Here is a 1031513-nt window from a genome sequence, read left to right as displayed (position 1 = left end):
CATTTTATTACAATGCACAGAAAGGCACAGTGCGTCACCACACAGCACTGCAATGTTTTTTGTGCTCTTCAAATAAAGTTTCCACAAAAAAAGGGAACTGTGTAATGCACTGTGTAAAGGCTGAAGGTTTTTCATGGTATGGAAAAGGGGGGGGACCCCACGCCATTTTTTAGATTGCCAATGTTCTATCGAATAGTGCCCTCTGTCGAAAAATGCCCGCTCTGGCATGCGCATGATTTCCCGATCAGCTGTCTTGATGGCGTGAAGACGCATGCGCAGATCGTAGGAGGCACTATCTGACACTCTGATGAGCAGCGAGGGAGAAATGATCTGCAAAGCACCAAGGGACAATGCTATTCTCCAATTCTAACTTGTGCTTTCGGGAAAGGTTCAGTGTATTGAAGGGTGGTTTTTTTAGTGTTGTTGGATGTGTTTAGTGTTTTGTAGGGTGTATTTAGCTAGCAGAATCGAAGAATAGCATTGTCCCTTGGCGCTTTGCAGATCAAATCTCCCTTGCCACTCATCAGAGTGTCGAATAGTCACAACAGCTGATCGGGAATTCAGCTGTTGTGCTGTTCCGATAGAACACTGTCATTCTTTTTTTTACATTCAACTGTCAGTGAGGCACCTGCCAACAGCTTACGAGTCATCGGTTTTTAAGGACGCGGCGGCCGGCTCCCTGACCCGCTCCTTAATGACAATTTATTCTTCATACAGAATTGAAATCAGTCGATCAATTCTGGACCGATTCTAATTCGAATGGTTCTGAAAATTTGGGATTCGTTAGTAAAAAAACGAGACAAAAAAAAAATTCTGTTCTGCACATGTCCAGAGACTTTGTGGGGCACAGACAAAACAATCACACTAGTCAAAGTCATAAAAAAGTTACCCTTATCCAAAGTCCCATCAAAATCGCATCAAAGTCCCATCAAGTTGCACGGGAAAGTCGCAATGGAAATCGCACAATTTTGAAGTCGCACAAGTGTAAATGGACTCTTGATCTTTAGTTAGACCTCATATAGAATACTGTGTCCAGTTCTGGAGACCTCACATACAAAAAGATATTGATAAAATAGACCACTCAGTCTTTTTTCTGCCGTCACTTTTCTATGTTTCTAACAAACTTTATTGAAATGTCACACAATGATATTGTTCTTTCAGCCACCGTGCTGGAAAAAAATACTATTTGCTATACTTATTTTCAGCGCACACATTGTAACATGGTGGTGTGAACTGGCCATGTAGGAGACCAGGCTTTGTGCCTTTTCTTGCGGTGGGACTTCGCTGGAATGGCCACCCAACCCAATCCTAGATGTGAATCTACCCTTAGTAAATCAAATCCAATGAGTCACAAGCAATCCGTTAATCTACTGTGTTTCCCCGAAAATAAGCCCGGGTCTTATATTAATTTTGGCAACCTAAAACACACTAGGGCTTATTTTTGGGGGATGTCTTATTTAATTATGGTATGTACAATGATCTTAAAGTGGTTGTTACCCTAAAGAAAAAAAAGAAAAAATCCTTTTCCTTTAAAGCATGATAGTGCTTCTGCTGTGTCATTTATCCATCTCCTGTGTCCCATGTCTTCTCCCCCTCCCTGTCAGGTCAGGAGTCAGTATTTTGATGTAAAAAGCATCTTAAAATCCATCCTTATAGAATTATCCAATTCAATTTGTAGGAATTGTGCCGGCGTGGGGTGCAGCATGTGATTGTGATTTTTTTGTGGGCAATACCTTTCTTGCAGCTTCCCTGGCTGTCGCATTGGTCTGCCTGGGCTCTTCTCTGCTCCGGGATCCCCACTGGTGTCGCCTGCTCCATGCACTGGGGAGGGGGGCCACGGGCGTAGGGTGGGAAGAGAGCAGAGGAGGGGGGAGCCGGTGTCCCGCTGGTGTCTGCCCGCTCTGTGCGCTGAGGAGGGAGAGGTTGCGGGCATCGGGCGGGAGGAGAGCGGAGAGGGAGAGCCGCTGTCCCGCTGGCGTCAGCCCGTGTCTTGCGCTGGGGAGGGGGGGCGCAGGCGTCAGCCAGGAGGAGAGGAGAAGACCTCCGGCAAGTCTGCAAATAGGGTGTAATCATTCTGCAAGGTGGATAAAAAAAAATGTTAAACTAAATTTACTAGGGCTTATTTTCGGGGTAGGCCTTATATTGCAGCCCTCCCCAAGAATCATGCTAGGTCTTATTATCGGAGAAACGTGGTAAAAGTGATAGTAAGATTTGCCATGTACGTCATCCAGGATTTTGCAATATGTTATGACTGAACCACTGCAGGAGTAATTTTAAAGGCTTTTGCTAGGGGAGCCCTTTTCTTAAAGCGGAGGTTCACCCCAAAACACAACTATGTACCATTCAAACGAGCATACTAGCGTCAGCTACAGTATGCCTTTTTTTTTTTTGCGCTGTACTTACGGTTTAATCCGTAACTTTCGTTTCAGACTCCCGCGGGGAGTAAGCGTTCCTATGAAGAGGGGAACATGATTGACGGCCGGCTATGGCGCGTCACACGTTCCAAAAATAGCCGGAGTAGGACTTGGCTCTTCACGGCGCTATACGGCGCCTGCGCACAGACTAGGAGCTGACTGCGCAGGCGCCGTATATGTCCCTGTCCTATTTTGGCTTTTTTCGGAACGTGTGACGCGCCATAGCCGGCCATCAATCATGTTACCCTCTTCATAGGAACGCCCATTTCCCCGCCGGAGTCTGAAACGAAAGTTACGGATTAAACCGTAAGTACAGCGCAAAAAAAAAAAAAAAGGCATACTGTAGCTGACGCTAGTATGCTCGTTTGGATGGTAGATAAAGAAAAAATTATTTTTAGGGTGAACCCCAGCTTTAATACACTAGAGTAGATTACAACCACTGACAGACTTTATTTTTTTATTATTATTATTATTATTATTACTGTCAGTGTTATTGAGAGTCTTCCTATCCTACCCAGTAGGGACAAGGGCAGCAATAAAAACCAGACAGAGACACTAACTCTTTTACACTCTATCCAAAATTAACAAAAATGGCCAAAATGAATACAAATCTTTTTTTATGGGTAAACACATACAGTACTCATATGAAAGAGCAGGAGATATAAGTACCGATGTCTCTTGTTGGCAGGGAGAATTTTCTACTGCAGATTAGAAAATAAAAGCAAGTGTTTAAATTGGCTACCACTGTTTACTTATTAGCGTTCATAAACTATCCAAATGTCTTAGGTTGAACATAAATATAAGGTAATTATGATATATTCTGAGGGTTTTAGGGCGTTAGGTTGTTATTGTGATCTATTAAAACTATATTCATTCCTGATACAGAAAACTGGCGGATCTCCTTTTGTTTACAGTAAATGTGGCTGACACAGAAGGTCAGCATGACAAATGTTGACAGTGCAAACATGTATGTGCTGATTTCATTTTGACCTAATGAACTAAGCACGAGTAAACAAAAACAATGATATCATCCATCTAGCCACTATAGAACAACAGTTGTCTCCAAACTGCCGCCCTTTGTTTGCTTTTATCCAGCCCCTGGGGTGATATTTTATTCACCAATGAAGGCCACAATTCCTTCCAATTGCACTAACGATGGGGCACAATCCTTACCAATGACATCAGCAATGGGGCATAGTTCCTCAAAATGACACCAACAATGGGTCCCAATGACCTCAACAATAGGGCACAATTCCTCTCAATGACACCAACAATGAGGAACAATTTCTCCCACCCACACCAATGATGGGGGATTGTTTACTCCCACTGATGCCGGGACATTTTGTACTCTTGAAGGACACAGTTCAGGCCCTCAAAATCTGAAGGACAGTAAACTTGCCCTTTGTTTAGAAAGTTTGGAGACCCCTGCTATTGAAGTATGAGTGACAGAGAAGTACAGAGTGTATGACAGTGGGCACTACATGTAGGAGCGAAATACAGAGGATATAAGGGTGGACGGTAAATATGTAGGAGAGGAGAGCAGAGGGTATGACAAAGGGGAAATATATGCAAAAGAGGATTGCAAAAGGTATGGCAGCAGGCAATATGGGCAGGAGATGCAGGAAAGAAGTGTGGAGGATATGACAGGTAGCAGGTGCAGGAGAGGAGTACAGAGGGCATTATGCCAGTCATACATAGCTTAAGGTTTAGCAGGGACCAGCCAAATTTTGATCGATGTATGAGCAGGCTGGTTGTACACAAGTGATCTTGAAACAGTAAGAGATAAAACGAATAAAACTTATAAAAAGTCCCAAAAGTTCTATATAAAACTGTAGCAGCGCTACTTTTAAACCAGCGTTTAAAATTCTTCTATGGGTGAAATAAACTCATAGGTATATGATGATGGTGCAGATGGATCACACACAAACTGGTCCTTAAATAAGTGCTCCTTTCACCAAGGGGGTGTTCACCACGTGGGGGGATGTTTTAGTCCCCTATTGGGGATGCACTCACCACAAGATTGAATAAAAAGTGCCTGGATTATATGTCTGTGTATGTCTCCCGAGAGATGCACTTCTCCGCCAGCAGGAATGTGAAAGTTCAACCGCATACATATAATGGAAAAAACACTCATATAGTGTAATACAGTTTAAAATCATTTATTGTGCCCAAAATAACATTCCCTTTGATTATTGTGCGTACCACAAATAAACAGTAATCAAGCAAAAACGAAATCAGTACTGTGCCTGTCAGCTTCTCCCTGTGAGCCTGTGAAGATGCAGATGTCTGCCAAAATCTCCTGTTCCTGCTCCTGCACAGCGTCTCTGGTCATGGAATAAGCTTCACGCCTTGACGCGTTTCGTCATTGGTTTAGACTTCAACAGAGGACACCCTTTTTTAAGCAGCTGCTGCAATTTGCACATATTTATTATTCAGTTACCGATCTCTTTGAACTCACGTATCTAAGCGCTGGGTAGTGCTATATTATAGGAAGGGCGCCATTAGCACTAATTTTGAACTGGTTGTACACAAGCCAATCTATTGATTGACGTTTGTTCAACCGGCCTGTTGGGTTTTTTCCCGAACAATCGGTGCCACCAGCTACAACAGGTGCCGCCAGCTGAAAACACTGATCGTTGTATTCTGATGAGGGGGAAGTCTCCCCACTGTCAGAATACAATACCACAGCAGAAGGAATTCCCCCTTCCACACTGAATGTGAGAATGGGAGAATCAAGGCATTTTCATTCATTCTACCCCCAGGTTGAACAAAAAAAACATAATATATGGGATACCTTACAGTGGGCAGTAGGTGCAGGAGCAATGAATGTGAAGGAGAAAAGTGTGGGGGGTACAACAGTGGGAAGTATGTCCGGCAGACAATTGTGGAAGGTATGGCAGAGGGAAATATGCGCAAAAGAGGACTGCAAAGGGTATGACAGCAGGCAGTATGGGCAGGCGAGGAGTGTGGAGGATATGACAGCAGGTAGTATGTGCAGGAGAGGAATGCAGAGGGTGTGAGAGCGAGCAATATGTGCAGGGAAGAAGTGCGGGGGGTATGACAGCAGACAGTATATTCAAGAGGGAAGTGTGGAAGGGATGGCAGGCAGTAAGTGCATGAAAGGAATACAGGGGGTATGACAAAAAGGCATTATGTGCAGGAGTGTTGAAGGTATGACAGCGGGTAGTATGTGCAGGTGTGGAGTGTGAAAGGTATGACAGGGGGCAGCATGTGCTGGAAATGCAGAAAGTATGACAGTGGACAATATGTGCATTTGAGGAGTGTGGAAGGTATGGCAACAGACAGTGGGCTAGATTCAGGTAGCAATTACGCCTGCGTATCCATAGATACGCAGCGTAATTGCTAAGTAGCGCCTGCGTATCGACTTTCTGTATTCAGAAAGCTTGATACGCCGACTGCAGCCTAAGATATGACTGGCATAAGGCTCTTATGCCGTCGTATCGTAGGCTGCATTCTTACGATGGCCGCTAGGTGGCGTTCCCGTAGTGGTCAGCGTAGAGTATGCAAATTGCATACTCACGCGATTCACAACCGTACGCGCGCCCGGCGTTCGCATTTTACGTTGTTTGCGTTCGTCGGTTTCTGCGTAAGGCTGTTCCTGCTATTAGCAGGAGCAGCCAATGCTAAGTATACCCGTCGTTGCCGCGTCACGATTTTTGAAAATTACGTTGTTTGCGTAAGTGAATCGTGATTGGCACTGGACGCCATTTACGTTCACGTTGAAGCAAATGACGTCTTTGCGACGTCATTTACCGCAATGCACGTTGGGAAAGTTTCCAGACTGAGCATGCGCACTACGTTCGGCGCGGGAACGCGTCTAATTTAAATGATCCACGCCCCCTACGGGATCATTTAAATTACGCGCGCTTACGCCGGCCAGTTTTACGGAGCACCCACGCAAATTACGGAGATACTGCTTCGTGAATGAAGCGTAGCGCAAGTAATTTACGGAGGCGTAGCGTTAAAACGGTACGCTGCGCCTCCGTAAGAGTGTGCAGCCCTACCTGAATCTACCCCAGTAAGTGCAGGAGAGGGGTGCAGTGAGCATGACCATGTGCAGCATGTGCAAGAAAGGAGTACAGAGGGTATGATGGGGGCAATATGTGTATGAGAGGAGTGGAATAATATGACAAGAAGCAGAATACTAGACCTTTTGACTCACAAATAGTGGCTACTGATACATACTCTGCAAAAAAAATAACTAAAAACTATGGTCATGCTGGCCCCGGTCCACCCTAACAGTCTCCTGTGGAGCGCAAACACGGAGGTAGACCCTGACCGTATGCTTGGTCCAATGTCGGTTCCCCCGACGGGTATGGTGTAAGCTACCCCACCATAAGCTGACCTCTGATAGTTCGCTCCTGACCTCTTTTGCCTGTAACCCCAAGGTGCCAGACAGCCTCACGCACCGCATGTCATTCCCGTGGACCTCTAGGAACCTCTTCCACTTTGGCAATTTGGTGGACCCTCTGACCCGTAAATTACGCTCTTTTGCTGAAATACAGACCCAACATGATCTCCCAGGCCGGGAATTTTACGGGTATCTCCAAATACACCACTATGCCTTATCGATAGCTCCAAAATTGCAGTTTCCCCCCCCCCCGACCCAGTTTGATTCTGGCGGGGTCGACGCAGAGGGGATTGATCTCAGGAATATACTCTATACTGAACGCCTGGCCCGTGGAGGCGAAAGGCAAGCATGCATATATGACTGAATGGGAAAAGGCTCTTGGTGAGGAGATCCCCGTGGAACAATGGCATGAGATCTGGGTGCAGGCAGCAAAGAGCTCGATTTGCACGCTATATAAAGAAAACATCTATAAAATTCTATGTTTCTGGTACATGACCCCGGACGTCCTCCACGCCATCTACCCCACTAGCTCGGACCGCTGTTGGCGATGTCTGGGGGCGAGGGGCAACCTCCTTCATGTCTACTGGGGCTGCCCACTGATCGCACCTTTCTGGGACTCGGTCCGGCAGTTGCTGGAGCGACTCCTAGAGAGGCAGATCCCTCCCTCCCCAAAATATTTCATCCTAGGTCTCTCCGCGATAAGACTCCCGTCCCCATATAAGAAACTGGCCCGACACATTCTCACGGCAGCGCGCTGCCTGGTTGCTTTACATTGGAAACGCCGATCCCCCTCTCCCCCTGAGGCCCTGTACGCCAGGATCAAAGACGTGGAGATCATGGAAAAGATGACCGCCAGAGTGCGGGATCGGCAGGAGGCTCACGACGAGGTCTGGGAGCTGTGGCACCGTCGGGAGGACACTCCCTCTTCCCCTTAGGCCCTGTACACACGGTCGGACAAAACCGATGAGAATGGTCCGACGGACCGTTTTCATGGGTTCAGCGCTGAAGTGGCCTGATGGTCTGATGTGTGTACACACCATCAGTTCAAAATCCGATCGGGTCAGAACGCGGTGACGTAAAACACACGACGTGCTGAAAAAAATGAAGTTCAATGCTTCCAAGCATGCGTCGACTTGATTCTGAGCATGCACGGGTTTTGAACCAATGCTTTTCTGTACTAACCATCGGTTTGGTCCGATGGGGCAGCGGTCCATCGGTTCGGTTTTGAAGCATGTTTTAAAATTTTGGACCGAAGGAAAACAGACCGATAGCCTATACACATGGTCAGTTTGGTCCGATGAAAATGAACTTCGGTTCATTCTCATCGGACCAAACCGACCGTGTGTACGGGGCCTTACTCTCTCTTTTCCCCTCTTTTCCTTCCTCTTTATCTTTGGTGACCCCTAGTGTCTCCGGCTGTTATGATACTTGGAAGTTAAGTTCACTACTCAGTTTAGCCATAACATGCAGATAGTCCGTAAGGACGATTGCCAGCTTGCACTCCGCCACGTTGGCGTCACGGGTTTTGATAGGCAAGCTGGAATAGTGGCAAACACCAGACAGAGATAATGTATACTCCCAGTGCCACTGTTAATGTGTTTTCTCTTTATTTTGTCCCTGCGTGCCTAAGGCACTGAATGACTATGTTATTCTTGAACCTTTGACCAATAAAATTGTTATTGATAAAAAAATAAAAAAAAACTATGGTCATAGAACACTTTAATCATATTATATCACTCGTGTTACTTTTTGTATTGACAGATCTACGAGACTGTTAATACCTTTTGCATCCAGACAAATGTTAGTATTTCTAGTTAAAACATAATAAGAAGCAATCGCATTTAAAACATATTTTTATAGCCATACAGGTGAATGAAAGGGAAAGGCAAGTTTGCCCCACAACCCCTCTTGCTCCACAGTGGGTCCATGAGTAGACTTTGCTGATAAAGACTCATTTACATTTTACTGTAAGTGCAGTCTAAGGTGACTGTCACGAATGGCTGTTAACTCCTCCTGCATTGTAGTGGGTTTGTTTATAACCTGCTTAGTTGTCTCATATGTGTTTGTACAGTGACCTATGATGACCTGTCACAGGTAGCCATGGATACCTCCCGCTCTGCAGAGTATTCCTGAGTACAATTTGTTAGCTTGATCTCACTCAGATACTTTACACAGCATCCTTTAGAGATCTTGGCATGGATGACCTAGTCATCTTCTGCCCTCTGGTGGATCGACAAGTAGATCCTTGTTGGTAGTATCCTGCTATATGCCATTAATTGGGGCCTATGGTGTCTTAGTCGCAGTGTTATGCTCCTTATTTTCAGTACTCTTTTGCATCTGTAAAACTAGATGCACAGGATTTTGTGGTTTGAGTATGTGTGGTCTGTGGAGCCAGCACAAGAGCAGCATCTGGAACAGACTTTTGCAGGGGGCTCTCCTGAGAACACTTGGACTCTGTTTTGAAGGAGGCCAGAGATGGTGGGAATTCACTTTGCCTGGCACACTAGTCTTTAACATTTGAGTCTCGGGAAGAGGTCCCTTTGTCCCTCCTGGGTCTTTGTCTCTAAGTCCAAGCCCAGTGCTCAGTTCAATAAAAAATAGGAGTCCCAAGGTGGCTAAGTCAGACTCCAGCTCCCCCCGCAGTGACGAGCACCCCGCTTCTGCGGTGGGGGGGGGGGGGCGTCTGTCAGCTTTCACAAAGATATCCTTTGGATTCAGAATGGAGGTTTGTTCTCCTCCACCCCACTTTCTGCCTTCCAGTCTATCCTTTTCCCCAGAAGGACAGGGATAATCTGCACTGGTTGGTGAGTTGAGCTGGGAATTTTCCCTGGTTTTGTCTTGCATGCATTTCTATTCCATGTGCTCTTTGCTGTGAAGGCCAGTTATAGATGGGAGCAGGGGCCATTTGTTTGTTACTGATGTAAATACTGGTGAAGGGACAAACTGGACACCTTTGCTGCCATTGTGCTGGGTGTCCAATGTGCCCTGTGCCTTTAACCACTTGTCCACTGGGCCTATTCTGGCACTTCTCTCCTTCATGTAAAAATCAGAATTTTTAGCAGACACCCTAGGAAATAAAATGGCAGTCATTGCAACTTTTTTTCTCGCACGGTATTTGCGCAATCATTTTTCAACCGCCCTTTTCGGGGGGAAAAAAAACGGTTTCATGAATTAAAAGATAACAAAACAATAAAGTTAGCCCAATTTTTTTTTATAATGTGAAATATGGTGTTACGCAGAGTAAATAGATACCTAACATGACACGCTTTAAAATTGCACACACTCATGGAATGGCACCAAACTTCGGTACCTAAAAATCTCCATAGGCGACGCTTTAAATTTGTTTACAGGTTACTATTTATTTATTTTTACAAAGAAGTTCTAGTGCTAGAATTGCTGCACATGCTCTAACGCACACGGCGATACTTCACATGTGGGGTTTAAATGGTGTTTACATATGTGGGCGGGACTTAAATGCGTGTTCGCTTCTGAGCGCAAGCTACCGGGGACAGGGGAGTTTTTAAACAAAATGTTAATTTTATTTTACTTAATTTATTTTATTTTTACATTCTTTTTTTCATCACTTTTATTCCTATTACAAGGAATGTAAACATACCTTGTAATAGGAATCACTGTGAGAGGTCCTCTTTATGGAGAGATGTGGGGTCAATAAGACCCCACATCTCTCCTCAAGGCTTGAAAGCATGAGATCGTGAAAAAAATTCACCAATCTCATACCGACAGCCGCGATTGCGGCTTTGTTTACTTCCGGGTCCGGCTTCTGACAGTCATAGAGATGACTGGTGACCATCTGGTCACCAGTCATCTCTATCATCGTGAGCCGGCACCAGCTGATTCGTTCTCCCGATGGCACAGGAGAGCCCGGAGAAGCAATGGATGGCGGTGGGAGGGGGGACGTCCCCCGCTGCCTATAAGAACGATCAAGCTGTGGAACTGCCGCTATGATTGTTCTTATCGTGCACAGAATCGCCGGCAGAAGACAGTGATATCTGAATGATGCCTGTAGCTGAAGGTATCATTCAGATATCACCACACAAATTTGAAGACGTCATATGACGTCCTTGGGGGACAAGTGATTAAGGAGGACTAGACTATCTCCAGGCCCACCTGCCCTCTATCTATCCATTATAATGCATGTGCTCCCACTGTTGGGAGACTCTCACAAATTTACATGGGTTAGGATTGCAGGTAATACAGGCAGGGCCAGATTAAGAACATCATGGGCCTGGTGCTGAGGATTTTGGTGGGGCCTTTTAGGCTGCATTCACACCTCCGCGACAAGTAACGCCGCATACGCGGCGTATTTTGCCGCGAATAGTGTAACTTTTTTTTTACAAATCCTTCCTATTGCTTTGTATGGCCGAACGCCAATGCCGCCTGAAAAAAAGGGTCCGGGACTTTTCTTCATGCCGCAGGTGTACGGCGTCTATGAGATGTGAACCATCTCATAGACAGCAATGGGAATTCTCCCCTCCAGCGGCACGAGCGGCCGGCGTCGGGCGTTTTGTCGCGGAGGTGTGAATGGGGTGTAATAAATAAATGCGTGGGAATGACATGAACGCAGCCCAGCCAAGGCAAGTGACCAAAGGCACAGAACCCAGAAGGAAGACCGGGTGAAGATGGAAGTGTCCAGGCCCCGCCTGATTCATCGCAGCACTGGAGGGCTCAGTCTGAAAATTGAAGTGTACACTAATGTGCTAATATGCTGTGCATACTTGTACATTGTGGCATAACCTACCCCAGGGCCTCTAAAAAGTAGTAATGTCAGGAAAGTTTACTACCGCTTTATTATCACAGGATCCCAGGAGCCTCTCATGGGGCCCCCTACTGACCCGGTGGACGGTGGCCCTTGGGCAGTGCCTAAGTGCACAGTTGCCAACATTTAAAAAATATTTTCAGGGCCACTTTTTTATATAAGTGCTATATTTAGAGTAGCTGAGATCCCCGATGTTCCTCTATACATCATAGTAGTAATCACAAAATTAAATGAGTACTAATAATGGGGCAGAACAAATATGAGAACTGATATTTCCTTTAGTTGAACTAACAAAAGTGTGTCCATTCTAGAGCTGGTAACATTGAGGATATTCAGTATAATTTTAAAGAACTGTTTTTGTGGGTAAGCGACATAGGGGAGGAGTATGGACGGTATATAAGTGGGAAGTATGTGCAGGTGAGGGAGAGGAATGTGGAGGGTCTAACAGTGGGCACTATGTACAGGAGAGGAGTACAAAGGGTACGGAAAAAAGCACTATGTACAGGAGAGGAGTGTGAAGGGTATGACAATGGGCAGTATGTACAGGAAGAGTGAGGGGGTATGACAGAGGGTAGTACGTACCAGAGAGAAGTGTGGAGGGTATGATGGGGCAGTATGTACAGGAGATGAGTGTGGAGGGTATGACAGTGGGCAGTATGTACAGGAGAGGAATGTAGACGGTATGATAGTGGGCTCTATGTATAGGAGAGGAGTGTGGAGGGTATGACAGTGAACACTATGTATAGGAGAGGAGTGTGGAGGGTATCACAGTGGGCAGTATGTACAGGAGAGGAGTGTGGAGGGTGTGACGGTGGGCACTAAGTACAGGAGAGAAGTGTATGACAGCAGGCACTATGTACAGGAGAGGAGTGTGAAGGGTATGACTGTGGGCGCTATGTATAGGAGAGGAGTGTGGAGGGTATGACAGTGGGCACTATGTACAGGAGAGGAGTGTGTAGGGTATGACAGTGGGTACTATGTATAGGAGAGAAGTGTGGAGAGTATGACAGTGGGCACTATGTACAGGAGAGGAGTATGGAGAGTATGACAGTGAGCACTATGTACAGGAGTGGAAGGATATTTAGGGACTGAGTAGTGGTTAAGCGGGTCATACATGGATTGAAATTACGCCAATTATGCAGAGACCAGCCATAGTCAATCTATGTATGGGCTAGCTGGTTTTACACAAGTCAATCTATTAATCAACTTGAGTACAACCAGCCTGTTTTTTTTTTCTTAAAACAATCAGTGCTGCCAGCTAAAGTTAGCAACACTGATCATAGTACGCACTGGCAGAACACAATAACACTGCAGGAGTGATTCCCCCATCCACAGGTCAGCAGGTGAGAGGGTGTGTGGGGACAGGCTGGTGAGATACTAGTCAGTGGCTGGGTAGGCACTGGTAGTATCAGAGCCAGATACACACAGGTTACATACGCCACGATCGTTAGAGCGAGAACAATAATTCTAGTACTAGACCTCCTCTGTAACTCTAAACATGTAACCTAAAAAAATGTAAAGCATCGCTTAGGATACCAAAAAAAATTGTGCTAAATTAACTAACTGTTTTTTTAATGAATGAAAATGTTTTTTCCAAAAAAACATGTTTGAAAAATTGCTGCGCAAATACCGTGCTAGAGCTGCACAATTAATCGTTAAAAAAATCGTGATCTCGATTCAACCCCCCTGACGATCTTCAATGCAGAGTTTGCTGATTCTTTCATATAACAAGTGGAGAGACTTTCAGCTGTCAAAAGAAAATATCTGGGCAGTCTGCCAAGTTTTTAACAGGAAACATTGTAACTAACGCTTCCTTTTTAGATCAAATGGATACACTTCTGTGTGTAAAGAACAAATCTGGGCAGTCTGCAAAGTTTGTAAACAAAATGAAACATTGTAACTAACATTGTAACTAAATGTAACCACTTAAAGCCCAACACTTGTTTCTTAAGTTAGAAAGCAATATTATTTGCTAGAAAATTACTTGGAACTGCCAAACATTATATATATTTTAGCAGAGACTCTAGGGAATACAATGGCTATTGTTGCAATATTTTATGTCACACTGCATTTTCCCACTTCAATGAATAATAAAAACCATAAAAACAAAACAGTGAAGTTAGCCCATTTTTTTTTTTTTTAATGTGAAAGATGATGTTACGCCGCAACAATCGTGAGAGAATCGTGATCTATCTTCTAAGCAAAAAAATTGCAATTCTCATTTTAGCCAGAATCGTGCAGCTCTGTACCCTGCAACATAAAAAGTGCAAAGACCACCATAGAGTAATTTTCTAGCAAAAAACAAATGATGATTTTTACATGTAGTAGAGAAGTGTCAGAATTGGCCTGGGTGGCAAGGGGTTAATTACCATGAATAATATACAAATAATTATTATAAGCCCTGTGATCCTATCAGTCTGCTGTAGTGTGTCAGCTTGTATTTATATTGGCCGCTCTGAATGTAGCTTCTGACAGGCTGTGCAAGCAGGCCCGTATCTCCGGAACCATAAATGATAGCTGTCCCATATTTTAACCAGTTGTGGGGTAGCTCTTCCCATGCCTACCCCCAAATGTGGGGTTTCTGTGACCTCTGGTCATCGAGCTACAACCCCCCAAATTCGATCTTAAAAAAAAACAGGGTGCCGTAAGGGGTCCTGTAGCTTACGCATGCGTTTGCAAATGTGTGCTATTAAACCCGTTTTTAACACATACTGTTAGACAGGTTAATTCAGTTGGTAAGCAGACTGGTTGGTGAGTTGAGCTGGGAATTTTCTCTGGCTTTGTCTTCCATGGGATCTTAACCTGGATTTTATCAGCCGTTTGGGGGCTGCCTTGTAAGTATATCAGGTACATTGCCTTGGCTGACCTTATGCACAAGATTGTTTTCCTTTTCACACTTAACTCTGCTAGGAGAATATCAGAGCTAGCAGCCTTTTAATGTATAGTACCATTCTTGACGTAGTTTAGAGAGAAGGTTATTTTGAGGTCTCTTCTTTTCACCTAACCCAGGACACTGTCCTTCCTTTTTTCTGTCCTGCTCTGAAAATGTCCCAAAAAGTTGTATCTCCATTGTTTGGATGTGGTTCGTGCTGTGAAAGTTTACCTCTTGGCTATGGCTTCCTTTAGGCAATTGGATTGCCTCTAGTTTTTATGAGGGTTTTCTGCTTCCCATTCCACCAGTGTCAAGTGAATTTGGCAAGTACACAGAGAAATAGGGTTCCTCTCCTTCCTGTTAAGGCACTCTCTGCAAGCTCCATGGGTGCCCTTTTAGCACCAGGCATCTATTTCACAAAACTGTTAGGTTGCCACTAGGTCCCCTGCTCACATATTTGCAAGCTTACATGGATTATGTTCAGGCCTAGGATGATGCCAGCTTCAATCGCAAGGTGCTACCGACTGTCATTTGTGTTAGGGTCCTTGAACTTTTGGTTGTGTTGGCTTGTTTTTTCTTGTGCTGCCCACACCTTCGATTTGTTTTGCTTTTGGACATCCTAGTTGTCTATGACCATGCCTGTGTCCTTTACTGTGCGAGAAAAAAAAAAGTGTTTTCTTGGGGTACAGTACAGGATGCAGGACTAATTCCTTTGGTTCTGGATCCACTTATTGCTTGCTAAAAAAAATCTGAGGGTTGCTGGAAGTGCAAGTGGTTATATGGGGGGTCCTTACAGCTCTGATTTGCTAATGTCCAATTATCTGAATATAACCCAATCTATGACTATAACGGGTATGTGTAATTCCGCGCTACAATATATAGCCCCTTTCCAATATATATATAATATTAATTTTTATACTAATCACTTAAATACAAAACACACCAAATCAGTCTTCAAATGTCCTTATTCCATACAATCAGTGATATAGTTCATAAATTGGTGTGATCCACAATTTGTGCCAGTCCTTAAAGGATATCAGTGACTCCCACCACCGTTCAAAGTTGTGCTCACCTCCATGTTTGACCTGTCAGTCCTAGGTCAAATCACACTTTCCCCACCCTGGGGTACAAAAAACAGACACCTCTGCACTCCTTTTCCTATTCCATTATGATTCTAGATGTCACAGGCTACTCCACGAGTTAAGGTGTATGGCCCTTTAAATCCACAGTCCCAACACTGCGGTTAAACTCATAAACTCATGCAACACAGGGTATCCTCATAGTGTAGCAAGTTAAAAACAGCAGAAGTTTATTAAAACCACTGTACTTACATCAAAGTGAAAAACAAACAGCTTTTAATGATCACAGCAGCACTGCATCACTTCTAGTTTTGGCAACACCATTGTGCCCTGCCCAAGGGACCCCTTGAGGGACACTGCGACCCCCATGTTTCACTGTAAGCACCATGCATTTTTCTTTGCACTCCTTACCTTTGCAACCTCATACAGTTTTGAAGCTATCAGTTACAAAAACATTTATCTTGGTCTCATCGCTCCAGAATTGTAATGACACTGCCTATGTGAAGTAATTAGAACTGTTGGATCTCAGCTGCAGAGGCTTCTCAGGTCTAACCACCAAATCACTCTCTTATTTAGTCAGAAAGTTTGGGGTTAATTCATCACAACCTCAATCCGTACCAACATAAGGAAGCTTATTATTTCATAATCTATATATCATAAATGTCAATAGTAATAGAGTCTCTTTGAATGAAAAGGAATCCTACTGTATAGTAATATGTCACACTAGAATCTATGGCAGAGTACTAATCTCTGATAATATATTGTTAGTTCACAATATATGCTTAGTACTATAGTAAGCATAGTCCATCAAAGTAATAAATGGGAATATCAACAGAAATACAGGTTCATAGCAGTCCCTTTGTGTTGCAAGCAAATGTGTGTGACAGTTCAACAGGTATGAATATGAACAGGATACTTGCGGTTCTGCTGGGTCTTGTGGTACACTGCTGCAGGATGTAAATAGGAGAAAGCCAGGGGACTTGTTGTGGAGGTGTCCTTGAAGGTCTAGTGTGAAGTGCTGGAGGCTGGTGGTTCACAGCCTGCTGGTGCAGAGGAACAGTGATCGCTCACCAGAGGTGCTGGAACGGGGAACGGTCCTCAGGGGCTCAGTGGTGTGATCCGCTCTTCCACAGGTGACGGCAGGCATCCGACAGAATAACCGAACACCCTGCCGTCATCTGTGGGAAGTTTAAATAGCCGCGATTTTGCGGGGAAAACGGGAAGGGTGCAGAGACGCACTTCCGCGTTCCAGCTTGGAACGCAGACGTCCGCGCACCGGAAGTGACGCGGACGTCTTGCAGAACGGAGCGCAGCTGCTAGGACAAGGCACAGCTGCGCTCGTTCTGCGAGAAGAAACATCAAAGATGTTACAAGAATACAGAGTCCCAGTAGTCGTCTTCCTTTTCAGCGTGGGCCCTGGCAACTCTCAGGCAGGCCTTTTTGTGCATGGGCTTTAGGAGAGGCTTTCTTCGTTGATGACACCCATGTAATGCCATTCCTCTGCAGTATTGAGTCACGGGAAACAATCACCCCAGTTGGGCTTTCTACTTCTTTAGCTAACTGCAGTGAGCTTACATGGTAATTTCTTTTTCAACCCTTCTCATCAGAAGATGCTCCTGTCGAGGTGTTACCTTCTGTGGATGGCCTGGACGTCTCTATGAGATGGGTGCAGTTTCATCTTTGATACATTTTTGTATCACTTTTGCTACAGTATTCTGACTGATAAGTAAGGCTCCTTTCATGCGATCGGCCTGATCGGATCCGCCTGTCCGTTTTTTAGGCGGATCCGAATGGCCACCTATTGACTTCTATTGGCAGACGGATGTCAGCAGAGATGTGTCAGCTGACACACGTCTGCCATCCAATCCGACAAGATCTGCTCAAAACAGACAGATGGCAATACGTTTGCCATCCGTCCAGTGGATCGAGTGAAAACGGACATAGACAACTGTGGGGCTCTGACAGGTCCATACCTGCACAGTAAGCAGAGACGGACCTGTCATCTGTCTGCTCAGTGGGGATCAATGGAGTAATCCCCCGCTGAGCTAGCAGAGTCTGTAGCGGAGCCGCTCATGTGAACCCACCCTTATACTTTGCTGAGCTTCTTGTAGCCTTCACCTTTGTGTAAAGAATGTATTTTCTTCCATGTGGTGTCATTGCTGACAGCATGAAATGGCAAGGGTTTTTTTTTAAGTAACGCCCTTTTATAATCAGCTGTCAGCTGGACACCTGTTTAGTAATTAGACTCACTTGTAGCTGAATTCTTGTGAATTAGGATTTTGTTGTGAAAAATTTAGCTTTGCTCCTAAAACTTTCATTGGGGTGTATTCATGTTTGCAACATGGTCTTGAATGAATTTAAGAAAAATACTTTGTGTGCAAATTAAGGAAAGAAAATATTTTTGGACAAATCTGTTGGGGTGTATTTATTTATGCTGAGCACTGCATGTAAACTGGCCTACCTGTAAAAAGATTTTAATTTAGTTTAGGTGAGGTGAATTACAAATCTGGGTTAATAATCCAGACATTCCTATAAATAGCACAAAGGTAGTAGGACTCATGACTGCTCCCCATCCAACACTTCCAAAAACTCCAGGCATCCATTTTCCTACCAAAACAAATGATCTGGGAACACCACCACAATTGGCATACAGAACAGTAGAATAAATTAGTACCTCATCCACTGCTTCCAGAATCTCTCCGGAAGCCATATTTTGAACCAAACCCATACTTTGAGGATGGAAACATGGGTTGTGCTGGGACCTTTCAATAATGCTTTGGGCCTGTGAACTCAGGCACTGCACTTCAATGCTTTGGGGGAGGGGGCAAGCGGCATTGTGCATGATGGGATGGCTCAGAAAACTTTGCGCCACTCAACACGTTAGACATCATACTGCAAGGTAAATGTATTTATTGTGCCATTGGTATTGTATTGTAATACAGTATAGTGTATTCATGCACTGCGTCACAGTACAGGGTGGAATGTACCCAGATTAAGTATTTTGTTATTTATATAAAAGTATATTTTTCAGCCAAAAAGATAAATAAGTGAATCCTCTTATTTAAAAAAAAAAAAAAAAAAAAAAAAAAAAAAATAGGCCAGGTGGAACAAATATTCTCCAGGTACATCAGTAGAGCACATGTACATCTCAAAAAATATCATCAAAAAGTTAATTCATTTCAGTAATTCAATTCAAAAGTAAAATCTATTTAAAACTCATATTATATAGATTCATTCATTAAACATTTCAAGTATTTCTTTCTTTGGCGATTATGGCTTACAGCTAATGAAAACCCAACATTCAGTATCTCAGAAAATTAGAATATTGTGAAAAAGTTCAATATTGTAGACTCACGGGGGGGTTATTTACAAAAACTGGAGAATGCAAAATCTGCTGCATCTTTACAGAAACCAATCAGCTTCCAGGTTTTATTGTCAAAACTTTTTTAAACAAGCTGAAGTTAGAAGCTGATTGGCTACCATGCACAGCTTTACTAGATTCTGAGTGCTCCAGTTTTAGTAAATCTCCCCCCAGAGTGTCATACTCTAACTAATTTACTCAACACACCTGTAAAAGTTTTGTAAGCATTTTAATGGCCTCTCAGTCTCGTTCAGTAGGTTACACGATCATGGGGAAGACTGCAGATTTGACAGTTGTCCAGAAGACAGTCATGGACTCCCTCCACAAGAAAGGCAAGTAACAAAATGTTATTGCTAAAGAAGCTGGCTGTATCCAAGCATATAAATGGAAAGTTATGTTGAAGGAAAAAGTGGTAGAAAAAAGGTGCACAAGCAACAGGGATAACCACAGCTTTGAGAGGATTGTGAAGCAAAGGCCATTGAAAGATTTTGGGGGAGATTCACAAGGAGTGGACTACGGCTGGTATCAGCACTTTAAGAGCAACCGCATACTTATCCAGGACATGGGCTACAACTGTCACATTACTTGTGTCAAGCCACTCCTGAACCAGAGACGTCAGAAGCATCGTACCTGGGCTAGGGAGAAAAAAAAAAAAAAAGGCTGGACTGTTGCTCAGTGGTCGAAAGTCCTCTTTTCAGATGAAAGTACATTTTCCATTTCATTTGGAATTCAAGGTCTCTGAGTCTGGAGAGGCACCCAATTCAAGTTGCATGAGGTCCAATACAAATTTTCTACAGTCAGTGATGATTTAGGGAACCATGACATCTGCTGGTGTTGATCCCCTGTGTTTTATCAAGTCTAAAGTCAGCACAGCCCTCTACCAGGAAATTCTAAAGCACTTCATGATCCCCTCTGCTGACCAGCTTGATGTAGATGCCAATTTCATTTTCTAGCAGGACTTGGTACCTGCCCACACTGCCAAAAGTACCAATACTTGGTTTAATGATCATGGTGTCACTGTGATTGATTGGCCAGCCAACTAGCCTGACCTAAACCCCATAGAGAGGCGGAAAATGAGAGACACCAGACTCAACATTGCAGACGAGCTAAAAGCCGCCAAAGGAAACCTGGGCTTCCATAACACCTCAGCATTGCCACAGGCTGATCGCTTCCATGCCACGCCTCATTGATGCAGTTATTCATGCAAAAGGAGCACAAACCAAGGATGGAGTGTATACTATACAGCACATGGACATACTTTTCAGTAAGCCAACATTTCTGTATTAAAAACATTTTTTGTCTTATGTAATATTCAAATTTTCTGAGATACTGAATTTTGGGTTTGCACTAGCTTTAAGCCATTATAATCAAAAGAAAGAAAAGCTTAAAATATTTCACGCTGTATGTAATAAATCTATATCATACGAGTTTCACTTTTTGAATTTAATTATTGAAAGAAATTAACTTTTAGATGATATTCAAATTTTTTGAGATGCACCTATAGAGATCCTACTTCAGATTAGCCACACGGTGGATTTTCCATTAGCAGCTCATTTTGATACAGTTGTACCTTGGATTATGAGCATAATTTTTTTCCAGAACAAAGCTTGTAATCCAAAGCACTCATATCAAAGCGAGTTTCCCCATAGAAGTCAATGGAAACTCAGAATTCCACAGTGACTTTTATTGTATGCAGTACCACAGTTGGGGGGGTGGGCGGCGACAGAAACCAATCGGAAACACTCAGGAATGGAGTGTTTCTGAGCAGCTCCGAGTGTCACCGGCCCACCCGCACCTCTGGTCAAATGCGATAATCCTCTGCAGTAAGTCCTGCTCGTTTTGCAAGACAACGCTTACAAACAGAGTCAGGATTTAAAAAATAAACAATAGCTTGTATTGTGAAACACTCGTTAACCGCAATCCAAGATATTATACAGAATGCCAGTTCAATTCACCAAGCTACAATTCATGTGTTATTTCCCCAAATATTGTTTGTGTAGCCATGCTCTGTGATTGGAGGGCAGAAAAAGCCCTAGTGCCAATTGTTAGAAGAATGCCATGTATCAACAGCAAAAAGCCCCAACAATTGGTGGTCAGTGAGAGTCATTACAAGTAAAATATGATTCAATGGTTACTGAAGTCATTCGATTCCCAACATTGATGCTCAGTGGGAGAAAAAAAAAAAAGTGAACAAGCTTAGATTGCTAGTGGGAAGAAGAATGCTCCAGTGTCAGTGAAAAGGGGAATGAATGTCTCATCTTTAACGTTGGTGGCGTTCAGTAGTAACTTATTGTGTACATTTCCATGTCCCATGCTGCTCTCTTAGATGTCACTACTGTCAGGACACTGCCGATATCACATTATCTGCACAGAATCAGTGTCTATGCTGGAATCTGCTGGAATACTATGCATTCCACTGCTCAACCCAGAATAAAAATTAGAAAAGCCCAGCTGCAAGACCTTCTCATTGAGAAGATTGTTCTATGAAACCATGGCTGTTAGAAATAGCCTGCTTAAAGTAGAAATTATATATAAAGAACCAACTTATTGGGACACAGATCTAGCAATAGCAAATGCTAAAGCAAACCTGTAAAAGAAAAGGCTGTCATTGGTGATCTACTGAAAACCCAAGTTCCTGTGATTTTTCTAGCCTTGGTACTGAGGCACTGACCCAGAGAAATGATGCAGCTAGTAGGGATCCTGATCTGAATGTATGTTCTGTATCAGGGAAAGCCATGCAGTCTTTGGATTAAAAACCAAAACGCAACTATCATTTTCAAAAAAGGAGATTGCAGTGAAGCAGTCTAACAATCTTTAAAAGTTTCCTTTAAGAGATTAAATTTTTCTTTCAACTCAACAAAACAAACTCACCACATGCTTTTAACATTTTATTTACACCGTTAGACTAGCTGAGACCTCAGATTCACATTATCTATATCCTCTTCATATACGTCTGCGGTACTATAACTTGAATGCAGTTAATTGAAACAAAGGCTGTAAACAAATTTTTCTGTTTGTTACATGGAAGTAAGCCTGTCACAAGCCATTTTATATATTTTAAACCTCTATTTACGGAGGACTTGAACATTATTTCAGTCAGTCAGACACAAAGTGCCTTATGCAAAAACAATGCTACGTTTCCAGGAAATAGACAGGCTACATTTTCTGGAACACTGGTCCGAACCACAAAACTCTACTGTTGTGACAGGTACAAACTAACAAACAAGAGCTGCTTTACATAACCACCTCTCTGCAACTTCAGAATCACATTATCTATATCCTATTCATATGTCTGCAGCACTAGAACTTTAATGCAGTTGATTGGAACAAAGGTTGTAAACAACATTTTCTGTACGTTACATGAAGTAAACCTGTCAAATGTAATTTTGTATGTAATTTTACCCTTCAGTTCACTAAGGGCCTGAACATTTTACATTATTGCAGTGAGACACAAAGTGCCTCTTGCCAAAAGAATGCTAGTGGCTCCTAGGAAACTGATAGGTTGCATTCTCGGAAACTCTGAACAAAACAACTCTACTGTTGTGACAGGTACACATTAATAAACAGGAGCTGCTTTACAAAACCACCCTCTGCCCTTTGTCAAAAATACTGTGAGCAAGACCAAACCTGGACACAACTAGGTCTTCTAACCTGCTTCTATGACACTTAAACAAATAAAACACTTCTGGATTCAAAGTATCATCTACGTCAGTGATGTGATTTCCTTGTCCAAGCAGGGTGAATATACATCATTTGGACTTCAAATCTTTAAAGGATGATTTACTAAAACTGGAGATTGCAAAATCTGGTGCAGCTCTGCATAGAAACCAATCAGCTTCCAGGTTTTATGGTCAAAGCTTAAATTGATTAAGCTGAAGTTAGAAGCCGATTGGCTACCATGCACAGCTGCACCAGATTTTGCACTCTCCAGTTTTAGTAAATCAGCCCCATTGCCCTCAGGCAAACAGAGCTTAACCTCATGCTGTTCATTGAATAGATCTTGGCACAGTTTGAGGCAAATCGGGTTTTTGCCAATGCCTTAGAAACAGAGATACCAGTAGTTCCCATTGATAAATTCTGATGTTTGTGTTTCTCTATAAAAAATATGACTTCAGGTGAAATGGCTGAAAAGCAGTTTGGAACGATTACTTTGATTGACAAAAACCCTTAAGGCCGCTTCCACAGTAGGGCTGGCGGGTTCGTTAGCGGTAAGCACCACTAGTTTTAGTGGCCCTTTACCGTTGTTAAAGCCATGCTTTTCGGCGGCTAGCAGGGCACTTTTAACCAAGAAACGCTTCAGAAGCGGAATTCGTTCCAATGGGTAGGGGTGGCATAGGAGCACTGTATACCGCCCCATAGATGCTGCTTGCAGGACTTTTTTTCCCCGTCCCGCAAGCGCACTGTCCCAGTATGAAAGCACCTCAGGCTTTCACACTCAGGAGGCACGAGAGGCAGTTTTCAGGCACTTTACAGCTGCTATTTTTAGTGCTAAAACACTTGAAAACTGCCTTGGTGTGAAAGGGGTCTAACAACCAATCAGCATGCCGGTGTGCAAGCCAAGTGGTCTACATGTAACAGATCATCAAAGGATCCATTTGATTTTTGGCTGTATTTGGAATCATCACATCAGTTGCACCTTACAAACCATGTAAACACCCAGTAGCCAACTGGACTTCGTGAAAAAAAATGGAGCGGTTAGAATATTTCCAGCCAACAAGGTTTTGTTTGTACTAGGAGTATGTGCCCAAAGCATGCACGTCCAATTCAGGAATGCTTGTTCAGGCACTGAAGGTTCTTGCAAATTATAGTTTGGAAGTTAGCTATACTGAGCACAATATAATATCTACAGGTACTTGCAAGCCTTAAATCCATTACACCAATTAGCCATTATGGGTTATTACATGTTAATAGCTTGTGACATTTAGGTAAAATTATAGCAGCCTGTGCTGTGAGAGTAAAGGCTTGGCCACATACAAAAAAATGTGAATCGAAAATGTTAAAAATGATAAACATTTCCATGAATTTCTACAATATTTACTTAAAGTAAATAGTACCACTTTAGCCTTCATGTGTTTGCTTAAGAGGACATGCAGGCCAGGTTGTAAAATATAGTTAAAGCCGTTTTATAGTTGACAAAGTCACTTTGCTATATGAGGGGAAGATCAGCTGTCTAAGATGCACACTGGTGTGTGGTTAGAACATGGTGCAAAGAGCAAAGCTGCGAATTATTCCATGGCAACAAAATCAAATGAATGTTAATAGTTTAGGTGCACTAGATGTACACATACTGTACATGGCCAATCTTTGTCACGTAATTTTTAGACACCGATTTATTAAAACTGGTGAGTGCAAAATCAGATGAAGCTTCTAACTTCAGCTTGTTCAATTAAGCTTTGACAAAAAAAAAAAACTGGAAGCCGATTGGTTTCTATGCAGAGCTTCACCAAAATTTGCACTCTGCAGTTTTAGTAAATCAACCCCGCTATGCCAATAATAGTGCCCTTTAGGGAATGTCCTTATTCATGGAAAGAATAGATATCTGCCCAGATTTTGGCTAATGCATTGTAAAAGGGACTCATCAACATAAGGTTCACATATGACATATATCCCTTATAAAACATATTTCTAGGTGTAAAAACTGTACTAGCTAGATATTACTATCACCGTGGTTTGCCAAAATGAATGCTATATAGGGCAACCACTGCAATGAAAGAAAAAAGATGGTAGGCAGCATGCCGTGTATGGTCAGCTCTAAAGGAGAACATGGACACTAAATGGGAGGCCATCGCTCTGAAGAATTATTCATTAGGTCCAATGGAGGAAAGCCAAAATGTGAGCAAGATAACATCTCAATGTGTAGGACAGCAAAATTACTGGAGGCAGCATAGGCCAAGGCCAGTGAAGGAGGTCACCAGCTGAAAGGTCACAAATGTAAGATATATATGGGATGGGGAAGGAAAAGGAGGGGGCAGTTACCACCAACCTGATTAAAAGTTGTTATCCTTTCTTTCTACAAGTGATATGATAGGATGTTACAGTTTACAGCATATGATTACACTCTGTACTCAGGTTGTTCACCCCCGCTCTGTAACTTGGAACACATCTCTCTGAATGATACCTTTCTGAAACACCAGGACTTTAAGTACTGGAAGCCATTTTTTCTAAAGTACATTCAAATATCATTTAGGAGTCAATTGCTATAGGCCTAGATTTATTTATGACAATGTAACACACGTAAAAACAAAAAGAGAATAAATTTGAAAACATGAACTGCTACTTTTTAAGAAAATAAAATGCCCAGAAGGTGTGAATCCCAACAATCAAGCAAGATTACAACAAGAAAAGCAAAATCACTTCATTGCAACCTCTATACTCCTATGTGTTCCTGTGCAGGTGTATGGAGGTTGGACTGCAACAGATCTGTTGCATAATATGTCCATGACCAATGGGAGTCAAAAACTGGGAGTCCAAGCCAACAATGAGAATTCATGTGCAAATTGTGCCCAGTTTAGGTTTGTCGGGGCTGAAAGGGGTTCCCCTCTCAGAGCTGGAGAGGCAGAGGCATGCAATATAAGACATTGCAGGCCTTCTAAAATTCATGGAGGGGGATGGGGGGGGGGCTAGGAAGAAGTATTGAAACATTCCCAGATCAATTAATTGTTGTAAGTTTGTCCTTCCGGAGGCTGCGGAAGCTTCATATTTTCTTTGGACATCATCATGCGTCTAAGTTCTTGGAGAACAATTTTAATGCTATATGTACGTTGCCACTTGGCTAAAACAGGTATGCATCGTGTATCCACCTGAAAAAAAAGAATATATATATATGGTTATTTCATCAGACAGCAAGCGTTATAAGAGTAGGACAATGTTCAGAATTAAAACTAGAGATTGTCTTAAAATAACTACACCTTTGAAGTTGGTTTCAAACAGAAGCTGCCAGAGTGGTAAAGCGTTAAGACAGGTGACTGTTCCCGACTACAGTAGGGGCCAATGTAATGCACAAGTCACATCACATGGCTTTTTTTTTTTTTTTACAAACAGTACACTTTATTCATGGTGCTGTATAGTGCTATGAAATGCTATACAGTGTGCTGCAATAAAATGCAGCATGTCCATGTTTAATATGTTAAAACCTAGATCTAAGGGCCAGTTCACATCAGAACACAGTCCAGGAAAAAAGCCTTCAGTGTGTGTTACCCAAGCAAGCAGTGTTCAAAACACTATCTTTGTGGTCTACTACAGGGGCCAATAGATTAATGGCACCCCAAATGCAGATTGCAAACGCAGGGTGTTTGCGGGCACCAGATTGCTGGGTATCACATGGTGAATTTGTACCTGGAATTCATCTTTAAAATAAAAGAACCTTATAATCCATACTGGCATCGGCTCACTACTTGGTAAAACGTAAACATGTGAACAGAAGACCACATGGCAGCCTTACAAATCTGAAAAACAGATGCTGAAAAACCCAAAAAGCACCAACTGATCTGGAGATGTGTTTTTGAACAGGAAACCGTAAAAATGTGTCCCTTATTCTATAGGCTTAGATGGAGTTGTCCAATCCACCCGGCGACAGTGGAATGAGAACCAGGCTGTCCGCTAAGGGAACCCTTAAAAAAAAAAAAAAAAACACTTTCAGACTAAGGGGAGCTGTGGCTGAGAAATGGATGAACAGTCCATGCCACATCCAAACAATTGAGGGAATCATGCAGCACAACAAAGGGGAGAACAAGGTCCTGCTTATGGTGAAAAGAAACCAAGCCTTGGGCTACGAGAAAACCTCTGTGTAGGACAAGAAAGGATTTTTACTTGGAAACATACTTTACAGAGGTCATAGTAATGAAGAAGACAGCCTTGTGAGTAAAAAAGTAGACAGGAGGTTCAAAGAGAACCAACAGAACCAGGTTGAGATCCTATGGCATGGGGGGCATACAGGGCGATTAATGTTAAGGACATCTGTAGGAAAGCCTTTACTAGGGCTGAGATTTGATGGTTACTTAAGGCTAAATATTGATTGATACCAGACTGGAGAAAAGACAGGATTCGTCCGACAGAGTATTTTCTAGGATTACATTTTTCTGCCATGCACAATGAGAAATATACTATACAGGTGCAGCAGTAGACTTTATTAAGTACATTTTCAAGCCTTTACAATTATAGGGATAACGGACCCTGAAAAGTCCCTATCCTTGATGACCTCGGCTTCAACAGTCAGGCAATCAGCAAATCGAGAACTAGGATGGGTAAACTGGTCCCTGGGATAGAAGATCTTGGAGGGCCCATGGAGAGCCTGCCAGGAGTCTGGTGCAATGGGAATAACTGTTCTGCCCTTCATCTCGATCTTGTAGAAAGGGGTTTCGGGGCGGCATAGATCAGGTTGCACTGATCCCACGAGTCAACAGGGAGCCCACTGTAAAGGCTAAAAGGACCCTCATGCCAAAATGCAAGGTTGGTTGGCTTGCAGACTACAGCGTTTGAGCATGAAGTGGAGAGCCTGGAGTATTAGAAATCCCCTGAACTTTTGTAGGGTCTGCACAGTGCAAGATATGTACACTGACAGAGTCTGCCTGTCTCAGAAGACGGTTGTGCAGCAGAAAACCCAAAGAAAATGAAACAAACTGTAAATGCTGTGTGCACCCTGCAGAATGCACATAGATTTTAGTTGATAAGCCTGAGCAGTGGCTGCAGGTAACATGAGGTATATAGGGAAAACACCGCAGTGAATCAATAAAACTTCACAGGTATGTGAAAAGCTCACCACCGAGTATAGAGGCCGCTTACCAGAGGGTAAGCCCGAATCAACATTCGGCTGTAACCCAGCCACAGCCTTTGATCTCCAGAGGAACAGGGACACTGACGTGGACTCACACAGGGTTGAAGTTCCAGGTGCTAGGCTCCTTCCGTGCTCATACGTTCCATAAATCAAATATAGGTAGAGAGAAGAAGCACCATAGAGTACTCCGTAAACACTACATATTTTTTTATACTACAACAGTACACGTAAAATCTTGTATAGAAAAATATGCCGGCCGGCAAAAAAGAGCCCTCCCTCCTCAGATCAGCGTGGTGACATCACAAGATTTTACGTGTACTGTTGGGAGTATAACTTACTTTTTAATAAATGTAATAAATTACGGAGTTGCACTATGGTCCTCCTCCTCTCTACCTATATTTGATTTATGAAACGTATAAGCACGGAAGGAGCCTAGTACCTGGAACTTCAACCCTGTGTGAGTCCACGTCAGTGTCCCTGTTCCCCCAGAGAAGGTGTCTTACCCAAAGTGTCAATTATCCGGAGTACTACTATTACAGCTTAAGCCTCCTGTCAGTGGAGGGCCTTTGTGGACTTTGTTTGGCGCAGCTTTATTTTTTCCCTATATGCCATTTGTGTTTATCTCACTTAAAGCGGTAGTTCACCCCCCCCCCCCCCCCGACACATTTTACCATCGAGACAGGCATTGTAGCGCGAGCTACAGTATGCCTGTCCCGATTTTTTTAACCCCGTACTCACCTTGTAGTCCTCCATCGTAGATTCCGGCTCCCGCGGGGAATGGGCTTGCCTATGGAGAGGGAGGATGATTGACGGCCGGCCCTGGCACGTCACTCTCCCCGAAGACAGCCGGAGTAGGTCTCGGCTCTTCACGGCGCCTGCGCACAGGCTATGCGCACGCGTCGTGAAGACCAAGCCTATTTCGGCTATTTCCGGAGAAGCGTGACGCGCCAGAGCCGGCCGTCAATCATCCTCCATCTCCATAGGCACGCCCATTCCCCGGAATCTTCGATGGACGACTACAAGGTGAGTACGGCGGTAAAAAATTCGGGACAGGCATACTGTAGCTCGCGCTACAATGCCTGATTTTAAGGTAAAATAAAAAAAAGAATTTTTTTTCCCGTCGATAGGGTGAACCCCCGCTTTAAGCTGCTGCCTTTTCAGTTAGTAATTTAACACAGCGCGGTCTTTTTTCCCCCCATTTATAGGTAACATGGGGTGATTATAGAATGAAGAAATGTGTTTCTTGGGATCCTGACCCATGACAACCTCCACCAGGTATAACGATTCAAGGCTGGGGATGGAATCGTGGAATTGAAACTTTAAGGCTTGGCAGAGTTGGAGGTAATGGAAGATGTTGTGATTAGGCACACCAAAAACATCTTTCAGAGCTTGAAACGTTTGGCTATGACCTGTGAGTAATATAACCCCCATCTGGGGACAGTCAACAACTCAGGCAGCTGCGGGTTGTTCCAAAACAGAGTGTGGGTATGGAATATGGGGGCCTTGGAGATGGACATAGCCAGCTGCCAAATTTTACAATGCTGGAATATCATATATGACTCCTGTTGCCCACGTGAGGCAACTCATCGGTACCACATAGTAAAAGTCGAAAGAGGTGGACTACCAGGCTAGAGACAGAGGAGCATACAAGGTTAGAATACCTGTCTCCGTCTTCCTGATTGTAATAGAAAAAAATAAGAAAGCTGTCCATGGATTTGAAGATATGTGTAAGGATTCATAGAGGGCATGCCAAAAAAGGTAAAGAAATTACCAAATTAATATATCCCCCCCAATTCCAATGGGAATTCAGGACCTGGTCTGGCTTTTAGTTTTTAGGTCGTATAGGGGTTCTAGATTAAGGCCTATATAATCCATGAGAGATCGTGAAATTTGTACGCCAGGGTATCTAATCCTGCTGGCTGACCAGGGGGAGTGCTGCTTGGTCTGCAAGTCCAGTGAAAGGATTTGGGACTTGGACCAATTATTCTACAATCCGGAAAAATGCCCCAAATTGTTTAATAAACTGCAGAGCTGCCTGGAGCGAAGGGCCATCGTCCCCCAAGTACACAAGCATATCATCCACATACAGAGTGAGGTCGTCGGTCACCCGTCCCATGCGGAGACCTTTAATGTCCGGATGTGCCCTAATGGCAAGGGGCTTTTCCTGAGTCTGCAGATGTGGATTAATCCTGGATGCCTTGATATCTTTACCACCATTGGAGGATTGCTAGCCCTCATCCCAATGTTTAAAAGGGATATGCATGCAAGACCTTGTTGATTAGTTGGCCATTCTCTCATTTGAAAAAAAATCATTTACGAGAGGTGGTGGTACTCACTGGAACACAAAATACTTGTGGAAAACACTAAAGGAATGAGATTGCGGTTATTTTTTGGGGGATTTATGGACATAAGTGTATTGAAAAGATAAGATATTTGGTCACATACACGTCTTAACACATGATATTTTCACACACTGGTGGATAATGTTTATCATTACTGCTTTGAATGCTTATTTTTTTTATGAATAATATTTGTATATGTTTTTACACCATGTTTGTATTATCATTCAAGGAATGCCTTGAATTTATTTTGGGAAGTGTTAAATTGGTGGGTTAAGGTCAGCTTACATCACACAGTAGTGGCTGGCAGATGGAAACACAGGGTCATGTTTATTTGTATCTTTATAAAGATGACAGTCTTAAAGGGAACAAGGAAACAGAATATCTTAATATGCTTTACTTACCACGCCATTGGAATTATTTATTCCATTCATGTTTATTTTTGTTACAAATCTAACTGTAGGAGAGGCTTCTGGGTATTTAGGTCCACATTCTATTCTCAAACTGTATATTCTATTTTCATAATTTGTCTGTAAAGAAAAAAAAAATCCTCCAATTAAAATTAACATTCATTTTAACCAAGTTCAGAAATAGTCAAAATAAAAAGTTGCTAATGTAGCATTAAACCCATTTAACCTCTTGACCACTGGGCACTTAAACCCCCTTCCTAACCAGACCAATTTTCAGCTTTCGGTGGTCTCACAATTTGAATGACAATAACTCAACAACATTGTGCCCATCTGAAATTTTTGTCTTTTTTTCCCCACAAATAGAGCTTTCTTTTGGTCGTATTTGATCGCCTCTGGGTTTTTTATTTTTTGCGCTAAAAAAGAAAAAAAACTGACAATTCTGTAAAAAAAAAAAATCTTGTTTGTCATATTAGCGGGTATTGCAGAGTATGGGGGGGCTATTGCAGAGTATGGGGGGGGGGGCTATTGCAGAGTATGGGGGGGGGGGCTATTGCAGAGTATGGGGGGGGGGCTATTGCAGAGTATGGGGGGGGCTATTGCAGAGTATTGATTTTATTGCAGAGTATTGCGCAGGGAAGGATGGCTGGATCTGTGACAAATGCAGTCACAGATCCAGCCACAGCAGCTGCTGCTGCTTCCGTTCTCCCCCCCTCTCCTCTCACACTGTACCGATCGGTACAGAGAGGAGAGGGAGGAACCGGCGTCATTACATGACGCCGGTTTGTTTACAAGTGATCGCTCGGTCATTTGACGGAGCGATCACGTGGTAAACCGCCGCTATCAGCGGCGATTTACCGCGATCTGTGATGTGCCGGGTCTTCTAGACCCGGCGCTCACAGATGATTCCGGGAGCGCGCCCCAGGGGGCGCGCGAGTGAAGGATTCTGGGAGGACGTCCCAGGGACGTCCTCCCAGAATAACTCCACCGCGCTGTAGACGTCTTTTGTCTATGGCGCGGTGGGGAAGAGGTTAAAGTAAATTCCTGTTTTATTTTTTATTTTTTTTAAAGGGTGGCAATGGTCAGGTTTACATCCCTTCTTGGAAGATTTAATTTCCATTTTCTACCCAGGGATAAACTCATCAGGAGAAGTAGCGAGTGGGCACAACAGCAATTAAAATAAATAAAAAGGAATTCAGACATCCATGAAAATGACATATCTTAGAATACAATACAGGACACAAGCTGGCTATTCATAGACCCTGGGTTATAGGCTGCTACCATCAGGTAATTGGACACTGGAAAAACTTCTGGACATACGTATCCCTTAGATCAGTGGTCATCAACCCTGTCCTCAGGGCCCACTAACAGGCCAGGTTTTATGTATTACCTTGGGGAGATACAGACTAGAATACTGCAATCACTGAGCAGCAAATGATATCACCTGTGATGTATTTCAGTTATCCTGCAAACCTGGCCTGTTAGTGAGCCCTGAGGACAGGGTTGATGACCACTGCCTTAGAGTACTTTCATACTGGGGCTGGGGTCCGTTAGCAGTACCATTGTTTTAGCGGCGCTTTTCTGCAACTAGCTGGGCGCTTTTAACCCCTGCTAGCGGCTGAAGGGTTAAATGCGCCCATGTTGCAGGCGATTCAGCAGGCGCTTCCAAAACCGCCCCAAAGCTGCTGCTTGCAGGACTTTCTCCCCGTCCCGCTTTCACACTGGGGAGGCATGAGAGGCACTGTACAGGTGCCATTTTTAGCGCTAAAATGCCTAAAAAGCGCATCAGTGTGCAAGGGGTCTTATCATACCCCTATAACCCTACCCCACTCGGAGACCTCTATTTTTTAATCACGCAAACAGAGAAAAAGGTGTCCTGTACTTCAAGAATTTATAAGCAAGTCAAAATTCCTTCCATCTTAATTGTACAGTACAGAATCCAGCCAACATAACATACAAAAGGTCAAAAACCCAACTCAGAGTGCCTCTGAAAAACCTTGTAGCCGAAAGCTGCATCCATTAATGCCTGGACATCCACCTGGTATACTTTGAGAGAAAGTGCAAACTGAAGACTAGGTGGCAGCCTTACAAAACTGTACAACAGTTACTTGATGTTGGAATCCCCAGGAAGCCTCTACGATCTCATGTAGTGAACCCCTGTGGGTTTGGAAGCAGGGTGTCTTTCGAGACCCTGTTGGCAAGACAAAAGGAGAATCTGTTTTTTCAGATAGAGGCCATGGCTACTGAAACCCTTGGCAGTGCCCAGACATACAATGGAGATAATCTTCTCTTTCGAAATACTTAAGAGCAGAGCTGGGCCTGCCAGAGTAAGAGCCCTTAAAAACTTTTTACCAGAAAAAACTTTAAAAGAAAAACTTTCAATTAGTAAAGTGAGATATCTTAAGTGGTTGTAAAGGCTCAAGGTTTTTTACCCGCATTCATTCTATGCATGATTTTCTTTTTTGGGGACACACACACACACTCTTCCCCATACATTGGCTCCCACTACTGTCAATCACAGCCAGTAAGCCAATGAAGAGAAAGTGGGGGGCCCCAAAAAAGCTGCTTGCTATGGGGGGCACTTGGCAAGAGGGAGGGGGGGGGGGGGCAGGCGTGCCGACGGGGGACACGAGAAGAGGCGGATTGGGGCTGCTTTGCGCGAAACCACTGCACAGAGCAGGTAAAAGTATAACATGCATGTTATTTGTCCTCAAAAGCTTTGCCAGTGTACAATAACCTGAAGGCACCAACCTATAACCCAGGGTCTAGGAATATTCAGCCTGTGTCCCGTATTCTACAATTAAGATATTCAATTTAAATGGTACAGATTACTCCCCTAAAACGTTGCCATACTTTGATATGTATAAACTTTTTTTTTTTTTTTAACACTACTGTGGGATATAGAAGGGCTCTACTTGATTTGCTGCAACTTGCAATAACAAACAGAAACTCAGTGTGCAGTTAGAGAAAGCAATTTCAGTACAGGAGAGAAGCCTGTACAACTGTGCAAGACTGAAGACAAGGCTGGAGTTCAGTTTTAAACGCAAACTTCTCCACAAAACATGCTCTTCGGTCTATATCCGATTTAGGGGCTCACTTCTTACAAAAAAGCATATTTATCAACTCCTTATTATGCTTTGCTACACATATCGTGTCACACTCCGTTCAGAAAAATTGGGTAACAGTGTAGTGCTGGCTTAGTCCCGTGGAGTTCTAACTGCTTAACAAAGCAGAAGGAGATCTGTGATTAGGAGTCATAGTGCGACTTTTTACAGGTGAAATTACCTGGTCCTGCACCTTGTGTTTTTTCTTCTCCAAAAAGAACAGACTTTTTTTTTATATATTTTCAGTCTCCAGCTGCTTTTTAAATAAGCCCTTCAAAACACACAGGATAGCAAGAAAGGGAAAGGGATAGCAAGAAAGGGAAAGGGATGCCCCCCCTAAAAGTAATCCTAACTAACTGGGAGAGATGTTCAGTAGATATCTATGCGATTTTCCCAATGTCCCTTGTCGTGTGCTGGAAGTGACAATAAAAAAAAAAAAAAAAAAAAAGAGAGAATAATGCCATCTAGTGGGCTATCCCAGGGATCTCACTCTTTGGGAACCAAACTCTCAATTTAATACAAAGTGACTCGCTGCCTCATCATAACCATACCCTTGGGATTACCAAGTGTCTCTAACTTCACTTCTATATCAATTCAATTACAGCAAGTGTTTTTTCTCCCCAATAAAACTATCATGACACTATACTATCCCCATTTTATGTCAATATGTGTTTACAACAAGGGTAGACAAAGCCCAGCCCACCAGCTATTATAAAACTACAAGTTCCATGAGGCATCACAAGACCCTGAAACCACAAGCCTGACTCCCAGAGGCATGATGGGACCTGTAAAAGAAAAGATGCGACCCAACACCAGAGTGACACACCCTCCATCCCTAATATACATAACACACAGATGGAGAGTAATGGGACGTCACCATGACAGATACTGCAAAACATATATGCATATAAAGATATGTTTTATTAATCAAATGCAAATACAATAGTAAAACAATACATATTCTGGTCATAACATTTAATATATCGTATGCAACATAGCTGCTATATGAACAAAAGAAGATACACATATAAATATGTTTAAACTCTATATAGCTGGGTAGGTAAAAAGTATGCAAGGGCCAAAGTATTATGCATTATATAGTGAGCCAAACTTGAACAAGCACTCTCAAGAATCTCTACGCGTTTCATGGCTTGTGCCATGCCTCAACTCCGTGGATATACATTCAGTCTTGGGCTCCATCCATTTCGACACTAGTCAAGCAGTTTCTAGCCGATTTGTAAGTATAGATTCCACACAATTTTTTTTTCTCCCCCCTTTAGGAGTTGAATATATTAAAAATTTCTGTTTCTTGTTTGTTCCTACAGTTTATCTCTGTCCCTAACTCCTGATGAATGGTACAAGCCCTGAAACACATTCAGTTTGAGGGTGCTCGGTCAAGTTTGGCTCACTATTTATAGACTATATTATATTTTGGTTGTGCATATTTTTTGTTATACCTACCCAGCTATAATCAAGTTTAAACATATCTATACGTGTATGTTCTTTTGTTCATATAGCTGCTATGTGACCACAATATGTATTGTTTTACCATTGTATTTTTCAATGCATTTGATTAATAAAACATTTATAGACATATGTTTTGTGCATATCGGTCACGGTGACACCATTCACTCAAAGTGCCACTACTCTCCTTCTCGGTTCTTATGATGGGACCTGTAGACCACAACAGCTGTTGAGCTGAAGTTTGCTCACCCCTGGTTTAAACATTATTAAAGACAGACTGAAACCCGACAATGAATCTATCCTTTCGCCAATTTTTTTTTACTTAAATGTACTTGCAATTTAGTTTTAAATAAATTTAATTTTGCGCACCATCATGTAATACTATTCCACTTTGCCTTTTAAATAATATTTTTTTACTTTTTCAGGAGTTATTTTACTTGTTTAACAACAATTTTTTTTTTATCTGTGAGCAACCAAACACTGCTCACTTGATGTCTGTGTGTCAATTCAGCCACATCAGGATGGGTTACCAGGCACTGTCGCTTTATAGGGCACTTACAGGTCTCTTGCACACGGGTCTACTGTGCACAGGACAAACAGTTTTGCATAATTGCCAATGTATAATTCCTAGGCCCAGGGACAGCGTACAGCTTGTCAATGACAAGAATGTGTGCTGCTGTGCTCATGAATACAACAGTGCTTTTAAAAGTGAATACAGCATATATATGCAAAAAAAAAAATTATAATGCTCTTGCATTTGTCAATATGCTGTACTCCTGTTTATGATGGCACCGCCATATGCACAAGTACAGGAGTGCACAGCCATTTATGTCAATGGCAGGCTGTATGCTGCACCTGGGCTGGGAAAATACACTGGCTGTCTGGCTGAACCTGGCTTGTGTGCAAGAGCTCGAAGGGTCACATATCTGCGATCTCAGACTTTGCATGCGATTGGCACCGGCGGTGCCAATCACATGCAATGTCTGTGCAGTGCAAGTTCAGCCATACAGTATGGCTGAACTCGCCTTGGAGTCATAGGAAAATAATGCAGGGACTTTTTTTCCCCGCACTAGAATCGAATCAGATCACATGGGTGTTCTCATCTGTTATTGGGGGGGTCTGATGGAGAGGAGTTTGTGACCTGTGATGAGGATTTTTTTTGTTGGGGGGGGGGGGGGGGATTCCGATGGGGAGTCTGTGAAATACTAATACGTTTATGTTGATTAAAATTGTTATTTTAAGTATTGTTTTTTCCTGTTTTTTGCACTACAATCAAGATGTGTGCATAGGAATTTTTTCATTTTTTTTTTTTTTAATAGTCCAGCACCACAAAAGGCGGAGGGACCATGAACTGGCCCCCCCTGTTTAAAAAGTTTGAGGGCTCCTGCTTTAGAGTGAACGTTTAGAGCCTATGCACACCAATGCATTGTGTTAAAATGATAAGAAGCCCTGCAGCACAACACACAGTGGGGTGCCATTAAGAATGAATAGCACCACACTAGAGCTGCACGATTCTGTTCAAAATGAGAATCACGATTCTTTTGCTTAGACTAAAGATCACGATTCTCAAAAACTGAATGCCAGAAACCCCCCCCCAAATAAATAAATCTGATTTATCTGAAAATATGAATATGAATATAAAAAACAGACCAGTGATATGTCTATAATGTTAAAGACCATATAACTCCTATGAAAAAAGCAGAATCAAAGTTTGATTCTGCTTTTTTTCATAGGAGTTATATGGTCTTTAACCACCAAACCCCCGGACCATATTGCTGGTCAAAGACCAGAGCACTTTTTGCGATTCGACACTGCATCGCTTCAACTGATAATTGCGCGGTCGTGCGACGTGGCTCCCAAACAAAATTGGCGTTCTTTTTTCCCCCACAAATAGAGCTTTCTTTTGGTGGTATTTGATCACCTCTGCGGTTTTTAGTTTTTGCGCTATAAACAAAAATAGAGTGGCAATTTTGAAAAAAAAATGAATATTTTTCACTTTTTGCCATAATAAATAGCCCCCAAAAATTTATAAAAAAAAACGATTTTTTTTCCTCAGTTTAGGCCGATATGTTTTCTTCTACATATTTTTCGTCAAAAAAAAAAAAAAATCACAATAAGCGTTTATTGATTGGTTTGCGCAAAAGTTATAGCGTTTACAAAATAGGGGGTAGTTATGTCATTTTTAGTAATATTTTTTTTTACTAGTAATGGTGGCGATCAGCAATTTTTTTTCGGTACTGCGACATTATGGCGGACACTTTTGACACATTTTTGGGACCATTGGCATTTTTATAGCGATCGGTGCTATAAAAATGCATTGGATTACTATAAAAATGCCACTGGCAGTGAAGGGGTTAACACTAGAGGGCGGGGAAGGGGTTAAGTATGTTCTAACTGTAGGAGGTGGACTCACTAGGGAAAATGACTGATCGCTGTTCATACATTGTATGAACAGACGGTCAGGCATTTCTCTCCCTCACAGGACCGGGAGATGTGTGTTTACACACACAGCTCCCGGTCCTCACTCTAACGAGCGATCGCGTGTGCCCGGCAAAGATAGCGCCCACCGGGCATACGCACGGGAGTCGTGGGCGAACGGGGGGCTGCTGGGCGAGGCAATGTATAGCTACGTGCTCTCGCCCAGCAGAGCCGGCCTGCCGCCGTATAACTGCGGCGGCTGGTCGGCAAGCAATTAACATTATAGACATATCACTGGTCTCTTTTTTATACATCAGAAGCAGTACCGCCAGCAACCATTGGGTGGCACATGGATACACACAGTTGTACAGAACTGTGAGAAAGATTAATAGATCAGAAGCAGTACCGCCGGCAACCACTGGGTGGCGCATGGATACACACTACAGCTGTACAGATCTGCAAGAGAAGCCCAGGCATCCATCCAGCGGTGCAGGCTGCTGACGTCGGTTCCGATATCGGCGCCATTTGCGTTCCACGCTGGTTACGTGGAACTGGCCGTGAAACAGAAGAATCGCGGGTCATCCCGCGGAGAGATCGTGGGCGGGGAGAATTGAGATCGCGATTCTCTCCGCGATTAATCGTGCAGCACTAGAATGGGACCACAGGCATTCCAATATGCATTTATAGGTTTATTGTTGTTAGCCTTTTTACTCCCATAATAGTCATACATCTACTCCAGCGCTGTGGCTGCAGAGATTCAACTTTTCAATCCTGGGCTTCATAGTAGGCTGACCCTCCCACTCAGCAGTCAGTTTGAGGAAATTAAGGCTTTAGTCTAGTTCATCATTATCAGAAGAGAAACAAAAAGAAGATACAGTGAGGTTTGCCAAACTATTTAATTGTATGAGGGACTTTTCTTTTTAAAAAAGTTGTCAAGTCACTTTATATGCTGGCTGTCCAGTGCCCTTTGAGAGTGGGCTCCAACCAGGCTCACCTGCCCTCTGCCTACCAATCATAAATGGATGGGCTTCTACTATGGAGGCCCTCAAAATTTTGAGTTAGAACTTCAGATAATACTGGGGTGCCGTGAAGTGGCTCTGCAGCTTACGCATGTATTTACAAATGTGTGCAAACTATACCCCCGTTTTTAAGGCTTAAATGGGTTGTAAAGGTTAAAAAAAAAAAAAATCCCTAAATAGCTTCCTTTACCTTAGTGCAGTCCTCCTTCACTTACCTCATCCTTCTATTTTGCTTTTAAATGTCCTTATTTCTTCTGAGAAATGCTCACTTCCTGTTCTTCTGTCCAACTCCACACAGTATTGCGAGGCTCTTTCCCTGGTGTGGAGAAAGCCTCCTGAGGGGGCGAGCAGGAGTGTCAGGACGCTCTCTACTTTGCAGATAGAAAAAGGAGCTGTGTGTTAGTGGGCGTCTTGACACTCCGGCTCGCCCCCTCCACCCTCAAGAGGCTTTCTTCACACCAGGGAGAAAGCCTTGCATTACTGTGTGGAGTTACAGACAGAAGAACAGGAAGTGAGGATTTCTCAGAAGAAATAAGGACATTTAAAAAGCAAAATCAAAGGATGAGGACTGCACTAAGGTAAAGGAGGCTATTTTTCCCTAAAACATTTTTTTACCTTTACAACCCCTTAAATACTGTTAGACAAGATAATTTGGTTGGTTGCAGGCTGGTGGGAAAGTTGAGCTGAGAATTCTCTTTGGTTTCGTTTGGCATGCATCGCCCTTCCATGTGCTCCTTGCTGCAAAGGCCTATTATAGGCGGGGGCCGTGGTCATTTGTTTGGACTTTTTGCAAGAGTCACTTTAAAGCCCATCTTTCTAAAAATCAAAAACATAAAAATCAGCACTTACAGTTCGTATGATCTGCCCCTTGTACCAATTCTTTCAGGAGAAATATTCTTCTGTCATAACACCCTCCTTCCCCCCCGCCGCTGTCATCTTCTGGTGCAGTGAGGGTTAATAGAACTAAAGGGCTATCAAGAGCTGAACAATGTCTGCATTTCCTGCCATACTACAGTTTCTATGAATGACACAGGATCTCTGAATGGAGGAGGCAGAGCTTTCAAAAATCTGCCCACCCCATTCATAGATCCTGCGTCATCCATAAAAGCTTTAGTATGGCTTCTATAAATGGCAGATCTGGCAAGAAAAGACAGGCATAGTCAGACTCTTAATGAGCGCATTTGAGCGTTATTAGTTGTATTAACCCCTGCTGAACTGAAACATTACAGCAAAGCAGGGGGGGGGGGGGGGGGGAGAATAGGACGAAAGATTTTATCTAGAAGAAAAATCAGCATAAGAGAGACATCATACAAAGTTATGTACTGTAATAATAGGCACACACTAAATGACACAAAAACATACCGCAAAGACTGTAGCATTACTTTGATATAGATGTAATTCGGCTTATCTTTTGTTAAGTTTGGGATTGCGTGGAAAAATGTGGGAACGGTCAGGTTTTTTTTTGCCATTTATGTTGCACAAATATGTAGAACTTTCCATCACCACACCTTTGCTGCAGGAACAAAAAAATAATCATCTTTTTCAAAAGATATCCTGCTCCCTGATGTAAAAAAAAAAAAAAAAATATCTGCAAGAAATGTATGCTGTGGAAGTTTCTACAAGTCTATATATACACGGCACCATCCATCCAGTACACTTTAGCGCCCAGGAGCTATTGGGCATTTATTTGTATGGGATTGGACTACCACCACTTGCAGTGTTATGAAGATTTCCCTCGATTTCCTGTCCTGGTGACAACAGGAAACAAGGATGTCTCCTTATTAGGAACATAATAACAGAAACCTGACCAATTCTTTTCCACACTATCCAAAACTTCACCCGAAAAACTATTTTTAACATTAGATTGAGGCTCATTTTCTCTAGGGGAATCGAGTGTTTTTTTTAAATCGAAGCAGTACTTACCGTTTTGGAGATACATCTTCTCCGCCGCTTCTGGGTATGGGCTGCGGGACTGGGCATTCCTATTTGATTGACAGGCTTCCGACGGTCGCATACATTGCGTCACGAGTAGCCGAAAGAAGCCGAACGTCGGCGCGGCTCTATACAGCGCCTGCGCACCGACGTTCGGCTACTTTCGGAAAATCGTGACGCGATGTATGCGACCGTCGGAAGCCTGTCAATCAAATAGAAACGCCCAGTCCCGAAGACCATACCCGGAAGCTGCGGAGAACATCGCTCTAAAACGCTAAGTACTGCTTCGATTTAAAAAAAAAACACCCGATTCCCCTAGAGAAAATGAGCCTCAATCTAATGTTAAATTTTTTTTGGGTGAACCTCCACTTTAAGAATGTTTTGTCTGGAGTTTTAAGGCAATAAAGACTTGTATCAGAGGAAAATGAAAAAAGGACCGCTATGGAAAGCAGTTGGTGGCTCACTCTTGGGGGTCCAATGATCATTCCTGTCCATCTAGCAAGAGTCATATCTTCATCGTTTTCAAGGCCCCAGCTGACTGTACCATCGCCAACACCTTTCTGTCCATCTTCAAGCTCATCCAGTAATTGGAAATTGCGAGGAACTGTGACTGGAAGCAAAAAAAGAATATTAGTAGCCTCTGATAAAGAAACAATGGTTTAACTAGCTTTACAAAACACATTTTGAAATGTCTAACCACTGCAATCTGAGCACCTTTGTTAATCTGCACCACAGAAGTTAAAGAATATGTTACCCCAACATTTCATATTCCTGATATGTGCCTGCTGTACCATGTAATTGTATGAGAAGGTTATCCTGTTCTCTTTGTATTGCTCCCTTTGTGTGAAATCCCTGGTGTTCCTGCAAGTCCCTCTGCTTTCCTGACCACACTAGGTATGGGAGTACAGTGTGGTCAGTTTTCTGGCTGTGCTGGGAACTCAGCCTGCTCTCTGCCAATTACAAGACATGGGCTGAAATGCTCCTCCCCTGCACAACCACTCACTGGGAAGACAAATCTTTTTTTCCTCCCCCTAGCTCTCTGAGCTCCTATTGCAGATGAGCAACGAGGGTATGTGAAATAGAATATATATATATATATATTTTTTATGTATGTCGACCAATATTTTTCAGGGCCAATGACAATTTTTTAGCTGCCTTTCAGACAGATATCAGGTGCCAATGGTAACAGAATGACCCATGACACCCAGAGACTTTTGAAGGGTGAGGGGTACTCCTGTGCCAGCGTCACTAATAACTCTTGGGTGTAGGGTCATCCTGTGCCCCTTTTGGGCATAGGGTGACTGAGAAATATTAATTATAAATTACATGAGAAGGGACATATGTTGGATTGTTTTAGCATGGACAGTAATTCACAATATATTCTTTAATGTCTGCAAAGAACTAATTACAAGTTGTTGGCTTATTCTGACCCTACCGGTCAATAGTGACTCATTCCTCTGTGTAACATAGGCTGTTGATATGCTAATTGAGTCTGTACTGGGGTAAGGTGGATTTGAGCTTGGTAGACAGGCAGCCTGGCTCCTGGATCTCTCATTATGTATGCCAATACTGTTTTATGTGTGGAATGTACTTGTCAACTGTAGTAATTATGTCAGATCGGTGCCAAAACGTCTGACATAGAAATGTGTATTATACAGGTGAATCACTTATTGTCGGAGACGTAACGTCTGGGGGATAATTAACTCCTCCATGTAATTATCTAAAAGAATGTGATTGAAGCATTGAGTGATGTTGGGGGTGGAGAGTTTGATTGTTCCTGTGCTTACTGAAACATGCCTTGTAACTGTATATAAACCTGAGAGCTAACCATTAAAGATTCGTTCATACATTTTGACTCGGAGAACAGAGCTTGTCTCGTTATTCTGGGAAATGAAATGGATCGTGTCTGCTAGATTGTGGAGTGTCCGATAAGCTGTCGTGGTTGACGGAATGGGAATATCGTAAACGGTGGTGACCGTTACACCAATATTCTGTAGATTGAACATTTTTACAGTTTTTTTTATCACTTTATCATGTATACATCCAGGGCTGTGGAGTCGGTAGATAAATGTTCCGACTCAGACTCCTCAGTTTTATGTACTTCCGACTCCGACTCCTCTGTATTAATATGCGAATGTATTTTATACATTCCTTGAGGGAAAGAAACACAACCTACCACAGGACTACTGGCTGGGAAGCCAACAGTCTACTGCAGGGGTCTCAAACTCAAATTACCTGAGGGCCACAAGACAAGTTTCCATATCCCATGGGGGGCCGCATTGTTTGCCGACTCCGACTCCAGGTACCCAAAATTTCCCCCGACTCCGACTCCTCGACTCCGACTCCACAGCCCTGTATACATCCCTTGTGACAGTAATAGGCAGTGACAGGTACTCTTTATGGAGGGATCTGGGGTCTACCTCCAAACCCCTCCTCTGCACTTGAAAGTATTTAAAATGTCTAGATCTGCGTTTTTGAAAACTTGATTTTTTTTTTTTTTAAACTGGCGCCTTTAGGATGTTAGTAAACAAAGTGATGTTATGACATTGCTTCCGGGTTACTAGATCCAAGATCCAAACAAAGCCAATCTGGCTTTGTTTAGATCTTCGGCCAGCCAGCGGTAGGATGGGAGACCCGGGCGAAGTGGCTGGAGAGGACGGGCAGGGGACGACGTGCCCCTACATCAATGTTTTCTAGGATGTTGTCAGCTATGTAGCCACCAATGAAAGAACCCCCTCATTGTCCAGGAATGTCCACTGCCATATTTGGGTAATGGCATCAGCCAGCATTCCTGCCCCTTTCCCCACACATTCAGCTGTGGCACTGCATTACGAGTATTGGCACATTATTCTTAGTGCCTGGCAGGCACATGTGAGTGTAATATTCTCTATGCTTTTAATGAGTTTTAATAAAATGTTAGTGTTATGCCATGATCTTTCCTATGGTTTCCCCCCCCCCACCCTAACTACATGGGTGAGTGGACCCAGGATGCATAAATAGCGGTATACTGTATGGGAGATACCCTCTGAAAAAGCTTGTGTGACCCACCTCAGTGTAAGTTGGGGGGCACTGAAGGTGAAATGTGTGGTATATATCTGAATACATTAGGCACTTTTTCTGGAAATTTAAAAAAAGGGACCGTCACTAGTTTACATTCATGCACAGAAGCACTTTGAAGGTTTGGATGGACTTTTGTATATGCACTTTATGATAGTACATTTATATGATCGAGTGGTTTCCGATTATACACTTTAAAGGGGTTATAAAGGTACAATTTTTTTTTCCTAAATAGCTTCGTTTACCTTAGTGCAGTCCTCCTTCACTTACCTCATCCTTCCATTTTGCTTTTAAATGTCCTTATTTCTTCTGAGAAATCCTCACTTCCTGTTATTCTGTCTGTAACTACACACAGTAATGCAAGGCTTTCTCCCTGGTGTGTAGTGTCGTGCTCGCCCCCTCCCTTGGACTACAGGAGAGTCAGGACGCTCTACGTTGCAGATAGAGAAAGGAGCTGTGTGTTAGTGGGCGTCCTGACTCTCCTGTAGTCCAAGGGAGGGGGCGAGCACGACACTCCACACCAGGGAGAAAGCCTTGCATTACTGTGTGGAGTTACAGACAGAAGAACAGGAAGTGAGGATTTCTCAGAAGAAATAAGGACATTTAAAGCAAAATCGAAGGATGAGGTAAGTGAAGGAGGACTGCACTAAGGTAAAAAAATAAATTGTACTTTTACAACCCCTTTAATGATTTTAGATTTACATTTATTTGATTGGTATATGAGGTAAGCACAACCTTTTGTTATTGGTTTACGAATTGGTAAAAATGGGGCACCAATAGGGAGAAAATGTTTCACATGTATCTTACGGAACACGTCAATCCCTTTACATGCCGTATAAATGTATTATTCACATGAAAGATCATAAATGATGCAATTTATCTCGCCACAACCCTATCTTTCTTGGTTATTTGTTAGAATGTTAGAAAAAAAAAAATGACTTTAGTCAGCCCCTTACTAAACTGTGTACACTGTGGCCACTAAATAGACGTTGGGTTTTGTGGTGAATAGAATCTTTTCATAATTGAAGACTTAATGGCTATCGTCATTTCCAATTGTACACTAGAGCTCGCTCTACCAAGTCTTTATACTGAAAATATAAGCCGAGAGAAAGAAGCTCACGGGAAAGGGCACAAAGTACAGCAGATATTATACCCATAGAGCAGGAAATGGAGACGTGTATGAAGACAGCTATAGGATGTAGAAACTGCACAAGTTTAGGTTCTTTGTACACCTGCACATTCTGGTACAGACAAATGTAAAACCATACAGAGATATGTCTGCCATTATAGCACTGGAGCCGGATGAAGAAACCACAATATTTGTGAGCAATGCCATCAAATTTGAAAAGGTACTAAACCCCAAAACAAATGGAATATATTTCAGCTTACCAATTCTTAAAAGTGGAACTTTAGTCAGAAAATTAAGTCCTACTAGAAAATTTCATGCAGGTATAGCCATGTAAAAAAAAAAAAAAAAAAAAAAACCTCACCCCCTGCTCTGCACATGCTCAGTTGCTCTGTATTTTTAGGCACTGCTGCCTTTGTAGAGGCCAATCTGCTGACAGCCTTAAGGCTGCATTCACACCTGAGCGTAGGTCGTTCGGTCGTTTTTTCGCGCGTATTCATGCTTATTTGCGCGTTTGCATACAGCGGCGTCCGACGTTTTTGTACTTCGATGTTTTTTATTTTAGCCAATAGGAAAAATGATCATCTTTTCATCACTTGTTGCTATGTTGGTAGATTTTTTTTATCTTCTGCCTGGGTGAAATGTTCCATTGATTAAAGCGACAAAACGCCCGTAGCAAACGCTTGTTGTCACGCTGGTCGCTTGAATCGAGCGTTTCCATTACTTTCTATGGGAAATAGAAGCTCAAAAACGCCCAAACCGCCCGATTCGCGCGACAAAGAAGGGGTCCGGAACTTGTTTGAGCTTCAGGCGTCAGGCGTTTTGGAGTGGAGATGTGAACCATCTCCATAGGGAATAATGTATTTTTCCCCTCTAACGTTTTTGAGCGTCGCGCTTCAGGCGATAAAACGCTCAGGTGTGAATGCAGCCTAAAAGTGGTTGTAAACCTCAGTCATGAAATCTGAACAAAGCACAAAAGTATTGAGACGCCTGCCTTTACACACACATGACCTTCAGTAGCATCCCATGATGCCAGTCTTAGTCCATGGGTTTCAATATTGAGTTGGCCCACCCTTTGCAGCTATAACAACTCTTCTGGGAAGGATGTCCACAAAGAGTGTGCCTATGGGAACATTTGACCGTTCTTCCAAAAGCGCATTTGTGAGGTCAGGCACTGATGTGGATAAGAAGGCCTGGCTTGCAGTCTCTGCTCCAATTCATCCCAAAGGTGTTCTATCGGGTTGAAGTCAGGACATGTTCTTACACCCCAAACCTGCTCATCCCTGTCTTTATGGACCTTGTTTTGTGCAGTCATGAGGAAACAGCAAGAGGCATCTCCAAGCTGTTCCCACAAAGTCGGGAGCATGAAATCGTCCACAATGTCTTGGTATGCTGATGCCTTAACCACTTTACAACCGCTGGACAAAATACGTCCTCAACATTCAGGCATCATTCAGATATCACCGCCTTCAGCCGGCGATTCTGTGCACAATAAGAACGATCAAAGCGACAGTTCTGCCGCTTGATCGTTCTTATAAGCAGCGGGAGGGGACGTCCCCCCTCCATCCGGTGCTTCTCTGGCTCTCCCGTGTCATCGGGGGCCCAGAGAGCAAATCGGCCGGCGCTGGCTGGGGAAGCATAGAGATGACTGGTGACCAGATGGTCACCAGTCATCTCTACGACCGTCGGAGGCCCGGGCACGACGTTATGATGTCACGCCCGGTACCCGGAAGTAAACAAGGCCGCAATTGCGGCTGTCGGTGTGAGATCGGTGAATGTTTTTTCACCGATTTCATGCTTGTAAGCCTGGAGGAGAGATGTGGGGTCTTATTGTAGTCCAAGGGAAGGGTCAAGCACGACACTCCACACCAGGAAGAAAGCCTTGCATTACTGTGTGGAGTTTCAGACAGAAGAACAGGAAGTGAGGATTTCTCAGAAGAAATAAAGACATTTAAAAGCAAAATCGAAGGACGAGGTAAGTGATGGAGGACTGCACGAAGGTAAAAGGAAAAAAACAAAAGAAAAAAACAAAACAAAAAAGAGGGAGGGCGCACCGACCTAGTGCATTTATCATAAGAGATTTTTATTTTAATAAAAACAAGTAATTTATACTCACAAACGAGAGTTAGGATACAGCTTAATCAATTGGTCAGCTGTATCTTAACTCTCGTTTGTGAGTATAAATTACTTGTTTTTATTAAAATAAAAATCTCTTATGATAAATGAACTAGGTCGGTGCGCCCTCCCTCTCGTTTTTTTTCTCTTAGTCTATGCACACCCATGGTTCAGAGGAGGGCAGCAAGACCTGCGATCCTATCTCACGATTGGACTGCATTACCTCATAACAAAAACACCAGAGCGCAGGAGAATTTTTTGTATTGTTCCCACGGTAAAGGAAGCCATTTAGGAAAAAAAAAAAGAAAAAAAATTACCTTTACAACCCCTTTAATCGCTTCCCGTCCGGTCAATAGACAATTGACGTCCAGGAAGTGGTTGTGAAATCCTGACTGGACGTCCAGCAGGATAACATGCCGGCGCGCGGCGATTCTGGGCGGAGGCTCTTTACCACGTGATCAGCCATGTCCAATCACGGCTGATCACGATGTAAACAGGAAGAGCCGTTGATTGCTCTTCCTCATTCGCGTCTGATAGACGCGAGTAGAGGAGAGCCAATCGGCAGCTCTCCTGACAGGTGGGGTTCGCGCTGATTGTTTATCAGCGCAGCCGCCCCTCGGATGCCCACACTAAACCACAGGGAAGCCGCCAGGACCACCAGGGAAGGGGGGCAACATGTGGATGGCCAGGTACATCCCCCATGGCCATCCACATGTAAAAAAATAGGCACAATAGATGCCAATCAGTGCCCACAAATGGGCACTGACTGGCAACGGGCACTGATTGGCAAAATAGTAAACAAACAAGTGCCACCCCTTAGTGTCCATCAGTGCCACCCCTTAGTGTCTATACGTGCCACCCATATGTACCCAGTGCCACCCATAAGTGCACAGTGTCCAACAGTGCCACCTCATCGGTGCCCGTAATTGAAAAAGAAAACGTACTTATTTACAAAAAAAAATTCAGAAAAAAATTAAACGTTTTTCTTTTCTAAATTTTCGGTCTTTTTTTAGTTGTGCAAAAAATTAAAATCGCAGAGGTGATCAAATACCACCAAATGAAAGCTCTATTTGTGGGAACAATATGATAAAAAAAAATGTTTGGGTACAGTGTAGCATGACCGCGCAATTGTCAAAGTGCGACAGCGCTGAAAGCTGAAAATTGGCTTGGGCAGGAAGGTGCGCAAGTGCCTGGTATGGACGTGGTTAAGGGTTCCCTTCACTGGAACTAAGGGGCCAAGCCCAACTCCTGAAAAACAACCCCACACCATAACCCCCTCTCCACTAATTGATTTGGACCAGTGCACAAAGAAAGGACCATAAAGGAATGGATCAACGAGTTTGGGGTGGTGTCTATGGGAATGGTCAAACATTCCCATAGACACACTCCTAAACCTTGTGGACAGCCTTCCCAGAAGAGTTATAGCTGCAAAGGGTGGGCCAGCTCAATATTGAACCCTACGGACTAAGACCAGAATGCAATTAAATTTCATGTGCGTGTGTAAAGGCAGGCGTCCCAATATACTTTTAACAACATAGTGTTTATCTGTAGTGTTTACTAGTCTCTCTTCGAAGCTCTAAGAGTAATTTCTCTCTGGTGCTTAGTTCCCCTTAGCAGGAGTCACATCTGACAAGTTTTCCTGACACACAAGATACATTTGTGACTGGGAGAGAGCTCAGAACACAGCTCTGTAATTGTTCCTTCACTCCTGTTGGCTGTGTGGAAAGGGGGTGTATGCATTTCCTCCAATCAACTCTCACACACTGTAACTGCAGCCCTCAGCCCCCTCCTCTGTCTTATTGACAGATAGAGAAGGATTTTTAAAACAATTCTGCCCTTTTGAAGGGGTGTAGGGAAGATGAGACTGCAGCTAAACAATGAAAGAAAGAAAGTTACCACTCCAGGTGGATTGTGTTAGGATGATCAGTATGGTCTCAGGAGATCAAGGGTGCTGGCAATGCAGTTGTAGTTAGGAATTCAGATCTGGCAACCCCATTGGTTAATTAGTTTTGTCCTATCAGGGGTTAGCATTGATCACATGTCTTTGAAAGTTTGCTATATATTAGATGTAATGTTTTATAATTGTCAGCTATGATTAAGCACTAATTTATAGTGCGAAACGCGTCAGGGTTTTACTCCCATGTAGTGTGCTGTGACTTGTAGTGCATTTTTCCTTTTTTAAATAAAAAAAAAAGACAACCATCAAGGTTTTTTGGAGTGCGGCTATTTTCTTTTTCCATTTACTGCAGCTAAACAAGTAAAACTTATGTAGGAGGATTTGTTTCATCTCTGTGCATCACCTGAGGTCAGTCGCTTCACTGGGTATATGAGCAGGTTTACAACCACTTTGAGCCTGGGCTCACACTAGCGATGCAGGAACCAGTGCGACTCCATCGCCGGTTCCCACGTTACAGCGCTCCCGCAGGCACCTCACATTGCCTTCTGTGAACTGCTGCGGGTGTCAATACAATGTTAATGTACAGCACAATCATTTTGATAGCGTTATTATTAATGTAGATGCTACAGAACGTTTTTTTTTTTTTTTATCAAGTTGTTATTGGGTAAAGTTACAGTTAAATTTAGTGGCTGCATTTGTTTACTTTCCTCCCCCCTCTCTGTATTTTCACCTGGTGAAGCAGACAGTAAAGTCCTTCCTGTCTAAGGATATCTCCTGCCCAAACGAAGGAGAAAAGGAGACACCTTTGGACAGCAGCACTGTCAATATGTGGAGAGGCTAGTTTTATATGCGCTAGCAGATTTAGATGGACTTTACAGGCAAACTGAATCCAAATGCCAGTTAACACTTTATAAGCAGTTACAGCAACCGTTGTGTTCCATTTGAGATAAAGGTTTTACATAAATATATCAAAGCTGGCCCTTGTAAGTACTCCTGTCAGTTGTAAATGATTTGTGTCAACACTGACACTTTTGCTGAACAGCTTAGTCTGGTAACAGAAGCTGAAAAATAACAGACTAATTATGGGCCTACTGGGCATACATGCTTCCATTTGTTATTGGATTGGTGTGCGATTCGATTTGGCAAACAATCAAAAAGCAATAACTTCTCTTCCAATCGATTTAGACGCAATTTTCAATCTGATTTGATCAGAGTTGATTGCTGTACTAACTCCCCTTTTCTTACTCAAGCCCGATCCAGGGATGTGCACAGCGGCTCCAGCCGCTGTCTCTTCTCATTGGACTGACTGATAACAGCAGGATCCATTGGTTGCAGCTATCAATCAAACCCAGTGACAAGGGAGCAGGGAGCGAGATCAAGTCCAGCTGTCTCTGTCAATGGATACAGCAGTGGGACTCAGGAGTGAGCCTGCACGGGTGCCCTTAGGGAAAACGGCTTCAGGTGGGGGCAGCCGATAAAGAGAAGGAGCCTGGGAGTGCCAGCGGTGGACCCCAGAAGAGGAGGATCGGGGCTGCTCTGTACAAAACGATTGCACATAGCAGTCAAGTATAACATGTTGATTTTATTTTCATAAAGAGGGTTTACAACCACTTTCACACTATGAACAGCATGTGTATCGCACATTCCTGTTCAAATCACATCATTTTGAATGGGTTCAAAGCACACTGCATTGCACCAAATTTTGCATGCAGCAAATTTGGGACCACACTGCAACCGCATTCCCGTTCAAATCACATGCGATTCAGTGTGTTGTGATTTGAGCCCATTTATTTTAAATGGGTTCTAAACGCACCGTACCAAAGTTGTGCATGCAGCAATTTTGGAATTGCACTGCAACAGGATCGCATTGTACTTCGGTACCATGTGATCCGGTGCAACCTGTGTTTGGGGCGTGGTAAAGATCGCAGTTGAATGCTGTGTGGGAAACGTGCACGGATTTCCCGCAAAACATTAGTGTGAACCTACATGCGCAGCGATGTCATAGGCTAAGGCCAAATCGCATACCTTCTAAAAGGCGCAAATTTAGGCACTATACCTACAAGACTTATTATAAGCTTACCTGTGGGTTCAAATTCTAAATCTGAGTCTAGTATCACTTTAAGATCAGTAGTGCTTAGTCCTAAAGCAAGCCAGGCAATGCCAGTTATGGGTTATTATTTATTGGATATGGCAGCACAAGGCAGAAGCATTGCTGCAGAGGGGTAGGCAATGGTCATATGTGGAATACAAGAGGAAGGGTCTGCATACAGTAAACATATAAGAGGTGAATCAGCATCCAATGTCACCCAGATCACTGCTCTCATCTGTAGTAGGGTCACCTATACATGTGCCTGGCCTGTCAGGAGCCAATCACACGGCAGCTCTCTGCCCCCCGGGGCTGCCACTCACCGGACGCGATAGGCTGCGGTTCACCTGTATAGGCCAATGTGTGATTGTAGTGTGCCATGGCCAGAGAGGAGGAGGGGAGCCATAAGGGTCTATCAGAGGATGGATATAGATGGACGGATAGCGCTCATGACGTGATACCAAGCCTGTGTCTGCAGCATTCCCCCTGCCCGCCCCTCACCAACCTGTGTTCACCGCCATCTTCTCCGCCGCCCAGGACCGGAGGAGCCCACGCACTCCTGATGTCAGCACGTTCAACTCCCCCAGCCGGGTCGCGTCACTTCCGTCCCCACAAGATGGTCAGCCCCCTCCGCCGCCCAGTGTTCAGGGAAGGGGAATTGGCGGCGTGCATATGAATAGAAGGAGGGATGGATGACTCTCCATTCAGCTCGGCGCCCAGTCACCCTCCATAACACTGTGTGACTGTGCCAGTCCATGATGTGCCCTCCCTTTACAGTGCCACTTCTGTGCTCGGAATACACTTGTACACATATGCGGTGTCCCCTGAAACAGTTATCGCACCGAGGGCCGCCAGTGTTAAAAGCAGTCATGTAGATATATTGGCAAGCTACACATATAATACCCTCTATCAGGAAAGAAATGGCAAACCATGTCTGCGTTGGGGAATTAGTTTAGATGGTATAGCGCTCGCTTAAAATGCGAGAGGTATTCTCCCAATTGTTTTCATTAAATGTGCTGGGGGAGATTAGAGCAGATTTTAATTACCAAAACATCTGTAAATATTCGTATTTTGCAAATAATATATATTATATTTTTTATATGTAAAGAAAGTATGGTAGTGGGCAGTATTTCTAGGACAGAAGCCTGGGGGTATGGCAGGAGGCAGAGAGGCGTGTGGAGGGTATGGCAGTGGGTAGAGAGGGGTGCAAAGGGTATGACTGTGGGTAGTATCTGTAGGAGAGGAATGCAGTATTGACAGGAGTGTGGAGGGTCTGACAGCAGGCAAGAGAGAAGTGTGGAGGGTATGACAGTGGGCAATATTTGAAGGGGAGGAGCACAGAGGGTCTGACAGTCGGCAGTATGTGCAGAAGAGGAGTCTGGAGGGTATAATAGTGGACAGTATTTGTAGAAAAAGAGGCATAGTGGGTACGACAGTGGGCTGCATGTACATCATGGGAGTTCAGAGCTGATGACAGTACGTAGCATGTGCAGGAGAGGAGTGTGGAGGGTATGGCAGTGGGCAGTATTTGTAGGGGAGGAGCATGGAGGGTATGACAGTGGGCAGCATGTACAGGACAGGAGGGCAGAGGTTATAACAGTGGGTAGTATGTGCAGGAGAGGAGCGCAAAGCTGATGACAGCTGGCAGTGCGTGCAGGGGAGGAGTCCAGATGGTATTACAGTGGGCAGTATTTGTAGTAGAGGTACGCGGAGGGTATTTTAGTGGGCAGTAGGCACAGGAGAGGAGTGTGAAGGTTATAACGGCAGTATATGCAGGAGAGTGTGTGGAGGGTATGACAATGGGAAGTATGTATCGTAGAGGAGTCCAGGGGTATGTAGTAGGGAAATATGTGCAATAAAGAAATGTGAAAATTATGACAGCAGGCATAATGTGTAGAAGACTGTGGAGGGTATGACAGCAGGAAAGCTAAAGCAGAACTCCAGTTCAGCATATATTCTTGACAGACCTTGATGCCAAGTTAAGTAAACTCCTGTGCACAACTGCAGAAGTTACTACATCAATCAAGATGGCCAAAGACCACATACCTAGAAGAAGCTGGGCACAATCACCCCCCTGACCAGCAGATCCTGAACACCCCCAAACAGGGCCTCCCGATGTTCCGGAGGAAGCTGGAGGTTGGAAGGAAAAAATCTGTTTGGCGGACAAGAGGAAACCCCGAGGAAACTACTTCGCAAACCCACCGGTCGGAAAGAAAAGACCTCCACCGAGCCGCGAAGTCGGCCCCCCACTCGAGAGAGGGGCAGACCTTCATGCGGAAGCAGGCTTTTCCGCAGGCTTGTTGGGCTTGCGGAACCAGGGGCGCCTTAGTGCCCTGTGAACGTTTATCTGCCACACCGGGCGGACGAAAAAAACGCTTGGGGGCGGTAAAGGAGGGCCCTTGCCTACGGCGAGGCTCCTTACCAGATTGTGGGAACAAAGTGCTCTTACCTCCCGTGGCATCTTTTATGATGTCATCCAGAGACGCCCCAAAAAGCCATTCACCCTTGAAGGTTAAGTCCACCAAGGCCTTTTTAGAAGACTGGTCCGCAGACCAACACTTCAGCCAGACAAGGCGGTGCAATACTACCGCATAGGCCGAACCCCTGGAGAGCAAGGGAAGCGTATCCAGGGCCGACTCACAGACAAACATTAGGCCCTGCACCAACTGGTCGGCCAGCGCCACACATTCCGCGGGGGCATCATGCTCCTCCAACTCCTTAAGCAACAACTTTGCCCATTTGTTAAGTGTCTGTGACACTAGAGCCCCGGCCAAGACCGGTCTCACCGCCCACCCCACCACTGTGAACATGGAGCGGGCCACAGCCTCAGATCTCCTATCTGCGGGGTCCTTAAAAGCGGGAGCCCCTTCCACAGGCAAAGTGGTCGCCTTGTTCAGCCAGGACACAGGGGGGTCCACTTTTTTAGGAAGTCCTCCTCAAAAGGGTAACGGACCGCAAAGCATTTCAGAACAGAAAACCTTCTGCGGCCGATCCCATTCCTTGTACAACATTTTTTCCACATTAGGAACACAAGGAAACACTTTTGCGGTGCGGGCTGGCGGAACCCAAAAGGGACCGACATCTGCCGAATCCTCAATTTTCTGAGTATCCCGCACCGCAGTGATAAGAGCTCCAACAAGGGCCCTATCATGTGCTGACCCTGATGCAGAGTCATCCTCACTGTCCGTGTGGACTAGGCCTGCATCCTCTGACACCGCGGAAGCAGTAGCAGGGCCCGATTCCGTGTCAGAGACATCCCCAGAAGAAGGCGGGGGGAGGGGGCGCTTTTTACCCCCCCCCCCCCCTCTGGCCACGCGCCACTTCAATCCTGGCAACAAACGCCTCAAGGACTGCCGTCATAGCATCCACAGAGGCACTATGTATCTAACTGTCAATCAATAGGCATTGTGTATATTATGACATGCACGTGTAATGCCTTTTACATAGGCAAAACTAAAAGACCATTTTTCCATCGTATTCGGGACCATGTAATCCTTATTGAAAAGAAAAAAATGGAGACTCCAATCAGTCGGCATATGGGCCTATTTTACCACTTCGACAGTTCTGAAATGCGCTTTTTTGCTTTGGAACATATCCCTCCAGGAGACCGTGGGGGGGATTATGATAAACAGCTCCTGCAGAAGGAAGCTAAATGGATTCACCATTTATCAGCCCTAAAAACGCCAGGTTTGAACGAGGGGTTCAGCTTCAAACCGTTTCTTTAATATTCTTGCTTATTTCCTTTTCTCTGTTTTATTTCTTTTCATATTAGGTTTGTCTTCTCACTTGTGCGGATTTTTGCATATATGTAATGTTTGTCTATAATATGTACTAGGGTTGTCCCGATACCACTTTTTTAGGACCGAGTACAAGTACCGATACTTTTATTCAAGTACTCGCCGATACCGAATACCGATACTTTTTTTAAAATGTGTCCCCAAATGCAGCCATGTCCCCCCACAGATGCAGCCATGTCCCCCCACAGATGCAGCCATGTCCCCCCACAGATGCAGCCATGTCCCCCCACAGATGCAGCCATGTCCCCACACATATGCAGCCATGTCCCCACACATATGCAGCCATGTCCCCCCACATATGCAGCCATGTCCCCACACATATGCAGCCATGTCCCCACACATATGCAGCCATGTCCCCACACATGCAGCCATGTCCCCCCACAGATGCCGCCATGTCCCCACACATGCAGCCATGTCCCCCCCATATGCAGCCATGTCCCCCCATATGCAGCCATGTCCCCCTTATAAGCAGCCATGTCCCCCATATGCAGCCATGTCCCCCTTATAAGCAGCCATGTCCCCCTTATAAGCAGCCATGTCCCCCTTATAAGCAGCCATGTCCCCCCTTATAAGCAGTCATGTCCCCCCTTATAAGCAGTCATGTCCCCCCTTATAAGCAGCCATGTCCCCCCTTATAAGCAGCCATGTCCCCCCATATGCAGCCATGTCCCCCTTAGAAGCAGCCATGTCCCCCTTAGAAGCTGCCATGTCCCCCCTTATAAAGCAGCCATGTCCCCCTTATATGCAGCCATGTGCCCCTTAGAAGCAGCCATCTCTCCCCCCCCCCCCTTACCTGCATGCTGCCGCGCCGCATGGTTAAACAGGGTGCGGGGAACATCACAGCTTTCATTTGAGTATTCTATTTAGGCATCGGCGGTATTTGCGGGAGTACAAGTACTCCCGCAAATACTCGGTATCGGTATCGGGACAACCCTAATGTGTACCTATGTAACCAGTCAGTTGCTCTGTCTCAACATAGATTGTCTATTGGGCATCCCGACTAAACCTGTGGACACCCAATCCAAATGCTTGCAGCAGCCACCAATTTAATTGTAATATAATAATTTTTTATTTTTTTTTATTTTTTGGGACACCAAATCTATTTATTTGTTTATAATTCTTACAATAGATTTCTGACCTCTCTTATTATGTGAATCTGTGCTGCCTCTTGTTTAAAAGTTTGCCTCCTCGATCCTTCCCACTGTGCGATAGGCTATATGGGCACTAGGGGCGCACTTGGTATTAGGAATCATTGGTCATAATTTTCCTCCTGAGTGATCCCTCTCAGCTTCTTTCACTGCCATCACTGCTTCCCCTCTTGCCTGTCTTTCTTCCTACCATCCAGAAAGTGGTTAAGCGTGCAGCTGAGGACGCTAGCCTTTTGTGCTGGCAATCCTTCCAGCTTCCAAGATGGCGCCACCTCCCACGCCATAGGTGTGCTGACGCACGCGCTATGACGCCGAGCACGCCCCTAGGGGCGGGCGGCGTCCGTTTGTGTGCATCTGCACGTCTTGTCTTTCTCGTGACATCTGTGATTAGCCAGCCCCCGGCGGCGACGTCAGACGCCGTTTTCTTCTGGGGGGTATTTAAAGCTCAGCCATCGCTGCTAATACTGACAGGGCTGTTTGGCCCCAGACACTATTTACTGCTGTCGTTTCAGCGTCTGTTACTGTCTTCAATATACAGGTATGTGAGCATCCCTTCTGCCTTTTTTCATTTCCCCTTCTAGGCTCTGCTTAGAGTATGGGGCTATTTTAACTTTGCTGGCTTTAAGTCTTTGATATTCATTACACAAATGATTCCTGTTCTCAGCTTCTGATTTTTACTGTTTGTTTAAACAGTTATCCAGGCTGGGCGATTCTGGCTGTTATATCTGCCCGGGTAGGTGAAGGAGATTGTAAAGTCTTGAAGTTCTCTTGTTCATCACAGCCAGACTCTCATTTGTATGACCCTACACCTCAAGCTGTAGATCTCCAGGTATTTAGCTCATTAGTGAAAAGCTTTCCCAGGCACTGAGATCTTCCATCTCTCTGCCTTTTTGATTGCCTTTGTGATATGCTTTTGTGCAACCAACTATATACTTATAGGTAGATTCAGAAAGAGTTAGGCCGGCTTATCAGTAGATAAGCCGACCTAACTCAGAATCTACGCCGACTTATGTTTAAGCGTATGCTCAAACAGAAATACGCTTAAACATATCTAAGATAGGACGGCTTGCGCCGTCCTATCTTAGATTGCAATATTTCGGATGGCCGCTAGGTGGCGCTTCCATTGCAGTCGGCGTAGATTATGCAAATTAGTAGATACGCCGATTCACGAACGTACGCCCGGCCGACGCAGTACTTTTACGCCATTTACGTAAGAGATAGGCCCCGTAAAGTTAGAGCTAGGCCCTATTGGAATAGTAATGTCAAGTATGGCCGCCGTTCCCGAGTCGAAATTCAAATTTTTTACGTCGTTTGCGTAAGTCGTCCGTGAATCGGGATTTACGTTGTTTACGTCCACGTCAAAATCAATAGGCTCGTGCGGCATACTTAGCCGCAATGCACACTGGGAAATGTAGGCGCCGGCGCATGCGCAGTAAAAAAAAATGTGAGGTCAAGCCTCATTAACATAAAACACGCCCCCTCAAAGACATTTGAATTAGGCGCCCTTACGCCCGCCGCATTTACGCTACGCCGCCCTAAGTAAGGAGGCAAGTACTTTGAGAATACAGTACTTGCCTCTCTTACTTAAGGCGGCGTAGTGTAAACACGCTAGGCTAGGCCGCCTTATAGTTGCGTGCCCCTACCTGAATCTACCTATTAGTATTCATATTTTTTGCTTTCATTTACTTTTCATTTATAGCCTCTCCTCTCACTGTGGGATTGATTGATTTTTTGGGGGCACTCCTCTGAGGCGATTGCTTGGGAATTTATGTTCTTCATATTCCCCTCATCAACTTCTATTGTATTTCAAATATCACCTTTACTGCGCTTTTGGATTGAAGTTTGTTGCTCCATGGGTAAGTGGTTTGCCCAATAATGAATCATACAATGTATTTCCATGTATTCATGTATATGCATTTTATACTGTTGTGACTAATAACTTTTCCTTTCTTTTTATCGTTTTTATGTAAAAACGTTTATTTATATATACTATACTTGTTTTGAGTATGTGGACTGTATATTGAGCATGTTAAATGTTTACTGCTTCAATGTCTGATTGATTTGTTCATACATAATTATTTTCTTTTGTTATAGTATGCCTTGTACAAGCTCCTGATGAAGCCCTGCTCAGGGCGAAACATGTTGGGCACCCCATGTACAGGTTATGAGTGTGGCTCTCTCTGAAGCCACGCATATCCATCCAGGATCATATTGTGGTTGTTTTTACTTCCATTTTTAATTTTGTATGTCTAAATCAAATACATTTTGTATTTTTCGACTTATTATATATTTTTTCCTTTATTGACACCGTTTAAAGTCCCGGGGTTTGTTACCCTTCCCTTCTCTAATATTTTTCTGCCAATATATGGGATGTGGTGTCTCGATTTTGATCTCCTATGCCTCACGTATGCCTTTCACAGAGGCACTAAGGGTTAACTCCAGCATGTCTTGGAGAGAAGCATCCAGTTCGGACGCCATGCTGACCCACCCAATAGCCGCCCTTGGACTGCAAGGCAAGATCCACAGGCCACCCTCCAGGCCGCAGCAGAGAACAGGGGACCCCCCAGAGGACTCACCACCCAACCAGGCTGTACTGCTGCTGACTGCCCCAGAGCGCTTTTTTCTAGGCACTGGAGGCAAAAACCCCATCCAAAATGGCCGCCGACATGCAAAAACTGCAAGGGGCTACAAGAAAATGGCTGCCGATCGTTAATAAAGGCGCCGGCAAAATGGCGGCCGCGAAAGTGCAGGAAAAACACAGTTAAACACACAGTTAACACCCGGGACCCCCGGGCAGGCCCCCCGCACACATGGCAGCAATAAAATCAACACAGCACCCTCAATAGCAGCCACAGCCACCAGGCGGCCCCCCACCTCACGGCCGACCACCCAGAATGCAGGGAAGGAGGGAGAGGAAAGCAGGGCGGACCCCCGATCGACCTCCCCAGGAATGCACCAGCCGCACCACCATGCCAAAGCAAGGGGACTGCTACTTACCCGTCCTGTGACCATCGGCTGGAGGCATCCAGGACAGAACCAACGTCCGCGCAGTTACGGCATGGCTGTCGGCCTGGCACACTGTGGATCCGCCCCCTGGGAGGTACTGTACTGTGTGGAGTGTTTTAACACTTAACATGCTGTTTTTCTGCCTAGTCAATCTCCTAAAAGGGAGGATAATACCCTAAGGTCAATTGCTGCTGTGTCTGTCCATGAACGGAAGAGAAAAAATAGGATTTTTTGTACTCCGCCTCAGTTCGTAACAAGCAGTATAAACCTAAAAAGGAGGGGTGGGTGCTGTGTCAGTCCATGGACTCAGGATTTTTTGTACTCACCATAAAATCCTTTTCTCTGAGTCCATGGACTGACACAGCACCCACCCCTCCTTTTTAGGTTTGTACTGCTTGTTACGAACTGAGGCTGCAGTGAGGAGGGTTATGTCTGGCGGGGCTGTTCAACTCTGTTAATGCAACATGTATTTAATTATCTAACATGTTTCTGCCTAGTCCTCTCCTCTAAACACGGAACATAAACCACTTGTCAAGATTTAACGAGCTGTGTCCGTCCATGGACTCAGAGAAAAGGATTTTACGGTGAGTACAAAAAATCCTATTTTCTCTTATCGTCCATGGACAAGTGGGACGTCCCCAAGCAGTGTCAAAAACGAGGGGTGGGAAATATATCAGTAAAACCAATTTTAACTTCACCCCAAAACAAGCAGAGCTCCTCAACGGAGGAGGTGCAACTTTAAACAGCCGCCGGCAAAAACTAGCGGCCGAAAAAAGCATCATAAGATGCACTCACAGCAACCATGTAAATTCTGGAAAAAGCGTGAACGGACGAGCAAGTCGCCGCCTCGCACACCTGTGAGACCGACGCATGATGTCGGAAAAAAAACCCAGGAAGCACCAATTGCCCGGGTCGAAAGTGCCGTGACCGGAAAGGGGGGCCCGCCCCTTAAGAGCATAGGCCTGTATGACGGCCTGCCTGATCCACCGAGAAATGGTGGTCGACGAGACTGCCAGGCCCTTTTGTGGACCAGACACCGACACAAAAGAGAGTCAGAACGGAGCCGTAGTAGGCTGGTACAGCCGCAAAGCGCGTATCATGCCTAAAGTATGAAAGGCCAACTCAGAAACCCCTCTAACAGAGGTAAAGGCCACTAAAGGGGCCACCTTCTGAGATAGTGTCAAGAGAAAATCTCTCTGATGTTTCCAAAAGGAAAGTTCCTGAAGAACAGAGAGCATCAGAGTCAAAACTCATGGGGGGAAGAGATGGGCCAAGAGGGAAAAGTATATGACAAACCCCCTGCACACAAAAAAGGGGCCCACCAGGGAACGGGCCGCAAAAAGGCCACTGAAAGAACACAGCCAAGGCTGAAATCTGCCCCCAAACGGTGCTTTAAGCAATTTTTAGATCCACTCCAAGCTTTAAAAACAGCAGGACCCTGGACACCGAGTGCGTCCGTGGACGTCACTCCATCCCTTCGCACCAAGAGATGAAGGCCTGCCAGGTGCAACGGTAGATCCTCGGGAAGAAGACTACGGTGCCCTCAGCATTGTTGAGATGACCGAGTCAGACAGACCCCGGTCACCTAAAGTCTGGCTTCCAATAACCATGTTGAGCAAGTCAGTGACTGTACAACAGGAGGAAGTATGGGACCTCGAGACAGAGGGACCTCCTGCCCTGGCAAACGCCAGGGTACCTCCGCTACCAGGTGCCCGATATCGGCATACCAAAGTCAATCTGGAGCGATTAGAATCATCAGGATCTCCTCAGCCTCCACTCTGTGGAGCAGCCGAGGAAGCAACTACCATGGAGGAACGGCAAAAAGTCACCGATACAGACCCCAGAGGGCCACCAGCGCGACTGATGCGTCTGTACCAGATCACTAGACTTGGCCACTAACTTCGACACCCTTGCGGCGGAGACGCGTCTGTACCAGATCACTAGACTTGGCCACTAACTTCGACACCCTTGCGGCGGAGACGAGCGGCCAGGAGATCAATGCCCTGTGAGGCTCACCTCCTGCAAGGGAGCCGAAACACCCCAAGCACAAAGACCAGTCGCCCTGGTCCTGCATCTGGCGACTCCAGTAGTCCGCCTGCCGGTATACCTGATGGTAGACCGAAGCCACGGCTGTGGCATTGTCCGGCTGAAACCAGATCGGTCGACCACGAGGAGAAGCATAGCCTGATTGCCTAAAATATGAACAGTAGACAGGCACTAGCCATGCCCGACCCTGGGTTGCTACCGAGACCAGACACATTCAGGAAGGTGTGGCCGTAGGTCCACGCAAGTCCATCGACTCAGGGCCGATTGGACCCCCCCCCGGTTTGTGAACCCCCCAGGTTCACAACCCGTGAGCTGGCATCTGTCGTAAACACCGACCACTGGAAGGAAGAAACAACTTCCCGGACCGAAGAGTCGGGGATCTCTGTCACCAACTCAGACTCTGACTAGGTGGCGCACCGGAATCTGACGATTTCAGAGACAAGAGATTTTTACCACCTGGACAGTATTTCCCTTGGAAAACCAAAGTGTGGAACTGGGCATACAGTACCGCCTTGAAGGAGGCTACCCACAGGCCCCGAACCAGCAGGCGCCCGGAGAGAAGACCGATTGAGTGATGCCAATACCTTCACCGCAGACTGAAGAGTCTGCAATTTCTCCAGGGGAAGAAGTACCTTCGCCACTGAGGAGTCTGGATCAACACTAGATACTCCAACACTGAGTCGGAACCTAGCATGCCCAGGATTTGAACCCTGGGTCGCACACATGGAGGGTAGGCTTGCTGCCACTGAGCTACACCTTCTGGCCTAAACAAATCTTCGGAGGGTCTGAATGGAAAAAACACATCCACTAGGTCGGAGACAGAAGCTGCTCTCAGAAGAAAGTCGTCCAAGTAGCCAATGAGGCAAAGCCTCGCTGTCACAGCAAAGATAGGATAAGTGCGAGCTCCTAGCTAAAAACCCATGGTGCTGACGCCAGATCAAAAGGGAGGGCCACAGGCTGACAGAGACCCTCTCTCATCACGAAGCACAGAAAAAAACACTGTGACATGCGCAAAACGGGACATGTCCGAGGACGCCAGGACGTCCCCCGGATGGAGGCAGGCCGACGGGCAGGGAGAGGAAGACACGAGGAAAGAACTTTGTTCTGTGGATAGGAGGAAACCATATCTAGTACTCCGAAGAGACCACCTCGCAGACCCACTGGTCGGAGAGCAGGGAGGTTTCACCGAATTGTGAATCTGCAAGCCGCCCCTCCCACCTAGAGACAGGGAGGGAAGGCTACATACATTGGCAGGATTTGGGTGCCGGCTTGATCGGCTTACGCACCCAGGGACGGATTAGTCCCCCAGCTGGGCCTTTGACGGCCTGGGAGGGTTGCCCCTAAATAATACACACACATAGTGTGTATGTATATTATGTAGGTGTATGCACACATGCCTTTGAAGGAACCCGGAGGAAACCCACGCAGACACAGGGAGCGACAATGCAAGCTCCAGGCAGATTGGCGTCAGTGTCCGGATTCGAACCAATGACTCTCTTGCTGCCAAGTAATGGAGTTAACCACTACAACACCGTGTGCATAAAACCATTCTGAAACAAAAGCCCTGGATAACAAGGGTGCAGGATTCAATGAAGCATCATAGACCTATATGAGGTCCTGGACCAGCTGGTCTGCTAGCCTAATAACTTCGGGAGAATGTCGGTGCTCCTCCACTGTCTGGTGCAAAATGCTCACTCCGTGAGTTGTATACAGCACTAGGGGTCATGACTACTCCAAGATGGCCGCCGAGCGTACAGAACGCGGCCACAGGAAAATGGCTGACTGCAATGCAAGCGCAGCTACGACAAAATGGCCACCAATGGGAGTTTTCAATTTAATTGAAAAACCTCCCAAAAAATAGCGCTAGCGCCGACTGAGACCCCAGACTAGTGGCCACAATAGGCCGCAAGTCAGACCCCAGCATGGAAAATCTGGAAGGGGTCAGTACTTTGGATCTTCTATCAGTCAGATCCATACAAGCGGGGGTTCCCGCCCGGCGGTGAGGGACTACAAAAGCCCTCAGTGGCTTTTCTCATTCCTTATCTCAGAAATTATCAAAGGGCACAGAAGAAAAAAAAACCTACACAGAGCGGTCTGATTTGTGTGATCCAAAAAAGACCGAGCCCTCGGCGGAAACCCAGCTGCACTATCCAGCTTAAGAGAGTCCCTTGCAGCAGTAAAAAGCGCACCCATAAATGACTTTGCCTGCTTTTTTTTTTACTACCCAGGTACCTGGTCCATGGCTCCATAACAGAGCATCCCCCAGGGGATAACGGGGGAAGGGGGCACTCTTACGGCCCGTCCACAATCTACCCCCACCCTGGCACAAACGTGTCCAGGACTAACAATAAAACCTCTGTGGGAATCACAGGTGCTAACACCTGCTGCCACCACCAGCATGTGGGGAAGGACCCAGATACTGACTCCAGATATTAATAATATTTACATACTGTGTATTATAATATGCACACCTGTCCTTACAAATAAACAAAAGCTCCTAGAGCCCTATCCAGGGCCTCTCACCCACTTGCTGCGCTGACCAGGGGTAACCAGGGGACTCACCTCAGGAGGAGACTGCCCAGTGCTGCCGTCCGCTCTCAGCACACAGCAAGTGAGGAAAAGAACCGTGAGGTAACTGTGCGGCATCTGCAGGGACCTGTGTGCCAAATGGCGGCAAAATGGCGCGTTTAAACAGTAAAAGCCTCCTAGGGCTTTTTTTTTTTTAAGGATAAGACACAGAGACATTGCAAAACCGTTACAGGTGGGTAAGGATCACCAATCAGTCAGCGTCTAACTACTCGCTGAAGTATAATACAGGGTGATCAAACATCTGTGCTCATCACAGGGCTTAACAGTGAAAAAACACAGGGCAGATAATAGTCCCCTCAGGAAGGCCCCTTCCCCCCTGACAGCGGCAATGTTAGCAATGCAGCAAGGGAAAAGTAGCAGGGAAGGGAGGAGAAGAGGACCTCCGAACCCCAGGAATGCCCAGCCGTACCAACCCACCGAAGCAGGGGGGACTGTACTTACCCGTCCGAGCGAGGACTCGCTGACGCATTCCTGACAGAACTACAACCGCAATGGAGGTAGCTGTCGGCCCGGTCCACTGTGAGTGAGACAACACCACAGCCCAGTCATATGTGGACCTCGGAGCAAAGCTCACCGGCCACCCCTTTGCAAAGGTGTGCCCACGCTTGCTGGTCGGACTGAGTAGACTACAAGGATCTATATTATCCAGCCTGTCTCTCAGCCGACAGTTGAAAGAAGATTCTTCAAGAAAAAGTAAAATAAAATAAAATTTCTCCTCAGGGCGCTGGGCCCAAAGGGAGCCATACGTCCTTCTCCTTGCTAGGCAGAACGAAACTGAGGCTGCAGGCTGCAGTGAGGAGGGTTATGTCTGGAGGGACCGCCCCCTGGGCGGGGCTGTTCAACTCTGTTAATGTAACATGTATTTAATTATCTAACATGTTAGATAAAATCCCTTTCTCTGAGTTTATGGACAGACACAGCCTTAATCTTGACAAAAGTGGGTATTAGCCTTCATTCAGGAGTGACTAGGCAGAAACTTGTAGAAAGTGTTAAACACATCACACCTAATACAGTACCGCTGGGTATAACCCCTCTCTCTGCATCTCGCAGATCAGTTCGTCAAAAAAGCAGTACAAACATAAGAGGGGTGGGTGTTGTGTCCGTCCATGAACTCAGAGAAAAGGATTTTACGGCGAGTACAAAAATCCTATTTTCTCTTTCGTTCATGGGACAGACACAGCCTTAATCTAGACAAAGTGGGACGTCCCAAAGCAGTGTCAAAAAAACGAGGGGTGGGAACTGCATACAAATAAACTTCACAACAAAACAGAGCTCATCAACTGAGTTGCAACTTTAAACAGCCGCCTGAAAAACTTTGCGGCCGAAAGAAGCATCCGAAGATGCACCCACATCAACCTTGTAAAGTTGAGTGAAAGTGTGAACAGCCGACCAAGTCTCCGCCCTACACACCTGGGAAACAGACGCTTGATGTCGGAGCCCAAGCAAGCCCAAGAGGCACCCATTGCCCTGGTCGAATGCACCGTGACAGGAAAGGGGGGCGCCCGACCCTTTATGGCATAAGCATGAATCACGATCTGTTGGATCCACCTCGAGATGGTGGCCAACGAGACCGCTAGGCCCTTCTTGGGACCAGCCACCGATACAAACAGTGAGTCTGACCTCCGGAACGGAGCAGTAGTAGATAAGTATACTCTCAGAGCTTGGACAACGTCCAAGGAATGCAACGCCGCCTCCTTAGGATGAAACGGTGTTACGACCCTGATTCTGAGAACACTCTGTCTCAAGTTTAGACTCCAGCTGTAGAGGCCTATCAGAATTAACCACCAGCTCACTCTCACTGAACTATAAGAGTATGGGGTCTATATCATCATATCCTCTGATTGGAGCAAAACATGTAGTAATAGTTTAATACTTGTTAAACTATGTTGTATCTTTTATCTAGAAAATAACAAGGATAAGTCTTTAGTAGGTGCTTTCTGCATATATAGGTAGTGAACTTGAGTCATGTAGAAAATTAGCACTCATGATATAACACATAGAAAGAACCCCAATATAATTAGAGCAAGTATCTCAATAGTTAATATGCATTCTGAGAGAGAGAAAAGGAGACAGTCCTGAGTATGGATAGCAACACTATCTATGTGGCAAAATAGTCTATATACACATGCAGTTTAAGGGGTAGTGTGGACCAGGTCTCTTTGCACAGGAGTAGATGGTATTTCCAAATATGCAGTAATATGGTCTATATACTCATGCAGTTTAAGAGGTAGTGTGGACCAGGTCTGTTTGCACAGGAGCAGATGGTATTTCCAAATATGCAGTAATATGATCAGAATATACTTGCGGTTAGGAGGTAGTCCAGACTGGGAAAGTTAACACAGGTGCTGATGGTATCTCCTTAGCAGTATGCAGCGGTGGTGGTCCTTCTATCCAGTATAGCAATGAGATTTGGATCCAAGTGTCCCACAAAGGGGAACTTCAAGGTTGCTGTGGGTTGGTGGAGGGTCTCCAGGTGGCGGCAGGGTCCAACAGGAATATTCCAACAACCTGCCGCCAGTGCTGGAGGTTTAAATAGCCCGGTCTCCCATCCACGCCGAGAGCCACACACTGGAACGCACTTCCGCGTTCCAGCGTGGAGCGCAGACGTCCGCGTACCGGAAGTGACGCGGATGTCTTCTTGAATGGAGCACAGCTGTCATTGCAGGTAAAGCTGCGCTCCTTGTACACAAATTAACGCTAATAGCGTTACAAACGGACGAGGACACAAGGATGGAAGTACAATATCCTCATTGAGATGAAAAGCCGAAACGACCTTAGGCAGAAAAGAAGGCTGCGGACGCAGCACCACCTTATTCTTGTGGAAGATCAGATAAGGAGCCTTGCATGGCAAGGCTGCCAGCTCAGGGGGGCGTGTCCAAGATGGCGACTGGAGTGGCAGCACATTAGGGGAGCTCCGACCTAATAGAGCAAATTTCACCCGTTTATCCCTGCTATAACGGTCCTACCTTGCACCGGAGGTGTTGCTCTGCGTGACCCGGCTTGTAATGCGCAAGGGGAAGAATTGCTCGAACTCCCGCAGCACTGCTACACGCCCTAAGATCTCCGGCGGAGTCCCGGCCTCGCCTGCTCCCGCTCAGACCTCCAGCATGGCGTCCCAGACGGAACCCGCCCTGCTGGAGCAGAGTAACTTTGCTGCCCTAATGAGTGCTATCACGGACTGCAAATCCACACTGACAGGCAAGATAGACTCAGTACAGCTGGAACTGGGCCTGATCCGCAAGGACGTGGACGCGATTGGCTCCAGAGTCTCTACGGTGGAGTACAGGGTGAGTGACGCGGAAGATGTGCTGTGGGACCATGCGGCCTCGCTACACACCCTGAAAGTGCGGGTTAAAAGTCTAGAATCTCACGCTGAAGATGCAGAGAACAGAAACCGGAGGAACAATCTTCGTATAGTGGGGCGAGCGGAGCGACAACCTTCACGGAGCGGCTGCTCCGCTCACTTTTGCCCCAGGCCGCATTCTCAGCACACTTTGTAGTGGAACGCGCGCATAGGATGCCAGCTACTAGACCACCTCCTGGCAGCCCACCACGCACGTTCATCCTGGAGTTGCTCAACTTTAGGGACAGAGACATGGTGCTTAGGGAAGCCAGGAAGATGGATGCCCTGCGCTTTGAAGCTACTAAACTGATGATCTTTCCTGACTATTCTATCGACACCCAGCGACAGAGGCGGTCGTTCGACCATGTCAAGCTCAACCTCCGCAATAGGAAAATCAAGTACAGCATGCTTTTCCCAGCGAGGCTACGCGTGCAAGATGGCGAATTGGTGAGATTCTTCACGTCCCCGGAGGACGCCTCCAACTGGCTGGAGGGCCTTCCCAGAGCCTGATGCTCCTCTTTCCACAACTCCTTTGAGTGTTTTTTGGCCTTCCAACTGCTGAGCCTTACAATCCTGAGCCGTTTCCTTCAATTGTCTCCATCCTGCCGACGGGTGAAGGTACGCTGTGTGTGTTGCTTTTTTGGGGGGGGGGGGGACTGGCGGCCAGGCGGATCCGCCACTTAAGTGAAGCACCGCTGTTGATTGACTGCTGAATGTTTCCTTCTATGCTAACCCTGGTGGTGCTGGGTGCGGCGGGGACCGGGTGTGTGGGGGGTCTTGCCTGTGGCTGGTCCCCCTTGTCAGATCCCCTGGGGCGTGTGACTACTCCTGGGGTCTGTGGCCCATTGGGGGGGACGGGGTTGCCCCGCTGGGACTGGCCGTGACTTCTCCCGTCCTGGATGGACCTGTATGTTTTTTATTTTATTTTCCTATTTTCTATTTTCCATCTACCTTTTTTTATTGCCAAGGCTCGTGGAGAGAATGTCGCTCTGAAATGCAATACGGTCCACCAAGTTTGTGCCCCCAGGAACACTGGGAGAAGTTCTATCTGCAGGGATACTTTATCCTCTATTGACCCATTTTTGATTTAGATTTGCTCTGGTTGCGGGTTCGGAGGTCTCTCCTCAGGATGGACTAGGGCGGCGCCTGTTTGCTGTCTGCTCTGGTTCTCCACGGAGCGGGACCCCTACTGGCAGTAGCCATGTTTGTTCTTGGGATGGAGGCGCACCCGGGTTCGAGGGGTGGGGAGGCTGTTTGGGTTTTATGTTATGGTTGGGTGGTTTTTATCTCAATCATGTTTGTTAACTCTGCCTTTGGTACATGCTCTTGCTATACTTTCACAGGTACTATGTTTTTGCTGTCTCTTGGGAGCTCTGCCTCCCAAACTGACTGTACCCTTGCTCCCTACTGGAGCACCGGTGCCTGATGCGATACAGGTGGAGATTGGGCGTACATCACAGGTTCCAACTCTTTTCCAATGGCCCCTATAACGGTTATTTCCTGGAACATCCGGGGTTTAAACTCTAAAATTAAGTGCACTCTAGTGTTTAACTTCCTTAAACAGCACCGTCCACATATTTGTATACTCCAGGAAACCCACCTAATGGGTAGTAGGGTTTTATCCCTCAAGAAACCCTGGATAGGACTATCCTATCACTCAGTATACTCCTCATACGCCAGAGGGGTTAGTGTCCTTATTCAGAAGTCCCTACAGTTTGAACTGCTGGATCTCCACCTGGACGCTTAGGGGCGGTATGTTGTGATTCATGCTATGTGTGTTAGATGTGAACTGGTAATTGTAGGAATTTATATGCCACCCCCAGCTTCTATGTCGTTGCTGTCCAAGCTAGCTCCCATAGTGGCGCAGTATCCATCCGCACAGGTCCTCCTGGCTGGGGATTTTGACATGCCCTCTGTACCTAGCCTAGACAAGTTCTCTCCCGACCCGGCAGTGGATTCTCCCCTATCTAGAGGGGCTGACACATACGGGCTACACGACGCGTGGAGGTGGAAGCATCCGCGGGAAAGACAATTCACATGCCACTCGGCTTCTTACGCTACATTCTCCCGTATTGACCTAATATATCTTAGCGATCGCCTGCTGCCCCGCATGCTGGCGGTTTCCATCCTCCCGAGGTGGATTTCTGACCATGCTCCAGTATGCTTGCAGCTGGATATTGGTCTGGATACCGGTCCCCCCCTATGGAGACGGTCCGGCTTCTGGGTCTCTGATGAGCGAGTCTCTCCGGTAGTGGCCTCAGAGCTGGTTGATTTTTGGCCACGGAACGAGGGTACGGCTGCACCTGCAGTCATGTGGGATGCTTTTAAAGCCCACATCCGTGGTCAGTATCAGCTGCTCATTGCTAAAGTGCGCAAGGAATCTTCCCTGTCTATTAAGGAAGCGGAGGACAGTGCGCAGGGCTTAGAGACGCAATATGTTAGTACGGGGGATGGGGAGGTCTATGGTCGCCTGCAGGTCCTTCACAAAGAGATAGCTGTCCTCCGTGCCACATCCTCTCGGAAAATCCTGCTGTCCCAGTCCCAGAGAATTTTCGAAGAGGGGGAGCGCGCGGGTAGATTGTTGGCCTGGCTTGCGAGGGAGCGCGCCTCGATGACTCACATTGCTCGTATTAGACACATAGATGATGGCTCCCTGGTTTTAGACCCAGTGAACATTAATGACCAGTTTCGCACCTTCTACGCTAGACTATACTCTTCCCGGGTGACGTATACTACAGATGACTTGCTCACTTTTCTAGAGACGGTTGACCTTCCGGAGCTCACCCCTGACGCTCGTACTAGACTGGACGCTCCTTTTACTCTGAAAAAAGTGCAAACTGCGGTTGCTTCTCTCCAGACGTCAAAGACGCCGGGTCCGGATGGACTCCCGGCGGAGTTCTACAAGGAACATGGGGAAGTACTGGCGTCCCGGCTACACTCCCTGTTCCTGACCGTGTTGGAGGCTGATCAAATTCCCCATTCTATGTCAGAAGCAATTATTGTTGTCGTGCCCAAACTGGGTAAGGATCCGGAGCTCTGTGGGTCTTACCGCCCTATCTCCCTCCTCAATGTAGACGCGAAGATTTTCACGAAGGTTCTTGCTAATCATTTAAACTCAGTGATTTTGTCCCTGGTTCATGAAGACCAAATCGGGCTTTATGCCTGGGAAGGGCACGGATATCAATGTCCAGCACCTCTATACCAATATTGAGAGGTCGAGGGACGTCGCCCCCTCTGGGGTGGTGGCGTCCCTCGATGTGGAAAAGGCCTTCGACTCAGTCGAGTGGCCTTTCCTGTGGCATGTTCTGACCAAATTTGGATTTGGCCCGAATTTTGTCTCCTGGATACAGCTACTGTATAGATCTCCGGTGGCCAGGATCCGTACCAACGGGGTCCTCTCCTCATCCTTTCCCCTCGGCCGGGGTACTAGACAGGGTTGCCCGCTGTCCCCGGCCCTTTTTGCATTGGCCATGGAACCTCTGGCTCTCCAGATTAGGGCGTCCCCTTTGATACCGGGCATTCGAGTAGGACCTGTTTGTGAAAAGGTTTCTCTGTATGCGGATGACGCCCTGTTGTACCTACCTGATGCCCTGGAGTCCCTTGACGCGGCTCTGCACCTGGTAGACCGCTTTGGGGTGTTCTCGGGCATTAAGGTCAACTGGTCAAAATCCCTTCTCTTCTCTCTGTCCCCTTCTGCCCAGCCTCCCACCCGTGCTGGCTCCCAGCTGTCGTGGGTTCCTAGATTTAGATACCTAGGTATTGAAGTTCAGGCCGACCCCTCCTCTTATCTGGTAGACAACGTTTACCCAATCTTACAACAGCTGACACTCAAGTGTCAACATTGGAAGATGCTGCCCCTTTCCCTAGTAGGAAGAGTCAATCTTATTAAAATGACCTTTCTCCCTAAATTTCTCTATGTTTTTCGAAACACACCGGTTCCTATCCCTAATGCGTTTTTTGTTAAAATAGATCGAGTGATAAGCACTTTCATATGGGTGGGTGGCTCCCCTAGAATAGCCAAATCTAAGCTTCAGATGCCGGTGATGAGGGGGGGACTCTACTTACCCTGTTTTCGTCAGTATTACTGGGCGGCGGTCCTAGTGACCGTACGATGGTGGTTTGCACAGACCAAATCAAACCCTGCGGTCAACCTCGAGGCGGCTATTTTAGGTTCCTATACTACACTGAGTAACCTTGTCTACAGAGGGCTGAAGGCCCATGCGGAAATGACCACGTCCATGAAAACCACGGTCAGGGTCTGGGATCAGATGTCTAGGGCTGTGTGTCCCGCTCAGGTGGTTTCCCCTCACGCTCCACTATGGGGAAACCCGCGGTTTCCACACCTGCAGGGGATCCCTGACCCTGGCGTGTGGGCCAGATTTGGAATAACTAAGATTCAGCATGTGATGCCGGCTGGTACCCTTCTACACTATGACACCCTCAAAACCAAATTTCAGTTGCCCTCCTGGATGTTTTTCAGGTTTCTACAGCTGCGCCATGCTCCCGCATGGCGCAGTTCCCCCGGCCCCCCCGACGGTCGTGACCCACAGTATTGAGTCATTTTTGTCTCTCCAACACGCGGATCGAATTCTCTCATCTTTGTATCTTAGAATATCCTCCTCTGACCAGACGTCCCAACTTTTCTACAGTTGGCAGAGTGACATCCCGAGCCTAGACTGGGATGAGGGGGTCCAACGGTACATCTCGCTGATGATTTCTGCTAGAGACAGGTATATACAACTTAAGTTTCTACACAAGGCTTACTATACCCCCCAGAGACTGGCTAGGATCTACCCGTCATGCTCGGGTCAATGTCCCAAGTGCCTGGTAGAGGTGGGAACCTTTATGCACGTGGTTTGGACCTGCCCCATAATACAAGATTTTTGGAGAGGTGTGGTAGCCGAGATTAATGATGTTAGTGGGCTGCGGGTGGCCATTGATCCTAGAGTCCTATTGCTGGGAGTCTGACACAGTAACGCCCAATAGGCACCGACAGCTGTTTGTGTTCTATTCGGCCTTCTATGCCAGGAAGACTATCTTGTGTAAATGGAAGTTACCCGATCCCCCCACCGTCTCACAGTGGAGGCTAATGGTTGATCGGGTGCTCCCCCTCTATAAATTAACCTATATGAGCCGTAAGTGTCCCAAGAAATTAGATAAAATCCGGGGGAAGTGTCCAATTACTGATTAGATGTTCTACCGATGGGGCTACTGAATCTAATGTTGTGAACTAGGGTTGTCCCGATACCACTTTTTTAGGACCGAGTACAAGTACCGATACTTTTTTTAATGTACTCGCCGATACCGATACTTTTTTTTAAATGCAGCCTTGTGTCCCCAAATGCAGCCTTGTCCCTAATTCAGCCATGTCCCCTAATGCAGCCATGTCCCCTAATGCAGCCTTGTGTCCCTAATGCAGCCTTGTGTCCCTAAATTCAGCCATGTCCCTAAAGCAGCCTTGTGTGAATGAATGACTTGTATAGCGCTGCACATGCGAACTGAATCGCCTCTGGGCGCTTTGTCCAGCCAGAGTCTGCTTGGCTGGTGCAGTCATTTTACCCCGTAGGATCTCGACACGCTTCGGACACACAGTCATACACACAGATATACATATATATACTGGGCCAATTTTTTGGACAGGATCCAATTTACCTACCAGCATGTCTTTGGAGTGTGGGAGGAAACCGGAGTACCCGGAGGAAACCCACGCAGGCACAGGGAGAACATGCAAACTCCAAGCAGATGGTGTCGTGGTCGGGATTCGAACCAGCGACCCTTTTGCTGCTAGGCGAAAGTGCTACTCACTGCACCACTGTGCTGTCCCAAAATTCAGCCATGTCCCTAATGCAGCCTTGTGTCCCTAAATGCAGCCTTGTGTCCCTAAATGCAGCCTTGTGTCCCTAATGCAGCCGTGTGTCCCTAGATTCAGCCATGTCCCTAATGCAGCCGTGTGTCCCTAGATTCAGCCATGTCCCTAATGCAGCCTTGTGTCCCTAGATTGAGCCATGTCCCAAATGCAGCCTTGTGTCCCTAGATTCAGCCATGTCCCAAATGCAGCCTTGTGTCCCCTAAGACAAAGCCAAGTCAATCCCCGCTGCTGCCGACATCTAGTTACTATGCGCTGGGGTTACACAACAGCTGTCATTTGCATTTGAATAGCTGTGTGTTTCCCCGCCGCGCCGTCATGTATAGCCCCTCCCCCTTGCCCAAAAACTTTGATAGACAGGTCACCCGTCGTATCAAAGTGCCCGGGCAAGTGGGAGGGGCTATACATGACGGCGCGGCGGGGAAACACACAGCTATTCAAATGCAAATGACAGCTGTTGTGTAACCCCAGCGCATAGTAACTAGATGTCGGCAGCGGCGGGGGGAGGGATTGACTTTGCTTTGTCTAAGGCGGCAGCAGCTCTCCTCTCCCCCATACGAGGACTGCTCTGCTCCCTCTCCACCCCCTCTCCACCCGCACTCGGGAAAAAAAAAAAAAAAGTATTCTATCAGGCATCGGGAGTATTTGCGCGAGTACAAGTACTAGCGCAAATACTCGGTATCGGGACAACCCTATTGTGAACTGCTCCGTTTGTAGGGTAAAATGTTTTCTTGAGTTCTGACCCTACAGTTTCTGTCCCTTGGGGTGTCTATGCCTCTCTTCCCCGGGGCCCTCCCCGTGCCTCTTACCCTGTGGTTTCCCTTCTCCATCTGGAGGACCCCCCCCCCCCTGCTGATTACCTGATCTTGATGTGCTTGAGTACTCGTACTGTAATTACCTGGAGTGATGTTCCCTGGACTAGCAACCTCAACGCTTTCTTATGAATGAATCAATTGCCTGTTTGTATGACTACACCTGTGTGTCCTGAGTTATGTACCATGGTATAATGTACTGTGTTCTTATTGTTGTGCATTTTGATAAATAAAAACGTACCTGTTAAAAATAAAAAGGCTGCCAGCTCAGAAACCCGTCTGACGCAACAGTCACCAAAAAGACCACTTTCTGAGAAAGTGTCAACAAGGGAATTTCCCCAATGTTTTCAAATGGTGGTTTCTGAAGCACCGAGAGGACCAGATTCAAGTCCCATGGAGGTAGTAAAGGATGGACCGGAGGGGCCACATGCTGAGCCACCTGTACAAACGTACTCATGGACGACCCAGCGCATAGCTATGGTCGGCACATGCTCGATGGCCAAAACTGGGGGGACAACAAGGATCCTGCCTGTCACCCAGTCGGCAGTTGATCGTAGATCACAGGAACAATAAAAAAAAAAAAAATAATAATAATTTGGAATAAATCTCCAGGCCTATGGGCCCATAGGGAGCCATGTCTTCTCCTTTGCTAAGCAGAACAAAAAAAACTGATTTGTGAGACGCAGAGAGAGGGGTTATACCCACCCAGAGGGACCGCACACTTTGGTAAGATTAAGGCTGTGTCCGTCCATGAACGAAAGAGAAAATTCAAGTTAGGCTTACCGGTAACTTGTTTTCCAGAAGTCTTTCAGGACAGCACCTTGAGATATCATGATTCCTCCCACTCCAACAGGAAACACCTTCTTTCAACCTTTTAAAAGGAGGCTCCTCCTTGCACTCGTCAGTTGTTATAGAGAAACCTCCGGCCCCGGCTGGAACACACAAACATATATGTTAGTCACAGCATATTACATCACAAACCAATAGGGCGGGTCGTTGCTGTCCTGAAAGACTTCTGGAAAACAAGTTACCGGTAAGCCTAACTTGAATTTTCCCGAGGCGTCTTTCAGGACAGCACCTTGAGAGGACAACAGAGACTTACTACCTTAGGGCGGGACGACAGCTTGTAGGACCTTTCTGCCAAAAGCCTGATCACTGGCCGAGGCGAGGTCCAACCTATAGTGTCGCATGAACGTGTGAAAACTTGACCACGTCGCTGCCCTGCAGATTTGCTCCGGCGTGGCACCAGCTCTTTCTGCCCAGGAAGTTGCGAGAGCTCTGGTCGAATGGCGGAATCAGGCTGCCTGCAGATAAGCCTCCCTGATAGCCAGCTCCAACCACCTAGCTAGTGTTCCCCTAGATGCCTGCTGACCCTTTTTGTTACCCCCAAAAAGGACAAACAAAGAATCCGAATGCCTAAACAGGCTTGTTATTTCTAAATAACATAACAAGACCCGTCTGACATCTAACATATGAAAAAATAATTCCTTTTCCCCCGAAGGGTTAGAACAAAAAGTGGGAAGTACAATGTCCTGCACACGATTAGTGTTAGAAGCCGCCTTGGGCAGAAACTTTGGGTCAGTTTTAAGCACTACCCTATCTGAAAATAAACGTAAATAAGGCTCCTTCACTGAGAGGGCCTGCAACTCGCTGATCCTACATGCTGAGGTTATAGCGATTAAAAATAAAGTTTTGAAGGTAAGGTTCCTAATTGAAGCTTCCCCTAAGGGTTCAAAATGTTTGTTTGCCAAAGATCTCAGAACCACTGAGAGCTCCTACTTTGGGAAACACTTTAACCTTGGTGGTCTAGATCTCAAGAGAGATCCAAAAAATCTCACCACCAATGGTTCTGTGGCTATAGATCTTTCCAAAAAAACTAAGTGCGGATACCTGAAACTTAAGGGTGCTGGCAGCTAAACCCTTATCTGCCCCTTCCTGTAATAATTCCAGGATAGACTTCAATTCCCTAGGATCCTGACCAGAAGAACTACACCAAGAGGAAAAAACCTTCCAAACCTTGGTGTAAATGGCTCGGGTCACTTTCTTCCTGCTATTGAGCAAGGTGGAAAGCAAGCGGTCGGAAAACCCCTTTTCTTTCAGGATTTCCCTTTCAGAAGCCACGCAGACAAAGAAAGCCGGGCCACGTCTGGATGAAAAATCGGACCCTGAAGCAGAAGATCCTGCCTGAGGGGCAAGTGCCAACAGGGCTCGGTTGACAAGGCTAGGAGCGTTGCGAACCATGCTCTCCTGGGCCAAAACGGGGCGATGAGAATGACCGGAACTTTTTCTCTCTGAACCTTCCTCAGAACTAGGGGAATTAACTGAAACGGGGGGAAGGCAAAGCAGAGGCAAAAATCCCAGGGATGCGACAGAGCGTCCACCCCTAGGGACCCATCCCCCCGGCTCAGAGAAAAGTATCTTCCTACCTGGGAGTTCTCCCTCGAGGCAAACAAGTCCACCTCTGGGCGACCCCACCTGCTGGAGATTTCTGAAAAGATCTCCGCATTCAGGGACTACTCTGACTCCCGAATCTGGTGTGCGCTTAAAAAGTCCGCCACCGTATTCAGGGACCCCTTTAGGTGTAGAGCCGTCAAGGAGAGCAAATTGCTCTCTACCCAAGAGAGAATCTCTGTGGCAAGGGACAGGAGTTAACTGCTTCTTGTACCCCCCTGCCTGTTTAAGTATGCTACCGTTGTAGCATTGTCCGTCAGGACTTGAACATGGTGGCCCTGGAGAAATGGAGCAAACTCCACCAGTGCCAGGGCCACCGTCCTCAACTCCCTCCAATTTGAGGAACGCAGGGCCTCCTCCTTTGACCACCTTCCCTGAGAAAACTTCTCCTCTAGGTGGGCTCCCTACTCCCAGGCGCTGGCATCCGTGGTGAGCCTCAGCCCTACTGGGAAGGACCATTCCAGGCCTTCTGCAAGCACTCACTGGTTTTTCCACCAGTAAAAGGGATCTTACTACCCGGGCTGGAATTTTTACATGGGCGTCCAGTGAACTGGTTCTCAAAAGAAAAGCCTGCAGGGGCCTGAAATGCAACCTCGCCCATTGGACCGCCGGCATGGTGGAGGTCAAAACTCCTAGGGCTGCCATTACCTGTCTGACTGTCAAAGACTGATGGGACTGTAGCAACCGAACAGTGTCCAAGACCTTGGATGCTTTTTATGGGGGGAGAAAAATTCTCTGGCTCCGCGAATCCACCTGGTATCCCAGAAAATGAATTTTCTGAGAAGGAACTAGGGCGGATTTCTGAAGGTTTAAAATCCATCCTAGGGATTCCAAGTGGGTTCGTGCCTGAGAAAGATCCTCCAACAACTTCTCCTCTGAGGGAGCAAAGAAGAGGAGGTCGTCCAGGTAAGGGATGACTGCTATTCCCTGTAGACGCAACGGGGCTAAGGCCTCGGCCAGCATCTTCGTAAAAATCTGAGGTGATGACAGCCCGAACGGGAGGGCCCTGTACTGGAAATGCTGAACCAAACCCCCTATCTCTACCGCTAGTCTGAGAAACGTCTGGGACTGAGGGGAGATAGGTATGTGTAGGTACGCATCTCTCAGATCTATCGACGCCATAAAGCAATCTGGCGTCAGAAGATTCCTGATTGAGAAAATGTAATCCATTTTGAATTTCCTGTACCTGACACACTTGTTTAAAGGTTTTAAGTTCAAGATCAGCCTGAACTTCCCCGTGGGCTTCCTTACTAGGAAGAGACGGGAATAGAACCCTCTGCCCTGCTAGGGGAACCCGGACCAACACTCCCTGCTGTTGAAGTTCCAACAAAGAGGATTTTAACGCTACGGACTTCACTGGATCCCTTGGGGCCCGAGTGACCAGAAATCTCCTTGTCAGGGCTTCTGAGAATTCTATAGCGTACCCCTGAGCTAGAGTGGTCAGTATGTACTGGTTGTTTGATACCACTGCGGAAGGAAATTTTACAACCTCCCGCCTACCCTCTGGGGCGAGTCATTGCGGCTTACTGGCCGGCGCAGGAGGATGGAAAAGGACTCCTTTTCCTTTACCCTTCTGTGCCGCCCAATTTTTCTTTCCCTGCGGTCTTTTCCCCTTGTCCTGCTGCTTATAGGCCCGAAAAAATCGTTTGGGAGGGGGGTTCTTAGTTTTGACCGGGAAGGCCTTCTTCTTGTCTGCCGTCCTGTCCAGGATGCTATCCAGTTCAGGACCGAAGAGAAGATCACCCGAAAACGGGATTCCACACAGCTTGTGTTTAGAAGCCGTGTCGCCAGGCCAGGTTTTGAGCCATAAAGCCCTTCTGGCGGACATTTTGATCGCCTCGGCCGAGGCATCTGACATATAGGCTACGGCTGCAGCAATGGTAGAGAAAGAACCCAAAATGTCCTGTTTTGGGGAGTCTGCCTCAATATGAGCTTTAAGTTTATCTATCCAGAACTCTAAGTTGCGCGCCACGCAAATGGTAGCCATGGCGGGCTTAAGGTTAACCATAATTGACTGCCAGGCTTTCTTAAGGAGAAGGTCCATGCGCTTATCCATAGGATCCCTCAGGATACCCATATCCTCAAAAGGATAAATCTGTGGATCTTGACACCTGGGAAAAAGCTGCGTCGAGTTTAGGAACCTTGTTCCACACGACAGATGGATCTTCTCCGAAGGGAAACCGCCTTTTGTGGGATTTTGAAAAAAAGGGTTTCTTCTCTGGATTCTGCCATTCCCGCAAAATTGCTTCGGAAATAACCGAATGAACTGGGAATGTACGCCCCTTGGGCTCACAGAGACCGGCGTACATCCGGTCGTGCAAACTTAGGTCTTTCGTTTCTTCACCGAGACCTAAAGTGGCATAAATGGCCCTGAGGAGGCCATCCACCTCTTCCAGGGATAATTAAAATTTTGAGGAAGGCTCCATCTCCTCCCCATTTTCTGAGTCCTCACTAGAGAGGGCCTGAGGCTGGCTATCCCTAAACCCCTCGTTGTCCGAGGGCCTAGGAGCCCACCCCGTCTCCTGGGAAGACTGCGAGGTGGAGGGTTGAGAAATGGTGACAGGAGCTAGCGAGTCTTTCACAGACTGAAAAGTGGCCAAAAGCTCGCTTTTAACAGAAGCGATCAATTCCTCTCTGACTGAGGCTGACTCCTTCTGTACTAAGGCCACAATACACACCTTACACCATGGTTTCTTCCAGCTTTCCCCCATTTTTTCCCTACAAGAGAGGTATTTTTTTTTCCTCAGGTTTGACCTAAAGAAGAAAACAGGGAGAGAAGAAACAAAACAGGGAATCCAGAATGAGACCCGGTCTCAAACAAACAGGACCCCCCTCACCTAGGTGCACCAGGAAGGAAAAGTGACAACCCGTGCCCTGATAGGCCCCCATGCCACTGGGGGGAAAAAAAATAAAGAGACCGAGAGAGAACCCACAGAAAGAGAACCCTCACCCCTAGGGAAAAAAGCAGACACACTACTGCTTCCCGCCGAGGTCCTGCTGGTGCCGGTGCCTGTGGCCACCGCTGATGCCTCTGCAGTCTCCATCGCAGAATGTCAGCGAACTCTGTGGCATCCACGGCGCTTCCCGGACTCCCATAGTGCCGCTGCACCGGACCAGGAAGCGGAAGTAGGCCCAGCGTCCGCCCTACCCCTCCTGGCGCACCGAAAATGGCACGGCGACCAGGCTACGCCAAGATGGCGGCGCCCCGCTTTACACGAGGCACCTCTCGGTCGCCGAAGGCTGGCTCCACTGAGCACCAGGAGAGAGGGGAGCGCGACTGCCATCACCGCTGCGCGGGTGGTACGGGAGAGCGGACAGTCTAAGGCAAACGCCAAAAAAAGGTAGGAGAAAGAGTTCGTCTTTCAGGAAGCTCCTGAGGTATCAGACCCTTCCCAAGAAGATGTTCCCTCCGGAGGAGGAAACACAAAAACTGACGAGTGCAAGGAGGAGCCTTCTTTTAAAAGAAGATGTTTCCTGTTGGGAGTGGGAGGAATCATGATATCTCAAGGTGCTGTCCTGAAAGACGCCTCAGGAAAACCGGAGTTAGGCTTACCGGTAACTCTCTTTCCAGGAGTCTTCCAGGACAGCCCTGGGATATAGCTCCTCCCTCCGGGACAGGAAACACATTCACCCCCAATTAGAAAAGGTGGTCCTCCAGGCCTCCTCCTCAGTTCATCCAAGAATTCCTGAAGGCTCTGAAAGACATAATCTACTAACAAACCGTCAGTACATACATCCACTTCCAGTTAATATAAAACACTGGGTGGGAAGCCAGGCTGTCCTGGAAGACTCCTGGAAAGAGAGTTACCGGTAAGCCTAACTCTGGTTTTACCCTTTCATCTTCCAGGTCAGCCCTGAGATGATTGACAAGAAACTTATCAGGGTGGGGTTACTGCTTGGAGGACCCTTCTACCAAATGCCTGATCCTTCTCAGACATCAAATCCAGGCGATAGTGTTTGGCGAAAGTAGTATAACTTGACCACGTTGCGGCCTTACAAATCTCTTCTGGTGATGCACTGGCCCTCTCAGCCCAAGAACTCGAAACCACTCTAGTCGAGTGTGCTTTAACAAACGGGACTTGTATGCCCTCTAACTCAAGCCTTTCCAATTGCCATCCTGATCCATCTGGCAATGGAAGATTTAGATGCTTTCTGCCCCTTCTTACTTCTCTAAAAATTTACAAAAAGGGAATTAGACTTCCTAAATTCCTTGGAAGCTTCTAAGTAAAATTAAAAGGCATCTCCTAACATCCAACAAGTTTTGTGATGCTACCTCTGAGCTAGAGGCGGAACAAAAAGAAGGTAGGACAATGTCCTGAGTCCTGTGAAATTTGGATACAACTTTTGGGAGAAAACTGGGATCTGTTTTCAAAACAATTCTATCCTCAAAAATCAACAAAAAAGGCTCTTTAATGAAAAGAGCCTGTAGCTCACTCACCCGTCTGGCTGAAGTGACTGCCACCACAAGCACTTTCTTAAGTGTAACCCATTTCAAGATGGATTCCTCCAGAGGTTCAAAAGGTCTGCCTGAAAGTGCCCTGAGCACCAAAGAAAGATCCCAAGAGGGACAGGTCGCCACCCTCACTGGCCTAGATCTTGACAAGGCCTTGAAAAAACTTTTAACAAATGGATTCTGCTGTAGGGAACACTGCAAGAAGACACTAAGAGCTGCAACCTGCACTTTTAAAGTACTTGGGGAGAGACCCAGATCTACCCCAGCCTGTAAGAAATCCAAGATAGCTGGAATCCCTGGTTGATCTAATCCTTGTTCTCTCAACCATGAACAAAATTTCTTCCAGAATTTTGCATAGATTGCTCTCGTAACTGGCTTCCTGCATTGTAACAAGGTCTTTATTACCCTACCTGAGAAACCCTGTGCCCTCAACAACTGTTCCTCAGATACCACGCAGTTAGGTTTAGTCTGTCTACCTGCGGGTGCAGAATTGGACCCTGTGAAATCAGATCCTTCCGGCTTGGAAGAGGAAATGGAGGGAGAACGCTCAGTTTCTTCAAAATTGCGAACCAGGGTCTCTTTGGCCAAAAGGGTGTGATCAAAATTAAGTCTGTCTCTTCCGACCAAAACTTTTGGAGTACTGCTGCAATCATCCTCACTGGAGGGAAGGCGTAGCAGATGTTGAAATTCCAAGGACCGGAAAAGGCATCTATATTCGAGGCCTGGTCTCTTGGATGTATTGAAAAGAATTGGGTTACTTTCCTGTTCTTTTCGGAGGCAAAAAGATCTACTTCCGGAAGACCCCATTTCTGTGCCATCTGAGAGAATACCTCCTCGTTTAGGGACCACTCGTCCTGTCTCACTGGCTGGCGACTTAGGTAATCTGCCAGAGAATTTTGAGTGCCCTTTAGGTGGACCGCTGTTAGTGAAGATAGGTTGTTCTCCGCCCAGGAGAGAATCTTGATGGATATCTCCTGAAGAGCAGGGCTTCTTGTCCCTCCCTGCTTGTTCAAGTACGCGACAGCAGCTGCGTTGTCTGTGCGAACTTGCAGGTGCCGTCCTGCTAACCTTCCCTGAAACGACTCGATCGTTCTTAGAAATCGCCAAAAGCTCTCTTTGGTTGGAGGAGCGACTTGCCTCCACTGGAGACCATGCTCCCTGGGCCACTGCCTCCTCTAGGTGGGCTCCCCACTCCCAGGCACTGGCGTCTGTGGTCACTACTGCTTCCACAGGGAAGGTCCAGTCTAGACCTTTGTCCAGATTGTGATGAACTCGCCACCACCACAATGTCCTTTTTACTCTGGCTGAGATTGGGATCTGAGATTCTAAATCCTGACTCTGGCCACTCCAGAGGCGAAGCATAAGTTCCTGTAATGGACGTTGATGATATCTTGCCCAAGGAACTGCTGGGAAACAAGATGTCATGAACCCCAGCACCCTCATCACTTCTCTGACCGAAGTCACCAGATTGGACTGTAACTGGGCTACAGCCTGATCCACCCTGACAATCTTCTCTTCGGGGAGATACATTTTTCTCTCTACCGAAGAGATTCTGTGCCCTAGGTACATGACCTCCTGGGATGGAACCAACTGTGACTTGTCCCGTATGATGATCCATCCGAGTGAGAGAAAATCCTGTGCTATCTGTAAATCCCTTTCTAGCTGAAGAGCCGATCCTGCTACAAAAAGGAGATCATCCAGATAAGGGATTACTGTGATCGCTTTGTCTCTCAGTGGGGCAAGAGCCTCTGCCAGAACCTTCGTAAAGATTCTCGGAGACGAGGATAGCCCAAAGGGAAGGGCTCAGAATTGAAAGTGTTGAATCCTTGAATTCACCCTTACTGCCACTGAGGAATTTTTTGAATTCTAGATGTATAAGAATGTGCAGATCAGCATCCCTCAGATCCAGGGTCGCCATGTAACACCCTGGGAACAGACATCTTGTTACCGTAAAAAGCGACTCCATCATGAACCTTTTGTATTTTACAAATTTGTTCAGGGGCCGGAGATTCATGATCATCCTGAACTTCCCTGATGGTTTTCTGACGATAAAGACATGGGAATAAACTCCCTGTCCCTGCTCCTCCTGGGGTACCTGAATTAGGACTCTTTGATCCACCAACTCTCCCAGAGACAGCAACAGAGCCTCTGCTTTCGCTTTGTCTCTGGGTGGCTGAGTAACCATAAAGTTCAAGTGAGGCGGTGACGTCAACTCCAGCTTGTATCCGTTTATAACATCTAATATGAACGGGCTTGACGTTGCCTTGGTCCATTGTGGGAGGAACTGCCCCAACCTTCCTCCCACTGGGACACCAGAGTCACTGCGGCTTTGGGGTGGATTGAGGAGGATTGAATAGGATTCCTCCTCTACCACGACCCTTGTGACCTGCCCAGTGCTTCTTGGGTTGGCCCTCTTTCTTTTGGTTCTGATGCCAACCTCCCTTGAAGCCACGAAAAAAAACCTTTCCTTCTGTCTTTTTCTTAGGAAAAGCCTTTTTCTTGTCTAGAGTTCGCTCCAACGCCTCCTGGAGGCCGGATCCGAACAGGTGGTCTCCTGAAAACGGCAACCCACACAACTTCAATTTTGAGGCGGCATCACCAGTCCAAGTCTTAAGCCATACAGATCTTCTGGCTGCATTAACAAGAGCTGCTGACCTGGCAGCCAACTTTACCGACTCCTCTGAGGCGTCCGCAAGGAATCCTACTGCTTTGAATAAAAGTGGAAAGGATTTCAGAAGCTCCTGTCTGAACACTCCAAGTTTTTAGCTACACAAGTAGCTGCGAGAGCTGGCTTTAAACCTATAGAAGAGGCGTCCCAAGCTCGTTTTAACAGCAGGTCCCCCCTCTTGTCCATTGGATCCCTAAGGGAACCCAGATCGTCAAAGGCCAGATCGGTCTTTCTGGATACCTTGTCTAAAGGGGCATCCACAGGTTTCCGTTTCCGGGGGGAGTGGTTTAGGCATGGAGGAGTGAGGAGCCCTTAGCGAGAGCACCGTATGCACCCGACAGCTGACCGGACAAAGCGGATCAAGACACCCCAGCAAGAGCGGCGTATGTCGCGCCGTGGAAGAAGACCAGGAAGGAGTTCCAGTGTACCAAGTACATTAACCCACTCTTACATCACCCGCTACCTCAGGGCAAAGACGGACGCTGTACTGCAGACTGAAGCAGACGCTGGGGTCAACGCCAGCGTGAGAGACGGCCCGGAGACAGCAGCTGCTGTGCACGCTATGGCTGGGAGGAGGGATTCGCTACCAGAGGTATCATCTATAGCAGCAGCAGTGACTCCTACACAGCTCGGAGGTATGTCAAGGGGGAGAGATTCAGGATTGCTGGATCTCCCCACTGAAGCGGCTGCTAATAAGGAGGGGGAGAAAAAGGTATGCCTGGTTAATAATAACAAGGTCACACAGACCCAGGTGATACAGGGTCAAGAGACCATACCTGATATGAAGCAGCTTAGTGCACTTATACAGGCGCTCCCCACAAAGGAGGACATACAGACATTGGCTAAGAGCATTATGGGAGCACTAAGAGAGGAAATAGAAGAAGTGCGTGCGGGGGTAGCGAAGGGTGAATGTAAAATTAATAATTTAGAAGAACAAAATAGCAGATTAGAACACAGAGTGGTGTATATGGAGGAAGAGCTCAAGAGACAGCGTCAACAGATGGCTATGATACAACCACACACTGAGGAAGCGGAGGACAGAAGTAGGAGGAACAATATCCGAATAAAGGGGGTACCAGAAAATTTGGAAGGACCCGCTCTGAGTGAGGCAGTTATGACCATACTTAATCAAATTCTGAATAATCCCGCTGATACATCAATTGAATTGGACCGGGTCCACAAAGTCCCTACCTTCCGTCACCCGGCCCAATTGGGCCCCAGGGATGTTGTTTGCAGAGTTCACTTCTACAGGATCAAGGAAGATATAATGCGAGCGGCCTGGAAAGTAGGAGTAATAAAATGGGAGGGGGTAGACATACAGATTTACCCAGATCTTTTTAGACTCACAAAATGGAGACAACCGTTGCTAAAACCCCTTCTGGAGTACGTACGTTGTAAAGAGGCTACATATCGGTGGGGCTATCCTCTGGCATCGATTGTAAAAAGAAGGGCAGAACTTTAATTTAACGTCTCCCGCACAACTAACGGAACTTTTTCAGTTTCTGGGAGCAGACCCTATTGAAGTCCCAAACTGGTTAGAATCGCCCGTACAAATAGATAGATATTAGCTATAAGGAGATAAAGGGAAGTATGGACTGACAGTGGATCCAGAGGAAGACAGGAGGAGAATTTGTATGGAAAAGAAGAGAAGTAGTACAGAAGGACAGTATATGGAGACTTTATTTATTTAATTTTTTTTTTGGCCTCTGCTGCTGCCTGGGACTGAACCAGAATTTTTTTTTTTTTTGAGAGGGGGGGGGGATGGGTGGAGATAAGGAGGAGGGCAGAGGGAGTTTCAGAATCTGCTGGCTTACCTGTGAGGGTATTTGAAGAGGTAGTTGGAAACATAATGGGAAGGGGATGATAAAGGCACGGAAAGAACACAATGATTAAGTGGTAAAGAGGTAGGGAAAAAAATAGGAATAACCAATAAGTAATACATGGAGGTACCACATACTAAACACATACATATGCAAAAGACATGGATTATGGTGTAAAACAAGTAGGGTAGGAGAGATAGGGCTGCCCATCTCCTCCCTTCGACCACCCTCCCCCCCTGCTCTTTTTTTTTTTTTGCAGTGGGGGGAATTTTTTTTTTTTAGGGGAGCCAAAATCTATATGCTAGAAGCTGGATTTGTGAGAATTGGGCGCATTGGCGCCAAAATGATTATGTAGAGGACACTATGAATAGGCAGAGGATAAATGTCATATCCGAGGCCCAATAATTGGGAGGGGGAGGGGACAATGTGGTGTTTTTTTTTTATTTTTAGGGGGGTTGCTGCTGTGTTTTTTTTTTGTAGGCTGGGGGAAGGGTGTTACCCTTCTTTCCCGTCCTTTTTTTTTTTTTCTTTCATGGGGTGGAAGGGTAAGGGTCAGGGAGGGGAGGGGGGGAAGGGGGTGGGGGGTATTAAAGGGCCATAAACAAATGGCGTACACAGATAAGGCACAAAAAAAATATATATATATATATAACACGAACACCATGATATGGGGCATTTGCCCCTCCTTTATTTTTATTTTCACTATAGAATTGCTGAGTGAGTAGAAAAAGCATAAATATAGATTGTACACAACACTATCACTAATATACGATTGTAATTGAGGGATCACGGAGGAAGAAAGAGTATAGAAGGGTGAGTCAGGGTATAGGGGTAAAGGGTTAAAGGGGCCTTGGATAGGGGAAGGAACAAAGGCATAAGTGTTAGGTTCTCAGATTATAGCTAATATTTTTATATATATATATATATATATATATTTATTTATTTATTTTTTCTCTTGCTGTGGCCGGGTTGGCATGTTTTCTTTATGTATTGCATACTTCGAGTTTCCGAATTTACACCTCTTAACAAGGTTAAAGATATAAATATGAATTAGAATTTTGAGTTGTAATAGAGGTTGATATTAGAAAGCTTATTGTTGTTTGTCTGTATAAGACTTAGGAAGTAACATGTCAACAAGATGAGTCGTAAAAGCTACGATGCTTTCAATATATAGATTTTATTTCCCTCTGCAGATACAGAGGAGGAGATGAGTTAAGATATAGACTTCGAGAGGCGGAAGAAAATATATATTTTTTTTTTCTCCTCCTTTTCTTTGGGCTCGGGGTGTCTCCTTATGGAGGCTATGTTTGAAGGCCTCCATAGGGGGTCTTCTGAATACGGGGAGGTCTCTAAATATGAAAGCCCACACCGCCCCGATAGTGAAAGGGTAAAAGAGTAAAAGAGTGTAAAAAAAGGAAGGGAAAAAAGCAGAAGGGGACGGATGTGTGAGAGGGGCCAATGGTTATAGGATTAATATAAAAGTTAATGTGAAATGATGAAGGGGTGCATGCGGGCAAACGCAGGGGTGCTCCCGATACGCCCCCCTCGCTCTATTCTGCACATACACTCTCCCCACCTAAACGCCTCTCCTGCAGGTGGAGGTAAACCGGAGGCGTTTTTTTTTTTTTTTTTTCTCTCTTTCCTTCCCGCCCTCCCATTTCCGACAGTGGTCTGCCTCCAGAGTGCAGGGAGCTCACTGGATGGGGCTGTGAGGGAGAGGAAAGGAAAGGGAATTACTCGGGTACTCGGACGAGTGACCAGTTCCCGAGGAACGGGGGGAATTTTTTTTTTCTTCCAGATTTGGGCTATTAACTCTCTCTCTCTCCCTCATCCCCCTATATGGCCACCCCTCCGTGACGTTACTGAAACTCCTTGTAAGGACAAGGGGAACTCTCCACATTAGATTTGAAAGGAGATAAAATGGACATAATTAATTTTACATCATATAATGTGAAGGGCTTAAATAGTCCAGAAAAACGTACTAAACTAATGGCAGAACTTGGCAGAATTAAAGCTCAGGTAATTTTTCTGCAAGAGACGCATTTTAGAAGAGATAAGATTCCAAGACTGGGCAATCAAAGATTTCCGATTGTGTACCATGGTGCCTCACAAACATCTAAGGCGAATGGGGTGGCAATTATGTTCTCAAAACAAATGTTATGGAAAGAATCTAATGTAATTACGGACGATGCAGGACGGTTGCTAATAGTAAAAGGGGAGCTAGGGGACCAAAAGATCACCCTGGTGAACCTCTATTTACCCAATGATGACCCCACAGCTGCATTGGAAAGATACCTAGAAGTGGTGCAACAAAATAAAGAGGGGATATTAATCATGGGGGGAGATTTGAATATAGCACTAGAGCCATTATTAGACGTGTCAAAGGAAGCATCTCACATTTCTAATACAAAGTTACGTAAAGCAAGGTGCCTATTGCAAGAAACACAGTTAATAGACAGCTGGAGGATGATGCATGTACATGAAAAGGATTATAGTTTTTTTTCTGCGAAACATAAGACATACACAAGAATAGACTACGTCTTCTTAGATCAAAGCATTCTTTCACGACTCCGAGATGCAGTAATAGGATCGTTTACAATATCCGATCATGCACCTACGAATTGTAGTATAGAATGGGGGGAGAGGGGGCCACGAGAATGGAATTGGAGAATAAACGAGACGCTTTTAAAAGACCCGGATTATGAGAAGCAGATAGCCCAGGACCTAGATATCTTTTTTTCCATTAACGACACGGACGAAACGTTGCCAATGAACATCTGGGAGGCACACAAATGTTATCTGAGAGGGGTGCTTATATCACTGGGAGCACATAGAAAACGTACTCTGAGTGCTAAACTCGACAATCTGTTGGGAGAAATTCAATTGCTGGAAACAGCGCATAAGAAATCGCAGACGCGCCAGACTGAGGAGAAGTTGGCGGGTCTGCGGGAAAAATTGAATCTTATGCTAACGGAGCAAGCAAAAGCCAAACTGAGCCGGTGTAAAAGAACCTACTATGAGTTTGGGAATAAACCCAGCAGATTGTTGGCGAATGCACTCAGAGAGACGAGAGCCCGGAATCAGATCGAAAAAATTAAAAACGCAGGGAGATGTGGTGGTTAGATCCACGCAAAAAATAGCAGAAGCATTTAGAGACTACTATTCAAATTTATATAATTTGGATAAGCAGCAAGCAAGAGCAAGTACCTCAGAAAGAGAAGAAAGGATTAAGGAATATCTAGTGTCCTCAGAAATGCCAAAGATATCCATAGAAAACGCAGAGAAGATAGATGGCCCGATCACTGTAGAAGAATTTCTGGGAGCATTAAAATCGGGAAAGGCGCCGGGTCCCGATGGATACACATTGCGTTACTATAAAATTTTTGCGGAAAAACTGGCGCCTAGGTTCGTCGCGGCCTTCAATTCGATCCGCGACGGACACGGGATGCCGGCAGAAACCTTAATGGCCGAGATAGTAGTGATCCCTAAGGAAGGGAAGGACCCTGCCCAGTGTTCAAGCTATCGGCCGATATCTTTGCTAGATGTAGACCTAAAGATTTTGGCGAAGATACTGGCCGATAGACTGTTGACGTGCATCCCGGCACTGATACACCCAGACCAGGTGGGATTTACCCCAGGTAGAGAAGGCAGAGAGAATACTCAAAGGATAATAAGTACAATACACCTAGCCCAACAACGTCACCAACCAGTAGTCCTGATTTCCGCTGATGCGGAAAAAGCATTCGATAGGGTAGAATGGGGGGTACCTAAAAGCTATTTTACAACATATTGGCTTGGGGAAGGGCCTACAGAACTGGATTACAAGCTTATACTCCTGCCCATCGGCAAGAGTGAAGATAAATGAGAAAAAATCAGACCCTTTCCCTATCCATAATGGAACTCGGCAGGGATGCCCTTTATCCCCAATCATATTTATCCTCACTTTGGAACCTTTTCTAAGAACTATAAGAGCAAACAGCGACAGACGGGGTATCCGGGTGAGGGAAGATGATTATAAGGTGGCAGCCTATGCTGATGACCTACTGTTTACGTTAACGTCCCCAGTAACATAGCTTCCATGTTTATTAGCAGAAATAAAAAGATATGGAAAAATCTCTAATTTTAAAGTAAACTACAACAAATCGGAGGCAATGGGAGTTGAGGTGGACAGTGGGCTGCAGCAGCAATTAGCCGGCAACTTTTCTTTTAGATGGACAGATTCCCATGTAGGATACTTAGGGACTAAGATACCAAAGAAACTGGGCAGGATCTTTGAATTAAACTTCTTAACCCTGACAAAACAAATAAAATTAGACTTACAAAAATGGGATAAAGAAATATTTTCATGGTTTGGCCGAATCAACATAGTAAAAATGAATGTGATACCAAGATTATTATACCGATTTCAGACTCTTCCCATAACACTATCGATGGCATTTCTGAGAGATCTGAGATCTAGGCTTATGAAGTTCATATGGGCTGGTAAATCGGCCAGAGTCCGGAGAAATATATTGACTCTACCGAAAGAAAAAGGAGGAGTCGGACTCCTATGGGGTACTATGAGGCCTCCCATTTAGCACGGGTAGTGGACTGGTGCACACATCAGGCAGATAAACCATGGGTCAACTTGGAACGAGAAGTAAGCAATATCCCCATAGAAGGGTTGGCGTGGTTAGGGGAGAAGAAGATATCTCAGAGTATAAAGAAACACCCAATGATAAAGGCCACACTTAAAGTAATTAGAAGGGTTTGTAAGAAAACGAAGCTGGTGAAGCGTATCGGCCCTATGACACCTATTTTGGGAAATCCGAGCTTTGAGCCAGGTCTAACAGACCGACGTTTTAGCAGATTAAGACGGAGAGGAGTCAGTAGGCTGATACACTTCATGAGAGAAAATCATGTGATGCAGAACGAGGAATTAGAACAGGCATATGGAGAAGATATAGATATATGGAGAAGAAACCAGTTGAGAACATTTCTAGGCTCCCTGAAAATCTAGGAGGTAGACATAGGGATCCCGTCCAAATTTGAAGAAATTTGCTTAAAAAAAGAACCACTGAGACACACGTTATCATATATGTATAATCTATTGATCGAATCAAATGCGCCACAAGAGCTTGTTTTTATACAGGCGTGGGAAAGGGAGCTGGGAATTAAGTTCTCAGAGACACAGAAAGATAAGATCTTCTCATTCACTCACAAAGCCTCAATCGCATCCAGGTATCAGGAGGGGGGATATAAAGTACTGACAAGATGGTATAGGACACCAACAATACTGAACCGGTTTTTCCCTAATACGTCTAAAGTTTGCTGGAGATGTCAGAAAGAAGAGGGCACCATGTTACATATTTTCTGGGAATGTCAGGTGATAAGAGAATTCTGGAAGATGGTCTCGGAGACAACCCAGGAAATTACCGGGGTGAATCTCGGAAACAGACCAGCGGCTTTCTTGTTATTTGACATTCCCATATCACTGGAAAACTACAAGCAATCCCTACTACGTCATTTGATAACAGCTGCAAAGGCGTGCATTCCAATCTTATGGAAGAATACTGCCCCCCCAACAAAATTACAATGGCTTAGCAGAATAAACGAGATACAGATGATGGAAAACCTTACAATGGGAATGCAGGAACGAGAGGAGAATTATTGGAGGACCTGGACTCCATATATAGAATATAGGGAACGTAACCCTTAGGGGGGGTGAGGGGGAGAGACAAGGGATGACGCGGTGTGGATTTTTTTTTTTTCTCTTTTTTTTTTTTTGGGGGTAGGGAGGGGGGATGTAGGATGAGTGACCAACACTCCCTAGAGACCAAGGTGCTGCTCCGAAGGGGGTAGATGAAGGCCTCGGGGCCGTGAAGGAGATAGCACCTTGGCCAGTATAGGGGAGATCAGAAATGGAACAGGAGGTAGTAACAGAGATTGTGAGATGTTTAGGTGATGATATAAACGAAGGTTACAATACTGAAGATATTGAAAGAGCTGTACATGTTATTTTTCTTGTATGTGAAGAGAGAAAAGACATAAAAATAAAGAATTATAAAAAAAAAATAAAGGGGCATCCAACTTAGGAACCTTGTTCCAGGGATGAGACACATCCGCTTCAAACGGGAACCTTCGTTTTAGGCTTCCTGAAAAGAAAGGTCTTCTCTCAGGTTGTTCCCATTCACGCAGAATCGTATCAATTAAAGACTTATGAACCGGAAAAACTCTGGTTCTGTTTGCATTCCCTTGATACATAAAGGTCATACTTTGAGAGCTGAACCTGTTCTTCTTGGATCTCTAAAGTATCATAAATAGCATTTAGCAGATCCGCAACATCGTCTAACGATAATTTGTATCTGGACGCCCTGGAGGAATCCTCTTCTCCCTCTGATTCAGATGCTGAACCTGCCTTAGAGGAAGCAACTGACCTGGGAGTCCTCTCCCTACAATCTTCCTCCTCCTGAACTTGAGGTAAGGAAGGAACACTAGCGGCCCTAGGTAGGGACAGGGCCGGACCCTGTATCCTATCCATCAGTCCTTTGAATGAGTGAAACGTGGATGCAATCTCATCCTTTACAGATGACAAAATTTGGTGACAAGTGGTTACTGAATTATCTTTAACCAAGCTGTTGACACAATCAGGACATAAAGGCTTATCCCAGTTAGAACTTAGCTTTGTCCCACACACTGCACATTTCTTTCTAGGAGGCTGATTGTGAGTTTTATCATGGGCCTTAACCTGTTGAAAAAACAGAATAGCCTCATTACTACCAGCCAAACCGCTATTCACCCCTGTGAACGGTTCCTAAAAAAGTGCCTAAACCCACCACCAAACAGGCTCACCACCTAGGGGGGTATTTGGGGCTAACAAGACCCCCGCCCAACAGAGTAAGCCATGTGCTGTCACCAGGCCTTACCTGAGAGGCACCGGTGCCTGTAGAACCTGGATCTGGAAGATCCACTGCTATTTCCATGGTTCCTGGTGTTTTCTGTTCAGCACTCTGAACATACACTTGGCGCCGGGTTCCTTCAAGCCGCCTCCGCGCCCTTTTTGAAAACAGGAACGATGTTTCCGGGCGCCCCCTGATGACGCGCTTCGGCCGGGGAATCTCGTCACTTCCCCTCTTTGGAACGCAAGGTCTCCGCCCCCTCCAGCGCAGATCCCAGAAGCGTTCGCACGCGGATTTGATGGAGTCTCTCGCCCCCTTTCCACGGCCATCCAGAATCTGCAGCCCAGAGGACGGAATCCCGCCGTCAACGGGGTCCGACTCTCGCCGAGCTCTCGGCGGAGGTGACTTCAGCCACGCTCTCTACCCCTAGGGCCAGAGGAGTGCTGAAGGAGAAAAAGCAAAGGTAGGTTCACTCTGGGAAAAAAAATTACACACGTTCCCAATGTGCTCCTTCCCATCCGGCAGGAAACACAAAAAAATGAGGCCTGGAGGACCGCCTTTTCTAATTGGGGGTGAATGTGTTTCCTGTCCCGGAGGGAGGAGCTATATCTCAGGGCTGTCCTGGAAGACGAAAGGGTAAATATGGGTTTGAGATCTGCAAATCATTGCATTCTGTTTATATGAAGACTTTACACAGCACCCCAACTGTTTTAGAATTGTGGCTGTATATCTAAACAAGACATAAGCCTACCTATCCCTTTTACCAGCAAGTCTTGGCAAGCGCTTGGGGCCGGAGATGAGCCCTGGTCATCAAGAAGCTAGGCTTACTAGCGTGGGACACAAGGGAGAGAGGGGAACCCCCCCCCCCCATTTCAAACAAAACAAAATCATCACAATGGCACATTTATTTTTATTATTAATAATGTAACAGGTAAAGAAAAGGCATTACAAAATTTCTGAAAACAATCTACAAAAATGTAGCACTTTACATTACCTCTAAAGCAAAAATCTTTACACAAACCAGCGCTTTGCCTGCAAGTCTAAATGTGGTTGCATAAAAACAAATTATGGCAAAGCATACATGGTTTTATTCTATGAATTAGTAAATTCATAAAAGCATATGGAGGAGCTATACATCATTTGAAACAATATCCATAATTACAAGAATTACTCCTGGGAGCTTCCACTATGCATGGATTCTCAGACCACACACGCGTAGCAGTAAACATTACTGCTAAAAATAAAAGCATGTTTTACAACAAACGGACAGTCTTCCCAGTCACAGTCAGGTAATCCTCATCTGCCAATGCATGCAGAGCTTCTTCAAACATGTCTTTTGTAATTGCCTGTAATGACAAACACAGGTTTAGTTATTAAGCTTTATGAGAACTTGCACAGTATACACGTGCTGAGGAAAATATTTGCTGCTCCACATTGGTAATTGTACACACATTTTACTTTTCGGTTTTCGGTGTACACTTTTCGGTTTTAAACTCCAAGTGCTGTACTAACCTCTCCCTAATCCTCAACAGCCAAGATCTTAAAGTGGTTCTAAAGGCAAAACTTACCTTAATGCTCTCCTCTTAGCCCCCATTCACACCTAGGTGTTTTGTCGCCTGTAGTGTGACGCCGCAGCAGCCCCGAGACGCTGGAGGGATGAAAACACATTGCCCTCTATGGAGATGGTTCACATCTCCACGCCGTACGCCTGAAAAAAAAAGTCCCGGACCTTTTTTTCAGGTGGCTTTCGGCATAGGAGATGTGAACCATCTCCATAGAGGGGGTGAGGCTGCATTCACAATCGCAGCGTTTTGTCGCCGCAAATCGCGGTACAAAACGCCGCAATCTGTCGCCGCAATTCGCGGGACAAAACGCCGCGATTTTGTACACCCAAGTGTGAATGCAGCCTTACTCTTCACACAGGAACTCGGGCTGTCAAATGCTGTGAAGAGGAATCGGGGCGGGGCCAAGCCACAGTGGGTTTCTATGGAGCCTGACTCCATGCAAACAGCTCGGGAGCTTGCATGCTCATGTCCCCACAGCAAACAGCTTGCTATGGGGGCACATGGAAAAGGAGGTGGTTTGGGGCTGCTCTGCAATACCATTGCACAGAGCAGGTGAGTAGAACATGTTTATTTGTATTACAAAAGGCATTTTTGTGTGTGGCCAATACAATAACTGCACTAAAACTGCATTTACTTTATGCCCTATTTCCAATGTTCATATGGTTAACTTAACGCAAGGAATGCATTGAGGAAGTAAAACCCAATGGGTTTTACTTCCTCTATCTTCCTGCAAAGTAAAAGCATAATGGGCTAGTATGCATCACATACTAGCCCATTATGTGCCACTTGCCTGCAAACGAAGCCTGCGATGTCCCCGCTGGTGGAAGCAGCCATCTTCACCCCCCTTCACTCCGTGACGGCGGATTCCAGCTCTGACTGATCATGTCACTCCCAGGCATGCACAGGAGCCAACAGTCACGGCACAGGCCCTATAGAAACTGTGCTATCATGCCCTTTATAAAGTGCGCATGCACCGATGACATAGGCGCAAGCATACATAGCAAATATGCAAGTTTGGGAGATATTTCCAGTATCTACAGGCAAGCCTCATTTCCTGTAGGGAAAAAGTGGTCTGTAAAAGGTTTACAACCACTTAAAAAATGAAACCTATACAACTACTTTAGGAATGTTGCATTTACAGTACATGCTTTAATGCATGAAGGTATACAACATACATCCTAGGAAAAAAAAATATATATATATATATTATATATATATGCTGGGCATAGGTTGTATACTTGTTGCCCTCTTCCCCCTCCCCTCCGACAGCTCTTATTGGCAGATTCCCAGGGTCATCCTGAATTGCTTTCTAACTCTACAGTGAAAAATATATTTTCTAAGCAGTGCTTGAACCACCGTTTTAATGCTAAATTCAGAAATACAATGCAACGGTACATTGTACTTATTCTGTTCCATTTATTTGAAGAAAAGAGGGACCCAAGATTTGCAGATGGCATCTGGTAAAACAACCCTACCAATTACTTGATTGTAATTAAAGTTCTTCTTATTTAACCTATTACCTCAAAGTTAAACATTTTCCTGCTGATTTTTTAATTTATATTCAAAAGCATATTTATAAAGCTGTGAATGACATTCACTGCAGGTGAATCAATCACAAATATAAAAAAATATGTACAGGAAGATACACTCGAAGGGCAGGTGTAGAGTTCACTGCTTTATAAATATAACCCTAAAAGGCTATTTTTACCACATGCCCAACAACTCACCTGAACAAATAGCCACTTACAGCAGTACATATGGTAAATGAAACCCCATTGCACATGCAGAGGGCAGTAACACTGCAGATAACTTTACTGAGGGGATGAAAAGTCTAGGACTGGGTGACTTTTGCACCTCATAACCAATATTATCATTTAAAAATGTATCAGTATTTTGGTCCGGGGGAGGGGGTTGATTTCCCCCCCCCCTTTTGTGTGATCATTGAAACACATTTGGTAAGAAGTCTTATTTTGCTTTCCACTAGGACAGAAAGAACTGAGAGTAACTAAAGCAGATAGACATCTGTTTAACTTGCAAAAGAGAAAAAAAAAAAAAAAAAAAGGACCGGGAGGAACTGTCTGTACTTTGGAGAACCTACAGAAATAGGATTGGAGGTTTTTATATGGTGAGAGACTCCCTTTGAAAGCTGTTTGATGTTCTAAGTGCAGCTAGAGACCAATGGGAGCCTGCTCTCCGAGTCAGAGGCTGTAGAAGAGTGGCGCATGTAGCAGGAGATTGAATACTAATCAGTTTTTCAACCTTGATAACTAGGGTTGTCCCGATACCACTTTTTTAGGACCGAGTACAAGTACCGATAATTTTTTTCAAGTAGTCGCCGATACCGAATACCGATACTTTTTTTTAATGTGTCCCCAAATGCAGCCATGTCCCCCCACAAATGCAGCCATGTCCCCCCCCATATCCAGCCATGTCCCCCCCCCCATTATCCAGCCATGTCTCCCCCCATTATCCAGCCATGTCTCCCCCAATCCAGCCGTCTCCCCCCCCCCATCCAGCCATGTGTCTCCCCCCCCCCATCCAGCCATGTGTCTCCCCCCCCATCCAGGTGTCTCCCCCCCCCCCCCATCCAGCCATGTGTCTCCCCCCCCCCCATCCAGCCATGTGTCTCCCCCCCCCCCATCCAGCCATGTGTCTCCCCCCCCCATCCAGCCATGTGTCTCCCCCCCCCCATCCAGCCATGTGTCTCCCCCCCCCCCATCCAGCCATGTGTCTCCCCCCCCCCATCCAGCCATGTGTCTCCCCCCCCCCATCCAGCCATGTGTCTCCCCCCCCCATCCAGCCATGTGTCTCCCCCCCCCCCCATCCAGCCATGTGTCCCCCCCCCCCCATCCAGCCATGTGTCTCCCCCCCCCCATCCAGCCATGTGTCTCCCCCCCCCCATCCAGCCATGTGTCTCCCCCCCCCCCCACCCATGTGTCTCCCCCCCCCCATCCAGCCATGTGTCTCCCCCCCCATCCAGCCATGTGTCTCCCCCCCATCCAGCCATGTGTCTCCCCCCCATCCAGCCATGTGTCTCCCCCCCATCCAGCCATGTGTCTCCCCCCCCATCCAGCCATGTGTCTCCCCCCCCATCCAGCCATGTGTCTCCCCCACATCCAGCCATGTGTCTCCCCCACATCCAGCCATGTGTCTCCCCCCACATCCAGCCATGTGTCTCCCCCATATGCAGCCATGGCCCGCTTACCTGCTACCGCCGACTGTGTACAGTACTACGGCCGGTCTGACCCCCCCCCCCCATGACATACAGACTGACCCCCCCCGACTGACCCCCGTGACATATAGACTGAAACCCCCCCCCCCCCCCCGTAGGTAGCCTATACAAGCCTGTGTCCCCCGCGGTTCATCCTGATGCAGTGTTCCTCGGCAGTATCTCTCTCCAGATGCAGTGTTCTTCGGCAGTAGCTCTCGGCGCGAGCAGAGTTAATCTGACTCAGCTGTGTTATCGTGCAGCAGCTCTGCGCTCGATTTCAATGGACTGAAATCGGCACATGCTCAGTTGCTACAAGGGATGCCAATTTTCATGGGATGCCGATTCTACTGCTACACCGGCCAGGAACATTACAGCTTTGAATAGCTTTGTAATGATTGGCGCCGCGCTGCGTGTATAGACACTCCCCCTCGCTCGGGATTGGACAGTTCACCTGAGCAAGGGGGAGTGTCTATGCGTGGCGCAAATCATTACAGCTATTCAAAGCTGTAATGTTCCCGCCCGTATTACACAGTCGGCGGTAGCGGGGATGCGGCGGATCGCGGCTCCGGCGGGGTTAAGTATTCTATTTGTGTATCGGGGCATCGGCGTCTGAGTACCGCCGAAAAAACTCGGAATCGGTCCCGATACCGATACTAGTATCGGGACAACCCTATTGATAACTATACAACACAGGTGATTTAAAATAAAAATAATCTGCAAGATTGCAACAGATCATGCAATATGTATTGTTAATATATGTATGGAAAACTACATACAGAATCAGATTGTGCCCGGAGATCCTCAAACAGCAGTTGATATTTCAAAGCTGGCGTTTTGCCCTTCGATTGGATAAGTTTTTTCAAAGCCTGGGCCAATTCCTCTTTACGCTTACGGGCTGTGGCACTCATTCCTTGAAAGAAAAAAAGGATTGACAGTTAAAAACGATATAGAACAGAACACACGGGCATAATCTCTGCTCACCTCTATTAGAACAATTCTATGCTCCCCATCGTTCATACTAGCTTTAGGTTAGGGCTAGATGAGTAATGGTCAAATTCAGATACTTACTGTATATCTCACTGGCTGGCCAGGTGTAAGACGATTATTCACATAGGACATACTTAATAATGGGAAAAAAGAGCAGAGAAATCCCTAAGTTTTCTGTTACACAGCTAAATTTCAGCAGTGTGATCATGGGAGATGGATTGCATAACATTATGCTACTGAAAACCCTTTGTGAAGCATATCACATTACCAACAATGTGATACAGAGATCAAACTCATGAGCCCTTTACTAGAAATTGTGTAGCCCCAGGCTTTACCGTATTGATTTTATGGAACTGTATAAACAACTAATAACAAAAATCATTCCTAATGGACTATGCTTCAAAAAGTACCCTTTAGTCCTACAGGGAATGTTTTGGTAGAGGGCTTCTGCTTAGTGTATGAAAAATGTGTTACTCTGTGCTAGTGTAGAAATTGTCCATTTACCCACTGGGAAGATTGACACCCTCTGTCTGTACTAGTGACTGATGTATCAAGGACAAAAAGTGACTGGAAATTTAAAAAAATGTTTGGTGTCACAAAAAAAAAACAGGACTAGGAGTGAAAATATTCGAATGGAGACACCTGAGTCCAGTGACAATGTACAAAATGTTTTTGCTTTAACAGGAAGTCAGGAATTCTGGAAAAATCTACATCTTGTCAAGAATTCCTCCCGGTATGTATTGCGAGTGTCAGCTGTAACTCAGATTTGAAGGATTGATGTCACCACTGTGCTGCTCACTGTTCTACTTGCTGGAGGCTCTGTCAAAAGAGCAAAACCCTGCCTCTACCAGGATGATTGCCACCACAAAGACACAGGGCAAAACAAGACATGGGAAAACGGCAATACAAGAAAGACCAGCTGCATGGAAAAAATGCTAGTCCTCTGCCAGACTTTTGTAGTTTCCAGAGGTAAAGGGAAAAAATAAAAATAAACACCCCCACATAGGAAACCCCAGTTACCTGTGGTAAGAATAGAAATATCTACGATGCCAGTCCTAGGATCTGTGGCAGACTGCTTTAATGCCTCGCGATGAAGACGTTTGGCTTCTTCTACATCAATGGTCTCAACTTTACTAGAAAATCGCACTTTAGCATGAGCTTCAGAAAGACGGATTAAGGACTCCAATTGCCTGGGATAAGCCGAAACCATGCCACGGCCACTGCCAATTTTCCTCATGTCTACATAGGCCTGAAATATAACAATATATGCTAGTAAAAAGCTCCAAAACTATTCCAAAGTGGCTGCCTATATCACATGTCCCAACCTCCCAATTTAACACCAATCTTCTTTTCCTCCCATATTCATAGACTGTTAAGAGTGGCAAGAAACAATTTTACCAAGAGTGCACCCAATACTTTAAAATAACAAATTTTAGATCTATACAATTCCAAATAAATGGGTTTTGGTTTTAGGGCTCATGCACACCGCAGCTCAAAAAAGCTGCTTTTACAGGCATTTGAGGGGTTCTCTTTTAAAGTGGTTGTAAACTCAGTGTAAACCCCCCCCCCCCACCACCACAACCTGCAAGACAAAGGCATAATGAGCCAATATTCATTGCCTACTAGCACATTATGAAATACTTTCCTTAGATCGAAGCTGTTGCATTGGTCCCCACACACTGCTGTGACCGTCGACATATCTTGCCAGAGTTATTTCTGGGTCTGCGGGCACCGGCGCAGTGATTGGCTGGAACTGCAATAACGTCACTGGTCATGGCTGATGGCATGAGCGTGCCGTTTCTTCAGTGTGCATGTGCTGTCGGCAGATACAGTGTGTGATACATTTGCCTATATGTCTCAGTTTACTGCTCCCTGCTTGCCCTGTGTGTTAGAGGTAGAAAGGAATTTCATGTGCGATTCATTCCTCTGACCGGTAATTGACGTGCTAATGTCCTCTCACTATTCTAAAGGTTAATTGATCTATTGTGTGAGGAAGATCTGTGTTTGCCCTTAAAAGATGAGTATTGTATCATCAGGCTAAATGATTAGAGAAGTAGTATGTTAATTATTCTGATTGCTTCAGTGTATTAATTAACTCCCCTGATGTCTTTATCTAAAGAAACGTGTCTGCATGGTCGGCTCCGACTTGTCTCCTATAATCTGTATGGGAAACCCCACTGTGTGAGGGGGGCGTTCCTAACAGGCTGTAACCACATATAAGCTGAGTTTTTGTGTCAATAAACAGTCTTGGTTCCAGCATCCAGTCTTGACTCATGTGTGGGGAATCCTGTGATGTTCTTGTATGGAGAGGAGGGAATGCTTGACGGGGATATCATACCGATACCGTCACACAGTGAATATCTCCTAAACTGCAAGCTTAGGAGATATTCACGGTACACAGGTAAAGCCTCATTATAGGCTTACCTGTAGGTAAATAGTGGTGCAACAGGGTTTAAAACCACTTTAACTCCCCTCTACGTTAGTCTTTGCACACTTACAGGGGTTTTCAGGAGTTTAGTGGCAGTGGAGTTGAGGCAGAAAAACACTTTAGGGGCATTCAGCGTTTAAGTGTACATTGAGTATAGTAAAAAATGAGCAGAGGAGAATGTTTTGGATAAAACATGCTTATAAAAGCAAATGCCCATAAATGATTAAAGTCTAGTGCAATATGAGCATTAATATGCTTTTTCTACCAGGATGTTCTGTCATTTTCATTTAGCCACCTAGTGTGCATGGACCCCTTGCTGCCAACAATTTGTCAACACCCTGGTCCGATTTACATTAATATTTCTAATTTATCTACAACATGCAATTTGTGAAATATACCTCAATAAGAGCTTGGCTTGCTTCCTCACTAAGCCGGGGATGCACATAGGTCCGGGCATATGCAATATAGTCCTTTAACACTGCCATGTCCAATTGCTCTTCATTTAACTGCTCTTCACTCTGATAGTATAAGGCAACAAGATGGTGAGCCAGGCGTCTGTCATATGTCTCATCTTGAGGGTCCAACATCAAAAATATCAGGTCAAATCTTAAAAATGAAAGGGTGTAAAAAGATTAATAGTATTTTAAAACTCTTGCAGACCGAAAACATAGCAATATTCTTCAGCATAGTGCCTAGGTTCTATTTTGGAACTAGGAGACTGCAGCATTGGGGGCTCTTAGTTCAAAGACCATTCTGTCACCAATAACAATGGTCTCTCACGAAAGGATCAGAGACCACTCCTCCGATAGGTCCTCAATTTTGATCATGGCGGCCATTCTCGACTTATTTTTTTTTCTTAAACTATGGCCGAGGGCCTTTGCTTGCTCTACCATCTGCTCTAAAATGCAAAAAAAGATGGTGCAGAGTGCCCAAGACACTAGCTTTAGTATGCTCCCCAGTCTCAAATAGGTGCTGGAGAGGATGGCCACAACACTGGACCACGTAAGTGTCTGTTTATTAAAAGTCAGCAGCTACAAAAAAAATAATATTATATATATATATATATATACTTGTAATAATAAAAAAAAAAAATGTAAATTCCATTTTTTAACATCGTTGTTGATTTACAGGCCATAGGCTCAAAGACCGAATTGTCAGAGCACCGTTTTTTTTTTTGAGAGGTTGTTCAAGACAATTTATCCCGCTCTGCTAAAAAGCAGCGATGCTGCAAAACCTAATCAGAGCCAAATCATTACATGGCTTGGAGCAGGGGGGCAAGGCACTAACCTGGGATCTGTGTTGGTGTACTGTGTACTGGTGGGGCTTGTTCATTGTACTGAAATACTGTCATTCATCCTCTATATTTGAGTAGCATACCTGGATAACAATGTGTGAGGAAGCTGAATGTTCTCAATGGTTGTTTTCTTTGGATTCCACTGAGATTCTACAGGATTTGCAGCAGCTAGGACAGATGTGCGTGCATTCAGCTGACAGATAATTCCAGCCTTAAAAAAAAAAAAAAAAAATGAAAAGGAGAATGAAAATCTGACCTAAAACACTTGCTGATGGGATCATATATAAAGTGCGCACATTGCTGGTGTGTGTTGAAGTAAACCATGCATACCAGTGTTAACGTTTTTTCCCCTTTTTGTTAGAATTATACACTGCAATGCATACAGTAATTTTTTCAGGGCACACCACTGCAATGTAGCGGTGTAAACATTCTTGACAGGGAAAGAGCTCCCATGCAGCTGATATAGCAAGCCTTTTACCGCTGAAAAGCACTAGCATTGCTAGGAGTTGGCTGTAGGCCACAGGTAAAACATTCTCTGAATATCTATGCATTATCTTGCATGCAAATTTAAAGTATATTTATAAAAAATATATATTTACAGCCCAGTTGAAGTAAAATTTGAAAAAAAAAAAAAATTGGCATGTGCATTCACCCCCATTGTTCTGAAGCCCATAAAAAGCTCTGGGGCAACCAATTACCTCCAGAAGTCACATAATTCGTGAAATGGTGTCCACCTGTGTGCAATCTAAGTGTCACCTGATGTGTCATTACATATAAAACACCTTTTTGAAAGGCCCCAGAGGCTGCAACACCTAAGCAAGCGGCACCACTAACCAAACACTGCCATGAAGACCAAGAAAACTCTCCAAACAAGGGACAATGTTGTTAAGAAGTACAAGTCAGGGTTAGGTTATAAAAATAAAATAAAAATCCAAATCTTCGAGGATCCCTAGGAGCACCATCAAATCTATCATAACCAAATGTAAAGAACATGGCACAACAGCAAACACCAAATCTCACAGAGCGGGCAAGGGCATCAGAGAGGCAGCACAGAGACCTAAAGTAACCCTGGAGGAGCTGCAAAGTTCCACAGCAGAGACTGAAGTACCTGTACAAAGGACAATAAGCCGCACTTGTCTATAGAGTTGACCAGAAGAAAGCCATTACTTTCAGCAAACAAAATGGCATGTTTTGAGTTTGCGAAAAGGCATGTGGGAGACTAACAAAATGTATGGAGGAAGGTGCTCTGGTCCGAGGAGACTAAAATGTAACTTTTTGGCCAACAAAGAAAACGCTATGTCTGGTGCAAACCTACCACCACCCAAAGATCACCATCCCCACATTGAAACATGGTGGTGGCAGCATCATGCTGTGAGGATGTTTTTCAGCAGTCGGGACTGGGAAACTGGTCAGAGTTGAGGGAAAGATGGATGGTGCTAAATACAGGGATATGCTTAAGCAAAACCTGTACCACTCTGTGTGTGATTTGAGGCTAGGACAGAGGTTCACCTTCCAGCAGGACAATGACCCCAAACACACGGCTAAAGAAACACTTGAGCGGTTTAAGGTGAAACATGTAAATGTGTTGGAATGGCCTAGTCAAAGCCCAATTCCAATAGAAAATCTGTGGTCAGACTTAAAGATTGCTGTTCACAAGCACAAACCATGCAACTTGAAGGAGCTGGAGCAGTTTTGCAAGGAGCAATGGGCAAAAATCCCAGTGGCAAGATGTATTAAGCTCATAGAGACTTATGCAAAGCGACTTGGAGCTGTGATAGCCACAAAAAGTGTTTCTACAAAAGTATTGACTTTAAGGGGGTGAATAATTATGCACATTGACTTTCATTTATTTTTTCATATTTGTTGTTAAATACACAATAAAAAACAAAAACCCATCTTCAAAGTTGTGGGCATGTTCTGTAAATTAAATGATGCAAATCCTCAAACAATCCATGTTAATTCCAGGTTGAGGCAACAAAACAAAAAATGCCAAGGTGGTTGAATACTTTTGCAAGGCACTATACATCAAGTCCTATACTAGCATATAAAATGTACCTAGAAAAGATCATGGACGTGTACTTACTTTTGCTATGGAAAGGGTCTGCTGTTCCATGACTTCATGCAACACAGATCTTGTGCTCTCATTCATCTTGTCAAATTCATCAATACAGCAGATACCGTTGTCACTTAACACAAGAGCTCCTGTTTGAAGAACCAGTTGTCGAGTTTCTGGGTCCTTTGTCACATAAGCTGTTAAACCAACAGCGCTGGATCCCTTTCCAGAAGTGTACTGGCCTCTAGGGACAAGGTTGTAGACATACTGCAGAAGTTGAGATTTACTTGTACCAGGATCACCACATAAAAGGATATTAACTTCTGCTCTAAAGTTGCCTCTTCCAGTATGACTGAAGTCCTTGCGTGTACCACCAAACAGCTGCAGAAGAATACCCTGGAAAAGACACCAACACTTTTACAGAACTGTTCCTGCCTTTAAAGGATATCCAAACAATGCTCTGTTTTGCAAATGTATTAAAAACTTTTTGAAAAATCTTAGAGAATTTTATCAAAACACAGAATTCCAGCCATGTTATTCAAACACATCCAAAACAAAAACAAATAAAAAATTGCAGCCAAGCAGGCCCTAAATGTTGTGGGTACATTAGTTTCTTCTCCAACTCCTTATTGTCACCTGTCAACCATGCCAGCAATACTTCATGTCTTAAAAGCACAGTGCATAATATATGCAACCCCGTAAGCTGCTTACCTCACTGGACCACAACCACCTCTAACAATTTATGGGGGTGGGGCATTGCATCACACACAGTTACAATGAAAAGCAAGCAACGACACAAGTAGTGCTATCTGTATGGAACCACAATGGCGAAACAGGTAGCAAACATACCTTCTTAATGTCTTCGTGTTCATAAATACTTGGTGCTAAAGCCGAGGAAAGTCTGTCATAAATGTCTGGCTTAGAGGCAAGTCCCTTTAACATCTCAATACGCTCATCTGTGAACATTTTGTGTTCTGTGTCCTCATCAATACCATGCAAGCGCTTGGAGTCAGTCTTTCGGTAATGGATGACATCAATGTGAGTCTTGTAAACTGATTTAACATTTCTGACTCTGGGATTTACTCTAATAGGAACTGCTCTGTAAATACCTACAATGGAAAAAAAAAAAAAAATGTTGGTTACAAATGCAAAATAAATAAATAATAAAAGCACATCATATTTGCTTTTAGGTAATGTATGGTGATGCGGCTCCTTCATGGCATATAAAGTGTGCGTGTGTGTGTATATCACATCATTTTCTTTCTCAGAATTGTAGGGATTATATTTTAGGGGTTATGCATTGATGTTCATTTGATTGTTTAGGGGTGTATTATTCCAACTGTATTTTAAGGAATTCAAATATATCTCTATAAGTTTAAATTATGTGATCCCAGGGTTAAGGATTTCAAATATATCTCTAAGTTTAAATTCTGTGATCCCAGGGGGAGTTCCATAGCTCCATAAAATCTTGGTACTCTGTTGGTTGAATTATCAAAATTTAGCAATATTATTCTGTTGACTTGGTGAGACACATTTTGGATTTCTTTCCGGCCGAAAGAAACGCGAAGGAAGGTTTCCCTGAAGCGACAAGGAATATTGTGTGTTGATTTTAAAGCGTAAATTACTGTACCTATTTTTCCAACAGACCAATATGGGCCCCTCTGAATTATATTAATTATCGTTTGACCACAAGTTTTTTTTATAGTGTATGCGCAAAGTGTCAATCACCAGTAAATCTTGTTCTGTATGAAATTGTATGAATATACTCAATTAATAAAGTCAAATTATTTACTTGTTAATTTGGTGGGAGATATTTTGTACTTTGGCAAAAAAAAAAACATAGAATTAATGAACTCAGGAAAAGATTATGGTATGCATTAAAAAGTCTGAACTAAGTTCATCAAATTACCGTAAGGTTGGAGGCACTAATTACAAGAGATATAGCATTAAGATCTAAATAGAGATCTCATACCATACTCACAACAAACTTCAAATCATTATCTAGAAGAAAATTAGAATTAGTTTGTTAGAAAATTAAAGTATACCTGTCACATTCACCCTGTCTCCAGGTTGCACCTTGTCTACCAAGTCATTGTGAGCATACAAAATAATTGTATGAGGGGTCTGCCCAGCTGGCATATCTTCAGGAGACTCTTGTAGCTTGATCTAAAATACACAAAAACAGACGCTTGAAAGTAGAATCAAAACCCTAACTGTAATCCAAAACCATGATGATCTAATGAATACAACTTTGCGCCAATACAGAATATTTATCAGGTCATAACTGGAGTCGGCTATAATGTACCTAAAGAAGGCAAAACCCACAAAGCAAGGCAAAAGCATCATTCACAAGAAAACTATCATTTTCAGTATGAAGGACAGCAATAAAAACATTAAACATAGTACAAGTTTCTTCCCTGCTTCATCGTATAAGGACAATAGCACAAATGTCAAGTGTGAATCTAGATATGCTGCAGCTGGATGGGGCTGAATGCTGTACTGAGTAGTGCTTGCACATTTAGAGATCTATTACGTTTAGTTATGAATGCCCAGAAGTCCGTTCTGATTGCATAGGGAGCTAATGGTAGTTCTAAAATGGGAGCCTGCACATAGAGACCCCAGAGGAACTCCATAGGTTCCAGCAGCCACATGCCTGGGCAGTTGGGCAAAGTGTTGAAGATGGGAGGAAGGGGTTTTGGCCACCAGCAGGGTGTATTTTTGATTTTGTAAGCACTTAGCATCCCTGCAGGTGGCGATCCATCCAATACTCTGTTCTTTAACCACTTAACGCCCGCCGCATGTATATGTACGTCCACAGAATGGCACGTACAGGCATTTGGGCGTACATGTACGTCCCTGCCTTCTTGCCGGTCAGGGGTCCGATCGGGACCCCCCCCGGTACATGCGGCGGGCGTCTTACCTTCAGGAGCGATCAGTGATGAGGGGGCGGCTGTTCGTTTTTGTCGGCCCCCTCGTGATCGCTCCCAGCCAATCCGGCCGCCGTGTGACTTCATCTGCCTGTGTAATGTAAACACTGGCAGAGGAAGTGATGTCAGCTCTCCTCTCGGCGGTATTTTCAATCCGACGAGAGGAGAGAAGACATCACAGTAAGTGGCAACAACACTACACTGACACCACACACATAGGCACACTTAACCCCTTACGATCACCCCCCCAGCCCCCTGTCACAGTGTCACCGATTGCAGTGATCATATATTTACTGATCACTGCATTTAGTGTCAGTGCGACAGTTAGTGTGACAGGCAGTTAGTGTTAGGTCCAGGGTAGCCCCGTACCCCCCCCCCCCAATAAAGGTTTAACCCCTTGATCACCGCCCTAGTTAACCCTGTCACCCCCTATTGCCAGTGTCACTAAGCGATCGGTTTTCTGATCGCTGTATTAGTGTCACTGTTGCCGCTAGGTAGCTAATTTTTTTTTTTTATATTTTTTTTTACTAAAGACATGTGGCTGAATACATTTTGGCCTAAATATTTGACTAAAATTTAGTTTATTAGATTTTTCTTATAAACAAAAAGAAAAAAAATGTTTTTTCAAAAATGTCTCTCTATTTGTTTATAGCGCAAAAAATAAAAATCACAGAGGCAATCAAATACCATCAAAAGAAAGCTCTATTTGTGGGAAGAAAAGGACGCGCAATTGTCTGTTAATGCGACGCAGTGCCGAATCGCAAAAACGCCTTTGGGCATTTAGTAGCATATTGGTCCGGGGCTTAAGTGGTTAATAAACAGAAGAGAGAGAGAGAGAGAAGAAGAAGAAAAAAAATAAAAAAAGACTCTTCCTGTGGCAAATCAGCCCTATTTTATCACTGCTGACTGTTAGCTGAGGCTTTCAGGTAGATACTGTACATATACAAGCATTTAACATTGCCTTATGTTTGTGCTACTAAAAACGCAATTTACCAGACTGATGGGAAAACTTACCATTTGTTTGTCTGAAAACATAGAACGATTATGTATCAGAGCCATGCTGTGTGTAGTGTTGCAGTGCTTGCACACGGATGGTTCTGAAATACGGCCACGATCTACTTCCACTCTGGTGGTAAAAGAGCAGACCTGACATTTAAAGAAAGCTTCTTGCATCTCTGGGATAATCTGAGAAGTTCTGATGACCATTCCTCCAATTGTAATGAGCTGATCTATATCTAAAAAGGACAGATCATAGTGCAGTCAATTAAACCATTTATGGGAGGTCCAATTACACAGTATAAATGCTTGACAAGGTTTGAAACAAGTACATTCCCAGCCCTTTGATGGATTTCTAGGCTCCTCAAACACAAATCCATGTTTGGCAGCAGAGAGGAGGCCAACTGATTCTCTGCCTCCTACAGATCTAGCCGCAGCACCCCCTGGTCTCGCCTTTCAGCTGGCTCCAACCCTCATTTGGTCCTCCTCCAAACCCTGCACTTTTTGCTTTCCAGCTGCACACCCAGCTTCTTCCCGATAGCAGCACAAGGTAAGGGGCTTGAACAGTGATGCAAGAGAGGGTGGGGGACTCTTGACGGTGGGGAGGCTCTTAACATCTGGTGTAAGGGGGTGTGTGGTGCTCTGGACATCCAGTCATACAGATACAACTGGCCCTTTGAGGACAAACATAATGCAGATGCGGCACACAATGAAATAAGAGTTTGACGCCCCCTAGTCAAAGGTGATCATATCATCAGCCCACATCTCTACTTTAACCAGAGGAAACCTCATATTCATTCAGAAAAGTACAAGATTTCCTCTGAATAGCTTTGCCCAATTCAATTTCATTCCAGCAGACAGGTAGTCTCCCAAGATGCTGCCAGAACACAGCATTACAATAATGTATGCTGCCAATACTACACATATGATACAGTACTCACAGGAGCTGTATTACTTCGTAAAATATTTCATTTTGGCCAGCTTGCCACAAAAAGATTCAAGTGAAAGAAAACATTGACTTGGGCTTCAACTGCTCTGTTGAAAGCCTGTTTAGCTGCGAGTGCTTATTTGACCTTAATCAGTGGACGGAGATATTCCCCCTAACAGTTCAGACAAGGCAAAATAGAGAAACACTTCTGTTTTCTATGTAGCAAGTCCACAATGCTCCCTGAACTCATCAAAAGCTTACATGTAAAATAAAGAACACAATTTAGTAAATATTCGAAATTTAAAAACATGTTTTACAGTAATTTCCTTTTAAGATTAAAGCCTTCTTACCTTCTGGGTTAAGACTTCTCATGTTCCTGGTTTTAAGAGCATTATAAGGCCTAACTTGAATCTGATGCTCCAAGATAGAATCGGGATAGCGCTCAAAAAAAAGCTGATTGACTGCCATGTCAAAAGTTGGAATAACTTCCTGTGGAGGGGGAGAAAACTTGTTAGATTCCTCTTTTGAAAAACCTAGACTACAATACAGTAGCAGTCTGGCATGAAAAGCAAGTTTAATTCCATGAGAAAAAAGGCATTATTACCTGTGGATAGCAGACCAGCTGCCTGTACAGATCTTGGTCAAATGTCCGAAGATGGTCACAGTCGACATTCAAAAATGGCTCACCAACCACATTGATCTAAGTATAAAAATATATCAAAAAGTATTCAGCCAAGAAACTGATAACTCCTAGATGAACAGCCTGCTTAAAATGATAAAAGCATAATAGTGTCTGCTAGCAACAGCAATATTCTCTTTAATAAGCTGAAAGTTACATGGATCTATGTAGTTTTCCCATGTCCATGATTAAACATTCAATATAAATCATACCTCTTCCAATCGCTGCATGTAAATCGGTTCATTCAAATCCAAACCAACATTGTCCTCCTCTTTGGCCGAGGGATCAATAAAACGATGTATGAACCGCTAAAAGATTACAGATATAACAAATCAGGATTCTACACTTTAGAAAATGCTGTGTACTTACAAATAAAAATGAATTCACTCCATGACACTTTAGCCAAAAGCAAAGTTAACCCACGGTTTTCATGCAGTTAGCGGCACTTCCCTTAGACTTCAATTATGTGCCATGGTTTTGGTGTGCTTACAAAATGTGCACCAAACCATGGGACATAACAAAGGGGTTGTAAAGGTAAATGTTTTTCACCTTTATGCATTAAGGTGGAAAAACATCCGACAGCACCGCCCCCCAACAACTTTAGTGTTCTTTGAAGTCTATAGGAAAGCACCGCTAACGCATACGAAAACTGCAGGTTATATGAGCTCTACCCAAAGTGCAGCGAGGCAGGGTGAAGCAATCATCCTTAAGGTCTGACAGACAATATATTGTTTCCTATAGAACTTCCACTTTACAAATGGATCAACAAAATGCTTACCTGAAATTTCTCTCTGCAGGTGATAACATTGACATCTGTACCCCAAATGACCAACTTCTGCTCCATGGATTGCTCACTTGTAATCAGTTCTTCAGCAGCAGGCTGCAGGAACAACATATTAAATGAATGCAACTACAGAAATAATCACTGAAATATAGTCAAGACAGCAGCCAAAGTCAACCCCGCTCACCTGGTCAGAATGTAAATCCACTTGCTTAAGTTTTCTAGCCGACCCCAAATCAGGCCTTTGTCTGGCAGGAGTACCTCGGATGCCACTCCTTGGTGTACCTTCCACTCTAGAACTTGGGGTTCCATATGTTAGGGGAGAGCTCAAGTCAAGTTCACTTTGTAAAGCTGCAAAAAAAAAAAAAAAAAAACATTTCATGTTAACCAATAGACAATGCACAGCACGCCATTTGCCCTCTTCTGAAATATAAGGGAGCTGTCTATAGAGGCAGCTTTTTTAACCTCTTGCAGCCGTCATAATGCGGCATGTTGGCACGGCTGCTTTAAGAGCTATTGGGGGGGGGGCCGCCGGCGACGCACGATTGCTCCTCAAAGCCAGAATTGGGATCTGTCAATGTAAACAGAAAGTTTACATTGAAAAGTGTAAAATCAGGTTCACTTCTGCATAGAAACCAATGAGCTTCCAGGTTTTATTACCAAAGCTTAATTGAACAAGCTGGGGTTAGAAGCTCATTGGTTTCTATGCAGAGGTGTGCATGATTTTGCACTCTCCAGCTTTAGTAAATAAACCCTGTTGTGTACTTAAAAGTGGGGTATACCTGTACATATTGGCCTAAACTGAAATTTGTTTATTTTTTGGGGGGATATTATAGCAAAAAATAATTTGTTTTTTCCCCAATTGCCACTCTTTAGTTTAGAGTGCAAAAAAATAAAAACCGTAGAGGTGATCAAATACCACCAAAAGAAAGCTCTATTTGTGGAAACAAGAAAAAAAAGGGGGACATCAATTTTGTCTGTGTACAATGTTGCATGACCGCACAATTAGTTAAACCGAAGCAGTGCCGTATCAGGAAGTGGGTAAATCCTTCTGGAGCTGAAGAAGTGGTTCAATAGCGAATTTGACATTTAAAAACATATGCACAAAGAAAATCTACCTGTACTGAATGTTTGATTAAAGTCAGATCCACTGCTTTATACATAGACATGCCAAGTATTAGGCTAAATTTGCACAGGCAACTAGTGCTGGTGTGAATGACAGCAGCAGGAATCTGCCAATTCCTGCCACCTGTGATCGCCTAGCTACCTGTGGCTGTCAAACAGCGATCACCGCAGGTAATCTCTGGCTGGGTGCATTTGCTGTGCGAATGCAGCCTTACTTACAGCTTTCGACACATATGCACTACAAGATTGGTACAGTTTTTCCAACAGTCCAATCTTTGGACGAAGACAAGATCACCTTTGCAAATAAATTATAATAAATGCACTTTTATTTGTAGGAGAGAAAAAAAAAAGTGCATCAACAGATCGTGGGAGCAATGCCAGGCTGCTGCAGACCGTCTGTATATGGCTGCCCGTACCCGATATGGGCAGGCAGTTACTGATTGTCAGAAAGCTCAATGAACTACATAGAGCGCTCATCAGCACCCTGATAGTTCATTAAGAACTACAAGCCAACAGCCGCAAAGGGTGATGGTAGTTGTAGTTCGATTCAGGGGGGATCTTTTTGACAGTGGGTGCGGAGAGAAGATCTCCAGCTTGCTGTCACGAGGAGGATGGGGAGGTGGAGGGATCCGGGGGCAGATGCTGAACATGTTACACCGTAAATATGGGTGTAACATGTTGATAAAAAGGTGAACTTACCCTTTAACAAAGTGACCCAAAAAATAACAAAATTAAGATGATTATTTTTTTTTCACACCTGAATGCCGAGAGGGTGCAGGGCTGGAGAATAGAAGCTCTTGTCCACTGGGGCTCTGTAGATCACCGGGTGATGTTGGCATAGGTAGCAGCTCACCAATTGAGGTAGAATCCTCTGTCCTACGTCTTTGAGATGGTGGAGAGTTGATCTCCTCACTCCGGGCTGGTACGGGAAATAAAAAAAAAAGTTAGCAACGTTTAAAAGGGTATCTCATCTAAACAAGCATTTTATTTAGGCAAGAATTTAATGGACTACAGACTTTGCTCTGCTTGCTCTTCCTGCAAGCAAGTTTAACAATAAAAATAAAGCACTGCTGTAGTCACAACTAGCTTCAAAGTGAAACTCCTTACTCCCCAACACTGAGCTCTGTCATACAGGAGATTACAAGAAGCCATTTAAAAAAAAAAACTGACAATGTTTTAACAAACGAAAATTCATGTACTGGCAACAATCTATAAAATGTATTGTTCCCTCGGTCAGCTTTTTGCAAGCTACAGGCCTAACAGAGTACATTAATTGGACCAACAGTTGCCATCAGACTCATGGTAACCTTGAAAAACAACTTGTTTACACCAGCATGCATGCTTCAAAACAAGACGTTTTAGTGCATGGGTTGGTGTCTTGTGTACAGGCGGCGCCTTGCATGGTTACAAAAATGTAATTTACTTTTTTTTTAAAACTTAATTGAAATGTTACAAATTACATTTTATTCACTGCAATGCACTGGCACAAAGTGGGTCCAGTTTATTGTGTAAAAATGTAAACATACTGCATTTTTATAAAACATACTGCAAGCAACCTCAGCGCAGCACATAGAAAATCTTTCCTATGCAACCTAGCTGTAAGCCTACATTGATCTGTGCCAATTAACATAGGTTACTGAACATGGCATGAATGAGCCCTAAAGAAGAATTCAAGTTAGACTTATCAGTAACTTGTTTTCCAATAGTCTTTCAGGAGAACACGCGAGAGATCAGGGCACAACAGGAGACACCTCATCATTCAAAGCTTTAATAGGAGGCCTCCACCCAGCTTCCTTCAGTTTGTAGAGAACCTGCACCCCCTGCTGAAACTTAAGCAACAGCTAGGTCAGTGTACAGCAAAACAAAGGGTGGGTTATTGCTGTCCTGAAAGACTATTGGAAAACAAGTTACCGGTAAGTCCAACTTGAATTTTCCCAAAACGTCTTTCACGACAGCACCTGAGGATAAATCGAAACTTAAAGGGTCACTAAAAGGAAAACATTTTTTTTGCTGAAATGACTGTTTACAGGGTATAGAGACATAAAAGTTAACCGATTCCTTTTAAAAATGATTAAAATTTTAATTTAATCTATCATATAATGTGCCTCTAGTTTCATGTTCGGTTTTAAAGGTACATACATGAATTTCCGGGTGAGAGGCGAGTCGGGAAGACTCACAGAAAAAAAAAAAAAAAACCCAGGGCAGTGTTTTGTTTTTAAAATGAATCGAATTGGTTCTGAGGAGTTTTAGACACACAGTAATGACAGCTTAGACCACCGTGAAAATCTCCCAGTACCATGGTTATAAGGAAACAGGCAACCAGGAAGTGTGGAGATTAGAGCAGAATTACAGCTACTTCAAAGCAAAAACGAACAATGAGGACACGAAACCAGTACTGCAGTAAGGTAAAGGAAGCTATTTAGCTAAAAAAAAAAAATCCTTTAGTGACCCTTTAACCTATAATGAAGAGCAAAGGTCGAACTTGTTCATGTAGCTGCTTTACAGCTTTCTCTGCCCAACTCACTGCCAAAGCTCTTGAAGAATGAACCAGAATACTAATTTGACTCTCTTGACCCGAAAAGGATTAGGGCCCTTTCACATGGGGCAGATCAGTAATGATCCGCCTCCGTGTGTCCGTCAGCTCAGCGGGGATCCTCCGTAAAATCCTTGCTGAGCCGTCGGCTGACAGCGCGGTCCCCGCACACTGTGCAGGGACCGCCCTGTCTTTTCTCCGCTCTCCCCTATAGGGGGATCGAATGAACACGGACCGTGTGCCCGTGTTCATCCGATGACGGAAGAAAAAAAAAAAATAGGATTTTGTTCCGTCCGCAGGCTTGTTGGGTTTGCGGTACCAGGGGCGCCCTTGCCCTTCAGCGGACGCCTTAGCCCCCTGAAAACCCTTCCCTGCCGCACTTGGCAGGCGAAAACAAAACCTGCTAGGGGCTAGTAAAGGAGGGCCCTTGCCTACAGCGAGGCTCCTTACCCTGTCCAGATTGCGGGAGCAGAGTGCTCTTGCCACCCGCGGCATCTTTCATGATGTCATCCAGGAACACCCCAAAAAGCCATTCACCCTCACAGGGCAAGCCCACCAGGGACTTCCAAGAGGACAGGTCCGCAGACCAACCTTTTGCCATACAAAGCGGGGCAGAACCACCGCGTAGGCCCTGGAAACCAAGGGGAGCATATCCAGGGCCGACACAGACAAATCTTTAGACCTCGCACCAACTGGTCAGTCAGGTCCACGCGGGTCTCAGAAGCCTCCTGTGCCTCTAGCTCCCGCACCAAGGACTTAGCCGGTTCAGTAAGTGTCCGTGACACCTGAGACCCGCCAAGACCGGTCTCACCACCGGCCCCACCACTGTGAACATGGAGCGGGCCACAGCCCCCCTATCCGCAGGGTCCTCAAAAGCAGGAGCCCCTACCACAGGCAACATGGCAGCCTTGTTCCAAAACAAGCCACCCAGGTCCGAACACAGGGGGTCCACTGACAGAGGAGATCCATTGGCATAGGAAATCCTCCTTAAAAGGGTAACAGACTGCAAAGTAATCTCCTGCGATCGATCCCAGTCCTTGCATAACAGACACAAGGAAAAACACCTATTCTGCGGTGTGGGGCGGCTTGCTGAACCCAAAAGGGACTGACACCTCAGATGTCTCCGCCGAATCCTCAAGAGCTTGGGTAACCGGCACCGCAGCGTCAAGAGCCCCAACCAAAGCACAATCATGCGCTGACCCTAAAACAGGGTCATCCTCACTGTCCGCATGGGCTTCTGCAGCATCTGACAAAAAAAAAAACGGAACCAGAGCCGGACGCCTCAGCGAGGCCCAATTCCTTGTCAGTAAAAAAAAAACACCCAGAAGAAGGCAGAGGGGGGGGGGAATTGCAACCCCCCTTATTCCCACTTCCATCCTGATCACAAACGCCTCAGGGACTGCCAACACAGCATCCCTGGAGACCACAGGGACACAAAGCGTTAACTAGCAGCTGCCACCCACAGGACACCCCCTCCCAGCCGTCTACAGAGCGCAGGGAAAACCACCCCCCCCCCCCCGGAGGACTCACCGCCCCGACCAGGCCGCTGACGTTGAGATGCAAAAACGATGCCTGTACCGCGCCATCCCTCAGAAAAATAAGCGTAGGCTGTCAGCGCCGTTATTGAAGTCATTAGAGGCCAAGAGCTGTACCAAGATGGCCGCCGGCATGCAAAAAAAAAACAGCCAGCGGGCTACGAGAAAATGGCCGCCGCTATTGCAACTGCCCAATATAACACAGCCGTGCACTGGCAAAATGGCGCCCAAAAACGGTGTTTTTATTTTAAATGAATACAGTGAAGACCCAGTGACACACGACCACCACACGGGCCCACAGGACCCGCCCCCCCCCCGCACATATGGCAGTACAAAAGCATAAAAAAACAGCACCCACAGCAGACGCAGCCCCCAGGTCAGACTGAGCCCCCCAAGCGGGCCCCCCACCTCACGGCTGCCACCCAGAATGGGGAAGGAGGGAGAGGAAATAAGGGAGAGAGGAAAGCAGGGCAAGCCCTCAGTCGACCTCCCAGGGGAAAATTCCAGCCATACCACCTTACCTGAGCAAGGGGCCACTACTTACCCGTCCTGCGACCACCAGCTGGAGGTATCCCAGACAGATCCAATGTCCGCTAAACGGCATGGCTGTCGGCCAGACACACTGTGATAAAGCCATAAAAGACCGGTCATATATGTGTGCCCTAGAACAAGAATGTCGTGGACGTCCCAAAGCTGAGGGCCGGCACACGCTCGATGGCCGAACATGGGGGGACTACAAGAGTCAAGACCCAGCCTGTCACCCAGTTGGCTGTTGATAGAAGAATCACAGGATTCAAAAATGCAGGAACAAAATAATAAAAAGCGAGAAAAATCTCAAGAAAAAAATCTCCAGAGTACAGGACTCCAGAGTGCCTGACCTCTCCTGTCGTTAGGCAGAAAAAACAGGCTGCTAGAGCAAAGTGGGGGTTATGCCCGGGGAGCCACGCCCCCTTGGAGGAGCTGCACTAAGGATAGGTTGTTAACGCTTTAAGTGCTGTAAATTCTGCCTAAACTCTCCTGGAAGGAAGGTGCATAACCCTACTGTCAAAGGATGCTGTGTCCGTTCATGAGCGGAAGAGAAAAATGGTCGCCAGACACACAGCAGCAGAATCTCTTATGCAGCTCTCTACATTGAAAGAGGGAAGCAGCAGCTGACAACACTGACACAAGTAAGCAATATCTATGCACTTATACTTTATTTGGTTCTCAGGTGGAGCTCCCCAGGGCAGGTGGTGGGTGAGCGGTACCGGCCACCCGTAGAGCGAAGGGGGAATGTCGTGGACGACCCAGCGCGCAGCTACGATCAGCACACGCTCGAGGGCCGAAACTGGGAAGAATACAAGGATCTAGGATCCAGCCAGTCGGCAGTTGATCGAACATCGCAGGAAAGAAATAAAAATCCAGAATCTTAAACTAACAGCCTTCAAGCCATGGGCCTGAAGGGAGCCATGTCTTCTCCTGAAACTAGGCAGAAAAAACCTGACCTGCAATATGCAGAGAGAGGGGTTATACCCGGAAGGCCCGCCCCCTGGACGGGGCTATAGGGTGTGTATGATAAGTTAACCTTTTATATACAAGTTTCTGCATAGTGACTCCTAAAGGAAGGCTAATACCCACCAAGTCAAGATTAAGGCTGTGTCCGTCCATGAACAAAAGAAATAGACATCCTTTCCATGGGAATACAGAGCAAAGACAGGAGACATTCAACAAAGAGGCTAAGCATATGCTCGATATCCAGTAGTTTTAGTAATAAAGCAATGATGAACAAAAATCGTAGATTACTTACGAGTTGGAGGATTGCTGCCACGGCCCCGTTTGTTCCTTCTGCGGCTTGGTGTAGATGTTGGAGAAGACATGATGCTGTAAAAAAAAAAAATGCAAGATATTAGGCACTTAAGACCTAATTCCAGTATGCAATTCAACTATTAAAAGCACATCCACTGCCTTTCTCCTTCTAAACTTTGCATAGGTCACATACAGACAAAAAATAAAATAACAGGTTTCCTGTCAAATAACACTGTGCCATGTAAAGGAGCTTAGTAAATCTCAGGACTGGGTGAACAGAAATGCAAATTCTTTGGCAAGTCCAATGCATGTACTTCAGCTGTGCACTTAGCTGTTTGCCTGGAGTTTAGTTTAAAACTTTACAAAAAAAAAAATGTAAAAGGGATAAATTTGTCTACACGTCTTTGTTTGCTGTATCCTGGGCGGTATAGGAGACCTTTAGGCCCCTTCCCCACGATAGGCGGATCCGAGCAGGCCAGTTATTCACACATCAGATGAAAATGGACAGGATGCCCGTTTTCATCCGATCTCCCCATAGAGAACAGCGGGGCTCTGACAGGTCCGTCCCTGCACAGTAAGCAGAGATGGACCTGTCATCTGCCTGGCCACCAGATCGATCCCCTGCTGAGCTAGCAGAGTCCATACAACGGATCTGATTTGTGTGAACTCAGCCTAGCAAAGGGCACAGAAAGCTACTTTTTTTTTTTTTAGGGTGAAATGGGATCCGGGTGACACCTGACAATCTCCTATTGGTACATGCAGTAAAGGCTGGTTCACACAGGAATGCGGGCGTTTCCATGTGGACTAGTTTGGCAAAACACAATGAACAGCGAAGCAAGGAGTGCTTAACCACACAACACCCGGCCTATAGCAAAATTACGGCCAGGCGGTGGTTGCGTTATCCTGACTGGACGTCATATGACGTCCAGCAGGATAACAGCCCCCGCGGGGCGTGCATCGCAGCGATCGGTGGTGCGGTGTGTGTCAGTAGTATTTATTTGTGGGAACAAAAATTATAAAAAAAAATTTGGGTACAACAAAGCATGACCACGCAATTGTCATTTAAATTGCGACAGTGCTGAAAGCTGAAAATTGGCTTGGGCAGAAAGGTGTATAAGTGTCTGGTATTGAAGTAGAACTCTGCTTTAATCATTGCTTAGTTGCTTTTCAACCTAACCAAATGCACATGCAGAATTGTTATAGTGTATATACAACAGCCTCAATATCAGCTATTCCAAACTGCATACAGTTGTTTCAGGTGTTCTGTGCCTTGTATGGGAACCATGACTTCTATACAGTAGGACCTGGGACTAGGCAAAGCTGTATAAACCACAAGTTATGATGAGGAAGGGCTTAAAGCAATTTAGCATGAGTGGCAGTTGGTCCCCATTTTTAACACCCAAATAAATCCAAACACTGCATAACACATGCTGCAGCAAATGTAACTATACTTGCAGTTTGACAGGTGTGTCAATCTCCTCTACATTGATGTCAATGGGACTGTACTGCAATCAGGAGCTTCTCATTTGCAGCATGGCATTTCAATACATGCTCTCCCTTGGCACAAAAAAAGAAAGCACAGGCATTCGGAAGGTGCAGCAGTTTTGCATCCCGAATGCCTCACCACTGCTAGTCTCCCTGAAAAGCAGTCCACCGCAAGTAACTTCAGAGGGCAGTAGAGCAGGGGGTGCCCAACCTTTTGAAGAGCGAGGGCCACTTAAGTGACTTGGTAACCGGTCATGGGCCACAATGAGCGGAGCAGACGAATGGCATGTCCGCGTCTGTTCTGTATATGCAGAGTGAACACGGAAAAGGACCACTACACTCTTATTTTTAGCGGATTGGATTGGAGGTAGGACACAAAGCGGTTTACATCTGTCACTCCTTAAAGGTGAATGGAGGGATAAATTGGGCCAAACCGACTGTGTGAAAGGGGCACAAGGCTTCTTTCACACTGATGCACTGTGGTTTACCAGCACCGCTGGTGCAACGCAGTGTTACCTTTGGCTTTCCTGCTCTTTGTAATAGACTTCTATTATATTCTGCAGGTTTGGTGCACTTTCAGAAAGCTCACCAAACTCGCAGGTAATAACAGAAGTCTATGGCTCAGTGCAGGTAACCCGCAGGTGCACTGCTCTGCATCTACGGATCAGTTTGAAATCAGTCCAGTAACCACTGCAGAACAGATATGCCCATCTGTGATTTTAGTAATAAAACTGACCTTTTAATAACAGTATTCTATTCCATCCCAGAGCAGGAGGTCGCGGGCCACATCAGAGGGATCCCTGGGCCACTGGTTGGGCACCTCTGCAGTAGAGGCTGCTGTTCCTCATGTGAAAGAGCCCATATCTGACCCAGTGGGTAGCACCAGTACAGCCTTTTAATCTCATAACACCCCCCCCCCCCTATATATTAAACAAAAAAAAAAAGGGGGGGGTGATTCCACGTTGTTGGGAGGATGGAATGAGACACATGAATAACCTTTTTAACAGAAGGGGAGAAAACAATCACAGTGCGGTGATCCGATTAACCACACAGGATGGACGCAGGTCACTGCTAGGACACACAGAAAGTTGGTTTCCATGTTCCCTGTTATCTGTGTGCCACTCCAACACAGCCTGGTAGCTGATATGCTCTTTTATTGCAGGGTACAGGAGGGGAATCACACTTCTGTGCAGTGACCTGAATCAGTATCACATTGTGCACTTCAAAATAAAGCTGATACAAAAAAAAAATGTATGATGCACTGAAACAAGCATTACATTGGCCCATACCACTAACTCAACTGCTGCAGTTTAGTATGTGGGCAGCACATCAGCCTGCTTGCTGAACACATGCATATATGCGCTATACAAGTACCTGAAATAAATAAAATGTATATAGGTCATTTAGGAGCAGCAAAATGCATGGTTACAAAACGATGTTTTTTTTTTTTTTAACTTTATTGAAGCTTCATAACATGACATCCCATACAAGTCTGGGCACTGTGACATGCAACAGCACGGACGGAGTGAGGAATGGCTGGTACATGATGGTGCTTTGCATAGGTACATTAGGCTGACAATGACCTGGGGAATGATGAAGTAAAATAAATGAACCGCCATTGCGCTGCACACACATGGGGAATACCCATAGAAGGCCATGCTTAGTAAGTGCACTGTCTGCAGATGTGACGGAGCACACACGGATCCGCTGTGTAATTCTGCACTACAACAGCTGGAGAGACACAAGAGCTCCCACACAGCGAGGGGAGAGCACAACCACCCTACTAGAAGCGATCGGAAGACACTGACCTGATATGCGGCTGTTATACTTCCAGCAGCGGTAGTCACAAAGCCCGATCACCCAACTCCTGCCTCTTCTCCCGCCAAGAGAATTCGCGCCACTCGGAACATCACGTGACCAGTTTCGCGGGTTTTTGGTGTACATTCCGCTAGAATAAGGGATGATCCAACCGCATTAAGGGGAGGAGTAAGTTGTCAAAAATAGGTAATTGTAATAAAGTAGCTCTGTAGAAATTAGTGATACATGTGAGCTGTAGTATTGACTATAGTAAATTAGATTTGGTCTTCGGCTTTCTTTTTTTGCGATGTCATTTCTTACATATGGCATTTCCTGGACGTCTGATACACCCCTTTCCCGCGTGTGGTATAGTCCTCTCTTCACTCTTTCCGGAAATTGGAGAAGAGTGAATTGTGGGCGTGTTCTGTCTGGCTGTGTGTCCTACATACACAGGGAACTGATCAGACATGACGCAGGCGACGTACTGTACACCCAGCCACAGAAATATAGTGCTTTTATAAATACATTAATATATGTTATTATGACTTTTATTAAAGTGGACGTATGCTAAAAATGTACATTTTATGCATCATTCATTCACATTTTTTATTGTAAAAAATAAATAAAAAAAGTTTAAAGTTACAATGTAACGAAAAGACAGACAACAAATGGTAACACAAATCACAGTCAACATACAGAGGATAGTATATAAAGCAGTTCAATATCTGTATAGACTTTAGGGGTGCGCATGTTCACTGGTCTGACAATACGATTATTCTGTCTTTCGATTCGATTCCGCAATGTATCATTACTGCGCAAGTTCGCATGGTTAAAAACTCAGAGTCAGAAAAACTCAGTTTTTCTTCAGTGGCAGAGGGGTGGATTAGATCAGTGGCAGAAGGGTGGATTAGATCAGTGGCAGAGGGATGGATGGGATCAGGCAGAGGGGTGATGGTAGTGGAGGGATGTAATCAGTGACACTGGCACTCACCAGTTCTCCCTGTCAGTCGATTCCCCCTCCTCCATGCTGCTCAGTGTGTTTTCTCCTTCCGGTGCCTCCAGTGAAGCCTCTCCTGATGTCGGGTCTCCTCGAGCTCCTCCCCCTGCACTGTACTGGTTGTCATCTCATCAGCTGACTTTCTGCTTCCCTGAAGGGGCAATTTAAATTTAATTACATTAAACATGACATTAAAGGTAGTGATAGATTGCCAATCGATCATTTGAAGCCCAGTACATGTTTTGTTCTTGTTTTCGTGGAGAGGTGCATGCTGGGTAACCAGCATGCACCTCTCAATCTCGCGCGTGCGCAGTAGAGTGACGCTTGTGCGACGTTTGTGCCGTTGTCATGACAACGGGCGGGCGCGGAGAAATTCTGCAATTTTCGGCACAGAAGAGAGCACAGTCTCCTGGGAAATTATGACACTCCTTTCCCAGGAGTCTGTGCGGCTTAGGTCGGACAGGAGAAACACTGCGGTCCAGGAAGAAGGCAGATTAGGAATTCTGCCTAGCAACAGGGATTTCCAGGCATGTTAATAAAACAAATTCACAGAACTTTGTTAATCATGTTTAAAGGAAGCTAGTGCAGTACAGTATTATTTTAGGGTGGAGCTCCGCTTTAATGCTGATTTTTCTATGACCTACTTTTGTGCTGTAGGATCTCTTTACTTTTTTTCCCCCTAAAATGCTAGAATACACAATTAGGCTTTTTGCATACAGGTGTCAAAATACGTGCGCCCAAATGTTTTTTTATGGTAACCACCCTAAATGAGGTGTAAAGGTTTGTTTTTTATTTTCTAAATAGGTTCCTTTAACCCCCCTGGCGGTATTCCCGAGTCTCACTCGGGGTTACATTTTTGTGCTGCGATCGGTAACCCCGAGTCAGACTCGGGCTCGCCTCGCTGAATCCACAGGCATTGTTTACTTACCTTGTCCCTGGATCCAGTGATGCCACCGCGCTGTGTGAGCGAGCGGGACCTCGCTCGATTCACAAAGTGCCTCTGTGTGCCGCCGATCTCTGTTCCCTGCGACGTTACGACGCACAAGGGCGGAGAACGGCGCCAAATTAAAAAACGTTAACAAACACATTACATACAGTATACTGTAATCTTATAGATTACAGTACTGTATGTAAAAAATACACACCCCCCTTGTCCCTAGTGGTCTGCCCAGTGCCCTACATGTTCTTTTATATAATAAAAACGGTTCTTTCTGCCTGCAAACTGTAGATTGTTGTCATGGTCTTACCTCTCTCCTGTCTCCTTCGTTTGACATGTGCTGGCGGCCATCTTGGTTTCCAGGTCTCTTGTAGCCTCCCACCCTGCGGCTCCTCCTTCCCACTGGGAGGAGCTGGATGCCTGGCTCATATATATAGGAGTTCTGTGGCTTCAGTTCCTTGCTTGGTCCTCCTGTGTACACATGCTTCTAAGACTGCTGCTGCTTCTGGTTCCGATCCTGGCTTCGTCTGACTTCCCTGCTGGTTCCTGATCCTGGCTTCGTCTGACATCCCTGCTGGTTCCTGATCCTGGCTTCGTCTGACTACCCTTCTGGTTCCTGACCTCTGGCTTCGCAAGACTCTGATTCGGGTTCACCATCTGTTTTGGACTTTTGCTTTAATGCTTGATATTCAATAAAGCCTTCTTATTTTTCACTTATCTCTTGTTGTACGTCTGGTTCATGGTTCCGTAACATTAGGACCAAGCCATGAATTTTGACGGTACAGAGCCATCCTTGCTACCCACGCTGGTTGCCAGACTTGATCAGCTGGAGTCCCTGTTGGGTCAGTTCGCCGTGGCGTTGCAAACCCTGCTTGAACGCACGGCTCATTTCGCTCCCGTTGCCGATGGGTCGGTCGTCGCTCCTGGGCCCGCTCCTACGGCCGATCCGACTGTTGCGCCAGAGTCTACCTCGACACCTGTTGTTGCGCCTGCGGTGTTTCGGGGTATGTCCGGTTCTGCCCCCCTTCCACAGCGATTTGGGGGAGAGCCAACTCAGTGCCGAGGTTTCCTTAACCAAGTGGGCATTTATTTCGAGTTGCTGCCACATGCCTTTCCCACTGAGAGATCAAAGGTGGGGTTCTTGATCTCGCTGCTCTCGGACAAGGCCTTGGCCTGGGCCAGTCCTTTATGGGAGAACAACAATCCGGTGGTTGCCGAGTTTTCCGGTTTAGTTGCTTCTCTTCGGAAGGTATTCGATGTGCCGGCTAGCGCCGCCTCTGCTGCGAAGCTCCTTATGTCCGTCAGACAGGGTTCACGATCCGTAGCCGAATACGCCATTGAGTTTCGTACCCTGGCAGCAGAGGTAGGTTGGAATAATGAGGCCCTGGTCGCTGCTTTCTCTCATGGTCTCTCGGATGCCTTGAAGGATGAGGTTGCAGCTAAGGACCTACCAGTGGAGCTCGAGGCTCTTATTTCTTTCCTGATTTTGATTGACACCAGACTCAGGGAGAGACCTTCCTTTAAGGTGAGCCTGCGGAGGCCTCCTAACAGTTTGGCGCCTACGTTTGCTGTCCCACCCGTGCCTCCCTCTCCTCCCACGCCTCCTGGTGTTGACTTGTCTGGGGGTGAACCCTCGCAGCTGGGGTTTGCTCGCTTGTCCGAGGGGGAGAGGGTACTCCGGAGACGCGAGGGCCGATGCATGTACTGTGGTCTCGATGGGCATTTTCGGTTGGCATGTCCGAACCGTCCGGGAAACGCTCGCACCTGAGATCCTGTCGGGGGCAGATCTTGGGTGGAGTCTCCTCGTCCCCGGTTTCCCGTGTTGATAAACCACTGATCACTGTTGTCCTCTCCTGGGTCGGGGGCTCGGTGACGACCCAGGCGTTGGTGGACTCTGGTGCTGGTGGTTTTTTCATTGATAGTGAGTTCGCTGCCGCCAATTCCATTCCTCTACAGGCTCGAGGTTCCCCGCTGGCTCTAGAGGCGATAGACGGCAGACCCCTCCAACCGTCACACGTGACTCATGAGACCCTTCCAGTGGGGGTAGCCATTGGTGCCGCTCACAGAGAGTCGGTCTGCTTCCAAGTTATTTCGTCTCCACACTACTCGGTGGTCTTGGGGTACCCCTGGCTCCAGAAGCATAATCCGACTTTTGACTGGAGATCGGCCGAGATCCTCTCATGGTCACCACAGTGTGGGGCTAAGTGCATCCATGGGCCTGTCAAGTTGCTGTGTACTTCCTCGGACTCTCTGTTGCCTCCTGAATACGAGGAGTACCGGGATGTATTCGATAAGGTACGCGCAGTTGCCCTACCTCCGCACCGCCCATATGATTGTGCCATTGAGTTACAACCTGGTGCCGTTCCTCCTCGCGGCAAGGTCTATCCACTGTCGGTTGCGGAGAATGAGGCCAAGGAGGAGTACGTGATGGAGGCGCTGTCCCGTGGTCACATTCGCAAATCCTTGTCCCCGGCAGGGGCTGGATTTTTCTTTGTGAAAAAGAAGGGCGGTGAGTTGAGGCCTTGCATCGATTACAGGGGTCTCAATCGCATCACGATCAAGAACGCTTACCCGATACCCTTGATTTCCGAGCTGTTCGATCGCCTTAAAGGGGCCACGGTCTTTACCAAACTCGACCTGAGGGCGGCATATAACCTGGTAAGGATCAAGGCGGGCGATGAGTGGAAGACCGCCTTTAACACCAGGACCGGTCATTATGAATCCTTGGTTATGCCCTTTGGGTTGTGCAATGCGCCCGCAGTCTTTCAGGAATTCATCAACAATGTTTTCCGTGACCTGTTGCAGCAGTGTGTGGTGGTCTATTTGGATGACATCTTGGTATATTCTGAATCCAGGGAGGCCCACATTCTGGATGTCAAACGAGTGTTGCAACGGTTACGAGAGAACAAGCTGTTCGGTAAGCTTGAGAAATGCGAATTTCACCGATCCCAGGTAACCTTCCTAGGTTACATCATTTCCGCTGAGGGGTTCTCCATGGATCCTGAGAAGGTTTCGGCTGTCTTACAGTGGCCTCAGCCCAGTGGTCTTCGTTCCTTGCAGCGTTTTTTGGGCTTCGCCAATTATTATCGGAAGTTCATCAGGGACTTCTCCATGCTGGCCAAGCCTCTCACGGATCTGACCAGGAAGGGCAGTAATTCCCAGGTCTGGCCGCTCGAGGCCATCCGGGCTTTTGAGGCCCTAAAATCCGCCTTTGTGTCAGCTCCGATTCTGTCTCATCCCAACCCTGGGTTGCCCTTTGTCCTCGAGGTGGACGCGTCCGAGACGGGAGTAGGCGCCCTTCTGTCTCAGCGTAGGACACCAGAGGGTCCGCTGCTTCCTTGTGGGTTTTACTCCCGGAAACTGTCACCCGCGGAGTGCAACTATCAGATTGGTGACAGGGAGTTATTGGCCATAGTGCAGGCTCTCAAAGAGTGGAGGCACTTGCTCGAGGGCTCGATAGTTCCGGTTCTCATCCTGACGGACCACAAGAATCTGACCTACCTTTCTGAGGCCAAGAGATTGACACCACGTCAGGCCAGATGGGCTCTGTTCTTGTCACGTTTTAATTACGTGGTCTCCTACCTACCTGGTTCCAAGAACATCAGGGCGGATGCCTTATCACGGCAGTACTCCGAGCTGTCCAGGGAGGAATCTATACCGACTTCGGTCATACCTCCGAATCAGATCCTGGCCGCCATTCGCACCAGCCTGACCTCTCCCCTTGGTGAGCAGATTTTGGCGGCTCAGTCTGGTGCTCCCTCTGGGACACCCAACGGCAGATGTTTTGTGCCTGAGGAGTTGCGCACTCGGTTGTTGCGAACCTACCATAACTCCAAGACCGCGGGGCATCCTGGTAAGAATCAGCTGTCCTGGGCTGTTTCACGTCTGTTCTGGTGGCCTTCCCTACGTTCCGACATCGCCGCATATGTAGCGGCATGCTCCGTTTGTGCCCAAAGTAAGTCCCCTCGGCACCTTCCGTTGGGCCTGCTGCAACCCATAGCCACCGGGGAGCGCCCATGGTCACACCTGGGGATGGATTTCATTGTGGACCTCCCTGCATCCCGAGGCCATACGGTCATTCTCATGATTGTGGATCGGTTTTCCAAAATGTGCCACTGTGTTCCTCTCAAGAAGTTACCCTCTGCACAAGAGTTGGCCACGATTTTTGCCCAGGAGGTCTTCCGGTTGCACGGTTTGCCCAAGGAGATAGTGTCGGATCGGGGGAGTCAGTTTGTGTCCAGGTTCTGGCGCGCCTTTTGCTCCCAGTTGGGGATTCATCTCTCCTTCTCCTCGGCCTACCACCCTCAGTCCAATGGGGCCGCAGAACGATCCAATCAGGCCTTGGAGCAATTCCTTCGTTGCTATGTCTCCGATCACCAGGACAATTGGGTTGACCTCCTGCCTTGGGCTGAGTTTGCCAGGAACACGGCTGTGAACTCTTCCTCTGGGACGTCTCCCTTCATGGCCAATTATGGGTTCCAACCTGCCGTGTTACCGGAGGCATTCTCTCCCCTGGATATTCCGGCTGTGGAGGATCACCTTTCTGCTCTACGTGCTTCTTGGGTACAGATCCAGAGGTCCCTTGAGGTCTCTGCGCAGCGCCAGAGACTCCAGGCTGATCGCAGACGAGCGCCTGCTCCTTCCTACCAGGTCGGAGACCGTGTATGGTTGTCCACTCGCAACCTCAACCTTCGAGTGCCCACTCCCAAGCTGGCTCCTCGCTTTGTTGGTCCCTTCCGAGTGCTTCGCAGGGTAAACCCGGTAGCCTATGCCCTTGCGCTTCCTCCTGGCATGCGGATCTCCAACCTATTTCATGTCTCCCTGTTGAAGCCACTGGTGTGCAATCGCTTCACTTCCTTGGTTCCTCGGCCTCGTCCGGTCCAAGTGGGCAATCATGAGGAGTATGAAGTGAGCAATATCCTGGACTCACGCCTGGTCCGCGGTCGGGTGCAGTTTTTGGTCCACTGGCGTGGTTATGGTCCAGAGGAGCGTTCCTGGGTTCCCTCCGCAGATGTCCATGCTCCTGCCTTGCTCCGAGCCTTCCACGCACGCTTCCCTCAGAAACCGTTTTTTGCACCGCGGAGGAGGGGCCCTTGAGGGGGAGGTACTGTCATGGTCTTACCTCTCTCCTGTCTCCTTCGTTTGACATGTGCTGGCGGCCATCTTGGTTTCCAGGTCTCTTGTAGCCTCCCACCCTGCGGCTCCTCCTTCCCACTGGGAGGAGCTGGATGCCTGGCTCATATATATAGGAGTTCTGTGGCTTCAGTTCCTTGCTTGGTCCTCCTGTGTACACATGCTTCTAAGACTGCTGCTGCTTCTGGTTCCGATCCTGGCTTCGTCTGACTTCCCTGCTGGTTCCTGATCCTGGCTTCGTCTGACATCCCTGCTGGTTCCTGATCCTGGCTTCGTCTGACTACCCTTCTGGTTCCTGACCTCTGGCTTCGCAAGACTCTGATTCGGGTTCACCATCTGTTTTGGACTTTTGCTTTAATGCTTGATATTCAATAAAGCCTTCTTATTTTTCACTTATCTCTTGTTGTACGTCTGGTTCATGGTTCCGTAACAATTGTCCATAGCAACCAAAAGTGTCCCTTTATGTCAAAAATGGTTTTAGAGCAGCTAGAAAACAACAATAATAAATTATAATCACTTGCAGAATTGTGCGATAGCGATTTGTGGGGAAATTCGTCATAAAAAAATAAAAGTAATGACAGCAACAATTCTGCAACTGAGCACATTTTTGTGATTTGGAGTTGATTACATTATTGAATAATTTTTATTATAATTATATTATTATTTGTTATAATTATTTATAATTATTTATTATATTATAATTTATAATTTTGTTTTTAAAAAAAATTCATACCCGGGATGCCTACTAGACTCTTGTTTGGTCAGATTTAAGTGAGTTATTCCTAAAAATTACAGGCCTACAGTATAAAACGCTAAATTTCCTTGCAAATAATGGTACCGCTTTCAGCACCTAAAATCTGAAATAATCATACCGCTAGGGAGCTAGTGCATTGTTGGTTCACTTACCTTTTCCTTCAATTTCCCTTCTAAATGTTTTTTTTCTTTATTTTCTTTGTCTGAATTTCTCACTTCCTGTTCCTCCTTAGTAAGCTGTTCTGGCTGACTATCCACCACTCGGATGATGGTGGAAAGCTTACTGAGGAGAAACAGGAAGTGAGAAATTCAGACAAAGAAAACAAATATTTAGAAGGGAAATTGAATGAAAAGGTAAGTGAACCAACAATGCACTACTAGCTTAAAGTGGAGTTCCACCCATAAATATAACCTTACATCAGTAGTTTTAAAAAAATGTCATTAGTCCTTTAAGAAAAAAATATTTTTTTTTAGATGCCTTCAAAGTGTTGTTGCTAAGCAGAATAGTTAATCTTCCCTCTTCCTGCACCTAGGTGCTTAAACTTCCTAACCTACACCGCACAGACTCCTGGGAATGTAGTGGGTGTAACTTTCCAGGAGTCTGTGCACTCCCCAGTCTTGAAGAATCATGTGACTTGGACAGTACAGGTGCTGAAACCTGATCTGAAACCTATTACACTGCTTGTGCAGCACTGAGCATGTGCGAGATCTGCAAGGCTGAAATCGAGGAAGTCATACAGTCTGGCTTCATGATGCCCACACTTAAGATGGCCCCAGTCAATTTCTATTTTATAAAGTGTCTAAATGCTGTAACAACCTAACAAAACTGACCTTAGTTTACAGACTAACTTTACTAGAATACATTAGGCTTGTGTATTACAGGGGTATTTATATTTAAAAAGTGAAATTGTGGCCGGAACTCCGCTTTAAAGGAACCTATTTAGAAAATAAAAAACAAACCTTTACAACCCCCCGGCTGCCTACACAATCGTTCGATTTTCTGTTTGTTAATACACAGCCTTCAAGAGCCAATATGGACTATTCAGCCAAAAAGTTCTGAAGGGACATGTTGGAAAATATTTTTTGTTAGTTATCATAATGTCTGTTTTTCCTTTAATTACCGTGTTTCCCCGAAAATAAGACCTACCCCGAAAATAAGCCCTACTGTCATTTTCGGGGAGGGCTGCAGTATAAGCCCTACCCCGAAAATAAGACCTAGTGTGGTATGTGATGTGGGCTGTGTGTGCTGGATGCATTCGGTATAGCGCCGCTCTGCGCTCAGCTGGCCTCCCGCTGCTCTTCCCCTCTTCAGCCAGCTGTCAGCGGGGGGGATTTTGACCCCCCTCAGTGCTCGAAGCCGGAACAAGAGCTCCGGCAGGCCATGGAAGCGCATAGCGGCACTCAGCTGATGTCCCGCTGGCTCTTCTTCTCTCTTCAGCCAGCTGTCAGTGGGGGGATTTTGCCCCCCCCCCCCCAGTGCTCGGAGTGGGAACAAGAGCTTTGGTGAGCCATGGAAGAGCATAGCGGCGCTCAGCTGATGTCCCGCTGCTCTTCTCCTCTCTTCTGCCAGCTCTCTTCTACAGGGGATATCGGACCCCTCTCCATTTGCAGTGCCCCGGCGGGACATGGGTGCGGTGCTATGTGAAGGTGTTTGTCACACATGGATTGCAGAAAGGTACAGTTTTCATTATCTGATACTGTAATCCAGAGCATTCTTTAGTTTTGCAGGCACTTTTACTCGGTTCCACTGGCCACTGGAGATTCCTGACAGGCATGGAGGGAGATTGGGGGAGAAATCAGCACATGACAAGCCCTACCCCAAAAATAAGCCCTACTGGGTCTTTTGTTGCCAAAATTAATATAAGACCCAGGCTTATTTTCGGGGAAACACGGTAGTACAGTATATGACCTATAAAAATCAAATGATTAGACATAGACCACAGCTACATACGTAGGAAGTTGTTCTCTGTTGTTTGAGAATTTTCAGACCATTTTAGGCATTCTCGTTTTCAACATGGAATGAGGACACAGAAAAATGCAAATGATCGTTTGTTTGATTTTCAAATAATATGTGCTAGGCTTAATTTGTGATGTGTGCGGAAGTGGGAGAGCGTATCCTAAAAAAAAATGCTGTCGGTGTTCAGGGGGCCCTTACTCACATCCATGTCAAATTAGGAGGAGCACCTATGTGCTGCCACTGTGTCCCCATAGATTTGAATGGGCTGCTTGCACATGGCACCAGGCAGCTCAAGCTGCATAAACAAATGGTCTGTTCGCAGTGCCTCAGTTCCTGTGTGATTGAGGCCTTATAGAGGATTTTGATGGCAGTATCAGTGCATGATTCAGAAAGTGGACATGACGTTTCCTACCAACGCATGTCACACTACACACATGATAACCTGTGTACATGATTAAGGCTCAGTTCACACTAGCGCGGTGTGGGAACCAGCACAATTCCAGTGCCGGTTCCCGCATAGAACTCGCAGACGTTTCACACTGCCCTATTCGAACCACTGAGGGTGTCAATGTAAAGTTTTTTTTTTTTTTTTTTTTTTTTTTAAAGTGTATTTTGTGCGTGTACTCGAGAGAGGAGCCGGACTGCAGGAGTTGGGAGTAGGCAGGCCTCCCCCAGAGGCAATCTGCCACCTTTCTCCATGCCCCGGGTGGCAATGGCGGGTGTGAGGGGGTCCTCCCACACAGCCCGCCCTACCTGCTCCGCTTTGAAGCCCAACGGGGCAGAGGGACTCCCTATAAGGGAGTGAGAGGATTAGCCCGCTCAACCAGCCCCATTAGTCCTTCGCCTCTCTTTAGAGACCGCGTGGTCAATGTGCGTGTGTTAACCCAATTTAGAGTGCGTGTGTAGGTGTGGTGGTTTTTGTGGGAGGGGGGGGTGGGCGTACTAAGCACAGGCTTACCTTGCATAGCACACCCACCGGGAGCCGGGCTGAGACCACCAAACTCAATTCACATGAAGCCGAGACCGGGATCCGAACCTCTAGCTGCAGAGGTGAGTGTCAATGTAAAGTTAATGACACCCCCAGATCAGTTCGACCCTGGGTTTCTTACCCCCCCTCCCATTTCCTTTTTTGACCAATATTTGGGATGTGGTGTCTTGATTTGACCTCCTATGCTTCACATTTGTTGTTTTGTCAAATAGTGCAGGAAACACCCATGCAATCCGATTCCAGTGCGGACAAAATTAAAGGGTCCTGCACCACTTTGGTGCGAATGGGCACAGGCTCTCAGTGGATAGTTGAGAGGCTGAGCCAGGTGCAGCACCAGGCTTCTGGGTGCCTACCAACCATATGGTATGGTCAGGATCTTTTCAGAGCCTCAACCAGCTCTGTGATGTCAGCCAACAGTGGGCTTCAGCCCGCTGTCAGCTGAAAACGGGTCACAGGAGTGTGCGGAACAAACTGCACTCCTGTGATCCATTGGAGAAGTATGGCCAAAAAAACAACATAAACATGTTTACAAGTCAGGTGTTTTTTTCTGCCAAACACTGCTGCCATGAGGGAGGTGTGTAGGAGATATGGGAAGATGCCCCGTGTGCATGAAGACTAAAACTACGCTTTTTTTCTTTTTAATAAAACTTTATTTATTCAGTAAAAAATATACACAAAATAACACAATCCTTTCATTCCTCACATCAGGTAGCGGTGTTTCGTCGCATATGGCGACCCATCACATTTGTCTACCCGCTGGAGTGCGCATGCGTGATGCCGCCATATGCGTTCCAACACTTTTACAAATGCTAAATTGTCATCGAAAAAGCATTTACTAAAACGTTCACAAATTCCTTTCAGCTAAATTCTCTAGCTATATTCTTTGTCACATTCGGCTACCCATCACATTTGTAAAAGTGTTAGAACGCATATGGCGGAGTCGCGCATGCGCACTAGGGTTGCCACCTTTTCTTCAAGTCAAACCCGAACAGCAATTTTTTTATTTATAGTATAAACAATACATATATTTTGCTATTAACATTTCTGATCGTATGAAGTTAACAACTAGAGTTCCCCCTTTACATCAGAGTCCACAGAGTTCCCCCACACTTTAAGGGGGCACTCTGCAGACTCTGATGTAAGGGAAAACTCTGGGGACTCTAACATACAGGAAGCTCTTGGAACCCTGATTTAAAGGGCTCCCTGAGTGTGTGTGGGGTCATTTTTAGGTTAGTGCTAACTTTAGGCAGTGTAAAAGAGAGTGGGACAACAGACACACTCTGCTTAGACAACTGCAGCCAGCAACCCCGCAAGTCATAGTCCGGTCTGAATAGTGTGTCCGGGTTTCAGGGAGTCTGAAACCCGGATGCATGATTCCAAATACAGGTGGCAACCCTAATGCGCACTCCAGCGGGTAGCCAAATGTGATGGGTCGCCATATGTGACGAAACACTGCTACCTGCTGTGAGGAATAAAAGGATTGTGTTATTTTGTGTATATTTTTTACTGAATAAATAAAGTTTTTTTTTAAAAAGAAAAAATCAGATTTTCTCCCAGCGCACCTCCAGCGCCCAATAGGGGCCTTTTAAAAGGAGTTCTCTCCGCTCACAGGTCCGCCCCTTCATGAATTAGCCGGTCATGTGACGCCGGCACAGTCCCGGGAAGTCAGTATAGTGCTCTCCCGCCTCTCCTGTCAGTGTGGAGATCCTCGCTGGTGTCATGTCGGAAAGCAGCGCCAGCGGTTCCCGCTCTGAGGGAGGAGAAGGCAGCGAGGCGCTCCGGAATGAATCGTCTGGCGGTATTCTGGGCTGTCTGGACCAGCTGCACCGCCTGGTGTGCTCCGGGGAGCCCGGGCTGCAGCGTGAGGCGGCTCTGGGCCTCCTGCGCAGCCTGGGAGAGGAGTGTGTGGTGACAGCGCAGGGGAGCAGAGTGCTGGGTGTGTGTACTCTTCATATTGGGGGCGACTCCTCCATAGACTATTGTTAAACGTTTGTAAGCGTTTTCACAGAAATGGGTTCCCTGTGTGTCCTGCAGCCCTGTCTGTGTCACATTGTCCCGGCGCTGTGTGAGGTGTGTGCTGGGGGATGTGATACAGGTGGGTGGGTGGATGAAGTAAGTGTGCAGGTGAAGCCTGCCATGTTCTGTCAGCCATTATTACACCGTTTACAAGGGGGCTTACTTCTGAGATGATTAACTACTTTAGGACTTGGAGGGATTTGCCCCTTAATGACAAGGCTGTTTCTTGCCATACAGCACTTTGCCGCTTTAACTGACAATTGCGCAGTCGTGCCACGCTCTACCCAAACAAAATAACGTCTTCCACCCCCCCCCCCACAGAGAGAGCTTTCTTTTGGTGGTATTTGATCACCTCTGCTGTGTTTTTTTTTTTTGTGTGTGCTATAAACAGTGTGACAATTTAGAAACCACAAAAACAATTTTTTTACTTATTGCCATTCTACATGTCCAAAAGAAAAAAAATATATAAAAAAACTTTTATTCATCAGTTTAGGCCGATATGTATTCTACATATTTTCAATAAAAAAAAAAAAATCACAATAGCTGTTTATGCAAAAAGCAATTTAACCACTTAAGGACCGGACCAATATGCTGCTAAATGACCCAAGGGGTTTTTACAATTTGGCACGGCGTCGCTTTAACAGACAATTGCGCGGTCGTGCGACGTGGCTCCCAAACAAAATTGGCGTCCTTTTTTCCCCACACATAGAGCTTTCTTTTGGTGGTATTTGATCACCTCTGCGGTTTTTATTTTTTGCGCTATAAACAAAAATAGAGCGACAATTTTGAAAAAAATTCAATATTTTTTACTTTTTGCTATAATAAATATCCCCCAAAAACATATATAAACATTTTTTTTCCCTCAGTTTAGGCTGATACGTATTCTACCTATTTTTGGTAAAAAAAATCGCAATAAGCGTTTATCGATTGGTTTGCGCAAAATTTATAAAATAGGGGATAGTTTTATTATTCTTTTTTTTACTACTAATGGCGGCGATCAGCAATTTTTTTTTCGTGACTGCGACATTATGGCGGACACTTCGGACAATTTTGACACATTTTTGGGACCATTGTCATTTTCACAGCAAAAAATGCATTTAAATTGCATTGTTTATTGTGAAAATGACAGTTGCAGTTTGGGAGTTAAACACAGGGGGCGCTGTAGGAGTTAGGGTTCACCTAGTGTGTGTTTACAACTGTAGGGGGGTGTGGCTGTAGGACTGATGTCATAGATCGAGTCTCCTTATATAAGGGATCACACGATCGTTGCAACCGCCACAGTGAAGCCGTGTTTACATACGGCTCTCCCCGTTCTTCAGCTCCAGGGAGCGATCGCGACGGGGCGGCTATAAACGAATAGCCGCGCTGTCGTCCCGGATCCGACTGCCGCATGTAGCGGGGGGGGGGGGTCCCGATCGGACCCCCGACCCACGTCTAGGCAGGGACGTACAGGTACGCCAATGTGCCTGTACGTGCCATTCTGCCGACGTATATCTGCAAGAGGCGGTCCTTAAGTGGTTAAACCATACGTGAGGTTTTGCTGCGGTCGATGGAGCGAGAGCAATAATTCTAGCGCTAGACCTCGGTAACTCAAAACTGTTAAAATGTAGACATTTGTAAACGTCGCCAATAGAGATTTTAAAGTGCCAAAGTTTGTCACTATTCCACGGGCGGGTGCAATTTTGAAGCGTGACATGTTAGGGATACATGTTCGGTATCAATTTACTTGGCGTAACATTATCTTTCACAATATATATAAAAAAAAAAAATGGGCTAAATTTACTGTTTTATTATGTAATTAAAGTGTATTTTTTCTTTCAAAAAAAAAAATGTGCTTGTAAGACCTCCACAGTGACACATAAAGTTTTGCAATGACCGCCATTTTCTTCTCTAGGGCAGTGACAGCAAACCTTGGCACCCCTGATCTTTTGGAACTACCATTTACCATGATTCTCATGCAGTCTGCAGTGTAGTTGAGCATCATGGGAAATGTAGTTCCAAAACATCTGGGCTGCCAAGGTTCGCCACCGCTGCTCTAGGGTGTCTGGGGGGGGGAAAATAAATCTTTGGGGTTCTAAATTTTCTAGCAAAAAAAAAACAAAACAAAACTGATTTTTAACTTGTAAACCCCAAGTGTGAAATATAGGCCTGGCCCTTAAGTGGTTAATCAACCAGAACCTTTGTAATTAACCTCTTCACGGCTTTGTAATGTGAATATGCGGCCTTTGGCTTCAAGAGGTTGTACCGGGGTGATGCGTGCGGCTGCACAGATCACCCCGGTACAGTGTTTTTTTATTTATTTTTTTAGAGTGGACAGTCTGCTTTCTTGTAATAACTGATGCGGCTAAGCAACCGCTCGCCTGTTGTTACAAGCTGTGGGGGATTCCACCCATCACACCGGCTTCCGCGGCTCGCCCGGGCTGTCCTGTCCCACAGGGAGGCCCGAGCAACCAGCAGGAAAGCTCATTGGCTGGCCGGAGACCCGAACAATGCTGGAATCTGCTTGGATCTAGTAACCCGGTGGCGATGTCATGACATCACTTCTGGTTTACTGGAGACTAAAAAGTGCCAGATTAAAAAAAAAAAAAGATTATAGCATTCAAAACAGCCAAACTTGGCATTTTGAATGCTTTTAAGTGCAAACAGGCGCACCCCAAAGCTCAAACGTGTGTGTGTGTGTGTGTGTGTATGTATATATATATATATATATATATATATATATATATATATATATATATATATATATATATATAATGTGTGTGTGTATGTGTGTATATGTGTGTGTGTGTGTGTGTATATATATATATATAATATATATATATATATATATATATATACACATACATACTCCTTACATTTAAAAATGTTTTTTACATTTATTTATATTAAAACATGGACGTGTTAGTAGGACAGTGTACAAGTCAATGGGGCAGAGGTTGGTGTCGGTAGTTTTTTTTTTTTTTTCTTAGTTATTTTCTTGCTTTTTTACATTTTTTTTTTTTTTTTTTTATGAGCCCCATTTGGGGGCATGGGGGAACCTGAACTGCACAGGGGGATTAGGGTCTGCCCAGGTACACCCCCTGCCCACACCTATGAGTGCAAAGAAGGGATTTGGGGTTTTATAAACCCTAGATCTCTCCATAAAGAGTACCTGTCACTGCCTATTACTGTCACAGAGGATGTTTACATTCCTTGTGACCGCAATAAGTGATTGAAAAATGTAAAGGGACAGTGTAAAAAAAGAAGAGAAATACATACGTAAATACATACGTAAGTTGCGCCCACTTATTTTTTCTGAAGGAGCCTGGAGTGCCAGTGGTGGAAGCATCCATCTTAGACCAACTACCTTTCAGGGCTGTGGACTCCGGCTCTGTGACTGGCCCGCGTCACGGCACATGCTGGGGAAGAAACGTCACGGAGGGCTGCGGGAGTGTGCCTGCATGTTTGGCGGACTCGCGATCACTTGGTACAAAGGCATAACGGTGATCTGTCTTTGTAAACAAGGTGGATCCCCATTCTGACAATAGACATGATAGAGCTGTACTGTTCCCAGTGATCTCTGTCATTTCCCAGGCAGTCCACCCCCCCCCTTACAGTTAGAACACACTCAGGGAACACAATTAACACCTTGATTGGCACCTAGTGTTAACTGCTTCTCTGACAGTATAATTTTTTCATTGATCACTGTTATAACGTCACTCGTCCCCAAAAAGTGTCATCTGGGGTCAGATTTGTCTGCTCAAATGTAGTTTAACTAAAAACTGCAGATCGCCGCCATAACCAGTAGAAACAATAATAAAAATCCCTAAATCTATTCCGTAGTTTGTGGATGCGATAACTTTTGCGAAACCAATATTCGACCGCGCAGTTGTCAGTTAAAGCGACGCAGTCCCCTATTGCAAAAAATGGGTTGGTCATTAAGGGGGAAAATTCTTCCGGTCCTTAAGTGGTTAAAGAATATTATTTAATTTCTGTTTAATCAACTCTCCGACCAGTGGTGGATGGTGGTATATTTATCTTTTGAGGTGGCCGGCAATTCATCCACCGCCACCCCCCCTTCGGTCAGTCGGTCCCCATTTAGGTCGCAAGCTTTCTTCCGGGCGACGGGCCTCTGCGTCTCCTCCATCCTCGGCTTCATGGCGGCGCGGCTCCCCCTGTGTCTTTCCTTCTCTTCGGCAGACAATAGGATTGCTTCTCCTCTCGACCAATCGGATCTCAGGGCCCAGTTCACGAACCCGGGATTGGCCGGGAGGAGAATCGGGAAGACAATAGGAAATATTAATTTGCTTTTGTCACACAACTGAGTGGGCTCTAATCACATGTTTCTAAAAAAAGCAAACAAAATAAACCCCCGTACAGGGGACGCAATTGTGACCCGGTCCTATGCTATGTACACCTGGATAGGAAGGGGGGTGGTGGCATGTAGTAATACCGATCCCTCCATGCAACAGCTGAATACTTCTCCTCTCTCTCTCTACACTGCAGACATTCAGCGGCTTAACATGACGCCCTCACCGCTATCCTTGTCCTGCTGCCCTGGGCCCCTGTGTGCTCTCCTGGATCCCAATACCCTCCCCCCCCCCCGCTGCTTCATTTCATCCTCCCGCTGCCTGCCGCAGGGGGTACTGTCAAGACGGAGAGTGGGGAAGGAGCTGTTAAATGTGCCATGTGTACCGATCCCTTACTTGTCTTAATGAATATCGTTAGCGATCACTCCCTTTTTTTTTTTTTTTCCATCTATTACTGTTCATTCATTCTGTGTTGCTGAGGCTGCAGAGTTGGAGATTGAAGGCTGTGTCCTTAATCTTTCTCTGTCTCAAAGGTGAAACATCAAAGGTCTGTTTTATATCCCTGATATTTCACCAACGCCTCACAACTTGGGGGCCTAAATAAATAAATAATAATAAAAAAAAATCTTATTGTAAGATGGATATATACAATGGTAAAAAAAAATAATAGAAAACTACTTACACCAGTGGCGGAACTACCCGGGTTGCAAAGGTCACATTTACGTGTTCCACCACCGTGGGGAGACCCAAAGACAGCAGGAAGGGTGGCCCGCTGCAAGACCGTAATAAAGGGTCCCACAATTGAAGTAAGGTGCCCTGGCTGGGGGACACTTCATTGTTTCTTGCACCGGGTTCCTTAAGGTTCTAGTTACGCTTCTGCCATAGACCATATACAATCTGGGCAAAGTCTGTTAGGTCAGGTGACCATCCACACATCTATTGGCATCAGCAATCTTGGATGACATATTTGAAAAGAAAATGCAGTTGACCATGCTGGATGTTTTTTTGCTCTTCTCTAATTGAGATACACCAGCACTGGAGTTGTTGCCCTCCTCCATACCCATGAGTGTGTAATGTCTAGTGATCCGGGTATGCATATCTATGGAAATATCTTTCATAAAAAACATTTTTTGGTTTTCTGATTGCAACTGCATGTTTGTAAACTTTTTGATATCTATTTAGTTACAAAGTGATGCTTAAAGGGGTTGTAAAGGTAACAAAAATGTTTTCCCTAAATAGCTTCCTTTACCTTTGCAGTCCTCCTTCACTTACCTCATCCTTCGATTTAGCTTTTAAATGTCCTTAGTTCTTCTGAGAAATCCTCACTTCCTGTTCTTCTGTCTGTAACTCAGTAATGCAAGGCTTTCTCCCTGGTGTGAAGAAAGCCTCTTGAAGGTTCGAGCAGGCAAGTCAAGACACTCTCTACTTTGCAGATAGAGAAAGGAGCTGTGTGTTAGTGTGCGTCCTGACACTCCTGCTTGCCCCCTCTCCCCTCAAGAGGATTTCTCCACAGCAGGGAGAAAGCCTTGCATTACGGTGTGGAGTTACAGACAGAAGAGCAGGAAGTGAGGATTTCTCAGAAGAAATAAGGACATTTAAAAGCAAAATCGAAGGATGAGGTAAGTGAAGGAGTACTGCACTAAGGTAAAGGAAGCTATTTAGTAAAAAGAAAATTACCTTTACAACCCCTTTAAGAAGTCTTTAGAACGATTTAGACTTTTTTATACAATAATTACATTTTGGCATATATCCTTTTTTTTTCTCTCTAGATCTCAATACTTCATTGATCTTCTCTAAAGAGTTTGGCTTGATTTTGTTTGTACGCAAATCCCTCAATGTTGAAGAGGTAAGTTAGTTACACACATACAAGTGCATATTATAAAATTAGAATATCATCAAAAAGTAAATTTATTTTGGTAATTCAATTCAAAAAGTGAAACTCATATATTTTATATAGATGTGTTATACACAGAGTGATATATTTCAAGTATTTTTCTCCAGTTATCTTCCAGGACGGCACACCTGAGATGACGGGTCCCACCTGACAGGAAACACAATCAACAACAGAGTTTAAAAGGCCCCACCCTTCCCTCTGTCCCTCAGTTATTATTTGCGTTTCCCTGGGACGGAGACGTTACTTTTAAGTCACGTCTCTGTGGTATACCCTTCGAGGGCTTGCTTCTCTAAGGGTCGGTTCTTGAGCAGGTCCTATCCCGTTTTACAGATAAAGGCCCCACCCTTCCCTCTGTCCCTCAGTTATTGATTGTGTTTCCCACAGGATGGCAGAAAAAATGTTTCTTTTTTTCTAAATCTTATATCAAGGTCTGGGACTAGGGTTGCCACCTCATCCCTTTAAAACAGAACACATATGAATTACACAGGTTCTGTGGCTAATTAAGGTGGTAATTAGACTCATTTGGTGCCTTACCTGCATTAAATCAGCCACAGAACCTGTGTAATTCATATGTGTTCTGTTTTAAAGGGATGAGGTGGCAACCCTATCTGGGACTAAGGACTCCCTTCTGGAATGACATACCTAGGGCAGCCAGTGGAGGCTGCGAGGTCTGTCAGAGCCTGGCTCTTTTCTCTTTACCCTCTCAGGGGGATACAAGACGTCGACAAACCCCAGGGAGCCTACATCCCACTCTCTCCTCATACCCATGGCCGGCCTTTGCGGTGTGCGGGTTGTGCGACGGCACAGAGCGCTATGACAACAGGGGCGCCGTGCGGCCGTCACAATTCGCAGTTAGGTTACCGTAAATAATGTGTGCGGGGAGGCCGCCGTCTGGGTCACTGCTCAGCAGGCAGCCAGCACGGCACCCCGGCTCTGCAGAGGGGGGGGGAGGCTCCGACGCGCCTGAAGTGTCTGACAAGACACACACACTGGTCCCCTTGGCTGGCACGCCCTCCCTTCCTCCTCCTCTCCTCTGCGTCTTGTCTCAGGTCAGGTGGTACTGTCCTGGGTAGCGTGGCGCCGTTTCGTGCATGCAGTTCAAATTCTAACGGCGGGACCAGAACAGGACGGGACTGACAGAATGCCGCCGTACACAGTGCGCTGAAGAAAAGTAACGGTAAGGCCGCCCGTCCCCTCCACCTTAAATAGTAGGCTGGCAGGTGTCATCCCTCCTCCCACCTCACCTGTACTCCAATGAGGAGGGCGGGCACCAGATGTGAGCCAGTTTATAAAAAAAACTTAAAAAAAAAAAAAAACGGATGTTATATAGCAAAACATAAAATTATAATTTTTTTGTCAAAATTGGTCTTTTGTTTGAAAAAAAAAAGGAAAAAAATAAAACACAGAGGTGATCAAAAACCAACCCGCAGTTGTCAGCTTAAAGTGGAGGTTCACCCAAAAAATTAATTTTTAACATTACATTCAGCCGAGTTGTCCTAATGACAATCGACTGTTTTTTAAAAAAATTTCCCGTACATACCGTATTTTCACCGCCGCTTCCGGGTATGTCTTCTGCGGGACTGGGCGTTCCTATCTGAATGACAGGCTTCCGACCGTCGCATACTACGCGTCACGAGTTGCCGAAAGAAGCAATGGAGGAGATCAGTGACATATTGCGACTGACAATCTGACACTTTGTGGGAACCAGTGACGCATTAAACAATGCCACATTTTTTGGTGTCAGTGAGAGGAGTAATAACCCATCATTGGTGTAATTGGGAGGAACTGTGCCCCTTTGTTGGTGTTATTAGAAGGAAATTGTTCCTCATTGTTGGTGTCATTAGGAGGAATTGTGCCTCTTTGTTGGTGTCATTAGGAGGAATTGTGCCCCATTGTTGGTGTCATTAGGAGGAATTGTGCCCCATTTTTTATGTCAGAAGATGAAATATTGCCCCAAGGGCCAGATAAAAGCAAGTAAAGGGCCACATCTGACCCCCGGGCCACAGTTTGGAGACCCCTGATCTAGGGCAATTAAAGGCTTAACTGTGTTGCCTAACAAGTGCTTTATGTGTACTGTATGTGCTGCTTTTATTAGGGGAAGAGATGGAACACAGAATCCATTACTACCCCCCCCCCCCCCCCCCCCTCGGCGAAAGAGAGATCTACCTCATTTACATAGACAGAGCTCCATTCTGAGTCTCTGCCCGATGATCAGAGGGTGCCAGTGGACATCAAATGCCCACCACCCACAGATTGGTTTCTGCTGTGAAGAATCTCAGCAGAAGTGGAACGCGCCCCCTGCAGGCCAGAAGTGCAGATCACGTGTATAAATATGGCAGTAAAACAGCTGTAGAGCGTTCAGCGAGTGGTTTAATAGCAGCCTGCTTTAAACCTTGGTTCACGGTAGTGCTGCCGCAACATGATGTGTTTAGTAGTGCGTTTTTTGTAGTGCGACTGTGTATTTTTCAAGAGCCTGTATCTCTCCGTTGTACCTCCTGGGCCGGCTGGCAAGTTGCAGCATCTCTTACTATAGGGGGGGGGGGGGGGCAAGGGGAGTACAGTGGGGAGCGCCAAAATACACCTTTGCCTGTGCAGACAAAAATTCTTGCACCAGCCCTGGTCACACATACCGCACTGAGCTTTCCGAAATGCCCGCCGGCGCTGTAACAAAGTCCCGCCTCCTAGACCGGGCTCCTGTAATATACGGCACACTGATCCAATGCCCGTAAATTTGAATCAGTGTGACATGTATCATAGGAGCCTGCAATTTTGAATCCAAGCTCCGTGACAGCAGGAGATCGCTGCTCTGTGTGATCCATAAGTACACTGATAAGGCTGCAATTGGTGGGCACTGATAAGGCTGCAATTGGTGGGCACTAGTAGGCTGCATTCTATGGGCACTGATAATTACCATTACCAATGCAATTATGTAATAAGCATATTATTTTTATTTATTATTTTATTGCATTTTGCTCCTTTATTTGTCTTATGTTAAAGGAGTTCTCCAAGCTAAAACTTTTAACCCCCGCTGTGCCCGGGCTGTAAAACTATACAAAATAAACTTTCACTTACCTGCCTACGATCCCCCGTTGTTCCGATATCGCCGTCCTGTTCTCCGGTCCCGGTCTCTTCCACTTCCTGCGGGTCGGTGACTCACAGTGCGCTCAGCCTATCAGCGGCCGCGGCGGGACATTGCTGCGGCCGCTGATAGGCTGAGCGCACTGTGAGTCACCGACCCGCAGGAAGTGGAAGAGACCGGGACCGGAGAACGGGACGGCGATATCGGAACAACGGGGGATCGTAGGCAGGTAAGTGAAAGTTTATTTTGTATAGTTTTACAGCCCGGGCACAGCGGGGGTTAAAAGTTTTAGCTTGGAGAACTCCTTTAACCACTTTTGGACCAGAAGATTTTGCTACTTAATGACAGGCCCTATTTTGCGATTCGGCACTGCGTTAATTTAATGGACAATTGCGCGGTCGTGCGACGCTGTACCCAAACGAAATTGACGTCCTTTTTTCCCACAAATAGAGCTTTCTTTTGGTGGTATTTCATCACCTCTGCGATTTTTATTTGTTGTGCTATCAACAAAAATAGAGCGACAATTTTGAAAAAAAAACAAACAATATTTCTCTTTCGTTCATAGACGGACACAGCCTTCATTGACCTTAGGGTTATGCTTCTTCCTACCAGGAGATTTAGGCAGAATTCTACAGCACTTAAGGTGTTAAAAACTTTCCTTCATGCCGCTCCTCCCAGGGGGCGTGGCTCCCCCAGGCATAACCCACACCCTGCTCCAGCAGCTTCAGTTTGTTTCTGCCTAACCGTCAGGAGAGTCAGGCTCTCTCTGGAGTCCTGGACTCTGGAGTTTTTTTCTTGCAAATTTTTTTTTCTTGCATCTTGCGAGTTTTTTCCTCGCTTTTTTATTTCTTTATTTTTTTGAATCCTGCGATTCTTCTATCAACAGCCAACTGGGTGACAGGCTGGGTCCTCGACCCTTGTAGTCCCCCCAGGTTCGGCCTTCGAGCCTGTGCCGGCCCTCAGCTCCGCTTTGGGACGTCCACGACAGGCCCCGTTGCTCCAGGGGCGGCCAGGGAACTTCGGTTCTAGGGCACACATATGACCGGTCTCTATGGCCTTGTCACAGTGTGTCTGGCTGACAACCATGCCGTTCGCGGACGTTGGTTCTGTCTGGGATACCTCCAGCCGGGTAGTCGCAGGACAGGTAAGTAGTGGCCCCTTACTCAGGTAAGTGGTCTGGCTGGAATGTTTTCCCTTGGGAGGTCGACTGAGGGTTTTTCCCTGCTTTCCTCTCTCCCTTATTCCTCTCCCTCCTTCCCCCTTTGATACCCGTTACCCCCTGGAGGAGGACTTTTTAAAAAAGTGGGTCACTCCTCCGTCGGTGGACCCTCCTGTGTCCAGACTGAGTAAGGCTACTACGTTGCCTGTGGAGGGGGCTCCTGCTTACAAGGACCCCGCTGATAGGAGAGTGGAGGCCGTGGCCCGCTCCCTGTTCTCGGTGGTGGGTTCAGCGGTAAGGCCGGCTCTGGCCGGAGCCCTGGTAGCTCAGACGCTGACTGAAAGGGCGAAGCTCCTGCTGCAGGAGCTGGAGGTCCAGGGGGCTTCCGAGTCCTCTAGGGACCTGGCTGAACAGTTGGTTCAGGGTCAGAAGTTTCTCTGCGAGGCGGCTATGGATTCGATTCCTTTGCTTTCCAGGGCTTCTGTCTACGCAGTGGTTCTGCGCCGCCTTATATGGCTGAAGTGCTGGTCGGCTGACCAGTCCTCAAAAAAGGGCTTGGTAGATTTGCCCTTTTAAGGGCGGACGGCTTTGGGGGCGTGTCCGGATGTGAGCAAGGGAAGACGTGTGCTGTGAGAGCTCCACAGTGATCCGCTCTAACCATCCGTTTATTGGAGCTTTGCTGCCCGATTTTTCAGCACAGCTGCCCGGATACTGGTGGGGGAACCTCCGGACATGCGAAGGGGGGCGGCGAAATCCGGAATCCAGACCCCAAAGTGCCAGCGCCAGACCCGCTCTGCACGAGGCTCAGACGCGGGCCTGCACGCCGCCGCCATCTTACCTAATCCTCCCTCCTCGAGGAGTGCACGGAGGCTAGCTAAGGAGATGGCACACGTTGAGGGGAACGCACAGGACATCCGTGCAGGTGAAACACAGCCTGTCCCTCCGGCTCAGGATGCAGCCCAAGAGGCAATCACACGCCCGATCCTGGAGGCCATAACTGCCAGCAAGGCCGCGGTCATGGTAAGCATAGACCACCTCACTACAGAAATTACCCTGATAAGGCATGATCTGGACAAGATTAGGGGGAGGATGACTGAGGCAGAGGAGAGGATCTCCAGTGTGGAGGATGAGACTCATATACAGGGCAATCAATTGTCTGAATTGCAAGAGGTGGTGAGACTGTTACAGGACCGTGCTAATGATGCTGAAGACAGACAAAGGAGGAATAATGTCCGCGTGGTGGGGCTACCGGAGGGGGCAGAGGGCCCACAGGCCACCACCTTTGCTGAGGAATTCTTTATTAAGCTGCTTGCTTTGGGGGAGAGACCCCCGACATATGTGGTGGAACGGGCCCACAGAGTACCCATGGGCAGGAGGCCTCCAGGTGAATATCCTCGTCCCTTCCTAGTAAAATTCCTGAACTACAGGGACAGGGACATGATATTGTCAGCATCCAGGAGGGCCCAAGAGCTGAAGTATGAGAATGCCAAAATAATGCTTTTTCCAGACTTCTCGGCGGAAACACAGAGAAGAAGAAGATCTTTCAATGATGTCAAGAGGAGGCTGCGTGAGAAGAATGTACAGTACAGCATGCTTTACCCCAGCAAACTGCGAGTTCAACATCAAGGCAATGTAAAAAATTTTGACAACCCAAGAGATGCCTGCGACTGGTTGGATAGGAACCCCTGAATTGCTTTCACTGCAAGCTGAGTATTGAGTTTTGATGTCCTGTATTTTTTTTTCTTTCTTCTCCTTTGTTTTATTATTATTGAGTGGAACTCCGCTTTTTGCCATTTTATTTGATTTTCAATTTACTGACGTTGTAGGCAACGGCGCTTTTAGGAAGCACCTTGACTAATGAGGTGAAGGCAATAGATCTGTGTATTTTGCCTTCCTTTAAAAGCATCTTACATGAGGTTTTTGTTCCTTTTTTTTTTTTCCTGTTGCCTGACAATATGGGCCCCATGTTCATATCTTTTATATTTTGAATTTTGCGCTGTACTTTATCTACTGCCCCAGCTTAGGGCTTCTCACCATTTTGTTTTACTAAGCCGAGAGAAGGATTACTGTGCTCTCTCATACATTATTCAAAGCTGCATATCATTCTTGTCATACTGGCTATGAAACCACTAGATGGCGGTGGTGGGCTGTCCTTCTTATATTTTTCTTCAGGCCATCTCTGTATAGCTCCAAGTTGAAACCTGTTGACGTGGAGCTCTCTGGAACTCAGGAAGACTTTTAGTACACGGTTGGACAGGAGATCTTTCGGAGCAACTTCCAGTATCATCTAATTTTTGGGTGTTAAAAGGTTTTTGGGTTTTGAAGCCGCATACCAGACAATGGGTGTTTTTGAAGCCTTTTTGCTTCAAGGTTCTAATTTTTTTTTTTCTCTCTTTTTTATTTTTTTGTTTCTGGTATAATGGCAGGGGGGGTGGGTTGTTGGGGGGAAAGGGAGGGGGGATGGGTTTCTTTGTACATACCTACTACTCAGTTCCCGGTCCTCGGCTAGCGTGGGCTTCATGTCAGGTATTATTGCTGTGTCCTGATTTAGACTTTCGGGTCTGTATGAGATGCACCTGGGAGATATTTTGTGCTGGGGAATATGGCTAATGCGATTAAGTTTGTGTCTTGGAATGTTCGGGGCCTGAATAGCAAATTTAAAAGGGCCTCAATGTTCCAATACTTAAAAGTAGTTCGCCCGCATGTGGTCCTCTTGCAGGAGACTCACCTGGATGGAAATAGAATTTTGGCCCTACGAAAGCACTGGATTCAAAAGGCTTTCCACGCCACCTATTCCACATTTGCACGGGGCGTGTCTATACTTGTAAGCAAGGCACTCCCTTGTAAGATCCACCAGGTGATAACTGATCCGGGGGGGCGATATGCGGCAGTAGTGATGGATATAGCCAATCGAAAAATCTTATTGGTAAATGTATATGTGCCACCTCCGTTTAATGTACAAATGTTATATGATTTATATGTGAAACTGACCCCGCATGCTCATTTACCGCTTCTATTGATGGGGGATTTTAATGCTACACTTAGCGATCTGGACTCGTCTAACCCAGGGAGGGGAGGTTCGCAAGACTTGTTGTCATGGGTTTCTATGGCTGGTTTATCTGAAATATGGAGAGCTAAGCATCCCACCACCACGTGCTATTCCCATCTTTCACAGACACATCGCTCATCGGCTAGAATAGACCTAGCATTTGCGAACCAGGCTATGTTACCTTATGTAGGGGGAGCGGACTACTTGGCAGGGGGGCTCTCAGATCATAACCCACTCTCTATCTCGTTGCTCTTCCCGGCGGGTGGGGGGGGCAGGAGTTGGAGACTGTCACCGGGATGGTTACAAGAAGAGCAGGTTTCCAATCACCTACTTGAAGCAGTTGACAACTACTGGACGCAGAACGTGGACTCGGCTAATCCACTAGTAGTATGGGATGCGTTTAAGGCTGTGATACGGGGGGAATCTATAACTGCCATCAAGAGGGTCAAGGTAGATCAAAATGCGACCATTCAAGAACTTCAAGACAGGGAGAGGGAATGCGCGTCTGCACACGCTGCGGACCGGACGGATGTCTCTTACTCTGACCTGTTGGAGGCGAGACGTAGACTTTCAATGCACTGTAATGATCTTGCACATACGGAGGCTACACACAGAGCTAATTCACTGTTTTCTGAGGGGGACAAGAATGGGAAACTTTTGGCTAGGTTGGTGGCGGAGCAAAATCACATAGAACACATATCGGTAGTGAGGGGGCGTGATGGAGAACTGGTCGGGGACCCGACGGAAGTTTTAGCGGAGTTCCAGTCATTCTTTTCAACCCTGTATGCCCCGATACCACCGTATGACAAAGAGGCTCTGAATAATTTGCTAGGGGGCCTTTCCCTTCCCAAGTTGTCGGAGGACGATAGTATGGCATTAGATGCTAAAATTACGAATAAAGAAGTAGTGTCGGCGATATTTGCATTCCCACCTAATAAAGCGCCGGGTCCGGATGGCTTCCCGGCCGACTTTTACAAGGCGTATGTTGACCAATTGGCCCCTAGGCTATCGACGTTATTTGAATGCTGCTTGAAAGACAAAGTGCTCCCAGCCTCCATGCTTGATGCATACATTATCCTTTTACTTAAACCAGGTAAAGATTCCCTAGACTGCTCATCATATAGGCCCATAGCGCTGCTTAACATGGACCTTAAGATTCTGACGAAAGTCTTAGCAAAGAGGCTGGCGTTGGTCATTTCATCCCTGGTGGATGTAGACCAGACAGGTTTTATGCCGGGAAAGTCCACTGATACTAACTTGAGAAGACTTTTTACACATTTACAGCTCCCTAATGTAGATTCGGCAGACAGGGTAATAGTCTCTATTGATATAGAGAAGGCCTTTGACTCGGTGGACTGGAACTTTATGCATACAGTTCTCGAGTACATGGGGTTTGTTCAATCTTTCAGACAGTGGATTACACTTTTGTATAGTACGCCTAGGACGGCCATTCGCATGGGGGGGAACTACTTCTGAGTATTTTTCGATTGGGAGAGGTACTAGGCAGGGGTGCCCCTTGTCACCATTTTTATTTGCCCTTATGATGGAACCCCTTGCAGTGGCGCTGAGGGCGTCGGAGGGAGTAAAAGCAATTCGGGTGGGTAGTATAAATGAAGGGCTGGCGTTGTACGCAGACGACCTTCTGTTGTTTCTCAGAGATCCGGGGGAGTCGTTGGTCACTGCTCTGGGTATCATGAACACCTTTACTACATACTCAGGGTTGAAAGTGAATTGGGGCAAATCGTCCATTTTACCCTTAGATAAGGGGCTAGTGAAAAAGCGGATCCCAACTTACCACTAAAGTGGGTTACACAGATAACTTACCTGGGTGTGAAGGTAACAGCGAATGCGTTAGATTACATGTCTCTTAACTTGCTCCCCCTTTTGACATTCTTTAAGCAGAAAGCACTGACTTGGCAGAAACTCCCTCTATCTCTGATTGGCAGGGTTAATCTTCTAAAGATGAAGATTCTCCCAGTCATTCTATATTTTCTGAGGAATGCTCCGGTATGGATACCGAAGTCCTTCTTCAAGAAGTTGGACAGCATCACAACCACATTTCTCTGGGCACCAAAATCACCTAGGCTGGGTTTGAAGGTTCTACAGGAACCATGGGGACAGGGAGGGTTGGCAGTGCCTGATTGGCGCAAATACTACTTGGCGGGGCAACTAGTTTTTATACATAGATGGTTGAGTTCAGATGCGGGAGATTCAGCTACCATACTGGAGGCAGCCCATTTAGGCTCTTACGAGACCCTTCGGTTAGCGATACATCGAGGTACAGGAAAGGACCTCCCACTGACAGACTCTATGAAGGCCACAGTCAGGGCATGGGTGGAGGTGGAAAAATTGGCCTGTCCCAGCTACACAGGGGTCTCCCCTTCGACTCCCCTGTGGATGAACCCGAAGCTCCAACAATTCTATAAATTTGACGATGCTGCAGGTTGGGCGGGCAAGGGGATCAAATTACTTAAAGACATTACACGCGATGGGGTACTTTTAACGTTTGACCAGTTGAAGGTCAAACATGACCTTCCCAACACACAATTCTTCCGGTATTTGAGACTGAGACACGCATTCCAGACACAGTTTGAAGCACAGACGGTTGCATCCTTTCCTTCAAGATTAGAAGACCTAATGACAGAAGATTTGCCCAAAACTCTATCAGTGACATACAAAGAATTGTTTAAAATTAGTCCCAAGGCCTTGGTAAAATGCAGAGAGCGGTGGGCGACTGAGGTCCCTGGTATACAAGGGGAGGAGTGGGATGACATGTGGGATCGTCCGTTTAAATATCTGGTGGCGGCTCGAGACAGACTCATTCAGTTTAAATTTCTGCATAGAAGCTACTACACCCCAGCCAGGCTGGCAGTGATTTATCCGTCGGTGCCGCCTGAATGTTGGAGGTGCACTTTTTCGCCAGCAGACGCACACCACGTGTTTTGGGATTGCCCACAGATTCAGCAGTTCTGTACAGGGGTCACGTCCTGCATAGAGGGAGTGCTGGGGATACCCATACCTAGAGAAATCAGTGTTTGTCTGTTGGGCTTAGTGGAGGAGGTGGTCCCATCCAGGGCGCATAGAACATTACTTAGCATACTCCTATTTTATGGGAAAAAAGCTATTTTGCTCAAATGGAAGAGTCCGGGGGCACCAGAGATAGCATTTTGGAAAGGGCTGGTGAATGCTATGCTCCCATATTACAAGGCAACATACCTGTCTCGGGGCTGTGTGGGTAAATTTGAAAAGGTATGGAGGGCCTGGTACGAATCTGATCAGACGGTTGGATAGTGTGCATAGGTAAATAAAGTCTGAATTCTGCATACATTTCTATACCTGCAATTGACTGACTTCCGGTGCATCGGGAATATGAAAAGTGATGAACTCTCAGCAAGGTGTAAATCTTTTTTTCTTGCAGAGGAGCCCTGCGCTGATGTTTCGCAGGGGGAGGGAACTGAGTAGTAGGGGGGAGGGAGGGAGGGAGTTCAATTGGTTTTTGCCATCTGTGATGGCTCTGTTGTATACACATGGTCATGTTGACCAACGGTTTACTTGGTGTTGTACCAATAAATGTATGTTTTGTTATGTCAACAAAAACTTTCAATAAAAAGAAATTTTCAAAAAAAAAAAAAAGGGCGGACGGCTTTTTGGGGCATCCCTGGATGACATCATTAAGGATGCCACTGGAGGTAAGAGCACCTTGCTCCCTCAGTCGGGGAAGGCTAAGGAACCTCGCCGCAAGCAAGGTTCTACTTTTACTACCCCTAAGCGGTTTTTTCGTGCGCCCAGCGCGGCTGGAAAAGGTCCGCAAGGTGCAAAAGCCCCTGCTGCCGGGCGTAAGCGCCCCTGGTTCAACAAACCAAACAAGCCTGCGGACAAGCCTGCTTCCGCATGAAGGTCTGCCCCCGCCCGGGTCTCGGGTGGGGGGACGGCTTCACGACTTCGCGGATCGGTGGAATTCTCTTCTGTCCGACCGTTGGGTTTGCGAGGTGGTCGCCTCGGGGTACAAGATAGAGTTCCTTTCTTGTCCCCAAACAGATTTTTTCCATCCAACCTCCAGCTTCCTCCGGATCGTCGGCTAGCCCTGTCCGGGGCTGTCCAGGATCTTCTGGACAGGGGGGTGGTTGTGCCGGTCCCCTCGCTGGAACGGTTTCGGGGGTTCTACTCCAATCTGTTCGTGGTCCCCAAGAAGGGAGGGGTTCGCCCTGTCCTGGACCTAAAGGCCCTTAACTCCTTTGTCAAGGTGCAGCGATTCAGGATGGAGTCGGTCCGTTCTATCATAGCGGCCCTCCACCAGGGGGACTTCATGGCGTCCTTGGACATCATGGACGCATACCTGCATGTTCCCGTTTGCACAAGCCACCAAAGGTATCTGCGCTTTGCGATCGGGGAGGACCACTATCAATTCGTGGCCCTCCCGTTCGGGCTGGCGTCGGCACCACGGGTGTTCACCAAGGTGCTCGCCCCGATCCTGGCCTTGCTAAGGTAGCGAGGGATCGCTATCGTGGGATACCTGGACGACCTTCTCCTGAGAGCTTCTTCAGGCTCAGAGTTAGAGGACGTGTCCATCACGTGTCGGACTCTACAGGAGTTCGGCTGGCTTCTGAATCTCAAAAAATCAGTGTTGGTTCCGTCCCAGAGGCTGGAACACCTGGGGCTGGTTTTGGATTCGGGGGAGGCAAAAGTGTTCCTCCCATCGGAAAAACTGCGGACCCTGCAATCTGCAGTGAGACAGTTGTCGACCCAGAAGTGGTCATCTCTTCGCTTCTGCATGCGGGTTCTGGGTCTGATGGTGGCCTCCTTCGAGGCGGTTCCGTATGCCCAATTCCACACCAGGGTACTACAGAAGGAGATTCTGTCTCGATGGGACAGGGTCCCATCTTCTCTGGATCGCCAGATTCGGTTGAGCCATCTGGCCAAGTCTTCCCTGGCATGGTGGCTGACGTCTCCGGTGCTTCGGTCCGGGAAGTCTTTTCTTCCGTGCCGCTGGACAGTGGTCACGACGGACGCCAGCCTCTTCGGCTGGGGGGGCATCTGGGGCACCCAGTCAGCCCAGGGGCGCTGGACTCGGGAGGAGTCCCGCCTGCCGATCAATATCCTGGAGCTCCGAGCAATCGAGCTGTGCCTTGTCAGGGTGGTCCCTGGAGCTGCAGGGCCGTCCTGTCAGGATCCAGTCCGACAACGCCACGGCCGTGGCGTACGTCAATCATCAGGGCGGCACAAGGAGCTCGGCCGCGGCGACGGAGGTCGCTCACATACTTCGGTGGGCCAAAAGGTCCGGAACGGCCCTGTCGGCTGTATACATTCCGGGAGTTCTGAATTGGCAAGCCGACTTCCTAAGTCGCACGACTCTGGATCAAGGGGAGTGGTCTCTCCACCCGGAGGTGTTTCAGATCCTGTGCCAAAAATGGGGCACTCCAGACGTGGACCTTCTGGCGTCCCGTCTCAATCGGAAGGTACCACGGTTTGTGGCCAGGTCAAGGGACCCGTGGGCAGACGCGTTGGTGGCTCCCTGGGGTCAATATCACCTGATTTACGCCTTCCCTCCGCTAAGGCTCCTACCCCGCCTGCTGCGCAGGGTGGAAGCCGAAGGGATTCCAACGATCCTGATCGCCCCAGATTGGCCGCGTCGCTCTTGGTACGCGGACCTGGTACGTCTGGTGGCAGACGCCCCCTGGCGTCTGCCTCTGAGGGAAGATCTCCTGTCTCAGGGCCCGATCTTCCATCCTGCTTTACGGTCACTGGCTTTAACGGCGTGGCTGTTGAGAACCAGGTACTGAAGGACCGGGGCCTGTCGGGCCCGGTAATCTCTACCATGCTGCGTGCACAGAAGTCCACTTCTCGAAAAATTTACCATCGTACATGGAAAGCATACATCTCTATGTGTGAGGAGATGAAGTGGCACCCCCGTACTTACGTGGTGTCCCGGATCCTGCTGTTCCTACAGCGGAGAGTGGACCAGGCTCTTGCCTTGAGCACGATCAAGAGTCAGATTTCTGCTCTGGCTGTTTATTTTCAGCGTCCCCTGGCAGCGCACTCTTTGGTTCGCACGTTTGTGCAGGGGGTCCGGCATGTGGCCCCCCCGGTGCGCCCTCCGCTGCCTTCTTGGGACTTGAATTTGGTCCTCTCGGCGCTTCAGCGTGCCCCCTTTGAGGACATTCGGGAGATCCCTTTGCTGACTTTGTCGCAGAAGGTGGTTTTTCTGGTAGCTATTACCTCTATCAGACGAGTGTCTGAACTGGCGGCCCTGTCTTGCAAGGCCCCCTACTTGGTCATCCATCAGGATAAGGCGGTGCTGCGCCCGCGACCTTCTTTTCTTCCGAAGGTCGTTTCGGCCTTTCACATTAACGAGGACATTGTTGTTCCATCATTATGTCCTCAGCCGAAGAACCCGAAGGAAGCCATTTTACATTCTCTGGATGTGGTTCGGGCCCTTCGAGTTTACTTGTCGGCGACAGCTCCGTTCCGGAAGTCGGACTCGCTGTTCGTGTCTGTGTCCGGTCCCAGTAAGGGCCTGGCAGTCTCGTCGGCCACCATTTCCAGGTGGATCCGACAGGTTGTGCTTCAGGCCTACGCCCTGAAGGGGCGGGCGCCTCCCTTTCGGGTCACGGCGCATTCGACCAGGGCGATCGGAGCCTCCTGGGCTTTCCGACACCAAGCCTCTGTGTTACAGGTGTGTAAGGCTGCGACCTGGTCGTCGGTCCACACTTTTTCAAAGTTTTATAAGGTGGATGTGAGTGCATCTTCTGATGCCTCCTTTGGCCACAGGGTGTTACAGACGGCGGTTTAAGGTTGGAGTTCCTCCGTTGAGTAACTCTGGTTTTGTTTGGGGTGTAACCTGTTGTTTGCTGTGTGGTTTTTTCCCACCCCTCGTTTTTTTGACACTGCTTGGGGACGTCCCTAAGGTCAATGAAGGCTGTGTCCGTCTATGAACGAAAGAGAAAAAAGGATTTTTGTACTCGCCGTAAAATCCATTTCTCTGAGTTCATAGACGGACACAGCACCCACCCCTCCTTGGTTTGTACTGCTTGTTACGAACTGAAGCTGCTGGAGCAGGGTGTGGGTTATGCCTGGGGGAGCCACGCCCCCTGGGAGGAGCGGCATGAAGGAAAGTTTTTAACACCTTAAGTGCTGTAGAATTCCGCCTAAATCTCCTGGTAGGAAGAAGCATAACCCTAAGGTCAATGAAGGCTGTGTCCGTCTATGAACTCAGAGAAATTGATTTTACGGTGAGTACAAAAATCCTTTTTTTTCACTTTCTGAAACAGATAATTTGTTTGTATCCATACTTAAATGGCCTATCTTTTAGATGCATATGTATTTTTTATTGTGTTGCAGCATTATGGGTCCTAAAAAATTGTCAGGTGCTCAGAATAGAAAACGGAGGGCCCTTATGGATTTGGAGGACCAGAAGAGTGCTGGAGCAATAAAAAAATATTTTGGAACACCAGCAGCTAGTTGTTTACAAACCACTCAAGAAAAAGGTGAAGAAAGCTGCAGTGGCCAAAGTGATGATTATGTGCATGTTCAGCTCAGTGAGCCTTCACCATCAAAAACATCTTTGGAAGATGAGGATGCTAATACATCTTCTAGCCCTGTGGTTTTTGATGAAATCACTGAAAAAAGAAAAGATCGGGAAAGCTGCAGTAGCCAAAGTGATGTACATCTTCAGCTCAGTGAGCCTTCAACATCAAGGACATCTTTGGAAGAAGAGGATGCTAATACACCTTCTGGCCAAGTGTCTTCTGATGAAACAATAAGCACATGTGAAAAATCAAGCTTCACAGATCCTGCTTTGTGGCCAAAATTGATTTCTAAGAATATTGATAGCATTTTAGAGGTTGGTCCTGTACAGGTGCAAGATGTTAATTTAAAAAAAGATGCCTATAATAGGCATTTTTCTTCAGCATTCTACAAAAGGAAATTAGACAGTGGTGAAGAGCAAAAACGACGATGGTTGGTATACTCCTCATCTGCCAACAAACTAGGGGTGCAACGGATCAAAAAACTCACGGATCGGATCGATCCTCGGATCAGCAGTCACGGATCGGATCATTTTCGGATCAGCAAAAAAAAAAAAAAAGTGTGTGTGTGTATATATATATATATATATATATAACACATATTATAGTCATTGTCAGAACTGGGGGAAAATAACATGCAGTAGTAAATAATCTTGTTAAACGTACAATCTTGATGTTTTTACAGCAAGTCCTGTCCAAACAGCCTCACTTGCTTCCTCTTTAATCCACCTCTGTTAATTGCTACTGTGCTCTCCCCCCTCCCCTCCCCTCCCACCAGTGCTTCACTGACATTCCCTCTCCAAGTCTGCTTGTCAGAGCCCAGTGCACAGCGTGACACGCCGAGGCGGGGAGGCGTGTCACGCTGGGCTCTGGCAAGCAGACTGGGTGGAGCAAGATGGCCGCCACTCCGGAGCTAGGCCGAAGGCGGGGACTTTCCTAGGCTCCAGAGCGCTCCGCGGATCGCGGGGTGTGCCGATCCGAACGGGGTGACCCGTTCGGATCACGGATCGGTGACGATCCGTTGCACCCCTACAACAAACTATTCTGTTTCTCTTGTAAATTATTCAATAAGAATCCTAAAACATTGCTTGCCCTTGGAAGATCGGATAACTGGGCACATATGTCAAGTATGTTGAAATCGCATGAAACCTCCAGTGGTCATTTTACAGCCCAGCAGATGTGGCATGAAACACAACTGAGACTGAAATCAAAACAAGCGATTGATCTCATGAGCCGTGAAAGGCAACACTGGAGATCTCTGATGGAGAGCGTAATCTGGCCTTCAGAGGATCTTCAGATCGACTTCCTCGATTTCCTCCTTGGATTTATTTCAGGAAAAAATTTGGATATTGATAATTGTCGTGGACAAGGTTATGACAATGGAGCCAATATGGCAGGAAAAAACAACGGAGTTCAATCCAAAATTCTAAACATAAACCCAAGCGCAGTATTTGTACCATGTGGCTGTCATTGTCTTAATCTTGTAATTGGAGATGCAGTACGCTCATGCAAGGAATCAATGCAACTATTTGGTATCATTCAGCGCCTTTATGTTCTATTCTCAGGATCAGTAAAGAGATGGAAAATTTTGTCTGACCATGTTTCAGGCCTCACTTTAAAACCTTTGTGCACCACACGGTGGGAATGCCGTATAAATTGTCTTAAACCACTAAGACATAATCTAGGCGAAATACAAGAAGCATTGATTGGTTTGTCTGAGGAAACACACACTGAACCGAACATTTGTCATGAGGCTAACACACTAGCTCAGCAGATTGTGGAGTTCAAATTAATTATGTCATTGTGTTTTTGGTATGAGATATTGTACCAAGTTAATATTGTGAGCAAAGCTATGCAGAATGAGGCTGCTGATATAATTTTAGTCTCAAACCCAATCCAGAAATGTCACAATTTTTTAATACATTTCAGAGAGTCTGGATTTGAAAGGTCCTTTTAAATTGCAAAGGAACTAGCAGAAAAAGTGAATGTTGAGCCTGTTTTTGAAAAGCCTTCTCGTATTCGCAGAAAAAAAGCCTTGTTTGAATATGAAAGCCAAGATGAACCTTTAACAGATCCCACGGAAAAATTTAAGATTGATTTTTTTTTTTTTATGTTTTGGTTGATACTGCTACTAAATCTTTGGAGGAGCGTTTTACTCAGATGGAACGACACAACAAAGTATGGAGATTTCTATACAACATGAGACAACTTCCAGCAAGAGAAAACTTAAGGGACTGTTGCCTGCAGTTACAGAAGGCATCAGAGAAGAGCAGCCAATCGGACATTAATGGTCTAGATCTTTCAGAAGAGCTTTGGCATATTCAAAGTCTACTACCTCAAGATGTCACAGCACCTCGCCATACACTCAATTTCATAGTGAGAAATGGCCTGACTGACACATTTCCAAACATGTGGATAGCATTTTGGATTCTATTAGCAATTCCGGTTTCTGTGGCATCAGGAGAACGCAGCTTTTCCAAGTTAAAACTCATTAAAACTTATCTGAGATCATCAATGACTGATGACAGACTAATCTCTATCAATCTTATCAATTGAAAGTGATGTATTGAAGACATTGGACATGAACAACGTGATGAGTTTGCAAAGGCAAAAGCACGTAAAGTTGTATTTTGAGCTTCACATTTACCCCCCTTTACACTGGGGCTTTTTCGAGCGTTCTTGAGGCGTTATTCGAGCGTTCTTGAGGCGTTATTCGAGCGTTCTTGAGGCGTTATTCGAGCGTTATTTGAGTGAAGCCTCATTTGCAATCCCAATGTGTTTGTAAAGCACCGCTAAGACCCTAACGTTTTAGGGCGTTTTTGCAGTGCCTCAGTGTGAAAGGGTAAGGTGTTTGCACATGCACTTAAATTGTCTGTTTATTAAAACAAATTATTTGTTACAAATATTTTTGTCCTTTGTGTATGTTTAGGTAACGAGGGGGTGAAGATGGGGGGGGGGGGCGCCACAGGATTAGCTCGCACAGGGCGCCTGAACATCTAAGGCCGTCCCTGCTCATACCTGACGGTGGATGGTAGTGAGGTGCCACTAGCGTATCCCTCTGCTGAAGGGAAAGGAGTCCCTCTTACTGGCAGTGTTTGGCTGGCAGGCTCAAACAGGCTCAAAACAGGCTCAAACAGGCTGTGCTATCCGGGTCAGGATGGCCGGCGGAGCTGAGGGATCTCCTGCTTTTCGCCGCCTTGCTGGTCCGTGGCGTTTGGGCAGCTAGTGCGCATGTCCGGATGCTGTCGGTGTGCCTTAATGAGGTCATTTCCGGCGCGCCGGGCTATGGCAAAATGGCGGCGACCGGCGCGAATATTCAAAACAGAAGCGGTAACAGAGCGAGGGTCCGCGGTCCAGTTGTTGCCTCAAGCCTACCCTAAGCGATCCTACCTGGTCGGGTGGGACTGCCTAAACAGGATGGAGAAGGACGACGGACCGATACCTCAGCATCAGGTCACCACAGGGGGTGAGGTATCTGGCTGGGGTGGGGTGGTCGATTTAGGGTGACCTATTTCCCTCTCCCCTACAAGATACCCTATGGGTAAAGTGGCTTATGCAGGGTTCTTTGTTTTTTCTTTTACAGACACTGAAGGCCCTGCCCAGGGGACAGCCAGTAGGTCTAGGTCCAAAGCCACTAACCAGTCCTAAGCGCTGTTCGATTTGCAATGAGAAACTCCCGCAAGACCATGCTAAACCCATTTGCTTTAAATGCATTTATAGGTAAGTAAGTAAAGAGACAGCGCAGGCTATGAAGGAGTGCCGGGCATTGCAGTCTGAGATGCTTGCGACCCTTCAATCCTTCAGGGCTGCAGTTGAGAAGTGGGAGGAAGCCCTGTCAGGCAGGGAGAGCTCCCCCTCTCAAGAAGGTACCCCAGCAAGTGTTACTGGGGGATCCCAGGGACCGCCCCCCTGCTATTCTGATGAGGAAGAGGCAGAATCCTCAGACCAGAGCTCGCGAGAGGAAGGAGAGGGTTCAAACCAGGATAGCCAGTTTGAAGCTAGGCCGGGGGGACATCTCCTCTTAGCTGAAGACGTGGAGGGTCTCCTTAAGGCAATCTATGCGTCAGAGGACATTCAGATGCCGGCCACTCAGGTCTCAGCACAAGATAGTGTACAGGGGACTCGGCAAGCCTCAGGTCAAGTCGTTTCCAGTACACCAGTCTCTTAAAGATATAATTTTAAGAGAGTGGAAAGGTCCAAACGTTCGGATTCGTCCTTTGAAGATTCCGGAAGCATCCGGGATCAGATGGTCAAAAAGTCCGAAACTTTACTACGCAGAGCCTGGGACGCCAACGCTGCAGCCATGGGGCCAGCCTTGGCCTCCGCTTGTGTCGCCAGAAATGTGGACGCATGGGTCAGCAGGTTGTTGGACCATGTGCCACACTAGAGCAAGTCTAAACCAGTATTAGAATCTCTGGAAGTTATTGGTAAGGCGGTAGCCTATCTAGCTGACGCCGCGGTGGAAATGGTTAGAACTACTGCCAAGTCGGAAGCACTTCGCTAAACTCCGCTAGAAGAGCCCTTTGGGTAAAAACCTGGGACGGAGACGTTACTTCTAAGTCACGTCTCTGTGGTATACCCTTCGAGGGCTTGCTTTTTTTTGGGTCATGTCTAGAGCAGGTCCTGTCCCGTTCTACAGATAAAGGCAAAAAATTCCCAACAAAACACGAGGGATCCACTGTGCTCAATCTAGAGAAGGTTCTCTACAAACGATCCTGATGGTCCTAGATTTCCTCTAGGAGGGGGTTGACCAGGGACTAGTAGTCAGCACCTGGATCCGGGTCAGCACGTGAAAAGGCTCTGGTCGGTGATCTTATCACCACAGTGCAAGATACTCGAGATAATAAAAAATAGAAGAGTCTGCGGAAGCAACTTAGGCTTCGATCCCTTTTGGGTTCTGTAAGCCAACCCGGACTGCTAAGGTGTTTCCTTGTGTGCCTTATCTAGGCAAAATTTTATACAAGGAATGGGACAAACCACAGAAGTTTTTTTTTTTTCTGTCCCTAAAAATGGCGGTGCGTTACCCTCCTGAGGATAGTTTCCTGAAAAAATGGAACTCTCCTCTGATAGTGGACCCTCCTATGTCCAGACTAAACCAGGTAACCACAATTCCAGTGGAAGGGGCTTCTGCTTTCAAGGACCCTGCGGACAAGAAGGATGAGGCGGTCTCCTGCAACCTATACACGGTGGTGGGCTTGGCTGTGCGCCCAACGATAGTTGGGGCCCTGGTGTCTCAGACACTCACTGATTGGGCAAAGATGCTGCACAATGGGTTAAAGCCACGTCGGGCTCCCTTGACGAGGTAGCGCTAGCCGAACAGTTGGTACATGGCCTAAAATTTGTCTGGACACTATTCCTCTGATGGCCAGAGCCTCAAGCTATGCTGTGGTGTTACGCCGTCTGCTCTGGCTAAAGTGTTGGTCTGCGGACCAATCTTCCAAGAAGGCCCTGATGGATTTGCCCTTTAAGGGCGACAGACTTTTTGGAGCATCCCTGGATGACATTATTAAATATGCCACAGGGGGTAAAAGTACACTGCTCCCACAATCCAAAAAGGGTAAGGAGCCACGCTGTAGGCCCAGCGCGGCCAGTAAACGATCCCAGGCCAATAAAGCGCCTGCTGAGGGACAGAAGCGTCCCTGGTTTCGCAAGTTTGCGAACAAATCTACGTCCGCTTGAAGGTTTGCCCCCACCCATCTCGCGACCCGGTGGACTTTGCAGATCTCCGGTTTGCAAAGTAGTTTCCTCAGGGTACAAGATAGAGTTTCTCTTTCCCACCAAACAGATTTTTTCTCTCCAGCTTCAGCCGAAGCTGGTACGCGGGGTAATCTTTCCTGTCCCTGTCTGATGTTCATTATCTCAGAAAATTTGAATATTACATAAGACCAATACAATTTTGTGAGTGCATACTATACTGTACATGGACATACTTTTCAGTAAGCCAATATTTCTAAATTTTAATTTAGAAATATTGGCTTACTGAAAAGTATGTCCATGTACAGTATAGTATGCACTCAATACTTGGTCGGGGCTCCTTTTTGCATGAATTCCTGCTTCAATGCGGCGTGGCATGGAGGTGATCAGCCTGTGCCACTGCTGAGTTGTTATGGAAGCCCAGGTTGCTTTGATAGTGGCTTTCAGCTCATCTGCATTGTTGGGTATGGTGTCTCTCATCTGCCTGTTGACAATACCCCACAGATTCTCTATAGGATTTAGGCCATGTGAGTTTGCTGACCAATCAAGCACAGTGATACCATGATCATTAAACCAGGTATTGGTACCCGCCCACACTGACAAAAGTACCAAGTTGTGCTGAAAAATTTAATTGGCATTTCAATAAAGCTGGTCAGCAAAGGAAAGCATGAAGTTCTCTAGAATTTCCTGGCAGAGGGCTGTGCTGACTTTGGATAAAACACAGTGGACCAACACCAGCAGATGACACGACTCCCCAAATCGTCACTGACTGTGAAAACGTCACACTGGACCTCATGCAACTTTGATTCTGTGCCTCTCCACTCTTCTTTTCAGACTCTGGGACCTTGATTTCCAAATGAAATGCAACTTTTTTCAGTCTGTGATGATTTGGGGAGCCATGTCATCTGCTGGTGTTGGTCCACTGTGTTTTATCAAGTCCAAAATCTAAATTAAAAGAGAGAAATGCTTGAAATATATCACTCTGTGTGTAACACCTCTATATAAAATGAGTTAAACTTATTGAATTGCTAAAATAAATGAACTTTGTGATGCTATACTAATTTTATGAGATACACCTGTATAATGTTTTTTTTTTTTTTTTTTTTCCTGAAACATAGTTTGCTTGTGTGCCATAGTTTTCAATCTTTTATGTATTTTGGTTTCAGTTTAGAGATTGTCGGGAAGAAGCACTGAAGTTCCTGTGTGCGTTTTTGGAGAAAATCGGTCTGAATGTCCAGCCTTATGCTGTGGACATCAAGGTAAGAAGTAAAAAAAAATAATCCAAATTGTTAAAGTAAATTAGCAAACGAGTTGCGCTATCATATATGTGATAAGATGCCTTCTCAAAGTAGGCAAAAAAATCCACCAAAAATAAATATAATAAATGTAATAAAGTGAAATGTCCAGAAAGCCCGGGAAAAGGCCTTGAAGGTGAAAAAAAAGAAATGGCCATCAAATTTTCAACAGGTGCAACACCCAGTTCTCCCCAAAGGATAGACAGGGCAAATATATCCGCATCAGTGAGTAATCACCCCTCGCTTTACATAATAAGCCGCCTTTGCTGTTTAGCCTGTGTAATGGATGCCAATGATGCAAATCACCACACATAAAGTTCTTCAGTGAATTTCAAACCCGGTCTTGTGTGTAAATAGGAACATGTGATGCTTGCTGATGGCAGCCTGGAAGTGTGCTGACAATGACAGGGGGACAATGTGCTTCAGCTCTGCCACACATAACAGGGCAAGGACTGGAGGAGAGAGCTGCCAAGGAGCCAGACAGGAGCTTCTGTATCTCAGCCACTTGGATATGCTACCATTCTTCAACATCTACACACAAAAGACCGGGTTTGAGGTTCGCTAAAGAACTTTATATGTGTGGTGATTTGCAACTGTTGAAAATTTGAAGGACACTTCTTTTCTTCACCTAAGGACTTTTGTCGGCTTTCTGGACATTTCACTTCATTATATTTATTTTATATTTTCATTTTGGTGGACTTTTGTTGCTTACATTGAGAAGGCATCTTATCCCATATGTGACTGTGCAACATGTTTGCTTATTTAATTTGTTTAACCACTTGCTTACTGGGCACTTAAACCCCACTCCTGCCCAGACCAATTTTCAGCTTTTAGCGCTGTCGCACTTTGAATGACAATTGTGCGGTCATACAACACTGTACCCAAATGATTTTTATATTTTTTTTCCCCACAAATAGAGCTTTCTTTTGGTGGTATTTGATCACCTCTGCGGTTTTTATTTTTTGGTAAAAAGAAATGTAAAAGACAGATTTAAAAAAAAAAATGATATATTTTTTATATTTTGTTATAACATTTTACAAACAGGTAATTTTTCTCCTTCATTGATGTATGCTGATGTAGCTCCACTGTTGGGCTGCATTGTTGGGCACTGAGAGGTGGCACTGGTGGGCACTAAGAGGTGGCAGTGATGGGCACTGATTGGCACTGGTAGGTTACACTGATAGGAAGCATTACTAGGTGGCACTGATTGGCACCACTGGTGGGCATTGATAGGTCGCACTTGTGGGCATTGATAGGTGGCACTGTGGGCACTGGCAGGTGGTAATGGCAGGTGGGCACAGATCAGGCAGAATTGCCTCTTCCTCTTCAGGACCAATGTCTCTCGTACACAAGCTGGCTGACAGCGTGAGGAGAAAAAAAGATTACGATCCTTTGTTTACATCATGTGATCAGCTGTCATTGGCTGACAGCTGATCACATTGTAAGGGGCCGGCACCGGCCCCTTACACGGATCTGTGATCACCCGAGTCTCAGGATAGTCTGAGCATATGGTAACCTGGTGAAGTTTGAGATGCAATCTTTAGATAAAGATAACATATTTTAATATCAGAAGATGTTCATACAGATAAAACTTGCTGAAAGTTCTATGGGCACTTTTTGATTGGTTGTGCTACAGTATGTATAGGGTAATGTACCCCATAGTATATTAATATTAGTCATCTGCTGAGACATTTTCTGCAGGTTAGAGGACGCTGGGTTCACTTCTATCTTTCTAAGCGAGGGTGTGATTCATAAAACGTGATTATTACATCACATGTGCCACCCCACTTATATCAGTTTATAATATTCTCAGTCATACTGCAGTGCATCCCCCCACTGTGCTCTATGGTTCCATACAACAACTGCTACATCACTAGCTTTTCTATCGCTAATGGGGACACAGACTATAATAAATCAAGTTTTCTAATAGCGTGGAAAATGGTTGGGAACGTTTGTCAGATTTTTCTTCTCTTTTGGGGAAATTTCCTCATTCGGACACAGGCGGTATTTAACCACTTAAGGACCGCCACGCGACGATATATGTCGACAAAATGGCACGACTGGGCACAAGGGCGTACATGTATGTCCCCTTTAAAACCCAGCCGTGGGTCACGAGTTCGACCAGGTCCGACGCTCCGTGACCACGCCCGCTGGACCCGACCGCCGCTGGTGTCCCGCGATCGGGTCACAGGAGCTGAAGAACGGGGAGAGGTGAGTGTAAACAAACCTTCCCCGTTCTTCTCTGTGGCTTGTCACTGATCATCTGTTCCCTGTCATATGGAACGACGATCAGTGACATCACACGTCCAGCCACGCCCCCCTACAGTAAGAATCACTCCCTTAGGGCACACTTGGCCCCATAGCGCCCCCTAGTGGTTAACCCCTTCACTGCCATTTTCATTTTCACAGTAATTGGTGCATTTTTTATAGCACTTTTCGCTGTGAAAATGACAATGGTCCCAAAAATGTAAAATCAAATATATCTCGTTTACCAATGATGTCTCATTAGAAAAAATGAAATATAAACCGCGCTAAAATTGAGCACTTAATACTCCCAAAAAAATAATATGTTACCATATTCTGCTGAATGAAACCTCTATTATTACTATAAAAGCAACTATAGACGTGGAGAAAAAGCATAATAGAATGGAGAAAAACACACAATTCTAATAAGTCCTCAATGCAGTATCTGGAAAGTTCTATCGATGGACAGGGATGCACAATCCAGCATACTCTTTACAGAATACTGAAGTCCATATAACAATCCCAATAGAGAAAAAGAGATGTTGATCCTCAGCAGCTGCAGTATTACACTTTGTCCACTTGCTGATAATCCCATAAGAAACTCACTCACCAGATTGAGGACATCAGAAAACCTGTACTCTGTGATCCAGGGTGTTGATCAAGAGATACCTCTCAGGAATGTACTGGGGTCTGGTCAGATCTCTCGACCGTCATTCAGCTGTTCCAGGTATACAATGATGGCTCTCATGGGAAACGTGCATGCAGCAGTGCGGTCATAAAAGCGTAGAAAGGGGAAAACTCCATATAGTGTAAATCAATTTTATTAAATAAGAAAGCACTCTTAAATAAATATGCCTACAGGAATTAAAAATACCGTATTTATCGGCGTATACCGTGCACTTTTTTGCCCTGAAATTCAGTGCAAAATCGTGGGTGCGCGATTTACGCCGATACCCGCATCCCGCGCCGTATTTAAATGTCTGCGCCGACATATACCGAGCGCAGTACACTTGGGTACATTCGGCCAGGCTCGGCTTCGCTTGTAGTCACGTTCTGTGACGTTTATGCCTGAGAAGCCGAGCGTGGCCGAATATACCCGCTCGGTATATGTACTGCGCTCGTTATATGTCGGCGCGGGGATTCGACATGAAGACAGCACGGGAGAAGCCGGGAGGACACCACCGAGGCCGCAGACGGACGCCGGACTGGACGAGGCCGCCGGGCAAGACACAAAAACTGTAAGTAGTAAAATGTAATAAGTTTTTTTTTTACAGGATTTTAGGGTCAACATTAGGGGTGCGCGCAATACCCCGATAAATACGGTAAGTGGCACTTGTCACAATTTAAGATGAACGGCTCTCACTGTTTGTACGGTAGGAAGGATATCTCTCTTACTACCGCCGTGAGTCCCGGGAACCCGTTCGTCTAATTGGACAGTTGAATCACGTGGCCACGCCTCTGACGCGTTTCGTGATTGGTTACACATTTTCAAAAATGTGTCAAAAGTGTCCGATGTGTCCGCCATAATGTTGCAGTCACGAAAATAAATTGCTGATGCCCGCCATTAGTAGTAAAAAATAAATTATTAATAAAAATGCCATAAAACCAACCCCTATTTTGTAAACGCTATATATTTTGCGCAAACCAATCGTTAAACGATTTATTGCGTTTTTTTTTTTTTTTTTTACCAAAAATATGTAGAAGAATATGTATCGGCTTAAACTGAGGAAAAAAAATGTTTTTTTTATATCTTTTTTGGAATAAAAAAAGTGTATTTTTGTTTATAGCGCAAAAAATAAAAACTGCAGAGGTGATCAAATACCACCAAAAGAAAGCTCTATTTGTGGGAAAACAAAGGACGCCAATTTTGTTTGGGAGCTACGTCGCACGACCGCGCAATTGTCAGTTAAAGTGACGCAGTGCCGAATCGCAAAAAGGGGCCAGGTCCTTTACCTGCATAATGGTCCGGGTCTTAAGCGGTTAAAACTGGATAGATATTCTAAACCTTTCACACTTAACAAATCTTAAAAAAAAATTATATTGGCTAGAGTTCGGCTTTTAATATTTTTATCTGGCAGAGGTGCTTGCTCCACTTCTTCTATCATCCGAGTCTGATGTTCTGCTGACTAGGCACTCTCCAGTTAGAAGATGGGAGCATTGTATTTCCAATCATGGGTGCTATAGATTAACTAGCACTTAAATTGGAAGGCAAATCAAACCCTAACTAAGTTTTTAATTTACTTCCACTACCATTCCAAGCCTATTCTTCATATCCTGTAAAAGGAAAGATGTGCATAATTACCTATTCTGAAGTCGCTCCTGTCTGGTCCTTTCACTGGCTTCCAGCACCGGCGTCAGTGTAGAGGAAATCCAACTGATGATGGATGCCCCATAGTAAGTCTATGGGTGACGATGGACTGCGTGCTGATTACTTCCCTCGTAGTACCTCTGTAGTCCTGTGGTTACAGAGGTACGAGCAGAAAGCTGTAGGTCTTGTCTGTAAGAGCCTGACGTCGCACCCATGATCCACTGATTGTGGGTGCAATGCTCTTCAGTCTCTTAGGGGAAAAAGTAATAAATGCACATTTTCTTTGTGTAAAAATATTTTCATTTATTATTTTTCTCTTTCGTTCATAGACGGACACAGCATCCTTTGACCTTAGGGTTATGCTTCTTCCTACCAGGAGATTTAGGCAGAATTCTACAGCACTTAAGGTGTTAAAAACTTTCCTTCATGCCGCTCCTCCCAGGGGGCGTGGCTCCCCCAGGCATAACCCCCACTCTGCTTTAGCAGCCTCAGTTTGTTTCTGCCTAACCGTCAGGAGAGTCAGGCTCTCTCTGGAGTCCTGGACTCTGGAGTTTTTTCTTGCAAATTTTTTTGCATTTTGCGAGTTTTTTCCTCGCTTTTTTATTTTATTTTTATTTTTGAATCCTGCGATTCTTCTATCAACAGCCGACTGTGTGACAGGCTGGGTCCTCGACCCTTGTAGTCCCCCCAGGTTCGGCCTTCGAGCGTGTGCCGGCCCTCAGCTCCGCTTTGGGACGTCCACGACAGGCCCCATTGCTCCAGGGGCGGCCGGGGAACTTCGGTTCTAGGGCACACATATGACCGGTCTCTATGGCCTTGTCACAGTGTGTCTGGCTGACAGCCATGCCGTTCGCGGACGTTGGTTCTGTCTGGGATACCTCCAGCCAGGTAGTCGCAGGACAGGTAAGTAGTGGCCCCTTACTCAGGTAAGTGGTCTGGCTGGAATGTTTTCCCTTGGGAGGTCGACTGAGGGTTTTCCCCTGCTTTCCTCTCTCCCTTATTCCTCTCCCTCCTTTCCCCTTTGGGTGACGGCTGTGCAGGGGGTTTTTTCCCTGGGGCTCATATTTTTTTTTTTTTTTTTTTTTTTTTTCACTCGGGTATGGCTGGGGCTGTTCTGTGTCACTGCAGGGGACTGTGGTGGACATTCTGGGCATTTTTGTGTGTGCTGTGTGCTGTTTTGGTGTACTGTCATTTTTGGGTACACTGTCTTTTTAAAACTGCGCAACGGCGGCCATTTTGCCGGAGCCGCGCTTGTATTATTCGGCGGCCATTTTCTTGTGGCCGGCGCCATTTTCAGCACTAGTTCGGCCTCTAGTGGCCGTTTCGGCGGGGAAAAAAGACCGCGAATCATCTGAGGGGACAGACGCAGCGCTGCAGCTTCTCCTCAGCACACACTTGCCTTCACAGACCGCGCTGTACCAGGGGGTGGTGAGTCTCAGGGGGCCCCATACTGTGCTCTAGCGGCCGGGAGGTGACCTGTGGGGGACTTTTTTCCTGCCCTTGGCAGTAGGGGTGAAATGGCAACAGCAATATGGAGCCTGTATCAGGCCCCTCATTTCTTACAATGCCGGAATTAACCCTTAAGCGCCCCTCCCCCTGCCACATCTGTTGAATCGGTGTCGGCTGTCCTGGAGTCTTTTCTCACCAGGTTTGAAGCAGCCAGTGCTCGGTTGGGGGGTAAAAAAGCGCCCCCCCCCGGAGGCTGTTTCTGGGGATATCTCTGACGCAGAATCTGATGCTTCTGGTTCTGTCATGTCAGAGGATGCGGGCTTAACCCACATGGACAGCGAGGATGACTCTGCTGCGGAGTCTGCTGATAAGGAATTTGTTGGAGCTCTTATTACTGCGGTGCGTGAGGCTCTTCATTTAGAGGATTTGGCGGAGACACCAGCGGTGTCAGTCCTTTTGGATTCCGCAAACCACCGCGTACCGCTAAGGTATTCCCCTGTGTTCCTTATTTAGACAATATGTTGTATAAGGAATGGGATACACCGCAAAAGGCTTTTACGGTTCCTAAAAGCTTTGCTACCGTTACCCCCTGGAGGAGGACTTTTTTAAAAAAGTGGGTCACTCCTCCGTCGGTGGACCCTCCTGTGTCCAGACTGAGTAAGGCTACTACGTTGCCTGTGGAGGGGGCTCCTGCTTTCAAGGACCCCGCTAATAGGAGAGTGGAGGCCGTGGCCCGCTCCCTGTTCTCGGTGGTGGGTTCGGTGGTAAGGCCGGCTCTGGCCGGAGCCCTGGTAGCTCAGACGCTGACTGAAAGGGCGAAGCTCCTGCTGCAGGACCTGGAGGTCCAGGGGGCTTCCGAGTCCTCTAGGGACCTGGCTGAACAGTTGATTCAGGGTCAGAAGTTTCTCTGCGAGGCGGATATGGATTAGATTCCTTTGCTTTCCAGGGCTTCTGTCTACGCAGTGGTTCTGCGCCGCCTTATATGGCTGAAGTGCTGGTCGGCTGACCAGTACTCAAAAAAGGCCTTGGTAGATTTGCCCTTTAAGGGCGGACGGCTTTTGGGGGCATCCCTGGATGACATCATTAAGGATGCCACTGGAGGTAAGAGCACCTTGCTCCCTCAGTCGGGGAAGGGTAGGGAACCTCGCCGCAAGCAAGGTCCTACTTTTACTACCCCCTAAACGGTTTTTTTCGTGCGCCAGCGCGGCTGGAAAAGGTCCGCAAGGTGCAAAAGCCCTTGCTGCCGGGCGTAAGCGCCCCTGGTTCAAAAAACCGAACAAGCCTGCGGACAAGCCTGCTTCCGCATGAAGGTCTGCCCCCGCCCGGGTCTCGGGTGGGGGGACGGCTTCACGACTTCGTGGATCGGTGGAATTCTCTTCTATCCGACCGTTGGGTTTGCGAGGTGGTCGCCTCGGGGTACAAGATAGAGTTCCTTTCTTGTCCCCCAAACAGATTTTTTTTTCCATCCAACCTCCAGCTTCCTCCGGATCGTCGGCTAGCCCTGTCCGGGGCTGTCCAGGATCTTCTGGACAGGGGGGTGGTTGTGCCGGTCCCCTCGCTGGAACGGTTTCGGGGGTTCTACTCCAATCTGTTCGTGGTCCCCAAGAAGGGAGGGGTTCGCCCTATCCTGGACCTAAAGGCCCTCAACTCCTTTGTCAAGGTGCAGCGATTCAGGATGGAGTCGGTCCGTTCTATCATGGCGTCCCTCCACCAGGGGGACTTCATGGCGTCCTTAGACATCATGGACGCATACCTGCATGTTCCCGTTTGCACAAGCCACCAAAGGTATCTGCGCTTTGCGATCGGGGAGGACCACTATCAATTCGTGGCCCTCCCGTTCGGGCTGGCGTCGGCACCACGGGTGTTCACCAAGGTGCTCGCCCCGATCCTGGCCTTGCTACGGCAGCGAGGGATCGCTATCGTGGGATACCTGGACGACCTTCTCCTGAGAGCTTCTTCAGGCTCAGAGTTAGAGGAGGACGTGTCCATCACGTGTCGGACTCTGCAGGAGTTCGGCTGGTTTCTGAATCTCAGAAAATCAGTGTTGGTTCCGTCCCAGAGGCTGGAACCCCTGGGGCTGGTTTTGGATTCGGGGGAGACAAAAGTGTTCCTCCCATCGCAAAACCTGCTGACCCTGCAATCTGCAGTGAGACAGTTGTTGACCCAGAAGTGGTCATCTCTTCGCTTCTGCATGCGGGTTCTGGGTCTGATGGTGGCCTCCTTCGAGGCAGTTCTGTATGCCCAATCCACACCAGGGTACTACAGAAGGAGATTCTGTCACGATGGGACAGGGTCCCATCTTCTCTGGATCACCAGATTCGGTTGAGCCATCTGGCCAAGTCTTCCCTGGCATGGTGGCTGACGTCTCTGGTGCTTCGGTCCGGGAAGTCTTTTCTTCCGTGCCGCTGGACAGTGGTCACGACGGATGCCAGCCTCTTCGGCTGGGGGGGCGTCTGGGGCACCCAGTCAGCCCAGGGGCGCTGGACTCGGGAGGAGTCCCGCCTGCCGATCAAGCTGTGCCTTGTCAGGTGGTCGCTGGAGCTACAGGGCCGTCCTGTCAGGATCCAGTCCGACAACGCCACGGCCGTGGCGTACATCAATCATCAGGGCGGCACAAGGAGCTCGGCCGCGGCGACGGAGGTCGCTCACATACTTCGGTGGGCCGAAAGGTCCGTTCCGGCCCTGTCGGCGGTATACATTCCGGGAGTTCTGAATTGGCAAGCCGACTTCCTAAGTCGCATGACTCTGGATCAAGGGGAGTGGTCTCTCCACCCGGAGGTGTTTCAGATCCTGTGCCAAAAATGGGGCACTCCAGACGTGGACCTTCTGGCGTCCCGTCTCAATCGGAAGGTACCACGGTTTGTGGCTAGGTCAAGGGACCCGTGGGCAGACGCGTCAGTGGCTCCCTGGGTCAATATCACCTGATTTACGCCTTCCCTCCTCTAAGGCTCCTACCCCGCCTGCTGCGCAGGGTGGAAGCCGAAGGTATTCCAACGATCCTGATCGCCCCGGATTGGCCGCGTCGCTCTTGGTACGCGGACCTGGTACGTCTGGTGACAGACGCCCCCTGGCGTCTGCCTCTGAGGGAAGATCTCCTGTCTCAGGGCCCGATCTTCCATCCTGCTTTACGGTCACTGGCTTTAACGGCGTGGCTGTTGAAAACCAGGTACTGAAGGACCGGGGCCTGTCGGGCCCGGTAATCTCTACCATGCTGCGTGCACGGAAGTCCACTTCTCGAAAAATTTACCATCGTACATGGAAAGCATACATCTCTATGTGTGAGGAGATGAAGTGGCACCCCCGTACTTACGTGGTGTCCCGGATCCTGCTGTTCCTACAGCGGGGAGTGGACCAGGCTCTTGCCTTGAGCACGATCAAGAGTCAGATTTCTGCTCAGGCTGTTTATTTTCAGCGTCCCTTGGCAGCGAATTCTTTGGTTCGCACGTTTGTGCAGGGGGTCCGGCATGTGGCCCCCCCGGTGCGCCCTCCGCTACCTTCTTGGGACTTGAACTTGGTCCTCTCGGCGCTTCAGCGTGCCCCCTTTGAGGACATTCGGGAGATCCCCTTGCTGACTTTGTCGCAGAAGGTGGTCTTTCTGGTAGCTATTACCTCTATCAGACGAGTGTCTGAACTGGCGGCCTTGTATTGCAAGGCCCCCTACTTGGTCATCCATCAGGATAAGGCGGTGCTGCGCCCGCAGCCCTCTTTTCTTCCGAAGGTCGTTTCGGCCTTTCACATTAACGAGGACATTGTTGTTCCATCATTATGTCCTCAGCCGAAGAACCCGAAGGAGGCCTCTTTACATTCTCTGGATGTGGTTCGGGCCCTTCGAGTTTACTTGTCGGCGACAGCTCCGTTCCGGAAGTCGGACTCGCTGTTCGTGTCTGTGTCCGGTCCCAGTAAGGGCCTGGCAGTCTCGTCGGCCACCATTTCCAGGTGGATCCGACAGGTTGTGCTTCAGGCCTACGCCCTGAAGGGGCGGGCGCCTCCCTTTCGGGTCATGGCGCATTCGACCAGGGCGATCGGGGCCTCCTGGGCTTCCGACACCAAGCCTCTGTGTTACAGGTGTGTAAGGCAGCGACCTGGTCGTCGTTCCACACTTTTTCAAAGTTTTATAAGGTGGATGTGAGTGCATCTTCTGATGCCTCCTTCGGCCGCAGGGTGTTACAGGCGGCAGTTTAAGGTTGGAGTTCCTCCGTTGAGTAACTCCGGTTTTGTTTGGGGTGTAACCTGTTTTTGCTGTGTTATTTTCCCACCCCTCGAATTTTTTTGACACTGCTTGGGGACGTCCCTAAGGTCAAAGGATGCTGTGTCCGTCTATGAACGAAAGAGAAAAAAGGATTTTTGTACTCACCGTAAAATCCATTTCTCTGAGTTCATAGACGGACACAGCACCCACCCCTCCTTTGTTTGTACTGCTTGTTACGAACTGAGGCTGCTAAAGCAGAGTGGGGGTTATGCCTGGGGGAGCCACGCCCCCTGGGAGGAGCGGCATGAAGGAAAGTTTTTAACACCTTAAGTGCTGTAGAATTCTGCCTAAATCTCCTGGTAGGAAGAAGCATAACCCTAAGGTCAAAGGATGCTGTGTCCGTCTATGAACTCAGAGAAATGGATTTTACGGTGAGTACAAAAATCCTTTTTTTTCCCCCAAAGGTGAACTTGGCCTTTAAGCTGGCAATATGTTGGTAGATTTTCAATCGAACATTGATGCAAATATTCTCATCAGTACATTCGATGACGAATGTTGTTCAAAAATACTTCAAAATGATGTTTGCTTTTAACGTTTGTTTTTGGAGTAAATGAACCTTCCTGAATGAAAATAGCATTCACTCTTAGGAATTTGGTTATTTGAGAGAAATGTTCCACCCTGATCTTTCAAATTTTCATGTCACTGCGGCCGAAAATGTACATCGAATTGCCCCCAATAACCATCTAAAAATTGAACAAGCATTCTTAAAACCAGCATGTTCCAACATTAGGAAGGTCACTGACAGAGACTGCTGTACAGCCAAACGATCCATCTTTCTTTCGTGGCTGGTGAAAACCAGTAGGCAGATTCTAATATATGTAGAAATGTGACATTTATAATGTTGTTCGCTTTTCTGTTTTTTTTTTTTTTTTTTATTGTACTATAGATGTTCACATGTTTTCTTTTAGAACCTGATCATCTATATGAGGGTAGTCAGAAATGTACATATTGTGTAATGTGAGCGTCACCGGCGCAAAAGAGGATTTAATATAAATGATCTGCTGCAGTACCGTATGTGCCTCCAAAAGGAGGTAAAGAAAACATGTATCAAAGTGTTACTGTGCCAATCCAATCAAATTAGATTCAATATTAGAACCTATAAAAAGTATATATGTGCAAAAATATGCAAATAAATAGATCCCTAGTAAATACTAGTTTATGTGCAAAAATTTAAAGTGAACATGCTATGTGGGTAAACTTGTGCAAACAAATATTCGTAATAAAAATGTGAAAAAAACAAAAGTATCCTTTCAATATTATATCAACATTGTATATGATTATTTACATGCGATGTGAAAAAAATCCCTAAAAATTTCAATATGAAACGGCAAAAAAATGTTCAATATGAAACCGCAAAGCAAAGTCCAATTCACTCTGCGTCCCAGTACGTAAAATCCACTGCTTATGGTGCTCCTTATGAATATATTTTAAAGGTGCAACTTTATTTTCCACCCGATGAACACGTGCCACCATAAACAACGGCAAACCCTGCAGCCTACTCTCCTGTGCATCCTTCTAAAACGCACAGATCAAAGGCTTTTTCTCAGCTCTAGCAGGCAGGGGGCAGCCATCTGTCTCACACTGTTGTACAGCATAAAGCCCAGAAGAAGTTTAATCTGAAACCTGAGTGGAGGGAATGGACACACCCCCTCTACACACTGTCCTAGTAAAACATTGATGGCGAAGGCTGTTATGTCATCCGCTGTCTCCCTCAGGGGGTGGTGGGCCATCATCACCCAAGTTTGTCTGGTGTCCAATCATGCAGATAGCAGATGAAGGAGATCGCAGAGAGGTCCTTTCTGGGTGCTTTGGATTGAGACAGATATACACTATAGAATGATATGCATTGTTTATTTGTCATGTCTAAGGTTTACAACCACTTTAATCTGTCATTGTTTTACTCATATCTTCTTTTCTAGAATGTGTGTGTTGTTGTTTACACAAAGGAAAAATATGCAAAATGTAAAGTAGCTGCTTTAGATCTCCTTATAAAGGTAAGAGATATGTCTTGTACGTTTTTATGTGAGCTTAAAGGGGTTGTAAAGGATTTTTTTCCCCCCTAAATGGCTTCCTTTACCTTAGTGCAGACCTCCACTTACCTCATCCTTCCATTTTTATTTGAAATGTCCTTATTTCTTCTGAGAAATCCTCATTTCTTGTTCTTCTGTCTGTAACTCACCAGTGTAATGCAAGGCTTTCTTCCTGGTGTGGAGAAAGCCTCTTGAGGGGGAGGGGGCAAGCAGGCAAGTCAGGACACTCTACTTTGCAGATAGAGAAAGGAGCTTTGTGTTAGTGGGCGTCCTGACACTCCTGCTCGCGCCCTCCCCCCCTCAAGAGGCTTTCTCCACACCAGGAAGAAAGCCTCGCATTACGGTGGCGAGGTACAGACAGAAGAACAGGAAGTGAGCATTTCTCAGAAGAAATAAGGACATTTAAAAGCAAAACTGAAGGATGAGGTAAGTGAAGGAGGACTGCACTAAGGTAAAGGAAGCTGTTTAGGGAAAAAAATTTTTTCCTTTACCAACCCTTTAATAATATCGTTTTATGTTTGAGTATTCATTTTTTTTGTACAGATAAACACATGTACTATTAGAGATTAAGGCTGGGTTCAGACTGGTGCTATCAGACATTGCCTGTTATTTGCACTGCATTGCTGTACACATCACATGCAATGTCTGTGCGATGTGGATTCAGCCATATAAACTGTATGGCTGAAATTGCAGCACATACGCACAAAAAATGGTTCAGGACCCTTTTTAGGTCCAAACTGGCATTGGATCTGATTTCTGTACTATTTGACAGTTCGCACTGCGATCTGCGAACCTATCTGGGGGTGTCATTAACTTTACATTAAATAAAGAGAATATTCCCACGCTACCTGGATAATAATAAAAAATGGAACACTAGTTGCAGCAGACACCGGATTGGTCAATCCGTGCCAACAATAATATATATATATATATATAATAAAAATTGGTGTTGCTCTCTAGTGAATGATGGCTCACTACCATAAATAAAGTTTACATCTCATGTGCAAAATTTCTTAAATTGCATACTAAACGCTACATAATCGCATAGAATTCAACTAGCACAGAAAAAAAAAATGGCATAAAAAATAATAAGATCAAAGTGCTCATGCTGACACAGTATAGAAATAGATTCCAACAGTGCACATAGGTATCCAGAAAAACTTGATAGATAAAGTGCAATAAATAAAGTGCTGTGCTCAAAGTGACAATCTGTGCAGATACAGTTTTTCAGTGAATAAGTGATGTGAATCCTCTTCAGTGTACAAACACCTTAATGTGCAATGGCTCCTTACCTTACCGCTGTAAGGTAACGGCGTGATGTAAATAGTGATGATGAATGAATCCGGGATCTTGCAGCGGCTATCGCCTAGTATTCTTCATGTACAATGGTGTCCAGGGAAACATCGATGGGGTTGGTGTCCTAATGTGCCTTGGTAACCTGATATACGATCCTCATATACAGTGCTATATTGCCTCTGCTGCCAAGGTACACAGTGGACAGCCTCCCAAATCCATGAGCATGAAGTAAAAAAAAAAAGGGGGGACCCAAATAGTGATGTATGTAAACACTGGGTATTTTATTAACTTTTCATTGACACCCGCAGCGATTCCCAGAGGGCAGTGTGAACTGCCTGCGAGTGAGATGCGATGCTGGTTTCCACATCGCACAAGTGTGAACCCAGAGTGCTAATTTTATATGTGTTGGCATTTTGGGATTGTAATGGTGCGTTTACAGTATATTGATAAAGAAAACATCTCTGATGTTTTTGACAACACAGAGCCCCACTCTTTTTTTCTGTGCTTGGCAGTCTGGAAAGGATTCTCAAGGTGTTATCTTGCCAAAAGATTGCCCATGAAAACAATCATTCAGATAACAAGAGATTTGAATGGAAGACTTATTTAAATAGCAATAACCCTTCCATTTCCATTTTACTGAGCTTAGATGTATTTTTTTTTCTGTATAGTTTGGTGCTGGAAATGCTGTCTGTAATTATTTGATGGTGGAAACACAATAAGGGCCCGTGTCAACAGGCTTTGGACTTGTGTTGATGGCATCAGTTTGAAACATTTCAGAATTCATTGACAGGTGGATTTGACCTGGTTCAAGCAAGTTTTACATTATCGTAGGCTTGTTTGGGAATTCAAAACCCATTTGAAGCAAACAAAAGCTCATCCACACAGACCCTAGAGCTAATTGTGGAACATTTGAAACTTGTATTTGGAATTGCTTTTAAACAGCAATAAAATTGAATCGAATACATTAGTGTGAATTACTAAAATAGAGATAAAGGCAAAACTTTTCTATTTTTTTTTTTTTTTTTTTTTTTGTACATTGTGGGACACAGAGCATCCTTATAGTCATTGTGATAGGGTTTTGCTGTCACCTCCCAAGAAGTCCTCTCCCTGGCATAACCCCCTCCCTCCCTGTTAGGCAAGGCTTCAGTTTTTAGCTAATGTCTGAAGGTGATGGTCCCATCTGTGCAGCGCTCTGCATTAAAATAGCTAGCTTCTCAATAGTTTCATCTGGGATTGAGAGGCTAGCTCTTTCAGGATCCATATCCTACGGCTTGTCAGTGGTCAGATAAATGGTACCCAGACCCCGTTTCGGATGACACCGTGGTGGCCTGTAACATTACTAGTCGACACTGGACCCTGTGGAATGGGACCCTGCACAATGATATACTGCCTTGTGGGGTAGTCCAGGGCAGGGACTACCCCAGGGCACTCACCAGTCCAGCCACAAAATCCCCTAGAGGGTCAAATCTTCACCCATTATGATGGGCTTTGCCACAAGTGCCCTCAGAAACGAAACTCCCCAGCCAGAGATCACTGCCCTGGCTGTCTAGTGGCAGAAATCTAGTATTGCAGGGGAAAACTTGAGGAATGTAGTTTAATATTGCAGCAAAGGCTAATTATGTTTGTTTTCTCTTTTAATGGGCTATTTGTTTTTATTCTGATAATTAAGGCTGGAGTTCTACTTTTCACTTTCAATATTTTTCTTATTAAAGGATTTCAAAGAACACTAACTGTTGTAAAAGATTATCTGATCACATGAATAACAATCGGATAACAGGATGATAATTATAAATAATACAGGGCCACGTCCATGTATATGGAAGTAATAAGCAAGACATAAAATAATGTACCCAGGATGCATTATTTTGATGTGCTATGGATCTGGGTTGAGGGGAATAACACAGGTTGTCTCATTTAGGTTAGGGACAAGAGGTTATTTGTGCTCTAATTATCAAGGGTTGGTTATTTTTGCATCTTGGGAGATCTTTAGCTTCTGGCTCAATGACAGTAACAACCTGAATTTAGGTTAAAAAAGTAGTGGGGGCATGGGATGAACGCGTCCATCTAAAAAAATCCTATGCAACAAAGAGAGAGGATAGAATGGCGTAAAGGTATAACAAAGGGATAGAGAGCAAAGTAGGGAAGGTGTGGGAAAAGGATAGGGGGGAGGAATTAAGAGACATGGAATGGTAGAGCACATTGGGGCTTTCCGCATGTACTCCTCCAATGTGCGCCACATTGAGGGAGGCATAGCTTGCCACTGGTAATAAAGGGTCAGCATAATGTATCCATGGGGTCCATACTGCAAGAATTTTTTATGTGTGTTGCAGAGAATGTTTGTTAGTTTGCTTGAGTTCTGCTTTAAGCCTTTGATCAGTAGTTTACTTGATCCAAGTGTTTGAAACATGAAATTACTTGTCTTATTAATGTTTTTTTATTTTCTTATGATGTTTTTGTCATTTCAGCTACTCCAACTTCTAAAGAAGTCCTATGTTATTGAAGAATTTAAAATTTGTGACATTTTCAATAAATTTTATGGAGAACTTGCTACTAAAACCAAATTGTCAGACACAGGTGAAATATATCTTAACTGATAATGAAAGAACATTGCATGTAAAGTAGAACTATAGGCAGAACTTTTTTCATTTTGGATAGAGTAAAAAAGAGTTAATTTTTTTTTTTTTTTTGCATTCAGTGTCCCATTGCAGAGATTTCACTTCCTGTCTTGTAGCCAAACAGGAAGTGAGATGAAATTCCCCTCTATTACTTTTTTGGGGACAACCCAAATTTTAGGATTTTCTTTTACTTTCAATGATAATGGTAAACAAGACAAACAAACAGGGAAACAGTACAGCAATAAAAACTGACAGGTATTATAATTCCCCCCCCCCTCTATCCAAAGCTAAAAAAAACTTTTGCCTTTAGTTATACTTTAAGTAAAAAACAAATATACATTTCTTTCTCGTACATCACGGGACACAGAGCGGCATATTTATTACTATGTGGGTTATATGGAGTACCTTCAGGTGATGGACACTGGCAATCTCAAACAGGAAGTCCCCCTCCCTATATAACCCCCTCCCATAGAGGGAGTACCTCAGTTTTTTTCACCAGTGTCTTAGGTGTTGGTCACGAATTAGCTTTGCTCCACGTCCTTGGGACCAGGGCAGGCTAAACGGATCTGTCCAAAGGGCCTCAGAGCTAAAGTGGACAGTACCTGGGCCCCAAGTCGTGGGGTGTTGCCTATAATGCTCTCCTTGGAGGGCTGGACCCTGGGCCCAGGGCTTTGGTTTTGTTAAAAATCAAAAGTTTTCCTGTTGCCAGGGTGCTGTATAGGTCCAGGGCAGTAGGTGTTCCTTGGGACCCCAGTACCTGAAGGTCTAGTACGCTACCCATGGAGAAGGGAGAAGATTGGACCACTTGCTATGCAAACTGTCCTGCAGCTTGTGCGCGGTGGGGGGAGGCAGTCAATCACGTCAGGAGGAAGGGGGCGTCCCCTCCTCACTGTTATCTTCGGCTCAGTTCGTAAGCTGAAGGGCTGAAGGAAGGACACAGCGGTGGTGCTCCTAGGGTGTAGGCTGACACCCAGTGGCGTAAGAAGGGTATTGCGGGTCCGGAGCTTGATCCCCAAGGACTGTTAATTTTCTTTAAGCCTAGACCATTGCAGCAGCTGGCAAGCAGCACAATATTGGGAACAGTTTAAAAAAAAGAGAAAAAAAAAACTTTTTTCCCAGTAGCTCAGGGACATTAGGAAAGACCTATTTACCCTAGCTATATATTATTTGTTTACTCCTTGCCAAAATGCTATAAAACCAAAGGGTTCCCCCTCTGGTTCTGAGGATCTCAGTCAGGCTATGCCAGACCTATCCTTGTCTAATAGTCCAGAGGAGGTTGCCTCGGATGAGCCATCGGGTGCGTCTGGTGCTTCGGCTGGCCCTAACCCACCCAACCCTGTGTTTGTCACAGAGGAGATGCTAGCTACCTCTCTGGGAGGGGGGGCTAGAACAAAGATTGACAGCTATGTTTACAGGCTCTTTTCCAGGCAAGAAACGGGCTAGATCCCCATCGCCTAAACTCGCATCCTCAGATGCTGAGGTTCTTTCTCCTGAGGAATATGAATCTCAGGAGGATCAAGGAGAGCAGAACCTGGAGGGTTCAGATATTAGAGTCCACCATAGAGGAACCATTTTCAGCCTCCCAAGCGGAGAGTCTGTGGATCCAGTCTTTGACAGACATGGTCCGTTCGGCATTTAGATTGCCTCTAATAGGGCCTCAAGTCCCTATGGTATCTTCTTTGGGCTCCTTGAAAGCGCCACTAAGTAATGCTCTGTTTCCAGTCCATCCTCTCTTGGAGGATCTGATATTTAAGGATTGGGTACGACCGGACAGAATATTCGTACCTCCTAAAAGGTTTGCTGTCCTCTACCCTATGGAAGAGAAATTTTCCAAGAGATGGGCGCTCCCAGCGGTGGATGCAGCCATTTCCTGCGTAAATAAATCCTTGACAGTGGAGAACATACAGATGTTCAAAGACCCGGTCGATAAACGACTACAAACTCTCTCGAAGGATTCCTTTGCTACGGCAGGAGCAGTGGTGCAGCCGGCTGTGGCTGCTATTGGTATTTGTCAAGCATTAAAGGACCAGACAAAACAGATGTTAAGGGATATTCCGACCGAGCAGGCACGAGAATTAACCGACCTCCCCAGAGCCCTGTGTTTTGCGGTGGATGCTATTAAAGACTCCATCCAGCAGGCTTCCCGCTTGTCACTATTCTTGGTACACATGCGAAGGCTCTTGTGGCTAAAGAACTGGTCGGCCGAGACTCCATGTAAAAAACTCTTAGCGGGCTTTCCCTTTCACGGAGGAAGACTTTTTGGAGAAGATCTGGATAAATACATTCAGACAATATCTAGTGGCAAAAGCACTCTTTTTCCAGTCAAGAAGAGACCTCGAGGCCCCACGTTTAAGCGGCAGTTGTCGCCAACTCCGGGGCCTTCGAACTCCAGGCAGTATCGACGGCCTCCTGCACGATCAAACTTTGGTAATAAGGCGCAGGGACAGGCCTCAGGTGGCAAGAGACCATGGTCTCGTAAGCCAGCAAAACCGGCCCCCAAAGCAGCTTTATGAAGGGGCGCCCCCGCTCAATCGGGTGGGGGGAAGACTTTGGTTCTTTGCAGAAGTTTGGGAAGCCAATATCCCCGACAAGTGGGTTCTTTCCTTGCTCGCCACAGGCTACAAGATAGAGTTTCTGGAGTTTCCTCCTTTTCATTTTCAGGAATCAAGAGTTCCAAAAGATCCAGTAAAGAAAGCATGTCTGCTGGCAGCTTTGGATCATCTTCTATTCCAGGGGGTAATCATAGAGGTGCCAGCCCAGGAGCGTAGGCTAGGCTTTTACTCCAACCTGTTTGGTACAATAAAGCCCAACGGCGACGTCGGACCAATCCTGGATCTAAAGGGTCTGAACTCTTACCTAAGGGTTCGCTCCTTTCGGATGGAATCCGTACGGTCGGCGGCAGCTGCCTTGCAGCAAGACGATTATCTAGCCTCAATAGACATAAAGGATGCATACCTACATGTACCAATCTTTCAGGGGCATCAAAGGTTCCTGCGCTTTGCAGTCGCAGGACGCCACTTCCAATTTGTGGCTCTCCCCTTTGGGCTAGCAACGGCCCCCCGGGTGTTTACGAAGGTCCTGGCTCCCATCTTAGCCAATCTAAGGACCCAGGGAGTTTCGATCCTAGCTTACCTGGACGACCTCCTTATCATAGACCACTCTGCTTCCAGCCTAAATCGAGCAGTAGCCCTTACGGTTCAGTCTCTCGAGGTATTCGGCTGGGTTCTAAACCGAGAGAAATCGGCCTTGCAACCCACAAAACGGTTGGAATACCTCGGCATGCGGCTAGACACGGAACAGCAGAGAGTGTTCCTACCTTTAGCAAAAGCCAAAGGTATCAGAGAGTTAATCCGGTTGGTTCAGAGCAAAAAAAGACCAACCATTCGCTTATGTATGCGATTGCTGGACAAACTAGTGGCCACCTTCGAGGCGGTACCTTATGTTCAGGTTCACACTCGAGTCCTACAGGCGGCCATTCTGTCAGCTTGGAACAATGATCCAACAGCCCTGGATCTTCCCTTGGCCCTCTCGTCAAAGGTCCGTCAAAGTCTCTGCTGGTGGCTAAACCCTCAGAATCTAATGAAGGGAAAATCTTTCAGTCCCATCATCTGGAAGATAGTGACCACAGATGCCAGCCTAAAGGGCTGGGGAGTAGTCTTGGACGGACAGACTCAGCAGGGGACGTGGGCAGGGTCCGAGAGACTTCTGCCCATCAACGTTCTAGAGATCAGAGCTACACGGTTAGCCTTAAAGGCATGGACACCCAAGCTACAAGGGTCTCCAGTGAGAGTGCAGTCCGACAATGCCACGGCTGTGGCATATATAAACCACCAGGGGGGCACGAGGAGTCGAGCCGCCCAGAAGGAGGTGAATTAAATTTTTCTATGGGCAGAGGCACATGTGCCATGCATCTCGGCAATTTTTATTCCCGGAGTGGACAACTTACAGGCGGACTTCTTAAGTCGCCAACAGCTGGTTCCAGGGGAATGGTCGCTCCATCCCCAGGTCTTTCAGGAGATCTGCCAGAAATGGGGATTTCCGGATGTAGACATCATGGAATCGAGGTTCAACAAAAAACTGAACAAGTTCATGTCCCGGACAAGGGATCCTCTGGCCTGTGGAACCGATGCGTTGGTTTGCCCTTGGCATCAATTCAATTTACTATATGCCTTTCCTCCGTTGCAGATGCTGCCCCGCCTGCTGCGCAGGATCAGGGGAGAAAACAAACCAGTCATTCTGGTTGCCCCAGCATGGCCCCGGAGGTCATGGTACTCACTAATCGTGAGAATGTCAGTAGGGGAGCCCTGGACCCTTCCTCTTTGTCCAGACCTACTCTCGCGAGGCCCAAACCTCCACCCTGCCTTACGGCATCTAAATTTGACGGCTTGGCGGCTGAATCCCTGATTCTCAGGGGTAGAGGTCTATCCAGCCAGGTGATTTCTACTCTGATTAAGGCTAGAAAACCAGTCTCCAGAGTAATTTATTACAGAGTTTGGAGGGCCTACGTAGTCTGGTGTGGGTCCCAAAGATGGCTCCCTCGCAAGTACATCATTGACAGAGTGTTACGTTTTCTCCAGCTAGGAGTGGACAAAAAATTGGCCTTAAGCACTATCAAGGGACAAGTTTCAGCCTTGTCAGTGTGGTTTCAGAGACCTTTGGCCACTCACTCTCTAGTTAAGACTTTTTTGCAGGGGGTCTTACGCATTAAGCCTCCTATCAAATCTCCGCTTTGTCCGTGGGATTTGAATCTGGTTTTATAGGCTCTACAAAAGCAGCCCTTTGAACCTCTGGCGGAGGTTCCGTTGGTGTTACTGACTAGAAAGTTAGTATTTTTGGTTGCTATGGCCTCTGCTAAAAGAGTATCAGAGCTGGCAGCCTTGTCTTGTAGAGAACCATATCTCATTCTGCATAAGGACAGGGTGGTTCTCTGTCCGCATCCGTCTTTTCTGCCAAAGGTTGTGTCCAATTTTCACTTAAACCAGGATTTGATCCTACCATCCTTTTTTCCAAAGCCCACTTTGAGAAAGGAAGGCTTGCTGCACACCTTGGATATTGTCAGGGCCATGAAGGCCTACCTCAAGGCTACAGAAAAGATTCGAAAGACGGATACGTTGTTCATCCTGCCGGAAGGACCCAAGATGGGTCAGGCGGCAGCTAAAGCTACCATCGCTAGATGGATTAAGCAGTTAATCTGTCAGTCCTACGGCTTGAAGGGGTTGCCCCCTCCTTTATCAGTTAAGGCCCATTCTACTAGGGCCATGAGCGCCTCCTGGGCAGAACACCACCAGATCTCTATGGCTCAGGTTTGCAAGGCGGCAACCTGGTCATCGGTCCACACGTTCACAACATTTTACCAATTGGACGTTAGAAGAGGGGCCGATGCAGCCTTTGGACAGGCAGTGCTGCAGGCTGTGATTTGAGATCCTTGAGATCCGGGGCACCCTTGGTTAATTAATGAATTAATTAAATTAATCAGATTAATTATTTTGTTGGATTTAATTTGGATTTATTATGATTTAAAGGATACTTTCTGAATTAAATCTTCTGGTTGAGATGTCTCCCTCCCCTCATTGGAAGCATTGCTTTGGGACATCCCACATAGTAATGAATATGCCACTCTGTGTCCCGTGATGTACGAGAAAGGAAAAAGGGATTTTTAATACAGGTTACTTGTAAAATCCTTTTCTTGGAGTACATCACGGGACACAGAGCTCCCACCCCTCTTATGAGGAACATTTTGGGAGGCATACTGCTTGCTACAAAACTGAGGGGGTTATATAGGGAGGGGACTTCCTGTTTGAGATTGCCAGTGTCCATCACCTGAAGGTACTCCATATAACCCACATAGTAATGAATATGCCGCTCTGTGTCCCGTGATGTACTCCAAGAAAAGGATTTTACAGGTAAGCTGTATTAAAAATCCCTTTTTTTTCAGTTTGACCAGTAAACTATAGGTATAAATCGCTAATTTTATGTAGCGCCTGTGTACTTTCGTAAGGTGCTATGCTTAAATTTAGTGGGAGAATGAGAGCATTATGTTGCTCTCATTCTTTGGTTGGTTAAATTTAGCTGTTGCCAAATCTGGATTGTCCTGTGGGTCAGTCTGTGCCCCAGAGATGCAGTATCATCTCTGGGCGGCAGGTGGCGCCAGCGGGGTCCAGGCCGAGCCGCTTCTTCCCAGCAGCCAATTGGAGGAGTTGTCCCTCACGGGGCATGCTGTGCTGGGGAGGGGTATTTCTGTGGCGGAGGCCGTTGTTCGGGGTTCTTCGCGGGTTCCTGGTTCGGCACCCACCTTTAGGGTGTGCGCACATCACGGGCCCCACCACTATGGCCTACCTGGCCGGGGTCGCGTGCTACGCAGAGTTCCTGACTCTGGGCTCTCATAGCCCAGAGCAACCGATACTACAGCGGGCCCCCAGTGACCTACTGGGTCCCCATTTCTATTGAGAAGATCCCAAGCTGGGTGCTGTTAAGTGGGAGATCGGTCTGAGGAGAACCCGGAGGCAGGTGATCCAACAGGGCTTGAATGAACCATCGGGGATCTGGGTGACCGGACACTGACAGGTCACATTCAACCTGTCAGTCGGTGACCCCAAAAGACATACTGGGAGGATTCGCTCTATCGTTCACAACTTCAGCAGTAGGCCTGTGGCAGAGGCCTCATCTAACATCTCAATTTAATTAGAGCCAAGTCGGTGGCAGACACTTGTTCCTCCCAGAAACTCTAAGTGGCGCTCTGGCTGGAGTGGCGACGCATATAGATACCATTGCTAAAGGGCAGGAATGCCTTTACTATACATAGCCTGATACTGTGAAGTTGCTCTTCCTTCACCAACCTATCCTGTCTACCTCAAGTTACAAGTTGGTCGTGTTTGACCGGGAAAATAAAGCATTTGAAAATGTCAACCAACGGTCCTGGACATTCTGTTTTCTCTTCCGTTCATGGACGGACGCAGCAGCCTTTGACCTTAGGGTTATATCCGCTTCCTTCCAGGAGAGTTAGGCAGAAAAAAAGCACTTCAAGTGTTAACAACACTTTCCTCAGTGCAGCTCCTCCCAAGGGGCGTGGCCCCCCTGGTATAACCCACACCCTGCTCTAGCAGCCTCAGTTTTTCTCTGCCTAACGTCAGGAGAGGATAGGCACTCTGGAGTCCTGTACTCTGGAGATTTTTTTCTTGCAATTTTTTCGCTTTTTATTTTTTTGTTCCTGCATTTTTGAATCCTGTGATTCTTCTATCAACAGCCGACTGGGTGACAGGCTGGGTCTTGGCACTTGTAGTCTTCCCATGTTCGGCCATCGACCGTGTGCCGGCCCTCAGCTCAGCTCTGGGTCATCTACGACAGGCCCCATTGCCCCAGGGGCGGCCGGGGAACGTCATATTCTAGGGCACACATATGACCGGTCTCTATGGCTTTGTCACAGTGTGTCTGGCCGACAGCCATGCCGTTAGTGGACGTTGGTTCTGTCTTGGATACCTCCATCCGGTGGTCGCAGGACGGGTAAGTAGTGGCCCCTTGCTCAGATAAGGTGGTATGGCTGGAATTTTCCCCTGGGAGGTCGACTGAGGGTTTACCCTGCTTTCCTCTCCCTCCTTCCCCATTTCTGGGTGACGGTCGTGAGGTGGGGGGCCCGCTTGGGGGGCTCGGTCTGTCCTGGGGGCTGCAGCTGCTGTGGGTACTGTTTTTTTTTTTTTTTTATGCCATGTGTGCGGGGGGGGGGTGTCCCGCGGGCCGTGTCCCGTGGGCCGTGGGCCGTGTCCCGTGGGCCTATGTTTTGCCATGTGTCACTGGGGTTCACTGTACTTGTTTAAAAAAAAAACGCTGTTTTTTGGCGCCATTTTGCCGCTGACCGGCTGTGTTATATGGCACAGTAGTAATTACGGCGGCCATTTTCTCAGAGCCCGCAGGCTGTTTTTTTGCCGGCGGCCATCTTGGTACAGCTCTTGGCCTCTTGTGCCTGGGATGACGGCGCTGACGGCTCCTGCACTCTTTCCTATGGATGGCGCAGCACAGGCAGCGTTTTTGGCTCTCAGCAGCGGCGGTCTGGTCGGACGGTGAGTCCTCGGGGGGGGGGGCCGTTTCCCTGCTCTCTGTAGCGGCTGGGGGGATGTCCTGTGGAGCCTGGCAGTACTAGGGTGGCTGTTGCAGTGTCTCTCACTGCCATGCTGGTGTTAACCCTTAGTGTCCCTGTTCCTGTGGCCTCTATGGATGCTGGGATGGCAGTCCCTGAGGCGTTTGGGTCAGGATGGAAGTGGTGGGGAAATATGGGGGGTTACAAAGCGCCCCCCCCTCTGCCTCCTTCTGGGATGTTTTTTCTGACAGGGAATCAGGCCTCGCGTAGGCGTCCGGCTCTGGTTCAGTTTTTTGTCAGTTGCTGCAGGCAAAAGCCCACACGGACTGTGAGGATGACCCTGTTTTGGGGTCAGCACATGATTGTGCTTTTGTTGGTGCTTTTGTTGGGGCTCTTGACTCTGCGGGTTACTCAAGCACTTGAGGATTCGGCGGAGGCATCGGAGGTGTCAGTCCCTTTTGGGTTCAGTAAGCCTCCCCGCACCGCAATAAGTGTCTTCCTTGTGTTCCATGTCTGGAAATGTTATGCAGGGAATGGGATCGGTCGCAGGAAGTTTTTGCAGTACAAGATACTTTGCAGGCCATTCCCCTTTTTGAGGAGGATTTCCTATAACAGTGGTGTCTCCTCCGTCAGTGGGACTCCCTGTGTCCAGGCTGGGAAGCTTGTTTTGGAACAAGGCTGCCACATTACCTGTAGGAGAGCTGTGGCTGTGGCCCGCTCCATATTCACAGCGGGGGGGGGCGGTGGTGAGACCGGGTTTGACCGGGTCTCTGGTGTCGCAGACATTTACCGGAAAGGGCTAAGTCCCTGGTGCGGGAGCTAGAGGCACAGAATGCTTCTGAGACCTGAGTGGACCTGACTGACCAGTTGGTACTAGGTCTACAATTTGTCTGTGTGTTGGCCCTGGATATGCTCTCCAGGGCCTATGCCTGCGCGGTGATACTGCCCCGCCTTGTATGGCTAAAGGTTGGTCTGCGGACCAGTCCTCTAAGTAGTCCTTGGTGGAATTACCCTGTGAGGGTGAACGGCTTTTTGGGGTGTCCCTGAATGACATCATAAAGGATGCCACGGGCGGTGTGAGCACTCTGCTCCCGCAATCTGGGAAGGGTAAGGTGCCTCGCCGTAGGCAAGGGCCCTCATTTTCTATCCCCAAGGGGTTTTGTTTTCGCCCGCCAAGTGCGGCAGGAAAACATTTTCAGGGGGCTAAGACGTCCACTGGAGGACTAAGGCGCCCCTGGTACCGCAAGCCCAACGAGCCTGCGGACAAGCCTGCTTCTGCATGAAGGTTTGCCCCCGCTCACATCTCGGGTGGGGGGCCGGCTCCGCTGCTCGGTGGAGGTCTCTTCTTTCCGACCATTGGGTCTGTGAAGTAGTTTCCTCGGGGTACAAGATTGAGTTTCTCTCTTGTCCACCAGACTGATTTTTTCCTCCAACCTCCGGTTTCTTCCGGATCGCCTGATGGATCTGTCAGGGGCTGTCCAGGATCTTCTGGTCAGGGGAGTGATTATGCCGGTTCCTTCACCCGAACGGTTTCAGGGGTTTTTACTCCAATCTTTTTCTAGTTCCCTAGAAGGACGGGGTCCGTCCGGTCCTGGACCTCGAAGCCCTCAATTGCTTTGTCAAAGCGCAATAATTCAATGGAGTCGATACGCTCAGTATTGGCAGCGCTCGATTGGGGGGATTTCCTGGCGTCCCTGGATATCATGGACGCGTACCTGCATTTCCTCTTTTGCGCAAAACACCAGAGTTTTCTGCGCTTTGTGGTCGGGGAGGACCACTTTCAATTTGTGGCACTCCCGTTCAGCCTGGGCTCGGCACCACGGGTTTTCACCAAGGTGCTCGCCCCGATTCTGGCCCTGCTGCGGCAGCGAGGGATCGCCATCGTGGGATGCCTGGACGACCTTGTCCTGAGAGCTTCCTCGGGCTCAGAATTAGAAGAGGACGTGTCTATCACGTGTCAGACTCTCCAAAAGTTCGGCTGGCTTCTGAATATCCGTAAGTCAGTGTTGGTTCCGTCTCTGCGTCTGGAATACCTGGGACTAGTCCTGGATTCCGCGGAGGCGAGCGTTTTTCTCCCAACGCAAAAAACTCCAGACCCTGCATTCTGCGGTGCAGTAGTTGTTGACCCAGAAGTGGTCGTCTTTTCGATTCTGCATGAGGGTTCTGGGTCTGATGGTGGCCTCTTTCGAGGCAGTTCCCTATGTCCAATTCCTCACCAGGGAACTACAGAAGGAGATTCTGTCACGTTGGGACAAGCTCCCGTCTTCTCTGGATTACCAGTTTAAGTTGAGTCAACTGGTCAAGTCTTCCCTGGTGTGGTGGCTGACGTCTCCGGTGCTTCGGACCGGGAAGTCATTTCTGCCATGCCAATGGACAGTGGTCTCGACGGATGCCAGCCTCTCCGGCTGGGGGGGCGTTTGGGGCACCCAGTCAGCCCAGTGGCGCTGGACTGAGGAGGAGTCCTGCCTGCCAATCAATGTTCTGGAGCTCCGAGCGATCAAGCTGTGCCTTGCCGGGTAGCCCCTGGATCTGCAGGGCCGACCGGTCAGGATCCAGTCCGACAACGCCACGGCCGTGGCGTTCGTCAATCATCAGGGAGGCACACGAAGCTCGACTGCAGCGTGGAAGTAGCGCACATTCTCCGGTGGGCCGAAGGTCCGGTCCCTTCCGGCTCTATCGGCCGTGTACATTCCGGGTGTTCAGAATTGGCAAGCCGACTACCTGAGTCGTTAAGCACTGGACCCAGGAGAATGGTCACTTCACCCGGATGTGTTTCGGAGTCTGTGCCTAAAGTGGGGCTCTCAAGACGTGGACCTTCTAGCGTCCCGTCTCAATCGGAAGGTGCAACGGTTCACTATCGCCTAATTTACGCCTTCCCTCCTCTGAAGCTTCTTCCTCGTCTGCTGCGCAGAGTGGAAGCCGAAGGGATTCCAACAATCCTGTCCGCCCCAGACTGGCCGCACCGCTCCTGGTACACGGACCTGGTGCGTCTGGTGGCAGACGCCCCCTGGCGTCTACCCCTGAGAGAAGATCTTCTGTCGCAGGGTTCGATCTTCCACCCTGTTTTTACAGTCGTTGGTTTTAACGACGTGGCTGTTGTGAGCCAGGTATTGAGGGACCGGGCCTGTCAGGCTCGGTGGTTTCTACCATGCTGCGTGCACGGCAGTCTACTTCACTGAGGATTTACCATCGTAAGTGGAAGGCCTGCATCTCTCTGTGTGAGGAGATGAAGTGGCACCCCGTACGTACGGGGTGTCCCGGATTCTGATGTTTTTACAGCGGGGAGTGGATCAGGCTCTCGCCTTGAGTGCGGTTATGAGTCAGATTTCAGCTCTGGCTGTTTACTTTCAGCGACCATTGCCAGCGCACCCCTTGGTGCGCTCGTTTGTGCAGGGGGTCCGACATGTGCGCCCTCCACTGCTCCCATGGGACTTTGATTTGGTCCTCTCGGTGCTTCAAGGTGCTCCCTTTGAGGACATACGGAAGACCCCTTTGTCACAAAAGGTGTTTTTTTCTGGTTGCTATTACATAGATCAGATGGGTGTCTGAACTGGCGGCCTTGTCCTGCAAGGCTCCCTACTTGGTCATCCATGAGGATGAGGTGGTGCTGCGACCGCCGTCTTCTTTTCTCCCAAAGGTCGTTTCGGCCTTTCACATTAATGGGGACATTGTTCTTCCATCCTTATGTCCTCGGCCGAAGAACCCGAAGGAGACCACTTTACATTTCCTGGATGTGGTTCGGGCTCTTCGTGTGTATTTATCTGCTACGGCTCCGTTCCGGAAGTCGGACTCACTGTTTGTGTCAGTGTCTGGTCCTGAAAAGGGTCTGGCGGTCTCGTCGGCCACCATTTCTAGGTGGATCCGTCGGGTTGTGCTTCAGGCCTGTGCCCTGAAGGGGCAGGCGCCTTCCTTTCAGGTTACGGCGCATTCGACCAGGGCGATCGGTGCCTCTTGGGCTTTCCGACATCAAGCCTCTGTGTTACAGGTGTGTAGGTCGGCGACCTGGCCGTCGGTCCACGCTTTTCAAAGTTTTACAAGGTGGACGTGAGTGCATCTTCTGATGCCTCCTTCGGCCGCAAAGTGTTACAGGCGGCAGTTTAAGGTTGGAGTTCCTCCGTTGAGTAACTCCGGTTTTGTTTGGGGTGTAAGCTTGGTTGCTGTGTTGTTTTTCCCACCCCTCAAATTTTTGTCACTGCTTGGGGACGTCCCTAAGGTCAAAGGCTGCTGTGTCCGTCCATGAACAGAAGAGAAAATAGGATTTTTGTACTCACCGTAAAATCCATTTCTCTGAGTTCATGGACGGACACAGCACCCGCCCCTCCTTTGTTTGTACTGCTTGTTACGAACTGAGGCTGCTAGAGCAGGGTGTGGGTTATACCCTTGGGAGGAGCTGCACTGAGGAAAGTGTTGTTAACACTTAAAGTGCTTTTTTTCTGCCTAACTCTTCTGGAAGAAAGCGGATATAACCCTAAGGTCAAAGGCTGCTGTGTCCGTCCATGAACTCAGAGAAATGGATTTTACGGTGAGTACAAAAATCCTATTATTGCTCTCGGCACTACCATCACCCCTAGACACAGTATAGAGGTAACTTAAACACGCCGATCCCAAATATAATCAGTGGCTCCTCCGGGGGTAGCGCTACATTTATTTTGCTGTGTCCTTTTTATTTTCATATCAAAATAATGTTTTTAGTAGAAACCACATCAAAGTTCCTACTAAACAAAATTAAACCATGTTTTTAATTTGCTTACTGTGTGCTTTTATTTAAAACATACGGTAAGTTTAATATGAACAAAAATTGCACAAGGGACATTACTTGATGATCAGTGACATTTGTCCCCTGTGCAGCTGCCTGTTCCTTTAGTAAAAATGCTCCCTCTCTATCCTCCCCTTCACTCCTGCATTCATTATCTTCCGTTGCTGTGGGGCTTAAGGACGCTGACAGAGCTGTGACAAGCACTGAAAAAGAGTGCCCGACTATGCCCAGCTCCTCTATTCATACACGTTGTATCACTGCTTCTATGAGTGTAGGACAGATGATGATTGAAAGTTTCACCCCTTTTATTCATAGATCTTGTTTCATTCATAGAAGCTGTAGTACAGCTTCTATGAATGGAGGAGCTGGGCGGGAATAGTTGGGTACTCCTGTTGAGTACCTGTCATGGCTCATTGAGTTGTATTAACTTCCGTTGCACCAGAACGGCATGGGTGGTGGTAGGGGTATCTGAGGGGGATGATTTATTTATTATTACTTTTTTTTTTTGTTTCATTGTTTGAATTGAGGCTCCCACAGTAACTTTTACACAAATATAGAGCAGGATTGGACTGTCCTTGGAATCCTGCAGTGTACACAAATGCCTGCGTTAACACCCTCTGTGTAGTCAAAGGAGCGGTCACTTTGACAGCTGTTTTCTGTGCTATGTTTGTCTGGAGCGCACAGAGCGCCTGATACAGAGCAAAGCTGCTGTCACACTGCAGCTTTGGGTGCTCCACTATTGACACAGGGAATGCTGTTCTCCCTATGGTAACCTGCATTACTGGGCTGTCAGTTTGTATGATGCTGAAGACGGCTTAACAGTGGGGATGCAAGAGAGGCACAGTGCACCCAAACCCTCTTCTGTCTTTACCTTCTCCCTGTTCTGTTTTGCTGCCCCTGTGTGTACCTTAGCGTAGAACTTTACCTGCTGAATTTCAACTGGTTAGACAATGAACACAGTTTCTGAATCCCACTGTCTAGATACAAAATTAAAATGTATTACTGTTTTTTGCTTTTTAAAGTTCTAGAGAAAGTCTATGAGATTCTAGGAGTATTGGGAGAAGTGCAGCCTAGTGAAATGGTGGACAATTCTGAGAAACTGTTCAGAGCTTATTTGGGAGAATTAAAAACTCAGGTATTATCCTCTTATTACCATATTTTTAAAAATGTTATGGATCAATTTACTGTTTCTTGAACACTGTCATCAAGATGATATTGCAAATTAAATCAGTTTGGAGAGGTTTCCTTTTTGTATATAATATCAATGGTCATGTACGAAAGCTAGCTCTGTTTTGTATTTTTTTTTTGGTGATCTTTTAAATTGGTTTACAGCACAATTTGGTGCAATAAAAATAATTTCACATATATCATATTTATTCATGTCCCTTAGCCTACCTGTTCATTATTTTAGGTTTTCAACCAAGTATTGCTGTAGTTCGGGGGTCAGCAACCTGTAAATCGCGATCTACCAGTAGATCTCAGACAGGTGACTGGTAGATTTTGGTCTTGGCTTGCTGACCCGCCATTTCAGAGCATCAAACAGTACAATGCAGAGGCACTACTTGTAAAGTTGAAGCTGTAGTAGGGAGCAAGAACCGCATAAGCCAATGCCTCCTCTGTAGTCCTGGCTCCTGTCTCATGCGAAGTGATACTAACTGCACTCCACCTCTTATCCCAGCTAGTGGTCTCCAAAGTGGTGCCAGCAGCAGTAAAGAAGAGATCTCTAGGTCAGTGTGAAGCAATACACCGGGCATAATAATACAGTAAAACCTTGGTTTGAGAGCGTTTTGCAAGACAAGCAAAATGTTTTTATACATTTTGCCTTGATATACAAGCGATGTCTTGATATAAGAGTAGCATCATATCACAACTGAGTATAAAAAAGGAGAGGGGCCTCTAAGTGTAGCAATATGGTTACATTTAATGAATGTACAACATTTAGCAACTTATTGCTACCCTAAGAGGTGCCTCTCTTCTCTTTTATACCCTGTAAAAAAATGCTTTGATATACAAGTGCTTTGGATTACAAGCATGTTTCTGGAACGAATTATGCTTGCAAACCAAGGTTTTAGCGTATAGGACTGCTTTCACACTGATGTACTGTGGTTTACCCACACCATGGGTGCAGCACACTGTACCTTTCTACCCTTGGCCTTATACTTCTATTATAATCTGCGGGTTTGGTGCACTTTCTCAATGCAGGCGTTTTGGTGCGCTTTCAGAAAGTGCACCACACCCACAGGATATAATAGAAATCTATGGCAAAGTGCAACTAACCCAGTAAAATTGCAGCACATCAGTGTGAAAGCCTTATAGGGGGCTCATTTACATATGCAGTTTGGCGGGAGGTAAAACCCCATAATTAAGATTTTTTTATTTATCACCCCTGCCCCAACCGCACCCCCTTTAGCTGCAGTGGCAAGGGGTGTACACGTGCAACAGCAGAAGTTATATGCCCTGTCATGGTTGGTGGGTGTAGCACTTACCAAGCATGACCCTTTCAAGTGAATGAGGCCATGCTATAAGTGCCCTGCAATCTTATGCAATACAGCAAACAAGGGGTTAAAGCAGGCAGCTTTCTCACCACCTGCTTTTAAATCCTTAGACCCCGCAGAAGCATGCAGTTGCGGGACACTTGAACAGTGGCCCCATTTACTTGAATAGGGCGCGATTGGCAGGCAGTAGCACCCATTAAAAGCGAAATTTCAAAAATGTGTGAACAAAATGAAAAGATGAATACCAAAAAAATGAATATTCAATATAATGAAGTGATAAAAATGAAAGTGATAATAAAAATATATATAACAGTCCATAAAGTGTCCAATAGTGAAAAAACGAAGTTGATAATCTTCCACCAAAAGAAAACACCAGTGTGGTAAAAATCCAATCTGCTTACCAGATCCACTGACCGTTTGTTACAGCGGTCAGTTGAGCCCAGAGAAATTTATAGTCCTCTCAAGCAGACTAATATCCAGCAGGTGAAAAGGAGGGGAGAATCAAATCGGCAGCTTCAAACTCCAATGAATGAGAAATGAACGCTCATATGATTAGGGAAAAAAAAAGGGAAGAACAAAGATGCTCCATGGTGAAGTACTGCGAGTAAAAGGTCTTTAATGTAAAGTATTGCACTTACAATTCAGTAGAATAAACACAGCGTGTGCGGTCAATCGAATCCTAACAGCTGTTCTCCGTGTGTGTGGCTCTCTTCCGTACAGGCGATGACGAGCTGCGCATTGGTCACTCCTACGTCCGTTTCGTCGTAAGACGTCGTCGGGGATGGACCAGATGACGCGCACGTCATCGCAAAGGCTTTAAATAGTGTCAAATCGCCATCTTAACTATGGGAAAACACTAAGGGCAAACGGAATAACTTAGTACACACTGGAGAATGCTCATGTAAACACATGAGACTGATGGAAAACAAAATGCGAGTGACTGCCATCTTGTGGAGAAATAGGAGAAGAGTCTTATATCACACGGAGATACAGCAAATAGGAAACGATATATTATACAGATCATATAAATAAATGAATAAATATATAATTACATGAATAAATAAATATATGCATGTGCAGTCTATACAAGTTATGACAATATACAACCTTTATGATAATATAAAACCAAAATAAAATTTATTATTAAAAAATATGTTTTAAAATGTTATTAGGAAAATATTATTTAAAAAAATATCACTCAATATTTTTAAAAACCTCTAGTTGTCACCACACCGTCGCATTTACGTGACACAACACAAGTGATTAACCTACTTAATGACTGTGGTTGGAGGGACGGTTTTATTCTTGCAACTGCGGACGTAAATTCCCTCTACACGATCATTTCACATGATCATGGATTAGAGGCTGTTCGTTTTTATATTCAACAGGATCCTACTCTCTCGATTATCCAAAGAGATTTTATTATTAATTTATTAATTTTTGCAACCACTCATAATTATTTTTGGTTTGGAAAGAATTTTTATTTACAAACAAGGGGCGTGGCAATGGGGGCTAAATTTGCCCCGAGCCTCGCCAATCTTTTCATGGCTTTCTGGGAAAGGGACATAATAGATACAAATCCCCCGAGTGAATTGAGGCTGTGGAAACGATATATCGATGATGTCCTGATAATTTGGGAGGGCGATCTCCCTTCTTTAGAAAATTTCTTTGTTAGGTTGAACACGAATGATAGAGGCATCATTTTAACTTATGAGGCCAGCGATTCCGAGATTCATTTTTTAGATCTGAATATTTTAGTCCAAGATGGTGTGGTTAAAACCACCACCCACTTCAAAACAACGGATCGCAACGCCTATATTCCTCTAAATAGTTGCCATCACCCCCAATGGCTTAAAGCCATTCCCAAGGGTCAACTCCAGAGGATCAGGCGAAACTGTACCTCAACAGACGATTATTTCCAACAGGCCCGTATTCTGAAAATTAAATTTTTGGAAAAAGGTTATGATCAGGGCACCATTGATGAGATCATCCAACAAGTGGGTGCACTTGACAGAAATCAGTTACTTGTTGCCAATAGAGTTCCGAAAACCAGTATGGATCCTAAATTTAATTTTGCCATGATCACTGGGTACTCAAATCAGCATTTTTCTGTTAAAAAAATCCTAAAAAAACATTGGAACGTTTTGAAAAATGACCGTGTTTTGGGCTCATTAATCCCGGATCAACCAGTTGTTATTTTTAGAGGAGCACCGCCGTTACGTTTGAGGGTTGCCCCGAATGTAATTGATCCACCCAACACAATACAGTTTTTTCAAGACATGAAGGGTTTTTATCCTTGTAGAAAGTGCAATATTTGTAAAATCAATTCTTTCCGTGGACGTAAACTTTTATCATTTCAGTCCACCCAGACAAATAGGACATATAACATAGACTCATTCATCACATGTACCAGCGACCATGTAGTCTATCTTATACAGTGTCCCTGTTCTAAACAATATATAGGACGTACAAAACGAGCGTTACATGTTAGATTAGAAGAACATGTTGGTAATGTAGGTCGTGGCTTTCCTAAGCACAACCTGTCAAAGCATTATGCTAAATACCACAAAAAACAGATTGATGGAACTTTATTCCTCCCTATCGAAAAACTCAATGCTCCCTGGAGAGGTACAAATAAAGTACGCTCTATATCTAAATCTGAAACCCAGTGGATCTTTAATATGAAAAGTTTTGTCCCTTTTGGGTTAAATGTGGAGTGGGACATCAATTGTTTTCTCAGTAACGCATAGTTTCTCTCCATTTTTTAAAAATATTGAGTGATATTTTTTTAAATAATATTTTCCTAATAACATTTTAAAACATATTTTTTAATAATTTTTATTTTGGTTTTATATTATCATAAAGGTTGTATATTGTCATAACTTGTATAGTTTGCACATGCATATATTTATTTATTCATGTAATTATATATTTATTCATTTATTTATATGGTCTGTATAATATATCGTTTCCTATTTGCTGTATCTCCGTGTGATATAAGACTCTTCTCCTATTTCTCCACAAGATGGCAGTCACTCGCATTTTGTTTTCCATCAGTCTCATGTGTTTACATGAGCATTCTCCAGTGTGTACTAAGTTGATCCGTTTGCCCTTAGTGTTTTCCCATAGTTAAGATGGCGATTTGACACTATTTAAAGCCTTTGCGATGACGTGCGCGTCATCTGGTCCATCCCCGACGACGTCTTACGACGAAACGGACGTAGGAGTGACCAATGCGCAGCTCATCATCGCCTGTACGGAAGAGAGCCACACACACGGAGAACAGCTGTTAGGATTCGATTGACCGCACACGCTGTGTTTATTCTACTGAATTGTAAGTGCAATACTTTACATTAAAGACCTTTTACTCGCAGTACTTCACCATGGAGCATCTTTGTTCTTCCCTTTTTTTCCCCTAATCATATGAGCATTCATTTCTCATTCATTGGAGTTTGAAGCTGCCGATTTGATTCTCCCCTCCTTTTCACCTGCTGGATATTAGTCTGCTTGAGAGGACTATAAATTTCTCTGGGCTCAACTGACCGCTGTAACAAACGGTCAGTGGATCTGGTAAGCAGATTGGATTTTTACCACACTGGTGTTTTCTTTTGGTGGAAGATTATCAACTTCGTTTTTTCACTATTGGACACTTTATGGACTGTTATATATATTTTTATTATCACTTTCATTTTTATCACTTCATTATATTGAATATTCATTTTTTTGGTATTCATCTTTTCATTTTGTTCACACATTTTTGAAATTTCGCTTATTAATTAGCGCTGTACCTTCTTTTTGTATGTATATTTTTTTGCTTTAGGTATTTTGAGCAATAGGTACTAGCTGCTTTTGTCACCTCATCATATTTCAATATATGCTCTTCACTAGATAGCGCAGTGTTTTCCTAGGGTTTTTCCCACCCATTAAAAGCAACAGGGGTTTTAATTACTGCTTTGGCATGTGTATACCTTTGGCTGCTGCCTCAGCAGCTAATGGGGGTAAAGATTGGGGGGCAGTAAAACCGTGACTCAACCGCAGGGTTTTACCACCCCACAACTTTACATGTGAATAAGCAGTAAGGGTGTGGCTGGCGAATGCAACTAAGAGCCCAGTCACAAGCACAGCAGGCACTGCTGCTCCCCTGGAAAGCGATTCAAGTGTGTTTGACAGGCCGCTATATGTTGCCTCCTCACCATCTGATTTAAACCCATGATTGCCGTGCAATGCAAGTGATTGTGACACAATAGTACAGCAATTAGAGGTTTAAATCAGTTGTGAAGAGGCGCATTGTGCCCATTGATGTTTGACTTCTCCTATTTTGTTCAGGTAGATCTCCATCTCCTTTAAGGTTGCCTACCCCTGCTGTAGTGCACGTCTACCACAACCCTCTTTGCTAATATTTTGAAGATGTGCTTTATTTATGCCGGAAAGAGATTCTTAACCTCTTGACCACTGGGCACTTAAACCCTAACCAGATACATTTTCAGCTTTTGGTGCTCTTACATTTTGAGTGACAATTACTCAGTCATACAACATTGTACCTATATGAAATTTTTGTCTTTTTTTTCACACAAATAGAGCTTTCTTTCGGTGGTATTTAATCACGTTGTGTTTTTTATTTTTTGCGCTATAAAAGAAAAAAGACTGATAATTCTGTAAAAAAAAAAAAAGTTTTTTCTCTCGTTTCTGTTATAAAATTTGTAATATTTCTTCATAAATTTTGCCCAAAAATTATACTGCTACATATCTTTGGTAAAAATAAGTACACATTGGTGCATATTATTTGGTCTTTGTGAAAGTTATTGAGTCCACAAGCTATGGTGCCAATATCTGAAAATTGATCACACCTAAAGTACTGACATCTCATTTCTTGAGACCCTAACATGCAAGAAAAGTACAAATACCCCCCAAATGACCCCTTTTTGGAAAGAAGACATTCCAAGGTATTTAGAAAAGGCATGGTGAGTTTTTTGAAGTTGTAATTTTTTTCCCACAATTCTTAGAAAAAAAAATCTTGATTTTTGCATTTTTTTTTTTTTCCACAAAATGTTCATATTGGCAGGTTATTTCTCACACAGCATATGCATACCACAAATTACACCACACAACACATTCTGCTATTCCCCCCGAGTATGGCGATACCACATGTGTGAGACTTTTACACAGCGTGGCCACATACAGAGGCACAACATGCAGGGAGCACCATCAGATGTTCTGGAGCTCCCAGGCCAATTCTGACATTTCTCTCCTACATGTAAAAGTCATCATTTATTTGCTAGAAAATTACATAGAAACCCAAAACATTATATATGCTTTCTTGGCAAAGACCCTGGAGAATACAATGGCGGTCATAACAACTTTTTATCTCGCACAGTATTTGCGCAGCAATTTTTCGAACACGTTTTTTTTTTTTTTAACTGTTTTGTGCTTAAAAAAAAACCAGTAAAGTTAGTCCAATGTTTTTGCATAATGTGAAAGATGAAGTTACGCCGAGTAAATAGATGCCTAACATGTCGCCCTTCAAAATTGCACACGTTCGTGGAATGGCGCCAAACTTCGCTACTTAAAAATCCCCATAGGCGAAACGCTTTAATTTTTTTTTATTGGTTACATGTTTTTAGTTAGTGGAGGTCTAGGGCCAATATTATTGCTCTCGCTCTAACGTTCGCAGCGATACCTCACGTGTAGCTTGAACACTGTTTTCATATGTTGGCGGGAATTACGAATGCGTTCCCTTCTGCATGCGAGCACACGGGACAGGGGCACTTTAAAAATATATATATATTTGCAGAGTATTGGGCAGGGTATTTGCAGAGTATTGGGCAGGGTATTTACAGAGTATTGGGCAGGGTATTTGCAGAGTATTGGGCAGGGTATTGCACAGGGATGGATGGCTGGATCTGTGACTGCAATTGTCACAGATCCAGCCCACAGCACTGCTGCTGACATCCGATCCCTCTTCCTCTCCTCTCACACTGTACCGATCGGTACAGAGAGGGGAGGGACGAACCGGCGTCATCACATGACGCGGGTTTGTTTACAAGTGACGGAGCGATCACGTGGTAAACGGCCGCTATCGGTGGCAATTTACCGTGATCCGTGATGCGCCGGGTCTTCTAGCCGGGTCACGGGGCGCGCGGGAGCAGGATTATGGAAATAACTCGACCGCGCTGTAGACGTCTTTTGTCTAAAGCACGGTCGGCAAGTGGTTAAACAAGCTAGTAGCAGGATTCTAAGTACTATGCAGTTTCTTACAGTCATCAGATTTAAACTTACCTTGGGTGTTTGAGTGTAATTGATGATCTAAGACATAGAGAGACTAATTTAGTACACAGCACAGGCATTAGATATAATGCTCCAAGTGATCATTTAAGCATTTCTGTGTTATTTTGGCTTCAGTATATTACAGATTACTCAAAAGAATGTGGAACTTTAGTCAGAAAATTATAGTTTCTTTATCGTACACCACAGGAGGATGTGCTAAGGAAAGCTCTGCAAAGAAAGGAGCTATGCTTTTGGATCCATCCAAGACGCCAAATAATTATGCTGAAACTGGATGGGATCCAGGCCTCATGCAAGAGGCGTCGCCTGTAATGTCTCTCTTAGGAGGACTGGGCTCTAGGGTCCAGCACTTTCGCTACATAACGCTAAAAGTCCTGGTAAAAGTCTTTTACAATGCCCAGGGGAGAGGTCTCCTTTAAATAGGAACCCATATCTCTGAAGGTTGGCACACAAAGCCCGCCGAGATGGGTGAAGATTGGTGCTGACTGAATTTTTTTCAGCAGAAAAACCTGCGGCGGGGATAAAGGTAAGAGAAAGAGGATCTTAAGATTAATCTTAAGGACCTTTTTAAATCTTGAGTAGGGTGTCTTCTCATTTTTGGCCACTAGAGGGAGTAAAGAGCGGAGTTTGTACTCGCCACAATCTGTACAGTGTCAGATCCGCAGGACAAGCACACTTCCTCCACTGCAGAGCTCTGCTTAAAGACGACCACCGCTTCTCTCCTCCAAAACGCTGGGTAAGGACCCAGCACAGTTCGTATAAGCAGGGGGAGGCTTCCCCTTGTCCCAGGACAGCCTCCATTATTACCCTAGGTTGGGGGCGAGCTTTATTGGCGGTGGGGGTGGAGGAGGCCGGCAGCTCTTCCTTTGGGACACAGCAGTATTCAGGGGGCACATAAGCTCGTAATGTGGTTGGTGGGGCACTACCAAAGAGAGACACCTACTTCTATGGAATGAAACTGTGTGTTTTAAGTTGCATACTTGGGGGCAGATCCACAAAGCACTTACGCCGGCGTATCTCGAGATGCGCGGCGTATCTATGCGCCGTATCACTAAAACGAGATACGCCTGAAAACTAGGTTTTTCCGACCGGCGTAATTTTGCTACACCGGCGCATCGTGGGCGCAAAAATACGCTGGACGCACCATTGTTTTTCTATGCAAAAGAGGGAGATACGGCGATCCACGAAAGTACGTTTGACCGGCGCAGGCTACGCGCTGTGCGCGTAAGCTGTATGTCCGGTCTAAAGTTACCCCTCATAAAAGCAGCTTTAACTTTGCACCAGAAGTGTGCAGGTCAGCTAAAGCAACACCGTTAGGGACGAGCTGAGCAGCCACACTTGCAGGACAACAATCTGTATGCCAACATGCCAGGGGCATCCATGGTCATAGCTAGACTACTGGCTTTAGATGCGCGTAGAAGGAGGAGGGAACGGAGGAGGAGGGCACGGGAGAGGATATACCGACCGTGCATAAACGTCTTTGGCATGGCTGATTCGGAGGTGTATCGCATCTTCAGATTCACCCCTACTGCCATCCTGGAATTAACCACAACCCTGAAAGATGACATCACCAGCCAGACACACCGCTCACATGCAGTGGAGCCACTGGTCAAGGTACTGGCAACACTCCATTTCCTTGCCAGTGGCTCTTTTCAGCGTACAAGTGGAGTGGTGGCTGGGATGGCACTATCCTCCATTAGCAGATGTGTGCACCAGGTTGTCCCCGCAATCCTCAGATGCCTGGCCAACCAAAGATGCCTGGCCAACCAAATCATCAGACCCACCCAGGAGGACCTGCGGCTGAAGGCAATGGCAGATTTCTACAGAATTGCCAGATTCCCACGCACCGTGGGGGCCATTGATTGCACACATGTGGCACTACGGCCCCCCTGTGACACAGAGCACATATATACCGCAATCGGAAGCACTGGCATTCCATCAACGTACAGGTGATAGTCGATGCCCAATGCCTCATATGGTACGTCCGTGCCAAACACCCAGGGTCCAGCCATTACAGCTACATATACCGTCAGAGCCCCATCCCAATGGAATTTGAACAGAACATGTATGGGGACAGCTGGCTGGTTGGTGAGTGACATGGGTGTCAGGCATGACTGTCCGCCCCCATGATGCAGACATCACGAGGGGCACATGCATGACTAACATCACACATACGTACCCGTGAAGTGGTTGAACTAACCTTTGGCCTCCCGAAGTCCCTTTTCCAATGCCTGGATAAGTCTGGGGGTACCCTGTTGTATTCCCCAAACTTTGTGTGCCAGATCATCGGTGCATGTTGCATGCTGCACAACTTCGCCATGAGAAAGGGCCTGGAGATTGACATACGTGATGACCTGACCCACCAACCAGACAACCCCCCCCCCCCATAACCGAGGATACCCTCAGGAGATGCCTCGTGGAACGCATCTTTGCACGTTAAACACACACATTAATCATGGCACAAGCACAATGCACGCATGCACACCACTGTGGTCCCTAGCACACACACCCCACATCCTCATCAAATTGGATTAGCACAAGTCCACCATGCAGGACTTGGGAGCAGCAACGCCACGCCAAGGCTCCAATTATGTCACTGTACATTCATACACCATTCACACGGACCTGGGGATCACTTCTCCCTGGTCCTGGGGATCCCTTCTCCACCACAACCGAGGGTGACACCCCTTTTCCAGCAGGAATGTCACCCCCACAATCATACATCATTCACACTGTAGCCTGCCTGGGCTACAAAAAAAAAACACAGTAAAATAACAAAGAAACAGAAAACACTCATCACCTGAGTAAAACAAAAAAAAAACTAACGGCACTGACGTGCCCCACGCCTGGGGCGGCCACAGCCCTGGCTCCTCAGGGGAGACTCATGGGGGGGAATCAGGGGAAGGAGGAGCATCCCCTGGTCTCTGCCCACCTGGCGGCCTGCCCTCCAACTCCAGGGCGATGCGGGTGAGGCCCACATTGAGGGTTGCCGTGTTGGCCTGGACAGCCTCGGTCAGGGCGCGCACCTCCTGACCCACGCCTGCTGTGGTGGTTTGCAGGTCGTTTAGGCATGTGATGACAGCCAGGGAGTTGCAACCCATGTCCTGCACAGACTCCATGCTGTCCTCCATGCCGACCAAAGTCTGGGTAACCTCACCCAGATGGCGGGTCTGACCGGCCTGGTCCCTCCTGAGATTTTCGGGCAGAACCTCTGCCACCCCCTTGTCTTCCGGGTCGCCTTCCTGGCTCCTGATGAGGCTTGGGGCCTAGACGAAGGGGAGACCCTTGGGGGGGGGAAGCCCTGTTGGCGGAGGAGTGGGGGGGGCTAGCCCTGATGGAGGCCTGACTGGTGCCAGCACCAGGGCTAGACTCCTCCAAATGGAGCCTGACCTCATTCCCAGACATCACCTCCTCCTCCTCAACCTCCTCCTGAGGAGAGCTGTGGCCACTCCCCTCCTCAGAGGACTCCTGGCTTGCCTGGGGGTCTGCCTCAGACTGGGAGGTGGCGGTTGCGAGGGCTGGCCTCTAGGGTTAGAGTCCTGGCCTGGAAGAAAAAACGGCACAGGGAAGGTGGTCAAGCTCCAAGTGAGCCTTATCCGTCAGCTTTCTAGTGCTACAGATGGAACATCTGGCTTAAAGCGGAGGTTCACCGGTAAAATCCTGTTTTTACCCTTAGATGGATGCTCATTTAGTCTAGGGGAATCGGCTAGTTGTTTTAAAATCCGAGCATTACTTACCGTTATAGAGGGCGATCTTCTCCGCCACTTCCGGGTATGGGTCTTCGGGACTGGGCGTTCCTTCTTGATTGACAGGCTTCCGTAAGGCTTCCGACGGTCGCATCCATCGCGTCACGATTTTCCGAAAGTAGCCGAACGTCGGTGCGCTGGCGCAGTATAGAGCCGCACCGAAGTTCGGCTTCTTTCGGCTACTCGTGACGCGATGGATGCGACCGTCGGAAGCCTGTCGGAAGACTGTCAATCAAGAAGGAACGCCCAGTCCCGAAGACCCATACCCGGAAGTGTCGGAGAAGATCGCCCTCTACAACGGTAAGTAATGCTCGGATTTTAAAACTAGCCGATTCCCCTAGACTAAATGAGCATCCATCTAAGGTTAAAAGAGCAAAAAACATCATTTATCGGTGAACTCCCGCTTTAAGGGCCTGAACGTTTAGGTTACAGGGTGTTCCGTCAGAATACAATCTGACAATGCCCCTCTAGTGGTTTACTTTGTTTACCAGGAAGAAGCTTGTGCCTTGCCTATTGACAATCGTCATATCATGGAATGCAAGATTGGCAGGCGATTCGCTGGAGCGGTCTACAAGTGTGTCCTGGAGGTTGACATCTACACCCCGACTTTTTTCTGACCAAATGTCACAGCAACGGTACCCTGTACATAAAGGGTGTTGACGTCCAGGTTCAACAAGATATTGAACATCTTTGTGTCAAGGACAAAGGATCCACCCGCATGCGGGACCGATGTGTTAGTGATCCTGGGGGACCAGTTGTCGCTGGTTTATGTGTTCTCTCCCCCCAGGGCCGCGACTTTCATGGCTCCCATGCAACATCAGAAGAGAACGGAAGCTGGCCTAATTGCTCCAGCATAGCCCATATGACCTGACTGTGCAGGGACAGCAGAGGTGATAGTAGAGGACCCAGGGCCCCTCACAGCTTGTCCAGGCCTGCTTCGCAGGGTTACATCCTGTTTTGCATACATGGGTATTAATGGTCTGGCTGTTATAGCCCGCATCCGTGAGGATCGGGGCTTTCAGAATCAGCGGCAATTACCTTGATTCATACAGGAGAGCTGGCCTCCAGGACCAGATTTCCTAGGATCTGGAAGGCCCATATTCCTGGTGTGAAACCAAGGGGTGGCAGTATCTTGGTAGTATGTCATAGGTAAAATTCTTGCCTACCTACATTGGAAAGGAGATGGAGCTAGCCTTACAGAGTCAGCACCTTGGGCTGATGCACCATAATTCCCTTCATCCTTCTAAAGAGGAAATTGGTGTTCTTGGTCGCGGTTGCCTCTGCAAGAGAGTATTGGCAACTTTCTTTGTATAGAGCCATACTTCATTAAGTTTACAAGAAGGGTGACTGTAAATCCTCACCCAACCTTATTTACTAGAAGGGTCTAGTGTTCATTTTTTTTTCAAAACCTTGCTCTGCGGAAGGAGAGATTATTGCTTTTCTCTCAATAGAGATGAGAGCAGTTAAAGATCTATCTGAAGCCTTCAGATATAGAAACCTCAGATATAGAAACCTAACATTTTGTTTTGCTGCCAGAAGACCCTAGATGTGGGCAGGCAGTGTTCGGATCAGCTATTAAAATGGCTACACGCTCTCTCGTTAGGTCTTGACCTCTCTTACTCTATCTGAAGCGGCTGCTCGGATACGGAAAACTGATGTTGTTGCGCTACCAGGAGGCCCCAGGAAAGGGCAGGCAGCGTCTAAATCAATTGTTGATTCATCAGGTTATTATTCAGGCTTGTGGTTTAAGGAGAGGGCTTCCCCCTGTTTCTTTTGGGGTGCACCCTACCAGGATAGTAAGCACTTCATGCATGGTGCATTACCAAGCCGCAACTTGGTCGTTAGGGATTAGTGAACGTAAGCACAATCAGGTGAACATAAGACGGCAGGAGGATGCAGCCTTTGGCGCAGTATGCTGCAGGAAGCATTATAGGTCCTCATGTCTGATGGCGGTCTGCGTTGTTGGTGTCTCCCTCCCCTCAGCAAGCATTGCTTTGGGACATCCCACTTAGTAAGTACTAGACTCTGTGTCCCGTGATGTACGATAAAGAAAATAGGATTTTTTATAACAGCTTACCTGTAAAATCCTTTTCTTGGAGTACATCAAGGGACACAGAGTTCCCACCCCTCTTGTTTGGGGATATTGGGACACTTATTGCTTTGCAACAAAAACCTGAGGTGCTCCCAGTATGGGAGGGGTTATATAGGGAGGGAACTTCCTGTTCTAATTGATTGATTGATTACACCAGTGTCCAGCACCTGAAGGTGGAACATATAACCACTTACTTAGTAAGTACTAGACTCTGTGTCCCGTGATGTACTCCAAGAAAATAATTTTACAGGTAAGCTGTTATAAAAATCCTATTTTTAAAGAACTGTTTTTATGGGTAAGAGGCAAAGGGGAGGAGTATAGATGGTAAAAAAAATGGGAAGTATGTGCAGGTGAGGGTTAGGATGAAGGAAAAAAGCTGGGACAGCCGCACTCCAAAAAAACTCCTCCTTTAATTAAAAATCACAAAATACATGCCACAGCAAAAAACAGCACAACAAAAGAAAAGCTGACGTTTCGCACTATGCCTTAGTGCTTCTTCATAGCTATGAATGTTGTGCTGTTTTTTGCTGTGGCATGTATTTTGTGATTTTTAATTAAAGGAGGAGTTTTTTTGGAGTGCGGCTGTCCCAGCTTTTTTTCTTCATCCTAACCTGCATTTTGATTGCACTGCCTGCACCCTTGGCTCGGACCACAGGAATCAGATTACCTGGTTCTCTTTGAGCGGTTACCCACTCTCTCATTTCATTTCGGACTATGTGCAGGTGAGGGAGAGGAATGTGGAGGGTCTAACAGTGAGCACTATGTACAGGAGAAGAGTGTGGAGGGTATGGCAGAAGGCACTATGTACATGAGAAACGTTTTGAAGGGTATGACAGTGGGCAGTATGCACAGCAGAGGAGTATGGAGGGTATGACAGAGAGTGGTATGTACCGGAGAGGAGTGTGGAGGGTATGAAAGTGGGCAGTGTGTACAGGAGAGTATAGAAAAAGGTGGCTCATGTATAGTGGCATGTGGTTGATGGGATTTTTAAGGCAACAAAATATATGTGACAACTAAAGTCCTAAAAAGTTTATATTTATTACAATACATCATTATATCAAAAATATCAGACGTGAATAAAAAACTTTTCAAGAGAATACAGTAAGTCACAGCATGCCCAAGGACTAGGCTATGAGCGTGCAGGACAATTATCAACGCGTTTCAAATGATATACATCCTCCTTCAGGGAAAAGTTTGTACAGTATCAATTTCTATAAAGAATAAAAAGAGGAGAGTATGACAGTGGGCAGTGAGGAGAGGAGTGTGGAGGGTATGATGGGGCGGTATGTACAGGAGAGGAATGTTGAGAGAAAGATAGTTGGTAGTATGTACAGGAGAGGAGTGTGAAGGGTAAGGTTGGGTTACAGTATTTACAGAGGAGTGTGGAGGGTATGACAGTGAGCAGTATGTACAGGAGAGGGGTGTGGAGTGTATCACAATGGGCGGTATGGTGTGGATGGTATGATAGTGGGCAGTAAGTACAGGAGAGGAGTGTGGAGGGTATGATGGGGGCAGTATGTACAGGAGAGGAGTGTGGAGGGTATGATAGTGGGCAGTATGCACAGGAGTGGACTGTGTAGGGTAAGACAGCCGGCACTATGTACAATAGAGGAGTTTATGAATGTGGGCAGTATGTACAGGAGAGGAGTGTGGAGGGTATGACAGTGAGCAGTATGTACAGGAGAGGAGTGTAGATGGTATGATACTGGGCAGTATGTACATTAAATGAGTGTGGAGGGTAAGACAGTGAGCAGTATGTACAGGAGAAGAGTGTGGAGGGTATGACAGTGAGCAGTATGTACAGGAGAGGAGTGTGGAGGGTATGACAATAGTCAGTATGTACAGGAGAGGAATGTGGAGGGTATGAGAGTGAGCAGTATGTACAGGATAGGAGTGTGGAGGGTATGATAATAAGCAGTATGTACATGACATGAGTGTGGAGGGTAAGATAGTTAAGACAGTGAGCCGTATGTACAGAAGAAGAGTGGGGAGGATATGGCAATGGGCAATATGTACAGGAGAGACGTGTGGAGGGTATGACAGTGGGCACTATGTATAGAAGAGAAGTGTAGAGGGTATGACAGTGGGCACTATGTATAAGAGAGAAGTGTGGATGGTATGGCAGTGAGCAATATGTTCAGGAGAGGAGTGTGGAGGGTATGATGGTGGGCACTATCTATAGGAGAGGAGTGTGGAGGGTATGACAGTGAGCAGTATGTACAGGAGAGCAGTGTGGAGGGTATGACAGTGAGCAGTATGTACAGGAGAGAAGTGTGGAGAGTATGTACAGGTGAGGAGGATGAAAGAATCTGGGAAGGAAAATGTAAAGGTTTGTGGAAGGATGTTTAGGGACTGCGTAGTGGTTAAGCAGGCCATACATGGATTGAAATTACGGCAAATAAGCAGAGACCAGCCATAGTCGATCTATGTATGGGCTAGCTGGTTTTACACTAGTCAATCTATTATCTGACTTGAGTACAACCAGCATGTCAGGTTTTTCCCAAAACAATCAGTGCTGCCAGCTATAGTTGGCAACACTAATCGTATTCACTGGCAGAACACAATAACACTGCAAGAGTGATTCCCCCATCCACAGTTAGCAGGTGAGAGGGTGTGTGGGGACAGGCTGGGGAGAGATACTTGTCAGTCCCTGGGAAGGCACTGTAGAGAAAATGGTATATGGCACACGATCCAATAAAGCATACAACAAGAAGGTGGTGTATAAAGTTATTATCAAATAAAGTCCATCTAGAAAAAGATGAGGGCTAGTGTCCAAAAGGAGTCCTGATTGAAGTATATAATGGTGGCTATAGGAAACACTTGGCGGCAGCACCTGAAGCAGAAGCAGACTTCTGAAGGAATCAAAAGAAAAAGACAAGATGCGCCATTCTAAGTGCAGTGAGCCGTAATTTAATAATTAAATAAATAAAAACCAGTAAAATGACTACTCACAAAAGGAGAATTAATACAGGCAATAAATGAGGTGCAAGCCTGGAGTCACTATGGGGTCGTCATCTATGGGGATCCATGTCCAGGGCAGCTGCATGCTGAGAATATTACACACACAGGGATCAGTAAGCCAGTAGAGACGATAGGATGCGGCGTGCGTACCACTGTGGGGCGCAGCTTGCCTTTGTCGCACCGGAAGTGACGTGGAAGTCCAGGCCAGCCAATCGGATCATGGATCTGATGAAACAGCTGACACTGTGAAACGCGTTATCCGATTGGCTGGCCTGGACTTCCACGTCACTTCCGGTGCGACGACGGCACGCTGCGCCCCACAGTGGTACGCACGCCGCATCCCATCATCTCTACTGGCTTCCTGATCCCTGTGTGTGTAATAATCTCAGCGTGCAGCTGCCCTGGACATGGATCCCCATAGATGACGACCCCATAGTGACTCCAGGCTTGCACCTCATTCATTGCCTGTATTAATTCTCCTTTTGTGAGTAGCCATTTTACTGTTCTTTATTTATTTAATTATTAAATTACGGCTCACTGCACTTAGATTGGCGCATCTTGTCTTTTCCTGGGAAGGCACTGGCTAGTATCAGAGCCAGATACACACAGGTTACATATGCCACGATCGTTGGAGCAAGAGCAATAATTCTAGCACTAGACCTCCTCTGTAACTCTAAACATTTAACCTGTAAAAAAATGTAAAGCATCACTTAGTATACAAAAAAAAAATCGTGCTAGCTTTGGTGTTTTTTTTTTTTTTTTTTTTTAAGAATGCTCAAATACCGTGTAACATAAAAAGTTGCAAAGACCACCATTTTATTCCATAGGGTGTCTGCTAAAACAATATATATAATGTTTGAGGGTTCTGAGTAATTTTCTAGCAAAAAACAAATGATGATTTTTACGTGTAGGAGAGAAGTGTCAGAATTAGACTGGGTGACAAGGGGTTAATTACCATAAGTAATATGCAAATAATTATTATTGGTCCTGTGATCTCATCCTCTCAGTCTGCTGCAGTGTGTCAGCTTATATTTAAACTGGCTGCTCTGTGTGTGGCTTCTGACAGGCTGTGCAAGCAGTCCCGTATCTCCGGAACCATAAATAATAGCAGCCCCATTTTTTGACCAGTGGTGGGGTGGGTCATTGGCTACATACCCCCCATGTGGGGTCTCTGTGACCCCTGGTCGCCGAGCTACAATCCTCAAAGTAGATTTTTTTTTTTTGGGGCAAATGGGCCTATCTTGAGGAAGGGGCCTGGAGCTTCAGCTCCAATAGCCCCTATGTTAATCCGGCCCTGACATTGTTCTGCCTTCATTTTTTTCCGGATCCGCAGACAGCGGAAGAAAGATTATTGCACTTTCTAGATCTAGTGAGAGCAGTAAAGGTGTATCTGCAGGCAACCGCTCAGATACGCAAAACAGATGTTTTGTTTATTTTGCCAGCTGGTCCCAAGAAGGGACAAGCGGCATCAAAATCCACTATCTCCAGGTGGATTCGACCAAACAATTATTCAAGCCTTTGGTTTAAAGAACCTAACTCCTCCTTTTTCTGTTAGGGCGCACTCTACCAGGGCGATAAGTGCTTCATGGGCAGTGCACCACCAGGCTTCGTTGGCTCAGATCTGTAAAGCTGCAACTTGGTCTTCAGTCCACACATTTTCCAAATGTTATCAGATAGATGTGAAAGGACATGAGGATGCCGCCTTCGGGGGAAGTGTGCTACAGGCAGCAGTATAGGGCCCGCCGTCAAAGTGCCCGCACATCCACAGAATGGAATGGCACTCCAGCTGAGTTGCTGATCAGCTGGAGTGATGTCCCATAGCGCATGTGCACATCGTAGGATGTTCAGCTGGAGCGCTCTTCCGTTCTGCGCATGGGCGGTCACTTTTCGACAGAGGGCACAAATCGATAGAACACTGGTCCATGCATCTGGGTAGATCCGATTGTATGGTCGCAATCTTTCTCCACCTCTGTGACGGAAGGGGGTCACAGGAGTGCAGAACTAACTGCACTCCTTTTGATCCACAGAAGTACAGCCAAATAAGCATTGGCTGTACTTGACCTTTTTAAGTCTGCTCTGTGCAAAATCATTGCACAGAGCAGGTACCATGTTGCAAAATACCATGTTTTGTTACTTTAGAAAAGACCATTCCGATCACTTGTCACTAGGTCTAAAGATAACATGTTCCCTGATTTTCTGTCTTTTTCATAGATGACTTCATCTACTAGAGAGCCAAAGCTATCAGTGGTAGCTGGATGTCTGAGGGGACTGTGTGCACTTTTGATTAACTTTACGAAATCCATTGATGAAGGTAACACTGATAGTGGCTTCTTCTTCTTCCTCTTCCTTTTTTTTTTTTTTAGCAACTCATGGATAGGGCAAAGAGCAAGGGACAAGAGGAACAGTTGCTATTCTCATAAATATACCACCATACTTGACAACTCTTACCCCCTGACACAGGAAACCCAAGCTCCTGACATGTTAAATTAGAAATCTGTTGTGCAGCAGATTACAGGCTAGTATATAGATTAGTGCAAAGACCATAATGTTTTCTCTAGCAGTGAAAAGGTTAACTATGCCCAACACTTAAAACAATAGGGTTGGTGTAGAAGCATATACCAGGCTCGCACCTCGCTTCAAATTGTTGTGCTTTTTAAGGACAGTTTTCCCGCACAGTATTCTTTATTAAGTCATTTTTAATGAGGATATTTTTAAGATACACAATCAATGAATATGACCATAGTCTATACATATGAATTTTATTCACGGAGACGTGTAATCATACAGACAAATGTTTACATGTAATTAAAATACTGATTTACGTTACATGAACATCTTGAAAATCAATAGAAACACCCACCAAATGGGCGTGTTGTACCTTTTGATGTAATATCACCTTGATAAACTTCTCGGTAGAATCAATAACCTTGTGCAATAACAATTAAACAGAACATCTGTATTTCACACGTCCAACTGTTACTATGCTGCAGGTAAGTAAGTGGTTAACAATGTGAAATAAATTAGATGTTTGTTTTGCCACTAAGGATGGAAATGCTGCAAAATGAAAAATTGAATCTTTGGAGAAAAATCTACAAGGCGGTTATTGATTCGGGAGAATAATTATCAATTGTAGAATATTCAATACATCAATATTTTAGAGAACACAAATGAATACAAGATAAAATCAACATGACATAATTACCCAATCCAAAAATGGCTACTGGTCTGAATTGCTAGTTACCAGAATTTTTAAGATGACTGCTGTGGCTTTCAAGATGTATACTTTTAAAGAGGAATTACTTCTTGCGACCTCCAAGTTCCAAGTGTCAGGTGTTCAGGAATCTTCATGAATGTAAAGATATGTATTGATGAATGTTGCATGTGTCTGCCATCTTGAGTGTGTGGAAGTGTGTGTGACTGCATCTCCCCCTCCCAGTCCTGGGATTGTGTCTTCTATTGTGTGTGTCCAACCGCCCCCCACCCCTCCTTTTCATCACATTTTTCATGTCCTAAATACTATCTCAGACAATGAGATCATAAAAATTATAATAAGCTCTGTCCAAAAGGTATGGCTTCTTTTTCATTGGTAAGAAAAACCTAATCATTTACTCACCAGGGAGCTCAGTGAGTTTGAGGTAATATCACCTTCAACCACTAGGTATCTTACATGTGTTTTGAGCTTATGTATTTAATTAATATATTCTATTTTTCATACTGTGAATACGTTTTTGTTATATTTGTTCTTAGGAATATATATATATATATATATATATATATATATATATATATATATATATATATATATATATATATATATATATATATATATATAGTGTGTGTGTGTGTAAGATTTGTGTATGCTAGTAACCGGCATCAAATAAAATATGCTTTGTATCATTTTGATTCATTGACATCACATAAGATGGTTCTATATTTATATATAAGTGTATATCTTTTAAAACCGGTTTGTCTAGGAATGACACAGGTTTTATTTATTTATATATATATATATATATATATATCGGCGTATACCGCACACTTTTTTGCCCTGAAAATCAGGGCAAAATCGTGGGTGCGCGATATACGCCAATACCCGCTTTCCTGCGCCGAGTTTGAATACTGCGCCGGCATATACCGACCGCAGTACACTCGTGTATAGTCGGGCAGTCTCGGCTCCTCTCGCGCTGACGTCCTGGACGTACAGGACGTGAGCGCGAGTGTAGCCGAGACTGCCCGACTATACACGAGTGTACTGCGCTCGGTATATGCCGGCGCAGTATTCAAACTCGGCGTGGGAAACGAGCGGGGAGGACGCCGCAGAAGGACGTCGGACCCGACTGAGAGGACACCCGAAGACGGACGCCAGACCCGACGAGGCCGCCGATGGACGCCGTGCAAGACACCAAACTGTAAGTACAAAAATCTTTTTTTCACAGGAATTTCGGGGCAACTTTAGGGGTGCGCGCTATACGCAGGAGCGCGCTATACCCCAATAAATACGGTATATATATCTCTCTCTCTATCGCACACAGTGATTATCTATATGGATAAATAAATAATTCTGATTTAACTTATGTTTAGATTAACACATTCTTATCCGATGCGTTAATCTAAACCAGTGTTTCTCAATTCCAGTCCTCAGGCCCCCCCAACAGGTCAGGTTTTCAGGATTTCCCTCAGATGAAAAGGCTGTGGTGATTACTAAGGCAGTGAAACTGATCAAATCACCTGTGCAAAATAATGGAAATCCTGAAAACCTGCCCTGTTGGGGGGGCCTGAGGACTGGAATTGAGAAACACTGATCTAAACATAGGTTAAATTCTTATATGGTTATAATCACGATTGGGTGTCTTTCATAATGCTAATTAGCTTTTCAAAACATTTCTACTTATCACTATTTTTATATTTCACCTAGTATCAAAGTCCAAAAATACTAAAATGATAATCATCTCTGTGATCTACAATATCATAGATAATTTGAATGATTTATCAAGGATATGGATGATGGTACACATTGATTCTTACAACATGCATTGTAACATAACATATTGCCGTATATACTCGAGTATAAGCCGAGTTTTTCAGCACATTTTTTTGCACTGAAAATGCCCCCCTCGGCTTATACTCGAGTCACGTTTTTGCGCCTGATCTCCCGGACTTTGAGGACCCGGTATCGGCCGACCGTAGGTCCCCTGGACCCCATGTAGCCCACTCTTCCTCTACAAGTGTGCAAAGTTTTTTGTCCCGAGGACCTACGACCCCTTCCATAGACTTCCATGTTAAACGGTAATTTGTCCCGTGAATTTGAGGACCCGGTACCTGGCACACATGCAGCCCCATTTCTCCTCTACAAGTATGCAATGTTTTTTGTCTGGAAGACTTACAGCTGGGAGCACCGATTTTTCAAAACTGGGCACCCCTTCCATAAACTCCCATGTTAAACGTCAGTCTAGTCATGGGCACAGTAAGGCATGGGCACAGTGAGGCATGGACATAGTAAGGCAAAGTGAGGCATGCAGATGGACACCCTAGGCTTATACTCGAGTCAATACGTTTTCCCATTTTTTTGTTGTAAAATTAGGTACCTCGGGTTATACTCAAGTATATACGGTATATGTCCATATCTGTATAGATACATGTATTTGTCATTTTACTCTGGTTTCTGTGACTGGTGTCCTTTGGTTGTAGAATTAACCAGGCGTTAATGATGCCATTGTTTGAGGAAAAGCTGTACAACCAAATTCTCCTCATCGACACTCCTTGGTCAATATCATCATGGTCTGTTCATACATTTTGGGATTATTGAGTTTTTTGGGTGTCATATACACCTTACAGCTCATCCATAGTATTTAAGACAGCTTGAATCAACATTGGTGTTGACTAAAAATCTAATTCACAATGGATTTATTTATCCACTTTTCTTCTTTAATTGAAAGCTTTGTAACTTGGTTTTGGACGCACAAATTTCTATCCTTGTCAGCTGGTTTTGTGTGAGGTGGGACCATTGTTTTCGAAGTCTCTGTTCCAACACAGGCTTGTTAAAGTTGTTCTCGAAAGAGAATATTTCACCTGAAAAACCAGAATTAATACCTCCCGATGACCAACATGCACTTGATATGCTAAACTCATTACTAGATGAGAACCAGTCATCAGATGATGAACCATCCCAATTGATTAGACGGCCTAACTTGACGATTCGATCCCTACGAATGCCAACATTATCAAAAAACCGATGGCTCCAGATGTTCCTGGACATGGTACAGAGCGACCTGGTGAAAATAGACTGGAGCAAAAAATCTAGTGATAACCTTACCGCCAATGAAAGACGGGCTCTACACGAATTAGAGTCCAATAAAAATATAGTCATAAAAAATAGTGACAAAGGCGGCAACGTGGTAATTCTAACCCAAAAACAATACGAACGCGAGGCAAAACGACTATTGAGCGACACTTCAACTTACAAAAAACTGGACAGTAATCCACTGCCTCTAGTCGTCTCCAATTTAAACTATAAATTGTTACTAGCTAGAAACGAAGGTCTGCTCACTAATAAGGAATACAACTATCTATGTGTACTAAATTATAATATACCAACATTTTATATTATACCAAAGATCCACAAGGATCTTAAAGAACCACCAGGTAGACCTATCGTCTCCGCCTGTCAGGGACCCCTGGAGTGCACAGGCAAATACCTAGATGGACTTCTCAAAGAGATGGTCAATAAGTTACCATCATTCGTCCAAGATACACAGCATGTACTAGCAAAGCTCCAGGATCTCAGTGCTGAACTAATACCACCAAACACTCTCCTTGTCAGTATCGATGTGGAATCACTATATACATCGATACCGCACGAAGTAGGAACCATGGCGGTACAGACCTTCCTGGACGATAACTTCCCAATGGCAGGCCCTCAAAATGAGTTCATCATTGAGATGCTGGAATTCGCTCTGAATAATAACAACTTTCAATTCATGAACACATACTACTGCCAAATAAGAGGTACATCCATGGGCGCAGCGTGGGCACCTGCCTACGCCTGCTTGCACTTGGGACTCTGGGAGGCGGAGGACGTTTATACGTCGCTGATGTACCGCCGCCATGTACTTACATGGTGGCGGTACATCGACGACGTACTCATGCTATGGCAGGGTAACACTGAGCAGCTTCAGCAGTTCATGTGCGAACTGAACGACAATCAACGTAATATACGTTTGACTTACACTTCGCACACACATGAATTGTCATTCCTCGACTTGAAAATCAGATTGGAGGAAGGACAAATTAACACCAGCACCTACCGCAAGGACACTGCGGCGAACACGCTGCTCCACGCCACAAGCCACCACCCTGCGTCGCTTAAAAACGGCATCCCAATAGGGCAATTTTTGCGCATTAAGCGCAATTGCTCTAAATTAAGCGACTATCGTCGCGAAAGCCAGGATCTCTACAATCGCTTTAGAGAACGTGGATATTCACACAGACAAATAAAAAATGCCCGTAAAAAAGCAGCAAAAAGGGAACGTAAAGAATTACTTATAACTAAGAGTGAAACATCTGATAAAATATCCCAAAACTTTACAGAACCCCTACGAATTATTACTCCCTTTGGAACACAGTGGGAGGAAGTCAAAACAGTACTTGAAAAACATTGGGGCATACTAACCAATGCCCCACCACTAGCACAAATAGTGACTGACAAACCAAAACTAGTGGCACGTAGAGCACCAAACATCGGTGACAGACTGATTAGATCAGAATATATACGGGCGCCTGATCCCACATGGCTTACCAACTATCCCCGCTCCCACGGCATGTTTCCCTGCACCAAGTGCCACATCTGCCCATACGTCGACCGCACGTCCAGATTCACGGACTCTACGGGACGGAAATCCTTTGAGATCCAGGATCTAATCAATTGCCTTACGGAACGTGTGATCTACATGATCACATGCCCGTGTAAAAAAATCTACATCGGGAAAACGAAACGCCCCCTAAAGGTACGAATCGGCGAGCACTTGAGGGAGATAAACGAGAAAGTAAAAACCCCAGAAAAGCCCCTAGCAAAACACTTTGCTCAATTCCACAACCGAGACTCGCGTGGACTAACAGTAAAAGGAATTTATCATCTAAAACTGTCGAGTCGACGTGGCGACTTTGACAAAATATTGTTACAAAAAGAAAAACTCTGGATTTATCGCTTACAATCGCTCACGCCGGCCGGCTTAAATACAGAGCTAAATTTACAGATTTTCTTGAATCCTTAGCTCATCTACTATATGACATCCTAATACTTAAAATTAAAATTATATGACTAAATCAATACAAGCGAATAAACTAATTGGTCATCTATTAATTCAGCTGATATACTAATTTCTCTTCCTCCACAAACAACATAATAATAGTTCTTTCACTCCTTACCTCCTTCTAAAATAATGTCTATACAAATGCACCACCTTTGTCTATGTTGACTGTCCTTTATGTAAATCCCCTACTGTATTCCTTGATATTAATACATACTCATACGAAAATTACCTTTGATAACATAGAGACACCTATTTAAGTCTCACAACAAACAATGTTATTATCCATTCTTTACTTCTATTTTTTACCTCTAATTTTTGTTTTGTTCTCGTTTTTCTGCTACATTACAAATTTTCCAACATATAAAATATATTTTTAAAGTTTTGTCTTGCTGCTTTAACCAAGGCGTAAACTTTCACGGTAGTACAAAATCAAATCAGGGCTTACTTCATTTAAATTACAAGTTCCTCTACACTGGTGTATTACATTGAGTTAATTTCTGACAGAACTCCTAGAACGATCGTTATTTTCGATTGACACCAATCAAGACAACAATATATAACACCCACCGACTATCTGTGCAGTACGTCCAGGAAGAAGCTACGCCACTAAGCACGGCGAAACGCGTCGACGTCACAACCCGACGCCCGCTACGTCTACACCGGCGCTCAGCTGACCGAAGGGAGATCGGAGGGACTGCTCCATCGAAATACAACCTACGGGTTGTCGAGCAGACGAGGCGCCTAGTGCCAATATGACTGCTTGAAAGTCAGCACCAAGACTTACACGCTACCCAGCGCTCCTCGAGCAGTCTCCCTCGACCAAAGGGAGGGGACCGCGGAAGAAGGGAGGAAAAAACAGCTGTGCGAATCACGGCAACCAGCCCATCAAGGTCCTTAGTGATTACACGGACCAACTGAACACAGCTGATAAACTTGCTACTACACAGTCATAGACGCCGTTACCAATAAGACGAACACACAACAAATACAGGTCGGTAATTTTACCTATATTCGATCGGATGATCAAAGATGCAACTGTATTTAAGTCAAGGTAACAAATGAAAGAATGCATAGCAAGCAATACTACCATACTGTAATCCTAATACAGTCTATGGTCAGCAGTCCCTCATGGTGCCGAGAGCATGATCCATTGTTGTCATAAAATTATACTATAAACATTATAGAATTACCTGAAATTCATTTTCAAATTGATTCCAACGATAACTTCTAGCAACATCTATGGAAATTCCTTGATTGATTAATCAATATTGATGCTATTCGAATTAACTATACCAACAAAGTATCGCTATTCTAGCATGGTACTAATACAGTCAGAATTTCTAATAACTACCTAGTATCAAACCTACTAAATTTCGGATCCACATTATCTATGGACTTCCACCGAATTTGTATATACATTTAATGCACATACATACTTCCTTTTTGGAACAAAACGTACAAAAATTATTCAGAGCACTGACAACATACAACATACTCCACACTCCCCACCTCCCCCCATCCCCCTAGTCACAGGTTCACCCATCAGGTAAAGCATCAATTAGATACTTTAGTATTATACATGTGGTGAGATCTAACGTTCCCCACATATAACCATCCCGGTTATAGTCCCGACGATTCATGATCGGGGCATCCAAAAATTGCAACTAACTTATGATGCATGTCACTGATGTGTGAACCTTCAGCGCGCGTAGACGGGCGCCGTTATTTGTAGTCCAGTGAGTCTTGTAAGTCTTGTTTTATGTGTACAGGAACTCTCAAATACTAATTAGATTTTTTATCTGATTATTTGTCAAATTGCACCAATCTGTGCTAAATAAATTTCATTTTGATACATTTCTAAATCAAGTTCTTTGGTCAATTTCTGCTACTAAAAGTAACCCTCTTATCTAGATACTGCAGTCTTCACTTAGACTATCCCCCACCCCCCCACTTCTCTATTTCTTTAATTTATTTATATGCTCAATACGGTTACAGTACCAGCACCGCCCATTTGACGGATGACCCCCTATAGGTGTACTCAATTAATGACACCTACCCAATAAGTGACACAACTTGCATTTTCCCTTTACCCTTTTCCCCTAAAATAATATTTTGTTAAAGTTAAAGATGGCTAATCCACTGAACATTTGGAAAACATGTGAAATCACATAGACCTTTAGTCCACCACTCTTGCTTTAACTGGTTCCAAGAGAATTATTGCAAAATCATAGTTCATCTGTTTTGAGGCCTACTAGAATTTTAACATCTCTGTCAATAATATAAAATGTATTATTTCTTCACAACATATTACTTGTGTACAAGAAAAACAAATGTAATTTATTTTGTGCTGTACTTCAAAGCAGAAAGCTTTTGTGTAAAATTCACATGTAGGGTATTTAAGTACAGGCATTTCCCACTTTTAGTAATTGAAAACTATACAACAACTTAATGTGTATGCCCAGTTTTATTGGACTTTCAAAATCTGAATATTGCACAGACTTATGACATCTTACTGGGGTTAACCACAATGGTACTACCACAGCTCACCAGTTGAATGGAGCACGAGGGATATGACTCCTGATTGGCCAGATAACCTCAGATTCCTACATCTAAAATCGTAGGGGCTCCAACAACTCGCACAGGAAGATGATGACATTGCGTCAGCCAGAATGTGAGAACACCGTTGTATATTAGGTTTAAATTATAAACATAGTGGGTTTTTTTTGTTTTTTTTTATACAGATGCCAAAGTCTCAAAAGAAATTTTTGAATACACTGTGAAGGCAATAAGTCCACAGGTAAATATATAATATTGTTTGTGTTTATTTTTTTTAATTATTTTTACTTTTCTATAATTTTTATTTTATGTCCGTCTTTCTCACAGGTAGATTTGAAGCGATATGCAGTTCCTGCAGGTGAGTTGGTTACTGTAGCCTTAATAGAAAGATCAACTCAGATTTTTTTTTTTTTCAAATCTTTTATTTAAACTGAAACAAAGGACAGGATCCATAGCAACAAAAACAGCCTGAGAATGAACATGTATAATACAGTACAGATTACAAACATAATAGTAATAGCAATACTACAGAGTCCCCATATGCCAAAGGTAATTTCAAATGAGTTGGAAAAAACATTATATACTGTTAAAGACTGGACTATACTGTATGTTAACTATCTGCATGTTAGCTGAATAAACGTTATGCGTGTGCTGAAGTAAAAAGGAGGTCAATTTGCAAAAGCATAAGTAAGCAGAAGACTTAACAGAACCTGCCTCATCCAGTTTACTTTTCCCATAAATTGGAGAGTAACAAGGAGGAAAAGAGGAAATGCAGAGGAAGGGAAGAGAGAAGATCAGCTCAGATTTAAAGAGATTTATTTTTAAATAACAAACATGTTATACTTACCTGCTCTATGCAATGGTTTTGCACATGGCAGCCCCGATCTTCCTCTTCTCAGGTGCTTGCTCTGGGGACACTCATGCATACTCGCTCTCGAGCCAGCTGTGTTTGTCCATTGACACACATAACATGGCTCCACCCCGCTCTCTGCTATGCACACTGGCTGTAATTGACAGCAGTAGGAGCCAATAGCTTCCGCTGCTGCCTCTGTCCAATGAGGAGAGAAAGAGCCACTGCTCTCACGCACATCACTGGAATCACTGGAGGTGGGGGAGCTGTATGCATAGAATGCATTAAGGTAACAAAAAATTCTGCCTTTAGAACCACTTTACATGAAAGGCAAAAATCCTCATATTTCATCTTGTGCCATTACAATGAAAATGCTATGAATGTCGGTTTAGTTACCCATTAAAACTCCCATGGTTGAAATTTACCTATTGGTAAGCCTATATTAAGGCTTCCCTATAAGTACAGTAAATATCTCCTAAATGTGCACTATTTAGGAGATATTTACTTGTGAATGGGCCGGTGATGTCACTGGCACCTTCGCTCTAAAGGAACGGCATGCAGAAATTAAAGCGGACCTTCAGTAATTTTTTTTCAACTTTCCATCTATTAAATCTTCTGCCCTTGTTGTTTTAACTTTGGTTAGTAAACATATTTTTTTTCTGCCAGTAAATATCTCATACAGTCCACTTCCTCTTTCTTGTCTGGTAAAAAGCCTAGGCTTATGACATCATGCACTTTCAAACTCTCGAGAGAGTCTCCTGTATAATCTGTATTTGATAGAAAGTGATACTAAGGATAGTGATCCTTCACCCTCGGGTTTGATCTGTGTGTGAACCTTCGGCTAGCCGGACAATCAATAATGACCAATACACGGTGATGGGTTAATATGATTGTGTATTCAAATCAGACATCGTTAACAATTTATAACTTTTTTTTAAAATCAAAACTACTTTTATTGAGCATAGAGAATAAATGAACAGATGGGTAATAAGTGCAACATGCACTACAAGTACAAATAAATCCATTTGACACACATAAGGACATGTAAAAAAGAGTTGTTGGGGAAGGGCGGGGGAAACAGACTATCAGGAATCAAGTACTTACCGAGACCGATATGCAGAGGGTGGCTCACCTTTACGACCAAGTGCGCCTGTCCCCTGAGGTTGAGACAGGAGGCAGAAGCACAAGGCGGTACCGGTGCCAGCGAAGAAGCGGTGCTTGCAGGTAGTAGCAGCAGATGTAGTAGCTTCAGCGGGACTGCAGCCAGAGACAGGAGATAACCGAAGATACGTCAGGGATGCAGGTACGGATCAGGTCCAGATGAAGACTAAGGACTTTCCAAAACACAAGCCGAGGTTCAGGGGGCAGAGAAGGTAGCAGGTCCAAGTCACAAGCCAAAGTCCAAGGGCAGGAGAAAGTACAAGTCCGGGTCACAAGCCAATAGGTCAGGTCAGGAGAGTTCAAGCAAAGTAGGTGAGACAAGCCAAGTTCAAAAGTTCCAGGAGAGAGCTGAGTCGGGAAGCAATCCACAAGGTAAGGTTTCCAGGAAACAGGATACGGGTCAGAAGCTGATGACGAACCAGCAATTAGCAGAGGGGAAGGGGCTGGCTTAAATAGGCCGCACTGGCCACTGATTGGTCCACAGAAAGTACAGGTTCAGCACCAGGCTCAAATGGATAGCACACAGGATAGCACTGAGCAGTGGCTCAAAGACAAAGAGCTGGACCTGAAACGGCGAGATCCCAGGTTCAACTCCATCCAGAACCAACTGGGGAAAGTGACCGCAAAAGGTCTGTGCCCTGACACAGGGTTTTGCGTATCTGTGAAGGCACTCCCACAAGTAGCGCTCCATTCGACGGAGTCGAACGCTTTGGCGGCGTCTAAGCTGACTACCACCCTGGAGTCGACGTCCGTATGCTGTGCCTGGAGGTTCATGTGCAACCGTCTAAGGTTAAAGGCTGTATTTTTGCCTGGCATAAACCCGGACTGGTCAGGGTGTATGAGGTTGAGGATAACCTTGTTGAGGCGTAGGGCTAGGATTTTGGCAAGGATTTTGACGTCGAGCTGGAGGAGGGAGATGGGCCTATATGAATCAGGGAGCAGGGGGTCCTTACCTGACTTGAGGATGAGTACAATTAGGGCTTCGCCCATGGACGCTGGGAGGGAGCTAGTGTCAAATATGTGCTGGTACAGTTGGCAGAGCCGTGGGACAAGGGTTTCGCCGAAGTGTTTGTAGAACTCGAGGGGGAGTCCGTCGGAACCGGGCGTTTTAGACGTGGGGTGCAATGCTAGGGCCTCAGCGACGCATTCCTCAGTAATGGGCAACTCCAAAGGGCCACCTGGGGGGGGCGTATGCGTAGGGAAGTCAATGTCACGCAAAAAGGCAGATAACTCGTCCTGGGTGTGCCGGGCGGTGGAGGAGTACAGTTCGGAGTAAAAGGACCTAAACTCCATGGCCAACTGGTCAGGATCTGTCACCCTGACTCCGGAGGCCAACAGGAGAGAGACCACCACCGGGGGTTTGTAATCCAGTTGGGCCAAGTAGGCAAGGAGTTTGCCTGCACGTTCGCCAAACTCAAAGATGCGCTGCTTGCTAAAGAAGATGCCTTGTTTAGCTTTTTCAAAGTGTAGCTGATCCGTGAGTCTGGTCTGCACACGAACGCGGAGCGGCATTGGCTGCTGAGGGGTCCCTCTGAAAGTCCTGTTCAAGGGCGTCAAGGCTCTCCTCTGCCTGGCGGAGCAGTGCCTTGGAGGTAGCCTTGTGTCTGTTAATCTGTGTGGACAATATCAGGCGGGCGTGTGATTTAAAGGTGTCCCAAACAGAACCGAACGAAGCGGAGCCGACGTTTGTACAGAAAAAATTATCCCACTCGAGCCGGACCAAGTCCAAATCGGGTAGGATGGTAAGCCAAAACGGGTTCAGCTTCCAGATCCAGGCAGCGGAGGGGGTCGGTAGCCGCAGCCTGATCCAGTACGGGGAGTGGTCGGAGAGCACCCTAGTCCCAAACCCTGTGACGGTATTGGTATGATATCCCCGTCAAACAGTCCCTTCTTCCCATAACAGAACATCACAGAATCATCCACACATGAGCCAAGGCTGAATGCTGGAACCAGACAGACTTTAATAGTATAACACACAGCTTATATGTAATTTCCAAAACTGTTACAATGACAAATCTCTGCCCCCTCACACTGGGGCTTCCATACAGATCATGGGCAGACATTTCGGAGCCGATTCTGAAAACACATTTTCTTTAGATAATGACATCAGTGGAGTTAATTACTAGGTGTAACAGAATACATTATCTAGACAGCCTGACCACAATGAAGCAATCAGAATAATTAACCTGAGCCCCTTCTAATCACAGTAAACAGTAACCACAGGGCTTCTTCACACAACACACTAGATCAATTAACATTTCAACAGCCTGTTAGTAGAGTGAGTCACACCTGAAATCACCTTCTAACACAGCATTAACCAAGCAGGGAGAATTTAAACTGAAGCATCCTTCACAATGGCCCCCCTTTTTCTCCCTGCTCCGGCAACCCGGTTGGACCTTCCCTGGTCCAGTAGGGTTGACGGGTTCAGAGCTTTTAGTCCGAGGTTAACTCCGTTTGGCGTGACTGACCTCCCGTGGCAACTGCTTCAGACTCAGGTATGCCACCGGGTCGTCAGATCACACGCCGGTCAGTCCCCAAGTCTTTGTGCGATCTGCAGAGTCACCAGAAGTCAGTGTGAAGACAGCGAATGGGTCTGTGCGCCGCCGTCTAGGTGTCCCGCTATGGGAGGGGCAGGTTATGGCTCTGAAGTGACAATCACAGGAGATTCATAAAAAAGAAAAAGTTATATTTGTTGAAATGCTGTAGCACTGGTGCTCAGAGTTCGGGGGGGGGGGGAATCAGTGCCCCATAGGGTCAGCCACCCTCTGCTCCCTCCGCAGCCGCCGGTTCTCCTCTTTGAGCTTCTCCAGCTCCATCTCCAGTTCATGGAGCCTGGGGGGGTCAGCCTGCTGTGACCTCAGGTGGTTGTTCTCCTCCTCCATGCGGCTTATGCACTCCTCCAGCTCCATGTACTCACGGATCAGCTCCTGCTTGCTCATGTCCTGCAGGCTCTCCACGTGGTCCTTCATCATCAGGAACTGGGTGGTGGTGTAAGCGGCCACCGGTGGGCCCTTGGCGAACATCTCGGCCCGCATCTGGGACGCCTGCTGCGACTCCCTCTCCTCCAGTCGCTTCTTCTCCTCCCAGGTCAGCTTGTTATACGGCTTCCAGGACCTCTTCTTCTTGGAGGGTGGCCGGCGGTGCCTCTTTCTGCCCAGCTCCCTCCAGGGCCCCTCCGGCTCATGGCTGTCGCCCATGACCAGCTGACAATGGTGTTCCCTGTTGTCCGTAATAACAGATTGTACCATGAGGGCTTCGTAAGGGGTGCCCAATGGTTCTTCCGGACCCAGCTCCTGGGGATCCCAAGCCGAGTCTACACAATGGGCTGCTGCTGGTGGGCGGTACCCAGGTTGAGACCAATTTGACCTGGTGTTGTCATTCAGGGGGCAATTCTGCTTGAAGTGACCCAGCTGTTTGCACCGGAAGCAGCGTTGTTCGTTGTCCTCCTGGCGTGGATAGCGAGGGCTAGAAGTCATCGGTCTGTTAGGAGGTTGGTATCTAGCGGCTGGTGGGTGTGAGGGCGTCGTTGGTCGTGGAGGTTGTACCCGTGGTGTGACCTGGTTTGTCTTGCGAGTATCCGCATATTTATCCGCCAATTTCGCGGCCTCTGGTAGAGTCATGGGCCTGCGATCTCTCACCCAGTCTTTGACGTCCGTCTGGATGTGATTGTAAAATTGCTCCAGGAGCATTAGTTGTAAAATGTCCTCTGCGGTGGTGGCCTGGCTGCTGTTAACCCAGTTAGAGGCCGACAGGGATAACTGGCATGCCCATTCCGCGTAAGAGTCTTCCGTGGTTTTGCGTGAGTCCCTGAACTTCTGTCGGTGGGACTCTGGGGTTACTGCATAACGAGCCAGGAGCACTTCTTTAACCCGGGCGTAGCTATGGATATCCTGATCTGGCACGGTCCGGAAAGCATCAGAAGCTTTGCCTGACAGTTTGCCTGACAATATTGCAACCCACTCTCCTCTAGCTATTCGGTGCAGGTTACATTGTCTCTCAAAATCTGCCAGGTAGTTATCAATTTCACAGTCCTTTTCATCAAAAGCTTTAAAAACGCTAAACGGAATCTTCCTTGCGTCTGCTGTGCTGTACTCACTGTTTGGAGAATGTGCGGCTGCTTGTTGGACTGCTGCCAGTTTTAACTGTAGCTCTGCGTTTACTAACAGGTCCATCACTTTCAGCACCACATCCGCCGTTGGGTTCGGACCGAACCATGCTAGCTTCTCTCTCATTAGCTTGTTGGCTGGTGATTCCTCTTCCTGAATCACTGGTGTCTCTATCTCTTGTACTGCTGGCGTTGCTGCAATCCCGTCCTCCTGATCTAGCTCCATTAATTCTGCTATGATGACCCGCTTGGTTTTGTTGCTAGCGATCCTTCCACGAACTTCCAGTAGTTCTTCCAGTGTCTGCTTGGAATCCGGGTGTAAAGGGGTATTGGTATGATATCCCCGTCAAACAGTCCCTTCTTCCCATAACAGAACATCACAGAATCATCCACACATGAGCCAAGGCTGAATGCTGGAACCAGACAGACTTTAATAGTATAACACACAGCTTATATGTAATTTCCAAAACTGTTACAATGACAAATCTCCGCCCCCCTCACACTGGGGCTTCCATACAGATCATGGGCAGACATTTCGGAGCCGATTCTGAAAACACATTTTCTTTAGATAATGACATCAGTGGAGTTAATTACTAGGTGTAACAGAATACATTATTTAGACAGCCTGACCACAATGAAGCAATCAGAATAATTAACCTGAGCCCCTTCTAATCACAGTAAACAGTAACCACAGGGCTTCTTCACACAACACACTAGATCAATTAACATTTCACCAGCCTGTTAGTAGAGTGAGTCACACCTGAAATCAGCTTCTAACACAGCATTAACCAAGCAGGGAGAATTTAAACTGAAGCATCCTTCACACCCCCACCTCAAGGAGGTGGGGAAGGAGAGGGGGGGTAAGGAGGATAAGGTCAATGCGGGACATTGCTGAGCGTGAGGGGGTGAAACATGAGAAGCACTACTGTGTCGGATGCACGTGGCGCCATGTGTCTGTGAGGGTAAATTCTGCGAGGAACCTGGGGGCAGTAGGGCTCAGTCTGTTAGGCGTAATCCCCATGTTAAAGTCTCCCGCCCAGGTGGCCGGCACCGCAAAATATCAAACTGGGAGGGATATAGTAGGCGAGGAGGAGAACCTCAAGGCCCCCCACAGTTGCATGTATAAACAGTGATCTGCCCTGGGGGTCCGACTGCAGGGAGTGTAGGCAGAACTGCACCGTCTTGGCCACAAGAACCGCGACTCCGCGGGAGTTAGAGGTGTGCAGGGCCTGGTATAGCCAGCCCTCCCAGGGCTTCTTAAGGCACATTTGTTTTTGGCCTGTGAGATGAGTCGCAACCAGGATGGAAATGTCGGCTCGGAGGGATTTGAGATGCGAAAGGATAGCTGTTCGTTTCGCTCTCTCCCCGAGGCCCCGAACGTTCCATGTTAAGATCTTAAGGGAGGCCATGACGGGCGGGTGGGGGGACAAGATGTGCAGTCGGACACCCAGGAAGCGGCATAGAATAAGAACACAATGGAAACAACAAGCCACACAATATAGTAAAACATGTAAGAACGGGGCCGATCCCATCAGCAGGAGCACACGAGGGATGCACCGGCGCGGACAGTATGTCAAAATGGAGTCACATGGAGAAAAAAAAAACAATAAAACATATTAAAATAAAAACCAAAACTGAACAGTCTGCGTAGACACTGGACCAGCAATGCAGGTTCAACACACTGCCGTTCACCAAACACGGGTGGGCAGAGGCTGGCCAGGAAAACATAGGTTGAGTGTTCTTGGATGGCGCAGGTGCCATGTTACCAGTGGGGTCGGGCGACCTAACTGAAAAGCGCACAACTGTGCAGGGGGGGGGGGGTTATATAGTCACTGTGGATGTGGGCGCAGGTGAGCCGCCCGAGACTCAAAAAAGGGGTGTAAAAAATAGGGGGAATAACCACGGGGACGGGGGGGACAAACAGCGCCACACATCCCAGTCCAGGGGTGTTGAAGGGCACCTTCCAGGGGCACAGCAGGGGGAAGAAAAAAAAAGGTGCATGAAGGAGAGAGGCGCCACAAACCAACTCACGGTTCTGTAGAAGGGCACAGGTATGCAGGATGTCCGTGAAGCGAAGGTCCACGATAGCGACGAGTCGATGGAGGCGGCAGGCAGGGTGATGAGGATCTAAGCCGGGGCCACGTCAGCCGCAGCGCGATGTTCCAGCCAAGAAAGGACGGCCTGCGGGTCTTCAAAGAACTGTGCCTTTCCCTCGCACACCACACAAAGCCGTGCCGGGAAGAGCATTGCATACGGGAGATGGCGGGCGCAGAGCTGCCTCTTGGCCTCAGTGAAGTGCGCCCTTTTCTTCTGGACCTTGGCCGAGAAGTCCGGGAACACCGCCACATGTACGTTGCCGAATGGGGATGTTACCTCTCTCCCGGGTAAGCCTGAGGATTGCATTGCGGTCCCGGTAATTGAGGAATTTGGCAATGAAGGTTCGGCGGGGCTCCAGCCGGAGGGGGTTTTGCAGCAAGGCGGTGTGCGCGCTCCACCACGAACGCCGAGGAGAAGGCCTCTCTTTTCCGAACGACTTGATCAGCAGGTTCTCGAGGTATGTAGGGGGGTCAGTGCCCTCCGCTCTCTCGGGTATGCCCAAGAAGCGCAGGTTACATCTTTTTACACGGTTCTCCATGTCGTCCTGCTTGGACAGGACCGCGTTTAGCTGGTATTGAAGCTGTTCAGTAGTAACCTGGAGGGGGTGCAGGCCTTCCTCCACGTGGCCGACCCGGCGCTCGGTTTCGGTCACCCGGTCACGGAGTTTCTGGACATCTTGGCGGATCAGGGAGATGTCGATTTTCACCTCCTTGATTCTGGACGTGAGGGTGGATTGGCAGAGAGCGATCGCCTCCAGTACTCTGACTGTGTCCTCTGAGGCCTGGGCCCCTTCCGCACGAGGCTGGTCGGCGCCATCTTCCTCCTCTGTATCATGCCCATCGTGGCGAAATTTAGCCAAAGCCCCGGACCTCTTAGGTGGAGATATGGTAGTCTGCAGGTCAGTGAGGTGTCCGGAGCCTTCAGGTGGTCTTTGGTTCGGAAAATATACCCCAGGATCAGGTTAAAAGGATATGTCTCGAGCGGTGCTCTCACTCTGCACGTCCTGCTACATGCAGCTCCAGACCACGCCCCCAACAATTTATAACCTTAAACCACAAAATCTTCCTATACCTCCCAAAACCACCCCTTAGCCTAACACCCTACTATCCAATCAAATGTCAAGTTTATAAAAACTCCCAGTTACCCAGAGGTTATACGAAGTACAAGATACAGAAAAAACATGGTACATTTGTGACGCAAACAATAGCTCCTTAACATGACCACATCTACCACAGTTCTTGTTACTGCAAATGTCACCCCTTTTATCCCAGGATATGTGGCCTAAACCTGGCAGGTGTTTGTACAATGTACAGACTAGTTCTGCAATTCAGCTGTATGCATCTCCAGACATTGCTATCTTGATATGAACTTGTCACATAACATCTGCAAACATCGGCAAAAACATCTCTCTTTGTAAGATACTTTTAAAAGACAGTAATTTTCCCTACATATAGAAGAACCCTAACTAATGTTATATAAAAGATAGGCTATATATGTATGTAGCTTGTATGCTGTATCAATGTATATCAATGTATATATTGCAGCTGATATATTAGACTATATATATATAGGCAAATTCCTCTCAGTAATAATATACAAGGTTTCAGGGTGTGGCTGGAAAGAGGCATAGGATACCTATCCCAATTGTATGAGGGTCACACCTAAAATTGAGACACGCCTTAGCAACTCAAGCCCATACATATAAATTAAAAGGACACTATTTTTTACATAAAAAAATTATTGAAATACAATACAGAAACAAACAGTGGGTCTTGAACAACATCACAACAAATGAGGAAAATAGGAAAGGAATGTACGTTTTCCCAAAAATTCGATAGAGCGGCATATCAGTAAAATAAGCAAAACATACAGGGACTCTCCATTATGATTGGCTCCCGCTGCTGTTAATCCATGTCAGTGAGCCAAGAGGAGAGAGAGGGGGTGGGGACGAGGTGCAGTTCTGTGTCTCAATGGACTCACAGAGCAGCGACTCAGCTCGGGTGCCCCCATAGCAAGCTGCTTGCTTTGGGGACACTCGACTGAAGGGAGGTGCCAGGGAGAGACCCGAGAAGAGGAGGATCTGGGCTGCTATGTGCAAAACCACTGCACAGAGCAGGTCTTCTTTTTTTTTTTTTTTAAACAAAGGTTTATTGAGTTTTATGCCAAGGGTTTATATAGGACAACTGTACAATTCAATGTATATAATACAAAAATACAACCCAATAAACAAACGCAAGGGGGAAAATAAAAAAACTGGTGTCAATTATTTCCATTTTCAGTGATAACCATATGTTGCATATAAAGACAGAGCAGATAAGTTAGACATGTTTGTTATCTTTAACCAAAAAAAAAAAAAAAAAAAAGACTTTAACCATATGCAATGCTAGGGATTTGAAAAAACACTTTCCGTGGGAGGGATGTATGGTAGAAATGGGGGCTGGAGTGTAGTCCAATGCAAGAGTAGTGATGGAGGAGATCATGCGGTGAACCTCGGACCATTACGTCTGGAGTAGCACGCAAGCCCACCAGATATACAATAATGTGCCCAGGTCCGAGCTGCATCTCCAGCAAATGTTGGAAGCTGAAGGTAATAACTTGTGAAGCCGTATCAGTGTACCATCGCGTTTTAACCTTATAGGCATTCTCCTGGACCGTAACATTTACAGAGCCCTTGTGAATGTGGTTTATAGATGTGTTCCCAAGCTTCCTTAGACTTGTCCAAGGGCAAGTTTTTTTCTCAAGGGAGACAGGTCTTGTGTGCCTTCGGTGAGTGTGAGCTAAACAGAAGTAAGTAGGTAGTCAAAAACCTGATTTTATGAGTACATGCACAAACTGATTTAAAAAACTCACTAATTTTCTAATTATATGGAACTTTGATAGCTGAGTTACATGCGCACACACTCATATTTCAGCTAGGGTGGAAGGGGGACTTGGTTCATTATTGGAGAAACACCTGAGACCAAGTTCTAACACTCGCTCTGGCGTCCCTATCGCCAATGTAAATATTCACCCAAGTTTTTATCCCAAATAGAGTTTATCACACCTGTTCCAAAAAGAACTTTAGAGACATGGCTCTGTGTCCCAAGAGTGATTGTGGTCCATCAGACTTTATCCATATGATATAAAGATGCCCAAAATTCCAAAGATAGTGCCAAGACATTGTATCTCTTAAATCCTTGTTTGTTAGGTCACTTGCCACTAGAGCCCAAAATATGACTACTTAACATGTTTGAAAATGCTACTGTGCCTGCTGAGACGATGGCCCCTATTGTTATTTTGCTTTATATAGCACGGAAATTAATTGCACAAAAATGAATGTCCCCTAGCTCCCCCACGGTTACGGAGTGGAAAAATCAGGTCAACATCCTAATTTCCTGACGAAACGAATATATCAGCATAGAAAGTTTGAAAACCCATGTAATCCCTGGCTTAGCTTCTTTCTATCTGACTGTACACAAGTTGCTCTCTTTATGATTGAATGGTATGTACCCTACAATTACTGTATTAATATGAACACATTGCAGCAGGCATACTGTGCTCCATATTATTTAGAGAAGAAACATACTTGGGTCAACTTGTGCAGGTTTGGTTTCCTTTCTATTTGTGTGTGTGTGTGTGTGTGTATATGTGTATGTGTGTATATGTGTATATGTGTGTATATATATATATATATATATATATATATATCTGTTCTTACAGTGTATTTGAAACAACTCTGAACCTTTGTTTACAATGCAAGCTAAAATAGTGGCAGCACGAAAAATTCTGTATAATTTAAGTTGAGGTAATCTTTTGGTACCCATATGCTTACAAGATGTAGCTAGTGTTATACTCGTTGATTACATTGACGTCACTGTATAACCATTAACTTTGGTTTTGTATGTTGTTTGTTAAACGTTTGCGTTTGTATGTATGGTAAAAATCTGATTAAAAAACATAGTAAAACTGAAGCAATGACATTTTTTTTTTATTTGTAATTAATGTTATGTCTGTTTTTATTTTTAGCTGGGTTAAATATTATGGCCTTACACGCTTCCCAGTTCAGTAACTACCTCATAGAAAACTATCTCTCCCTCTTCGAAGTAATGTCCAAGTGGTGCGGCCACTCCAATCATGAAATGAAAAGACTTGCACTTATAGCTTTGGAGTCCTTTTTAAAACAAGTAAGGTTTTCAGCTTATTGACACAATGTTATTCATATTTGAAGCAAATAAATAAGAAGGCCTTTAGTCTTTCAGCTAATGCTAATAAAGAGGAACAGCTTTACAGTAAAACCTTGGTTTGAGATCGTTTTTGCAAGACAAGCAAAATGTTTTAATACATTTTGCCTTGATATACAAGCGATGTCTTGATATAAGAGTAGCGTCATGTCACAACTGAGTAAAAAAAAGAAGAAGAGAGGAGCCTCTAAGTGTAGCAATATGGTTACATTTAATGAAGGTACATTTAGAAACGTATTGCTACACTTAGAGGTGCCTCTCTTCTCTTTTATACCCTGTAAAAAATGCTTTGATATACAAGTGCTTTGGATTACAAGCATGTTTCTGGAACTAATTGTGCTCGCAAACCAAGGTTTTACTGTATTCCTGATATAGCACTTCTTTTGCAATTCCTGTGTACTCATTTCTGTGCTATCCATTTTTCTTGTCTAAAATCTTATGTGAACCACAAAATACATATATGAAACCCCTGTGTGTGTGTATATGTATACATTGCTGGTTGCAAAAAAAACAAAAAACTAAGATATTTGTGTTGATAAAATAGAGAAATTGTCTACAGGTCTGCAAATCCTTATACATTTTTGATATTTACCCTTCAAATTCCATCTTATTTTTTATTACTATCTAAAAAAAAAACACAGGCAATATGAAACTAAAACATTTAAAACGATTTAAGAGCAATCCACGTTAATCGCATGGCTTTGTGAATAGTGGGTTCAGTCCACTAAACCCAATTCACTAATACCCAGTTATCGCATGCAATACAGAAAATTTAATTTCACCTTCCCTTTTGCGGTATTCACCTCAAGAAGCAAAAACCGAAATGCATAAAATCATGGTAGTCAACGTGAGTCTAGTATGGCTTTTGAGGGGGACCCACTAAAATCCATACTATTCTCTTATCTGAGCATGCACTCCGGTAGGCCAGGAAGTGGGGGGGTGGGGTGGTGTCAAGCGCCTCCTACCCCCCTTCCCCAAACCATACAAGGGCACATGCCCTCAACATGGGAGGGGATTACCTGCTAGAAATCATTTTGTCTCAATGTTTTGTCCCCAACACAGGCCTGTTGGTTGTGAGGGCATGGGGTTGATCAGAATCTGTAAGCCCCTGTATCCTGCCCTCCCCCCCCAGGGTGAATGAGTATAGTACTACTACTCATTCACCAAAAATAAATACATGGGCGAAGTAAAAAAAAATAAAAGCAGAGGCAGTTTTTGACAAGCCCTTTATTAAAACCCCTCCTCCTAAAAAAAAAAAAAAAAAGTAAATCCACTGTCAATCACAATAAACGCTAGCCTCTGACCCGCAAAAAAAAGCTCTATCAGCACCTGACACTTGGCTTCTGCCGACTGACCACTTCATTGCCCACCTGCCGCTAAATAAACCAAGAGGTGGGGTCACATGGAGACATCTATGGGTGACCCTACCCCCATCGACTAGGGCATGCTGGGCCAGTTACCTCACAAGTCACCCCTGGTATGTTTCAGGAGGGGGGGCACCTGCTTGACCCTTCCCAGACCCCCACCCCCCTTTCCTGACATGGTTGCATGCTCGAATAAGGGTCTGATATTAATTTTTGTGTGGGATCCCCCTCAAAAGCCATACCAGACCCAAAGGGCCTGGTATAGATTGGGGAAGGACCCCCATGCTGTGTTTGTTTGTTTTTTTCTTTTGTTTTTTTGCTGGCTTTTCTTTTGTTTACATTTTGCTGTCAGCGGGAAATCCCGTTGATTCGCAGAAAAGTAATTTTTGTTAGGGATGCAGCAGGTGTTGGCTCCTTAACAACTAGCTATTCACTGGTTGTTATGGATGCTAGTTTTAAAATACAATACGTTTTCACTACTAAAATATAGCATCACTTCAAGAAATGCTGGACAGATCATATGTATCCCACCATGACTTGTTCTTTTGACACCTGTATTCAAACCTGTCGGCTCTGATGATTCTTTATAAACCCTAGTAATAGTACATTCTTTAGTTAATGTTGTCCTACATGCTCACACTATGCTGATCTTACTTTTTTTCTTATTTTCTAATTGCTTTTCTTGACAAAATATTTATTTATTTTACTTATGAAAAATATGCGAAAATAAATCTGACTTAAAAAAAGCATATGAAATGGTAGGGCACTTTACGTTATTTGTTGTTAAAATCTAAGCAATGGGATAGTATTCTAACTGGAATCCTAATGTTAGGTGGTGTTCTGGGATACCTGTGAGGTTGACTAATACGAACGAGCAAAGAATGCAGGCACTGCATGTTCAATAATGGTACACAATATTTTACTGTGCACGTGTCTCCATTGTTTGTATACTTCATACTGGAGAGCCGGTGGTGGTTAAGAATGTGTTTCAGGTTTCACTTTTGGCATTTGATGCATAAAGTGCCTGTTCTTTAAACCATATTTCTTTATCGTACATCACGGGACACAGAGCAGCATAGTAATTATTATGTGGGTTATAGAGTCTACCTTCAGATGATGGACACTGGCACTCTCAGACAGGAAGTTCCCTCCCTTTATAACCCCCTCCCATATCGGGAGTACCTCAGTTTTTTCGCCAGTGTCTTAGGTGTTGGTCACGTTTGAAGAAGCTATGCTCTGGGTCCTTTGTGGCTTGGGCAAAGCTATGTAACCAGATCCGTCCAAGGTGCTTCATAGCCAAAGTGGAGGTTACCCGGCCTCGGTATGAAGAACGAGGTTCTGCCTATAATGCTTCTCTCTGAGGGCTGGACCCTGGGTTCCAGTACATTGGTCAATACCAAAGACCAATTTTTTTTCTGTCGCCAGGGTTCTATATAGGTCCAGGGGAGAGGTGTTCCTGCCATGGTCCCTGTAGGTCTGAGACAAAGCCCACGGTGAAGGGTGAAGGCTGGACCTCTTGCTTGGCAATACCCTGCGGCGTGGAAAGGTAAGCAGAGGTACCTACGGGACTTGGTCTGACAGTAGGTCTCCTGTTAGGGGACTATGGGTCTAGCCTGTATTATGCTTCTATGCATTGGCAACCTCACCACTATTTTTGTTGAGACAGGATGGTTTTGTCACCCATACATCTCCCCTGGCTGGTTCCTGTCATCTGCTAAAGGGTTTTGGTGTACATCATGTAAAGAGATAGAGGAGACATTACCATTCTGATGGCTCACTCCTGGTTTCAGCCTGAGTGCATTTTGGGTCCCCCCTTCAGCGCTCTGTCCCCCTCTTTCCTGCATGCGGTTTTCCCCTCTGTTGTTCCCGCCATCGGCCGCGGCGTGTAAGCGCGCGCCCGTGATCCAGGAAGTAGCCGTCAGTGGCGCTGCGGCGGGGGGTGGCGATGCAGCGTGCCAGCGCTCTCCACTGCGTCCGTGACGAGTGGGATGGCGGTATAAGGGCCGGTTAGTACAGGCAGTGGGGGGGGGGGGGTGACACAGAGCGCTGTGCAGTGTAAGACTGCTTCCCTGGTCGGTCTGGAATCCGCATGGGTGACCGGTTTGGTGGACATTCAAGCACTACAGGCATACACCTGTTCAGGAGCTCTCGGCTCAAGTCTGAACACGCTGCTCAGAAGCAAGTACCTTACAGCCTTTCCTAGCAGAATTAACACTTGAGCCAGGGTCGCTGCAGCAAATCAGCCTTAAAAGTTCAGCTCTTGCTTAGCGACGGCCCTAGCAGCTTTAGTTTTTTGCCTAGATTGACCCGGTATTTGCCCCAGATCCTAGCTTGATTCCTGGCCAGCTGTGACAGTCAGTTGTCTCCACAGCGGAGTACCTCGGAGTTGTATAATGGCTCCCAAGGGGACAGGCACTGCCAAAAATGCTAATAATACAAACAAGCAAAAGGGTTCCCCATCAGGCTCTGAGGATCTGGGCCAGGCTTCAGCGGCGCCATCCTCCCCTGAAAGACCAGAGTTTGGTGCCCAGGGCTAGCCATTGCAGTCACTGGGTGCTGCTGCTGGCCCTAGTCAACCAGCTCCTGTCTTTGTAACAGAGAAAGTGTTGGCTTCCACCCTAGGGGGGTTGGAACAGAGATTAGCAGCATTAATTGCCGCTTCTTTACCTGAGAGGAAGCGGACTAGGTCCCCCTCTCCTAGGTTGCAGTCCCCGATTATGGAACATTTCTCTCCAGAGGAGATAGAATTTTCAGGGGATCAAGCAGGCGAGGACTTGGAAGGGTCAGATTCTGAGGATCAACCATAGAGGAACCCTTCTCAGCATCCCAAGCCGAGAAGCTTTGGATTCAGTCCCTAGCAGACATGGTACACTCAGCTTTTAAGTTGCCTCTGCCAGAACCGCCGGTTAGCGCGGTATCCTCTTTGGGTTCCTTGAAAGCCCCACAGACTAACTCTTTCTTCCCTGTCCATCCTCTGTTAGAGGACCTGATTTATTAGGATTGGTCGCGTCCAGATAGAATCTTTATTCCCCCTAAAAGGTTCTCAGTTCTGTACCCGATGGAAGAAAAATTCTCTAAGAAATGGTCTGTCCCGGCAGTGGATGCGCGGCTATCTCATGCGTTAACAAGACCTTGACTTGCCCTGTTGACAATGTCCAAATGTTCAAAGACCCTGTCGACAAATGGTTGGAGACCTTATTGAAGTCTTTCTTTGCCACAGCAGGGGCGGTGGTACAGACAGCTATAGCAGCCATAGGCATTTGCCAGGCTTTAAAGGACCAAACTAAGCAGGTCCTAAAGGATATGCCAGCTCAGCAGCCTCGGGAGTTGGCTGACCTACCTAGAGCCCTGTGCTTTGCGGTGGATGCAATCAAAGACTCTATCCAGCAAGCATCTCGTCTTTCGCTATTTCTAGTTCATATGCGGAGACTCTTGTGGCTAAAAAACTGGTCGGCCGAAACCCCTTGCAAAAGGCTCCTGACAGGTTTTCCCTTTCATGGCGAAAGGTTGTTCGGAGATGATCTAGATAAATATATACAAAAGATCTCAAGTGGGAAGAGTACTCTTTTGCCTGTTTAAAAAGAAGTTCAGAGGCCCCACGTTTAAACGTCCAGCCTCTCCGGCGCTGGGGCCCTCAACCCCCAGGCAGTATCGACAGCCGCCAGGTCGACCAGGCAATGGTAATAAGTCACAAGGACAGGTTCCAAATAACAAAAGACCCTGGATTCGTAAGCCGGGCAAACCCACCCCAAAGTCGGCCTTGTGAAGGGGCGCCCCCACCCTCTTGGGTGGGGGGGAGGCTCCAGTTTTTCTCAGAAATCTGTGAGGAGAGGGTCTCCGACAAGTGGGTCCTCTCCACGGTCACTCTAGGTTACCGGCTGGAGTTTCGGGATTTTCCCCCTCCTTGTTTCCTTGTGTCAAATGTGCCAAGCGACCCGGAAAAGAGGGCATCTCTCCTGACATCCCTAGATCGCCTCTTATCTCAGGGGGTAATTGTGGAGGTACCGGTTCTAGAACAGGGCCTAGGATTCTATTAAAATCTTTTCATAATCCCGAAGCCAAACGGCGACATCAGGCCAATATTGGATCTAAAGGCCCTAAATAAGTATCTGAACATTCGGTCCTTTCGGATGGAGTCCATTCGTTCAGTAGCCGCCACTTTGCATGGCAAGGATTTCCTAGCATCAATAGATATAAAAGACGCGTATCTTCACGTCCCAATTTTTCCAGGTCATCACAAATTCCTACGGTTTGCAGTAGGCCAGCGCCATTTTCAGTTCGTGGCCCTTCCCTTCGGATTGGCCACGGCCACCCGGGTTTTTACAAAGGTCTTAGCGCCCCTACTAGCCAATTTAAGAACCCAGGGAATCTGTCATGGCATATTTGGACGATCTTTTGTTAATACAGTAGATCACTCAGCCCTCAACCTGAATCGAGCAGTTCTTATCACCGTTCGGTATCTCGAGTCGCTAGGTTGGATCATAAACAAGGACAAATCAGCCTTGCAACCAACAAGAAGGCTGGAATACCTCGGTATGCACCTCGATACAGACCACTAGAGGATCTTTTTGCAGCAAGCAAAAATCGACTCCATAAGAGAAGTTATTCAGTCAGTTCTGGGCAGAGAAAGACCAACCATTCACCTCTGCATGCGATTATTGGGAAAGCTGGTGGCAGCATTCGAGGCAGTGCCTTATGCCCAGTTCCACTCAAGGAAGTTGCAAAGTGCCATCCTGTCTGCCTTGAACAAGAAGATTCAGGCATTAGACTTCCCCATGATTCTGTCTCCGTCAGTCCGGAGGAGTCTTTGTTGGTGATTGACACCCCGAAATCTGCGGAATGGAAGATCCATCAGTCCAGTGTCTTGGAGGATAGTAACTACGGATGCCAGCCTAATGGGTTGGGTGCAGTCCTAGGGGAGTTGTCCCAGCAGGGAAGATGGTCGATTTCAGAAAGATTCCTACCCATCAATCTGCTGGAGATCCGGGCAGTTCGGTTTGCCCTAAAAGCTTGGATGGCCGAGTTGCGAGGAACTCCAGTCAGAATACAGTCTGACAATGCCATGGCTGTGGCATATATAAACCACAAGGGGGCACCAGAAGTCGAACAGCCCAGAAGGAGGTGGATCAGATATTCACCTGGGCAGAAGCCCATGTCCCATGCATATCGGTAGTATTTATTCCCGGGATAGAAAATTGGCAGGCAGACTATCTCAGCCGCCAGCAGTTGTCTCCAGGGGAGTGGTCTCTCCATCCCGAGGTCTTCCAGGACATCTGCCGGCGATGGGGGACGACAGATGTGGACCTTATGGCATCAAGGTTGAACACAAGGCTGCCCAGGTTTGTGTCCCGGACAAGGAACTTGTGGGCTTGCGGAACGAACGCTCTGGTGTGCTCACGGCATCAGTTTTCTCTGATATACGCCTTTCCTCCTTTGCAGCTGTTGCCCCGGCTCCTTCGCAGGATCAGGGTGGAGGGCAAGCCGGTAATTCTGGTGGCTCCAGCTTGGCCCCGGAGATCGTGGTACACGCCAATTGTCAGGATATCGGTAGGAGATCCCTGGGCCCTCCCGCTCTGTCCAGACCTGCTCTCCCAGGGCCCGATATTCCATCCTTTCTCACCGTCGCTAAATTTGACGGCCTGGCGACTGAATCCTATATCTTAAGGAAGAGAGGGCTCTCGAACCCTGTGGTCTCCACTCTAATGCCAGAAAGCCAGTTTCTAGACTAATCTATTACAGAGTATGGAAGGCATATGTCGCCTGGTGTGAGGCCAAGGGGTGGCACCCCCGTAAATATGTCATTGGTAGAATTCTGGAATTTCTACAGCAGGGTGTAGACATGAAACTAGCTGTCAGCACCATCAAAGGCCAGGTCTCGGCTTTATCCATTCTATTTCAGAGACCGTTAGCCACCCACTCTCTGGTCAAATCTTTTTTTCAGGGAGTCTTACGGATTAACCCTCCGGTCAGGCTCCCATCGTGTGGGGACCTGAAATTGGTCCTATCTGCTCTACAGAAACAGCCCTTTGAACCCTTGGATCAGATTCCTTTAGTTTTTCTATCTAGGAAGTGGTGTTTTTGGTTGCTATGTCTTCCGCCAGAAGGGTTTCAGAGTTGGCAGCCATTTCTTGTAAGGAGCCATACTTGATCATTCATAAAGATAGGGTCGTTTTACGGCCTCATCCAACTTTTCTGCCTAAGGTGGTCTTGAGCTTTCACTTGAACCAGGATCTGGTTCTTCCGTCTTTTTTCCTAAATCCGAGTTCTGGGAAAGAGAAGTTGCTACATTCTTGGATGTAGGAAGGGCGATTAAGGTCTATCTTACGGCTACTGCCCAGATTAGGAAGACTGATACATTGTTCATTCTGCCAGACGGGCCCAAGAAGGGTCAGGCTGCGTCAAAATCCACTATTGCTAGGTGGATTCGGCAGGTAATCTCTCAAGCTTATGGCCTGAAGGGGAAGGACTCTCTGGCTTCGGTTAAGGCTCATTCCACTAAAGCCATGGGTGCTTCTTGGGCGGCACAGCATCGGGTCTCCATGGCCCAAGTCTGTAGGGCAGCGACTTGGTCGTCAGTCCACACGTTTACAAAATGTTACCAGTTGGATGTTAGGAGGCGCGCAGACATGGCCTTTGGGCATGCAGTTCTGCAGGCTGCCATATAGATCCTCGCGTCTGGTGGCACCTATTTGTCCTTTTTTTGATTGAATGTCTCCCTCCCCGCATTGCTTTAGGACATCCCACATAGTAATTACTATGCTGCTCTGTGTCCCGTGATGTACGATAAAGAAAAGGGAATTTTTTATAAACAGCTTGCATGTAAAATCCTTTTCTTTGAGTACATCACAGGACACAGAGCTCCTGCCCCTCTTATGGGGAATATTGGTATTTGTATTGCTTGCTACAAAACAGAGGTACTCCCGGTATGGGAGGGGGTTATATAGGGATGGATCTTCCTGTCTGAGAGTGCCAGTGTCCATCTCCTGAAGGTAGACTCTATAACCCACATAGTAATCACTATGCTGCTCTGTGTCCCGTGATGTACTCCAAGAAAAGGATTTTACAGGTAAGCTGTTTATAAAAATCACCTTTTAGGAATGGCATCATTCTTGTCATCTCAGGCTGCTGACCTCAGATCAAAATGTAACCATCTCTTTGACTCACCATTTTACATATTTGTTAATAGGCATTATTGGCAGTGAGGCTTATGTGTACTGTTCCTATCTCCTTTTACTAGCAATACCAATGCAAGCACCTTCTTATCTATATATCACATTGAGACAAAGGCAAAAAATGTTGCAGCCTGTCATAGGAGAGCATGCAGACCTTTTCACACAAATAAATTGTCTCGTGACATTCTTTTCCAATAAAACCCACGTCTATATTCAGTGTGTTGCCAATATAATGTTATTTTGTATCCATATGTCATAAAGTATATTGTCTATTCTTGTTTCTGGGATAGTGTTGCTTACTTGCCTTGTCTTTCTTTTCTTGTATTTAGTCTGTATCTGTGTGATTCCTGACCACATTCAAGCTTTGACTGTTCTCTTTTAGGTAGCACTTGTGGTTACAAATGATGCTGAAGCTCACAAGAGCAAGCTGCAGTTCTTTATGGAGCAGTTTTATAAGATCATTAGAAAAATGGAGTCTTCCAACAAGGAACTTTCCATTGCCATTCGGGGCTATGGTCTATTTGCAGCGGTATGATTTCTGTTTTCATTTTAATCAACAGCTATTTTACTAGAATATAAATCTGTCTGCATGTTTATAATGTGACCTAGGATGTGATTTTTGTGTTACAAATCCAGATCGTAAGAGACGGTTCACACAGGGGCGACCTGGGATCCGACTTGAAGTTGCCCCAAGTCGTGTGGTTGAGAAAATGAATGGAAGTAAATGGAGCCGTCATAATGTACACTACTGAAGTCGCTCTGACTTCAGAAAAGGTTCCTGTGCTACTTCAATCCGACTTCTAGGCAACTTGTACCCATTGATTTCAATGGAAGTTGCCTCAGAAGTCTGATCACTGTCTTAACTGAAGCAACAATACAGGAAGATAACAACATGCATTTCTCAGGCAAACCCCTCCATCCCCCTCCCTCCCACAGAGCGGATTGTTGTTTGATTGGCCACTGGAAAGCCTCCTGTCCTGGAGGCGACTTGAAGTTGCCTTGTACTGTCCTGGAGGCAATTTGAAGTTGCCTTGTAAGTTGCCTGATGATTCATACTCAAGTCGTGTCCAAGTTGCCTCCCAAAGTCGTGCTGGTAGTCATGTTGCCCCTGTGTGAACCGGTGATCTGACGTGCTGGTTCCATGTATCATGGAAGTTCCAGCGCATGCGCGAACTGATGCGCTGAGATGGTTCCAGCCATCGGGAAAGTTCCTTCAAGCACTGCGCAGGTGCAAACTTGCTGACGGAAATCCCCGAACGGCGGCCGGCATCCAGGGCGACGTGGATTTTGAGGTAAGTGGCCAGTCGGCCTCACGTCCTCGCTGCGCTCGGACGGCTCGCTGCGCTCGGACGGCTCGCTTCGCTCGCTCGGCCTCCTGGCTCTTTTTTTAACATCCTCCAATACACGGGGATGTTAAAGAATGAGCCTGGATGCCGGGCGAGGTTCGGGGATTTCCGTCGGGAAGTTTGCGCCTGCGCAGTCAGTGGAGGAACTTCCCCCATAGGGGAACATTGAGGACAAGTCACCGGCTCTTATTGGAGATTATTACTTGTGGATGGTTTGTTATATATTTTTTTTTTATTGAATTTAAAAGATGCAGTTATACAAAACAAAGCCTATTGGGCATACCCAGGCTTAGAGAGAGAAAAAAAAATACAATATAGCACCTAACACAAAACACAATTGGTAACCAGTGCCGAGGGCAAACAACTGTATTTCACTGAAGGTACAGACCGGTAATATTTTTAAATTCAATACTTTTTTTTATTGTTTCCATAGACATACAAAACAGAAAATATAAATCCATATTTTACACTCTTTAATAACAAAAGCTAAAAATATCCATCAATCCCATCCCACCCCTCCCTCCCCCCTCCCAGCTTACTTTTAAAGTGCATACACGTTTCTCTCTTCTTTTTTAATCCTGTACTTTTCCTTAAATTAAATTGTGCTTTACCAGTCTTTCCTTTAATTAAAGTGAGCCGCCTACTTTACATAACCAGTGCTCCCATATTGCATTAAATTTTTTAAGGTTTCCACGTCTAATCCATGTTCCCCTCTCCTTCCCTATTGTGCTGTTCATTACATTAAGCCATTCCGCTACTGTGGGTGGATTTTGTGCTTGCCATTTTAGTGCTATCAATTTTCTCGCCTGGAACAGACATCTTATAGCTGCTTCTAATATATCCCTCTGCCCCATTCTCTCCTCAATGCATCCTAATAGGCAAACCCTGGCTTCAAGTTCCAGAGTGATTCCAAAGGTTGCATTTATAATATCCAGAATCTTAACCCAGTATCTATGCAATTTTGGGCATTTCCACATCATATGGATGAGGTCCCCTGTATTTTGACATCTGGGACATTTATCATCTGACTTCCATCCAAATCCATGTAATTTCTTGGGAGTATAATACACCTTGTGGAGGAGGAATAAATGGGAGACCCGTTGTGACGGGGCCAGTGAAACTACTGTCCCCAGTTCCAGTATTCTGTCCCATTGGTCGTGCGTTATGAGGCCAATAACCTCCTCCCACCTCTGTTTGTTCCTGCTCAACTTCTCTTTTCCTATTAACTGATCACTGATCCGTTCATACAACTCTGAAATAAGACCTTTCAAGACCCCCGTCTTGATTAGTCTTTGGAAGTGCGTAAGCTTTTGCCATCTTACCGGCTGTAGCTTAAATTGGGCTTGTAGTGCGTGTCTGACCTGCAGATAGGTAAAAAACATGGAATTTGGAATGCTATATTCACTACTTGGCTCTGAGAAAAGTTTTAATGTGCAACCTGTATACAATTGTGCCACTCTGATTATCCCCCGTTTCTCCCATTCTTTTAGTTTCCCCATGGCCAAAATTTCTTTTAAGTTATTGTTTTCCCATAGTGGAGAATATTCTGTTAGTCCTTTATAGCCCAGAGCTAATTTTCCTGCTTGCCAAATTCTTGCCATCATTTTTACTGTTGGACTTTTTACCAAGAAAGAGTTGGCCTCTAAGGTCTCTATTACAGATCTATGTGGGGACCCTCTTAACATAATTTTCCCACTTGCATTTCCTCCCCCCTCTATGCTACACCCCCCCAAATGCTGCAACTGTGCCACCAAAAAGTAACTATAGGGGTGTGGGACCGCTAGCCCTCCTCTATTTGTTGGTAATTGCAATGTTCGGAGACTAATCCTTGCTTTTCCCTTTTTCCAAATTAGGGTCCTAAAGAGGGTCTCTATCTTTTTAAACCATCGGTTATCAATCCATACTGGGGAGTTGTGAAGTATATAAAGCAATTGTGGCATCCAGATCATTTTGATAAGATTGCTGCGGCCGGCTACCGACAGTGGCAAATGTCCCCATATATCCGCTTTGCGTTTAAATTTACCCAAAAGTGGCACTAGATTAGTATTTATAAATTGTTCTGTGTTACCACGATTCCCAGATAATCCATCTTCTCCCCAATTTTTAATTGAGGGATTCCTATCCCGTCCATATTACTTACTGGGTCCACTTGTAAGAGTGTTGATTTTTCCCAGTTTATTACCAGGCCCGAGAATCGTCCGAATGCTTCTACTGTCTGAACTGCAGTTTTGAGGGAGGTTGTAGAATTGCCCAAGAAAAGGAGGATATCGTCTGCATAAAGCACAACGTTTTCCTCCTCTGCTCCTCTCTGGAACCCCTGTATTTCCTGTTTACCACTGATTGCAGTCGCCAAGGGCTCAATTGCCAGGGCGAAAAGGAGAGGGGACAGTGGGCACCCCTGTCTCGTTCCCCTTTCCAATTCAAACGACTGTGAAACTTCATTATTTATTTTTATTTTGGCCCTTGGGGAATTGTACAATAGCTTTATCCATTTAATAAAAGATGGACCAAACCCAAACTTCTCCAAAGCATACCAGAGATAGTCCCACTCCAGACTATCAAAGGCCTTGGTGGCATCCAATGATAGGATAGATCTATCGCCTGCACTCTCCGTTGGAGTCTGTAAGTTTAAGTACAGCCTACTTATATTTATACTCGTGGACCGATTCGGAATAAATCCAAATTGATCTGGGTGTATTAATTTCTGAATATATTTATTTATTCTCGTTGCCAGTACCTTGGCCAAGATTTTTACATCAGAGCAGAGCAGAGATATCGGTCTATAAGATGATGTATCTAGTTGATCTTTCCCTTCCTTCTGGAGCACTATAATGATTGCCTCTAATATTGAGGGGGGTAACCTTCCTCCTTCTATTGCCCAGTTCAGCGTTTTTAGTAATTCCGGGAGCAGTACCTCACTGTATTGTTTGTAAATCTCCGCTGGTAGGCCATCTGGCCCTGGGGACTTTTGATTGGAAAGTCCTTTGACTGCCTGTTGTAGTTCCTATAGTGTAATTGGGGATTCCAAAGCATTTCTGTCCTCCTCCGATAGTACTGGGATTCCTATTTCTCTAAAGAATTCTTCCATTTGCACTTTAGCTACCCCCTTTCTTGATCTATATAGGTCTTTATAATATACTGCAAACGTGTCCACTATTGCAGATGTTTCAGATGATATCCCACCTCCTACCATCCTAACTGCGGGAACATTAGAGGGCGCCATTTTAGTTTTCGCTAGGAGGGCCAAAGTATGGCCCACACTTTCCCCCTCCGAAAAAGCGCTCTGCTCCTGAAATAGGTGCTTATTTTCAACTTTTTTGTTTACCACCAGCTTATATTCCTGTTGCTTCTCCAACCATAGCCTTTGTTCAGTCAATGTTGGATTTTCCACATATTGTTTTTCAGCATCAAGAACCTCTTCCCTGATTTTCTCCTCCCATTCCCTAGAGTTCTTCTTGATCTTAGCTACCTTCTGGATCAATATACCCCTGAGGAACGCCTTCAGGGCGTCCCACACCACTCCCACTGATGCTGTCCCTATGTTGAAGTCCAGGAATTCCCTTAATTTAATGCCGATTTCTTCTGGTTTCCCCATCACCTCTAGCCAGAAGGGACTTATTTTCCAATTGCTTGGAGGACATTTTTTCCCTGTGCTCAGTGATAGCACCAGAGGGGAGTGATCAGAAACCCCTCTTGGATAATAGGATATTTTACTGACTGCTTGTAAACTTGCACAGTTTCCCAGGGCCATGTCTATTCTTGATAGTGTGGAATATGTACTTGAAAAACAGGAGTACTGCCGCACATCTGTGTATTTCGCCCTCCAAATGTCCCACCACCCAACCTCTTCCAAAAATTGACTTAGCTGCCCTTCTCCTTCCCCTGAGCTCCGTGTCCCCGGTGGAAATCTATCCATCGTTCTGTTTAGCACGTTATTTAAATCTCCAACCACTAATACCGGGATATTTACCACAAATTCCGTCAATTTATACAAAACCTCCATCTTGAAGGGAGGAGGTATATAAATATTGGCCAATACATATGGTACATTTTCTATCAAACAGTGCAAAAAAATATAGCGACCAAGTTCATCTATTCTTGACTCTATACATGTAAATGATACGCCTGTTTTTACCATTATGCTCACTCTAGAATAAGAAGAGTGAACCGAATGGTACTGGCTTTGATATTTTTTTTTGTTGACCAATTTTAGCTTTGTTTCATTAGTCAAATGGGTCTCTTGAATACATATCACCTCCACCCCATAACACTCCAGGGTAGTAAAAATTGCAGCTTTTTTCACTGGGTCCCCCATCCCCCGAACATTCCAGGAGCCTATATTTATCGTTTTAAGTCTCATACCCGGCCTCATAGACATGATTTACAAAAATGGAAAGCTTCCCAATGGGATCAATTACATTCCCAACTCTTGTACTTAGTAGGTGATACGTAATGCTCGTGAATTTGTGAAACTTTACCCCCCACCAACCCTCCACCCCCCTCCCACCTCTCCCCCTCTGCCTATCTAGGCCTACCCTTAGGGCCATACATGTGACCTCTCCCTTCCATCCTTCCCTTACATTCCCCTTACCATCCATATCTATCGTGATCCCGCGTGGTCTCCTCCCCACCACTCCCCCCACACAACCAAAGGAGGAGAGAGGAGAAGGAAAAGGGGGGAGGCGGTGGGACCTCTGTTCAGTGCACATTCATCTTAATATATTTATATAAATATGTATTCCTTTTCTTTTCTCCTTTTGCTTTTTCCCCCTTCCCCCCCCTCCCCCCCATCCTCCCCCATTCCCCCTTTTATATCTATCCATGTCCCAATTTATACCTTTAGTGCTGTGTTTTGGTGTATTTTAATGTGTTTATTTTTCTATTCCTTTCTTCCTTAGTGCTTCAAACAAAATACCTCCCAATTACTCCCAACCAAAAACAAAAAAAACCCACCCCCTCCCCCCCTCGATGCCTTCCCGACACATAACCCTTGTTCGCTCTTTTCCATTTTATCCAAACAATCAAATCATAGTCTACGCTTGTGCTTTATTCTCTTCCAGCCACTGTGCTGCTTTTCCTGGTGAATCAAAAAATTGGGGGCCTTCTGCCGTCATTATTCTTAGACATGCTGGATACAATAGTGCATATTTAATTTTATGGTTTAAAAGATTACGTTTGATAGGTGTAAACTCCGACCTACGTTTACTAAGTTCTGGGGAGAAATCTGGGAATAATGAGATTCTTGAACCATTGTAAAAAATGTCCCCCTTCTCTCTTGCACTTTGCAATACTGTTGCCTTATCAGTGAAATTAAGAAACTTCAGGAGTATGGGCCGAGGGTGACCGTCCTTAAGATGTGCTCTAAACGGGACTCTATGGGCCCTTTCTATTGCGAATAGCGATGAGAAGGCATTTTCCCCAAAAATGTCTCCAAACCATTTCTCAAATGTTATGGGGTCGGTACCCTCACTGCGTTCCGGAAGACCCACCACCCGAATATTATTTCTGCGTAGCCTGTTTTTCAAGTTTAGATGCCTGCCATCCATTTTGTTCCTTTAATACTTGCATCTGTTTTAGCGAGAACACCTCATCCTCTACTTGGCTCACTCTTTCTTCTACTGAGGTTACCCTTTGCACAGTCTTTTGCAGTTCCCGGCCCATTGTCACTAGTTCTTCCTTAATTTCTTTTATCTGGTCAGGTAAATTGTTCAGGGAACCACTGCATGCATTTATAGCATTTAATATCTCTTTCAATGTTGGCTCTTCCTCCCGCCTGGGGTCGACTGCTATACCTGCCGAGAGAACTTCTTCTATAGGAGTTTTTGCTGATGCCATTGCACCCCCCACCCCCCTTGGGGCTCTACCGCAGGGTTTTTTTTTGTTTTGGGAGCTGATGGACCTTGTCCACAGTTTTTCCTGTCCGTTACTGTCCCTATTTTACCCTGAGGTTGTGAAAGCTGAACTCCTTTTCCAGGCGACTTTGCTAGGGTATGTGAAGACTGTTCCAGTTTAGCTGCGGCCACTGCTGCAGCCTGTGCTGCCTTCTCTTTATCTTTCGCTGTTTGCGTTCTTTGAGGGCCCCCACTCTCCTGGTTAGGCTGCCCCTTTTTTACAACTGCTGCCATCCCAAAAAAAAAAAAAAGAAAGAGGTGCAACTAAAATGGGCACTTTAGCAGGGTATTTAATTTACCAAACTGCTCAGAGATCATTTCCAACAATCACTGTTTCAGCCAATTTTCAATATTAATCCCAGCGGAGCATATTAGTCGCTCTTATTTTAGGCAATTTCTGTGACAATTCTTACGGCAGTTCTTAAGCGTCACCTCCAGAACCAAGCACAGGCATAAATCAAAGGGCTAAAAAAAATGCAGGAAATTTTCCTCTGACTGCACTCCGAGAACCCCAGGAACCACAATAAGTGTAGAAGTTTTTCAAACTACACCTATCAAGGAGGGATCTTCAGTTACTAGACCCAAAGTCCCACCGAGCCGCAACAATACATCATTATGATCAAATAATAATTATGATGAGATATTACTGTCTAGATCTCCTCCTTGTGCAAAATAAGAAACTACAGGGCTCATCACTCCAAATGTCATTCTTATGGCGTTTCAAACAACAGTCTGTGACAGACCATTACTCACGTGTCCATGTCCCATCTAGGGAGGGGAGCACGGGGATACACTTAACTGCTCCGGGTCACTGCATGCGCTTTTTCAGCATTCCAGTGTCCTCCACCTTCCTGTAGCTCTGCGCTCAGCACACAGAGCAAAACATAGCTGCTTGCCGACGAACCTAGTCCTTAGTTTGTCATGCAGTCCTCCATGAGCAGGTGCGGGGAACAGAGAGGAGCGGAGCAGAGCGGGGATCAGGGTTCAAAGCGCCCACACCACACACAGCATCAGCCCAGTACAGGTGGGCGGTCGTCAGCCGCGAGGAGGATCGGGAGTAGCGCCTGAAGCCACTGCGGGGACAGGCGAATGTTTCTGGCGTCCGTCTGGGAGTTACAAACGCCCGATCGGCGTTCCGATAGCCAGCATGGTACGTAGTGCGGAGAGGAGACACACAGCCGCCCGCTCACTCACTCCATCCGGTCACGCCCCCCACAGACCGGTAATATAATGGAAGGATTATTCCCACAACACTCTGTAAAAGGTCCACATGCTATATGTAAAAGGTCCACATGCTATACCAGAAAGTAATACAAAGATATTTCAGGGGGGTGTGGTGACAGAAGCTACTGTCTCCGTAGATTCGGTCCAAATGTCCCAGACCTTGGAGAATTTATTGGGGCATTTTCTAGACTCAGTATATTTATAGAATGGCACCATCTTATTAACTATGGACTTTGTGAAATTAACTGTAGGGGCCTGAGGGGATTTCCAATTGAGTAATATAGAATAGTAAGTAGCATGCCCAGCAAAGTTTTTTTTCCATGGCCCTGGACTTTGTCAGCAGATGAACAAGACCAAGTATACAGGCATTGATAGATAATGGCATCAAAACCGCCGTTACTAAAGGAATACACTTGGATATATCCGTCCCAAAAGGGCAGAGTGACTGGACATTCCCAAAATGCATGTACAGTTGTATTCAAAATTATTCAACCCCCACTGAATTTTTTTTTTTTTGGCCAGTTTGACATTGATTTTGATCATTCAGTCATCATGCTTACAATTAAATCAAAGAGGCACGTGTAGGTCAGACAAATATAACATAACATTTATAATGAAATAACCACAAATGTATTTTCTGTGCTCACATCATTATCAGTTTTATTCAACCCCCAAGTGACATTCAATCTTAGTACAACATCCTTTTACAGTTATAACAGCTTTTAAACGTGAAGCATAGCTTGACACAAGTGTCTTGCAGCGATCTACGGGTATCTTCGCCCATTCGTCATGGGCAAAAGCCTCCAGTTCAGTCACATTCTTAGGATTGCGCACTGCAACTGCTTTCTTTAAGTCCCACCAGAGGTTCTCAATCGGATTTAAGTCTGGTGACTGCGATGGTCACTCCAAAATGTTCCAGCCTTTAATCTGCAACCATGCTCTAGTGGACTTGGAGATATGCTTGGGATCATTGACCTGTTGAAAGGTCCAACGTCTCCCAAGCCTCAGGTTTGTGACGGACTGCATCACATTGTCATCAAATATCTCCTGGTACTGAAGAGAATTCATGGTACCTTGCACACGCTGAAGCTTCCCTGTACCTGCAGAAGCAAAACAGCCCCAAAGCATGATTGACCCCCCGCCATGCTTCACAGTAGGCAAGGTGTTCTTTTCATCATAGGCCTTGTTCTTCCTCCTCCAAACATAGCGTTGATCCATGGGCCCAAACACTTCTAATTTTGTTTAATCAGTCCACAGAACACAATCCCAAAACTTCTGTGGTTTGTCCACATGAATTTTGGCATACTGCAGTCGACTCTTCTTATTCTTTGGAGACAGCAAGGGGGTGCGCCTGGGAGTTCTGGCATGGAGGCCTTCATTACGCAGTGTGCGCTGTATTGTCTGAGCAGAAACTTCAGTACCCACATCTGACAAATCTTTTCTCAGTTCCTCAGCAGTCACACGGGGACTTTTCTCCACTCTACGCTTCAGGTAGCGCACAGCAGTCAGTCAGCATCTTCTTTCTGCCACGACCAGGTAGCGTTTCAACAGTGCCTTTGCCTTGAATTTGCGAATGATGCTTCCTATGGTGTCTCTTGGTATGTTTAACATCTTTGCAATCTTCTTATAGCCATTGCCCTTCCTGTGAAGAGTAATCACCTCTTCTCTTGTCTTCCTGGACCATTCTCTTGACTTCACCATGTTTGTAAACACACCAGTAAATGTCTAGAAGGAGCTGGGTATCAGTCATTTTAAAGCTGCCTAATTGGTGCTTATTAGGCTTTATTGCTGCTCCCTGACATCCACAGGTGTTTTCAATACCTGATTGAAAACACTTCAATGAACCTCTGTTCTTCAGAGTGGTAGTCTTTAAGGGGTTGAATAATTGTGTAAATGAAAAATTCACAAAAGAAACATTTACTACTGTATTACAAAAGCAATTGATGTCATTTTAGTTGCATATGGTTCTTTAAGAAGTCCTTGTAGGATTTCATTCTGAATACAATTACAAATGTACACTAAATTCCCTAAAACCCTTTACAGCATTGGGGGTTGAATAATTTTGAATACAACTGTATAAATGTATATGGGTCTTCCCTACATCGCTAACATTTAGATGGATGTGAGGGGAAAATCCTGTGCTGTTTTTGAGGGGTAAAATGCATTCAATGGAGAATTAAAAATTGAGTCCGTTGATCCAGAGAGAGACTGGTTGCCTCGCTGGAATCCTGGGTGTAGGCCCTAGAGTGAGCGTGCGACTCTTACACTATGGAGGCCCAGGAGATGCAGCTGCACCTGGAGGAAATGGAGGACCGCAGCCTCCGCAATAACCTGCGGCTGCAGGGAATACCTAAACCCAGAGGCCCTGAAGACCTGGCGGAGACGGCCACAGCCGTCTTTTACAGACTCATGGAGTCTCCACCGCCTACTCTGGAGATGCCGGGTCCATCGTACCCTAGGCCTCAAATCTGCAGACCCCTCCAGGCCCCATGTCGTATTATGTCACCTGCACCGCTACGCACAGAATGAGATAATCCTGCGCAAGGCCTGGGAGCTGGGGGACATCGATTTTGACAGGGCAAGTATCCAGATCCTCCCGGACCTCTCTAGGGCTACGCTGCAACGCCGGGCGATGCTGAAGCCAGCCCTGGAAACCGCAAGGAGACACGGCTGTACCTACCACTGGGGTTACCCCTTAGCGGTCATCTTCCGCACAGCGCAAACCACTTTCAATCTGCGAATCTACTGGAGTTCTTTGCCTTCCTGAGTGCAGAACCAGTCCAAGTACCTAACTGGTTGCTGAGGATTCTGAAACCGACAGGCTGCTCGGGCCCTACTGCCGGCAGGTTCAGCCAGCCTGCCCGCTCTCAGAGGTCCCAGGGTCGCCCACACGCTTCATCCACCACCGGGTCACGTGGGTCCTAACTGTTTTTTGCTGACTTTCCCCTCGGTTGCACATAGGCTGACGGTGTATCCCCACTGTTGTTGTGGTCCCTGCGCTGGGCTTCCCCCTGCCTTCCCCACATGGGCATTGAACTGTACCTGATGTTCCCCCTTCCTGTGATTCAGCCGGGTGGTGGGGGAGAAACTGTAGCACCTCACTGGCCTGCCTGGCCCATCCACCTACCCCACTTATGCCCCTGCATCGTGAGACTTCCGTCCTGCCTCCCCCCTGGTCTGGAACGCTGTCACGTCGCGGAATTGTCTGGGCCCCACGGAGTCAGTTTTGGCCTTGTTGTTTTTTTGGTTGTTTTTTACTTCTTTTTTGGTTGCCCTGAACTGTGCCTAAGTGAACTGCCCAGAGAGGCGACTTGCCGGAGACCATCCCCTCCCCACTCACCCACTGACATAAGCCTATACTGCTGAACAATGGGGGCCCCTCACCCCTTTCATGTTGCTGTGACTTTTTTTTACTAGATTGGAGCAATGCCCTGTTGATCCTTGCGAGCTACACAGCAGCCAAGCTAGGACACTGTTAATGCACGGTTTATGTTACTCCCCCCACCAACTGCAGCCCAGAATGTTTGGAACCACCTATATTGCTACTCTGCAGTCCTTTTGCCTCTACAGATACTTCAAGTGCCTAACCCCGACGGACTCGCCGGACTCGCTGGACAAGATGCCTCCCAGCTGCCCCGGGGCAACAAAGGACACACAACTGTATCTATACGGGCCATGTGAGTTGCAATGATGGGGGAAGCCTGCTCCCCACATTTGGGGGAGGGGGGACATTTGGGACCTTACATGTCTATAGTCGGCCGCAGGGCTTGCAGTGTCTCGGGGGCTGTCGCTCCGAATCTACATCACTGCAGTCATGAGATCAACATTACCCTGGGGTCATACGGATGGGGAACCTGTGGGATAACGGGCATTATTCTTACGATTGGGGTGAAGGCGGCGTGATTTGGGGACACTCGGTGGGCTTCCCGGGGACACCCCCTCTCTCGGCTGGTCAATCGGGTTGCCCGGTTGGCGCCGGAAGGGGGGAGACCCAGGAGGGACATTAGTTGGGGCTTCCTGAAGGGGTCCAGGGGGTGGCGGCCCAAGGGGAGCAATACCTTTTTTGATTGTCGGCCTAAGCACTTAGTTTACTTGACCTGTTGATTCTGTTTGTAAATGTTAACTGTGACCTGTATAACTGTCCTTTAATTTTCACACACTTCTTTGCCATATTCCACTAACCATTCATCTATGGCCCACATCCACACACTCGTGAAAAGGCCGGTGTAGTTGGGAAGGGACTGGGAGCCTCCCATGAGCCCTTGCTGAACACTACCACATAGGACGACACTCATTACCCAAGTGGCAATGGGGAGCGTAGTAGAATTAATTTTGCAGATACTTTAGTTACCCAGCTAAGCTGGTTAGCGTCCGCTGCTGGCTTACCCCCTTCAGCGGACATGTCCTACACTCCTGCAGGACTGGTCAGCTGCAGAGACTACTTTCCTCTTTGCTCTTCTTTCTCAATATCCCCCTGCTCTCTGCTCCCTGCTGAGGACACCTCTACGGGACACACTTCCACCACTCGGGGCATATGTAAGGCCATTCATTTGGGTCTACATGCATCACAGCTAATTGACGCCTGGCGCCTCTTTCACCCCGGCAAGCGAGACTACACTTTCTGTTCTCTCTCCCACAACACGTACTCGCGTATCTCATTGGGGTCCATCACTTGGTCGGACCATGCTTTGGTCACACTGAGATATGCCCTGACCGACTTTCATAGAGGTCAGAGGAAGCCGTGGAGGCTCAATCAGAGCCTTCTACAGAACCCAGAGGTACTGGCTGACGTGACAAAAGAAATATCCAACTATTTTCAAACTAATATTGACATTGACAGTGACATAGGACTAGTATGGAAAGCACACAAGGCGGTCATACGGTGGTACATTCGTAAAACACGGTGAGGGACTCAAAAAAACAAATGACAGCCAAATTGACCTTCTTGACAAACTTCAGGGTCTGGAAGCTAGACACAAACAATCCCCGACTGGCCCACTAATAACTGAGCTGGACACGCTACACACGCAGGTCACTGACCTACTCACTTTTAAAGCTAAGTCGGCACTCCAAATCGCTCACAAAAAGGTATATGAATTGGGAAATAAATGCGTTAGATTACTGGCACGATCCTCGCGCTCCCAGAAACTGGCATCCTACATACCATCTGTACAGTCTCCAACGGGTCAGAGAGTAAATTTGCCCCAGCAAATAACACAGGAATTCAAATACTTCTATCAGTCACTCTACAACTTGTCCACGATGCCCCCACCCCTAGACCATATGACAGACTACATAACTTCCTCCTGAATGCCCACTCTACCTACTGAGACACAAGACGTGCTAGAAGGCCACATCACGCTACCCGAGATACAGCTTGCAATAGGGAATACCAAACTAGGAAAGCCCCCGGACAGCCTCACGTGCCAATACTACAAGACACTGCTTCCATCACTGGGCGGTCACCTAGTTAACCTGCTTAACGGCCTCACCAAGGGAGAAACACTACATGCCACCACAATGTAAGCCCAGATATCTGTCATCCCTAAAGACGGTAAAGACCCGACGTACTGTGGGAGCTATCGACCTATATCCCTGCTTAATACGGACCTTAAATTATTCACCAAAATTATAGCCACCAGACTACAATCTCACCTACCCCACCTAATACATTCCGCATTGTCCTGTTGAAAAATAAGTGATGGTCCAACTAAACGCAAACCGGAGGGAATAGCATGCCGCTGCAAGATGCTGTGGTAGCCATGCTGGTTCAGTATGCTTTCAATTTTGAATAAATCCCCAACAGTGTCACCAGCAAAGAACCCCAACCCCATCACACCTCCTCCTCCATGCTTCACGGTGGGAACCAGGCATGTAGAGTCCATCCGTTCACCTTTTCTGCGTCGCACAAAGACACGGGGGTTGGAACCAAAGATCTCAAGTTTGGACTCATCAGACCAAAGCACAGATTTCCACTGGTCTAATGTCCATTCCTTGTGTTCTTTAGCCCAAAACAAGTCTCTTCTGCTTGTTGCCTTTCTTTAGCAGTGGTTTCCTAGCAGGTATTCTACCATGAAGGCCTGATTCACACAGTCTCTTTAACAGTTCTAGAGATGTGTCTGCTGCAAAAGGTGGCTACTTTGAAGAACCTAGAATATGAAATATATTTTCAGTTGTTTCACACTTTTTTGTTATGTATAATTCCACATGTGTTAATTCATAGTTTTGATGCCTTCAGTGTGAATCTACAATTTTCATAGTCATGAAAATAAAGAAAACTCTTTGGCCCCGTACACACGAGGAGACATGTCCGATGAAAACGGTCCGCGGACCGTTTTCATCGGACATGTCTCCCCTGGGAGCTTTTGGTCTGATGTGTGTGTGTGTGTGTGTGTGTGTGTGTGTGTGTGTGTGTGTGTGTGTGTGTGTACACACCGCCAGACCAAAATCCCTGCGGACAGAGAACGCGTTGACGTAGAAGACACCGACGTTCTCAAACACGGAAGTGCAATGCTTCCACGCATGCGTGGGATTTCGGGACGCTGGTTACACGTCATAACCAGCGGACATATCCGATTAGGTCAGGGGTTGACAAATTTGCTTGGAATCTAGGAGCCAGCTAAAAAAGTTAGGAGCCAGAAAACGCGCCCCGTCGCGACGAGCTTGCGCGCAGAAGCGAACACATACGTGAGCAGCGACCGCACATGTAAACGGTGTTCAAACCACACATGTAAGGTATTGCCGCGATTGGTAGAGCGAGAGCAATAATTCTAGCCCTAGACCTCCTCTGTAACTCAAAACATGCAACCTGTAGAGTTTTTTTAAACGTCGCCTATGGAGATTTTAAAGGGTAAAAGTTTGACGCCATTCCACGAGCGGACGTAATTTTGAAGCGCGACATGTTGGGTATCAATTTACTCGGCGTAACATTATCTTTCATAATATTAAAAAAAATGGGGATAATTTTACTGTTGTCTTATTTTTTTAATTAAACAAAGTGTAATTTTTTCCCCAAAAAAGTGCGCTTGCAAGACCGCTGCGCAAATACGGCATGACAAAGTATTGCAACGATCGCCATTTTATTCTCTAGGGTGTTAGGATAAAAAATATATATAATGTTTGGGGGTTCTAATTAGAGGGAAGAAGATGGCAGTGAAAATAGTGAAAAATTACATTAGAATTGCTGTTTAACTTGTAATGCTTAACTTGTAATACCAACGGCCACCACCAGATGGCGCCAGCTTACACATCTGGTGGTAATAACTTGTAATACCAACGGCTCACCACCAGATGGTGCCAGCTCACAAAAAAAAAAACATTTTTTTTTGCCCCCCCTTCCAAGCCAAGTCGCCAGGACCCTATTTCTAGTCGCCATGGCGACCTGGCGCCCGGGATTTGTCGACCCCTGGATTAGGTGTACTAACCATCGGACATGTCCGCTAGGCCGGAAACCTGTCCGCTAGGCCGTACACACGGTCGGACATGTCCGCGGACATGTTCGGTCGTGTGTACAAGGCCTTTGAATGAGAAGGTCCAAACTTTTGGTCTGTACTGTAAGTGGGAGAGACTTCAGTTAGACCTTAAAAAACTCTTCAAATTCTGCTTGGCGATCGCTATCCCCCCTTCAGGGAGATCTAGGACCCAGGTATTATTACACATTAGCCTGTTCACAGCATCATCCGACTTGGCAATGAGGTCCTGCCCTGTGCGTTATAAATCGGCTATGGTGGTGGTGCCAGTAGCGGTAAGATCTTCCGTGGCCATTATTCTTGATTCGGTTTCGGTCAGCCTCCCTCTTACTGTGTCAAGATATTTTTTTTTTTTTTATAAGGTTCAATTTTTTTAGTGAGGCAAACTATTCTCACAAGCAAGGAGGTTTTACTTTGCTCAATTGCTGCTAAGGTTGTGGCAGTTCTATCGTGATGGTGATGAGACCGTCACTGCCTGGGCCTCCCTGGGTTCCATTTCCAGCTTAGCCAGCAATGCCTACCAAAGATGTGCCAGGCCGCATGGACGGGGTTGGCTGCAGCCAGATTAGTGTGGCTGATTTGTTGGATCTGCTCTTTGAGGGCATCTGCAATAGGACTAGAAATAAATGGAGACCTCTATGAGAGAGCAGCTGCAGGTAGATGGATGGTGTGCAGAGGGTTTAGAATGCAGCCAAGATGGCGGCAGGACGCGAGGACCTGGCTAAGAGCGGCCAGATGTGCTGGATCGGGTTCCAGATGGCCTCTGTGTCAGAGCTCGGGAGTAAAAGAGACTGCCATGCCGGCGGACCAGAACCCTGGAGCAAATCTAATTCCACCACATCCGGTACTTGTAAATAATGAAGCCAGGGCTTCCATATGTTGTCAAAAAGTGTTTGTCCCTTTTTAAAACGCTCACCATCTTCTCATTAAGCATGATCCAGGTCAATTTGCGTTTCAGCAAGGTTAAGTCAACAACAGGGCTTTTCTAAGCCATTGCAGCTAAAAACATATAATAAACAACGGTCTGTGTATGTCTTGGGATGTCATCTACTGGCATGTTCAACAGCGCATTTAAAGCATCCCTAATAATTTTAACCTGCATAAATGAATATATCAAAGAGTGAACACATCCCCAGAAATGTCTAACCTTATTGCACATTCACCATATATGATGGGGCATTTTAACGACGCAATTCTTTCCATCCAAGAAATAGCCGCATCGGTTCATGTCTGTACATCCACAAGCGGTTGATTAAAAGGGGCTGGGTAATTTGTCTTATAGAGCATCGATATCCGAGAAGTTAGCTTAATACCCAAATAAAATAATGCTCCCTGTTGCCAGGCAAACACAAAAAGCTACCGCTGGCTTTGCACTACAGAATTTGTTAGGTTAAGGTTCATGGCCTCTGATTTTTCCCAATTGACCAAGAACCCTGAGATCTTCCCGAACGCTGTAATAATTTAAATAAGTTTGGTAAAGTCGTGTGTGGGGAAATAACGAAAAGCAATAAGTCATCCGCAAATAGTGCATGCTTGTGGTGGAGAACTCCACTCAGCACACCCAAGATATTGGAATCGTTGCGTATTGCTATAGCCAGTGTCTCAATAGTTATTACAATCGAGGGGCAAAAGTGGGCAGCTCTGTCTGGTACCTGACGCACGCAATTATAAATGGTTTCGATTCATGGCCTCTCAACACAATCTGAGCAGAATATGTGTTATACAGAGAATGAATAGAAGCCGTATATTTTGACCCAAAATTCCATTTAGCTAAAATGCATTAAAGGTAAATCTGGGTCGAATGCCTTTCGTATATATCTAATGAACGCAACATCCCCCTTCCTGCCCCAAGTGGAATAAAGAGTGATCAAATCAATGGCCCAACGCACCTGATCAGCCACCTGTTTGTGCAATAAAAAACCAACCTGATTGAAATGAGTGTAGAGGTTCAAGAAGGAAAGAAAATAAATAATTATTTTTGTAAACAACTTTAAATCATTAAGGAGTGAAATAGGTCTGTAATTGGCTATGTAGCTAGGATCCTTATGCGGTTTTGAGAGTAGAATAATATAAGCTCTAGAAGAGTCAGAGTCTATGGGTCCCCCACGATGGATCGCATTAAAGTACAATGTAAAAAAGGGGGCTAGAAGATTGGAGAATTTCTTGTAATAGAGGGCCGTAAGTCCATCTTGACCTGGAACCTTGCCCATTGGGGCTTGCAGTACTTCTTGGACCATGACACATATTTTTTCCATCAGATATCTATGTGCCGACGCGAGAGTAGGTATAGGGAGGGTAGCAGTAAATTGATCAAAGTACTTTTTGATCCACATCTAACGTTAATATAAGCATGAAGAAATTGCGGATTTTGCGTAAAGGAATCATCAGGCCTCCTGATTTTATGTATATGAGGAGCCAGGCGCCTGGGAACTAATTTGGTGGCCAATGATTTGCCAGGTTCATCCACTTGGGAATAACATTTAGCCGCAAATGTTTCTCAGCCTTGGTCGTAATTCCAACCTTGTGGCCTCAGTCCATACTCTCAAATACAACTAATGTGTAAATGTTATGTTCTTTAACTACATGCCAGCCAACCAACCGCCGCAGTTCTACGGCCGCAGCTCGGCTCCCCTGCGCGAGAGCACGTAGTATAGCGTCACCTCGCAAAGGGGCCACTAGGGGCGCATGCCTCCCGCTCGCTCCTGACTCTCGCGCGCGTGCCCGGCGAACGTGATCACCGTCGGCCACCCGCGATCGCTCGTTAGAGCAGGGACCGGGAGCTGTGTGTGTAAACACACAGCTCCCGGTCCTGTTAGGGGAGAAATGCCTGACCGTCTGTTCGTACAATGTATGAACAGCGATCGGTCATTTCCCCTAGTGAGTCCACCCCCCCTACAGTTAGAACACACTCAGGGAACATACTTAACCCCTTCCGCGCCCCCTAGTGTTAACCCCTTCCCTGCCAGTGGCATTTTTATAGTAATCAATGCATTTCTTTATCGTACATCACGGCACACAGAGCCGCATAGCCATTACATGTGGGTTATAGAGTCTACCTTCAGGTGATGGACACTGGTGTAATCAATTAAAAAGGAAGTTCCCTCCCTATATAACCCCTCCCCTACTGGGAGTACCTTAGTTTTTTCATCAGTGTCTAAGGTGTTGGTCACGAGTTAACATGTGCTCTTAGGAGCTCCACTGGAGGGATCCATGCTGGATGTAAAAAGCCTCCATAAAATCCGGATCCGTCCAAGGTGCTTCATAGCCAAAGTGGACGGTACCCGGGCCTCGGTACGAAGAACGAGGTTTAGCCTATAATGCCTCTCTGCTGAGGGCTTGATCCTGGGTTCCAGAACTTTGTGCCTTCTAAAGACCAAATGTTTTTTCTGCTGCCAGGGTGCTATATAGGTCCAGGGGTGTGGTGTTCCTGCCATGGACCCCGGTCCCTGAAGGTCTAGGACTATACCCACGGTGAAGGGGGAAGATTGGGCCTCTTGCTTGGCAATACCCTGCAGCGTGGAAAGGTAAGAGAGGGACCTACAGGACTTGGTTCGACAGTAGGTCTTCTGTAGTGGACTATGGGTCTCGCCTATATTATGTTTCTATGCATGGGCAATGTAAACCACGATGTCTTCTGAGACGGGATGGCTCAGGGCACCCATATACCTCCCCTAGCTGGCATGTAGCCTGGGCCACTATGTCTGTTCAGACAGGATGGCTGTAGTACCCATATATCTCCCCTTGAAGGGGCTGGTACATTAAAAAAAAAAATGCCCTTCTATGCAAAGGATTGTCTTCCATGAGTAGCTACAAGTCTTATCTGTTTTTCCACTACTATGGGCAGTAAAAGACATGCCTGATGTTTTTGCTTACCATGCTTTCCAAAGACGGAAGCTTAAGTGTTAGCTGGTCTATTGTGTGTCCCACTTCCTCAGCTTCAGGCTCTACCATGTCGCACGTGCTCACCGGCTCAGTGCAGTCGCAGAGAGGGCTCTTAAAAAAGGCCCAGACGTCAGAGCTCTGTAAAGCTAGGGGGACACAAACGTAAGCACCTTGTGTGAGTTGGATACAGATTCATCTAAGACGCCTACTCCGCATCTAGCTGTGCAGATTAGCAGGCATTGTTGCTGCCAGACTAAGTTCAGCTGTTGATGCACCTGGGTTAAGTTCCTCTGCTTTTAGCTTAGGACTTTTGTCTCCCCATTGAATAAGGTCAGGGGTAGGAATATAAAAAGGAATCGCCAGCTGAACCTGGTGGCCCCTTATTCTCCCCTGTAGAGACTTAAACAGCTCACAGATTGAGCCATCAGACCTGTCAGGCATTGCAGCCACTCTGCATGTGTTTTGTTTTTTGCATCGCATTTGTTGTTCTACAAGAGGTTAACTGCTATGTTCGCAGCATCCTCACAAGAAGCAAAAAAAAAAAAAAAAAAAGCAGGGTGTGTCCCTTTTCCTGCTTTAATCCTTAAACAAAGGGATTAGAAGAGCTGGGGATGAAGGTTCACTGTCAGAGGACAGGAGACAGGAGCTGCAGCCTAACGAGGAGAAGCTATCAAAAGCCCTACAGGTTCTGATTGCACCTGCAGTTTGTATGCATAAAAATGCTGGATCACACATGGTTACCTGATCACCCAAATCCTTGATTACCCAAGGATGTTTGGTCACACAGAAGAGGTTTGTTTACACAGAAATGCCTAAAATCGCATAAAGTTGCTTGGATGCAAAAACGTTGCTGGATCACACATGGTTACCTGATCATCCGCATCCTGGATTACCCAAGGATATTTGGTCACACAGAGAGGCTTGTTTCCACAGAAGTGCCTAAGTTTGCATAAAGATGCTTGTATGCATAAAAATGCTGGAATCACACATGATTACCTGATCACCCAAGTCCTTGATTCCCCAAGGATATTTGGTCACACAAAGAGGCTTGTTTCCACAGAAATGCCTAGAATCGCATAAAGATGCTTGAGTGCATAAGGATGCTGGATCGCACAGGGGTGCTTGGTCACAAGAGTCCTTGGTCACACAAGGGTTCTTGTCCGCACAGTAGTTCTTAAAATGCATAAGATGTTGATCGCATGGAAGATGCTGAATGGCATAAGGATGCATGATTACTTTAAAGTTGCACATGGCGGCTTAATTAAGCAATACAGGATTCCTTGTGTTTGCATAGAAATACGTGTCTGCATGGGTTCATGTTGCACATTGTTGCATAACACGTTTATAAAGCGCATGCTTGCTTGCAAGATGCTTGTTCCAGAGCACACATGCTATATGCATGTTTTGCTTAAAAACATATTTATATGAATTCATGCTTCCAGGAACACACGCTGCCATGTACACACACTTCCATTGAGGCATATGGCTTTAACACTTGCCACATACACATATGGGGAGCCAGTTGCATATGTGTTTATTTACTTGGGTCTGCAGAAGTTGTCTGCGTTTCGCAGGGGAACAGCACTATCTCCAGTTGGTGGTCTTACCCTTTTGGGTTAGCCTCCGTGCCTGGGTTGTCAGTGTGCTAGGGCCCGCCTCCAGCAGGTCTGTAGACCCAGGGTATAGTAGTAATGGCATACCGAAGCAAACTCCTGCTGATGGGTCAGTCAGTAGCATGGCTGGACCTAAGGGTGTCCAGCATGGTCAAGTATCTGGAACTCCTGGGTTGGGATTCCAGGCTAAAGATACATTCTTTCATTTGACAAGAAGCTGGGTATGTTTGGCACAGTCCAAAAAGGAGAGTTTTTTGGCCTCAGACAAGACCATCGCTATGAGAAAACTGGTCTATGTGGTCACGGCAAGGAACAGTTCCTTACTTTTGGCCTTTTGCTTAAGGCACTAGGGAAGATGCTGGCTTCATTCAAGACAGTTCCCTATACTAACTTTTATTCAGGGCTGTTATAAACAGTATTTTGTCGGCCTAGAAAGTGTGGATCTTGACCTAGCATCATCCAAAGAACCCGGTCCCAGAGCTATGCTGGAATTCCTCTTGGTGATTCTTAACTAAAAGGGTTTGCCAGGTCAGGAAGAGACCATGGCCCAGGGGAAGTAGTCAAGCTCCAAGGGAGCCTTATCTGTCAGCTAGAGCTACCGATGGAGCATCTGGCTTAGGGGCCTGAACGTTCAGGTGGCAGGTTGGTTCTGTCAGAGTACAATCAGACTATGCCATACTAGTGATTTACTTAATTTACCAAGGAGGAGCTTGTGCCTTGCCTATTGACATACCTCATTTCATGAAATGAAGAATTGGCAGGCGATTCGCTGGAGCCGTCAAGTGTCTCTGGGAGAATGACCTCTACACCCCGACTGTTTTCCTGACCAAATGCCACAGAAATAGTACCCTGTACATAGGATGAATTGGCGTCCAGGCTCAACAAGAAATTGAACAGCTTGGGGTCAAGGACAAAGGATCCACCCGCATGCGGGGCAGATGTGTTAGTAATCCGCGGGGACCAGTTGTCACTGGTTGTGTGTCTCCCCCCCAGTGCCGCGACTTTTGTGGCTTCTATGCAACATTAGAGGAGAACGGAAGCTGGCCTGATTACTCCGGCATAACCCTGACGACCTCTTGGTGCAGGAACAGTAAGGGTGGTAGTAGAGGACCCACGGTCCCTTACATCTTGTCCAGGCCTACTTTGCAGGGGGTATTACATCCTGCCTTGCAACAGGTGAATTAATGGTCTGGCTATTATAGCCCACATTCTCAAGGATCGGGGCTTTCGGAATCGGCGGCAATTCCCTTGATTCATACAAGAGAGCTGGCCTCCAGGACCAGATATCCTACGGTCTGGAAGGCCCATGTTCCTGGTGTGAAACCAGTGGTGGCATCCGTGGAAGTTTGTCAAAGGTAAAATTCCTGCCTTCCTACATTTGGAAAGGAGACGGAGCTAGCCTTAAGTTATATCAAGGATCCGATCTCGGCCTTGCTTCCAAAGGTCGCTTGCTTCACACTCTTTGGTCCGGGCTGTTATACAAGGGGTGACGTACATAAGTCCACCAGTTGGGTCGCCCTTGTGCTCGGAGGATTGGCTCTAGTTTTGTCGGCTTACAGGGTCAGCTCCTTGGGCCGATGCACCATATTTCCCTTCATCCTTTAACAAGGGAATTGGTGTTCTTGGTTGTGGTAGCCTCCAAGAGAGTTTCAGTATTGGCAACTTTCTTGGTATAGAGCCATACTCAATTATTCTTACAAGTAGAGTGATATTCATACTCACCCAACCTTATTTACTAGAAGGATCTAGTATTCATTTGAATCTAGATATTCTTACCTTCCCTTTTTTCAAAACCTTGTTTCGTGGAAGGAAAAGTTATTGCTTTTTTCTCAATTGAGATAAGAGCAGTTAAATACCTATCTGAAGGTTTCAGATATAGAGAGCTGACATTTTTTATTGGGCTGCCAGAAGACCCTAGATGGGTCTCTCTCTCGTTGGAGTAAGAAGGGTCTAGGCCTATCTGAAGCGGCTGCTCGGATACGGAAAACTGATGTGGCGCTACCAGGAGGCCCCAGGAAAGGGCAGGCAGCGTCTAAAATCAACTGTTTTTAAGGTTGATTCATCAGGTTATTATTCAGGCTTGTGGTTTAGAGTAGGATTCCCCCTGTTTTTTTGTGGGGGTGCTCCCTACCAGGATGGTAAGCGCTTTATGCGCAATGCATTTCCAAGCCTTTATGACGCAGATTTTCAAGGCCGCAACTTGGTCATCTGTGCTTGCGTTCACTAATTCCTATCAGGTGAACATAAGACGGCAAGAGGATGCAGCTTTTTGGCGCAGTATGCTGCAGGCAGCATTATAGGTCCTCACGTCTGATGGCGGTCTGCGTTGTTGGTGTTTCCATCCCCTCACTAAGCATTGCTTTGGGACATCCCACATGTAATGGCTATGCGGCTCTGTGTCCCGTGATGTACGATAAAGAAAATATGATTTTTTATAACAGCTTACCTGTAAAATCCTTTTCTTGGAGTACATCACGGGACACAGAGCTCCCGCCCCTCTTGTTTGGGGATATTGGGACACTTATTGCTTTGCTACAAAAACTGAGGTACTCCCAGTAGGGGAGGGGTTATATAGGGAGGGAACTTCCTGTTTAATTGATTACACCAGTGTCCATCACCTGAAGGTAGACTCTATAACCCACATGTAATGGCTATGCGGCTCTGTGTCCCGTGATGTACTCCAAGAAAAGGATTTTTACAGGTAAGCTGTTTTATAAAAAATCCTATTTTTTTTTATAGCACTGATCGCTATAAAAATGCCAATGGTCCCAAAAATGTGTCAAAAGTGTCCGCCATAATGTCGCAGTACCAAAAAAAAACGCTGATCGCCGCCATTACTAGTAAAAAAAAACGTACTAGTAAAACAAAACGTACTAACTTTTGCGCAAACCAATCAATAAACGCTTATTGCGATTTATTTTTTACGAAAAATATGTAGAAGAATACGCATCGGCCTAAACTGAGGAAAAAAATCGTTTTTTATATATTTTTGGGGTATATTTATTATGGTAAAAAATATTCATTTTTTTTCAAAATTGTCGCTCTATTTTTGTTTATAGCGCAAAAACTAAAAACCGCAGAGGTGATCAAATACCACCAAAAGAAAGCTCTATTTGTGGGAAAAAAAGGACGTCAATTTTGTTTGGAAGTCACGTCGCACGACCGCGCAATTGTCAGTTAAATCGACACAGTGCCGAATTGCAAAAAGTGCTATGGTCTTTGACCAGCAATATGGTCCGGGGCTTAAGTGGTTGACTAAATGATAGAAGTTTTAGCAAGGAAAGGGTATTGGAACCCATGGATAAAGAATGCTGCACACCCCTGATATGTCTTGAGAAAAGAGAAAATTACCCCTAGGGGCTTTGTGCTGCAGCAAGGAATAGAAATGTACCAAAAAATGTATAAAAGTATAAATTTATTTAAATATGTTGTACGGAAAAAGCCCCAAACAGTAGGGACTCAAGATATGAACTTGGTAAAAAACATAAGTCATACATGGCAAATAAAAACACAAGGTAGAACAAGTACAGACATAGCATAACAGTGCTGTAAGTATGCAAATACTATGGGCGAAAAACACCCCTACGCGTTTCGACCTTTTATAAGTAGCGGTCTTCTTCAGGGAGTATTAGTTAGACGCTGCCATAGGTTCTGTAAGATAGAAAATACATACAAAGAGATACATATAGATAAGTGGGACATAATAACAGAAATTATTAACTGTTAATTAATTAATTAATTAATTATTAACTTAAATTATAACTGTTATTATGTCCCACTTATCTATATGTATCTCTTTGTATGTATTTTCTATCTTACAGAACCTATGGCAGCGTCTAACTAATACTCCCTGAAGAAGACCGCTACTTATAAAAGGTCGAAACGCGTAGGGGTGTTTTTCGCCCATAGTATTTGCATACTTACAGCACTGTTATGCTATGTCTGTACTTGTTCTACCTTGTGTTTTTATTTGCCATGTATGACTTATGTTTTTTACCAAGTTCATATCTTGAGTCCCTACTGTTTGGGGCTTTTTCCGTACAACATATTTAAATAAATTTATACTTTTATACATTTTTTGGTACATTTCTATTCCTTGCTGCAGCACAAAGCCCCTAGGGGTAATTTTCTCTTTTCTTCTGACTAAATGATAGAAATCCAACTTTTTCTGTTTAATTACCGTTGCATAGTGCTTCTTATATCTGGACTTCATCTGAATCAATTTACTATGCACCGTGGCTTTATGAGCCACCCATCTACACATTGGAGATGTCTGAGTTGGATAGTTTATCTCAAAGTATACTTTAAGAAGAATCTCTCTATATCAAAGCAAATTGCTGGGTTACTAAGATGAGATTCATTGAGATGACAAGTATAAGAAACAGAAGGACTTTGGTAGGAGGAAATGCTCACTAAGATTGGGGAGTGATCAGACTAGGTGTTTCCAAAATCTTAGCGCCTGTACATAAAGGGAATCGTTGCAGAGGATGCAAAGACATAGTCAACATGGGAGTATGTGGAATGTACATTAGAATAGAAAGTAAAATCGTATTAGTCGTGTTGAATTTCCTCTGAAAATGCACAAAAAGAACAAGTAATTTGTTTAAATAGAGGATAGTTGCAATCATTTTAATATTCGGGGCTAGAGATTTGTTTTTATTAACCAAGAGGCCTGATATAGTCACAGATGATCTAATGACAATAGATTTAAGTAAGCTGAGTATAGTTGTAAGTGAGGATATGTGGATGAGGGCTGTATTCTCAAAGAGTGCACATTTGTGTTTCCATTGACCACAAGGGGCCAATTTAACATCTGAGTTAGACCTTATTGCAATAGGGGTTCCATCACCAGCACAAAAGTAGCAGTAATAGCCTGTGCCAGATGCCTCTCTGGATAGTTGTTAATGAGACTTAAAGTAGAACTGTAGGCAAAACTTTTTATTTTGGACAGAGCAAGGAAGGGTAGTAACCCCTATCAGATCTTCTTTTTTTTTTCCTGCCATCTGCATCCCACTTTGAAGATTTCCCTTCACTTCCTGTCCCATAACCAAACAGGAAGTAAGAGAAAATCCCTACAAATTAAGGGAGTTCTTTGGGGACCCCCAGGTTAGCAGAACTAGTATCCCCATTGGAAAATTTCCCCTCTATTACTTTTCTGGGGACAACCCAAAACTTGAGATTTTCTTTTACTTTCACTTTTAATAATGACGGGTATTCTAATCCCTCTCCACTCAACCCAACACAAAAAATAAAAAAAGTTTTGCCTTTTTTGTTATACTTTAAAATCCCTTTTATCAACCTTTTTGCTGTCTAATGGAGGGTTTGTATAATTTTAATAAAATAGGGACCAAACCTTAAAGTCTCCAGAATGTATAATAATAGATAATCCCACAACAGGCTATCATAGGCTTTATGTAAGTCCAACGATGGGAATGTCGGGCTAGATTCACGTAGCTGCGCCCCTTCTTACGGCGGCGCAGCGTATCGTATTTACGATGCGCCGCCGTAAGTTTGAGAGGCAAGTGCTCTATTCACAAAGCACTTGCCTCGTAACTTACGGCGGCGTAGCGTAAATGGGGCTGGCGTAAGCGTGCGTAATTCAAAAGATGAGGGGGCGTGTTTTATTAAAATTATGGTGACCCTGCGTTTTTTTTTACGAATGCTGCATGCGCCGTTCGTGAAAGAATTCCAGTGCGCATGCTCGAAAATTTCGTCGCAAATCGTCATTGCTTTAGACGTGAACGTAAATTACGTCCAGCCCTATTCGCGAACGACTTACGCAAACAACGTAAAAAATTCAAATTTCGAAGCGGGAACAACGTCCATACTTAACATTGTCTGCGCCATCTAATAGCAGCAACGTTACACTGAAAAAGCCTTACGCAAACAACATAAAAAACTACCGTCGGGCGCACTTACGTTTGTGAATCGGCGTAACTAGGTAATTTGCATACTCTACGGCGAAAACGCCACCTAGCGGCCAGCGTGAGAATGCACCCTAAGATACGACGGCGTAATAGAATTACGCCGGTCGGATCTTAGGCTAATGTCGGCGTATCTAGCTTTCTGAATACAGAAAGTAGATACGCCGGCGCAGCTTTGAATTTACGCAGCGTATCTATGGATACGCCGGCGTAATTCTTTGCTGAATCTAGCCCATAGTCTCTTTAATGGGTTGGGGAATCCCAGCTGGAATTAACTGCTTTTACTAGAGTCTGTATTGTCTGAATTTGGTTTAGTGGGCTTGGCAGTATCAAATAAAGCTTGTTTGACCTGTCTGGATGTAGTTTTCTATGATTGAACTTGGCAGTAAATCAAGAGTTTCATGATATGCTTTAGATTGCAATTGATTAGGCATTTTTTGCAATTGATTTTAATTGATTAGGCTTTTTGTTTGAGATGGTTGCTATCTAAATGATTAAATAAAGAGAATAAATGAGGAGCCAATAGGTCTGAAAATGTCTTATTATATTCAAGAACCCATCCAGGCCAGGAGATTTATTTCGTTTGAGTCCTAATTATCCTTTGTATTTCATCTCATGTAAATAAATGCTTTTTCCATATAGTCTTTTTGTGTTGTCATTTTTGAGTCGGAAGGTTAAGATTCCAAATAAACTTGTCTATATATTACTGTATATTAGCAAATCATTTCTGATATATATTCGTATAGTAATGGTGGTGTCATCCCTAAGTTTAAGTCTAGATATAGCTTGAAATTGGGTCTTGGGGTTAAGTTTGTTATCCAAAAATGACCCTAGATCGTCTCCTCAATTAAATTATCATTTTTTTTTTTGCCTTTTTAAAGCCATGTAAAGCAGTGAATGCGAAGGATGTGGATTTTATGTACATTGAACTTATTCAACGTTGCAAGCAAATGTATCTCACAGAGGCCGACACAGAAGAGGACAATGTATATCAATTGCCAAATTTTCTTCAGTCAATTGCAAGTGTCTTACTTCACATGGATGCTGTAAGTAACAGCAACCTAATCTGTTTTTATCATATTCACTAATGCTAGAACACACATTCTGATCACCTGTCCTGCTCTTCATGTAAACCTTTCACCACAGTGACCATTATTTAGATAAGTGTATCTTTAAGACAATGACTTGGAACAGTCTTTTTCAACCAGAGTGCCTTGAGGTTTCTGCAGGAGTGCCTTGGCAAATTGCTTAAAAATCCAGTGGGGATCTTTGCACACTCAGAGCATTGGCTGTGACCTGGGCCTAAAAAGCTGCTGCCAGTCCAGGACAAATTTTTTAGTGCAGCAACTTGGTTAAGTTTCTCTACATCTGTCAAACATTATAGGCTGGACATGATGTTGGACAAGATCGAGGATTTGGTCGAAAGGTCCTGCAGGCCGTTTTCCCACCCTCGTTAGTAAGTACCTTCAAGTTGCTTTTCTGAAAGACGCTTTTAGGAAGATCCAAGTTACGCTTACCGGTAACGTCTTTTCCAGGAGTCCAAGGACAGCAGTGGCTGCCCACCTTATTTTGTAATTGGGTTATTATGTTTGTGGATATGTTTTTCCTTGTTATTTTTTTGTTTCTTTCTAGCATGCCAAAGGTACTCCTAGACCATTTTTTGCCAATCAGGGTGCTTTGGCAAAATACCAAAAAATTTACCAGAAATTGTATACATGGTTGAATGAATGAATGAATGAATGAATGAATGAAAAAATTTATATAGCGCGGCACATGCGAACTGAATCGCCTCTGGGCGCTTGTTGTTTGTGTCTCATGCCTATCAGAAAAGCAGGGTTTTGATCTGCCTTCTGAAGGACAGGTGGTTTTGCTCCAACCGAATGCTGGTTGGTAAAGCATTCCAAAGCCTGGGGCCCTGGAAAGCAAACCTTCTTTCTCCTTTGGACTTGTATTTGGTTTTAGGAACCTTGACCAGATTTTGGTCGGTGGATCGCAGAATGCGGTTGCAATTGTGCGGTTTGATCTTGTCGCATAGATATCTAGGAGCCTTCCCATGGATGCACTTATGTGTCAGGCAGAGTGCTTTAAATGCAATTCTGTCTTTCACTGGCAACCAGTGAAGGGATCTCAATGAAGGTGAGATTGATTCCCAAGATTTTTTCCCAGTCACCAGTCTGGCGGCCGTATTCTGTACGACTTGAAGACGAGCGATTTGGTACTTGGGGAGCCCGAGGTAAAGGGCATTTGCATAGTCCAGTCTGGAATTCACGATTGTTCCCACCACGACTGCTACGTCTTCTTTGGGGATAAATGGAATCAGTCTGCGTAGTAGGCGCATCAAATGGTGCGCCCCGCTGACTACTGACCCTATTTGTGCGTCCATTGTCATGAAGGTGTCAAACGTGACTCCCAGACTTTTGACTTTGGAGCTAGGGGAGATGATTTGTCCCAGGATGGGAGATGGTGTCCAGTTTGTTGTCGGTTGTTTCTTCCAACTGGCATCGAAGATAAAGAGTTCAGTTTTAGCGCTATTGAGTTTGAGATAACTCTTAGTCATCCAGTTTTCTATTGAAGAGAGACATTTCTCTAATCTGAGATGATGATCCTTTTTATGGCAGATGCGAAAATACAACTGCGTGTCGTCTGCATAAGAGTGATAGAGTAGTTCTTGGCTACCGATAATATCAAAGAGAGGACGAAGATAGATATTAAACAGCACCGGTGATAGGGGGGATCCTTGGGGGACCCCACATGGCACCGTGCGTTTTTCTGAGGTGAAGGATCCCAGTTTCACTGTTTGTGATCGGTTTCCGAGAAAAGAGGAGAACCATGGTAAGGCATCTTCTGAGACTCCGGCGACTTCTGTTAGTCGTCTCAGTAGCAATTTATGGTCTACTGTGTCAAAAGCTGCGCTTAGGTCCAGCAGAACCAGGAGACACGATTCTCCTTCGTCTGCGGCCTCGAGCGCATCGTCCCATATTTTCAGTAAGGCCGTTTCTGTACCGTGTCCGGGACGGAACCCGGATTGAAATGGATCGAGTAGGTTGTGGGTGTCCAGATGCTGTTGCAGCTGATTTACCACCACTTTCTCCATTATCTTGGACAGAGCATTTAGACCTGTTATGGGACGGCGGTGAGTTGGGTCCATAGGATCCAAATTAGGTTTTTTCAAGATCGGCAGGATTGTGCCCTCTTTCAGCAGGGAAGGCACTATGCCTTCCTTAAATGACTGATTTATAAGCTGCGTGATCGGAGGCGCCAGGATGTCGGCACATTCCTTCAGTAGCTTGGTGGGAATGATGTCATTGGGTGCTGTGCTGTTGCGCAGTGCACCAATGAATTTTTTTGTGGTATCGATGGAGATGGGTTCCAAAGTGAACTTAGTTGATTGTAGAGGCGTTCCGTCGGTGTATTGATTGAAGAGGGGGCTGAGTGGAGTATTGTTTTGCCGAATACTTACCCGAATTTTTTCAATTTTGTTGATGAAGAAATCCGATAGTTCATTGCAGAACTCTTGGGTGTCTGAAGTGGGAACTTCAAGACATCCCGGATTCATGGTCTGGGTGACCATCCTGAAGAGTTCGCGTGGGCGATTCCTTGCGCTGTTAATTACCATAGAAAAGTGCAGTTTTTTGGCTTTGAAAATTTCCTTGTGATATCGTGTTGTTACTGCTTTGTAGAAGTTGAGGCGGTCTTCTGAAGGACTTCTTTTCCAGGCGGCTTCCGCCCTTCTGCGCTCTTGCTTCAATAGCGACAGCTGGTTATTGAACCAGCTGGACTTTTTTGCCCGGCTGCGGAGTTTGCGCTTTGGTGCTGCTAAGTCGGCTGACTGTAGCAGAGCTGCATTTATGGCATCCAAAGTATCTGAGGCTGCTAGCTGAGGAGGAATAGCCCCAATTCGGTTTCCCAGGGTAGATCTGAAGAGTTCCGAGTGGAGCTTCTTCTGAGATCTAGCCCAGTGTGTTGTCACCGGCTTGGGTACTTTCATGACTAGTGAAGTTCTGGGAATTATGAAGCTAATTGCATGGTGGTCTGTCCATGGCAAAGGTTCATTTCCCAAAATGTTTATTTTCAGATTTTGTCTGAAAATTAGGTCGAGTGTGTGACCTGAGGCATGCGTGGGACCGCATACAAGTTGCTGAAGTCCTAATCCTTCCAGGTGGTCGATGCAGGCCTCCGCGATGGGATCCTGTGAGGAGTTGGCCCACAAATTGAAATCCCCGAGCAGCAAAAGATGATTGCTGTTAAGGGAGTAAGTGGAAATGAACTCCGTTAATGCTGGAATTAACTGCGATTTGGGCCCAGGGGGCCTGTAGCAGAGGAGAATGTGAACGGTCTCCTGAGAGTGAGCTTGAAGTTGAAGCGTAAGGGTTTCCATAAAAGGTAGAGGATTTTGAAGGACCGGTTTAGTGATTGCAATATGCGACTTATGAATCACCGCCAGGCCTCCTCCTCTTTGCCCTATTCTATTTTCCGTTAGGATGCGATAATTTTCTGGCACCAATTCTCCGAGAATGGTGTTGCAGTCGTCTGACAGCCAACTTTCTGTAATAAAGAGGCAGTCTAGATCGTTTTGTAGTAAGAAATCATGGATTTCTGAGCGGTGTTTAACTGCCGATCTAGTGTTAAGCAACGCACATGATATGTGCTTGAGCTGTGTTGAATGGTTGAAATTTTTGATGATCGATCGTCGATCGATTCTCAAAAGTTGATCCGATTTTAAGGCTTTTGTGGTGACGGCAGGTAATATTGTTGCGAATTGTCTCAGACCCCAAATGGTTTCCGCAGAGTATCTCAATTTAACCATTGTTGCCAGTCACCGTGAGGGGGGGTGCGGGTGTTTGGTGAGAGAGGATTCAGGGAATCCTCGCTCTCAGCAATCCTTGGTCCAGAGGAAGGCAAAAAAACCCTGGGCAAGCTGGCCAATGTGCTGCGGCAGGGAAAAAAATTCCTTCCTGATCCCTAAAGGCGATCGGCTCAAGCCCTGGATCAAAGATTGATGACTTAATGAGGGGAAAAGGGGGGGGGGGGATGCTGGGTGTCACTGTTGCTGGGGTGCACCAAGATGGCCGCCAGGCAAAGACACAGGACCCAGGCTGGGGGAGCAATCAGGTAGGTAAGAAAATGATTCCACCGATCTGGTTGCTAATAGGGGGGGTGGAGGGGACCTCTAGGGGTGCAGGGGCGATAAACAACGAAAACTGCACTGTTGGTGGTAGGTGCAGGGAGAAACGGTCGGAGCGCCGGTAGGCCGCGGCTGAAGCCGCGGACTTTCCTGAGGCGCGGCGGCCGCGAAAAGTAGCAGGCTGGCGCGGGCGTGTAAAAACGCCAAAAAGCGCCGAAAATACACCCAGGGGGGGTGTCTGGGGGCAACCACAATCGTGGGTGGCCGTGCGAGAGAGGATGCCGAGAAAAATAGAGAGCCGCAGTGTGGGGTCTGTGTGACGGCTGCCCTGAAAAGGACGGCCGTCAGTGGTTCCCCAAGATGGTAGGCCCTGAGAGAACAGGGTCTTACCTGCGGAGCAGGAAGGAGTCCACGAGGAGAGGAGAGAGCTGGATTCCTGGTTCCTAGGTTCCTGGTTCCTAGGAGCTGTTTCTTGTTGATCAGTCCTGCCTTTTAGTTACACAAAGCCACAGGTTTTCATTGTGCACCATTACAATCTTTTTGCTGCTGGCGTCCTAACACCCAATGATGTAATCAGTTGTTATGGAGGACATTTGGATGCCTTCACAGCATCCTTGATTGCCCATCTCCATCTGAGATAAGGGAGAGAAACTGAGGGAGAAACATTGGCATACTAGTCGTGCCATGTTGCAAAGGTATTTGCTTTGGAAGAATAAATAAACTCTAATGTTGGGTGTCTTATGTGTGTAAATGTTTCTGCATTATGTAAAACTATTAGTTTGAGTTTTTTTGATTTTAGAATGTGGTGTCTCAAAATAGCTCATTATTTTAAAGGGTGCCTTGAATAAAAAAGTTGAGAAACACTGCTCTTCACAACGGCAGGGTCTGGCAGGAAGCAGCTTTTTTAAAGACCATACAATGCAGTGTTTAATGCAAAAAGAGAAGCGTTTCTCAAGATGCTGTCCTGAAAGACTCCTGGGAAGTTGGTGTAACTTGGATTTTTATAGCAGCATTTAGTGTACTTATAGCTGGCCCCAAAAGTGTTCATCAAGGTATTGACTCTGGGTTTGTTAGAATCTAGGTTATCCCCATTGTGCGGGTACCTAGGTGACCATCTTCTAAGGGAGCAATCCGCTCAGCAACTGACATCAAGCCGTTAATTCACCAAACTGGTGGAGTTTTGCATAGAAACCAATCAACTTCCTTTTTTTTTTCTTATTTCGTTAAAGCTTAATTAAACAAGCTGAAGTTAGAAGCCGATTGGCTACCATGTACAACTGCACCAGATTTTGCATTATGCACCAGTTTTAGTAAATCAACCCCCAAATGTCCAACAGACGGTAAATGTTTTGGAGAGGTTCTTAAACCTTCTAAAGCTAGTCTTGATTCCAACACACTATCTGGAGTACTTAGACTTGGTAATAAACACAGCAAAAGGAAGGTACTGCTTCCACAGGAGACATTTTTATTGTATGTGTATGTATATATGTTTATGTATATACAGTATCTCACAAAAAGGCGTACACCCCCTCACATTTTTGTAAATATTTTATTATATCTTTTCATGTGACAACACTGACTAGTTACACTTTGGTACAATGTAAAGTAGTGATTGTATAGCTTGTATAACAGTGTAAATTTGCTGTCCCCTCAAAATAATTTAACACACAGCCATTAATGTCTTAAACTGCTGGCAACAAAAGTGAGTACACCACTAAGTGAAAATGTCCAATTTGGGCCCAATTAGCTATTTTTTCTCCCTGGTGTCATGTAACTTGTTAGTGTTAGACGGGAGCAGGTATGTTAAATTTGGTGTTATCGCTCTCTCTCTTACTGGTCACTGAAAGTTCAACATTGCCACCCATGGCAAAGAACTCTCTGAGAATCTGAAAAAAAATATTATTTGCTCTACATAAATATGGCCTAGGCACCCCAGATGTTTTGGAACTACATTTCCCATGATGCACAACTACACTGCAGAGTGCATGAGTATCATGGGAAATGTAATTCCAATACATCTGGGGTGCCAAGATTTGCCATCACTGGCCTAGGATGTAAGAAAATTGCCAAGATCATGAAACTGAGCTGCAGCACAGTGGCCAAGACCATAGAGCGATTTAATTGGAACAGGTTCCACTCAGACCAGGCCTTGCCATTGTCGACCAAAGAAGTTGAGTGCAGGTGCTCAGCGTCATATCCAGAGATTGTCTTTGGGAAATGGATGTATAAGTGCTGCCAGCATTGCTGCAGAGGTTGAAGGGGGGGGGGGGGGGAGGGGTTAACCTGTCAGTTCTCAGACCATACGCCGCACACTGCATCAAATAGGTCTGCATGGCTGTCGTCCCAGAAGAAAACCTCTTCCAAAGATGATGCACAAGAATGCCCGCAAACAATTTGCTGAAGATAAGCTGACTAAGGACATAGATTACTGTAACCATGTCCTGTGGTCTGATGAGACCAAGATAAACTTATTTGGTTAAGATGGTGTCAAGCGTGTTTGGCGGCCACCAGGGGACGAGTACAAAGACAAGTGTGTCTTGCCTACAGTCAAGCATTGTGGTGGGAGTGTCATGGTCTGGGGCTGCATGTGTGCTGCTGGCACTGGGAAGCTACAGTTCAGTGAGGGAGCCATGAATGCCAACATGTACTGTGACATAATGAACGCCGAGCATGGTCCCCCTCCCATCGGAGACTGTTTACAGGGCAGTATTCCAACATAACGACCCCAAGCATATCTGCAAGACGACCACTGCCTTGCTAAAGAAGCTGAGGGTAAAGGTAATGGACTGGCCAAGCATGTCTCCAGACCTAAACCCTATTGAGCATTTGTGGGGCATCCTCAAACAGAAGGTGGAGGGGCGCAAGGTCTCTAACATCCACCAGCTCCATGATGTCATCATGAAGGAGTGGAAGAGGACTCCAACAGCAACCTGTGAAGCTCTGGTGAACTCCATGCCAAAGAGGGATAAGGCAGTGCTGGAAAAAAAATGGTGGCCACTCAAAATATTGACAATTTGGACATTTTCACTTAGGGTTGCACTGTCTCCGTGAACCCCAGGTTCATTTCCTGAGGGTATTTGGTAAATTCCTTGATTCAAGCATGCACAAAGGCACTAGGGATGATGGCAGCCAGTTGGCATATTTTTATTACAGCGCTTTTCAGGTCAATATCCTGATGCTATGGGACAGATGTCAGGAATCCTTGTATCTGCCAATGCATCCGACTCTCAAGATGAGATGGGCTTTGGAAAGGTGTTTATCTACACATATGCTGGATACTGGGAAATACTTATTTCTCTTTCGTTCATGGACAGACACAGCCTTAATCTTGACAAAGTGGGTATTCTCCTTCATTCAGGAGTGACTAGGCAGAATGTGTTAACCCCCATCCAGGGGGCGGTCCTACTGGCTATATGCCCTTAGCCTGCACTCAGCAGCTCAGTTTTTTTTTTTGCCTAGCATAGGAGAAGACATGGCTCCCTTCGGGCCCATATGCCTGGAGGTTTATTTCTAAATTGAATTCAATTTTTTTTGTTTGTTCCTGTGATCTGCGATTAGCGGCCGACTGGGTGACAGGCTGTATCCCAGATCCTTGTAGTCCCCCCCCCTGTTTTGGTCATCGAGCATGTGCCAACCGTTTACGACATGCCCATCGCTCTACGGGTGGCCAGTGAGCTACTCTCTCCAAGGCACGCATATGAGACTGGTCTATAGGGTCGAGTCGCAGCGGCCAGGCCGACAGTCCCCTCCGTAACCATGCTGAAGATGGCCTGTCTGGGATGCTTCCAGCATAATCCACGTAGGAAGGGTAAGTAGTAATCCCCTGCTTTGGCAGGAGGACATAGCTGGACATTGCCGGGGAGGTCGAGTAGGGGGTAACCGAACAAACTGCCTCCTAGGAATGTTGCATAGCCACATCCTGTGGTGGCAACTATCAAGGGGAATATAAGCATTGCGATCGGTAGTTTTAAAATGGTTTCTGGTGCAAAAAAACATTATCCTTTTTAAAAATCTCTAAATCCAAAAAAAGTGATCTGTTGCTTATCCACACACCAAATCAATTTAATGTTTTTGGTGTTACCATTCAATTTGTTCATAAAGGACTGAAGGCTGGATATGTCACCTTCCCACACCATCACCAGATCATCAATATATCTCCTATAACAAGACAACTGGGGTGAGCGATTGTGAAAAACTACCTCTGCCTCTCAGTGGGTCATTAAAGTCCCCGCCCATAGGACGTAACGCGTACGGGGGACGGAGGCTACGTCTGACTTCATCCGCGACCATCTTTCTGGTTGGAAACCACCCCCTTTGTTTGCTTACCTGCACTCGGTTTGTGAGTGCTTCATTTGTGAGTATTTTAATTATTTTTATGGCTCAATAAAAGCTTGATTTCTTCAGAGAGCACTAGATCGCTTCTGTTTTATGTTTTTGACATATGCTGTGGAGTTACGATTGCTGACTGTGATATCATCAACCCAGAAGTGGTTCTTATTGGTTTTATGACCTGCTGCAGGTCGATGTAAGGAGGTGAGAGGCTGTAATATCTGTGGTGGGGGAAGTCTGTTCACTGTTTTCATGTCTGCTTGCCGTGTCACCTGAGGTTTCAAGTTGTGATTTTCTCCTCAACATTTGATGCATGAAGCGATATCCTTGGATGTGTTGGGTCAATTTACCATTTTTAGTGGCATTCCTATACATAATCTACATGGACTTTTTGTTATTAGTATTTTATTAATTTATGCGCTGCTCTATTTCTGATATTTTTTAACTGCAAAGGTTTGTTTTTGAATTGGCTTAGTGCTAGCTTGCAACTATTGTTAGGGGTGTGTTATATATGTTTTCTGCGCTGAATACTTTTTTCCAATTTAGGTGCGTGGGTCAAAATGGCATCAGAAGCAGACGCTTCTCCTCCTGATAGACCTTAATTGGCATCTGTGTCAGACGCTATGCCCGCATCCTGGTTTGTTGCCAAGGTGGAAGCCGTGCTTGGGAACACGGGGGTAAAAGGTGCCCCCTCCCCCCGCCATCTTCTGGGGACAACTCTGATGCGGAGCCGGGCCCAGCTACAGCTCATGGCCCTGGTCCTGACATGTCAGAGGATGCGGACCGTGGCCGGTCGGACAGTGAGGATGACTCCGGGTCCAGGTCAGCACGCAAAAAGGCTCTGATAGGTGACCTTATCACCGCAGTGCGGGATACTCTAAAGATAGAGGAGCTGGCAGAAACGGCAGAGGCGTCGGTCCCTTTCAGGTTCCGTAAGCCGACACGCACTGCTAAGGTGTTTTCTTGTACGACGTCTTATCTAGACAAGCTTTTTACAAGGAGTGGGACAAACCATAGAAGGTTTTTACGGTCCCTAAAAGTATGGCGGTGTGTTACCCTTTTGAGGAGAGTTTCCTGAAAAAATGGACCTTTCCACCGATAGTGGACCCTCCTGTGTCCAGATTAAACAAGGTAACCACAATTCAGATGGAAGGGGCTACTGATTTCAAGGACCCTGTGGAAAGGAAGGATGAAGCGGTCACCCACTACCTATACATGGTGGTGGGCTCGGCTGTGCGTCCAATAGGGGTTGGGGCCCTTGTGTCTGACACTCACTGAATGGGCAAGAATGCTGCACCATGGGTTAAAACCACGTGAGGCTCCCTTGGACGAGGTGGCTATGGCCGACCAGTTGGTACAGGTCCTTAAATTTGTCTATAAATCAGCCTTGGACACTATTCCTTTGCTGTCCAGAGCCTTAAGCAATGCAGTGGTGTTACGCCGTCTGCTCTGGCTAAAGTGTTTGTCTGCGGACCAATCTTCCAAGAAGGCCCGGGTGGATTTGCCCTTTTAAGGGCGACCGACTTTTTGGAGCATCCCTGGATGACATTATTAAAGATGCCACAGGAGGTAAGAGCATGCTGCTCCCACAATCCAAAAAGGGTAAGGAGCCACGCTGTAGGCAAGGGCCCTCCTTCACCGCGCACAAGTGTGCTTGTTTTTTTTATCCGCCCAGCGCGGCAAGTAAACGTCCAACAAGCTTGCGAACAAATCTAGATCCGCATGAAGGTCTGTCCCCACCCATCTCTCGGGTGGGGGGACGTCTTCGCGAATTCGCGACCCGGTGGACATCTCAGATCTCCGACCGGTGGGTTTGCGAAATAGTTTCCTCAGGGTACAAGATATAGTTTCTCTCTTGCTCACCGAACAGATTTTTTTCCCTCCAACCTCCAGCTTCAGCCAACTCGTCGGGAAGCCCTATATGGGGCCCTTCAAGACCTGCTGATATGCAGGGTGATCATTCCTGTACCAGTACAGGAACGGTTTCAGGGGTTTTACTCAAATCTGTTCGTAGTACCAAAGAAGGAGGTGGTTTGTCCAATCCTGGATCTCAGGGCCCTCAATTGCTTTGTGAATGTACAAAGATTCCAGATGGAGTCGGTTTGCTCTGTTGTCGCTGCCCTCCATCCAAGGGATTTTCTGGCATCCTTGGACATCAAGGACGAATTTCTTTATCGTACATCACGGGACACAGAGAAGCATAGTAATTACTATCTGGGTTATAGAGAGTACCTTCCGGTGTGGACACTGGCACGCCCTTAAGGCAAGAAGTTCCCTCCCCTATATAACCCCTCCCATACCGGGAGTACCTCTGTTTTTTCGCCAGTGTCTTAGGTGTTGGTCACGAGTGAACATGTGCTCCAAGGAGCTCCACTGGAGGGATCCATACTGGATGTAAAAAGCCTCCATAAAATCCGGATCCGTCCAAAGTGCTTCTGAGCCAAAGTGGACGGTACCCGGGCCCCGGTTAAGAAGAACGGGGTTTGGCCTGTAATGCTTCTCTTTTGAGAGCTGGATCCTGGTTATTCAGTACTTTGGTCAATTTCCTAATACCAAAAGTTTACTGACAGGGTGCGATATGGGTCCAGGGGTGTGGTGTGCCTGTCCATGGACCCCGGTCCCTGAAGGTCTACAGACGCTGCTCTCCGTGATGGGCGAAGATTGGACTGTCTGTTTATGCAGAGTCCTGCAGCGTTGGATCAGGTAAGTGAAGGTGCTTCAGGACTTGGTCCTAGGAGTAACCTTCCTTTATTTGAGCCATTATGGTTGCCTAAGCTATCTGTCTGTGCTATCTCCTATATGGTCCTGTGTGTTGTGGGGAGGAGGGGTATTTCTAGTCAGGTAGTTGGCCCCTCCTGTGCAGGTTAAAAGCAGAAAGAAAGAAAGTTGTCCAAAATGTTTGGCTTCAGTTGGCTTACCTGGTCCTCACATGGAGCTGCGGTGTTCCATCCTCATGCATGAGCGCATAGCGTCATGCGCGCGCGACATTGATTGTGTCTTAGGCGCGCGCGCGAATAAAACAGTTTTTGCACGCTGCTTCGGTGCGCACGACTGTGCGCGGCGTGATCCGTGAGATGCATGTGGCGACGTGCGCGCGTGCGGCTACGTGTGCGCACGTAGCCTCGTGGTGCACGCCCAGCAGCGTCTATCTCAGCTGTTCTCAATGAGACTCGAGATTACAGGACAGAGCAGGTCAGGTGATTTGCACCTAGTCCTTATATGCGCCAGTCCACCTAACTGGTTCTGGCTGACGGTGGACACAGAGATCTTGTGCACATACTTTCAGTATTTTGTACTGGTGGTGGACAGTGACATCTGCTTAAGCCGCATAGTGGGCTCTGCACCTTGCCAACCATCAAATAGCAGCGTCAGTGCTGGTCTATAGGTTCGCAAGTAGTTGCAACGATTGTGAGTACCTCAGCTTTATCATGGCTAAAGGCTCAGGGACTAGAAGAAAAAAAGCAAAGGGATCGCCATCTGGCTCAGAGGATCTCGGGTATGCTCCTGCGGCTGCTTCCTCTCCTGATAAATTGGAATAGGCCCAGGGTGAACCATCAGGGCTGTCAGGTGCCTGTTCTGCCCTTGTCCTGCCTGCTCCAGTCTTTGTGACACAGGTGGCTCTGGCCTCAGCTATGGGGGGTCTGGAGCAGAGATTAGCGACCTTGATTGCATCCTCTCTCTCAAGGGAAAAACGCACAAGGTCCCCCTCTCCCTCTGAGGAGTCCCTCGATTTGGAGCATGTATCCTCAGAAGAGGTTGATTTACCCTCTGGAGATCTGGCAGAAAGTCAGTTGGAAGTAGTGGATTCTGAGGATTCCACTTTGGGAGAACCTTTTTCGGCATCACAATCCGAAAAGTTGTTGGTCCAGTCCCTCACTGAGATGGTCCGTTCGGCCTTCAAGTTGCCACTTTCAGAGCCAGCTTCGAGTGCAGTCTCATCTTTGGGCTCCTTAAAAGCTCCTCAAGCTAACTATTCCTTCACGCTTCACCCCCTACTGGAAGGACTTATCTAAAAGGATTGGAAACATCCAGATATTTTCTTCCTCCTAAGAAATTTTCGGTTTTATACCCCATGGACGAACAGTTCACAAAAAAATGGGGTATCCCCAAAGTGGACGCAGCTGTGTCCTGCGTAAACAAATCTTTGACCTGTCCAGTGGACAACGTTCTGGTATTCAAAGATCCGACAGACGAGATTAGAGACGTTATTAAAGACCTCTTTTGCTTCAGCTAGAGGGATAACCCAGCCTGCAGTTGCAGCTATTGGGATTTGCCAAGCCTTGAAAGACCAGTTTAAGGGGGTCTTAAAGGAGTTGCCGGCTCAACAGGCCCAGAATTTGGCTGAATTTCCCAGAGCATTATGCTTTGCCATAGATGCTATCAAGGACTCCATTCAGCAGTCCTCACGTCTCACTCTTTCGTTAGTTCATATGCGCAGATTACTCTGGCTAAAGAACTGGTCTGCTGAAGCCCCGTGTAAAAAGTTACTAGCAGGGTTTCCCTTTCATGGAGAGCGTTTGTTTGGGGAAGATCTGGATTCATATATTCAGAAAATTTCCAGTGGTAAAAGTACTTTGTTACTAGTAAAGAAAAGGTTTAGGGGTTCTCCCTCCTTTAAAAGATCCTCCTCAAGGGGAGCTGCGGTGGCTCAACGCGATTGGCACTGCGCTGACAAGCCATTCACCTCTGCAGCTAGAGGTTCGGATCCCGGTCTCGGCTTCATGTGAATTGAGTTTGGTGGTCTCAGCCCGGCTCCCGGTGGGTGTGCTATGCAAGGTAAGCCTGCGCTTAGTACGCCCACCCCCTCCCACAAAAACCACCACACCTACACACGCACTCTAAATTGGGTTAACACACGCACTTTGACCACGCGGTCTCTAAAAGAGAGGCGAAGGACTAATGGGGCTGGTTGAGCGGGCTAATCCTCTCACTTCCTTATAGGGAGTCCCTCTGCCCCGTTGGGCTTCAAAGCGGAGCAGGTAGGGCGGGCTGTGTGGGAGGACCCCCTCACACACCCGCCATTGCCACCCGGGGCATGGAGAAAGGTGGCAGATTGCCTCTGGGGGAGGCCTGCCTACTCCCAACTCCTGCAATCCGGCTCCTCTCGAGTACACGCACAAAATACACTTTAAAAAAAAAAAAAGAAAAAAAAAAAAAAAAAAAAAGATCCTCCTCTCCTGTCCCTGGTACTTCCACTACCAGGCAGTTCCGACGGCCTCCCGGACGATTTAATGCGGGTGGGAAGCCGCAAGGCCAGCCTCAGGCTTCCAAAAAACCTTGGAACCGTAAGCCACAGGCCAAGCCAGCAGCTAAATCAGCACTATGAAGGTTCACCCCCACTCAGCCGGGTGGGGGGAAGACTTCAGCTGTTTGCGGAGGCTTGGCTAGGGAGGATCCAAGACAAGTGGGTCCTCTCTCCGGGGGCTACAAGCTGGAGTTGATCAAATTTCCTCCACCTCGCTTCTTAGCCTCAAACGTCCCGAAGGACCCCGGCAAAGGAAGGTCCCTAGCATTGGCCTTAGATCATCTATTATCCCAAGGGGTAATCGGAGAACTGCCAGTGGAAGAACAAGGTTTGGGGTTTTATTCCAATCTCTTCACCGTTCCCAAACCAAACGGGGATGTAAGACCCATTCTGGACCTCAAGGCTTTAAACAAGTTCCTAAAGGTCCAATCGTTCCGGATGGAATCGATCCGGTCGGTGGTTGCCTCCCTACAACGAGGCAACCACCAACGATATAAAGGACGCATACTTGAACGTTCCTATCTTCCTCGACCATCAGAAGCTGCTTCGCTTCGCGCTAAATCAGCGCCACTTTCAATTCGTGGCCTTACCCTTTGGTCTGGCCACCGCACCTCGTGTTTTCACAAAGGTATTGGCTCCACTGTTGGCCTATCTAAGGTCTCAAGGCATATCCATAGTAGCCTATCTAGACGACTTATTGTTGGTTGACCGGTCAGTGGCCGATCTAAACTCAGTGGTACACAGAACCGTAAAATTTCTGGAGTCCATGGGTCGGGTCCTCAACCTGGACAAGTCAGCCTTAATGCCTGTGCAAAGGCTCAAATATTTGGGTCTACTCATAGACGCAAAGCAAAAAAGGGTCTTCTTGCCCCAAAGGAAGTTCGAGGCTTTAAGAGAACTAGTTCAACTAGTCAAAACAAGGCGTCAGCCTCCCATTCGCCTCTGTATGAGGTTACTGGGGAAAATGGTAGCCTCATTCGAGGCCGTTCCATTCGCGCAGTTCCACTCAAGGGAACTTCAACACGCCATTCTGTCCGCATGGAACAAAAAAGTTCAAGCCTTGGACCTGCCTATGTCCCTCTCCCGGTCAGTCCGGCAGAGCCTTTGTTGGTGGCTGGTTCCCCGGAACCTGCTAAAGGGGAAGTCCTTTGTTCCCATGACATGGCAGGTTGTGACCACGGACGCCAGTCTCCTAGGCTGGGGTGCAGTCCTGGGAGGTTTGTCTCTCCAGGGGAAATGGTCAACCTCCGAGAGGTCTTTACCCATAAAACTGCTAGAAATTCGAGCAGTTCATTTAGCCCTGTCAGCCTGGTCAGACAGGTTGAAGGGTCTTCCGGTCAGGGTTCAATCGGACAATGTCACAGCTGTGGCATACATAAATCACCAGGGGGGCACAAGAAGTCGTGCAGCCCAAAGAGAGGTGAATCGAATCCTGACCTGGGCAGAAAGATATGTCCCATGCATATCTGCAGTGTTCGTTCCGGGAATAGACAATTGGCGAGCAGACTACCTAAGCCGCCAACAGGTACTTCCAGGGGAATGGACTCTTCACCCCGACATCTTCCAGAGCATTTGTCAGAGGTGGGGAACACCAGATGTCGATCTCTTTGCATCGAGGTTCAATGCAAGGGTGGGCAACTTTCTGTCCCGGACAAGGGATCCACTTGCTTACGGCACGGATGCACTGGTGTTCCCATGGGACCAGTTCTCCCTAATGTATGTGTTTCCTCCGCTGCAATTATTACCCCATCTCCTTCGCAGGGTAAAGTCGGAAGGAAGACAAGTGATTCTGGTGGCTCCAACGTGGCCCAGAAGGGCCTGGTTCGCGGACATTGCAAGGATGTCCGTGGGGCAACCGTGGTCCCTTCCGCTTCGGCCGGACCTATTGTCCCAGGGGCCAATATTCCATCCTTCCTTACCGTCTCTGAATTTAACGGTTTGGCTATTGAGTCCCATATCTTAAAGATAAGGGGTCTCTCTAATTCGGTAGCTTCTACCTTGATTAATGCCAGAAAACCGGCATCCAGACTTATCTATTACAGAGTTTGGAAATCTTATGTGGCCTGGTGCGAGACCAGGGGTTGGCATCCCTGGAGATATCTCATTGGCAGAATTCTGGAGTTTCTGCAGTTAGGGGCAGACATGAAGTTGGCCCTAAGCACCATTAAGGGCCAGATCTCGGCCTTATCGATTTTTTTCCAAAGGCCACTAGCTATACATTCCCTGATCAAAACCTTTTTGCAAGGTATGATCCGGCTCAATCCACCAGTCAAGATTCCCTTGTGTCCGTGGGATTTGAATCTGGTCCTTTCCGTCTTGCAGAAACAACCATTTGAGCCCTTGGCTCATATTCCTTTGGTCCTTCTGACCAGGAAGGTAATTTTTTTGATAGCCATAACCTCCGCTAGGAGGGTTTCGGAGTTGGCGGCCTTATCTTGTAAGGAACCGTACCTTATATTCCATAAGGATAGAGTGGTCCTACGGCCTCACCCGGCTTTCCTGCCTAAAGTTGTTTCAAATTTTCATTTGAATCAGGATCTTGTTCTCAGAACCTAGTTCTGCAAGGGAGAAGTCTTTGCATACGCTAGACGTATTAAGATCGATTAAGATCTATCTTAAAGCTACTGCTCAGGTCCGGAAGACTGATACATTGTTTATCCTGCCAGAAGGTCCCAGATGTGGGCAGGCAGCATCAAAGTCCACTCTCTCCAAATGGATTCGGCAGGTCATTACTCAAGCCTATGGCTTGAGGGGAAAGGTTCCCCCGTTTATGGTTAAAGCACATTCCACTAGAGCGGTGGGTACTTCCTGGGCAGTGCATCATCAAGCCTCCATGGCTCAAGTCTGCAAGGCCGCAACATGGTCATCTGTCCATACTTTCACTAAATTTTATCAATTGGACATAAGAAAAAATGAGGAGAGCGCCTTTGGGCGCAGTGTGCTGCAGGCTGCAGTTTGATTCCTCATGTCTGATGGCGCCCGGCTTATTTTTGGGGTCTCCCTCCACTCATAGCATTGCTTTAGGACGTCCCACATAGTAATTACTATGCTTCTCTGTGTCCCGTGATGTACGATAAAGAAAATAGGATTTTTATAACAGTTTACCTGTAAAATCCTTTTCTTGGAGTACATCACAGGACACAGAGCTCCCGCCCCTCTTTTGGGGTATTTGGGACACTTATTGCTTGCTACAAAACTGAGGTACTCCTGGTATGGGAGGGGTTATATAGGGGAGGGAACTTCTTGCCTTAAGGGCGTGCCAGTGTCCACACCTGAAGGTACTCTCTATTCTATGTAATGGAAATACTACGCGCCAAAAATGTTAAACTATAAGTGAGCTGCTACCCAAAATAATCAAAGATTATGAAGTTATGTGTAAAAATAGGGTGCGCTGAATATATATAATAATAGTATTAAACAATATTTAAAACTAAATATGAATACTAGACATCAAAGAAGAAACAAAGTATTATGGTGAATCAATATATCCAGTCCCTGGATATTATTGATATTATAGTGATAATCAAAAAAGGTGATAAACAAATATGGGTCCACAATCAAAAATAAGAAAAAGTAAAAAAGTCCAGTGGCGACGTTTTTAAAGCTGGAAAAATGAATTCCCATAAGTGATTTCTTAATTGAAAGAGGTGTCGTGTTTTCAATCAATATGATCCACCTTCACCGTGATTTGGTCAAAACACCCAATGTGAGTAAATAGGCAGGCTCCTTACCAGATGGAATTGCCCCCAATTTTGATATCAAAAAGGGAGGACAATTAAGGCTTTGACAGGATCACCTGCATATGAATGGGATACGTCCTGACAGCAGTGTTGGAAACAATCATCGATTCTCGGATTTGTGCATGGAAAATAAATGGTGGCAAAACATAGCGTAATTCGTTTTAATAGGATAAAAACATATATTTTAGGGAGCCAAGTGGCCGCTTACTTTGTGAGTGCCTTGGACCCGGCACTGAGGCTGTAGTGATTTAAAATCAGCTAGAGTAGGTCCTGGGTGCTGTGGGCTGCGAGATGTCCGGATCCCCGGAGCGTGCGTTCCACGGCCGCAGCAGTGTTGAGCCAGCAATGCAGGAAGTGACAAGGTACTGGAGCGTACAATTGCGTGGTTGGGTGCCGCCCCGACGTACGTTTCGGAAAGATCGTCTTCAGGAGGCGTGCCCAACCACGCTAGTGATGTGAATTTATATGTCCGTCAATGATGTAAGGGGAGGGAGTGGGCGTGTAATAGCCTCAGTAGCGGATTCAATGCCATCTTGTGCTGTGTGGCGGTAATGCAATACACCCCCAGCATTCAATGAGATAAATCTCTCTCAGTACAAATTACAGGTATAAGAGCTGAGAATACACTATAGCACGGCCAAAAGTGTTCACAAGTTACAATAATTTAAAATGACTATGAATGACACTTTACATATGTTAAAATTACATTAAAAATGATTAATAATATAGAGATAGAACAATTGATTCTGAAACCTGAAACTGTCTATTCTCCATATAGGCGGACATATATTTAATCCCAAAACTGTATATCCCCTGTTGAATATGGGGTAATTAATAAATGCCATCTCTTCTTAGTATCCCTATATCAAAACAACTTGCTAGGTTGAAAATATAGAAAAGAGATAAAAATAAAATTTAAAATTAAATGAGTTTAATCATGGTTACTGTATAAAATAGAGGAGACTCAGTTTTAATATTAATAATTCGTTAAAAAGCAGTTCAGGTCCAATTCGATGTTGAGGCCTTGCGGGTGCATCGTTCGCAAACGGTGGATCCACATAGTCTCATTCTGTGAAACTGCCTGAGTCATGTTGGTTCCTCTCCAATTACTTGTTATTTTATCTATACCAATAAATATTAATTTGCTGGGGTCCTTATTATGGAACTGTAAAAAATGCCTAGACACACTGTGATTAGGGAACCCATTTTTAATGTTTGCCACGTGTTCATTAACCCTTACTCGTAGTTTTCTAGTGGTACGGCCCACGTATTGTAAAGAACATGGGCATTCGAGTAGGTAGGTGACATGATGTGAGTCACATGTTATAAGGGGTTTCACCTTGTATTCTTTCTGTGTGACGTTAGATTTGAATTGAGTTACTTTTCTGCTTATTCGGCTAGTGCTCTTACATGATTTGCACCTAGTGCAGTGATGAAAGCCAGACCCATCGAGGAAAGTTAGAGGTCGTGGTGGGGGGTCAGGTACATTTGGAGCAATGATGTTCCGTAACCCTGGTGCTCTTCTATACACAAATTTTGGTTTAGGGGGTAGGATAGCAGCCAAATCATTGTCTTTTAGCAGTATTGGCCAATGTTTTTTAAAGATTTTTTCAATACTTAGGTATTGCCTATGGAAACCTGAAAAGAAGGCCATTTCTGATGAGAACGGTTTCTTCTTTTTGGTGGTCAGAAGTTCTTCTCGGTCCATGTTCAATACTTCTAGAGTAGTTTTTTCTAGTGTTTGTAAAGAATAACCTTTTTCCTTAAACTTTTCTGTCAGAATTTCAGATTGTGATTGAAAATCTGTGGCCATATCGCAGTTTCGGCGGATCCTCATATATTGTCCTTTGGGGATAGTGCTCAACCATTTTGGGTGGTGGCAACTGTTGGTAGGTACATATGCGTTCCTATCCGTGCTCTTAAAATATGTGCGAGTACTGATTTTATCCCTATTTTTGGTAAGAATTAAATCCAGGTAGTTGATTGATGCTAGGCTTGACGTAGCAGTGAATCGAAGTCCATATTGGACTATCCTATTAAAACGAATTACGCTATGTTTTGCCACCATTTATTTTCCATGCACAAATCCGAGAATCGATGATTGTTTCCAACACTGCTGTCAGGACGTATCCCATTCATATGCAGGTGATCCTGTCAAAGCCTTAATTGTCCTCCCTTTTTGATATCAAAATTGGGGGCAATTCCATCTGGTAAGGAGCCTGCCTATTTACTCACATTGGGTGTTTTGACCAAATCACGGTGAAGGTGGATCATATTGATTGAAAACACGACACCTCTTTCAATTAAGAAATCACTTATGGGAATTCATTTTTCCAGCTTTAAAAACGTCGCCACTGGACTTTTTTACTTTTTCTTATTTTTGATTGTGGACCCATATTTGTTTATCACCTTTTTTGATTATCACTATAATATCAATAATATCCAGGGACTGGATATATTGATTCACCATAATACTTTGTTTCTTCTTTGATGTCTAGTATTCATATTTAGTTTTAAATATTGTTTAATACTATTATTATATATATTCAGCGCACACTCTCTATTCTATAACCCACATAGTAATTACTATGCTTCTCTGTGTCCCGTGATGTACTCCAAGAAAAGGATTTTACAGGTAAACTGTTATAAAAATCCTATTATTTGCATGTCCCAATATGCACCAGGCATCGGAGATGTCTGCACTTTGCGGTTGGGGAAGACCACTACCAATTTGTGGCTCTCCCCTTTGGCCTGATATCGGCAACGAGGGTGTCCACCAAGGTGCTCGCCCCGATTCTGGCCCTACTAAGACAGCGTGGCATCGCTATCGTGGGCTACTTGGACGATCTTCTTCTGAGGGCCACTTTAAGCTCAGAATTAGAGGTGAGCGTGTCCTATAACCTGTCAGAACCTCTGAGACTTTGGTTGGGTGCTGAATACTCAGAAGTCAGTATTGGATCTGGGGTTGATTCTGGACTCCTCAGAGGTGAAAGTTTTTCTCCCTGTGGGAAAGTTGCAGACCCTTCGGGCTGCAGTGCGGCAGTTGACATCCCAAAGATGGTTGTCACTACGCTTTGCATGCGAGCCTTGGCCCTCATGGTAGCCTCCTTCAAGGCGGTACCGTATGCTCAATTTCACTGTGCCTCTCCACATGGTCTCAAAGGCTACAGGGGCGTATGTCAACCATCAAGGTTGGAACAAGAAGCTCGGCTGCCGCATCGGAGGTCACTCACATTCTAAGGTGGGCAGAAAGGAGCGTACTGGCTCTGTCAGCCGTATACATTTAGAGCGCGGAAACCTGGCAGGCAGACTTCCTGAGTCGCCAGATGCTGGACCAAGGAGAATGGTCTCTGCACCCGGATGTGTTTCAGCTCCTTTAACAAAGTTGGGGCACGCCAGACGTAGATCTCCTGACGTCTCAACTCAATCAGAAGGTATTGAGGTTTGTGGCCTGTTCAAGAGACCCAGGGGAAGACGCGACAGATGCGTTGGTGGCACCGTGGAGTCGGTACCGGTTAATCTATACCTTCCCTCCTCTGAAGCTCCTTCCTCATCTGCTTTGCAGAGTGGAGGCAGGGAGGATTCCAATGATCCTAATTGCTCCGGGTTGGCCTTGGCGTCCTTGGTACGCCGATCTAGTGCGTCTCGTAGCAGACGCCCCTTGGCGTCTACCGCTACGAAAGGGCCTGCTGTCGCAAGGTCCCATACGCTGTCCTGTTTTAAAGTCACTGGCTTTAACTGCATGGCTATTGAGTGCCAGGTGCTAAGAGAACGGGGCCTGTCAGACTCCGTGATCTCTACCAGGAGGAGTGCTCGGAAGTCGTCCTCTAGGAAGATTTACCATCGCACTTGGAAGGCCTACATATCCATTTGTGAGGAAATGAGGTGGCATCCGCGTGCTTATTTGGTTTCCGGAGTCCTGCTGTTCTTACAGCGTGGGGCGGACAAAAAGTTAGCTTGAAGTACGATTATGGGGCAGTTTTTTTTTTCAATGACCCCTGGCGGCTCACTCTCTAGTGAGAACGTTTGTACAGGGAGCTCGGCATGTGGCCCCTCCTGTCCGCCCTCCACTACCTCCGTGGGGCTTGAATAGCAGACGTCCCTTGGCGTCTACCGCTATGAGAGGACCTGCTGTCGCAAGGTCCCATACACCATCCTGCTTACAGTTACTGGCATTAATGGCATAGCCTCTCGGTGCTTCAGAAACCGCTGTTTGAGAACATTGGTGAAATTCCCTTGTTGACACTTTCTCAGAATTTTCTTTTTTTGGTGGCCGTTACATCAGACAGACAGGTTTCTGAGCTGGCAGCCTTGTCATGCAAGGCTCCCTATCTGATCTTCCACAAGGATAAGGTGGTGCTGCGTCCGCAGCCTTCTTTTCTGCTTAAGGTCGTTTTGGCCTTCCATCTCAATGAAGACATTGTACTTCCATCCTTGTGTCCTCATCCATCGAATCCTAAGGAGACGATGTTGTATTCCTTGAACATTGTCCGAGCTCTGAGAGTATACTTATTTATTACGGCTCCATTCCGGAGGTCAGACTCACTGTTTGTTTCGGTGGCTGGTCCCAAGATGGGACTAGCGGTCTTGTCTGCCACAATCTCGAGGTGGATCCGACACATCGTGATTCAGGCTTACGCCATAAAGGGTCGGGCGCCCCCCTTTCCTGTCACGGCACATTTAACCAGGGCAATGGGTGCCTCTGGGGCTTTCCGACAGCAAACGTCGGTTTCCCAGTTGTGTAAGGCGGCGACCTGGTCGTCCGCTCACACTTTCACTAAACTTTACAAAGTTGATGTGAGTGCATCTTTGGATGCTACTTTTGGCTGCAACGTTTTGCAGACGGCTGTTTAGAGTTGCAACTCAGTTGATGAGCTCGGTTTTGTTTTTGGGTGAAGTTTAATTTTATGCTGATCCCACCCCTCGTTTTTTGACACTGCTTTGGGACGTCCCACTTTGTCAAGATTAAGGCTGTGTCCGTCCATGAACGAAAGAGAAAATAGGATTTTTTTACTCACCGTGAAATCCTTTTCTCAGAGTTCATGGCTGTTCAGCTTTGATGTTAACACATTCTGCCTAGTCACTCCTGAATGAAGGCTAATACCCACTTTGTCAAGATTAAGGCTGTGTCCATCCATGAACTCCGAGAAGAGGATTTTACGGTGAGTACAAAAATCCTATTTTCTGATTAATTGGAATGTCATGATTATGGATGCCTTGCTGGGAAAGTGTTTTGGAGAGCCTCTTGATTAAGGGAAAATGGTTGTAAGAGGAGAAGTTGCCTATGGCAGCACTGCAGCACTCTATGATCCATTGACTGGACTGTGTATGTATACAAGAAGCCCTGATGGACACACAGGGAGCCGCAGTGCTGCTTGCTCATTCATAATGTTAAAACATCATTCAAAGGTGTGGCTCTGTGTAATGTAACTGCAGATATTTGTACACATGCATATACTTTATACTTTTTCTATTATGAGTAAACAAGCATCATTGATTGTTCATGATGGTGACAGATCACTCAGATTTGAGGGGGCAAGTCTGTGTGCTAGGCAGCACCTCCCTCTCAGGAACTCCCATAATATGGATTTCAAAAGGGGCTGGATCTATGGAGGTGTGTTTAGGGGACAACGTAGCCATCGATGAGAACAGGACCTATATGCACTTTATCCACTGGGGAGTTATATAATTAAAAACATTGAGGCAGAAAGGGGACACTTGTTCCAATGACATCTGTCTAAGAAAGAATTTCTCTCAAATTGGAGGACATCCTCTCCCTTCCTGTTGCGTCTACAGGACAAGAAATAAAGGCAGTTCTGCTCAATGAGACACAGATGGCAAAAAAACCACGCTGGCAGCTGTTTTAACCCATCAATAGGGGGAAGAGGATTTAATACTTGGTACAAAAATAACTTTTGTATGGCAGAACGTGCATGAAAATGCAGTACATTCCCTGTAGAAGGGTCAGGGGAAAAATTCCGTACAGGTTCCTTTTATGAATGTCTTATGAACTGGAGGAATGTGAAGATAAAGGAAGGGGAAGCCAGTTTCAAGGCCCCCCTTTCCTCATGGGATTGAGGCAGGGGAGGTTTCGAAGTCCCGTAGGATATTAGTTAATAGGGTTTTTTTTTTTCATTGGCCAAGCAAAGTTAGCTGTTTAGGAACAGTCTAGATTTTTGGGGGGCTGTTAGTGGATTGGTCAGTTTAGTCACATTAAGGAAGGTATCAGAAATCTTGGGGACCCCTATAACAAGGGGCTCCGGATAAAGGTTTTTGCCAATCACCACCATCAGGACAGCCCCCTGTCCCTTGTCGAGTTTTTATGAGGCGGATTTTATTCTGTTGACACTAAAGTTTGATCTGGCCCGAGTGATGGGCTGGGCTGTGTGCTTAACCACTTCCCGACCACCATCAAATGATGGGGGAGCAGTGCAGCTCTCGTTCTGTGACGTCACCTTGTTTATCCGTGGTTGCGTGCACGCCATGTTCCAATCATAGCCCATTACATGTAAACAAGGAAGTGTTGTTTATGGGCTTTTCCTTTCTGATACTGACAGAGTGTGAGATGAGAGCTGATAAGCGGCATCTCCTCACAGGAAAATCTTGTAAAGGTAATCAGGGCACCGAGCATCGTGCCCTGATTACAGGGCAGCCCAAACAGTGCCCACCAGTGAGGTCAATCTGTGCCCATCAGTTATATGCCAATCAGCGCTACCTTTCAGTGCCTATCAGTGTAGGAGAAAAATTACTTTATTTTAAAATAAATTGGTCCTTTTTAATTTTAATTTTTTTGCAAAAATGAAAAAACCCTAGCAGTTTAAATGCACCAAAAGAAAGCTCTATTTGTGTGAAGAAAATGATAAAAATATTCATTTGGGTACAGTGTTGCATGACCGCACAATTGTCATTCAAAGTGCGAAAGCACTGAAAGCTGAAAATTGGCCTGGGCAAAAATACTGGGTGAAAGTGCCCAGTAGTTAAGTTACATTTATTAAATTTAATATTGCATTTTTAAGTGTTTACTGACATCGATGTTGTTAAACCAATAATAAAGCTTTGGCCATAATTTATCAAAAGAATTGGTGTTGGTGTATTTATTTAATTTTGCTTGTCTGGAGTTCCTGCCTTCAATCCCATTAAAGCATCTGATTAAAATCAAACATTTAAAATGTATTTTCAGGTTAAACATTTAGAAGAAACCAATGCTGATTCAAAATACAGTAGGTGTTTGTGATATTGTGCTTTTAGCACGACAGCGTCGCGCTGATACTCGGCGACATGGTGCCGAGATCTCGCCGACACCTCGCACTCACTGGAATAGTGACAGCACATCCCAGCAAGCGCGTCATAGAAGCGACGGGAGATCCGACTTGGATTCCCGCCAATTCTACACGTGTGCGGCGTCAGTTATGAATCCTGAGGGGGAAGTTCCCGCCGGATTTTAAATAAAAATCCGGCATGGGTCCCCCCTCAGGAGCATACCGGGCCCTTAGGTCTGTTATGGGTTGTAAGGAGAGCCCCCCCTACGCCGAAAAAAACGGCGTAGGGGGTCCCCCTACAATCCATACCAGACCCGTATCCAAAGCACGCTACCCGGCCAGCCAGGAAGGGAGTGGGGACGAGCGAGCGCCCCCCCCCCTCCTGAGCCGTACCAGGCTGCATGCCCTCAACATGGGGGGGTTGGGTGCTCTGGGGCAGGGGGGCGCACTGCGGCCCCCCCACCTCAGAGCACCCTGTCCCCATGTTGATGAGGACAGGGCCCCTTCCCGACAACCCTGGCCGTTGGTTGTCGGGGTATGCGGGCGGGAGGCTTATCGGAATCTGGGAGCCCCCTTTAATAAGGGGGCCCCCAGATACCGGCCCCCCACCCTAAGTGAATGAGTATGGGGTACATCGTACCCCTACCCATTCACCTGCAAGAAAAGTGGTAAAAACACAAATAAACCACACAGTGTATTAAAATATTTTATTTTTCTGCTCCGGAGGCCTCCCCTGTCTTCTTTATTAGCTCTTTTACCAGGGGGGGCTTCTTCTTTGACGTCTTCGGGTGGGTGGGGGCCGCCGTCTGGTTCTCTTCCACCGCCGGGGGGGGGGGTGGCTTTTAAAAAAGCCCCCACCCCCCCGGCGGGTTTCCTCCGGCGTCTTCGGCGGGGCTCTTCTTCCGCTATCCCGACGGGTCTTCTCAACTCTCCGGGGTTCTCCTTCTGTCTTCGCCGCTCTCCGTTGTTGACTCGTCGCACCCCGGTTCTTCGTCTCGCTGTCCGGTGTCTTCTTCCGTGCTGTACGTCTTCTTCTCCTTCCGTGCTGTGATGAGTTCTTCTTCCGCGCTGTGACGTCATGTTCTTCACTTCTCTACTTCTCCCGATGTTGACACGCCGCTCCTTCTCGCTGAAATGACGGATGCGCGTCTTGCATCGGACCTATATAGGCCTCACAGTCCCATCATGCTCTGTACCTACCCATGTGATACCTACCCACGTGGGTAGGTATCACATGGGTAGGTACAGAGCATGATGGGATTGTGAGGCCTATATAGGTCCGATGCACCCGCGCACCCGTCATTGCAGAGAGGAAAGGCGACGTGTCAACATCGGGAGAAGGAGAGACGTGAAGAACATGACGTCACAGCGCGGAAGAAGAACTCATCACAGCACGGAAGGAGAAGAAGACGTACAGCACGGAAGAAGACACCGGACAGCGAGACGAAGAACCGGGGTGCGACGAGTCAACAACGGAGAGCGGCGAAGACAGAAGGAGAACCCCGGAGAGTTGAGAAGATCCGTCGGGATAGCGGAAGAAGAAGAGCCCCGCCGAAGACGCCGGAGGAAACCCGCCGGGGGGGTGGGGGCTTTTTTAAAAGCCACCCCCCCCCCGGCGGTGGAAGAGAACCAGACGGCGGCCCCCACCCACCCGAAGACGTCAAAGAAGAAGCCCCCCCTGGTAAAAGAGCTAATAAAGAAGACAGGGGAGGCCTCCGGAGCAGAAAAATAAAATATTTTAATACACTGTGTGGTTTATTTGTGTTTTTACCACTTTTCTTGCAGGTGAGTGGGTAGGGGTACGATGTACCCCATACTAATTCACTTAGGGTGGGGGGCCGGTATCTGGGGGCCCCCTTATTAAAGGGGGCTCCCAGATTCCGATAAGCCTCCCGCCCGCATACCCCGACAACCAACGGCCAGGGTTGTCGGGAAGGGGCCCTGTCCTCATCAACATGGGGACAGGGTGCTCTGAGGTGGGGGGGCCGCAGTGCGCCCCCCTGCCCCAGAGCACCCAACCCCCCCATGTTGAGGGCATGCAGCCTGGTACGGCTCAGGAGGGGGGGGGCGCTCGCTCGTCCCCACTCCCTTCCTGGCTGGCCGGGTAGCGTGCTTTGGATACGGGTCTGGTATGGATTGTAGGGGGACCCCCTACGCCGTTTTTTTCGGCGTAGGGGGGGGCTCTCCTTACAACCCATAACAGACCTAAGGGCCCGGTATGCTCCTGAGGGGGGACCCATGCCGGATTTTTATTTAAAATCCGGCGGGGACTTCCCCCTCAGGATTCATAACAGACGCCGCACACGTGTAGAATTGGCGGGAATCCAAGTCGGATCTCCCGTCGCTTCTATGACGGCTCTGTCTCCATCGCGGCAAGCCAGCTCGGCGCTGGCTCCCGCGATGGGGCTCGTAGGTGCTCAATCTCGCCGAGAAAGAGAGCGAGATTGACACAAAATCGGGTTCACCTACTGTACATGTTTTGTGGATTCCAGCTGCATTTGCTTTTTTAATGTGTATTTTCCTGCAGTGAATATGTATGATTGCTAATATAGTCGTTTTTCTTCTTCAGATACCTGAAGTATACACACCAGTTCTTGAGCGTCTCCTGGTTGTCCAGATTGACACATTTCCGCAATATAGCCCAAAAATGCAGTTCTCTTGCTGGAAGGCAATCATTAAGGTGTTCTTGTCTCTGGCAGGGAAGGGACCAGTGCTCTGGAGCCTGATCAGTACCGTGGGTGAGTTTTTGTTTATTGCTGTTAAAAAAAGTAAATTGGAACTGCCTAAAGCTGTGTTATACCAGTCCACTGCCGTTTCAGCATTTGACAATATGAGGGTGGAGGATAGCACTAAAAGGTGCATGAGGCTTAGTCTCAACCTGAGCAGAGTGTACAGCCCAGGCCTAGGATTCATGGGACTCCACTGGGACACGGGTTAATTTGACGATCAACACAGGTGTTTACAGGGAAAAAAGTTCCTGCTCTTCATCGCCGTTACTTTATGAACTTGACATGACCTAAAATGTTTCTAAAGTGGGCCTCTACTCTGCTTTAACCTTGTTGCTGTCACCAACATAGGGCACCCAGTGGCACAGACCTGTTTCTGGCTGGCGTGATCATTATGCCTTATGTTTGCTGAATCCTATATTTTATAGGCTCATAGTTTCTTTAGTGACCATGAACCTAATGTGCAACTGTCCCCCCAAATGCTGCTGATTAAAAAAAATGGCTCTGATCAGAGGCAGACAGGTGCTGATCAAAGCTCTTCATTGGAAATGTAAACCCCCTCTCTCATCCAGCCACTACTGCTGTTTGCCACTACAGTGGGCGCACAAATCCAGTTTCAGGATCGAGAGCAGGGTCGGTAAATATGTCTCCAAAACTTGACGACCCTTTACTTTACTTTTCTGTATGAAAACCATTTGTAATGGAAACTGATAACTCGTGTGTTCTTTCATACTTGAAGCATAGTTATTATTAGAGGTCGACTGATATATCGGCCGGCCTATATATCGGCCGGCCTATATATCGGCGGCCTATATATCGGCCGGCCTATATATCGGCCGATATTTGGCAGTTTTTAAGAAATCGGCATCGGCCGATTATTGTGACAATTAGGCCGATTTTCGTCTGCCACACTTAACCCTGCTGACCAGTGCCCCGCTCCACCTACAGCAGCACGTGGAAAAAAATCCTTCACCCGCACCGCGGCCAGCACTACCTCCTCTTCCTTCCCTGTATGGATGGAGGGCAAGTCAAAAATGTAATGTGTCCTGCTGTGCCCCCTGCAGACTTTAATCTCCTATGATGGTACACCTGACTGAGACTAACAAGCTGGCATTAAGTTGCATTGTGAAAATGAATGAGTATGACTCTGGGTGTATATGAGCCTCTTCACAATGTAACTCATCCATTTTCACAATGCAACTTAATCATCTTCATCCCCCTCCACAATGCATCCCCCACCCAGCACCATCCATCCCCCTCCACAACGCATCCCCCACCTACGGCCAGGACCATCCATCCCCCTCCACAACGCATTCCCCACCCACCGCCAGCACCATCCATCTATCCCCCTCCACAACACACCCCCACCCACCGCCAGCACCATCCATCTATCCCCCTCCACAACGCACCCACCGCCAGCACTATCAATCTATCCCCCTCCACAACGCATCCTCCACCCACGGCCAGCACCATCCATCCATCCCCCTCCACAATGCACCCACCACCAGCACCATCCATCTATCCCCCTCCACAACACACCCCCACCCACCGCCAGCACTATGCATCTATCCCCCTCCACAACGCATCCCCCTCCACAATGCATCCCCCACCCAGGGCCAGCACCATTCATCCATCCCTCTTCACAACGCATCCCCCACCCACGGCCAGCATCATCCATCCATCCCCCTCCACAACGCACCCCCCACCCACGGCCAGCACCATCCATCTATCCCCCTCCACAACGCATCTCCCAACCACTGCCAGGACCATCCATCCCCCTCCACAATGCATTCCAATCCAAAAATCGGCTGCAAAAATCGGCATCATATATCGGCCATCGGCCGCCCCGATTTCTAAATATCAGCATCGGCCAGAGAAAAACCCATATCGGTCGACCTCTAGTTATTACATTTTCAGTTTGTGAATAAACAGGAAACGGAGAATTTCTATTCTTTTTTTGTATATTTACATAATCTATTTTCCTCCCTTTTTAAATGCTGCTTTGGAAGGGTGTAATGGCACTTTCCCGAATAAAATAAAATCTAGCCCATCTCTTTTAATGCCATGTATCAGAAACTTAATTAAATAACATCCTAGGGGGTCCTTTTGAGAGGTGGATATCTACCTGAGCAACATGGTAGAGATTCAAGATCGCTGTATGCAGTACTTCTCTTTTTTTTATTTTTTTATACGAAAATTAACTAGCAAGGCCCCAATTAAAAGGATAGCATGAAGAAAACTTATAAAAATAAGATGAAAAAAGCCCATCATTGTAAAAACACAAACTTGGCCTACCTTAAGGGCCCATTCACACTAGGAACTGCATGTAAAGTGCACAGATCCTAATTCCTGTTCACTTCTGTACATTTTGAAAGGAATTCAATTGCATGGCACCAAAAGTAGTGCATGCACTACTTTTGGAGATGCATTGCAACTCGATCATATAGTACTTTTGTAACATGCTATCCGATGCGGTCAAACGCAGTGCATTTGTGACCTGTGTTTGGGATGTCGTTAACTTTGCACTCACTGACACCCGCTGCAGATCGCTAGGGCAGTGCGATTGGAATGCGGCTTGGTGAAACCGCCACAGAAAACACAGCGTTCTAGTTTGAACAGGCCCCACACGTTTTAAGCAGGAGTATGTAGAGCAGTGTACAGAAGTCAGTAGTAGGTAGGACAGTGTACAGAGGTCAGTGAGTTTGTAAGGCAGAGTACAGGGGTCAGCAGGGCAGAAAATAAGGTCATTAGGGCAGGGGACAGGGGTCATAATTCAGACATAAGTAGTCACACAGAGCCCAGGATCAGTGGAATGTAAGCAGAGGTAAGCAGAGGTCATATGTACATAAGGCACAGTGTAGCAGAGGTGTTTAACCACTTAAGCTCCAGGCTATCAGCGGTGCGGGTGAAGGATTTTTTTCCACGTGCTGCTGTAGGTGGAGCGGGGCACTGGTCAGCAAGGTTTAGTGTAGCAGACGAAAATCGGCCTAATTGTCACAATAATCGGCCGATGCCGATTTCTTAAAAACTGCCAAATATCGGCTGATATATCAGTCGACCTCTAATAAAAACTATGCTTCAAGTATGAAAGAACACAAGAGTTATCAGTTTCCATTACAAATGGTTTTCATACAGAAAAGGAAAGTAAAGGGTCGTCAAGTATTGGAGACATATTTACCGACCCTGCTCTTGATCCTGAAACTGGATCTGTGCGCCCACTGTAGTGGCAAACGGCAGTAGTGGCTGGATGAGAGAGGACCAATCGGGGACTATTCTTATTACAAGGGATGTTTACATTCCTTGTAATAGGAATAAAAGTGATCAAATTTTGATTTTTTTTATGGCAAAGTGTAAAAATTAAAAAAATTTAAATAAAATAAAACATGAAGCGCCCCCCGCAAACTCGCACGCATAAGAAAACGCATATGTAAGTCGTGCCTGCATATGTAAATGCAGATGTAGATCTCTGAATGATCCAATGTTGATCTAAATGACTAATGATGATAAATCGAATCCACCTGTGTGTAATCAAGTCTCCGTATAAATGCACCTGCACTGTGATAGTCTCAGAGGTCCGTTTAAAGCGCAGAGAGCATCACAAAGAACAAGGAACACACCAGGCAGGTCCGAGATACTGTTGTGGAGAAGTTTAAAGCCGGATTTGGATACAAAAAGATTTCCCAAGCTTTAAACATCCCAAGGAGCACTGTGCAAGCGATAATATTGAAATGGAAGGAGTATCAGACCACTGCAAATTTATGAACACCTGGCCGTCCCTCTAAACTTTCAGCTCATACAAGGAGAAGACTGATCAGAGATGCAGCCAAGAGGCCCATGATCACTCTGGATGAACTGCAGAGATCTACAGCTGAGGTGGGAGACTCTGTCCATAGGACAACAATCAGTCCTATACTGCACAAATCTGGCCTTTATGGAAGAGTGGCAAGAAGAAAGCCATTTCTTAGATATATCCATAACAAGTGTCGTTTAAAGTTTGCCACAAGCCACCTGGGAGACACACCAAACATGTGGAAAAAGGTGCTCTGGTCAGATGAAACCAAAATCGAACTTTTTGGCAACAATGCAAAACGTTGTGTTCTGCATAAAAGCAACACAGCTCATCACCCTGAACACACCATCCCCACTGTCAAACATGGTGGTGGCAGCATCATGGTTTGGGCCTGCTTTTCTTCAGCAGGGACAGGGAAGATGGTTAAAATTGATGGGAAGATGGATGGAGCCAAATACAGGACCATTCTGGAAGAAAACCTGATGGAGTCTGCATAAGACCTGAGACTGGGACGGAGATTTGTCTTCGAACAAGACAATGATCCAAAACATAAAGCAAAATCAATGGAATGGTTCACAAATAAACATATCCAGGTGTTAGAATGGCCAAGTCAAAGTCCAGACCTGAATCCAATCGAGAATCTGTGGAAAGAACTGAAAACTGCTGTTCACAAACGCTCTCCATCCAACCTCACTGAGCTCGAGCTGTTTTGCAAGGAGGAATGGGCAAAAATGTCAGTCTCTCGATGTGCAAAACTGATAGAAACATACCCCAAGCGGCTTACAGCTGTAATCGCAGCAAAAGGTGGCGCTACAAAGTATTAACTTAAGGGGGCTGAATAATTTTGCATGCCCAATTTTTCAGTTTTTTATTTGTTAAAGTTTGAAATATCCAATACATTTCGTTCTACTTCATGATTGTGTCCCACTTGTTGATTCTTCAAAAAAAATTGTTTTATATCTTTGTTTGAAGCCTGAAATGTGGCAAAAGGTCACAAAGTTCAAGGGGGCCGAATACTTTCGCAAGGCACTGTGTGTGTGTATATGTATGTATGTATGTGTGTGTGTGTGTGTGTGTGTGTGTGTGTGTGTGTGTGTGTATATATATATATATATATATATATATATATATATATATATATATATATATATATATAAAAAATGTTTGGGGGTTCTGAGTAATGTTCTAGCAAAAAAATAGATTTCTACATGTAGGAGAGGAGTGCTGAAATCTGCACGGTATGAAAGTCGTTAAAAAAATAACTCGGAGCAAATGCACAAAAATCTTCTTTATAATGCTTCTGTGAAAAAGACACCAGAGTGCTTTCCTCACACCCACAATCGCCAGAGCTTTTAGTGTTCAAAAGCTAAAACACACACAGGGTGTGCTGCACATAACTGATGGCTCACAATGATCAACCAGTGCAATACAAATCACAAAAAGTGGTAGATCAATCGGGTCCGCCTGCCCATTCTTTTGGGCGGACGCGATCGTACCATCGATTGCCCTCCTATGGAGCTGCAGATGTAAACGGACGTATCCGTTTACACCCGCCGACATCCGATCCTATCTACCAGAAACGGACAGAAGGGGGATCCGTTCAGATTAGAACAGTGTTTTTCAACTCCAGTCCTCAAGGCACACCAACAGGTCATGTTTTCAGGCTTTCCATTATTTTGCACAGGTTATTTGATCAGTTTCTCTGCCTTGGTAATCACCACAGCCGTTTCATCTAAAGGAAATCCTGAAAACATGACCTGTTGGTGTGCCTTGATGACTGGAGTTGAAAAACACTGGATTAGAAGACAGGTGGATGTAAACGGACAGGCGGTCTATTTCCATCTGACCGCCCATAGAGGAAAGCGGGTTGTGTCTGTGTCTGCTCTGCATAAGTGAACACAGGCCTGTCATTCGCCTGTTCAGTGGGGATTAGCAAGCAAATCCCCCGCTGAGCAGGCGGATCCACTGGCAGAGTCCGCCCATCTGAAGGAGCCCTTAATGCACAAAATGATATTGAGGTGTTTACAGTTTTGTTTAAAATATTGCTTTTGGTGGTGTGATGGAAAGTTTTTTTCACATGAAAAGGCAGGAGCTATGGAAGTGAAATTTAAGTCTAGCCAACTTATTTATGGACAGATGGGAGAGAGTTTATTTATACTAATAGATGACCCAAACATAAAATAAAATAAATAAAAATAAAATGTACAAACATTTTATTGATACCTTCAGAAATTGGAAGGGAGACGGGGACTAATTTGTTTTTTTTTCCTCCAGGAAGCCAATGATAATAGATTTGGTATTAAAGTGGTTGTAAAGGCAGAATGTTTTTTATCTTAATGCATTCTAGCAGACCCCCTCATCACCCCTAATACCTGAGGACCCTCTCTGTCCAGGAGTGTCTCGCCCATCTGAGATTCTCCTTCCTGATCGGCTCAAACACAGCAGCAGCGGCGGCATTGGCTGCCGCTGCTGTCAATCAGTCAGCTGGCCAATAAGGGGAGAGGAAGCGGGCCATGTCGGGGCTCCATATCTGTATGGACACAGGGAGCTGTGACTCATGTCAGGTGCCCCATAGCAAGCTGCTTTCTGTGGGGTCACTGAACAGGAGGGAGGTGTCAGGATCACAGAAGAGGGACCGGAGAAGAGGAGGATCCGAGCTGCTCTATCAAAATTCACTGCAACAGAGCAGGTTAGTATAACATGATTTTTTTTTTTTTTTTAATTTATGATGTAATTGAACATAAAGTATATTTCTCTTATCGTCCATGGACGGACACAGCTCCTTAAATCTTGACAAGTGGGTTATGTTCCCTGTTAGCAGGAGAGGACTAGGCAGAAACATGTTAGATAATTAAATACATGTTACTTTTTGAACAGCCCCACCTAGGGGGCGGTCCCTCCCAGACATTACCCTCCTCCCTGCAGTATGCAGCCTCAGTTTCATTCTGCCTGGGCAAAAGAAGGATGTATGGCTCCCTTTTGGGCCCAGCGCTTTGAGGAAATTTTTTATTTTATTAAATTTTTTCTTGAAAGAATCTTCTATCATCTGTCGGCTGAGAGACAGGCTGGATATATAGTTTCTTGTAGTCTACTCAGTCCGGCAAGCGAGCATGAGCACACCTTTAAAAGAGGCTGGGTCTGCCACGACATACCCAATGACTCCTGGGGTGGCCGGTGAGCTTTGCTCCGAGGTCCACACATGACTGGGCTGTTGTGTTGTCTCACTCACAGTGGACCGGGCCGACGGCTACCTCCATTGCGGTTGTAGGCCTGTCAGGAATGCTCAGTGAGTCCTCGCTTGGACGAGTAAGTACAGTCCTTCCCGCTTCGGTGGGTTGGTACGGCTGGGCATTCCTGGGGTTCGGGGGTCCTCTTCTCCTCCCTTCCCTGCTCCTTTTTCCTCTGCTGCAATACTTTACTGAGGGGGGGCACCTTACTGAGGGGACTGCGGTGTGTTTCTTTTTGCTGCTGGGGTCTTTTTAAAAGAGGCGTTTGGACACTGTTTAGCCTTTTTGGGCTTTCATTGTTTAAAATGCTGCGTTTTGCTGCCATTTCTTTTCCGTTCATGGACGGACACAGCAGCATTGACCTTAGGGTTATATATCCTTCCTTTCAGGAGAGACTAGGCAGAAAAAAAACAGCACTTCAAGTGTTAAAACACTTCTCTCAGTACAGCACCTCCCAGGGGGCGGGTCCCCCGGGTACATCCCACTCGCTTGCATTATGCAGCCTCAGTTTTTTTCTGCCTAGCGTTAGGAGAAGACATGGCCCTTCTGGAGCCCATGTGCGCTGGAGATTTTTTGCGATATTTTCACTTTTATTTGAATTTTTCCTGCAATTTTGGATCCTGGGATCTACAATCAACTGCCGACTGGGTGACAGGCTGGATCTTGATCCTTGTATTCCCCCCCCATGTTTGGCCATCGAGCGTGTGCTGGCCTTTAGCTACGCACTGGGCCGTCCACGACATGACTCGTTGCTCCAGGGGTGGCCTGTGAGCTATATGCTACAGGGCACACATGTGACCGGTCTCTATGGCTGAGTCACAGTGTGCCGGGCCGACAGCCATGCCGTATCTGCTGCGGACGTTGGGTCTGTCTGGAATGCCTCCAGCCGGTGGTCGCAGGATGTGTAAGTAGTATCCCCTTGCCTTGGCAGGGTGGTTCGGCTGGTGAATTACTGGGGAGGTCGACTGAGGTTTCGCCCTGCTTTCCCCTCTCCCTTCCTCTCCCTCTTTCCCTATTCTGGGTGGCGGCTGTGAGGTGGGGGGTCCGCCTAGGGGGGCTCCATTACCACCGGGGTGCTGTCCTGCTGTAAGGAGCTATTTTTTATTGCATTTATGGTGCTGTGTGTGCTGGACTGTCTTCTACTGTGTTGTTACTGGGTTTTTAAACACGTGTATGGCCGCCATTTTGCCGGTGACGCGGTTCTATGTATCGTGGCCATTTTCTTGTAGCCCACATGCTGTTTTTCTGCATGTCGGCAGCCATCTTGGAATTTTTTTTGCCTCTAGTGCCTGAAATAACGGCGCCTAAGGCCGCAGAATACTTCCTGAGGGACGGCACAGCACGGACAGCGCTGTCAGCTCTTCAGCAGCACTACAGTCTGGTTGGGGTGGTGAGTCTCCTGGGGGATCCCCTGCTCTCTGTTGCGGCTGGGAGGGTGACCTGTGGGTCCTGCCTTGCAGTACTAGGGCGGCATATACGGTGGGTCAGCATTGAGTCTGAACCGGAGGCTTCTACCCCAACCATGCCAGAGTTAACCCTTAGTGCCCCTGCGACCTCGGTGGATGCTATGGCGGCAGTCCTGGAGGCGTTTGTTGCCAGGATTGAAGCGGCAAGTGGCCAGAAGGGAGGTAAAAAGCGCCCCCTCCCTGCGCCTGCTTCTGGGGATGTCTCTGACACGGAATCAGGCCCTGCTATTGCATCTGGCTCTGGTTTCCGTTATGTCAGATGATGCAGGCTTGGCCCACACGGACAGTGAGGATGACTCTGCTTCAGGGTCAGCGCATGATAAGGATTTTGTTGGAGCTCTTATTACTGCGGTGCAGGATACTCAGAAACCTGAGGATTTGGCGGAGGCATCAGACATGCTGGTCCCTTTTGGGTTCCGCAAGCCACCCCGCACCGCAAAAGTGTTTCCTTGTGATCCATATTTGGACAAATTGTTGTACAAGGAATGGGATCGGCCCCAGAAAGTTTTTGCTGTGCCAAAATACTTTGCGGTCCGTCCTTTTTGAAAAAGTGGGTCTCTCCTCCGTCAGTGGACCCCCCTGTGTCCAGGCTGAACAAGGCTACCACGTTACCTGTGGAACGGGCTCCCGCTTTTAAGTATCCCGCAGATAGGAGAACTGAGGCTGTGGTCCGCTCCATGTTCACAGTGGTGGGGTCGGCGGTGAGACCGGTTTTGGCCGGGGCTCTTGTGTCACAGACACTTACCGAACGGGCAAAGTCCTTGCTGCAGGAACTGGAGCGCAGAATGCTTCTGAGCTCTGTGTGGACCTGGCCGAACAGTTAATACAGGAATTAAAGTTTTGTCTGTGAGGCGGCCCTGGATACGCTCCCCTTGCTCTCCAGGGCCTCCGCCTACGCGGTGGTACTACGCTGCCTCGTGTGGCTGAAGTGTTGGTCTGCGGACCAGTCTTCTAAAAAGGCTTTGGTGGACTTAACATTTAAGGGTGAATGGCTTTTTGGGGCGTCCCTGGATGACATCATAAAGGATGCCACAGGCGGTAAGAGCAGGGAAGGGAAGGGAAAGGAGCCTGGCCGTGAGCAAGGGCCCTCCTTTACTGCCCCCAAGTGTTTTTTTCACCCGCCAAGTGCGGCAGGAAAACGTTTTCAGGGAGCTGAAGCGCCCGCTGAAAAGCAAAAACGCCCCTGGTACCGCAAGCCCAACAAGCCTGCGGACAAACCTGCTTCTACATGAAGGTCTGCCCCTGCCCGCATCTCGAGTGGGGGGCCGGCTTCGCGATTTCGTGGCTCGGTGGAGGTCTCTTCTTTCCGACCATTGGGTTTGCAAAGTAGTTTCCTCGGGGTACAAGATAGTTTCTCTCTTGCCCACCAAACAGATTTTTTCCCACCAACCTCCGGCTTCCTCCGGGTCGCCGGAAGGATCTGTCAGGAGCTGTCCAGGATCTGCTGGTCAGGGGGGTGGTTGTGCCGGTTCCCTCAACGGAACGGTTTCAGGGGTTTTACTCCAATCTGTTTGTACTTCCCAAGAAGGAAGGGGTCCGCCCAATACTGGACCTCAAGGCCCTCAATTGTTTTGTCAAAGTGCAAAAATTCAGGATGGAGTCGATTCGCTCAGTTGTAGCAGCGCTCCATCAGGGGGATTTCCTAGCATCCTTGGATATCAAGGACGCGTACCTGCATATCCCCATATGCACAAAAAAAACAAGAGATTTCTGCGTTTTGTGATCGGACAGGACCACTTTAAATTTGTGGCCCTCCCGTTCAGCCTGGCCTCGGCACCACAGGTTTTCACCAAGGTGCTCGCTCCGATTCTGGCCCTACTGAGGCAGCGCGGGATCGCCATCGTAGGATACCTGGACGACCTTCTGAGAGCTTCTTCAAGCTCAGAATTAGAAGAGGACGTGTCTATCACCTGTCAAACCCTACGAGAATTCGGTTGGCTATTGAATACCCAGAAATCGGTACTGGTACCGTCTCAGCGGCTGGAATACCTGGGGTTAGTCCTGGATTCCTCAGAGGTGAGAGTTTTCCTCCCAACGTAAAAACTACAGACACTGCAGTCTGCGGTGCAGCGGTTGACGACCCATGCTTTTGCATGAGAGTGCAGGGTCTGATGGTGGCCTCCTTCGAGGCAGTGCCGTATGCCCTATTTCACACTCGAGTATTGCAAAAAGAGATTCTGTCACGTTGGGACAAGCTCCCTTCGTCTCTGGATTACCAGATTCAGGTGAGTCGCCTGGTCAGGTCCTCCCTAGTGTGGTGGCTGACATCTCCGGCACTTCGGGCCGGAAAATCATTTCTGCCGTGCCATTGGACAGTGATCACGACGGATGCCAGCCTCTCCGGCTGGGGGGATGTCTGGGGTGTCCAGTCAGCCCAGGGCCGCTGGACTCAGGAGTCTCGCCTACCTACCAATCAATGTACTGTGCAGAGTGGAAGCCGAGGGGATACCAACAATCCTGATCGATCCCAATTGGCCGCGCCGTCCCTGGTACGCGGACCTGGTGCATCTGGTGGCAGACGTCCCCTGGCGTCTACCCCAGAGAGAAGATCTTCTGTCGCAGGGTCCGATCTTTCACCCTGCTTTACAGTCGATGGCTTTAACGGTGTGGCTGTTTGAGAGCCAGGTGCTGAAGGATCGAGGCCTGTCGGGCTCGGTGGTCTCTACCATGTTACGAGCCTGCCTCTGAGAGAGGATCTTCTGTCGCAGGGTCCTATCTTTCATCCTGCTTTACAGTCGTTGGCTTTAACGGTGTGGCTATAGAAAGCCAGGGGCTGAAGGATCGAGGCCTTTTGGGCTCAGTGATCTCTACCATGCTGCAGGCACGGAAGTCTACTTCACGAAAGATTTACCATCGTACGCGGAAGGCCTACATCGCCATGTGTGAAGAGATGAATTGGCACCCCCGTACATACGTGATGTCCCGGATTTTGCTGTTCTTACAGCATGGAGTGCATCAGGGCCTCGCCTTAAGTACGGTTAAGAGTCAGATTTCGGCTCTAGCTGTCTACTTTCAGCAACCCTTGGCGGCGCACTCCCTGGTGCGTACATTTATGCAGGGGGTTCGGCATGTAGCCCCTCCTGTGCGCCCTCCACTGCCTCCATGGGACTTGAATTTAGTCCGTTCTAAGCTTCAAGAAGCTCCGTTTGAGGACATTCTGAAGATTCCTTTGTTGACTCTGTCCCAGAAGGTGGTTTTTCTGGTGGCAATTACCTCGGTCAGATGAGTATCTGAACTGGCGACCCTGTCCTGCAAGGCTTGGTCATCCATGAGGATAAGGTGGTGCTGCGGCCGCAGCCGTCATTCCTTCCAAAGGTTGTTTCGGCTTTCCACATTAATGAGGACATTGTTTTGCCATCCTTATGTCCTCGGCCAAAAAACCTGAAGGAGGCCACTTTACATTCCTTGGACGTGGTTCGGGCCCTACGGGTGTACTTGTCTGCTTCGGCTCCATTTCGGAGGTCGGACTCACTGTTCGTGTCGGTGACTGGTCCTAAGAAGGGTCTGGCGGTCTTGTCGGCCACCATTTCTAGGTGGATCAGACAGGTCGTGCTCCAGGCCTATGCCCTAAAGCAGACCTGGGCAAACTACGGCCCGCGGGCCGTATACGGCCCGACGGACCTTTTAATCCGGCCCACCCCCGCCGCCGCTGCCACGTTAATCACCGCGGCAAGGAACATAACAGACAGCGTTCGTTTGAACAGCTGTTTTCCCCGCCGCGCATAGACACTCCCCCTTGGACGGATCTGTCCAATCGCGAGCAAGGGGGAGTCACATAGACACTCCCCCTTGCTCGCGATTGGACAGATCCGTCCAAGGGGGAGTGTCTATGGCATAGACACTTCCCCTTGGACGAATCTGTCCAATCGCGAGCAAGGGGGAGTCACATAGACACTCCCCCTTGCTCGCGATTGGACAGATCCGTCCAAGGGGGAGTGTCTATGCACAGCGGGGAAAACAGCTGTTCAAACGAACGCTGTCTGTAATGTTCCCCGCTGCGGTGATAACTGTAGGCAGGGCCGGGAGGGGTCACTGTGCCCATCAGACACAGCCACTTGTGCCAACACATGCAGCCACTTGTGCCAACACATGCAGCCACTTGTGCCAACACATGCAGCCACTTGTGCCAACACACGCAGCCACTTCGCCACCATAAATTGTCGCCACTGTGCCAATCACACGCAGCCACTGTGCCAATCACACGCAGCCACTGTGCCAATCACACGCAGCCACTGTGCCAATCACACGCAGCCACTGTGCAAATCAAACGCAGCCACTGTGCCAATCACACGCAGCCACTGTGCCAATCACACGCAGCCACTGTGCCAATCACACGCAGCCACTGTGCCAATAACACGCAGCCACTGTGCCCATCACACGCAGCCACTGTGCCAATCACACGCAGCCACTGTGCCCATCACACGCAGCCACTGTGCCCATCACACGCAGCCACTGTGCCCATCGCACGCAGCCACTGTGCCAATCACACGCAGCCACTGTGCAATCAATTGTTGCCACTGTTCCCAAACGCAGCCACTGTGCCAATCACACGCAGCCACTGTGCCAATCACACGCAGCCACTGTGCCAATCACACGCAGCCACTGTTCCCATCACACGCAGCCACTGTGCCCATCACACGCAGCCACTGTGCCCATCACACGCAGCCACTGTGCCCATCGCACGCAGCCACTGTGCCAATCACACGCAGCCACTGTGCAATCAATTGTTGCCACTGTTCCCAAACACAGCCACTGTGCCAATCACATGCAGCCACTGTGCCAATCACACGCAGCCACTGTGCCAATCACATGCAGCCACTGTGCCAATCACACGCAGCCACTGTGCCAATCACACGCAGCCACTGTGCCAATCACACGCAGCCACTGTTCCCATCACACGCAGCCACTGTTCCCATCACACGCAGCCACTGTGCCAATCACACGCAGCCACTGTGCCAATCGCACGCAGCCACTGTGCCAATCACACGCAGCCACTGTGCCAATCACATGCAGCCACTGTGCCCATCAAACGCAGCCACTGTGCAATCAATTGTTGCCACTGTTCCCAAACACAGCCACTGTGCCAATCACATGCAGCCACTGTGCCAATCACATGCAGCCACTGTGCCCATCACACGCAGCCACTGTGCCCATCAAACGCAGCCACTGTGCCAATCACACGCAGCCACTGTGCCAATAACACGCAGCCACTCTGCCCATCAAACGCAGCCACTCTGCCCATCAAACGCAGCCACTGTGCCAATCACACGCAGCCACTGTGCCAATCACACGCAGCCACTGTGCCCATCAAACGCAGCCACTGTGCAATCAATTGTTGCCACTGTTCCCAAACACAGCCACTGTGCCAATCACATGCAGCCACTGTGCCAATCACACGCAGCCACTGTGCCAATCACACGCAGCCACTGTGCCAATCACACGCAGCCACTGTGCCCATCAAACGCAGCCACTGTGCCAATCACACGCAGCCACTGTGCCAATAACACACAGCCACTCTGCCCATCAAACGCAGCCACTGTGCCCATCAAACGCAGCCACTGTGCCATCACATGCAGCCACTGTGCCAACACACGCAGTCACTGTGCCATCAATTGTTGCCACTGTGCCCATCACACGCAGCCACTGTGCCATCAATTGTCGCCACTGTGCCCATCACACGCAGCCACTGTTCCCATCAAACGCAGCCACTGTGCCAATCACACGCAGCCACTGTGCCAATCGCACGCAGCCACTGTGCCAATCACACGCAGCCACTGTGCCCATTACACGCAGCCACTGTGCCAATCACACGCAGCCACTGTGCCAATCACACGCAGCCACTGTTCCCATCACACGCAGCCACTGTGCCAATCACACGCAGCCACTGTGCCAATCGCACGCAGCCACTGTGCCAATCACACGCAGCCACTGTGCCAATCACATGCAGCCACTGTGCCCATCAAACGCAGCCACTGTGCAATCAATTGTTGCCACTGTTCCCAAACACAGCCACTGTGCCAATCACATGCAGCCACTGTGCCAATCACATGCAGCCACTGTGCCCATCACACGCAGCCACTGTGCCAATCACATGCAGCCACTGTGCCCATCAAACGCAGCCACTGTGCAATCAATTGTTGCCACTGTTCCCAAACACAGCCACTGTGCCAATCACATGCAGCCACTGTGCCAATCACATGCAGCCACTGTGCCAATCACACGCAGCCACTGTGCCAATCACACACAGCCACTGTGCCAATCACACGCAGCCACTGTGCCCATCACACGCAGCCACTGTGCCAATCACACGCAGCCACTGTGCCAATAACACGCAGCCACTCTGCCCATCAAACGCAGCCACTCTGCCCATCAAACGCAGCCACTGTGCCAATCACACGCAGCCACTGTGCCAATCACACGCAGCCACTGTGCCCATCAAACGCAGCCACTGTGCAATCAATTGTTGCCACTGTTCCCAAACACAGCCACGCGAATTTGTCTGCCTAGTTGTGAATGGAGCCTAAGACCTTTGTACAGGGGGTTTCTTGTTTAGTTCCTCCCATCAGTTCCCCTGTGACTCCATGGGATGTAAATCTGGTTCTCTCTGCACTTCAGGAAACCACAACTTAAACCCTTTAGATATACTATAATTCTCTCTCTACTCTTACCCACCAGGTGATTTTCCTTGCAGCCATCACCTCTGCAAGATTCTTTCTTTCCTAAGGTAGCTTCTGCCTTTTACCTCAACCAGGATATTGTTTTTCCGTTCCTCTGTCTGGATCCAGTTAACCAAAACAAAATTTCCTCTATTGGTTAAATGTGGTTCAGGCTGTGAGGGTCCATCCCAACGCTGTATCCTGGCCTAGGCCAACAAGGCCTAGGCCTAGGGCAGCACTTTGCAGGGGGGCAGCATGGAAAGAGTCCCCGCCGTCTTGCGCTACACTGTTAGTGTAATACAAGCTGCTTCTAATTTTGACTGTCCTATCATCTTGGACCACAAACCTTCCTCGCTGTACTATGTTTTCTGCTGCACTATTGGCATGGTTATATCTTCTTAGAAATTCTTAGAAATTTGTGCTTAAAGTAGAACTATAGGCAACACTTTGTTTTTAAATGTCAGAAGGGAAACAGTGGCATCCTTGCAGGAAGGTGCATGGACCACAGATATTAGTATTATAGGGAGGGTTATAGTCCCTGTCAGTTTATTTTTACCCAACCCTGTCCCATTGCAGATATTTCCCTTCACTTCCTGCCCCATAGCCAAACAGGAAGTGAGAGGAAATATTTGCAAATTAAGGGAATACTTTGCCCGCCCTTCCCGAGGCGCCGAGAACTAGTGTCTACACTCAAAAATTTCAGGGTGGGTCTTAAACAAAAAAATGGATGTGGCCTTGACAGGAAGGGGTGGGTCTTATTTAAATTAGGGGGTGCACGAGTTTAGTCCGGCCTAGGGCAGCACCTAAACCTAAATACACTACTGGTCAATCCCTCAACCACTGCTTCTTTCCGAAAGACTGAACCCCTTTTGTCATCTCGAAGTAACAATGCAGAGAGGGCAGATTACAGTATCTATTCTCTTTTTTTTATAAATTGTCCCTTTAGTTCTCTATAGATCAGACCTGGGCAAACTACGGCCCGCGGGCCGTATACGGCCCGACGGACCTTTTAATCCGGCCCACCCCCGCCGCCGCTGCCACGTTAATCACCGCGGCAGGGAACATAACAGACAGCGTTCGTTTGAACAGCTGTTTTCCCCGCCGCGCATAGACACTCCCCCTTGGACGGATCTGTCCAATCGCGAGCAAGGGGGAGTCACACAGACACTCCCCCTTGCTCGCGATTGGACAGATCCGTCCAAGGGGGAGTGTCTATGGCATAGACACTTCCCCTTGGACGAATCTGTCCAATCGCGAGCAAGGGGGAGTCACATAGACACTCCCCCTTGCTCGCGATTGGACAGATCCGTCCAAGGGGGAGTGTCTATGCACAGCGGGGAAAACAGCTGTTCAAACGAACGCTGTCTGTAATGTTCCCCGCTGCGGTGATAACGGTAGGCAGGGCCGGGAGGGGTCACTGTGCCCATCAGACACAGCCACTTGTGCCAACACATGCAGCCACTTGTGCCAACACATGCAGCCACTTGTGCCAACACACGCAGCCACTTGTGCCAACACACGCAGCCACTTCGCCACCATAAATTGTCGCCACTGTGCCAATCACACGCAGCCACTGTGCCAATCACACGCAGCCACTGTGCCAATAACACGCAGCCACTCTGCCCATCAAACGCAGGCACTGTGCCAATCACACGCAGCCACTGTGCCCATCAAACGCAGCCACTGTGCCCATCACACACAGCCACTGTGCCCATCACACGCAGCCACTGTGCCCATCGCACGCAGCCACTGTGCCAATCACACGCAGCCACTGTGCAATCAATTGTTGCCACTGTTCCCAAACACAGCCACTGTGCCAATCACATGCAGCCACTGTGCCAATCACACGCAGCCACTGTGCCATCAATTGTCGCCACTGTGCCCATCACACGCAACCACTGTGCCATCACAGGCAGCCACTGTGCCATCACATGCAGCCACTGTTTAATCAATTGTTATTGATTAAACAGTGGCTGCCTGTCCCCAGCGTCTGTCCCCCTCCTGTGTCATGTCCCCAGCGTCTGTCCCCCTCCTGTGTCATGTCCCCAGCGTCTGTCCCCCTCCTGTGTCATGTCCCCAGCCTCTGTCCCCCTCCTGTGTCATGTCCCCAGCCTCTGTCCCCCTCCTGTGTCATGTCCCCAGCGTCTGTCCCCCTCCTGTGTCATGTCCCCAGCGTCTGTCCCCCTCCTGTGTCATGTCCCCAGCGTCTGTCCCCCTCCTGTGTCATGTCCCCAGCGTCTGTCTCCCTCCTGTGTCATGTCCCCAGCGTCTGTCCCCCTCCTGTGTCATGTCCCCAGCGTCTGTCCCCCTCCTGTGTCATGTCCCCAGCCTCTGTCCCCCTCCTGTGTCATGTCCCCTGCCTCTGTCCCCCTCCTGTGCCATGTCCCCAGCGTCTGTCCCCCTCCTGTGCCATGTCCCCAGCGTCTGTCCCCCTCCTGTGCCATGTCCCCAGCCTCTGTCCCCCTCCTGTGCCATGTCCCCAGCCTCTGTCCCCCTCCTGTGCCATGTCCCCAGCCTCTGTCCCCCTCCTGTGCCATGTCCCCAGCCTCTGTCCCCCTCCTGTGCCATGTCCCCAGCCTCTGTCCCCCTCCTGTGCCATGTTCCCAGCCTCTGTCCCCCTCCTGTGCCATGTCCCCAGCCTCTGTCCCCCAGTTTTCCAACAATATTTACTGCTTTTTATAAAGAAATACAATTGATTTTATGCAGTATTGAGTTTAGCCTTTTGGCCCGGCCCTCCAAAATTTTTTTCGTTTCTCATGTGGCCCTATCGAAAAAATAATTGCCCACCCCTGCCCTAAAGGAACGGGCGCCTCCCTTTCAGGTTACGGCGCATTCGACCAGGGCGATTGGTGCCTCTTGGGCTTTCCGCCATCAAGCGTCTGTTTTATAGGTGTGTAAAGAAGCGACCTGGTCGTCAATCCACACCTTCTCAAAGTTTTACAAGGTGGATGTGAGTGTATCTTCGGATGCCTCTTTTGGCCGCAAGGTTTTACAGGCGGCAGTTTAAGGTTGAAGTTCCTCCGTTGAGGAACTCTGGTTTGTTTGGGGTGAAGTTTGGTTTGCTGTGTTTTTTCCCACCCCTCTAATTTTTTTTGACACTGCTTGGGGACGTCCCTAAGGTCATTGCTGCTGTGTCTGTCCATGAACGGAAGAGAAAATAGGATTTTTGTGCTTACCGTAAAATCCATTTCTCTGAGTTCATGAACAGACACAGCACCCACCCCTCCTTTGTTTGTACTGCTTGTTTACGAACTGAGGCTGCATGATGCACGAGAGTGGAATGTACCCGGGGGACCCGCCTCCTGGGAGGTGCTGTACTGAGAGAAGTATTTTAACACTTGAAGTGCTGTTTTTTCTGCCTAGTCTCTCCTGAAAGGAAGGATGTATAACCCTAAGGTCAATGCTGCTGTGTCTGTCCATGAACTCAGAGAAATGGATTTTACGGTGAGTACAAAAATCCTATTTTTTGCTGTCATTTTTTGTGTGATTTTCAGTTACTATTGAAAATCCCATTGGCAGCCATTTTGTTGTAGCTGCGCTATGGCACAGTTTACTATTGCGGTCGGCCATCTTGTGCTGGTCCCTATGGCGCGCAGCACAGGTCTCCTCACGGTTTACCTCAGTTTTTCCTCCTCTCACACACGCTGTGTACTGAGGGCTGGCAGCGGTGCCGTGCAGTCTTTTCCTGTGATGGTGAGTCCCCTGGGCCCCCTCGTTCAGCGCAGCAAGAGGGTGGATTTTCAGTCTTGCCTGAATAGGGCCCTGGGAGTTTTTGAAATGGAGTCAGTCTCTTCCCCAATCATGCCTGAAGTAGCAGCTGGTGCTCCTGCACCTGGGATTCCCACAGACATTTTGTCAGTAGTCCTGGAATCCTTTATTGCCAGAGTGAGAGCGGAGTGCGGATGTGAGGGCCAAGGCGCCCCCTCCCCCCGCTTTCCCCTGGGGAATGATCTATATCAGACCAGGACCTGGCTGCGGCTCAGGTCCCCCGGTTTTGTTTTATATGGAGACGTGGACGGTGGTGTGGTGGTTCACTCCCTCACCTGGCAGCAAGAGAATCACGGGTTTAAATCTGGACTCCAACACAAACTGCCTGGAGATTGCATGCTCTCTCCTTATGTCTGTGTGGGTTTTCTCTGGTTAATCCGATTTCCTCCCACACTCCTATAACGTGTGTAGAGCACTTGTCAGTGCGCTGTTTGGAACTCCCTTATGCTGTCTGTGCAGCGGAGGTTTCGTCTGAGGGCTCAGTCTTTTTTGTGCAAATCAGACCGCTCTGTGAAAGCTTTTCCTTATTTTTTCTTTGACTAGTTCATTTATAAGGAATGGTAAATGCAGCAGAAGTCTTTTTTTAGTTCCTCAGCTCCTGGGGTTTTCCCCCTTTTTGAGGAGAGTTGTAAAAAAAAAAATTCTCCTCAGGTTTTTGCCCTCCCAATGGAAGGGACCCCTGCCTTCAGGGACCTTATTGATAGGAGGTCTGAGGCGCTGACCCGCTCCATGTTTACTAAGCTGGGGTATGCATTGTGACCTGTTGTGGCCACAACCTTGGTGTCTCTGACACTCTCTGAATGGGCAAGGTTTTGCACAGACTGTGGAGGAGCACCAGCTCCCTCCCTAAAACTGGCCGAGCAGTTGGTCCAGGGCCTTCTATATGTCTGTGATGCCACACGGGGCATCCTTGATGTCCAGAGCCTCTGTTTCGGCTATGGTTTTGCGCCTCCTGATTTGTCTGAATTGCTGGTCTGCTGACTTAGCATCTTAAAATGCCCTGGCTGATTTACCCTTTAGGGGTGCAAGTTTTTTTGGTACCTCGTTTGGATGACATCAAGAATGTCACTGGGGGTGAGAGCACTCTCCTCCCTCAGTCCACCAGGGGAAAGAAGCCGTGCCATGGGCCGGGTTCTTCATTCCCCACTCAGAAGCGGTATTTTTGCGTCAGTCAGAGCCCGTGGGTTGACCCTCCCGGGCAGACTAAAGGCTCAACTGGGGGACTGAAATGTCCCTGGGTGCAAAAGCCGAACACGCCGGCACCCTATCCCACCAATGTATGTAGCCTCCCCCTGCCCGTATCTTGGGTGGGGGCACAGCTTTGCAGGTTCACAGCTCGGTGAACCTCCCTGCTCGCTGACCAGTGGGTCTGCAGGGTGGTCTCTTCGGAGTATTAGATAGGGTTCCTTCCTATCCACCGAACAGATTTTTTTCCCTCGAGTCTTGCGGCTCTTCGGTTTGCCCTGAGGCAGTGTGGCACTTGCTAAGCTGCGGGGTAATTTTTACCTGTCCTGCAGGACTAGCGGTTTGAGAGATTCTATCTGAATCTGTTCTCGGTCCCAAAGATGGACGGGGTCCGTCCGATTTTGGGCTTCAAGGGTCTAAAATGCCTTTGTGAACGATGAGTAGTTCCGCACGGAATCCATTCGTTTGGTAGCTGCGCTCCATCCGGGGGACTTTCTGGCGTCCTTGGACATAAAGGACGCACACATGCATGTCCCATTTTGTGCAAGTCAGAGATTCTGTGCTTCACGATTGAGGAGGTCCACTGTCAGTTTGTGGCCCTTCCTTTTGATCTAGCGTCAGCACCAAGAGTTTTCACCAGGGTGCTCCCACTTAACCTAGCTTTGCTGGGACAGCGAGGCTTTGCCATCATGGGCTGCTTAGACGCCCTTTTTCTGAGAGCAGCTTCTGGCTCAGAATTAGTGGAGGATGTGTCTATAGCCATTGTGGACCCTCCGAAAATTCGGGTGGGTGTTAAACATTTGAAGTTCGTCCTGGTTCCGACTCAGCGCTTGGAGTACCTAGGGTTGATCCGGACTCCTCCTGACAAAGGTTTTTCTTCCCCTGGAGAAATTGCAGACACTTCAGTTTGCAGTGAGGGTGTTGGCTTCATGCAATCGGTCATTTCTCTGTTTTGAATGCCAGTCCTGGGCCTGTTGGAAGCCTCCTTCGAGGCGGTACCGTATGTCCAGTTCCACACTCGTGTTTTCTAGTGGGAGATACTGTCCAAGTGGTACAAATCTCTTTTGTCTCTGGATCATCAGATCTGGTGAGCCACCTACTCAGTCTCTCTGAATTGGTGGCTGGGATCCCCGACTCTTCGGTCCAGGAAGTCGTTTCTTCCTGTTCAGTGGACGATGATTACGACCGTCGCCAGCCTCACGGGTTGAGGGGGGCGCCTGGCGGGTCCAGTCGGCCCAGGGTCACTGGACTCTAGTGGACTCCTGTCTACCGATCAATGTCCTAGTACTTTGACCGATCAGACTATGCCTCTCCTCGTGGTCAAGGTGGTTGAAGGGTCGCCCGATCTGGATTCAGCCGGACAACGCCACGGCCGTGGCTTCGGTCTACCATCAGGTATACTGCCAGGCGGACTACCGGAGTTGCCAGATGCTGGACCAGGGTGACTGGTCTCTGTACTTGGAGGTGTTTCAGCTCCCTTGCAGGAGGTGAGACTCGCAGGGCATTATCTCCTGGCCGCTCGTCTCGATCACAAGGTGTCAGAGTTCGTGGTCAGGTCTATTGATCCATGTACGGACGCGTCGGACGTGTTGGTGGCCCTGTGGGGTCTGTATCGGCTACTTTATGTCTGTCTTCCATTGTAGTTGCTTCCTTCGGATCCCGATGATTCTAATCGCTCCAGATTGGCCTCGGCGTCCTTGGTACACCGATCTTGGGCACCTGGTGGCGGATGTACCGTGTTGGTTGCCAGGGCGGGAGGACCTTCTGTCTCAAGGTCCCCTACTTCCTCCTGTGGTACAGTCGCTGGCTTGCACGACATGGCTGTTGGAAGCCAGACTTTAAGAGACCGGGGTCTGTTCGTCTCGGTCATCTCACCCATGCTGAAAGCAAGGTTGTCTCCTTCCAGGAGGATTTACCATCGCACCTAGAAGGCCTACGTCTCTTTGTGCGAAGAGATGGGGTGACGTCCACGGACGTACTCTGTGTCCAGGGTCCTGCTGTTTTTACAGCTTGGAATGGATCTAAAAAGCACCATTTGGGGTGCAGATTTCAGCCTTGGCTGTGTTTTTTGTCAGTGGCCTTTTGCGGCCCATTCCCTGGTGGGTACCTTTTTGTGCTAGGGGTTCACCATTTAATTCCCCCTCTTGGTTCACCTCTTCCCCCATGAGTTTGGGCTCTGGTGCTCTCGGTTCTTCAGGAACCTCCTTTTTGGAAACATCAGAGAGATTCTTCTCTTGACACTATCTCGGAAGGTGGCATTTTTAGTGGCCATTACTCCTGTCAGAAGGGTTTCTGAGTTGGGGGTCTTGCCTTGCAAGTCGCCATGCTTGATCCTCCATTAGGATTACGTGGTGGTGCTTCCGAAGGTGGTTTCGGCCTTTCGCCTGAATGAGGACTTTGTTCATCCATCCATTTGTCCTCGGCCGGCGCATCCTAAGGAGGTTGCGTTTCCTACTTTCGAGGTGGTGCGCGCTTTGCGGGTGTATCTGCCTGCTACGGCTCTTTCGGAGATCTGACGCTCCTTTTGTGTCTGTGTCTGGACCACCATTTCTCTGTTAATCTGGCAGGCTGTCATACAGACCTATGCTCTTAGAGGACAGACGCCCCTTTTCCGGTCACGGCACTTTCGACCAGGGAAATTGGTGCTTCCTGGGTTTTCCGACATTATGCGTCTGTCTCACAGGTGTGCGGGGCGGCGACTTGGTCGTGCGTTTACACATTTCTTCCAGATTTTACATGGTTGCTGTGAGTGCATCTTCTGATGCTTCTTTCGCCCGCTAGGTTTTGCAGACGGCTGTTTGCTGTTGCAGCTCCTCTGTTTAGGACCTCTGCTTGTTTTGGGGTGAAGTTAAAATTGGTTTTACTGATACTGTTTCCACCCCTCGTTTTTGACACTGCTTGGGGACGTCCCACTTGTATAGATTTAAAGGGGTTGTAAAGGTTTGTCTTTAATTTTCTAAATTGGTTCCTTTATGCTAGTGCATTGTTGGTCCACTTACCTTTTCCTTCTATTTCCCTTCTAAATGTTTTTTTTCTTTGTTTGAATTTCTCACTTCCTGTTTCTCCTCCGTAAGCTTTCCACCATCATCCGAGCGGTGAAAGTAATTTAGAACGGCTTACTGAACAGCTTATTGAGAAGGAACAGGAAGTGAGAAATTCAGACAAAGAAAACAAAGATGAAAAAAAAAAACATTTAGAAGGGAAATGGAAGGAAAACCAACAATGCACTAGCTTAACCACTTAACCCCCGGACCATATTGCTGGTCAAAGACCAGAGCACTTTTTGCGATTCGGCACTGCATCGCTTTAACTGACAATTGCACAGTCATGCGACGTGGCTCCCAAACAAAATTGGTGTCCTTTCCCCCCCCACAAATAGAGCTTTCTTTTGGTGGTATTTGATCACCTCTGCGGTTTTTAGTTTTTGTGCTATAAACAAAAATAGAGCGACAATTTTGAAAAATAATATTTTTTACTTTTTGCTATAATAAATATCCCCCAAAAATATACAAAATTTTTTTTTTTTTCCTCAGTTTAGGCCGATATGTATTTTTCTACATATTTTTCGTAAAAAAATATTGCAATAAGCGTTTATTGGTTGGTTTGCCCAAAAGTTATAGCGTTTGCAAAATAGGGGGTATTTTTATGTCATTTTTATCTATTTTTTTTTTTACTAGTAATGGCGGCGATCAGTGATTTTTTTTCGGTACTGCGACATTATGGCGGCCACTTCGGACACATTTTTGAACCATTGGCATTTTTATAGCGATCAGTGCTATAAAAATGCATTGGATTACTATAAAAATGCCACTGGCAGTGAAGGGGTTAACACTAGGGGGCGGGGAAGGGGTTAAGTATGTTTCCTGGGTGTGTTCTAACTGTAGGGGGGGTGGACTGACATGGGGAAATGACTGATCTTCTGTTCATACATTGTATGAACAGAAGATCAGCATTTCTCTCCCTGACAGGACCAGGAGCTGTGTGTTTACACACACACACAGCTCCCGGTCCTCGCTCTGTAACGAGCGATCACGTGTGCCCGGCGGCGATCGCGCCCGCCGGGCACGTGCACGGAAGTCGGGGGATAGCGCGGCGGCACGCACGCACCCCTAGTGGCCTGCGTGAGAGTCAACGTATAGCTACGGGCTCTCGCGCAGGGGAGCCGACCTGCCGCCGTAAAACGACGGCGGCTGGTCGGCAACCAGTTAAAGGAACCTATTTAGAAAATAAAAAACGAACCTTTACAACCCCTTTAAGGAACTGTGTCCGTCCATGTACGATAAGAGAAAATAGGATTTTTTGTACTCACCGTAAAAAACCTTTTCTCTGACGTCCATGGACGGACACAGCACTCACCCCTCCTTTTTAGGTTTGTACTGCTTGTTACGAAATGAGGCTGCATACTGCAGGGAGGAGGGTTATGTCTGGAGGGACCGCCTGGGCGGGGCTCTTCAACTCTGTTAATGTAACATGCATTTAATTATCTAACATGTTTCTGCCTAGTCCTCTCCTGTAAACAGGGAACATAACCCACTTGTCAAGATTTAAGGAGCTGTGTCCCTTCCATGGACGTCAGAGAAAAGGATTTTACGGTCAGTACAAAAAATCCTATTTTTTGTTTAAACATAGAAATGGAGAACAGGACCATCCACACTGCATCTAATTCACACCCACTGATGGCAATGCATGCATTCTGTTCAAGAATTGGCATCAATCAAAATGGGTATCAAATATTCCAAAAGGTCAGTTTACCCACATAAAAAGGAATAGTACAAAAGAAGAGATGTTTTCAGAACAAATGGATTCATTAGGGATTTAAGCAGAAAGGGATACGATAAGATACTTCATATGATGAGGTGAAAGACATAAAATCCCAGAGAAATATAAATTGGTGACATACAAAAATACAGAGAGGAGAGTGGAAGATTTGGGATTTATTACAGAATTAAATGCCCCGTATAAACAAATAGAAACTTTTTTTTTTTTAAAACACTGGGCGTTTTTATTGGAGGAAAAGGTATTTGGATCAAAACAGTAAAAAAATTAAAAAAATTCTGTTGTTTACAGCAGGAGATCTCTGACGTTGAAGAATAAACGTGCTCATAATGTCAAAGAACCCCTGCTAAAGATCCCTCCTGAATTTTTCTTTTTAAGATGGGATCGTTTTTTTTGTTTTTTTTTGGTGTGTGAGATGTGTTGGTTGTAAAAAATAAGGCAAGTACAGTTGTGCTCATAAGTTTACATACCCTGGCAGAATTTATGATTTCTTGGCCATTTTTCAGAGAATATGAATGATAACACAAAAACATTTTTCTCTCTCATGGTTAGTGTTTGGCTGAAGCCATTTATTATCAATCAACTGTGTTTTACTTTTTAACCAAAACTAGCCAAATGAACCCTGCTCAAAAGTTTACATATCCTGGTGATTCTGGCCTGATAACATGCACACAAGTTGATACATAGGGGTTTGAATGGCTATTAAAAGTTAACCATCCTCACCTGTGATCTGTTTGCTTGTCATTAGTGTGTGTGTGTGTGTGTGTGTGTGTGTGTATATAAAATGTCAATGCGTTTCTGGACCCCTGACAGACCCTTGCATCTTTCAGCCAGTGATGCACTGACATTTTTTATTTCTGAGTCACGGGGAAAGCAAAAAAATTGTCAAGAAATCTGCGGGAAAATTTTGTTGAACTGTATAAAACAGGAAAGGGATATACAGTGGGGATCGAAAGTTTGGGCACCCCAGGTCTTTTCATGGGTATAATGGGCCCGCCTACCATGGCTGGAGATAACCCACAGCTGGGTTCGCCAAAACCCAAAGAATGAAGTCTAAAAAATGGGCAGTCTGCTGAGCTCTTGATTGTGGAGATGGGTTGGCTGCTTCCTACACCCAGTTTACTACCTCAGTTACTGCCAAGACAAGGTGAGTGAGAGGCTGGGTGCCAGTAAGTGGAATGACGGGCAGTGGGTCAGTACTGCACACAGGTACGTTTGGAGAAGAAAGGGCACAGAATTTAATAAAAAGAACCCCAGTCCAACTGTTAAGCATGGGGGTGGATCAATCATGCATTGGGGTTGTATTGCAGCCAGTGGCACAGGGAACATTTCACGAGTAGAAGGAAAAATGGATTCAATAAAATTTCAGCAAATTTGATGCCATCTATGAAAAAGCTGAAGTTGGGGCGTGGCTTGCGCGCGCACGAGTATGGACGCCTGAGCTGTGAGCTCCGCAGACCGGACCGGACAAAGCTACTACCGGGTGACATCGCCGCTGCAAACAGCACCACGGAACCAAATCCGTCTCCCCCGAGCCCCGCAGCCACAATGACCCGCAAACGGTCACAAGATCGCGGCCCTAGGAAGCTGGATACATTCTCCTTCCAGCCCCGCCGTAAAATCCAAGATGGCGCCGCCGGAGGATCAGCGAGGCAGCTGCTGGATTTCACAGGCCTCCCTGGCACCCATCCACAGGAATCACGGGCCGCATTGCAGCACTCCCCTCCGCCTGATTCCTCTCCTGCAACCCCGGGAACGCAGAGTCCAGCAAAATCCAAGATGAGGATGGATCTCCCTGACCGGGCCCCGGTCACAGTAAGTACAGGCCTGCATAACGATTTTGCTATATCCTCTCTGCAGTCATCCATAGCACAGGGCAACCGGTGCTGGACACCACTATGAAGGACATGCTAGTGACATTGCAGTCTTCCCTCATGTCTAACTTGTCATCACTGATCAATAGGTTTTCACTAGAAATGAAACGTATGGATAATAGGATGCAATTTATGGAAAACAAAATGGAGGAATGTACTGAGACAGTTAATGATTTGGTAGATGCTTATACTGAACAGAAAGATGACACTCTATGGATCAAAGCGAAGCTCGCGGACCGCTCCAGACGCAATAACCTTAAAATCCGCGGGATCCCTGAGTCCGTCCAACCAAAAGAGCTGCTCAATTTTGACAGCACAATGTTTTTCAGCATGCTCCCTGAGCTTTCCCCAATTGAACTCACTGTTGACCGCTTCCATAGACTTCCTAAACCCCACCATTTTGATGCAGATATACCCCGAGATGTTCTCCTGAGAGTTTACTTTTTCCAGGCTAAAGAGCAGATCCTTATGAAGGCAAGGGAACTCTCTCCACTTCCAGCGCCATACTCAGATATTCAGCTCTATGCAGACCTGTCCCGATATACACTTAAATTGAGGAGGCAGCTGAAGTCCATCACAAAAGCTCTAAACAATCACAAAATCACATACAAGTGGCGCCATCCAGCGACCATCTTGGTCACTTACAATGGCATACCTCACACCGTCTCCACCCTTGAAGGGGGCATGAAGCTTCTGCAGATGGGAGTGAGGTAGTAGGTATTGGCGTCTCTTAATTTGTGTAAAAACCAAAAAATAATAAATGAAAATAAAACTTAAGATGAGGAATAAATCAGTAACCTCCTATGAATCCTTGCCTATATAGTTATTTGTGGTGTGTGGGTATATATGGATATATATCAAACCCTTTCTAGATCATAAACAAAGACTATAATGCTAAAAATCAACAACTAAACATTTGAAAAACATTTGAAAAAAAGTCCATACAGTTATAAAAAAAAATTAAAAATATATAAAAAAAAAATATATATATATATTATTAGTAGATGAATTAAATTAAAGTGCTCTGTGCTGTGAATATCCACTGATATTAAATAAAACAGTCCATGCAGAAAAAGTGCTTCGTGCTTCATATAATATGCAGATGACAGTGTGCTCAGTGCTCCCTCTTCACATGCTCTGGTGGGTCCCTCACTCACCAGATCCAGGCACCCACAAGGGGTAAGACGCCTTCACAGAATTAGCCCTGTGTCGCTCTCTGGCAAGTATTCACTTGTTTGGGCCCCTTCACTTAGATGTATATCTCAGAGGAGAGAGAGTACTCACATAGTACAGTATCGTTTTGATAAAAAAAAATATTTTATATAAAAGTCAGGTACTCACAATTGGCAAGAAGTAATCAAGCATCTGTGTCAGATATCCTTGGAGTGTTTGCGAATGGGTGCTCGACCGGTTTCGTCTAGTGACATCATCTGGAGCTTCTGCACTCCTGGGGAATTCTCCCAGAACCCTCCCGCAACCAACCAGACCCTGCTGGAGTCCCTAATTCGTTCACTTTTGGTCTCGGCAGGGAAAAATACAAAAAGCAGAACCCGACACCACGTCACTGAGCGACTACCTGTCCGGTCTGGTCATGCGCTCTGTCATCTGCTTGCTGAACTTTCCCCCACTCCTGGTCAGCTGCTCAATTGAGCCATCTGTTGTTGGCGCACCTGTTTGTACCCCCTGCTGTTTTTTTTTGTTTGTTCCGTACTTGTTTTATTTTTGCATTTTTTCTTTTGTTTTCCCTTTTTGGTTTTCACCACCAGTTTATTTACCACTATCACCTACGTGACATCCAACTGTCCTGGGCACACACAGACTGTTTGTATTACACCTAGTGGGTCATCATCTTGTTTTGTTTTGTACCTTTCTAGTAGCCTGGAATCCATCCTCGCGCAAACAAGGGAATGGTTTCTACCCTCCCCTCTTCCTACATTATGGAGAAAAATAGAAGAATCCTTAGTTCCACGCAATAACCTTTCTTCCTGGCTACTCGCTACCAACCTAGGGGCAAAACTACCCACCCCGCTTGTCTCCGACTATACTAGCGATCATTCGAGTTTGGGCCAGTTTCCATCAGTTGTCCGCAACTCACCCCATACAATCATTAGTTCCCATTCCTATAGAAGCCCTACAACATTTGATGGCCTCATCATCCCACTCCTCTTGGAAGGACAAAGGCATAACCCACTTATCTAATTTGATTACTACTGACCGACTCAAAACATTCTCTGAACTTCAAGACGAATTTCGAATCCCAAACTCTGACTCATTCCTCTATCTACGCACCAAACATTGCCTTGCTTCTCTGGCACCTTGGACTTATACAATCCCTCAACAAGCCTGGATCTACTTTAGATCCCCTATGGTCCATCAAAAGCGTATATATATATTTTATATAATTTACTGCGCTCTAAAACTACATTCACTAGCTCTATTGCGCTGACCAGGTGGGAAAAAGATCTGGGACAAAACTTCACACTAGATCAATGGGAAAAGGCCTGCCACTCCACTTATAAGGCCACGTGCTTCTCCACTCTTTGGGAGCTTGCATTTAAGTTAACCTATCGTTGGTATCTGACTCCTGACAAGCTGTCCAAATTTGACTCTTCGCTTGAGAATACATGCTGGAGGAAGTGTGGGAAAAAGGGTGATTTACTACATATTCTATGGGATTGCCCCAAACTTGCCTCCTTTTGGCAATTGGTGTTTCAACTGATCTCTGACGTTACAAAACTAAAAATGGACAAGCAACCGTCCCTGGCATTGCTGTCTTTGACTATAGAACGATTCCCCAATCCAACGAGGAATATCATACTACATATACTCTTAGCCGCACGCCTCAGTATTACTAGATAATGGAAAGACCCAGACCCCCCCACTCTTCAAGACGTGATCCATACTATCCATACGCATTTTACATATGAAATCATCAGTAACCAGAAGTTACTTTACCACTCTTATTCAGATGACACACAACTGTATTTTCGCATCTGCAACAATAAGGAGCATTATCTCGGACTAGAGAAATGCCTTACTTTGATAGAAAACTGGATGACAAAGAGTTATCTCAAACTCAACGGCTCAAAAACAGAACTTCTCCTGTTTCACAATGAAAAATCATCCAGGAACAACATGGACACCCCCGCCCATTCTGGGTAAAACTATCACCCCTAGCACCAAAGTCAAAAGTCTCGGAGTCATCTTCGACACCAACATGACAATGGATGCACAAATAGGGTCAGTGGTCAGTGGTTCGTACCATCTGCTGTGCCTACTACGCAGACTCACCCCCTTTATCCCAAAAGAAGACATAGCAGTCGTGGTGGGTACAATTATCAACTCCAGACTGGACTATGCAAATGCCCTCTGTCTCGGACTCCACAAATACCAAATCACTCGTCTGCAAGTCGTTCAAAATACGACCGCTCGACTAGTGACTGGGAAAAAAACATGGGAATCAATCTCACCTTCTCTGAGATCCCTTCATTGGCTCCCAGTAAAAGACAGAATCACTTTCAAAGCACTCTGCTTAATGCATAAGTGTATCCAAGGAATCGCCCCCCAATATCTATGCGAAAAAATAAAAGCTCACAAACCCAATCGCGTTCTGCGATTCACCAACCAAAATCTACTCCAGATACCCAAAGCCAGATACAAGTCCAAAGGAGAACGTAGATTCGCAGTCCAAGGACCGAGACTGTGGAAAGCTCTGCCAACCACCATCCGATTGGAGGTGAACCACTTGGCCTTCAGAAGAAAGATCAAAACCCATCTCTTCTAAGATCAAAAAGTTCACTCGGGGAATACATATGAAGCGCCCAGAGGCGATTCAGTTTGCATGTGTTGCGCTATATAAGTCTCTCTCACTCACTCTAACGACACTTGCATTACGTCACCGTGACAAGACACATAACCTCCGAAACTGGCAACAGTGGACTGACTGGACTGACTCCCCTGGTCTTGCCAATTCGTTCGACTCTCATCTTTGAATGACGCCTTTTTGTAGAGGTTACAGTGTTATACTGTTAACTACCCACCACCCTACCTTTGTTTTCTTTACTTTCACTGATTATTCACAATCCTTCTGCTGATGATTTGGCTTATGAGGCCTTCATGGGCATTCAGGGTCTGACCTACGTGGGGGGGGGGGAGGGATGCCTTCACACGGGCACAGTTTAGCACCCTGTAGGGGTGTTCGGGGGGAGGCGCCCTCCTCTCTTCTCCTATAATGGGCTTATGTTTCTCTGATCACCTTGGAATACTACGCTATGCTATGTTCTATATTTGGTATCCCAAATTGTTTGTTACATTACCTGTTACATTACCTGCTCAGTTGTGTGTGCCGTACTCCGCCTCCGCCATCAATTGACGGATTGTTGTACCATCCTGTTTTACTGTTTCATTTGTTGTCTCATACATGAATATGTACCTTGTAAATCCTTCAATAAAAATGTATTGAGTAAAAAAAAAAAAAAACTGAAGTTAAAGAGAGGATAGCTTCTACAAATGGATAATGATCCTAAACACACCTCAAAATCCACTGGGGATTACATCAAGAAGCGTAAACTGAAGGTTTTTCCATGGCCTTCACAATCTCCTGACCTCAACATAATTGAAAATCTATGGATAGACCTTAAAAGAGCAGTGCGTGACAGACAGCCCAGAAATCTCAAAGAACTGGAAGACTTTTGTAAGGAAGAATGGGCAAAGATACCTCAAACAAGAATTGAAAGACTCTTGGCTGGCTACAAAAAGTGTTTACAAGCTGTGATACTTGCCAAAGGGGGCAGTGCAAGATATTAACTCTGCAGGGTGCCCAAACTTTTGAAGACGCCATTTTTTTGTTTTCTGTAATTTTGAAAGTGTAAATGAAGAAAATAAAATCTAACTTTTTTTTACATATTATAAGAATGTCTCCTCTGTAATTTGATGCCTTTTGGAGATTTTTCCATCTTTCCTTGGCTTTGTTATGCACATTAATACAAATTTTAACCTGGGGTGCCCAAACTTTCGATTCCCACTGTAAAAAGATATCCAAGGAATTCAAAATTCCTATCAGCAGTGTTAAAACTCTAATCAAGAAGTGGAAAATGAGGGGTTCTGTTGAAACCAAACCACGTTTAGATAGACCAACTAGAGATTCACCAACTGCCAGGAAAGTTGTTAGGGATGCAGAGAAAAACCCACAAATGAACTTCAGGTGAAATACAGGACTCTCTGAAAACATGTGGTGTGGCTGATTCAAGATGCACAATAAGGAGGCACTTAAAGAAAGATGGGCTGCATGGTTGAGTCGCCAGAAGAAAGCCATTACTATGCAAATGCCACAAAGTATCTTGCTTACAATATGCCAAACAGCACAGAGACAAGCCTCAAACCACCTGACACACAATCATTTGGAGTGATGAGACCAAAATTTAGCTTTTTGGCCACAACCATAAACGCTACATTTGGAGAGGAGGAGTCAGTCAACAAGGCCTATGAAAAGGTACAGAGGTGGATCGCTGATGTTTTGGGGATGTTTTGGGGATGTGTGAGCTACAAAGGCGCAGGAAATGTGGTCAAAATTGTTGGAATGATGAATACAAGTATGTTATCAAAAAATACTGGAGGAATATTTGCATTCATCAGCCAGGAGGAAGCACTCAAGCAGAGTGCGACAGGGATCCGATACATGGAGGTACCTGGATATGCAAAGGTTGGAGGAAACACCCAAAACTCTCAGGTGGACTGCAACAGAGCAAGGATGTGAGGGAGTTTTCCGATTTGGCAGAGTATCAGAAACCTATAAGAAGTCAGGGTCTGACTCGAAACCTACCTTTCATTTGAAAGTTAATTTAATGGTTGACATTTAAAAAAAAAAAAAAAAAAAAAAAAAAAAGTTATACTTGCCTGCTCCGTACAATGTTTTTGCACAGGGCAGCCTCGATCCTCTTCTTCTGGGGTCCCTGTCTGCACCTTTGGCTCCTCCCCCGCACAAATTAATGCATTAAAGGTAAAAACTTCTGTCTTTTAGAACCACTTTAAAAGTCAATTTTGGGCAGTCTGACCCCGGAATTTTTTTCCACTAGGTTTAGCTCATTAAACTTCAGTTCAGTTGCTTAATGCAAAAAAAAACAAAAAAACAACACTTGAAGTTTGATTACTGTAATTTTGTTTTTAAAAATATAACATGCATGCAGATCAGAATTCTCCTTCCCAGAAGTGCCTCCCATCCCTCCAGTATACAGGCTGTACAGAAAAGTGAAGTTCACCTTTTCTTCACAATTGCCTGCCCGTGATAAGTTACTGATATGATTTTTTAATTACATTTTTTTTCAGTGCATCAAGGATTAATTCGGGTCTGTTCCAAACCAGTCATATTTGAAAAGGTAATACTTATAAACCATGCTCTTCTCAAACTTAGTAATGCAGTTACATAATGTGTAAAATGTAGAAATAGCATTAGGCCTCATGCAAACAGGCTTATGAAATAAGCAGTATATATGCACATATGGTGTTTGAACATAAATGCATTCTGTCTCAATCGTTTTAGTTTTACAAAATAAAGTAACAATTTAGTAAACGTTTTTTTGCATTGTTAAGGCGATCAAGAACGGTAAAGGCATACAGTAGTATCAAAATTGAGGAATATCCGTATAGTCCCGTATCTTAATCGGGTGGTACTCGCAACCACTGAGCTATCCAGAAACAGTCCATAGTTTCAATAACCACCAGTTTTGACTCAAAAGAAAGAAGAAAAAAAACATGCATTTAAGAAACAAAAGGGGTGGTGGATAAATAAACGCTTGAACTACAATGAAGACCTTTTAAAGCTCAGCTCTATGCAGAGGAGGAAGGCCGGCTTGCACTTGTCCCTCCACCGCACAGTCCAGCTAGTATAACCCTCTTCCAGGAGTTGACCAGTAGCTAGGGACTAAACCAGGGGTAATAAACCCAGAGTGATCCCATCAAAAATATTAACGATGTAAGTTGGAAGATATAACAGGTTTATACTGTGATAAACATCCAATAGGACGTAAATGCATTCTACTGGCCAGAATATTAATTCTGGTTATTGGAATACATTTACACGCATACTCCAAGTTTTTTCTGCTTAAAAGCTCTTTTCAGAACATGCCTTTTTGGTGCTTTTTTTTTTTTTTTTGCTGCCTGTAAAATCTCCTCTTCAAATACACCTTTGTAAATGCCTATATGTGCCTGATCAGATAGACTAACACAGAGGTGCCAAACACCTGTATAAATGACATTTTATAAACTTTAGACTTATTTTTCATATTTATTATGTTATTGGGTTTATGACAACTGTCCACACATATGGAGGGATTTCAGCCTTGGTTTATGTGGCTATTCTTCCTTCAGTTTTAGCAGAATTGCTTTTATCCTTCAGTACCTACATATAGATCTTATTGTCATTGAACTTAGCTGTCATGCTGATCACCTAGAATATTTTGTAACTACGGTTTATGGGAAAACTGACTTCTAGTAATTGGAGAGCATAATCAATTTGGTGGTGACCTGTCTGATAACATAATCTCCCTCCCCACTATGAAAATACTGTCAATGGATGGGTTTAAACAACGTAAGTGCATGAAGGATAATAGCACAATTCCTTCACTATCTAATAGTTATATATTAGATGACATACGGTCCTCTGCTACTCCCATTAAGGGATAATACCATAGCCAAAATAACTGCATATAACATGAATTTTCCCTGTTGGGAACCAAGACAGCGGTTCCCCCAGGAGAAATAAAAGCGGCTACTATCGGTAAAGTTTGGCAATAATGGATCAAGGTAATAAAATTTACAGTTGTTTATTAAAGTATCAAAAAGATGTCATATACAAAATAATATAAAAATTATTGCTCTATATATGAGCTATTAATGACCAGTGTGACGGAGTAACAATCAACATCGCACCATGTATGCTGGTTACAATTGGTGCAAAAAACAGTAGAACATGAGGACAAATACAAACATTAAACAGACATAAAAACAACTAAGGTCCGGATGCCTACTAAGCCACATATGTTAAAGAGTCCAGCGGTAATGTCCCGCTATATTAAACAACGTAAGACTTGAACAGGCAATGGGGATCCATCCACTCACTGCCCAGGAGAGATGGACATCTGCTTATGAAAACAAAAATGATATGTTGGGCTGAGGAGCATGTTGTCTACCATCCGGCCTCCGTTCATTAAACAAATCTCAATGAGGCAAGCATTCTAACAGGGAAACACTGTACTTTCAAAACCTGGGGCACCACTAGTAAAATGGTTTTGCCAAGCTGTGGTCCGTAGATGGGCTCCCAAACCCCCTGGGGTAACATTAACTTAGAGGGACTGCCACCATCCAGGGGGCTCAGGGGTGACCCCCACCTGAGACCCGAGGCTCCTAACCAGCACCCCTGCAGGATGGGCTGAAAGATATTTGTTGGTACTCCCTAGAGACCATGCTTTATCAAAATGCATTGCTATAGTATAGTAAAAAGGTGAGCTCCATTATTAAACAAGATAGGGAGAGCGACAGTCAGTCATTCGGCAGAGACAATCCCTGCACGTTTAGGTACGAGCTATGATTTATGTAGCATCGGATGCTCCACTGAAGCGCCCCTCGACATTGCACGAGGCCTGAATCTGCTGGATTGTTGCGGTTCTGGGAGGCAGGGGATGTAGGCTGTCAGTGCTCTCCAATAGGTCACCCAGTCAGGAATTGGAACCTCTTGTGTTTCCAGAAAGGTAAAAAGGTCTGGGAGCTGCGCATGAGTATGGAGTGCAAGGAAGTTGGGAGGGATGGCCCCAGTTGTATGCGGCTCCCCAGTTCCTTATGATTTCCAGGAGTGGGCAGAGTGTACCCCACATACCGAGAGCGAGTCTGAATGGGTCCGTGAGCATACGGAACGTGGCTCCATTGAAGTCCACTGGGCCCCTGGACCATTCCTTTTTTTATAGTGTAAAAATGTACTCTGGCGAGAACATTTCTCGGGTGCTTGGGGACCCACACGAGAGCCCTGTACTCTATGTACCCGGTCCAGCGTCACTGGCTTGTCTGGTAGTTGGGTCATGGAATTAATAACGTTGGTTCAAAGATCTCCCGTGGTAGCCTCAGGGATACTCTTTAACCAAATATTATTTTGACTGTTACTGTTCTCTCCATCATCAGTCGACAAGTGCATCATAGTAATGCCGCAGTGAGTGTTCACTTGAGCTTGTTCTAATGCAGCCACATCCTGATTGTGAAATATTTCACAGCCCTATTTCGAGTATATACAGAGTCTGTTTCAAGTCTTGTATTTCTTTAGAGAGAGTACTCAAAATTGAGGCCACAATTTCTGTGATGTCTTGCTTGGTAGGGAGAAAGGAAAGCAGGTCTTGTAAGTCCCTTTCCGAGGGCTGATCCTGGGTGGTTGATACAGAAGATCCAGTGGGGGGAGTCTGCCCTAGGTATAACCGCCGACTGTATAGGTGAATCATAAAGAGAATACCCTCCAATGGGATGGGGCATATCAGACAAAGAACTCAACAAAACTTATGTAATAATATTTGAATTTATTTATATATTTATCAGTTTAAAATAATATTGGGGAGTAAAAGATATGGCTTGTAGACATTTATACAGTAACAATACAGCAGTATGGTTACCAAAACCTCAACCAGGCATAACCAATGGGTGCAGTGCTGGATAAAGAGTATATAGCCATCTGAGTTGAACTCTCAGGCTCACAGACTGAAGCACGTTATGTTGATGCAGCTGAGCTGCCAAGGATGGCGCTGTATAGGTGAATCTGAGCGACTTTGAGGCTGGGAGGGAGCTGTTGGACATGCTGGCTGAGCCTTCCCCAACCTTTTTCAGTGTGGTTGATTGCACTGTAGCTGGGCGTGACAGGTCCGTATTGAACTCAGGGTGGGAGCATGGGGTTGCTGAGTTTCTGAGGAAATATCTTGTCCCCAATGACCTTGCTTTGTCCCTGGGGGTTTACTTGCGGAAGGCATAATATTGTGCTGTGGTATGTGTGCTGCGAAAGTCTGTCTGCCCATGTTGCAGGGAGCTGGAAAATGCAGCCGCACAGTGCCATGGCCAAGCCATGCCCCCAGCACACCTGAAATTCATCCTTTTAACTTCCTGCGTACTGAATATAAATATTACAAATTATTGTCAGCCTACATATTTTTTACTTTACACAGGACATTACCCCCACCATGTAATGGAGAGGAGTACGGTATTTTAGTCCAAATTAGGCGACCTCACTGCTTGCCATTGATAAAGTGCAGAAGGGGGACTATAGTCACCCTAGGTGTGTTACTAACGGGATCACATGATAATATAAGGAAGAAAAAACTGAAACGGGAACCACAGCTTCTAGGCTTGGTAAACAGATATCCCTGGTTTAACTGCTTTTGGGATGAAAAATGGTTTTCCTACTAAACACTTTTAGTCGTAACTGTTTAGGTAGCTTTTTTTCCCCTCCCATTAATATGTAACTGCATGCACTAATTACTATTCTTGAATACTATACAGCAAAGTAAATATTTGTGTGTTTTGAAGTTTGGAATAGGGACTGTGATTCTTTTGCATCTCCATGCAAAATGTTCCGTAAAAGAAAGAAAAAGCCAGAGGGAAAAAAATACCCAGTTATTTGTAGTTGATGCAATATGATAATGCTTAGTTTCCATATAAAGGGTTTCTGACAACATTGAATAGGATGATGTAATATCTTTCTCTTACTGTATTTCTCTTCCGTTCATGGACGGACACAGCAGCAATTGACCTTAGGGTATTATCCTCCCTTTTAGGAGATTGACTAGGCAGAAAAACAGCATGTTAAGTGTTAAACACTCCACACAGCACAGTACCTCCCAGGGGGCGGTTCCCCCGTGTACAGCCCCCATTCTCTATTCTGCAGCCTCAGTTTTTTTCTGCCTAACAGGAGATGACATGACTCCTCTGGGCCCATGTGCTCTGAGGATTTTTCTTTTGCAATTTTCTTGCTTTTTCTTTTTTTTTGCTTTTCCTGCATTTTTGGATCCTGAGATCTACAATCAACTGCCGACTGGGTGACAGGCTGGATTTTCGATCCTTGTAGTCCCCCCAAGTTCGGCCATCGAGCGTGTGCCGGCATTTAGCTATGGCTGACAGCCATGCCGTAACTGTGCGGACGTTGGTTCTGTCCGGCATGCCTCCAGCCGGGGGGTCGCAGGACGGGTAAGTAGCTGCCCCCTTGCTTTGGCGGGGTGGTGCGGCTGGTGCATTCCTGGGGAGGTCGATCGGGGGTCCGCCCTGCTTTCCTCTCTCCCTCCTTCCCCGCGCTCTGGGTGGTCAGCCGTGAGGTGGGGGGTCCGCCTGGGGGGCTCCATCCTGTGGCTGTGGGCTGTGTCTGCTATCAGGGGTGTTGTTTTTATTGCCATGTGTGCAGGGGGGGCCTGTTGTGTGTTTTTCACTGTGTAACTGTGTGATGTGTTTTACTGTGCATCGCAGCTGCCATTTTGGTGGCGCCAGGGGGGCCTTTATTAGAGTTTGGCGGACATTTTCTTGTATCCCACATGCTCTTTTTGAAATTCTGTCACGTTGGGACAAGCTCCCTTCGTCTCTGGATTACCAAGTCCGGGTCAGGTCCTCCCTAGTGTGGTGGCTGACATATCTGGTACTTCGGGCCAGGAAGTCGTTCCTGCCGGGCCACTGGACGGTAGTCACGACGGATGCCAGTCTCTCCAGCTGGGGGTAGTCTGGGGTGTTCAGTCAGCCCAGGGGCGCTGGACTCGGGAGGAGTCCTGCCTGCCAATCAATGTCCTGGAACTCCGGGCGATCAGGCTGTCCCTCTTCAAGTGGTCTCTGAGACTGCAGGGTCGCCCGATCAGGATTCAGTCGGACAACGCCACGGCTGTGGTGTATGTCAATCATCAAGGGGGCACACGGAGCTCGGCTGCAGCGGCGGACGTCGCTCACATCCTCCGGTGGGCCGAAAAGAACGTTCCGGCTTTTTCGGATGTGTACATTCCGTGGGTACAGAACTGGCAGGCCGACTACCTAAGTCGCCAAATGCTAGACCAAGGAGAATGGTCGCTACACCTGGATGTGTTTCAGAGTCTGTGTCTGTAATGGGGCACTCCAGACGTGGATCTTCTGGCGTCCTGTCTCAACCGGAAGGTGTCACGGTTCGTGGCCAGGTCAAGAGACCCGTGGGCGGACGCGTCAGACACGTTGGTGGCTCTGTGGGTTCAATATCGCCTAATCTACGCCTTGCCGCCTCTGAAGCTTCTTCCTCGTCTGCTGCGCAGAGTGAGAGCCGAGGGGATACCAACAATCCTAATCGCTCCGGATTGGCCTCGCCGCCCCTGGTACGTGGATCTGGTGCGTCTGGTGGCAGACGTTCCTTGGCGCCTGCCTCTGAGAGAGGATCTTCTGTCGCAGGGTCCTATCTTTCATCCTGCTTTACAGTCGTTGGCTTTAACGGTGTGGCTATAGAAAGCCAGGGGCTGAAGGATCGAGGCCTGTCGGGCTCAGTGATCTCTACCATGCTGCAGGCACGGAAGTCTACTTCACGGAAAATTTACCATCGTACCTGGAAGGCTTACATCTCTATGTGTGAGGGGATGAATTGGCACCCCTGTACATACGTGATGTCCCGGATTCTGCTGTTCTTACAGCGTGGAGTGGATCAGGCTCTCGCCTTAAGTACGATTAAGGGTCAGATTTCGGCCTTGGCTGTTTTCTTTCAGCGACCCTTGGCGGCGCACTCTCTGGTGCGTATGTTTGTACAGGGGGTTTGACATGTGGCCCCTCCTGTGCGTCCTCCACTGCCTCCATGGGACTTGAATTTAGTCCTCTCGGTGCTTCAACAGTCTCCGTTTGAGGACATTAGGGAAATCCCTTTATTGACTCTTTCCCAGAAGGTGTTTTTTCTGGTGGCAATTACATCGGTCAGATGGGTTTCTGAATTAGCGGCCTTGTCTTGCAAGGCCCCTTACTTGATCATCCACAGGAATAATGGGGTTCTGCGGCCGCAGCCATCATTCCTTCCTAAGGTTGTTTCGGCCTTTCACATTAATGAGGATATTGTTCTATCCTTGTGTTCTCGGCCGGCGAACCAAAAGGAGGCTGCGTTGCATTCCTTGGACATGGTTTGAGCCCTACGGGTGTACCTATCTGCTACGGCTCCGTTTCGGAGGTTGGATTCACTGTTCATGTCGGTGACTGGTCCTAAGAAGGGACTGGCGGTCTCGTCGGCCAGCATTTCTAGGTGGATCAGGCAGGTCGTGCTTCAGGCCTATGCCCTAAAGGGGCGGGTGCCCCCCTTGCCGGTTACGGCGCCTTCGACCAGGGCGATTGGTGCCTCTTGGGCTTTCCGCCATCAAGCGTCAGTAAGGCAGCGACTTGGTCGTCAGTCCACACCTTCTCAAAGTTTTACAAGGTGGATGCGAGTGCATCTTCGGATGCCTCCTTCGGCCGTAAGGTTTTGCAGGCGGCTGTTTAAGGTTGAAGTTCTTCCATTGAGGAGCTCTGGTTTGTTTGGGGTGAAGTTGGTTTGCTGTGTTTTCCCACCCCTCGATTTTTTGACACTGCTTGGGGACGTCCCTAAGGTCAAGATGCTGATGTGTCCATCCATGAACGGAAGAGAAAACAGGATTTTTGTACTCACCGTAAAATCCATTTCTCTGAGTTCAAGGACGGACACAGCACCCACCCCTCCTTTGTACTGCTTGTTTACGAACTGAGGCTGCAGGACAGAGAATGGGGGATGTACCCGGGGGAACTGCCCCCTGGGAGGTACTGTGCTGTTTGGAGTGTTTAACACTTAACAACATGCTGTTTTTCTGCCTAGTCAATCTCCTAAAAGGGAGGATACTACCCTAAGGTCAATTGCTGCTGTGTCCGTCCATGAACTCAGAGAAATTGATTTTACGGTGAGTACAAAAATCCTATTTTTCTCTTCAAATGTTGATACTATGTGTTCCGTAGGATGAATATGGTAAAGAAGGCTCAGATGGAAGGGAAGCTTCCACTGAAGTTCGGACAGGAAAGTGGAAAATTCCTACCTACAAAGATTATTTGGATTTATTTAGAAGTTTACTTAACTGTGATTCAATAAAGGTATGTGTTCCTGTTTTCCTTCTGCCATATTTATTTTTAAATTAAAGAATGTTATTGCCTTAATGCTGGGACTTCTGTTTACATTTGAGATTATAGGGTTGATTTACAAAAGGCAAATGGTCTGTTCACTTTTCGCAAATGGAATTTTCCCATAGCTTAATAAATGTGAAAACTTACTTTGCAAATAATATAAAAATAGAAATCATTCTGCACTGGGTTAAACAAAGTACAAAGCAGCCTATACCAAAATCTGTGATACCAAATGTAATAAAAAAAAAAAAATACAATAATGTCGTGCTAAATCAATAAATAATAATAAATCCACAATCTTAATGTTTATAAGTATTACGTTTAACCACTTAATGACCGGGCCTATTTTCAGACAGTTTACACAAGTTAAAATCGTTATTTTTTGCTAGAAAATTACTTAGAACCCCCAAACATTATATATATATTTTCTAACACCCTAGAGAATAAAAAGGCAGTTGTTGCAATACTTTATCACACCGTATTTGCGCAGCGGTCTTACAAGCGCACTTTTTTTTTTTTTAAATGCACTTTTTTTTTTTTTTTTTTAAATACACTTTTTTTACCAAAAAAAAAAAGACAACAGTCAAGTTTTATATTGTGAAAGATAATGTTATGCCAATTAAATTGATACCCAACTTGTCACGCTTCAAAATTGCATGCACTCGTGGAATGGCGACAAACTTTTACCCTTTAAATATCTCAGTTTAAAAATGTCTACATGTTTAGAGTTGGAGGAGGTCTAGTGCTAGAATTATTGCTCTCGCTCTAACAATCGCGGTGATGCCTCACGTGTGGTTTGAACACTGTTTTCATATGCGGGCACGACTTATGCATTTGTTTCTGTGCGCGAGCTCGGAAAGACGGGGCGCTTTTAAGAAAAAAATAATTCTTATTTATTTTACTTTTTATTTTTACACTGTCCTTTAAAAAAAAAATAAAAAATAAAAATAAAAAGGTTTGCGTCACTTTTATTCCTATTGCAAGGAATGTAAACATCCCTTGTAATAGAAAAAAGCATGACAGGGCCTCTTTTACAAATGATTGGATGGTGTAAGTCAGCAAAGCTTCACCTCATTCACTAAGCAAAATGAACAGCTTATTTGTTTTTTAGTAAATCCGTAAAATACTAGTTCATATATTCATACAAATACAAACATTTTAAAACGTTTATCTGTAATATTAGAATTTGTTTTGTTAGAGCCACAAAGTGTAAAAAACATTAAAAAAATTATTTATTTAAACATGAGTACTCAAATATCAAAAAATATTATTATATAAAACATAGATGCTTCATAACGAACCTTCCTCACCATAACCATATTATAATTAAAACAGACAACTGTCCAAAAAATCTACCATGAGACTAATCATTTAGTAAAACCATGGAGCACGTATCCAGGAGGATTCGTTTTAAGCCTCCATCCCCTGGATTTATGCTAAACTGCACACCCATATTGTACAGAACAAATTGGCAGATATGTGGACTAATCTGTAGACCAAGGTAATTTAACATTCCCTTGCTATTTAAAGCTCACTAAATGCATGGATGCATGCGGTAAAAAGTCCAGCAAACTTTCCTTTTTGTTATTGCAAATTTTAGCTAGATGCATTTTGTATGTTATCTTCTGGACTTGCATTAATTGCAACATTGTATTTACGAGGAAAACATTTAATTTCAGTATGCAGTTGCGCTTGTACAACAGTCATTCACTAGTCGTTGAGGAGAACACGCACCTGTTCCAAATCCAAGGGCCAGTTTACACCAGAATCACACAGGAACAGATTGCATTTTTATTGGAGTGCAGGAAACGTGCATAGAACACGCATTTTTCTGTGCCGCATTCTGTTTTGAACTGCCCCTTAATGATTATTTAGCAGGCAGCAACATACCATCCAGAAGACTGGGATTATACAATCAATCTTTCTTCATAGAATTTCTAGTAGATGCTCACCAGTTCGTATAAACATAGGTGCAAGTTACAGTGAAGCATAGGGTTAATTCCATCCTGTCTTTTTGTCCTAGGATACCATATTCTCGGATGAAGTAGTTCAAACTGTAAATTCGCCTCTGCAATCTCTGAATAGACTGTTGTATGATGAACTTATAAAATCTGTTCTAAAAATTATAGAGAAATTGGACCTTACACTCGAAAAGCATGGTTCTGGGGTGAGTAATTATTTAGGTAATTCTCTTGTGGCGTTTCCCCAAAACTTTATTTGATTGTGTCATGTTTGATAGGTAATATATTAGTATATCTAAATTGGAATTAGGAAAATGCAGTTTTGATGTAATTTGAGTTTTAACAGGTGTTATCAGTAACAAAATATGTGTTCCTTGTCTTTCATCTGCATGTGTTCAGGATGATGAAGTTGAAAGCAGTTCTTTGGTTATTGCTACCTCTGACCCAGCAGCCAACCTGTATCCTACCAAACCAAAAGATTTTACTGCCTTTGTCAATCTGGTTGAATTTTGCAGGTATGCTCCTTGCTTCCTTCCTCTCCTCATTCCTTTCTCTCTTGACAACACTACCTCTGTTGTAGTGAAATCCCAAGCAGTGTTGTCAGCCCTGTCTGAGTTATCCCCTACTACTTACTACAGAACACTCCCCCTTAGTTATGAAGATAATGAGGGGTTGTTCTAGTCCAGCATAAGAAAACAGTATAGCAGAGACTCTTCTCAAACTTGAAGTTAGGAGCACACTGAATATTTGGCAGATCAATGTGCATTTTCTGTTGTTCATTGATGGACATAGTACTTTATAATTTTGACTGCAGGTTAAAGCGCAGGAGTAGGACACTAGGCAGAAAAAAATAACAAGCACAAAACCACCTATGATCAGTTCTAGTTGTTAGTAAACCCCCTCCTCTTCTTTATGTTTTAAAAAAAAACACCCTCTTCTATAATATAGCCTAGTGTCATAAGTGGGACCTGCAATTCTGTAGCCTCTTTTTTTTCATTTTTTTTTGCTGGGATTTGTTTTTGCAGAGATCTTTAATCAACAGCAGGACTGGATGCCAGGCTAATTTATCTAGATCTAGTATTCACCCAAGCCTGGCTGGAGAGCGCATGCAGACCTTTAGCTTTTCAGCTGTGACACCCTTTTTCTGGCCCAGGACGGCTGTTGAGTTAAACATCTTATGGAGATAAATATGACCGGGCACCTGAAGTCCATGTTACTCTGGCTGACGGCTCCCCCACCTTGGTGGGAGGTGGATCTGTGCCGGTAGTGTTAGCTTCACTGGGCTGGTAAGTAGATCTCCCCCTTACCCCTTCCTCAGGTACAGTGGCAGACTGTGGGTACTCCATGGGGTGGTCGTCTCTGCGTGGTCTCCTCCCCTCCTGGCCTGGGTGTCTTGTGTCCAGTTCCCCCCTCCTCCACCTCGCTTTCTCTCCCCCTTAATTTGAAGGTACCCCAGGCTCGGTAAGCAGGGTTTTTCCTTTTGTCCATCCCCTGTTGCATGGCTGCTTGGGGAGGCTCTGAGGCTGCTCTCCCGTTTTGTGAGTTTAGTGGGTGAATGATAGATCCCTCTGTTTCCCAGCGACGTTCGCTATTTGCTGGACGGGTGAACAAAAGCCATTTTGGTGTAGCAATGGCAGCCATTTTCTTGGGGCCTGCTGGTGTATGCGTGGCCATTTCCTCTGAGTTTGTTTGGCAGCCATTTTGTTGAGGACTGACCATTTTTGGTGGGACCAGTTTCGCTGTCGTATCTCCATATGGCAGGTGGCCATTTTGGCGTGGATTCTGCCAGTAGCCATTGTGGTGGGGACCAAGCGACAACCATTTTAGTGTGGTTGCCAGGCGGCGACCATCTTTCGGCCCTCTAAAGCTAGTTCCGGGCTGGCGAGGCGGTCTTTCCCTGTGACTCTGACCTGTTTGGCACTCCTCCACATGGGTTACCAAACTGTGGTGGGGACACTACACACAGCATAGGTGGACTTGGTCCAGGCGGTGGTGAGTCCTACTGAGATTACCCTATCACTGCTGCAGCCTGCTAGGGGTGTTTTTTTTGGCTTCCTTTCTGTGGACGTGGTCCTTGATGTGCCTGGTCTGGGGTGGTGCGCCACATATGGAGTATCAGTAGCAACATCTCTTCCTGACCATGGAGGTGTCAGAGTCTTCAGAGTCCTCTATTCCATTGGAGGCATTGTTAACCACTTGAGGACCCCTTCACGCCGATATACGTCGGCAGAATGGCACGGCTGGGCACATCCACGTACCTGTACGTGGCCCTTTAAGCCCAGCTGTGGGGTCGCGCACGCACGCGACCCGGTCCAAAGCTCCGTGACCACGCCCGCAGACCCGATCGCCGCCAGTGTCCCGCAATCGGTCCTCCGGAGCTTAAGAACGGGGAGAGGTGTGTGTAAACACACCTTCCCTGTTCTTCGTTGTGGCAGTGTCATTGATCGTGTGTTCCCTGATATAGGGAAACACGATCAATGACGTCACACGTCCAGCCCCGCCCCCCCCTACAGTTAGAAACATATATGAGGTCACACTTAACCCCTTCAGCGCCCCCTAGTGGTTAACTCCCAAACTACAATTGTCATTTTCACAGTAAACAATGCATTTCTCTTTCGTTCATAGACGGACACAGCATCCTTTGACCTTAGGGTTATGCTTCTTCCTACCAGGAGATTTAGGCAGAATTCTACAGCACTTAAGGTGTTAAAAACTTTCCTTCATGCCGCTCCTCCCAGGGGGCGTGGCTCCCCCAGGCATAACCCCCACTCTGCTTTAGCAGCCTCAGTTTGTTTCTGCCTAACCGTCAGGAGAGTCAGGCTCTCTCTGGAGTCCTGGACTCTGGAGTTTTTTCTTGCAAATTTTTTTGCATTTTGCGAGTTTTTTCCTCGCTTTTTTATTTTATTTTTATTTTTGAATCCTGCGATTCTTCTATCAACAGCCGACTGGGTGACAGGCTGGGTCCTCGACCCTTGTAGTCCCCCCAGGTTCGGCCTTCGAGCGTGTGCCGGCCCTCAGCTCCGCTTTGGGACGTCCACGACAGGCCCCATTGCTCCAGGGGCGGCCGGGGAACTTCGGTTCTAGGGCACACATATGACCGGTCTCTATGGCCTTGTCACAGTGTGTCTGGCTGACAGCCATGCCGTTCGCGGACGTTGGTTCTGTCTGGGATACCTCCAGCCAGGTAGTCGCAGGACAGGTAAGTAGTGGCCCCTTACTCAGGTAAGTGGTCTGGCTGGAATGTTTTCCCTTGGGAGGTCGACTGAGGGTTTTCCCCTGCTTTCCTCTCTCCCTTATTCCTCTCCCTCCTTTCCCCTTTGGGTGACGGCTGTGCAGGGGGTTTTTTCCCTGGGGCTCATATTTTTTTTTTTTTTTTCACTCGGGTATGGCTGGGGCTGTTCTGTGTCACTGCAGGGGACTGTGGTGGACATTCTGGGCATTTTTGTGTGTGCTGTGTGCTGTTTTGGTGTACTGTCATTTTTGGGTACACTGTCTTTTTAAAACTGCGCAACGGCGGCCATTTTGCCGGAGCCGCGCTTGTATTATTCGGCGGCCATTTTCTTGTGGCCGGCGCCATTTTCAGCACTAGTTCGGCCTCTAGTGGCCGTTTCGGCGGGGAAAAAAGACCGCGAATCATCTGAGGGGACAGACGCAGCGCTGCAGCTTCTCCTCAGCACACACTTGCCTTCACAGACCGCGCTGTACCAGGGGGTGGTGAGTCTCAGGGGGCCCCATGCTGTGCTCTAGCGGCCGGGAGGTGACCTGTGGGGGACTTTTTTCCTGCCCTTGGCAGTAGGGGTGAAATGGCAACAGCAATATGGAGCCTGAATCAGGCCCCTCATTTCTTACAATGCCGGAATTAACCCTTAAGCGCCCCTCCCCCTGCCACATCTGTTGAATCGGTGTCGGCTGTCCTGGAGTCTTTTCTCACCAGGTTTGAAGCAGCCAGTGCTCGGTTGGGGGGTAAAAAAGCGCCCCCCCCCGGAGGCTGTTTCTGGGGATATCTCTGACGCAGAATCTGATGCTTCTGGTTCTGTCATGTCAGAGGATGCGGGCTTAACCCACATGGACAGCGAGGATGACTCTGCTGCGGAGTCTGCTGATAAGGAATTTGTTGGAGCTCTTATTACTGCGGTGCGTGAGGCTCTTCATTTAGAGGATTTGGCGGAGACACCAGCGGTGTCAGTCCTTTTGGATTCCGCAAACCACCGCGTACCGCTAAGGTATTCCCCTGTGTTCCTTATTTAGACAATATGTTGTATAAGGAATGGGATACACCGCAAAAGGCTTTTACGGTTCCTAAAAGCTTTGCTACCGTTACCCCCTGGAGGAGGACTTTTTTAAAAAAGTGGGTCACTCCTCCGTCGGTGGACCCTCCTGTGTCCAGACTGAGTAAGGCTACTACGTTGCCTGTGGAGGGGGCTCCTGCTTTCAAGGACCCCGCTAATAGGAGAGTGGAGGCCGTGGCCCGCTCCCTGTTCTCGGTGGTGGGTTCGGTGGTAAGGCCGGCTCTGGCCGGAGCCCTGGTAGCTCAGACGCTGACTGAAAGGGCGAAGCTCCTGCTGCAGGACCTGGAGGTCCAGGGGGCTTCCGAGTCCTCTAGGGACCTGGCTGAACAGTTGATTCAGGGTCAGAAGTTTCTCTGCGAGGCGGATATGGATTAGATTCCTTTGCTTTCCAGGGCTTCTGTCTACGCAGTGGTTCTGCGCCGCCTTATATGGCTGAAGTGCTGGTCGGCTGACCAGTACTCAAAAAAGGCCTTGGTAGATTTGCCCTTTAAGGGCGGACGGCTTTTGGGGGCATCCCTGGATGACATCATTAAGGATGCCACTGGAGGTAAGAGCACCTTGCTCCCTCAGTCGGGGAAGGGTAGGGAACCTCGCCGCAAGCAAAGTCCTACTTTTACTACCCCCTAAACGGTTTTTTTCGTGCGCCAGCGCGGCTGGAAAAGGTCCGCAAGGTGCAAAAGCCCTTGCTGCCGGGCGTAAGCGCCCCTGGTTCAAAAAACCGAACAAGCCTGCGGACAAGCCTGCTTCCGCATGAAGGTCTGCCCCCGCCCGGGTCTCGGGTGGGGGGACGGCTTCACGACTTCGTGGATCGGTGGAATTCTCTTCTATCCGACCGTTGGGTTTGCGAGGTGGTCGCCTCGGGGTACAAGATAGAGTTCCTTTCTTGTCCCCCAAAACAGATTTTTTTCCATCCAACCTCCAGCTTCCTCCGGATCGTCGGCTAGCCCTGTCCGGGGCTGTCCAGGATCTTCTGGACAGGGGGGTGGTTGTGCCGGTCCCCTCGCTGGAACGGTTTCGGGGGTTCTACTCCAATCTGTTCGTGGTCCCCAAGAAGGGAGGGGTTCGCCCTATCCTGGACCTAAAGGCCCTCAACTCCTTTGTCAAGGTGCAGCGATTCAGGATGGAGTCGGTCCGTTCTATCATGGCGTCCCTCCACCAGGGGGACTTCATGGCGTCCTTAGACATCATGGACGCATACCTGCATGTTCCCGTTTGCACAAGCCACCAAAGGTATCTGCGCTTTGCGATCGGGGAGGACCACTATCAATTCGTGGCCCTCCCGTTCGGGCTGGCGTCGGCACCACGGGTGTTCACCAAGGTGCTCGCCCCGATCCTGGCCTTGCTACGGCAGCGAGGGATCGCTATCGTGGGATACCTGGACGACCTTCTCCTGAGAGCTTCTTCAGGCTCAGAGTTAGAGGAGGACGTGTCCATCACGTGTCGGACTCTGCAGGAGTTCGGCTGGTTTCTGAATCTCAGAAAATCAGTGTTGGTTCCGTCCCAGAGGCTGGAACCCCTGGGGCTGGTTTTGGATTCGGGGGAGACAAAAGTGTTCCTCCCATCGCAAAACCTGCTGACCCTGCAATCTGCAGTGAGACAGTTGTTGACCCAGAAGTGGTCATCTCTTCGCTTCTGCATGCGGGTTCTGGGTCTGATGGTGGCCTCCTTCGAGGCAGTTCTGTATGCCCAATCCACACCAGGGTACTACAGAAGGAGATTCTGTCACGATGGGACAGGGTCCCATCTTCTCTGGATCACCAGATTCGGTTGAGCCATCTGGCCAAGTCTTCCCTGGCATGGTGGCTGACGTCTCTGGTGCTTCGGTCCGGGAAGTCTTTTCTTCCGTGCCGCTGGACAGTGGTCACGACGGATGCCAGCCTCTTCGGCTGGGGGGGCGTCTGGGGCACCCAGTCAGCCCAGGGGCGCTGGACTCGGGAGGAGTCCCGCCTGCCGATCAAGCTGTGCCTTGTCAGGTGGTCGCTGGAGCTACAGGGCCGTCCTGTCAGGATCCAGTCCGACAACGCCACGGCCGTGGCGTACATCAATCATCAGGGCGGCACAAGGAGCTCGGCCGCGGCGACGGAGGTCGCTCACATACTTCGGTGGGCCGAAAGGTCCGTTCCGGCCCTGTCGGCGGTATACATTCCGGGAGTTCTGAATTGGCAAGCCGACTTCCTAAGTCGCATGACTCTGGATCAAGGGGAGTGGTCTCTCCACCCGGAGGTGTTTCAGATCCTGTGCCAAAAATGGGGCACTCCAGACGTGGACCTTCTGGCGTCCCGTCTCAATCGGAAGGTGCCACGGTTTGTGGCTAGGTCAAGGGACCCGTGGGCAGACGCGTCAGTGGCTCCCTGGGTCAATATCACCTGATTTACGCCTTCCCTCCTCTAAGGCTCCTACCCCGCCTGCTGCGCAGGGTGGAAGCCGAAGGTATTCCAACGATCCTGATCGCCCCGGATTGGCCGCGTCGCTCTTGGTACGCGGACCTGGTACGTCTGGTGACAGACGCCCCCTGGCGTCTGCCTCTGAGGGAAGATCTCCTGTCTCAGGACCCGATCTTCCATCCTGCTTTACGGTCACTGGCTTTAACGGCGTGGCTGTTGAAAACCAGGTACTGAAGGACCGGGGCCTGTCGGGCCCGGTAATCTCTACCATGCTGCGTGCACGGAAGTCCACTTCTCGAAAAATTTACCATCGTACATGGAAAGCATACATCTCTATGTGTGAGGAGATGAAGTGGCACCCCCGTACTTACGTGGTGTCCCGGATCCTGCTGTTCCTACAGCGGGGAGTGGACCAGGCTCTTGCCTTGAGCACGATCAAGAGTCAGATTTCTGCTCAGGCTGTTTATTTTCAGCGTCCCTTGGCAGCGAATTCTTTGGTTCGCACGTTTGTGCAGGGGGTCCGGCATGTGGCCCCCCCGGTGCGCCCTCCGCTACCTTCTTGGGACTTGAACTTGGTCCTCTCGGCGCTTCAGCGTGCCCCCTTTGAGGACATTCGGGAGATCCCCTTGCTGACTTTGTCGCAGAAGGTGGTCTTTCTGGTAGCTATTACCTCTATCAGACGAGTGTCTGAACTGGCGGCCTTGTATTGCAAGGCCCCCTACTTGGTCATCCATCAGGATAAGGCGGTGCTGCGCCCGCAGCCCTCTTTTCTTCCGAAGGTCGTTTCGGCCTTTCACATTAACGAGGACATTGTTGTTCCATCATTATGTCCTCAGCCGAAGAACCCGAAGGAGGCCTCTTTACATTCTCTGGATGTGGTTCGGGCCCTTCGAGTTTACTTGTCGGCGACAGCTCCGTTCCGGAAGTCGGACTCGCTGTTCGTGTCTGTGTCCGGTCCCAGTAAGGGCCTGGCAGTCTCGTCGGCCACCATTTCCAGGTGGATCCGACAGGTTGTGCTTCAGGCCTACGCCCTGAAGGGGCGGGCGCCTCCCTTTCGGGTCATGGCGCATTCGACCAGGGCGATCGGGGCCTCCTGGGCTTCCGACACCAAGCCTCTGTGTTACAGGTGTGTAAGGCAGCGACCTGGTCGTCGTTCCACACTTTTTCAAAGTTTTATAAGGTGGATGTGAGTGCATCTTCTGATGCCTCCTTCGGCCGCAGGGTGTTACAGGCGGCAGTTTAAGGTTGGAGTTCCTCCGTTGAGTAACTCCGGTTTTGTTTGGGGTGTAACCTGTTTTTGCTGTGTTATTTTCCCACCCCTCGAATTTTTTTTGACACTGCTTGGGGACGTCCCTAAGGTCAAAGGATGCTGTGTCCGTCTATGAACGAAAGAGAAAAAAGGATTTTTGTACTCACCGTAAAATCCATTTCTCTGAGTTCATAGACGGACACAGCACCCACCCCTCCTTTGTTTGTACTGCTTGTTACGAACTGAGGCTGCTAAAGCAGAGTGGGGGTTATGCCTGGGGGAGCCACGCCCCCTGGGAGGAGCGGCATGAAGGAAAGTTTTTAACACCTTAAGTGCTGTAGAATTCTGCCTAAATCTCCTGGTAGGAAGAAGCATAACCCTAAGGTCAAAGGATGCTGTGTCCGTCTATGAACTCAGAGAAATGGATTTTACGGTGAGTACAAAAATCCTTTTTTTTATAGCATTTTTTGCTGTGAAAATGACAATGGTCCCAAAAATGAGTCAAAATTGTCCGATGTATCCGCCATAATGTCGCGGTCACGAAAAAAATTGCTGATCTCCGCCATTAGTAGTAAAAAAATATATATAAATAAAAATGCAATAAAACTATCTCCTATTTTGTAAACGCTATAAATTTTGCGCAAACCAATCGATAAACGATTTATTTTTTATTATTTTTTTTTACCAAAAATAGGTAGAAGAATACGTATCGGTCTAAACTGAGAAAAATATGTTTTTTTTATTTCTTTTTTTGGGATATTTTTTATAGCAAAAAGTAAAAAATATTGATTTTTTTTCAAAATTGTCGCTCTATTTTTGTTTAACCACTTAAGCCCCGGACCAATACGCTGTCTAAAGACCCAAGGTGTTTTTACAATTTGTCACTGCGCTGCTTTAACTGGTAATTGCGCAGTCATGCAATGTTGTACCGAAACGAAATTTGCGTCCTTTTCTTCCCACAAATAGAGCTTTCTTTTGATGGTATTTGATTGCCTCAGCGATTTTTATTTTTTGCGAGATAAACGGAAAAAAAAATTATTTTTCTTATAACAAAAAGTAAAAAATATCGAATAAACTAAATTTTACTCAAACATTTAGGCCAAAATGTATTCAGCCACATGTCTTTAGTAAAAAAAAATCATATTAAGCGTATATTTATTGGTTTTCACAAAAATTATAGCGTCTACAAACTAGGGTACATTTTCTGGAATTTACACAGCTTTTATTTTATGACTGCCTATCTCATTTCTTGAGGTGCTAAAATGGCAGGGCAGTACAAAACCCCCCCAAATGACCCCATTTTGGAAAGTAGACACCCCAAGGAAACTGCTGAGGGGCATGTTAAGTCCATTGAATATTTTTTTTTTTTTTGTCCCAAGTGATTGAATAATGACAAAAAAAAAAAAAAAAAAAATTACAAAAAGTTGTCACTAAATGATATATTGCTCACACATTAATTAAACTTTATACCTAGGTCCTATTGACTGTGACAAAGCTCTTGTAAGGGCGAAACGCGTCGTCTAGGACCCCTCTTAATATCCCCCTTTTATGATGGAAGATCCTATTCATGCATAAGAACTTTTATATCCGATTATTTTAATCGCCATGCAACGCTGTTGATTTTTCAACAAGCGCATACTGCAATTTGCCCACTGGAGGGCGCCTAAACTTCTCCCTGCAGTACAGCTGGTTTACTGAAACAGTGTCTCAGACGTGGGACGCTTGCATGTTCACCCAGGGAGAGCGTCCTTTCTGATAGGCTGATCCACCCTGTGTCTCCAGCAGTCACATTTATCGGGTCTGTGAAGCTTCCAGACCCGCATAGGAGAGAGCTTAGGATCCCGGACATTGTTACATCAGCCAGGAGAAGGACATTCGATCGATGTTTACATCTGGCTGGGTAATGTACTGTGCTCACCATTTGCACTAATGATGTCTTGCTAGACAGCCCACAAACTAAAACCGCAAGCTTTAACCATTTGAAGTCTGAAGAGGGTGCTGGTCTGATGCAGATATTTGGAAAGTTTTTTTATACTTTTTTTATTATATTGTGTACATTGTGGAAACTTTCCCTTTTTTAACCATATAAAGGACTGGATCTTCCGAAAATTAAAGTGTTAATGTATGTTTTTTTCTTCACAAACATTAAGTGGATTTATAATTGGTGAACTTTCAGGAGCGCAGAGTTTTCCTTTTTGGTGTATTGCTCACACATGCCATAGTTATATGTGGAATTGCACCCCTCCAAAATAGCACAAAATCCCCCCAAATGACCCCATTTTGGAAAGTAGACACCCCAAGCTATTTGCTGAGAGGGTATGCCAAGTCCATGGAATATTTTATATTTTGAAACAAGTTGCGGGAATATGACAAACTGATTTTTTTTTGCACAAAGTTGTCACTAAATGATATATTGCTCACACATGCCATAGTTATATGTGGAATTGCACCCCAAAATACATTCTGCTGCTTCTCCTGAGTACGGGGATACCACATGTGTGGGACTTTTTGTGAGCCTAGCCGCATACGGAGCCCCGAAAACAAAGCACCACCTTCAAGATTTCTTTTTTTTTTTTTTTTTTTTTTTTTTTTCCACTTCAGACTCCACCTCATAGAGTGTGCATTTACATGCTCATGTTCTGCGTACCAGCCCATTGCATCTCTACTTAGGTCTTGCATCATTAGTGTCTCTGTTTCTTGTGTAAGTTGTTTTTGTTTTCCCTCTTTTTTTTTTTTTTTTTTTTTTTTATTTATAAATTTTCTTGAATACATATTTAACTTCTTTTGCTCGACGAATACAAGAGTTTTTCCCTTAATACTTCACCCCCCTTACCCCCCCCCTCCTATCTCACCCAAAACAATCTCCTTATACCTCAACTTCTCTCTGATTTTTCTATGGTGTCCTTAAGTATATTCTCTTAACTTTTCCGCGTAACTCCATGATTTCTTAAAAGTTCTCCAACTTTCCCATTTCATATTTTGTACCATATTGTTGCCCTCCATGTCCTCCTGCAGTTCCTCCATTTTATAAGTTTCTTCAACCGCATCGATCCATTCCCAGATTAATGGACATTCCACCTCTTGCCATCCCCTTGGAATTAATCTTTTGGCAGCATTCAGTAGGTGCGGTACTAGCGATTTTTTATAACTTTTGATGCCCTCTTCCCCCCCGTGGAACAGTACTACCCAAGGGTCCATCTTTATCTTTTTCTTTGTAATCTCTTCCACGCAGGCCAGTATTTTTTCCCAGTACCTCCTTATCTTGGGGCATCCCCACCACAGGTGCGCCATATTTCCTGGTGAACCGCAGCCCCTCCAGCACTCTCCAGTCTGTCCCTCTTTAAACTTTTTTAATTTGTCTGGTGTCATATACCATCCGGCTATGCATTTAAAACACATCTCTGCTGTGCGGCTATCCACCGCGGAGGAGTGTGTCAGAGTCAGCATTTTCTCTATAGTGGTCTTATCCCGCTGTGTCCCTAGTTCCCTTTCCCATTTTTTAATGAATGGAGGTATATTCTGCTCTTCCATCTTCAGTAACATCCTATATAATCCCGAGATAGATCCTCTGGCATTTTTTGTAGAGCATATTTTTTCCAGTTCCAATAACTGATCTCCCGACCTCAGTGGGTGTGGGAGGTCTTGGATAAAATGGTTTAGTTGCCGATATCTCCATTCATTAATTTCCAGGAAAAAGTTTTTTAATTTCAACTCCTGTAGTGTTAAAATGTGACCTTCCTTCATTATATCCCTTAATTGTACAGTGTCCATTTTAATCCAGTTTCCCCCCACTTGTGTTTTACCTGGTGCAAAATAATCATTATTCTTTAGTGATATAAGAGGGGAATTATACTCCTTCACAGTTTTCTTATAAACAGTGTCCCAAACTTTAAGTGCATTTTTAGTTATCTCGTGTGCATTTTTATCTAATGTCCTAAATTGGGGAGGATTCCAAATTATCTTATCTAACCTTGTCTGTGACAATTCATTTTCTACCCTAACCCACCTTTTTTCTTTGCTAGCTCTGGCCCACTCCACCACTCTTGTTAATATCACCGCCTCATAGTATCTCTTGACATCGGGCACCGCTAATCCACCCTTTTTTTTTGGTTGTTTTAGTGTCTGAAGTGCTATCCTGTGTTTCTTATTTCTCCATATATAATTCATTATTAATTTTCTGAGGGTAGAGAGCAATGTCCCGGGGAGGGCAATGGGAATCATCTGGAATTTATATAAGATTTTTGGTAAAATAACCATTTTGCAGTAATTAATTCGTCCTATCCATGATATTGCCCTGTTTTCCACCCTTTTTATTTCTGTCTTAATTTCATTCAATAAAGGTATGAAATTTATCGTATACATCTCCCTAGTAGATTTAGCTAGCAGTATCCCTAGGTATTTAAGTTCTTTAACCCAAGCAAATTTGTACTTCGTTTTCAGGAGTTGCTCTTCTGTCTTGCTTATGTTTATACTCATAATCTCCGTTTTTGTGATATTTAATTTAAGGTTTGAAATTTCTCCGTATTCACTACATAGATTTAGAAGGTTTGGGATTGATGTTTTGGGATCCGTTAAGTAGAGGAGGACGTCGTCTGCAAAAGCTGCAAGTTTATGGTCTTCCTCCCCTATTTTAACCCCTTTTATTTTTTGAAAGTTTCGGATCCTAGCCAGCAGGGGTTCCAATGAGAGCACGAACAGTAGTGGCGATAGAGGGCACCCTTGCCTTGTACCGTTTCTCATTAAGAAGGTTTGAGATAGACTTCCATTTATTTTTATTTTAGCCGTAGGGAACCTGTAAAGGGTGCCGATCCACTCCATCATCCTCTGTCCAAACCCCATTTCCTTCAGGGTGAGCAACATAAGTCCCCAGTCTACCCTGTCAAACGCTTTTTCTGCGTCTATTGACAGGAGTACACCTGGGGACCCCGTTGCCCTCATTTTCCGGAGGATTAACAGTGTTCTAACCCCGTTATCTCTCCCCTCTCTTCCCTGGACAAACCCCGTCTGATCCGGGTACACCAATTTCGACATTTCCTGTTTGACTCTCCCGGCCAATACCTTTGCAAACAGTTTTAAATCTGTGTTGAGCAGAGATATCGGCCGGTATCCTGAACAATTTTCAATGTCCTTACCTTCCTTAGGGATAACGGTGATAGTTGCCTCCGATGCCTCTTTACTTAGTTCGTACTCCTTTCCGAGCCCATTAAAATACTGGCATAGCCTTGGCAGAAGTATCTCCTTAAATTTTTTGTAATACATTACTGTAAAGCCGTCTGGCCCCGGACTTTTACCTGAGGCAGAGCTTGATAGTGCTAATTTAATTTCGTTTTCCGTAATTTGCCTGTCCATCCCCTCTGCGTCTATTTGACTGACTTTTGATAACCCTGCTTCTTCTAAAAATGCTGAGATTTTATTTTCTTTCTCCCCTTTTTGCCAGTTTTTTTTTTCTACCGAGTATAGTTTTTCATAATATAATCTAAATGTTTCAGCAATATCTTTTGTTGTATGCAAGACTTCTCCTTTTTCATTTTTAATTTTATCTATATAATTCCTTGATTTCTTTCTTTGTACCATCCGAGCCAGATGTTTGCTTGTTTTATTTCCCCACCTGTATCTCTCCCTTGCCACCAAGTTAAATTCCCTTCTTGTTTCCCGGTCAATCAGATATTTAAGTTCGTTCCGCTTATTAACTAGGTCCAAATATATATCTCGTTGTTTACCATTTTTTTTATGTGTTAGTTCTAAATTGAAGATCTCTTCTACTAATTTTTCCCTTTTACTGTTCATTTCTTTTTTCCTCCTTGCTCCTTCGGAGATTAACACCCCTCTAATCACCGCCTTATGTGCGTCCCATAGTGTTGCTGCCGAAATTTCGTCTGTCTTGTTTATCTCAAAATATTCCTCTAATTCCTTTTTAACCCTCATTAAACTTTTCTCTTCTATTAGTAGTTTCTCATTTAGTCTCCAATTTGAATAGGTCCTTTGATTGCCTGTAATATTTATGGATATGCTAATTGGGGCATGGTCAGAAATCGTCATGGTCTATATTTTTGTCTCGACCACCGCATCTAACATTCTATGCTCAATAAAAATGTGATCGATCCGGGAGTAGCTCTCATGTACATGGGAATAAAATGTATAATCTCGTTTGCTTGGGTTAAAGATCCTCCATGTGTCTACTAATTGGCTTCTATGCAGACTACCTTTTACCTTTCTTAATTGCCTTTCTTGAGTTTCTAATGTCTGGTGTGTTTTATCGGCCTTTGTGTCCATACAAAAGTTTAGATCTCCTCCCAGTATTGTCTTTCCCCTCCTGAAGTCTTTTAATTTCCCCAGGATTCCCAGGAGGTATTTCATCGGGGAGGTATTTGGTGCTGTGACGGTATCGGTATGATATCCCCGTCAACGTTCCCTTCTTCCCATAACGAAAATCACCCCAATATTCCACGAGGAGGGATATCCCTGGAATCGCCCAGAAAGCCACACATGAGACCAGCTTACTGCTTGAACAACACAGCCTTTAATGGTTTTTCTTCTCAGCTTTTTATACAGTCCAAGACATTGAAGCAACAATGAAATCTCCACCCAACCCAATCACACACTAAGGCTAATTACTAAAACATTCCAGACAGGTCGGCACCGACCGACAATTATCATGTCTAATCACTGCACATTCCTTACACAACAAACCACCTTTACACACTTGAGTTTCCTAAGCAGACGTTTCGTCTGCTTCCAGTTTGACACCTATTAACACCTCTGAGAATCACTAGGTTGTAGACAGGGTTATCACACAATTAAAGGCCTTTCAAAAGCTAGCCTTATTTAACATATGAACAGTCCTTACAGAGAGAGATGAATCACACATAAAACACCTGTTACCTGTAACCAACAGCATTAAGTTAGCAGGGAGAGCATTAGACTGAAGCATATAGGCAATTGCATCACAGGTGCATATATGTTTACAAGAGTATATTCCTCCTCCTCTAGTTTTCCCCTTAAAAAGAGGAATCTTCCTTCTGGGTCTGTCAATCGGTCTGTTAACTCAAACCTAGTCCCCTTAGCTATTCCGATTGCTACCCCTCTAGCCCTTTTAGTAATGGTATCACCATAGTACCATATGGGAAAGTCAGGGGAATATAGCTTTATGTTTGATCCTAGTGTAAGATGGGTTTCTTGTAAAAAAAACTACACCTGACCTATACCTCTTTAGTTCCTTTAGTACTTTATGTCTCTTTGATGGACTATTGAGCCCTTTTATGTTATAAGATAGGCATTTAATTACCGGCATCTTGGCTATTTATTACGCTTTCTTCCGATTGTTTTGGTGAGATAGGATATCTTCCCCCCTCCCCTCCCCTCCTCCCCTCCCTCCCTCCCCTCCCCTCCTCCCCCCCTCCCCTCCTCCCCTCCTTCCCTCCCCTCCCCCTTCCCTCCCCTCACCCTCTTCCCCCCCCTCCCACCCCCCCCGTTGGCCTATCACAGACCACTGAACCATCTTCCAAATCTTGGTTCAGTTTCGCTCTGGGTGAGGTTTTGGGAATTCCCCCCCCCCTCCTGCCGTTCTTTCACCAGGAGGGGTGGGGGGGAAGTTTGGCCTATCTCCTCCCTATCTCCAAGGGGGCCCTCCCGGGTCTCCAAAAAAAACAGTGGCTTACAAAAAATGAAGAAGAAGAGAAAAAGAGCCTCCCAAGGGGCCCCCAGGGAGAGAGGGTATATTACATGAGCGAGCGAGCAGAGAGACAAAGAGAGGGGGGGGGGAACCCCCACTTCCCCCCTCCCTCCCGTCTCCGCCTCCCCCCTACTCCCAGCCCGGTAGGTCAGGCACCTGCATGTCCAATTTCTTGCAAAAATCATTTAACTCCTCGGGAAATCTCAGTGTCGCGGATCTCCCCTCTTTTGTCCCGATTAAACAAGAAGGGAAGCCCCAATTATATTTGATATTCAGATCTATCATTTGTTTTAGGAGTGGTTTTAACAACCATCTTCTTGCCAAAGTTTCTGGGGCTACGTCCGTGAATATCTGGAGCTCTGCCCCTTCAAATACCATCGGGGGGTGTCCCCTCAATCTCTTCCAGATTGCTTCTTTGTCTTCGTATAATCGGAACCTTACTATAACATCTCTTGTTCGCTCAGGGGCCCCTCTTTTCGGGTTTCCTACTCGGTGGACCCTTTCGATCCTAACTGGGTTGTCTGCTGTTCTTTCCAATAATGGGTTAAATATCATCTGAATTATTGTCCTTAGGTCCTCACCCCTCCTCTCTGGTATAGATCTTATCCTAAGGTTTTGTCTGCGATTTCTGTTTTCCTGGTCTTCTAGTTTATAGAGAATGTGTCTCTGCTGCAGTTGGATCCGATCCATCTGATCTTTTAATAGGTTTGATTCTTGTTCTTGTTTCTCTAATTGTTCCTCTGCTGATTCTATTCTGGATAACATGTGGCCAACATCGGTTCTCTGGTTCTGTATTTCCCCCTTTATCACATTTTCCAAGTTTAACAGCATCTCTGCCATATCTCTCTTAGAGGGGGACTGTGAGTCTGGGCTTTGTTCCTCAGCCCTACTGCTTTCCAATCCAGTTCCCAGGGGTCCCCCCTCTCTTGATTCCATTGATGTTTCTCTGGGGTCCTCCTTCTGCGATTTCTTATCCTCCGCTTTTTTTGCCTTATTTGCTGGTTGTTGCTTAGTTGTTGTCTGGGCTCCGATAACTCGTGGACTCTCTCCTCTGGTCATGAAGGGTCTTATTGAGCTTGTTGCAGTTGTATTGCTTGGAGTGGTAGGGGGTCCCCCCTTTGTCGATCTACTTGTCATTCTGCTCATATTGATCCCCCTCCTTCTGATTCTCTTCCCCAGTTTGACCCCTTGTTTCCAACGAACTGGCACCGGGGTCGGCTTTGCCGGGGAGTCAGTATGTCTGAGCTGTGTTTTCTACGGGGTTTCCAAGAATACCTGGCTGATCCTGTACCGCACAGCCGCAGGATATCCTAGTGGATTTATTCCTCCTCCGTCTTCTCTTTCATATATTTATAGATGGTTTTAATTAATACTTGATCCGGCTCTGTGCGGGCAGGGTCTGCATTTGCAGAAGGGCGCTCTGACGGGCCTCGCCTATCTACCATTCCCAGTTGGGGTATCCAAGAGGGAGGGGCTGAGTGACTGTCGGTTTTCTCCCCCTTCAGTCCTCCTGTTTTTTCTCTCTCCTTTCCCTCCTCCCTCCCCTCTCCCCCTCTTTCCCCCCCTTTTTTTTTCTATTTTCCCCTTTCTCTTTTTTTTTTTTTTTTTTTTTTTTACTTTTCCTTCTTTTCCTTTCCTCTCTACACCCCGGAATCCAATTAAAAAAGAGGGGGCTGCGAAAAACGGCCTAAATCAGAAAACCTCCGGTAGTTCCAGCAATTCCCTAATATAGGGAGTACTAATAAATATCCTTTAGACGGCAGCCACAGTCCCAGGAGAATCGGGGAATAGGCCCACCTTTAAGGCCGTATGTTTGAGGGATCAGAGTTCCCAAAAGAAAAAAGAGGGGGGGGTGGGAAAATGAGGCAAAGACAGAGAGCCAAAGTACATATATTTGTATAAATTTGCCTAAACCATTTTCCAGGCTTTCCCACTTGAGATATATACAATCCCCTTCAGTTAGTTCATTAGTTAGTTAGTTAGTTGCTTAATTAGTTGATTCATTAGTGTATCATTGTCTGACCTGTTTATTCAGATGTTTAATCTGGGGGAGGCAGTTGATTATCTCCAAATCTCCAATTCACTTCACCGCTTCTCCTCTATGTGTCCTCCTGTTCATACTTTAGTGTACATTATTTTACTTCAGACCATATATTTGTTAGACCTCATTTCCCTTATGCATCCAGCAACCATATTTCAATCATGTAATAAGGGTAATCTCTCATTTAACCTATCATGCAGCCAACAGCATGTCATACCTTTTTGGGATTTTTTCCACTGTATTTAATATGTCTCCCTTCCCGGTAAGTTCAATCAACACACAACTAACCGGTCCTCTGAGCCCCCTTCAACATAGCTTAGTCAAACACCTAGTGTACCTTTTTCATTCCAGGTCCGTGGAGAGGGGGTGCGCTAGGAGTCCATCTGCGCTCAGCCTGTCAGCTGGCTCAACATACTCACGTCTGTGAAGTTTTAGTTGCCAGCGTGCACTCCGCTCCTTGATGCGGCGTGGAGTTATCTCCCTATCTGCGGCTCTCAGTGCGACAGTCCCTCCGGTTCCACAGGGGTCAGTTGGTGGAATGTGCTGCGAGGTATGCTGCGTGCTGCATGGGGGATTTCCTCTCCTTCATTCGCTATGGTCCGTCCTTCCTCCCATTATTCCCAAAGCTCTTCACTCCTCACCCCGGAGCGTGACGCGACCTCACGTCCTCACGTGCACGCGCCCGCACGCCATCTGTGCACCCACCTTCAAGATTTCTAAGGGCATACATTTTTGATTTCACTCCTCACTACCTATCACTACCTATCACAGTTTTGAAGGCCATAAAATGCCAAGATGGCACACAACCCCCCCAAATGACCCCATTTTGGAAAGAAGACACCCCAAGCTATTTACTGAGAGGCATGTTGAGTCCATGGAATATTTAATTTTATGGCCCCAAGTGATTGAATAATGACCAAAAAAAAATTATTTTTTACAAAACGTCACTAAATGATATATTTCTCACACATGCCATGGGCATATGTGGAATTACACCCCAAAATACATTCTGCTGCTTCTCATGAGTACGGGGATACCACATGTGTGGGACTTTTTGGGAGCCTAGCCGCGTACGGGGCCCCGAAAACCAAGCACTGCCTTCAAGATTTCTAAGGGCATAAATTTTTGATTTCACTACTCTCTACCTATCACAGTTTTGAAGGCCATAAAATGCCAAGATGGCACACAAGCCCCCCAAATGACCCCATTTTGGAAAGAAGACACCCCAAGCTATTTGCTGAGAGGCATGTTGAGTCCATGGAATATAAAGTCACTGAATAATGACCAAAAAAAAAAAAAAATGACAAAACGTTGTCACTAAATGATATATTTCTCACACATGCCATAGGCATATGTGGAATTACACCCCAAAATACATTCTGCTGCTTCTCCTGAGTACGGGGATACCACATATGTGGGACTTTTTGGGAGCCTAGCCACGTACGGGGCCCCGAAAACCAAGCACTGCCTTCAAGATTTGTGTGAGTGAAATCAAAAATGTATGTCCTTAGAAATCTTGAAGGTGGTGATTGGATTTCGGGGTCCCGTACGCGGCTAGGCTCCCAAAAAGTCCCACACATGTGGTATCCCCGTACTCAGGAGAAGCAGCAGAATGTATTTTGGGGTGCAATTCCACATATAACTGTGGCATGTGTGAGAAATATATCATTTAGTGACAATGTTTTGTACATTTATTTATTATTTTTTTTTTTTTGGTCATTATTCAATCACTTGGGGCAAAAAAATTAAATATTCCATGGACTCAACATGCCTCTCAGCAAATAGCTTGGGGTGTCTACTTTCCAAAATGGTGTCATTTGGGGGGGTTTTGTGCTATTTTGGCATTTTATGGCCTTCGAAACTGTGATATGTAGTGGGGAGTGAAATCAAAAATTTGCGCCCTTAGAAATGCTGAAGGCGGTGCTTGGTTTTCGGGGTCCCGTACGCGGCTAGGCTCCCAAAAAGTCCCAAACATGTGGTATCCCCGTACTCAGGAGAAGCAGAAGAATGTATTTTGGGGTGTAATTCCACATATGCCCATGGCATGTTTGAGCAATATATCATTTAGTGACAACTTTGCGCAAAAATTTTTTTATTTTTCCCGCAACTTGGGTCAAAATATAAAATATTCCATGGACTTGAGATGCCTCTCAGCAAATAGCTTGGGGTGTCTACTTTCCAAAATGGGGTCATTTGGGGGGGTTTTGAATTGTCCTGGCATTTTATGCACAACATTTAGAAGCTTATGTCGCACATCACCCACTCTTCTAACCACTTGAAGAAAAAGCCCTTTCTGACACTGTTTGTTTACATAAAAACATTATTTTTTTGCAAGAAAGTTAAGTTGAACCCCCAAACATTATATATTTTTTTAAAGCAAAGGCCCTACAGATTAAAATGGTGGGTGTTGCAAACATTTTTTCCACACAGTATTTGCGCAGCGTTTTTTCAAACGCATTTTTTTGGGGAAAAAATACACTTTTTTTTTTTATTTTAAAGCACTAAAACACACTATATTGCCCAAATTATTGATGAAATAAAAATGATGATCTTAGGCCGAGTACATGGATACCAAACACGACATACTTTAAAATTGCGCACAAACGCGCAGTGGCGACAAACTACATACATTTTTAAAAGCCTTTACAGGTTACCACATTCGATTTACAGAGTAGGTCTACTGCTAAAATGACTGCCCTCGATCTGCCCTTCGCGGTGATACCTCACATGCATGGTGCAATTGCTGTTTACATATGACTCCAGACCGACGCTTGCATTTGCCTTTGCGCAAGAGCAGGGGGGGACAGGGATGTTTTTTTTTTTTTTTTTATATTTATTTCGCTTTTTTTATTTTATTTGTTAACTGTTCCTTCCATTTTTTTTTTTTTACCATTTTTATTGTTATCTCAGGGAATGTAAATATCCCTTATGATAGCAATAGTTAGTGACAGGTACTCTTTTTTTTTTTTTTTTTTAAATGGGGTCTATTAGACCCTAGATCTTTCCTCTGCCCTCAAAGCATCTGACCACACCAAGATCGGTGTGATAAAATGCTTTCCCATATTCCCAATGGCGCTGTTTATATCCGGGGGGGGGGACATTCCCTCCCACTGAATGTAAAAGCAGTCTAGAGGCTAATTAGCCACTAGGACTGCTTTTACATGAAAGCCGACCGCTGGCTGAAAAGAATGATACCAAGATGATGCCTAAACCCGCAGGCATCATTCTGGTATAACCATTCAAAGTCCAGCAACATACCAGTACGTTGATGGTTCTTGTTGGACATGTATTGTTTTTTTTTTTTTCATGCAGCCTGTTGGCTGAACGAAAAAAAGATTGATCGGTGGGTATGCCCACCATTAGAATACCTCCCCCCTTCATCCACCCACTTCTAATGATGGGCATACATGCACCATTTATATATGCAAAAAAGTTATGCCGCGTACACGTTCGGACTTTTCTATGCCGCGTACACACGGTCGGACTTTTCTATGCCGTGTACACTTGGTCAGACTTTTCCACGGGAAAGCCTCCGTAGGAATGTCAACCGTATGTACGCGGCATTAGGAGCAAAATCGCTCCTCCGCCCCTAATGCCCCCCTGCTTCGGCATATATGCTCTTTTTTGAACTGTGGTGGTGAAATCAGCTCCTACAGCATTGGAGTCGCGGCTTTATATATCGTGGGAGCAAACGCTGTTGCTGTCACGCTAAATAAATCCGCGCTGCAACTGAATGGCGTACCTGCTAAGCAAATGATGGTTAACATTAAAACAAAGTAACATTCCAGTATAACAGTAAGATCATACCATACCTGCAAAGCAAATACCTATAAAAAAAACATAGTAAAAAATAAAACATTTTTTAACGCAACCTGTGCCTAAAATATATATATATATATATATATATATATATATATATATATATATACCGAAGCATGGGGGCATCCTCCCGCAAAAAAGTTATGCCGCGTACACGGTCGGACTTTTCTATGCCGCGTACACACGGTCGGACTTTTCTATGCCGTGTACACATGGTCAGACTTTTCCACGGGAAAGCCTCCGTAGGAATGTCAACCGTATGTACGCGGCATTAAGAGCTAAATCGCTCCTCCGCCCCTAATGCCCCAATGCTTCGGCATATATGCTCTTTTTTTAACTGTGGTGGTGAAATCACCTTCTACAGCACTGGAGTCGCGGCTTTATATATCGTGGGAGCAAACGCTGTTGCTGTCAAGATAAATAATTCTGCGCAACAGCTGAATGGCGTATCTGAAAACAGTAAAGTAAATTACATACCTGAAAAGCAAGCATGAAGAAACATAACAATAAAACTTTGCAGAATAGAATACAGTAAAAAAGAGAAGAACAATAGAGAGAGAATAGAGAGGGAGAGAACAATAAAACGACAACTATTTTTTTTTTTTTTAAACACTTTTTTTTGTAACGAACTGTTCAATTTTTCGGTTCCAGGTTTGGGTCTCTCAAAATGCGATGGCATCTTGGGAGACCCTCTGTAAGTGTACTTAGCCTGTGTAATGTTTTACCCTACACTAAAAATTAACGTGTGTGTGGAAGCGTTCAAAACATTCCCCAATACAAAGACCAGGATTGCCAGGACAGCGGGGACAAAAATAACGGGTGTCACGCCTAAATCCGCGCTTGCTACTGACACGACATCTTCTTTGGGGGGCTCGTTGGGTAGGGGTACTCTCAAGGGCATACGAAAAATGCCTCTCATGCAGTCGGCTTACTGCATTTGGTAGGGGGTGGTGAGGTACAGTACCGCCTGCATACAGGAGTTCTGTGATGATATCCCTCTGGAATTGAAGGAAGGATCCATTCTGTCCTGAAGCTCTGTATAAGACATGAGCATTCAGTAGAGCCAATTGAAATAAATGTAGACACCTTTTTGTACCAGCGTCTCGTCTTGCGGGCAATATGATACGGCGCCATCAACTGGTCGTTGAGGTCCACCCCTCCCATGTTTTGGTTATATTCGTGGACACAGAGGGGTTTCTCCACAACACCAGTCGCCGTACGAATTTGTACTGTCGTGTCTGCGTGAAGGGTGGTAAGAATGAAAACATTCCTATTGTCCCGCCACTTCACAGCGAGCAAATTTTTACATCTGAAGCAGGCTCTCGCCCCCAGGCTAAGACGGGCATCTACAAGCCTCTGGGGGAAGCCCCGGCGATTAGGTCGCACGGTGCCACATGCTCCAATCTGATGATCAAACAAGTGGCTAAAAAGTGGCACGCTGCTATAAAAATTGTCCACGTATAAGTGGTACCCCTTTCCGAATAAGGGTGACACCAAGTCCCACACGATCTTGCCAGCGCTCCCCATGTAATCTGGGCATCCTTCTGGCTCTACCTCACTATCTTTGCCCTCGTAAACCCTAAAGCTCCATGTGTAGCCTGTGGCCCTGTCACAGAGCTTATAGAGCTTGACCCCGTATCTGGAACGCTTGCTGGGAATGTACTGTTTGAAAGACAAGCGGCCAGCAAATTTAACCAGGGATTCAGCAACGCATACAACCTGCTGGGGTTTAAACAAGGCTGCAAAACGTTCGTTGAAATGGTTTACGAGGGGCCGAATTTTGTAGAGCCGGTCAAATTCAGGGTCTCCACGTGGACGACAAAGTGCATTGTCACTGAAATGCAGAAACCGCTGGATCGCCTCGTATCGTTTCCTGGCCATGCAAGCAGAGAACAAGGGCATATGGTCGATGGGATGTCTGGACCAATACATCCGCAACTCCGGAAATGTGTGTATGCCCATGTTGAGGGTAAGGCCCAGAAAGGTCTTAAATTCGGAAACCTCAAGAGGTTTCCATTCTTTGGCAAGGAGAGACTGGGGATTAGCGGCGATGTAGGTACCAGCATATAAATTACTCTGGTCCACAATAGATCTATAGAGATCTTCCGTGAAATACAGCGAATAAAAATCAAGTGGCATAAAATTCGCTGTATCCACCTGAATACCGGGTTGGCCAGTGAATGGGGGAAGTACGGGTGCTGCAGAAGTGGTGGGGACCCAATCAGGATAGGCGAATTCTGCAGGAAGGGCACTATGGGCACGACGGGCCTGTCTTTGTCTTCTTCTTGGTGGCAGCGGGACACTACTTGTGCTTGCCACCTCGCCAGCTTGAACTGCACTTATGGGACTCGCCACGTCGCCACGTCTTACTGCAGTGCTGGATGAACGACCAGGGTGTACTAGGCCGCTGGTGCTTGCCAATCCACCAGAAGGAATAGCGGCGCTAGTACTGGCTCTCTGCTCCATACAAGGGTCCTGCGGTTCTTGCTGCTCAACAACATCAGAACGGGGTCGGGTACGCCTGGCCTTAGCAGGGACCACCACTCCGTCGTCCGAACTATCTGACATGGAGCCGCTGTCGTAAATAGGATCGTATTCTGAGCCAGATTCTGTCAGATGCGTGACCTCCTCTTCTTCACTATCTGACATGCTCAAGATCCTGACGGCCTCTTCACCAGTGTACATTCGCTTTGTCATTTTGGACTCTAAATTTAGTCATACACTGGTGATGATTCACAGGTAAAAAAGCACCTGACTATAGAAAGGAAAATGTAGAAAACGCTTCGAAAAAAACTGTTAGTGATCGCAGGGATCAGGCCTGTCTCTGCGAACGCTGCAGTTATGTGTCTTGTGTTTTTGAAGTGACAGTGATCGATCGATACTGCACTTGGGTGGGTTGGGCTGGGCAGAGGGGGAAAACGCAGGTGCTAGCGGGTATCTGGGCTGATTCCGCTAACAATGCGTTTTTGGGTACCCTAAACTGCTGGGTACGCTAGTATAGATCTGATCAGATCAGGTATTGATCCGTTCAGATACTATACCACTAAGGGGGGGGAATAATTTGCGAGTGGGTGTAAGCGGTACTGGCACTAACCTAACGCTGCCTGGGGCGACGCAGACCCTGACTGACGCTAAAATTTAATTTATATCACCCGCCGGGCGATCAGGGGGTTAAACCTTTATTGGGTTATATACGGCGGGTGCCCTGATGCTATAAACAGCAAACTAACTAACCAGCGTCAACCGTAACACTTATACGGTGATCACTGGTAAAAGGGTTAACTAGGGGGCAATCAGGGGTTAAAAACGTTATTTATGGGGGTACCTAATGCTATAGAACCTGGCGGCGAACCTCAAAATAAACTAACTGCCTAGCAGCAACAGTGACACTAATACAGCGATCAGAAAATCGATCGCTTAGTGACACTGCCAATAGGGGGTGAAAGGGTTAACTAGGGGGCAATCAGGGGTTAAAAACTTTATTTATGGGGGTACCTAACGCTATAGAACCTGACGGCGAACCTCAAAAACAACTAACTGCCTAGCGGCAACAGTGACACTAATACAGCGATCAGAAAATCGATCGCTTAGTGACACTGGCAATAGGGGATGATAGGGTTAACTAGGGCGGTGATCAAGGGGTTAAACCTTTATTAGGGGGGGGTAGGGGGCTACCCTGGACCTAAAGGGGGCTAAAACTAACTGCCCCAACACTTTTTTCTGTAACACTGACACTAAATGCAGTAATCAGAAAAAAAAATGACACTGCATTCAGTGACACTGTTACAGGAGACTGGGGGGGGGGGGGGGCGATCGGCGGTGACTTGGGGGGGTCAAATGTGCCTATGTGTGCTGGTGTTAGAGTAGTGTTGGGGTGCAACTTACTTGTGTGATGTCTTCTCTCCGCAGCGGTGGTCGATATGACCACCACGAGGAGAGATCACACAGTTCCTGCTTCCTGTGTTTACACTAAACACAGGAAGAGGAGGGGGGCGCGCTGGCATTGGCTGAGAGCGATCGCAGAGGGGGAGCTGAAAACGGACAGCCGCCCCCTCATCTCGGATCGCTTCTGCAGCGTACCGACCCGCGGAATGTACCGGGGGGGTCCCGATCGGACCCCCGACCCACGTCGAGCAGAGGACGTACAGGTACGTGATTGTGCCTGTCCGTGCCATTCTGCCGACGTAAATGTACAGGAGCGGGTCGGCAAGTGGTTAAAGCGCAAAAAATAAAAACCGCAGAGGTGTTCAAATATTACCAAAAGAAAGCTCTATTTGTGGGGAAAAAAGGACGCCAATTTTGTTTGGGAGCCACATCGCACGACCACGCAATTGTCAGTTAAAGTGACGCAGTGCCGAATCGCAAAAACTGGCCAGGTCCTTTACCTGCATAAAGGTCTGTGTCTTAAGTGGTTAAAGGTCCTTGAATCATTTGTCTTCTGGGTGAAACTGGCATTCAGGCAAGCAGGTAAGAAATTGCCCCCTCACCCCTTCCCCTCCGGATGATTCTGAGCCAGAGGCTTACCTGGTCCCTGCAAGTCCTTTTGTCCTGGCAAACCCAGAGGACACGGTGTCTGATTCTTCAATTCCTCTGCCACCATTGTTGTGCATGAAAAGGCACAGGTGGCCGCACTCAATACATCTGTGCAGGAGACCTTGTAGGAAATTTCAGGGGCTGCCATGGAAGTGAATGTCTCCTTTGGTACTCACAAGCCGGCTCATACCGCTAAGGTTTTTCCTTACCTTGCCTATTTTGATAGATTTATCTACAAGGTTTAGGAATGCCCAAAACGGCCTTTTATGGTCCTGAAACGTTTTTTTGGTGTGTTACCCTTTTGGGGAGGCTCTTTACAAGGCAGTTCAGGATCTAATGTTCCAGGGTGTGGTTGTTCCGGTTCTGGATCTGGAGAGGTTTCTGAGGTTTTACTCTAACCTGTTAATGATTATGAAAAAGAAAGGGGTTCGTCCGATCCTGGATTGTAAAGTGTTACTTAACCCACAAGAGTAAAATTTGACTATTTTCGGAGAATAGCATGCTTGTTATACTCACTGTGGAACTCAAGGGGTTAATCCTCTGCATTGTGTAACAAGGGTCTTTGACACTATATGGACAGACTTTTCCCTCCTGCGCTGTCCTATCTTGCCAAGGCCATTTAATAAAGTGAGGGTAGTCTTCCTGCACATGCTCAGTTTAGTCTCTATTGCTGGAGGGAACATTTACTGTTTTAATTGAACTGTTCAGGTCACATGATATTAACATCACACATGTGGGCGTGTATACAGTCTGTAGTGGAAATCTCCTCCTACCTGTAGTGGAAATCTCCTCCTACCTGAAAACCTGACACTGGACAAACGGTTTAGTTTATCATGTGACCGTGGTATGCAGATCAGCAAAAAAGGTATATAGTGGCAGTATTTTAATGTAAAAAGAAGATTTATAAGCTGTGAGCACTATGGGGGGGGGGGGTTAGAGGAACTATTTTAAAAATTACTGGGTTTAGTAACACTTTAAGGCCCTGAATTGCTTTGTGAAGGTGCAATGATTCAGGATGGAATCCGTACCTTCTGCGGTGGCCTCCCTTCGATAAGGCAAGGGGGATTTCCTTGCCTTATGCTTACACGTTCTTATCTTTCCCGGGCACCAGCTACCTACACTTTGCACACTCTTCAGATATATGTTTTGGCTGCAAGGTTTTGTAAGCGGTCCTTCTGAGGGTTTTGGTTTTCCTCCTCTGTGAGGTACTTGGGTATTGTTGGGTGTTCTGTTCTGGTTACCCACCCTTCATTGAGGAACTGCTTTGGGACATCCGTACGGTCTAGATTATGAAGTGCTGTGTCTGTCAGTGAACAAAAGAGAAAACTAGAGTTTCTGTTACCCACGATAATATTCCTTTCTCTTGAGTTTATTGACAAACACAGCACCCACCACTCTATTTGGTTTTAAAATCTTGCACTGCTTTGTGACAAACTGATCTGCCTATTAGCAGAGAATGAGTTTACTACTAACTTACAACTATCCACAGGTGGTGCTGTGCTTGTTTTTCTTTTTTTTGTGCCTAGTGTCCTACTTCTGAAAGTGGCACTATAACCCACTGTAAAGATTTATGAAGAACTCCTGTAAAAATCCTGTTTTCTGTGCTTGCCGTTTTATAAAATATGTTACTGTATATGTTTTTTTGACCAGATAAATGTTCCACGTAGATGACAGTTTGTTTTTTGTTTGGTAATTGATATTATTTTACTTTCATTCAAGTGAAATCCTACTAAACAAGCATGTGGAATTCTTTGAGTCCTGGGTATTTGTGTTTGGCTATGAACTTATTTTGCACTCCACACGGCTGCCTCTGATCAGTGGATTTTACAAACTGTTGTCTGTCGTAATGAAAAATGCAAAGAAACTGAAGTACTTTGAGGTATGGAGTTTGATTCCAAAGACCGTTCATAAGCAGCATGCATATAATTTTGACAAATGGTTTTGGGAAGGTTTTTTTCCCACAGAGAAAAGCTCTAAGGCATGGGTGCTCAACCTGTGGCTCTCCAGCTGTTGCGGAACTACAATTCTCATGAGGCATTGCAAGCCGCTGACAGGTACAAGCATGTCTCCCAAAGGCTGAGGCATTATGGGAATTGTAGTTTTGCAACAGCTGGAGAGCCACAGGTTGAGCACCCATGCTCTAAGGGTTTTTAATAAATGAGATTATATCCCATACATATTAAAAAATTGAAAAGCATATTCATGAAATGATTTTTAATGAAATGTCACAAAATGGCTTTTGAGTGTAAGGCCCCTTTCACACATCCAGACAGTTTTGTCTGTTTCTCATCCATCCATTGACAGATGAAAAACAGACATCAATGCATGTCTATGTAAAAACGAATAACAATAGATGATCATATTTTTATCCGCTTCCCTTAACATCTGTTTTTTTTTTTTTTTTAACGAATAAAAGCCTTATTTTTCATGGTCAAAAAAACGGATCTAACGAAAAACGGATGTAAGCTGACAAATGGTCAGTTTATTTGTATCCGTTTTTGAATTGGTTGTTAGGGGCAACCAGTCACTGTGGTGGGGGGGGGGGGGGGCTTGGGGCAGAGAAAGGCAGAAGAGGTGAAAAGATGTACAGTATATATAGTGAGGGGGCAGTCTGTACAGATTTCTCCCTCACTTGCCGTAACTGAAGGTCATTGTACTTTTATTGTCAAAATTTGAATTTTTTTCCCTTTCTTCTGGAGTTGAAAGACAGGTCAGATGGAAGAGATGTACATAAAATGAGGGAGCAGTCTGTACAGACAGGCTCCCTCACTTCCTGACTCGTTGACCGCTTAATTATCGGCTCTTCTATACTTAATAGCATTGGGAAGGAGCTGTCTTTCGATCCCGCTGCTAAACTAAACAAAGGGGCGGGGTCCCTGGGTGACCCCACCCCTTTGTTTAATTTAGGGGTGGGACCGAAAGACAGCTCCTTCCCAATGCTATTAAGTATAGAAGAGCCGACAATTGAGCTGACAATGAATCGGCAAGTGAGGGAGCCTGTCTGTACAGACTGCTCCCTCATTTTATGTACATCTCTTCCATCTGACCTGTCTTTCTCTGCCACAAACAGACAGACTGCTCCCTCACTGTGTATACTGCTATTCTCCTGTCCTGCCCCTTTCCTTGCACACACTGCTGCAAACATGCACTAAAGTAGCTACTGTACCATTTTTTTGGAGCTGACTTTGATGCATTTTTGTATAGGGCTTTTTTTTTTGATAATTTTTTCGGGCTGTATGGTGCATGACAAAATGTCTATTTCTTTAGCGTTTTTGGGGCGACATTAACAATAAATGGTTCCCAAAACATGCATTATGATTCTACCTGAAATTCCAATATGCTCAGATGTGAACGGGGCCTTATTTATATATTTTACAATCACTATTATTGCAGCAATTTTGGGTTTGTTGATCGTAGAAGCACTTTTAAAGCTCTTTACCTTTTGGTATTGATTTAGTAAAGCTGAAGTGTAAAATCTGGTGCAGCTCTGTATAGGCACCAATCAGCTTCCATGTTTTTTTTTTTATTTACCAGTATTTTTTAGTCAAAGCTTAATTGAACAAGCTGAAGTTAGAAACTGATTGGCTACCATGCATAGCTGCACCAGATTTTGGACTCTCTAGTTTTAGTACATCCACCCCTTTGTGTTTTGTAGCGGATGTATAAACTCGAACTTGTGTGATAGTGATATGCTCATTGTTTGTCTTGCACTTTTTTACATTTTTTTTTTTCAATCAGGGTCCGGAAGATCCTGAGAAGCTTTCTTGCTTTGCACTGTTTTCAAAATTTGGAAAGGAGGTATAATGTTTCCTGCAGTCCGTTTCTATATTTTTGTACATTTTTTTTTTTTTTGTACATGTTTATTTCCAAGTGTTTTATTGTACTTTTATATACCTTTTTACACTGTCCTGACTTATTATAATGGTGTTCTTGTTGATTCTAGGTATCTTCCAAAATGAAACAGTTTAAAGATGAGCTTTTGGCATCTTGTTTAACATTTATCCTTTCTCTACCCTACAATATCATCATGTTGGACATGAAAGCTTATGTTCCATTATTGCAAGTAAGAATACTGACTTAAGAGCCTTCTCTTATAATGCTTCGGTGATTAATATTTACTATTAAAATCTCTACTCTGCACATAACCTTTTTCAGTGCACTACTGCATGCGTGTTACTGTGGGGTTTATTGAGGCAGCCCACTAATTTAGAATAGGTAGCTAGCATATGGCAATGGATGAAAGACATCCCTGTGACATTTGTTCAATGCAATTTCATGTGCAGCGTAATGCGCTGTTGTGTGGGTGCGTTGGCTTTGGAGGGCTGTTCTAAATAAATGGCACCTGCAATGCATCGTTCCTTACCTTTAAACATTTTACAAATAAACATTGTTAGTGTGCTGCTAATACAAGATGAGACATTTGCAATTGTTTTAAAATGAAAAACCTCAGCCCATTTGCACTAACTGGATCTTTAGTAAAAATCCAGTATAACCTGAGTGTAGTATCTCCTTACACATTTTTCTCCAGCAGTTGCATGCTGGCTTTCGTAAACTTTACAATGAGCTGCAGCAACAGGACGCTTTTATAATAGTGGTTTAATGCTAGTTGTTATTATTGAGAAATAGATTGTAAATATGAAGATCTGCAAAAGTGGGCTGGGCAAAGCTGGATTTGCCATTCTTATTCACACATGGCAGCCACAGTTCACAGAAATCCCTGTGATGTCAATGGAATATGGCAGTTTTGACAACAAACACTGCTGGGCTAAAGCCATTAACACAAAGGGCCAGATCCTCAAAAGGGATACGCAGGCGTATCTGCTGATACGCCTGCGTATCCCTGTTTCTATCTATGCGACTGATCCACAGAATCAGTTACGCATAGATATTCCTAAGATCCGGCAGGTGTAATAGTTTTACACTGTCGGATCTTAGGATGCAGTACCTCGGCCGCCGCTGGGGGCATTTCTCGTCGAAATGCCGCTTCGGGTATGCAAATTAGCACTTACGGAGATCCACAAAGCGGTTTCCTTTTGTGAAGTCTCCGTAAGTTGTTAGTTTGCAAACGCAAAATTAGGGCTGCTTTTACAAAGTGTAAAGTTAGTACACCTTGTAAAAGTATACCCTTCTTTCCCGAGGCAATGTCAAATTTTTTAAAACATTTTTTTTCCCCCGCCGCATCTTTTTTTTTTTTTTCCCCCGACGCATCTTTTTTTTCCCCCCGACGCATCTTTTTTTTTTTTTCGACGCAACTTTTTTTACCCGGCGCGATTCTCAAAATTTGGCGCAACGTAATTTCGCGCAATGCACGTCGGGAAAATCGCGTCGGGAGCATGCGCAGTACATCCGGCGCGGGAGCGCGCCTAATTTAAATGGGACTCGCCCCATTAGATTGGGCACGCTTTGCGCCAGACAGATTTAAGTTACACAGCCGAAAATTTCTAGGTAGAAATTTTGCGGCGGTGTAACTTAAATAGGAAGATTTAAGTTAAGCCCGCTGTCTGTGGATCTGGCCCAAAGTGCCTAAATTGTAAGCTCTAATGAGCAGGGCCTTCTGATTCTTCCTGTATTGAATTATATTGTAACTGTACTGTCTGCCCTCATGTTAAGCGCTATGCAAACTGTTGGTGCTATATAAATCCTGTATAATAACAATAATAATATGACATTTGTGAATATCAAATGTTTGCTGTCAATATGAGTTGAATTATCGATAGGTTCAGGCAAAAATAATAGTTTGCAGAATACTGCAGAGGAATTCTTATCCTACAATTGGCAAAGTGCAGTGACAGTCCCCAGTCCTGCATGGGAACTTTGACTGTGATAGATAGCAACCACTCTAAATGTGAAAAAGAAACGGATGCGCTAGGAATATTGAGCAATTGAATTAAATAAAAAACCAATTAGTCAAAAGGTATTGATAATAATAAATATCCAGCAATAATATTGATAAGTGAAAAATTAAAAGTGAATGGTGAGATGACGTGTCAATCACGAAACATACGTCGAGGCGCACTGGTCTCGCAATTACCGACAGACTTCCGGTCACGCTGGTCCTCTCCTGCAGAGAGGTGGAACGCACGCCGCTGCTGGCTTCCTGGAGCGTGGGACCTATCTCTCCACCATCATCCAACACAGACCAGCCTCAGTGCCGGGTTAAGGCACTTTTCAAAGTAAGGGGCCAATTTGGCGTTGCCTGTCTTATTGTTTTAATAAAACGTTATTACTCTATGGCGATTTCTCTTCTGGTTTGCTTTATGTGATGCTGGATCTGCCGCCATCGAATCATTTGGAGCCTAGATGCTACGGTTTAATCCATGCTTACTCGACCTCTTTTTAGTTAAAGAGGTCAACATCTTCTGGTAAGGTGCCATCCATGAGCACTTTGTTTGCGGTGATTATTTTCCTTTATTTCTGGTGGAGGTGGAAGTCTGCACAGAACTAGTGGATACATCTTGCAAGCTTACTCACTGTTGTTTGGACTGTTTATTGCACATTACTGTCTATCTCCCCTAGAGGGAGTCTTGCACTTTAATGGACATTAATACTGTTTATACAATTATTATTTAAATGTTTTTTATTCTCACCATTCACTTTTAATTTTTCACTTATCAATATTATTGCTGGATATTTAATATTATTAGTACCTTTTGACTAATTGGTTATTTATTTAATTCAATTGCTCAATATTCCTAGCGCATCCGTTTCTTTTTCACATATTCACGTTATTGTAATTCTTTGCAATCACTTGGACTGCAGCTCAGGTTATTCACTTTAATATTTATATTTATATCTAATTTAATTTAATTTTGGCGCGAGATTCTACCTCCCAACCACGCTAAATGCCAGGCCCAGATTTGTTGAATCATAATTTCTAATTTGCCATTTTTCCCAATGCTTTACAAACCATCAAAACTCTACAGCTTATGATGTTGAAAAAATCGTGTTTAAAGGCTAACTCAACCTTTTTTTAGCATTTTACATGTTACCTGGTATATAGGTTATAACATGGTGCCAAGCGAATTCCACCATCCTTGAGAGTGTGTGGGAATGCTGCTTCTTCACAGCCACTGTCGCTTTTGGGATCTGTAGATGAATGAAGAATAAATCGTTCAGAAGACAAAACACGAGTGTGGTAATCACTGCACTCGTAGTCCAGTGACACTTCCTCTGTAATGTACTTTGTGACAGACCTAGAGATGGAGGAAAAGTCCGCAGGAACCTGGCATTGCACCCTCAATCCGCTGATCACAGGTGGAATGCTTTGCCACTATTTATGCAACATAACATTAAATTTACTTTTGTTTTCTTTCCCGTACACCACGGGACACACAGAGCCATTCATTACATAATGAGTTAAGGGTCACCAGTGGTGATTGGACACTGGCACAACCAATTGAAGACAGTTATCCATATAACCCCTCCCATCAGGGAAGTACCTCAGTTTTTTCAACAGTGTCTAAGGTGTTGGACGCGTGTAGGATGTGCTAAGGAAGGCTCTACCAAAGAGACCCTATGGGGGTAAAAAGATCTCTGCTTTTGGATCCATCCAAGACGCTGAAACTGGAATGGGATCCGGGCCTCATGAATGAGGCCTCGCCTGTAATGTCTCTCTTTGGAGGACAGGGCTCTAAGGTCCAGCACTTTCGCTATCTATGCCAAAAGTCCTGGTAAGAGTCTTTGACAAGGCCCAGGGGAGAGGTCTCCTTTAAATAGGAACCCATATCCCTGAAGGTTGGTACGCAAAGCCCGCCGAGATGGGTGAAGATTTTTTTCAGCAGAAAAACCTGTGGCGGGGATAAAGGTAAGATGAATAGGAATCCTAAGAACAATCTTAAGGACCTTTTCAATTGTGAGTAGGGGGTCTTCTCTTTTCTGGCCACTAGAGGAAGTAAAGAGCTGAGTTTTTAATCACCACACTCTATACAGTGTCAGATCCGCAGGACAAGCACACTTCCTCTGCTGCAGAGCTCTGCATAAGACGGCCACCGCTTCTCTCCTCCAAATGCTGGGTAAGGACCCAGCCCTGCCCGTATAAGCAGGGGGGGCTGCCCCTGGTCCCAGGTCAGCCGCCATTATTGCCCTAGGTTGCACGCAGACAGGGGCACGCTTTATCGGTGGTGGGGGCGGAGGAGGGGGATTACGAGCGCTCAAACACAGGAGCCATGAGAGAATCTCAGAGGCCGGCAGCTCTTCCTTTGGGACACAACAGCATTCAGGGGGGCACGTAAGCTCTATGTTGGTAAGGGAATACCAAGAGAGACACCTACTTTATAGCATGAAACTGTGTTTAACCACTTCCATACAGGGTGCTTACGCACCTTCCCGCCCAAGCCAATTTTCAGCTTTCAGCCATGTCGCACTTTGAATGACAATTGCGCGGTCATGCTACACTGTACCCAAACAAAATTGGCGTCCTTTTTTTCCCACAAATAGAGCTTTCTTTTGGTGGTATTTGATCACCTCTGGGTTTTTTTTTTGCGCAACAACTAAAAAAAGACTGAAAATTTTGAAATTTTTTTTTTATTTTTTTCTGTTAATTTTTTTGTAAATAAGTACGTTTTCTCTTTCAATTACGGGCACCGATGAGGTGGCACTGATGGGCGGCGCTGGTATGCGGCACTGATGGGCACTGGTATGCGGCACTGATGGGCAATCATAGGCGGCACTGGGCACTCATAGGCGGCACATATGGGCACTCATGGGCGGCACATATGGGTGGCACTGATGGGTACTTATGGGTGGCACTGATGGGTACTTATGGGTGGCACTGATAGGTGGGCACTGGGCACTGATGGACACTGTGGGGTGGCACTGATGGACACTGTGGGGTGGCACTGATGGATCCATGTTGCGAATCGGTGCCCATTTTTTTTTGTCTTTTTTTTATTTATATATATTTTTTTAATTCCCTGGTGGTCTAGTGTGGCGATCCGAGGGGGGGCTGCGCTGATAAACAATCAGTGCGAACCCCCCCTGTCAGGAGAGCCGCCGATCGGCTCTCTTCTACTCGCGTCTGTCAGACGCGAGTGAGGAAGAGCCATCAACGGCTCTTCCTGTTTACATCGTGATCAGCCGTGATTGGACACGGCTGATCATGTGGTAAAGTGTCTCCGTAAGAGACACTTTACCTAGATCGGTGTTGCGGGGTCTCAGACTGACACCCCGCAAACAACGATCGCCGCGATGCGCGCCTCCGGGGGCGCGCAGCGGCTCAATAACCTGAGGACGTCATATGACGTCCAGTCAGAATTAGGCAACCACTTTGCCGCCGTCAATCTGTCATTGGCGGGTGGCAAGTGGTTAAGTTGCATACTTTATTTAATTGCTAAACAGAGCACTAGGGTTGTCCCGATACCACTTTTTTAAGACCGAGTACAAGTACAAGTACAAGTACCGATACTTTTTTTCAAGTACTCGCCGATACCGATTACCGATACTTTTTTTAATGTCGTGATAGCTTCTGGACTTAACTGTTGATTGTTTAAAAAGTTAATAGCTTCAATGGCAGCACACTGGTTGGAATTTAATCAATGCTAAAAAATCAAACAAAAGGATGGAAACAATCACCTGTTCACTGTTGCACTAAAAAACTTTAAAAAAATTAATTCAGGTCTAATGCATGAATACTTAATAGCTGCTGCTTGTAAATAAAACAATAATATAAAAACCACCCAAAAAAACAAGTGAATGAACAGCATTGCCCGATCCGATACCTGGGAGAGAGAGGCAGCGTGTGTCCGTGTATAATGCTCAGACGGCAGCCATCCAGTGTACAAAAGCCACGCCTCCTCCTCCTCCTCGTCCGTGATAGGGGAACTCAGTTTCCCAGCAGTGAGTTGGTGTTCCGCCTATCATGGACATCCTCGTCAATGGGATGAGGATGAGAGGGTGTCCGTGATAGGCAGAACACTGACTCACTTGTTGGCAGTGTTCCCCTATCAGACGAGGAGGCGCGGCTTTTATACACTGGATGGCTGTTGTCTGAGAATTATACACGGACACAGGCATTACACGCTGCCTCTCTCTCTCCCAGGTATCTCGCGCAAATGCTCTGTATCGGTACCGATACTAGTATCTGTATCGGGACAACCCTACGAAGCACAGTAGTATATGCGTTGTGGTACCTCGGCTTGTTGCTTGATAATATGTCTTCCCTCAGAAGGAATTTAGGGACTAAGAAAGACAAAGCACCGCCGCCTGAGACGGGGGGCTCTAGGCCTGCTCGTACCTTCCTCCCCTGTAAATTGTGATATACCTATACAGGAGGAGCCATTTCCACTATCAGGCGTAACAATTTCTCCGGTGGCACCTGGGCCTGCATAGGTCATTGAGGGACACTTTTACCGCAGCCCTGGAAAATTTAGAAGGAAAGATCTCTACGCTAGTCGCAAAGTCCTCACAAAAGGACAAAAAGCGAAGCAGATCTCCTTCGGTGGTTTTAGATCTCTTTTCAGGAAGATCTGAGGAGGAGAAGGATGAGGATGAGGTAACACCTACAGGCGACAGGGATGGGGAGTCGGTCGGATCAGGGATATCAGAGGGAACCCTTTTCTGCTTCCCAGATACTAAGGTCACAGGTACAATGTTATGATGAAACCGTGTGTACTGCATTCAGGCTGCCCTCTTCGGAGCTAACTGAATCACCTGTCTCCTCCCTGGGCTCATTAACCACTTAACCCCCGGACCATATATATTGCTGCCCAAAGACCAGAGCACTTTTTGCGATTTGGGACTGCGCCGCTTTAACTGACAATTGCGCGGTCGTGTGACGTGGCTCCCAAACAAAATTGGCGTCCTTTTTTTCCCACAAATAGAGCTTTCTTTTGGTGGTATTTGATCACCTCTGCGGTTTTTATTTTTTGCACTATAAACAAAAATAGAGCGACAATTTTGAAAAAAATGAATATTTTTAACTTTTTGCTGTAATAAATATCCCCCAAAAATATATAAAAAAAAAAATTTTTCCTCAGTTTAGGACGATACGTATTCTTCTACATATTTTTCGTTAAAAAAAAATCGCAATAAGCGTTTATTGATTGGTTTGCGCAAAAGTTATAGCGTTTACAAAATAGGGGGTATTTTTATGGCATTTTTATTAATATATTTTTTTTACTAGTAATGGCGGCGATCAGCGATTTTTTTCGGTACTGCGACATTATGGCGGACACTTCGGACACTTTTCACACATTTTTGGGACCATTGGCATTTTTATAGCGATCAGTGCTATAAAAATGCATTGGATTACTATAAAAATGCCACTGGCAGTGAAGGGGTTAACACTAAGGGGCGGGGAAAGGGTTAAGTATGTTCCCTGGGTGTGTTCTTAGCTCCCGATCCCCGCTCTGTAACGAGCAATCGCGGGTGCCCCGGTGGCGATCGCGCCCGCCGGGCACCCACACGGGAGTCACTGACGAGCGGGTGGCGCGCACGTGCCCCTAGTGGCCGCTCAAAGAGCCGACGTAGAGCTACGGGCTCTCGCCCAGGAGAGCCGACCTGCTGCCGTAGAATGACGGCGGCTGGTCGGCAAGTAGTTAAAATCCCTGCAGGGTGCATGCTCCTTTCCGGTTCATCAGTTATTAAAAAAGTTAATCTACGTAGACTGGCTACATCCAAATAAGCCTTTCTTTCCTCCGAAGAAGTTTGACATTCTTTATCCTACCGAGGAAGAGTTTTCCAAGAAGTGGAGTCTGCCTTCTGTAGATGTAGACATTTCTTGTGTAAATAAGAACCTGACTTGTCTAATGGATAACGTTACAGGTGTTCAAAGATCCTTCGGAAAAGAAGCTGGAACCCTTACTGAAATCTTCTTTCCTTCTGGCCAGCTCAGTTGCCAAACCTCCTGGAGCAACAGTAGGCATGTGTCAGGTCCTCAACGACCAGGTAAAACGGGCTGAAGGAGCTGCCTCCAGAACAAGTCAAATTATGGGAGAATTTGCTTAAAGCCTTATGTTTTACAATAGATGCTATGAGAGATTTGATTCAGCAAGCATCTCGTCTCACAATCCAGCTGGTGCATATGTGCAGAATTATTTGGCTAAAGCATTGGTCAGCAGAGGTACCAAGCTTTTGCCCAGTTCCCCCTCCATTGCAAACACCTCTTTGGGGGAAGATTTGGAAAAATATATCCAAAAGATATAGAGTGGGAAGACCACTCCATTACCAGAGAAGAAAAACAAGTGACCTTGTTTTAAACGTTCTCTCTCCCCGACTCCTAGTAAATCTACCGCCAGCCACAAATGCTAAAGAAGACCAGGCCCAGAAGAACAAAAACCAGTGGGGTTCAAAGGCTAACAAGCAAAACCCCAAATCCTCTTCATGAAGAGGCGCCCCCGCTCGACCGAGTCTGGTGGGGGCGCTTTGTCCATTTTCAGCTGCATGGCAGATAGAAATCCAGGACAGATGGGTTGTATCCACAGTATCCCTAGGGTACAAACTGGAATTTCGAGAGATCCCATCGTCTCAGTTCCAAATTGGATTGGATCACTTACTGTCCCAAGGGGTAATCACATTAGTACCCCTAAAGAACCAAGGTTCAGGTTTTTATTCAAACCTCTTTGTGATCCCAAAACCAAACGGAGACGTCAGACCCATTCTGGAGCTAAGATCTCTAAATCAATTTCTAAACATTCGCCATTTCCGAATGGAAACTTTTTGATCAGTGATCGTCACCCTACAAGGCGGAGAATTCATGCGTCAATAGATATCAAAGACGCATACTTACATGTGCCTATCCATCCCGCTCACCAAAAGTTCTTAAGGTTTGCGGTAGAACATCACCACTTTCAGTTTGTAGCTCTGCTCTTTGGTGTGGCTACCACATCCCGGGTATTTACAAAGGTGCTAGCCCCTCTGTTGACAAATCTGAAGGCACAGCGCATAGCGATAACAGCCTATCTAGACGATCTACTAGTTATAGATCAGTCAAAGGCAGGATTAGATCATGCTGTGCTCGCCACAATAAGATACCTGGAGTATCTAGGATGGATTGTAAACTTACAAAAATCCTCTCTACAAGCTCAAAGAAGGGTAGAGTATTTGGGCATGATCATAGACACAGCCCAAAGCCGGGTATTCCTACCAGAGCCAAAGATCAAGTCGCTAAAGGACCTGATCCACAAGGTCAAAGCAAAGAAGAGACCGTCGCCTTTGCATGAGGCTATTGGGAATGTCCCTTACGCCCAGTTTCTTTCGAGACTACTTCGAGGCAGTATTCTAGCTGCCTGGAACAGGAAGATCCACGCTCTGTATTTACCCATGCGCCTGTGTTCATAGGTGCGCCAAAGCTTTAGTTGGTGGTTAAAGACCAAAAACTTGCGGAAAGTCACCTGGAAGGAGGGGTCTACAGATGCCAGCCTAATGGGCTGGGGAGCAGTATTGGAAGAAGCTTCAGCCCAGGGAACCTTGGCAAAAACCGAAAGGAGCCTGCCCATCAACATACTGGAAATACCGGCAGTATACTTAGCCCTCAGAACCTGGACACACAGGTTACAGGACCACCCAGTTCGGATTCAATCCGACAATGCTACTGCAGTAGCTTACATCAATCACCAGGGAGGCACCCGCAGTTAGGGCGCTCAGAAAGGACTATCCAGCCAGGACTTATCTAGTCAGAGCGCAGCGGGCGCGCACCTTGGTCGCGACCGAAGGGTGCGACATAAGGGTGCAGCGTCTGCGGGTGTCGGCAGGGGCCTTTGCCTTTTTCTCTCTTTAACATCAATAACACCAACTCTAACATGACACGCGCAGATCTTCCATCAACAGGTAAGGGTACACGATTGTGTTACTCACGTGCAGAGCTTCTTTCCTGGGAACAATTTCAAATCCCTCCCTTAATAGATATCAATGCGCTTTGCTTATCCCATACCTCCCTCTCGAAAAAAAAAGACGGTTCTTGGAGCGAAAATGGCTAAAATCTCAATGCAATTTGGACAAACAAGCCTACCGCATACAATGCAGAGGTTATGCCAAGGCAGTAAAAACGCTAAAAAGAACATTATAATACCAAAATTAGAATTGCCCCATATCAAACGGGAGAACTGTTCGCCATAGTCCGGGAGATTTTTGAGCCAAAAAGATTCCACTCCAAGATTATGGCATCCCCACAACTGTGTAATGATATCCACCAGTCTTTCATTTCAAAAGTGGAGAAAATCGTGCTCGATCCTCCTTAGCACCCCCCTGTGCAACACCAAAAGCCAAATCCACCCCGGAAAAACTACAGAAATTTTGCCTAGTATCAGAGCTATCATCTCAAAACTGAAACCAACCAGTTATCCTGATGACCCCTGCCCTGCCTGGTTCATTCAGAAGCATGTAGACACTCTGGTTATTGACATCTGCAGAGTAATTAATTTGTCCCTCCGCCTGGGTATAGTGCCTTCTAGATTCAAGAGAGCAATCATACTCCCATTATTGAAAAAAAGTGTGCCTGGACCCCACGATACTTACCAACTACCGCCCCATTTCTCTACTGCCTTTTCTATCTAAGGTCCTGGAGCAGGTTGTGTTTATCCAGCTGCATGAGCAGTTTGAGTCACACGGTCTGTTCCATGACTGTCAGTCGGGATTTTGACCCGGTCGCGGTACGGAGATGTCTGCCCTAGATAAGAGGAAACGTCTGCTGGGTGTCCGCGAGGCGGGGGCGTCCGCAGCCTTGGTGCTGCTGGACCTCTCCGCGGCGTGTGACACCATTGACCATTCTATCCTTCTCTCTAGAATGCAATCCTTATTTGGCTGTGAGGACGCAGTGTTAAATTGGATTAGATCCTTCCTGTCCGAAAGAACGCACTCCATAAAAATGGAGTCGTACCGCTCAAACACCCAGTCATTGACCTGCGGGGTACCTCAGGGCTCTGCCCTTTCTCCCTTATTCTTTAACTGCTATATGCGCCCACTTGCCGACCTCATTACCAGCTATGGTCTAGGCTGCCAGATTTATGCGGATGACACGCAGATCTTGGCAGACCTTGCAAGTGGACCTAATATGCCTGACCAGCTGAATAAGGGACTATCTAACATCCAACAATGGATGGACACAAACCGGCTAGGCCTTAACGCCGACAAAACTGAGCTTTTGCTGATCGGCCCACAGGCCAACTCTACCTTTTTACCTGCCTGGCCATCCTCGTTCGGCCCTGCCCCAACTCCAGCTAGGCAGGTTAAAAATCTGGGTATCCTTTTTGATGCTGAACTAAGCTTCGTACCTCACGCAAAATATTGCATAAAATCAGCCAACTATCATCTGCAATTATTACGGAAAATTAAGAACCTCTTCACTCAGCACAACCGTATGATCTTAGTTCATGGACTTATCCACTCTAGGTTAGATTGTTCTAACGTTTTCTTTCTAGGGCTCCCACAGAAGTGGATAAAACGATTGCAGATCACACAGAATCATGCTGCAAGACTAGTCACAAACTGCCCAAGGCGGAATCGCATCTCCCCGGTGCTTAAGAATCTACACTGGCTCCCGATAGCAAAACGGGTCGAGTTCAAGGCACTCTGTCTGGTGTTTCGGGCCTATTGGCAACTAGGCCCGATGTACTTATCGAATATGACACAACACTACTGTCCACCCAGAGAGCTTTTTTCGACTGACGCCCTGTTAGCTATTATTCAATCTAGTCGATCAGCTTCAAAAGGTGGCCGCCGGCCCCAAACACTCTTTGGAACCAGCTCCCTCATCAGCTCTGAGCATCCTCCTCCTTGATGGCCTTCCGTAAGGGCTTGAAAACACTGCTTTTTTCACAAGCCTACGAATAGACACTTGGCCTTCCAAGCCCAGGACGCTGCCTTAATCCCAGGCTGCGGTCCATGGTCAGGGAGTAGGGAATATGCTTTTTGTGTCCTGCCACCCCCCCCCCCCTCCCCTCCCTTCTTTTTATATTTCTGTTTATTTCTTGTTTGTTCCCCTCTTTTACTTAGATGTCCTAGTTTCTTCTTTTTGCTCCTAGGAACTGGATACCCCCAGCTTGTTGATAAGCGCTTAGACGCAAGTTTCACAACTCGCATTCGGCGCTCTATAAGCATTTATTCCAATCCAAAGAGGTAAATCGGATTTTGACATGGGCAGAAGAACATGTTCCTTGTCTCTCTGCAATCTTCATTCCAGGGGTAGAAAACTGGCAAGCGGACTATTTGAGTCACCAGCAGCTGTCACCAGGAGAGTGGTCTATTCACCATGAGATCTTTCAGGCTATATGCCAGAGATGGGGACCCCGGATGTAGACCTGCTAGCTTCTAGGTTCAACAGGAAGTTGGACAACTTTGTCTCCAGGACGAGAGATCCTCTGGCCTACGGTTCGGATGCTCTAATAATTCCGTGGAATCTGTTCTCACTGATCTATGCGTTTCCTCTGATCGCTCTCTTACAAAGGCTATTTTGCAGGATCAAGAAAGAAAGAATTCCTGTAATCTTAGTAGCCCCAAATTGGCCCAGAAGACCCTGGTACGCCAAAATCATGAAGATGGAGGTAGGAAAACCTTGAAAACTTCCACCTCGTCACGACCTGCTGTCAAGTGTTCCATCCTTCCTTACAAAAGCTAAATTTGACGGCTTGGCTGCTGAGACCCACATTCTGAAGAAACAAGGGATCTCAGGTCCAGTGCTTTCTACGCTTATTAATGCCAGACAGCCAGCTTCCAGGCTTATCTACTATAGAGTCTGGAAAGCATACGTTTCATGGTGTGAAACTAACAAGTGGAATCCTCAAAGATATGACATAAGTAGGATTTTTGCCTTTTGCCAGCTAGGAGTGGATATGAAATTAGCCCTTAGTACCATTAAGGGTCAAATATCGGCTCTATCAGTTTTCTTTCAAAGACCTCTGGCATCTCATTCCCTAGTTCAGGCTTTCATTCAAGGGGTACTGCGGATCAATCCACCAGTCAAGTCTATCTTCTGCCCATGGGATCTGAATTTAGTATTGTCAGTGTTGCAAAAGCAACCTTTTGAACCTATTCGCCAGATTCCACTGATTCTTTTAAGCAGGAAATTGTCTTTTTTGATTGCCATTTCTTCGGCTAGAAGAGTATCTGAATTAGCAGATCTTTCTTGCAAAGAGCCTTATTTAATTTGTCACAAAGGCAAAATTGTTCTACAACCCCATCCTGCCTTTTTACCTAAGGTGGTGTCGGCTTTTCATTTAAATCAAGACATTGCACTGCCTTCTTTTTTTCCGGATCTGCAGACATGGGAAGAAAGATTATAGCACTCCATAGATCTGGTGAGAGCAGTAAAGGTGTATTTGCAGGCAACCGCTCAGATACGCGAAACAGATGTTTTGTTTATTTTGCCAGATGGTCCCAAGAAGGGACAAGCGGCATCAAAATCCACTATCTCCAGGTGGAATCGGCAGACAATTATTCAAGCCTATGATTTAAAGAACAGCATTCCTCCTTTTTCTGTTAGGGCACACTCTACCAGGGCGATAAGTGCTTCGTAGGCAGTGCACCATCAGACTTCGTTGGCTCAGATCTGCAAAGCTGCAACTTGGTCTTCAGTCCACTCATTTTCCAAATTCTATCAAGTGGACGTGATCATTGCTCTGGGACGTCCCATTATGTAATGAATGGCTCTGTGTCCCGAGGTGTACGAGAAAGAAAACAGGATTTTTAAAACCGCTTACCTGTAAAATCCTTTTCTTGGAGTACACCACAGGACACAGAGGTCCCCCCTAATTATGGGAACCTTATTGGTTGCTACAAAACTGAGGTACTTCCCTGATTGGAGGGGTTATATGGAGGGGAACTGTCTTCAATTGGTTATGCCAGTGTCCAATCACCTGAATGTCTCTGTGTCCCGTGGTGTACTCCAAGAAAAGGATTTTGCAGGTAAGCTGTTTTAAAAATCCTGTTTTTTTCTGCAATAAAATGTACATTTTTTAAAAGGTTGCCTTAACCTTACCATTTTTCTTGACAAAGAACTTTTTAATGTTGCTCCATAGTCACCTATCAACATATACTTGTGCTAGATATTGATGGCTATAGAATAAAAATGTGAATCACTGAAGTTTTGCTTGTTAATAAATCTTCTTTTGCAATTTCTACATCATTTTATCCATATTTTACCCAAATGTATTTAATAGCAGACACACTTTGGAGCAAAACGGCATCTAGTGGATTAAGGCTAAACGCAGATATTTTGCCAGGCTTTATAAATGGGTCCCCAAGTTGGCAGATTCTTAAGATTTCAGTTTTTTGCTACTATATCCTCTATGCAACCAATTACCCATTCTCTATTGCACCATTATTGTGTGTGAGAAGACAAAAAGTTTAGTGTATGCAATATTTTGGTGCCCTTTGAACCAGTTATGTACAGATTTGGCTAATGATACTTAACCAGCTGTGTTTTGATTAGTCTGCATTTAGGTTGGGGTTGAGCTGTCCGTCTCTTGCTGATGCTGGCCTTGATGCTCTTGAAGATTGGTCTTCCCGAATTTGCCCAAGTAAAATGCAGCCTTATTACAAAGATATTCTACCATCACTGGATGGATACTTGACTAGTTCATCATCTTCAGGTAATGGAGAGTATAGAAAATGTACATTTATTAAAAGGGGGGCATTTATAATCGATTGTCATGGACAGCACAACTGGCTCGCCACTAGTTTTCATGTATGTTGATATGTTTATTGAAATGTGTAAAGACTTCAGCTACAGTGCCTGCCGCCGAGTATGTGTTTTTAGCACGACAGCATCGCGCTGATTCTCGGCGACAGGGTGCCGACATCTCGCACTCGCTGAAATAGTAAAAGCACATTCCAGCAAGCGTGTCATAGAAGCGACGGGGATCCGACTTGGATTCCCGCCAATTCTACACGTGTGCGGCGTTTGTTATGAATCCTGAGGAGGAACACCCCGCCGGATTTTAAATAAAAATCCGGCATGGGTTCCCCCCTCAGGAGCATACCAGGCCCTTAGGTCTGGTATGGGTTGTAAGGAGACCCCCCCCTACGCCGAAAAAACGGCGTAGGGGTCCCCCTACAATCCATACCAGACCCGTATCCAAAAAACACTACCCGGCCGGCCAGGAAAGGAGTGGGGACGAGCAAGCGCCCCCCCTGAGCCATACCAGGCTGCATGCCCTCAACATGGGGGGGTTGGGTGCTCTGGGGCAGGGGGGCGCACTGCGGCCCCCCCACCCCAGAGCACCCTGTCCCCATGTTGATGAGGACAGGGCCCCTTCCTGACAACCCTGGCCGTTGGTTGTCGGGGTATGCGGGAGGCTTATCGGAATCTGGGAGCCCCCTTTAATAAGGGGGCCCCCAGATACCGGCCCCCCACCCTAAGTGAATGTATAATGGGGTACATCGTACCCCTACCCATTCACCTGGAGGAAAAATGTTAAAAGTTAATAAACACGACAAAAGGGTTTTTAAAATAATTTATTTGTCTGCTCCGTAGGCACCCCCTGTCTTCTTTAGCTCTTTTTACAGGGGGGCGGTTCTTCCGCTATCCCGGGGTCTTCTCCGCTATCCGGGGGGGGGGGGCTTCTCCACTCTCCGGGTCTTCTCCGCTTTCCGGGGGGGGCTTCTCCACTCTCCGGGTCTTCTCCGCTTTCCGGGGGTCTTCTTCTATGTTCGCCGCTCTCCGCTGTTGACTCGGCGCACCCCTGTTCCGGTTCGTGGGTAGGTATCACATGGGTAGGTACCAGAGCATGATGGGACTGTGAGGCCTATATAAGTCAGATGCAAACCGCGCACCTGTCATTGCAGCGAGAAGAGGCGACGTGTCAACATCGGGAGAAGGCAGAAGAAGAAGAAGACGTCACAGCACAGAAGAAGAAGACGTCACAGCACAGAAGAAGAAGACGACGACGTTCAGCGCTGAAGGAGAAGGCACTGGACAGCGGGAGGAAGAACCGGGGTGCGCCGAGTCAAGAGCGGAGAGCGGCGAACATAGAAGAAGACCCCCGGAGAGTGGAGAAGACCCCCCCGGATAGCGGAGAAGACCCCACCCGGATAGTGGAAGAAGAAGCCCCCCCTGAGAAGCACACCGCCCCCCGCCGAAGACGTCCGGAGGAAACCCGCCGGGGGGTGGGTGCTTTTATAAAAGCGACCCCCCCGGCGGTGGAAGAGAACCAGACGGCGGCGAAGAAGAGCGGCCCCCACCCAAAGACGTCAAAGAAGAAGCCCTCCCTGGTAAAAAGAGCTAAAGAAGACAGGGGGTGCCTCCGGAGCAGACAAATAAATTATTTTAAAAACCCTTTTGTCGTGTTTATTAACTTTTTAACATTTTTCCTCCAGGTGAATGGGTAGGGGTACGATGTACCCCATATCCATTCACTTAGGGTGGGGGCCGGTATCTGGGGGCCCCCTTATTAAAGGGGGCTCCCAGATTCCGATAAGCCTCCCGCCCGCATACCCCGACAACCAACGGCCAGGGTTGTCGAGAAGGGGCCCTGTCATCAACATGGGGACAGGGTGCTCTGGGCTGGGGGGGCCGCAGTGCGCCCCCCTGCCCCAGAGCACCCAACCCCCCCATGTTGAGGACATGCAGCCTGGTACGGCTCAGGAGGGGGGGGGGGGGCGCTCGCTCGTCCCCACTCCTTTCCTGGCCGGCCGGGTAGCGTGCTTTGGATACGGGTCTGGTATGGATTGTAGGGGGGCCCCTACGCCGTTTTTTCGGCGTAGGGGTGGTCTCCTTACAACCCATACCAGAACTAAGGGCCTGGTATGCTCCTGAGGGGGGAACCCATGCCGGATTTTTATTTAAAATCCGGCGGGGTGTTCCTCCTCAGGATTCATAACAAACGCTGCACACGTGTAGAATTGGCGGGAATCCAAGTCGGATCCCCGTCACTTCTATGACGGCTTTGTCTCCATCGCGGCAAGCCAGCTCGGCGCTGGCTCCCGCGATGGGGCTCGTAGGTGGTCAATCTCGCCGAGAAAGGGAGCGAGATTGACACAATATCGCAGTCACCCACTGTACCCATATAATAGTAGAATTTTGTTTAGTTTTAAGAATGTTTGTTAAATTTTTAATTTACTAAACATTGGTCACTTTTGACCACAGTGACAAGCAAATTCAAAGGAGCACAATTAAAACCTTTTTCTTGCATGGTTGCATTTATAGCAGTGCATGTGTTTTATTTGGGAAAGTTCATTTACCCAAAAGTTGAATGTTAAAAGCAAATTTTCTTCAAAGTACTTTCAACCAACATTCATCAAGTCATCAGATATCCTGATGAGAATTTTCGTTCAAATGTTCATTCAAAAATCTACTAGCGTATGGCCAGGTTTACTTGCATGTTAATTGCATTGTCGGTGTTATTGATCAGTAGTAGTAGAATGCACTATGAATTGATACCTTGAAGTCTGTCTTGCGGTTAACGTGGTTTTATTTTCAGATGACCTGCTTAGTCCTCTTGAAATGATGCGTCTGTCACGTGCAACCCAAAAGGGTTTTAATCAATATCTTATCCGGCAAATAAAAAGAGCAAAATCCCTATCAGTGGTATGTTTTATTATATTTTTCTAGGCTTATCGTAAATAAAACCTGTATGTGTCTATATTTTCTATAGGTGATGCTTTAAATGCCCCCTATAGAGGTATCTGTTTAGTGTTACGGAGGAGGTCTTGTGTTATAATTATTGCTCCCACTCAATCGTGTGCGGCGATATGTAACATGTGTCGCAATCAACGTTTTCACGCATAGGTGCCCCAACGCATGCGTTTGTGTGTGTGTGTATATGTGGGGCTGGGGGGAGCGTTCCTCAACATTTTGGGGGGGGGGGATTTTAAAAAGTCCCCTATGTGATGAATTTTAGGTGAAAGGTTCTTTTTATTGGGATATGCAGGGTCTAAAAGACCCTGCATGTCTCCCCTGTGCTCCACTGATTTGTTTGCAGTGCAAATCGCATTGCAAAACATTCTTTGCTGGCAATGCGAACCCAGAGCTTGACCCGAAAGTGACGTCGGGGATGTCACCTTCCGTGTCACAAGAAGAAGGGGAGGAGAGCGGACATGTGTCTGCTCTTCTTTTTCATCTCTACCCGCTAACACCTGGAGATCCTGGGCTGCCGATGGGAAAGCGGAGCAGGTAAGCATGACGGGCGGGGGGAACGCCAGTTCCGGGGTGTGTACGAGCGGTCAGTCGGCAGCGGAGCTGCCCAAAGGCTCTCACCAGACAGGCAGAAGTCTGCCTGTCAGTTTCACACACAATCCCGGTGGCTGCAGTCACCGGATTGTGTGTGATACCCCCCGCTGTTAGGTCCGCACGGACCTGGTGGGCGAAAGGGTTGAAAGCAGGTCTTTAATTCTTTATATCGGAGCCTCCAGCACGAAGAACCATGACCAACACAGTAGTGACATCACCAAATATCACTCCAAATTTCCTGGGAATAGCAGCCAGACACAGCATAATTTTACACAGATACAGTATATAGCTGTGAGGCTTGGAAGTACAGGAGTATCTAAACACCTCACATACCAGCAAATGATTTGCTATTTTTCAGAATGATTGTAGCTGTCACTATAGCACAGTAAATCTTCACTTCTTAAAGTGGTTGTAAAGCCACCGTGTAATGTACATACAATCCCCTCTGCTAGAAAAAAGTTCTTTGTAAAACAAATTTGCCAATTTCTACCTTCATATCGCCTCGCGGCGCTCATGTGACAGCTCGCTGCTCCCTCTTCTAATCTGACAGCTACAGCGGGAGGGGCTGAGAATTCCCCACTGACGGCAGCCAGGAAGAGGGGAGGAGAAGAGGAGAGCAGCGAGCAGTCATGTGAGTTTTTTTTTTTATATTTCAAAAAGCGTACACTGGAGCATAGAACGTTTTCTAATAGAGGGGATTGTATGTACATTACACAGTAATTTTAGCAGCAGGAGGGGAAGGGAGGGCACTGTCACTAGCTGACAGGCAGGGAGTGGGAGAGAGAGGACAGAGGAGAGAACGGGATGACAGAGGCACGTAACTTGATCATGATATTAGGGCTATGCAGCCATGATAAACCGTGGTCGGTTTACAGAGGGGACAGCCACACCAGACAGGATAAACCAGGTACTTCAGGTGATAGAAAGGGCCAAATTATGCCGCACAAGCACTGTGCAGTATAACATGCTTTTAAAGGAACAGGATCCCTTCAAAAAAAAAAGGGTTACAGACACTTTTAAGTTAAAATCCATTTATACTTAATTGAACTTTTGGAGCAGTAAGGGATTATTTTTGTTTTTGTTTGCAGAAAGAAGAAGCATCTTTATCATCAGTGAGGAACCGAGTAGTACGAATACTTGGGTGTCTAGGGGGACAAATTAACCACAGCTTGGTTACAGGTACATTTTTTTTTATTGCTTTCTTAAAGGATTAATGTTTTCTAAAATCTACAGAAATTGCTATTTCTTAATTGTACTTTACAGAGCACTTCATGTTCCTTACCACTTATCACTACTTATGTTATGCCGCTTTATGAATACTGCTTAAAATAAAAAAAGCAGGAATTCCTACCCATGCATATCCCCTCTCAGCTAAGCCTCAGTATTTTAGCTAGTATCGTTAGATGGCGGTAGTGCCTGCAAATGTCATTCTGAAGATCTTCTTCATGGGCTTAGTCCCTTATTTTCTAGAATGTTCTGAGAAACCCTGCTAGGGTGGAGAAGGGATTCATTGGGGGGTTGTTTACCTAGGGCCAAAAGGCCAAGACTATACTCGAACTTCACGTGCAAGATTGAGGACAGCCTGTAATGCTACTGGTTGGTTTTGTATCCTGTGGACATTGATCTCCTGGGTACTATGCATCAGGTGACTTCCCTGGCAGGGTGCTTTATAGGTCTAGCGTGGTGACCCCATTGGAGGGTAGTGGAGTTCCTAAAGATCCTGGGTGGTGCACCCATCGTGAGTGGAATAGATTGGGCATGCAGCATGGAACCGGTGAGTGCTTCTGTCAAAGGTGTTAGATATGGTAGTCTTGTCCTTGCAGTGTTCAATATGCATTGGTGCTGTTTAGATTGAACTTGTAGGCAGAGTAATGTAGGTCTGGCGTTCCAAAAGGATGGAAGGTGTGCAATGACGACATCTCATGTGTCTGCTCAGGGGCCATCTTGCTGGTTTCCCGGGAAGGCACAGCAACTATTGCGATCACAGGCTCGGACTACAACAGCACAGAACAGCTCCATTGGTTCAGCTACTTAGCCACAGACAGGAGCCTACAGCGCATCAGCACAAGTACTGGTACACTTTTCTGTCAAGGGTGATTTGCCACCCTAGGCAGTTCTGGCTTGGGCTGGCACTCCTCTCAGCTGGGTGTTTTCTCCATTATAAGTATATCGAAAACCTACTAATCCTCTGTCTTTTGTCCTGTAATGGCTCCCCTAAGGTTCAGACTAACGCTGAATCCCTGCCCACACATGTGTTTCCACTGTCTCAGGGGCACAATTCTCCAGTTCCTTTGTATCAAGGGAGGAATTTTCTGCAGCCATTTCTGGTTTGCAAGGTCAGCTCTCAGGGGTTCTCACTGTTTTGGAACATGGGGGACACATTTTTGGCCGCTTTTCTTCCCCATTTCTCCTTTTGTGGCAGGAAGAGGCATTGGATCAACAGACCGAAACAGTTGGTCTCTACATGGTAACCGCAGTATTAGCCTTGGACCTTGGACTTGTTACTACTTTTGCAGTGGAAATGGCTGTCTTTTCTGTCCCTGGTGGATCACCTAAGGTTATTGGAAAGTTTTTTTAGATTTTTTTGGACCTGCATGAGGGTGCTAGGGAAGATGATTGCCACTTTTGATGCCGTTTTTTTATTCGTAAATTCACTATAGAGCTCTTTAGATTAATATCCTTTTGGTATGGGATAAACCTCAGGAGTCCGTGAACCTGCTGATGCATTTGACTCCCAAGACTAGGTCTGCCCTCAAATTCTGGATACCAGGAGAGTCTTCCTTTTGATGAATTTGACAATGGATGCTAGCCTGTATGATTGTGGTGGTGTTCTGGAGAACCTCTTGCCAATCAACATCCTGGAGCTTTGGGTGATTTTCTTTGACCCAGTTATACAATACCAAGGCTATGGCATAAAACAGCCATCAAGGAGACATCAGGAAAAATCTGACCTGACTTTGTCTTGGACAGAACATAATGTTCTGGCCTTCTCCACGATGCACACTCCCTTCATTTCAGCTTCTTCCTTGTGTGTTGCACATAATTAACAGGGCATTCTGGTAAATTCCATAGTGCTTTCTTGGCCAGTATGAACGTTGTTTGCAGACATTGTAGATTTTTTGGTGGACAAGCCATGAGGTCTTCCAGTTTGACCAGATTTACTGTTGCAGGGGCCAATCTTACATCCTGCCCTATAGTTGCTGGCCTTTATGGCATTGCTGTTAAAGCCCAAGTCCTTAGGCATAGGGGTGTTTCTGACTATCATTCTTACCCACCTCAAGGCTAAAAAGTAAAACTCCAGGAAGGTTCCAGCTAGAAAGGGGCAAACTGACTTACACATTTCTCAAGATTGGCAAGTTTTTATATGGGATCCGGAATTTGGAGGCCCGGAGAGGCTTTGGGTGGGAAAGAGCCTTTAACCTTGATTATAGGGTCCTAAAATGGTCAAGTCATCTGCAGGAGAGGCCTGAAAAGGAGCAGGCAGCAATTGGCAGGTTTCTGTGAGGTTGAGTGTGAAGTAGGACACGGGTATAGAGTGATTGGCTGCTTATGACTCCTTTGAGCCCCTGAGGCAGGCAGTTGGTGTAACCCTCTTAATGGACAAGTTTTTCCAGGCTATGAGCCAAAGGTTTGGTTTGTACCCAGGAGTGTGGACTATTTTGTTTGTTTTATGCTGCTATTACCTGCCCTTTTGTCATGAGAACTTTGTTAAAGAACAGTCTGCGCCTGGGTTGCTGTGTATTCTATCTTTGACACGTTTTCCCCAGCTCTGCTCCATTCTTTGTCACCTGTAGCAATGGCAGAAACCAGGCAAAAGTTGAGGCAAGCATTTACTCATCCAACGGCCCACACAACACTCAATCTCATACTATTAATAGCTCCCATGCACCAGAGCAGGGCCTGATTTTAGCACCAATCTCTGCATCCAATTCTTCAGGGCTCAAAGATGCCAGGCTACTTTTCCAACTCCTATGAAGCTTGTAACCAAGCGAAAATGTAAGCAATTCGCCACTACACTTGCTGTAGTCGGAAAATGGATGTCCCACCTCTATGGCCGAGCATCTGACCATTCTCTATATGACCACCAAATCCATCTCTGGAATGCACAGCTAATGCGGCACCAACGCGGTCCTATGCTAAACTACATCTCTGTCACCAGCCAAATAAACGGACTGTCTGTAAATTGGCTGCTTTGAACAGAACTAGACCAACACACGCCAACACCTCTTCTCTGGATCCTAGTACTGCTGTCCCAGAACTTGGATTTGCCTGCTCCATGAAGCAAGCTTCCTCGCATCCAAGGACACCAACTTGAAGGGCTGTTCGGCTGAAGGAAACGTCAGGCGGTGAGCTGCAATATTCCATCTGCTTCTGTCCCACAGTTTAAATAAGGGGATAAATGATTGAATGCAAATGCCTGTTTTCTTCAATTGCCGTATCCATACCTAAATTGATTGGGACTTATCCAGTACTCAACCATGCAATGTGTGTCTGAAATGGTTAAACATGCATGAATAGCATTTTTGTGTTCCTGTTCTCACATTCAGAGATTTAACAGTGACCGAATTGAAATAATAACTGAGTGTTCAAAATCCCCTTCTCAAATCCTATGGATAGTTCTATTCATTTCTACCATGAAGGTGTCCTCTAATATTTACTGCCATATGGCTTGAGATTGACATTGGATGGATGAGTCATGTGAGTGGTTGTGATGTGTATGGCTGATCTGGTGGCCACATGTGTTCCTAGTTTAGACTAGTCTTAATTTTAATCAATGTGGTGGAGGAGAGTGTTTTTTCTATAATGTTTTTTGTAAATTTATCAATTGCGGTTAACTAATTAAAGTTTATAGTTCTAACAGCTGTTCCTCATTGAAGAATTATTTTGGGAGGTTACATCCCCTTTTTTGTATATACCTTTACCCAATTCAGAGGAACTACCACTGGGATAATCTTGCTACATTTTAATTTCCCAGTGTCTGTTACAGTTGTTACATGGAAGGGGTAATTACTGTATTTATTGGCGTATAACACGCACCCTAACTTTAAGAGTGAAAAAAACTTTCCACAGCCCCCTGCGCAGGCCCGGACTGGCCATAGGGCACACCGGGCATATGCCCGGTGGGCCTCGGCAGCCAGGCCGACAGTTAACATGTCCCCATGCTCAGCTGCTTGGCCGGCCTCTCTGCGCTAAAATCGCGGCCGAATTCGCGGCCGATTTCCGCAGAGACGGCCGCATTTCTATTAGGCAGGTGTCCGGCCGGGTCCCCCCCCCACACTCTGAGGCAGCGTCTGGGCTTCTCCCTGTGCTGGCATGGCTGCGCCGCTCACCACAGCAGGCTCCACAGCCGCCTCCACAGCCGCCGGCCAGCCTTCTGTTCTAGGCTTAGAAGGAAGGAGCAAGGAGGGCTTCATTACGTCAGGCCGGTCATGTGACTGTGAAGGGAGGAGCTGCTGGAGGAGGCCTGGTGTCTTAAAGGGAGCTCGACGTCTAGAAAGGTAAGTGACACAGTATGGCAGCCTGCCAATGTTTTTTTTTTTTTTTTTTTAATAGCTTGCCTGTCAATGTTTTTAATAAGCAGTTAAATAAAAATGCCTAAACGACCCTGAAATCTGATTGGCAGCTGTGGAGAAATACCTCCTGCTAGTAAATATATATTTAATTTCATTGATATCATGAGACTTTCAGACTTCATCAGCTTCTTCTTGCTAGTTGGATCACTAGCAAGAAGAAGCTGATAAAGTCTGCCAGTCTCATGATATCAATGAAATTATATATATATTTACTAGCAGGAGGTATTTCTCCACAGCTGCCAATCAGAACTTGCTACTATCACACTGGATCGGTGCGCTGTCAGCGGTAAAACGCCGCTGTTATTAGCGGTGCTTTACTGTCCTTTTTGTGGCGTTATTCGGCCGCTAGCGGGGCACTTTTAACCACCGCTATCAGCCGAAAAAGGGTTAAAACCGCCAATGGGCAGGAGCGCTTTAGGAGCGGTGGATACACCGCTCCTACAGCGCCTCAAAAGATGCAGCTGGCAGGACTTTTTTGAGCATGCTTCCAGCGCACCGCTACAGTGTGAAAGCCCTGGGAGACGCTTTTTCAGGGCGCTTTGCAGGCGCTATTTTTTAGCTCTTTAGCGCCCTCAAAGCACCCCAGTGTAAAAGAAGCCTAAGTGCAGAATCATGAAATCTGGTTGTTACAGGTTACGAAACTCTCCAAACCAACCAGCAATGCTCTTGTACCCCTTTCACACTGGGTTACTTTGCAGGCACTATACCGCTAAAACTAGCACCTGCAAAGCGCCCTGAAAGAGCCGTTCCTTTCACTCCAATGTGAAAGCCAGAGGGCTTTCACACTGGAGCGGTGCACTGCCACTCCTTACAGCGCCTCAAAGATGCTGCTAGCAGGACACCGCTCCTAAAGTTCCCTTGACCATTGAAATCAAAGGGGCAGCGCTTTGCGGCCGTTTTAACCCTTCCGCGGCCGCTAGCGGGGGTTAAAAGCACCCTACTAGCACTTTTCAGGCACTATTTTTAGTTCTAAAACGCCTGAAAAGGGCCTCTAGTGTAAAAGGGGCAAAGTGATGGTGTCAGAGATTGTGTGAGAGAAGGACAGTTCTTGTACCCAAAAGGCGTCCTGCATTCACATTGGGCCGATTTGGCATGCGATTTAACATGTCAAATCGCATACCAAATCAGCGGCTATAGCCGGCAATAGCACTGTCCGAATCAGTGTGTCATCGACTTTGCAGCGCCGCACCAATTCCCAAAAGAAGTTCCTGTACTACTTTTGCCGACTTCGGGGGCAATTTGAATAGACAAATCTTCCCCCAAAGTCAGACTGCATTGCCGGTTTGAAATTGTGCGAGTTCATCTGAACTCGCATGATTTCAAACCGGCAATGCAATGCAGTCCGACTTTGGGACACCTTTTGGGTATATATATATATATATATATATATATATATATATATATATATATATATATATATATATATATATATATATATATATATATATATATATATATATATATATAAATATATTAATATAAATATATTAATATATATATATATATATATATATATATATATATATATTAATATATATATATATATATATATATATATATATATATATATATATATATATATATATATATATATATATATATATATTAATTATATATACACACACACATATATATACCCCCTCCCACCGCCGCCTTCACCAGGCTCTCCTGTGTGAGTGGGCAACCCAGTAAGGATGCAACTGGTGGCATCCAGCTCTAGGCACACAGTGAGAGGAACTGATCTTATTCCTCTTACCTTGTGACGTCAGAAACAAGGAGCGAGGGTTTAGTCACTTCCTGTTCTGGCTCTTTGGTTACCTGGCCATTACCGATCAGACTGATTGGCTCCATTGGAGGCCAGAGGACAGATTTGATGTCTAATAGACCCCAGATCTCTCCATAAAAGAGGAACTGTCACAGCCCATGCTATTACAAGGGATGTTGTAATGCCATTTTAACAGCAATAAAGTTGATCAAAAAAAAAAAGTTGAAAAAATGACAAAAGGAAAAATAAATAAATGCCAATAGCACCACACATGTAAGGTATCGCCGCAAACCTAGTGAGAGCAATCATTCTAGCACCAGACCTCCTGTGTAACTCTAAACTGGTAACTGTAAAGACTTTAAAAGCGTTGCCTATGGAGATTTATAGGTACTGTAATTTGAGAAATTAGTTTTAGTTGCGGAATTTGGCACCAGAGAGTCTGAGCGGGCGGTTCAGCAGCGAGTGAGAGTCAGAGAGTGGGCGGTCAGCTGGTCGGCTCTGTGGGTGGGTGTGTGGGTGGCTGGCCAATCAACAAGCCAGCGGCCGGGGGAGCAGAGAGATGACATCATCTCTCACCGCCCCGTGCCCGCCTTGCATCCCGGCAGTTATTTTCGCCCTCACTGTGCAGGCAGCAGGGAGATTACATCATCTCTCTGCTACCTGACTCTGACAAGCAAAACACCATCTTAGCAAGTGACAATCCGCATCTGGTGGCAGGCAAGTGACATTCCGCAAATTATTGCAAGTGACAATCAGCAACAAGTGGCAGGTGACATGGCAAGTGACAATCCGCAACATGTGGCAGGTGACGTGGCAAGTGACAATCCGCAACATGTGGCAGGTGACGTGGCAAGTGACAATCCGCAACTTGTGGCAGGTGACGTGGCAAGTGGCAATCCACAATGTGTGACAGGTGATGTGGTAAGTGACAATCCGCAACTTGTGGCAGGTGACGTGGCAAGTGGCAATCCATAATGTGTGGCAGGTGATGTGGTAAGTGACAATCCGCAACTTGTGGCAGGTGACATGAAAGGGACAATCCACAATGTGTGGCAGGTGATGTAGTAAGTGACAATCCGCAACTTGTGGCAAGTGACATGAAAGGGACAATCTGCAACTTGTGGCAGGTGATGTGGCAAGTGACGTGGCAAGTGACAATCCGCAATGTGTGGCAGGTGATGTGGCAAGTGACAATCCACAACTTGTGGCAGGTGACGTGGCAAGTGACAATCCGCAACATGTGGCAGGTGATGTGGCAAGTAACAATCCGCAACTTGTGGCAGGTGACGTGGCAAGTGACAATCTGCAACTTGTGGCAGGTGACGTGGCAAGTGACAATCTGCAACTTGTGGCAGGTGACGTGGCAAGTGACAATCTGCAACGTGTGGCAGGTGATGTGGCAAGTGACAATCCGCAACATGTGGCAGGTGATGTGGCAAGTAACAATCCGCAACTTGTGGCAGGTGACGTGGCAAGTGACAATCCGCAACGTGTGGCAGGTGATGTGGCAAGTAACAATCTGCAACTTGTGGCAGGTGACGTGGCAAGTGACAATCTGCAACTTGTGGCAGGTGACGTGAAAAGGACAATCTGCAACTTGTGGCAGGTGACGTGAAAGGGACAATCTGCAATGTGTGGCAGGTGACGTGAAAGGGATTATCTGCAACTTGTGGCAGGTGACGTGGCAAGTGATAATCCGCAACGTGTGGCAGGTGATCTGGCAAGTAACAATCAGCAACTTGTGGCAGGTGACGTGGCAAGTGACAATCCGCAACTTGTGGCAAGTGACACACTCGGGGCTCCCACTGATTCGATATTATGGTGAGTTGAACCAATTAATTTTATATTACAAGGTAATAATAGAAATAATGCTCTTCAATCATCCTGATACCATAACAACCATGGTGCCATGATCATTGAAGCGCTAACATTAGTCATTTCCCTGATAAATTGCCCCCCCAATTTTGGTTTTTAACAAAATGGGCTGCTCAGCTTAGAATGCCCGGGCCTATTTTTTGTCCCAGTCCGGGCCTGCCCCTGCGTATAACACGCAGGCACAGTTTACCTCTAATTTCAGGGTAAAAAAAAGTGAGTGTTAAACGCCAATAAATACAGTATATATAACTAGGGGTGCAACGGATCGTCACAGAGTTCGGATCGGCACACCACGCGCTCCGGAGCCTCGGCCGTAGGAAAGTTCCCGGCTTCGGCCTAGCTCCGGAGCAGCGGCCATCTTGCTCCACCCCAACCAATCACAGAGCGATTGGTTGGATGGGATGTCCCGTCTCTGCACCTGATTGGCCCGCGTGATGAGCGCCCTCTCTGATTGGAAGGCTGCCCGGATTGGCTGGCTGTCATGGCGCGCTCTGGGAATCAGGATGAACGTGTGGAGCTTGAGGGGGGAAAGTGAGCGCCGCTATGAAGGACGGGGACTCAGTTTTCTTTACTAGTGTGGGGGCAATGTTGGAGTGGTCTGGAACAGTGATGGTGATGACGAGTGGGGGACGATCGTGGACTTTACAGTGCAAGTACAGTGAGTTGGATGTTGGACTGGCTATTATATTACAGTGATTACTAGTGGGGGCAATGTTAAACTGGCTATTATATTACAGTGATTACTAGTGGGGGCAATGTTAAACTGGCTATTATTACAGTGTTTACTAGTGTGGGGGCAATGTTGGACTGGAACAGTGATGGTGATGACGAGTGGGGGACAATGGTGGACATTACAGTGACGAGTGGGGGGCAATGGTGGACATTACCATATAGAGCCATTGGCCCAGCTAGAGCCCAGACTTGAATCCGACTTTTTTTGCTGATCCGAAAATGATCCGATCCGTGACTCCTGATACGAGGATCGATCCGATCCGTGAGTTTTTTGATCCATTGCACCCCTATATATAACTAATGTACATCCCCACATCGTAACAAAGTATAGTGGATGAGCTTGCTGTATGCCTTCTTTTTGTTTTGTTTTATTTTATTTTTCCAACTCCACTCTTTTTGCCTAAGTTGAATCCTGAAACACCCACCTTAGAATAGGCAGAAATGAAAGTGAATGAATAGGACCCAGAGCCAGTGCTACAAGAGGCGGTAGAAGATTTCTCACCCCCATGCTCTTTTATATACCTGATGTTACGGCTTTACACAACATGCTTGCCATTGAAGATATGCCCACTCCTGCTGTGCACAAACGTTTTGGCATTGTCACTTGAATCGCCCCTGTCTCGCCATGCTGCTTTGGGACTTTTTGAGACCTGCTAAATCTAAACAGACAGACGCAAAAAGCGTTCACAAAAAGTCCTCTGTTGCGGTAGTAGACCTTTCTGTCTAAGCCTTAAATAAACATCTCACATCTCCAATTGAAGTTGTTCCTTTAAGGATTCTTTTGATAGGAAGTTCTCTTACAATTGTGGGCCCAGCTCTTCAACCATTTTTGTCTGCCAAACCTCAACCAACAACTTGAACAACCAGCACAATCCTGTATTCTGGGACCATACTATAACTGAGCAATTACAATAGCATTCCTCGTTTCTTCTTCATTGCCAAACGTGGCCCACCAAGTCTTCCTAGAAGCCCTCTTTCCAATGAAGGGGTGTCTTCGCTACTACGTGTGGGGGGATGGATATCTGTAAGATTGACTTTGGGTCACAGATGTCCTAGACCTGTGGGTTCAATCGGTGGTTTTAAGGGGGTACAAAGTAGAGTTTAAGACACTACACCCTCACCACAAAGACAGTCATATTTGCAGAAGGCCCTGAACCATTCCTGGGAGTAGTTCCAGTACCTCCCGAGGGCAGCTACAAAAGATTCTATTCCAAGCTGTTCACGGGGCCAACATTTAACAGTGATATTATCACTGGACCTAAAATCCCTTAAAACAAATAATTTAAATTTCAATAATTTTGCTTGGAATCTGCAAGGTTAGTGATTACATCTCTGTTGCCTGTAATTATGTGATTATGCGCATACACCTCAATCATTGTAGTAGTATGAACATATACATATCTAGATCTGAGATTATCTTGTACAAAATTGGTAGTTCAATCAGCAATAGACATTTATTGATAGGGTTACGTAATATATATATATATATATATATATTACACACCAGACAGTATTTACAACACAATGTACAGTGTAGGTTCCATGGCTTAAATGGTATTTACATATTACCCACAACACCCATATTTACAATACAATATAAGATACAAGTATAGAGTTAGATGTTAACTTAAGGTCAGCCCATGGTGGCTGCTGTCTGTTCTCACACTACCAGAGAAGAGGGTCTTAGCTTGCTCACAAAGCATTATATATCCCCCTCCTTCTGTACAGTGGCCAATAGGCCAATATAATTCTCCCTAATTGGTCACTGTACCTACCGGTAGTAAATGTATATTGGGCACAGCCTGATTGGATGAGTCACAGAAGGCTTTTGTTCACAGCCTATGTGAGATGTAATCAAGGAGAACAAAAGGCCACCCTTTGAAGTTGAGCTAATTTTCGTAAGACTAGTACGGCACTCAAAACATTAAATATATTTTCTTCTAACTATATATATATATATATCTAATTGCAATGTTAATTACAGCTGTTAATTGAGGTTTCACATAAACCCATAAGGCAACAATCTCTGAGACAAGGGGAATACTTGGCATATGTAGACACCAAAGATGCCTATCTGCATATCCCCATCTATCCACCTCATTAGTGCTTTCTGCAGTAGGAGTAGGAGGCAGTCCCTTTCTGTTTGTTGCACTCCCTTTTGGCCTAATATCTGCCCCATGGGTATTCATAAAGGTCCTTGCACCTCTTCTTGCCCTTTTAAGAACTCCAGGTTATCTGGAAGACCTTCTTTTGAAGGTCTCCTCTCCCTCTTAGCTACTGTATCTGCAAATGTCCACAATACTATTCGGATGCTTCAGGCTTTTGGTTGGGTGATCAACTTCCAAAATTCTATTTAGCCTTCTCTTCATCTGGAATAGTTGGGCCTAATTGTGGACACAGCTCTAGCAAAAGCCTTTCTTCTAGACAAGCAATTGCTGTCTCAGAACTTGTTCTCTGCACTTGAGATCAGAGAGATGCCCCTCTGTCAAGGCTGACCTATGTGGCCAGTTTCATTCTATATCTCTCCAACACATCTTGTTAGCATGAATCAAGCATGCTCCTTCTCTCAGCCTACCCTTTCCTATCCAGCCAATGAAGGAAATCTGTAGCCTGGTGGATTTCAAGCCTGGCATTGACAATATGGAAGTAATTTCTGCCATATCACTGGATGGTAAGTCCCTCACAGTTCAGGAAACATGGTCACCAAAGAAAGCCAAGCTGCCGATCAACATCCTGGAGCTTGGAACATTACGGATAGCTTTGAATTGCTGGATCCTCCTTCTGCAGGGACACCTAATTAGGGTGCAATCTGACAACATTACAGTTGTGGCCCACATCAATCACCAGGGGGCACCAGGAGTCATGCAGCCTCAAAGGAAGCAAGCCAGATCATCTCATGGATGGATAAACACTGTCCAGTGTCTTATGCTGTTCACACTTTTCGCCGGTGCTAAGAAACTGGCACAGAAGAACCTGGTACACAGACATACTCAAAATACTAGGAGACAACCCCTGGCCGCTTCACAACAGGCCAGACCTGCTGTTTCAGGGTTCCCTATTCCATCCTGCTTCTCATTCACTAGATGTTATGGCATGGCTGGTGAAGCCCAGGTTGTATGAGACAAGGGGTCTCTGAGTCTGAGTCTGTCAGTCTAACTTTACTAAAAGCAAGAAAAGACACTTAAAAAAATATGTACTGTCATAGCTGGAAGTCCTTCTTTGCCTGCTGTGCACACAGGTACTTCAGTCCTAGAAATTACAGTACTCTGTGCCTCATATTCTGGCCTTCATACAAACAGGACTTGACCAGAACTTGACCTTAAGCACTTTAAAGGATATGTGAAGTTATTTTGCAAAAAAAACCTTGCCTCACTCTGTCTTGTCATAACCTTTATTCTTGGTCTATCTCGGATCAGGTCCCCCTTACAGCATTTTGTGCTTCCTTGGCACCGGAGTCTGGTTCTCTCTACCCTGCAGAAACCAACCTTTGAACACATCAGGAATATCCCATGCAAAGTGGCCTTCTTGATTGCCATCATGTCTGCCAGATGTGTCTCTGAGCTATCATCTCTCTTCTTGTAAGGGCCCATTCTCTGCAAGGAAGACTATTCTTTCTTTCTTTTCTTCCTGACGTGTTATCGGACTTCCACCTCAATGAAGACATGGTCCTTCCTTCTTTGTAAAAAACTTCTATGTATAAGTGCATCAAGTGCTCCACCGCAGTGTGAATCCCTCACCTTACACAGGTCACAGCGGATCATAGGGAAAACAAAACCGAAGGAAGGAGGCTCCCATAGCGTAAAAACAGGTAAGTTAAAAAAATATTCCTCTGTAATCCACTCACATTTAAAGAGTCCTTACCCGGTACTAGGGAGTATCACACTCGGGTTAACAATAGCTGCTTATCTCTGGACCTGTCAGACCACAAGCGCGAGTCGGCATATGCAATGTCAAACCGGGTCCTTGCCCCACCCTATGTCCATTTCGTAGTGTGAACAGAATTAGAGTTACAAATCAATCCTTGAAGATGTCACATGACGAAACGGTCGTAGAGAGTTAGCAGGTGTTCAGTCATCTGGAGGTACTTATAATTCAGGGTCTATGAATATTCAGCCTACCGTATTTTCCGGCGTATAAGACGACTTTTTAACACAAGAAATTCTTCTTAAAAGTCGGGGGTCGTCTTATACGCCGGTACCTAACATGCAGACTTGCAGGCAGACCGCAGCCGTCCATTTTTCAAAAGCCGCTCCTCTTCCTCATGCTGTTCCGTGATAGGCGGAACACTCAGCTTCCCAGCAGAGCCTCTGTTCAGTGTTCCGCGTATCACGGATGCCCTCTCATCCTCGGTCTTGGACGAGAGGGCATCCGTGATAGGCAGAACACTGAACACAGTGTCTGCTGGGAAGCCTAGTGTTCTGCCTATCACAGAACAGCACGAGGAGGAGGCGCGGCTTTTGAAAAATGCACGCCCGCGGTCTGACTGAGATTCTGCATGTTAGGGATAAGGTAAGGGATCGTGGAGGCATGTAATGGTGGCACAGCGAGGCATGTAATGGTGGCACAGCGAGGCATGTAATGGTGGCACAGCGAGGCATGTAATGGTGGCACAGCGAGGCATGTAATGGTGGCACAGCGAGGCATGTAATGGTGGCACAGCGAGGCATGTAATGGTGGCACAGCGAGGCATGTAATGGTGGCACAGTGAGGCATGTAATGGTGGCACAGTGAGGCATGTAATGGTGGCCCAGTGAGGCATGTAATGGCCCAGTGAGGCATGTAATGGCAGTGAGGTGAGGCGAGGCATGACTAGTAGGAAGGGGGCCGTCTTATTCAGCGAGTATATCCCAAAACCAACATTTTAGGCAATAACTTTTTATTCCTTGGTTTTGGACAGCGTGCAGATGGATTAAGAACCCCTGTCAGTTTTTATTGCTGTCTGTTCCCTTGTTAAGGAGATTCACCCTCTCTAATTGTCCCGTTTACCTTTATCACTGAAAGTGAAAGCAAAAGAAAATCCCAAAATTTGAGTTGTCCCCAGAAACGTAATAGAGGGGAAATCTTTCAATGGGGACACCAATGAATTCCTTTAATTTGCTGTAATTACCTCTAACTTCCTGTTTGGCAATGGGAAAGGAAGTGAAGGGAAATCTCCCCAATGGGGCACAGATGGCGAAAAAAAAATCTGACGGGTTCTAACCCTCCCTTGCTCTATCCAAAATCCCAAAAAAGTTTTGCCTATACTTCTACCTTGTTAGTATATTTAGATTTTCCAAGTACTTTGATATTTACAAGATAAGGGAGTTATTTTAACCATAATTGGTATTTGATGGCGTTTCTTTCTCCATAAACTTCTCAGAATGTGTTTTTGTCTGTTTGCCCTTTAAACGTTTTATTTTTTTATTCCTACATTTAAAGCTGCATCAACTGAAGAAATGATAAGAAATCACGTGTCATGGGACATAGAGAAGAGACTAAGTTTTCATGTGCCTTTTGCCGATATGAAGCCTGTGATCTACCTGGACACATTTCTGCCAAGGGTGACTGAGCTGGCACTCTCTGCTGGTGACAGACAGACAAAGGTGCTGATAGCTTTATTTAAATAATTTGTTTCACCTATTTAACAAGTTAACTGATTAGCCTAGTACAGTGATTTTTTTTTTTTTTTTTTTTTTTTTTTTTTTTTTTCTAAGTGTATTTTGTGCGTGTACTCGAGAGAGGAGCTGGACTGCAGGAGTTGGGAGTAGGCAGGCCTCCCCCAGAGGCAATCTGCCACCTTTCTCCATGCCCCGGGTGGCAATGGCGGGTGTGTGAGGGGGTCCTCCCACACAGCCCGCCCTACCTGCTCCGCTTTGAAGCCCAACGGGGCAGAGGGACTCCCTATAAGGGAGTGAGAGGATTAGCCCGCTCAACCAGCCCCATTAGTCCTTCGCCTCTCTTTAGAGACCGCGTGGTCAATGTGCGTGTGTTAACCCAATTTTAGAGTGCGTGTGTAGGTGTGGTGGTTTTTGTGGGAGGGGGGTGGGCGTACTAAGCACAGGCTTACCTTGCATAGCACACCCACCGGGAGCCGGGCTGAGACCACCAAACTCAATTCACATGAAGCCGAGACCGGGATCCGAACCTCTAGCTGCAGAGGTGAATGGCTTATCAGCGCAGTGCCAATCGCGTTGAGCCACCGCAGCAGCCTAGTACAGTGATGGCGAACCTTGGCACCCCAGATGTTTTGGAACTACATTTCCCATGATCTTAATGCACTCTGTAGTGTAGATGAGCATCATGGGAAATGTAGTTCCAAAACATCTGGGGTGCCGAGGTTCGCCATCACTGGCCTAGTACATTAATATCACTAAATTTAATAACTACTTAATTTTATATGGTAGGTACAACATTTGTTGTGGACAGAAATTTTTAAAGCAGTCTATATAGTTTATTAATTTGCCAATAACTTATAATGAAGTAGACACGTTACTTGCATAATGACATAAAGTCCCTTCCCCCCCCCCCCCCCTCACCTTCCAGGACAGCTACTTGAGAGATGATTGGCTCCGCCCTCTACAAGAAACACAAATCAGATACAATTTAAAAGACCCCTCCCTTTCCTCTGACCCTCAGTTGTTTTGTGTTTCCAGACTCTCCAGGAGCACCGACATGTTTTTTCCTCGGTCTGGTAACTGTGGTTGGCGGACCCCCCTGCTCTGGCAACATCTAGTACTAGTTGTGGCCAAGTCCTGGGTGTGTTCAGTCCCTGTTTTTTCGGCCAGAAGGGTTCCCTATTGTTGGAGGTACTTGTTTACCTGTGTAGGTGGTGGCAACTTCCTTCAGGTTTTTCCTCCAGCTCTGCCTGGTGGAAGCCTTGTCTTCCTCGGCTTCACCGAGGTGTACCAAAATGGCGTTGGGGGACTTCCAGTGACGCGGCATAAGGAACACTTGGCAGTACACTGAAGACATGCTGATTGGGACAGCAGCCTATTTTCCCCAGCCGACCTCCACTCACCAATGGAGCTTGAGGACAGGCCTGAGGAGGGAGCACCTGCTCGGATGGAACCAGCGGCAGCCTCCGGATCCCATACTGCCCCCAAGGTAAGTCCTTGTCTGTGATTATGCAGCAGGGGACCTTTTTTGTATGGGCCTTCTTTACTTATTGCTCTTCAATTTTTTTCTAGGATAGACCGATGAAAAAGAAATGCGGAAACTGTAGATGAATATAAAAGGCCTTTTTGTGAAGATTGTGTTCCATCTAGGGCTAGTTCAGAGACTACCTGTTTTAAAGAGTTAATGTCTTCTATGAAGGAAGTAGCATCCTCCTTCTGGTCTTTTAATGACAGAGCAGCAGGTCTGGGGCCTTCTTCCTCTGGTCCCAGAACTCAAGAGCCTTCAGCTTCAGTTAGACCCCCTCCTCGGTCAGAGATCAGTGATTCACACTATACCTCAGATCTTGAAGAAGGGAGGAAACCCAAGCTCCTCATCTGATGGGGATTCCGTATCAGCGGGGGAGGCGGGTAATGCTAAGTTTTTTTTTTTTCCAGCAGAGAATATTGATGAACTTTTAAAATCAATTTATGCCTCTGAACAGATTGAGATGCCAAAGCAAATCCAATCTGTGCAGGATAGAATGTATAGGGGTCTTCAGGGGCGTAAGTCAAGGACTTTCCCGGTTTACCAGTCACTTAAAGATATGATTCTTTCAGAATGGAAAGAACTTGAAAGGAGGATGTTCCAGTCTAAAGGGCACAAGAAAAGATTTTCTTTTCAATCTGAAATTGAAGAGACTTTTTTTTTAAATGTCCTAAGCTAGATGCCCCTATGTCACAGGTTTCTAAAAAGTCAGACATGTCCTTTGAAGACTCAGGGATCCTTAAATAGCAAATGGATAGGAAGGCCGACTCTTTGCTGCGTAAGGCCTTGGATGCTTCAGCTTTGTCCTTGGGTCCAGCTGTAGCATCCACCTGTGTGGCTAGGAATTTGGATGTATGGGTTCAGCGTTTGGATGATCTTCTTTCATCCGACACCCCCAAATGGTCAGATTGGGGAGTCTCTCCTTCTCATTGCCAGGTCAGCCTGAATCGTCAAACATGTGCCTCCTTGGGATCTATCTTTGGTGTTAAATGCTCTAACAAGGGATCCTTTTGTGCCTTTGCATGAAGCTTCCCTGAAATGTATTTCCTTAAAGGGGTTGTAAAGGTTTGTTTTTTTATTTTCTAAATAGGTTCTTTAAGCTAGTGCGTTCACTTACCTTTTCCTTCTAAATGTTTTTTTTTTCTTTGTTTTCGATGTCTGAATTTCTCCTGTTCCTCCTCAGTAAGGTGTTCAATAAGCGGTTCTAAATTACTTCCGACCGTTCGGATGATGGTGGAAAGCCTACTGAGGAGAAACAGGAAGTGAGAAATTCAAACAAAGAAAAAAAAACATTTAGAAGGGAAATCGAAGGAAAAGGTAAGTGAACCATGGAAAAGAGTACCGCTCCAAGCCCTGCGACCTATCCTGTGCTCCCGCCCTGTAGTACTGATAGGTGCAGACTCTGCGCTAATCCGTGGAAAAAATAAATGTTCCTGGACTGCCGCACTCTGATAGGCGATGAACAAAGGATAAAATCCAAAGCTGTATGACATCCAAAAATTCATGCAACACTGCAATCGATGGTAGAAAGTGGACATAGGGGACAAAAAAGCTAACATGTTTCACATCATGGATAGATGCTTAGTCATAGCTGGGTTGTGTAAGGATCTAAAAGGATTTAAATAGAAAACTTTGAATGCATCCAAACCAATTAGAGCTGGTCTGCACAGCACAAAATTAGATACCTGATTGAAACTGACACAACCCATGGGCAGAACAGCATCTGCACAATCAAAAACAAAGACACATGTGTATGTGACATACTAACTTAAAACACATTTTATGATATAGACTTTATAAGTGTATGTAAAAACATACAAAGAAATGCAATTAATGAATAGATACTGTATAGTGCTATTAAATGAAAACCGATATGAATGATATTGTGGTAATAAAATGTGGAGACAATGTGTGAATGTGGAGTTGTTCATAAATACGGTGCTGATCTGTGTTGGAAAAAAACATAACAACAATGAATTGTTGATATGCAAGTGCACAAAAACTGCAATAAATATATGAATATAAACGTGTGTGTATATATAATTATGAAAACATGGTCGAACATTAGGTGAAATAAATGTAATGTAATTAGATTGGATCAAATTAAATAAAATTTAAAATTAAGATCGGACCCATGTAGTGCAATAAATTTAATTAAATATTTAATAATTATTTATGTGCAGACAAATATGTTCAATGTTTGTATAATATAGTCATGCCCATGATGTAATGTGGGCAAACCCCGACAAGCATGATGAGTATGCATGAAGAGAAATTATTTATAAACAAGAACATAAAAATATAATAAGCTGTTAAAATTTGTATAAATTAATATACTAAAGTTGTTATAATTACTACCAACAACACTTGTCATATAAACAAATCCATTGCATCTAAAAGAAATATGAAGAATAATATCATTAACATGAATCTATGGACAGCAAAGGAATATATGGAATAAAATGACAAGTCTGATGTGGGTCGAGCCCTAAACACTGTACGTTAAATATTAAAGAACGTATCTACGTGGTATAAATGTGTATTTCATAACCAAAAAGAGGTCTGTTTTATTTCATCCCAAACAAATGGAGTATTTATAAACCAAATGTACGTCCTGAAACTAAACCTGGAACAAGAAAACTTGTGTGCATTCAAAGAAAAGTATAATGTAAACAATATATAATCAATATATAAATGAGAATGGTGGAAATTACTAATAAAAATGTGATACATCCCACTCAAAATGTAATCCTAAGGGGCGTCTAGTATTCAAGAGAAATATCCACCGAACCTCTTGCTTACACAATATATTGAACTTATCACCACCTCTCGGTCCTTTACAACCTTTACAACTCCTTTAATGATTTTCTTCCTTTTAACAATTACGTCAGGGAGAAGGATTTCTGATCTGCAGTCCCTTTCCTGTAAAGATCCCTTCCTGAGGATTCTAGAGGACAGGGTAGTGATTAGGCCTGATCCTTTCTATTTGCCCAAAGTATCTTCTAACTTTCATAGGTCCCAGGAAGTTGCCCTGCCTAGTTTCTGTACCTCTCCCAAAAATGCGGAGGAGGAAAGATGTAGTTTCTTTTAGATGTAAAGAGATGTCTTCTACTTTACCTAGAGAATCCCAGTGGGTTTAGGAGTTCCTCCCACCATTGTTCAGTGGCCCCAAGAAAGGGTCCAAAGCGTCTAAAAGCTCTATTGCTAAATGGATTAGAGAAGCTATCTGCGAAGCTTACAAAGGATCAGGTCGTATCCCTCCTTCTAGAATTAGGGCCCATTTTACAAGATCCATGGCTACGTCATGGGCAGAAAGAGCTGGGGCATCATGGGAAGATATTTCTAAAGCTGCCCTCTGGTCCTCCTCTCATGCATTTGTCAAACATTATAGAGTTCAGATGCTTTCCAGCCAGGACCTCTCATTTGGTAGGAAAGTGCTTCAGGCTGTTGTCCCTCCCTAAGGTATAGTATCTTGCTTATTCTTTCAAGTAGCTGTCCTGGAAGGTGAGGGGGAAAAACTCCTGTTAGTCTTACCGGTAACAGTATTTCCAGGAACCTTCCAGGACAGCGTCTATATTCCCACCCTATTTTACTTTCACCTGGTGGTGGTGTTTTTGTGTTTTTTCCTCTGCCGAGTGCACTTTGGTGGAGGTTTACTTGATCTTCTAAACAACTGAGGGTCAGAGGAAAGGGAGGTGCCTTTTAAACTATCTGATTTGTGTTTCCTGTAGAGGGCGGAGCCAATCATTTCTCAAGTAGCTGTCCTGGAAGGTACCTGGAAATACCGTTACCGTTTCAAGCTGTTAGTATCGATTTGAACTTTGTTACAAACAAACTCCTTTTTTGAGCCAATTGTGATGGAAGCAGACTTTTATTTTTGTTCTGCATGCTATTTCCATAGCAGTGAACAGACTAAGGTTTACTCTAGTGCTATAATTTTAAGCAATATTCTAATAGATGCTTCTGCCAGTTAGTGTAGCAGGGCAAAAAAAATGTGCAGTATATAATTTCAGTGCATGCACATTTCCATTTATTTTATCCTTTTGAAGGTCGTGTAAGTAAAGAAAAATACACATTTATTTGCTAGAAATGCAGGCGGCTCCGAGAAATTTGTTTTAGTTGCCGAATTTGCAGGCGCCAAAGAGTCTTGAGTGATTAAGAACAAAAGATGATCAGGACAGCCACACTCCAATCCAACGTAACTTTAATGTAAAAAAATAGAAACGGGCACTACAAGTCACAGCAACGGAACCTAGGACAGCTGACGCGTTTCACACTAACTAGAGTCTGAGTGGGCGGCATCGAGAAATTGGTTTTAGTTGCGGAATTCGCAGGCGCCGTAGAGTCTGAGTGTGCGGCTCCTCAGTGAGTGAGAGTCAGAGAGTGGGCGGTCAGCTGGTTGGCTCTGTGGGTGTGTGGGCGGCTATCCAATCAACAAGCCCGGGGGAGCATAGAAATGACATCATCTATCACCGCCCGCACCCGCTTTGCATCCCTGCAGTAACTTCCGCCCTCACTGTGCAGGCAGCAGAGAGATTACATCATCTCTCTGCAAAAGTATACTCCCAACAGTCTGATATGAGCATTGCCACCATCCCGGGTATATAGAAAAAATAAATTACCTCTTGAAAATGGGATTTTGTGGGCAATGAAACAATATACAAAAAATTGAAAAAAGATATAATAATTTAATATACAAAAATTACATGTATATTAAATTATTATATCTTTTTTTCAATTTTTTGTATATTGTTTCATTGCCCACAAAATCCCATTTTCAAGAGGTAATTTTTCTTTTTCTACATCATCTCTCTGCTGCCTGACTCTGACAAGCAAAACACCACCTTAGCAAGCGACAATCCGCAAGGTGTGGCAGGTGATGTGAAAGTGACAATCTGCAACTTGTGGCAAGTGACAATCCGCAACATGTGGCAGCATGTGGCAAGTGACAATCTACATCTGGTGGCAGGGGACGTGGCAAGTGACAATCTGCATCTAGTGGCAGGCAAGTGACATTCTGCAACTTGTGGCAAGTGACAATCCGCAACATGTGGCAGGTAACGTGGCAAGTGACAATCCGCAACTTGTGGCAAGTGACAATCCGCAACTTGTGGCAAGTGACAATCCGCAACTTGTGGCAAGTGACAATCCGCAACTTGTGGCAAGTGACAATCCGCAACTTGTGGCAAGTGACAATCCGCAACTTGTGGCAAGTGACAATCCGCAACTTGTGGCAAGTGACAATCCGCAACTTGTGGCAAGTGACAATCCGCAACTTGTGGCAAGTGACAATCCGCAACTTGTGGCAAGTGACAATCCGCAACTTGTGGCAAGTGACAATCCGCAACTTGTGGCAAGTGACAATCCGCAACTTGTGGCAAGTGACAATCCGCAACTTGTGGCTGGTGATGTGACAATCCGCAACATGTGGCAGGTGGCGTGGCAAGTGACAACCTGCATCTGGTGGCAGGCAAGTGACAATCCGCAACGCGCGGCAGGCGACGTGGCAAGTCACAATCCGCAACGTGTGGCAAGTGACAATCTGCAATGTGTGGCAAGTGACAATCTGCCACGTGTGGCAAGTGACAAGCTGCATCTGGTGGCAGGTGACATGCCAAGTGACACACTCGTGGCTCCCACTGATTCTACATTATGGTGAGTAAAACCATTGAATTTTATATTACAATGTAATAATATAAATAATGCGCTTCAATTATCCTGACACCATAACAACCATGGTGCCGTGATCATTGAAGCGCTAACACCAGTGATTTCCCTGATAAATAGACTCTGGATCCGTCCCTGCCTGTGAGGTCATAGAAACGTACTTTAGTAAAAATGAAACCTTTATTTCAGGACATGCCTCTACATTTCTAGCTCTGCGCAACTTCAGCTTTAGGAAAGCATTGAGCCAGTCATATAGTGAGGTTATGTATGCAGTAACTGAGCATCCTCAGTTTTTCTTTATCGTACATCACGGGACACAGAGTGGCATAGTCATTACTATATGGGTTATAGAGTCTACCTTCAGGTGATAGACACTGGCAATCTCAGACAGGAAGTTCCCTCCCTATATAACCCCCTCCCATAGTGGGTGTACCTCAGTTTTTTCGCCAGTGTCTTAGGTGTTGGTCACGAATTAGCTTTGCCTCCACGTCCTTGGGACCAAGGCAGGCTAACCGGATCTGTCCAAGGTTCCTCAGAGCCAAAGTGGACAATACCTGGGCCCCAAGTCGTGGGGTTTTGCCTATAATGCCTCTCCTTGGAGGGCTGAACACTGGGCCCAGGACTTTGGGCTTTTTAAAGGTCAAAAGTACCTGCTGCCAGGGTGCTGTATAGGTCCAGGGCAGTAGGTGTTCCTTCCAGGACCCCAGTACCTGAAGGTCTAGTACGCTACCCACGGAGAAGGGGGAAGATTGGACCGCTTGCTATGCAATTGTCCTGCGGCATGGAACAAGTAAGGGGGGGCCTGCGGGACTTGGTTCGACGGCAGGCACCCCGGGGGAGATACTGAGGGGGTTAGCCTGGGTATGCTCTGCATTGGCAAAAACTTCCACCATGTCTGTTTAAGACAGGATGGTCTTATTTCTCCCCAGTAGCCGGTCCCCCTGGTTGTGTTGTATTTTATGCTGCTGCAACTCTGCATGGTGGGGAAGGAGCTAGAAGGACAGCCTACCCCTTGACAATAGGTCTGTAGGGCCTAAATTGTCTTACCTGGCCAGGGTTTTGTTCCACCGCATGCTGAAGCAGGTGTCCCTCATTCCAGGAAGGATGGAGCCTCCAGCGTTTGACACGCTCCCCCCAAGCATGCTGCGAGTACGCGCGTGGATGGGGCGGGGAACGTCAACGGCGTCAGGAGGAAGGGGGCGTTCCCTCACTTGTTATCTTCAGCTCCGATGCACGCTGAAGGGCTGGAGGAAGGACACAGAGCGGTGGCGCTCCTAGGGTACACACTGACACCCGGTGGCGTAAGAGAGAACTGCGGGTCCGGAGCTAGCTCCCCAAGGGCCATTATTCTATAAAGCCTAATCTCTTGCGGCAGCTGGCAAACAGCACAATCTTTGGGAACAGTTTTGAAAAAAAAAGAGAAAAGTAACTACCTTCCCAGTAGTTTAGGGGCATTAGGAAGAACATATTTACCCTAGCCATATTATTTTACTCCTTGCTACAACAGTTGGTTGTTTGCGGAGTGCCTTCGGTATTGTATCATGGCTCCCAAAGGCTCAGGAACTAAAGGTGCCAAAAATGCTAACAAACAGAAGGGTTCTCCCTCTGATTCTGAGGATCTTAGTCAGGCTACGCCAGTTCTATCCTCACCTAATAAACCAGAGGAGGTCGCCTTGGATGAGCCATTGGGTATGTTTGGTGAATTGGCTGGCCCTAACCATCCCAACCCTGTGTTTGTCACAGAGGATATGCTAGCTACCTCTCTGGGTGGGCTAGAACAAGGATTGACAACTTTAATTGCAAATTCTTTTCCAGGCAAAAAGCGGATTAGATCCCCATCGCCTAAACTCATATCCTCGGATGCTGAGATTCTCTCCCCTGAGGAATACAAATCTCAGGAGGATCAAGTGGAACAGAACCTAGAGGGTTCAGATATTGAGGAGTCCACATAGAAGAACCATTTTCAGCCTCCCAGGCGGAGAGTCTGTGGATCCAGTCTTTAACAGACATGGTCCGTTCGGCATTTAAACTGCCTTTACCAGGGCCTCAAGTCCCTGCGGTGTCTTCTTTGGGCTCCTTAAAGGCGCCACTAAGTAATGCGCTGTTTCCGGTCCATTCTCTTTTAGAGGATCTGATCTTTCAGGATTGGGTACGACCTGACAGAATATTTCTACCTCCTAAGAGGTTTTCGGTCCTTTACCCTATGGAAGAGAAATTTTCAAAGAAATGGGCGCTCCCGGCTGGACGCAGCCATCTCCTGCGTGAATAAATCCTTGACGTGCCCGGTAGAGAACATACAAATGTTCAAATACCCGGTCGATAAACGATTAGAAACTCTCTTGAAGGCTTCCTTTACTACGGCAGGAGCAGTGATGCAGCCAGCAGTAGCTGCTATTGGCATTTGTCAAGCGTTAAAGGACCAGACAAAACAGATGTTAAAGGACATTCCGGCTCAGCAGGCACGAGAATTAGCCGACCTCCCCAGAGCCCTGTGTTTTGCGGTGGATGCTATAAAAGATTACATCCAGCAGGCTTCCCGTTTGTCACTGTTCTTGGTACACATGCAAAGGCTCTTGTGGCTAAAGAATTGGTCGGCCGAGACTCCATGTAAAAAACTCTTAGCAGGGCTTCTCCTTTCACGGAGGAAGACTTTCTGGAGAGGATCTGGATAAATACATACAGACGATATCAAGTGGCAAGAGTACTCTTTTGCCGGTCAAAAAGAGATCTCGAGGCCCTACGTTTTAGAGGCAGCTGTCTCCAGCCCCAGGGCCCTCGGCCTCCAGGCAGTATCGACAGCCTCCTGCACGATCAAACTTTGGTAATAAGTCGCAAGGACAGGCCTCGGGTGGCAAGAGACCATGGTCTCGCAAGCCAGCAAAACCAGCCCCCAAATCAGCTTTTTGAAGGGGCGCCCCCAATCAATCGGGTGGGGGGAAGGCTTTGATTCTTTGCAGAAGTTTGGGAAGCCAATGTCCCCGACAAGTGGGTTCTTTCCTTGGTAGCCACAGGCTACAAAATAGAATTTCTGGAGTTTCCCCTTCCTCATTTTCAGGAATCAAGAGTTCCAAAAGATCCGGTAAAGAAAGCGTCTCTGCTGGCAGCTTTGGATTGCCTTCTATACCAGGGGGTAATCATAGAGGTGCCAGCCCAGGACCGCGGGCTAGGCTTTTACTCCAACCTATTTATCATACCAAAGCCCAACGGCGATGTCAGACCAATCCTGGATCTAAAGGGTCTAAATTCTTACCTAAGGGTTCGCTCCTTTCGGATTGGAATCCGTACGGTCGGCAGCCGCTGCCTTGCAGCAGGACGATTATCTAGCCTCAATAGACATAAAGGACACATACCTACATGTACCAATTTTTTAGGGGCATCAAAAGTTCTTGCGCTTTGCAATCGCAGGACACCACTACCAATTTGTAGCTCTCCCCTTCGGGATAGAAACAGCCCCCCGGGTGTTTACGAAGGTCCTGGCTCCCATCTGAGCCAACCTAAGGACTTGAGGAATTTCGATCCTAGCTTACTTGGATGACCTCCTTATCATAGATCACTCTGCTTCTGGCCTGTATCGAGCAGTAGCCCTTACGGTTCAGTATCTCGAGATATTCGGCTGGGTTCTAAACCGAGAGAAATCGGCCTTGCAACCCACAAAGCGGTTGGAATACCTCGGCATGCTGCTAGACATGGAACAGCAGAGAGTGTTCCTACCTTTAGCAAAGGTCAAAGGTATCAGAGAGTTAATCCAGTTGGTTCTGAGCAAAAGAGAACCAACCATTCGCTTATGTATGCGATTACTGGGAAAGCTGGTAGCCACTTTCGAGGCAATACCGTATGCTCAGGTTCACACACGAGTACTACAGGCAGCCATTCTGTCGGCTTGGAGCAAGAAACCACAAGCCTTGGATCTTCCTTTGACCCTCTCGTCAAAGGTCCGTCAAAGTTTCTGCTGGTGGCTAATCCCTCAGAATCTACTGAAGGGAAAATCTTTCAGTCCCATCATCTGGAAGATAGTGACCACAGATGCCAGCCTAAAGGGCTGGGGAGTGGTCTTGGATGGGCACACTCAGCAGGGGACTTGGGCAGAATCAGAGAGACTACTGCCCATCAATGTCTTGGAGATCAGAGCTGCACGGTTAGCCTTGAAGGCATGGACACCCAAGCTACGAGGGTCTCCAGTGAGAGTGCAGTCCGACAATGCCACAGCGGTGGCATATATAAACCACCAAGGGGGCATGAGGAGTCGAGCCGCCCAAAGGGAGGTGAACTTAATTTTTCTGTGGGCAGAGGCACATGTGCCATGCATCTCGGCAATTTTTATTCCCGGAGTGGACAACTTACAGGCGGACTTCTTAAGTCGTCAGCAGCTGGTTCCAGGGGAATGGTCTCTCCATCCCCAGGTCTTTCAGGAAATCTGCCAGAGATGGGAAATTCCGGATGTAGACGACATGGCATCGAGGTTCAACAGGAAACTGAACAGGTTCATGTCCCGGACAAGGGATCCGTTGGCCTGTGGAACCGATGCATTGGTTTGCCCTTGGCATCGGTTCAATCTACTATATGCCTTTTCCCCGTTACAGTTGCTGCCCCACCTGCTGCGCAGGATCAGGGTAGAGAGCAGACCAGTTATTCTGGTAGCCCCAGCGTAGCCCCGGAGGTCATGGTACTCACTGATCGTGAGAATGTCAGTGGGGGAGCCTTGGACCCTTCCACTTCGTCCAGACCTACTCTCACAAGGCCCGATCCTCCACCCTGCCTTACGGCATCTAAATTTGACGGCTTGGCGGGTGGATCCCTGATTCTCAGGGGTAGAGGCCTGTCTAGCCAGGTAATTTCTACTCTGATTAAGGCTAGAAAGCCAGTCTCTAGAGTAATTTATTACAGGATTTGGAGGGCCTACGTAGTCTGGTGTGAGTCCCAAAGATGGCACCCACGCAAGTACACCATTGACAGAGTGTTAGATTTTTTACAGCTAGGAGTGGACAAAAACTTGGCCTTAAGCACTATCAAGGGACAGATTTCAGCCTTGTCAGTGTGGTTTCAGAGGCCTTTGCCCACTCACTCTCTAGTTAAGACTTTTTTGCAGGGGGTCTTACGCATTAATCCCCCTATCAAATCACCGCTTTGTCCATGGGACTTAAATCTTGTGTTGTCCGCTCTACAAAAGCAGCCCTTTGAGCCTCTGGCTGAGGTTCCGTTAGTATTACGAACTAGAAAGTTAGTATTTTTGGTCGCTATGGCCTCTGCTAGAAGAGTATCAGAGCTGGCGGCCTTCTCTTGTAGAGAACCATACCTCTTTCTGCATAAAGACAGGGTGGTTCTCCGTCCGCATCCGTCCTTTCTGCCAAAGGTTGTGTCCAGTTTTCACTTAAACCAGGATTTGATCCTACCATCCTTCTTTCAAAGACCCACTTCTAGAAAGGAAGGCTTGCTGCATACCTTGGATATTGTCAGGGCCATGAAGGCCTACCTTAAGGCTACAGAAAAGATTTGAAAGACGGACATATTGTTCATCCTGCCGGAGGGGCCCAAGATGGGTCAGGCGGCAGTAAAAGCCACCATCGCTAGATTGATTAAACAGTTAATCAGTCTGGCCTACGGCTTGAAGTGGTTGCACCCTCCTTTATCAATAAAGGCCCATTGTACTAGGGCCATGAGCGCCTCCTGGGCAGCACACCACCAGATCTCTATGGCTCAGGTTTGCAAGGTGGCGACCTGGTCATCAGTCCACACGTTCACAAAGTTTTACCAATTGGACGTTAGGAGTACCGATGCAGCCTTTGGGCAGGCGGTGCTGCAGGCTGCGATTTGAGATCCTCGGGATCTGGGGCACCCTTGGTTAATTAATTAATTAATAAATTTTTGTTTGGATTTAATTTGGATTTAATTATGATTTCAAATTTATTTTCTGAATTAAATCTTCTTGGTTGAGATGTCTCCCTCCCCTCATTAAAGCATTGCTTTCAGACATCCCGTATAGTAATGACTATGCTGCTCTGTCCCGTGATGTACAATAAACAAAAAGGGATTTGTATATACAACTTACCTGTAAAATCCTTTTCTTGAAGTACATCACGGGACACAGAGCTCCCATCCCTCTTATGGGGAAGATTTTGGGATGCATACTGCTTGCTACAAAACTGAGGTACTCCCACTATGGGAGGGGTTATATAGGGAGGGAATTTTCTGTCTGAGATTGTCAGTGTCCATCACCTGATGGTAGACTCTTTAACCCATATAGTAATGACTATGCCGCTCTGTGTCCCGTGATGTACTTCAGGAAAAGGATTTTACAGGTAAGCTGTATATAAAAATTCCTTTTTTATATTTAAAGGAATAAAAAAAATGTTTGGCAATTTTTGCACCTACAGTTTTTAAAATGCAAAATGTATTTTATTACTTTAAACTAACAAACTGGCATGTGGAGAAATTATCTATGCTTTATTTTCTTTACAGGAAGTGGAGTTGCCTTTTTAAGGTTTTGGGTATTTTTAAATACTAGCCATTTGAGTCACATAAAGAATGATAATTCCAATTGTTTTGTTCCTTCTAGGTTGCCGCCTGTGAACTTTTGCATAGCACGGTTACTTTTATGTTGGGAAAAGCATCTCAAATACCTGATTCAAGTGAAGGGCCTCCCCCAATGTACAGATTGTACAAGCGCACATTTCCTGTACTTCTCCGGCTGGCATGTGATGTTGATCAGGTATACAGGACAGAACTGGATGATTCTACCCCTAAAATGTTTCATGATATCTCCAAAGCCAGCATTTCTAATCTTGTAATATGAGTTCTGTTTCAGAGCCATAAAATAGATGATATATAGACCATTAATTAGCTCTAGTAGTTTTCTTATACATGTGTGGTATTTTATAATTATGCATTTTTGAGTCTTTAGAATGTGGTAAGAATTGCAAAAGGCTTAAAGTGTATAGGGGAAAACCTTATACTTTACGTTTGGATATCGTGGGAAAGAGTTAATCCCTCTATTAAGTTATTATGGGTTGGCGTTCACATGTAAGTGATTCACCCCTCTATTTGCACTGGTGACATTTGTCACTAAGAGAATAGTTGTCTCTATAACAAGAGGTAACGGGGACACCTCTTTTGGGGACAGCTGTCTGAGCAGGTAACTCACTTTGGGAGGTTTCCTTTTGTTTCCTGATGTGAAAGAAATTTCCCTAATGGTACACAAACTGAAAAAAAATGATCTGGCAGGGGTTTTAACTTTTCTCTACTCCATCCAAACCTAAAAAAAATTGAGCTACATACAGTGCCTTGAAAAAGTATTCATACCCCTTGACATTTTCCACATTTTGTCATATTGCACCGAAAAACGTAAAAAAAAAAAAAAAAAAAATGGGGATATTATGTGATAGACCAACATAAAGTGACACAATTGTGAAGTGGAAGCAAAATAATAAATGATTTAATTTTTTTTTAACCAATAAATATCTTAAAAATGGGGCAAGCATTTGTATTTAGCCCCCTTTACTCTGATACCCCTAATTAAAATCCAGTGGAACAAATTGCCTTCAGAAGTCACCTAATTTGTAAATAGAGTACATCTGTGTGTAATGTATATCTCAGTATACATACAGCTGTTCTGTGAAGGCCTCAGAGGTTTGTTAGAGAACCTTAGGGAACAAACAGCATCATGATGGCCAAGGAACACAACAGACCGGTCAGGGATAAAGTTATGGAGAAGTTTAAAAGCAGGGTTAGCAAAAATCCCAAACTTTTAACATCTCACAGAGCACTGTTCAATCATCTGAAAATGGAAAGAGTATGGCACAACTGCAAACCTACCAAGACATGGCCGTCCACCTAAACCAACAGGCCAGGCAAGGAGAGCATTAATCAGAGAAGCAGCCAAGAGGCCCATGGTAACTCTGGAGGAGCTGCAGAGATCCACAGCTCAGGGGGGAGACTCTGTCCATAATCTGACCTTTATAGAAGAGTGGCAAGAAGAAAGCCAATGTTTAAAGAAAGCCATAAGAAGTCGCATTTGCAGTTTGAGAGAAGCCATGTGAGGGACACAACAAACATGTGGAAGAAGGTGCTCTGGTCAGATGAGACCAAAGTTGAACTTTCTGGCCAGATGAGACCAAAATTGAACTTTCTAGCCTAAAAACAAAACGCTATGTGTGGTGGAAAACTAACACTGCACATTACCCTGAACACACCATCCCCACCGTGAAACATGGTGGTGGCAGCATCATGTTGTGGCGATGCTTCTCTTCAGCAGGGACATGGAAGCTGGTCAGAATTGATGGGAAGTTGGATGGAGCCAAAGCCTCGTACACACGCTTGGTTTACTCAGCAAGAACCAGCAAGAAAACTGCTGGCAGAGCTTTCTTGCCGAGTAAACGGAGAGTGTGTACGAGGCTTTCAGGTTTCTCGACAAGAAAGCTGCCCAGAATCTAGATAAGAAAAATAGAGAACATGTTCTCTATTTTCTCGTAGTGAGATTCTCGGCAATTTTCCTGCCTAGAAACCCAAGAGTGTGTATACTTGCCTGTCGCCGTGGAAACCCGCGCATGCTCAAAATTACTTTGACGCATTCGCGGTGGCTTCTTAAGCATAGGTAGGGTGCAGCAAGATGGCGGCGACGGCATCGAATGTGACGAGCGCATGTTCGTCGTACACGATGACGTCACTGCATTCTTGCCTTCCGCGGTTCTTTTGAAAGGAGTGTCTGTACCCTCGGGCGGCAAGAGATTCTTGCTAAGAATCTCGTCGGGAAAAACACATTTTTTTTTCCTGAAGAGATTCTGGGGTGGCGGTTCACCTTCCAGCAGGACAACAACCCTAAACATACAGCCAGAGCTACAATTGAATGGTTTAGATCAAAGCATATTCATGTGTTAGAATGGCCCAGTCAAAGTTCAGACCTAAATCCAACTGAGAATCTGTGGCAAGACTTGTAAATTGCTGACGTTCTCCAACCAATCTGACAGAGCTTGAGCTATTTTGCAAAGAAGAATGCGCAAACAAGTCACTCTCTAGATGTGCAAAGCTGGTAGAGACATCCCCAAAAGACTTGCAGCTGTAATTGCAGTGAAAGGTGGTTCTACAAAGTATTAACTCAGGAGGGCTGAATACAAATGCACGCCACAGTTTTTAGATATTTATTTGTAAAACATTTTGAAAACCATTTATAATTTTTTTCCTTCCACTTAATAGATATGTGCCACTTTGTGTTGGTCTATCACATAAAATCCCGATAAAATAAATTTACTTTTTTGGTTGTAACATGACAAAATATGGAAAATTTCAAGGGATATGAATACTTTTTCCAGGCACTGTATGCACTCTAATGCTGTGATATTACCTTTGCAATTATCGGCTGGATGGTTTCCCCTGCCAAAAGCAGACAATGGCTCAGCAGGAGGGATTTCAGTCAGTTCCAGTCAGTTTCTGGTGCAGAAAAAAACAGAACTGCATCTGGTGTGAACTGGCCCTTAAAGGAGTTGTAAATAAAAAAAATGTTTTGGCTGAAATGACTGTTTACAGGGTATAGAGACATAATCGTTAACTGATACCCTTTTAAAAACGATTAAAAATAGATAAAAAATCAATCATATAATGTACCTGTAGTTTCTAATTTAGTTTTTGCATGTTTCCTGCTTCTCTGCTGTACACAGCCAATACAGGGCAGTGATGGTTTGGAAAACTAAACTGATTGGTGCTGAGGGGTTTTAGACACACAGGGCCAGATCCACATAGAAATGGGCGCAGCGTATCAGATACGCTACGCCGCCGTACTTTACCTGGCGTAATTTCGAATCCCCAAATAATTTGCGCCGTAATATCTCCGTGTATCTCTGGCGGCGGAATTCAAATTGGCGAGTAGGGGGCGTGTTTCATTTAAATGAAGCGCGTCCCCGCGCCGAATGAACTGCGCATGCTCCGTTTCTAAATTTCCCACCATGCATTGTGCTAAATGACGTCGCTAGGAGGTCATTTTTTTTAACTTGGACATCAGTTACGTCCATCCCGATTCACGGACGACTTGCGCAATAAAAAAAAAAATTCAAATGAAACGCGGGAACGACGGCCATACTTAACATGGCAAATCTAACTATACGCCGCAAAATACCAGCTTTAACTATACGCCGGAAAAAGCCGACTACGGACGACGTAAGAAAATGCGGCGGCCGCGCGTACGTTCGTGGATCGAAGGAAATAGCTAATTTGCATACCCGACGCGGAAAACGACGAGAACTCCACCCAGCGGGCGCCGAAGTATTGCATATACGATCCGAAGGTGTACGAAGCCGTATGCCTGTCGGATTGAACCCAGATGCCGTCGTATCTTGGTTTGAGAATTCAAACTAAAGATACGACGTGGGTAATTTGAAAGTACGCCGGCGTATCAGTAGATACACCGGCGTACTCGCTCTGAGGATCTGGCCCACAGTAATCACACCTCCTTGATTAGTGACCACAGAGAGAAAGCTCCCAGTAATGTGGTTATCAGGAAACAGACAACCAGGAAATGTGGAGATCAGAGAAGAATTACAGCAACTTGAGAGCAAAAACGAACAATGAGGACATGAAAACAGCACTGCATTAAGGTAAAGGAAGCTATTGAGATAAAAAAAAAAAAATTCCTTTACAAACCCTTTAATGCAGAAAATTAGGAAAAACAGCGCTCGGAACTGCGTCTGGTGTGAACTGGCCCTAAGTGTTGATTTATACAAAGTGTGCGGTGGAGGTGGAAAATATGCTATTGCTAAATGACGGGTCACAAAACCACCTTCAAAAACTGTCTGGCAAAACAGATCTCTTATTTGTCTATCAACTATATTTAAAATAAGAACACTTATGGGGCAGGTTTTGTTTTTCCTACTACCATACATTGTACATCCTTTGCTGTTGAGGTTGAAGTAGCTGCTTTTAAAACGAATATCGTTAACCATAGTTCTATTTTTTTTAAACAAAGTATGTTTCGTATGAAAAAACAAAAAAACTTTGCTTACTTTGTTAAATATTACACTAAACGTGCTCTGTTTTTGCATAGGTAACAAGACAACTATATGAGCCACTTGTTATGGGTCTCATTCATTGGTTCACTAACAACAAAAAATTTGAAAGCAATGACACAGTGGCTTTACTGGAAGCTATTTTGGTATGTCTTTTCTGTTGTTTTTTGGATAGTATATTGTATTTTTATATGATTTTTACATTTGTCAATGCATGCTCTTTTATATACATAATTAGTGATAAGCAATTTGGTTCTCTTGAATATAAGTGCAGCGATGTGTGTCTACAAAAAAACCCCATATAATTTATGCATCAGGCCCGGGATCTTGAGATGCTTAATTCCCAAGGTGAAAGAGAAATGAGTAGTTAATTTGGACTGTGCATGTATATACTGTATGTGTGCGTATGTATTTCTCTGGTGGCTGGATGCATGTCAAACATTTAATTCAACATATCTGCAGAATCATTATTGCTAATAAATCAGTGAGCCACATAAGACAGATATGCTAGTAAAGCTAGCAATTCATCTGTCAGTTTCTCCTGTTCAGCCCTGCAGATTGAATGAGTGTAATCACTCAGTTCCCCCATCCATTCTGAACAGTGTGGATGGAGGATTCTCCCTAGCTGGCTTGTGTACTCTAATTAATAACCACTGCTCATACGCCTGTCAGAATACCAGAACAGTGACTGTATCTGATTGGTTGCAGTCACTGTTAGGCTGGGAGTTTTTTTGCCTGGCCCCTTCAATTTTCAGATAGAAGTTTGTCAAGCGAGTTGGTGCCGACGGAGTTACCTGTCTCTGTTCAGTGTTGACATGTATTACTTGAACGTAGAGTTTTTTTTTTTGTTTTACATATACACACACTGATTCGCTACAAATCGAAGGGAGAACGAAGATTTTCGGTCCAAGGACCACCACTCTGGAATGCTCTACCCATCACCATCCGCTTAGAGGAAAACCATTGGGCATTTAGGAAAAAACTAAAGACCCTCCTCTTCTGAAAGACCGGTACGACGCTGGATTCCAAGCGCCTTGAGGCGATTAAGTTCGCATTTGCTGCGCTATACAAATTACTCACTCGCTCACTCTTAAGCAGAAACATCAATATGAACACTAAAGCGGAACTTCACTCTCTAAAATAACATGAACATTTTTTTTTTTTTTAAACCTTGTGCTGATAGTGTTCGTATATAAATAGGAAGGAATATTATATTTACTTGTTTTAAATATTTTTTTACATTTCTGTAGTTACCTCCTGGTTTCTGGCCTAGGCAAATGATGTTATGCATCCCAAGTCTTCATAAGGGGAGGGGGCTTTTTCAGCTAAGCACACTCTGCTGCGTGCATGCCTGAGCTAAGGACAGATGGATTCAAATAAATAAATGCTGCATGAATCACATGCCCTTACTCAAGATGGTCTAACTTAAAATGCTAGGGTTTTTTTTTTTTTTTTCCAAAGTGGTTCTCCAGCAAAATAAAGCATGGAGACATGGGTGAATAGGGGGAGTTTTCTCTGAATAATAAAAATGAGTTAAATTGTGTTTTAGTTTGTGGTGCATTAGGTCAGGGGTTGACAAATTTGCTTGGAATCTAGGAGCCAGGTAAAAAAGTTAGGAGCCAGAAAACGCGCCCCGTCCCGCGCAGAAAGCGAACACATACGTGAGCAGCGCCCGCATATGTAAACGGTGTTCAAACCACACATGTGAGATATCGCCGCGATTGGTAGAGCGAGAGCAATAATTCTAGCCCTAGACCTCCTCTGTAACTCAAAACATGCAACCTGTAGATTTTTTTTAAACGTCGCCTATGAAGATTTTAAAGGGTAAAAGTTTGTCGGCATTCCACGAGCGGACGCAATTTTGAAGCGTGACATGTTGGGTATGAATTTACTCGGCGTAACATTATCTTTCATAATATAAAAAAAAAAATGGGGATAACTTTACTATTGTCTTATTTTTTAATTAAAAAAAGTGTAATTTTTTCACCAAAAAAGTGCGTTTGTAAGACCGCTGCGCAAATACGGCATGACAGAAAGTATTGCAACGTTTGCCATTTTATTCTCTAGGGTGTTGGGATAAAAAATATATATAATGTTTGAGGGTTCTAATTAGAGGGAAGAAGATGGCAGTGAAAATAGTGAAAAACAACATTAGAATTGCTGTTTAACTTGTAATGCTTAACTTGTAATACCAACGGCCACCACCAGATGGCGCCAGCTCACATCTGGTGGTAATTTGTAATACCAACGGCTCACCACCAGATGGCCCCAGCTCAAAAAAAAAAAAAAATTTTTTTTTTTTTTTTTTGCCCCCCCTTCCAAGCCAAGTCGCCAGGGCCCTATTTCTAGTCGCCATGGCGCCCGGGATTTGTCGAGCCCTGCATTAGGTTAAAGCTATCTGGTCTCCATAGGACACCTCAGGGCTTGATTAAAACTGCACCATTTTATGACCCTGTGGTGTTTCTTCATAGTGATTGCTGTGTAATGCTGCAGAAGGCAATCCATTATGAGAAGATAGCTTGATCACATCACTATCAACAGGTCAATTGACACAGCTCTCCTATTCCCAGGACATTTTTTCCCCCATTTGATAAAATGAAAAGAACGTTGCTTGTCTAAGGGTACCTAAGTTAACAAGATGGAGTGCACCTTTGTAAAGCACATCACTTTGCTGTATAAATGTACATTGTGCTGAGAAAACATGTCGCAGAGTTCACAAAGAGTGTCATAGATAACCTTTAGAATCCTGTTGCATCTCTAAGGCTTAAAGGGGTTGTAAAGGTACAATTTTTTTTCCTAAATAGCTTCCTTTACCTTAGTGCAGTCCTCCTTCACTTACCTCATCCTTCGATTTTGCTTTTAAATGTCCTAATATCTTCTGAGAAATCCTTACTTCCTGTTCTGCTGTCTGTAACTCCACACAGTAATGCAAGGCTTTCTACCTAGTGTGGAGTGTCGTGCTCGCCCCCTCCCTTGGACTACAGGAGAGTCAGGACGCCCACTAACACAAGCTCCTTTCTCTATCTGCAATGTAGAGAGCGTCCTGACTCTCCTGTAGTCCAAGGGAGGAGGCGAGCACGACATCCACACCAGGGAGAAAATTTAAAAGCAAAATGGAAGGATGAGGTAAGTGACGGAGGACTGCACCAAGGTAAAGGAAGCTATTTAGGAAAAAAAAATTGTACCTTTACAACCCCTTTAATGTACACGGGACGTTTTGAAACCTCTCCTGAACGATTTAACTTGACCCATAGTAATCGATGTTTAAAAATGTCAGTTTTTCCATGTTTACATGTCGCGTTTAGAAGCGTTTACTATTTAAAAAAAACAAACAATGTGTATCCATTAACCACTTAAGGACCCCTTCACGCCGATTTTCGTCGGCAGAATGGCACGGCTGGGCACAGGCACGTACCTGTATGTTGCCTTTAAGAGCCGGGGGGGGGCTCTGCGCCCACGGGACCCGATCGCCGCCGGTGTCCCGCCATCGGTCACAGGAGCTGAAGAACAGGGAGAGGTGTGTGTAAACACACCTTCCCCGTTCTTCTGTGTGGCAGTGACACTGATTGTTGATCAGTGACGTAATGCCTACAGCCATGCCCCCTAAAGTAAGAATCCCTCCCTTAGGGCACACTTAAAGGGTCACTAAAGAGAAAAAAAAATGTTTTGCTGAAATGACTGTTTACAGGGTATAGAGACATAAAAGTTAACTGATTCCTTTTAAAAATTATTACAAATAGATAAAAATCAATCATATAATGTGCCTGCAGTTTAGTTTCACTTTTAAACTGGTTTCATGTTCCTCTGAACTAGAGACACACAAAACAAAAACAAACAAATCCAGGGCAGCGTTTTGTTTTTAAAATGAATCTGATTCTGTTAAGTTTTAGACACACAGTAATGACAGCTTACCATCGTGAAAAGCTCCCAGTATGATGGTTATAAGGAAACGGACAACCAGGAAGTGTGGAGATTAGAGCAGTTTTACAGCAACATCAAAGCAAAAACGAGCAATGAGGACATGAAACCAGTACTGCAGTAAGGTAAAGGAAGCTATTTAGCTAAAAAATATTTTTTTTCCTTTAGTGATCCTTTAACCCTTTAGCGCCCACTAGTGGTTAACCCCTTCATTGTCATTTTCACAGTAATCAGTGCATTCTTATAGCACTTTTCGCTGTGAAAATGACAATGGTCCCAAAAATGTGTCAAAAGTGTTCGATGTGTCTGCCATAATGTCGCAGTCTCGAAAAAAAAAACGCTGATCACCGCCATTACTAGTAAAAAAAAAATTAATAAAAATGCCATAACACTATCCCCTATTTTGTAAATGCTATAAACTTTGCACAAACCAATCGATAAACGCTTATTGCGATTTTTTTTAACCAAAAATAGGTAGAAGAATACGTATCGGCCTAAACTGAGGAACAATTTTTTTTTTTATATATATTTTGTGGATATTTATTATAGCAAAAAGTAAATAATATTGTTTTTTTTTTCAAAATTGTCGCTCTATTTTTGTTTATAGCGCAAAAAATAAAAACCGCAGAGGTGATCAAATACCACCAAAAGAAAGCTCTATTTGTGGGAAAAAAAGGACAACAATTTTGTTTGGGAGCCACGTTGCACGAACGCGCAATTGTCAGTTAAAGCGATGCAGTGCCGAATCGCAAAAAGGGGCAAGGTCCTTAACCTGCATAATGTTCCGAGTTTTAAGTGGTTAAAACTGTCTCAGTACACCAACTTATAGTTGGTCTTATTTACCTCCAGTTTTGTTCTCTAAAAGCATTATTTTTTAATTTTGTTGCTGTTTAAGCTACTCAATGAGCGTAGTGACACAAAAAATAACTAACTGAATCTGTCATACTTGTTGAAACTGTAACCAAATCTGTATAATGGCTTTCCTGAATTAAAAAAGTTGTAAAGGCAGACGTTTTTTTATCTTAATGCATTCTATGCATTAAGATAAAAAAACCTTCTGTGTGTAGCAGCCTACCCAGCATCTCCTAATTACTTATCTGAGCCCCTTCTCTCTCCAGCGATGTCCACGAATGTCTAGGCCATCTGGAACACTCCTCCTGATTGGCTGAGACACAGCAGCAGCGTCATTGGCTGGCACGGCTGTCAATTAGAGTCAGTCAGCCAATCAGGGGACAGAGGGGCTAGGGCCAAGTCGGGGCTCTGTGTCTGATACACAGAGCTCTGACTGGGGTCAGGTGCCCCCATACAAAGCTTTATGGGGGCACTCGATTGGAGGAAAGGGGCCAGGAACAGCAAAGAGGGACCAGAGAAGAGGAGGATTCGGGCTGCTCTGTGCAAAACCAACTGCACAGAGGAGGTAAGTATGACATGTTTGTTTTTGTTTTTTGTTTAACGAGACTTTACAATCCGTTTGAGTGCAGAACTTTGTAATATACTGTATGTAATAATACCACCAGAAAAGTGTTGCAAATGCTTTATTGATTTGTCAGTTTTTTTTTGTTTTTTATTCGTAATTTACCACTTTAAAATATGCCTGTTGAAACATTTATAAACATGACTTGTGGCTTTCCCATTAGTTTTTTGGCAGCATTTCCACAATTGTTAACATTTGTAATTTTTTTTAAATAGTTTTTTTCGTTACTGTATCCCTTTATTTTCAAATAGTTTTTCCCATTTTTATATCCATTATTTGTTGACCTATATCTGTTTGAATGTTTTCTCTCCTCTTTAAGGATGGCATTGTGGATCCTGTTGATAGTACACTACGAGACTTCTCTGGACAATGCATTCGAGAATTTTTGAAGTGGTCAATAAAACAGACAACACCACAACAGCAGGAAAGAAGCCCAGTCAACACACAGTCTTTATTTAAACGGCTTTACAGTCTTGCGTTACATCCAAATGTGTTCAAGAGGCTAGGAGCTTCTCTAGCATTCAACAACATATACAAAGAATTTAGGTGGGCAGTAGTACATTGCTTGTAGAGTACTGGGTGACAAGCTTGTATGCTGAGCTGTATTAGAATACATGTGTATGCAGTATAGCTGAGATTCTCCTTGCTTTATCTACTCAGAGACAGACACATTCTTGGGTACTTCTGCCAAATTTGAAATGACTATTTAAAATTTTAATAAGGAATTGTTTGGGACATATACTTGTTTATGTACACATTTCATGAGTGATATTGTAAGGAACATAACCCACTTATTGACCATGCTGTAAATCTGAATGCCCTACTGTATTTTTATCAGGGTTTTGAAGTTTGCATATTTGTGAAAACAGCATATGTTGTTTTTCCTAGTTTTACATATGTTGTTGCTGACATGTTTTTAGCAAAGACAATCTCATCTTTGAATTAACTTTTTATATCAAAGCAGTCTACTGTCTCATTGAGTTTCTCTCATCCTGGATTAAAGCATAAATATAAATAATTTACATGAATGTGATTACTAATCCCCTAATTCTTAGCTGTCTTGTCTCTTAGAGAGGAATCGGCGCTGGTGGAACAGTTTGTGTTTGAAGTGTTAGTGATTTTTATGGAAAGTCTAGCACTGTCTCATGCAGATGAAAAATCTTTAGGTGAGAGTAAATTTATCTACTGGACAGTCTTTCTTTCTGTACTGGATTTTGTTTAACTTTACATGCATTTATATTCTTCATCTCCTCATAGGAACAATTCAGCAATGTAGTGATGCCATTGACCATTTGAAACGTATTATTGTTAACAAAGCTTCGTCGCTGAACAAGAAATCCAAACGACGCATACCAAGGTGCCGTTAGTCAAGCGTACGCTTTACACATAGGGTGATGTTGATTATTACGTTGGGCGGCTAATTCTTTTTAATTTCTTGTTTTATTTTGTTTTTTTTCAATTCTTTGAGAAAAAGACTCATAATAGCTATAAAAAAATAATATATATTTCAATTGTATTGTTGTTTTTACATTTAATAATTCATAAAATTCGTTTTATTAAAGATTATTGAATACATTTCAGTTACAAAGTGTGTCATGGTAAGTAAAAAAGGACAAATTTAATCTAAAAAAAATTGAGGAATTTAGTATATGTTTTGTCGTCCTTTTTCAATATAGAGGGTTTCCTGCAGGCAAGTCTCTCTGTCTCCTGGATATTGTCCTGTGGCTGTTAGAACAATGTGGGCGCCCTCAGGCTGATTGTAGACACAAGGCAATGAAGCTGTTCTTTGAGTTTGTGCCTTTATTACCAGGTATCTTAATATGAATTCTAATATTCCTGTATACTGATCCTTCATAAAGTAATATTTAGATAGTGATCTTCAAATACCTGTTTTCCTAATTTATTTTTATGAGGCAGCACAACCTAATTGAAATAAACATGGAGAAAATATATGTGACGTTTTCTGGAACTGTCCATGTGTTAAAGTACATGTAAATGCTATCACTAAAATGTTTCACAAGTTTTAACATATTAAAAGCAATTATTTTTCCCTCATCGTACATTACCATACATAGAGAAGTTAATATTAATTTCTTCTTCGGTTATGCTGCCATTTTCAGGCAAATGGACACTGGCCAAAAAATGCAGGAATCCCAACTAAACATAACCACCCCTCCCCTGCTCCACTTAGCCCTGAGTTTTGTGGGCACTATCTGGATCAGTCGCTGAAGCCAAAAGGGCCAGACCCAGCATTCAAGTTTGGCCTGTAACATTTGTCTGACGACAATGGATCCTCTGGGCAGCGATTTCTGATGAAGAGTATACCTGAATTGAAGAAAATTAATTAGGGTTGTCCCGATACTGGTTGGTACCGTTACTGAGCATTTGCGCGAGTACTTGTACTCGCGCAAATGCTCCCGATGCTTCACCTATACTTTTTTTTTCCACCCGGGCCGAGAGCAGGTGGCTAGCAGGTGGAGGGCGGACTGAAAGTGGCGGAGAGCGGGTGGCTAGCAGGCGGAGAGGGGGCGGCTAGCAGGTGGAGAGCGGACTGAGGAGGCGGAGAGCAGAACAGTCCTCCGGTATGTAAAACATGCTACTACATACCACTAATGGAGGAGAGCTGCTGCCGCCGTCTAGTTCATCAGCGCTCGGGGAACATACATAACGGCTTTCATTTGAATAACTGTGTGTTCCCTGCCGCGCGTCGTCATAAATATCATAAATAGCCCCTCCCCCTTGTCCGGGGACTTTGATAGACAGATAACCCATCCCAGGATTGGACAGGTGATCTGTCTATCAAAGTGCCTGGACAAGGGGGAGGGGCTGTATATGACGCGTGGCGGGGAACACACAGCTATTCAAATGAAAGCTGTTATGTATGTTCCCTGAGTGCTGATGAACTGGGGGGGGGGGCAGCTATTTTCTTGCAGTAAATCAGTGTGCCATAACTCATCCATCAGGGTTCATTGGGCAAATGATTTTCACAGCAGCTGCAGTGTCAGTCAGAATTGTGTTTGTAGAGTGTACCTGGTAACCTTGCTGGCAGAGTGCTCCCCTGGAGGGTAGTCAAGTCCCGTCCCTGGTGGATGAAGAGTAGGCCTGTTGGCCCTGCAGCGCTAAGTGCCTCTTATTGTAGAACTTTGTGGCAGCTTCTCCTGAGGGTTCTCACCATGAGGGGTCAGAGGAAATTCCTCAGGAAGATGCTGTTGATAATCTAGAATCCTCTGTGGAGGAATCTTGGGATCTATGGCTGTCTCAGAAGTGTCACATTCATTCATTAAATAGCATGTCTTAAGGAAATTCATTTGGACCTAAAACCTCACCCCAAATGGTTCTTCTTTTTTTTTTTTTGTATTTGAGTTTTTATATTGCTGCAGTTTATAGTCTTTACAGCTGCTGTAGGTCACTTGTTGCTGTTATGTGTATTCAGTGCTCAACTCTAGTAGATCTGTGTATTGGATGCTAATATGTATGACACATTTTTGGTGAATTTCAGAAAGAAAATCTGTATCTGCCTGGTTGGATGAGATTATTAAGAACGATGGCATAATTTTTGTGATAAATAGGTTTGAAGGTGCAGGCAATGTGAACGCAAGAAATTGTGGAATATTGCACATTGCCACACTCCATGAACTGAAAGAGGTCTTCACCCTAACATCTGTAATAAAGTGGATGGACATGTTGCTTGCAGCTTTGGACTGCTACAATACATTTATTGGCATGCGTGTTGTGAAGTCACACACATTGCTTGGTAAGGAAATACTGTTTTTGTTTTTTTTATTTCTGTATGTGTCTGGTATGTGACAGTTCTCATATGGCATTTTTTTTAAAAAAAAGGCGATTATAATTTATAAGTGAAAAGTGTGGACAAAGTAATTAAATTCACAGCTGAAATACAAATATTTTATCTGCTAAAAAATGAATAATTCTGTTCAGCCAGACTTTCAATACACCCAAACCAGACAGTGATGAGATCATCTCTGAACTCTCCATTCCAATCTGCAAGCTTTTTTGTTCAAATCAATGCAATGTTCCAGCCTTGTTTGCTTACCTTGCTTTCCCCTTCCTCCTCTAGACTAAATGTTCATATACAGGGGAATAGAATACTTCAGAGACAAGAGTTATCAATATAATTATGTTATTTGGTATATAGCTGGATTATATTGTGTTCTTTTATATCTGCCTACACTTTAATCACAGGTTACAATTACCGGAGCTGCCTTTTCTGACTTGCTTTTTTTACATTCAACTTCAGGGGTTGTTATCTTTATCCATTCTTCTTAAAGCGGAGGTTCACCCAAAAATCCACTTTTTGACATTAGCTCCAGCATACTGCTAACATCTGCAGTATGCTGTTTTTATTTTTTCTTATTTTTTTGTACTTATCGTTATATGAGCCCTTGTTTTCCGGCTCCTAGCGGGGAATCCTGCGGGGAATGGGCGTTTCTAAGCGAAGAGGAGTTGATTGACGGCTGTTAAGGCACGTCACGCCTTCCGAAAATACACAAAGTCACACTCGGGCGTTTACTGCGCCTGCCGCGTAGAGCTGACTGCGCAGGCGCCGTAAACACCCGAGTGTGACTTCGGGTATTTTCGGAAGGCGTGCAGCCCGTCAATCGACTCCTCTTTGCTTAGGAACGCCTATACCCGGAAGTAATCCCCCACTCGGAGCCGGATAACAAGGGCTCGTAAAAAAAACAGCATACTGCAGATGTTAGCAGTATGCTGGAGGGATGTAGCTAATGTAAAAAAGTTTATTTTTGGGTGAACCCCTGCTTTAAGCTGGATAATCCAGTCAGATACCCCACAATAATAAGGGGGAGCTTGGTGAGCCAGCATAAAATTATTTCCTCTTCGAGCAGACCACCGCATATCCTCTCAAAGGAATATATATTGGAAAACAAATGCTTTCATTAATGAAGACCAAATCAGGTGCAGATGCAATCATTTGTTCTAGGTTACATAGGTTAATTTATTGAAAAAAGACACAAGTCCATCTAGTTCAACCAATAGATCAAAAAACACTAATTCACAAATAGAAAACCTCCATATACGCAATCCTTTACCCATAGTTGATCTAGAGCATGGGTGCTCAACCTGTGGCTCTCCAGCTGTTTCAGAACTACAATTCCCATGAGGCATTGCAAGCTACTGACTGTTACAAGCATGACTCCCAAAGGCAAAGGCATGATGGGACTTGAAGTTCTGCAACAGCTGGAGAGCCACAGGTTGAGCACCCATGATCTAGAGGATGTCAAAAATCCCCCAATAAAGCATACTTCAGCGGGGGAAAAAAAAGCCTTTCTGATTCCCCAGGAAGTAATCGGATATTCCCTGGATCAAATAATAGTGGAGCTAATATCTATAAATATTCAGCTATATTCTGTGCCTCCACTTTTTCACAGCTTTTACTGTGAAGAAGCGTTTCCATACTTGCAGATAGTTTTTTATCCTCCAGACCTAAAGAGTGCCCCCTAATACTTCTTTAGGGCTATGGTCTAACACCCAGATCCTTCTACTCAGATTTCCCCAGTTGTACTCCTCCTAGTATGTAGCGGTGCTTTGCCAGTCATTAACGAGTTCATAAAAATTAGAAACTATGGCTTTGAAATAACAGAGCTCAGCTATTTTATGAGTTGAGACATAGTGTTAAATTTGTGGCTGTGTCAATAATATTCCCATTATGGACTTGAGCTCCTCCATGCTCCTTTGTATACACAGAGCTGAAGAATGTATTTAAAACATTTTATCTTCTTTCTCTTTCGTTCATAGACGGACACAGCCTTCATTGACCTTAGGGTTATGCTTCTTCCTACCAGGAGATTTAGGCAGAATTCTACAGCACTTAAGGTGTTAAAAACTTTCCTTCATGCCGCTCCTCCCAGGGGGCGTGGCTCCCCCAGGCATAACCCACACCCTGCTCTAGCAGCCTCAGTTTGTTTTCTGCCTAACGACAGGAGGTCAGGCTCTCTCTGGAGTTCCTGGACCCTGAAATTTTTTTTACTTGCGATTTTTCTCGCTTTTATTATTTTGTTCCTGCGTTTTTGAATCCTGTGATTCCTCTATCAACAGCCGACTGGGTGACAGGCTGGGTCCTCGACCCTTGTAGTCCCCCCAGGTTTTGCCGGAGCCGCGATTGCATTGTTCAGCGGCCATTTTCTTGTGACCAGCGCTGTTTTCAGCTCTAGTTTGGCCTCTTGTGGCGGTTTCGACAGGGAAAAAGACCGCAAATCCGTCTGAGGGGACAGACGCAGCGCTGCAGCTCCACCAGCACAGCTTGTCCTTCACAGACCGCGCTATACAGCACAGCTTGTCCTTCACAGTCCGCGCTATACCGGGAGGGTGGTGAGTACCAGAGGCCCCCATACTGTTCTGGCAGCCAGGAGGTGACCTGTGGGGAATTTTTTTCCTGCTTTAGCAGTGGGGGTGTCACGGCAGCTGCACTATGGAGCCTGAATCAGGCCCCTCATTCCTAACAATGCCGGAGTTAACCCTTACCGCCCCTTCCCCTGCCACATCTGTTGAGGCAATGTCGGCTGTCCTGGAGTCTTTTCTCACCAGGTTTGAAGCAGCCAGTGCTCGGTTGGGGGGTAAAAAGCGCCCCCCCGGAACCTGCTTCTGGGGATGTCTCTGACACAGAATCAGATCATGCTATTGTTGCTTCTGGTTCTGTAATGTCGGAAGATGCGGGCTTAACCCACATGGACAGCGAGGATGACTCTGCTGCGGAGTCTGCTGACAAGGAATTTGTTGGAGCTCTTATTACAGCGGTGCGTGAGACTCTACATATTGAGGATGCGGCGGAGACGCCAGCGGTGTCGGTCCCTTTTGGGTTCCGCAAACCACCGCGTGCTGCTAAAGTATTCCCCTGTGTTCCTTATTTGGACAATATGTTATATAAGGAATGGGATACGCCGCAAAAAGCTTTTACTGTTCCTAAGAGCTTTGCTACCCGTTACCCCCTTGAGGAGGACTTCTTAAAAAAGTGGGTCTCTCCTCCGTCAGTGGACCCTCCTGTGTCCAGACTGAGCAAGGCTACTACGTTGCCTGTGGAGGAGGCTCCTGCATTCAAGGACCCCGCTGATAGGAGAGTGGAGGCCGTGGGCCGCTCCCTATTCTCGGTAGTGGGTTCGGCGGTGAGGCCGGCTCTGGCCGGGACCCTGGTAGCGCAAACCCTGACTGAAAGTGCTAAGCTCCTGCTGCAGGAGCTGGAGGTCCAGGGTGCTTCCGAGTCCTCTAGGTACCTGGCTGAACAATTGCTTCAGGGCCAAAAATTTCTCTGCGAGGCGAACATGGATATGTTGCCTTTGCTTTCCAGGGCTTCCGTCAACGCAGTGGTTCTGCGCCGCCTTTTGTGGCTAAAATGCTGGTCGGCTGACCAGTCCTCAAAAAAGGCCTTGGTGGATTTCCCCTTTAAGGGCGAACGGCTTTTTGGGGCGTCCCTGGATGACATCATAAAGGATGCCACTGGGGGGTAAGAGCATGTTGCTCCCGCAGTCTGGGAAGGGTAAGGAACCTCGCCGCAAGCCAGGTCCTACTTTTACTACTCCTAAGCGTTTTTTTAGTGCGCCCAGCACGACAGGAAAAGGTCTGCAAGGTTCTAGAGCCCCTGCTGCAGGGCGAAAACCGCCCCTGGTTCAACAAACCCAACAAGCCTGCGGAAAAACCTGCTTCCGCATGAAGGTCCGCCCCCGCCTGGGTCTCGGGTGGGGGGACGGCTTCACAAATTCGCGGATCGGTGGAAGTCTTTTCTATCCGACCGTTGGGTTTGCGAGGTGGTTGCCTCGGGGTACAAGATAGTTTCTTTCTTGCCCCCCAAACCGATTTTTTCCCTCCAACCTCCAGCTTCCTCCGGATCGTCGGCTAGCCCTGTCCGGGGCTGTCCAGGATCTTCTGGACAGGGGGGTGGTTGTGCCGGTTCCCTCGCAGGAAAGGTTTCAGGGGTTCTACTCCAATCTGTTCGTGGTCCCCAAGAAGGGAGGGGTTCGCCCTATCCTGGACCTAAAGGCCCTCAACTCCTTTGTCAAAGTGCAAAAATTCAGGATGGAGTCGGTCCGATCGATCATAGCGGCCCTCCACCAGGGGGACTTCATGGCGTCCTTGGACATCATGGACGCATACCTGCATGTTTCCATTTGCTCAAGACACCAGAGGTATCTGCGCTTTGCGATCGGAGAGGACCACTTTCAGTTTGTGGCCCTCCCGTTCGGTCTGGCTTCGGCACCACGGGTTTTCACCAAGGTGCTCGCCCCGATCCTGGCCTTGCTGAGGCAGCGAGGGATCGCTATCGTGGGATACCTGGACGACCTTCTCCTGTGAGCTTCTTCAGGCTCAGAGTTAGAGGAGGACGTGTCCATCACGTGTCGGACTCTACAAGAGTTCGGCTGTATTCTGAATCTAAAAAAGTCAGTGTTGGTTCCGTCCCAGAGACTAGAACACCTGGGTCTGGTTTTGGATTCGGGGGAGGCAAGAGTGTTCCTCCCATCGGAAAAACTGGAGACCCTGCATTCTGCAGTGAGACAGTTGTCGACCCAGAAGTGGTCGTCTCTTCGCTTCTGCATGAGGGTTCTGGGTCTGATGGTAGCCTCCTTCGAGGTGGTTCCGTATGCCCAATTCCACACCAGGGTACTTCAGAAAGAGATTCTGTCACGTTGGAACAGGGTCCCATCTTCTCTGGATCGCCAGATTCGGTTGAGCCATCTGGCCAAGTCTTCCCTGGCGTGATGGCTGACGTCTCCGGTGCTTCGGTCCGGGAAGTCTTTTCTTCCGTGCCGCTGGACAGTGGTCACGACGGATGCCAGCCTCTTCGGCTGGGGGGGCGTCTGGGGCACCCAGTCAGCCCAGGGGCGCTGGACTCGGGAGGAGTCCCGCCTGCCGATCAATATCCTGGAGCTCCGAGCAATCAAGCTGTGCCTTGCCAGGTGGTCCCTGGAACTGCAGGGCCGTCCTGTCAGGATCCAGTCCGACAACGCCACGGCCGTGGCGTACGTCAATTATCAGGGCGGCACAAGGAGCTCGGCTGCAGCGACGGAGGTCGCTCACATACTTCGGTGGGCCGAAAGGTCTGTTCCGGCTCTGTCGGCCGTATACATTCCGGGGGTTCAGAATTGGCAAACCGACTTCCTAAGTCGCACGACTCTGGATCAAGGGGAGTGGTCTCTCCACCCGGAGGTGTTTCAGAACCTGTGCCAAAAATGGGGCACTCCAGACGTGGACCTTCTGGCGTCCCGTCTCAATCGGAAGGTGCCACGGTTCGTGGCCAGGTCAAAAGACCCGTGGGCAGACGCGTTGGTGGCTCCCTGGGGTCACTATCACCTGATTTACGCCTTCCCTCCTCTAAGGCTCCTCCCTCGCCTGCTGCGCAGGGTGGAAGCCGAAGGGATTCCAACAATCCTGATCGCCCCAGACTGGCCACGTCGCTCTTGGTACGCGAGCCTGGTACGTCTGGCGTTTGCCTCTGAGGGAAGATCTCCTGTCTCAGGGTCCGATCTTCCATCCTGCTTTACGGTCACTGGCTTTAACGGCGTGGCTGTTGAGAGCCAGGTAGTGAAGGACCGGGGCCTGGTAATCTCTACCATGCTGCGTGCACGGAAGTCCACTTCAAGAAAGATTTACCATCGTACATGGAAAGCCCACATCTCTGTGTGAGGAGATGAAGTGGCACCCCCTGTACATACGTGGTGTCCCGGATCCTGCTGTTCCTTCAGCGGGGTGTGGACCAGGCTCTTGCCTTGAGCACGATCAAGAGCCAGATTTCTGCTCTGGCTGTTTATTTTCAGCGTCCCTTGGCGGCGCACTCCCTAATTCGCACGTTTGTGCAGGGGGTCCGTCATGTGGCCCCTCCAGTGCGCCCCCCACTGCCTTCATGGGACTTGAATTTGGTCCTCTCTGCGCTTCAGCGCGCCCCCTTTGAGGACATTCGGGAGATCCCTTTGCTGACTCTGTCACAGAAGGTGGTCTTTCTGGTTGCTATTACTTCTATCAGACGAGTGTCTTGCAAGGCCCCCTACTTGGTCATCCATCAGGATAAGGCGGTGCTGCGCCCGCAGCCCTCTTTTCTTCCGAAGGTCGTTTCGGCCTTTCACATTAATGAGGACATTGTTCTTCCATCCTTGTGTCCTCAGCCGAAGGAAGCCATCTTGCCTTCTTTGGATGTGGTTCGGGCCCTTCGAGTTTACTTGTCGGCGACAGCTCCGTTCCGGAAGTCGGACTCGCTGTTCGTGTCTGTGTCCGGTCCCAGTAAGGGCCTGGCAGTCTCGTCGGCCACCATTTCCAGGTGGATCTGACAGGTTGTGCTTCAGGCCTATGCTCTGAAGGGGCGGGCGCCTCCCTTTCGGGTCACGGCGCATTCGACCAGGGCGATCGGGGCCTCCTGGGCTTTCCGACATCAAGCCTCTGTGTTACAGGTGTGTAAGGCTGCGACCTGGTCGTTGGTCCACACTTTTTCAAAGTTTTATAAGGTGGATGTGAGTGCATCTTCTGATGCCTCCTTCGGCCGCAGGGTGTTACAGGCGGCAGTTTAAGGTTGGAGTTCCTCCGTTGAGTAACTCCGGTTTTGTTTGGGGTGTAACCTGTTTTTGCTGTGTTATTTTTCCCACCCCTCAAATTTTTTTACACTGCTTGGGGATGTCCCTAAGGTCAATGAAGGCTGTGTCCGTCTATCAACGAAAGAGAAAAAAGGATTTTTGTACTCACCGTAAAATCCATTTCTCTGAGTTCATAGACGGACACAGCACCCGCCCCTCCTTTGTTTGTACTGCTTGTTACGAACTGAGGCTGCTAGAGCAGGGTGTGGGTTATGCCTGGGGGAGCCACGCCCCCTGGGAGGAAGGAAAGTTTTCAACACCTTAAGTGCTGTAGAATTCTGCCTAAATCTCCTGGTAGGAAGAAGCATAACCCTAAGGTCAATGAAGGCTGTGTCTGTCTATGAACGAAAGAGAAAGAAGATAAAATGTTTTAAATACATTCTTCAGCTCTGTGTATACAAAGGAGCATGGAGCATCCTTTTTTTTGTCCCCGTTTCTAATTCTAAATTATTTTGTAGGGAGCCTAATGCTCAGACCTGTCCTTTTTTTTGCTGTTAATATACTGTATTTGAATACTTTTTGGGGGTTTGTCCTACTCTTTTGCAACCTGTTGTTCATTTAGATTTTTTGGCGCTTTTATTAGCTTTTTTTACATATTGTGTTATATTCTTTGTAACTTTTAAATGATAGTGTTCCTTAATTTAGATTTTTAACACTCCTTTCTCATTTATAGCGTTTTAACTTTCAAATCCATCAGAAGATAGTTGTAAGAGACACGGCAAACCTTTAGGCTTTTTAAAGTCCAGACTTTTAGCACCCTTGCATACTTTGCCATTGCATGCAAGTCCTTCGGCAGATGTCCACTTTTCTTTTGAGATGGTTCCTTCTGTTTATTTCCAAATACTTTAAGATTTTTTTGCTTGTTGGGGCAAGTTCTTCTTGTTTCCTCTACCCCCAGGCTAAGCTTTCCTCTACTAGTGGGCCTGATTTTCTTTTCTCTTTCTGCTGCATACTGCAAATCTTTATTTCTCTTTTGTTCATGGATGGACACAGCCTTAATCTTGACAAAGTGGGTATTAGCCTTCATTCAGGAGTGACTAGGCAGAATGTGTTAACAATATCAAAGCTGAATGGCTCCGCCTACTGGCTATATCCCCTCAGCCTGCACTCATCAGCTCAGTTTTCTTTATCGTACACCATGGGACACAGAGCCTTTATCTTTACATAATGGGTTAAGGGTCACCAGCGGTGATTGGACACTGGCACAACCAATTGACAGTTCCCCTCCATATAACCCCTCCCATCAGGGAAGCACCTTAGTTTTTTCACCAGTGTCTAAAAGGACACAGAGGATGTGCTAAGGAAAGCACATTTGTGTAAATAAGAACCTGACTTGTCCAGTAGATAATGTACAGGTGTTTAAAGACCCTTCGGAAAAGAAATTGGAATCTTTATTGAAGTCTTCCTTCCTTTTGGCTGGGTCAGTCGCCCAACCTGCTGTAGCAGCAGTAGGCATGTGTCAGGTCCTCTGGGACCAGGTAAAACAAGGGCTGAAGGAGCTGCCTCCAGAACAAGTCAAATTGTGTGAAAATTTGCCTAAAGCTTTATGTTTTACAATTGTTGCAATGAGAGATTTGATTCTGTAAACATCGCGTCTCGCACTCCAACTGGTGCATATGCGTAGAATTCTTTGGCTAAAGCATTGGTCTGCAGAGGCACCATGCAAAAAGCTTTTGGCTAGTTTCCCCTTTCATCGCGAACGACTCTTTGAGGAAGATTCGGAGAAATATATCCAAAAGATATCAAGTGGGAAAACCACTCTATTACCAGAGAAGAAGAAAAACGAGAGACCTTGTTTTAAACGTTATCTCTTTCCGGCTCCTGGTAAATCTACCTCCAGCCAGTGGCGACGGCATTTTCAGCCAGCCACAAAGACTAAAGAAGACCAGGCCCAGAAGAACAAGAAGCAGTGGGGTTCAAGGGCTAACAAGCAAAACCCAAAAGCCTCTGCATGAAGAGGCGCCCCCGCTCGGCTGAGTGGGGTGCGGCTTTGTCAGTTTTCAGCGGCATGGCAGACAGAAATCCAGGACAGATGGGTAGTATCCACAGTATCCCTAGGGTACAAGCTGGAATTTCAAGAGATCCCATCTTCTCAGTTTCGAAGCTCAGGGCTTTCCAAGGATCCTTTAAAAAGAGCGTCCTTCTTCAAAGGATTGGATCACTTGCTGTCCCAAGGGGTGATCACAGAAGTACCCTTTAAAGGAGCAAGGTTCAGGGTTTCATTCAAACCTCTTTGTAATCCCAAAACCAAACGGCGACGTCAGACCCATTCTGGATCTAAGATCTCTAAATCAGTTTCTGAACATTCGCCATTTCCGAATGGAAACTATTCGATTAGTGGTCGCTACCCTACAAGGCGGAGATTTCATGGCGTCAATAGACATCAAAGAAGCATACTTACATGTGCCTATCCATCGCGCTCACCAAAGATTTTTAAGGTTTGCGGTAGAACATGGCCACTTCCAGTTTGTGGCTCTGCTCTTTGGTGTGGCTACCGCACCTCGGGTATTTACAAAGGTACTAGCCCCGCTGTTGGCAAATCTCAGAGCACAAGGCATAGCGATAACAGCTTATCTAGACGATCTATTGGTTATAGATCAGTCAGTGTCAAAATTAGATCACGCTGTGCTCACCACTATAAGATACCTGGAGCATTTAGGATGGATTGTAAACTTATAAAAATCCTCTCTACAAGCCCAAAGAAGGGTAGAGTACTTGTGCATGATCATAGACACAGCCCAAAGCCGGGTATTCCTACCAGAGCCAAAGATCAAGTCACTAAAAGACCTGAATTACAAGGTCAAGGCAAACAAGAGACCATCTATTCGCCTTTGCATGAGGCTATTGGGGACGATGGTAGCCTCCTTCGAGGCCGTCCCTTATGCCCAGTCTCACGCAAGACTACTTCAGGGCAGTTTTCTAACTGCCTGGAACAAGAAGATCCAAGCACTGGATTTACCCATGCACCTGTCTCCACAGGTGTGCCAAAGCTTCAGTTGGTGGTTAAAGACCAAAAACTTGCGGAAAGGAAGATCCTTTCTCCCAGTCACCTGGAAGGTGGTGTCTACGGATGCCAGCCTAATAGGCTGGGGTGCAGTATTGGGAGAAGCTTCAGCACAGGGAACCTGGGCCAAGACTGAAAGGAGCCTGCCCATCAACATACTGGAAATTCCGGAGGTCAGACTCACTGTTTCGGTGGCTGGCCCAAAGGAGGGCCTAGTGGTCTTGTCGGCCACCATCTCAAGGTGAATCCGACAGATCGTGATTCAGGCTTGCGCCATAAAGGGTCGGGCGCCCCCCTTTCTTGTCACGGAGCATTCGACCAGGGCAATAGATGCCTCTTGGGCTTTCCAACATCAAGTGTTGGTTTCCCAGTTGTGTAAGGCAGCGACTTGGTCATCCGTTTCACACTTTCACTAAACTTTACAAAGTTGATGTTCTTCTTTCGGCCGCAAAGTTTGGCAGGCGGCTGTTTAGAGTTGCAATTGCTCAGTTCAGGAGCTCTGTTTTGTTTTGGGATAAAGTTTAATTTTATACTGTTCCCACCCCTAGTTTTTTGACACTGCTTTGGGACGTCCCACTTTGTCAAGATTAAGGCTGTGTCCGTCCATGAACGAAAAAGAAAATAGTATTTTTGTACTCACCGTAAAAATCCTTTCCTCTGAGTTCATGGACAGACACAGCACCCACCCCTCCTTTTTAAGTTTGTACTGCTTTTGACGAACTGAGCTGCTGAGGGGATATAGCCCCTGGACGTGGTCGTTCAGCTTTCATGTTATTAATTCTGCCTTGTCACTCCTAAATGAAGGCTAATACCCACTTTGTCAAGATTAAGGCTGTGTCCGTCCGTGAACTCAGAGAAAAGGATTTTACGGTGAGTACAAAAATCCTATTTTTTTTTCTCTGAGTTGATTTATTCTTTCACTGATGCTAGCCACCTTCATTTCACAAAGAGATTCTACAACTTTTTATTGGTCCAGGGTCTGTTTACAAGGGTAGTTCAAATCGCTCCCCTAGAAAGTATTTTTTCTGATATTTACATGATATCTTGCCACAAAGCTTTCCAGTGATTGATGTTCTTTTTTTCCATTTATTCAGATGCTTCACAGAAGTCATCCTTTTTCAAAGCATTACACTTCTTCATCCGCCACCTTTCCATGGAGGACATCAAAGCGGCACAAGCATGCTTTACAATAGGCTCCAAATCGAACTTGTTCAGCCCACATGAAATGGAACAGTACAACTACAGCAAGTGCACAATTATAGTACGCATTATGGAATTTGTATCCATGATCTTAGAGAACTGCCATCTGGACTTCTGGAAGGTAAACATTATGATTTTAATGTGAGAATTTCTTCCAAGATGTTTAGAAATAATTTGATTTAAAGTGAACTGGTTAACCATTTTCAATCTTTTAGAGTATTGTCCAACATCAAGCACAAGACGCCTGATATTACCTCTGCTATCCTGAAAAACCTCTTGTGTACCTGTGATCCCAGTTTCGCTTTGTAACTAAGGGCTTGACTTCCCTGATTTTGGGGCAAAGCCCCAGACCTAAGTACCTCTAATCTGCTGACACCCTTTTCAATGAAAATGCTGTTATTGGCACTAAGGAGCACTATCACTGGAAAGGTGGATGGTAGGTGGACGAGTCTTGGTTTTAGGGATGGGACAAGATTTAGCCACAAAGTCATGAAAAGGTGGCCTGTAATGAGCACAACTAAGATCAGAAATGTAAACAAAATGTAAGCTTTTCTGCTTTTAACAGTGGTAGTTTGTTGCTATTGTATATTATTATTATTATTTAGCCTTATTTGTTTAATACAGAGTCAAAAGCAATTATATTGTATATTTTTCTTTTGCATTATAGATGCTTGAAGAGGAGCTGCTAAATAATTACATGTGGGAATTAACTGCAGCCACTATATGCAATCCGTGTAGTATTGGGTTCAACACAGCAGACGTTCAAGTGATGAAGAATCTGCCTGATGTTTGCATACGCTTATTAAAAGCATTGGTAAAGTCACCATATAGAAGACCCCTGGAGATGGCATTGCAAACAAAAATAACACTGCAATGGTACAGTTGGGGCTTGCTTTGCTTTCACAATATCGCATTGTTATTTCTTTAAGTATATTTTTATATTGCTGGAAAAGGAAAGGTTGGGAGCTGGTAGCACTGAAGTTATCTGATGTTTGATACCAATGTTATGATGGGGTGCAGCTTAACTTTTATTTAGTGCTGACTGAATCTGCATCACTATTCTTCTTTGCTAGAATCACAGCAGTTGTTTTTTTTATATTGCCCAGATATATATGGTGTTGGGATTATTTTACCTGCTGTGTAGTGCACCCTTGTATGTCAGCCATCCAAAACATATAATTGCATGTTTTTGAATAATAATAATAAAAATAATTAATGCTATTTTCTTGTCATTCTGGATAGTATTGAAGACCTGTGCACTGTAGATTTGTATGATCCAAACGCCAAACATGACCGTGTCAAATTGGATGCCACTCTTTCTGCTTGCAAGCAGCTTCAGAAGGCGGAGTTACTGAATTCCACCTTGCAGGCACAGGTGGGAAGATGATTTATTTTATGTTTTGCAAATGTGCATACAGTAGAAGCCAAACTGCTGTTAAAACCATTTCTCTTCCGTTCATGGACAGACACAGCAGCCTTTGACCTTAGGGTTATATCCGCTTCCTTCAGGAGAGTTAGGCAGAAAAAAAGCACTTTAAGTGTTAACAATACTTTCCTCAGTGCAGCTCCTCCCAGGGGGCGTGGTTCCCCGGGTATAACCCACACCCTGCCTCAGCAGCCCCAGTTTCTTTGTGCCTAACGTCAGGAGAGGACAGGCACTCTGGAGTCCCTGTACTCTGGACAGTTTTTGCGTTTTTTTTTTTCGCTTTTTATTGTTTTATTCCTGCATTTTTGAATCCTGGGATTCTTCTATCAACTGCCGACTGGGTGACAGGCTGGGTCTTGACTCTTGTAGTCCCCCCATGTTCGGCCATCGAGCGTGTGCCGGCCCTCAGCTCAGCTCTGGGTCGTCCACGACAGGCCCCATTGCTCCAGGGGTGGCCGGGGAACTACATGTTCCAGGACACACATATGACCGGTCTCTATGGCCTTGTCGCAGTGTGTCTGGCCGACAGCCATGCCGTTAGTGGACGTTTGTTCTGTCTGCAATACCTCCAGCCGGTGGTCGCAGGATGGGTAAGTAGTGGCCCCTTGCTCAGGTAAGGTGGTATGGCTGGCGTTTTCCCTGGGGAGGTCGACTGAGGGTCCGCCCTGCTTTCCTCTCTCCCCTTTTCCTCTCCCTCCTTCCCCATACTGGGTGGGGCTGTGAGGGGGGGCCGCCTGGGGTCTCTTTATTGCCACCGGGGTCCGTGTGTATGTGTGGGGCTGTGTTTTTTACTGTGAGGTGTTACTGTGTGCTGCGTCACTGGGGGTATTTTAAACTGCGCAACGGCCGCCATTTTGCCGTGGTCGCGGTTTACATTGCTCGTCGGCCATTTTCTTGTAGCCCGCTGGTGTTTTTTTCCTCACACGACGGCCATCTTGGTTTTCTCTTGGCCTCGTGTGGCTGTTTTAGCGCTGCACAAGACCACAAATCTCCCTGAGGTGACAGACCCAGCGCAGCCAGCTTCAAAGCACACCTCAGGTTTTTTTCAGCTCACGCTGCACCGGGTGGGGTGGCGAGTTCCCTGGGGGCCTCTACTTCTGTTTTTAGCAGCCAGGAGGTGACCGGTGGGTGGTTCTGCCTTGCAGTACCGGGTGACAGCGGTGGGGAATTATGGAGCCTGAACCTGGTACTTCTGCCCCAAACATGCCCTTGATGCCCTTACCCCTGCCACATCTGTTTAGGCAATGTCGGCTGTTCTAGAGGCGTTTCTCGCCAGGTTTGAAGCGGCTAGTGGCCAGAAGGGGGGTAAAAAGCGCCCCCTCCCTGAGCCTGCTTCTGGGGATGTCTCTGACTCAGAATCTGGCCCTGCTATTGCGTCTGGCTCTGTCATGTCAGATGATGCAGGCTTAACCCAGGCGGACAGTGAGGATGACTCTGCTTCAGGGTCAGTTGCTGATAAAGAATTTGTTGGGGCTCTTATTTCTGCGGTGCGTGATCCTCAGAAACTTGAGGATCTGGCGGAGGCACCATATGTGCCAGTCCCTTTTGGGTTCTGCAAACCGCCGCGCACCACAAAAGTGTTTCCTTGTGTTCCTTATTTGGACAAATTATTGTACAAGGAATGGGATACGCCGCAAAAGGTTTTTGCCGTTCCAAAATACTTTGCGACCCGTTATCCCTTTGAGGAGGATTTTTTTTAAAAATGGGTCTCTCCTCCGTCAGTGGACCCTCCCGTGTCCAGATTGAGCAAAGCCACCACATTGCCTGTGGAAGGGGCTCCTGCCTTCAAGGACCCCGCATGTAGGGAAGTGGAGGCTGTGGCCCGCTCCATGTTCACAGTAGTGGGTTCGGCTGTGAGACCGGTTTTGGCCGGGACTCTGGTGTCGCAGACGCTGACCGAACGGGCTAAGCTTTTGCTGCAGGAGCTGGAGGCACAGGATGCTTCCGAGACCTGTAAGGACTTGGCCGAGCAATTGGTTCAGGTTCTGAAGTTTGTCTGTGAGTCGGTCCTGGATACGCTTCCTTTGCTTTCCAGGGCCTCCGCCTATGCGGTGGTACTACGCCGCCTTGTGTGGTTGAAATGCTGGTCTGCGGACCAGTCCTCAAAGAAGGCCTTGGTGGATTTGCCTTTTAAGAGTGAACGACTTTTTGGGGCATCCCTGAAAGACATCATTAAGGATGCCACGGGTGGTAAGAGCACGCTGCTCCCACAGTCTGGGAAGGGCAAGGAGCCTCGCCGTAAGCAAGGGCCCTCCTTTACTACCCCCAAGTGGGTTTTTTTGTGCGCCCAGTGCGTCAGGAATAAGTTTGCAAGGTGCTAAGACCCCCGCTGCGGGGCAGAAGCGCACCTGGTACTGCAAGCCCAACAAGCCTGCGGACACGCCTGCTTCCGCATGAAGGTCTGCCCCCGCCCGTGTCTCGGGTGGGGGGCCGGCTTCGTGAATTCGCGGCTCGTTGAGGTCTCTTCTTTCCAACCGTTGGGTTTTCAAAGTAGTTTCCTCGGGGTACAAGATAGTTTCTTTCTTGTCCACCAAACAGATTCTTTCCTTCCAACCTCCAGCTTTCTCCGGATCGCCGGAAGGCTCTGGCAGGGGCTGTCCAGGATTTACTGGACAGTGGAGTGATTGTGCCACTTCCCTCAATGGAACAGTTTCAGGGATTTTACTCCAATCTGTTTGTAGTCCCCAAGAAGGAAGGGGTCCGTCCAATCCTGGACCTCAAGGACCTCAATTGTTTTGTCAAGGTGCAAAAATTCAGGATGGAGTCGATTCGCTTGGGAATAGCAGCGCTCCATCAGGGGGACTTTCTGGCGTCCTTGGACATCATGGACGCGTACCTACATGTCCCCATATCCACAAAGCACCAGAGGTTTCTGCGCTTTGCGGTCGGGGAGGGCCATTTTCAATTTGTGGCCCTCCCGTTCGGCTTGGCATCGGCACCACAGGTTTTCACCAAGGTGCTTGCCCCGATACTAGCCCTGCTGAGACAGCGAGGGATCGCTATAGTGGGATATCTGGACGACCTTCTCCGGTGAGCTTCTTCAGGCTCAGAATTAGAAGAGGACGTGTCTATCACGTGTCAGACTCCAAGAGTTTGGCTGGCTTCTGAATGTCCAGAAGTCAGTGTTGGTTCCGTCTCAGAGACTGGAATACCTAGGACTAGTCCTGGATTCCGCGGAGGCGAGAGTTTTTCTCCCAACGGAGAAACTTCAGACACTGCAATCTGCAGTGCAGCAGTTGTCGACCCAGAAGTGGTCATCTCTTAGATTCTGCATGAGGGTTCTGGGTCTGATGGTGGCCTCTTTCGAGGCGGTTCCGTATGCCCAATTCCACACCAGGGAGCTACAGAAGGAAATTCTGTCACGTTGGGACAAGCTCCCGTCATCTCTGGATTACCAGATTCAGTTGAGTCAACTGGTCAAGTCCTCCCTTGTGTGGTGGCTGACGTCTCCGGTGCTTCGGACCAGGAAGTAGTTTCTGCCGTGCCACTGGACGGTGGTCAGGAAGGATGCCAGGCTCTCCGGTTGGGGGGGGGGCGTTTGGGGACCCAGGGATGCTGGACTCAGGAGTCCCGCCTTCCAATCAATATACTGGAGCTCCGAGCAATCAAGCTGTGCCTTGCCAGGTGGTCCCGGGATCTGTAGGGCCGACCGTCATCAGGGAGGCACACGGAGTTCAGCTGCAGCGACGGAGGTCGCGCACATCCTTCGGTGGGCCGACAGGTCCGTTTCGGCTCTGTCGGCCATGTACATTCCGGGAGTACAGAATTGGCAAGCCGACTACCTAAGTCGCCAAACACTAGACCAAGGAGAGTGGTCACTTCACCCGGAGGTGTTTCAGAATCTGTGCCGAAAGTGGGGAACTCCAGACGTGGACCTTCTAGCGTCTTGTCTCAATCGGAAGGTGCCACGGTTCGTGGCCAGTTCAAAGGACCTGTGGGCGGACACGTCAGACGCGTTGGTGGCACCTTGGGGTCACTATCGCCTAATTTACGCCTTCTTTCCTCTGAAGCTTCTTCCTCGCCTGCTGCGCAGAGTGGAAGCCGAAGGGATTCCAACAATCCTGATCGCACCAGATTGGCCGCGCCGCTCCTGGTACGCGGACCTGGTGCGTCTGGTGGCCGACGTCCCTTGGCGTCTACCCCTCAGAAAAGATGTTCTGTCGCAGGGTCCGATCTTCCACCCTGCTTTACAGTCGCTGGCTTTAACGGCATGGCTGTTGAGAGACAGGTGTTGAAGGACCGGGCTTGGTGGTTTTTATCATGCTGCGTGCACGGAAGTCTACTTCACGGAGGATTTACCATCGTACGTAGAGGGCCTACATCTCTATGTGTGAGGAGATGAGATGGCACCCCCGTAAATACGTGGTGTCCTGGATTCTGCTGTTTTTACAGCGGGGAATGGACCAGGCTCTCGCCTAAAGTACGGTTAAGAGTCAGATTTCAGCTCTGGCTGTTTACTTTCAGAGACCCTTGGCTGCGCACTCCTTGGTGCGCACATTTGTGCAGGGGGTCCGGCATGTGGCCCCTCCTGTGCGCCCTCCACTGCCCCCATGGGACTTAAATTTGGTCCTTTCAGTGCTTCAACAAGCTCCCTTTGAGGACATTCGGAAGATCCCCTTGTTGACTCTGTCACAGAAGATGGTTTTTCTGGTAGCGATTACATCGATCAGACGGGTGTCTGAACTGGCGGCCTTGTCTTGCAATGCTCCCTATTTGGTCATCCATGAGGATAAAGTGGTGCTGCCAAAGGTTGTTTCGGCTTTTCACATTAACGAGGACATTGTTCTTCCATCTTTATGTTCTCGGCCGAAGAACCCGACGGAGGCCGCTTTGCATTCCCTGGATGTGGTTTGGGTCCTACGAGTGTACTTAACGGTTCCGACTCCGTTCCGGAAGTCGGACTCACCGTTCGTGTCGGTGAATGGTCCTAAAAAAGGTTTGGCAGTCTTGTCGGCCACCATTTCTAGGTGGATCAGACAGGTTATGCCTCAGGCCTATGCCCTAATGGGGCGGGCGCCTCCCTTTCGGGTTACGGGGCATTCGACCAGGGCGATCGGTGCCTTATGGGCATTCCAAAATCAAGCCTCTGTGTTACAGGTGTGTAAGGCAGCGACCTGGTCGTCGGTCCACACTTTTTCAAAGTTTTACAAGGTGGATGTGAGTGCATCTTCTGATTTCTCCTTCGGTCGCAAGGTGGGACAAGCGGCAGTTTAAGGTTGGAGTTCCTCCGTTGAGTAACTCCGGTTTTGTTTGGGGTGTAAGCTTGGTTTGCTGTGTTGTTTTCCCACCCCTCAAATTTTTTGACACTGCTTGGGGACATCCCTAAGGTCAAAGGCTGCTGTGTCCGTCCCTGTACGGAAGAGAAAATAAGATTTTTGTACTCACCGTAAAATCCATTTCTCTGAGTTCATGGACGGACACAGCACCCGCCCCTCCTTTGTTTGTACTGCTTGTTACGAACTGGGGCTGCTGAGGCAGGGTGTGGGTTATACCCGGGGAACCACGCCCCCTGGGAGGAGCTGCACTGAGGAAAGTATTGTTAACACTTAAAGTGCTTTTTTTCTGCCTAACTCTCCTGAAAGAAGCGGATATAACCCTAAGGTCAAAGGCTGCTGTGTCCGTCCATGAACTCTGAGAAATGGATTTTACGGTGAGTACAAAAATCCTATTTTTTATATTTCAATTATGTTTATTGAAAAGATATATATGACAATACAAAAGCATCCCAACAGATTAGCGAGTGTTAGCAAACGCAATCAAGGTCCACATATCAAATATATAGTGCAACGCAGTGTTTAACAGAAATATTGGAATAAGAAAATTAAAGAAGACTCTAGGGTACAGCACAAAGTGTAACCCAATATAAACAACATAAATAATCAGTGCTTACCCTAGGAACCCCAAGACCCACATGCCAAGGGATCCCAAGCATAAAATCCTAAACCCATCTTACTGCCAATGCTATAACCTAGACGGGAGGACCCGTGCTTGAGAGCTCCTGAAAGAAAAGTAGAGGTGAAAAAAAAAAAGAAGAAAAAAGGGAGAGAGATAAGAGAGCAACTGACCACCCCAAGATCAATCAGATAGGACCGTACCTACATCGCCAATGACCTTAGATCGTTGGTTAGATATGCAAGTCATGGGTACCAAACCTTATGAAGCATCTTCATTTTGTCCTGAACCAGTGCCTTCATTCTCTCGTTCAACATTAACCATGACAATTTCCTTTTAAGCTGATCGAATGGCAAGGAGGCGGATCACCAATTCCTAGCCATCGCAATCTTCGCTGATATAAAAATAAAAGTAAGCAGCTGCCTTTGGGCTCTAGAGGCCTCGGCCACCCTGTCACCCGAAAGAGACTGTTTCGTAGATTTAACCATATTCAACTGAGTCAGTGAATAAATAAAATTATAAACCCTAATCCAGAACCTCCTGACCTTAGGGCATGTCCACCAAATATGGTAGGTAGTTCAAATCTGGCCACAACCTCTAAAACACTTAGGGGTAGCACCATGTACAAAGGTGGCGAGCCTAGCCGACACCATATACCATCTAAGCAACACTTTATAATTGGCTTCTATTATAGACATATTTATAAGTGATTTAGACGCAGTCTCCAACATCGTATACCACTTCTCCAGATCAAGGGTTTCCTGCAGATCCTCTTACCAATGGAGCATATAATTCAATTTAATTGATGAACTCATCAACATCGCATATATCTCAGAAATATGACCTCTAAGGCTATCATAGCGAGTGCAAAAGTGTTTCATGGGAGTAAAAACCGCTAAGTCGCTCTGACGAGCCAGAGTTTGTACAAAATGACATAATTGGGCATATCTGTAACATTCCACTAATGGCATTTGGTACTTTTCCCGCATTGATTGCTCGGACAGTATACCCCCTCTATCGCAAAGGTCTGCTATGCACAGCAGACCCTTGTTCGTCCACCATTTAAAAGCAAGTGGATCGAGGCCCGGGGTGAAAGCACTATTCCTCACCAGGGGTGCCAATGTAGAATGAGGCGATTTGAAATTCTGAATTATAGAGACCCTGTCCCAAATTTCCAGAGAGAAGGATAAAGATTGGCATAGAATAGTGGGTCTATCTTTAGGCGGAAGCCACATAATATGGGATATTTGATGTGGACGACAAGCGTAAGATTCCATAATCATCCATATCGCTTGTGGTCGTTTAGAGTGGAACCTAGAAAGTTGGGCTAGTTGAGCCGCATAAAAGTATTTCTGCAGCTCAGGCAGGCCCAATCCCCCCTTTCGCGTAAGAGTATACATAGTGCGTTTGTTCACCCTAGGCCTCTTATCTCCCCAATTAATATTTTTCTTTGCAACATCTTCAAGTCACTGTGTACCAAGGCTACCGGTAGTATACGGAATAAATACAATGTCCTTGGTAGGACGTTCATTTTTATTGAGTGAAGTCTGCCGAACCACGACGGGGGGTGGATCCGCCATCTAGCCAGATTTTCAGATAGCCTTTTAATAAGAACTGGGTAATTCTTCCTATAGAACATTTGAAGAGTTGAGGTCAAATTAACCCCCAAATAAGGAAGTGTTTCAGATTCCCACTGGAACCAATGTGGTTGTTCAATCACTTTCTGGGTGGAGCTTGGCAGTGAGATATTGAGTGCCCTAGAATTTGCTATGATTTATTTGTAATCCCGAGATATCTGAAAATGGAGTAAGGATAGCGTTCAGATTGGAAAGGGACGTGATTGGTGAGGTCAAAGTCAGCAATAGATGTTAAAACCATTTTTAATGTAATTGTGACGTTTGTGATTGTTGAAATGCACCTGAATTTTCTATTATTTGCCTCCACATGAAAGCGTACGTTTGAGAATTAAAAACACAAGATGCCAAAGGGCTACTTAATGTGTTTCATGCCAAGTGCTACTTCATCTGAAGCTCTTGATAAAAGGGCATACTTGCCACAGAAAGCACACTGGTAATAATCAAATAATCTGTTCCCCTGTTCCTTCTATTACGATTGTGCACATCTCTATGCTTGTATAGTATTCATCTGTTGCGATAATACTTTTATTTAAAAGTACTATTTCTTTACCAATATAGATACTGTCTCTCTTTTTTGGATTTCTATTACATTGTGTGCTGTTATGTTTGCAATGTTGAGCATAAGACCTGCGTCTTGGCCACACTGGTGAATCCTTTTCCCCCGAATGGTGTTATATTGCTATTATCATTAGGATAGTCTGCAGAGCTGTAAATTGTTTTTCCCTGGAAGTGGCTGACTTGTGCCTAAATATCCAACTGCCCTCAAAAGTCTATTTCACTGTTTTGTTCTGTTCATACCCTATTCCCGGAGTGTCAAACTGAATTTTTATCACTGGCCGCATCAGCATTATGGGTTGCCCTCAAAGAGTTGGTTGTATTTGTAAAACCTATATAAATGTATCTACACTTTATCATTTTAAAGAATTGCCTCTGCATTTGATTATTACTGGTTTAGTAATAAGTTAAGAATTAAAGTGGTTGTAAACCCACTTTTGCAAGTTACACCTACAGGTAAGCCTAGATTAAGGCTTTACCTGTAGGTGTTCGCAATATCTCCTAAACCTGCACGAGATATTCGCAGAATGACAGGACCGCTGTCTACGGCGCATGGAGGATGAATTTGTGGGCTTTGGTCTAAGGTAAGTAATGCATAATGACCTTGTATGCTAGTCATACTAGTTTATTATGGCTTTGTCTTGCAGGTTTTTTTTTAGTTTTTTTAATTTTCAGGCTTTACTTCCTCTTTAAGCTGTGGGCACAGACCAGCACGAAGCCCACTCAGCAGTAGCAGATGTCGCAAGTCTGAAAAGAAGGGTCATACACCACTGGTATCATCCACAAGAAACTTTTTTAGAGACTGTTCAGACAGACCATGGTTCTGCCATAGTCTTCTGTCTGTACAGTCTCCAATAAAGTTTCTTGTGGATGATGCAAGCGGTGTGCGACCCTCCTTTTCAACTGACATAGAATTGCATTATTATATTTATAAACCGATGTGCAGAGCACCCCCTCCCCCCCCTTTACATCAGATGTCAAGAGCCCCCTCCCACCATCAGAAGTCAAGAGTCCCCCTGCCTCCTTTACATCACAGTGCACTTCCCTTACCTTGTGCTGCTGACCGGGAAGCTGGGATTGGAGCTGGGAAGCAGAAAGTTCAGGGTCTTAATGAGGACCAGAGGAGGGCTGGAGTCAGCTGCAAGAGTCTGCTGAATGCTGAGACCAGGGGAGGTGGAGCCAGGGGGTGCTGTGGCTGCACAGAGATGCGCAGGATCTGCTGCTGATTGCTGAGACAAGGTGGAGGCACAGACAAGGGAGAGTGCCGCAGCTACACGAGAGGTTTCAAGGGCCACAAAAATTGACCTGTAGGGGGCCTTGTGTTTGACACGTGCCCTAAACCCTGTAGGACATATAGTTCTTTATGATGATTTACTGACAGAATTCAGGTTTTAGTGCTGAGGTTCTTCTTTCTAAACCCTGCTTGTAATTGGCTGGAGGCAGGTGGTATACTGTATGCTAGGGTTGTCCAGATACCGATACTAGTATCGGTATCGGGACCGATACCGAGTATTTGCGGGAGTACTCATACTCGCGCAAATGCTCCCGATACCTAAATAGAATACTTTTTTTGTATTTATCAACATGTTCTATGAAAATTCTTTGAGTTTTTTACTACTGCGTGACAAGCAAATAAAACATTTTTATTCATTTTTACTCATTTTTATTCTTTTATAATGTCTTGAGTTAGAGTTCTTCATAATTCTAAAGAAAATATCTTTGGTCTGTATTGTGGTTTGAAAACTGTCACATGACATTTAAAAAAAGTATCGGTATTCGGTATCGGCGACTACATGAAAAAAAGTATCGGTACTTGTACTCGGTCCTAAAAAAGTGGTATCGGGACAACCCTACTGTATGCATACACCAGCTTTGCAAACTGTTCCCCTATTTCAGAGACACTGTGTCAGTTGGCAACTCTCTGAAAAACACTTCTGTTTTTGAGATTCAAGAAACTGATTAAATGTGCAAGGTGATTGCACCTTGCTTCCACGGTTTTCATACATATAGTTTATTGTCATTTACTGTTCTTTCTAGGCTACAAAGCTCAGCTATTCTGTTGGATCCAAACTTCTGTTGGTTGTGTATAAAGGTATTGCTCCTGGTGATGAGAGAAAGTCCCTTCCATCCCTAGATATCAGCAGTAAACGTCTTGCTGAGGGCATTCTACAACTGGCTTTTGGTTTCAGTGGACAGGTAACTCTACAAAGGACTTTAAATATGGAATATTGTACCTTTTAGTTTGGACTGTTATAATTTTGAATAATCCATTTGATACTGATGCTTACAAATTACACATATTGGAAGCCAACTACTGAAAAATATATGTATGCAAATCGCATACCAATATAAATAACCCACCTGCGCTTTAGGTATCAGTAAATACACTTGATAAAAGCAGCTTCTTGGAATGTATACAAATTCTTTCAGAAATGTCCATACAAAAGTGTATTTAGACACATGGAAGGCACCTCAGGTGTGCATATAATATCGTAAAATAGTGGTAAGAAAGAGTCCTCCACCTTCATCACAGCACACTGAGCCTCTTACCCTCGCTTGTGGACCACCTCATTTAAAAGCGGTCAAACAGAGATCAATCGCCCACTGAACACGGTCAGATTCCCAACAGGCTTCTTAGAAGTTATGGCTTAATCATAGTCTCCCCTCATGGATAATCCCTCCAGGAGTCAGATTCCCAACCATACAAATCAGAAAGAAGGATAAAACCACCTCATTGTGTAGTATTTAAAAGCATTTCGACTTTTCTTTTTAACTCCATAACACTCACAATGTATAAGATCAAACAAGCATGTCATCAAAAACGTTTAAAAGTTTCCAACCCAAGAACCCTTTAGGACACCCCAGTAAGATGGCTATTGGCCCCAAGTTTGTTGCAGACCCCTTTACTGCTCTCGGTAATGTGAGAGAGGATGAGAGCAGCTGGCATGGTTGAATACCTCTGGAAGTTTCTGTATTGGCAACAGTCCCTGTCACGCAGAGTTTGACAAATGACCCACTTACAGTAGTGATCCAGGATGCACAGGGGACACAGGAGCCTTTAAAAGCATATCAATAATGACACCAATGGTAACCGCTAAATGCATTACCTTAACCTCGCCCTGCCATACATTATACTATTGTGGAAGTAGTTGTGGCTAATATAGCTGTTGGTAGACATGTTAGGGGCTGATATGGTTAAAGTAGATAGTGTAACAATTGATGTTCCAGCAAAATGGAAGACTTGGGGGGGGGGGGGCGCTGAATACAAATGCACGCCACACTTTTTACATATGTAACAAATTTTAAAATACATATATAATTTTCCTTTCACTTCACAATTATGTGCCACTTTGTGTTGGTCTATCACATAAAATCACTAAAAAATACTTTTAAGTTTTTGGTTGTAACATGACAAAATGTGAAAAATTTCAAGGTGTATGAATACTTTTTCAAGGCACCGTACATAGTCCAGATCTAGTATTGCCACAGCCCCCTCGGCCATGGACTACTGATCCAGAGTTTTTTACACTCGCTCCCCACCAAACAGGATCTGGAAGTAGTTTCAACTAAAGGGGATTTGGAAAGTCTGGCTCAACGTCTAGAGTGAGTGCTCTGTAAGGTGATAACTGATGCGCGAGAACACTTACAGGTTGTTGAATCAACGTTGGAGGAAGTAGGCGAGGCTGTGAATTCCTTTTTATCTGCTTTAGAATCTTTCCAAGGAATGAACAAAAGCTCTCTGCACTCTTTTTCTGCGTGGAAGATGCAGAGAACCTTTAGCAATACTTATTGTAAAGGCTAAAATAAATGGTCTACATGTCAATTAAAGTTAGAAATGGCACAGTATTTTCTGCACTTTTTTAATATGAATCAAATAAAGGATCTTTATGCTGTCTTTCGTGATTTTTTTTAAAAAAAATCTCATTTTATAAATAATACATGTTGCCCTTTCAGAGTGAAGAACTTGTAAGCCTGTTACTGAACACACTGGTGCTGTCGGTGCCTTTATCAGGAAGTTCACAAAGAAGTTTCATTAACTTTTCCCATGGGGAATATTTCTACAGTTTGTTTTCTGAAACAATCAACACTGAGCTTTTGAAAAATCTGGACACTGTAGTGGCGCATGTGCTGAAATCTTCTACAGAAAACCCTAAAATGGTATTATGATCCAATTCTGTTATTTTTACAACTCTTCTATTACTTCCATCTTATATCTAAAACCAAGAGTTAGCATTATTGCTATCAAATATGGGCCACATTGTTCCTATATTTGGCATTTCTACTTTTTCAACATATCAGAACTAAGATGGTCTGAATCAGGAAAAATAGAGTGAGATGGATGGAAGTCGGTCATAAGTGCAGCATAGTATGTGGATATAAGTTTAGTAGGGTCAGGGTGTCGCAGTATTTTCACTGGATTTGGTACAACAGTGGGGTCATCTAGAGAGCCAAACTAGGCACGAATGGCGGAGTTGGTAGTAAAAGAATATATAGGAGCGTAATTGAACAGATTGCAGTTGTTGGAAGGACTTAAACCCCTGTGCATCATATAGATGGCACAGATATTTAACCCCCCTGGAGTACCATCGCTCTGGGTCAGGTGCAAAATCTTGTTCAGTTGTGCATGGTCTAACTTCAGCTTGTTCAATTAAGCTTTGACAAAAGACGAAAAAAAAAAAAATGCAAGCTGCACTGGATTTAGCATTTTTAGTAAATCAACTTCATACTGTCGATGCTATATTTGCCTGGGCACTTAAGTTTCAATTAACTGGCAGCAAAAGGGTTAGGCCTGAGGTCAGCAGTGGCAACCTCTGTATTTCTCCCATTACATTTTTCTTTTAAACAAGTCAGTGCTCACAAGATTGATTGATTTGTTTTTAAAGTGATATTAAAGTTAAATAATAAAATATGTTATTGCTGCCTGCTTTGGTTAAAGATATTGCACAGAACGGTCCCTTACCTCCTTTTCGGGAGTCCCTCCTCCAGCACTGTTCGCTCCTTTTTGTCGTGCCTCCTTGTGTTATGGGGGCATCTGTGCGAGGGCGCCCTCATGAGCCGTGCTATGTACATCAATAAACACAGCACAGCTCGTCCACACCCCTGATCCCTCCTCACAGGATCTGACTGACAGCCGCAGGAGCCTATGGCTCCTGCTACTCTCAGAATCTCCTGTGAGACCAGGAAGAGAGCAGATTTTTTTTTTTTTTCTAACCTTTAATGTAGAGAATGCTTTAGGGCAGTGATGGCAAACCTTGGCATTTCAGATGTTTTGGAACTACATTTCCCATGATGCTCACACACTCTGCAGTGTAGTCGAGCATCATGGGAAATGTAGTTCCAAACATCTGGAGTGCCAAGGTTTGCAATCACTGCTTTAGGGTAAAGAAAACCACGTTAATTTCTGGCAGATGCTGAAGAGGTAAACATGTAATTTTTTCGGATATGTCTCATGCCACGTACACAAGATAATTTTTCGTCATGAAAAAAAAACACGACGTTTTTAAAAACGTCATTTAAAATGATCGTGTGTGGGCTTCACATCGTTTTTCGGCTTCTGAAAAACGAAATTTTTTTCCCCCTGCACATGCTTCACTTTTTAACGTCGTTTTAAAAAAATTACGTTTTTCGGGTTGTAAAAAATTATCGTGTGTGGGCTAAAACAACGTTTTAAACCCGCGCATGCTCAGAAGAAAGTTATGAGACGGGAGCGCTCGTTCAGGTAAAACTACCGTTCATAATGGAGTAAGCACATTCATCACGCTGTAACAGACAGAAAAGCTTGAATCGTCTTTTACTAACACGGAATCAGCTAAAGCAGCCCAAAGGCGAATAGAACTTCCCCTTTAGAGTGCTGTCGTACGTGTTGTACGTCACCGCGATTTTTTCATAATTTTTTCAAAACGATGGTATGTGGGCAACGTCGTTTTTAATGATGAAGTTGGAAAAACTTTGTTTTTTGGACATGCTGAAAAACAAAGTTTTTTTTTTCATGCCGAAAAATTATCGTGTGTACGCGGAATCATAGCTACTTCTGAGATTTCCCATGTTTGCATCCCTGTCACAGCATACATGACACTGTCCGCCTCTCCCTGTTGGATTTTTATTGTATTTTATGTTCAAATCCTGGGCATGGAACATTATATATAGTCAGGACTGGGAACAAATGCCTTTTTTTTTTTTCCCCAAGGTGAGCACTATTTTGAATGGCATGCTTGATCAAAGTTTTAAACAACGTACAATTCGAAAACAACAAGGTGTTGATTTGGTAAATGTTGTCTTGCAAAACTGGATGAAACTAGAGAGCTGGTGGGACAAAGATTCTTCACCTGAAAGCAAAATGGCAGTGCTGACATTACTTGCTAAAGTACTACAGGTACTTCTTTGTTTTTCTTTAATGTGTAATGATTGCTTATTAGCTGTTTATTTCCAACAAGTGTGCTTGTGTTATATTACCATTTGATATAGTCTCAAACTCATTTGCCCTATAATATCCATTGAGATATCACAAATAACGATGAGCTTCAAGTTTGGACAAACATGTCTGACATTTAGTAAAGGGCTGAGATAAATTGGGGTGTTCACCTGCCCAACAAACCTTTGTTGCAGCAGAAAGAGGTATATTTAGCAGCGGTAATAAGGCTCCCGTTATTTTAAAGGGCTTTTCCAGATTCCAATAAGCCTGCCATTAGCAGACCCTCCACAACCCCTGGGCCAGGGTTGAGGGGGCAGTGTCACTTGCCCTAATCAACATGGGAACAAAGTGTTTTGCCATTGTGCCCCCCCACCCCCTTCGACAAGGTACCCTCCCCATATTGAGGGCATGTGGCCTGGTATAAGATCGGATAAAAGTCTGGTATAGATGATAGAAATCTTTGGCTGATTTACAAGAACAACGCAGCCAGGAGCTTCCATTTACCAGAAATTTTCATTGAATTGTTTCTTCTTTCGAATTGTTACTTTTTCTGTAGTAGGTTTTATGCATCATACAGACACACCACTTCACAGACAGATTCAGTGCATCCCTTAAACATGTTTTTAAAGGAATTTTAAATTCTTTAAATTCTTCATGTTTCTTTTAAAGAGTTAATAAAATCTTTGCTCTGGTATTGTTATTTGACCCCACTATGCCATTTGTTTGACAGTCCTCTGCCTATTGACCTTTAAAATGACCAGAACTCATTTTTGTGGCCGGGTTACACCACAAAAACGCACTCCAGATCTGTTTTAGATACTGTTATGCATGTGCGTTAACGCGTCTCCGGATGCATTCCAGGTGCTTTTTTTTCCTGTTTTTCTCTCTCACTATTTTAAGGCCCAGTGCGTTTTTGATACAATTTACTGCATTACAGTACAGTCCAGTGCAGGAACAATGCAGCATGTTTTCCTTTTTTGTATCTGGAACGGACTGCACGGGTGTGTACTATGCCATTGGAAACCATATAGCCTACTTTCCATGCATTTTTGACACAACAAAAACGCACTGGGATGCATTTGATGTGAACTGGCCATTAAAGATTTGGCTGCGATTGGGCTTGTGAAAGTAGGTTTGGCTCAAAGGTGCAGTAACATTTAAAAAATTGCAGTTTTATCTCTATAGCTTTTACCTTTATTCATAAGTATCATAAAAATATTTTAGTTATGCACCATAACTAACCCCCTATTTCTTTCTCGTACATCACAGGACACAGAGCGGCATATTCATTACTATGTGGGTTATATGGAGTACCTTCAGGTGATGGACACTGGCAATCTCAAACAGGAAGTCCCCTCCCTATATAACCCCCTCCCATAGGAGGAGTACCTCCTATGGGAGCCTGGAAGGTAGTGACCACAGACGCCAGCCTGAAAGGCTGGGGAGCAGTCTTGGGTGGTTACACTCACCAAGGTACTTGGGCAGAGGCGGAGAGGCAGCTGCCCATCAATGTCTTAGAGCTCAGAGCTGCTCGGCTAGCCCTCCTGGCATGGACATCCAAATTGCAGGGGTCCCCGGTGAGAATACAATCAGACAATGCCACAGCTGTGGCTTATATAAACCACCAAGGGGGAACCAAGAGTCAAGCCGCTCAGAGAGGTGAGCTTGATTTTTCTGTGGGCAGAGGCTCATGTACCCTGCATATCGGCGATATTCATTCCCGGAGTGGACAACCTGCAGGCGGACTTCCTAAGTCGCCAAACTCTGTCGCCAGGGGAATGGTCTCTTCATCCCCAGGTCTTTCAGACAATCTGCCAGAGATGGGGAGTGCCAGACGTGGATATCATGGCATCGAGATTCAACAAGAAGCTAGACAGGTTCATGTCCCGGAGAAGGGACCCTATGGCCTGCGGAACCGATGCGTTGGTTTGCCCTTGGCATCAGTTCAAACTTCTGTATGCCTTTCCCCCGCTACAGTTACTACCCCGCCTGTTGCGCAGGATCAGAGTGGAGCACAGGCCAGTCATCCTGGTATCTCCAGCTTGGCCCCGGAGGGCGTGGTACTCACTAGTCCTGAAAATGGCAGTGGGAGACCCTTGGACTCTTCCTCTACGACCAGACCTACTCTCGCAAGGCCCGATCCTCCACCCTGCATTACGGCGTCTAAATTTGACGGCCTGGCGGCTGAATCCCTGATTCTCAGGGGTAGAGGTTTGTCTAGGCAGGTAATCTCTACCCTGATTAAGGCTAGAAAGCCGGTCTCCAGAGTAATGTATTACAGGGTTTGGAGGGCCTACGTAGGCTGGTGTGAGTCCAAGAATTGGTATTCCCGCAAGTATTCCATTGATAGTGTTAAGTTTTCTCCAGCTAGGAGTGGATAAAGGCCTGGCATTAAGCACAATCAAGGGACAGATTTCAGCTTTGTCAGTGTGGATTCAGAGGCCGCTGGCCACCCACTCGCTGGTTAAGACCTTCATACAGGGGGTCTTGCGTATTAATCCTCCGGTCAAGTCACCACTCTGTCCGTGGGACTTAAATCTTGTTCTGTCAACTCCTACAGAAACAACCTTTTGAGCCGTTGGCTGAAGTTCCTTAGGTTTTACTGACAAGGAAGTTGGTATTTCTGGTCGCTATAGTTTCGGCCAGGAGAGTGTCAGAATTGGCTGCCTTATCTTGTAAGGAACCATATCTCATTCTGCATAAGGACAGGGCGGTTCTCCGTCCTCATCCTTCCTTCCTACCAAAGGTTATATCCAGTTTTCACCTAAACCAGGATTTGGTACTACCATCCTTCTTTCTGAAACGTCCTACATAGACGTCCTCCCGGCAATTGAGAGCCACCTTGTGGCCGTCTTTTGTCAATTGCCTGGGCGTAAGGGGGTTAAAGCAGGGGTTCACCCAAAAAAAAAAAATTTCTTTATCGTTACATCACGGGACACAGAGCGGCATTCATTACTATATGGGTTATATGGAGTACCTTCAGGTGATGGACACTGGCAATCTCAAACAGGAAATGCCCCTCCCTATATAACCCCCTCCCATAGGAGGAGTACCTCAGTTTTTTACGCCAGTGTCTTAGGTCATGGTTTAGCTTGCCTCCGCATCCTTGGGATTAGGTGAGCTAACCGGTTCTGTCCAAAGGCCTCAGCGCTAAAGTGGTCAGTAACCGGACCCCAAACCCTTGGGGTATAGCCCATGATGCTTTTCTTTTTAGAGAGCTGGACCCTGGGCCCAGAACTTAGAAACCTTTGGGTGCCTAATGTTTCTGTTGCCAGAGTGCTATATGGGCCCAGGACAGTGGATCCTTCATAGGAACCCAGGGCCTGAAGGTCTAGACATCCCCACGGAGATGGGGGAAGATTGGGCCTCTTGCTTGGCAAAGTCCTGCGGCATGGAGCAGGTAAGTGAGGGGAAAACTTGCGGAACTTGGTTCTTAGCAGGTTTTTTCTGGGGGGTCACAGGGGACATGCCTAAAGTTATGCGCTGCATCTGGCAAACTAGTCACATATCTTAATGATAGGATGGCTCTATGTGTATTTTTTCCCCATAAGTAGTGACCTCCCTTGTAGTGTTGGAAAAGCATTTGAGTAGGGCCTGTGTAATATAAAGTGTATGTGTGTGTCAGAGAGCTATGCTTACCTGCAAGCCTCCAGGCGATGCTCCATCAGTCTTCCTCCTCAGAGCCTGCAAAGCAGGCAAAACGCTGACCTCCTCGTGGTTCCAGCTGGAGCAGAGAGGCTCCCTTCCCCCCAACCCCCCCCCCCTATCGGCGGGCGCGCGCGCGTTCACGTGTTATAGGCGCAATTCGCGCCGTTTAGCTGAGGGGGGAAGGGCGGGTCAGTGGTTTAAGGAAGGGGCGGCCCTTCCTTTTCGTTCCAAACAGCATTCGATACATTGGAACTGGGGAGGAAAGACCAGAGCGGCAGCACGGGGTGCCGAGGACACACAGTGGCCAAAAAGAATATTGCAGTCTTCAGAAGACTGTTTTCAAGCCTAGAAATAGGCTGTTTCTTCCGGAGAAAGAAGCCGCATTAATGTCGGCATTAAATCATCTACTTTCCCAGGAAGTAATAGTAGAGGTACCAGTCCTGGAACAGGGGCTAGGTTTCTACTCCAACCTATTCATCATCCCGAAGTCCAATGGAGATGTCAGGCCAATTTTGGACCTAAAGATGGTAAATGCATACCTAAAGATCCGCTCATTTCGGATGGAATCCGTGCGGTCAGCAGCTGCCACACTCCAAAAGGACGACTTCATGGCGTCCATAGACATAAAGGATGCCTACCTTCATGTTCCAATTTATCAGCCACATCAAAAATATCTACGCTTCATGGTGGCTTTGCGTCACTTCCAATTCGTGGCGCTTCCCTTCGGGTTGGCTACGGCCCCCCGGGTGTTCACGAAGGTCCTAGCTCCAATCCTAGCCAAACTAAGGATCCAAGGGGTCACGATCCTAGCATACCTGGACGATCTCCTAGTCATAGATCACTCGTCTCCCGGCTTGGAGCGAGCAGTGGCCCTCACGGTCCAATACCTCGAGAAGTTCGGCTGGGTCCTAAATCGAGAAAAGTCAGCTTTCCTGCCCACAAGGCAGTTGGAATATCTCGGCATGAGATTAGACACAGAACAACAAAGAGTGTTTCTACCTCTGAGGAAGGTCAAAGCCATCAAGGAATTAATCCTACTGGTTCTAAACAAAAAGGAACCGACTATTCGCCTATGTATGAGGTTACTAGTCAAGATGGTGGCCACATTCGAGGCGGTACCATACGCCCAGAGTCACACTCGCATCCTGCAGGCAGCCATCCTGTCAGCATGGAGCAGAAGGCCACAGACCTTGGATATCCCGTTGCCGCTCTCATCAAGAGTCCGACAAAGTCTGTGTTGGTGGTTAGACCCTCAGAACCTACTGAAGGGGAGATCTTTCAGCCCAGTGGCTTGGAAGATAGTGACCACAGACGCCAGCCTGACAGGCTGGGGAGCAATTTTGGATGGTTGCACTCGCCAAGGCACTTGGGCAAAGCTAGAGGAGCAGTTGCCCATCAACATCTTGGAGCTCAGAGCTGCTCGACTAGCCCTCAGGGCTTGGACGTCAAAATTGCAGGGGTTCCCGGTGAGGATTCAATCAGACAATGCCACGGCCGTGGCATACATAAATCACCAAGGGGGAACCAGGAGTCAAGCCGCTCAGAGAGAGGTGAGCTTGATTCTCCTATGGGCAGAGGCTCATGTGCCCTGCATATCGGCAATATTCATTCCCGGAGTGGACAACTTTCAGGCGGACTTCTTAAGCCGCCAGACTCTATGGCCGGGGGAATGGTCTCTGCATCCACAAATCTTTCAAGCACTCTGCCAAAAATGGGGAGTGCCAGACGTGGATGTCATGGCATCGAGACTCAACAAGAAGCTAGACAGGTTCATGTCCCGCTCAAGGGATCCGATGGCCTGCGGAACCGATGCGCTGGTTTGCCCTTGGCATCAGTTCAAACTTCTTTATGCGTTTCCCCCGCTTCAGTTACTACCCCGCCTGCTGCGCAGGATCAGGGTGGAGCACATACCAGTCATCCTGGTAGCTCCAGCATGGCCCAGAAGGGCATGGTACTCACTAATCCTAAAGATGGTAGTGGGAGACCCTTGGACTCTTCCTCTACGGCCAGACCTGCTATCGCAAGGTCCGATCCTCCACCCTGCCTTACGGCATCTAAATTTGACGGCCTGGAAGCTGAATCCCTGATTCTCAGGGGTAGAGGTCTGTCTCAGAAAGTAATCTCTACCCTAATCAGAGCCAGGAAACCGGTCTCTAGGGTGATTTATCACAGGGTCTGGAAGGCCTATGTAGGCTGGTGTGAGTCCAAGCTATGGCTTCCTCGCAAATTCACCATTGATAGAGTTTTAAGTTTTCTCCAGCTAGGAGTGGATAAAGGATTGGCATTAAGCACAATCAAAGGACAGATTTCTGCTCTGTCAGTGTGATTTCAGCGGCCGCTGGCCACCCACTCGCTGGTTAAGACCTTCCTTCAAGGGGTCTTACGTATTAAACCTCCAGTTAAATCCCCGCTTTGCCCGTGGGATTTAAACCTTGTTCTGTCAAGTTTACAGAAACAACCGTTTGAGCCGTTGGCTGAAATTCCTTTGGTTTTACTGACAAGGAAGTTAGTATTTTTGGTCGCCATAGTTTCCGCAAGAAGAGTATCGGAACTGGCGGCCTTATCCTGTAAGGAACCATATCTTATTTTTCATAAGGACAGGGTCGTTCTCCGCCCTCATCCTTCCTTCCTACCGAAGGTTATATCCAGTTTTCATTTGAACCAGGATTTGGTATTACCATCCTTCTTCCCTAAATATACTTCCAGAAAGGAAGGGTTGCTGCATACCTTGGATATCGTCAGGGCCATGAAGGCCTATCTTAAAGCTACAAAGAAGATCCGGAAAACAGAGGTGCTGTTCATATTACCGGATGGGCCCAAGAAGGGGCAGGCAGCTGCAAAGTCCACCATTTCTAGGTGGATTAAGCAATTAATCACTCAGGCCTACGGCTTGAAAGGGTTGCCTCCTCCAGTATCATTAAAGGCTCATTCTACTAGGGCCATGGGCGCCTTCTGGGCAGCACACCACCAGATCTCTATGGCTCAAGTTTGCAAGGCGGCAACCTGGTCTTCTGTCCACACGTTTACAAAATTCTACCAGTTGGACGTAAGAAGGAATTCTGACACAGCCTTTGGGCAGGCAGTGCTGCAGGCTGCAGTTTGAGACCCTCGGATTCCGGGGGCTCCTCTTTTTTGAGTTAAATTTAAAATTTAAGATTATTTTTCTCAACTAAGTTGGATTTATTATGATTTGAGTATTTCTCTAAATTAAATCCTTTTGTCTTGGAGATGCTCTCCCTCCCCTCATTGTAAGCATTGCTTTGGGACATCCCATATAGTAATGAATGCCGCTCTGTGTCCCGTGATGTAACGATAAAGAAAAAGAGATTTTTAATACAGCTTACCTGTAAAATCTTTTTCTTGGAGTACATCACGGGACACAGAGCTCCCACCCCTCTTTTGAGGACCATTTTGGGAGGCATACTGCTTGCTACAAAACTGAGGTACTCCTCCTATGGGAGGGGGTTATATAGGGAGGGGCATTTCCTGTTTGAGATTGCCAGTGTCCATCACCTGAAGGTACTCCATATAACCCATATAGTAATGAATGCCGCTCTGTGTCCCGTGATGTACTCCAAGAAAAAGATTTTACAGGTTAGCTGTATTAAAAATCTCTTTATTTAACATAACATTCAGCCGAGTTGTCAGAATGACAATCGGCTGTTTTTTTTTTTCCAGTGCAGCACATACCGTATTTTCACCGCCGCTTCCGGGTATGTAATGTGCGGGACTGGGCATTCCTAAGTGATTCCTTAGGAAGTGATTCCTAAGTGATTGACATCCTTCCGACCGGCACATACAGCGCGTCACTAGTTGCCGAAAGAAGCCGAACGTCGGTGCGCAGGCGCCGTATAGAGCCGACTCGCACTCCGGCTTCTTTTGGCAATCACTTAGGAATGCCCAGTCCCGCACATTACATACCCGGAAGCGGCGGTGAAAATACGGTATGTACTGCACTGAAAAAAAAAAAACAGCCGATTGTCATTCTGACAACTCGGCTAAATGTCATGTTGTTAATTTTTTTTGGGGTGAACCCCCGCTTTAACCACTTACCCCCCCCCGGACCATATTGCTGGTCAAAGACCAGAGCACTTTTTGCGATTCGGGACTGCGTCGCTTTAACTGACAATTGCGCGGTCGTGCGACGTGGCTCCCAAACAAAGTTGGCGTCCTTTTTTCCCCACAAATAGAGCTTTCTTTTGGTGGTATTTGATCACCTCTGCGGTTTTTATTTTTTGCGCTATAAACAAAAATAGAGCGACAATTTTGACAAAAAATATTTTTTACTTTTTGCTGTAATAAATATCCCCCAAAAATATATAAAAAAACATTTATTTTCCTCAGTTTAGGCCGAGACGTATTCTTCTACGTATTTTTCGTAAAAAAAAATCGCAATAAGCGTTTATTGATTGGTTTGCGCAAAAGTTATAGCGTTTACAAAATAGGGGGTATTTTTATGTCATTTTTATTAATATATTTTTTTTACTACTACGGCGATCAGCGATTTTTTTTCGGTACTGCGACATTATGGCGGACACTTTTGACACATTTTTGGGACCAGTGGCATTTTTATAGCGATCAGTGCTATAAAAATGCATTGGATTACTATAAAAATGCCACTGGCAGTGAAGGGGTTAACACTAGGGGGCGGGGAAGGGGTTAAGTATGTCCCTGGGTGTGTTCTTACTGTGGGGGGGGGGGGTGGCCTCACTAGGGGAAACACTGATCCTCTGTTCATACATTGTATGAACAGAAGATCAGCATTTCCCCCGCTGATAGGACCGAGAGCTGTGTGTTTACACACAGAGCTCCCGGTCCCCGCTCTGTAACGAGCGATCGTGTGTGCCCGGCGGCGATCGCGCCCGCCGGGCACACGCACGGGAGCGCGCACGCGCCCCTAGTGGCCGCTCAGAGAGCTGACGTTATACTACGTGCTCTCGCCCAGGAGAGCCGACCTGCCACCGTAGAATGACGGCGGCTGGTCGGCAAGTAGTTAAGGAACAGTCACCAGTAAAGCATGTTGACAGGTTCTAACGCGTATCCACTCCAAAAGTTAAAATAAGAAATCATGTTGGGTCTAGTGGTGCAACGGATCGTCATTGATCCGTGATCCGAGCCAAAGATATTGATCCGAACCGCACACACACGTGATCCGCGGATTGATTTAAAAAAAAAAAAAGTTGTGCACATGTTCAGTCCACACACAGCGTGGTCATGGCGAGCGGAGGAATGGACGATCATTTAAATTCCCATGTATGGGAGCATTTTGGCTTCCCTGTCAAATTTAATGATGAAGGAAAGAGGTTAGTGGATAAAACCGTGAGGGTGTGTAGGCACTGTGGCACAAGAAAGCCATATGACAGTGGAAACACATCAAGCATGGCCACGCATTTGAAGTGACATCACCCCAGTGTTTCACTGACAGGAGTGAAAGCGAAAACGAAAGCTGCTCAACAAACGCTTATCACCGCAACATTTAAGCAGCCCCTTGTTGCACAATCAGACCGGCCTAAAGCCATCACAAACGCTATCGGTGTGTTCATAGGTGCAGACATGAGGCCATTTCTTTCTCGTACATCACGGGACACAGAGCGGCATATTCATTACTATACGGGTTATATGGAGTACCTTCAGGTGATGGACACTGGCAATCTCAAACAGGAAGTCCCCTCCCTATATAACCCCCTCCCATAGAGGGAGTACCTCAGTTTTTTCGCCAGTGTCTTAGGTGTTGGTCATGAATTAGCTTTGCTTCACGTCCTTGGGACCAAGGCAGGCTAAACGGATCTGTCCAAAGGGCCTCAGAGCTAAAGTGGACAGTACCCGGGCCCCAAGTCGTGGGGTGTTGCCTATAATGCTCTCCTTGGAGGGCTGGACCCTGGGCCCAGGGCTTTGGTTTTGTTAAAAATCTAAAGTTTTCCTGTTGCCAGGGTGCTGTATAGGTCCAGGGCAGTAGGTGTTCCTTGGGACCCCAGTACCTGAAGGTCTAGTACGCTATTCACGGAGAAGGGAGAAGATTGGACCACTTGCTATGCAAACTGTCCTGCAGCTTGGAGCAGGTAGGGGGGGTTTGCGGGACTTGGTCCGTCGGCAGGCCCCCCGGGGGAGATTATGGAGGTTCAGCCTGGGTATGCTCTGCATTGGCAGATGGCTCCACTATGTCTGTTTAAAGACAGGATGGTCTTAATTACCCCAGTACCTAGCCCCCCTTATTGTGTGCTTTTCCGCTGCTTCAAACCCTGCATCTACCGCATGACAATAGGTCTATAGCCTGAGTTGTCTTACCTGCCAGGGTTTTCTCTTCCACAGCAGACTGTGCTGTTCACTTTTGTGGATCCTCCAGCGTTGACATGCTCCTTCCATGCTGCGGCGCGCGTGCGCGTGTATGCGCGCGCACCATGGCGCGCATGCGCTGTGGGGGGAGGCAGTCAATCACGTCAGGAGGAAGGGGGCGTCCCCTCCTCACTGTTATCTTCGGCTCAGTTAGTAAGCTGAAGGGCTGAAGGAAGGACACAGAGCGGTGGTGCTCCTAGGGTGTAGGCTGACACCCAGTGGCGTAAGAAGGGTATTGCGGGTCCGGAGCTTGCTCCCCAAGGACTGTTATTTTTCTTTAAATCGGTTGTAAACCGCATATATAATTTTTTTTTTTTACCTGCAAGGCAAAATGCATAATCAGCTAGTATGCACCGCATACTAGCTGATTATGAAATACTTAGCTCAAAACGAGGGTATCGCCGCTCCAGCGCTGTGATTGTCTGGAGCGGCGATGACGTCACTCCCGCGCATGCGCGCGGGGGATTTAAAATCGGCAAGGTCCGGCGGATGCCGGATCTTTCGCCGTGGATCCCCCCCTGCGCATGCGCCGCCTGCATTGCGAGGGGAATATCTCCTAAACCGTACAGGTTTAGGAGATATTCTTTATACCTACAGGTAAGCCTTGTTATAGGCTTACCTGTAGGTAAAAGTCAAAAATAAAGGTTTACAACCGCTTTAAGCCTAGACCCTTGCAGCAGCTGGCAAGCAGCACAATATTGGGAACAGTTTAAAAACAAAACAAAAAAAAACAGTTTACCCAGTAGCTCAGGGACATTAGGAAGAACCTTTTTACCCTGGCTATATTATTTGTTTACTCCTTGCTACAACAGTTGGTTGTTGTTTTGCGGAGTACCTCGGTATTGTATCATGGCTCCCAAGGGCTCAGGAACCAGGGCGGCAAAAAATGCTAAAAAACCAAAGGGTTCCCCCTCTGGTTCTGAGGATCTCAGTCAGGCTATGCCAGATCTATCCTTGTCTAATAGTCCAGAGGAGGTTGCCTCGGATGAGCCATCGGGTGCGTCTGGTGCTTCAGCTGGCCCTAACCCACCCAACCCTGTGTTTGTCAGAGGAGATGCTAGCTACCTCTCTGGGGGGGCTAGAACAAAGATTGTCAGCTATGTTTACAAGTTCTTTTCCAGGCAAAAAACGGGCAAGATCCCCATCGCCTAAACTCGCATCCTCGGATGCTGAGGTTCTTTCTCCTGAGGAATATGAATCTCAGGAGGATCAAGGAGAGCAGAACCTGGAGGGTTCAGATATTAGAGTCCACCATAGAGGAACCATTTTCAGCCTCCCAAGCGGAGAGTCTGTGGATCCAGTCTTTGACAGACATGGTCCGTTCGGCATTTAAATTGCCTCTAATAGGGCCTCAAGTCCCTACGGTATCTTCTTTGGGCTCCTTGAAAGCGCCACTAAGTAATGTTCTGTTTCCAGTCCATCCTCTCTTGGAGGATCTGATATTTAAGGATTGGGTACGACCGGACAGAATATTCGTACCTCCTAAAAGGTTTGCTGTCCTCTACCCTATGGAAGAGAAATTTTCCAAGAGATGGGCGCTCCCAGCGGTGGACGCAGCCATTTCCTGCGTAAATAAATACTTGACTTGCCCGGTGGAGAACATACAGATGTTCAAAGACCCGGTCGATAAACGACTAGAAACTCTTTTGAAGGCTTACTTTGCTACGGCAGGAGCAGTGGTGCAGCCGGCTGTGGCTGCTATTGGCATTTGTCAAGCATTAAAGGACCAGACAAAACAGATGTTAAGGGATATTCCGGCCGAGCAAGCATGAGAATTGACCGACCTCCCCAGAGCCCTGTGTTTTGCGGTGGATGCTATTAAAGACTCCATCCAGCAGGCTTCCTGCTTGTCACTATTCTTGGTACACATGCGAAGGCTCTTGTGGCTAAAGAATTGGTCGGCCGAGACTCCATGTAAAAAACTCTTAGCGGGCTTCCCCTTTCACGGCGGAAGACTTTTTGGAGAAGATCTGGATAAATACATTCAGACAATATCTAGTGGCAAAAGCACTCTTTTGCCGGTCAAGAGGAGACCTCGAGGCCCCACGTTTAAGTGGCAGTTGTCGCCAACTCCGGGGCCTTCGACCTCCAGGCAGTATCGACGGCCTCCTGCACGGTCAAACTTTGGTAATAAGTCGCAGGGACAGGCCTCAGGTGGCAAGAGACCATGGTCTCGTAAGCCAGCAAAACCGGCCCTTAAATCAGCTTTATGATGGGGCGCCCCCGCTCAATCGGGTGGGGGGAAGGCTTCGGTTCTTTGCAGAAGTTTGGGAAGCCAATATCCCCGACAAGTGGGTTCTTTCCTTGGTCGCCACAGGCTACAAGATAGAGTTTCTGGAGTTTCCTCCTCTTCATTTTCAGGAATCAAGAGTTCCAAAAGATCCAGTAAAGAAAGCATGTCTGCTGGCAGCTTTGGATCATCTTCTATTCCAGGGGGTAATCATAGAGGTGCCAGCCCAGGAGCGTGGGCTAGGCTTTTACTCCAACCTGTTTATCGTACCAAAGCCCAATGGCGACGTCAGACTAATCCTGGATCTAAAATGTCTGAACTCTTACCTAAGGGTTCGCTCCTTTCGGATGGAATCCGTACGGTCGGCAGCAGCTGCCTTGCAGCAAGACGATTATCTAGCCTTAATAGACATAAAGGATGCATACCTACATGTACTAATCTTTCAGGGGCATCAAAGGTCCCTGCGCTTTGCAGTCGCAGGACGCCACTTCCAATTTGTGGCTCTCCCCTTTGGGCTAGCAACAGCCCCCCAGGTGTTTACGAAGGTCCTGGCTCCCATCTTAGCCAATCTAAGGACCCAGGGAGTTTTGATCCAGGCTTACCTGGACGACCTCCTTATCATAGACCACTCTGCTTCCAGCCTAAATCGAGCAGTAGCCCTTACGGTTCAGTCCCTCGAGGTATTCGGCTGGGTTCTAAACCGAGAGAAATCAGCCTTGCAACCCACAAGACGGTTGGAATACCTCGGCATGCGGCTAGACACGGAACAGCAGAGAGTGTTCCTACCTTAAGCAAAAGCCAAAGGTATCAGAGAGTTAATCCGGTTAGTTCAGAGCAAAAGAGAACCAACCATTCGCTTATGTATGCGATTGCTGGGCAAACTAGTGGCCACCTTCGAGGCGGTACCTTATGCTCAGGTTCACACTCGAGTCCTACAGGCGGCCATTCTGTCAGCTTGGAACAAGGATCCAACAGCCCTGGATCTTCCCTTGGCCCTCTTGTCAAAGGTCCGTCAAAGTCTCTGCTGGTGGCTAAACCCTCAGAATCTAATGAAGGGAAAATCTTTCAGTCCCATTGTCTGGAAGATAGTGACCACAGATGCCAGCCTAGAGGGCTGGGGAGCAGTCTTGGACGGGCAGATTCAGCAGGGGACGTGGGCAGGGTCAGAGACTTCTGCCCATCAACGTTCTGGAGATCAGAGCTGCACGGTTAGCCTTAAAGGCATGGACATCCAAGCTACAAGGGTCTCCAGTGAGAGTGCAGTCAGACAATGCCACGGCTGTGGCATATATAAACCACCAGGGGGGCACGAGGAGTCGAGCCGCCCAGAAGAAGGTGAATTTAATTTTTCTATGGGCAGAGGCACATGTGCCATGCATCTCGGCAATTTTTATTCCCGGAGTGTACAACTTACAGGCGTACTTCTTAAATCGCCAACAGCTGGTTCCAGGGGAATGGTCGCTCCATCCCCAGGTTTTTCAGGAGATCTGCCAGAAATGGGGATTTCCGGACGTAGACATCATGGCATCGAGGTTCAACAAAAAACTGAACAAGTTCATGTCCCGGACAAGGGATCCTCTGGCCTGTGGAACCGATGCTGTTACGTACCTGGTATGTTTAGAGTCTGGTTGTAGGAGGCCTTTCTTACGGCTCTGGTTCACGAGCCACTGAAGTGGGAACAGCGGACTCGGAGCGCAGCGGGGTAGGAGTGCCGATGCAGTGATGAATTGATGTAGGTGGCTGAGTCTCTCTGGCGGGTAGGTGCAGACGGCACTGAGGCAGAAGAGGGGGTCAGCGACCCTGACAGGTGATACGACTGCAATGGCAACAAGCTGATGAAGAAAGCAGATAAATAGGAAGCAAGAAACAGCAGGGTCAGGCAAGCCGGGTCACAACGGATAATCAGATGGTTCAGATGCAGGTAACTGAAGCGTAGTCGTGGTGCAAGCAGGTGGGTCTGGCAACGGTGGATCCAATCAGAAGGGTAGTCAAACAAGCCGGAGTCAGGGATTAGAGAGATACGGATAGTCAACAAGCCGGGTCAAGGTTCAGTCAGTAATTCAGGATCAGGTTTCAGGATCAGGTTTCAGGATCAGGTTTCAAGTGTAAGTTCACTCCAAAACTGCAGATCAGGCAGCAATGTGTTTGAGTCCAGCAATGGCTTTTAAAGTGTGCTTTGGCGCCAAAAACGTGCACACGCGCGCTCCCGCTATCGTGCACGCGCGCGCGCCCGTTGTGCACGCGCGCGCCCCCGTTGCGCAGGCGTGCGGGAAGTGCTGCGGTGTGTCAACATGGAGGAACCCTGTTGTTTCCTCAGAAACGAGGATGGATGAGGCTGGGAGGTAAGTCCCTGACAGATGCGTTGGTTTGCCCTTGGCATCAATTCAATCTACTGTATGCCTTCCCTCCGTTGCAGATGCTGCCCCGCCTGCTGCGCAGGATCAGGGGAGAAAACAAACCAGTCATTCTGATTGCCCCAGCATGGCCCCGGAGGTCATGGTTCTCACTGATCGTGAGAATGTCAGTAGGGGAGCCCTGGACCCTTCCACTTGGTCCAGACCTACTCTCGCAAGGCCCAATCCTCCACCCTGCCTTACGGCATCTAAATTTGACGGCTTGGCGGCTGAATCCCTGATTCTCAGGGGTAAGAGGTCTATCCAGCCAGGTGATTTCTACTCTGATTAAGGCTAGAAAGCCAGTCTCCAGAGTAATTTATTACAGGATTTGGAGGGCCTACGTAGTCTGGTGTGAGTCCCAAAGATGGCACCCTCGCTAATACACCATTGACAGAGTGTTAAGTTTTCTCCAGCTAGGAGTGGACAAAAACTTGGCCTTAAGCACTATCAAGGGACACATTTCAGCCTTGTCAGTGTGGTTTCAGAGGCCTTTTGCCACTCACTCTCTAGTTAAGACTTTTTTGCAGGGGGTCTTACGCATTAATCCCCCTGTCAAATCTCTGCTTTGCCCGTGGGATTTGAATCTTGTTTTGTCGGCTCTACAAAAACAGCTCTTTGAACCTCTGGTTCCGTTGGTGTTACTGACTAGGAAGTTTGTATTTTTGGTTGCTATGGCCTCTGCTAGAAGAGTATCAGAGCTGGCAGCCTTGTCTTGTAGAGAACCATACCTCATTCTGCATAAAGACCGGGTGGTTCCCCGTCCGCATTCATCTTTTCTGCCAAAGGTTGTGTCCAGTTTACACTTAAACCAGGATTTGATCCTACCATCCTTTTTTCCAAAGCCCACTTCGAGAAAGGAAGGCTTGCTGCACACCTTGGGTGTTGTCAGGGCCATGAAGGCCTAACTCAAGGCTACAGAAAAGATTCGAAAGACAGATACATTGTTCATCCTGCCGGAGGGACCCAAGATGAGTCAGGCGGCAGCTAAAGCTACCATCGCTAGATGGATTAAGCAGTTAATCTGTCAGTCCTACGGCTTGAAGGGGTTGCCCCCTCGTTTATCAGTTAAGGCCCATTTTACTAGGGCCATGAGCGCCTCCTGGGCAGCACACCACCAGATCTCTAGGGCTCAGGTTTGCAAGTCGGCAACCTGGTCATCGGTCCACACGTTCACAACATTTTACCAATTGGACGTTAGAAGAGGAGCCGATGCAGCCTTTGGACAGGCAGTGCTGCAGGCTGCGATTTGAGATCCTCGGGATCGGGGGCACCCTTGTTTAATTAACCACTTGGTTACTGGCCCATAGTCAAAAGACGTCCTGTTTTTAAAGATGGATATCTCTGGAATGGCAGCAGCTGTTGCCACAACCAAGGTATCCATCTTTAGTGCCAACGGTCCTGTAAACGATAACGGCGGTCTCCGTGGCAGATTCGCCGCGAGATCGCCGTTATCGGTGGCGGGAGGGCGCCCTCCGCCGCTTACCGTAGCGGCGGAGGCGATCGGGACTGTTCGGCTGTTGATTGGGGTTGCGAGTGAGGGAAAAATCTCCTTCACCCGTCCCCATAGCTCTGCTGGGCGGAAGTGACGTCAAAACGTCAGTCCCGCCCAGCGTCTTAAAGTAACATTTATTTTTTTTGTCATTTGAAAAAATGACAGTTTCAATTTTTTTTTTTTTTCCTTGCATTTTAGTGTAAATATGAGATCTGAGGTCTTTTTGACCCCAGATCTCATATTTAAGAGGACCTGTCATGCTTTTTTCTATTACAAGGGATGTTTACATTCCTTGTAATAGGAATAAAAGTGATAATTTTTTTTATTTCAGTGTAAAAAAATTATAAACTAAATAAAAATAAATAAGAAAACAAAAAAAAAAATTAAAACGCCCCGTCCCGACGAGCTCGCGCACAGAAGCAAACGCATACGCGAGTAGCGCCCGCATATGAAAACGGTGTTCAAACCACACAAGTGAGGTATCGCCACGATCGTTAGAGCGAGAGCAATAATTTTAGCCCTAGACCTACTCTGTCACTCAAAAAATGCAACCCGTCGCCTATGGAGATTTTTAAGGGTAAAAGTTTGACGCCATGCCACGAGCGGGCGCAATTTTTAAGCATGACATGTTGGGTATCATTTTACTCGGCGTAACATTATCTTTCACAATATCTAAAAAAATTGGGCAAAATTTATTGTTGTCTTATTTTTTTAATTCAAAAATTGTTTTTTTTTCCCAAAACAGTGCGCTTGTAAGACCGCTGCGCAAATACGGTGTGACAAAAAGTATTGCAATGACTGCCATTTTATTCTCTAGGGTGTTAGAAAAAAATATATATATAATGTTTGGGGGTTTTAAGTAATTTTCTAGCAAAAAAAAACGTTTTAGTCTCGTAAACAAGATTATTTTTTTCTCATTGGATTTAATTTGGATTTATTATGATTTAAAATGGTTACTTTCTGAATTAAATCTTCTGGTTGAGATGTCTCCCTCCCCTCATTAAAGCACTGCTTTCGGACATCCCGTATAGTAATGAATATGCCGCTCTGTGTCCCGTGATGTACAAGAAAGAAAAAGGGATTTTTAATACAGCTTACCTGTAAAATCCTTTTCTTGGAGTACATCATGGGACACAGAGCTCCCACCCCTCTTATGGGGAGATTTTGGGATGCATACTGCTTGCTACAAAACTGAGGTACTCCCTCTATGAGAGGGGGTTATATAGGGAGAGGACTTCCTGTTTGAGATTGCCAGTGTCCATCACCTGAAGGTACTCCATATAACCCGTATAGAAATGAATATGCCGCTCTGTGTCCCGTGATGTACTCAAAGAAAAGGATTTTACAGGTAAGCTGTATTAAAAATCCCTTTTTCTTTCTCGTACATCACGGGACACAGAGCGGCATATTCATTACTATACGGGTTATATGGAGTACCTTCAGGTGATGGACACTGGCAATCTCAAACAGGAAGTCCCCTCCCTATATAACCCCCTCCCATAGAGGGAGTACCTCAGTTTTTTCGCCAGTGTCTTAGGTGTTGGTCACGAGATAGTTTGCCTCTAGGTCCTTGGGATCAGGGCAGGCTATACCGGATCTATCCAAAGTGCCTCAGTGCCAAAGTGGATAGTACACGGGCCCCAAGCCGTGGGGTTTTGCCTATAATTGGAGGGCTGGATCCTGGGCCCAGAACTTTGATTTTTTTCAAGGGTCCAAAAGTGCTGTTGCCAGGATGCTATATAGGTCCAGGACATTGGTGTTTCTTCCAGGACCCGAGTCCCTGAAGGTCTAGCACAAAACCCACAGAGATGGGGGAAGATTGGGCCTCTTGCTTTGCAATACCCTGCGGCATGGAGCAGGTAAGAGGGGGGCCTGCGGAACTTGGTTTGACAGTGGGTCCCTCTGGGGATATTTTGTGGTGGCCTGGGTATGCTCTGCATTGGCAAATTTTCCACTATGTCTGCTAGACAGGATGGTTAAAAAACTTCCACAAGTAAGTTTCCCCCTGACTGTGTTAAGTTTGTATGTATTGCTGCACCGCATGACTTTTGGGGATATGGGCTCTGTGCCTGATTCTGAGGAAATACAGGGTAGCCCACCCCCCTTTCTTTCTAAGCAAAGCCTGAATGCTAGCTTGTCTGTCTGTGTCAGGTACTCACCACTTGCAGGTGGTGAGGTTCACGCCGCTCTGTCCCCACATGATCTCTCTTCCTCCTCCACCGCCGGCGTCTGTAAACAGCGTCTGGTACGCGCGCGGGCACGTGCATGAGATATGCGGTGGCGCGCGGAGGGGGTGGGAAGAGCGTCGGCAGCGTCAGCAACGTTGGAAGCAGGGGGACGTTCCCCCCTCGCTGTTATCTACAGGCTGCTTGAGTTTTAGCTCATTCAAAGAGCTGGAGGGACACAGAGCGGCGGCCGCAGAAGTATTGTGGTAACCTGATAGCGGTATAGAGACCTGCGGGTCTGGAGCTTGCTCTATATAGATCTATAGTTTGCCTAGAGGAGTCTCTGGCAGCGCTGGCAAATTAACACAGTCCCTGGGGAACAGTGTTTAAAAAAAAAAAAAAATTGTGGTCCTATTGTCCTCTAAAACCCTGTTGTACTCCTGGCTAGAACAGTCTGTTGTTATATGCGGTGTCCCTCAGTATTGTATCATGGCTCCCAAAGGTTCAGGATCAAGAGGTACAAAGAATGCCAAAAAACATAAGGGTTCCCCCTCTGATTCTTATGATGTCAGTCAGGCTATGCCAGTACTCTCCCCTCCTGTTAATCCAGTGGTGGTAGCTTTGGATGAGCCGTTAGGGTGGTATGGTGCTGTGGCTGGCCCAGATCCGCCCAAACCTGTGTTCGTCACAGAGGAGATGCTAGCTGTCACCCTAGGGGGGCTAGAGAAGAGGTTAGCCACTATGATCGCTAACTCTATTCCAGGCAAGAAGAGGACTAGATCCCCATCGCCTAAGTGTGTATCCTCGGATGCTGAATTTCTCTCTCCGGAGGAATTAGAAGTTCAGGAGGATAAGTTGGACCGGAACCTAGACGGTTCAGAGATTGAAGAATCTACCACTAAGGAACCATTTTCAGCCTCCCAAGCGGAGAACTTGTGGGTCCAGTCTTTAACAGACATGGTCCGCTCGGCATTTAAGTTGCCCTTACCAGAGCCTCAGGCTCCGGCGGTGTCCTCTTTGGGCTCTTTGAAGGCGCCTTGAAGTAACGAATTAGATCTTAGATTTTAGAGGAATTGATCTTCCAAGATTGGGTACGACCGGACAGAATTTTTCTGCCGCCTAAGAGATTTTCTGTTATCTACCCTATGGAAGAGAAATTTTCTAAGAGGTGGGTGCTCCCAGCTGTGGACGCAGCCATCTCCTGTGTAAATAAGTCATTGACTTGCTCGGTGGAAAACATACAAATGTTTAAAGATCCTTAATTTTGAGGCTTTCTTATATAGAGTCCGTCCTTAAAAGTCCGAGAATATCTTGCCAAGTATTATACCCTATGCACCCATAAGCTCCGCGAATGTCATGGAATTTTTGAACTCCATCCATTTAGACCATGTCTTTTCAAATTCCTCTAAACTATCTGAGTCACTTAACCTTAGAAATTCTAAGTTTTGAATATAATTCATTTTATTGCACCATTCTTAAATGGGAGGACTTTCCCTTTCTTGCCAATGACTGGCTATCAGGCTTTTAGCTGCGGTTAACGTGTGGGGTAAAAGACTTTTCTGATATTGTTTCATAGATAATCTTATCCTCTGATGCAAACATCCCCAGGGGTCGTCTGGAATCTCTGTGTTCGTTATTTCCATAATTAATTGTCTAATTCTTCTCCAATACACTTTGATTTTTGGACACTGCCACCATATATGGGCCATATTTCCGATCTGCCCACATCCGCGCCAGCACATCTGAGGCTTCTTTCTTATATTTGTGAGCCTTGTCTGGAGTGATGTACCATCGGTTTAGGCATTTATAATTTAACTCAATTAATTTACTATTTGCTGATGAAGTGTACACTCTTCTCCATATTTGTTTTAATTCTGGAATATTTAACGAGGATCCCAGTTCCTCCTCCCACTTTTTGATACATGGTGGAATGTCCAAACAATCAACTTCTATGAAATTCTTATAGATCTTTGAGATAACTCCTTTCCCTATTTGTCCTTGACTAATTCTCTCAAGTGGGCGTACATTTTCTGCTGATCTACACGGCTGTGGGAGAGCCTCAAAAAAAATGTTTTAACTGGGCATACCGCCATTCATTTATCTCTATTATCTCTCCTTTTTCCTACAATTCTTCATAGGTATTTAATTTATCTCGCGTCATGACGTCCTTCAGCTGAGCATTCTTTTTTTTTTTATCCATTTACCGGATATTTTTTCTAACCCCGGTGTAAAATAATTTGAGTCTTTTATTGGCATTAGTGGTGAATTAAAGTCCCATTTTTCCCTCTTATGAACTTTATCCCAAATTTTTATAGCATGACGAGTGATGCTATGTGATTGTCTACCTAACTCCCTATATTTGTCTGGGATCCAGATGATGCTCCCTAAAAGGGCATTGCTCATCTGATATTCCATGCTTACCCACCTTTTTTGCTTAGTGTCCCTAATCCAGTCTATCACTCTTGTGAGAATTACTGCTTCATAATAACCTCTTATATCTGGTGCTCCCCATCCCCCTTGTGTCTTATTTTTTTTCAATGTTGCCCAACTAATACGAGCTTTTTTACCCTGCCAAACAAAATTTAGTAAAATCATTTGTAAAGTCTTAAAGTACTTCTGGGGTAGAGCAATCGGCAGCATCTGTATCTTATACATGATTTTGGGCAGGATCACCATCTTAAAAATATTCATTCTCCCACCCCAGGATATCTGTCCTGTCGTGAGTCTACTGAGTTCCATTTTGATATCTTCCAACATAGGAACGAAATTTACTTTATAGATCCTCTCTTTGCTAATTTTACCCCTAAATATTTTATTTCCTTTTTCCCCCATACAAAAGGGAACTCCTTTTGGTAAGTAATTTGATCTTTCTTAACTATGTTAATACATAAGGTTTCGGACTTGAATGGGTTCATTTTATAGTTGGAGAGCTCTCCATATTGTTTCAAAAGTTTTAATAAATTTGGTAACGTTGTTCTCGGGGATGTTAAGTAGAACAAGATATCATCCGCATATGCCGCAAGTTTGTGTTCCTCCCGTCCGACTTCTATGCCCTTAATATCAGGATTCTTCCTTATTTTCCTTAATAATGGTTCTAATGCTAGGACGAATAATAATGGAGAAAGGGGGCATCCCTGTCTTGTACCGTTGTGTAGTTCAAAGTCCCCTGAAAGGGTCCCATTAATTTTTACTCTTGCCCTAGGTTTGTTATATAATACCTTAATCCAGGTCAACATTTTTTTGCCTATTCCAATTCTCTCTAAAGTCTTATATATGAAGCTCCAGTCTACTCTATCAAACGCTTTTTCCGCATCTACTGATAAGAGTAGACCTGGAGCTCCGCTATCGCTAATTTTCTGAATGGCTAGCAGTGTTCTGATCCCATTATCTCTCCCCTCCCGTCCTGGTACAAAACCAACCTGATCGGGGTGGATCAGATCCTTCATTATTCCCTTCATCCTCTCTGCTATTATTTTGGAAAAAATCTTGGTATCGCAGTTCAAAAGAGAGATCGGTCTATAATTCGAACAAAGTGTGCTATCCTTCCCCTCTTTCAAGATTAAAGTAATAGTAGCTTCAATGGCTTCTTTACCCATGTCCCACTTTTCGCCTAAGCTATTCATATACGAACACATTTTCGGGGCCAGAATATCTATAAACTTTTTATAATAAAGAACAGTTAGGCCATCCGGTCCTGGACTTTTACCGTTTGGGGCATTTTTGACTGTTTCTCTAATTTCATCTTCTGTGATCGGGGCTTCGAGCTTATTAAGATTATCCTCGGATATTACCTCCCACTCTATTTCCTTTAAAAATGTATATATTTTTTTTCCCTTAATCCTAGTTCTTCCATTGTCTCCTGTTTCTTAATTGAGTATAGTTTTTCATAATATTCTTTAAAACTCTCTAGTATTTCGCTAGTTTTATGAACTACTTCCCCCCGACTTGTTTGTATTTTCTCAATATAGTTCAGACTTTTTTTTTTTTTTTTATAAATTTGCTAAATGTTTCCCTGGTTTGTTATCCCATAGGTATCTCTCTTTCTTCACTTGATTAAACGTGCTTCTTGTTTCTTGTTCTATTTGCTCTCTTAACTCCTCTCTTTTGATATTTAAATTTAATAAAATTTCTTTATTTCGGTCTTGTTTATGTTGTTGTTCTAGCTTATGAATTTATTTTATGAGTGTTGTTCTAATATCCTTGTCCTTCCTTTTTTTTTCCGCCCCCATCTTAATTAATACTCCACGCATAAACGCCTTGTGAGTCTCCCAGACTATGGCTTCCGAGACATCTTCTGTTGAATTTATTGCGAAAAACTCCTCCAGTTCTGTTTTTTCCAATTTCTACCTCTTTATCATGCAGGAGTTCTTCATTAAGCCTCCACTTCCTATTATTTTCCTGTCTCTCCCCTATTTTTAGTTGCAGTGAGACTGGCGCATGGTCAGAGAAGGTTACTATTCCTATGCTAGAATTATTTATTTTTTCTAAGTACCTATGCTCTACTAAAAAAAATCGATCCTCGAGTAGGTCTCGTGCACAGGGGAGCGGAATGTATAATCCCGCTGTTTGTTATGTTGTATCCTCCATACATCTACTAATTGGGACTGATGGAGTTTTTTTTTCAATTTGTTTCTCCAGGCCATTCCAGTCCCCTGTGCACGAGACGTACTATCCAAGTCCGGATCCATGTGGAAATTAAAATCCCCTCCTATTATAGCTATTCCCCGTTTGAACTCCATAAAATCTGTTATCGTTTTTATTACATAGCGGATAGGATTCTTGTTTGGGCAGTATATATTTGCAAATGAGATTTCTGTTCCATTCAATTTTCCTCTAAGGAACAAGTATCTACCCTCTGGATCTGCCTTTCTCTCCTCTACTATAAACCTGGTCTCTTTGGCAAAGCCTATAGCGACCCCTTTCGCTCGACTAATTGGAGAATCTCCAAAATACCATAACGGGTGAAATTGCGTCATATTTTTGCGATTTGTCTCTGCAGTGAGATGAGTCTCCTGTAACATGATCACATCACTCTTTAATAAACTGAGCTCCTTCATTACATTTGCACGCTTTATGGGTGCATTTAGGCCCCTAACATTGTAAGATATTATGTTTATCTCAGACATTTTTTTTTTTTTTTTGGAAGTATCCTTCTAAATGTTTTAGCAGCCTTCTGGAGTCCCCCCTTCCCATCTACTATTCCCTCCCCCTCCCTATCTTCCCTACCCCCCTCTATCTCCTTCCTACCCCCCCTCCCTTCCCTCCCCCCTATCCCTTGGAGGAAATACTGGCCTCTCTGAGGCCCTTGGCTGTGGCCCTCCTTTCCTTTTCCCGGCCCCCAGCTCATCCTCCTTGAGGTTGAGCTCTGGGGGATTACAAAGATCGAGTGATCTGCCCACCCATGTTCACCCCGTCCAGCTCCATCCCCTCCGGACCTCCCCGCATATCCGTCCCCCTACCTTTTTCATCACTAACCGCGGAAATATTCATTCATCCCCCCTTTTTTTTTATATTTATATATTTTTTTTATCCCTTTCCTCCCTCTTATTCTTTTCCCTCTTTTGCGACCTACCCACTTCTCTTATGTACCTCCCCCTCTTTCAGTCTCTCTCTACCATTTCTTTCTGCCCGGTGGTCTCTTCCAAACCGGTTGCCAAGCCTGAGCTTCTTCTGGACTATCTATTTGCTCTAATCTCTCCCACCATCCTGGAATCTCAATTAGGTCTATGTCCAATCTTCTACAGAAATTTGGGGTTTCCTCTGGGAATCTTAATGTTGCTGCGCGGCCATCTTTACGGCCTGTCAAACAAGCCGGAAAACCCCATGTGTACTGGATATTTTGTGATTTAAGTACATCCAGTAATGGCTTTAATGTTCTTCTCCGAGATAACGTTTCCCCTGATAGATCTGGGAAGACCTGTAAACTAGTCTCTCGATATTTGGTCGGTTGGTTAGCTTTCATATAGCTATTTATTAATTCCTTGTCTTGATAGTTATGAAATCTAGCTATCACATCTCTTGGAACCTCTGCCCCTACTTCTGGTGGTTTTCTAATCCGGTGTATCCTTTCGAACTTGATTTTATTTGTGACGTCTTTTGTACCCAACATATGACCAAATATCTCGTCCATTTGTTCTTGTAGGTTGTCTTCCCCTGATTGTTCCGGTAGACCTCTAATCCTTATGTTCTTTCTTCTGTTCCTATTCTCCTGGTCCTCAATTTTATACCTCATGTATCTCTGTTCTCTAGATATTTCTTCCACTTGTTTCTTTAATCCTTTTAATTCTAAACTATGGCAGTCCATTCTTTCTTCTACTTCCTCCACTCTTTTCAGCATGTGTTTCATGTCCTCCCCCAGGATATTTATTTCTCCTTTTATAGAGGACTCTAGTCTTAGTTCCATGCTTGCTAGCATTTCTGCTAAGTCCCCTTTCGTTAGTTGTTGCTTTTTTTGTCTTGTTTCCATTTCTCCGTCTTCCTCTAGTTCTTCTCTCAACAAACTGGTAGAATCGGAATTTGTTTTAGTACTCGCTTTATTAATAGGGCTGGCTTTTCCTCCTTCCTGTATTATATATTTTCTTATAGATCCGGGGCTTGAGCTTACTCTAGGTATATTTGCGGTCGCTCCTCTCCCCGATCTCCCCTTCATCTTTGAGCTCATGGAAAGCAACTCCCAGTATGTGCTCCTTCCCGGGGGGCCCGAGGTACAGCCAAGGGTGTGCTTACCTAACGGGTAATATTGGGGTTGACCTAGATCAGTCCCAGATGCGTTCTATATGCTCTACCTTCCCATCAGAAGCTGTCAGGGGCGTTTAAAGAGACATATATAGAGCAATGGATAAAATTCCCAGAACCCCTCCAGGGGCCGGATGGCATATTACAGTATAGATGAGACGGTGAAAATTACCACTGATAATGTCCGTGGTAGTGTCGCAATATTGTCGCAGGGAAATAATAAGTATGCACAAGATGAGCCCCAGACAGACAACCGGACAATTTTATTCCCTCCGCCACTCACTGTTAATTAGAGCTGTAACCAGCAAGACCGTCTCTTTCCTCTTTAGCTGTTGTATCAAGCGACCACCTGATATCCACACGGATCTACTGTTAACCACTGCGCCGGTCAATGTCAGTGTATGCTAGTTAAAGCAAGCAGTAACACTAGTAATGACAGTGTTTAAATAGAGTTAATATGGTTGAGAAGGTTGATGATTGTTAGTCATATTGTTAGTAATATCATAATATAATAATATAGCTAGTTTTAATTATCACACATCACCAAAAAAAGTCATGAATAGTACCAGCAGCCTGCATTTATAGTGTTCTATAGTGTTCTATAATGCTTTCCAAGTAGAAAGATCTCCGTGGGTAAACAGGGTAAAGCAACAGCTGTCCCAGTGTAGCAGCAACAATATAATAGATAAAAAATAGAAGATTGCTAGGTATGATGGATATACAGCAGGTATTCAAGGATCCCCCAGAAGGAGGAGAGAGTCCATGCACCTGTTCCCTGCAATCCCCAGCCCAGTGTGTCCCCTCTCTACCTCTACTGCGTCTCTTTTTGGGGTCTCAGGGAGGAGGTAGGTAAGAAGGAGACCTAGGGGTTCGATCGGGTCATGTAATGTGGGGGCGAGTAGGAGTCAAAACCGGCGTGTAAGCCGTCTTCTGGCGGTTCTATAGCAGGGTCTATGGCAGGTCTAAAGCTGCCTGTGAAATCTGTCAGTCAGTTTGATTATAGCAGAGTGTGGCAGTATAGCGGTGTGGCAACACAGGAGCCGTTCCAACACCCTGACACACAAACGGAGATACAGAGTACCCGATTCCTGAGGCGGCGTGCGGCGTGCTGGGATCTTACATGCGGGCGGGCGGTATGGCGGCGGGATCAGCGGGGACGGATCAATCACATCAATCGCATCGCATGTCAGCCCCGCAGTGAGAGGCTGCGGGGCAGGCTGCGATACATTGCGAGGAGCTCCGGGAGCGGACGATGGCTGGACAGGACTGGCGGCACTAGATCTCCATACCGCTGGGTGGTCAGAGCGGTTGGAGCACGCTCAGCAGGAGCAGCTGCCGCGCGTCCACCCCCGTCTCGATCTCTGCACTCCCATCAGGCTCCTCCCTCGATGTTCTGGACGATCTCTTAATCATAGATCACTCGCCTCCTTGCCTGGAGCGAGCAGTAGCCATCACGGTTCAGTACCTCGAGAGGTTCGGCTGGGTCCTAAATCGAGAAAAATCGGCATTTCAAACCACAAGGCAGTTGGAATATCTCGGCATGAGGTTGGATACGGAACAACAAAAGGTGTTCCTGCCCCTGGTAAAGATCGAGGCTATCAAGGAATTGATTCAGGTGGTTCTAAGGAAAAAAGAACCAACTGTTCGCCTATGTATGCGACTACTAGGCAAGCTAGTGGCCACGTTCGAGGCGGTACCATACGCACAGAGCCACACTCGCATCCTACAGGCAGCCATTCTGGCAGCTTGGAGCAGGAGAGCACAGGCCTTGGATTTTCCATGGACACTATCGTCAAAAGTCCGCCAGAGTCTGTGCTGGTGGTTAAACTCTCAGAATCTTCTGAAGGGAAAGTCTTTCAGCCCCGTAGCCCGGAAGGTAGTGACCACAGACGCCAGTCTGAAAGGCTGGGGCGCGGTCTTGGATGGGTACACTCGCCAGGGAATTTGGGCAGAGGCGGAAGGTCGGCTGCCCATCAATGTCTTGGAGATCAGAGCTGCTCGGCTAGCCCTCCTGGCATGGACATCCAAACTGCAGGGGTCCCCGGTGAGAATACAGTCAGACAATGCCACAGCTGTGGCATATATAAACCACCAAGGGGGAACCAAAAGTCAAGCCGCTCAGAGAGAGGTGAGCTTGATTTTTCTATGGGCAGAGGCTCATGTACCCTGCATATCGGCAATATTCATTCCCGGAGTGGACAACCTGCAGGCGGACTTCCTAAGTCGCCAAACTCTGTCGCCAGGGGAATGGTCTCTACATCCCCAGGTTTTTCAGACAATCTGCCAGAAGTGGGGAGTTCCAGACGTGGACGTCATGGCATCGAGATTCAACAAGAAGCTAGACAGGTTAATGTCCCAGACAAGGGACCCTATGGCCTGCGGAACCGATGCGTTGGTTTGTCCTTGGCATCAGTTCAAACTTCTATATGCCTTTCCCCCACTACAGTTACTGCCCCGCCTGTTGCGCAGGATCAGAGTGGAGCACAGGCCAGTCATCCTGGTGGCTCCAGCTTGGCCCCGGAGGTCATGGTACTCACTAGTCATAAAGATGGCAGTGGGAGACCCTTGGACTCTTCCTCTATGACCAGACCTACTCTCGCAAGGCCCGATCCTCCACCCTGCATTACGGCGTCTAAATTTGACGGCCTGGCGGCTGAATCCCTGATTCTCAGGGGTAGAGGTCTGTCTAGTCAGGTAATCTCTACCCTGATTAAGGCTAGAAAGCCGGTCTCCAGAGTAATTTATTACAAGGTTTGGAGGGCCTACGTAGGCTGGTGTGAGTCCAAGAAATGGCATTCCCGCAAGTATACCATTGATAGAGTGTTACGTTTTCTCCAGCTAGGAGTGGATAAAAACCTGGCATTAAGCACAATCAAAGGACAGATTTCAGCTTTGTCAGTGTGGTTTCAGAGGCCGCCCACTCTCTGGTTAAGACCTTCATACAGGGGGTCTTGCGTATTAATCCTCCGGTCAAGTCACCACTCTGTCCGTGGGACTTAAATCTGGTTCTGTCAACTCTACAGAAACAACCTTTTGAGCCGTTGGCTGAAATTCCTTTGGTTTTACTAACAAGGAAGTTGGTATTTCTGGTTGCCATAGTCTCTGCCAGAAGAGTGTCAGAGTTGGCAGCCTTATCTTGTAAGGAACCATATCTTATTCTGCATAAGGACAGGGTGGTTCTCCGTCCTCATCCTTCCTTCCTACCAAAGGTTATATCCAGTTTTCACCTAAACCAGGATTTGGTACTACCATCCTTCTTTCCGAAACCCACTTCTAGAAAGGAAGGGTTGCTGCATACCTTGGATATTGTCAGGGCCATGAAGGCCTATCTTAAAGCTACAGAGAAGATTCGGAAAACAGATGTGTTGTTAGTTTTACCGGATGGGCCCAAGAAGGGACAGGCAGCTGCAAAGTCCACCATCTCGAGATGGATTAAACAATTAATCACTCAGGCCTACGGCTTGAAGAGGTTGCCTCTTCCTTTGTCTATAAAGGCTCATTCTACCAGGGCCATGGGCGCCTCCTGGGCAGCACACCATCAGATCTCTATGCTCAAGTATGCAAGGCGGCAACCTGGTCGTCAGTCCACACGTTTACAAAATTTTACCAGTTGGACGTGAGAAGGAGTGCGGATGCAGTCTTTGGGCAGGCAGTCTTGCAGGCTGCGATTTAAGATCCTCAGGATCGGGGGCACCCTTGAGTTAAATTGAAAATTTATTTTCTTGACTAAGTTGGATTTATTATTATTTTTTGAGTCTACCTCTAAATTAAATCCTGGTGTCTTGTAGAGATGTCTCCCCCCCCCCCCCCCCCCTCATTAAAGCATTGCTTTCGGACATCCCGTATAGTAATGAATATGCCGCTCTGTGTCCCGTGATGTACGAGAAAGAAAAAGGGATTTTTAATACAGCTTACCTGTAAAATCCTTTTCTTGGAGTACATCACGGGACACAGAGCTCCCACCCCTCTTATGGGGAACATTTTGGGAGGCATACTGCTTGCTATAAAACTGAGGTACTCCCTCTATGGGAGGGGGTTATATAGGGAGGGGACTTCCTGTTTGAGATTGCCAGTGTCCATCACCTGAAGGTACTCCATATAACCCGTATAGTAATGAATATGCCGCTCTGTGTCCCGTGATGTACTCCAAGAAATGGATTTTACAGGTAAGCTGTATTAAAAATCCCTTTGTTTGGTTGTGCAAAACAAGGGGTTTAACACATGTTGAAAATACTTGAGCCACGTTACGACATATTTTTTTTTTGCTGATCTGAAAAATGATCCGATCCGTGACTCTGATCCGAGAAACGATCCGAACCGTAAGTTTTTTGATCCGTTGCACCCCTAGTTGGGTCACATGAGTTTTTTTGTCTGTACTATTCTGTAGTTTTTGTAGATATGTATGTACATTATAATCTTTTTCTATGTTTTCTTTCAGATTGATTCTTCTGTTTCTTTTGATACAAGCCATCCAGCTTTCTGCAGTGTATTTAAGACTTACATAAAGCTTCTTACTGATCAAAAGCTTGGCCTTAATTTGAAGGTATGTTCTTACTTTTGACCTCTCTTCCAGATAATGTCACACATGATATCTCAATACAGCGTTGTGTCTTCGTAATGACACCACATACATATACCAATAATTTTGCAAATACAATCCTAATTCCAAAAAAGTTGTGACGTTGTGTGAAAAATCTACATAATACAGAATTTGCAGATATCATAATCCCATATTTCTCTTTTGTTCATGGACGGACACAGCAGCATTGACCTTAGGGTTATATACCTTCCTTTCAGGAGAGTCTAGGCAGAAAAAACAGCACTTTAAGTGTTAAAAACACTTCTCTCAATACAGAACCTCCCAGGGGGCGTGTCCCTTGGGTACATCCCACTCTCTGGAACATCCAGCCTCAGTTTTTTTCTGCCTAGCGTTAGGAGAAGACATGGCCTTTCTGGAGCCCATGTGCTCTGGAGATTTTTTGCGATTTTTCGCCTTTATTTGATTTTTTTCCTGCATTTTTGGATCCTGGGATATACTATCAACTGCCGACTGGGTGACAGGCTGGATCTTGATCCTTGTAGTCCCCCCATGTTTGACCATCGAGCGTGTGCCAGCCTTTAGCTAGGCCGTCCACGACATGCCCCGTTGCTCCAGGGGCGGCCGGTGAGCTATATGCTACAGGGCGTACATATGACCGGTCTCTATGGCTGTGTCACAGTGTGCCGGGCCGACAGCCATGCTGTATCTACCTGCGGACGTTGGGTCTGTCTGGAATGCCTCCAGCCGGTGGTCGCAGGATGGGTAAGTAGTATCCTCTTGCCTCGGCAGGGTGGTTCGGCTTGTGCATTCCTGGGGAGGTCAACTGAGGGTCCGCCCTGCTTTCCTCTCTCCCTTCCTCCCCCTCCTTCCCCGTTCTGGGTGGCGGCTGTAAGATGTGGGGTCCACTTGGGGGGGGCTCTGTTACTGCCGGGGGGCTGTGCTGCTGTGGGGTGCTGTTGTTTTTTATTGTGCCTATGTGCTGTGTATGCTGGATAGTGTCTGCTGTGTGTTACTGAGTGTTTTAAACACGTGTACGGCCGCCATTTTACCGGTGACACGGTTCTATATGTCAGCGGCCATTTTCTTGTAGCCCACATGCTGTTTTTCTGCATGTCGGTGGCCATCTTGGAAAAGTTTTGGCCTCTAGTGTCTGGAATAACAGCGCCAACACTGCAGCATTCTTCCTGAAGGACGGCACAGCACGGACAGCGCTCTCAGCTCTGCACAGTAGTACAGCCTGTTTTTGGGTGGTGAGTTCCCTGGGGGTCACCTGCTCTTTGTGACAGCTGGGGGGGGGCTGTGGGTCTCGTTTTTCTGCAGTACTAAGGCGGCATATATAGGTGGGTCAGCATGGAGTCTGAACCAGAGGCTTCTACCCCAACCATGCCAGAGTTAATCCTTAGTGCCCCTGTTCCTGCGGCCTCGGTGGATGCTATGGCAGCAGTCCTTGAGGCGTTTGTTGCCAGGATTGAAGCGGCAAGTGGCCAGAAGGGGGGTAAAAAGCGCCCCCTCCCTGCGCCTGCTTCTGGGGATGTCTCTGACATGGAATCAGGCCCTGCTATTGCATCTGGCCCTGGTTCCGTTATGTCGGATGATGCAGACTTAGCCCACATGGACAGTGAGGATGAGACTGCCTCAGGGTCAAAGCATGATAAGGAATTTGTTGGAGCTCTTATCACTGCGGTGCGGAGGCATCAGACATGCCGGTCCCTTTTGGGTTCCGCAAGCCACCCCGCACCTGCGAAAGGGTTTCCTTGTGTTCCATATCTGGACAAACTGTTATACAAGGAATGGTATCGGCCGCAGAAAGTTTTTGCAGTACCAAAATACTTTGCGGTCTGTTACCCACTTTTTTAGGGAATCCTCCTCAAAAGGGTATCTCCTCCATCAGTGGACCCTCCGGTGTCCAGGCTGAACAAGGCCACCACGATGCCTGTGGAAGGGGCTCCCGCATTTAAGGACCCCGCAGATAAGAGAGCTGAGGCCCCCTCCATGTTCACAGTGGTGGGGTCGGCGGTGATACCTGTTTTAGCCGGGGCTCTGGTGTCGCAGGCACTTACCGAACGGGCTAAGTCCCTGGTGCACGAGCTGGAGGCGCAGAATGCTTCTGAGACCTGCGTGGACCTGGCCGACCAGTTGGTGCAAGGCCTAAAATTTGTCTGTGAGTCGGCCCTGAATACGCTCCCCTTGCTCTCCAGGGCCTCCGCGGTGGTACTACGCCGCCTTGTGTTTTCTAAAGTGTTGGTCTGCGGACCAGTCCTCTAAGAAGGCCCTGGTGGACTAACCCTTTAAGGGTGAACGGCTTTTTGGGGCCTCCCGGGATGACATCATAAAGGATGCCACAGGCGGTAAGAGCACTCTGCTCCCGCAATCTGGGAAGGGTAAGGAGCCTCGCCGTAAGCAAGGGCCCTCATTTACTACCCCCAAGCGTTTTTTTCGCCCGCCAAGTGCGGCAGGAAAAAGTTTCCAGGGTGCTAAGGCGTCCACTGAAGGGCAAAAGCGCCCCTGGTACCGCAAGCCCAACAAGCCTGCGGACAAGCCTGCCTCCGCATGAAGGTCTCCCCCCGCCCACATCCTGGGTGGGGGGCCGGCTTCGCGAATTCGCGGCTCGGTGGAGGTCTGTTCTTTCCGACCGTTGAGTTTGCAAAGTAGTTTCCTCGGGGTACAAGATAGTTTCTCTCTTGTCCACAGATTTTTTCCCTCCAACCTCCGGCTTCCTCCGGATCGCCTGAAGGATCTGTCAGGGGCTGTCCAGGATCTGCTGGTCAGGGGAGTGATTGTGCCGGTTCCCTCAACGGACTGGTTTCAGGGGTTTTACTCCAATCTGTTTGTAGTCCCCAAGAAGGATGGGGTCCGTCCAATCCTGGACCTCAAGGCCCTCAATTGCTTTGTCAAAGTGCAGAAATTCAGGATGGAGTCGATTCACTCAGTAATAGCAGCGCTCCATCAGGGAGATTTCCTAGCATCCTTGGATATCAAGGACGCGTACCTGTATATCCCAATATGCGCAAAACACCAGAGGTTCCTGCGCTTTGCGGTCGGGGAGGACCACTTTCAATTTGTGGCATCCCGTTCGGCCTGGCCTCAGCACCGCAGGATTTCACCAATGTGCTCCCCCCGATTCTGGCCCTGCTGCGGCAGCGCGGGATCGCTATCATGGGATACCTGGACGACCTTCTTCTGAGAGCTTCCTCAAGCTCAGAGTTAGAAGAGGACATGTCTATCACCTGTCAGACCCTCAGAGAATTCGGTTGGCTGCTGAATATCCAGAAGTCAGTACTGGTACCGTCTCAGCGGCTGGAATATCTGGGGTTGGTCCTGGATTCCTCAGAGGCGAGAGTTTTTCTCCCAACGGAAAAACTGCAGACTCTTGCAATCTGCGCTACAGCGGTTGGCGACCCAGAAATGGGCGTCGCTTCGCTTTTGCATGAGAGTACTGGGTCTGATGGTGGCCTCTTTCGAGGCAGATCCGTATGCCCATTTTCACACTCGAGTGTTGCAGAAAGCGATTCTGTCACGTTGGAACAAACTTCCTTCGTCTCTGGATTACCAGATTCGGGTGAGTCACCTGGTCAAGTCCTCCCTAGTGTGGTGGCTGACATCTCTGGTACTTCGCACCGGGAAGTCGTTTCTGCCGTGTCATTGGATAATTATCACAACGGATGCCAGCCTCTCCGGCTGGGGTGGTGTCTGGGGTGTCCAGTCAGCCCAGGGGCGCTGGACTCTGGAGTCGTCCCGCCTTCCAATCAATGTACTGGTGCTCCGAGCGATCAAGTTGTGTCTCTCCAAGTGGTTTCTGGGTCTGCAAGGCCGACCGGTCAGAATCCAATCCGACAACGCCACGGCCGTGGCATACGTCAATCAACAGGGGGGCACACGAAGCTCGGCTGTAGCGACAGAAGTCGCGCACATCCTCCGGTGGGCCGAAAGTTACGTTCCGGCTCTGTCGGCAGTGTACATTCCAGGGGTGCTGAAATGGCAAGCCGACTACCTAAGTCGCCAAAAGCTAGACCAAGGAGAATGGTCGATACACTCAGAGGTGTTTCAGAGTCTGTGCCAAAAATGGGGCACTCCAGACGTGGACCTTCTAGCGTCCCGTCTCAATCGGAAGGTGTCACGATTCGTGACGAGGTCAAGGGTGGAAGCCGAGGGGATACCAACAATCCTGATCGCTCCGGATTGGCCGCGCTTTCCTTGGTACGCGGACCTGGAATGTCTGGTGGCAGACGTCCCCTGGCGTCTACCCCTGAGAGAAGACCTTCTGTCGCAAGGTCCTATTTTTCACCTGCTTTACAGTCGCTGGCTTTAACGGCGTGGCTGTTGAAAGCCAGGTGTTGGAAGCACCGAGGTCTGTCGGGCTCAGTGATCTCTACATGCTACGAGCACGGAAGTCCACTTCACGAAAGATTTACCATCGTACGTAGAAGGCCTTCATCTCTATGTGTGAAGAGATGAAATGGCACCCCCGTACATACTTGATGTCCCGGATTCTGCTGTTTTTACAGCGTGGAGTGGATCAGGCTCTCGCCTTATATACGGTTAAGAGTCAGATCTCGGCTGTCTACTTTCAGCGACCCTCTGCGTCGCACTCCTTGGTGCGTACGTTTGTGCAGGGGGTCCGGCATGTGGCCCCTCCTGTGCGCCCTCCACTGCCTCCATGGGACTTGAATTTAGTTCTTTTGGTGCTTCAAGAAGCTCCGTTTTGAGGACATTCGGAAGATTCCTTTGTTGACTCTGTCACAGAAGGTGTTTTTTCTTGTGGCAATTACTTCGGTCAGACGGGTATCTGAACTGGCGGCCTTGTCTTGCAAGGCTCCTTACTTAGTCATCCATGAGGATAAAGTGGTACTGCGGCCGCAGCCATCATTCCTTCCAAAGGTTGTTTCGGCTTTTCACATGAATGAGAACGTTTTGCCATCCTTATGTCCTCGGCCGAAAAACCCGAATGAGGCCACTTTGCATTCCTTGGACGTGGTTCGGGCCCTACGGGTGTGCTACGGCTCCGTTTTGGAAGTTGGACTCACTGTTCGTGTCGGTGACTGGTCCTAAGAAAGGTCTGGCGGTCTCGTCGGCCACCATTTCTAGGTGGATCAGACAGGTTGTGCTCCAGGCCTATGCCCTAAACGGGCGGGCGCCTCCCTTTAGTGTTACGGCACATTCGACCAGGGCGATTGGTGCCTCTTGGGCTTTCCGCCATCAAGCATCTGTCTTACAGGTATGTAAGGCGGCGACCTGGTCGTCAATCCACACCTTCTCAAAATTTTACAAGGTGGATGTGAGTGCATCTTCGGATGCCCCCTTTGGCCGCAAGGTTTTACAGGCGGCAGTTTAAGGTTGAAGTCCTCCATTGAGGAACTCTGGTTTGTTTGGGGTGAAGCTTGGTTTGCTGTGTTTTTTTTCCCACCCCTCGAAAATTTTTGACACTGCTTGGGGACGTCCCTAAGGTCAATGCTGCTGTGTCTGTCCATGACGGACACAGCACCCACCCCTCCTTTGTTTGTACTGCTTGTCTACAAACTGAGGCTGGATGTTCCAGAGAGTGGAATGTACCCGGGGGACACGCTGTACTGAGAGAAGTGTTTTTAACACTTAAAGTGCTGTTTTTTCTGCCTAGTCTCTCCTGAAAGGAAGGTATATAACCCTAAGGTCAATTCTGCTGTGTCCGTCTATGAACTCAGAGGAATGGATTTTACGGTGAGTACAAAAATCCTATTTTTATTCAAAATACATATAATATGTTTAAACTGAGAAAATAGAGTACAGTAAAACCTTGGTTTGAGAGTAACTTGGTTTTGAGAGCGTTTTGAAAAAACAAGCAATACATTTTGACTTTTATTTTTTATTTTTTCCGGGACTGGAGCTCCTTTTTTAACTACTTCAAAACCGCACCTTGTCATATGACGTCCAAAAAGGGGATCTCTTATCCTGGGGGGACGTCCTATGACGTCATGTACTTTGTGCGGTGATATCTGAATGATGCCTGCACCTAGAGGCATCATTCAGATATCATTTTGTTCCGGCGGCGATCCTGTGCACCATAAGAACAATCATCCGCCGCTTGATCGTTCTTATAGGCGGCGGGATGGGACGGGACATCCCCCCCCTTCCGGTGCTTCTCCGGGCTCTCCCGTGCCATCGGGGGCCCGGAGAGATGATCGCGTGCGCCGGATGGGAGGCATAGAGATGACTGGTGACCAGATGGTCACCAGGCATCTCTATGACCGTCGGAGGCCCGGGCGCAATGTGATGACGTCACACCCGGGTACCCGTAAGTAAACAAACCACAATTGCGGCTAGTAAGAATGAGATCTGTGATTTTTTTTTTTCATGATCTCATTCTTTCCAGCCTGGAGGAGAGATGTGGGGTCTTATTGACCCCGCATCTCTCCTTAAAGAGGACCTGTCACACACTATTCCCATTACAAGGGATGTTTACATTCCTTGTAATAGGAATAAAAGCGATCGAAATTATTTTTTTTCTTTTAAAAAGTGTAAAAAAAAAAAATTTAAACGCCCCTGTCCCCGGTAGCTCGCGCTCAGAAGCGAACGCACACATAAGACCCGCCCACGTATGTAAACGTTGTTCAAATCACACATGTTCTAGCACAAAACCTCATCTGTAACTCTAAACTGGTAACCTGTAAACATTTTAAAGCGTCGCCTATGGAGATTTTTAAGTAACGAAGTTTGGCGCCATTCCATGAGTGTGCGCAATTTTAAAGCATGACATGTTAGGTATCCATTTACTCGGTGTAACATCATCTTTCATACTTTACAAAAAAATTGGGCTAACTTTACTGTTTTGTTATTTTTCAATTCATAAAAACCATTTTTCTTTACAAAAAAAAGGCGTTTGAAAAATTATTGTGCAAATACCGGGCAAGATAAAAAGTTGCAATGACCGCCATTTTATTCCCTAGGGTGTCTTCTAAAAAAACATATATAACGTTTGGGGGTTCTGAGTAATTTTCTAGCAAAAGAATGATGATTTGTACATGTAGGAAAGAAGTGCCAGAATAGGCCCGGTATGGAGGTGGGTTTTAAAGCCTTGTATTGAAGTGGTTAAAGTGATTTGTAAACAATCACCTTGTAAAACAGTCCATTCAGTTTAAAATAGAAATGAAAGGCAAAACATTTGTGTATACACATAAAAAAAGCACATCATGAATCCCCCCCCTTTTTTTTATAAGTGATTGCTTTCCATGTGTTCTCAGCTGCATAAGAGCTGGAGGGATAAGCAGCAACAGTACACTAGGCTTTACGGTGAATGACTGTGCATGGAGGCATGTCAGGGCCAGTCTGATCATTGGAGTAGAGCAAGGCTGAGTGACCAGCATTGTTTGAGAACTGACCAAGATGTGCTCTCCCGCTTAGTGTGGTCAGTATTTAATAGTAAAACAGAGGGACTGGCAAGAACACCGGGGATTTTCTTTCAAAGGAAGCAATACAAAGAGAAAATGATACTTTTTCCTAAAAGTCCATGGTACAACAGACACAAATTAGGAATATGAAATGTTGGGGTGAAAAACACTTTAAACGTTTAATATTTTTTTCAGCAACTTTAATAGTTGCTTGTATATTTTAATGTGTTAAGTTTTATTTAATATTAAAGTATGCTTATGGTTTCATGTTTTGTTTTTATAGAGTCAGACTATTATACTTCTTCCTTTCTTTACCAACCTCAAAGAAGAAAGACTAGATGAGTTAAAAAATACACTTGAGCAGTTTGTTGCCTTTAATTTTCCAATGAGATCTGATGAGTTTCCTAAAGGGACCTTAAAGTATAATAATTATGTGGACACTTTGAAAAAGGTAAGAGATCTTTGCCAAACTCTCTGCGTGTTAAAAACATAAATACATGTGACCAGATTAGTGAGCCTGCAGAACAATCTTTTTAAAGAACTACTGACTTTAGCTAAATTGACATGCAGTAATGTATATTGCTGTTTAGATTCTGTCCTGTTCTAGAACATGACATGATATAAAATACACAGGTTATATGTAATAGGCACAATATAGTGTCTATGTGTATTAGGTATATGAAAGGTTTTCAATAACCGACTGAAGCACATGCTAGCAAATGACAAAAATTGTGAATAGTTAAAGGAGTTGTAAAGGCAGAAGTTTTTTTTTATCTTAATGCATTAAGATAAAAAACCTGCTTTGTGTAGCAGCACCCCACTAATTTGTTTTATCTGAGCCCCTTCTCTCTCCAGTGATGTCCACAATCCCCTCAGCCATTCAGGACACTCCACCTGATTGGCTGAGACAGAGAAGCGGTGCCATTGGCTCCAGAGGCTGTCAAACAAAGTCAGTCAGCCAATCAGGACAGAAAGGGGGTGGGGCCAGGTCGGGGCTCTGTGTCTAAATGGATACATGGAGCTTTGACTCAGCTTGGGGTGCCCACTGTTGCAAGCTGCTGGCTGAGGGGCACTCAAAGGAGGGAGGGGCTTGGAGCAGTTAAGAGGGACCTGAGAAGAGGAGGATCCAGGCTGCTCTGTGCAAAACCAACTGCACAGAGGAGGTAAGTATAATATAACATGTCTGTTATTTAAAAAAAAAAAAATTGAACCTTTACAATTACTTAAACCAAAGGATGAGGTCTGAGAAGAGTGTTATCCTATGGTTGGAAAGTAGTAAAAACATTTAGCCCTGCTATACTGAAGGTTTTGACCCTCAATGACATTAAAATAGTTATATCAGCTTGTTGTAATTTAAACGGGTACTAAATATGTTCAATGTTCCAGTTTTTGGATGCACTGGAGTTGTCTCGAAGTCCGCTGCTCTTGCAGCTCATGGCAGAAATTTTTTGTCGGGACAGCAAACATGTAATAGAAGAATTGTTTCAGAAAAGCTTTAAAACTGTTATTCTGAGGTAAGTGTTTCAAGTGAAGATTTGAATATTTTTTAATAAATATTTTTTAAAACTATATATTTTTATATACACTATATTACCAAAACTATTGGGACACCTGCCTTTACACAAACTTTATTGGCATCCCAGTCTTAGTCTGTAGGGTTCAGTATTGAGTTGTATCGAACAATGGGAGAGTTTTCCCAGGACAGAAGGTAAAAAGTGACCCCAGACATTTATGCAGTAACAAAATTCAAAACGTTTATTGGACAATAGAAACAAACATTAAAAATGTATGAACCCTCCACCTGTCACCAAATAACAACTTTGTTATTAGCTAAAAGAAAAAAAGCACACACTTGGCCCATGAGCTCCTCTATTAATATAAGAGATAGCTGTATTCATTCCAGATTGAGATATCAATCAAGTATCCAGCTCACTGAGCAATAACTATTAATCATCATACAGATTTGTAACATGATTGCATCCATTCTGGATAATGACAGTTACACAAACACAGGTACATCACAGGAAGTGATGAAACGATTACTTATTAGACAGAAAGTGCAGTAGAAGAAATTGGTAAAGAATCCCCATTTGTTGTAAGGTATTACTAGCTTTCTACGTCTGGTGCCAACTTACAGTTAGCTGGGCTTTCTGGAATAGAAGTAGAATCAAAATGATCTTCCTGCACTCCTCCCAGCTGTATGCACAGACAGTCTCTACCCTGTGGAGACCAGTAAAGTTCCTCCACCCCAAACTCGCTCATCTATGTCTCTATGGACTGGTGTGCACTGGTGCGCAGTCATGTTTAAACAGGAAGGGGCCATCCCCAACCTGTTCCCACAAAGTTGGAAGCATGAAATTGTCTAAAATGTCTTGGTATGTTGACGTCTTAAGTGTTCCCTTCACTTAAACCAGGGGTTGACAAATTTGCTTGGAATCTAGGAGCCAGCTAAAAAAGTAAGGAGCCAGAAAAGAGCGAGAGCAATAATTCTAGCCCTAGACCTCTTCTGTAACTCAAAACATGCAACCTGTAGAATTTTTAAACGTCGCCTATGGAGATTTTAAAGGGTAAAAGTTTGTCGCCATTCCACGAGCGGACATAATTTTGAAGCGTGACATGTTGGGTATCAATTTACTCAGCGTAACATTATCTTTCATAATATATAAAAAAAAATGGGGATAACTTTACTGTTGTCTTATTTTTTTAAGTGTAATTTTTTCCCAAAAAAGTGCGCTTGTAAGACTGCTGCGCAAATACGGCGTGACAGAAAGTATTGCAATGATCGCCATTTTATTCTCTAGGGTGTTAGGATAAAAAATATATATAATGTTTGGGGGTTCTAATTAGAGGGAAGAAGATGGCAGTGAAATAGTGAAAAATTACATTATAATTGCTGTTTAACTTGTAATGCTTAACTTGTAATACCAACGGCCACCACCAGATGGCGCCAGCTTACACATCTGGTGGTAATAACTTGTAATACCAAGGGCTCACCACCAGATGTCGCCAGCTCACAAGCCAAGCCAAGTCGCCAGGACCCTATTTCTAGTCGCCATGGCGACCTGGCGCCTGGGATTTGTCGATCCCTGCATAGTGTGCAAGGCTCAAAATTTCAAGTCCTGAGCCACTAGCCAGGCCTTAAGACTTGCTAGCCACTAGTTGCACCACCCAACCTCTCTCCTGCCCCACCCCTAAGTCCACCCATAAACACGCCCTTGTAAATTATCTCATGAAATTACACTGTTATATGTTTTAAGCAGAATTAAGTTCCAAAAATAAATATTATTAACAACAAACGTTAACAATATTAACGTAAAACATATCAGTACCCATCAGTGCAGCCTCACTGTGCCCATCAAATGCAGCTTTATGGTGCCCATGAATGCAGTCTCACTGTGCCCATGAACGCAGCCTCACTGTGCCCATGAACGCAGCCTCACTGAGCCCCATCAAATGCAGCCTCACTGTGCCCCATCAAATGCAGCCTCACTGTGCCCCATCAAATGCAGCCTCACTGTGCCCCATCAAATGCAGCTTCACTGTGCCCCATGCAATGCAGCGTCACTGTGCCCCATGCAATGCAGCGTCACCGTGCGCCATGAATTGCAGCGTCACCGTGCGCCATGAATTGCAGCGTCACCGTGCGCCATGAATTGCAGCGTCACCGTGCGCCATGAATTGCAGCGTCACCGTGCGCCATGAATTGCAGCGTCACCGTGCGCCATGAATTGCAGCGTCACCGTGCGCCATGAATTGCAGCGTCACCGTGCCCCATGAATTGCAGCGTCACCGTGCCCCATGAATTGCAGCGTCACTGTGCCCTATAAATTGCAGTGTTGCAGTGCCCCATCAAATGCAGCATCGCCGTGCCCCATCAACTGCAGTGTCGCAGTGCCCCGTATATATATAAATAAAATATACTTTATATATGCCATTAGGAGCTATGAAAATGTAGGTAACCTAAGTAATACCATCTCTGATTTTTTGAGTAAATGGATGATAAATGATTTCGTTTTTGCAGATTTATGTAGGTCTCAAAGGAATTTTTAGCCCCCCTTCAAAGCCACACTAAAAACAGTTGTTTTGAAAGGAACTTTGTTCAGATTCTTGAGCCAACACCTTGATTTATTTATTAATCATAAGTTATTCTAGCAGTTGCTTACCACTTGGAATTGTTCTGAATGTTAAACCTTCATTATGTAGAAAATCTGTAACTCCCTGCAAAAAAAGTTGAAGTGTTAGGTCTGGCTTACAGCAACAGTTGTTTGCTTGGGCCACTGAAACGAGAGCAAAGATAGAGTATTGCATTAGTAGTTCACAGTTCTACTAGGATAAATTAATACTAATTCACCAAAACCCAGAAAAAGGGGATCTATGAAATTTAGAGCAAAATTTCATTTTATTCTCTCAAATGAAACAAGATTCTTGGTATATCCTATAGGCAACACTCCATTTTTCCTCACCAGGTTTTAAATCAAGTGGGTAAAGGAGTTATTCCCGCGCTACAATGGGGTCTATATGGGCAATGGTCGGAGGTGCAGCAACTACCGAATGGGCCAATCGCTACCCACAGCAAAGTATAGAGAAAATCAAAAGATGGTGTTGTGCTCCAAATAAATAAATTAGTAAATGGCTAAAAATTGTTTGAGTGTAAATGGTGCAACTGCAATTCACAGTTGCGTTTATGCTCATTTTTTCAGAAGCAAAAAAATGGGTTCAGACGCAAAAGTTTTCGCGTTTCAGACGCAAATCGCAGCAAAACACGGTACCGGCGTTTTGCCGCGATTTTGTTTATAGGCGTTTTTAAAGGTGACCTATTTTTTTTACATTAGAAATCTCAAAAATGATGGCAAATGATGAAAAACAATAAAAAAACATAAAAAAAATGTAATTGCTTGCATTGTGGACAATCCACAACTTGTGGCAGGTGACGTGACCAGTGGACAATTCACAACTTGTGGCAGGTGACATGGCCAGGTGACGTGGCAAGTGGACAATCCACAGCTTGTGGTAGGTGACGTGGCCAGGTGATGTGGCAGGTAACGTGGCCAGGTCACGTGGCCATTGGACAATCCACAACTTGTGGCAGGTGACATGGGCAGGTGACGTGGCCAGGTCATGTGGCAAGTGGACAATCCACAACTTGTGGCAGGTGATGTGGCCAGGTGACATGGCAGGTGACGTGGCAAGTGGACAATCCACAACTTGTGGCAGGTGTCGTGGACAATGCACAACTTGAGGCAGGTGACGTGGCAAGTGACACGCTAAATACATGTACACTGCTGCTCTATCAGCTGCTACTCACTCTCTGGTCTCACAAAATGGCTGAAATGGTTAAATAATATTGTTTTTTGAGCTTAGGGAGGGTCTTATGATGTTTCTTAACCAAACGCGGTAAAACGCAGCGAAATTCGCGGCAAAAACGGGCGTTTTAAACGCTGGTTTTTGCGTTTGAAAATGTGTGTTTAGATGAGTTTGCATCTGCGTCTCGTGTGCATGGGGCCTTATGGTGACTTTTCAGTGTGTAAATCTACTCACCGAAAAGTCACTCTAAAACGTGGACAATTCTGAAGCCTCATATACCATTCATATGATGTGATTTTATTCACACACTACAGTCACCTTTATTTGCATTATTTTGCACTTTCATTCAGCTCACTGTTGGATTCATTTGTTATTGTCTTTCAATTTACTTATACACTACAGTCACCTTATTTGCCAGTTTTGCACTCTATCACTGTTGTACAAATTTACCTTCGATGCATATTGTAGATTTATTCTAGCTATTTTTAGCCATTTAACTTATATATTTGGAGCACAACACCATCTTTTGATTTTCTCTAGGTTTTAAATCAACCCTTCTGCCTCCACTGTCTTCTGAAAAGCACTGTTTCTGATATAGAGATGCAATAAAGGGTATATTTGCTTTAAGCAGAACTTGAGTTAGAACACCAATCTAAAAGGTTTTCCTCTTCAAAAAGTGCCTAAAATATTTTTCTTTTGCATTAGGAGTAACTGTGATGGACAAGTAATCCTTATGAATACTTTGCATGGAATGTTTACTTGTGAAAATCTGTTGTCAAATACAACCAGGCAGGCTATAATTGACAGATGCCTGCTAACTCTCCTGTGGAACTGCAGCCTTGATGCTATGAGAGAGTTCTTCTGCAAAATCATTACTCTCTCGGTGGATACTCTCAAAAGCAAATTTACCAAGGTAAATGTTGTTTTATGAAGATTTTTTAAACCTTCTTTTTCTTAATACTTAAAAGAAAAATTGCACACCTTAACCATATCCTAATATATACATATAATTAAAGCAATCCCTTTATTTTATTTTTTTATTAAATTTTAAAAGTTTCATTACAAAAATACCAAACACAGATATAAGGAGGGGTAAAGCAAGTACAGAAGGGGAAAGGGATAGGAAATGCTAAAGCATCAACAGACCCACATTAGTGGTGTGGATACATCCTGAAATTTTTAAACATGAGGCTTAGCCGGTTGACCGAATGGGGTTGAGGAACGGCTCTAGAAGAGCACAAGCCCAACACAATAGCAGTTCCTATAGGCCTATATGCAGGTCCCAGTCATCAGTTAAACATACCACGAGGAAGAAAATTGTTCTGTACATAGTCTGTAAATCTAGAACAAGAAAGGGGGATAGTAAGCGAGAAGAGATAAAAAAAAAAAGAGGAAAAGTGTAAAGGAAAGTAGTACCAGCCAAGTAGACTCGTCACTCGAGGATCCTGCGCAGATATAGATGTGGATCCTATGGGGGGGGGGGGGACAGAAGGGGAGCCCCAAACAATCCCTTTAGTCTTTTTAAAGTTTTATTAAAAGGAATGTTTTCAGGGCCATATAGGCAATAACACGTACTTTTAGGCAGGAGTTTTTGTTTTACCCATACAAGGACCGCCGCACGACTATGTGCGTCCTTACTTTGAAGAGGGATATCCCAGTAATGGCAGCAGCTGCTGCTACAACCGAGGTATCCATCTCTTCAGGCGGTGGTCCTGTAAACGATAATGGTGGTCTCTGCAGCAAATTCGCCGCAAGATCACAGTTATTGGCGTCGGGAGAGGGCCCCTCTCCCGCGCCCTGCGCTGCTTACCGGAGCCGCCAGCAGAGGCGATCGGGAACTCTCCGTGGCTGGGTATGGAGACGAGTGAGGGCAAGATGGCCTTGACCCATCTCAATACAATAGCAGGGCGGAAACAACATCAAAACATCACTTCCGCCCATACGTCTTAAAGGGACAATTTTTTACCCCAGATCTCATGCAAAAGTATTGCAGTGACCGCCATTTTATTCTCTAGGGCAGGGATATGCAATTAGCGGACCTCCAGCTCTTGCAAAACTACAAGTCCCATCATGCCTCTGTCTCTGGGTGTCATGCTTGTGGCAGTCAGAGCCTTGCTATGCCTCTTGGGACTTGTAGTTCTGCAACAGCTGGAGGTCCGCTAATTGCATATCCCTGCTCTAGGGTGTTAGAATTTTTTTTTATAATGTTTAGGGGTTCCAAGTTATTTTTTAGCAAAAAAAATTGTGTAACCGCAGAGTCTGAAAAATAGGCTCGGTCCTTAAAGCGGAGGTTCATCCTAAAAACATTTTTCTAACATTACATTGTGCTCACTTCCAACATTGACAGTATGCTGATTTTTTTTTTTTTTTTTGCTGTACATACCGTCGTATAGATATTCCCCCCCCCCCCCCCCCCCCCCCGGCTTCCGGGTAGTGGCTCCCGCAGGAGTGCGCGTTCCTATGCAGAGGCTAAGTGATTGACGTGATGACAAAAACTCCCCCCCGGCGCATAAGGCGCGTCACCAGTTTCTGAAAGAAGCCGAACGTCGGTGCGCATGCGCTGTATAGCGCCGACTCGCAGTTCGCCTTCTTTTGGAAACTCGTGCCGCGCCTTATGCGCCGGGGGGGACGTTTTTGTCATCACGTCAATCACTTAGCCTCTGCATAGGAACGCCCACTCCCGCAGGATTGCAGGATGCAAACAGTCACTGGATATCAATGCTGTCCTGTCAAGGTATACATTTATGGAAAAAGGATGTTAGATCAGTTTAAATGGGCAAACAGGATAAGTGCACTTTCTCTTGAAGTGCACTTATCTTTTAAACTACAGCCTGAAGATCAGTATTTGGTGAAACTTGTGCAAAATTGTTGAAGATATGTAAAGCTCCAATGCAAAACCATATGTGAATGCTTATGTTTACAGACATCAGAAACCGTATTTGAGACACAGCTTACCAAGAAATTGGGATATTGTAAAATGTTGGAAGTTCTATATTCCCGCCTCTCCAGAGACGAAATATATTCTAAACAATCCAGAATAAATCATGCTTTTGAAGGATCATCTAATGTAGAAGGAAATCAACTCACGAAGACCTTAATTAAGTAAGTGCTATAACGTAACTTGTATTTTGCAAGCATAATTCAAGTTAAAAAATACAACTAGGTTGATGGAATTTACTGCAAAAGATCTGCATGTCATGGGTTATGAGTCTGTGGCAGAGGCTGCGCTGTTCTGAATCACAATTGCAAACTGCTCATAGTGGCCAGAAGATTCCCCTGCATATTCAGGGTTGTCAGTTAGAAATCTGCTTTACTTTTATTTGATAAAACATGGCTAGCACAAATGAGAATGAATTACTACAGTTATTGACAGTCACTACTTAAACTTTAGGTAGATTGAATAAGCCACAGATAATGTTGTAAATATGTAGTAACTTTACTTCATCGTATTTTTAAGATTGTGTCATGATGCATATACTGAGAATATGAGTGGTGAAAGCCAGCTCCTGGAGAAGAGGCGAGAATACCATTGTTCGGCTTATAACTGTGCTGTAGCAGTTGTGACCTGCACTCAGACTGACAGCAAATTCTACTATGGGTTTCTTCTCTCAGAAAAAAAGGAAAAGGTAATCACTGAATTTTCCTAGAGTTGTAATTGTCTACACTAAATTCATTAGTGTACATTTATAAAAAAAGGTGCAGGGGGCATTTGTACTTGCTACTGAATGTAGTAAACACACCCCTTTACAATGGGCTGCTGTATTTTATTCAAAATGTCCCATGATCTCCCATTGTTATCATATGTAATATAAGTCGGATTTAATTCTACAAGATTAAGAATTTATTAATTAGCTGTATCTCATACCTGCGCCAGTATAAGTTGGCATGATGATGTAAATAAAAAGGAACTTGTATGATTTCTGTCTCCTATGGCTTGCAGGACAGATCTTGCCTTTCAGGGTTTGAGACCACTTGCATGTCTGTTTTCTGTAGCTAATGACTCCTTTGTCTTGTTTAGTCAGTGAGTGGAAATCATTTCCTTTCTTCTTTCTCCTTTTTCCTTCCCCACCACCAAATTCAAGCCATTTTTCACAGGGCACCATAAAAACACCATATAAAAGATGAACGTATTGGTAATTTATAAAACTATCAGTGTAAGATTGTATTTAAGCTCATGTTTTTATTTCTTTCTTTTTTAAGAATGTGCTCATACTTGAAAATATAATCGACCTTCAACGCCAATACTCATTTCCCATTGAAGTTGAGGTAAGTTCTCTTGTGCACTTAAATGTCCTAGCCCTGTCTCTAAGGTCTGCTTCTATTGATGACCTACATAACAAAAATGAAATTAAAAAAATCTGTGTGCCAATGTTTTTTTATTGGGGGCAGTGTTTTTTTTTTGCTGCAGCTATATAACATTCACTCAGACCTATTTCCATTAAAGCCCTATTTACACTGATGCAGTGTGATTTTTTCCCACATACAGTTTTGGTGTGCTGTCTGAAAGCGCACCAAAACTTCTACCTGCGGGTACAGTGCACTGCACACACAATGTGGGATAACCGCGCCACAGCAGTGTGAATGGGCTCTTACTTTTGCTCTTTCTGTGAATGTAGTACAAACACTACTTTGCTATGGTCTGCCGTATTTTTCTCAAAATGTTTTACGATCTCCCATTGATATCAGGTGTAATATGAGCAGGATGATTATTCTACCAGTTAAAGAGATAATTTTTCATTTTGTATCCAATACCTGCTGTGGTATAAGTTCATGTATGTGATGGAAGAAACGTTTCTGCTTTTACAGCGCACAGTATAGATCTTGCAATTCAGGGTATTGTGGCAGCCTGTAATTTTGTTATCCTCTGCTGCCAGAGTTTGCCCTGTCATCGGAGTCATCCTTAGCGCAGTCGGGTGTGAGCTCTTCCACCGCGCACTCACACAAGGTGTTTTCTACAATCAAGCAAGACTTTATGGCTGAAATCACCCAGTTTTTTGCTGACTCTGACCACAGAGGCTTTAAAGTATAACTAAAGGCAAAACATTTATTTTTATTTTATTTTGGATAGATTGGAGAAGGACAGAACACTCATCGGGTTTTAGTTGAGAGTGAAAGAGAAAACCACAAATTTTGGGTTTCCACAAGAACAGTAATAGAGGTCAAATCATCCAGTGGGGCATTAGTCTTGGTGACGTGTGTGTCGATCACAAATTTCCTCACTATGAATATGTTTCCTCTCCCTTCCTGTTTTGGTTATGGCACAGGAAGTGAAGAGAAATGTACCCAATTGAACACAGATGGCAAAAAAAAAAAAAATGACCCTCCCTTACTCTATTCAAAACTATTAAAAAAAATTGCCTGTAGTTCTAATTTAAAGCGGTATTTAACCGAAAAGCAAAAATGTAATATGTTACAGCTCCTTGATCCTAGATGTGGTCGCTGCATTAGTTTTATTTTATTTATTTTTTACTCTTTTTATTGAAAAAAATACATGACAATGACAGTTATCAAATGTGCTCAACATGAGCGTACAAAAAAGTACAGAACATCTTACAGTAAAAAAAATTTGATGTCTTTACAAGTACTCTGCATTTCTCACCATGTTGATTCCGATACACGTTATAGAAAACACCAAAGAAACACAAAAGTATTAATGGCTATTTCTTAAATCTTTTAGTGATATTGTTACGTGTTAGTTAGGCAGAAGAACACCACACTTTATTATACTTAGTTGGACAACCCCTGTGTTCAAAAATGAGTTTTTCATAGGGTAATACCTGGTTTACTATCCAAAGCCATGTATGTATGGATAGAGGTGTGGGCTGGATCCACTTAAGTGCTACAGCTTTGCGGGCCATAAATAATGTCTCCAGTAGCATGATCCTAATATGTCTTGGCCATTACCCTCGTTGAGGACCCCCAGCAGACACACCAGTGTAATACATGGAACAGGAATTGATAAGACCGCAGACAATATCTCCATCACCTGTTGCCAGTATCTCACTAGAACTAGACAGAGCCACATAACACGTGTGAAATCTGCAAGAGGGCAGGTGCACCTAGTGCAGGCAGAGGTAGGTATATGGTGCATTGCGTGCAGTCTGACTGGGGTCAAATATGTTTGATGTAGCATATAAAGGTGGATTAATTTATTGTTGACTGCCGGAGATACAGATAAATGGGCGGAGCATGCCTCCTTCCAATCCTCATCAGATAAATCGGGGACAAGTTGTTGCCACTTGATGCGCACCTCCAGTGGAGCCCCACTAGTGGTGGCAGAGAGTAAATGTAGATACAGAGTTAAGATCAGTCCCCTAGGGCCCTGAGATTAAAGCACTCCTATTGGTGGGTATTCACAGAAGTCAGTGTCACGAGTAGCAAATTGAGTATGTAGCACATGTCTAAGTTGTTGATACTTATAAACGGTAGATTGGGACATTTCATATTTCTTTTGCAATCCCTCAAAAGAAGCCAATACATTTCCATTATATATATATATATATATATATATATATATATATATATATATATATATATATATATATATATATATATATATATATATATTGTCCAGAGAAACCATTCCCCTACACTCCCAGAATCCAGAGTCTACAAAATGCTTTAAATAGGGGAACATTGGATTGTGCCAAAGTGGTAGCGCCTCATTAGTACCCGGAAAATGTTTAATTTTCTTGGTCTCCCTCCACACCGTGCGGGCCAATGTCATTATTGCGGCCATAGGTGCCTACAGTGCTATGAACAAATGTTTGATTTTAAGAACATAGGCTAGATATGACTCAATCACCACCGGTGTAACTGGTCCCAGCCAGTCTGTCAGGTGGCGCAGCTGCCCAGCCAAACAGTAATAATTAGGGTTGTCCCAATACCACTTTTTTAGGACCGAGTACAAGTACCGATACTTTTTCTCTTCACAGCAGCATCTTGACCTTAGGGTATTATCCTCCATTCTAGGAGATTGACTAGGCAGAAAAACAGCATGTTAATTGTTAAACACTCCAAACAGTACAGTACCTCCCAGGGGGCAGATCCCCCATTCTCAGTTCTGCAGCCCCAGTTTTTTCTGCCTAGCAAGGAGATGACATGGCTCTTCTGGGCCCATGTGCTCTGGAGATTCTTTTTTTTTTTTGCTTTTCTTTTCGTTTTCCTGCGTTTTTGGATACTGAGATCTACATTCAACTGCCGACTGACGGGCTGGATCCTCGATCCGTGTAGTCCCCCCAAGTTCGGCCATCGAGCGTGTGCCAGCCTTTAGCTACGCGCTGGGCCGTCCACAACATGCCCCGTTGCTCCAGGGGTGGCCGGTGAGCTATACGCTCCAGGGCACACATATGACCGGGCTCTATGTCCGTGTCAGTGTGCCGGGTCGACAGCCATGCCGTAACTGCGCGGATGTTCTGTCCGGGATGCCTCCAGCCGATGGTCGCAGGACGGGTAAGTAGCAGTCCCCTTGCTTTGGCATGGTGGTGCGGCTGGTGCATTCCTGGAGAGGTCGAACGGGGGTCCGCCCTGCTTTTCTCTCTCCCTTCCTCTCCCTCCTTCCCCGCATTCTGGGTGGTTGGCCGTGAGGTGGGGGGTCCGCCTGGCGGGCTCCATCCTGTGGCTGGGGGCTGTGGCTGCTATCGGGGGTGCTGTGTTGATTTTATTGCTGCCATGTGTGCTGGGGGGGCCTGCCCGGGGGTCCCGGGTGTTTACTGTGTGTTTAACTGTGTTTTTTCTTCACTTTCGCGGTTGCCATTTTGCCGGAGCCGGGCACCTTTATTAACGATCAGTGGCCATTTTCTTGTAGACTGCATGCTGTTTTGCATGTCGGTGGCCATTTTGGATGGGGTTTTTGCCTCTAGTGCCTTGAAAATTGGCGCGAACGGCTCCAGCACACTTCCTAAGGGACAGGACAGCACTCTGGGGCAGTCAGCAGCAGTACAGCCTGGTCAGGTGGTGAGTCCTCTGGGGGGTCCCCTGTTCCCTACTGCGGCCGGGAGGGTGGCCTGTGGATCTTGCCTTGCAGTCCAAGGGCGGCTATTTGGTGTATCAGCATGGCGTCCGAACCGGATGCTTCTCCCCCAGACAACCAGTTAACCCTTAGTGCCCCTGTTCCTGCGGCCTCTGTGGATGCTATGACAGCAGTCCTTGAGGCGTTTGTTGCCAGGATTGAAGCGGCGCATTCTTCTTCTGGGGATGTCTCTGACACGGAATCGGGCCCTGCTACTGCTTCCACCCCTGGTTCCGTGGTGTCAGAGGATGCAGGCCTAGTCCACATGGACAGTGAGGATGACTCTGCATCAGGGTCAGCGCATGATAGGGCGCTTGTTGGAGCTCTTATCACTGCGATGCGGGGTAATAAGAAAATTGAGGATTCGGCGGAGTCATCAGAGATGTCGGTCCCTTTTGGGTTCCGCAAGCCAGCCCGCACCGCAAAAGTGTTTCCTTGTGTTCCTTATCTGGAAAAAATTTGTACAAGGAATGGGATCGGCCGCAGAAAGTTTTTTTCTGTTCCGAAATTATTTGCGGTCCATTACCCTTTTTTTAGGAGGACTTCCTAAAAAAGTGGACCTCTCCTCCGTCCGTGGACCCCCCTGTGTCCAGACTGAACAAGGCGACCACGTTGCCTGTGGAAGGGGTTTTCGGCTTTTAAGGACACCGCAGATAGGAGAGCTGAGGCTGTGGCCTGCTCCATGTTCACAGTGGTGGGGTCGGCGGTGAGACCGGTCTTGGCCGGGGCTCTAGTGTCACAGACACTTACCGAACAGGCAAAGTTGTTGCTTCAGGAGTTGGAGGAGCATGATGCTCCTGCGGACTGTGTGGCGCTGGCCGACCAGTTGGTGCAGGGCCTAAAATTTGTCTGTGAGTCGGCCCTGATACGCTTCCCTTGCTCTCCAGGGCTTCGGCCTACATGGTAGTGTTGCATCGCCTTGTCTGGCTGAAGTGTTGGTCTGCGGACCAGTCTTCTAAAAAGGCCTTGGTGGACTTACCCTTCAAGGGTGAACGCCATTTTGGGGTGTCTCTGGATGACATCATTAAAGATGCCACGGGAAGTACGAGCACTCTGCTCCCACAATCTTGATCTGGTAAGGGTAAGGAGCCTTGCCGTAGGCAAGGGCTCTCCTTTACCGCCCCCAAGCGTTTTTTTTGTCCACCCGGTGTTGCAGGTGAACGTTCCCAGGACGCTAAGGCGCCCGCTGAAGGACAGAAGCGCCCCTGGTTCCGCAAGCCCAACAAACCTGCGGAAAAGTCTGCTTCTGCATGAACGTCTGCCCCTGCCCGTCTCTCGGGTGGGGGGCCAGCTTCGCGGCTCGGTGGAGGTCTCTTCTTTCTGACCGGTGGGTTTGCGAAGTAGTTTCCTCGAGGTACAAGATAGAGTTTCTCTCTTGTCTGCCAAACAGATTTTTTCCTTCCAACCTCCAGCTTCCTCTGGAACGTCGGGAGGCCCTGTTTGGGGCTGTTCAGGATCTGCTGGTTAGGGGGGTAATCGTGCCGGTCCCTTTACTGGAACGGTTTCAGGGGTTTAACTTCAATCTGTTTGTAGTCCCCAAGAAGGATGGGGTCCGTCCAATCCTGGATCTCAAGGCCCTCAACTGTTTTGTCAAAGTGCAAAAGTTCAGGATGGAGTCGGTTAGCTCTGTAGTGGCAGCACTCTATTAGGGGGAATTTTCTGGCGTCCTTGGATATCAAGGACGCGTACCTGGATATCCCCATATGCGCAAAGCACCAGAGATTTCTGCGCTTTGCGGTCGGGGAGGAACACTTTCAATTTGTGGCTCTCCCTTTTGGCCTGGCTTCAGCGCCAAGGGTTTTCACCAAGGTGCTCGCTCCGATTCTGGCCCTGCTGAGGCAGCGCGGGATCGCTATTTTAGGATACCTAAACTACCTTCTCCTGAGAGCTTCTTCAAGCTCAGAGTTAGAGGTGGATGTGTCTATCACCTGCCAGACCCTCCGGGAATTCTGTTGGCTGCTAAATGTCCGGAAGTCTGTGCTGGTACCGTCTCAGAGTCTGGAATACCTGGGGTTGGTCCTGGATTCCTCGGAGGCGAGAGTTTTCATTCCCACGGAGAAACTACAGACACTGCAATCAGCGGTTGGCGACCCAGAAGTGGTCGTCGCTTCGCTTTTGCATGCGAGTTCTGGGTCTGATGGTGGCCTCCTTTGAGGCAGTTCCTTATGCTCAATTCCACACTCAAGTGTTAGAGAGAGAAATTCTGTCGCGTTGGGACAAGTTTCCTTCGTCTCTGGATTACCAAGTCCGGGTGAGTCGCCTGGACAAGTCCTCCCTAGTGTGGTGGCTGACATCTCCGGTACTTCGGGCCAGGAAATCTTTTCTGCCGTGCCATTGGACGGTGGTCACGACGGATGCCAGTCTCTTCGGCTGGGGGGTGTCTGCGGTGTTCAGTCAGCCCAGGAGCGCTGGACTCTGGAAGAGTCCCGTCTGCCGATCAATGTCCTGGTGCTCCGGGAGATCAGGCTGTGCCTCTCCAAGTGGTCTCTGAGACTGCAGGGCCGCCCGGTCAGGATCCAGTCGGACAGCGCCACGGCTGTGGCGTATGTCAATCATCGAGGGGGCACACGGAGCTCGGCCGCGGTGGTGGAGGTTGCACACATCCTCCGGTGAGCCACAAGGTACGCTCTGGCCCTGTCGGCCGTGTACATTCCGGAGGTTGCAGAGTTGGCAAGCCGACTACCTAAGTCGCCAAACACTGGACCTGGGAGAATGGTCGTTGCACCTGGATGTGTTTTCAGAGTTGTGCCAAAAATGGGGCACGCCAGGCGTGGACCTTCGGGCGTCCCGTCTCAATCGGAAGGTGTCGTGTTTCGTGTCCAGGTCAGGAGACCCTTGGGCAGACGCGTTGGTGGCACCGTGGGGTCGGGAGGAGTCCTGCCTGCCAATCAATGTCCTGGAACTCCCGGCGATCAGGCTGTCCCTCTTCAAGTGGTCTCTGAGACTGCAGGGTCGCCCGGTCAGGATTCAGACGGAAAACGCCACGGCTGTGGTGTATGTCAATCATCAAGGGGGCACATGGAGCTCGGCTGCAGCGGCGGAAGTCGCTCACATCCTCCGGTGGGCCGAAAAGTACATTCCGGCTCTGTCGGCCGTGTACATTCCGGGTGTATAGAACTGGCAGGTGGACTACCTAAGTCGCCAAACGCTAGACCAAGGAGAATGGTTGCTACACCTGAATGTGTTTCAGAGTCTGTGTCTGAAATGGGGCACTCCAGACGTGGATCTTCTGGCGTCCCGTCTCAATCGGAAGGTGTCACGGTTCGTGGCCAGGTCAGGAGACCCATGGGCGGATGCATCAGACGCGTTGGTGGCGCCGTGGGGTCACTATCGCCTAATCTATGCCTTCCCTCCTCTGAAGCTTTTTCCTCGTCTGCTGCGCAGAGTGGAAGCCGAGGGGATACCAACAATACTGATCGCTCCGGATTGGCCTCGCCGTTCCTGGTATGCAGATTTTGTGCGTATGGTGGCAGGGGTTCTTCTGTCGCAGGGTCCGATATTTCATCCTGCTTTACAGTCGTTGGCTTTAACGGCGTGGCTATTGAAAGCCAGGTGCTGAGGGATCGAGGCCTGTCGGACTCTGTGATCTCTACCATGCTGCGGGCACGGAAGTCTACTTCATGGCAGATTTACCATTGTACGTGGAAGGCTTACATCTCTCTGTGTGAGGAGATGAATTGGCACCCCCGTACATACGCGATGTCCCGGATTCTGCTGTTCTTACAGCGTGGAGTGGATCAGGCTCTCGCCTTGAGTACGATTTAAGGGGCTGTTTTCTTTCAGCGACCTATGGCGGCGCACTCTCTGGTGCGTACGTTTGTGCAGGGGGTTCGACATGTGGCTCCTCCACTGCCTCCATGGTACTTGAATTTAGTTCTCTCGGTGCTTCAAAAGTCTCCGTTTGAGGACATTCGAAAAATCCCTTTGTTGACTCTTTCCCAGAAGGTGGTTTTTCTGGTGGCAATTACATCGGTCAGACGGGTTTCTGAATTAACGGCATTGTCTTGCAAAGCCCCTTATTTGGTCATCCACAGGGATAAGGTGGTGCTGCGGCCGCAGCCGTCTTTCCTTCCTAAGGTTGTTTCGGCCTTTCACATTAATGAGGACATTGTTCTTCCATCCGGCCGGCTAACCCAAAAGAGGCCACGTTGCATTCCCTGGACGTGGTTCGAGCCCTACGGGTGTACCTGTCTGCTACAGCTCCGTTTTGGAGGTCGGATTCACTGTTCGTGTCGGTGACTGGTCCTAAGGTCTGGCGGTCTTGTCGGCCACCATTTCTAGGTGGATCAGGCAGGTCGAGCTTCAGGTTTATGCCCTAAAGGGGCGGGCGCCCCCCTTCCCGGTTACGGCACATTCGACCAGGGCAATTGGTGCCTCTTGGGCTTTCCGCCATCAGGCGTCTGTTTTACAGGTGTTTAAGGCAGCTACTTGGTCGCCAGTCCACCCCTTCTCAAAGTTTTATAAGGTGGATGAGAGTGCATCTTCGGATGCCTCCTTCGGCCGCAAAGGTTTTGCAGGTGGCTGTTTAAGGTTGAAGTTCTTCCGTTGAGGAGCTCTGGTTTGTTTGGGGTGAAGTTGGTTTGCTGTGTTTTCCCACCCCTCGATTTTTTGACACTGCTTGGGGACGTCCCTAAGGTCAAGATGCTGATGTGTCCGTCTATGAACGGAAGAGATAATAGGATTTTTGTACTCACCGTAAAATCCATTTCTCTGAGTTCATGGACGGACACAGAACCCACCCCTCCTATGTTTGTACTGCTTGTTTAGGAACTGAGGCTGCAGAGCAGAGAGTGGGGGATGTACCCGGGGAACTGCCCCCTGGGAGGTACTGTACTGTGTGGAGTGTTTAACACTTAACATGCTGCTTTTCTGCCTAGTCAATCTCCTAGAAAGGAGGATAATACCCTAAGGTCAAGATGCTGCTGTGTCCGTCCATGAACTCAGAGAAATGGATTTTACGGTGAGTACAAAAATCCTATTTTTTCATGTACTTGCCGATACCGATTACCGATACTTTTTTTTAATTGTGTCCCCACAAATGCAGCCATGTCCCCAAAGGGAAAGCCAATCCCTCCGCCGTCTAGTTGATCAGCGCGGGGAACATTACAGCTTTCATTTGAATAGCTGTGTGTTCCCCGCCGCACCTTGTCATTTATAGCCCCTCCCCCTTGTCCGGGCACTTTGATAGACAGATCACCCATCCCAGATCAAAGTGCCAGGGTATCGGTATCAGGACAACCCTAGTAATAATATATGTTAGGCAATGCCATGCCAGCATCAGCCTTAGGGCGCTGCAGAGTGGAGAATTGAAGTTCCTGCCTATGATTGGCCCAAATAAAGGTTATAAGTAGCGTGCCCATGGTTTTAAAAAAAAAAATGATCTAGATACTGATGTAGGCATGTGAGAAGTCACGTACAGACACTTGGGCAGAAGGATTATCTTTGAGATTAATCCTGCTTGCTACCGACAGGGGAAGTTTGTTAGTTTTCTTTTTTAGGCTTTTTTTTCTCCTTTCATTTCACCTGGTGATCCAGCCAGTAACATACTTTTTTAGGGTGTCTGCATTTTGGATGAAGTGGTAAAACGGACATCTTTGGAGAGCAGCATTGTCAGTCTGGGGGGAGGGTAGTGTTAAGCCTCATACACACGATCGGATTTTGATCAGACAAAGCGTAGGACTTTTGTCTGAAGGGCGTTGACCAGGAACTTGTATTGCATACAAATGGCAAATAATTGTCGGCACACAAAACGTGTTTTTTTAGCTCTTTAGCGCCACCCTTTGGGCAACTTCTGCTAATGATGTGTTATGGTTAGCATTGCTTATGAGCATGCGTATTTGTACTTTGGTGTTTTGTCAGACGGACTTGTGTACATGATCGGATAATCCGACAACACACATTTACACACATTTGTTGGCGGACAATTTTAAAGCATGCTATTTTCCGTCAACATGCTGTCATAACATAATTCCCGTTGGATAATCCGATCGTGTGTATGAGGCTTTAGACTAGCAGATTTAGATGGATTTGACTAACAATTTGAAGCTCAACTCCAGCTAAGACTTAGGCCTTGTACACACGGTCGGACCGGTCCGATGAAAACGGTCCGCCGGACCGTTGTCATCGGACATGTCCGCTGCCTGATTTTGGTCTGATGTGTGTACACACCATCAGACCAAAATCCCCGCAGACAGCGAACGCGGTGACGTGGCCGCGACGATGACGCGGCGACGTGCGCTGCCCTGGAAGTTCAATGCTTCCACGCATGCGTCGAATCACTTTGACGCATGCGGGGGATTTCGGCCCAGCGGACATGTCCGATGAGTCGTACTGACCATCGGACATATCCAACGGACATGTTTCCAGCGGACATGTTTCTTAGCATGCTGAGAAACATTTGTCCGCTGGAAACCTGTCCGGTTGGCCGTACAGACGACCAAACATGTCCGCGGAAACTGGTCCGCGGACCAGTTTCAGCAGACATGTTCGGTCGTGTGTACGAGGCCTCACGCAACCAATTTTTATTTTCCTTTTGGGATTTTACATAAATTAATAAAAGTCCATTGTAAGTACAAGCGTTACATGGTTTGTCTGGACAGCCTGGTTTGTTAATGTACAGTAAGTAGAAAAATAACATAAAATTACAGGCTGGATCACCAGGTAAAAATAAAGGAAAATAAAACCCCAAAAATGTAACTAATGCAATGAATACATCTAAGAATTGGTAAGCAGCAATTTAATAAATTTTTGTTTTTGGGTTTAATACCGCTTTAACCACTTCCCACCAAGGTACGTACCTGTACGTCCTCAGGTTTCAGTGGTTATACTGGGATGACCCGGTATTACTGCACCTACAGGCATCATCCCAGTATCATTCTTTTCAGCCGGTGACTTGTCCTCAATGTTCCCCTATGGGGGAAGTTCCTCCACTCACTGCGCAGGCGCAAACTTCCCGACGGAAATCCCCGAACCTCGCCCGGCATCCAGGCTCATTCTTTAACATCCCCGTGGATTGGAGGATGTTAAAAAAAGAGCCAGGAGGCCAAGCGAGCGAAGCGAGCCGTCCGAGCGCAGCGAGGACATGAGGCCGACTGGCCACTTTCCTCTAAGTCCACGTCGCCCTGGATGCCGGCCGCCGTTCGGGGATTTCCGTCAGCAAGTTTGCACCTGCGCAGTGCTTGACGGAACTTTCCCGATGGCTGGAACCAGCTCAGCGCATCAGTTCGCGCATGCGCTGGAACTTCCATGATACATGGAACCAGCACGTCAGATCACCGGGAATTCCTAATTGGCCACTCAATCACTTCTGCAGGTGGCGGAAGGAGGTCCCACTCCCCTTCTGCTGCTGCCTCTCCTGTGCTCTCCTGTCTCCTGCGGTCAGCCATGATGGCTGCCCTGTACAGAGAGAGAGAATCTGACGTAGTTCCCCTCTCTCTGTAACCCTGTAAACCAGGAGCGATGAGTAGTTTGTCACTTCTGGTTCCACCCCTTTGTTTACCTGGCTACTTGTTTGTCTGATCGGCTGCATGGGGGGGCCAGAGGAGGGATTTGGGGTCTAACAGACATCAAATATCTCCATAAAGAGGACCTGTCATGGCCCATGCTGTCACAAGGGATGTTGTTTATCCCTTGTGATAGCAATAAAGTTAGTACTACATTTTTTTTGGTATAAAATAAATAATAAAAAATAAAGTACCCCTGTCCCACCCTGCTTACACGCAAATGCAAACGCTTATGTTACTCCCGCACGCATATGTAAACGGTGATCACACCCCACATGTGAGGTATTGTTGCGAATGTCAGAGCAAAAGCAATAATGCTAGCACCAGATCCCTGTGAAATTCTAAACTGGGAACCTGTAAAGGCATTTAAGTTTTAAGCACTGTAGTTTGCTGCCATTTTCACAGGCAGACGCAATTTTAAAGTGTGACATGTTGGGTATCTATTTACTTGGCGTAACATCATCTTTCACATTATACTTAAAAATGTTGCTGCCTTTTTGTTATGAAAAAAAAAATTGCATTTGAAAAACCGTTGTGCAATTAATTACCGTTTGACATAAAAAACTGCATCACCCACCATTTTATTCTATAGGGTCTCTGCAAAAAAAAAAAAAAACATATGTTTGGGGGTGTTCTAATTAATTTTCTAGCAAAAAAAAATACATGTAGGAGCGAAGTTTCAGAAATGGCCTGGGTGCAAAGTGGTTTAAAATTCATCCATGACTTGCTGATTTTCTCATGACTTTAGCGGCTTCTGAGCCATCAGTTATAGAGGGTCTATCTGAGTTGCTTTATCTTTGTCTGATGAGTGTATTCTGGTGGAATGTTTGACCCCATACACACCATTACATTTTCTGCAGATTTCGGTCTTCAGATTTACCAAAATATGTAGTGCAAGGGCCTGCCTGACTGCATACAAATTGAAAGTCTTATGCCACGTACACACAACCGTTTTTCGGGTTCTAAAAAATTAAGTTTTTAAAAGTCTAGTAAAAATTACGTTTTTTTCAACCCTATCATTGAAACGGCCTTGCCTACACACGATCGTGAAAAAAAAATGCAAAAGCAAAGCGCGGTGACATACAACATGTACAACGGCACTATAAAGGGGAAGTTCTATTTGAATGACGCCACCCTTTGGGCTGCTTTAGCTGATTTCGTGTTAGTAAAAGACAATTCACGCTTTTCTGTCTGTTACGGTGTGATGAATGTGCTTACTCCATTACGAACGGTAGTTTTACCAGAACGAGCGCTCCCGTCTCATAACTTGCTTCTGAGCATGCGCGGATTTTTCACATCGTTAAAGCCCACGCACGACCATTTTTTACAACCTTAAAACCAACAATGTTAAAACACGTAATGGAAAAAATGGTAAATAACTATAAAAACACATGGCAATGTCCAAGTCCTATACCACAAACAGCGCTGGTGTTGGTACTTCAGTGTGGCAAAATAATAGTCACCGGAAAACAAATGAAACCAGGCGATGTATAATTCCCAAAGGATGATGCACTCGTCACAGCTTAGGGATACACCATCAGCTAAAGGCTCCAAATCAAACAAGGAAACAGAGCTAAGCCAATAGCGTAATTCCGTTTATTTGAATAAAATCCAGAGCCTCCCACAGATAGCCACCCCTCATATGCGTTGTGTAGGTCACCATGACCTACACGACACAAAGTGACGTTTGCGCTCCACCGCAGCCATACCCAGAACCAGGAAGTAATAGCGGTCGGCTATACAACTCGGTCTGCACGGCGCTCTCTCCCCATCGTGGAGACGGTGATCAGATGCACACATTTTACAACATACAAGTACGTGCATTATATGAGGGGTGGCTATCTGTGGGGGGGCTCTGGATTTTATTCAAATAAACTGAATTACGCTATTGGCATAGCTCCGTTTCCTTGTTTGATTTGGAGCCTTTAGCTGATGGTGTATCCCTAAGCTGTGACGAGTTCATCATCCTTTGGGAATTATACATCGCCTGGTTTCATTTGCTTTCCGGTGAGTGTGTACCCCGGAGGGGGATTGTCTGTCCCACGTGGTGGATCTGGATTTCATGGTGGATGGTGCTCGCTATCTTTTCCAATACAATCACTCACGGACTCTCCTTTTGATTGCTCTGCACTTCATCAACTTGCTATAATATTGTGTGGAGTTGGTCATTTTTAAATATTATTTTGCCACACTGAAGTACCAACACCAGCGCTGTTTGTGGTATAGGATTCGGACATTGCCATATGTTTTTATAGTTGTTATTTACCATTTTTTCCATTTTGCATCATTTTTAAACAGCAGCTTATTTAATTTATTCCTGGTTGGGATCCTTTTGCAAAAACGTATCCTTCATCATAGTGGTTCTCTTTATACATTGCACTTCAGTGTGCAGTTTTGTATATAGTCATATTGCTATCTGTGTTTCACTAGGCTCAGGGAGGTGTACAGTAGGCCTTTACATTACACCTTTGTTATATTAATGTTAAAAACGTAGTAAAAAAATAGAGCATGTTCGAAAAAAAAAAAAATGTACCCATATTTTAGAACCCGAAAAATGCTCTGAAGCCCACACACGATTGTTTTTAACGACATTTAAAAAAAAAGTTTTTTGTTTTTAGAACCCGAAAAACGGTCGTGTGTACGAGGCATTAAGGTTTGACCTCATAACGTTTTGGTAAAAAAATCTGCAGAAAATCGAATCGTGTGTATCGGGTCTTAGTTTTCTGCTGTTATTCCCAAGTTAATTTGGTTTTTAGTTTACATCACTCTGAAATTGGAAAATTAGCCTGTTGCTTGTACTAGTGCTATTTCCAGTCTTGGGTCATTTAGAGCCCCTAAGGCAGCAGAGACGTTCTTATCGCACCAGCTGTTCCAACTCTTTCTCTAAGAAAATTGAAAACATCTTAACAAGCGGGTTGCCTCTCCCAAACTATTGGCCTCGTTCCTGTTTGGGAAAAATGTTGTACAAAAGTGGTCTACCCCCAATGTGGATCCTCCTTAGGATGACCATCATACTGGTAGAGGAGGTGCCTGTATTTGTATTTTAGGATCCAACCGTTTAAAGGGGTTGTTAAGGTAAAAAAAAAAATAACCTAAATAGCTTCCTTTATCTTAGTGCAGTCCTCCTTCACTCACTTCATCCTTCGATTTTGCTTTTAAATGTCCTTATTTCTTCTGAGAAATCCTCACTTCCTGTTCTTCTGTTTGTAACTACACACCGTAATGCAAGGCTTTCTTCCTGGTGTGGAAAAAGCCTCTTGAGGGGGGAGGGGGCTAGCAGGCAAGTCAGGACACTCTCTACTTTGCAGATAGAGAAAGGAGCTGTGTGTTAGTGGACATCCTGCTCGCCCCCTCAAGAGGCTTTCTCCACACCAGGGAGTAAGCCTCCCATTACTGTGTGTAGTTACAGACAGAAGAACAAGAAGTGAGGATTTCTCAGAAGAAATAAGGACATTTAAAAGCAAAATTTAAGGATGAGGTAAGTAAAGGAAGCTATTTAGGGAAAAAATGTTTTACCTTTACAACCCCTTTAAACAGTTGGATCCTAAAATACAGGCACCTCCTCTACCAGTATGGTGGTCATCTTTACCCCAAGCTTGGCTTTTAGTTTACCTGAAAATCATGGGCTCATAGTCCTCCAAACACTCAGACCAGTCTTCTTGTGCATGAAAGTTCCCCTGCAAAGCAGGGGGATTTTTATTCAATCTATAAAATTTAGTTATTCATTCCACCCTATGTAGATGGCTCATACATACCCTTATTCAAGCTTTTGGTCTTAAAGCAAAGCTCCAGAGCCGCAGCGAGATCTTTCGGAAGTGGGGATGGGTATCTGCTCCCCCGTCCCTATCGAAAGGTGCCAAATGTGGCAACGGGGGGAGGATACAGATAAGCGGATAAGCTTCCACTTTTGGGTGAAACTTCACTTTAAGTATCCTGCTTCCAGGCGCATTGTACTAATTTTTCTGAGTGCTTCTAGGGCTTTTTGGCATTAAGCATCTGTTTTCCAGATATGAAGGCTGCCACCTGATCTTCTGTTCACACATTCGCTAAACTATACCAGGTGGATTTTTATACCTCATCTGATACCAGCTTTGGCTATAAAGAGTCCACTGAGGGTCACACCTTGCTTTGCTACAAAGTTGATACATATGCATATATTCTGTTTGTCAGTGTTCGATTCTCCGGTAGTTGGCAGTATAACTCAAAAGTTATTGACTTCTGGTCCCCCTCATGAACTCCAAGAAAATAATTTTATGGGGAGAGCAAATATCCTATAGCCAAAGGGAAGTGAGAGGAAATCCCTCCAAAGTAAAATAAATTCTGGGGTGTCAGGAGAACCATGGTTCTATTCTTTAATGACACTTGAAATAAATACATTTATTTATTTATTTATTTATTTATTTATTGGTTTATAAGACCACAGAAGCATTTAGCGGCTCTATTGTAATCAAAATGAAACCTCTCCCCTCCATAAAAAAGCTTTACAAAAACTGTAAAATATGCTCACGGCAGGAACTACTACTCTGGCAACTGGTGGATGTTGGTCACATAATCCCATTCCTAGGTATTGTCCACTATGGTCTATTGGTTAGCCCTTTACAAATGTGAGACCATTTTCCTCATCCGTATTTCTTATTTCTTTACCAGCAGAAAGTTTGTGCTTCCAGGTGGCTTGTGGCCAGGCTCTAGGGCAGTGATGGCGAACCTTGGCACCCCAGATCTTTTGGAACTACATTTACCATGATGCTAATGAACTCTTCAGTGTAGTTGAGCATCATGGGAAATGTAGTTCCAAAACATCTGGGGTGCCAAGGTTTGCCATCATTGCTCTACGGGAACAAAGGCAAACACTATTTTTGAGGTAACGGGTTCATTTGCAGGAAGATTTTCTCTTGGTGATTGTGCTTTAACATTGTGTTTTGTAGCTGTAGGTTTAGGCTGTATGGGGTTAGTATGTAAATAGATTAAAGTTGATTTTCAGAGAAATATAAATAAAAGCAAAAACACTAAGGCTGGGTTCACACTGATGTGAATTGGAAACGGGGTTTTTCCCGCATCCAATTCGCATGTCAGGAGATTGTGACCGGCTCTCTATGCAGTCGGTTCACAGATCTCCGGAGCGGCTCTGGTGTGAATTGCACAGGAGTCCTGTGTCTTCCGGTCCATTTAAGGTCCACATTCAGGCTGAAATCGGATCAGGTAAGGTGAGCTGCTCCGTGCTGCAGTGTGAACCCAGCCTTATTCAATTTAGGTACAGTATGCTCATTAACCACTTCAAAACCGCACGCCGTCATATGACGTCCAAAAAGGGGATCTCTTATCCCGGGTGGACGTCATATGACGTCCTGTACTTTGTGTGGTGATATCTGAATGATGCCTTCACCTAGAGAGGCATCATTCAGATATTTTGTTCCGAACCTGCACACCATAAGAACAATCATAGCGTTGGTTCCGCCGCTTGATCATTCTTATAGGCGGCGGGAGGGGACATCCCCCCCTCCCGCCGCCATCCGGTGCTTCTCAGGGCTCTCCCGTGCTATCGGGGGCCCGGAGAGACGATCGCCGTGCGCCGGTTGGGAGGCATAGAGATGACTGGTGACCAGATGGTCAACAGTCATCTCTATGACCGTCGGAGGCCCGGGCGCGATGTGATGACGTCACGCCCAGGTACCCGTAAGTAAACAAACCGCAATTGAGGCTAGTAAGAATTAGATCTGTGAATTTTTTTGGAGGAGAGATGTGGGTTCTTTTTGACCCCGCATCTCTCCTTAAAGAGGACCTGTCGCACACTATTCCTATTACAAGGGATGTTTACATTCCTTGTAATTGGAATAAAAAAGATCGAAAAACAAATAAAAAAACGTAAAAAAAGTGTAAAAAAAATAAATAAGTAAAAAATAAATTAAAACGCCCCAGTCCCCGGTAGCTCGCGCTCAGAAGCGAACGCACACGTAAGTAAATGTCGTTCAAACCACACATGTGAGGTGTCGCCGCGTGCGTTAGAGCGTGTACAACAATTCTAGCACTATACCTCCTCTGTAACTCTAAACTGGTAACCTGTAAAATTTTTAAAGCGTCGCCTATGGAGATTTTTAAGTAACGAAGTTTGGCGCCATTCCATGAGTGTGCGCAATTTTAAAGCATCACATGTTGGGTATCTATTTACTCGGCGTAACATCATATTTCATATTTTACAAAAAAATTGGGCTAACTTTACTGTTTTGTTGGTTTTTAATTCATGCAACCATTTTTTTACAAAAGAAAGGCGTTTGAAAAATGATTGCGCAAATACCGTGTAAGATAAAACGTTGCAATGATCGCCATTTTATTCCCTAGGGTGTCTGCTAAAAAAACATATACAGTGGGGATCAAAAGTTTGGGCACCCCAGGTAAAAATTTGTATTTATGTGCATAACGAAGCCAAGGAAAGATGGAAAAATCTCCAAAAGGCATCAATTTACAGATTGGACATTCTTATAATATGTCAAAAATAGTTAGATTTTATTTCCATCATTTACACTTTCAAAATTACAGAAAACCAAAAAATGGCATCTGCAAAAGTTTGGGCACCCTGCAGAATTTATAGCATGCCCTGCCCCCTTTGCAAAGCTGAGACCTGCCATTGTCATGGATTGTTCTCAAAAAGACCAGGTGATGTCAATCTCAAAGGTTTTAAATGCCCAGACTCATCTGACCTTGCCCCAACAATCAGCACCATGGGTTCTTCTAAGCAGTTGTCTAGAAAACTGGAACTGAAAATAGTTGACGCTCACAAAGCTGGAGAAGGCTATAAGAAGATAGCAAAGCGTTTTCAGATGTCAATATCCTCTGTTCGGAATGTAATTAAGAAATGGCAGTCATCAGGAATAGTGGAAGTTAAAGCGAGATCTGGAAGACCAAGAAAAATATCAGACAGAACAGCTCGCAGGAGAAAAGCAATTCAAAACCCACATTTGACTGCACGATCCCTCCAGAAAGATCTGGCAGACACTGGAGTTGTGGTACACTATTCCACTATAAAGAGATACTTGTATAAATATGGCCTTCATGGAAGAGTCATCAGAAGAAAACCTCTTCTACGTCCTCACCACAAAAATCAGCGTTTGAACTTTGCAAATGAACAAATAGACAAGCCTGATGCATTTTGGAAACACGTTCTGTGGACCGATGAGGTTAAAATATAACTTTTTGACCGGAATGAGCAAAGGGATGTTTGGAGAACAAAGGGCACAGAACTTAAAGGATCACTAAAGGAATTTTTTTTTTTGCTAAATAGCTTCCTTTACCTTACTGCAGTACTGGTTTCATGTCCTTATTGTTCGTTTTTGCTTTGAAGTGGCTGTAATTCTGCTCTGATCCCCACACTTCCTGGTTGTCTTTTTCCTTATAACCATGGTACTGGGAGATTTTCACGGTCGTCTAAGCTGTCATTACTGTGTGTCTAAGACCCCATTCACACCTGAGCGACAAAACGCCCGACGCCGGACGCTTCTGTCGCTCGAGGGGAGAATTCCCATTGCTGTCTATGGAGATGGTTCACATCTCATAGACGCCGAACGCCTGTCGCCTGAAAAAAAGTCCCGGACCCTTTTTTTCAGGCGACATAGGCGTTTTCCCATTGACAGCAATGGGAAGACTTGAGAGAAGAAAAAAAAAAGTGAAAGTTTTGTACTCGCGGCAAAATACGCCGCTACACGCGATCGCGGCTGTCGCTCAGATGTGAATGCAGCCTTAAACTTAACAGAACCAATCAGATTCATTTTAAAAACAAAACACTGCCCTGGATTTGTTTGTTTAAGTTTTGTGTGTCTCTCTAGTTCACAGGAACATGAAAACAGTTTAAAAGTGAAACTAACCTACAGGCACATTATATGATTGATTTTTTATCTATTTGTAATCATTTTAAAAAGGAATCAGTTAACTTTTATGTCTCTATACCCTGTAAACAGTCATTTCAGCAAAAAAAAAAAATTCCTTTAGTGACCCTTTAATGAAAATAACCTCTGTCCAACTGTTAAGCATGGGTGTGGATGAATCATGCTTTGGGGTTGTATTGCAGCCAGTGGCACAGGGAACATTTCACGAGTAGAAGGAAAAATGGATTCAATAAAATTTCAGCAAATTTTGGATGGCAACTTGATGCCATCTGTGAAAAAGCTGAAGTTAAAGAGAGGATGGCTTCTACAAATGGATAATGATCCTAAACACACCTCAAAATCCACGGGGGGATTACATCAAGAGGAGTAAACTGAAGGGTTTGCCATGGCCTTCACAATCTCCTGACCTCAACATAATTGAAAATCTATGGATAGACCTTAAAAGAGCAGTGCGTGACAGACAGCCCAGAAATCTCAAAGAACTGGAAGACTTTTGTAAGGAAGAATGGGCAAAGATACCTCAAACAAGAATTGAAAGACTCTTGGCTTGCTACAAAAAGTGTTTACAAGCTGTGATACTTGCCAAAGGGGGCAGTACAAGATATTAACTCTGCAGGGTGCCCAAACTTTTGCAGACACAATTTTTTTGTTTTTTGTAATTTTGAAAGTGTAAATGATTTAAATAAAATCTAACTTTTTTTGACATATAAGAATGTCTAATCTGTAATTTGATGCCTTTTGGAGATTTTTCCATCTTTCCTTGGCTTCGTTATGCACTTTAACCACTTCGTTACCGGGCCTATTTTGGCACTGTTCTCCTTTATGTAAAAATCACAATTTTTTTGCTAGAAAATTAATCAGAACCCCCAAACATTATATATATTTTTTTAGCAGACACCCTAGGGAATAAAATGGCGGTCATTGCAACTTTTTTTCTCGCACGGTATTTGCGCAATAATTTTTCAAACGCCTTTTTTTAGGGAAAAAAACAGTCTCATGAATTAAAAAATAACAAAACAGTAAAGTTAGCCCAATTTTTTTGTATAATGTGAAAGACGATGTTACGCCGAGTAAATAGATACCTAACATGTCACGCTTTAAAATTCCGCACACTCATGGAATGGCGCCAAACTTCGGTACTTAAAAATCTCCATAGGCGACGCTTTAACATTTTTTACAGGTTACTATTTTTGAGTTACAGAGTAGCTCTAGTGATAGAATTGTTGCACACGCTCTAACGCACGCGATGATACCTCACATGTGGGGTTTGACCGGTGTTTACATATGTGGGCGGGACTTGCATGCGCGTTCGCTTCTGCACGCGAGCGACCGGGACAGGGGCGTTTTAAATTTTTTTTTTTTTTTTTATTTTATTTTTTTACTTCATTTTTTTATTTTTACACTTTTTTTGACTTTTTTTTTTATCACTTTTATTCCTATTACAAGGAATGTACACATCCCTTGTAATAGGAATCACTGTGACAGGTCCTCTTTATGGAGAGATGTGGGGTCAATAAGACCCCACATCTCTCCTACAGGCTTACAAGCATGAAATCGGTGAAAAACATTTCACCGATTACATGCCGACAGCCGCAATTGCGGCTTTGTTTACTTCCGGGTACGGGGCGTGACGTCATAACGTCGCGCCCGGCCCTCCGACGGTCATAGAGATGACTGTGACCGTCTGGTCACCAGTCATCTCTATGGTTCAGCAACGCGCGCCGGCCGATTCGTTCTCCGGGCCCCCGATGGCACGGGAGAGCCCGGAGAAGCACCGGATGGCGGCGGGAGGGGGGGGACGTCCCCTCCCGCTGCCTAGAAGAACGATCGAGCGGCGGAACCGCCGATTTGATCGTTCTTCTGGTGCACAGAATCGCCGGCTGAAGACAGATATCTGAATGATGCCTGCAGCTGCAGGCATCATTCAGATATCACCACTCAAAGTCCAGGACGTCCCAGGACGTCCTACGGATCTGAAGTGGTTAATACACATTTTTACCTGGGGTGCCCAAACTTTCGATCCCCACTGTATAATGTTTGGGGGTTCTGAGTAATTTTCTAGCAAAAGAATGGTGATTTGTACATGTAGGAGAGAAGTGCCAGAATAGGCCTGGTATGGAGGTGGGTTTTAAAGCCCTGTATTTAAGTGGTTTAAAAAAAACAGAGCCTCTTCTTAAAACCAACTATTTAAGTACCTGAGCTTGGCTTGGCATCAGCCTCTTTCAATCACTGTATAGCAGAGCTTAGACTTGGAGTGGGAAGAGAAGGAAAATGGGTTGTTTCCATGAGCTGCAGGCATACCGATGGGGGGAGTGAGAGGAATCAGAGAGATTAACAAATTAGTCTGCTGCTTTCCCCTCACAGTTCCATCACAGGTTGTGAGCAGGTAGAAAACCTAGTTGTATTACTTTGATGCTGTAGTAGACAAGTCAGGGTACCAGCCTGGCTCTGCTGCCTTGCATAGCGTGGAAAATTTCAGGACTGAATGGATATAAATTTGTTGCCAGGTATAAAACCAAGTTGAATAATGTACACTAAACAATGCCCAGGTATTTATTTATTTACTTTTTAACAGTTACCACCCATTGTTCTGTACCAACAGAGATATAGTTAAAAGAAGTAACTTTTGAAATGGTATTTGTTTGTGTAATGTGATATTACATGTGCAGTTCATTCAACATTATAGAAAATCTTAAGATTGTGGTATTCCGTTTTTTCACTCTGCGCTGTAGGTGCCAATGGAACGAAGGAAGAGGTATTTTGCTATACGCAAGGAAGCACGAGAAGCAGCAAATGCAGATTCTGGTATAGTTATTGCTTTAACTGACTAGCTTTTGAAAGTTGCATGAAAGAGCTTATTTTTAATACCTCTACCTAAATTCTCTGAAGTCATGGATATTTGTGATAGCATTACAATGAGTGTGTGCAGATTAAGGATACAAATTTTGATAATATACAAAATTCATAAGGTACAAAATGTATAAATGACAATAGTCCAATCAGTGCAAAAAAACTGTGAAAAAATCCCAAATAAACTGGAAAAGAAATACATTTGTGTGTGTGTAATATATATAGATATATCCGTGTGTGTTATATATATAAAATATATAAGGGTTGTCCTGATACCACATTTTTAAGATTGAGTACAAGTACCGATACTTTTTTTTTCATGTACTCGCCGATACCGATTACAGATACTTTTTTTTAATGTCATGTGATGCACTGATAGAGGGCACTGGCTGATGGGCACTAAAAGGTGGCACTGACTGATGGCTGGCACTGATGTATGGACACTGATAGGTGGCACTGATTATGCAGCACTGATGGGTGGCACGCGCTGATGGCTGGCACGCACTGAAGGATGACACTGATAGGTGGCAATGATGGGCACTGATAAAGTTTCACTTATAAGGCTGCGCAGTCAGTACCCCCTCTTAGGGACCCCCATTAACTCAAAGCCCTTCCTTTCTTAGAGACTTCCAGAGATCCCCCCCCCCTTATAACAGTGGGCTTTGCCCTCTTTAAGACATCGTTCGTGTCTTGCCAGCGGGAGCCACTGCAAGGAGGGAAGGGTGAGAGTCGAGCTGGGGGGGGGGGTTAGAGCTGCTCTTGGGGTCCTCGCACTATGCAGACAGTGTGTGTGTGTGAACAGATGCCAGGTTTACTCACATGCACACTGTTCCCCCGCAGCATGTTCTTCTCTTCTATCCCGCCTCCCGAACCTCTGAGTGATGTCACGGCGGAGCCGGCTCTAGAAGGTATCTCTGTCGGAGCTCATTCCGCCTGACAGAAAAGAGAATATGCCGGGTGCAGGAGACGTGTAGCTCTCACGCCCATCACATGTATCGGGTGAAGCATCTGGAGCATTTGCGGGAAAGACGAAAAAAGTGTCCAAGTGCAGGGAAATTTAAACGTGACCAAAAACTTGCAGACCCCTTTAGTAATCCACACGCAGTGTGTTCCAGCCTCTCACCTCCAATATCGACCCCAGTGGGTCTAGTCACACATCTGAGTACTCCTTGAAGAGAATCTCCGCTCCTCTCCTTTCTGCTTGGGACTATCACAGTACAACAGGGAAACAGCAGTTTCTGCAGTTGGCGAAGGCTCTTATCCTGTATATTCCACGTCTTTACAAACCACTCTCCGAGTGTTCTGCGTTCCAGAACCTTCGACAGCCCTCTCCTCTCCAGCATGTCCTATATTTTTTTCAGTTTAATTAGGATTTTTTTACAGCTTTTTTGCACTGATTGGAGTATTGTCATTTTACTTTTGTACCTTGATTATCAATTTTGAATATTATCACAATTTGCACTTTATTGAATAATAAGGAATTATCTTTGTAATATCGTAAGATTATATCATAACTCTCGAGTCACTTAAGTGTTTACATATAGTGCTGCTCCATTTGATTGTATTATTATTTCTATTAGGTGCTGGTGACGCTTTGAGTTCTGAAGCTGTATATCCACACATTGAACTTTATTAATTTAGTCACACTTTGAGTAGCACACAAGTACTTTTTTTGTTTTTCCTATTTTCAGATTAAGGGTGATTACTGTTAGAAATAAATATTTGCATTGTCTTGAATTTTTTCATGTGGTTGCATATTTTTGAAGAGTTGTTACCTCAGTGTAGATACTATTTTTCTGTCTCTGTGTCTTGATGCTAACCTGTTCTTTGCCTATGCAGTGCAAAGCAACAGGTTTGTATTATTCTTACTATTCTCCATAGCCATCTAGTTAACTTTTCTTCAGTAGTTCTGAACATGGAGGAGCATGTGACTGCTAAAAGACAGTGGGTGCATATAGCCCAATGTAAGCAAGGACTATGGGAGCCAAAAGAAAGTATGGGAAAGTTATGTCTTATTTCTAAATAACTTGTTTAATAGCTGGTGTATATTGATTAGTTTGTTTAATAAAAGTTGTACATAACCTAAGGTAATTTTTTTTCTCTAGTTGTTCTTGTATAACAGTGCTAAAAATTAGGGTTGTCCCTATACCGATACTAGTATCGGTATTGGGACCGATTCCGAGTATTTGCGGGAGTACTTGTACTCCCGCAAATACCCCCGATGCCTCATCCGATACCACCCGCCGTTACGCCCCACCCCTGCTGCCGCCGCCTGGTTAATACGGGCGGGGAACATTACAGCTTTCATTTGAATAGCTGTAGTGATTCCCCCCGCGCCGCGTATAGACACTCCCCCTTGCTCGGGTGAACTGTCCAATCCCGAGCAAGGGGGAGTGTCTATACGCGGCGCGAATCACTACAGCTATTCAAATGAAAGCTGTAATGTTCTCCGCCCGTATTAACCAGGCGGCGGCGCGGCAGCATGCAGGTAAGGGGGACATGGCTGGATATGGGGGGGGGGGACATGGCTGCATATGGGGGGACATGGCTGGATATGGGGGAACATGGCTGGATATGGGGGGAGACATGGCTGCATATGGGGGGGACATGGCTGGATATGGGGGGGACATGGCTGCATATGGGGGGGACATGGCTGCATATGGGGGGGACATGGCTGCATATGGGGGGGACATGGCTGAATATGGGGGGGACATGGCTGGATATGGGGGGGGCATGGCTGGATATGGGGGGGGGGACATGGCTAGATATGGGGGGGACATGGCTGGATATGGGGGGGGGCATGGCTGCATATGGGGGGGCACATGGCTACATATGGGGGGGCACATGGCTGCATATGGGGGGGCACATGGCTGCATATGGGGGGGCACATGGCTGCATCTGTGGGGGGACATGGCTGCATTTGGGGACACATTTAAAAAAAAGTATCGGTATTCGGTATCGGTGAGTACTTGAAAAAAAGTATCGCTATTTGTACTCAGTCCTAAAAAAGTGGTATCGGGACAATCCTACTAAAAATGAATGTGTTTTGGAAGAAAAGTAGTATTATGCAATGTATGCATATGTGTTAGGTATAGGAGATGTCATTGCTGTAAAATTTGACTTAAATATGAATAATTTATTTTTCTTTCCCTGCGAAGATGAGCCCCAGTACTTATCTTCACAGTCATACATGGCTGATAGCAGCCTGAGTGAAGAAATGAGCCAGTTTGATTTCTCCACTGGAGTCCAGAGTTTTTCCTACAGTTCCCAAGATCCAATGAAATCTCAGAAACGTAACAGGAAGAAGGTACAAAAGAATATATCATTGAATAATTTTGTAAGGGTTTCAAGCTGATATTATTCCTTGTATACATAATGTATAGAAACGTTTAAATGATCAATGAGGTCAAAAGGGGAATGCCTCAGAATGTTTTATCTGCAATGTTTTGGGTATCTTTGTCATGCTGATTTAAAGGGCACCACCTTTTAGAACATATTACCCCCATATTAAGGGTGTTCTATGTAACATTGTGCTAATTTCATCCCCCTTCTGACAGCGTGTGGAGGTCTTGCTCCCAGGCGGCAGATGGCATTTTTTTTTTTTTTGTGCGGCTGCAAGTCCCTTTTTGCCACCGCAGTAGACCGACTTGTTGTTACCAATTGAACACAAGTGTAGTGATTACTGCACTTGTAGGCCAATGAGCCTGTGCATTCATTGCTCCATGATTCACTGATCACAGTTGCAAATGATTTCCAGATTCAATTATAAATGCACATTTTCAAATGTGGGTTCATTTATAGTTTTTTTTTTTTCACTTGGACGTACCCTTTAATTTCTCAGCAATTTTTTTTATTTTTTTTTATGTCATATACCTCTCCAAAAACTTCATATTAACACTAAGGCCCCATGCACACTTCCAAATAGTACAGTTTGCGATTAGCTGCAGGAGTTTCCCTGCAATTACTGTTTGCATCCAGGACTGATCATTCACAGGTAATTACTGCAGGAGCGATTATATGCAATCAGAAAAGCTGTGGGAGCTGTTAGCTTCTCATTGCTTTCAATTGGGCTTCCCACCCACAGCTAATTGCAAGGAACTCCCAATGGGTCTCCCACATATTATCTCAAACTGTCCCATTTGTCAGTGTGAATGTGGCCTAACCCTGGCCTAGATCAAGAGAATTATTCATAAGCATTTTTTGTTATTTGCTAATAAAATGTTGTACAGAGGCGATTCAGTTTGCATGTGTTGCGCTATATACGTTTTTCACTCACTCACAGTATACATTCAAGACGGGGATAAAACTCAATTAGAATAATTTGGGATTTTCAAATTCTTTCAGTAGGTTGTACAACCTATTTATCTTCTTTCTTTGTGTAATACTGCACTTTTGCTAAGCTTTTTGCAGAGGGCAGGAAAGTGTTCATATCATTTTCTGTCCCATGAAGTAATACACTATACATATTTTAAACAAAATTACTGGATAAGTGCCTTTTCCTATGGATGCTTAACCTGCCACATTAACTTCCCCTAATCCATTCCTTACAAAAATCAGTGTTGTGACTATGTCATTTTACTGTGACATATTGCAATTGGAGCTGTAAGAGACATTGGCCTACTAATAGATGTAGTCGGTCTTATTTCATGTGACGGTGTTTGAGTAAAATATGCGCTATACTTTCTTAAATGAGTTGTAAAGGCACAAGGTTTTTTATCTAAATGCATTCTATGCATTTAGGTTAAAACACCTTCTGTGTCTAGCAGCTGCCCTCAGCCTCCCTAATACTTGCCTGAGCCCAATCTCTCTCCAGCGATGTCCACTGGGCTGAGGTACAGCAGCAACGCCATTTGCTCCCGCAGCTGTCAATCAAAGTCAGTCAGCTAATTGGGGAGAAATGAGGCGAGGCCTGATCAGGGCTCCGTGTCTGAATGGACACACAGAGCTGTGATTTGGCTCTGGTGCCCCCATAGAAAGCTGCTGGCTGTGGGGGCACTAAGAGGGATGGGCCAGGAGCAGCAAAGAGGGACCCAAGAAGAGGAGGATCCGGGCTGCTTTATGCAAGACCAACTGCACAGAGGAGGTAAGTATAACTATAGTATAGTATAAGTATAAATATGTTTATTATGAAGAAAAAAAAAAAAGAAAAGGAGACTTTACAATCACTTTAAGCATGCTCTGTTGTAGATGTGATCTTATGATTTCAGAAATATTTCCTAACATTTTTCATGGCAGGAACTGATCTCAGAAACTCTGGCACCAGATGATGTGATGGAGTTTGAAATGGATGAACTGAATCAGCATGAATGTATGACAACTATGTCTGGACTGATTAAACACATGCAACGAAATGAAATCACACCAAAAGTGGAAGAGGTATGTGTCTGTACTTTTAAATGGAAATTTTATTCTGATTAGTTAGGTTTTATTTTATTGTCTGTTTGTAGGGAGTCACTCCACAAGACTTGCCCCCATGGATGAAATTTTTACATACCAAACTTGGAAACCCATCCACCCAACTGAACATTCGTCTTTTCATTGCCAAACTTATTGTCAATAGTGAAGAGGTAGGTTTCTTACAATTTTATACTATACTGTTGACAGAACTGTGAGAAGACAGCTTGTATAATCCAAAACATTATTGGATTATAGTTGCATAAAATAATAGTGGTGTTTAGCGCATACGTAATTCAATACTTATGCATTTATGGAAAATAATTTTTGGGCAACAATTATGCAATATATTACTTTTATGAAATTAGTACCTGTCAAATAATAGTTTTTGGGATTTTAGGTTTTCCGACCTTATGCAAAGTTTTGGATTGGCCCCATATTGCAGCTGGTTGTTTCTGGAAACAATGGTGGAACAGGGATTCATTACATGGTGGTAGAGACAGTTGTGACCCTTTTGTCTTGGTCGAGCATTGCAACACCAACTGTAAGTTAATTACAATGTTTTTTCATTAATTAAGGGATTCTGATCTTTAAAATCCCTCGTCAACTCTTCTCTACCTTTTTAATCCTCTACTTCATCCTCCACTGCCTCCACCTGTTGTTAACTCGCTCCCTGCCCAGGACACTTTAAACACTTTAAATAAGATTGATCCAATTTTAGATAAAATCTCACTACTATTGACGAGGTTGGTAAAAAACACACAGATACTACGGTCACCCTCTGGTTCTATCTTTCAGTCTCTAACGCACATCTTCAAACTCTTCATATCTTCTGGCATCTCCCCCCAACTTTTTAAAACATGCACTAGTCACTCCTATACTTATAAAGCCCTCATTGGACCTCATCAATCTTAACCTACACCCCATCTCCTCGCTCTCCTTTTCTTCCAAACCGCATGAACATTTGGTCTTCAATCGACTGAGCAACCACCTAACTGAGAATAACCTTCCTGATCCCCTTCAGTCTGGATTTTGCCCTCAACACACCACAAAAACTGCTCTCCTAAAACTCACAAACAATCTATTAACGGCTAAAACCAATGGGCACTATTCTGTACTCCTGGACCTCTTTGATGGGGCCAATGAGCCTGTGCATTAAAAAAAAAAAAAAAAAAAAAAACTATACTCCTTTTCGTCTCCGTGACTGCACTATTTGCTAGTTTTCATCCTCCCCACCACACCTTCAGCGTCACTTAAAATTCCACCTTCTTCTCTCCTCTTCCTTTTTCCATTGGGATCTGTACTTAGACCTCTGCTATTCTCAACTTTACACCTCCTCCCTGTGTCAGCTGATATCCTCCCATGGCTTTCAATACTATTTCTATGATGAGATTTTGCTTTTTTCTTAGGAGCTTGCAAAGGATGAGATCCTAGCTAACAGATTGCTTGAATTCTTGATGACACATGCGTTTCATGAAAAGAAAGCCGTGTTCAGGCACAATCTTGAGATTATCAAAACAGTCCTGGAATGCTGGAAGGATTGCCTTTCTCTTCCATACAAGTATGTGTGGAGAGTTTGTAAATATTTGATTGTAATTGCCTCATAATTTTAATGCAAATATATGTTTTGAAATGTTGTTTAAACATTTAATGTATTTTAATGTATTTTGTGTGATTTTAATAGGGTTATATACCATGGCTTTTCTGGCACTGACCCTGACAAGAAAGATAACTCTGTGGGAATTCAGTTATTGGGATTAGCTGTGGCTAATAACTTTCCTCCATTTGACCCAAAATGTGGAATCAATTCTGACCGGTAAGTTAAAAGTGCCTTATCGGGATATTTCACTGATGGTTTAATATATAGATCTGCCATGTAAGGTTAATCTTAAGTCTGGTACACACTATGAGTTTCTGAGTTATGCAAAGTTATTATAGCAATCTCCCTTGCTGAGCCGTTATGTACTGACAGGGGGACGCCCCCCACCAGAACACTCCGATCAATGCTCACCGCCATTGGCTGAGAGCGCTGATTGGGAGTAGGTCGGCTGCTAGTTTTCCTCCATGCTCACCCGACAGAAGAAATGTTTTTTTTATTTTTTTTATTTAACCAGACGGTGTCTCCCGACATTCGGCCGATGTGTACAGAGCTTTATTCTACTGTTCAGTAAGGGATTGTTTAATAATTGTTTCTCCTCTCTAGGTACTTTAAAGCACTGGTCAACAATCTTGCATTTACAAGATTTAAAGAGGTTTATGTGGCTACAGCTGAGGTCCTGGGACATGTCCTTCGTTACATTGCTGAGAAAGAGAAAGTATGTACTACTATACTAGATTCAACACCATGTCGAATTTGCTTATTTTCTTTAACTTGGTGATAACTAAAACATTATATTGTTAGCGATATTTTTATTTTGGGAGAATTATTTTTAACATTTACATCATGCCTTACACCAAGGTCAGATATGAGTGTTGCAACAGCAAAGAGCGCCTTTCAAAAAAGAGGTGAAACTGCTCTTAAGTTATATGTACTCATAAAGGAAATGTTCTGAGACAAACGTGGAGAATGCAATTGCTAAACCACCTTTTGAAAATACTAATTCGCCGGCTGTCATGCTAATTCTTGGATGATAATAATTTCTCAGCCACTGACCGAGAACAAGTTATTGGCCAGTGAAATTAGAAACTTTAATCTTCAGACTTCTTTCTGCTCAATGAATTATGTTGTTAATGCCTTTATATAAGACATGATGGGCAGGCAGCTAACATTTTAAGAAGGGAGAGGACAAAAGTACCGTATATACTCGAGTATAAGCTGACCCGAATATAAGCACCAAATTTTACCACAAACAACTGGGAAAACGTATTGACTAGGGTATAAGCCTAGCTACTAAGTGGAAAAGAGAGTAAACAATGCCCATTTGCATGCCTCGCTGTGCCCATTTGCATGCCTCGCTGTGCCTCATGTACATACCTGATCTCCTGCTGTGTCGTGCAGTCCTAACGGCAGTCGGAGGCTGTCCATTGTAACAAAGCCCCGCCTCCTCCTTGTCTTTGTCTGTGATAGACGGAACACTAATTCCATTTCCCAGCAGTAAGTCAGTGTTCTGCCTATCATGGAGGAGGCGGGGCTTAGTTACACTGGACGGCCACTGACTGACTGACTGTCAACAGCAGGAGACTCGAGTATAAGCCGAGGGGGGGGGGGGATTCAGCACAAAAAAATGTGCTGAAAAACTCCGCTTATACTCGAGTATATATGGTAGCTTTCTTCTGTATTTCTCTCAACACAGGTTTTGTTTAATTGATGATTACAATAACTCTCTAAATACACAAACCCATCCATCTTTTGATTATTTTTTAATATGAGCAGTGCAGTTAAAAAAAATATTAGGAGACCCCCCCCCAAATCTATAAATCTGCCAATAATGAATTTGGGGAAGAAAACAATCATACCTAGGAACCTCTTTTTGTCCTGCCTCTGTTCAAATGCTGACATTTTGAAAATTTCCATGATATAGCACATGTGTGAGATGGAGGCAGATGATGTCATGAAATTTCCCTGGAGGCAATGGCGACGTTGCCTTCTCAGGAAGCATTTGTGTGGCTAGGGCTTCATCACCACTGGCCTCATTGAAACCAGGAAGTGAGAAAAAAATGTAAGTAGATAAAAAAAAAAACATAAAAAAAAATAAGTCAGGAGAGTTCACATCAGCTGTTATGAGTTTAAAGGAAATTACTGCTTTAAAGAGACATTCTAGGCAGCAAGTGAAATTAAACATTGAACTGCTGATAGTAGCTAAAAATTACTAATGCAGAGGGGGCACAGGCACTGGCCGCTCCCCTAGGCCTCAAAATAAAGTTGTACCTTTGTTGATCACAGTGAAATGAACACAGCACTGCACTGAGCAACGCCTTCAGGCCCCTTTCACAGTTCTTTGTTTTTTAGGCGGACCCGGTCAGACCATCCATTGCCCTTTATAGAGCGATGGATGTAAATGGACATGTGTCCGTTTACGCCCACTGTCATTTGATCTGATCCTATCCACCAAAAACAGATGAACGGGGGATCCATTTCCCATCTGTCTGGCAGATTGGATTGGATGATTGTTGGATGTAAAGGAACAGGTGGTCTGTTTACATCCGACTGCTCATAGAGTAAAGCAGGCTGTGTCCCGGTGTCCACTCTGCATCAGCGGAGTGGACACAGACATCTCATCTGCTTGCTCAGCAGTGATCAGTAGAGAGATTCTCCGCTGAGCAGATTGGTCTGCTGGTGGACAATGTCAGTGTAAAAGAGCTGTATTCTGTGTCCTCCACTGTAGTCAGAATACATAGTATACCTCACGCAGTAGTGTTCTTCCTGATGCCTGTGTTGTGGTGTAACTTCTTCTCTTTCTCTACTTTTTGTATAGTTAACAATAATCAAACTTGAAGGCGACTATACTTTTTATAGGCTAGCAGTACTGATAATATAATATATTAGACCACATGTGTCAAACACAAGGCCCGTGAGCCGAATCCGGCCCTCCATCCATTTCATGTGGCCCTCGCACCTCTCCTGCAGCTGCAGGAGAGCTCCAGCCCTCCTCTGGTCCTCCTCCAGACCCTTATGTCCTGCTTTTAAGCAATGCATCCACCTTCTTCCCAGCAGCAGCATAAGGAAATGGGGGTGCACTGTGATGTAAGGGAGAGTGGGGGAATCAACTTCTGATGGTGGGGTGGCTCTTGACATCTAATATATGGAGAGGGGGATGCACTGGACATCTAATCTTACCGATACAAACGGCCCTTTTGAGGGCAATCATAATGCTGATGTGGCCCACCCCTGTATTAGACCATCTATATGTGTGAGAGACAGCAAATGGCATGTCGTGGTATGTGGTTGGGAATCCTCATACATAAAACAGTAAGTGAAAAGGTTCCTGCATTACCCACAAAAAAGAATACGGGGTGTATAACAGAAGTGCTTAGCTGATAAATTACTGACGTGGTAGACTGTTTCTTCTGCATTTCAAAACGTTTTTGACTGGTAATAGTTATATAACATCTACAATGTACAGTATTTGAACTTTTTTCCCTTAAATGAGACTCGCCGTTTTATTTTTCAACCATCCCTGCATGGCAAAATGCATTAGAACAGATATACAGTATTTGAGCTTTATACTTTATTTAACCCTTTATTAAGATTTGCATTTCTGGCATGAACTTGTCCTGTGCTAAAAATTCGATTTTTAGCACAGGACCATTTTGTAGCTAAAGGACCAAGCCCCTTTTTGCTATTCGGCACTGCATCGCTTTAACTGACAATTGCGACGTGCCTCCCAAACAAAATTGGCTTCCTTTTTTTCCCCACAAATAGAGCTTTCTTTTGGTGGTATTAGATCACATCTGCGTTTTTTTTATTTTTTGCGCTATTAAAGAGGTAGTAAACCCTCCCACATAAAAACGATTTTCACAATATTATTAAATAAATAGTAATTACGATTCAAATGGTTACTTTGAATATATATAAAATTTCGTTCTTACTGCAAATATTCTTTATCTTGTAAAAGTTTCTCTGCATATTAGCTGGCGCCATCTCCACTGTGGTCTTCCGTGTCTGTAAAGATATGCATTTCTGCCCACAGTACATACTCCTCTCGTAATACCGTGCATGCGCACGAATAGCAATGTTCAAGCCTCTTCTTCGTTTCCTGTTACTACGGAAACGAAGCATAGCGAATCACAGCTGCTCCAATACAAGAGAAAACCCTCCACCATGTGACGTAGTGAGTCCAGGATCCTCTGGGGGGAAAATTCAGTGCAAGCATCGCGGGATGTCGGGGCTGACGTCTACAACAGGAAATGACGCAGCCCCGACATAGACACAGAATCTATCCGGCCGAGGCTCTGCTTGCCGGAATGAACGGGGATCCGGCGCATGCGCGGTACACGTCCCCACTCGTGAATGCACCTGTAACTTCACAAGTATACAGGTAAGAAAAAAATGACTAATAGCAATCGGTTTAAAATAATGACATGCCCAATTAAATTGAAAGTGAAAATTTTAACTATACAACCGCTTTAAGAAAAATTGAGCAACAATTTTGAGAAAAAAAAGCAATATTTTTTACTTTTTGCTATAATAAATATCCCCCAAAAATATATAAAATACATTTTTTCTACATATTTCTACATATTTTTGGTAAAAAAAAAATCTCAATAAGCGTTTATTGATTGGTTTGCACAAAAGTTATAGCGTCTACAAAATAGGGGATAGTTTTATGGCATTATTTTTAATATTTTTTTTTACTAGTAATGGCGGCGATTTTTTATTTATTGTGACTGCAACATTATGGCGGACACATCGGACACTTTTAAAACTATTTTGGGACCATTGTCATTTTTACAGCGATCAGTGCTATAAAAATGCATTACTGTGAAAATTACACTGGCAGTGAAGGGGTTAACCTGTAGTGTGCGCTAAAGGGGTTAAGTGTTCCCTAATGTGTGATTCTTACTGTAGGGGGCGTGGCTTGGCGTGTGACATCACTGATCGTCGTTCCCTATGACAGGGAACAGGCGATCAGTGACACTCTCACTAGGAAGCATGGGGAGAGGTTCGTTTTCATTTACCTTTCCCCGTTCTTCAGCTCTGTGACCTAATCGCGGGACACTGGCGGCGATCGGGTCCGTGGGTCCCGCGTGCGCGGTCACGGAGCTCAGGACTGGGTCGCGAGCGTGACCCACAGCTGGGATCTTAAAGGGGACGTTCCTGTACGCCCTTGTGCCATTCTGTCGACGTGTATCTTCGTGCGGCGGTCCTTAAGCGATTAAAGCGGTTGTATACCCCAACATTTTTTTTTTAAATAACCTGCAAGAAACAGGCATAATAAGCTAGTATGACTAGCATACTAGCTCATTATGAATTACTTGCCTTAGATCGAAGCCCCCCAAGCCAGCCTCGTCTCCCCCTCCGGCCGCAGACATCTCTCCAGAAGGTTACTTCCGGGTATCGCCGCTCCGGCGCTGTGATTGTCCGGAGCGGCGAAGACTTCCCTCCATGCGCGGGAGCCGTCAAAGCCGGCATTGCCGGTTTTATGAATGGCTATTCTCCGTTTTCTACGGTGCATTCTTTGTGGCAAATATGTCCTAAACCATGTAGGTTTAGGAGATATTGCAAACGCCTACAGGTAAGCCTTAATCTAGGCTTACCTGTAGGTAAAACATGTCAGAGAGGGTATACAACTGCTTTTAAATATAGAATCCTTTTCTTGGAGTACATTACAGGACACAGAGCCGGTTATATATAATTATTAACTATTTGGGTTATACACCAGCTTTAGGTGAATGGACACTGGTAGATCAAGAAGATTTATCAAACAGGAAGTCCTCCCCTATATAACCCCTCTTACACAGGAAGTACCTCAGTTTTATAGCAAGCAATATATTTCCCAGACAAGAGGGGGACCTCTCTGTCCTGTGATGTACTTCAAGAAAATAATTTTACACATAAGCTGTAGAAAACATTTTATTTTATCGTACATCACAGGATACAGAGCTGGTTATTATAATAGCTATTTGGGACGTAAAAAAAAAAGCCTTGAAGGGAGGGAGACACCTTTACAGAAACTGCCACCAGAAAGGGAACTACTCTGCCGTCTGTAATATGCTGAGGCCAAAAGGCAGTATCCTCCATGTTTTTTTTACTGTATTTCCGCTCAACAGTGAGGAGATACAGGACTCAAGACCATTAGGTACCGCTGGACTGGGAGTGTCCAATGAGCGACCCGACAAGACTTGCTATGTCAGTGTATCAAGCCCTCCTGGGCTAATTCGGCTAACACTATTATCAGTGTTACCACCTCCCGGATTCTTCTCAAAAGATGTGGCAGAAGTCGACAGAGGAAAAGCATCAAATAAGGGAGAACTGGTCCCTAAGGTGTTACCAGTGCATCTACCCCTATTGCCAGTGGGACTCTCATCCCGGTCACAACCTGTCCCAACTTGTAGAACTTGGAATCTAGTAGATCCACCTGCAGAGTTCCCCCTACTATTCTATACCTGGAATATGCACTGGCGATAGAGACAAGCACTTGTGCTGTCCCAGACAGAATGTGATTCACCTTCCTAAGCTGTATGACTTCTGGCGCCGCCCTGGTGGTTGATATATATATATATGCCCCTGCAGAGGCATTTCCGGATTGACCCTATAACTGGTTTGTCCCATAATCCAGAGCAAGGCGTACTGGCCAAAAGTTCCAAGATATTGATGGGCAGTAGTCTCTCCTGTAGAGACCAAGTCCACTGAACTGTAGCCACCATCAAACCAATTGGACAGACTGGCATCAGTAGTTATTACCTTCCAAACCTCTGAAAGAAAGAATTTCACCTTTTCCAGATTCCGAACCATCAACCACCAATTTTTAGCTCTGCAATACCCCGGGAACAGATCCCTCTGGCAATCCAATGCCTGGATCTTCAAGTTCCAGACAGACAGAATGATTCGCTACAAAAGACCTGGAGTAGGACTGTACGTCTGCTTCTACCTCGATACAGCTTCTTCCTGCGGAAATGTGTTGAAGGAAACCCTGAAATCAACAGCTTCCTGAGCCAAGACTATTGAGGTATATGGAGATTGATCGCACCAAGGCTAGGAGCTTTGTGAACCCTCAGGAGCTGTTGTCAGCTCGAAGGGCAGATTCACAAAAAAGAAAAAAAGACAACTTTTTACTGCAATTACAGAAATATTTGATGAGCCTGGAAACAAACGGCACAGATGCAGGCCTACAACTACGTTAGTCTACCGCTATATAACTGTACGTATGCAAGTATACAGGTACCCAGGTATAACGTTATGTAGGTACTTAGGTATGCAAACGTGCAAGTATTCTTGCTGTTCATGCATTTATGTATGCTATTTTAATGCGAATAAGCACATATCTATACAGTTTAATGTAAATAAAAACACATTTATGCAGTTCAATGCAAAAAAAAAATACATATTTAAGCAGTTCAAGTCATGTAAACATGCGTTTATAGAATATGCATTTATGCAAACGTGTTTATAGTAGTAAGCAAGCATGCGTTTATTCAACGTGTGTTTATGCAAACGTGCTTATGCAAGTAAGCAAGCATGTGTTTATGAAAACATGCGTTTATGTGTAAATGTGTCTATGCATCATGTGTCCTCTATGCATCATGTGTCCTCTATGCATCATGTGTCCTCTATGCATCTTGTGTCTTCTAGGCCAGGGGTCTCCAACCCCCGGTCCGTGACCCACTACCGGGCCGCAGCCTGTTTGCTGGTGGGCCGCGAAGCCTGCGCTATCTGAGGTGCGGCGGTGGCGGGCGAGCAGAGAGATCGCCGCCATCACCGCACTTCCGCCCACACAGCCCCGCCGCACTTCCACCCACACAGTTAGGGGTGAAGCAGGCTCGCCCGCATCACCGATGTTCAGCCCACCCCCCTCCACGAGTGAAGCCAGGCAGCAGCGGCAGCGCTCGGCTGTGACATCCAGGGCAGGGAGAGCGAGAGGTAAGCTGTGGGGGGGGGGGGGATCTGCATCTGGTGGCATGTGGCTGGCAATCTGCATCTGGTGACATGTGGCTGGCACTCTGCATCTGGTGGCATGTGGCTGGCACTCTGCATCTGGTGGCATGTAGCTGGCACTCTGCATCTGGTGGCATGTGGCTGGCACTCTGCATCTGGTGGCATGTGGCTTGCACTCTGCATCTGGTGGCATGTGGCTGGCACTCTGCATCTGGTGGCATGTGGCTGGCAATCTGCATCTGGTGGCAGATTCTGCATTATGGTGAGTTTAACTAACCATGGTGTTGTGATGATTGAAGTGCCATATTGGGCGCGAAAAACCGCATCGTTGGCCCGCATCATCGGGCCTTGGCACAATTTTCATCCACAATGCCGGTCCCGGGTGCCAAAAAGGTTGGGGACCACTGTTCTAGGCATCACGTGTCCTCTAGGCAACCATGTGTATATATGCAAACAGGCAACATGTAGCTATGCAACATGCGTCTATGCGACCATGTGTCTATGTAAACATGTATCTATGCGACATGTATCAATGCAAACATGCAACATGTGTCTATGAAAACATTATGCTGCATACGTCTATGCAATGTAAAACCATGCATCTATGCAAACATGTACACAAACATGCGTCTCATGCAACATGTGTTTTTGCAAACATGCGTCTCATGCAACATGTGTTTTTGCAAAAATGCGTCTCATGCAACATGCGTTTTTGAAAACATGCGTCTCATGCAGCGTGTTTTTGCAAACATGCGTCTCATGCAACATGTGTTTTTGCAAACGTGTCTAATGCAATATGCGTTTTTGCAAACGTGTCTCATGCAACATGTGTTTTTGCAACCGTGTTTTAGCAAACTTGCGTTTAAGCAAATGTGTTTTAGCAAACATGCGATTAAGCCAGTTTGCAAGCATGCACCTGCTCAACTGCACCAGGCCCAATACTAGTTATGCAGGATTTGCCAAGCACATATGCATCCAATGCAGCCTCTATGCTGCTTTAGATCACCACACACTATACTGGAGACACAACTCCTTAAAGTGCACCAATGCCCCTACAGGGGTGCATCGACAGTTGTACAAGCCCCCAGGATTAAGCAGTAAGCATACAAGAATACCTTTATGCAGTATATAATTATGACTTATCTGGTCACATAGCTATTATGTAGCCATAGCCGAAGTTCTGCTTTAGAGGCCTTGCTGATACTTCAGCCCGCATGTTCCACCAGAAAATGGCCACCCTTCTACTTCCTGTCTATACAGGATTGGGCCATGCTGAGTGAACCCTTGCCCTCTAGTGGCTGGAGGAGACACTGCAGCCCAATACTCCTGAGAAGTACATAGAGCATGACCAACAGCAACAAATACGTAAAGGAAGATGGCGCAAGGATTGGGGCATACACAATGTTATAAGAGGAGGGGCATACAATAAAAACAATTGTAAATGGACCTTACTGTGTGTGTGTGCGTGTGTATGTATATGTAGCGCTTAGTTTCTACTAGTAACTAACATCCACCATATCACCCTGCTGCCAGACCTTCATCTATCGCTTCAGAGACCATGAACAGTCATTTGTGTTGTTTTGTTTATTGAGGGGATATAACTTGGTTGGGGTAAAGGAAATATTTTTTGCCATCATATTAAAGAATTGGAACAAAAAGTTTGAGCCATGAAGATTTGATGAATCCTAATGCCGCGTACACACGACCATTTTTAATGGGTGCTCCCGTCTAATAAATTGCTTCTGAGCATGCGCGTTATTTTCTTGTCGTTAAAGCCTACCCACGACCATTTTTTACGATGTTAAAAACGACAACGTGAAAAACGACGCAAAAATTTAGAGCATGTTCTAAATGTTTAATGCCCATTTTTAACGTCGCGAAAAATGCTCTGGAGCCCACACACGATCGTTTTTAATGACATAAAAAAAAAAGAAATTTTTCACATCGCGAAAAACTGTCGTGTGTACGCGGCATAACCATTATAGTCACTTTCCTACATCAACCATGCAGACTTTTGCTCCTCCACTGCACAGCTCCTGCAGACTGTTGCTCCCAGGATCTCTCCCTCCTGCACACACTTCCACTATAACCTGTTAGTCTCTCTGTTCCATCATCTTCATACTGACAAAGGGGAATCACTCTGATTAATCCCAGCTTGCTGGCTGTAATTAGTTGTAGTTGCTGATAGTTGGCTGCATAGTTACTAGGCCAGATGCCTGCAATACCTCTCCCCAGAGTCCTAGCAATTTTTCAGCTTTGGAGGACTACTGATCCCTGCAAATGCTGTGCCCGCAGCAGCTTGACATGAATCCCACAGTCTTTCTCCTCTGGCCTCGCACCCAGCTCCCCTGGCATGCCTCATCCAGAACATCCACTGTTTCACACTCACCGACCTTCACCTGCCCCAAGTCCATGGTGGAGAACTTTACCCGGACATTATTATTATTATTATTATTATACAGGATTTATATAGCGCCAACAGTTTTACATCAGGGAAGACAGTACAGTCACAATACAAATCAATACAGGAGGGATCAGAGGGCCCTGCTCGTTAGAGCTTACAATCTAGAAGGGAGGGTCAAGTGGAACAAAGGGTAGTTAGCTGTGGGGGATGATCAGATGGACTCAAATGAAAATAGTTATGTGTGGGAAGGGTAGGCTTCTCTGAAGAGGAGGGTTTTCAGGGATCCTCTAAAAGCTGATAGAGAAGGAGATAGATGGATAGATTGGGGTAAGGAGTTCCATAGGCTTGGAGAGGCTCTAGAAAAGTCCTGGAGACGAGCATGGGAGCAGGTGATGAGAGAGCTAGAGAGTAGGAGGTCTTGAGAAGAACGAAGAGAACGTACAGGTTGGTATTTAGAAACTAGGTCAGTGATGTAGCTGGGGGCAGAGTTGTGGATGGCTTTGTAGGTAATTGTTAGTATTTTGAATTTAATTCGTTGGGTGAGTGGAAGCCAGTGGAGGGATTGACAGAGGGGAGTAGCAGAGACAGAGCGGTTGGTAAGGTGGATTAGTCTGGCAGCAGCATTCATGATGGACTGAAGGGGGGATAGAGTATGCAGAGGTGGACATGCCTTCCAATAGCTTCTCCAGCCCCTCTGTTCCAGGATACCTCTTCCATGACCGTGTAAGGACAAGGCTCCCTCCCAGCTCTCTTGGGCTCCTCTGCTGGGCCTTGCACCCCCCCCCCCAGATGGGGATGGGGCCCCTGCTGCTATTAGCACTCCATTCTCCACATCATCCGGCCGACAACTCCTCCCCAGTGAGCTGTTACTTTAGCTTATATGGGAGGCCTGCCCCCTGCCAATATCAAGTGGGGATTGGTCAGGGCTCCTGACATGAGCTGCCTGTCACTCCAGCCCTGGCCCTGCGCCTCTTCCAGAACAATCTCCCTAGAAGCAGGGGAGGCGCCCACGTACTGAAGCACAGGTGGTCACACCCACTAACCACTCCCTGCCCCCAGATCAAAACAAGCAGGCCTAGTCTGAAGCATAGGCCTGCCCAAATTTACCTGCACTGACAGTTCTTACCTCACAAAACATCCTACCTAGCACCTACCTACGGTAGGGGGTGCTACATATATGTACAGTTGTGCTCATAAATTTACATACCCTTGCAGAATTTATGATTTCTTGGCCATTTTTCAGAGAATATGAATGATAACACAAAAACTTTTCACGCATGGTTAGTGTTTGGCTGAAACCATTTATTATCAATCAACTGTGTTTACGCATTTTAAATCATAATGACAACAGAAACTACCCAAAATGATCAAAAGTTTACATACCCCAGTTTTTATTAGTGTATTGCCCCCTTTTAACATCAATGACCGCTTGAAGTCTTTTGTGGTATTTGTGGATGAGGCTCTTTATCCTCTCAGATGGTAAAGCTGCCAATTCCTCTTGGCAAAAAGCCTCTGGTTCCTGTAAATTATTGGGCTGTCTTGCATGAACTGCATGTTTGAGATCTCCCCAGAGTTGCTCAATGATATTGAGGTCAGGAGACTGAGATGGCCACTCCAGAGCCTTCACTTTATTCTGCTGTAGCCAATGACAGGTTGACTTGGCCTTGTGTTTTGGATCATTGTCATGTCCAAGTATGTCCCATGTGCAGCTTCCTGGCTGATGAATGCAGATGTTCCTCCAGTATTTTTTTATAACATACTGCATTCATCTTGCCATCAATTTTGACCAAACTTCCTGTGCCTTTGTAGCTCACACATCTCGGGACCAGTGGTGTCCACCCTAGTGAATGCTAGAAAAGCTGTCTTTAGGAAGATCTATCATAAGATCTGGAAGACTTATATTGCTAGGTGTGAAGCCAAAAAATGGCATCCTCGAAAATACGTGATTGGGAGAATTCTCTCTCTTCTACAGTCAACTGTGGAAATCAAATTGGCTTTGGGTACAATCATAGGTCAAGTTTCAGCCCTATTAGTATTCTTCCAAAGGCCTTTAGCCTCCAATTCAATGGTCCGAACATTTATGCAGGGGGCAACTTGCTTGCTCCCCCCCCCCTCCCCCCCATTAGGTCACCTATGTGTTCTTGGGACTTGAACTTGGTGCTGTCTGTGTTACAGAATCAACCATTTGAGCCTGTCAAGGAAATCCCATTAGACTTGCTGTCACGCAAGCTAGCCTTCCTGATGGCCATCACCTCGGCTAGAAGGGTGCCTGAGTTGACGGCCCTTTCGTGCAGGGAACCATACTTGATCCTCCACCACGACAGGGTCGTGTTACGACCTGTTCCATCCTTTTTGCCAAAAGTGGTGTCGACCTTTAATTTAAATCAGGACATTATTTTGCCTTCTTTTTTCTCTCAGCCTCGTTTGGTGGAAGAGAGACGACTGCATTCTTTGGACGTTGTCCGGGTAGTCAAGGTTTCTTTGTCTAGATCTGCGGAGATCCAAGGATCAGATTCCTTTTTTGATTTACAAATAGGACCAAAGAAGGGACAGGCAGCTTCCAAAACTTCCATTACCAATTGGGTCCGTCAATTGGTCATGCAGGCCTATGGTCTGAAACGTAAAGCTCCTCCCTTTAGGGTAAGAGCTCATTCTACCAGGGGTGTAGGAACCACCTGGGCTTTTCGCCATCAGGTATCTGTGGCTCAGATTTGTAAGGCTGCTACCTGGTCTTCAGTGCATACGTTGACAACATTTATCAAGTGGCTGTTCGTGCTGCGGGCTGCCGTATAAGGTCTGATGGCTATTGTTTGGCAGGCTGTCTCCCTCCCCTCAAAGCTATTGCTCTGGGTTGTCCCAGCAGGTAATAAATATTAGCCTAACTTTGTGACCCATTAAGTAGGATTCTTTCATCATACTTACCTGTAAAATCCTTTTCTTTGAGTACATCATGGGACACAGAGATGCCTCCCCTCTTTTTTGGGGATTCAGTGCTTGCTACAAAACTGAAGTACTTCCTGTATGAGAGGGGTTATATATGGGATCATTTGCCGTCTAAAGACCTTTGGTCTACCGGTGTTCATTCACTTGGAGATGAAATATAACCAGCAGGTGAATATTGGCCTAACTCTGTGTGCCATGATGTACTCAAAGAAAAGGATTTTAAAGGTAAGTATGACAAAAAAATACTATTTTTATGCCATGTAATAATCCTCTTCATGTTATAATCCTTGTTATGCTGTGTTATAACCTTTGATAATAATTTTAAACTACTCATTATTATTTTCTACCACTCATTATTATTACCTCCAACGCTTGTTTGCACAGAACAGTCCATTCCTATTACTTTTTATTTTATTATTTAATTACATTTTTATTAAGGAACGTGTATTAACCACGTTTGACGGTGGCACAATAGCTCTCCTGCGCGAATCGCTGTTAATGTACGGCAGATCGTGCAGGCTCAGTTGCAGATGCTTGCCACCTGCGCCATTCGCTCGCTCACACTGCACGCTGTGGGAGCATGCTCGCGGGTCGGGAGGACTCGATGTCCTTCGGCAGCCCCTGATTGCCTTGTACTCAGGCAAGACGGGGAGATGCCTATGTAAACAAGGCATTTCCTCATTCTGACAGGTGACATGACAAGGATCCACTGGTCGGGAAATGTGATCTCTGTCATGTCCCAGCTAGCCCATCCCCCCCACAGTTAGACACAATCAGGGAGCACACTTAACCCCTTGATCGCCCCCCTAGTGTTAACCCCCTCCCTGCCAGTGACATTTATACAGTAATCAGTGGCTATTTTTAGCTCTGTTCGCTGTATATATGTCAATGGTCCCAAAAAAGTGTCCGATCTGTCACCAGCAATTTTTGCAGTCCCGCTAAAATTTATTGATCACCGCTATTACTAGTAAAAATAAATACTAAAAATGCCATAAATCTATTCCTTATTTTGTAGATAATTTTTGTGCAAACCAGTCAATATACGGTTATTGCGATATTTTTTGTAAAAAGAAAAAAATGTAGAATACATATTGGCCTAAACTGATAAAGAAATTTGTTTTAAAAAAAGAAAAAGTGAGATATTTACTATAGCAAAAAGTAAAAAATATTACTATTTTTTTTTTTTTTAATTACGCTTTATTTTTTGCATATAGTTTGGGTACAACGTTGCACGACCACGCAATTGTTAAAGCGGCGCAGTACCGAATCGCAAAAACTGCTCTGTTCATTAAGGGGGTAAAATCATCTTGGGCTGAAGTGGATAAAGGGGTTGTAAACCCTCGTTTTTTTTTCACCTTGAAAAAACACTTTACAGTGACCGACCCCTAGCCCCCCCTTTCTTACCTATCCCTCTCTCCATGGGGTCCCGACTCTTGATTGTATAGATTGATAGCAGCACAGCCATTGGCTCCCCCTGCTGTCCATCAAATCCAATGACATGGGGGGGCAGGGCCAAGTTATACTTTCGGTGGCTATGGATGCCGAATGAATGACTCGGGAGCGCGCCCGTAAGGTAACTCCCTGGGAGAGCGCTTCTCTTAAGGGGTTATCTGATGTGGGGAGGAGCCGCAAGAGCTGCTGGACCCCAGAAATGGATGATTGGGGCCGCTCTGTGCAAAACTAGCTGCACAGTGGAGGTAAGTATGATATGTTTGTTTAAAAAAAACAAAACGATTCTTTACAATCACTTTAAGGAATCTGTAATGCTCTCTCGCCATATTTAAGTATTGGACCCTTTAAATCTATCAGCTAACATTGTGTATTGTCACGTCCCATTGGCTCGTGCCTGGGCGAGCATATATAAGACTAAAAGCTCCAGTAAACAATAAGATCCTGAGGAAAAAGCGGATGCTTTGAAACTCGTCATCTGACACGTCCCAACGTCACTTACGGACTTCTCCAGTGACCGCGGAAATGTTTTGGCGTTATAGGCACGTTTTTAAATTAACATTATGTGAGTAGCCATTTGGCTGATATTTGAATACATTTCCTTCCTTTCATGCTGCACTTAGTCTGGCGCTCCCTGTCATTTTTACATGACCAACAGCACACTGGCCCCAGTGGCCACCAGGGAGAAAACAGACCGTCAATTTATTTTGGTTTTAAAGAGAAACTGCAACATGCAGACTTAACATTCCAGCCGCAGGACTCTGGGTCTGACAGGAGTCTAGCCTTCACCCATCACGGTGGGCTCTGTCATAAAAGACCTTCAGGGACTGGGTCCCCCTTAATCTGGGGTCCACCACCCTGGATCTGTATAGCACCCTGTAGGAAAACGCCTTGGTCAGAACAAACACTGCACAGGGTTCCATTACGCAGGGTCTAGCGCTGTAAGGCTGCATTAGAGGCAAACCTCAAGGAATCTTCTCTCCTTTCCAATGAGGCTCGGGTACCATGCATTTTGGCTGCCAGCTCTATCGAATGGTTCCAAATGAAGTCCATGATGCTATATAGAACTGTCCAGACCTCCAAGTATGCTCCCACATCAGTGACTACCACCTTAGACTCTGGCAAAAAAAATTGGTACTTCCTGTGTAGGAGGGTTTACATAGGGGAGGACTTCCTGTTTGAGCTACCAGTGTACGTTCACCTATAGGTAGCGTATAACCCAAAATGTTATTTTTATAATAACCGGCTCTGTGTCCTGCGATGTATGATAAAGAAACCTTTTGTATATGCTGTCTGTTGAGAATTTAATAACACAATGAGAAAGTAGAATATATTGTGTTCTGTAGTTCCTTAGAAAAGTATATTGAGAGATACTGTATATCCATCCACATATCCAATGTTTTCTCAATTATTTTTTTTTATTTTTATTTTTTTTATCATGCATTTTGAAACCTTGAATAAAAAAAAAACAATTTTCCTGTTATTACTCGTAATATTTTCATGTATTTTATTTTTAGTCCATAGAAGGCCCAGTGTTTGACTATGTGGTGGAAAAACTAAAGCAACATCATGCTAGCAATAAAGAAGACAAGTTTGTAGTGTGTTTGAACAAAGTAGTGAAGACTTTCCCCATATTCGCAGACAGGTAAGACTTTTTACCTAAGCCTAGTGCAGTATGATACAAGGGGAAGAAGGGGGTAGCCCCTGGAAGTCACACATCTAAGGTGTCCTAGAGAGATGAATGGAGTGGCAACCTCAGCCTGGACTCCGACCAGGCCACGTCCCCAACGCCATTCACTCCGTCCCCCGGAGCTTAAAGAGTTGTAAATATTTTTATTTTTTTTTCACCTTAATGCAATCTATGCATTAAGGTGAAAAAACATCTGGTATTGCTGGTCCCCCAAGCCCCCGTTTTACTTACCTCACCCGTCGAAAGTCCCGCGCGGTCCCGATATCCAGCCTGGCCGCTGATTGGCTAGAGCGGATGGATTGAGAGCAGCGCAGCCATTGGCTGGCGCTGCTGTCAATCACATCCAGTGACATGGCGCCGAGTGATAGAGCGAGCCCCATGCAAGCTCTTGCATGACTGTGGTGAGTAATTGCGTGGAGGACCAGAGACAGCCGCCGAGGGACCCCAGAAGACGTGGATCGTGGCCACGCTGTGCAAAACGAACTGCACAGTGGAGGTAAGTATAACATGTTTGTTATTTTAAAGGAAAAAAGTTTTTTCCTTTACAAACGCTTTAGTTATGGGGGATCCCCATGACTGAGCTCCGGGGGGCAAAGTGAATGGCGTTGGGGACGTGGCCTGGTCGGTGTCCAGGCTGAGGCTGCCAACTACATTCATCTCTCTAGGACAGTTTTTCTCAATTCCAGTCCCCAAGGCGCCCCAACAGATCATGTTTTCCGGATTTCCCTCAGATGAAACGGCTGTGGTAATTACTAAGGCAGTGAAACTGATCAAATCACCTGTGCAAAATAATGGACAGACTGAAAACATGACCTGTTGTGGTGCCTTGAGGACTGGGGTTGAAAACACTACTCTAGGACACCTTAGATGTGCAACTTTCAGAGTCCACCCCCTTCTTCCCCTCATCCTTTGTAGGAGCCAGGAGGGGCTCCATCCCCTATCGGCACTCTAACAGCAGCTGCACAATTTACATACCTCCTCCTTACTGAGCCTGAGTGGCACACATACGCTTTCTAGGTCACAGTATGATACAAGACCAGTTACGTTTCTTGTTGTTTACAGGTTCATGGCCATTATTCTTTTCTTGCTGCCAAAACTTCATGGAGCCTTGAAGACCCAGTGTCTGGAGATAATAATGTATCGGGCTGAGGAAATTTCAGACCTTTATACCGAGCTAAAAAATAAAGACTTCAGACAGATTATGAGTAACCGGTGAGAGAGATTTTGTCATGCTAACACCTTATGTGTTCTACCCTACATTGTGTAATTTTTATTGTCCGAAGTATTTGCACAGGATGCATTCATGTTTTTAAATTGTACATCACAGGACACAGGGTACATCATATTTATGACTCCTTGAGTTACGCTGTCACTTTCCAGTGGATAGACATGGCCAAAAAAGGCAGGATTCCCCACCCGGCCATAATTCCTCCCAGGTCAGCAAAGCCTCAAATTTTAACTAGTGTACTTAGGTGATGGATGCGCCTATGATCTCACTGAATATTTCTTTCAGAGGGCATTAGTCCTTTGATTTGTGGCCTGTTCATTCTGCACACCCCTGCTGGTGAAGTTAAAGGCCTCATCTAAATTAGTCACTTATGGCCCTGGGATCAAGCGAGATGGTACCTAGAATTACGCATGTAAGATCAGGGGTGGCCTGTAAGGTCTGTGGGCAGTGATCTCTCTGATATCTGGTGAACTTGCTTGCATGGTGTTATACTGGTCCAGGCAGTGATACCCTTAGAGGTAGTTGAATCCCGAAGACTCAGTAGCACGTCTGTTGTGAGCTCGTGCTTGATGTCATTGCATAAATCTGTGCATGCAGCGTGAGCACAATTTTAGGCTGTTCTGGGTGGTGGAAAAACGTGTGATTGGTAGCTAAGCAGTGGGCTGCCTCAGTGCAATTCTTTCACAGCTCCAGTACAACCTCAAGACAATGCAGCACCGCCAATGCTTCCACAAGTATTGGTTAGAAAAAAACGGGGGGGGGTGAAGGCTTGCCACATAGGTGTATTGCACTGGCAGACACGACTTCCCTACTGGGTTACAGGCTGGATGACCCTCAGCATTTGCAGGCAGAGAGATTGGGAAGAAGGATGATGGGGTTTTCTCCCAAATTCCTCATTCAGAAGGGAGAAGCCCCTTCATATTTCATCCTGTAATGACTCCCCTAAAGGTCAGCTTAGTTATGACCCCCTGCTCTGTGCAATCCTCTTATTTTTTTTTGTCTAGGGAAGAATTTTCAGCAGCCATCAATGATTTTCCTGGTCACCTCTTGGGTGTTCTCACTGGCTTGGAGAATCGGGGTCTCCTTATCGGGGTGGGGGTAGTGGTAAATTGTTGGAAGAACATACCAGGATGAAGAAAAGGAGGAAGCCATTTTTGGAGGCGTCTCGAGGTACAGGGCTGTCTCCGATGACCACAGTGGGCTTCCTGGTGTACAAACTAATTAGAAGTCCTCTTCTCCCAGAATCACTGGATTTGAATCATGGTAGCCGCCTAAACATCCCAAATCTTTTCATGTGAATCCCTATTTGCATAAAGCCATGTATGCTAATTGGGCTCACCCAGAGACCATGTTCTCACCACCAAAGCAGGATACCATTGAAGAGGAATTCTATGAAAAATGTAGTTGACCCGGCCATTTCCTACCAGAATAACACCCTGATGGTCCCGGTGAAAGAGATTACGGTCTTTAGCCACCTCAATACTGGGCACTTTCACCCCCTTCCTACCCTGACCAATTTTCAGGTTATAATGAGACTTGATCAGTCATGCAACACTGTACCCAAATACATTTTTTCAAATTTTTTTCACATAAAAAAAAGCTTATTTTTGGTGGTATTTAATCACCGCTGGGGTTTTTATTTTTTGGGCTACAAATGAAAAAAGGCAAAAAAAATTGAAAAAAATGCCTTTTCCTTAGTTTTTAGTTAATTTTTCCTCCTAGATTTTAACCAAAATGTATACTGCTACATTTCTTTGGTAAAAATAACCCAAGTCCGTGTATATTATTTGGTCTGTATGAAAGTTCGAGTCTACAAGCTATAGCACCAATCATTGAAAATTGATCACACCTGATCATACCTGATGTACTGACGGCCTATCTCATTTCTTAAGGCCCTAACATGTCAAGACAGTACAAATACCCACCAAATGACCCCTTTTTGGAAAGTAGACAGTCCAGGGTCTTTAGTAAGAGGCATGGCAAGTTTTTTGAATTTGTAATTTTACCCCACAATTCTTTAAAAATTAACCGCTTCCATACACGGCTTTTATACACACATCCATACCAGGCCTATTCTGGCACTTCTCTCCTACATGTACAAATCATATTTTTTTTTGCTAGAAAATTACGCAGAACCCCACAAACATTATATATATTTTTTTTAGCAGACACCCTAGGGAATAAAACGACGGTCAATGAAACGTTTTATCTTGCACGGTATTTACGCAATAATTTTTCAAACGCCTTTTTTTTGGAAAAAAATTGTTTCATGAATTAAAAAAATAACAAAACGGTAAAGTTAGCCCAATTTTTTTGTAAAATATGAAAGATGATGTTACACCGAGTAAATAGATACCTAACATGTCACGCTTTAAAATTGCACACACTCATGGAATGGCGCCAAACTTCGGTACTTAAAAATCTCCATAGGCAACGCTTTGAATTTTTTTATATGTTACCAGTTTAGATTTACAGAGGAGATCTAGTGCTAGAATTGTTGCTGGCACTCTAACGCACGTGGCGATACCTCACATATGTGGTTTAAACGGCGTTTACATATGTCGGCGGGACTTGCGTGTGCGTTCGCTTCTGCGCGCGAGCTACTGGGGACAGGGGCGTTAAAACAATTTTTTTTTATTTCATTTTTTTTTTTTTACATATTTATTTCTTTTTTTTTTTTTTTTTTACATATTTATTTCTTTTTTTACACTTTTTTTTTTATTTTATTTTTTTTATTATCACTTTTATTCCTATTACAAGGAATGTAAACATCTCTTGTAATAGGAATGTGTGTGACAGGTACTCTTTATGGAGAGATGCGGGGTCAATAAGACCCCACATCTCTCCTCCAGGCTGGAAAGCATGAAATCGGTGAAAAAAAATTCACCGATCTCATGCTTACTGTTGCTTAGCAGCCGCAATTGCGGCTTTGTTTACTTACGGGGACCCGGGCGTGACGTCATCACATCGCGCCCGGGTCCTCCGACGATCATAGAGATGACTGGTGACCATCAGGTCACCAGTCATCTCTATGCTTCCTGCCAGCGCCGGACGATTCGTTCTCCGGGCCCCCGATGGCACGGGAGAGCTCGGAGAAGCACCGGATGGCGGCGGGAGGGGGGGGATGTCCCCTCCCGCCGCCTGTAGGAACGATCTAGCGGCGGGGTCAGCAGTGAGACCGGTTTTGGCTGGAGCTCTAGTGTCACAGACAATTACCGAGCGGGAAAAAGTCCCTGCTGCAGGAGCTGGAGGCGCATAATGCTCCTGAGCTCTGGGTGGGCCTGGCTGACCAGTTGGTGCAGGGCCTGCAGTTTGTCTGTGAATTGGCCCTGGATATGCTTTGCTCTCCAGGGCCTCCGCCTACGTGGTGGTACTATGCCACCTTGTGTGGCTAACGTGTTGGTCTGCGAACCAAACCTCTAAAAGGTCTTTCCCTTGAATGGTGTACGGCCTTTTGGGGCGTCCCTGGATGACATCATTTTAGATGCTACAGGGGGTAAGAGCACTCTTCTCCCGCAATCTGGGAAGGGTAAGGAGCCTCGTCATAAGCAGGGTCCCTCCTTTACCTCCCCCAAGCGTTTTTTTTCGCCCCCCAGGTGCGGCAGGAAAACGTTTTCCAGGGTGCTAAGGCGCCCGCTGTAGATCAAAAGCGCACCTGGTACCGCAAGCCCAACAAGCCTGTGGACAAGCCTGCTTCTGCATGTAGGTCTGCCCCTGCCAGACACTCTTTCCGACCGCTGGGTTTGCGAGGTAGTTTCCTCGGGGTACAAGATAGTTTCTCTCTTGTCCACCAAACAGATTTTCCTTCCAACCTCCAGCTTCCTCCGGTACGCCGGGTGGCCCTGTCAGGGGCTGGTCAGGATCTGCTGGTCAGGGAAGTGATTATACCGGTTCCTTCAAGGGAACGGTTTCAGTTTTTTTTTACTCCAATCTGTTTGTAGTCCCCAAAAAAGGAGGGGGTCCGTCCAATCCTGGACCTCGGGGCCCTTAACTCTTTTGTCAAAGTGCAAAGATTCAGGATGGAATTGTTCGCTCGGTAGTGGCGGCTCTCCATCAGGGGGACTTTATGGCATCCTTGGGTACTCAGGACACATACCTGCATATTCCCATACGAGCGAAACACCAGAGGTTTCTGCGTTTTGCGGTCGAAGAGGACGATTTTCAGTTTGTGGCCCTCCCTTTCGGCCTGGCTTCGGCACCACGAGTTTCCACAGTGATGCTCGCTCCGATTCTGGCCCTGCTAAGGCAGCGCGGAATCGCTATTGTGGGAGACCTGGATGACTTTCTCTTGAGAGCTTCTTTAAGCTCAGACTTAAGAGAGGATGGGTTCATCACCTGCCAGCCCCTCCAAAAGATTTGGGTGGCCACTGAATGTCCAGGAGTCAATGTTGGTTCCGTCCTAGCGACTGGAATACCTGGGGTTGGTCCTGGATTCCTCAGAAGCACGTTTTTTCTCCCGACTGAAGAACTCTAGACACTGTAATCTGCGGTGCAGCGGTTTGCGACCCAGCAGTGGTCGTCGCTTCGCCTTTGCAAGAGAATTCTGGGTCCCATGGTAGCCTCTTTCGAAGCGGTTCCGTATGCCCAATTCCACACCCGAGTGTTACAGAAAGAGATTCTGTCACGTTGGGACAAGCTCCCTTCGTCTCTGGATTACCAGATTTGGGTGAAGTCGTCCGGTCAGGTCCTCCCTAGTGTGGTGGCTGACATCTCCGGTACTTCGGACCGGGAAATTATTTTTGCCGCGCTATCGGACAGTGGTCACGACGGATGCCAGCCTCTCCGGCTGGGGGCGTTTTGGAGTGTCCAGTCAACCCAGGGCGCTGAACTCAGGTGGAGTCCCGCCTGCCAGTAAATGTCCTGGAGCTCCGGGCTATCAGGCTGCGTCTCCCCAAGTGGTTTCTGGGTCTGCAGGACCAGTGGGTCAGGATCCAGTCCGACAACACCACGGCCGTGGCGTATTTCTACCATCAAGGGGGCACGCGGAGCTCGGCCGCAGTGGTGGAGGTTGCACACATCGTCCGGTGAGCCACAAGGTACACTCCGGCCCTGTCGGCCATGTACATTCCGGAGGTGCAGAGTTGGCAAGCCGACTACCTAAGTCGCCAAACACTGGACCTGGGAGGATGGTCGTTGCACCTGGATGTGTTTTCAGAGTTGTGCCAAAAATGGGGCACGCCAGGTGTGGACCTTCAGGCGTCCACACCTGCTTTGCAGTCGCTGGCTTTAACGGCAAGGCTGTTGGGAGCCAGGAGCTGGAGGTCCGAAGTCCATCAGACTCGGTGATCTCTACCATGCTACTTGCACGGAAGTCTACTTCACGTAGGATTTGCCATCGTACATGGAAGGCCTACATCTTTTCGTGTGCAGAGATGAAAGGACACCCCCGCACATACGTGCTGTTCCAGATGCTGCTGTTCCTACAGCGGGGAGTGGGTCAAGCTCTCGCCTTAAGTACGGTTATGGGTCAGATTTCGGCCTTGGCTGTTTATTTTCAGCGACCGTTGGCGATGCACTCCCTGGTGCGTACGTTTGTACAGGGGGTCAGGCTTGTGACCTTCCTGTGTGTCCTCCACTGCCTCCGTGGGACTTGAATTTGGTCCTCTCGGTGCTTCAAAAGGGCTCCGTTTGAGGACATTCGGGAGATTCCTTTTTCTCTCTGTCCCAGAGGGTGGTCTTTCTTAGTAGCCATTCCTTCGGTCAGACGAGTTTTTTGATCTGGCGGCCTTGTCTTGCAGGGCTCTTTTATAATGAGGACATTGTTTTACTATCCTTTTGTCCTCAGCCGAAGAACTCGAAGGAGGCCGCGTTACTTCCCTTGGTCGTGGTGCGAGCCCTACGGGCGTACTTGTCTGCTACGGCTCCGTTCCGGAGATCGGACTCACTGTTCATGTCAGTGAATGGTCCTGAGAAAGGTCTGGCGGTCTCGTCGACCTCCATTTTCAGATGGATCAGACAGGTCGTGCTCCAGGCCTATGCCCAAAACAACAAAAAGATAAAACAAAAAAGAAAAATAGACTGCTGCACACCCTGAAGAGTTTACTACAAATTTATTATGGTATATATCAAAACAGAACATACGTATAAAAGGCATTAAAAACACAGGTTACCCAAAATGGGATAAACCTACCCATGGAGTAACCCAAAGATACACACTCAAAAAGACTGCATTGACCAGTGACTAACAAGAGAAAGAGACTCGATCATCCCAAAAGGAGATCAGAGTCTATATGTAGCCCACTCACCCTCCACACAACACACACAGACCCCCCACCCAAAAGCACAAAAGAGACCCCACTACTAACAATAATCCTAATAGTTTCCACACCAGGCAGTGGTTCCCTGTAACAACAGGTGAAAAATACCACTGTCTAAGTGGGAAAATGCAATAAGAAGGGATATCTCAAATAGGGGACATGAATAGAATCCACTGGATAGTGGTATATAAGCACTGCACCATTAATGGTTAATGGCAAACAAAAAGTCAATGAAAAAAATCTGAGGGACCATAAGCTTGTCAGCTAGCTGGAAAATATCCTCTTCAAATGGATCGCCACATCTGGCGTAGTAAATTATCCAAATTCCATCAAACAATAAATATTAAGGAGACGTTCAAAAAATATGTATTGGAGGCACTGTAATAACAATCTTCAAAGTCAAAATTCACCTGAACTGCACTTGCGAGAAATGCAACAGTGTAGCCACTGATAATAAACGGATTCCCATACCGTATAGGTAAAGTCCATTCAAGATTTTCAGATAGGCCTGTCCATATGATGCTTGTATCTTGTTGAACTGCTCGTACTCCGTGAGCTAGTAGCAGATAGGCACAAATAAATGATAGATGTATGAGCATATGATATGCTGGTGAGCAGATGATAGGACAGTGTTCCACAACAATGAATAATTGAAGTATTACTCACTGTTAAGCTGAATCGTAGCTATCCAATCTGTACTCACGTGCTACTAGAGGGGTTTGCAGCCGAACCATCCATCTGTGTGCTTTACACAAAACCTGAAGCACTATTCATCAGTGCAGCAGTTGTAGGTGAATTGATATTTAAATATCCAGTTTAGGACTTGAGTTATACAGTGTCTCTGGTAATATTGGATGGTACCAATATCCAAACTGAGAATAAAAGATGTTTGGTCTCCTAAAGGCAGTAGCTCCGGGTCGAGCGTGCTGGTTATATTCAAATTGTACTGTTCATGTCGCCATGCGATATCCTTCTTATGGTTGCTTAATAGCTCAAGGTACCCGTGTTACTGAGCTCCGGAAAGAAGAAGCGATGAGGCTCAAAGTGTGCATCGGGGGGGTCCCTGTTCCCCAAGAGTTTACATGTTTCGTTCCTTAAAGCTAGGAACTTCGTCAGAACTCAATGCTCACCAGCATATCATATGTTCATACATCTATCATTTATTTGTGCCTATCTGCTACTAGCTCACGGAGTACGAGCAGTTCAACAAGATACAAGCATCATATGGACAGGCCTATCTGAAAATCTTGAATGGACTTTACCCATACGCTATGGGAATCCGTTTATTATCAGTGGCTACACTGTTGCATTTCTCTCAAGTGCAGTTCAGGTGAATTTTGACTTTGAAGATTGTTATTACAGTGCCTCCAATACATATTTTTTGAACGTCTCCTTAATATTTATTGTTTGATGGAATTTGGATAATTTACTACGCCAGATGTGGCGATCCATTTGAAGAGGATATTTTCCAGCTAGCTGACAAGCTTATGGTCCCTCAGATTTTTTTCATTGACTTTTTGTTTGCCATTAACCATTATTGGTGTAGTGCTTATATACCACTATCCAGTGGATTCTATTCATGTCCCCTATTTGAGATATCCCTTCTTATTGCATTTTCCCACTTAGACAGTGGTATTTTTCACCTGTTGTTACAGGGAACCACTGCCTGGTGTGGAAACTATTAGGATTATTGTTAGTAGTGGGGTCTCTTTTGTGCTTTTGGGTGGGGGGTCTCTGTGTGTTGTGTGGAGGGTGAGTGGGCTACATATAGACTCTGATCTCCTTTTGGGATGATCGAGTCTCTTTCTCTTGTTAGTCACTGGTCAATGCCGTCTTTTTGAGTGTGTATCTTTGGGTTACTCCATGGGTAGGTTTATCCCATTTTGGGTAACCTGTGTTTTTAATGCCTTTTATACGTATGTTCTGTTTTGATATATACCATAATAAATTTGTAGTAAACTCTTCAGGGTGTGCAGCAGTCTATTTTTCTTTTTTGTTTTATCTTTTTGTTGCATTGTATATCGGATTGCAGCCCCCCGACAATATCGGTGAGTACTACATAATTGACTAGTAGGTGGGAATCCCATATCCTTTTCTCCTTTTTGCCTATGCCCAAAAGGGGCGGGTGCCTCCCTTTCTGGTTACGGCGCATTCGACCAGGGCTGTTGGTGCCTCTTGGGTTTTCCGCCATCAGGCTTCTGTTTTACAGGTGTGTAAGACAGCGATCTGGTTGTCAATCCACACCTTTTCAAGTTTTACAAGGTGAGAGTGCATCTGCGGATGCCTCCTTTTTCCGCAATGTTTTGCAGGCAGCTGTTTCAGGTTGGAGTTCCTCCGTTGAGGAACTCTGGTTTGTTTTGGGTGAAGCTTAATTGCTGTGTTTTCTCCCACCCCTCGAATTTTTTTACACTGCTTGGGGACGTCCCTAAGGTCAATTGCTGCTGTGTCCGTCCATGAACGGAAGAGAAAATAGGATTTTTGTACTCGCCGTAAAATCCATTTCTCTGAGTTCATGGACACAGCACCCACCCCTCCTTTTTGTTTGTACTGCTTGTTACGAACTGGAGCTGCTGAGTCAGAGAGTAGGTTATACCCGGGGGACCACGCCCCCTGGGAGCAGCTGTACTGAAAAGTAATTTAACACTTTAAGTGCTGTTTTTTCTGCCTAGTCTCTCCTGGAAGGAAGGAATATAATACCCTAAGGTCAATTGCTTCTGTGTCCGTCCATGAACTCAGAGAAATGGATTTTATGGTGAGTACAAAAATCCTATTTTTGTAAACGCTATAAATTTTGCGCAAACCAATCGATAAACGCTTATTGCGATTTTTTTTTTTTTTTACCAAAAATAGGTAAAAGAATACGTATCGGCCTAAACTGAGGAAAATGTTTTTTTTAATCTTTTTTGGGGATATTTATTATAGCAAAAAGAAAAAAATATTGATTTTATTTTCAAAATTGTCGCTCTATTTTTGTTTATAGCGCAAAAAATAAAAACCGCAGAGGTGATCAAATACCACCAAAAGAAAGCTCTATTTGTGGGTAAAAAAGGACGGCAATTTTGTTTGAGAGCCACGTCGCACGGCCACGCAATTGTCACTTAAAGCGACGCAGTGCTGAATCGCAAAAAGGGGCAAGGTCCTTAACCTGCATAATGGTCTGGGTCTTAAGTGGTTAAGACTAGACCTTTTTCCGACACTTTTTGTTTACAAGTAAAAATCTATTTTTGCTATAAAATGACTCGGAAACCCCATAGAGTATATATTTTTGTAGCAGAGGTCCTGGCGAATAAAATGGTGGGTTTTGCTCATTTTTAATGTCCTGCGGTATTTGCGCAGTAGTTTTTCAAACGCAATTTTACACACGAACGCATAAATACTTTTTAATTAATTTCAATGCGCACAGAGATAAAATACCCACATTTTTGGTAAAATATAAAATATGGTGTTCCTAGATACCAAACATATCACACTTTAAAATTGTGTACACTTGTGAAATGCCGCCAATGTTCAGTATTTAAAAATCTCCATAGGCATTGCTTTATATGCCTTTATTGGTTACCAGTTTAGAGTTACACAGGAGGTCTGGTATTAGAATTATTGAAGTTTGCGGCAACATCTCACCTGTGTGGTGTGACTGCTGTTTATGTATGCAGGGACTGGGGTGCTTGATGTACTATGTGTGAGGGGGGATCTGTGACAGCTCTGTGTGTGTGTAGAATAATTTCTTCCACACAGAGTTGTCAAAGAGCTTGCAGATTACCCCGCCCCCCTCACTGAGCTCAGAAGGGAGAACACTCACCGATACACGTGTCCATGTGTCCTCAGTTTTTTGATAATATTCTAAGGTGATGGACCTTTTCTCTCTTAACCATTTAAAGTACAACAGCGGCTTCAGGCTGGGTTTACACAGCTCCGTTTTCTCTGCACAGAGAAAAAGCAGCTGTTTAGCGATTCCTTGTATCTGCGGATCAGCTGAGCAGGGAGAGAATTCTTGTTCACAATGGAAAGCATCTGCGAATCAGATGCATTCCCATAGAAGATTATGTGCCTGCAATTCGCACCGCAATGCCCGAAAAAAGCACACCTTGGCAGTAAAGAACAGAGCAGAAAAAACATGTGATATTGGGAAAGTTTGCAGAAAAGTCCTGCCGTGTGTATGCTATGGGTGTTCTCGGCCAACGCCCTTCAAACAAAAATCCACGGAAAAGTCTTTTTTAAGTCCGATCGTGTGTATGAGGCTTTAGACCGAATTTTAATGGTTTAAAGAATGTCAGGCAAAATCGGCCCTCAAGCATGTTCACTTCAAGAATCTGGCCCTCTTTGAAAAAAGTTTGGACACCCCTGCCCTAAAGCTTTGCTGGGTGTCCAATTACCTGATGGCAGAAGCCTATTAAAGCGGATCTCCACTCTAAAGTGGAGTCCCACTGATCGGCACCCTCCCCCCCTCCGGTGTCACATTTGACACCTTTCAGGGGGGAGGGGGGTGCAGATACCTGTCTACAGACAGGTATCTGCACCCACTTCCGGCCCTACGATACGGGCAAAAGACGGGTTTTTTCTCTGCTTCCCGTCCGTCCCCCGTTGTATGCTGGGAACACTCGGCTCCCAGCACACAGCAGGAGCCAATCGGCGGGCGCAGCGCGACTCGCGCATGCGCCGTAGGGAACCGGGCAGTGAAGCCGGAGCGCTTCACTTCCTGGTTCCCTCACCGTGGATGGAGGGGGGAGCAGCAGCGTGACGAGCGATCGCTCGTCCTCTGCTGCGGACGCCGCTGGACTCCAGGACAGGTAAGTGTCCTAATATTAAAAGTCAGCAGCTGCAGTATTTGTAGCTGCTGGCTTTTAATATTTTTTTTTAGTGGCACATCCACTTTAAGTGCCCATCTAGTAGTTTTTTTTAACTATCGAAAATTCCTGCTGTTACCACTGCTTGTGAAAGGGAATTCCACATCCTTACCACTCTGACAGTAAATAACCCTGTATACAGTTTAAGGTTAAACTGCTTCTCTTCTAGTTTCACGGAATGGCCATGTGTCTTTTTAAACTCTCTCTCACTAAAAAGTTTTTTCCCATACGATAGGGTCAGCAGTAAGGTGTTTGTATAACGCTATCATATATCCTCTCAAGTGTCTCTTCTCCAGAGAGAATAAGTATAATGCTTGTAGTTATAACTCATAGCTGAGGTTTTGTAGTCCATTTTTTAGCTTTGTTGCCCTTCTCCAAACTCTCTTGCTCCAGCACATCCTTCTTGAGGACTGGTGCCCAGAACTTGACGAAATAATTAAGATGCAGCCGGACCAGAGTCTTGTAGAGTCGGCATAATTATGTTTTTATTTCTGGGGTTAATCCCCATTTTAATGCATGCTAACATTCTGCTGGCTTTACCTACAGCAGCTTGGCATTGCATGCCATTGTTGAGCTTTTCCTCTTCTAGGACCTCCAGATCGTTTTCCATCCTGGATTCAGTGGTTCTCCCCTAGTTAGTAACTTGCATTTGTATTTTTAGCACCCAAATGCATTTATTTACATTTTTCAACACTAAACCTCATTTTTCATGTAGTTGCCCAACCCATTATCTTAATTGGGTCGTCTTGTAAGGTTTCCACATCTTGTGTTATGTTGGTGGTTATTGCCCTGCTTAGCTTTGTATCATCAGCAAGCACTAAGATTGAGCTATTTATCCCATCCTCGATATCATTTATGAATAAATTTAACAGAATTGGTCCCAGGACAGATCTTTGGGGGATGCCTCTTACCACACCAGACCATTCTGAGTGCTCACTATTTATCACAACCCTTTGGACACGCCCCTGTAACCAGTTCTCTATCTATTCTAGGTACATACTATGGTCCATGCTTACAGACCTCTGTTTTTAAAGTAAGCGTTTATGGGGAACTGTATCAGATACCTTTGCAAAATACAGTGTCCACAAGCCTTCCCTTATATAGATGACAGCTTACTTCCTCATAGAATGTTAATAGATTGGCCTGGTAAGAACATTCCTTCATGAATTCATGCTGATTACTACGTATGATATTCTTTTCATGAGCACATTTTTGGATATAGTCCATTATCATCCCCACCAATAATTTACAAACTATTGATGTTAAACTGACTGGCCTGTAGCTTCCAGGCCCTTTTTTAAATTTTGATACCACACAAACTTTTCTCCAATCAACTGGTTTAATTCAAGTCCGTAAACTGTCCATAAAAATTAGCAACAACTGTCTAGATATCACCTGACAAGGTTGCCGATCAACATCCTGAAACTAAAATTTCCGGTAATTCGACTGCTTTTCCTGCACTGGTCACTGGTCTATCCTCTCTCCCCCCTCTCCCTTTCTTTCTCTCTCTCTTCTCCTCTCACTCTCTCTCTCTCTTTCCTCCTCTCGATCCCTCTTGATCCCTCTTTCTCTTTCCTTCCCTCTCTCACGCTCTCTCCTTCGCTCACCCTCTCTCCTTCGCTCACCCTCTCTCCTTCGCTCACGCTCTCTCCTTTGCTCACGCTCTCTCCTTTGCTCACGCTCTCTCCTTTGCTCACGCTCTCTCCTTTGCTCACGCTCTCTCCTTTGCTCACGCTCTCTCCTTTGCTCACGCTCTCTCCTTTGCTCACGCTCTCTCCTTTGCTCACGCTCTCTCCTTTGCTCACGCTCTCTCCTTCGATCACGCTCTCTCCTTCGATCACGCTCTCTCCTTCGATCACGCTCTCTCCTTCGATCACGCTCTCTCCTTCGATCACGCTCTCTCCTTCGATCACGCTCTCTCCTTCGCTCACGCTCTCTCCTACGCTCACGCTCTCTCCTTCGCTCACGCTCTCTCTCCTCTCACGCTCTCTCCTTCTCTCACGCTCTCTTTCTCTCAAGCTCTCTCCTCCTTTCTCTCTCTCTCCTCTCCTCTCTCTCTCTCCCCTCCTCCTCTGTCGTTTCTCCTCTTTCTTTCCTCCTCTCTCTTTCCTTCCCTTCTCTCATTCTCTCACCTTCTCTCTCCTTCCGTCTCCTTCCCTCCTCTCTCTCCTCCCTCTCCCTCTCTCTCCTCCTCCTCTTTTCTCCTCTTTCTTTCCTCCTCTCTCTTTCCTTCCCTTCTCTCACGCGCTCTCCTTCTCTCACGCGCTCTCCTTCTCTCACGCGCTCTCCTTCTCTCACGCGCTCTCCTTCTCTCAGGCGCTCTCCTTCTCTCACGCGCTCTCCTCCTCTCTCTCCTCCTCTCTCTCCTCCTCTCTCTCCTCCTCTCTCTCCTCCTTTCTCTCTCTCCTCTCTCTCTCCTCTCCTCTCTCTCTCTCCCCTCCTCCTCTGTCTTTTCTCCTCTTTCTTTCCTCCTCTCTTTCCTTCCCTTCTCTCATTCTCTCACCTTCTCTCTCCTTCCGTCTCCTTCCCTCCTCTCTCTCCTTCTCCCTCTCCCTCTCTCTCCTCCTCCTCCTCTCTTTTCTCCTCTTTCTTTCCTCCTCTCTCTTTCCTTCCCTTCTCTCACGGGCTCTCCTTCTCTCACAGGCTCTCCTTCTCTCATGCGCTCTCCTTCTCTCGCGCGCTCTCCTTCTCTCGCGCGCTCTCCTTCTCTCGCGCGCTCTCCTTCTCTCGCGCGCTCTCCTTCTCTCGCGCGCTCTCCTTCTCTCGCGCGCTCTCCTTCTCTCGCGCTCTCCTCCTCTTTCCTCCTCTTTCTTTCCCTCTCTCTTTCTCTTTCCTTCACTTATTCCTCTCTCTCTTTCTTTCCCCCTCTCTCTTTCTTTCCCCCCTCTCTCTCTCTTTCTTTCCCCCTCTCTCTCTCTTTCTTTCCCCCTCTCTCTCTCTTTCTTTCCCCCCTCTCTCTCTCTTTCTATCCCCTCTCTCTCTCTTTCTATCCCCTCTCTCTCTCTCTCTCTCTTTCTATCCCCTCTCTCTATTTATTTCCCATCTCTTTTATTCCCCCCCTCTCTCTCTCTCTCTCTCTCTCTCTCTCTCTCTCTCTCTCTCTTTCTTTGCCCTTTCTCTCTCTTTCTTTGCCCTTTCTCTCTCTTTCTTTGCCCTTTCTCTCTCTTTCTTTGCCCTTTCTCTCTCTTTCGTTGCCCTTTCTCTCTTTCTTTGCCCTCTCTTTCTTTGCCCTCCCCCTCATTCCTCCTCTCTTGCGCGCGCTCTCTCTCCCCCCTCTCTCTCTCTCTCTCTCCCCCCTCTCTCTCTATCTCTCTCTCTCTCTCCCAATCTCTCTCTCTCTCTCCCCTCTCTCTCCCCTCTCTCTCCCCCCTCTCTCTCTCTCCCCCTACTCTCTCTCCCCCTACTCTCTCTCTCTCCCCCTACTCTCTCTCCCCCCTTCTCTCTCTCTCCCCCTTCTCTCTCTCTCTCCCCCCTTCTCTCTCTCTCCCCCCTTCTCTCTCTCTCTCCCCCCTTCTCTCTCTCTCTCTCCCCCCTTCTCTCTCTCTCTCTCCCCCCTTCTCTCTCTCTCCCCCCTTCTCTCTCTCTCTCTCTCCCCCCTTCTCTCTCTCTCTCTCTCCCCCCTTCTCTCTCTCTCTCTCTCCCCCCTTCTCTCTCTCTCTCTCTCCCCCCTTCTCTCTCTCTCTCTCTCCCCCCTTCTCTCTCTCTCTCTCTCCCCCCTTCTCTCTCTCTCTCTCTCCCCCCTTCTCTCTCTCTCTCTCTCCCCCCCCTTCTCTCTCTCTCTCTCTCTCTCTCTCTCCCCCCTTCTCTCTCTCTCTCTCTCTCCCCCCTTCTCTCTCTCTCCCCCCTCCTCTCTCTCACGCGATCTCATGCGCTCTCCTTCTCTCACGCGCTCTCCTTCTCTCACACGCTCTCCTCCTCTTTCTTTCCTCCTCTTTCTTTCCCTCTCTTTCTCTCCTTCTCTCTTTCCTTCACATATTCCTCTTTCTTTCCCCTCTCTCTCCCCTCTCTCTCTTTCTTTCCCCCCTCTCTCTCTCTCTCTTTCTATCCCCTCTCTCTATTTATTTCCCTTCTCTTTCTTTCCCCTCTCTCTCTTTCTTTCCCCTCTCTCTCTTTCTTTGCCCTCCCCCTCATTCCTCCTCTCACCTCTGTGGTTTTTATTTTTTGCGCTATAAACAAAAATAGTGGGGATTTGGGTTGAACTATGTTAATTTTGTTTCCGGATCGGCCCTGCTTGGCCACTGTTGGGATGGGTATGTTGCCTACCTTGTGGTAGGTTTAGTGTTGTGTTTGTTTTGTCTTGTTTGAAAACTCAATAAAAATAATAATAAAAAAAAAAAAGTTTGTAGTTAATTTGGGACTGGCCTTGAGTGTGTTTAGGAGTCAGATCTCGGTCTTGGTGGTCCTCTTTTAGAGACCTATCGCTTCACATCCCCTGGTGCATACCTTTTGTACAAGGTGTTCCATCAGTTATGACTCCATTGACTCTGCAGGGCATCAACCTGGTACTTTTTGTCTTGCAGAAATCTTTAATGTCTGTTACTGCAATTTGTCAGTCTGATTCTCTTTGTGCTTCCTGAAGGCCCAAGGAAGGATAACGCAGCTTTCATATCTACCATTTCTCCATGGTGCATACTTTTACAAAGTTTTACCACATGGATGTTCCAATCTTTTGTCGGCAGACTGCTGCAGCTTGAGGTTTCTCATCGCAGGTGAACATTTGCTGTGCTCAAGGCTCACCCAATGCTCAACCTTGTGGTGCCTTGAGCCCCTTGTAACAGAGCAAGAAAGGCCTGTAACACTGGTTTCAGCATCTGATTCTAGCTCTATATAAAGCACACAACAAGCAAGCAGCCCATTTGAGTAAAGACAAATTCTCTACATATGTCACATTTCCTCAGACAGATTACAGATTTAATACAGCTATCTCCACCCAGGTCCCAAAAACGCCATGATTCTCCTACTTGCATTTCTCAGCTGGAGTTTGATCCTGATATGCGAGTCCAGGAGGACACAGACACAGAGGGAAGCGAAGAGGATATTGAGACAGTATTGGAGGAAGCTGCAGAAGATGTTTTCTCCCAGATTGTCACTATACTGAAGAGGAAGCTTCAGACAACATGCTTGACAATTCTGAAAAGCTTGTTGCTTCTGTCTGTAGAAGCCTTGGCATTGCGCAAGCCAGTCTCCTCCCTCTTGTCTTTGTGTACAAACAGACCTACAAAACCCCACAAAGGATTCCCTGTTCATGAACAGATACAATGTGCAGTCTTTGACGACTAAATCTCACTGTTCTATCAAAGTTTTTTTTTTCTTTCAAAGACTCTGCAGATAGAAAGTTTGACATGCTCCTAAAAGCTCTCTTTAATCTTGCCGGCCCATCTCTACAACCGGCCCTTGCTACCATTTTAGTATGTCAAACTGCAGCTAATTGGACTAGAACAATGAACAACCAATGTGACCTTGTATTTCAGAATTGTGTTGTTAATTAACAGCAGTTGTCGTTTGTTTTGCTTTTTTAGTGTAGATTCCCTAGAACACATGTGTCAAACGCAAAGGCCCGCAGGCCAAATGCGGCCCTCCAGGCCATTTCATGTGACCTCCACACCTAGGGCTTTTTTTTAGCTGAAACGTCGCAGAAACTCTCATAGATCCCTGCCTGCCCAGCACTCATGGCATGGACAAGGAAGATTCAGATGGCAGGTGCAGTGTGGGATGGGGCATCATGTGGCAAACTGTACTGTGATCCCCATCTGTGCCCGGTTGCACAGATTACAACCAATGATCTTCCTACAAGTGAGAGAGAGAGGCGGAGCCGCCTACACTGCCAGGATGTACTAGAGCCGGGCCGGGTAGATGAAATGTGAGGAAACTTTTTTTTGGGGGGGGGGGGGTAGATGTGTGCAAGGGTGGGGGATGGGGAGAATGGTGTGTAGGTCAGAGGCGAGGAGGGGTGGACGTGAGATGTAGACAGCCAAGAGAGCTGAACCCTGCACATTTTGCATAGCACACCCCTAAACCCTGCACTGTAGATGTTGTGCACTTCTCAACCCTGCAGTCTGTACACAGTGCACCCCTGAACTCTGCACTTTGTACACAATGCACCCCTGAACTAAGCACATAATGCACTTGTGGTATTTATTGCCCCTTTAAGATCCTCCCACTGTTGCTGATACGGCCCTCAATGAAATTGAGGGTTGGACACCCCTGACCTAGAACATGTCATGAGGCAAATTTCCAGAATGTATCTAATCTGCATTCACATGTGCAGATTGTTATGGCTAAAAGCTCGAACAGCAGACAGTGCCTGCAAAAGGCACCTCACGTATGCCTTTCCAAGGAAGGTGTATGTTCATTGAGGCACTTGACCAATTAATCAAAGAGATCACAGGTGGAAAGGTTTTGCTTCCACAGTGTAAGGTCCCCAACAATATCTCCTTCAGGAGCCCCTAGCTTTTCATAACACAAAGCACCTGTCCGCTGTAACCATTCTTTAACCACTTCAATACAGGGCATTTTCACCCCCTTCCTGCCCAGAACAATTTTTAGTTTTCAGCACTGTCGCACTTTGAACGACAATTGCAACACTGTACCCAAATTAAAGCTTTGTTTTTTTTCCCCCACAAATAGAGCTTTCATTTGGTGATATTTGATCACCTCTGCAGTTTTTATTATTTTGCACTATAAACAAAAGAGCGACAATTTTGAAAAAAAAAATGTTTTTGATTTAATACATATCACAATTTTTTTTCCTCAGTTTAGGCCGATGTGTATTCTCTTACATATTTTTAGTAAAAAAAAAAATCACAATAAGCGTATGTTGATTGTTTTGTGCAAAAGTTATAACGTCTACAAAATAGGGGATAGATTTATGGCATTTATATATTATTATTTTTACTAGTAATGACGGTGATCTGCGATTTATTTTATTTTTTTATTGCGACGGACATATCAGACACTTTTGACACTATTTTGGGACTATTCACAGAGATCAGTGCTATAAAACTGCACTGATTACTGTGTAAATGTGACTGTCAGGGAATGGGTTAACACTAGGGGGCAATCAAGGGGTTAAATATGTTCCTTAGGGAGTGATTTTAACTGTAGGGGGCGGGGACTCAAGGGGAGGCGACCGATCTGTGTTCCTCTGTACTGGGAACACGCATCGTTCTCCTCTCCTCTGACAGCCTGCTTCCACACCAGCCGATCCTCTCCAGCCTGCTTCCACACCAGCCGATCCTCTCCAGCCTGCCTCCACGCCAGCCGATCCGCTCCAGCCTGCCTCCACGCCAGCCGATCCGCTCCAGCCTGCCTCCACGCCAGCCGATCCGCTCCAGCCTGCCTCCACGCCAGCCGATCCGCTCCAGCCTGCCTCCACGCCAGCCGATCCGCTCCAGCCTGCTTCCACGCCAGCTGATCCGCTCCAGCCTGCCTCCACGCCAGCTGATCCGTTCTAGCCTGCCTCCACGCCAGCTGATGCGTTCCAGCCTGCCCCCACGCCAGTCGCTCCGCTCCAGCCTGCCTCCACGCCAGTCGCCCCGCTTCAGCCTGCCTCCACGCCAGTCGCTCCGCTCCAGCCTGCCTCCACGCCAGTCGCTCCGCTCCAGCCTGCCTCCACGCCAGTCGCTCCGCTCCAGCCTGCCTCCACGCCAGCCGATCCGCTCCAGCCTGCTTCCACGCCAGTCGCTCCGCTCCAGCCTGCCTCCACGCCAGTCGCTCCGCTCCAGCCTGCCTCCGCGCCAGTCGCTCCGCTCCAGCCTGCTTCCACGCCAGCCGATCCGCTCCAGCCTGCTTCCACGCCTGCCGATCTGCTCCAGCCTGCCTCCACGCCAGCTGATCCGTTCTAGCCAGCCGATCCGCTCCAGCCTGCCTCCACGCCAGTCGCTCCGCTCCAGCCTGCCTCCATGCCAGTCGCTCCAGCCTGCCTCCATGCCAGTCGCTCCAGCCTGCCTCCAGCCTGCCTCCACGCCAGTCGCTCCAGCCTGCCTCCACGCCAGTCGCTCCAGTCTGCCTCCACGCCAGTCGCTCCGCTCCAGCCTGCCTCCACGCCAGTCGCTCCGCTCCAGCCTGCCTCCACGCCAGTCGCTCCGCTCCAGCCTGCCTCCACGCCAGTCGCTCCGCTCCAGCCTGCCTCCACGCCAGTCGCTCCGCTCCAGCCTGCCTCCACGCCAGTCGCTCCGCTCCAGCCTGCCTCCACGCCAGCTGATTCGCTACAGCTTGCTTTCATGCTCCAGCCTATCCGCTCCAGCCCATCTGCTCCAGTCTGCCTCCACGCCAGCCCATCTGCTCCAGTCTGCCTCCACGCCAGCCCATCTGCCTCCACATGTTCCGGTGCCCGCTCCAGCCTGCCTCCACGCCAGTCGCTCCGCTCCAGCCTGCCTCCACGCCAGTCGCTCTGCTCCAGCCTGCCTCCACGCCAGTCGCTCCGCTCCAGCCTGCCTCCACGCCAGTCGCTCCGCTCCAGCCTGCTTCCACGCCAGCCGATCCGCTCCAGCCTGCTTCCACGCCTGCCGATCTGCTCCAGCCTGCCTCCACGCCAGCTGATCCGTTCTAGCCAGCCGATCCGCTCCAGCCTGCCTCCACGCCAGTCGCTCCGCTCCAGCCTGCCTCCACGCCAGTCGCTCCGCTCCAGCCTGCCTCCACGCCAGTCGCTCCGCTCCAGCCTGCCTCCACGCCAGTCGCTCCGCTCCAGCCTGCCTCCACGCCAGCCGATCCGCTACAGCTTGCTTTCATGCTCCAGCCTATCCGCTCCAGCCCATCTGCTCCAGTCTGCCTCCACGCCAGCCCATCTGCTCCAGTCTGCCTCCACGCCAGCCCATCTGCCTCCACATGTTCCGGTGCCTGTTTCCCAGCCTGCGGAGCCGGTGCCCGTTTCCCAGCCTGCGGAGCCGGTGCCCGTTTCCCAGCCTGCGGAGCCGGTGCCCGTTTCCCAGTGCCCTCTGTCCGGTGCGTTGTTCCAGTGCTCGATAATCCAATGCCTGCATTCCAGCCCACCTCTGATGATCCTTTAACCACACTGCTACACCGATCTCAGTACCACGTGATCAGCCGTGTCCAATCACGGCTGATCACAATGTAAACAGGAGAAACCACTGATCGGCATTTCCTCACTCGCATCTGACAGATGCGAGTAGAGGAGAACCGATCGGCTGCTCTCCTGATAGGGGGGTCTGTGCTGATAGTTAATCAGCGCAGCCCCTCTTCGGATCCCTGCCCAGGACCACCGGGGATCGGCATCCACACTGGACCACCAGGTATGCCCCCTAGACCACCAGGGAAATGCAAATCTGTGCCAAGGCAGCTGCCAATCTGTGCCCACCCAAAATCCCTGCCAGTGCCACTAGGCATAAGCATCAGTGCCGCATGTCAGTGTCCATCAGTGCCATGTATCAATGCCCATCAGTGCCCACTATCAGTGCCACCTATAAGTACCCATCAATGCAGCCTTTTAGTGCTGCCTATCAATGGCCATCAGTGCTGTATACCAGTGCCCATCAGAGCCACCTTATCAGTGCCCATTAGTGAAGGAGAAAACTTACTTATTTACAACATTTTATAACAGAAAAAAATACATCTTTTTAATCTTTTATTTTTCTCAATTTTCGTTTTTTTTTTTTAATTTGTATAGCAAAAAATAAAAAACCCCAGAGGTGATCAAATACCACCAAAAGAAAGCTCTATTTGTGGGAACAAAAAATTCTGTTTGGGTACAGTGTAGCATGACCACGTAATTGTCATTTAAACAGCGACAGCGCAGGAAGGGGGTGTAAGTGCATGGTAATGAAGTGGTTAACCAAAGATCGGCTTGATGTCATGGACTTTTTGCAGCTACGACTAGTTGGAGTGTCGAGAGGTCGCTCCTGTCAGGAAAGATTTCACCTGCTGGTGGCAGTGTCAGATCTATGGGTCGCAGTACTGGTGTCCACCAGCGGGTGTCTCCCCACAGTCTGCAGCCAACATCATCTCATGATGTCCTGTGTATGACCCTGGCTTGTTTACGATTACATCTTACTCCTGTATATACTTTTGGTTTGGGCAGTTATTTGTTGTGTGTCACACTGTTCTGGTCGCACTAGTCCATGACACATCCTTTCTTCCAGAAGTGATCTCACATTGTCCTCCCATTATGCCCTGCTCCCAAGCATTCATAGGAAATCTCTCTACATTGCCTGGACATAGTCATTAGAGCAAGGTTGTCAGACTTAATTTAAATGCTGGCCACATAAGCAGTATGGTTGCTTTCAAGGGGGCGGTGGTATCCGAGTTTACGCTGCGTGCAGAGTGCAGGGTTCAGGGGTGCTTCATGTACACAATGCAGTTCTAGGGGTGCCCTATGCACAGAGTGCAGAATTCAGGGGCATGCTGTGTAGAGAATGCAGGGTTAAGGCATGCACAGTGTGCAACCCCAACTGCCAGCGTCCAATCACCCAAAGGTAAAAATCCATAACCTATGATGTATGAATATTATTATGTCTGTGTCCTGTACTGTACTCAAACAGTCGCTCCGCTCCAGCCTGCCTCCATGCCAGTCGCTCTGCTCCAGCCTGCCTCCACGCCAGTCGCTCCGCTCCAGCCTGCCTCCACGCCAGTCGCTCCGCTCCAGCCTGCTTCCACGCCAGCCGATCCGCTCCAGCCTGCTTCCACGCCTGCCGATCTGCTCCAGCCTGCCTCCACGCCAGCTGATCCGTTCTAGCCAGCCGATCCGCTCCAGCCTGCCTCCACGCCAGTCGCTCCGCTCCAGCCTGCCTCCACGCCAGTCGCTCCGCTCCAGCCTGCCTCCACGCCAGTCGCTCCGCTCCAGCCTGCCTCCACGCCAGTCGCTCCGCTCCAGCCTGCCTCCACGCCAGCCGATCCGCTACAGCTTGCTTTCATGCTCCAGCCTATCCGCTCCAGCCCATCTGCTCCAGTCTGCCTCCACGCCAGCCCATCTGCTCCAGTCTGCCTCCACGCCAGCCCATCTGCCTCCACATGTTCCGGTGCCTGTTTCCCAGCCTGCGGAGCCGGTGCCCGTTTCCCAGCCTGCGGAGCCGGTGCCCGTTTCCCAGCCTGCGGAGCCGGTGCCCGTTTCCCAGTGCCCTCTGTCCGGTGCGTTGTTCCAGTGCTCGATAATCCAATGCCTGCATTCCAGCCCACCTCTGATGATCCTTTAACCACACTGCTACACCGATCTCAGTACCACGTGATCAGCCGTGTCCAATCACGGCTGATCACAATGTAAACAGGAGAAACCACTGATCGGCATTTCCTCACTCGCATCTGACAGATGCGAGTAGAGGAGAACCGATCGGCTGCTCTCCTGATAGGGGGGTCTGTGCTGATAGTTAATCAGCGCAGCCCCTCTTCGGATCCCTGCCCAGGACCACCGGGGATCGGCATCCACACTGGACCACCAGGTATGCCCCCTAGACCACCAGGGAAATGCAAATCTGTGCCAAGGCAGCTGCCAATCTGTGCCCACCCAAAATCCCTGCCAGTGCCACTAGGCATAAGCATCAGTGCCGCATGTCAGTGTCCATCAGTGCCATGTATCAATGCCCATCAGTGCCCACTATCAGTGCCACCTATAAGTACCCATCAATGCAGCCTTTTAGTGCTGCCTATCAATGGCCATCAGTGCTGTATACCAGTGCCCATCAGAGCCACCTTATCAGTGCCCATTAGTGAAGGAGAAAACTTACTTATTTACAACATTTTATAACAGAAAAAAATACATCTTTTTAATCTTTTATTTTTCTCAATTTTCGTTTTTTTTTTTTAATTTGTATAGCAAAAAATAAAAAACCCCAGAGGTGATCAAATACCACCAAAAGAAAGCTCTATTTGTGGGAACAAAAAATTCTGTTTGGGTACAGTGTAGCATGACCACGTAATTGTCATTTAAACAGCGACAGCGCAGGAAGGGGGTGTAAGTGCATGGTAATGAAGTGGTTAACCAAAGATCGGCTTGATGTCATGGACTTTTTGCAGCTACGACTAGTTGGAGTGTCGAGAGGTCGCTCCTGTCAGGAAAGATTTCACCTGCTGGTGGCAGTGTCAGATCTATGGGTCGCAGTACTGGTGTCCACCAGCGGGTGTCTCCCCACAGTCTGCAGCCAACATCATCTCATGATGTCCTGTGTATGACCCTGGCTTGTTTACGATTACATCTTACTCCTGTATATACTTTTGGTTTGGGCAGTTATTTGTTGTGTGTCACACTGTTCTGGTCGCACTAGTCCATGACACATCCTTTCTTCCAGAAGTGATCTCACATTGTCCTCCCATTATGCCCTGCTCCCAAGCATTCATAGGAAATCTCTCTACATTGCCTGGACATAGTCATTAGAGCAAGGTTGTCAGACTTAATTTAAATGCTGGCCACATAAGCAGTATGGTTGCTTTCAAGGGGGCGGTGGTATCCGAGTTTACGCTGCGTGCAGAGTGCAGGGTTCAGGGGTGCTTCATGTACACAATGCAGTTCTAGGGGTGCCCTATGCACAGAGTGCAGAATTCAGGGGCATGCTGTGTAGAGAATGCAGGGTTAAGGCATGCACAGTGTGCAACCCCAACTGCCAGCGTCCAATCACCCAAAGGTAAAAATCCATAACCTATGATGTATGAATATTATTATGTCTGTGTCCTGTACTGTACTCAAACAGTCGCTCCGCTCCAGCCTGCCTCCATGCCAGTCGCTCTGCTCCAGCCTGCCTCCACGCCAGTCGCTCCGCTCCAGCCTGCCTCCACGCCAGTCGCTCCGCTCCAGCCTGCTTCCACGCCAGCCGATCCGCTCCAGCCTGCTTCCACGCCTGCCGATCTGCTCCAGCCTGCCTCCACGCCAGCTGATCCGTTCTAGCCAGCCGATCCGCTCCAGCCTGCCTCCACGCCAGTCGCTCCGCTCCAGCCTGCCTCCACGCCAGTCGCTCCGCTCCAGCCTGCCTCCACGCCAGTCGCTCCGCTCCAGCCTGCCTCCACGCCAGTCGCTCCGCTCCAGCCTGCCTCCACGCCAGCCGATCCGCTACAGCTTGCTTTCATGCTCCAGCCTATCCGCTCCAGCCCATCTGCTCCAGTCTGCCTCCACGCCAGCCCATCTGCTCCAGTCTGCCTCCACGCCAGCCCATCTGCCTCCACATGTTCCGGTGCCTGTTTCCCAGCCTGCGGAGCCGGTGCCCGTTTCCCAGCCTGCGGAGCCGGTGCCCGTTTCCCAGCCTGCGGAGCCGGTGCCCGTTTCCCAGTGCCCTCTGTCCGGTGCGTTGTTCCAGTGCTCGATAATCCAATGCCTGCATTCCAGCCCACCTCTGATGATCCTTTAACCACACTGCTACACCGATCTCAGTACCACGTGATCAGCCGTGTCCAATCACGGCTGATCACAATGTAAACAGGAGAAACCACTGATCGGCATTTCCTCACTCGCATCTGACAGATGCGAGTAGAGGAGAACCGATCGGCTGCTCTCCTGATAGGGGGGTCTGTGCTGATAGTTAATCAGCGCAGCCCCTCTTCGGATCCCTGCCCAGGACCACCGGGGATCGGCATCCACACTGGACCACCAGGTATGCCCCCTAGACCACCAGGGAAATGCAAATCTGTGCCAAGGCAGCTGCCAATCTGTGCCCACCCAAAATCCCTGCCAGTGCCACTAGGCATAAGCATCAGTGCCGCATGTCAGTGTCCATCAGTGCCATGTATCAATGCCCATCAGTGCCCACTATCAGTGCCACCTATAAGTACCCATCAATGCAGCCTTTTAGTGCTGCCTATCAATGGCCATCAGTGCTGTATACCAGTGCCCATCAGAGCCACCTTATCAGTGCCCATTAGTGAAGGAGAAAACTTACTTATTTACAACATTTTATAACAGAAAAAAATACATCTTTTTAATCTTTTATTTTTCTCAATTTTCGTTTTTTTTTTTTTAATTTGTATAGCAAAAAATAAAAAACCCCAGAGGTGATCAAATACCACCAAAAGAAAGCTCTATTTGTGGGAACAAAAAATTCTGTTTGGGTACAGTGTAGCATGACCACGTAATTGTCATTTAAACAGCGACAGCGCAGGAAGGGGGTGTAAGTGCATGGTAATGAAGTGGTTAACCAAAGATCGGCTTGATGTCATGGACTTTTTGCAGCTACGACTAGTTGGAGTGTCGAGAGGTCGCTCCTGTCAGGAAAGATTTCACCTGCTGGTGGCAGTGTCAGATCTATGGGTCGCAGTACTGGTGTCCACCAGCGGGTGTCTCCCCACAGTCTGCAGCCAACATCATCTCATGATGTCCTGTGTATGACCCTGGCTTGTTTACGATTACATCTTACTCCTGTATATACTTTTGGTTTGGGCAGTTATTTGTTGTGTGTCACACTGTTCTGGTCGCACTAGTCCATGACACATCCTTTCTTCCAGAAGTGATCTCACATTGTCCTCCCATTATGCCCTGCTCCCAAGCATTCATAGGAAATCTCTCTACATTGCCTGGACATAGTCATTAGAGCAAGGTTGTCAGACTTAATTTAAATGCTGGCCACATAAGCAGTATGGTTGCTTTCAAGGGGGCGGTGGTATCCGAGTTTACGCTGCGTGCAGAGTGCAGGGTTCAGGGGTGCTTCATGTACACAATGCAGTTCTAGGGGTGCCCTATGCACAGAGTGCAGAATTCAGGGGCATGCTGTGTAGAGAATGCAGGGTTAAGGCATGCACAGTGTGCAACCCCAACTGCCAGCGTCCAATCACCCAAAGGTAAAAATCCATAACCTATGATGTATGAATATTATTATGTCTGTGTCCTGTACTGTACTCAAACATATGGAATTTACAGGTAAGTCAAAATTCCGTTTATTGCTCCATAGTTTTATTTGGCATATTTTTATGTCAAACTTTTATAAACTAGTACAGTATTTATTTATTTTTGTTCTAATCCATTTAATTGTGTTTGTTCTACTCAATTTCAGAGATGATGAAAGGCAGCGGGTATGTCTAGATATCATATACAAGATGTTACCAAAACTGAAACCTACAGAGCTACAAGACCTTTTGCCTTCTGTCACTGCATTTAGCTCACACAGTTTTCCTGTTTGTCGTGAACGGATGTATGACATTCTCATGTGGATATACGATAACTACAGGTAAAAACCTACATTTGACTCTCTTTATGCCTAATTAAATTTTCTTAGAAAGATCATGCCATTGGGGCAGGTTAAAGAGACCCGGTCTCCAGACCTTTCATTTCAACAAAATCTTATCATAACATTATATTTACATTTAACATATTTTAGGTCTGTTATTTACCCACAAACCCCCCCCCCCCCCCTCTTGTGTAAGCATCTAAAAGTCAGGAGACTGAAGTTGGGCACTGCCATCTTAGATATTTTAGCAGTCCTAGCAGACTCAAATGGCAACTTATAGTTTTCCCCTTTGCTCTCCCTAGAAGCTACATAAATGGTTAGATTAGGGAGGTGCATGCAGTGTAAATGTATACTGCCAGAAAAGCAGACGGTTATTACATAAAAGGAGGGAGGAGGCTGTGCTAGGAAACTGACTCTTTCTGGATTGGTCAGGTTTTCTATCGAGTTAAAAGGAATATTGCTAGAAAATAGATAAATGGAAAGGAAAACACCTGCAAGTAAGTGTAGCACACCCCTCGTAGGAGACAATGGTAAATAGGGACCAACCACCCTGCACATTAATTTTTCACAGGCACACTTGGGTCAGGAAAACAGTCTAGCAACTTTGTTTTGTTAGGAGTATTGAACTTGGATGGAGTTGGAATATTATGGGATGCCGACTTGACTGGAACAAATGTTTCTTCAGGGACTCTTCAACTATATATACTCCATATACAGTTCCTCTTCCTCCAGCACAAAAATCACAGATCCAGCTGGCACACTGTTAGATGATCTGACAAAGGAACAGTCATATAAAGAAAATGCCCTTTATATGCAGGAACCGCGGGCCCCTTTGGTGTGTAGAAAAAGTCCCAGTGTCCAGCTACATTTCCTGTGTATTGATCCCAGCACCACCTTTTCATGCACTGCCAGCCCATCTGGCTGCAGCTGCCTTTTTCACTAGCCCTCCTGGCTACTTCCCACAGTCCTCCCAGACTGCCACACTCACCAGCCACCTTGCTATCTTCTCCCTGGAGATCTCCTAGACATGCTCGCTGGCTCCTGCTGTCCTCACTCTTGCTCCCGTGCCTCTCGACAGGATGACTCCTTGTGTTTTCATAGGATCCCTCCAGCACCAGAGCCCCAGGCTTAAGGTCACCCCGGCACAGATAAGGGGCTACCCTCAAAGGGCCTCCTCAGCATTCCTAATTCCACCCGAACTCCACTCTGACCCTGCTGGCCTGATGAGTATTTAAGAGGTGCCCTCCCCCTGCCAGCCCATTCGGCCGGGGATTGGTTGGGGCCTTCATCAATACTCCAGTCAGCTCCTCCTAACCTCCCTCCCATTCTTCTGGTAGCTTCTCCAATGTTCCACAAGTGTGGGGTGTGGGGGTACCAGAAATGCTGCCTGAGTCATCTAGCCTCACTGGATCACTCACCCTAACCCAGATTCAAAACACAGGCCTGGCTACCTGCCAAGCCTAAATCTACCTACACAAAAAAAAAAACTATGTACAACCTAATTAGCACGCTAGAGGGTGCCTCATAAGCTTTTAAAATACGTGCTTTTACTTGTAGTTTTTGAGTTGGTAACGTGTTCTTTTTAATTTCTTATTAAGAGTAAGCAGAACAGTTTTACAAAGCTTCAATACATTTTTTCCATATGTACTTTCCTCTTCTACTTATTTGCACAGAGTGCAGAGTTGCTGTTAAGGTAATGTTCTGTTTTGTGCCTTGATTGTTAGGATGTTTGTACTCACTGTACAATCTCTCTTGGAATCCACTGAAACATCAAGGAATTTTTTTGCTATCTGATTATACTGCTGCCCTTTACACCCTGTTCCAAATTATTATGCCAATGATATTTTTCTCATTTACCTAAATAATTGATGTAAACAACAGTCAGCATAATTCTCATGTTATCAACTATTAAGAGTACAATTTTTATTGAACAAACCTAATAATAATAATTTTTTTTCAAAATAAAAAACTTACAATGCACTGTTCCAAATCATTACGCACAGTGGGCCATATTCAGATAGAATGCTCTATCTTTCTTCCGGCGTAACGTATCTTAGATACGTTACGCCGCTGTAACTTTGAGCGCAAGTTCCGTATTCAGAAAGAACTTGCGCCCTAAGTTACGGCGGCGTAGCGTATGTGGGCCGGCGTAAGCCCACCTAATTCAAATGGGGATGTTGTGGGCGTGTTTTATCTAAATTTAACATGACCCCGCGTATTTTACGTTTTTTGCGCATGCGCCGTTCGTGAAAGAAACCCAGTGCGCATGCTCGAAATTACGCCGCAAAGCCTCATTGGTTTCAACGTGATTGTAACTTACGCAAAGCCCTATTCGCGATCGACTTACGCAAATGACGTAAAATGTTCAAAATTTGACGCGGGAACGACGGCCATACTTAACATAGGATACGCCGCACATACCCCTCATATAGCAGGGGTAACTTTACACCAGAAAAAGCCTAACGCAAACAACGTTAAAAAAAAGCGCCGGGCGGACGTTTGTTTCTGAATCGGCGTAAATATCTAATTTGCATACTCCTCGCGTAACTATACGGAAGCGCCACCTAGCGGCCAGCGTGATTATGCAGCCTAAGATACAATGGTGTAAGACACTTACACCAGTCGGATCTTAGGGATATCTATGCGTAACTGATTCTCTGAATCAGGCGCATAGATACGACGGCCCGCACTCAGAGATACAACGTTGTATCAGGAGGTACGCCGTTGTATCTTGTTTCTGAATCCGGCCCAGTGAGTTTTAAAATACTATATGTTGTAAAGAACTGGAAATTGTCATTTGTTGTGTTTGCAGCATATTTACTGAAATCTTTGAACAACATTTTAACATAGGACCCCTTATTTGATAGCAGCTTTACAAGTCTTGCATCCATTGAACTTGTGAGTTTTTGGACAGTTTCTGCTTGAATTTGTTTGCAAGATGTCAGAATAGCTTCCCAGAGCTGCTGTTTGGATGTAAACTGCCTCCCACCTTCATAGATATTTTGCTTGAGGATGCTCCAGAGGTTCTCAAAAGGATTGAGGTCAGGGGAGGATGGAGGCTACACCATGACTTTCTCTTTCGTTCATGGACAGACACAGCCTTAATCTTGACAAAGTGGGTATTAGCCTTCCTTTAGGAGTGACTAGGCAGAAAGTGTTAACAACTTCAAAGCTGAACAGCCCCGCCCAGGGGGTGGTCCTACTGGCTATATCCTCTCAGCCTGCACCAAGCAGCTCAGTTTTTTTCTGCCTAGTTAAGGAGAAGACATAGGAGCTCCCCTCGGCCCCATAGGCCTGGAGGCTTTTTGGTCAAATCTATTCTTGGATTTTTTTTGTTCCTATTTAAGTTTTAAATCGTTCCTGTGATCTTCGATCAACTGCCGAATGGGTGACAGGCTGGATCCCAGATCCTTGTAGTCCCCCCTGTTTCGGCCATCGAGCGTGTGCCGACGATAGCTACACACTGGGTCGTCCACTACATGCCCGTCGCTCTACGCACCAGGGCATGCATATGACCAGTCTAGAGGGCTGACTCGCAGCAGCCGGACCAACAGTCACCTCCGTTACCATGCGGGAGATGGTCTGTCTAGGATGCTTCCAGCATAAACCCACAGGAAGTGTAAGTAGTTGCCACCTTGCTTCGGCAGGAAGACAGAGCTGGGCATCCCTGGAGAGGTGAGTAAAGGGCTCTATACTTCCCTTCTCCCCTCCCTCCCTTCCCTCCTCCCTAGGCTCTCTGAGCTAGCTGCTGGGGCGGGGGTTCCCGTGGGGAGCTTCACCTGGGGGGAACAATGTACATTCACTAAATCAGTGTATAAGTGCCAAGAGTAAATTCTGGTATCTGGATTATGTATCCTCCAAACATCCGTCAGGCCCATTTCTAACAGTAAGCAGGCAAACGGAGTAGGCCCACTCCCTCTCTGCGCCCCATCCCCCCCTCGGGCAGAAAGCCTGTCCTTAGCATGATCTAGACAATTATTGAAATCACCCATCACTAATACAGGAATACCTGGGAAGCGGACAATAAAATCTGCTAATAATTTCAGGGTATTAGTTGAAAAGGGAGGAGGAATATACATCCCAGCACGAATACATTTAGTCCCAAAAAGGGAACACAGAATAAAGACATATCGCCCGTCTGGATCAAGTTGTACCTCCAGGGCTGAGAACTGTGTGCTCTGTCTAACCAGAAGGCTCACCGCCCTCGAGTACATTGAGAAAGTAGCATGGTATTGGTGGCTGAATTGCCTTACGGCGAATTGGGGTGTAGAGGTCGGGGAGAGGTGAGTCTCCTGCAAACAAACAATATCGTCAGTTATACGATTGACTAGAAGAAAGGAAAGTCACCGCTCCAGGTGGGTCTACTATATGGTCACACACTGATACAGGATTCCAAGGGTGCTGGCGGTGCACTAGGCAAGCATAAAAGTTGAATGAAGGATGGATGGCCGCACTCAAAACCATACAGGTTGTCTTTTATTAAATTAACAGCAAATACATCACCAAATCACAGAAACAGGGGAACAGCGGACGTTCCGCACAAAATCAGTGCTTATTCGATTGACTACACGAAGTACAGCCAAGCGCTTGACAGGATTATTCAATCCCCGAACATTCCAGGACATAAATCTGGTTATCTTAGACATTGCATTGTAGAAACAGGCAAAAGGAGATCTTTGGCATCTCCACAGTACTGTAAAGCAAAAGAGCAAAGTACACGGAAAGGGAAAATTAGCAGCAGACCGTTCAGATGAATGTAAAAAGAGGCAAAATAAAATAAGGCAACACAATATTGGTGTCAGGTTCAAAGTAAGGTATATCTCACAGTAGGCAGGCAAGGCAGTCACAAGGGGGCCAGTGGCCCTAAGGAACAGTTGGAATGTTAGTGGCGGCGATCCCACAGCGGAGCTTTCAGAAAAATGAAAAAACAATAAAAATAAAGTTAGAGAATAACAGGCCAACATGGCCAAACTTGTGCGCCCGCAGGCAAGGGGAGGCCTGCACCAGACCAACCTGAGGGCAACAGTGGAAGCGCACATAAGCGTCTGAACTTCTCAACAGCTAGATCAAATAGCCCTAATAGAAAAACAGGTACCAAACATCAGCAGCTTCTCCGCCTTGGCAAGTGGATATAGTAGGTACATATTTAAATGATTCAATCAGTACATCACCCGTCTTGTTGAGCACGGCGTCGGTTGCGACCCTCGCGGATCGACTGCTCCTCCCTGTCCATCCATTGTGCGGCCGCAGACGGTAGGTCAAAGAAGTGAACGGAGCCCAACGCTTCTACTCTCAGCCTGGAAGGGTATAGCATAGCGTATTTCACATCCAGGACTCTGAGGCGGCGTTTAACATCTAGAAACTTTGCACGTTGCTTTTGCAGCTCAGCAGAATAATCAGGAAAACAAGAGATTTTGGCATTGTCAACTTTCATGGCTTCTGGTTTAATCCTGGCATTGCGAAGTATGGCATCTCTATCTTTATAATGGAGTAGTTTGAGGAGGAAAGGTCTCAGGGGAGCCCCTGGCTGAGGAGGCCTAGCAGGCACCCTGTGCGCCCTTTCTACAGAGAATAATGGAGTGAATGCCTCCTTGCCAAATGCAGTCACCAGCCAGTTCTCAAATTCTACAGGATTCTTCCCCTCAGCTCTTTCAGGTAATCCATCCAGCCTCACGTTGTTTCTTCTCATCCTATTCTCCAATTCCTCTAAACAAGATGAGTGTTGTGTGAGAAGATGGTTGTTGTAAGTAAGATCCCTCTGCATGGGGGCCATATCATCCTCTATGGAGCTCACCCTCCCCTCCACCGCAGAGGTCTTCTCCTTCAGCTTTTGTGCATCTTGTCTCATAAAGGACATTTCAGCTTTAACTCCCTTAATATCAGTGGTCAGGGCAGCTAGGGAGGTATTACATGTGGTAATGGCTGCAAATATGTCTCTCAGTGAGGGTTCACGATCTGAGGCAGGGCTGGTGAGGGTTTGCGGCCTAGTGGAGCCGCCATCAGGAGTACTCACTGCGCTCCATGGATAATCCGGGCCGCCCCCATCCTCAAGGGGGACTGTCATCTGCATACGACGATCCACCGGGGCAGCTCGCCATGCACCCCTGGGTGAGTATTAATGTCCGCAGCCAGTGTCATGGAGAAGAGCTTTTCCGCTCCCTCCCTATGTTTCTCTTTATTCGAGCGCTGGGCCTGAGCGCCATTTTGGTGAGCCATGCCGTCTGCGGACCGGGAAGCAGATTGCTTTCTAGCAGCCGACATTCGCCGCGTACCGGGAACAGAAGGTACTGGAGTGTCCAGGAGACCTTCCCGCAGCCAGCGGGCGTGAAAAGCAGGTAAGCCGGGTGTTAAGCAGGATGGATTGCAGAAGATTCGGCGGAGAGGAGCTGAAAGTGCATCCGGCTACATCCGCTGCCTGGCCACGCCCCCGTATAAGTGCCAAGAGAGATTGCTTGCCTGTGTCCTGCTCCATGCTGTCTGAAACCATTTTCCCTGTGATCCATGCTGTATTGTTTGTACTTGCATTGGCGGCCATGTTCTTGTAGCCGCATTATATTGGCCTCTATTGACGCTCAGCAGCCATACTTTTGGTGATTTCTGCATGTTTACCTCCTGGTGTGTTATATCTTACACTGGTGGCCATGTTCTTGTAGCCGCATTGTATTGGCCTCTATTGACGCTCGTCGGACATACTTTTGGTGATTTCTGCATGTTTTACTTCCTCGGGTGTTACACTTGCATCGGTTTGTAGGGTCGTACTGCGTCTAGCGGCCGTCGCAGTATGCCCCAAGACGGCGCTATAGCAGTGGCATTGCTTGCAGCCTTTTGCCTCACAAGGTCAGGGCCTCTAGCTGTCATTCGGCGGCCATTTTCTTGTAGCCCCACTATGTATTAATGCATAACACTGGCGGCCATGTTTTTGTGGCCTCAGCGCTGTTGGCCTCTAGTGTCAGAGTGGCGGCCATCTTTATTATTTAAACAACACAGTCAGACAGAGACACGCTGCTGACTACTCAAACTAAAGAGCTGACAAAAGTAGCAGCTATCGCAAAAACAGCACAGACCGACAGATTCACTCTCTGCTAGTGTTCAGCGGACAAGAAGCAGCTCAGCTACAAAACAGCACCGTACTACCAAGTTCCTTGGTGGTGATTTCTCTGGGGGGGAACCCCTCGTCTGCTGCAGCTTACTGTACCTTGCTTGGGAGTCCGTGTCAGGCATGTGGGCAGCATGGCATCAGAAGCAGACGTTTTTTTTCCCCTGAGACACCTGAGCTGGCAATTGATGCAACTGCACCCGATGTATCGGTGGACGCTATGTCTGCAATCCTAGATGCCTTTGTTGCCAAGGTGGAAGCAGCACATGGGAAAACGGGGGCTAGAAAGTGCCTCCTCCCCCCGGCATCTTCTGGGGACAACTCGCATACGGAGCCAGGCCCAGCTATGGCTCAGGACCCTGGCTCTAAGGTATCTGACGATGCAAACCTAGATAGGACAGACGGTGATCTGGACCCAGGTCAGCAGCCGAGAGGGCTGTGGTAAGTGACCTTATCACCGCAGTGCGAGATACCCTAAAAATAGAGGGGTCTGTAGAATCAACAGAAGCGCCGATCCCTTTTGGGTTCCGTAAGGCGACCCGCACTGCTAAGGTGTTCCCTTGTGTGTCTTACTTAGACAAACTTTTATACAAGGAGTGGGACAAACCACAACATACTTTTTCAGTACCTAAAAATCTGGCGGTGCGTTACCCTCTGGAGGAAAGTTTCTTGAAGAAATGGACCTCGCCCCCGATAGTGGACCCTCCTGTGTCCAGACTAAATAAGCTAACCACCATACCGGTGGAGGGGGCTCCCACCTTCAAAGACCCTGCGGACAAGAAGGCTGAGGCGATCACCCGCAACCTATACACGGTAGTAGGTTCGGCAGTACGCCCAACCATAGTATGTCTCAGACACTCACGGAATGGGCAAAAGTGCTGCTCAATGGGTTAGAAGCACGTCAGGCTTCCCCAGACGAGGTAGCCCTAGCTGACCAGCTGGTACAGGGCCTAAAATTTGCTTGCGAATCAGCCCTGGACACAATTCCTCTACTGGCCAGAGCTTCAACCCACCGTCTACTTTGGTTAAAGAATTGGTCTGCGGACCAATCTTCCAAGAAAGTCCTGATGGACCTGCCCTTTAAGGGCGACAGACTTTTTGGAGCTTCCCTGGATGACATTATTAAAGATGCCACAGGAGGTAAGAGCACGCTGCTCCCACAATCCAAGAAGGGAAAGGTGCCCTTCTTTACCGCACACAAGCTTTTTTTTTTTTTTGCCCGCCCGGTGCGGCAGGTAAAAGACCTCAGGCCGATAAGGCACCTGCTCAGGGACAGAAACGTCCCTGGTTTCGCAAACCTGCAAACAAAACTGCGTCCGCATGAAGGTTTGCCCCCCACCCATCTCTCGGGTGGGGGTGACGTCTTCGCAACCCGGTGGACATTTCAGGTCCCTGACCGGTGGGTTTGCGAGATAGTCTCTTCAGGGTACAAGATACAATTTCTATCTTGCCCACCAAACAGATTTTCTCTTATCGTCCATGGACGGACACAGCTCCTTAAATCTTGACAAGTGGGTTATGTTCCCTGTTTACAGGAGAGGACTAGGCAGAAACATGTTAAATAGTTAAATACATGTTACATTAACAGAGTTGAACAGCCCCGCCCAGGGGGCGGTCCCTCCAGACATAACCCTCCTCACTGCAGCTTGCAGCCTCAGTTTCGTTCTGCCTAGCAAAGGAGAAGGACGTATGGCTCCCTTTGGGCCCAGCGCCCTGAGGAGAAATTTTATTTTATTTTACTTTACTTTTTCTTGAAGAATCTTCTTTCAACTGTTGGCTGAGAGACAGGCTGGATATTATAGATCCTTGTAGTCTACTCAGTCCGACCAGCAAGCGTGGGCACACCTTTGCAAAGAGGCTTGGTCTGCCACGCCATACCTCATGACTCCTGAGGTGGCCGGTGAGCTTTGCTCCGAGGTTCACATATGACTGAGCTGTGGTGTTGTCTCAATCACAGTGGACCGGGCCGACAGCTACCTCCATTGCGGTTGTAGTTCTGTCAGGAATGCGTCAGCGAGTCCTCGCTTGGACGGGTAAGTACAGTCCCTCCTGCTTCGGTGGGTTGGTAAGGCTGGGCATTCCTGGGGTTCGGGGGTCCCTTCCCCTTACTTCCCTGCTCCTTTCCCTTGCTGCATTGCTAACATTGCCGCTGTCAGGGGGGAGGGGGCCTTCCTGAGGGGACTGTGTTATCTGGCCTGTGTTTTTTTTTTTTTTTTGTTGTATTGGGCTTTCCTGTGAGGTAAAAAGCCCTGTGATGAGCACAGATGTTTATGATTATACTTCAGCAGACGCTGACTGATTGGTGACACCTGTAACGGTTTTGCTTTTTATGCTGTATCTGTGTCTTATCCTTAAATAAAACAGCCCTATGAGGCTTTTCCTGTTTAAACACAGGTCCCTGCAAAAGTTACCTCACGGTTCTTTTCCTCACAGGCAGCGCTGGGCAGTCTCCTCCTGAGGGAGTCCCCTGGTTACCCCTGGTCAGCGCAGCAAGTGGGTGAGAGGCCCTGAATAGGGCTCTAGGAGCTTTTGTCTATTTGTATGGACAGGTGTGCATATTATAATACACACTATATGTAAATATTGGAGTCAGTATCTGGGTCCTTCCCCACATGCTGGTGGTGGCAGCAGGTGTTAGCACCTGTGATTCCCACAGAGTTTTTATTGTAGTCCTGGACACAGTTTGTGCCAGGGTGGGGGTGGACTGCGGGCGGGCGGTAAAAGAGTGCCCCCTTCCCCCGTTATCCCCTGGGGAATGCTCTGTTATGGAGCCATGGACTAGGTACCTAGTTGAAAAAAAAAAAAAAAAAAAAAAAAGGCAGAATAAGGCATTTATGGGTGCGCTTTTTACTGCTGCAAGGGACTCTCCTAAGCTGCATAGTGCAGCTGGGTTTCCGCCAAGGGCTCGGTCTTTTTTGGATCACACAAATCAGACCGCTGTGTAGGTTTTTTCCTTCTGTGCCCTTCTTTGATAATTTCTGAGATGCGGAATGAGAAAAGCCACTGAGGGCTTTTGTAGTCCCTCACCGCCGGGCGGGAACCCCTACTTGTATGGATCTGACTGATAGAAGATCCGAAGTACTGACCCGTTCCATGTTTACCATGCTGGGGTCTGGCTTGCGGCCTATTGTGGCCACTACACTGGGGTCTCAGTGGTCGCTGGCGCTATTTTTTTTTTGGGAGATTTTTCAATTACATTGAAAACTCCCATTGGCGCCCATTTTGTCGTAGCCACGCTATGGCGCAGCTTACATTGTGCTGGCCTTTTTCCTGTGGCCGCGTTCTGAACGCTCGGCGGCCATCTTGGAGTAGTCCTGACCCCTAGTGCTGTATACAACTCACAGAGTGAGCATTTTGCACCAGACAGTGGAGGAGCACCGACTCTCTCCTGAGGTTATTAGCCTAGCGGACCAGCTGGTCCAGGGCCTCATATAGGTCTGTGATGCTTCATTGAATGCTGCGCCCTTGTTATCCAGGGCGTCTGTTTCAGAATGGTTTTATGCACACGGTGGTGTAGTGCTTAACTCCATTACTTGGCAGCAAAAGAGTCATTGGTTCGAATCTCCAATCTGCCTGGAGCTTGCATTGTCGCTCCCTGTGTCTGTGTGGGTTTCCTCCGGGTACTCCGGTTTCCTCCAAAGACATGTGTGCATACACCTACATAATATACATACACACTATGTGTGTGTATTATTTAGGGGCAACCCTCCCAGGCCGTCAAAGGCCCAGCTGGGGGACTAATCTGTCCCTGGGTGCATAAGCCGATCACGCCGGCACCCAAATCCTGCCAATGTATATAGCCTTCCCTCCCTGTCTCTAGGTGGGAGGGGCGGCTTGCAGGTTCACAATTCAGTGAAACCTCCCTGCTCTCCGACTAGTGGGTCTGCGAGGTGGTCTCTTCGGAGTACTAGATAGGGTTTCCTCCTATCCACAGAACAAAGTTCTGTCCTTGTGTCTTCCCCTCCCGGCACGTCGGTCTGCCTTGGGCAGTGTGGGATTTGCTAAGCTGCAAGGTAATTTTACCTTTCCTGCAGGACGAGAGTTTTGGGGTTTTCTATGGGCCTCAGGCCCTAAATACCTTTGTGAACGTCGGGTAGTTCCGCATGGAATCCATTTGTTCGGTGGTAGCTGCGCTTCATCCGGGGGATGTCCTGACGTCCTCGGACATCAGGGACGCATACATGCATGTCCCGTTTTGCACATGTCACAGTGTTTTTTTCTGTGCTTCGTGATGAGAGAAGGGTCTCTGTCAGCCTGTGGCCCTCCCTTTTGATCTGGCGTCAGCACCATGGGTTTTCAGCTAGGAGCTCGCACTTATTTGAATTTTGTTGGGTCAGCGAGGCTTTGCCTCATTGGCTACTTTGACGACTTTCTTCTGAGAGCAGCTTCTGTCTCCGACCTAGTGGATGGGTTATTCCCATTCAGACCCTCCGAAGATTCGGGTGGATGTTAGACGTTTAGGCCAGAAAGTGTAGCTCAGTGGCAGCAAGCCTGCCCTACATGTGTGCGACCCAGGGTTCAAATTATGGGCATGCTAGGTTCCGACTCAGCGTTGGAGTATCTAGTGTTGATCCAGACTCCTCAGTGGCAAAGGTCCTTCTTCCCCTGGAGAAATTGCAGACTCTTCAGTCTGCGGAGAAGGTATTGGCATCACGCAATCGGTCTTCTCTCCGGGCGCCTGCTGGTTCAGGGTCTGTGGGTAGCCTCCTTCAAGGTGGTACTGTATGCCCAGTTCCACACCCTGGTTTTCCAGTGGAACTACTGTCCAGGTGGTAAAAATCTCTTGTCTCTGAAATCATTAGATTCCTGTGCGCCACCTAGTCAGAGTCTCTCTGAGTTGGTGACAGAGATTCCCGACTCTTCGGTCCGGGAAGTTGTTCCTTCCTTCCAGTGGTCGGTGTTTACGACGAATGCCAGCTCACGGGTTGTGAACCTGGAGGTTCACAAAACTGGGGGGTCCAGTCGGCCCTGAGTCGCTGGACTTGCGTGGACCTATGACCACACCTCCTTGAATGTGTCTGGTCTCGGTAGCTACCCAGGGTCGGGCCTGGCTAGTGCCTGGTGGAAGACCGCCTGGGAATACCAGGTGCTGTCTACTGTTCATTGTCCTACTATTTTAGGCGATCAGGCTATGCTTCTCCTTGTGGTCGACCAATCTGGTTTCAGCCGGACAACGCCACGGCCGTGGCTTCAGTCTACCATCAGGTATGCCGGCAGGCAGACTACTGGAGTCGCCAGATGCTGGACCAGGGCGACTGGTCTTTGTGCTTTGGGGTGTTTCGGCTCCCTTGCAGGAGGTGAGCCTCACATGGCATGGATCTCCTGGCAGCTTGTCTCCGCCGCAAGGGTGTCAGTTAGTGGCCAGGTCTAGTGATCTTGTACAGACGCGTCAGTCGCGCTGGTGGCCCTGTGTTGTCTGTATCGGTGATTTTTTGCCATTCCTCCATGGTAGTTGCTTCCTCGGCCGCTCCACAGAGTGGATGCTGAGGAGATCCCGATGATTCTAATCGCTCCAGATTAATCTCGGCGTCCTTGGTACGCTGATATCGGGCGCCTGGTAGCGGAGGCACCCTGGCGATTGCCAGGGCAGGAGGTTCCTGTCTCAAGGTCCCATACTTCCTCCTGTTGTACAGTCACTGACTTGCTTAACATGGTTATTGGAAGCCAGACTTTAGGTGACCAGGGTCTGTCTGACTCGGTCATCTCAACAGGGCACCGTAGTCTTCTTCCGGAGGATCTACCGTCGCACCTCTCTTGGTGCGAAGGGATGGAGTGACGTCCACGGGCGTACTTTCAATGTCCAGGGTCCTGCTGTTTTTAAAGCTTGGATTGGATCTAAAAATTGCTTAAAGCACCGTTTGGGGGCAGATTTCAGCCTTGGCTGTGTTTTTAGTGGCCTTTTTGCGGCCCGTTCCCTGGTGGGTCCCCTTTTTTTGTGTGCAAGGGGTTTGTCATATACTTTCCCCTCTTGGCCCATCTCTTCCCCCATGAGTTTTGACTCTGGTGCTCTCGGTTCTTCAGGAACCTTCCTTTTGGAAACATCAGAGAGATTTTCTCTTGACACTATCTCAGAAGGTGGCCCCTTTAGTGGCCTTTACCTCTGTTAGAGGGGTTTCTGAGTTGGCGGTCTTGTCTTGCAAGCCGCCATGCTTGATCCCCCATAAGGATTAGGTGATGGTGCGCCCGCGACCTTCCCTTCTTCCGAAGGAGGTTTCGGCCTTTCATACTTTAGGCGTGGTACGCGCTTTGCGGGTATACCAGCCTACTACGGCTCCATTTCGGAGCTTCTGACTCTCTTTTGTGTCGGTGTCTGGTCCACAAAAGGGCCTGGCGGTCTCGTCGACCACCATTTCTCGGTGGATCGGGCAGGCCGTCATACAGGCCTATGCTCCTAAGGGCGGGCCCCCCTTTTCCGGTCACGGCACTTTCGACCAGGGCAATTGGTGCTTCCTGGGTTTTTTTTTTTTTTTTTTTTTTCCCGACATCATGCGTCGGTCTCACAGGTGTGCGAGGCGGCGATTTGCTCGTCCGTTCACGCTTTTTCCAGAATTTACATGGTTGCTGTGAGTGCATCTTATGATGTTTTTTTCAGCCGCTAGTTTTTGCCGGCGGCTGTTTAAAGTTGCACCTCCTCCGTTGAGGAGCTCTGCTTGTTTTGGGGTGAAGTTAAAATTGTTTTTACTGATATATTTCCCACCCCTCGTTTTTTGACACTGCTTGGGGACGTCCCACTTGTCAAGATTTAAGGAGCTGTGTCCGTCCATGGACGATAAGAGAAAATAGGATTTTTTGTACTCACCGTAAAATCCTTTTCTCTGAAGTCCATGGACGGACACAGCTCCCACCCCTCCTTTTTAGGTTTGTACTGCTTGTTACGAACTGAGGCTGCAAGCTGCAGTGAGGAGGGTTATGTCTGGAGGGACCGCCCCCTGGGCGGGGCTGTTCAACTCTGTTAATGTAACATGTATTTAACTATTTAACATGTTTCTGCCTAGTCCTCTCCTGTAAACAGGGAACATAACCCACTTGTCAAGATTTAAGGAGCTGTGTCCGTCCATGGACTTCAGAGAAAAGGATTTTACGGTGAGTACAAAAAATCCTATTTTTTTCCCTCCAACCTCCAGCTACAACCGACTTGTCGGGAAGCCCTTTTTTGGGCAGTTCAAAGCCTGCTAGAAAGCGGGGTGGTTATTCCTGTCCCAGTACAAGAACGGTTTCAGGGGTTTCGCTCTGTCGTCACTGCTCTCCAGCCGGGGGACTTTCTGGCATCCCTGGACATCAGGGACGCCTACTTACATGTCTCCATATGCACAAGGCATCAGAGACATCTGCGCTTTGCGGTCGGGGAAGACCACTATCAATTTTTGGCTCTCCCCTTTGGCCTGGCATCGGCACCAAGAGTGTTCACCAAGGTGCTTGCCCCTATTCTCGCCCTACTAACGCAACGTGGCATCCTTGGACGACCTGCTTCTGAGGGCCGCTTCAGCCTCAGAATTGGAGGTGAGCGTGTCTCTAACCTGTCAAACCCTCCGACACTTTGGTTGGGTACTGAACATTCAGAAGTCAGTAATGGTACCGACTCAACGCCTAGTATATCTGGGGTTGATTCTGGACTCCTCAGAGGCAAAGGTTTTCTTCCCTGTGGAAAAGTTGCAGACCCTCCGGGCTGCGGCACGGCAGTTGACATCCCAGAAATGGTCTTCACTTCGCTTTTGCATGCGAGGCCTGGGCCTCATGGTGGCCTCTTTCGAGGCAGTACCATATGCGCAATCTCATACGCGAGTGCTACAGAAGGAAATTCTGTCCAGATGGGACAAGTGCCCTTCATCCCTGGATTATCAAATCCGGGTGAGCCACCAGGTCAGGACCTCCCTAGATGGTGGCTGACCTCACCGCCATTTCTGTCCGGGAAGTCGTTCCTTCCTTATCACTGGATAGTCATCTCGACGGACGCCAGCCTTACTGGTTGGGGGGGGGGAGTCTGGGGGGTTCAGTCGACCCAGGGTCGCTGGTCTCCGGAGGATTCCCACTTGCCGATCAATGTCCTGGAACTTCGAGCAATCAGGCTGTGCCTCTCCACATTGTTCCAAGAGGCTACGAGGGCGTCCAGTCAGGATCCAGTCGGACAACGCCACGGCGGTGGCATATATTAACCATCAAGGAGGAACAAGAAGCTTGGCTGCAGCATCAGAAGTCGTTCACATCCTAAGGTGGGCAGAAAAGAGCGTACCGGCCCTGTTGGCCATATACATGCCGGGCGTGGAAAACTGGCAAGCAGACTAGCTGAGTCGCCAGTTGCTGGACCAAGGAGAATGGTCTCTGCACCCGGATGTGTTTCAGCTCCTTTGCCAAAGATAGGGCACGCCAGACGCAGATCTCCTGGCGTCTCGACTCAATTGGAAGGTATTGAGGTTTGTGGCCAGGTCAAGAGACCCATGGGCAGACGCGATAGATGCGTTGGTGGCGCTGTGGAGTCAGTACCGAGTAAACTATACCTTCCCTCTAAAGCTCCTTCCTCATCTGCTTCGCAGAGGGGATTCCAATGATCCTAATTGCTCTGAGTTGGCCTTGGCATTCTTGGTACGCCGATCTTGTGCGTCTGGTAGCAGACGTCCCTTGGCATGTACCGCTGAGAGAGGACCTGCTGTCTCAAGGTCCCATACTGCATCCTGCTTTACAGTCGCTGGCTTTAACAGCATGGCTATTGAAAGCCAGGTCCTGAGAAACCGGGACCTATCGGATTCTGTGATTCCTACCATGATGAAGGCTAGGAAGTTATCCTCTAGGAGGATTTACCATCGCACTTGGAAAGCTTACTTAGCCCTTTGCGAGGAAATGAAGTGGAATCCACAGACTTATTTGGTGTCCAGAGTCCTGCTGTTCTTACAGCGTGGAGTGGACCAAAGGCTTGTGTTAAGTACGATTAAGGGGCAGATTTCTGCCCTGACTGTTTTCTTACAGCGACCCCTGGCAACTCACTCTCTAGTAAGAACATTTGTACAGGGGGTTTGGCATGTGGCCCCTCCAGTCCACCCTCCGCTACCTCCGTGGGACTTAAACCTGGTTCTCTCGGTGCTTCAGAAACCACCGTTTGAAGAGATTAGGAACATTCCCTTGTTGACGCTTTCTCAGAAGGTGGTCTTTTTGGTGGCTGTTACGTCAGTTAGACGAGTTTCTGATCTGGTCGCCTTGTCATGCAAAGGTGCTTCATCTGATCTTCCACAAGGATAAGGTGGTGCTGCGCCCGCAGCTTTCTTTTCTACCTAAGGTCGTCTCGGCCTTCTGTCTCAATGAAGACATTGTACTTCCATCCTTGTGTCCTCATCCGTCGAACCCCAGAGAGGCGGCGTTACATTCCTTGGATGTTGTCCGAGCTCTGAGAGTATACTTATCTGCTACTGCTCCGTTCCGGAGGTCAGACTCCCTGTTTGTTTCGGTGGCTGGTTCCAAGAAGGGCCTAGCGGTCTCGTCGGCCATAATCTCAAGGTGGATCCGACAGATAGTGATTCAGGCTTACGCCATAAAGGGTCTGGTGCCCCCCCCCTCCTCTCACGGCGCTTTCGACCAGGGCAATAGGTACCTCTTGGGCTTTCCGTCATCAAGCATCTTTTTCCGGTGTGTAAGGCGGCGACCTGGTCATCTGTTCTCACTTTCACTAAATCCTTTAAGGTTGATGTGAGTGCATCTTCGGATGCTTCTTTCGGCCGCAAAGTTTTGACGATTGTTCGATGGATGTGTTTGATCGGACAATCTGACCGTGTGTATGCTCCATCGGACAAATGTTTTCGTTTTTCAAAGGACAAATTTTCGCTGTGATTGCTCTCAAACTTTCCGCCAACAAATGTCTGATGGAGCATAATCCGATCGTGGGTACACAAGTCCATCGGACTAAAGGCCAAAGTACAAACACGCATGCTCAGAACCAATGCTAAAGATCAGACAACATCAGCAGAAGTTGCCCAAAGGGTGGCGGTTAAGAGCTGAAAAAACACATGATTTGGTGAAAGTTGGCTGAAAAAGTCCTGCCATGTGTATGCATACCAAGTTTACGGCCAACGCCCATTCGGAGCAAAATCTAGGGAAAAGTCAGATGGAAGTCCAATCGTGTGTATGAGGCTTTACTATTTCTTGTGTTTGTTTTATTTGTTATTATTTTTATGTTTGACATTTATCTACACACCTCACATTTTAAAAATGTAAATAAAATACATTGGTAAAGAACTTTGCCGTAATTTGTATCAGTATCATAATTTTTGTATAATTTTTGTATAATTTTAAACAAATTGCAGAATAAAATGTACACTTTTTATCTGCAGTTACCGTACTCTGTTTAAAAAAAAAAAAAACGCTGCTCAAAATAGAAAAATGTGCTTTGTTTCGTTTTGTTACACTTTATTGTCTAAGGATTGTGAAAAACATAATTTTTGCAAGACAATCTTCCTATTATCTTAAAGGGTCACTAAAGGAATTTTTTTTTTTTAGCTGAAATGACTGTTTACAGGGTATAGAGACATAATAGTTAACTGATTCCTTTAAAAAATGATTAAAAATAGATAACCAATCCTATAATGTGCCTGCAGTTTAGTTTCGTTTTTGCTGTTGTTTCCTGGTTCTCTGATGTACAGAGACAGAGAGCCAATAGAGGGCAGTGATACTTTGTAAAACGAAACTGGATTGGTGCTGAGGAGTTTTAGACACACAGTAATCACACCTCCTTGATTAGTCACCACAGAGAGAAATCTCCCAGTACTGTGGTGATCAGGAAACCGACAACCAGGAAGTGTCCAGAATAGAGAGGAATTACAGCAACATCAAAGCAAAAACGAACAATGAGGACATGAAACCAGGACTGCAGTAAGGTAAAGGAAGCTATTTAGCTAAAAAAAAATTCCTTTAGTGACCCTTTAAGTAATGACAAAGTTGTTGCCGAATAAACGGGTCCATAGCTGAATTGTAACAATTGCTCTTGGTCCATAGGGGTTGAACAGGTGTGATAGGGGAAGTGGTTAAGCTCAATAGAAACTGGAATATGTGAAAAGGAGCTTAAAGTAATGTTAAAGGTTACTTTTATTTTTTCCACAGTGGTCCCTTGCCTCCTCTCTTCTGCAGTCTCTGCTGACGCTGTCTCCTTCCTCTGGGTGCCTTCTCAGCAAGCTGTGTGTTATAGGGGCACCTATGCATGCATGCTTCTGATCTGGGCTGTGAATCCATAGACACACATAGCGGCAGAAAGTCATGCATCTGCTCCCTTCTCACAGGAGTTTGACTATGACTCATGCTGCTCTCAGTGTCTCCTGTGAGACTGGGAAGTGAGAAGAGCAGTACTGCAGCCAGGGCAGTGCTGAAGCAGTGACAGCATTCAAGTGTTTAGACCCCTTTCACACTGGGGCGTTTTTCAGGCACTTTGGCGTTAAAAAAAAGCCTGTAAAGTGCCTGAAAGAAGCCTCATCTGCAATCCCAATGTGAAAGGCCCAAGTGTTTTTAGAGCCCTTTCACACTACCAGCGCCCGAAAAACGCTGGTAAAGTGCCGCTAAGACCCCTTTCACACTGGGGCGTTTTTCAGGCGCTCTTGCGTTAAAAAAAGCTCCCTCAATGGCAAGGGGGCTTTAGGAGCGGTGTATTCAGCGCTCCTAAAGCGCTGAAAAGAAGCTGCTTGCAGGACTTTTTTTGACGCCCTGCCAGCCCAGCGCCTCAGTGTGAAAGCACTCTGGCTTTCACATTGGGATTGCAGATGCAGCTTCCTAAAGGCTCTTGCAGGCGATTTTTTTTTAACACTAAAGCGCCTGAAAAATGCCCCAGTGTGAAAAGGGTCTTAGGGATGGGTAGGAGTTTTTATCACCTTGATGCATAGAATGCACAAAAGTAAAAAAAAAAAAAAAAAAACGTTAAAACCAGAGAGTGTGCATATTTATGCAATGTTTCTAAAGTACAGGACTCCAAAAATATATTTAAAAAATCCTGAAAAAAAAAAAGACGAAAGGAAATTCAAAACCGTTCTACATTCGGTTAAAAAGTTAACCATGCAATTGTGGAATCATTGACCTAAATGTTTATTTGTGTATTTATACATATCTGTTTATTTACTTCATACAGGATAGAGTTTGGCTATAGTTTCTATGGTACTTCAGCATTTTAGCAGTTGCTATACAATTGCTATACACTGTCCTGTTTTCATTTTGCCGAAATATGCTCAACTATATTATTCATGTTCCAGAGATCTAGAAAGCCAGTTGGATAAGGATTCACAGAATATTTTCCTCATGGCTAAAGAAGCATTACTGGAAGGACTGGTGGATGAAAATGCAGAACTACGGTAAGTTTAATGCCCAATAATAATACACATGATTGCATTTCTTTTGGGTAAAGAAAACCTTTTTTATTTTTGGATAGAGTGGAGTAGGATTAGACCCCCTGTCAATTATGTTTTGCTTTCTGTGTGTGTACCCATTATACTGGTGATTGTTTTAACCAAGAAAGTGAGGGGAAAACCAAAATTTAGGAGTTGTCCCTATTAAAACATCAATGTGGACACCTCTTCTGTAGACTAAGACGAAAACTCGACTCACCTTGGGAGATTTCCTCTAACTTTCTGTTGTTTTTCCAGGACAGGAAGTGAAGGAAACACAGACAGCAAAACAAAAACTGACAGGGGTTTTAACCTTTCCATATTCTGTTGAAATCTAAAAATACAGTACATACACTTGAAAACAGATTTTCAATCAACCCTTTTTTCTAATATAATGACAGCCACCTAAAGGTTTCACTTATTTGGATCTTGAAAGATTTGGGCTATGTACTATGAGTAAGCCATATGTTGTTTTTTTAAAAGTTTCATTATTATTTTTTTATCCCTTTGCCATGGGTTTAACAACAATATACTATCTCTATCAAAAGCAAGGAATTTATCTCAATCATACTGTATTGGACAGCAAGTTATAGACAGTGGGTTATATGTTGCTACCTTCAGGTGATTGGACACTGGAAAAAGCATTGGAGGGAACGCTCCAAGTGCACTCATATATAGCCTGCCTACTTCATGGGACACCCCCCCCCCCCTCCCTTTTTTGCTAGTGTTCTTGGGGATTGTCCTGGACACGCTTCCCGTACTCCCGGAGTCTATGGGTAGCTATCTAGGCAGATGACCTTTCTCTGCGCACACAATAATAGACTGCTGTTTCTTATCTTGTGTTTTTATTGGCACGTTGCAGATTTCAATATACATGTGAGTGACACACGTGATATGCGGTAAAACTAGAAATAACAAGAATGGTATAACATCACTATACAATAATAAACAACATCATATAAACATTATCTGATGGCTAACTACCTCCCTAAGAGCCTGAGGAGGAGGAAGAAGAAGATTTCTTACCTCCGATGCCATGGATGGGGACAGATGGCATGTAGGAGCTGCTGCCTTGGTCTTTAAAATGGAGATACTAAAACACCTTCACTTCCTGTCTAAAGAGGATATGACGATTTTGATGTTACATCCTATATAGGAGCTAAATAGAAATACTTACACTCATACTAATGTTTGGCCAGGAGATGGCGCAAGCGTAACAGCTAACCTGAGACAAACACAATTCTGGCTTACTAATGCAATAATACATTAGGTTCTTGGCGTCCTACACGAGGAGGAGTGACGCCGGCTGGCGAGCGGTCTCCATCTGCTTGGCCGCTGGTGCCCTCTCTCCCCCACTCGCCGCCAGTGTGGCGTTGGTGGCATTCCCCTTGGCTGCCTTGGAGCATTACTCCCCAGAGTCTTACACGTTATTCCCTCTTTTTCTCTTATGGATACCATGCACTTCAAGGATCGCTGTGTTGACTTACCAACATCACAGTGATGTCCACATTCACACAGTTATCACTAGGGTTGTCCCGATACCGATACTAGTATCGGTATCGGGACCGATTCCGAGTATTTGCGGGAGTACTCGTACTCCCGCAAATACCCCCGATACTGAAATAGAATACTCCCCCCCCCTCCGCCGTCGTTACGCCGCATCCCGCCGCCGTTACGTCGCATCCCGCCGCCGTTACGTCGCATCCCACCGCATCCGCGCTGCCGCCGACTGTTTAACACGCGCGGTGATTGTAATGAATGGCGCTGTGCCGCGTATAGACACTCCCCCTTGCTCGGGTGAACTGTCCAATCCCGAGCAAGGGGGAGTGTCTACGCAGCGTGGCACGAATCATTACAGCTGCGCCGCGTACAGCTGTAATGATTGGTGCCGCGCCGCGTATAGACACTCCCCCTTGCTCGGGTGAACTGTCCAATCCCGAGCAAGGGGGAGTGTCTGTACGCAGCGCGACGCCAATCATTACACTCCCCGCACGTGTTAAACAGTCGGCGGCAGCGCGGATGCAGGTAAGGGGGATATGGGGGGAGGCAGGATTCCCCAGTCTGCTTGAGTTTCTTCACTTTCCTCCAGTCTTTTAATACTGAACGTGGTATGCCAGCTGAAAGCATATAACAATCATCATGGAAGAAGGACAAGGGTGGCATTCACATGAGGAAGAGGTTAGCAGGAAAGCAACATTTGCCATTTCCATGGATAAGACCCAGCATGCATATTATAAGCAAACTTATTATTCCAAGGAAATCAGCAATGTCAGCGATTTTAATGAAAGTTCACAGTGATGCTCTGTAACCCACAACTACCCAGCTCCTCAGCATTAGATACAGGGTATTTACATAAAAAAATATTGTAAGTCTACACATAGCTTCTACTGTACTCTCCCTCTGAAAATGCCTGTTGCCGCATACTTGGAGCGGTGAAGGAGCAATGTGTATACCACTCCTCCATCGCTACTGGTGGGAGACATTGCTGCATGGGGGGAGACAATGGCTGCATATGGGGGGAGACAGTGGCTGGATAATGGGGGGAGACAGTGGCTGGATAATGGGGGGAGACAGTGGCTGGATAATGGGGGTAGACAGTGGCTGGATAATGGGGGTAGACAGTGGCTGGATAATGGGGGTAGACAGTGGCTGGATAATGGGGGGAGACAGTGGCTGGATAATGGGGGGAGACAGTGGCTGGATAATGGGGGGAGACAGTGGCTGGATAATGGGGGGAGACAGTGGCTGGATAATGGGGGGAGACAATAGTTGCATATGGGGGGAGACAATGGCTGGATATGGTGGGAGACATTGCTGGATATGGGGGGGGACATGGCTGGATATGGGGGGGGACATGGCTGGATATGGGGGGGGACATGGCTGGATATGGGGGGGGACATGGCTGGATATGGGGGGAGACATGGCTGGATATGGGGGGGGGGGACATGGCTGCATCTGTGGGGGGACATAGCTGCATATGGAGACACATTTAAAAAAAAGTATCGGTATTCGGTATCGGCGACTACTTAAAAAAAAGTATCGGTACTTGTACTCAGTCCTAAAAAAGTGGTATCGGGACAACCCTAGTTATCACATTGGAATTCACTATTGGGGAGTACCCGCTTTGGCCGCTTCAAATTTTATCATTCTGCCTCGGGGTGTGCCGCCTCAGCTCCCGGGGCTGATGACCCCATACCCGACCCTCGGCCCTCTATGCACAATACCGGACATGTTGTGGTTCTGCAGATTATTGCTTACCTTTTCCGCTCCTGATGAGTGGTGTCAGTCACGAAACGCGTAGAGCTACCAGATATCGATTCTACCCAGCATACCATTTCTACATATACTAAGCATACTGGAATATACCAATGAACTACAAGTTTATAAAAATATCCTTTTTTACCTGGAGACCCATGCCCATTGATCTGGTTCTAATACTGTCTGCAATACGAACCCATATGTTACGATGCTATGCTTTTATTATTATGTTATCAAATTGTTTGAAATTGATCATATATTTGACTACTGGCTACGCATTTGACTACTATGTAACTTATGTGGTCCACTGTAGCCACGTATGACTTACCAGACATCACCTGCCATGTTCTTTCTCCTTGAGCTTATTATTTTTGCTCGCTTATTTACTATTATTGTACCATACTACCATTATTGGGACCATTGGCGTTTACCAATGAATCCCAATTTTACAAGTTTTTTCTAAGATGGAGTGACACGTCAGTCTGGATTTTATTTTTACTTACATTATGAACCTCTATGTTGCCAAGCCATATCAACCATATGCTATCATTATACCTACAATGTACTATATTCTACTGTAATTACTGTGCTAACATGCTATGTGTGTGGTTCTTGGTGCCAATGAGCCCACATGGTACCATGTTATGTTATTACTATGCTATCCATCTATGTGCAATAAATTGGATTATTTATGTTTTACTTAATGGCTACAAATGGTGTTATTGTGCTACATACATGGTTCTTGTTTACCATTTCCTACCCACCAGACACACTTTGACGTGTTCCCTCCTTGGTTCATACAAAGTCCCCCATGTTCTTCTCTTTTCCAATAATACATTAACAACACAGTGAATTGTCCTTTTTGAACCTAAAAGGTATCCTGGAGACATAACAGGGATTGACATCTTTTTCCTCTGGAAACATTTTCTTTTTCTTTTTTTATCACTATTTTAACTGACACTTCCATCAAGCTCTTTCTGCTTATTGTCTAATGGCTCTCTAGCAGTTTCCCAGGACAGAAGATGGAGCCTGAGAGGCAGGGGAGGTAGGCCACAGCAGGGATTTTTAATGGTCCGATTGGGAAGGTGGGAGGGCCCAGTGCTGGAATCCCGGCGGAGTATCCTGAAGGGAGAGAGAGTCATGTCCAGGGCTCTTGGAGGGTGAGGGGACAGGAAAGGGACTCAATGAGAATATTTGCCAGCACACCATGGAATGACGTAAATAGCGTCCAAACGGATGAAAGGGACTCGCCCGCAGGATACTGGAGTTGTCTTGACATTCTCCCAGCAAGATGGCAGACGTTGCGTGGTAGAGACGAGCCGTGCATGGCTGGCAGAGCTGAAGTATTTGCAGCAGTTCTGCTGAGGGTTGACATGCCGCTGGGGATATGGTCAGTCGTGCCTGCTGAAGACGCTCGCACCGATCTCGAATTTTCCGGTGGAAGGTGAGGAGAAGATGGCTGTGTGGTACGCTGTGGCGCCATGCTGTCTTGTTTCCGCATGTAGGGCTCAGGGAGCTGAGCAAAGTAGGAATTTACCCTGAGGTTTCCCCCTGCTTCTGCTATCGGTTGGTGCAGTTTCTGCCCATCGATCCGTGGATGTGGAGTTTAGAAAGGGCAGGTCCGTGGAGAGTAGGGAGACACGTCCATCGCGCTCAGCGTCCAGGCCCCCCCCCCGTGCTGTCTTAGTCTTAAACATTTTACTGTACCTATTGAAAATATTTTTTCTTTCAAATAAAGTTTAAGGTGCTTACAAAGACTCTACTTTAACAGTACCTGTCTTGCAACCTGCTTCCACTGCAATTTATGTATGTCAAACTGCTGCTAATTGGACTAGGGCAACAAGCAACCATCATGACCATGTTTTCCAGGATTGTTCTTTTTTTAGGGGGGGAATCTGAGTTTTTTTTAAAAAAAAAAATAAACATACATCTGAAGCCCGCCGCAGGGGTGAGACCAACAGGTCTCTATGCGCAGAGAGTAACATACATCATAAGAACATAAAAACAAAACAACAAAAATGCTAAACTCAGAGCTTTTTTTCTCAGAAAATAGGTGCAGGAACTCAACCACGACCCTGTTCAGATTTCAAAAACAGAAGGGTCTTAAAGGGGCATTAAATACCAGAATTGCATTACATACAGACTGTAGAGTTCAGGGGTTACACACAGAGTGCAGAGCTGTCACTTGTAAACACAGAAACCAGACTTCTGTGTTTACAAGTGATTGTAGTGAGCAGACAACAAAGGGTCTGAGCCAGAGGTGGTGGAACTGAGTTCCCCCAAGTTCCCCCTGAAAAAAAGCCCTGGCTAAACTACTTCCCCAATGTGGACTGGAGTCAGTTTAGAAGTAACTAGGCTCAAACATTGATATCCTGGACACAGAATGAGTAGGTGGTATCATGACTGGGTTGTAAATCGAGGAGACCTATACTTTAACTTGCGTTATTTGATTCATTGCTTGCTGTAGACGAGTCACCAAGCCAGCATGCCCAAACCTTATTACATTTATTGGGGCAACCCCTTTTGGCATAGGTAGCTTTGTATAGGGGTAGGATGGCATTAATCAAACCCCTCTAACATTGGATAGAAGGATGGGATGATTTCTTCCAGTTCATTGTGATAGCTTTACAAGCAAAGAACAATAAAAGATTAAGTATTCATCTGACCACAGTTACTGTCCACTGCTCCACCAGCCCTAACAAACAGTATCTCGGGTCACATGGGACCGGGGGGTTGTGTCCCACTCTTAATCACTGTAAGAACCTCTTGCCAGTATTGTTGAATTACCACACAGCTCCAAAAAAATGTGGAAGAACTCTGCAGGTTGGTGTGAGCAACGCCAACATGATGCGGAGTGGGCCGCAAACATTCCGTGCGGTGTATAATATGCTCTGTGCAAAATCTTGTACTGGCTGAGATGAGGGAGAAGGGGACATCCCAAATCTTCATCCAGTCGTCGTCGTCATCCAGTCCAGGAATGTCCCCTAACAATTTTCGGCGAAGGGAGGACAATTCAGGACTAGCAGCCACAAGCAAGTAACCATATAGGCCCGGATTCACAAAGCACTTGCACCAACGTATCTCGAGATACGCCGCGTGAGTGCAAATATGCGCCGTCGTATCTGTGCGCCGTGCACACAAAACTAGATACGCCTGAAAATAGGCTTAATCCGACCAACGTAACTTGCCTACGCCGGGGTATCGTGGGCGCATATTTACGCTGGACGCATCTGGCGCACCCATTGATTTTCTATTCAAATATGCAAATGAGGGAGATATGGCGATTCACGAACGTACTTGCGCCCGGCGCAGGCTACGCGATGTGCGCGTAAGTTGTACGTTCGGCCTAAAGTTATTCCTCATAAAGCAGGTGTAACTCGGCAACAGACGTGCACAGGTCAGCTGGAGAGCAGCTGTGGCAGCACCGTTACGGACGAGCTGAGCAACCACACTTGCAGGACATCACATATGTATGCCAACATGCCAGGGGCAGCCATGGTCATAGCACTACTGTGTACACAGGCACGGAGGAGGGCACGGGAGAGGATATACCGAACGCGCATGAACGTCTTTGGAATGGGGGAATTGGAGGTGTATCGCATCTTCAGATTCAGCCCTGATGCCATCCTGGAATTAGCCACAGCCCTGCATGATGAAATCACCAGCCAGACACAACGCTCACATGCAGTGCAGCTACTGGTCAAGGTACTGGCAACACTGCATTTCCTTGCCAGTGGATCATTCCAACGTACAAGTGGAGTCGTGTCTGGGATGTCACAATCCACCATGAGCAGATGCGTGCACCAGGTTGTCCCCGCAATCCTCACACACGCATGTCCCACCACATCATCAAACCCACCCATGAACATCTGCGGCAGAAGGCAATGCAGGATTTCTACAGAATTGCCGGATTCCCACGCACCGTGGGGGCCATTGATTGCACACATGTGGCACTACGCCCCCCCGTGCCACAGAGCACATATACCGCAATCGTAAGCAGTGGCATTCCATCAACATACAGGTGATAGCCGATGCCCAATGCCTCATATGGCACGTCCGTGCCAAACACCCAGGGGCCAGCCACGACAGCTACATATTCCGTCAAAGCAACATCCCAACAGAATTCGAACAGAACGTGTACAGGGACAGCTGGCTGGCTGGTGAGTGACATGGGTGTCAGGCATGACTGTCCGACCCCATGATGCAGACATCACAAGGGGCACATGCACGACTAACATCCTCCTGTCTTTTCCCTTTCAGGTGACTCTGCATATGCACTTGGGCCCCATCTCCTGACTCCATACCGGAATCCCCAAACCAGAGGAGAGAGAAGATGCAATGCTGCACACATACGTACCCGTGCAGTGGTGGAGCGCACATTTGGCATCCTGAAGTCCCGTTTCCGATGCCTGGATAAGTCCGGGGGGACCCTGTTGTATTCCCCAAACTTTGCGTGCCAGATCATCGGTGCATGTTGCGTGCTGCACAACTACACCATGAGAAAGGACCTGGAGATTGACATATGTGATGACCTGACCCCCGAACCAGACAGTCCCCCCCCCCCCCCTAACCGAGGCTACCCCGTCTGCTGAGGGAACAGCAGTCAGGAGTTGCCTCGTGGAACGCATCTTTGCACGTTAAACACACACATTCATCATGGCACAAGGAGAATGCACACATGCACACCACTGTGGTCCCTAGCTCACACACATCACATCCACTTCACATTGGTTTAGCCCAAGTTCACCATGCAGGACTTGGGAGCAGCAACGCCACGCCAAGGCCCCAATGGTGTTGCTGTCCATTCATACCACATTCACACGGTCGTGGGGGATAACCTCTCCCCGACGACCCAAGGTGACACACCTTGCTGGCAGGAATGTCACCCACATTCACACACCAGTAACACTGTAGCCTGCACTACTGAACGTGTGCAGTCACTACAAAAAAAATAAAAGGGATCATGCCATTGGCCGACATGGCATGCTCTTACTGGAGGACGGCACATACATCTATGCACGTCTCTCCCCCCAAAAAAAAGCTCATAATCTGAGCAAACCAAAAAAAAAAGCACTCATTTGCCCTGTCGTGGGCCAGGCCAGGTGCCACGGCTCCGGCTCCTCAGTTGTCTGGAGGGAGCCTGGTGGGGGGGGGGGCATCAGGAGGAGGATCATCCCCTGGTCTGTCACTCCTGGCAGATGCTGGCTGGCTGCCCTCCAACGCAAGGGCAATGCGGGTGAGGACAGAGTTCGTCTGAGCCTGCATCCGCAGCTGGCGGGTGGTGGTGTGCCGCTGGTGGCGCCTGCTCTGCGGTCCCTCCGCCTCGATGGCAGCAGTGTTGGCCTGTATAGCCACTCCCAGGCTCTTCACCTCTGCCACGAGGCCTGCTGCGGCCTGCAGCTCTCCAATGGCCAGGGTATGTCGCTCCAGGCTGGCCTGAACATTAGAGCCCTGGTCACCAGATGGTGATGGACCCCCTGCCACCATGTGCTGCCGCATGGCCTCCAGGGTCTGGGCATGGTCACCCATGCAGGTCACCATAGCAGCGCAGTTAGCGCTCACATCCTGAAGGCTGTCAGAGATGGAGCTGCTCTGCTCAGCCTGCTGCGTGAGGCACTTCTGCACAGCCAATGTGCATTCAGCCTGGGTCTGGGCCGAGGAGGCCAGGCTGTCTGCCACACGGCGCAGGTCACCGGCTAGAGCACCCATATGGCATGTATGCCATGCCTGCTCCCTCTGCAGCCCTTCTTGGAGGGCTCCGGGTACACCCCTGGTCTTCCGTAGAGCCTTCCTGGGGGATGGAGAGGCTTGTGCCCGTCCGGACGTGGTATACCTGGAGGGGGTAGACCTGATGGGCGGGAGGTGTCTGAGGGTCCGGGGAAGGTGGAAGCCTCCTCATAATGGAGTCATTCCTCTTGGTGGATATCCACCGGCTCCTCCACAACAACCTCTAGAGGAGAGGTGTAGGCACTCCCCTCCACCAATATTACCGGGCTTCCCAGGGGGTCAGGATGAGGCACAGGATGTTCCGGGGATGGCATGGGTTGGACACCGGCAGCAGATGGCCCAGCTCCCTCCAGCACATCTGTGGGTGACACAAAACATTCACATGTTGGTGGACCCACACACTTGTCACATGTTCCCTTGCACCCCCTCACATGCTACACACCGAATGGAGGATAAAACACACTTACCTGTCCAAGTCCTGCTCACTGGAGTCAAAGCCCTCCATGCCCTCCACCTGCTCCCGCTCCAGACAGCTGGTGATGACCTCCTCCTCATCAGTCAATCGCAGAGCAGAAGCTGGTCCTCCCGTGCCCCTGGCGTGCCTCCTCATACTGGCCAGCTTATCCCGGACCCGACGTCTCATTTCATTGATCTTCTTATTGATATCGTCGGGGGTCCTGGTCTCATGCCCAAGGGCATTGACATCCAGGGTGATCTTCTCCAGGATCTCCCTCTTACGTGCCCTGCTGGTCCTGGCACTGTGGGCACCATGGAGGTACACATCAAATTTGGCTATTGCCGATATCAGGATAGCCCTCTCCTCCATAGAGAAATTTCTCTTCCTCCTCTCCTTGGCATCTGCCTTCGCTCAACAAAAGTACTTTGCTTCAGGGGGGGAAACAAGCAAACGGATGTACTTTTGCGCTGGACGGGTGTATGGCTGGGCGTATTTATGCGCTCGGCGTAAGTCGATGGGCCGGCGTATCCTAGGAAGTTGCGCCGGCGTAGTTGTGAGCATGCGCACAGGGGTGCGGTCATACGTCCGCGTCACTGCGCATGCTCCATTTATGATACGTGGGGCGTAAAACACTGCTCCACACTCGGACCATCATTTGCATGGGGTCACACCCACTTCCACCTACGCCGGCTTACGCCTTCGAAATCTAAGCCACGCCGACGCAGCTTGGGGAGCACTGGCTTCCAGAATTCCATGCTTGCCTCTGCGCTGCGTTGGCGTAGCGCAAAGGAGATACGCTACGGCGGCATAAATATGCGCCGATGTATGTGAATCCGGGCCATAGTTGAGAAGTAGGCTTCTCCAGATTTTTCACTTGGAGGGAAGATTCTAGTTCAGAATATGAGAGCGCAACTGGTTGACCCAGAAATTTACATCTGAAGGCATGGGAAATCTGGGGGTATCTAAAATAGTAGTGATTGGGTAGATTACATTTAGATTGGAGGTCCTGAAAAGAGGACCAACTCAGCATTAGTAATATTATGTGCCAATTTAATATTTTTTTTGTATTTGGCCCATGCCTGTTGGTCTGGGATAGTGAAGAAGTGAGATAGGTTAGGATTGAGTCAGAGAGGCATGCGGAGAGCTGGTGCCCGGCAGAGGTGTCTGCAGGGCTTCACTAGTTTTCCATTCTTGTATGGTAGTGTACATGGAAAGGGTGAAGTGATGTGGGGACTTTTTCCCCCTAAACAATAGGCTTGTAAGGCCTCCAGGGATTTAACCATCTCTGCCTCCAATACTACAGCAGAATTAGTGAGATTAGGCTGAAGCCACCAGTGAGCAGTCACCAGTTGGGATACTAGAAAATATTTGTAGCAGCTGGGTAGAGCTAGCCCCCCCGCCCTGTCCACAGGTCTAGTTAGGGTGGTATATTTGTACCTGGGTGGCTTAAATCCCCAGATAAAGGACAGGAAGAGTTGTTTAATAGAATTAAAACATTTTTTTGAGAGCCACTGAGGGGAATTTAAAAAAAATATACGTGAAATTAGTTATAACTTATATTTTGAGGATGTTAATGCATCCAATTAGTGAGAGGGGTGGAAAATTGTTCCATGCCTTTAGTTTAGTCTTAATCCCAGCTAGCACCGGGTCCAGGTTAGATTTCACAAAGGTAGGTAAAGTGTTCAACCCACTGTAGTGGAAGGGAGGCGGGTGAAGAAGACCTAGCCCCCTTTGTCCACCGGAAACAGCTGGGACTTGTGCCAATTAACATGTAAACCCATGAAAAAGCGTTCATAATCTTGAGGGCACCCTGCAGTGAGGTACCAGCATCATTTAAAAAAAAAAAAAAATTCTAAGGGCTTCAGCAATGGGTTCCATGGTCAAGGCAAAGAGGGCCGGGGAGAGTGGGCATCCTTGTCTGGTACCCCTCTGCAAAGGAAAGGGGATGGACAGCAGGCCTTTTAGCCTTATGCTTGCCAGGGGGCCCATATATAATGTACGTATTCAATAAATACATTTTAATGGGAGTCCCATCCTCCGCGTCACCTCTCATAGATACGCCCACTCCACACTATCGAATGCCTTTTCCATATCCAATGTGGCTATCGTTCTAGTGCCCTGATTTGTGTGAGGGGCATGGATATTGGAGAATAATCTGCATATGTTAATATCTGTGGACCTACCAGGCATAAAGCCAGTTTGGTCCAGGTCTACAAGGGATTTTGACTTTGTTCAACCTGGTAGCTAGCAATTTTGTGAGGATCTTCAGATCACAGTTGAGAAGAGCAATCGGTCTTTATGAGATGCACAGCTTGGATTCCTTATCAGGTTTAGTTATGAGTATAATATGGGCCTCTTTCATAGAGGGGGACAGGGAGCCAGCCAGTAAACAGGTTTTATATAACTCAGCCAGTCTTGAAGCAAGTAATCCAATGTAATTTCTGTAGAATTCTATAGGTAAGCCATCAGGGCCTTACCCGCGGTTAAAGACTGTATACCAAGTATTTTTTCTTCCCTGGTGAAATCTACAACTAGGAGATTCCTTTCAGAGTCATAAAGCCAGCCTAACGCCAGGGTATCTAAAAGAGCGGTCATGGGGTCAAAGGCATTTGGTAAGGAGGAGGGATACAGTGTAGTGTAAAATCTTAGTGAATTCAGTTTAGATGCAACTGCAAGGGGTCTATCCTGTTGTGCCAACAGTTTTCTGTTCTTGTCGCCGAACTCAAAACATTCCTGTCTGCAAGATTGTATGCCGAGTCTAGTGACCTCGGAGACATGAAGATGTCATTCTCGTTTACGCGAGGAAAGGTGGTCAAAATTTGTGGAAGTAGTTGAGGCAGAGTATTGTTCTAGGGCCTGGTCAACCTTCAGTTGCAATGAGGAGACAATGTCTCTTTTCTCCGCCTTCACAGCAGCAATTTACTGCCCCCTGCTATGAGCCTTGAACGCAACCCAAGTCATCTCAGGGAAGGCAGACTGCATTGTGTGCCCAGTACTCCCGCAAAGGGAGGAGGAATTCTTTCTTGAACTGATTCATGGTTAAGAAGGGCTGTCCACAGACAACGTCTATAACGAAACACATAAGGCGGAGCCACGCACATTACGTCACTTCCGGGTACCATCAGCTGGAACCCAGTTGGAGCTTGCTGGGGTACAGGAGGCTATATTTTAGCCCATTCTCTCTGAGGCATTTGCAGATCTCTGTGAAGGAGCAGCGACGCTGCTGCACTTCAGGTGAGTAGTTCAGGGTACAGAGAGATCCTGGAGTTTTCAAAGGATAGCTTGGGTGTGTTCCCGGTGGCCACTAGCAACCTTCCCCGGTAATTGAGTAGCTTTAGCACAAAGGGTCTGTATGGAGCACCGGGTATAGATGGTGTAGTGGGGACCATGTAAGCCTGCTCCACTACAAATGTAGGTGGGAGATCCGTGAGGCCTAGCAGCGTGGCGAGGAACCCTTCAGCGAATTCCACAGGTTTGGGGCCCTTAGCCTTTGAAGGGAGCCCCAACACCCTCAAGTCATTGCGACAGAGCCTGTTCTCCATATCCACAGTCTTGTCATGCAGAGATTGTACCTGTTTCTGCAGGATCTTCAGCTCTCTGGAGTCAGTGTGGACCATGTCCTCCACCTGGGGGATGTGAGATTCCGCCTCAGATAGTCTGGACTGGAATTTGTACATATCATGCCTGATGAGATTAACCTCCGTGGTTACGGTGTCGATTTTGGTTGTCAATGTCTCCTTCAGTGAGGTTCTAGCCGCCGTTAGGTCCGCCGAGAATGGCTCTGCATCTCCCATGCTTGCAGGTGCCATCTGAGTCCTCGTTTTTACACAGGACGAGGAGGCGGGAGCCATTCAGAGTATCATGAGTAATGTCATGCCGGAGAGGTATCAACGACTTGCTGTCCTGTACCGTATGATTAAGATAATAGGAATTTTGACTTACCAGTAAATCCCATATCTTGGAGTATAGGACAGGGGTCTCCAAACTGCGGCCTGGGGGCCGGATGCGGCCCTTTCCTTGTCTTTATCCGGCCCTTGGGGCACTAATCCTCCCACTGATATGAGACACTATTCTGACATCTAACACCAACAATGGGGCACCATTTCTTCTACTGACACCAATAATGGAGCACAAATACTCCCTATATTACCAAAGATGGGGCACTATTCCTCCCAACCTAATAACAAATGTGGTGATGTTTACTCCTACTGATGGCAGAAACATTTCCACTCCCGCTGGCCATCGATCCGGCCCTCCTATAGTCTGAAGGACGGTAAACCGGCCTTTTGTTTAGAAAGTATGGAGACCCCTGCTATAGGGCATGGGTCCCTCCCTGCTTTTTCTTATTCATTGCTACTGGAGTTCAACTGGGTGATTAAGGTTATATGAAGGTGCAGGGGGGGGGGGGGGCGTTCCAAGCAAGGCTTTTGTTGGTGAACAATCGCCTGAAGTTAACTACATATAACCCATATTCTACTTGCTGCCCCATGTCCTGCAGTGTAATCCAAGATATCAGATTTATTGTTAATTCCATATTCCTATTAGTAACTACTTCAACAGTATAGTGCCTGTTTGCTGGCTTTACCTAACGTGTATGTAAACCCTAACAATTGGCTTCCCTTATTTGCTCAATTTTGGCATTCCAAGTATATTATTTGTGATATTTCTGTTCGACAAGTGAAAAAAAAAAACACCTGTTTATTTTGCCCGAAATCTTGGGAGCCGATTCCTTACTGTTCTCTCTGCCTGTGCACAAGGGAGGGGTTATGGAGATGAGGAGAGTTCTTTGCAAGCCATCAGAAATTAAGTAGACAAGGATGACATGTTCTTAGGGATTACGAGCTGTATTGACATACATGAACAATTCCAAAGGATAATTTTCTATTTACCGTTACCTTCCTAGGCTTATTGTCAGGAATTTCTGGAGCAATGAACCTCGGTTACCAACTGGCACAATTGATCGTATGTTAGCTGTGCTTAGCTCTTTATATTCTACTAAAATTGAAAAGCACTTTTTAAGCCTGGCCACCAACCTGCTGCTTGAAATGACCAGCAGGAGTCCAGATTATATCAGGCAAATATTTGAGCATCCCCTGTCAGAATGCAAGTTCCAGGTAAAGTACACAGTAATGTGTCTGAACTTTAGCTATTAAATTAATTATAGTTACGTTTTAAGTATATTTTTTTTAACCATTTGGTTGAAGGATTACACAGTTGATTCCAACTGGCGCTATCGCAGCACTGTTCTGACACCAATGTTTGTGGAAACTCTGGCTTCTCAAAGCAGCTACAGGTCTAGAACACAAGGATCCTTGTCAGAGGCAGAGCCAGGAGTAGCCCAACTGCGAGCCACTCAGCAGCACTATCAGTTTACACCCACACAAAATATAGGTATGTGGATTAGGGTGCAAAATAATTAAAAGATGTCATTATTTAATAGACATTTGTCATTTTACCATAAACATAACATTCTAATTTTAATGTTTAGGTGGTCTCCTTTTGTTAATTTTTTTTAGTTGCCTGTCTTGTAGAAATGTATAGATCTATTTTTTATTTACAGTTATAGTGGTTGGGGAACCTCTAACTAAAGAAATGTAAAAAAAAAAAATTATAACAAGTGAATATGATATGCTTTCAAAATTATTAAATGATTTTTCAGATACTGTTTTCCCCTTTTTAAGTAGTTTACATGACGTATGATAAAAACCTGAAACCTAACCAGTTAAAGGGGTTGTAAACCCTTGTGTTTTTTTCACCTTAATGCACCCCCCTTTCTCGCATCGGTTGTTAAGGACGCAGTGGACAGCAAAACAGTGTTTAACCACATGCCGACCGCCGCACGCAGATATACGTCGGCAGAATGGCACGGGCAGGCACACGGACATATATATACGTCCCCTTTTAAGCAGCAGCATTGTGGATGCGTGTCGCGAGCTCCGTGACTCCGACCACGGGTCCCTCGGGCATACCCGCGATCGTGTCATGGTGAGGAAGAAGGGGGAAATGCTTATGTAAACAAGCATTTCCCCAGTCTTCCTAGTGTCGTGTCACACACAGCCCATCCCCCTTCAGTTGGAACACATCCCTAGGCACACTTAACCCCATTCAGCGCCACCTAGTGGTTAACCCCTTCACTTACAGTGTTATTTTCACAGTAATAAGTGCATTTTTATAGCACGGATCGCTGTAAAAATGACAATGGTCCCAAAAATTTGTCAAAAGTGTCCGATGTGTCCACCATAATGTCGCAGTCACGATAAAAATCACTGATCACCGCCATTACTAGTAAAAAAAAATATTATTAAAAATGCCATAAAACTATCCCCTATTTTGTAGACGCCATAACTTTTGCACAAACCGATCAATAAACACTTATTGTGATTTTTTTTTTTTTTAACCCAAAACAAGTAGAATACGTATTGGCCTAAACTCAGGAATAGGTATTTTTTGGGAATATTTATTATAGCAAAAAGTAAAAAATATAAAATTCTTATCAAAATTGTCACTCTATTTTTGTTCATAGCTCAAAAAATAAAAACCGCAGAGGTGATCAAATACCACCAAAAGAAAGCTCTATTTGTGGGGAAAAAAAGGGCATCAATTTTGTTTGGGAGCCACGTTGCATGACCAGGGCAATTGTCAGTTAAAGCAACGCTGTGCCGAATCGCAAGAAGTGACCTGGTCTTTGACCAGCAAAATGGTCCAGGGCTTAAGTGGTTAAACAGAAAAATAAAAACTGCAGAACACATCAAAAATCACATCACAAACACAACAAATGCGATTCCATTGAAGTCTATTACACGCTAAACGCAGGAAAAAAAAGTCCTGACCCTTTAGAAAAACTCATAGATGTGAAGGTGTACCATAGGAAACCATGTTAACTGGACTGTAGTGTGATTTTTTGCAAACTGCAAAGCACACTAAAAAGCGCATAGGTGTGAACCTAGTATAAGAGACGATTCTCAAAATCTCCCTGAGCCTGGCATGCACATGCGCTGTGCTCTCTCCATTCAAATCTATGAAGAGTTAGTACTCTGTGGGATAATGAGTATGACCTGGCTGCATGCTTTTTCCAGGTAAATTACTAATAAAGTACAGAGGAGATAGACAACCAAGTAACTTTGCATTTCAGAAGTGGCAGCTGACTTATTTCTCCTCTTTTATTTAGGTTTGTCTAAATAATCTTTCACCCAATGCTGATCTCTTAACTGCCTACCAGAATTGCACCTGGGTGTTTTTCTTCCTTAAAGACTTGACATTTAGTATATACTAGGGTCGTCCCACTTTTTTAGGACCGCGTACAAGCTCAGATACTTTTTTTTCATGTACTCGCCGATACCGAATACCGATACTTTTTTTTAATGTCATGTGACAGTTTTCATACCACAATACAGACTAATGATATGAAGGATGTCCCTTACATTGGTGATCAGTGAGAAGAATGCTCCTTACATTGATGATCAGTGGGAAGGATGTCCCTTACATTGGTGGTCAGTGGGAAGAATGTCCCTTACATTGGTGGTCAGTGGGAAGAATGTCCCTTACATTGGTGGTCAGTGGGAAGAATGTCCCTTACATTGGTGGTCAGTGGGAAGAATTCTCCTTACGTTGGTGGTCAGTGGGAAGAATGTCACCTGCATTTGTGGTCAGTGAGATGAATTTCCCTTGCATTGGTGGTCAGTGGGAAGAATGTCCCCTGCATTAGTGGTCAGTGGGAAGAATGTCCCCTGCATTGGTGATCACTGGGAAGAATGTCCCCTGCATTGGTGGTCAGTGGGAAGAATGTCCCCTGCATTGGTGGTCAGTGGGAAGAATGTCCCCTGCATTGGTGGTCAGTGAGAAGAATGTCCCCTTCATTGGTGGTCAGTGGGAAGAATGTCCCCTGCATTGGTGGTCAGTGGGAAGAATGTCCCCTGCATTGGTGGTCAGTGGGAAGAATGTCCCCTGCATTGGTGGTCAGTGGGAAGAATGTCCCCTGCATTGGTGGTCAGTGGGAAGAATGTCCCCTGCATTGGTGGTCAGTGGGAAGAATGTCCCCTGCATAGGTGGTCAGTGGGAAGAATGTCCCCTGCATTGGTGGTCAGTGGGAAGAATGTCCCCTGCATTGGTGGGAAGAATGTCCCCTGCATTGGTGGGAAGAATGTCCCCTGCATTGGTGGGAAGAATGTCCCCTGCATTGGTGGTCAGTGAGAAGAATGTCCCCTTCGTTGGTGATCAGTGGGAAGAATGTTCCCTGCATTGGTGGGAAGAATGTCCCCTGCATTGGTGGTCAGTGGGAAGAATGTCCCCTGCATTGGTGGTCAGTGGGAAGAATGTCCCCTGCATTGGTGGTCAGTGGGAAGAATGTCCCCTGCATTGGTGGTCAGTGGGAAGAATGTCCCCTGCATTGGTGGTCAGTGGGAAGAATGTCCCCTGCATTGGTGGTCAGTGGGAAGAATGTCCCCTGCGTTGGTGGTCAGTGGGAAGAATGTCCCCTGCGTTGGTGGTCAGTGGGAAGAATGTCCCCTTCGTTGGTGATCAGTGGGAAGAATGTTCCCTGCATTAGTTATCAGTGAGAAGGATGCTCCTTACAGGCCCTCCTTGCAAATCAACTTACCCGTCTGAGGACTCGCTCTGCTCTCCACCCCTCTGCCCGCTCTCCGCCCTCAGCACGTTCTCAGGCCACTCTCCGCCCCTCTCAGCAGTTTCTTATCCCACTCTCCGCCCCTCAGCACGTTCTTCGGCTCACCACCGTTCACAGCAGATAGAAAGTAGAACATGAAATGGTTGCACACTGGAGCCAAACAAATGCTTGGTGGTAAATCTTTGTCAGATGCCAGGTACAGGAATCACAGTTGACACGTTTCACACAAGTATATCGTGCTTGCTCACAACGAGCAAAATATATATGTGAAACGCGTCAACTGTGATTCCTGGCATCTGACAATAAAGATTTACTATCAAGCATTCGTGTGGCTCCAGTGTGTGACCATTTAGGATTGTTTTTCAACTCAGTTGTACAGTTTATAGGTCACATTAAAGGTGGAAAAAGTTCTGAAATGATTTATCTTTGTCATATTTTTTTTTACATCACAGAAACCTGACATTTTAATAGGGGTGTGTAGACTTTTTATATGGACTGTATAATATTATAGGCATATATTAATATTATCCACTTCAGCTCTGGAAAGTTTTACCCCCTTAATGATCAGGCCATTTTTTTGCTATGTTTGACTGCGCTACTTAAAACGACAACTGCGGTCATGCAGCATTGTACCCAAACAAAATGTTCTATAATTATTTTCACACAAATAGAGCTTTCTTGGTGGTATTTAACCACCTCTGTGTTTTTTTTTTTTTTTAAGTATATAAACAAATAAAGACAGACAATTTTGAAAATAAAAATATTTTTCATTTTGTGCTATAAAACATAAAAAAAAATAGTATAAGTATATATTGATTGGTTTGTGTGAAAGTTATAGCATTTACAAATGACAGTATATATATATATATACTGGAATTTGTATTTATTTAATCTTTTTACTAGTAATGGCGGTGATCAGCAACTCAAAGTGGATGTAAACCCTCACATATACCCAGTAACAGCCTCAGATGGTACACAGAGATAAAGACAGATCTCCCTACATACGTTTTACATGTATATCTGCTGTCTTCAGCTTTCTACATTCTTTAGAAAGTGCACATGGTGTTAGAAAAACTTTTTACTGTTTCAGCAGTATGAGGGGAGTCTGGGCAGAGGAGCAAAAAAACTTGCTGTGCTGTGAATAGACCAGTTCTCTGCTTATCTGTCTCTAAGTTACCTCCCCAACACAAATTTCCAGCTGCTTTTATCTCCTGTGTCAGAGAGCTTGTCAGAAGTTATGATGATAACAGAGGAATGGAGCAGCAGAAAGACACAGGACTTAGGTCTTCAGAGAGAGATAAGTAAACACTACAGATATATGATCAGCATCATTGTACTAATGACACTGGGCAGAAAGGGGTTCGCATCTAGGGTGATCAAGGGGTTAAATATGAGCCTAACAAGTGTTTATGTGTACTGTGTGCCGCTTTTACTGGGAATCTAGTTTTCATTCCCTGCTTGAAATAGTAAAAAAGTAACAAGATCACTAAACAGCTCTGTGTTTACACTCACAGAACTATTGAGCTGGTACCCAGTGATCGGCATGCGCGGCCCCTACCTGGAAATGCAAAATTGTGCAAATATACATGATTCTGCACAGTCAGCCCACATTGTCAGCAAGTGGTTAAATATTTCACATGTGAATACATATACCGTATAGATATACACCGATACCCGCTTCCCGCACCGAGTTTGAACCACTGCGCCGGCATATACCGAGCGCAGTACACTCGGGTATAGTCGGGCAGGCTCGGCTCCTCTCGCGGTCACGTCCTGTACGTCCTTTACGCGAGAGGAGCCGAGCCTGCCCGACTATACCCAAGTGTACTGCGCTCGATATATGCCGGCGCAGTGGTTCAAACTCAGCGGGGATCGAGCGGGGAGGACACCACGATGGCCGCAGAAGGACGCCAGACCCGACAAGGAGGACACCACCGATGCCGCAGACAGACACCGGACCCGACGAGGCCGCCGCGCAAGACACCAAAACTGTAAGACTAAAATGTTTTTTTACAGGAATGCGGGTCCACATTAGGGGTGCGCGCTATACGCAGGAGCGCGCAATACCCCGATAAATACGGTAAATATTAATTCAATGGTGTCTAAGTCTTTGGTGGTAAATTTAATTGTGATATCTTTATTTTGAATTTAGGTGGCAGAAATTCATATAATTGGCTGACTGGAAGTAGCATGGACACACTTACAGATTACTCCTTAGATTCTTCAGAGTCCATATCCTCAGCACTGCTCTTTTCAAGCAGACGGATTGACAAAACACGTAGGGGCCCATTAAAACCCCTAGGTCCTAATTTTGGAAAACAGAGGCTGGGGCTTCCTGGAGATGAAACGGACAGCAAAGCCAAAGGTGAGAGAGTTAAATATATACATTTTATATTCTCTTCTATTTTAAAGGAGTTCTAAAGGAAAAAAATAGTTTGCCTAAAATTAATGTCTGCAAGGTAGACAGACAGTGTAATGATTCTGTTAAAAAAACAAGTAAATACCCGTTAAATTCCTTCATCTATATCACCTCCGGCATTCTAGTTTCTGTTCTCTCATTCACTTTCTGGTTTGTATCGCTCGTTCATGTAGAACTACATTTCCCAGTATGAATTGCGGCACGCCCAGTAATTCACACCTCCTTGAAGTCTCTAACACGTACAGAGCATCCTGCCACACAGATGTAGTTCTCAGGAGGGGGTGAGCACGTCACTGTCCACCGCAGTAAAGCCTCCCTTCACGGTGGTCAGTAAAATCAGACAAGCAGGAAGTGAACAGAACAGAGCAACTTCTGAGCAAAAACAAACAATGAGGAAGTGAAAAGAGGAATGTCTGCAGGTAAAGAATGCTTATTATGAAAAAAAAAAAAATTCCTTTACAACCCCTTTAATATGCACAACTGTAGTCCAAAAGTGTACTGTTTTTATTGACACAAGTTTATTGAAATTCGCCTTCAAATTAACTTTATCTTTTTTTTTTACTTGAGAAAAATAAATACTATCAAATCTTTATTGATATCCATGACCCCAGTGTGGAGATTTCCCCTTACCTCTTGTCTATGCTAAAGCCTATAATGGCAGGAAAAGAGAAGAGCGGAGTGTTAGCTACCCACCCAGTAATAATAACACAACAGAAGTTCTAAATCTGTCTGTTACTGAAAGAAGGTGTTTCGTTTTATTATTCCAATATCCTATTCACTTCCTGTCTCCAAAGAATGTGTAAATCTCTCTAATTGAGAATAAAGTAAAATTTGAGGTTATGTGTCTTCCCAATCTGTTCAAAAGGAGAACGCCCTTTTGCAGATTGACGTCCACAATGTGGCTCCGTTATCCTGACTGGACATCATATGACGTCCAGCAGGATAAGCCGCTCTGACACACCGCATCTCTGATCGTGGTAAAGAGCCTATGATGTATGCTCTTTACAACGTGATCAGCTGTGACCAATCACAGCAGTAACCAGGAAGAGCCAGTAAATGGCTTTCCTTGGTGCGTGCTGACAGGGAGAGCCGATTGGCGGCTCTCCTGTCAGAGGGGGGTCTGTAGTGATAATCGGCACATTGATTATGAGCTCAGGCCTCTTCAGAGGTGCCTGCCACATCTGCCAATCACTGCTCATATAAATGCCAATTGGTGCCCATCAGAATGCCAATCATTGCCCATCAGTAACACCTGTCAGTGCTGCCGATTAGTGCCCATCAGTGCTGAATATCGGTGTCGCCTCATTAGTGCCCATTAGTGTAGCCTCATCAGTGAAGGAGAAAACAACATTTTATAACACAACATTTTTGATCTCTTTTACTTTGTTTAGCAAAAAAATAAATACCCCAGTGGTGATCAAATACCACCAAAAGAAAGCTTTATTTGTAGGAAGATAATGATAAAAATTATGTTTGGGTGCAGCGTTGCATGACTGTGCAATTGTCATTCAAAATGTGACAGCGCTAAAAGCTGAAAATTGGCCTGGGCAGAAAGGGGGGAAGTGTATTGAGGTGGTTAACCACTTCAGAATTTTGGGGGTATTCCCTTCATCCTGACCTTGAATTGGGTAAAACCAGCTCATTGCTGCTTTTTGTTCAGAAGGCTTTTGCTGCTATAATAAAAGTGATTTGGTTGTATTAATTCATTTATGGGTATACATATGTTCTGAATTCAAAGGTCAATCATAAATTGACACTATCACGCCAAATAGGATGCTTAGTTTAACGTAGTTGTAAACCCTTACATATGTCCACTGAAGGAGCTCCAGCACACAACATTTGTTTGACAGCCTCAGCTGAGCATATTCCCTATGGGACTGTGTAAGGGGGGGGGGGGGGAGGTGCCCATTTCCTCCACTCAGGTATCAGATTACACTCAGCTCTTTGCTCTATGCTGTAAAGTATGTGACATCAGTTCCCAGCCTTCTAACAATCAGAAATTATGTGTAAACTATGCACTTTAAATTGCTGTGGATAAGAGAGGGCATCGGATAAACAGGTACAACTTATTTAGGAAGATTTGTTTAATCTCTGTGTATTACCCGAGGCTAGAAACTTCAGTGGACATATGTAAGGGTTTACAACTACGTTAAACTAAGCATCCTATTTGGCGTGATAGTGTCAATTTATGATTGACCTTTGTAGCCTATAGAATATATATGTATAGAATTATGTGGTACGTCTAACTCACTGTAATGTACTTCAGAGTTGTCTCTGTATTTCTGCATGTTCTTCCTTCCTAAATAAAGAATTTACAAAAAAAAAGAATAGCCCTTCAAATGAAAATAGTGGTGTTGCAATCAGTGAATACAAATTTGTCCTTTAGTGATGGAACTCCATACACCATCACCAAAAGCAACCATCACCCAATGTGTGTGAGTAAAAATTCCTACTCACCAAATTGACATGAACTCTTTAACTAAAAAGAAGGTCAAACAAGCTGGTATTGTGGATCAGCAGACTTGCTTGGATAACCGGAATGCGCCTCAACGTACGTTTCATTTTACAACGTCTTTAGGGACGCTTCCAGATGATGTAAAATGAAACGTACGTCGGGGCGCATTACGGTCACGACATTTCCGATTATCCACTTCCGGTTCCCATCACCACAGCGGTGGAATGCACGTCGAACACGGAGCGGAGGCTGGGCGGCTGAGACTTCTGTATGATGATATATGCTGTTATTCTCAGTACCGGGAAAAGGCACCTCCAAATGTAAGCAGCCACTTTGGATTTTGTTTTATATCTTTTAAATAACCTGTATTATGCTATGGTCCCCTTTGATATTTATTTTTTAAACAGGCTTTTGTGGTGGAGAGGAGGTTACAAATGAAGGTTCCCAGATTCATCGCCTTTGGTTCACAAACGAGTCTACTGATCCACATTGCCAGCTTGTTTGACCTTCTTTTTAGTTAGAGGTCATGTCTATTTGGGGAGTAGGCATTTTGCTCACACACATCGGGTGATAGTTGCTTTTGGTGACGTTGTATGAATTGGAGTTCCATCACTAACGGACATATAGACTTTGAATTGATGAATCATTTGTATTCACTGATTGCATCACCACTATTTTCATCGAAGGACTATTTTTTATTGTTTTTTCGATTATTTTGATGAATTGTATCACTACTAAGCACTATGCACTTTAATATGTGTTTATAATCACAAATGTTTTTTATTAATTATGTTTAACATATTTCAAAGGTTAAATATATTGGTTTAGCAACAATAGCGCCCCCTATCACACAATACCCAAATCACTGAAAGTAAGCACTTTGCACTTTGAGGGGAGCAGCTTAATTTATTTTGATTTAATATATATCTATATATACATACACACAAGTATCTGTAGCGCGAGGTCACTTTAAATATTTACTAGCCCATAGATATTGACAGTATGATTCAGCTACTTTTTGACCTGATCAGGAAATTATATCATGGCTGTGGTAGTGATCTAATGCCTGTCAGTTGACAGCTGTGGGACATTAGAATAATCAGGCAGTTTAGTAATTGGCTAATTTTGGGGTTTACCACCACCAATAAGAACTAACACTAGTAGCTTCTGCCTGCATCACTGTCCTCTGAATCAACATAAACTCTGCCAACCTTCCAGGCTTGTGACACTCTCTGCACTAAGATTTTCTGTCTTGACGATAGCTTGAAAATTCGACCAGTCCAGGCAGAAAATTGTTGACCGGACAGCTGCTAGTCAGATACAGCTGCTCTAAGAGTATTCTAACAGATGTCCATTGTCAGAACATAATTGCTGCTGTATAGTGGATGGAGAATTCTGTTGTTTTTTTTTGTCAGCCTGCAGGCTTTGTTTAAATGGCCAGCCTTACCAATGAAACTCTTTTTTTCCCCACAAAGACATTCCAATTTGCTGAAAAATCTATTTCCAACCTGGCCCATGCTTCCCTTCTCTTACTGAGAAGGAAGAATGGTGTGAAATGCAGTTGTATCATTTCAGTCAGCTAGTGGCATGAGAAGCAGCAGCATATCCCTGAAATTAGATCAAATTTTAACTAAAAAAACAGCATGGGTTCCCCCCCAGGGGCATACCAGGCCCTTAGGTCTGGTATGGGTTGTAAGGAGAACCCCCTACGCCGAAAAAACGGCATGGGGGTACCCCTACAATCTATACCAGACCCCGTATCCAAAGCGCGCCGCCCGGCCGGCCAGGAAAGGAGCGAGTGCCCCCCCCCCCCCCCCCTCGCTTTATGTAATCACTGCAAATCCATTTTCATTCAGTTAATGAAAATTTAAAAAAATTCTGTTTCCTTCAGGTTATGCTGTGATAGATCAGTCATTTTACACCTTTAAAGTGTATGTGGGTAATTCTGTTTTTTCCTGCTAGTAACATATTAGTAACAAGAGCTTGTTTATAAGAAGTGTATTTTAAACCTGAAGTTGTTTGCATATTTTGTCCAAGGCATAGTTGAAACATCTGAAATCTTAAGACTACGCAGGCGTTTTTTGAAGGACCAAGAAAAGATAAGTATCAGCTTTGCAAGAAAGGGAGTAGCAGAACAGAAAAAAGAAAAGGTATGGTTTATAAGAAAGACCCTGTTTTTTTTGTTTTGTTTTTTTTTCATTTATTTTTTATTTTGTTTTATTTACTTATTTCTGTTTTAATAGCCTGAAAAATTGTTAAATAGAAATATAGTTTGGCAAATTTTATAAAGTCTGCTGTGGATAATGCAAATGTGTAGTTTTTTTTAAAACTCTAATTTAGCTCCGCGAAGCTGGTCCCATAACCATCAGCACAAATAATAACCAAGTGTGTTTCTTTAGTGCTACGTGTCGGTTTGTGCCATAAAAAAAAAAATGGAAGTTGTGCTGCTTTTATTTTTAAGATATTGGCAATTGTTTTTTTCCCAGATGATATCACCCAACAGTCAAATGTTCTATTTTGACAGTCAAGTATTATAAATGGCAGACCTAACCTAAAAAGACTGAAGTAACTTTTGATGTTCGCATTCAGCATATTGCCGTTATACCATTTCTTGGAGAATGTTAATTAAAGAATACGTTTTTAAAGCACCTGCCCGCATCCCAATCCGATACACCATTGTGAAAGCAGACATCATTTTTTTTGCAGAGTTCTGTAAATGAATGCACTACAAGTACCATCTTCCATCATAGCAGCTGGTTTGTATTTCATTGATCTTCCTGGACTTCAGTAACTGTCTGCCCATACGGGAGGTGCAGGCACAGCTGTACTGACAGTCTGCAGGAGCCTGACATTGCACTTGTTAGGGCCCTTTCACACGTGCGGACCGTACATACATTAGATCAGTTCAGTCACGTTTTTTTATCATCAGTTGTTGTCAGTTTTCATCCGTTTGCACTTCCGTTTTTCATCCGTTTTTTTTTTATTTTGTTAGAACTTTATTTAATCAGCTTTTCTTCAATTTTCCCATGATTCTTTGTTCTACCCAGCGTGCATTGTGCTTTCCATGCTGCTTTGTGGTTTCAGCTCGCTTTGTGCTTCCTGATACCTTGCTGTAGTGTTCGTGCTTATTATCCAGCAATGGATTTGGGTAGATTTTTGGAGCATGTGACATTATTTGTCATGTTATCCTATTTGAGGAGACAAAAAAGCAGGACCAGGAAGATTTCTGCGAGAAGACGCAGGTACTGGACACATCCCATGCTGCTCAAGAGGCCAACTGAAGGGTTTTTTGCTCTACACTATGCAGATCTGCGACGTTTCCCGTAAAAAAAATTTCAATTTTACACGAATGTCTGTTCCAACGTTTCCATTTTTGTTGGAAAAGTTGCATCCCCGTTTGGAAAGGATGAACACGGATATGAGACGTTGTGTGCCTCCAGAGGAGCGACTTCTACTTAAGCCAGCCAGCCTTTCTGCTTGATTATGTCCAGCGTAATGTTGGATTCCTTTCATCATTTCTTCTACTCTTCCTAGGTTTTTGGCATCTGGACTATCCTATACGTCCCTAAACCACTATTTTTTGTTGGGAACCTCTACAATTTCTGGAATTGTGCATGACACCTGTCAAGCAATATGGGAGGAGCTTCGGTGTACTGCAATGCCTGTTCCAGATACATCCATGTGGCAGGAAATTGCAAATGGGTTTTGGAAGAAAACCCAATTCCCTAATTGTGTTGGAGCCCTGGATGGGAAACACATCCGAATTCAGATGCCACCTGGATCTGGCTCACAATATTATAACTACAAGAAATACTTCTCCCTTGTGCTTATGGCAATCTGTGACAGTGATTATAAGTTTGTAGCTGTAGATATTGGGGCGTATGGATCAAATGCAGACTCAAGAGTGTTTACAGCATCACAAATGGGGAGAAGACTACTTGAGGGCCACTTTCATTTGCCATCAGACAAACCTCTTCCAGGAGGTAGTGCCAGATATGCCACATGTGCTTGTAGCTGATGAGGCATTTGCTCTTTCTCAGCATCTCCTAAGACCTTATGCCAGGCACAATCTAACTCCCCCCCCAAAAAAAAATTAATTATCGGTTGAGTCGTGCAAGGCGCCTTATTGAATGCACCTTTGGCATTTTGACCAGCAAGTGGTGCATATTCCATACAACAATTCAACTGAGCCTGGAGAATGCCCAACTAGCATGCTGTGTCCTCCATAATATTATACATGATTAAGAAGGAATTACTGTTGAGGAAGAGGACAAGATAAATTTACCTTCTGTCCGGTTTACCGGACAGCGACCCAACAATTCAGTCATTACCATGCGTGATACGTTTGCAAACGATTTCATGTCCCCAGAGGGAGAGTTTCCGTGGCAGTATCAACATGTGTAAAAACACTCACCAGGCACTTTATTATGTGCCCCTTGCTAGTACCATGTTTGACCCCCTTTTGCTAACCTGCATGATCTTTGTTTTCCCACAGAAAATGGAAATGCAATAGTTTAAATAAATACTACCTTTTCTCATTGGCATTATAGCAGTCTTGTGACTTCTATCAGTGTATGCTTAAAGCTGATAGTTTTCATTCTCCTAGTGTCATCATCACTGACCCTATGACCATCACATTCTTTTGTATCAGTTGCTTTTGGTTTATATAGAGTACAATAAACAAAATTACTTTTTTATGCAGTCAATTTCCTTTATTAAGGTCATAGAAGTGACCGCAACATACATAACAAAATATACTGTAAAAAAAGGAGGATACACATCAAGAGCCAGAGGAGAGATGGAAATTGTAGAACATTTGGAAACGGGGCAACTGAAAATGGGGATTCAAACGGGGCAACTTAAATGTGAGATTACTTAAAGTTCCTGATAATAAGGTCTGGGGGAAGTGGAATAGGGATTGTAAGATTGGGATGAATTGGCATATGAAGTGGCCTGAGAAGTGAAGGACTCATAGGTGGGTGCTTGGAGTGGGGGTCCAAAATTTTGGGCAGTGGTGGCTGGGGCATGGTGGTGATGGGGGATAAAGCCTGGGTGGTATTGTTGATTAACATGAGGTGGTGGAGCTTGCTCGGTTTGGTATGGGCGTTGGAGAGGGGTAATAACTGCTGGCATGGGTTCACCAGCCAGAGCAGCTCTAACACACGCCCCACTAAAATTGCCAATTGCGAGTTGCACGTCCATTTTTCTGGGATTGGGTACTTTTTGGAGATGGTGGTAGATACTACGTAGAAAGCTTGCATCCTCATTGTTTGGATCTGAAAATGGATCCTTGTTGTCTGCCTCAGCCCTGCGCATTCCCCTCATCTCCTCCATGAATGCTAACATGGCTCCATCCATATCAGGTTTTTTCTTCCTGTGACGTTTGCCTTTTGATGTGGTAACAGAACGTATCTGAGGGGTGGAACATTTATTAGCACATTTTATTTTGTCAAGATTTCAACAGGAGTCATTTGATATAGGATACTTACAGGCACACGTTGTGTTTGTAGGGTGGCTGTAGACAGGTTTTCATCAGGGCTTGGCTGGTTCTCTGCAACTCCCATCTCTCCCTCAGGCTCTTGATGTGTAGCCTCTGCATCCCCCTCCTCTTCTTCGGTCTCTGAAATGTTGCTGGCAGTACTGTAAAATATTCGTTGATAGATGGATAAAAGATCAATACAGAATAGTTATTACAATACATAGATCCATGTGTTTAATTATTGTTGTGGTAAACCCTACAGACCACTTTTACCTACAATTAAGCCTAGATTAAAAGGCTTATCTGTAGGTGCAAGAAATATCTCCTAAACCTACACGGTTTAGGAGATATTTGCAGAAAACACGTAGACAACGGTGCCTGACTAAGCGTGCCATTTCTGAAGGCGATCGTGCCGTGACTGGTGACTCCCACACGCATGACATCATCACGGCTACGGCCTTTGTCTTGTAGGGTTTGTTTTTTTGGATAAAGTTTACTTCCAATTTGGAGTTTACTAGGCCAACTAATTTAATATAGGGGATAACCAATTTATTTAGTTACCTTCTTAAGTCCATCATCTCAAAGAAAGAGCCATGTTTTTTTTTGGATGATCCAGCTCCGCTTCTACTCTTAACCTCCTCGTTCAGGTCCCGCCTGTAACGGTCTCTAAGTGACCGCCATCGTGTCGTGATTTGCTCTCCTGCAAAGGAACAGTAGACACAATGAACTGATAGAACTCCAACATGTACGTATACTATTTGAAACCCATATTTGGAATACAGTTGTGACGTGACAGGTGACGTGGCAAGTGGACAATCCACAACTAATGGCAAGTGACCTGGCCAGTGGACAATCCACAACATGTGGGAGGTGACGTGGCAGGTGACATGGGCAGTGGACAATCCACAACATGTGGGAGGTGACGTGGCAAGTGACGTGGACAGTCCACAACTTGTGGCAGGTGACGTGGCCAGTGGACAGTCCACAACTTGTGGCAAGTGATGTGGCCAGTGGACAGTCCACAACTTGTGGCAGGTGACGTGACATGGCCAGTGAACAGTCCACAACTTGTGGCAGGTGACGTGGACAGTCCACAACTTGTGGCAGGTGACGTGGCCAGTGGACAGTCCACAACTTGTGGCAGGTGACGTGGCCAGTGGACAGTCCACAACTTGTGGCAAGTGACGTGGACAGTCCACAACTTGTGGCAGGTGACGTGGACAGTCCACAACTTGTGGCAGGTGACGTGGACAGTCCACAACATGTGGGAGGTGACGTGGCCAGTGGACAGTCCACAACTTGTGGCAGGTGGCGTGGCAAGTGACGTGGCCAGTGGACAGTCCACAACTTGTGGCAGGTGACGTGGTAAGTGACGTGGACAGTCCACAACTTGTGGCAAGTGACGTGGACAGTCCACAACTTGTGGCAGGTGACGTGGAAAGTCCACAACTTGTGGCAGGTGACGTGGCAAGTAATGTGGCCAGTGGACAGTCCACAACATGTGGGAGGTGACGTGGCCAGTGGACAGTCCACAACTTGTGGCAGGTGGCGTGGCAAGTGACGTGGCCAGTGGACAGTCCACAACTTGTGGCAGGTGACGTGACAAGTGACGTGGACAGTCCACAACTTGTGGCAAGTGACGTGGACAGTCCACAACTTGTGGCAGGTGACGTGGCCAGTGGACAGTCCACAATTTGTGGCAAGTGACGTGGCCAGTGGACAGTCCACAACATGTGGGAGGTGACGTGGCAGGTGACGTGGACAGTCCACAACTTGTGGCAGGTGACATGGCAAGTGACGTGGACAGTCCACAACATGTGGGAGGTGACGTGGACAGTCCACAACTTGTGGCAGGTGACGTGGCCAGTGGACAGTCCACAACTTGTGGCAGGTGACGTGGCCAGTGGACAGTCCACAACTTGTGGCAGGTGACGTGGCCAGTGGACAGTCCACAACTTGTGGCAGGTGACGTGGCCAGTCTACAACTTGTGGCAGGCATATGGATGCTGACATATGGATGGACTACAAGTTTTACCATGCCAACCCACCCCCATCCCACATACTGCTTCCCACGTATCCTACGCCTCTTGGTGCTGAGTGTCAGCCAGTTCGGTGTCACCGCCTCAAAGATTTCTTCCCATTTAATACTAGACATGTTTCTGTCACTGTACAGGCCTAACATGCACAAGCTGTATGTGTTGTTCCTGTGAAACATCTCTGGCCATTCTTCTGTCTTCTCTCCAGTTCCTTTATCTTGTCTTCTCTCCAGGCACTAGGCAGCATGTGCTTAATAAGCATGTGACTTTACACTTCCTGGGTCAAAGGGTATTGTAATGTATGCATATTGCATGCATATTAAAGTTTATTGAATTCTGAAATTTTACATATTTTGAAGAAAAAACAGATGTTAACGGATCGTCCACTAACATCCGTTTTCCGTCCGTTCCGTTTTTTTTTTTTTTTCCTGATGAAAAATAGGGTTTTCTTCCGTTCAAAAAAATGGAGCTTGACGGAGACGGATGTAAACGGACGTTAGCGGATGCTCATCCGCTATCCCATAGGAAAGCATTGTAGTCCGTTTTAATCCGTAAACGGACGTATGAAAAAACGGACGAACGGTCCGCACGTGTGAAAGGGCCCTTATTCTTTACAGGCTCTTAGGGAAAAAAAACACATAATCACGTGATTTTTTATTTTTAAGTGATCGAGACTTTAGGAAGCAGTCTTTGCAGTTCCCAGTTGTTCTCAATCTGCGAGAGCAAACCTCTCTGAGACTAGGCTGCAGGCTTTAACCTCAGGTACTAGAGAGAAGATTAGGTGTGGTTCTGGATTTTGTGGTCACCTTGATTAGGCAATTATTTGAATCTATCTAAGTCTTTCCCGTTAGATTTAACCCTTATTTGTGGTCACTGCAAATATCAGAAGATAAACTGCAAAATGTTAAAGGTAACTGCAATTTAAAATGAACACCATTTTTTCCAGGTGCTACAAAATGCCCTCATGGCAAGAAAAAGCATACATCTTTTTTTTTTTCCAGGCAATAAAAGTCGAGCGAAAGATGAAGCAAGATGCTCAAGTCATTCTGTATAGAAATTACCGCCATGGAGACTTGCCAGATATTCAGATTGCATACAGTTCTCTCATTGCCCCTCTGCAAGCATTAGCACATGTGAGTAGATTTTGTTCATTTTTTTAATACAATGAAATAAGCTCCAATGAGGACATATGAGGAAATTATGTACTACAGATTTTTCAGTGATTGCTTGAGGAAAAAACACATCTAAAACACAAAAAGTTTATTATTTTTTGAAGGCACCAAAAGCAATACCTGTATCAAACTCCAACCTCCAGTTTCATCAATTTAATGCTATGTATTAACGGATATTTCCGAGGAATATATGCTCGATCCACTGCACATATAATTCTTGGACTAGTCTAGACAAAGGCAGTGTTTTAATAAATCCACTAGCTCTTGGGCTGCTTTTACACTATGCATGGTGTTAATGCAACATGTTACCTTGTGTTTAGGTATGTTGGGCCAAGGCAGGCCATTTATAATGAATGGTTTGGCAGCAACCTTACCCATGGAAAAAGACATGCACAATATTTTTTATACAGCACACCACAATGCAAGGATGGATCCACATGGATGTCTTGCAACATGCCATAACTTAAGTGCGTTGCACTGCACCACCTTGGTGAGTTTGTTTGCCATTCAAAAAAAATGGCATATCACTGTGTGTAACATGGCTTTGTGCATGTTACTGCAACACAATAGTGTGAATAGGCCCTTATTATTTTATTGCCTTAAAAAGCCTATTGGGTATAAGTGTCGCCATTTTGACAATTTGATGCTAAATAAAAGCGCTGCTGCACCTTAGTAACTCCGCAAGAGGGATTCCAACATCAACACAGACTGTGTTGATGGGGGAATCTAGCGATTTTCTTTCCTGCAACTGGTGGTTGCAGGTAAGAAATTCACATAATCTATGGCCTGCCATAAATGAAAGTCTATGAGCTGTCCAACTTATTGAAAACAATGCACTCTCTATGTGTTTGATATCTTATGTTCTAAAAATATGTATTTCCAAAATGAATACTGTATTAATACTGGGTAATAGTAATTTTGTATAAAAGATTATGTTGTAGGCAGAAAAAAAAACAAAAAAAATAAAACAGGGCTCTATGAAAACAGCATTATCTATGTGACAGGCAGGATTATAATATATATACTAACTGGACACCAGCCTACCTTTCCTACAAATTCCCCAATGTTTCTTCCTGTTTTTCAAAATTTTCTTCAAGTTCTTTTTTTGAGTTCCTCTCAGATTTATAGTTCTTTCCAAAGGCCACTTGCATCGTGTCACATAACTTGTACACAAATATAGTTACATAATTACATAGTTAGTCAGGTTGAAAAAAATACACAAGTCTATCTAGTTCAACCATAATAAATAAATACAAAAAATAATATACAATCCCATATACACAATCCTATACCCACAGTTGGTCCAGAGGAAGGCGTAAACCCCAGCAAAGGCTGATCTAAATTGCTACAGCAGGGAAAATAAATTAGTACCCAGTTATATTATGTACATTTAGGAAAGAATCCAAGCAATCTACTGACAAATATGTAGACAAATACGTATCGGCCTAAATTGAGGGGGAAAAAAAATTATATATATTTTTGGGGGATATTTATTATAGCAAAAAGTAAAAATTATTCCTTTTTTTTTTTTTTTTTTTTTTAAAGTGTCGCTCTATTTTTGTTTAAAGTGACAAGTGCCTTTGCGCTATTATGAATCCCTCAAGTATAATAATCAAAACAAAATAAATAAAGTGCAGCAAAACCTAATCGTGTTTACAATACACAAATGGGGAATCAAACTTAAAAGGGGTTCTGCGCAAAATTTCACGCAGACATGGTAAGTGACAATAAATATTGTCAATAATAATCCAAGGAGCAGCAAGCTCCAAATAAAGTGAGATGAGTAAATAAATACATATTGTGAAGAATTAATAACGTGAAAGAAACATATAAATCAATAATAATAAAAAAGAGCCCAAGGCTCAGAAAGTGTGTTCTAAAATACAATGAAATGTATGGTGCAAAAAAGTCCCAATGATACAGTTGTGACAAGCTGCCAGATGGAAATGGTGATGTAGCTGGACTCCCACTAGGACAAATATAAACAAGTAGTTGACTGATGGATGATCATATTCCTCACCAGGCTCACAGAACTCTTACCTCCAGGCCAGTGATATAGGGCATCAGAGAGATCCTTAATGTCAGTCCTCTGCTAGTGACCACAACCAATCTTCCCTTTCACCTAATGGAGCTTCTCCTCGGCCAATCCCAATGATAACAGAGCAGGGGGAGAGAAAAGAACAAAAAACCTCCAATAGTGTAGTAAGGTAAGACTCAGGGGGAAGTTTTATTGGAAAAACCTGTGCTTACATAACAATAGCTAAAATCGTGCAATAATTCAAATAAACGAGCGGCGTCCTCGGCGCCTGCTTACGTCACTCCAGGTGTACGTCCATCCAATCCCTACGCGTTACGACACGGGGTCACGTGTCTTCGTCTGGGGACAATTTTTGTTTATAGCGTAAAAAATTAAATATATTTTTGTTTATAGCGTAAAAAATAAAAACCGCAGAGGTGATCAAATGCCACTAAAAGAAATCTCTATTTGTGGGAAAAAAAGTATGTAAATTTTGTTTGGGAGCCACGTCGCACGTCTGCGCAATTGTCAGTTAAATCGACGCGGTGACGAATTGAAAAAATTGGCCTTGCCTTTGGCCAGCCAAATGGTCCAGGCTGAAGTGGTTAACCGCTTGCCAACCAACCCCCACAGTTTTACGGCGGCAGGACGGCTCAGCTGCGCGAGATCACGTAATATTATGTCATCTCGCGAATCAGCCAATAGGGGTGCGCACGCCCTCGCCCCTGGTCCCGGCGGGCGCGATCACCGACACACAGCTCCCGGTCCTGTCAGGGGGAGAAATGACAGATCGTCTGTTCATACAATGTATGAACAGCGATCAGTCATTTCCCCAAGTCAGTCCCACCCCCCTTCAGTTAGAACACGCACAGGGAACATAATTAACCCCTTCCTCGCCCCCTAGTGTTAACCCCTTCCCTGCCAGTGGCATTTTTATAGTAATCCATGCATTTTTATAGCACTGATCGCAATAAAAAAGCCAATGGTGTCAAAAGTGTCAGCCATAAGGTCCCAGTACCGATAAAAATCGCTGATCGCCGCCATTACTAGTAAATAAAAAAATATTAATAAAAATGCCATAAAACTTTGCCCTATTTTGTAGATGCTATAACTTTTGCGCAAACCAATCAATAAATGCTTAATGCGATTTTTTTTTTTTTTTTTTTTTTACGAAAAATATGTAGAAGAATACGTATCGGCCTAAACTGGAAAAAAAATGTTTTTTTATATATTTTTGGGGATATTTATTACAGCAAAAAGTAAAAAATATTCTTTTTTTTTTTTTCAAAATTGTCGCTCTATCTTTGTTTATAGCGCAAAAAATAAAAACCGCAGAGGTAATCAAATACCACCAAAAGAAAGCTCTATTTGTGGGGAAAAATGGACACCAATTTTGTTCGGGAGCCACATCGCACGACCACGCAATTGTCAGTTAAAGTGACGCAGTGCCGAATCGCAAAAAGTGGCCTGGTCATTGACCTGCAATATGGTCCGGGGCTGAAGTGGTTAAGGAGTCCCTAAAAATTCGATAAACTGGCTTTGAAATTACAGAGCTCAATTCTTTTAGGATCCGAGTCTTAACTACACATACTAAAACATATCTTGTGTCAAACTTGAATTCATTTTGTGAAAAGGAAGTTTGATCATGGTAAAATGAACTAAGAGGCAGCTGGTCCTATGCAATTTTTTTTTTTACACACACACTTTATTGGAAACAGTTGTCTATAGTTATGAAATGTAAAATACTTTATAATTTTCTTTTAAACATTATTTGGGTATAATACCATACCTATATGAAAAATGTTTAAAAAAAAAAAAAAGCAAGATAGTGTCTAACTTCTTATGTCTTCTAAGGAATAGGTCTAAAGCTATTGCATAGTTGTATAAGGACCTTTTCACACTGATCAGTTTTTGGTGTGTCTAGAAAGCAAAACAAAATGCATGAAAAATGTTTCCCTTTAAATCCTGTAAAGCTCTTCACACCAATGTGCTGCGGGTGTGGTGCATTTTTAAAAGTTTTTGGTGCATGTTCAAAAAGTGCACCACAGTTGCATTTTTGGTGTCAGGCAACCAGAAAACACATCAAAAATACATATGAGTTTTTCATTGAAGCAGTGTAAATATAAATATTATTTTTCAAATACCGGTATATAGTGCGTCATGTTATATCAATAGAAATGGCAGAATTACAATCCTTTTCATTTGAATGGCATTATTGTTGGTCTTACATTAGTTTCTCCCTTTCAATAGAGAGACTCTACTCTAGCAAAACAATTATTCAGTTCATTGTTTTCTGGAATCCTGGAACAAATAGAGATCACTAGTAGCTCATCCTACATGAACAGCATTGTTACAAAACTGCTTAGTCAGTTCAACCACTTCTTGAGCAGCACGGTGTCCTACTTTCCACCTTTCATTGCCTGTGTCCAGGTAAGTATAACAGACTTGTGCCATTCCACACATTGATTACCTTTATAAACTGGTTATTGCTGGAACATGTTAAATATTCCGATTTTATGGGTTAGCAGGTAAGATTTTTGGGTATCATCGTTTTTTTGCCATTTTTCAGATGCACTCAGTTTTAAAGCTCAACATATTTGGTATGTTTGTACTTCACACAGGGATTGATTTACTAAAACTGGAGAGTGAAAAATTTGGTGCAGCTCTGCCTAGAAACCAATCGGGTTCAATTTTTATTTTATCAAAGCTTAATTAAACAAGCTGAGGTTTTAAGTTGATTGGCTACCATGCATAACTGACTTTGACAGCAGGGGAGCCAATGATGCCGCTGCTGTGTCTCAGCCAATCAGGAGGGAGAGTCACAGATGGCTGAAACACTCATGGACAGCGATGGACCTCAGGTAAGTATTTGGGGGGGGGGGAGGCTGCTGCACACGGAAGGCTTTTTACCCTAATGCATTAGGCTATAAAACCTTCTGACTTTACAACCCCTTTAATGTTATCAATGCGACATTTGTGCAACAGTCAAAGTCAACAGCCAAAGTCGCACCCATCCAAAGTTGCATCAAAGTCCCAATGGAAAACGTACAACTTTGGATTTGCACAAGTGTGAATGCAGCCTGATGTTTCTTGATTGATTGAAACATTCTTGATTGTTGATTGATTTCTTACTGAAAACATACATTTTAATAAACGGTAGCGCAGAAATCAAAGGACGTAAAAGTTTTCCATTACCATCATTTTACTGTATGACTCCTGTGCTTTCAGTCATCTTAAAGCGGGGGTTCACCATAAAAAAAAATTCTAACATTGCATGGAGCCGACCTATGAGACCGACAGTATGCTGTTGTTTTATTTATTTTTTTGCGTACATACCATTTTAGGGCTATTTTCACCCCCGGCTTTCCCGTGGGAGTTGGCGTTCCTAATCACAGGCTGTGATTGACGTGCTTCCGACCGGCGCATACTGTGCATCATGAGTTGCCAAAAGAAGCCGAACGTCGGTGCGGCTCTATACGGCGCCTCGTGACGCGCAGTATGCGCCGGTCGGAAGCACGTCAATCACAGCCTGTGATTAGGAACGCCCACTCCCGCGGGGAAGCCAGGGGTCAAAATAGCCCTAAAATAGTATGTACGCAAGAAAAAAAAAAACAGCATACTGTCGTCTTATAGGTCGGCTCCATGCAATGTTAGAATTTTTTTTTAGGGTGAACCCCTGCTTTAAGTGCGTTTTCATGTAAATAACAAATTTGCGTTTTAGTATGCGTGATCAAATAGACAAAAATAAATAAATTGCCCTGGTAGCAAAAGAGTTGAGGCTCTTTCATATCTGAGCATTTTCTTTTCCCCTTTTTGCACAAAGGAAAAGATATTTGAACTGCCATCTATTGTTAAGCTGGCCATAGAAGATTTTTTTGGACAATTCCTGCTAAATTAGCTGAAATTCAAGGGTGTTTTCTGTCAGCACCTCCTGCCTCAAGAAAAGTAATTTTGAAAGAGTCGAGTCTTCAGGCAGCTATGGGTACTGCCACTGTCTGCATACAATAGCCGGTAATCTTGGTTCCTTCATCCACATTATTTTATATTAATGGGGAAAAGATTGATTTCTCTTGTTCAGTCCTAGGCTACAATGTTACAATGATGTTTTTATTTTTCCTTTACTTATTCTTCTTCTTCTTTTGGAAAGTGCAACTTTAGCCTGTGAAAGGAAAACAATCTGCGTCCAGTGTTTTTTGTTTTTTTCTGGTGCTAGTATATTTATTTACTATTGAATAAGGCACATTTTTCCCCTGCAGAATATGTGTTATCATCACATTGAACTCCTTAACCTGAACCCAACGAGCGTGAGCACAAGTAGTATACAAAGCCTGCAGCAGCCACTGGGTATCCTGCTGCTGGAAAAAGGACTGCAGCACCTGCAGCCACCAGGGGAGCCGCCAGCAAAGAAAATGCGGGGCAGGACTGAGCTTCCTCCTGATATCATCAGATGGCTACAGCTTGCAAGGTATGCAGTGCAGAAAACGACAAACCATGTTTGTGTTTTTTTTTTTTTTTTTGTTTTTTTTTTTTTTATGTACGTTTACAGATTGAAACAAATTTATTAATATCCTAGGTAATTCTGTTTTAGCATGTGGTGCAAAATAAAAGTGCATAACCTAAGAATACTTGAGTAAAAATTCCTTTCAAAACAATCATTAGATCCAGAGCTATAGGTAGTTAAGCGTCTATGCAAATCTAGAGTCTAGTTTAGCCTGTCTGATCCTACCTCCTAAGCCTTCTTTTTAATCTGTGAGGCTGCCCATCATATTCAAAGACCAATATGGAGGATGGAGGTTAAAGTGGGGGCTTAATGTGATAAACCAATGCACAGAGCTGCCCTGATCCTCCTTTTCTTGGGTCCCCCGCTGGAGCTCTGGGCTTCTCCCCCTTTCCGAGTGCCCCCATTGCAATCCGCTTGCTCGCTCTCGAGCTACCTCCTGTGTGTTTATGGGAGACACAGAGCATGACCAAGTCCCACCCCTCACTCTCTCTTCCCTGGCTGATGGCTCCTATACTGTGTCTCAGCCGATGAGGAGGCAGAGACTCGGTAGAGCAGCGGCTCTCCTGCACATTGCTGGATTGCCATCGGCCTCATCTAAGTATTTGGGGGGAAGCTGCATGCAGAAGGTTTTTTAGTGTCATGCATAGAAGCTCCACTTAGGTAAAGTTGAGAATAGCATGTACGCATAGAAGCTCCACTTAGGTAAAGTTGAGAATAGCATGTACTTTCTATATCTCTGTGTCTATTGCTATTTTTGACATTTATTTTTCACTGAAGTTACCTGCTGCTTATGTGTTTTTTCTATCGTTATATGCTACATTCAAATTGGCTAGGGTTTACGTTTATTTATCTGTTGTAAAATGCTATCGCTTCTCACTAAAGAACAGAGATGCAGGAAGGAGACTCATGCCGCGTACACACGGTCGTTTTTCGGCATGAAAAAAAACGAAGTTTTTCCAACTTCATCATTAAAAACGATGTTGCCCACACACCATCGTTTTAAAAAAATGATCTAGCAAAGCGCGGTGACGTACAACACGTACGACGGCACTCTGAAGGGGAAGTTCTATTCGCCTTTGGGCTGCTTTTAGCTGATTCCTTGTTAGTAAAAGACGATTTGCGCTTTTTTTGTCTGTTACAGCGTGATGAATGTGCTTACTCCATTATGAATGGTAGTTTTACCAGAACGAGCGCTCCCGTCTCATAACTCGCTTCTGGGCATGCGCGGGTTTAAAACGTCGTTTTAGCCCACACACGATATTTTTTTACAACCCGAAAAACTACATTTTAAAAAACAACATAAAAAAATGCAGCATGTTCAAATTCTTCAGAAGCCAACAAACTATGTGAAGCCCACACACGATGATTTTAAATGACGTTTTTAAAAATGTCATTTTTTTTCATGCCGAAAAACGACCGTGTATACGCGGCATAACAGTTTGCTCTTTAATGGGAAGGTCCACATTTCTTTTAAAAAGGAATACAATTTAAAAGACATCAACCTATGTGAACATATCACACCACACAGTAAAGTGCCTTGCAGCTCCTTTGGGAGCTATGCTTATACTCTAGATGTGCTTCACACCAGCCAAAAAAAATCTTAAAATTGTGTAGCACTCCCTCCAATAGGTTGTCATGTTTCAAAACATTTTAGGTTGTGTCATAATAAAGATCCTAGCCTTTTGGGGGGTTTGAAAAAGTTCAGAAACATTGGAGACTTGGCAATTTTATAAGGTGATTAGGTCAACGGGGGTCCTGGTGGATACATAAATCAAGAACATAAGTGCCCAGAGTTCTCAATATAAACTTTGATTTAAATTGCTTCATTATTATTGCATACTCTTAATTGATTCTAAATTCTCTTAAAGGGGTTGTAAAAGTTTGTTTTTTGTTTTCTAAATAGGTTCCTTTAAGCTAGTGCATTGTTGGTTCACTTTCCTTTTCCTTAAATTTCCCTTCTAAATGTTTTGTTTTCTTTGTCTGAATTTCTCATTTCCTGTTCCTTCTCAGTAAGCTGTTCTAAATGACTTTACACCGCTTAGATGATGGTGGAAAGCTTACTGAGGAGAAATGGAAAGTGAGAAATTCAAACAAAGGAAAAAAAAACATTTAGAAGGGAAATCGAAGTAAAAGGTAAGTGAACCAACAATGCACTAGCTTAAAGGAATCAATTTAGAAAATAAAAGACAAACCTTTACAACCCCTTTAAAGGATAAATTCACCTTTCTGAACATGTTAAACCATGTTTAGGGTTTAACATTTTTATCATCAGACCCCTCTCCCCCTGATCCCCCCCCCCCCCCCCCAATGTGTGACATCGAGACATGAATCTTCTCCCCCTTACTTGCTGCCACAATTCAAAGAGAGCACTGCCACGCAGGGCTCTGCACATATGGCTGTGTCATTGATTACTCCCTCCCATTGGTTACTCCCTAACTTTGCATAAACCCTCTCCTTGTTAACAAGATGTTTCAGCAAGACAATATGCAATCTGGGTATTCGGCTTTCGGCCACAGTGTACTGCGGTCTGCCGTATAGGGTCTGATGGCTATTGTTTGACAGGGTGTCTCCCTCCCCTCAAGGCTATTGCTCTGGGATGTCCCAGTAGGTAATATTAGCCAAACTCCCATGATGTATGAAAAAGAAAATAGATTTTCTCTTCCGTTCATGGACGGACACAGCAGCCTTTGACCTTAGGGTTATCTCCGCTTCCTTCCAGGAGAGTTAGGCAGAAAATAAGCACTTTAAGTGTTAACAACACTTTCCTCAGTGCAGCTCCTCCCAGGGGGCGTGGTTCCCCGGGTATAACCCATACCCTGCTCTAGCAGCTCCAGTTTTTTTCTGCCCAACGACAGGAGAGGTCAGGCACTTTAGAGTCCCTGTACTCTGGAGATTTTTTTGCGATTTTTTTTCACTTTTTATTGTTTTGTTCCTGCATTTTTGGATCTTGAGATTCTTCTATTAACTGCCGACTGGGTGACCGGCTGGGTCTTGGCTCTTGTAGTCCCCCTATGTTCGGCCATCGAGCGTGTGCCGGCCCTCAGCTCAGCTTTGGGTCGTCCACGACATGCCCCATTGCTCCAGGGGCGGCCGGGGAACATCTTGTTCTAGGGCACACATATGACCGGTCTTTATGGCTTTGTCACAGTGTATCTGGCCGACAGCCATGCCGTTTATGCGGATGTTGGTTCTGTCTGGGATACCTCCAGCCGGTGGTCGCAGGACGGGTAAGTAGTGGACCCTTGCTCGGGTAAGGTGGTATGGACGGGAGGTGACCGTGGGTGTTTTTTGATTTGCAGTTTGGGTTACACAGCGGTGGGGCATGATGGAGCCTGGACAGGTACTTCTTCCCCAGCAAAGCCTGTGTTAACCCGTGCTGCCCCTCCCCCTGCCGCATCTGCTGAGGCAATGTCGGTGGCGTTTTTCTCGCCAGATTGAATCGACTGGTGGCCAGATGGCGGGTATATTAGCACCCCCCTCCCTGGCCTGCTTCTGGGGATATCTCTGACGTGGTATCTGTATTGTCAGATGATGCGGGCCTAACCCACGCGGACAGTTTGAGCGACTCCGCTTCTGGGTCGGTTGCTGATTGGAATTGTTGGAGCTATTTTTTCTGCGGGCATGATACTCAGTACTTGAGGATGTGGCGGGGGCACCTGGTGTGCCAGTCCCTTTTGGGTCCCGCAAACCGCGACGCACTGAAAATGTGTTTCCTTGTGTTCCTTTTTTGGACAGTTTGTTGTACAAGGAATGGGATACGCCGCAGACAGTTTTTGCCTTTGCGACCCGTTATCCCTTTGTGGAGGAACGTTTTAGTAAAAGTGGGTCTCTCCTCCATCCGTGGACCCTCCCTTGTCCAGGTTGATCAACCCACCACATTGGCCTGTGGCTGGGGCTCCTGCCTTTAAGGACCCCGGGAATGGGTGTATGGAGGCTGTGGCCCGCTCCATCTTCGCGGTAGTCGGTTAGGCTGTGAGACCGGTTTTGGCCGGGGCTCTGGTGTCACGGACTCTGACTGTGCGGGCATAGCCTTTTGCTGCAGGAGCTGGAGGCACAGGGTGCTTCCGAGACCTGCAAGGACATGGCTGAACAATTGGTTCAGGGTCTGAAATTTGTCTGTGAGTCGGTCCTGGTTCCGCTCTTGCTTTCCAGGGCTTCCGCCTATGCGGTGGTACTGCGCCGCCTTGTGTGGCTGATATGCTGGTCTGCAGACCAGTCTTCAAAGGAGGCCTTGGTGGATTTACCCTTTAAGGGTGAACGATCTTTTGGGGCATCCCTGAATGGCATCATTAAGGATGCCACGGGTGGTAAGAGCACACTGCTCCCACGGTCTGGGAAGGGCTAGGAGCCTCGCCATAAGCAAGGGCCCTCCTTTACCAAGCGGTTTTTTTTTCGCCCGCCCAGTGCGGTGAGAAAAGGTTTGCAAGGTGCTAAGACAGTGGCGCACCTGGTACCGCAAGCCCAACAAGTCTGCGGACAAACCTGCTTCTGTCTGCAGGTCTGCCCCCGCCCGTGTCTTGGGTGGGGGACCGGCTTTGTGAATTCATGGCTCGGTGGATGTCTCTCCTCTCCGACCGTTGGGTTTGCGAAGTAGTTTCCTCGAGGTACAAGATAGTTTCTCACTTGTCCACCAAACTGAATTTTTCACTCCAACCTCTGGCTTCCTCCGGTTCGCCGGCAGGCTCTGTCAGGGGCTGTCCATCTTCTGGTCAGGGGAGTGATTGTGCCAGTTCCCTCGATGGAACGGTTTCAGGGGTTTTACTCCAATCTGTTTGTAGTCCCCAGGTAGGAAGGGGTCCGCCCAATCCTGGACCTCTTGAGGACTTTTGTCAAAGTGCAAACATTCAGGATGGAGTCAATTTGCTCGGTGATAGCTGCGCTCCATCGGGGGGACTTCATGGTGTCCTCAGATATCATGGACGCATACCTGCATGTTCCCATATGCACAAAGCACCAGAGATTTCTGCGCTTTGCGATCAGGGAGGACCACTTTCAATTTGTGACCCTCCTGTTCGGCCTGGCCTCGGCACCACAGGTTTTCACCAAGGTGCTCCCCCCGATACTGGCCCTGCTGAGACAGCGAGGGATCGCTATCGTAGGATATCTGGACGACCTTCTCCTGAGAGCTTCCTCTGGCTCTGAATTAGAAGAGGACGTGTCTATCACGTGTCAGACTCTCCAAGAGTTCGGCTGGCTTCTGAATATCCAGAAGTCAGTGTTGGTTCCGTCTCTGCGTCGGGAATACCTAGGGCTAGTCCTTGATTCCGCGGAGGCGTGAGTTTTTCTCCCATCGGAGAAACTCTGCACACTGCATTCTGCGGTGCAGCAGCTGTTGACCCAGAAGTGGTCGTCTCTTCGATTCTGCATGACGGTTCTGGGTCTGATGGTGGCCTCTTTTGAGGCAGTTCCTTATGCCCAATTCCACACCAGGGAACTACAGAAGGAAATTCTGTCACGTTGAGACAAGCTCCCGTCTTCTCTGGATTACCAGATTCAGTTGAGTCAACTGGTCAAGTCTTCCCTGGTGTGGTGGCTGACGACTCTGGTGCTTCGGACCGGGAAGTCATTTCTACCTTGCCACTGGACTGTGGTCACGACGGATGCCAGCCTCTCCCCCTCCGGTTGGGGGGCGTTTGGAGGCACAGGGGCGCTGGACTCAGGATTAGTCCCGCCTGCCAATCAATATACTGGAGCTCCGAGCAATCCAGCTGTGCCTTGCCAGGTGGTCCCTGGATCTGCGGGGCCGACCGATCAGGATCCAGTCCGACAACGCCACGGCTGTGGCGTACGTCAACCATCAGGGGGGCACACGGAGTTCAGCTGCAGCGACAGAGGTCGCGCACATCCTTCGGTGGGCCAAAAGGTCCGTTCCGGCTCTATCGGCCGTGTGCATTCCGGGGGTACAGAATTGGCAAGCCGACTTCCTAAGTCGCCAAAACGCTAGACCAAGGAGTGTGGTCACTCCACCCGGAGGTGTTTCAAAGTCTGTGCCCAAAGTGGGGCGCTCCAGACGTGGTCCTTCTAGCGTCCCGTCTCGATTGGAAGGTGCCACGGTTCATGGCCAGCTCAAAGGACCTGTGGGCGGACGCGTTGGTGGCGCCTTGGGGTCACTATCGCCTGATTTACGCCTTACCTCCTCCGAAGCTTCTTCCTCGCCTACTGCGCAGAGTGGAAACCGAAGGGATTCCAACAATCCTGATCGCCCCATATTGACCGCGCCGCTCCTGGTACGCTGACCTGGTGCGTCTGGTGGCAGACGCCCCCTGGCGTCTACCCCTGAGGGAAGATCTTCTGTCGCAGGGTCCGGTCTTCCACCCTGCTTTACAGTCACTGGCTTTAACAGCGTGGCCGTTGAGAGCCAGGTACTGAAGGACCGAGACCTGTCTGGCTCGGTGGTCTCTACCATGCTGCGTGCACGGAAGTCTACCTCACGTAGGATTTACCATGGTACGTGGTAGGCCTACATCTCTATGTGTGAGGAGATGAAATGGCACCCTCGTACATACGTGTTGTCCAGGATTCTGCTGTTTTTACAGCGGGGAGTGGATCAGGCTCTCGCCTTAAGTGCGGTTAAGAGTCAGATTTTGGCTCTGGCTGTTTACTTTCAGCGACCCTTGGCATCGCACTCCTTGGTGCGTACGTTTGTACAGGAGGTCCGGCATGTGGCCCCTCCGGTGCGCCATCCACTACCCCCATGGGACTTGGATTTAGTCCTTTCAGTGCTTCAGGATGCTCCCTTTGAGGACATTCGGAAGATTCCTTTGTTGACTTTGTCACAAAAGGTGTTTTTTTCTGGTAGCAATTACCACGATCAGACGAGTATCTGAGCTGGCGGCCTTGTCTTGCAAGGCTCCCTACTTGGTCATCCATAGGGATAAGGTGGTGCTGCGGCATCATCCGTCTTTTCTCCCAAAGGTCGTTTCAGCTTTTCACATTGATATGGACATTGTTCTTCCATCCTTGTGTCCTCGGCCGGGGAACCCAAAGGAGACCACTTTACATTTCCTGGATGTGGTTCGGGCTCTTCGAGTGTAGTTGTCTGCTACGGCTCCGTTCCGGGAGTGGGACTCACTGTTTGTGTCCGTGTCTGGTCCTAAAAGAGGTCTGACAGTCTCGTCGGCCACCATTCCTAGGTGGATCCGACAGGTTGTGCTTCAGACCTATGCCCTGATGGGGCGGGCGTCTCCCTTTTAGGTTACGGCGCAGTCGACCAGGGCGATCAGTGCCTCTTGGGCTTTCCGGCATCAAGCCTCTGTGTTACAGATGTGTAAGACAGCGACCTGGTCGTCGGTCCCCATTTTTTCAAAGTTTTACAAGGTGGATGTGAGTGCATCTTCTGATGCCTCCTTCAGCCGCAAGGTGTTACAGGCGGCAATTTAAGGTTGGAGTTCCTCCGTTGAGTAACTCCGGTTTTGTTTGGGGTGTAACCTGGTTTGCTGTGTTGTTTTCCCACCCCTCGAACTTTTTGACACTGCTTGGGGACGTCCCTAAGGTCAAAGGCTGCTGTGTCCGTCCATGAACGGAAGAGAAAATAGTATTTTTGTACTCACCGTAAAATCCATTTCTCTGAGTTCATGGACGGACACAGCACCCACCCCTCCTTTTTGTTTGTACTGCTTGTTATGAACTGGAGCTGCTAGAGCAGGGTGTGGGTTAATCCCCGGGGAACCACGCCCCCTGGGAGGAGCTGCACTGAGGAAAGTGTTGTTAACAGTTAAAGTGCTTTTTTTCTGCCTAACTCTCCTGGAAGGAAGCTGATATAACCCTAAGGTCAAAGGCTGCTGTGTCCGTCCATGAATTCAGAGAAATGGATTTTACGGTGAGTACAAAAATCCTATTTTTTTTTGCCATACTTACCTGTAAAATCCTTTTATTTTGAGTACATCATGGGACACAGAGATCCCTCCCCTTTTGAGGATTTAGTGCTTGCTTCAAAACTGAAGTACTTCTTGTATGGGAGGGGGTTATATAGGGGATCACTTCCTGTCTAAAGACCTTTGACACCTAATACCAAAATAGAATACTGCCCCCCCCCGCCCCCCCCCCCGCCGCCGCCGACGCAACACGCTGCTACAGCGCATCCCGCCGCATCCCCGCTTGGTTAATACGGGCGGGGAACATTACAGCATTCATTTGAATAGCTGTAGTCTTTCCCGCCCCGCCGCGTATAGACACTCCCCCTTGCTCAGGTGAACTGTCCAATCCCGAGCAAGGGGGAGTGTCTATACGCAGCGCGGCGCCAATCATTACAGCTATTCAAAGCTGTAATGTTCCCTGCCCGTATTAAGCAGTCGGCGGCAGCGGGGATGCGGCGCGATGAAGGTAAGGGGGACAGGACATGGCTGGATACGGGAGACCTTGCTGGATATGGGGGACATTACTGGATACGGGGGACATTGCTGGATACGGGGGACATTACTGGATACGGGGGACATTGCTGGATACGGGGGACATTGCTGCATACGGGGGACATTGCTACATACGGGGGACATTGCTGCATACGGGGGACATTGCTGCATACGGGGGGTATTGCTGGATATGGGGAGACATGGCTGCATTTGTGGGGGGACATGGCTGCATTTGGGGACACATTTAAAAAAAAGTATCGGTATTCGGTATCGGCGACTACTTGAAAAAAAGTATCGGTACTCGTACTCAGTCCTAAAAAAGGGGTATCCGGACAACCCTAATATTAGCCCAACTTTGTGTCCCATAATGTACTCAAAGAAAAGGATTTTACAGCCAAGTATGATGATGAAAAGCTGGAATGTATGGGAAAAAAATATATTTTCTGGCCTGAGCTACTCGCATGGTACAAATGGGTTGTGATTGGCCCTGTCTGTACCATGTGATCACACTGACCAATCACAGCTAGCAACACAATTGTATACAATAGATAGCATGAAAGGAAGCCATCCATTGTTTACAACTGTTATGTTACCTGTTGTGATTCGTCACAGCTGTCGCATGGTATTGGCAGTGAGCCGGTACACTGATCAGTCATCGGATGTCTGGTGGACGCATCCGGTGACAGATTGTGCCACTGTGCTGCCATGTGATCCGGTAGGATTGTCATATGACGTCCACCTTGATCAACAAGAAGCCGTCATTTTGTTTAGGCTGGGCGGCAAGTGGTTAAAGCCCAAAGCAAACTATTGTTACTATATTGTAGCTTACCAATTCTTAGATGTGGTAGTTACACTAGTTATCTTTTTTAGACTTTCTTTTCTTTAACTTCACCTGGTGATCCAGCCGTTAAGTCTGTTGTTTTTTTAACAGAACAAATTCTCCTAAAATTAATGCGAGTTTGGGTGTTGAGATAATACATTGAACACTAACAGGGGTGCTTAAAATGATCAGCTTTTATTTATGTCTAACCTTTACCTTTACCCAAGAAAACAAAAAACAGTTGCTGTAACTGCTTGTGTAACTGTGGTATGAGTTAGAGCTAGGTGATTTTGGCCCCAAAAAAAATCTGCAGATTTAAAAAAAAATAGATTCACGATTCAAATAGGGCAGGAGTTTTTAGGCAAGGCCGTGGCTTCGGCCTAGTCCGCCGCAATCTTGGTAAAAGGCCACGGACTAGGCCGAAGCCATGGCCAACACCTAAAAAATCCTGCCCGCAACTCGCCGCGATCTTGGGAAAAGGCTGCGAGGCCGCGGCTTCGGCCTAGTCTGCAGAGCGCCGGTCCTATGGAAAAAAAAATCGATTTAGTCAAAATCTGAATCTTTTTGACCTCGCAACTCGATTCACGATTTAAATCGATTTTTCCCCAGCCCTAGTATGAGTTGGAGTTTGGCTTAAATTTGTTAGTATATCTAAATCTGCTAGTACAACTAACACTCCCCGCTGACTGAAAATGCTGCTGTCCAAAGGTTCCCCCCCCCCCCGTGCTCCTTCATCCAGATGGGGGGGCACTGTAATACAGGAGTAAATATAGAAAACAAAGCCCGAGGTCTGAAGCTGCGATAGAAAAATACAGTAATATGTAAAAAAAATATGCAAGATATTGAATGAGAAAAGCTGCCAGCACCTTAAAGTCCAGTATCAAACTTAAAACAACAAAATTATCCAAAGTAGATGCAGCGCTAATCAAAAAGTGATCGAATGCCAAATAAGGAATGAGGCATATGTTGAAAGGCTGGACGGAGGCCGGCCTGTGTTTGTAGGCGGAGTCTGGGGGAGTACTTATCCTCCCTTCTCCGCCGGGTCCAGCGTCGGCCTCATTTCCTGTTGATGTGCGTCACTTCCGCCGCGACCGCCGATGTCATTTCTGTGCGCCGACTAGCGTGGAGGGAGCTGAGATCGCGGCTCCAGTGCGTCTCCAGGCCACGAGGGCTTTCAGGTATCCTGGGGGGGGGGGCCCGCGACCAGCATTGGGACTGGCGTCCCCTGCTTACATTCGGCCGCAGGTTCGCCTCGTGGCAGCGGGGGGGCCGGGCTATTAGGCTGTCAGCGCTCATTTCAGCATCCACAGGGGAAACCCTCGGGAGCCTCACAGGGGACAACACAAAAGGGGGGGGGGGTATCACTCATGTCGCCAGATCTGGCCGGAGGTGCTAGAGGCCAGGGGGGGGGGGGGTTCCTGGTATCTACCATACCCCAGGAGTTCATGCATGTTTATGTCCCATCTGTGTTTCGTCTGGCTTATCATTGGTGTCCCGTCCATGTAAACTACTGACCACCCTGTGTCATCATGTTAATCTTCCATGCAGATTTGCCAGTCTTGGGAGGGGGGGGGGGTAAATCTGTCACGATCAGTTGTGGGGGAATTCATCATGGGCATCTTGGCACGACCATGCGATTATCTTTGTAACAGCCATGCGATTTGCCTTTGATAAATGGTCATGCGTTTGTCTTGATTAACAGTCATGCTTTTCTTGGTTAAAACAGTCATGCGATTTGTCGGATAAAACGGTCATGCGATTTGTCTGATAAAACGGTCATGCGATTTTGTCTGATGAAACAGTCATGCGATTTTGTCTGATGAAACGGTCATGCGATTTTGTCTGATGAAACGGTCATGCGATTTTGTCTGATGAAACGGTCATGCGATTTTTTCTGACGAAACGGTCATGCGATGGGGGGGGGTAACTGCACGGTTGCCGTGCAGTGCATCTGATGTATCGATCATGCGTTTTGTCTGATGAAACGGTCATGCGATTTTGTCTGATGAAACAGTCATGCGATTTTGTCTGATGAAACGGTCATGCGATTTTGTCTGATGAAACGGTCATGCGATTTTGTCTGATGAAACGGTCATGCGATTTTTTCTGACGAAACGGTCATGCGATGGGGGGGGTAACTGCACGGTTGCCGTGAGCAAACTACCATGCGATTTGTCTGGTCAGGACGGTCTTGCGTTTTGGCTTGGCAGATCGTCATACTATTGGTCTTCAGGGATTGTCATGCGACATGTCGTCAGTACGTGTCATAAGTCAGGTTCGGGAAATCTCATGCGATCTGTCAATGGTAAAATTGTCATGCGACTTTCACTGATAGGTCGGTCGTCTTCAGTGTGTCGGACGTGCGGTTTTTCATTGATCGATCAGTCATGCGTTTGCTTCAATCATGTCAGGAGGGCAGTTGCCGCCTCACTGGGCATTTCGGGTGGGGGGGGGGGGGATGCGGTTGCATTAGGGCGGCAATTTCACGTCTTTACCACATTTTCATTTCTTTTGTCTGGTTATACATTTCATGCGCTCTATTCTCCGACGGTACATATGGTATTAATTCTTTCAGGTGGATTACAGTGTCTTCCCGGTGTCAGCTGGTATGTATTTGCTCGCTTTTAGGGGTACAGTTAGTTTTACCAGGTCCTTTTTGCTTTCTGGTTCTGTCACGTCTACAGTTCCGTACAGGCTGAGGTTCATTAATTGATTGTTGGACCACAATCTTCTCGCCGTACATCTCATGTCTTGTATGGCACCATCATTTCTCATTTATACATACCCACCACGCTCCTGTGGGTATTGTAGCCCTGAGTGTTCGTTTTTAATTTCTTGTTGTCGCGCTGCAGGTCGCTCGGGCTCACTCATTTCATTTCATCATTTTGGGTCGGGGTCCCGCTTGGTAGGTCACGCGCTATTTCCGGCCACCTAGGCAGTCACGCATTTCGGGCTGGTTGAGGGGCGAGGGCTTTTATGTTATTCTTTGTAGTTTGTCTCTTTAGATTTCGGTATGTCACAAGTGGCTGATAGCGAGGACTTCTCGTTCGTCCCGCCTACACCGCCACGCGGGGGGTTGGGAGCTCGGAAATTCACCATCCTTGAGAAGTTGGACCGTGCCCAGACTCATGGCTGAACTCCGCCGCAAAGGCATTTCTTTCCCCTCTTCGGCTAGGAAAGCAGAACTGTTTAGGCTATGTTTCCCACCCCTGTCACAATCATCTCCCGCCACCAGCGCTGAGCATGCGACGGTGCACAATGCATTAGTACAGGTCCATGCGCTGCTAAACACGCTGGCTACCTCCATGGTCCAGTTGCAGGAAAGGATGGAGGTGATGGAGGCCCGGGCCTTGGCTAATACAGTAATGCCAGCCACTATCGTGGTGGATTCAGCATCCCCAGCGCTAGCGCTCCCAAGCCCAGCTGCAGGTAATGTCACTACTTTCCCTTCAGCGGTACCATCTCCGTTGGCTGCCCCACCTGTGGTATCTCCAGCCCATTTCATCCCGGCCAACATCAAAAAGGACATCTTGGAGGGGAAAGATGTTAACTTGGCCTCCCTGCTCATAGCGGCTCAGGATGTGTCAGAGAATAAATCTTTTACTTGTGGGGAAGTATCTGTGGTTCTGAAGACCAAAGACCCCAGGCTGAGTCGAAAACTCAGCTTACCGGAATTTGTGCTGGCTTTTGGTATTTTTAGGGATATCATCTGTTCTGTTAGCCCAGGTAGAAGGGAGGAATTGGACCTTTACCTTCATAAGGTTGTGGATCTGGCCCATAAATACGCTGGCACAATTTTTTATGATTACCACCGATCCTTTGCGGCTAAGGTGGCAGCCACCTGGGCTCAGTTCCAGGTGGTGTCATGGTGGGGGGCCATTGTCATGGAGCTATTTTGCAGACATTTTGCTGGTCAAAAGTCCCCGGTATGTACCAGCTGCCAGTCCTCGGCTCATACCACGGCCTGGTGCTCCAATGTGGAAGCCTCTAGTCAGGTAGGGCCCTCCAGGCAGGTGGCAGGGGGGTCTGCTGGAACCCTGGGGCAGGTGGACAAATTGGGTAGACCCATACGATACCTTGGGAAAGCGCAGCTGTGTAACAATTACAATTATGCAGGTTGCAACTTCAACCAGTGTAGGTTGTTGCATGTTTGCGCTAACTGCTTTAGGGCCCACCCCAATTTTTGCTGGAAGGGTTTTCTGCAGGGTTTCATACTGGCCTCATCACCCTGCCGACAGAGACTTTCGAGTGTAATAATTTAAGGTCTGCAGAGAACAACCCAGTGATTGTCGACGAGTTGCTTCTAGCAGAGCTGGCCAAGGGGTTCCTCATCGGCCCCTTTTCGTCATCCCCCTTTTCCATGTGGAGGGTGAGCCCCATCGGGGTGGTCTCCGGCAAATTTTCTAATAAATTCCGTTTAATTTACGATTTGTCTGCGCCTCATTCCTCTCATATGCCTAGCCTCAATTCACTCATCCCCTCCGAGGAATTTTCACTAAAATATGCATCTGTTGACTTGGCTATCCAACACATCCTACAGTTGGGTAGGGGTGCTTGGCTTTCCAAAGCGGACATCACTGACTCCTTCAAACTACTTCCCATTAGTCCGGCCCTCTGGCAGTGGCATGGTATCAAATGGCGAGGGCAGTATTTTTTCGCTACTAAATTAACATTTGGTTCAAAAAGCAGTCCGTTTTTGTTTGACACCTTTGCCCGGGCGTTGCATTGGATCCTGGAGGACTACGGTAGTTGTCAAAGGGTCATTCACTACCTTGACGACTTCCTGTTGTTGGAAGACCCTGGGCGCACACCCAGGGATCTGCAGGTACTTACGGGTTATTTTCAGGTTTAGACGTCCCGCTAGCAGCTCATAAAATGGAGGGCCCAGCCAAGGTCATCACCTTCTTGGGGATCACGCTGGACTCTGATCTTATGGTCGCTAGCCTGCCCTTGGAGAAGCTGGCCAGGATTCGTCAGGTCATCCATCAGTTTGTCCGTTCCCCGGTATGTTCAAAAAGGGACTTGCAGTCTCTATTGGGGATGCTTAACCATGCCATGAGGATCATTCCTCAGGGCAGGGCGTTTGTGTCCAGATTACTGGCTGTGCTTCCCCAGGGTCAGGATTCGGACTCCCTGGTCAGGTTGCCATTGGATGCCCAAGCCGATTTGATCATGTGGGATCAGTTCCTCTGTCGCTGGAATGGTATCTCCATGTTCATCCCGCATCCTTCAGAGAATTCCCCTCGAGTTTTTTCAGATGCTGCCGCTTCGGTCGGGTTTTCCGCCATCTTTGGTCAGGAATGGTTAGCTAGTCGATGGCCCCCAGAGGTGTCCCATCTGCCAAAGTTTGCTCTCACTTCTGCATTGTTTGAGATTTACCCGATCCTGGCGGCGGCAGTCACTTGGGGCCCTGGCTGGGCAGGCAATTCAGTCATATTCTTTACGGATAATTTGGCTACAGCCAGAATTATCAATAAAGGCAGGTCAGGGTCCCTTTTGATCATGTCATTCATGCGCAAGCTGACTTGGCTGGGCTTGTCGTATAGATTTCACTTCCAGGGGGAATTTATTAGGGGAGATCAGAACGGTGCAGCAGATGCCTTATCTCGTCTCAACATGCCACACTTTTTCTTTCAGCATCCGGCAGCGGATCGGACGGGCCAGCCAATTCCCCCCTTTGCACTGTTGGTCATGGATTACGTTTTTTCCGGTCTCAGGCGGTCGAGCTGGCCAACAGGTCGTTGTCCAGGAACACGCTGAAGGCATACACCACGGGTTGGAGGGTTTTTCTCAGATTCATGTCTCTGTTTCCGTGTGAGGGTCCCACAGATTCTTCATACTTCATGTCTTTCTCTGCTTATTGCCATAGTGAGCTAACCTTATCGGCCAGAACCATCAAGACATATTTGGCAGGGGTTCAGCATTTCGGGTCCCTACAAGTGCCGGACAGGCCGTCCATTTTTGCTGCTCACCCTCTAAAAGCCGTGCTGAGGGGTATCCAGAGAACCCAGGGGTCCTCACGGTTATCCCGTCAACCCATCACCGGGCAGATTTTCCGAGACCTGTCGGATATTCTGTCCACTTCCCCTTTTGGTATGGGTCCCAGTTTGGTCCTTAAAGCTGCCATCCACCTCAGTTTCTTTGGGTTCCTCCGTCCCGGGGAGGTGTCCAGAGCCAGCTGCCATGCTCCAGTTTTGCTCAGAGGGAGTCTGGCCAGGTTTCCCGAGCATTACGAGTTACAGCTCCCCAACAACAAGACCAGGCAGATTGGCCAGGGGTTCGTGGTGAAATACTATCAGACTCACAATTGCTGGTGCCCGGTCGAGGTGCTCGACTCTCTCTGCAGGGCATTCTCAAGCTCACCCCGGGATAGTCCGTTGCTCCCCTTTCCTACGCATCCTATCACCTCCAAACAATTCATTGGGCATGTCAGGATTCTTCTTGACAAGCTGCATCTGAATCCAGGGCGCTTCTCCGGACATTCCTTTATAATTGGGGCAGCGTCCGCAGCATCCAAGCAAGGGGTCCCGTCATACATCATTAAGCACATGGGTCGCTGGAGTTCCTCCTGCTATAGCAGATATATCCCTGAACCTCACTTGGAGGTTCGTAGAGCATTTGCCACCCTGTTGGATTAAATATGCACTGTTTCAATAAAGCTTCATTACCTATCTTGTGTCTTTTGCCCTCTTTTAGGCGTACCGTCCAGCTAGGCCAAGGCACGCCACAGGCCTTGGTGGTTGGGGTCACTACGTATTACGGGTGAAGATTCTGACTACAAGTTGAAAGGCTGGACGGAGGCCGGCCTGTGTTTGTAGGCGGAGTCTGGGGGAGTACTTATCCTCCCTTCTCCGCCGGGTCCAGCGTCAGCCTCATTTCCTGTTTCCCACCCTCCCGGCCCCCTTTTTAGGTATAGGCTTCATTTATTCATTTCTCATATTCAGGGTATGCCCTCTTTTAGGCGTACCGTCCAGCTAGGCCAAGGCACGCCACAGGCCTTGGTGGTTGGGGTCACTACGTATTACGGGTGAAGATTCTGACTACAAATACAATTAATGAAAAAAAAACTGTGACAGAGTCCCAACAATGTTTCAGTCTATATATGAAAACCATTTATGGTTTATTTTTCATACATCGACTGAAACATTGTTGGGACTCTGTCACATTGTCTTTTTTTTCATTAATTGTATATATGCCTTATTCCTTATTTGGCATTCGATCACTTTTTGATTAGCGCTGCATCTACTTTGGATAGTTTTACTGTAATACAGGAGTTGTGTTACTGGCCAGATAATCATGTGAAAAAAGAAAACGAATACATCCAAGGATTGGTTAGCTGCAACATATTACATTTTTGGTTTTGTGTTTAATACCACGTTAAGTGAGCTGCAATACACATTTTTTACATTTTATTATTTTAAAATATATTTGTTTTAATATCCCTGGTATTAGAATGGTGTGACAGTATTTGCACAGACGGACACAATTTGAGTACAGTTTGTACTGTTTTGAGGCAATTTTTTTTTTTCCTGTAATTGGAATAATTATAATTTAACAAACACTGTGGGCCACTTTGATATGTGTTGATAATTTTGCAAAAATGTTAGTTTTTTTGTAAACCATTAACAGATATGTATTTCTTTATTGTGCATATTATGGTTAAATATCAGATCCATTTTATATATTTATTTTATTTTTTTCAGATTGTATCGCTCCATAGGAGACTATGATGTTCTTCGGGGCATTTTTAGTGGGAAGATTGGAACAAAACCTGTTACTCAAGAAGCATTAACTGCAGAAGCAAAATCTGATTATGCCACAGCTGCAAAAATGTATGATGAAGTAAGTAGATCACTTCAGAAACTCTTGTCCTGATTGGGTCCACTTGCAAGTCCATTTTAAGATTTACATAAAGTCAAACATTTTCATATACTAAAGATTTCAAACAGAGCATGCTTTATTTAAGGGCCAGTTCACACCAGAACGCAGTTTGGGAAATAGGCGTTCACAGCGCAATTCCTGCACCGTGTTTTAAAATGCACTGCACTTGCCAACTGCAGCTGGTGTCAGTGTTTCCTTAATGACATGTTTTTGCCTGCACCAAATCTACTTCTGTACCATATGATCTGGTTGCTGTGCATTCTATGAAGTAGTGTATGCACTACTTTTGGTATAGTCCAGCACGATTTCACCCCGATCGCACGTGAATCGCACAGCTTGTTCCTGTGTTATTCATGGTGTGAACCGGCCCTAAAAGGTAAACTCCAATTCTCATTGTAATACTCGTCTGGGCTAGTAAACGATGCAGTGACAGCCATGCATCATGTTCTGTGCAAATCAGCCTTATATGATACATGCAGCGATCCTGGATAAAACACACTTTCCCACGTTGGCACTAATGACAAAGTTAAAGGAAGATGTTGTCTCCTAAAAAATTATTTTAGGGACTTAGGAGCTAAATTGAGGAGTAGGACCTTCAAGGTAGTATTCTCAGAACTATTACAGGTACCTCTAGCCACACCAGAGGGGCAGCAGGAGTTTAGGGAAGTTAACAAGTGGTCCTGAGGAGCTGGTGTAGAAAGGAGTATTTTGTGTTCCTGTTGAACTGGGTTGACTGCTCAGTCGGATACTGGCTCTTTAGCAGGGAGGGACTGCACCTTAATTGGAAGGGGTGTGGCTCGGCTGGAAGAGGAGACCTGATCGCAAATGTGGAAATATAGGGCAACTTGGGAAACAGCGACCACAGGTCAATTTTTTTCAGTATAAATGACAGAAATAGGAAGCGGAAGGGTAATACAAAAACACTGAATTTCAAGAGTCAACTTCCCTAAATTGCGCTCTTTGCTAGAAGATATTAAATGGGATAAAATCCTAGGATCAAAGAACACAGTAAAAATGAGAGTACTTTAAGACCATACTAAATATAGGTATTGGCCAGTGAATTCCAATGGTAAATAAGTTTAAAAGCGCTACTGTATTTATTGGCGTATAACACTCACTTTTTTTACCCTGAAAATTGAGGGTAAACTGTGCCTGCGTGTTATACGCAGGGGGCTGTGGAAAGTTTTTTTCCTGAAACTTCCCTCTTAGTTAGGGTGCGTGTTATACGCCGATAAATACGGTAATCAAAATCCTGGGTGGTTCCACTCCAATGTAAAAAATGCATATAAGTATATAAATGGTAAGAAAGCAAGGCCAGAACATATTGGCCCCATAAGGGGTGATGAAGCGAATCTGGTTACAAAGGATGGAGAGATAGTGAGAGATAGTGAGACAGTGAGAGTGAGATATGATTGTGTCATCAAGTCATAAGCTCTCCAGAGCTTCCAATGGGAGACAATAAAGTCTCCCTATGAGTGATGAGCCTACGTCTGATTCTGATATATAGATGACATCCTCCCCCTCTGAAAGGGTGACAGACCATCACTTGGTGCCTTCATGACCACACTCAATAACAACAACAAAGATATTAAGTTATGATGCAAGTTGTACCACCAAACATTTTTTAGATTTGGAGATCACTGCTATTAACCACCTCCTTGAATTTAAAACCTATTTCAAGCCCACAGACCAGAATGGTTACATTCCGGTTGACAGCTGTCACCACAGTCAGTGGTTGACGTCAGTCCCCCCGCAATCATTTTCTGTGACTCCGGCAAAACTGTACTAATAGGGTTAATTTCCAACATCAATCACTGATTCTAAAGGAGAGAATTTTGGAAAAGGGATATAGATCTCTAGATCTTGATGCAGACATTAGTGCAGTTTCTTTGGTGGATAAAAGTACTTTAGTACTCGATCATCCCAAACTCATTAAAAAAATAAATTTAAATCGTAGTTTTTCACCTTTCTCCATACAACATAAACAGATTAAAAATATTTTTAATAAACACTGGAAGGTATTGCAGAGTGATAGATTCTTGGGTCCATCCCTCCCAGAGTGTGCAGGTGTTATTTTTTAGAGGTGCCCGCTCTATAAAGGGAGGGATTGCCTCCAATACCGTTGATACATTCAAAACTGTTTTTTTTTGTTTTTTTTTTTCGACAATGTGAGGGATACTACCCCTGCCGCAAGTGCAATGTTTGCCTCCACAATGCTTGTGGAAGACACAGAACTGACACTTTTGTCTCTACTACCACCTCACGTGTTTATAAGATGAAACATTTTACTATGTGCGCCACTAGATTTATAGTATACTTACTCACTTGCCCTTGTAAAAAACATTACGTGGGCCATACAGTTAGGACGTTTTCAGTGACATACAGTTAGGACGTTTTCAGTGAGGGTTAATGAGCACTTGGCGAACATCGGGAAGGGTCGTGATAATCATAGTGTGCCACGTCACTATCTTAAATATTATGATAAGCATCCTACTGGCACGCAATTTCAAATTGTAGACAAATTTGTCCTGCATTGGAGGGGGGATTCCTGCCTACGTGGGGTATCTCACCTTGAAACTTATTGGATACACAAATTAAAGTCCTACTCACCGCTTGGCATAAACGTTGATTGGAACATAAACTGTTTTATTAATCAGGCTTGATCTATACACCTTTTATGTCTCATATGGTCTATGAACATTCCTGTAGAAACGTTCATTTGCATACAAATATGTTAGATGTGTTTTTTGTCATTTATGTGAAATTCAATGCTATTAGCGTAATATATTCACTTTTTTATATCATATTTTAATCAGACCACGTCTTTGGGACAATACTTCTTGCATTATGGTTTACAACTTTGTAAAACTTGTTTGTTTTGATGTGCAGATTTGTATTCTCATGTTGGCGGTACCGGTATCTGTTGATTCCCTATTTGGAGTCATGCAGGCTCATCGCCAATAGGGAGACTTTAATGTCTCCCATTGGAAGCTCCGGAGCGCTTATGGTTTGATGACGCAATCACGTCACGGCGCCATGACGGCACTGATGCTTGCGTGCTCTTGGGTGAGTCATGGATGGACTACCGTGACATTGAACGCGCCTCATGGGATTTTTACGCAGACACTGCCGCGCTTGCGTTTCCCTTGTGATAGCGGTGACATGCTCCATTCATGGGCCGCGGTCCCGATGCCAGGCACACCTTGAGGGATCATGCGCAGTGGCGGCCGTGCTTGAGACGTCACGTGGCGGTGTTGACGCGCTCTTTCCGTGGGTGTGGTCCTGAGGTCACAGTAAGCTGCCTACCTCCGCCCGTGTGTCGGTGAGGCGTGGAACGCATGGTCGTCATTATCCTGCTTTAATGCTAGGGGAGGAGCAATGTGGCCTAATTTCAATCATTGAGCCATGCACGCCTCTCCTGGATGATGCATGGGAGGTTAATTCTGCCCATTGTCTTCCAGAATGAGGTGGGAAGTGCACGTCGAGGGCCATGCTTTCTGGCTCTGCCATTGTGGGGTGGAGCTATAACATGCAATCTTAATTACCAGATATAAAGTGGCAACGTGGGGGAGCTGAGATATGCCCCAGTTGAAGTCCTTTTGAGATGAAACGCGTAGGTCTTGCATTTTACTGCTTCCCCCGTTGCTTTTAACATGTTTGTGATCACTTTTTAATATACATCTGTGCTTTGATGTATGTATTCTCTTTTTTAAATAAACCCCCCTTGTTTGACCTGCACCATATGGAGCCTTTCTTGTTTCTCACTACTTCCATTTCTATTTTTGATGAAAACATCCATCATCTGGTACCGGATTGATCCCTAACCGGGTTCCAGCTTGATCTTTCCTTGCACAGTTTTGGTGTCCAAGGAATCGGTCGTTATAAGCCTGACTGACTCAATGTCGCTGGTTTGTGTGTCCATTCTGTCCGCTAAGACTACCCATCTTCATTAGTTGGTGGAGGATACACTATCACTACGGGTGTCTTTTTTTGTCTCAATACATTTTTTATTGAAATGCAATGAAGCATTACAGTGTCCTAAAGTCTTAAGGATACATTGCACGTTGAATTACATAACAATTCGTAAGAACTTAATATGTATTGCGTTCTTTACTGACAATTGCACGGTCATGCAACGCTGTACATAAATTATATTTGTGTAATTTTTTTACCCCAAATAGAGCAAAGACCGACAATTTTGAAAACAAATAAAACAATTTTTTTACTTTAACATAAAACATATCTCATACAAAAATGTAAGTAATCTAATTTCTTCATAAATTTAGGCCAATATGTATTCTACTACATATTTTTGGTAAAAAAAAATCCCAGTAAGCATATAATGATTGGTTTGTGCAAAAGTTATAGCGTCTACAAACTATGGTATGTATACTGAATTTTTTATTTTTTTTTACTAGTAATGGCGGCGATCAGCGACTTATAGTGGGACTGTGATATTGCGATGGACAATCTGACACTAAACGCTAAAAATATACCCTTTCACTGTAGTAATGACACTGACTGGTTAACTGTGTAGCTAACCAGTGTTTTTACTTTCAGGTGCTTTTACTAAGGGATGTGCTGGATTTTATTTCCCTTTGCACGGAGATGTGCATTGTTTACATATGCAGTGCTCCATTCAGTGTGTCTCCTTGCCAATTAGCGGGTGTCAGTGGTCATCCATTAGCAGAAGTCCCACGGGCGCTCCCCCTTCCCCCCACCTAGAGGTGCAGAATCACTTATGTATACATGATTCTGCACAAAGCGGCCAACCTGTAGCAGTAATGCTACATTTATTGGTTAATTGTAATATTTACTTCAAGGCGCGGGGGTTAAATTTGTTAAGTGTGTAAACAACATTTTTGGGGGTTTAGTTCATTTGCTGATAAAAATCATGCTGATAGAAAGTAAAAAGAAAGTGAGAGAGAGATAAACTAATCGCTGTGCTGCTTCTCCTTTTACTGGCCAGTCATAGGCTGCAGCGGGTTCCGCCCAGAGGAGTTGTGTTTTTAACTGATGCTGGTCCTTAGACTTGGGGACATCTAATGGAAAAAAAAGGAATGTGGGGGAATCTGTACTGAAAGTGACAATTGCAAAAGCTGGTATTTAATATATATTTTACTTTATTGGTTTCTTATTTTATAACTGGAAACCTGCTTTAATCTCTGATCAAGTGTCCTTTTAATTTGTCAATCTGTTTTTAAAAGGCACTACAGCATACCTTTCCAGATGGGGAACCTTCTGATGCAGAGAAGGATTTTTGGGAAATTGCTTCAATGGAATGCTACAATCACCTGACAGAATGGCAGCCGTTAGAATACTGCTCTACTCTCAACATTGACAGTGCAAACCCCCCAGATCTAAATAAAATATGGAATGATCCTTTTCATCAGGTGGTGTTCTACATAGTTCACTATCACATGTACAGTATGGGCAGGAATGCTTTGGTATTTTTTTGTGACAATCTTTCATTTTTTGATGCAGGAAAATTATCTGCCTTACATGATTCGCAGTAAAGTAAAATTGCTTCTTCATGGAAAGGATGACCAGTCTTTATTAACTTTTATTGATGAAGCCATGAAGGTGGAGCAGAGAAAAGTTTTGATGGAAACCTTGTACAATCAGGAGATGAGTCTTCTCTACATAATGCAAGATGATTTTGACCGGGCTAAGTATTACATCAAAAATGGAATAGATGTCTTTATGCAGGTATGGACTTCTGTTGTTTTTTTTAGCTGGTTGGTGAGTCTGCTATGTCCTCAAATATAAATTCTGTTTTATGTTTTTTGCTTTCTAGAACTATTCAAGCATTGATTCACTGATGTGTCAAAGCAGATTAACTGAGCTACAGTCAGTTCAGGCTCTCTCAGAAACTCAGGATTTTATTGAATTCATCCGAGTTCCAGGTACATGGTTTTATGACTGTATTGCTGTTCGATATCAACTGATATTGCCTATAGACACAAGTCTGTCTCTTTGCCAGAAACATTTTAATCACCTTAAAAATCCAATCGTGTGTACAAGGCTTTTAATTTTGAAACAATTTTAGTGTTACACTTAACATTTACATAATGCTTTAATACAGAGTTTATTTTAACTGGTTGTAAACGATCTTCAGTACCAGTAACATTATCTTAAATTATTGTGCAGTTCAGGATTTGAATATTTTTGTTATGAACTGGACTTCCCAGTATTTTACTAATCAAATTAGTGCCAGAACATATGAAGAAAGGTGCCTTTGTGTTTCTCTACATGTATTGGTAGCTTGTCTTGCTTAACTTTTAACTTCAACTTTTTTTTTTTTTTGCACTGTCCTTAAAACAATTAATTTAAATATTACTGAATGTGATTAGTATGTGGGTACAGAATATTTATATTTTATTATCTTCCTTAATGTTCCCGTTTCCATAGTAATATACCCAAAAAGGTATTCAGCATCAATAATGTGTGGTGTTCAATTTTTAAAAACTGTTGCTAAATTGCATTTTTATTTTATGCAATATTATAGGCAACTTGGCATCTTTGCCTGCACTGAAAAGGTTGCTTAAGCTTTGGAAGAGTAGATATCCAGATGATAAATTGGACTCCATGAACATTTGGGATGACATCATTACTAACAGGTAGAGATATCTTGTTGCACATTCTTAATTTCATACACGAAAACGTAATTCTGAAATCCAATACCCCTGGTATAAATAATTTGAACCATCTCTTTGTATGTACATGATTTTGTTTTCAGATGTTTTTTCCTTGATAAGATCCAAGAAAAACTTTCTGTTCAGAATATGGATGAAAGTATGGAAATAGATAATAAAGCAGATGGCAGTGAGGCTATGGAAGTAGACAAGAAAGATGATGTCAACTTTTTGATGAAAGAATGTAAATTTGTAATGAAAATGAAAATGGTGAACAGCGCCAGAAAACAGGTAATGTTGTGGCACTACAATTTCGGAAATCTATGGGTCAGGATTGGATAGTATATGGACTAGCTACCCCCCGTTATAATCAATTATCATTATCCTACGACTAACCTTTGATAGGGATTGGACTGGTTGGATAGATATTGGATTGCATGTGTGTGGACATATATAACAGAAAAAACAGCTATTGACTTGGGTGCTTTCCTCCAATCTGTATAGACCGTATGTACATACCAATGAACCCTGTGACCAAGTAGCTGACAAGATGCGATCCTAATTGGATATTTATTTGGGGAGTTTTTTATTTCATTTACCTGACATTCCTGACAATTTGATTTAAATTAAATTAATATAGAGATCTATCATCCTAGAATATATGCTATATTTGTGATGATTATTGTAAGAAAACAAGGGGGAAAACTCTGCGCTAAACCCACTTACAAGTGAGGAAAAATTGATATATGACCTCTAAATAGAGGAAGGAATGAAAAAAAATGAGTGAAAAATGAATTTAAATAGGGGAGTGCTGCTGCCTATTCAAAGCTCAAATACTTAAACTTCAAAGACATACATACAAGAAAGAAATAAGCGCGCAACTCCAAACATTTAAATGTGCAATCACAAGGGAGTGAAATAATGTTATATCAAAACCATAAAGTGATAAAAAAAATTATGTGTTGATACACCCTGTACCAGGTGAACAAAAAATATATAAATAAACCCAAAATGAATAAAAAAAAGAAAGGGTAATTGAGTGATCAAAGTCCTCAAAAAAATATATCAAAGAAAATCCTGACCACCAGATACTTCCAAGCAATAGTTCATTAATCGCTGCAGACTTTAACCCAACATCTTGAAGAAACTTGAATCTTTATATTCAGCTGAAGAAATATAAATACTGACTCTTACCCAATCGTTGGACCCCGGTTTTAAGGAGGTCAGATGAGCTTGTGCATTAGCCTGCCGGCCCCAGGCGAGTTGCCAAGATTTTGGCAAAGAGCTTGACGTCCACATTGAGTAGGGATATTGGACGATAACTGGTGACATTAGTAGGGTCTTTCCCTTCTTTGGGAATAACAGAAATATAGGCTTCAAGCAATCTGTCTGATCTAAAAGAAGAGTCAGTGGGGAGTGCATTAAATGCTTGGCGCTAGGACGTCGGCGAAGGTTTTGTAGTTAACGGCCGTAAAGTCATCTGGGCCTGGACTTTTGCCGGGTTTTGTGGCTTTAAGTGCCGCTAGAAATTCCTCTGAGGTCAGGGGGGGCTCCAAAGACTGGGAATCCTCCGTTGACAGAGCTACTGGGCTGTGCTTACTTAGGAAATCCCTAATTAATTCCCGACGTTTCGCCAGGGCCGCAGGATCCGCTTCTCCTGGGCGTAGATTATAAAGGTTGTTGTAGAAGCCAAGAAACTGTTGTGCTATGTCTTCGTTTTTGGAGTGTGTCCTACCTACAACGTCTACAATATGATGGATTGTAGAGGTCAACTTGCGCTGCTGAGTGGCTCTGACAAATATCCTGCCTGGTTTGTTACCCTGTTCGAAAAAGAGTTTATTGGATAAAACATTACGTCGGTGCGCCTTTTTGAATAGTTCTTCTAGTAATAGTGTTTACAATTCCGCCAATTCTTGCGATGTTTTAAGCGCTAATGTACGTTTGTGTTGGGCTTCTAAAGTATGTATTTTGGTGGACAGTGCTAGTACCAGGGCTTGTCTTTCTTTTTTTTTTTCCTGGCTGAAATCGAGAGCAGCTGGCCTCTGACACATTTGTGGGCCTCCCATTGTGTCATGGGAGATGTATCTGGCGTATTATTGCGGGTAAAGAATGCCTCTATTTCATGTGTTAAGAGTCGCTAGGTCTCCAGGGTCCGCAAGAAGGGACGCATTCAGTTTCCAAAATTTGGTGGAGGTGACCATGTCAGGGAATTGTAGGGTGGTCGTGATAGGGTGATGGTCAGACAACGTCATAGGTTCGATCGAAGCACTATAAAGGTAGGGTAAGTTTGCCTGTGTTATAAATAGGTAGTCCAGTCTTGAGTATCAGTTGTGCGGGGCTGAGAAAAAGGTATAGTCTTTGTCTCTGGCATAGAGGGTCTTCCAGGTGTCATGCAATGTCAGGGATGCAAGCTTAAGTTTGATGTGGCGAAGGGCAGAGTAGGGGAGGGAGGAGGTTCCAGTATAGGTGTCCAGTAGGGGGTCAAGAGGGACATTGAGGTTGCCTCCTACAATCAAATGCCCTGTTTGAAAGAGTGTGAGTTTTGTAAGAACCTCCCGCATAAATGTGACTTGTCTAGAGTTGGGGCAGTATATATTAGCTAGCGTTATCGGTCTGTTTTTCCATGAGCCTTTCAAGAAGATATATCTACCCTCCGGATCTAGCATTTGGTCCTCAATATCTAAAGATAGGTCTTTAGAGAGCAAAATGGATACTCCCTTAGTCTTAGAGTTAGAGCAAGTGCCATGGTAAACCGTGGGGTAGTGACCGTTGTGAAAGCGCGGGACCGAGCCCAATTTAAAGTGCGTTTCTTGGATAAAAAGAATTTGTGCTCTAAGTCGGTGTGCTTCTGCCAAGAAAACATAGTATCAAGCGCTCTCCCCATTGATATCTCTATAGACCATAAACAAAGGATAAAAGTTGGGAACAATAAAACTTCAAACTAATTTTGTGAAAATTAAAAAATGAGGAATATATAGTGCTCATATGGAATTACTATAGTCCATCAATTAAAAAGTCCACAGCACTGAATAGTGAAACGATGCTTTGCTTAGATGGCTGCCAGCTGACAGATGAAGCGATCTGTGAAGCAACAAGAAAAGAGACACAAAGCAGCGCCCTCTGAGCGTAGCAAGTGTGTTTAATATTGGGAATGTTTAAAAGACATATGAATCACCTACTCACATGTCTGATGTAGGTAAACAGCATAGTACATTGTAAGGGGTTCATCCGCGGGGGTCCCGGAGAAGACGAGATGTCCTCACGCTGACATGTGGTGTCCTGATCCGTACTGCAGCGTCGATGGGAACCAAAAGAGCCCTCGGAACTGAAGTGCGCAGTGCAGGTCTCCACTGTGTGCAGCTGTGGCTGCCGACTTCACATCCGGGCGCGGGAGGTGCACGCGTTCGAGGCTTTCCAGTCTCTTCTTCAGGCATAGTAGTGGCCATCTTTCCGGAGCTCAATATGTATACAAGGGAAAGACCGCCCTGAGTACTCCGATTGGCCAGATCTTGATTACGGAACATCTAATACCCCCCACGAGACTTATATACAAAAGTACCATTAAAAACAGCATTTATATAAAAACATTTATACGAAAAATATATATATATCTCTCAGTTGATTAAGACAGCGGCGGTTTGCCTAAGTAATCATAAAAATAAAATTAAGAAGGCTCTATATTAATACAGTAATAATATGATGGAAATTAATATAATAATAAAAAATATATATAGGTAAATAAGTAGAAACAAATACAAAATTGCTGCACCAAAGTGCTGCACAACAACTACCGCTGTGTTAACCTCCCTCATACACACGGCATATAATATATTATATATATACTGCCCAATATACATATATAAAAAAATACATACATATATATAGAAAACATATACATATATAAAAAGAAAAGATTATTAAAATATTAAAATATTAATATCTAAAAAATGTTCAAAAGTGAGGAGGGGGGAAGGGAAAGGAAGAGGGAACTATGGCGTTGATGTCACCTATAATCACTGTTAAAGTTTTATCTGAATCAAGTATATTCTAATGGACTTTATGTATTATCAGCTATATTGTATTGATAGAATATTGTAATCACATTCTAGATCACACTACCCCAGCATCACAATACCCCAGCAAAATATATTCATAATAGAATATTAATCTCTATACCCTCGTTTAAGCCTCCAGGTGAGAGGCTATCGAGGGTAAATATCCAGAAATTCTCCCTCTCACATAGACGCTTATAGCGTTCAGCTGGGGGGAGGAGTCTGGATATTGCCTCAAGGACCCATACACGGAGTCCCTCAGGAGATTGTTCATGATGTTCCTTAAAGTGGCGGGCTACACTGTACTTATCCAAGCCTTTTTCTACGGTGTTTCTATGTTCACCAAACCTCTTTCGTAGGGTGCGTATAGTACGTCCTACATAAAACAGCCCACAAGGGCAAGTTAGACAATATACAACGAATTCTGAGCCACAATTGAAGAATTCGGGTATAGTGTATATTTTACCTTTACATGTAAATTGTTTTTGTCTATGATTTACAAACTGACATGTGAGGCACCGTGGTTTTTTACACTGGTACATCCCTTTGATTTGGAAGAACGTCAGTGGGGCACTAGCTTGGGGTTTTTGTTTTTTCGTTATTTTGCTCGGGGCTATCAATGTCTTGATGTTCCTGGCTCGCCTATAGCTCACCAAAGGTCTATCGGAAATGGCCGATTTTAAATGGGGGTCTTCCCTCAAGATGGGCCAGTGCTTCCGTAAAATTTGTTCCATTCTACGATATTGGTTGTGGAACTGGGTGGTAAATCTCACTGGTTGTTGTTGATTGTGATGCCTTTTGTCACTTTTTTGTAGAACTTCTGTATGCAGATATCTCTGGAAAGCTTCTTCAACTAGGGGTTCCGGATAGTCCTTGTCCACAAATTTATTTTTGAGAAGGCACCCATGTGTAATATAATCCTCCGTACGGGTACAATTATGTTTCAGTCTACAAAATTGACTCTTGGGAATATTGTTTACCCAACTCGGGTGATGACAACTTTGATAGTGCAGGTAAGAATTACCTGCCATGGGTTTAATGTAATTTTGGGAATGAATAACATGATTGGAGTCATGGGATAGTTCAAGGTCAAGAAACACTAGGGACTCTGTGTCTGTGACAAAGGTAAAGGATAGTCCCATCGTATTGGAGTTGCAATGCTCCACGAAAGGTAAAATGGAGCATTCCGGGCCATCCCAAATAATAATAATGTCGTCTATATAACGACCAAAGAAAATTAGATGTTTCGCAAATGGGTTGTTATACCAAATATTTTGTTTTTCCCAGTAGCCCATAGTAAGGTTTGCATAACTGGGGGCAAAATTAGCCCCCATAGCAGTCCCTTGTGTCTGGATGAAGAATTCCTTGTCTAATTCAAAATAATTGTGGGTAAGACAGAATCTGAGGAGATCAACAAGAAAATAAGCTTGTCGTCCATTTAATATAGGGTCCTCATTAAGGTAGTATTGGGTGGCAGAAAGGCCTATGTCGTGTGGAATTGACGTGTATAACGATACAACGTCTAGTGAGAGCCATCTATAGGTGTCTTCCCATCTATAGTTCTTAAGCGTGTCAAGTAATTGAATTCCATCCTTAATATGTGATGGAAGATTTGTAACAAGAGGTTGCAGAAAGTGGTCAATATAAATAGACAAGTAACTAGTCACACTTTCCATGGCCGCAACAATTGGTCTACCTGGTGGATTTTCAGAGTTCTTATGGATCTTGGGCAGGTGGTAAAAATATGGGGTTTTGTAAAAATCATGAACTAAAAATGCGAACTCGGTTTTGGTAATCAGACCATCTATTTTGGCTTTACCAACTAGTTCACGTACTTCCTGGGAAAAGTCAGGGAGGGGATCCTTTTTTAATTTTTGGTAGGAATTCTTCATCCAGACACAAGGGACTGCTATGGGGGCTAATTTTGCCCCCAGTTATGCAAACCTTACTATGGGCTACTGGGAAAAACAAAATATTTGGTATAACAACCCATTTGCGAAACATCTAATTTTCTTTGGTCGTTATATAGACGACATTATTATTATTTGGGATGGCCCGGAATGCTCCATTTTACCTTTCGTGGAGCATTGCAACTCCAATACGATGGGACTATCCTTTACCTTTGTCACAGACACAGAGTCCCTAGTGTTTCTTGACCTTGAACTATCCCATGACTCCAATCATGTTATTCATTCCCAAAATTACATTAAACCCATGGCAGGTAATTCTTACCTGCACTATCAAAGTTGTCATCACCCGAGTTGGGTAAACAATATTCCCAAGAGTCAATTTTGTAGACTGAAACATAATTGTACCCGTACGGAGGATTATATTACACATGGGTGCCTTCTCAAAAATAAATTTGTGGACAAGGACTATCCGGAACCCCTAGTTGAAGAAGCTTTCCAGAGATATCTGCATACAGAAGTTCTACAAAAAAGTGACAAAAGGCATCACAATCAACAACAACCAGTGAGATTTACCACCCAGTTCCACAACCAATATCGTAGAATGGAACAAATTTTACGGAAGCACTGGCCCATCTTGAGGGAAGACCCCCATTTAAAATCGGCCATTTCCGATAGACCTTTGGTGAGCTATAGGCGAGCCAGGAACATCAAGACATTGATAGCCCCGAGCAAAATAACGAAAAAACAAAAACCCCAAGCTAGTGCCCCACTGACGTTCTTCCAAATCAAAGGGATGTACCAGTGTAAAAAACCACGGTGCCTCACATGTCAGTTTGTAAATCATAGACAAAAACAATTTACATGTAAAGGTAAAATATACACTATACCCGAATTCTTCAATTGTGGCTCAGAATTCGTTGTATATTGTCTAACTTGCCCTTGTGGGCTGTTTTATGTAGGACGTACTATACGCACCCTACGAAAGAGGTTTGGTGAACATAGAAACACCGTAGAAAAAGGCTTGGATAAGTACAGTGTAGCCCGCCACTTTAAGGAACATCATGAACAATCTCCTGAGGGACTCCGTGTATGGGTCCTTGAGGCAATATCCAGACTCCTCCCCCCAGCTGAACGCTATAAGCGTCTATGTGAGAGGGAGAATTTCTGGATATTTACCCTCGATAGCCTCTCACCTGGAGGCTTAAACGAGGGTATAGAGATTAATATTCTATTATGAATATATTTTGCTGGGGTATTGTGATGCTGGGGTAGTGTGATCTAGAATGTGATTACAATATTCTATCAATACAATATAGCTGATAATACATAAAGTCCATTAGAATATACTTGATTCAGATAAAACTTTAACAGTGATTATAGGTGACATCAACGCCATAGTTCCCTCTTCCTTTCCCTTCCCCCCTCCTCACTTTTGAACATTTTTTAGATATTAATATTTTAATATTTTAATAATCTTTTCTTTTTATATATGTATATGTTTTCTATATATATGTATGTATTTTTTTATATATGTATATTGGGCAGTATATATATAATATATTATATGCCGTGTGTATGAGGGAGGTTAACACAGCGGTAGTTGTTGTGCAGCACTTTGGTGCAGCAATTTTGTATTTGTTTCTACTTATTTACCTATATATATTTTTTATTATTATATTAATTTCCATCATATTATTACTGTATTAATATAGAGCCTTCTTAATTTTATTTTTATGATTACTTAGGCAAACCGCCGCTGTCTTAATCAACTGAGAGATATATATATATTTTTCGTATAAATGTTTTTATATAAATGCTGTTTTTAATGGTACTTTTGTATATAAGTCTCGTGGGGGGTATTAGATGTTCCGTAATCAAGATCTGGCCAATCGGAGTACTCAGGGCGGTCTTTCCCTTGTATACATATTGAGCTCCGGAAAGATGGCCACTACTATGCCTGAAGAAGAGACTGGAAAGCCTCGAACGCGTGCACCTCCCGCGCCCGGATGTGAAGTCGGCAGCCACAGCTGCACACAGTGGAGACCTGCACTGCGCACTTCAGTTCCGAGGGCTCTTTTGGTTCCCATCGACGCTGCAGTACGGATCAGGACACCACATGTCAGCGTGAGGACATCTCGTCTTCTCCGGGACCCCCGCGGATGAACCCCTTACAATGTACTATGCTGTTTACCTACATCAGACATGTGAGTAGGTGATTCATATGTCTTTTAAACATTCCCAATATTAAACACACTTGCTACGCTCAGAGGGCGCTGCTTTGTGTCTCTTTTCTTGGTGCTTCTGCCAAGACACTGCTGCGTTTTTCAGGGACGTTTAGTCCTTTGGCGTTCAGTAAATATACTTTAAGAGATAGGGGAACTGAGCGTGTCGGATTAGACGGCATGGTGTATGTTGAGGTGTAGGTACACTGAGGCGGGCTTTATATATGGACGACCAAGGCCGTAATGTGCTGGAGAGGGTAGAGGGGGGCGAGGAGGGGGAAGGAAGGGAAGAAGAGGAAAGAAAGAGAAGAAAAAAAATAGGAAAGAGAGGGGGGGTAGGGATAAGCCCCCTAGAGAGAGCGAGGAGTGAAGCCTCGCAGAGTAACTACCGGAGGTGGAGACAGGCCTGCTCTTCCACCTAAATAGACCTGGGAGGGGTTATAGTAGGATAAATAAAAATAAGACGACCGTTTTTTTTTCAAAGGGGAACCGGCCACTCTGAAGTGGGGTAGGAGTCTAACACTGGGTAATAGATAGTGTCAACAATCCAGGGCTAACTCTCTTAAACAAAAAACATAACATATAGAGCAGCCTCAATAAGGAGGAACCATGAGGGCCGGGAAGAGGCTCCTTCAAGGCAGCACAAGTTTCATTCCCATACGATAAATGTATATTCTGTGTGCAGCATTATAGGAAGTTCAAATGGCTAAAGGCATGGCTTCTCTCTAGCTCTCTCATCCCGTGAAGAGACCGGCTGCAAAGACAGGAGACCACATTGTGGCCATGAAATCCCTGTAGCCGTCCGAAGGTCAGTGCACATATATCCACAGCTAACAAACAGTGCAAAAACTTAACATCGTATGCTAGTCTACCCATCCGCCTGCCTCTATATAAGAGTCGCAAATGAGGATGCCAATGCCCACAAGAATGCGGTAATTCGCTCATCCTCTGGCATTCCTGCTCTCCCGAAGGGGGAACTGAGTCCGGCCTCGAGCAGGGCAGCGACATCCCCATCACCAACATTTATTATATCATTTGTTAGTCCAGAGAACCTCTCCTCTCATCCATTGTTTCGTATGGCCCACTGTTTGCCATGGGCCACAAGAAGCAGGCTAAATTATCTAATCAACACATGTGCAATATTACCTCTGTGCCATTGAGCCCTAGAGCATGAGAGGATGTTACACCATAAGGGAAGAGAAGAAAAAGATGAGAAAAAAAAAAAGGAAAAACCTTTTTTTTTTTAAAAAGAAAAAAATATTCAATGCACATGCTGGACCAATTTTGTAGAGATTACACACGGCAGTAGGGTCTCTCGAGTGCGTAGAATTTCTGGACTCCGACGAGAAGAGGCTGGCCTTCAGGAGGCTTCAGGAGGTCAAGGACAGGTCTGGATTATGCTCCAGAATCCGGTTTACCTTAGTTGCATATTTAGTGTCAGCGAGTGAGATATCTTGAACATTCAAGTATCCTCAACAGTTCCAGTCTGAATGGGTTTCAAAACAGAGAACATTAAGTAGAGATCGTAAATGGCGGCAAACGTACCAGCAAGAATGTAGAAGTTGGGGAGCATGTCATTACTTACGCAGCCCGCTGATTCGGGCTCAATGATCCGTTTTCCTGCGAGCCGAGGAGGGGCGCGGGTCACGGTCAGTGATATCATCAGGGCCTCTTCTCGGTGATATAGAGGCAGATCTGCGGCGTCTTTGGCGGTTGTGTTGCGAGTGGGGGGTCCTCTCCTGCTGCGTGGTAATCCAGGGTTCAGGTTGCATGAAGGCACTATACCACTCTGGAACAGCAATCAAAAGGATGCCCAGGGTGTCGCAGAACGCCTGCAGGTCTGCTGGCGTACGCAGGAAGGCTGTGTGGTTTCCAGCGGTCGCGGATAAACAAAAGGGAAACTTCCAGCGGTATATAATACGTCTGTCCCGCAAGACATTGAGAAGGGGACGGAGCTCCCTTCTATGCTGGAGCGTGATGGCAGAGAGATCTTGGTAGATTTGAATAGGAGAGCCTTCATGCTGTAGCTGCCCATGGTTGCGCGCTAATCTTAGTATTTCTTCCTTCTGAGTGAAGCTTACTAAGCAGCAGATCATATCTCTAGGTGGCTTCTCTGTCCCTCAGGGCCCTGTGGCATCTTTCCATCTCTATGGGAGCATCTGGAGGTCTGCATAGTAGCGTGTTACAGATTGCCCACACTGCTGGTTGTAACTGGGGGCTTTCTATATTTTCAGGGATCCCCCTAATTTGCAAGTTACGTTTTCTGCCCCTATTATCATGGTCCTCCATGTGGCGGTGGATCTCGATGAGGTGCCGAGCATGTGTGTCAGTAACTTTCTGTACCTGCTGTATAGCTGCTCCATGCGTCATGGCCACCGACTCCATTATCTCAACACGTGCTGCCACGGCCCTGAGGTCAGCTTTCAGATCCGAGATCGCTGCGGATAACGTGGTCTTTATGTCCAGTGCCACAAGCTTGTAGGTCTGCCATGCTGAGAAAGGTGGGTGGTGGCGGAGCGTAGCCGGCGGTGTTTGGGTGTCCCCCATGTTCAGGCGCAGTGGGCAGGCTGACCTGGCTGGCTACCTCGTGGCTGGGGGCCTGTGCGGAGGCCTGCAAGTCTGCCTGCTGGGAGCGGAATATCGCCGGGATAGTCCGACCGAGCTGTGTCGGAGGGTCCGCCTGGGAGCGGGTGATGGAGCTGCTCCTCCCGGCCATCTCCTTGAGTGTGCGTCGTGGCTGTCTTGCTGAGGAAAGCTAGCGTGTCAGCCCTGGATGTCGGAGCTTGTTATTCAAGCGGCCATCTCGGTCCGGTGTCAGGCCACACCCCCCGTAACCATATATTTTTGATTACACCCCCCGATATTTTCGGTGAATAATGCAGTTTAATACTAGGTGGGATTCCCATATCCTCTTCCTTTGTATCAATGTTGTAGCACTACAACATCTGTCATAATAAATGTCATGTGCAAAAAAAAATAATAATATTGTTTGTGTAGACCACCACTGAGTCTCTCCAGATTTCCAGTATTAGCCAGTGATGGCTGCTAGGAGCCAGCGTGCGGTTCAAGCCTCGTTTTCAGTGTGGTAGATTCGGCAGGAAAGGACAACAGCATCGCACAACCAGCCTCCAAGCGTTTTTCATAAATAATGCGTCATCAGGAAGCACACATGCGATATCGCCGCAAACGTTAGAGTGAGAACAATAATTCTAGCATAATAATGTTTGGGGATTCTGAGTTATTTTCTAGTACAACAATTATTATTTTAACATGTAGGAGAGAAGTGTCAGAATTAGCCCCTGTAAGAAAAGGGTTAAACACCTTTTAGAAGGAGGGGGAATGGACACAGAATGGGTGCTCTCTCATACAAATGTATTTTCTCTGATGAAAATAAATTGAAAGTGGTTGTAAACCTCAGACATGAAATATGAACAAAGTATATCCCTCTATAGTGTGTGTCTCAGTTAAAGGAGTTGTAAAGGAATTTTTTTTTTTACCTTAATGCAATCAAGGTGAAAAAACATCTGATGATGCCGCCCCCCCCCCCCCCCCCCCCATTTACTTACCTGACCCCTCGAAAGTTCCGCGCTCGGTCCCGAGGTCCTCTTTGCCGCTCAGCCTGGCCGCTAATTGGCTAGAGCGGATGGTTTGAGAGCAGCGCAGCCATTGGGGCGGGCCGAGCCGCTCGCTGTGTCACAGGAGCGCGCCCGCAAGGACTCGCCACCATGCAAGCTCTCTCGCATGAATGTGTGGAGTTCTTGCAGGGAGGACCAGAGACAGCCACCGAGGGACCACAGAGACACGTGGATCGGGGCCACTCTGTGCAAAACGAACTGTACAGTGGAGGTAAGTATAACATGTTTGTTATTTAAAAAAAAAAAAAAATCCTTTATTAACCTTTTGAGCACACTAAGTGTAATTTCTGTCTGCTGCTTCATGTGCTATCAGCACAGTCACTTCAGACAAGTTTTCCTGACGCCATGAGAAAAATTGTGATGGGTGTGAACTCCAGCAGATTGACAGTTTCAGCTCTGTTTATATCTGAAAGGGGGGTTGTTCCTTCCCTCCAATCATCTCTCAGAGCTCTACTCACTGAGCTCTGCAGAGTGTAACTTCAGCTCTTGGCCCCCTTTTTTCTGAACTCTGACAGGTTGATAAATTCTTACATTTGAACGAATGTAGAGAGGACTGCAGATGAACAGGTACAACTTATGTTGGAGGATTTGTTTTATATGTGTGTCACCTAAGACCAGTCACTTCACTGGGCATGTGTAAGGGTTTCCAACCGTTTTAAACAGAATGACCTTCTTCCTATCATCTGGGCTTTTGCCTTCGCTACCAGACAGTGCAATGTTTATTCTATTTTTAAAGCTTCATTCTCTAAAATGTACGGTAACTACTTTTTTTTTTTTTTTTTTTTACAGAACAACTTTTCTGTTGCAATGAAGCTTTTGAAAGAACTTCACCGTGAGTCTAAAACTAATGAAGAGTGGTTGATGAAATGGGTTCATAGCTACTGTAGCTACAGTCACAGCCGCAGCCAGAGCCAAAGCTGTCCTGAGCAGATACTTACTGTACTAAAAACAATCTCCTTACTTGGTAAGAACTGTGCTATGTGGCATAGCGTTATACAAAAGATATGTAGGTAGACTTTGGGGCAGATCCACATAGATCTGCACCGGCGCAGCGTATCTAAGATACGCTACGCCGCCGTAACTTATCTAGGCTTAGTTTGAATCCTCAACGAATTTGCGCCAAAAGATACGGCGGCGTAGTGTATCTCTCGCGGCGTAAGGGCGCGGAATTCAAATGCGGCGGGTAGGGGGCGTGTTTCATTTAAATGAAGCGCGTCCCCGCGCCGAACGAACTGCGCATGCGCCGTCCCTAAAATTTCCCGCCGTGCATTGCGCTAAATGACGTCGCAAGGACGTCATTGGTTTTGACGTGAACGTAAATGGCGTCCAGCCCCATTCACGGACGACTTACGCAAACAACGTAAAAATTTCAAAATTAGACGCGGGAACGACGGCCATACTTAACATTGAGTACGCCACCATATAGCAGCTTTTTTTTCAAAATTCTTTATTTACTCACAGCAAAGAGCGTGTCCACATGGATCACAGCAACAGCATATAAACAGTAACATCTCAATATATACAGGCATAAACCAGTAAAGTACAGCATGACAGTGGGTGTTACGGTGTCAACGGGTCGCCAGCTCTGCGCCAAGGGCACCTAGCCTGTCTAAACCCCTCTAGATGTTCTAGGTATTAACCACTTGCCGTCGCCGCACCGTCATTATACGTCCACAAGGTGGCTCTCCTAGGCGAGACCACGTAAATGGACGTCCTACCTTTTAGCCGCCACTAGGGGCGCGCGCGCGCCCCCCGCTCGCCCCAGACTCCCGTGCGTGTGCCCGGCGGGCGCGATCGCCGCCGGGCACACGCGATCGCTCGGTACAGAGCGGGGAACGGGAGCTGTGTGTGTAAACACACAGCTCTCGTTCCTGTCAGCAGGGGAAATGCTGATTTTCTGTTCATACAATGTATGAACAGAAAATCAGTGTTTCCCCTAGTGAGGCCACCCCCCCCCCCACAGTAAGAACACACCCAGGCATACTTAACCCCTTCCCCGCCCCCTAGTGTTAACCCCTTCACTGCCAGTGGCATTTTTATAGTAATCTAATGCATTTTTATAGCACTGATCGCTATAAAAATGCCAATGGTCCCAAAAATGTGTCAAAAATGTCCGAAGTGTCCGCCATAATGACGCAATACCGAAAAAAAAATCGCTGATCGCCGCCATTACTAGTAAAAAAAATATTAATAAAAATGCCATAAAAATACCCCCTATTTTGTAAACGCTATAACTTTTGCGCAAACCAATCAATAAACGCTTATTGCAATTTTTTTTATGAAAAATATGTAGAAGAATACGTATCGGCCTAAACTGAGGAAAAAAAATGTTTTTTTATATATTTTTGGGGGATATTTATTACAGCAAAAAGTAAAAAATATTCATTTTTTTCAAAATTGTCGCTCTATTTTTGTTTATAGCGCAAAAAATAAAAAACGCAGAGGTGATCAAATACCACCAAAAGAAAGCTCTATTTGTGGGAAAAAAAGGACGCCAATTTTGTTTGGGAGCCACGTCGCACGACCGCGCAATTGTCTGTTAAAGCGACGCAGTCCCGAATCGCAAAAAGTACTCTGGTCTTTGGGCAGCAATATGGTCCGGGGGGTAAGTGGTTAAAAGACCTTCCACCCGTGGAGTGTGGCGCGGATTCAGGGATCTGCAGACACGCCCTCCTTTTTCCATTATCAAAGAAGTAGGAAGTAAGAGATGAAAGTAAGGCGGCAGGGAATAGCCTACCTTGCCACCCGTTCAGAAAACTAGATATAGTTTGTCACCCCAAGTGGAAAGGCTCCGAGGGCGACAAGGAAAGAAGAGAATAGAATGGGGTGGGGGGGGGGGAAGGGGGGGGTTGCCCGCGAGCATGGGGCAAGGCAACCGTCCATTCCGTCAGGGAGGGAGTATCTAGTCCAGGAGTCTAGTTCCGTCCCCGAAGTGCTTGTCCTTCGTCTGAATAGGTAAAGACGTTCCACAACTGCCAGGTCTGCTTGTATGCCTCCTGTCTATCACGGTCTGTGAGAATAAGATCCTCCATTCTGTTGATGTCATCAACCTTCTGGAGCCACATTGCTACCGTCGGTGGATGTGGGGACTTCCAACAAATGGGGATGCACGCTTTGGCCGAGTCGAAGAGATGTCGGACAACCGATTTCTTGTATACGCGTGCGGGATATGTGTTAGCGTGTAACAGGAGATATGCTGGGTCATCCGGGATCTGGCGGTCAGTGAACTTCTGCGATATCCTCCTAACCTCCGTCCAGAAGGACTTCAGCAGTGGGCAGGACCAGAAAATATGGATCAATGTACCTACATCTCCCTGGCATCTCCAACAGATCTCCGATGTGGATCTGAAGAGTTTGTGAAGTAGAGCCGGGGTGCGGTACCACCGGGTCAGAATTTTATAGTTTGTTTCCTGGATTTTAGCACAGATTGAAGATTTGTGCGTGAAGGTCAAAATCTGCTGTCTTACTTTGGTTGAGAACGTGCAATGAAGTTCGTGTTCCCATTTTGTGAGACAGGGGAGTTGATATCCCTCCTGCGGCGTGACCAGTATGTTGTGCAAAATGGACAGCGCGTGTGGCAGTATGCCCGTCTATGAGCACATCTCCTCTATTGGCGCAAGGGTCGGATTCCCTGTCTGAGGGGGTGTCATGGTGTGCAGGAAATGTCTAAGTTGGTTTGCTCTCATAAAATCTAATTGAAACCCTCCCCTCAGATCCATCAATTCTGCGAGTGTCTTCCAGCGGCCCGCTATACTGAAATGGGAAACTTGGTACACACCCGCTTCCCTCAGGGCCCGAAACCTTCCGTCGTGTATCGCCGGGCCGAATTGTGGGTTGCCCAGAACTGGGCGTAGGGGTGAATTTCTCGGCGGCGAGCCCATTTGAAAAAGCATCTTAGCGCAAATTTTGATCGTGGTCCCTATCAGCGGGTGAGATCGCAGGGATTTGGGCAACGTCGCTTCACACCACGGGGCCCTCCGCAAAGGGATCTCACTCTGTGCCTGCTCTCTGTGCGGCCACTGTTTTGTGCTCCCGTGCCGGCACCAGTCCACGAGCCGGTTCAGATGTGCCGCGTGGTAATAGGTGCGGACGTTGGGCATGGCCAGTCCCCCGTGCGTTTTAGGTAAAGACAACACTGCCTTGTGAATCCTGGGATGCTTCCCGGCCCATAAAAATGTTTTAAACTTGGTTTGCACCTGTTTGAAGTATTCCGCCGGTATATGTATAGGGAGGGCTTGAAGGAGATACGTAAATTTGGGTAGAATGGACATCTTAAGTATTCGGCATCTCCGAACCAGGAGTGGAGGCCGGTTGTCCATTGGTCTAGTAGCAGTTTTTAGCAGCGGTGGAAAATTGAGCTTAAAAAGTTAGGAGAAGGATGGGGGTATACGGGTCCCCTGGTAGTTTATGGCTGTGTCTGTCCACTGTAGATTAAACCCGTGGCGTAGTCGGTCTAGACGGAGGTCCGAAACTCCCACCCCCATGGCTACCGATTTTCCCATGTTAATTTTCATATTGGACAATCGCCCATATATCTCAAATTCTCGCATCAGGCTCGGTAGGGATATCTCGGGGTTCGTCAGTGAGAGCATCAGGTCATCTGCGTAGGCGGAAACCTTGTATTCTCCGTCTCCTACCCTAACCCCCGAAATATCCGCGTTCAGTCGCACGTGTCTTAGAAATGGTTCGAGAGTCAGGGCAAATAGTAGTGGTGATAACGGGCACCCCTGTCTTGTTCCATTGCTAATCTGGAAGGTCTCCGACACTACCCCGTTAGCTCTGACCCTGGCCGTCGGCCCAAACCAATGTGTCTTAGTATGTCAAACATAAATTGCCAGTTGACGCGATCAAACGCCTTTTCGGCGTCCGTGCTCACCAAGACACATGGCGTCTTCGTGGCGGTCACCGCGTGCAAAAGGTTAAGGACTTTAACAGTGTTGTCCCTAGCCTCTCTGGTAGGGACAAACCCCACTTGGTCAAGGTGGATGAGACCCGTCAGGTGCTGCTGGATTCTGGTAGGTACAATTTTAGTAAGGAGTTTAAGGTCCACGTTAAGGAGTGAGATAGGGCGGTAACTACCGCATTGGCTCGGGTCCTTCCCCTCTTTAGGGATAGTGGCTATTTGTGCCTGCAAGGTGGACGCGTGCAACCTCCCCCCCCCAGACCTAGACCATTAAACAAATCTACCAGACGCGTGCCCAGGGCAGGGAGCAACGCCTTATAATGCGCTACCGTCCGGGCCCGGAGCCTTGCCTGGTTTGGTGTTACATAGGGCAGTTTATGGCAATTATGGCAATGCAATCTATAGTAAAACTTTATCTAACATACAGCAGTACTTGACTAATAGACAGTAACATAGGGAACATATAACCAGTGTCCGAGACCCCCTCTGAAGAGCCCCACTCAGTGTCGAGGGGGCACAACCAACAGGGAGACCGAGCAGTGGCTCAAAGAAGGTCGTGCAAGTCCCCCAACCTCCAACCCCCACCCCAACAAACGCGGGAGGTACCCTCCCCCTCTCCCTCTCCCTTCCCCTACCCATCACGGATTCCAGTGGATTCCCTCTCCCCCACATCCCATCAGGGCTGCATAGATCAGGTCTCCAAGGCCCAGCCACCCCCCCCCCCCCGGGCGAAATCACCCCGTCCTCCCCCTCCCCCACCCCGCCCCACAGCGAGCCATTTAAGTCCCACCACCCAACACCAAGTTTAATGGCCAGCAGGGTATCTCCCATTACTCCAGAGGGTAGTAGTTCCTCATCAGCACGTGGCTCTGTCAGGCAGGCAGTACAAATGGAAGTACATGGCATGCCTAAGAAAAAAATTGTGATAATAAAAGAAAAAAAAAGGGGGGGAAAACAAAAGAAGCATCGAGCACTGCCCGCCTCATGTGGCTAGCCCGTACCAAGCTAAGTCTTAGGTGCTGCAGGGGGGGATCCATCTCCCGTGGGGGGGTAGACTAACAGCGCGGGAGCCCCGCCAGTGTGATGCGCCGTAATGGTCAGTACTGTTCAAGGCGTAGGCCGCAGCCTTCTGGTGCCAGGGGAAGCATTGTCTAGGTCGCCCCAGGGCCGAGGCACAGGGGGGGGAGGGGGTCGCAAGAAGCAAAAACCGTGGAACCCACAAAAACAAAAAGGGGGGGCCAGCGAGAGGCAGAAGTCAGTGTCACGGGACCAGCAGCTCAGTATTATGGGGGGGTCTTCGGGATAACAGGCGAGGGGCACAGGAGGTATCGAGGGTTCAGTCTAACAGGGAGCGTGGAGGTCAGGAAAGTGTGGTCCATGGCCTACTCACGGCGTTCCTCTCCTGAGGGGGCTCGCTGTCCCTCCGTCCACGACCTCTCCGTCGGTCTTCCGTGCCGGGTCTGTAGGTCGAGGGCCCCGATCTCCCCGTTGCGCGAGGTAAAAGCTGCAACCAGTCGGGGACCGGTATCTGCTCCGCATCCAGGAACCGAAAGAGGGCTGGTAGGTCTGCAGGCGTCTGGATCGTGAAGGCAGCCCCGTCCTTCTTGAAGGTTACCGCTAAGGGGTAACCCCAGCGGTAGGTAAACCCCCGTTGTCTTGCCAGGTCTAACACGTGTTTCAGCATCGCTCTCCTGCGCAGCATCGCCCTGGAGAGATCCGGGAGTATCTTCACTGCGGCTCCATTGAGGAGAATCTCCCCTCGGTCCCACGCACCGCGGATGATGCGCTCCATCTGCGTGTAGCGGAGTAGACGACATACCACATCGCGCGGTCTGTCTAGGTCGGCCGATCTCGGGCCTAGGGCATGGTGCGCACGGTCCACGTCCTCCGCCGGGTCACCCAATGCATCACGGAACAAGGCCAGGAGAGTCTCACCCAGGGCTTCGGGTTCCACCGTCTCCGGGATCCCCCTCAGCCGTAGGTTATTGCGCCGGCTCCTGTCTTCAACCTCCTCGAGGTGTAGCTGGAGCGTTGTTGCCGCGTCTTTATGGTGGTCTCTGTCCCGTTCTAGTCCAGCCACCCTCCGCTCCAGGGCCGCCAACGATCCCTCTCCGGAGCAGACTCTGTCCGACAATGTGGACACTTCCGCACGAGCCTCTTGAAAGTCCCTCCTATGGGTCTCCTCCAGCTTAAGGATGAGAGTCTCTATGTCGGTCCGCGTGGGGAGGGCCTGAAGCATTGCCCGAATCTCCTGTTCGGCTGACATGCTTCCAGCTGGCGAAGGAAGGGCCGACATCGCTGGGGATGAAGTCCCGGATGAATCCGGTGTAGCGGGGTGTGCCGTGGTGTCGTCTGGTCGGAAGGTCCAGAGGCTCTGCTCCGAATCCTCTGCTAGGCTGCCACGTGGGCTATCTCTTGGCACCGCCACCCTCGCGCCCGGCGAGATCACAGCAGAGGGGCCGAAAAAGCGGTGTAAATCCCCCGTTTTTGTGGCAGATCGAGTGTTGCGGGTTGTAGTTCTGCCCTTGGTCTTTTTGGCAGATTGCATGCTGAAAATCACAGGTCTTGGCCGGTAAAAGAGGGGACAAGGCCGGGAGCTCCAAGTTCCTGCGTCCTCACTCAGCCATGTCCAGGCCACGCCCCCCCCCCCCCCCCCCATATAGCAGCTTTAATTATACGCTGGAAAAAGCCGAACGGAAACGACGTAAAAAAATGCGACGGCCGCTCATACATTCGTGGATCGTCGGAAATAGCTGATTTGCATACTCGACGCGGAATACGACGAAAACGCCACCTAGCGGACTCCGAAAAATTGCATCTAAGATCCGAAGGCGTACGCCTCTCGAATCTAGCCGAGATGCCGTCGTATCTTGTTTTGAGGATTCAAAACAAACATACGACGCGGGAATTTTGAAATTACGCCGGCGTATCAATAGATACGCCGGCGTAATTTCTTTGTGGATCTACCCCTTTGTGTTTTAACTCCAGGCAGATCATTAATAAATAATTACTAGGGTTGCACCCATATTGTTTTTTACTGCCGAGTACGAGAGTATCGATACTTTGGGTCAAGTACTCGCCGATATCGAGTACCAAAATCTTTGTGGGGCAATTTAAGCCCATAGAAAATGAAAGGGCTCAAATCGCATGAGATTTAAACAGGAATGTGGTGCGATTCCTGTCCGAATTGCATGTGGTTTCTGGCTCCTGTGGGAACTTAGGCTGAAGTCACCAAAACAAGCCTGGGTTCACACAGGAGTGGTGCAAGAAACCACGCTGCATTCTCGTTCGAATCGTGTGCTATTCTTTTCAGTGCAATTTGAGCCCTTTAAAATTGCACTGCAAAAGTATCGGTTTCGGGTATCTGAGCATTTTCACAAGTACTCATGAAAATACTCTGTATCAGGTCTGATGCGACCCTAATAATTAGGTAATCATATTACTTGTTTTTAGTTTTGGGCTCCTCCTCCATCCTGTTAAAAGCCAAGCTCTACTTACATCTCCACATTGTAGCGCTGTCCCGCTGATCCTCTTCAAGAGAACCCTTAGTGTCATTCTACCCATTTCCTGTGAGCACAACATGCTGTTGGCACACCTCTTGGAGGAGCATCTTCACACAGTCTGGGCTCACATGCCATAATGTGTATTCCTTAGTGAAAAGGAATCCCCGCCATTGCCAAGAAAGAGAATATGGAAGGACCCCCAATGTCATTGGGTTGCCTAAGAATACAAGAAAAGAGTATGTATATGGAGTGTTGTCACTTCAAGTAATTGTAAAGCTTCCTTTTATTAATTTTTTTCTAAATAACAAACATGTTAACTTACCTCCTCTGTGCAAGGGTTTTGCCCAGAGTGCCCCTGATCCTCCTATTCTGGGTTCCCCCTGCGGTGCTCCTGGCTCCTCCTCTTCTCAATTGCCCCCACGGAGAGACGATTTCCATGGGGACACTCGTGCAGGCACGCTCCCGAGTCCCATTGCACATCCATTGACACAGACAGCAGGATTCGGGCCCCGGGTCCGTGTCACTGGATTTGATCGACAGCAGCGAGAGCCAATGGCTTCTGCTGCTATCAGTCTATCGAATGAGGACCTGAGACAGCAGCTGGAGCTGCCATGCTCAACCCCATCGCTGGGAAGTTTGTGCAGCACAAATGTTTTTTCTCCTAAACCCTGAGGGTTTATAACCCCTTTAATGTCATTGGGATGTACCCGTATGTCGTCAAGTTTAAGGCTCCATTCACACCTTGGCGACAAAACACCCGACGCTCGTGCTGCTGGAGGGGAGAATTGCCATTGATGTCTATGGAGATGGTTCACATCTCATAAACGCCGTACACCTGTCGCCTGAAAACAAGTCCCGGACCCTTTTTTTCAGGCGGCATTGGCGTTCGGCCATAGACATCAATGGCAATTTTTTGTGAAAAAAAAAAAATAACCGAATCGCGGCAAAATACGCAGCGTACGCGGCGTTACAATGTGAATGGGGGCTTAGTGGTTATACCATGGTTCATGGCTGCAGCTTACCCCAGATCTCTCAGTAAAGAGTACATGCTGTTCATCCCTTGTGATGGCAATAACGTCAATCCAAAAAAAAAAAAGAAGAAAGCAGCCGTGTAAAATATACAATAAATACAATTTTAAAGTGCCCTCGTCCCCCTGTGCTCACGCGCAAATGTGAACGTACATGTAGGTCCTACACATGTATGTAAATGGTGATTGCATCACACATGTGAGGTATTGTCAGCATGAGAGTAATATTTCTAGTGCCAGACCTCCAGTTTAACTCTAAACTAGTAACACATAAAGGTTCATAATGTTTTGCCTATGGATAATTTAATGTACTGTAGTTTGTCGTTATTCCACAGGCGTGAGCAATTTTAAAACGTTAACGTTTAAAATGTTAGGTCTCTAATTACGTGGCATAACATTATATTTTACCAAAAATTGGGTATTCTATTGTGTTTGTGTACACTAAAATTCATTAGTGAAATTTTTTTAATGTTGTCTACTGTATATACTGTATACAGTAATGAATAAAAAGTATAACTAGTGAACAGTGCCACCAAGGGAACGCCTCCCGTTATCTAGGATTCCCCGGTGATATGCCAGAAAGGCTGACCTCCAATATTCATCCATGAACTTGCGTGTAATTACCCCCAAACAATTCCTATTCCGAGGAAGGGGGAATAGCTCAGTTGTTCATTGAGGCCAGGTTTTTACAAGCCTTAAGATTATGTTTCCATTTGAATCTTTTTTGCAGGATCATTTTGTCAAAGTGACCTTCACATGGGTAGGGGTGTACCCCATCTAAAGCTGTAAATTATAATCCTGTACTATATCCATATTTGACGAAGTGGTAAGCCACGAGGCTCACCAAATCCCTATGGGAGAAATACTACACATGATCTCTGATGCGTTGCCAGAACTTTCTCTTAGTTATGCCTATATAGAAGGCTTTACAGGGGCATCTTAACAGGTATATGATTTATAGTGAAAAAGTAGAAAAATTCCACGCCAAATACAATTAGTTTTAAAATATAAAATGTGTATAGCAAACCTATATATATATCAAAATATATTTTAACAGCTGCTCCTCTAGGCAGTATAAAATACTGTGAATAGTGAAAAAAATAAGAAATGGAGGGCACTCTAATTACTAAATAAAACTACTGTGTAATTACCAATTACTGTGCTTAAAACAAATATATAACATAAAAATTGTCATGAAAAAACAGTCCTATGCCAACCAATGACACTGCTTAGTCCATTATTGACTAATTGGTAATAATGTCCCAATAAAAATGTGAAGTGCAAATTCAGCAGGATTTCTTCAAACACTCTGCATGCAATCTTGTTCCAAAGTGATAGTGTGTTTCTTCACGATACCTGGTCACGTGTATACCCATGCTATCCCCGGCGCCTGTGGAGGTATCAGAGCTGGAGGGAGTACATGCCGCAGCTGGGAAGCTTGAGCAAGCGGGACCCCAAGACTTAAAATCTGACACGTCTGCAGCCCTCTTTTTTTTTTTTTTTTCAATTAACAGTTTTTATTAGACACGAGGTAACCCCCGTGCCAGAAAAGATACGGTACAAGGATGCCATCAGAGCATCAACAGAAAAAAAACAGTGCATAGCATATAACAGTACAGTACAAGGCAGGTATCAGGGGGAGCTCAATAACTCCACTCATAAGCAGCCAACCTAAAAACACAAGCTGCCAAAAGACAAAAGTAAGCACGTGTAGAACAAACCCCTGAGTAGCAGAGGCATAGGAGGAAACAAAAAAGAGGGAGCCAAGAAAAAAAGAAAAGGGAAAGAAGAAATAAGAGAGGTGAAGAAAGAGCAGAGGAAGGAGACTGCAAGCACAGATAGACAGGGAGAGAGAAAGAGGGGGGGAGGGGTTAAGGGGTGGCTCGACTCATGGCTCAAGGCGGATCTTCCCGACGATGCCATTCCGCCCAAACTGCATCATGAGTGTCCAAACTATCACGTAACCTGGCAGTCATTTTTTCCATTAGTTCAATATCTTTGATCCTGGCGTAGAGGTCAGATTGAGAAGGGGGTGACAGGCGCTTCCAATGGAGGGCAACTAGGCATCTCGCAGCCGTCAATACATGCCTCAACAATTTCTTGGAGGACTTGGAGATCCGCAGGGCTGAGACTCCTAGTAAAAACAGTTTCGGGGACCAGGGAACCAGCACTCCCAGGAGGCGAGACAGCAACTGCTGGGTCTCCGTCCAAAACGGTACTATCTTGGGAAAGGTCCAGTAAATGTGGTACAAGGTTCCCCTGGCTCCCTGACAACACCTGTCTGAACTGGATGGATAGATAGCGTGGAGGATAGCCGGCGTCATGTACCAGAAATACAATATTTTATAGGCATTCTCCTTATACAACGTACAAAGAGAGCTTTTAGCCGCCTGGGACCAGATCGTCTGCCACTCTGTCTCCGAGATCTCCTCCCCGAGCTCCCTCTCCCATCGCAGCATGTATGCTTGCTTACCCTGGGTGGGGAAAGAGCGAGAGTTCAGCAACCGATACGTATCAGATATCAACCCGCGTCGAGCCGATCCCTCCAGTACCAGTTTTTCGAAAGGCGTTGGCGCTGAGAATTGGAGCCCAGGGGCAAATGATTGTGCATAGTGTCTTATCTGCAGATACCCATAGAACACCTGGCGGGGTAGGTCAAATTTCTTTTGCAAATCGGAAAACGATAGGAGTTTCCGTGTTATGGGGTCCACTAAATGGCCAAAATGAAAAAGATCACGCGACGCCCAAGGCGACGACATCTGATGGGTCAAACTATCAGGCATCCTGGGGTTGAACAGGAAGGAGGTCAAAAGAGACCGCTCCGAGCTCAGGCTATGCGTCCGGGACAGTCTGCGCCAAAGCGTCCTGAGGTGAAGCATGGGCCCCAAGAGTCGGCCCGGATCCACCTCCGCGCCTGCATTCCACAGTAAGCTATTCGGGTGTGCGGGAGCCATCCAAATTTTCTCGATTTGTGTCCATATATTATAAGAGCGCTAAGGGAACCAAGAGGCAACGGCGCGCAGCTGAGCTGCCTGATAATATTTAAGCTGGTCAGGGAACCCCAATCACCCGTCAGTGCAGGATGCTGTCTAGACCGTTCGTGGGACTCTGTGTCGCCCGTAATTCCAGACGAAGCGGACCAGATCCGCTTGGAGCTTACGTAGGTCCGCGTATGGGACTGGTATGGGCAACGTCTGGAATAAATAGAGGAGTTTGGGAAGGGTGACCATCTTAACAGATGCCACCATACCCAAAAGGGAAATGTGATGGGCCCTCCACTTCTGCAAAAGTTCTCTTATGGAGCGATAGAGGGGGGGGAAGTTGGCCTTATATAAAGAGTCAAAGGACGGGGTGATCTGCACCCCCAGATATTCAGCCCCGCTGTAGCCCAGTGGTAGGGAAAGCACTGCATCAGATGTCGAACCTCCTCGTCGGGGATGTTAATGGGGAGAGCTACCGACTTGGCCGCATTTATCTTATAACCCGACAGGTTATATTCTTTATGGTGAAGGAACACACTGTCACTTTGGAACAAGATTGCATGCAGAGTGAAGAAATCCTGCTGAATTTGCACTTCACATTTTTATTGGGACATTATTACTAATTAGTCATTAATGGACTAAGCAGTGTCATTGGTTGGCATAGGACTGTTTTTTAACGACAATTTCTATGTTATATATTTGTTTTAAGCACAGTAATTGGTAATTACACGGTAGTTTTATTTGGTATATGATTTATGTTTGACTTTCTGGTGTAGAAAGAGTGGGAGAAATAAAAAGATTAAAAATAGTCAATGTTGATTGAGAGAGTTTTGTTTCGCTTTAAGGCTTTGGTATTTGTTCATAACTTTATATAGAGTATGAGAAGAGAGCCAATGGTAGATAAGGCCCCTTTCACACTGATCTACTGCAATTTCCTGCATGCAGGACTTTTGGTCCACTCTTATAGAAGTCCATGGCAAAACGCGAGTAACCAGCATGGGGAACCATAGCAGATCAGTGTAAAAGGGGCCTTAGGAAAAAAGCAGAAAGTCAGAAAGGGCCCCTAGGATAGAAAGTTTCAGATCAAATAATGTCTATCAGATTTGTTCTTGAGAGTAAAAAAATTACTGATCATAGTGATTGGAAACACGATTTGCTAATCAAGTTGACTATATTTTCTTGAATTGTGAGCTTAAAGGGGTTGTAAAGGTAAAAAAAAATTTCCCTAAATGGCTTCCTTTACCTTAGTGCAGTCCTCCTTCACTTACCTCATCCTTCCATTTTGCTTTTAAGTGTCCTTATTTCTCCTGAGAAATCCTCACTTCCTTTTCTTCTGTCTGTAACTACAAACAGTCATGCAAGGCTTTCTCCCTGGCATGGAGTGTCGTGCTCGCCCCCTCCCTTGAGGGGGCGAGCAGGAGAGTCAGGACGCCCACTAACACACAGCTCCTTTATCTGCAACGTAGAGAGCATCCTGACTCTCCTGCTCCGCCCCCTCAAGGGAGGGGACGAGCATGACACTCCACACCAGGGAGCAAGCCTTGCATTACTGTGTGTAGTTACAGACAGAAGAACAGGAAGTGAGGATTTCTAAGAAGAAATAAGGACTTTTAAAAGCGAAATCGAAGGATGAGTTAAGAGTGAAGGAGGACTGCACTAAGGTGATGGAAGCTATTTAGGAAAAAAATAACCTTTACAAGCCCTTTAACCACTTCCATACCAGGCACTTATGGCACCTTCCCGACCAAGCCAATTTTTAGCTTTCAGCGCTGTCGCACTTTGAATGGCAATTGCGCGGTCATGCTACACTGTACCCAAACAAAATTGGCGTCCTTTTTTCCCCACAAATAGAGCTTTCTTTTGGTGGTATTTTTTTTGCGCAAACAACTAAAAAGACTGAAAATTTTGAAAAAATTTACTTTTATTTTTTTCTGTTAATTTTTTTGTTTTTTGTTCAATTACGGGCACTGATAAGGCGGCACTGATGGGCACCGATGAGATGGCACTGATGGACATCGATGAGGTAGTACTGATGGGCACCGATGAGGTGGCACTGATGGGCACTGATTGGCGGCACTGATGAGCACTTATTGGCGGTGCTGGTATGCGGCACTGATGGGCACTCATAGGCAGCACTGATGGGCACTCATAGGCGGCACATATAGGCACTTATGGGTAGTTATGGGTGGCACAGATGGGGACTGATAGGTGGGCACTGGGCATGGCTGGGCACTGTGGGGTGGCACTGATGGACACTGTGGGGTGGCACTGATGGACACTGTGGGGTGGCACTGATGGACACTGTGGGGTGGCACTGATGGACACTGTGGGGTGGCACTGATGGATCCATGTTGCCAGTCAGTGCCCATTTGTGGGCACTGATTGGCATCTTTTTTGTTTTACTGCCCTTTTTAAAAAAAAATTACTGACCTTTTCTTTTTTCTTTTTTATTGCCCCCCCTTCTTTTTTTTTTTTTCCTTCCCTGGTGGTCCAGTGTGGTGATCCGAGGGGGGGGGGCTGCGCTGATAAACAATCAGCGCGAACACCCCCTGTCAGGAGAGCCGCTGATCGGCTCTCCTCAACTCGCATCTGTCAGACGCGAGTGAGGAAGAGCCATCAACGGCTCTTCCTGTTTACATCGTGATCAGCCGTGATTGGACACGGCTGATCACGTGGCAAAGAGCCTCTGCCGGAGGCTCTTTACCAAGATCGGAGATGCAATGTGTCAGATTGACACCCCGCATCACTGATCGCCGCGCTGCGCGCCCCCACGGCCGCGCGGGCATGAAATCCTGCAGGACGTCAATAGATGTCCAGTTAGGACTTCAGAACCACTTCCCGGGCGTCAATCTGTTATTGACTGGGCGGGAAGTGGTTAAGTGCTTCCAAGTGCCAGCCTGTACACCCTACTTACATATACCACAGTGTTGCATTTTCCCGCAGCCGTCGGTCGAAATGTGCCTATCCTAAATTCGATTTTTCTGTGTTACGAAGAAAGTGGTTGAAACTCGCCTATCTGCAGCAGCTCCTAAGATCTGCTAAAAGCCTATGTGTACACATTGGCTTTCATGGAATTTAGTTTAGGAGCTTTGGCAAAAAAAAAAACACCCAAGTGCATGGAGCCTTAAAGTGTTTTGTGCAGAAACTGTATACAAATAATTAAAATTTTTACCATGTTACTGGGACATTTTCGATGGTATATATATAGCATTTAAGTATGTTATATCAATAATTTTAATAAAAAAATTGTTCCTTTTTCTTTTTTTTAAAGAACAGTCACATGATTGACTGAGGATCATGCCCCCTGTGAAATTAAGTCTTGCTCAAAACAAATCATTATATAATAACTTAATGCCAACATTCTATGAACACCCAAATATGCTTATTAAAAATTATATGAATTTAGAGTAGCATCAGTCTTCTTACAACCTGAAAAAACTTTCCGTTTGTGAATACAAATGATGGAGGAATTTACAGACATGCTGCAGAAGAAGTCCAGTGCAAATGCTGACCACATTATCAGTGAAAGTGCATTGCTGTTTTTTTCTGTTTCGGGAATTAATTTCTTCTCATATGGTATGAAGGTCTGGAATCTTGTTTCCTTTAAATAAACTGGTATACCAGCTAATTACTAGATGATTGATTGCAGGGTAAGGCTAAGTTTACACTAGGTTAAAGAGTAGACATTTCATGAGCATTTTTGAAGCTCTGAGAATTGTCAAAATTGTGAACTTTGTCATCAAGCGCCCAGGGCAAAGATGCCAAACTGCGCCCCCTATTTCCCTTAGGGTTAGGGTCAGGGTGCCCCCCCATCCCTGCAATAAACCATTGCGACAGGAGCAGCTGACCCTCCTGCCCACCCCTTGTACCGGCCCTGGTTCCCAGTGTTGTTCACATGGTTGCATTAGTAAGTCATGTCAAAATTGACCTGATGTGTCTTTTACCAGGCTTTTGGACCTTTCTTAAACGCTTCCACTGATATCAATGTAAACGCACTGCATCACAAACACCCCTATGGTGTTTTCAGCACATTTGAGATGCGTTTAGAAAGCATTACTAGCCCAGCTAATAATACAGAAATCTATACAAAAAAAAGGAGGGGGACATCTGGCGATTTTAAATTAAACCCAAATGCATCAAAAACACGCGCTTAACGTGTCTAAACGCATTAGGTGTGTTAAAGTGCTCTTAAATTTCTTTGCACGTCTAATAGAGCCATAAGTGAAAAGATAACCCAAAGCCTTTTGACAGTCTGCTTTGCAATATCTGTCATACGTTCTTATTCCAACATAAATATACAGGTAGATTATAATTAATTTACACTTTATATATTCTCTTTGCTTTACTGATGAGAACTTTTGCTATACAATTCTATATGCTATACATACTACTATACATTATACAAAATATATGTTAAGCATAGTTACTGTTTTCCAATGTAACAGAGGAGACAAGTCTAGAATATCTGAACAACAACCCAAGTGCATCCAAATATCATAACATATTACTGGGAGCCACTTACAGAATCATGGGAGATGCAACATGCAAGGAGCCGGACAGCCTGGATAGAATTGAGGAATCAAGGGCTAGAAGAGTCATACAGCTTGCAGAATCAGCAGATGAAGTAGGCATCCATCTAATCAGATTTTTAAAAATGTTTACTCAAACCTTTTCATTAACGCAGTTGTCAATTTCCTTATTTACCTTATAAACTGCAGGTAGCAGCAGGGCTGTATAGAAAATCTCTGCATTACTTGAAGTGTGCAGTTAGAAAAGCCTCAGAAGAGGAACAATCGTGCTCTAAGGAACACACTGACAACAAAGGAGTCATTGAAGCTTATATGACCTTGGTGAACTTTTGTGACGCACATCTCCGGAAAGAAGTTGCCCAATCAGGTATTACTTTGTGTATTCGGTATGCGGGGGTGGGCAGATCTGTGCTCCAGAACTAGTACTACCTGCTGTTTAGAGTGTCAGTTGAGTAAATATCTAGACCTCAGCAACAATATGTATTCAATAAGTGGTGTACATCTTACCAGGCCTGTAAGTTCGGCTATAAATGTATTTACATGAAAAAGACCTCAGTCGCATAGACGGCAAGGGGGCAGTAAAAATAAGTGGTTGATCTGCCTTTTTACTGCCCTCCCACCAAACAGACATGATGGCTGCTTGGGTCTGTTCAGTGTCATACCTTCACCGCTTTGGAGAAATTTGGCAGGCATCACAATTGCCAAGCACACTAATTAAAATAATGGGACTGTGCCACAGCCACATGATTGGAACACCCCTGCAGCACATTTCAATCTAAAATCCTCATTGGGATAAAAATAAAGGCATTTAAGAGGGAACAGTGTCGTCTGTTGAACCCTTGCAAATGACCTCTGAAAAGTAATCCACCACATGTCACTTTTCTGAAGGTAGTAAAGTCCACCATTTGAATGAAGCCTACCTGTTGAATCTTCTCAGCAGCACCTTGCTGTTTGAAATGTTTTGACATTTTTCTTTCTATTAACTCATTCCCACAGAGCTTTTAACTTTTTTTTATCGCATGCTTCCCCTTTTGAGTTTTAAGTCATTACAAGAAGGCTCACATAACCATCTTGTCTTGAATTGTACTGTCTCCCTTTAAATTGTAAAGCACAGCGCAAACTCAATTTCACATATAATAATAAAGTAATAATTTCTCTTTTCGTCCATGGATGGACACAGCCTTCACTAGTCTTGACATATGGGTTATGTTCCTGTTCATAGGAGAGGACTAAGCAGGACATGTTTGATATTTAAATACATGTTACTTTAACAGAGTTGAACAGCCCTGCCAGGGGCGCGGTCCCTCCAGACATAGCCCTGCAGCCTCATTTTTTTTCCTGCCTAGCAGAGGAGAAGGACGCGGCTCCCTTTGGGCCCAGTGCCCTGAAGAAATTTTTTATTTTATTTTGTGATTCTTCTATCAACTGCCGGCTGGATATATAGATTCTTGTAGTCTCCCCAGTCCGGCCATTGAGCGTGAGCAGACCTTAGCTACGCGCTGGGTCGGCCACGACATACCCCATGATTTCAGGGGTGGCCGGTGGGCTTTTTTCTCCAGGGTCCACACATGACTGCCCTGTTTTGTTGTCGCACTCACAGTGCACCGGGCTGACAGCTACTCCAACTCGGTTGTAGGCCTGTCAGGAACACACCAGCAGGTCTTTGCATGGACGGGCAAGTACAGTCCCTCCTGCCTCGGTGGATTGGAACAGCTGGGCATTCCAGGGATTAGGGGGTTCTCCCATACTCCCTTTCCCTGCTCTCTGTCACATTTCCCCTTCTGCTCTAAAGAGCTCGCTGCGACCGGGGCGGACTCCGGGTCTCTGTGGGGTGTCGGGGCCTGTTTTTTTCTGAGGGGGGGGCTATGCCTCGGGGAAGTTTCCTACCTCGGCCTTCTAATCTACATCGCGGTGCGCCGCCACCATTTTTAGTATACCTGCTGCTTCTATTGTATTTTCCCAGTGGCAACCATTTTGTTGTGGCCGCGCTGTGGCGCAGGTTGATATTGCGGGCAGCCATTTTCACTGAGGTGTGTGTTTGTGGCCTCTAGTGTTGGCTTCCTGAACAGCGCGCAGCACAAATCTCCTTACAGATTTTGCTGACAGATTTTTCTCACACACGCTGTGTACAGAGGGCGGGCAGCGGCGCTGAGCAGTCTCTTGCTGGGTTGGTGAGTCCCCTGGGTAACCCCACCCCGGTCAGTGCAGCAAGGAGGGTGGACTTTTCAGGTCTTGAATTGGTCCCTGAGAGCTGTCTGTGGTGTTATGGAGTCAGTGTCTGGTCCTTCTTCCACAAACATGCCAGAGGTGGCAGCTGGTGCGCCTGCAGTTCCCATGGACACTTTGTCGGCAGTCCTGGAATCATTTGTTGCCAGGGTAGAATTGGCATGCGGGCATAAGGGGGGTAAAAAGCGCCCCCTCCCCCCGCCATCTCTTGGGGAATGCTCTGACTCAGACCCAGGCCTGGCTGTGGCACAGGTCCCCGGTTCTGGGTTATTGGAGGATGTGGACCTGGGCCTTCCTTGTGAGGAAGACCCCTGGCCCGGGTCAGTGCAGGACAGGGCACTTATCAGTGCGCTTATCAATGCTGTGAGGGACTCCCTTAAGCTGGATGGTGCAGCTGAAGCGTCCACAGAGGGGTCAGTCTCTTTTGGGTCGCACAAATCGGACAGCTCTGTACAAGTTTTTCCTTATGTATCCTTCTTTGATAAGTTCATAGATAAGGAATGGGAAAAGCCGCAGAAGTCCTTTTGTGGTCCCTCAGCGCCTGGTGGTCCGTTACCCTTTTAAGGACAGCCTCCTGAAAAAATGGTCTTCTCCTCTGGTGGTTGACCCCCCGGTCGCTCGGTTGAATAAGGTAACCACGCTCCCTGTGGAAGGGACCCCTGCTTTCAAGGACCATACTGATAGGAGGGCTGAGGCGATAACCCGCTCCATGTTTACCATGCTGGGGTCTGTGTTGCAACCTATTTTGGTGTCTCAGACTTTCACTGAATGGGCAAAGATTTTGCACCAGACTGTGGAGGAGCATCAGCTCCCTACTGAGTGTGTAAAACTGGCTGACCAGTTGGTCCAGGGCCTTGTATATGTCTGCGATGCCACTCTGGATGCGGCCCCCTTGATCTCCAGAGCCTCTGTATCTGCGGTCGTATTGCGCCGCCTGATTTGGCTGAAATGCTGGTCCGCTGACCAAGCATCTAAAAAAGCTTTGGCAGATTTACCCTTCAAGGGTGGGAGACTTTTAGGTACCTCGCTGGACGACATTATTAAAGATGTCACTGGAGGTAAGAGTACTCTCCTCCCTCAGTGCACCAAGGGAAAGGAGCCGCACCGTAAGCTGGGTCCTTCCTCTCTCAGAAGCGGTATTTTCGTCAGTCAGGGGCCCGCGGGTAGACCCTCCCATGTGGACAAAGGCTCAGCTGGGGGACAGAAGCGTCCCTGGGTGCGTAAGCCAAACAAGCCGGCAACCAAACCCACCACCGTATGAAGTTTTTCCCCCCGCCCGAATCATAGGTGGGGGGACAGCTTTGTTGTTTCACAGCTCGGTGGACCTCCCTGCTCTCCGACCAGTGGGTCTGCGACGTGGACACTTCGGGGTACAAGTTTGAGTTTCTTTCCTGTCCGCCGAACAGATTCTTTCCCTTAAATCTCCCTCTCCTTCCGGCTCGTTGGTCTGCCCTATTGGGGGCAGTGCGAGACTTGCTAAGTTCCACAGGACGAGAGGTTTCATGGTTTTTATTTGAATATGTTTGTTGTCCCGAAGGAGGACGGAGTCTGTCCAATCTTGCACATCAAAGCCCTAAATGCCTTTGTAATTGTACGGAAGTTCTTTATGGAATCAATTCGTTCGGTGGCTCCTCTACATCCGGGAGACTTTCTGGCGTCCTTGGAAGGACGCATACTTGCATGTCCCAATTTGCGCAAGACACCAGAGGTTTCTGGAGACCTTTTATTAAACGTTCCAGCATCTTCCCAACTATAGAAGTTAGACTAACAGGTCATAGTTACTTGGTAAAGACTTTGTTCCCTTTTTAAATATGGGCACCACATTGGCCCTGCGCCAATCCAGTGGTACTATTCCTGTCATTAATGAGTCCCTAAATATTAGATACAGTGGCTTTGAAATGACAGAGCTCAACTCACCTAGGATCCGTGGATGGATGCCATCAGGTCCAGGTGCTTTATCCACCTTTATTCTGTCTAAATATTTCTGGACCATATCACTTTTGAGCCATTGTGGATTTGGGGTTGTGTCACTCCCACCCCCATTTTGGACATGAGCCCCTCCCCCATGCTCCATTGTATACACAGAGCTGAAGAAAGCATTTAATAAATTTGCCTTCTCTTTGTCCCCAGTCACCCACTCTAGATTATTTTGTAAGGGGCCTACATGCTCAGACTTCACCTTTTTACTATTAATATATTTAAAGATTTTTTGGGTGTTTGTCCTACTATCTTTTGCAATCTGTCGTTCATTTTGAATTTTTGCATCCTTGATTTCCTTTTTACATATCCTGTTATATTCTTTGTAACATTTAAACAACACTAATGTTCCTTAATTTTTATATTTTTTAAAAGCTACTTTCTTATTGTTTATAGCTTTTTTAACTTTGACCGTGAGCCGCATAGGTTTTATTTTTAGCCTTTTAAACTTATTGCCCATGGGAACATACTTTGCAGTGAGGTTCCACACAGTCTTTTTGAAGAATTCCCATTTCTGTTCTGTGTTCATCGGTGCCAATAGTCCCTCCCAGTCCAAGTCCTGGAGAGCAACCCTCATCCTTGGAAAATTTGCTCTCTTAAAATGTAGTGTTTTAATATTTCCTGTATGTATTTCTTGCTTATAGTTAACACTAGCTGAATACCCGGCGTTGCCCGGTCTTCCTATCTTAACCTTTTGGGGAGGAAAATCATAGTAATATAAATATACCCATCTTTTATATAAGGGTGTAGGTAAGGGTTAATTTAACTGTCATATATTTTTATTTGGCATATAAGTAATATGTGTACCAGGTATTATTGAAATATCTCCAGGCGTACAGAAGTTATGTGGGAACATACATTTCCCATTGATTTGCATGGGACTTTAAACAAAAACCCCGACCCTCACAAATGGGGGTAGTTAAGGGATAAATTAACTATCCTATAGTTTAAGTGGACATATAAGTAACATGTGACCAAGTGTTATCGAAATATCTACAGCCGTTTGGAAGTTATGAAGTAACATGTATTTCCCATAGAGTTGAATGGGACTTTAAAGGAAAACCCCGACCATGGCAAATGGGGGTGGGTAAGGGTTAAACCACCTATCCTATGTTTGTTGCTGACATATAAGTAACATGTGTGCCAAGGTTCATGTTAATATCTTTAGCCGTTTGGACGTGATGCTGGAACATACATACATACACACACTGAGTTTTATATATATAGATTAAATGAAATCATGTTATGATCACTGCTACCCAGGTGTTCCTTTATCTGAACATTAGTAATAAGCTCTGCATGGTTTGAGATTATCAGGGCACAGAGCATCATTCCTAGTTGGGGCCTCAATAAACTGCACCATAAAATTGTCCTGCAATAGGTTTTTAAATTTTTGTCCTTTAACTGTCCCAGAAGTGCTGTTAATCCAGTCAATTTCTGGGTAGTTAAAATCCCCCATTATTATCACCGTCCCAGCCCTTGCAGCCCTTTCCATCTGTGCAAGGAGCCGAGTCTCCACCTCCTCATTAACATTGGGTGGTTTATAACAAACTCCAATGATTAATTTTGAACTACGCACATCTGTATGCAGTTCCACCCATAATGCTTCAGCCTCATCACACTCTCCATCAACCAGGTTCTCTTTCACGCTTGCTTTGAGGTCACTTCTCAGACAGACCCCTGAACCTTTCCTTTTTACCCTGTCTTTCCGAAAGAGAGCATAGCCAGGAATATTAATAGCCCAGTCATGTGAGGATTGAAGCCAAGTTTCAGCAATACCGATTACATCATAGCTCTCCTCATGCGCCAGAGCTTCCAACTCACCTGTTTTGCTTGGCAGACTTCTGGCATTGGTGAACAAACACTTAAATGTATTGTTACATTTTTCTCTGGTGTTTTTCATATAATTTATAGTAGTACAAATGGCACTATTATTTCCAATGGCTGTTTGCAACATGGGAACTTTCTTGTCACCTGCCATAACCCTCCCCCCATCTATCCCCATTCCACTCTCCATTAATGTCTGACCCCTAGCTGACCTGTGTGCCCGATGTAATTCTAGTTCACCCTCCCCCTCAATCCTAGTTTAAATACTCCTCCAGCATTCCCATAAACCTCTCCCCCAGCACAGCAGACCCCCTTCCATTCAAGTGCAAACCGTCTTTAGCATATAGGTTGCACCCCAATGAAAAGTCAGCCCAGTGCTCTAGAAACCCAAACCCCTCCTTCCTACACCAGGTGTTTAGCCATGCATTCAGCTCTCTAATCTCCCCCTGCCTTTCCTGTGTTGCGCATGGCACAGGCAATATTTTAGAGAATACCACCTTGGAGGTCCTTCCCTTCATCTTGCAGCCTAGTTCGTTAAATTGATTCTTAAGGAGCCTCCACCTTCCATGTATACTGTCATTGGTTCCAACGTGGACCAAGACAGCTGGGTCCTGCCCAGCCCCTCCCAGTAATTTATCCACCCGGTCCACCACATGCCGAACCCTGGCACCAGGGAGACGGCAAACCATTCGGTTGAAGCGATCCTGGCGACAAATTATTCTATCAGTCCTTCTGATTATAGAATCCCCTATTACCACCAACTGTCTAGGCCTACCTGCACTCCCCTCCCCACCTCTACTAGATGGGTTGCTCTCCCGGCTGTTAGGGGTAGCAGTAACATCTAGGGCTGCCACCTCTGTGTTTGCCACCTCCACATCATCACCCAACTTGGCAAATTTGTTTTGATGCACAAATACAGGACTGGCCTTCCCTTTCTTCACAATCATTAATAAATATAAAAAAAAAACATATCAGCATTATTAAATTTTTTCAAATTTTACCTAAGTGTTACATAAGTTTTACTAAAGTGACATTAAAAATGTGTGTATCTCTATGACCACTCCACTTCTGATGGAATAAAAAGAAAAAAAAAAATGGAGAGAGAAAAAAAGAAAGAATCTTTCTCCCAATTGTCAAACCACCTAGTGCTCTTCACCTGGGCTAGGATTTATATCTTTTGGTGAACCTTGCTACACATTATCTACAGTGCCTTGCGAAAGTATTCGGCCCCCCTGAACTTTGTGACCTTTTGCCACATTTCAGGCTTCAAACATAAAGATATAAAACGGTAATTTTTTTTTGAAGAATCAACAACAAGTGGGACACAATCATGAAGTGGAATGAAATTTATTGGATATTTCAAACGTAAAAAAAAAAAAAAACTGAAAAATTGGGCGTGCAAAATTATTCAGCCCCCTTAAGTTAATACTTTGTAGCGCTACCTTTTGCTTCGATTACAGCTGTAAGTCGCTTGGGGTATGTCTCTATCAGTTTTGCACAATCGAGAGACTGACATTTTTGCCCATTCCTCCTTGCAAAACAGCTCAAGCTCAGTGAGGTTGGATGGAGAGCGTTTGTGAACAGCAGTTTTCAGTTCTTTCCACAGATTCTTGATTGGATTCAGGTCTGGACTTTGACTTGGCCATTCTAACACCTGGATATGTTTATTTGTGAACCATTGCATTGTAGATTTTGCTTTATGTTTTGGATCATTGTCTTGTTGGGAGACAAATCTCCATCCCAGTCTCGGGTCTTTTGCAGACTCCATCAGGTTTTCTTCCAGAATGGTCCTGTATTTGTAAATTGATTACACACAGGTGGATTCTATTTATCATCATTAGTCATTTAGGTCAACATTGGATCATTCAGAGATCCTCACTGAACTTCTGGAGAGAGTTTGCTGCACTGAAAGTAAAGGGGCTGAATAATTTTGCACCCCTAATTTTTCAGTTTTAAATTTTTTTTAAAAGTTTGAAATATCCAATAAATTTCGTTCCACTTCATGATTGTGTCCCACTTGTTGTTGATTCTTCAAAAAAAATTACAGTTTTATATCTTTATGTTTGAAGCCTGAAATGTGGCAAAAGGTCACGAAGTTCCGCAAGGCACTGTATATCAAACATTATTAAACACCAACAAAAAAAAAAGAGAAGGGAAAAATAAAAAACATAAAACAAAAATGTAAGTATGTCTGTCTTCCTTTTTCCTCATCTAGGAGGGGGGGCAAAACTTATATACTAGGCCTCACTGTCTCTAGAGAGCTATAATTCAGTTTTTTTGTCCTCCAGCCAACTGGCCACCTCCTCCGGAGCATCAAAAAAGAAAGTCCTACCCAGAGCTGTTACCCTCAGCCGAGCCGGGTACAAGAGAGCGTATGTTACTTTTATATTTCTGTAAAGTCTGTTTAACCACTTAACGACCGCCCACTGTATATATACGTCCTGTTTTTAAAGATGGATAACCCGGTAACGGCAGCAGCTGCTGCCACAACCGAGATATCCATCTCTTCAGTGAGCGGTCCTGTCAACGATAACGGCGTTATCGGTGGCAGGAGAGGGCCCTCCCGCGCCCTCCGCCGCTTACTGGAGCCATCGGTAGCGGCGGAGGCGATCGGGTCCTTTCAGCTGCTGTGTGGGGATGCGAGTGAGGGCAAGATGGCCCCCACCCGTCCCCATAGCAAAACGTCAGTCCCGCCCATGCGTCTTAAAGAGTCATTTTTTTGTTATTTTTTCAAATATGACATATTTTTTTTATTTTTTTTTGCATTTAAGTCTAAATATGAGATCTGAGGTCTTTTTGACCCCAGATCTCATATTTAAGAGGACCTGTCATGCTTTTTTCTATTACAAGGGATATTTACATTCCTTTTAATAGGAATAAAAGTGATACATTTTTTTTTATTTCAGTGTAAAAAATGATAAAATAAATAAGAAAACAAAAAAATATGTTTTAAAGCGCCCCGTCCCGACGAGCTCGCGCGCAGAAGCGAACACATACGCGAGTAGCGCCCGCATATGAAAACGGTGTTCAAACCACACAAGTGAGGTATCGCCGCGATCGTTAGAGCGAGAGCAATAATTCTAGCCCTAGACCTCCTCTGTAGCTCAAAAAATGAAACCTATAGAATTTTTTGAACGTCACCTATGGAGATTTTTAAGGGTAAAAGTTTGACGCCATGCCACGAGCGGGCGCAATTTTTAAGCGTGACATGTTGGGTATCAAAAAGTGCGCTTGTAAGACCGCTGCGCAAATACGGTGTGACAAAAAGTATTGCAATGACCGCCATTTTATTCTCTAGGGTGTTAGGAAAAAATATATATATAATGTTTGGGGGTTTTAAGTAATTTTCTAGCAAAAAAAAGTTTTAGTCTTGTAAACACCAAATCTGAAAAACACCTTCTGTCCTTAAGTGGTTAATAGAAGTAAACTCAGCTCTGCGTTTCTGTAGTTTTGGTGAAAAATCGGGGTATATTGACTCTTACTCCGTTATATGTGATGTCCCCCAACTCTTGGGCTCTTTTAAGCACAGTCATCTTGTCACTATAGTTGAGAAGCTTCAGCAGCATGGGCCTAGGGTACCCCCCTTGCTGAGGTGCCTTAAAGGGAACCCTATGGGCCCTCTCTATGGAAAATAACGATGAAAAGCTATTGGCGCCAAAGATTTCCCTGCACCACCCCTCCATATAAATTATGGGATTTGGGCCTTCACAACGCTCTGGGAGGCCTATCACTCTCACGTTGTTCCTATCGGAGTCTATTTTCCATTATATCTAGCTTAGTCGCTTGAAGGCCTGTTTGCTCCTGAAGCCCCCTGAGTTCGCCCTGCAGTGGATACAAAACATCTTCTACTGCGCTTAATCTCTCCTCCAAAGCATTAGTCCTTACCACAGTCCTGCGCAGCTCGTGATTCATAGATAGCAATTCCTCTTTTAGACTCGTTAACTGGTTATCAAAATTAACCATGTAGTCCTTACACGAGTTAACCACACACAACACATCTCTTAATGTGGGTACCTCCGCTGCGGCCTAACCAACTGCTGGGGGCGCAGGCATAACAGATATTGCAGGGGTTGCAGGTGTAATTACAGTTCCATTTATGCTTGATGTTCTATATAGGCTCCTTGAGTTTATACTGGACAAAATGGGAGTTCCAGTAATACCTGTCGGTGACTATAATGAGGTTCTGGATAGAAGCCTGGGTAGATTTCCTTCTGGGAACAAATCCAGCACACCAAGTGAGGGCCGATTGGCACGGTTCCTGGAGGAAATGGGGATGAGGGACATATGGCAAACTTGCTACCTACAGACACGTCAATATTCGTGCTACTCTAGCTCTTATCGTACTCATTCTAAAATTGACATGGCTGTGGGTAGCGAGGAAGCACTGCCCCTGGTGAAGGGGATAGAGTACGGCCTTAGAGGGGTTTCGGACCATTCCCCGCTGGTGCTGACGATTAAGATCGGGGTTAAGGCTCCCCGCAATGAGTGGAAAATTAATCCGGGTTGGCTCGAGTTGATTAGGGACTCGGGAAACCTGGTGCCTAAATTGAATGCGTATGTACAAATCAATACGGGGTCGGCACCGACGGGGGTGGTCTGGGACTCTTTGAAAGCTTTTCTAAGAGGCCTTTTGATCCAGCAGGTAGCAAGAGCAAAAAGAGAAGGTAGAGAGCAAGAGGGTAAACTTGGACTGGAGACTACCCAAGCAGAGGCGAGGTTTATCGAGGAGCCCACTCTAACCAGGCGGGAAGAATGGTTGGAAAAGCAGCTAGAGTATTAAACGGCTATCATGAGGAAGTCAGAGAACAAGCGAATACTACAGAGGCAGTGTCAATTTGGTGAGGGGGAGAAAGTAGGGTGTATGCTATCTCTTCTGTGTAGAACCAACTCCCCTACATCAAATGTTCCAGCAATAAGGACAGCAGTGGGAGAAATTTTTACTGATAGCCAAGCGGTGATACGCACATTTTGCGAGTATTACAAAGCGCTGTATAAATCCAAAACGAGGGCGGGGCGTGGAGCTATGGAAACTTTCTTTCAGGCAATAACAGTCCCCACCCTGCCAGTTAAGGACAAGCAGGACTTGGAGGCACCAATCGCCCTAGAGGAAATACAGCAAGCAGTGACTGGAATGCCTAACCAGAAATCCCCAGGCCCAGATGGGCTTCCAATAGAGGTATACAAACGCTATGGGAAGGTACTGCTTCCAGAATTGCTTAGGACATTGGAGGGGGCAGCAAGCGGGGGGGCACTTCCTAGTTCAATGTCGGAAGCGACCATCATCGTAATTCACAAGGAGGTGAAGGACCAACTGGACCCTTCATCCTACCGTCCAATCTCTCTATTATGTACTGACGTAAAGATCCTGGCCAGAGTATTTGCAACTCGTTTAAATAGATGTATCAATTATCTAGTCCACCCAGACCAGTCAGGTTTTATACCAGGCAGGGCAACTAGCACCAACATTAGAAGGCTCTTTCTGAATTTACAGGCACCAATAGACAATGAGGGCTCTAGAGCGGTGTTGTCTCTCGACCCTGCAAAGGCTTTCGATAGCCTAGAATGTACATATCTATGGAAAGTGCTGGAAGACTTTGGCTTTGGGCCTTTTTTTATTAGTTGGGTTAAACTACTGTACAGCGAACCAAGAGCTAAAATCAGAATAAACAACGAGCTGTCAGAAGTGTTTCACTTGGAGAGAGGGACGAGACATGGGTGTCCCCTGTCCCCCCTTTTGTTTGCCCTCGCGATGGAGCCCCTGGCAATTATGGCCAGGGCGAGGACGGACATAAGGGGGTTTAGAAGACAGATGGGGAAGACAAGATTGCATTGTTTGCAGATGATGTTCTGTTTTTCCTAGGGGATGTTGGAGCCTCATTAGACAGAGTGATGAAAATGGTTGGGAATTTGGACAGTTTTCAGGCCTGGCCATTAATTGGGAAAAATCTGCCTTGCTACCACTGGATCCACTTGGCCCTCAGATATTGCCAGGTGTCTCCCAACTGAGTGTGGTCACTAAATTAAAATAACTGTGAGTACCAAAGGGGCAGGGGGAGGAAAAATCAACACTGTAACTACTGTAATTGCTGTATTACCCCCTGTTAAGACAGCTCAGACCAACATGGAGGGAGCCCCCACAGAAAGGGAGGAGGAGCCTACGTTGAGGGATTTGTTGCATGCTATTAATGCCTGTAGAGACTTAATAACTGGCCTGGATACAGAGCTTAAAGGCATTAAGGGCGAGCTCCTCTCAATGGGGGATAGGGTGAGTAAGACTGTGGAAAAAATGACTGGGTTGGAGGAGAGACTCAGTACAGTGGAAGATGATCTTTCTCCCCTTAAACAAGTAATTACTGATATGAAGAAACAGATGGATATACACGCCGCAAGAATTGACGATTTAGAAAACAGAAATCGCAGAAACAACGTTGGGATAATAGGCATGCCTGAACAGAGTGAGGGAGCTAATGCAATAGCATTTTTGGAGGGATGGTTTAGGGAGGTCTTTGGGGCTATATCCTTCTCACCATTTTTTGGTATTGAGAGAGCCCATCGTACCCCCTTTAAGCCTCAACCGGCAAATAAATATCCCAGGCCACTACTTATTAAAATGTTTAACTACATTGATAAAGTGACTTTGCTTCGGAAGGCCAGAGAAAAGGGAGATATTTTTTTTAATGGGACGAGAATCTCATTCTATCAGGATTTTTCCCCAGACCTGCAGAGACGAAGAGGAGAATTTATCCCTGTCAAATGAATGCTTCAACAACATAAATTAGACTATGCGTTACTTTACCCTGCACGCCTGCGAGTAATGGCGAAAGATGGTACGAAGAAAACAAGACAGACCTTTAAAACCATCTTTTCTCCTTGGGATATAAGCCAAGAGTAGAACAGGACTGGCTTTGAGAACTTCCTAATTTTTTTTTTTTTTTTTTTTTTTTTGAATAATGCACAAATTTGCACAATTTAGTAGTAGCATAAGAGTGTTTTTTTAGTTATAATGAAAAAGCACAGAATGCATAGATTTGTATAATATAGCAGTAGGGTGAGAGTATGGAGGCTCTAAGAAAACTGCTGTTAATATAAAGTGGTGTGGACGTTTAGGGGAAGAAGGAAATAACTAGAATTAAATGCTGGGTATGCTTTCCTTTTTTCTTTTTTTTTTTTCTGAATAAACACAAAAAGAAGCATGGAAGAGGCACGGAAGCACTAAAGTCAACTATAAAGGGGGGGGGAGGAAAGGTATAAAAGGAGTATAGATGTATGGTAGAAGGAAGGAGCAAACGGGTATGGGTGAGGTAGGGAGGTATGTGAGAGAAGAGTGGAGGAGTATGAGCTGTAGTGAGGCTATAGGTACAACCCTGGGGGTAGGCCTAGATGAGCCGGTGGGGGGTTGGGGTAGGAAGGGGGGGAAAAGATAATCACTAAACAATAATCTACAAAACACAATCACAAACAGTAAGGTGGCGAGATATGAGTTATGCACGCACCAGACGATATAGGAGTATTAATAGAGAAACACGATTACTGTCAGATTTCTTGTTTTTACATACCATAACAGAGGGAAATTTTGTAAGCTTTTCTTCCTTTGTTGTTTTAGTAATTTTAAGTATAATTTGTTTTTGATAAGTCTCAATGAATAAGGTAACAAAGAAGGGAGTACTACTTATGACATGGACTATCAGGGGTTTAGGGGATAGAGATAAATGGAACGCAATGTTTAGATACTTTGATATGCTGCAGCCTCAGATAATATGCTTACAGGAAACGCATCTGCGGCCGGACACTATCCACCGGCTAAGCTCACGCAAATATTCGAGGCAGTACCATTTCACATATTCTTCCTATTCTAGGGGGGTCAGCGTAATGGTGTCTGCAAATGCTTTGTTTGAATGTATTCAACAACAGGTGGACGAAAAAGGCATATTCGTTTTCCTGTTATGCAAACTTAATAAGTTAACATGTATTATTGCTGCAATCTATGTCTCTCTCCCCCCCCCCCCTGTTTTCTGCGGTTCCCCTGAGAAGGCTGGCACAATTTATGGCTTCATACCCAGATACCCCTGTGCTAGCATTGGGGGGTTTTAACAATATCCTGGATCGGGGATTGGATAGAATGTCTGATACCTAAGGCGACAGAACAGATAGTTGGTAAAACTACATTTGCTTTGTTGCTTTCAGAAATGGGACTCCGTGATGTGTGGAGGGAGAGACATGGTGACAAGAGATGTTACTCGTGTCACTCGGCCTCGCATGGCGGACTCTCTCGAATAGGCCTGGGAAACGAAACATTAATGCAAAGGGTAAGGGACTTGGCTTATGAGCCAAGATTATTGTCGGATCACTCTCCATTTTGGGTTAGACTGGATGCTACGGTTGCAATGGGCCGCCCATTGTATAAAGTAAACCCATTTTGGTTGACCTTACTCCCATCCCCAGATGGGACGGTAGGCCTGCTACAGGAGTATTGGCAACTTAATAGGGGTACTGCTAGTGCAGGGGTGGTATGGGATACATTAAAAGCATTTTTGAGGGGGTGCCTGATTAGGGAAATATCGGGCATTAAGACCCGCTCTAGGGAATGGGAGGATAAAGTCCGGGATGAAATGAAAACCAGAGAACAAGCGCTGGTAGTAGACCCCTCTCAGAGTAATCAGGATTCCTGGGTTGAGGCGCAATCTTTGTATAACTCGGTACTCTTGACGGCAGCAGAGAAGAGGAGATATTTTCACCAACAGAGCTACTTTGAGGAAGGGGGAAATACGGGACACATCCTAGCACTGGTAGCCAGGGAGCAAAGGGTTTCCTCGAACATTTTGGCTATAAGAGTGGAGTCCGGGGAGATGCACACTCTTAGCTCTGACATTTTAGATGATTTCTATGAGTTTTATAAGGAGTTATATTCCTCCAGAACCAAAACTGTAGATTCGGAGATGGCTTCGTTTCTTCAAGGCTGCCCCATCCCCCAACTGTTAAATCTCCCTATCACACTGGCAGAACTGAAGGAAGCTCTGGAAGGGGCTGCGCAACACAAATCCCCAGGTCCAGATGTACTACCAGCGAAGGTATACTCTCAATATGGAAAGGTTATATTGCTGGAAGCATTATCTGAGGCAGTGGAAAAGGGAACTCTACCTGACAGTATGCAGGAGGCTATAATTATATTACTTCCTAAACCAGGTAAAGATAAGTTGTCTCGAGATTCATACCGTCCAATCTCTTTACTAAATACAGACGTCAAACTTCTAGCTAAAATTCTGGCCAAAAGGTTATCGCAGGTTATAGACAGGCTGGTGCATCAAGATCAGTCTGGTTTTATACCTAACCGTTCAACGGCCGATAATATAAGAAGACTATATATGAACTTGCAGGTGCCGGTGGATAATCCAGGGGGTAGGGCTATTCTGTCACTGGATGCTACCAAAGCGTTCGATAGTGTGGAGTGGCCCTACCTCCTGGAAATATTAACTAGGTTTGGATTGGGAGACAGGTTTATAACATGGGTAAAGGTACTTTACTCCAAACGTAGAGCCAGACTCAGAGTTAATAATAACCTTTCCCTCCCATTTGAGTTACACAGTGGCACCCGGCAGGGATGCCCGTTGTCCCCACTGCTGTTCGCCCTGGCAGTCGAGCCGTTGGTGATACTGCTTAGAAGTACATCGGAGGTGGTTGGGTTTTGCAGGGGCCAGAGGGAAGAAAAAATCTCCTTATATGCAGATGATATACTTATATATTTAGGTGATATGGCAGCGTCGTTGCGAACAGCAATGGGGATAATAGGAGAATTTGGAGGCTTCTCTGGGTTTAATATAAACTGGTCCAAATCAATTATAATGCCCATAGATCCATTGAGGGAGCAGCTACCTGTAGGAGCAGAGCAGATTACTATATCAAGTAGTTTTTGCTATCTGGGTGTGGTGGTTTCCCCGGATACGGCTGCATATCTCCAGCTGAACCTGGGTCCACTACTGGCAAAACAAAGAGAGAAATGTGACAGCTGGTGCAAACTCCCCCTATCAGTGGTAGGGAGAGCAAACCTAATTAAAATGGTATGGGCTCCACAACTCCTATATATCTTCCATAATTCACCGATTTGGATATCGAACAAATGGTTTAAAAGAATTGATACCCAGATGCGGGAGCTGATATGGAAGAAAAAGGTAGCCAGGATTAGTTTAACCACTTAACAATATGGAAAGGATAGGGGGGGGATTGGCAGTACCTCACCCCAAAACATACTCTTTAGCCTCTCAGATACAACAGCTGGCGGGATGGGAACGGGAAGAAGGAGAGGATCTGAATAGAAATATGGTGACTGGTACTGCTCCCTCATTAAAGGCAGCCTCCCATCTTGAGATGGGCTTGCCCAGCATGCCACAGGCAGCACCCGCAGGAACCCTCCTCAGAAAGGTATGGGGGGAGCTACGGAAGACTTTGGGGACAGAGGGGATGTTACCATTCACTCCAATATGGAACAATCCTAGGTATGCAGAGCTATAGGATCTAGCAGGCTTTACTTCTTGGAAAAAGAGGGGAATCTGGTTCTTTTCACAGCTGTACGAGGGTGAGGTACTGAAAACTTACGAGTAGCTGTGTAGAGAATACCAATTAGCCCCACGGGGCTTTTATCAGTATCTCCAGCTCCGGCATGCTCTACAGAAACAACAACAAACACGATCACTGGTGGTAACTTCACCGTCACCTTTGATGACGGCGGTTCTGCAAGCAGAAGCTCGGAGAGGACTGATAACAAAAATATATGAGGGACTGTTAGCAACAATTCAGGATCATGCCTCCATTAGAAGCCGCAGGAAGTGGGTGGAAGACATTGGGGAGATAGACCAGTGGGAGAGGGCGCTTGAATCTTTCCCGGTGGTATCCTTCTCTGCGTCGCACAAATTGTCGCAACTCTTTATCCTACACAGGGCTTGCAGAACAGCGCCACAACTACATAGATGGGGAAGAGGGGATACTCATATGTGCCCAAAGTGTAAAGTTCAGCAGGGGGATTTCATACACTTGATTTGGAGATGCCCAAAGCTTCACAGGTACTGGGAGCAAGTATCACAGTGTATTACTAGAGTGGCACAGGTACCAGTTCCATTGGATCCCCTAGTATACTTGTTAGGGGCCATTGACCCTGGAGAGTATACAAAAGGAAAGTACTATATGGTAACAAGACTGCTGTATTTGGCAAGAAAACTCATTGCACGTTATTGGATGGCCCTGGGGGTCCCCACAGGGAAGCAATGGATTGCATATGTCAACTCCCTGTTGGGTAGAGAACACCTGGCCTACAAACAAAGGAAAGCAGAGGGTAAATTTGAGGAGATTTGGTATTCCTGGTTGAGAGATGCGAGTGTCGCACCACCAAAACTGGTGATGGATAGATTTTCTATGTAGAGTGCAGAGGACGGGTGGGGGGGGGGGGGGGCGTGGGATATAAAAATATAGAGACGTACATTGGAATATTATAGGAAAGTAAAAATGTTGTATAATGTATGTCAATTGAAATGCAACGGATGCCGAATAGGCATATTTATGTATGAAATAAGAAAAGAAAAATAAAGTGGATTGAAAATACCTAGGGATTTGGGTTAAGAAGGATGTCACCCAATACGCAAATACCAATATTGCCCCACTTCTACTTAAATTAAAACAAAAAAGCGATATATGGAAACGACTCCCGCTGTCGGTAGCAGGACGCTGCAGTCTAATAAAAATTATATGGCAGCCACAGATACTATATCTGCTTCACAATTCTCCGATCTGGTTAGGGCAAATGTGGTTTAAGAGAATAGAGTCGCTATTCAGAGAATTAATATGGAGGGGGGGTCAAGCTTGCAAATGCTACAACTCCCTGTAAAAGAGGGGGGCATGGCGGTTCCACACCCAAGACTATACTTTGTGGCATCTCAGCTGCAACATCTGGCGGGTTGTGGAACCACAGAGCCAGATAGTCTCAACAGCCGACTGTTGCTAACAGGGAATCCCCATAGGCTACTAGTGGAAGCCTTAGAGGCAGATTTTTTTTTCTATAAATGCCCGACTACAAAATTAGTTAGTAAAATATGGCAGACAGCAAAGGTACTACTGGGGTATGTTGGGGCAACAGAATTTTCCCCCCTATGGAGCAATACAAATTTACAGGAAGTAATGAGTATAGAGAAATCTGGGGAGTGGGCGAGACAGGGCATAAGCCGTTTAATACACTTGTTCGAGGGGGATACCATGAAAACATTCTTAGAATTGACAAGGGAATATAACATACCAAATAAGACATTTCATAAATATCTTCAGGTTCGCCATGCCATTCAAACACAATTTGGCTCACAAACAGTTATGTGGACCCAGATCCCCGCCCTTCTTAAAGTAATTAGGGCAAGAACATCGAAAGGCCTAATCTCAGCAATGTACACCACTCTGGGGGTTAGAGCAATAAGTAGAGCGGGCCCCACTAAGAGCAGAGAGGGGTGGGGATAGTAACCCCCGAACAGTGGGACAAGATCCTACAACGAGGAGCATTGGTATCGATTGCTCCAGCGCAGACTGTCCCATCTGTTCTTATTGTACAGAGTATTTTATTCCCCCCAAAAGATGTTCAAACTAGGGTGGAGGCAAAACAATGAATGTCCAAGATGTAAAGCCAAAGGAGATCTCATACATATGGTTTGGAAGTGCCCAAGGCTTTATAGCTATTGGGTGGAGATAATTGAGAGGATCAATAAGGTTTGTGGATCCTCCCTCGACCCAGTGGCGATGACCTGCCTCCTAGGATGCATGGAAGACAACAGAGTCCCACCAGGCAATCTGGAAGCAGTATTGAGATGCCTATTTCAGGCACGCAAGATAATAGCTCAAAAATGGCAAGCACATGCCCCCCCGTCTGTAGAAAACTGGGCAGCGACCATCAACCTAACCATTTCCAGCGAAAGAGTGAGCCTCACTAGACAAGGGAATTATGGGAAATTTGACAGACTGTGGGGACCCTGGTTGAGGGCCGTGGGAGACCCTTTGTAGGGGGACCTAGCGATGGAATCCACCCTGGCCCACTGCGAGCCCACTTCTGCCTACAGCGGTCTACCGCGGTCTAACCGCCTCGTTGCTTCTAATGTGGAGTCTCCAAGCGTGGTTCTTAATCATAATGTTCTCCTGGTAGATTCTCCTCGTCAATAACTTAAGGACGCACATAGTATATCTGTGTGGTCCATTCTCTTCAAGGGCTAGGCAATTACAAAGGAGGTACGTTCCTTAGGGATGGGGTAGGGAGGGGGGAAGGGAGTCACAAGGGGGAAATAATAGGAAGTAGATACCCTTTTTTGTCCTAACATAACAGTACACTTTTTCCCTATTGTATATTTATAGGGCCAGATTCAGAAAGAATGGCTTAAGTTTAGGCTGGCGTAGCGCATCTCATATATGCTACGCCGCCGTAACTTAGAGAGGCGAGTACCGTATTCAGAAAGAATTTGCGCCCTAAGTTACGGCGGCGTATCGTGAATGGGCCGGCATAAGCCCGCCTAATTCAAATTGTCAAGGCAGTGGGCGTGTTGTATTCTAATGAAGCGTGACCCTGTGTAAATGCATGGCCGAAACGAACGGCGCATGCGCGCGCATGCTCAGATTCACGTCGAATTTACTCCCTAAGATACGCCGGGTCCATTCATACGACGTGAACGTAACCTACGCCCATTCACGTATGACTTACACAAACAACGTAAAATACGACGCTGTTCCCGCGCCCATACCTTAACATGACTTACCCCTGCTTTATGAGGGGTAAAGTTACGCCGGACGTTCGACTTACGTTAACTGCGTATCGGGCGCAAGTACGTTTGTGAATCGGCGTATCTAGGTCATTTGCATATTGGACGCGTAAATCTACGGAAGCGCCCCTAGCGGCCAGCGTAAATATGCACCCAAGATACGACGGCGTAGGAGACTTACGTCAGTCGTATCTTGGCAACAGTGAGGCGTATCTGATTCTATGAATCGGTCGCATAGATACGACGGCGCACATTCGGACTTACGACAGCGTACGTGGAGATACGCCGTCGTAAGTCCTTTGTGAATCCGGCCTATTGTATTTTGCTATTTCTATACTTTGTAATTATGCCATTTGTATCTGTCAAGTGCTGAACTAAGAAAATTAAATAAAAATAAATTATAAAAAAAAAAAAAAGAGTAGGTAGCATGATAGTGACTGCTCACCCAAGCCTTTTTGAGACCAAGGATGCAGGACCCCACCAGATGTGTCTCCTGCAGGACACAAATCTGAGGACTATATGTTTTAAGATAATTAAACACTCAGGAGTGCTTGACCGCTGAATTCAGTCTTCGGACATTCCAGAACGAAATGGAGAAACTATCCATCATTGGGGGGGTATAGAGCTTGCGCAGCGTGGATCACCCCCCACGAACCCCAAGGGCAGAGACCCAACCCGGGCAGTAAACCGCACAACCATGTACGCAAAACCACAGCAGAGCTTTATCCCTGAGACAAGTTTGATGTCAACCAAACTAATAGGCATAAATGAGAACGGAGAAGGTAATGGGATTAGAACGGTGCTAAATTAAATAAATTCTAAGTATAACAAATACATTTTAATGATTTATTAAAATATCATGAGAAATTATACATCGTATGACACACAACTTAAAAACATATGTAGTATATCAAACATAGAATTTCAGGGTCGCTAAAGGTCCCAATAGGAGTGGATAGCTGGTCGATTAGGATGGTGTCACCCAATATATTTTGCCTAGTACAGGCTTCCTCAGGGGTTAGACCAAGACCAGTAGTGGGTAGCCAGCTCGAACAACAATAAAAAATAGCATGTAAGACAAAATCACATACAATATTATATATTTAGGTATTTAAACCGACATTGTTGGCCTTTGTAAAGAAGACAAATGCTGACCTGCCGCCCCGGATGGGGAGAAAACAATCTCTAGTCTTGCCAATAATTAGGACACCAATGTGTTCCGCGCCCAAATTGGGTGTGGGACCCTAATCCATGAAGCCGTGTAGGGGCAGAGGTTCAGCCATAGGAGGAGAGAAGGAGACCCAGCTGTAGGGAACACATAACACCTAATGAGTATTGTGTTCCAAAAGTTATTCAGAAAAAAAAAAGATAAGGCGGTGCTGCGCCCACAGCCTTCCTTTCTTCCGAAGGTGTTTTCGGCCTTCCACCTTAACGAGGACATTGTACTTCCATCCTTGTGTCCTCGGTCGGCGCATCCTAGAGAGGTTGTCCTTCATACTTTGGACATGGTACATGCCTTGCGGGTGTACCTGTCTGCTACGGCTCAGTGTCGGAGGTCTGACTCGCTATTTATGTCGGTGTCTGGTCCACAAAAGGGCCTGGTGGTCTCGTCGGCCACCATTTCTCGGTGGATCAGGCAGACCATTATACAGGCCTATGCTCTTAAGGGGCGGGCCCTTTCTGGTCACGGCACATTCTACCAGGGCAATTGGTGCTTCCTGGGCTGTGTCCATCCATGGATGAAATGAGAAAATAGGATTTTTTGTACTTAACGTAAAATCCCTTTCTCTGTCGTCTATGGACGGACACAGCACTCACCCCTCCTTTTTAGGTTTGTACTGCTTGTTACGAACTGAGGCTGCATGCTGCAGAGCGGAGGGTAATGTCCGGAGGGACCGCCCCCTGGGCGGCACTGTTCAACTCTGTTAAAGTAACATGTATTTAAATATCTAACATGTCCTGCCTAGTCCTCTCCTATGAACAGGAACATAACTCGTATGTCAAGACTTGTGAAGGCTGTGTCCGTCCATGGACGGCAGAGAAAAGGATTTTACGGTGAGTACAAAAAAATCCTATTTTTCCTGAAGCATTATAATGTTACCTGATAGTTGAAACCTTTCCTCCTTTTCCTTCCTTTTCCTGGTGACATTTAGTGTTAAATCATTTCATTATGAATATATTGCTTGTTACATGCTGTAACTTTCCAATTACATTATCCTTACTGTAACATCATCTGAATTATCCCCTGCCTGTTTTATAGTACTAAATGCACAGGACCTGAAACAGTTCCCTGAAATCATTGTGGAAAAAATGATTAAAGCGTTAAAATTAGGATCTGAGGAAGCGCGACTAAAATTTCCAAGATTGCTTCAAATTATTGAATTGTATCCTTCTGAAACTTTGGATTTGATGACCAGAGAGGTGAGTTAGATGTGTTCATAACAGTCTCAAATATGAACATATGTGAAGTACTGGTTTCTTTTAACCACTTCAAGTCTGGACACCCTTCCATTCCAGGGCATTTTTTAGTTTTCAGTATTGTCACACTGCATGAATGACAATTACTCAGCCATACAACACTGTACCCAAATAATTTTTTTTGCATTTTTTTGAGACACAGAGCTTTCTTTTGGTGCTTAACCACTTCAATACCGGGCACTTTTACCCCTTTCTGCTCAAGCCAGTTTACAGCTTTCAGTTCTGTGCCACTTTAAATGACAATTGAGTGGTCACTGTACTCATAATAAATTTTTATCATTTTTTTTTCACACACATAGATCTTTCTTTTGGTCGTATCTTGAAAGTAAGTGTTTCCCCCCCCCCCCCCCCCCCCCGTTTCTGTTATAAAATTTTGCAAATAAGTCTTTCTTCATAAATTTAGGTCAAAATGTATTCTGCTACATTTTCTTGGTGAAAATTCCACAAAGTCCACAGACTATAGTATACATGCGATACAGTGCATCTGAAAATTGATCAATCCTGATGTACTGACACCCTATCTCATTTCTTGAGACCCAAAAATGCCAGGACAGTAAAAAATACCCCTTTTTGGAAGGTAGACAGTCCAATATATTTAGTAGGAGGCATGGTGAGTTTTTGAAGTTGTAATTTTTTTTTCACAATTTTTTGGAAAATGGAGAAACATTTTTTTTTTTTTACACATTGTCACTAGTGCAGTACAGCATTATCATATTACTGGTGTGGCAATGATCAGGGACACTGACTGATGACGGTATATATGAAAAATAAACTAACAATTATTTTTATTATCACATTTATTTCTCTTTTTTAATTTTTTTTTAACACACTGTGACCAGAGCAATACAGTGTTACCATAGTAACACTGTACTACTCTGGGGCTGTGGTCTGGATTTTTTTTTTTTTTTTTGCACATTTTGATTGCTTATACCAGTGAATTTTATTGGTATAAGCAACCATTTTTACTGAATGAAACTGATTAGTGTCTTTTGTTGTGATTAGCTGTGATTGGTCAAAGCTAATAAGATGGTACCGTTGGGTTGTGATTGGCCTCATCTGTCCCATGTGATCACTGTGACCAATCACAGCTGTATACAATAGATGACATAAAAGGAAACCATCCATTGTTTACACTGGTCATGTGATCTGCTGTGATTGGTCACAGCGATCACATGGTGCTGGCAGGGGGCGCTATAGTGATCAGTCATCGGTTGTGTCCAGTGAAGGTGTGAATGACGACTTTTTTTTTTTTCTGTTTTGCTATATAAATGAAAAAAAAATGCAAATAATCTTTCTTCATGAACTTAGGCCAAACCGGTGTATATTATTTAGTCTGTGAAAGTTATAGAATCTGTAAACTTTGGTAGATATATTTGAAAATTGATCAATCCTAATGGACTGACTGCCTATATCATTTCTTAAAGGCCCCTCTAAAATTCCAAGACAATACAAACAACTGTTTTTAAAGTTGTTATTTTTTGTCAATTTTTTTTGGAAAATAAAGCAATAAAAAACAAATTTTTGCAAGTTGCCATTTTAACCACTTGCTTACTGGGCACATATACCCCCCTCCTGCCCAGGTGAAATTTCAGCTTCCGGCACTGCGTCGCTTTAACTGACAATTGCGCGGTTGTGCGACGTGGCCCCCAAACAAAATTTACGTCCTTTTTTCCCCACAAGTAGAGCTTTCTTTTGGTGGTATTTGATCACCTCTGCGGTTTTTATTTTTTGCGCTATAAACAAAAAAGAACGACAATTTTGAAAAAAAATACAATATTTTTTACTTGTTGCTATAATAAATATTCCAATTTTTTCTTTAAAAAAAAAAAAAAATTTCAGTCTAGGCCGATACGTATTCTTTTACATATTTTTGCCAAAAATTATAGCGGACACTTTTGACACATTTTTGGCACCATGATCAGTGCTATAAATATGCACTAATTACTGTATAAATGTGACTGGCATTGAAGGGGTTAACACTAGGGGGTGAGGAAGGGGTTAAATGTGTACCCTGAATAGTGTTCTAACTGTGGGGGAAGGGGGGTGACTGGGGGAGGTGACCGATCTGTGTCCCTATGTACAAGAGACACAGATCGGTCTCCTCTCTCCCTGACAGGACGCTGTCTGTGAGAGCCGGCAATGAGAAATGATCTCATATGTTTACAGATCGCCTACCAAACGGCCAGCACAGTTTCCCCGCTGCGCGCTCCAGAGTGCGTGCGGGGAACGAGGAAAGGGGCGGACGTCATTTGACGTCCAGTTGGATTTTCAGGTCCGCGCTGTAGCCGTCATTCGGCTATAGCGCGGGCCTCAAGTGGTTAAGTTATCTTATACACACAGCACAGGCATACTTTGTTACATCCCAAAACACATTTTGATACACCTACCACACGTGTGATATTTTTTCACAGCCCAGTCACATAGAGGGGCTCAAAATCCAAGGAGCACCTTTCAGGCGTTCTAGGAGCATAAAAATATAATTTCCTGTGGGGGCGTGACCGGAAGTGGACCTGGATGGCAGTCTGATTCCCTAGCTCCCTCTCAGCCCACAGTATACAGGCAATTATGGGACCTTTCCGCCCCCCCACATTTATGGGCAAATCTAGAATGACCCGATCCGCAGCTGCCATGGGATCATCCCAACCCCCTCCGGGATCCTCAATGAACCTCAGGGCATAGTTTATTCCGCCGGTGGGGCCGCCGGCCGGGACAGGCAAGATGGCTCCGGCTGCATCCATGGGGTCTCCCCTGCATCTCTCCACATCGGTCCCGGCGCAATTCCGGGAGACCAGCAGCAGCTTACACGGCATCGCCCGGTGGACTCCGCACAGCCATCTGGTCCGGTGAGTACCCTGCCACGGCAATCTCCATCACCCGCGGCCTCCTTCCCCGGAGAGCGGGCCGCCATCTTGGGACTTCCAGACGGTTGCACCCCATGCACAGAGGCCTTCCATCGGCTTCTGCGGATGGCGTCAGATCCGAGCATGGGCGGGACCGGGGCCAGTTCCCCAGCCTCCTCAGGGGACCAGGAGGAGGATTCTCTGGCCCTGTTGGGCCCGGCTCAACCCCTACAACACCCGTTCGCTCCATCGGGCCTAGAGAAGCCCAGGCCTGCAACGGAGTATGCGACGGCGGCTCCCCCCTCTCCAACACAGCAGTGCCTCTCCCGCTCCAGAGAACCTGGGCCCCCGGGGACCGCTTCAGCCTCCTACGCCCGGATGACCGGCTCCCCTGCCCCCTCTTTGACTTTGGAGCCTGACTAGGGAAACCCGGACCCATGCGTGACCTGGTCTGACACCTGGGGTCAGTCATCTGCTTTCTCACCCTGGTGTGCCCCTCAACAAACCCAGCAAGCCCTGCAGCAATCCACCTTGTATCCCCCCCCCGCCAACACCCCAGGACTTGGCCCCTTCTCCTCCTCTGCCATATCAGTGGTACTCCTACATCCAAGCTATGCCCAGCAAAGAAGACTTCAAACAACTCATTGCCGACGTGAAGTCCACATGCAGATCAGAGATCCAGGTCCTTCAGTCAGGCCTTAAACATCTATCGGACTGGGTGGAAATGGTGGAGGAAGACCCAACTCCGTGGCAAAGATCACTGTTCTTTCCTCAGGGAAATGCAGCAACATGTAGAAGACCTGGATAACAGGGGACGCAGGATCAACATCCGGGTACGGGGGATACCGGAATCTGAGGGTCCCGAGGACGTACACTCTGTACTACAATCTGTGTTCAACAACTTGATAGGAGAACCCTCCACCCGCCCTATTGACATGGACAGAGCCCGCCGGGCCCTCCGCCTGAAGAGAGCCGCCTCCAAGCCGCGAGACATTATCTGCAGGCTCAGCTCTTATCCTCTGAAAGAGAAAATCATGAGGCAGGCTCGCCTTGCCCGCAAAGTCACCCTAGATGATGTCCAATTTCAACTTTACCCGGATCTATCATGGATAACGCTACAAACACGTAGACTGCTACAACCACTGCTACGCATCCTACAAGAAGAGAACATCCCCTACCGCTGGGGTTTCCCATTTAGCCTGACGTCCAAAAGTCAAGGAAAATCGGCAGTGCTCAGATACCCAGAGGACTTGGCGCCTTTCTGTGATGTCCTGGAGATCCAGCCCCCCCAATTCCCGCACTGGGATCTTATTGCCACCCCACCTCCGCCCCCACAGTCTGGCAGAAGGTACCCCCGAACAAAGGGAACCTGGGGCCCAGAAAGATCCCCAAGAGGCCGCAACCGTTAACAGCGGAACTCTTGAGAACTTTGTCCATCCTCATGGGAGTTTTCCTTGGCCACTACCCAACTATTGGTCCCCCCCTTAATTGCACTAGCTTTAGTTCTAAAATCGCATTTTGGGCGAGTCTCAGCCGAGACTCTTAGAGAGAGCTCCCTCACGTGTCACCCCCTTTTTTTTAATTTTCCAGTAAAACACTGATTAGAAATCCACGATTTCTTACTACAAAACGATCTAGACTGCCTCTTTATTACAGAAAGCTGGCTCTCAGACGACTGCAACACCATTCTCGGAGAATTGGTGCCAGAAAACTATCGCATTATAACGGAAAACAGAATAGGGCAAAGAGGAGGAGGCCTGGCGGTGATCCACAAGAATCGCATTACAATCACTAAGCCAGCCCTTCAAAATCCTCTTCCATTCATGGAAACCCTTACTCTTCAACTTCAAACTTCCCCCCAGGAGACTGTTCACATTCTCCTCTGCTATAGGCCACCTGGGCCAAAATCGCCGTTTTTGCCATCATTAACGGAGTTTATATCCACTTATACCCTTAACAGCAAACACCTTTTGCTGCTCGGGGACTTTAATCTGTGGGCCAACTCCGCACAGGATCCCATTGCGGACGCCTGCATTGATCACCTGGAGGGATTAGGGCTACAGCAACTTATATGCGGGCCAACACATGCTTCAGGTCACACACTCGACCTAATTTTCAGACAAAATCTGAAAATAAGCATTTTAGAAATTGAACCATTGCCATGGACAGACCACCATGCAATTAATTTCATAATCTCCAAAATTCCCCCAGTGATAAAAGCACCCAAGCCGGTGACAATACACTGGGCTAGATCTCAGAAGAAGCTCCATTCGGAACTCTTCAAATCTACCTTGGGAAACAGAATCAAAACAATCCATCCACATCAAACAGCCGCAGATACACTGGATGCCATAAACGCAGCCCTGCTACAGTCAGCCGATTTAGTAGCACCGAAACGCAAAGCCTGCATCCGAAAAAGAAAGTCCGGCTGGTTCAACAACCAGCTGTCGCTTCTGAAGCAAGAGCGCAGAAGGGCGGAAGCCGCCTGGAAAAGAAGTCCTGCAGAGGATAACCTCATCATCTACAAGGCAATAACAACACGATATCATAAAGAAATCTTCAAAGCCAAGAAACATCATTTTTCTATGGCGATTAACAGCGCCCTAAACCGCCCCCGCGAACTCTTTAAGATGGTCACCCAGACCATGAATCCAGGATGTCGTCCCCAACTCAGACACCCAAGAGTTCTGTAATGAACTATCGGATTTCTTCATCAACAAAATTGAAAGAATCCGGGAAAGCATCATGCAAAACAATACCCCCCTCAACCCCACCGTCAATCAACCACAAAACACCCACAGAAACGCTCTACAATCAACAAAGTTCACTCTGGAACCGATCTCCATCGATACCACAAAAAATATCATTGGTGCTTTGCGGAACAGCACATCGCCCAATGATATCATCCCCACCAAACTGCTGAAGGAATGTGCCGACATCCTGGCACCACCCATCACACAGCTTATAAACCAGTCATTTAAGGAAGGCACAGTGCCATCCCTGTTGAAAGAGGGCACAATCCAGCCCATCTTGAAAAAACCTAACCTGGATCCCAAGGACCTAACTCACCGCCGTCCCATAACAGGCCTAAATGTTCTCTCCAAGATAATGGAGAAAGTAGTGGTACAACAGCTGCCACAGCATCTAGATACCCACAATCTACTGGATCCATTACAATCAGGCTTCCGTCCCGGACACGGGACAGAAACGGCCTTACTCAAAATATGGGACGATGCCCTCGAGGCCGCAGACGAAGGAGAATCTTGTCTCCTGGTTCTGCTGGACCTAAGCGCAGCCTTTGACACGGTAGACCACAAACTGTTACTGATGCGACTAGCCAAGGTAACAGAAGTCGCAGAAGGTGATTTACCATGGTTTTCTTCCTTTCTTGAAAACCGATCACAAACAGTTAAATTGGGTTGTTTCACGTCGGAAAAGCGCACGGTGTCATGTGGAGTCCCCCAAGGATCCCCCCTGTCACCGGTGCTTTTCAACATCTATCTTCGCCCTCTCTTTGCTTTATCAGTAGCCAAGAACTACTCTATCACTCTTATGCAGACGATACGCAACTGTATTTTCGCATCTGCAACAAAAAGGATCATCATCTCAGTTTAGAGAAATGTCTCTCTTTGATAGAAAACTGGATGACTAAGAGTTATCTTAAACTCAACAGTTCAAAAACAGAACTCCTTATGTTTCACGCCAGCCGAAAGAGTCAACTGGCAACAACCTGGACACCCCCGCCAATTCTGGGCCAAATCATCACCCCTAGCTCCAAAGTCAAAAGTCTCGGGGTCATCTTCGACACCTTCATGACAATGGACGCACAAATAGGGTCAGTAGTCAGCGGAGCGCACCATCTGTTGCGCCTACTACGCAGACTTATTCCATTTATCCCCAAAGAAGACGTAGCAGTCGTGGTGGGAACAATCGTGAATTCCAGACTGGACTATGCTAACGCCCTGTACCTCGGACTCCCAAAGTACCAAATCTCCCGTCTGCAAGTCGTTCAGAATACGGCCGCCAGACTGGTGACTGGGAAAAAAAATGGGAATCAATCTCACCTTCGTTGAGAACCCTTCACTGGCTGCCAGTAAAAGACAGAATTGCATTTAAAGCACTCTGCCTGACACATAAGTGCATCCATGGGAAGGCTCCGCAATATCTTTGCGACAAGATAGAACCTCACAATTCGAATCGCGTTCTGCGATCCACCGACCAAAATCTGGTCAGGGTACCAAAAACCAAATACAAGTCCAAAGGAGAAAGAAGGTTTGCTTTTCAGGGTCCTAGACTATGGAACGCTTTACCAACCAGCATTCGGTTGGAGGAAAACCACCTGACTTTCAGAAGACAGATCAAAACTCTGCTCTTTTTATGTCATGAGACACGAACAACTAGCGCCCAGAAGCGATTCAGTTCGCATGCGCCGCGCTTTATAAGTTTTTCATTCATTCATTCATTACTCTTGCGGATAATTTTATTTTATGCATTTATTTTTTGAATTTTTGACAGGAGTGTTACTGGGCTCCTTCATTTTGAGGGGCCAAATTGGGTTCCCCCGTGTCCCCCCGACCTGCCCCCCAGGCAACGGGATGGGGGAGCACATGGGATGCGCCCTCATAGGTCTTGAAGAACTGCAGACAATGTTTGTAGAAGTTTACTATTGGTTTATGACTCTAATTTCTCCCTTACTTCTAGTTTTCTTCTCCCTCTCCCTCCCCTATTGTCATCAACAGGCCCGAAGTGGCAACATAGAATCCACCTGGAATTCCTCCCGCAGGGTGCCCGCTCCAGACACCGGCTCCATGAACGTCTACGCCCGCAACTGGTGAGTACCCCACTCACCCCCCCCCCTCCACCCTCATGGCTAGGATCCTATCCTTAAATGTCCACAGGCTAAACTCCAACAGAAAACGGCACCTGGCACTGAAGGAGTTTAGGCAATCGGGGGCGGATGTCATTATGGTCCAAAAGACACATTTTGACAAGGGGGGCTCCTTTGCCTCTAAGTATTACACACAGATCTTCCTTTCCTGGGGACCCCAAAAACGGGCAGGGGTTTCCATACTGATCAAGAAGAGCTCCCCCTTAGTTAGCTCCCACCATTATAGCGACCCACAGGGACACTTCCTCATACTGCAGGGCCTCTGGCAAGATCAGAGGGTCACATTCTGCGTGATACGCCCCAAACACTCGCCAACCTGGGTTCCTGTCTAGAGTCTATGCTCGCCTTCATCGAACAGATCGTGGGATGTTAGTGGTGGGGGGGGACTTTAACCTGACTCAGTCAGCAGCGTCGGATCGCCACGTGCTGAACCCCAAGGCTACCTCGCCCCGAGTACTCAGACTCGAGGCAGTTTCGCCAGCTCTCTAGACGCTACGCTCTTTGACGCCTGGCGGGTGCTCCATCCTGGTGACAGACAATATAGTTTCTATTCAGCCCTCCACCGCACTAACTCCCGAATAGACTATTTTTTTTGTCAATACTACAGCCCTTAGACAAACTCATGCAGCCCAGATCCTCCCGATATCCTGGTCGGACCACGCACCGGTCCTACTGACTATAGCATTAGGTGCCCCCATCCGCAGGCCATGCCCTTGGCAGCTGAATACATTTCTACTACAACACTACTACAACAGTCCACCATGAAGTATTACTTTGCGGAAAATGACACGCCAGACACGACACCCCCCATCCTGTGGGAAGCACGCAAGGCGGTGATACGAGGCAAATGTTTAGCCCTGTCAGCCACCATGAGGAAAGACGCACAGGCCCTGAGAATGCGGACCGAGGGGAAGCTTAAGGTGTTGGATAGCCAGTTGCAGAGCTCTCCCACCCTGGCGCTTCTTAAAAAGATCACCTCCCTCGGGCGACCTTGAGTGACCTAGCAATAGGCCGGGTGGAAAAGGCCTTAGTCAGACTTCGGCAGTTGTTCTATGATAAGGGGAACAAGGCCCACTCCCTCCTGGCTCGGAAGCTGCAGGACAGCACCCAAGCCTCGATGCCTCACCAAATTAAATCTGACTCGGGAACCCTGCTTACACACCCAAGAGACATAGCCCACTCGTTCGCGGAGTTTTACACGCATCTCTATAATAACCCGGACATCCCAAGCAGCCCTCTCCCCCCGATGTAGCCCAACGCATGGCCCAATATTTTGAGAATAGTTGGATATCCCGAGGACCTGTCCTCCCTTAATGCCCTGATTACAGAAGAAGAACTAGAGTCCACCATTAAATCCCTGCCCTCTAGCAAGGCCCCAGGGCCAGATGACTTCCCCTATGAATATTATAAAGCGTCTCACCCTATACTGCTCACCTATATGTGCAAACTTTTTAATGCATTCCTTCGTGATGCCCCCATCCCAGTAGACATGCAGCGGTCTTTCATCACGGTGATAGCCAAGCCGGATAAGGACCCCTCCCTCTGCGCCAACTATAGACCTATCGTCGTCCTACATTTGGACCTCAAAATCTTCACTAAACTGCTTTCTGTCCGTCTGAACACAGTCCTCCCCTCCCTTATCCATAAAGATCAGGTGGGCTTTGTCCCCCTCTGTCAGGCAGGAGACAACACCAAGAAGATAATTGACCTGGTGGAGGTGGCGAACAGGGATGGCCTGCAGTCCCTCCTACTTAGCTTGGATGCAGAGAAGGCCTTTGATCGCCTGGGGTGGCCCTTTCTGTTCAACACGTGGGATTCCGGGGACCCTTCCTGCAGGCGATTCGGCACCTGTACGCAAACCCATCCTCCCAAGTTAAAACCCCCTTTGCTCTTTCTTCGTAGAAACCCTGGCCGTCACTATCCGAGGGAACACCAATATCAAGGGCATTATGGTCAGAGACCAGGAGTTCAAATTCTCGCTGTTCGCGGACGACGTAATTCTAACCCTGACCCAGCTTAGAACATCCCTTCCGAATCTCCATGCGGAGCTCGACCGGTACGGCGCTCTCTCGGGATATAAAATGCGAGGCGACCCACCTGCAAACTTACTTCCCCTACACGTGAAAGACTACCGCTTTGAAGTACTTGGGAATATATATTACTCCCAGCTTCGGCACACTCTATCAGGAACATCCCCCCCCCCTCTTCCGCTCCATCAGAGCCCTCCTGTTACAGTGGAAAAAACATCATATATCTCTCTTGGGGAGGGTCACTTCGGTGAAAATTACTGTCCTCCCAAAGGTCCTATACTTGTTCCAAACACTACCCATCCAAGTCCCATGCCCACCTGAGAAAACTCCAGACAGATCTGTTGCAGTTCACCTGGAATTACAAGCGTCATAGGATACCGTGTTCGGTCCTAATGGCGGCACGCTCGGATGAAGGTCTGGCTTTTCCGGACCTTGTTAGGTACTACCAGGCGACCCAGCTACGAGCCATAGCATCCTGGTTTACATTGCGTTCATATAGTGGATGGAAATTGAGTTATGGCTGGCCCCGGTCCACCCTATAAATCTCCTGTGGAGTGCAAACGCGGAGGTAGACCCTGATCGTATGCTTGGCCAAATGTTGGTGCTCCGACGGATGTGGCGCAAGTTGATACCCCACCATAAGCTGACCTCTGACAGTTCGCTCCTGACCTCCTTGGCTTTAACTCCAAGGTGCCAGACAGCCTCACCCACCGCATGTCATTTATGTGGACCTCACGGAACCTTTTCCACTCTGGCAATTTAGTGGACCCTCTGACCCGTAAATTATGCCCCTTTGCTGAACTTCAGACCCAACATGATCTCCCGAGCCGGGAATTCTACGGGTATCTCCAAATACGCCACTATGCCTTAACGATAGCATCAAAATTGCAGTTTTCTCCCCCGACCCCATTTGAACGTTTGATTCTAGCGGGCTCAGCCCAGAGGGGATTGATCTCAGGGATATACACTATACTGAATGCCTGGCCCATGGAGTTGAAAGGCAAGCATGCGTAAATGATTAAATGGGAAAAGGCTCTTGGCGAGGAGATCCCCATGGAACAATGGCATGAGGTCTGGGTACAGGCAGCAAAGAGCTTGATTTGCACGCTATATAAAGAAAACACCTACAAAATTCTATGTTTCTGGTACATGACCCCGGACCTCCTTCACGCCATCTACCCCACTAGCTCGGACCGCTGCTGGCAGTGCCTGGGGGCGAGGGGCACCCTCCCTCATGTTTACTGGAGCTGCCCACTGATTGCCCCTTTCTGGGACTCGGTCCGACAGTTACCCCAAAATATTTTATCATGGGGTCTCTCTCCTCTAAGGCTTCCATCCCCATATAAGAAACTGGCCCGACACATTCTCACGGCAGCACAATGCCTGGTGGCGTTGCATTGGAAACGACGATCTCCCCCTCCCCTGAGGCCCTGTATGCCAGCATCAAAGACGTGGAGACCATGGAGAAAATGACCGCCAGATTGCAGGATCGGTTGGAGGCACACAACGAGATCTGGGAGCTGTGGCACCTCCGGGAGGACCCACCCTGAGAAGGTACGTGGGCCAAATTGATGACACTCTCTCTCTGCTTTACTTTCTCTCTTTTCCCCTCTTTTTTCTTTCCTCCTTACCCCTGGAGACCCCTAATGTCTCCGGCTGCTATGATACTTAGAAGTTAAGATTACTGTTCAGGTTAGCCACAATATGCAGACAGTCCGTAAGGACGATGGCCAGCTTGCATTCCGCCACGTTGGCACCACGGTTTACACCAAGCAAAGTGGCATAGTGGTATACACCAAGCAAAGATATTGTATAATCCCTGTTCTACTGTTAATGTATTTTCTCTTTATTTTGTCTTTGCGTGCTTAACCACTTCCCGCCCGGCCTATGGCCGATTTACGTCCGGGAAGTGGTTCTGAAATCCTGACAGGACGTCCATGGACGTCCTGCAGGATTTCATGCCGCGCACGTGGGGGCGCGCAGCGATTGGTAATGCGGGGTGTCAGTCTGACACCCTGCATCTCTCCGATCTCGGTAAAGAGCCTCCGGCGGAGACTCTCTACCACGTGATCAGCCGTGTCCAATCACGGCTGATCACGATGTAAACATCACGATGTAAACAGGAAGAGCCGTTGATGGCTCTTCCTCACTCGCGTCTGACAGACGCGAGTATAGGAGAGCCGATCGGAGGCTCTCCTGATGGGGGGTTCGCGCTGATTGTTTATCAGCACAGCCCCCCCTCAGGTCGCCACACTGGACCACCAGGGAAGCCCACCAGGGTGGGCCAAACAAACAAAAAAAGCATTGAGGAAAAAAAAAAGATGCCAATCAGTGCCCACAAATGGGCACTGACTGGCAACATGGGTAGATCAGTGCTGCCCCACAATGTCCATCAGTGCCACCCCACAGTGTCCATCAGTGCCACCCCACAGTGCCCATCCATGCCCAGTGCCCATCTTTGCCACCCATAAGTATCCATCAGTGCCGCCTTTGAGTGCCCAGTGCTGCCCATGAATGCCCATAAGTGCCGCCCATGAGTGCCCATCAGTGCCGCCTATGTGTGCCCATCAGTGCCGCCTATGTGTGCCTACCAGCGCCGCCAATCAGTGCCACCTCATCTGTGCCCGTCAGTACTACCTCATCGATGTCCATCAGTGCCATCTCATCGGTGCCCATCACTGCCGCCATATCAGTGCCCGTAATTGAAAGAGAAAACGTACTTATTTACAAAAAAATAAAAGCGTAATTTTTTTTCAAAATTTTCAGTCTTTTTTTAGTTGTTGCGCAAAAAAAAAATCAGAGGTGATCAAATACCACCAAAGAAAGCTCTATTTGTGGGGAAAAAAGGACGCCAATTTTGTTTGGGAGCCACATCGCACCACCGCGCAATTGCCATTCAAAGTGCGACAGTGCTGAAAGCTGAAAATTGGCTTGGGCGGGAAGGTGCGTAAGTGCCTGGTATGGAAGTGGTTAAAGCTCTGAATGGCTGTAAGTTATGTAAACTTGAACCTCAGACCAATAAAAAATTGTTATTGATAAAAAAAATATATAATTTCCTGGCTACCAATCACATTTTTGGAGGCCATGAGCACCCAGACCATGGAAACCTCAACAAAATTAGCACATTTTAAAAAGCAAACACCCCAAGGTATTTTTTAAGAGACATGGTGAGTCTTTTCAAGGCTTCATATTTTTTCCACAAGCTTTTGGAAAATGTGGAATAAAAATGAAAATATATATTTTACACAAAGTTGTCATTTTAATAGGATATTTCTAACATACAGCATAGGCATAGAATTACACCTCCTATTACTCCTTTCGAGTGTGATGATACCACATGTGTGCTACAATTTCACAGCCCAACCACATAGAGGACCAAAATTCAAGGAAAACCTTCAGGCGTTCTAGGGGTATACATTATGCATCTAATTTCCTCACTCACATTTATGGAGGCCCTGGAACACCAGGACAATAGAAAGACCCACAATTTGGAGAGTAAACACCCCAAGGTATTTTTAACCAGATCGCATCCAGCCTATAGCATATTGATGGCGGGGTGGGGGTTTCATTGTTCTGAGTGGACTTCATATGACATCCATCAGAATGGCCACTGGTGCGCACCCCCGGGGGTGCGCAGCACGGCAATCCATGGTGCGGTGTGTTGCTCAGACACACTGCATCACTGATCACAGTAAAGAGCCTATGATGTAGGCTCTTTACTATGTGATCAGCTCTGTCCAATCACAGTGTAAATAGGAAGTTTTGTTTATCATCATTCCTCTCCTCACACTGACAGTGTGTGAGAAAAGGAGAGCTGATAAGGGGATTTCCTCACAGCGATCTGTGATACCTGTCAGTGCCCACCATTGATGCCTATCAGTGCTGCATATTAGTCCCCTCTCATCAGTGCACATCACTGCACCTTATCAGCGCACATCAGTGAAGGAGAAAATTTGCTCATTTACAAAATTGTATAACGGACACTAAGAAAACACGTTTTCAACATTTTTGGTATTTTTTCATTTGTTTAGCAAAAAAAAAAAACAGGCAGGAAGGGGTGAAAGTGCCAAGTATTGAAGTGGTTAAGTGCATGATGAATCTCTTGAAAACTAAATTTTTTTGCCACACATTTTTGGAAAATGTGTCAAGAAAATTGAGATTTTTTTTTTAAACAAAGTTACCAATTAATCAGATATTTCCTATACACAGTATGGGCATACATGGAATTAAACCTCAAAATACACTCTGCTACTCCTCTTAAGTATGGCGATACCTGTACGTTGTGCAGGCAGAAGCCACACTGCACTGATGTGTCGTGATCATGAACACTGTTGCTGCTGGTCTGGTGCAGGAACTTGTGTAGATGCAATCGGGAGCACTGTTGCTGGCTTACACTGGTCTGGTTTCACTGGGTACTAGTATGGCAGTAATTAGGAACAGTGCTGCTATTTTAAACTGGTTTGGTGACATTGGGAGTGGTGTGGTGACAATCTGAGACACCATTGCTAGCTTACACTGGTGGTGTGACACTTCGACTGGTGGGGATGCACTGTTGCTGGCATATACTGGTCTGGTGACTCTAGGACTGTTTTGGTGGTGATCAGGGACACTGTAGCTGATGTGACATTTATTAGGGACAATGTAAGTGATGTGGCCCATAATTAGGGACAATATGACTGGTGTGGCGGTGATCAGGGACACTGTAACTGGTGTGGTGATGATTAAGTGATTGTATAGGTTTAGTTTTAATTTTTTTAAATAACAAACATGTCATACTTACCTCCACTGTACAGTTTGTTTTGCACAGAGTGGCCACGATCGTCCTCTTCTGGGGTCCCACAGCGGCTCTCTCGGCTCCTCCCTGCAATAGCTAACCCCCTCTGGGAAGCTCTGTCACGAGGGGGTTACCTTGTGGGCGTGCTCCGATGTTATGCACTCAGTGTACATAGTCGCCGAGTGTATGATTCGGTCCTGCCCCCGGGCCTGCGTCATTGGATTTGATTGACAGAAGAGCAAGCCAATGGCTGCACTTCTATCAATCTATCCAGTGAGCCGAGAAGCCCGGGCAAAAATCGACAATGTTTTTTCACCTTAATGCATAGGATGCATTAAGGTGAAAAAAATGGACCTTTACAACCCCTTTAGGGACAATGTAACTGGTGTGGCAATGATCAGAGACACTGGAATTGGTGTGATGATCAGAGACACACAGTGTAACGGAAGGGCCCGTGGGACCCAGAAGCTCCCGATGCCTCTTAAGTGTAGATCACCCTGTGTCTCTAATAGGGGCACAGGGTGAATGAGAAACCCACTATGGTCTGGGCTAGTCAGATTTAATGCGGTATATATTGTATATAATGGGCCAGATTCAGAGAAACGGGCGCATCTTTAGTTAGGCGTAGCGCATCTCATATGCACTACGCCGACGTAACATTGAGAGACAAGCTGAGTATTCACAAAGCAGTTGCTCCCATATGTACGCCGGCGTAACGTAAATGGGCCGGCGTAAGCCCGCGTAATTCAAAGTAGCAAGGCAGTGGGCGTGTTGTATTATAATGAAGCGTGACCCCATGTAAATGAAGCGCCGAACGAACGACGCATGCGCAGTATAACGTCGAATTTACACCATAACATACGTCGGCTCAATGCCTGTGACGTGAACGTAACCTACGCCCAGCCCCATTCATGTACGACTTACGTAAACGACGTAAAAATATACGCTTGTTCCGACGTCCATACTTTGCATTACCTGCGCCTCATTTAGCAGGGGTAACTTTACGCCTTACGTAAACGGCGTAGCTTAATGCGACAGGCACAAGTATGTTCGTGAATCGGCGTATCTAGGTCATTTGCATATTCAACGCGCAAATCTACGGAAGCGCCCCTTGCGGCCAGCGTAAATATGCACCCAAGATACGATGGCGTAGGAGACTTGCGTCGACCGTATCTTCACCAAATTCAGGCGTATCTGATTTCCAGAATACGCGGAAAGATACGACGGCGCACATTTGGACTTACGACGTCGTAAGTCCTTTCTGAATCTGGCCCATTGTGTATATATGTATGTATATATATATATATATATATATATATATATATAGTGTGTTGGCTGTTGTGTACTATAAAGCTTGCTGTGGTAATTAAGTCTGCTACTGTGATGTGTATTGAATCCAGACTAACTTCTAAGGATCTTTCATTGCGGCTTGTGCTAATTGACCCTGTATTGTGTAAAGGTCTATTGATGGTAATGTGTATTGTGAGTTAACAGACAGCCTAAAGGTCAGGTGTCTGAATAATCAGCTGTAGTTAATTAGCTCATGTAAATTAGGTCAGAATCGGAGTCAGGATGTCTACTAAAAGATGTGTATTGGAGCTCATTAGGTAAGCATTGTATGATTTTGTGGGTGGAGTTGGGTCATTGTTCATTTGGTTACGGCAGTATCCTAAACTGTATATAATGAGCCTGTATTTCTCAATAAAGGGTCTATTCCTGTTGAACCTCAAACAGAGCTGTGTGTCTCGTTAATGGGGGAATTTGTATGGGTCGTGTACGCCGGATTGTGGAGTGTTGATAGCTGCCTTGTGTTCGGGAATGGAATATCCTAAACGGCTTTAACCCCTGACCCATTTGGGGTTCAGTTACACACAGTAACTGGTGGGGCGTGGCCGGATGTGATCGAGGCAGCACGCACTTCTCAGAGGCTCTGCTAATCCTGACCTTATCCGTGTACAAGGAGCGAATATACCCGAATCCCAGTGTCACCATCGTCGGGGGGGAAGGTGTCCGGATCACAAGGATGTATCCTGCGGCTTCCAGGAAGCAACAGAAGGCTGCTAAAGACCAGTGCCAGACCCTCTCCCTGAAGGACGTGGAGCATGACTCCGCCCCCGCCATTTGTCTTCACAGGATTCAGCAAAGCATGGCAAACAGACAGCAGCAAGGATGGAGGCGTAGGGGATAGCAGTGGAGCTGGGTGCAGATGCTGAGCAGGCGGAGGAGCAACTGGTGGCTGTGGATACGGATGCTACCACCAGACCAATCCTAGAAGCCATAAATGCCAGTAAGTCTGAACTGATGGGGAGGATTGATCACCTCTCCTCAGAGTGCACGCTGATTAGGCACGACTTGGACAAAATCTGTGGGAGGCTTACCACAGTGGAATCCAGGGTCTCAGATGTGGAGGACGCTTCTCACTCCCAGGGGGCACATCTGGCTGAACTGAGGGACCTGGTGCGTTCCCTCCAGCGCAGGGCCGACGACGCAGAGGACTGGCAGAGGAGGAACAACATCAGGGTAGTACGCCTGCCTGAGGGAGCGGAGGTGGACAAGCCCGTCGTGTTTGCTGAGGCCCTTTTCAAGCAATTGCTATCACTGAAGGACTTACCCCCCACATACGTTGTGGAAAGAGCGCACAGATGCTTACCCTAGGCCCTTCTTGGTCCGGTTCTTGAATTACAGGGACCGGGACATGATTTTGTCTCAGTCCAGAAAAATGCCAGAGCTCAAATTTGAAAATGTCAGGGTGATGTTCTTCCCGGACTTCTCAGCGGCCACACAACAGCAACGCCGTTCATTCAATGATGTCCGCAGGCGTTTAAGGGATAAGGAGATACACAATATAGTATGCTGTACCTGAGTAAGCTTAGGATACAATACAAGGGCAGTGTGAAATTCTTTGACAACCCTGTGGAGGCAAGTGACTGGCTTGACAAGGAACTTTCCTAATCTACCTTAGTACGTGAGGCCTACATACCTGGATCTACAGTTGCACCTGTTGTGCCTTGTTTTTTTGTACTTCTGTTGCAAACCTCTGACTTTCTATGGCTGCAATGTTATCGGACAGTTTGCATGCTTGCCTGGAGTTAGGCATGTGGGAAGGAACTCCTGTGCAATTACGGGTCTCCTGAAAAGGTGTGGCAAGCCTGGTATAAATCGGATAGCAAGGTAGGATAGGTTGAACAAGCTTAGGATCTAGGAATACTCTTGGGATGTCATAACTTTTGGGTGTTCGACTCTCCTGGGCGTAAGGTAGTGCCAAGAGTGGAATGTCGGAAGGGAATTGGGGCTCGATTCCTGGCATTGGCGTGCCTAGCGCAGTGGTGAAATGGCTACGGAATAGGTTCCATGGGTGAGACACCAGTAAACAAGATCCCTAATATCATCCGGGTTACTGTTCTGTGACAGGTGGGGGGAGGGGCGGGGGATGTTGGGCTATAGTCAGTGGACTTTGTTAGTTTGATTGATGTGTGTTTTTCTTTGTTTTCTTGGGCTCTGCAAGGCCACAGTGTCGGGCGTTGCCAGACTGGCAACACGGATGTTATATGCTTGATTTATAAACTTAATAAAAAGAAAAAAAACTGGTGTGGCGGTGATTAGGAAAAATGGGCTCCATTCACAAAGTGGTATCTTACCACATACGAGTTTGCGGTATAATGCCGCACAACGTTTTTCAATACGTTTTTTTGGACATTCACTAAAAAAATGCTACTAAAATACTGCATGAGTTATTGTTGTTCAATGAAGTCATGTGGCATTTTAATAGTGCCGTCTGACAGTTGGAGTTCCACCCAAAAATCCGCTGTCCAGATCCCCCCCTCCGGTGTCACATTTGGCACCTTTCTGGGGGAGGGGAAAACAGATACCTGTCTAATACAGGTATTTGCTCCCACTTCCGGTGAAAGATTACCACGGTATCCACGGCGATCTACCACATGTCCAGCCCCTCCTCCGTCCCCCCACTCTGTCTTCTGGGAGACACACAGGTCCCAGAAGACAGCATAGACCATTCAGAACGTGCAGCCCGACTCACAAATGCGCCGTATGGAGCCATGCTGTGAAGCCGCAAGGTTACCGGTAGCACCTCTCCCTTTTGACTTCACCGACCGGGGCATGCTGGGTCGGTGATGTCACGGGGTGGCTTGGCTTCTTAACGAATTGACTTTCACTTTTGTTTTATGTTGTATTTTCAGAGCATTTTTGCTTTATGCAGTAAATACCGCATAAAGCAGTAGTGAATTGACATTTTCAGGATCGTATGTGGTATTTGGTAAAACCCCTAAATACCACATGCGATTTTGTTCTGTGAATGGAGCCTGATATGACTGGTGGCGGTTTTTGGAAGAAACTCTAATCCAATTAGGGGTGGGACCCAAGATGCTGAGCAGGATCATGGTGTTCTACTTGAATCCCAGAGCAAAAGTAAGAACAAATGGAATGCATTCCAAATATATATATAAATCTCAAATGGTACTTGACTGGGACGTCCTCTGTCTCCATTGTTTTATATACTGTAATGATGGATAATCTCACTACAGCCATACAGGAGAACAGGGACATCCAAGGGATACATATTAAAGGGAAAGAATATAAAATGGCAGTATATGCAGATGACTTGTTAATATGCAGTATATTACTAATCCAGTTATAACAATACCAAATTTAATAAAATAATTTAAACAATTTGGAAGATTAAGTAATTATAATGTGAATTACGATAAATCAGGAATGTTAAATATATCATTAACAGAAAAGGTACAGACACTTCTTCAAAAGGACTTTCCCTTTAAATGGAAAAAAGAGGCAATCAAGTATTTGGGGATATATATCCCAACTAACTTGAATAAACTAAAAGAAGTGAATTATACCTCAATAATAAGGAAAACTATAAAATCGTATAAAAAAATATGATAAAATAATTCACTCATGGATGGGAAGAATTAACGTAGTGAAAATGGATATACTGCCAAAACTATTCTATATATTAATGATGCATCTACGAAAAGCTATGGCAGGTTTTATTTGGGCTAAAAAAAAAACACAAATAAAAAAATTAACTTTAATTAGAACAAAAAAAAATGGAGGCCTTGCGCTCTCTGATTTTTTTAAGTATCTACAAGCTGCATCATTGATCAGGATAATAGACTGGTATCAAAATACAGGAAATAAGCAATTAATATAGAAGAAGATATTATAGGAATACAACTTAAAACCCTTCCATGGATTAAACCTCAGTTCCGACCCGAGAAAAAACGATCTTTGTCTCAGCTACCCTACAAATATGGGATACAGTATTAAAAAGGTGCAATGAGCCCATTGTTCTCCAATCCGGAATTTCCACCTGCAGAAAGAGTTAAAAAATGTATGAAATGGAATAGTTCGGAGACTACGAGAATGGCCCAAATCCTTGTGGATGGTAAATTACCAAAACCACAGGAGATGGGACCGGAATATAAAAACAAATGAATAAAATACCACCAATTAAATACATATATTGACTCAAAAATAAAATTATCAGTGTTAAATAGACCATTAACCGATTTTGAACAATTGCTAATAGAAGATCAAAAATAGACTATAAAAGCCTTTCTAAGGTCTATAAATTATTACTTCCCTCAAGACCTATTAATGAATTGGTATATATGAGAAAATTGGAAGAGGAGGTAGAAAATCCAATATCATTAATAGAATGGGAGAAGGCACTGTTAAAAATACATAAAACATCGGTAGCAGTTAAACATCAAGAAATAAAATATAACATTTTGATGAGGTGGTATTGGATTCCAGTGGCCCTGAATAAACTAAATAAGGAGAACACAGAAACATGTTGCAGATGCCTTAAAGCGGGATTCCACAAACACTGTAGCTGCTGCCTTTTAACAAGGACACTTACCTGTCCTAGGCGCCCGCGATGATGCAGGTCCCCCGCCGCCATTCTCACTAAGGGAAACAGGCAGTGAAGCCTTGCGGCTTCAATGCCCATTTCCTACTGCGCATGCACGAGTCTCACGCAGATTTGTGAATGGACGGCTGCTCTTTGGGATTACACACAGCTCCCAGAAGGCAGCGCTCCCCATTCACCAGAAGACAACGTGAGGAGAATGCGGAAGAAGACCCACCGCAGATAAGGAAGAGGCAGATTCGGAACATCCGCATAGCAACCAGTATTTCGGGTGAGTAAAAATATATATATATTTTTTTCAAATTTTTTTGTAATATTTTTTTTTGTTTTTTAGGGTGGAACTCCACTTTAAGGATAGGGGAACAATGGCTCATATTTGATAGGGGTGTTGTATGGTGAGGGCTTACTGGAGTAGAATATTCAAGATATATCAAAGTGTCAGGATCAGAGATACAACCAAGTATAAATGTTATAATATTATCTATAATACCAGAAATCAATAAAAGCCATAAAGTCTGATATCTTTCATCATATAACAACGGCCAGAATAATAATTGCCCATAGATGGGGGAAGATAGTAACCCCTACATTAATGGAATGGGTATGTGAAATGAACAAAATACAACATATGGAAAGACAGACAAGGAACAAAGGTTTTTTAAAAACCGAATACCAGAAATGTGGCAACACTGAGACAAATTTCGGTCCTCAACTAATCTAATAAAATATTTATAAAGGGGAACATATCACCCCATGGAGGGAAAAATGACAAAAAGTGAAACATTTCAAGGGGTGTGAATACTTTTTCAAGGCACTGTATAGCACACCCAGCAAGAAGAGATTGATGTGGTCCAGTGATAAAGTATGTTTTTCATCCACTGCACACTGAAACTTTGTATGCTTTATATCTGCCCTAGTTTTTTATGCAAGTATTCTGTTTAATAGGACTGTCAAACTACTGTTGCTGTGTCATTTTAATTGGCTCTACTTTTGCCCCTTTCCAGGTTAGTTCAGTTCCATGCTGGCAATTTATTGCCTGGATCAGTCAGATGATGGCAATGCTTGATAAGAAGGAAGCGATTGCAGTACAGTTGATAATAGAAGAGATTGCTGATCATTACCCCCAGGCGCTTGTGTACTCTTTTATGATCAGTGGGGAGAACTATAACTTTGAGGGCACAGTGGACGGGCACAGAAATAAAGAGTTTGTGGAAAGGTAAATATGCACAAATATTTTGTTTGTTACCATCAATAATAGATGTGTGTACAGATCAAATGCTTGCTATGAAGTGGTTAGTGGTCATTGTCTTCAATATCCCATACTCAAACATTAAAATGATCTTTTCAGTTTTATAAAGCCCTCAGTTTTCTAAGCATTTTCATAAGTTGGTTTAATCACTTAGAATGCAGCTACTTTATCTTTTAAACCTTTGCAATGTACCCAATTTAGGCCAATGTCATGACCTCTGCCCCAGGCTTTCTTTTTTTTTTTTAAGATGGGTCTTTTCTATTACAGAATCCTGTGGAGTAGGGATGGGCTCTGGCGTGTTCACACACTCCACGTGCAGAGCCCGTCAGGAAGTCTGCACGGCGCTGCGCTAATCACAGGCAGGGAGACATATTCTAGATGCTCAGCTGGAGAGATTATGACATATCTCCCTGCCTGTGATTAGCGCAGCGCCGTGCAGACTTCCTAGCGGGCTCTGCACGTGGAGTGTGCGAACACGCCAGGGCTCATCCCTACTGTGGAGACACTTTTTCATGAAGTGGTTATAGCTGTGTCTCCCTACACTGTGTGCATCAATTGGAACATTGCTCCTCCCACTTCCTCCTGATAAAGATGCGACCCCTGACACAATTCTCAGGGCGAAAACCCATTTCTGCTGTTTGACCAAAATCATGCAGAGAGCTGAGAAAGAAACTGCTGCTTCCTTCTGTGTTCAGCCATAGAGAGAGAATACGGTGAAAGAGTTATAAAATAAACTTCTCTCAGCGTGTGTTTAGGAGGCGATCAATCTCCTTATCCGAACAGGTCACTCTATTCACATCACGATTCACTGTGTCTGGTCAAGAAGCCAAAGCCTCACGCTGGGCAACAATTGATGTAGATGAGACCCCTGACACAATTCTCAGGGCGAAACCCATTTCTGCCGTTTGACCCAAATCATGCAGAGAGCTGAGAAACAAACTGCTGCTTCCTTCTGTGTCCAGCCATAGAGAGAGCCCAAACCCACTTTATTGGTCCTTTTAAAGACAACATGACATCACACACATAAACACATTTGATTGGTTCAGTCTATACATAGTCCCTTATTACACGCCCCTGTGATGTCTGTTCTTGGCATCGTGGCACATGTTTCAAAGTCTTTGGGGGCCATCTTCTTCACTCGATGGGATGGGCCGGAAGGAGGGAGTTTAGGAGTGCAGTAGAAGGGAGGGATAACAGCTGTTTAGGAGGGGTTTGGAGACATCTGTTTTCACTCTTAAATCCTGGCCAAGATTTTAACCCTATAATGTATTTTAAGGAAACTAACAGCATTGTAACATATTTTCACACATACATATCTAACATTTGAGTAGCTCAGGAGGAAAGTAATCATAACACAAAAATATTCATTTTAGTACTTCTATCACACTCCCCTCTTCAGTCTCCAAACTAAGAGACTGACTGTGGACTGCACTGTCCACTGTTGGCTATTTCCATGTATAGACTGGAAGTTCAGGGAAGCAGCACTCAGAGAGCGGGAGCCATCAGCATTGAAAGTTGTAAGAGCTAAAGTAAGAAATTTAACACATGGCTTACTGAGGAATGTTCATTTTATTGTGCTCATTGTGTTGAGCTAGAAACACTAATGGTTTAATACTACTTTAAAGGGCAAGACCAACCTGTAGTGGGCATATACTTACCCCCTTCCTGACTGTTCCGAGAAATTTTCTGTGTGGTCTGCTCTTTAAAATCCTGCACTATGGACCCTGCCATTTCTTTTTGTAGTGTATAGATGTTTCATTAGAATAAATGATGTTCTTGAAGTGAATGTGCAGGGCCTGATAGGTTGGGGTTTGCAGTGCAGGACAAGGCTGTTTCTTTTGAGGTTGGATTCATGTTTTATGTGCATGCAGCATGTAGCAGACCTGTAGCTGTGAATGAGCCCATAACATTTCCCTTTGTCCTTCACACTACTCTAAAAGGCATAGATGTAAACAAGCTAATCCAGCCACATAGGAAATAATAGGATTTCTAGTTGACATTTTTTTAAATTCTTTATTTAGACAGGCTTTGTGTTGTACAGGACATCCAAAAGAACTATAGACAGAAATTACAGGGATTAGTAACTAAATATGACAAATACAGCATGTATTCATTGGATAAAGAAGAAAACAGTTGCGTTACAGAAGCAGTATACACTGAGTGCAAGTCAAAAATCACCTGTGCATTTGTCGTATAACTCCTTCCAACCAAAAGACAAAAGGGAACTCAAGGATGACTAAGAATCTACAGTAAATAAAAAGCAAACCAAGACATTTCTACTGGGAAAATGAGGGAGGTAATTATATGAGAATTGTAGGGGAAGGGGTTCCTGACCCTCGGTAGTATAGAGAATCCGAGATAAGCTTTCAATCTGCTCTAGTAAGTAGAGTCTTACCTTCCTCTGAGAAATTAAAGGCCGCCCAGTAGAATCAGGTTTTCTTATAGATGTCCTGCTTATTTTATAAAGAGAAGAATAGATCTTACAGTTAGTATCCTCTACTTTACGTAGCCACATGGAGATTGAGGAGGGGGTTAGGGTCTTTCCATTTCAAGGGGAATAGAGGCTTTAGCTGCATTCAGAAGATGAGGCAGTATGGGCAGGGGCGGCTCTCTAATTAGGCAAAAAATGTGGTCGCGTAAGGCCTCGCGGCCGCCTAATTTGCCTGATTTGTGCATGGGAGAATGGGAGGGAATGTCTCCGGGGCAGTGTCTCCAAGTTATTGTCATAAAAAGTGTTTGGGGACCCGGGTCCTGCCCCACTCCGCACCCCTCTCCTGTACATACCACCCTCCTCCATACACACCGCACCCCTCATGTACATACCACCCTCCTCCATACACACCGCACCCCTCATGTACATACCACCCACCTCTATACACTCTGCACCCCTCTCATGCACATACCACCCAGCGCCATACACTCCGCACCCCTCTCATGTACATACCACCCACCGCCATACACTCCACACCCCTCTCATGTACGTACCATCCACCTACATACACTCCGCACCCCTCCATACACTCCTCACCCCTCTCATGTACATACCACCCACCTCCATACACTCTGCACCCCTTTTGGTTTCTTTAGTGAGATATCAGGGGTCTCTTTGAAGTCTCACTATTGAGACAAATAAAGGGACTGAGGAAACGCATTCCCCAGTTCCTTTCTCTGTAACCTCAGCTGTAGTGCAGATGAATGAACAGGAGACAGAGACTCCTATTAATTCATAACCAAGTTTACTGTGCTTCAGTTATGAATGAACACAGTGAGTGATCACTACCGATCACTCACTGTTTTCTTTAAGTAAAGATAGGGGCTGGTAAATGACATTAACCAGCCTCCATCCTGAATATCCCCCACAGCAGTCAGTGTAAAAGTGTCCCTTTACATCAAAAGTGCTTTTAAACCAGCTAGAAAACAGTGATAATAAATTAGAATCACTTGCAGAATTGAGCGATAGCGATTTGTGTGGAAATTCGTTATCGAACAATAAAAATAATGACAGCGACAATTCTGCAACTGAGCAAATTTCTGTGTTTTTGATTTGATTACATTATTGAATAATTTTTATTATAATTACATTATTATTTGTTTTAATTATTTATAGTTATTTATTATATTGTAATTTATGATTTCTTGTTTCAAACTTTATCATACCCGGGATGTGTACTAGACTCTTGTTTTGACAGATTTAAGTGAGTTATTTCTAAGAATTACAGGCCTACAATATAAAATGGCTAATTTCCATGCAAAATAATTGTACCGCTTTCAAGATCTAAAACCAGAAGGAATCAGACCAGCAGGGAGGTTAAAGAGACGTCAGTGGTTTCTGAAATTCTGAGGGAGAGGTAGAGTGCAGAGGAAATGATGTAGCTGCGAGGCCCTCCGAGTGTCCAAGTGGTGGTGTGGTCTTACATTCATTTTTATGTAGTAAAATGCAATGGTTTTGCAATAGTATTTCCTAGTAATCCCTGCTGCTTGGGTTTTTATTTTTAAGAATTCGAAACAAGCTGGATAAAAATGGATTAGCTGGAGAATTCATCAAAGCCCTGGAGCAACTGTCTAATCCTGCCTTGATATTACAGGTAAATTTTGGGCGTCAAAGTGCTTGACTTCATTATAAGAATGCATACAGATTGCCTTATTTGGATAACGTTCTCTCCAAATTACAGTGTTTAACCACTTAAGGACCGGACCAATATGCTGCTAAATGACCCAAGGGGTTTTTACAATTCGGCACTGCGTCGCTTTAACAGACAATTGCGCGGTCGTGCGACGTGGCTCCAAACAAAATTGGCGTCCTTTTTTCCCCACAAATAGAGCTTTCTTTTGGTGGTATTTGATCACCACTGCGGTTTTTATTTTTTGCGCTATAAACAAAAATAGAGCGAACATTTTGAAAAAAATGCAATATTTTTTACTTTTTGCTATAATAAATATCCCCCAAAAACATATATAAACATTTTTTTCCCTCAGTTTAGGCCGATACGTATTCTTCTACCTATTTTTGGTAAAAAAAATCGCAATAAGCGTTTATCGATTGGTTTGTGCAAAATTTATAGCGTTTACAAAATAGGGGATAGTTTTATTATTATTTTTTTTTTTTTTTACTACTAATGGCGGCGATCAGCGATTTTTTTCGTGACTGCGACATTATGGCGGACACTTCGGACAATTTTGACACATTTTTGGGACCATTGTCATTTTCACAGCAAAAAATGCATTTAAATTGCATTGTTTATTGTGAAAATGACAGTTGCAGTTTGGGAGTTAACCACAGGGGGCGCTGAAGGAGTTAGGGTTCACCTAGTGTGTGTTTACAACTGTAGGGGGGTGTGGCTGTAGGTCTGACATCATCGATCGAGTCTCCCTATAAAAGGGATCACACGATCGATGCAGCCGCCACAGTGAAGCACGGGGAAGCCGTGTATATATACGGCTCTCCCCGTTCTTCAGCTCCGGGGAGCGATCGCGAGGGGACGGCTAGAAACAAATAGCCGCACCCTCGTCCCGGATCGCTCCCCGCAGGTTACCGCCCGCCGCATGTACCGGTGGGTACATGTACGTCCCCGCGGAAAGGCGGGGGACGTACATGTACGTTGATGTGCCTGTCCGTGCCATTCTGCCGACGTAAATGTACATGCGGCGGTCCGGAAGTGGTTAAGGGTGATTGCTTGTAGCTGTAAATTATATAATGACTTCAGCTACCAGTGCATTGAGTCCTATTTAACTTGGGCTAACACATTCTGTTGTAATAACAGGTAAATGTTATTTTTTCTGTTACTGAAAGCTCTTCATTCCCAGTGCCATCTGTTGGAAACTAATAATACCACCACATGAATGTATGCAACAGCTCTACATCCTTTCATAACTCTCCCATCATTCTCCTTTACACACTACCAGCATGTTTGGACCCAATGACTTATGGGAGACCTCAAAGCAGCAGGATAACATTTTGCTCCCCTATGTAATCAAACCTATTTCTGTGGTACATTGTCAATGCATTTTGGAAGGAAATTTAATGTTGTGATTTGGAAGACATTTAATCATTTTTCAATACAATCTGGCCCTGCCTGGCTAGATTATTTATGCTTTTAACTATGTCTAATTTTCTGTCAAAATAGCGAATTTGCCATAATATATGCTTAGTAAGGCATTGGGAATCCATGACCTGTTAGATATTCATCTTGTATCAGTTGTTTTCATTGTAGGTGTCCCATTAGTCTTATTTTGGGCATTTTAGGTATTGGGGATTACTATATTAAACTGCAGTTAACACTGCTCTATTTTATGTCAAATATTATATTTATTTTCCTTGTATTGTATCTACACACAATGGTATGAATACATGCAACATAAGTAGCTAATTGGTTCTTTTTACATTAAGGACTGGAAGGATGAAGTATTTTTTGAACTATCTAAAGGAAAACCAGAAAAAAGGAACATTAGGGAGTTGTATAAGGAGATGCATTTAAATTTGTGCAACACGAAGAACGACTTCTTTGGATCATTCAGAAAGAGGTTTGCAGAGGTAGGTGATTTGTGGTGCAATTAATAAGGATTGAATGGTGTACATGACGCCATTGCTAGCCGCCGTAATTGTTTGCCTAAGAGATTAGGAGAATAATGGCTTTGCCTAAGGGACAGATCTTGGAGCACTGTGAGGGAAATCTCACGATCAAGGTCCCTGAGAAAACAGCTAGGTTTTCATTTGCAACAATCATTCAAAACTCAAGTGTATATTTTAGGGATTGTGTATTATGTTATTGTTTATGTATATCTCTTTATTACCTAACGCTCATAAAGAGGAAACTTTAGGTGGCTGTGCTGTAAATTGTGCTCTAAACTGGAATGTAAGTGTGCAGACTGAAAAACAGAAATTGCAGATTACCCCTTATGTACATGGGCACAAAGAATGCCAATATACTATGGATACATTTTCTTATATATAAATAAGACTTCTATTAAACTATTTATATGCATCAGTACCTGGGATTTTTGTAAAGTTTAGCACTATTTTATAAAAATTGGCATGCAATTGTGCTTGCTTTATGCTGAAACCCTGAACGAGCTTAGAATAATTTTTAATCCAGGGCTATATATTCTTTTATATGTAAATATGGTATATCTTTTATACAAAACTCTATCTAAGCCTAACCCGAATTGTTATAGAGGAGACAATATACTGTATGTGCAGACAGTTAAAGAGTAACCATTTGTCTTTACAGAAACATGGAAAGGAACTGGACACATTTTGTGGAAAAGATGGATCCCAGCTTGTTGCTATGAAAGCTGAAGCATTCATTAAAAAATTTACTACAGTCTTCGCAGAAATTAAAGAACAACCAAAAGAGCCAGGAAACCTAAAAGAATATTCTCCATGGATGACCAATTTTAAGCCAGAATTTTTCATAAACGAATTAGAGATTCCTGGTCAGTATTTGTCTCCACCTGTATTTCACAGGACACAGGGCATGTTTATGATCATGACCACTGGGTTATGCTGCCATCTTCAGGTGAATAGACACTGGTCAGAAAAAAAGCAGGGTTCCCTATCCAGGCACCACCCCTCCTAGCATAGCTTATAATAATTTAGTTATGACCTAAGGACAAATAATGTGTCTTTGAAGTCTCTCTGAAAATTCCCCTTTGTGGTGTTTGCCTGTGGTTTTATCATGGATTAAGGGAAAGGCTTAATCGTATCAGTTGCCTGTGGCCATGGGGCCCAGAGAGACTTGCCCCAAATCCAGTTATGCAAGAATGAGGATGGCCTGTAATGTTGCCAATCTGCACTGGATCCTAAGGGCAGTGATGGGGTATTTGGTATCCAGTTAACATACTGGCAGGGTGTCACGTGACCACCCCCTGCTCTCCTTCCCCGATCCAAGGACTGCAGTGGGAGTGGCTGATATTTCCCTCTGATATCAGCCAGGTAATGTGAAAAAGGTTTGTAGCTGCCAAATTAAAAAAAAAACGCATATACTATGAAGTATAGCTTATTATTACTAAGGGGCTAGCAGGTATTCTGATCAGTAACGTTATTGCTGCGCTGGATAGCAGCAGGAGGGGAGGGGCATTTTTTTTCAGCTCACACACAGGAGCTGACAGGCGGGGAGAGGGAGAGCAGCCAGATGATGGAGGCACGTAAACTGACCATGGTATCAGCAGCCATAATTACCGTGGTCAGTTTACATATTGGGACACAGGAACAGACAGGATCAACCAGGTTTTCTACAGCATACAAATGGACGAATGACACCGCACAAGCACTGTGCGGTTCAACATGCTTTAACCACTTAAAGGGTTTGTAAAGGTACTTTTTTTTTTTTATCTTAATAGCTTCCTTTACCTTAATGCAGTGCTGTTTTCATGTCCTCATTGTTCGTTTTTGCTCTTAAGTTGCTGTAATTCTTCTCTGATCTCCACACTTCCTGGTTGTCTGTTGCCTGATGACCACAGTGCTGGGAGCTTTCTCTCTGTGGTCACTAACTTCAGGGAGGTGTGATTACTGTGTGTCTAGTTTCGTTTTCCAAACCATCACTGCTCTATGGCTCTGTAAGGCAGAGAGGCAGGAAACAACATGCAAAAACTAAACTAGAAACTACAGGTACATTATATGATTGATTTTTTTATCTATTTTTAATTGTTTTTAAATGGAATCAGTTAACTATTATGTCTCTATACCCTGTAAACAGTAATTTCAGCAAAAAATATTTATTTTATTTACAACCCCTTTAAGAACTTTGCCTGTTTTTCAGATTTGGTGTTTACAAGATTAAAAAAAAATTTTTTTTGCTAAAAAATTACTTAAAACCCCCAAGCATTATATATATATATATATATATATATATATATATATATTTTTTTTTTTTTCTAACACCCTAAAGAATAAATTGGCGGTCATTGCAATACTTTTTGTCACCTAGTATTTGCGCAGCGGTCTTACAAGCGCACTTTTTTTGGAAAAAATTCACTTTTTTAAATTTTTGTGAAAGATAATGTTACACCGAGTAAAATGATACCCAACATGTCGCGCTTCAAAATTGCGCCCGCTCGTGGAATGGCGTCAAACTTTTACCCTTAAAAATCTTCATAGGCGACGTTTAAAAAATTCTATAGGTTGCATCTTTTGATTTACAGAGTAGTTCTAGGGCTAAAATTATTGCTCTCGCTCTAACGATCACGGTGATGCCTCACTTGTGTGGTTTGAACACCGTTTTCATATGAGATCTGAGGTCAAAAAGACTTCAGATCTCATATGTAGACTAAAATGCAAAGAAAATAAAAAATTTGTCATTTGAAAAAATTACAACAAAAAAATATGCCTTTAAGAAGCATGGGCGGAAGTGAAGTTTTGACGTCGCTTCCGCTCTGCTATGGAGACGTGTGGGGGCCATCTTGCCCTCACTCGTATCCCAGCAGAGCAGGAGAGAGGACCCGATCGCCTCCGCCGCTGTCGACGGCTCCGGTAAGCGGCGGGAGGGGGGCCCTCTCCCGCCACCGATAACGGTGATCTCGCGGCGAATCCGCCACGGAGACCACCATTATCGTTTAGAGGACCGCTCACTGAAAAGATGGATATCTCGGTTGTGGCAGCGGCTGCTGCCGTTACCGAGATATCCATCTTTAAATTACCGACGTATATGTACACGAGCGGGTCCTTAAGTGGTTAACCACTTTTTTTTTTTTAGGTAAGGAACAGGATCTTGTTTTGTTTTTTTTTGGTAACTGCCTCTTTGTTTGGTGGCTCCCCATTGATGTGGCAGTCTTCCGTTGTATTCCTATTTTTCTGAGATGCCTAGGCTGTGTAAGGGCTGTTGCTGGCAGTTATGTTGGGCCGCCTGTGTGAGAGCAATACACTGCTGTAGTGATGTTCTAAATAGGTGGGACTGAACCATACTGTGCCCCCCAGGAGGCTGGAAGCTAGTGTCTGTGTGGACTCTTTTGTTGAAAGATATATTTTTTTTACACCTTGGCTGACATTTTTTATCAAGCTCTTACTGCTTATTGTCTCGTGGCTCGCTAGCAGTTTCTCGATTGGTTACCTTCTGTTTACTGGGAACCATACCTGGTCCCCGCAGACCCTGTTAGCTTCTGGCACTGGATCTTGCATTTGGTTCAACATGTGTAGTTAGCCACAGGGTGGTATACAGGTCCAGGGCTGTGATCCTTACCTATGGCCTCCATACTCATCAGGGGTATGCCTATCATGATAGGCAAAGCCTGGAAACCAGGATAGATCCAGTGACCTGGATAAGTTAAGGCACATCAGTTCCTGGCTATGCATGTTTAGGGATTATTGCTTATATCTGTAGTACATACTACATTATCCCATCAGACACACCCCAGTGCTAAGCACACAAACCGTTTTGAAGGTGCAGCTTATGATGTAATCAATTTTTTTTGTGTATTGTTACCTGCTTGTTATTGTCTTGGTTTATTCAGTGTAGTAGGTAATGTTATTATAGCATTACCTATTTACATTTGGCAGTCTTTTTTTCCACCGTACTACTGAAAGTTCTTCTCTGGCTAATGATGTAGTGAATATATGACTCCTAACTATGCACTTCCAGTCTGCATTTTTAGCCAACAATGCAAGCTGTTTGTTTGCTGTCTCACCTGTTGCCAAATACCTCAGAGACACAACTGTGGCAACTCTGTTATTGCCTGGCAATTCCTTCATACTGGACACATTGAAACACCTCAGTCCGAATTCATTCTGTGAGTATCCCACAAGGGAAGATCCACAGTTAGCAGTGGTGAGCGAAGAAGCATTTGGGCAAATGGCGTGAATGCCACAGCAGGCCCTGAGGAAACTTCATGTTCCTTTCAGACTGATCGCTCTTCTTTTGTTTTTAAAGCAGGGTTCAACCCAAAAGTGGAACTTCCGCTCATTTGTCTAGTCTCCACCTTTGGTGTCACAATTTGTACCTGTCTTTGTGCAAGTATCCTGTTCCCACTTCTGGGAGTCCGCACCCGACTCATGACGTCATTGCGTGGCTCCCTCCTCCTCCCCCTGTCCCTGGGCCAGTAGGATAGAGGAGCGGGGCCTCGCGCATCCGCAGTAGGGTTCCCGGCGTGAAGCCGTAAAGCTACACTGTCGGGTTCCCTTACCCGCAATGGTGGTGGCAGCACCGAACAGCTAATGGAAACATCAGCTGGGGTGCCGACATTGCTGGACTCCAGGACAGGTAAGTGTCCCATTATTAAAAGCCTGTAGCTGCTGGCTTTTAATTTATTTAATTATGTTTGGGCAGACCTCCGCTTTAAGCAGGGTATTACACTGACACTTTATCTCCCTGATTTGTACTTGTCCACAGACACACAATATGTAGCCCGTCTAACTAAACCTGTCGGAATTCTCTACCATGTCTAACCTAGTCATCCTTTCATGGCACACGCTCCACTGATGCTCACTTTTCTCTCTTTCAGTTGATTCCGCATTCTTCCTGGGCTCCTTCCCCTGGCCCTTTCCTATTTGAAATACTTGGGTCTGATCCTGACATTCCCTCATTCATCAAAATGTTTGTGTGTGTGACTGGTCCCATCAGGAACATAGGTTCAGAAACATACTCAAGAGTTACTTGACCAAGGTCGCTAGGTTAGCCCCACTACCTAAAGTCCTTTAACTCCTTCGTGATATAATGCATTTCTCCCTGGCTTACAACCTTCAGACTCTGCTCTCAGCTCTACGGATTGCCAAATATTCATGGGCTGAAAAAACATTCTGCTCTTGCCTTCTCCAAAAGCCTGGCCGATTGTGCCAGCCACTTTCCATTCATTGACTTGGTACTGTATAAGGCTACATCTCCAAGTTTTCTACAATCTGTAATAAATGAATGGTATCCTTGGTGTATGATGGTAATTCCATCACATGTGGCCTAATGTGTTGGTCAATGATCTGGCTAATTCCCTCTGGGATACATCCATTTCTGGAGATAATTGGTCTTCCGGGTGGATTTTGTATAACTTTATGCACTCTGGGTAGTGCATAAAGTGTAGGCAGACGTGGGTATTTGGTTTGAATAAATTCCCACATATCTCACTAGTGATTATTCCCTTGTTTAGGGCTTCATCCATGAGTGAATAAAAATCCTGATTGAATCTGTCAACTAAACATGAAGGGATTTTACGATAGCATTTGGTGTTCAAGATTTTAAAACACATATTTTCATATTTCTAATTGTCCATAGGAAAATGTTGCCCCCCTTTATTTGATGCCTTAAAGCGGTTGTAAACCCCCATCTACTCTCCTAACTAGTAACACCTTCTTAAAGCTAGTGTCCCGCTGCATCCATCTATCGTTCTCAAGTAAATGTCACTATTCGTTTTATTGTTTAAATCCTTACCTTTGTGAAGTCTCTTTCCTCTACTATGCCGGCGCCATTGTTCTTGTGGTCTTCCGCATCTGCTACAGTGAAAACTTCCGCCCACAGTTGATTGCGATGGCTGTAATCCCGCGCGTGCGCACTATACACTTCTCTGTTCTCTGTTAATTTACTTTTATATCTGTATGCAGCCCTAGCTGCATCAGTAATCCAGGCTTCCCGCTCTGCAATCTGCTCGGTGGATTTGTTTTGCACCGTCTTCCTCCTTCATACCTTGTGACGTAAGGAGTCACAAGGTAAACATCCATGAGCCTCTGCGGGCGGGGGGAGGAAATAACGCAGTAAACCATCGCGCGATGTCGGGGCTGAACAGAGATTTTGACCGGCATGGTCTCGGCTGGCCGGACAAGCTATCAGACGGCGCTTGCGCGGAGTGACGTCACGACTCGGGATATCGGCGATATCACGAGAAGGAAGAAGGTAAGGAACAAAACAAACAGAGAGACGCATTGGGGATATAAAGATAGATATGTAAATAGAAAGAGTGAAATTTGGGTTTACAACCGCTTTAATGGTTATCTTTGTGTAATTTTTTAATGCTGCTCTTTGTGAGCTGTATGCCTGGGGACCCTTGAGGTGGTGTTACTTTAGATTCAGGTCCGTGTCCCCCCAAGACACACAGACTCTGGAAACCCTGTGAATGCCATATTAGAAAGAGTGACTGATTCATACTGCTGGGACACATACTGTTAGGAGATGCTGATGTCAACTCCAGCCCCCTGTCTGTCTGTTGTCTGTTTTAATATAAATGAGTCTAGTATAACTTCTCAAAGTCTTTCACCCATTGTTGCTTGTAATAATTAACCCTTCAATTGTATTAACGAGTTCTGTGTTGATACGTATGATAATGTGTATTGTAGTTAGGGAGTCACATTGGCTGCTTTAAGGGATACGTTAATTAGCTCATGTTAATTTATGTTTCTGTGTATTAGAGTAATATGAGCAGGCGGTAGGAAATTCCTCAACTGTATATAAGACTTGTATTCTGGTTCTAATAAACTGTCTGATATTTTACCCTACACTGAGCTACGACTAGTGAATAGGAAAGCTAAGGGGTGTTTGGATGGTGTGGTTCCGGACAGAGGAAGCATTTACGGCCGATAGACAAATCTTGAGTACGGGGTCCATCACAGAGGTAATCTGTGTGATTTCCTCTTGAATTTCTTTGATAGATTCTCATTTATCTCCTCTTCACTATACTCACTGACCAGATGATCCCCCCATATGTCATCAAGTGATTCACTTTCCTGCAGCAACAGATTCAGATCTCAAAGAGCTCTGAAATCTGCTGCCTTTGTTAATTTGTTTGGTATACATTCAGTACTTTTCTAGCAAATAGGTTGATATCTTTAATTGTTTCAAAATTGTTCATACTAGTGTTTGGACTAAAATATAAACCTAATGATGACATATGTTACTCTGCCTGTGTTAGTATATGAGAGGATAGGTTGATAACAGTTTTGACTACAAAGGGCTCTATCCCCTTTTGTATTATTGGTGATGGTGCATTTACTTTGTCACAAAAATCATCTAATTTAGTTTTTTGTATCCTTGGAGTAGTTCCAGGATCTTTTTTGGTGATTTTACCATGAGTTGAGGTGAGATTTTTTTATACCGTATATACTCGAGTATAAGCCAAGTTTTTCAGCACATTTTTTTGTGCTGAAACTAAACCCCTCTCTTGGCTTATACTCGAGTCACCTTTTTGCGCCTGATCTCCCGGACTTTGGGGACCCGGTAGCGGCCGGCCTTAGGTCCCCTGGACCCCAAACATGGCACACATGTAGCCCCACTCTTCCTCTACAAGTTTGTTGTCCAAGGGGCCTTCGGCCAGGGAGCACACTTTTTTTTTTTTTTTTTTTTTTATTTATTTTTTTTAAAGCCAGGCACCCCTTCCATAGACTCCCATGTTAAATGATAATTTCTCCAGTGACTTTGGGGACCCAGTACTGGACAGTCGTAGGTCACCTGGACCCAGATCTTTGCACACATATAGCCCCATTTCTCCTCTACAAGTGTGCAAAGTTTGTTATCTGGGGGACCTACGGCTGGGGAGTACCGATTTTTCAAACCTGGGCACCCCTTCCATAGACTCCCATGTTAAACGTTAGTCTAGTCATGGGCACATTGAGGCATGCACATGGACACCCTAGGTCACTCGAGTCAATAAATATTCCCAGTTTTTTGTGGTAAAATTAGGTGCCTCGGCTTATATTCGGGTCGGCTTATACATGAGTATATATGGTACTTCCATTTGGTGCACCATTATTCCTTATAGTGTTACACCCACCACCTTTACCACCATGTGATGATTCCATCTGCTGAATTTCCATAGTACGCTTTTTATTAGTCTGTTGGATTTCCCCCTCCATTTCATGCTGTTTAAGATGACCTGTATGTGAGGAAGCTGAAGAGGAAGAATTATATGGTGTATCAGATAGATAATCACTGTTTTTGTTACTTTCCTGACTCTTATCAATGAACTCTGAAAAGCTGATTTTATGGTGAGTACAAAAGAATACCACCACAAAATCCTTTTCTTTTAGTCCATTGAGGAATATAACTCCCTCTACTTTTATGCTCTCATTCCCTATTTGGACTGGTACAAGTAAGCATGTAGAAGTGGTTATTGGCTCAAAGGGGCTGGCCTTCAGTTGTCTATGTGCCTAGCGGCCATTTCTTTTGTAGGCAGCAGTAAACCCCAATAAGATTTTATCATGCTGTGCCGCTCAATGGACTCCAAGAAATTGATTTTTTAGGCCTCATGCACAGTGGGCGTTCTAAAAACACTAGTAGCGTTAGCTGTAGAAAGCTGTAGCTGTAGAATGAGTTTTGCAGTAGTGATTTTTAGCAAAACTATACTCCCACAAAAGCTTATGGCTCAAAAATGCTAATAAACGCTGAATAGCCAAGTTTTTCAGCTTTTTTTTTTTTGCTGAGTTGGAGCATTTTTTACAGGTGAAAAACTCCTTTTACAACCCACTAGTTCTGGTGTTTTTTTTCCAGATAGAAAACGCCCCCAGCCAAAAAAAACTAATAGCATATGTGTGCATGGACATAAGATAACATGCTGGGGAGTTTTCTGGCTGCAGAAAAAAGTCTGAAGCCAAAAATAGCTGTAAAAACGTCCAGTGTGCACAAGGCCTTACAGTGAGTGCAAAGATCCTATTTTTACTGAATTTTTTTTTTCTTTGTCACATTGTCTTGTAGGCCAGTATAATGGAAAAAGCAAACCTCTGCCTGAGTACCATGTAAAGATTTCTGGATTTGATGAAAGGGTATGTGTTCTTTTTATGTCCATCTCTCAGTTTAGACGCATTCAAATTATATGAATATCACAGCAGCATATGGGGGTAACTGCTTGACCACTTCAGCCCCGGATTTGCTAACTTCCTAACCAGGCCATTTTTTGCGAATCGGCACTGCTGCACTTTGACAATTGCGCAGGCTTGCGATGTTGTACCCAAACAAAATGTATGTCCTTTTTTTCCCACAAATAGAGCTTTCTTTTGGTGGTATTTGATCACCCCTGCGGTTTTTATTTTTTGCGCTATAAACAAAAAAAGAGCGACAATTTTGAAGAAAAAAAACAACACAATATTTTGTACTTTTTCTTTTAATAAATATCCCCCAACAAAAATATTTCTTCATCAGTTTAGGCCAATATATATTCTTCTACATACTTTTGGTAAACAAGTCGCAATAAGCGTATATGGATTGGTTTGTGCAAAAGTTATAGTGTCTGAAAAATAGGGGATAGATTTATGGCATTTTTATTATTATTTTTTTCTACTATTAATGGTGGTATCAGGATTGCGGGCAGACAGATCAGACATTTAAAAAAAAAAATTGGGACCATTGACTTTTACACAGCGATTAGAGCTAAATATAGCCACTGATTACTGTATAAATGTCACTGGCAGGGAAGGGGTTAACTGTGTTCGTTCCCTAGGTGTGTTCTAACTGTGGGGAGGATGGAACTAACTAGAGGAGGAGACCGATCAGTGTTCCTATATACAGTAAAACCTTGGTTTGAGAGTAACTTGGTTTGAGAGTGCTTTGCGAGACCAGCAACATTTTTTAATACATTTTGAAACTATACAAACGGTGTCTTGATATACAAGTAGCGTCATGTCACACCTGAGTATAAAAGAGAAGCGATGCGCCTCTAAGTGTAGTAATATGGTTACATTTAATGAAGGTAAAACATTTAGCAACATATTGCTACACTCTGTAGCTCCTGCTGGATTTTGCTTCTAATCCCCTTGTGGATGGACCTTTTATGGTTACACAACCTATCACATTGCTATAATCTTTTTATATGGACTATAAACTGAAGGACCTATGAATAAATGGTTGTGGAACGAATCATCTGAGTTTACATTATTTCTTTTGGGGAAATTTGCTTTGTTATACAAGTGCTTTGGATTACAAGCATGTTTCTGGAACGAATTATGCTCGCAATCCAAGGTTTTACTGTACTAGGAACACACAATCTGTCTCTACTCTGACAGGATGTGGATCTGTGTGTTGACACACACACATCCACGTTCCTGCTCTGTCACAAGCTATCGCAGGTGCCCGACCGAAACACGGCGGGCACCTGCTAAATCGTCTTAACCACTTCAGCCCCGGACCATATTGCTGGTCAATGACCGGGCCACTTTTTGCGATTCGCCACTGCGTCGCTTTAACTGACAATTGCGCGGTCGTGTGACGTGGCTCCCAAACAAAATTGGCGTCCTTTTTTTCCCACAAATAGAGCTTTCTTTTGGTGGTATTTGATCACCTGCGGTTTTTATTTTTTGCACTATAAACAAAAATAGAGCAACCATTTAAAAAATATATATATATTTTTTACTTTTTGCTGTAATAAATATGCCCAAAAATATAGAAAAAATATATTTTTTTCCTCAGTTTAGGCCGATACGTATTCTTCTTCATATTTTTCGTAAAAAAAATCGCAATAAGTGTTTTATTGGTTTGCACAAAAGTTATAGCGTCTACAAAATAGGGCATCGTTTTATGGCATTTTTATTAATATTTTTTTTTTACTAGTAATGGCGGTGATCAGTGATTTTTATCGGTACTGCGGCCTTATGGCGGACACTTCGGACACTTTTGACACATTTTTGGGACCATTGGCATTTTTATAGCGATCAGTGCTATAAAAATGCATTGATTACTATAAAAATGACACTGGCAGGGAAGGGGTTAACACTAGGGGGCGAGGGAGGGGTTAATTATGTTCCCTATAGTGTGTTCTAACTGTATGAACAGACGATCAGGCATTTCTCCCCCTGACAGGACCGGGAGCAGTGTGTTTACACACACACAGCTCCCAGTTCTCGCTCTGTAACGAGCGATCGCGGGTGCCCGGCGGTGATCACCGTCGGGCACGCGCATCGGGACCAGGGGGGTGCGCGCCCCTATTGGCTGATTGGCGAGATGACGTATAGCTACGTGATCTTGCGCAGCCGTGCCGACCTGCCGCTGTATAACTGCGGCGGCTGGTCGGCAAGCAGTTAAAGGAGGGACGTATACCTACAGCAATTTGCGTAGCTGTGCCAACCTGCCTCAGTTCATATAGTTCATTTGGGCCAAGCTGGCCCAAGCACATTATTTTACACACGAACAGGTGCTTCTCCTAAGTTTGCTGTATAAATTGTACTATATGAAGCCTCCACTACTACAGTATACAGCACTGTGTTCCAGCGTAGGGATGGAAACGTCTCTTTCCACACCCTGAACAAAATCAAACTGGGCTTAATGCTGCTCAACCATTCATAGTAAATTGTCATGTCATCGCCTGCCTCTCTGCCTTAGTCAGAGGAAGCTTTGTATTTATTCAGAGAACACGAGGCTGCCTATAAATGGCAGAGCAGCCTTCAGCCCACCTCAGTTTGGTTCAGCGTGTGGGAAGGGGAGTTTTCATCCTGTAGTCACAACACAGCACTGTATACTCTATGTAGCCAAGGTGCCATACAATTTTTATATACAACCACAAAGAGTAATCAGCACTCTAAGTTGATTACAACACTACAATGCCAAATCAATACTTAATGCAGTTATCAGCCCTCAAAATTTCCACTCGCCTGCTAGCATTTGGCGAGTGGATTTAAGCTGGGGGCGAGTGATGACAGGGCTGCATGACCAATGTCCCTTCAATCTGTGCCTACACTTAGAGCCCCGATGCGATTGGCGGCCGAAGAGGAAAGGTGCATGCTCGGGAAAAGTAGTCTGGTGAGCCGAACACAGGCAGAGCAGTACACAGGTGCTCTCCTTACAATTCTCATTAAGCCATGGGACCTAACAGTATGACCTCTCTGAGCCTGCCCCCCTCCCCCCGACCAATGTAGCTGGAGAGCAGGGAGTAATGAGTCAGGTGGAGGATTGCAAAAATTACCACTCCGGGTGTCCCAGGTAGGCAGTGCAGCGCTCACTGAAAGTTGCCTTGACATGAGAGTGGCAGCCTTCCAGTTTGTGCAGTTTTCTTCTCCTTGTGCTCTATGTAGGTGTCCAGCAGTTCAGCCTGAACACTGTGAGCAGACTGGTCTCAATGTGTGCTGTGCAGGGGGTCAATGTGCGCTGTGCTATGGTGTCAACGGCTGTGCAGTTGTGTGGATCTCGGCGCTGGATTGTACTCCCTCCCGCTGTGCTGCAGATCCTCTCCTCACTGCCAGCCTGAATAAAAGTGGGAAGTGGGGACATGCAAGCGTGGAGCCGCACACACAGGCTCCTGATGATGAGATGAATAGGAGAGGGAGAGAGAGGATGGATGGATGGGAGTTGCAGAGGAGACAGCAAGAGAATGGGGAAGAGATCCAGTTCTAGTGCCCTGTCCCTCTGGTCTGTCCCCAGTGCCCTGTCCAATTTTGTTAAAGTTATTTTGGTAATATTTAATTGTGTAACTTGATTCTGCATAAAACATTTAACAGTGTCATTCCATGAGATAATCTACGAGGGAGTGTTTAGGGGCGCAATTAGGCGTGGAGCAGTGTATGAATTAGGTGGGGCAACTGGTGGCGAGTAACTCTTGAGGCCTGGCTAGTAGCTCAGGGCTTGAAATTTTGAGCCCTGCAGTTATAATATCTCAAAACAATCATATAATAAAAACTGTGCACTAAAAGATATCGTACAACACAGTCTGTGTCAAATATACATGCACATGTGTCAAAGTCCCCCCGTGCTGATATGACCTCTTTTTTGTGTTTGCAAATATTTCAAGTGGTTGGTAAACCCTTGCATATACCCAGTGACGTGAATCAGCTGGAGCTCCCTCCCCTGTCACATTTTTTCACTTGGTGTCAGGAAAACATGGCAGAAGTGATTCATGCTGATAGCAGAGGAACAAAGCTGCAGACATAAATGACACTTGGTGCTCTTAACTGAGATAAGTACACACATTATGGAGGGATATGCTTTGCCAATATTTCATGTCTGAGGTTTACAACTAGGGTTGTTCCGATAACACTTTTTTAAGACCGAGTTCAAGTACCAATACTTTTTTTTTAAGTACTCACCGATACCGATACTTTTTTTATTGTCATGTGACAGTGACACTTTAAAACTTGTTGTCTCAGTTTAGAAGTCCTTTGATAAAAGATACCAGCCAGTCTGCAGGTTTTAATGGCCTGTATTGTTGTCTGCAGCATGGAAGTGTATGCTGACCACTGATGGGCACAAGGTGAATATCATGGTGGTGTTTTATTTTATTTTATGTGGTTGATGTCCTTTGTGGCCCTTTTTGGGAACATGGATCTCTGTGGTTACTGTAATGTCACTATTCCATTATTATTTTTTACTGTGTGTTAGTACCATTTTGGAGGACCATGACCTACCCAATCCGATACCTGGGAGAGAGAGAGAGGCAGCGTCAGTGGCGGCTGGTGAAGTTTTAGGATGGGGGGGCGCAAGACCCCGCCCCTCCACATTTGGTCCCTCCCACTTCTTATAAGCCACACCCCCTATAGAATACACCCACTCTGTCCCCTGTATTCCACTTGCTTCCACTCATAGTGTCAGGAGTATACAGCTCAGCATCACAGCACAGAGTATATAGCCCCAGCATCACAAATCATGGTATATAGCACAGCCTTACAGATCGGCGCAAACAAACTAAAAAATTACACTGTTAGTTATGAAGGACTCTAAATGGGCATGAGATTACCAGAGACTGTGCACATACTGCACGAGATTACCAGAGACTGCGCACATACTGCACGAGATTACCAGAGACTGCGCACATACTGCACAAGATTACCAGAGACTGCACACATACTGCACAAGATTACCAGAGACTGCGCACATACTGCACAAGATTACCAGAGACTGCGCACATACTGCACAAGATTACCAGAGACTGCGCACATACTGCACAAGATTACCAGAGACTGCGCACATACTGCACAAGATTACCAGAGACTGCGCACATACTGCACAAGATTACCAGAGACTGCGCACATACTGCACAAGATTACCAGAGACTGCGCACATACTGCACAAGATTACCAGAGACTGCGCACATACTGCACAAGATTACCAGAGACTGCGCACATACTGCACAAGATTACCAGAGACTGCGCACATACTGAACGAAATTACCAGAGACTGCGGACATGCTGCACAAGATTACCAGAGACTGCGGTCATACGAGACTGCGGTCATACTGCACAACATTACCAGAGACTGCGGTCATACTGCATTACTTGTCCTGCGACTTGGGACTTCAACGTTGCATGACAAGTCGTACCCCATGTTTTCCAATGAGAACCATTCATATCTGTGCGACTTCAAGTCACAGCGACTTCAAAGTAGTCCCTGCATTACTTTGGTCCCACTTTGATGCAACTTGAGGTCCATAGACTTCCAGAATACACAGGCATTGCTTTAAGTCGTATCAAACTTTCAGACTGTGTTAGCCTGAAAGTCGCAAGATTCTGCCACAATTTTTTGCTGCGATTTTGCAGTGACTTGAAGCAATGTCTGTGTATTCTGGAGGTCTATGGACCTCAAGTCGCATCAAAGTGGGACAAAAGTAATGCAGGGACTACTTCGAAGTCGCTGTGACTTGAATTTGCACAGATATGAACGGTTCTCATCGGGTCCGACTTGTCCTGCAACTTTCCAGTCCCAAGTCGCAGGGCTCCTCTTTACATTATGGTACACCTTTACAATACAACCATAATATACAACACTGCCCCCTTTTACACGGAAGCCCCCCTTTATATTGCAGTCCCCCTGTTTACATTACAGCCCTCATTCTAAATTACAGCTTTCTTTACATTACAGCACCCTCTTTTACATCATAGCCACCCCTTAACTTTGCAGCCCCCCTTTAAATTACATTATAGCAATTTCCTTTACATTAGTCCTGATTTGCATCACACTCCCTCCATATACATCACAGTAAAAGTCATCAGCCTGTGCACTGCCTGATCCCCACCCATCCACCTCAGAGCCTGTTATTGTAGTTAGACTGCTGGGACTTGTAGTTCTCCATCTTCTCCTGGGGCTCATGGAGAAGATGGAGATTGGAGAACTACAAGCCCCAGCAGATTATACATACAATAAGGCTCTGAGGTGGATGGGTGTGGATTGCATGCACCTATCAATCCCCTGAGGATGCAATCCACCACACCCATCCACCTCAGAGCCTTATTGTATGTAAAACCTGCTGGGACTTGTAGTTCTCCAATCTCCTTCTCCATGAGTTCCAGGAGAAGATGGAGAACTACAAGTCCCAGCAGTCTAACTACAATAATAGGGTCCGAGGTAGATGGGTGGGGATCAGGCAGTGCACGGGCTGATGACTTTGGGGGCAATCAAGTCAATCCATACTGAATTCACACGTGACAATGCCATCGACTTACCTTAGCAGCTCCGCTCCGCTCGGGCAGTGTAAAGAGATGTGAGCTGCCACGTGACGTCACTTCCGTTTTTCGTCTGTAAGACGAATGGCCGGAAGTAATAGTAATGCTCCCGGCGCCCATAGTGGCACGGGAAGCTTATCAGCGCTTTTCAATGCGCTCAATAGGTGGGATAAAAGCCTGCAAATGAAGCGCCATGTATGCAATCTAAAGATTGCATTGACGTGGCGCTTCATAGGGCAATGGTGGCCGGCGCTCAATACGTATTTTAAGTAAAGGAATTTTTTTTTTTAAGTTTCTTAAAGGGGCCACTGAAAAAAAATATATATATATATCGTATTTATCGCGGTATAACGTGCTCCCGCGTATACCGCGCACCCCTAAAGTGGCCCCCAATCCTGTGGAAAAAATGTTTTTTTGTTTTATTTGTACTTAGTTTTGGTGTCTTGCGCGGCGTCCTCTTCGGCGGGTCCGTCTTCGGCGGGTTGGGTGTCCTCTTCGGCGGGTTGGGTGTCCTCTTCGGCGGGTCGGGTGTCCTCTTCGGCGGGTCGGGTGTCCTCTTCGGCGGGTCGGGTGTCCTCTTCGGCGGGTCGGGTGTCCTCTTCGGCGGGTCGGGTGTCCTCTTCGGCGGGTCGGGAGTCCTCTTCGGTGGGTCGGGTGTCCTTCTGCGGCGTCCTCGCGTCCTCCCCGCTCGTTTCCCGCGCCGAGTTTGAATACTGCGCCGACATATACAGAGCGCAGTACACTCGTGTATTGTCGGCAATGCTCGGCTACCCGCGCTGACGTCCAGGACGTGAGCGCGTAAGGAGCCGAGACTGCCCGACTATACCCGATAAATATATATATAAGATCTCTCGTCCGTGATCATTTAGTGACTCAAAATACATAAGTTATTAGAGTAAACTAATTAGTGAAGCCAAAATGAACCTATTTGAGAAAATAGACTGTGGAATAAGAAGATCAAATAATACATTGGTGGGAGGATCGCTACATGAATGGACATTAAGTTAAAATTTAATAGTGAGTAAGACATTATAATGAGAAAGTCAGTGAAAACAAAATATACCCGAGTGTACTGCGCTCGTTGTATGTCGGCGCAGTATTCAAAACTCGGCGCGGGTATCGGCGTATACCGCGCACCCACGATTTTGCCCTGATTTTCAGGGCAAAAAAGTGCGCGATATACGCCGATAAATACAGTATATTTTTTTTTTATGTGCCTACAGGAGGCGGGCCGCCACTGGGCAGCGTGTAATGCACAACCTACCCAATCCGATACCTGGGAGAGAGAGAGAGAGAGAGAGGCAGCGTGTAATGCACGACCTACCCAATCCGATACCTGGGAGAGAGAGAGAGGCAGTGTGTAATGCCTGTGTCCGTGTAAAATGCTCAGACGGCAGCCATCCAGTGTACAAAAGCCGCGCCGCCTCCTCCTCGTCCGTGATAGGTGAACTCAGTTTCCCAGCAGTGAGTTAGTGTTCCGCCTATCACGAACATCCTCTCATCCTCGTCCATAGGATGAGAGGGTGTCCGTGATAGGCAGAACACTGACTCACTTGCTGGGAGTGTTCCCCTATCACGGACCGTGAAATTTAATACATTGCATAAACCTTAGCCATGCACATATCAAATACCTCTTGACGTGTAAAATCAAATTAAAACGTGCCAATAATTTATTATTTTTCTTCCTCAAATAGTCCAAATAAACTGATCTAGTGCTTCAGTGCAAATAAAGTAAGATGATGCTTTCTTAATCTCACAAATCCTCAAAAGTGCTTATATAAATTCACCAGAGCCCTTTTTTTTACACTGAGGCACTTGAAAAACTGCCAGTAAAAACACTGTGCACTTTTGAAGAGCTTTCCAGGTGCTTTTGAAGAGTTCAATTCATTTCAATGGAGAGGGGTGTTTTTTCACCGCTCTGTCAGCGCACTGCCCCAGTGTGAAAGCATTCATTGATTTTAATGGAAATACGTTTTCATAAGCTTTTCAGACGCTTTTTTTTTAGCGTAAAAGCACCTCAGTGTGAAAGTGGTCTAAGTGCTCTCCTTTTAGGTACAGTATGTGCTCACATTTAAGTTTGGCCAAAGCAGCCTTTTAGTCACCTTGGACTAATGAATCATGTCTTCCTCCTTTCCATCCTGTCAGTTTTTCTCCACCATTGCTCAATATATATGTAAGAAAGAGGAGCTCTAAATAGTGCTTGTATCTTTTCAAAACCAAATACATTTATTAAAATAAATTTAACAAACTCACATTTAACAGGTGCTCCAGGGACCAACTATGTACAACATGTAAAATTGTGAATCCACCACACTGCTACAGCTCCGTGCCACTCAGAAGATGATGGTTTGACAAGACGCTGAGATCATCTTCGGAGCGGCACAGAGCTGTTGCAGTGTGGTGGATTCACAATGTTGTACATAGTTGGTCCCTGGAGCACCTGTTAAATGTGAGTTTGATAAATTTAATTTAAAAAACTTATTTAGTTTTAAAAAGATATAAGCACTATTTGGAGCTCCTCTTTCTTACACACAGTGGCTATAAAAAAAACTACACACCCCTGTTAAAATGTCAGGTTTCTGTGATGTAAAACAAATTGACAAAGATAAATCATTTCAGTACTTTTCCACCTTTAAATTGGAGGTTCACCCTAAAACAATTATCTAACATTACATCCAGCATACTGCTGACATGAACAGTATGCTGGTCTTTTTTTTTTTTTTTCTCCGTACATACCATTTAATTGTTATTTTCACCCAGGCTTCCGGGTTCTGATTCCCGCGGGACTGGGCGTTCCTATTGAAAGCTTAGCTGATTGAAGTCTGGTGAAAATCTTCCCATGGCGCATAAAGCGTGTCACCAGTTTTCCGTAAAGAGACGACGCCTGCGCCCGCCGTGTAGAGCTGACTGCGCAGGCGCCATATAGAGCCGACTCGGAGGTCGGCTATTTACGGAAAACTGGTGACGCGCTTTATGCACCATGGGAAGATTTTCACCAACAAACTGATATTTTTTAGGTGAAGGGAAGAAAAATAGAAAATTAATATAATACGGTTGCATAAATGTGCACACCCTTTAAACTAATATTTTGTTGAAGCACCTTTTGATTTTATTAGAGCACTTAGTCTTTTTAGGTATGAGTCTATATCAGCATGGCACATCTTGACTTGGCAATATTTGCCCACTCTTCTTTGCAAAAACACTCAAAATCTGTCAGACTGCAAGGGCATCTCCTGTGCACTGCCCTCTTCAGATCACCCCACAGATTTTCAGTGGGGGATTCAGGTCTGGGCTTTGGCTGGGTCATTGCAAACCGAGTCAGAATTTAAAAGAAAATAGTTTGTATTGTGAAAAAGCTTGTTAACCGCGTTACTCGCAATTCAAGGTATTACTGTATACTTCTTTTCATTATTACATGGCTAGTTCATGACTAGTTTGACTAGCCAAAAAATAAATAAAAAAAATTGTACATGTAGAATTGTTGGGTTTTATCCCAACAAAAAAAAACAGTTTTTAAGAGTTCCTTCACCTTTGCTCAGCATAACATAAACCTGCAAATTTAGGCACATATCAGGAATGTGCTAAATTTGTAATGTACCACCTGTTGAAACTGGTACCCATGATCCTACGGTAATAAAACTACAGAAAAATGTAAGCATTTGTTGAAACTCGTGCAGCAATGTGCATCAGGAACACACATTACTGCACACATATCAAGTGAAAAAGGACAAGGCATTACGTTTACAATACTCTGCTTGTAAGTATAGTATATTTGCTTTCTGTAACTATTTATTAGAGTTATAGTACTAAATGAATGGGCTAATCCAGTTGTGTTGTTATGGATAGGTAGATGAGTTGCCCAGTGAAGTAGAAGTGCACTAGAATAAAAACTTGCACAGATCAATGTTTAGAATGACCTGATTCACTACATTTTTGAGAATATGTTACCCCAACATTTCATATTCCTGATATGTACCTGCTGTACCATGTATTTGTATGAGAAAGTATATCTTTCTCTTTGTATTGCTTCTTTTGTGTCAAATCCCTAGTGATCCTGCTAGTCCTACTGCTTCCTTTTTTTTTAAACTAACCCCTATAGGCATGAGAGCTAATCATTGTCAGTTTTCTGGTGTTGGGACCTCAGCCTGCTCTCCTCCAATGATCAGACTTCTGCTGACACTCCCAACCCCAGCTTTCTGAGCTCCTTTTGCAGCTGAGAACAGAGGTTATGTGATCATTTATAAAAAAAAGTGAAAACATTTGTTTATAATGTTTTTATACGTGTACACAAATGTTTTGCCTTTCTATTTTAAACTGAATGGGTTGTTTTACAAGGTGAGAGTTTATATATGCTTTTAAGTCTTTGTTTGCCATTCTTTATGAATAAATGACTTTCTTAATTTGAATGTAAGGTTAAAGTTATGAGTTCCATCAGAAAACCCAAGCGTATTGTTATCCGAGGAAATGATGAGCGGGACTACCCATTTCTGGTGAAAGGCGGTGAAGATCTGCGCCAGGACCAGCGCATTGAGCAGCTTTTTGATGTCATGAATATTATCCTTTCCCAGGATGCAGCTTGTAGCCAGAGATATATGCAAATAAAGACATACCAAGTGGTACCCATGACCCCACGGTATGAGTACCTCTATCTTCTTGGTTCATGATTTATTTGTATTTAATTTCATGTATTATAAAAACTGTTTGTACAGCAGAACAAAATCACTAATTAATCTTTCTTTCCCATTTCTTTAGAATTGGAATTATTGAGTGGCTGGAGAACACATGTACTTTAAAAGATTTCATTTTAGGAGCAATGACTGAAAAGGAAAAGGAAAATTTCCATGGGTATTACTTTCTATGCACCACATACTAGCTCGTTATGAAATACTTACCTTAGAACGAGGCGTCGGTATCTAATCCCGGTCCACGCCGAGGGAGCTGACATTTTGCAGTTGGCGTGTCTTCCGGGTTCTCGGCTCCGGAGCTGTGAGTGGCAGGAGCCACGATGACGTCACTCCCGCGCATGCGCGTGGGATTCTTCCCAGTAAGGTCGGCCGGACCTTCAGCCGTGCATTCACAGCGCATGCGCCACTGACGTCAGCGGCTGCATGCAAGGTAAATATCTCCTAATCCGTACAGGTTTAGGAGATATTAATTTTATCTACAGGTAAGCCTTATTATGGGCTTACCTGAAGGTAAAAATAAAAATGGGTTTACAATCACTTTAACTACAGACTAAATAATGTACACTGATTTTGGTTATTTTCACCCAAAAAATGCAGCAAAATAAATTTTGGCCTAAATTTATGAGGAACATTTATTATTTAAATTATATAACAAATAAAGAAAAACGCTTATTTTTTCAGAATGTTCTGTCTTTTTTGTTTGGCAAAACAATAAAAAGCCTAATGGTGATTAAATACCACCAAACAAAAGCACTATTTGTGTGAAAAATATGATAAAACTTTTATCTGGGTACAGTTTTGCATTAATGCACAATTGTTATTTAAAATGTGACCGCTGAAACCTGAATTTGTCTGGGCAGGAAGGGTTAAAAAATATAAATCCTTAGTGATTATTTCTTGATTGGGGCCCTAAAAATGCTATCCATTGTTTTTTTCTTTTTGTGATTTATATACCGTATTTGCCGACGTATAAGACGACCCCCTAATTTTCCAGGTAGCCGGAACAACCGCTGACAGAAACAACAGCTGACGGAAACAGTCTTTTTTCAAATCTCACTGTGCCATTACATGCCCCACTGTGCCATTACATTACATGCCCCCACTGTGCCATTACATTACATGCCATCACTTGCCCCCACAGTGCCATCACTTGCCCCCACAGTGCCATCACTTGCCCCCACTGTGCCATCACTTGCCCCCACTTTCCCCCCCACTGTGCCATCACTCACGTTTTGCAGCTTCTGGCTTCCAGGCCGGTGACAGTCTCCGTCTGCTGCGAGCGTCCATAATTTGAAAGCCGCGCCTTCTTCTCAGACTGTCCTGTGATAGGCGGAACACAAATCTTCCCAGCAGCGCCTCTGTTCTGTGTTCCGCCTATCACGGATGTCCTCTCGTCCGAGGATGAGAAGAAGGCGCGGCTTTCAAATCATGGACGCCCGCAGCAGCACGGAGACTGTCACCAGCGTATAAGACGACCACCGACTTTGGATGAATTTTTTTGCATCCAAAAAGTCGTCTTATACGCCGGAAAATACGGTATTAAAATTGAAGATGTTGTATGCTTAACATTGCAAAACTGTGATTGTAGAATAAAGAGATTCTGGATGAATTTTGTAGACAAACGTCTTTTGGTCAGTTTACCATGTATTTAACAAACATTCTATCCCCCTTGGGGATATTTCCTGTGAAATTCTGTTCAATGATAACAGGACAACTGTGATGGGAAATCTCCCAAAAAGGTATACATTTAGAAAATAGGATTTTTGTACTCACCATAAAATCCTTTTCTCTGAATTTCATTGACGGGCACAGCACTTTTTTTGTAAGTTCTTTATTTCTCTATAAGTCCATGGACAGACACAGCTCCTTAAATCTTGACAAGTGGGTTATGTTCCTGTTCACAGGAGAGAACTAGGCAGAAACATGTTGGATAATTAAATACATGTTACTTTAACAGAGTTAACCCCCCTCCCCACAGCCTCAGTTTCTTTCTGCCTAGCAAGGAGAAGGGCGTATGGCTACCTTTGGGCCCAGCGCCCTGAGGAAATTTTTATTTTATTTTATTCTTGAAAAATCTTCTATCAACTGTCAGCTGAGAGACAGGCCGGATAATATAGATCCTTGTAGTCTACTCAGTCCGACCAGCAAGCGTGGGCACACCTTTGCAAAGAGGCTGGGTCTGCCACACCATATCCCATGACTCCTGGGGTGGCCGCCGAGCTTTGCTCCGAGGTCCACATATGACTGGGCTGTGGTGTTGTCTCACTCACAGTGGACCGGGCCGACAACTACCTCCATTGCGGTTGTAGTTCTGTCAGGAATGCATCAGCGAGTCCTCACTCGGACGGGTAAGTACAGTCCCTCCCGCTTCAAGGGGTTGGTACGGCTGGGCATTCCTGGGGTTCTGGGGTCCTCTTCTCCTCCCTTCCCTGCTCCTTTCCCTCTGCTGCATTGCTAAAGCACGCTGTCTGGGGGGGCTTCCTGAGGGGGCTGTGTTATCTGGCATTTTTTATTGTTTGTACTGGGTACTTTCCTGTGGGGGTTTTCACTGTAAAAGCCCTAGGAAGCTTTCCCTGTTAAAATGCAGCATTTTGGCCAGCGCTGTCGCCATTTTTTTTGAGTGATTTTCAAATACATTGAAAACTCTCATTGGTGGCCATTTTGTCGTAGCCACGCCATGTGCAGCCTACATTGCGGTCGGCCATTTTCCTGTGGCCGCGTTCTGAACGCTCGACGGCCATCTTTGTGCAGTCCTGACCCCTAGTGCTGTATCCTACGGCGCGCACACAGGTCCCTGCAGATGCCGCACAGTTCCTCCTCCCCCCCCCCCCCCCCCCGGTTCTTTGCTCCAGGGGGCCCATGCCTGAAGCTGTGTAAGGGGCCCCATAATTCCTGATGGCGGCCTTGGCTGAGAGCGGTGGGCAGCGCTGGGCAGTCTCCTCCTGAGGTGAGTCCCCTAGGTACCCCTGGTCAGCGCAGCAAGTGGGTAAGATGCCCTGAATAGGGCCCTAGGAGCGTCAGTTATTTGTTAAGGCAGGTGTGTATCTGGTCCTTCCCCAACATGCTGGTGGTAGCAGCACCTGGGATTCCCACAGAGGCTTGTTTGTTAGCCCTGGACGCTTTTGTGCCAGGGTGGGGGTGGACTGCGGACGGGGCGAAGGTTTAAAGAGTGCCCCCTCCCCCCGTTATCTCCGGGGGAATGCTCTGTTATGGAGCCATGGACCAGGTACCTGAGTCGGTGCAGGTTAAGGCATTTATGGGTGCGCTTCTCACTGCTGTAAGGGACTCTCTTAAGCTGGATGATGCAGCTGGGTTTCCGCTGAGGGCTCGGTCTTCTTTGGATCACACAAATCAGACCGCTCTGTGTAGGTTTTTTCCTTCTGTGCCCTTCTTTGATAATTCTAAGATGCGGAATGAGAAAAGCCGCTGAGGGCTTTTTGTAGTCCCTTACCGCCTGGCGGTTCAGTGCCCCTTTGAAGAGAGCCCTTTCAAGAGGTGGGCTTCTCCTCCGGTGGTGGACCCTCTGGGTGCTATGTATAGGTGACCACTCTCCCCATTGCGGGATGCCCCCGCTTGTATGGATCTGACTGTTAGAAGATCCAAAGTACTGGCCCTTTTCGTGTTTACAATGCTGGGGTCTGACTTGCGGGCTATTGTGGCCACCACTCTGGCTTCTCAGTCACTCACGGAGTGAGCATTTTGCACCAGACAGTGGAGGAGCACCGACTCTCTCCCGAAGTTATTAGGCTAGCGGACCTGCTGGTCCAGGGCCTCGTATTGGTCTGTGATGCTTCATTGAATGCTGCGCCCTGGTTATTCAGGGCTTCTGTTTCAGAGATAGTTTTATGCGCATGGTGGTGTAGTGGTTAACTCCATTACTTGGCAGAAAGAGAGTCATTGATTTCGATTCCGGACACTGACACCAATCTGCCTAGAGCTTGCATTGTCGCTCCCTGTGTTTGCGTGGGTTTCCTCCAGGTACTCCGGTTTCCTCTAACCCTCCAAAAACATGTGTGCATACACCTACTTAATAGACATACACACTATGTGTGTGTATTATTAAAGGCCAACCCTCCCAGGATGACAAAGGCTCAGCTGGGGGATTAATCCGTCCCTGTGTGCGTAATCCGATCAGTGAACCTAAATAATAAATAAATAAATGTAAATAAGTAAATTGATGAATAAACACCATATATGTGAATCCAAAAACGTACAGTGATAGATAGATTGGTTATATCTATAACCAGTGAACTAAATGAATGTTAGTGACACTAAAGTCCATAAGTGTTGGTTTCTTTTAGGATCTTCAAAGTATCTTCCACCACACCAAAGTGTTAAGTGAATCCTCCACCCTTCAGAAATGCGCACTCACCACAACAATAGGCCTCACACTCACGTGCTAGGCATAAAAGCATAGACAGGACCACTCAGATCAAATGATAGGAATCCGTTCCAAACAGTGTAATCCAAGAATGTTTCCACATAAATGATGAAGAAAAAAGTGCACAATAGTGTAATACCGTAAAAGCAGCTTTAATAAAACACCATGAAAAAGCTCTTCAAAATATGCACTCACAAACAAACTCTTTAAACAAGCAGTGAATCACTCCAAATCAAAACAAGGTATTGCCAATGTCTTTTCCAGGTGAACCAGTGGTCACGGCGGACCGACGAACAGCCTGAATGTACTCACAGCCCTTGTAGCGCGGTGTATTAAATAATACTTCCTGATGTCAGCTCAATGTATTCTTTATTTATTATTTATCTTTAGCGCTGCTTTATATATTTATTGATATGCAAAAAAGGGAAGAGATCGCGCTAAATAAGTGATATATAAACATAAATAGTGACATAAAGTTCAAATGAATAATCAGTCCCGCCACAAAGGCAAGTAAAATAAAATCTCCCAGGTGATGAACTCAATCCACAAGGAAAAGTGCTGGACAGAAAGATCCTCCACCAACGAAATAAAAGCCTCTTACCAAATATAATTGATCTCCAGATTAAAGGAGATCAAACAGCGCATAAGAGACAGAGATGGATAATATCCCATAGACAGCAACAGCGATGAAATCCTGGTAACTGTCTTTACAGATGCATCTCTCGATAGGTCATCCAGGGGTATAAGAAACAGAGAGACCTCGCATAGCGTAATTCCGTCTTAGTTTAATATTTGGTAAAAGTGAAAAGACACTTGCATAGCATAGTAGATAAACGAATAAAAATATGAGCCGGCCCGCTCGATACACAGCCTGTATCAGGTAGACAATACGCGGTGACGTCAGAACGCCGCCTCCCAACGTTTCGTTGCGATAGGACTTGGTCGCGATAGGACTTTTTTTTATATATTTATTGATACACCGTTTCACAGATAGTTATCACTATACGTATATATAATTTATTTCAATTTATTCACCCAATAGCAGCAGCTAGTATTGCTCAATTAGTTTTTTCTCCAGCTGAGCGCAGTGGGGGTAGTTAAGTAGGCGGCCTTTTTCTTCACTACCAACTTGTTCAGTTCAGTGTACCTCCCTGCTCTCTAACCAGTGGGTCTGCGAGGTGGTCTCTTCGGATACTAGATATGGTTTACTCCTATCCACAGACCAGAGTTCTTTCCTTGTGTCTTCCTCTCCCGGCTTGTCGGTCTGCCTTGGGCAGTGTGGGACTTGCTAAGCTGCGGGGTAATTTTACCTTTCCTGCAGGACAGGAGATTTGGGGGTTTTCTATGGGCCTTCGGCCCTGAATACCTTTGTGAACGTTGGGTAGTTCCGCAGGGACGCATACATGCATGTCCCGTTTTACACATGTCACAGAATTTTTCTGTGCTTCGTGATGGGGGAGGGCTTCTGTCAGTCTGTGGTCCTCCCTTTTAATCTGGCGTCAGCACCAAGGGTTTTCACCTAGGACCTCACACTTATCCTAACTTTGTTGGGACGGCGAGGCTTTGCCTCGTGGGCTACTTGGACGACCTTCTTCTGAGAGCAGCTTCTGTCTCAGACCTAGTGGATGTGGTTATAGCCATTCAGACCCTCCGAAGATTTGGGTGGGTGCTAAACATTTGGAGCCGGTCCTGGTTCCGACTCAGCGTTGGAGTATCTAGGGTTGATCCGGACTCCTCGTGGCAAAGGTCCTTCTTCCCCTGGAGAAATTCTCTTCAGTCTGCGGTGAAGGTATTGGCATCACACTATCGGTCTTCTCTCCGAGTACATGCAGGTCCGGGGCCTGTGGGTAGCCTCCTTTAAGGCGGTACTGTATGCCCAGTTCCACACTTGGGTTTTCCGGGGGAAATGCTGTCCAGGTGATAAAAACCTCTTGTCTCTGAAATCATCAGATTCAGTGCGCCACCTAGTCAGTCTTTCTGAGTTGGTGACGGAGTTCCCCGACTCTTCGGTCCAGGAAGTTGTTTCTTCCTTCCAGTGGTCAGTGTTTATGATGGACTCCAGCCTCACGGGTCGTGGGGGCACCTGGGGGGTCCAGTCGGCCCTGAGTCACTGGACTTGCGTGGACCTACGGCCACACCCCCCTGAAGGTGCCCACTCTCGTCTGATCTCGGTAGCTACCAGGGTCCGGCCTGGTTAGTACCTGGGTGGGAGGCCGCCTGGGTGCTGTGGACCTTGTCTACCGTTCCTTGTCCTACTATTTGGGTGATCAGGCTATGCTTCTCCTCGTGTTCAAGGAGGTTGCAAGGTCATCCGATCTGGTTTCAGCCAGACAACGCCACGGCCGTGGCTTCGGTCTAGCATCAGGTATACTGGCAGGCGGACTACTGGAGTCACCAGATGCTGTACCAGGGCGACTGGTATTTGTGCTTGGGGGTGTTTCAGCTCCCTTGCAGGAGTCTCACAGGGCAGGAGAGATTATAGCTCAGCGGTAGACTGCCTGCCCTGCATGCTTTTGACTCTGGGTTCAAACCCAGGAAAGTCTGTGTCGTCACGTGACCAGGGCTCGCCGTGGGCTTCTCCACTCATATCTCCTGGCTGCTCGTCTCCACCGCAAGGGGGTCAAAGTTAGTGGCCAGGTCTAGTACAGAGACGCGTCAGTCGCGCTGGTGGCCCGGTGTGGTCTGTATCGGCGGCTTTATGCCGTTCCTCCATTGTTGTTTCTTCCTCGGCTGCTCCATGGAGTGGAGGCTGAGGGGATCCCGATGGTTCTAAGCGCTCCAGATTGACCGTGGCGTCCTTGGTACGCCGATTTCGGGCACCTCATAATGGAGGTACCCTGGCGATCGCCAGGGCGGGAGGTCCTTCTATCTCGAGGTCACATACTTCCTCCTGTTGCACAGTCACTGACTTGCTCAACAGGGCTATTGGTAGCCAGACTTTAAGATACCGGGGTCCGACTCGGTCATCTCAACCATGCTGAGGGCACGGTAGTCTTCTTCCGGAGGATCTACTGTCGCACCTGACAGGCTTTCATCTCGGTGTGAAGAGATGTCCACGGACGTACTCGGTGGCCAGGATCCTGCTGTTTTTACAGCTTGGAGTGGATCTCAAATTGCTTAAAGCACCGTTGGGGGCAGATTTTAGCCTTGGCTGTGTTCTTTCAGTGGCCTTTTTGCGGCCCGTTCCCTGGTGGGTACATCTTTGTGCAGGGGGTGTGTCATATACTTTCCCCTCTTGGCCCATCTCTTCCCCCATGAGTTTTGACTCTAGTGCTCTCGGTTCTTCAGGAACCTTCCCTTTGGGAAACATCAGAGAGATTCTTCTCTTGACACTATCTCAGAAGGTGGCCCTTTTAGTGGCCTTTACCTCTGTTAGAGGGGTCTCTGAGCTGGCGGCCTTGTCTTGCAAGCTGCCATGCTTGATCCTCCATAAGGATTAGGTGGTGGTGCGCCCGCGACCTTCCCTTCTCCCAAAAGTGGTTTTGGCCTTTCGCCTGAATAAGGGCATTGTTCTTCCACTATGTCCTCGGCCAGCGCATCCTACGGAGGTTGCTTTTCATACTTAAGTCGTGGTACGCGATTTGCAGGTGTACCTGCCTGCTACGACTCCATTTTGGAGCTCTGACCCTCTTTTGTGTTGGTGTCTGGTCCACAAAAGGGCCTGGTGGTCTCATCGACCACCCTTTCTCGGTGGATCAGGCAGACCGTCATACAGGCCTATGCTCTTAGGGGGCCGGCCCCCCTTTTTCCGGTCACAGCACTTTCGACCAGGGCAATTGGTGCTTCCTGGGGTTTTTTTCCGACATCATGCGTCGGTCTTACAGGTGTGCGAGACGGCGACTTGGTCGTCCGTTCAAGCATTTTTCCAAAATGTACATGGTTGCTGTGAGTGTATCTTCTGATGCTTCTTTTGGCCGCTAGTTTTTGCAGGCGGCCGTTTAAAGTTGCACCTCCTCCGTTGAGCAGCTCTGCTTGTTTTGGGGTGAAGTTTAAATTAGTTTTACTGATATATTTCCCACCCCTTGTTTTTCACACTGCTTGGGGACGTCCAAGATTTAAGGAGCTGTGTCCGTCCATGGACGATAAGAGAAAATAGGATTTTTTGTACTCACCGTAAAATCCTTTTCTCTGACGTCCATGGACGGACACAGCACCCACCCCTCCTTTTTAGGTTTGTACTGCTTGTTACGAACTGAGACTGCAGTCTGGAGGGACCGCCCCCTGGGCGGGGCTGTTCAACTCTGTTAATGTAACATGTATTTAATTATCTAACATGTTTCTGCCTAGTCCTCTCCTGTAAACAGGGAACATAACCCACTTGTCAAGATTTAAGGAGCTGTGTCCATCCATGGACGTCAGAGAAAAGGATTTTACGGTTATTACAAAAAATTCTATTTTTTCATCGGTCAGGGCCCCATGGGTTGACCCTCCCAGGCCGACTAAAGGCTCAACTGGGGAACTGAAGCGTCTCTGGGTACGTAAGCCAAACATGCCGACACCCTAACTCGCCAATGTATGTAGCCTTCCCCGCCCGTCTCTTGGGTGGGGGGATGGCTTTGCAGGTTCACAGCTCGGTGAACCTCCCTGCTCTCTGACCAGTGGGTCTGCGAGGTGGTCTCTTCGGAGTACTAGATAGGGTTTCTTCCTATCCACCGAACAGATTTTTTCCCTCGAGTCTCCCTCTCCTTCCGGCTCGTCGGTCTGCCCTGGGGCAGTGTGGGACTTGCTAAGCTGCAGGGTAATTTTACCTGTCCTGCAGGACGATAAGTTTGAGGGATTCTATTTGAATCTGTTCGGTCCCTAAGATGGACGGGGTCCGTCTGATTTTGGGCCTCAAAGTCCTAAATGCCTTTGTGAACATTGGGTAGTTCCGCATGGAATCCATTCGTTTGGTGTTAGCTGCGCTCCATCCGGGGGACTTTCTGGCTTTTCTGTGCTTCCCGATTGGGGAGGGCCACTGTCAGTTTGTGGCCCTTCCTTTTGATCTAGCGTCGGCACCAAGAGTTTTCACCAGGGTGGTTGTACTTATCCTAGCTTTGCTGGGACAGCAAGGCTTTGCCATCATGGGCTACTTAGACAACTTTCTTCTTAGAGCAGCTACTAGCTCATAATTATTGGAGGATGTGTTTATAGCCATTCGGACTCTCCAAGAATTCGGGTGGGTGTTAAACATTTTGAAGTCCTGGTTCCGACTCAGCGTTTGGAGTACCTAGGGTTGATTCCTCGGTGGCAAAGGTCTTTCTTCCCCTGGAGAAATTACAGACTCTTTAGTCTGCGGTGAAGGTATTGGCATCACACTTTCGGTCATCTCTCCATTTTGCATGCGAGTCCTGGGCCTGTTGGTAGCCTCCTTCGAGGCGGTACCATATGCCCAGTTCCACATTCATGTTTTCCAGTGGGAGATACTGTCCAAGTGGTACAAATCTCTTTTGTCTATGGATCATCAGATCAGGTGAGCCACCTAGTCAGAGTCTCTCTGAATTGGTGGCTGAGATCCCCGACTCTTTGGTCCGGGAAGTTGTTTCTTCCCTTCCTGTGGACGGTGATTACGGCGTTTTTTGGAGCCTCTAGACAGGCTGAGTTCATGGTCTGGGCGACTAGGTTGAAAAGTTCTCGAAGACGATTTCGAGCTTTTGCGAGTAGGTTTGAGAAATGTTCTTTTTTTGTATTAAAGATTTCTTTATGATATTTCTTAGTGATTAATTTATAATTCGCGTGATTTTCCTTTGTAGAGTTTCTTCTCCAGGCACCTTCCGCTCTCCTGCGTTCTTGCTTCAATGGCGTGAGCTTGTCATTGAACCAGCTGGCGTTGTTTTTACGGATAAGTGCTCTACGTTTTGGGGCGATTATATCTGCAGTCTGTAGTAAAGCTTTGTTTATGGAGTTAAGCATTTCTACTGCTGATTGCGTTTGTTTAGTTTTTGTCATTTTTTTTAATAATGCGATTTTAAAATGTTCTTAGTGGAGTTTTTTTGGGGATCTTGTCCAGTATGTCATTGCCTGGTTTACGGGTTCTGGATAGTATTGGAGGTTATTTTAAATTTAATTGCATGATGATCTGTCCAAGGTAAGGGTCTAATTTCTGAAATGTTGACATCCATATCCTGTTTGAAGATCAGGTCGAGGACGTGACCTGAGGCATGCATGGGCGCGCATATCAGTTGCTGCAGACCTAGTCCTTCCAATTGGTCAATGCAGGCGTTGGCTATGGGATCTTGTGAGGAATTGGCCCAGAGGTTGAAGTCCCCGAGTAGCAGGAGGTGTTTGACTTTTAAGGTGTAAGTAGTGATGAATTCTGTCAGCGACGTGAGGAGATGCGTCTTTGGGCCTGGTGGTCTGTAGCATAGTAAAATGTGGACCGTGTCCTGGGGTGTTGTTTGGAGTTGTAGAGTGAGTGTTTCCATGAACGGCAATGAGGTCTGTAAGTCTGGTTTGGTGAGAGAGAGGTGCGATTTTTAGATCGCTGCTAGGCCTCCTCCTCTTTGCCCAATTTTGTTTTCGGTTAGAATACCATAGTTCTCTGGCACAAGTTCACCGAGGATGGTGTTGCAGTCTGATGTTAGCCAGCTTTCTGTGATGAAAAGGCAGTCTATGTTGTGTTGGGTGATGAAATCATGGATTTCCTGTCTGTGTTTGACTGCAGATCTTGTGTTGATCAGGGCGCATGATAGTTGTTGTATCTGAGGTGATGCCCTCTTGTTTTTGATGATCGCCTGTTGATCAATTCTTAAAAGTTGTTCTTTCCGTAGTATTTTTTGAACGGCGATTGGTAGTATAGATGCTGCGTTCCTTAGGTCACGGATGTTTGTTGCTGAATATTTCATGTTGCGAGTGGTCCGGAAAAAGTCGCCAGGTGAAAGGGGTGAGTGGTGGCAATAACGCTGGCGATGATGGTGGGGATGTCTGTGCGACGAGGAAAAAAAAAAAAGAGGGGGGGTTGATCCCTGACTACCCTCCTAGTTGATCCAGAGGAAGGCAGAAAAAAACCTGCCAAGCATTGCCAATATGCTGCGGCGGGGGGAAAAATTCCGTCCTGATCCCTCTATGGGCGATCGGGTAACCCTGGATCAACTTTCTATGTTGACAGCGGTCTGGGGTCTTGCCTGCTGGTCAGTTGACCGGGGGTCCCACTGGTTCGAGATGGCCCTGGCGGTGATTGTCAGATGGTAGTGATTGGCAGTACAGTGGCGGGGGGGGGGGGTAATTTTTATTGGGGGAGAGAAACAGATGGGGTGCTGCAAGAGTGACAGTGCTGGGTATAGCACTATGTCTTCTCCTTGCCCGCTTGTCCCCTGTGTTTCTGATTACCCTGAGGGGGGGATCTCTGCTGGTTGCTGATATTGTTGAAGTTGACTGATTTCTAAATTTTGTATGGTTGAGGGGAGGTGAAAGCTCACAGAGCTGGCTTTGGGTGGACCAAGATGGCCGCCGGACGGTACTAGGCCCGAGCCGCAGTCTTTCCTGCGGTGGGTGGCCAATCGTCCACTCGTGAGGAGCTCTGGGGACAGGCGGCCATTTGCAGGGCTGTTTTGGGTGTATGGAGAGGGAGCTGATTTTGGGGCTGAAGGCACTGGGGGGTCGATCGGCCTTTAGGCTGGGCCGCAGCCGCGGAGTTTCCTGTGGGGGCCGCGGGCTGCCGAGGGGGGGGGGTGCGCACCTACCTTAAAGGATCACTAAAGGAATTTTACCTTAATGCAGTACTGGTTTCATGTCCTCATTGCTCGTTTTTGCTTTGATGTTGCTGTAAAACTGCTCTGATCTCCACACTTCCTGGTTGTCTATTTCCTTATAATCATCATACTGGGAGCTTTTCACGGTCGTCTAAGCTGTCATTACTGTGTGTCTAAAACTTAACAGAACCAATCAGATTCATTTTAAAAACAAAACGCTGCCCTGGATTTGTTTGTTTTTGTTTTGTGTGTCTCTTTAGCTCACAGGAACATGAAATCAGTTTAAAAGTGAAACTAAACTGCAGGCACATTATATGATTGATTTTTTATCTATTTGTAATCATTTTTAAAAGGAATCAGTTAACTTGTATGTCTGTAAACAGTCATTTCAGGAAAAAAAAAAATTTCCTTTAGTGACCCTTTAAGCTTTCCGGTTGGTATTGGGGATCATGCTGGTAGACGGCCTTGCAGGGGGGAGCAAAGCTGGGAAAGAAGGTAGGAGGGTGGGCTGTTTTAGGCCGCAGCCACGGTCTGTCCTGCGAGCCTGGGATGGCTGACAGGCTGTGGCTGCGTGGGGAGGGCTAGGAGAGAAAGAACAGGTCTATGGTGATTCTAGATCTGGTTTGCAAATGCATAGATCTGAAGGAAAATCGTTGCAGCTAGGTCCAGGTACCTGCTGAGATGCCTGCCTGAAGCTTTGACCCGACACGTCCTTTCTTCCTGGATCGTGCAGCCGCAGTGAGCTTAGAACTAGTGAGCTCCTGTGCTATCCTTCCTCTGACAGCAGGTGCAACCACCTCACTGCACAGAGGGACTGGTGATCATCACATCCTCCTCTAATTCTGAGGTGGAAGCTGCTCTCAGAAGCCCACAATTGCGATTCCTCGTTGTCTCAGCAAAGCCAGAATTGGGGCGAGCACCTTGGTGAAAACCCTTGGTGCCGACGCCAGGCCAAAGGGGAGAGCTACAAATTGGTAGTGCTTGTCCCCGACCACAAAGCGCAGAAACTTCTGATGCCTGACGCATATGGGGACATGCAAGTATGCGTCCTTGATGTCCAAGGATGCCAGAAAATCCCCCGGATGGAGTGCAGCGACCACAGAGTGAACTGATTTCATCCTGAACCTCTGTACCTTTAAAAAGCAGTTGAGGGCCTTGAGATCCAGGATCGGACGGACCCCTTCCTTCTTTGGGACTACAGATTGGTATAGAATCCCCAAAATCTTAACGGCGGCACAAGTACTATTGCCCCACGCCTCAGCAGGTCTTGTACTGCCCCAAACGCGCCTGAAGAAGATGAAAGTTGGAGGGAAAAAAACCATTTGGTGGACAAGAAAGAAACTCTATCTTGTATCCTGATGACACCAGTTCGCAAACCCACTGGTCGGAAATTCCCGAAGGCGACCCCCCACCCAAGAGTCGAGCGGGGGCAAACCTTCATGCAGTTGTAGACTTGCTCGCAGGCTTGTTTAGCTTGCGAAACCAGGGACGCTTCTGTCCCACAGCAGGTACCTTGTCGGCCTGGGAACACTTACTTGCGGATCCGGGCGGACTAAAAAACGCTTCTGAGTGGAAAAGGAGGTCCCTGACCTACAGCGTGGCTCCTTACCGTTTCTGGATTGTGGGAGCAGCGTACTCTTACCCCCATTAACCTTTTTAATAATGTCATCCAGTGCGGCTCCAAATAGCCTCTCTCCCTGGAAGGGCAAATCTGCCAGAGCCTTCTTAGATGCCTGGTCCGCAGACCAGATTTTTGACCAAATCAGGCGCACCGCTGTGATAAGTGCTCCTACAAGCACCCTTTCCTGCGCTGACCCGGACACGGAATCATCCTCACTGTCTGAATGGTCCTGGTCCGCATCCTCTGAAACGTCAGAACAGGGGGCATGTGCCACAGCAAGGCCCGAGTCTGAATCAGAGCTTTGCCCAGAAGACGGTGGGTGAGGGGGCGTTTTTTACCCCCCCTTGCGCCCGCACGCCGCTTCCACCCTGGCAACAAAATACTCCAGGACCGCCGACAAAGCGTCCATAGGCACTGCAGGTGCAGGGGAACCGGTTGCCACCACAGGGATGTCTGGGGAAGAAGCTCCAGCTTCTGACGCCATGCTGACCTACACTCTCATGACACCCGATAGGAGCCAAGGTAAGCCACCCTCCTAGCTGCCACAGACTGAGGGGCCCCCAGCAGGACTCACCACCCTGACCGAGGTACTGCGCTGCCATCCTCATCATGTCAGTCACGAGGTGTTCTGTTCAATTTGCACCGTCCCAGACTAACAGTCCCAGCACTAGAGGCAAAACAAGCTGAAAACCACAAGAAAATGTCCGCCGGCCGCCTCAGCAGTGCCCGCGGGCTCCAGGAAAATGCCCGCCGGCCTTCCTGACTGGAAACTACAGCAAAATGGCCGTGACCACGCTGCACGGCGGCCTGCGCACAAAAAGTACCTCAAACACCCCACCATGCTGATTAAACAGGGAAGGACCCCCAGCGCAGCCCCCTGCCAGGATTCGGAGCCCCCCTCAGAGAACCCTCGCCAGTCACACAGCAGCCCAAGTTCGGGGAGGAGGGAAATGACAGGGAGAGAAGAAAGGTAGAGTGAGACCCCTAGTCGACCTCCCAAGGGAATGCCCAGCTGCTCCATCCTGCTGGGACAGGAGGAACCATACTTACCCATACTGTGGGGATTGCTGGACGCATTCCACAGACAGACCCATCACCCGAGCGGTACGGGGTGGCTGTCTGCCACGGCACACTGTGACACGGACAACAGTAGCCCAATCATATGTGTGCCCCGGAGCATATAGCTCACCGGCCAACCCTGGATGACGGGGCATGTCGTGGTCGACCCAGCGCGTAGCTAAGGCCTGCTCACGCTCGATGGCCGGGCTGGGGAAACTACCAGGATCTATATTATCCAGCCTGTCACCCAGCCCGGCTGTTGATAGTAGATCCCAGGAATCAGCAGACACAGGAATCAGCAGAAAAAAAACTAAAAATCACCAGGACCCAGGTCGTTCTCCTACACTAGGCAGAAAAAAAATTAGCTGCTGGATGCAGTGTGAGGGGTTATAGCCAGTAGGATTGCCCCCTGGGCGGTACTGTGCAGCTTTGCTGTTTTTACATGTTCTGCCTAGTCCTCTCCTGAAGGTGGCAATATAACCCCAAGGTCAAGATTAAAGTGCTGTGTCTATCAATGAACGAAAGAGAAAGGAAATTTTGGCTATGGTGCTTATAAATGCTTTTAAAAACACCGTTTGCATGAAGTTGTACTTTGAATGGAATATCTGCTAAAACTTTAATATTCCAGGAGTTTAACGCATGTTATTATTTAACTGCAGAAAATATAGTCCAGACCTCCATTACAGAGCCTGGCTGGACAAAAAGGACAAAGATGGGAACCCTCTGAAACATCTTAATACATACAAGTAAGTGAATAGATAATTACTATTTTTTTTTATTTTTACATGTGAGCACATAAATAGTGTAAAGTTTTTTTGTAGCTGTCAGATGCATGTCTATTTTGCTAAAAGGTTAGAAACAAATCATGGAATACCTCCAGGAATCGTGTGACTTTTCAGATATATTTACATCACTTATTAAGATGATAATGACATTAATATTGTAATATTATCATGTATTGTTTTTTTTTTTTTTTTTTCATTTATCTGGCAATAATTACTTTATACTGGATCTGTGAAGTGATGGGTCCTAATTTTTGCTTGATTTATAGAAATCCTGATCGTTCCTTCACAGAGAAGTCTTTCAGAGAAAGAGAGAGTCTTGTTCCCGGAGACCTTTTACGGTGAGTAGACTGTGCTTCAGCTATACTTTGGGGTGGGTTATAAATGTGTGTTATTGTTCTCCCATACTGTGTTGAACTCTCACACATATTTGTTATAAAGCTTGTATACTGATCGCTTATGCTAACTGAGGATGTGGCTTGCATAACTGTAATGGCATTTCAACCAGGGGTTGACAAATTTGCTTGGAATCTAGGAGCCAGGTAAAAAAGTTAGGAGCCAGAAAACGCGCCCCGTCCTGACGAGCTTGCGCGCAGAAGCGAATACATACGTGAGCAGCGCCCGCATATGTAAACGGTGTTCAAACCACACATGTGAGGTATCACCGCGATTGGTAGAGCGAGAGCAATAATTCTATCCCTAGACCTCCTCTGTAACTCAAAACATGCAACCTGTAGATTTTTTTTAACCGTCGCCTATGAAGATTTTAAAGGGTAAAAGTTTGTCGGCATTCCACGAGCGGACGCAATTTTGAAGCGTGACATGTTGGGTATGAATTTACTCGGCGTAACATTATCTTTCATAATATAAAAAAAATGGGGATAACTTTACTGTTGTCTTATAACTTTACTGTTGTCTTATTTTTTAATTAAAAAAGGTGTAATTTTTTCACAAAAAAAGTGCGCTTGTAAGACCGCTGCGCAAATACGGTGTGACAAAGTATTGCAACGATCGCCATTTTATTCTCTAGGGTGTTAGGATAAAAAATATATATAATGTTTGGGGGTTCTAATTGGAGGGAAGAAGATGGCAGTGAAAATTGTGAAAAACAACATTAGAATTGCGGTTTAACTTGTAATGCTTAACTTGTAATACCAACGGCCACCACCAGATGGCGCCAGCTCACATCTGGTGGTAATAACTTGTAATACCAACAGCTCACCACCAGATGGCCCCAGCTCAAAAAAAAAAATAAACTATTTCTAGTCGCCATGGCGACCTGGCGCCCGGGATTTGTCGAGCCCTGATTTCAACAATCTGTTTTATTATAATGTGTGTATCCAAACAAACATTTTATGCTGTAGAAGAGGATATATATATATATATATATATATATATATATATATATATATATATATATATATATATATATATATATATATATATATATATATAAATTAGCAGAGATGCTATATACATTGTCTTTATTCTCTTTATTCTAGACGGGCATTTGTAAAGATGAGCATGACTCCTGAAGCTTTTCTCACTCTGCGATCCCACTTTGCCCGCTCACATGCTTTGCTGTGCATCAGTCACTGGATACTTGGCATAGGTGATCGCCACCTGAACAATTTTATGGTCAATATGGAGACAGGGGGAATGATTGGCATTGACTTTGGTCATGCCTTTGGCACTGCTACTCAGGTAACAGAAAAATAACCAAATGTATATTCAAGACAGTGTTCAAAGTTGTATTTAGACACAGACTTCTGGTGATCACTATTCTTTTCAGGAGCATTATTGTGTGACCACTAGTTTATATTTCTTTTTTTCCTTGGCGTTTTCTGGGTGGTCTTGCAGGCATAAAAAGCAAATTCAAATATCTCATCCAGTGCCTAAATATAGAAATATATATATATTTCTATTGAGTTTTAGCACTAACCATCAATATAATAAATATTTAATTTAAAACTTGCATTTGCAGCTCTAATAATTGACAAAAAATAAATTAGAAAATTGCAAAATAATAAGTATTTTAGCCAGACATTAGAACTTATTTTTATGAGTACAAAACATTTTTTAGTACATGTGCTGTGGGTAGTCTGCCCAAAAGAGACAACCAGAGGGCAAGAGACCAGTCCCCAGTATTGCCTGCTTGCTAACATTTTCTCCTATTACTGACTTGTCATGCCTTGTCTGTGTGGGAAGGTAGCACAAAAGAAAACGGCACAATGCGCTGCTGGTATCTGGGAGCTAGCCAGAGATCAGTGGTGGATTCCTGTGCCCCACTGGCAAACCAGAAATGCTGCCTCACAGCACAAAAAGAAACAAAATGGTAGAAAATAGAATAAGTTTCTTAGCATTAGTGGAAGAGGGAGGGGGGATGGATAAAGTAAGACTTTGTTTAGGTGAGTTACGTTCCACTTTACTAAAGGATATGTAGACCAGAATTGGCCCGCTCAAGTAAAAAATAAATAAACATGTTTAAACCTGCAATTCAGAAATAATTTCTACAACTGGAGTACTTGGAGTACCTGCAGTGACCATTACATGGTCAGTATCTGATACGAGGTGTTGTGTGTTAATTACTTTCTGTGGTCTTTTCTTAGTTTTTGCCTGTTCCTGAGTTGATGCCATTCCGCCTGACCCACCAGATTGTAAACCTGTTGTTGCCTATGAAGGAAACTGGATTATTTGATTCAGTTATGATACATGCCTTACGAGCCTATCGAACAAATCCTGATCTCCTCATTGGCACTATGGATGTTTTTGTAAAGGAACCATCTCTAGACTGGAAGGTAAAATCAGTTTTCTAGTTCTGTGTTTATTATTTTGTGGGAAAAGTTGATACAAAATGGATATTTCAGTTTGTTTAAGGTGCTGGAGATTTATATAATGTCCAACAATATCTATGTCCAGTAATCAAAGGTTTTACAAGGGGGAAATTTTGTTTAGTTCTATTTCTGTCATGGAGGATACATGTGAGCAGACTGAGGACACCCCAAGATGGGGAAAGACCTCTCAAAACTCCTCAGTGACAAATATTAGACCAAATTACTATGGCAGGAAGATATTGCTACTAAGTCCCAAACAATTATAAGAGGCCAGTGGGTGATTTGGAACACCAAACTTTATGTAATATCAGCTTTGGGTGAACTATTTTTTTAAAGGGGTGGTTCCCCCTTAAAAACGACTTTTTCTTATTCCACTGCCCCCCCACATTCCATCACGATTAAGGCTCTTATTATTTTTTTCATGCTGTACATACCTTAGTACAGCATATTCACCCGTGCATCCGGGTTGCGAGTCCCGCGGGAGTGGGCGTTCCTCACATGCTGGTGATTGACGTTTTGCCCAAAAACGAGCTCCCCCCGTTGCGTAAGCCGCGTCACGGTTGGCGAAAGGAGGCGAGTCGGCGCTATACTGCGCATCGCCGTTCGGCTCCTTTCGCCAATCGTGACACGGCTTACGCGACGGGGGGGGGAGCTCGTTTTTGGGCAAAACGTCAATCACCAGCATGTGAGGAATGCCCTCTCCCACGGGACTCGCAACCCGGATGCACGGGTGAATATGCTGTACTAAGGTATGTACAGCATGAAAAAAATAATAAGAGCCTTAATCGTGATGGAATGTGGGGGGGCAGTGGAATAAGAAAAAGTCGTTTTTAAGGGGGAACCACCCCTTTAAGGGAATAATCAATAAACGCTGTGCTTCTGGATGATGTTTTCTATTATATGGTGCAGCTGCTGAGCACCCCCTATAACCACCTGGGTATTGATATACAACAGATATAATAAACCTGCTGCTGCGCTATACTTTTACAAAAGTATAAACCGTGTCAGTTACACGTTAACCTTTATTTCCATTGCAAATCATAAATGTTTTATGCAAAAGAGGTAGCCCTGGGACTTTGAATGAGGTGAGAGAGGTTTAGCCAATGTTCACAGCGAACAATGAGACAAAATCAATTTATTATTTTCAAAGTGTTATGTAACGGAGCGGCAACAACAATGATTGTGAGTTACCCGGTGTCATGGACCTTGAGATATTAAAGTGTTTCTACTTGACATCTGTTACACAGGAGAGGGACATTCAATGCAAGGCTTTTGAAATGCTAAGTGGAACCAGCTTGCGAAATACCTTTTATTGTGTTCTGCAGGTTAAGAGCTGGTGTCGGAGTCAGTCCGTCTAGCTAGAATCGGGGCTTGAAGGTTAATTGAATCTATTATGTATGTTTAAAGATGTATGTGTTTACGCTAAGGGACTTTGTATTGTTCTAAAAGGTCAGAAGCCTGTCAGCTGTATTGAATTAGCATTCTATTGTCTAAAGCAATGTAACCTCTCAGAGGTAGTAATTAAGTAGACCGGGTTATTGTGTACATTGATTACTCCCTGGGGCTTCTGTCTCAATACACAAGTCTTTCTATCCAAGCTATTGGACCAATCCCTGTTGACTATTTCAAGTCCTCATTTGCATGGTCAAGGAGAGCCTGAGTGAAGACTGCATACTTTACAATTGACCAATGGGAAAGCGGTTGTTGGGGGTGGGATGTACCAAATTCTGTATAAAAGTGTGCTGTGTACTTGAAAATAAAGAGTCCTGTTGGAACTTACATACAGCCTGCCTGGTGTTTGTTTTTAATGGGTCTGAATGGCACATAGCTGTAATTCGGATCCCGGAACCTTGGATGACTGGACCATCAGACGTTGCAATCTGCAAGCTGACTCACTGGTAGCAGAGGAGTGTCGGGAGAGCAGGACCTGGGCGAGAAAGGATCTCGTCACATTGGTGGCAGCAGTGGGATTTGCTCTCCAGTTACTGGGACAACTCCAAACCACCACCATGAATGACCAGCTATGCAGCCTGGAGGAGAACCATGCTAAAAGACTTGCTTGAGAGCCGTGGAGGGACCGGTGGGAAGAACAAGGCCACCCTGATCATTGCGCTAGCCGAGATGGATCAGAGGGATGGTGATGCAGGACCCCGGTCAATTGAAGACTTGTTCCAGCAGCGAGTTCAACAGCGGTTGGCATTATATGGTGCTAACCCATCAGAGACCGCCATACAGAATACCATTAGAGACCTCCAGCTGCAGGAACAGAGAGCACGAGAGTGGCAACAGAGAGCACGAGAGCGGCAACAGAGAGAACGAGAGCGGCAACATGAGCTGGAAATCGCCTACAAACAGCTGCTAGACTCCGCTCAGCAGCAGGGTGGGGCTCCCTTTGCCTGGGACTATGAGAAAATATCAGCTGACAACGCTGAAATCCTGGCTGATGAATCAGCAGTGGAAAATCGGGAGCTTGCCATTCCCAAAGCAGAAGTGCTGGCAACAGGGCAGAGTGCTAGCAATCTCTGCCCAGCACCGGAACCAACTGTGGAGTGCCGGGGCAGTTGGCCCCCCTCCCCAGCAACAAGCTGAGGTAGTAAAGCTGTTACTCCCAGCTGAATCACTGGCAGCAGGGCAGGATGCTACTGGCTGCTGCACACGACTACAGCTTGAGCGGATATCGGTGGATGGGACTGTGGTCTCACCTTGCATCAGTGGATGAGACTTCAGTCTCCACTGGTATACCCCAGGAATGGTGGCCAGTTGGCCCAGATCCCCAACAGCATGATGAACTGAGCCCAGCCACCCTGTCTTCTCTCCAGCGGCTGAAAGGACTCCAGGGAGAAGGGCCAGTCCAGGCCTCTCCCCAGCGGCAGGCGTGTTCTCTGAGAGAGGCAGAGATTGGCTGGGTGAGTAATGCTCTGTTTGGGACAAGTTATCTGGGGTACTGGGTGGGTACCGGAATTGGGGTCTCTCCCAGTGTTAGTCTCCTGCCAAAGGGGGAGATGTGTGACAGACCTAGCCGGGACAGGGGCTTTTGGTGAGGACTGAATGCAAGCCTCTTGCCGTCCGATTGGGGGCCAGGACCTCAAAACAGGAAGGCAGATGGGTCATCCCAGCAGACAGTCCTGGAACTTTAAGACTACTTTTCCAAGATCCTCGAGTTGACCCGTTTGGGTCCCACTGCGGCTGTTGGACGGTTTCCCAGGGGAAGTAATGTCATGGACCTTGAGATATTAAAGTGTTTCTACTTGACATCTGTTACACAGGAGAGGGACATTCAATGCAAGGCTTTTGAAATGCTAAGTGGAAATAGCTTGCGAAATACCTTTTATTGTGTTCTGCAGGTTAAGAGCGGGTGTCGGAGTCAGTCCGGTCAGCTAGAATCGGGGCTTGAAGGTTAATTGAATCTATTATGTATGTTTAAAGATGTATGTGTTTACGCTAAGGGACTTTGTATTGTTCTAAAAGGTCAGAAGCCTGTCAGCTGTATTGAATTAGCATTCTATTGTCTAAAGCAATGTAACCTCTCAGAGGTAGTAATTAAGTAGACCGGGTTATTGTGTACATTGATTACTCCCTGGGGCTTCTGTCTCAATACACAAGTCTTTCTATCCAAGCTATTGGACCAATCCCTGTTGACTATTTCAAGTCCTCATTTGCATGGTCAAGGAGGGCCTGAGTGAAGACTGCATACTTTACAATTGACCAATGGGAAAGCGCTTGTTGGGGGTGGGATGTACCAAATTCTGTATAAAAGTGTGCTGTGTACTTGAAAATAAAGAGTCCTGTTGGAACTTACATACAGCCTGCCTGGTGTTTGTTCTTAATGGGTCCGAATGGCACATAGCTGTAATTCGGATCCCGGAACCTTGGATGACTGGACCATCAGACGTTGCAATCTGCAAGCTGACTCACTGGTAGCAGAGGAGTGTCGGGAGAGCAAGACCTGGGCGAGAAAGGATCTCGTCACACCCGGCATAATAGCCAATATACACAGCACAGATGAAAATAAATATATAAAGATTTATTACAAATGTTATACATCAGTGAGCAACAATAAAACTTGAAAGTTGCTGGGCCAGTGGATACACATATACAATAAGCAAATAAAATGTACATACCGTATTTATCGGCGTATACCGCGGGAAGCGGGGATTCGACTCGGAGACAGCACGGGAGAAGCCGGGAGGACTCCACCGAGGCCGCCTATGGATGCTGTGCAAGACACCAAAACTGTAAGTAATAAAATGTTTTTTTTTACAGGAATATCGGGTCTACATTAGGGGTGCGCGCTATACGCCGGAGCGCGCAATACCCCGATAAATACGGTACATATAAACAGGGAAATATGTATACATAATGCAGACATCAATAATACTCAGCATGTGCAGGCATAAAACAAGCATCAATAAAGCCCTACTAGTTTCGCGAGACCCTGCTGACTTCTTCAGGGGTGGATGCATGAATGTTGTATCTGCAATGTAAGTGATAAAATCAATAGATGTATGTTATTAGATGGGGGGCAGGCGGAATGATTGGCAAGAGAGGTCTGAAGAGGGACCTCATACTTACCAATGGGCTGAAATGAATTGCCAAACGCTGGATATCATGATGGCGGCGTGTAGTGCATCCAGCTCGGGAGCTGAGGTGACGGAGCAAACAAAAGCCACAACAGGGGAACATCCGGAGGATTAGCATGGTCTGGATGAGGGTATTTCTCACTGCAGTCTCCCCTAAGCCCCTTGTAATCATGTCTAGAAAATATCTGCAAGGATGGACATGTATCAGAAGGCATCATGGTTGCAATATGAGCTTAATGTGTAAGGTTATACTAGATAACATGTAATCTATATATAAAGATGTAAGTAAATGAATTAAGCTTACTGAAGTATGTTAGCATAAAGGACTATCTGAGATCTGGGATGTGGTATATACATGAATGCAAACCAACATGGTTACAAAGTTGGTATGGGCAGGGAGACTGCAGGACAATGTGGAAATGATATAAGTATTACATGTGTAAAAGAACAATGTAACAGACCCAATAGGAGTAAAGAAAGTTTAAAAATTGTACCTCAGTTTGTTCTTAGAGATGTAACCGCTCTATCCAACCATCAAGTTGTGAAACAGAGTTCCAGCCGTGGTGAACGTCCAGATATACCCACAAGGGCCCGAAGGCTCCACCCCAGCGTCATGTACGGGCAGTGACGTATAGGCATCAGTGAGACATCCACCACCAAAGGGGGTGCGCAACTGCAGCAACCTCCCAACTGTCCAGGATGACCCACACAGCCCTCACCTCTGTGACATCAGGGAGACGTCCATGTGTGAGCGTGGATGTTTTTTCACCTTAATGCATACAATGCATTAAGGTGAAAAAACATGTACCTTTACAACACCTTTAAGCAATGGCTATTATTATGTGCAGTATTCAGATGATGGATCAAATATACAAATACTATTGAAGTGATTGTAAAGTCTAATTTTTGTTTCTCTTAAAATAACATGCATATTATACTTACCTTCTCTATTTAGTGGTTTTGCACAGGGCAGCCTGGGTTCCTTCTCTTCTCAGGTCCCTTTTTGGCTCTCCAGGCCCCTTCCTCCTGTCGAGTGCCCCCACAGCAAGCAGCTTGCTATGGGGGCACCCGGGCTGAGTCACAGCTCCCTGTGTCCATTCAGACATGAAGCCCCGTTTCTGCCCCACCCCCTCTCTCTCTCCTGATTGGCTAACTGACTTTGATTGACAGCAGCAGGAGCCAAGGGTGTCTCGGTCAATCCGGAGGAGAAATCCAGATGGCCGAGGAGCTCATGGACATCTCTGGGGCTCAGGTAAGTACTAGGGGGTGCTGTTGGGCGGCTGATGCACATAGAAGGCTTTTTATCTTAATTCATAGAATGCATTAGGATAAAAAAAAACTTCTGACTTTACAACCACTTTAATGATGCCACTTCTCAATTTGCCTTAGGCTGGCCATACATTATACAATTTTCCTTTAGATTTACCAAAACCATCTAATATAAGGTCAAAACTAAACACTTTCAATTAGTATGCATTCATTGCAGGTCCTTGCACTACATAGTTGAAGGTAAATCTAAAGCCCCATACACACGGTCAGACTTTTTGCCAACAAACTTCAAAATGAGCAAGTTTTCCAAAAAATCTGATTGTGTGTTCACTCCATCGGACAAACTTTTTGGGTTTTCATCGGACAAAAGTTTGCAAACGGACAAACTTTAAGGCAACAAAAATCCGATGGTGCAAAGTCCTATCGTGTATAAAGAAATCCATCTGACTTTTGTTCGAAGTGCAAATACGCATGCCCAGAACCAATGTTAAAATCGACCAACAATAGCAGAAGTTGAACAAAGGGTGGCGGAAAAGAGCAGAAAAACCATGTGATGTTGGCAAAGTTTTAGGAAAGTTTGCAGAAAAGCCAGAGCGTGTGTATGCTATGGGTGTGTCCGGCCAACTCCCTTCGGACAAAAATTCACGGAAAAGTTTGTTTGAAGTCCGAACGTGTGTATGAGGCTTTTGGGAATTTGAACAAGAAAATTGTAAAATGTATGGCCAGCTTTACTCTAGTTCGGGGATATGCAATTAGCGGACCTCCAGATGTTGCAGAACTACAAATCCCATGAGGCATAGCAAGACTCTGACAGCCACAAGCATAACACTCAGAGGCAGAAGCATGATGGGACTTGTAGTTTTGCAACAGCTGGAGGTCCGCTAATTGCATATTCCTGCTCTAGTTCATTATATTAGTCACAAATCAAAAGTGTGTTCACAGTTCATCACAGTGCTGAGAAAAAGAGAGGTTAACAGTGCAGCAAGCACTTTAAATTCACTGGATGTACTTTACTTTGTTTGGAGCACTGTGATGAACTGTGAACACACTTTTGATTTGTGACTAAAATAATGAACTGCTATAGGTGAGAATATGTTTTAGGCTTATAGTATATCAAAATACAGGAATCTATTATTAAAAAGGCTTAGTACAAATTTTATTGAGGACAATGGTTAAAAGGATGTTATGGCTGATGAAACGTGAAACTTAAACGGTAAAAACAAGGTATACAAGAACAGTACTGCACACTGTCAATACAAGACAAAATGTTGTTGAGCAGTGATTTATCCAATGGTAGTCCCCTACAAGCACCCAACATGTTTCAGGATCTCATTCTTTCATCAGGGGTGTATGTAAAGCAGGTCAGACTGAGGAGAAATCTATAGGTAAACATACAACTTTAACCACAAGTATCACAAATATGGGTGACAAAACACTCAATTTCATCCTCTTACAATAATGTTCAGTATACAAATGGTAATAGCCAAAAGATTAAAAGGCTTGCATCAGCGTCCATCCAAATACTAGGGGGGCAGTGTGGGAAGACATGGCAAGGACAGCCCAGAGAAGCAGGCCGTTGTTAGTGCGGGATTCCCATTAGGTAGTATCTACAGTCAGGTCCATAAATATTGGGACATCAACACAATTCTGATCTTTTTGGCTCTATACACCACCACAATGGATTTGAAATGAAACTAACAAAAGGTGCTTTAACTGCAGACTTTCAGCTTTAATTTGAGGGTATTTACATTCAAATCAGGTGAACGGTGTAGGAATTACAACCGTTTGTATATGTGCCTCCCACTTTTTAAGAGACCAAAAGTAATGGGACAGATTAACAATTATAAATCAAACTTTCACTTTTTAATACTTGGTTGCAAATCATTTGCAGTCAATTACAGCCTAAAGTCTGGAACGCATAGACATCACCAGACGCTGGGTTTCATCCCTGGTGATGCTCTGCCAGGCCTCTACTGCAACTGTCTTCAGTTCCTGCTTGTTCTTGGGGCATTTTCCCTTCAGTTTTGTCTTCAGCAAGTGACATGCATGCTCAATCAGAATCAGGTCAGGTGATTGACTTGGCCATTGCATAACATTCCACTTCTTTCCCTTAAAGAACTCTTTGGTTGCTTTCGCAGTATGCTTTGGGTCATTGTCCATCTGCACTGTGAAGCTGTCCAATGAGTTCTGAAGCATTTGGCTGAATATGAGCAGATAATATTGCCCGAGAAACTGTCCATAGGATGTTGTTCCAGAACTGTGAAGGCTTTTTTAGATGTTGTTAGGCAAACTCTAATCTGGCCTTCCTGTTTTTGAGGCTCACCAATGGTTTACATCTTGTGGTGAACCCTCTGTATTCACTCTGGTGAAGTCTTCTCTTGATTGTTGACTTTGACACACATACACCTACCTCCTGGAGCGTGTTCTTGATCTGGCCAACTGTTGTGAAGGGTGTTTTCTTCACCATGGAACAAATTCTTCGGTCATCCACCAGTTGTTTTCCCTGGTCTTCGGGGTCTTTTGGTGTTGCTGAGCTCACCGGTGCGTTCTTTCTTTTTAAGGATGTTCCAAACAGTTGTTTTGGCCACACCTAATGTTTTTGCTCTCTCTCTCTCTGATGCGTTTGTTTTGTTTTTTCCAGGGCTGTGGAGTCGGAGTCGGGGGAAATTTTGGGTACCTGGAGTCGGAGTCGGCAAACAATGCACCGACTCCGACTCCTATTAAATTTAGATTGGAATTAAAAAAAAAATTCCAACAGGAGTTTTATAAAGCACTAAAAGAAGTTGAAAAGTATGATCGCACATCAAAACTTACTGTTGAAGAAGCCATCCTTGTTTATCCAGAGATCGTTAGTGATGTGGCCAGAATAGTTACTGCAATGCCACCCACCCAAGTCAGTGTCGAAAGATTATTTTCAGCCCTAAAAATAATAAAGTCTGACTTAAGAGCCTCTATGGAAGAGGATCTGGCAGAGGCAATTCTCTTCTTTAGAACTCTACATTGAATTGATTTGCATTTGCTAAGCCTAGAACTACATTTCAAGATTAATATAAACCATTTCTAGGTTTTACAGATTTTGTTTTTGGTTCATTATAAGATAAGCTTTGTTTTTGTTCTAAAACAACCAAATAATGTGGTTTGTATTTTTGAACTGGTAAAGATCCTGTTCCTGATGTTTATGCCTGCTGCTACTATCCAGCCACTTGATTGATTAATATTTTTTTTTTTATAAAACTTTGTTTTCATTGTGTTTGTCTTTTGCTTAAACTGTGCAATACAGTAGACTGTTGGCTTCCCAGCCAGTAGTCCTGTGGTAGGCAGGGCCATCTTTTCCATTGGGCATGCTGGGCAGTTGCCCGGGGGCCCCGCTTGCCTGGGGGGCCCCACCGGCTGCCCAGCAACCCCAGTAAAAAATTATAGAGAGTGATGGGTTAGAACTGCCCATGCCCAGTTTGCGGAAATCACAGAGAAGATCCGGTCCTCCACGAGTGCGGGGGGGTTGCTGATGTAAGGGGGGAGTGAATGCAAAAATGTAAGGGGGCACTGATATAAAGGTTCCCCCTCCTATATTAGTGACCCCCCTTACCTTAGTGTATTTAATCTAAGGAAGGTGGTCTCTGGTCACCAGAGTACCCCCCACATCAGAGTCTGCAGGATTCCCCCTTACAATGCAAGGGGGAACTCAGTCTGCGGACCCTGATGTAAGTGGCAAAGAGAAAGCAGTGGACTCTGATATAAGGTTGTCTCTGGTCACCATAGCCCCCCTCCACATCGGAGTTCCCCCCTTAGATCATGATCTGCAGAGTTCCCCTTTACATAAGAGTTCCCTTTCACTGTAAGGGGGAATCCTGCAGACGCCGATGTAAGAGGAAACTCTGTGCTGGCTGGGTTATAGTAACCTGACCTTCATGTCAATGAAGACATTTTTTTTTTTTTACTTTTGTTTAACTTAAACACATTTCTAATAGCACTAGCTATATGTTTATAGTTTAAATACTGACATTTGCATTGTCGGGCACTGAAAACTGTAATTTTAGGTACTTTTTTTGCAGTGGCAGTAAAAAATGTGGTTCTGCCAGTAAATGTTATGATTTTTGTCAGTAAATTCTAGTGTGTGATTGTGTAGACAGGGCCCCAGTGCACTGTATTGCCCGGGGGCCTATAATGCTCTTAAGATGACACTGGTGGTAGGTTGCGTTTCTTTCCCTCAAGGAATGTATAAAATACATTTGCATATTAATACAGAGGAGTCGGAGTCGAGGAGTCGGAGTCGAGGAGTCGGAGTCGGAAGTACATAAAACTGAGGAGTCGGAACATTTATCTACCGACTCCACAGCCCTGTTTTTTTCAGCCTAATGATGGCTTGCTTCACTGATGGTGACAGCTCTTTGGATCTCATATTGAGAGTTGACAGTAACAGATTCAAATTGCAAATAGCACACTTGAAATTAACTCTGGACCTTGTATCTGCTCCTTGTAAATGGGATAATGAGAGAATAACACACACCTGGCCATGGAACAGCTGAGCAGCCAATTGTCCAATTACTTTTGGTCCCTTAAAAAGTGGGAGGCACATATACAAACTGTTGTAATTCCTACACCGTTCACCTGATTTGGATGTAAATACCCTCAAATTAAAGCTGAAAGTCTGCAGTTAAAGGATCACTAAATGAATTTATTTTTTTTAGCTAAATAGCTTCCTTTACCTTACTGCAGTACTGGTTTCATGTCTTCATTGTTCGTTTTTGCTTTGAAGTAGCTGTAATTCTGCTGTGATCTCCACACTTCCTGCTTGTCTGGCTCCTTATGAAAAAACTCATGGGAGCTTCTCACTGTGGTCTAAGCTGTGTGTCTAAAACTCCTCAGAACCACAATCAGATTCATTTTAAAAACAAAACACTGCCCTGGATTTGTTTGTTTTTGTTCTGTGGGTCTCTTTACTTCACATAAACATGAAACCAGTTTAAAACCGAAAGTGAAACTAGAGGCACATTATATGATAGAATTTAATCTATTTTTAATCATTTTTAAAAGGAATCGGTTAACTTTTATGTCTCTATACCCTGTAAACAGTAATTTCAACAAATTGTTTTTCCTTTAGTGACCCTTTAAAGCACATCCTGTCTGTTTCATTTCAAATCTATTGTGGTGGTGTTTAGAGCCAAAAATATTAGAATTGTGTCGATGTCCCAATATGTATGGACCTGACTGTAATGAAAAAATATGTAACATCGTGGATAATGTTACATTTCAGTGCAAAAAATAATGAATATGTTGTGGTAATAGGAACCAAAATGTAGAGGTGTAAGCACATAAAAAAAAAATGTATAGAATGAATAAGACTGGCCATAAAAATACGCACGCACGCACACAGCCCCAGACCATGACACTCCCACCACCATGCTTGACTGTAGGCAAGACACACTTGTCTTTGTACTCCTCATCTGGTTGCCACCACACACATGTGACACCATCATCTAAACAAAATTAGTTTATCTTTGTCTCATCAGACCACAATACATGTCCTTAGTCTGTTGGTCTTCAGCAAACTGTTTGCAGGTTTTCTTTTGCATTATCTTTAGAAGAGGCTTCCTTTTGGGATGACAGCCATGCAGACCAATTTGATGCAGTGTGCGGCATATGGACTGAATACTGACAGGCTGACCCCCCACCCCTTCTATCTCTGCAGCAATGCTGGCAGCACTCATATGTCTATTTCCCAAAGACAACCTCTGGATATGACGCTGAGCACATGCCCTCAACTTCTTTGGTCGACCCTGTTAAACCGCTGTATGGTCTTGGCCACCATACTGCAGCTCAGTTTCAGGTTTTTGGCAATCTTGTATCTTGGTCGATCTTTATGTAGAGCAACAATAAAAACATTTTTTTAGATCATCAGAGTTCTTTGCCATGAGGTGCCATGTTGAACTTCCAGTGACCAGTATGAGAGAGCGATAACACCAAATTCAACACACCTGCAAATTCAACACATTGACACCTGAGACCTTGTAACACTAATGAGTCACAGGACACTTGGAAGGGAAAATGGCTAATTGGGCCCAATTTGGAAATTTTTACTTAGGGGTCTACCCACTTTTTTTTTTTTACCAGTGGTTTAGACAGCAAATGTACACCATTATACAAGCTGTACACTCACTACTTTACATTGTAGCAAAGTGTCATTTCTTTACGGTTGTCATATGAACAGATGTAATAAAATATTTATAAAACTTTTGTGAGATACTGTGTGTGTGTGTGTGTGTGTGTGTGTGTGTGTGTGTGTGTGTGTATATATATATATACACACACACAGTATCTCACAAAAGTTTTGTAAATATTTTATTATATCTGTTCATATGACAACCGTAAAGAAATGACACTTTGCTACAATGTCAAGTAGTGAGTGTACAGCTTGTATAACGGTGTACATTTGCTGTCTAAACCACTGGTAAAAAAAAAGTGGGTAGACCCCTAAGTAAAAATGTCCAAATTGGGCCCAATTAGCCATTTTCCCTCCCAAGTGTCCTGTGACTCGTTAGTGTTACAAGGTCTCAGGTGTCAATGGGAAGCAGGTGTGTTGAATTTGGTGTTATCGCTCTCTCATACTGGTCACTGGAAGTTCAACATGGCACCTCATGGCAAAGAACTCTGATGATCTAAAACATTTTTTTATTGTTGCTCTACATAAAGATCGACCAAGATACAAGAAGATTGCCAAAAACCTGAAACTGAGCTGCAGTATGGTGGCCAAGACCATACAGCGGTTTAACAGGGTCGACCAAAGAAGTTGAGGGCATGTGCTCAGCATCATATCCAGAGGTTGTCTTTGGGAAATAGACATATGTGTGTGTGTGTGTGTGTGTGTATAGTCATGGACGAAATTGTTGGCACCCCAGAATTTTTTCCAGAAAATAAAGTATTTCTCACAGAAAAGTATTGCAGTAACACATGTTTTGCTATACACATGTTTATTCCCTTTGTGTGTATTGGAACAAAACAAAAAAAGGGAGGAAAAAAAGCCAATTGGTCATAATGTCACACAAATCTCCAAAAATGGGCTGGTCAAAATTCTTGGCACCCTTTCAAAATTGTGGATATATAAGATTGTTTCAAGCATGTGATGATCCTTTAAACTCACCTGGGGCAAGTAACAGGTGTGGGCAATATAGAAATCACACCTGAAAGCAGATAAAGAGGAGAGACGTTCACGTAGTCTTTGCATTGTGTGTCTGTGTGTGCCACACTAAGCATGGACAACAGAAAGAGGAGAAGAGAACTGTCTGAGGACTTGAGAACCAAAATTGTGGAAAAATATCAACAATCTCAAGGTTACAAGTCCATCTCCAGAGATCTAGATTTGCCTTTGTCCACAGTGCGCAACATTATCAAGAAGTTTGCAACCAATGGCACTGTAGCTAATCTTTCTGGGCGTGGACGGAAGAGAAAAATATATGAAAGGTCGCATCGCAGGATAGTCCGGATGGTTGGATGAGCAGCCCCAAACAAGTTCCAAAAAAATTCAAGCTGTCCTGCAGGCTCAGGGAGCATCAGTGTCAGCGCAAACAATCCGTTGACATTTAAATGGAATGAAACGCTATGGCAGAAGACCCAGGAGGACCCTACTGCTGACACAGAGACATAAAAAGCAAGACTACAGTTTGCCAAAATGTACATGAGTAAGCCAAAATCTTTCTGGGAAAATGTCTTGTGGACAGATGAGACCAAGATGGAGCTTTTTGGTAAAGCACATCATTCTACTGTTTACCGAAAATGGAATGAGGCCTACCAAGGAAAGAACACTGTACCACAATACAGTACCTACAGTCAAATATGGTGGAGGTTCAATGATGTTTTGGGGCTGTTTTTCTGCCTTGGGTGCCTTGAATGTGTGCAAGGCGTCATGAAATCTGAGGATTACCAAAGGATTTTGGGTTGCATTTTTGGAGTTTTGTGTGACATTATGTCCAATTGGCTTTTTTCCTCCTTTTCTTGTTTTGTTCCAATACATACAAAGGGAATAAACATGTGTATAGCAAAACATGTGTTACTGCAATACTTTTCTGTGAGAAATACTTGATTTTCTGGAAAAAAATATGGGGTGCCAACAATTTCGGCCATGACTGTGTGTGTGTAATATATACACACATACATACAGTGGCCCGGATTCAGATAGGAGATACGACGGCGTATCTCCTGATACGACGGCGTATCTCTGAGTGCGGGTCGTCGTATCAATGCGCCTGATTCAGAGAATCAGTTACGCATAGATTTCCCTAAGATCCGACTGGTGTAAGTGCCTTACACCGTCGTATCTTAGGCTGCATATTTACGCTGGCCGCTAGGTGGCGCTTCCATATATTTTCGCGAGGAATATGCCAATTCGGTAGTTACGTTGATTCAGAAACGTACGTCCGGCCGGCGCATTTTTTTACGTCGTTTACGTTAGGCTTTTTTCGGCGTATAGTTATCCCTGATATGAGGCGTATCCTATGTTAAGTATGGTCGTCGTTCCTGCGTCGAGTTTTCGAGCATGCGCACTGGGATTTTTTCACGAACGACGCATGCGCCGTTCACAAAAAACTTAAAATACGCGTGGTCAAGTGAAATTTAAATAACACGCCCCCAACATCCCCATTTGAATTAGGCGGGCTTACGCCGCCACACATACGTTATGCCACCGTAACTAAGGGCGCAAGTTCTTTCTGCATACGGAACTTGCGCCCAAAGTTACGGCGGCGTAATGTATCTGAGATACGTTACGCCAGCAGAAAGATCGGCTGATCTTTCTGAATCCAGCCCAGTGCCTTGAGAAAATATTCATATTCCAGGTTATGGGTCAGGGTTTATACCATTCTTTGCACCTTATTTCACATAAACCTTAACCACTTAAGACCCGGACCTTTAGGCAGCTAAAGGACCCAGCCAGGTTTTGCGATTCGGCACTGCGTCGCTTTAACAGACAATTGCGCAGTCGTGCGACGTGGCTCCCAAACAAAATTGGCGTCCTTTTAGCTTTCTTTTGGTGGTATTTGATCACCTCTGCGGTTTTTATTTTTTGCGCTATAAACAAAAGTAGAGCGACAATTTTGAAAAAAATTCAATATTTTTTACTTTTTGCTATAATATCCCCCAAAAATATCTAAAAAAAAAAATTTTTTCCTTAGTTTAGGCCGATACGTATTCTTCTACCTATTTTTTGTAAAAAAAAAAATCGCAATGAGCGTTTATCGGTTGGTTTGCACAAAATTTATAGCGTTTACAAAATTGGGAATAGTTTTATTGGATTTTTATTAATTTTTTTTTTTTTACTACTAATGGCGGCGATCAGCGATTTTTTTCGTGACTGCGACATTATGGCGGACACTTCGGACAATGTTGGCACATTTTTGGGACCATTGTCATTTTCACAGCAAAAAAATGCATTTAAAATGCATTGTTTACTGTGAAAATGCCAATTGCAGTTTGGGAGTTAACCACAAGGGGGCACTGAAGGGGTTATGTATGACCTAATATGTGTTTCTAACTGTAGGGGGTGTGGCTGTAGGTGTGACGTCATCGATTGTGTATCCCTATAAAAGGGATCACACGATCGATGACGCCGCCACAGTGAAGAACGGGAAAGCTGTGTTTACACACAGCTCTCCCCGTTCTTCAGCTCCGGGGACAGATCGCGGGACTCCAGCGGCGATCGGGTCCCGGTGCTTCCCGCGGCTGGGCACTAGCACAGGACGTACCTGTACGTGCATGTGCCCAGCCGTGCCATTCTGCCGACGTAAATGTGCAGGCGGCGATTAAGTGGTTAAAAGCCCTTCTTGGTAAACCAAGAGTTGTTATGCCCGGAGCAGCAACTAGCTCACCATCTCTTTACTGCAACTAAATTGACCATCACAAAAGCCTAGAAATCCCCTGCACTCAGTTTTGAAGCAGTTAAAAATCGTATGAATGAGGTCATGGTAAACGAGAAGCTGACTGCCATACTTTTAGACACGCATGACAAATTCCAGTCTGGCAGCCATGGATCACGTACTTCCAACCCTCTCGATTTGACAGCACACTTCTCCTGATCTGATACTTCCCTGACGCACATCCCATGGACTCTCCTCCCTCCTTTCCCCTTTCCTCACTCTCCTCTTTTCTACTGGACTTTCCTTCTTACCTTTTAAAGTGGTTGTATACCCAGAAAAAAAAACTGCAAGGCAAAGGCATAATGAGCTAGTATGACTATCATACTAGCTCATTATCAATTACTTATTTTAGATAAAAGAATCCGCACCGACCCTTGTTCCTCTCCATTGCCATGATACCCGGAGTGACTTCAGGGTATCACCGCTCTGGTGCTGTGACCGGCCCGGAGCGGCGATGACGCCACTCCCACGCATGCCCACGGAATGGCTCGATCCCGCACATGTGCACATTTCCGGCACTTTCCGGCAGGCTCCCATTCAAGAGCCGGCACGCCCAGACATTGGTACTTGATTTTCTGCAAATATCTTGTATCTTGTACTGATATTTTTATTGAGGGTTCATTGTCATCTGTGCATTTTTAAAGGGCGTATTGATGACAATGGCAGTACATAAAAACACACTGAAAATGCACATTTAGTGTATTTTAAAAATCCACAATAAAATGCATAAAAACATGCATTGAATGGTGACAATCCAGATAAAGTGGGGTGCACACTATAAGAAAATCCGGCAAATGTATTTTCCTCATTGTTCTCTCCAATCATCCTCTGTGCGCAGAACAGCATGTAAGTACAGAGGAGGAGGGGGTGCTGTGATCCGGGGACACAGGGGGGGTACGGACATGTAGTGGAATCTGATGTGTCACCTGTAATAAGTCATTGTCACTGCAGGCGGGGACTGGGCTGTATGGAGGAGAAATATAGACCATCTCCTGTACTATGTCCACAGTCTCTGATCCTCTCCTGTAGCATGTCCACTGTCTCTGATCATCTCCTGTAGCATGTCTGCAGTCTCTGATCATCTCCTGTAGCATGTCTGCAGTCTCTGATCATCTCCTGTAGCATGTCTGCAGTCTCTGATCATCTCCTGTAGCAAGTCTGCCGTCTCTGATCATCTCCTGTACTATGTCTGCAGTATCTGATCGTCTCCTGTACTATGTCTGAAGTCTCTGATCGTCTCCTGTACTATGTCCGCAGTCTCTGATCATCTCCTGTACTATGTCTGCAGTATCTGATCGTCTCCTGTACTATGTCTGCAGTCTCTGATCGTCTCCTGTACTATGTCCGCAGTCTCTGATCATCTCCTTTAGTATTTTGGGGGGAGAGCCATGCGCACTTGCGCTGCAATCGTGATGCATCACGGAATCGAATCGTGGACTTTATAATCGTAATCGCATCGAATTGTGAGACCGGTGAAGATGCGTAGCCCTACCTACAGGTAAGCCTTAATGTAGGCTTACTAGTAGTATATGAGGGTATACAACCGCTTTAAATGTTTCCTTCTCTTCGCTATGTTTTATACATTCAATCCATACCTTTATTAGGCTGCCAGGTATAGACCAGACCGAGATGGTTATCGTTGAATCATTATGTTTTCCAGGTTGCTTTTCATTTATGTCAACTTTAAACAATGTATCCTGCCTGATATGCCAACAAATGTTGTGGTTAGGAGTTTGCCTATGTCCAGGCAGTATAAGTAGACATTTTGATTATAGAAACCCTATCCGCTAATGGACACTTCAGAAGGCAAATTTTGGTCTGCCATCTATTAAATGTCATGGGACATTAGGTTTGTTACCTGTATGTTTTTATTACTCGTGCCTCTTTATACCATTATGTTTTTTCTGCCTTATCTCTTTGTTTGCCTGTCACGCAATGTAACAACCTAAAAACTGTTGTGTTATGTTGGATTACATGCTAATAAACACTTGGTAAAATAAAATAATATTCATACCCCATGAAATTTTCCACATTATGTTACAACCAAAAACGTATTTGTATTTCATTGTGATTTTATGTGATAGACTAATACAAAGTGGCACATAATTGTGAAGTGGAAGGAAAACCGTTTTCAAAATTTTTTGCAAATATATCTGAAAATACATTTGTATTTATCCCCCCTGAGTCAAAACTTTGTAGAACCACTTTTCGCTGCAATTATAGCTGCAAGTCTTTTTGGGTATGTCTCTACCAGATTTGCACATCTAGAGTGAACTTTTTGCCCATTCTTCTTTGCAAAATAGCTCAAGCTCTGTCAGATTGGATGGAGAGCATCTGTGGCAAGACTTGAAAATTGCTGTTCACAGATTGGATTTAGGTCTGGACTTGGACTGGGCCATTCTAACACATGAATATACTTTGATCTAATTCTAAACCATTTCATTGTAGCTCTGGCTGTATGTTTAGGTCATTGTCTTGCTGGAAGGTGAACCTCCTCTCCAGTCTCAAGTCTTTTGCAGACTCTAAGGCCTCGTACACACGACCGAACATGTCTGCTGAAACTGGTCCGCGGACCAGTTTCCGCGGACATGTTCGGTCGTGTGTAGGGCCCACCGGACAATTTTCCGGCTGACCGGACAGGTTTCCAGCGGACAAATGTTTCTTAGTCCGATGGTCAGTATCACTAACCGGACATGTTCGCTGGCCCGAGAACCCGCGCATGACGTCGAAGTGATTTGACGCATGCGTGGAAGCATTGAACTTCCGAGTTCGCGCACGTCGCCGCGTCGCCATCACAACCCCCGCGCTGTCTGTCCGCGGGGATTTTGGTTTGATGGTGTGTACAACCATCAGACCAAAATCTCCGCCGGACATGTCCGATGGTCAGTATGACTCACTGGACATGTCCGCTGGCCCGAGAACCCGCGCATGACGTCGAAGTGATTTGGGGCATGTGTGGAAGCATTGAACTTCCGGGTTCGCGCACGTCGCCGCCATCACGTCACCGCGCTGTCTGTCCGCTGGGATTTTGGTTTGATGGTGTGTACAACCATCAGACCAAAATCTCCGCGGACCGTTTTCATCGGACAGGTCCGCTCGTCTGTACGAGGCCTAACAGGTTTACTTCTAAGATTGCCCTGTATTTCGCTCCATGACAAAATGTTGAAAATTTCAAGGGGTATGAATTATTTTTTCAAGGCACTGTACATATACATCAAGGGCAGTCTTTGTGGATATAGTGCCAGAGGGAGGTATACTGTATCAAGCTTTTTATTATATGAAATGGAAAGCACAGCTCATCTGAACCAGCAGAAAAATATGTAGTGCCTATAGCAGCTGGTAATCATGTGCTATCCAATTTACATATATTAGTCCAGTAGGGCTTTAAATCGGACAAAATATAGTATAGAAGTCTCCACAGCAGCACATGTTATTTAGGGTGCAATGATGGTGAAAAATTCCATGGGTCAATAAGATACTAAAGGGGCAATAGTACAAATATGGTGACACCACACCAATAAAAAAAATTGAGTGCATTTTTCAGAGTTGAAGTGCTTATCATACATGGCAGTTATGAAAGACTTTTTAGGTTCGGCAAAAGGCCAAAACAAATAACCATAAAATGAAAATGACCAAGGTTATAAATATAGAAAGATCCACTGGCAGCATCCACAAAGGATAAAATGCTGAAATAAGCATGGGTATCATACCTGCATATCCACATGCTAGCCTTGGTGAGAAATGGTGGTGTATCATACATCCAGGGTCGAGAGTTCAGACTACTTCCCTAAATAAGGCGGAATTATGGGGTGCACCATGGGAAAGGCGGGCACATCCCACCATGCATTCTGGCCTAGTCCCCAGGAAGAGCGGTGCACGGCGTAGCCCCACCCAGAAGGGGGGGTTGATATCACTTGTTGCGTCTTTGTAGGTGTTCTATCAGATTGTGTAATGGAAGTGACGTTCCCACCAAAATGAAAGGAGTGAATTGTGAAGATCAGAATCCTTCATAGTTACAAGACAGTACTATTTTTCTTTTTTTTTAAAACTTGTGGAAATGAAGCCATCAAGAAAGGGCCTAAAGTTGACTGCCTCATTTAAACCCGGGAGGAGAGGTGGCCTCAAGCCAACTTTGCTTACATTGGAGTACTTTTTTTGTTCCAATCTCCCACATGGTAGGTGGGGTGTATCCTATCTAGAATAAGAAAACATAGGATCTTAGGAAATTTTCCATTGTGCACAATCGTCACAGGACGACCCAAGGGGAAATCCGGATTACATGTTTTCACACTTGGCATGTGGCCGTATGCCCGTTTTCAAAATTCTTGTATGGTCTTGCCAATATAGAAACAGCCACATGCACAGGTTAGTAGGTACATAATGCCTGTGGTTTGAAAGTGTAGTATCATCTGAACACTGGACATAATAATCATTGCTTAACCACTTAAGGACCCCTTCACGCTGATATACGTCAGCAGAATGGCACGTGGGGTCGCGGGCGCGAGCCCGCGGCGTGTTCCCGCGACCCGGTCCAAAGCTCCGTGACCGCGGGACTCGCGGACCTGATTGCCGCTGGAGTCCCGCGATCAGTCCCCGGAGCTGAAGAACGGGGAGAGCCGTGTGTAAACACGGCTTCCCCGTTCTTCACTGTGGCTCCGTCATCGATCGTGTCATCCCTTTTATAGGGGGACACAATCGATGACGTCACACCTACAGCCACACCTTCCTACAGTTGTAAACAAACTTCAGGGAACACATAACCCCAACAGCGCCCCCTGTGGTTAACTCCCAAACTGCAACTGTCATTTTCACAATAAACAATTCATTTTAAATGCATTTTTTGCTGTGAAAATGACAATGGTCCCAAAAATGTGTCAAAATTGTCCGAAGTGTCCGCCATAATGTTGCAGTCACGAAAAAAATCGCTGATCGCCACCATTAGTAGTAAAAAATAATAAAAATCCAATAAAACTATCCCCTATTTTGTAAACGCTATACATTTTGCGCAAACCAGCCGATAAATGCTTATTGAGATTTTTTTTTACCAAAAATAGGTAGAAGAATACGTATCGGCCTAAACTGAGGAAAACATTTTTTTTTTAATATATATATATATATATATATATTTTTTTTTATATATATATATTTTTGGGGGATATTTATTATAGCAAAAAGTAAAAAATATTGAATTTTTTTAAAATTGTTGCTCTATTTTTGTTTATAGCGCAAAAAATAAAAACTGCAGAGGTGATCAAATACCACCAAAAGAAAGCTCTATTTGTGGGAAAAAAAGGACGCCAATTTTGTTTGGGAGCCACGTCGCACGACCGCACAATTGTCCGTTAAAGCGACGCAGTGCCGAATCGCAAAAAAGGGGCAAGGTCCTTTAGCTGCATTTTGATCCGGGTCTTAAGTGGTTAATGGATGTACATCACTTATAGATTCAAAGCATTTTATGCATTTAGAAATACATATCTATATATGTTTTGCACATAAAATATATGATTTGCACTGGTAATTAAGGTTAACCTAAGACTGACACCATTTATACGTTTGTAGGTGTAAAGCACCACCAGGTTTTTTATATTAGTTTTTAATGGGGTCATGCATTAAGAGATTGTTTTTAATTTGAAAAATACGTTTTTCATGACCCTTAGCTTGAATATCTTGGGGATTACAGTGTCAAATGTATACAAATTATCCTTCTCTTGTTACACATTCTCTTATGGTTATGTCTGTACTAAAATGAAATGCTCATACTTCACTTGGCTGCTTTGTATGACTTTACCTGCTTGCCGCCCACCCACAGTAGTTGTACTATGAGTGGGTGGCAGGTTCAGCCTGGGCGACACACCTGTACATTGCAGCCTCTCTTCTGGGTTTGAAGACCCGACACCCCGTGCTTTGATTAGACTCTGTGGCCAGCCACACACAGAGATCTGTTTTTACAAAAACACTGAACCCTGTATACAGAGAATTGCGATCTGGCTTTTTCTTCTCCCTGCAAAACAGGGAGAAAAAACAGACAGTAAGTTAAAAGTAGCGTACATTACATACTGTAAGGCCCCGTACAGACGAGCGGACAGTCCGATGAAAACGGTCCGCCGGACCGTTTTCATCGGACATGTCCTCTCGGAGATTTCGGTCTGATGGTTGTACACACCATCAAACCGAAATCCGCGCGGACAGACAGCGCGGTGACGTGGCCGCGACGATGACGCAGCGACGTGCGCGACCCTGGAGGGTCAATGCTTCCACGCATGCGTCGAATCACTTCGACGCATGCGAGGGATGGCGGCCCAGCGGACATGTCCGGTAAGTCGTACAGACGACCGATCATGTCCGACGGACAGGCTTCCAGCGGACATGTTTCTTAGCATGCTAAAACATTTGTCCGCTGGAAACCTGTCCGATCCGCCGGACATTTGTTCGGTCGGCCGTACACACGACCGAACATGTCTGCTGAAACTGGTCCACGGACCAGTTTCAGCAGACATGTTCGGTCGTGTGTACGAGGCCTTAGGCACACAGTTAAAGCGTTTGTTACCCCGACGCTTCATATTCCTAATATGTGCCTGTTGTACCATGTACTTTATTATAGCTATATACGAATGTTTTGCCTTTCATCTCTTTTAAACTGAATAAGCTGTTTTACAAGATGAGCGTTTATAATCACTTTAACCCTTTTACTTTTTTAAATCAAAAGACTTTTAAAGCAAAAGGCACTTTCAATACAGATATGTATATATACAGTCCATACAAAAGAAGACACAATTTTACAACTACAGGGAGTATTCATTCAGACTTTATACTGTAACTTATATAAATTCTCAGTACAACTTCCATATTGCCTTTTGCAGGAACTGGGAAAAAGATAAAAAACAAACAAAATGAAAAACATTTCAACCTGACAGTACCAGTGTGCCTTTGGGCCCTTTCACACGGGCTGGATCATTAATGATCCGCCTCCGTGTGTCCGCAAAAGCTCAGCGGGCATCCTCCGTAAAATCCCTGCTGAGCTGGCAGCTGACAGGGCGGTCCCCGCACACTGTGCAGGGACCGCCCTGTCTTTCCTCCGCTCTCCCCTATGGGGGGATCGGATGAACACGGACCGTGTATAGTATATGACCCTATAGCTCTAGGGTGCTCAACCTGTGGCTCTCCAGCTGTTGCGGAACTACAAGTCCCATCATGCCTCTGCCTTCAAGAGTCATGCTTGTAACTGTCAGCGGCTTCCAATGCCTCATGGGAATTGTAGTTCTGCAACAGCTGGAGAGCCACAGGTTGAGCACCCATGCTATAGCTGTATACCTTCTACCACTAAACTTTAACCCTTTAATTGCCCCTAGATGTTAACCCCATCCCAACCATTGTCATTAGTACAGTGACAGTGTATAATATTAGCACTGAACACTGTATTAGTGTCATTATTGATGTCAGTCATTTAGTGTACCTCCCATCCAGCGTTGGCTAGTGCCAAATTGCCCACAACACTATCACAGTCACACTATAAGTTGCGGATCACCTGCATTACCAGTATATTGTCATAGCTGTGTAAATTCCAGTATATATGCCATAGTTTGAAGACTCTATAACTTTCACACAAACCAATAAATACTTATTGGGATTTTTTTCTTTACCAATGACATGTGGCAGAATACACTTCGGTCTAAATTTATGAAGAAGTTTGATTTTTCAAAATGTTTTTATTGGATACAGAAAGTAGAAAATATAGTGTTTGTGTTTTTTGGTTTTTCAAACTTTCCTTTCCTTTCAAACTTTAAAAAATCAGTGGTGATGGAATTTCACAAAAAGAAAGCTCCATTTGTGTAAATATTTGATTACACAAATTATATTTGCGTACAGTGCTGCATGACTGCACACTTGCCAGTTAAATTAACACACAGTGCTGAAAAGCAAAAAATGCTCTGGTCATGAAGGGGGTAAAACCTCCCAGAGCTCAAGTGGTTAAAATGTTTTAAAAAAATTAATATATGTTCTATTTGTATTTGTTTCTACTCAGAATCTTGAGACAAAGCAGATGAAGAAAGGAGGAGAGTGGCGTAAGGACGTAAACACTGAATCACAGGGTTGGTATCCTGTGCAGAAAATTAACTGCGCAAGACGAAAATTAGGAGGTGTAAATCCAAGGGAAATCACGTGGTAAGTACTTAACCACTTAAGCCCCGAGCCTGTTTTTCAGACTCGGTGTTTACACGTTAAAAACTATTTTTTTTTGCTATAAAATTACTTGGAACCCCCAAACATTACATATTTTTTCTAAAACCCAAGAGAATAAAATGGCGGTCATTGCAATACTTTTGTCACACCGTATTTGCGCAGTGGTCTTACAAGCGCACTTTTTTTGGGATTTTATTTTACTGTTGTCATAAGACAACAGTTAAGTTAGCCCAATTTTTTTTTATATTGTGAAAGATAATGTTACGCCAAGTAAATACCCAATGATACCCAACATGTCACGCTTTAAAATTGCGCCCGCTCATGGAATGGCGTCAAACTTTTACCCTTAAAAATCTCCATAGGCGACGTTTAAAAAATTCTACAGGTTGCATCTTTTGAGTTAGAGAAGATCTAGGGCTAGAATTATTGCTCTTGCTCTAACGATTGCGGCGATACCTCACTTGTGTGGTTTGAACACCATTTTCATATGTGGGCGCTACTCACGTATGCTTCGCATCTGCGCGCAAGCTCGTCGGGATGGGGGCGCTTTAAAAAAAATTTTTGTTTGTTTTCTTATTTATTATACTTCATTTTATTTATTTTTACACTGTTTAAAAAAAAAAAAAAAAAATGGGTCACTTTTATTCCTATTACAAGGAATGTAAACTGTCCTTGTAATAGAAAAAAGCATGACAGGTCCTCTTAAATATGAGATCTGGGGTCAAAAAGACCTAAAAAAATGTGTCATTTGAAAAAATGACAACAAAAAAAGTGCCTTTAAGACACATGGGCGGAAGTGACGTTTTGACGTCGCTTCCGCCCTGCTATGGAGACGTTGGGGGCCATCTTGCCCTCACTTGCATCCATGGCAAGCAGGAAACGGGACCCGATCGCCTCAGCTGCTGCCGACGGCTCCGGTAAGCGGTGGAGGGCGCGGGAGGGGGGCCCTCTCCCGCCGCGATAACTGTAGCCTGCTGCCTGAAGAGGTGGATTTCTCGGTTGTGGCAGCAGCTGCTGCCGTTAGCGAGATATCCCTCTTCAAAAAGAGGCGGGGCTTAAGTGGTTAAAGTGTATATTTACAAAGTATTTTATATTCAAATTTCTAGCCCTTCCTTCCCACACCCGTAGTTTACCATAATGTACTGTAGCTCCCTTTTCACAATGCCATATTTGTGACTAGCAAAAGTGTGCCTTAAAGTGGAGCTCCACCCACTTTTGAGAGGTGGTCTTAAACGAAAGACCACCCCTCGTTTTTGGCTAGTTAATTTTTTTTATTATTATTCTAACTTACCTTTTTATGAACTACAGCCTGTACTTCTGATCCATCCGGTCCCAGAAGACAGCTGACCATTCACAAAGTGCCGCCCGACTCGTGCATGCACAGTAGGAAACGGGCAGTGAAGCCGCTAGGCTCCACTGCAGGTTTCCCTTAACCACTTAAGGACCGCCTAACACCGATATACGTCGTCAGAATGGCACGGCTGGGCACAATCACGTACCTGTACGTGATTGTTAAATGCCCAGCCGTGAGTCCCGCGAACGGTCACAGGAGCTGAAGAACGGGGAGAGCTGTGTGTAAACGCACCTTCCCTGTTCTTCACAGTGGCGCTGTCATTGATCGTCTGTTCCCTGATATAGGGAAAGGCGATCAATGACGTCACACGTCCAGCCCCACCCCCCCCTACAGTTAAACACATAAGTGCACACTTAACCCCTTCAGCGCCCCCTAGTGGTTAACTTCCAAACTGCAATTAGTAGTAGTAAAGTAGTAGTAAAAAAAAAAATATTAATAAAAATGCAATAAAACTATCCCCTATTTTGTAAACGCTATAAATTTTGCGCAAACCAATCGATAAACGCTTTTTTTTTACCAAATATAGGTAGAAGAATACGTATCGGCCTAAACTGAGGGAAAAAAACTTTTTTTTATATATTTTTGGGGGATATTTATTATAGCAAAAAGTTAAAAGAATATTGAATTTTTTTCAAAATTGTCGCTCTATTTTTGTTTATAGCGCAAAAAATTAAAACCGCAGAGGTGATCAAATACCACCAAAAGAAAGCTCTATTTGTGGGAAAAAAAGGACGCCAATTTTGTTTGGGAGCCACGTCGCACGACCGCGCAATTATCAGTTAAAGCAACGCAGTGCCGAATCGCAAAAAGGGGCCTGGTCCTTTACCTGCATATTGGTCCGGGTCTTAAGTGGTTAATTAGAATGGCGGCACCTGATCCGATGGATGGATCAGCCTCGGTGGGCCGTCATCGCGGGCTCCCTGGACTGTCCTTATTAACCACTTCAGTCCCGGTGGATTTGGCTGTTCAATGACGGGCCATTTTTTGCGATTCGGCACTGCGTCGCTTTAACTGACAATTGCGCGGTCGTGCGACGTGGCTCCCAAACAAAATTGACTTCCTTTTTTCCCCTACAAATAGAGATTTCTTTTGATTGTATTTTATCACCGCTGCAGTTTTTATTTTTTGCGCTTTAAACAAAAATAGAGTGACAATTTTTTTTTTTTTAAAAAGCAATATTTTTTACTTTTTGCTGTAATAAATATCCAAAAATATATAAAAAAAAAATTTCCTCATTTTAGGCCGATACGTATTCTTCTACATATTTTTGTTAAAAAAAATCTCAATAAGCGTTTGTCGATTGGTTTGCGCAAAAGTTATAGCGTCTACAAAATAGGGGATAGTTTTAGGGCATTTTTATTATTTATTTTTTTTCACTAGTAATGGCGGCGATCAGCGATTTCTTATTGTGACAATATGGCGGACACATCGGACCTTTTTGACGCTATTTTGGGACCATTCACATTTATACAGCGATCAGTGCTATAAAAATGCACTGATCTCTGTATAAATGTGACTGGCAGGGAAGGGGTTAACCACTAGGGGGCAAGGAAGGGGTTAAGTGTGTCCTAGGGAGTAATTCTAACTGTGTGGGGGCTGGGCTTACTGTGACACAACATTGATCGCTGCTCCCGATCACAGGGAGCAGACAATCAGTGTCCTGTCACTAGGCAGAACAGGGGAATGCCTTGTGTACACAGGCATCCACCTGTTCTGCCTCTCTGTGACCCGATCGTGGGACACCGGCGGACATCGAGAGTGCCCGCCGCACGCATTCTTAAAGGGGATGTACAGGTACGCCCATTTGCCTACCGCTGCCATTCTGCCGACGTATATCGGCCGGCAAGTGGTTAAAAGTCAGCAACTACAGTGTTTGTAGCTGCTGTCTTTAAAAATAAAACAAATTTGCGGGTGGAACACCGCTTTAAAGTTAGGGATTTAGAAGTACAAAGGTTGAGTAGAACTTGTTGAACGGGTGACTCTGAATTAGTATACTAGTGTAACGAGTAACAAAGTGCAATGTCTGGTCAGCGTGCATGGGCTAGCACAAAGGGATTATTGCAAACCAAATAAAGAGACAATATACCAACCAATAAGTTTCAAATATGTATTTGTTTGGCAAAATTTAACATTGGCCTCTGTGTTATTCAAGAGGTAAGCCGATGACAATAAATTGTAATACATATTTGAAGCAATCCTGGCTATAAAACAACTCATAACAAAATTCCACACAATGTCCATCCAGACAATGCTGGATGACCAATACTTATCAGCCGAAAACAGTAGGGAACCTGCTGGTTGAGGCCCCCCCAACACTGTGGCTTTTTAGATTTAAGCTTTGCAAGCCCATAATAAATAGGTCTAAGCCAACGTCTGATAAATGTATTAAGTCACTTCTAAACAGACCATGCAAAAAACCTTTGAGATCAATATGGCAAAATGACACTCCACCCAAAGAGACCAGAACATTTTGGATAGTCCTATTAAGGCGTCTCTGGATTTTATCTACATAGAACAGGTTACTGGAAGGAGACCAAATATGCCTGGGCACCATTTCCAAAATGGCTAAAATAGAATCGGTGAACAGGAGTTTAATAGATTAATGGTCTCTCTTGATCTCGCAGGGTAGCTCCCATGTCTTAATCCTCCCTATATCATTCGCCACAGCGTGAATAATTAAGATATGAGGAAAAGACCAAATGCTGGACAAATGAATCCAAGTGGTCCCTAGGGTTTCACCATCTTAAACCCCTGATGCCTGACCAGAAAATAAAAAAGTCATTAACATTCAGACCTAAATTGCTTGAACAAGTCCTCGTTTCAGCTCACTGCCAAGCCAAGTAAATGTAGGAGTGACCCACTATCCAGATTCTGCATGTGGATGAGTCTGAAAAAGAATGTTACATAAATAACAGATCAGGCCGAACATCTATTTTATATCTATCACTGACCCAATAACCCACTTGTTTAGGATCATCTAGGGAAAAACCCAAAGAACTGGCAGTCGTAGCAGCCTCTATCCCAAAGGAATGTGAAGAAAATTGAAAACTAAAAAGGTTAAGGCATTTCAAACAAGAAGAGAGGACCGCCAAAAACGGGTATCTCGTTAAAGGAGATAGATCCTGATGAATGAAAAAGGAGTCATTAGAGAAGGGCCTGACAGACCAGTATCTACCAACATGGGTAACAGGACAAACTATAGGACTTGAAGACTTACCTAGAGTGATACAATGACCTTTACCCAGACAATAAATCTTAGACCTACAAATAAACACATTTAGGCAATCTCTTTCCAGTGAGATGAAAGGAAGTAGCCAATCTATTGGGGGCTGTAAATTCCACAATTCTCAATTCTCCAAAAAAGGCAGCTTTAAATAGTAAAAGCTCAGGAATCCAGCGGAGGGTGAGATTTCCTAAATCCTTTGAGAACCTGGCTGGACCTGGAGGTCAGGTGTGGAAGATTTAAGAAATTTAAGAAATAATTAAACACTTGCCAATACCTTATTCACTGAGGCCAGGCTGAGTTTTGCTTGGAGTAAACATAACACAAATGATGAAGCGACATAGGAATTGACTTCCATAACATTTATATGCATATCAGAGCAAAAATAAGACAGTCTTGAGCATGAATGAAGATATGCTAGCCAAGTCTTCCGTGAAACACAGTTCTTGAGATTAAAAGAGATCAGTCCCAGAGCAAGTCTGGGCAAGGAGCAACAAGTTGGACCTTCCAATGGAGCCAGTTCACAGAATTTCCTGAACTGTAAATGAGATAAAGCATGAGCTATGTTATTATGTATTCCAGCAATATTCTTAGCCTTTAACCAGATGTTAAATCTCATACAGTGTAACACCAGGAAACTTAGTAATTTAATAACCAATTCAGACTTGGATGATAACATGTGGATGGCAAAAAATACACCTTTGCTGTCCGTATGCACAATTGCTCGCTGGTTTTTAAACTTATCTTTCCAGACCACTACTGCTAATATTCCTAGGAATAACTCAAGGAGTACTAAGTTATGCAACATGTCTGGCTGCACCCAATTTGGGTCCTTCTCGGATGCGCACATCTAGATATGCTCCAAAACTGGAGGCATCCGTAAACTTTTTTATCTGAAAATCTTCTGTGAAATCCTCTTGCCCATTAAAATTACCTAAGAAAGTTTCCCAAACCTCTTCCTTAATGCTTCTAGAGATGGAAACATGCAAGAAAGGGTTCTTTTAGCCTTTAGTGGATAGAATGAACCACCTAGAAAGTATTATGGCTACTGGGATAACTATGGCTGCAAAAGCAAAGAGACACAATAGTGATTGGACCTCTTTTAAGACTACTTTACGTTTAAACACAGAGACTGAAATTAGCGCTATTATTGTTTGTAGCTTCTCAATTGGCGATCTAAATTCAGTCAAAGAAGAGTCAATTGTAATGCCGAAAAATTCAATAGTGGTTGTTGGAAAAACAGTTTTCTCCTGCACAAGTGGCACCCCAAAGGTATTGCAAATATTAATACATTTGTCAAGAAATTCCTGACATGTAGTAGAGTGGGGCGGGCCCACACACAAGAAATCATCTAAATAATGAAGGAAACCACCTGCAGGATAACTTTCTGATAATACCCAATGTAAAAATGTAGAAGGAGCCTCAAAATGAAAGCTTGATTTATCAAAATAAAACCGGCCTTGAAAATGAAAACTCAAGGGAATTGAAACCTTGCGGTTGCACTGGTAGTAATCGGAAGGCTGATTTCATGTACGCTTTTGATAGCACTGAAAATCTACCAAAGTGCCTTAATAAAGTAAGGGCTTCATTGAATGATTCATAAGAAACTGAGGCTTCAATGCCTGCGACCTCATCATTTAGTGAATTATCTGCTGGATAGGACAGGTGGTGAATGAGTTGGAAGCTTTCTGGCTCTTTTTTGGGAACTATGCCTAAAGAGGAGAGCCTAAAGTTTGTGAAAAGTGGGGGAAAGGAATGGGCCAGCTATTCTTCCTTTAAGTTTCTTAGAGATTTTCTCTTTAACAATATTAAGGTACACATAAGTAGAATGTAGGTTTCTGACCATAGAACAGCCTTTATAGAAGGAACCAAAAAAAATCCTTAAAGCCTTAAAAGATCCGCCATCTTGCGATCTGGGTAGTGATCTAACCATGGCAGCATTTTTGTTAGGTTCACTGGGGTCTTGGCTTTTTCCAAGAACATGATGTGGCTGTGACTGAATTGCTGTGGCTGATGCTTTACAAAAGCATCTGCCAGTGGGATGGTTTCCATTACAGTATGAACACTCATGTTTATATCTGCAATTGAATAGGAACTTACATTGCCATTCACTTAAGCCAAAACGTAACCCTTTACGAAAGGCGTTCTGTTGGCTAGATATTGTTATTAGGGTAAGTTAGGGTATTGTTATTAGGGTAAGGTAAGTCTCTGGAAAACGCTCTCATAGAACTACTGCGTAAATGCAAAACGCTTGAAACCAATTTTGAAAAGTTTGGTGGATAGCCCTGCTCCTGTCCTCTGTTCCTTTCCTCAGATTTTCTGTCACATTTTGACAGGAATTCTTTATATGCAGGTAATAAGGACAGAATAGGGTTGTCCCAATACCACTTTTTTAGGACGGAGTACAAGTACCGATACCTTTTTTCAAGTACTCGCCAATACCGAATACCGATACTTTTTTTTAAATGTGTCCCCAAATGCAGCCATGTCCCCTCACAGATGCAGCCATGTCCCCCCACAGATTCAGCCATGTCCCCCCATATGCAGTCATGTCCCCCCATATGTAGCCATGTCCCCCTATATGCAGCCATGTCCCCCCCCCATATGCAGCCATGTCCCCCCCATATGCAGCCATGTCCCCCCCATATGCAGCCATGTCCCCCCCATATGCAGCCATGTCCCCCCCATATGCAGCCATGTCCCCCCCATATCCAGCCATGTCCCCCCCCATATCCAGCCATGTCCCCCCATATCCAGCCATGTCCCCCCATATCCAGCCATGTCCCCCCCATATCCAGCTATGTCCCCCCCATATCCAGCTATGTCCCCCCCATATGCAGCCATGTCCCCCCCATATCCAGCCATGTCCCCCCATATCCAGCCATGTCCCCCCATATCCAGCCATGTCTCCCCCCCATATCCAGCCATGTCCCCCCCCATGCAGCCATGTCCCCCCCATGCAGCCATGTCCCCCCCATGCAGCCATGTCCCCCCCATGCAGCCATGTCTCCCCCCATGCAGCCATGTCTCCCCCCATGCAGCCATGTCTCCCCCCCATATCCAGCCATGTCTCCCCCCCATATCCAGCCATGTCTCCCCCCCCATCCAGCCATGTCTCCCCCCATGCAGCCATGTCTCCCCCCATGCAGCCATGTCTCCCCCCATGCAGCCATGTCTCCCCCCATGCAGCCATGTCTCCCCCCATGCAGCCATGTCTCCCCCCATGCAGCCATGTCTCCCCCCATGCAGCCATGTCTCCCCCCATGCAGCCATGTCTCCCCCCATGCAGCCATGTCTCCCCCCATGCAGCCATGTCTCACCCCCATCCAGCCATGTCTCACCCCCATCCAGCCATGTCTCACCCCCATCCAGCCATGTCTCACCCCCATCCAGCCATGTCTCCCCCCCCCCATGCAGCCATGTCTCCCCCCATGCAGCCATGTCTCCTCTCATGCAGCCATGTCTCCCCCCCATCCAGCCTTGTCTCTCCCCATGCAGCCATGTCTCTCCCCATGCAGCCATGTCTCTCCCCATGCAGCCATGTCTCTCCCCATGCAGCCATGTCTCTCCCCATGCAGCCATGTCTCTCCCCATGCAGCCATGTCTCTCCCCATGCAGCCATGTCTCTCCCCATGCAGCCATGTCTCTCCCCATGCAGCCATGTCTCTCCCCTATGCAGCCATGTCTCCCCCCCACATGCAGCCATGTCTCCCCCCCATGCAGCCATGTCTCCCCCCCATGCAGCCATGTCTCCCCCCCATGCAGCCATGTCTCCCCCCATGCAGCCATGTCTCCCCCCCATGCAGCCATGTCTCCCCCCCATGCAGCCATGTCTCCCCCCCATGCAGCCATGTCTCCCCCCCCATCCAGCCATGTCTCCCCCCATGCAGCCATGTCCTCCCCCCATGCAGCCATGTCCCCCTTACCTGCATCCCCGCTGCCGCCGACTGGTTAATGCGCGCGGGGAACATTACAGCTTTGAATAGCTGTAATGATTCGCACCGCGCTGCGTATAGACACTCCCCCTCGCTCAGGATTGGACAGTTCACCCGAGCAAGGGGGAGTGTCTATACGTGGCGGAAATCATTACAGCTATTCAAAGCTGTAATGTTCCCCGCCCGTATTACCCAGTCGGCGGTAGCGGGGATGCGGCGGGTAGGGGGGGAGTATTGTATTTCGGTATCGGGGGTATTTGCGGGAGTACAAGTACTCCCGCAAATACTCGGAATCGGTCCCGATACCGATACTAGTATCGGGACAACCCTAAGTCCTATCAACAAATTCTCCCCACAATTTTTTTTTCCTTGACCGAGCTAGCCAGGTGAAAGCCCAAAGGCAAAATCTCACATGGTATGGCTTCTTTAAAAGAGGCTTCACCTATTACTGGCTGAGAGGGGGTAATGTTTGTTTGTTTTTTTAGAGACATTAGCAGGGATTCTAGCCATACAATTTGTACCAGAATCAATATAATTGTCACTGGAAGCAGAATCTGATAATCCCTGCAAAACTGAACCCAGATCATCCATAAAATATTGCAACATACTTTTAACAGAGTTAGGAATCACATTAGCACCATGAGACGGTGCCCCTGTACCATTGGTATCATTCACAGCACCAGCATTCATAATACTGGATAACAAATTTACAATAAGATTTCATTTAGAGATATTAGTATTGGGGAGTATCAGGACCAGGCAGGATCAGCCAGGCACTGTAGATGCAAAGAGGAAATTGACTAGGCAAGGCCACTATGCTATAGCGCATGCCTTAAAGGGACAGGAGCACGATTTGTTTTGATTTTTTTTCAGGGTAACAATCACTTTAACCACTTCCATATTGGGCCTATTCTGGCACTCCTCTCCTACATGCAAAAATCATAATGTTTTGCTAGAAAATTACTCAGAACCCCCAAACACTAATATAGATATATTTATTTATTTATTATCTGTGATTTTTTTCACAGACACCCTAGGGAATAAAATGGCGGTCATTTGCAACTTTTTATCTTGCATGGTATTTGCGCAATCATTTTTCAAACACCTTTTTTTTTTTTTGAGAAAAAAAAAGTATAACAGCCCGATTTTTTTTTTTTGTATATTGTAAAAGATTATGTTAAGCCAAGTAAATAGATACCTAACATGTCACGCTTTAAAATTGCGCACGCTATTGGAATGGCGTGGGAACTTTAGTACTTTAAACTGATAACCTGTAAAAAAATAAAAATAAGCAACGCCTATGGAGATTTTTGAGTTTGTGGAGCTCTACTGCTAGAATTGTTGCTGGCGCTCATTCAGATATCACTGCACCATAAGGATACGGCGATACCTCACATGTGTGGTTTGAACAGCGTTTACATATGTGGGCGGGACTTGCGTGTGTTCGCTTCTGAGTGCAAGCTACTGGGGACGGGCTTTTAAATATTTATTTTTATTTTACTTATTTTTTTGCACTTTTTTTACATTTTTTTAATCACTTTTGATCTTATTACAAGGAATGTAAACACCCCTTGTAATAGGAATATATTGACAGGTCCTCTTTATGGAGACCCCACATCTCTCCTCCAGGCTAGAATGCACGAGATTGTGAAAAAAAATCACGATCTCTTGCCGACAGCCGCCATTGCAGCTTTGTTTACTTCCGGGTACCCGGGTGTGACGTCATCACGTCGCACCCTGCGCCTCTGACATCCATAGAGATGACTGGTGACCATTGGATCACCAGACATCTCTATGCTTCCCATCCAGCGCCAGCCAATCGTTTCTCCGGGTCCCCGATGGCACGGGAGAGCCTGGAGAAGCATCGGGGGGGGCATCCCCTCCCATCACCTATAAGAACGATCAAGAGGCAGAACTGCCACTGTGATCATTCTTATGGTGCACTGAATCACTGGCTGAAAATAGTGATATCTGAATGATGTCTGTAGCTGCAGGTATCATTCAGATATCCCCACTGAAAGTCCAGGACATCATATGAATTGGTTAACCCTTCACTTTCACAGTTTCATGTGTCGGCTGCATCTGTTATTGTATACACTAGTCTTTGTCCTCTCTCATTGAAGAAACTTTCCTCCTTCATTGTGCTGCACACAATATAATCAACAAAGTGTCATCTTCTAAATTGTCACTAGAGGCCACAACAGTGTATCTAAACTGTTTTAATTCTCTTGTGAACTATAGAGCTAAAGTTGTCCATAGACATTAATAGACAGCATGCATGCATCATACCTTCTCATAGTGTCTCTCAAGCCAGGCTCTCCCGTCAAATTGTCATCTAAGCCAATTTCACCCATAAACACAAATGAGCATTACACAAACACTCCTATTAAGTGCAATAAAGAAAGAAGGGGAGCTGCACAGAGACCTTTTTCAGGCCTGTACTTCATTGCTTTTTAGAAATAGGATTGTTGCTGGAAATTCATGCTGTTTGTCCTGTTCCACCCTGACAAGTTTGTATTTTGCAGTGAAGAATTGCGGTTGGGACATGAAACATCTCAGTTTTACAAAGGGTTCCGGACTGTCGCACAAGGAGATAAAGAATATAATATCCGGGCAAATAAAGAAGCTGAAGGACTTTCTGAAGAGGCACAAGTGCAGTGTCTAATTGACCAGGCCACAGATCCGAACATCCTTGGCAGAACATGGAGAGGGTGGGAACCGTGGATTTAAAACCAAGATGCATCAAATGCTCACCTTTCACAGCATGACATTTAATATCATTTCATTTTTATTTTAGAGATTTCAGTTTTACATGCACTAGAATGGTTCAAACTGATCCATTCAGAATACTAAGGATAACGTTAGAGCATATTTTAAAGCCATTTTAGGTCATTATTATGTACTTTATAAGCTTGATCCTTACCATGCCAGTCAAATTATTTTTATATACAGTTGCTTAAAGCTGAATGTTCCATGTTTCCATTCACTTTAAATAGTATGTTTGGGCCAAGCTGGTCCAAACAAACTATTTTTATAAGTAATTCTGCCTCTGTAAGCACTGTATTGTGCAGTTGTCAAATTGAGACATGCTGAGTAATTATTAGTTATTCAGGGGAGGCTTTCCAAATCTCAAAAAATAAATGCCTTTTTTTGATTGACCGAGGTGGAGGGGCAGGCAAGAGACATCACAGTTTCCACTTCGACCAATAAATAGTATTTTCATTGATTAAAAAATAAAATAAAAGGCTACCTATGGCTGTGAGACACTGAGCCCAGCTCAATTTTGTCTCTGCAGCGGGCAGGAATGCACCTGAGATGCTGCTGGAACACAGCGCTACATACTGTATGTAACTGATGCTACAACAGAATAATGCATCACTTACAGCAGCAGAATAACTTTGTCATGACATTTTTTTTTAGATAAAAGGAAATGTGGACTTCGGCTTTAATCATTTGCATTAAAATTGTATGCTCTTGTATTGTTTATTTCTTTGGTAATTAAAAATTTGTGAACGATCAATAACTGTAATCTGTACTTGTGTGATTGTGCACTTAAAGCAGCAGTTATTCATGTGCCACATACTAGCCCAGGAACGATGAAGCAAAACCTATTTACAGAGTCTCTGTTCTGAAGCTGGTATGTACACAGCTTCCTCTGCTACTTTTAAAATATATTGAATTTTTCTTAGCAACTGGATTCAATTAGATTGTACCGTAATAAAAAAAAAATGTTTTTGCAGAATTAAAGTTGTTTGTGTATTTTTTATAAAAGCAAATACAATGTCTACAATACTGCTACATTAGATAACCAAACTGTATATTAACCACTTGCTTACTGGGCACATATACCCCCTTCCTGCCTAGGAAAAATTTCAGCTTTCGGCACTGCGTCACTTTGAATGAAAATTGTGCGACGTGGCTCCCAAACAAAATTGACGTCCTTTTTTTCCCACAAATAGAGATTTCTTTTGGTGGGATTTGATCACCTCTGCGGTTTTTATTTTTTGCGCTGTAAACAAAAAAAGAGCGTAAATTTTGAAAAAAAAAAACAATTTTTAACTTTTTGCTGTAATAAATATCCCATTTAAAAAATAAAAAACAATTCTCAGTTTAGGCCGATACGTATTCTACATATCTTGGAGGAAAAAAAATCGCAATAAGCGTATAGTAATCTGGTTTGCTCAAAAGTTAAAGCGGCTACAAAATAAAGGATAGAATTCTGACTTTTTTTTTTTTTTTTTTTTTTTACTAGTAATGGCGGTTATCTGCAATTTTTATTGGGACTGTGACATTATGGCGGACATACATCAGACACTTTTGACACATTTTTGGGACCATTCATATTTATACAGTGAACAGTACTATAAAACTGCACTGATTACTGTATAAATGTGACTGGCAGGGAAGGGGTTAACACTAGGGGACGAGGAAGGGGTTAAATGTGTACCCTGGGAGTGATTCTTACTGTGGGGGGAGGGGCTGACTGGGGGAGGTGACCGATGCTGTGTCCCTATGTACAAGGGACACAGCATCAGTCTCCTCTCCCTGACAGGACGTGGAGCTCTGCGTTTACACATAGAGATCCACGTCCCTGCTCTGTCACTGCCGATAGCGGGTATCTCGCGGACATCGCGGCCGACAGGCACGCACATCGGCATCTCAGTAATGCGCTGGGCACATGGCTGGAGGACTCACAACCGTAAAAAGACGGCCTCCCGGCAATGTAGAGCCACCTTGTGGCCGTCCTTTAAAGCGGGAGTTCACCCATTTCTAAATTTTTTTTTTTTTTCTTCCCCTAGATTCCTGCTCGTTCGGTCTAGGGGAATCGGCTATTTGTATTAAAATAGGTGCAGTACTTACCCCTTTTCGAGCTGCATCTTCTTCCGTCGCTTCCGGGTATGGTCTTCGGGAGCGGGCGTTCCTTCTTGATTGACATTCTTCCGAGAGGCTTCCGACGGTCGCATCCATCGCGTCACTCGTAGCCGAAAGAAGCCGAACGTCGGTGCGGCTCTATACTGCGCCTGCGCACCGACGTTCGGCTTCTTTCGGAAAATCGTGACGCGATGGATGCGACCGTCGGAAGCCTCTCGGAAACCTGTCAATCAAGAAGGAACGCCCATTCCCGAAGCCCATACCCGGAAGCGACGGAGAGGATGCGTCTCGTAAACGGGTAAGTACTGCACATATTTTAAAATAAATAGCCGATTCCCCTAGTAATAACGAGCAGGAAGCGAAGGGGGAAAAGTGCCCTCTAAGGGTGAACCCCCGCTTTAACTATGGCCTGGGTCTGAACAGGTTAAAGAAAGTTTAACTTGATAAGGCCTACTCAATTGAATAACATGCTCTGCTGTTACCATTTACATAGATCATTGTACTGGTGTTGTCAGCCTTCCCTGGCTAGTGTCAGGGATCATATTTGTTGTCTTCAGTAAACATTCTGTTATGAAAAATTATCAATTATAAGAGCTAGGAAATCATTCCCTTTTAATTTTATGTTATTTTTCTACAACTTGGTTGTTTTATTATACATAACCAAGTGCAGTATTTATCTCCTAGTGTCCCATCAGGCTATCCTAAATAGCTAGCCTTTTGGCTTCTGAGAGAAAGCAGGGGGCTTAGCCATAATTATAAAAATAATTAATAACATATTAAATTGTACTCTCACTTTGTGAACTGTAGAATTTTGTTATTTCACTTTGTTTTGGTGACAGTGGTGACCAGGACAAAAAGAGAATAATTCTCCCCAATGGGCACAAAGGAAGGATTGAAAACTTGATAGGGTTGCTAACCCTTCTATATTCTCTCCAGGTAAAATTGTCTTTGGCTGTACTTTACCATATCAAGCAATATAACACTGAGAACCCATTTTTTTGGGGGGTTTATAACCTTTCCTATACAAATGGCAACCACCAGATGGGAGGGGGCATTTTACTCACTAATAGGAAAGTTTAATGGGAGACAATGAATGATGAAATATAATACCCACTGTAATATCGTTGACCTTTTATTTACAATTTTTATTTTGGCAAACAGTAATGTGTGCTTTTACACAGTAGATGTGTTTCCTCTACCTATCTGTTAGAGTTTAACATTTATTTTTTGTACATCCCAGGACAAAGCACTTTCTAATCTTTACCATTGGTCTATATTAACTTCAGGTGAATGGACACTGATACTCAAATTGAGAAGGGGGTGGCCTTATCACATATATATAACCACTCCCAGCCCCAAGATAGACAAGGTGGCCTATATCTAGGTTTGTTTCCAAAGGAATCTCTTGGAGGAACTGTACATGTGTCTTGCTTGGGGCTAGTTGCAGGGATCTGCCCGTAAGTGGCTGCATAAGCACTGGATCCTGGTTTTAAGAGCTGACCTTGGTACGTGGTATATCGTGTGAAGTGACTTGCAGGATGCTTTATGAAGCCATGGGAGAGGTCTGCTGAGGTGGAGACCTTTGGGAAGCCTTAATCAAAGAGGAGTGAAGATTGAGCTTCCTTTGTTACAACCATAGCTTTCAGGTGAAGTAAAAATCTCCTGTTTTAGCGGGTGCAGCCACCATTTTAATCTGTTCAGAGGATCACTCATAATGACTCAGGCTGGCTCCCTGCTAATGCTGTCTTGCAATGAAGATAATACCGCTCCAAACCCTAAACACCTCTGATTCGCTCCCGCCCTGTAACACTGGCAGGTGCTGGCTCTGCACTAATCCAAGGAAAGGAGGAGACATCCTGGACTGCCACACAGATAGGCAAGTTTTATTTCAGAAAAATAACATCCAAAAAATCATACAAACACAGTCAAAAACAAAAAGTGGACATGCAGGGACAGGTGGCTAACGCATTTTCACATCGAGGTTAGATAGCATTAAGCAAGCAACGAAAATTAAATTTGTCACAACTATGATGTTGTGTCGAATTTAATGTCTACTCTTTGAGAGGGCTATGCCACAAAAGCATCATGATAGTCGCAATGCCTCTTGAGGCTTATCCATGCCACACGTTCCATCGTTTTAGGATTAGGATCAACACATTTATCTATCTTTTTTAGCAATAGCTGAGTTCTTGCTATCCTTTTCCATCTTTATACTTAACAATGAATATGAAGTTTATGTATATCATATGGTCAACACTGGGGTTCATCTTTCATAACACCTGTCGTTATACACAACCTCTTGTCGTTTGTAGACTAATATTAGCAATACTTTTTTAAATGTATTCGACATTTGAGAATTGTGTTCAACAACATGTGTTTTTTGTCAATGCTGGCTTGCATCTGGAATTTGTGAACATAAGTGGAATTTTGAACTAAAGTGGAGATTTAATAACCAGGGGTTGTGCTTTTGACTGCTTGTGCTTGCAAGTGTTGTTTTTGGACTTTCTTTATTTTTTATTTTTTGTCCTCCTTTATTTGATAAGTTTGCGATCGTTTTTTAAAATACTTTTTTTCCCCTCTTTTTTTCTGCCACTTTTTAAACAGCATTTTTTTCCTGCTAATTAAGGGGAGGGGTTAATTGTTCACAGGTGTGTATATACGTGTCTATACAACTCCCCTTGGAGCTGGCTCCCTGCTAATGCTGGCTTGCATCTGGAATTTGTGAACATAAGTGGAGATGAAAACAGGCGTTGAGACAGGAGTCTTCTAACCTGTAAGTATAAACTTCCTATAAGTCAGGGCTCAAAATTTCAAGTCCTGAGCTACTAGCCAGGCCTCAAGGGTTACTCTCCGCCAGTTGCCCCGCCCAACCCCTACCATTTCCCGTCCCTAGACAAACCCTCATAAATGATCTCATGAAATGACACTTAAATGTTTTATGCAGAATTAAGTTATAAAAAAAAAATATTAACAACTTTATCCGTGCCTAAAAATGCAGCCTGCCCATGTTTACCAATGCAGCCACGTGTCCCCAGTGCAGATTTGTGTCCCCAGTGCAGCCTGTGTCCCCATTGCAGCCTACCTGTGCTGGATAAGAGAGGAGAGCCACAACCTGGTTGTTTAGAGAGCAGGGAACATAACAGCTTTCAATTTAATAGCTGTGTTCCCCGCCGCGAGCCGTCATATACAGCCCATCCCCCCTTGTCCGGTAAACTTTGATAGACAGATCACCCGTCCAATCCTGGGATGGATGATCTGTCTATCAAAGTGCCCGGACAAGGGGGAGGGGCTGTATATGACGGCGCACGGCGGGGAACACAGCTATTGAATTGAAAGCTGTTATGTTCCCCGCGCTCTGAACAACCAGGTGGCAGCAGCGGTGACGCGACTCTCTCTTCTCCTAAGATCACTCCTTGCTCGCCCCCCTGCTCCCAGGCAGCCCACACTCAAAATTCACTTGAAAAATGCGAGCAGGCGAGTGGAAACTTTGAGGGCTGCTATAAGTAATTATATTGTAACTGGGAAATGAGTGCTAGCAGGGTTGCATACCTCTGTTACATATGTGAGTGGGTTGCCCTTCTGGAAGCTCACATTAGAGATCTGGAGGAGCAAGTTGCAACACTGTGCAGAAAGGACAACCTTGAAAGGGGTCCTCTGCTCGCTGAGCAGGTGGTCAGTAGGGTTGATGTGGAGTTGCAAGTCAGGGTTATCAGATAGCAAGATGGGTTAATGTAGTTAGAGGGAGTGAAAGGGGCTCACAGAAAAGGAAGGCCAGTCCTGTATTTGTGCATCAAAACACATTTTCCAAGTTGGGTGAAGGTGGCAAACAGAGGGGGCAGCCCTAGATGTCACTGTTACCCCTAACAGTCGGGAGAGCAGCTCATCTAGCAGAGGTGGTGAGGGGAGTGCAGGTACGCAGTGGGTGGTACTAGGGGATTCTATAATCGGAAGGACTGATGGAATAATTTGTCACCAGGATTGCCTCAACCAAATGTGTTGCTGTTGCCCTGGTGCTAGGGTTCGGCATGTGGTGGACCAGGTTAATAAATTATTGGGAGGGGCTGGGCATGACCCAGCTTTCTTGGTCCATGTTGGAACCAATGACATAATACATGAAAGGTGCAGGCTCCTTAAGAATCAATTTAAAGAACTAGGCTGCAAGTTGAACAGAAGGACCTCCAAGGTGGTATTCTCTGAAATATCGCCTGTGCCATGCGCAACACAGGAAAGGCAGGGGGAGATTAGAGAGCTGCATGCATGGCTAAAGACCTGGTGTAGAGAGGAGGGATTTGTTTTTCAAGAACATTGGCCTGACTTTTCATTGGGCTGCAACCTATATGCTAAAGGTGGTTTGCACTTGAATGGAAGGGGATCTGCTGTGCTGGAGGAGAGGTTTATGGGAAGGCTGAAGGAGTATTTAAACTAGGATTAAGGGTGAACTAGAATTACATTGGGCAGACAGGTCAGTAAGGGGTCAGACATTAATGGGGGCTGGAACGGGGATAGGTGGGGGGAGGTTTATGGCCTGTGACAAGAAAGTTCCCATGTTACAAACAGCCATTGAAAATGATAGTGCCATTTGTACTACTAAAAAAATAAATGAAAAACACCAGAGCTAAATCTAATAATGCATTAACCGGTTAAGACCCGGACCAATATGCAGGTTAAGGACCTGGCCCCTTTTTGCGTTTCGGCACTACGTCACTTTAACTGACAATTGCGCGGTCATGCGATGTGGCTCCCAAACAAAATTGGCGTCCATTTTTCCCCATAAATGGAGCTTTCTTTTCATGGTATTTGATCACCTCTGCGGTTTTAATTTTTTGTGCTATAAACAAAAATAGCGACAGTTTTGAAAAAAAATCTATATTTTTTCTTTTTGCTATAATAAATATCCCCCAAAAAAGATATATATATATAAAATAATGTTCCCTCAGTTTAGGCCGATACGTATTCTTCTACATATTTGTGGTAAATTGCAATAAGCGTTTATCGATTGGTTTGCGCAAAATTTATAGTGTTTACAAAATAGGGGATCGTTTTTATGGCATTTTTATTAATAATTTTTTTTTGTTTTTACTAGTAATGGCGGCGATCAGCTTTTTTTTTTTTTTTTGTTGTTGTTGTTTTTTTTTCATTTCATGACTGACATTTTGGCGGACACTTTTGACACATTTTTGGGACCATTGTAATTTTCACAGCAAAAACTGCTATAAAAATGCATTGATTACTGTGAAAAGGACAATGGCAGTGAAGGAGTTAACCACTAGGGGGCACTAAAGGGTTAAGTGTGCCCTCTTACTGTAGGGGGCGTGGCTGGATGTGTGCCGTCACTGATTGTCATTCCCTGTGACAGGGAACAAACGATCAGTGACACTGCCACAGAGAACGGGGAAGGTTTGTTTACACTCCCCACTCCCCGTTCTTCAGCTCCTGTGACCCGATCGCGGGCGGTCACGGAGCTTCGGACCGGGTCGCGGGCACGCGTGACCCACAGCTCGGCACTTAAAGGGCAACCTACCTGTACGTGCCTGTGCCTAGCCGTGCCTTTCTGCCAACGTATATCGGCGTTAGGCGGTCTTTAAAGGGTCACTAAAGGAAAAAAAATGTTTTGCTGAAATGACTGTTTACAGGGTATAGAGACATAATAGTTAACTGATTCCTATTAAAAATAGATAAAAATCAATCATATAATGTACCTGTAGTTTTTTAGTTTCGTTTTTGCCTTTAGTTTAGTTTTATCACGTTATGTTGTATCTGTGCTGGACAGTGCCATAGAGCAGTATTGGTTTGAAAACGAAACTAAAATCTCCCAGTACTGTGGTGATCAGGAAACAGACAACCAGGAAGTGTCCAAAACAGAGGAGAATTACAGCAACATCAGAGCAAAAATTAATAACGAGGACATGAAACCAGGACTGCAGTAAGGTAAAGGAAGCTATTTAGCTAAAACAAAAACAATCCTTTAGTGACCCTTTAACCACTTCCCGACGGCCGTACGAATATGTGCGGCCGCAGGGTGGTTCTAAATCTCTAACAGGACGCATATATGCGTCCTCCGCTCTTCCAGGCCACTAGAGGGCGCGCGCGTGCCCGCCACATTCCTGAGTTGCCGATGCGTGTGCCTGGCGGCCGCGATATACGCCAGGCACTCGCGATCGGCGGCTACAGGGACAAGACGTGGAGCTCTGTGTGTAAACACAGAGCTCCACGTCCTGTCAGGGAGAGAGGAGACCGATCTGTGTCTCTTGTACAGAGGGACACAGCATCGGTCGCCTCCCCCAGTCACCCCCCTCCCCCCACAGTTAGAACACACCCAGGGAATACATTTAACCCCTTCCATGCCCCCCTAGTGTTAACCCCTTCACTGCCAGTCACATTTATACAGTAATCGGTGCATTTTTATAGCACTGATCGCAGTATAAATGTGAATGGCGCCAAAAATGTGTCAAAAGTGTCCGATGTGTCCGCCATAACGTCGCAGTCCCAATAAAAAATTGCAGATCGCCGCCTTTACTAGTAAAAAAAAATTATAATAAAAATGAATAATAATTCTGTCCCCTATTTTGTAAGCGCTATAACTTTTGCGCAAACCAGTCGCTTATTGCGATTTTTTTTTTTTACCAAAAATATGTAGAAGAATTCGTATCGGCCTAAACTGAGAAAAAAAAAATTTTTTTTTTTAAAAAAAAATGGGATATTTATTATAGTAACAAGTAAAAAATATTGACTTTTTTAAAAAATTGTCGCTTATTTTTTGTTTATGGCGCAAAAAATAAAAACCGCAGAGGTGATCAAATACCACCAAAAGAAAGCTCTATTTGTGGGGAAAAAAGGACGCCAATTTTGTTTGGGAGCCACGTCGCACGACCGCGCAATTGTCAGTTAAAGCGACGCAGTGCCAGAAGCTGAAATTTCACCTGGTCAGGAAGGGGTATACGTGCCCAGTAAGGAAGTGGTTAAAGTGTTTGTTCACCAATGCCAGAAGTCTGCCAAGCAAAATAGGTGAGTTGGAAGCTCTGGTGCACGAGGAGAGCTATGATGTAATCGGTATTGCTGAAACTTGGCTTCATTCCTCACATGACTTGAGCTATTAATATTCCTGGCTATGCACTCTTTCGGAGAGACTGGGTAAAAAGGAAAGTTGCCGGGTCTGTCTCTATGTAATAAGTGATCTTAAAGCAAGTGTGAAAGAGGACCTGGTTGATGGAGAGTGTGATGAGTCTGAAGCATTATGGGTGGAACTGCATACTAAAGTGCCTTGGCTTTTTACCTATTTTGTTACATTACAGCCTTTAGTTCAATGTTTTTTTTTTATCTGAATTGTATGTGATGGATCAGAACACAATAGTCTAAGTTGGTGAAGTAAAATTAGAAAAATAGATACATAAAACTATTTTTCAGAAATAAAACACTGACAATTGGCATGTGTGTATGTATTCACCCCCTTTGTTGTGAAGCCCATAAAAAGCTCTGGTGCAACCAATTACCTTCAGAAGTCACATAATTGGTGAAATCATGTCCACCTTTGTGCAATCTAAGTGTCACATGGTCTGTCATTACATAGAGGCTGCAAAACCTAAGCAAGAGGCACCACTAACCAAACACTGCCATGAAGACCAAGGAATTCTCCAAACTAGTAAGGGACAATGTTGTTGAGAAGTACAAGTCAGGGTTAGGTTATAAAAAAAAATTAGGGCCGTTACTGATTACCATTTTCGTGTTTGATTAATCGATTTTTTTTCTAATCCATTAATCGACTAATTTCAATTAATTATGACGCACTTACAGAGCCAACTACTTTTAGCTGATCTCCTTGCATTGCAACTCTGCATTAGTCAGTGGTAAATGTGGTATACACTATATAAAATCACCCGACACTAGTTAGTTGCCACAATCCATGACTTCACAGTTCACACAAATATGTTTTAAATTCAAACTGTAGCACTAACGCAAGTAATTTTCTCTTATTAAACTTTAATAAATATGTAGAAAGTTAGTTTAACTTTAATTATAAAACGTATCTAGTATATTGACTGTCAGTCACAGAGTGTTTACATTTTCTGGAAGCAGACATGATCGCATTTTATTGCAATATACCCTGAAGAACTGAACAGTCTTTCGCATGGAACACATTTTGCTGATACACAAAGAATTGTCTGCACAAAACTGCTTAGGACAGGAAAACAATGATTATTTCTTTATCGTACATCACGGGACACAGAGCCGCATAGCCATTACATGTGGGTTATAGAGTCTACCTTCAGGTGATGGACACTGGTGTAATCAATTAAACAGGAAGTTCCCTCCCTATATAACCCCTCCCCTACTGGGAGTACCTCAGTTTTTTCATCAGTGTCTAAGGTGTTGGTCACGAGTTAACATGTGCTCTTAGGAGCTCCACTGGAGGGATCCATGCTGGATGTAAAAAGCCTCCATAAATCCGGATCCGTCCAAGGTGCTTCATAGCCAAAGTGGACGGTACCCGGGCCTCGGTACGAAGAACGAGGTTTAGCCTATAATGACTCTCTGCGGAGGGCTGGATCCTGGGTTCCAGAACTTTGTGCCTTCTAAGGACCAAATGTTTTTTCTGCTGCCAGGGTGCTATATAGGTCCAGGGGTGTGGTGTTCCTGCCATGGACCCCGGTCCCTGAAGGTCTAGGACTATACCCACGGTGAAGGGGGAAGATTGGGCCTCTTGCTTGGCAATACCCTGCAGCGTGGAAAGGTAAGAGAGGGACCTACGGGACTTGGTTCGACAGTAGGTTTTCTGTAGGGGACTATGGGTCTCACCTATATTATGTTTCTATGCATGGGCAATGTAAACCACAATGTCTTCTGAGACGGGATGGTTTAGGGCACCCATATATCTCCCCTAGCCGGCATGTAGCCTGGGCCACTATGTCTGTTCAGACAGGATGGCTGTAGTACCCATATATCTCCCCTTGAAGGGGCTGGTACATAAAAAATAAAAAAAAATGCCCTTAATCCTATGCAAAGGATTGTCTTCCATGAGTAGCTGCAAGTCTTATCTGTTTTTCCACTACTATGGGCAGTAAACGACATGCCTGATGTTTTCGCTTAAGTGTTAGCTGGTCTATTGTGCGTCCCACTTCCTTAGCTTCAGGCTCTACCATGTCGCACGTGCTCACCAGCTCAGTGCAGTCGCAGAGAGGGCTCTTCAAAAAGGCCCAGACGTCAGAGCTCTGTAAAGCTAGGGGGACACAAACGTAAGCACCTTGTGTGAGTTGGATACAGATTCATCTAAGATGCCTACTCCGCATCTAGCTGTGCAGATTAGCAGGCATTGTTGCTGCCAGACTAAGTTCAGCTGTTGATGCACCTGGGTTAAGTTCCTCTGCTTTTAGCTTAGGACTTTTGTCTCCCGATTGAATAAGGTCAGGGGTAGGAATATAAAAAGGAATCGCCACCTGAACCTGGTGGCCCCTTATTCTCCCCTGTAGAGACTTAGCCAGCTCACAGTTTGAGCCATCAGACCTGTCAGGCAATGCAGCTTCCCCCAACATTGCAACCACTCTGCATATGTTTTGTTTTTTTGCATCGCATTTGTTCTACAAGAGGTCAACTGCTATGTTCGCAGCATCCTCACAAGAAGCAAAAAAAAAAAAAACAGGGTGTGTCCCTTTTCCTGCTTTAATCCTTAAACAAAGGGATTAGAAGAGCTGGGGATGAAGGTTCACTGTCAGAGGACAGGAGACAGGAGCTGCAGCCTAACGAGGAGAAGCTATCAAAAGCCCTACAGGTTCTGATTGCACCTGCAGTCTTTTCAGAGATTCATGCTGCATATATCTTCCCTCTGCCTACTCGGCCAAAGCCTCTATCTTCTCCTTAGAGTGTAAAGAGAGGTTTTCCTATAGGTGGCTAGTAAGACCTCCATATGGTCCTCAGCCTGGTGTCGGCTTCAGGCTAACCAAATGCACATCTGAGGGATGCACAGTTGCTGGTACACATTGCTAACGTCTCTTAATTGAGGAAACGCACATCTACAGAGGATGACTTCCTCTTTACCAGTCCGCATGTTGCATAAGATACATGAGTTTGGAATGCATGTGGGATAAAAACAAGTAACAGAGCATGTTTTATTGTGGATCGCATAAGGATACATGTTTCTGTCTGTATGGTGTTGCATGTTTGTTAGAGTTGCATAGAAATGCTTGAGTGCATAAAGATGCTAGTTACCTGATCACTCAAGTCCTGGATTACCCAAGGATATTTGGTCACACAGAGAGACTTGTTTCCACAGAAAGGCCTAAAATCGAATAAAGACGTTTGTATGCATAAAAATGCTGGATCACATATTCACCCAAATCCTTGATTACCCAAGGATGTTTGGTCACACAGAAGAGGTTTGTTTCCACAGAAATGCCTAAAATCGCATAAAGTTGCTTGGATGCAAAAAACATGCTGGATCACACATGGTTACCTGATCATCCGCGTCCTGGATTACCCAAGGATATTTGGTCACACAGAGAGGCTTGTTTCCACAGAAGTGCCTAAGTTCGCATAAAGATGCTTGTATGCATAAAAATGCTGGAATCACACATGATTACCTGATCACCCAAGTCCTTGATTCCCCAAGGATATTTGGTCACACAAAGAGGCTTGTTTCCACAGAAATGGCTAGAATCGCATAAAGAGGCTTGAAGGCATAAAAATTCTGAATCACACATGATTACCCGATCACCCAAGTCCTTGATTACTCAAGGATATTTTGGTCGCACAGAGAGGCTTGTTTCTACAAGAATGCCTAAAGATCGCTTAAAGATGCTTGAATGCAAAAAGAAGCTGGATCACACATGGTTGTCGGATCAAGGATGCTGGATCGCACAGGGGTGCTTGGTCACACAAGAGTCCTTGGTCACACAAGGGTTCTTGTCCGCACAATAGTGCTTAAAATGCATAAGATGTTGATCGCATGGAAGATGCTGAATCACATAAGGATGCATGATTACTTTAAAGTTGCACATGGCGGCCTAATTAAGCAATACAAGATTCCTTGTGTTTGCATAGAAATACGTGTCTGCATAGGTTCATGTTGCACATGGTTGCATAACACGTTTATAGCGCATGCTTGCTTGCAAGATGCTTGTTCCAGAGCACACATGCTATATGCATGTTTTGCTTAAAACATATTTATATGAATTCATGCTTCCAGGAACACACGCTGCCATGTACACACACTTCCATTGGGGCATATGGCTTTAACACTTGCCACATACACATATGGGGAGCCAGTTGCATATGTGTTTATTTACTTGGGTCTGCAGAGGTTGTCTGCGTTTCGCAGGGGAACAACACTATCTCCAGTTGGTGGTCTTGCCATTTTGGGTTAGCCTCCGTGCCTGGGTTGTCAGGGTGCTAGGGCCCGCCTCTAGCAGGTCTGTAGGCCCAGGGTATAGCAGTAATGGCATACCGAAGCAAACTCCTGCTGATGGGTCAGTCAGTAGCATGGCTGGACCTAAGGGTGTCCAGCATGGTCAAGTATCTGGAACTCCTGGGTTGGGATTCCAGTCTAAAGATACATTCTTTCATTTGACAAGAAGCTGGGTATGTTTGGCACAGTCCAAAAAGGAGAGTTTTTTGGCCTCGGACAAGACCATCGCTATAAGAAAAACTGGTCTATGTGGTCACGGCAAGGAACAGTTCCTTACTTTTGGCCTTTTGCTTAAGGCACTAGGGAAGATGCTGGCTTCATTCAAGACAGTTCCCTATACTAACTTTTATTCAGGGCTGTTATAAACAGTATTTTGTCGGCCTAGAAAGAGTGGATCTTGACCTAGCATTATCCAAAGAACCCGGTCCCAGAGATATGCTGGAATTCCTCTTGGTGATTCTTAACTAAAAGGGTTTGCCAGGTCAGGAAGAGACCATGGCCCAGGGGAACTAGTCAAGCTCCAAGGGAGCCTTATCTGTCAGCTAGAGCTACCGATGGAGCATCTGGCTTAGGGGCCTAAACGTTCAGGTGGCAGGTTGGTTCTGTCAGAGTACAATCAGACTATGCCATACTAGTGATTTACTTAATTTACCAAGGAGGAGCTTGTGCCTTGCCTATTGACATTCGTCATTTCATGAAATGCAGAATTGGCAGGCGATTCACTGGAGCCGTCAACAAGTGTCTCCGGGAGAATGACCTCTACACCCCGACTGTTTTCCTGACCAAATGCCACAGAAATAGTACCCTGTACATAAGATGTATTGGCGTCCAGGCTCAACAAGAAATTGAACAGCTAGGGGTCAAGGACAAAGGATCCACCCGCATGCGGGGCAGATGTGTTAGTAATCTGGGGGGACCAGTTGTCACTGGTTGTGTCTCTCCCCCCAGTGCCGCGACTTTTGTGGCTTCTATGCAACATTAGAGGAGAACGGAAGCTGGCCTGATTACTCCAGCATAACCCTGACGACCTCTCGGTGCAGGAACAGTAAGGGTGGTAGTAGAGGACCCACGGTCCCTTACATCTTGTCCAGGCCTACTTTGCAGGGGGTATTACATCCTGCCTTGCAACAGGTGAATTAATGGTCTGGCTATTATAGCCCACATTCTCGAGGATCGGGGCTTTCAGAATCAGCGGCAATTCCCTTGATTCATACAAGAGAGCTGGCCTCCAGGACCAGATATCCTACGGTCTGGAAGGCCCATGTTCCTGGTGTGAAACCAGATGGTGGCATCCGTGGAAGTTTGTCAAAGGTAAAATTCCTGCCTTCCTACATTTGGAAAGGAGACGGAGCTAACCTTAAGTTATATTAAGTTACTTCACACTCTTTGTTTCGGGCTGTTATACAAGGGGTGACGTGCATAAGTCCACCAGTTGGGTCGCCCTTGTGCTCGGAGGATTGGCTCTAGTTTTGTTGGCTTACAGGGTCAGCTCCTTGGGCCGATGCACCATATTCCCTTCATCCTTTAACAAGGGAATTGGTGGTCTTGGTTGTGGTAGCCTCCAAGAGAGTTTCAGTATTGGCAACTTTCTTGGTATAGAGCCATACTCAATTATTCTTACAAGTAGAGTAATATTCATCCTCACCCAACCTTATTTACTAGAAGGATCTAGTATTCATTTGAATCTAGATATTCTTACCTTCCCTTTTTTCAAAACCTTGTTTCGCGGAAGGAAAAGTAATTGCTTTTCTCTCAATTGAGATGAGAGCAGTTAAATACCTATCTGAAGGTTTCAGATATAGAAAACTGACGTTTTTATTGGGCTGCCAGAAGACCCTAGATGGGCAGGCAGTGTTCAGGTCAGCTATTAAAATGGTTACACTCTCTCTCTTGTTGGAGTAAGAAGGGTCTAGGCCTATCTGAAGCGGCTGCTCGGATACGGAAAACTGATGTTGTTGCGCTACCAGGAGGCCCCAGGAAAGGGCAGGCAGCGTCTAAAATCAACTGTTTTTAAGGTTGATTCACCAGGTTATTATCCCGGCTTGTGGTTAGAGTAGGATTCCCCCTGTTTTTTTTTGTGGGGGTGCTCCCTACCAGGATGGTAAGCGCTTTATGCGCAATGCATTTCCAAGCCTTTATGACGCAGATTTTCAAGGCCGCAACTTGGTCATCTGTGCTTACGTTCACTAATTCCTATCAGGTGAACATAAAACGGCAGGAGGATGCAGCTTTTTGGCGCAGTATGCTGCAGGCAGCATTATAGGTCCTCACGTCTGATGGCAGTCTGTGTTGTTGGTGTCTCCCTCCCCTCAGTAAGCATTGCTTTGGGACATCCCACATGTAATGGCTATGCGGCTCTGTGTCCCGTGATGTACGATAAAGAAAATAGGATTTTTTTATAACAGCTTACCTGTAAAATCCTTTTCTTTGAGTACATCACGGGACACAGAGCTCCCGCCCCTCTTGTTTGGGGATATTGGGACACTTATTGCTTTGCTACAAAAACTGAGATACTCCCAGTAGGGGAGGGGTTATATAGGGAGGGAACTTCCTGTTTAATTGATTACACCAGTGTCCATCACCTGAAGGTAGACTCTATAACCCACATGTAATGGCTATGCGGCGCTGTGTCCCGTGATGTACTCCAAGAAAAGGATTTTACAGGTAAGCTGTTATAAAAAATCCTATTTTTTGCCCCCTTCCCCTGATGGAACCTGATGCATCCTCCTGCTCCACAGATGCAAAGGTACCTCAATCCAATAGGTGCAGTTTTCTCGCATCCAGCAGGGTAAGGCTCACTGTCCAGGCTGTCCGGTGACGTCAAGGATTTTGATCGATCAAAAAAATGTAAGATTAATCAAGGAATTAATCTTTAATTTCCCCAGCCCTAAAAAAATATATAAAATCGATCATAACCAAATGGAAAGAACATGGCACGACAGCAAACCTGCCAAGAGTTGGCTGCACACCAAAACTCATGGACCAGGCAAGGAGGGCATTTACCGCATAACGACTGCCGCACGCACTTTTACGTCGACACAATGGCACAGGCAGGAAAATGGGGGTACCTGTACGTCCCTTTAAATTTGCCGCTCAGCGTGCCTCGTGAGTGTGCTCGCGGGTCTCGGGAACTCGATGTTCCCGTGCAGCCCGCGATTGTGGTCGACAAAGGTAGAACATGGGGGATGCCTTTCTAAACAAGGCATTCCCCTGTTCTGCTTAGTTACATGTCACTAATCTACTGTTCCCCGAGATCGTTATCAGTGACATGTCACTGGTAGCTCCTCCCCCTAACAGTTAGAATCACTTCCTAGGGCACACTTAACCCCTTCAGTGCCACCTAGTGGTTAACCCTGTCACTGCCAGTGTCATTTTCACAGTAATCAGTGTATTTTTATTCTTTTTTTTAAAAATATGGCACGCTTCACAAATTTGCGTGTCATCCTTGCGCAGGGGCCATGCTAATCTTCTCTGTATCGTTCCAATTTTAGTATATGTGCTGTCGAAGCGAGCACATCAGAGCATTTTTATGGCACTAATCGCTGTAAAAATTACAATGGTCCCAATAATGTGTCAAAAGTGTCCGATATGTCTGCTATAAAGTCGCAGTTACGATAAAAATCACAGATCGCCGCCATAACTAGTAAAAAAATATATATATATAATAAAAATGCAATTAAACTATCCCCTATTTTGTAGACACTATAACTTTTGTGCAAATCAATCAATATACGCTTATTGCGATTTTTTTTTTTTTTTTTACCAAAAATATGTAGAATACATATAGGCTATATTTGCTTTTTTTTTAAAAAATTGTCGCTCTATTTTTGTTTATAGTGCAAAAAATGAAAACTGCAGAGGTGATCAAATACCTCCAAAAGAAAGCTCTATTTGTGGGAAAAAAAGGACGTTGATTTTGTTTGGGAACCACGTCGCATGAGCGCGCAATTGTCCGTTAAAGCGACGCAGTGCCAAATCGCCCACAGTGACCCGGTCTTTGGCCAGCCAAATGGTCCAGGGCTTAAGTGGTTAATCAGAAGAGACTGGAGTATCAGTACATAGGGCGACAATAAGCCATACCCTCCATAGAGTTGCACTTTATGGCAGAGTGGCCAGAAAAAATCCATTACTTTCAGCAAAAAAACAAAATAGCACGTTTTGAGTATGTGAAAAGACAATTTGGGATACTCCCAAAATGTATGGAGGAAGGTGCTCTGGTCTGATAAGACTAAAATGTTACTTTATGGCCATCAAAGAAAACACTATGTCTGGTGCAAACCCAACACATGACATCACCCAAAGAACACCATCCCCACAGTGAAACATGGTGGTGGCAGCATCATGCTGTGAGGATGTTTTTTAGCAGTCGGGACTGGGAAACTGGTCAGAGTTGAAGGAAAGATGGATGGTGCTAAATACAGGGATATTCTTGAGCAAAACCTGTACAACTCTCTGTGTGATTTGAGGCTAGGACGGAGGTTCGCCTTCCAGCAGGACAATGACTCCATACACACTGCTAAAGCAACACTTGAGTGGTTTAAGGCAGTGGTCATCAACCCTGTCCTCAGGGCCCACTAACAGGTCAGGTTTTATGTATTATTTTAGGGAGATGCAGACTAGAATACTACAATCACTGAGCAGGAAATTATATCACCTGTGATGCATTTCAATTATCTTGCAAACCTGGCCTGTCAGTGGGTCCTGATGACAGGGTTGATGACCACTGGTTTAAGGGGAAACCTGTAAATGTGTTGGAATGGCATAGTCAAAGCCCAGACCTCAATCCAATAGAAAATCTGTGTTCAGATTTAGATTGCTGTTCACACGTGCAAACCATCCAACTTGAAGGAGCTGGAGAAGTTTTGCAAGGAGGAATGGGCAAAAATCCCAGTGGTAAGATGTGATAAGCTCATAGAAACTTATCCAAAGCATTTTGGAGCTGTGATAGTCACAAAAGGTGGCTCTACATAGTATTGACTTTAGGGGGGTGAATAGTTATGCATATTGACTTTTTCTGTTATTTTGTCCTATTTGTTGTTTGCTTCACAATAAACAAAAAAAACATCTTCAAACTTGTGGGCATGTTCTGTAAATTAAATGATACTAATCCTCAAACAATCCATGTTAATTCCAGGTTGTGAACACACAAAAAATGCCAAAGGGGGGGGTGAATACTTTTGCAAGGCACTACAATCTACAATGTGCGTAGTTCAAAGTTAATCATTGGAGTTTGTTATAGACCACCCAAGGTTAATGAGGAGGTGGAGACTCCTTGCACAGGTGGAAAGGACTGCAAGGGCTGGGATGGTGATGATGGGGATTTTAACTATCCAGAAATTGACTGGAGTAATGGTACTGCTGGGACAGTTAAACGGCAACAATTTATAAACCTATTACAGGAAAATTTTATGGTCCAGTTTATTGAGGCCCCAACTAGGAATGATGCTCTATTGAAGCTGGTAATCTCAAACCATCCAGAGCTTATTACTAATGTTCATATAAAGAAACACCTGGGTAGCGGTGACCATAACATGATTTCATTTAATGTTAGCTGTAAGCAAAAAAACATACGGGAAAGATAAAAACACTTAACTTCAAGAGCAAATTTTCCAAGGATGAGGGCTGCTCTCCAGGACTTAAACCCCTTTCACACGTGCGGACCGTATGTCCGCTTTTTCATCCATCCGTTTGCGGATGAAAAAGGTACATACGTTGGTCCCTATGTGATTGCAGGTGTCAGCGGATAAACATCTGCTGACACCCGTAATCACCCGCCTCCGCAAAGATCCGATTTTGCAGACGGAAGAAGATCCTATTTTTTCTTCTGTCTTCGGATTGGATGAACACGGACACACGGTCCGTGTTCATCCGATCCCCCCATAGGGAGAGCGTAGAAAAGACAGGGCGGTCCCTGCACAGTGTGCGGGGACCGCCCTGTCATCCGCCGGCTCAGCGGGGATCTACGGAGCGATCCCCGCTGAGCACACGGAGGTGGATCATTACTGATCCGCCCCGTGTGAAAGGGGCCTAAGACTGGGAGGGAATATTGACATTGATAAACACAGAAATGGGAATTTTTCAAAAGGCTGTTTATGAAGTCACTGCAAAGTATATTCCCATGGGCAATACATTTAAAAGGCTAAAAATAAAACCTGTGGCTCACGGCCAAAGTTAAAAAAGCTATAAACAATAAGAAAAGAGCTTTTAAAAAATATAAAAATGAAGGAACACTAGTGTCATTTAAATGTTACAAAGAATATAACAGAATATGTAAAAAGGAAATCAAGGACGCAAAAAATTCAAAACAAACGTCAGATTACAAAAGATAGTGGGACAAACCCCCAAAAAATCTTTAAATATATTAATAGTAAAAAGGTCAGGTCTGAGCATGTAGGCCCTTTACAAAATAATCTAGAGTGGGTGACTGGGAACAAAGAGAAGGCAAATGTATTAAATACTTTTTTTAGCTCTGTGTATATAGAGTAGCATGGGGGAGCTCATGTCCATAATGGGGGTGATATTGATACAGCCCCAAATGATCCACAATGGTTTAAAAGTGATATGGTTCAGAAATATTTAGACAGAATAAAGGTGGATAAAGCACCTGGACCCGATGGCATCCACCCACAGATCCTAAAATAATTGAGCTCTGTAATTTCAAAGCCACTGTATCTAATATTTAGGGACTCATTAATGACTGGAATAGTACCACTGGATTGGCACAGGGTGAATTTGGTGCCTATATTTAAAAAGGGAATAAAGTCTTTACCAAGTAACTATAGACCTGTTAGTTTAACTTCTATGGTTGGGAAGATACTGGGGAGTTTAATAAAAGATCACATAGACGAGTTCTTGCTGGAAAAAAATATTTTACGCAACAGACAGCATGGATTCATGAAAGACAGAAGTTGTCAGACAAACCTGTTTTCTTTTTTTGAAGAGGTAAGTAAAACTTTGGACAGAGGGGTGGCGGTGGACGTGCTATACTTGGATTTTGCAAAAGCGTTCGATACAGTTCCCCACACACGGCTAATGTGTAAGGTAAAGTCTACAGGCTTGGAAATATCAGTTTGTAAATGGATAGAGAACTGGCTAAAAGTCAGACTTCAGAGAGTAGTGGTTAATGATTCTTATGCCGCGTACACACAACCGTTTTTCGGGTTGTAAAAAATTAAGTTTTTTTTAATGTCATTAAAAACGTTTATGTGTGGGCTCCAGAGCATTTTTCACAATGTAAAAAATGGGCATTAAAAATTTAAGACATTCTCTAATTTTTCACAACGTTTTTAACGTCGTAAAAAATGGTCGTGTGTGGGCTTTAACGACGTGAAAAAAACGCGCATGCTCAGAAGCAAGTTATGAGACCGCTCGTCCTGTTAAAACTAGCAATCGTAATGGAGATGGCACATTCATCACGCTGTAACAGACTGAAAAGCGTGAATCGTCTTTTACTAACACGAAATCAGCAAAAGCAGCCCCAAGGGTGGCGCCATCTGAATGGAACGTCCCCTTTGTAGTGCCGTCGTACGTATTGTATTTCACCACGCTTTGCTAGACCTTTTTTTTTCACAATCGTGTGTAGGGCAAGGCCGTTTTATTTTTGAATAAACATTTTATTGAAAGTTTTCAACAATACAGCAATGTTCAAAACATAAATATGTCAGTCATTTTCAAATAAATTCTTATCAGGAACTTATGGTATTAAGTAATCATAACAGAAAATTATGTCATAAAAGATAAATCAATGACATTGGTATCTTATACATGGATCAAGTCCTAATAACAAGAGTCAGATATGTGAATATTAAAACCCACAGTAACAGGCGAGTACGAAACATCGTAGATCCAAGCTGAGCATTCGTGACAGGGGCCCACCTCTGCCCTACCCACCCCTTAACGGGGACATTCTGTGGGCAGCGCAGAGCGGGGAAGGGTGAGAAAAAAAAGGGAAAAAAAGGTACTTAGCTAATAAATCTTTGGGAGGATGCAACCTCTAATGTCCTGTTCAAATTTTTTCTAGGTACCAGATGGTACTTGTGTAGGGGGGTTTCTATACTGTGTCCAGCAAGACCATGTTTGTCTGTACTTCTCATGTGTATCTTTAGTTTGGTGGATAAGGCGTTCCATCGCCTCTATTTTGTCAACCCGTGCATGCCAATCTTCAATTGTCGGGATAGTTTTAGACTTCCAGTATAAAGGAATGCATTGAGTGGCTGCATTTATAAGGTGGAATGTTAGAGATTTCCGGTATTGTTGTCTTGGGATGGGAGTATGATGAAGCAGGAATTGCGCTGGGGTAAGGCCTATTAATATTGTAGTTATTTGTACAATGCGTTCATGCACCTCTTTCCAAAATTGGACTAATAGAGGACAGTCCCACCAGATATGCAGAAACGAGCCTTCCGCCCCATCACACCTCCAACAAGACGTGGACACCGTCGGGAAAATTTTGTGAAGTTTTTCTGGTGTTCGGTACCACCTAGTACAAAGCTTATATCGATTCTCTTGTGCTGAGACATTAATAGATCCTTTGTGTATGTGATCCCAGATAATTCTGGGATTCTCTACTAGAAAAAGTTTTTTCCGATCCCAGATAATGTCCCAATCCTCGTCAGATAAGGACATAGAGAGATCCTTGTCCCAAGCTGAGCGAGTATTTGAGGAAGGAGCTGACTCCGGTATCAGTAGTGAGTGTAAAGTGGAGATCAAATGGCGCCTTGGTTCTCCCACGGTGCATAATTGTTCTAAGGGTGTGAGATCTCTGCACCATTTCCGTTGTGTCTGGGTTGGACCTAGAAAATGTTTGATTTGAAGATATTTGAATACGGACATGTTCACATGAGGGAGCGAAATAGTTAGATCTGGGTAAGCTATTAAGTCACCATTGTGAAAAAATTGATGAGCTCGAATGGCCTGGGAATTGGGGTCTATCACAGGATGTTTATAAGTTAAATTTGGAAGAAAATCTGGGTTATGAGATAAAGGTGTCAACGGACCCGGTGAGGGGGTTATTTTTAGGGAACGACATATCACCTTAAAGTTTTGGAGTGTAGGGCCTATTAAAGGGTGGTTCAGACAGTCTGTAGGAATCGAACGCTGTTCTATCCATGGCAAATGGGTAATCGGGAAGGAAAGGAATGCGTTTTCCAAAGCAATCCAATCCTTGTTGCCTCTGTGGAGATGCCAATCTACGAGTCTAGTGAGTAGACAAGCTTTGTGGTATAGGGCTAGGTCCGGTATACCCAGGCCCCCCCTGTGTTTTGGTTGAATCAGTTTAGACCCGCTCAATCTGGGTGCTTGGCCTGCCCATAGGAATGTTCTACAATGTTTTTTGAAGGTTGTAAAGAAGGTTTGTGGGATCATGATCGGGACCGCCTGAAGAAGGTATAGAACCCTCGGAAGGATATTCATTTTGAGAATTGCTGATCTGCCAAACCATGAAAATCTACCATTGTTCCAATCTGATAGGTCTGATTTGATGGTTGAAAGATTTGGTAGAAAATTTAGTGCAAATAACTTACTTAGATCTTTAGGGATCTTAATGCCCAGATACGTGATGTAATCAGATTCCCATTTGAAGGGGAAATTTTGCTTACATAAGTCAACTACTGGGGTTGGCAGGGAGATGTTCAGAGCTAGTGATTTGTCAAAGTTAATTTGCAGATTAGATAGGGTGTTGAAAAGTTTAAAATCATTCAAAAGATTAGGGATTGTGGTTATCGGATCCGAAAGGAACAGCAAGACATCATCTGCATAAGCTGCTGTCTTGTATTGCTTTCCCCGGATCTCGACACCCTTGATGGCATCATTTGCCCGGAGCTTTCTGAGAAAGGGTTCCATCGTGAGAATAAAAATAAGGGGGGATAAAGGGCAACCCTGACGGGTTCCATTAGATATGGAGAAGGCGTCCGAAATGTCCTCGCACCACGCATTTATGAGCGGCCCAGACCAATGGAGCAGAGGTATCTTCTGATATGTTTTCAGAAAAATAGTTTGAAAGAACCTTAGATATATCAGTGGTGTTATTATTGTCCAGTAAAATGGAGTCGTCCAATCTCCAAATGGACGATCTGGGGCGGCTAGCAGGTATCGAGAGCAGAATAGTGATCGGGTGATGGTCTGACAACAGCATTGGGTCAATTGTGGCATTAACTAGGGAGGTAAGGTCATTTTGTGTGAGAAAGAAGTGGTCTATTCGTGAGTATTTTTTGTGAAGTGGTGAAAAATAGGTAAAATCCTTCACGTTAGGGTAAGGGTTCTCCAAGTGTCGTGTAGGGTCAAGGTAGAAAGGGTGGATTTGATAGCTTTCAGCGCACTAAATTTTAAACAGGTGGAGCCATTGGATGTGTCAAGATCTGGTTGTAAGGGAACATTAAAGTCCCCGCCTAAAATAAGAGTACCCCTCTGGAAGGACGTTAGTTGATAGAGGGTTGACCGAAAAAAGGTTACTTGTTTCGTGTTGGGAGCGTATATATTAGCTATCGTGTACATCACGTTATGTATGGTACCACGTAGGAATATATATCTTCCCTGAGGGTCTATCTGGGTTTCTGTGACTTGAAAAGGGCAATGTCGAGAAATTAAAACAGAGACTCCTTTAGACTTCGCTTCACTATTAGGGGAGTGAAATACTAGCGGAAAGTTCTTGTCAGTCAATTTGGGAATTACATCCGCACGAAAATGCGTCTCTTGGATTAAGGCTATGTGAACTTTTTCTTTTTGTAGCGAGAAAAGTAGGCGTGAACGTTTCTCGGGAGTATTCAGTCCCCTAATGTTTAAGGAGTATAGTTTAATGTGACTTAAAGGTCCCCCCCTCTGTGAAATGGGTGAGGGAGATGATACCGGAGTCATGTCTGTGAGGTACTAATCTGGAAAGTGAGAAAAAGGGATTAGGATGGGGAGGGGCCGGGATGTGAATAATATAAGTTTCGTGAAAAATTAAGAGCAATATTATTAGAGTAGGCCAACAGGCCTGTAATTTCTAGTTACCGATTAAGTGGTGGAGATTTTCCACTCACTTTTTATTTACAGAGGATAATCGGAAAGGTACGGTGGGCACCAGACCCCTAGGACCTTAAAAGAGTCCCAGAAGCACCAGAGCAACACCGTAGTGGGGTTGACCAGGACCAGCAGAGGCAAGTGAAATATTAATATACTCTATAGCTATAAAACCAAAACTATGTTTCTTAACAAGCCAAAAAATTTAACCAATTTAGCCAGGTCACCCCAGAATTGATTCAGACTGAGAGGAGACAGGATGCCTATTAAAGATGCACCAGATGCCAATTATGCCAGTTGAGGTAAAGTGGATAAGAACGACTGGTTAAATTAGAATGGTAAGCAATCTCTCAGTGTGAATCTTACATTTCTATTATTTCAAAAATGTACTACTTCTTACTGTATAATAAAGCAGACTAAAGGAGAAACTGATCAACTAATTAGACAGATACTATAAATTCACTATTAAAACAGTTATTATTAATCTAATTTCCTGAGCCTTGACCAATAATGCTTGGTAACTTCCCATATGGGGAGAGTATCGGTGGCATGGGTGTACTGCCCTAAAAACCCGGTCAAGACCTTTTACCTGCTACCATAATTAGTCATGGATGTCGAGGCCCCTTCAGAGTCTTAGAGGGTAGAGGTGTGAATAGAGAGTCAACTATGCTCTTGTGTTACACATGTGAGAACATAACTATAATAGGTAGTAGGTTTGGGGTAAAGTAATGTATTCGTACTACCCCAAGTATAGTGGTCATCAAAGAGTTTTCAGGTGACCCCCGAATCCAGAAACCGCAACCAGGGGTATCAGTCTCTGTGATCATCAAGAGCTAAATGGAGTGGATAAACCAGGGTTGGTCAGGGGAAGTTGGTTAGCCCTGTATCTGGGGCAAGCTGAAGGAGCAGTGTTCTTTGGTCGAATAGCATCTTTGGTGCCTGTAGGACAATCTCTGAGGTCTGAAAGTTTCCGCTGTTGACCACAGGGGGAGGCTTATGCGGTCATGCATAAGAACACCATTGAGCAATGGAACACTTGTGGAAAAAAAAAAAAAAAAAAGAAACAAAGCAATATAATGTCCCAAGGGCGAGAGGGACAAGTAGTATTCCATGTTAGGGTCCTGGTTGAGGTTGTTCTTGTTTAGATGGTCAAGTAGCCTTTTTCTTGAAAAACACGGAACAAAGAAGAGACATAATGCCTCAAACAGGATGTGATGAAACTTTCAAGGTTTGATAGGTACATGAACCTATGCCAGGCCGTTCACTCGATGTGATCTCTTCTAGCCCTTCTGGCTACCGGTGGGGTCATTCGGTCTTGCTCCCTTCCTGCTCCGGGGGAGTCTTGAGTTGGATGGGGATCTTGTCCTGCGGAACCTGGTAGCTTGGGTTTCCATAGGTGTTTCGGGTGGTTTCCCCCTCCTCCCGACTGACCGGCGGTAGGGTGCATACCAATCAGGCACTGAGATCGGAGGTAAGCCAAGTGTTTCGCAAAATCTAGGTAGGTCTTCTGGTACTCTCAAAGAGGCATTGCGACCTTGGTTGGTGGCTGACAGACAGAAGGGAAATTTCCATTTATACCTAATATCTCTTGACCGCAAGGCTTCCAATAAAGGTTTAAGATCACGCCTGTGTTGCAGAGTGATTCCTGAAAGATCTTGGTATAATTGGACCAAGGTTTCCCCGCAATACAATCTCTGTCCCCTGGCTTTGTTCAGAATTTCTTCTTTTAATTTGAAGTCTGACATACAACATATTATATCCCTTGGGGGATCTGTATCTCTACCTCTTGGGCGCAGAGCACGGTGTATTCTCTCAAAGTCGATAAAGGTTTGAGGGGGTTTACCTACAATGGAGTTGAATAGGGTAGTGACTTCTCTTTGGATCTGGTCACCCTCAATTATTTCAGGTACTCCTCTCACGCGAAGATTCCGGCGTCTACCTCTGTTGTCTAAATCTTCCAGCTGGCGATTAACTTCCCTCAGCTGGAGGGTATGGTCATCTATCTTTCTGGTAGATTTTTGGAGAATTACTTCGTGTTCATCCGTTATCTGTTCAGTAGCTGACACCCTGTCAGAGAGGGAGCGCAGGTCTATACGAAGTTCTGCTATTGCGGCAGCTAGAGTGTCTTTGATATCTGCAGCCACTGCTCTTAAGTCCAGTATATTAATCTGTGGCAATCCGGCATTCCCAATATCTTCCATACCCCTTAGTGTCTGAGGGGATATTTCTGGTTCAGGAGCTGTCAGCACTATATCTATGGGTGCTTGTGGGGGGGCTGAAAATGAGCTCTGAGATGATCCCCGGTGAGTGGATGCCCTGTTCCCTCGGGGAGTGTGAGGCTGGTCAATAGTATTATGCCCTGCTATTCCGGTGTTTTCTCTGGGGGACCGGGAGCGGGAGGTCGAGGAACGGCGGGAGGAGGTTCCCATACTAACCGGTACCCAAACTAGACTTCCTAGGCAGTTTATGCACTGTTGTTGTACAATGAATATGGTGCGTTGTTGGAGAGTCTGGTGGAGCAGAAAAGGGGGGCAAGAGGGTGCCTCTGAGAGGACCAATATGGCCGCCGACACAGGATATGGGCCGTATTCGCAACCTTCCGTGTCGATCTCACAGGGCACGGTATGCCACAGAGGTATCTGCAGGCCAGTCGGTCCTCAATTCAGGAGGTGGTGGGGTATTGAGGAAAGAGGGGGAGTATCACTGACCTCTAGGAGCTGCCACAGAGAGGACCAAGATGGCCGCCGAGACTGGAGATGGGTTAGGCTAGCGTCCTTTTAGGCAGCTGTTGAAAGGTGAGGAGTACCTTAGTGATGTCCTCGGGCTGCTCACTCTCTGTTCCAATAGGTGGTGGGGTGTTCAGGAGCAGGGGAGAACAGATATCTCCGCCGGGAGCCGTCACTGGGGGGACCAAGATGGCCGCCGACACTGAATAGAGGCCGGATTCGCGGCTCTTCAGGCGAGTTTTGCGGGGTACGGTGTACTTTAGAGGTGTCTCCGGGCTGCTTAGTCTCCGGTCCGGCGGGAGGTGGGGTGTTGAGGAGCAAGGGGAGTCCAGCACGGCCGCATGAAGCTATCCCCGAGAGGACCGGCAAGGCCGTTTTAACGATCAGGTTGAAAAAAAAATTCGTTTTTTCTAGACCATTAAAAATGACATTTTTTACAACCCGAAAAACGGTCGTGTGTATGCGGCATTAATCTTAATAGTCTAAGGCAGGCATGTCCAAAGTCCAGCCTGGAGGCCAATTGCGGCCCCCGTTCAAGTCTAATGTGACCCCCCCTGGTAATTTGGATATATACTGTATCTATCGGTGCTGCCTCGGAGGGGACAGGGAGGGGCAGGGAACGAGTGCTGTCTAATTACATACAGGAGAATCTCCTGTTTACTCTGCGGCATCTGTAATAGGAAGTCTTGTCTCCTGGGCTGCCAGGAGACAAGATTCTCCTGTATGTAATCTGTTGGTGCTCTCCCCCCCCCCCTCCGAGGCTGCAGATGGGCATCGATCAGGCTGCATTCATGGCAATGGCGAGGCTGCATTCATGGCAATGACCCTTATTTTGCTTCACAGTTCTTTATTTACATTTTTTTGTCTGAAACTTCCCTCCTAAAGTTGAGGTGATTGTTATGTGCCGATAAATACAGTATATCCAAATAACACACCCAAGCTCATCTCTTCACCATACACAGCCACAAAGGCAAGAGAATTCTTGTTGGGCAGTGTATTAGTGCTCGGGCAAACACACTTAGACCAAATTTTAATGGTTCAAAGAATGTCAGCAAAATGGTCGGCCCTTACGCATGTTCACTTCATCAAATCTGGCCCTCTTTGAAAAAAGTTTGGACACCCCTGGTCTAAGGTTATCAGTGGTGTACCCCAAGGTTCAGTGCTGAAGACCCTTACTTTTTAATATCTTTATAAATGATATTGGGACTGGTGTAATAGTGGTTCTCTGGTCCAATTCCAGAGAATAAACCCATTCTGCCGCTTGACCCAAATTCATGAGAGCATGCAAACCACAGAGAGATTTCACATCCTCACCTTTCAACCAGCAAGAGGGGGGCTATAGCCCACACGGCTTCTTTTTATTAACAACATGACATCATACATGTGAACACACGGATTGGTTAATTCTATACAGCACAGTCCCATTTACACACCCCCCTGTGACGTCTGTACTTGGCATGGAGCCCTCATAGGTCAGTTCACATAAAGGGTGGTCTCTTCTTGGAAGCCCTTTTTTGGGCATGCTGCTCACATCATCCTTCTTGTAAGTCCACATGTCATACAGACAAAGTTCCTTGCACAGTCACCATTTTTGTTTCCGAGGACAAGGAGACAGAAGGAGGAGGGGCGGTTTCCTCTTACAACTCAGTCCATATTTGTTCTTTGGAATGAGGAATTTTAGGAGTGCAGTAGAAAGGAGGGGCCGAAGGACAAGGAGCAGGGGGTGGAAGTCCATATTTGGAAACAGTAGGGGGAAGGGGAAATGGAGTGTGAATGAGGAGTGAGTGGATGACACATCTGCTTTTGATAATAGTCCTTTCGTACTCCAATTCAAATGCTGAGTTGTACTGTATCCTTAAAACATTATCTGTCATAACTTCATGTAAGGATAATATCTGCATTGCAACACATACCCATACATACATATGCATATATATCTTATATGAATAATGAATGCAAAAACAAATAAACAGTATAAGGAATATAAGAAAGAGAATACATTTCAATGATTCTAATAAAAAGAATTAGCTTAACTAAAAAAATAGGCATTTTAGCCTTATCCATCACAGTCCCCCCTTAAAATGACTATTTTATCAGTACTGTCCTCAGGTAACATTCTAAATGCACCCCCCTTGTCAGCTAATATCATGTCTAGGGCCATATGATTTACAAAGTCATTTGTGAAGTGGCATCTAGATGTTCAATAAGCCCCTTGAGTGCATCCCTGTTTACAGTTAACAAACCTCTGTTGACCATAGCAAACATAATTAATCCAATCTATATTCCCATTACTAAATTAAATTTCATAAAAGCATCAGTTTCACCTAATTACTATATTTTCCTCCATAAGCATTTTAATTTTGCAGAAGAACATTAATTTTATATTGGGCTCTTTCCTAAATATTTTATTTCCTAAAGAAACTTATTCATATTAAATTACACTAGTTTTCAGAACCAATCACATAATATGATCAACTGAACCACATGTACTCTTGTCACATGACTGTTTAAACAAACATAGCAGCCCTTGGTTCAGTCTTCAGTATGGACGAACATACAGAAAGTTTCATTGTGCTCCTACATGGATCCAGTTATAAAGGCACAATATTCCTTCCCACAATAAACACATTCGTCAATCCGAAGCCTGGAAAGTGACTTTTTGATCCATAAATATGGCTCTATCATACTGCATCATCTGTTCATATTGTATCTATAATTTTCACTATTTTAACTGACCTTTCTTTTTAACATTCAGTTGTCACTTGAGCTACGTATACTGACACATTCCATTCTTTTTGAAACAACACCCTTAAAGTAAGATGTTCTTCAAATCAAATGGTGCAAAAACACACATTTTAGTAAAATACCAGAGAGAGAGAGAAATATAGAGAAAGAAAGAGAGAAGGAAAAAGAGAGAGAGAAAAAAAGATCTCTATATCAAACAAAACTACTAGATTAATAAGGGCTTTCTTTCAGATCTTCAAATGATTGTGTACAAATTACCTCTTATTAAAGAAAGATTTACCCTATAATAAACCTTATAGTTCATTAACATTCACTCAGACAGATACTTTTTGCCTTAAAAAAAACTCAATGGCAGCATGTCAGGCTGTATAACCCAATCTCTCTGCTGAGAGAGAGAACCTTTCATTCCCTGGTCTCCAGAGAGAGAAACATCTGCTGCCTATTTAAACCGAATCTTACTGCTTTTGAACAGATTGAACTGAAGGGCTTCAAAAACAAAAAACTTCTTTAAAAACCTTGTCTCCTTGAACGCCACAGAACTGCTCGTTTGGACTTTGCAAGAGAGCACCAAACATGGGACATTCAAAGGTGGAATAAAGTTTTATTCTCTGATTTTTTTTTTATACCAAAAGAAATTACAAAAAAGGGGGGGGGGGTTGCATACAAAGCTTCCTCTGATTGTCTGAAGCAGAGAAGCTGGAAGATAATGTCACAATTCCCAACGTAGGCATCCGGGACCTCTGGGCCCTTTAATAATAATAATAAAAAAAGAAACCTCTGGGCCCTTTAATAAAAATAAATAAAAAAAGTATATAAATAAAAATAAACATTTATAAAAAAAAGGGGGGGTTGCCATCCAGGGCCCTGTGGACCTCTGGGCCCTTTAATAAAAAAAAAATAAACATTTATAAAAAATAAAAAAAAGGGGGTTTGCCACATGGGACCCTGGGGACCTCTGAGCCCTTTTATAAATATATATATATATATATATATATATATATATATATATAAAAAAGAAATAAAATAATATTAAAAAAAATATTTTTTTATAAAAAAGGGGGGTTGCCACCCAGGGCCCTGGGGACCTCTGGGCCCTTTAATAATAATAATATTAATAATAATATATATAAATACATATATATATATATATATATAAAAAAAAAGGGGGGTTGTCATCCGTGGCCCTGGGGATCTCCGGGCCCACCGTACCCCTAAATAAAAAAAATTGGCCCTTTAATAAAAAAATATATTAAAAAAATATATATTTCTTTTATAAAAAATAAATAAAAAAAGGAGAGTTGCCCTGTGGGCCTCCGGACCCCTAAAAAAAAAAAAAAATGTTTTTTTTTTAAAGGGGGTTGCCATCCGGGCCCCTTACAGGTGTACTGCCTGTACCCCCCTGATGGCGGCCCTGGCAAGGTGAGTGTTGTGGCAAAGTTGCAGTGGCTCTGTAGTTCCCTCACTGCGGGGGGGGGGGGGCAGAAGACCGGGATATCACTCCATTGTTGCTGGCTGCAGTTATGAGCAGAGAGCGTCTACTCTGTTACACTGCACTGACAGCCCACCCCCTCCTCCTCCGGACACTCAGACAGGAGAGGAGATAGAGAGAGCAGGAGGTTCTCCTGTGTGTACCAGCAGCCCCACCCACATTCCAATCCCTGGCAGCTCCGTGCCTCGCAAATGGAAAGTTCAGCAGCCTGCAGCTAGATAGACAGTGGATGAAAGATTGCAACCCTCCACAACAGGGGATCCACAGCTCTCCAGGACAGCCTTTCTTCCTTCCTTCAAACTTCTCAGTGATTGAAAAGAAAGCAGCACACAGGTGGGTCAGTCATGAAGAGAGAGTTTGTTGTCACCTCCAGTGCCCCTCTACCAACACAGCAGTCTGCTGGGATTTCCCTGGCATGGTGCACTACAAGCCCCAGCATGCTCTGTCAGCCTATGTGTATGTATAGCACAGGTGAGTAGGCCTACTTGCTGACCGCAGTGGCAGAACTCCACTGCCCAAGTCAATGGCAGCTGGTGCTCAAACAAATTGCAGCCTCACTGTGCCCCATCAAACACAGTCACTGTGCCCCATCAAACGCAGCCAATGTGCCCCATCAAACACAGCCAATGTGCCCCATCAAACGCAGCCAATGTGCCCCAGTAAACGCTCCCACTGTGCCCCATCAAACGCTCCCACTGTGCCCATCGAATGCTCCCACTGTGCCCGGGTGCCCCCCTGCCCGCTGTCTGCCCGGCACTTACCCTGTCTCAGTAGGGCAGACGGCGGGCGGGTGGGCACAATGCCCCCCGCCATTTAGCAGCCTTTTCTTCTCCCTGCCGTCTCTGTAATCCTCACACAGAGCCGACAGCAGGAGGCGGGACAGTTCTGGATGGAGGGGGACAGCAGTGGTTTCCTCCATGCTACCTTATATTCATTCTCTTTTCTAACACAGCTGGGTGAACTGCGAGTGCCAAGAATAGGGTGTATCAGCGGCGGCCATTGATAGATTCATGCATTGCATGAATCTATCTATTGGTGATAGAGGGGGGTGGCTGGAGAGAGGGGGCGGCGACCGTGTGCCCCTAAAGGCGCACCACCACTGACCCGAGCCTCCATCTATGATGGAGGCTTTCTCTTATCTCGCCAGCCTCTGAGCACACCAATGTAAGGGAGAGCTCCGTGGACTGTAATGTAAAGAGGGATTCTGATATAAGTGGGGGCTTTGGTGAGTAGAGACCCCCTTATATCAGTTCCCAGAGCACCCCTTACATCAGAGTTCCCCTTTATATTACAATCCACAGAGCTCCCACTTAGGGCCCTTTCACATGGGACAAAACGGACACCATGATCATTGGAAAGGGCCCCGGGACCAGAGATCAGGGGGGCCCTTTATGGTTCCCTGCACCGGGGCCCAGATGGTTCTACAGGGAGTGCAGAATTATAAGGCAAGTTGTATTTTTGAGGATTAATTTTATTATTGAACAACAACCATGTTCTCAATGAACCCAAAAAACTCATTAATATCAAAGCTGAATATTTTTGGAAGTAGTTTTTAGTTTGTTTTTAGTTTTAGCTATTTTAGGGGGATATCTGTGTGTGCAGGTGACTATTACTGTGCATAATTATTAGGCAACTTAACAAAAAATATATATATACCCATTTCAATTATTTATTTTTACCAGTGAAACCAATATAACATCTGAACATTCACAAATATACATTTCTGACATTCAAAAACAAAACAAAAACAAATCAGTGACCAATATAGCCACCTTTCTTTGCATGGACACTCAAAAGCCTGCCATCCATGGATTCTGTCAGTGTTTTGATCTGTTCACCATCAACATTTCGTGCAGCAGCAACCACAGCCTCACAGACACTGTTCAGAGAGGTGTACTGTTTTCCCTCCTTGTAAATCTCACATTTGATGATGGACCACAGGTTCTCAATGGGGTTCAGATCAGGTGAACAAGGAGGCCATGTCATTAGTTTTTCTTCTTTTATACCCTTTCTTGCCAGCCACGCTGTGGAGTACTTGGGCGCGTGTGATGGAGCATTGTCCTGCATGAAAATCATGTTTTTCTTGAAGGATGCAGACTTCTTCCTGTACCACTGCTTGAAGAAGGTGTCTTCCAGAAACTGGCAGTAGGACTGGGAGTTGAGCTTGACTCCATCCTCAACCCGAAAAGGCCCCACAAGCTCATCTTTGATGATACCAGCCCAAACCAGTACTCCACCTCCACCTTGCTGGCATCTGAGTCGGACTGGAGCTCTCTGCCCTTTACCAATCCAGCCACGGGCCCATCGATCTGGCCCATCAAGACTCACTCTCATTTCATCAGTCCATAAAACCTTAGAAAAATCAGTCTTGAGATATTTCTTGGCCCAGTCTTGACGTTTCAGCTTGTGTGTCTTGTTCAGTGGTGGTCGTCTTTCAGCCTTTCTTACCTTGGCCATGTCTCTGAGTATTGCACACCTTGTGCTTTTGGGCACTCCAGTGATGTTGCAGCTCTGAAATATGGCCAAACTGGTGGCAAGTGGCATCTTGGCAGCTGCACGCTTGACTTTTCTCAGTTCATGGGCAGTTATTTTGCGCCTTGGTTTTTCCACACGCTTCTTGCGACCCTGTTGACAATTTTGAATGAAACGCTTGATTGTTCGATGATCACGCTTCAGAAGCTTTGCAATTTTAAGAGTGCTGCATCCCTCTGCAAGATATCTCACTATTTTTGACTTTTCTGAGCCTGTCAAGTCCTTCTTTTGACCCATTTTGCCAAAGGAAAGGAAGTTGCCTAATAATTATGCACACCTGATATAGGGTGTTGATGTCATTAGACCACACACCTTCTCATTACAGAGATGCACATCACCTAATATGCTTAATTGGTAGTAGGCTTTCGAGCCTATACAGCTTGGAGTAAGACAACATGCATAAAGAGGATGATGTGGTCAAAATACTCATTTGCCTAATAATTCTGCACTCCCTGTAGTTATGCCTCTGAGTTACAGGGAGTGAGGACACTAGTCTGGAAAGCGGAAAAAGCTAACTCGCTGAGGACATTAAAGTGGAGTTGTTGAGGGCAGTCATGTGGTGGGCTGAGGACATTCGGGTGGGGGGAGGCTGAGCGGACTGTGATGTATGGGGGGAGATGTGGATATTACAGGGTGGGAGATGTGGACATTACAGAGTGGGAGATCTGGACATTACAGGGTGGGTGATGTGGACATTACAGGGGGGGAGATATGGACATTACAGGGGGGAGGCTGAGGACTGTGATGTGGGGGCAATGAGGACAGTAATGTGAAGAGGGCTGAAGATAGTAATGAGGGGGGATAATGTAAATTGGGGCAAAGGACAGTACTGGCGGGGGGGGGGGGTTAGTATCAAGGAAGTCTGAGAACATTACTGTGGAGGGGGGTGATATAAAGGAGGACCTGAGGACACTCCTCAAGAGGAAGAGGGCTCTGATGTGCACTGGGGACTGAGGATGCTGATGTAAGAATGGGTTCAGATCTGTACATGTGCATGAGGTGCACATGTCGTGGATAGGTCAGCCCTTTTTAATGGGCTGCACTGCCCGCATAAAAAAAAAGGAGAAAGACGTCCTTGACATCTTTTCCAAAATAGTGCGGCAGCAACATGCGGTTTGGCACATGCGAAAAGGCGCCACGGGTAAGACATGATGTTCGGACCCCTGTTGGAAGAAAATTTTGCTGACCGGACCTCAGTGAATTTTAATTCATTACCCCTGGACTAGATGGACTTATGTCTTTTTTCAACCTGACTATGTAACGGCAGGATTAGGCCGAAGCTGCTGCAGGGGTTCTGAGGACCACAACTATATTCTAGAGTGGTGGTGTGAGTACCCCATGTTTTTTTTCCAGGTAAAGCATGTCAGAGGGCAGACACAATGGCATGGGTGTGGATTTAAATAATTTAAGGTCTGCTCCCCAAATTTTCCCCGGAACTCAGAGCCTAGTTTAGGATCTGTGACAAATTTTTCTGGCTCACAGTCTGATAGGTGCTTTGTTTTTAAACAGGAGTTCTCTGCGCCCTTCTCTTTTCCATCATGAACTAGGCAGATTTATTTCCTTTTACTATTCCTGGTATGTTGCCTTCAGAGGTAGTAGACATATTGGATTTTTCTAAGTCCTCCTTTTTAGAAGGAAATCTAAAGCATATAATCAGCCTAAAAGGCATTAATGACTACATTAACCACTTCCCAACCGCCGCATGTAGATATACGTCGGCAGAATGGCACGGACAGGCACATCAACGTACCTGCCTAGACGTGGGTCGGGGGTCCGATCGGGACCCCCCCCCCCGCTACACACGGCGGTCGGGTTCCCTCGGGGAGCGATCCGGGACGACGGCACGGCTATTTGTTTATAGCCGCTCCGTCGCGATCACTCCCCGGAGCTGAAGAACGGGGAGAGCCGTATGTAAACACGGCTTCCCCGTGCTTCACTATGGCGCTGCATCGATCGAGTGATCCCCTTTATAGGGGAGACTCGATCGATGACGTCATTCCTACAGCCACACCCCCCTACAGTTGTAAACACACACTAAGTGTACACTAAATCCTACAGCGCCACCTGTGGTTAACTCCCAAACTGCAACTGTCATTTTCACAATAAAGAATGCAATTTAAATGTATTTTTTGCTGTGAAAATGTGTCAAAATTGTCCGAAGTGTCCGCCATAATGTCGCAGTCACGAAAAAAATCGCTGATTGCCGCCATTAGTAGTAAAAAAAAAATTAATAAAAATGCAATAAAACTATCCCCTATTTTGTAAACGCTATACATTTTGCGCAAACCAATCGATAAACGCTTATTGCGATTTTTTTTAACCAAAAATAGGTAGAAGAATACGTATCGGCCTAAACTGAGGGAACATTTTTTTTTTTATATATGTTTTTGGGGGATATTTATTATAGCAAAAAGTAAAAAATATTGAATTTTTTTCAAAATTGTCGCTCTATTTTTGTTTATAGCACAAAAAATAAAAACCGCAGAGGTGATCAAATACCACCAAAAGAAAGCTATATTGGTGGGAAAAAAAGGACACCAATTTTGTTTGGGAGCCACGTCGCACGACCGTGCAATTGTCTGTTAAAGCGACGCAGTCCCGAACTGTAAAAACACCTTGGGTCTTTAGGCAGCATATTGGTCCGGTCCTTAAGTGGTTAATTGATGCAGTGTGGGAGAATTTGAAAATCACACTTCCAGAATGTATAATCCCAATGGTCACTCTTCTAGTGCATCAAGGAGTGATTATACAGGTTCCTGTATCCGAAGGAGCAAATGTTTTACGGCTTTAACCACTTGACCACTGGGCACTTAAACCCCCTTAATAACCAGACCAATTTTCAGCTTTCGGTGCTCTCACATTTTGAATGACAATTACTCAGTCATACAACACTGTACCCAAATGAAATGTTTGTCTTTTTTTTCCCCACAAATATAGCTTTCTTTTGGTGGTATTTAATCACTGTTGGGTTTTTTATTTTTTGCGCTATAAAAGAAAAAATACTGAAAATTCTGTAAAAAAATGATTTTTTCTTTGTTTCTGTTATAAAATTTAGCAAATTTGTAATTTTTCTTCATAAATTTTATACTGCTACATATCTTTGGTAAAAATAAGTACAAATTGGTGAATATTATTTGGTCTTTGTGAAAGTTATAGCGTTCACAAGCTATGGTGCCAATATCTGAAAATTGTTCTGGGGTATTGCAGAGTATTGTGGTATTGTGCAGGGGTATAGAAAAAATGTAGCTCATGTGCAGTGGCATGTGGTTGCCATCATCCCTTGAATCAATTGAAACATGAAAAACTTGAAGGGGAGTGGGATTTTTAAGGCAACAAAGTATATGGGACAACCAGGTCATAAAAATAGATAGATTTATTACAACATATTAGTCTAATACTAATATGTTGTAATAAATCTATATATTTTTATGACCTGGTTGTCCCATGTACTTTGTTGCCTTAAAAATCCCACTCCCCTTCAGGTTACTCCCATTGCGCAGTACTCTGCAATACCCCGTTTCAATTGTGCGGGGGGTATTGCAGAGTATTGTGCGGGGCGTATTGCAGAGTATTGTGCGGGGGGTATTGCAGAGTATTGTGCAGGGGGTATTGCAGAGTATTGCGCAGGGGGTATTGCAGAGTATTGCGCAGGGGGTATTGCAGGGTATTGCGCAGGGGGTATTGCAGAGTATTGCGCAGGGGGTATTGCAGAGTACTGCGCAGGGGGTATTGCAGAGTACTGCGCAGGGGGTATTGCAGTGATGGTTGGATCTGTGACTGCAATAGTCACAGATCCAGCCCACAGCACTGCTGACACCCGCTCTCTCCTCTCACACTGTACTGATCGGTACAGAGAGAGGAGGGAGGAACCAGCGTCATCAAATGACGCCGGTTTGTTTACATGTGATCGCTCCGTCATTGGACGGAGCGATCACTTGGTAAACAGCTGCTATCAGCGGCAATTTACCGCGATCCATGGACGTCCTCCCAGAGTTAAGGAACCGCCTTGTAGCCATAATTCGGCTATGAGGCGGTGATTAAGTAGTTAAAAAACAAACAGGGTTACAAGGCCCATTTTTGGACATAAGATCCCTGAACCAGTATCTACTAATCCTGTCCTTTTTCGGACGGAGTATGTCCGCTCAGTTGTAGCCTCGCTCCAGATGGAAGACTTTTTAGCCTCTATCGATATATGACACGTATTTATACGTACATATCTTTCAGCCTCATCAGAGGTTACTTCAATTTGCAGTAGAAGAACGTCATTTTCTGTTTGGGGTTTTTCCCCCTTCGGCTTGCTATGGCTCCTCAGGTGTTCACAAAGGTCCGAGCACCATTACTGGGTCTTTAACCACTTCAGCCCCGGAGGATTTGGCTGCCCAATGACCGGCCATTTTTTGTGATTCGGCACTGCGCCACTTTAACTGACAATTGCACATCGTGCGACCTGGCTCCCAAACAAAATTGACATCTTTTTTTTTCCCATAGATAGAGCTTTTTTTTGGTGGTATTTGATCACCTCTGCCTTTTTAATTTTTTGCGATATAAACACAAAAAGAGCGACAATTTTGAAAAAAAAAAGCAATAGTTTTTACTTGTTGCTATAATAAATAGCCATAAAAAAAAAATCTCAGTTTAGGCCGATATGTATTCTTCTACATATATTTGGTAAAAAAAAATCGCAATAAGCGTATATTGATTGGTTTGCACAAAAGTTATAGCATCTACAAAATAGGGAATCGTTTTATTGTTGTTTTTTATTATTAGTAGTAATGGCGGCGATCAGCAATTTTTATCATGACTGCAACATTATGGCAGACACATCTGACCCTTTGACGCTATTTTGGGACCATTGTCATTTATACAGTGATTAGTGCTATAAAAATGCACTGATTACTATGTAAATAACACTGGCAGTGAGGAGGTTAACCAGTAGGGGGCAAGGAAGGGGTTAAGTGTGTCATAGGGAGTGATTCTAACTGTGTGGGGGCTGGGCTTACAGTGACACAACACTGATTGATGCTCCTGATTACAGGGAGCAGACAATCAGTGTCCTGTCACTAGGCAGAACAGGGAGATGCCTTGTTTACACAGGCATCCCCCCGTTCTGCCGCTCTGTGACACAATCACGGGCACCCGGCAGGACATCGAGTCCACGGTCACAGTCACAGAGCTTGAGGCGGGCGCAGAATGCCACCTCTTAAAGGGGAAGTACTGGTACGTCTATATGCGCAGCCGAGCCATTCTGCCGACATATATAGTTGTGCAGCAGTCTGCAAGCGGTTAAAGGGACAAGGGATCCTGGTGCTCGGGTATCTGGACGACCTACTGCTCAGAGATCACTCATTACAAGCTCTAGAACAGAGCATAACATGCACAGTGCAGTATTTGAAAAGCTTAGGCTTGATCAGAAATACTGAAAAGTCAAGTTTTCAATCAGACTAGCCCTATTATATCTATTTTTAAGTCCTACTATCAGGATTTGTATACTTCTAGGACTGACTATACCCCAGCAAAGCTATCTAGTTATTTGGCCAGTATTAATCTTCCGGTTATCCCACATGAAGAGAGATAAATTGTTAATGCTCCACTCACCTTCCTGGAAGTGGAAAATGTGGTGTCTAGCTTCCCTAACTCCAAGGCCCCGGAGATTGACGGTCTCCCTATACAGATCTATAAAAATATATAATAAAGAGATGCTTCCCGCCATCCTTAATACATTAAATGAGGCTTTTGATCTGGGCTGGCTTCCAGACACTATGGGTCAATCTGTAATTGTAGTCATACCTAAAAAGGATAAAAACTTGCTACATCCTGAATCTTATAGACCAATCTCTCTACTATCCACAGATGTTAAAATTCTTGCTAAGATACTTGTGTAGCGGGGTCATCCTGTCAGAGTCTAATGACAGGCCATCCCCGCTGGAACTTTATCCGTGCCTGTAAATATGTAAGATACATTTAAGAAAGCTATGCATTGTGGGACTTTAAGTAGCAGGAGATATGAACTCTATTGACTTAGGAGAAACAGACTACACTTCCCACAATGCCCTGCGTCACTTGAACATGTGACACCTCCGCACAGACTTATGGGAGAGGTTACTTAAGGAAAGGGAGTGGCTGTTTTCGCTCTCTCGGGACCGGCATTCTTCTCCTCTGCGGAGCTGCTGACACAACACAGCTGTGCTGCTAGGCCAGAAGCCTGAGCCTAAACCCACCGAGAGACCAGCCATCCAGAAGGAAGCAAGACTCCAGTATCCAGCCAGTGTTCCGGAGATCGAAGAGGCAGCCCAGCTGACAACTGAAACAGTGGAGCATCCTCAGCCAGGATCCTTGTGCTGTGGAGCAGTGTTTTACCAACGCGCCTTCTGAAGAGAATTCAGGCGGATCGGCCTGTCGGGTGAGAGAGCACACGCTCAACTGCTAACTTCCCCTTCAGACATACACCTTAGTGTCATCTCACAGGCCGGAGACACATGTTGGCCTCCCGTTGAGACTTGGAGGCCTTATTAACTATTTAAGTGTTTTATAGAAGTGATTGACGCTGACGAGCGATCAGTTCACCAACATTTGCTGTTCCAGATACTTTGTAGCTTCATTCATCAATTGCCACTTGTGGATTATAACTTTAATGTGCACCAACCGGCCGCACCGTGAGCTCTATCTGTTTACAGGACTGCCCGCTAGAGGGCGCTCGCGAGCATAGACTGCCTAGTTCAGTTAAGTGAATGGTACCATTCTTTAGTTTAGGTCTTTATCTGCTGATATTAATTGCTGATTCTAGTGAGGGCTCTTAATGAATCACAGTGAGACATTATCCGCCAGTTGCTTGTTTGTGATGTAATTATTTTTTTTTTTTCAACTCCGAGAACACTAACCGGAGACATAATCAATTTTGCGTTCATACGCTGTCTCCATCCTGGTTCGCATCATGGTAGGAAGTTGCTTTTTTGCTTTGTTCGTTATATCAATATATAGGTATTTCCATAAAATGGAAAAATACAAATAGTGCAAGAGTTTACCCAAATCCTCTAACCCAAGCCCCCCTCATCTAACCCAAGCCCCTCCCCCTTCTCTCCGAACTTCAGTCTCTTAACTTATCAACTTTTACTAAAATGCGCTTCCTGCTCTATACCATCTTAACTAGATAACTCTGTGATGACATATAATCGACCCAGTCCTGCCATTTCAGTTTAAATCCCCCTTCACCTTCTTCCCCCATAAACTTGAGCTGTTCAATATAATAGATGTCATTTATTTTGCCAAGACAATTCCTCATTGTTGGGCTCTCGGGATCTTTCCACTGTTTGGGGATCAGGCTCTTTGCTGCATTCAAGATATGGGGGAGCAAGGTTCTCATATACTGTTTACTAGTCATGTTTGTCCCATGGAACAAGCACACCCACGGGTCGACTGCTATTTTAATTCCAGTAATTTCCTTGTTTACTGATACAACTTTTTTTTTTAATCCAAAAACAAGTTTATTAATCACAAATTTGACACATACAGTCCAAAGTACCGCAATCATAACCAATATAGCAGACCCATACATGGCCACATACAAAGCAGTGGTAAACGTAGATATAAAACAACATACTGAAAGGACCTATAGACCGCTTCCCACCCCCACACCCCCTCCTGATCCATTAGCCCAAGAGTCTGTCCATGACTAGGTCGTTCGGGGCTAGCCCTGGCGTTCCCAACCACAAGTCCCACAACCGTTCAAATTTTCCGGAGCAACCCCTATGCTGGTATATAACCTTTTCCATCCTCAACGTATTACCAAGTGCAGTGATCCACTCCCTAACCGTGGGGGGCTCCTCGGATATCCAATGCAGCATAATCAGTTTCCTGGCCATGAATAGGGCCCTGGTGATGGCCTCTCTAGTGTGGGGTTCCCACTCAAGCTCGTCCAGAAGATTCAGGAGGCACTGCTTAGGGTCTAATGGGATCGAAACCTGGAACACTGTGTTTAGTGTGTCTGTCACTCCCGCCCAGTAGGTGTGCAACTTGGGGCAGCGCCAAAGCATGTGTATCAAATCCCTGTGATCCCTTTTACATCTTGCACATATCGATGTGGGCCGCACTCCCATAAGATGCAATCTGTGGGGCGTATAGTATACCCTTAGGAGTGTATACAGTTGTGTCAGGCGCTGTGTTACATTCAGGGAACAGCTGGTAACCGACTGCAGGGCCTCCTCCCACTGCTCCTCATCTAGGGGGCCTACGTCCGCTTCCCACTTCCTCCTGACTGTCAGAGTGTGTTTCTTAAGGTACCTGCAAAGCAGTATATTATAGCTCTGGGATATAAACCCCTTAGACGTCTCTGCACTCTTAAGCTGGGAGAGGATTGGAAGGGAGTCCACATGCCACTCCGAGGCCCTGGACTGGGCCACAAATGCATGTCTAAGCTGCATGTAGTAGAAGAACATGCTCACTGGTAGCTGGTATGTCTCCCTCAGCGTCTCAAAAGGCAATAAGCCCCCATTACCCAAAACCTGTGTTAAATAGCGGATCCCATACCTCTTCCACCTTTCCCCTTGTTGCAGTTTGGCTAGTTCGGGATAGGAGTCATTTGCCCAAATAGGGCTAAACTCAGTAACCCCCGAGGCCCCTTGTAAATACTTGGTCTTGTTCCATATCTTTTGCATTTAGGCTATATGTGGGAAAGCTTTTATGGGATCTTTCAAAGGCCAAGGACTCAAGCGCTGTCGGGATTGACTCTCCCCCCACCGTCCTGAGCATAATATGCTCAGCGGCGCTGGGGACCCTGTCCGACCTCCCCCCCTCTGGGACCATGGTACCTATCAAGTGCTGCAGTTGCGACGCCAGGAAGTACAGCCAAGGATTCGGCAGGGCAAGACCCCCCTCATCCTTGGGACGCTGCAGATGCTCTAATTTTATCCTGGGCGGGCGGTTCTTCCAGATCAATTCTCGAAAGATGGTGTTAATTATCCTGAAGGTCTTTAGGGGAATTACCAGCGGGGAATTGTGCAGCATGTAGAGCAGCTGGGGCATGAGAATCATCTTAATCAGATTCACTTTGCCCGCAACCGACATACACAAAGCATTCCACGTCTTGGCACGGGAGCGAAATCTAGCCAGCAGCGGGGAAATGTTCAACAAGCCATATTCCCCGATACGCGGCGTCACCTGTATTCCTAGGTACTTAAAGGTAGTAGCTACAGGGATACCACCCACACTATCTCCATGCTGCAGCTGGGCGTCATCCAGGGGCATCAAAGCAGATTTAGACCAGTTTATTTTAAGGCCCGAGAACTCCCCAAATTTTACTACCGTTTCCATTGTCGTGCTCAGGGATTGCTCGGTATCCCCCAGCAGGATCATCGTGTCGTCTGCATATAGCATCACCTTCTCCTGTCTGTCTCCATAACAGAAGCCGGTGATACCCTCATGGTCTCTAATCTGAATCGCCAGTGGCTCTATTGCTAGGGCAAACAGCAGGGGGGACAATGGACACCCCTGCCGCGTACCCCGGCCCAGAGCAAAAGACACCGACACTCTACCAGCCTCTCTGATAGCCGCCTGGGGGAGATGATACAGCAGCCGCACCCAGGAGATAAACACCTCTCCGAATCCGAATCGCCGCAGCACCCCCCAGAGATACGGCCACTCCACGCTATCAAAGGCCTTCATAGCGTCGAGTGACAGCAGAGCTCTCCTCCCCACATTATCTGCCCGGGACTGCATGTTAAGAAACAGCCTTCTGAGGTTTATGGCCGTAGATTTGTTGGGCATAAATCCCGCCTGATCCGGGTGTATGACTGAGGTAATTACCTTATTTAACCTGAGGGCCAGTACCTTCGCCAGGAGTTTGATATCAGACTGGAGTAGTGAAATCGGCCTGTATGAGGCCGGGTCCACTGGGTCCTTGCCCGGTTTAAGGATTAGCACAATGTGTGCCTTAGCCATGGATGATGGGAGGGCACTGGCCTCCCTAGCAGCATTAAACACACTCAGTAGCCTAGGCAGTAAGATCTCAGAGTATTGTTTGTAAATCTCCATGGGGATTCCATCCCCCCCCGGGGCTTTACAGTTGGGGAAGGCCGCAACCGCCTCCTGCAGTTCTTTTAGAATCAACGGAGAGTCGAGCTCTGAGCTTTGGGAAAGGGAGAGACGCTGAAATGCTATTCCGTCCAGGTAGTCGGACAGCTCCTCAGCGCTATACATCGAGGCCGGGCGATACAGCTGTTCATAAAAGTCTGCTTGCGTCTGTATAATAAGGTCAGGGGATTGAACCAGTCGCCCAGCTGCGGTCCGCAGTGTCCCAATAGCCGGGGACTTCTGTTCAGAGTTCGCTATCCTAGCCAGAAGGCGGCCCGTTGTCTCTCCCTCCTTGAAAAATGCTGTCTTGGTGAGAAAGCGTTTTTTTTCGGCCGTGGAGGCGAGCAGGTGCTCATACGCAGATTGAGCTGACTGCCACGCCCCTCTAGCCATCTCAGTGGGGTCCTGGACATACTTAGTCTCTAGTGTGTGGACCTGCAGTTCCAGAGCCTCCCTGAGAGCCTCCGAGCGCCTCTTAACCTTATTGACCTCACCACTAAGCAGACGTCTAAGGTACACTTTGAATGATTCCCATTCAGTAAGGATAGATTCTGGATCGGGCTGGTCTGAAAAAAACCTCCGGATGCTCCCCTCTAGTTCTTCCGGGGCACTAAATAGCTGAAGCCAAAAGGCATTAAACTTCCAGGGTGCTCTGGAAAGAGTAGATGGATGAGATATCGTAATAGTTATCACCATGTATGAGTGATCAGAAATACATCTAGGTCTGTACGCAACTTCCGAAATCGAGGGGAGCATCGCAGAGCTACCCACCGCCAGGTCTATCCTAGATAACGACCTGTGAGCCTTCGTGAAACATGAGAATTGTCTAACTGTGGGGTTCCGGTGTCTCCACACATCCAGCCAGCCCACCTCCCGTAACAGCCTAGCCAACGGGGTAGCCCTATGAGGGTTCGCCCCGGGTGCCGGATGTTTGTCCAGTCCCGGGTCCAACCAGCTATTAAAGTCCCCCACAAGCAGCATCGGGAGATCCGGCCCACCCTCCAGAAACTCTAGGAGAAGGCTCAACACCCGAGCGTCAAATGGGGGAGGAATGTAAACACACGCCAAAATACATTTCAAAATTCCCATACGACAATGCAAAAACACAAACCTCCCTTCTGGGTCAACCTTAGAAGCGTATTCCTGGTAATCCAGGGACCTGTGTACCAGTACACTCACACCCCGGGAAAAGGAGGTGTGAGTGGAGTGGTATGCCCTGCCCACCCATGAGTATTTCAAACAGCTTGTGGTATCATGTGTCAAATGCGTTTCCTGAAAACATAAGATAGCAGGGTAAAACTTCTTCATACACGTAAATATCATTGTACGTTTCAGGGGGGAGTTCATGCCCCTAACATTCCAGGAGATCAGGGGGGTACCCTCCATTGCAGAAGCAAAAATAGTGATCGGGCATGAGGGGCGATGCGGGTAGTCTTTCGCGGCAGCAAAATATCAGGTGGCCAAAATAGAAAAAATAAAAGAGAAAAAAACATTAGGAAAAACAATAATCCCTTGGACTGCAGGACAGTGAATACTGCAAAATACAACCAGGCACAACGGTGCCCACCAACAGTAGTGCGACGGTGCTTAGGCAGGCCCCATCCAGGCAGGCCGTCCCAGTTCCCGGGAGGGCCCAGATGGAACCCAAACATGGTCAGGCATAGCGATATTGCCAACAGGGCAAGTCCAGGCACTACAACCCTGCTCAAACGTGAGCCCACTACTCTCCTCAACAGTTCAGCTGAATTCCTATTAATTCGGTAGAGTAAAGTCACAGTTTGTTTCCTAGCGCTTTATGAAAGTAATGGTGTTTCCCCGGCAACTGGTACAAAAAAGAGAGCCGGACCTGAAGAAAGGATAACCCGAAAGTCAGAGCAACTGCTCATCAGTGTGAGGAAATTAGTAATCCCAATACCAAAGCACAGTCAGCGTGTCACGGATCATGACAAGGTCAGTCTCCTCCAGCGTCAGCCCTGCGATGGTGTAGGGTCTGCTCATTGTGGTCCAGCCAGGCCATAGCCTCCCTGGGGGACTCGAAGAATTGCGCATGGCCCTCTGCGGTTACTCGCAACTTGGCCAGGTAGAGCATGGCATACGGTAACTGCAAGGCCCTCATGCGTTTTTTCACTTCAACAAATCTTGCTCTGCTCCTCTGCACCTCGGCCGAAAAGTCCGGGTAGAACGACACTCTGACCCCGTTAAAGGTAACATTTCCTCGTTCCCGCACGCAGCGGAGAACCGCCTCTCTGTTGCGGTAGTGCAAAAGCTTGGCCAGCATCGACCGGGGGGGGGGCCCTTGTGGGAGAGGTCTGCCCGGCACTCTATGAGCTCTCTCCACGGTGAAAAATGGCGAGAAAACTTCCCTACCGAACACTTCTATAAGCCAGTTCTCCACAAACATGGTGGGGTCTCTGCCCTCCGTCTTCTCAGGGAGACCAACAATGCGAACATTATTTCTGCGTAAGCGATTTTCCGTGTCCTCAGCTCTGCTAAGCGTGTCTTGGGCCATACGATGCGCTGTTCTGGCTTCAGTCGCTATATGTGGGAGCTTGTCCTCCAGGTCACTCACTCTGCTCTCAACTGCGGTAGCTCTCTCCCTGACCTTTTGGAGGTCCTGCCGCAGAAGGGACACCTCTCTCAGGCCCCCAAACTGCTCCTTCATGTCAGCATTGCCCACCTGCACCGCCTTTAGTATGTCTGCCAGCGTCGGTTGCCCCACATTGTCCTGTGTGTCCTCTGTGGGGGGGGGAGCGTCAGCATCTGCCTCTGCCCTGGAGCTATGGGGACCGTCTCATGTCCCCACTCTAGCTGTGCTGTGCGGCCTCCTCCACCTCCGCCATCTGCTGACCCCCCCGCCCCAGTGCAAGCAGGTCCCTTGAGATTTTGGGCAAAGAAGAGCATGTCCCTCGGCTGCTCCTTACCCTGTGCCTTTGGTGCCTTTTTGGCGGTGCCATCCTTGGATTTTTCAGCTGCTCGTGGAGTGCGCTGTGCGTTGCCCGCGGCGGCGCCATCTTGGATGTCCGGTCCCGTCATCTCCGCCGTTCCGCAGCGGGTCTTTCCCCTAGTACAGAGGGCCGGGGGTGGATCCGGGCGGTGCAGGGACTCGGTAGCCAGAGGATGGGTCGAAGAGAGCCGGATCAGAGACGCCGGGGAAGGATCAATGGTCGGATCAGGCAGGAGCTGTGAGAAGTGCGTCCTCTCACATGCCGGTCTTGGCCATGCCCCCTACTGATACAACTTTGTGCCAATTGTGACAGGAAGTCAGGTAAATCTGTGGGTGTTGTCACAGACGGGACATACATTTCTGCCTTGTTTAGACAATACGCCAATTGTTATTAGGCGTCGGCTGCAAATGTAGCCAGAAAAGGTCTAAGGGCGTTAGAAGACTTCAGCTGTTCAGAATGAGGCAATTAAGGCCTCTATAAGTAATCCAGAGGATTACCACTGATTTGCTGCATCCTGAGGCTTTGTGAATAAGGAGAGCAGTGTACTGAAAGTCTTCTGAGGAGGTGAGGAGGTGTTTGATTTGTCTGTGTAATAAAAAATCAAAAGACTATTGTTTTTCTGCTGTATGACCAGCAGTGTCTGCCCAGCACTAGGCTGTACCAGACTCCATAGATAGGTTCCTGTGTGGTGAAGGTAGACGCCCCAAGTGGCCAGGGTTTATTTTATGTTTGATTTTGTTTATGCTGTTTGGATGCTTGCACTTGTTTCCAGCAAGATGGAAGAATAAACCAAAATCTTTGTTTTCAACCGTCTTCGACTGCCTGTCTGTATAAATTCAGTGTGTAGTGAACCCATCCAGGGGGTCACACACCCCGCTACCGAGCTAACCCCTTACACAATATATATGTTTGTGATGTAATTCTAAGCCCGTTTGCAAAGTTCACATAAAGTGAACTTATCTTTTTCTGATGTACATATATCAACTGTGTGGAGTGTATTTTCTAGTCTGGAGGGACCATCCAAAGAAAACAGGTAATACCATTGTCATATTGTTACTGCATGTGGTGTGCCTGCTATTGCGACCCCAGCCAAGCAGAGGTCGCAATACCAGACTTCTGATGTGTCAAGGGAGGGTTTGAGTAAATTAAATAGGGGTGAGCCAAGTTAAAGAGAGTAGATCCCAAAACAAACCAGCGGCTCCTTCGGGGGTAGCGCTACACTTGCTACTAGATTAAATAAGGTTATTAAATATATTATCCATTCAGATCAGGAAGGATTCATGACCAATAAGTCAACCGCATTCAATATCAGACGTGCATATTTAAATATGCAGGTTCTGGCTCCGGGCCACTCAAATCGTGTCTTTTTGGCGTTAGACGCAATCAAGGCCTTCAATAGTGTCGAATGGCCAAACCTATGGGCAATCCTCAAAAAATCTGGGCTTGGCTATGGCTTCTGCCAGTGGGTGCTGTTGTTATACTCCGCTCCAGTTGCATCGGTTAGGGTCAATGGCCATCAATTTTCGAGTTTTAGACTCTTCCGGGGCACTAGATAGGGGTGTCCATTGTCACCCCTGCTTTTTGCCCTGGCTATAGAGCCTGTGGCATGTTTTATGCAGGCCTATTCCAATGTTACCGGTTTGATTGGGGGCGATATGGAGGAAAATATATCATTATATGCAAATGATCTTTTTTTTTTTTCTAGACCAATATCTGCTCATCCCTGCCGGCGGTAGTGAAATATATTAAGGAGTTTGGCAGGTTTTCCGGGTTAGGCATAAACTGGGAGAAATCCATGCTAATGCCTCTGCATCCCCTTCCAGATTCATTGCCATCTACACTTTCTCATCTTAAGGTTGTTTCTTCTTTAAAATATTTGGGTATAACTATGTCTGACTCCCCACAGTCATATATTGTGGATAATATACTTCCATTACTATGTAGATTCCAAAACAAAAGTAAAACCTGGAATAAGCTCCCCTTATCGTTAATAGCCCATATTAATCTAATTAAGGTGATATGGATGCCTCAGCTTCTTTATTTTTTATGCAATGTCTCAATCTGGATACCCATATGGATCTTTATTAAGATTAATACCATATTTAGGCAGTTATGGTGGAACAAAACCCCTCGTATTAAATTGGAGACTCTACAACACCCCAAAAATGCAGGCGGTCTGGTAGTTCCTAATCCAAGGTTATACTTTTTTGCATCCCAACTACAGCACTTTGCTGGATGGGAGTCTGAGCAGACACTTCTTCCTGCTCGACGATTATTTTCTTATGCATTTAAGGGTCTTGTCCTAGATGGTGCAAGAGGGGGTGTCTTGCTTACCAATATGTCTACCTGCATGTTAATATGTAAAATATGTGATACAGTTAAAAAAAGGCTGGGTGTCTCTTATCCTACTAGATACACTACCATATGAGAAAATGATAGACTTCCTCAAATTTTGGCCTTTAGAGCCTTTAAGAGATGGGGGAAATTAGGAATAACAGTTATATGAAAACGGTATACTTAAATCCTTTGAAGATCTAAGGGGAGAGTTCTCTTTACAATCTAATTGGTTCTATAAATTCCTCCAACTAAGGCGTGCTTTACCTGCCCAATTCTCTTCTGCTAGGATATTTTTTCCCCCTATCCTTGATTCTTGATAAGATAGAACAGGCAGGGTCAACAAAAGGTCTCACCATTGCTATATATAGGGTATTGTCAGGTTTCTACTGAACATTCCCATCCGCTATAGCTGGCTGGGAAAAAAGATCTATCCCGAGGAGGTCTGGGGTGATATTCTTCGGTCCTCGACCCGGGTGTTTCTTTCGCAATCACACAGACTGACACAGATCTTTATTCTCCCCAATTTATGTATGCAATTGGATTGAAATCTGAGCCAGCCTGTGCTAGATGTGGTAATACAGGTACACTAATACATCTTCTGCGGCGGTGTCCAAAACTTCAAAGATACTGGGCGGAGGTGATTGGTACCCTAAACGGGCTATTAGATACTAATATTCCGGTTGAACCACTCATATGTCTACTGGGATACTGCTATAAGTCTATTTATACCTTCTCTATTGGTAACACTTATAACACGCATGCTTTTTGTTGCCGGCAGACAGATTGCTCTTAAGTGGACCTCTCCCTACCCGCTGACTGTATCTGAGTGGATTTTAGATCTCCATAGGATTATTCTTTTTGAAAAACATACATACACCTAAGGAATTCCATGAGTAAATTTGATGCTACGTGGTCAAGATGGCTTCAATTCATGACCTAGGTATCATGTAAACTAATAGGTACTATATACTTTGTAATATTGGATGCTGTTTATTTTCTGTCCTTTATTTTTGTATACTCCAAGAGCAAGGTGGGGGGTGGTGTGGTTTGGGGTCCCTTTTTTTTATTGGGTTGTGTTTTGTTCAATGTGATTTTGTTTGTATAATTTGTCTGTATTGTCTTAATGTTGTTTGCATATAAAAATAAAAAAAAAGGATCTGATTTAAAAAAAAAATACCGAAAAGTCAGCCTTGAGACCAGCTCAAGGCCTAGAATTTAGGTCTGATTCTAGATACGGTCCAAGCAGGAATATTCTTGCCACCCGCAATGATCTGTTCCCTGAAGAATCAGGTGCATCAGATAAGGGGTACCAGACAACCCTCCATTTGCATCTGTATGAGTCTTCTAGGAAGGATGGTATTCTCCTTTGAGTTGGTGCCCTATGCCCAGTTCCATTCCAGGCCTCTGCAACAAGACATCTTGTTGGCTTGGAACAGGCGAGGACAAGCCCTGGATTATCCAATGTGCTTATCTCCTCGGGAACATTTAAGTCTAAACTGGTGGTTATAAGATCAGAACCTGTGAAAGGAAAAATCCTTTCTCCTGGTAACTTTGAGAGCACTGACTACAGATGCCAGTCTCTCAGGCTGGGGAGCGACCATAGAGGGGCTCATACCTCAAGGGAAATGGTCAAGAATAGAGCAGATCCTGCCCATCAACGTCCTGGAATTACGGGCAGTATGACTGGCCCTACAGTCATGAAGGGTGGAGCTTCAGGACTGCCCGATCAGGGTTCAGTCCGACAAGGCCACTGCAGTGGCCTAAATAAACCACCAAGGTGGTACCAGGAGTCGTTCAGCTCTGAAGGAGGTGAATCACATACTAGCCTGTGCAGAGGGACATGTGCCAATTCTATCGGCAGTCCATATCCCGGGAGTAAAGAACTGGAAGGCAGGTTTATCTCAAGAGATCCTCTGGCAATCGAAGCAGATGCTCTGGTAGTTCCATGGAGCCAATACTCCCTGGTTTATGCTTTCCCTCCAATCCCTCTCCTTTCACATTTGTTGCGCAGGATTCGGAGCGAGGGGGTTCCAGTCATTATGGTGGCACCAGCCTGACCCAGACGGCTTTGGTTCCTGGAGATTGTGAGACTGACAATAGACGGGCAGTGGATGCTTCCATGTGACCCTGATCTACTGTCTCAAGATCCTATATTCCACCCCAATTTACAGTCTCTAAATTTTATGGCAAGGCTATTGAAGCCAGGGTGTTGAAAGACCGTGGCTTCTCGGGACCATCGGTTTCTACCCTAGTGAATGCTAGAACAGCTGTTACTAGGAAGATCTATCATAAGGTCTGGAAGACTTAACATTGCTTGGTGTGAAACCAAAAAAATGGCAGCCACGGAAATACGTGATTGTGAGAATTCTCTTTTCTACAGGCAGCTGTAGAAATCAAATTGACTTTGAGTACAATCAGAGGTTACGTTTCAGCCATGTCAGTATTCTTCCAACGGCCTTTAACCTCCCATTCACTGGTCCGAACCTTTATGTAGGTGGCAACTAATTTTCTTCCCCCCCATTAGGTCACCTATGTGTCCTTGGGACTTAAACTTGGTGCTGTCTGTGTTACAGAAGCAACCATTTCAACCTATTAAGGAAATTACATTAGACTTGCTGTTACGTAAGCTAGCCTTCCTGATGGCTATCCCCTCGGCTATAAGGGTGTCAGAGTTGGCGGCCCTTTCATGCAGGGAACCATACTTAATCCTTCAGTCGTGTTACATTGTGTTCCATCCTTTTTGCCAAAAGTGGTGTCGGCCTTTCATTTAAATCGGGACGTTATGTTGCCTTCTTTTTTCTCTCAGCCTTCTTTGGACGTTGTCCGGGCAGTCAAGGTTTATTTGTCTAGATTTGCGTAGATCTGAGGATCAGACTCCTTTTTTTTGTTTTACCAAAAGGACCCAAGAAGGGGCAGGCAGCTTCCAGGGCTTCCATTGCCAATTGGGTCTGTTAATTTATCATTCAGGCCTATGGTCTGAAACGTAAAGCTCCTCCCTTTAGGGTGAGAGCTCATTCTACCAGGGCTGTAGGAACCTCCTGGGCTTTTCACCATCATGTATCTTTGGCTCAGATTTGTAAGGCTGCTACCTGGTCTTCAGTGCATAAGTTCACAACATTTTATCATGTGAATGTTCGAGCAGCCAAGGATTCGGCTTTCGGCTGCAGTATACTGCGGGCTGCCGTATAATTTCTGATGGCTATTTGGCAGGGTGTTTCCCTCCCCTCAAGGCTATTGCTCTGGGATGTACCAGCATGTAATGCATATTAGCCTGACTCTGTGTCCCCTTCTGTACTCAAAGAAAATAGAATTTTTTGTACTCACCGTAAAATCCTTTTCTTTGTCGTCCATGGACGGACACAGCTCCTTAAATCTTGACAAGTGGGTTATGTTCCTGTTCATAGGAGAGGACTAGGCAGAAAATGTTAGTTATCTTAAAACATGTAAATTTAACTTTTATTCCTCTACTGAGTAATCCTGGAAGGTCCTACCAGTATTGTATGTACACGTTAATATTATTATGCACCATTGTATCTCCGTAATTGTTTTATGCGGAAAAGTTTATTTTTCTTTATATTCTGTACTCTTTATTTTTACAATAAAAAATTTGAACAGAAAACATGTAAATTTAACAGAGTTGACCAGCCCCGCCCAGGTCATAACCCCTCACCCTGCAGCTCAGTTCGTAAGAAGCAGTACAAACTTTAAAAAGGAGGGGTGGGTGCTGTGTCCGTCCATGGACAACAGAGAAAATAATTTTACGGCGAGTACAGCAAATCCTATTTTCTCTTTTCGTCCATGGACGGACACAGCTCCTTAAATCTTGACAAGTGGGAAGTCCCCAAGCAGTGTCAGAAAAAGGAGGGGTGAGAACAGCAATCAAAAACCAACTTCACCCCAAACAAACGGAGCTCCTCAATGGAGGAGTTGCCAACTCAAACAGCCACCTGCAAAACCTTGCGGCCGAAAGAAGCATCTGAAGATGCACTCACATCAACCTTGTAAAATTTGGAAAAGGTGTGAACGGACGACCAAGTCGCCACCTTACACACCTGTGAAACAGAGGCTTGATGTTGGAAAGCCCAGGAAGCAACAATTGCCCTGGTCGAATGCGCCGTGACAGGGAAAGGAGGTGCCCGCCCCTTAAAGGGGCACTAAAGGATTTTTTTTTTTAAATAGCTTCCGTTACCTTACTGCAGTCCTGGTTTCATGTCCTCATTGTTCGTTTTTGCTCTGATGTTGCTGTAATTCTTCTCTGTTCTGGGCACTTCCTGGTTGTCTGTTTCCTGATAACCGCAGTACTGGGAGATTCTAGTTTCATTTTCCAAACCATCACTGCTCTATGGCTTTGTACATGCACACAGGCAGGATAACATGCAAAAACGAAACTAAATGCAACAACGAAACTAAATGCACAAACGAAACTACAGGTACATTATATGATTGATTTGTATCTATTTTTAATCAATTTTAAAAGGAATCGGTTAACTATTATGTCTCTATACCCTGTAAACAGTCATTTCAGCAAAAAAAACTCCTTTAAGGGCGTAGGCCTGGATGATGGTCTGCCTGATCCACCAAAAAATGGTGGCCTGTGAGACAGCCAGGCCCTTCTGCGGACCAGATACCGCCACATTCAGATGAAAAGCTGAAACTACCTTCGGAAGAAAGGAAGGCTGTGGGCGTAGCACCACCTTATCCTTGTGGAGGAACAAGTATGGAGACTTGCAAGACAAGGCCGCCAACTCAGAAACACGTCTGACAGATGTAATGGCCACTAGAAAAGCCACTTTCTGAGATAGCGTCAAGAGAGGAATTTCTCTGATGTTCTCAAAAGGAGGCTCCTGAAGAGCCGAGAGCACCAGATTCAAATTCCATGGAGGAAGTGGTGGTCTAATTGGGGGAAGCACATGTTGAACCCCCTGCACAAAAGTACCCACCAGCGAGTGGGTCGCCAAGGGTCGTTAAAAGAAAACAGCCAAGGCTAAAATCTATCCCTTAATGGTGCTTAAGGCAATTTTCTGATCCACTCCACGCTGTAAAAAAAGCAGGACCCTGGAAACCGAATACGTCCGTGGACGCCACGCCATCTCCTCGCACATAGAGATGTAGGCCTTCCAAGTGCGATGGTAGATCTTCTGCAAAGATGACTTCCGTGCCCTCAGCATGGTTTAAATTACCGAATCCGACAGACCTTGGTCCCTTAGCACCTGGCTTTCAATAGCCATGCCGTTAAAGCCAGCGACTGTAAAGCAGGATGAAGTATGGGACCTTGAGACAGAAGGTCCTCCCGCATTGGCAGCCACCAGGGTGCATCCGCCACCAGGCGCACAAGGTCAGCGTACCAGGGACGCCAGGGCCAATCTGGAGTGATTAGAAACACCTGGATCCCCTCTGTGTCCACTCTGCGGAGCAGTTGAGGAAGCAACTTTAGAGGAGGAAAGGCATAAATTAGACCATACTGACCCCACGGGGCCACCAACACGTCTGCCCAAGGATCTCTGGACCTGGCCATGAACCTTGACACCTTTGTGATTGAGTCGAGAAGCCAGGAGATCCACATCCAGTGTGCCCCACCTCTGGCAAAGGAGTTGAAACACCTCCGGATGTAACGACCATTCTCCTTGGTTCAGCATCTGGCGACTTAGGTAGTCCGCCTGCCAGTTTTCTACAACCAGAGTGTAAACGGCTGACAGAGCCGGCACGCTCCTTTCTGCCCATCGCAGGATGTGAGCGACCTCCGATGCCGCAGCCAAGCTCCTTGTTCCCCCTGATGGTTGACATAAGCCACCGCTGTGGCGTTGTCCGACTGGATCCTAATTGGACGTCCTTGTAGCCTCTATGAACACGAGGAGAGGCATAGCCTGATCGCTCGAAGTTCTAGTACATTGATCGGCAGGCGAGATTCGTCTGGAGTCCAGCGACCCTGGGCCGACTGGACCCCCCCAGATTTTCACCCAACCTGTAAGACTGGCGTTTGTCATGATCACAGTCCATTGGAAACGAAGGAACGACTTCCCGGACTGAAGAGTCAGGGATCTCAGCCACCAATTTAGGGAATTGCTGACCAGATGACTTACCTGAATCTGACAATCCAGAGACAATGGAGATCTGTTCCATTTGGACTGGATCTCCTTCTGCAATACTCGAGTGTGGAATTGGGCATACGGTACTGCCTCGAAGAAGGCCACCATGAGGCCCAGAACTCGCATTTAAAAACGGAGAGACAACCATTTGCGGGATGCTAACAATTTCACCACCGACTGGAGTGTCTGCAACTTCTCCAAAGGAAGGAAGACCTTCACCTCCGAGGAGTCCAGGATCAACTCTAGGTACTCCAGACGCTCAGTCGGTACCAAGACCGACTTCTTAATTTTCAGCACCTAACCAAATTCCCGGAGGGTCTGACTGGCTATAGACACGTTTTCTTCTAATTCTGAGCCAGTAGCAGCTCTAAGAAGAAGAACGTCTAAGTAGCACACGACAGCAATGCCTCGCTGTCTCAGCAAAGCCAGAATCGGGGCGAGCACCTTGGTGAACACTCTCGGTGCCGACGCTAGGCCAAAGGGAAGATCCACAAACTGATAGTGGTCCTCACGGATCGAAAAGCGCAGAAACCTCTGATGCCCGGTGCAGATCGGGACATGCAAGTATGCGTCCTTGATGTCCAGGGACGCCAGAAAGTCCCCCAGATGGAGCGCAGCAACCACTGAACAAATTGATTCCATCCTGAACTTTCGCACCCTCACAAAGGCATTGAGGGCCTTGAGGTCCAAGATCGTACGAACACCGTCCTTGTTTGGGACTACAAACAGATTCAAATAGAATCCCTGAAACCTTTCCACCAGTGGTACAGGTAAAATTACCCCGAACCTGAGCAAGTCTTGTACTGCTCCCATTAAGGCAGCCCGACAAGCCGGAAGGAGAGGAAGATTTGAGGGAAATAATCTGTTTGGTGGACAAGAAAGAAACTCGAACTTGTACCCCAAAGTGACCACCTCGCAGACCCACTGGTCGGAGAGCAGGGAGGTCCACTGAGCTGAAAACCCGCGAAGCCATCCCCCCACCCCTGAATTGGGCAGGGGAAAAACTTCACGCGGTAGCAGGCTTGTTTAGCTTGCGCACCCAGGGACGCTTCTGTTCCCCAGCTGGAGCTTTGTCAGTCTGGCAGGATCTGCCGGCTGACCCTGACTGACGAAAATACTGCTTCTGCGCGGAATAGGAGGGACCTGGCTTACGGCGCGGCTCCTTCCCCTTAGAGGACTGAGGGAGAAGTGTGCTCTTACCGCCAATGACATCCTTAATAATGTTGTCCAGCGAGGTACCAAAAAGCCTCCCACCTTTGAAGGGCAAATCTGCTAGAGCTTTTTTGGATGCTTGGTCAGCGGACCAGCATTTCACCCAAATCAGGTGGCATAATACCACCACCGATACAGAGGCTCTGGAGATCAAGGGAGCTGCATCCAGAGTGGCATCACAGACATACACAAGGCCCTGTACCAACTGGTCGGCCAACCTCACACACTCAGGGGGGAGCTGATGCTCCTCCATTGTCTGGCGCAAAATCTTTGCCCATTCAGTAAGCGTCTGAGACACCAAATTTGCAGCCAAAATAGGTCGCAACGCAAACCCCAGCATGGTAAACATGGAACGGGTCACAGCTTCGGACCGCTGGCCGCTAGGTGGCGTTTAGTTTTTTACTCGCGACGCATATGCAAATGAGGATTTCCGCCGATTCAGAAACAAACGCCCACCCGTCGCTTTTTTTTTACGTCGCTTGCGTTTAGCTTTTTCCGGCGTATAGTTACCCCTGCTATGTGAGGGGTATCCTATGTTAAGTATGGCCTTCGTTCCCGTGCCGAGTTTTGAATTTTTACGTCGTTTGCGTAAGTCGATTCAGAATACGGCCAGACGCAAGTTACGCTCACGCCGAAACCAATGACGTCCTTGCGGCGGAAATTCGAGCATGCGCACTGGAAAAAATCGCGGACGGCGCATGCGCTGTTGGATCGGCGTGGGACGCGTCTGATTTAAATTGTACACTCCCGCAAGCCGCGGAATTTGAATTCTGCCAGGGGGATTTACGATACGCCGCCGCAAGTTTTGAGGTAAGTGCTTTCTGAATTAAGCACTCGCCTCAAAAACTTGCGGCGGCGGATCGTAAATCAGATAGGTTACGCGGATCTAAAGATCCGCTGACCTATCTGAATCTGGCCCAGTAACTTTTATGTTACACACATTTTAATGATGTATAAATACAATGGGCCAGATTCAGATAGAGATATGACGGCGTATCTCCTGATACGCCGTCGTATCTCTGAGTTCCGTCGGTCGGATCTATGCGCCTGATTCATAGAATCAGGTTCCGCATAGATCCCCCTAAGATCCGACAGTGTGGAGAAAGCCTCTTGAGGGGGGAGGGGGCGAGCTGGAGAACTGCAGTATATCATGGCTGCTGAGCTCTGACACTGTGAGAGAGCCGAGGAGTCACATGAGTGCCGGGAGTCGCTTTGATATACGGTATAATCAGCATTTGTATTTATTTTTTGTAACAGCACAGGGGCACATAGCGTTATATAACCAAGGGGATGGCATAATATAGTGGGTTAACAACCGCTTTAAATATTAAAAAAAAATAAAGTATTGGGAAACAGTAGCTGCTTATCTAGTGTCCGTAATCAAAGTTACCTCAATTGGGACATGAGATTCATGTAATTAGAATGTGTAAGCATCAGCCTTTTTGGCTTTCATGTCTTGATACTAGTTTACTGCTTATCTGTTTATGATAATCTGTAAATCAACCATTTCTGTAGTACTGTTTTTCCTAAATAAAATACAAAATAAAAGAAGAAAAAAAATGCATATTAATGGACACTAAACCACACTGACTACTTTCAGCATGCATAGATTCCTCATGAAGCCAGACCTTTAATAAATATGCATGCTAATATTTCAGGCAGCCAAAAACTTGTGATGCAAAAAAAACAAACAGCAGAGGGAGACATTTACTCACAGGAGTTTTTCACATAGAGTCAATTTCTGCTTTTACTTTTTCGTATAATATAAACATTTTCTGTTAGAATACAGATTCTAAAGCTCTGAAATATGGGGTTCTTATATTTTGTCACATGGTCACTCAATGCTCTCGTTTAACAGTGCACAATGCACTTGAAAAAAGAACCTGGACGTATAAAAATTAAATGGGAGTATGATTACCACAATGATATCCATGCCAATCCTCATCACAAATCATTGAGGCTGCTACCTCAGTTGTGTTTTCCTGGCTGTCATGCTGAGCCTCTTTCTTCAATACTCTGATTTAGTGAATCAGAACAAAAATTCAGATTAGAGATTTCTGAATATTCTGAGCGGCATTGGCCCAGATTCAGTAAGCAATTGTGCCTGCGTAACCATAGTTACGCAGCGCAATTGCTGACTTGCGCGAGATTCAGAGAACTCGTTACGCCGACTGCAGCCTAAAATCTGCGTGGCATAAGGCTCTTATGCCACGCAGATTTTAGGCTGCATTCTTGCGTTGACCGCTAGGGGGCGCTCCCATTGTGGTCAGCGTATAGTATGCAAATTGCATACTTACGCCGATTCACAATGTTGCGAGGGCCCTGCGTACGCAAGTTACGGAGTTTCCGTACGGCGTCTTTAGTGTAAGGCTGCCCCTTCTAATAGTAGGGGCAGCCAATGCTAAAGTATACCCTCCGTTCCCGCGTCGTGAAATTTGAATTTCACGCCGTTTGCGTAAGTGATACGTGAATGGCGCTGGACGCCATTCACGTTCACTTTGAAGCAAATGACGTCCTTGCGACGTCATTTGCCGCAATGCGCAAACTTTCCCGACGGCGCATTCCCTTTACAATCGGCGCGGGAACGCGCCTAATTTAAATGATTCCCGCCCCCGGCGGGATCATTTACATTGCGCGCGCTTACGCCGGGCAATTTTGCCGGCGCGCCCTCGCAATTTACGGAGCTACTGCTCCGTGAATCGAGGGAGGGCAGCGCAAAATATTTGCGGGGGCGCAGGGCAAAATCGTTGCCCTGCGCCTCCGCAAATAGAGCGCAGATCTCTTTGAATCCGGGCCATTATTTTTTGTACTCACCGTAAAATCTTTTTCTCTGAGTCCATGGACTTGTCCTTAAATCTTGACAAGTGGGTTATGTTCCCTGTTTACAGGAGAGGACTAGGCAGAAACATGTTAGATAAATAAATACATGTTACATTAACCACTTAACGACCGCCCACTGTATATATACGTCCTGTTTTTAAAGATGGATATCTCAGTAACGGCAGCAGCTGCTGCCACAACTGAGGTATCCATCTTTACAGTGGGTGGCCGTGTAAACGATAACGGCGGTCTCCGCGGCGGATTCGCCGCAAGATCGCCGTTATCGGTGGCGGGAGAGGGGCCCTCCCGCCGCTCTTCCGCGCCCTCCGCCGCTTACCGGAGCCGTCGGTAGGAGATCGGATGCTGCTGCCTGGTGTGTGAGGACTTGAGTGAGGGCAAGATAGCCCCCACCCGTCCTCATAGCTTTGCTGGGCGGAAGTGACGTCAAAACGTCAGTCCTGCCCAGACTCTTAAAGAGAGAATTTTTTTGTTGTAATTTTTTTAAATGACAAATTTTCCTTTTTTTTTTTTTTTTTTGCATTTAAGTCTAAATATGAGATCTGAGGTCTTTTTGACCCCAGATCTCATATTTAAGAGAACCTGTCATGCTTTTTTCTATTACAAGGGATGTTTACATTCCTTGTAATAGGAATAAAAGTGATGATTTGTTTTTTTTATTATTTCAGTGTAAAATAAATAAGAAAAAAAAAAAAATGTTTTTAAAGCGCCCGTCCCGACGAGCTCGCGCGCAGAAGCGAACGCATACTCCAGTAGCGCCCGCATATGAAAACGGTATTCAAACCATGCAACCTATAGAATTTTTTAAACGTCGTCTATCGAGATTTTTAAGGGTAAAAGTTTGATGCCATGCCACGAGCGGGCGCAATTTTAAAGCGTGACATGTTGGGTATCATTTTACTCGGCGTAACATTATCTTTCACAATATATAAAAAAATTGGGCCAAATTTATTGTTGTCTTATTTTTTAATTAAAAAAAGTGAATTTTTTTCAAAAAAAGTGCGCTTGTAAGACCGCTGCGCAAATACGGTGTTACAAAATGTATTGCGATGACCGTCATTTTATTCTCTAGGGTGTTAGAAAAAAAATATATATAATGTTTGGGGGTTTTAAGTCATTTTCTAGCAAAAAAAACTGTTTTAGTCTTGTAAACACCGAATCTGAAAAACACCTTCTGTCCTTAAGTGGTTAACAGAGTTGAACAGCCCCACCCAGGGGGCGGTCCCTCCAGACATAACCCTCCTCACTGCAGCATGCAGCCTCAGTTTGTAACAAGCAGTACAAACCTAAAAAGGAGGGGTGGGAGCTGTGTCCGTCCATGGACTCAGAGAAAAGGATTTTACGGTGAGTACAAAGAAATCCTATTTTCTCTTATCATCCATGTACGGACGCAGCTCCTTAAATCTTGACAAGTGGGACGTCCCTAAGCAGTGTCAAAAAACGAGGGGTGGGAAATATATCAGTAAAAACATTTTTAACTTCACCGCAAAACAAGTAGAGCTCCTCAACGGAGGAGGTGCAACTTTAAACAGCCGCCTGCAAAACTAGCAGCTGAAAGAAGCATCAGAAGATGCACTCACAGCAACCATGTAAATTCTGGTAAAAGCGTGAACGGACGAGTAAGTCGCCGCCTTGCACACCTGTGAGACCAACGCATGGTGTCGGAAAAAACCCAGGAAGCACCATTGCCCTGGCCTGCCCCTTAAGAGCATAGGCCTGTATGACAGCTTAATTAACCACTTAAGCCCCGGACCAAAATGCTGCCTAAAGACCCAAGGGGTTTTTACAGTTCGGCACTGCGTCGCTTTAACAGACAATTGCGCGGTCGTGCGACGTGGCTCCCAAACAAAATTGGCATCTTTTTTTCCCCACAAATAGAGCTTTATTTTGGTGGTATTTGATCACCTCTGCGGTTTTTATTTTTTGCGCTATAAACAAAAATAGAGCGACAATTTTGAAAAAAATGCAATATTTTTTACTTTTTGCTATAATAAATATCCCCCAAAAACATATATAACATTTTTTTTCCCTCAGTTTAGGCCGATACGTATTCTTCTAACTATTTTTGGTAAAAAAAATCGCAATAATCGTTTATCGGTTGGTTTGCGCAAAATTTATAGTGTTTACAAAATAGGGGATAGTTTTTTTGCATTTTTATTTATTTTTATTTTTTTACTACTAATGGCGGCGATCAGCGATTTTTTTCGTGACTGCGACATTATGGCGGACACTTCGGACAATTTTGACACATTTTTGGGACAATTGTCATTTTCACAGCAAAAAATGCATTTAAATTGCATTCTTTATTGTGAAAATGACAGTTGCAGTTTGGGAGTTAAACACAGGGGGCGCTGTAACATTTAGGGATCACTGTGTATGTGTTTACTAGTGTAGGGGGGTGTGGCTGTAGGAATGACGTTATCGATCGTGTCTTCCCTATAAAGGGAATGACGCGATCGATGCGCCGACACAGTGAAGCACGGGGAAGCCGTGTTTACACACGGCTCTCCCCGTTCTTCAGCTCCGGGGAGCGATCGCAACGGAGCGGCTATAAACAAATAGCCGCGCCGTCGTCCCGGATCGCTCCTGAAGCCACGGGGACCGCCGCATGTACGGGGGGGGGGGTCCCGATCGGACCCCCGACCCACGTCAAGCAGAGGACTTATATATACGTGGATGTGCCTGCCTGTGCCATTCTGCTGACGTATATGTACATGAGGCGGTCCTTAAGTGGTTAAAAGGAAGAGGTACAGCGCAAAAACCTGTAAATAATTGATTGTGAAACCCTAATGTTTAAACATAGGTATAAAAAATAAATGAGTGAATACACAAATTTTCTCTCCCTTCTGAGACATATGTGAAAGCCATATCCAGGATCTAGGAATCGGATTCCCCCTAGTCTTGCTGGGAGACTTTAAATAAATCCTGTGTCCATACTGAACGCTGTTGTGGTCATCTGTTCTGGTAAGCAGACTACAACACTTTATCACTCGGGTGTTTTATCTGGTGGATAGATCACATGGATTTCTTTTGATGTCACATCTTGAATTTACTATTAGTGATTCACCGATTCACATTGGAGAATCCATCTTTTGGACATTTAATATATTCTTTGTTCTTTATTTGACATGTTTAGACTTTGTTATCACTCACATTTTAATAGGGGTGCTTGATTGCCTGTTCAGGCCACTTTTTTTTTATACCTATGTTTAAACATTAGGGTTTCATAATCAATTATTTACAGGTTTTTGCTTTCCCTTTCCCTTTCTCTTTAAATTTGTATCTACAATGTTTTGGTACTTGGCAGCACTTACAAAATTTTCTTACTGCGCAGTGTTTTTTTCTTATAAGAAATAAATTTTCTTTAAAAACGTTTTTCCATTTTACTGTATGACAGCTGCCTGATCCACCGAAAAAAGGAGGTCGACTAGACCGCCAGGCCCTTTTGTGGACCAGACACCAACACAAAAGAGAGTCAGATCTCCGAAACAGAGCCGTAGCAGGCTGGTACCACGCCTAAAGTATGAAAGGCAACCTCCGTAGGATGCGCCGGCCGAGGACAGAAGGATGGAAGAACAATGTCCTTATTCTGGCAAAAGGCCGAAACCACCTTCAGAAGAAGGGAAGGTCGCGGGCGCACCACCACCTAATCCTATGGAGGGTCAAGCATGGCGGCTTGCAAGACAAGACCGCCAACTCAGAAACCCCTCTAACAGAGGTAAAGGCCGCCAAAGGGGCCACCTTCTGAGATAGTGTCAAGAGAAATCTCTCTGATGTTTCAAAAAGGAAGGTTTCTGAAGAACCGAGAGCACCAGAGTCAAAACTCATGGGGTAAGAGATGGGCCAAGAGGGGAAAGTATAGGACAAACCCCCTGCACAAAAAGGTACCCACCAGTGAACGGGCCGAAATCTGCCCCCAAACGGTGCTTTAACCACTTGCCGACCTGCCGTTATCGTCTTACGGCGGCAGGTCGGCTCCCCTGTGCGAGAGCACGTAATATAACATTAGATCTCGCGCAGGTCACTCAGGCGCGATCGCCTCCGGGCACCCGCGATTGCTCATTACAGAGCGGGGCCCGGGAGCTGTGTGTGTAAACACACAGCTCCCGGTCCTGTCAGGGAGAGAAATGCTGATCTTCTGTTCATACAATGTATGAACAGAAGATCAGTCATTTCCCCTAGTGAGGCCACCCCCCCCTACAGTAAGAACACACCCAGGGAACATACTTAACCCCTTCCCCGCCCCTAGTGTTAACCCATTCACTGCCAGTGGCATTTTTATAGTAATCCAATGCATTTGTATAGCACTGATCGCTATAAAAATGCCAATGGTCTCAAAAATGTGTCAAAAGTGTCCGAAGTGTCCGCCATAATGTCGCAGTACTGAAAAAAATCGCTGATCGCCGCCATTACTAGTAAAAAAAAATATTAATAAAAATGGCATAAAAATACCCCCTATTTTGTAAACGCTATAACTTTTGCGCAAACCAATCAATAAACGCTTATTGTGATTTATTTTTACGAAAATTATGTAGAAGAATAGGTATCGGCCTAAACTGAGGAAAAAAATGTTTTTTTTTATATCTTTTTGGGGGATATTTATTATAGCAAAAAGTCAAAAATATTATTTTTTTTAAAATTGACGCTCTATTTTTGTTTATAGCGCAAAAACTAAAAACCACAGAGGTGATCAAATAGCACCAAAAGAAAGCTCTATTTGTGGGGAAAAAAGGACGCCAATTTTGTTTGGGAGCCACATCGCACGACCGCGCAATTGTCAGTTAAAACGACGCAGTGCAGAATCACAAAAAGTGCTCTAGTCTTTGACCAGCAATATGGTCCGGGGGTTAAGTGGTTAAGCAATTTTTAGATCCACTCCAAGCTGTAAAAACAGCAGGACCCTGGACACCGAGTACGTCCGTGGACTTCACTCCATCTCTTCGCACCAAGAGATGTAGGCCTGCCAGATGCGATGGTAGATCCTCCGGAAGAAGACTACCGTGCCCCAGCATGGTTGAGATGACCGAGTCGGACAGACCCCGGTCTCTTTAAAGTCTGGCTTCCATTAGCCATGTTGAGCAAGTCAGTGACTGTACAACAGGAGGAAGTATGGGACCTCGAGACAGAAGGACCTCGAGACAGAAGGACCTCCCGCCCTGCCAACCGCCAGGGTACCTCCGCTACCAGGCGCCCGATATCGGTGTACCAAGGACGCCAAGGCCAATCTGGAGCAATTAGAATCATCGGGATCCCCCAGCCTCCACTCTGTGGAGCAGCCGGGGAAGCCACTACAATGGAGGAAAGGCATACAGTCGCCGATACAGACCCCACAGGGCCACCAACGCGACTGACGCGTCTGTACAGGATCACTTGACTGGCCACAAACTTTGACACCCTTGCGGCTGAGACGAGCGGCTAGGAGATCCATGCCCGTGAGACTCACCTCCTGCAAAGGAGTTGACTCCAAGTACCAAGACCAGTCGTCCTGGTCCAGCATCAGGCAACTCCAGTAGCCCGCCTGCCGGTATACCTGATGGTAGGCAGAATCGACGGGCCGTGGTGTTTTCAGGCTGAATCCAGATCGGATGACCTTGCAACCTCCTCGACCTGATTGCCCAAAGTACTAGGACAAATAACGGTAGACAGGGTCTACAGCACCTGGTATTCCCAGGCGGACTCCCACCCAGGTACTAACCAGGCCCGACCCTGGGTAGTTACCGAGAACGGGCGCATACAGGGAGGCGTGGCCGTAGGTCCACTCATGTCCAGCGACTCACAACCTGAGAGGTTGGCATCTGTTGTTCTTTACCATCCACAAAAAGGAAGAAACTTCTTCCCGGACCAAAGAGTCTGGGATCTCAGCCACCAATTCAGAGAGACACTGACTAGGTGGCGCACCTGAATCTGATGATTCAGACACAAGAGATTTGTACCACTCGGACAGTATTTCCCTCTGGAAAAACATGAGCGTGGAACTGGGCATACGGTACTGCCTCGAAGGAGGCCACCCACAGACCTAGGATCTGCATGCAAACGGAGAGAAGACCGATTGCGTGATGCCAATACCTTCACCGCAGACTGAAGAGTCTGCAATTTCTCCAGGGGAAGAAAGACCTTCGCCACCGTGGAGTCCGGAACCCCTAGGTACTCCAAGGACCGACTCCAAATGTTTAACGCCCACCCGAATTCTCGGAGGGTCTGAAAAGCTACAGACACAACCACGGATTCATAAAGTTGTCCAAGTAGCCCACGATGGCAAAGCCTCGCTGTCCCAACAAGCTGAGCCTTTGTCGGCCTGGGAGGGTTCGCCCGTGGACCCTGACTGACGAAAATACCACTTTGGTGTGGGAAAGGAAGGACCCGGCCGACGGCGGGGCTCCTTCCCCCTGGAAGCCTGAGGGAGGCGAGTGCTCTTCCCTCCAGTGACATCCTTGATAATGTCATCCAGCGAGGACCCAAAAGGTCTCCCACCCATAAAGGGTAAATCTGCCAGGGTGTATGTTAGAGGCCTGGCCAGCAGACCAGCATTCCAACCAGAGAAGGCGGCAACCATCTCTGAAACCGAAGCCCTGGGTACCAAGGGCGCGGCATCCAGTGAAACATCACAGACATATACAAGGCTCTGGACCAGCTGGTCTGTTAGCCTAATAACTTCGGGAGAGAGTCAGTGCTCCTCCACTGTCTGGTGCAAAATGCTCACTCCGTGACAGACTGGGACACCAGCGTAGTGGCCACAAAAAGCCGCAAGGCAGACCCCAGCACGGTAGACATGGAACGGGTCAGTACTTTGGATCTTCTATTAGTCAGATCCATACAAGCGGGGGTTTCCGCAATAGGGAGGGTGGTCACCTATACATGACAACCGGAGGGTCCACCACCAGGGAAGAAGCCCACTCTCTTAAAAAGGCTCTCCTCAAGGGGCATTGAACCGCCAGGCGGTGAGGGACTACAAAACCCCTCAACGGCTTTTCTCATTCTGCATCTTAGAAATTAGCAAAGAAGGGCACAGAAGGAAAACCTACACAGAGCGGTCTGATTTGTGTGATCCCAAAAAAGACAGAGCCCTCAGCGGAAACCCAGCTGCACTATCCAGCTAAAGAGAGTCCCTTACAGCAGTGAGAAGCACATCTCTAAGTGCCTTATTCTGCAGACCCAGGTACCTGGTCCATGGCTCCATGACAGAGCATTCCCCAGGGAAAAACGGGGGAGGGGGCACTCTTTTAACCCCCGCCCGACCTCAGTCTGCCCCCACCCTGGCACCAAAGTGTCCAGGAACAAAAATAAAAAGGAATCCCATGCACTAAACACCTGCTGCCACTACAAGCATGTTGGGGAAGGACCAGATACTGACTCCAAATTTAGTATTACATACACATAGTGTGTATGCATATCATGCAAGTGTATGCCACAAAAAACGGAAGCTCACAGGCCCTATTCAGGGCATCTCACCCTTTGCTGCGCTGACCAGGGTACCCAGGGGACTCACCTCAGGAGGAGATTGCCCAGCGCTGCCATCCGTGAGGTAACTTGCGGCAGCCGAAGGGACCTGTGTGCACCATAGATTCAGCACTAGGGGTCAGGTCTACCCAAAGAAGGTTGCTGAACGTTCAAAACGCGGCCACAGGAAAATGGCCGACCACAATGTAAGCTGCGCCATGGCGCGGCTACGACAAAATGGCCACCAATAGGAGTTTTCAATGCGATTGAAAAACCACCCAAAAAATTGCGCCAGCGTCGGCAGAATGGTGGCAAAATGCCGCATTTAAACAGTAAAAGCCTTCTAGGGCTTTAAAAGTGCCAAAAAAGAAAAAACCCTCACATGAAAGCCCCAGTACAAAAAACTCAGCCCCCCCCCCCTGACAACGGCAAATGTTAACAATGCAGCAGAGGGAAAGGAGCAAGGAAAGGGAGAAGAGGACCCCCCGAACCCCAGGAATGCCCAGCCGTACCAACCCACCTAAGCGGGAGGGACTGTACTTACCCGTCCGAGCGAGGACTTCGCTGACGCATTCCTGACAGACCTACAACCGCAATGGAGGTAGCTGTCGGCCCGGTCCACTGTGAGTGAGACAACACCACAGCCCAGTCATATATGAACCTCGGAGCAAAGCTCACTGGCCACCCCAGGAGTCATGGGGCATAGCGTGGCAGACCCAGCCTCTTTGCAAAGGTATGCTCACGCTCGCTGGTCTGGAGGGACCGCCCCCTGGGCGGGGCTGTTCAACTCTGTTAATGTAACATGTATTTAATTATCTAACATGTTTCTGCCTAGTCCTCTCCTGTAAACGGGGAACATAACTCACTTGTCAAGATTTAAGGAGCTGTGTCCGTCCATGGACGATAAGAGAAAATTAAGTACTTACCAGTGCCTGGGATCAAGTTCTGTCTTCCCTCAGCCTGTTCTTCCTGCTGCGAGTCTCAAGTGCTGTCATTTTAAATATGTGGTCCTGCAGTCTTTTGAGATATGGGAGAAGGTATCTGTCTGTCTGGTGGGGAGTTGGACAAATTGCACTTTTACTTCTGAGTGAAGGTCCGCTTTAGGTTATTTTTCTCCAGAGCAAGGAGAACATATGGGCAAGTTATGCAGCTCAGTTGTTAATCTCCCCCCTAGAAACCACAGGTATAGTACAAGGATTTAGTACACATGTCAATGATGTCATATTACAGTGTTAAAAAGTTTGTTACCATAAAAAAAAAATATATATATATCTTGTTTCCTTAACCACTTAAGACCCGGACCATTATGCAGGTTAAGGACCTTGCCCCTTTTTGCAATTCCGCACTGCGCCGCTTTAACTGACAATTGCACGGTTGGTGTTCTTTTTTTCCCCACAAAAAAAAAAATCCGCTATAAACAAAAATAGAGCGACAACTTTGAAAAACAAATGCAATATTTTTTACTTTTTGCTATAATAAATATCCCCAAAAAAAGATATACATTTTTTTTCTCAGTTTAGGCCGATACATATTCTACCTATTTTTGGTAAAAAAAATCGCAATAAGCGTTTATCGATTGGTTTGCGCAAAATGTATAGTGTTTACAAAATAATAAAATAGTTTTATGGCATTTTTATTAATATTTTATTTTTTTACTACTAATGGCGGCGATCAGTGATTTTTTTCGTGACTGTAAAATTATGGCGGACACATCGGACACTTTTGACAAATTTTTGGGACCATTGTCATTTTCATAGCGAAAAGTGCAATAAAAATGCACTGATTACTGTGAAAATGACAATGGCAGTGAAGGAAGGGGTTAAGTGTGCCCTAAGGGAGTGACTCTTACTGTAGGGGGTGTGGCTGTATGTGTGACGTCACCGATTGTCGTTCCCTATAACAGGGAACAGACGATCAGTGACACTGCCACAGTGAAGAACGGGGAAGGTGTGCTTACACACACACCTCTCCCCGTTCTTCAGCTCCTGTGACCGATCGCGGGATACCGGCGGCGATCGGGTCCGCGGGCTCGGTCACTGAGCTTCAGACCGGGTCGCGAGCGTGCCTGTACCCAGCCGTGCCATTCTGCCGATGTATATCGGCGTTAGGCTGTCCTTAAGTGGTTAAAGCTTGTTATACATCACAGTGACTGTGTTGTGTAATTTGGTTCTTTCTATCACCTGAAAACCTGGCTGATCTTGCCTGGCTATACCCGTTTATCAGGGGTGCTGAGCCCTTGGTGATTAACTGGTTAAGGGCCTTTGTTGATAGCGTCAGTTTGGTATCTTCTGGAGGTGCCTCTGAGACCCATCAGAATTCTCAGAGTCTTCAGTTCTACCCATATGCTCTGACCATGATAGGTAGTTTACTTTTCCTACTGGATATTTTCATTTATTTTACACTACAGGATGACAGAGAAATCTGGCCACAGGAGCCCTAAAGAGATAGACAGGCACACTCCACTTTTAAGTACACAATGGGGATTATTTACTATCGCTGGAGAGTGCAAAATCAGGCTCACTTCTGCATAGAAACCAATGAGCTTTTAACCCCAGCTTGTTCAATTAAGCCTGGTAATTAAAACCTGGAAGCTCATTGGTTTCTATGCAGATGTGAGCCTGAGTTTTCCCTCTCCATCTATAGTAAATAAGCCCCATTGTATACTTAAAAGTGGGGTAAGCCTGTACTGTGTGATGCCAATGGGTTTAGTCCACTATTTCCCACCAAAAATTATAATTATCAGTTTTGTATGGACTGATGTTTTAACTTATGTAGACAGCACTAAGCATTAATCGTAAAAGCACACAAGTTGTTTGGATGGAATTTAACTTTACTCCCCCATATTTTCTTCTTGGACACCACTGCCTCACATCCGGTATTGAATATGGCTTTCTAAATTTACCAGCACTCACATTCCAGTGTGTTTACATTCCTGTCAGTGCATTGTAACCACAAGGTGGCATCTGACATCACTGTATTTTCATTCTTTGGAATGCTCCTCATGAACTGCCATCAAGTGGTCAGCAAAGCTGGATATTAGTACTTCGGGAATTTCCCTGTAAAGAGCTCTGTGATAAAAAAACACATTACATTTTCTGGGAAGTTACACAGAGCCACTTGGACATGTTATTCTATTAACCCCCAAACAGTAAAACAGCATCAGAGCTAACTGGAAATAGGAGGCAAATGTACCTGAAAAAGAAAAAGTGACACAAGACTGGCTTCATGCGGCAAATCATCCTAAAGACGGGATAACAATCCACATTCATTGATTTCAGAGTCCTGTCATGGCTTAAAGGACAACCTTAAACATTACAAACCTCTGTAATAAATATGTAAAGTTAAAGGGTCACTAAAGGAACATTTTTTTTTAGCTAAATAGCTTCCTTTACCTTACTGCAGTCCTGGTTTCATGTTCTCATTGTTCGGTTTTGCTCTGATGTTGCTGTATATCCTCTCTGTTCTGGACACTTCCTGGTTGTCTGTTTCCTGATCACCACAGTACTGGAAGATTTCTCACTTTGGTGACTAATCAAGGAGGTGTGTCTAAAACCCCTCAGCACCAATCCAGTTTCGTTTTGCAAAACCTTCCCTGCCCTCTATTGGCTCTGTGTCTCTGTACATCAGAGAACCAGGAAACAACAGCAAAAATGAAACTCAACTGTAGGTACATTATATGATTGTTTTTTATCTATTTTTAATCATTTTTAAAAGGAATCCATTAACTATTATGTCTCTATACCCTGTAAACAGTCATTTCAGCAAAAAAATGTTTTTCCTTTAGTGACCCTTTAAATCTGATACTTTGATGCACTGGAATAAACACAAATGATCCTTGATTACTTGGGCCTCTAGCAGATAGCAAAGCATTGTTGGCTGATTTATTACATCAATATCACTACACACATGCTCCTCACCTCACAACATGCTGCATTGGTGGGTTTGCTAGGCCTGCAGCCATTGTACACATTCTTGTTATCTGATAAAATAAACTGCTATATGACAACATTCACTGCAAACAATGCTTAGCCAAAACTGCTAGGCTCATTGTCCTGCAGTGGTAATAGGGAACATAAAGGAATGTTAAAGCAGAAGTATGGTCAAAGGTTTTTTGGCTATACTTCAATGGATCACAGGAGTGCAGTTCATTCTGCACTCCTGTGACCCGCTGTTGGCTGAAGTCACTTAGCTGGTACTTTACAGTCAGGATCCACCCAGATGTCTGCACCGGCAGCTGGCTCAGCCTGTTAGTGATCCGCTGAGAGCCTAAACCAGCCGTTCTCGCCATCTCCACAGCTCAGTGCTCCAGTAAGCGCAGAGGTGGGGGCAGAGCATAGAGTCGGTGAATGACAGTCATTAGCTCTCTACTCAATGAGGTCTGAGAACTGAGCAATCAGCAGTCTTTGATTGCTTAGTTCTCGGTCTTAGCAGCAGTGGGGGACAGATGACTTATGCAGCATCCAAGTGTGTGTGTGTGTTAATATATATATTTATTGTTTCAAACTTCTCTTTTAAAGCATGATGGGGAGCTTACAGCATACTCTCATTTATAACATCAGCATTGTAAAAGTTATTTCATGTTTCTTTTTGCTATAATAAATATCCCCCAAAAAAATATACATTTTTTTTTCTCAGTTTAGGCCGATACATATTCTATCCATTTTTGGTAAAAAAATCGCAATAAGCGTTTATCGATTGGTTTGCGCAAAATGTATAGTGTTTACAAAATAGGGGATAGTTTTATGGCATTTTTATTAATATTTTTTTTTTTTACTACTAATGGCGGCGATCAGTGATTTTTTTCATGACTGTGACATTATGGCGGACACAACGGACACTTTTGACAAATTTTTGGGACCATTGTCATTTTCACAGCGAACAGTGCTATACAAATGCACTGATTACTGTGAAAATTACAATGGCAGTGAAGGAGTTAACCAATAGGAGGCGGTAAGGGGTTAAGTGGGCCCTAAAGGAAGTGATTCTTACTGTAGGGGTGTGGCTGCAGGTGTGACGTCACTGATCGTCGCTCCCTATAACAGGGAACAGACAATCAGTGACACTGCCACAGTGAAGAACGGGGAAGGTGTGTTTACACACACCTCTCCCCGTTCTCTAGCTCCTGTGACCGATCGCGGGACAACGGCGGCGATCGGGTCCGCGGGCTCGGTCACTGAGCTTTGGACCGGGTCGCGAGCGTACCTGTACCCAGCCGTGCCATTCTGCCGACGTATATCGGCGTTAGGCGGTCCTTAAGTGGTTAAAGCTTGTTATACATCACAGTGACTGTGTTGTGTAATTTGGCTCTTTCTATCACCTGAAAACCTGGCTGATCTTGCCTGGCTATACCCTCCCCCCTGTAAACTGACCACAGTTTATCAGGGGTGCTGAGCCCTGACACCATGGGCACTTTACATGCCTCTGTCAACTGCAGCCCTGCTCTCCTGTGTCTGTGTTTTTTATATATATATATATATATATATATATATATATATATATATATATATATATATATATATATAACATAACACAGGCACAGGGGCTGGCAAGATTGTAGTATAGTGGGTTAACAACCACTTTAACCACTCGACACTTAAACCCCCTTAATAACCAGACCAATTTCCAGCTTTCGGTGCTCTCACAATTTGTATCCAAATTAAATTTTCCTTTTTTTCACACAAATAGAGCTTTCTTTTGGTGGTATTTAATCACCGTTTGGTTTTTGTTTTTTTGCGCTATAAGAGAAAAAAGACTGAAAATTCTGTAAAAAAAATATGAATTTTTCTTTGTTTCTGTTATAAAATTGAGCAAATTAGTATTTTTTATTCATTCTTTTGCATAATGTGAAAGATGAAGTTACGCAGAGTAAATAGATACCCAACATATCACCCTTCAAAATTGCACACGCTCGTGGAATGGCGCCAAATTTCGCTACTTAAAAATCCCCAAAGGGAACGTTTTCAATATTTTTACTGGTTAAATGTTTTTAGTTACAGAGAAGGTCTAGGGCCAAAATTATTGCTCTCGCTCTAACGTTTGCAGCGATACCTCACATGTGTGGCTTAAACACCGTTTTCGTATGTGGGCGGGACTTAAGGGTGCATTCGCTTCTGCATGCGAGCACAAGGGGACAGGGGCGCTTTAAAAAATATATATATTTTATTGTTCACTTTACTTTACTTTACTTTAGTTTGACACGTTTTTCCGCAAAAAATTGATCACTTTTATTCCTATTACAGGGAATGTAAACATCCCTTGTAATAGGAATATGGCATGACAGGTCCTCTTTACAGTGAGATATGGGGTCAATAAGACCCCATATCTCACCTCTAGGCTGGGAAGCCTGAAAAAAAAAAAACAATCCTGGCTTCGATCGTAGCGTTGAGTCGGTAGAAGCAGGAGGGGGCAGAGTATTGCGGGGTATTGCAGAGTATTGCGGGGTATTGCAGAATATTGCGGGGGTATTGCAGAGTATTGCGGGGTATTGCACAGTATGGGGCAGAGTATTGTAAGTATGGGGCAGGGATGGATGGCTGGATCTGTGACTGCTTTTGTCACAGATCCAGCCCACAGCACTGCTGCTGCCTCCGCTCTCTCCCCTCTCCTCTCACACTGTACCGTTCGGTACAGAGAGGGGAGGGAGGAACGAACCAGTGTCATCACAGGAGCGATCACATGGTAAATCGCCGCCATCAGCGGTGATTTACCGTGATCCGCCCGTTCTTCTGGACCCGGCGGTCACGGACATTCCCATGTGCGCGTGATTCTGGGAGGACGTCCATGGATGTCCTCCCAGGGTTAAGGAACCGCCTTGTAGACGTATTTTGTCTATAAAGCGCTAATTAGCTGGTTAAGGGCCTTTGTTGATAGCATCAGTTTGGTATCTTCTGGAGGTGCCTCTGAGACCCATCAGAATTCTCAGAGTCTTCAGTTCTACCCATATGCTCTGACCATGATAGGTAGTTTACTTTTCCTACTGGATATTTTCATTTATTTTACACTACAGGATGACAGAGAAATCTGGCCACAGGAGCCCTAAAGAGATAGACAGGCACACTCCACTTTTAAGTACACAATGGGGATTATTTACTATCGCTGGAGAGTGCAAAATCAGGCTCACTTCTGCATAGAAACCAATGAGCTTCTAACCCCAGCTTGTTAAATTAAGCCTGGTAATTAAAACCTGGAAGCTCATTGGTTTCTATGCAGATGTGAGCCTGATTTTTCCCTCTCCATCTATAGTAAATAAGCCCCATTGTATACTTAAAAGTGGGGTAAGCCTGTACTGTGTGATGCCAATGGGTTTAGTCCACTATTTCCCACCAAAAATTATAATTATCAGTTTTGTATGTACTGATGTTTTAACTTATGTAGACAGCAACTGTAAAAGCACACAAGTTGTTTGGATGGAATTTAACTTTACTCCCCCATATTTTCTTCTTGGACACCACTGCCTCATATCCGGTATTGAATATGGCTTTCTAAATTTACCAGCACTCACATTCCAGTGGGCCAGATTCAGAAAGGAGATACGACGGCGTATCTCCTGATACGCCGTCGTATCTCTGAGTCCGGCCGTCGTATCTATGCGCCTGATTCAGAGAATGAGTTAAGCATAGATATCCCTAAGATCCGACAGGTGTAAGTGTCTTACACCGTCGTATCTTAGGCTGCATTTTCTGGCTGGCCGCTAGGTGGTGCTTCCGTTTGTTTACGCGTGGAATATGCAAATTACTATTTACGTTGATTCAGAAACAAACGACCGCCTGCCGCTTTTTTTTTACGTCGTTTGCGTTCGGCTTTTTCCGGCGTAAAGTTACCCCTGCTATATGAGGGGTATGTGCGGCGTATCCTATGTTAAGTATGGCCGTTGTTCCCGCGTCGAGTTTTGAAATTTTTACGTTGTTTGCGTAAGTCGTTCGCGAATACGGCTGGACGTAATTTACGTTCACGTCAAAAGCAATGACGTTTTGTGGCGGATTTTCGAGCATGTGCACTGGGATGTTTTCACGAACGGCGCATGCGCCCTTAAAAAAAAAACGCAGGGTCAAGGCAAATTTAAATACAACACACCCCCAACATCCCCATTTGAATTACGCGGCCTTACGCCGCAACACATACGTTACGCCGCCGTAAATAAGGGCGCAAGTTCTTTCTGAATACAGAACTTGCACCCAAAGTTACAGCGGCGTAATGTATCGGAGATACGTTACGCCAGCAGAAAGATGCGCGCATCTTTCTGAATCTGGCCCAGTGTGTTTACATTCCTGTCAGTGCATTGTAACCACAAGGTGGCGTCTGACATCACTGTATTTTCATTCTTTGGAATGCTCCTCATGAACTGCCATCAAGTGGTCAGCAAAGCTGGATATTAGTACTTCGGGAATTTCCCTGTAAAGAGCTCTGTGATAAAAAAACACATTACATTTTCTGGGAAGTTACACAGAGCCACTTGGACATGTTATTCTATTAACCCCCAAACAGTAAAACAGCATCAGAGCTAACTGGAAATAGGAGGCAAATGTACCTGAAAAAGAAAAAGTGACACAAGACTGGCTTCATGCGGCAAATCATCCTAAAGACAGGATAACAATCCACATTCATTGATTTCAGAGTCCTGTCATGGCTTAAAGGACAACCTTAAACATTACAAACCTCTGTAATAAATATGTAAAGTTAAATCTGATACTTTGATGCACTGGAATAAATACAAATGATCCTTGATTACTTGGGCCTCTAGCAGATAGCAAAGCATTGATCACAGGAGTGCAGTTCATTCTGCACTCCTGTGACCCGCTGTTGGCTGAAGTCACTTAGCTGGTACTTTACAGTCAGGATCCACCCAGATGTCTGCACCGGCAGCTGGCTCAGCCTGTTAGTGATCCGCTGAGAGCCTGAACCAGCCGTTCTCGCCATCTCCACAGCTCAGTGCTCCAGTAAGCGCGGAGGTGGGGGGCAGAGCATAGATTCGGTGAATGACAGTCATTAGCTCTCTACTTAATGAGGTCTGAGAACTGAGCAATCAGCAGTCTTTGATTGCTTAGTTCTTGGTCTTAGCAGCAGTGGGGGACAGATGACATATGCAGCATCCACCTAAGTGTGCATGTGTGTTAACCACTTAAGACCCGGACCTTTAGGCAGCTAAAGGACCGGGCCAGTTTTTGCGATTTGGCACTGCGTCACTTTAACTGACAATTGCGCGGTCGTGCGATGTGGCTCCCAAACAAAATTGGCGTCCTTTTTTTCTCACAAATGGAGCTTTCTTTTGGTGGTATTTGATCACCTCTGCGGTTTTTATTTTTTAAATCAATATTTTTTACCTTTTGCTATAATAAATATCCCCCAAAAATATATATATATTTTTTTCCTCAGCCGATACGTATTCTTCTACCTATTTTTGGTAAAGCAAATCGCAATAAGTGTTTATCGATTCGTTTGCGCAAAATTTATAGCGTTTACAAAATAGGGGATAGTTTTATTGCATTTTTATTATTTATTTTTTTGTACTACTAATGGCGGCGATCAGCGATTTTTTTTGTGACTGCGATATTATGGCAGACACTTTGGACAATTTTTACATATTTTTGGGACCATTGTCATTTTCACAGCAAAAAATGCATTAAAAATGCAGTTTGGGAGTTAGCCACAAGGGGGCGCTGAAGGGGTTAAGTGTGACCTCATTTGTGTTTCTAACTGTAGGGGGTGTGGCTGTAGGTGTGACGACATCGATTGTGTTTAAAAGGGAAAACACGATCGATGACGGCGCCACAGTGAAGAACGGGGAAGCTGTGTTTACACACAGCTCTCCCTGTTCTTCAGCTCCGGGGACTGATCGCGGGACTCCAGCGGTGATCGGGTCCACGGGTCCCATGGTCACGGAGCTTCGGACCCACGGCTGGGCACTTAAAGAGGACGTACCTGTACGTGCTTGTGCCCAGCCGTGCAATTCTGCCGATGTATATGTGCAGGAGGTGGTGCTTAAGCGGTTAATATATATATATTTCTTTTTTCAAACTTCTCTTTTAAAGCATGATGGGGAGCTTACAGCATACTCTCATTTATAACATCAGCATTGTAAAAGTTATGTTATGTAGTGAGAGCTGCCTGCTAGACATCTGTCCACAGCTTCCTGCATGCTTTACAGTAGGGATATGCACTTAGCGGACCTCCAGCTGTTGCAGAACTACAAGACCGATAACGCATATCAAGTCTCTGACAGCCACAAGCATGACACCCAGAGGAAGAGGCATGATGGGACTTGTAGTTCTGCAACAGCTAAAGGTCCGCTAATTGCATATCCCTGCTTTACAGCTTCTCTGCCGTTTATTTAAATTCCTAAGGACTAGGTATCCCATGGTACCTTGCTGCCTGCAAGCAGTGATTCTTGTACTGGCTCTGCCTCCTGAAACCCCTCCTGTCTGCACCTCTGTGGTTCAGATGGCAGACTCGGATAGGCACTACTATGTGACAGAATTTGCAAATGGGACACAGTGAATACATGTCACAGAATGCAAGGAAGTATTTATGTGGGGTCTTCACAAAGTAAGTTTACAGTTTTCAGAGCTGATTCTCCACAACTTTATCTCTGACCTGTCTCGTGTGTTTCTTGGCCTTCTTGTTCACTAAGGTTCTCTAACAACCCTCTCAGGGCTTCACAGAACAGCTGTATTTGTACTGAGATTAAATTACACACAGGTGGACTATATTTACTAATTAGGTGACTTCTGAAGGCAATTGGTTCCACAAGATTTTAGTTAGGGGTATCAGAGTAAAGGGGGCTAAATACAAATGCACGCCACACTTTTCAGATATTTATTTGTAAAACAAAATTGAAAACCATTTATCATTTTCCTTCCACTTCCAATTATGTGTCACTTTGTGTTGCTCACATAAAATCCCAATAAGATACATTTACATTTTTGGTTGTAAAATGAAAGGGGTATGAATACTTTTTCAAGGCACTATACATTTTAAAGTGGTTGCAAACCTCAGGCATGAAATGTGAACAAAGCGTTTCTCTCTATAGTCTCTTTACTTGTCATTTCGTTTGGCTGCCTCTTTTCTCCCCATCTACTATATACCGTATTTATCGGCGTATACCGCGCACTTTTTTGCCCTGAAAATCAGGGAAAAATTGTGGATGCGTGTATACGCCGATACCCGCTTTCCTGCGCCGAGTTTGAATACTGCGCCGACATATACCGAGCGCAGTACACTCGGGTATAGTCGGGCAGTCTCGGCTCCTTCCGCGCTCACGTCCTGGACGTACAGGACGTCAGCGCGAGAGTTGCCGAGCCTGCCCGACAATACACGAGTGTACTGCGCTCTGTATATGTCGGCGCAGTATTCAAACTTGGCGCGGGAAACGAGCGGGGAGGACGCGAGGACGCCGCAGAAGGACGCCGGACCCGACGCCGCAGACGGACGCCGGACCCGACGAAGAGGACACCCGAAGCCGCAGAAGGACGCCGGACCCGACGAAGAGGACACCCGAAGCCGCAGACGGACGCCGGACCCGACGAGGCCGCCGATGGACGCCGCGCAGACACCAAAACTGTAAGTACAAAAAAAACTTTTTTTCCACAGGATTCGGGGCAACTTTAGGGGTGCGCGGTATACGCGGGAGCGCGTTATACCGCGATAAATACGGTACTCAGACAAAGACCAAAGACTTGGTGAATGAACATGAAGGACTGAATCAGCATGACAGCCAGGAAGGAGAGGTGACCAAAGACAGCATCCATACTCAATACTCAATGTGATGGTGCATCACTAATAGAAAAATGCAATACTATTCTTATGGGGGGGGGGGGGTAGTTTGGTAGTTCAATGTAACATTGAACTACCAAAACAAGGCTCTTAGTGAATTTAAGGCAGGGTGCTATAACCCAAAACTAGGGAAGTGGAGTTAAACCTACCTGTACTAGGTAGAATGAAATATGTGGGAGGATCAGCACTGGCTAAATCTGTACCTGTCTGACATGTCATTGTGAATACAGAAATATAACACAGGAAATGTAAACGGTGTGCTTTATATTACAATATATGAGGGTTCTTTCCACACTTTTTTTTTTTTTAAATATTAAATATTTTTAAAAAGTGCATACCCCTCATACTTAGCAAGATTAAAAATAATTCTGATTGCAGCACTAATACCTTTCCACAGAGGGGAAGTGGAACATACCACTGTAAACCAGAGGTTCTATCTTTTTTCTGCTATCAAGGCATGGAATTGTAAACCTACTTGTTACTCTTAAAGGGGTGTTCCAGCCATTTGTATGTTTATTAAAAGTCAGCAGCAACAAAAAGTGTTGCTGCTGGCTTTTAATAAACAGGCACTTACCTGCTCCAGCGCTCCAGCGACGCGCCGGCCGGGGCTCCGCTCCTCTCCCCCCCTCCCCGGCCGGCGTCTTCATCTTCAGTGTGGGCACCCGGCCGTGACAGCTTTCGGCTTCACGGCCGGGCACCCACTGCGCATGCGCGAGCGGCACTGCGCATGCGCGAGCGGCGCGGCCCGGCGCCGCGCCGTGTAATTGGCCAGGAGATCGCCTAGGACCTGTGACGTGTCCTAGACGATCGCCTACAGCAGCCACTTCCTGAAGGCGACTAAGCTTAGTCGCCTACAGGAAGGAGGAAGTGGGACAGGAAGTCCCACTCGTGCTGAAGCCCCCACTCCCCCCCCAAAAAAATTACATGCCAAATGTGGCATGTAAGGGGGAGAGGAGTGGATTGAGAGGAAGTTCCAAATTTGGGTGGAACTCCTCTTTAAAGTGTCATGTTCACAAACAGCAGTAAGCACATAAAGCTGATAACGAGCAGGGCAGACATCCCTGGAGAGACGGTCACTGACTGACTCTTAACACAGATTAAGGGGCAGCAGGGGGCCATCAACTGTGACATAAACTTAGTGTCCCTGGTGAGAACCTGTCTGCCTTCATTAGAAGGCCTGAAATAGTGGAAAAAAATAAAAGTTTTATTTATACGTGTACTCATGTGTAGACTCATACTGAATGCCTGATCAGATTTTAATAGCATTTGCATCACTATCACATTTAAAATGGGCAGTCCTTGGACAGAAGCTATACAGAAGGTAATTAAAAAAGTAGTCTTTTTTTTTTTGCTGTACACACGGGCGGAATGTCGGCTGGTTTAATTGTCTGTGTGTACTAGGCTTAAGGTTCAACACTACATGAATCTTCTCAAAAGCCTGCTAGCAACTTGCTTAAAGGAGTTGTAAACCCTCGTGTTTTTCCACCTTCATGCATCCTATTTCCCCTAGCCCCCCCGTTTTACTTACCTGAGCCCTGTATTTCACTCGGCGGGGACGCGCTGTCCCTCTCTCCCGGCTCTTGATTGGATAGATTGATAGCAGCGCAGCCATTGGCTCCCGCTGCTGTCAATCAAATCCAATGACGCGGGGGGGTGGCCATATAGAGTCCGGCATTTGTGTCTATGGACGCAAATGCTGGACTCGGGAGCGCGCCCGCAAGGTAACCCCCCCCCAGGGGACCGCTTCTCCTAGGGGGTTATCTAATGCGGGGAGGAGCCGCAGAGGGACCCCAGAAGAGGATGTTCGGGGCCACTCTGTGCAAAATGAGCTGCACAGTGAAGGTAAGTATGGTATGTTAGTTATTTAAAAAATAAATAAAAAACAATCCTTTACAATCACTTTAACGTGGGGTTCCACCCAAAAATTAATAAGGTTCAACTCTACCTGAAGCATGTTGAAAACCTGCTAGCAGCTTGCTTAAAGTGAATGTCTGCATTCCCACTAAGATCTTTGTGTAACATTCCCAAATGGCTGAAAGATGCTTTAAAAGCTTCAAGGTAGCTGTTCAAGGTTCCAGATAAACTAAAGCTCATGTAACTAAAGCTATCATAATGTAACTTTATTTTGTATCCTTTTCTCTGTGGCCAGTGTTGGAGTGGCCTGCTACAAAATGGCCTTAATAAAGCCATCTATAGCAAGTAAACTGGAAAAACTGAGAAATGACAGGCAAAACATGAGAGAGAAAAAAAGTAACAGTATTACTTTTTCTTAATTGTCTCAACCTTTCCAGACAATTTTAAAGAAGAAATAAGAGGTGTGTATTCCAAGTCATTATGCCTGCCATTGTTAAAACACTTTACTAATTCTGAAAATGTATTTTTAACAACATTGTAATTGCTTCACTAATGTAAATAGTCTAGAACAATGGAATCTACAAGTTAGAAATAATGGATAGAAATGGAAAGCTCAACCTCTGAACCAGCTTTTTTAATAGGCTGAGCTGTGAAATAGAAAAAAAAAAAAGTGAAGGAAAAAAATTGACAAACTATTTCAAACTTTCGAAATAGGCCCTAATGAAATCTGTATGCAATGGCGACAAACATTTGATCACAGTCACAAAAAGCAAAGGAAAAACTAATTTAACTAACTTTAAGTTTCCAACTTCAAAAGCATTACAATATCTGCATTAGCATTTATGTTGCACTTAGTGTCTGAGCGCAGAATACTTCACTTTGAACTAAAGAGCGAGACAGTTAACAAAAAGAGACTATAAACATGGAGCTAGAAAATTGCCTATTCTGCTGGCACCAACAAACCTGGAAGTATTTTGCTCCCTGCAAAGAATAGATGGAAAGCTGCCTCTGTGCTGAATTAGCGGAGAGAGATTTATGGCATCTCTTCCCAGTTAACATCTTCTTTACTTTAGCGATTAGTCAGGGAGTCTCTTCTCCAGCAGCCATATCTAATATCATCACAGGTTGACAACGGCTCTGTTACCTGGCCTAAAGCTTTGTTCTCATAGCCACCAGCTCTTTCCAAATTGTGTGGGGAAACATGGGAGAGGAGAGAAATGTTGGGGATAGAATATTAATTGTTTAATGAAAGAATCCCACCACCAAAAAATGATGAACCTTCCGCCCAATCTAAGGTGAGGTGCACCTGATAAGGAAATAATATTCTACTATCACCGCTCAGGCCCTCAGCATTACATCACATCAACATATCAAGTCATGAGCTTGCTACTGATTATGGAATCTTCCCACTGCCGTTTATAGTCAATCACAAGAATGGCTAACCCGATAGGGAACTGGTCTCAGCATCATCCATTAGACTGCATCCACTGTCACTCTAAAGCCTGGTACACACACGATCGGATTTTCCGTGGACAAAGCGTAGGACTTTTCTCCGAAGGGCATTGGTTGTGAACTTGTATTGCAAAGAATTTTCAGACCAACAAACACAAAACTACATTTCTTCAGATCTTTTTTTCAGATCTTTAGTGCCACCCTTTGGGCAACTTCTGCTAATATTGTGTTACGGTTAGCATTGCTTCTGAGCATGCGTGTTTGTACTTTGGATTTTTGTGTGACGGACTTGTATACACACAATCGGCTAATCCGACAAAACACATTTGTTGGCGGAAAATTTTAAAGCATGCTATCCAATATTTGTTGGCGTAAAATCCGACAATTGTCCAAAGGAGCATACAAACGGTCAGATTTTCCGACAACAGCCTGCCATAACACAATTCCCATCGGAAAATCCGATTGTGTGTACAAGGCTTAAGGGATGGTGGGTCTGGATGGGACAGGATAGGGAACTAGTATCTCAACATAATCCATCAGGCTTAATCCACCCAAAAGTAGATGTAAAAAGTACTGTACTGCCCAAAATAGACTCTAAACATAATGACAGATTTCCCTGTTAAAAAAAAAAAAAAAACATAATGACAGATTGATTTTTGCATGTACATTTTTTCCCCCTAAATAGCTTCCTTTACCTTAGTGCAGTCCTCCTTCACTTACCTCATCCTTCCATTTTGCTTTTAAATGTCCTTATTTCTTCTGAGAAATCCTCACTTCCTGTTCTTCCGTCTGTAACTCCACACAGTAATGCAAGGCTTTCTCCCTGGTGTGGAGTGTCATGCTTGCCCCCTCCCTTGGACTACAGGAGAGTCAGGACACTCTCTATGTTGCAGATAGAGAAAGGAGCTGTGTGTTAGTGAGTGTCCTGACTCTCCTGTAGTCCAAGGGAGGGGGGCGAGCACAACACTCAACACCAGGGTGAAAGCCTTGCATTACTGTGTGGAGTTACAGACAGAAGAACAGGAAGTGAGGATTTCTCAGAAGAAAAAAGGACATTAAAAAGCAAAATGGAAGGATGAGGTAAGTGAAGGAGGACTACACTAAGGTAAAGGAAGCTATTTAGGAAAAACAAAATTACCTTTACAACCCCTTTAAGTCTAGGCGATATAATTGGGAGTATATAGGTGCCTTCCTATTTAGTAATACCATAGAGAATTACAACCAAATGTACTTTAAGCAAAAATAGAAGCTGCCCGGAAATTGAACACATAACAGAATTGATAACTATTTAAATCTGTTCAGGTACTGGAATTCATATAGTGTGTGTGTGTGTGTGTGTGTGTGTGTGTATATATACATATACATATATATATATATATATATATATTGTTTTCCCTACTAATCCTTATGTAAAACAATCTTCTGCAACCACATCTTATTAGATTCCTAGTGCCATCAAAAAACAGTTCAATGAGACTTTGCTGAGGGGTCCAGGAACACAATGATTTGGAAATATATGGAGACTGCTTCTGTCTGTCCTGACTGTTCTCTATGAGAGAAAAACAAACATGTTCCATTCTTCCAGAGAAGTGACAGACTCTGGGCTTCTCTCCAGACTGCAACCCCCGCCACATCCCAGCAGAGGTCCAGTATCCTGCAGAGCGCTCTCACCAAGAGATGTCACCTCTACCCCTCCCCCTTACATTATATTCCTGGCTGTCATCTCTACATCTCCCTCAATACATTAGATTCCTGGCCATCACCTATACAACCCCCCCCCCTTACATTATATTCCTGGCTGTCATCTCTACATCTCCCTCCATACATTAGATCCATGGCTATCACCTATACAACCCCCCCCCCCCCCCCTTTACATTATATTCATGGCTGTCATCTCTACATCTCCCTCCATACATTAGATCCATGGCTATCACCTACACCCCCCACCCCCCCCCTTACATTATATTCATGGCTGTCATCTCTACATCTCCCTCCATACATTAGATCCATAGCTATCACCTATACACCCCCCCCCTTACATTATATTCCTGGCTGTCATCTCTACATCTCCCACCTTACATTATATTCCTGGCCATCACCTATACACCCCCCCCCCCCTTACATTATATTCCTGGCTGTCATCTCTACATCTCCCCCCTTACATTATATTCCTGGCCATCACCTATACACCCCCCCCCTTACATTATATTCCTGGCTGTCATCTCTACATCTCCCTCCATACATTAGATTCATGGCCATCACCTATACACCCCCCCCCTTACATTATATTCCTGGCTGTCATCTCTACATCTCCCACCTTACATTATATTCCTGGCCATCACCTATACACCCCCCCCCCTTACATTATATTCCTGGCTGTCATCTCTACATCTCCCCCCTTACATTATATTCCTGGCCATCACCTATACACCCCCCCCCTTACATTATATTCCTGGCTGTCATCTCTACATCTCCCTCCATACATTAGATTCATGGCCATCACCTATACACCCCCCCCCCCTTACATTATATTCCTGGATGTCATCTCTACATCTTCCTCCATACATTAGATTCCTGGCTATCACCTATACACCCCCCCCCCTTACATTATATTCTTGGCAGTAATTTCTGCTCCCCCCCCCCATATCATACATTAGATCTATGGCTACATGGCTATCACCTGTACATCCCACCCCCCATACATTATATTCCTGGCTGTCATTTCTGCATCCCCCCATACATTAGATCCATGGCTATCACCCCCATGCATTAGATCCATGGCTATCACCCCCATGCATTATATCCATGGCTATCACCTCTATACCCCCCTGCCTCTTATATTCTATCCCTGGATGTCACTTCTTCACCCCCATACATTATATCCATGGCTATCACCCCCATGCATTAGATCCATGGCTATCACCCCCATGCATTATATCCATGGCTATCACCTCTATACCCCCCTGCCTCTTATATTCTATCCCTGGATGTCACTTCTTCACCCCCATACATTATATCCATGGCTATCACCCCCATGCATTAGATCCATGGCTATCACCCCCATGCATTATATCCATGGCTATCACCTCTATACCCCCCTGCCTCTTATATTCTATCCCTGGATGTCACTTCTTCACCCTCCATACATTCTATTCCTGGCACAGGCAACACGCAGCGGTGCGGGGTCGGGCGGTGATCGGATAGGACGGTGTGCCAGGAAGGGGTTAATGTAGTGTGTAGGTGAAGCACGCTGTCCCTGGCCCCGCCTCCTGTGACATCAGAGAGGGGCGGGGATGCCGGGCGGTATATAGGGAGCGCTCAGCACGCCCGTCTCTCAGAGCTCACTGACAGCCCGATCTATATCACTCCTCAGTGCGGGAATCCCGACATCATCATCATTGCTCAGCTCTTCCCTCCGATCAGTCACATGAGCATCACGTCCATGAGTCTGGACAGCCGATGTGTGTCCCCCTATGCCGCCTGGTGTATGGAGCCCACCAACTTCTACGAGCAGCGGCTGGGCGCCTCCCCGACCCACTGCAAGCCCCGGGCCATGTGTGAGGACACCGAGCCCCCGGCTGGAGGCAGCGGCACCCTGGCCGAGCTGAGCGCAGCCCCGGCCATCTACGATGATGAGAGCGCCATAGACTTCAGTTCGTACATCGACTCCATGGCCTCCGTCCCCAACCTGGAGCTGTGCAACGACGAGCTCTTCGCCGACCTCTTCAACAGCAAGAACGGCGAGCGGGCGGAGAGCGGAGCGGACTACCTGAGCGGCCTCCTGTCCTCTGCACCTCAGCACTACAAATCCCTCAAACAGGAACCTGACTGGAGCGACAGCGACCTCTCCTCATCCCTACCCTGCCAGATCGCCACCTGTGCCCAGACCACTATGAGCCTACTACAACCCACCCCGCCCACCTCACCTGAACCCTGCTCTAATGCCAGCTCTGCCTGCCCGTCCCCAGCCTCCTCCACCTCCGCTAACAATACCTCCAACCAGCGCTCCTCCAAGAAGAACCTGGACCGCTTCAGTCCGGAGTACCGCCAGAGGAGGGAGCGCAACAACATCGCTGTGAGGAAGAGCCGGGACAAGGCCAAGAAACGTAACGTAGACATGCAACAGAAACTGCTGGAACTTTCCTCAGAGAACGAGAAACTCCATAAGAGGATCGACATGCTCACCCGGGACTTGACCAGCCTCAGGCACTTCTTCAAACAGCTTCCCCCCGCCGCCACCAGCGGCTCCTTCCTCTCCAGCCTCGGTGACTGCCGGTAACCGGTACCTGTGTGTGTGACAGCAGGACTATAGCGAATACCTCATCCCTGAGGGAGACCTCCCAATCAGGCAGCACCTACCTGGACTGTGTGCCCTCTAACTCGGTGTCATCAGGCAGCACCTACCTGGACTGTGTACATCCCACCATACAGCACCTGCCTGCTCTGTGCCATCAGGGAGCACCTATCTGGACTGTGCTGTCCCACCTATCATACAGCACATATCTGGTCTGTGTGCCCTCCCAATCAGTGTCATCAGGTAGCACCTACCTGGACTGTGCTACCCTAATCTGTCATCAGGTAGCACCTACCTGGACTGTGCTACCCTAATCTGTCATCAGGTAGCACCTACCTGGACTGTGCTACCCCAATCAGTGTCATCAGGTAGCATCTACCTGAACTGTGCGCTACTCCCCCCCCCCCCCCTCCACATTGAGCCACAATCTCAGCCTTGTCCAGCATCATAAGCCTAGTGCAATAATAAGACTTCTATAGCAAAGAGACATTGGGGGGACCCCCAGCAACATTGTGCCAAAGACTTGGGTCACCGCCCACTATTAAAGGGACAGTGCACCTGACACCCTCATATTCATGACCTGATGGGTGTGAAGCTGCTGCATATGTTTTTTTTTTATATATATAATATATAGAGTACCAGGGCTACAGCCTCACATTTCATGCAAACAAAGCGGGAGGTACGGACTGAATGCTAATTCTGTAAACACTTTAGAGCTAAGTTTTTGATGTAAGCGTTTTATGACTACAACCATGAAAATGTTCTGCTAACCATTGTCCGATATCTACCCGCCATTTAAGTGCCTGTTTGCTTTTCTAGTGCCTAGTTTTTACTTGTTCTCTTTTTGTAAGCAAGATGTTGGTTCTTTTTTTTTTTCTTGTCTCATGTGTTGTCCTGCTAGTGCCCCAGTGGAGCCATTCACACCAGCAGAAGCATTTGATATGTTCTGTTAGTGCCTTGCACAAGCGGCCTCTGTAAGCTGAACGTACTGTATGTGGGGTGGGGGAAGGGGGCACATTTTGGGCAGTGCCAAACAGAAATTGTGCTGGTCTTCAGTTTCCTTATTGTTGAATGTGTAGCCAGATAAATAGTGCTACCCCCCTGGAATTATAAATATATATATTTTTTCTTCTCCACAAAACTATAAGACAAAGCTAAAACATTTCCCCTTTCCTTAAATTATTTTTGTAATTTTTAGTTTTCTATATTCTGTATGGATGCAGCTATGGTACATTTGTAAAATGATTACAGAGAAAAAATACTTTGTATTGTAGATATTAGGGAAAGAAAATGAGCATGCTCAAGTTTTTATATGATTTTTACAGCATTTTTAATAATAATAAAATGAAAAAAAAATACAAGTATCTGTCTCCAATGCTTTATTGTCCGATGGATGGAAGGAGTTAAACGGTGTCATATTGGTTTACCTAGTCTTACATTCCATAAAGTCATGCATTAAATGTACTGTAAAACTATAACCAAGACAAGGAAGCCAAGTAACTCTTGTCTTCTCATAGATTTCATATCACAATTCTGGTTAATGAGTAACATGAAAAGGCTGTGTCAGGTCATTAGTGCCTGAGAGCTACTAACAGGTGTAGGAAGGGCTGGTTTACACTGCAAAGAAATGCATTGGTTTCCATGGACCTTGCTCACACTCCTATGATAAAGTGCTGAATTTTACCATTGAACTCAACTGAAGAACAAAATATGCCCATTTTAAGTGCAAGTTCACACCAGATGCAGTTCTGTGCACGTTTTTTTCTGCACTAAAAATGCATGCACAGTGTTTTCCATGTATTCCACTGGCTCTAGTTCACACCATGCTGTCACTTTCTGCACCAGAAACTGACTGCATAGTGTGTGAACTAGAGCCATTGGAATACATGGAAATACACTGTGCATGCATTTTCAGTGCAGAACAAAAGTGCACGGAACTGCATCTGGTGTGAACTTGCCCTAAAGGTATATAATGTGTGACAAATGGCTAAACCATCTAAACACGGGTCCTTCAAGGTTTTATATACAAATTTAATACATAATAACTGCAGTAAGGAATGAAGTTGGGACAATAGATACACACGCCTCATCTATGGATGTTATTTCTACACGCCTATCATATGAAGAATATCCGGCATGACTTACTGGGAAAATGTAAATCCAAAACATTAAAATCAGATTGAACAGAGTGTTACATCATGGTTAAGGGCCCATTCACACAACTGCACGCAATACACAGCATATTAAAACTGCCATTTATTCTTAAGGCTACTTTCACACTGGTTTGCATCAAAATCGCCTATGTGATAGGGCATGTGACTCAAAAACACTTAGTGGGTGTGTTTTGCAGCAGTCTCAATGGGGAGAAGTGTTTGTTTAATTTGCCAAAAATGTGGCAATCAGGATTTTTTTTTTACACTGCAATGGACCCACACTGCCCCAGTGTGAACACATACATAGCATTTTTCTTGTGCTTTTCAGGCACTTTTTAATCAACGCAAAAGTGCTTCAAAAACTTCAGTGTGAAAGCCTAATGGCATTTCAATACAGTCTTCTACATCAGTGGTCATCAACCCTGTCCTCAGGGCCCACTAACAGGCCAGGTTGTATGTATTACCTTGGGGAGATGCAGACTAGAATACTAGTAGCATAGTAGCAAGTTACATCACGTGTGATATATTTCAGTTATCTTGCAAACCTGGCCTGTTAGTGGGCCCAAGGACAGGGTTGATGACCACCGTTCTACATGCTTCTACACTAGCGCTCAAATGTTCAGTGTGTTGCAGTGCACTTTACAAGCATTAAGGGCCACTTCACACCAGATACAGTTCAGTTCTGTGTGCTTTTTTTCTGCACAAAATGCATGCACAGTGTTTTCCATGTATGCCAATGGCTCTAGTTCACACCATGCAGTCAGTTTCTGCACCGAAAACTGACTGCATGGTGTGAACTAGAGCCATTGGAATACATGGAAAACAGTGCATTTTTAGTGCAGAAAAAATGCACACAAAACTGTACGGAACTGCGTCTGGTGTGAACTGGCCCTTAAGGGAGTTGTAAAGATTTGTTTTTTATTTTCTAAATATTTTCCTTTAAGCTAGTGCATTGTTGGTTCACTTACCTTTTCCTTTGATTTCCCTTCTAAATGTTTATTTTTCTTTATCTACATTTTTCACTTCCTGTTACTCCTCAGTAAGCTGTTCTGGTTGACTAACCCCCAGCCAGATGACAGGGGGCAAGCTTACTGAGGAGAAACAGGAAGTTAGAAATTCAGATAAAGAAAAAAAAAAACATTTAGAAGGGAAATCGAAGGAAAAGGTAAGTGAACCAACAATGCACTAGCTTAAAGGAACTCATTTTGAAAAATAAAAAACCTTTACAACCCCTTTAAGGTATGTTGGGGGCCTATTCAAAATGAAATAGCGGTTTTACCACCGTGAAAAATAAATGCATGTGTTAAGGCACACCTATGGTGTAGGCAAGCCCTAATATATCAATTTAAGGCAACACCTCTGTCTATAATGTCCACTGTAACCTCAAAATTTGTTGTGAAGAGTATGACCCTTATCAAACTTTGGAAGCCACTGCAATGATGGTATACTGTGTTGCATATAATAAAGCTATATTCTAGCTATTATTTCTCTATTATTGGTTAAAAAAAATGGGAACAGAAATGTGGTTGCTCTGGGGCAGTGTTTCTCAATTCCAGTCCTCAGGCCCCCCCAACAGGTCAGGTTTTCAGGATTTCCCTCAGATGAAAAGGCTGTGGTGATTACTAAGGCAGTGAAACTGATCAAATCACCTGTGCAAAATAATGGAAATCCTGAAAACCTGGCCTGAGGACTGGAATTGAGAAACACTGCTCTGGGGAAACCATTTACAGCATTCCCTCTGGCATACATGTGAACTCTATAGTTGAATTAGGGGAGTGCACACACCATATGACGTCATACAGTCAGAAAACTGACCCATTAACATTCCAGACAGGGTACATTTAAATCACTCTTTTAAAAATTGCAAGCAGTGGTTTTCCAGCAAAAAGAAAGACACAATCTACAGCATTTACAAACATGGTTTTTATTGAAACATGTCCCTGTTATTTACATAGAGAAGGGAATGCTCTGCTGAAGGCACTGGTAACATGTGACCATCTACTGACACTTGTAGTTCTTCAACAGTTGGCACTTGTTCATGTCTAGTTAATGAATTCATTAAAACACAATTGCAGTGTAAAATGTTGTGTTCCACATGTTAGTGGCTATACAGCAAAGTCCAGACCCCCTTGACGCTCTGGCATTCCAGCTTGAAGAAGGCAGATCTCTTCCAGGGCCACGCTGCTGCTCACATGCTGGACATAGCAGGACACAGGCCCCACCTGCCTCCCCAGGATGGCACTCACCTCATAGCGCTGCAGATAAAAGGCATGTGTACTCAGCAAACAGAACTGTACATTTTGTTCAAACAAGTACATAGCTCAGATAAAAATCATGCAGCAAGGTCCTCTCCCTCTTTATTACCTTTTACAACCCAGACAGTTTAGCACAGGTGAGACAAAAGTCTGAGCTCAACTGCAGGATTATTGTACAATGTCTGGTGCTGATAACTCAATGAGATTTTATTTCCATTGCAATTATACAGTGTTCCTTATCAATGAATGAGGGTTACGGCTAGCAAAGGTTATGCAGGTACCTGTACATTACTCATGATCACATTAGACAACCCTTTTCCATGTACTGTGCCTTGTGGAGTGATATGTTCTTTCTAATGATCTCAGAGCTATAAAAGGTCAGATAGCTGCAGGAGATTATGGACAAGTAAGTATTGCTTACAACAATCAGGCAACAATAGGGCCTCTACCTGCTGGAATTGGGTGTAGCTCATTACAATTTGTATGAAGCACTCACGGTAACATGCACTGCATCCACGCTTCATACGAGAGAAGATCCCAGTGGGTTCTGTGTCTTCATCAATGCAATACAGAGTGGGCAGATATTTCACCATCTATTGCTTTTAGACATCTGCCCGCTAATCCCGGTATAAAACCGTATCCATTGGACTTGAAGCAGAAAGCTAGGCACTCTGGCTTTTACAATTGTACAGCTTTGTATTACTGCAAATAGTTTGTTTGATCTCTCTTCATCACCACAAATTCCAGTAGGCAGTGGAGTCCAATTCAGCCTTTTTCCTCAGTCACCCTATGTCTGCATGCACCCTTTAGGAACAAATCTAAAATGCACTGCTCATGACAGAAACAAAAACACACTGGCTTCATATACTGGGCCCTATAGCGGCTTCAGTTATAGTAGTACTATTTACACTGACTGTGATCAAATGGTAAAACCAGTAAACAGAGCCATGACATGCATACCCTTTAACTGGTATGCACTGAGCTTATTGCTCAACCCCATACCAATAACATAACCTAGTACTGCCAATTCAAAGTCTTGGTGCTCACGCATTATCTACAAATGAGAAATCTTTGGATGCATAAAAAAATCTGTACAGGATTCTGCTCCCATGTGAATGATCCCTACATATCTTGTACCAAAGCAGCTTGGAGTGGCTCTTTGCACTTGTCCCTGCTTACATGTGCAACTGAGATGTGTGGGTGAATCAGTACAACCATGGTTTCTGTATTGACTAACATAGGCTTCCTGCAAACAGCTTCAGACACATAAATGGCTATTCACGCTCTACGGACCTTTGCATCCACGTAAATGAGCCTGTAATGTGTATGTCTGAAAAAAGCATATTCAGTACATCTCTGCAGTACATGCACATTTGAAAAGGCTTTTGGCACAGAAAAATACTTCACTCTGCCTTTGAAGCACCTTAATCTTAAAGGAGTTGTAAAGGAAAACATTTTTTTGCCTAAAATTAATGTCTGCAAGGTAGACAGACAGAATAGTGTAATGATTCTGTTAAAAAACGAGTAAATACCTATTAAATTCCTTCATCTATATCACCTCCGGCGTTCTAGTTTCTGTTCTCTCATTCACTTCCTGGTTTGCGCTCTTTCATGTAAGAACTACATTTCCCAGTATGCATTGCGGCACACGCAGTAATTCACACCTCCTTGAAGTCTCTAACACGTAGAGAGCGTCCTGTTGCACAGATGTAGTTCCCAGGAGGGGGTGAGCACGTCACTGACCACCGCAGTAAATCCTCCCGTCACGGTGGTGAGTAACAATCAGACAAGCAGGAAGTGAACAGAACAGAGAAGAAATAGAGCAACTTCTGAGCAAAAACAAACAATGAGGAAGTGAAAAGAGGATTGTTTGCAGGTAAAGGATGCTTATTATGAAAACAAATGTTTTCCTTTACAACCCCTTTAAGTGGTGTTGGATTGGATTGGATTGGAATAAATACTTATAGAGCGCCGAATGCGAGTTGTGAAACTCGCGTCTAAGTGTTATCAGCCCTGCCCATTTCTACCCTGTATGTAGTATAGAACCTCCCCAATTTTATAAAGATGAGCAACTAGTTTAGGGTGACATTGCTGCCCTTCCATAGACAGAGTACGTGGAGTGAACGTTGTCACCTTAGGACAGGAAATGTGGCATTGACAGAAATATTAAAGTGGTTGTAAATTCAGAAGTTTTTTTTTATGGTAATCCATTTTATGCAGTAAGTGTATAGCAGCCTCCCTAATACTTACCTGAGCCTCATCTCAATCCAGCGATGTTGCAGGAGACTCTCAGCTGCCTGGGACTCTCCCTTCTCATTGCTTGAGACAGCAGCACGGCGTCATTGGTTCCTGCTGCTGTCAATCAAAGATAGTAAATCAATGAGGAGAGAGGGGGTGGGGCTAAACTGCAGCTCTGTGTCTTTATGGACACACAGACCAGCTGTTTGCCTCGGGTACCCCATAACAAGCTGCTTGCTGTGGGGGCACTCAGCAGAAGGGAGAGGGTCAGGAGCGCTGGTGAGGGAAGGGGAGGATCTGGGCTACTCTATGCAAAACCACTGCAGAGAGCAGATAAGAATAACATGTGTGTTATTTTTAAAGAAAACAATTAGACTTTAATATCACTTTAAGTCAAAATAAAAGCCTGAAAAAAAAAAGAAAAAGAAAACTAACTCCAACGACATCTAAAGATTGGTAATCTACAATATATATATTTTTTATTTAGATATACATTTTATTGTCATACCTGTAGGCCGTTTGCTGCCTTCCCCTTCCAGAAGCCTGGCTGAATAACTCCCAGTTAGAAATCCCATCATTTTAGTAGTGAAAGCCAATGGTTTTCACATCCTATAAACAAGGCAGGCCATGGGGACGCGCGTCAGGTACGCGCTGACGTCACCACACTCGTTGAGGACGGGAGCTTTGCATTGTAGCCTGCCGGCTTCATAATATATATGCTATTTTATCGTCTTTTAAATGTAAGGTATCTGTTTTTAATTCATTAAATTTTCCGATGGTATTACACTATTAGTTCTTTATTTCTTCTTGGGTAAAATTTCTGACTCTGAGTCCTAAGGAATATTTGGAATACAAGTGGAGGTTTTGCTTCCATTCATCCACCCATTAATCTGCAGTTTGGTGTTGAGAGAAGATCCCTGTCGGTGTATGATATCACTTGCCTTCAGCTGCTTCCAATATGGTAAAGGGTTATCCCATACGGTGGTGGTGCACATTGCAGTGGATTTTGGGTGCCTTTGCTTATCATCTGCCTAGGGCTTATTATTGCTCATTATCGGTCGTCTGGTAAGGAGACCCTGTATGTGGTGGTGGAACACTTGTTTAAGTTGTTATCAATGGGTGCAGTTATCCATTTTTACCACTCTATAGTATTGGTCCTGTCATAGGGTCATCAGTTTTGGCAGGATTACGCTATGTTTTTTCTTTTTCTTGGTTAATAATTTACCTACGCTGTGGAGTCAATTCTCTATCTGTTGGAACTTGACATTATTGGAGAAGTTAGTGCTATCTTACTAACCAAAGGCCTGGGCTGGGCTATAGCGACCTGCTTTAAGTGGCTTACTATCTGGTAAGCATGCCTTTTATTAGGTTTTTGGTTTAATTCCAGGTTAGTCATTGTGCATCATCATACCAGCTCAACCTTTGGACTGCATCGCTTTAGAACAATTTATTTTGGACTCATTAGCGAAATTTTTCTTTTCTGTTTTAGTGTTTTGCATCCCACATTTATTGCTGCTTTGGATTGGTCCACTTAATATCTGTTATAATGTATTTATTTAGTTTACAGTAAGCACATTGTTTTACCCTTCACAGGCCATGGGGATTGCCAACTGAGAAGTATGACAATAAAATAATCAAGATTTTTCAAAACTGTACAGTTTTTTAACCACTTCAATACCAGACACTTTCACCCCTTCCTGCCCAGGCCTTTTTTCAGCTTCCAGCGCTGTCACACTTTGAATGACAATTGCAGTCATGCAAGACGGTGGTATTTACCCCTTCACCCCAGCCTATTGCAATATGAAGGCTGGGCGGGAGCCCTATTATCGTGGGAAGACATCCGATGTCCCCCAGGCCTTTCTCCAGAGCGAATGGTTACCCGCTGTGTCTACCAGACACAGTCAATGACAGATCACTGTACTGGGGGGCTGCTGGTACCATGTGATTGTTGTGGCCAATCAAAACAGATCACATTACAATTGTACACAATGAATTGCTTTGTTTAATGCCATTCATTGTGTACTATTGTAATGACCTTTGTGATTGGTCACAGTGATCACATGGTACAGGCAGGTCCAATCATACAGTATACAGCCTATCTGTACCATGTGATTAGCTGTGGCTAATCACAATAGTAAACACTGATTGAATAGTTTTCATTCAGAAAAATGGTGGCTTATAATTGTAATCTTCACAGTTATAAGCAATCATGGTGTGTTAAAAAATAAATACTGATACTTCCCGAGAGTAGTACAGTGTTACTATGGTACCTAAGAAAAATTGTAAAAAAAAACAAACACAACAAAAGGGTAATAAAAAAAATAAAAATAAAATAATAATTTGCGTAAAGTTTTGCATGACTGCACAATTACCAGTAGCCGGATAGCAAAAAAAATGCCCTGGAATGGAGGTAAAATCTTCAAGTGGGTTGCATTGTGACATCACTTGTGGATACACGCAAAGTAGAGTACTTTTATCCTGACAGGCATCATATTTTAAAAATAGATAGATAGATAGATAGATAGATAGATAGATAGATAATATAAACATAAAATAAAAATAAGTGCATTGCCTGCCTAACTTCGGAAGAGACAGAAGTTGGTCATGGTAAGACATCATCCTGGCAGCTCAACCCCCTAAATAAACAGGGGTAGATCCACAAAGAAAATACGCCAGCGTATCTATTGATACGCCGGCGTAATTTCAAAATTCCCGTGTCGTATCTTTGTTTTGAATCCTCAAAACAAGATACAACGGCATCTGGGTTAGATCCGACAGGCATACGTCTTCGGATCTTAGATGCAATTTTTCGACGTCCGCTAGGTGGCGTTCCCGTCGTACTCCGCGTCGAGTATGCAAATTAGCCATTTCCGACGATCCACGAACGTACGAGCAGCCGTTGCATTTTTTTACGTCGTTTCCGTTCGGCTTTTTCCGGCGTATAGTTAAAGCTGCTATCTGGTGGCGTACTCAATGTTAAGTATGGCCGTCGTTCCCGCGTATAATTTTGTAAATTTTACGTTGTTTGCATAAGTCGTCCGTGAATAGGGCTGGACGCCATTTACGTTCAAGTCAAAAACAATGATGTCCTTGCGACGTCATATGGAGCAATGCACCCTGGGAGTTTTGACGGACAGGGGCATGCGCAGTTCGTTCGGCGCGGGGACGCGCTTCATTTAAATGAAACACGCCCCCTACCCGCCCAATTTTAATTCTGCGCCCTTACGCCGCGAGATACACTACGCCGCCGTAACTTACGGCGCAAATTCTTTCAGGATTCAAAGAAAAGAAAAGTAAGTTACAGCGGCGTAGCGTATCTCACATACGCTGCGCCCACGCAGATGTATGTGGATCTGCCCCACAATCTTTAGACTGACTGATGGATATCATTAATTTGTCATTTCCGATTTGATGAGAATACGACATAAAACATACCCCATCTTCACTGGAGCAAGAACTTAGAATAGAAGAAATGGTATTCTGCTGCAGCTGTGAGGAAATAAGAACAAATGAAACATGAAAATTAGAAATTTAACTGAACAGTGTAATAAATACTTCCATACGCTACAGTGGCAAACATAGTATGTGAGGTTGAAAAAAGACACAAGTCCAACCTGTGTGTGTGATTATATGTCAATATTACATTGTATATCCCTGTATGTTGCGGTTGTTCAGGTGCTTATCTAATAGTTTTTTTGAAACTATTGATGCTCCCGGCTGAAACCACCGCCTGTGGTAGGGAATTTCACATCCTGCTGCTTTTACAGTAAAGAACCCTCTACGCAGTTAAAGGTTAAATCTAATTTCTTCTCATTTTAATTAGTGTCTGAATAAACTCCCTTCCGCGGAAAAGTTTTATCGCTATTGTGGGGTCGACCAGTACGGTATTTGTAAATTGAAATCATATCCCCTTCTCAGGCGTCTTTTCTGCAGAGAGAATATGTTCAGTGCTTACAACCTTTCTTCCTAACTAATCCAATCCCTTTATTAGCTTTGTTGCCCTTCTCTGTACTCGCTCCATTTTCAGTACATCCTTCCTGAGGACTGGTGCCCAGAACTGGACAGCATACTCCAGGTGAGGCCGGACCAGAGTCTTGTAGAGTGGAAGAATTACCACTGTTACCACTGTATCTCTTGAGTTAATTCCCTTTTTAATGCATGCCAATATTTTGTTTGCTTTGTTAGCAACAGCTTGGCATTGCATGCCATTGCTGAGCCTGTCATCTACTAGGACCCCTAGGTCCTTTTCCATCCTAGATTCACCCAGAGCCCCCTCCAGTGAGTAGATTGCATTCATATTTTTGCCATCCAAATGCATTTTTTCACATTAAAACCATTACATTTGCCATGTAGTTGCCCACCCCATTAATTTGTTTTAGATCTTCTTGCAAGGTTTCCACATCCTGCGGAAAAGTTATTGCCCTGCTTAGCCTCGTCCGCAAATACAGAGATTGAACTGTTTATCACATTCTCCATGTCGTCTATGAACAAATTAAATAGGATTGGTCCCAGCACAGAACCCTGGGGGACCCCACTTTCCACCCCTGACCATTCAGAGTACTCCCCATTTACACTCTGAACTCGCCCTAGTATCCAGTTTTCAATCCATGTACGCACCCTATGGTCCATGCCAACAGACCTTACTTTGTACAGTAAACGTTTATGGGGAACGGCGTCAAAAGCTTTTAATAAGGAACAATGGTCTGGCAATTACTTGACTAAGTTCCATAAGGACCCTCGGGTGCAAGTCATCTGGTCCCGGTGACTTATTAATGTTACGTTTTCCAAGTCTATCTCTAATTCTGTCCTCTGTTAGCCATGAGGGTGGTGAAGGGTATTGACCCCCTCATTCCTTTGTTAAGACTGAGTAGAAGAATACATTCAATACCTTCACCATCTCCCCATCCTTTGTAACCAGATTTCCTTCCTTATTCTTTATGGGGCCATTATGGTCTGTCCTCCCTTGTTTACTGTTTATATACGTAAATAATTTCTTGGGATTTTTTTTTGCTCTCCTCTGCTACGTGTCTTTTGTGTTCTATCTTAGCTGCCCTAATTACACCCTTACATTTCTTGTTGCGTTCTTTGTTCTCTCTTAACCCTTTCATGCCTAAGCATATTTCTGACATTTAGGGCCAGATTCAGGTAGGACTTACGCCGACATATCTTCTTATACGCCGCGTAAGTCCACGGATGCGCCGTATTCTTGAAACCAGATACGCCTGAATTCTGGCTCCATCCGACCAATGTATGTCTCCTATGCCGTCGTATCTTGGGTGCATATTTAAGCTGACTGCCAGGGGCGCTTCCATTGATTTACGCATTGAATATGTAAATTACCTAGATACGCTGATTCACGAACGTACTTGCGCCCGTCGCAGTAAGCTACGCCGTTTACGTAAGGCGTACGTCCGGCGTAAAGTTATCCCACCTAAAGCAGGGGTAAAGTCATGTTAAGGTATGGGCGCGGGAACAGCGTCGTATTTTACGCAAGTCGTACGTAAATGGGGCTGGGCGTAGGTTACGTTCACGTCGTACGCATTGAGCCGTCGTATCTTAGGGAGGATATGCAACGTGATTCTGAGCATGCGCGCGCATGCGCTGTTCGATCGGCCCTTCATTTACATGGGTTCACAGTTAATTTTAATACAGCACGCCCACTACCTGCCTACTTTAAATTAGGCGGGCTTACGCCGGCCCATTTACGCTGCGCCGCCGTAACTTAGGGAGCAAGTGCTTTGTGAATACTGCACTTGTCTCTCTATGTTACGTCGGCGTAGCGCATATGAGATGCCCATAGAATCTAGCCCATAGTGTTTAATTAAAATCCATATTTTTTGCTAGAAAATGATATAGAACCCCCCAAACATTATATATATATATATATAAAAAAATATATATATATATATTTTAACAGCGAATAAAATGGCAATTTTTTGCAATATTTTATGTCACACGGTATTTGTGCAGCTGTGTTTTAAACACAACTTTTGGGGAAAAAGGACACATTCATGAATTTATTAAAAAAAACGAAACAGTAAAGTTATCCCTAATTTGTTTGTATAATGTGAAAAATGATGTTACACAGAGTAAAAAGATACCAAACATGTCACACTTTTTAACTACACGCGCTCGTGGAATGGCGACAAACTACGGAACCTAAAAATCTCCATAGGTTACTCTTCAAATTTTTTTTTTTTTTTTTACGGTTACCAGGTTAGAGTTACAGAGAAGGTCTGGTGCTAGAATTATTGCTCTCGCTCTGATGATCGCGGCCATACCTCACATGTGTGATTTGAACACCGTTTACATATGCAGGTGCAAATTCCATACGCGTTTTCTTTGCTACACAAGCTTGCGGGGATGGGGGCATTTTACATGTTTATTTGCTTTTTTTTATTTACTTTAATACCATGCACTAGTGCCCCTTCCTGCCCAGGACAATTTTCAGCGCTGTTGCACTTTGAATGATAATTGCACGGTCATGCAACACTGTACCCAAACAAATTTTTTTATCATTTTCTTCCCACAAATAGAGCTTTCTTTTGGTGGTATTTGATCACTTCTGGGTTTTTTGTTTTTTGCTAAACTAAAAAAGACCAACATTTAATTTTTATTTATTTTTTACAAAGTTTCTGTCATAAAATGTTGTTTTCCACTTCACTGGCATCGATATGTAGAAATGATGGGCACTGACAGGTGGCTGTTATGGGCACCGACAGGCATCTGTGATGGGCACTGACAGGTGGCACTGATTATGAGGTATTGATGTGTTAATCAAAGGTTTTACTGCAGGGCACTGATTGGCACTGAGGTGGGCTCTGATTGGCACTGTGAGTCTTTTTATTATGGGGACATTGTGGGCACTTAGCATGTGATTGGCACACCTGAGGGGGCTGTGCTGATAATCCATGTGCTGATTATCAGCACAGACTCCCCCCCCCCCGACAGGGAGAGATGTTGGCTCTCCCTGTCAGCGCAAACGGAGGAATGCCGTTTACGACACTTCCTGGTTTACGCTATGATCAGCTGTGATTGGTCACAGCTGATCACGTAGTAAGAAGCCTCTGACAGAGGCTCCTTACCACGATCAGAAATGCGGCATGTCAGACTGACATGCCACATTCGCGATCAGCGTGCGCCGGCAGGTTATCCTGCTGGACGTTATATCACGGCCAGTCAGGATAACAGAGACACTTCCCGGACGTCAATATGCTATTGACCAGGCAGGAAGTGGTTACATTTTGTTTAAAAAATAAATAAAAAATGTATCACTTTTATTGCTGTCACAAGGAATGTAAACATCCCTTGTGACAGTAATAGGTGCAGCACAGGACTATGTCGCCCAGCAGAAGTACAAGGGCTAGTAAAAGAGGCACTAGGATATTTCAGTTAATGGCTAAGGATTCTGAGCATGCCTGCAGTTTACCATCCCTATCTGTCAGTCTGGTAGCAGCCTCACAGGATGATCATGTGCCCCTGTCTGGTTTTGCAGCTTCTCCTATGGCAGTTCCTGGATAGCTTAGAAGAAGGAATTGCTACTATAAATCGCAACCTCCTTAAAAGGTGGCAGAAAACAGGGTAGATCCCCTTCATCTGCTCTGGCTCTCTCATCAGATGAGCATTCTGAGGGTGAAAAATCCCTTTCTGGAGATGAGGATCAGGTGCAGTCTGAGGACTCAGAGGATGAGAAGATTCATTCTACCTCTCAGTCACTAAAGATGCAGGTGCAATATTATGCAGAGATGGTGCGTGCCACTTACACATTGCCTCCTGTTGAAGCTTCTATGTCCTCGGTTTCCTCCTTGGGATCTCGGGAATCCCCACAGGCTCCCACAGGTCAGGCTCCTTTCCAGTTCATCCCTTGCTGGATAAACTGATGTATGATGATTGGGTTCACCCAGATAAACTGTTTTCTCCTCCTAAGCAGTTTTCCCTCCTTTATCCTATGGAGGAAGGTTTCACTGGGGGGTATCTGCTATAGATGCAGCTATTTCTTGTGCAAACAAAAGCCTGACCTGTCCTATAGACAATGCTCAGGGCTTTAAGGATCCAACTGATAAAAAGCTGGAATCTTTATTGAAAGACTCCTCCTCTACGGCCGGTGCTGTAGTACTACCTGCAGTTGCAGCGATTGACATATGTCAGTTCCTCAAGAAAAAAATGAAGCAGATGGTTAACCTCCTCCCTACAGAGAAGATTGAGGTTCATAAGGACCTTCCTAAGGCCCTGTGTTTTACGATTGATGCGATTATGGACTCTGTTCAGCAAGCATCCCGCTTGAATCACCTGCTGGTACACATGCACGGGTACCTTTGGTTGAAACATTGGGAAGCCGAGGTTTCTTGCAAAATATACTTGGCGGTGTTGCCCTTTGGGGGGGGGGATGCCTGTTAGGTGATGATTTGGATAAATACATCCAAAAGATTACCGGAGGCAAGTCTTCTCTGTTACCAGTTAAAAAGAAGAGTAAACATCCTTCATTTAAGCGTTCTCTTTCCCCAACCCCTGGAACCTAATTTTCCAGGCAGTTAACAGGCCTCCTCAGTCTAATACTAGGGGAAAGGCCCAGAGCCAAGCCCAAGGGCAGAAAAGGACTTGGAGTTCAAAATCTTCCAAACAGAACCCCAAAACTTCCTTATGAAGGGGCGCCCCCGCTCGGCCATGTGGGGGGAAGGCTACTGCAATTTGCAAACGCCTGGTGAGAAGAAATTCAGGACAAGTGGGTCATCTCCACGGTATCCTCAGGCTACAATATGGAATTCAGAGAACTTTTGCCACCCCGTTTTCTGAGATCAAGAATTGCCAAAGATCCAGAAAAAAGAAGGCTTTTGTTTTTGGCCTTGGAACGCCTGTTGTCCCAAGGGGTAATCATAGAGATAGCCCCAGAGGACCAGGGATCAGGGTTCTACTCAAACCTTTTCACGGTTCCAAAACCTAACAGGGATTACTATTCTAGATCTGAAAAACCTGAATCAGTTTCTGAGCATCCGCTCCTTTCGCATTGGAGTCTGTCTCCTCCAGGGAGAAGAGTTTGTGGCATCAATAGACATCAGAGATGCATATCTACATGTGCCAATATTCCCCACTCACCAAAGATTTCTAAGGTTTGTGGTGGATCAGCGCCACTTTCCGTTTGTGGCCCTCCCTTTCGGTCTGGCTACTGCACCTCAAGTGTTAACGAAAATACTTGCCCCGCCCCTGGCAAAACTAAGGGCACGGGGCATAGCAGTAACAGCCTATCTGGACAATCTGTTGCTCATAGATCAGTCCGCTACACGCTTGGACCACAATGTGCACAGCACAGTGGAGTATTTAGAGTACCTAGGCTGGGTCCTCAATCTGGAAAAGTCTTCCTTACAGCCTCAGAAAAGGCTGGAATATCTGGGCATGATTATAGACCTGTCCCAAAGCAGGGTTTTACTACCCAAGCCAAAGGCAAAAGCCATAGGAGACTTGGTCCGAGTGATAAAGGCATAAAGAAGGCCTTCCATCCGTATATGCATGAAATTATTGGGAAAGATGGTAGCCTCATTCGAGGCTGTCCCTTACGCCCAGTTTCACTCAAGGCCGTTGAAGGGCAGAATTCTATCCGCTTGGAACAAAGATGTTCAGGCCCTGGACCTTCCAATGATCTTTTCTCCAAAGGTTCGCCAGAGCCTCAATTGGTGGTTTCTCCCCCAAAATCTATCAAAAGATCCTTTACTCCGGTTACCTGGACAATGGTAACCACAGATGCCAGTCTTCTAGGCTGGGGGGCAGTTCTGGAAGAGCCATCTGCCCAGGGGGAATGGTCCAGAGCCGAAAAGCTTCTATACATCAACATTCTGGAGATTCGGGCAATTCCTCTGGTCCTCAGAGTCTGGTCTTACAGACTGCAGGGTTATCCTGTTCAGATACAGTCCGACAATGCTACAGCTGTGGCCTATATCAATCACCAAGGGGGCACCAGAAGTCTGGATGCTCAAAGAGAGGTGAATCACATTGTGTCCTGGGTAGAAAGGCATATTCCTTACCTGTCTGCGGTCTTCATTCCAGGGGTAGAAAATTGGCAGGCAGATTTTTTAAGCTGCCAGCAACTGAGTCCAGGAGAATGGTCTTGTAACGGTCACCACCGTTTACGACCTTCCATCACCCCACGACAGCTTATCGAAACTCCAACCAACAGGACCCGATCCATCCCATTTCCCAGAATAAGACGAGACACAGCTCTGTGCTTTCTGGTTTCAAAATGAAGACTGCTTTAATGGTTTCTTCTCAGCTTTTTATGCAGTTACAAGCAGGTGACCGTAATCAAAGACCACTGGCCTCTCATTCCCTAATCCGGGCCTTTGTTCAGGGAGCATTGTGCTTGAATCCGCCAGTTAAGTCTCCCGTGTGCCCATGGGATTTAAATTTGGTATTGTCTGTTTTACAGAAACTGCCCTTTGAACCATTACACCATGCTTCTTTAAGTCTTTTGACAAAGAAAAGTTTTTTTTCTCATAGCCATATCCTCAGCAAGGAGGGTATCCGAATTGGCAGCTCGTGTAAAGAGCGGTATATGATTATTCATGAGGACAGGGTGGTGCTGCGTCCTCACCCAACTTTTTTTTTTTACCCAAGGTGGTTTCAGGATTTCATCTGAATCAAGATATAGTCCTAATGTCTTTTTTTCCAGGGTGCAGTCTGCGGAGGAAGAGAGTCTACACTCTAGATGTTGTAAGAGCAGTAAAAGTTTATCTGCAAGCTACGGCTCAGATACAAAAGACTGATTGTCTGTTTATTCTGCCACAGGGCCCAAGGAAGGGCCAGGCAGCGTCAAAATCTACCATTGCATGTTGGAATCGACAAGTCATTATTCAGGCCTATGGTTTAGAAAAGGAGACTCCTCCTTTTGAGGTGAAAGCACACTCGACTAGATCAGTTGGTGCTTCATGTGCAGTGCATCACCAGGCCTCCATGGCTCAGATCTGTAAGGCTGCTACTTGGTCTTCGGTCCATACATTTAATAAGTTCTACCACATAGATGTGAAGGGTATGAGGATGCCGCCTTTGGGCGTAGTGTACTGCAGGCAGCAGTATAAATCCTCTGGCCCAACGGTGGTCTTTATTTCTGATCTGTGTCTCCCTCCCCTTTAATTTAAGCATTTCTTTGGGACATCCCATTAAGTAATTCACGATGTGTCCCGTGATGTATGAGCAAGAAAATAGGATTTTTTAATACAGCTAACCTGTAAAATCCTTTTCTTGGGAATACATCACAGGAGACAGAGCTCCCGCTCCTCTTCGGGGTTAAACATGGGACACCTATTGCTTTGCTACAAAACTGAGGTACTCTTCATTTGGGAGGGACTATATAGGGGAGGAACTCAATTCTAATTGCGTTTGCCATCTCTGATGTCTATTGATGCCACAAATGCTTCTCCCTGGAGGAGACAGACTCCAATGCGAAAGGAGCGGATGTTCATAGTGAGTCATTGTTTATCAATTGTGTCCACAATCAAAATCTATGCTTGTTCCCTCAAGTTTTCACAAAGTAAAACTTATTCTTTTAATTTAAATATATTCACTGTGTAGAGTGTATTTTCTTGCCTGAGGAACCACCCTTTGATAGCAGGTAATTCTATTGTTGTATTATTACTGCTATTGTGACCCCAGTTCAAGGTCACAATATCTCAACCACCAGGCTTCTGATGTGTCAAGGGAGATTTCGAGCTAGTTAATATGGGTGAGCTAAACCAAAAAGAGAGTAGATCCCAAATCAACCATCGGCTCCTTTGGGGTTAGCGCTACAACTACATAACCCATTAAGTAATTAAGGCTCTGTGTCCCGTGATGTATTCCCAAGAAAAGGATTTTACAGGTAAGCTGTATTAAAAAGTCATATTCTTCTGATGAGAGCACATTTTGCATCTCATTTGGAAACCAAAGGCCCAGAGTATTGATGAAGAATGGAGAGGCACACACTGCATGCTTGAAGTCCAGTGTGAAGTTTCCACAGTCTGTGTTGATTTGGGGAGCCATGTCATCTGCTGGTGTTGGTTCACTGTGCTTCCCTTAAGTCCAGGGTCAATGCTGAAGTCTACCAGAAGAGTTTGGAGCACTTCATGCTTCCTTCCGCAGACAAGCTTTATGGCAGGGGTCCTCAAACTACGGCCCGCGGAGGACTTTTAACCGGCCCACCCCACCCTGACAAGCAACGCCGCTTACACGGCAGGTTGGAACACAGCGATCCTGCTGTGTCACGGAGATCACAGTGTTAACAGTTCTGGCGCGCTATGATAAATGTCCCGCCCTCCTCCTCCTGTCTATCACACAAGCTGGTCTAGGAGGAGGTGGGCAGGACATTTATCATAGCGCGCCAGAACTGTTACCAACACTGTGAGCTTCGTGACACAGCGGGACCATGACACAGCGGGACCGTGACAGCAGTTTGGCACAGTAAGGAGTAAGGCTGTGAGGGGCTTACGATGGTGAGGGAGGGGGGGCTTGCGATAGTGAGGGGGGCTGATGATGATGAAATGATGATGATGATGGTGGGGGGGGGGGCTGATGATGATGTTGGGGGGGGCTAATGATGATAAAATTATGATGTAATGATGATGATGATGATGAAATTATGATGTAATAATGATGATGATGATGGTGGGGGGGCTTGCAATGAGGGGCTGATGATGGTGAGGGGGGCTTGCAATGGTGAGGGGGGGGGTTGCAATGAGGGGCTGATGATGATGTAATGATGATGGGGGGGCTTGCAATGATATTGATCGGCTTGCAATTAATGATTGTGGGGGGGGGGGGGATTGCAATGAGGGGCTTACAATAATGATGGTGAGGGGGGGGGCTTGCAATGAGGGGATGATGTAATGATGATGGTGAGGTGGGGGGGCTTGCAATGATCATGATCGGTTTGCAATTAATGATTGTGAGGGGGGGGCTTGCAATGAGGGGCTTATAATGATGAAGGGGGAGGGTTGCAATGATCGTGAGGGGCTTGCAATGGTGAGGGGGGGGGGGGGCTTGAAATGATGGCTTGGATTTGAAATGCATCACTTGTTACAACTAGCAGTGACAAATATGGAACCGGACATTGACCATCTCATTAGCCAAAAGCAGGCCCATAGTTCCCATTGAAATACTGGTAAGTTTGTTGGTTTAACTTTAACTTTACTTGTTCTTCATTTTAAATATTGTATTTGTTCCCATTTTGTTTTTTCACATCAAAATAACATATGTGCAGTGTGCATAGGAAATTGTTCATAGTTTTTTTTTTATAGTCCGGCCCTCTAACGGTCTGAGGGACAGTCAACCGGCCCCTTGTTTAAAAAGTTTGAAGACCCCTGCTCTACGGGGATGCCAACTTAATTTTCCAGAAGGACTTGGCACCTGCCCACACTGCCAAAAGCACCATAACCTGGTTCAATGACCATGGGATTACTGTGCTTGATTGGCCAGCAAACTCGCCTGACCTGAACACCATAGATAATATATGGGGCATTGCCAAGAGAAAGATGAGAGACATGAGATCGAACAATGCAGAAGAGCGAAGGCCGCTATTGAAGCATCCTAGCCTTCCATAACACCTCAGCAGTGCCACAGGCTGATGGCTTCCATGCCACACCGCTTTGAGGCAGTAATTACTACAAAAAGGTGCCCAAGACAAGTACTGAGTACATATGCATGCTTATACTTTTCAGAGGTCCGATATTGTTCTATGTACAATCCTTGTTTTATTGATTGCATGTAATATTCAGATTTTCTGAGATTGTGGATTTGGGGTTTTAAAGCGGTGGTTCATCCTAAAATGCAAGTTTCTACCATGTTTTCCAGCATAGTAGCGTGAGCTACAGTATGCCTTTATTTTTTTTGCGCCGTACTCACTGTTTAATACCGGAGTTAAGTTTCAGACTCCCCGCGGGGAATGGGCGTTCCTATGCAGAGGGACAATGATTGGTGGCCAGCTATGGCGTGTCACGCTTCCCGAGTAGGACTCGGCTCTTCACGGCGCCTGCGCACAGACTAGGAGCTGACTGCGCAGGCGCCGTGAAGAGCCAAGTCCTATTTCGGCTATTTCCATGAAGCGTGACGCGCCATAGCCGGCCGTCAATCATGTTCCCCCTGCATAGGAACGCCTACTAGACTGAAACTTGACTACGCGATTTAACAGTGAGTACGGCGCAAAAAAATAAAATAAAGGCATACTGTAGCTCGCGCTAGTATGCTAGATGGCATGTTAGAAAAATAAATGTTTTTAGGGTGAACCCCCGCTTTAATGAGCTGTAAGCCATAATCATTACAATGACAAATCACGGCTTGAACTATCTTGCTTTGCATGTAATGAGTCTATCTCATGTATTGGTTTCACCTTTTAAGTTGCATTAGTGAAATAAATGAACTTTTGCATGTTATTCACCTGTATATTATATTACCAGTATTATTTTCCTCTTAGTTTCATCCCTTTGGAGCTCTACCCATAAGGATTCCACCTCATTCCTAGCTCCCTTTAGTGATGTCATCTCTCACATTCACTTGTACATTATTTTTGATATAGAGGCATACCCAAGTGTGAAATTGAGCAAACGGAACCGCCTCGACGGAGGCCACCATGAGACCCAAAACTTGCATGCAAAAGCAAAGCGATGACCACTTTTGGGTCGCCAACCGCCGCTCCGCAGTGTCTGTGGTTTCTCCGTGGGAAGAAAAATTATTGTCTCCGAGGAATCCAGGACCAACCCCAGGTATTCCAGGTGCTGAGACAGTACCAACACCGACTTCTGAACATTTAGCAGCCAACCGAATTCCCGGAGGATCTGGCAGGTGATAGACACATCTACCGCCAACTCTGAGCTTGAAGAAGCTCGCAGAAGAAGATTGTCCAGGTATCCTACAATAGCGATCCGCGCTGTCTCAGCAGGGCCAGAATCGGAGCGAGCACCTTGGTGAAAACCCTTGGCGCCTAAACAAGGCCAAAAAAAAAATCAGAAATCTCTGGTGATTTGCGCATATGGGGATATGCAAGTACGCGTCCTTGATATCCAAGGACGCCAGGAAGTCCGCTTGATGGAGTGCCGCTACTACAGAGCGAACCGCATCCATCCTGAACTTTTGCACTCTGACAAAACAGTTGAGGGCCTTGAGATCCAGGATTGGACGGACCCCTTCCTTCTTGGGGACTACAAACAGATTGGAGTAAAACCCCTGAAACCGTTCCAGTAAAGGAACCGGCACGATCACCCCCCTGACCAGCAAATCCTGAACGGCCCCAAACAGGGCCTCCCGACGACCCGGAGGAAGCTGTAGGTTGGATGGAATAAATCCGTTTGGCGGACAAGAGATAAAATCTATCTTGTACCCTGAGGAAACTACTTTGCAAACCCACCGGTCGCAAAGAAGAGACATCCACCGAGCCACAAATTTACGAAGCCGGCCCCCCACCCGAGAGACCTTAATGCAGAAGCAGGCTTGTTGGGCTTGCGGAATCAGGGGCGCTTTAGCGCCCTAAGAACGTTTACCTGCAGCACCGGGCGGATGAAAAAAACGTTTGGGGGCAGTAAAGGAGGGCCCCTGCCTATGGCGAGGCTCCTTACCTTTACCAGATTGTGGGAGCAGAGTGCTCTTACCTCCCGTGGCATCTTTTATAATGTCATTTAGAGAAGCCCCAAAAAGCCTTTCACCCTTAAAGGGTAAGTCCACCAAGGCCTTCTTAGAAGACTGGTCCGCAGACCAACACTTCAGCCAGACAAGGTGGCGCAACACCACTGCCGAGGCCCTGGAGAGCAAGGGAAGCGTATCCAGGGCCGACTCACAGACAAATTTTAGGCCCTGCACCAACTGGTCGGCCAGCTCCACACAGTCCAGTGGGGCTTGATGCTCCTCCAACTCCTGAAGCAACAACTTTGCCCGTTCAGTCAGTGTCTGTGACACTAGAGCCCCGGCCAAGACCGGTCTCACCGCCGACCCCACCACCGTGAACATGGAGCGGGCCACAGCCTCAGCTCTTTTATCTGTGGGGTCCTTGAAAGCGGAAGCCCCTTCCACAGGCAATGTGGTAGCTTTGTTCAGTCTGGACACAGAGGGGTCCACTGACGGAGGAGAGGTCCACTTTTTCAGGAAGTCCTCCTCAAAAGGATAACGGACCGCAAAGCATTTTGGAACAGAAAAAAACTTTTGCGGCCGATCCCAAATTTCCAGATAAGGAACACAAGGAAACACTTTTGCAGGGCGGGCCGGCTTGCGGAACCCAAAAGGGACCGACATCTCTGATGTCTCCGCCGAATCCTCAATTTTCTGAGTATCCCGCACCGCAGTGATAAGAGCTCCCTATCATGCGCTGACCCTGATGCAGAGTCATCCTCACTGTCCGTGTGGACTAGGCCTGCATCCTCTGACACCTCGGAAACCAGGGCCGGGAGTAGTAGCTGGGCCCGATTCTGTCAGAGGCATCCCCACAAGAAGGCGGGGGTAAAGGGTGCTTTTACCCCCCTCTGGCCACGCGCCATCTCAATCCTGGCAACAAATGCCTCTAGGACTGTTGTCATCGCATCCACAGAGGCCGCAGGAACAGGGGCACTAAGGGTCAACTCTGGCATGTCAGGGGGAGAAGCATCCGGTTCGGAAGCCATGCTGACCCACCCTTTTGCCACCCTTGGAATGCAAGGCAAGACCCACATGCCACCCTCCCGGCCGCAGCAGAGAACAGGGGACCCCCCAGAGGACTCACCACCCGACCAGGCCTGTACTGCTGCTGTCTGCCCCAGAGCGCTGCTCTGCGCTGTGCCGTCCCTCAGGAAGTGTGCTGGAGCCATTCGTGCCGATTTTTCAGCCACTAGAGGCAAAAACCCATTCCAAAATGGTCGACAACATGCAAAAAGAGCATGTGGGCTACAAGAAAATGACCGCCAATCTCCAATAAAGGCGCCCGGCGCCGCCAGAATGGCGGCCGCAATTGTAATAAAAAAACACACATACAGCAGTAAAAACACCCGGGACTCCCGGGCAGCCCCCCCCCTGCACACACGGCAGCAAAACAGCACCCCCTAAGCAGACACAGCCCCCAGCCACTGGATGGAGCCCCCCCAGGCGGACCCCCACCTCACGATCGACCCCGCCACCCAGAACATGGGGAAAGGAGGTGGAGGAAGGGAGAGAGGAAAGCAGGGCAGACCCCCAATCGACCTCCCCAGGATTGCACTAGCCGCACCACCCTGCCAAAGCAAGGGGACTGCTACTTACCCATCCTGCGACCACCGGCTGGAGGCATCCCAGACAGAACCAACGTCCGCGCAGTTACGGCATGGCTGTCGACCCGGCACACTGTGACACGGACATAGAGCCCGGTCATATGTGTGCCCTGGAGCATATAGTTCACCGGCCACCCCTGGAGCAACGGGACATGTCGTGGATGGCCCAGCGCGTAGCTAAAGGCCAGCACACGCTCGATGGCCAAAATTGGGGGAACTACAAGGATCGAGGTTCCAGCCCGTCACCCAGTCGGCAGTTGAATGTAGATCTCAGGATCCAAAAATGCAGGAAAACAAAAAAGAAAACTGCAAAAAAATCCCCAGAGCACATGGGCCCAGAGGAGTCATGTCATTCTCCTTTGCTAGGCAGAAAAAAAACTGAGGCTGCAGAGCAGAGAGTGGGGGATGTACCCGGGGGAACCGCCACCTGGGAGGTACTGTACTGTGTGGAGTTTGTAACACTTAACATGCTGTTTTTCTGCCTAGTCAATCTCCTAGAAAGGAGGATAATACCTAAGGTAAAGATGCTGCTGTGTCTGTCCATGAACGGAAGAGAAAAAGAGTTTGTGCTATAAATATGCTTTAAGCAGGTTGCATAAGGACGATTTAGGAGAACTGGCTCAGTTTCAGTTCACACAGGTCCAACATGCTAATCAACAAGATTTATTAACCCAAATCTCTGGCTTACCTTTTTTTTTTTCAGTAAAAGACTCTGGCTTACCTTTAATCTTACTATATGATCTGGAGTTAATTCACAGTGCAGATATACTTCAAGCTGCATCCTAATAACTGGAGAACTTATGTTTGCAGCACACTGCCGACATAAATACTTGTGCCTATAGGGAACCAAATGTAAAGAAAATAATAAAATAATTGGAGGAGAAAAGTATATAACTTAATCCAATTCAAAATAAAAATAATGAAATCTAAATCACATCAATCACAACATTCCTGAATTTAACAGTCAAAAGGTCATGCAGTAAATATAACACTTCAGAATGCACTTCATACTGAAAAAGGTACCATAACTAAGCATACAATAAGGGTGACCATAAATTGCCCAACTTTCTGAAGTGCTGCTTCTGATAATCACATAGCAGGTGGAGCTCTTATGTGAAATAACAGGCATTTGCATGTGTTATAAGCATGTTACAATAACTTCACTGGAGTATTAAAGGGTTTGTAAAGATTTATTATTTTTTTTAAACAACAAACAAGTTATACTTACCTCCACTGTGCAGCTCGTTTTGCACACAGTGGCCCCGATCCACGTCTTCTGGGGTCCCTCGGCGGCTGTCTCTGGCCCTCCCCGCAAAAACTCCAAACATTCATGCGAGCGAGCATGGTGTGGAGTCCTTGCGGACACGCTTCCGTGATACAGCGAGCGGCCATAGCCGCTCACTGTATCACTCAGCCACGCCCCTCGGAGCACCGCGTCATTGGATGTGATTGACAGCAGCGCCAGCCAATGGCTGCGCTGCTTTCAATCCATCCGCTCTAGCCAATCAACGGCCAGGCTGAGCTACGGAGAGGATGTCGGGGCCGAGAGCGGGAATTTCGAGGGGTCAGGTAAGTATAACAGGTGGGCGGGGGGTGGGGCATTATAGTCGGAAGTTTTTTCACCTTAATGCATAGAATGCATTAAGGTAAAAAAAAACGTTTACCTTTACAACCCCTTTAAGTATAGGAACTACACTGAAGTATTAAAGTGTTTGTAACCCCTGTGGTTGGTTGATTGTGTTCCTTTAAAGCATGAATAACAGCACCTGTGCTGTGTAATTTGGCCCCTTTCTATCATCTAAAATACCTGGTTGATCCTGCCTGGATGCAAGATCCTCCCATGTTTAAGGACCTTTCCTTTTCACAGAAAGTAGCTTTAAGTGGTTCTAAAGCCTAAACATTGTTTACTTTAATGCAATCCTTGCATGAAGATAACAAATGTTTAGGCATCAGTATGCCCTCTCACCCTCTGGGGCCTCTGAAGCTCTTCTCTCCCTTCACTTCTGGGTCTTGCTGGCTTTGCTGGGGCACCGGGAGCTATTGGCTCCTGCTGCTGTCAATCAAGGCCAGTGATGAGGGAGCAGGGGCGGGGCCGAATCCCGCTGTCTGTCTCAATGGATGTGGCAACAGGGCTATTGGACATAGAGCAGGGACCAGGAGTGCTGGCAAGGGGACCCAAGAAGTGGAGGTTTGGGGCCGCCATTGCAAAGAGCAGGTACAGTGAGGAAAATAAGTATTTGAACACCCTGCTATTTTGCAAGTTCTCCCACTTGGAAATCATGGAGGGGTCTGAAATTGTCATCGTAGGTGCATGTCCACTGTGAGAGACATAATCAAAAAAAAAATTCCAGAAATCACAATTTATGATTTTTTAACTATTTGTATGATACAGCTGCAAATAAGTATTTGAACACCTGTCCATCAGCTAGAATTCTGACCCTCAAAGACCTGTTAGTCTGCCTTTAAAATGTCCACCTCCACTCCATTTATTATCCTAAATTAGATGCACCTGTTTGAGGTCATTAGCTGCATAAAGACACCTGTCCACCCCATACAATCAGTAAGAATCCAACTACTAACATGGCCAAGACCAAAGAGCTGTCCAAAGACACTAGAGACAAAATTGTACACCTCCACAAGGCTGGAAAGGGCTACGGGAAAATTGCCAAGCAGCTTGGTGAAAAAAGGTCCACTGTTGGAGCAATCATTAGAAAATGGAAGAAGCTAAACATGACTGTCAATCTCCCTCGGACTGGGGCTCCATGCAAAATCTCACCTCGTGGGGTCTAAATGATCCTAAGAAAGGTGAGAAATCAGCCCAGGACTACACGGGAGGAGCTGGTCAATGACCTGAAAAGAGCTGGGACCACCGTTTCCAAGGTTACTGTTGGTAATACACTAAGACGTCATGGTTTGAAATCATGCATGGCACGGAAGGTTCCCCTGCTTAAACCAGCACATGTCAAGGCCCGTCTTAAGTTTGCCAATGACCATTTGGATGATCCAGAGGAGTCATGGGAGAAAGTCATGTGGTCAGATGAGACCAAAATAGAACTTTTTGGTCATAATTCCACTAACCGTGTTTGGAGGAAGAAGAATGATGAGTACCCATCCCAAGAACACCATCCCTACTGTGAAGCATGGGGGTGGTAGCATCATGCTTTGGGGGTGTTTTTCTGCACATGGGACAGGGCGTGTGCACTGTATTGAGGAGAGGATGACCAGGGCCATGTATTGCGAGATTTTGGGCAACAACCTCCTTCCCTCAGTTAGAGCTTTGAAGATGTCATGTCCAACATGACAGTGACCCGAAGCACACAGCCAGGATAACCAAGGAGTGGCTCTGTAAGAAGCATATCAAGGTTCTGGCGTGGCCTAGCCAGTCTCCAGACCTAAACCCAATAGAGAATCTTTGGAGGGAGCTCAAACTCCGTGTTTCTCAGCGACAGCCCAGAAACCTGACTGATCTAGAGAAGATCTGTGTGGAGGAGTGGGCCAAAATCCCTCCCCCAGTGTGTGCAAACCTGGTGAAAAACTACAAGAAACGTTTGACCTCTGTAATTGCAAACAAAGGCTACTGTACCAAATATTAACATTGATTTTCTCAGGTGTTCAAATACTTATTTGCAGCTGTATCATACAAATACATAGTTAAAAAAATCATACATTGTGATTTCTGGATTTTTTTTTTTGATTATGTCTCTCACAGTGAACATGCACCTACGATAACAATTTCAGACCCCTCCATGATTTCCAAGTGGGAGAACTTGCAAAATAGCAGGGTGTTCAAATACTTATTTTCATCACTGTAAGTGTAATATGTTGTTAAAAAAAAAAAACACAGCTGCAAATCTGTTTGCCTTTTGACCACCAGGGGGTGCGCGCCCACGGCGCAACACCGGAGCCGATGCCCGTGCACAGGGGTCGAGATGACTGCCAGGCACCCGTGATCGCTCCACACAGAGACAGAACGGACATCTGTCAATGTAAACAGACAGATCTCTGTGCTATCAGGGGTGAGGAGAGCTATATGTTGTTCATGCCAAGTATTAACAACAATTGCTCTCCTCACCCAGGCAGTCCCATGCCCCACAGTTAGAATCACTCCCCAGGACACACAGTTAACCCCTTGATCGCCGCCTACTGTTAAGCCCTTCCCTGCCAGTGACAGTTGCATGCCAAGTATTAACAACAATTGCTCTCCTCACCCAGGCAGTCCCATGCCCCACAGTTAGAATCACTCCCCAGGACACACAGTTAACCCCTTGATCGCCGCCTACTGTTAAGCCCTTCCCTGCCAGTGACAGTTGCACAGTAATCAGTGCATTGTTATAGCACTAATCGCTGTATAAATGCTAATGGTAAAAGTGTCCGATCTGTCCGCCATAATGTTGTAGTCCTGATAAAAATCGCAGGTCACCGCCATTACTAGTAAAAAAAATGACATAATGTTTCCCCCTATTTTATTAGACGCTATAATTTTTGTGCAAACCAATCAATATATGCTTATTGCGATTTTTATTACCAAAAATATGTAAAAAAAAAAAATACATATAATTTTTTTTTTTTTAAGATGATCAAATACCACCAAAAGAAAGCTCTACTTGTGGGGAAAAAAGGACAGAAGGTCCTCTTGCAATGGCAGCCGCCAAGGCACATCCTCCACTAGGCGCACAAGATCGGCATACCAAGGACACCGGGGCCAATCCAGGGAGATTAGAATCATCGTGATCCCCTCGGCCTCCACCCTGCAGAGCAGTCGAGGCAGCAACTTCAGTGGAGGAAAGGCATAGATTAATCGATACTGACCTCACGGGGCTACCAACGCATCTGACGTGTCCGCCCAGGGATCCCTGGACCTGGCAACGAACCTCGACACCTTAGGGTTGAGACGAGAGGCCAGGAGATCCACATCCGGCGTCCCCGTAAAAGGGAGAAGGAGGCAACACCCACTGACGGACAAAGAAAAGACACCACTTTGGGGCCTATTATTATCTGGGGTCTGGTGAGTGTTGAGTTTAACCATTGGTGATGGTGGCACATCTTTGTCGGGTGGAAGAGACAGCTGCACTTTTCTGTATACAGCACTACCAGCATTGAACTCTTGTTATACTGGAACCTATTGTATAAGAGCAAGATTGTCTGTCATTGGACTATTTTCAGTGCAGCTAGCACATTGCACATTCTACTGGTCTCTTGATTACTTTTGATTTATATATTTTTTGGTATTATTTGTTTCCAATATTAGTAATTGGACTATCCACAGGGCAGTTGGCACATTGCACATTGTTTTCTTGAATATTTTTTATTTATATATATTTTGCATCGTTTGTTTTCACTATTTAGTCGGCTAGTAGTAGCAATAGAAGCCATTTTTTTCCTTCACAGGAGCACTATGGCATATTGATGTGTATGCCGATACACCAAATCTTTGGTTCATGTTTAAAATATTGTGTCACACTTGCATAATATAGATTTCTATAGATCGTTTGTATTTAGATTATCCACACTAAATATTGGGTACATCGTGTCCCTGATATTTTTTTCACACATGGTTGATTTTGTATTATATCAGCCCACAGTTCACATCTCATGAGATTAAACAGGGAACATAACCCATGTGTCAATTGAGGAGGCTGTGTCCGTCCATGGACGACAAGAGAAATCCTATTTTTCTGCAGAGCGGATCGGGTGAACACTCACAGACAGTCCGTGTTCATCCGACCCCCCCCCCCCATAGGGGAGAGCGGAGATCCGACATGGCAGTCCCTGCACTGTGCAGGGACCGCCCTGTCATCTGCCGGCTCAGCGAGGATCAACGGAGCAATCCCCGCTCAGCAAGCGGATGAGACATGTACGGATCCTCACTGGATCCGTACATGTGAAAGGGGCCTTACTCTTTAATTCAAACAGCAGACGAGAAGTCATCTGTACTGCTGCCACAACATAGTGCTGCTTACTGTCTTTAGCTAATGCTACTACAGTATATTACAGAACACACCGTGGCTGAATTTTTCGGTAATGGAAATAGTTCATTTGGGCACCTTGCCCCAAACAAACTTTTTAAAGTGAAATTAAACCTGGAGTTATACTTTAGAGGGACCCCGTCACCAACCAAAAATGCAGGTATAAAGAAGAAAAATAAAGTATTTTAAATCCTTACTTGCATTGTTGTTTCCTTTCCAAGAATTGAGTATGCCATGAGGGTCAATTCCCTAACACAGCCCCTCCTTAGCCATTTTTTTTTTGTAGGATAATGTCAAATTATCCTCTTTACTGGCCCAGCTCGTTCACCCCTCCTCTCATTACAATATTTTGTATATAGATCCAAGAGAAGAGCAAAGGGGATTATTAAAGAATGCCACTTCAATTTGTTTTGTAACCTGGGATGGGAATTTATATATTTGTGCTGTACGCTTTAAAATAATAAGCAATATTGACAGGGTCTCTTTAAAGTGCATGTCAAAGCAAGTTTTTTTTTGCAAGTTTTATACCTCTGAACATACAGTAAGTACAGAAAAATAACTGTTGATGTGCCAGAAATAAAGTATCCTTCCATCATCTTTTCTTACATGCACAGATAGCCTCATGTACCATATAGAGCCACCAGTACATGTGAATGGCTGTACTCAGGTAAGCAGAAGCTGTCAGCGCTCACCCAAGCACAGCCATCTAACAGACATTCACTTGTGTGTTGCATATTTTTTACCTCAGCACTCACAAACTGCTAAGTGTCTGAGGGCATGAGGTCTTAAGATATTTTACCTGTCTGAGTCCCAAGGCTGTAGCTTACTGCTTCCACATAAGTTACACACAGGCCAAGAAAAAGATTCTCTCTCATCAACTCCATTAATAATTCCTGTGGAAACAATAACAAAATGTTAACTTGCTGCAAATGAATTAGGAAGGTAACAGGCTTTATATAGTATATCATTTTCAGCAGTAGGCCCACAAGCAAGTTATTAAAAAAACATGACTCGGTTCACACTGGTGTGATGCGGGAGCCACAGCAATTCCTGTGCAGGTTCCTGCGTCACATCGGACTCGCAGACAGTTCACACTGCTCTCTGCGGACCGCTGTGGGTGTCAAAATAAAGTTAATGACACCCCCGAATCGGTTCAAAGAAAACGGTGCAAACTGTGGAATCGGATCCCATGGGTTTTAAACACACATGCAATACGATTCCAGTGCGGACCAAAAAAAGGGTCCTGCACCATTTGTATGTGAACGCGATGCCATTTCAGGCATGCAAACTTTATAGCTGAACTTGCATGTGATGTGCACAGGCATGCGGTGCAAATCAACGCAATGCCTGCCATTGCACCAGTGTGAACCAAGCCTGAATGAAAACATTGCTCTATATCAGGGGTGCCCAACCTTTTGAAGCGTGAGGGCCACTTAAGCGACTTGGTAACTGTCCGCGGGCCACAATCAGGGGAGCAGGCGGATGGCAGGTCCATGTCCACTCTGCATATGCAGAGCGAACACAGCCTGATCGGATTGGAGGTAGAACACAAGTCGGTTTACATCTGCCACTCCTTAGAGATGAATGGAGGGTCCAATTGGGTCAAACTGACCGTGTGAAAGGGTCCCATGTCTGCTTTCACATCCTTATTTTTTTTGTTTAATTAGCCATTGCTGACCTTATTTTTTAGAGAGTCAGGCCATCCTAAACTAAAGCTGGGTACACGTTTATTTTCTTTTTTGTTCAATTGGCGGGTTTAAAAAAAAACAAAAAAAACTGACAGATCCCCTATTAACACAACAATGTGTAATGCAGGATCTCTCCTGCTATGCTACTGTATTCTGACATGAGGACTCCCCGATACCCTGCCAGAATACACTGATCGAATTTGGATTTTCCAGCAAGATCGTTCAACAGAAGTCGGTCTTGAATGAAAATACAATGACTTGTGTATGGCCAACCTTAAGCCATAAAACTCTTGCTGCATCTCCATATGTAAAAATGTAATAATGGTTTTGGCAGAGGGCAGATCTAATTACTAAAGCGCCGTACACACAGGTCGAATATGGGGTGGTATTGGCCAGTTCAATAGAAACCAGCGGACATTCGGCCTGTGTGTACGGCATCTGGGACAGCTTCCATCGCAGGGGAATGACCGAAAAAGGTCTGTCGCTCGGCATCCAATCAATGCTCTTAGTCAATGGCTGAGAACACGGACTGGTGTGTTATGATGGGTGGAAAGTCCCCTTGTCAGAAAACAATAGCTCAGCAGGAGGTACTAACATTGGATAGATAGTACAGCTACTCCTCCCGAGCTCTTCAGTTTATCGCCTGCTGGGTTGAACAAAATAAAATATAGTGTTACTAGGCTTAAGGAGTACAGATTTGACTGCTGGAGTCACTCATGTAAGAAACCAGTAGAATGCCCAATTTAAAACATCAGATCTAGTGGATTTATCTTTTGTAAGAACCTATTGGGCTCTATTCACAGAACCAGATTGCATTCGGCATTTAGTTGTTTTCCCAAATACCGCATGCGATCCTGAAAATTCACTATTGCTTTATGTGGTATTTACCACATAAAGCAAAAACGCTTGGTAAATACTGCACAAAACAGGAGTGAAAGTCATTTAAAAAAAAAAAAAAAAAAAAAAAGAAGAATGTGGTAAATAACTTAAAGGAACCTCAGAAAGTTGGACTTGTATTGGTATCAGAGAGCAATAACCACATAAGATGAAAAATAAATAAATTACAAAACATTTAAAAAAGATAGATAAAAACATTAGTTCCCATATTCTGTGCAATTGGCCACATTTGTGAGCCATCATCATGTTTAGAAGTACAACATATAAGAGGCCATATTGTTAAACCATCATCATCAAACTCTGCAGAAGCGATGCACACGTTTCACCTATTAGCTTTCTCAAGGAGCTGGCAGATGGTGGGAGACTTTGTTGGGAGCAGATTTTTTGTTTCCTGGGTCAGCAATGGCAGACATCATGATTGACAATGGATCTACACCAGGGGACATTTTATATATATATATATATATATTTTTTAATAAAGGACTTGCCAAAAACTTCCTACTGTCTTTTTTTAAACTACACTTTATTTGGTGAATGAGTAGGGGTACTATGTATCTGCAATTTGCACACTAGGTACACATTTGCACACATTTTGTGAAGGACCTCAGCAGGTAGGTGCACCTTTGAGAACTAACCACAGTCTTCTGTGGATGTAGGCTGCCTCAAATTTTTCTCTCTTGCCTCAAATTTCTCTCAAATTCAGCTCTCTTGCCTAAATGTAAGCAGTCTAATATAAAACTGAAAACACAGTTAATTACCTTTGATCTGTATGAAGTAAAGTGGAACTGATTTTTTTGTAAGAAACAATGTGGATTTCTAAATGTGCTAATTAGCCATGCTAATTGGCACCACACTAAACACTGCCCTGAAACAATTTATCTAACTGTTCTTGATTGCAGGTTTCACACAATATTAAACACAGATGCCAGCCAGCCAGCCAGCCAGCAAGGAACATACTGCAGCATCTGTTGGCCTCTAAAGATGTGTCTGGGAGCTTGAAATAACAAAATATCTTTCTATCCTCTGATGCTCACTTTTGCCTCAAATATGTATTTAATGTTCATGTAAACTTACATTGTTAGAACGGTTAGGCAAAGATAATGATGCACTTATTATTTTGTAATTAAATGTTAAGAATAATACATAGTTTAAGTGGCAATCTAATTTGCACTGACATGTTGCAGACACTTTAGTAACAACATTCTTTGCACGTCTCATCTGACTCACATTAAAGAAAGAAAGTGTTTTTTGACATGTGCCTGTCATTTTTCTCCCAGTACCAACCTGTCACAATGCGCAAGGAGTTTGCCTCTGTTGCAGAATCCAGTTTGTCCAGTATAACAGGGCCAGTCAGCTCGTTAATGACAGAAACCTGGGATAAAAGGGGCTTTTGTAATGAAAGCACTGTGCGTTCTACACAAATTATCTTGCCTGCCAAAAAAAAAAAAAAAAAGATAAAATTTGTGCTGCCAAATAATCCATAGCTATTGACTATTGTAACTAAATGAATGCATAGTTTCACAGAATTAAAAAAAAACAATGGCCCGGATTCACGTAGCACTTACGCCGTCGTATCTCGAGATACGCCGCGTAAGTGCACATATGCGCCGTAGTATCTATGCGCCTGACTTTGAAAGCAAGATACGCCTGTAAATAGGCTTCATCCGACCGATGTAAGTTTCCTACACCGTCGTATCGTGGGCGCATATTTACGCTGGCCGCAAGGGGCGCTCCCATTGATTTACGATTCGAATATGCAAATGAGTGAGATATGCCGATTCACGATCGTCGTATTTTACGTCGTTTACGTAGTAGTACGTGAATAGAGCTGGGCGTAGGTTACATTCAAGTCGTAGGCAGTGATTTGACGTATCTTAGGGAGTATTTTCGACGTGATTCTGAGCATGCGCACTGGGATGCGTCCACGGGACGTCGCATGCGCCATTCGTTCGGCCCATCATTTGCATGGGGTCACGCTTCATTTAAATGGATCACGCCCACTTCCACCTACTTTGAATTAGGCTGGCTTACGCCTACGAATTTACGTTACGCTGGCGCAACGTTGGGAGCATTTGCTTTGTGAATTACATGCTTGCCTCTCTGCGTTGTGTCGGCGTAGCGTAAAAGAGATACGCTACGGCGGCATATATATGCGCCGATGTATGTGAATCCGGCCCAATATATATAGTTTAAAAAGGAATTACATTTTTTAAACACATTTTTACATCAATCTCTCATCTCTTTTGGTGTATAAAAGATTATACAAATTTCACAAAAGACTCTACTCTGAATCCCAAAATTAGCGTTGACGTATAAAGGAATCCACAACAATCACATTGCAAGAGCTTTGCAAATCATTTAAAACATTTTTTTTTCCAAATACACTTATACACAGGTAACATATCTATCCTTTGCAGTTTTGAGACGATAATCTGGCACTCTGGTAACTTACCGTTCTCTTTTACTGCATCTTTAAAAAACATCTTGTAAGTTAACTTGTTGGCAAGGGCCTCTAGTACCCTAGTGTCCACTGCACAAGAAGGCAAGACACACACTGAGAGAATTTTAGGGATTCCCGATGTCTCTGGCGTCATCTGGAGAGTAGCATCTGTCACATATATCCAAAATTCCTTCTTCATTGGCAGGTCACCTTGTATCTGTAATGTGAAAAATCTGTTACTAAAGGTTTACTTTAATAATGGAAAAACAAAGTCAGATGTTATTGATGCAGTTAAAGTGGAAGTATAGTCAAATACTAAGCCTAAACCTACTCCCATCCCCATTATAAGATTATTTTAAACTACCCTGTAAGGCTGGGTTCAGACTAGTGTGAATTGGATGCAGGTTTTCGTCTGCATCCAATTCACACAGCAGGAGATTGTGACTGGCTCTCTATGGCGCCAATTCACATATCTCTGCAGCGGCTCCAATGCGATTAGCATAGGATCCCTGTGCGTCTTTTGGTCTATTCCAGGTCCAAATTCAGCCAACAATTCAGGCTGAAATCAGACCCAAAACGGTGAACAAGGACATACCGGACTCCTGCTGTAAGCTGCTGCCTGCTCATATGTGAACCCAGCCTAAAGGAAATAAGTCTATACTTACTCATACTGAAGGTAATCCACTCTGTTCACATGATCTTTCCAGCGGTGGGCTTCAGCGAAGAGCAGAGATCACCCACACTGGCTGCAGAGCCTGGGCGATGATGTCACTCATAGGCTTACTATGGAACATTCTTTGTCGGCTGTCCCTCCTCTACACTGAAGCCAGCTCTGAGACCCAATCATGTGATCAGACTGGAGCGGCCTCAAAATAGGCAAGTATACAGATCTCTCCTTTCAACAGGGTAGATAAACTGGGCTTAGAATAGGGGGTGGGAGTAGGTTTAGGCTTGGTTAATATTTGACTGGAATTCCACTTTAAGCTTAAAGGGCAACTCCACTTTTGTGGGGGAAAAAATTGCATATACAATTGTGACACAAGTCATATTGTCATTGAATGTTATTAGAAATTGCCTTTCCTATTCAATCTGCAGCTCTATAATTTTCTGTAAAATGCGATGCAATATGGCTACCTGGAAGTGTCCTGTACACAGAAGTGTTTCCCGCACTTCTCCTTTGAAGTGGGAGTTCACTGTAGAGTTACTCTATGAACATTAAACAGCCATTTAACACATGTACTTTGAAAAATGTATAGCACCAGGTTTAATTTCTGTCTGAACTCTGGTCGCCCAGCAATCAGAATTGGAAACGGACAGCCAATTACGGTGGGACGAGGGCACTGTTAACATTTTTATTCAAATTGTATTATATGTTTTTCTTTATCACTTTTATTGTCATCACAAGGAATTCATGGTGATAACAATAAACAGTGACAGGTCCTCTTTACATAGTCCTATCTACCGAGACATCTGGGGTCTATTAGATCCCAGGTGTCTCCTCTGGCCTCCAAAGCATCTGATCAAAGCAAGAATGGATTGATCCAATGCTTTTACAAGCCGTTAAGTGTTTGTAGTAGAAGTGACAAAATCCGCTTCCGGTTTCTGATATCACACAGGGGGAGGAATGGCTCCCCCTGTCCTCCAGTCACAGTGTCTCAGAAAGTGGATGCCGTTGGTCACATCCTTCCCCGGCTCCCCGATCGCTCAGAAGAGCCCGGTAAAGGCGGTGCAGATGGGAAGGGGTGGAACACCCTTTTCCACTGCCTGTAAAAGTAATCGTGGCTCTTTAGCCGCTCAGATTAATTTTAACAGCTTCAGAAATCCTGGCACTAAAAAATGATATATTGGTCATCACTGCAGCTGAGGGAAGGATGGGAGGTGGTTAAAAAGGAAGTATGAAGCTCTTTTGGCTATGCTTCACTTGTGGGTCATAAGAGTCCACTTGTGCTCTACTGTGATCCAGAATCAGCTGACAGTGGGCTAAAGTTAAAAACCCATTGTTGCCTGACGTCACTGAGCCTCTTCAAATTCTGGATGCATCCCAACAAGACAGCCTGAGCCAGACACTCCCATCCCCCCTCTTGCTAGGTGCTCCAGTGAGTGCTAGGGAGAAAGAGCAGTGACTAAGTCACTACTCTGTGCTCAGAGTGGACCTGGGAAGTGAGTGATCAGTGGTCATGAGATTGCTCAGTTCTGGGCCTTATCGCCAGCAGAGGGCAGCTGCAGCATCAAATTGATGCTGCAGCCATATAGGTGAATATGTTAAGTGTTTTTTTTGTTTTATTTCCCGCACTTCTCCTTTAAAAGTGGAAGTTCACCGTAGAACAACTCTATGAACATTAACCACTTGCCGACCAGCCGTCATTATACTGTGGCAGGTCAGCTCGTTCCTGCAAATCGCCATAGCTGTATGTCGGCTCTTTAAACAGCTATAGCAGGCCCGCCTGCTGCACGATGGGGGAGCTGATGCATGTGGTCGGTGGCTGCTCCACAGAGAGGCAGAATGGGGATCTGTCAATGTAAACAAACATATCCCTGTTCTGTCAGGAGAATAGAGAGTGATTGTCTGTTTCTAGTGATTAGGAACAGCGATCTCGCTCCTCCTCCAGTCAGTACACTGCCCCCACAGTTAGAAACACCTCCCAGGAAACACATCTAACCCCTTGATCACTCCTTAGTGTTAACCACTTCCCTGCCAGTGACATTTATACTGTAATCAATGCATTTTTATAGCACTGATCACTGTATGAATGTCAATGGTTCCAAAAAAGTGTAAAACATGTCTGATCTGTCTCCCACAATGTTGCAGTCCCACTAAAAATCGCTGATTACCGCCATAGTAAAAAAAGAAATAAATAATAACAATGCCATACATCTATTGCCTATTTTGTAGACACTATAACTTTTGCACAAACCAATCAATATATGCTTATTGATTTTTTTTAGCAAAAATATGTAGAACAATATATATTGGCCTAAACCAATGAAGATTGTTTTTAAACGGGTATATTATTGCAAAAAAAAAAAAAAAAAAAAGAACGACAATTTTGAAAAAAAAAGACAATATTTTTTACTTGTTGCTATAATAAATAGCCCAATTTTTTTTAAAAAACATTTATTTTTTCTCAGTTTAGGCCGATACGTATTTTTCTACATATTTTTGGTAAAAAAACGCAATAAGCGACTGGTTTGCGCAAAAGTTATAGCGCCTACAAAATAGGGGACAGAATTATTATTTTTTATTATTTATTTTTTTACTAGTAATGGCGGCGATCTGCGATTTGTATTTGACACATTTTTGGCACCATTCACATTTATACTGCAATCAGTGCTATAAATATGCACTAATTACTGTATAAATGTGACTGGCATTGAAGGGGTTAACACTAGGGGGTGAGGAAGGGGTTAAATGTATTCCCTATATAGTGTTCTATCTGTGGGGGAAGGGGGATGACTGGGGAGGTGACCGATCTGTGTCCCTATGTACAAGAGACACAGATCGGTCTCCTCTCTCCCTGACAGCACGCTGTCTCTGTGAGAGCCGGCAATGAGAAATGATCTCATATGTTTACATATGAGATCATCTCTCATTGGCCGCACAGATCGCCTAGCAAACGGCCACTCCGATTGGCCGTTCACGGCGATCTGTGATTGGCTGTGTCCAAGGGACACGGCCAGCACAGAAGTTCCCCGCTGCGCGCTCGGGAGCACGCGCGGGGAACGAGCAAAGGGGCGGCCGTAAAAAGACAGCTGACGTGCTGTATGCGACGGTCGGAAGGCTGTCAATCAAATAGGAACGCCAGGTCCCGAGGATCGTACCTGGAAGCCACGGAGAACATCTATCTCTAAAACGGTAAGTACTGCATAGATTTAAAAAAAAAAAACACCCGATTCTGCTTCGCATAATTAGCCTCAAGATAATGTTAAAAAAAAAATTCGGGTGAACTCCTGCTTTAAGGGAAAAAATCTTCCGGTCCTTAAGTGGTTAAACAGCCATATAACACACATACCTAGATACATTTATAGCACCAAATTTAACGCTGGTTGTACAGCTGTCAGAATTGGAAATTGGCAATTACCAGCGACACAATGCAACAGAAATTTGAAAGCTGCCGTTGACTAAAATTCTAGTTGTTCCTAATTCTAGTTGATCTGAAACAAATATGTAGCCAGGGAAGTCAGCTGATCAGAACACAATCTGTGTATTTGTTTCATTTTAGAGGCTCAAAGTACCTTAAAGGGGTTGTAAAGGTAAAAAAAAAAAAATCCTAAATAGCTTCCTTTACCTTAGTGCAGTCCTCCTTCACTTACCTCATCCTTCGATTTTGCTTTTAAATGTCCTTATTTCTTCTGAGAAATCCTCACTTCCTGTTCTTCTGTCTGTGGCTTTCTCCCTGGTGTGGAGTGTTGTGCTTGACCCCTCCCCTGGAATACAGAAGAGTCAGGACGCCCACTAACACACAGCTCATAGAGAGTGTCCTGACTCTCCTGTGTTCCAGGGGAGGGGGTCGAGCACGACACTCCACACCAGGGAGAAAGCCACAGACAGAAGAACAGGAAGTGAGGATTTCTCAGAAGAAATAAGGACATTTAAAATCAAAGGATGAGGTAAGTGAAGGAGGACTGCACTAAGGTAAAGGAAGCTATTTAGGAAAACATTTTTTTTACCTTTACAACCCCTTTAATGTTTCCCAGTACAGTGTTTTTTTTTATGCAAGTTCTATAATTTAACATATGTATGATGTGCACATTCATAGCCTTATAAGTGATATGTATTTTACTGGATGTTATAGTGTTCTTTGCTGCCATCTCATGAGCAATATATAATGGTTTGTTAGGTAACCAGAAAGTTCAGCATGTTAACAAAGGAGAAGCACATAAATCTCACACAGAAAAAACAAAGTTGTAATGACAAGTTGAACCTGGATGATTACTGAACCAAAGCCTCTCCCACTCAAGTTTACATTCTTCAGAAACTGCCTGCCAGGGATTGCTCCCACTCACAGCTCGCAGAGACCAGGTTGTCAGGTGAGTGTCATCAATTTTTTCCTTTATTACTTCCTTCTTATTCTATCGGTGACAACACCGGATATAATGCCCTTATTCAATGTTGATACAATAAAGGCACATAACGTATGACTAAATTCATGTTCATGCTGGCAGCTATGTAAAATGCAGGATAATTCAGAAAGCATACTCTCTAATTAGAAAAAAGTAAAAATTAAATACTGTATTTATTGGCGTATAACACTCACTTTTTTACCCTGAAAATAGACAGTAAACTGTGCCTGCGTGTTATACACAGAGGGCTGTGGAACACTTTTTTCCTGAAACTTCCCTCCGGTAGTTATGCGCTATGGACTAAAGGGAAATCCTAATGGCTGCTGCCTCCAAATATACCAACCACCAAAATTAAGTACAGAAATGGGTAGGTGGAATTGGCGCTGCTAATGTGAAATGTGCTCTCATGTATCAAAATAAAGTGATATGTGCGAAAAAAAAAAAAAAAGACAAACCTAAGGCTCCATTCACACCTAGGTGTATTTACGCCCGACGCTCGATACGCTGGAGGGGAGAAATACCATTGCCCTCTATGGAGATGGTTCACATCTCCACGCCGAACGCCTGAAGCTCAAAACAAGTCCCGGACCCTTTTTTTCAGGCGCGTTCGGCATAGGAGATGTGGACCTGGGGGTTAAAATCGCGGCGTTTTGTCACCGCAAATCGTGGTACAAAACGCTGCAATTTGTCGCCGCAATTCGCGGGACAAAACGCCGCGATTAGGTGTGAATGCAGCCTAAAAGAGCTACAACACCTTAATACAAAAGTGCCAAGTGCAAAAATAACTATACCATAAAACAAAGCGCTAATGTGCAAAAAAATAAAAAAAATTGTCAAAGCATTACAGTGATAACTGTGTGAACATGATGTCTTTAAATGAAGTCCATAAATACAAATAAAAGTCCCTAAATTTGTATCAGAAAAAAAAACTATTCCAATTATATAATTTATGTGAAATAAGTACTGTCAAAAACCTGCACTCACCAGATGACACTACCCATCAAAGGGTAACCATCTAAAATAAGTCTGGGGGTTTGTTCTGATTCTTATGGACCTTTGGTAAATAATATATTACTGAGGGCTTGCCAGCCTCTGGTACAAGGTATTTTGTCTTTTTTTTTTTATTTAGAATGCTCATATCTTTCCCCCTCTTTATGAATGTTTTCAACTTTTTCTAAAAGGATTTCTTAATTTGGTGTGTTCATACGTGGTTTGCATAACCACTGCCCCTTCCACGTTTTTGAGAGAGTAACATTTATTTATGTTAAATTTCCTCACACATTTCTGTAGGTCGATATAAGCCTTAAACTTATCAAGATTCTTGTCTGGGGCATATTTAACCGCTTAAGACCTGGACCATTATTCAGGTAAAGGACCTGGCCCCTTTTTGCGATTCGGCACTGTCGCTTTAACTGACAATTGTGCGGTCGTACAAAGTGGCTCCCAAACAAAATTGGCATCCTTTTTTCCCACAAATAGAGCTTTCTTTTGGTGGTATTTGATCACCTCTGCAGTTTTTATTTTTTGCGCTATAAACAAAAAATAGAGTGACAATTTAAAAAAAAAAAAATGAAAAAAAATCATATTTGCTATAATAAATAGCCCCAATTTCCTTCAGTTTAGGCCGATACGTATTCTTCTACATATTTTTGGTAAAAAAAATAAAAAAATCGCAATAAGCGTTTATCGGTTGGTTTGTGCTAAATTTATAGCGTTTACAAAATATGGGATAGTTTTATGGCATTTTTATTAATAATTTTTTTTTATTACTAATGGCTGCAATTTTTTCGTGACTGCGACATTATGGCGGACACATTTTTGGGACCATTGTCATTTTCACAGCGAAAAGTGCAATAAAAATACACAGATTACTGTGAAAAGGACAATGGCAGTGAAGGGGTTAACCACTAGGGGGCGCTAAGGTGTGCCCTAAGGGAGCGATTCTTACTGTAGGGGGCGTGGCTGGACGTGTGACGTCACTGATCGTCGTTCCCTATGACAGGGAACAGACGATCAGTGACAAGCCACAGAGAAGAATGGGGAAGGTTTGTTTACACTCACCTCTCCCCGTTCTTCAGCTCCTGTGACCCGATTGCGGGACACCGGTGGCGATCGGGTCCACAGGTGCAGTCACGGAGCTTCGAATTCTTAAAGGGGACGTACATGTACGCCCTTGTGCCCAGCCATGCCATTTTGTCTACATATATCATCGTGCGGCGGTCCTTAAGTGGTTAAGGCCTAAATCTAGAATCTATCTCTTCCTTATTAAAAAAACACATCACTCAGATTGAAAATGCCTGCCCCTATTGTTTTCTTATTTTCTTTGCCCCCCCCCCCCTGGTTTGCCCCTGGTCCGTTTTTTTCGTTACCATCCATAATTTCTGGGATTTGGTTCTAGTCCATTCCACCAGCTCTCCATGGTTCCCAGGTAACCTCTCAGTGTGCTTGATAATGGGGTCTCTGAGATTGCCAAGTATTCTGCCATCCTTGGTCTCTCGAGGGGCCCCATCCTTGATGCGATCTGGGAGATCCATATCCCCCTCAATTCCTTGGTGATCTTCCTCTGTGACCCCCTGGGTAAAACATCTCCTCTCTGCTGGGGTTCTCTATATGTTGGCTCCTGATATGTACCTGCATATCTCAGGTGTGACAATCTGTTATAAGATGCAAAAGACATGCTAGGGGTTCTTAGGGTATGTTCCCGATATTACCTCCTTGAGTTATGGTACCCATTGTCTTGATTAGGTCTACCAAACTGGTCCATTCTATTGGAATGGATTGGGGTTCTAACATTAGATTCTCTCTGAGGGGGTCTTGTTGCCCTCTGATTTGGATGTCTCACTTCAGTCCACTCCTCTTCAGTTTCTTCCCTTTCTATTGAAGTCTCTCGGGATACACTGGTCATTAGGGCATCAGTGATCTCCTCAATTCCATACTCATCATCTGCTTGCCATTTATACACCTGCTGGTTTTTATAGTCCATCACATCCCTCCTAATCTCTTTAGTTTTTTTATGTTAAATCTCTTTATCATATTGAAATAAATATTCCTGAAGAGTGTCCTCTTTCTCCTTATATTCTCTACAGTCTGCATAAGGTAGCAGTTTTTCTTTTATTTGTAGTATTACAGTTTCTATATTCTTTTTCTAATATTACAGTTTCTATATTCTTGAATTTGTATTGTCTCCTTTTCATAATCATTTGTAATAGATCAGTCTCTTTCTGGTTGAAGAGCAATAGGGGCAGGCATTTTTAATTGGAGTAATGCAATTTTTAATGGAGAAAAAGATAAATATTTTAGATTTAGGTCTTAAATATGCCCCAGACAAGAATCTTGTCAAGTTTATGGCTTATAGCGACCTACAGAAATTGAACATAAAGACATTTTACTCTGTCAAATACACGGAGGGGACAACGGCTATGCAAACCACATATGAACACAACAAATTAAGAAACCATTCTGTTTTTAACTCAAAATATCCTGGTAATAATAGCCTATTTTTTTTTTTTAAATTGTAGAGGAGGATGCCAAAAGATTCACAAATCCACAGAGAAGGACATCTGGAATACAATCAGGGCCATTGAGAAGAAAAGGGAAGTGGTAATTTGACCCACAGACAAAGGGGGAGGATTGGTCATACTGAAAAAAAAAAAAAAAAAAAACAGACTATGAGGAAGAAATTATGAATCTTTTGAGGATGGAAAATACATATATTTTTTTATTTTGTTATAATCCACAGAAGAAATATGAGAAAAAATTGAAAACATTAATAAAGGGGAAAGATATGGTCATTCTAAATAAAAAAGAGGCAACATACATTGTACCTGAAGCTGCTAAGACCCCAGTAATATACTATTTACCAAAGGTCCATAAGAATCAAAACAAACCCCCAGGAAGACCTATTATCAGCGGCATTGATACCTTGTTTTCTAGGCTGACCACTTATAACCACTGGTGCCTAAAGGGAAGACCTATCTCAAAGATAGCAAACAACTCATCTCGGAAATAAAAGACATACAAATAGGGAAGGAGGATTTGTTAGTCACCATTGACATGAACTCATTATACACCAATATTGTACAGAAAGACTGTCTGAACAGTGCAAAATGAGCACTACATAAATTCACGGATCTCAAACAGGAACAAATTTGGATACATTTTGGAAGGCCTGGACATAACCATGAATAGCAATTATTTTTGGTACAATTGTAAATATTACGTTCAAACAAAGGGAGTAGAGCCAGGGGGACTAAATATGTGCCAAGTGTGGCAAATTTATTCATGAATAAGTGGAAAGAGCAAATCATCTGGAGGGACGTAGAGGAGTCCCTGAAAAAGTTAGTGGAAGAAATAAATTTGAACAAATATGGAATCACTTTTATAGGAAATTGAAACCTGGAGAATGTTGACAATTTAGACCTTTAACCACTTCCTTACTGGGCACTTAAACCCCCTTCCTGCCCAGAGGACTTTTTGCGATTCGGCACTGCGTCGCTTTAACTGACAATTGCGCGGTCGTGCGATGTGGCTCCCAAACAAAATTGATGTCCTTTTTTTCCCACAAATAGAGCTTTCTTTTGGTGGTATTTGATCACCTCTGCGGTTTTTATTTTTTGCGCTATAAACAAAAATAGAGTGACAATTTTGAAAAAAAAAAAAAAAAAATTGAATTGTTGCTGTAATAAATGGCTCAATTTTTTAGAAAAAAACATTTTTTATCCTCAGTCTAGGCCGATACGTATTCTACATATTTTTAGTAAAAAAAAAAAAAAATCGCAATAAGCGACTGGTTTGCGCAAAAGTTATAGCGCCTACAAAATAAGGGACAGAATTATTATTTTTTTATTATTATTTTTTTACTAGTAATGGCGGCGATCTGCGATTTTTATTGCGACTGCGACATTATGGCGGACACATCGGACACATTTTTGGCGCCATTCACATTTATACTGCAATCAGTGCTATAAATATGCACTAATTACTGTATAAATGTGACTGGCAGGGAAGGGGTTAACACTAGGGGGCGAGGAAGGGGTTAAATGTGTGTTCCCTATATAGTGTTCTAACTGTGGGGGAAGGGGGGTGACCGATCTGTGTCTCTATGTACAAGAGACACAGATCCGTCTCCTCTCTCCCCTGACAGCACCGCTGTCTGCGAGAGCCGGGAATGAGAGATGATCTCATATGTAAACATATGAGATCATCTCTCATTGGCCGCACAGATCGCCTAGGAAACGGCCGCTCCGATTGGCCGTTCACGGCGATCTGTGACTGGCTGTGTCCAAGGGACACGGCCAGTACAGAAGTTCCCCGCTGCGCGCTCAGGAGCGCGCGCGGGGAACGCGGAAATGAGCTGCCGTCAATTGACGGCGGCTCAGAGATTTAGAACCACCCTGCGGCCGTCAATAGTCGTACGGCCGTAGGGAAGTGGTTAAATATACAAAGAGTATTTTCTGTAAAAAAAAAACACACACACATATATATATATATATATTATAGGTCAACTCATGAGGATCCGGAGGAACTGCAGTAATGAAAAGGATTTTGAAGAACATGCCAAGGTTCTAATACAAAGATTCATAGATAAAGGATAAAAAATAAAATAACTAGCGGTACTAGAAAAGGTGGTTAGGAATATGAGAAGAGATACACTCCTTGAACATAACAAAGATAAAAAAGAGACGTGTAATGAAGATAGATTTGGCCTTCCTTACTGAATTTAACAGAATACAAAAAGGTGGAAAGTATAGTAAAGAAACATTAGCCCATTCAGGTAAAATACTAAAAAAGCTACTTCCCCATCAACCAAAGTTCATATATAGAAAGGCCCCAACATTGAGAGTTGGTACACAATGCTCTAGAGCCCCCTCAATAGATGAGTCCATTTCCAGATTTGAAAGGGGTTTTCAGGTGCCAGAAATGCTTACCTTGTAAGACAAGCCAGAGGCAACCCAAGAAAACATTATCTTTTAGCTCTATGTAATGGGCAAGGAATATAAAATCAAGGAACTTATAACATGTTCAAGTACAGTGTATGTCATCGGATGCCCATGCAGGTACCAATATGTGGGCAGGGCCATAAGACGCCTGTACATGAGGATCAGAGAGCATATTAAGATCAGGAAAGGATTTACCAAGCATAGTCTTTCTAGACATTTTAGAGAAGTCCATAATAGGGACCCTTCAGTCCTAATGTTTTATGCTGTAGACATGATTAAAGCCCATTGGCGTAGAGACCACAAAAGGATTAAAGTATTTAAAAATGAAACTAAATGGATTTTTCCATTACATTCCCTCCAGCCAGAAGGCCTAAATATAGATAGATATAGATCTAAACAGTTTTTTATCTAATGAGTGATTTCTCCCATTTCATTCCTCTATGAATGAGAGATCTGAGCCCGCCTCCCTTTATTACCTATGTAAGTACTGACTCCTCCCCTTATATATTAGTACCTACATTTGTATTTTTTTATATATTCACCAAATGATATATATTATATTTGTAATTTCCTCCATTCTCTTCATTATGCTATGCAAATAGGCCCCCATTTCATACATTCCCTTATTCTCATCTAGTGGGCCCCGGGCCATATATGCATACATACAAGTGTTTTCTGTTCTTAAATTTTTGTAAATACATTAGTGATCTAGTATATAGGTTTACATGTTTTTATAATAAAGTATGAAGTTTAATTTGTGTTTAATGTATATTATGCATGGCTGCCGTGACATATGAACTTTCAAGACCAGTCAATTGGATATCCCCGGCTTAAGGGTTACATTTCGGCAGAGACTAGCATGATTTTGCTGTAAGAACATTATTAAAGATGGCCATTAGTCACATGATCTCGGGTTGCTAGGCTCCCCTACCCTATATAAACCGGATGGTGTAGCAAAATGGTGCGGCTTCCGATGATGTCTTTGTGACAAATCGCGTAAGCCGGAGCTATTTGGCATCATTACCTCACAACCCAGACTTCCTTGTTCTTTTGTATACATTGTCTGTATTGGTTAGGGTTCCTGTAAGTTTACCTATTATCTTGCACAATAAATAAGAGTTGTAAGGAGTTATGCTATGGGCATCATTATTGTCTTCATGAGCTCACTAGGGTAGATCAAGTAGGCTGTTGTGAGGACCACATTTATAGTCATTTGTTACGATGGAGGCTAGTTACCCTTTGATAGGTAGTGTCATCCGGTGAGTGCTGCACTCTGTACTGTATTTGTATTTATGGACTTCATTTAAAGATATATTGTTCACACAGTTATCACTGTAATATTTTGATCAATTTATTATTGCACATTAGCTCTTTGTTTTATGGTATAGTTACTTATGCACTTGCACTTCGCACTTTTGTATTAAGATGCTGTAGCTCTTTAACCTCCCTGGCGGTATGATTCTTTCAGAAAAAACATGCTGAAAGCGGTACCATTATTTGCAAGGAAATTTGGCGTTTTATACTGTAGGTCTGTAATTTTTAGAAATAACTCACTTAAATCTGACCAAACAAGATTCTAATAGGCATCCCGGGTATGACATTTTTTTAAAAACAAAATTATAAATTATAATATAATAAATAATTATAAATAATTATAACAAATAATAATCAAAATCACTGAAATTTGCTCAGTTGCAGAATTGTCGGTGTCATTTTTTTTTTTTTTTTTTATGACGAATTTCCCCACAAATCGCTATCGCACAATTCTGCAAGTGATTATAATTTATTATCGCTGTTTTTTAGCTGATCTAAAACTATTTTTGACATAAAGGGACACTTTTGGTTGCTATGGACAATCTACAGTTTGCAGGGAGAAAGAAACTTTTTTATTTTATAAAAGTACATGCAGGGCACTGGGCAGACCACTAGGGACAAGGTATAGTACATACAGTACTATAATCTATAAGATTACAGTATACTGTATGTAATGTGTTTGTTTACTTTTTTGAATTTTGGCGCCGTTCTCCGTCCCCGTGCGTCGTAACGTCGCAGGGAACGGAGATCGGCGGCACAGGAGGACGCTGTGTGAATCAAGCGAGGTCCCGCTCGCTCACACAGCGCGGTGGCATCGCTGGATCCAGGGACAAGGTAAGTAAACAGTGCCTGTGGATCTAGCGAGGCAAGCCCAAGTCTGACTCGGGGTTACCGCTCGCAGCAGGAAAATCTAACCCCGAGTCAGACTTGGGAATACCGCCAGGCAGGTTAAGGTTGTTTAGGTCTTGTTTTTTTGCACATATTACTTTATTTTGATACATGAGAATTCCACCTACCCATTTCTGTACCTCAATGCTCTCAAATGGAGCACGGTTTCACTTACATATTTGCATTATGACATCAAAAATAAAATCATTAGACAAGATGCATTCCTTCCTTCATTAAAGTCAGCTGATCAGTATTATGAATAGGATGTGCACATTTAAAAAAACACATGGCACTATGTGCAATTGTATGAACAAAGCTTTAAAGTCAACTGGTGTGGAGGGGACTAAAGGAGTTGTCACGGCTGACCTTTTAGGAATGCTAGTTACCCCGCTGTCATAATCATCCTCTAACTTCAATACTTAGTTTCACAGGCTCTTCTGATCTGCTTTCTTGTAAAGAAACAGGAACATAGTATTGGAGCTAATGGATCTGTATTGGAACCAGGCAAATATAATTTTCTAGGAGATTATTACGGACAGCCTCCCTATTTCTCTCACAGCATGAGTTTTCTTGAAATTCCATTTAACATGTTTGCTGCTTTTTATATAAGATATGGGAACACAGTATCTTCCTCCAAAGTATGCAGTATGAGTTAGATGAAACAAACTCCAGAAAAAATCATTAAAGTAACTCTGTCATGAGAGAAGTATGAGGACTGCCATTGCAGGCCTCCTCAAAATGCTGGAATTGGTATTCTTTAGTCACAGTCCTGGACCTAGCATGCTGTAGAGCAGAGGTATTGAATTAAAATTCAGGGCAGTTATTTTTTTTTTTTGTCCCTGAAATGTCCGACACCGACATGCTTTTGATGTGAAAATCCCGAGGCTATATCTGCTCCGCCTCTGCACTGTCCCCTCAGGCAATAGGAACATGCTGTATAAGCCACCTTTTACAGCGCAGCTTTTTGACACAGGAGCAGAAGATGCCGACTGTTGGAGGAGAGGGAGGCGGGGACACAACCTGCAGTGTGGGATGGACTGCTGCCTGATAAGGTAAGCTGGTTGAGCTGACCAAAATTGATTCTAGTCAGTGGATTATCCCATTGAGCTGAGAGGGAGAATGTCATTACCTGTTCACCACTACACAGGCACAGTCCCCTCCTCTCCTGCATTACCACCTAATGTGTCTGTGAGCTGCTGGGGCACTACAAGTACCAGCATGCCAGGAGATGGGGCAACAGTGTGTTCAATCAGGCTGAATTTTGAGTGAAAAGTGCTGGTGTGTGTGTGTGTTCATTGTATGTGTGTGTATGTATAATGCATGTGTGTATACACTGTATGTATAGTGTGTGTGTAATTAAAAAAAAATCTTTCTTTGCATTCCAATGCTTCAGATCTTCTTCAGCCGACTTCTGCCTCTTCTGTCCATCTTTTAAGCCCCATTCACACCTGAGCGTTTTGTAGCTTGAAGCCTGAAGCTACAAAACGCTGGAGGAGAAAAAATCTATTATTCTCTATGGAGATGGTTCACATCTCCACTCCAAAACGCCTGAAGCCAGAAGCTCTAAAACGCCTGAAGCTCAAACAAGTTCTGGGACTTTTTTTTTAGGCAGATTTGGGAGTTTTTCTGTTTTTACGTTGGTGACCTTTTGACCTGTACAAAATCACAGCAAAAACGCGGTAAAAATGCTGCAAAAATCGCAGTAAAATTGCGCGACTTTCTGCCTGAAAACGCTATGCTCATGTGTGAATGGGGCCTTACTGTATGTGTGTATGTAAACTGTGCATGTATACTGTGTGTGTGTTTATGTATACTGTGCATGCGCATGTGTGTATACTGCATGATCCATGTGTGCCCACTGCTGCTCAACAGAAGTCAATCTAACAAGCCTGTGCACGTGAAAAAAGCATTTGTTGCCATTTGGAACCATCCGATTGGTGAACTGCATAACTCTGCCTCAGATCAGGCAGCAGGGCTGGGTACACACTTGTGCAGTGACATCATGGCACACATCAAGCATGGCCTTTATTCACATGCCCCACTGCCCGATCTGAGGCCAACCAGTTCACTATTCCGCTGGCTCTACGACTCACTTGCGCAGTACAGAGGCTGCAACATGGTATTTTTTCTAATTAAAAGCCTTTTTCCTGACAGCTGCATGCCACACTAAGGTTCAAAGGTGTGTGTAAGGGGACACTGATGGAAGGTGACACTCTGGGGGCTCTGCCGTAGGGTGGCACACTGGGGGGCTCTGCCGTAGGGTGGCACACTGGGGGGGCTCTGCCGTAGGGTGGCACACTGGGGGGGCTCTGCCGTAGGGTGGCACACTGGGGGGGGCTCTGCCGTATATATTGTAATGTTTGTTACTTATGCCTAGCGTGACAGCCATCTGTAGGCCCGGGGGCCCCATAATCTTCTATTGCCCGGGGGCCCCATGAGTTGTCAGTCCACCCCTGCCCACCTCTTATATTACAGTATACACTTTGCATCAGTGTCATTAGTCATGCAGAACCCCCTCTTTACAATACAGCCCCCCTTTACATCACAGCCAACCTCTTTACATTACAGTTCTCCTATTTATATCACAGCTCCCTTTATATCAGTGTCCTCAGCCCCTACCTCACATCATACATACCTCCCAAACTTTCTCGTTATGAGGGATACCCATTAGCAAAAGGTATGTAGGCATAGGACACACCTACTGCCATACCCCCTTAAAGGAGAATAAAAAAAAAAAATGATTGTTAAACCCACAAGGGCTTTTATATCACTAGTTTCCTTTATATTGGCTTTTGGAATTTACAAATGCAGCAATTTAGAAATTGCATAACAGGTTTAGCACTGGGAAACTTTATTTTTATTTTTATAGATAAGCAGTGCATTTTATATACAACTAAATAGATCAGACCAAAATGAGGGACAAATAAAGGAGGACAGAGGGACTTTGTTCTGAATGAGGGACAGTCCCTCGAAATCAGGGACAGTTGCATTATAGGTATGCATCATAGTCCCCCTTCCCTTCACATTATTGTCCTCTGTCACCCCTTCACATCACAACCCTCCTTTTTTTACATCCCAGTTCTCGTCATATAACATTTTGCACTCTAAATCACAACCCTTGCTTCCCAATCCCCTTTACACCCCACCCCCCTGCCAATTCCTTGCATCCTAGTCCCCTTTACATAAAAGCCTCCTCTTTTACATCACATTTCCCCCTTCCAATCACGGGCCTCCTCCAACCTTTCCAAAACAGGCAGGCGATTGGTTGCTAGGACCTACCTACTTCCTAGTAACAAAACACCTGCTTGTTAACTTAGTTAAGTTGGCCAGCTCGCACCCTCTGTTTAGATATGCCATGCCTTCTACCTGCTGTAAGAATGAAAGCTGTGGTGGCAGCAGAGGAAGGAGAATATCACGCAGAAGAAGACACCCAGGATGTATTCAGTGATTGCAGCCTCCATTAATAACTCACAACATTGTCCCTTTAAAGCAGTAGTAAACTCTTCTTTCGAAAATTGTACTACAGGTAAGCCTATAAGGCTTACCTGTAGGTACAGTTAATATCTTCTAAACTTGCGATGTTTAGGAAATATTTACACTGGATGCAGCCAGTGACGTTACCGGGTCTCTGAAGGTTGCGCTGAGGGCTCCTGTGTGGGAGTGACGTCTTTGCGACCCTGACCACTCGCACTGCTGGAGCTTGCAAACCCGGAAGAATGACGGCGTGAAGATTAAAGCCCCATCAGCGGTGACAGCGTGCCGCTGGAGGGCTTTGTTTTAGTGGAAGTATTTCATAATGTGCTAGTGTGTGATGCATTTTTTTTTTTTTACATGCCACAGTTTACTACCGCTCTAAGTGGAAGTTGGTGAAGAATTTGGAACTGACAAGATCAAAATGTGAGATTTTCACACATTTAGAGCAGGGTATGTTCAGTGGAAATGATACTGAAAGAGGAGGCTTACAGTTTTTAAATGACCTACATTATACTGCAGTTCTTTTCCAAACCTAGGGCCAGATCCACAAAGAGCCGGCGTAACGTAAAAATTCCCATTTAAGTTACACTGCCTTAAAATTTCTACCTAAGTGCCCGATCCACAAAGCACTTACCTAGAAATTTTTGTCTGTGTAACTTAAATTCCGCCGGCGCAAGGCGTTCCTCTTCAAATGGGGGCGATTCACATTTAAATTAGGCGCGCTCCCGCGCCGGCTGTACTGCGCATGCTCGTGACGTCATTTTCCCGATGTGCATAGCGCGAAATTACGTTACGCCGAGCTTTGTGGATCGCGCCGGGTCAATAAAGTTGCGTCGAAAAAAAAAAATTAAAACAAAAAAAAAAACGCGTCGCTGGACAGAAGGGTCTGCTTTTACAAGGTGTAAACAGTTTACACTTTGTAAAAGCAGCCCTAATTTTACGATTGCAAACTAAAACTTACGAAGAAAAAACTAAGCTGAAAAGCTTTGTGGATCTCCGTAAGTGCTAATTTGCATACCCGAGGCAGCATTTCGACGCGAAATGCCCCCAGCGGTGGATGCGGTACTGCATCCTAAGATCCGGCAGTGTAAGTCCCTTACACATGTCGGATCTTCTGTCTATCTCTTGGAAACTGATTCTGTGGATCAGTTCCAAAGATAGAAACAGGGATACGACGGCGTATCAGTAGATACGCTGGCGTATCCCTTTTGAGGATCTGGCCCCTAATTCCCAAGTACTCACAACAGGCCACATTTTGGGAAATACCCCTAGATAAAACAGCTGACATAAATACCAAAGAAAGGAAATTAATTTAACCACTTCTCACCCTTAGGATGTATGTGCATGTCCTCAGACGGGAGCGGCAATATCAAGACCATGGCTGCAACTGCAGCAATGATCCAGATATTGTTTTCTTCAGTCAGTGATTTCCAATAAAGTAAAAGTGATCAAGCAGCCATACAACAGCCAAATCACTTTTAAAAGGTGGCAGAAGGGAGTCCCCTCACTCCCGATGTCTTTACTGGACTCTCTTTTCCCCCCTAAAGTGCCTAAGGCTCCATGTACACGGGACATTTTTACAACTGCTCATAAATGATTCAACTTGACAGATAGTAACCCACATTTAAAATGTCTGTGTTGCCGCGTCTGCGTTTAGAAGTGTTTAAAAAACAAACAAAAAAAAACATTTATCTTCTGCATCTGAACCCATTTTGTTTTGCTTTCAAAGAAACACTGTGAAACACAACTGCCTAAAAACGGCAAGACTGTGTACATAGTCACATAGAATAACATTGAATGAGTTCAGGAGCAGTTGAAAAAAGCGTCCAACTGCCTGTGAACGTATGTTTAGCAGCGTCCCGTGTACATGGGGCCTAATACTGATGTGACCTGTTTCATTGGATGCACCAGAGTGAGAGGAACTTCCGTTGTTTTTTCCCCCTCTGTGATGTCAAAAGCCAGAATAAATTAGGATTTTGTCACTTCTGGTTTAGGTTTGTTATATATAAGCTAGTAGCAACTTGTAAAGCAGCTGATCAAACTGATCTGGTTTTAATGGACTGCTTTTTGCCCACATAGGTCTCACACGTATATGTCAACTGTGATTGCACCACATATGTGAGGTATCACTGTGAACATTAGAGTGGAAGCAATAATTATAGCAACCAACTCTAAACTGGTAGCCTGCAAAGGCTTTAAAATTGTCGCCCATGGATAATTTAACATACCGTAGTTTGTCACCATTCCACGCAATGCACAATTTTAAAGTGTGACATCTATTTACTCGGCATAAAATATATATATTTTTTATTTTACCCAAAAATTGGTATTATATTGTGTGAGATAATTTTCCTGAAAAGACAAATGCAAATATAGTGAGTGACATAAAAAAAACAAAAAACAAAACAACATGGCCTTTGCTTAAAAAAAGTATATAATGTTTGGGGGAGAAATGTCAGAATTGGCTTGGACTGGTGGTGGGTAAAGCACATGTGCTAGGTGAAGGAAATCCTGAAAACATGACCTCTGTTGAGTGTACTTGAAGACTGAGGTTCGGAACCACTGTGGTACAGTGAACTCTTTTGGGGTAAATATAATTCAGCTTTTTTACTTCATAGAAGTCTAAGAATTCAAAAGCAGCTGAGGCAGGTCAAATTAAGTTCAATTGCACCTGCAATGAAGTCTAAATAATCAAAAAAGTCAAACTGTGGTGGGAGGCGGCACGGGTTAAATACTTATTCCAAATTTGTGTCGGGATGGGCCTGACAGGGGAATTCCCCTTATTGGGTAATTTTCGCTATCAGTATATTAGACTGAGTCATGCAGTCAGATCCCAGAGCAATTGCTCGTCCCTGCGCCTGGTAGACTCGACCTTTTTAGAGTGTGTTTGATGAAACTGTAAAAAAGGGTATCATCTTCAAAACATATATACAGCTACTGGCCCATACACAGGCGCCTTATATTCTGCCCTGCAAGGAGAAGTGGGAGCGCAATATTGGTCCCATTGACGGGGAGCAATGGGAACAAATACTGCAAGCTGGACCCTTGGTGTCAGTATCAGCGGCACAAAAACTGTTGCATTTGTTTATATTACATAGAGTGTATAGGACCCCAGCGCAATTGAACCGATAGGGAAGTATTGACACACCCATATGTCCCAAATGTCAGGTTCACCCAGGTGACCTTCTACACATGCTCTGGAAGTGCCCCAAACTTGTGAGATATTGGAATGCAGTGGTCACAATAATCAATTCTACCTTTTAGGTTGAGTTGCCTGTGGATCCGCTGGTGTGCTTGCTTGGAGGTCTCGACGAGGATTTGTATTCTCCTCCTACCTATATTGCTCTTATTAGACTACTTTATTTGGCAAGAAAGCTTATAGCAAGATACTGGTTGTCTACCTGGACTCCGACAAGCAAACAGTGGATCCAGGTAGTTAACGACATTCTTATAAGGGAAAAAAACACATATCTCCATAAGAAGTCACCACGGAAGTTTGAGAACATATGGCAATGCTTGTTGGGTGCACCAGAAGTACAGTAGCTCCTCCACAATTGGTCCTGAACAGATTACTACAATGTTAATAGCTTAAGTGGGAGGATGGTACGGATTTGAAATGACTTTAGTGAGAAGGGACATATGGGTAATGGGTCATGTGACATGAGAAATTACGGTATATAATGGCAACGTCAGGTTGAAATAGTTTATGTTTATTTTTTCTTTTCAAGTTTTAGGTTTTGTGTTTATGTTCATCCTTATGGAAGATATAGCACAGGGCAGGATGGAAGTTGTACTAGACAACTATTTCAGTGATGGTATTGAGTTTGAATAAGTACTCCTTATATTTGTACAACTGGCAATTTATACAGCCAGATAGAGAAAGGAGCTGTGTGTAAGTGGGCGTTCTGACTCTCCTGCAGTGCAAGGGAGGGGGCGAGCACGAAACTCCACACCAGTGAGAAAGCCTCGCATTACTGTGTGGAGTTACACATGAAACAACAGGAAGTGAGGATTTCTCAGAAGAAAAAAGGACATTTAAAAGCAAAATCGAAGGATGAGGTAAGTGAAGGAGGACTGCACTGAGGTAAAGGAAGCTATTTAGTTTTTTTTGTTACCTTTACAACCCCTTTAAGCAGCCTATAGGGGAGTCATTGTTTTCCTATTCAACCAGTGGGTTGAATGAAAATTACTCAATTCCCCCATCCACACACTCATGTGGAATGGGGAATCACGCCCCCTCAGCCTTGTACACTGAAGCTGGTTGTATAGAAATCGATCAGTAGATCGGCTTTTGTACAGCCAGCCTGCCCATACATGGATCAAAATTTGTCTGGTCTCTGCTGAACTGGACACATTTCGATCCATGTGCGCTTTCACCTGGATGTGTACTATTCAACAGCAATTTTCAAGTCTTATAACAACAATTTAATTGGATTAACCACTTCAGTACCGTGGGTGTTTTTCAGATTTGGTGTTTACAAGACTAAAACATTTTTTTTTGCTAGAAAATTACTTAAAACCCCCAAACATTATATATTTTTTTTTTCTAACACCCTAGAGAATAAAATGGCGATCATTGCAATACTTTTTGTCACACCATATTTGCGCAGCGGTCTTACAAGCACACTTTTTTGGGAAAAAATTCACTTTTTTTAATTAAAAAATAAGACAGCAATAAATTTGGCCCAATTTTTTTATATATTGTGAAAGATAATGTTACGCCGAGTAAAATGATACCCAACATGTCACGATAAAAATCTCGATAGGCGACGTTTAAAAAATTCTATAGGTTGCATTTTTTGAGCTACAGAGGAGGTCTAGGGTTATTATTGCTCTCGCTCCAACGATCGCGGCGATACCTCACTTGTGTGGTTTGAACACCGTTTTCATATGCGGACGCTACTCACGTATGTGTTCGCTTCTGCGCGCGAGCTCGTCGGGACGGGGCACTCGCGCCCCGTCCCAACGAGCGGGAGAGCGGCGGGAGGGGGGTCCCTCTCCCGCCACCGATAACGGTGATCTCGCGGCGAATCCGCCGCGGAGACCACCGTTATCTTTTACAGGACCGCTCACACTAAAGATGGATATCTCGGTTGTGGCAGCAGCTGCTGCCGTTACCGAGATATCCATCTTTAAAGTGCCGCCGTAAATAGTTGTAAGGCGGTCGGGAAGAAGTTAAGGTCTTAAAGCGGTGGTTCCCCCTAAAACAAATTTCTAACAATACATTCGTAAGACCCGTTACACTGCGGGTAGGCTGGCTTTTGTTTTGTTTTTTTAGTACATACCTCGATCTCGGCGTTTCGTCCCTTGGCGGTGGGCGTTCCTAGTTGATTGACGTTCCTCCGACGGGCGCATACTGCGCGTCACGACTTTCCGACAGAAGCCGAACGTCATTGCGCAGGCGCTGTATAGAGTCGGCTCTATACGGCGCCTGCGCAGCGACGTTCGGCTTCTTTCGGAAAGTCGTGACGTCACGTATGTGCCCGTCGGAGGAACGTCAATCAACTAGGAACGCCCACCGCCAAGGGACGAAACGCAGAGATCGAGGTATGTACTAAAAAAACAAAAGCCAGCCTACCCGCAGTGTAACGGGTCTTACAAATGTATTGTTAGAAATTTGTTTTAGGGGGAACCACCCCCTTTAACTTTGACTGGGCTTTTTCTAAGACATTCAAGTTCTGGATTTCTACCAGTCCAGCCAAAACTTTGGCAGCGTGTGTAGCATGTGTAGGGTTCAGCATGTGTCTTGTTGATGAAAAGCATTCCCCCTTTATTTTTACCATAAGAAAGTCTGATCTTCTCCCTGACAAAAAAATACAAACATACCAACTTTAGATTGGTAGGTTAAAAATAAGCAGACAGTAGATATTCAAAAGCTGTTCTAGTATATTCCTGTTTGCTTCATAGTAAAAACCCAAATCAGGCATGTTGTCTTCATCTAATACCTACTATATCAATGCCTTCTTTTGATAATGGTATAATACAGGTAATGAAAATGTTAGGAACTGATTAACTAAAAAACAAGTGTCATAAATAACCTTATCCAGTTGACGTTTTGCAGACTGCCATTGTTATTAAATATTGGATTATGTAGGTTTCCTCTGTAAGTTCAAGTTTCAGCTACACAAATTACTTAATTATAGCTAACAAGAAATCCAAAATAAGAAAGACATGACATACTTTGACCATCCTACTTAAAAACTGTGGGTTTCAGATAGAGACATTATCTGACTTTCTATATCTACACACTGGTCATCGCTCTTAGCCATTGGCTGTTCAGACAGACTTCAGTACACATGGACTGAATGTCAGTCGGTTTCTACTAAACCGGTCAATGACGCTCGACATTCGGCCCATGTGTACTATGCTTTAGGCCTCATGCAAAAAAAAAAAAAAAAAAAAATCTTTTACTGGTGTTTGACCATTTTTTTGCCAGCCTTCTTAACAATTCAATCAATTTGTGTGCAATCACACAGGGCCTTGCACCACAGTAGATCTACCGTATTTATTACAGGTACTTATATAGCGCCAACAATTTATGCAGTGCTTTACATATATATTGTACATTAACATCAGTCCCTCAAGGAGCTCACAGTCAGGTCCCTAACTTACAGACATACACATACTACAATTTAGACAGGAGCCAATTAACCTAACCGTCTCTGGAGTGTGAGAGGAAACGAGAGTACCTGGAGGAAAGCCATGCAGGCACAGGGAGAACATGCAAACTCCAGGCAGGTAGTTCCATGGTTGGGATTCAAACAAATGACCCTAGTGCTGCTGGGCAGAAGTGCCAATCACTGTGCTGATCTAAGGAAAATTGTACAGATGGTAATGTGTGTGGTAGAGGCATTATATTGTAAGCTCCTTTAGCTGACTGGTGTAAGCTATTTAATGTAGGTGCTACATAAAATAAGGAAAATCATTTTACAAAATGTACTCTTGTATTGCCAGTTGCCTTGAGAGCCTAATCCCTATATTTGCCAATATTCTAAACTTCTGAATAATCCTCAACCTGTTCTTATGCAAATCAGTGTGTTTGCTTTGCTACACAAAATGGGCAACAAGAAGGCTGCTATGCAGTAGTAAGTTGTGTTTCAAGAGGCTGTAGTCAGTACAGAAGCCTTGCAAGAGACTTTCATAAATGCAGATGTAGGTAAACTGAGTTTTCTTTTCAGCTTACAGCACAGTTGTAACATTTCCTGTATAGCATTTTCAGTTTTCAGGCTGGCTTGTTGATTTGTCTTTAGCTAAACAATTTTTTTTTTTTTTTGGTAATTACGCTTGAAACGATAACATATCCAATTGACATGTATTAATTGGTATACTCGAAATGGCCAAAAATGTAGTGTACAAAATCCTGATACACAGCAAAATCTGAGCTAAACCGGAACTTGCTGCTGTGACCAATCACAAAATGTTCTAATTTCCCTGTTTAGCTTTCAAAACACAAGTGCCAACAGCCCATAAAACAATAGCTCTTTCATGTACAAATAATGAAGCCAATGTAGCGATTATTCTTGTCAAGTGACACAACATTGCCTCCTTGACTTGGAAATATAGTAGATATTATGGGTGGATAGGAGTCCTTCCCAAATAAAAATAGCCAATTCAGTTTTTTCAACCCCCCCCCCCCCCCCAAAAAAAAAAGAAAAAAAAAAGAAAGAAAAGAAACCAAGCAAACTGATTATAAAGACAGCTGTGCAGATATAAGAGGACAGTAATCACAGCAGTGCAAGTTATTACTGTGACTGTATCCCTGAGAGATGGAAACTTTGTAAGCTTTCATCTACAATTAACGCACAGTCAGGGGACCCAATCATATTGGACCCCCTACTTTTTTCTTCAGATTGCCAGCAAAAGCAGGCTGCCTGAGTAACGCTTTTTTTTTTTTACATGTTGCTGTATGTGTTTTGTAAGATAATACAGTAAAGATACAATGACATATAAAGCAGGCGATCTCAAGCTGTGATCCCTAAAGACTTCAGAGGAGGTCAAATTGTACTTCAAGCATCATCCCCCCTGCAGAGAACAGCACTCTCTTTTTCTGTGCAGTGCTGATGACATGCCAGCCTTTAGATCTGACAGACTATTAGTATGTGTGTTGGTGAACAGGCTGTGCAGATGTACTCCATGTATGTATGTAAGTGTGCGTATATATATATATATTTTTTTTTCGCATTCTTTTTGGTTACATGGCCACATGAATTAAAACAAGATGTCTGATCTGACAACATTTTCTTTTAGAACCGATTTGGACAATAATGATGCAATATATGGACATCTATATGCAAACAATTGAGCGGACCAAGGTAGCATATTACTAACAGTTTCCTTATTGTGGTGTTGACAGAACCTATTGTTGGTAAATTGTCCTAATCTTTTTTTTGCTATATATGTCATCAAAAGTTGAATAAAAATGCTATACATTTCCTATGTGACATGCAGTTTGCAGTGTATTTTGCAAAGCAGCAAACTGCATTGTACTAAATCGAATTATGTAATTGGGACTGATTTTCCCTGTATGCTGCAGTAATGGGTGTGTGTACCCGAATTTCTGAAATATAAAACGTATGGTAATATGTGTTAACTTTCATTACATTCTTCATGTATTTTCAATTGCATCTGGTCTGACCAATCCCTTAAATGTACATGCATTCCTGTACTGTACTTTACAGATGTGTATGAATATGCTGACTGTATAGATCAGATTAGGTTCACTTGTTGGAAATTCATTGGGGAGAGATATCCTATTGCTCCACATTTTCCAGTCTAGCTGAAAGGCCTTTCTACAGATTTCTACTTCTGCCATCTGCAACATCCTACAAACAACTCATAGACAGCAGACATCTCACTAGGTATGCCACCACAGAGACGCTTGTCTATCTTCTAACGATTCCTGTGCTATTGGCATCCATTGCAATCTTTATATTTTTCCTGATTCAACCATTGTATGAATGTGATGCACATTTGGGTAAAAGCCCCTTTTCCATTTACCCTTAGAGGAAGGAATGATTAGATTTTTGGTTACAAAGAGATCATTCAGCATGTTATGGAACCCATAATCCCAACACTGTCAGGTTTGAAAGGCTGTGACTTTCATATCATTTTGACAAACAAATGTTCTTAGATTTAAGAGAGTTCTTAAATAGTTCATTCACATCAGCTTGCAATACATATACTGTGCTGGCCTTACATGCTACAGTTTGGTTGCAGTGACCTATGCTCTTCAATGCCAGCCAGTTCAAAGAGGCCCTTAAAAATGGGTATGATGCAACGCATGATGTGTGTGATGTAACATCTAAAAAGGCATGACGACGCTTACACATTAATATATGCTTTTTTACAACAAACTCACTACTTTCCAGATAAATACTGTCAGTTTGTGAAAACAGAACCATGGAAAAATTGTTTATTTTAGGTTTAAAAAATGTCTTAATACAGTGAGAAATTGTTTCTATTGAACTGCATGTTTAGCAGTGCTAGTGAAATATGTGAGCCATGTGTTGGGCTGCACATTGGGAGGGGAGGAATAAAATCAGTTCAGTCTGTGCATGCAGCTTTTTAGCATTTTCTTCTTGTCCTCTGCACAGTCCCATCTATGATCAAACAGTGCCATTCAGTCCTTTGCTGTTCTTCATCTTTACAACATGGAAATACTATATACAATTTTTACAGCTATGGCAGGAGACATGTATTCATTTATTTTTTAAATAAGCAAGTGTTAAAAGAATATCCCAGGGGACACCTAAGGCCTTATGTACACTGCTGCTGCTAAACTGACGTTTAGGAGCAGTTGGGCATTTTTTTCAACTGCCCTTAAACACTCCTCCATGTTATCTTATCAGTACATGTAAACATGGTCATTTACAGTCATTTCTAGGCAGTTGAGTTTAGAGGCTATTTTTGGAACGCAAAAAAATGGGTTCAGAAGCTGAGTTTAAAGGCATTTCAAGCGCCAAGCGCTTCTAAACATGGCTAAACCAGGTAACTTGTGTTTAGCCGTGTTTTGTTTAAAAAAAATAGCAAAAAATAAAAAATGCCTGTAAATGCTTTTAAACGCAGCTAAATGTGGCATGTTACCGCGGTAAAATGGATGTTTTAAACGTGGGTTACCATCTGTCAAGTTAAATCGTTCAGGAGAGGTTGTAAAAATGTTCTGTGAACATGAGTTCTATAGGCCCGTACACACGATCAAATATTCTGACAATTGTCGGACGGACGTGTTTTGTCGGACAATCCGACCGTCTGTATGATCCATCGGACAACTGTTTTCTGATGGATTATCCGATTGTGTGTACACAAATCCGTCGGACTAAAATTCAAAGTACAAATACGCATGCTCTGAACCAATGCTAAACATCAGACAACAATAGCAGAAGTTGGATATATAGAGATATTGATTCTGAGGTCTCCAAACCAGAGAATCAGAATATCAGAAGTTGCTCAAAGGGTGGCGGTAAAGAGCTGAAAAACCACGTGGTTTGGTGTATGTTGTCTGAAAATGCTCTGCTGTGTGTATGCATACCAAGTTCACGGCCAACGCCCCTTTGCACAAAAATCCACGGAAAAGTCCAATGGAAGTCCGATCATGTGTACGAGGCTTAAGGCTTCATGTACTTTACCAGGCTTCTGTTGGTAAACGGACGCTTAGGAGCAGTTGGGCGTTTTTTTCAGCTGACTCTGAACTCTCCTCTATGTTATCTTATCAGTACATGTACACCAAGTCATTTATAATCATTTCTAGGCAGTCGAGTTTAGAAGCATTTTTTGTAAAGCAAAAATATGCTTTCAGGACGGATGTTCAGAGGCATTTGAGACACCAAATGCCTGTAACAGCTTGTAAATGTGGTACCTTGCATTTAGCCACGTTTCATTTACAGGCATGTTTAATGGAGATACATTTATGACTATTTGCAAAAAAAAAACACTTCTAAAACGCAAACGCGGCTCAATACGGTAAAATAGACGTTGTTAAATGTCAGTTACTGTCTGTCAAGTTAAATAGTTCAGGAGAGGTTTTAAAACGTCTCATTAAGCCTTACTGTGAATTTAAAAACAGCATTATTTCTAGCTATATGTAGACGGTTACAGATATCACTTACATGCCAAATGACGGATATCATTCATTTTTAATTGACTTATTTTTTTAGGTCCTGTTCACACCAGACTGTAGTACGGGAAAAGCTTGTACAGTATGCGTTTCCTGCACTGCAGGGGATCAGAGCGATACAGATTAGAATGCAATGTTACTGCCACTCCAAATGCAGATTGCAAATGCAGTGTATTTGCAGACACCAAATCGCATAGTACCGCAGTGCCAGGCTATGTGGCTCATTAGGTCTTTAAAAATAGTGCTTTTCCCCACGGCCTAGTGTGTTTTCAAATGAATGGGCTGTCAAAATGCACCACACGCTTGCTGCTTTCCTGTGAAATCCTGGTGTGAATTTGCCCAAAAGGAGAAGCCTAAAATTTAGAATAAAGAAGTTGCGGTCAGGGTATTGACACACTTATGTTCTGTATAAGTCCTCATATGCACATGGGACGTCTGTTCATCTTCTCTGTCAGAACGGGGGAAATTACGCTTAAAAAACTGCATTAAAAGCCATATATTACACAAGCTTTTAGGTGTGTCAAGAGTTTGCACAGTAATGCATTCCATTGCACAAAATGCCATGCATGAATGCGCAAAACACTAAACACGTCTAGTGTTTAGGCACATCTAGCATTTTTTTCTGTTCTTCAGCTTCTTTCCTGAATGTGCTTTTAGAGTTTTTTTGTAAAAAAAACTCCTCTTTCTAATAAGTCAGTAAACGTCTTTGTGTGTATGGACACAGAGGCACATATAGAAGTACTTTAATTGGCAAAAAAAAAAAAAAAGAGGTCAAGGTGTTTTAAAAAAAAAAAAGCTTAGTATACACGGGCTGAATGTGGGGCGGCATTGGCCAGTTCAATAGTAACCGGCTGACATTTGGCCCCAGTGTAATGGAGCGCGTGGCCGGCTTCCATTGAAGGGGCATGGCCCAAAAAAGGTTTGACTGTCAAAACACAATAGCACAACAGGGGAGATAGCTGTACTAACATTAAATAGTTAGTACAACGGTCCCTCCTGAGCCATCAGGTTTTTTTGTTCAGCCTTGCTGGGTTTAAATAACAAAATCAAAATAAAACACTACTAGTGTGTACCAGGCCTAAAACAAAAATTAGGCAGAACAGAGGCTGACATGATGCCATATAAATACAGAGAACTGCAGGAATGGCTTAGGGGTTCCCTCTGAATTCCATTAACCAATTAATATCCAGTATCCATTTTTTTTAAATTCAATATTCCAGTAATAAAATGTTCCTCTTACACCAGGGTTCGACTAAACATGGGCGTCAGGTCGCAATTGCGACTGGAATTAGCAACCCGGGGAAGGAAGCTTAGGCCTTCAGAAGGGCGCACGGAGACACAGCATACCCCATCCTGTGTCTCCGTGCGCCCCCACCTTCCCCATTGTGCGATCGCGTCGGCCGCACCACAGGCCTAAGCTTCCGTCCCCGGGCGCCAGGTCGCTAATTCAAGTCTCAATTGCGACCGGGCGCCCGGATTTTGACTAACTCTGGTGTAAGAGGAAAATGTTATTACTGGAATATTGAATAAAAAAATGGATACTGGATATTAATTGGTTGATGGAATTCAGAGGGAACCCCTCAGCTATTCCTGCAGTTTTCTGTATTTATATGACATCATGTCAGCCTCTGTTCTGCCTTATTTTTGTATTAGGTCTGGTACACACTAGTAGTGTTTTATTTAATTTTTTTTATTTAAACCCAGCAAGGCTTAACAAAAAAACCTGACGGCTCAGGAGGAAACGTTGTACTAACTATGTAATGTTAGTACAGCTATCTCTCCTGCTGTGCCCCCCCCGCGCGAGAACATTACAGTCAGCGCTCTCAACCATTGGCTGAGAGAGCTGATCAGGAGCGGATCGTCAAACCTTTTTTGGGCCATGCACCTTCAATGGAAGCCGGCCACGCACTCCATTACACTGGGGCCAAATGTCAGCCGGTTACTATTGTTACTATTGCCTCCAATCCATCCCCAGTGTGTTCACGGCCATCTCCTTCCCTCTAATTAGAGCCCCTAAACATTATATATATTTTTTATTCTAACACCCTAGAGAATAAAATGGCGGTCGTTGCAATACTTTGTCACACCGTATTTGCGCAGCAGTCTTACAAGCGCACTTTTTTGGGGGAAAACACTTTTTTTCATTAAAAAATAAGACAACAGTAAAGTTAGCCCATTTTTTTTTTATAATGTGAAAGATAGTGTTATGCCGAGAAAATTGATACCCAACATGTTTTGCTTCAAAATTGCGTCCGCTCGTGGAATGGCGACAAACTTTTACCCTTTAAAATCTCCATAGGTGACGTTTAACACATTCTACAGATTGCATGTTTTGAGTTACAGAGGAGGTCTAGGGCTAGAATTATTGCTCTTGCGCTACCAATTGCGGCGATACCTCACATGTGTGCTTTTAACTCCATTTACATATGCGGGCGCTACTCACGTATGCGTTCGCTTCTGTGCGCAAGCTCGGTGGGACGGGGCCCGTTTTCTGGCTCCTAACTTTTTTTAGCTGGCTCCTAGATTCCAAGCCAATTTGTCAAACCCTGTCTTACACAATTAACATGATATTGCGAATGTGGCACGATGCATGCCACCTATAAAAAATAAAATAAAAAAAAAGCACCATCTTCCAAATGCTATTATTTTCCAAATACACAGCATGGCATATTTTTATGGTGACGACTCAATCCCTGCAATTTGAAACATGTACTAGGAATATTCTCTTGCAGTATATGTGTGGTGGATGTCAGATTTTTTTGCTTTATAGACATGTTGCATGGTGTATTAATGTTTTTTTACCTCGAGATTCACAAAACCTCCACACATTTTTCCCACTGAATCAAATTACAAGGAAGTGAGAGAAATTTCCGCCTGACCCTAGAAAGACTGTTGAGGAATTTTCACTTTAAGACACTGCTATGAAGCTCCCATTCTACTGAGCCAACGGAACAGAAAATACCAATATTCATCTGCAAGCAATGTTGAGCTTCTCTGTTTTTGTTAGTAGTGCTGCTCAGCTGCATCTTTTTGGATCCCTTTAGCACTTGACTGTATCAGCTAGTAACAAGTGGATGCTAATAGCCTTTCATCAGTAACAGGCAGTGTTGCCACATGCCAGGATGATCTTGGCTAGGACTAATCAGCAAGATTCAGCCTGCATGCCTCATGGCTCCAGCTACACAGACAGGAAGACTGATGTAGGTGCAGACTGACCTAACCAAGAGATAAGAGCTGGACGCTATGTGGACATCAGATGTCAGCGTCTTCTCTTCCAGACACTGGACAGTAGCAGCAGTGGTAACTTGTATCACATCAACAAGATAAGAAAAAGATAAAATTACTTCTGGTGGCTAAAGTGTGCAGATTAATTGACTATCTGACAGCATGACTGATGAGCAGTTTACATCTAATTATGTAACCAAAAATTCACATCAATTCAAAATTTTAGCCTAGAAATGCCTTGCATTACTTTCTCATATTTCATCAAAGTTTTATTTAATGATAATTCTGTACAAAAATTGTCAGTTGAGTCCAAGTGGACTGACTGCATGCCAACTTCACCATGTATAATGGCCATAATCTGACCTATAAATTTATGCTTAACCTACACCTAGGCTGCAAAAAAAAAAAAAAAACAGCAGAAAGCTGACAGATTGTTTGGGTTAAAAAATATATTTTGTACAAGATCCCAATACATATACTGGCAGAACCCCTATTAAGCAGTGCTAATCAGCAATAATATGCTGTCATGGTGTCATATTATACTGGACAAGGGGGTATTTTATGTTAAATATGACATTTCAAATAATTTAAAGACAACCTTTCTCGAGAGAAACAGAGGCTGCCATTGCTGATTTTTCATTCTCAAAATGTTAGATCTTGTGATGTCATGCTGACCCTCTTGGCAACCTTGGTACACAGTGGCTGTGTTTCCAGTTGTACTCCTCCATCAACTGTCAAAAATGCCACCACCCCTCCTATTACTCTGTACCCCCCTACACCTTATGCTGTATGTTCTCCCTTCTGTTACCCTTTATCGCAATCCACCAGTTATTTTAGCACTTCTATCTGTCCCATTACTTTGCACCCTCCTTTTCTGGCCTTGCACCCCCCTGTCACTGTACTATCCCCTTTCTCATTATGCTCTCCCTTCCACCACAACACTCCTCTAAACCCTTATGGCATACAATGCCCTGCTTTCTCTTCCCACCGCACACACTCACTTATTTTTGTCATTTCGGCTGGTGAACTGTCCCTCCTCTCTGGATGCCACTGCTGCTCCTCTCAGCATCACCAGCAAAATACTTTATTGGTTCAAAAATACCCCATTTGGTACAGTCATATTGTTAAACAAATTTTGTTAATGTAATGTATAACCTTGTAAACTTGAAAACTCATTAATAAACACCATTGAAACCAAAAATACCCCATTTGGAATATGCAGTTCAGTTTTGTGGACAAGTTAAAAAAAAAGTTGGGGAACTGGAGAAATTGCAGAGATAAACTGATGAGAGGTATTGAGGACCTCAGCTATGATTAAAGATTGGCTGAAATTAATTCATTTTATCTTTAGAAGCAGTGATTAAGAGGGAACATGATCACTATGTACAATTACATAAACAGTCCATTACTAACAGCTGCAGCAGCTGAGAGCGCGGTATAAACTGTATGTAGCCTCATACAGTATACAGCGCTGTGTTCCAGCAGAGGGATGGGAACTTCTTGTCTCATTCTCGGAACAAAATAGAGTTGGGCTGGCTGCTGCTCAGCCTTTCACAGCTAGCTTTTTATTCTATGAATAAATAGAAAACTTTCTGTGATTGGCTGAGGTGAAGATGTGGGTGGATGATGTCACAACCTCCGACTTCATTCATAGCATGGCTGAGCAGCACTCAGGTCGACTTGATTTTGTTCCAGGAGCGATATGGGAAGTTCCCCTCCCTATGCTCGAACACGTGCTCTATACTGTAATGTAGCAGAGCCTACATGCTGTATAAACAATACAATATCAGCTGCTGCATCTGTTAGCGAAGGTAATGGTTTGATTGAAACTATTAAAACTTCACTGAAAGCTAGAAATTAGCTTTAAGGCCATTACAAATGACAAGGGGCACGCTTTAAATCTCGACGAAGAGAGACCTAAAGTGATTCCAAACCTTACTCTTTTTAAAATAATGAAACATGTTATACCCTTCCTAGGGAGGCACTTATGTAGGTTTAATCCCTAGTCGCACTGCCTGCATCTATAGACACAGGCAGCACAGCTACTCCCCCAGCTTGATCGACAGCTCAGCTAGACCCCCTGCAATGACTCCTGCTGCTATCAATCTACTCTGTGTGAAGGGATAGAGCTGCTGCTCTCCGGGACAACACTTGTTTGAGATCCAGCTCATATAAGTATAGGGAAGATCCTGGTTCCAGAATTTTTTTTTTTTTTTTTTTACATGAATCAAAGAGTGCATTAACGTAAAAAACCTTAAGGCTTTAGAACCACTTTCATCTTCTTGTATAGGAAGGCTACTTCAGAGTAAGAGCTGTGAAAATGTGGAACAGGCTCCCTTGAGAACTAGTTCTGGTCAGCTTAGTATTGTTTTATAAAAATAGCTGGATGCATTCCTAAATACACAAAATATAACAGGGGATCAAATACACAAAATATAACATGGGATCAGGGGATCATAAAGGAATGTTTTCCCTTACTGGAGCAAATTTGACCATGCTTTTTTTTTTTGCCTTCTTTTGGATCTACTGGGTATAGGGTTCTGTATATTAAAGTTTTCTATTTATTATACTTATTTTTTTGGGTTGAACTAGATGGCATCTTTTTTCAACCTATGCAACCATCACACCCTCTGCCCCCCTCAGCACCCTCCCTACCATACCTTCTTTCACCCAGACACCACAAAACCCTTACCAACTAACATTTCACCTGCCACCATGCCATTGACTGACCGCAAAGATAAGTCCTGCTCCGCCTCAGCTGGCAAGCTAGTGTTCTCTCTCTATGACGCTGTCTGGCCTAACCACAACAGATTGACCCTGAACGCAACATCCACCGATACAATGGCATCCTGTTCCTGGGGATGTCAGCCAGCTCCAAAGAGCTGGAGTGGCTGCCACTGAACAGGCTGGCTATGCTCAATATACCATTGTCCTTTCAAAATCAACCGATATGCGCACTGAAGATAACCATGGAGCTGAGGTGGCGGGAACTGTAGGTTTCCAGGGTGAAGAATTGTATCATGCTCTGCTCCAGGACTGGATTTGGCCAGTTAATGTGAGCTGATCTGGGGGTACTACAGTGTAGAACATGGGCACGGTATCTGTATCACTACCTTCAATTGGGTGGTGAGAAGTTAGGACCCCTCTCAAGTTTTTATTGCTGACTGTACGCCCATTAGAGGGATTCACTCTAATTGTCCAGGTGACCAATGTCCAGTTGGTAATGCTTTCTTTGAACGGTCTGATGGATGTGGTTTTTCTATTACCACCACCAATCTCCAAAAAGTGCAACAACAGAATTCTATTTTGGAGATTATATTATTGTTGTTATTATTATTATTATTATTATAAAAATAGGGCACAAATGAAATAATAATAAAAATATATATATATTATCTTAGCTGGGTCCTGCTCGTGTGATTGAACATGGTTCCTTCTCTTTTTTATGCAACATACAAATAAATTGTTATGCAACACTATAAAGAAATATCAACTACATTAAATATTTAAATCCCCATATTCAAAACAAACCACTTAAAAACATTACATCCCTTTCATTTGTACATGCAAGTTATTTCCTAAATGATCACTTTAACTGCATGTAATTACAATACTGCTTTAGCTGGAGTTAATTAAATCAAGGTGCAGACAATTAATAGTAAATGTAAGACATTTCCCAAAGCTAGCTTTGTGAGTAGCTGCAGTGTCATTCGTCGCTCATTTCTATATGTGCTCAACAATAGTCGACACTTAAATCTAAACCATCAACTCTCTGGAGCACAAATGTAAAACTTTACCTCAGGCCTCACATATATCACTGTTGCCCAAAAGCTGCACCGCTGACTGAGAACAACCACCTACAATGAAACATCACAGAGAAATAAGTCAGCTAGGTAAACTAGAAAGCTAAAATTCACCACATAATTCACAAAATGCAAATAGATGGCAACATTTCTATATTGGTGTTATATTTTTAATGTAACTTGTATCACATCTAAGACATGGTGTATGATGTGGTGGGAATGCCAAATAATAAGAGTACTGGGAGGAGATCCTGGAATACATGGAGGTAGTAACAGGAGTAAAACATTTTACAAATGGCACAAATAATACAAAAAAGAAATATGGAAAAATGTTGGTCCCACCCCTGCTCAACGCGGCAAAAGGGTTAATCCCAAAAAACTGGCTATCAACAACAAAGCTGACTATAAAAGAGTGGATCCTGCGGGTGGACTCTGAGATGGAATACCATGAAGAGCAGGGAAGGGGGGGGAAGCTATAGAGTAATATGGGAAAAATGGAGAGATTTTAAATTATCAGATAAATATGTACAGGGAATGACAGAAAACGATAGGGAATAATAAAGAGCAAGAAGGAAGGATGACAGATCGGAGTGGGAAGGGGAGTAGGGGGAGGGGGAGGGTAAGGAAGATGGGAAGGGGAGGGGATATGGAAAAGGGGAAAACTAGGAAATATGTATGTTAACCACTTAAGGACCACCTCCTGCACATTTACGTTGGCAGAACGGCACGGCTGGGAACAGGCACGTACCTGTACGTCCCCTTTAAGTCCCGCGATCGGTCACAGGAGCTGAAGAACGGGGAGAGGTGGGTGTAAGCACACCTTTCCCGTTCTTCACAGTGGCAATGTCACTGATCGTCTGTTCCCTGATATAGGGAAAGGTGATCAGTGACATCACATGTCCAGCCCCACCCCCCTACAGTTAGAAACACATATGAGGTCACACATAACCCCTACAGCGCCCCCTAGTGGTTAACACCTAAACAGCACTGGCATTTTCACAGTAAACAATGCATTTTTATAGCATTTTTTGCTGTGAAAATGACAATTGTCCCAAAAATGTGTCAAAATTGTCTGATGTGTCCGCCATAATGTCGCAGTCATGAAAAAAATCACTGATCGCCGCTATTAGTAGTAAAAAAAAAAAAAAATAAGAATAAGAATGCCATAAAACTATCCCCTATTTTGTAAACTATATACATTTTGCGCAAAACAATCGTTAAACGCTTATTGCGATTTTTTTTACCAAAAATATGTAGAAGAATACATATCAACCTAAACTGAGAACAAAAAAATGTTTTTTTATATATTTTTTGGGGGTATTATAGCAAAAAGTAAAAAATATATATATATTTTTTTCCAAAATTGTCGCTCTATTTTTATTTATAAGTGTACAGTGTAGTTACAGTGTAAGTACCTGCATTTAACCTGGTATCTGCTTCTTGTGCATCATAGCTGGAGAGTGAGAGGAAGCAGTACAAAGAGATGCGTACCGACAAGAGGGGTCAGAGAAGTGGGTTGAGGTTCGGTTCACACTGGTTCTTGATGCTCGAAACCATGTGAATCCAGATCGGTATGCAGATCGCAGTGCAAACTGTGAGAACACCCATGCGATCCGATTCTGGTGCGGACAAAAAACGGGTCCTGCATGAGTTTGGTACGAATGCGATGCAAATTCAGCCATACAGTTTGTATGGCTGAATTTGCATCACACAGACAGAACATGTGATGTGCGCAGCAAATCAGTGTAAATCACATGAAATGTCTGGCATTGCACCAGTGTGAACTGGCCCTTAATGATGCTGGCTATCAGACTGAGAAGATCTAAGGCAGAAATGTACTGAAGGGGATCTCTGGTCTGAAGCTACAGCAAATTTGATAAGCTATCTTTTTAAGGTTGGAGTTCTGCTTTAAAGTGCCTGCTCCCACCATTACCTTGCACCCAACTGCCATGATCCACTGCCATAACCACCAAAACAACAAGCACCACTGAGTGGTATGAACAGCTTGTGCTGCAGTTGGATGGGCCTGTGCAGCCAAGCCTTAACACTTGGCCAGCTTACTTAGCCCTGAACAAGTTTAAACATTCTTAAAAAGTAGAAATTTCCTTAAAACAAACATTGGAATTGAAAGGAGATTCCAACAGAGGATTATAGCAGCAAAAAATAAAAGCAAAAGGTAATGTCTGTTCTGCAGCATCATGCATAGATATACTGTATGTGTGTCTTATATATCTACAGCGGTCATGTATTTTAGCCATATATTAAACATTTTACATATTTTTTATTTAGAAGTCCGGATTTCAGGGCCATCTTTGTTTCTGTGTTTACATAATATGTTATATTGCTCAATTTATAATAAAAACATGGCTTTGGGCTATACGAAGATGGCTGTTTGCAGATGAGGTTTCAGCAATGTTAGTACCAGAAGTTATGGGAATTTCAATAATATGGCTGCCTTGCCGGGCTGTTCCTTAGGCTTCAACAAGATGGCATCATATTGTAATTTTCTTCTATTAGTGTACAATCTTTCTCATCTGATTGAACTTTCACATGCTGTCATTCTGCTAGATTATCTATGTTTTACAATAAAAATACTACACAATGATCCCTTTGTTTGGCTCTGTTTAGTGAGGGCATCACAGATCAAGAGGATCAGGGGAAAAAAGGAGGACATCCCTTAGTCTTTGCACTTTTCAGGCAGACATACCCCCAAGGAGGTCTTCAGAAACAGGGCCTTACTACTAGCTTATGGACCTCAGTCCTAGACATTTGTAGTACCCTGCAGCTGACTCAACCCCTTGTACAATGTGCCAAGGTATGAGCCTAATGCAGGATCCAGTAGGGTCCATGTATGCTCCCAGAGTCTCAGCCATGTGGCACGTAACAGTGCAGTCAAAATCTTGACAGAAGAGTCAGTGACAACATTTCTACAGGTAGTGAAGTCATTGCATTCTCTTATTAGAGAGAAGGCACCTATCACCTAAGGGCAGTAGCAAGAGAAGTGCTGGGGGTGGGAGAAGTTATATGGGACTGTCCTAACAACTGTGCTTGTCAGTGCCCAATCATCTGAAGAAGGCAGCATATAGCTTAATAGTTTATGACTAATCTGTTTTAGTAAATATTTACTTGACTATATGCCACAACCTTAAAAGCGGTTCTTCAGTCAGATCTGCAAAAATGTTTAAATCAGCAGCTACAAAAACTGTAGCTGCTGACTTTTGGACAAGAGACAGACACTCTCTTGTCCAAGGATCCAGTGCCTTTCTCACAGTCAGGTTCTTTACCGGTCTTTGGGTCCCTGGCACTGGTATGTTAATTGTGGGGAGTCCGCTGTGACTCCTTGTGGCTTCACAGCCAGCTGCCTGTCGTGCTGAGCTTTGTGAATGGTCCCACAGCCTTCTGGCTATGTAACATAGGCAATCCGAATGGAAGTGGGAGTGGGTACCTGTCAAAACTAGGTACCCACTCCCCCCAAAAAAATAAAAATAAAAGATAAGCCAAAAGTTGAAGAGGAGGAGATCATAGCTTCCCTTTTGGGTGAAGCTTTGCTTTAATGTTTTCAAAACCCAAACTCTATAGGAGTTATTATGGACGCGTAGATGGTTACCTGCAGAATTTCATCAAGACTGTGGATGACAGGAGGCAGGTATAGATCTGACACAATATCTCCTGGTTTAATGCTTTCACTACCTTCCTCATATCTTAAAGCAAGGACATAACAGAAGCTGGGAGAAGGCAGAGCACAGGATATCTGAGAGAAAAAAAAACAGTATTTTTCAATATCGCAGCACATATCATGCAATAACAAAGAAGACATACCAAAACACATTATGCATAATTTACAGGAAACCCATGATGCAAAATTCCACCATTTTACAATATGATTGTACAATTTTAAAAAATAAATTTACCAAAACTATAAAAAAAGATCTACCTAAACGATCCATTTAATTTGTATCCAATCAGGCAGGTCATTGCACTACATAGTTGCTGGTAAATCCAAAGGAAATTGTACAGTCAGATTGTAAAGTGTGCAGTGAGCTTTATGTATGTTGCCGATTTCTTCTGCAATTTCAAGTTGCCTGCCTGTTTCTGATTTCAGTACTTCCTGGGACAACTAGAAAATACTAGTTGTTTAGCTGTGCTGTCCTTTAGTGGGATTCTAGGACAGGAAGTCAATTGTGCTCACATGTTTTTTTTTTTTTTTTTTTTAAAGATCTATGGCGAGCTTTTGATGAGTAAAACATAAGTAAATATTAGTTTTTTTTTATTATACATTTATAGACCACAGCTTGCAGTTTAAATTTATTGGTCATTGAAATTTAAAAATGCTTACTATATGAGCAGATATTATTTCACTGTCACACAAACTTTTATTTATTATTCAGCATAGAATGTTTTAAAAATCTTATCAGATTCTGCATGCTGAAAAACATTGTAACCTTCTTTAGCTGCCATGTGAAATAAATCAGACTATGGTTTATATATGGAGACCTCAAGGCTACATGTCATAAGATGACTAACTCTCAGCCTTGCCCTCCCGACAAATATTTCCATTCTCTTACCCCCAAGTGTACGTCAAAATTGACAATGTGAGCTTTATCAAAATGCCAGCTTATACAAACAGACACAATAACGCAGAACATGGGATAGTTTTGTCAGTTGTCAAAACTTCACAAGCTGTAGCTTGCAAAAAGGGTAGAATACCTACTTTTACATGCATGTTCTGAAGTGACACATCCCTGAGTGTTCAATATCCTGATACATGAAACCCGAATATATAGACCTTACACTCTTAAAGTTTATATATATATACAGTACAGACCAAAAGTTTGGACACACCTTCTCATTCAAAGAGTTTTCTTTATTTTCACGACTATGAAAATTGTAGATTCACACTGAAGGCATCAAAACTATGAATTAACACATGTGGAATTATACATAACAAAAAAGTGTGAAACAACTGAAAATATATTTCATATTCTAGGTTCTTCAAAGTAGCCACCTTTTGCAGCAGACATCTCTAGAACTGTTAAGAGGAGACTGTGTGAATCAGGCCTTCATGGTACAATATCTGCTAGGAAACCACTGCTAAAGAAAGGCAACAAGCAGAAGTGACTTGTTTGGGGTAAAGAACACAAGGGATGGACATTAGACCAGTGGAAATCTGTGCTTTGGTCTGATGAGTCCAAACTTGAGATCTTTGGTTCCAACCCCCTTGTCTTTGTGCGACGCAGAAAAGGTGAACGGATGGACTCTACATGCCTGGTTCCCACCGTGAAGCATGGAGGAGGAGGTGTGATGGTGTGGGGGTGCTTTGCTGGTGACACTGTTGGGGATTTATTCAAAATTGAAGGCATACTGAACCAGCATGGCTACCACAGCATCTTGCAGCGGCATACTGTTCCATCCGGTTTGCGTTTAGTTGGACCATCATTTATTTTTCAACAGGACAATGACCCCAAACACACCTCCAGGCTGTGTAAGGGCTATTTGACCAAGAAGGAGAGTGATGGGGTGCTGCGCAAGGTGACTACCTCTTGAAGCTCATCAAGAGAATGCCAACAGTGTGCAAAGCAGTAATCAAAGCAAAAGGTGGCTACTTTGAAGAACCTAGAATATGAAATATATTTTCAGTTGTTTCACACTTTTTTGTTATGAATAATTCCACATGTGATAATTCATAGTTTTGATGCCTTCAGTGTGAATCTACAATTTTCATAGTCATGAAAATAAAGAAAACTCTTTGAATGAGAAGGTGTGTCCAAACTTTTGGTCTGTACCATAGACGTGTGCACGGGGTGTGCCGGGTGTGCCTGGGCACACCCTAATCATCCCCCATGCGCATCACTGGCCCTGGCAATTTCGTATGGGTTCCCGGCAGCAGAGAGAAGTGCCCAACTCACAAACCATGCTCTGCAGCTATTTATAAAAAAAAAAAAAAACAGCCCCATTGTTAATCTGCCTGGCGGGGGAAAAGGGGACCATTTAACCACTTTCAGGTGCAGGCGGAGTGATCTACTGCACTGTGGTTCCCGACAATAAAATTAAAGTCCCGCCTTCTTCTAAAATAATTTGCGGGGCTTTAATCTAATTGGAAGCAAAGGCTGTGGAAGATTACTCCAGCTCCTCCTGAACGTGGGTAAATAGTCCTTCTTCAGCACCAGGCTCCGGTGTCCAGCTCAGTGGATGGAGTGGTGAGTCTGGGATGGTGAATCCCAATGATCGATGTTGTGCCTGGCTCTCGATGACAAGTTACAGAGCAGCAGACACAAGTGCAGAGGATGGCTGGCCTGGCTGTGTGGCTCCCTCCAGTGTGTCCCGGGTCCCTCCCTCGCGATGCTGACTCATCCCCTCCCTCAAGTGGATGTGCTGCAGGAAGAGAGTGGCTGCCCAAATTGTGAGTACCAGCTGCCCCCTCCCTGCTAGACCCCTCTAACCCTGCCAGGCTGTCTGGGTTCCCCTTTGACACTGTCCTCTGCTCCTCTTCTGAAATTGTGCCTTCCATCTGCCCTGCACCCCTCAGCATATACTGACCTACTCCACCTCACCCTGCACCCCTTACTATGCACCCTGCACCCCTCACTATGCACCCTGCACCCCTCACTATGCACCCTGCACCCCTCACTATGCACCCTGCACCCACCTCACAGCACCCTGCACCCACCTCACAGCACCCTGCACCCACCTCACAGCACCCTGCACCCACCTCACTAAGCACACTGCACCCACCTCACTAAGCACCCTGCACCCACCTCACTATGCACCCTGCACCCACCTCACTATGCACCCTGCACCCACCCTACAGCACCCTGCACCCCTCACTATGCACCCTACACCCACCTCACAGCACCCTGCACCCCTCACTATGCACCCTGCACCCACCCCCACAGCACCCCTCACTATGCATCCTGAACCCACCCCACAGCACCCTACACCCACCCCACAGAACTATGCACCCTTCACTATGCACCCACCCTACACCCCTTACTATGAACCCTGCACCCACAGCACCCCCACTATGCACCCATCCCACAGCACCCTGCACCCCCCACTATGCACCCATCCCACAGCACCCTGCACCCACTTCATAGAGCACTGCGCCCCTCACTATACACCTTGCGTCTGTCATTATACTCCCTGCACCCACCCCATACAACACTGCGCCCCTCTCAGGCTTAGGCCCTAGCTCTGTCAGGCGGAGGGAGCTTTGTCAGGTAGACTGTATCAGGCCCATGATTTCTGACAGTGGCCCTGTCGTTCTGTGTGCTGGTGGGGTGATGGGAAAGATCCCCCTCTTTCACTATGCGGGTGGGGAGATGAGATAGAGATATATTATATACTCATACCTACACTCGTGTTTGAGCTTTGGGGTGCACACCCTAATGTAATAGGCTGCGCACACCTATGGTCTGTACTATATATATATATATATATATATATATATATATATATATATATATATATATATATATATATATATAAAAAGGTGACCAAAACAATGGGTCCTTAACCACTCACAGTATAGTGGGTATACCTGGTAACCAATCAGGAAAGCAGAGCGGCTGATTTGACAGGGAACTGCAAAAATCAGGTGAGCAAATTATACAGCGAGCACAAACACTAAGACTGGAAGCCTTTTCAGGTGCTTTAGCGCTAAAAATAGCACATGTAAAGCGCCTGAAAAATGCCTCATCTGCAATCCCAATGTGAAAGCTTGAGTGCTTTCACACTGGGGCGATGCGCTGGCAAAATGTCAAAAAAAGTCCTGCAAGCAGCTTCTTTGAGGTGCTTTAGGAGTGGTGTATACACCGCTCCTAAAGCACCCCTGCTGACGGAAATCAATGGGCAGTGCGGCCAAAACACCTGCAAAGCGCCATGGCAGCGCCACCTTAACTCTTTATTTGGCCGCTACCAGGGGTTTAATGCACCCCGCTAGCAGCCAAAAATCACCTCTAAAACGACAGTAAAGCACAGCTAAAACGAACTCCACTTTACCACCGCCGCCCCCACGCTTTCAGCGTAAAAGGGCTCTAAACAAGAAGCAATGAGACATTGACAGGTGAAAAGTAACCCAACACAGCTTGATGTGTCTGACCCAGGCCTTACCCACAGACTTCCAGTGAAGTCTGTGGGTAAGGAGCAGCACTGTAAGGTAGCAGCTTATACAGCACTGTACAAAGTTGTCAGCAGGTGTAAAGAAATGTTGTAAAGTAAGAATGCTTTCAAAAATATATATTGTGTTTATTTTTATCAATTTACAAAATGCAAAGTGAGCGAAGGGGAGAACAATCTAAATCAAATCAATATTTGGTGTGACTACCCTTTGGCTTCAAACTAGCATCAATTCTTACACTTGCACAACGTCTTATGGAGGGTAAGTGATGACAACTCACTGGCTTTATATCTCACTCTCCTCCTTGGCTGAACCCACTGCACACAACACTTCATTATCACTGTGGTTCTGTACATTTTGTCACTAATAACATTTTAGCCACTAAAACAAAAACAAAGCGAGTCAAACTTAAAACAAAGCTCTGAGTATTGTGTTTGCACTGATGAACTCTGACCAACCTCATTGAGGAAAATATCACATACATAGAATGTCCCATCCAGTATTAAGGAAAATAAAGAGAAAATAGTGTTAGCAATTTGTCCTGGTAAAACTCTACACAGAGTTGATTATAGACTTTTCTCTTATATTTATAAATACAATGTCACATTCAATTTCATATTTGCTCTAGGCCTGTTAATTGGTCAAAACAAATACAGCACAAACTCATTTTAGGATTTAATTTTAATCATTACATTACTACCTTACATTTAAATATTACTAATACGATGTCCAATTATAATAACTTACTAAAAAAGCAGAATTAATGCACACTCTCAAAACCTGTCTTAGCTATATCCATCATGAGACCTAATGTAAACTGTGAGCATGAATAATCATATTAATTTACCAGCAGGGGGTAATTAGATTTAGAAGTCCCCTCTGGGTGTAAATTAGGAGCACACAGTTAAAGATTAGGTCAGCTACCCAAATCTCTGGTTTACAGAAATGTAATCCCCAAAGTAAACTGACACAGAGAAGCAGGTAATTGTTCTTTAATTACATCATTGATTGTTTCCATACAGTTTGATTAGCAAAATGATCGCCGTTTTATAACTTACTAATCACTTCAAACAAATCAATAACTACTGTACAAAGCGGAACTGAGTAAAGTATACAACAACAGATTAAAGTACAATTCGTAAAATATACAAGAGTACCTATTTATATGGCAGTTCTAGTTGCCTAGCCCAGACCACTGCACTATATTATATAACTGCACTTTGTTGTTATCTCAGTGTCAGCTGCTTACTGCAAAGGTACAAGTGGTCAGTATTTACAGAGCACACACACATTGTATTATATATATATATATATATATATATATATATATATATATATATATATATACATATACACACACAGATACATACAAAAACAGCGCCTTCATTCTCTAATCACAGGCTTCAGTGGGTCCTGGGCAAGGCTGTAAGTCCAACTCCAGGCTGGGCCACCCCATGCCACCATTTGAGCACCTCAACCGAAAAAAACAAACAAAAACAAAACATACATGCTTTTATTTTCAGCTATTTTCAGACTGATCACATGATCTCACAGGTCCTATTCTTAATCCAATGGTTGGCAGGCACTGGGTGCTGCATAGTTTGAGTAGTTTTTGAACATTTGAGTCAAAATAAAAAAAGGACATGCATTTAAAGTGGTTGTAAACCCTTTAAAACCACGTTATGCTACAGGTAAGCCTATATTATGGTTTACCTGTAGCTACACAGGATATCTCCTAAACCTGCACGGTTTAGGAGATATCCTGTGTCCCCTTGATGTGCTGATGTCATTGTTACATGTGCCCTGGGGCAAACTGAAGCAATGGTATATATGTGCCATTGCTTCAGTCCATGTGCTGTTACCGGCAGCTCCAGCGCGCATGCACGGGAGTGACGTCGTCGCGGCTACGGCCAATCACAGCACCGGAGCCTCGTTACCTGAAAGTAAGCCCCGGGAGAGACGTCGGCGGCCAGAGGGGAAGATGTGGACCGCTGCGGGGGCTTCGATCTGAGGTAATACATAATGAGCTAGTATACTATGCATACTAGCGCATTATGCCTTTGTCTTGCAGGGTTTATTTATTTATTAATGCATTGAAAGTATGTTTTTATACACTGTACATCTGGTCACATTTATCTGTGGTCAGAACTGGAATTGCATATAATGAAAATTATGAAAATACTCTGAAAATGAATCCTTGGTACATATAAACACACGTGTGAAGAATCGATATATGAATTGTGGGAAATAAAAAGAATGCACTAAGTTAGTCCGTGGTTTTTCTAATGTTAAATGGGACAATAGACATGGGAATATTTGAAAAAAATGTGTGCGTTTGTAAAAACCAACCTTTTGAATGCAACTACAAAAGTACATACTATAAAAAAAAAAATCAACAATTAGACCCCTTTCACACTGGGGCGGGAGGCGTGGGGGCGGTATAGCGCCGCTAAAAATAGCGGCGCTATACCGTTGGAACTGCCGCGGGATTCAGCCGCTAGCAGTGCGGTATTAACCCCTGCAAGCGGCTGTAAAAGGGTTAATACCGCCCACAATGCGCCTCCGCGGCTTCCCATTGTTTTAAATGGGAAGGCGCGGTGAAGGAGCAGTATACACACCGCTCCAAAGATGCTGCTTGCAGGAGATTTTTTTCTCTCCTCTCCTCGGGCTTTCACATTGAGAAGGCTGGGGCAGGAGTTATTCAGGTGGTATTTAGGCGCTATTTTTAGCGCTGTACCGCCTGAAAAACTCCTCAGTGTGAAAGGGGCCTTAGAAACACCAAATTGGAAGAGTTAATTTGATCAATTTCCTCTTTTCAGAATTGTATTTATTGGAATTAAGTGTTAGTTGATAAGAAGACACATGCCCATTCTATTTATTGTCTACAATCGCAAAGTGCTATACATTTGCAGTCAATACTGTGTTATACCGGGATGGGGAAATTCAATAAAGCTGATGTGCCACTTTTCTGCCATCAATCCCATTTGTTAATCTATTGTGCCAAAAATACATGACACTTTTGGTTCTGACAGTGAATCGTGTGCCAAATTCAGGTAGTTCTATAGTGTACCAATTTTACATTCTATAATGTACCACTTTTACATTATGTTCCAGTTAATGAAATGAAAATGTAAAATAAAATACCAACAGTTCATATCTTATGAAAGTGAAGCTAATTAAAGTGGTATTAAAAAGGTAGATATATATATATATATAAAAAAATAAAATAAAAATAAACATGGTATACTTGCCTACTCTATGTGTTGCTTTTGCACAGAGATGCCCCAATCCTCCTCTTCTCAGGCCCCCCACCGGCGCTCCTAGCCCCTCCCCCCGTTGAGTGCTCCCACAGTATACACAGAGCCGTGGCTTGGCCCTGCCCCCTCTCTTTCCTCACTGGTTGGTATTGACAGCACCGGGAGCCAATGGCACCCACTGTTCTTTTAGCCAATGAGGAGGGAGAGTTCCCAGAGAGCCCAGGATCTTGTACACATCGCTGGATCTAGATGGGGCTCAGGTAAGTATTGGAGGGCTGGGGGAACTGCTGCACACATAAATCATAGAATGCATGAAGGAAAAAAACCTTAAGCCTTTAGAACCACTTTAGGACCAACTTTCTTTTGAAGTACAGATCGAGAGACACTGGAGCAGACAGATTTTAAAAGTGGTGCAGCATGTGTCAAATTGAAGTACAAGTTCACACGCTACATCACTTTTAGGCCTCGTACACACGACCGGATCTATCCGCTGGGATTGATCCGCGGATCAGTTCCAGCGGACAAATCCGGTCGTCTGTCCGGCCGATCGATTTCAAGCGGATAGAAATTTCTTAGCATGCCAAGAAATCTATCCGCTTGAATCGTGTCCAGCGGATTGATCCGGTCGTTTGTACATAATCCGTCCGCTCCCCTCCCTCGCATGCGTCGTAATGATTCGACGCATGCATGGAAGTACTTACCTTCCAGCGTCACGCACGTCACCACGGATGTATTCCGCGCGGATTTTGATCCGATGGTGTGTACAAGCCATCGGATCAAAATCCGGAGGAGGAATCTCCGCTGGAAACGGTCCGGCGGACCGTTTCCAGCGGAGATCCCCTCGTCTGTATGAGGCCTTAGAATGCATACCTAGTCATAAAACCTAGCAGATTGGCAGTTAACATGAAGACTTTGGAAAACTATGGTTAGAATGTGGTTCATGAAATAAATGCATTAAAACGGTGCAGATGATAGGCAGTGTGTAATACCAAAAAAAGGTAATGCAACATAGGAAAAAGTAGGGACTGCAGTTCTTGGCCTGTTTGGAAAAAAAACAGTCAACAGCTACAAAAACCGCAGCTGCTGAATTTAAATAAAATGACACTCGCCTGTCTAGGGGTCCATTGCTGTGCTCACCCAAACTGGTTCCTCAACAGTCTTTGGGTCCCTGGTGCCAGCATGTTTACTGTGGGCAGGAAGCTTTGATTCTTTGCAGCTTTACAGCAGGCTGCCCACTGTGCATACAAGAGCCACGCTGTCCAGCAGCCTTCTGAGACCTGTGACATGTCTTAGAAGGTTGTAGGGCAAAGAAAACTTCCAGTGGATCGCTGTGGTGATCTGGTCGGAAGTGAGAGTTGGTACCTGTCAAAACCAGGTACCTGTTCCCCATCCCACCCAAAAAGTGCCAAAAACAGAAGAGGAGGGAGGAGAAGGGCATAAAGAGGACCTTCCTCTTTAGGGTGAAGTTCTGCTTTAAAGAGGAAGTAAACCCTTGCTCTTTTTTTAAATACCCTGCAAGATAAAGTCATAATGAGCTAGTATGCACAGCATACTAGCTCATTATGATCGAGAACAAAGCCCCCAAAGTTCTCCTCTGCCGCCATGTCTCCGGCGATCTTCTTCCTGTAATCACCGCTCCGGCTCTGTGATTGGCCGGAGCGGCGATGACATCACTCCCACGCATGCGCGCGGGACCGGCTGATCCCCACGCATGCGCAAAAATTTGTCATTAACCCCAAATTTTCCAGGCTCAAAAACGGCACTCTCAGAGTGCATGCGCCGTAGACATCGCTGCTGTGTTTTCAGCAAATATCTCCTTAACCATGTAGGCTTAATCTAGGCTTACTTGTAGGTGCAAGATGTGTGGTTGGGTTTACAACCATTTTAGGAAGAGGGTGTTGTGGAGAATGTGACAGGTACACTTTAAGAATCACTGTTCAGGCAATCAGAACTCACAAACGCAAGAAAACACCACCATTTAAAAAAATATGGTGAATAAAATGTCAAGGCTGAACGCTTCTACCTCTTTATACTGTAATTCTGTGTTTTAATCATTAACACACTGCTCTATGGGGTATGCTTGGCATTACATCAATCTTCACAAGAACCCCTATACTTGATCTAAACAACAGGACTTAATTAAAGTCTGGTGCATCAAATTGCTCTGGATTAATAGAAACAGCTGCTTGGCCATTAATACAATGTCCTTTGCATGGGAAATTATTTAAGTATAAAAATATGTTCGCTTTTATAAACTTTTCCAGTGTATTTACAAAATGTAGGTCCGATAAACTTAAAAGAATGTCAGAGATGAGCTACTTCCAGTCATAATGTAATTTCACAAACTATAAATTACAAAAAGGTAATGTCATGCTTCCGACATACTCAGAGAAACATGGCTTTCATATTTCATGTCATATGTAAGGGAAGACTTTTGAAGGTTAGCAATATAAAAATATTAAGTAAAAAAAAAGTTATGTTCAAATTCTATCAAAATAAAACTATTGTTGGTAGGTTGCCTTGATCACTTGGATTGTTTTCCTGTTTAAAAACTGTCCAGAATAGCTTCATTTTTCTTTTCTAAATTGTACGTTTCCAAAGATAATGATTTGATGGAATGCAAAGCGTTTCTCATTTGCATTTGCTTCCATTGTGCCTATGCTTATAGTATATAAAGGATAAGTTCACTCTTTGTAACATCTTATATGTTACACCCATATTTAGGGTGCCCGTGCTCCCCATTTCTCATCCAACCCCCCCCTCTCTTCCCAACAGCATGCGGGGGTTGTTCTTCTCTCCGCACATGCTGTCACAATTTAAAAACAGTGATCTGTGAAGGAATGAATGAATAAACTACAGGTCCCATCTTCCACCGCAACAGATGGCTTGCAGATCTCAATGAACTGTGGGGGGATTGATGAGCGCTCTGGTAGTTCATTGACACATTCTGTACTATAGTTGCATGTGACGGTTCTGACCAGTTAAAATCCATGTGGCCTGTATTGGCAGCGCTGGACAGAGAAGAGAGACAGCAGCAGGGATTTCAAATCTCTGGTCAATTGGAGAGACATGTGGGAGCCTTGACAAGCTTAGGATCGTGAGCGGTAAGTACAGTGGGGACCAGGGTGGGGAGGGGCCGCACCACCAGAGTGCCACACTGTACCCGCACCACCAGAGTGCCACGCTGCACCCGCACCACCAGAAAGAGCCACGCTGTACCCGCACCACCAGAAAGAGCCACGCTGTACCCGCACCACCAGAAAGAGCCATGAGAGCCACGCTGTACCCGAACCACCAGAGAGCGCCATGAGAGCCACGCTGTACCCGCACCACCAGAGAGAGAGAGCCAAGCTGTACCGCACCACCAGAGAGAGAAACATGCTGTACTGCACCACCAGAGAGAGAACCACGCTGCACCGCACCACCAGAGAGAGAGAGCCACGCTGTACCGCACCACCAGAGAGAGAGAGCCACGCTGTACCCGCACTACCACCAGAGAGAGAGAGAGCAACGCTGTCCAGGACCACCAGAGAGAGCAGGTCAGTTTCACTGGGCAGTGTGGGCACAATAGGAGACAGATAGATAGAGAACAATGCTAGTACTATCTAGATATATTATGTGGTATCTCTGTATAGTGTTGGTGTGTGTGTACACCTGTGCGTGCGCGCCGGGGGGGCGTCAAAATGCACCTTCGCCTGAGTTTGCAAAAATCCTTGCACCGGCCCTGCCTGTGTGAGGTCATGTTTATAGATTTTCTGTAAAGGTGAACTAACACTTTAAAGCGGGGGTTCACCCTATGAACGAAAAAAAAAAAAAAAATTTTATTGTACCATAAAATCAGGCATTGTAGCGCGAGCTACAGTATGCCTGTCCCGATTTTTTTACCGCCGTACTCACCTTGTACTCGTAGATCGAAGATACCGGGGAATGGGCGTGCCTATGGAGACGGAGGATGATTGACGGCCGGCTCTGGCGCGTCACGCTTCTCCGGAAATAGCCGAAATAGGCTTGGCTCTTCACAGCGCCTGCGCATAGCCTGTGCGCAGGCGCCGTGAAGAGCCGAGACCTACTCCGGCTGTCTTCGGGGAGAGTGACGTGCCAGGGCCGGCCGTCAATCATCCTCCCTCTCCCTAGGCACGCCCATTCCCCGCGGGAGCCGAAATCTTTATCGTACAGGTACACAGTGAGTACGGGGGTAAAAAAATCGGGACAGGCATACTGTAGCTCACGCTACAATGCCTGTCTCGATGGAAAAATGATGCAAGTGAGGGTGAACTACCGCTTTAAGGAGGTGATGCAGGGAAGAATGGAGGCTACTACTGCTGACCTCTTCTTTTAAAAATACAAATCTTTGGTTGTTATGCTGATCTACATCAAGCAGATTAGGATTTCTGACTTTCTTGGTAGGCTTTCCTGCCTGCTTTATCTTTTACAACTTACTTAAACTTCCATGCTAATATATCATGAGCAGTAGATATACTATTAGCAGTGGTAAAAAGGTCAATTTGGAATGTTTGTGTTAATGATTATACATACTAGAATGAGTGCTCTAACAGGCAAAATTGTGACGCCCATAAATGTTGACAAAATACTTTTATAAAAAAATTGTAATATGCATAAATTAACATGTTGCTGAACTAAGCACAGAACCTTGCTGCTGTGTGGTGGAAATTGCCCTGCAGGAAAGAACATTCCTTTGGAAGGTTAATAAGTGATTTTTGTTGCGCTAATTGTTACCGTACCGAGAACTATGAGGTATTAACCTGCAACAGTGTGCCCATTTTAAGAGCATATATTTGCCCTGATAATAAATCTGAGGTCTCAACATGGTAACAGAAATATTCTGGAACAATACAAATTATATTTCCTAAAGCAGTTTGTGTGAAGGATGTTTACATACACACCAACAGGTCATCACATTCTCCCAATTTGATCTTTTCTCATATGGTAAGATTTTCCACAGGTTTTGTTTGTCCTTTATTTTCACCTGGAGATTCAGCTAGTAATACATTTCTGGTCTTGGGGTGTCCCCACTCCACTGAAGGATCATCAGAGACACTTATGGACAGCAACATTTGTCAGTCTGGGAAGAGAGTAGTGTTAAGCCTAGTACACAATACGTTTTTTTTTCTGTTTAACCCAGTGGGCTAAACAAAAAACAGAAGGGCTCAGCGGGAGACCATGTACTAACAATCTAATGTTGGTACAGCAATCTCCCTGCTGAGCTGTTGTGTTCTGACAGGGGGATGGCCACCCCACCAGAAGACACCAGTCAGCACTCTCAGTCATTGGTTTAGAGTGCTGATCAGATGGCGATCAGCAGACCTTTTTTCGGTCATGCCCCTTTTAACAGACCGTCTGATATTTGGCATGTGTGTATGGGGGCTTAAAGTGGAGGTTCCACCTATCTAACAAATTAACCTTAAACACAAGAGCATAGTTAGCCTAAAAAACGTTTGCCAAACAAAAAATGTTAAAACGTTTGTTTACCTTTCTTTATGGTCTGTGAAGCAGGCACTTCCTGGTCTGTCTGAGTGGGGCTGGGCGTGTCTATTTCTTTCCAGCATAGGGCTTCAGAATGCCAGGAGCTAAGATGGAAACGTCCATCGCTGTATTTTATAAAGTTTACTTTCTGATGAATTAAGAATGCTGGCGCCTAGATTCTTGGGACGGGTGAGTACATTATTGTACATGTACTAAGCGGGAGAAAGGATTTAAAAAAAAAAAATGAATTTCGGGGAAACCACCCCTTTAAGATGCACTAGCACATTTAAATACACTGGAAAAAAATGAATAAATGCTGACCAGGGTAAGCACACATCAGTGGTAAAGGGTTTGTCTCAACCCCCAGCTACGTTCTCTGGACAGCTTGGTCTTCTAAGTTGATGAATAACAGATTTACTGGCCAGATCAGGTTAAAATAAAGTATTAAAAAAAAAGTCCCCAAAAAGTTGAATGCAGCCATCACATCGGTAAGCTGCAATATATCAAATTTTACTTTTTGGGTTTAAAACCACATTAGGGTATGGGCCCTTTCACATATTTCATATGCAGTGACTTGCATCTCTTGATGCCTGTTAATATGCATAGTTTGTCTTCCATAATACAGATGGTACAACAATATTCCATTATGCTTTTTATTGTAGACCTGCTTGATGCGCAAAAAAAAGCAAGCATGCCTTATTTTTTTTTCAGTTGCCATTAAAATGCACGCAAGTAAATAATAATAAAAAACAAAAGTAGTGTGGCCCTAAGTGTTAATAGCTTGTTTTAAATATCAGGAGGTAAAGGCGATAGAGAGGTAAGGTGTAATACTAGCTTTAAACCTCGCCTCAGCGCTCTCCTTTTCTGCCTCTGGGCTGTGGACGATCCCTCATCATTCTCATGTACAATGCAAGGCTATTAGTCTTGGGCACTGTACTTGATGTCCTCAGTGAGCAACCACCGGCTTTCATGTCGAAGGTTCCATTCACACCTATGCATTTTTAGTGCATTTTGCAGATTTGCACTACAGTCCATTTAACATGGTTTTCTTTGGAACACATACTGTAGTGCAAATCTGCAAAATGCAAAAAGCACTAAAAATACATAGATGTGAATTGAACCTTAGCGAAGAGGCTTTGGGGGATCAATCGCACATATGGAAGGAGCTCAGAACAAGATATTACACCTTTATCCTCTGCCCCTGAACTCAACAAGCATTTAAACCTTTGAAGTGTGGAGAGCCCACTGCAAAGGTAATTTCCAAGGAGCTAAAAAAAACAGGGGACATTGTCAGTTTTGCAGTCTTTTACTTGACTTGTTCTGCCCTTCTCTGCCCTGAACCACTCGCTGACACAAGGATCATGTGACCGACCCAGAGTGGATTAACAATAGGAAATGAAGGAAGTGTTTTTAGAAGTAGTTACTGTGTTCTTCCACTTTAATAGCTAGATTCACGTAGAGTTAAGCAGGCGTATCAGTAGATACGCCGTCGTAACTCTGAATCTACGCCGTCGTAAATTTAAGCGTATTCTGGAAACCAGATACGCTTAAATTAGGCTAAGAGGGGGTGCAAATTTAGGCTGGCCGCTAGGTGGCGCTTCCGTTGTTTTCTGCGTCGAATATGTAAATGAGCTAGATACGCCGATTCTCGAACGTACGTACGCCCGTTGCAATTAGTTACGCCATTTACGGAAGACGTACGCCGGTGTAAAGATAAAGCTGGTCTCTAGGTGGCGCAGCCCATGCAAAGTATGGACGTTGGAACGAGCGTAACTTTATACGTCGTTTGCGTAAGTCGTACGCGAATAGGGCGGTGCGTAAGTTACGTTCACGTAGTAGGCAGTGTTCGACATATCTAAGGCATTCTATCCGACGCACACGCACTGGGATACGTCCACGGACGGCGCATGCGCCGTTCGTTTAAAACGCCAATCACGTCGGGTCACTAGTCATTAACATAAAACACGCCCCCCTGTTCCTCATTTGAATTAGGCGCGCTTACGCCAGCCCATTTACGCTACGCCGCCGTAACTTAGGAGGCAAGTGCTTTGTGAATACAGCACTTGCCTCTCTGACTTACGGCGGCGTAGCGTATATGCGATACGCTATGCCGCCTCAAAGTTAAGCCAGTCTTTCTGAATCTGGCTATCAGTTTGTAGATATCTTAGATATACATGGTAATATTAGAGAACAAATCCATGAAAAATTACCAAAAAATAATGAAAGTCAGAGGAGTATCAGCTGATGGGTGGCAACCAACCAAACCTCCTATTTCATAGGGAGTAGCTGAGGTCCTTCATATATTAGATGCCTGTGCCCAGAGTATGCACAGCACTCTAAAGTATTTATTATTGTGAACAAACAATTAAAATACTTGAAAAAATCACCTCTGTTACCAGGCATTGTGCAGAGAATTATACACAAACAAAACACTACGGCTGAGATACGGGAGTGGGGTTTGTACACATTGGGGCTGCAGTCAGGACAGGCACTACAAACACCTCCATTTGTTTCTCAAGTGCCAACAGTTCCTGAAAGACTTCAGTCAGGTCAGTGCAGCCGACTGTTTTCCTGTGCAGATAACAGTATTGGAAGCTAGCAGGGACTGTGTAAGTCCTTCTTCCTGCATAGTGCCAGACTCAGCCCCAGACAGTCCCCCCCAAATAGGAGGGTGTGAGACATTGTTTGTGAGGACTCCTGGATCCTGGCTGGTGCACACTATAGGTTGGTATTTACCCATTGTCTATTATCTACAAACGCTGATATTTCTGGGAGTGGAAAAAAGGAGTGTGGAGGAGTAAGGTGAGTAGGACAAAGAGGAACACCATCTTTCTATAAAAAGCTTCTCTGACTCTCATACTGTTTTGCAGAGGGTCCATCCTTTCAGGTGAGCAAAAAATCACTTTATGAATGCAGAGCATGGAGCACTTCACAATAGATACTTTTTTGGAGTACATTACCTGAGAACTGTGCAACTCATGTTCAAAATGGACTTATGTGTATATATTTATCACAGATTTTTGTTTTTTTATATGTACTGTATATCGCTGTGATGATGTATTTTTGAGATTGTGGAGAAAATTATTCTCAAAGTTGACAACAGAGGCATTTAAGGCCTCATGCACACAGGGCGTTTTTACAGCTGCTTTTACCAGCATAATGCTGCGTATACGTGATCAGGCATTCCAACAAAACCGTGGATTCTTTTTCCGACGGAATGTTGGCTCAAACTTGTCTTGCATACACACGGTCACACAAATGTCAGACATTCCAATCGCCAACAACGCGGTCACGTACAACACTACGACGAGCCAAGAAAAATGAAGTTCAATGATTCAGAGAATTGCGACAGCAAATGTCCGATGGCGCATACACACGATCGGATTTTCCGACAACAAGCTCACATCGAACATTTGTTGTCGGAAATTCCGGCTGTGTGTACGTGCTAAGACTTTTTTTGCAACTTTAAAACGCCTCTTCATGTTGTTCTCTTTGGCGTCACACACACACAGGCTTTTAGGAGCTGTAAGTGGCATAGGCTGCAAAAAAAACAAAACCTCAGGGTCAGCGTGCTTCGAAGACCAGCGTTACAGCTCTAAATACGTCCAACGCTGATAAAGACTGCTAAACGTGGCTTAACACTTTTTTTTTTTGACATGTCAAAATCAATAATTCCCTATGAGAGCCGTCTTAAGTGATCCGGCATTCAGCCCATTGATTTGAATGGAGGTCGCATCCAAGTTGGAACATGATAATTTGACTTGTGGTGCTCTAAGGATCTTGACTTGTGGTGCTCTGAGGATCTTGAAGGTGAACCCCACGTCAAAAAAAAAAAAAAAATGGCATACGGTTCCCCCCAATATCCATACCAGGCCCTTTGAGTCTGGTATGGATCTTGAGGGAAAACCCAAGGCAAAAAATAAAATGCGTAGGCCCCCCAAAATCCATACCAAACCCTTATCTGAGCATGCAGCCTAGCAGGTCAGGAAAGGGGACCATACCAGGCCACAGCCTACCTTGTCTCCATGTTCCCCCCATGTTGAGGGCGTGTGGTCTGGCATGGTCCAGGAGGGGGTTGGGGGTGCTCGTCCCCCCCTTCCTGACCTGTCAGGCTGCATGCTTAAATAAGGGTCTGGTATGGATTTTTTTTTTTGGCATGGAATCTCCCCTCAAAATCCATACCAGACCGAAGGGTTTAGTATGGTCCTGGCATGGGGGCCACCCAGTTTTTTTTTTTTTGGTGTGGGGTTTTCCTTTAAGATCCATACCAGACTCAAAGGACTGGGTATGGATCTTGGGGGGGGGGGGGGGGGGGTCGCCAATACTGTCTTATGTTTTGAATGGGGTTCCCCTTTAAGATCCTCAGAGCACAAGTCGCACCACAAGTCGAATCATGATAATTCGACTTGGGATGCGACTTCTATTCAAATCAATGGGATGAAAGTCGGATCAGTTAAGACGGCTCTCAGAGAACCATTGACTTTAAATAGAGGCAGAGAAATGCTGCTAAATGCCAACACAGCTAAACATGCATTAAAACCAATGCAAAAACTAAAAGCACATTTTTACAGCCACTTTTTCCTGCCGTTGGTAGAGGCTTTGCAGCTAGTTTTTTCTAATACACAGTGTGAATGAGGCCTTAATCTCATCTATTTTTTTATGGAGCAGAGAATCTTGGCAGCCTGCCAGTCTTCTTATCTAAACAAACTTGAGGTGTTTCTAAACTACAAACCAACTGAAACTGGACTTTAGAGTCTGTTGTGATCTTTGAGATCCTATTAGTTCACAATACAAGCAGTGGTCCTGAATGACTTATTTTAAAGTTTTTAGTGCTCGTTATATAGAGGATTTTCACATTGTAAACACAAGTGTGACTGTTTGATACCTTATCAACTAGTGTACATTTTCTGTTTTGTAATCTGAGCATTGTTAGATTGTCTTTTACGCTAAGGCCCCTTTCACACTGGGGCAGTATGTGTGGTGGCAGTATATATTTTTAGCGGCGCTATACCATTGGTATTGCCGCAGAATTGCGGCGATGTTCGGCCTCTAGCAGTGCGGCATTAACCCCCTGCTAAAAAGGGTTAATGGTGCCCCATTGTTTTCAATGGGAAGAAGCGGTATACACACCACTCCTCTCACCGCTCCAAAGATGCTGCTTGCAGGAGATTTTTTTTCTCCCGCCAGCGCATCACCTCCGTGTGAAAGCCCTCAGGAGGAGCAGCTGTACCAACGATCCAATGTTAGTACAGTGATCTCCGCTGCTGAGCTATTGTATTGTAAGTGAGTGAGTGAATAACTTGTATAGCGCTACAATTGCTAACTGAATCGCCTCAAGGCACTTGGCATCCATTTTCCTTCTGTTTATCCCTCAGAATAGGTGGGTCTTGAGTTTTTTTCTGAAGGCCAGGTGATCAATTTCCATTTGTTAGTCGGTAATGCATTCCACATTGTATTGTAAGAGTGCTGATCGGGTGCCAATTGGGAGACTTTTTTCGGTCATGCTCCGACAGAAGCTGGCCGTACACATGGGCAGAATGTCAGCCAGTTTCTATTGAACCAGCCGACCCAGCCGATATTCTGCCCGTGTGTATGGCACTTAATGGATCACAGTCAAATGGTACCCTATGCCAATGGATCTTGAGTAAGAGACCCCAGATTCTTTAGTCTGGTTCTAGAGTTGGACAAGGTGACATTGATTGTCCAAAAGTTTAAGCAGTTTGATGGATCCTAAATATTCAGAAGCTATTGTTGGAACCTATACTTGTCATTTGGAGTATCTTGGTCTAGTCTTGGACACAGCTCAAATCAGTGTTTCTTCTTCTGCTGAAGACTTTTTGGTCTCAGATTCAACATTATAACCCCAGGATTCACCTATTTTGCATGAGAGTCCTGGACTTTTAGACCTGTAAAACGCAGGTCTATAATTGGCTGCAAGGAATCCTTTTTGGTTAGGTACAGAGTGGTGGACAAAGCCCAGAACTAAGGTAGATCTGCCTTTCACCTCAACCAATACATTGTTCTACCATCTGGATTCACCCTCATCCCAATTCACTATAAGAAAAAATCCTTCCATTGAATGAATAGGTTTCAGGCATATTTCACCTTTACAAAAAAAAAATGCTTATGCAAGTAAAGTTGGTATAGGTCATTCTAGTGCTTCTTGCTCTTTTTGACATCAAGCAACATTTCCCAGTTTGCAAGCCTACCACCTAGTCTTCTGTTTTATTCTAGGTTCTTCCAGGTGAATTTTTAGGCCTCTTCTGATGACAGCTTCAGGCGTTAAATCCTTCAAGTGGCTTTTTGAGCTGCAGGCAGTCCCCAGATGTCAATCATGAGCAAGATAGAAAAGCGAATTGTTGTACTCACAATCAACTCTTTTTCTTGGAGTCTAATGAGGGATATGGGTCCCAGTCTTTCCCCTCTGTATTATTTGAGGCATAATGTTTGTTAATGGATTTATCTTGTGCTGGCCACATATTTTTTTGTGTTGTCAGTGTCCATTTGTCCTAGGTGGAAGCAGTGGCGGAACTACCGCCATAGCGACCCACGCGGGCGCTATGGGGCCCGCAGCCGAGTGAGGATCAGGGGGGCCCGCTGCTCCACTGTGAGGCTAATTGCCAGTGAGAATGGCAGCAACGCGGCACTCTCCGGGCCCCCCCCCCTTCTTCCCCGCTGCAGAGAGTGGAGGGAGCGGTGAAATGAGATGTCTCGAGTCGCTGCTAGAACCCCCCCTCCCCCCCCCCGCATCTCAATCCGTAAGGGCAAGTCATGTCTCGAGTCCTTGCTAGCACCCCCTCCTTCTCAATCTGCAGGGGAGAGGAGAGATGAGTCTGCCCATGCAGACAGTGACACAGCTCTCCCTCCCCTCCTCTGCCCCGCGGAATGAGAAGGAGGGGGGAGGGGCTAATGAAGCTTGGTGCTTCTGGATATCACATCACTAGCACCAAGCTTCATTTGCCATCCCCCCCCCCCCGCTTCTCATTCCGCGGGGCAGAGGAGGGGAGGAAGAGCTGTGTCACTGTCTGCTCATGTAGCTGGAACTGCTAGCACTTGACCAAGCTTCCCCCCCACTCGCTTCTCACTGCGCGGTGCAGAGGAGGTGAGGGAGAGGAGAGAGATGTGTCTGCTCAAGCATCTGATGTAATGGGGGGCCTCCGTGCAACCTCTGATGTAATGGGGGAGCCTCTGTGCAACCTCTGATGTAATGGGGGAGCCTCTGTGCAACCTCTGATGTAATGGGGGAGCCTCTGTGCAACCTCTGATGTAATGGGGGGGGGGCCTCTGTGCAATCTCTGATGTAATGGGGGGGGGCCTCTGTGCAATCTCTGATGTAATGGGGGGCCTCTGTGCAACCTCTGATGTAATGGGGGGGGGCCTCTGTGCAATCTCTGATGTAATGGGGGGCCTCCGTGCAACCTCTGATGTAATGGGGGGCCTCTGTGCAACCTCTGATGTAATGGGGGGGGCCTCTGTGCAATCTCTGATGTAATGGGGGGCCTCCGTGCAACCTCTGATGTAATGGGGGAGCCTCTGTGCAACCTCTGATGTAATGGGGGGCCTCTGTGCAATCTCTGATGTAATGGGGGGGCCTCTGTGCAATCTCTGATGTAATAGGGGGCCTCCGTGCAACCTCTGATGTAATAGGGGGGCCTCTCTGCAGATTCTGATGTAATGGGGGGGCCTCTGTGCAACCTCTGATGTAATGGGGGGGGCCTCTGTGCAACCTCTGATGTAATGGGGGAGCCTCCGTGCAACCTCTGATGTAATGGGGGAGCCTCTGTGCAACCTCTGATGTAATGGGGGGGGGCCTCTGTGCAATCTCTGATGTAATGGGGGGCCTCCGTGCAACCTCTGATGTAATGGGGGGCCTCTGTGCAACCTCTGATGTAATGGGGGGGGCCTCTGTGCAATCTCTGATGTAATGGGGGGCCTCCGTGCAACCTCTGATGTAATGGGGGAGCCTCTGTGCAACCTCTGATGTAATGGGGGGGGGCCTCTGTGCAATCTCTGATGTAATGGGGGGGGGCCTCTGTGCAACCTCTGATGTAATGTGGGGGCCTCTGTGCAATCTCTGATGTAATGGGGGGGGGCCTCTGTGCAATCTCTGATGTAATGGGGGGCCTCCGTGCAACCTCTGATGTAATGGGGGGCCTCCGTGCAACCTCTGATGTAATGGGGGCGGGCCTCTGTGCAACCTCTGATGTAATGGGGGCGGGCCTCTGTGCAATCTCTGATGTAATGGGGGGCCTCCGTGCAACCTCTGATGTAATGGGGGAGCCTCTGTGCAACCTCTGATGTAATGGGGGGCCTCTGTGCAATCTCTGATGTAATGGGGGGGCCTCTGTGCAATCTCTGATGTAATGGGGGGCCTCCGTGCAACCTCTGATGTAATAGGGGGGGGCCTCTGTGCAACCTCTGATGTAATGGGGGAGCCTCTGTGCAACCTCTGATGTAATGGGGGGGGGGCCTCTGTGCAATCTCTGATGTAATGGGGGAGCCTCCGTGCAACCTCTGATGTAATGGGGGGCCTCTGTGCAACCTCTGATGTAATGGGGGGGGGGGCCTCTGTGCAATCTCTGATGTAATGGGGGGCCTCCGTGCAACCTCTGATGTAATGGGGGAGCCTCTGTGCAACCTCTGATGTAATGGGGGGGGCCTCTGTGCAATCTCTGATGTAATGGGGGGGCCTCTGTGCAATCTCTGATGTAATGGGGGGCCTCCGTGCAACCTCTGATGTAATAGGGGGGCCTCTCTGCAGATTCTGATGTAATGGGGGGGCCTCTGTGCAACCTCTGATGTAATGGGGGGGGCCTCTGTGCAACCTCTGATGTAATGGGGGGGCCTCTGTGCAACCTCTGATGTAATGTGGGGGCCTCTCTGCAACCTCTGATTTAATGTGGGGGAATCTGTGCAACCTCTGATTTAATGTGGGGGAATCTGTGCAACCTCTCATGTAATGGGGGGGCCTCTGTGCAACCTCTGATGTAATGTGGGGGCCTCCGTGCAACCTCTGATGTAATGGGGGGCCTCTGTGCAACCTCTGATGTAATGGGGGGCCTCTGTGCAACCTCTGATGTAATGGGGGAGCCTCTGTGCAACCTCTGATGTAATGGGGGGGGCCTCTGTGCAATCTCTGATGTAATGGGGGGCCTCCGTGCAACCTCTGATGTAATGGGGGGCCTCTGTGCAACCTCTGATGTAATGGGGGGGGCCTCTGTGCAATCTTTGATGTAATGGGGGGCCTCCGTGCAACCTCTGATGTAATATGGGGGGGCCTCTGTGCAGGCTCTGATGTAAGGGGGGGCTCTGTGCAGGCTCTGATGTAAGGGGGGGCTCTGTGCAGACTCTGATGTAAGGGGGGCCTCTGTGCAGGCTCTGATGTAAGGGGGGCCTCTGTGCAGGCTCTGATGTAAGGGGGGCCTCTGTGCAGGCTCTGATGTAAGGGGGGCCTCTGTGCAGGCTCTGATGTAAGGGGGGCCTCTGTGCAGACTCTGATGTAAGGGGGGCCTCTGTGCAGGCTCTGATGTAAGGGGGGCCTCTGTGTGGCCATGACAGGTCCTCTTTATTCTTCTATATACATGTATAGAGCCATGACAGGTCCACTTTAGTTATCCTGATATAAAATAATGAATGTGGGGGCATTTTGGTGGGCGTGATTTATTTATTTATTTTTTTGGGGGTGGCAGCATTTCATTCTTGGTACCAGGCAGCACAATGTCTTGGGCCGGCACTGGATAAGAGCATCGCCGGCATGGTCTCCCAGCCAGGGGAAGAGAGAGGAGAGTAAGAGGCGAGCTGTCCGTATCAGCAGAGAGCGGAATTGCCCGCTGTAATAGCTTTCATTTGGACTTCCAGTGTTCCCGGGGCTCATGTCACATGGCTCCACCTCTTGGCCCGGCACCTTTGATCGACAGAACGCCGGTCCAGTGTGGGACATGTGACATCATCAAAGGCGTTGGGCTAAGAGGTGGGGCTATGTGACGATGAGCCCCGGGAAGACTGGAAATTCAAATGAAAGCTATTACAGCGGGCAATCCCGCTCTCTGCTGATCCGGCCGGCTTGCTTCTTCCTCTGTACAGGTGAGGCTGTATTGGGCACAGGCAGGCAAGGCTGTATTGGGCACAGGAAATGCTGTATTGGGCACAGGTCATGCTGTATGGGCCACAGGCAGTTCAGGCTGTATTGGGCACAGGCCACGCTGTATTGGGCACAGGCCACGCTGTATTGGGCACAGATCATGCCGCATTGGGCACAGGCAATGCTGTATTGGGCACAGGCAATGCTGTATTGGGCACAGGCCAGGCTGTATTGGGCACAGGTAGGCCAGGCTGTATTGGGCACAGGCAGGCCAGGCTGTATTGGGCACAGGTCACGCTGCATGGGGCACAGGTCACGCTGCATGGGGCACAGGTCACGCTGTATGGGGCACAGGTCACGCTGTATGGGGCACAGGTCACGCTGCATGGGGCACAGGTCACGCTGCATGGGGCACAGGTCACGCTGCATGGGGCACAGGTCACGCTGTATGGGGCACAGGTCACGCTGCATGGGGCACAGGTCACGCTGCATGGGGCACAGGTCACGCTGCATGGGGCACAGGTCACGCTGCATGGGGCACAGGTCACGCTGTATGGGGCACAGGTCACGCTGCATTGACACTAGGGCGGCTCTGGGGGGCCCCATACAACATTTCGCTATGGGGCCCTGTGATTTCTAGTTACGCCCCTGGGTGGAAGTATGACTGACAGTCCAAGAATTCCTGAGTTCCTCAATGTTCTCCAAGAAAAAGGATTTTAGAGGATTTAACTGTTATTACAAAAATCAAATTTTTTCAGTTTCGTATGGAGTGTAGCGTTCTCTACCAAAGAAACCCAAGTTGTATGATTCTTCAAAACTTGGAACACACCAATTCAGGTTCCAGCATATGAAAGCACAACTCCACACTTAGAACCGGGTTTACACATGGAAGAGACCTCAAGTGTGATCCAATTGTACAGCTTAGGTTATGCTCACTGCTCATCCCTGTCTGTCTGCACATGTAACTTAACCACTTGACCACCGGGCCTATTTTGGCACTTCTCTCCTTCATGTAAAAATCTAAATTTTTTTGATAGAAAATTAATCAGAACCCCCAAACATTATATATATATATATATATTTTTAGCAGACATCCTAGGGAATAAAATGGCAGTCATTGCAACTTTTTTTCTTGCACGGTATTTGCGCAATCATTTTTAAAACACCTTTTTTGGGGAAAAAAAAACGGTTTCATGAATTAAAAAATAACAAAACAGTAAAGTTAGCCCAATTTTTTTGTATAATGTGAAAGATGATGTTACGCAGAGTAAATAGATACCTAACATGTCACTCTCTAAAACTGCACACACTCATGGAATGGCGCCAAACTTCGGTACTTCAAAATCTCCATAGGCGACGCTTTAATTTTTTTTACAGGTTACTATTTTCAAGTTACAGAGGAGGTCTAGCGCTCTAACGCACGTGACAATACCTCATATGTGGGGTTTGAACGGCGTTTACATATGTGGGCGGGACTTGCATGCGTGTTCGCTTCTGCACGAGAGCTACCGGGGATAGGGGCGTTTTAAAAACATTTTTTTATTATTTTACTTATTTTTTTTATTTTTACACTTTTATTTTTAATTTTTTTTGATCACTTTTATTCCTATTACAAGGAATGTAAACATCCCTTGTAATAGGAATCAGTGTGACAGGTCCTCTTTATGGAGAGATGTGGGGTCAATAAGACACCACATCTCTCCTCCAGGCTTACAAGCATGAAATCGGTGAAAAAACATTCACCGATCTCACACCGACAGCCGCGATTGCAGCTTTGTTTACTTCTGGGTACCGAGCGTGACGTCATAACGTCGCGCCCGGTCCTCCGACGGTCATAGAGATGACTGGTGACCATCTGGTCACCAGTCACCTCTATGCTTCCCCAGCCAGCGCCGGCCGATTCGCTCTCCGGGCCCCCGATGGCATGGGAGTGCCCGGAAAAGCACCGGATGGCGGCGGGAGGGGGGGAGAAAAAAGCACGCCTTATGGGTGGAACTTCGCTTTAACATATCTTGCATTAATCTACCAGCAACTGTTAAAAGAAGAAAATCAATCCCTTCCAAACGGTGGTTGTAGGAGGAATTTTCCTGAGCTGGACAACTTTTTTTTGTTGCCAATGTTCTCCTGCATGCAGCATTATATATGACAGTCTAAGAATTCCTGTGTTCCTTAATGGACAACAGAATTTGATTAACGAGAACGGTAACTAATCCTACTGCTCAAAAGCCCCCAACGCTCAGTCTTGCAATGGAAAAACATCTCTATAAAATTGCTTATTCAATTTTTCTCAGAACAAGATCTTATGTCTACTCTATTGTTAAACAGTTGTCTCAAATCCTACAAAATATCTCCAGGGTAATATCTTCAAACACCTTCATGGTATGTGCCTTGTTCCAGAAAACCTTGACCCTCTTTATCCAGGTGACATCAGATAGATACAAACTTTACAACTTTCTGCACAAAATGTGTAATACCCTGGTGAATAGTTAAAGTGGATGTAAAACTGATTTTTTTTTTTTTTTTTTAACTAAGACTTCTACCTGGTACAGTAGAGGATGCCAATTCATCTGTGCCCAGTCTTGCCACAAAGAGTTAATCCAGCTCTGAGAAATCCTCTCGTCTTTTCTTTAGTAAGATAAAAAAAAAAGGAGTCTTGCGACATTACGACTCTGCCCACGAGCTCCGGCAAAGAGACCCGCCCACCAATTCCAGAGATTTGCGGGCTCCTACTGCTGAAACTGGTGACATTTGCAAGGTAGGGATGCATGCAGGAAGCTTGCATGTATATATACACACATTAATATTGTGCCATTTGTTTACACTAGGGATCGAGTGATATCGTTTTTTCAGCTACCTCTCCTGCTGATATTTTGTACATTATAAAAAAAAACTTTTTTTACACCGTCATTTTACATTTGTTTTTTAGGAATGTAAACACCCCCTGTGACAGTAATAGGCATGCAAGAGATACTCTTTATGGGGAGATCCACTGCACTTCAAAGTATTCAAAACGTCAAGACTGGCGTTTTAAAATACTTTTTCTGGATTACTAGATCCGAGACCCGAACAAAGCATCGGCTTTGATCGGGTCTTTGGCCAGCCAGTAGATGTGCTGGCTGGTTGCTCAGGCCCGGTGGGATGGAAGAGCCTGGGCAAGCAGGGGGAGAATATCGCCTCCCGCTGCTTGTAATAACACCAGAGCGGATGCTGAGCCGCATTGGTTGTTATTACAATAAAGCCAACAGTCTGCTCTAAAGAACGGTACCAGGGTGATACCCCGGTAAAGCCCCTTAAGCAATATTGGTAATATTGGTCAGTTTTTTGAGCAATACTTCTAAAAAAGTAACTATTGGCCGCACCAATAATCGTTGATCCCCAGTTTATACTGGGTGGGTGGTGGGTTTACATCCACTTTGAAGCCACAACCTACAAAGAAATTACAAACTATCATATATTCCTCTATTTTGTCACATTGATCACACCCAATGGGCTTTAGCTCCTCTTTCCATTGTTTAAAATGTGGAAAGTCCTTTTCCTTGCTTTCTTGGCTTGTCCTATGTATAAAATAAATGTGGGCATCAAAAGTATAGATCTTTAATGCACACCTACTCAACTGTTTCACTTAACTCCTAAATGGACAGTTTTCAGCATGAATAATTTCCCTGGTGCTAGAATCTAAAAAGGCTGTAGTCAGTTAATTACTATTATCTCTATGAAAGTCTACCCTAAACTACTATCTGTTCTGTCAACTGGTTCTCTTTTTCTGCAAGAACAATTTTTGCCAGTCTTTGTAGATGGTGTTGCTTCTGAATTCTGGGATATCAGGGGTTTTCCACATAGGTAGAAAAAAGAAGGAAAGAAATGAGCATCAGCAAGTTTTTTTGTGCCAGGGTAACATGGTTGTATATAGGAACAAATTCAGGGTACCTCCGATTGAAGATGATATTTACAGTTCTTGTAAAAAAGGTAAGTACACCAAACAGAGAAGGTTTACAAATTTATCAAAAGTTTTAATATATATAGTTCATAAAAACAATTATAAACATGAATTGGACCACAATAGTTACAAAGAGCGAAATAAGTTATAGTATGCAGGTTGCCAACAAGTTTCGCACTTTGGTGCTTCGTCAGGGCCTTTCTTTTTGATTTAAGTGGTCTGTGTGTGACATAAAAATGCGCCATTAATACACATCAAATTAGTACATTATAATACATTATTCATTTGTTGTCAGGAAAAACATAGTGGCCCAGATTCAAGAAGCTATTGCGCCCGCGCAACCATAGGTTGCGCGGCGCAATAGCTGTTTTGCTCCCGCATAGCGAATGCCCCTGATTCAGGAACATCGCTACGCGGACTGCAGCCTAGGATATGACAGGCATAAGCCTCCTTATGCCTTCATATCTTAGGCTGCATTCTTGCGTTGGCCGCTAGGGGGCGCGGCCATTGTGATCTGTGTATAGTATGCAAATTGCATACTAACACCGATTCACAAAAGTTGCGTGGGCCCTGCGCACGCAAGGTACGGAGTTTCCGTACGGCGACTTTAGCATAAGGCTGCTCCTACTCATAGTAGGCGCAGCCAATGCTAAAGTATAGCCACCCTTCCCGCTCGTGAAATTTGAATTTCACGTCGTTTACGTAAGTGATTCGTGAATGGCGCTGGACGCCATTCACGTTCACTTAGAAGCAAATGACGTAGCATGCGCTGTTCGCTCGGCGCGGGAGCGCGCCTAATTTAAATGATTCCCGCCCCGGCGGGATCATTTACATTAGGCGCCCTTACGCAGGGCAAATTAGCATAGCGCCCGCGCAATTTACGGAGCTACTGCTCCGTGAATCGCGGGCAAATCGAAATATTTGCGTGGGCGCAGAGCAAAAATCGTTGCCCTTTGCCCACGCAAATATTGCGCGGCTCTACCTGAATCTGGGCCAGTATCTGTGTGCTCACCAATTCTGTTAGTGACTGAACCAAAAATGTCAGAACGCGGCACAAGGGGTCCCAGCGATACGAGGAGCAAGGATAACGAAGGCAGTGACCAGTGGAAGCCAGATCCACTTAGTCGTAAGATATGCAGATTCTAAAGTGAGTGGAGACCCCAATAACCAATAAGAAGTTGTTACGGAACCATGAACCAGACGTACAACAAGAGATAAGTGAAAATAAGAAGGCTTTATTGAAAATCAAGCTGTAAAGCAAAAGTCCAAAACAGATGGTGAACCCGAATCAGAGTCTTGCGAAGCCAAGGTCAGGAACCAGAAGGGTAGTCAGACGAAGCCAGGATCAGGAACCAGCAGGGATGTCAGACGAAGCCAGGATCAGGAACCAGCAGGGAAGTCAGACGAAGCCAGGATCGGAACCAGAAGCAGCAGCAGTCTTAGAAGCATGTGAACACAGGAGGACCAAGCAAGGAACTGAAGCCACAGAGCTCCTATATATGTGAGCCAGGCATCCAGCTCCTCCTAGTGGGAAGGAGGAGCCGCAGGGTGGGAGGCTACAAGAGTCCCAGAAACCAAGATGGCCGCCAGCACATGTCAAACGAAGGAGACAGGTAAGACCATGACAGAAGTCTGTAAATTATTAAGAAATACAAAGTAATAGTAAGTTACCCTGTATATGTTTACATATGTAATCCATTAGCAGACATACGCAAACAGGTTTATTAAATGTCCATAATAATATCTCCAAATAAAAATATAATAATAATTAGCCGGGGAGGCTGTACTGCAAGATTGCCGCAGAATAGCTAATAAGTAAATCCAAAGAAAAAAAAAGCCATCCTTCTTGTCTATCTGAAACCAATTTTAGTATCTGCACATCTTACGACTAAGTGGATCTGGCTTCCACTGGTCACTGCCTTGGTTATCCTTGCTCCTCGTACCACTGGGACCCTTTGGGCCGCGTTCTGACATTTTTGGTTCAGTCACTAACAGAATTGGTGAGCACACAGATACTATGGGCCAGATTCACGTAGATCCGCATATCTTTGTGCGGGCGCAACGTATCCGATTTACGTTACGCCTCCGCAACTTAGAAGGGCAAGTGCTGTATTCTCAAAGCACTTGCTCCGTAAGTTGCGGCGGCGTAGCGTAAAAAGGCCGGCGTAAGCCCGCCTAATTCAAATTTGGAACAGGGGGGCGTGTTTTATGTTAATAACTTGTGACCCGACGTGATTGACGTTTTTCACGAACGGCGCATGCGCCGTCCATGGAAATCTCCCAGTGTGCATTGCTCCCAATATGCCGCAAGGACGTATTGGTTTTGACGCGAATGTAAATTACGTCCAGCCCCATTCACGGACGAGTTGCGCAAACGACGTAAAAAATTCAAAATTTGACGCGGGAACGACGGCCATACTTAACATTGGTACGCCGCACTTACGCCACCATATAGCAGGGGTAACTTTACTTTGGGAAAAGCCTAGCGTAAACGGCGTATCTGTACTGCATCGGACGGGCGTACGTTCGTGAATTTGCGTATCTAGCTGATTTACATATTTCTAAGTGTAAATCAGCGCACACGCCCCTAGCGGCCAGTGTAAATATGCAGTTACGATCCGACGGCGTAAGAGACTTACGCCAGTCGGATCTAAGGGAAATCTATGCGTAACTGATTCTAAGAATCAGGCGCATAGATACGACCGGCCAGACTCAGAGATACGACGGCGTATCCGGAGATACGCCGTCGTATCTCTTTTGAGAATCTGGCCCTATGTTTTTCTTGACAAAAAATGTATAATGTATTATAATGTACTAATTTGATGTGCATTAATGGCGTATTTGTATGTCACACACAGACCACTTAAATCAAAAAGAAAAAGTTGCAAGGCCCTGACGAAGCACCAAAGTGCGAAACTTGTTGGCAACCTGCATACTATAACTTATTTCGCTCTTTTTAACTATTGTGGTCCAATTCATGTTTAGAATTGTTTTTATGAGATATTTACAGTTCCTTGAGAAAGTTTCCACATTTTGTCATGTTCCAACCAAAAATCGAAATTTGTTTTATTAGGATTTTATGTGATAGACCAACACAAAATGGCACATAATTGTTTAGTTGAAGGAAAATGATGACATTTTGTGCAAATATGTGAAAAGTGTGGCATGCATTTGTATTCAGCCCCCCTGAGTCAATACTTTGTAGAACCACCTTTCACTGCAATTACAGCTGCAAGTATTTTGGGGGATGTCTCTACCAGCTTTGCACATCTAGGAGAGTGACATGTTTGCCCATTCTTCTTTGCAAAATAGCTCAAACTCTGTCATAGTGGACGGAGGGTATCTGAACAGCAATTTTCAAGTCGTGCCACAGATTCTCAATTGAATTTAGGTCTGGACCATTCTAACACATGAATATGCTTTGATCTAAATCTTCCCATTGTAGCTCTGGCTGTATGTTTAGGGTCACTGTCCTGCTGGATGGTAAACCTCCGCCCCAGTCTCAAGTCTTTTGCAGACTCCTACAGGTTTTCTTCTAAGATTGTCCTGTATTTCGCTCCATCCATCTTCCCATCAACTTTGACCAGCTTCCCTGTCCCTTCTGGGTGAAGTGCAGTGTTTGTTTTCTGCCACATATAGGGGCAGATCCACATACATCTGCGCCGGGCGCAGCGTATGTAAGATACGCTACGCCGCTGTAACTTACTTTGATTTGGTTTGAATCCTCAACGAATTTGCGCTGCAAGTTACGGCGGCGTAGTGTATCTCTCGCGGCGTAAGGGGCGGAATGCAAATTCGGCGGGTAGGGGGCGTGTTTCATTTAAATGAAGCGCGTCCCCACCCCGAACGAACTGCGCATGCGCCGTCCGTAAAAACTCCCAGGGTGCAGTGCTCCAAATGACGTCATTGTTTTCGACGTGAACGTAAATGGCGTCCAGCCCCATTCACGGACGACTTATGCAAACGACGTAAAATTTTCAAAATTAGACGCGGGAACGACGGCCATACTTAACATTGAGTACACCACCATATAGCAGCTTTAACTATACGGTTGAAAAAGCAAAACGGAAACAACGTAAAAAAATGTGACGGCCGCTCGTACGTTTGTGGATCTTGGGAAATGGCTAATTTGCATACTCGACGCGGAATACGTTGGAAATGCCACCTAGCGGCCGGCGAAAAATTGCATCTAAGATCCGACCGCGTACTAAGGCGTACGCCTGTCGGATCTAACCCAGATGCCGTCGTATCTTGTTTTGTGGACACCAAAACAATGATACAACGTGCAAAATTTGAAATTACGCGGCGTATCAAGAGATACGCCGGCGTAGTTTCTTTGAGGATCTGCCCCATAGTGTTTTGCTTTTAGGCCAAAAAGTTCAATTTTGACCAAAGAACCTTATTCCCACATGTTTGCTGTGTCCCCCCACATGGTTTTCACAAACTTTAAACAGACTTTGGATGGATTTCTTTCAACAATGGCTTTGTTCTTGCCACTCTTCCACAAAGGCCAGATTTGTGGAGAGCACGACTAATAGTTGTCCTTTGGACAGATTCTCCCACTTGAGCTGTGGATCTCTGCAACTCCTCCAGAGTTACCATGGGCCTTTTGGCTGTTTCTCTGATTAATGATCACCTTGCCCGGCCTGTCAGTTTAGGTGGATGGCCATGTCTTGGTAGGTTTGCAGTTGTGCTATACTCTTTCCATTTTTGGATGATGGATTGAACAGTGCTCTGAGATGTTCAAAGCTTGGGATATTTTTTTTTAATAACCTAACCCTGCTTTAAACTTCTCCACAACTTTATCTCTGACCTGTCTCGTGTGTTCCATGACCTTCATGATGCTGTTTGTTTACTAAGGTTTTCTAACAATCCTCTGAGGGCTTCACAGAACATACTGTATTTATACTGAGATTTAATTACACACAGGTGGTCTCTATTTACTAATTAGGCGATTTCTGAAGGCAATCCACTTTTCACATATTTATTTGTAAAACAAAATTTAAACGATTTATCATTTTCCTCCCACATCACAATTATGTGCCACTTTATGTATTAAAATCCCAATAAAATACATTTAAGTTTTTGGTTGTACCATGACAAAATGTGGAAAATTTCAAGGGATATGGACACTTTTTCAAGGCACTGTATGTACATACGAATGACACTTAGTAAATTTAAATTCGGTATAATTTCTTGTGTCTTCATTATAATAATATGTATACATGCGCTACAGTCAGCTCTTAGACCAACTTTAAGCCAGACTCTTTTTCAAGTGGACAGGTCCACCCACTGTTAGAACTTCAGCCAATTCCTTGCTGGTGAATGGTGTAGCATATGGCTTGTTTTCTTGTTCATATGAACTCCTAAAATGCTTTACAATGTTTTTTGAGGACATATTTTAAAAGAATGAGAACTTGTAATGTGTAGAAAAGTTATGGTGAAAAATTTATATAACCATTTCCAAAAATCTTGTATTGAGATGGAGCCAGGTTTTGAGCATTTACTTGATCGATTTTAAGGACACATGAAATGTTACTAATATATAGTTAGCTGATATTCTTAATATAAATCTGTAACAATTTTTAAGAAAACAACAGCTAGGCACACAGTTAATCCTTTGATCTCCCTTGATGTTAACCCCTTCCGAGCCAGTGTCATTAGTACAGTGACTGTGCATATTTTTTTACCAATGATCACTGTATTGGTGTCACTGGTCCTCAAAAGTGTCTGTTAGTGTCCAATTTGTCCACAGCAATATCGCAGTCCTGCTTTAAGTCGCTGATCACCGCCATTACTAGTAAAGACTAAATAAATAAACATATCCCATAGTTTGTAGATGTTATATCTTTTACACAAACCAATTAACATACGCTTATTGGGATTGTGTAGCCAACAATACATATTGGCCTAAATTGATGAAGACATTTTATAATTTGTTAAGTTTTTTATTGGATGCATTATAGCAGAAAGTAAAAAATATTGTGGACTATAACAAATTGGTACTCCCGCGCTATCACTTTAAATATAATGGTGACTTTAGCTGCCGCAAAACACAGATAAGCAAATTTGTGGCTAAAAAAAAAATGTAAATAATAGTGACGATGTTGCAGTGTCAAAAAATATAATAAATTGATATGAAAATAGAATGCGTGATATAAGATGAATAAATTGTGTAATACTATACAATAAATAACAAAATGGTGCACATAAAATAGATGCTCATAAGACAAAACAAGCAGACAAATATTATTTACTGCAATGTCCAAAAATCAAGTGCCAATATTAGTAACTGATAATAAAATCGTGAAAAAAAGTCCCAGTGATTATAATGCTAAGCCAAATGTGCAGCTACAACTAGGTGCTCTGATTCTTCTGCATTCCAAAACAGTGAATAAACGTGATTGGTGTCTCTCACCTTAGGGATCCTTATGTCTCCACTCATCTCTGGGGATCTCTCTGTAATGAGCACAGCCCTTAGGTCTGGATGGATGGTAATGCCTCCTCCAAAGTGATCCCAGGGTTCCACCTAGTATCCTGGTGGTGTATAAACAAAAGGGGCTCTGATAGTGTGATAAAATGTTCCAAAAAATATTTATAAAAAACAGTGTGGTTTTACTCACAATGAAAACAGTGAACAAGGCATGTAATCCAAGAGCGGCGAGCTTATACTCCTACGTCACTTCCGGTCTATCTGTCGCTCAATCCCAAAAGTGTATTGTCACGCCCACGTGACTTCATCAGGGAGGTTACCACATCACTGTTTTTAATGTGAGTAAAACCACGCTGTTTTTATAAATACATATTTTTTGGATGACCAACATCCCATTCACAGTTCAAACCCAAGGGGATGCGAGTCTGAAGATGGAATATCCAGAATACCTCTCTGTGGCACAACAGGCAAAAGGTATCTCCAACTCTCTTTGGGACTCTGATCTCCATAACAGATGTATGCTGCTGGGCCGCAAGGAGGCGCCGGGACCTATTCATAAAAATGACCCACATCCCATTTAAAGTTCAAACACAAGCGGATGCAAGTCTGAAGATGGAATATCCAGAATACCTCTCTGTGGCACAACAGGTGAAAGTCATTGCCATCTCTTTGGGACTCTGATCTTGTCTATGACTTGAACTTGCATGGTGGATTTATTACCTCCATGACATGAAATAAAATGTTTAGCTATATTTGTAGATTTATTGTTGTCAATGCTATAGACATGTTCATAGAACCTGTCGTGTAGATGTCTAGTTGTCCTCCCCACATATTGGACACAACAGGCGCTACATGAAATTAGGTAGATTACAATTATAAAATTAGTCAATATTAAATTCTCTCTTATTGGACATGGAGATAAACGTACCCACTTACCCCCCCCCCTCAACTTATATTGGCACTTTATTTGTGGACATTGCAGAAGTAATTCATATGTGCTTGTTTTATCTTATGCGCATCTATTTTATGTGCACAATTATGTCATTTAGTGTATAGTATTACACAATTACTTCATCTTATATCACCCATTGTATTTCCATATTATTTAAAAATGGACACTTGACAGCGCAACATTGTCACTATTTAAAAAAAAATATTGTGGGATACTAAAGACCTTTGGATAAATACAAATATGATTATTATATATTTTGCTACATATTATTGGATGAATATGATCACTCTAGTGTCAGCTACTAGTGGCAGACACTGCATAGTACATGGAGAAACCGTTTATATGAGCTTACACTAATTATTTTTGAAGATGACCATGTCCTAAATTACACCTGGCAATGTATGTAGTAGAACATATGGTTATAGCCGGGTGGTTTTCAGATACTGGTAATACTGTAAAAAGTGGTACACATTTAAGCAAAGTTTGTGAATCACTACATCAGAAAATTTCCTTTGTTTCTTGTCTAACAATTTAAAAGCTTTGGTCAGCTGTTGTATTTGATTACTACATGTGGTTACGATAGGAACAAATGTACTTATAATAAAAGTAAAAAGAATATTTTGGATGAACAAATTAAATTTTCTAAAACAAACAAAAAATAAAAACAAAGTAGTGCAGCAGAATAGTAATTTTGATTGTTCCAAATCTGAAATATCCCTGAGCTGTTTTGCATATTCACTTTGCAAGAGAAAGAAAACCTCAATGGTAATACATTTACAGTGTTGTACAATTAAAAATATGTAAATACTTACAGATTGTAAAAAATAGAGTAACACAAACCTAGCTATTTTTATGGATAATTATTTTGCAATTCAAGTAGTCATGCCCCGAAATTTAGCGCTTCATAAGAAGAAAAGCCAAATCAATTCTCTCACCTGTCCTTGCTCCTGACTTTGTCCATGGATTTTTATGGGAGCCAATGGAGGCCACAGACTGTCAATCAAACTGAAGAGTCCCGGAGCCCTGCAAATATCTGTAGATATTATATCAACACATCTTTACACTAACAAATTATACTTGTCCACAGATATTTAGAGGCTGCTCAGATGTACAGGCAAGACCCATCCATCTGGTCCAAACTCAGTCATAATGCACAAGTTGTCCATGTGTTTATAATATTTATACAAAGGAATAGGGGGAAAAATATGTTTTCCTACAGCTTACCTGTAAAATCATTTTCTTGGAGAACATCACCGGACACAGAGCAGCCATAGTAATTACTATATGGGTTATACGCCACCTATAGGTGAATGGACAGTGGCACACCCAAAAGACAGGAAGTTCCCCTCTATATAACCCCTCCCATACAGGAAGTACCTCAGTTTTGTAGCAAGCAATTCCCAGTAAAGAGGGAAGGGACCTCTGTGTCCCGTGATGTACTCCAAGAAAAGGATTTCACAGGTAAGCTGTAGGAAAAATCCCATTTTCTTTATCGTACATCACAGGACACAGAGCAGCCACAGTAATTACAATCTGTGATATCCCATAGCAATGCCCCTGAGGGGAGGGAGACCCCATCATAGAAACTGCCACTTAAGAAGGACCTACTCTGCCATCTGTAATATGCAGAGGCCAAAGGCAGCATCTTTTTTTTTTTTATATAGAAACTATGTACTAGCACTTTTCATATGTAAATGTGTCACTGTTCACTATATATTTTATTGAATGACAATATTTGATTCATATTGTAAATTTGTTGTATGCACCACAATACATGTTTTAGCAGCAGGTGTTCACATTTATCATATTTAGCGCTGCACTTTACCACTTTGTTTATTCACACACAGATTGATCCTTTGTTGTGCTGGCTACTATTGTTTGTTATTTGTAGACAGCGTGTTTTTTTTTCCCTTCTTTTTTTTCTATACAAAGGCAGCATCTTCTATGTGATAGACATTGACCTGTAGATGTATAAACAAAAGACCAACTAGTGGTCTTGTACACCTGAGCCACTGACACTTGATGGGTGGTCCAAGATACTCCCACACCTGGTAGAGAATCTCTCCCCATTTAAACCATATACATCATTGATAAACTGTCAGATCTACTGCTATATATTCAACCTGGATGCCACCTCAAGTAGACACTGAGCATTTGAACTACCTCTAGAGAAGGTAGCGATCTTTCTCCCACCGACTGTGGATTAGGAGAAAAATAAAAGGCAAGACACTGTCCTGATTCAAGTAAAAACTAGAAACCACTTTAGGCAATAAAAATGGGTGACGACACAACATCATCTTATGATGCAAGACCAAGAATGGTTCCTTGCATGAAAAAGCCGCCAACTCTGACACTCCACTTGGTGAAGTGATAGCAACCAAAGAAACCACCTTCTGAGATAAAAGGACCAACAAAATCTCCCGAACGGTTCAAAAAGCAGCCTCTGCAAGAATGGTCAAGATCAATTCAAGTCCCAAGGACACAAAAATGGCCTGACAGGCGGGACTGTCCAAGTTACATGCTGTATGAGGTATGAAACAGAGAGTGAGAAACGGTCCCTGGAAAAAAATGGATAGGTACAAACTGACCCTTTACGGTACTTAAAGGGGTTGTAAAGGTACAATTTGTTTTTCCTAAATAGCTTCCTTTACCTTAGTGCAGTCCTCCTTCACTTACCTCATCCTTCGATTTTGCTTTTAAATGTCCTTATTTCTTCTGAGGAATCCTCACTTCCTGTTCTTCTGTCTGTAACTCCACACAATAATGCAAGGCTTTCTCCCTGGTGTGGAGTGTAGTGCTCACCCCCTCCCTTGGACTACAGGAGAGTCAGGACTCTCTCTAAGTTGCAGATAGAAAAAGGAGCTGTGGGTGTCCTGACTTTCCCAGTCAGAAAAAAAACTAGTAAAAAAAAAAAATATTAATAAAAATGCCATAAAAATATCCCCTATTTTGTAAATGCTATAACTTTTGCGCAAACCAATCAATAAACGCTTATTGCGATTTGTTTTACAAAAAATAGGTAGAAGAATACGTATCAGCCTAAACTGAGGAAAAATATTTTTTTCTATATATTTTTGGGGGATATTTATTATAGCAAAAAATATTCATTTTTTTCAAAATTGTCGCTCTATTTTTGTTTATAGCGCAAAAACGAAAAACCGCAGAGGTGATCAAATACCACCAAAAGAAAGCTCTATTTGTGGGAAAAAAAGGACGCCAATTTTGTTTGGGAGCCACGTCGCACGACCGCGCAATTTTCAGTTAAAGCGACGCAGTGCCGAATCTCAAAAAGCGGCCTGGTCTTTGACCAGCAATATGGCCCGCAGGTTAAGTGGTTAAAAGATAAATAAAAAATTCCCGAAACTTCCCTCTTAAATTGGGGTGCATGTTATACGCTGGCGTGTGTTATACGCCGATAAATACAGTATATACACACCAAAAAAAAAAACATGGAGCAGAGCACGCCTATTGTTAAAACAACATATCAAAACATCTAAGCTATATAGGAAGCTGGAGTTTCATGAAAATAAAGGACCAATGGGAAAACATTCAGGATGAAAAGGGCAAAGCCTCATTTATTGATTATGAAGAATGAAGCAATGTTCATTAATGCGCCTATAGCATTTATGATGTCTTGAAAAGGCATCAATAATGTTTGTTAAATGCCCACGAAAGTGTTGTTTTTCTAGGGGGATGCGTATAAAGGGGAAGTAATATAGAGGAAATGATCTGCTTTGGGGTGTGTTTAGGTTGTGGTGTGATAGGAGCCATTTTTGTGAATTCTCTGCCAGATGAATTCATATACTCTGATCCCTTACACTTGGCATGGCCCGCTCAGCTTTGCCACTGCCTCTTGCTTAGCAATGTCAGTATTGCTGGTTGGCTTGATGCTTCTGCCTGCACACAGAAGTAAATAGAGTTACCATGTGGTTGCTCTGTACGAACAACAAGTGTCTGGAGCCCCTCTGTTCTAGCTCTCTGTTATTTCCCAGTGCATGCTAGGATATAAGAACCTCCACTGCCTCTTGCCCAGCCAAAACTTTATAAATGCTTCACTAACATGCCATAAATGCTATTGATGCGGTTAAGGTGCAGTTGTGGCACATTTTCACTGAAAATAACGTAGGCAGCTGACAAGCGCCAATGCCTCATGAAAACGACACAACATAATGCTACTGCTCTTATATGCACTGCATTGTGTGGTGCCTATTGTAATATTCATCCAGACATCAAAGGATGGTTATGTGGCTTTAAAAACTATGCTAAAACACAGGGTACTGGATGATGTGAGATTGCAAAAAATAAACAAAATTGAGGATTTATTACAATTTCAGCTGCATACATCTTTGGAACTGAGTGTTTTGACAGTCAGTTTTTGCTTACATTTGCTTATGCATTTTATTTTTATCTTGCATAGTTTGAAGAGAACATATGTACAACAAGCTTACTTTTATTCACTGGCTGATAGGGACCTTCTTTCATACCTGGGATGTACCGGTAATCACTAATACACTAGCTACTGAGTACATTGTGTTTTCCTCTGCGTTTTATGAAAAGATTTTTGCAACAAAGCTATAAAATGCCCTATGTTTCTTAAGTTTCTTGCCACAGTCGAGAAGTCTTACACAATGTTACAAATGCTGCACTGTCTACCTTAACCCAGTCAGAGGTCTGGAGCATGCCAAGCAGAAGGGAAAAGCATTAAGCGGTCTGTAGGTCATTATGTGCTGTTATACTTTGGTGCTATTCCTGTTCTGACACCATGACAGGGGATTTCCTCATACTCTGTGACGGTATGTAAATTAGCCATGTGCAGTGTACCCTGTGAGGTACTCTGGCTTCTTCTACATCACACATGCTAAGAAGCTTTCACTTTACCTCACAGCAAAAAAACAAGATGTTTTTATTATACAAAAGGGTAGTGCCATAGTACTTTAAGATCCTTTTTTTTATTACCAAGATTGTTAATAATTCAGTGTATATTATGTATTTTATCCCCCTAAACTTATTAAGTATTTGAAGTTAATGAACACAAGGGGGTGTTATTTATGAAAGGCAAATCCACTTTGCACTAAAAGTGCAGTCGCTGTAAATCTGAGGGGTAGATCTGAAATGAGGGAACGTTCTGCTGATTTTATTATCCAATCATGTACAAGCTAAAATGATGTTTTTTTTTTTATTTTCCTTGCATGTCCCCCTCGGATCTACAGCGACTTTCAGTGCAATTTCAAGTGAAAAGTGGATTTGCCTTTAGTAAATAGCCCCCAAGGTAAGGTAAACATTGTTCTTAAGCCCTGATGAGGTTTATCATAGTAAAATGTACCTTTATTTATATTTTTATAACTAGCCAACATAGAAAAACAAGTTAGGGGAAAATACATTTACTTTACCACAGCCTATTAACCACTTCCGGGCCGCCGCACGACTATATACGTCGGCACTTTGAAGAGGGATATCTCTGTTATGGCAGCAGCTAGCTGCCATAACCCAGGTATCTTCGTCTTCAAGCAGCGGTCCAGTTTACAATAACGGTGGTCTCTGTAGCAGACACGCCACAAGATCACCATTATCTGCGGTTGGAGAGGGGCCCCCCTCTCAAGTGCCCTCCGCCGATTACCGGAGCCTTCCTGTGGTTGGGTATGGAGACGAGTGAAGGGAAGATGGCCCCCACCCATCTCCATTCCATAGCAGGGCGGAAGTGACGTCAAAACGTCACTTCCGCCCATAGTTCTTAAAGGGGCATTTTTTTTCAAATGACATTTTTTATTGCATTTAAGCCTATATATGCGATTTAAGGTCTTTTTGACCCCAGATCTCATATTTAAGTGGACCTGGCATGTTTTTTCTATTACAGGGGATGTTTACATGCCTTGTAATAAGAATAAAAGTGACACAATTTTATTTTTAAAAGAACAGTGTAAAAAAAAAAAAAAAAAGTAAAATAAAAAATTAAACGCACCCCATCCCGCCGAGCTCGCGTGCAGAAGCAAACGCATACGTGAGCAGCTACCGCATATGAAACCATACATGTGAGGTATCGCCGCGATTAGTAGAGCGAGAGCAATAATTATAGCCCTTCCACGAGCAGGAGCAATTTTGAAGCATGACATGTTGGGTAACAATTTACTTAGCGTAACATTATCTTTCACAAAATTTTTGTTAAAAAATATTTTTTTTTTCCAAAAAAAGTGCGCTTGTAAGACCGCTGCGCAAATACGGTGTGACAAAGTATTGCAACAGCCGTCATTTTATTCTCTAGGGTGTTAGAAAAAAATGTATAATGTAGTAATTTTCGAGCAAAAAAAAAAACTTGTAAACAACAAATCTCAGAAAGAGGTTTGGTCCTTAAGTGGTTAATAGCATAGTTATTTTTAACATTCAACCACCACCAACCAGCTAAAGCTGCAGAAAGGTAAAACGAGGATAAGTTACATGCAAGGTTATAGTTAGCTTTTTTTGCTTTTAAGGATAACCAGTATTACAGGGGCACAACTAAAAAAAAATTTTTATAACTCAGATATCCCGACCGTGTGTATGCCCCATCGGACTTTTTCCATTGGAAATTCTGACAACTTAGAACGAGAACATGTTCTCTTTTTTTCAGACGGAGAAAATTTCTATCGGAAATTATGTTTGTCTGTATGGAATTCCGACAGAGAAAAAAAACATGCATGCTCGTAAACCATTTTGACGCATGCTCGGAAGCATTGAACTTAATTTTTTTAGGCTCGTCGTAGTGTTCTACGTCACCGCGTTTTTGACGGTCAGAATTTGGTGTGTCCATGTGTATGCAGCTTGCAAGGAATTCCGTCTGAAAAACCTGTCAGTGTATTCCGACGGAAAAAACGGTCACGTGTACGCGGCATACGAAAATGTATTTGTCTTTAGGACAGCAAGTAAAGGTAAATCTCCCCAAAGGAACACTTAATGGTAAAAACAGGGAAAAAACAAAACAGATAGCAGTTTTTAACAGTCTCTGTTCTATTCAGAAGCAAAGAAAAAAAAAAGTTTAAAGTTTGTGTATATGCGCATTAACTGTACAAAGGCTGTCAGTGCCTTCTGCATAAATATGTGCTTAGTTGGGAAAAAATCATTGAATAAATGAATGTGTTTATTCTCATAGGATTGCGTGTATTAAGACAATCAAAAGTTAATTAGACAGTCATACTGTGGATTTAAGCCAGAAAATGTTTTAGAGGTTTTCCTTGAGCTGAAAAGGAATTTTGAGCTGTCAGGAAATTTTGAACTTGAACAGAAGCCAGTGTAATTTCTCTAGCAGAAGGCATTTGACTATTATTAAGGTAATGCCTTATCAGTGCCAAAAAAAGCTGCACAGAGCAATGACAGAACCAGGAGGGCTCAAACAGCCATTGCAGGTTGGCTAAAATATAAAAGATTGCATTACTCCCTCCTGATAGAAAGCAGTTTCCCCATTGCAATTAAGGCCAATTCTTTTTTCACATTCTCTACCTGATGTTTATTTCTGTAGATTATTTATCTTCTTGAATACAGTATGTCTCTGAAAACCTCTACTGGTGAGTTTCTAAGTTTAGACAACTGCAAGGTTTGCTATAAAACATTTAGAAAACCTCATTAGACATTGTCTATTCTGAGTACTGCAAAACCAGTTTTGGGCAGCTGACGGGTTGAAGGTGTAGGTGGCAAAAATTCTGTATACTAAAACCAATTTGGGCTCTGTCACCAAGCTTAATGTTTAACAAAGTGTATACAGAGCAGGGTTCAGGAGTATAGTACAACATAGCATAGTGTAGACGTCAGGAGTATCTTGTTCAACATAGTGCATGCAATGCAAGGGGTCACATGTATAACATACACCATGCAGGGGTCAGAGCAGGGTTCAGGAGTATAATGCACAACATAGTAAATGCAGTGAAGTGGTCAGGGGTATAACATACAACATAGTGACTACAGTGCAGATGTCAGGAGTATGCATACAATAATGGGTTAGTCTTGAAACCATATGACAAAATATAATTTAATACAACAGGTACAATTCTTACCTTCCCCTTGTTGTTCTTTGTAAAATCTTCAGTCCAGAGAAGCAACACGATTTCCCTTCCAACATTTGGCAATATTTTTCTATATCTTCTGTAGCAGTGTCTGTTAACTGTACTTGAAGTTCACTAAATATCCCATAAGTATCTTGGATAAGAAGACATAGACTGAAAAACAAAACAGAAAGCATGTCATTGACCTGAAAACAGATCAAGTTCCACAGATCAGTCCAGCTATTATCAAAAAAATTATCAATTAAAACCAGAGGGATTCATAAAAAGCAGAGGAAATCTAGGATATTTTAAAATTTGGGAAAAGTATCATCTTATGGAGAAGAACTTTTCCCATTCAAGTGATTATGTGCCGCTTAATAAATATGCAAAGTCTAAAAATAGCATACTAGGAAACTAGGCACAAAAACAGAAACACAGCCTAGGGGAGGCCTCTGATAGTTTCATTATTCACTGGCATAACTATAAAATATTGAATCTGATTTGTTGTTGTGAATTGGTGCATATATTATCTACCCTTTACTGCACAGAAATGGTCTAAATATGTAATGTCAATATAAAAAATCTGCACATCCCCGTTACAATTTCAGTTTTCTGCCATGTCAAAAAAATTAGACAAAAGGTATAGAATTTCAGAACTTTTTCCACCTTTAATGTGACCTATAAACTGTAAAACTCAATTGAAAAACAAACTGAAATAGATATATTTTTTTGGCAGTAAAACATGGTCAGGTCTGAGCATGTAGGCCCTTTACAAAATAATCTAATAATCTAGAATGGGTGACTGGGGACAAAGAGAAGGCAAATTTATTAAATACTTTCCTCAGCTATGTGCATACAAAAGAGCATGGGGGAGCTCATGTCCATAAAAGGGGATGGTATTGACACCTCCTTTCCCAGTAGAATCCTTGTATGGTGAAATGCGTCGGTTGGAGTCACTACTTCATATGTCACCACGCATGAGCCGGTCTGGTTGTATGCCGCGGCTGTGTTTTTTTTAAACTGTGTTTCTTTTTTTCCTGGTTGACAGTAACATGAATGTGTGTTTTATAAATAGAAACACTTTTTCGAAGATTACTGCACCATGCCGCATTTAAAACCAAAACCAGACCTGGAAAGTGCATTTGGATATCTGAAAAAGTGGACCCCCCCTCCAAAAAAGATTTCAGTTTGTTTTTCAATTGTTTTCTACAGTTTATAGGTCACATTAAATGGTTCCCAACGATATATACATTTATATTCGCCTAATTTTGTTCACTAATTGGTTTTGTGGATTCATTATTTGTGTGGTAGCGCAACTATTTTGTGTTTTATATTAAAAAGTGATATGGTCCAGAAATATTTAGACAAAATAAAGGTGGATAAAGCACCTGGACAAGATGGCATCCACCCACGGATCGTACAAGAATTGAACTCTGTAATTTCAAAGCCAGTGTTTAAAATCTTTAGGGACTCATTAATGACTAGAATGGTAACATTGGATTGGTGTAGGGCCAATGTGGTGCCCATATTTAAAAAAGGGATCAAAGTCTTTACCAAGTAACTATAGAACTGTTTGTTTAACTTATATAGTCGGAAAGATACTGGAGGGTTTAATAAAAGACCACATAGACGAGTTCTTGCAGGAAAAAAATATTTTAAGCAACAGACAGCATGGATTCGTGAACGACAGAAGTTGTGAAACAAACCTGATTTCTGTTTAGGAGGTCAGTAAAACCTTGGACAGAGGGGTGGCTGTGGACGTGGTATAATTGGGTTTTGCAAAAGCAATTGAGACACTTCCCTACACACGGCTAATGTGCAAGTCTGCAGGCTTGAATTCAAAGAGTAGTGGTTAATGATTCTTACTCTGAATGGTCTAAGGTTACCAGATGGTGTACACCAAGGTTCAATGTTGGGACCCTTACTTTTTCATATCTTTATAAATAATATAGGGTCTGGGATTAAAAGTATAATTTCTGTATTTGCCGATGACACCAAGCTATGCCGTGGAATAGCGTCCTTACAGGATGTATCCAATTTACAAGCTGACCTCAATGCATTGTCTAATTGGGCAACTAAGTGGCATATGAGGTTTAATGTTGATAAATGTAAAGTTATGCACTTGGGGGCTAAGAATATGCATGCATCATACATACTAGGGGGAGTACAACTAGGGGAATCCATAGTGAAGAAGGATCTGGGGGTTTTGGTAGATCATAAACTCAATAATAGCATGCAATGCCAAGCTGCGGTTTCCAAAGCGAGCAAAGTCCTTTCTTGTATTAAGAGAGGTATGGACTCCAGAAAGAGAGAGAGAGATATAATTTTGCCCCTATACAAATCATTAGTAAGACATCATTTGGAATATGCAGTTCAGTTTTGGGCACCAGTTCTCAAAAAGGATAATCGGGGGAACTGGAGAAAGTGGAGAGAAGGGCAACCACACTGATGTAGTGCTACCCCCGGAGGAGCCGCTGATTAGATTTGGGACCGGCGTATTTAAGTTACCTCTTCACTGTGTCTAGGGGTGATGGTGGTGCTGAGAGCAATAACAGAATGTCCAGGACCGTTGGTTGACGTTTTTTCAAATGCTTTATTTTCCCGGTCAAACACGACCAACATGTACAGGATAGGTTGGTGAAGGTAGAGCAACTTCACAGTATCAGGCTATGGATAGTAAAGGCAGTCCTGCCCTTTAGCAATAGTATTTGTATGCGTCGCCACTCCAGCCGGAGTGGGTGAAGTGCCCCTGGACAGACCTCTCTCACAGGCCTGGCAGCCAGAGCGCCACTTAAAGCTTCTGGGAAAGGAAACAAGTCTCTGCCACAGACTTGGCTCTAAATTAGATCTGGATGTCCAGATGAGACCTCTGCCACAGGCCTTGTGCTTTGAAGTTAGGACGGTAGAGCAAATCCTCCCAGTATGTCTTTGGGGTCACCGACTGACAGCTTGAATGTGACCTGTCAGTGTCCGGTGCCCAGATCCCCGGTGGTTCATTCAAGCCCTGTTGGATCACCTGCCTCCGGGTTCTCCTCAGACCGATCGCCCACCGATTCAGCACCCAGCTTGGGATCTTCTCAATAGAAGTGGGGACCCAGTAAGTCACTGGGGCCCCTTTGTAGCTTCAGTTGCTCCGGGCCATGAGAGCCCTGAGTCAGGAACTCCGCGTAGCACGTGACCCCAGCCAGGTAGGCCATAGTGGTGGGGACCGTGATGTGCGCACACCCTAAAGGTGGGTGCCGCACCAAGAACCAGGAACCCGCGAAGAACCCAGAACAACGGCCTCCGCCACAGAAATACTCCTCCCCAGCATGCCCCGCGAGGGAAAACTCCTCCAATTGGCTGCTGGGAAGAAGCGGCTCCGCCTGGACCCCTCTGGCGCCACCTGCCGCCCAGAGATGAGACCGCATCTCTGGGGCACAGACTGACCCACAGGACAATCCAGATTTGGCGACAGCCAAATTTGTCAAATTACAGAATGAGAGCAACATAACTCTCTCATTCTCCCACTAAATTTAAGCATAGCACCTGTATGAAAGTACACAGGCGCTACACAGATGACACACATGGAGCCCTGCTATAGCAAATTGTAGCATGCTTTGCTAGGGTTTTTTTGCATTGCTCTGGATCAACTGTGGGTGAAAGATTGTGTCTATGGGATTGTATGAATTATTTTTTGGTTGAACTAGATGGACTTGTTTTTTTTTTCAACCTGACTATGTAACTACAGTAATACCTCGGATTGCAAGTAACGCTGTTTACGAGAGTTTCACAATACAGACTATTTAAAAAAAAAAATCTGATTTTGCAAGACGAGCAAGATTCAAGCCTCTGGGGTGTGCAGTACCGCATGTGGCCAGAGGTGTGGGGGCGCCGGTGAAGCTCGGCGACACTCCGTTCCTGAGCATCTCTGGTGCCCCTGCACCTCTGGCCACATACAGTACTGTATATACCAGCAGTGACTGTGGAACGCATTATCTGAAACTCACTTTGATATATGAGTGCTTTGGATTACAAGCATTCTTCTGGAACTAATTATATTCGTAATCCAAGGTAGCACTGTATGTAACTATGTAGTAGGTCTTTCCTGACATTTTCTTAGTTACATGCTACAGCAAAAGACATGGTCCGCAGAGAGCTTTCAAAGCATCAGAGTGATCTCATTGTTATAAGGTATCAGTCAGGAGAAGGGTACAAAGGAATTTCCAAAGCATTAATTATACCATGAAACACAGTGAAGACAGTCATCATCAAGTGGAGAAAATATGGCACAACAGTGACATTCGTTGAGGAGCAAATATGAAAACCACCACCACGAACCAGTAAAAATTGGAGGCTTACCACATGGCAAGCAATGTATGCTTGCGGCTGCAAACCCCAGCCAGGGCCTTTAGGCGATCCTCACAGGGGGAGGTGGGAGGGGAAGATGATTCTTGAAGCCTCCAGCGAAAACAAGATTTTTGAACCGTGTCACAGAAAGAAAACACTCAATGGTGAAGTATGTTTAACCAGCACACACATGAGGTATAAAGTGACTTGGAGAACCACCACCACCAGCACCCTATAAGTAGGAGGCTTACCAGAACATGTATGAACATCAGCGGGTGGCTAAAACCCTAGCCTGGGCCTTTAAACTCCTGGGCTGTGATAGTAGTCCTAAGTATCCTCCGTGTTCAATAGGTACATAAAGGGAGTAATGGAGCCCATATAGTGAAGTACGTTTTAACGCTATACATTTAATAGATAAAAATTGCACTTACAATATCACAATAGGGATAAAACAGAGAAAAGCCGGCCGGCTCGGAACAAACGCCCGTCCACTCTGAACAACACGTCCTGCGTCAGCACGCTACCTTCCCTGTGAGGATCGCCTAAAGGCCCTGGCTGGGGTTTGCAGCCGCAAGCATACATTGCTTGCCATGTGGTAAGCCTCCAATTTTTACTGGTTCGTGGTGGTGGTTTTCATATTTGCTCCTCAACATCTGTTCACTCTCATATGAACTATACTATTGTGGACACATTGGGACTGAGTTCTTCCTTTTTGTAGTCCCCCATCGATTTGGGTTTACTGGCTTCATCAATTATCATACCTCAATCTCATTGTTTAGATTTATTTAAGTTTTTAGCGCAACATCTCCTCCTTTTTTTCTATGTTGTTGTGTTTGTATGACACTCCGTTGTTGCAGCTTTGTTAGCAATTTATTGTTTTTTAGCGCGGTAATATTTCTTCTTTTGTTACAACAGTGACATTACTAAGAATTGGACATCCCTCCAAAATTGATGAAAAGACTAGAAGAAAACTGGTCAGGAAGGCTGCCAAGAGGCCTACAGCAACATTAAAGGAGCTGCAAGAATATCTGGCAAGTACTGGCTTTGTGGTATATGCGAGAACAGTATCTTGTATTCTTCATATGTCTGGGCTATGGGGTAGAGTGGCAACATGGAAAAACATCTGAAGTCTCCCAAAAGCATCTAGACAATGTGTTATGGTCTGATGAAGCCAAGGTTGAACTTTTTGGTCATAATTCCAAAAGATATGTTTGGCGTAAAACACTGCACTCACTAAAAGAACACCATACCCACAGTGAAGCATGGTGGTGGCAGCATAATGTGTCAGGGCTGTTTTTCTTCATCTGGAACAGGGGCTTTAGTCAAGGTAGAGGGAATTATGAAAAGTGCCAAATACCAGTCAATATTGGCACAAAACCTTCAGGCTTCTGCTAGAAAGCTGAACATGAAGAGGAACTTCATCTTTCAGCATAACAATGACCCAAAGCATACATTCAAATCCGCATAACAATGACCCAAAGCATACATCTAAATCAACAAAGGAATGGCTTCACCAGACGAAGATTAAAGTTTTGGAATGGCCCAGCCAGAGCCCAGACCTGAATTTGATTCAAAACCAATGATCTGAAGAGGGCTGTGCACAGGAGATGCCCTCGCAATCTGACAGATTTGGAGTGTTTTTGCAAAGAATGGGCAAATATTGCCAAGTCAAGATGTGCCATGCTGATAGACTCATACCCAAAAAAGACTAAGTGTTGTAAAAAAAATAAAAAAGTGCTTCATTCAACTAAGTATTAGTTTATATTTTTATATATATATATATATATATATATATATATATATATATATATATATATATATATATATATATATATATATATATATAAAAACATTTTACTTCGCTCCACCCAAAAGATTTCAGTTTGTTGTTCAACTGAGTTGTAAAGTTTATAGTTCACATTAAAAGGTGGAAAAAGTTCTGAAATCATTTATCTGTGTCTCATTTTTTTACATCATGGAAACCTAACATTTTAACAGGGGTGTGTAGACTTTTTATATTCACTGTATTTATATATAAAACACTGTACATTACATATTTAGACCATTTCTGTAGAGTAAAGGGTAGATGCACCAATTCACAACAAATCAGATTCAATATTCTATAGTTATGTGTCCAGAACAGAGAAGAATTACAGCAACATCACAGCAAAAACGAATGAGGACATGAAACCAGGACTGCAGTAAGGTAAAGGAAGCTATTTAGCTAAAAAAAATGTTTCCTTTAGTGACCCTTTAATGTATTGATAGCATGTGTATCTCCATTGTAACCATATCTGATTTTGGCCTTATTGATATATAACCTCTGAGGGTATGAGAGTTTAACACTTTAAGGGGGCGTACCATCATCCAGATTCTAGATATATAAAAGTTGGCTCTAGGGTCCCTGAAACCAGAGAGCCAAATGGGGGGAGTAATTGGGCCATTGTTGGACTATCACGGTACTGGTAATGAATATAGGTAGTGTTCAAAAAAAGAGGTAAAAGATAATAAAAGAACAATTTTATTGTATAAAATGTCGATAGCGACACAAGGGGGATACATAAATCAAAAAACAACACAAAATATATGACCAACAAATCGCCAGTATAGTAGTCCCCAGGAGCAGGAGAAGCATAGTGGGTAGCGGGTCATATCACGACATCTTAACTAGTTTCGTGGCTATATGCCACTTCATCAGAAGAGTCTAAAAGCCCCCCCCACATGACAGGAATCTCGAGGTCCGAAATCCATTTCGGACCTCGAGATTCCTGTGGCCCTACCAGGCTCACAGTACCACTGGTAGGCGTCTCTACCCCGACGCCACCATGGGACGCCATGTTGGTCCCCCTCCCTCTAGGGTCCAGTGCCATGGATCCCCTACTGTGGAGGTCACAAGTGGCCTGAGTTACCCTTATCCGGGCTCCTGTTCTCGGGGACCCCCTACTTGCACTACAATTTTCTGTACTCAAGTAGGTCCATTCGTCCATTCACGTGCCCCATGGTTGTTACACGGGACCCTCTGAGGTGGCGGCCGCCTTCCCCGCCGGTCATATGTGGGGGGGCTTTTAGACTCTTCTGATGAAGTGGCATATAGCCACGAAACTAGTTAAGATGTCGTGATATGACCCGCTACCCACTATGCTACTCCTCCTCCTGGGGACTACTATACTGGCGATTTGTTGGTCATATATTTTGTGTTGTTTTTTGATTTATGTATCCCCCTTGTGTCGCTACCGACATTTTATACAATAAAATTGTTCTTTTATTATCTTTTACCTCTTTTTTTGAACACTACCTATATTCATTACCAGTACCGTGATAGTCCAACAATGGCCTGATTTTGGCCTTAATTATTTTTGTAGACTGAATACACTGCATTTGTAACACCATTAAGTTATATTTGGTAATCTATAATTATTCTAACATTTCTTTTCTGTATAAATAAATTAGATTCATATCCTTTTTGCCAGTTTTCATTTGTTACAGAGTTTATAGGTTATAGCTGCAACCACATTGGTTGCTTATTATATAGACATGGTTGTACTCACTTATTTGATGTATCATTAAGCGTGCAAGTGAGGTAGGTATAAAGATTGCCATGTCAATTGAGAATGACAACGGGGCTGCCGACCCAGTTCGACTCATGGTCTCAGGAGGGTCAGAAACCAACTCTGCCGTGGATGGTGCTTGAGCACTCTTGTATCCCTATGGACAGAATAATACACTAACTGGGCATAGACAGCTAGGAAGTCAATAATGGACATTGAAGTCCCTGTAACTATGGAAAAGGCCTCAGCCTCATCATAGGGAGCCGAAATAAATACAGCAGATTAAGACTCAACCGATAGGGGTCACAAGATCCAGGATTACAGGCATTGGTTCTATCTGACGATACTGGGTGGGTAAATGGCCTCAGAACCATTTGGGGAGCATGGGCTGAAGTCATCTGTAGCAAAAAGGCTATCTAATGTGTGTCTTGGAGAGACACATTATGCACTGTGGTGGTCAGCACCTAGGCCTTATGAGGCAAGGCCTCATGTACTCATAAACCTGGGCAGCTCATGCCAATGAGGGTTTTAGGGTGACTGCATCACTGTAGGCAAAAGTGAAACGGAACTAAAGATTCACTTGGTGCTTCAAAAGCAGAAGCAGCAGTGGGGTAGTGCATCCACTAGGTTGAATAGCAGCAAGGAGCCCAGAGCACAGCACCCCACCTAGCAGATGACAACAGCACTCATCCCCTTAGCCTTAACTCTTATCTGAGAAGATGGCAGAGGCAGGAAATAGTGAATATAGTGAATAGTAAAAAATAGTGCCGAACTGTGAGGTAGCTCTTGGTGCTTCACCATCGATACACACTATGGTCTGTCTCACACAGGCTTCAGCTTGTATAACGGTAGTGTGAACAAGTTTTTATGAAACGTCCAGCAAGCGTTTGCAAAGCACTTGGCAAGCATCAGGCAGCTTTCTCAGAGCATTTAAGCACCCTTCAGCTACTGTTTGGAAAGATTGTATACAGATCTTAATACAAGTGCTAATTGTCACTTTAAACAAGCTGCTAGCAGGCTTTCAAAAACATTGTACCCAAATACAATTTATATTATTTTACAAATAGAGCTTTCTTTTGGTGGTATTTGATCAGCACTGAATTTTATGTTTTGCGCTACAAACAAAAAAAAAAAAAAATTTTGGGGAAAAAATAGGATTTTTTGTACTCACCGTAAAATCCTTTTCTCTGAAGTCCATGGACGGACACAGCTCCTTAAATCTTGACAAGTGGGTTATGTTCCCTGTTTACAGGAGAGGACTAGGCAGAAACATGTTAAATACATGTTACATTAACAGAGTTGAACAGCCCCGCCCAGGGGGCGGTCCCTCCAGACATAACCCTCCTCACTGCAGCTTGCAGCCTCAGTTCGTAACAAGCAGTACAAACCTAAAAAGGAGGGGTGGGAGCTGTGTCCGTCCATGGACTTCAGAGAAAAGGATTTTACGGTGAGTACAAAAAATCCTATTTTCTCTTATCGTCCATGGACGGACACAGCTCCTTAAATCTTGACAAGTGGGACGTCCCCAAGCAGTGTCAAAAAACGAGGGGTGGGAAATATATCAGTAAAAACAATTTTAACTTCACCCCAAAACAAGCAGAGCTCCTCAACGGAGGAGGTGCAACTTTAAACAGCCGCCGGCAAAAACTAGCGGCTGAAAAAAACATCATAAGATGCACTCACAGCAACCATGTAAATTCTGGAAAAAGCGTGAACGGACGAGCAAATCGCCGCCTCGCACACCTGTGAGACCGACGCATGATGTCGGAAAAAAACCCCCCCAGGAAGCACCAATTGCCCTGGTCGAAAGTGCCGTGACCGGAAAGGGGGGCCCGCCCTTAGGAGCATAGGCCTGTATGACGGCCTGCCCGATCCACCGAGAAATGGTGGTCGACGAGACCGCCAGGCCCTTTTGTGGACCAGACACCGACACAAAAGAGAGTCAGAAGCTCCGAAATGGAGCCGTAGTTGGCTGGTATACCCGCAAAGCGCGTACCACGCCTAAAGTATGAAAGGCCGAAACCTCCTTCGGAAGAAGGGAAGGTCGCGGGCGCACCATCACCTAATCCTTATGGGGGATCAAGCATGGCGGCTTGCAAGACAAGAACGCCAACTCAGAAACCCCTCTAACAGAGGTAAAGGCCAAACTCATGGGGGAAGAGATGGGCCAAGAGGGGAAAGTATATGACAAACCCCTTGCACACAAAAAAAGGGGACCCACCAGGGAACGGGCCGCAAAAAGGCCACTAAAAGAACACAGCCAAGGCTGAAATCTGCCCCCAAACGGTGCTTTAAGCAATTTTTTGATCCAATCCAAGCTTTAAAAACAGCAGGACCCTGGACACCGAGAGTACGCCCGTGGACGTCACTCCATCCCTTCGCACCAAGAGAGGTGCGACGGTAGATCCTCCGGAAGAAGACTACGGTGCCCTGTTGAGATGACCGAGTCAGACAGACCCTGGTCACCTAAAGTCTGGCTTCCAATAACCATGTTAAGCAAGTCAGTGACTGTACAACAGGAGGAAGTATGGGACCTTGAGACAGGAACCTCCTGCCCTGGCAATCGCCAGGGTGCCTCCGCTACCAGGCGCCCAATATCAGCGTACCAAGGATGCCAAGATTAATCTGGAGCGATTAGAATCATCGGGATCTCCTCAGCATCCACTCTGTGGAGCGGCCGAGGAAGCAACTACCATGGAGGAATGGCAAAAAATCACCGATACAGACAACACAGGGCCACCAGCGCGACTGATGCGTCTGTACAAGATCACTAGACCTGGCCACTAACTGACACCCTTGCGGCGGAGACAAGCTGCCAGGAGATCCATGCCATGTGAGGCTCACCTCCTGCAAGGGAGCCGAAACACCCCAAGCACAAAGACCAGTCGCCCTGGTCCAGCATCTGGCGACTCCAGTAGTCCGCCTGCCGGCATACCTGATGGTAGACTGAAGCCACGGCCATGGCGTTGTCCGGCTGAAACCAGATCGGACGACCACAAGGAGAATCATAGCCTGATCGCCTAAAATAGTAGGACAATGAACAGTAGACAGCACCTGGTATTCCCAGGCGGTCTCCCACCAGGCACTAGCCAGGCCCGACCCTGGGTAGCTACCGAGACCAGACACATTCAAGGAGGTGTGGTCAGGGGGGCGTGTCCGGACGAGAAACAGGGAGGACGTGTGGATACAGAGCTCCGCAAAGAAGCAGACAATCCATCGCCATCCCTGCTTCAGATTGCCTCTGTGGCACCCAATTTTTGCAGCTCCTGACCTGGGACGTTCCCTGCTACTGCCACAGCTGCTTATTTGAACTTTTTTCCCAGGCCAAGCATCTCTTTAGGCCTGTGCTGAAGACCCGCACCACGCCGGCGCCATCTTGAGGCCTGCGGCTCCATCGGAGCCCTTCGTATCTGAGGCCCACATCCCAGGCATCGGACGCATACCATCACCTGCTCCGCTGATCGCCGTGCCTTCGGGGATCCCTGGATGCCTGTCCGCTGACGGTGTGACCTCAACAGCTCTGCCGCGGTTCTCGGAGCCTCGCGGCGCCATCTTGCGGCCTACGGACCGGGACATCTGCTTCTCCAGAGCGCAGTGAGTACCCAGACATCGGCCTCCCCTTCCCTGTAACTGCCCGCTCTGTGAGGCCCCGGATCCTGCGGGTGGGAGGTCTTACAGACCTGCACGGACTTGTAGTCCACCCGGTCGGCTGCCTTACTCAGGAAAGACCGCGGCTTCGGCCTACCTCTGGTTCTCGGCGGCCATCTTCTTGCTACTCTTTACTGCACCAGGCTCTCCCTGTCTCATCCAGCCTTTTTGTCACACAACTGTTCTTTTCCAAACTGAGTACTTTGCTAATCTTTCCTATGCCACTACCTGATGACCATACAGATGGTTTGATAACTGTTACAACTACTATGTAAACTGACTTCTAATTGAGCTTGGGGTTCCATCTGTCCATCAAGACCTCCGTGATGCTACTCTAGCCTTTTTAAAATTCGGGGGTAAGCCTTGACCTACCATTCCTCTTTGCACCCCATGGGAAAAGTTGGCCAGCAACAACGTTATTATAAGCCATTGTTTGGACACTGTAAGAATTTAAATATGGAGCGCTTTGTAACCAGGTCACAATCTGTGTCATCTAATCACTCAGTGGATCCCTTTGCTGCACTAGACCCATCTTTGGGTTCGGAGACTGCTGAAAGATCTCTGACAAGCACCGCTCAAGATTCGGCTATAAGATCTCCCTCTCCACATGAAATCCTCACCCCAGATATCCTGGATGCTAAACTTGACGCTAAGTTGCAACTCTTGCTCCGACAGATTACGAGTAATGTATCGGCTGAGGTGAGCAAATTGGCTGCAGAACTGAGGGGCGAAATTAACCAACTTGGAGAACGTACAGACACTCTTGAAAACAAGTTTGATGAGATGATTAACTATGTACAGGCTATAGAGGAGGAAAATCATAACTTACGCATTTCGGTCTCTCAACCCCAAATACAACAGGAGGACCTGGAGAACAGGGAAAGACGACAGAACTTACGTTTTAGAGGTATCCCCGAAACAGTAGGCGACCCTGATCTACGTACCTATCTTCTAGGTCTTTTCAACACCATGGCCCCCACTATAGTAGACATAGACTGGCGATTGGATAGGGCTCATCGGTCTCTGGGCCCTAAACCTCCGTCTGGAGCTAGACCTAGAGATGTCATAGTGAAGTTTCACTTTTTTGAAAGCAAGGAGGCCCTAACCTTGGCCACACGCAACAAATCCCAAATCACATACAAAGGGGCAAAGCTACAGATTTTCAGTGACTTGTCTCCCATCACCCTTGCTAAACGTAGATCTCTACGGCCAATAACCTCCCATCTACAACACCACAAGATCCCATACTATTGGGGTTTTCCTTTCCGCCTTGTTGTATCTAAAGATGGAGTTCAACATGTCATGCGTGAGGTACAAGAGGGTGAGGCTTTCCTGAAAGGCCTTGGCCTACCTCCTCTTCCGGATGAGGACTTGAATCCTTCTACTGCTCAGGTTCGTCTACCTCCCAACACTCCAAGCCGTATCTGGACCCCGGTCAGGAGCAGATCTAAGAAGAATTTCTCTACACCTCAACGTCCACATTTCTCCAAACAGCCTCCTTGAATTGTTTCATGTTTTCTCTTTTTGTTTTTTCTCCCTGGATCCACACCTCAGTGCTCCTTACATTTTGTTTTTATTTTTCCTAATTTTGTAAGGAATTGAGTTTATTGGCCTCTTTTTGAGGTTTTGTTTCCACCCTGCTCCCGGTTCAGGGTGGATTTTTTCCCAACCCATGGGATGTGTTTCTTGCTAATGGTTTCTTTTTTTTACAGGTTGTCATGTATATGCTGTCGGTCTTCCATGTTTATGTATTGACTTCTTTTCATTATTTTTGGAACTCTGACTGTCAAGTCCATTTTTGTCGCTACCACTCTCATAAGGTGAACAGATGGTCCTCCCCATCCCCTTATCCAGAACCCCCTGATGAGAGTCCGTAGACGCCCCTTCTACGCCTTGGGCTCTGCCCAGGGCCTCCTGAGTTGTAATTGCAACTCAGGCTTTCAAAGTCTTAAATGTTTTTTCTTTTTTTTTTGGTTTCTGTTGTTTTTGTCCGATGTGTCCATTTTTGTTGAACAACTCTATTGGTCTTATTTGCTATGTTTTTATTTTCTTGACTCAATGATGTTCTTTTACAGAATATGTCTGCTATTTTTCAGATACAGAGATGACGTTATTTCAAGAGATGTTATATGCACGTTTTACATTTTCTGTGGTTTTAACCTTGCCTATGTTTCATTATTATCTTTTATTCCCATTATTCGTACACGAGCCTATTTACCTAGCCAGACCTCATGGCGTTAAGAATTCTATCATATAATGTGAAGGGTCTAGGTTCTGTCAACAAACGCTGGATGGCCCTGAAGGACTTCAGGGCCTCAGGCGCGGATGTCATACTGATCCAGGAGACCCATTTTCGGGCGGGAGGATCGTTTAAATTTGCTTCAAGGTTTTTTCCCACCTCCTTCCTTGCCTCTGACTCCACGGGCAAGGCGGGAGTAGCTATCCTGATTAAAAAATCTTGTCCTATCAAGGTCAGAAGCTCGCATGCTGATCCACATGGGAGATTTCTCATTTTAGACTGAGTTCCTGACCACTACATTTACCTTGGTAAATCTTTATGCCCCAAACACAGGCCAGATAGACTTCCTTCAAAAACTTTTTGACTCCCCCCATTATCATGCACAACCTTTTATGATCGTCGGGGGAGATTTCAATTTGATAATGTCCCCTACCAGAGATAGACAAACCCTTCTTAATGCTTCCCCATCTAAAAGGATTGCGTCCCAATCTAATGCCTTCCGTAAATGTATTAGGTCCCACCAACTTTTCGACTCGTGGAGGATTAAACATCCAACCTCCAAACAATTCACATTTTACTCTCCGGCTCATAAAATGTATTCACGCCTTGATCACTTTTTTATTTCGGCCCCGATTATTCCTTATGTGGTTCAATCTGATATATCTCTCATTACTTGGTCAGACCATGCCCCCATTATGTTAGATATCATGCTTTCCCAGGCCCACACTAAGTCATGTCATTGGCGTCTTAACGACCATCTCTTACAATCCGAAATTTCCCGTTCTATTTTAACCAAGGGCTTGGAAGATTTTTTCCAACTTAATTTGGGGTCAGTCTCCGACTTTTCTACACTGTGGGAGGCGCACAAGGCCGTATTTCGTGGCATTTGCATTGCTGAAAGCTCTCGATTGAAGAGGGATAGAAATGTACTCCTTCAGTCTTTGACATCCGCTCTAGTTGACGCAGAGCGGAAGCTGTTGTGCGCCCCCACGGTGGTGAAACTCCGTAGAGTCACCTCCCTTCGAGAACAGATTAAATCGTTGAATCTCGATAAGGCGGCCAGGTCCTTGATGTGGTCGAAACAAAAATTTTACGAATTCTCAAACAAACCCCACAGAATGTTGGTTAATAAGTTGCGCCCACGCCCTTTCCACTCCTTTCCTGATTTCCTCGTGAAATCGGATGGTTCCAGGACGCATTGCCCTCGAGAAATGGTTGATATTTTTGGCAAGTTCTACCAAAAATTATACAATTGCCTGACTCCGGAAAATCATTTCTCTTTTAATCTAGAAAAGTTCGAGTCTTTTTTTTCTACTTTAAAGCTCCCAAGATTGTCTCCAGCGGATTTGGCCGGATTAAATGCGTCGGTTAGTGCTGAGGAACTCTCTGTTATAATCAAAAGCCTTCCCCTACATAAATCACCTGGTCCTGACGGTCTATCTTACTTTTACTATAAAACTTTCATTGACATTCTATCTCCCCATATGCTGACCCTGTACAGCTCTCTGTTCAAGGGTACTCCCCCACACCCTCACTTCTCTCACTCACACATTTCAGTTATTCCGAAGCCCGGCAAGGATCCCTCTATACCAGATAATTACAGACCCATATCTCTTTTAAATTCTGACTACAAAATTTTTACCAAGATCCTCGCATCCAGATTGTCCAGACTGATCCCCAAATTAATCCACAGTGACCAAGTTGGTTTTGTCCCTGGCAGGCATGCGGGGGACAATACACGCCGTACAATTGACTTGATAGACCTCTTGGACAGAACCGCCAGCCCGGCACTGATATTAAGTCTAGATGCTCAAAAGGCCTTTGATAGGCTAAGTTGGCCTTATATGTTTGCCACCCTAAAAGTTTATGGTTTTAGAGGCCCTTTTTTAAAAGCCCTGGAGGCCCTTTATTCGACAGTCACGGCCCAAGTGCAGATGTCGTCCTTCTTGTCGCCTCGCTTCCCCATGACGAACGGGACTCGGCAGGGGTGTCCCTTATCTCCATTGCTCTTTATTTTGTGCTTGGAGCCCCTGGCCGGGTCTATTCGTTCCCATCCGGACATCTGTGGGGTGGTGATGCGGCAGGGAGAATATAAGTTGTCGCTCTTTGCAGACGACATTTTGCTCACTATTACCAAGCCACTAATTTCCCTCCCCTCACTACACAAACTATTGTCCTCCTTTAGCGCCATCTCGGGATATAAGGTAAATACTTCCAAAACTGAGGCTCTCCCCATCCATATTTCTCCAACCCTACTATCTCAACTTAAGGATTCCTTTCCCTATAAATGGTGTACTGAGTCTCTCAAATATCTAGGTATTCTGCTTACTCCCTCTTATTCATCTCTTTATACAGTTAATTTTCCCCCCTTAGTCTTGGACATTAATAAGTCCCTGCAGACATGGACGAAATACCCTCTTTCCCTTCTTGGTAGGATTAATGTTCTAAAAATGTCCATTCTGCCTAGATTGCTCTATCACTTTGAAACGTTGCCGATTGCCCTACCATCCTCCCAGTTAAAAGCAATACGTAGGAGTTTTTTAAAGTTTATATGGGGCGGCGGGACTCATCGTATAGCAGGCTCAGTGGTGTTTGCCCCTAGATCCAGGGGTGGTTTAGGTGCTCCGGACATCGCTAAGTATTATTATGCTTCACATTTAAGGGCTGTTGTGTCCTGGTCCTCCCTACATGCTCCGAGTCAATGGGCCACCATTGAGAGGGGGGTGCTATACCCGGTTCACCCTTGCTCGTTAGTTTGGGATACACTTTCTTCTCTAGATCCTATCTTTAAGCGTCAATGTACTGCTCCAATGGCCTTTACTCTAAACGTCTGGCGTAAATGTCTCAAAAACTATCCCCTTGCCTCGATCTGCCCACCACTTGTAAACGTTCTGTTCAATCTGACTATTCCAGATAGCATGTCCCTGGGTAGGATTTCCCCATGGCTCAATGTACCTCTGTTTCAGCTACGGAATGTAGTTGATCCCATTACGCGGAGGCTGTACTCTTTTGATTTCCTGTGTAGAAAATTTAATATACCATCTCATCTTTTTTATTTCTATCTACAAGTTAGACATTTCTTTCAATCCAAATCTCCCACCTTGACCCTCGACAGACCGACAGCATTTGAGTTTTTGTGTGCTCAGGGCCCTCATCAATTACATTTAATCTCCTCTATCCACCGTATCCTCCACGAGTCGAATCCTATTTCTGAAACCACACACCTTTACATGAGCAAATGGTCACACTTATTGGGTAAGCCCATTACGGTTCAGGTTTGGGACAAGATTTGGTCCTCTACTTTTAAGTCTTCTAAATGTGTGACTCATCGAGAAACGTCCATTAAAATCCTCATGTTCTGGTATAAAACCCCTGATGTTGTCCACAAGTACGCTCCCTCTGTGTCACCACTTTGCTGGCGTTGTGGAAGCATTACTGGTACTTTATTCCATATCTTTTGGAATTGTTCCCTGGTCCAACCCTTTTGGCTGAGGGTGAGGCTGTTGTTACAAGAGGTATTAGATTTGTCCCTTTCGTTTGACCCTTTAAATTTTCTTTTGGGACTTCCGTTCCCTGGCCTGACCAAAAATGTAAACCGCTTGGCCGCCTATGTATTACTTGCGGCCAGGAGGCTTATACCGCTGTGTTGGTTATCCACGGCTCCCCCTTCGTGGTCCAGATTTCTGCACCTAGTCACTGAGATTCGGAGGATGGAGTATTTAACAGCGTCTGTCCATGATTCTATTCCACAATTCGATAAGGTTTGGGAGCCTTGGGACCACTCGAGATACGGGACTTCTGTGCCACTAGCCTCACCTTAGCTTTTAATTTTTATCTATTCTTTATTTTATTTTCCACAAGACACTTAATATTCACCATTATTCTCTGTCCTATGTTGCTAATTTCTACATTGGAGTTGTTTGTTCTACATTATTCTGATATTCTTGTGCAGATTACCATTGTGATCTGCATATTTGGACACTGTATTTTTGTCAATTGTTTCTATGCTCTCTTTTGAGAAATCTCTTTGATATCATTATGTTGATGTTATCATTCTTTTGTACTCTATGATCCTGCTTTGTACTATGTGTTTTTGTAAAACCCAATAAAAATACAATTAAAAAAAAAAAAAAAAAAGGAGGTGTGGTCATAGGTCCACGCAAGTCCAGCGACTCAGGGCCGACTGGACCCCCCAGTTTTGTGAACCTCCAGGTTCACAACCCGTGAGCGGGCATCCGTCGTAAACACCGACCACTGGAAGGAAGGAACAACTTCCCGGACCGAAGAGTCGGGAATCTCTCAGAGAGACTCTGACTAGGTGGCGCACAGGAATCTAATGATTTCAGAGACAAGAGATTTTTACCACCTGGACAGTAGTTCCACTGGAAAACCAGGGTGTGGAACTGGGCATACAGTACCACCTTGAAGGAGGCTACCCACAGACCCCGAACCAGCAGGCGCCCGGAGAGAAGACCGATTGCGTGATGCCAATACCTTCTCCGCAGACTGAAGAGTCTGCAATTTCTCCAGGGGAAGAAGGACCTTTGCCACTGAGGAGTCTGGATCAACACTAGATACTCCAACGCTGAGTCGGAACCTAGCATGCCCATAATTTGAACCCTGGGTCGCACACATGGAGGGCAGGCTTGCTGCCACTGAGCTACACTTTCTGGCCTAAACGTTTAACATCCACCCGAATCTTCGGAGGGTCTGAATGGGAATAACCCATCCACTAGGTCGGAGACAGAAGCTGCTCTCAGAAGAAAGTCGTCAAAGTAGTCAATGAGGCAAAGCCTCGCTGTCCCAACAAAATTCAAATAAGTGCGAGCTCCTAGCTGAAAACCCATGGTGCTGACGCCAGATCAAAAGGGAGGGCCACAGGCTAACAGAGACCCTTCTCTCATCACGAAGCACAGAAAAAAACACTGTGACATGTGCAAAACGGGACATGCATGTATGCGTCCCTGATGTCCGAGGACGTCAGGACATCCCGCGGATGAAGCGCAGCTACCACCGAACAAATGGATTCCATGCGGAACTACCCGACGTTCACAAAGGTATTTAGGGCCTGAGGCCCATAGAAAACCCCAAAACTCTCGTCCTGCAGGAAAGGTAAAATTACCTTGCAGCTTAGCAAATCCCACACTGCCCAAGGCAGACCGACGGGCCGGGAGGGGAAGACACAAGGACAGAACTTTGTTCTGTGGATAGGAGGAAACCCTATCTAGTACTCCGAAGAGACCACCTCGCAGACCCACTAGTCGGAGAGCAGGGAGGTTTCACTGAATTGTGAACCTGCAAGCCGCCCCTCCCACCTAGAGACAGGGAGGGAAGGCTATATACATTGGCAGGATTTGGGTGCCGGCGTGATCGGCTTATGCACCCAGGGACAGATTAGTCCCCCAGCTGGGCCTTTGACGGCCTGGGAGGGTTGCCCCTAAATAATACACACACATAGTGTGTATGTATATTATGTAGGTGTATGCACACATGTCTTTGGAGGAAACCGGAGTACCCGGAGGAAACCCACGCAGACACAGGGAGCGACAATGCAAGCTCCAGGCAGATTGGCGTCAGTGTGCAGATTGGCGTCAGTGTGCAGATTCGAACCAATGACTCTTTTGCTGCCAAGTAATGGAGTTAAGCACTACACCACCGTGTGCATAAAACCATTCTGAAACAGACGCCCTGAATAACAAGGGCGCAGCATTCAATGAAGCATCACAGACCTATATGAGGCCCTGGACCAGCTGGTCCGCTAGGCTAATAACCTCAGGAGAGAGTCGGTGCTCCTCCACTGTCTGGTGCAAAATGCTCACTCTGAGTTGTATACAGCACTAGGGGTCAGGACTACTCCAAGATGGCCGCCGAGCGTTCAGAACGCGGCCACAGGAAAATGGCCAGCACAATGTAAGCAGTGCCATAGCGGGGCTATGACAAAATGGGCGCCAATGGGAGTTTTCAATGTAATTGAAAAACCTCCCAAAAAATAGCGCCAGCGACCACTGAGACCCCAGTGTAGTGGCCACAATAGGCCGCAAGCCAGACCCCAGCATGGTAAACATGGAACGGGTCAGTACTTCGGATCTTCTATCAGTCAGATCCATACAAGCGGGGGTTCCCGCACGGCGGTGAGGGACTACAAAAGCCCTCAGTGGCTTTTCTCATTCCGCATCTCAGAAATTATCAAAGAAGGGCACAGAAGGAAAAAACCTACACAGCGGTCTGATTTGTGTGATCCAAAAAAGACCGAGCCCTCGGCGGAAACCCAGCTGCACTATGCAGCTTAGGAGAGTCCCTTGCAGCAGTAAAAAGCGCACCCATAAATGCCTTATTCTGCCTTTTTTTTTTTTAACTAGGTACCTAGTCCATAACAGAGCATTCCCCAGGGGATAACGGGGGAAGGGGGCACTCTTTTACCGCCCGCCCGCAGTCCACCCCCACCCTGGCACAAACTGTGTCCAGGACTAACAATAAAAACTCTGTGGGAATCCCAGGTGCTAACACCTGCTGCCACCACCAGCATGTGGGGAAGGACCCAGATACTGACTCCAATATTTACATATAGTGTGTATTATAATATGCACACCTGTCCATACAAATAGACAAAAGCTCCTAGAGCCCTATTCAGGGCCTCTCACCCACTTGCTGCGCTGACCAGGGGTAACCAGGGGACTCCCTCAGGAGGAGACTGCCCAGCGCTGCCTGTGAGGAAAAGAACCGTGAGGTAACTTTTGCAGGGACCTGTGTTTAAACAGGAAAAGCCTCCTAGGGCTGTTTTATTTAAGGATAAGACACAGATACAGCATAAAAAGCAAAACCGTTACAGGTGTCACCAATCAGTCAGCGTCTGCTGAAGAATAATCAAACATCTGTGCTCATCACAGGGCTTTTTACCTCACAGGAAAGCCCAATACAAAAAAGAAAAAGCACAG

The 1031513-nt window shown here is 45.3% G+C and overlaps 5 protein-coding genes and 1 non-coding gene across 7 annotated transcripts in view; 2 read left to right on the top strand and 4 right to left on the bottom strand.

Annotated features, from left to right (window-relative positions):
- Nucleotides 1-25065: 25065 nt before the first annotated feature.
- UBE2V2 (ubiquitin conjugating enzyme E2 V2) lies at nucleotides 25066-51226 on the bottom strand. Its single transcript, XM_040354172.1, has 4 exons — nucleotides 51118-51226; nucleotides 40796-40941; nucleotides 30392-30517; nucleotides 25066-25675 (listed from the first exon to the last, which is right to left on the bottom strand). Exons 1-4 carry the CDS (start codon nucleotides 51131-51133, stop codon nucleotides 25529-25531), a joined length of 435 nt encoding a protein of 144 aa, XP_040210106.1. The 5' UTR covers nucleotides 51134-51226; the 3' UTR covers nucleotides 25066-25528.
- A 41153-nt stretch (nucleotides 51227-92379) lies between these two features.
- On the bottom strand, nucleotides 92380-119719 carry MCM4 (minichromosome maintenance complex component 4). Its single transcript, XM_040354171.1, has 17 exons — nucleotides 119610-119719; nucleotides 116318-116391; nucleotides 111221-111382; nucleotides 109526-109689; nucleotides 109336-109437; nucleotides 108770-108865; nucleotides 108483-108578; nucleotides 108229-108367; nucleotides 106969-107189; nucleotides 105073-105193; nucleotides 103877-104136; nucleotides 103058-103423; nucleotides 101058-101185; nucleotides 100079-100286; nucleotides 98273-98501; nucleotides 97042-97175; nucleotides 92380-92835 (listed from the first exon to the last, which is right to left on the bottom strand). Exons 2-17 carry the CDS (start codon nucleotides 116385-116387, stop codon nucleotides 92743-92745), a joined length of 2589 nt encoding a protein of 862 aa, XP_040210105.1. The 5' UTR covers nucleotides 116388-116391; nucleotides 119610-119719; the 3' UTR covers nucleotides 92380-92742.
- Nucleotides 119720-131995: 12276 nt separating this feature from the next.
- Nucleotides 131996-809565, top strand: PRKDC (protein kinase, DNA-activated, catalytic subunit). Its single transcript, XM_040354170.1, has 87 exons — nucleotides 131996-132299; nucleotides 138438-138514; nucleotides 160233-160325; nucleotides 172531-172605; nucleotides 176403-176511; nucleotides 190402-190514; nucleotides 209167-209266; nucleotides 218006-218061; nucleotides 218148-218178; nucleotides 230039-230196; nucleotides 239172-239318; nucleotides 267020-267184; nucleotides 294406-294574; nucleotides 327629-327678; nucleotides 335267-335398; nucleotides 337452-337595; nucleotides 337789-337904; nucleotides 365096-365262; nucleotides 365421-365440; nucleotides 367115-367174; nucleotides 367320-367439; nucleotides 381738-381897; nucleotides 384727-384833; nucleotides 386564-386654; nucleotides 400839-401002; nucleotides 414760-414912; nucleotides 419233-419340; nucleotides 424906-425132; nucleotides 425658-425752; nucleotides 425844-425943; nucleotides 426263-426396; nucleotides 428086-428340; nucleotides 439274-439500; nucleotides 440047-440255; nucleotides 440622-440754; nucleotides 450927-451085; nucleotides 452844-453047; nucleotides 455077-455262; nucleotides 484739-484843; nucleotides 492485-492652; nucleotides 493588-493715; nucleotides 498211-498418; nucleotides 500429-500607; nucleotides 500963-501131; nucleotides 501706-501771; nucleotides 523628-523700; nucleotides 526904-527052; nucleotides 528981-529121; nucleotides 529193-529312; nucleotides 529540-529683; nucleotides 530549-530700; nucleotides 530824-530955; nucleotides 531343-531454; nucleotides 546988-547115; nucleotides 548223-548372; nucleotides 574411-574584; nucleotides 593896-593994; nucleotides 608373-608583; nucleotides 608674-608860; nucleotides 614245-614457; nucleotides 619004-619116; nucleotides 625483-625614; nucleotides 629921-630100; nucleotides 631927-632135; nucleotides 649043-649181; nucleotides 654428-654613; nucleotides 654705-654929; nucleotides 655018-655126; nucleotides 655729-655840; nucleotides 655960-656146; nucleotides 668464-668638; nucleotides 684535-684713; nucleotides 684808-684985; nucleotides 706681-706841; nucleotides 728340-728551; nucleotides 732582-732669; nucleotides 734472-734615; nucleotides 735313-735517; nucleotides 743683-743750; nucleotides 754757-754977; nucleotides 755097-755189; nucleotides 770420-770506; nucleotides 770812-770883; nucleotides 772045-772246; nucleotides 773152-773340; nucleotides 797154-797293; nucleotides 808349-809565. The coding sequence occupies exons 1-87, from the start codon at nucleotides 132083-132085 to the stop codon at nucleotides 808551-808553; spliced, it is 12450 nt and encodes a 4149-aa protein (XP_040210104.1). The 5' UTR covers nucleotides 131996-132082; the 3' UTR covers nucleotides 808554-809565.
- A 15933-nt stretch (nucleotides 809566-825498) lies between these two features.
- LOC120942078 lies at nucleotides 825499-825605 on the bottom strand. Its single transcript, XR_005749879.1, has one exon. It is a non-coding gene; the product is annotated as a U6 spliceosomal RNA (small nuclear RNA).
- Nucleotides 825606-893900: 68295 nt separating this feature from the next.
- On the top strand, nucleotides 893901-896230 carry CEBPD (CCAAT enhancer binding protein delta). Of its 2 annotated transcripts, none has more exons than XM_040354169.1 (2): nucleotides 893901-895112; nucleotides 895154-896230. In XM_040354169.1, exon 1 carries the CDS (start codon nucleotides 894003-894005, stop codon nucleotides 894852-894854), a length of 852 nt encoding a protein of 283 aa, XP_040210103.1. In that variant the 5' UTR covers nucleotides 893901-894002; the 3' UTR covers nucleotides 894855-895112; nucleotides 895154-896230. The 2 variants fall into 2 exon arrangements, with proteins under 2 accessions (XP_040210103.1, XP_040210102.1); XM_040354168.1 differs by having other exon boundaries at nucleotides 893901-895194; nucleotides 895238-896230.
- A 2700-nt stretch (nucleotides 896231-898930) lies between these two features.
- SPIDR (scaffold protein involved in DNA repair) overlaps nucleotides 898931-1031513 on the bottom strand; it is a 761161-nt gene continuing 628578 nt past the window's right edge. The window contains exons 11-20 of the mRNA XM_040354167.1: nucleotides 1010827-1010988; nucleotides 1003741-1003828; nucleotides 968153-968296; nucleotides 964540-964599; nucleotides 929741-929945; nucleotides 928573-928719; nucleotides 925503-925596; nucleotides 919459-919573; nucleotides 904951-905004; nucleotides 898931-899277 (exon numbers count right to left, since the gene is read on the bottom strand). Of these exons, the coding sequence (XP_040210101.1) occupies nucleotides 899128-899277; nucleotides 904951-905004; nucleotides 919459-919573; nucleotides 925503-925596; nucleotides 928573-928719; nucleotides 929741-929945; nucleotides 964540-964599; nucleotides 968153-968296; nucleotides 1003741-1003828; nucleotides 1010827-1010988 (1219 nt within the window). The 3' untranslated portion in view covers nucleotides 898931-899127. The remainder of the gene's footprint in view (nucleotides 899278-904950; nucleotides 905005-919458; nucleotides 919574-925502; nucleotides 925597-928572; nucleotides 928720-929740; nucleotides 929946-964539; nucleotides 964600-968152; nucleotides 968297-1003740; nucleotides 1003829-1010826; nucleotides 1010989-1031513) is intronic.

This window comes from Rana temporaria, chromosome 5 (assembly GCF_905171775.1).
Source record: "Rana temporaria chromosome 5, aRanTem1.1, whole genome shotgun sequence".
NCBI classification, from domain to species: Eukaryota; Metazoa; Chordata; class Amphibia; order Anura; family Ranidae; genus Rana; species Rana temporaria.
Note: the sequence above shows the minus strand (reverse complement) of the source record. Positions and strands in the feature narration are given on the sequence as shown.

Excerpts from the sequence above, each read along its gene's own strand:
- UBE2V2 (XM_040354172.1), bottom strand. Across the intron at positions 30,518-40,795 it reads TGATCATTGGACCCCCAAGA|ACAAATTATGAAAATAGAAT; the intron begins GTGAGCCACCAA and ends TTTTCTTTACAG. Across the intron at positions 25,676-30,391 it reads TAAATAATTCCAATGGCGTG|GTGGATACACGATGCATACC; the intron begins GTAAGTAAAGCA and ends CTTTTTTTTCAG.
- MCM4 (XM_040354171.1), bottom strand. The coding sequence starts at position 116,387 with ATGTCTTCTCCAACATCTACACCAAGCCGCAGAAGGAACAAACGGGGC. Across the intron at positions 108,579-108,769 it reads ACATGCAGCGATTGGAAGAG|ATCAATGTGGTTGGTGAGCC; the intron begins GTATGATTTATA and ends TTTTATACTTAG. Across the intron at positions 92,836-97,041 it reads TCCGGGCACAATCTGATTCT|GCAATTACAAAAGACATGTT; the intron begins GTATGTAGTTTT and ends TTGTCATTACAG.
- PRKDC (XM_040354170.1), top strand. The coding sequence starts at position 132,083 with ATGTCGGAAAGCAGCGCCAGCGGTTCCCGCTCTGAGGGAGGAGAAGGC. Across the intron at positions 501,772-523,627 it reads CATTTCCCATTGAAGTTGAG|GTGCCAATGGAACGAAGGAA; the intron begins GTAAGTTCTCTT and ends TCTGCGCTGTAG. Across the intron at positions 654,930-655,017 it reads GAATAGATGTCTTTATGCAG|AACTATTCAAGCATTGATTC; the intron begins GTATGGACTTCT and ends TTTGCTTTCTAG.
- CEBPD (XM_040354169.1), top strand. The coding sequence starts at position 894,003 with ATGAGCATCACGTCCATGAGTCTGGACAGCCGATGTGTGTCCCCCTAT.